The sequence below is a fragment of the Macaca thibetana genome, chromosome 5 (genome assembly GCF_024542745.1).
Source record: "Macaca thibetana thibetana isolate TM-01 chromosome 5, ASM2454274v1, whole genome shotgun sequence".
In the NCBI taxonomy this organism is placed as follows: Eukaryota; Metazoa; Chordata; class Mammalia; order Primates; family Cercopithecidae; genus Macaca; species Macaca thibetana.
In genome coordinates this window covers 90,718,682-91,872,114 of record NC_065582.1, presented here as the reverse complement: position 1 = coordinate 91,872,114, position 1,153,433 = coordinate 90,718,682, and the positions used below count along the sequence as shown (strand labels likewise).

The following is a 1,153,433-nucleotide window of genomic DNA, read 5'->3' as shown; positions in this document are numbered from 1 at the left end:
GCTTCATTGTGTTTATATTCGATTGGTAAGAATGATGTTACTCAAGGGGAGGGTCTTACATAAAGCCATGAATACTAGTAAGTGGAAAATATTTGGGGCCATCTTAGAGTCTGCCTAACTCAATCAAATTGACAACACCTGACAGCTCGCAAACTATGTCAGCATTATGCGGTCTTCTGCTTTTTAGGACAACCACAACTGCCCCCCATACCCACCCCCTGCTGAATAGCCAGTATTGTATGCACTGTGCAATTGTGATATAAAGACAGTATGAAGAGCTAATCACTAAGTAAAAGAAGTCTCAAATCTACAAGACGCAGCTATATGATTGGGAAAGGAGGTAATTCTACAGAGTGATGAAAAATGCTGGTGTTTAAACAGGCTCATATCTTCCTTTCATCTACAGTAAAATGAGGATAGAAGAATTTAGCTAAGCCAAAAAAGATGTTTTATAAAGAATTAGTATTCTAAAGCATCAAGCTCCACTCCCCTTTTCCCTTCAGTTGCCGGAAGAACATTGGCCAGAGTAGTTTGACCTAGATAGCACAGATACATCTACACAGATAGCACAAACACAATTGTTTCGGTATGCTCTATTTTGCTACATTTATCAAATTCAAACTTTTCTTTTCACCACAACTTATAACACATTTTATATCATAACCCAGAACATGCATATACCTTCCACACCTCCCGCCCCCCCCCACACACACACACAGAGAGAGAGAGAACTAAACATTTTACAAAATGTTACTCACCTGCTGAACTACTCTGCTTCTATCATATTCTAGTCTATTCTTCTATATTATCTTATTATATTCTGTTTCATTTTTTAAAGTATGGTCAAGATTTACTAAATTATTAAATTGATTTCATGTCCCACTAATTTATATGGATTGTTTAGACACTACTCACCTACTCCAAGATGACAGTCAGATGCTGTTCAAGTTCTCACAGGTAATTAAATCCACAAGACTGAATTGGAATCTAGAGAGACACGTGGAAAGAATTGTCCCATTATATGTTCCCACTATGGCCATCTAAGCAAGAAATTTTAAAAGCATAAGCCAGAGAAAAGCTTTTTCTTTTACTCTATCTTCATTTGTTACATATCATGCATGTAACAATATTAATGACTAACTTCCCAGTATATGATGTCAGCACGGATTTCTCATTCTTTTCTTTCTTCTTTTGGCCACTGAAGATACACTGTGCTTTAGTTCATTTAACTTCTGCCTCTTTATGATCTGTATAAATAATAAGTACACCAGGTACAAAATTGAACAGATCTTTCTAATAATACCTTATTCATTTTCCTGTAGAATTTCCTGCAGAATCCAAACTATATCCTGACAGCATTGACTTTTTAAACAAGAAGTCTAACAAATAAGAAAAAAGTATACTTTTGTTTGACCAATGTTGGTGTAAAAGATAACATAATACATAGATAAAGAAGGGATAAAAGTCCATTGGGTCAAATTCATTGATATCTCTGGGTCACATTTTAAAAAATAAACTAAGCTGCTAGTGAATTTAGCATTGTTGACCATCAATCACTAAGTATTTCAGGTGAACAGCAGCATCTGTTAATATGTTTAAGTTTAGAAAAATCATCTGTGTACCTGGAGGTTAGTGATGCTAACTGACCCACTAAGGATATATACCTGAGACCTTGGCCTCATTAGCACCTTGAATGCTAACTAGAGATCTACGGAGACAAAGTGAAGCAGTTCAGCAATTTTGTCTTTGGATGATGTCAAAGGTTAGAATTACTATTATTTTGAGACAGCGTCTCACCCTGTTGCCCAGACTGTAATGCAGTGGCATGATCTTGGCTTACCGCAACCTCCGCCTCCCAGGTGCAAGTGATTCTCCAGCCTCAGCTTCCCAAGTAGCTGGAATTACAGGCTTGTGCCACTACCACCTGGCTAATTTCTGTATTTTTAGTAGAGACGGGGTTTCACCATGTGGGCCAGGCTGGTCTTGAACTCCTGACCTCAAATGATCTGCCCGCCTCGGCCTCCCAAAGTGCTGGGATTACAGGCGTAAGCCACCATGCCCAGCCAGAATTATTTCTTAATTTTAAAGATTTTTATATAACTGCTTAAAAATAAACAAAAATTGCATATTCCTACATTTCTGGAAGGCTGGTGGAAAAGAAAGAACAAAGAAAAGCCTATATTACACTGTTTTAAAACTCTCAGAAATTACAAAAAATAAAATTTAGCTTTTCAGATTTTAAGGTTTGAGTATTCGTGCACAGTGCCTACTTTGAAGGCAGTTCAAAGGTGGCATGTTACAGTATAAATATTATGGCTTTAAAAAACTCTGTGTATCCCAGTTTTTCATTTGTGGCGTCTTAACCACCCCTGTCTGCACTAGCTGGTAGTGAGGGTTGATCTGCGAACTCGGTTTCCAAGAGTATTTTTTAGATGGCCAACTCTGAGTGCAATCAATAAGAGGCACTACTGGGAGATGAGAGAAAAATCAGGAGAGGAACAGATATATTCATCTTTCTCTCTCTTACTCTCATTCGGATTCTCACTCTAGTTCTCCATATTCTGACATTGCTTCTAGAGCACTGGTTACTAAATGTCAGGTCTTTGTGCTCTGAGATTCTTCTCCTTAACACTTCTTCTCTTGTGTTCTCCCAGCCCTTCAGGTAGGAACTGCTTCTGAGAGTTTGTAATTCCTGAGTTAACACACGACTTTTCTGTCTCCATTTTCAAAAATTCATGCAACACACCAATTCCTTGTGTCGAATATTTCCTATTTGAAATACTTGTGAGTTTTTTTTTTTTCCTGATTATAAGCTTTCTGATAGAAACCTAGGTTTAAATATTTCCTTTGGCCACTAACTAAATGGATAATCCTGAGTTTATTATTTAAATATTTGGGGCTTTATATTTGTCTCTGATAATAAGACAGAAAAAATATGGTAAGATAGTATATTACTATGCATATACTAATGCACAAAGTTCATAATAAGCTTTCAAAAGTTATTAGGAATAATCCTTATAATATGTATTTCCATACCATTTTAAAATATCTACTAAGTTGATATTGCATATAACACAGTAAAGTTAACTGAGTATGTTGTGTGTTACTTTGTGTGAAGCAACAAAGAAGTAGCTCAATTGATTAAATACTGGTTTGGAAATTATCGCCCTCATTTTAAAAATTTACTTGATGACTGAATTTCATGCTGACATCTTATATTTATAAAGATCATGTTGAATAGAAGCTAAAAATATCCTGTAACAGGTCTCCAAAGATCTATTTGATGGGATGGATCAGCATGAAATCTGCATGTGAATTGCATTGTGTATGCCTGAACAGGTCTTTATGTATAGCATACTGGATATATTTACTTTTCAAGGAAAAAACTATATAGCAAGTTTATGTAACACATTTGTCTTTTTAAGACTTTTTTTGGCAATAACTAAAGACTTATAGAAAGTTGCAAAAATAGAGGCCGGGCGCGGTGGCTCAAGCCTGTAATCCCAGCACTTTGGGAGGCCGAGATGGGCGGATCATGAGGTCAGGAGATCGAGACCATCCTGGCTAACACGGTGAAACCCTGTCTCTACTAAAAAATACAAAAAAAAACTAGCCGGGCGCGGTGGCGGGCGCCTGTAATCCCAGCTACTCGGGAGGCTGAGGCAGGAGAATGGCGTGAACCCGGGAGGCGGAGCTTGCAGTGAGCTGAGATCCGGCCACTGCACTCCAGCCTGGGCGGCAGAGCGAGACTCCGTCTCAAAAAAAAAAAAAAAAAAAGAAAGAAAGTTGCAAAAATAGTACAAAGAGATCTAGCATACTTTCACCAATTCTCCCAATGGTTACATTTTACATAATTATGACGTAATACCAAGATGTTGATTAATACATACACATACACAGTTTGATTGCGGAAATTAGACCTCGTGTTTGATAGACCATTAGGATGATTATAGTTTACAAAAATCTATTCTATATTTCAAAATAGCTAGAAGAAATAATTCTAACATTTCTGACAAAAACACAAATGTTTAAGATGATGGATGCCCTGATTACACTGACTTGATGTTAACAAATTAATGAATCTATTGTATTATCATATGTGTTCAAAATATGGATATGTCTGTTCTGTACCGATTTTTTAAACTGAGGAAATTAACATTGGTATAACCTATATGCATAGCTTCATCCATTTTATCACATTTTAGCTGTTTGTTTAATTACAATATTATCTGTTTCCTTACCATGAAACACCTTACCTTCCTTTAAGTCCCTTTGTCCTTTGCAGTTTATGATAGAATTGTCATAAATTTGTCCTTTACATATATTTAGAATGACATCAAACAAATTTTATAATTTTGCTTCAATCCTCAAATGCAATCTAGAAATTCATGAGAAGGAAAGTTGATAGTATTCGTCTACGTTTTTCAGGCATCTTTTATTTTTCATCTTCCAAGATTCTTTTTATCATGTTCATTTTGTCTCAAAAACTTTTTTAGCCATGACATTAACAAAAATTATGAGTACATCACAGCTATATGTATTTGTGATACACATGAGATATTCTGATACAGGCATACAATGAGTAATAATCACAACAGGATAAATGAAGTATATGTCACCTCAAGCATTTATCATTTCTTTGTGTAACAAACATTTCCATTTTACTCTTCTAGTTATTTTTAAATGTACGATAAATTATTGTTGACTGTAGTTATCCTGTTATGCTATCAAATGCTAGATCTCATTCCTTCTATCTAATATAGCCATGTTTAAGAGGAAATATACTGGTGACAAATTATCATAATTTCCTTTCACTTGAGAATATCTTACTTTCCCTTTCATTCTTAAAGGATATTTTACTGGATATAGAAGTCTGGGTTATTCAAATTGTTTTACTCTTATATATAAGGTGTTATTTGTCTTTGGCTTACTTCAAGTTTTATTATTTTTTATTTTTTTATTTTTATTTTTTTGGGAACTGAGTCTTGCTGTATCACCTAGGCTGGAGTGCAGTGGCATGATTTCAGCTCACCGCAACTTCGTCTCCTGGGTTCAGGTGATTGTTGTGCTTCAGCCTCCCGAGTAGAAGGATTACAGGCACCTGCCACCACGCCTGGCTACTTTTTTGTGTTTTTAGTATAGACAAGGTTTCACCATGTTGCCCAGGCTGGTCTCGAACTCCAGGCTGGTCTCAAACTCCTGACCTCTAGTGATCCACCTGCCTCAGCCTCCCACAGTGCTAAGATTATATGTGTGAGCCACCACACCCAGCCTGTTGTCTTTATTTTTCAGAAATTTAATTATGATTTATTTTGACTTGACTCTCTTTGTTTTATGCTATTTAGAGTTCTTATTGAATCTGTAGGTGTATGTCTTTTGCCAAATTTGGGGAACTTCCAATCATTATTTCTTTGAATAACTTTTCAGTCACACTCTTTTTATACTCTCCTTCTGGAAATCCAATGGTACAAATGTCAGATATTTTCTTACAGTTCTACAGATTCCTGAGGTTCTTTTCATTCTGTTTTTCTATTTCTTTTTTTGTTCATATTGGGTAATTTCTATTGTTACATCTTCGTGTTGACGGATTTTGCTGAATCCTTCGTTTATCTTTTACATTGTGTTTTTAGATCACTCATTAAGGGTTTTTTTCATTATTTTAAATTTTATCTACATTTTCATTCATTTATTCTTTATATTATTTCTTTGTTGAGATTTGCTGTTCTTCAATGTGTTTAAATCAAGTTCATAATTGCTCTTTGAAACTTTTATGATGGCTGCTTTAAAATCTTTGTTAGATAATCCAAGCGTCTACGTCATCTTACTGCTAGCATATTTTCTCATTTAAGTTGACATTTTCTTGGCTTTTGATATGACAAGTGAGTCTTGATTGTATCCTGGACATTTTGGGTATTACATTATTAGACTCTGGATTTTATTTAAATCTTCTGTTTTGGTAAGTCTCCTCTGACACTATACTAGCAGAAAAAGGGGGCTACCACTTATCAGGAGCATGATAGTCTAAGATTTCTGTGTGGCCTATGCTCACACCATGAGTACCACAGGCTCTTCACCACCAGTCAAGGAAGGAAGTTCCAACTTTCCACTCAGTCTTCTCTGATACTATTCTGGCTGGAGGCAGGGTGGAAGGCATTGCTCATGACAGACTGGAGTGGTGCAAGTCTAGACTCCCCATTCAGCTTTTTCTGTCAGGAGCGGGTTGGAATATGGTCTTTTTCCACAGTGTTTGGCTCAGATAGGAGAGTTATTCAAGTTTTCTTACTCTCAGTTTGATCATTTTCCTGTCGTTTGGCTTAATTGAACAGACGTGTGTGTTTGTGTGTGTGTGTGTGTGTGTGTCTTTCGTTGGTTTGCATTTTGGTATGTTACTGTATTAGTCTGTTCTCACACTGCTATAAATAACTACCCAAGACTGGGTAAATTATAAAGAAAATAGGTTTGATTGATTCACAGTTGTACAGACTGTACAGGACATGGCTGGGGAGGCCTCAGGAAACTTACAATCATGGCAGAAGGGCAACGTGGAAGCAAACACATCTTCACATGGCAGCAGGAGAGAGAGAAAAAAATGGAGGGAAGTTCTACATGCTTTTAAATCATCAGAGCTCATGAGAATCCACTCACCATCACAAGAACAGCAATGGGGATATCTGTCCCCATGATCTAATCACCTCTCACTAGGTCTCTTCTTCAACATTGGGAATTACAATTCAAAATGAGATTTGGATGGAAACCCAAACCATATCAGTTCCTTTTTGTGTTTCCACGTTGCTGACTTCCTTAGTTCCCAGTCCTGGATATATGAGGCAAAACGAAAAACATACAAACTTTTACTGTGTTATTTCTTGGGCCCTAAGGTCCACAGTTCATCTGCCATCTTTTCTACCTTTCAGAATTTCCTTATGTTTGTTTTATATATAACCTCCAGAGACTTCAGCTGTACTTATCAAGAGCAATAAGAAGAAGTAAGTGTATTCCATCTATGTCTGGAATCACAGGTCTAGCCTGATTGGTTTTTAAAGAACCATGCATTTCTAATAAATATTGTTTTTTTAAAAATATGGCCAAATGGTTCATCTTTTTCTAAATTTTATATACAGGGGTTATGTGTGCAGATTTTTTACATGAATCTGTAATAAAGAGTTTGTGCCAAAAAATGTTTAGAATGTTGCTTTAACAAAAACAGTAATTAGTGGTTAGAATTTCAATAATAAAAGTTGTTTGATCATGATACTAATAAAGAATAAAATGTAGGCATCCATGGGCAAATTTAGCATTCAAACATTCTAGCTCCTGTTCAAGAGTAATGACTTTATTTGTCCTATCACCATCAGCAATATCAAAACCCAGGGCTTCTAACACTTTTTTCTCATCTTTATCACTATTATCAGCCATTGGTATAATGAAATAGAATCCAAGAGCCTTTTTCTCATCTCAAGTCTCTGTGGTGAAGAACTAGTTCTATATTGCCTGTACCTTATAACTAAGAGTGAAAGCATAATGTGAGTGTTGTTCAGTCAAATGATTTATTTAAAAATGTATATTATGAAAACTCGCTGTGTAGGAGATATGCCTATAAACATTAATACATTAATACTCACAATGCCCGTTTCCTTACACGCATACACACAAACTTGCAATCGTAGCTTTCAAGCATTTTGCTCTGATTAATGTATCTTTGCTCCACGGATCTTATTGTTCCTTATATTTCCATGATTCAAAGGCAATGAGCAGTTCTTAGTCAAGAAAATATGTTATAACATAAAATATACAGACATTAAAGTTTTCTCTGTCACTTACATCCATTTATTCAATAAATATTATGCAGTTACTACAGTCATGTGTTGCTTAATGATGAGGATATGTTGTGAGAAATGCATTGTTAGGTGATTTTATTGTTGTATGAATGCTGTATACTTCTACAGATCTAGATGTTTCAGCCAGCTCTACACTTAAGCTATATGTTACAGTCTATTGCCCTCAGGATGCAAATCTGTACAGTATCATGCTGTATGGATGTTACTCCTTTGAATGCCATAGGCAATTGTAGCACATTGAGAAGTATTCATGCATCTAAGTATTTCTAAACATAGAAAAGTTAATATAAAAATATGGTATTATAATCTTATATGATTATACAGACAGTGTATGTTGTATATGTGGTCTGTCATTGACCAAAAAGTAATTATGTGGTTCATGACTGTATATGCAAGACACTGGAGCTATAATGTTAATACAAGACTTTATCTGCCCTCCTAACTTTAGGAGTTTGAACTTCATTTGAAGAGACAAAGTGCCGAGACCAGTTCGGTTGGGGAGACCCTAACCCAGCAGCATTAGAGGAATTAAAGACACACCCACAGAAATATAGACTGTGGAGTGGGAAATCAGGGGTCTCACAACATTCAGAGCTGAGAGCCTTGAACAGAGATTTACCCACATATTTATTGATAGCAAGCCAGTCATAAGATTTACTAAAAGTATTCCTTATGGGAAATAAAGGGATGGGCCAAAATAAAGGGATGGGCTCTGGCTAGTTATCTGCAGCATGAACACGTCCTTAAGGCACAGATTGCTCATGCTATTGTTTGTGGTTTAAGAATGCCTTAAGCAGTTTTCTGTCCTGAGTGGGCCAGGTGTTCCTTGCCCTCATTCCAGTAAACCAACAACCTTCCAGCATGGGTGTCAAGACCACCATGAGCATGTCACAGTGCTGCAGAGATTTTTGTTTATGACCAGTTTTGGGGCCAGTTTATGGCCAGATTTGGGGGCCTGCTCCCAACATGTCACCCTTCTTTGTTTTGCAAAATCATAAAAGCAAAGGCAGCTTTGTCACAGTGAGTTACTTCTTGCAGAAGTCAGGAAACACATCTGCAGACTACACAAAGGCAAACAACACAGATTAAAAGCACAATCATCGGCTGGGTGTGGTGGCTCAAGCCTGTAATCCCAGAACTTTGGGAGGCTGAGACGGGCGGATCATGAGGTCAGGAGATCGAGACCATCCTGGCTAACACAGTGAAAACCCATCTCTACTAAAAAATACAAAAAAACTAGCCGGGCGAGGTGGCGGGCACCTGTAGTCCCAGCTACTTGGGAGGCTGAGCCAGGAGAATGGCATGAACCCAGGAGGCAGAGCTTGCAATGAGCTGAGATCTGGCCACTGCACTCCAGCCTGGGTGACAGAGCGAGACTCCGTCTCAAAAAAAAAAAAAGAAAGCACAATCATCATTGAAATCACAGAGCTTCCAAGTGTTTTTATCCATTTTAATGGATTAATAGCTGCTAATCTGTCTGCAGCTCCTTCAAGCACTCCAGTTCCTGGCATTAAGGTCAGGTGTGCCTGGGATGTTTTAAATATTTGTCCTTTTAATTTTTCAATATCCAAAGATAAATTTTTAGAGTGTTCTTCTAGATGCTTTTTTATTTTTTTCCCAAATTTTGATCCTATTAAGAGCCATTAATAGTTTCCACAAATCCTTATGTTTAGCTCCTTCAGTGGGCCATATCATTTGAGGTTGAGGTGCCATTATACCATCAAGTTTCCAGATAATAGGAACTCTTGCCATATTTCTTACCATTTCTACTATTTGACCATTTTGTTCAGACCAGCTGAACATAGTGTGTCTGTGGCACACAGACTGAGAGGTGCAATTTAAGCTAAACATCCCCTTAGGGGACCAATCAATAATGATTCCATAGGAATCGTTGCACAGTACCTGTTCCTGTTCTGCAGTGCAATCTTCCCAAACAAGTACATTCATTTTTTCTGGCCAGGTTCAATTTTGTTTACAAATAGGTTTTTGAGCATGATATGCCTTAATTATAGGAGCATTTTCATTATGGTAAATACGGAGATCAGAAAGCATGTGTAACTGTTTCATAGAGTGACTACATCCAGGCATTACTGCCAGCCAAGATTGATAAATATGCCCAATAAGTATAATTGTTCTCTGTGTCAGTCCTTGTTGAAGGAATACTCATGGCAATGGTGATCACCACTGTCATATTATCATTAAATTACTCATTGTGACTGGTTGTCCCGCTTTCCTCAGGTTTTCTTCTGCCATCTGTGACAGCCTCTTGATCTATCCCCAAGTAGGTGGCTGTGTTCAACAGGTGTTGCTCGTGACAGTTGGGGTCCTCCTCAGTGTCAGTCTCAACATGGCTGCAACTGGGGTGTCCTCAGGATTCTCCTGAAATCTCTTCCTCAGCATCTGGCTCATGATAAGGTTTCAGGTGTCTTGACGGTATCCAAATTTTTTGTTGATTCAGTCCTGGAGAAACACAAGCATAACCTCTACCCCAAGTTATTATTTTACTTGTTTCCCAACTTTTTGTTATCGGATCTCTCTTTCTACCAAACCAGTTGTTCTGCTTCTGTCTTTGCAGCTGGTCTTTGTAGATGCTGTTCAGCTGCTGATAGCATCTGGCCTTTAGGCAGATTCAAAAAATTTTAAGTTAATAATGCTAGATTCAGTTGCATCTGTGGTGTTCCACAGTCCCTGTTTTCCCCACTCTGCTTTTGCAACTGCTGTTCCAGAGAGAGAGTCATTCTTTCCACTATGGCTTGTCCTTGATAATTATATGGGATACTAGTAATGTGTTTAATATTCCATATAGAGAAAAATGTAGCTAGAGCTTGGCTAGTATAGCCTGGGACACTATCTGTTTTAATAGAAGCTGGAATGCCATCACTGCAAAACACTGCAAAAGGTGACGTTTAACACAGGCAAAAGACTCTCTTGATTGGCATGTATCCCAGACAAAGTGAGAAAAGGTCTCCACACATACATATACATAAGCTAGTCTCCCAAATGAGGGAACATGTGTGACATCCATTTGCCAAAGAGAATTAGGTTCCAATCCTTGAGGATTAACTCCTCTTGTAAAAGATAAGGAATGAACCATTTGGCAAGTTGGGCATCGCTGGATAATAGCTTTAGCTTCTTTCCAGGTAATGCTATATCTGAGTTTGAGACCAGAGGCATTAACACGGGTTAAATTGTGAAAGTGTCTAGCATTAGATATTGCAGTAGCAACTAGGCGATCAGCCATTCAATTCCCTTCAGTCAAAGGTCCTGGAAGAGTGTATGAGCCCTACTGTGAGTGATGTAAAAAGGGTGCATTCTACTCCTGACTGCTGTTTGCAATTGGGTAAATAAAGTCATCAATTGTTCATCTGTATGAAATCGTAACTGAGCATTTTCAGTTAATTGTGTGGAATGAATGATGTATGAAGAATCAGAAATCACATTAATAGGTATATTAAAAGCAGTCAATACCTCAATTACAGTTACAAGCTCCACTTTTTGAGCTGAAGTATACGATGTCTGAAAAACGTTACCTTTTGATCCAGAGTAAGAAGCTTTACTATTACTAGACCCACCTGTAAAAATATTTTCAGCACCTTCAATTGGTTTAAATTTAGTTATTTTAGGGAGAACCCAATTAGTTAATTTCAAAAATTGAAAGAGTTTCATTTTAGGAAAATGATTATCTAGAATACCCACAAAGTCAGCTAAATGGTTTTGGCAAGTAAGACTATTTATAAAAGCTTGCTGTATTTGTGCCTTTGTGAGAGGACAATAACTTTTCCAGGATCATATCCATGTAGTTTAACAATCTGAGTTCTCCCATTTCCTATCATAGTAGTGATTTGATCCAAATAAGGAGTTAGACTCCGTGAATTAGTATGTGGAAGAAAAAGCCATTCTACTAAGTCCTGCCCTTGGACAATAACACCAGTAGGTGAATGCTGAGTTGGAAAAATTAGCAGATCTTGAGTTTTCTCTGGTTCTATTCTATTTATTTGAGCTTTATGGACTTGCTTTTCCGTTAGCTGCAGCTCTGCCTCAGCTTCTTTTGTTAATTGCTGAGGGCTAGTGAGACTAGGATCTCCTCTTAGGATAGAAAATAGATTACTCATGGCATAGGTAGGAATGCCTAGGGTAGGTCATATCCAATTAATGTACCCTAGTAATTTTTGAAAGTCACTTAATGTTTTCAATTGATCCCTATGTATGGTTACTGTCTGTGGCGCAATGGTAATGTCATTTACTAACGTCCCTATAGGTTATAGAACTCAACTAATGGCTCTTAAATCAGTTAACATTCTCCATTTACCAGATTTTTTCTTAATTACTAAAACTGGAGAATTCCAAGGGGAAAATGTTGGAGCTATGTGTCTGTTTTTTAATTGTTCATTAATGATGTCCTCTAAAACCTCCAGTTTCTCTTTACTTAGCGGCCATTGTTCTATCCAAATTGGTTTATCTGTTAACCATTTTAAATGTATAGGTTCTGGAGGCTTAACAATGGCTGCCATCAAAAATGATATCCTAAACCTTGGCGGGAACTGTGTCTTTCCGCTTGAAGCGGTTCCTTCAAACCTTGCAAATGTTTTCCTAGTCCCATACCAAGGACATACCCATTTCATGCATCATATGTTGACTTGAAGGCTATATAATAGTTCTGGAATTAGAACTTGTGCTCCCCATTGCTGTAATGAATCTCTTCCCCATAAATTTATAGGTACAGAAGTTATAATTGGTTGAATAGTCCCAGGTTGGCCAACAGGCCCTTCACACTGCAAAATATAACTACTTTTATATACTTCAGGGGTTTTACCAACTCTAACTATGTTAAATTCGTGGGTTGAATTCGCCACATGGATGGCTAGTGCTGTATAGAAATGATTGAAATGTCCACTCCTGTATCTACCAAACCTTTAAATTTCTTTCCCTGAATAGGAAAAGATAAATTTATCAGTATTTTGTCAGTATCAGTAATTTGATTTATCAGTAATTTATCAGTAATTTGATTTACTCAATAAGTTGCTTTGCCTTGTTTATTTGTGCTTCCAAATCCTCCTGTTCATTTAATTTCACTTTTCCCCATTTCCACATACAGTACCATCAGGAGCTGTGCTATATACTCTCCTGGCTCTGGTTTCCAGGGAAGAGAAGTAGATATAACAATTTGAATTTCCCCATTGCAATCTGAATCAATGACTCCTATCTGTACTTGTACCCCTTTTAAATTTAAACTAGACCTTCCTAGAAGTAATCCTATCATCCCCACTGGCAAGGGTCCACAGACCCCTGTTGGGACCTTTTGTGGGGGTTACCCAGGCAGAAGTTTCACCGCTTTTGTGCAGCATATATCTACTGCAGCACTACCAGCTGTGAAGGGGGCAGACATTGTACAGGGTTGAGGGAATGGCCTGAGCCAGAAATGCTATGGTTTGGAAGGGGGCCCAGAATGGGCCCCTCATGGTGTTTCCTGAATTTAAAAGGAAAAGGCTCAAATATAGCTATAATATTTCCCTGTTGATCTAGGGGTTGTATTCTAACGGAGAACTGCCAAGCCTCCAAATCACCTTTCGTCTAGCTTGCTGAATTCCTGCCTGAATAGAACTGAGAGCAGACACTCGAGACGCTGCTCTAACAGTCACTAGGGCAACTACTTTTTGCCCAGTGTCCTCTGGAAAAGAAAGATCTAGAGGGTTATGCCACTGTTTTTCTTCAAAATAATGAGGGAGTGCAGAAGGGTATGGATGAACCTCTTCCTCATTTGCTGCTTTAGCTTTAGCTGGCAAACAAACCTGCTCTTTTACTTATTCTGTTACTTTGTTATACTCTCCTTCCCCCTTATTATTAGTGTTAAGAGGTTCCAAAGTGGAATGAACCAGAGCCCACACTTGTCCCATTGTTACCCTGATGCTTCCGAGCTCCCCTTCTCACTCACCACGGGGATTGCTTTAAGAGTACTAGAGTGTCCTCCAGCTTAGTTCCACATTCTCCAACCATCGCTCTGGTGACCCTTCAACCTGGATTTCAGCCCCACGTATGGGTGCTGCTTGCCAAGACCAGCTTGGTTGGGGAGACCCTAACCCAGCAGCACTAGAGGAATTAAAGACACACATACAGAAATATAGACTGTGGAGTGGGAAATCAGGGGTCGCACAACATTCAGAACTGAGAGCCTTGAACAGAGATTTACCCACATATTTATTGATAGCAAGCCAGTCACAAGGTTTACTAAAAGTATTCCTTAAGGGAAATAAAGGGATGGGCCAAAATAAAGGGATGGGCTCTGGCTAGTTATCTGCAGCATGAACACGTCCTTAAGGCACAGATTGCTCATGCTATTGTTTGTGGTTTAAGAATGCCTTAAGCGGTTTTCTGTCCTGAGTGGGCCAGGTGTTCCTTGCCCTCATTCCAGTAAACCAACAACCTTCCAGCATGGGCGTCAACACCATCAGGAGCATGTCATAGTGCTGCAGAGATTTTGTTTATGGCCAGTTTTGGGGCCAATTTATGGCCACATTTGGGGGCCTGTTACCAACAACAAATAAAATATTAATGAAAGTATGTCAAAGAGTGTATCCAGGAAAATAAGTTACAAGAATAGCAGTCTCAACAATCTATAATCTTAGTTTGACATTTCTTCAAGCATTTTCCTAGAATCATTTAGTTATTACCCATAGCTCATTATTTTTTTCAGACTCCTATTCACATGCCAAGTGTTAAGAATAAGGATATGTTTTTTGAAAAACTGAACTCTTAGAGAAGGAGTTGATTAAAAACTTTTGCCCACACAACCCTCATTGCTAAGTTTAATATTTCAAAACATCCAGTCAAAGTTATTTTTGAACAAAACTTACATTTTTCATTAAATAGTTCATTTTTCAAACTAATTGAAGATGTCAGACTTAGTTTGTAATCTATTAGCAAACTAAATGGTGTAATGCCTTAATAATATTTATGCCATATTAGATATGAAATAATAGTAGATATGGCACTGGCCTAATAACACAGTCTTGGGCTCTTATGTAGAAGTATATATTTACTGGGCATTCATGCTGCCACCACTATGATTCAGTAGGGAAAGACAGATTAGGAATCAGAAACTGGTCTCATCATACTTGTGTGACTTTGAGCAAAGTACTGAAGTTCCCTAAGCCTTTCCTGTCATCTCTCCAAATAGAGTTGTGGTGAATATTAAGTACAATCAAATGTATAAAATTTCATTTTCTTTGTGCTACTGTTGCTACCCTGGTCTCTGTCATACTCCAGGTGAAAGCAGCAGAGAACAGAGGACATTCTCAGGAAAGACTAGGGAAAAGAGCTGGAGGACAAACAGGAGGCTCTCTCACCTCAAATTGCAAGTCATGGTAAAAATAGTAAAGAGGAAGATAGCATTTTAGTGACTGTTGGAGGCACATGATCCAGCACATGTGAATAGCAGTGGCTACCATGGAGTTAGAGCTTAGGCAATGAACCAGCCTCCTGGAAAGGTCATGAATGTGGAGTCCAGTGAGGGAATTAAGAGTATGGCCTTAAAAGAAAGACACTTAGGTATACCTAGACCACAATTGGACTCTGGAATATTGTTATATTAGGTTTACTCTAAACCTATTTAAACCATAGTCTCTGACTCTATCTACTTTCATTGGGCAAACAGGCTGTGGAACACATTCATTATTTGCCATTCTTTTTCTTCCCACTGCAAAACAAAGTTTGTGAAACCAAGAAAACTCTAAACATTTATGAAGCCTTTTATTTTACAATAACAATTAGTACTTAAAAATAAACATTGGTATTTTAAATACAAATTTAATTTATCCTAATTTATTTCAATTAGATAAATCTCCCTAAGTGCCAATGACTAGATTATTTTTAGTACTATATTCTTATAAATATTTATGTTGGTGCTAGAATTTATTTCACAGGATATCCTAGACACAATTGAGATAAAATTTTGTTAAAATCTTTCAATATGTTGAACAAATCTATAATATACAGTAATATACAGGAATAGAAAAGAAGTATTTATTTTACCAGTTATTTCTTACAATATCTCAATTTCTGGCAGTTAGGACAAGAGTGGGTCAAAATAGCTTTTTAAATACCTAAGATATGAATTAGCTGGGTGTGATGGCACATGCCTGTAATCCCAGCTGCTCAGGAAGCTGAGGCAGGAGAATCGCTTGAATCCAGGCAAAGGCTGTAGTGAGCTGAGACAGTGCTACTGCACTGCAGCCTGGGTGACAGAGTAAGACTCTGTAAAAAATAACAATACTACAAAAAGGCCGGGCACGGTGGCTCAAGCCTGTAATTCCAGCACTTTGGGAGGCCGAGACAGGTGGATCACGAGGTCAGGAGATCGAGACCATCCTGGTTAACACGGTGAAACCCCGTCTCTACTAAAAATTACAAAAAACTAGCTGGGCAAGGTGGCAGGCGCCTGTAGTCCCAGCTACTCGGGAGGCTGAGGCAGGAGAATGGTGTGAACCTGGGAGGCGGAGCTTGCAGTGAGCTGAGATCCAGCCACTGCACTCCAGCCTGGGCGACAGAGCGAGACTCCGTCTCAAAAAAATAATAATAATAATAATAATAATACAAAACAACATACAAAAAACATATGGCATAGTTTTCTAATTCCTGACAGAGATCTCTTTAGGTGTGGACATGTCATTTATGTAGCAGTATTCAGAAATCTAAAACAAACACCAAGTTTAGAGATGTTACAAATCTCAGCATCTTTAAATGGTAAGACATGAGCTGATGACGTAAAGAGTTTAGACATGATGATGCTAGAGTCAAATGTCTCGAGGTCGATTTAAATAACCAATTACATTGTGTTCAAATGAGTTAGAGAGATTTAAGTGGTATTAATGAAACAAATTCGGCAGTACTTTTAAAATCACTCCTATGCATAGCACCTAACCACTTTAAATCTATCCATTCTTACTTAGCTGCTATGGCATATACTTTAGACCATAAAGCTCTTTTCACTTTCCCAAGGTTCACATTTCATCAGATGCTTTTCACTGCATTGCTTAAGAAGGCTAAATTTGTCATATTAAACTTAATCCACATTTAAATACTTACACAAATAAAGTTATAAAAATGATTTATTTCACGATCTTGACATTCTTGACCAAACTCAGGAAGCTAAGGATAGACAGTATTGCAGTGTTGGAGAGCAATTAGCAATTAGGAATATTTTAACTGAAAGAAAATCACACAGTATCCTATTTCTTTAAAACGATTTCCCCATTAAAGGGAGGAGAAAAAATCCTGACATTGGCTAGTAAAAGTCATTAAAAGAAACATAATACAACTGCAAATAGAAAAAAGTACTGCTGCCAGAAAGAAAATGGTGTGACTAAGATGCCTGCAACTGTAGTTAGCAGTGAAGAACTATAGCACTTTGAACAGTAAATCACATTTACTGCAATATTGGAATGTAGAGTTATTTTCTCAAAAATATTCTGCCTCTTTTCATATGCATAAGTAATCCTGCCCATAACTGATCATTATGAATAACCAAGCCAACATTTGGGGCATTGATGGAAAATTGATGGCATTCATTTTTATGATTTCTTATTCTATAAACATCAAGTAATACCACGTAGTTTAGAAACTGGGTACTTTCTGAAAATTAACGAAGCTCTTTAATTCTTCCAAACACAACAGTTACTATCTAACACAATAGTAAAAGTTCCATTTCCAAGCCTCTAACTGAGCTCATGTAGTGGAGAGTATATTTTATGAATTGATTCAAAGCAACTCCTTTAGGCTCTCACTAAGTAGGTACAGTACAAAGTGAGGCTGGCCCTATGAGTCAGTCAGTCTTACTCTAGTTAAATACATACAAAGAGAAAGAAAACCATGCAGCATCCTAGAATCCGGGCTTGAAATCAATTTGTGTTGAGAACAAAAATGTCTCCTTTATAAATATTTATAAAATAGGATTTCAGATTATATGTTCAGCATTGAATGATGTGTATTATTCTTATTAATGTTTTGTAAACATTTTTACAAAAAACAATATGCTTTACTTTGCTTCTAAGTATTAAGTAGAATTATTGCAGCATCTGCTACCAATGGTTGAGTGCACAAGCTATTCATGCCTTGTCGTAAATTCCATGATGCATTAAGATGTCATTAAATGTACCTTCTGTGGTTGTCTCCTAATTTACATACCTTGTAAATCATCAGGTAAAAATCAAGAGAGCTGGGGAATAATCTCCTATGCCCTTCCCTTCTGCCACAAACTCAGTGCCATTCATAATCTTCATCCTAAGCTGTATCCTACTCAAATGCATCTTCGAGACTATGCCTCAGAACACTTGATAATGTATTCAATAAACACAATTGTTAATGGTTTCTAAATGGTGTTTATGAGCATAGAAACAAACTTAGGGAGTAGGCTAGCAGAGTATAGATAAAGTTAAAAATGCCAGTGAAGTGTGGAGTAAAAAAGGTCACCTTTTCAAAGAGCCAGCAAGAAGAAATTGTAAGAAAAGTGAGATTAACAGTGTCTCTTTTCTCTCAGTCTTGTTTTTAATGCCCTCACCATATGGTTCTTAGAGCACAGAATCTCTGTATTAAACAAAGCTTAGAGCTCACCTGGTACAACTTCCACCTATTGCAGGATTCCCATAGATTAGTGTCCATCTGTTGTCTGAGCACATCCAGAAATGAAAAGCCCACAATTTTGTAAGAAACTCCATCCAATTTGTCATTTAGACTAACATGCTTTTCAGTTATGGAAGGAAAAGCCATATTTAACTGATGATGCCTTGTTTTCTCCTGTTTCACAATAATGAACAGTGGTTATTTTCCTTCAGTTTTCAGTGACCAGACTGTAGATTTCTCATGTTAAGCATCACTCCTTTGTTAAAGGACAATGTCACTGCAATATCATTCCTCTGATTTCTGTTACCTAAGGCATTTAGCCCAGAAGCTGCTAATAAAACTAACATCATTTCCACTTGCCTGACTAAGTCACAATTGTAAGGATGCTGGGCAATTTTGACTGGGAAGAGTACATTTGCATTTTTAGTAAACTAAACTTAGAACATTAATAATGTTTTTTCTATTGTAGAGAAAGATAGGAATTTTAATGTTGACTGTTGCATTTTGATGAAGTTTTGATGAGATTAATATCCAAAAGAAATCTAACATAAAAGATTTTTAGGACAATGTCATTGTGAATGGAAAAATATGTACGAATTTTGTATCCAATACCTTAAAAAGAGGAGAATAATGGGGAATAAGATAGGAAGCATAAAGTCATTACTGAGCAATATATGAATCTGAAATGAACCATAATTTTGCCAGATTAAATCAATTTGTTTCATTTTGAATTTATTTCTTCCAGAAGTTTTTAAATAAATAGAATAACCTTTTATTTCTAGATCAGATTTTTTTCATATGTTATGTGACATGTGACTTACAGATTGTAAAAATTCCAACCACTAAAACCAGAGGTCACTTGTCATAGGTTTTTAGATGAACCTCTAAAGCTTTGCCTTAGAGAGAAAGACATGGTTACCATGATGGACAGTTTTTAAAACATTGTGACATATAGAAGAGACCTCAGCTCCTTGTGTTTCCTTGTTTTTGTTTGTTTGTTTGTTTTGTTTTTTCTCAAAATACATATATCGGTCTTTGCAACAGTGACTTCTTGAACTGCTGTTGAAAGGGCCATGGTGAGAAATGGGAATTTCTTGCAGTATCTAATCTGTATTAAAAGCACCAAGTTTCCTTTTGTTTCTGTCCCTCAGAAAAACACTACAGTGTCCCGAGGAATCAAGGGAAGGGAAAACGATGCATATGGGGTAGAGAGGTCAGCCATAGGAGAGCAGAGAAAGTTGTTTCATTTTTAAAATGTATTAAAATATTGTGCACTGCTTTAATAGAGCATTTTGCAACATATTTTTCTTTTGAGGTGCACTACAGGCAATTTCAAGCAGCAGGTATCAGGAGAAAAATACAGGCAGCAGAAACAAATCGAAGTGTACCAGCTTCTCTGACATTTTTCTCCTCTTCCATCTGTGAGGTTTCTTTGGGCACACCAGGGTCTAGAAAACCAATTTTAAATGTCACTCTCATCAGAACACAATCATATTTTCTATCAAATGGAAAATCTGATTCATTCTCAATAATAACACGTATACAATATTAAACCTGTGTTAACTCAACTTCTCAGAAGGAATTAAGATCCTGTTAATGTCAGAGAAAACAAGCACGTACTTCCCACGTTATGATTTAGAAACCAAATTTTCCTTGTATCCTAATCAGTGACAATTATTTAGAAGTCTCGGAAATGAGTTTATGTAGACAGTACAAGGCTGGAAAGCTAATATAAAAAAGTTCACATAGACAAAAAAAAATTTTTTTTTTAGATTTCAAAGTCATATAAGTTTATGCATGGTGGATTTCACAGAACAAATCTTAAAGATACTTGCAGATTACACCAGGACTTTGAGTCAATCTCAGATTTACATAAATTGAAAAATAGAAAATTTCTTTAAAATCACCCATCTTCTCCCTAGTCATCAGAGAAGAAAATCGAGGCTTCCTTACCTTGCTCTTATCCAAGGGAAACTGGACACTTGGTAGTAGAAAAATGACCAAAGCTCTTGGCTCCCATTTTTCACTCAGTGTTTTTTCTTTTACAAAGCATACTGAAACGTCCAACAGTTTTGCATTTCCTTTTTGTAACTTTAACTGTGTGAATCCTGAGTACCAGAACATAATATTTCAACATAATAATGATATATATCATGTTTTGCTTTCTATATATATACTTTACTAGGCAATTTGGCTTCATTTATTCTAACTTATTTGAGTTAAGTTTGATTGAAAACAATTTAAACATTTTACACAAGCTTAGAAAATGACTCATGAGTCTAAAGTTACAGAGACTAATTTCAGGAAATTTAGTAATTAGAAAATTCTAAGCTCCTTGTTCCATTTCTCCATTCCTCGTTTCTGTTTTTCTTTTATATTAAAACTGTTTTACCGCATGCTATCTCTCTCTCGAGAAGTTCTTAGCCTCATCTTTCTAGAAATTTGACCAGACAGGAGACTTCAGGTAGTCATAGACCCATCAATCCACTGATACCTCCAAAGACTAAAACCAAATTCCTGAAGAACCTCTTCCTCTTCCTCCTCGTCTTTCTTCTTCCTCTTTCTATTTATCCTCCTCTTCTCTCTCTCTCATTTTTAATTGATAAGTAAGATAATCTGATTGTCTTCCTTTCATTAATTACAATAAACTTTTTTGAAATTCTATACAATTCAACTGATACCTATCTTCTAAACACACACACGGAGAGAGAGAGAGAGAAAGAGAGAGAGAGAGAGAAACATACATTGTTTGCCTAACAAAACAGTGAATTCCTTAAGGTAGGGTGCCATGTTTTATGCTTCTTTTATATCCTCCAGAACACTGAACACACAGTTGATAATAAATAAATAATATACTGATTGATTGAACTGTCCATGCTTGCCATGAATTTTGATGTAGTCTAAGACAGTTTCCCTGAATTACTGCCTCAAAGATTAGCCATGATTGTCTTCAGTTTCGGACATGATTCAGAAGTATGTGACACATTCCACTCTTTTCTCTACTTAATGTATTCAGATGGGAAAGGATTTGAAACTCAGTTTCCAATGATGGCAAGAGTCATTCCCTTTGTATCCAGAGAGTATTGTATAATGGAAAAATATATTAGAGTCCCATAGTCTAATTTCACTTCTTTCTCTAATAATGTAACCATGGGGAAATTGCTGAAATGCTCTGGTTTCAATTTCTTCGTGAAGTGCCCAGATTATAAAATGGTAGAAGAATATGGAAGAAGGCAAAATAGACAAGAAGCTTCCAAACTGTGTTCAGTCCATTCTGAGGTTCCTGTGGTACTTGGACCTTTCTGAGAGAACTTAATTAGTTGCTTAGGGAGAAGTGGCCAAGTGGGGAAAATTCAGTAAGGTGCAGCTTTGTTACTCCCTTCAAACTTCAACGAAGGGCCTCTGTTTTTATTGGCTGTTGTCAGTTTCAGACATTGGAATTCTGTGATATTCTTTTCTTAGAAAAGTTTTGCTGACAGTTTTTCTTAACTATAGAACTATAGAACTCAATGATATTTCAACTTTTAAGTTGTGTGTCATTGAGATTTTTTTTTTTTTTTTTTTTTTTGAGATGGAGTTTCGCTCCATCACCCAGGCTGGAGTGCAGAGGTGCCATCTCAGCTCACTGCAAGCTCCACCTCCTGGGCCCATGCCATTCTCCTGCCTCAACCTCCCGAGTAGCTGGGACTGCAGGTGCCCACCATCGTGCCCTGCAAACATTTTTGTATTTTTAGTACAGACGGGGTCTCATGATGTTAGCCAGGTTGTCTCGATCTCCTGACCTCATGATCCACCCGATACTCTCTGAGGAGTTAGAATGTCGTGCCTCTTTTACGTTTCTCATTCTCCAGCTTCTGCAGAGTCCTGTGGCCCACACTGTGGCCGGGAGTAAGCCTGTTCATAAGAGCCATAGAGCCTTTGCAGGCAACACACTAGAGGCCTAGTGTGGCCCCCAGTGAAGATGAAACGTCCAGATCAGAAGAACCTGGTGGATTATCACTGGCAGTCTTCTGATCTCTCTGTCATCAAATGAAACTGGCATCAGATACAACCTTTCCAAGCTTTCTTTCTTTTATGAGGAAAACACCTGGAGCCTGGAGAAAGAATAAATAGAAAAATTCCAAATGTATATGAAAGCATCCAAATTACAAGTTTGAGAATTACCACTTATAGGGGGCAAACACAAGTTGGTGGGTTTTTAAAAGTAGGTCTTATTTATGGTAAGTTTTATTTCTCTTGTCTGGAGGAAAAGTGGGGATATGGGACACTGAATACAGTAGTGAAAATTGCTGAATGATTAACATTTTATCTTTAATTGACCTTTCATAAGGTATTTTGCTGTGCCAAATATTGAATTAGACACAGTTGCTCTCCAATGACGTCATTTTTTGTTAGAGTTTTTTATTACTATCCAACTCTAATCCATTCTTATGCCAAAAAACCAGAGAATCAATTAGGGACAGTAGTGTCTGTGGGACCTGTCTTGAGGAGCATAATGTGTGTTTTTTCAGAGTTAAGTCTATGTTTCTATGGAGTAATCCATGATCATCTCTGCTATGTAGGTAGTCCTTCCTTGCCATATTTTTCTTGGCAGAAATATTTAAGAACCTGTTCATGGATGAGTACTCCAGAAACCTATCCCTAACATACATTTTATATATATACACACACATATATACACACACACACACACACACACATATATATATCTCTCTCACAGGTATATGATGAGTGACCTATTGTACCATACAACAATAACAATGACTATATGTACACTTACTCCTCTGCCAAAGATTTTCTGCATTATGGTTTCATGTGCAGTATAAACCATTTCACCACTGCTTCAGACATGAAAGTTGTACCTTATCACATGTTATCTTACTGAGTGCCAGTATCAGTTAGGAATTGTGTTTTGTTACTCATAACACATATCAGACTCTAGCAGCTGAAATAAATTAGTGTTCATCATCTCACAAAAGAACAAGTCCAGCAGTAGGCATTACAGAGTTGGCAAGGTGACTTCATAATGTCATCAATCACTCTGGCTCCTTCCATTTTTCTGTTCCACATCCTGCTACGTCTATTCAAAGAGAGAAGATGGCATTAGAACTCCAAATACCATTTGTGTATTGCAGCACAAAGAAGGGCAAGGAGAATGAAAGGGCAACGGGCAAAAAGGCTCCTCCTCCCAGCCAGCTTAGCTCCATCTGAAGCCATTTCAGGAGTCTCACCAACTCCATGTGTCTATATCTCATCAGCTAGAACTTGCTCACAGCGTCACAACTAGTAAAGAAGGGATGTGTATGTAGTATATTAGCTGTATCATGGGACTAGATTTCTTCCTAAGAAAGGAGAGAAAGGATGTTAAGTAGTAACTAGCAATTTTTGGCACAGTGGCCCAAAATTTACCAAGTATTTTATTTAATTATTTTTAATGGCTTCATGTTTTGATTATATGTATCCTTGAATTATATTGCTTTCAAATTATGCATTCTCATGGGTAGCACAGTTCATAAAATGTCAAATAGGACCAATGATGAGTGGGAAAGTATTACGGCATGTGTATTTAAAAAAACTGAGGCAAGTTTATTAATTTGCTAAAAATTACATTAAAATAATTTAAAGAGGAATGCCATAATATCTGAAGACTCCTTTTTACCAAGTGATATAACACAAAGTTAAAACCTTTTTGAGGAAATAGTAGTGATTCAGATTCTAAAGAGATTGATAGCATAACATTAAATATCTGAAAATAATAAGAATCAAGAAAAAAATAATTAGGTTTCTGTTCTCAGTGATGAGTAAATTGTTAAAGTATTTTAAGGTATTTTATCCTTATATGATCTGTTAAAGTATTTTATCCTTATATGATTCCTCATTAAATAAAGAAAAGTGACTTTATATTTGACTGTACTTCAATTCAATACATAGAACAGATATAGTATAAACGTTGACTTCGTAAATGAAAATCACGAAGAAGTAACTTCTCTAGTGAAATCTAAGGTCATTAAAAAACTACTCAGTTGATTGCATTGTTATCAGCTTTAAAAATTGTTTTCTTGATTTATAATTTATAATCATTTTGACACCGATCATGCTTCCAAAGAATTTTATACCTAAAACAGCTGGTATATCCTAAAACAAATTTTAAATATTTTCATCTTGGTACAATTTCCACAACACATCTAAAAATTACATGCAATACCAAAACCATAGGCTCACTCATTTAATAAAACAGATTAGACTTTTAAATTTAGAAGAAAGAGCAGACAAAACACAAAACATTTCCAACCTTTACTAATCCCATGAGAGAAAAATGTATTTTCATCTAGTACTAATGGGAGACATTTATTTCCTTCCCAGTATTTTATAACCTTAATATCAAGAAGGAAAGTCACTCTAACATTCATTCTAAGATTTACTGCATTGTCATTTTGCTATTTTATCATGGTGTCTGAAATTATGAGTTTCAGAGTCATAGTATTAACAGACTAGTATAATATCACTTGGGATTTAAGTCTTACCTATCTTTGAGATAAATAAGACATAGCATCATGGAAGCTTAGAACATGAAAGAGGTCATTTAGCCCAATTTACTGCTCAATGAAGAAGTTACCTCTGTGTCACTTTCAACATATCATCATCTAGTTTTGTGCAAATCTCAGAACCTAACAAAAAATTTTCAGTGTCTTATTAAAGTGTGCCCTGTAACAAACATAAGAATCAATATTTGTCCTAATTTCCTTACACAGAGAATTTTCACCTCCCTTACTTGAGATGTTGCACTTCTACTGATGTAGCCTAAAATGCTTTCTCTGTCTTTGTACCATAGCTTACTGCTGTCTTAGTATGAACTTAGAGCCAATTAAAATCGCTAGGTTATTGTTATCTGAAATTCAGTTAAGTCAGTTCTCTGAAAAATGTAATGAGGAATATTTTCAGCAGCTTTGTTGAAATCCAAATGTCTGTGGCCCTCACTATCCAAGTTAAATAATTCCGTCAAAACAGGACAAAAGTCAAGAGAAATAAACATTATTTTTATTCTCAATAAACAGTCAGGCTTTATCCATACTTTCTTAAGTCCTAACATAATTTTGTTTAATTTCATTGAGATTGTTGCTGAGCCCAATTGTATAAGTTTGTAGAGAGCAAACTTTTATAAGAAAGAAAAAAAAAAGTACAGACAACTTTCTCCTAGTCCTTCAAATTATCATCTGTGAGTCTTCAGTTATCTCCAATAATGGGTCTGTAATAAATGTTTCAACTTATTTCTTGTTCATTGAATGTGACTTATCTGGGCAAGAAATGTGAACTTGTGTAATTATAGAATATTATAATAACTATAATGACTAATATAAAATATAATAATTATAATTATCAGTTGATATCTAATAGCTCCCTTATGAAGTTCAGGATTTTTTTTAAATTAGATTTTGTTTATCCTTCTACCTTGAAGATTATTTGTTTAAAAGATTAGAAATTAAGTGATTCTCTTTGCCTCTCACTAGTTCCCACTATATCTGTTAGTCAGAGTACTGCATATTTTCCCTAGTTCAAAGTCTAGCATGTATAAACATCACCTAGTAAACTCTCTCGTCTCAGAAAGACTTGAGTGTGGCTCAAGAAGTCACATTTTTTGAAATATTACATGTGATTTTGATGCATAAATTACGTGGACCATAATTTGAGAAATATTGCCCTATTTCTTTTACTTTGCAATTATTTTAAAATTGTGTTGTAAGAACTTGCTTTTATATCACCTCACATTCTTCCTAGACCATGTCTTTTGAGAGTATTCAGCTTTGTGACCATGTCTATACTCTCTTGAAGTTTTTGTGGCCAGTTGTCTTAACATCAAAATTATATATCTGAGTATAAATTTACTTGTATGGATATCATAAATTCCAAGATGATATGATCACTTTATTTACTTACCTAGTATTATAGTTACTTTATTCATTATTGTTCAATTAGTTGTTTATAAGCCTATTCCCTTTTGTAAAAGTTGAGCACTATAAAAATACCTCAGTGAAACACAAAATTAAGAGATAATGTTTATAGAAGTGTTTTATAAACTGCAAAGCAGATATTTCTGTTTAATTTGGGTCATAGTCTATACAGGAAACAAATATTTTGTGACAACTTAAAGGTTAAATCCTATTTATCCTTACAAGTAATTTAGTTATAATAAAAATATGACTTATCACTATAGTTTTCCTATACACTGTTATTGAAGTAGCGGAAATTTTTTCCTCACCCACTACAAGGTTCATGCAGACACCCTTATATCAAAAGAAGATTAACAATAGAAAAACATTCAAATGTATGTAAAATAAGCCTTCAAAAAATAAAGATGAAAAGATCTAGAGAAAGCTGTTTGCTTTTACAAACAGACATGCAGAAGTATAATTAAGAGACAAAAGAGAGGATCTATTGGTAATAAACTGAGGAAACTTACTGAGGCCTGTTTGTTTAGATGCTTTTTTGTGTTCTTGTGTGACATTTCTTCCTTTTGGGTATAGGGCAGGACACCTGACACGAGGGTCTTCTGGGCAGAAAGGAGAAAGTTCAGCAAATGGCCTTCCTAGACTTTATGGCCTGCTTCAGGGAGAAGGCGGCAAGTGAACATCACAGAGACCTTCCTGCTTCTGCAGTTTTTCTCAATGTCTTTCAGTATAAAATGCTCAGTAGGCCAAGGTGCCATATTTGGAGGGATCATGTTCTTTTTTTTTTTTTTTTTTTTTGAGATGGAGTCTCGCTTTGTCGCCCAGGCTGGAGAATCTCAGCTCACTGCAAGCTCCGCCTCCCGGGTTTACTCCATTCTCCTGCCTCAGCCTCCCGAGTAGCTGGGACTACAGGCGCCCACCACCTCGCCCGGCTAGTTTTTTGTATTTTTAGTAGAGACGGGGTTTCACCATATTAGCCAGGATGGTCTCGATCTCCTGACCTCGTGATCCGCCCGTCTCGGCCTCCCAAAGTGCTGGGATTACAGGCTTGAGCCACCGCGCCCGGCCGGGATCATGTTCTTGAACACTAGCAATAATCAAGATAACTATGGGCAGAGCCTCTTTAATCTGAAAATCTGAAATCTAAAATGCTCCAAAATACAAACCTTTTTGAGTGCCAAAATGACACTCAAAGGAAATGCTAAATGGAGCATTTCAGATTTCAAATTTTTGGATTAGGGATGCTCAACCTGTAAGTACAACGCAAATATTCCAAAATCTTACAAAAATCAAAATCTGAAAGAATTTTGGACCCCAGCAGTTTGGATGAGGAATATACAATATGCTCTACAAAGTAATTGCTGTCATGTCTGGACATTTTTCTGAAGACTTTCTGTGTGTGTACTCTTAACAGGAAAAACAAACTTTATAAAATATTTGAAGAGGCTTTTTCTGAGTCAAAATCAGTGACGATGGACTGAGAAACAGTCTCAAGAGTTCTTAAGAAAGTGTGCCTAAGACAGTCAGGTTACAGTTTGGCTTTATACATTTTTGGGAGACAAAAATTATAGGTAAATCATAAATCAACACATGGAAGGTATACATTGGTTCAGTCTAATGAGGCAGGATATCTTGAAGTGGTGACAGTGGGGCTTACAGGTTTTAGGTAGATTCAAAGATTTTCTAATTGGCAATTGGTTGAAAGAGCTAAGCCTTGTTTAAAAACTTAAACAGTAGCAATAAATGCTTGAGTTAAGATAAGGGGAGTTGTAGAGGCCAAGGTTCTTGTTATGCAGATGAAGCCTTCAGAGAGAATAGATGGTAATATCTCTTTTCAGACCTTAAAGGTGTCAGAATCTCAGGCTGTCATTTAATCTCTCCTAGATCCAGGAAAAGCCTAGAAAGGGAAGACCTGGTTGCATTAAGGGATATCCTGCATAGATGCAAATTTCAAACTGCAGTCCTACTAATTGGAAACTATCATTACACCTCTTTTAGAAATGGAGAAACTAAGATTCAGTGATGCTGATGAGCTAGTGCATTGAGTCATAGAGCTAGTAATGAGAAGATGCTAGATTTAAATACAGCCAGAAAAGCCACAGCCTTAGTGCTTCTAACATTTGCACTATATTGCTTGGTAGTGGTAACATACAAGGTTGTACAGGCAAATGTAGGCTCCATAATGACTTGGGATTTTTAAATTATTTAGTTTATCAAATCCAGCTGGTACCACACTGATTTTTATTTACCTAATAATTATTTAGGAATAGTCTAAATATTTATCTCTTACAGTAATCAAAGATGAAATATGTTTCTTTTTCTTGTTTTTATTTTTACTTTTCATCTCCATAGGTTTTAGGGAACAGGTGGTTTTGGTTACATAAGTAAGTTCTTTAGTGGTGATTTCTGAGATTTTTGTGCACCCATCACCCAAGCAGTGTACACAGTGCCCAATTTGTAGTCTTTTATTCCTCACCCTCTTCCCACCCTTTCCTCCCAAGTCCCCAAACTTCATGATATCATTCTAGTGCCTTTGCATCCTCATATCTTAGTTCTCACTTAGGAGTGATCATACAATGTTTGGGTTTTCATTCCTGAGTTACTTCACTCAGAATAATGGTCTCCAATTCCATCCAGGTTGCTGCAAATGACATTATTTTGTTCCTTTTCATGACTGAGTAGTACTGCATGGTATAGATATACCACTATTTCTTTATTCACTCATTGACTGAGGGGCATTTGAGTTGATTCCATATTTTTGCAATTGTCTGATTTTGCTGCTATAAATATATGTGTGCAAGTATCTTTTTTGCATAATGACTTCTTTTCTTCTGGGTAGATATCCAGTAGTGAAATTTCTGGATAGAATGGTAGTTCTATTTTTAGTTCTTTAAGGAATCTCCACGTTTTCCGGAGTGGTTGAACTAGTTTACATTCTCACTAGCAGTGTAAAGGTGTTCCCTTTTCACAACATCCCCACCAGGATCAATTTTGTTGTTGTTGTTTTGATTATGGCCATTCTTGCAGGAGGAAGGTGATATCGCATTGTGGTTTTGATTTGTGTTTCCCTGATCATTAGTGATGTTGAGCATTTTTTCATATGTTTGTTGGCCATATGTATATCTTTTTTTTTTTTTTTTTGAGAATTGTCTATTCATGTCCTTAGCCCACTTTTTGATAGGATTATTTGTTTTTTATTTGCTGATTTGTTTGAGTTCCTTGTAGATTATGGATATTAGTCCTTTGTCAGATGTGTAGATTCTGAAGATTTTCTTTCACTCTGTGGGTTGTCTGTTTACTCTGCAAATTGTTTTCTTTTATTGTGCAGAAGCTTTTTGGTTTAATTAAGTTCCATCTATTTATCTTCGTTTTTGTTACATTTGCTTTTGGGTTCTTGGTCATGAGGTCTTTGCCTAAGCCAACGTCTAGAAGGGTTTTTCTGATGTTATCTTCTAGAATTTTTATGGTTTTAGTTATTATATTTAAGTCCTTGATCCATCTTGAGTTAATGTTTGTATAAGGTGAGAGATGAGGATACAGTTTCATTCTTCGATATGTGGCCTGTCAATTATCCCAGCATCATTTGTTCAACAGGGTGCCCTTTCCACACTTCATGTTTTTGTTTGCTTTCAAGAAGGTCAGTTGCCCATAAGTATTTGGCTTTATTTCTGTGTCTTCTATTCTGTTCCATTGGTCTATGTGCCTATTGTTATGCCAGTACCATGCTGGGATACAGCAAAGGTGGTGGTAAGAGGAAAGTTCATAGCCTTAAATGCCAACATCAAAAAGTCTGAAAATGCACAGATAGACAACCAAGGTCACACCTCAAGGAAGTAGAGAAACAAGAACAAACTAAACCCAAACCCAGCAGAAAAGAAACAACACAGATCACAGCAGAACTAAATGAAATTGAAACAGAAAAAAAATACAAAAGATAAGTGAAACAAAAAGCTGGTTCATTGAAAACATAAATAAAATTGATAGACCATTAGTGAGATTAACCAGGAAACGAAGAGAGAAGATCCATATAAGCTCAACTAGAAATGAAACAGGAGATATCCCAACCAACAGAAAAGCAAAAACATCATTCAAGGCTACTATGAACACCTTTATGCATGCAAGTTCGAAAACCTAGAAAAGACGAATAAATTCCTGGAAATATACGACCCTCCTAGATTTAACCAAAAAGAAATAGAAACTCTAAACAAGCCAATAACAAGCCGCAATATTGAAATAGTAATTTTAAAAATTGCCCACAAAACTAAGTCCAGTACCAGATGGATTCACAGCTGCATTCTATCAGACATTCAAAGAAGAATTGAAAACAATCCTATTGACACTATTCCATGAGACAGAGAAAGAGGGAATCCTTACTAAATCATTCTATGAAGCCAGTGTCACCATAATACCAAAACTAGGAAAGGACATAACAAAAAAGAAAATTACAAACCAATATCCCTGATGAACATAGATACAAAAATCCTTAACAGAGTACTAGCTAACCAAATCCAACAGCATATCATAAAGATAATCTAGCATGATCAAGTAGGTTTCATACCAGGGATGCAGCATTGGTTTAACCTAGACAAGCCAATAAATGTGATGCAGCACCTAAGCATAGTTAAAGACAAAATCACATGATCATCTCAATAGACTCAGAAAAAGCATTTGACAAAATCCAGTATCCTTTTATGATTAAAGCCTTCAGCAAAATCAGCACAAAAGGAAAATACCTTAATGTGATAAAAGACATCTATGACAAACCCACAGTCAACATAATGCTGAATGGGGAAAAATTGAAAGCATTCCCTCTGAGAACTGGACCAAGACAAGGATGCCCACTTTCCCCACTTCTATTCAACATAGTACTGGAAGTCCTAGCCAGAGCAATTAGAGAAGAGAAAGAAATAAAATGTATTCAAATCAGTAAAGAGGAAGTCAAACTGTCACTGTTTCCTGAAGATATGATCATATACGTAGAAAACCCTGAAGACTCCACCATAAAACTGCTAGAACAGATAAATAAATTCAGCAAAGTTTCAGGATACAAAATTAATGTACCTAAACTAGTAGCTCTGCCATACACTAACAGCAACCAAGGATAATCAAATAAAAAGACTCAACCCCTTTTATGATGGCTGCAAAAAAATAAAATAAAATACTTAGGAATATACCTAACCAAGAATATGAAAGATCTCTACTACAAAACACTGCAAAAAAATGAGAGACGACACAAACAAGTGGACACACATCCCATGCCCATGGATGGATAGAATGAATATTGTGAAAATGGCCACACTGCCAAAGGCAATCTACAAATTCAGTGCAATTCTCATCAAAGTGTTATCATCATTCTTCACAGAACTAGAAAAAACAATCTTAAAATTCCTATCAAACCAAAGTGGAGCCTATGTAGCCAAAGCAAGACTAAGCAAAAGCACAAATTTGAAGGCATCATATTACCTGACTTCAAACTATAGTATAAGGCTGTAGTCACCAAAGGTTAAGTATGCTTCAATAGAAAAAGGGAGTAAGTGTGTATTTATACATTGATTGTCAACTTCAAGATATTTTTTAATTACAAGAATATTTCACAAGTATTCTTCCATGGCATCTTTTTACATGTTCAGAAGAAAGCATCTGATTGAACTAAGATACAAGAAGATGTTAATGACAACCATTCAGCACTTGTCTACTTCTTCACATCTGTTTGCATTTTTAAAGAGAAACTTGTTAGCCAAAGAAACAGTTGGTTTTCTCACACTTGCCTTTGCATTTATAAAGTGGGTCTTAAAGCCCTACAATACTTGTTTTTGACCTAGAGAAAGTATTTTTACTTCCTTTAAATTGCCTTAACACTGAAATTTAATATGGATTAAGCCTCAAATATAAATCTGAATCACTGTTAATTTTATAAAGATAGCTACCATGGAGAAAAGTAGTTATTATTACAGGTGTTCATCTTCAGAACCAAATTCAAATTACAGCTCTAATTTCTTTGGAGAATTGCTTTTCACATACCTGAATCACTTCATTATGAAACATTATTTTGCTATAAACATCTTATTGTTCTCTCTTGCAACCAGATGTGCTGAAGACAAGTCTTTCACTTAAGGTAAATTATGTGAGAATAGAAATAAAGAAAATCATTTTATCTTTTATTTAGTTGGAAAGTAAGCTACATGTTGGCTCGTATAAAAATAGCTAAGAGTGAGTTGAGAATCTTTAAGATTTTCATTTTCCTGGAATACTACTGTTTGTTGTTTTAAGAGAGAGGGAGCAAGTAAGAGAGAAGAAGGGAGAAATGAAAGTTTTGAGAATGTAATGGGATTCAGACACTACACATGACTAATTGCATGTATACTAGACAGAGTTCTACCACTGGCCTGAAGGAAGTATTTTGTTTACTTTATGAAGGTTCATTAAACCCATGTTTACAATGTAGTTCACAAACATTTGAGAAAATAATATAATAGCTTAATACGACAGTGGAGGAGAATAGGATAACCAAATAACTCGCAACTGTTTTAATGAAACATTTTTTAAAACCAGAGTTTCTTTTGTTTGTTTTTGCCTTTGTCCATTTTCTGTTGCTTATAACAGAATACCCAAAACTGAGTAATTTATGAAAAATGAAATTTATTTCTTACAGTTCTGGAGACTGGGAAGTCCAGTGTTACAGAGACACATTTCTTCTTACTGGTGTAAACTCTGCACAGTCCTGAGGCAGCACAGGGCATCACACAGTGAGGTGGCTGAGTGTCTAGCTTAGATCTTTTCTTATATAGCCACCAGTCTTACTCCCATGATAACTCATTACTCCTTTAACCCATTAACCCATTAACCCATGAATGGATTCATCTATTCAAGACAGCAGAGCCCTCTGACAAAGTCACCTCTTAAAGGTCTCATCTCTCAGTATTTTTACACTGGGTATTAAATTTCAACATGATGTTTGGAGGGGAACAACACTCAAACCATAGCCCTTAAAAAATACTCACATACACACACACCCATGCACACACACGTGTGTGTATATATGTATATGTGTGCGTATATGTATATGTGTGTATATGTGTTCATATGTGTTTGTGCATATATATATACACACACACTCAAATAAAACCTGTTATTAGTAGTATACACATTTGTTTTTATTAAATAGTTGTAATTATAGGTATATTAGGAGCTGGGATTTAAGTCTCATGCCTAGAATTTACTGGGAAGAAGAGGCTTATCAAAGGATATGGTTATACACCCAGAGACAAGTAAACAGGCAAGATCCTGGTCTCAGGGCATTGTTCACGTGGATGAATCAATTCTCCAACTTGAAGAGCTAAGCTATGGTTACAAAAATAATCAAGAAAGAATTTAGGGGTAAGACACATTAAGAAAAAGGTAGAGTAGTAAGAGACCAGACTACGCTACCCTAAAATATACCTCTTTGGCATAACGATTACTTTGAGCTAAAGGCAATTAGGAAGAAGAAGATACAGGAAAAGCTCTTTGCCCTCCCCTATTTGCCTAAAAGAAAGACGTAAATTTATAAAGGTGTTCGTCCTCCCTTCTCTACTGGGGAGGATAAAGGTTAATCTCTGAGAACTACTTAAGGCGCTTGTCAGTCTAGAGATGGCACTGGAGACATCTACATGACAAACTCTCATTTATTTGCCTCATCACAATTTGCCATCCCTAGAGACCCAAAGTCCTTTTTCTTTGTGTTTTCACTTCTCTAAAAATGTACAAGTTTTATTGAGGATGTTCTATTAGCCATATTTCTAAGCCCCTCTTCGAGAATTCACTGCACATTTCCTACGTATATATGAAATATGCATGCTAATAAACTTCTGTTTTTATTTTGTTAATCTGTCTTTAATTACAAGGGTCTGTCCCAGCTAAGAACTATAAAGAGTAGAGAGAAAATTTTTTTTCTCCCCTACAGTAGTAACTGAGGTAGAAACAAAATATAGATTCTGAACTAAACCAAGGTTAATTTATAGTGGTTCTTCTCCAAAAAAGGTTTGCAACAAATTACAGTCTTTTTATTTGGGGCAGCTGATTGCACCACAGTCTGATGAGGGAATCCCTAAAGACACTATTAAGAAGATATTGTCCTATCATTACTGACTTAATTGACTCCTTTGTGATTTAGGAGACTCTAAGACCTCTAAGCCTTGGGATCCTCTGTATCCAAATCTTCTTCTTCCAGGGTCCTGCCGCTCTCCAGATCCAGGGCAAAAGTCCTAAAAGATGACAAGTCAGACAGAAGTTCTCCCCAAATTTAAGATACAATATACAATAATAATAATGAATATAAGAGCTACTTTTCATGCCCAATTTCTCAAGGTTTGAAGCTCCTTCCTAGTAAGCTGTATTTTTCAAATATTTAAATGTTTCCAAACAGTTCACCTAAATAGTGTAGAGTAATGCACAATGTTGATGAGCATTGAGTGAATTTTGGATTTATATTTATATGGACTAGATGACTAGTATGTGGTAATCATTATGAAGACTGTGTCTATAGTGGGCAAATTTAACAAATCACAATTAAAATCATAATTTGATTCTATTTCACATATTTGTATCATTTGTATGAAAAGGGAAACATTCAGAAAGACAGGAAAATATTTTCCTTCTTAATATTTAAAAGTAAAAGTTGTACTTTTATTTAAATACAATTGTTTGCCAATGTCCATTTAAAATGATACTTATTAAAAATGCATCATATACTAATAAGAATTAAAGACGTTACTGTATACCGAAAATAGATTTTAATTAATATCTGCTTCATTTGCAAAATATGGATTTAATACACAATTAAAATATGTCATATAACCTGAAATACATAGGAAGGTATAACATTAATATATTTATATTCATTCGGTTTAAAAAATTACTGTATTATATAAGAATTATATATTTTATTCATTATAAAATATGAAGCCAAATGAAACAAGTAAAATGATAACCACCTATAATTCTACAACCAAGAAATTACAATAGTTTAAAATTATATCTGGCATAAAAATGTATAAACAGTTGTTCATATGCTCTGTAAATGTCAGCCTAGATCTACAAACTTAGTTTCATTTGTTCTACTAAAATATATTTCCACATTCTGAAAATGGAATTTGTCTTAATGAAAGAAAAGTATAGGAAGAATAATGAAAATTATATATAAATACAGGGTTAAGATTCAGAACATTATTATTATTATCAACATTTTGAGACAGGAGTCATGTTATGTTGCCCATGTTTGTAGCAAATTCCTGGGCTCAAGTGAGTCTCCTGCCCCAGGCTCCTGAGTAGCTGGGATGTAAAAGCATAATTAATGAGGACCTTCTCATTATTTTCAGTTCTGTATGGTCAATTAGGCCAGAGCCAAGAAAAAAGCAGCTAGTGTTTAGCCGTAATATCCAGGAATTTTGTTTATCAGACAATTTTCTCTAATGCATTTAAAAGCATTTACTTCGAAATTTGGACTAATTACATTGAAATGGTCATTTGTTTTGTTTGAATTTTCAAGTCTTTTTTAAAACTATGTATTTTTTTCACATAGCATTGTCCTTCTGTCTGCCAGCCTCTCCTGGGGCCCTAGCGTGGCCACAGCTGCTTGCATTGTAGCCTCGGATGCCAAACCAGAGTGATTCTCAGGTGCCGACATCACAGCTCCTTCACTGGCAGACTATACCTAACCATCAGAGAACTCTAGCAGGCCGGCGCATGCCAGTGCACAACCACACACTTGCAGTCTCCCCTTATAGCATCCTTGGCAGCTTTACAAGCGCATAAACACACACAGCCCCCCATCACTTTGTTGGCACATGCGCACGGGCAGACCTTGGCTTTCCCAACTCCTCCTGTAGTGCATGCATGGGCATGCAGCCTGCTGTCCCTCCACCACTGGGGCCCTATCCCTGATGACATATAGGCACCTTGCTGCACTGTTGTGCATGCACTTGCATTATTGTAGCTAGGGTACCAGGAGCACCTTGGTTTCTCCAGTACAGTAGGTTCCTAATCTCAAAGGGTGAGAGAAGAAAGCCAGGGGCCCAGAACCAGCCCCCAAGAGTTAGAACATGAAGCCAAGGAGTGCTGAACTGAGCCTGGGCATCCTGAAATGTTCCATAAATGACGACAGTTGACTGAACCCACCTTATACCACAATCAAACCCTCAAGGACAACAAAAAAGATAAAAGCAACAAATCCCATTGAAAGGACAGCAACTTTAAAGACTAAAGGAACATCAGCCTACACAGATGAGAAATAACAATTGCAAGAACTCTGGAAACTCAAAAAGCCAGAGTGTGTCTTCTTACCTTCATATGACCAACTAGATTCCCAGCAATGGCTTTTAACCAGGCTAAAATGACTGAAAATATAGACATAGAATTCACAATGTGGATAGGAATGAAGATCATTAAGATTCAGGAGAAAGTCAAGACTCGGCCCAAGGAATCTAAGGAATACAATAAAATGATACAGGACCTGAAAGACAAAATAGTCATTTTAAGGAAGCACCAAGCTGATTTTATGGAGCTGAAAAATTCACTACAAGAATTTCATAACAAATTGCAAGTATTAACATCAAACAGACCAAACCGAGGAATGAATCTCAGAGCTTGAAGCTTGGTTCTACCAATCAACCTATCAGACAAAAATAAAGAAAAAGAATGAACAAAACCTCTGAGAAATATGGGATGATGTAAAGAGACTAAATCGACTACTCATTGGTATCCTTGAAAGAGAGGAAGAGAAAGCAAGCAACTTGTAAAATATATTTGAATATGTCATCCACAAAAAATTTTCCAACCTCACTGGAGAAACCAACATTCAAATTCAGAAAATACAGAGAACCCCTATGAGACACTGTACAAGACAACCTTCCCCGCAACACATAATCCTCAGATTCTTCAAAGTCAGAATGAAAGAAAAAATCTTAAAGGTAGCTAGAGAGAAGGGACAGATGATCTACAAAGGGAACCTTATCAGGCTAACAGTAGACCTTTCAGCAGAAATACTATAAGCCAGAAGAGATTGGTGGCCTATATTCAGTATTCTTAAGGAAAAGAAATTCCAACCAATAATTTCATATCCAGTCAAACTAAGCTTCATAAGAAAGGGGAAATAAGATCCTTTTCAGACAAGAAAATGCAAAGGGAATTTGTTACTAACAGATGTGCCTTAACAATTGGTTCTAAAGGGAATGTTCAATAGGGAAATGAAAGACTGTTACTGGCCATACAAAAACACACTTAAGTATGTAGACCATTGACACCATAAAGCAATTACACAATCAAGTCTGTATAATAACCAGCTAACACTATGATGACAGGATCGAATCCACACATGTCAATATTAGCCTTAAATGTAAACATGCTAAATGCACCCAATTAAAAGGCATGGAATAGCAAGTTGAATAAAGAAACAAGACCAATTGTATGCTGTCTTCAAGAGACTCATCTTACATGCAATTATGCGCATAGACTCGAAGTAAAGAAATGGAGAAAATCTACCAAGCAAACAGAAAATGAAAAAAGCAGGAGTTGCTATTCTAATTTCAGACAAAACAGATTTTAAATAAACAATGATCAAAAAAGAAAAAGGACTTTATGTAATAGCAAAGATTCCATTCAACAAGACTTAACTATCCTAAATATATATATGCAGTCAGCACAGGGGTGACCAGATTCATAAAACAGACTCCTAGAGACCTGTGAAGGGACTTAGATAACCACAAAATAACACTAGGAGACTGATATAGTGTGAATGTCTCCCCTAGGTCTCATGTAGAGATGTAATAGCATTGTTGGAGGTGGGGACTGGTGGGAGCTGTATTGGTTATGGGTGGTGGGAATCCCTCATGGCTTGGTGCTGTCCTTGAAACAGGGAGTGAGTTCCAATAACATCTGGTCATTTAAAAGTGTGTAGCACCTCCTTCCACCTTGTTCCCACTCTGCAATGTGAGATGCTTGCTCCCACTTCACCTTCTGCCATGAGTAAGTTCTTTCAGGCTTCCCCAGAAGCCTAGCACATGTTAGTGCCATGCTTCTGTACAGCCTTCAGAACGTTTAGCCAATTAAACCTCTTTTTATAAATTATCCAGTCTCCATTATTTCTACATAGCAATGAAAGAACAAACACCTTACTGACAATATGAGAAAAATCTTCAAGGCTGAAAACTACCAGAGATATTCAAGACATGAACTCAAAACTTGAGCAAGTGGACCAAACAGACATGTACAGAACACTCCATGAAAAAACAGAAGAATATGAATTATTCTCATTTGCACATGACACGTACTTGAAAATCAACCTAAAAATTGGCCATCAAACAATTACCAGCAAATTCAAAAAAATGGAAATGATACCAACCACACTCTTAGACCACAGCTGAATAAAAATGGAAATCTAGACTTGTAAGATCACTCAAAACTATACAATTATATGAAAGTTATACCATCTGCTCCCGAGTTACTTTTGAATAAACAATGAAGTTAAGGCAGAAATCAAGAATTTCTTTGAAACTAATAGAAGCAAAGATGCAAACCAGAATATTTGAGACCCAGCTAAAGCAGTGTTAACAGGAAAGTATATAACACTGAATGTCTACATCAAATGTTAGAAAGATCTCAAATTAATAAGCTAACAGAAAAACAAGAGCAAACCAACCCCAAAGCTAGCAGGAGAAGAGAAATGACTAACAGAGCTAAACTTAATGAAATTGTGACATAAAAAACATTCAAAAGATCAAGAAAATTAGGCTTGTTTTGTGAAAGAATAGATAAGACTGATAGACCACTAGTTAGACTAATTAAAATAAAAAAACAGAAGATCCAAATAAACACAATCAGAAATGACAAAAGGAAAATCAATGCCACAGAAATACGAAAATACCCTCAAGACTATTAAAAACACCTCTATACACACAAACTAGAAAACCTAGAAAAAATAGATACAATTCTGGAAATATACAAGCTCCCATGATTGAAATGGGAAGAAACTGAAACCCTGAAAAAGTTAAAACAAGTTCTGAAATTGAATCAGTAATTAAAAACCTACCAACCAGAGAAAAACCCTGGACCAGATTCACAGTCAAATTCTACCAGATGTGTAGAGAAAAGCTGGGACCATCCCTACTGAAACTATCCCCCAAAAAAATTGAAGTGAAGGGACTTTTCCCTAACTAATTTTATGAGGCCACTATTTTTCTGATACTAAAATCTGGCAGAGACATGACAACAAAAGAAAACCTCAGGCCAATATCTTTGATGAACCTAGATGCAAAATTCCCCAGCAAAATACTAGCAAACAGAATTCAGCAGCACATGAAAAATCTAATCCACTACAATTGGGTAACCTTTATTTATGGGATGCAAGGTTGGTTCAACATATATAACTCAATGAATGTGATTCAAAGGTAAAAATGAAAAGGCATGATCATTTCAATAAATGCAGAGAAGACTTTCAATAATTCAACATCCCTTCATATTAAAAAATCCTCAACAAACTAGACATTAAAGGAACATACCTCAAAATAATAAAAACCATCTATGACAAACCCATAGCCAACATCATACTGAATAACCAAAAGCTGAAAGCATTCCGTTGAGAACTGGAACAAGGCAAGGATGCCTATTCTCACTAATCCTATTCAACATAGTACTGGAATTCCTACCCAGAGCAATCAGGCAAGACAAAGAAATAAAAAACATCCAAATAGGAAAAGAGGAAGTTAAACTATCTCTCTAGATGCTGTGATTTTATACCTAGATAACCCCACGGTCTTTGAGCAAGAGCTCCTAGATATGATAAACAACTTTAGCTAAGTTTCAGGTAATGAAATTAATGTACAAAAATTACTAGCATTTATATACACCACCAATAGCTAAGCTGAAAACCGAATCAAGAATGCAATCCCTGGTTCTAGATCCTTGAAGAATCACAACACTACCTTCCACAATGGTTGAACTAACTTACATTCCCACCAAAAATGAAAAAGAGTTCCTATTTCTCCACTGCCTTGCCAGCATCTGTTGTTTCTTGACATTAATAATCACTATTCTGACTGGCATTGAGATGGTATCCTATTGTGGTTTTGATTTGCATTTCTCTAACATTGACCCAGCAATCCCATTACTGGGTATATATTTAAAGCAATATAAACCATTCTTCTATAAAGACACATGCACATGTATGTTTATTGCAGCACTATTCACAATAATGAAGACATGGAACCAACTCAAATGCTCATCAATGATGGACTGGATAAAGAAAATGTGGCACATATACACCATGGAATACTATGCAGCTATAAAAAGGGATGAGATCATGTCCTTTGCAGGGACATAGATGAAGCTGGAAGCCATCATTCTCAGCAAACTAACACAGGAACAGAAAACCAAACATCACATGTTCTTACTTTTAAGTGTGAGCTGGACAATGAGAACACATAGACACAGGAAAGGGAACAACACACACCTGGGGCTGTTGGGGAAGGGGGAGCGAGGGGAGGAAGAGCATCAGGACAAACAGCTAATGTACGTGGGGCTTAAAACCTAGGTGACGGGTTGATAGGTACAGTAAACCACCAGGGCTCACGTATAACTATGTAACAAACCTACACATTCTTCACGTGTATCCTAGAACTTAAAGTAAAAAAAAAAAAGAAAAAAAAATGCAATCCCATTCACAATGGTCACAAAAAAAAAAATAAAATAAAATAAAATAAAATAAAATAAAATAAAATACCTAGGAATACAGCTAACCAGGGAAGTGAGAGATCTACAAAACGAAGTACAAAATACTACTGAAAGAAATCAGAGATGACACAAACAAATGGAAAAACATCAGATGCTCATGGATAGGAAGAATAAATACTGCCTAAAGCAATTTACAGATTCAATGCTATTCCAACTAAACTACCAACGATATTTTTTACAGAATTAAGACAAAACTATTTTAAAAAGACAAAATTAATTTAAAATTCACATGGAATCTAGAAAGAGCCTAAATATCCAAAGGAATCCCAAATTAAAAGAATAAAGCTGAAGCATCACATTATAATGACTTCAAATTATACTACAAGGGTACGGTAACCCAAACAGCACAATACGAGTACAAAAACAGACATATAGATGGATGAGACAGAATAGCCAGCCCAGAAATAAAGTCACACACCTATAACCATTTGATCTTTGACAAAATTGACAGAAACAAACTATGGGTAATGGACTTCCTATTCAACAAATGATGCTATGATATTGGCTAGCCATATGCAGAAGATTGGAACTGAACCCCTTCCTTACGAGGTCAGGAGATCGAGACCATCCTGGCTAACACGGTGAAACCCCGTCTCTACTAAAAAAAAATACAAAAAAGGTAGCCGGGCGCGGTCAAGTAGTCCAAGATGGATGAGGCAGGAGAAAAGCCTAAAGATCCGGCCACTGCACTCCAGCCTAGGATCCTGGGAACCCATAAAAAAAAAAAAAAAAAAAAAAAAATCAAGCCAAGATGGATTAAAGCCTAAAATGTAAAACCTAAAATAATAACTCAGAAAAACACCCAGGAAATACCAATTCTGGATGTTTGCCCTGACAAAGATTTCATGATCAAGCCATCAAAAACAATTGCAACAAAATAAAAATTGACCAATGGGACCTAATTAAACTAAATCATTTCTGCACAGAAAAAGAAACTATCAACAGAGTCAACAACCTAAAGAATGGCAGAAAATGTTTGCAAATTGTGCATCCAACAAAGGTCTAATATCTAGAATCTGTAAGGAACTCAATTTAACAGGCAAAAAACCAACCCCATTAAAATGTAGGCAAAGGACATGAACTGACACTTGTCAAAGGAAGACATACACATGGTCAACAGGCATATGAAAAAGTGCTCAGAATCACGAATAATTAGAAAAATGCAAATCAAAGTCAAAATGAGATACCATCTCACACCAGTCAAAATGGCTATTATTAAAAAGTCAGAAAATAACAGATGAAGATATGGAGAACAGAGAACACTTATACACTGTGGATAGGAACGTATATTAGTTTAGTCACTGGGAAAGCAGCTTGGCAATTTCTCAAAGAACTTAAAACAGAACTATGATTCGACCCAGGACTCCAATTACTGAGTATATACCAAAAGAAAATAAATCATTCTACCATAAAAACACATGCATGCGTATGCTCATTGCAGCACTATTCACAATAGCAAACACATAGAACCTAAATGCCCATCAACAGTAGATTTGATAAAGAAAATGTGATACATATACACCATGGAATGTTACACAGTCATTAAAAAGAAGAAAATCATGTCCTTTGTAGCAATATTGACAGAGCTGGAAGACATTAGCCTAAGCAAAGTAACACAGAAACAGAAAACCAAATATCACGTTGTTCTGTGTTCTCACTTATAATTAAGAGCTAAACATTGAGTACACACACATGGACACAAAGAAGGGAACAATAGACTCCAAGGCCTACTTGAGAGTGGAGGGTAGAAGGAGGGTGAGGATGTAAAAACTACCTATTGTGTACTATGCTGATTATCTGGGTAACAAAACAATCACGAATGTATACCAAATCTCCATGACATGAAAATTATCCATACAACAAACTTTCACATATAGGCCCTGTACCTAAAATAACAATTGAAGGAAAAGAATGATAGCTAACATTTATAAAAAGCTGATTTAGGCCGGGCGCGGTGGCTCAAGCCTGTAATCCCAGCACTTTGGGAGGCCGAGACGGGTGGATCACGAGGTCAGGAGATCGAGACCATCCTGGATAACACGGTGAAACCCCGTCTCTACTAAGAAATACAAAAAAAAAAAAACTAGCCGGGCGAGGTGGCGGGCGCCTGTAGTCCCAGCTACTCGGGAGGCTGAGGTCGGAGAATGGCGTGAACCCGGGAGGCGGAGCTTGCAGTGAGCTGAGATCCGGCCACTGCACTCCAGCCTGGGCTACAGAGCGAGACTCCGTCTCAAAAAAAAAAAAAAAAAAAAAAAAAGCTGATTTAATGATAGGCTTTTTCTAATTTATTTTCTCATGCATCAAGTCTTTGAGTCCTTAAATTAAACTTTAAGTTTGGTACTCTTATTATTCTAATTTTAGGGTAAGGAAGCAAAGCTACAGAAAAATCACTTGCTCAAAGGTGGAAAGTGGCAGATACAGGAGTCACAGTTAGGACTCTGTTCAGTGTCCCTTCTCCAAACATTTGTGTGACACTTCCCTGAGACAACACATAAAATGCTCCAGGGGGCTGGTGGGTGCATCTGCAAGGTGGAACTGTAAACCCCTGAAAAAACATGATGGGAGAAAAGCAAGCCAATCTCACTCCAAACCAGAGCCAGAGCTTTTCTTTATGCATTGTAATGATCATTCATTCTCATTAGGATGAGACCATTCCATCCTTATACATTACCACACTAACACTTGATTAATAGTTACCATTAGGCAGCTACCTCTCTGTGATGGTTAATATTGTCAACTAGATGGGATTAAAGGAGGCAAAGTATTGTTCCTGGGTGTGTCTGTGAGGATGTTGCCAAAGGAGACTAACATTTGAGTCAGTGGACTGGTGGAGAAAGACCCACCTTGAAGCAACTCATCTAATCAGCTGACAGCACAGCTAGGATAAAAGCAGGTAGAGGGATGTGGAAGGACTAGACTGGCTGAGTTTTCCAGGCTTCATCTTTCTCCCATGCCGGATGCTTCCTGCCCTTAAACATCGGATTCCAAGTTCTTCAGCTTTTGGACTCTTGGGTTTACACCAGTGGTTTCCCAGAGGCTCTGGGGCCTTCAGCTGCAGACTGAAGGCTGCACTGTTGGTTCCCTACTTTTGAGGTTTGGGGACTCAGACGGGCTTCCTTGTGCTCAGCTTGCAGACAGCCTATTGTGGGACTTCACCTTGTGACTGCGTGAGTCAATATTCCTTAATAAACTCCCTTTCATATATACATCTATCTTATTAGCCCTGACCCTCTGGAGAACTCTGGCTAATATACTATCAAAAGAAACAAAACAGATTAACAATTACATTTGTTTCCTGGTGATTCTAATTCTAGATGGCCTTATTTCTACAGTAAACTGCAACCCCAAAATATTGCATTATTATCCAATAATTGCCATGTTTATGCATTACTATAATTTATATAATGTTCATTTTATCTTCTGGGTTCAAAAAACTCAATTTCCCTCTTTCACTTTAAATTATGGTAGTTGTTTTATCTATTTCCCCAAACATCTTGTTTCTGATCCAAAATACCATAATATCTATAGTATCTATGTCATTAAAGCATCAAGGATACAACTAAAAAATTGAATTCCTGTTTTTTCTTCTGTATAAAATCAAGTATAACATCTAGATCATTTGTTTTCTAATGCAAGTAATCTGTGGCATGAGGAAATAGCCTTAGTGTATACATGACTCCATAATTTCACAGTACTTAGTAGCATTATAATAGTATTTGCTAGTATTTTACAGGTATTTGACATCATTTTTTATTGCCTCTCTTTAGCACTCAATGGTAGCACTGAATATACTATCTCTTCTTTGAAATTTCAAAATATGTTTGATGCAGATTCTGTAAACATTTTTTGTACAATATGTAGTTAAAACAGTGACAGAAAGCCTCAACTGCAGCACCCACACATTCTATATTCCAACACATGCTGAAGATTTTAAGAATTCTGAAGCAATGCTACCACTTTTCAAAAATGCCTGTGAGTCATCCCTGGGAGGCTTTCCCTTTCTCTTCCTAAAACTATAATAAAATGCTAGTGAACTGACTTAAATGATGATCTGTATCCGTTATAATAATAATAATTAAAAAAAACTTTCAGAAATAAATTGAATTATATTTTGACCTGCCACACTAATGGAGAAAAGCATACGCCTTCTTTATCATACATCTTCCTTGAAGTATATCTTAAGGTCTCTTTGTCACTGGCATCAACAGCTGAAACATTAAGCTCTCTTGGCTCCTTTAGTAGGAAGATCCAGTTTGACCTAAGTCATTAGAGGTAAAAAGTGCCTATGATTTAGGGGCTCTAATGCAATAGTTAATAGCTCTGCTACAGTAGCACATTTTATGTCCCCAGTAGATGCTTCCTGTTTCATTTTTTTTAATTATCCAACATTTTAGATACAATTCTTTTCACCCAACTTCCTTGTTTTCTTAGAGTTAATTGCTGTTCATAATCATAGTACTGGATCATTGAGGAAGAAGAAAGTAACATTCTTTGAAGTCATGTATTCTTCCTGCTGATAGCAGAATTATTCCCTAAAGGATATTTCTAGCACTTTGTCCTTTTCAGTTACAATTGTCTTCAGAGACATGATTTCTATCACTTTCCCTGAAACATCACTTGACCCATTATTAATTTAATGGATTTTATAATTTTTTCCTTTTATATGAAAAACATACATTCTATTTTCTTAATTTCATCTCACTTTTACTAGATATGAAACATAATGGCTTAAGTAATTTCTCTTCAATTTCTAACAACTACATTCTCTACATAAAGTAGTGACATAAAATGATCATAGTGTAATTTTTATCTGTATCACATAATATTAAATTGGCTTTTCACCTATTTTATTATGAAAATTGATCTATACCTTAAGATATTTACATTTCAAAAGCACCAAATAGTTAATTAATAGCTGAGAGAAAAATAAGCAAAGTATTTTCTTGGATAATCATAGTCTTCTAAAATTTTATTTTTAAAATAATACATTCACTTGGTGTAAAACACAGCAGGATCCAAAAGTTATATAATTAAAATAAGTCTCTCCTATACTTTGTTCCCAAGAACTCATTACCCCAACCAATCTATCCATCAGTCTTTCAAAGATATTTTCTTATGTATTATCTATGCAAGCAAAAAAACACACACGTATAAATATAATAAATTACTATACACAAAAGAAACAACGAAACAAAAATGGTAGCACAAGATAAAAATTATTTTGCAACTTATTACACTTAATATATCATATTGGTCTTTCTATATTATTGCTAATAGAGCTGCCTCATTCTCTTTGATAACTAGTTCCAAACTTTTAGCACTACAAGTGGAAAAATGTAGCCAGATTCTGAATTGATTTGAAGGTAGAACTGGCAGGATCTTCTGGGTGTCAAGAATTATTCCAAGTTTCTTAAAACTGAAAGGATGCAGTCACCTTAACCTAAGTTAGATGATTATAAGTAGAGAAAGAGCTTGGGAGATGATCAAGAGCTTAGGTTTGAACATGTTAACTTTGCAATACATATTAGCCTTCATAAATATATATAATTACATATTTAAGAAATTTTACATCTACTTCCATTTTATTAGGAATTTTCATCAACAATGAATGTCAAGTTACATCAAACATTGATCCTAAATTTATGGAGAGGCAGATAGGAATTATTGATTATTTTAAACAGTCTGATTATAAGTTCCATATAATCAACATCATGATTATCTAATAACTTAATGAGATTTTTAAATAGTAGCTCTTTTCTGGAGTTTCCATATTGGAGATTGATATGTATATAGCAAAAAACTACATATCCATAATTATTCAGGAAGGCTACTGTGTTGTGTCATTACAGAAACGATCTCATTCTATTCTCTATGTGGTGCCTGGAGTGGAACACAGAGGGCCTGATTTTAAATTTGTTTGTTTTTCTATATTACCACATGAGAATATAAAAGCAGATCAGATGTAAATACTGATCAACAATGACTTTATAATCTGAAAGTAACCTATTGATTAGTGTGTGCCTGCCCAAACTATCTTTTACATGTTAGGCATAAAATTCTAAGCAGTGACATCCTTGTTGATGACTATTCATAGCATTGCTAGGGGCACTGTTCTTGCCCAGAGTTAAAACAAATTAGCACCTCATACAAACCAAACATTTTCAGATGGATTTCTTCATTCTTTCTTGTCCTAGGACTTCTGGTTGCTGCTGCTGTTTCAAACACTGTCAAGGACTTCCATTATAATCAGCCACCTCCTGCTGAGGACTTGCTCCCCTCAAACCAGCACTCAATTCATCCAGACAAGGCTTTCAGTTGGGACATCTGTGGTCCACAATAGAATGAAACCATAATCAACAATCTGGTTAATCTGAACCACCTGTCTCATTTATATACAGTTATTTTGGTGCACATTTGAACTTTCTTTGATTTGCAAAGTGAAAATGCCAACTTTTCAATTGTTAATATATTTCAATTATTTTATAATAAGAAGAAATTATGTGTGTACTATTTATGGGCTAATAAAAATCTTAACTGAGGTGAAAAGATGAGCAACTGGACAGATTAAACCGAAACTTTCTTTTTAAAAAATTTAATTGCATATATTTAAGATGTACAACATGATATACATCCAGATAATAAGATAGGTACTATAGTCAAGCAAATTAACACATTCCTCATCTCACATAGTTACCCATTTTTATGTGGCCAGAGCACCTATAGTCTACTGTTTAAGCATTAAACATCCCAAGTGCAATACCATATGTATTATTAACTATAGTCCTCATTTTGTACATTAGATCTCTGTACTTGTTCACCCTACATATCTGGCACTTTGTATCCTTTGACCCACATTTCCCATTATTTTTCCCCATGCACTCCTATTCCTGATTACCACTGTTTTATTCTCTATCTCTGTGTATTCAACTTTTTTTTTTAAGTTTCTACATGTGAGATGATGCAGTAGTTTTCTTTCTGTGTCTGTCTTATTTCACTTCGCATATTGTCTTCCATTTCCATCCATATTGTGGCAAATTGCTCCTACACTGTAGGTGGGAATGGAGATTGGTGCAGTCATTGTGGAAAACATTATGGTGGTTCCTAAAGAAATTACAGATAGAACTACCATATGACTCAGCACCCCTTTTCTGGCTATATACCTAGAGGAAATAAAATCACCAACTTGCAAATGTATTTGTATTCCCATGTTCAGAAGGTACCAGAAGTTATATAATCAAAATAAAAGTCCCTCCCACACTTCGTCCCCAAGATCTTATTACCCCAACCAATCTCTCCATCAGTCTTTCAAAGATATTTTCATACCTATTATCTCTGCAAGCAAAACAAACACATGTATAAATATAATGAATTACTATACACAAAAGAAATAATGAAACAAAAATGGTAGCACAAGACAAAAATTATTTTGAAACTTACTACACCTAATTTATCGTATTGGTGTATATCAAATATACGTCATTTCTTTATCCATTTGTTCACAACACATTTATATACGTATAGAATGGAATGGTATTAATCCCTTAAACAAAGAATTTTAAATCAAAACTTTCTTGAGGCCCTCTCAGCATATATCCAATCAGTAGATACTCAGTTTAAAGTTAAGAGGAGGAAGAGGAAATAACAGGAGAAAGGAAGAATAAGGAGGAAGAGAAAAGACAGAGGAAGAGGGAGAAGTGGAAAGGGAGTAGGAGGAAGGTAAAGGTGAAAGGGAAATAAAAATGGTACACAGTGATATAAAGTACATTCTGCTCCATTTATAGAATCTACATTTTCTGCATCTACCAGCATGAGAAAGGAAAGTTGGACGTTAACATGGAAATTTCTTTTCCTCATAAATCCAGTAGCCAATTTGTATTGACTATAGACATTAAGTTAGGACATTTATTAATGCTTTATTTTCAATTCTCTTTTGTTCTTGCATCTGCTTTTGTATGAATAAAGCCTGCACTGTTATCAGTTCTGTCCTCAGTTTTCTTAGTGGACTCAGAAGCAGTAATTCTGGAATACTAAAATAACACATATTTTTTAAAATCACTAAGTGCCTTCTAAACTGTTCCTTTCAGTGTTTTCTCAGGCACATAACAACAACAGAAAAATACATTTGATTTACTACCTTTTTGTTTTTATTTTGTTGATATTTGTCAAATTTTAAACATGATGCCAAAAAATAATGATACCTCTATAGTTATAAACTCCACTTAGAGAAAAATTTCTGATGGTAAAAGTATAAATCAGAAAATTTGCCTACTAAGATTTCTTTCTTGAGACAGAGTCTCACTCTGTCATCCAGTCTGGAGTGCCGTGGCATGAACTGTGCTCACTACAACCTATACATCCCAGGTTCTAAAGATTCTCCTGCCTTAGCCTCCCAAGCAACTAGGATTACAGGTGTCCGAAATTATGTCCAGCTAATTTTTTGTATTTTTAGCAGAGATGGGCTTTCACCTTGTTGGCCAGGCTGGTCTCAAACTCCTGACCTCAAGTGATTACCCAGACTCAACCTTCCAAAGTGCTGGGATTACAGCTGTGAGCCACTGCATCTGGCTAAGATTTCTTTTCGAAACAGGAATTTTCACGTGCATCCATATGAAGAGACCACCAAACAGGCTTTGTGTGAGCAATAAAACTTTTTAATCATGTGGGTACAGGCGGACTGAGTTCAAAAAGAGAGTCAGCGAAGGGAGATGGGGTGGGGCCATTTTATAGGATTTGAGTGGGTAGTGGAAAATTACAGTCAAAGGGGATTTGTCTCTTTCAGGCAGGGGCGGGCGTCATGAAGTGTTCAGTGGGTGAGGTTCTGAGCCAGGAGAAGGAATTTCACAAGGTTCATCACTCAGTTAAGGTGGGGCAGGAACAAATCACAATAGTGGAGTGTCATTAGTTAAGGCAGGAACTAGCTATCTTTACTTCTTTTGTGATTCTTCACTTGCTTCAGGCCATCTGGATGTACACACGCAGGCTTGGGCTCAGAGGCCTGACATTCCTATCTTCTTATATTGATAAGAAAAAACAAAATAGTGGTGAAGTGTTGGGTGGTGAAAACTTTGGGGAGGTGGTATGAAGACATAATGAGCAATGTTTCTCAGGGTTGCTTCAAGCAGGATTAGGAGCTAATTAGGGGCTAATCTAGGTGGGAACCTAGAGTGGGAGACATTAAGCTGCAGGAAGATTTTGTGGTAAGGAGTGATATTGTAGGGTTGTTAGAAGGAGCATTTGTCATATAGAATGTTTGGTGATGGCCTGGATATGGTTTTGGATGAGTTGAGAAACTAAACAGAAGACACAAGGTCCAAATAAGAGAAGGAGAAAAATAGGTATTAAAGGACTAAGAATTGGAAGGACCCAGGACATCCAATTAGAGAGTGCCCAAGGGGGTTCAGCGTAATTACTTGCTTGGTTGGCAAGTTTTTGGGAAAAGATCATTAGTCTGTTCTACCTTTCCTGAAGATTGAGGACGGTAAGGGATATGAAGTTTTTACTGAATACCAAGAGTCTGAGAAACTGCTTGAGTGATTTGACTAATAAAGGCCGGTCTGTTATCGGACTGTATAGAGGTGGGAAGGCCAAACCGAGGAATTATGTCTAACAGAAGGGAAGAAATGACCATGGTGGCCTCCTCAGACCCTGTGGGAAAGGCCTCTACCCATCCAGTGAAAGTATCTACCCAGGCAAAGAGGTATTTTAGTTTCCTGATTCAGGGCATGTGAGTAAAGTCAATTTGCCAGTCCTGGACAGGGGCAAATCCCCGAGCTTGATGTGTAGGGAAGGGAAGGGGCCTGAGAAATTCCTGAGGAGTAGTAGAATAGCAGATGGAACACTGAGAAGTGATTTTTTTGAGGAAAGATTTCCACAATGGAAAGGAAATGAGAGGTTCTAAGAGACGGGCTAGCAGCTTGTAACCTACGTGAAAGAGGTTATGAAATGACATCAGAATAGAATGGGTCTGTGAGGCTGGAAGGAGCTATTTTCCTTGGTCTAAGAACTATTTGCCTTCTGTGGGAAGAGATTGATAGGTGGAAGTTTCAGTAGGGAAGCAGATGGGAGTGACCAAAGAGGAGAAAAACTGGCCATGAGGGACAGAAGTTGGAATGCTAACTCCTTTTTTAGCTACTTTATCAGCATAAACGTTGCCTTGAGCAATGGGATCTGACGCCTTTTGATGGCCCTTGCAGTGAATGACTCCAGTTTCCTTTGGAAGTAAAACGGCCTTGAGAAGAGTTTTTATTAAAGAGGTATTAATGATGGAGGACCCTTGCGTAGTGAGGAAATTTCTTTCAGTCCATATAATAGTATGGTGGTGCAGGATATGAAAGGCATATTTAGAGTCAGTATAAATATTGACACATAATCCCTTTCCAAGAGTGAGGTCCCAAGTTAAGGCAATGAGTTCAGCTTGCTGAGAGGTAGTGGAGGAGGGCAGAGTGGTAGCTTTAAGGACAGATGTGGAAGATAGTATAGCATAGCCTGCCTTTGCTGGTGAGTGGTGATTAAGCCTGGTGGAACTGCCATCAATAAACCAAGTGTGATCAGAGTGAGGAACAGGAAAGAATGAAATATGAGGAAACAGAGTGAATGCCAGATGGATCAGAGAGATACAGTAACGGAGGTCAGGTGTGGTATCAGGAATAATGTGGGAACTAGCCTAAAACAGTAAGGTCAAATTGTTTGGACAGAAAGGCTACAGGGGGTGGTCCTGGCTCTTATGTAAGAATTTTGACCACATAGCCCTATACTTTGGCTGTGTGTAATGAAAAGGGTTGGGAGGGAGAGCTAGTGTGGGAGCAGCTTCTAGCACTGTTTTTAAGGAATGGAAAGAAGAGTGGCGAAAGGATTTAGGATCTATGGGGTCAGCTAGGTTTGTTTTTGTGAGTTTATATAATGGTTTAGTCAGGATGGTAAAACCAGATATCCAAAGTCAGAAGTACCTAACCATGCCTAGGAAGGAAAGGAGTTGTTGTTTTGTAGAAGGGGGAAGGGGTTGGGGATTGGGAGATCAGCCAGACACAATCAGCAGGGAGAGCACATGTGTTTTCATCAAGAATTATGCCAAGACAGGTAATGGATGAGGAAGAAATTGGGGCTTGACTGAAATAATGGGGTCTATCCGTGAAGCCTTGTGGCCATACAGCCCAGGTAATGTGCTGAGCCTGATGGGTGTCAGGGTCAGTCCAAGTGAAAGCAAAGAGAGGCTTGGATGAAGAATGCAAAAGAATAGTAAAGAAAGCATGTTTGGGATCCAGAACAGAATAATGGATTATAGAGCGGTTGTGGAGGGATGTATTGAGGATAGGAGAGTATATGGGTTTGGCACCATGGGGTGGATAGGCAAAACAATTTGGTTGATAGGATGTAGATCCTAAACTAACCTGTATGACTTGTCCAGCTTTTTGGACAGGTAGAATGGGGGAATTGTAAGGAGAGTTTATAGGCTTTAAAAGGCCATGCTGTAACAGGCGAGTGATAACAGGCTTTAATCCTTTTCAATTGTCATTGAAATTAGGGTGATTAGGTTTTAATGGGATGTTAAGGGGTGTATGATTGGTCACCAAGAAGGGAGTAGAGGTATCCTGTACTTATAGCTTAAGGTGGGGAGATACAAGGAGAGGATGTGAAAGAGGCTTTGCACTGGGGAAAAGGGCAGCAATGAGGTGTGGCTGTAGCCTAGGAATAGTCAGGGAAGCAGATAATTTAGTTAAAATGTCTGGACCTAATAAGGGAGCTAGGCAGGTGGGGATAACTAAAAAGGTGTGCATAAAAGAATGTTGTCCAAGTTGGCACCAGAGTTGGGGAGTTTTAAGAGGTTTAGAAGCCTTGCTGTCAATACCCACAACACTTATGTAGGCAAGGGAAACAGGCCCTTGAAAAGAAGGTAATGTGCAGTGGGTAGCCTCCGTATTGATTAAGAAGGGGATGGACTTACCCTTGATTGTAAGAGTCACCCAAGTGTCTGTGATGGTCCAGGAGGCTTTCGAGGTGATCGGGCAGCATCGGTCTTCAGCTGCTAAGCTGAGCAGGTCTGAGAAGGAGTCAGTCAGACAGCCTTGGGCCAGAGTTCCAGAGACTCTGGGAGTGGCTGCCAGGCAATTTGGGCAGTCTGATTTTCAGTGGGATCCTGCACAGATGGGACACGGCTTAGGAGGAATCCCGGGCTGCAGGCATTCCTTGGCCCAGTGGCCAGATTTCTGGAACTTGAAGTAAGATCCTGATGGAGGAGGTCCTGTAGGAATTCTTGACTGCTGCAGCTTAGGCATTTTGAAGTTCTTGTGTTCTGGAGATGTGGCTGGGTTTTCTCTCACAGTGTACGCAAGGAATTGCAACTCAGAGATATGTTGCTACTTGGCTGTCTCTACTCTATTATTGTACACCTTGAAGGCAAGGTTAATTGAGTCCTGTTGTGGGGTTTGAGGGCCAGAATCTAACTTTTGGAGCTTTTTTAATGTTAAGAGTAGGTTGAGTAATAAAATGCATATTGAGAATAAGACAGCCTTCTGACCTTTTGGGGTCTAGCACTGTAAAGCATCTCAGGGTTGCTGCCAAATGAGCCATGAACTGGATTGAGTTTTTATATTGATGAAAAAGAGCCTAAATGCTATCTGATTTGGGAGAGGTCAGATAAAGAAATAGAAACATTAACCTTGGCTATGCCTTTAGCTGCAGCCCCCTCTTTAAGAGGAAATTGTCGGGCAGGTGGAGGAGGGCTAGTCACGGAACAAAACTATAAGCCAGACTGAGTGTGTGGAGGGGAGATGATAGAAGGATTATAGGGTGAGAAGTGGAGGCTGAGGAAGAATTGGGATCTGGCTTGGCCTGGTGAGGAGCAGCCTGGGGCGGAGAGGAGAGGTCAGATGGGTCCGTAGAAAAGGAAGATTGAAAAGACTCAGAAATGCTTGGGGTTGGGACTGAGGGGACAGGCAGGAGGGAAAGAAGGAAGATTTGGGATGAGTTGCATTGGGAACAGAGACTAGGGAGGGACCGACATGTGAAAGAATGCCTGGACATCAGGCACCTCAGATCATTTGCCCAGTTTTTGACAAAAATTATCTAGGTCCTGTAGGATGGAGAAATCAAAAGTGCCATTTTCTGGCCATTTAGAGTCATTATCAAGTATGTATTTGGGCGAAGCGGTGTTGCAGAAGAAAATAAGGCATTTAGGTTTTAGATCAGGTGTGAGTTGAAGAGGTTTTAAATTTTTGAGAACACAGGCTAAGGGAGAAGAGGGAGGAATGGAGGATGGAAGGTTGCCCATAATGAAGGAGGCAAGCCCAGAGAAAAGAGACAGCAGAGACGTGGAGAGAAGGGGTGGGGGGTGCTTGACTCCCAGGAAAGTGGTGCTGGCCACTAAGGGTGAAGGATCAAGGCAGGCATCCCCACGGAGATCAGACACCTCTGAACATGGGTGAATAATCAAGCAGGCAGCCCCACAGTGACTAAACACCAAGGGAAGGCTGTCTTTCCTAGTCCGTGACCAGTGCCAGAGTTCTGGGTTCACAGATAAAACGCGTCTCCTCTGTCTCTACCAGAAAAGGAAAGGAACTGAAATTAAGAGAAGGGAGAGATTAAAGTGTGGTTACAAGATTGAAAGGAGAAAGTTGAGGGATAGTAAGAGAGGTTGGAGAAGAAAGTAAAAAGAGTCCACTTACCCAATTTAAAATTGGTGAGATGTTCCTTGGGCTGGTTGGTCTGAGGACCAGAGGTCGTAGGTGGATCTTTCTCATGGAGCAAAGAGCAGGAAGACAGGGGATTGATCTCCCAAGGGAGGTCCCCCAATGTGAGTCACATTTCAGCACCAAATTTCACGCATGTCCATGTGAAGAGACCACCAAGCAGGCTTTGTGTGAGCAATAAAGCTTTTTAATCACCTGGGTGCAAGTGGGCTGAGTCCAAAAAGAGAGTCAGTGAAGGGAGATGGGGTGGGGCCATTTTATAGGATTTGGGTGGTTGGTAGAAAATTACAGTCAAAGGGGTTGTTCTCTTACGGGCAGGGGCGGGGGTTACAAGGTGCTCGGTGGGGGAGCGTCTGAGCCAGGAGAAGGAATTTCACAAGGTTAATCACTCAGTTAAGGTGGGGCTGGGACAAATCACAATGGTGGAATGTCATCCGTTAAGGCAGGAACCGGCCATTTTTACTTCTTTTGTGATTCTTCACTTGCTTCAGGCTATCTGGATGTATACTCGCAGGCTTGGGCTCAGAGGCCTGACAGGAATCTCCCTATTTTACAGTTTTCTAGCCTTTGGCTAAGGAAAGTCCCAGGGTTAACTGTTTCATGGTTCAGTCAGCTAGCAAGATATTGAGGAAAAGTGAAAAGTCAATGTAAAGAACAAAGCAAATACAGAAAAATAGAGTAGTTTTGCTATGCCTTTGAATACATTATACGTATAATATATAACATGTATTATATACATAAAATATGCTTTTTATATATAGTATATATCACATAGATAATTGGTTCTGTTTCTCTGAAAAGATTCTATGGAGAGAATATGAGAGAGAAGAAACAAGAGAGACAGAGAGAAACAGAAACAAATTTATGGATACATATCCTACTGGTTCTGTTTCTCTGGAGAGAATAGATATATGTTCTCTAGAGAGAGAGAAGGATTTACGATGGGAATTGGCTTACATTATTATGAAGGCCGAGAAGTCCCATAATCTGCCATCTGTTTTCCAGCTAGAGAACCAGAAAAGCCATGGTTTAAAACAGTCTGAGTCCAACAAGTCTGAAAGTCGAAGAAACAGGAGCACTGATGTCAAAGGACAGGAAAAGATAAATGTTCTTGCTCTAGCCCAATCTCCCTTTTTCTTCTTTTTTGTTCTATTCAGGCCCTGGATGGATTGGATGAGGGCCACCCACGTTGGTGAGGGCAACTCTTTACTCAGATTCAAATGCTAATCTTTTCCAGAAACCCCCTCACAGACACACCCAGAAATAATGTTTTACCAGCTTTCTAGGCATCTCTCAGCCCAGTCAAGTTGCCACATAAAATTAATCATGACAGAGCATGTATATCAATAAGCAGGTGACTCTGGAATTCTCTGCCTCAAGTTTCATGTTAGTGAGGCTCTGAATGCTCAAAGATATGCTGACTACACAGAGTAGAGAAGATCCTGGAGCAGCTAATTCAGCTGAATATTTGATTAAATGTGGTCACCTATGAAGAAAATAATTACGCTTTTTATTAGGTTGTGCTTTAAATTCTCTAAATTTGCCATTTTCTTTAATAATTAACTCAAGTATTATCCTGTCTCAAGAAACTTAAAAAAGTAAAACAGGCAATTTTTGTTTATTGAAAGAGAACTGTGGAAACAAAGACTTTTCATTAAAAATCACTTTCTTAGAAAAATTATTATGTGACAATACTCATTGCATAACATAACAGTGAGGAATAGATTGAAATACTAGAGAAACAAACCGTCATGTGCGTCCATGTGAAGAGACCACCAAACAGGTTTTGTGTGAACAGCAAGGTTATTTATTTCATATGGGTGCAGGCGGGCTGAGTCGGAAAAGAGAGTCAGTGAAGGCAGATAGGGGTGGGGCCGTTTTATAGGATTTGGGTAGGTAGGGCAAAATTACAGTCAAAATGGGTTGTTCTCTGGACGACAGGGGCGGGGGGGTCACAAGGTGCTCAGTGGGGGAGCTTCTGAGCCAAAAGAAGGAATTTCACAAGGGAATGTCATCAGTTAAGGCAGGAACCAGCCATTTTCACTTCTTTTGTGATTCTTCACTTGCTTCAGGCCATCCAGATGTATAGCGCAGGCTTGGGCTCAGAGGCCTGACACAAACCTATAATTATATTCGTTAATCTTATTTTCAACATTTGAAAATGAATTGTGAAAAATTTTATTAGGTGTCCAAACTTTATAAATGCTTTATATATTTAAAGATTATTTAAATTTTGGACAATGTAACCATTTTTCCTCCTTTACAAAGTTTCTAATACTTTATATGTTTCCATTCTTCTTTGGCGTCATGGAGAAAATAATTCCCATTGAAGAACAGAGATTGGTCTGTATAATTATTATTTGACACCATGTATATTTACCAGATGCTTTCTGCATTTATGGCATTGAGGCCCCAAACATAGATGGCACAGGAAAAAGACCAGCACACAGCCCTTTCCAAAGAGTTCAAGGAGAATTGACTGCTATTTTCTTCTTTAACAAAGTGTCTGCATTACGACTGTTTCAACTTTCGAAGCTTCTGAACACAGAACAGTTTAATAAGCTCAGTGATCTCTAAGAAACATTTGCCAGAAAGAAAACCTGCAGATCATGATTTCAAAGTGACTCAAACAGAGCTTTTTGCTACAAAGTGCCTTTTCAATTAGAATGCTGGAAATCAGACAGTGCAAAGATGTAAGGTAACCAGGGCAGGCAAGTTAGGGCCGCCTATGGCTAGATAGGACTATTCCTTTCTCGTTTAGTTCAGTTCCTTGAAGAAACCTGGGGTGCAAGAGCAGCACATACCAATTTCTTGCATTTTCTCCCTTGTTTTGGCCTTGAGTGCCTTAATATGGTGTGTTATTCCTTCAAGTCTACTGTGAAGCTGCTATTAGTTTTTAAAAGCTTTTGTTTCCAAGAAGTAGGCTGCTACCTCTCCCACAACAAGAAAATAAAATTACTAAGTACTACAAGCTTGGGCCTGTTTCTAATCATTGGGAGATTAAATGAGGGGATCGTTTGACAGTCACTGTACGCTGGAAAGATCAACTAATGACCTTTATTACTAATGACCTGGGCCCTCAGGCAATGAACCTAGACAACACTGATTAAGAGAGAAGCTTGCTGGTTTTTACAGCCATATAAAATTGAAGGAATCTTTTTGTTTAATAGAGAAGGAGTAGGGCAGAGAAAGAAATGTAAAAATGAATGAGCTATTAAAAAAAAAAAGTTTTTTTTTTCTTCCATTGTGCTACATATTAGAGAACTAGTTAGTAAATAGTAAGGCTCAGAAATATTTTTGAACTAATGTGTGGGACTGAGTCTTTGGAATAGACAAATCTTTAACAAATAACAATTATCCGCTGAATCCTGCAATCCTGTTAACTCTGTCTGCATGTCCCTAGAAAATGTATCATGTCTAAACACAGGTACATCAATCACCACAGACGTAGCGGAGTCTTCACAACTTCCCACCTGACCTTTGTAGTGAGTTTAGCCATTAATATAATAATAGTCCTCAGGGGTCTCCTCTGTTAAGTGCTCTCTCTGGTCTCCTGAAGCGGCACCAGAGGACTGTTCCACTGCGCCTCTTGGCAGGGTGTTTTTACACAGGAACCACCCACTGCTTAAAACACTTCCTTGAGATTCCTGTCCAAACTTTATTTAACCATTGTTAGTCCATTTGTCCATGTCCTAGGGGTGTAATTAATGTAGCTGCTTCATATCCGCTCTCACTTGAAAAGGACGTGAATACTTAAATCCACTCTGGTCTCAAATATTTCAACCATTATGTTCACACATAGTGATACTTTTTGTAGTTGCATTAGAAAATTATCTTATAAACATTATTTGAAGAAGAAATATTGTGAAAAACCACAGAAGCAGATCATATAAAATTAGAATCACACACAAGCCAAACACCTCACGAAAGTCATCAGTTTTACCAGTTGGTTATATTTCCAAAGAATCTATCTTTCTTTAAAAAGTGAGTTCACAAAATGTATAGAATTCTTACATTCCTCTTTTTATTGTACAGCGTATTGTGAACATTTTCCTATGATGTTGGGAATTGAACTTTATTGGCAGTCCATGCTGAACATGTGGAATGTGCTACCCCAACAGATATTCCAGAGGAAAATAAACAGATCAAGCAACACGCTATTTCAAAGCCAATCAGCACATAATTAATAGCTAACTTTTAAATTCAGCCTCTTGGTTAATATATGAACTGGTTGTGAGAACTGACAAATTGTTTCTAAGCTCCCGAATAATATTATTAATTTAACTAGCTTATCACTTATTAAAATTCTTTCCCTAAGAAGAATAAGATACAACATTAGATCATTGTTAGAGGAAAAAACAATTAACTCTATTTTAATGGGTCCAGAGTATTAATTATGTAGGCGATGGTTACACTGAAAGCCTATACTTCACAACAACACACTGGGTCCATATAACAAAGCTGCACTTGTTCCCTTCAAATTTGTATAAATTTTTTAAAAGTGTTTTTTCTCCTCTTTGTAGACATATGTTGAGTTTGACAATCATACCTTTGGATCTGTTTCATTCCTTCATGCATGCATTAATTCAACAAACATTTATTACTAGAGATTATGTTAGGTGGTGTCAATACTGCAGAAAACAATAGAAAAGAGCTTGACACTCATGTATCTTACATTCTAATAACGGGAGCATATACAATCTAGGGAAGAAAGAGCAATGTGCTAGACAGCTTTCTGGAAGGAATAAATCTCTCAACAGAGTTCTCCCTGAGGAGGTAGCATTGAAATTGAGACCAACGGATGACAATGAGAAGAGGTGTGGGGAATGTATTTCAGTCAGAAAAACATCTGCAAGGCCCCTGAGGCAAGAAAGATCTCGGTTTCTTTGGGAAAGAGAAAGGAAATCAGTTACTGGTGAGAGCAAGGTAAGGTAAGAGAGGTATTGAAGTGAGGATGGAGAGGAGCTGGGGCCAGATTTGTGCAGCGCCTTCAAGGCATGGCAAGTGTTGGGGCCGAACTGAAGGCAACACATTATTCCTGTTCTTGGAGGTCCCACAGAAAGGTGAGAATTTCCACTTCTCAGAAGGGAAACACAGTATGAGAATCCTAATCCATTTACCTGAGAAGAATAGAGGAGTATGTTGGTTTTAGTCTCTTCTGCACCCTTGTTTTGGCCTAAGAGCTCCGAAAATGGGGACAATTCCCAGCAAACCCTGTTCTCCATGAGGAAAGCCAGGGTCCAGGCCTGCCTTCTAGAGGCAGGTCTGTAAGTCGGCCTCTCTCTGTGAAGTCATGATTCTGCATGTCTGTCTTCTCTGCAGACTCAAACATGCCCTTGAGCATGCCTCTTGCAAGGGCTGGATAAATGATGAGTACATCGTGTTTGCCATATTATCTAAAATGTATAATAAAGACTTAACGTGGCTGCCGTGCCACTTAAAGATATGAACTGATTTATTCCTCAAAACAACCTTGAGGTGAGTATGATTATTTTTCCTATTTTACAGATAGAGAAATTGAGGCACAAATAAATTAAATAACAACCCAATGTACAGTGGAGAGCTAGTTAGTAGCAGACCTGGAATTTGAACTAGGTTGGCACTAAAGTTTATGCTTTCAGCCATATCATTAATGTCTCTTCAACTCTGCTGTGTATCTGCAATACTTTAATGAAACATTTAAATATTAGTGTGGAAGACAGACAATAAAATGACTACAAATTATCTTTACTTCTTTGCATTCATGGCCTTGTGTAGCCCTTTCACCTTGAGTGCAGAAGGGGCCTGTTACTCGCTTTTAACCAATAAAATATGGCAAAGGGCTGGAGTGTTGCTTTCATTATTACATTACGTAAGATTGCAGTTTTCATCAGGCTAAGAGTCTACTGGCTCCCTCCCTTGCTGGTTCGGATGAAGTAAGCTTGCCATTGGAAAGGCCCACACAACAAGAAACTGAGAATGGCCTTTGACCAACATTCATCAAGGGTCTGAGACTCCCAATCTGATAGCCAACAAGAAACTGAATCCTGCCAAAAGTGAATCCTTCCCTTGTTGATTGTCAGATGTTTGCCCTGCCCTACTAATTCCTTGATTGTACCCTTGTGAAAGGTCCTAAGGCAGAGGACCTAACTAACCATGTCTGGATTCCTGACACAACAGAAACTATGCGATAAAAAACATATGTACTACTTTTAGTCACCAAATTTATTGTAATTTGATATGCAGAAATAGATGACAAATTCAACTGGTAGTAAGGCATATATATTGGCTAGAGTGGCAGCATATTAGTGACATATTGGCATCAATACACTGTTTTCTCCTTATCTTCTATCTCTTGTTCAAGTTGTAATACTACTATAGCCTGAGTATTCTTTCTGGAACTGGATATATCATATGCTTTCTAGACCATGACTAGTTCTTCTCAAAAGGGAAAGTCAACTAGTCTGGGCTGCTTTCCTGGGATCATCAGATCCACAGTTGGTAGCCTTACTCATGATTACCTGCAGTCCCCTTGCACGGCTGTATCATATCGTTTTCTTCACTGGACCATCCTCTCAAGACCGTCCATTGGAAGCACTTACTTTCTCATTGACTCACACCATGCACGACACATCCATGAGAAGTAGAAATACATTACCACCAGTCTAATTTCATTGTTTTGGTTAGAATAACAACAAAAAAAGAAAAAAAAATCCAAGCCAATAGTCAAGTGGCAATAGCCAGTACAAGGTTGTTACTTTTGTTCTCTTATCAGAGTCCTTATAATTTATAACCAAATTATATTTGTTTTCTCCCCTTTACTCACTGACTCAGTGAATGCTTATTGAATGGAAGGAATAAATAAAAGCATCAGTTGATTTCACTTATGGCAAAGATCGCTGGACAGTGAGAAGCACCAGAAAGGAAAAACATAAGAAAGAATGATAAGATGAAGAGACAGAGAAAGAAAAAAAAAGGAGTACAAAAAACAGTACACTTTGTCTTTACCTGAAAATAAAATTTGCCCTGACATTTAAAGTGACAGTTAAGCAAACCGACACTAAATCCTACATGTAACTATTCCCTACTCCATCCTTTAACAGGTCTAGAGTCAGAACAACTTTCATAAATGCTGTGGCTAACTTTTCGTCTGTGAGATTTTAAAAACTATTCCATTTACTAAAAAGATTTCACTATTCAATAGTACCTGTTTAGTTTGTGGGTTATTATTAATTTCCATTAATTTAAAAAATCACAAAGGGAAGCAACTATTTTATGCATAAACATAATTGCATCCCCCAAAGATTTTACTGCCTTATCTTGCAAGGTCTTGTTGGTGGTGTTGGTGGTGTTGTTGTTGGTGGTGGTGGTGGTGCCTTTGGTTTAATATTAATGGGGCATTATATGAAGGATACAATTTAGAACATGACACAGGCTAATTCCCAGCTGAAATAAGGTGTTTTTACAAAGTTAACACATTTTTAAAAGAAGAGAAAGTATAGTAGATTCAAAATCGTGCACTTCAATTTACACAAAATATTCACAGTGTATTATGTCACAGGTTAAGAGAATAATGACTCTAGATATTGAGGTTGGACCAGACCTATAATCTCCAATGATCAGCTAGAATTTTAATGCAAAATACTTAAATTATCCACAACAGATCACTGAGAAAAGTATGTATGGTCAGCTTGGGATTTTGTGCTCTACATTTATCATTTCAAAACCTTCATTTATAATAAAGACATGAAAAAGTCAACATCTTCAGCATTAAAAAGGTCAAGTTTCATTATTAACCTATACTTCATTTATGCACTGGTTTATTTTCTCACCAAATAAATTTTCTTCCTTTTTAATTATCTGTCTTTGTCAAGTATGCCACTGTACACCAGAGACTCAAGCCAAAAATATAGTCATTCTAGGGTTTGATTTCTCATTTAGCCACTACTCTATGCATTGGTCTCAAGGACCTGTTGGTTCAGTCTCCTTACTACACTGTGAATCCACTGCTACCCCGTCACTATTTCAGATTCCTTTTAAATATGGCTTGCCTCTGTTTCTGAAATAGTCTCCAAATTTGTCTCCCTGCTTTTGTGCTTCCCTCACATCTTTCCTCCCAGTTCATGTCAGTGTGATATCCCTACAATCAAGCTCACTCTTATCAATCCACCACCTCTAAAACCATCTATAGTTTCTCAATACCTTTTGACTAAAGTTTCAATTCTTCAAAATGACATACAGAGTCCTGAGGAATGACACAGCAACTTTCAGAATTCTCTGCCTTCAGCCATTTTTCTCCTAACATAGCCCACCCTGTGCCGTTCTTTTTCAAACTGCTTAGATGTCTTGTGTTTGTGAGGCTCCCTCACACCAGTCAACATCCAACCTGGTTATGCCACGTCACGGTGTCTTTTCTATTTCTGGTTGCTCTCCCTAGAAGATCTTCACTGCTCTGACCAGGTAAAGGATATTTGGCCATCTTTCAACAAGACTTCCTAACCCTTCCCCATCCAAACAGAATTGAGCACTTCTAGACTTTAGCCATTGTTAACTTTCTACATATTTTCATAATCTATAATACTTTTATACATATATTTATGTGTTCTTATTCCAAAGTAGATCATAAATACCTAAAATAAGTTTGTTTTTTGCATCCTGAACACCTAGAAAGAATGCCACAAATGTTCATTTATGGATTTATTTTGAAATAATACATATTCTGATATAAACTATTCAATTTATATAGCTTCATTTATTGTACATTTGATTTTTATTTGAACAAAAAATCATAAGGTCATAATAATATACAAAAATGTAGAAATACAAATGTTTGACATATTATCCATTGTGAATTTTTCTTGAATATTCTCTCTTTTACTTTGCTTTATTCCCCATTTCGAGAAGTTAGACTTTTTCTTACTCAATACAGTATCTCGTGGGAGTGATGGAAAAGGTAGAAAAGAGACTTGTTCTGCCTGTAGTCTTCCAAGAGTCTAGTTCCCTTAGTAAATGAAAAAATACGATGTATACAATAAGTATTTAAGAGGGGTACACTAGGCCAGGCGCAGTGGTTCATGCCTGTAATCCAGCACTTTGGGAGGCAGAGGCCAGTGGATCACTTGAGGCCAGGAGTTCAAGACCAGCCTGGCTAATGTGGTGAAACCCCGTCTCTATTAAAAACACAAAAACTATCTGGGCATGGTGGTGCATGCCTGTGGTCCTAGCTACTTCGGAGGTTGAGGCACGAGAATGGCTTGAACCCAGGAGGAGGAGGTTGCAGCGAGCTGAGGTCGCGCCACTACACTCCAACCTGGATGACAGAGAGAGATCCTGTCTCCAAAAATAGGTGGTGTGGGGTAGACTAACGAGGGCAATCTCTGCTCTTATCCCAAATGGAAAGATGTCTATTGGAAAAGACACAAGGGAGATACAGGACATGATGAGGACAAGATATTAAAATGGGCGATTCCCTCCCAGAAAAATAGAGTCTGAGCCTTTCTTCACAAACAGCACCAAAGAAGTGAAGAGCAGGCCCTCAGCCTTCCGGGGATTTCTGTGCTCTTCTTTGCATGGAAAGAGCAGCATGATGGTTGTGCCTATGAATATGACCTGAGCGTAGAGGAAACAGAACCACCTGATGAGTCAAGGAGGAATAAGAGATGGCTAAGTGGCAACTTAGTGGTATATATGGATTGGTAAACAGTCCAGACAAAACTGTGGATTCCACCAAAGAATGTCAAAGAAGACATTGAGGCCCCAGTGAATCCTTCCAATGACTTTTATAACATTTCCTGAAACTTAATATAATCTTAGGATAAAGAAAGAGATTGGTTATATCTTGAATAAAATGGTTTCTGCCATACTGGCAAAAATTTATTTGAGTTATAGAAAATAAACTTCTTGAGGAAACTGATTCCTACCTGCTACGTAAGTTTGAGACAGAGCATTCCAAGACAGAAACTTTGTTTATAGCCAATATTTGTTCCAGTTACCTTAATAACAATACTCTTCATTGAATACTGCAGCAGTCACTCAGGTGATTGAGTCAGCCATTTATATCGTCATGATTGACAGGTTTTCAATCACTGAACTTTTGCTAATTAAATACAAGCATATATGCCTCACTACCCAGGACTATTATGTTTACTGGTTTCAATGTCAACTAATTCTTGGCTTGATTTCAAATATATCACATTTTAAGTAATTCAAGGTATGACTTTACAAGAAAAGTCTTCAGAAAGCTTCACCATCCCCTCTAGCACAACTAAGAATGAATAATTTACACCTTTCCCAAGTAGCTTACTGCTTTATCTCTTGTATCATAGATATTTATATGACTTTCTTATTATCTGTCCTAACCTATAAGCTCCTAGATGATCTATTTATTTTTGTGTATTAAACATTTTTATATCTCCCGTAGGGTCTTGTAAACTTATTTAAAGGTAGAGGTGCTCAGTAAATATTTATTGAACCAATGAATAAAAGAGTAAGCCAAATTTTCTATGTCCTCATTCTGTGAAGCCAAAATCACAAATCCACATTAGAACCAAAGCACATTAGGATAGAAAAGACTTATGCCTACAGCCAAGGAAGATGTTAATATAAAAACTGATTATTTCTTAACTATTTCAAATCTAGCCATTGCTAATAATGAAATGTCCTGGTAAGACACAAGTTATCTTAAAAGTGACCTTTGCACCTTGTATAATATTTAAAGATATTTGTGGGGATTTTTGGAAGTTCCATATCACTTTGGAAACATCTTCAACTCGATTATTCATGCCGTGAGCGAGACAACTCTCCCTGGGGGATGTTTCCCCTCTGTGTAGTTGGGAGTCTGAGTAATGTTCTCTTGAAGACTGTCTTATTCCATGAGGTGAGATACTGCATTTGGTACCAGCTGCAATCTCCACATGGTTTTCTGCTTTCGTTTCAGAAAAACACATTGAAATAGACACATCTGAACATGATAAATGTAGGGATCACTGTTGCAGAGTCCTGTGCACTGTAGGAAAGGATGCAGACAGTCAGTCAGATGGAGAGTTTAAAAGGGCATCCTGGCTGCCTAAGCAATCTGAAAACCATCAAAAGTGATAAATCTAGTGATATACGTAGGTCATGTTCCAACTTCACAGTTTGAATATAACCAAAGTTCAATTTGTGATCCAATTTCTCTCCTACACACTATCAAAATATGCTTTCCTTTCTGAAAATATCACTTTTTGTTAACTGGGGTTCCACTCATCCACTTACACCAAACATTGAACTCCACTAGTTCTTTTATTATTCATTGTCCATAATGAAACTGTGTTTATGTTGTATATAATCTAAACATCCAATATTGTCTTATCGTGATTCTGTCTGATACTTATCATTTAAATGTGTGCATGCTCCCGCCACTTATGTATGTTAACAATGCCTGCCCCAGACTATATCCACCAAATGTCCCAACTAAATTGATGAAATGTGACAAAATGAAAAATAAGTTTTGCTTTGTATCATTAATACCTATTGATAGATCTCCTAACAATTTAATTTATTGACACTTTTCATATTTTGTAAGAAGCTACTGTCTCCTGGGCACTGTGTTTGGCGTTGGAAATACATCTGACTGACATACTGAAAAGCCCTAAATGGAAAAGTGCCCACTAATGACTCAGAATGAGAACATTCATAGTGACGATGCTGACAGCCAACCGAATTAAATGACAGAAAGTTAGGGATGTCTGATTCACCTCTCTTCACACGCACATTGAAACACAACACAAAAGAAAAGGTGATATGGAAAAATTTAACAGCACTGGAAGTTAAAACTGTTTTATTTTAAGTCTGACAAATACCAATAAAACGTTCACTGACCGAAGTTCTGATGAAGCCCTGAGGCAAGGTAGCAGGTACACACAAAGAAAAACCATGATATGTTTCTGTTCACTCACCAGTACTGTACTCACTCACCCCAAGTCTCCAACAAACCCAGACATTTTTGTGGCCAGAAGGAAATAAGCTACTCCCTTATAATACCGAACCCGGTTTATAAAGCATTCAAAGCTGTTTTAAACTTTCTCACTATCTCTCTTTACACAATAATTCTTTCCCACATCAATTTCTAGAGATGTGTTGCATTTCACAGAGGAAAAAAAGAAGTGCTTTAGAGCTTTATGTCTGGCCATAGCTGTAAGGGACTGAGCCTTGCCAAGGCATAGGAGCAATGCAATCTGGCCATTGTAACCTACCATTTATTATCCTGGAAACACAGGATCTATAAAGGGTTTCAGTTTATTCAGAAATAGGTAATTTCTGATTCAAAATTAGCAGTACCCATTCCTTCTTCCTTTTAAAAATTGTGAACACTGAAGTAAAATAACAAAGTCTTGAGAACTGTAGGTCAAAATATTAATAGCTTTTGTCTCTTTTTCACCTTGGTGTTTTCAAATTTTCTAAAATAAACTTGCATTATCCTTGCAGTCTTGAAAAACTAAATGCTCTCCAAAATAATGCTGAGAACCAGTTTAAACTAGGTCAGTCTTATGCTTTTAACAGATACCAGGACAGCTGGGATCTTGCTCTATTGGATTTGATTCAAAGATGATGTAGAATTTTGTGTTCTACACAAGAACTGCCATATGAGTCAACAGAGTTTATGACCTTGCTCAGACTTTAACTAAATAGGCTGGTATACCAAGCCCTTGAAATTATCTGCCTTGGAGGAAACACAGTGAAGTGAAATTAAACCAAACAATTTACTAGAGCACAAAAAACTTCTTCTGGTACCCAGAACGATCGACAATAAAATATGTTTTGGTGATGATATCATGGATATGTTATGACAGGTTTAATTTCAAGTTTTAAGGCAAGGTTTATGCAAAATAGAAAAAAACAAACTCAGGTATTCAGGTAGCTCGGTGCAAGGGTTAAATGGATTTATGTTCAAGTCTTATAAGCAGTAATCACACAGGAAAAGAAATAATGAGAAGGATGACAGTAATAATAAGTGAGAAAACTAATATAAATGGTTAGATGATTAGTAAGAAAATGACTCTATTTTATTTAAAGTTCAAAACTGCCCCAGAATATTGGTTTTGGTAATACCATAAATTGTCTAAGGGTGTTATCTTTCCTACTTCTTTCTCATTAATTGACTTGGCATGGTAGTTTACATGTAATTGGCAAGCTACCCTGCCAGCTTATCACCTGTCTCAGATGTACCCTTTTCCTTCATGCCTTTCACTATGAATCTGGAGGTACTCAGTTCTCAAAAATTAAAAACCAGTCCATATTCTGTAAGTGTGGTGTCATACACAAAAAAGAAAAGAGAAAAAAAAAAGATGGGTCTATGAATGAATTGCATTTATTTTCCTGGAACAACAACCACAAAAAAAAAAAAAAAAAAAAAAAAAAAAAAAAAAAAGAAAACAACAAAGCAAAATACTATATTAATTTACTGCTAGAGACCAAATGAACAAAATCACTGGACTTTGTAAAACCCTATTGTTTTGCAAAACTTACTGACACCTGGTGGCTAAATCTCAACAGACTTTGCAATAAACAAAGAAGAGCTCTTTCTGCCAGGCAATATCTAGGATTTGCAACACACTTGACATTGAGGGAACACTAAACACCCACCTCTAGTCTAAGCAGAGTAAGAAAGTCTATGTCAAAGCAGAACTCTGCAATCTATTCTTGTTCAATGACACTCATGAGTATTCATTTTCAAGTTTTCAGGTGTGAAAACTTGAAATTGAATTGTCAATAACTCAATTCATCTGCTCCAAGTTACCTTGTGGAGAACACCTGAGAGGTTGGGGGCTGAAAGAAAATCACCAAGAGGTCTTTTACTTATCTTGAATAGATTTTGGTCCTTCTTCCTTTACATACAGATGAACTACTAAAAATATCAGTATTTCTTTTTAAACCTCTGCATTATGTGATAGATGTTCATTTTATGGTCTAGTTATTTTTTTCTCCAGATAATAAGCAACATAAAAATTATATAATTTCACAGCTCAGAGAAACTGTATACATTGAATTAGTGGTAGCTTCATGCCTTCCCATGGTTATAATTTTGTCCAGTGCTTCTCAAACTCTAGTGTGTGAAGAATCACTGTTTTCTTATTTTAAAATGCACCTTGACAGGGCACATGTCTAGGGCATCTGATTCAAGTAGATCTTGTGTGGATATCTGGACTATGTACTTTTAACTTATCCTTGGATTAGTTCTTAGAAATCCCACTGGAATCGGTCTCTCGTCCTTCAATTTTGTCTGACCCTTCTCAGATTCTCAGGATACTGATTGTCTCTATAATCCTCAACTTTCTGATCAATTTCCCAGCTAGATTCTGTTTCTACATCTTCTAATAACATCATTCTGATTTTCTTTTAGGGAGCTCCTCTACAATTTCAGTCACGTTGAGCCAATGCAATTCAGAAAAGCCTAACCCCATGCCTACTGGAAGTTTGGGCATGTGAACCAGGCCTGGACAAGCAGGTTATTTCATTTCCTAGCCTATAGTAATTAGTCTGGGGTGGGTAGATGACCTGGAATTAAAGGAGGCTTTTATTATGATAGTTGTTGAGAAAGAAACACTATCCCTCATTGGGGTCACTTAGCTGGTAGAATATGACCTTAGAGTTGCTATTGGCCATCTATGTCATTCTGTACAAAAAATAAAATCACACACATAAAAACAGAGCTAAAAGATGTTGAAACACAGCTTCCGCAGTCACTGTTTGTCTTTGAGGTTTTTATTTTTTTTTTTTGCTTTTTTGTAAATGATTCAATCTCATCATAAATAACCATAAAGGAGCTCAAAATAAATCTAAGAATGAAAAGGTTAGGAATACATAATGGATTATTAAAGGAAGATAGAGGTTTAAATAACAACTTTGGGAAATGTAAATTTATCAGCTATGCTAATCTAAGTTTAGGCATATTATATAGCACAACACTGAAAACATGTGAAAGTAGCCATGAATGTATTATTTCTGACTGCAATAAGAAAGCTCTTCATATATCACCAGAAGATAGGATTTTGCAATAGTTTTCTGCTAAGGGCTCAGTATCCCTTTCTTTATCTACAAAAAGATTTTTTTTTCAGTAATGTGTATTATAATTCATAACATAATGTTGGATATGTATCACTTTAATAATATTTCATTTCCTCTTTAACCTGTTAATGCAGTAAATTACAATATTAGATTTCCTAACATCAACTAATCTTTGAAGTCGTAAGACTACTTCATGAGTTGTTTTCTTTTAATACAGTGTTAAGCTATATTTGCAAAGTATTACTGATTTGCATTAATTTTGTTGTTTTGGTTTTGCTTACCTCACAGAACTAGTGGAAAGATCTAGAAACTTTAAAATAAAATAAGAGTTATAACTTCCTTGAAGGGTTGGCAAAATTTAGTTTCTATGTTGCATTTTAGTTTTTTTTTTTTTTTTAACTTGTGATTCCCTGACAAAAATCCTTTGCTTGACCATCAGGTTCCTCTGAGCCCAACTAGACCCTGTCCTGGGGTATTTCAAGAACCCAATTTTAGCAAGAATTCTGCTAAGTTAGTTTAGCCAGGATCTTCCACCCTTAATATTAGATCATCTTCAATATCTGATCGGGTTCCTCTTCCTCCACCATTCCCCAGGGAATGTCTGATCACAGTGGTCCGCCTTCAGCAAGAATCTGGTTAAGCTGGTTTTAGCTATAATTCCTCTTTACCCCTGAGTTTTCCCTTAGTAATTTTGCATCCACAATCCCCTACTTGGCTCCCTGGGTATAAATTCCCACTTTTCCTTGTTGTATTTGGAGTTGAGCGCAATCTCCCCTACCACAAAATCCCACAGCAGTAGTCCCTATAGCTATCATGATGGTTTCCATGAATAAAGTCTGCCTACTATTGTCAGGAATCAACCTCAATTGTAAATGTTTTCAGATTAGGGACTAGTCCTGCCCCTCTGCACAGCTAATACTTAGCACAGACTTTGCCATGTAACAGATCTTAGATGAATATATCTTCTATCAATTAAGGTAATACAGTTGGATAATTTTTTGGATCTGGCCAAGCAAAAACGAAAAAAAAACTTTCTTTGAACTGTCAAAATATAAATCAAATCAAATTAGCAAAGGAAATGTTAATGTTTATTCTCACACAAGTGCAGATCGTGATCCAACAGACTCTAAACTCAAAGTAATGGGTTAAAAGCTCGGAGAAGGGCTGTTACAGGCTGGCTCACTTAGTGAAAATCAGGGAGTTTTTTTGACCTGTACAGTCATGGGTATTATGGTGGGATTCCAGATAGGAGGGGATCAATTAATAGGAATTATTTTTACCATTTTTGGAAGGTGACTTAGTTTTATTTTTGATTATCAGAGGCATTTACAAGAAATAGCCTGTTTAGTTTTACTTACCTTCACAAATAAAGAAAGATTAACTTTTGCTTGTGGGGCCTAGCTGGCTTGTTCTGCTTGGGGAATTCTCAGTACTGAGATCCATTTTAGTTTAGTTTAGTTTAGTTTAGTTTATAATTCAAACTCTGTGTAAATCCTTCCCAAGCAATAATTCCCAAGATCAATCCTTTGATCTCTCTGCTCTAAGATAAGAGAACATAAAGTTGTTTAATGACAATATTGTTAATTTGATACCATTTCTTACATTTCTATGGAATGTTTTTGTTTCTGTTTTAGCTAGTTTGTTATGCTATTATTCCTACATGCAAAATGATTATTTCATGTAATTCAGATGGAAGAGAAGCCTTGTCTAAATTCAAACAGCAAGTTAGCCCACTGTACCATATAGGCAGTCAATCTATGTCAGCTCAAGTTCAATCATCACAGCAAGGCAACAAAATCACTAATCTGATGAAAATAATGAGGACTAGTAGAATATAATCGTATGTAATGACAAAGATTTAACAAAAAGAGGTTATCGTGTACTGTATAAGCAATAGTGTTTCAGTTCAAAGTTCATATTCTGCAGCTTACTGAACGTCTCTTCAAACTGACATTCATTCAGTTTCCGCAGCTCTTGAATATCATAGCATACAGCCATACATTAAACATTAAAATGTTCATTTTGTCTTTTAAGAAATGACAGCCTTCTAGAGAAGATATTAAGATAGAAAAGACAACCAAATTCTGCACATTAAAGGTGTGAAATGTTTTCAATAACCTGAAAATCTCTACCTATGTTCTGCTTTTTCCAAAACAAAGGAACTGAAATACAATGAGACGATAATAAATGCACATATATTTGTTACTCATGTTATGGAGATGAACCCTTAAGTTTTTGTTTCCATTATTAGCAATTGAAATATTTAGCATATTCTTGAAAATAAAAAACATAGGAAAAGTACTTAATATTCAAAACAACTCTTCCATATTCTACTAAGTATTTTTTTCTATTAAATGTACTCAGCTCATTTCTCCTTCTAGACTGCTTAAGCTCTTTCATGGGATAGATGATGTCTTACTTATCTTTATATCTTTTAATATGCTTAGCATAATGTCATTCACAAAGTAAAACATTCTGTAAATATATTTAAATTTTCCTTTTAAAAAATATTCAAAATATACCACTGTGAAATGATAACATTGAGAGACCAAATTAAATGGAAAGTTTAAAAGATACACTAGAACCAAACAAGCCATATAGCAAACATGATTGAGTGTACAACCTTTAAGTAATATGTTACTCTCTCTATAATATAAATATTCCTCTTTGGCTTGGTCATGCAAGGCTAAATATCGCATTTATTATTATATGACATGTTTCTTCCAAGCACTTAAATATTTCTATAAGGTTTTGTATTTCATTCTGTTTTGTTTCTGGATTAGAAGTTCTTGCAATTGGAATTACTAATTAGGAAAATTCAAGGAGTTCCAAGTTTAAGTTTGCATGGTTTTCCTAAATGTAGGAATTTTTAATGATATCCTAAGCTTAAAAAAAATCCTAAAAAGGAAATTATAAATTATATTGGCATGAGAGACAGATTTTAGGCAAATGGACACAGATGGGAAGTTTCAGAACTTTATAAAATTCTTAAATAAATATTTTTCTTCCAATCTTTTTCTTTGGTGATTAGATTCATTTTGTAGAGATTGAAATCAAGTGAATTATTCACACATGCACTTAGTACTTTTGAAACAGTGGTTGACAAGTTTTCTCAGTATATTTTTCTACATTATAAAGTGCCCCAAGCACTGTAGTAATTTCTCCCAAGGAATATATAAATTGTCTTATATAAACTCTGACTATTGTTGCTGAGTTGGGCTTTAGGATTTTCTCTTCGGGGCATTATAAGAAGTTAAGCACCTGTATTTGCCTTAAAATTCATTGTCCAACCACATAAGCCTCCAATATGACAACTCTGATTATTTTAGGGCTCTTTTGTCTAACCCTAAACATTTTTTACAAAATCGTTTTAGATTTTATTTTTTATATATGAGTATAGGGAGGAAGAAGTAGTATCTTTTTCTTACCCATCACAAAGTTTATGTCTGAGGCCCTATAACAAAAGACAGATTAACAAGAGAAAAGCATACAGATCAATTTAAGTTTTGCATGGCATGGGAGCCTTCAGAAATTAAAACCTGAAGAAACAGGGAAAACTGTACTTTTATGGGCTGTTGTGAAGAAGTACAATTAGAAGACAAAATGATATGATAAAATGATAATAAAATTGGGGAAACTTAGCAAATCCTCTTTGATCAGAATCTTCTTGGTGTCTCTTTCTTCTTTCATTTCCTCCAGGTACAGGGAGGAATCCTCTAGAATGAGGGTCTTATGATCTTTAGAGCAAGGTCATAGAATTCTTCTATGGCCTGAGTCAGAGGAGAACAGTGGGAGAAGGTCAGATAAACCTTCCTACTTCTGCCATTTTAAAAAAATGTCAAGGTGCTGTATTTGGAGGTAGCATGCCCTGCACCCTGTAAAGGACAATAATTATTTCAAGAAAACATAGCCCTTGAAGGCCAAAGTGCGTGCCAAATGGAATGGACCACACTTCTCTAATAAAGTAGTTATTTTTTTGAATGACTATTATGTGTCAGGCTAGGAATTGATGAGAAACAAAGTGGTGAATTAACTAGGTGTTGAAAGAAATAAAAGAAAAAACGTTTTGTTGAGGAAGCTAGAGATAGGAGTATAGTTGCAGAGGCCTAGGACATATATTACATCATTCATTGATCTTTCCACACCATCTAACATTTCTATATGATGAAACTTTGCCTGCAGAGGCCCAGGACATATATTACTATTCAGTTACTCATTACTCTTCTCTCCAAGCAGGACTATGCTGAGAGAGACTGAAAACCAAGCGTAGCAAAGTGTTCTTTATTTACAATTATATTGGTTGTCCACAAGGATGTATACCACAGGGAAGGAAGGATTAAGTTAGTTTCCCTGTAATTTATTCAAAGGTAAAGAGTAGCGAAAATTTTCAAAGTAGAAAGGAGTAAGAATAGCATTAAGAATTGAAAAGCCTGGTTCAAGTATTTAAATTTTTATTCCTCTGTAGATTTGGAAAATGAAATTCTGTAGAAAATGCCCTAATTTACCAAAGCCAGACACTTAGAAATGGATATATAAATATATGTTTGTTTTCTGAGTTCCTGGTTAAGTTTCATGAAGGAGAAAGAAACCACATTTGCTGTGTTTATTTCCTACTCAAAGCCACAATGCCCAGATTCAGTAGAGGTTCAATAAATACTTATTGAATCAATTAATAGATGCATTAATTCTCAGTCTATAAGCTGTATCATCATTTTCCTGTTTTGAGTAAGAAAAAAGAGAAGTAAAATGCTTTAAAATGCTAATATATATCAACAACTAATATTTTAAAAACTGCTTCTTAGCTACCAAGCTAAATTTCCAGTCAGGTCAAAGCTAAGGAGTATCATCAACTTGTGAAAATAAGTTTAGTAATGCAAGTGTAGGCAGCACAATTGTGTAAAGAGCATCATTATGATTCTTTCCCTTTTTTCTTACTCACATTTAGGAAACCATCAAATTGTGTTCTGGCATGCACAGCATAATGGGAGAATAGGGTGGCCAAAGAACATGGCATTCATTACTGAATTTGAACAGTATGATAAAACCTCATACCCCTTAATAAGTCTCAGAACAGCACATGTTCTAATATTGAAAATGAAACATTATTTGTAAAGAATTAGCATGCCAGAAAGTCTTGTCAAGTTGAGGTTTTAAGAATCTTTAAATAGCTGATATTTAAATAAATAACAACCTCATGATTGGAAGATGCTTAATTCAGTTAAGTATGTACTCTCCAAGCTAATGAATTGCTTTTTGAGAGAGAATCACAGTACATTTGGATGATAAAGTAAAATTAATTAACTCAGTGTCACAGTACACAGAAATTTTGAAACACAAAAAGCACATAACCTGAGCCTGAGCCAGAAACTGGATTTTCCAGACGTAGACCTGGATGATAGCTGTAATTCATGTCATTTTATGACATTTCATGGAACATTTGGTCATTATGACATTTATGATGCAATGAAATAGGCCATAAAATGGTGTAAATTGTTGGGAACAAAAGACATTCATATATGTGATGGGCATTTTAGTTTTAATCAAGGTATTAGTAGGTTAAATCAAAATTCAACTTAGAGTTGGATGTTAAAGTTTTAATTTAGCTTTCTTTCTTTTTTCATTCTCCCTCCCACTCTCCATCTCTCTCTTTTTCTGACTACTTTGTTTTCTTTTCTATGAAATCAGATGTACAGGACTACAAATTTTAAAGAAGAATTTTTTTCATATTTTCTGTTTCCGTGTTTCTAGAGAGTGAAACAAATTTATGAACCCATGAATGAGAGAAGCAAATTCATAAATTGAAAATTACATGGTTTCCAGTTCATTTGGATATCTCATGCCTTTCTGAAATGTGGAAAATGAAAAATTTCTGGTAGTAAGTGATGACTATGGTTTTCCTATATCTGGTAATATTATTTCCCAAAAACTTTTTTAGCACCTGCTGTCAGATTTTTTTAAATGTTAAAATTGCCCCCATCAAATTATGCACAGAAATTAATTATAAAGTGTTTTCCCGGGAAATAGATTTTAAAGGCATATATACTGATCTGAGCAAGAGAAAGACAAATAAGAGCACTTTACTAAAAAGGCTTGGCTATTCTTTTAGATCTCATTAGTACTTTGTGTAGTTTAGTATTTATAAAGTTACCAGAGTATCATTTGAATATTAAATGACACTGTATACATTAGCAACAAGCTGTTCTGAAAATACAATCATCCACTATGCTAAAATAAGTGTAATGGTAAAAGGCCCAGTTACAATAATACATGAAGACAAATAAGAGTATTACTATTATTGCCAAGGATACAACATCCTAACTCACACTATTATGGTTGTTCCACAAATAAAAATATGTTTATATGCATCACCAAATGCATATAAACAACACTATTATCTAATTATTATCTGTTGGCAAGCTCACCTTTTACTACCAAGGTTAAAGATAAAGGCAGTTGTTCAAAATACTTCAAGTATTAAAAATAAAAAATATATAGAAGTATTGTCTAAAAATTTTTCCAACATTATTTTTTATGTTTTAGGAAAGCATATTTTTACATAAATAAACTCTGGAACATGAAAATACAATTAATGAAAAAATAATTATCATAATATGATTACTTTTATTTTTCAATATATTTGAAGTATGTTGTTGAATTTACCATCTCTCATTTAATCTACAAAGCAAATTTTTAATGTAGATATTGTTATGTCTATTTTACAAATAAACTTAAAGTAAATTAATGTTAATTTCCTTAGGGTGGCACAGCTGATAAGGGTTTGAATCTACACCTGATGAATGCCAATTTTCCTGGGTTTTTGTTGCTGTTGTTATATTGTTGTTTGTTATTGCTATTTTTGTTGTCATGAAAATTGGAACTGTTTCTTGTGGTATTTGCGGTCAAAGATCAGGATAATTTTTTGTTGTTTGTCTGTCTGTCTGTTTTTTCTTGAGGTTGAGTCTCACTCTGTTGCCCAGGCTGGAGTGCAATGGCAAGATCTTGGCTCACTGCAATGACCGCCTCCCAGATTCAAGCAATTCTCCTGCCTCAGCCTCCTGAGTAGCTGTGACTAGAGGCACGCACCACCATGCCTGGCTAATTTTTTGTAATTTTAGTAGAGATGAGGTTTCACCATGTTGGCCATACTGGTTTCGAACTCCTGATCTAAGGTGATCCCCTTGCCTTGGCCTCCCAAAGTGCTAGGATTACAGGCATGAGAGATCCGGGTAATCAGTAGGGATTTTTATCTCCCACAAAGTTCATATTTTGAAGCCCTAACCCCCAATGTGATAGTATTTGGAGGTGAAGCATTTGGCAAATAATTAGGTTTAGAAGAGATACTGAGTGTGCTGTACTCAAAATAGGATTAGTGCCTTTATAAGAAGAGGAAAAGACACAAGAACATTATCTCTCTCTCTCTCTCTCTCACTCCATGTGCACACACTGAGGAAAGACTGTGAGTACACAGAGAGATGGTGGCTGTCTACAAGCTAGAAAGAGAGCTCTCCCCAAGAACCAAAACTGACAGCACCTTGATCTTAGACTTCCCAGCCTCTAGAATCGTGAGAAATCAATGTTGTTTAAACCATCCTGCCCATGGTATTTTGATACAGTGTCCAGAGCTGACTAATATAGAGGGAAAAGTCAAAAGGTTTTATTGGGAGGGGTCTTTTTTTATTTAAAAAAGTGTTGTTATGAGGAAATAAAGATTAATCTAACTTTACAAGGAGAGTCTCTCCCTGATAAGCTTCATCATCCTGAATAAGACTATATCGCCCATAAACACTCTCAGATTCGGATACACCAAACATGGATTGACAAGCTTCATATGCTAGGCTCTATCCTAGATCCTTCAAGTAAAAATAGATAATTTTAGTCCTCAAGAAATCTCTAATAACTATCCGATTATTCCCTTTTACAGGTGGTAAAGCAGGCTTGAGGATCTCTCTCAAGGTCACATGATGATTAAGTTTCAGGACAAGGCTCTAATCTTATGTCTTCATACTCCCAGTAAAGCACTCCATTTTCTATATCCTCTTGTGTAATTATTTCATTGATCCATCCTGGAAACATGAGTGCATATTCCCTACAATCCGCTTTGTTGCTGAAATTATTATTGATTGCAATATATTAATAGTATCAGTGAATTCATTTTATAGAAACATTAGATTTTTTAGTACCAGAAAAATTGAAACCACAGAGTTTTGTGTCCTTATGTTTTTAATTGTTCGATATTAATTTTCAATTTATATACAGTAAAATTCACTCTTTATGACATAAAGTTCTATGAATTTTGGCAAATGCATAGAGTTGTGTATTCACCACCACAGTCATAATATAGAACAGTTCCATTCTCCTAAATTTTTCTTCTGTGGTCCACTCCCTTCCACTTTTCCAAATCCCTGGAAAACACTAATATGTTCTTATAAATACAGTTTTGTATTTTCAAAAATATTATAGAAATGGAATCATTTAATATGTATCTATGGGGGTTTAAGTTCTTTCACTTAGAAAAGTTAATTTGAGATATGTTTATATTGTTTCATAAATCTGTATTTTCTTCTTTGTATTCCTGGGTAAAATCCTTTGTATTGATATATTACAATTTGTTTAATCATTCAAAAATTGAAATACAAATGATTTTGTTCCAGATGTGTGATGGTTAAGAATAAAGCTGATATCTATTCAGAAACAAACTTATGTTTAATTATAAATTTGTATTTCTCTAGGGAAAATACCTGGAAGGATTGTTGGTTCATATGGCAAGTATATGCCTAACTTTACAAGAAATTGCTAAATGATGTTCCAAAGTAATTGTACCATTTTACATTCTGTATTAGTCAGGGTTCTCTAGAGGGACAGAACTAACAGGATAGATGTATATATAAAGGGGAATTTATTAAGGAGCATTGACTCACATGATCACAAGGTCAGGTCCCACAATAGGTCGTCTGCAGGCTGAGGAGCAAGGAAGCCAGTCCAAGTCCTAAAGCTGAAGAACTTTGAGTCCCATGTTCAAAAGCATGAAGCATCCAGCATGGGAGAAAGATGTAGGCTGGGAGACTAAGCCAGTCTAGTCTTTTCACATTCTGCTGCATGCTTTTATTCTGGCCACACTGGCAGCTGATTAAATTGTGCCTACCCAGATTGAGGGTGGGTCTGGCTTTCCTAGTTCACTGACTCAAATGTTAATCTCCTTTGGCACACCCCCAGGATCAATACTTTGCATCCTTCAATCCAATCAAGTTGACACTCAATATTAACCATCACATGCTCTTACCACCAAATGGTTCCAGTTGCTCCACATCCTCACCAGCACTTGGTATTGTTAGTTTTTGTTTCTGATTTTGTTTTAGCTATGCTAGTAAATAAGTACCAGTATTTCATGTGATTTGAAGTTCCATTTCCCTAATGATTAATTTTGTTGAGCATCTTTTCATATGATCATGTGTTATTAAAACACCTTCTTTGCTGCAGCATCCAGATATTTTGCTCATTTTATAGGTTTTTCTGTTTTATTTTTATAATTTTAGAATTTGAAACTCAATTTCTTTGTCAGTGTGATTTGTAAGTATTTTCTGCAGCTCTGTGGTTGATGCTCTTTTTCTCGTGATAGTTTCTTTCACAGATCAAAAGATTTTAATTTTAATAAACTCTAATTTATCAATTTTTCTCTTTTACATTATGCTTCTGATGTCTTATGCAAAAACTCACAAACCAAAGATTATAAAGATATTAATTTGTGATTTCTTCCAGAAGTTTTAGAAGTTTACATTTTACATTTAGGCTTGAAATCCATTTTGGTCTACCCTTTATAAAATATGTGAGGTATGTGTTGTGGTCCATGGTTTTGCATATGGATGTCCAATTGTTTTAACACCATTTATTGAAAAGATTATTTTTCTTCACTAAACAGCATTGGTGCCTTCATCAAATACCAGTTTATTATTTGTTTGGGTCTATTTCCGGACTATTTATTCTGTTCCATTGATTTATGTTTTTATGTTTTAACCAACAACACATTGTTTTTATTACTTTAACGTTGTAGTAAGTCTAGAAATCAGGTAATATGAATATTCCAAATTTGTTCTGAAAGGGAAAGAACAAAGAGGATTGCATTCAATGTTTTATATGGGCTAAATATGGAGATACTTCACGTCATTATCAAAATGTAATCATATAGCCACACATAAATGCAAGTGATGCTTGTAAATGCAGTTAATATCTATCTAAGGGAAGAAAAGGACTCAAGTTTGATAAACAGTTGGCCAGTTTCTGCAACAAACATCGATACGTATTTTATTTCATTTTTAGTGACAACGCAGCCAGAATAGACTAATTTTACTTCAACTCTATCTTTCCAATCTCATCTTTCATTATTATTTAATTAAACTTTACTCAATAGTGATACATCCCTATGTTCTATGATTATGTTTTCTCCTATTTCTTCTGCTTTACCTTTATTTCTCAAAATTTCTACCTGTCACTTCCAGATTGTTTCAGGTATCACCTGCCAAATGAGATATTTCTGGATTCCTTACAATAGGTATTATCTTCCCTTCTTCTCAACCTTCATAATACTTTAGCAATGTTTTAATTATAATTTTCCTTTCTACATAATTATTTATATACTCTTATGACTTTTAATAGGTTTATAGTTCTTGAAGCGAATGGCCATAGTTTATAAATATGTAAAATTCATTCCTGCATCCATAACAGAACTTAGTAAACGTGTTTTACTGTTGATGGTTCAGCCAAATGGCCCTAACATTCTTAGTGAATTAAATTGAAGTCAGCATCAAGTCAAAGCTCAAATAATAGAATATCAGCATTCATATGGCATTTTGTCATGACCACATATAGGGACCAAAGTATTGCTGTCTAAATTATAACTACTAAATCTGTCAAGATTAAAAAAGGTGACTGACAGGCAGAAGGGTGGGCTCCTGTTTCCCAACACCTAGAAATTATGGTCATCCTCATGGCCATGAGTTTTTTAAAATCACATAAGTTATTGCCAAGAGAAGAAAATAAATTTATACCTGTATTACTTCCTATTCTTCTTGTCCATCTTAGGCTAGTTGAGATTTCCAAAGGGACTTTGAGGTATAAACTTGAGAAGGAGGAAAAGAAACAAATAATGAAATAAGGGTGGTGACCCTGAGCCTAAGGTAATTTGAAATATTCTTTGAGCATGTATAAGTCAACTCAGTGAGTAATAAAATAAAAAGCATTATCTGGCTCAAACCTCATTAATTAAATTAAAAGGTCCAATTCCATTAATTAATTTAGTCTACAATATTCTAATAGAACTGCTGTGCATTCTCAGCATTTTTGTACCTAATTTCTGTTGTTGACAGTCCCATTCTACTTTAATTTTCTCCACGTTCCATTGTGCAGCATGATTTGTATTTTTAATCTAGGCGAATGTTGTATTTAAACAGTTATGTACAAATAGCCCACACAAGTATATCTTTTTTCTTAAACATTACATTTGCTCTTTTATTTCTAGGAAAATTGATATATTTGTTAATATGCACACACTTATGTTGATGATTTTTTTGTCTTCTTATCCAAAAAGTATCATATCTCTCAAAATGTTATCATCCAGTTTCTAAAACCAGAAATCTAAAATCATCCTCCATTCTATACCATCTGAGTTTTAATTTAGTCAAGTTCAATTGATTATACCTCCCAGAGATAAGTCTCTTTTCCTACCCAATCATCATTGCCCTACTCAGATATATTTATCTAATTGCCTGAATTACTAAAATAGCTTAATAATCTGCCTCTTTCCCCCTAATCCATTAGTAACACTGCATTCATTGTTAGTAAATACTCTCAATTATTCTCCTTTTTAACGTTTCTTCAGAGACTGAGCATTACCTCGTAGAATAAAATTCCAATTTCCTAGGAATAACGCCCTTCAAAAATTTTCTCAGCCCTAATTAACTTTAAGGGTTTTGTTTGTTTTTTAACTTGGGTCTTAGAAAAGTAAAAAACAAAACTAACAAACAAACAAAACCTGTTGTATTTATATGGTATTTTCCTTTGAGAACAGTATTGTTTTTTCCTCAACTATTCAAATGGATTCTTAGCCTTCCCAAAATTTAAGATCTATTGTCTACAATTTTATCCATGACTTGTCTCCATAGCTTCATGGCGCAGCATGCTTCTCTATATTCTTGCAGCTTCCAGAAATGCCTTTCTCCTCTTATGTTTTAACTCCCCATCCATACAAAAATCCCATAACACAATGTAATTTAACTACTGTACAAGCTCCATCCCACAATTCAAATACCTCTTGCTTCTTTTCAGTTCTTACTCCAACTTTATTAAAATCTGTTAGATTATTTACTCCTACTTTGTTAAAATTTATTAGATTTAAAGACTTCTCTGAGAAACTAGTTTATTTTGTATACTGCTTGTGGTAGCCTCTTCTAAAATAGTTTCAAATGATGCCTGATGCCTAGTATTCATGCCCTTGTGTAATCTCCTCCATTTCAATGTCAATCGAACTTAATTATTTGCTTCTAATGGATAGAATACAACCAAAGTGATGGAATGTCATATCCAACATCAGCTTAAAAGAAAGATTCTAGCTTCCATCTTGCTAACCCATTCTTACTCTCTCATTTGCTTGCTTTGATGAAGAAAGTTATCATGTTGTGAAATGCTGTATGGGGAGAGGCGTATGAGACAAAGTACTAAGATAGGTGTCTGGTCAACAGCTCATGAGGATCTGATTCCCTCAGTCCAGCTGCCAGAGAAAAACTGAATCCTGCCAACAACCACATGAGCAAGCCTAAAGATGACCTTTCTTCCTGTAGAGCCTTGAGATGACTGCAGCACCAGCTGACACTTGACTGCAGTCTGTGAAGGACCAGAGTGAGAAGACACAATAAAGGCATTCCCAGACTCCATCCACACAGAAACCTGAGATAATAAATGTTGCATTAAGCCACTGTTTTGAGGTAATTTATTACTCAATAATCTATCATAAAGATAGATTCTATCTTTAGAATAGAAGAAATAGAATCTATCATAAAGAAGAATATACAATAGAGAAAAGAATGTGAGTTTTGGAACTAAACCAAATTGAGTTAAATTCTACTTCTGCTGTATTGTTAACAGAGTGTAGATTAGTTACAATAACAGTTTCACTACTGACCAAATTTGATATCTATGTTATATGGTTGTTGTGAGAACTGTACCTTACAAATAACAGATGCTCAATATTATTGTTATTCTATTGCTTGTTTATAGGAGTGACCCTTCTGCTGATATGTCAGACTCTTAAAGGCAGGAACAATGTCTTTATTCACTTTTGTATCACAACAGTTGACATATGGTATTCAATAGTAAATGTTGAACTTTAAGTAATGAAAAATGTGTATTACAATAATTCTTTCTCTTGAAAGCATTCAGACACATATGGTGATTTGAATTCTTAGTGATTTAGTGCTTAGCCATTGAAAAAGCAAAACCTGGACCTTATTCCTTTATACAAAAGCTGAAAGTTTATTTTGCACACGGCTTTTTTCCCCCTTCATCTTCAAGCAACCATGGTTTTCATGTAGGCTTTAATGTCAAAATATGTTCATTATTAATTACTTCGTGTAACTCCAATCAGTAGTGAAAGCAAAACCTTCAAAGAATGCTCATCAAAGTAAAAGAGAGCCAAAGTTTCATTCATCATTGTTGAAACCGTTGTTCTCTCTACTTCCTCCCTCACTTAGAGTTCGCAACTTAATGAAATAAATAAATAATATTGTGAGGCACACTACTCTGTAATTCCTCAAGGATAAATTTTATTGTTTATATATTAAAGACAGGTTTCCCCATAAAAGCTCTGATTTTCAAAAAACCACCTCCCATCTATCTCTCATCTCTTAACATTTTTAATGAGAGAACCTCAAACCCTCACCTCCAGACTAAGGTTATTCTTAAGTAACAAGTCTTCTCCACTCAGATATGGCTTGTCACAATCTCCTTAAAAAATGCTGCTGTGTCTCCCTTCTAACAAAGGCATCTCTCAATTGCACTGCATTACCCCCACAACTATTATTTTATTTATTTCTTGTCTTTATAGTAATATACTTCCAAAGAGTTTCCTATATTAAAAATGTCCTCCAAACTCTTTTCTCTAATTCTGTCTTGTAAACATTTGAGTTAGTCTCTCACTCTACAGCTCCACAGAAATTACTGTTACCCAAATAGCAATAATCTTGATGCAGCTAATCCAATTATCAATCCTCAACCCTAATTTTGAGGCATCACAGTTCATTAAAAAATTTGCTGTGGTAGGTCACTCCTTCCTCCTTGAGATATTTTCTTCATTTAACTTTCTGGGTGCAACCATCTCCTGGTATCTTTCTCACATCATTCGCTGTCCCATCTCAATCTAGTTTTTGGTTTCCCCTCACCTTCCAAATATCTTAATCTAAGAGCTCCCAGAGCTCAATCATTGGACCTCTTTCTCTCTATAGTTTCACTGCTCAATCAAAATATAAGCTACAAGTATGAGTCAAATATGTAATACTAAATTTTCTTCCAGCTACATTATCAAGAAAAAAGAAACAGAAAAAATAATTTTAATTATATATAATCCAATGTATTGAGATATCATTTCAACAACTAGTAATATAGATAAGTTAGTAAAATGTTTGCCATTCTTTTTTGCATACTAAGTCTTCAAAATCTGATATACATTTCACACTTAACAGTATGTCTCAATTGAGAGTAGTATTTCAAGTGGTCAGTGTCTATATGTGGTTGTGGTTACCACATTAGACAGAGAATATCTATATCCTCACTCCCTTAATATTTGCTTTCTTGTTTCATGGTGTTAAATACCTTCTGTATTAGTCAGGGTTCTCTAGAGGAACAGAACTAATAGGATAGATGTATATGTGAAGGGGAGTTTATTAAAACGTATTGACTCACACGATCACAAGGTAAAGTTTCACAATAGGCCATCTGCAAGTTGAAAGCAAAGAAGCCAGTCCGAGTCTCAAAACCTGAAAAGTAGGGAAGCCAACAGTGCAGCCTTAAGTCTGTGGCTGAAGGCCTGAGAGCCTCTGGCAAACCACTGAGGTAACTCCAAGAGTCCAAAAGCTGAAGAACTTGCAGGCTGATGTTTGAGGGCAGGAAGCATCCAGCACAGGAGAAAGATGAAGGCTGAAAGACTCAGCCAGGCTCCTCATTCCACTTTCTCCTGCCTGCCTTTTTCTAGACATGCTGGCAGCTGATTAGATGGTGCCCACTCAGACTGAGGGTTGGTCTGCCTCTCAGTCTGCTGACTCAAATGCTAATCTCCTTGGGCAACACTCTCACAGACACACCCAGGCACAATACTTTGCATCCTTCAATCTAATCAAGTTGACAATGTTAACCATCACAACTTCTTTATGATGATGACTCCCAAATTTGTACTACAAAGCCGGATGTCTTCTTTGAAGTTTATACTTTTATATACAACTAACTATTAATACTTGATGTTTATATTTGAATACACAACACTCATCTCAGAGTTAACATATCCAAAAACAAACTCCTGATCTTTCCCCTTGATGTCCCCCAACACACATGAATGGAAGCATTCTTCCCCATTTGATTTTATAGCAAATGTCAGGATTCCAGTTATTCAGTCCAAAATCTTGAGTCATTCATGATTTGGTTTTGCTCTCACAATCTACAATCTTGTTGACTTTACTTTCAATGTATTTCCAGAATCTGATCATTTCCCACCAACTCAAGTTCACACACTATAATCTCTTGCCTGTGTCAATGTTCTAGTGACCCAACTAATCTCTTCTCTTCCTTATATATTTCCCAACACAGTAACTAGGGTGGTCCAGTTAAAATATATCAGGTGATGTCACTTTTCTTTTCAAAACCCTCAACAACATACCATCTCACTCACAAAAAAGTAAACATCTTAGACCCAGATATTCATCTTCTTTTCATCTCCTGTTGCTCTTTCTGCACGGGCACACCAGCACTCTTGAACAAGGATTACACTTGCTCTTTGCTTTGCCTGAAACATTTTTTGTTCATATATTCATGTTGCTGACTCTCTTTTTTCAGTCTTTACCCTTGTGTCTTCTTTGACCATTTAAAAAAAAGTTGCCACCCCTTCCACTAGCATTCTTCATTCACTCTCTTTGCTTTATTTTCCCCCATAGACATTATCTCTATCTGAAAACTATATATTTTACTTAATTATTTTGTTTATTACCTGTCTTCCCCACCAGAATGTAAGCTCCAATCAGGGTAAGTATTTGTGTCTGTCTGGTGAACCACTGGACACTTATCACTGAAAGAATGCCTAAACATAGAAGGTGGTCAGTAAATGTCTGTTAAATAAACATATAAATAAATTAACTTATCATAGTATTATGATGACTTTAAAAAATAAGCTGTTTAAGAAATAAATACATCTAGACAAAGACACAGCACATATTTTCTTATCAATCATTCTTGTAAATTGTGGCATTATTTTGTTTGCCATTACGTAAAGCATCACATCATGAAGTGTAAGGCCTATCTAATCATGTGAAATTGGCTCATTTCTCACAGAGAAGAATAAGGAAAGGGAAGCAGAAAATAGGCCTCTCTCACCCCATAAGTATTTTCAAAATAACTAAATAATTTTAATAATGACTACTACTGGTTACTGCCTCTTATTGCCAAACTTATCGTTATTATATAATATTTGCACATCCTTCATATAATTAATTGTTAACAGGTAATACTTACATTCCGAAGGAAAAAAAAATCACTCAACCACTCCTACCCATTTTATATAGTCTGAAAAAGTAGCTCTGAAATAGACCTTGGTAAAATAGAGCAAATAATAATCACTTCATCCAAAGTTATCAATACGTCTCCATCAAGTAGTTTCTCAGATGAAAGTTAGAGACACACAGCTCCACCTGCTGCATTTATTGATGCCTGGAGTGTAAGGTAATTTGGATGTGGTCCAAATATCATTTATCTTTTGCTGTTTTCTATTACTTAATTTACACATTTATTTTTGTACTAGATCCTGAACAATTTTTTTTTCTTTTGGTACTCAGGCTATAGTCAGAAACTGTGGACATGTTTAAAGCACAGGTTATTCTAGAGGGAAAATAACAAATATCATTTTTGGGAAAGCATGCACTGATGTTATCTAATAGTCTGTGGGATTTCAGTGCTCTCTTTCAAATGCAACTTAGTTAAAAAAAGTTTTCTGGTTATTTCATATTATATGAGATTTAGAGATAATGTGAATAGAGGATAAGAGCACAGACTCCAAACGTAGCATGCCTGGATTCCAATTCTCACTCTGGCCCTTACTGGATGTGTGGTCTTTGAAAAGTTACTTAGCCTTTCAATGTCTCATTTTTCTTGTGTACAAAATGCGATACTAATAATCTCTCCTGTATAACATTGTTATCAGACAAATTAATACATGCAAAGCATTTGGAAAAGTATCTAGAATCTATATAATACTTGATCAATAGATGAATTATTACTATTATTATATATTATAATTCCATATTATATTATATCTATTACTAACAAAATACAAACCTTTTTCATGATCATATAGCAATAACAAAGAAGTATTATTTACCTCCAATCTGGTAAAGAATGTAGAAAATTCTCTGGGAAATTTTTCAATGAGTTGACGTAATACAGTCTATAAAAAGAAAAAAAGTCAAAAAAGATATTATCAAACTTATCCTATTAAGGTATTTCTCTGGTGTAACCCTGGAAGTATTATGCTTTGGGGCATGCAAATTAAGTGCAAATTCCCTATTATGACATTTAAAATGTCATTTATCTATTTATTCAAAAATGCAATTTTTTTTTTCATCAATTGTTGATTGATGGCTTACAATGCCAGGTTCTAGAGACACAATGAACAGAATATGACTCCTACATTCAAAGTGTTTATGATCTGAGAAAACATAGACAAATAATCACAAAAAATTAAGAACTATTACAATCAAAGAAAATATAGGCTACTAGATGAATACAAATGGATAAGGGCACATATCCAGTATTTATAGTAAAGAGCTTTAACAGAAGGCTTCCTGGAGTCATGAAGTCTAGGCCAACTCTTGAAGGCTAAATAAGGATTAGTCCGTAAAACGAAGATAAGATGTGGGAGCATGATCTCATTAGATAAGATAGTATTAGAAAATTTGAAGATCAAGAAATAACATAGAACATTAACAAAACTGAAAATAGTTCAATTTGATTATTGTTTCAAGTGACATCCAAATAGAACCAGACAAGAAATGAGTTTTGGAAGATTCAAAAAATCAGATAATCACAGGATATTTTCTGACAGTAAGATGAAGGATTTGGGCTTTATGCTGAGTAACAGAGGCATAAACTAATCAGACTTTTTATTTAGAAAATGGGGTAAAGAATCTGGCAGGGAGTAATGGGAAATCTGGGAGACTGGTGAGAAAGCTGCTGTAGATCTAAGTGAGATAAGAAAGTAGCTGACTTTGAGGACTTAAGAGGTCAGTCCAGTGTGTGCCCTGTTATGTAAAACAGAATGGCCAGATTCTTTCTGACACCTTCTTCTCCTATCTTCCCACCCCATATTCATTCATATTCATATTCTTATCCCATAATCATGCCACATTCATGCTTAAAATACTTCAAAAACTCTCCATTTCCTAGAATGAACATAAAATTCACTTAACAAGACCTATGAGGCTCTTCTCAGTCTGACTCATGTATATTCGGCCAAGCACAACATCTCACACCACTGGCAACTAGGCCCTGCCCTGAGGATACTTCCCCTTGCCACAGGACCTTTGCTAATGTTTATCCTCTTCTCTCATTTTTGACTGATAAATCCTCACTCTTACTTCTTGCCTCATCCCATCTTTCCTTTTTTTTTTTTCTTTTTTATTTGAGACAGAGTCTCACTCTCTTGCCCAGTCTACAGTATAATATTGTGATCTCGGCTCACTGCAACCTTCCCTCCTGGGTTGAAGAGATTCTTATGCCTCAACCTCCCGAGTAGCTGGGACTAGAGGTGTGCGCCACCATACCTGGCTAATTTTTTGTATTTTTAGTAGAGATGGGGTTTCACCATGTTGGCCAGGCTGGTTTCAAACTCCTGAACTCGGGTGATCCATCCACCTCGGCCTCCCAAAGTGCTGAGATTACAGGTATGAGTCCATCTTTACTTTCTCAGGATACCTTTCCTTGGTATCCCAAAGTTAAATTATGTTATTTTAGTGCTTTGTCTCTCTCATTCACATATTCATCACACTTAAAACATTTTATATATTGGCATGGTTATAGAATTAATGTTTATCATTTGTTTCCAACACTAGAATGTGAACTCCATTAGGAATGGATTCATGCCTATTCTTGCTCCTCATAGTTGACCTGGTGTCTAACACAGTGTCCAATATACTGTGGTGTTCAGTAAGTATTTTTTAAATGACTGAATAACAAAGTGGTCTTTGAAGGAGGAGAGGGGGGAAAACACAATGCTAAGCTTTCTGATTTGGACAGAAGAATAGATATTAGTATGCCTATCTCTGGCAGGAAATACATAGGCTTATTGATAGAGACATGGAGATAATCTCACAACATGTTGTAGTTAATATACCTTTAAGACATCCAGGTAGAAGTACATGTAGGTCGATATGTAGCGCTGATGCTTAGAAGGTGGATATATCTGGAAGTACCAAATTGAAATTCTTTAAAATATAAATTATAATTGAAACTATGGAAATAGATGATGTTGTCTTGGCAGTATGTCTACTGAGTAAGAACAGGTCTAAATAACTTTGAAAAGAATCTTGAGTTTCACCAACATACCAGCATTCAAGAGGGAGTAAAGGTGAGATAGTCCTGCAAAGGAGACTGAGAAAGTGGCCAGGGGAGAATCCTGGAAGCCAAAAGAAAGGGCATTTCCAAAATAAGCCTACAGTCAAAGTGTCATCTATGTACAGAAAAAGTCAAAAATATATTATTGAAACTTGTAGTTGAGAAAAATGAGAAAGTGACTAGAAAAGATAAGACACCAAACTTAATTACTCAGGAATGTTGAAAGTTCAATTTATATTTTTATACCACATTTATGATGATAACAATAAAATTGATTATATAAATTATTTTGCATAAGGGGTGAGGATTCTGGATATAAATAAAAAACAAAAGTAGATGGTTGAATTAATTCAGGGTTTTTTGATGTTGTTGTTTGTTTGTTTGTTGTTTAGATGGAGTTTTCACTTTTGTTGCCCAGCTGAAGTGCAGTGGCATGATCTGGCCTCACTGCAACCTCTGCTTCCTGGGTTCAAGTGATTCTTCTTCTTCAGTCTCCCTAGTAGCTGGGATTACAGGCATGCACCACAATGCCAAACTAAATTTTTTTTTTTTTTTTGTATTTTTAGAGAGATGGGGTTTCACCATGGTCTCAGGCAGGTTGGTCTCAAACTCCTGACCTAATGATCTATCCCTCTCAGCCTCCCAAAGTGCTAGGATTACAAGCATAAGCCACCATCCCTGGCCTAGAGTTTGGAGTTTTAATGCAAGTGTGTGACAAAAGACCAGAAGTAAGGCAGTGTGATAGTGATGACTGCTTGCAAGGGATGGACTACAGAATCCAAGATGGATAGGACTGTGAGGAAAGGCAATGTCTTAGTCAATTTAGTGTTGCTATAAAAGAATACAGGCTAGATAATTTACAAAGAAGCAAAAACTGTGAGGAAAAACTGTGAGGACTATGAGGAAAGGCAATGTCTTAGTCAATTTAGTGTTGCTATAAAAGAATACAGGCTAGATAATTTACAAAGAAGCAAAAAGTTCATTTGGTTCATGATTCTGATGGTTGGAAAGTAGATTGGGCATCTGCATCTGGTAAGGGCCTCAGGCTGCTTTCACTCATGGAAGAAGGTGAAGGGAAGTTGTCCTGTGTAGAGATCACGTGATGAGAGAAGCAGCAAGAGGGAGAGAGGCAGGAGGTGGCTGGCTTTTTATAACAACCAGCTCTCCTGAAAACTACTAGAGTGAGCAGAGCACTCACACCTCCTTGCCCGGGAGTGCATTTAATGTTTTCATGAGGGACCCACCTCCATGACCCAAACACCCTCCCTGAAGACCCACCTCCAACATTGGGGATCAAATTTCAACATGAGATTTGGTGAGGAAAAACAAACCATATTCAAACTATAATAGGCAAGAAGATGAAGATGCATCAGGAGAATTAGAGGAATCAATGGACTGGAAGCTCCAAAGAGTTTGAGATATAGCAGAAACAGTGGAAAGCAAATTAGAAGATAAAAGAGGTTTTGGTCAGAGACTGCAGAGTTTGAGTTTAATATTTCAGAAATGAAGTGGCTGTAGGTTGTGACAAGTACCAAGATAAGTACCAGGGTATGATTGAAAGAGAATGTGACTAAGGACTAGTGTAATCTTGTTGAAAATGGGAAAGTCAAAGAACACAGAACCAATCAGGGTTTTTGGATGAATCATTTTTACTGGGTTGAAAAATTTTTCCCCAAATTCATGTGCACTTGAAACTGTAAATATGACTTTATTTGAAAGTAAGATCTTTGCAGATATAATCAAGTTAAGATGAGACCATAGTGAATTAGGGTGGGGCCTCATTCAAGTGTGACAGGTGTCCTTATAAAAAGAAAAAAATTGGAGCATGGATATATAGATAAATAGGTTAGAAGGTCATATCAAGATGGAAGCAGAAATTGGGGTCATACATTCAGAGACAAGGGAATGCCAAAGACTGCTAGCAACCATCAGAAGCTAGAAGCTAGAAGCAGCCATCAGAAGCTAGAAGCAAGGAAGGATTTTGCAAAAAGCTTTCAAATACAGTATGGTCCTGCCAACAGCTTGATTTTGGACTTCTACCTTCAAGAATTGTGAGAGAATATATTTCTGTTGTCTTAAGCCACCCACTTTGTGGTAATTTACTATGGTACCTCAAGGAAAGTAATATACCATCCATATTGATATTAAACTCCCTTAGTATAATTGCAGGATTGAGATGAGGAAGATTATGTTTAAGTCAAAGCTAAGGACTGCAGATTGATGGGTATAAATAGAGACTAATGCATAGACTGGTTTACCGAATAAACTAAGATTGGGTAAGTTGGACAGGGTTTTGAAAGCAAGTAACTCCATCAAAACTATGGAAGGAATTTATTATGGCTTGAATTTATCATTCTAAAAAAATTTCTAGTCCAGCAGAACACGACAGTGATGGCATTAATTTCCCTTTCAATATCTCTATCCATTTAAAGAGAAGCAGGCTCTGATTAATTGGAAGACCTCTTCCACCCTTCTGAGAAAATCAGACTCAAAAAAGTTGATTTGGGAAAGGCACATCTATGTTATTAGTTAGATTTAATGGGCAAATAAAATCTATTATGTCTGGTAAGAACAATTTTGCTTTAAAAAATAATTTTTAAAAACTTCTGGTTGTAAAAGTAGCATATGATAATCGTAAAGTGATTCAGACAGTGCTTAAAAGAATAAAGAGAACAGTAATAATTCATAATTTTACTACCTAGGGGGAATTTTACTACCATTAATACTATAGTATATATAGAATCAAATAAGTATTACACACTTATTTTAACAGTATTAAAATTTCAATAGATGCCAAACATTTAATTATATGAAGAATCATAATTAATTTAGGGCCCTAAAGACGTTATTTTTCAAAGTATTATTATTATAAGCATAATTCAGTTAGCATCTTGTATAAATATTTTTGCACACATACCAATCATAGAACCTTGGGAAGAAAACCAATGAAATACACTTATCAACTCAGATGATAGGTGAATCAGAATGTACTAGTTGCTGTAACACTTCACAACAAAATTTAGTGGCTTAATGCAGTAAAGTTTATTTCTTGGTCATGCCACAGTCTATTATGAGGAAAGAAGATTTTTTTCAAGTGGTGTTTTACGGACTCAGGTTCATCCTATATCAACACTCTGCCATTGTCTAGGGACTGGAGTCCTTCGGTGGGTTCGCTACAGAGAAAGTGCGGAAGATCACTTTACAGGTTTTTTAGGAGTTGGACCTAGAGGTATCACACATCACTTTGATCCACACTCCGTAATTAAGTCATATGATCATATTTATCAAAAACATTGTCTAGCTATGTGCCCAAGTGGAAAAGGAATATGTCTTTTGATCAGCCCATCACAGTCTCTATTTCTCTGGTCCCCAAATATTAGTTGCACATTTTTTTCTATTTATTCGTTTCTCAGAGATATATTCTGAAATAGCAGGCATTGGTGAGCAGACATTTAGAAATTCCACTAGGGAGGCCTTATAACCACCCCTATAAGTGGAAGATATTACTAGACACTCTTTTTCGGCCTTCCCTGGTTTTACAGCCTATTCCTCTTCATGCAGTATGAGAACTAAAACATTATTTTATCTTTTGGTTAGTGGCTTTCAAGTTCAGGCTCACGTATCCTTTGGTAATATTATTATATTCTCTCACAAATGTGTTCTCTCTTATATTTGCTTCCAGTGAGTTCCATGTGGCACTAACTAGAGCCAAAGCTATTTTTCAGGCAAAAAAATTCTCAAGACCTTTTCTTGCTTTCTCAAACCCATGGGGCAATTTCAAGGTAACAGCAGTTACTTTGGCCAACTTAAACAATAAGTGGAATGTCCTATGTTTAATCTAATCTTTACCGCAGAAATGACTCATTGTTTTCAATTTAGAAGCTTTGCAATATCTTTGGTGCTTAAAGCTTTTTTTCAGTCTTGTGTTTAACTGTTTAAATCTAGGGAGTGTAAGGTTTTATAAACTTTTATTGCTCTAAATCTCTGTGCTCTCTAAATTCCTTTTCACATCCAGTTACTCACCAGCCAAGACATTCTTGAGCTCATCATTTTCGTCTAACTTGACAAAGGTAGCCAATAATGCATACCAACACACACACTTTGGTTCTTTCCAACCACGTTCTCTAGAAGTATAAGATCAGTAAAATACGTAGTCTACTTTCCAAGTTATCACAGGCAAGAGCTTCACCAAATATTCCACTGCCATATTACTACTAGACTGCCATCTTCCTAGCCTCTGATAACAGTTTCCTCACTGCCAGGCATCTGTCTACTTAACTCAGTGCCTCATATATTAGGTTTTGCTATGCCAGCATTGCACTTTAGTGTATAAATCAGTGTTTATTAAAAACAACACCCAAATTTTGGTGAATTAACACAAATGTTTATTTTCTCATCATGCAATTATGCAACACATGGGTTCTTTGTTAGCCAGCTGTCCTGAATGGGTCTTTTCCACACAGTGAATCATGCTTTCAGACAGTTTCCAACCCATAGTTCCTCCATCCTTTAGGGTTTTAAATCCTATGCTGAATTATCATAATTCAATTGTTAGATATGAAATAGGATATAATAAATCATGTATGAAATTTTTTAGTGCTCAGGATTTAAGGTGGTATCTAACACTTCCAACAGTTTCCATTGGACAAATCTTAGTCACATGATCACCTAGCAGAAGGTCTACCATCTAATAAGAAATCTTATTCAGCTATATGCCCATGAAGAAACAGGAAAGTGGGCTTACTGAGCACTTGTCTCGATAAACTTATTTATATTTTGATATATGTTACCACATTGTCCATCAGAAATACACCAGATTATCTTTCTTCCAGCATTGTGTAAGAATCCTCACCTTCCTTACAATCTCACCAACTTTGGTATTGTATTATTAAGGTCTTTAATAACTCTCATTCTAGAATATAAAACATACAATTTCATAAATTTTTTTTAAGATGTAGTCTTGCTCTGTTGCCCAGGCTGGAGTGCAGTGGCACAATCTCGGCTCACTGCAACCTCCGCCTCGAGGGTTCAAGCGATTCTCCTGCCTCAGCCCCCTGAGTAGCTGGGATTACCGGTACCCACCACTAAGCCCGGCTAATTTTTGTATTTTTAGTAGAGACGGGGTTTCACCATGTTTGTCCTGATCTGGTGATCTGCCCACCTCAGCCTCCCAAAGTGCAATTTTATAATTTTTTATGCTTGCGTTTAATTAATATGAATTTAAAATCTTCATTATTTTTTGGTCATCTTTATTTGCTATTTTATCTGTTCCTGTTATTTGTACCTTTGGTATCGGGCCATTCAGCTTCTTCTTAATCAGTGTAACTAACAAAATAACTCAGTTAATTGCTTGTGTGTATGTGTGTATTATATATACATACACATAATAATATCTAATATATATTAGATATAAACATATCTAATATATACACACAATTATATAATTTATATTTAATATAATTATATATTATAAATAATTTATATATAAGGTAATTATATATAACACATATATAAGGATCATATATGGATATATATAAGTCTTCAATTTCTTTTCTTTTTTTGGCATATAGGGTAAAAATTTTTCATATGTTCACCATTTCTTTGAATTCTCTTTCTGCATATTAATTGAACTCCTTACTATTTAAAAAATTATTTGAAGGTATTTTTTTCTTACTTTAAAGTTTATAATCTCTTATTTGTTAAAAAATTAATCCTTTAATTTCCATGTAAGTTAAAGCAATTATCTATCTTTTTGTATAAATCTTTTTTGAGATTATGCTATTCCTTGGCATTACCTTGCCTTATGAATTATGACTCTTTTGTTATAGTTGTGTATGTTTACTCACATTAGAATTGGACATCATGCTTTTAACCTGCCTTTGATCTCCCAAAGTGTATGTTGATTCTATTTTAATATTTGTCCCTGTTTTACCCTGAGTTCATTTTAAAACCTCTCCTAAAATTTAGATATTCTGCAAATGTATTCAATCTATTTTGTCTTTCAGCTGCATGAGAAAGATCAGACAAAGTATAATAACTTATGAGATCATTTAATTTTCTACATTTTGGAAAGTACCATTAAATTCAGTTGGGGTAACATCACATTGAGAGGTGAAGCCAGCTGGACTTCCTGGGTCGAGTGGGGACTTGGAGAACTTTTCTGTCTAGCTAGAGGATTGTAAATGCACCAATCAGTGCTCTGTGTCTAGCTAAAGGATTATAAATGCACCGATCAGCACTTGGTAAAAACTCACCAATCAGTGCCCTTTATCTAGCTAAAGGATTGTAAATGCACCAATCAGCACTCTGTAAAAACACACCAATCAGCACTCTGTGTCTAGTTAAAGGATTGTAAATGCCCCAATCAACACTGTAAAATGGACCAATCAGCATTCTGTGAAATAGACCAATGAGCACTCTGTAAAACGGACCAATTAGCTGGACATTTGTGGGGTCAAATAAGGGAATAAAAGCTGGCCACCTGAGCCAGCAGTGGCAACCTACTCAGGTCCCCTTCCACTCTGTGGAAGCTTTCTTCTTTTGTTCTTCACAATAAATCTTGCTATTGCTCACTCTTTGGGTCCACACTACCTTTATGAGCTGTTAATACTCACCACAAGGGTCTGCAGCTTCATTCCTGAAGTCAGCGAGACCACGAACCCACGAAGAGGAACAAACAACTCCAGACACGCCACTTTAAGAGCTGTAACACTCACTGCGAAGGTCTACGGCTTCACTCCTAAAGTCAGCGAGACCAAGAACCCACCAGAAGGAATAAACTCCAGACACACCATTAGGCAGTGATCATGTATGTTCTATCATTTCATGAATAAAGCTATTTTGGTAAGAAAAAACAAGGCTATTTCAAAAGTGACCTGCATCCTTTCTTTATATGTTGTTGTTAATCCACAGTTGCAAAGAATGGCTCTTAGAAGACACTTTCTTGAAAATGGACAATTCTAAAGTCTGTACTTCTCAAATTGAGCTAAAACAAAACACCGTGGCACTTACAGATTTACATAACACTGAGCTCAGCTTGAAGCTTAAAGTAAAACTGTTATCCAAGTAGGTAATTGAAATTTGTTAGATATTTGTGTCAATAGAAACAAACTTTCAACATTGACATATTTGACTATTTTCAAATATTGATGTATTTGAATATTTATATATAACTTAATAGGAAAATACATATGAAAATCCTTTTCCTCTTAGTAAAAGTGATAAAGCAAAATTATTTGAGTCACAACTAGGAAAATGAACAATGATTACTCTTAACTTATACAAAGTTAATAACCAAGATATTGGATATCATTACTTAAGGAAATTATCTGTATCAGTTATCTTAAAACAGAGACTTAAAACTTAGTGGATTAAAATAACAGCAATCCTTTAATTTGATCACAAAATGCAATTAGGACAATTTTCAGAAAGGTTTCTCATCATTGCTCTCTGCAACACTCACAGGGTGGATTCTACAAGCTGGAGAGTCCACTTCCAAGATGGTCTATACACATGGTTGGCAAGTTAGTAGTAGCTGTCAGCAGGGAGTCAACCTGATCTGGGGATCAGGAGGTTTGATCACTTCTCTATTTAGGCCTCTCCATTATCTAGCTCCTCATAGTGGCTGGGTTCCAAGAGCAAGCATGCCAAAAAATCAGTCAGAAGTTGTATTACTGTTTATGACACAGACTTAGAAGTCACAAGGCATCATTTCTAATATAGATATAATTACATCCAGATTTGAGGAGAGGGAATATAGACCTTATCTCTGGCTGTAAGGAATATTAAAATAATATTTTAAGAGGAGAATGTGAAATGGGAGATATCGTGGGTATTTTTGGAAATGTTATTAAAGCAATGTCGTTAATACCTAGGTCTCAGATCTACAAGACAATAGAAACTGTACTTTGAAAATGCATCCATTGATGTTTGTTTTTCCAATATTTTCTCCTTTTCTTAAAACAAATTTCTTAAACAAAACAATCTTCTTTATGAAATGCAACAAAAACTGTATATGTGAAAGAGGAAGTCAACTAAATTTCCTTAGAGTCACTCATTTGAGTAAGTCATTATGAGAAAACATAAAATCTTGGTGCAAACAGAATCAAAACATTTTTCTGCTACATTTGATATCTTTTTAAACTTTTTATTGTATACATTTTATATCTCTGTACTGTGATTTCTGTGTGCTTTCTTGTAATATTTGAAATAATCCATGTCAGTTAAGCCATAATTATTTTTCTATTGTTGAGCAGATATAACCAAAATAACAATTTAAAAAGATAAAATATAAATCAAATTTATGTCAAATAAAGATCATTTTCTCATTGTCAGGAGGAGAAAAGCAAATATTTATTGCCTTAAAACAAACACAAAAGAGGCCAGGAGATGAGATAATCATATCTTAAGAGAGAGAAGTTAAGCTTTTCAATTATTGTTTGTATATAATTCAATGTAAGTATCTTTTATATGAAATATCAGATTATAAGTAAAAGTTCCAGATTATAATTAATCCCCCAAATAAGATCTCATTCTTCACAATGAATTTTCTTAGGATTCCTTTCCGTGGGAATTATATTTTTCAGAATTCCTAAAATGTATTAAAAACAGAACTCAGTAAAAAGGTATAATTTAAAATTTTTTAATAAACTGTAAAAATTAAATTAGAATATCGAACTGGTACCATGTCCGAAGCATGTTTAGTAAAATATACATGAAACCATTCTGACTAAATTAAAATGTATGCTAAGAAAAGTACTAAAGAAAACCCCCAACAATCTGGGAAAATTTATAGTCTATCTGATAAATAATTGATATATTTTATTTTTTCAGTGATTTCCTTATGACATACATGGGCAGGAAAACTTAGGTTATCAATTTGACATATGGGATTTTTATCTTAACACAGGAACATAAAGAATATAGAGTTTTGCAACCCTGTGGTGACAGTTCACTGTTCAAAAAACCTCAATTATTCAGAAAACAGCCAAAAGCTTAGATGTAGGCAGCCAAAACAGTCAAATGTAAACACATTGAAGAGCTTCTCAGATATCCAATCACAGCCAATTTACCATTATTTCATATAACACCTTATCAAGCTAGATTAGCACTCTCCAACAACACAACAACAACAAAGGCATGCTTTCAACAGCATGGGAGAATGTAGAAAGGAGAAAAGTTCCATTGACTGTATGTATGTGATTCAGGAATTTTGTTGCGTATTTTTTAAGTGTTGTTCACTTGATTCACACAACAGGCACTTCCTATTATCCTCATTTTTCAGGTGAAGATAGTGAGCTTCGTTTAGTTTGAGTAGCTAGCTAGCCCACAATGGGAGATCCAGGGTATAGCTGAGGTTTTTCTAACTCCAAGGTTCCTTCAGTTTTCACTGTAAGTATACTATCCTGTTTCCTCTGGGAAGACAAGAAGTGACTGCTGTGGCAGGTGTACTGACCACAGGATGATTTCTGACAGTTTGACATCAAGACAGAACCAAACACTGCAGAATGAAACATTGAGAACAAAATGACAGTCTGGGGCAATTTATGTTTAAGGAAAACTTTCCAAGTCAGCTCAAATGACACACTCTATTACAACCCAGATGAGTAACTAATACTGAAAATAAATTTCTCCACAAAAGTATGTAATAGAATTCAGAAATATTTTCATATCTATAATCCATCCATCCATCCATCCATCCATCCATCGATTCATCCACCCATCCATCCATATTTTCTCTACTTAGAATATTTGATTACACTTTGATTACAGGGAAAATAATTAGGTTAGGGGTCAGGTGACCTGGGCCCCAGGTCACTCAGTCAAATCCATACTGAAAGCCTTTCAATTTATCACCCTTTTACTCAGCCCAATCCTCATCCCTCACTCCACCACTTACTCTGTTTCTCATTCTCTGCCCTAGTTGTTATTTTAAAAGTGCTGAGGACATTCACTGTGAGTTTTAGGAGTTAACTCAAAATGGCCATTTAATGTGTTAAAATCACTTATATGTTTTTGTTTTTTTATTATACTTTAAGTTGTGGGATACATGTGCAGAACATGCAGGTTTGTTACATAGTTATACACATGCCATGGTGGTTTGCTGCACCCATCAACCCATCGTCCACATTAGGTATTTCTCCTAATTCTACCCCTTCCCTAGTCCCCCACATCCCCCTTTTAAAATTCTATTTTTCGACAGGGGTGTCATTAATTAAATATCCATAGCAAAAAAAAAAAAAAAAAAAAAAAAAAAAAAAAAGCAAATTAGAGATTCCACTTTGGGAAAGTTCTACAGACATAGTTAGAAAAATATTTGCCCCATTGTGTATGTTACTCTACAGACAAGCTTGTTTGTATTTTCAGAAGTAAAAGCATTATTAACAAACTAATATTAGTTATATTTCTATTATCATTGTGTATATTAGTTACATAAATTAGGCCGTTTTTGGACTTTTTCCAGTTATCAAACTTCATAAATCTTTCCAAAATGACCCATTTTAGTCAACGTATTCACATAGAGACATTTTAAAAGGCATGGAATTTTACAGGAATGTACAAATTATTATCATTACGTGTCACAAGTAGGAACCCAAAACATGCATTTTCCATTCAAACTATTCCTTATTTAAAGATGAATTCAGATTAGGCATATGTAGCACATGATTAGGCATGCAACACTTGTTGTTTTTCATTAATAGTTCCTAAATGTTAACGTCCTCAAGGAAAAGGATATTTATCTAATTTGTGTTAGGCAAAGTTCATTTGAATCTGGTCTTCTCCATCATGTAAATCCCAGGAGTGTGCAAAACACTTTGCACTTGAAGTTAATGGAAACTAGTTTGCCTGTCTTCCCTTATTCTGATTAATTTTGATTGGATTTTGGATGAGGTCGGATTTTTAACTTTTTGTTGAGACTAATGAGATAGTGGGAGGAAAATGACATTGTGGATGTGTGTTCTGTGACAGGTACTAGGCTTTGATTTTTTTGTCTCTGTCCCAGATATCAGCTCATTAATTCTTCACAATAATTCCGGTAGATAGAGTGTGTTAGGTCAAGTTAGAATATGAGGAAACTGAATCTTAGGAAGCTTAGAAAACTTAAGATATTTTCCCAAGCTACATAGAAAAAAGCAGTGCCAAGAATTTGAATTCATGACCAGCTATAAATTAGATGTCAGACAATACAAATCAATTATATAAAACATGTGATCTAAAATTTTCTAGCTAGATTCAATGTAAAACTATATTTCATTAAATTGCCATTTGTAATAAATAATATGTGTTTTATTTTATGGCTTTTATACTTATGAAAATACCAGGTTTTTTCTGATTTTAATTTGCCCTGAATAATTGTAGCATAGTTTTTATAAAGTTTCAATTATTAAAGCTTCAAAAACCTTTAAATATATTTGTAACCCTTAATTATTGAAATTCTATAGAAGTTTAACTATTTTACACTTATGAAAATTCCTTGAAAGCAGTACAAATGTTTGTTTTTAAAGGTGTTCAACTAAGACGCAGGAAAAAATGGTTGCTTTCTTGGATGAGTTTGTCAAATTCTCTTCTGCACCATAATGAAGCCATTATCCTTATTTCTTTCCTCTCAATTTGTCACTCATTAATCATTCACTATTTTGTTGCTTCATATTGTCACATCATTCACTGTGCTGCTTTTCTCATTAGGCTCATCCAAATGATAAATTACTTCCTGAAAGGTTGAGATTTCAGCCTTCCTTTTTTACCAGTGCTTCCATTGATCTTTTTTTTTTTTTTTTTTTTTTAATTACACTTTAAATTCTAGGGTACATGTGCACAACGTGCAGGTTTGTTACATATGTATACATGTGCCATGTTGGTGTGCTGCACCCATTAACTAGTCATTTACATTAGATATATCTCCTAATGTTATCCCTCCCCCCTCCCCCTTCCCCACAATAGGACCTGGTGTGCAATGCTCCCCTTCCTGACTCCAAGTGATCTCATTCTTCAATTCCCACCTATGAGTGAGAACATGGGATATTTGGTTTTCTGTTCTTGCTACAGTTTGCTGAGAATGGTGGTTTCCAGCTGCATCCATGTCCCTACAAAGGACACGAACTTGTCCTTTTTTAGGGCTGCATAGTATTCCATGGTGTATATGTGCCACATTTTCTTAATCCAGTCTGTCACTGACGGACATTTGGGTCAATTCTAAGTCTTTGCTATTGTGAATAGTGCCACAATAAACATATGTGTGCATGTGTCTTTATAGCAGCATGACTTATAATCCTTTGGGTATATACCCAGTAATGGGATGGCTGGGTCAAATGGTACTTCTAGTTCTAGATCCTTGAGGAATCGCTACACTGTTTTCCACAATGGTTGAACTAGTTTACAGTCCCCCCAACAGTGTAAAAGTGTTCCTATTTCTCTACATCCTCTCCAGCACCTGTTGTTTCCTGAGTTTTTAATGATTGCCATTCTAACTGGTGTGAGATGGTATCTCATTGTGGTTTTGATTTGCATTTCTCTGATGGCTACTGATGATGAGCATTTTTTCATGTGTCTGTTGGCTGCATAAATGTCTTCTTTTGAGAAGTGTCTGTTAATATCCTTTGCCCACTTTTTGATGTGGTTGTTTGTTTTTTTCTTGTAAATTTGTTTGAGTTATTTATAGGTTCTGGATATTAGCCCTTTGTCAGATGAGTAGATTGCAAAAATTTTCTCCCATTCTGTAGGTTGCCTGTTCACTCTGATGGTAGTTTCTTTTGCTGTGCAGAAGCTCTTTAGTTTAATTAGATCCCATTTGTCAATTTTGGTTTTTGTTGCCATTGCTTTTGGTGTTTTAGACATGAAGTCCTTGCCCGTGCCCATGTCCTGAATGGTATTACCTAGGTTTTCTTCTAGGGTTTTTATGGTTTTAGGTCTAACATTTAAGTCTCTAATCCATCTTGAATTAATTTTTGTATAAGGAGTAAGGAAAGGATCCAGTTTCAGCTTTCTACTTATTGATCTTTTATGCTATTCTGGTCATTCCTGAGGAAGTGGTCTTATCACCTCCATGCCCCATGTGTATGTGCTCAGTTCATGTGGGCTTTGTTCTGTATTATTCATTTAAGCAAAAGCAAACAAAACAGGAGATTCATTACTTTTAATTAAAATGAACCATGGCCTAATAAGAACAGCATATGCAGTGAGCAGAACTGTTTCTCATCTTAGGACTGCACTGGCAGAAGATCAAGGAACTGCTCAGCAGTCTCTTTTGCTTGGCCTGTACAGTCATTGACAGTCCAGCATCCAGATCTGAAGTGAAACATTAGAAGGAATTTGCTGCAGAAAATATGAGATGAGAGAGAGATCTACATCTCTGCTGATCTTCAAGGGCTCTTGCCAGCATCATTTACAGGTATTTTTGCTCATATTAGGTCCAGAGTTTCTTCAGAACTAAAAGTCTACCTCTCAATATTGTCTCTGACCACCTACTCATGGGCAATTCAATCATTTGAAAATATTACCAACCACTGGCCAGGTGCGGTGGCTCACACCTGTAATCCTAGCACTTGGGGAGGCCAAGGCAGGAGGATCATGAGGTCCGGATATGGAGACCATCCTGGCTAACATGATGAAACCCCATCTCTACTAAAAATATAAAAAATTTACTGGGCGTGATGTCGGGTGCTGTAGTCCCAGCTACTTGGGAGGCTGAGGCAGGAGAAAGGCATGAACCTGGGAGGGAGAGGTTGTGATGAGCCAAGATTGTGCCACTATACTCCAGCCTGGGCAACAGAGCGAGACTCTGTCTCAAAAGAAATAAATAAATAATAAATAAATAAGAAAGAAAATGTTACTTATCACTTAGTTACAATCAACGTGGGACTGGTGGAGTCAGTTAGTGGGTAGATTTCTTGTAATAGGGCAACAAGTAATCTGGAATTAGCACCCAAAGGCATCAAAGAGAGAAGGAAGGTTGCCAAAGGACAAAGGCTTCAAGGGAGATATGTTTATTGCTTTAAAATTTGCTGCTTTGGATGCCTTTCTCTCACTCCTTCCACCTACCAGCATTCTGTCCATTCTTCAAGGGAGAGCTCAAGTTACACTTCTGAAGGAAACCTTGAGTCCTTCTCTACTGGCGTGATGATTGTCCCCTTTCCTTGCATTGTCTTGTCACATATTTCTCATTTCTGTCAGAAGAATCCCTCACCAGCATTGTTTTAGTTATTTATGTGTCTGATTACTCACTGGATCATAGAGGAACTATATAAAAATTGATTTTTCTGTTTAATCTCCCTTTGTACCTACTGCTGTGCCTGCATGGAAGAGAAACTCAATAAATGTTTGTTGAACAGACCTAAAATATCAAAACTGTTGTTTGAATGTGGCCAAACTGAAAGCTCACAGTGTAATTTGATTCTGTTCCATAACATCAAAGGTGCTTCCATCTAAACCCTGAACTCTGCCTTCTGATAAAGATTTCTGCAATTACTATAGAAGAGTGTGTACGTGAGTGTGCCCATATGTGCATGCACGTGTGTGTGTACTTCTATTTAAAAATTATTCTAATGTAATTTTAATGATTAAATAGATTGCCTATGAAATAACAAGTGAGGATTTTTTTAGTAAATTTTATAGGATACATAACCAAAGGGAGTGTTCTACTTCAAAGAGTTCCCTTGGGGGAACACAATTTATTCCATTCCACTGTCTTTGCTGAGAGCAGTTTTGGAATGAAATTCCTCTTAAGAATTTGCCTTCTAAAAAGAAAAAGAATTTGCCCTTAGAATTTGCTGTAGAAAAAAGTCATCAACCTCATTACTTTGTAGTCATAAGACATGCTCTCTTATCCTGAACCTTTATTTTCTCTTCTTTTCCCTTCCTCTATCCTAATTTTTTGATGTTAAGTTCTACAATTTCCTCTTTATACTCTATTGGTACAAGAAAAAAAGCCACTTAGAGAAGAGGTAAAGGTAGCAGGCTTAGGAAGGCCTTTGTAAAGCATGCAACACATAGTAATTAGAAATGTTACCATTTTTAGGCCATTTATGATTCATTAAGCACCTTGATAAGTACTTTATACGAATTATTTGTTCCTTCCCAAAACCATCATTATGTTCTATAAATGAGAAAAGTGAAGTTACTTGTCTTGCAGCTAGTTAAGTGGTGAAACAAAGACTCAAACCCTATCAGGTTGACCTCAGTTCCTGGGCTCTGAGTAACTACCCTAACTAGTTTAGATGAGTTTTGGCGTAATTGTAATTCTGTCCCTTGTCATTGTGCACTCAGCACTATAAAAGTACTCCAGTTTGAGGTTCCTTATCCACTGTCTTTAGACTGTGCTATTCATGGGGGAGTTTTCTATACTTTTCACTTTTCTCTCACTTTGTATATTATGATATTATGCAAAATTGTTGTTATGCTTGCTCTTTGACTATTGAGCAATGAATACTATTGGGGACTAGAATATGCCACCCAAAAATATGCTGCTTAGGTATTTTGATTATTTTGAGGCAAAGACACCTGAAAAACAGCAAATGCTGGGAAAGGCTCTCCAAACTCCCCTTATTTGCCTAAAGACAGAACCTCCAAGAGGAACTCAGTTATCTCCTCCTTAGGGATTTCATCAACCAGGGAAGATTGACTCATCACAGGTGAGGAGCCCCGAATAAGCCCCCCAATTTTAATTGTCCAACAGGTTATTTCTCCCCACTGCACAGACAAAACCAATTCACTGAGACCATGGTATTGCAGTAAATGAAGAGTTTAATTAATGTTAGGCGAGCCATGCAGAAAACAGTTATTGTTCAAATCAGTCTTGCTAAAGGCTCAGAAGTTAGGGGTTTTCAAGGATAATTTGTTGGGCAGGGGACTAGGAACCAGCGCTGATGACTGGTTGGGGGTGCAATCATAGGGATGTGGAAAATGGTCCTTGTGCACTGAGTTCACCTCTGGGTGGGGGACCACAGGAATAGTTGAGTGATGAGTCTGGGTGGGGTCAATCAGTTGCTTGAAGGCAAAAGTCTAAAAAACATCTCAAAATACCAATCTTAAGTTCTACAATACTGATGTTATCTATAGGAGCAATTGGGGAAGTCACAAATTTTGTGACCTCTGGCCACATGACTCCTGCTCAGATATCAGATAGACATTATACCTACATTTTACGAGAATCCAGACTCCTCTCAGAATCCTAAACTTGTGGCCTTTCATTTGTCTTACAAAGGTGGTTTCAGCTCCCAAACAAGGAAGGGATTAATTCTAGGGAGGGACTATTATCCTCCTTGCTTCAAAGTTAAACTACAAACCAAGAGAAGTGAAAACATTCTCAGAGACTATCATATCTCCTCTCTTGTCTTCTGAGTGCCCATTTGTTTTTCCTCAAAATCATTTGTTCTTCCACAAGCAGCCTGCATCCCCTCCCCATTCTCTTATTGAGATGCTAGATAAACTCTCAGATCTCATCACATTTTTTTGGGAATTCACATTTTTTCCTATGATGCTCCCATGCATATAATATTAAAAAGTAATACATTTGTATACTTTTTCTCCTGTTAATATTCCTGTTGTCAGTTTGTTTTATAGACCCAAATATTTTATAAACCTAGCTATTGAACCTAGGATGCTAGAGAGAATATCCTTCCTTCCGCTACAATACCAAAATCCCTATTAGGTCCTGCATTTTCTGATGCATATGATCACATGCTGAAGGTGATACAGCATCCATAGCAACAACAAAAAAAACCAAAAAGTATCTTCTCAGGAAAAAAGGTAACAGTGCTAGTAGTAAGCTGATTTTTACTTTGTCTCCTAATAACACTTATTTAACATTCCTCAAAAAGTAATGCAGTGATTATATGAAGAATTAGGAAAGAATAAAAAAATGGGATTGGATCATAAATTTTTTTTCAGGAATTATTAGACTTCTTGTAACCTATATAAGCCTTGGTACATCATTGAGAGGTCTAAAATGTATTACCAGTACCCTGAGCAAGTCATTGGCTTGTGAGGAAAATAAAATATGTTCAATTAGATTACTTGTGTTGTTTTTCAGGGTAACTTGATGCCACATTGGATTATGATAACCAATGAGGAGGGAGCTCCTGTGTATAAAGGGGTTCTTACAAAGTAAGCAGCTCAATTATCTATCCTAAACCTAAATCCTTTATGTAGTAACCCTCCCTGTGGTCATCCAAATTTTACTTGAAAAGACTCCCTGCAAAAACCATTTGACCTTGACCTTTTCACAGTTCTGACTTTTAGATATATTTTTCTCTCTTAAGTCAAAATGTATATCCCAATCTTAAGGCCACACATGCACACAGATAGGCCAGTTCTTTTTCCATTTGAAATCTCATTAGATTATTTTAATGACAGCTATTGATTTGTATTCTCTGAGTTGGGATTTGGGCAGACTAGCCATGAGCAGCCTCCTTAAGTATTTCTTGTAAACCATAGTTTTAAGTTTATTCACTCATTCATCAAACATTTGTTGAGCATCTATTATATACAAGATACTGTCAAAGGAAATTAAATAGCAAGATAAGACAAATAAGCTGTTCTCTTGAAAGTTGTATTCTATTTAGAAGTAATAGAAAATAATCATATATACATACATATATACACACACACACAAGATAATTTTAGACAGTATAGAAATACTGTCTTTACAAAATATAAAACACAATGTTGACATAGAGATCACTGGTAAAGTAAGTTAGGTATGTGTATTTGAGGAGGCTACAATTTTGAATAAGGATACAATATCATTACGCCCTACGTGTACTCACTCTAGATTTATTTTGAATTATCAAATATACAAATCTCCTGTAGGGTATAAGGATATTGTACAAACTGAGTGAAAGATAAACAAGGTCACACCAGGAAGTAGTTTATCATGAATTTTAGGGACTTTGATGTATGTGCAGTAGGAGCCACTGGAGATTCTCAGGCAGAAGAAATATATCATTTGACCCACTCTTTTTTATAAAAGAATCAACCTACCATGAAGACAATAAACAGTGCAGCACACAAGTGAAAGTAAGGAAGACCACTTGGGGACAATTGCAGTGGGTTAGGAAAGAGATAATAGAAGCCTGGATGAAGGTGGTAACAGTGGAGATAACAGATACATAGTATCTGTAGTAGTGGGAAATAGATCATTCAAGATAGTTTTGCAAGCAGAGTCAACAGGTCTTGCTGATGAGTTGCAGTTCCAAGTGACAGAAGAAACAAGGAAAGGAATAATAATGATTTCTGGAATTTGGACTTGATTAAAGGGGGACAGAGCAGTGTGGCATTTACTGAGATGCAGAAGACTGGTGAAAGGGAACATTTAGAAATGAGGTGTAGGATGAGGAGGAATGAATAGTTATCTTTGAAACATACTATATTTGCAAAACTTATTAGAAATCTAAGTGGAGATGCCTCGTAGGCAGGTAGATAATGAGAGCTGCCATGGGTTTTAAATGTAAAATTGGGAGTCAGAAGCATGCCAGGTGCTTCTGAGTCATGAGACTGCCTTAGATCATCAAGATGTCAATGTATAGACAGAAAAAGACATGAGACTGTGGTCAAACACTTGGAGACTTTAAGATTTAGAAGACATCCACAAGAAGAGAAACAAGCCAAGAAGACTGAGACTGCGCAGCAGGTGAGACAGGAGGAACTATGACTGTAGTCTGACAGCCAAGCAGGATGTCAACTTTGCTGAATATTTCCAAGAGATCAAATAAAATGAGAACAAGGTTTTGAATATAGGATTTGGCAAAATAAAGGTCACTGATGTTCTTAAAAAGAGTGTTTTCTATGAAGTAATGAGAGGAATGCCAGTTACAAGTCACTAGCAGAGAGAACAGAAGGTGATGTATTGGTGGCACTGCATATCTCTTTTGGCAACTATCACTTTTATCAACTTTTACTGTGAAGGAGAGCTGAAAAATGGAAAGTCATGTGAGTGGAACTTGGAATCAAGGAACCTTGTTTTATGTTTTTAATTAAAAAAATTTCAAACATAAAATAATCAACATAAAGCGAAAAATATAATAATGTAGGAAAAAGGGAAACATAATTGCTGGAATAAAGTTCTTGAAAAGACAAATACTAATATTTTGGAGGGTTCAGGCCAGGAGGGTTGGCTCACACATGTAATCCTAACATTTTGGGAGGCCAAGGCAGGAGGATCACTTGAGACTAGGAGTTCAAAATTAGCCAGGGAAACATAGTAAAACCCTGTCTCTACAAAAAGTTAAAAATTAGTCAGGCATGGTTGCATGTGCCTGCAATCCTAGCTACTTGGGAGGCTGAGGCAGGAACATCTCTTGAGCCCACAAGTTTCAGGCTGAAGTGAGCTATGATTGTGCCATGGCACTCTAGGCTGGGTGACAGAGCAAGATCTTGTCTGTAAAAATAATAATAATGATAATAATAATGATGATAATAATAACAATGAAGAGTTCAGGAACCAATGGAAGATTTGACCTCGGGAGCAGGGATGAATTTATCACTGTATCACAAATTTTCTCAATATATTACCAATGTTTGAAGTATTATTAATATCAAAAAGAATGTATTATGTAAATATATATAATGAAATGTTATAGTAATAAATATTGTTATATTTATACATAATATATCATTACATATTATATCTACATATTATATAAGGAAATGTTAAATATAAAAATAAATTTGTAAATTACAGTCTCATTTTAAGCTGTTCTCATATAAAAGAGCTAATTAAAAGTTTTATGAAAGTACTTTGAGTTTTAAAGGCTGTGAGTATAAAATTACTTCTTTTAAACTAATTTTAATGGAAAATAGGACTCAACATAAGAATCTCAGAGAAACATAATTTACAGTTATTATTGTTATTTCTGTTGTCTTTCCAAGATGAAGGCAATTCAAAGAAACGTTCTGTAGATAGTTTTCTCTTGGTAGAATACGTGAAAAAGTAACAATTGATGAACGCAATTTATTGATTGATATTTGATGGTCAGTCAATGAGCTTCCTTTTTGTTTAAGGCAAGTTTATTTACTGTGTTTATTATTATCTAGCCACGGGGATAATTTTTTGCTGTTCAATTGTTTCTAATAATTGACAATGTTCAAAGGTAACTGCTAGAATTTACATTTATCAATACACACTGGGTCATCTCATTGCCTAGCATAGAGCATGTGACTAAACACAAACGTACATGAATGAATGGAGCATAAAGTAAACATACCCACGGACACAAACTCTGGCCATGCTCTAGCACCAAAGGCAAATCATGCTTTTGATCTTACTGTATATTTATTACAGGGATGTGTCTTAGGAAGAATGAAACACAATGCAGAACATTTTTCTTTGACAGACAGTTGCCTTAGAAGATCTCTTTCCACAAGTTGTTCTTCTCTTACATAAATCTTTGAGATCAACAAGTAGGCCCTTCCAATTAACAACTATAGCCCCATAAGATGACATGGAGAAATTATGATTTTGCACACCAATACAGTGAGGGGGTGGAGAACAACAAGAAAAAGCCACAATTAATTCTATGAACTTATAATAGACAATCCCAAAATTTCATTAAGAGAAAATCAGTTAAAAGCAGAGTGAGGAAAAGACAGAGCCTGCTGCCAATGATTCACAGCAGTGAATGGTGCTGGAAAACATAAAATGCAGACCAATGCATAGCAAATCAAAGTCAAAAGAGATCCATTTCCAGGATCCCTGAGAACTTGCCCTCACCAGCCAACTGAAGGGCCAGTACTAGTTCCTAGACAAGGGGTTTGGTAGTTGATTAACCAGATAAACGGAAAGTTGAAGTGGGTTGAAGGCTCTTAAAGTTAACTGTGCATATTGTTGACTTTTATATGCACTACTTGGGAATGTGGAGATTGGTGCAATTGTTGCCTAAAGAACAGTTCTCTCTCTCATCTACAAAATGTTTGAGGACCTGAAGTTTGGGGCTGATCTGAAGGTTGCATCTTCATCAGGGCCCAAGTTACAAATGTAGAGGACTTAATAGGTAAATATAAGTGCACTTGCAGAATGTTCCTTTATTCAACCCATTTATATATTTCCTTGTTTATATGAGACCTTTTGTATTAAGATGTAGATATTCTCAAGTTATTAGTACACAGACATCTCTTAGAATTAGCCAGCTACTACAGAAACTATAATTGATTAATCTTTCTTTTGCTCTACCAATCTCAGTAGAGAATGTAGCTTTCATCATGCAGTTTCTACCCGATATGAGGCAACTACTTGCGCTCCAGTCATTGCGTTCACATGCAAGCAAATAGGATATAATATGACAACAAAAAGTGCACTGTCTCCTTTTAAGCACACTGACTGGAAGTCAATGCGACAAACTGACAAATATTTCAATGGCCCAGATGTAGTTCTATGGTCACAACTTCTGAGTTTTAGCAGTTGGAAAACTTATTTTTTATTTTTTATTTTTTATTTTTTTGAGACGGAGTCTCGCTCTGTCGCCCAGGCTGGAGTGCAGTGGCACAATCTCCGCTCACTGCAAGCTCCGCCTCCCGGGTTCATGCCATTCTCCTGCCTCAGCCTCCCGAGTAGCTGGGACTACAGGTGCCCGCCACTGCGCCCTGGCTAATTTTTTCTATTTTTAGTAGACACGGGGTTTCACCATGGTCTCGATCTCCTGACCTTGTGATCCGCCCGCCTCGGCCTCCCAAAGTGCTGGGATTACAGGCGTGAGCCACCGCGCCCGGCCTGGAAAACTTATTTTTTATTCTAGAGTTTTATGTATTCAAGTGAAGCTCTAAAGAAAGGAGGGTGTGGATATTCAGAGGCTACCAGCAATTTCTGCTACAAAACCACTTAAATGCTTATATATATATATATATATAAATATTTGTAGATAAATACAAAGTTATCCAGATATCTATTGCTAATGAATACAGATAACATGGGGCTGGGCATCGTGGCTCACACCTGTAATCCTAGCACTTTGGGAGGCCAAGGCAGGTAGATCACCTGAGGTCAGAAATTCAAGACCAGCCTGGCCAATATGGTGAAACCCCGTCTCTACTAAAAAAATACAAAAATTAGCCAGATGTGGTGGTGGGTGCCTGTAATCCCAGCTACTCAGGAGGTTAAGGCAGGAAGAATTGCTTGAACCCAGAGACAGAGGTTGCAGTGAGCCAAGATTGTGCCACTGCACTCCAGCCTGGGTCACAGAGTGAGACTCTATCTCAAAAAAAACAAAAACAAAAACAAAAACAAAAAAAACCATGGATATGGGCAGACAACTAATAATTGATGCTACAATACTGTGTGATGTATGTGTGTGTGTGTGTGTGTGTGTGTGTGTATTTCTGCATATATATGTCTTTCTCTGTGTGTATAATTGTTGATCCTTTACTAATGTTTCTGGTATTGTTTTAAATTTTATTTACTCCTAAAACTCATTCATGTTTGAGATGAGAAAACTGAGGCTTTGAAAAATTAAGAACTCACTGAAAATCTTGAAACTTGGCTTTCACTGGCTTTAAGATTTGTACTCTTTATTAGGATGGATGGATAAATGAATGGATTAATGGAATTCAAATAGACTGACAGATGATGACACAGGGTAGATAGATAGATAGATAGATAGATAGATAGATAGATAGATAGATAGATAGATAGATAGATAGATGATAGATGTTGTAGTACTTACTACACTTAAACATTGTTTTCATTTTCTGGGGATACTGTATCAAAGTACTACAAACCGGGAGACTCAAAATAACAGAAATTTATCTCTGAGAGTTCTAGAAGTTAGATGTCAGAAATTAAGGAATGGGCAAGATGGATTTCTCATGGAGGACTCTGAGATTGTCTTGCATGCCTCTCTCCTGGCTTCTGGTGTTTTCTGGCAATCCTTGGCATCCCTTGGCTTGTACATGCATCACTCTAATCTCTGCCTCTATTGTCACATGGTGTTCTTCCCTGTATGTCTGTCTACAGTCTAATTTGTGTCCACATTTCTCTCAGACACCAGTGGCTGAACTAGGGCCCACCCAAATCCAATTTAATCTCATCTTAACTTGATTGTATCTGTAAAGACTCTATTTCCAAATTACATCACATTCCTAAGTATGGGAGTTAGGCCTTCAGTGTATCTTTTTGGTTGTCACAATTTAATCCATAACAGAAATTTATTTGATATGTTTAGGTTAATTTTCAACAAAAATTAATCCTGATTATTCAGTTCTATTTTTATCTTAATTCACTTTTTCTTAAAGTTACAAAGGAAGAGTATTCGTGAAGATGTGCTTAACTATAAAAATCTGAACTCAAATGGATTCAGTTATACATCCAGACTTACTCTATTTCAGAGCTTAGGTAGTAGGTACTTAACCGTGTCTTATAATGTAAAATCACCTATAAAAAAAGAGAAGATAATTTAACATTTGGCTAATTGGGGAAAAGATTCCTTCCTATCAAGATTTATTTGCAACCACATCATAATCTCCAATTTGGTTTCTTTCAATATATACTGAAATATACCTATGTCTTGGAATTTATTGGATCATAAATAGATTAATAATAGATATTGATGTTAAATCAAAAGCTAGATTATAGTTGTGGGAACAACCGATGCAGCCACTGTGTCCATCAAGAAAAGATCAACTTGAAAATTTTCTAGTATTTTCTAGTAATGGCATTACAGTCTCTGTCTTTAAAGCTCAATTCAAACACCAAATATAAACAAAGCATAGTAGATATCAAAACCTAGATATGTAGAGGCTGATATAACTTAACTAAAGTTATATTTGAGAAAGCATATGATATATGCTTATTTGAATGGAGAGAAACATTACAAGATGTACTCTTGAAATTCAATGTGAAGAGTGAGTAGATAATGACACAATTAAAAAAATGATTTAAGGAAGTTTTGTCTGTCAGTTGCATGTAGAATGGATCAGATGAAGAAGACTGGAGTTAGAGAGAACACATAGGAAGCTCTTTGATTCATCTCTGTATCAGGTGATAAAATTGTGGATTAGGATGTTCACAATAAAAATAAAGTGAAAAATCTTAAATAAGACATTATAAAAATTGAAAGAAAAATTCACAATTTTTGGTGACTAAATATGAAACAGAAGGATTGAGATGAATCATGTAATTCAAAATTTGGAGACTGGATGACTAGCTTGAATCAAGGCTAAGAGGCAAGAGTTTTTCATTAAATACAATTAACAAAAATGTCACTAACTGTAAAAAAAAATTACAATGTGTTCCCTTCTCTCTATTAGAACTTGGAAATAAATAGGAGAATGTCAGGGCAAACTGTTTTTTGTCTATCTTTGAGTGTCTAATCAAAGCCTACAGCCTCCTGATATGCTCCCTCTATTATTCTGTTCCATTTTTATCTGGTCTATTTCATCCTTCTTAATGGAATTTTGGGACAAATGCGTAGCACCCACTGCCTCTAAGAGACATTTTTGGTCACAGATCCCATTGAACTTTCAAATCACATTTTCTCAAGCTTAATATTTTAAACTATCTAAAAGATCAAAGAAGAAAATACATGCTAAAAATTACACAATGGGCAGAATATGGTATATTCAAGAAAATATACACAAATCTGCTTTATCCCCTGAAGCTAAATAAACAATAGAGACTTTAGAAACTTTATTATTATTTTATGCTTTTATATTTTTTATTTACATAAATTGACTTTAAAGGGTTCCAATTATGATGCTTTAACGATTATGCAAAGGACATCATTTAAAAATTCCTAGATCTTATTTCAAGAGCTTTTACATTTGTTCTCTTTTTACCACAAAATGTTGAAGACCCAAGTGTTAGCAATGATAGAGAAGTTTGGTTAATAAATTCCCATGTTTAGCACAGAATTGTAATTGAGATATTATAAATTAAAGTCAATACTTGTTTTAGGAGTATCTTAACAAGAAATAAAAATATAATTTGCATAAACTATATACTTTTTGGATTTTTTCATAATTCAGTGTCTATGGTTTCAAGGAGCTTATGCAGTTCTCTGAAATTATTTTTAAAACTGAAGACGTCTTGTTATACACTAGTAAATGGTATAATAAGAAAACATTAAAATAAGCAATGGTAGCTTTTAAAAAGTTATTAAATCTCTTAAGAAAATAAATATATTATTGTGATTAAAACTTAATTTCAGAGAATTTGGAGGTGGATTTAAGATTAGTAAGTATTAAGTATTCTTTGAGATATATTAAAGACATTAAATGATTGTATTTCCCTGAAACTTGTACCCGCCTGTGAAAGTTGCCAGAGTTCATTGTAAGAGACAAAATATTTAATTAAAATGCCTTGATACCACACACAATAGATCGATTCTTATATGAATTTATGACAGTTCAGCTTAGTTCATATTTTAAAGTAAAAATTATAGGGAGTTTATTTTCAATTATAGTGTAAAGCAGGAAAATGCTGTTTTATAGGGCTTCTTAAACATTTAGTGTTGTCTTGTTTTTATTTGAAAAAACATGCAGTACAATAGCTATTTTACATACTGCTATCTTTTATTGTAGATATCCTAACAAAATGGACTGTGAGAAATTTAGTACTGATTATTCTTTACTTTGACAACCTATCACATACAAGAACACTAAGCCAATGAACAGTTACTCAAAGCAAAAATCAAGGAACGTTAACACCTAACTGATAACCTGGTCTAGATCTATAAGTGCTTTAGCAAATAACTTATTCACTTTTATCAGTATCATAAATATGGTACATCAAACAATTATAAGATGCTATTTTATGGAGAATGATAAAGTTGATAGAAAATCATTTTCTTTCTCATCAAGCCTATCAGTATATACAAATGAGGTTTGTCCACAAACAGTTATTTCCAGATGCCTATGTATTGTTAGTATTCAAATTCTATGTGAGAAATGCAGAGTATAAAAAATTGTATATAGATATAGATGTTGATATAGATAGATAAAGATATGTCTGTTTCTCTGTATCTATGCAGAAAGCTGCCCTGAAAGTTTACGACGTTACTTGAAGAATGGCTTTGGGTACATTGCGAATTGCTAATGATAAAGAACAGATGGGATTGATTGCTAGCTCAGTGTGAATCGGGAAGAAAGCGCCTGCAGATATTCAAGCCTGGTGTGGAGCAGCCATTCCAGACCCAATAGCCCAGGATTATCAGGGTGAAAGAACCAGGCTGGTGAGCACAATACAAAGTTTGTATAAAAGAAGTGAAACTAGCCTAGTAATTACTTGATTATGGAAAGGAAAATATCAGTTATGGAGGGAGATGTTTTAAATGAACTAAAAAAGAGGGACATACTGGTCTTAGTAGGCTTCAATTAAAAAGTTGCAAGACTTGTTTTACTGGCACTAGGGGATGCCCAGTAGTGATTTGTGTTCTGGGAGGCCTTTTTTTTTTTTAACTCAAAGTCAGCTCCTCTTTTATTTTTAGGCCCACTAAGTCTCCTCAGAAAGAAATATGCTAGTCAACTGGCAAATCAGAATCAAATATCCATACAATCCACAGTGAGACAAATTATTTAAATACCCACAAATGTAGTAAGCATGTTCCTTGGATCTCTTATTCTGGTATACTTAATATCTGAGGAAGATCAATAAATTATTATTGTGAAATAATGAAGGACAGAAACAGCTTAATTGTCATCTGAGGATGGTTACGAGATGGACTATTGACTTATTTTAGTGTACAATTTTACAACCCTTCAGGTACATAAAAATGCATGGTGTGTATAAGCCATTATTCAGTTAATGAGATGCTAAACTACAATTTGTGTTGAAATTGTCCAGTGCTGCTTTTCATTAAAGAGATAATGACTCAGAAGATATTTTAGGTGTTGCTACAAGCTGCTGTTTTCATTATATTTTTATTTGGCAAATTGGGTCACATTGTATTACAAGAAGATAATCTATCCTACAATATGCCTATGTTACTTGATTTTGCAACACAGAAATGATGGAAAGTGATAGCCCCTTTGCACCTGGCATGCAATCTCAGCATAATGCCATGTTTAAGCAAGTCAGCAGACCTTTATGCAATAACCTAAATTTTGCTTTAAGGCACCTTTGTGTATATTAAAGTGGGCTCTTGGAAGGCAAAACATCTGCAACAGTTCAACATACTAAAGTAGATAATGTAACAAACTCTGATGGCTTAGAGCTCTTACATTGCATTTCTCTTGGATTTGTTGGCTTTACAAATAAGCTGAGTGTGTGATCACCACAAAACTCATTAGTTAGAGGTAGGAAGCACCTGGCCATTGTTGACGTGTTAATGGTGACTCCAAAAGTAACAGACGTTTTTTGGGAAGAATAATAAACGTAACAAAACTTCAGGGCAATTTTCTAAGCCCTGAAAGTTCCCTTGGTTGGGTCCCTTGGTACAGATCTCCCTACCTAGAATCTAGATCTCTCAATCTCACCCTTAGTACAAAATTGTGAGACCATGATGGAGAAAAGGCAATTCCTACATGTTTTACTATGACCATAATTCCCGTCACTGATGAAAGAATAGTCAAATTGGTCAACACTTACTTTTTGTTGGTAATGAAAACTGTCTCACAGAAATAACTCAAGTAATATGTCTCCAGACAGGGCTTTTGTCTGTGAAGGGCCTGATAGTAAATATTTTAAGCTTTATAGGCTGAACTATTCAACTCTGCCCTTTGAAAGCAATGAAAGGGTTTCTTTGTTTTACAATAAAACTTTATTTATAAAAACGGACAATGCCCCATAGGCTATACTTTGTTGACCCCTTCTCTAAAGCCATGTGAAAATTAATGCCATGATCCACTAATCCTATTGCTTGGTATGTACCTAAAGCAAAATATTTACAAGATTAATTTTTAAAAACTATTCACACCCTAGTATTTATAACAGTGTTATCTATAATGGGGGAAATTGCAATTGTTTTTATTCAATAACAAAGATATAGTCAATCATAATAACTAGAGGTAACATTATGCATCTGCCTAAACATAATTGTAAAAAATGTTTTAAAATATTGAAATATCTTTGTGACATAAGATTAAGTGAAAAATTCAGGCTACATAAGTTTGTATACGTTACAGTAGAAATTATATAGGAACATATATAACAAAATATTTTTAAAGTTTAGAATATAAATAAAAGCTAAATTATTCAAAATGTATACATTTAAGACAGAGGGAAATCACTAGGACATATCCATATATTAAATCAGCAGTGTATCACTGTGTTGGCCACTGGGATCAAAGAAATAAGTGATAGCCCTATCCTGAAAGAACTTTACAAATAATGGAATATGAGGAAGAAGATGAAATGATGGCACACCTTCCAGTGGATAATGAGGAGGAGATTCTAAGGGAGCAGTGACAGCGTAAAAGTCAGGTGAAGAATCTGCCATAAAGGAACTTTATAGTTTAGTAAGGCTTGAGTTGTTTGGTTGGAATAGGGAGAGATGAGGACAAATCGGCTAGATCACAAGAAGTTTTATATGACATGCCAAGGAGTTTAGACTTTATCCAGAAAGCAGCATAGATGATAGACATAGGCTGCATTAAGAGGTTTAAATTTCTAGCCAAATAATCACTAAACAATAGTTTTGTAACAATAAAAGAACTACTAAATAAAGGAAGGAAAATAGAGAAGAAATAATTATGAGAAATTTTGAAAAAAAAAAAAAAGGGGGGCATTAGCAATCAGAGTTTTGAATCCCGGGTCCTCCTCTCACTAACTAGGTGACTTTCAGCAAGTTTGTTAGCCTTTCTGAGTTTCCTGTCCCTTATTTGTAAAATAGGCATTGTCATACCTTCCTTGACTGAGCATCACAAAAATTATTCTTAAAAGTGTTTATAAAATCACTAGCACAATGCGTGTTTGAAGAATAAATACATAATTAGAAGCTGGCATTACTTGTAATGATACTGACTAGAAGTTTTAGAGGCTTAAATGAACAGAGAAAAAGGAAGTTTAGAAAGTATAGAAAGATTAAGGAAGCCCCCAGATAGGTGAAGGAAAAAGAGGAATCAAAAATAACCTTTTGGAGGATAATACCATTAGTCCAGTGAAATTAGAGGAAAAGAAGCCAGTTTGGGAGCTAGATACATAAAATTTTAACTTACATTGGAAAATTGCTGAAGTAATTGAAGTGCAAAAATATTGGAGTCTGACCCAGAACTGAAGTAAAAATGTAAAAATGTGATTTCATTGGAGTTTGCTGATACAGAATATGTAAGATACAATGCTATGATAAGCAGGACTTGTAGGTGTGGGAAAACAGGAAGTAAAGAAGACAGACAGAGGAGAAAATATTATCTAAGTATATAACTTAAGGAGAGCGGTCAAGATGTGACCCGCCATTGTTTATACATGTCATTTGGAGATAATTTTCTAATTATTCATTAGTGTGAAATCTATTTTGGTTTGAAAGATGTAGCTATCATTGATATAAAACTTCATATTTCCCAAGGAATTCAAAGGTAGTGGAAAATCAAGAATATCAAGTTCCAGCAACAGATCCAATTTATTCATAATTTGTTTGGCAATATTATTGATTGGCAATGCTAGTTTCCCCCCAGAAATCAATTTTGTTCCCGTTAGTACATGTCTGAGCAGAGACGGTGTGGGAGCATATATAGAGCCCCTCCTTCTATTTAGCTCTTCATCCTGTCTAATCTGGAATGCGTCTCAATGTTCTTCATTATTGCGCACTATTTTCTCACTCAATATATAACTTCTGTAAGTCTGGGAGCGGTGGCTCACGCCTGTCATCCCAGCACTTTGGGAGGCCGAGGCAGGCAGATCACTAGAGGTCAGGAGTTCAAGACCAGCCAGGACAACATGGAGAAACCCCATCTCTACTAAGAATACAAACATTAGCTGGGTGTGGTGGCGTGCGACTGTAGTTCCAGCTACTCGGAAGGCTGAGACCGGAGAATTGCTGGAACCCGGGAGGCAGATGTTGCACTGAGCTGAGATTGTGCCACTACACTCCAGCCCGGGAGACAAAGTGAGATTCCGTCTCAAAAAATTTAAAAAATAGATGTAGATATAGATATAGATATAGATATAGATGTAGATGTAGATATAGATGTAGATGTAGATAAAGATATAGATATAGATGTAGATATAGATATAGATATATAGATATAACTTCTCTAAAAATAACTTGCTGACTGTGTTCTTGTCTATGACGTGGTAAAGCTAAAGAGGCTTTGAAATCTGTAAACAAATTAAGCTCATTGCTTTACCTTTGTCAGAAACTCATTGATTCTGTTGCCTGGTGAAGGTTAATTAGTTTGTCAAGCCTGATACTCATCTTTCGTCTTCTTTCCTTTTTCTTTTTTCTGTTTTTTTTTTTTTTTTTTTTTTTTTTTTTTTTTTGAGACAGAGTCTCACTGTGTTGCCCAGGCTGGAGTACAGTGGCACGATCTCGGCTCACTGCAAGCTCCGCCTCCCAGGTTCACGCCATTCTCCTGCCTCAGCCTCCCAAGTAGCTGGGACTACAGGTGCCCGCCACCATGCCCAGCTAATTTTTTCGTTTTGTTTTGTTTTTTTTTAGTAGAGATGGGATTTCACCCTGTTGGCCAGTATGGTCTAGATCTCCTGACCTCATGATCCACCCGCCTCGGCCTCCCAAAGTGCTGGGATTACAGGCCTGAGCCACCGCACCCAGCCCCATCTTTCTTCTATTAATCCATGCTAAAAGATGGTATGTTTTCCATACCATCTTTTACTTGCTTAAATGTTCTCACTTTTTACAATCGTTTAATCTAATACGTTTCTTCTTAATAGGGCTATAGTTTTCCTTTTATGGGGTTCATACTTATTGAGCTTCTGGCTATAAGAAGAATATATCAACTGAATTTTGCTCGATTTGATATTTATATTGTATTTTAGCAAATGAATTTGCTCTATTGAAAAATGTGATTTCTACAGTTATCTCTATCAAATTATCTAATTACAAATAAATAAAGCTCATGTGAAATTGAAAAATACAATTAGATACTTACACATCTTTTTGCAGTGGAAGAAAAGACAAGAAGATTCTGGAAAAGCCAATTTCATCTTATATCTGGCCGTAATTCATGTAATATCATATTAAATCAGGCTCTTTGACAGAAACTTCACTTTAACAACAGCTTCACTTAGAATGTTTCTATAGTGATCAATTAAGGGAAAATGTGACTCCTAGATATGTATTATCTTGGTTATTTTAAATACTACTACCATACTTTCTAGATACCATAATTTTTATTAGACTCATTTTAGCTTAGTGAAATAAGATACAATATACCATTAATCCAAAAACATGACAATATAAAGTGATCAAATGATAAGAAACTGTATTAATCTTTCTATCTATTGCAAATTATATCTGTAAAATGATATTGTGGTCATTTAGAACTGGCAAGCAGACCTAAATAGCATGGAGCAAGTAATAAATTATGGCTGAAATGGAGAATTCTGAACAACGGGGTAAAGTGAAGCAGTAAAATATATATTTAATGATTGACAAGAAATCAATGAAGAATAGACTTGGCCACTTGGCAGCATGTTGAAGAAGCATAAATTTAGTAGAAATAGTACAATGTTAACTTTACTGATTTTACAAATTATGTGTAATTTATTTAATTATATTAACTTAGCATCTGTTTCACAGAAAATGCTATGTTAACTATTGGTTGGGAAAAGAAACATTTTTTCTACCTTTAAGTAGAGACAGGATTGTTCACAAATAAAATACAGGTGTTGACAAAGAGCAGAAGGAAGAGAGAGTGCTGAATATGGTTTAAGAATATATCCTAAAAATGAATTGGGTAGTTTTATAGTTTCAAAATAGAACAAAGACATTGTGGTTTGAAGGGGGTGATTTTAAAGCTTAATCCATCAAGAAGATTGCAGATAGAGGACGTGCCCAAATGTGTGGTCTGAAATCTATTGGATTCTCTAGCTTTTTACTAACTAATGGATTCTAACTTATTGGCCAGACTCCAAAATTCTCTCACAGGTAGCTTCAATGTTTTAACACAAAAATTAATAAAACAAACACTATCTATAAAAATTAATGAAGACAAAATATCTCAATGACATTTTTCAGAAACAGAGTAGAGGAAAAAATATACACACATATAGCCTTTGGTAAAATTCCCTGATTTAAAAAAAATCAATCATGCACACAGAAGGAAAAAATGACAACCATCATGCATAACCCATTTTTGTGTTCTGTTATGTCTTATCATAAATTATAATGAGGAGAAACAAAGAGAATAAATCAGTGTTTATACCTTTGATGTCAGGCATTATCAATTTTTCAATAAATCTTAGAAGAATTTGATTATAATAGTATATTATTCTTTCACAGATATTAATCTGAGGAAGAGTATTATCCATATATTTCTCATTTATTCACAGTACAGATATTTCTTTAGTGTATATTAGATGCTGGAAACGTTGCTGTTCAGTGGGGAGACCTTAGTCTGCAGTGTTACTGTTTTAATGGAGGAATTACAGAAGATGACAAACATAAATAACAAATCTCAGGAACTTTTGAATGGCGACTGGAATGGAACAGACAATGAGTTAGCTACATAGAAGAAATATTTAAAGGAAATCTGTTGAATAGAGAAAAGTTTCAATAAGCAGTTGATTACATCACTTCGAGGTGTACAGGGTGGGTCTGGGGTGTCAGAGAAAGTGAAAATCATTTAAATAAAGGGAAGTAATAATTTCAGTCTGAATACAGACAAATGGAGGGTTGTGTTCATTCTGGGTCATACTCTTAAAGGTACATATATTGGTAAACTCCGAAGTAGTCAATACAAGACAAATAGTCTGGTGAAGATCTCGAATCCTTTCTATCTAAAGGTGAGCTCCCACAGTTATGGAAATATTTAGGCTAAATAGAGGCCCCCTGGGAGTGGTAAAGGCTCTCCAGGAACTTAAACATGTCCCAAACTGAGGACATTATGGTTGTTCTGTTTCCAACAAGTAGATCTTATGAGCTCCAGTCAGAGGAAGCATCAGCTCATTTGTTAATTTAGCTCCCAAGTTCATTCACAAATTCTAAAAACATAACAGCATTATTCCAGTAAGTCTTCTAGTAATGTCTTTCAGATCCATCAGGAGGCAGTCTTATGGAAGTTGCTTGACTTGAGAAACTACTGAATTACCTGGATAGGTAAACATTTAAGGGATGTTACTACACTTAGTAAGGATGTATTGATCAAGGAAAACACAGGACTTCCGCTTTGATGCACAATAAGGGTTTGTAAAAACATTACTTAACATCTACAACCATCTACAACTTTAGCCTACCTGGTTGAAGTCGATCTATGCTATTGGCCAATTCCCTTTCAGTGCATCAATCCTGCACTTAATTAAAAGTGAAAGACAAAGAAAAATATAATGTATATGTACCAGTGAAAACAGACTGTTTTAGCGAAAACAACAAAAACCTATTCAGATACAAACAGAATTGGATAAAGTATTCTACCTAAATTAAAATAACCTAATCTGAATGACAAGTCTGGAGCTCAACAGGGTGAAAATGCATCTAAAAGTAAGATCACCCAGTTTTGAAGTCCTGAGCTAGAAACCACAAACTTATGGTCAACAATTCTTGGCCAATGTTCATTCCCAGGAGGGTAGTTACTGAGAATAAAACATAAGTCACCCATCTCATTCACCAAAGTAATCCAGTAGGTTGATCTTACTGTATGTGCAACTTGCCTGTGAATTAAACTTTCCCCCATCGCTCCCCCAATCCTCAGCCAACAAATATATCCAAAGGGAAGAATTAGCCATGCAGAGTTGAAAAAAGGCCTCCAGTTCCTGTACACCCTCAGCCTCCATCTCATCCTCTTAGGACCAGTACGCACACACACACTATGGCAGACTTTCATGTCTTCCAGTTCTACTACTGCTTCCTGAGTGATAGGGAGGTCACATGGTGCAAGTAAGTATCAGGAAAGGCTGCTTAGAACACCCTAATTTTCCAAACAAGGGAAAAGATACGGGTCATGTTGGGGCTTCCTTCAAGCTGCAATAAAGGATTACTAGAACAGATGGGACAATGTGAATATACAGTTACTTGATTTATTAACCAGCATGTTCTGATCAGAATCAGCAAGGAGAGCAACTCCTCTGCAGCATTTAAGAAATTTTCAAATAAGAATGTTTGAATTTACATATTAATGCAAAATCAAAAAGCAATGTTTTCTTTAGCCTTTTTAAATTCTATCTTGAACTTCTCCCAAGGTTATCTGTGCCACATCTCAAGGTGGTATCTCTATTCTCTCTCTCTCTGTGTCTCTCTCGCAATATGGTCTGTAAGAACAATCCCTTAGTCTCAAAGGGCTATCTAACATTACGCAAATTATGCTTGCAATATATCACCTTATACTTCCATGTCCTTATATGCAATAGTTTGCTGCCATAGACTGCCTTTTCTGTTGCCTACACACTTTATCTTTGATAACTCTAGTATTGTTTGCTTTTCTTCCAAGTTTGTGCAAAATACATTATCTTCTGTGATCAAAATCATGCACATTCACATGTGTGCATGCAAACACACGCACACACAGCTGACTGTGTTCCAGTATATTTTATACTCATCAATGATATTAAACTAACCTCTGTGTCTTCACTCTTATTGTATTGGTTTTTGTTCTGGTTTTAGTTTCAAAGTTTTCCTCAGATTACTAAGTGTATATTTTCTAATATGTTAATATATTTGTCTATTTTTTAATAGTTTAATTCACCTAAATAGGGGCTAAATCTGAGTATGCTTTTTTCTAGTCCCTTAAAAAGGGAAAAGAATAATTCTTAAAATTTCCTCAGATGGTCAGGAATAATATTAAACTATTCTGATTTTGGAAGGGAGTTGGAAATCATCAAGGATTTCTCATGCTCCTAATTATTGGTAGTTGCTGTGATGCTGTACTAATATGGCCTCATAAAATACTTACCAATACATGTAAAATCCAATTATTTTCATAATCCTTTAAAAAATTACATTGGAAAACTTTTCAAATAGTTGTACTGATGTCACATACAAACTCTAAATAATAATGGTGAAATAAAGTTTTAAATAAAACTTGTAATCAATTCCTTTTAACCAACGTCTTTTTTTATAAATATTTTGTTTCATAATAGTTTTAGATTTACATAAAAATTTCTGCAATAGTACAGAAAACTCCCGTATACCTCACACCCTCAAACTCACTGTTATTAACATCTTATAGGAATTTGATATACTTGTTATAATCAATGAACCACTATTGAAACATTATTATTAACTAATGTCTATACCTTGGAATTTCTTTTGTTTTTATCTTGACTTTTTGTTGTTGTTCCAGAATCCTATCCAGGATTTATTACATTTAGTTCCTATGTTTCCTTAGGCTCCTCTTAGATATGATGAAATAGTTTTATTTTTTTTTATTAACATCCAATTCCTTCAAGAAATGTGCCCTCAAAGATGTTCTTAGTATAAATACTGCAAATTATTATTCCAAAGAGTAATTTCCATAGGTTATCCAGAAACTAAGGTATTACTGTACATAATAGAGATATATCGTAGACACCATAACAGAAAACAAACCCTTTTTCTTCTTCCTTTTTACTTTCTCACTCTTTTCTTCCCTTCCCTCCCACCCTTCCTTCCTTCCTTCTCTCCTTCCTTCCTTCCTTCCTTCTTTCCTTCCTTCCTTCCTTCTCTCCTTCCTTCCTTCCTTCTTGCCTTCCTTCCTTCCTTCCTTCCTTCCTTCCTTCCTTCTTTCCTTCCTTCCTTCCTTCTCTCCTTCCTTCCTTCCTTCTTTCCTTCCTTCCTTTCTTCCTTCCTTCCTTGCTTCTTTCCTTCTTTCCTTCATTCCTCAAAATATTAATTGACTTCGAACTGTGTGCTAGGCACTGTTCCATGCTGTAGGAATTCATCCAACAGCAAAGCAGTAGAAAACCTGCTTGGTGGGGCATACATTTTAGAGGGGAGAGAAACGTGTCAAACAAATAAACATAATAATGGAATTACGTCATACTTTAGAAAGTGATAAAAGCTATGAGGGAGACAAAATAGTGCAGCATAAGGAGGAGTGGGAGGGACGATGTGATCAAGGTCAGCCTCACTGACATAAGAGGAAGGAACTCCTTCAGCTCCTTCCTCTTAAAGCTGAAAAAGCTTTTTGTGCAGAGGTAAGAGTGTGTGCAAAGGCTTTGAATCAGGAGCTGCCTCAGGTGTAAAGAACAGGTAGAAATTTCAGCATAGGTAGTTGGAGCAAAGGAAGGAAGAGAGGGTAATAGACAATGTATGCAGCAAGATAACAGAGGGCCAAATCTGGTAGATTCTTGAAGGGCTTTGTAAGGATTACAACTTTAACTCTGAGAAATATTGAGAAGATTTGAAGAGTTTGAGCAGAACTATTCCATAATCCATAGTGAAACTAAATCACTCTTGCTGCTCTACTGGGAATAGAATATAGGAAGCAAGAGTGGGAGCTGGAAGAATGTAGGGAAGCTACAGTGGCAATCTAGGCAAGGGATGGTGGTGCTGTGAAACTAGATATGGAAGCAGTATGGATATTTAGGTGTGGACTAGTTCTGGAAGTATTTGGAAGCAAAGCCAAATCAATTTTCTAATAAATTAGGTATGAAGTATAGAAAAATGGAAGAGTAAATAGGACTCTAAAGACTTTGGTCTAACCCACTGAAGAACAGGCTTGCCATTAGTAGATGACAAAGACTGAAATGGAGCAAGTTTGTGCGGGGCAGAGTTAGCAGTTCAGTTTTGGACTTGTTGAATGTGAGATGGCTATTAGCCCTCAGAAGATATTGAGTAGGCAGTTGATTGTATAAGTCTAGGGTTCAGAGTAAAGTTACAAAATGCAGATATATAAACTTAGTACCGTTAGACACAGATAGCATTTAAAACCATAAGACTGCAGGTGATCCCCAAAAGAATAAATGTTTAATACAACTAGGTCAAAGTACTAAGGCCTGGCCCCTCCAAGAACAAGAAGTTTGGAAGACAGAATGAGTTGCCAGTGAGGCAAGAGGCAAACACAAGAGAAATGGGAAACTGGAAGCCAAGTGAAGAGACAAAGGGTCTCTAAGAAGAGGGAATGATTACAGGAACCATCATCACATTTGCAATTTTGAATTGAAGCATTAAGGACTTGTGAGACAATTTTATATTCACTATAAAAGTTAATTAATATGGAGGAAAACACATAGATTTTGGATTCAGACCTATTTAAATACAAATCTCTATGTCACTCATGGTGTGATCTTGGATAAGCTGCAAACTCTGCTTATACCTCAGATTTCTGAGGAAAGCACTTCCTCCAGCCTTCCCCTGAAATTGTTTATCAGTTTCCTATATAATAACAAGCTACAGTGGATGAAAGTATTGTCTAATACCTATGTAGATATTTTAATGTTTAATTTTATTTCTCACTAAATCAACTCAGATATTTTCCTTCAATAAGAATAGAACAGTATCAATGAATTGGCATCATCTTAAGAAAGCCACACATTTTTAATCTTTTTTCTCTCTGCCTCATTTAAGTCCATGCTATTTAACTGTATCTTGGCTGCAAGTTATTTACAGGAGTCATATGAAAAAGTAAGTGTTCTATTAGTGCTAAGATAGTCATCTTTGCCCTAGTAACTATAACAGGTGGTTTTAAAATTCAGTACTTCTACCTATCTAAATGAAATGGGAGAAGAAAGGAAAGGCATAGTTGAAAGGCTGCCAATGAGGGGCTATATTCACAAGATGACCTAATTTGCAACTGGAAAATGGCAAAAATGGCTTTGGAATGAACAGTTGAGTCCCAAGATAATGACTTGCGATTCTCTGGCCATAGAGATAACCAAGGGCATAGCCAACAAGAGGAGAGGTTTCTTGGGAGGCAAGAACTCACCCACAATTATAGGATGATAGTTGCTTGAAGTCAATTATTCATACTGGTGAATTGTCAGTTAGGATGTTCAGTTTTATGTCCATGTAAAAGCCTTGCAACTCATATTTTTCTCAAATTCAGCAAAAAGGAGACTCTGTCCTGACTGAAAGAGCAAATTCTAACCATTCAAGAGCTTAATAAGTAATGATTTTTCTCAGAAGGAAAGGACTGTCTATGACCTTAATGCAAACATAGATTTGGGGTCAGAGGAATAAATGTCTTACATGGAGTAGAAAGATGACATCCATCAAGTCAAAATCGAAGTTGACTAACAAGCAGGTTAGTGTGGCATTGGTAGCAAACTAGAGAGAGAGCATATCTTAGCCCGAGTCAATGGTCATCATTTATTCAGCAGAGAGCCACTAGAATGGTACTAAGGTCACCAAAGCTCTGCGAGAGGAAATCATTAATAGAACTCAAGGATGTTAGCCAGCATTGTTGGGCTACATTTAAAAGACAGACCTAGAGATGTGGGAGCCCCAGTGATTCCATTGATGGGTACCCATCTTTATTTACCTTTCCTGTGCTTCTAGAGAAGAGTGATGGGAAAACCCATTTTATGTCCATGTGAACATTTGCATCAGTATCTCACTTTCTCTGCTTTGTCTCTGACAGAATTGCAAAACTCATAAAGCCAATAATCTGTTTCTCTATCTCTAAACAAGACCAGCTAAATCATTTCAAACAAAATACAAATACATGCAAAAAAGACCCCCAAATAAACCATATCATCCTGAGCAACTACAACCTCATATTATACTTGATGAATATTGAATGATGAACTGAACACATTCATATCCAACAAACTTCAACGTCAGAAAATGTTTTGTTGTTTCTACTTTAGGTGCTTTCTATTTTATTTCCTCTTATTATGAACTCAGTAAATGTAGAGAATACCTAGCCATCAATCTTTGTACTATATCTGTTCCATACATGAAGACTATTATTAAATTTCCTTCATGATCCTCAAACCCACTTAGCCTTCTCTTCTACAGGCTAAATAATTCATCTCCCTTTTTTATTTCAATCTTGTCTGAGTTTCTTGCATTAGCCGGGAGGAGAAATGCTGAAGTCACAGGAGATTTTTAACTCAATACTCTTTTAGGATGTTAAGAGTAATAAGAGTGGTGACAGCAATGGTGTGTGGAGATGTCATTACCAATACATGATAACTAATGGAATTTTTTGAAGACATTACTAATATCTAAATAATCTCACACTTTGAGTTTTGCGTAAGCCAGGAAAGATGATTTTCAATGAGGGAGAATAAAAGGTTTTTTGCTTAGTCATCTTTAAATATATATGCCCTTGTTCTACAGTTCATCAGAAATTTAAATTTTCCTGTTTAATACGCACTAACTAGGTTCACTCCATAAAATGACAATTGCCTTGGAGTCTTCTCTCGGAGAAGAAGTGGATTCTTCTCTGAAGAGTAGAGAAAAGAAAAATGGTTCATAAATTCATAATGGCCCCTGAGGGGAAAAAAATCTCTAATTCCATTCAGAGAAGTTGAGTATAAGCAATGCAAGCTATTTATCAGCCTGACACTCACATTCAAAGAAGTGAGACATACAAAGTTTTCAATTGTGAAAAAGTTTTGCTACAGAATTCTGCCCAACATTCGGTTCCTGTGTAGTATAACAGAAGGTCATCCTGAGCTGGTTTATGTCAAGAAGTAGTGGATTCCAGAGAAGTTGAACATCTTTTCCTCCAGGAGACAGAATAAATAGCTGATGTTACCAAACTGATTCCAAAGTTGATATAAGAAGATTAGACAGCTACAACTTAATCTTCCCTGTTTTTGTGAAAAGTGGCACCATCATATCAGAGCTTTACCAGAAAATCCTTCAAATACTAAGGTGTTAACCTATACACGTCTCCAGAGACTATTCATTTCTAAATATTTTATTTAAAACAAATGTAATAGCCATAGCAACATTCTATCCCTTCCAGATATATGAAGCTCTCTTGCCTTAAAACTTAGAAAGATCACTAAGGAGACCTGTTGTCATCACTATGAAGTACACATAATAGAACTCTGTCATTCCTCAACCAAAGTTCTTACTAGTACTCTATTCACCCAAGCAGTATGTGTGCATCTCAATTTTAATTGTATGTCTTAATTCACAGCCTCATTTTAGAGTCAGACTCCACTAAGGTTTTGAGGAAAGAAGGTGGGGAGTGGTGAATCTCAAATTTTCAATATCGTTATTAGTGAGAAACTGAATGGATAACTGGTTTTCTGCAAAGCATGTTTTCTCGAGGGAATGCACTCACTCTGGTTAATCAACTGGCAAACAAGACACCTACGGTTATCTCTTTACCACCCTATTGCCCCATCAATAATGTACAGACTGTCATTAAGAAGTCATTTCTCCCTTCTGGGCTGAATTTTTAGATGTGCATCATGTGGGAAAAAAATAGGAGTTACGGAGTGGAGACTATAGGTCACTCTGTAATCTCAGAAACATGCTGTGTTATTCTGCCAACAGTCCATCAAGATATGTTCCAAGGCATGCACCACTGCATATAAAAATATATAGGCTGGGACCCCCAAACTCATTTCATTAGGACCTTTCAAGGTTAACATTATAATCATGCTTCAGGGCATAAACTTATCGCCAGCTGAGTGCAGGAAGACATTTCACTTCTGTGGAAAGACTGTTCCCAGTGGGTCAGTTGCATTGTAGGTATGTATTACCTTTTTTAGCCATGCCAAAGTGTGTTCCTTGTCTTTTTCTTCATCTTACAGATTTAAGCTTAAATAATCAAACAATACTAATTTTATAGTTGTAAATAATTCTAATCTGAGATTTTGTTTTCTCCTTTTTGTTTTGTGGTTTTCTAGATTTTCAATTAGTAATTTACCAACAAATTTACATGGGCACTATATATATAGCAGATCTTCAAATAATGTCATTTTGTTCGATGTCCTTTTATTGTAATGTTGATGAGAAAAAATAAATCAATTCCCAGCCAGGGCCATTAACCCTGTGGAGTCCGCACATTCTCCCCATGTCTGCATAGGTTTTCTCTGGGTTGGATGAATGGACATGTCTACATGGTCCCATCCAAGTGAGTGTGTGTGTGTGTGTGTGTGTGTGTGTGTGCACCCTGCAAGGGGATGGTGTCCTGTCAAGGATCAGTTTCCACCTGGTGTCCTGAGATGCTCGGATACACACTGTCCATCTACCACCTTGAACTTAAATAATCATCTTACTTGTTTTTATTAATCTTTCTTAAATGTATATACAGGTCACATGTATTTCTATGTTTAATGTTAGTAGTGTTTTTGCCTTTATTTAGTTTGGTGATGTTTTTGTAACCATAAATATGCCATAAGAACTTGACTGTTGTTTATACCAATTAGCCTGTGGCAAAATTGGTTTCCTTATCAGATGTCTCACTTAAAGTCACAGTTTCCAAGAACCTATGGATAATGCTAAGTGAAGACTTACTGTATTAGGATTTGCCATTATCATCTAATAAAAGATGATTTACTTGAATAAGGACACTAGAGGTACTGTCAGCAATAATATTGGGACTAAACCGTTTCTATTGTTCAGAACTGTACCTGATGTTTAGCAGCAAATGCTGGATATTGTATCAATGTGGTTTGTTTGTTTGTTTATTTATTTATCTATTTATTGAGACAGGGTCTTGCTCTGTCACCCAGGCTGGGGTGCAGGGGCAGAATCAGTTTACTGCAGTCTAGAACTCCTGAGGTCAAGTGTTTCTCCTGCCTTAGTCTCCCAAGTAGCTGGGACTACAGGTGCATGCCACCATGCCTGACTCGTTTTTGCATTTCTTGTAGAGACAAGATCTCCTTATGTTACTGGGGTGGTCCCAAACTCCTGGGCTCAAGTGATCCTCCTGCCTCTGCCTCCCAAAGTGCTGGGAATACAGACATGGATCACTATGCCCAGCCATTGTAGTAGATTTCTGATTATTCTGGACGCTCACCTGTTCAACAGCATAAAAGACACAGAAATGATCCTTGTCACAAGCTCCTGCTGATGAAACCTTGCTCAAAGTGCCAGCAAAGAAGTCCTCCCCAGAGTCACATCCTGCAAATATTCAACTCCCATATATTACAGAAGTATTAAGGTAGAGAGGTGAAGAAACAGTTTCGAACTCCATAAACAGGAGACAGAAGGAATATGAACCTTATTAGCATGTCATACTATCACACCTTTAATAAGATTTTTCTGGAATTTCTTGCTTGTCACTTCCCTCTTTTGATAGGTTGTCTCTTTCATCTCAATTTAGGACCTGGAAAATATTAGATAAATTCAGAGAAGGTGTGGACCATTCTCCAGCAATTATTTCAGATTTTTCCAGCAATACCATCACTGAGAAGGAGCAACTCTTACATTTTCTTTCTAATCATACAGGAGTATCATTTACATCCCCAACAGCTGCCCTTGTGTTTTGACCAGCTTGAAAAATCACCTCAAGCAGCATGGTTAATGACTTAGCAGCAGAGCTTATCTGCTGAGGCAGTAAAGCACTGACCCAAACTGCCTGGGTTCAAATCCCAGCTCTACCACTTAATTAGGCAATTACTTAACATGTCTTTGCTTCAATTCCCAGCTCTACCTGCTGCCATATTTGGGGATGATTGGGGTCAGGGTGAGAATTACCTGAGTTAATTCAGAAAAGTGCCTGGTAGAGAGTAGATATCCAATAAGTATTTATTGAACAAACAAATGTAAAATATATAGGTGTATTCTTGGCCCATAGTTACTACTCAATTATTTTGTTATTGTTAAAAGTATTACATTACATCAAAAAATATTGACCTCATTTATAGATAGAACCAAGCAAAAGCTGCCACTCTTGTTAACAAACCCTGTCTTAGGCAGTGACTTTGTTGTGCATGTCAGGAATCATAGAATTGCAGAATGAGAAGGCACCTTTAAGTGGAGAATGTCAAATTGCCTAAATTAATGTACTCAGAATCAATTGCCATAACGATCAATTTGCCTAATGACACATTCATCTAAAATGTTCACTTATCAAATATACAACTTTTCATCTGTGCTCAAGTAGAGTTAGCTTAGAGGCATTTTTATCATTTTTCACAGGGACCATTTTGTCTACTTTTGAGGGTTTCCAAGGTATTTCACCCAATTAAGATTAAATGCTTAAAGTGTTACAAAAATACATTTAAGAAAAACACAAAACACCATATCTCAAAAATGCTTAGAGTGACATCTTATTATGTATAAAATGCTACTTGTATGACAGATTTTTATTAGGAATCTGATTAAGGTTAATGTGTGTTTCAGGGGACAGGACATTAGAAGAATTGATTTTAGGTGAACTGACCTTAAATCTTCCTAAGGGTTGGGATGTGAAAGCAGCAGCATCAGTTTGTACTGGTGTCATTCTGCTGACTTTTCTCTGTGACTAAGTTCAGCTCTGTCACTATGTGCTGCCAGAGCTATTGTGACTGCTTTCAACTTTAGATCCATGACGAATTTCCAGATTTGAAACTTGCTTGCCCTCCTTGGTTGACTTTAGGACAAAGTAGCAAGAAGTCTGTGTTTTGCACAGACTCGATGAGGCCACAGAAACTCATTTGTCCTATAAACAATGGTGCACACGATTTAATATAACAGCTTCTTTCCATTTGACCTAACTTTCCATAATGCATATTTTAAACCTCTCATCTCCTCTGATAAAAGGTATTTTTATCATCAGTTGTCCTTCAGAAAATAGAAAAGATAATGAAGAGACAGAAGGGCAGGGAGTTTGCCTATGGAAGAAAACTATGGGAGAATAGTCAAAAGGTATAGGAACCCCTACAATTTCTAGGCAAAGGAATCCTAAGATATATAAATGTGGACTCACAGTAGCTCTTTTAAAACAGTGGCCAACACACAAAACTTTTTTTTTTTTTTTTTTTTTTGGATCAGTTTTATTATCATTGATTCTAGCTCTTATGTGGAAGAGTCAATTCTCTGCTATTACTACTTTGCAAGATACTTCTCTAATTGTACAAGTACTGAAACAGTAAGGAATTTTTGTTTAAATAAGAATGTTTAAATTTTCCTGAAGGTACAGAACTTGCTAGTCCTCAGGATTTGTTTAAAGTTCTGTCTCTGTAATGATGTGACTGTGTCCATCACATCATGTTGTAACTAGTAGTGTGGAAACTGACATCTGCCTACCAGTAATGCTGGTCATACCTCACTGCTACTCCAACTGCTCACAGTCCAGTTCAGCCTGCCACCCTGAGCTCCAGCCAGCTGTCAGGACTGTCACAGCTGCCATCTTATTTACTGCCATAAGCTTTCTTGGCATTGTGGGCCCAGACACTGCTGAGATGGCGCCTGTCATTGGCTGTAAAAGGCACAGGGACGAAAGACTCTGAGAAACCCTGGGAAGGTGCAACATGTTCAAACCACCTGACAGTGGAACCAGTCAGTGCTGAAGTCTCTGAGGTTGTTCTTTACTGACTGATAAGATTGGACAAGGCACAGTAGGCCCACCAGAACTCCTATTCAGAGTTGTTTTAATTGAATGTGTCACTGACAAGGGACAATCACTTGGGCTGTGGCATCTATTCCAAATGAAACAATTGTTTTAAAGTAATTGGTCTGACAAGAAGGCTGGCAAACATTGAGGATAAGATGTGGGCATTTCTATGAGGAGAGACAGGCATTTCTATGAGGAGAGACAGAAAACATGTTCCCTGTAATTGCTACGGCTAAGCTTTCAAACTTTCCCCTTTTCTTCTCATGAAACAAGTCTTTTAAACGTCTCTGATTGACTAAACATTGAGCAGTTCTAGAGACACTGCTTTGCTTTTTCTGTCTTTTACATACGTAAGAGGCTCTTTTTCAACTTGTTTAAATTACCTAGCCACAACAATTTGCAATACATTTAATAGGAAAAAAGCGAAAAGGGTTAGTCTCTGAACTTCTTTGCCATCTCACTGTTAGCATCTCCTCATACAAGGACTGCAATTATGCATTGTAAGACAGAAGGTCAATTACATCAGCTAGTTAGCACATATTGAGCGAGATTTCCCCACTATGTAAGTGGCACGTTGGGAGAGTGACTGAGTCTGCAAGAGCCAAAAGCATCTACGCAAGTGGTACTTAGCCATATAACAAACATACACAACAATAGGATATACAACACATTAGAAAAAGAGAATACATGATACATTCTAACCCGTGATCATTTTATATACTCTAGACAATATGATCCCCCCATTATAATGATAAAATCATCATTTTAATAATATTTATAAACTACTTTACATACATTACTCATTTGATCCTCACAATATATAAGGTAGGAATTATCCTTACACATTTTATATATAGGAGGAATGAAGTCCACCTGCATGAGTACGTGATACAGATGAACAGGAAAGCAATGTTTTGACTTTAAGTTATCATTTTTTCCATATATCACAATGACTAATTTCATCTTTAACCCTCTTCTATTTTTGCCATATTGAATGTGCTCTTCCTATGAAATCATATCTAATTGCAAAGTTTTAACTAAAATATGTAAAAAGGAGGAGAGGAATGTATTATCCTTCCTCTAATACTTTCCTTTGTGAACCAGAGTTTCTGCTATTAGTTACTAGGTACATACAGTGAAGCAACTGCAGTGGTTAAACATACATGTTCTACAGGGACGTCACACAGGTTTGAAACTCAGCTCTTGATATCCTGTAGCTGTATGAAATTAGAAAAGTTACTTCTCTGTGTTTTTGTTTCTTCAGCTATAAAAAGAGGATTCATTAATGTATTCATTCATACATACCTTCATTCAGCAAGCATTACATACCCATAAAACTCAGGACACTGCTGCCCTCAGCTCTGCATATATAACCAGAAACAACCCAAAAATAATACTGAGTTACATTACCAGGGAAGACCATCAGTTAATGAATAAATAATAAATACACTGGGTAGCAATACTTGTAATGAAGGAGGAAGTTGACTGGAGGTTAGTGGTGGGAGAGTAGTGAGAATAGTGCTATTTTAGATCGAATGGTTTTAAAAAAAAAGGTATATTTTCAGAGATGACATTTGAACATTTGAAACTGTGGGAGGAAATCGTGTGAAGATAATTCCAGGCAGAAGGAAAAACAAACACAAGATCCCTGAAGCAGGAACATGCCTGTGCATGCTCAAGGAGCAGCAAAGACGTGTACTGAGAGAAGGATAAGAGAAATCGAGGAAACTGTAGGCAATAAATTAGCAAAGTAACCAGTTGTCAGTTCAGGTAGGGCATTGGTGGTCTTCATAAAAATGTCCAATTCTGGTCTAAGTGTGATGGAATCAATGGGCATCTTTGACGTATAGCAAACGTCACTCTAACTACTGTAGGAAGAATAAGTTGTAAGAAAACAAAGCAAGAATGGGGAAACCAGTCAGAAGGCAGTTACCAGTAATCCTAAAGAGAGAGATGGTAGAGGCTGGGATAAGGGCTGCTGTCAAAAAGGTAGTAAGGAGTAATCATGTCCTTTGCTGATGAATTGGATGTAGAATGGGAGAGAAAGATTAAAGGTGATGGCATTTGACCCAAGCTATTGGGTAAAAGGTGGACCCAATTACTAAGCTAGGAGATATTAGAGATGAACAAGTTTTAGGAGAATTAAAAGTACCTACCTAGTAGGTTTAGTGTGAAAATGAAAGCTTTCAGTACAGAGCCTGATCTATAGTAATTCTTCAATAAACCTTAAGTATTGTTATAATTATCATCATAGTCATTATTATAATTAAGTCCTGTAAATTTTATTTCCTAAATAGGTATCAGACGCATTATTTCCTCCCCATGATCATTGTTGTGCTTTGGTTCAAGTCCTCAATATCTTTTAATTGAATTCTTGCAATGGCCACCTGATTTTCCTGCATCTAGACTAGACTATATTTAATTGATTTTCTTTGCTATGGGCAGAATTATCTTTCTAATGTGTAAACCTGATCAGGTTTCTTCCTAGCTTAAACACTTCAGTGGCTCTCCACAGCCTATAGAATAAAGCTGTGACTACTTAATGATCTGGTCCCTGACCATCAGCACGACCCTCCTGTTTTCTTCAAGTTTCAATAATATCAAAACGCCTGTGGTTCCTCTAACATTGTAAATATTGCATGCCTCCTTGCCTTTACGTACGTTATTTACCTTTCTTGGAATACCCTTTTCATCTCAATGACCTTGTAAAATTTAATTCTTCAGTTTAAATCCTAATTAAGAATCACCTTTTCCATTGAAGCATTTTATTAACTCTCTCAGAGAGAGTGGCATCGCCACATTGTTCCACGTCTTGTACTTAATCCTTGCACTGTAAATAGTACATTCATTTCTTTACATAGAGAGAAGTTAACATGCATGCTTTTCTCTTCAACACAATTATAAAATCCTTGAAGGCAAGGCTGTGTCTTCTTCATCTTTGAATGACTGTCTGTGCACAGTTAGTGGCACATATATTTCCATCATGAGTTTTGTGACTTAACCTGAATGGTTTGTCAGTCTTCTCTGACATCTAGAGTAGTGAAGAAGAACTACTCTAAATCTCTAATTCTTCTTCACTACTCTAGATGTCAGAGAAGACTCAGACGTTAGTGCACCTTCTGTATCATATCATATCACATCACATGGTTTTCATTATATCATTGCTGCTTAAGATGGTTTTAGTGTATATTAGTCCATTTTCACATGCTGCAAAGAATTACCTGAGACTGGGAAATTTACAAATAAAAGAGGTTTAATTGGCTCAGTGCTTTCATGCTTAACAGGAAGCATGACTGAGAGACCTCAGGAAATTTACAATCATAGTGTAAGGCAGAGGGGAGCACACGTGTCTTCACATGGCGACAGGAGAGAGAGAGAGTGTGTGAAGGAGGAAGTGCTACACACTTTCAGACAACCGGATCTGGTGATAACTTACTTAGTATCACAAGAATGGCAAGGGAGAAGTCTGTCCCCATTATTCAATCACCACCCATCAGGTGCCTCACCCAAAACAGGAGAGTTTTGATTAGAGATGAGATTTGGGTGGGGACACAGAGCCAAACCATATCACAGTGCTTTGACCAAACTTCCTTAGTTTATTATGAATTTTCCAATGATGTAATGACTGTTGACACAAGTGAGTTATGCCAAATTTGAAAATATAGGCTGGGCACAGTGTCTCATGCCTGTAGTCCTTGTACTTTGGGAGGCCAAAGCAGGAAGATTGCTTGAGTTCAGGAGTTTGAGACCAACCTGAGCAATGTGATGAAACCCTATCTCTACAAAAAACAAAATAAAATAAAGATTAGCCAGGCATGGTGGTGTGCATCTGTAGTCCTAGCTACTTGGAAGTCTGAGGCAGGAGGATCACTTGACTCCATGAAGCTGAGGCTACAGCGAGCTGACATCATTCCACTGCATTCCAGCCCGGACAACAGAGTAAGACCCTGTCTCAAAAGATCTTCAAAAATTAAATAAAAGTGACTGTGGAAATAAGACTTTCCTTTGCCTGGAATAACTACTGAATTCCATCAAATCTTTTGATACCATGTGTATTTGTTATCAAAACACCAGGGGTTTGGTCTAGGTCCTGTGGCTTGCCACACAGAAAGCCAATCACTGAGACAATGAATATTTCCAGGAAATAAGGCTTTATTCAGGTGTTCAGCTGAGGAGATGGGAAATCTGTCTCAAAGCCATCTCCTCAACCAATTAAAATTAGAAGTTTATATAGCAGGGAAAAAATGTAACTATGTGTGGGAAAACACAGATTAGAGAGTGGTAAGGAAGAGGACTTGGTCAACAGGAAACAAGTGGTTGGTTAGGCAACCATGACAGGTAAAGTGTCTGGTGTCTCATTGTCCAGATGTGGTGATCTGGTAAGTCTCATTTCTTTGATTGTTGGCTTCTGAGAAAGGAATTCAGATAAGACAAATGTAACTTTCTCATGTTTTAAGACTGGGAAGGTCAATTTCTATGTTTATTCAAAATAAAGCATAAACATCAGTTCTACAGGACAATTGTGCCAGTTTCATAATTTATCCTTTTCTCATATTACTACCCCAAACTATTAATACCAAACTAGCCTCCTTCTGTATATTTTTATAGAATTTATGCCAGGGAGCTTTCATATTTTGACTATTTTGAATATTCTTTCCTGTTTTCTGAAACTGTGGGACTAACATAGGCAATGTATAAATGATCCCTTTCATGAAATCTTTACCACTTACTCTGGTTTGCATAGGCAATGTATAAATGATCCCTTTCATGAAATCTTTACCACTTACTCTGGTTTGAATTAATATCTCCCTTATCTGAGGTTATAACATTATCTATAAAATTTGTTTTGGTTTCTAAATATACAAGATCTCATATTATATTAGTACTATTTCATTTGTGCACTTGCTATTTTGCTAAAAGTTTTTAATATCCTCATTTGAAAATACTGTCACATATCTCTTCTGCTCCTCTCAAAGCCATGACACAGTTTGACCTTAGTACAGGTGTTCAATGATAACATACTGAAGTGAAAAGAAGAAGGTATAACATGATGATCAAACCCATAATTATAATCACTTCAAGCTTACATTGATGGACTCTTGCCTGATCCCAGGTAGAATATCTTTTTGAGGACCTCAAGGCAAAGGGTAATAAACAGCTACTTTTCTTTCATCTATAATCATATCAGGAAAATGAACTAAATTAACTCAACATTTGATAATTCTTTTTAGAGTTAGAAAAAAGAGTTTATAGTTGCAAAATAAAAGCAAATTTCATTTTACCTTTAATATTTTAAGGATAACCTAGAAGTGATGTCTTAATAGTTTAAGGATAAACCAGAGGTAATGCAGGAATGAGGAACCAATATTCTCAAATCTTTCAATTTCCTTTTCCGAGGAACATAGACCCTTTGTGAAAATAGTTGGCTAATTTTTTTTAAGTCCTACAAGAACCAACATCTTGAGGGCCAAAAAAAATGGACCTGAAACCTAGAGAACCACTCTGTTCTCCAGAAACTATCAGAGAAATAAATAATTAAGTTCACCAGGGTTTAGGGCTTTCTGGGCCCCCGTAATAATGATGTTATCAAGGTAGATTCAGTGTTTTACTTAACTGTATTCCATTCTTGATTTTCAGTCCTGAAACAAGATGTTTTGAGTGAGCTATTTTAAAGTATTTTCTCCAGTTAACACATAATAAAAAGTGAAATAAGAAAACAAACCATTACAGTACACAGACTAGGGACTGTTTCCATTACTCATATGAAATCTAGTGTACAGATTCCTCATTAGACAATTTCATACTGGCCAGACAGACCCTCTATCTATTACTTCTTTGTCAAAGTAACTTTACAGATGAAAGTCCAGAACAAAGGGCATTTGAAATGAATTAAAAACTGTGACAGCTTTTCTAAAATGTATAGCAAATTTTATACCCCTTCATGTTATTTTTTTCCCAGGATAACCATTGGCAAGTGGTCAGCCTGTCAGAACAGAGTCCAATTAAAATTATATATCATTGCAAGTTTTCTCTTCTCTGATGTCAATAATAGAGATCTTTCAGATAGTTCTCTAATATCCACTCCTGGGAATTTTAATTTCCTGACAAATCTATCATCTATAATTTACCATCAGGAATAGTCAGTCTCTGAGCATTGATAAAATAGCACAAATCCTGCTACTTCCCTTAGCACTGTGACAAAGAGACAGTCTTTACAGATCTCACTGTGGTGCTGTATTCTTGTAATCTTAATATTTGTGTATCTGAATACTGTAGGATTAAAATTCATTCATAGGTTCAATAAACTTGTAAAGGAATATATAAATATATGATATCTTAGAAAAATATTTCCAAGTCTTCAGGATCTCCAGGGCCTCTCAAATTCTCATTATGTTGTTATAAATCTTTTATACATGTTTTGACTATATAAACAAAAGATTTTTATTCACTCATACAGAAAACTCATACTCACATTTTCCTTGAGAGTATACCAAGAATGAGTAGAGATATTTTGAAGAGGAAAAATTTCTAACAGAAGTCAAAGCTACACATTTTAACCATTAGGAATTTGCTGATTTTGAAATGAGTATGTATTCATTTATGTATAATACAGCATGTTTCCTTGGAATGTACAGAAAAACATGGGATTTGAGGGAGGCAAGAGTTTTGTACATTTGAGTTATTAACAGCTTGTTATTTGACTACTCAAAATGGAGGCTAGCAAACTAATCTAATTTATTTACATAGACTAAACTGCATTAATAATAAAAATACTGTCAAAGTATTGTGGGCAGCTATTTAGCTTGTTTTCAATAGTTACAAGCTTCTTTATAAGAGATTGCTAAGTGGGATCACTTAAATGTAAGAACGCTAAGACCTCAGCAACGCAGAGCAATGTGCATACTGGGTGTTCTAAGCTGAATTCTTCCACCGTAAAAATGCCTATGTTGATGCTCTAATACCCAGTACCTTAGAATGTGACTGTATTTGGAGACAGGGATTTTAAAGAGTTAAGTTAAAATGAAGCCATTAGGATAGCCCTAATCCTAACTGATGAGTGTCCTTTTAAGAAAAGGAGACGAGGACACAAGAAGAGACACCAGGGAAACACACACAGAAGAAAGACCATGTGAGGACACGGTATAAAAATAAAAGGCAGCCATCTGCAAGTCAAGGGAGGCAATGGCATCCCAAATGGAACTGAGGAAGTAATATTTCTTGAAGAAGGGTCCCTCACCCCATACAAATAATCGGGAAGAAAGAGCACAAGAGAACAAGTTTGTATTTAAAGCCCCGTGCGAAGAAGCATAAGCATAGACAGTGTTACAGACCAAGTATTCCAGTCTGCATTCTGAGACATAGCAATAAAGGAAGGCTATGCAGTAAATCAATTCTGAAATAAGGCGGAGTAGTGTTCTGTGTCAGGCAATTTGTCCGTACAGCGAAGGACCTGACATAAGCCAGAGGTAAGCCAAAAATGAGTTAGGCATAGGGTAGGTAGTAAAGCAGCAGGCCTCTTAGTACTGGTTGAGATTTAGAGCAGGGCCACCATCCTTGATTACCAGGTAGAGTAGAATGGGAAGCAGGTGCACTCTCGGTGTCATGTGAGGATGGAAATGCTAAAACCAGAAGCAGAATGAACCTCGTCTGCCAACTATTTTTCATTCTGATAGCCAGTACACCAGATCTTCTATCTAGATTGCCACAGATGAGACGTGAGGATATCGGAGAATTGGTGCAGGGGTGAGGTGGGTTCAAGTGGGTGTATACATGTATGCAAGAATCCATTAATCATGGTTTAGTCAGTGGATTCTAGGTCTGGGTGCTTATTCTAGGTGCTTAACTTAATATAGTTAATCATTTATTCATTCAGACACTAATTAAAATGTGAAAATGTATGGAGAAATCACAATAGCTGAAGCTTTTTTCTGCCACAATTGATTCATTAATTGATGCTAGAAATGGGATGGCAGAGAGGGAGGTTAAACCTCAAAGTAATACTCAAACATAGCTACAGGAGAAGAGGCAGAGAAGTAAAGGTGTGTGTGATATTCGTTTAGATAATCAACAAATCAATAAAATGTATTGTTGGCCGGGCGCGGTGGCTCAAGCCTGTAATCCCAGCACTTTGGGAGGCCGAGACGGGCGGATCACGAGGTCAGGAGATCGAGACCATCCTGGCTAACACGGTGAAACCCCGTCTCTACTAAAAAATACAAAAAAACTAGCCGGGCGAAGTGGCGGGCGCCTGTAGTCCCAGCTACTTGGGAGGCTGAGGCAGGAGAATGGCGTGAACCCGGGAGGCGGAGCTTGCAGAGAGCTGAGATCCGGCCACTGCACTCCAGCCTGGGCGACAGAGCATGACTCCATCTCAAAAAAAAAAAAAAAAAAAAAAAAAAAATGTATTGTCCTTTTATGACTTACCTAGTTTTTCAAATGATTCATTAAATAATTCAAGAAAAGTACAAAACATAATCTCAAATTTTAGGGGATAATTCTCTTATTTAGAAGAAAAACACATTTACATAAAAACATAAAGTATTTTCATGTAAAGTGGAAAGGAGGGTTACAAATAACCTTGTAGATAGATGATCCAAGCATGGAAATTTCAGTGTGAATTGAGACTTTGTGCCTTGTAAGTGGAATATAGCTTGGATTGGCACAATAGAAAAAGAAGGCCTTATAAAATGAGTTAGGGAGGATTCCCTCTTTTTCTATTGATTGGAATAGTTTCAGAAGGAATGGTACCAACTCCTCTTTGTACCTCTGGTAGAATTCAGCTGTGAATCCATCTGGTCCTGGACTTTTTTTGGTTGGTAGGCTATTAATTGTTGCCTCAATTTCAGAGCCTGCTATTGGTCTATTCAGGGATTCAACTTCTTCCTGGTTTAGTCTTGGAAGAGTGTAAGTGTCCAGGAAATTATCCATTTCTTCTAGATTTTCCAGTTTATTTGTGTAGAGGTGTTTATAGTATTCTCTGATGGTAGTTTGTATTTCTGTGGGGTCGGTGGTGATATCCCCTTGATCATTTTTAATTGCGTCGATTTGATTCTTCTCTCTTTTCTTCTTTATTAGTCTGGCTAGTGGTCTGTCAATTTTGTTGATCTTTTCATAAAAACCAACTCCTGGATTCATTGATTTTTTGGAGGGTTTTTTGTGTCTCTATCTCCTTCAGTTCTGCTCTGATCTTAGTTATTTCTTGCCTTCTGCTAGCTTTCGAATGTGTTTGCTCTTGCTTCTCTAGTTCTTTTAATTGAGATGTTAGAGTGTCAATTTTACATCTTTCCTGCTTTCTCTTGTGGGCATTTAGTGCTATAAATTTCCCTCTACACACTGCTTTAAATGTGTCCCAGAGATTCTGGTATGTTGTATCTTTGTTCTCATTGGTTTCAAAGAACATCTTTATTTCTGCCTTCATTTCATTAGGTACCCAGTAGTCATTCAGGAGCAGGTTGTTCAGTTTCCATGTAGTTGAGCGGTTTTGATTGAGTTTCTTAGTCCTGAGTTCTAGTTTGATTGCACTGTGGTCTGAGAGACAGTTTGTTATAATTTCTGTTCTTGTACATTTGCTGAGGAGTGCTTTACTTCCAATTACGTGGTCAATTTTGGAGTACAGCCAACAGACACATGAAAAAATGCTCATCATCACTGGCCATCAGAGAAATGCAAATCAAAACCACAATGAGATACCATCTCACACCAGTTAGAATGGCGATCATTAAAAAGTCAGGAAACAACAGGTGCTGGAGAGGATGTGGAGAAATAGGAACACTTTTACACTGTTGGTGGGATTGTAAACTAGTTCAACCATTATGGAAAACAGTATGGCGATTCCTCAAGGATCTAGAACTAGATGTACCATATGACCCAGCCATCCCATTACTGGGTATATACCCAAAGGATTATAAATTATGCTGCTATAAAGACACATGCACACGTATGTTTATTGCAGCACTATTCACAATAGCAAAGACTTGGAATCAACCCAAATGTCCATCAGTGACAGATTGGATTAAGAAAATGTGGCACATATACACCATGGAATACTATGCAGCCATAAAAAAGGATGAGTTTGAGTCCTTTGTAGGGACTTGGATGCAGCTGGAATCCATCATTCTTAGCAAACTATCACAAGAACAGAAAACCAAACACCGCATGTTCTCACTCATAGGTGGGAACTGAACAATGAGATCACTCGGATTCAGGAAGGGGAACATCACACACCGGGGCCTATCATGGGGAGGGGGGAGGGGGGAGGGATTGCATTGGGAGTTATACCTGATGTAAATGACGAGTTGATGGGTGCAGCAGAGCAACATGGCACAAGTATACATATGTAACAAACCTGCACGTTATGCACATGTACCCTACAACTTAAAGTATAATAATAATAAATAAATTAAAAAAAAAAAAAAAAAAAAAAAAAAAGAAGGCCTTGAAACCGGCCATCCTGAGCAAAGGTTGTGAATTAAGAGAATACTGTGGTTTATTTTTAATGAAAGAAACAAATTAATTCTATCTGAGAGAGATTAGTTGAGAAGGAGAGAGAACTTGAGAGTGTTGAATTCCCCAGGAAGGAGACTCTGAGACAGAGATGGAGATTAGTACACAGAAAGTGCATTGGCATTCAGGAATGCTCTCAGGATCAGCATCTGTGGCAGGAAAGAGAAAGAAGCAGGATGGAGCAAAGGGAGATGTGTTGGGTTCCAAGCCTGTTTCAACAAAAGGCCTCAACTAACTGTAGAGGAAACTGAGGCTAGATGACCCTTCAGAGTTACAGAAAGGGAACTGCGTCTTGTAGTCTTATACTTACCTGTCCATTGAATGTAGACTTCCCCAGGAAGGGTGTGTTTTCTTGGATAAACCAGTTCTCTCTAGCTGAGCACAGTTTCCTGGAGGCCTGACAGCTGGAGGTAATCAGCGGGCAACTGGAAGACTAAGTCTTTGAGCCCTAAGGAGATATAGATGGTGCAGCATCCACTACGATTCATTCTTCTACCTCTCAGGTTCAATTCATGGTATCAGATCTTGGAGCAGATTCTCCAGGATTCTGGTGTGCTCGTTTCCTTAGGAAATCTTAGAAGAGGAAGACTAGTGAGAAAAACTATAGTCCCACTGCTACAGCTGATTGTGGGATCACAACTGATACTCATGGTCTTCCTCCTATCCTACATTTTAGATTTTTCTATCCTCAGCTAGCACTTCAGCTGGTCTAGGTGGCTTACCAGGTGATGTGACCATGATACTGATTCCTATGGAAAGTGAACCTGCCTTCTTAGACCGTTTTATGCACTAGCCCACTTACTGTCAATGGCGAGCAAGGGACTAGCAACAGGTACCAAAGTGAATCACCTGGTGCCAAACATTTTCCTTCCTGTTTTTCTTGTATAATCATGCTGGTTATCAGAGTAAGTTGCCCTTGCCAGGGTGGTCCCTTGGCATAGGGAGCCCGATATCAGGCAACAATCATAATTTATAGTTCAGTGAGATGTTTGGTAAGTGCTGAGATGGAGGCATTCTGTCTTTGCAAGTTAGAACCTTTAACCTCATGAAGCCCAGAGTTGATGGAATGGGAAACGTTAATTTCTGAAGGGAGTTACTGGAAGTAATGGGAGTTAGAGTCACTTTCATCTCTACTCTTTGGTTCTTGGATTCATATCATTTACCTGTCGGAGATGCAGCACCTTCTGTCTACACCGAATCCTGAAGGATAGCATCCTATGCTCTCAAAGTGCTGTCTATAAGCTGGCACTTTAGCGGTGCCTTCGACAGATTAGTTCATTACTATATCAGGCTGAAAGCTTCTAGATGATGTGGTATGTGGCGTGACCAGGCAATGGATTCCTGTTCTGAACACTGGGTAAGACATCATGAAATTTTATTGGGACAATTGCCCTCAACCTTCTGATCATCATCCTTGATTGCTTTAGGTTATTTATATTGAGCCATACCCTTATTGGCTACCATACCCTTATTGGCTACCACCTGTCTTTCTCCTAAAGGAGCCATGCTCCATTAACCATCTCCATAACTCTCCATGTGTCAAGCCACCCTTTCCCTTCCCCCACAACTACCTTGCCACTAATTACAATAATTACATCCACCTGGATTCTGTTGGTTCTGCCTCCCCACCTGCCTTGTATTATTTGGGAATTCTATCATTCCCACTGCTCTCAGGGAACACTGTTCTGTAATGGCATATCCTACCATCATCTTGACCTGACAGAGACAGGCATGACTGAGCTTCTTTGTGATATGGTTCTCTTATTGCCAATACATTTTTTATTGCTTCAGTAAATAACGAATACTGGGTGCTCCTAAGGAGCAGAATCTGTGGTGGTCTTTGAGACCTTACATAGTATAATTATTCTGACATGCCCTCTTGGTTGAGGCTTTAAATCCCTCCTTTTCTGCCTGCTATGAGTATTTGGGTATCTTTATCTCATTTTGTGCTGCCCCTTGATTTTTTTTTTTTTTTTTCACTTTCTAAGGCACATTCTAGAAGTGTGTTCCTGAGATCTGTGTTAGGATGTCAAGTCCTATGTCTTATAGCAGTGAGCTCATTTTAATAACTTCTCCAACTTTATGTTCTTCTGTTCCATTGAGATAGCACCCTCGAAACCTAATTCTGTCAGTATCCTCCCAGTTCCTACTGGTATATGTTGCATAGCTTCCACACTTCTTTGGAAGTGTAGTTATTTTTCTCCACTAAAAGGCACAGCACTTTCCTGGCCAGATTATATTAGGGCTTAGCCCTAATTATTGCCTTAGTGTCCAGGAATGGAGGTAGGGAAGTTTCAGAGGTGGGGGTAAGGGTGTGTCTGTCACATTTACTTGTAGGTAGAAGCTACTGCGTCTGCCTCAAACCAAGGGAAACACTAACCCTTAATAAGAAGGAGTGAGTCACTTTGCCAGGCTCAGAGGCATTAGGCACATTTGATAATTATTTGAGTGCCTCAACATGGATGTACCATTGCATGACTCTGGGCCCTGATATTTGTATAGTGTCCTTGACTAGGCATTTTGTGGAGCTCTGCTATAGTTATGATTAAGACCTAGACTTGGTCTGCAGATTTCTGTTCTCAAGGTTGAGGAAATGAGATCCTCTTTATATTCTAGCAGGAGGGCCCTTAGCTTTCATACTTAGTTTTAATTCCCAGTTAATCCTCCCAGTCTTTTGTTATCTTTTCCCAAGGCATCAACTGTACCTAGCAATAGACATACAATTCCATTATTTTTACAATTAATATTTCTTTTTTTTTCTTAAATACCTGAAACACTGGCCCCATTAATACAATCCCTTCCACAGTCATATCATTCTAGATCACCACTAGTGATCATTTTAAGGATTGCATTTGCCACCTTCTTCCAGCAGTTATGTGTGCTCCACTGATCACCAGTGGCTGGAAGTCCTTCATGCTAGAGAGCCAGAGATTGATCAGCTCCAGAATCTCATCTCAGCCTCTGTTTTCTCACTACACTCTTACAACTACTCATAGAACCAAATGTTGCAAGTTAGATTCTTCTGGAAGAAGATTCTGAGATGGAGAGCAACATGCAGAATATGTAGTGGGGAGTGGTCTTGGAATCAACACCAGGTGCAAGAAAAGGAAGGAGGGAGAATTGAACGAGGGAGATACTATGTTGTTATGCAGTCTACACAGATTTAGCTAATCTCTTGGGGAGCTCAGAAACTGCTATAATCCTTTGTATTTGACCAGCTTGTGGCAAGGAGGCCAGACCTTTATACCCATTTATCAATCAGTCATTGAGTGTAGTCTGCCCATGAGAAAGGAACATGGCCTAGGTTGAGAGAGTTCTCTTTTCCTGAGGGCAATTTCTGGAGAGGTCTTATGGATAAGTGCTGTAAGTCAGCACTACTCCCAGTAGCTGGGAAAATATATCTTTCAGTCCTTAAGAGGTATCTGGAAAATGCATCACAGCAGTCACTAGTGAGGAGATGTTTTAAAAAAAGGAAGGTTTTATATACTCATTTTGGATAAAAGTCTCTTCCTCTCCCTACCACTGTTCACTTTGTATAATCACAAAGTTTATTCAACATAACAATTTGAGCTATCATATAAAAAACATAGAATTTATTGAAATTGTGAGAACACAACTGCATCAATACTGATTCCTTAGCAATGTATTACAGTTATATAAGATTGAGATTTTCATATGACAAAACTATTTTAAGTGTATCAGAAACTTGTAAGTTTAAAATTTTAAAATGTATATTAACTTATAGATTGACATGACGATAAGCAGAAATCACAAAGAGGTAGAAATGTCTAAAATAAAAGATGATTGGAACGCAAAGATACAGAACATTTTTAGAAGATTATACAGGACGAGAACAAAGAAAATATATAGGAGAACTGTTTATAGCTAAGTTGTTCACCACACAGAAGTTTTAGAGAGAATCAAGCTTAAGGCTATTGAAAATATAGGTTTTTATTTTGTAGTAGATACCACTCTTATCATAAGAATCATATGGGATGCTTGTTACGAACCTTGTTCTACTCTAAACCTATTGAGTCAGACTCTCTGAAGTCAGGTTTCCCCACAAAAACCTTCTGAGAAAATTATTTGAGTGCAAGTAGTATATTTGCAACATGATCCTAGGAAGGTCTGGGATGCTCAGGGAGTGACACATTTGCAAGGTGAGCCTAGGAATGGCCAGGGAGCAGAGAAATGAAACAGGGAAGGAGAGGCAATAAGGCAATAAGTTGTGTATCACTGAGCAGGTCACCCCTGTGGGTAGCTGAGCCTGAATACTGTTGGGTAATTCTGGAACCATGTAAAATCTATCTCATATTTATCCCATCCAAGGGATGAGGAGATTCCAATACTGATTAGTCACTGGTTGAGGGTTGTTCTCAAGAGCAGTAATGCCCCCAGCACTTCTGGTCTCACATGCATGGCCAAAATAGAGCCCCCAGGTATAGAGTTGTACTTGTTTATAGTGGGAAGCAGTAAGACATAGGCTAGAAAGTGAGTGCAGGGTGGTATGGATTGTGGACTGACAGTGTCTTCTAGAAAGCATTTCCAGAAAAGGAACCTGGAATTAGTATTTTTAATGTATTCTTTAAGTAATTTATATGATTAGATAAGTTCAGACAACACTGATCTAATACATGATAATGGAAAACTACATAAATGTTAGAAAATGGCCAAGATAATATTATTACTTTCATTGGGAAGGTAATATTATTGAAGATTGGAAGGGCCAAGTGATATAAGAAGAATGAACACACAAAAACAATCAAAGGAATTCAGTAACTGTTCAGTTAGATAACACTTCAATGATGCATTTCAATAATCTGCCTACTTAGGGGTGCTGTCATTGTTATTTACTTATTTCATGAGTTTAAAAGGATGCATTAAAATGTTAAGTCTATTATCTATTAAGTGTTTAAGTTCCTGGCAATTTCTTTCAGCATGCTTTGAGTAGAAAAATACTTTGAGCTAAAAATAATTAAATTGAATACTGTCTGAAAGAATGAAGCATATCTTCCAGATGTGGTCTGTATTCTCCTTTGATATTTATAATGAATTTAGTAGCCACATTTGGGGAATCATAGAGCTACCTCTTTAAGCCTCAATAAGTGGGCTCATCAACAATGGGAACATATTGGCTGTCTCAGATATTTCATAATTGTGTTCAATTGATGATGTAAATTATTACAGTGCTACTCTTAATGATGCATATTAAAGCAAAGTTGAAACAAAAATAAATTTAGGGAGGGATCAAATTATGGATTGCATATCAGGGTGAAAAACATTAAAAAGTCATTAGTATTCATTTTCCTAGCTGTGTTTTCTTAGGCTATCTCTTAGGATATCCAGTTTTCATTTTGAGACTGAGAATCGTAGCTGGAAGAGCTAAGTAAGGAGCAAATCATGTAGGGCCTTATAAGTTAGAGTAAAATATTTGATTTTACTCTAAATGCATTTTATTCTAAGCTTAAGTGATTTTTGCAAAAGTAGTTTACATCTTTAAAAAATTAGTCTACCATACTACAGGTGTAAGGTAAAAAAAAAATTTCCTCTATCCATCTGAGTTTTCAGCTGGGGCCCCTGTAACAAAAGACAAGTTAATGGGAGGAAAGCAAACATGTTTATTGACATGTGTATTGCACACATAACATAAGGGAGTACCCAGAAATGAGTAACTCAAAGAGATGACTTAGAACTCCAGCTTACATAGGATCTTCAAAAAGAACAATAGCTATGTAGAAAAATGACGGGACAGAGAAAGCAGTTTTAGGTCTCCAAGGGTAACAAACTGTGGGAAGGTAAATATACAAGAGAAAACTAATAAAGGTTTGTTTGCAGATTCTTCTGGTGCCATCTCTGGATTGATAAAAGCCTAGAGTCATATCCGGTAAAGAAGTACATATATCCTGCCTATAGGCAGAAAAGGGGAAGAGTAGACAGCACTTTTCCTGGGTTTTCTGTTTCTTAAGTGCTTTTTAGCTCAAAATAATTCTATGCCAAAAATGCATATCTTGGGATGGCATATTCTGGTCCCCTATTGTGATATCTTGAGGTGGCACATTTTGATCTCCAAGAGAGGCAAGCAAAGGCAAACACTTAAGAGAGTACTGCAGTAATTCAGATAATAACAAGAAGGAACTTCATTAGGGAGTATAATTTGATGAAGCAGAATGGATTTATTTGAGACAAATGTTTCAGATAGATCAATAAATTTAACTGGTGAATTGGATATTGGTTATTTAGTGAGTATGAACAATAAGTGAGTGTTTAGTTATTTCATGAGTATTAACAATTTCTTCTATAACCATTACTCAAGAATAAAGGCAAAATAAAGATATTTTCCAATTAACAAACCATATGATTTACTGCAAACAAAACTGCTAAAGCATGTTCTAAAAGCCCCATCTTAGGAAAATAGAAATTTAACCTCAAAAGCTAGACTGTGACATGAAAAAGAATAAAAAACAAGCAAACAAACAAAAACTTTGGCCAGCATGTGGTAAATACTTGCTGCATAAAACAATGACAAAATATGACTAGTCTATAAAATTAGGAAAACAAAATGGAATTAAAACAGAAAAATGATGAAAGACATAAGGGGATGAGCAAGGTTAAAGTTTTCTGTTTCTAGTATTGCTCAATAAGAAAGTTGAGACATAGATTCATTTCAGACCTTGTTATATATGTAACTAAAAATGTGAGTATACACTAAAAAATAGAGTTTCCAAATTGAAAAACATAATAATAATAAATGGATAAAGAATAATAGCAAGGGAAAAGGAAGCTGAGAAGAATGGAGATATATGGATAAAAATAAAGTAGAAAATAAATGGTATAATAAATACAAATATGTTGGTAATCACAATAAGTATAAATGAATTAAATTAACTAGTTGAAAATAAATACTTCACATTTTTAAACAATACAGCTATAGTTTTTTTTATAAGAAACATGCTTAAATCATAAAGACAAAGAAAATTTGAAAATGAAACCCAGAATGGTTAAATATACTAGACATATATTACCCAGAATGCAACTGATTTGGCTATATAAAAATGAAATAAATGATGCTCTAAGATTAAAAAAAAAAACCTCTCAGGAATAGTAAATATTGATTGATTCAGCAGAAATATATAATTCTAAACATTCATGTGCCTAATTACATAACTCTAAAATGTAGAAAACAAAAGTTAACGGAATTATGAGAAATCACCATATCAGTTAATATTGTAATGTATGAAAAACAGTGAAGAGTGTGTAGTTTTGGTTCATTGATATTAACAACAAATGACCTCAAATTTAATGGCTTAAAGCAGCATTTATTTTGTTCTTGAATATGTAATTTGAACAGGGCTCATCAAGGATAGTTTGTCTCTTCTCTATTCATTATCATGTAAAGTAGCTCAAAGGCTGAAAGCTCTAATCATCTGAAAGTTTTTGATAACTCACATGTCTGGAATCTATTGTTATTACAGCAATTGAGCTGGAGATATTGGTCAGAATATCTACATATATCCTGAAATTCTTCATGACATGGTGGCTAGGTAACAATGATGAGTATTCAAAGGAAGACGGAAAGAAAGAGAGAGAGAGAAGTTACATCATCTACAAAGATCTGCCCAATTTTTAGTGGAGAATAAACACACTCTACCTCTTGATTAAGGAAGTGGCGAGGTTCTGGAAGAGCATATGAGACTGGAAATATGGACGTGTCCTCTTTTTGGAAAAATGTAATATGCTATAACTTTATACCAGATATGTATGACAAAAAAGACATATAATCAATTTAACAAACAATTACTTAAACTTAACTACTTTAACTACTGATCTTACTTTAACTTAGGTACCTTGGATAACCAGAAACCATACTACACAAAGTGGTCTATATATTTAATGCAATCTCTACCAAATTTCAGTGTCATTTTTCACAAAATAATAGAAAAAAAAAAAACCCTAAAACTCCTATGGCACAACAAAAAATCCAAGTAGCCAAGGCAATCTTGAGCAAAAAGAAAAAAGCTGCAAGTATCACACTGCCTGATGTCAAACTATACTAGAAAGCTATAGAATTAAAACAGCATGATACTGGCACAAAAATAGACAAATCAACCAGTAGAACAGAATATAGAGAGTCCATTAATGAACACACACATTAACGGTCAATTGATTTTCAACAAAAGCGTCAAGAACACACAATAGAAAAAAGACAGTCTCTTCAATAAAGTGTGTTGAGAAAAACTAGATGTCCACATGCAGAAGAATAAAATTGGACCCTTTTTCTCAGACCATGTAAAAAATCAACTCAAAATGATTAAAGACTTATATGCAAGACCTGAGCTATCTGCTAGAAGAAAACACAGAGGGGAAACTACACAAAATTACTTTGGGCAATGATTTTGTGGCTTTGATACCAAAACTCAGGTAACAAAAGTAAAAGTAGACAAATGAGATTACATTAAACTAAAAAGCTTCTGCACAACCAAGGAAACAATTAGCAGAGTAAAGCAATAAGCCTCAGAGTGGGAGAAAATTTTGCACACCATACATCTGATAAGGGATTAATATCCAAAATATGTAAGAAACTCTAACAAGTCAATGGATATTAAACAACCTAATTAAAAAATGGGCAAAGGACCTGAATATACATCTCTCAAAAGAAGACATAAAAATGACAGGTCTCTGAAAAAATATTCAACATCACTAATTATCTGGGAAATGCAAATCAAAATCACAATGAGATATCACTTCACACCTGTCAGAATGGATATTATCAAAAAGACAAAAGATAGCAAGTGTTGGCAAGGATACAGATAAAAGGGAATCCTTGTACCCTGTTGGTGAGAATGTAAGTTGGTGCAGACGCTATGGAAAACTGTATGACGTTTCCTCAAAAAATGAAAAATAGAACTACCATATGATTCAGCAATCCCACAACTGGGCATAAATCTAAAGGAACTAACATCAGTAGGTTGAAGAGACATTTGTACTCCCATGTCCTTTGCAGCATTATTCATACTAACCTAGGTATGGAATTAATCTAAGTGACCATCCATGGATGAATGGATAAGGAAAATTGGTATATATACTCAATGGAGTACTACACAGCCTTAGAAAATAAGAAATCCTGTCATTTGTGCAACATGGGTTAACTTGGAGGACATTATGCTATGTGAAATAAGTCAAGCATGAAAAGACAAATAGCACATGATCTCACTTAGTTTCAGTTTCATAGGAGAAATACATTTTTTGAGATCTATTGAACAGCATGGTGACTATAGTAAATAAAATTGTATATTTTGAAATTACTAAGAAAGTAAATTTCATATGTTCTCATCATAAAAGTGATAAGTATTTGAGGTAACAGATATATTAATTAGCTTGATTTAATCATTCCACATTGTTTTACCTATATATATATATCATAATCTTATGTATTATAACATTACTTTGTATCTCATAAAGGGTTATGATTTGTCAATTTACCCTAAAATAAAAACAAAGAAAAAGCCAAGAGGGTGAATTGGATGCAGGATATGAAAGTAAGAGTTAAAGATGGCTCAGAAATTATTAAATTGTATAAATTAAAAAGGTACAAACATTTTAAAATAAAGCAGTGTAAAGTCTTCATTGGTTTTGGCTCTTTCCCCTCACATTTTGGATTAGTGGTTCTCAAACCTGGGTGTGTGGCAAAATCACCTGGAGCTCTAACAGAGAGTTCAGAGTTGCAGGCTCCTGTGTGCCAGATAGAACTCAAGTCTATAGTTTCACCAATTACCTATGTGGTTTTCATATATGTCTGAGTTTAAGAACCATAGGTTTGGATAAACAACACCTCTTAGGGATATTGACTAATAGCTAAAGTTGTTTTTCAACAGAAGTCACACACACACACAAAAAGGAATTTATTTATTTTCATTCCATGACTAGGGACTGTTTCTTTATGTTGGCATTTACTGCGTAGAAAATGAATCTTACTATGAAATGAATCCTCTTTTTTATTCCATCTTTTCTGTTTAGACTTAACCCCTAGACTGAATAAATTCTCCAGTTTCCCATATAGTGTTTGAGAACAGCATTGTCTTGGTGCCTGTTGAACATACCAGGCAGGTGAGTGTAATTCTCCTACCGTCCTCACAGATGCAGAAAGGAATACTTGCTGCCACAGCGGAGCACCAAGCAAATATTTTCTGCTTTGCTACACTCACCCTCTTGCTCTTTGGGGCTTTAAGTTTCCCATTGTGCCCTCATTCTTCCTCAGAGGAAATTGTACCACCCACAGGGATCATGCTGTGTTTTCAAATCCTGGTGGTAATGCAACAATGGTCATTCCTGGAATTGGTCAAACACACAGAGAGAAAAACAGTTCCTGTATCTGGGTCAGCCCAGCTGCTGCTGGCTTAGGAACAAGCCTGGGAAGCCCCAGACGTGGGAACCTGTGTTTTGTACCCAGTTCATTTTTGCACAGCAGGCTACTTCTGTGTGGCTGAGATAGTGCTTGATGAGATGCAGTGGAGTGATGGGGAATTCAGGGGAGAGAAGTGAACTTGGGGAAAAAATATTGGACAATAATGTAAATGAAGTAAAGGTAATGGCCAGCATTACCAGGCTCCATTGCTTTCAATAACACAAATGCTTTCAAGAAGATGAATTTCTAGGACAAGAGAAAGACAGCACAGATACAATCTAATTAACAGAACTGTTATGGGCAACTGATTCTATTATTTTCAATAGGCTGAATCAGAGAATCTGTTCAAACATAGTCATACCTTATAATAACATTTGGAAGGGTGGCATGTACAGAGGCAAAACCGAATTGAACATTTTCATACTCCTTCACATAAATATCCAAAGATGTGAAGTTTCAGAATGACCTAAAGTAAACACTAATAAAAGGAATCCATGTCATGCTAAAGCATTAGTTAATATAACTGAGACTTAAAGAAGAAATCAAAATCCTCTCACTCTGATAGTTATCTTTCATTAAAGCCAAACCTTTCCAAAAAATTCGTGCATTAGCCACATCTATGGAATTATCTGAGGAAAGCAGATAATTTTAAGAAGCTATTATAATGTATTTCTACAAACTACTATATCATATACTATTTTACTATATCTGAATATACTGGTAGGTATTTGTAACATTTTATTTAACATGTTGGCTAAAAGCTATCAAAGTATTTTTGCTTTAATTTTAAAGCAATTTTCCTAAGGTATTTTTCTTTAGTTTTAAACCAGAAAGAGAAATATGTATTAGGAGGTTTTTTGGTAAAGATATTTCTAAAGTTATAAACATGTATTTGTAAAATTATTTTCAGCTAGGCGTGGTGGCTCACACCTATAATCTTAGCACGTTAGGAAGCACCTCAGGGTGGATCACCTGAGGACAGGAGTTTGAGACCAGCCTGGCCAGCCTGGTGAAACCCCGTCTCTACTAAAAATACAAAAGTTAGCTGGGCATAGTGGCACGCATCTGTAGTCCCAGCAATTTGGGAGGCTGAGTCAGAAGAACTGCTTGAACCCAGGAGGTGGAGGTAGCAGTGAGCCGAGATCATACCACTGCACTCTAGCTTGGGCAACAGAATAAGACTCTGTCTCAAAAAAAAAAAAAGAAAGAAAGAAAAATTTAAAAAATTATTCTAAAAACCCAGGGTAATTTATCCCCACTGATGGTCCAGATAACTATGAGAAAAATGGCTGAACAACATCTACATTTTAGTTTCCTTACTGTTAAGTGAGGAGAATAACAGCTCTGCACTAGTTTCATGAAATTTATTGAAATTCTTAGAGGAAATATGCCTCATAAATTTAAGGTTACTAACATTAAAATAATAACAATTGAGTTTGATATCACAGAGATTGAGAAATACACTATACTTGGAAATCCTTGAAAATAAAACTGGCCTTTCCTGTTTCCAGGGATATTGGTAAATCAATACACTAGTGGGATGGATTTTGGTAGCATTTTAAATGAGAAAGAATTTTTAACTGTAAAGAGCTTAAAGAGAATATAAGTTTTAGTATTCTTATTAAAAATATACATGTGTCTCACAACTGTAGGTTGGAGAATCACAGTCAGTCTCTGGCTTTGGAGAGAAACAATGTAAGAGCATATTTTTACAAGATCACATAAAGCGGCCAGGGGCTGTGGCTCATGCCTGTAATCCCAGCACTTTGGGAGGCCGAAGCGGGCAGATCATGAAGTCAAGAAATCAAGACCATCCTGGCCATCTGTACTAAAAATACAAAAATTATCTGGATGTGGTGGCGCACACCTGCAGTCCCAGCTACTCAGGAGGATGAGACAGGAGAATCATTTGAACCTGGGAGGTGGAGGTTGCAGTGAGCCAAGATCACACCACTGTACTCCAGTCTGGGCAACAGAGCGAGACTCTGTTTCAAAATAAATAAATAAATTAATTAATTAATTAAATAAAATCAGATCAGATAAAACTTACCCAGTTTTCTAAATTCCATGTCTAACTAGGCATAACTTTAAAATAAAAAAAAGTCCTCAAGCTACTGACTCAATAAATAATTCTTTATTAATCAAATGTTTATTAAACTGCCATTCTCAATACTTCTCTCTAAGGGGTTTATGAACTTTTGGGAATCAAAGATTCCTTTAAGAATCAAATAAAAACCAAGAATCTCACTATCCCTCATTTCTAGGCATGTCTACAAAATTGTACTTAGAATTTGAAGAAGTCCTCAAACCATTTGAAAACTAGGTAAAGAATGCATCATATCCAGAAGGGCTAAGATAATCCATCCAACAATCAGTATTGAGCACTTGCTTTATATTGAGAAATGCTGCAGATCCTGAAGAGGTACAGTAAAAGAGGCACTGTCCCATTGCTGGTGGCACTACACATATGTTGGATAAAATGTGTATCTTACTTCATCACAGAAATGACCTCATTTGACCTCACAAAAATGAACGGGAAGTAATTATAATGATTACAGTTGAATATTGAATACAGTAAGAGAATTGAAAATATTCAGCTAAATGAAACAATAAGCTTTTTCTCTTCCCCCTTTTTTTTGCTTCCTGCTTTTTACTATCACAAAATGTAAGTAAACAGGACATCTAAATTTTGCTTTTAAAAAGTACATTATGCATTATAGTTGAGCTAATAAGCATTTTTCGGTGACTGTAATATGAAAAGCACTATGCTTGATACGGCAAAAGTACAAATCTAAATATTTCAAAGTCATCTTTTATTTCCATTTGTTTCCATGCTTTCTTTCATAGTCATATGTTCTCTCTCACTGAACACTTGCCCTTAAAAATGGTATTTTAACACTTGACTCTCTCTTCAGCAAAAGTCATCTTACTGAAATAATAAAACCGACTGTATCCTGCTGAGCATGATATTCTGTAAGGAAACAGAGAAAAGGAATAAAGACTTGTTTAACACTGGTGAAGGTAAAGAACAATATACAATATGTCGAGAGATAAAAGATAAATGCTAATGTTCTATGCTGTGAGGTTTTGAACAAAGAATGCAATAGTACTATTGAGATAAGGAAGTTCTAACAGGAAGTCATCCTTCTGTCTGCATTTTATTGTTTCTCATTTGGAAACCAATTCATTGGGTCACTGGAAGGTGGAGGAGTAGACTGAGGTAGACAATATAAACAGAGGCAAAATAATGGAGACAGATCCCCTTAGACGCCCTCTGAGAGCTGTTTATGAGTGGGTGTGCTTCTGTTATAGAGATAGACACCCAATAAGATCCTTGCATTTCTGAAACTATTCTTCACCTGGAAAGGAAAGCAAGAAGCACAAATAATACTAACAATAAAAAAAGCAAAGGACAGCAGAATAACAAATAACCACATAGAGTCACTTCGGACCTATTCTGAAACAACAGAATGCACTTTAAAAAGCACTAAAAACAATAAAAATTCAGTCATCATGAAAAAGGAGAGCCTTAGCTGCAATAAAGGCAGTCAATAAAGAAGCGCTCTCATTTAAACATCAAATGCACATTGTTTTGCAACACCTGTTATTCAGCCATAATAGCTTTCTTAACCTGTCAAAGTGTTTAAGCTGAGGAAAAGAAATGGGCCTCCAGCTGTGCAGTTCTGTGAAGAAAGCCTGTGCAAAGCGATATTAGTTTAATGAAATGTGTACAGATTGTAATTGTGGTAATAAGAGGGCAATTCCCTGAAGTGCCATAGGAAGGCGGTGAGCGCAGCCAGGCAGAAAACAGAAGCTTGCAGGCTGAGGAGAGAAAATATGGCCTGTTCAGTAGAGAGGGCAGGAAGTGAGCTGGAAACATCAGGGAAAAAGAAATTCTGTGAATAGGTTTTCCTTTGACTCACTCAAAGAAAGAAACCAGGTCTACAAGGGGTTAAAACCCTCTCCTTGCAGCACAAGTGACCCAGAGCTAATCTGAATCAGTGTTAACTCTGGTGCCTCAGGTTCTGAGGAACTCAAGGGAAACAGCTCTTCAGTCCTTGACAAGATGACAATGACCCTTCTGAAACTCATATTCAGGGTGAGAGACAATGAATAATAAAAAATAAGTGAGGGTTAAAGGGAGTAATACAAAAGAAGAAATAAAAATAAATTGCAAACCAAATATGCATTGGCTTACTTTTGTGTTTGTCTAGGCATCGTCCCAGAAAAGAACATTCTTTAAGGGTATTCCTAAGAGAAGGAGCCACTTCTATCAATTACTTGATAGAAAATCAATGTGCCATTATTTTAAACTTCCCTAATAATGTAAAAGTCCTAAGAGCAGAAGCCCACAAACAGAAACCTCCAGAGGAATCAGTGCCAATGCAGAAAAATCTAAATTATAGTGGACAAATTACTGAAGGTCCAGTATGGACAAGTCTGAGAGTTCAAAACTCTAGGAGACCCTAGGAGGTTTGATAGGTTAGGTGTGTTAAATGCACTGGCGAGCCTCCATGCTTTTGTGAATTTTATCTCTTGGAGCTCTAAAAGGCTCTCAGAGTAAATATTGGAGAAAACCTCATCTTTCCAGCAGAGGAGAAAGAAGAAAATCTCCTGAAACTAGTAAGTGACTATAGCAAGGTTGCGGGACAAAACATTAATATACTAAAGACAATTGCTTTCTTTTACACCAAAAATTAACATGTGGAATTTGAAATTAAAAACACATTACCATTTACATTAGCACCTGACAAAATAAAATATTTTTGTATGAATCTAAGAAAATATGTATAAGACCTACATGAGGCAAACTGCAAAACTCTGATAAAAGAGATAGCAGAAGAACCACATAAATGGAGAGATATTTCACATTCACAGAAATGTTGCAAAGATGTCAGTTCTTCCCAACTTGATCTGTAGATTCAATGCAATCCTAGACAAAATCCTTGCGAGTTCATATATGGATATTGAAATACTGATTCTAAAATTTATACAGTGAGGCCAAAAACAAGACTATCCAAAATAACATGAGAGGAGAAGAACAAAGCTAGAGGACAGACACTACCTGACTTTCTCCCTGTAAAGCTATGATAATCAAGTAATCAGAGTGTTATTGGTGAGAGAATAAACAAACAAATAACTGAAACATAAAGGAGCCCAGAAATAGCCCTGCAAAAACATAGCCAATAGCCAACTTACCTTTGACAAAGAAGCAAAGGCAGTGCAATGAAGCAAAATCATCTTTTCAATAATGGTGTTGCAATAACTGGACCTCAACCTGCAAAACAATGAATCTGAACAAAAACCCTACACCCATCACAAAACTTAACTCAAAATGGAGCACAGACTTAAATGTAAAACACAAAACTAGAAAGCTCTGAGAAGATAATATAGGAGAACATTTAGACGACCTTGGATTTGGTGATGACTTTTTAAGTATTACACTAAAGGCATGATTCATGACAGAAAGTATTGATAGCTGGACTTCATTAAGATTAAAACTCTGCTCTGCAAAAAAAAAAAAAAAAAAAATTGTCAAGAGAAAAAAAAGAAAAGCCATTGACTGGGAGAAAATATTTTTTAAAAAGCATATCTCACAAAGGACTGTTGTCCAAAAAACACAGAGACCTCTTACAACCCAACAATGAGAAAATAAACAACCCAACTAAAAAGTGGGTTAAAGACCTTGACAGACACTTCACCAAAGAAGAGAAACAGATAGCAAATAAGCATATGAAAAGATGTTCCACATCATATATTATCTGGGAAATACAAATTAAAACAATGAGATATGACTACTCACCTGTTAGAATGGCCAAAATTCAGAAGACTGGCAACATCGAATGTTGTCAATGATGTGAAGCAACATTATTAGAAATGTCTCTGGGAAGACAAAGTAGTACAGCCACCTAGGAAAACAGTTTGGTTGTTTGTTACTAAATAAACGTACTTTTACTACACGATACAGCAATCATGCTCCTTGGCATTCATGCAAAGGAGTTGAAAACTTATTTCCACACAAAAGCAGCAAGCCCCTAAAAAAAATAAAATATTTTGTATAAATATAAGAAAACATATATAAGACCTATATGAGGAAGACTACAAAAATCTGATGAAAGAAATTGCAGAGCTACATAAATGGAGAAACGTTTCTTGTTCATGGACAAGAAGACTCAATATTATCCATCCTGCACATGGATGTTTATAGTAATTTCACTCATAGTTGTCAAAACATGGAAGCAACCAAGATGTTCTTCGGTAGGCAAATGGCTAAATTGTGATAGATCCAGACAAAGGACTCTCATTGAGCACTAAAAGTAAGTGAGCTATCAAGCATTGAAAAGACATGGAGGAAACTTAGTGCATATTACTAAGTGAAAGAAGCCAATCAGAAAATCTGCGTGTTGTCTGAATACAACTATTTCACATTCTTGAAGAGGAAAACATGTGGAGACAGTAAAAAGACTAGTGGTTTCCAGGGTTTAGGAGAAAGGAAGGGATAAATAGGCAGAGCACAGAGAAATTTTAGAGCATGAGTGTATCATGGTGGACGTACCTTTGTCCAAATCCATAGAATATACAACACCAAGAGTGAATCCTAATGTAAATTGTCAACTTTGGGTGATGATATGCCAATGCAGGCTCATCAATTGTAATAAATGTACAGCTCTGGTTGAAGATGTTGATAGCCTCCCAGTATCTACACAGATGCACAATCAGTGGTTTTATGGACAATCTCTGTTCCTTCCTCTCAATTTTGCTGTGAACCTCAATTGCTAAAAATAAATAAATAAATAAAGTTCAGATGATTCCTGACTTAAGATGGTTAAACAAGATTTTTCAACTTTATGATGTTGTAAAAGTGATATGCATTTGGTAGACATCATTGTACTTTGAGTACCCATACAACCATTCTGTTTTTCATTCACTATCAGTACAATATTCAATACATAACATGAGATATTCAACAATTCATTATAAAATAGACTGTGTTAGGTGATTTTGCCTGTCAGCTCATGTAAACATTCTGAGAATGTTTAAGGTAGGCAAGTCTAAGCTATGAGGCCTGGTAGGTTAGGTATATTAAATGCATTTTCAATTTATGATATATTCAACTGACGATGGATTTATCAGGATGTAACTCTTTGTAAGTCGAGGATCATTTGTCATTTATATAAAACTTTTTCAAATATGTATATATATATATAATATATCTATCTTTTAGATCAATAATATATATGCAGGGATCATTTTACAAAGTAAAGTAGCTTAATCCTTAAATAAAATTGATCTTATAGAGCTTGAGCTGTAGAAATGATCTGTTGTTATTTTTTCTTCTTCATACCTCAAACATAGTATAAGGTGGTTTATACTTTAAATTTGAAACTTACATGCATGTCCTGGCTCTACAATTTTCTGTCAGTTAGCCTGTCTGACAACTCAGTTTCCTCACATGAAAAATGAGAATAATAACCTTGCTCTGTCACCCAGGCTACAGTATAGTGGGGCCATCTTGGCTCACTGCAATCTCTGTGATTCTCCTGCCTCAGCCTCCAGAGTACCTGGGATTACAGGCACCTGCCACCATGTCCAGCTAATTTTTGTGTTTTTTTGGTATTTTTAGTAGAGACAGGGTTTCACCACATTAGCCAGACTGGTCTCAAAATCCTGACCTTAGCCCACCTCAACCCCCAAAGTGCTGAGATTACAGACATGAACCACCACACCAGCCCTGTATTTTAACTTTTGCTAGGCTCATTCACAAATGTTTTAAGTAGTTCTGATAAGTCTGCATCTACAGTTGCTTAGGGACAGATACCCTGAGGTGTTGAGCTATGAAAAGACATATCCTAGTAAAGCATAGGGCAAATGAGCCTAGACTCTTGGATGGTTTGAAATTTGATATTATAATAAATTTTAAAATTTTCTTTAAGAGTTAAAAATTACTTAGGACTGAGTATATCCTATTTTCCTCCTCCACGTAATTACTGGGCATTGAAATCATGCAGATATTTAGTTAACTACTCAGAACACAATTGATATTAACTAATGCTTACATATTGCTTTATAGCGTGTACAGCATTTTCACGCTATATATGTCTCACATAATTTATGTGAGACACTTGAGAATATGTCTAAGAAACAGGAAGCCCTTCATAAATACTTTTTTGGTAGTTTAATTATCTTCTACAACTCATCAGATGAGGAGAAATAATACTGTAGTTTATAGTTAGCAAATAGAAAAACTGGCTCAAAAGAGAAATCACTTGCCTCAGTTTACACTACTAGGAACTGACAAATTAGAAACTGAACCTAGATGATACAATACCAAATTGCATATCCTTATCATTACTCTGTGTGACCTAATCCACAATTCATGAAAAATGACTAACCTATAATGGATAGAAGATGATATTAGAAGTTAAAAGACTTCATGTCCTTCTAGTGGCCTGATGTATTACAGATGACACTTACTTTCCCTGATAATTTGTTAAAATTGTCTTGCAAAATTACGTATTGCAGTTCACACCTACAAAAACTATGTTATCCTGTGACATTTTCATCACAGATTTATCTTGTAGATAATTAAGCTACCATTTGAAGAGAACATACTATTCCTGAGGTCCTATAAAGCTAAAAACACTTTCATCATTTTTTAAATTTAATCCTCACCCTACCATAGGTGGTAAGTAATATTATTCTTCATTCGAGGGATAATTGATAAGGAATTTGAGGCTTAGGGATACAAATTGATTTACCAGGTACATCCAGTTAATTAATAGTAAAGTTAGGATTCTAAGCCAAATCTGTTTGCACTGTCACCACCACACTGTAGTACCTTGGGGGAAACAATGAATAAAAAAGTTAAATAAGCTTTTTATTAAATTTTTTAGTAATTCTTAGGTCTTTAATATAAATACAATGAGCCTCTCCAGATGAGGGTATAGAATGCATCATTACTCATATTTCTATGATAGCAGAACTATTTTTTTCAGAACATATTGTGGAAATAGTATTCTAAGACTATCAACTTCAGGAATTAGATGATTTCCAAGAAAACTTCCAATTCTATAGTTTTACTCTTAACTTTCCTAACTGGATCTCTGTTCTCTTTACATCTGGATCTGCTTTTTAACCAACCCAGATCTCAGGTTTCTCTATTGAAATGATATCACATAAACACAGAGTTGTTGTGAAGATCATAGGTGCCATTTGATACAAATAACACAACAAAATAATGCAAAAACAAAAGCATTTGTTTCTAAAAAGTAATAAGTACTATGTAGATTTAAGTAATATTACAATAGATTGTATCATCAGTTGAAAAGCCAAGATAGATTTTTTCTAACTTGAAACATATTTCAAAAGTATTGTTCAAATAAGTGAAAGATTTTGGCAAGTGACACATGAGATGAAACTTCAACTGAGTTAAGAGGAGAATTTTAATCTATCTCCAAACTGACAGATCTCTTGACTCAACTTTGTCATTTTTGCTTACTCCCACATGTTCTAACTTTTTTTGACATAAAATTCTGTACCAAATAAATTTAAGGAGTCCAGCAAGCTGAACGTCTCATCTCCGACTTGTGTTCCTTTTAATGAAAGGTTTGAGGGTTTCTGAGACTTTCCCACCTGAGACCTCATGTTGGAAAGGGACACCTTGCTTTTCATTGTCTATACTCTACTCTGATTTGTGATATCACGTGGAGGATCATGACTGATAGAATCTGACACATCTTGTCATGGAGCCAGATGCACCTGCTGGGAAGCCCACTAAGCAACAAGTTTCAGCAAAGGCAACTTGGAGGATAAAAAAGTGTGTGTGTGTGTGTTGGGGGGGGCGGTGATTCAACTTCCTAAGTTACAGAGAATCTTTCCCAAATCTAAGCCAAGGAAATGATTTACAATAAAATCAATGTACACTTTTGAATATAACAGGATTCTTGGCTAATCCTACATATATAACTTCTTGTGATTGCTTTTAAAATAAAAATTAAAACATACTCAATATTTTACAAAATGAAACTATTCATCTAGTATTTTTTTTTCAAGTTTTATTTTTGACTCAGGGGGTAGATGTGCAGGTTCATTACATGAGTAAATTGTGGGCCACTGAGGTTTGGTGTATGAATGATTCCATCATCCAGGTAATGAGCATAATAACCAAAAGGTAGTTGTTCAAACTTTGATCCCTGCCATGCTCCCCAACCCAGTAGTCCCCAATGTCTATTGCTACCATCTTTATGTCTGTGTGTACTCAGTATTTAGCTCCCACTTATAAATGAGAGTATGTGGTATTTGGTTTTCTGTTTCTGCATTATTTTTCTTAGGAGATGGCCTCCAGCTGCATCCATGCTGCTCCAGAGAACATGATTTCATTGTTTTTATGGCTGTGTAGTATTTTATCATGTATATGTATATGTACCACATTGTCTTTATCCAGTCCACTCTTGACATGTGTCTAGGTTGATTCCATGTCATTGCTATTATGAATAGTATTCTGATGAACATACAAGTGCATTTCTTTTTTTTTCTTTCTTTCTTTCCTTTTTTTTTTTTTTTTTTTTTTTTTTGAGACAGAGTCTCACTCTGTCACCCAGGCTGGAGTGCAGTGGCACGATCTCGGCTCACTGCAAGCTCCACCTCTCAAGTTCACGCCATTCTCCTGCCTCAGCCTCCCAAGTGGCTGGGACTACAGGCGCCCGCCACCACGCCCAGCTAATTTTTTTGTATTTTGTTTGGTAGAGACGGGGTTTCACCGTGTTGGCCAGGATGGTCTTGATCTCCTGACCTCCTGATCCACCTGCCTAGGCCTCCCAAAGTGCTGGTATTACTGGTGTGAGCCACCGCGCCCGTCCACAAGTGCATGTCTGCTGTCCCGTTACTGATTGTATACCCAAAGGAAAACAAATCATTCTACTAAAAAGACATATACTTGTTTTTTTCTGGAGAAAACAGAACACTTATACACTGTTGGTGGGAGTGTAAATTAGTTCAGGCGCTGTGGAAATCAGTTTGGAGATTTCTCAAAGAACTTAAAACAGAATCACCTTTCAATCCTGCTGTCCTGTTACTGATTGTATACCCAAAGGAAACAAAACTTGTAATCAGTAATGGGACAGCAGGATTGAAAGGTAATTCTGTTTTAAGTTCTTTGAGAAATCTCCAAACTGATTTCCACAGTGCCTGAATTAACTTACACTCCCACCAACAGTGTATAAGTGTTCTGTTTTCTCCACAACCTCTCCAACATTTGTTGTTGTCTTTTTAATGGTAGCCATTCTAACTTGTATGAGATGGTATCTCATTGTGGATTTGATTTGCATTTACTAATGCTGTGCATTTTTTTCATATATTTGTTGGCCACATATGTCTTCTTTTGAGAAATTAGACTAGCATTTTTTTTTTTTTTTTTTTGAGACGGAGTCTTGCTGTGTCGCCCAGGCTGGAGTGCGGTGGCACGAGCTCAGCTCACTGCAAGCTCCGCCTCTCCAGTTCAAACCATTCTCCTGCCTCAGCCACCCTAGTAGCTAGGACTACAGGCACCCACCACCATGCCCAGCTAATTTTTTTGTATTTTTAGTAGAGACGGGGTTTCACAGTGTTAGCCAGTATGGTCTCGATCTCCTGACCTCGTGATCCATCTGCCTTGGCCTCCCAAAGTGCTGGGATTACAGGCGTGAGCCACCATGCCCAGCCAAAAATAATTTTGGGATTACATAGTAGATGTATATATTTATAGGGTATGTGAGATGTTTTGTTACAGGCCTGGAATGTGAAATAAGCACATCATAGAGAATGGAGTATTCATCCTCTTAAGCATTTATCCTTGGAGCTACAAACAATCCAATTACTTTATTTAAGTTATTTAAACAATACATTTAAGTTATTATTGACTATAGTCATCCTATCATGCTATCAAATCATAGGTCTTATTCATTCTTTCTATTTTTTGTGCCCATTAGCCATCCTCATCCCCATCCCCACCCTCTACTACCCTTCCCAGTCTCTGGGTAACCATCTTTCTACTCTCTATGTCCATGAGTTCAATTGTTTTGACTTTTAGATCCCACAAATAAGTGAGAACATGCAATGTTTGTCTTTCTTTTCCTGGCTTATTTCACTTAACATAATGATCACCAGTTCCATCCATGTTGTTGCAAATGACCGAATCTCATTCTTTTTATGGTTGAATAATACATAAAGCACCCTCTCTCCACAGAGGATGCTATCTCAATCTAACAAACCATCATAATATATATGTACCACATTTGCTTTATGCATTCATCTGCTGATGGATGTCTTCCAAATCTTAGCTATTGTAATTTGGTTCCTTTCAAATCTTAGCTATTGTAGCAAACATTAGAGTGCAGATATTTCTTTGATATACTGATTTCCTTTCTCATGGATGTATACCTAGCAGTGGGATTGCTGGATCATATGGTAGCTCACTCTTTAGTTTTCTGAGGAATCTCCAAATTGTTCTCCATAATGGTTGTAGACTAGTATATTTTCAATAAAGTTCAAACTGCTTTGGGGTCATCTGATACTAGCAAGTTTTTAAAAACAGGAAAGAAATATTGTTTTTCATTGAATTCTAATAGAATATTGCAGGAAAATGGTCACTTTTCTCAGTGACCTATGGAGTAACTTGTGTTTTGTGTATGAGGGTGGGAGTATGTGTTTTCACACAACTGTCAGCCTTAGCTTCCTTCTTTTAGTGAAGCTGTTGATGTTGCCATGGGAAAATGTCTGCCTAGGTATTCAGCTGAGCTGACTTTATTTCTGCAGTCTTAACATTTAAAAAAATATATTTGCATTCTAAGAAGAAGGCCTGACATCTATGAGCATCAGGCAAAATGGGTTTGAACTTTGGCCTTTCATCAACTCATCCATTCCAGTGACACTGAATTCTGCACATGCTTTTTAATTTAATTTTATTTATTTTTTATTTTTATTTTATTGAAGCAGATCTCACTCTGTCGCTCAGGCTGGAGTGCAGTGGCGTGATCTTGGTTCGCTGCAACCTCCGCCCATTGCAACCTCAGCCTCCCAGGTTCAAGCGATTCTCTTGCTTCAGCCTCCCAAGTAGCTGGGACTACAGGCACACACCACCACACCTGGCTAATTTTGTCTTTTTAATAGAGATGGGGTTTCGCCATCTTGGCCAGGCTGGTTTTGAACTTCTGATCTCAAGTGATCCACCCGCCTTGGCCTCCCAAAGTGCTGGGATTACAGGAGTGAGCCATCATGCCCGGCCTGCACATGCTTTTTTAAGCATCAGAGAAGTACATGTTGCTCCCATATTAAGGAGCTGATCTTTTCCTCCACATGCTTTTCCCTAATGCTTATCATCTTTCTTTTTTTTTTTTTTTTTTTTTTAGTAGAGACGGGGTTTCACCGTGTTAGCCAGGGTGGTCTCGATCTCCTGACCCCGTGATCCGCCCGTCTCGGCCTCCCAAAGTGCTGGGATTACAGGCTTGATGCTTATCATCTTTCATTCAACAACTGAACCCCAAGAAGGTATCTCTTGTCTTACCCTATTTTCCTCAATCAGCAAAGTAAATGAAATCAACTTTAGGTTAATATGAATGAATTATGCTTCCATAGATAGTTATGCCATTTCTCTAATTCTGAAAACAAAAATTCCTGGTACCTCATTAAAAAGAACATAAAACTTGATCCAGTAGGGTAAAGGTGGGAAATTGTATGGCCCAGAGAAGCAGAGCCCTCTGAAACACTTCTACCAAAGGACAACTCTGACCAGGATTATAAGAAATAAGAACATAGTCCTTGCTGTATGTATTAATTCAACAGAGCCTCTGCCTATACAAATATTTCCCAGTTAAGAGTAAAAGGCTCAGTTTCTGATTGTTTGCAGAATAAACTGTATTCATAATATCACTTTTGCTGTCAGTAAATGTCACCAAGGTGAGAATTGTCTATTTTTATTCTACTTTAGCCTTCAGCTTCAGCAAAAAACTTCAGAGAAAATGTATGAGTTACCTGTCTTGAAAGGCCTTGTTCATTGAGTCTTCTGTATGTGCTCCCTAGGCATCTAGAAGTTTTGCAGTGTTTCATTCAAGCTGTTCAAGGTTGAGCATCTATTCACAGCACTTTGCAATTGAAGCAGTCATAGCTTTTCCAAACCAGCCTGCCTATTAGGTCTAGGCCTTTCTATGCCCTGTCTCAGGGAAAATAATCAGAATAGCTTCCTTTTCTCTTTTCTGTACTTTATTATATGTTTCAAGGTTGACAAAAAAAGGCAGGATCAATGATTTTCCTTTAAAATATGACATAGCTATTTCTTGCCCACAGAATAGCTACCATAGATTTTTTTCTCAGAGCACTGGTTGTGATACTAGATGAGGTTGGTTTTAATGAGCCAGTTTGGGGCTGCTTGACTCCCCTACTCTTCATAGGAGTAATTCACATATAGTCTTTACGTATATCCCTGCTGACACTTTAAAACAATGTGCTTGTTTTCTTTTAAGCACAGTACACAAAATGAAGCTCAGTCGCCGCTTCATCCACACAGAGGCCAAGACCGTATTTGAAAAGCTAAAAATAGAAGAATCTTTTTAAAAATATATTATAAAACACAAAGCATTCATTCTGACTGCGTCTAGAATACTCATTAAACATCAGGAACAGTATTAGCTGCATCACCAGAGATTTCTACACCTTGATTTTAATTTACTTTGGTGATATGACTATTAGCAATATTCTTTTTAGGTGTGGCAATTCCCAGGTTTGTGTTGAACAAATCCTAGTCATGTTTCTTGATATTGGGAAGATAATATCTCTGCTCTAGATGAACACATAACCAAGGGAAATAACATTTTCTAACAAAAACTGTAGCTGTCAGTTTTATTAACACATTGACTAGGACAGCAGAATTTCTAATAAACACAGTTGATGTAAGGTGGCTTTTTAGCAGCTTTACTCCAAACTGAGGCCAAGACAATTCACAGGTACCCTGAACTCATGAGGAAGCCAATTGTTTTCTCTTCCTTGAAATAAAATTGAGAAGCTTGAAATACATAGTTTAAGAGCACATACTGAAGTCAGCTATACTCTGCCAGTTATTAACTATTATTTAACCCCATGTGATCTTCAATTTTCCTGCCTCTACTGTAGGGATAAGAACAGGCAGGTGGAGATGATTCCCATGGGATAGCACGTAGCCTGGCACATGATAAACGTATAATAGAGGTAAACTTTGTTGATGCTAAACTATGTTTTCTTAACTTTTGCCAAGAGCATGAAGAGTTCCCCCAATTTCACCAAAACGGAACAATATTTCTAGACTCTTAGCCTAAATTCAATAACATAGTAACCAGCGGATGTTCAGAACATTCACCCCACCTTACACTCTGTGGGTGCAAAACGGAATCATCAGCATTTGAAGCTCCTGTTTACTCATTTTCTAGACTGAAATTCACTTCAGGTGGATTTCCTCAACAGCAACCAAATTGAGACCGTTCTGCCCACATAATTTTACTGCCTATTTTAGTTCTTATAAGCTATGATATGTAAATTAATTAATTAATGATATGTAAATAATTTACATATCATAGCTTGTGAGAACTAGACTATACATAAATATATACATGCACACACATACACATTGGTGATAGTAGGACTGAGGTTCTGTGACTTCATGGTGAAAGTGTTTGTATTAAATTACCTGCCTTTAGGCCAGGTGCGGTGGCTCAAGCCTGTAATCCCAGCACTTTGGGAGGCCGAGACGGGCAGATCACAAGGTCAGGAGATCGAGACCATCCTGGCTAACATGGTGAAACCCCGTCTCTACTAAAAAATACAAAAAACTAGCCGGGCGAGGTGGCGAGCGCCTGTAGTCCCAGCTACTTGGGAGGCTGAGGCAGGAGAATGGCGTAAACCCGGGAGGTGGAGCTTGCAGTGAACTGAGATCCGGCCACTGCATTCCAGCCTGGGGGACAGAGCGAGACTCTGTCTCAAAAAAAAAAAAAGTTACCTGTCTTTTAAACTAATATGTCTCCTAAATAGGCAATTCCTATCATCAAATTTTATTTTCTTTCTTTATGATTGTATTTCACCCATTGCTAATTCCCTATTTTTCCTGGTTCTCATGAACTTCTTCCTTTATATCTTTTTGATTATCAGTTGTATGAGGACTGTGCCCCACAAAATGTTTTAACGAGTAACAAGTTTATATTTATTTACTCACTGAGCAAACATTAAGAAGGCGTGTACTATGTGCAAAAAAATGAGCTAAGGATGGGCAAATATACAAGGATAAACAAGATAAAGTTATTGTCCTTAGGGACCTCACACTTAGTAGAGAAAATAGCAAAATACTCCCATTAAAGAATACTGTAAGACAAATTCTGGTAAGCTCCAAACATTGTCATCTCATTGGCTTATGGTACGAGATTTCAGTTTCCGCCCTTGCCTTTTTTAATGTCCACCTTGTGATGGAGTCATAATGATCTAAAAAATGCAAATTAGATCATTGCTTACCTTAAAACCCATCAATGGCTTCCATTGCTTTCAAGACAAACTTCAAACACCACAGAATGATGTTCAATGCTTTTCATGATCTGATCTCAGTTTAGCTCTCCAGTCTCCCATTTCTTTCCTCATTGATCTCAACCCTCATCCCACTTTCTGCTTACTTGTGTCCACCACAGAAACAATATCCTGTTTATTGCTCTATCCTTAGCACCTAGCTGTGCCTGGCTCACTGAAGCCAATTGATAACTATTTTTATTAAGGAGGGAAATCATGAATCTTTATTGAAAATATTGAATTCAAAGTTTTGGCATAATATTTAGACTAATATATTCAACAGTTAACTGCACATGTTGAGTTGATGCTTCAGCTAGAAAATGTGGCTCATTATGTATATATACTTATATATTATATATATAAGTTATTACAAACACATGCTCCTTTAAAGCATAGCAACAAACCAGAAACCAATAAGAGAGTTTAAAATAGTGCTAGATGTTGAGTTACATATATTTACACATGTTTCTTTATGCTAGGACTTGGGAAAGACTCTACCATGCTATGGTGAATCCTCAAGAAGAGGTTATAATTTGCATATAATTTGCATATATTTTTAAAATATATTTGACCAAATAACATTTTTCCCACTGAATACCACTGATTTATATATGTTTAGAGAGGAAACAAAAAGAGAGGATAAAGGAAACATAGTAATAAAGGTACCAAGGAAAACTGGTAAGTGAAGCATCATGAAAATAAAAGAATCAAGAATAAAATGGTGTTCAATAAATTAAGTAATGTTGGAAGATCAAAGAGGATTTGACTAGTGTAAATATTTCTAAAAAAACAAAATATAACCAGTTTAGAAAATGGGTTGGAATGGAACAGAACGGGAAAAGAGTAGTGAGTAAGAGATGCAGGCACACAATAAAACAGTGTCATAGAGGATAATCCTTTGTGGAACTTTAAAACAGCTATCCAGAATTGTCCTAATGCTATGAAAAGGTGAAACCACCACTTTGACCTTCCAACTACATGAAGCACACCAAAGTAAGTCAAGAATTCTACAGTCTTAATTCAATTCATTTAGTATGTGTAGGCAAAACCCAAAATAGAACCTGGCTAATGTTCGTGTGTGGTGGAATTTTGTAATTTATGGGCCATAGTCTCTAAATTGAACTTATTTATTTATTTTTGACAGTCTAATTCATTAGAGCAAACACATCGACTGTTTAACATTCCAGAATCATTTGCTGAGGGACACATAACAAATATGACCCCAGAGAGACTACTGACTGCCAATATAAGTGTACTTACTTTACATTCGCTGTCCATTCACCCCACTTTCATTCCATTTTACAGATCATTTCTCTGTTTTACTTCACTTTTTCCCTTTGGAATCAGGTTTTCGATGAGTCTCATTTTCTGCTTATTTTCCGCCCTCCTTTTTCTTCCCTTCTCCCCGACGAACAAATGCTATAGAACAGACAGACTCATTCATCTCTGGAACCTTATCTGGGGGAGCATATGTTTCTTTTCTTTGAGGTCAGATTAACTATTCCTTATATGCAACAAAAAGACAAAATATGTGTTGGCAACAAATTCTCCTATGGTTAACCATCATTTCTGTCCACTATGTTAAGCCAATTTCACATGCTTAAAAATGCCTTTTGTCATCAATAACAAAAGCAAAAGGCAGCTGAACTCTGGTTAATAAATCATTTTCTGAGGCAGAAAGACTGCTTGCGAAATATGATGCCAGACATTCTAGACTATTCTCTACAGAGTATTAGTCATGGGTTCACCCAATTTTCTCATGATTAAAACTGTTTTAACAAAAGACATTTTAAAGAGCACAAAGAGTAATTAAATTTAAAAACAAACTCACTAAGTAGTTGAGGCCGACTTTATATTTGCAGAGTGGTTTATTGGATAAATCATATTTCCACAGAGAGGAATAAGTAATAGGAAGATGTTATAGAGGTATTTCATATTTCAAGAAGATAAAACTATTAAGAAATGTTAGAATTTCTATGTTAGCTTGTATATTTTTAAGTCATTTGACCTATTTGAGCTTCCATTTTTATTAATTTGAATTAAATGCATTCATTTACTATTAACAGGGTATCTGAAAGTACATCGTAAAGAATTTACCATAAAAGACAGAATACCTAAGCATAATAAAAGAATAAGCTTGAAATCTTGACATGCTGACAAAAAACTGAAAGAAAATGAAGAAAAGAAAAGAGAGAGAGAGAGAAACCTCTGGAAGCAACAATATATTCAGCTGAAATGGACATATATTTAACCACACACACACACTCACACAGACACAAAGATACGATGACTGTTATGGCAAAACCTTCTTAAAGGTCAAGTTCTAGTGAGACTAGCTATAATTATCACTCAAATATTTGAAATTACAGCATAAACAGGACTAATTATTCATATTCTTGCATTTAATTTTACTATACCATAAAAAATGTGCTGCATTGTACACTCATTCATGTTAGGTAGTACATGCATTCAATTCAGGTAGAACATTTTCGGGTCAGGTGATATGTTTAGAAATTCATCTTCGGGTGGTCAGGGATGAATTTTTCTGGCCTATTATCTTCTCCTCCCACCCAGCTGCTATATGACTTTTAGAGCTTGAACATGCTTCCAAACTCTGAGCAAAGGGGAGTAAACGCTTTTGAATACAGAGGTGCCACTGCAAGCAGAATTCCCCATTGCCATGCTTACTGATGAATGTAGGGGAGCAACTAACAGTCCTGGCCAGATGACATAGTCATCTCCAGTGACATCTAAAAATGATATTGTTTCCCAATCAGATGAGCAACATTACAAAATAACATTGTCCATATGGGCACATTAGAGGAAAACTAGGCTGAATGGCTTTTAAGGAGATACAGCAAGCTGTGCTTTGACAGGAATTGTCCATAGCCAGTAGAGACAAGTAGCAAATCTCTGGCTATTATATAGCTTGCTGTAGTCTCTCTAGCAACATGCTCTATTTATATAAGTGCTTTGGCCTTAAAATAGTTGGGTTCTTATTTAGCTGAATGTACTTATAATAACCATATAACCCTTAGATGCCAGTTACTGTGCAAAATATTAAACATTCATTATGTCTGTTTTACGTGAGAACATTGAGCTGATAGACCAAATTCTTCAGCATATCCCTTGTTATTATATTTTTATTAGCATTTTTAAATAGAAAAAACACTACTGTGAGACAACTTCTGTCTAAATTTGAGGCTAGTTCTATTCCATACGTCTAATACTACCTCTGCCATCTTTATAAGGTAATATTTATCAAACACGTACTATTCTACAGGCATTATTTTAAATTCCTCATTCATTTAATGTTCAAAAAAAAATCTTGAAATGTTACCATCTTCAACTTACAGATGAGGAAACTGAGGAGCAAAGGGATTATTTACCAGAAATTTTTCATGTGGTACGAGGCACAGATGGAATTTGTAACCTGGCATTCTGTATATTTTTACTCACTTTAATATACTGCCTCTTCTAGCTAACTATAAAAAGTATTTCTTGTTTTTAAAATGTTGCACATCTTTAATAAAATAATGTTGGTAAAAGGAGCTTTGTATTTTGAAAAGTATTCTGCAAATGGCAGTCATTTATTCACCTATCCATTCATGCATTTATTTATTTTATTGCTTTATTCTACTAAAGAATGAAGTCATCTAAATCAGTAGAACACTAATTACCAAACCTCTGTACTGTTTCACATGCTATACTGACTTTTCACCTCTCATCTAGAAACAAAGGATGAATAATATTTATGATAACCTATTCATTTTAAAATTATACCCTGCTAATTCAAATATGGTTTTACATGTGCAAGTTTTGTTCTGGTCACTTTTTAAGGTATGTTTCAGACAGAAATAATTAGATTGAAACTTACAAATATTTATCAATAAGATGGTCAGTTTATATAGCGCTTTAACTTGGCAGCACCTGCTTCAATTTCTCCTAAATTCCTGGAAAAGCTTGGAAAAGAAATACATCATTCATATTTCTGTTCAAGTAACATTCCTTAAAAAGCCTTCCTGACCTTCCTGTGAGAAATGATGGTCTTTCCTCTTTCTCCCCACGTTAAGGTACTTCCCAATTTTGCCTTATTTTCTTTAAAATTTGTATATCAATGGGAAATCATCATTTTTGTGTATGTATTATTTACCTTCTATTCCAATAGAACAGAGTCTGACACATGGCTGATGTCCAATAAATATTAGCAGAATGAAGGGTGAATAGAAACTCTTATGTGCCAGGATGAATATAAGGACATGTCCTTCACTTTGTCAAGAACAACTGAGGCCTATCAACAACTGGCATCTTACTTAAAGTAAAAGTGTATATGCATATAAAATACGGTATAGAGCACCTAATTATAACTTTGGAAAGGAAAATATCAAAATAATTATTTATAGAAGTCTTGAAGAGATGACACCTATGTGTTAGCAGTGGAATCTTTAAGAAATAATTATAGATTTGCTCTTTTGTTTGTCTCTTTTTAGTCACTCGTTTATATTCTATATTGTCTAGAATAAATTTCTGTTAGTTTTCCATATCCATGTGGGGGTACAGAATATCTACTGACAATAAAAACATTGGATTAGTGTTATAGACTGAAACTTTGTGGCCCCTTAAAACTGTTGAAGCACTAAAACTCAGTGTGGCCATATTTGGAGATGGGGTCTTTAAGCAAGTAATTAAGTCAAATGAAGTCATAGGTTTGGGCCCTGATCCAATGAATTAGTATTCTTATATTTTTAAAAAGACACCAGAAATCTCTCTCTCTCTCTCTGGGCATATACCAAAGAAAGACCACGTGAGCACCCAGTGAGACTGTAGCTGCCTACAAGCCAAGAGAAGAAGCCTCAGAGTGAAACAGGCCTTAGTGGCACCTTGATCTTGGACTCCCCAGAGCTGTAAGAAAGTGAAGTTCTGTTGCTTAAGCCTCCCAGCCTGGAATTTTGTTATAGCAGTCTAAGCTAATTTAGACAGTTGGTAAAATAGCAAATCAATCATGATAAAGTTGTTTGCTCTCAAGCTACATACTGAAATAAGGACAAAAGCCATACAAATCTTTGACTTTCCATAATGTTAAAATCAGAAAATCCAAGTAAGTTTTGAATTAAATGTGCTTAGTATTACGTGCATGTCTTTGTATACTACCAGATCACTTGTGGGTATGAAATAAAAATCTCTATTTTTAGATGTGCAAATGAACATCTTATACAGGGCGCAAAATCTCTTCCGAACCTAGTAATTCAAAAAAAAAAAAAAAACACTCAAGAGAGGTAATAAAATATTGCTGTTTAAAGATGTTCAATGCAACATCATTTATAATAGCAATGTCTAAATAAAGTGATAATTCAAGGTATATTACTACAATAGAGGGATACAAGTAATAAACATCACACTTTAAAGAATAATGCTTTGGAAAATCACTGATAACATATAATTAAGTGAAAACAAATAAGAAAGAATATATTGCAGGATTATAATTTTCTTAAAAAATTGTCTATAGTATAGAGATGCATTTGGGAAAAGCAGCATAATAGTAATCTTTGAGACAAGAAGTTGTTAATATTTATATTTTATTTTTATACTCTTCATAATTTCAAAATCTTCCACAATTAGCATCATCAGACAAAACAATTATAGATTATTTTTTGAAGTACAGCATTTCCTCTTACTATAATCTTGAGAAATTCAGAGACACAGTCAATATCAAGGAATATTAAAAAATAACATGCAACAAGAACATATAGGGAAATATATAAGTTATGATTAAGAAGCACAAAAGTGATATTAAAAGATAGAAGGGAAAAAAGTTGATATATTCAGCTATCCAGTAAAATGTTCCATTATTTCTTTCCATGAGACGAAACATAAGAATTAACAGTAATCCCTTTCCACCAATTTAGCACCAATTTTAATCCACAATTGTGTATCAAATTAAATTTATTTTCTTCTTTAGTTTTGCTCCTATCTATACTTTCTTTTGTTCAATACAGTTCTACACTGAAGCCAGTATAATTATTTTTCAAAAAATAATCTTATCCCAGCCCCTACCTCTAATCTCAAACTTTTAGTTATTCTCCACTGATTGTGTAATAAAGGCAAGCTTTCTTCTAAGCCTAGCATGATCAAACCCTGTCTGCTTCCTGTATGGCACTCTTTGTGATCCGATTTTCATGATCTTATTTTAGTTGATCTAAGGTACCACGGGCCCTTCACACACACAGATTTGAAGATACTCTTGCCTGCCCACTGTGTGAATCAGTCTTCTAATTTTCTTCACAGGTTACTTTGCCAAAACTTGCCATGACGGATTAATAAGTAGTGTTCCCTTATTAGAAGCACTTTTAACATCATGTGTCTTTTCTTCACAACAATTAGCTTGTAACAATGCATTTATCTGAATGATTATTTTATAAATATGGCTCTTCTTTGAATTCTAAGTTTAAGAAGCTCCATGAACTCAGGACATTATCTACTTTCACTTATTGTTGTACCCTCAGACTCAACAAAATGTCTAGCAGGTGATTAATTAACAAAATATCTAGTAGGTGATTAATAAACATTTATTGAATCCATATCTTCAGATTATTTTAAAAACCTGTCAATCAGAAAGAGAAACATTGAAGCACCCATTAGAAAAATGAACAAAAGACATAGATAAAAACAAGAAAATTGATTGATAAATATATAAAAATATAGTCTTTCAAATCACATATACAATAAATATGATGTGCATATGCAAAAACTAAGAAACTTCTAGTCATACCTCAGTGTTAACAGTGGCATTTCCAGGTGTTGCTGCTACAAATCTTTTTATTTTCTTTCATTTACTTTTCCATATTTTCTCATGTGATTATGACAAACTTCTATTAATGTTATTATTATTTAAAAAAAACAATTACTTTTGACTTCTAGGTTAAAAAAAGATTCAAACTAACTTAAACAATAAGGGTATTTATCATCTCATGTAACAAGACGCTCAGAAATAAGGAAGTTTTCTAGGCTGATAGATTCATTAACTCAGTGTTATCATCAAGAACCGAGGTTTTTAAAATTCCTCTGCGTCATCTTTCATCTGTTGGCTTTTCCTTACCTTGGGCCCTCAGGGTCCAGGGTTGACAGCATCAAGTGAATCATTGTCCTTCTTTTTCACATCTTTTGAAAGAGTTGGAGAAACGTCTCCCCCAATCATGGACTATAATTGGGCAAACTTAGCTCATATGCCCTCTTCTGCACAAGTAATGTCACCAGGGCAATGCCATGCATTTATTGGCTTAGATAAATCAGGCTCTGGTGGCTCAGTCAGTTTCCTCTCAGTTACACTGGGGACACATGCTTACATGAACAAAATTGGAGTTCCGTAACAGAAGAAAAAAGGTGAGAAATAGATACTAGATAGGCAACTAATAAGATCTGCATTACGCTTCGTTGACACACATAAAAATGTTTAAAAATAAAACAGAGAAGTAGGCAAAACATGATCAAATAACTCTAAGCACAGGAAAAAAATGTCTTATGCACATTTTGACTTTTCGCAATTTATATATTAAGGGAATACATGTAAATTTTCTCTGAGTCCCAGTGATAAATGTCAACTTTATGTCTTCCCAGATTAACACACTCATTCTGGGTAAAGAAAAAAAAATACATTTTAAAGTATACTGTTCTGCTCTGTATGCTACACATTTGATTCAGCCCAGATATCTATGCAGATCTACAAAAAAATAATAAAGTGGAATGCTGAAAGGAGCATCCAGTTGGTTCAACAGCATGGTGCAAATAACTTAGTTAAATGCACCCAACCTACTTTCACAGCTGCACGTGATAAAATTGAGGCTTCCACAAAGATTGTAAACTTGTGTCCACTTGTTTCTAGTACACAAAGGACAGATTTTCTGACTTAATAAAATTAATACAATGGACAAGTGGCAGTATCTCTAGCATATTTATATTGCAGCTACCCATTAAAACCTCAGGAATTAGGCTTTTAGAGGGCAACAGAAATCCAAGAAGTGTACTTTGGAATTCTAGTGTACTTTAAAATTATGGATTTCCTTCATATTTAATGACAGAGTTCCTAAAACATAGATCAGGTTGAAATATATACATACAAATAGTTCTTTTTTATAAAATTTGCATAGTTGCTTGTGTGGGTAGTTTAATTATTTGCACAATATAATAGTTTTGAATACCTTGTCATTGAAAATTTTGATAACTTATATGAACAATTTCCTTTCACATTTATATATTGTGATTAAATGAAGGAATAGTGTTCTCAAGTATAACTGAGATTCTAGTTGGATCAATGTACCTTGGATTTTCTTATAACTGCTGTAGGAAGAAAGAAATACTACTTTTGACCCTCTTCTCAGGAGTTTCTCCATGTAAACTTTGATTCTCAACAGATTTCTCAAGGAAACTGTAAATTACAACAAACCTCTAGATTTGGATATGCTCTCAGGGCATCTAACCCCGTCAAGGTCCTTGAAGTTGCAGATAGACACATTCAGACACTGTTTCTACTTCATGCTTCAGCAGTAAGCAGGAGGAAAGATATGTTCATTTGTGAGGACATATAGTTCAACAGGGATTTTACTTCTTGGGTATCAGTTGAGCACCAGTATTTACTTGCTCAAGCCAATCCGATCAGCAGAGTAGGGAGCCAGCGTCCATGTGCTTCTTGTTAGGTTGCCCTGAATGGATTCTCTCCACATGAGAGTTATTGCACGAGGAATGAAAAGAAAAATAAAAACTTTGTTTGATCTTTGTTTTGGAGTGAACTGACTTTCTATTCATATTACAAAAGCGTAAGTAAACATGGAAAACTACAAATATATACATCCGTAATCTCCACATAATTTTAATAAATCCAGGCAAAGAATAAATAGATCCTGTCAAGTTGTAGGAATTTGTCTTTGTATATTACGTATGATACATTAATGAACATTTTTATAAATATTCTGATGAAGGAGTTAATATAGTATATGACTTATTTTAGGCATAAGGTTATTGTCAGTAAAGTGACTATTTGTCATTCTCTAATATGATTTCAGTCCTCTTCAAATAGTTGCTGTTGTCCTTATAAAGTCATAAGTCAAAGAACCTTACTCAAGTACAATTAAGAACAGAAACGTTAAGTCATAAAATGAATTGATCCAAAAAACATTAATAGATGGTATAATAGTGCCTAATTTAAAATAAGCAGTGTTTCTTACAAAGCAGGATGCTGTGGAGAATCAAAGGGAGCTTACAATATGAGTCTCCTTTCAAAGAATTGAATGTGTCACTGTTAGTAGACAAGGCGCTCATAAATGAATTATAGTAAATAGTGATGTTTGTCAGTATTTTGCTACATGCAAAATAACTGATTCCAAGTGTAGATACAGAAATCTACAATGCAGGAAAAATTGGAAAATTTTTTTTCTGAAAGAGACAGAATTATAGAGGACTAACAGCTATGATAACAGATTATTAGGAACATACTACAACCTCTAATATACAACATATAGCCACCTAGAATAAAAGATTACATTTCCCAGCCTACCTTCCTGCGACATGTGGTCATATGATTAAGTTTTGTCCAATCAAATGTAAGATGAACTTGAAAATTATAGCACTTCTATGAAAATTATAGCACTTGCTTCATAAAACGTAATTTTTCTGGAAGAGAAACCCTTTTTCCTTTTGTTTTCTCCTTCTGTGGGCCTGAAATTTAAATATTATGACACTAAGACGGCCATCATTCTAGGAACAGAAACAGAATCAATGATGGCTTCTTTTGTATAAGATAGTAATGAACTTCTATCTTGTTTACATTACCACCATTAAAAAATATAGCTAAACCTATAATAGAGACAGGTGACAATAGGGAAAGTAAGGGCTCTTGCCTGGGACTAAAACAAGTTGTTTTCTTTGAAGTGGTTGCTTTGGGAAGAATATGACAGAGATTACATCTGCTATCAGAGAGAGCAGATTCTTCTTCTAGAGAAGAAAAAGATGCTGGGCAAGAATATTGTTTCTTTTCTTGATATCTTTTCTTAAGATAATCTTGAAGGTTCAATAAATTTGATTGAGTTGCGTTCTTTTGCAATGATAAGACAGAGGCTACATTCATATATGTCAGTTTTGCTATGAAACAGAGGTCAGCTGGGCTTAAAGAATTTTCGTTGTTATATATTTTGTCCCAAATATATTCCAAAAGTCAAGAAATAGCTTTGAATTGAATTTTACTTAATAAAGTATGAATATATAAAGGCATAGAGGTGAAAAACAATATATTCAAAGTATTTGACCAATAAAAATGACAAGGCAAGTTTCTTTAAGAGCTTAATAAAGAAAAGGCATGTTAGAAAACAATTTGTATCATCTTTCAACCGTTTATACAATATAATTTCTCTTAGGCAGGGAATCTTAAGCAAACAACAAAATAGAAGAATTTGGAGATTTTTTTAAATTTGCTTTTTGGAATAAATGTTCCTTAAATGTTTAAGAACCACAGTTACTAAATTATGTTTTCAATGTTCAAAAGAGTTCACATTATCTTCAAAGTAGTGACTAAATTAAAATAAAATTACTATGTGTAAAACTTCAGAAATTATTATGTTTTCTTGCTTTGTTTTGTCTTCATTATGTATCTATATTATATATGTAAATATTGTAAATACATATATGCAAAATTTTCTGTAATAGAAGGAAATAAAAACAACTATGTACTTATAAATATATAAACAAACATGGAAGATTTTACACTCCTCGGATGGAGAGAAACGCAAATTTCAAAGGTACTGGTAAAACCAGAAAAGAATTAGATAAATTACAGACACAGTTTGCCTCCCTCACCTTTTATAATTTTCTATCTGCATGTTGGAAAGATAAAATGCAGAAGCATTTTCAAGGATTATCTTAAAATCCTTTCCAAATGCCACTTGCCTTCTTGCCTAGATTAAAGCTACATTTCTAAATTAACACAGCCCCTTGCTTAGATTTAATTTGTGCACTTTCACTTTTTAAGGAGCTCTTCTAGACACTGGCTTAGGAGCCAGACATTTTAGACAAACAGTTGAGTCCTATTGGGAAAACAGTTGGCAGGGGAGATCCCTCCCCCTAGTTTTTTGAGTATGAGGGTCTGTCAGTGTCAAATCTAATTGTTCTCAGGGTTTCCCACGATTGATGGAGTTGAAGCCAACAAGTCCATAACATATCTCATCGTTATTGCTCTCTCACCGTGGGGTTGATTGGTGCACCTGCCCATGTCTGACCTGCTCTACTTGCAGAGTAGAGCTGCCTCTAGCCCCAAACATAGGTTCTCTTGTCATTTAGATGAAACAGAGATTGGTTAGAAAATTCATGAAGAAACCAATACAACCAATTTAAATATGATACAGGCAAAAGAAAAACTGATCTCTCTATGTGAAGGATAATATGGGTGTGTACTTAAACATTAAATAGATGGGCATAAGTATATACTAGCCACAAACTACAGGAAGAAAGACTTAGATGTAATGGCACATCATGGAGAGGTAAAGAACACACACTGAGAAAAACTGCAGCTCTGATGGCTGCAGAGTCCAAGAGTCAACAAGTTATAGCCTAAGAATTTCATGGAGATCATTTATGTAGTATGAAATAAGAATGATAATCACACATCTCATTCTGTGTTCCTGGTGCTATGCTGCTTCTGACACAGTGATCCCTTTGAAAGGGAACTGTATGGAGAAGAGTACGCTTATGTGAGTTAATGAGTATAGCTACAGAGGTCATTTTCTTTTAGCAGAGAAATAATTGCCTATGAGGAATATATCTTAAAATGTTCAGATAAGTCATAGTATAGCAAGTGCAAGCACAAATATGTCTGCGTGCATGTGTGCATGTGTATATGTGTAGTGTGTGTAAAACTACAAAATCAGTAATTTATCTCAAGACCTGGAAGCATGTAATTATTGGTGGCAAATATGTATAGACATAAATGTTTTACTATAAATATGAGTTCTAAAATTATAACACATTTTCAGACTAAAAATCCAGAATGAACAAGATTCTTATAATTGTTTTCTTTTTCTGGCTTGGAATCTTGATTTTAACATCAACAATTAATCAACATAACTTAACATGGTCAATTGGCTTTCCATCCCAAAGGCCATCATATAGGACGGCAGTATGTTTCCTCTTAGAGACCGTGCCAGTTTCACTGCGGAGCAGATGGCAAGTCAACTGGGTTTAGGTGGGTAGTCTAGATTATGTCATACTAAGTGACATCTTCCAGCAGGATGTCAATTTCACCGGACGCTGGTGCCACCTTGACACACCACTAAACTATCTGCTGCTTTCCATCAGACCTGTTGCCACATGAAAATAGAGAATCTCCAGCAGTCATTGGAATATTCTAACAGTGTAATCCTAGAGGTTTATTACAAAAACACTCCAGGCTCCAGGTGAATTTCTGCCCTTTAACTGTTCAGGGGAGTGCGTATAATTTCATCCCACATTCTAGAAGAACTATTGGGTTAGCAAACTAGTATGTATCTTCTCTATATATCAGACATTTAACCCACAACTTTTTGTCTGGTTGAAAAAACAGATAGTGATACTGTATTTTCTTTCTCCCATGAAGTATAGTTGCCTAGGATAATCAAAAATCAGCATGTTCACAGTTCAAAAGATTTTTAAAAGTATAAAATTCCTCCTCACTATTAAAGAAAACATATCTGATGCCCTATTTAGTTTAAACTCAGGCTAGGTTTGACCTGAATTTCTATAGTCTTAGAATTAGCTTGGAGCAGAAATAATTTCCTCCATACTTTCCTAGAGCTCTGACTTTTATTTGACTTTAGCTGAGCACTGCCATTTCTACACCAGAACATGAACCCTCACTGGTATTCAGTTCCCCTGAATTGAAAAAGTGTTTCAGCCAACAATTCCAGTAGGTATCATGTAACTGGCATAGCCATGGCAGAAACAACACTGCGTTCTGCCAACATTCCATTTCATCTTTCCTGGGCAGCTTTATTATTGTGCATATGTTTATGGGCATGAATCTTCTTGTCTAAAGATTACAATACAAAAAAGAGGTCTCTGCCTCTGAAATGAGGACTAAAGCTTTAGAATGTAGTGTCTTTGATAGCAAAAGTTGTTGCTAGGCAATTTACATCCTAGAGCATAAAGGTAGCATACATTCCTATCTTTCTGCCAGATTGTAATCAGTTTTAAAATGGTCTCTATTTCACTGAAAGAAATATGCAGATTACCTTTCATCAGTATCTTTTAAAATTATTTGAATGCTTAGCTATTTCTTTATTTCTTGAATAAAATAGGAGTTTTCCTGGTGCATTTGCTCAATTTTTTATGGTATCCTTGAGGAATGATTGTGACCTTTCAACCTCAGTCTAGCATGCCTGAGTTCATATAATGAATTATCAACATTTTTAGTATGAGAAGAACCAAGCATTTTCCACTGACATCTTTGGCTTTGGGTTTAGCTTTAAAATTCATGTCATAGACACCTGTCACGAGGAGCCGCCAACATATTTCGTTCAAAGTTGACTTGTAGAGCCTTGGCTTGTGGCTAGGGCAGATGACAAGAAGTGATAAGAAAAATTTCAGTGGATCTGTATCTCACCCAGAATTGCCATGTGAACTCAGATAACATGTTCCATGTGTCTGTGGTATGGGAACATTTCACTCAACTTGATCTGTCTTTATGTACAGTGCACAGTAAAGCACCCATGCTGAAACAAAGATGGTCACTTTGGTTTACGTGTTTTCTGACATACCTTCTTTTTACCCTCTACTCCCAACCCAAGGCTCAAAGTCAATTTGTTTCTCTGTTTCTTTATTTGGTTAAGGGAAATTTAAGGAACCTACTCAAGGCAGACATGCAGGCACTGTATCAGTACTCGATCTATATGTTCTTATTTCATTCTTGCACCATTTAAAATAGGCATTATTAGCTTAGTTTTATAGAAAAGAGAAGCCAAGAGAGTTTAGGTAACTCTTCAAGACACAAGTTAGAGCTAAGGGCCAAGATTTGAACCCAGGTCCAAATGACTTCGGAACTCATGCTTTTTTCTACCACCAATGATGGCGAAAAAAAAAAAAATTCAACTTTTGATGGGCAGTCGCTTCCAGGAACTTTGTCTTAAAAAAGATTCTGAAGTCAAGTTAAGGCCTAAGAGGGGAAAGTACTAGGATCTGTTAGTGACACCTGAGCAAGTTGGAAAAGGAACTTTTATGATGGGTGTTGTGTCGCTTACATGAAACCATTTGATCTACCAGTACAAAGCCTGCTTTTTAATCTACAGATTGGAAAACAGGATTTTATGTTTCTTCATGTTGTCACTCACAGATTAAGTGACATTATAGTAGGTTCTGCTATAATGCTTGCTTTGAAAACACAAGTTTGTTACAATAAGATTGCTATGTTAAGAAACAATGTGAGCATAACATAAATTTCATATTTGCTCATCCACAATTTCATCAGTGAAGAAAAGCTAGGTGATGTCAGAAAGCTGCACTTTCCTGAAGCAAACCACATAAGCATATATAAAATGCACACAGGGCTAGGTACTGTGTCTCACACTTATAATCCTAGCACTTTGGGAAGCCAAGGTAGGAGGTTCACTTGGGCCCAGGAGTACAAGACCAGTCCAGGCTACATAGCGAGGCCCCATATCTACAGAAATTACAAAATTTACCCAGGTGTGGCGGTGTGTACTTTTATTCTCAGGTACTCAAGAGGTTAAGATGAGAGGGTTACTTAAGCCTGGGCGGTCAAGGTCACAGTGAGCTAAGGTTGCACCACTGCACTTCAGCCTGGGTGAAAAAGTGAGACCCTGTCTCAAAAAGTAAAAAACTAAAAAATAAAATGCACAAGCATGCACACCTCAAACATTGACCTATTGTCTCAATTCACTGAGTGTGTTAGGAGCCACACCTTTCCATATCTGGCATTACAAATTTCCAACTGATTTCAAACACCCTCCTTCACCATGTCACAATAATTCTCAAGCCACAATGCTTCTGAGGTCCATTTCCAAGTGAACTTCAGATCTATCAACGCGAAGTGCCATATTTAACTATTTATCTATTTGTTTACCATTTAAAATCTGTAAACTATGGCACCATTTTATTAGATTCTTATATATTTTTGTATGTATCACTGAAGAGAATTTTCAGTGTTTTGCCTCTAACCTCATTTTTCCTATAAGTACTGAGATCTTGATTATGTGAATTTTTAGTGATTTTTAGGAATGTGTATGTCTCAGTATATAGTGGCACTTACTGCTACGTGCTAAGATAAGACTTTGATAAACAAGTATTTAAAAAACACACCTGGAAAGAATGCAACTGATCCAACAGCAAACCAAGGGTAGGGCAACAGGAACAATCCCCCTGGCGTACAGGCAATAAAGAGAAGCACTTCAGCCTGCTTTTCATTATCACCACACACAAGTGACTCTAAAGAATGTTGGGGTAAATTACTCCTCCATGAAAAAAACTCTTTTGATAATCTAAATTTTAAACAATTGCTGCAGTTACTGTTGAGTTTTACTAATCTACAAATAAGATTAACATGAGCACATTTTTATTGCCTATCCTTTAATAAATACTATTTCCTACATTAAAGTGATTTCAGGCAAATTCCATTTATACAGTTGCCACTGATATGTGTGAACTCAACTATACATATTCATATCAGGTGTAAATTCACAGCAGCTCAGGATTGTTCAAGCTCACTCTTGGTGCTGTTCATTTCTCTATTGCCTGTGAAAACCCTGTGTTTATTTAGACTGGAATTCTTATATTCAGTTTGTTAGATTAGAAATAAACAAAACACAGTGATTTCACAAAGAAATAGAACTTATTTTTTTTTCAATTCTGTTCATTTGTGATTTCAGTGTAAAGCAGTGAGACAAAGAACAAATTATAAAACATAATAATTGGCCGGGTGCCGTGGCTCATGCTTGTAATCCCAACACTTTGGGAGGCCGAGGCAGACAGATCACAAGGTCAGGAGTTCAAGACCAGGCTGGCCAATATGGTGAAACCCTGTCTCTACTAAAAATACAAAAATTAGCTGTGCATGGTGGCAGGTGCCTGTAATCCCAGCCACTCAGGAGGGTGAGGGAGGAGGTTGAACCCGGGAGGCGGAGTTTGCATTGAGCTGAGATCTCACCACTGCACTCCAGCCTCAGCGACAGAACGAGACTCCATCTCAAAATAAAATAAAAACCCATAATATTTGTAATTGGTATGATAGGCAGAATAATGACCTCCCACAAAATGTCCGTGCCCCAATCCCTGTAATGTATGAAAATGTCACTTTACAGGAAAAAAAAAAAAAATAGACTTTGAAGATGTACTTAAATTAAAGGTCTTGTGATGGAAAGGTTGTCTGGATTATCCAGATGTGCCCAATGTAAGCACAAGGGTCTCTGTAAGTGAAGAAAAAAAAAATAAACAGAAGTCAGGAGAGTGAGAGGAGCTGTGATAAGGAAAGCAGAGGTTGGAGTGGTGTAATTGCTGGGTTTGAAGAAGGAAGGAGCACAGACTCTAGAAGCAGGAAAACATAAGGAAGGCAATTCTCCTCTGGAGGCTCCAGAAAGAACACAGCCCTGCCCAACAGCTTGGTTTTAGCTTCATGAAACCCATTTTTCATTTCTGGTCTCCAGAAGTGTAAGATAGTAAATTTGTGTTGTTTTAGGTTGCTAAGGGTGTGGTAACTTGTTACAGCATCAACAGGAAACTAATACAATTGGTTAAGTGCAGTTTTTGTTCACACACAAAATATTTTAATAAATTTAAATAGCTTTACAATTGCAAGTAATTCTCTTTCTAAATTTGTTTATTAAGAAGAAGTCAACAGAATGATTATTACTAAATATAACATGTTGTCCCTTAAAATAATTATTGTCACCAATAAGAGAAGAGTGTTGAAAGGAAGATGTCAGGTATGCTTGTATGCTTGGTACCTCACAGCATGGTGCTAACGTTCAAGAATTCTGTTGGCATTAAATAAAGGCATACCTGAGCTCTTCCCTATTCCACCACACTTACATGCCATCTTCTCTGATTCATGAATTTCCCACCTTTGCTGCCTCCATTATCTTCTCCATTTAGAACTCTAATTGAGTTAAAGACAATTTTTAAAAATTTGTTTCAATATATTTATACTGCAGGATGAAAAATGAACAAAGATAAATTCCTTCCCTGACTTGAACAGTCACTATCATATCTTTGAGGGCAGAGACCAGGCTTTACCCAGGCTTCCTACCGGCATCTCAAACAGTGTCTGGCATCAGATAGAACAATCAATAAAGCTTGATTAATAAATGAACAACACAAAGAGAAGTTCTACATTTTGAATGTCCCTGCTCCCCAGATATCACCTATACAACTCTGAGGTGTCTTTTAATATTCTGCTTCAAAGATAGATGTTTACCAAAGTATTCCTAGGTACCCTCTGCCCAGATCCTAACTCCTTCCTTTGCCAAATTCTCATGGCCTATTTGTACTACCATAAAGCTCTTAACATGGCCTGTCACATAGTAAAATAGTTATAAATAATTTTATTTCTTCTCCTAAATTAACAGCTCTTAATGGCTAAGGGCATGCAGTTTCTTCAAATCTGTGGTCACTATAGAAGCTATAGGATAATTTGAATATGTTACATAATCAGTAAATCATTGTTCAAGTTGAAATTGCCATCTCATCAAAACCAACTTCATTTCTATTCAGTCATGTTTGTAAAGGTATAAACATCTTTACAGATACTTTCAAACCTATACATGTAAGATCATACCTTCCCTCATTACTGGTACTTTTTTTAAATAACATAGTGTATCAAAGGAAAAAACTTCCCCCAGGGAATTCATTCTTTGAGATTTCAAAATATGTTATATATATTTGTCCATGGCCCAGGATATAAATTAGTTATTTTTCCTTTTCTTATCAAAATTGAACACTTTTAAGCTGTGTCTTTTTTATGTACATTTATTTTCAACACATTTTCAAAACATTTTAATCTCTGTAAATCCTCAATGGGCCCCTCCTCATGTTGCATTACTGCGTGTCATATTCTTGGCTCTTCTAAGTGGCCTATCAAGATTTATGGAGACTAAATGTAAATACCTTAACAAAAGATTTAACGTAAAACTGCCATTGTAATTTAAAAGAGTACATTTCCCATAGTCTTTCTGGAAAACGAAAATAATCGGGGTGTCAACCTTATTTCTCCATGTACAAAAGAGGCAGACAGCTGGAAATTCAGGCTATCAAACTGTCTACATTTTCTCTTGCTTTCCAGACATGCCAAGCTCAAAGCCAGTGCACTACTACCTGTTTGTGGCACTAACCTACTTACATCAAAGGGCCCCAGAGAACTGGCAGTTTTCTGAAGCCTGATGAAAAAACATTCACAGAACAATCGTTACGAAGAATAGGATCTGGCTCTGGCTCTCTAACATTTCTGTCATCAATAACCCATACAGTGGAATCTTAGATAAACCAAGTCCAACTGTCTTGCAACAAGTAAGTGCTGAGTTTTTATGAAACAATGGGGTTTTTTAGGCTAACACAGAAAGAACATTTGAGAGAAATGCATTTGGCTGGAGGATACTGAGGAGAAGATTAAGTCTTCGCTCAGATGAGGCTACTCTGCGAAGTATGAAAACTCAGTAAAATACAGAAAACATGTCATTAACAAATACAAAACCCATACAAATATCTTGTCACAAAATTCAAAATTTATTTTAAATGCAAATGGTGGTTAAGGCTATGTTTTCATAGATAGTAAGATTTTAAATATCTCAGAAGACATTTGCAAAATTTTTTCCTGAAAAAATATATGAAACATATGACATTTTGACACTTGAATTATCTGTAAAAACACAGCTCCTCACTGCTTTCTAGTAATCCAAATGAGAAGAGATGTAGTAACTCCAAGAGATGATGGAGAGAGTGTTCTTTTAAAATATAGGTGGTAGCATGTGAAAAGGTGTGCAAGAGCACTTATCATCAGGGACATGCAAATCAAAACTACAATGAGATATCACCTCACCCCAGTTAAAATGGCTTATATCCTAAAGACAGGCAATAACAAGTGCTGGCAAGGATGTGGAGAAAAGGGAACTCTCAGATACCATTGGTGGGAAGGTAAATTAGTACACCCACTATGGAGAACAGTTTTGAAGTTCCTCACAAAAACTAAAAATAGAGCTATCATATGATCCAGCAATCCCACTGCTGGGTATATACCCAAAAGAAAGGAAATCAGTATCTCAAAAAGATATCTGCAGTCCTGTGCTTGTTACAGCACTGTTTACAATAGCTAAGATTTGGAAGCAACCTAAGTGTCCATCAACAGATGAGTGGATAAAACAAATCTGCTACATATACACAATTGAGTACTATTCAGCCTTGAAAAAGAATAAGATCCAGTCATTTGCAACAGCATGGATGGAAATGGAGATCATATGTTAAGTAAGATAAGCCAGACACGGAAAGACAATATTGTATGTTTGCACTTATTTGTGGGATCTAATAATCAAAAGAGTTGAACCTGTGGACATAAAGAGTAAAAGAATGGTTACCAAAAGCTGGGAAGGGTAGTGGGGGTCCAATGCTGGGGAGGTGGAGATGGTTAATTGGCACAAAAAATAGTTTAAAGAAATAAATAAGGCTTACTATTTGATAGCACAGCAAGATCACTATAGTCAAGAATAATCGAACATTTAAAAATAACTAAAAAAGTATAATTAGATTGCTTGTAACTCAAAGGATAAATGCTTGAGGTGACAGAAACCTCATTCTCCATGATGTGCCTATTTCACATTGCAGGCATGTATCAAAACATCTCATGCGCCCCATAAATATATAAACTTACTATGTACCCACAAAAATTAAAAATTAAATTAAATTTTAAAAAAATTTTAAAAAACATAGTGGTATACTGAGTTGTAAGTATTAAGGAAATGTTGTCAATATTAAGGAATTCTAATAAACCATTGGTAGTTTGATATTGACCACAGTGGAGATATTAACACCTTAGAAATCAGCAAGCTCATCATGTTAAAAACTCCCAATAAACCAATAAACTAGGTATTGATGGGATGTATCTCAAAAAAATAAGAGCTATTTATGACAAACCCACAGCCAATATCATACTGAATGGGCAAAAACTGGAAACATTTCCTTTGAAAAATGGTACAAGACAGGGATGCCCTCTCTCACCACTCCTATTTAAGATAGTGTTGGAAGTTCTGGCCAGAGCAATCAGGCAGGAGAAGGAAACAAAGGGCATTCAATTAGGAAAAGAAGAAGTCAAATTGTCCCTATTTGCAGATGACATGATTATATATTTAGAAAACCTCATCATCTCAGCCCAAAATCTCCTTAAGCTGATAAGCAATTTCAGCAAAGTCTCAGGGTACAAAATCAATGTGCAAAAATCACAAGCATTCTTATAAACCAATAGCACACAGAGAGCCAAATCATGAGTGAACTCCCATTCATAATTGCTTCAAAGAGAATAAAATACCTAGGAATCCAACTTACAAGGGATGTGAAGGACCTCTTCAAGGAGAACTACAAACCACTGCTCAACGAAATAAAAGAGGACACAAACAAATGGAAGAACATTCCATGCTCATGGATAGGAAGAATCAATATTGTGAAAATGGCCATACTGCACAACTTAATTGATAGATTTAATGCCACCCCATCAAGCTACCAATGACTTTCTTCACAAAATTGGAAAAAACTGCTTTAAAGTTCATATGGAACCAAAAAAGAGCCTGCATCTCCAAGACAAAAGAACAAAGAACAAAGCTGGAGGCATCACGCTACATGACTTCAAACTATGCTACAGGGCTACAGGAACCAAAACAGCATGGTACTGGTACCAAAACAGAGAGATAGACCAATGGAACAGAACAGAGTCCTCAGAAATAATACCACACATCTACAACCATCTGATCTTTGACAAACCTGACAAAAACAAGCAATGGGGAAAGGATTTCCTATTTAATAAATGATGCTGAGAAAACTGGCTAGCCATATGTAGAAAGCTGAAAATGGATCCCTTCCTTACACCCTATACAAAATTTAATTCAAGATGGATTAAAGACTTAAATGTTAGACCTAAAACCATAAAAACCCTAGAAGAAAACCTAGGAAATACATTTCAGGACATAGGCATGGGCAAGGACTCTATGATTAAAACACCAAAAGTAATGGTAACAAAAGCCAAAATTGACAAATTTTGGAATCTAATTAAACTAAAGAGCTTCTGCACAGCGAAAGAAACTACCATCAGAGCGAACAGGCAACCTACAGAATGGGAGAACATTTTTACAATCTAACCATTTGAAAAAGGGCTAATATCTAGAATCTACAAGGAACTTAAACAAATTTACAAGAAAAAATCAAACAACCCCATCAAAAAGTGGGTGAAGGATATTAACACACACTTCTCAAAAGAAGACATTTATGCAGCCAACAGACACATGAAAAAATGCTCATCATCACTGGTCATCAGAGAAATGCAAATCAAAAGCACAATGAGATACCATCTCACACCAGTTAGAATGGCGATCATTAAAAATTCAGGAAACAACAGGTGCTGGAGAGGATGTGGAGAAATAGGAACACTTTTACACTGTTGGTGGGACTGTAAACTAGTTCAACCATTGTGGAAGACAGTGTGGCGATCCCTCAAGGATCTAGAACTAGAAACACCATTTGACCCAGCGATCCCGTTACTGGGTATGTACCCAAAGGATTATAAATCATGCTACTATAAAGACACATGCACACGTATGTTTATTGTGGCACTATCCACAGTAGCAGTGACTTGGAACCCAAATGTCCACCAATGACAGACTGGATTAAGAAAATGGGGCACATATATACCATGGAATACTATGCAGCCATAAAAAAGGATGAGTTCATGTCCTTTGTAGGGATATGGATGAAGCTGGAAACCATCATTCTCAGCAAACTATTGCAAGGACAGAAAACCAAACACCATGTGTTCTCACTCACAGGTGGGAATTGAACAATAAGAACACTTGGAAACAGGGTGGGGAACATCACACACCAGAGCCTGTCGTGGGGTGAGGGAGGGGGGAGGGATAGCATTAGGAGGAATACCTAATGTTAATGATGAGTTAACAGGTGCAGCACACCAACATGGCACATGTATACATATGTAACAAACCTGCACGTTGTGCACATGTATCCTAGAACTTAAAATATAATTAAAAAAAGAAAATACATGTATAAAAAATAAATCTACTAAAGCATTAATTAAAAAAAAAAAAAAAAGAAATCAACAAGCTCTAAATTAGGATGTCTGTTTCCACCTCCCCCTGACTGGTTTGTAAGCACAACACTAAAACTAGGAAAAACCTTTTCAATAACTCGTTTTGCTTGTTCATTAAATCTAAGTGAAATGATAAAATATTTTCTCATTTTTCTTCTTTCATTGAGATTATTACGTAATTATATATAAAAGCAACTGGTAGTGTTATTCTAAATAAATTCAGCGATTCTACTTTGTACAGATTTAATTTGTACAAAGGGCTGCCTTTAATTGGATTTTACCATAACATGATGAATTATCATTAAATAGAAAGTTTGGGGACTGATGTTTATTTTTCCTTAGAAATTATTACTATAGGAATAGAAATCATGTGAACAAGGAATGTGAAAGTATTTGAGGACAGGTTTTTTAGGAGCCAGCACTTAAATGGCATCATTCATATCAAAAACTAGGGTTTGAGTATCTAACTAGAGCAATAGGCATGGTTTTGGAATTTGGAAAAAATATCCTTACATAGCTTAATATTTTAAAATTAAATCATGCTTATTTATGCATAATTATTTAGCATACTTTATGGAACATTGTTTAGCTTCGTGTGAGTTGCTTCATATTCTTGGAAGAAAAATGTATATATTTTAATAATTTAGATTGGCTTCTACTTAGCTCTCTTTGCAGGGATTTTACTGCACAGGATCATTGTTATTTTGTAATTGCTATCATGTTGTTAGGTGTGCCTGTGTTTTATCTCCTTAGCTAGTTTCTAAGGACCTCGTCGTCAAGAAGTATATTTTCTAGTTTCTGTCTAAAAGACCTGCAAGGTTACAAGGTTACAATGAATGCTTAATTGATGTTGGATAATTGGATAGATATTTCAAAGAAAGTTACTAGTATTCTCAAGTGGAAAAAAAATTTTGTTTTATGAATCTTTACTTGAGTTGGAAACTTAGTTTTAAAAGGAATATTGTTAAGAAAAATGTGTTTTATTATTATATTACATGTAAACATAAAAACTTACTCTCCTTGATAAATATCTTTCTCATTTTACTTGGCAGTTCCCTTAAAGCAAGGCTGATATTTTGTCTTTTTGACAACTTTGTATGCCGATCACCTAGAATGGTGCTTTGCAATATTTGATTATCAACAAATATTCATTAAATGACATATTAGTGCTCTCCTAATAGCTACAGTAGGAACAACAGCTCAGATGTCTAAGTTCCTAAGTGTCAGTTTCTTGTGTTCTCAATTGCAGTTTCTAGTTGCTTAGTAGTAGATTGGAAAAATGCTAATAATATTTGTAAGACTATTTCATATTGAACTAACTCTTTTTTAGCTTTAATTAGTTGTTGATTCTGTTGGGCTACGCAGATAATCATATAATCTGAAGATAAGATAGCCAGGCTCTTCAAACCTGTATTATCCTGTTTCTGTGATGGATATTCTTATCTTGTTCTTAATCTTAAAAAATGCATTTAGCACGGTGTTTGCTTAAAATACTTTGGTAAATACTCTGTACCAAGTGAAATTCCCCTTTTGCTCATGATTTTCTGATAATTTTTAGTATAATATTGATTTTGAACTTTAGCTCATACTGAGGTAATTGCAATTTTAATAAGTTAGACCATGTATATGTTGAATTACATTAATATCTTTTTTATAATGAACCATCAAGGCATTTCAGAAATAAATTCTACTTGGTCATGATATATTAACTTGTAATATAAATATTACAGTCATTTTTCTAATAATTCATTTAGGAATTGTCTATGTTTTTAATTTGAGCAGTCCTGTAATTTTGTTTTCTTTAGAAACTGGTCAGACTTCATTAGCTCCCTATTCAATACCAAACCCTCATGTCTTCTTTGCTAATAAAATTCTAATGTATTCAGTACAATGATCTTGTAGTTCATGAATCTTGATCAATCTAAGCCAGCAGTTCTCAAACCTCTTTTTTCAGGTCCCTTTTATATTTTCAAACAGTATAGAGAATCCCAACGCGTTTTTATTTATGTGGGCTAAGTCTACTGATAGTTGCTGTACTAGAAATTAAAACAGTGGCGGGGCGCGGTGGCTCACGCCTGTAATCCCAGCACTTTGGAAGGCCGAGACGGGCGGATCACGAGGTCAGGAGATCGAGACCATCCTGGCTAACACGGTGAAACCCCGTCTCTACTAAAAAAAAAAAAAAAAAAAAAAAATCTAGCCGGGCGAGGTGGCAGGCGCCTGTAGTCCCAGCTACTTGGGAGGCTGAGGCAGGAGAATGGCATAAACCCGGGAGGTGGAGGTTGCAGTGAGCCAAGATCCGGCCACTGCACCCCATCTTGGGCGACAGAGCGAGACTCCGTCTCAAAAAAAAAAAAAAAAAATTAAAACAGATAAATGTTTAAAACACAAAAATGAGTGAGTATACATCCCATAACCATCAGAGCATTGACATGATCATACATGAGGTGATCTCAGGAAACGGAAAAAAAAAAAAAAAAAAAAAAAAAAAAAAACTGAGTGAAAATGGCAAATAACATCTTGGTATTATTATGAAAATTGTTTTGACCTTACAGATTTCCTGAAAAGAGGGGAGATCCCAGATCAGCCTTGGAGAACCTCTGATGTAAGTAAATCAAAATAGTCACGCCCCTAGTTTTCCAAATCTCCTTACAGCAACGTGTTACCCAGTGATCTGATTTTGGCCAATGGGATTTGGGCAGAAGTAAATAGAGGAGATTTATGGGAGAGCTCTTATTTTAGTGATAAAAAGGAAAAAGTGGGAATGTGACTGGCTCACCCTTTCTCCTCTGTCATTGTCTTAAAAGTGGTTATAAGCTGTGGAGCTGCAACAGGCCGCTTGCAACCATAAGACTGCAAAAAATGAGGTTGGAAGTCAACCCGTAAGGTGACAAGAGTAGAAAGTTAAAAATGAGCCCGAGTATCTTATTTCATCATTAAGTAGCTGAATGAATAAAAGAAAATCATACCTCCCAGTGTCTGATGAGGGAAAATAAATCCCTGTTTGTTTAAACCATTGTAAATTATTTTTTCTGTTACTAGAAGCTGAACACACTCCTTATCATTATCTTTAATCAGCTTTGAAATCAAAGTTTTATTAGCATTATAAAATAAGTTCAGGGCATTCCCATTTCTATTTTCTGGCACAACTTACAGAAGACAGAGAATATTTTGCTGAAAAGTTTGGTTGGTACTATGTATTCATAAAAATTGTCTGAATCTGGAGTATTTGTTGTTTAGTATATATTTTACAAGATTTGGCCCTTAATTTATATTCTTGCCTTTTTAGCTTTTTAGTAGTTTCAATAATATCAAGTGTTCATTTTTTGTCCTACCAATTTTGGCATATTTTTTTAAATAAATGTTTTTATACTTTTCAGTTTTCAAATGTATTGCTGTTCTCAATATTTTTAGCATGTTTTAACCTTGTTATGTCTGACTAGTTCTCTTTTAACATTCTCTGCATATTTTCTTGATCTGTCTTGCTGTAGGGTTGCCTCACTTGTGATTCTTTACAAAAAACTGATTTTCAATTTTCTGTATCTGTTCCACATTTTTCTCTATTTCATTGTATGAGTTTATTTTGTTGCTATTTTCTTATTTTTGGGGTTACATATTTGGCTCCTTGGCGTTCAATCATTTTAAATACAAACTACAAATTTCTCTCTACAAGCTGATTTTAAAATATTTTATTTTCATTTTATGCACATATATCAATAAGTTTTTATAAAATACAGTTATTATTGGTGTCCAAATACTACAAATGGTTTCTTTTTTAGTTAATTGTATAGCATGGCTATTTTTCTGTGTCATGACTCTACAGCACTGTTGTAATAGCTGTTACTGTTCCATCATAGGGCTATGTTTTAGTTGATTTAACCAAACTTCTGCTGCTGAATATTTCGGTTGTTTCTAGTGAATTTTTTGTTTATTCAGTTTTTTAAATTTAGTTTTAATTGTTGTATTTACATAATAGTTTTACATATGGAGTACATGTGATATTTTGATAAAAGTATACAATGTGTAATGGTCAAGTTGGGGTAACTGAAGTATCTACCACCTCAAGCATTTATCATTTCTTTTTGTTAGGAAACTTTGATTCCTTTAGTTATTTTGAAATATGCTATAAATTATTGCTCACTGTAGTCACCCTATTGTGTTGCAGAACACTGGATCTTATTCCTACTATCTAACTGTATTTTTGTCCACATTAACAATCCCCTCTTTATTCTACCTCCCTAAAACCCTTCCCAGACTCTGAAAACCATCATTCTACTCTCTGTCTCCAAGTTCATTTTTTTATATTTTAGTTCCCACATGTGAATGAGAACATGCGACATTTTCATTCTGTACCTGGCTTATTTCACTTAACATAATGTCCTCCATTTCCATCCAGATTGTCACATACTGTTTTCTCTGTGCCGCATAAGCCCCAAAATTATTAGTGCTTTTTTAGTTCCCATATGTATAATATTTTTTAGTTATCATCTTTTAGCTTCAAATTTTATTGCAACTAAATTATGAGTTTTTAAAGTTATATCATTTTGCTAGTTATTTTTTGAAATTTTATTTGCAAACTTAATCACAGTAACATTTTTGAGTAGACCATGTGTGCTTGAAATGAATATATATTTACTGGCTATAAAGATTTGTTAGTTTGGTTTTATAATTGCCACCCCAGCTTTTCTATTGAATTATATTTGCTTGGAGTGTATTTTTCTATATATTTACTTAGAGAAACATACTGATTACATAATTTTATCAAATAGAGAACAGCTGAATGTAAAAACTAGTATTCGACCAACACTGAGGCAAAGGTCAAATATCACCACCAAATAACAAACGTGATAATGTGATAGTTCATCCCAAAATGATAATTTTATTACAATTTTGTTTAGCGGTCAAATTTGAGAAGTTCGACACTTTAATGTAGAAATAATTTCTTAGCACTGTTAGCTGCTAGACTGCTCCTGCAGGCATGATACTGCACACTTAGGATATTAAATAGATATCCACTTTCCACTGAAGCTAGTAGAAAAGTGAGAGTGTCTGATGCCAGGTATTTTCAGCTGTTAATGGTCATATCACCAAGTTATTTTACCAAATTAAAAACATATCACTCATTGAAATCCAGATTTAGACAATGTGATAGCACAATATAATTTGTGCAATTACTCAGAGGCTTTGCGTACCCTTTGAATATGTTTCTGAATAATTAAAAATACATATTTAAGATCATTGCATACAAAATATATATAGAGAGATGATCAATAGATAGGTTATAAAACTGACTCTGAATCTTTCTGACAAGAGAGAACCTTTGCAGGTGGACTTATTAAAAAAAAATCTGAACGATAAAGGCAGAGAAATTTCAGCAGATACCTACAACTAGCCCATTTTTTTATGCAAGCCACACTTCCTTCTTAATAAGTTCTGTTAAGTTGCTATTAAAGAGTGCATTTGCCTCAAGCAGTCTTTTAGATATGTAAAACCTGATGTTTCATCTTGTTTGAAAACATCGTATGAATATAAATCAAGAAAGGGTGGAAGAATAATATTGAAGCGAACAGTCAGCTATGTGTCCTTCCAAAGTGTGAGACAAAACCCAATATCAAATAACAGATTTTGAAAAAAAATGTGGCAGCTAAAGCCGAACTTAAGATCATCCTTCATTTCCAACCCTTCTTCATCCTATATTGTCAATCTGTCTCTCTCGATAAATATACCACTGGACTTATTTTTGGTTTAACATCCAACATGAGAGTTGCTGTTTATTGATCATTGAGTTAATCTATATTGTATATTGTAATTATTGTTTTATTGGGATTTATTTCTGACATCTTATGTTTTCTATTTCCCTTTAGTTTTGGTTTCTATTTTTCTCTTTGCTTTTATCTCTTTAAAGATATATTTTTTAACTGACAGATTAAATTATACATTTGATTTTAATTTGTGTGATGTTGACAACTTTTTAATACTCATATTTGTGTTATTTGTCTCTCTTAGTTTGTTAAGCTATTTTTTCAACAAAACAGATGTCTTTGCATACAATAATCTTCTTATTCTTCCCTTCCCCTCATGCCTAGATATGCCTTAAATTTTACCCCCTTCTTCTGGGACTCCTATACATGAACATTGACCGTTTCAAGTCTATCCTTTATACATTTTGTAATTACCATCTTTAATCCACTCTAATGCTCCTATTCCTTCTGTGAAATTCCTCCACTGAATCTCTCAAGTCACTAACTTCTTTTTTGGTTTTATCTATTTGTCTTAGTACTTTCTTAAAAAAATTAATGAGTAATAATGCACATAACATAAAATTTATCCTTTGAAGGTATACAACTTAATGGTTTTTTAGTATGTTCACAGTAGTGCAATCATTACCACAATAATTTTAAAATTTTTTCATTATCCCCCCCAACACACCCTGTACCCATTAGCAGTCACTCCCTGTTTCCTTCCAGTTTTGTCAGATCTGGGCAACCCTGATGTATTTTCTGCTTCTATAGATTTACATATACTGGCATTTTATGTAAGTAGAATCATGCAAAATGTGGTCTTTTGTACCTGGTTTCTTTCATTTGGAATAATGTTTTCAAGGTCCATCCATGTTGTAATGTACATCAGGACTTCATTTTTTGTTGCTCAATAATATCCCTTTGTATGGGTATTCCACATTTTAATCCATTCATAAGTTGATCAACATCTGTGTTGTTTCTAATAGTACTGCTATTAATATTCATATACAAACTTTTGTTTGGGCTTGTGTTTTCATTTGTCTTGTAGACAAGAATATACCTAGGTATAGAACTGCTGAGTTATATGCAAACTCCATGTTTAACCACGTTTGAAAGGTCTGTCAAACTGTTTTCCAAAGTAACTGTACTATTTTTCATTCCAACCAGCTAAATATGAAGGTTTCAATTCCTTCACATCCTTACCAACGATTATTGTCTTTTCTTTTTCTTCTTTTATTTCATTTTCTGTGGACATATAGTAGATGTATAGATTTATGGAGTACATGAGATATTTTGGTATAGATATGCAATGTATAATAATCACATCATGGAAAATGGAGTATCCATCTTCTCAAGCATTTCTCTTTTGTGTTACTAACAATCCAATTATACTCTTTTACTTGTTTGAAAATGAGAAATTAAATTATTATTGACTATAGTCCTCTTGTTGTGCTATCAAATACTAGGTTTTATTCATTCTATTTTTTTTGTACCCAATGACATTCCTCACCTCCCCCCAAATCCTCCTCACTACTCTTGCCAGCCTCTGGTAACCATCCTTATATTCCCTATATTTATAAGTTCAATTGTTCTGATTTTTAGCCCCCACGAATAAATGAGAACATGTGATGCTTATATTCCTGTGCTATTTTATTTAACATAATGACCCCCAGTTGCATACACATTATTGTAAATGACAGAATTTCATTTTTACTATGGCTGAAAAGTACTCCATTGTGTACATGTACATTTTTTTATCCTTTCATCTGATGATGGACACTAAGGTTCCCTCCAAATCTTAGCTATTGTGAAGAGTGCTGCAACAAACCTGGGAGTGCAGATATCTCTTTGACATACTGATTTCCTTTCTTTTGGGTATATATCCAGCGCTAGGGTTGCTGGATCATATGGTAGCTCAATTTTTAGTTTTTGAGGAACTTTTAAACTGTTTTCCATAGTGGTTGTACTAATTTACATTCTCACCCACAGTGTCTGAGGGCTCCCTTTTCTCCATATCCTCACCAACATTTGTTATTGCCTGTCTTTTGTACATAAGTTATTTTAACTGTGCTAAGATGATACTTCTTTGTAGATTTAATTTGCAATTCTCTGATAATCAATGATATTGAGCATGTTTTCATATGCCTCTTTGCCATTTGTGTGTCTCCTTTTGAGAAATGTCTATTCAGATATTTTGTCCATTTAAAAATTGTGATTACTAGATTATTTTTTCCTATAGAGTTGTTTGAGCTCTTTATATATTCTGGTTATTAATCTCATATCAGATGGGTAGTTTGCAAATATTTTCTCCCATTCTGTGCATTATCTCATTACTTTGCTGATTGTTTCCTTTGCTATAAGGATTTCTAACTTTTGATCTCATTTGTCCTTTTTTACTTTGCTTGCCTATGCTTTTGGGGTATTACTCAAGAAATGTTTGCCCAGATCAATGTCCTGGAGAGTTTCCCCAATGTTTTCTTGTAGCAGTTTCATAGTTTGAGGCTTAAATGTAAGCCTTTAATCCATTTTGATTTGATTTTTGTGTAAGGTGAGAGATAGGGGTCTAGTTTCATTCTTTAGTATATGAAGATCCAGTTTTCCCTTTCCCAGCACTATTTATTGAAGAAACCGTCTTTTCTTAATGTATGTTCTCAGCACCTTTGTCAAAAATGAATTCACTGTAGGTGTGTAGATTTATTTTTGGGCTTTCTATTCTGTTCCATTGGTCTATGTGTCTGTTTTAGTGACTTTTTATTATGACATCTATCTTGTTACATATTGGTCTGTTCAGGTTTTATATTTCTTTATGGTTCAATCTTGGCAGGTTTTATGAATCTAGGAATTCATTCATTTCCTCTAGATTTGCCAATTTATTGGCCTATATTTGCTCACAATAGCCACTAGTAATCCTTTGAATTTCTGTGGTATCAGTGTAATGTCTCCTTTTTAATCTATGATTTTGTTTTGTTGGATCTTTTTTTCTCTGTTAGTCTGTCTAAATGTCTGTCAGTTTAATCTTTTCAAAAGACAACTTTTGTTTCATTGATCTTTTGTATTATTTTCTTCATTTCAAATTCATTTATCTCTCTCTGATCTTTATTATTTATTTTCTTTTACTAATTTTTACTTTAATTTGCTCTTTTCTTTTCCAGTTCTTTAAGATGCATCATTGGGTTATTTATTTGAAGTTATTCTTCTTTTTTGATGTAGGCACTTAGAGCTATGAATTTCCCTCTTAGTAATGTTTTTGTTGTATCCCATAGGTTTAGATATTTTGTGTTGCCATTATTTGTTTCTACATTTATCAATTTCCTTCTGAATTTCTTTATTTATCCACTAGTCTTTCAGGAGCATGTTGTTTATTTTCCATGTGTTTGTATAGTTTGCAACATTCCTCCTGTTATTGATTTCTAGTTTTATTCATTGTGGTCAGAGAAGATGCTTGATATTATTTCATTTTTTTAAATGTTTTAAGACTTGTTTTTTGACCCAATATATAGACTATTCTTGAAAACAATTAGGTGCTGAGAAGAAAAATGTGTGTTCTGCAGCCATTGGGTAAAATATTCGGTAAATATCTACTAGATTCATTTGTTCTATGGTGCAGAGTAAGTCTAATGTTTCTTTGTTTATTTTCTGAGAGATCTGTCCAGTGCTGAAACTGGGGTGTTAAAGTCTACAGCTAGTATTGTATTGGGATTTCCCTCTCTCTTTAGCTCTAGTGATATTTGCTTTATATATCTGGGTGCTGCAGTGTTGAGCGCACATATATTTATAATAATTATATACTCTTGCTGAATTGACCCCTTTACCATTATATAATGACCTTCTTTTTCTATTCTCACAGTTTTTGCCTTGAAATTTATTTTACCTGATATAAGTATAGCAAATCTGCTCTTTTTTGGTTTCCATTTAGATGGAATATCTTTTTCCAGCCCTTTATTTTCAGTTTTCTTATGTATTTATAGGTGAAATGTGGCTCTTCTAGGCAACAGATCATTGATTCCTATTTTTTTCATCCATTCAGTCACTCTATGTATTTTGATCTTTTCATTGAAGAGCTTAGTGTATTTACATTCAATGTTATTATTGATAAGTAAGAACTTACTCCTACCATTTTGTTATCTCCTTTCTGGTTGTTTTGCAGTATTCTCTTCTTTCTTTCCATCTTTCTTGTTTTCCTTTTAGTGAAGGTGATTTTCCCTGGTAGTATTCTTTAATTTCCTGCTTTTTAATTTTTTTATATCCATTGTATGTTTTTTGATTTGAAGGTACCATGAAGTTTGCCAATACTGTTTTATAACTCGTTATTTTAAGCTGTTGACACTTAATACTCTTTGCATAAACAAAACAAATAAACAAAAAGAAAGAAAAATAATAAAAACTCCTCACTTTAACTTCATCCCCCTGCTATTTCACTTTTTTTTCTCCTTGTACTTTCTATGTAATAAAAATAATAAGACTATTGTACTTTCTATGTCTTGAAAAGTTGTTATATTTATTATTTTTAATTGGTTAATCACTTAGTCTTTCTTCTTAAGTCAATACAAGTTTATATACTACAATTACAGTGCTATCATATTCTGTGTTTTTCTGTGTGCTTACTATTATCAGTGAGTTTTGTACCTTCAGATTGTATCTTCTTGCTCATGAACACTATTTTCTTTCAGAATGGACAACTCCCTTCAGCATTTCTTGTAGAACAAATCTGGTGTCGATTAAATCCCTCAGGTTTTGTTGGTCTGGGAAGCTCTTTATTTCACCTTCATGTTTGATGGATATTTTCACTGGATATGCTGTTATAGGATAAACAATTTTTCTTGTAGCACTTTAAATATGTCATGCCACTTTCTTCTGGCCTATAAGGTTTCCATTGAAAAGTCCGCGGCCAGATGTATTGGAGCTCATTTGCATGTTATTTGTGTCTTTTTCTTGCTGCTCTTAGGATCTTTTCCCTATTCTTGACTTTTAGGAGGTTGTTTATAAAATACTTTGAGGTAGTCTTCTTTGGGTTAAATCTGCTTTGTGTTCTATGACCCTCATGTACTTGAATGTTGATATCTTTCTCTAAGTTTGGAATTTCTCTGGTATTTTTGTTTTGAATAAACTTTCTATCTCTATCTCTTTCTCTACTTCCTCCTTAAGGCCAATAACTCTTAGGTTTGCCCTTTAATGCTACTTTCTAGATCTTGTAGGTATTCTTCATTTTTTTTTTTAATTCTTTTTTATTTTGTCTCTTTGGACTGTATTTTCAAATAGACCGACTTCAAGCTCACAAATTCTTTCTTCTACTTGATCATTTTTTCTATTAAGAGACTCTGATGCATTCTTCAGTATGTCATTTGCATTTTTCAACACTAGAATTTCTGCTTGATTCTTTGTAATTATTAAAATCTCTTTGTTAAATTTATCTGATAGAATTCTGATTTCCTTCTGTGTGTTATCTTGAATTTCTCTCAGTTTCTTCAACACAGCTATTTTGAATTCTCTGTCTTGTTTCTCCAGAAATGGTCCCTGGTGCCTTATTTAGTTCATTTGGTAAGGTCACGTTTTCCTGGATTGTGTTGATGCTAGTAGGTGTTCTTTATGCTCTCGGCATTGAAGAGTTTGGTATTTATTATAGTCTTCAGAGTCTGGGTTTGTTTGTGCCTGTTCTTGGGAAAGCTCTCCAGGTGTTCAAAGGGACTTGGGCTCCAAGCCCTATAATGCTGTGGTTTTTGTAGACTCATAAAGGTACTTCCTTGGTGATCCTGGATAAGATCCAGGAGAATTCTCTAGATTATCAGACAGAGACTCTTGTTCTTTTCTCTTACTTTATCCCATGCATACAGAATTTCGCTCTCCGTTCTTATGCATCTGGGACTGGAGATGTGGTGATTCAAGTACCTTTGTGGCCACCACCACTGGGACTGCACTGGGTCAGACCTGAAGATAGCATGGCACTGGTCCTTCCCTTCAGGGTGGTAAGTTTCCCTAGACCCTGTACATGTCCAGAAATGCTGTCCAGGAACCTAGGCCTGGACTCGGTTTCTCCAAGAGCCTGCTTGTTGCTCTATCCCACTGTAGCCAAGCCGGTACCTGATTTTTGGTTCTTTTGACGGTGCTTTTCTGTATAAAGATAGTTGTTAAAATTTGGTGTTCCAGTGGGAATGGAGGTGGTGGAAAACAAATAATATAGGCTTCTACTCTGCGCTCTTGCTCTGCCTTCTTATTATCTTTTCTATTATAGCCATCCTAACGTGTGTGGAGTGATATCTCTTTATGGTTTTAATTTATGTTTCCCTTATGTCTACAGATGTTGAGCACTTTTATGTGCTTATTGGCCATGCGTACATACATCATCTTTGAAAATATGTCTGTTCAGATCCTTTGCCCATTTTAATTGTTTTCATTATTGTCTTTGTCTTTCATTATTGAGTTTTAAGTTCTTTATATATTCTATCACATATGTGATTTAATAATGAGACATATGTTTTGCAAAAATTGCCTCCATCCTCTGAGTTGTCTTTTCAGTGTTTTGATGGATGCTGTACCTTTAACATGATAAAAATAAATAAACATGTATTGGATAAATGCACTAAATCATGAATTCTTCTAATTATTTCTGTCAGTCAGTTCAATTTCTATTTATAAACAAATTTTCTTGGAAACTTACATTCCTCTGAGTGCTTCAGCTTCATTGATTTGTTATTAGTTACTTAGGGGAACAGTTGTACACAGCACAGAGATTTTGCCCCTAGGACAATTTAGCGGAAATATGTGGGACACAACTCGAGGAAGAGAGTCTTTGTTATTATCAGCTACTCACCCACCTCTGGTGCACTCTCTTCCCATACTCCACCCTCACAAAGTTACTCTGTCTCAAACAAAAATTCCCATAACTTGACTCATATGATGTTTTCGTTAGATTATATTTTGTTTTGTTTTAAAATCAACATCAATACTTACCCTTGAATTGATATTTTCTCAGTATATCTTTTTTGATCCCTGGCTCTGTTCTTTGCCCTGAGCTGCTTCTCTCAGTTAGAATTACTTAGATAAAGAATGGGGAGAAGAAAATTCTCAGGGGCTAGCCCACTTATTTGCTCTAAATATAATCAGCTCAGCTGGACTTCCACATTGTAGTGATGTCACCCTGTCACCTCTGGCTGGTTCTGCTTTGGTACTACCAGTTTTATGTGCACAATAGTGCATATACAAGCAACTGCCCCTTCAGGGTTAAGTAGGGGAGAGAAAAAGGCACAACCATAAAGCTGTCACCCAGTATGTGACATCTAATTCTCTTCTGACCTCAACTCCCAATGTCTCCATTGCAGATAGAGTCCCAAATATTTTCTCTCTCCCTAGGAGTTTATTAGCATTTGTCTTAGGTCACAGAACACATCAGTGTCATTCTCTTTTCTTTGTCTGGTTTTAGGTTTGAGGAGTAAACCAGCAGCCATGGCAGTTCATCTTGTTAGGACTCAGAAGAATTTTTTTTTCTTGTTAACTATTTGTTACTGGAAATTTCATCATATTTAAAAAATTCTTACCCTGTGTCACTGAGTATCCTTGTCACTTTCCCTAAAGGTTACTAACATTTAACTAGCATCTAGAAATAACCTTTAAAATACTATTTACAATAACGTCTCCCAGGATTCACAAAAAAACATACAACATAAAATGCTTTTATTAATAACGTAAGAAAGAGTAAGTGTGGGAAAGAAGAGTTTGGGGGAAAAGTATATAGAGAAAGAAATCTTTTATCATAAATACATTGTAAATAGAATATTTTTTAAATACTGATTTTGGCAAATGCCTATGGTTTTTCTCTTCTCTTGTTTTATTTTATTTTTTTCTTTAGAGATAAGATATCACTTTATTACCCAAGCTGGAGTGCATTGGCATCACAGCTCACTGTAACCTTGAACTCATGGGCTCGTGAGATCCTCTTGCCTCAGACTCCTGATTAGCTGGAACTACAGACACACACCACCATGTCCAGCTAATGTTTTAAATTTTTGTGGAGACAGGGTCTCACTATGTTGCCCAGGTTTGTGTTGAACTCCTGGCCTCAAGTGATGCTCCTGCCCTGGCATCCTAAAGCTCTGGGGTTACAGACATAAACCACCATGACTGGCCATGGATAAAACCTTAACTAAAGGTAATATTTCAAGTACAAAGAAAAAAATTTGGGGGAGCAAGGAAAATAACAGCTTAAGAGAATTTTAGACAGGATACCCTTCCAATGTCCCTCGAATGTTGAAAATTGCTTGCGTATTTATCTAGAACTGTAGCTGTGTTATCAGAATTAGAGCAAGTTAGATAATTATCACATATGAGATAAAGTTGATCTCCAGTTTTTCTCCTACAGCTGTTTTAAGAATGCTTCAGTCTATAAAAAAGTTTCAATTGAAGAGTAGTGATTTTCTTATCCAACTTACAAGTAGTATATGTACGAATTTAATGATTTTTGTTTTTCATTCTAAAAAAGTCTCCAGAAAAATCAATCCATTTCAGAATGTTTCTTTTCTTTCAGTGGCAAACAACGTGCTTTTCAAGAAATGTTGATGCAATTAATATTGATATAATAAAGAAATTTGAATCATATTCAAGACAACAGAAGAGTTGTCTTGAATGCCAGTTAAAATTTCAGTCTGTCTTCTATTAACAGTAGATGATAAATCAGTTTCAGTGTTGTGATTGCATATTGGTAAAACAAACCTAGAGAGGGAGTGACTTCACTAAGATGGTAGAATAGAAGGTAACCTGCACATATCCCCCAACGACGAGAATTCTGCACCCATCCATAGTCAACAGTCTCTCTACAGGAGTTTCAGGATTCAAATAGAAGTTTGTAAAACCCCAGCGGAGCCCAAAACCTTGGAGGATCATTTTGAAAGTGCAGACTCATATCCAAGTGGCTGATCTGCCAAGCTTGCTTCTGGGTTCAAACGTTGAAATGTCTCAGTCTCCCAAAGGGCTTGGTTATAGCCCTGACTGGCCTAGAGCATGCAACCAAAGCCATCTGCCAAGGGGTCCAGAAGGAACTGCACACACTAGTGCCTTGGCAAAAAGGCTTGTCTGCCTTCAGCTATGAACCTGAAAGTTGTCCTGTGTCTCAGCTGCAGTCACTCTCAGCTGCTCCCTGAGCTCAGAGCTACTCACACAAGAACTCACAGGGAGACTCACCCATATCTTGTAGCCCAGGAGTCTGAGCCTCCCTGATGGGCTCACAAACCTCCATCCCACAGCAGATCTCAAGAGGACTCAGTCTCAGCTCCAGGTCCTCCCATTGTAGTGAGGGAATTATCCCTCTTTGCAGAGGTTTTCTGGGAGACACAATTTCCTCTGAGGCAACAAGACTGTACTCTTCAGCCTCTGCCCCACAGCAAATCTCAAGGGTGGGGGCAGTTTCAGTTCGAGTCCATCCTGATGTAGTCAAGAAACTATCTCATCTATGCTGTGAGAACTTCTGGGAGATGCAATACTGCCTGAGCCCATAAGAAGGAAGCTCTAGCTTCTATCCAACAACAGATTCTGAAGGGGTTCACATGCAGCTCCAGCCCCTTCTACTATAGTTGTGGAACTCTCTTATCTGTGTAGGGTCCTCTTAGGAAACACATGCCTTTCAAGCCAATGAGACCAGGCTCCATCCCACAGTAGATCCTGGAGGGACCCAGTCTCAGTTCCAGCCACTTCTACCACAATGAGGGAACTATCCTATCTGTGAAAGTTTGTTGGGCAGCGTGCACCCTTATGAACTAAAACTAGGATCTCCAAACTCTTTCTACAGCAGATGCCAAGAGTGCTGAGTCTCAGTTCTGTTCCCTCCTACTATAGTTAAGGAACTATCCTATCTGTGCAGAAACCTTCAGGGAGATGCACATCCATCTGTGCCAATATGGTGCACATGGCAGCCTGCATCACACAGCAGATCTCAAGGGGACCCAGTCTCAGCTTTGGCTCTTTCCATTGCAGATGGAGAACTATAATATCTGGGCAGGAACTTGCTTAATGATGCACACACCTCAGAGTCATGACCAGGCTCTCTAGCGTCTGTCCTAAGCATACCCCAAGGGAGTGTCGCCTCAGCTTTAGGCCCTCCTGCTGAAATTAGAAACCTATCCTGCCTTCCTAGGACTTGCTAAGAGACACATGGTCCTCTGAGCCAACAAGACCAGGCACTCTAGCTTTTGTCACACAGCAGATTCTGAGGGGGCTCAGACTCAACTCCAGACTTTCTGCTACAGCTGGGAAACTATTCCATCTGTGCAATGATCTTCTGGGAGATGAACACCCATCTTGTTCAACAAGACAGTCTCACCAGCCTCCTTCTCACAGTAGATCCCAAAGGGTCACAGTATCAACTTTATCTCTTCTTGCTACGGTTGGGAACCCATTCCACTTGTGCAGTGACATGCTGGAAAATATGCCCATCCAAGCCACTGGGACAGTCTTCTGGACTTAGTTCTCTGGCCAGCATGTCCACACAGTCCCAGTAACCTACTTGGGTCTTCCCCAGATCTATCTGGGCTGGAAAGCCACATCAACCTCACAGTCTTGCAAGACATCCAGCAAGCCTGGACTTAGAGCATCCTTTAGTGCTGATGCAGGTGCAGTGGTCACAGGTTCAGGGAAGATTATGGTCAATCTGCTTAGAATCCCTGGAAGACCTTCTAAGAATAATCATAAAGTCAGAATTCAGAGGCTAAAATTATTACCTAATCCCTGATGCACATACATTGTCACATATCCACAGTCATAAAGAACATTAGGAAAATATAAACTTATCAAATGGACAAAATAAGGTAACAGAGACTGACCCTAAAGTAATGGAGATAAATAACCATTTTAAGGAAGCTCAACAAATTTAAATAAAACACAGAGAAACAATTCAATATTTTATTAGAGAAATTTAACAGCGAGACTTAAATAATTTTTTAAAAATCAAACAGAAATCCTGGAGGTGAAAAATACAATGAATGGAATGAAAAATGCAATGAAGCACATCAAAAACATAATTTATCAAACAGCAGAAAGAATCAGTGAGCTCAAAGACAGGCTATTTAAGAATATAGAGTTAGAGGAGATAAAGGAAGAATGAAAGTGAATGAAGTAATCTTGTAGATTCTATAGGACAACATCAAAAAGGCAAGTATGAAGGTCATTAGTGTTAAAGAGGGAACTGAGAAAGTCAGAGAAATAGATTATTCAAAGAGATAATAACAAGAAACTTTCCAAAACCAGAAGCAGATGTAAATGTCCAGGTACAGGACAAGCAGATTCAACCGAAATATGAATACCCTAAGACATATTATATTCAAAGGTTCAAAAGTCAGAGACAAAAAGAAGATCCTGAAAGCAGCAAGGGAAAAGATGCAAATAACATATAAGGGAGATCCAAAATGCCTAGCAGCATACTTCTCAGTAGAAACCTTATGAGCTAGAAGGGAGTAGGATGACATACTCAGAATGCTGAAGAAAATAGAAAGCAAAAAAACTGTCAACAAATAATACTGTACTCAGTAAAGCTGTCCTTCAGAAATGAAGGAAAGATAAATATTTCCCCAGACAAACAAAATCTGAGGGAATTGATAACTACCAGACCTGTCCTACAAGAAATGCTAAAAGAAGTTCTTTAAAATGAAAAAAAAATTTAAACAGAATGCTACCAATATTGTAATTATGGTATGTAAACCTCTTATAGCTTTACTAAGAAAGCTAAAACTATTAAAAATACCAATAACAATTTGTTGAGAGGCAATATATTAGTGTAAATCACAACACCAAAAATTCAAAATGTGGGGGAAGAACAGAATTAATGTGTACAGCATTAGTTTTTTTTCTTGTTGGCTTGGTCCTATTATTTTTGGAAATCAAAGTAAAGTTGGTACCATTTCTTAAAAACTTCTTATAACTATAGGATGTTTTTTGTACACCTCATACTAACCTGTAATAGCACTAAAAGTAAAAATCAATAAATTAAAACATACTACCAGAGAAAATTACTTAACCACAAAGGAAGATGGTAAGAAAAGAAGAAAAACAGACAGGAGTTACAAAACAACTAGAAAACAAGTAACAAAATGGTGGTGGTAAGACCTTCCCTATCAATAACAACATTGAATGTAAATGGACTAAATTCTCTAATTAAAAGACATACAGTAAATGAATGCATTTAAAAATAGGACCCAAATACATGCTGCGACAAGAAACTCGCTTCACCTATAAAAATAAATTGAAGGCCATTTGCACTAACATGTGAAACACAATAAGGATGCCCATTTTCACCACATTTATTCAACATAGTTCTGGAATTATTAATGGGAGTAGAGCAATTAGGCAATAGAAAGAATAAAAGGTATCTCAATTAGATAGAAAGATATCAAATTATCCTTGTTTGCAGATGGTACATTATTTTTATATAAACTAGTCTCTACCAAAAACTCTTAGAACTCACAAATGAATTCAGTAAAGATGCGGGATATAAAATCAACATATAGCAACCAGTAGTGTTTATATATACTAACAGCAATCAATCTGAAAAAGAAATCAAGACAGCAATACCATTTACAATAGCTACTTAGAAGTCAATTTCAAAAAAGAAGTGAAATATTTCTACAAGAAAAGCTATAAAACACTGATGAAATAAATTGAAGCGACACACAAAAAATGGAAAGATATCTTAGGCTCATGGATTAGAAGAATTAATATTGTTACAATGTCTACACTACCCAAACCAATCTACAGATTCAATGCAATCCCTATAAAAATGCCCATGACATTCTTCACAGAAATAGAAAAAACCATCCTAAAATCTGCGTGCAACCACAAAAGATTCAACATAGCTAAAACAATCCTTGCAAAAATAATAAATCTGCTGGCATCACACTATCTTATTTTATATTATACTACATAGCTATAGTATCCAAGACAGCATGGTACTGGCATAAAAACAGACACCTAGACGAATGGAACTGAATAGAAAGCCCAGAAATAAATCCATACATCTACAGCCAACTCACTTTCAATGAAGGTGTCAATAATATATATTGGGGAAAGGACAGTCTTTTGAAAAAAAGTTGCTGGGAAAACTGGGTAACCACAAGCAGATGTATAAAACTGGACACTTATCTTTCACTTGGTACATAAATCAACTTAAAATTAATTAAATATGTCCATGTAAAACCTGACACTATGAAAAAACTAAAAGGAAATATTGGACAATGCTATAGTACATTAGTCTGGGCAAAGATTTGTAGGCTCAAAAGCACAGGCAACCAAAGCAAGAATAGACAAATTGAGTCACATCAGACTAAAACACTTTTGCACAACAAAGAAAACAATCAATAAAGAGACAACCTACAGAATGGGAGAGAATATTTGCAAACTATCCATCCAAGAAGTAATTAATAACCAAAATATCTAACAAACTCAAACAACTCAATAGCAATAAGTAATCTGATTAAAAAATGAGCAAAAGACCATAATAGACATTTCTCAAAAGAATGCATATAAATGGTCCACATGTATATGAAAAAAAATGCTCAACATTCCTAATCATCAGAGAAATGGGAATCAAAACCACATTGATATATCATCTCACCCTGGTTAGAATGGTTATCAACAATACAACAAAAAAAATCACAAATGCTGACGAAGATGCAAAGAAAGAGGAATGTTCGTACACTGATGGTGGGAATGTAAAGTAGTATAGCCATTATGGAAAAGTATGGAGATGCCTAAAAAAAAAAAAATAGAACTACTATGTAATCCAAGAATGCCACTGCTGAGTGTATATCCAAAAGAAAGGAAATCAGTATGTTGAAGAGAAATCTGTACTCCCATGTTTATTGCAGTGTCATTCACAACAGCCAAGATATGGGATCAACCTGTTTCCATGAACAGATGCAGAAAGAAAATGCAATATATATACACAATGGAATATTATTCAGCCATACAAAATAATTAAATCCTGTCATTTGCAGCAACATGTGTAGAACTGGAGGCCATTATGTTAAGTGAAATAAGCCAGGCACCGAGACAAATATTGCATGTTCTCACTTATATATGAGAGCTAAAGCAGTGGGTGTCATGGATTTAGAAAGTAGAATGGTGGTTACCAGAAGTTGAGACGGGAAGGGATGAAGGAGGATAAAAAGAAGTAGGTTAAGGTATACAAAAACACAGTTAGATATAAGAAATAAATTCAAGCATTTGATATTAGAGTGTGGAAATTATAGTGGACAATAATTTATTGTATGTTTCAAAATAGCTAGAAAAGAAGAACTGCAATTTTCCCACCACAAAGAAAAGATAAATGTTGGAGGTAATAAATAAACCAATTACCCTGTTTTGATCATTATACACTGTATACAGGCATCAAAATATCACATGTATCCCCAAAAATATACAACTATTATATATCCATAAAAAATAAACTTAGAAACATCCGGGCATTTCCAAACACAAAGTTAAATCTCATCCATGGTACAGAGTATACTTGGCTATTTTTATACTTCTCTAACAACCTGGTAGGATTTCCATTTATTGTAAACACTTTGATGTGGACGGTATTCATTTTGGGAATTCCTCATATGTTATTTCTGTGATTATAAAGAGGACTAAGAACTAAGGTGAATTATCATCTGATGAGGTTGAGAACAGAAACCATTAGATGTTCCACCCCGAACCCCAAACTATATCTTTTATTCAAATCAACCCAAACTTCTTAAAATCAAGTTAATAGAACCAAGTTTACATTTTTCAAAATTCATAATAACATAGAAACCTCAATTAATCTAAACATTAAATTCAACTTAGTTTTCATTCTTTCTAGTTTCATATCTAAACACCAGTCTCATTTGGTATTGCTACCACTTTGTTAGTTATTTGTTCATGAACTCAACACATTTTCACCAAGCCAGAAATTCTTTCAAGTTCTAAAGATTTTTCTCTGTAGAACAGTTCCCTTGCTTACAGAGCTTACAATTGAATGAAAAAAGACAAAGAATTAACAAGTAAACAAATAAGCCAGATAATTTCAGATCATGATTGTAACTACGTAGAAAAGGAAACTGGATGCTGTATTGGTGTGAGAAGGCAGTGGAGGAGGTGGCATTAGGTAACGTTGTCCCTGAAAGAGCTCTCCAAAAATGAGCAAGCTAAAATTTGAATGATAAGAAGCAGTCATCCATGTGAATATCTGAGGAAAAAAACATTTCAGGCAGTAGAAAAGGCAAGAATAAAAGACGGAAATTCAAGAAATCAAAGAAACAAAAGCTTGAAATGTGGTTGAATTCAATTTAGTCATTAAATACTGTAAGGGCATGACCATAATGTGTTGGTTTGTCTGCAGCAATCTGTGTTTATGCCTATTGCCCAGGCCTAATGACTCATCTAGTCACTCTTAAAGTGGTCTGAATTCATGAGAAAATGATATGGTCACTTGGGTTATAAATATGAGATAACTGTAACTACTCATAAGATAATACTAGAAATTATGAATATAAATTTTACCATATTTATTAAACTTAGAAAACTGGTTTGACACATTACAAATATTTTCTTAGGGAAATTCTCTGACTTTAGAACAACCTATTTTATCATCTTTTTCTATGATTCTTATACTCTGTCCTGTTAATTGTTTACCTGTGAGCTCCAAAGTTGAAAAAACAAAATGAAAACAAAGCTGAATCTTAAAACAGACCACTCGGGGGCAGAGCAAGATGGCCGAATGGGAACAGCTCCAGTCTCCAACTCCCAGCGCGAGAGACACAGAAGACCGGTGATTTCTGCATTTTCAACTGAGGTACTGGGTTCATCTCACTAGGGAGTGCCGGACAATCAGTGCTGGTCTGCTGCTGCAGCCCGACCAGCGAGAGCTGAAGCAGGGCGAGGCATTGCCTCACCTGGGAAGCACAAGAGGAAAGGGAATCCCTTTTCCTAGCCAGGGGAACTGAGACACACAACACCTGGAAAATCGGGTAACTCCCACCCCAATACTAAGCTTTAAGCAAACAGGCACACCAGGAGATTATATCCCACACCTGGCCAGGAGGGTCCCACGCCCACGGAGCCTCCCTCATTGCTAGCACAGCAGTCTGCCATCTAACTGCAAGGCAGCAGCGAGGCTGGGGGAGGGGCGCCCACCATTGCTGAGGCTTAAGTAGGTAAACAAAGCCACCAGGAAGCTCGAACTGGGTGGAGCTCACAGCAGCTCAAGGAAACCTGCCTGTCTCTGTAGACTCCACCTCTGGGGTCAGGGCACAGCTAAACAACAACAACAAAAAGCAGCAGAAACCTCTGCAGACACAAATGACTCTGTCTGACAGCTTTGAAGAGAGCAGTGGATCTCCCAACACTGAGGTTGAGATCTGAGAAGGGACAGACTGCCTACTCAAGTGGGTCCCTGACCCCTGAGTAGCCTAACTGGGAGACATCCCCCACTAGGGGCAGTCTGACACCCCACACCTCACAGGGTGGAGTACATCCCTGAGAGGAAGCCTCCAAAGCAAGAATCAGACAGGTACACTTGCTGTTCAGCAATATTCTATCTTCTGCAGCCTCTGCTGTTGACACCCAGACAAACAGGGTCTGGAGTGGACCTCAAGCAATCTCCAACAGACATACAGCTGAGGGTCCTGACTGTTAGAAGGAAAACTATCAAACAGGAAGGACACCTACACCAAAACCCCATCAGTACGTCACCATCATCATCAAAGACCAGAGGCAGATAAAACCACAAAGATGGGGAAAAAGCAGGGCAGAAAAGCTGGAAATTCAAAAAATAAGAGCACATCTCCCCTGGCAAAGGAGTGCAGCTCATTGCCAGCAACGGATCAAAGCTTGACGGAGAATGACTGATGAGATGAGAGAAGAAGGCTTCAGTCCATCAAACTTCTCAGAGCTAAAGGAGGAATTACGTACCCAGCGCAAAGAAACTAAAAATCTTGAAAAAAAGTGGAAGAATCGATGGCTAGAGTAATTAATGCAGAGAAGGTCATAAACGAAATGAAAGAGATGAAAACCATGACACGAGAAATACGTGACAAATGCACAAGCTTCAGTAACTGACTCAATCAACTGGAAGAAAGAGTATCAGCGATTGAGGATCAAATGAATGAAATGAAGCGAGAAGAGAAACCAAAAGAAAAAAGTAAAAGAAATGAACAAAGCTTACAAGAAGTATGGGATTATGTAAAAAGACCAAATATACGTCTGATTGGGGTGCTTGAAAGTGAGGGGAAAATGGAACCAAGTTGGAAAACACTCTTCAGGATATCATCCAGGAGAACTTCCCCAACCTAGTAGGGCAGGCCAACATTCAATCCAGGAAATACAGAGAATGCCACAAAGATACTCCTCAAGAAGAGCAACTCCAAGACACGTAATTGCCAGATTCACCAAAGTTGAAATGAAGGAAAAAATCTTAAGGGCAGCCAGAGAGAAAGGTTGGGTTACCCACAAAGGGAAGCCCATCAGACTAACAGCAGATCTCTCAGCAGAAACTCTCCAAGCCAGAAGAGAGTGGGGGCCAATATTCAACATTCTTAAAGAAAAGAATTTTAAACCCAGAATTTCATATCCAGACAAACTAAGTTTCATAAGTGAAGGAGAAATAAAATCCTTTACAGATAAGGAAATGCTTAGAGATTTTGTCACCACCAGGCCTGCCTTACAAGAGACCCGGAAGGAAGCACTAAACATGGAAAGGAACAACCGGTACCAGCCATTGCAAAACATGCCAAAATGTAAAGACTATCGAGGCTAAAAAGAAACTGCATCAACTAACGAGCAAAATAACCAGTTAATATCATAATGGCAGGATCAAGTTCACACATAACAATATTAACCTTAAATGTAAATGGACTAAATGCTCCAATTAAAAGACACAGACTGGCAAACTGGATAAAGAGTCAAGACCCATCAGTCTGCTGTATTCAGGAGACCCATCTCACACGCAGAGACATACATAGGCTCAAAATAAAGGGATGGAGGAAGATTTACCAAGCAAATGGAGAACCAAAAAAAGCAGGGGTTGCAATGCTAGTCTCTGATAAAACGGACTTTAAACCATCAAAGATCAAAAGAGACAAAGAAGGCCATTACATAATGGTAAAGGGATCAATTCAACAGGAAGAGATAACTATCCTAAATATATATGCACCCAATACAGGAGCACCCAGATTCATAAAGCAAGTCCTTAGAGACTTACAAAGAGACTTAGACTCCCATACAATAATAATGGGAGACTTCAACACTCCACTGTCAACATTAGACAGATCAATGAGACAGAAAGTTAACAAGGATATCCAGGAATTGAACTCATCTCTGCAGCAAGCAGACCTAATAGACATCTACAGAACTCTCCACCCCAAATCAACACAATATACATTCTTCTCAGCACCACATCACACTTTTTCCAAAATTGACCACATAATTGGAAGTAAAGCACTCCTCAGCAAATGTACAAGAACAGAAATTATAACAAACTGTCTCTCAGACCACAGTGCAATCAAACTAGAACTCAGGACTAAGAAACTCAATCAAAACTGCTCAACTACATGGAAACTGAACAACCTGCTCCTGAATGACTACTGGGTACTTAATGAAATGAAGGAAGAAATAAAGATGTTCTTTGAAACCAATAAGAACAAAGATACAACATACCAGAATCTCTGGGACACATTTAAAGCAGTGTGTAGAGGGAAATTTATAGCACTAAATGCCCACAAGAGAAAGCAGGAAAGATCTAAAATTGACACTCTAACATCACAATTAAAATAACTAGAGAAGCAAGAGCAAACGCATTCAAAAGCTAGCAGAAGGCAAGAAATAACTAAGATCAGAGCAGAACTGAAGGAGATAGAGACACAAAAAACCCTCCAAAAAATCAATGAATCCAGGAGTTGGTTGTTTGAAAAGATCAACAAAATTGACAGACCGCTAGCAAGACTAATAAAGAAGAAAAGAGAGAAGAATCAAATCGACGCAATAAAAAATGATAAAGGGGATATCACCACCGACCCCACAGAAATACAAACTACCATCAGAGAATACTATAAACACCTCTACGCAAATAAACTAGAAAATCTAGAAGAAATGGATAATTTCCTGCACACTTACACTCTTCCAAGACTAAACCAGGAAGAAGTTGAATCCCTGAGTAGACCAATAGCAGGCTCTGAAATTGAGGCAATTATTAATAGCCTACCAATGAAAAAAGTCCAGGACCAGATGGATTCACAGCTGAATTCTACCAGAGGTACAAGGAGGAGGTGGTACCATTCCTTCTGAAACTATTCCAATCAATAGAAAAAGAGGGAATCCGCCCTAACTCATTTTATGAGGCCAACATCATCCTGATACCAAAGCCTGGCAGAGACACAACCAAAAGAGAGAATTTTAGACCAATATCCCTGATGAACATCGATGCAAAAATCCTCAATAAAATACTGGCAAACCGGATTCAGCAGCACATCAAAAAGCTTATCCACCATGATCAAGTGGTCTTCATCCCTGGGATGCAAGGATGGTTCAACATTCGCAAATCAATAAACATAATCCAGCATATAAACAGAACCAAAGACAAGAACCACATGATTATCTCAATAGATGCAGACAAGGCTTTTGACAAAAATCAACAGCCCTTCATGCTAAAAACGCTCAATAAATTCGGTATTGATGGAACGTACCTCAAAATAATAAGGGCTATTTATGACAAACCCACAGCCAATATCATACTGAATGGGCAAAACCTGGAAAAATTCCCTTTGAAAACTGGCACAAGACAGGGATGCCCTCTCTCACCACTCCTATTCAACATAGTGTTGGAAGTTCTGGCTAGGGCAATCAGGCAAGAGAAAGAAATCAAGGGTATTCAGTTAGGAAAAAAAGAAGTCAAATTGTCCCTGTTTGCAGATGACATGATTGTATATTAAGAAAACCCCATTGTCTCAGCCCAAAATCTCCTTAAGCTGATAAGAAACTTCAGCAAAGTCTCAGGATCCAAAATTAATGTGCAAAAAATCACGAGCATTCTTATACACCAGTAACAGACAAACAGAGAGCCAAATCATGAATGAACTTCCATTCACAATTGCTTCAAAGAGAATAAAATATCTAGGAATCCAACTTACAAGGGATGTAAAGGACCTCTTCAAGGAGAACTACAAACCACTGCTCAGTGAAATAAAAGAGGACACAAACAAATGGAAGAACATACCATGCTCATGGATAGGAAGAATCAATATCGTGAAAATGGCCATATACTGTCAAGGTTATTTATAGATTCAATGCCATCCCCATCAAGCTACTAATGAGTTTCTTCACAGAATTGGAAAAAACTGCTTTAAAGTTCATATGGAACCAAAAAAGAGCCTGCATCTCCAAGACAATCCTAAGTCAAAAGAACAAAGCTGGAGGCATCACGCTACCTGACTTCAAACTATACTACAAGGCTACAGTAACCAAAACAGCATGGTACTGGTACCAAAACAGAGATATAGATCAATGGAACAGAACAGAGTCCTCAGAAATAATACCACATCTACAGCCATCTGATCTTTGACATACCTGAGAAAAACAAGAAATGGGGAAAGGATTCCCTATTTAATAAATGGTGCTGGGAAAATTGGCTAGCCATAAGTAGAAAGCTGAAACTGGATCCTTTCCTTACTCCTTATACGAAAATTAATTCAAGATGGATTAGAGACTTAAATGTTAGACCTAATACCATAAAATCCCTAGAGGAAAACCTAGGTAGTACCATTCAGTACATAGGCATGGGCAAGACTTCATGTCTAAAACACCAAAAGCAACGGCAGCAAAAGCCAAAATTGACAAATGGGATCTAATTAAACTCAAGAGCTTCTGCACAGGAAAAGAAACTACTATCAGAGTGAACAGGCAACCTACAGAATGGGAGAAAATTTTTGCAATCTACTCATCTGACAAAGGGCTAATATCCAGAACCTACAAAGAACTCAAACAAATTTACAAGAAAAAAACAAACAACCCCATCAAAAAGTGGGCAAAGGATATGAACAGACATTTCTCAAAAGAAGACATTCATGCAGCCAACACACACATGAAAAAATGCTTATCATCACTGGCCATCAGAGAAATGCAAATCAAAACCACAATGAGATACCATCTCACACCAGTTAGAATGGCAATCATTAAAAAGTCAGGAAACAACAGGTGCTGGAGAGGATGTGGAGAAATAGGAACACTTTTACACTGTTGGTGGGATTGTAAACTAGTTCAACCATTATGGAAAACAGTATGGCGATTCCTCAAAGATCTAAAACTAGATGTACCATATGACCCAGCCATCCCATTACTGGGTATATACCCAAAGGATTATAAATCATGCTGCTATAAAGACACATGCACGCGTATGTTTATTGCGGCACTATTCACAATAGCAAAGACTTGGAATCCACCCAAATGTCCATCAGTGACAGACTGGATTAAGAAAATGTGGCACATATACACCATGGAATACTATGCAGCCATAAAAAAGGATGAGTTTGTGTCCTTTGTAGGGACATGGATGCAGCTGGAAACCATCATTCTTAGCAAACTATCACAAGAACAGAAAACCAAACACCGCATGTTCTCACTCATAGGTGGGAACTGAACAATGAGATCACTTGGACTCGGGAAGGGGAACATCACACACCAGGGCCTATCATGGGGAGGCAGGAGGGGGGAGGGGGGAGGGATTGCATTGGGAGTTATACCTGATGTTAATGACGAGTTGATGGGTGCTGACGAGTTGATGGGTGCAGCATGCCAACATGGCACAAGTATACATATGTAACAAACCTGCAAGTTATGCACATGTACCCTGGAACTTAAAGTATAATAATAATTAAAAACAAAACAAAACAAAACAGACCACTGAAAATATGTCTCGTATTATGAGATTCCTTTAATTATTGTTACTGTCCTCTTAATCTTTATTATGTACTGGGAAGCGGAACTATGGGAATGCAAGTGATTGACTAGATTTTTACCATGCTCCTTAATATGTGCTCAGCCATGAGTTTATTTCCCAGTTCTCTGCAGCCAGAAGGTGTGTATGATTTGAAGCCAGTTTGAAGGCTGACTGCATAGACACCCCAGGACCGGACATGGAGATTAACAGTTAAAATGTGGGATGTGCAGTACAAATATGCCAAAGAAGCATTCTTTCCATTTTCAAGCTCTTTTAAATCATTTATACTAAGTGGAAAGCACTGTGAAATACATATATTTTTACATGGAGAGAGAGAGAAAGGTTAGATAGAGATAGATAGATACATAGATGCATAGATGATAGATTAGATGATAGACGGATGACAGACAGACAGATGATAGACAGATAGATATAGATAGATGAGAGAGAGAAAGAGAGAGAGAGAGAGAGAGAGAGAGAGAATAACATACAGTTTCTATCAGACCCCCAGTAAATAACACTAATTGTTTTTATGTTTAAAACCTCAACAATCCTGAGAAACTAAAAAGCATAAACGTTAGACAACAAAGGTCAATGGGGATGTGTATAAAAGTGTTTCTTGTGGTATTTTTAAGGTTTGATTTATATCACCAGCCAAAACATCACTCGCATTTAATTTTTTTTCTTTTTTAAAAAAGAAAATTCAGAAAATTTAAAGACATTCAAATGTGCACTTGGCTCCAAGAGCCCTGGGGGATAAACATGATAAAGTCACATACTTTTATCTCTTTCTAGCATTCCATTTGTGCATATGTATTTGTCAGTGGGCTAAATATTTAGAAGCCAACTGTGAATAGGGAGGTATAATTAATCTAACAATATAATATGTTTGTTAAAGGAGTAATTGATCTTGGAGTGCATCAATCACTATACACTCACCAAAATAAATATTCCTTTAATTCTACATTCTGTACTTTAAGATTAACGTGAACATATGGGGAAAAATTACTTGGAAGGAGATTTGAAAATATAGTATCCAAAACATTGAAAACATAATATTGTGTACTGGAAAAATAGTATATATCTAAAATTCATCCTTCAAAGAATTCGGCATCTACAATATTCCGGGCATTTTGGCTAGCTATAATATTTAGTGAAAGGAAAAAATGCTATTCTCACAAAGCTTGAATATTAAGAAATTGGAGATGTCTTTCATGGGAAATTAAAACTATTTTAAATTAAATGAAAAACTAGATGTGCAAGCGGGATTATTTCTTATGTATTGTCTTAGAAGGGAGAACAAGAAAGAAGAGACCTGGGCCAAAACTGGAAGGAAGGGCTGAGAGGAGAAGCTACCTTCAATATCAAATAAAATCAAAAATACTACCATTTCTTCATTTCTTCAACTACAAGGGAGAAAAATTAATATATTTTCTTGAGTCATCACAATGTTCATGGCTGAGACCCCTATAACAAAAAGACTAACAAGAGAAAAGCATACACATTTATTTAAGTTTTGTATGCCACAGCAGCCTTCAGAAATTAAGCCCCAAAGACCCAGAGAACACTGTATTTTTGTGAACAGTCACACAGATGTATGATTCGAAGACAAAAGGAATGATCCAATGATACTAAAGTTGGGGAAAGTTAGCAAGGTCTGTTTGTTCAGTTTCTTCTGGGCCTTTTTGTGTAACATTCCTTCCCTCAGCATATAGGGCAGGACACTTGTCACATGAGCGTTTTCAGGGGAGAGGAGAGGAAGAAGGTCAGAGTCACTTTCCTCAGTTTATGGTTTGCTTTGGGGATGAAGAGGTGAGGGGAACTCTCCTCACTTCAGGAGAGAGGGCAGAAGAAGGTCAAAGAGACCTGCCTGCTTCTGCAGTTTTCTCAATTTCCTTCAGCTTAAAATACTCAGTACACCAAGGTGCCACATTTTGGAGTAGCATTTCCTGCGCTCCATCACAATATACATTTGTTAGGCTCATATAAAAGGATCTTTGTAATATACCAGGAAAAGCATTAATATTCTCACATTCGAGTAGTATTTAATTCTTATATTTCTAAAATTAAGTTTTTGGTTCCCACTGATAAACATATGCTACTAGTTATGATTATTAGGCTGTAGGTAGTACAGAAATATTTTTATGAACAGTTTTATATAAGTTTCCTGCTATAAATTTACCTTTTTGAAAGCAAAAGCACTAAAGTAATGCACATCACGTACAGTTATTGTGTCGTCCACATTGAAGTGTCCATATTAGAAGTGTCAATGGTACACCAAAAATGAAACATGTATTCTGGATGTGATAACTTCTAATGGCTATTGTTATTCTGCCAAGATGGTTTGGTAGATTGAAATTTCTGATATGATCCAATGTTTACCTATTTATCCAAATTAACATCTAAATTAGATTCAATGTTTACCTATTTATCCAAATTAACTTCTAAATTACGTAATACGTTGCTAGAAAAATAAAATCAATGCTCTATCCATACTTAAATATAGTATTGGCAAATTCCTAATCATGCCCAGACCTAGTATATTGCTTGACACTAGAAATAATCGATGAGAGTATTTTTCTACTGCCTGAAAGATTCACACACAAAAAATTGTATATGTAGATATGGGACCTCAAGAGATGTTTCTGAAGTCAGAATGCTACTGGGCCACTAAGGAATATAGCTCCAGGCCAAAATCCTGTCATGACCTTTCAGGCATAACCACACACAATCACAAGGCCTTGTCTGGCACATCTCAGACGGGGAAACTGCCCTCCCTATACCACAGCCAGTACATCATAGTTTTCTGGAGCGCGTTACAGTCAAAAACATCCGCCTCCAGCCCCCGACTTCTGCCCTGCCACAGCTGACCATATTCATACTCTCATACACTATCTGCATTCCTAGCCCAGCTTCTTCCACTTGGAGGTCTCCTTGTTGCGGGTCTTGCCTGAGACACTTTTATCCACTTTGACTTGGTACTTTTCTATACCTAAGCCTTCCCCTTCGCTCTCCCCTGCCCCAAACAGGTCCATCAGAAGGAATGAAACTTTTGTTTGGGTCTCCTCGTCAGTGAGATGATTCCCCTCATCTGCGCTGCATCTATCTACTCCACACCCTGTGGCCGTTCCACGGGGGAAATGAAACTGGAGGGAGCAGGGGCCTCTCTTCTTGCCCTTTGTTTGCACTGTAGCAGTAAGCAAAGAAAGACTTGATTGTTACTTTAACTCATTGTCCTAATTGACCACCTGGATATATAATTGCATGACAGTGACTAAAATGGTTTTTGTACTAAATTTACCCTGAAAGTTGTTCATGAAAGGAAGTTGCTAACATTCCTTCTCCAAGAATTAGAAAGGGATTTGCCACCATATGGCATCATGGCACATGTTACTTATCACTATGAATAGAAATTGGCAAATATTAAACATCATACAAGAATTTCAGCATAATCCAGATTTTCTCAGAAGCACTCATTACCCAATTAGCCTAATGAAATGCAAATATTTGTATAATTAATTAAGGAAATCCTTCCTATCTGTTTAAGTCTGGTTCAGGTCATACCATGTATTCTCCACCCCCAATTCCTATGACATTTATAACTGCAGGTGTAGACAATCTATCCTTTCAATGCTATTTTATTATATTTTCCTCACATTTCAACCATATGTTTGCCATTATTTGACATAGAATGTAGTTACTATGCACATCTTTCTTTTTCTCTCCATAGATTGCAAGCTCCTAGAATAAACTTTGAATTCATCATTTCCACTTAACCATTGCAATTATCACTATGTTTTGATTGCAATAAGCATTGAAAAATATTTGTTAAGCCAAAATATTGATGTTAATTTGGAAGTTGTAAGAGCAATTAATCACCGAACAGCTTCAAAAGCAAACCCTGTCCAGGAGTCATTTTCTGGTGGAAATTAAAGCTTAGGCCTTTTAAATTTTTTTATTATGAGATAATTGTAGATTCACATATAGTTATAAGAATTAAAACAGAGATATCCATGGACACTTCATGCAGTTTCCCCCAATGGTATCACCTGCAAAACTGTAGCACAGCATCTCAACCAGCATCTTAACACTGATACACAACAAGTTTCAGCCCCACAGGGATTCTTTCATCCTGCTGCTCTTTTCTAACCACAATCATTACCCTCCGACTACCCCTTTATCCCCTGGCAAATCCCCTGACAGTAGTTTATTATAATTTCTGTAAGTTTTTCATTTCTAAAAAGTTACATAAATGGAGTTTTATAGACCATAACCTTTTAAAATTAATTTCAACTTTTATTTTAAATACATAGGTTTCATGTGCAGGTTGCTATATGGAAATATTGAGTGATGCTGAGGTTAGGGGTATGGATCCCATCACCCGGGTAGTGAGCTGTATTAGTCCATTCTCACACTGCTATAAGAAACTTCCTAAGACTGGGTAATTTATAAAGAAAAGCAGTTTAATTGACTCACAATTCCACATGGCTGGGGAGGCCTCAGGATACTTACAATCATGACAGAATGGGAAGCAGGCATGTCTTACATGGCAGCGGGTGTGACAGCAAGTGTGTGTCTATACAGAAAAAGCTACCATTCATAAAACCATCAGATCTCATGAAAATTCACTCACTATCAAAAGAACAGCATGGAGAAAACGATCCCCATAATCCAATCACTTTCCAGCAGGTCTCTCCCTAAACACCTGAGGATTACAATTCAAGATGAGACTTGGGTGGGGACATAAAGCCTAACCATATCATGAGCATAGTACCCAGTAGGTAGTTTGTCAGCCAACATCCCTCTTTCTTCCCATCTCTCCCTCACACCTCCAGTAGTCCACAGTGTCTATTTTTCCCATGTTTATGTCCATGTGTACTCAATGTTTATCTCCCACTAATAAGTGAGAAAATGAGGTATTTGGTTTGAGATTGGCTTTTTTCACTTAGCATATTTCTCTCAAGATTCATCCAGGTTGTCCTGTTTCGATAATTGGTTCTTTTTTGCTGAATAGTATTCTGTGGCATGAATTTACCACAGTTTCTTTAACCTACTGAAGGCATCTGAGTTATTTCCGGTTTGGGAATATTATCAACTGTTACAAATATTTGTGTACAGGTTTGCAATGTGCACACATCTTTATTTCTCTGGGATAAGTGCCCGTGGGTATAATTGTTGTCTCATATGGTTGCTGTATGTTTAGTTCAAAAAGAAACTGCCAAATTGTTTTACAGAGAGGCTTCACCTTTTCACTTCCCATCAGCAAGTCTGAGTGATCCAGTTTCTCCACATCTTTGTTGATATTTATTGATGTAACATTTTAGAATCATTACTTTAGCCATTCTTATAGGCATTAGTGATATCTCACTGTGGTTTTAGTTTGAATTTCCCTAGTGACTAATAATGTTTCATGTCCTTATTTGTCATTTGCATATCGTCTTAAGTAAAATATCTCTTGTCTTTTGTCAATTTTTTAATTGAGGTGATGATTTATTTTTATTTATTTTTTGCTTTTGAGATTTGAGAGTTTTTATTGTATTCTACATACTATAATCTAGTATCTTTGATCTAGATACTAGAATCTAGTATCTCTAGTGTCTTTTGTCAAATACATGGTTTGAAAATATTCTATCTCAACAGGCAATTTTTCGTTTCATCCTCTGAACAGGTATTTCTCAGAGCAAGTGTTTTAAATTGTGAAGAAGTTCAATTTGTCATTTTTTCTATTAGGGATTGTGCTTTAGCATCGAGTTTAAAAACAACCTAGTGCTAGATTTTCTTCTACTTTTTTTGTTTCATAGTTTTAGGTTTTATATTTAAGTCCATGTCTATTTTTGAGTTAATTTTTTGCATAAAATGTGAGACTTAGGTTAAGGTGTTTGTTTGTTTGCTTGCTGGCTTATTTCTTTTGGCAGAGGTCTATGGATGTTCAATTACTCAGCACCATTTTTTAAAATGCAGTATTTTCTTCAATGAATTGTTTTTGCACCATTGCCAAATGTCAGTTGGGCATTTCAGAAAGAAAAAAAAATGAACCCTTTTTTTCTTCTATTCTCACACACCACTCAACACATTTCTGATACAAGGTGTTGGAGGGGGTTGTGGTGGATTCTCCCCACAACAAGCAGTTCTCCATCAGATACTAGATGAATGTACTGTAATTCAATTCAGTTCTGACTATCTGGAGATAGCATCAGATCCCACAGGCTGAGGGCTCAGTCCCACAAGAATGTCTCCCACTTCAATGCCAATCTCAAGTCCCTGGTTGTGATCTGTGCTCTGTCCAACTGGCTATAGATCAGGATTCCTACAACTGCCTCTTTGAGTTGCATTAATTTGTTAAACTGGCTCACATAATTTAGGAAAACACTTTACTTAGTTTGCAAATTTATTATAAAGGATATCATGAAGGATATAGAGGAGCAGTCAGATGGAAACGGTGCATAGGGCAAGGTAAGAGGGAAAAGGTGTGGAGCTTCCATGCCCTCTCTGGGAACACTACCTCATGTGGCCAACAATCTAGATGCTCTCCAAATCTTGTTCTTTTAGGGGCTTATGGAGGCTTTATTACACAGTCATGGTTGATTTGATTATATCATAGGTCAAGATGGTCAACTCTCAGGACTTTACTCCTTCTCCTGTCCCCAAAGGTTGGGGTGTGGGGCTAAAAGTTCCAATTCTCCAATCGCATGGTTTGTTCCCTTGACCACAAGTCCCCATCCTAAGACTATACAGAATTCCACCAAGAGTTCCCTCATGAAAATAAAAGATATTCCTATCATCCAGGAAATTCCGAGAAATTAGAAGCTGTGTGCCAGGAAGCAGGGACTATTAGCACAATCCCTAATAGAAAAAATGACAAATTGAACTTCTTCACAATTTAAAACACTTGCTCTGAGAAATACCTGTTCAGAGGATGAAACGAAAAATTGCCTGTTGAGATAGAATATTTTCAAACCATGTATTTGACAAAAGACACTAGAGATACTAGAATCTAGTATCTAGATCAAAGATACTAGATTCTAGTATGTAGAATACAATAAAAACTCTCAAATCTCAAAAGCAAATTATATATTTGGACAAATTATATATTTGGACACAGAGACCAAATATATAATTCTTGTTATATTACAATATCACAGATATATTTGTGTGAGGACATTTATGAATTCTCTTTCTTTTCCATTAATCTATGTACTAACCTTCTGACAATACCATGCAGTCTTTACTCCTGTAGCTATATACCAAGTTGAAATTAGGTAGATCAATTTCACTCACTTTATTTTCTTTCAAAATTGTTTTATTCTAGTTCCTTTGCCTTTACATAAAAATTTTAGAAAAATCTTGCCAAAACAACCTTAATGGGATTTTGATAGGAATAGTGTTAAACCTACATATCAATTTGGGGAGAACTGACATATTTGCTACAGTGAGTCTTCCAGTCTATGAACGTTAACATGTCTCTCCACATATTTATTTGGATTTACTTTTACTTCTTTTACCAACCTTGTGCAGTTTCAGCATATAAATCCTATGCAAGTTATGTTAGAGTTATACCTAAACATTTAATTGAGTGATCATTAGTGGTATTATGTTATTGATTTTGGTGTCCATGTGCTCATTGCTAGTATATGAAAGCACAATTAATCTGTTTCTCCTGTATCTTGTGACCTTGCTGAACTCATTTATTAGTCCTGCAAGTTTTTTGTAGATTCCTAAGAGTTTTCTATGTAGACGTGTCATCTGAAAATCAGGACAGTTATGTATATGTATTTTTCCAATCTGTATTGCTTTGCTTTGCTTTATTATACTGACTAGAACTTCCAACACTGTGTTAAATAAGAGTGATGAGAGCAAACATCCTTACCTTGCCCCTGATCTTAAAAGAAAAGTATTCAGTGTTTCACCATTAAGTATAAGGTTAGCTCTAGTGAGTTTTTTTGTTTGTTTCACAGGTGGTCATTATCAAGTTGAGAAAGTTTTTCTATTTAGTTTTTGAGATTTTTTATCATGAATGAATGTTGAATTTTGTCTAATTATATATCTATATCAAAGCCTGATCATTTGGTAGACAACATTTTTGCATATTGAACACTTATTGGATCACTAAAGCAAATATCACTTGATAATGATATATAATTCTTTCTATATATTGCTAGATTTTACTTGTAAATACTTGTAAAGACTGGATCAATTTTCATGAGGAATACTGGTCTATAGTTTACTTTCTTTTTCTTTTTTTTTTTTTTTTTTTTTTTCCTTTTCTTTTCTAATGCTGCCATTATCTGGTTTTGGTATCAGGGCAATACCAGCTTCATAAAATGAATTGGGAAGTATTTTCACCTTTTCTATTTTCTGGAAGAAATTGTGTAGAAGTAGTGCTAATTCTTCTTTAAACTTTGATCAAATTCTTCAGTTAAACATCTAAGCATGGAGATTTCTTTGGGGGGAATTTTAAAATGTTGAATTATATTTCCTTATTGGTTATAGGTCTCTGAGAGGAGAGAGATCTCAAACAGTTTTTCTTCTGCTCTCCTATCACAACAACAATCAACACAGAAGACTTCTGGGACCATATGTGTATGTGTGTGTTGTGGGTGGGTAGGGTTCTCCACATACCAAGCAAACAATTAATTCTGTAGCACACACCAACTGGTTGTCCTCTAATTCCATTCCGACAACATCTACCTGAGGATAGCATCAGCTCTCACAGGTTGAGGGCTCAGTCCCCAAGACTGCCCCTCCCACACTTCCAATGCCAATTGCAAGCCCTAGGTTGTTTTACCTGTGCTCCTCATTTACCAGCTCTAAATTAAGGATCCGACGACCTTCTCCTTGGATCTCATTAGTTTGCCAGAGTGGCTCACAGAACTCAGGGAAACTTACATTTACCACTTTATTATGGATACTACAAAGGATACAGATAGAGATGCATAGGGTGAGGTATGGGAAGAAGTGTGGCGCTTCCATGCCTTCCTCAGGCACAGCACCCTCCAGGAACTCTATGTGTTCAGCTATCCAGAAGCTCTCTGAATTCTGTCCTCTTGGGCCTGTTATGGATACTTCATTGGATAGGCATGAGTGACCACTATGTAGAAATGTGACTGGACAAAAAGGTTGTACTAATAGACCAAATGGGGTAGCCTAGCAAGGCCTGTCTGTTCAGATTCTTCTTGGCCTCTCTGTGCAGCATGCCTTCCTCCAGGGTATGGGATAGAACCTCTTCTCAAATGAGGATCTTATGACCCACAATCCGCTGAGAGTCTTGCCTTGGGCTGCTGAAAGGAGGGCAGGAGAAGATCAGAGAGAAAGATTCTGCTTCCGAAAGCTTGCTTCTAAGGCCTAACATGCCCCAACATTATAACAAAGAGTAATAAGGGCAATGGAAGTGTGAGCCAGGAATCGTGGACAAAAAACCTGTGTGCGTGTGTGTGTGTGTGGTGTGTGTGTGTGTATAAACACATACATATATACACATATATATATACACATATATACACATATACACATATATACATATATAATATACATACATATACATATATACATATGTATATAATCATAGGGCTATACTGCTTTAGTTGTGTCACACAAATTTTAATAAGTTGCTTTAAATTTTTATTCAGTTCCATGTATTATCTTGCCTAGACTTCTTTGACCCATTGATTATTGAGGGGCATGTTTAGTTTCCACATGTTTGGAATTTTTTCATTTGATTTTTTGTTATTCATTTCTGGTTTGATTCCATCGGGGTCCGAGAACATACTCTGTATGATATCAATTCTCTTGAATTTGTTAAGGTCTTTTATGGGCCACATATTTCTCGGTTGCCAGCATCTTCTGCTCCAAGTCTTGGATATAAGAGGCAAAAAGGAAACCAAGGGTACTCACCACTGTGTTGTTTCTCAGTCCTGAGGTCCCTAGCTTGTCTGTTTTTTCCTACTCTAGCATCTCAGAAGTGAAAGTGAGGCTTTGTTTTATCCACCACTGTTGCTGATTTTCACTATTTTTTATATATCACTGTCATATTATGAGTACTGACATCGATTAAGGAATGAGAAACATTTGTGAAATCATCAAATCAGTCTTTTAAGGCCTGTGTTACACTCTGCAAAAGGTGAAGAAAATGACATTAGATTGATCTATTGCTTTTCTCCCAACTTTCCTGAATCCTCTCTTGCCTCTCATCATCTCCTTGAAATTCCCACTAATTTCCCAATTCTCCTTCAAACATTTTTATCAATGGCATTTAGTGAGCTACCTGGTGGTAGAGAGTGGTGGTGGTTGCGGTAGGGAGGAGGTAAAATGTGTGTGTGTAGGTGTGTTAGCTTAATATACTCCTATAGAAATTTCATATGTATTAATAATAAAGAATGAATTGGACAAAAAAATCACACCATAAGAAAATGTGAGCTGACAGTAAATTACAGGAAAGGTTAAGGACTAGAAGTACAAGTGATTGAAAAAATCATAAAGAGAAATACAGATAAATGTTACTAGTGTTAAAAATATCTGACTGCTACAAAAAGAGCACACAGAATTAAAAGCAAATGCACACCTATGTATATGTGTATATATAGGACATATAATTAATTATGAGATCAGTAAGATTCGAAGAAACAATTCACAAAAATAGGAAGTATGCATACCTAATCATTAAATGACCAAACTATTAAAATGCTAAAAGTAGAATTAATGATTATTCAGACATAAACCACTTGAATATTTATTGTGTCACATACACACTATATATCAGATCAAAATTTGAATTAGGCTCATTTGATAGAATTTCTTTTACAACAATAATACAAGAAATTCCTTTAGGACAAGAAATATCTATGTAGGTTCTCATAGCTGAGGACCACATACTAGCTGTAGGTCCAGGGAAAATACTGTCTTCAAGGCTCAGTTTCTTTATAAAATAAATAGATTAATATCTATTTCATATGGTTATGAAAACTAAATGGAAAATACATAAAAGGAGTTAGCACATTCCCTGGCATGTAGTAACCACTAAATAACTATTGGCTAAATTATTGTGTGTAGTTTATTATTTATTAATAAACAGAAATTTTATTGAGCAGTCAATGAAGAAATGTGAATTTGGGTTCTACTAATATCCCTACAATAGATTTAATATCTGCACCTTAGAACATCCCATTTTAATAATGATAATTACACTTAAAAATATGCTTTATAACCAAAAATATGTCCTTATTATTTTGTTCATAATTCTCCAGTAATTCAGAAGAAATCGGCAGAAGTAGCAATTTGAAAGATGCAGAAGATTCTAAATTGGTACTATCATAATATGATATGAATCTAGTGTCCTTTAGTCTGGGCCTCCTAGTTTTATGTAGGGTAACTAGTGACTGAATGTGAATTAAACTAATTAAATTAGAATATAATGAAGTAAATTGCCATGAAGTGCAGGAGAAGCTGATGACATCATAGTCTCAAAACATCCCCAAAAGTCAAAAATGCTTTATTCATTTTTTTCTGTCACCAAGGAGCATTGACAACCTTAATGACATCTAGGTTTATTTCCAGCCAGTGGATTTTGGACAGGGTTGAAAGTTTTTTGTTTGAATGGTTCACAGCCCCAGTTAGAAACAAAATTAGCCACTATCACGGGATGGATGATTATTTTCACAGAAGACTTCTTCTGAGTATATTTGAATTGCAAATATCAAAACCCCTAAAGAAAACGAAGGCACAAAAAGAAATGGTGCAAGTTTCCTTAAAAGTAAGTCATTATCAAGCAATTAGTGTTGTAATAAGCTCCCATTTCTTAGTTTGGAATATTTTGTTCAATATTGGAAATATAATTATGATAAAGGTTGAAGACACAGTACAGTACTTACATGTTAACCATTTATAAACATTTTATCTCTAATGACAGACAGGAGAGCATGTAATTACACTCAGCATTTCCAGAAAGACTGACTATTTGCCAAACAGCACTCCATTTGATTGCCTTTAAAGTGCAACCCTAGGTTGTTAAAGTGAAAATAGGATTTTTGGTTGCAGGTAATTAACTTCCCCCTCGTGCCCCCCACTATTCTTTTCATAGTTCTTAATGAAGGGCTTTTGAAGTCTTCATTAACAATGGGTATTTGTCAATGCCAAAAATATATAAAAAACAGCCCCAAATCCTTCAAATAACCTTTTTCTCTATCATTCTGTGTAAAATCTTTGAAATAACTAATGATGTCCTGAAAGGTGCAAAGGGCAAAGCTCACAGACTGAAATGAGGCAAGTCATCAAGCAGGATGGGAGAAGACAGCCAAAGAAAGGAAAGTAATACCCAACTGAAGGAGGATAGAGAGGAATTATTTGAAATATAGATTCTTTCAGCAAAGGCTCCTTCTTCAAAGCTTTTTGGGAAAAAAAAATATACTGCAAAAAAATGTATGAAGTATAAGGATAAGTAAAAAATTTTAAAAGCATATTTTGAAATCCATACATGATCATAGGAGTTCATTGTGGACTGTGAATGGGTCCATATATTTGGTGGCATCTGCCTTTAACTAGGAATAAGGCCAAAATCAGTCACAGAGTTGGTCTGCTCTATTTGTCTCGGAGATCACTAGATATATTTCTAGCACTTCTTTTTCTCCTAAGAGTCTAGCATTTATAGTATCTATTCAAAAAGAACTCACAAGTACAGCATTTCATGAGCTATTGATAAGCTGTCTGAATCATGCGCCATTGTGCCACAGATTTCCTCAAGCCCTTTTCTTTATTAAGGTTCATGAACAGACTGTGAATTCCTGATTTGCCTTTGTTGTGTCTCCTCTGTCCAGTTTCTACAGGGTCCTATTTGAGACTAGTCTGCTTAGAGCTCATAATGAGCTCTCTAATGTTGATAGATTTTGGGGTCTCATATTCTTATATCTTTTTCTGAACATTCAGAATAAAGAGAGCTAGTATTAATGGAAAACATACTATGTGTAGTAACATCGTTTTCTCACTTTAACCTTCCAGTACTTGTGAGGATAGAGAGATACTTTTAATTAGTTCATCATTTCCTGGCTTCAATTCCTACTAGTCTAGACTTGGTATTCGATCACTTAAACTACTATCCCAACCATCACTTTGACGCCGTGTGCAAATATTCTTTGACAAAAAATATCTAGATGAAATCCAAACTTCGGAATAATCTAATCATCTGCTTTATCTGTTATCTCACTCTATAGCTTATCCCATGTTATGACTTGAATACTTGTCCCCTACAAAACTCATGCTGAAATGTAATCCCCATGGTGGCAGTGTTGAGACAAAAGGACCTTTAAGAAGTGATTGGGTCATGAGGGCTCTGCCCTCATAAATAGCTTAATCTTTTTATAGATTAATAGAAAAAGGATTAAAAGATTAATGGGTTGCCATGAAGGTAGAACTGGTGGCTTTCTAAGAAGAGGACAAGAAACGTGAACTAGCAAGCTCAGCCCCCTCACCATGCGAGGCCCTGTGCTGCCTTGGAACCCTACAAAGAGTCTCACCAGCAAGAAAGCCCTCACCAAATGTGGGCTTTGACCTTGGATTTCTCAACCTCCATAACTGTAAGAAATGAATTCCTTTTCTTTATAAATTACCCAGTTACAGTTACTCTTTTAAACACAACAGAAAACAGACTAATAAATCCCACCTATAGTCTGTTCAAATGATGCCTCTTCAAATTTGCCAAAGATGTGCTTCTCTTTTCAACATACATTCTAGACTGGGCGTGGTGGCTCACACTATAATCCCAGCACTTTGGGAGGCCGAGGAAGTCAGATCACCTGAGGTCGGGAGTTCAAGATCAGCCTGATCAACATGGAGAAATCCTGTCTCTACTGAAAATACAAAATTAGCCAGGCGTGGTTGTGCATGCCTGTAATCCCAGCTACTCAGGAGGCTGAGGCAGGAGAATCACTTGAACCCGGGAGGCGGAGGTTGCAGTGAGCCAAATTCATGCCATTGCACTCCAGCCTGGGGAACGTGAGCGAAACACCATCTCATAATAATAATAATAATAAAGAAATAAATATAAAATAAAAAATAAATATTCTACAATCTCTGCCATTTTTAATGAATCTTCTTTGATCTCCTCTAGCCATCATCCAGTCTCTTCTTTCCTTAAAAGCCTATAGTTCAGAAAGAGTGCTATATACACACTGTCTCCAGAGTCATTTAATTAGCCCACTGAAATCTGATTTCTGTACTTCACATTCAAAGTTACTATAGCTAACATCATCTATTATTTCCCAGTAGCTAAATCCAAAGGAGAGTTTTTATTCCTTCCCTCAATTGGCCTCCCTATAGCTGTATAAATATCTTTTCTCCTTTGGGTTCCAAGATTCACTCTCTCCTTGCTTTCCCATCTATCTTAGTTTCCTCTTCTAGGATGTTCTTTCTGCACTCATAGCTTGAATTCTGATGTTTCCTAAAATCAGTCCTTGACTTTTTTCTCTCCTTATGCTAACCACTTCTTCAGATCTCTTATTTCACCTAATGGCATCCGTATCTATGATTGAAGTGTGGTCTCTTTTTTGAGCTCCAGACACAGGTTTTAAACTTGAATTACAGGCCCACGAAATCTCTTTGTAAATAACACATAGTCCCCTCTTACTCTCCCCCCTACACATGAATATGTTCATCCTTTATTATTCACACACACACACACACACACACACACACACACACACTATTATCCATAGATGAGCTAGGCCAGATTATAAAGTCTAGTAATAGATGAAAGATTAGAGATGGTAATGGTTTGACCTCGCACAAGTGTACTTTTCTCTGGTCTATTCGTGAAGAGACAATAGGAAGTACAAAGGATAAAACTGGTGAACATGACTGTCTATTTCTTCCCTTCTCTCATGAGAAGGAGCGCTGAAAATTTGGTGTTCTTGACCACCCATAGAGAGGAACAAGTATGCCAAGTGAGAGAATAACAGGACTATGGGCCCAAACTCCTGGTTTCAAGTGATCCTCTTGCCTCAGCCTCCTGAATAATTGGGATTATAGGAAGAACACACTATGCCTGGCTCAAACTATGGAATCACTAGCTCTTTATCTACTGCAACCTTAGCACTCTGAAACATAAGACCAAATAGGGCTACTGTGTTACTTGGGCCTCGAGGCCTTGACTTTCTTGCTGTGCCAGCACTTGAGCAATCCTTCTTGATCTATACTTCTGCTACCAGGCCCTATGAGTTTCCTATTTATGTCCTTTTAGGAGCTATTTGTGGGCAATCCTAATCGTGGCCCACCACAATTACAGCAGTTACCCAAGTCAGAAAATTTGAAATAGTCCTTGCTTTTATACTCTCCTCCACCATCTATACCCAACGAACGATTACCTTCCACCACTTCTTCCCATTAAATATATTTTACGTACCCACTCCTGTCTGTTTCCAATGTTATTTCCACTATCATCTCTCTGATGAAATATTGCAAAAGTCTTCAATGTGGACTCTAACCTCAAACTTTGTGCTCTCTCCAGTTCATTCTGCATTCTACTGTCAGCAGGAACATCCTAAAGCATAAATATGATGCTGCCTCATTTCCTTTCAAAAACTATTTAATGACTCCCCACCACCTTCAAGATAAACTCCAAGTTTATCCAACATAAGCTGGGGCCTACTGAGTTCTGAAATCTCATTTGTCATTTCTTCTCCTTCTTCAGAGGATTTCTAATTCCTCAGGCATGCATTATGTCCTTAAGCCCCTTGTAAAATGTGTAGAATGCTGTCTTCCTATCTTCTCCATGATGTTTATGATGTTTACTAGTCTGCCAAAACTCTGCTCAGGTCTACCCACATACGCTCTGCAAAACTTATAACTGCCATTTTCAGAGCACATTCAGACTCCAATCATTTCTTTATCACCTCTTCTCCTATCACCTGAGTTCAAGTCACCATGACTTTTGAAATAGATTATTACAATATTCATCAAATTAGTCTGTTGACTTAGTGTTTTTCCTCCCATAGTAGCCAGAAAGATTCTTGAAATCCTATGTCAGATCATATTACTTCCCTGTTTATAACCCATGGATGGACTCACTCAGAGACAAAGTTAAATTCTTATAATGATCTACACAGCACACATTATCTGGTCCCCAATTACCTCTGTGGTCTCATGTCACATGTTTCACCTGCTCTCTCACACTACTTAAGCAACACTGGCACTGTTATTCCAGCAACACACTTCCATCTTAGGATGTATTCCCTGTGTCCATAACTCCACCTTCAGATTACATACACACATATGTATATATCTGATACATACATATGTATATATACATTTCTAGCATACTGTCATGGACATAAAAATTCTTCTGTAGCCTATTAGCATCTCTAGCTGGGCCTAAGAATTAAACTAACATATGACAGATTCTCAGGAGAAAAGCATACATATTTTATTTGGTAAGTTTTCTATGTACATGGGAGTCTTCAGAAGGAAAATGAAGACCTAAAGAAGAATTTAGAGCTGAAAGCTTATATACTAGATTGGACAAAGAGCAGTAAATTGTGAAAATATAGCAAGACAAGGGGCTTGGGCTCAGCCAGTTAACTGTGGAAAAATGACTAGGAAGATAAGAGTTAGTTTGAAAAGCTTACTTTGTACAAGTTTCTCTCAGCCTTGCCTCCTCATGTCTGGTGATAAGAATGTCTTCCTTCCTTCCCATGTGAAGAGCAACCTTTACATAGAAGTTTAACCTCCTGCTTTTAGGAAGAAAAAGCAGGTCAGGGTGCCCTTCTTGCATCTACTGTTTTTCAAGTGCCTTTAACTCAAAATAATCAATATGCCAAGATGTCATATTTTGGGGTGGCCTGCTTTCAACCCCTTACAATATATATAACTATACAACCACATGCACACAAACATATAGACACACAGATATACTGATACAGGTAATTTTCTCATTCTATTCAAGTGCCACTATATGAAAGATACCTCACCTGACAACCCCAACTAAAAGAGCAATGTCTCATCAATATTCTCCATCTTCTTATCCTACTTTGGATTTTTCTCAGAGCATCACACAATCTGTTCTTTATTTTAGTGTTTCTGTTTGATTACAATAGAATGTAATCTCCATAAAAGTAGATCTTGACTGTTGTATTCATTGGTGTATCCCTGAAAGAGGATAATGAATAAATGAATGAACAGATAAATGAATAAATGGAGAGATTAATCAATTATCTTCCATTTTGTTTTCCTCTCCACTATAGAATCCAAATAAAAATGCACTAAAATATTTTCATTAATTTTGTAATTCTAAAGACAGTTTGTTCCCCATTTTGAGACATTTGGAAACAAAGGTCATTACATTTTATAATATATATGTTATAAATAACATAACATTATATATATGTTGCAAATAACATAGCATTATATGTGTGTATATATATACTTCTTATATGTGTGTGTGTGTGTGTGTGTATATATATATATATATCTCCCTTCATTTGTTCACCTCAAGGAGCTCTAACATTCCAGTCAAATGCCGTGTTGGGAGATGCTTAGCACCAGGGAGCTACACAACAGAGGCAATTCTTAAATGTTACATTTACTTTTATTCTCGCTTAAATTAATTCCATTTGAGAGCTAACCCAGAGCAATTAAAAATAAGATGGTTTAAATATTCCACATGTATTAGTTTTATAGCAGCATCATAACAAAGCACCACAAATTGTGTGGCTTTAGACAACAAAAATATGTCCTGCCACAGTCTGGAGGCTAGAAGTCCAAAATTCAGGTATTGGAAGAGCCAGGCTCCTTCAAAGCCCCTAGAGTCCTATTTCTTGTCTCTTCCAGTTTCTGGTAGCCTCAGGTATCCTGTGGTTTGTAGCAGGACGATTCCAGTCCCTGCCTCTGCCTTCATTTCTCTGTATCTGTCTCTCCTTTCTTTATAAGAACACCAGTCATATAGGATTAAGGGCCTACCCTACTCCAGTATAAACTCATTTTAATTAAGTATACCTGCAACAACCGTATTTTGAAATAAGGTCATATTCTGAGGTACTAGGAGTCAGGATATCAACATATTATTTTGAAGGACACAATTCAACCTATACACTAGGAAAATAAAACCTCTATGTTCTGCAATGGAGGTTATACTTTGATTCCTTGCATAATCATTTATTCAGCAACTCTTTTGTGATATGCACAATATCAGATTCTGAACAATAAAAATGAATTAAATCTAGTTCTTATCTGTAGAGATATATGGAAACAAATATTTAATACTTAAAATACTACATTTAAATGTGATACAAGTGGTATCATCAGAGTACCCTGGGAGCATAGATTACGTCTGATTAATTCAGCCTATGAGACCAGGAAAGGTATTAGAAAGATAATTTTAAACTTAATATTAATGGAAGTCTAAGATCTAAGCAGGTGCAAAGATCAGAGGGGATCTTCCAGATACAAGTCCATTAAATACACATATATTGGGTATCTGCTGTATGCCAAACATAAGAGTTAGGTGCTGGCATACAGATAAAATTTGTGTTAGTTTCTGGGAATACAGGCATTAAGTGCACTTGTCTTAATGGGATATTAATTTAGTGCGAAAAACAGTAAACAGAAAATGATAGAACTATGATGAAGCTGTAACAGAGTGAAGGAAAGAAATAATTAGGCTTGAATGCCACATTAACTGACATGACAATATTATGAAGACTATTCTATAAGAAAGTGAAATTATACATTCTGCTAAAATTTTTTTAAAAGACACCTATAGCGCATGCTATTGCAGAATAAGGAATACTTCAGATAGTACAATATCAATCATTTTTTCATTTTAAGTTCAGATTTTCATGCATTCATATCAGCATGCCCTTTGCTAGGTGTTACTTAGATATTATATGTTTTTTTTCTTTATTTCTTCTAAGAAAATAAAATACAATGGGATACATGTGCAGAATGTGCAGGCTTGTTACATAGGTATACATGCACCATGGTGGTTTGCTGCACCTATTGACCTGTCCTCTAAGTTCCCTCCCCTCACCCTTATCCCACAACAGGTCCTGGTATGTGCTGTTCCCCTCTCTGTGTACATGTGTTCTCAGTGTTCAACTACCACTTATGAGTGACAACATGTGGTGTTTGGTTTTCTGTTCCTGTGTTAGTTTGCTGAGGATGATGGCTTCCAGTTTCATGCATGTCCCTGCTGATACACACAATATCAGATTGTGCATATGAACATGATTTCATTCATTTCGTAGCTGCATAATATTCCATCATATATATATACAACATTCTTTTTATCCAGTCTGTCACTGATGGGCATTTGGGTTGGTTCCACATATTTGCTATTGTAAATAGTGCTGCAATAAACATACATGTGCATGTGTCCTTATAGTAGAATGATTTATACTCCTTTGGGTATATACCCAGTAAGGGGATTGCTGGGCCAAATGGCATTTCTGGTTCCAGATACTTGAGGAATCACCACACTGTCTTCTTCTACAATGGCTGAACTAATTTACATTCCCACCAACAGTGTAAAAGTGTTCCTATTTCTCCACAGTCTCTCCAGCATCTATTGTTTCCTGACTTTTTAATAGTCACCATTCTGACTGGCGTGAGATGATATCTCATTGTGGTTTTGATTTGCATTTCTCTGATCATTAGTGATGTTGAGGTTTTTTTCACATTTGTTGACTGCATAAATGTCTTCTTTGAGAAATGTCTGCTCACATCCTTTGCCCAAACCTTTTTGATAGTGTTATTGGTCTTTTTCTTGTAAATATGCTTAATTTCCTTGTAAATTCTGAACTTTAGATCCTTGTAAAATAGGTAGATTACAAAAATTTTCTCCCATTCTGTAGATTGCCTGTTCACTCTGATGATAATTTCTTTTGCCATACAGAGGCTCTTCAGTTTAATTAGATTCCATTTGTCATGAAGTCTTTGTCTTTTTGTCATGAAGACTTTACCCATGCCTGTGTTCTAAATAGTATTACCTACGTTATCTTCTAGAGTTTTTATGGTTTTGGGTTTTACATATAAGTCATTAATTCATCTAAGTTAATTTCTGTATAAGGTGAAAGGAAGGAGTCCAGTTTTAGCTTTCTGCATATGGCTAGCCAGTTTTCCCAGCACCATTTACTGAATAGGAGATCCTTTCCCCATTGCTTGTTTTTGTGAGATTTGTCGAAGATCAGATGGTTGTAGATGTGCGTTGTTATTTCTGAGGTATCTTTTCTGCTCCATTGTTCTATATGTCTGTTTTGGTACAAATACCATGCTGTTTTGATTACTGTAGCCCTGCAGTATAGTTTGAAGTCAGGTTGCGTGATGCCTCCAGCTTTGTTCTTTTTGCTTAGGATTGTCTTGGCTATGTAGGCTCTTTTTTGGTTCCATGTGAATTTTAGTTTTTTCTAATTCTGTGAAGAATGTCAACGGTAGATTGATGGATATAGCATTGAATCTACACATTACTTTGAGTAGTATAGCAATTTTCACGAAAATGATTATTCCTAACAATGAGGATGGAATGTTTTTCCACTTGTTTGTATTTTCTCTTATTTCCTTGAGCAGTGGCTTGTAGTTCTCCTTGAATAGGTCCTTCACCTCTCTTGTTAGCTGTATTTCTAGGTATTTTATTCTCTTTGTAGTAATTGTAAGTGGGAGTTCATTCATGATTTGGCTCTCTGCTTGCGTATTGTTGGTGTAAAGGAATGCTTGTGATTTTTGCACATTGGTTTTTTAATCCTGATACTTTGCTAAAGTTGCTTATCAGTTCAAGAAGTTTTTGGGCTGAGATGATCAGGTTTTCTAAGTATAAAATCATGTCTTCTGCAAAAAGAGACAATTTGAATTTCTTTCTTCCTCTTTGAATACTCTGTTTCTTTCTCTTACCTGGTTGCCGTGGCCAGAATTTCCAATACTATGTTAAATAGGAGTGATGAGAGCGGGCATCCTTGCCTTGTGCTGGTTTTCAAAGGGAATGCTTCCAGCTTTTGCCCATTCAATATGATATTGGCTGTGGACTTGTCATAAATAGTTACTATTTTGTGATATATCCCATCAATACCTAGTTTATTGAGAGTTTTTAACATGAAGCACTGTTGAATTTTGTTGAAGGCCTTTTCTGCGTCTATTGAGATAACCATGTGGTTTTTGTCATTGGTTCTATTCATGTGATGGGTTATATATATATTGATTTGCATATGTTGAATCAGCCTTGTATCCCAGGGATGAAGCTCATTGATCATGGCAGATACGATTTTTGATGTGCTGCAGGATTCAGTGTACCAGTATTTTATTGAGGGTTTTCAGATTGATTTTCATCAGGGATGTTGGCCTGAAGTTTTCTTTTTTTGTTGTGTCTCTTCCCAATTTTGCCATCAGGATAATGCTGATTCTTTTTATCCTAATACTCTTTATCTTCAACTATAAACTAGCTACCCAGGTTCTAAAGCAACAGATGATAAGTAACAAGTAAATAAGACAGGTCGAGTTTCTATCTTTCCCTTCTGTATCAAACTAATGAAAAATACAAAGGGAAGGAAAGCAACAAATCAAAAATGTTTTGATAATATGAACATGAATTTAAAGTATTTCTGTGCATTTGTAATAATATAATCTTCTTTTGAATCACTGAGTTCTGTAGTTTGATAAAATTTGGAGAAAATCTTCCTTCTTACCAGAGACCTCTGTTTTTAACAAACACATTTTTTTCATGATTATCCTTTTGTTTCAAGGGTGCCTTAGAAATAGTTGTATATGAATGAATACACATAAAATAAAATAGTTTTATATGAACAAATACATATAAAAATTTTAAGAACTAAATATGTGCATACATATGCCTGTACATGCCATGACTTTATCTCTCTCTCTCTCTATATATATATATATATCTGTATATATATATATATACACACACACACACACACACACATAAAATTATATAATACATTGACCACTGGAAGCCAATTAAAAAATTGACAGAATAATTTGCTAAAATTGTTAAACATAAAATTCTATCAGGGAGAAAATCTTTTCCTCTGCCCAAATAGGTTCTTTAATTGAGAGTCTGTGAATTAAATGCATAAAAGACAGATTAGCAAGATAAAAGACAGATTTTAATTGCCTATGTACCTAAGGCAGTTCACAAAGAAATATGACTCAAAAAGACTGGTTAGAATTTGGGGCTTATAAACTTAATAGGTGAAGGGGACAGGGAGAAGATCACTTATGAGGGAAAAATGACTTCATAGAAGTGAGGAAGGGAAAGAAAGGGCACACTTAGGGAAAACAAATGACTTTGGAAAGATAAATGGGCCCTTAGGAGAACGGAGAGGAGATACAACAGTTCTGTGGTAATTTCTGTTTAGGTGTGGTGCCAACTTCTTTTTGTCTTTGATGGTAAGAGTCTATCTTCCCTGGTTGCTCTTTGGGAGGGGATTTAAGATAATTGAATCTTTTGAGTTCTTTGCGGAGTTTCTGCTTTTAAACAGAGAAGGGATTTTGAGGACCTCTAATGCCTTCAATTCAAAATAATTTTTATGCCATGGTAAAATATTCTGGATTCCTTTAATCCAGAGAACAGAAAGATGGGTATAAAGTTTAACAGAAAAATAGAGACAACAGGACCCTCATTGGTGCTGAGCACTCTGCATCTAAGGGAATAATCTATTTGTTTTGTGATCTCACTTTGTAACTGGGTGGCTACCATCTCTGATGGAGCATTTAAGGATAAATAAGTTTCACTTCCAAGTTGTAACTTTGGGGCCAATGGGCTATCTGTGCTGTCCCTCACCTCCCTTATTTCTCTTTAGCTTTCAGAGGAAGAATAAAAACAGGTTAAGTTAGTAAAAATCCTCTTTGTGTGACTTATTTTCTTTTCTTTTTTTTATTATTATTATACTTTAATTTCTAGGGTACATGTGCATAACGTGCAGGTTTGTTACATATGTATACTTGTGCCATGTTGGCATGCTGCACCCATCAACTCGTCAGCACCCATCAACTCGTCATTTACATCAGGTATAACTCCCAATGCTATCCTTTCCCCCTCCCCCCTCCCCATGATAGGCCCCAGTGTATGATGTTCCCCTTCCCGAGTCCAAGTGATCTCATTGTTCAGTTCCCACCTATGAGTGAGAACATGCGGTGTTTGGTTTTCTGTTCTTGCAATAGTTTGCTGAGAATGATGGTTTCCAGCTGCATCCATGTCCCTACAAAGGACACAAACTCATCCTTTTTTATGGCTGCATAGTATTCCATGGTGTATATGTGCCACATTTTCTTAATCCAGTCTGTCACTGATGGACATTTGGGTTGATTCCAAGTCTTTGCTATTGTGAATAGTGCTGCAATAAACATACGTGTGCATGTGTCTTTATAGCAGCATGATTTATAATCCTGCAGGTATACACCCAGTAATGGGATGGCTGGGTTAAATGGTATTTCTAGTTCTAGATCCTTGAGGAATCGCCACACTGTTTTCCACAATGGTTGAACTAGTTTACAATCCCACCAACAGTGTAAAAGTGTTCCTATTTCTCCACATCCTCTCCAGCACCTGTTGTTTCCTGACTTTTTAATGATTGCCATTCTCACTGGTGTGAGATGGTATCTCATTGTGGTTTTGATTTGCATTTCTCTGATGGCCAGTGATGATGAGCATTTTTTCATGTGTCTGTTGGCTGTATGAATGTCTTCTTTTGAGAAATGTCTGTTCATATCCTTTGCCCACTTTTTGATGGGGTTGTTTGTTTTTTTTCTTGTAAATTTGTTTGAGTTCTTTGTAGGTTCTGGATATTAGCCCTTTGTCAGATGAGTAGATTGCAAAACTTTTCTCCCATTCTGTAGGTTGCCTGTTCACTCTGATGGTAGTTTCTTTTGCTGTGCAGAAGCTCTTTAGTTTAATTAGATCCCATTTGCAATTTTGGCTTTTGTTGCCATTGCTTTTGGTGTTTTAGATATGAAGTCCTTGCCCATGCCTATGTCCTGAATGGTATTCCCTAGGTTTTCTTCTAGGGTTTTTATGGTATTAGGTCTAACATTTAAGTCTCTAATCCATCTTGAATTAATTTTTATATAAGGAGTAAGGAAAGGATCCAGTTTCAGCTTTCTACTTATGGCTAGCCAATTTTCCCAGCATGATTTATTAAATAGGGAATCCTTTCCCCATTTCTTGTTTTTGTCAGGTTTGTCAAAGATCAGATGGCTGTAGATGTGGTATTATTTCTGAGGACTCTGTTCTGTTCCATTGATCTATATCTCTGTTTTGGTACCAGTACCAAGCTGTTTTGGTTACTGTAGCCTTGTAGTATAGTTAGAAGTCAGGTAGCATGATGCCTCCAGCTTTGTTCTTTTGACTTAGGATTGTCTTGGAGATGCAGGCTCTTTTTTGGTTCCATTTGAACTTTAAAGCAGTTTTTTCCAATTCTGTGAAGAAACTCATTAGTAGCTTGATGGGGATGGCATTGAATCTATAAATAACCTTGACAGTATATGGCCATTTTCACGACATTGATTCTTCCTATCCATGAGCATGGTTTGTTCTTCCATTTGTTTGTGTCCTCTTTGATTTCACTGAGCAATGGTTTGTAGTTCTCCTTGAAGAGGTCCTTTACATCCCTTGTAAGTTGGATTCCTAGGTATTTCATTCTCTTTGAAGCAATTGTGAATGGAAGTTCATTCATGATTTGGCTCTCTGTTTGTCTGTTACTGGTGTATAAGAATGCTTGTGATTTTTGCACATTAATTTTGTATCCTGAGATTTTGCTGAAGTTGCTTATCAGCTTAAGGAGATTTTGGGCTGAGACAATAGGGTTTTCTAAATATACAATCATGTCATCTGCAAACAGGGACAGTTTGACTTCTTCTTTTCCTAACTGAATACCCTTTATTTCTTTCTCTTGCCTGATTGCCCTAGCCAGAACTTCCAACACTATGTTGAATAGGAGTGGTGAGAGAAGGCAACCCTGTCTTGTGCCAGTTTTCAAAGGGAATTTTTCCAGTTTTTGCCCATTCAGTATGATATTGGCTGTGGGTTTGTCATAAATAGCTCTTATTATTTTGAGATACGTTCCATCGATACCGAATGTATTGAGCGTTTTTAGCATGAAGGGCTGTTGAATTTTGTCAAAGGCCTTTTCTGCATCTAAGGATACAACATACAAGAATCTCTGGGACACATTTAAAGCAGTGTGTAGAGGGAAATTTATAGCACTAAATGCCCACAAGAGAAAGCTGGAAAGATCTAAAATTGACACTCTAACATCACCATGAAAAGAACTAGAGAAGCAAGAGCAAACACATTCAAAACCTAGCAGAAGGCAAGAAATAACTAAGATCAGAGCAGAACTGAAGGAGATAGAGACACAAAAAACCCTCCAAAAAATCAATGAATCCAGGAGTTGGTTTTTTGAAAAGATCAACAAAATTGATAGACCACTAGCAAGACTAATAAAGAAGAAAAGAGAGAAGAATCAAATAGACTCAATAAAAAATGATAACGGGGATATCACCACCGACCCCACAGAAATACAAACTACCACCAGAGAATACTATAAATACCTCTACGCAAATAAACTAGAAAATCTGGAAGAAACTAGAAAATCTGGAAGAAATGGATAATTTCCTGGACAATTACACTCTCCCAAGACTAAACCAGGAAGAAGCGGAATTCCTGAATAGACCAATAGCAGGCTCTGAAATTGAGGCAATAATTAATAGCCTACCAACCAAAAAAAGTCCAGGACCAGATGGATTCACAGCTGAATTCTACCAGAGGTACAAGGAGGAGCTGGTACCATTCCTTCTGAAACTATTCCAATCAATAGAAAAAGAGGGAATCTTCTCTAACTCATTTTATGAGGCCAACATCATCCTGATACCAAAACCTGGCAGAGATACAACAAAAAAAGAGAATTTTAGACCAATATCCCTGATGAACATCGATGCAAAAATCCTCAATAAAATACTGGCAAACCGGATTCAGCAGCACATCAAAAAGCTTATCCACCATGATCAAGTGGGCTTCATCCCTGGGATGCAAGGCTGGTTCAACATACGCAAATCAATAAACGTAATCCAGCATATAAACAGAACCAAAGACAAGAACCACATGATTATCTCAATAGATGTGTGACTTATTTTCTAACGAGCTTTGTGGCTTAGAAAGAAAATCTGCAACTGATTTAAAAAAAAAAAAGTTAAGGATCTTTAATTAGGACTTTGAAATCTAAACACAACAATATATCCCTGTGTGTGATTACAGACACAGGAAGCATCCAGGGTGTCAGCAGTGAGCCCAGGAATATTAGGTCAGGAAGAATGACTGAATACCAGGTGCTCACCTGAAGAGAGCTGCCTGTCCTTCTGGGCACTGCAGATGAAGGAACCTTCAGACATAGTGCCTGGCAGTCCTGCTGTGGGGAAGTGAAAAGAATGAGAAAGGAAATGGTGTCTGCACAATCAGATCATTACCTTCCCTTCCTCACAGGCTAATTTTGATAACACTACCATCAAACATGCTTTGAAATTATCTGTACTAAACATACATGATGCGAATTGTAATCTGAGGTTTTTTTCTATAAAAATATTAAAAACACATTTATCTTTCTTTCATGGACCATTGTTTTCTTGTTCTCTATATTTCTACTACAAATTCTGTGGTTGTAGCTCTATTCTTTTCTATTTTTTACTCACTTTGATATACAGATGAGAGGTTTTAAAAGCCTTCTCTTTTGCTGAATATAAAAACTGAAGTGTCTCTGAAATCCTTAGCAGAGCAAACTAGTCTATCACACACCATTACTTTCTACATTGTTTGTGATTACTGGGCTGACTTTAACAAAAGGCTTCATTAAAAACCAAGGGTAAGATCCCACCTTTGTGAAAGAATCTATTAAACAAAATCAAACCCATGATATTTGGGGAGGAAAGAAAGAAAAAAACAAAGAAATAGCTGACCTATTTTTAGCATGCTGAATAAGCATCAGTACCTTCTATCAGGAGATTCTGAACAGTGGCGTTAGTAGACACTTAATCCAAATATGAAGGCAATTTGAGTTAAGCTGTCTGTATGCATCACAGTCTTTCATTAATTATTATTAATGACAATATCAGTAAATGCACAGTAAAATACATGTGTTTTATATACACATATGTACATGTATATAAGTGTATGTGTGCGTGGTTAGGACAAATACAAGCACGCATACACACACACACACACACACTAAAACCACATTAAGTTGAGTCTAAAAAATGTGTATGCTTTTTCAGGTGCTAAATGTGGGGTGTCAGGTACTCAGTGTCAACAAAATAAATATGATCTATTATGAGATTTACAGTCGTCCAGGATTTATAAGCCTATTTTAAGTATTATCTCTATTTTGAATAAAGAAATAACCTCACAGAACCTATAACTACTCAAAATTATGCCACAATGTAGTATCCAACATATCCAACAAGTTTCTATGCATTACCAATGAAACAGAACAGCAGTGACTAAAAGTTAACAGAATTAATCAAGGGTAGGGCATATCCCGGCTGTTACAAGTTATACAATTCTGATGACTGCTGTCTTCATCTGAGTTCTTTGCAGAAAACAAGCTTTGCAAATGAGGGTATATAACACATAAATACAATTATTTGACTTCTGATCTATATTAGAAATAAGCATGATTTTTTTTGTATAAGTAAAACTTTTGGGTATTTTTGCACATTTATTTCTTTTTCATCAATCTCGTCTAAATGTCCAATTTACATGTATCCATCAAATAAACATAGTATAAGTGACTTTATAAGAAATAATCTTTGACCTAGTCACTTATGCCATCTAGCCCATGTCAGTGATTTGAATGCATGATTTTAGGTGACAAGAGATAAGTGAAAACTCTGACACCCCAAGACAAAGCATCCTATTCACTCCATGTATGACCGTCCTCTTGTCATAATTGCCTTGCCAACATTTGGGGAAGAGGTACAAAATAGGACTACAATCCAATATTAGTACAAATATTCTTAGCTGCTACAGCATCTGTTGTAGAGACTGGTTAGAATCAGCAATCAGCACGATTGGTTTTGAGGAAACATCAAAACACAGTCTTTGTTGTCTTTCTTTGGTTCCATATTAAAAGTGAAGTATTTTACTCAGCAATTTTTCTTCTAGTCCTGACATAATGGGACTCATGATGGGTGATGGACAGGTGGATGATTGAGTTGTTTTTGAGATAAGCACTGCTTAGTGGAAGAGTTATGGAGCACAGCAGCCAATAAAACCATCTACAACGACTAATGGATAGTGATGACAGAGCTATAAGCACAGCAGGGAACATTTTTAGCTCCCTTTCCTGTCATGGGGTGTAGTTTCCTCTGCATTAGCAAGGAGTGGGTCAACACCTGCAATATAATGCATTTTAAATTTCAAATGCGAGATCACCCTACACAAGAGAAAAATGCTGATTCCACCTTCAGCTTTTTGGAGCCTTTGTTACTGTGTAACCATCTAACAAAACACATGGGGCTAGACGTCACAGGAAGAAAATAACCCGAATTATGACAAATTCTTAACATCTGATAATCCCAACTTGTTTACATATTGGGAGAAGGTTTGGCAGAATGATCTAATCAAAACAACAGACAGAACATCAGTTCTTCCTCAGTCCCATCCACAGAAAAAACTGTTGAATGAAAACGTTTCATTTCTAACTGCTTATTTCAGTTTCATTTCTACTATTATCTTTCCAAGTTATTTCTGAAGAGAAGTGGAGAAAAATAATGGGGGTAGAAAGAAGTCCTGGCTTGAATGTAAGCTGGTTGTACTCTTGGTCAAAACTGGGAAACTTAAAGAGCAGAAAAACCTAGTTTTATGAGAAACTAAAAATTTCCTTAGAAAGAATTCAGACTTAGAGACACTAACCAACCCTTATTATTTGGAGGGCCACAGCAAAGAGAGCCACTTATTAAAATTGTCCCACTGGATATGTAGCTAAGTGGAATGTCTCATAAATAAAAACCAAATAGTCTGCTTTACTAAGATCTTGACAAGACACAGGGAGACCAGAGTGGGACATAAGAGTTCTCTGGATTGGTTTTATTTGTTGCCTCTTCAAATAGATTTAAAATATTTTTCCATTCAGTGCCTATTTCACGGGAACAAGGAGAAGTAGATTTTCTTCTGTATGTTGTTTAATAAACAGGTTCACATGTTATTTCTTTTCATTGCCTGAGTCAGACCTGGTCTTTTGAAAATAGTTTGCAAACCATCTCCTTTTTTGATAGTTCTTGTTCTTCAGTACCATTGTGATTTTCCAAAACTTCTTGAGAGCCATGTTAATAGCCACTTACAATTGACATAACAAAAAATGAAAATTATTTTTAGTATACAGCGCCATACCACGCATTATTGTTTTCAGGTTTTCAGTTGACTGTGACCACTAGCTTTCATCTAAGGTGTGTGACCTTGCAAAATTAACAGAAATAAATCTGCGTTTACAAGGAGCTGTCGTTGCTCTTGCTGTATCTTGGTTCTGTTTGGTTTCATTTTAGCCTAGGGTCCAGTCCGTTTCGCAGGGAGTAAACATCATCATTGATACCCGTAATGTTTTGTTTCTACTACATACGGCTGGCAGAGCTAGGCCCTAGCTGACACACTCTTTTCTCAAATGCTTCACCAGGACAAAAGTAGCACTGATCGGTACCTTCAATTTTAGACCAACCTTTTAAGGGGAGACATTAAATAGTCCTCAAATTTGCCTCAGAACACTACAGAGTATTAGGAAATATACTATTCCATGTTTATATGCGTGTCTTCCTCCAGCCTGTCTGTTCTTCCTTTAGTTCCTCCTTTCCACAGAAAAGGGACTGATTGATTGGATGGGTGAGCTGAGGAGGATCTGTCACCCAGTTGTCCACGTTGCTCAATTGATTTGTGAGGCACATGCCCTGGGACCTCATTCTTTGCCCCTACTATCAGGGATCTGTGGGTATGAGGCTGATTTTCCCTTGCAGCCTGTCTGTGTAAACAACCTGCATATTCTATTCCTAAAAGGACTTTCCCAAAATCAGAACTTAGGCAACGGCTACTAGAAAACTCCATGTACGGTCACAAACCCAAGCTGTGTTTGCTAATCCACTTCCACTGACAATCAAAATGATGTTTTAGTGTATATTTATTGAGCTTCTGTGTCAGTTTTTAATGAGCTCTAAGCTTGAGGGAAAAGGAAGATTGTGTACTATCTTGGTTCCATTTCAACTCTCAACTCACAGGTCCACCACCTTTAAAGCTCCAGGGCATTGTTCCCAGAGAAGATACTGGAAGGGGTAGGTTCCCAGGTACCCACAGAGGGAGGCCAAAGCAGAAGAAAAAGTCAGAAATAGTGGATGGCATTTGGCAGTTGACTGAGAATACTTATGAGAATATGAGAGATAGTCTCTGGAAACTCACAGAACAACTCAGAGGGGGTATTTCAGGAAAAACTCAGAGGTGAACTTGCAAGCTGTGGATCAAAACACTTCAAGTTATTCTATATGAGGTTTCAGCCTAGTGAAACCTGCGAAGTTTAGGTTACCTGTGCATATATATTACAGTTATAAACAACGTATATGTGCAAAGCATTTGGGAGGGGTTTATAACATTTAATTATAAGACCATATCTGTGAAGTAAGGATAACCATAATTTTTCTATTTTACATGTAGCAAACTGAAGCATAGAAGGCTAGAATTACCTCCATGCTATATAGCTGGCAAATACTGGGGAAGGATTAAAAAGATATACGTTCCCTAATTTCCAGACTGTTTAAGTCTAGAATCATTTAGAGTTCCTTAAGCCTACAAATACTCCTTTAGAGAAATATTTATACAGAATTTTGCAAGAATATGGCATTATGTAGACATAACTAGATTCAAAAACATAGATATACTTTAGGGTTTAATAATTGTGATGGGTAGACTCCTAAGATGGCTTCCAATGTTCCCTGCCATCTGTTATTCATACTCTTTTGTAAGCCCCTTCCTTTGAGTTTAGGCAGGATCTGTGACCTCCTTTTAGCTAGGAAAATTCAACAAAAGTGATGGATGTTACTTCCATTATTACATTATATGAAATTGAGGTTTCCATGTTACAGTAGACTTGGATTATTGGCTCTCCCTCTTGCTGGCTTTGATGAGACAAACTGCCATATAAAAGGGCACATGTTACGAAACTAAAGGAAACCCCCAGCTAACAGCCAGCAAAGAACTGAATTCTGCCAACTACCATGTAAACCTAGAAGAGGATCCTGCCTCAGTTAAACTTTGGATGTAGCCCCATCCCCTTTAACGTAGATACTTTAGGGTAGCCTATGCCCTGATTCCTGACCACGGAAATGGTCAGGTAATAAATGTGTGGGTTTTTAAGCCACTAAGTTTGTGATAATTTATTGTGCAGCATTAGATAACTAAAACAGTAATTGATCTATTTTCCTTTCAATAAAACAACAGGAATTCTCTTATAGGTAAAAGCTACCAGCAGGCCTAACAGTTATATTCACTCTTGTCATCCTATTTCACATGCTGCCTTAACTTGTACTGGGCCATATAATAAGCACTTGTGATTTGTGTAGCAGATACTGTCTTTTTACAGTGTTCTCCCTTATCTCCCTTGCAGAATTCAATGCTCGGTTGTCTACAGGCTAGCACTGCAAGGCCAGAATCATTTATTGTAGAGCATTTAAGAATATTTCTGTATTAACAAGTCCTTGTGACATAAACACTAATGGAAAGCATAATTCAGTCTCAAGGTACCTTATAGAACATTTATCCTGAATTGCCTTGCCAAGGCTTGGAAACAGGTGATCAACATTCTCCTCTGATGATGTATGCAGCCCGGGACTATTGTGTCAGAAAAGAAAGAAAGAAAAAAGAAATACATATATATATATATACACCTCCCTACATTGTTCCCTGACAGTTTTTCATTTAGAAGGTCTATTTTATAAATATGTGTTTTTATTCGTCTTTTTCCTCATGCAAGTATTGAAAATGAGAAAGAAATTGGTTTAATCATTTTCTGAGAAATCAGCTAAATTCTAATGTTGTTTGATCATATCCAGTAGCAAAAATGTCAAGTGCATTTCCATTTAGAGTGCTTGCTTAAATAGCCGTGCAAATAGGGAACACCGGAAAATCAGCATATATCATGAGAGCGTTTTGAATTTTTTTCCAGCACACCCTTGCATTAATCCACTCTCTTACTCTTGAAAATAATGCATTTTTCCAGCACATCATTCCTTAAATGATGGTGATACATCACCACTGGAGATTCACCAGTGAGGCACATTAATAAAGGCAGACAGCTTCAGTTGTGTCTTTTGGGGAGAAGGTTTGGTTCTCATGAGTACAATGTTTGGTTGCTTATGCCAAAAATCAAACCCAGATGTTTCAACAACTTCTATTTTCCTTGCTAGAACATTTTCCCAGATAATAATCTATGGGAACTCTCATTTCATTCTTCACTAAGAGTGCTCATTTCAAAATATTTTATTTGATATAGAGGATTAGGATTTTCTCCTTTCTTCTGAAAACTAAGGAATTAAAAAACGCTATCACAAGTAGACATCATATTCTTTGATTAGTTCAGAACTATAAAATGGTGAAAACACACACACATAAACACACACACACACACACACATTTTCAAACACCTATTTGAATAGTAATCAGTGAGGCTGAAAAATCCAAAATTTAGAACAATTTCTAATTTTTATTAAATTACTTTTAAATCTTAAGTATTTTTGGATTATTTGCTTCCTGAAAATGGGTAATAATGGGACCAATGGGAAAACTGAACACTGAATTTTGATCTTTAATTAGATTAAGAATTAGCTAAGTGATATTTTATTGAATAAAGTTATACGGCATTTTTTCTTATTCAAACCCAATTGTGTAAGTGCATCACATATGTAGGTGATGCACAGTGTAATCTCTAAATTCTCTTAATTCTAATATTTTATAATCTGGGCTATCCATATAGTGGGGTGAACTCTGCAGCATAACCACATTTTAACTTGGATGAAAAGAAGCCTTCATTTTCTTACCTTCATTTGAACAATTCCATACTTAAACTATGTATGATGATTAAAATGAGTATCTATGTTTGTAGTGTTGAATCAGATATTTAATCACCTCAATAATATTGAAAATAAAAAATATCAAATCTGTAAATCAAATAGTGTTCAATCTCATAATGTAGTTATAAAATTTAGAAAAATATAAAAATAAGATATGTAGAAACTCCCTAGAGTAGATTACATTTTTATGTTATTCTTGATTAATGGATTTGATGGAATTCAATTAAAGGCATCTGAGAAAATATATGTTGATTAATCATAGTAACATACTTATATGAGGGATCCACAGGGAAGAGAGATCCATGTTGTTATTTGAAACATATCTTATTAAACATTCTTAGTAGAAACCACAGTGAGTATCTAATAGCATGGAATTACCAAGAAAAGGGCTTAAAACAGAAGAGAATTACTGTAAGACCCAGATTTGAGATCAGGAAAAGTCACGTCTTTATATAAAGAAAAGCTAGGTGAAAGAAAGAAACTGTAAATTCAAATTAATTGAGGAAGTCAGCACAAAGAAAAATATTAAAGAAACAAACTGGAATGTTTAAAGGCAAACACTGAGTATGGAAAAGAAACATGGTATGAAACAAACAAAGAGACTGGGAATAGATAAATTTGCATGCTTGATATTTTCCTTACAATTTCCTGAGTTTGACTGTGAATTTCAGTATTCCAGAGCACCAGAGTTCAAATTAGTAATACTAATTTTTAAAGGTTGTCCACAGAAGTTCACTAACTAGAGTTAAGACAGAGAGACTTACAAGTAAGTGTCATTTCAGAGAAACAATTAAAACAACCTGGACAAGCTACAAAACTACAGCCTAAAAGAAATAGAGAATGGAGGCATGGTCAAGATGGTCAACTAGAAGCAGTGGCAATTAGAGGGTCCCATTGAAAAGATCCAAAATAGCATGCAAATCCTGCCCCAGCAAGTGAGGCATCCAGGTTCTTAGGACTGACTAGGCAGCTGACATGACCCACGGAGAGGAAGGAAGAACAGTGTGGTGCGGTGGACCACCTGAGAGCCACACAGGGCAGGGAAGCTCCCACCCCCAGCCAAGGGAGGCAGTGAGTGAGTGTGCTACCCAGTCTGGGAAACCATGATTTTTCCATAGAACTGTGCAACCCATGGATTGAAAGATCCCACTTGGAAGCCAACACCACTGAAGCCTTGGGTCCCAACCATGGAGCCATGCAGATTCTCCACACCTAGTTGGCTAGAATCAGCCTAACCCTGCTAAGTTCCTTGGGGGAGGTGTGGCCATCACCAATGCTATGGCTGCCTGTAGTCTAAGCCATCTGAACTTCATGGAGGAGGGAAAGGAGCCATCACTGTGGCTGCAGGGCCTCCCTGCAGGAGCTCCAACTCCAGCCAGGGGCTAAGGGACAGAACTCTGATCTCCCTAGGCCTGAACCTCTAGGGGTAGGGGTGTCTTTAGTCTCCACAAACCAGTAGACTTAGTCTTTCCTCTTGCTTGCTCTGAGGAATCCGGGCACCCAGATGAGTGGGTTTTCCCCCAGCACAGCACACCACCTCCACCAAGGGACAGCCAAACTGCCTCGTTAAATGGATCTTGCTTCCTGTACCACCCAACTGGGTGAGACCCTCCCCAACAGGGGTTGTCAGACATCTTACACAGGAGCATTCTTACTGGCATCAGATTGGTGCCCTTTGAGGCCAGAGATCCAAGAGGAAGGAGTGGGCACCCATGTTTGTGGCTCTCCAGCCTCCTTGAGTGACATCTCCAGGCACAGGAGCAAACTAGATGAATAGGGTCTGAAGGGAACCCCCAGCAAACCGCAGCAACCCTACTGAAAAGGGACCTGACTATTGAAAGAAAAACAAACAGAAAGTAACAACAGCATCAACAAAAGTCCCCACAAAACCTCATCTAAGAGTCAGCAGCCTCAGAGAAGAAAACTAGACAAACTCATGAAGACTAATAAGAATCAATGAAACAATGCTGAAAACCCATAAAGCCAGAATGTCTCTTCTCCAAATGATCACAACACCTCTCCAGCAAGGGCACAGAACTGGACAGAGGATGAGATGGATGAATGGACAGAAGTAGGTTTCAGAAGGTGAGTAATGACAAACTTCAGTGAGGTAAAGGAGTGTGTTCTAACCCAATGCAAAGAAGCTAAGAACCTTGATAAAAGGTCAGAGGAACTGCTAAAGAGAATAATTAGTTAAGAGAGGAACATAAATGACCTGACAGAGCTGAAACACAGCACGAGAACTTTGTGAAGCATACACAAGTATCAACAGCCAAATTGATCAAGCAGAAGAAAGTATCAGAGATGGAACACTATCTTGCTGAAATTAGGAAGGGAGACAAGATTAGAGAAAAAGGAATGAAAAGGAACAAACAAAACCTCTGAGAAATATGGGACTATGTAAAAAGACAGAACTTACAACTGGTTGGAGTACCTGAAAGAGGCAGGGACAATGGAACCAAGCTGGAAAACACACTTCAGGATATTATCCAGGAGAACTTCCCCAACCTAGCAAGACAGGCCAACATTCAAATTCAGGAAATACAGAGAGCCCTACTCAGATACTCCATGAGAAGATCAACTCCAAGACACATAATTATCAGATTATCCAAGGTTGAAATGAAGGAAAAAATGTTAAGGGCAGGAGAGAGAAAGGCCAGGTCACCTACAAAGAAAGGCCGGGTACCTACAAAGACTAGCAGCAGGTCTCCCAGGAGAAACCCTATGAATCAGAAGAGAGTGGGAGTCAATACTCAACATTCTCAAAGAAAATAATTTTCAATGCAGAATTTCATACCCAGACAAACTAAGCTTCATAAATGAAGGAAAAATAAAATCCTCTCCAGACAAGCAAATGCTGAGGGAATTCATCATCACCAGGCCTGCCTTGCAAGAGCTTCTGAAGGAACCACTAAATATGGAAAGGAAAAGCTATACCAGCTACTGCAAAACAAATGAAAATATAAATACCAATGATGTTATGAAGAAGAGGTATCAACTACTGTGCAAAAAAAAAAAAAAAAAAAAAAGATAGCATCATAACAAAAGGATAAAATTTACATATAACAAAATTAACCTTAAATGTAAATGGGCTAAATGCCCCAATTAAAAGACATGGACTGGCAAATTGAATAAAGAGTCAAGACCCATTGGTGTGCTGTATTCAAGAGACCCATCTCATGTGCAAAGGTACACATAGGCTTAAAATAAAGAAATGGAGGAAAATTTACCAAGCAAATGGAAAACAGAAAGAAGCAGGGGAGGCAATCCTAGTCTCTGACAAAACAGACTTTAAACCAACAAAAACCAAAAGAGACAAAGAAGGGCCTTACATAATGGTAAAGGGGTCAATTCAACAAGAAAAGCTAATTACCCTAAATATATATGCACCAAATACAGGAGCACCCAGATTTACAAAACAAGTTATTAGAGACTTACAAAGAGACTTAGTCTCCCACACAATAATAGTGGGAGACTTTAACACCCCACTGTCAATATTAGACATATTCATGAGACAGAAAATTAACAAGGATATTCAGGACTTTAACTCAGCTGTGGATCAAGTGGACATAATAAATATCTATAGAACTCTCCACCCCAAAACAATGGAATATACATTGTTCTCAGTGCCACGTGTCACTCACTCTAAAATTGGTCCCATAATTGGAAGTAAAACACTCCTTAGCAAATGAAAAAGAATTGAAATCAAAATAAACACTCTTTCAGACCACAGTGCCATCAAATTAGAACTCAGGATTAAGAAACTCACTCAAAACAACACAACTACATGGAAATTGAACAACCTGCACCTGAATGACTCCTGGGTGAATAATGAATTAAGGCAGAAATCAAGAAGTTCTTTGAAACCAATGAGAACAAAGAGACAACATACCAGAATCTCTGAGACACAGCTAAAGCAGTATTAAGAAGGAAATGTATAGCACTAAATGCTCACATCAGAAAGTTAGAAAGATTTCAAATTGACACCCTAATATCACAATGAAAAGAACAGAAGAAGCACAAGAAAACAAATCAAAAAGCTAGCAGAAGATAAGAAATAACTAAGATCAGGGCAGAACTGAAGGAGATATAGACCAAAAAACCCTTCAAAAATCAATAAATCCAGGAACTGATTTTTTGAAAACAAAATAACAAAATAGGTAGACCACTAGATAGACTAATAAAGACAAAAAGAGAGAAGAATCAAATAGACACAATAAAAAAATTATAAAGTGGATATCTCCACTGACCCCGCAGAAATACAAACTACCATCAGAGAATACTATAAACACCTCTATGCATATAAACCAGAAAATCTGGAAGAAATGGATAAGTTCCTGGACAGATACACCTACTGAAGACTAAACAAGGAAGAGGTCGACTCCCTGAATAGACCAATAACAAGTTCTAAAATTGAGGCGGTAATAAATCACCTAACAAACAAAAAGCCCAGGACCAGACAGATTCACAGCCAAATTATACCAGACGTACAAACAGAGGCTGATAGCATTCCTTCTGAAACTATTCCAAACAATTGAAAATGCGGACTCCTCCCTAACTCATTTTATGAGGCCAGCATCATCCTGATAGGAAAACCTGGCAGAGATACAACAAAAAAGAAAATTTCAGGCCAATATCCCTGATGAACATCAATGCAAAAAACCTCAACAAAATACCAGCAAACTGAATTCAGCAGCACATCAAAAAACATACCTACCATGATCAAGTCAGCTTCTTGGGACGCAAAGCTGGTTCAACATATGGAAATCAGTAAATGTAATCCATCACAGAACCAATGACAAAAACCACATGATTATCTCAATAGATGCAGAAAAGGCCTTTGATAAAATTCAACATCCTTCATGTTAAAAACTCTCAATAAACTAGGTATTTATGGAACATATCTCAAAATAGTAAGAGCTATTTATCACAAACGCACAGCCAATATCATATTAACAGGCAAAAACTTAAAGCATTCTTTTGAAAACTGGCACAAGACAAGGATGCCCTCTCTCACCACTTCTATTCAACATAGTATTGGAAGTCCTGGCCAAGGCAATCAGGTAAGAGAAAGAAATAAAAGGTATACCAATAGGAAGAGAGGAAATCAAGTTGTCTCTGTTTGCAGATGACATGATCCTATATTTAGAAAACCCCATCATCTCACCCCAAAAACTCCTTAAGCTGATAAGCAACTTCAGCAAAGTCTCAGGATACAAAATCAATGTGAAAAAAATCACAAACATTCCTTTACACCAACAATAGGCAAGCAGAGAGCCAAATCATGAATGAACTCCCATTCACAATTGCTACAAAGATAATAAAATACCTAAAAATACAGCAACAAGGGACATGAAGGACCTCTTCAAGAAGAACTACAAACGACTGCTCAAGGAAATAAAAGGTGACAAAACAAATGGAAAAACATTCCGTCCTTGTGGATAAGAAGAATCAATATTGTGAAAATGGCCATACTGCCCAAAGTAATGTATAGATTCAATGCTATTCCCATCAATCTACCACTGATATTTTTCAGAGAATTAGGAAAAAAAAAGCTACTTTAAAATTCATATGGAACCAAAAAAGAGCCTACAGAGCCAAGACAATCCTAAGCAAAAAGAACAAGTCTGGAGGTATCATGCTACCTGACTGTAAACTATACAAAAAGGCTACAGTAACCAAAACAGTATGGCACTGGTACCAGAACAGACAGACTGGTACCAAAGTAGATGAATGGAACAGGATAGAGACCTCAGAAATAAGACCAAATATCTACAACCATCTGATCATCAACAAACCTGACAAAAACAAGCAATATGGAAATAATTCCCTATTTAATAAATGGTACTGGGAAAGCTGGCTAGCCATATGCAGAAAACTGAAACTGGACCCCTTCCTTACACCATATACAAAAATTAACTCAGGATAGATTAAATACTTTAAAAGTAAAACCCAAAACCATAAAAACTCTAGAAGAAAACCTAGGCAACACCATTCAGGACATAGGCATGGGCAAATATTTTATGATGAATTCACCAAAAGAAATTGCAACAAAAGCTAAAATTGACAAATGGAATCTAACTAAAGAGCTTCTGCACAGCAAAACAAACTATCATTAGAGTGAACAGGCAACCTACAGAATGGGAGAAAATTTTTGCAATCTACCCATCTGACAAAGGTCTAATGGGTATTAGAATACCGATTCCAATGTAAGCAGAACTTACAAGGAACTTAAACAAATTCACAAGAAAAAAACCAACCCCATCTAAAAGTGGGCAAAGAATATGAACACACTTCTCAAAAGAAGACACTTAAGCAGCCAACAAACGTATGAAAAAAAGCTCAACATCACTGAACATTAGAGAAATGCAAATCAAACCACAGTGAGCTACCATCTCATGCCAGTCAAAATGGCAATTATTAAAAAGTCAAGAAACAAGAGATACTGGTAAGGCTGTGAAGAAACTGGAACCCTTTTACATTGTTTGTGGGAATGTAAATTAGTCCAACCATTGCAGAAGGCAGTGTGGCGATTCCTCAAGGATCTGGAATCAGAAATACCATTTGACCCAGCAATTCCATTACTGGGTACATAGCCACAGGAATATAAACCATTCTAGTATAAAGATACCTGCACATGTATGTTTATTGCAGTACTATTCACAATAGCAAACACATGGAACCAACCCAAATGCTCAGCAATAATAGACCAGATAAAGAAAATCTGGTACATATATACCATGGAATACTATGCAGCCATAAAAATGAATGAGATCATGTTCTTTGTAAGGACATGGATGAAGCTGGAAGCCATTGTCCTTAGCACACTAACACTGGAACAGAAAACCAAACAGAAAACCAAGCATGTTCTCTCTCATAAGTGGGAGTGGAACAATGAGAACACATAGACACAGGGAGGGCAACAACACACACTGGGGCCTGTTGGTTACAGGGTTAGGGTGGGGAGGGAGAGCATCAAGGCAAATAGCTAATTCATGCAGGGCTCGAAACCTAGGTGATAGGTTGATAGGTGCAGCAAACCACCATGGCATACATATACCTATGTAGCAAACCTGCACAATCTGCACATGTATCCTGGAACTTAAAGTAAAAAAATTAAAACATTTAAAAAATTTTTTAACTTGAAAATGGAGTAACAAATAAACCAAAATGAACCAAGGATCCAGAAAGTTATGTGTGCTTGAATAGCCACTTTCACCCTTGACAGAGAAATGAGAGGAGGAATTTTCCAGAGATAAGATCAAGGCATATAGAACATTTACTAATCTTTAATGAATGTTCTCAGCAGTATGTAGACTGTTATAATTGATGAGAATCACTAGAAGCTTTAGCTACAGTCAGTTCATAGCCACTTGCCAAGTCTTTCTCTACTTATTCCCCATGATGGGGTATACTTAAGCCTGAGGCCAGGAAAAGATAGCTGAGAGACATTCTCTCTGAAGTGCCTGGGACCTTTTCCAAGGACAAAGCAGCAATGCCCTGAAAGGTGGGTCTGGGGACAGAGCAATGAGATAAATTCATAAAGATGATACTTGACTTTTGTCAGCTGCACTGTAGAATACTAAAGGCTGGGAACCAGGCTGGAGAATAGAGAGAAATCCCACTGAGAAATTCTGACCCTTCACCAAGTACATAGCACCAGGCCTCTGAAGTCTAAGGGCACGTGGCAAGACAGAAAGAGATCTTCCAAAGAGTAGAACTGGAACTCCCTAATGACCCAGAAAGCTGGAAGCTGTATATAAATATAAATATAAAGGACATCAGCAGACTCTTACCAGTGATTGGATGCCAAGCCTTGGTAAAAGGAGGCATATTAAGTCAGTTCTTCAAAATGTTTTAAGTCAGTGATTAACTGAATTTAATTAAAACAGCACAAATGTCTAGATGGAAGCAGAATAAGGATTAGGCTGATTTAACGTACATCACTGACAAAAGAAGGATAACTTTTTTGGAGATAAATATTATTTACATTAATCTATTACATACAGTGTCATGGAAAAACAAATAAAGGCAAAAAGGAACAAAGAAGCAGTGTTACCTTTGGTGAAGAGAGGAAATAGTCAATGGAAACAGAACTAGAATTTGCTCTGATGCTGGAACTATCAGACTGGAGCTTCAAAATAACTAGGAAGAGTATGCCCAGAAGAATTGGTAAACAACTTACATGTGCAAATGAGGAATCTTAACAAAGAGGTGGACATTATAAAAATGGAAAATCTAGAAATGGAAAATACAATGTCAGGATTTTTTCTATGAAATTAACAGCAGACAGATGCAACAGAAGAACAAGTAAAATTGAAGATCATTGTCAATAGAAATTATCCAAAGTGTAAACCAAAGAGACGAGAAGAAGAAAAAAAATGGAACACCTGAAATCTGTTGAACAATATCAAATGGTATAATACATGTATAATTGCTGTCCCAGAAGGAGAGAAAATAGAAAATGGACCTGAAGAATTATTTTGACAAGATTATGACAGAGGTTTTTCTCCAAACTGATAAACCATATCAACTCATAGTCTGAGAAGAATCAAGAAACTCCAAGCAGCATAAATGCAAGGTAAAGTATAACTAGTTTCATAATAATCAAGCTGCTGAAAATCAAATATAAAAGAAAACAATCTTAGAAGGAACTAAAAAAAAATTCTATGATTACATAGAATTAATATTGTAGCTGACTTCTCACCAGAAACAATGAGTACCAAGTATGATTGGTTGACATCTTTAAAGTGCTGAAAGAAAGGAAACAAGAACTATCAAACTGAAGTTCTGTATCAAGTGAAAATATTTTTCAAAATTCAAGGCAAAAGAAAGATATTTTCAGACTATTAGATGCTGAGCAAATTCATCCTTAGCAGGCCTGCATTATATGTAATGCTATGAAATATTCTTCAGAATTTTATTCATTATATGTAATGCTAAGAAATATGAGTAAAAATATATTTTATATTTATATGTATTTTTACCCTATCTAGTCCCTTTATTGGTTTCTGCCAAATGTTACCAATTCCTGATTGTTTTTTCTTTTGCAAATAGATGTACAAATTTATCTTTAAATGTTTTAAAAAGAATGTTGACTTAATAAAGCAATATACATCTAGCATATAGAAGTAAAATATATGACAATAAGAACACAGAATTATATTATTGTACTTTTTATCATGTTAATGAAGTAATACGATATTTGAAGGTATGCTGCAGTAAATTAAAGATGCATATTGCAACATATGGAGTTATGGCTATAATACCAGTGAATGTGATAAAATGGCATACTAAAAAACACTTGGTTTACCCAAAAGAAGACAGAGAAAAAGAAGGATACAAAAAACAAATAGGACAAATAAAGAATACAAATAAAGATGATAGACAAACTCAAACATATTGATAAATATACTTACTTAAAATGCATATTTTTAGTAGAAACAGGATTTCACCACGATGGCCAGGATGGTCTCACTCTCTTGATCTTGTGATCTGCCTGCCTCAGCCTCCCAAAGCGCTGGAATTACAGGCGTGAGCAAAAATACAAAAATTACCTAGGCATGGTGGCGTGCACCTGTAGTCCCAGCTACTCGGGAGGTTGAGGCAGGAGAATTGCTTGAACCTAGGAGGCAGAGGTTGCAGTGAGCCAAGATCACGCCGCTGCACTCCAGCCTGGAGACAGAGCAAGACTCTGTCGGGGGGCAGGGGGAAACATAATCACTCCACATAAAAGGCAGAGATTGTTAAACTGGGTAAAAAAGAAAAAATCAATTATATGTTGTTTACAATAAACAGTTTAAATAAACAAAAATGGTAAAAATAAAAGCATGGAAAAATATATTATGCAGACACTGAGCACAGGGAAGATGTGCCTTTGTTAATATCAGAATGTATGTCTAGATAATGATTATCATTAGAACTAAAGACATTTTCAAAATAACAAACATGAATTCATTAAAAAGACTTAATGTATGAAAACAAAGCTTTGGGACCGGGCGTGGTGGCTCATGCCTGTAATCCCAGCACTTTGGGAGGCCGAGGCGTGCAGATCATCAGGTCAGGAGATTGAGACCATCCTGGCTAACACGGTGAAACCCCGTTTCTACTAAAAATACATTAAAAAAAAAAATTAGCCTAGCGTGGTGGCGGGCACCTGCAGTCCGGCTACTCAGGAGGCTGAGGCAAGAGAATGGCGTGAACCCGGGAGGCGGAGCTTGAAGTGAGCGGAGATCGCGCCACTGCACTCCGCCCACTGCACTCTGTCGTATGTCCAGGCATACGACAGAGCCAGACTCCATCTCAAAACACAAAACAAAAAACACAAAGCTTTCAAGTACGTGAAGCAAAATTTGAATACTAAAGAAAGAAACACACAAAATCTACATGTGGTAGATATTTTAAGAACCTTTTCTTTAAAATGAAAAGTTGATAAAATTATCAGTTTCATTATAGAAGACTTAAACGACACTATCAACTAAGTTAGCCTGATTGATATTTGTAGAACATTTTACCCAACAGCTATCGATACACACCTTTTTTTACAAGTCTACATAGAATATTCACCAAGAAGGACAATATGCTGAGGGAATGTCTCAGTAAATTCCAAAGGACCAAAATAATACAAAATAGGGTTTCTGACCACAATAATATTAATTAAAAGTTACAAACAATAAGATATCAAGAACATCACAAAATATGTGAAAATATAAACACCTTTTTAAATAGCCCATGGTCAAAATGCAGAACTGGATCAATCTGGCAAATTTTCAGATGCTGTTAGGAAACCAGGTTGTCAGTCTATAGCTATATATTTGATGACCTTTCATTTAAGAGCACAAGGAAATGATTGGTCTTTCTAATGTGATGTAAAAGTGTTCTTTTATGTTTCATGATCACTGATAGTTCATTGACTACTTCTTGGAGCATAGTTCTTTGAATACTTATTGGAGCCTTGATCAACTCTGCTACTCATTTCTGTGCTATATCTGGAGAATCCTTTTATAATTTCTCTGCAATTCCACATCTTATTCTTTATCCGTAGTAAAACAGTGTACTATACTAGTGCAGGAGTCAGAGGGGGCAAATATATTTAGTTTCCCCAGGAATCAAGAATGCAAATGTTATCATTCTAATTACAGAAAAGGTACAGGGAATGTTAGACTCTGGATGTGGTCAAATCGTTCTCACAGTCATAATTTAGGTAATGGAGTGTTGGCATAGCTAAAAAAATAAATAAATAAGTTCTCTAGTATTAACCGAACATCTTATAATCAAGTAAGACAAACAAATGCAAAGATTGGGATGTTATGCAAATAATAGAACATAAAAGCCATGACGCACTGTTCAAGAAATAAGTGCAGCTGCATGAAACTCAGGTGCATAAAACTATTTTATTTGACTTCCTTAAGAATATTTGATGGAAACTGGTAAAGTACACAAAAATCAAAAGATTTAACATCTGATTGTAACACTTTATATCTACAGAATAATATTGGATCACAATATTTTCCTTTAATTTCTAGTAAGTATTGGGCTTATTTTCGCATACGTGATTTGAGTTTCTCCCTTATTTAGAAGATATCTTTGTTCTTCAGATTGTTTCTATAATCAAAATAACCTTGTTGTTCTATTTTTAAAAAATAATTCATGGAGATTACTCAAAATATCACATATAGAGATGTCCAAACTGAAGAAATATATGGAGGAGAAAATGAAGTTGCTCCTTAAGTCACCCTAGAGACCATCACTGTTTAACAGTCAGTATCCCCTCAGATTTGTTTATATACACAGACAAAATTGGAGATATATGTACTTGTGGATGTTTGTGTATAAAACATTTATTATGTGTGCATATAAGTACAAATGACTATATATAGAGAAATATACATATTGTGTATCATCTGATTTTTTCACATCATTAATACAGTGAAGTTCTATTTTATAATATATTATAGATAACAAACTCCGGTGCTTATAATAGCTGTATGCTGGCCATCTTTTTCAACATTTGACATTAATTAACTCATTTTATCTTTACAATAACTAGTGTGTTAGATACAATTATTATTCTCATACATATGTGAGAAAAAATCAAGTGTAAAGAGGTAAATTGTCCAAGGTGTAGAGGTAGAAGGGGATGACCCCTTTTCTCCCTATCATAAGGGTCATAGATGATAGCCCTAGCTAACAAAAGACAGGTTAACAAGATAAAAGCGAATTTATTTGATCATACTATTATGAGATATGGCAGGCTTCAGAATGAAGACCTAAAGATACAGGGTGAATGATCCATTTTTATACTTAGGTTTGATAAAACACGGACAGCCATGTAGAAATATAAGTGGAGAAAAAGGGTATGATCTAATGCTAATAGACTGAATGTGGAAACTCAGCAAGGCCTGTTCACATTCCTCCATCCTGGTTATAGGATAGGATCCCTCCAGAATGAGAGTCTTAAATTCTTCATAGCCAGTTACACAGAAAGGTGGGAGAAGGTTAGGGTAATATATTCAGGCTTTATGGCTGGCTTTGGGGAAAAGAGGTTCCAGTTTCTATGATGCACCTTGGGAAAGAGGGATTCTCATTTCTATGGCTATCCTCAGAGGAGACTGAGGGGTGAGAGACAGCCAAGGACAAGAGAAGGTCATAGAGAAACTTTGCTTCTGAGGCTGCTTCTGAGGCCTTTACTTTGGTGTATTGTTTTCTGACCCCTCAGGGAAGGTTAACTCACTAAGAAGCAGAATAACAAAGGACCTCCTCCTCTTTATTAGGCACTTTGTAGCCCTAGTATAGATGTGCATTGACTGATTTTATGAATCCCATATGGATGAACATTTAAACTACTTCTGTTACAATCAATGTTGCAATAAACATTCCTTGATTCTCTGGCATTTGGGAGCCTTGTAGACCTGGGAAAGACTGCTCCTCTCAGGGCTAGCTAATTTTCAAACTTATTGGCAAGCATGTCTTTTATAGGCAAACCAACCGATGGGGAGTCTACAGCCTCAACCATCTCCTTATCTAACTCTCACACACCAAGCCCATATTTTCCCTGCCCTATATCATTTTAGCACCAGGTATCAGGCAACTAGATTGCAGGAATATCACTCAAAGCCTGACAGAATCATTCAAACTAGCTAATCTTATTCAAACCTGCCTTATCTTTCCACAGAAATCCTAATAAAGGCTCTGGCCTATGACTTCTCCTAACTCATCCTCTGCCTCCTCCCCATCCTGATGTCCACCAGATGGCCCTATGTAACATGCCTGGTGTCGCCCCTTTTTTCAGTAAATATGAGTAATAAATTCTTTTTTAAAAATAATGATATTAGCCTCTCTTTTTGCTGTCACTCAGTCACCTCCCTAAATTAAAATTCTGCCATACAAATGGAGACAATTTCTCTCCACATACCCTTACCAACAATCTTTGCAGAGAAAACAAACACACACACACAAACTGTTTCTTCTATTTGTAGCGTTATTATGCATTTTTTTCATACAGTTTATTCGTTATTTGTATTTACTTTTCTTTTTTTTTTTGAGACGGAGTCTCGCACTGTCGACCAGGCTGGAGTCCAGTGGCGCGATCTCGGCTCATTGCAAGCTCCGCCTCCCGGGTTCCCACCATTCTCCTGCCTCAGCCTCCCAAGTGGCTGGGACTACAGGCACCCGCCATCACGCCCGGCTAAATTTTTTTGCATTTTTAGTAGTGACGGGGTTTCATCGTATTAGCCAGGATGGTCTCGATTTCCTGACCTCGTGATCCACCCGCTTCGGCCTCCCAAAGTGCTGGGCCACTGCGCTCGGCCTACTTTTACTTTTCACAGGAGTATTTATTCTGATTTTCTCTCTGCTCCAGGGAGCTATCATTCCATATTGTGGTTAAAGTTGGGTAACTATGCTTCTAGGCTACTCAGTACTCTCTAAAGGAGAGCACATGTTCCCTATAATTCATCTACAGTTAAAATAAAAGTGCTTGGGAGTTGGCCTTTGTGAGAGGAACACCTGCCTGGAGTGAGAGGAAAATAGGCTCATAAGCCCCACGAGTGATGCGTCTGCCTGTTTTGTAATGCAAAGTTTGTTAATAAGAGCCAGCTGTCTCTTACAAAGCCCGGGTGTTCCTGCTCAGAACATGTTCACTAAAGGCCCCCTCAAAATGACAACCAACTGGGCAAGTATCCTCAAGCTGTTTTTAAATTAGAGAAAATAAGGAGAAATGGGGTTAAAAATACATTTTATAAAGCTCCTACTGAAAAACTTCACGAAGCTTTCCAATAAATTTAAGGTGGCACTCAATAAAGGAAAAACTTAATTCATTGTAAAAGTTGCTTTCAAGAGCTCATGCAAAGGCTAAGCAGTTTTTATGACCCTTACTGTCACTCATTTTCCCTTCATTTGGGCCATTTCATCAATGCAACTTCTAATCTGGTAATGATGCAGATCTTTTTTACTAGCTTAAAATATATATCAATAATCCATGTTTTTAGTCTCGTGGAAAAGAATTTCGAGATGATGATTATTCCTTGATCTAAAAATGAATGCCTTGAAATGACTTTTTCAAAATGAAGTGTTAACTCTTAACCAGTGCTTTTTTTAAAGCACTTTAGAAAAAGGATACTGTGCATTTTATCTGGAAAAATTTAAGAGGCCACTAAGAACTTTTTAACTATTCACAGAAGAAAAATTGTGAAAGACAAATTAATAGAGTTGTTTAATGTATGGGTTGTAATTTGGAATGTCCTGAAAACCAGGACCTAGTTGAAAGAGATCCTTAAAAGGATTTCATGCATTAAACCATGTCAACTCAAGCAGCATTTTACTCATTTGGAAGTCACAAATTTTGAACGATCTAAAGCAGTAATTCCCAACCTATGGGAATCTGGGAGAATTATGTAGATATACTGAGTTTTTGCATAAAGTTGAATAACATCGAAATGCAAAGCAAAGTGTAGTATGACAGAGTCATTTTCTTACATTTAAAGAATTCTTGCAAATCAGAAAGAAAAAAACGATAATCAAAGGAAAAAATAGTGGGCAAAAACTAAAAATGGGGATGAGGTTTCGTAAAATACCTACAGGCAGGACATAAAAGTTTTAAATGTTTATTTTCTGTGGGAGAGGTCAAATGGCATAGGGTTGAGAGCACCAGGTCAGGAGGGGAAAAGACCTACAGCAAGGTACTTAAGGTATTCTAAATCTCAATGTCTTTTTTTATAAAAGAAAAACAATAACAGTTCTTACATTACAGTGTTCTGTGAAAAGTACAAAATGAATGCATTGGTGGCTGGCATACGGCAGTAATTCAAAAAATGCTAGCTAGTATAGAAATGAACATTAAAATAACAATGAGATAGCTTTATTTGTTTATTATTTAAAGATTTAAATAATATGATTTACTGTTTGCATGATTTTGAGAAATAAACATACCTCATGATATGTAGAAGTCCAACTTGAATCATATTGCCAAACTGGAAGGAAACTTGGTGTGTTAGGTTCTCCAGAGAAAAAGAAACAATATGATACATATAGAGATAGATATATATAGGGAGATTTATTATGAGAATTGATTTATGCAGTTATGGAAGCCAGGAAGTCCCACAATATGCCATCGGCCAGCTAGAGAAACAGGAAAGCCAATGGAGTAATTCACTACAAGTCTGGAGACCTGAGAACCAAGGAAGTCAATGGCGTAACTCCCAGTCCAAGTCCAAAGGCTTGAGAACCAAGAGCTCCGATGTCAGAAGGGAGGAGAAAACAGATTTTCCAGCTTTAGAAGAGAAAGTAAATTTCCCCTTTCTCCATCTTTTTGTTGTATTTGAGCCCTCAACAGATTGAATGATGCCTACCTATGTTATTAATGGTAATGCTCATTTTGTCTACTTATTTAAAACCTAACTTCTTCTGAAAACACTCTCACAGACCCATCCAGAAATCATGTTTTACCAGTTATCTGGGCATTCCTTAACCTAGTCAAGTTGGCACATAAAATCAATTCTCACACTTGGAAATATGAATCAACAATGAAAGTAATTACACATGTAGTCTCCATAATAAACACAGTTTAAAAAATGAAAAGTATATACACAAGGTTATTAGCTAATTTGTTTCTATTATTAGCTAAAAATTTTCTATTATTAGCAAAATATTAAAATTTTCTAATATTAGCAAAAAGTAATTCTAAGCATATAAAATTCAGTGCTCTAATTCATTGTACATGTATATAATGGACTATAACACACTCATTGCCAATAATATGGTAGATTGATTTAATTACATGAAAAGACTTCATACTAAGTTGTTAAATTTTTAAAAAGATTTAAAGTGATCTTTACACAATGACATCATTTTATAAGAAGTTTTAAAACATAGCATTATTTAAAGTATAGAAAAATATATGTAAAGAATTTTATCAATTGCTGTTTCTATATAGTGAAATTTTAGTTGTTTTATTATTTTATTACTTCCTTTAATTGTTCAATAATAAAGGTGTTTTATTTACTTTTTGAACACTATATAAGTACTTCAAATTGAAGGCAAGTATATATTTCTTAATTATGATAATAACACACTTTACCATTTAAAGGGGTACATGTTAATGCCTGTCAACCTGGATCATACACTCCCTTGACAATAACAGGTAAATTAACAGGTAAATTAAATCTTACCTAATTACTTATTTCTTTATCTTATATTTTATTATCCTTATTGTTGGTAAGGTGACCTACTGTAAAGACGGAGAAAAATGTTTTGAAATCTGAGGTCCTGTCCTAGGTCTACCTTCTCCTTTGAGAAAAATTATTCTGAATATTCCTTTTTTTAAAAAAAAGTTACAAAACACATCATGCAGCTCCAAAGAGTAACATTTATTTTGCTTATTTTGCTAAGGTTTCCCATCTCATTTTTTACTGAAGAAGCACAGCAATCGATGCTAGGTCACTGTTTCATTTATTGATCCAAGAAACATTTATGTAATATCAACTGTGTGCTAAGCATACACCTGGAATTGAAGCCTAAATGTAAATACGTCTAAATATGTCAACTGCTATCTAAAACTAAGTGCTATTAATGATTGAAAGAATCTGATAATGAAAGAAATGCTAATTGCATTACTTTTCTCCTCAATCACTACAGGATAATAACATGCAATAAACAACTGAAAAATAATAATAATAAAATTCTAATCAAAGGACTGTATAGCTCTGAACTCATGTAAGGAAATTTTTTTCTTTTATTTTCTCCTTTATTTTCAACTGATGAAATTTCAGCTACTAGATTTTATTTGAATATTATTTTAAAAGGTTACAATGATAGCATTCCCGTTACTCATCTATAGTAGAGAGAAATAGGGAAGGTAAGATGGAACTATCCTAATACAGACATGTGCCTCGTAAAGATGTTTTGGTCAATGACAAACCGTATATATGAGGATGGGCCCATAAAATTATAGTGGACCTAAAAAATTCTTATCACATGGAGGCATCATAGCTGTCATAATATTGTAGCTCAGTTACTTATTTTTAAATAAACCTAGTGTGTCCTAAATGTACAGTGTTTATAAAGTCTACAGTAGTGTACAGTAATGTCCTAGCCTTTCACTTTCACTAACCACTCACTCACTGACTCACCCTGAACAACTTTCAGTTCTGCAAGATCCATTCATGGTAAGTACCCAAGAAAAGTGTACCATTTTTGACCTTTTATACCATATTCTTACTGTGCCTTTTTTTTATGTTTAAATATGTTTAGGAACACAAATACTTGCTGTAGGCAATTGTGATTGCAATTGCCTACAATATTCAGTACAGTAACATGCTATCCAGGTTTGTAGCCTAGGAGCAATAGGCTATACCACATAGTTGAGGAGTATTGCAGGGTATGTCATCTAGGTTTGTGTTAGTACACTCATACAAACATGAAATCACCCAACAACACATTTCTCAGAACTCATTCCAGTCATTAAGCAATACATGACTGTACTTACTTGTTGTATCCTAGATAAAATATTTTACATATATCAGAATTTATATCAAAAGATGTTATGGGTAACTTTAATATAGGTTGAGTATCCCTAATCCAAAGATGTGAAATCTGAAAAGCCCCTAAATCCAAAATTTTATGAGTTCTTACAAGATGCTCAAAGAAAATGCTCATTGGAGCATTTCAGATTTGGGGTTTTCAGAACAGAGATGCTCGACTGGTAATGCAAATATTCCAAAATCTGAAAAAATCCAAAATCTGAAACACTGTGGTCCCAAGCATTTCAGATAAGGTACGCTCAACATGTAATACAAGAGAATACCACCTTATTTAATCATGACTGTCTGAGCTACAATGTGTGAATTCAGAAACACTGTGAATTTTCGTGGCTAATTTGTTGCTTTCTTTATAAAATGAAGATTATGAAGAGAAATGAACAACCCACAAGAGGCTCACTTCAAGTTAATTGAATCAATTTGCTTAATTTCAACAAACGTTTATTGAACACCCATTGAGTGTCAAATCTTGGGCAATGGAGTAATTGATTCATGAAGGCCTGGATGGTTATCAATTAACAGTACTTGCAATGTTTTCATTGTTGTATGTGTGATTAGGTAGGGTTCTGAGATACTTGACGTATTAAACACTATTAATTCTTAGAGGAATGATACAGAAAGTTAAATATTACTTCTCTGTACTCATGACTATCACTTCTTCTGTAATAACCTTTGTTAGAAAATTGTGTATTAAAAACAAATGAAAAATTCATAGCTGATAACAAATGTAAATAGAAATCAAGTTTGCAAATTATTTTGAGACTTTACAAAAATCCTGACAAATCCACATCTGTTCTCAGAAAGTTACTCAGACATGCTAAAAAATAAAGAAAAATGAATTTATAAAATCATAAGGCTAAATGAGATTTCAGGATAAGTGTCTCCCTTTTTTTTTTTTTTTCGTCTTCTCAGGAAAAAGAGTACCAAATTCTTCATCAAAAAAAAATTTTTTTTTTTTCCCAAATAGAGACAAGGTCTCACTATGTTGCCCAGGCTCATCTTGAACTCCTCTGCTCAAGTGATCCTCCTGTCTCTGCCTCCCAAAGTGCAGGGATGAGCCACCATGCCTGACCAAAAATGGCTATTTTATTCATGTAATCTCCAAAAGAAATTTTTAAAATTGGGATAGGAGAGTAATATGTTCACAAAAGTAATATTTATTGAATTCCATGGAAATCCACTTAATATCACTTAATATGGACAAAACCTATTGAGCTTACCATTTAGCTGAAGATTTCCATTTTTTTAATACTGAATTTTCTTTTGACTTCTCAGATTTTTCTAAAATATTCCACACCCCCGGCCTCTTTTTAGTATTCTCTTAAATCTACTGTAAAAATTATCACATAGTTATTTTAATATGTACAATATCTAAACATCTATAATTTAACCAGAGTATAATCTTAGTGGATAAACTTTTATGGTAGATAAAGCACAAAAATTCAAGATTTTTATTTTATATCCAGTTTTCCTTGCCACCAATGGTTTATCTGAACTCTAGTCATTGGTGAAGAAAACTACTTACACAGGATGCTCGATGGTTCAGACTTGGGACAAGAAATTGTACTTCTGTTAAGTGAGGTACCCATGGGTGGTAAAAAACTAGAAAAGGAGACTGGGCTCGGTGGCTCACGCCTATAATCCCAGCACTTTGGGAGGCCAAGGTGGGCAGATCACAAGGTCAAGAGATGGAGACCATCCTGGCAAACATGGTGAAACCCCATCCCTACTAAAAATACAAAAATTAGCTGGGTGTGGTGGCACGCACCTGTAGTCCCAGCTACTCGGAAGGCTGAGGCAGGAGAATTGCTTGAACCATAGAGTCGGAGGTTGCAGTGAGCCAAGATTGCGCCTCTGTACTCCAGCCTGGCGACAGAGTGAGACACCATAAAAAAAAAAATAATAACACAAAAAAATTTTTAAAAAGCTAGAAATGGAACCTCAAAAGGGAGTTTTCAGAGTCAGCCCTGAATGGTTCTGCTTGGTCATTTGCTTTCTGTATGGCAATGTGGCTTAGAAAACAGGTCTACTCTCAGGAACGGGCATGTGGCAGATGCAAATCCACACCACCAAAAGTTGTGTGTGTCTGTGTGTTTGGCCATGAGGAATTTCTGATGATACATTGCCCTCCAGTACTCTAGTACACAAACTCTGATAAGTCAAAGTCCCTCTTCCTTCCCACTGGACACTCACTTTCAAAGTCCCAGAGAAAGGAATTTGACTGCCGAGCTTGGCTGCACTTCCAGAAGTGACCACATGAAATGACATTTACTCCAGAGAAAAGGGTGTGTGCATTTTAGGGGCACAATTCACAATTAAATACTGGGCCTCTGTATTAATCCATTTTCGCATTGCTGATAAAGACATACCCGAGACTAGGAAGAAAAAAGGGTTTAATTGGACTTACATTTCCACATGGCTGGGGATGCCTCAGAATCATGGCAGGAGGTGAAAGGCACTTCTTATGTGGTGGCAGCAAGAGAAAATGAGGAAGATGCAAAAGCAGAAACCCCTGATAAAACCATCACATCTCGTGAGACTTATTCACTACCATGAGAACAGTATCGGGGAAACCACCCCCATGATTCAAATTATCTCCCACTGGGTGCCTCCCACAACACGTGGGAATTATGGGAGTATAATTCAAGATGAGATTTGGGTGGGGACACAGCCAAACCATATCATCCCACCCCTGGCCCCTCTGAATCTCGTGTCCTCATATTTCAAAATCAATCATGCCTTCACAACAGTCCCCCAAAGCCTTAACTAATTTCAGCATTAACTCAAAAGTCCACAGTCCAAAGTCTCATCTGAGACAAAGTAAGTCCCTTCCACCTATAAGCCTGTAAAATCGAAAGCAAGTTCGTTACTTCCTAGATACAGTGGGTACAGGCATTGGGTAAATACAGCCATTCCAAATGGGGGAAGTTGGTCAAAACAAAGGGGCTACTGGCCCCATGCAAGTCTAAGATCCAGCAGGGCAGTGAAATCTTAAAGCTCCAAATATGTTCTTTTTTGATGTCAGGTATGACATCTGGGTTATGCCAATGCAAGAGGTAGGTTCCAACGGTCCTGGACAGCTCCACTCCTGTGGCTTTGCAGGGTATAGCCTCCCTCCTAGCTGCTTTCATAGGCTGGCATTGAGTGTCTGTGGCTTTTCCAGACACACAGTGCAAGCTGTCGGTGGATCTACCATTCTGGGGTCTGGAGGAGAGAGGATGGTGGCCCTCTTCTCACTTGCTCCACTAGGTGGTTACCCAGTAGGGACTCTGTGTGGGGGCTCCAACCCCACATTTCCCTTCCAAACTGCCCTAGCAGAGGTTCTCCATGAGAGCCCTGCCCCTGCAGTAAACTTCTGCCTGGGTATTCAGACATTTCCACAGATCTTCTGAAATCTAAGTGGAGGTTCAAAAACCTCAGTTCTTGACTTCTGCGTACTCGTAGGCTCAACACCACATGGAAGCTGCCAAGGCTTGGGGCTTGCACCCTCTGAAGACACAACATGAGCTCTATGTTATCCTCTTTCAGCCACAGCTGGAGCAGCTGGAACACAGGGCACCAAGTCCCTAGACTGCACACAGCACAGGGACCCTGGGCCCTGCCCATGAAACCATTTTCTCTTGGGCCTCTCGGCCTGTGATGGGAGGGGCTGTCGTGGAGCCCTCTGACATGCCCTGGAGACATTTTCCCCAATGTCTTGGGGATTAACACCCTGCTCCTTGTTACTTATGCAAATTTCTGCAGCTATTGTTACTTTTGCAAATTTCTGCAGCTGTCTTGAATTTCACCTCAGAAAATGGGCTTTTATTTTCTATCACATTGTCAGGCTGCAAATTTTCCAAGCTTTAATGCCCTGTTTCCCTTTTACAACTGAATGCTTTTAACAGCACCCAAGTCACCTCTTGAATGCTTTGCTTCTTAGAAATTTATTCTGCCAGATACCCTAAATCATCTCTCTCAAGTTCAAAATTCCACAAATCTCTAGGGTAGGGGCAAAATACCACCAGTCTCTTTGCTAAAGCATAACAAGAGTCACCTGTGCTCCATTTCCCAACAAGCTTCTCATTTCCATCCGAAACCACCACAGCCTAGACCTTATTGTTCATATCACTATCAGCATTTTTGTCAAAGCCATTCAACAAGTCTCTAGAAAGTTCCAAACCTTCTCACATTTTCATGTCTTCTTTTGAGCCCTTCAAATTGTTTCAACCTCTGTCTGTTACCCAGTTCCAAAGTTGCTTCCACATTTTCAGGTATCTTTTCAGCAACACCCTACTCTACTGGTACCAGTTTACTGTATTAGTCTGTTTTCACACTGCTGATAAACACATACCTGAGACTCAGCAGGGAAAAAGAGGTTTAATTGGACTTACAGTTCCATATGGCTGGGGAGGCCTCAGAACCATGGTGGGAGGCAAAAGGCACATCTTACATGGTGGCAGCAAGAGAAAATAAGGAAGAAGCAAAAGCAGAAACACCTGAGAAACCCATCAGACCTTGTGAGACTTATTCACTACCATGAGAGCAGTATAGGGGAAAAAACCCCCATGATTCAAATTATCTCCTACCACATCCCTCCATAACATGTGGGAATTATGGGAGTATAATTCAAGATGAAATTTGGGTGGGAACACAGAGCCAACCCATATCAGCCTCTCTGCATACATTTTCAAATAATGATTAGGGAAATATGTGATAGGGACTAGATTTATTATCACATAAATGTTTCTGCCTTCTTGGTTACCTTCCCCTCCTCCTTTCCCCCAGGGAAAGATATAAGGTCTTGAATATACATGACAATATGTGTTATGAGTTATGATAGTAATATGTATTATGGGAATTTTTACTTGGTTATTAAAATGTGTACTGTCTTTTTCTATATATTAGAGAGTAAAGAGAAAAGGATATGTGTGTGTGTATACACACACTCCCATATATATCTATATAAAACTCCCAATTAAATATCAATATAATATATGTTACAATTAGGTTCCAAAGATATTTTAGCACTGTCAGCCTAAAAATAAGTAATAAAAAGCATGCTCATATTACCATTCCCTCCCATGCCCAAAATAATCAAACAAAATGATGCAAAAAAAATAAAGAAACAAAAGACAGCACACCAAAGTCAAACAGGGAGTATAATCCATCTATGAACTTCTTGTCACTATACAATTACTCTTGAGGTAGTCTAATACAGTTCAGTGGATTAAATACCATCTTTAAGTTCATGTCTTCCAGCCTTCTATATCTAGTCTAGATCATTCCCTTGAATTCCAGACATAAACCAGCTCTTTATTCTCTTCACTCAGATATCTAGTAAACATCTCAAACCTTTCATGTCCAAAACTGGGCTCCAGAGACAGTTTCTCCTAGATCTGTTCCTCTCACAGTTCATTAGTTCTATTTTTCCCAGGGGCTCAGCCAAAATCCTGGGAGTCACCTTTTTTTTTTTTTCTTTTTGTTTCTTTCATATTCATATCTCATCTGTTACTAAATCCTGTTGGCTTTACTCTCAAAATATGTCCAGAATCTGACCTCTTGCCTCTCCCTCCATTGTTATCACCCACCTCTTACCTGAAACCTGGTCTCCCAGTTTCTGTTCTTACTCTCTCCTTATTCTCTTCCCCCAAAAGACACTTGAGTGATCTTGTTCAAACCTAAATCAAGTATCTCATCACTGTTCAAAACTCTGCACTGATTTCCCACCTCACTCAGATTAAAAGCCAAAGCCCTCACAAGGCCCCCAAGGCTCTTTGTGATTTGCCCTCTCCCATCCCTCTAGGGCTTCATCTCCTATTCACCTCATTCTACCTCACTCTGCTCTAATGCATCACTCTCATTGCCATTACTGAAGCAACATGCTCTAGCTTGAGAGCATTTATACTGTGCCTGGGGTTCTTTCTCCTCACGGCCACCTGGCACCCCCTATTCCTACTTTTGATCCCCCCTCAAATGTCCCTTTCTCATTGAGACCTCCCTGGCCACGCTAGCCAAAACTGCAACCCTCACTCCACACTGAAATTTCCTAATCCCCCTCTCTGCTTTAATTTCCTCCCTGGTACTTATTTAGTTATTTTAGTATCCAGCACCTCACTGCCACCCATATATGCTTCATGAGGGCGGGTATTTTTGTCTGTTTTGTTCTAATAGAGATGACCTGCACATAGTGCCTAGCTAATACACGTGGGCAGCACATAGTTGATACACAACAAATATTTCTTAAATTAATGAATGCATTACCCATGGAATGATGGTAGTAATCTGGGAAGATATCTGAGTCAAAAAGGAAATAAAGAAAGGAAAAAAAATACTTATTTAAGAACATCTGGGGAGGATAGCTACAATTTGCCCATCAAATGGATTAATGGATGGTGAAAATAAACCACTATTGGCCAATTTTTGTTGTTTCACTTTCTCTACCTACCAGTCTCACTGTAAAAATATCTTCAGAGACCTCATTGTTTTGGTGAGTTTCTAGCAATCTTGTCACAACCAAACTGCTTTCACAGTCCCCTTCTCCCAGCTTATACATGAATTAGAAAGGGAATACTTTAACAGTATCTGGACACGCAGGCTACATTTGTCAATGTCCAGATGTATATAATAGAGATTTAAATTGCTGAAGAGAATAAATACAATCATTGGAGCCATTTACATTTGCATTGCTTTAACTGAACTGGGAAATACGTTTGGAAAAGCAATTGTATATTTAGTGTTGATGTGTCTACCTGTTTCAGTAATTGACTAAGGGCGGGGACAAATAATTAAAAAATGAGACAACACGTGTTACACTTCGTTTTTATTTCAACAAGATCACTGGATAGAAATTTTTGACCATGTTTTATAAAAATCATCTGTTCGATGCAGTAAGCTCAAGCAAACATAAATGTAACCTTCCATTTCTCTCTGAGGACCAAGTGACAATGATTCAGAAGTGCCATATTCAGAATATAATTCATAGATAATTATGTTCCATATTTGTAAGGAATCTAGTACATAAATCCTTAAATGGAGCAGTTTAACCAACTTTAAAAGAATGAACAGCTGAATTGAATTGTAATGATATAATGTAGAATCATAAAAATTGAAAGAGTATAGTCACCTTGTAAATTTTCTCCATTTCATATTTATGTTCTCTCCTCTATTTATTGTGTCATATATCAAATGATTCTGCTTCCTCAGAAACCCGTTTTTATAAAACTAGCACTGTGTTACAGCTATGGTAAATGCGGAGTAGGAAGTTAAGGATACATGACCTCATATATGTTCAAGATGGCCTTGTATGATTTCTTCAATCTTTCTGAAATGCAAAGAAGCCCTATGGAGATCATTGAATGGTGACATTTAAATACTCACTAACCTAAGATTTTGTTGGGTGAAGAAGTATGGACAAATATGTACATTTGGAAAGCAATGGAGTCTTAGCTATTTCATAGGGCTGCTGGTAGGAGTCATGGCTAATCCGATGAGTTACCAAATAAAATAAATTATGTTGTACCTTGAACAAATCCCTCATTCTGAGTGTCAAATTAAAGTGGCTAATATATCCATGGGTCTTAGAAATATCCATGATTACTGTTGATAAAACTAGATTATTTAAATTGCCACTGAATTGCGCCCGACAATTACTTCGTCATGATCAGAGAAAAAGCTGGCTGTATTTCACAAGGTGATGTCTAAGCTATTACACAATGTGATAAATGAAGCATTTGCCAGTACCTTTCTAAGAAGAAATTTATTTCATAAGCTTCTGATTTATAATTTCTAAGATATCCCTCTGTTTGTTGCTAATAACTACTTTGTCTACTTGGACTACCATGACAGAATATTCCTATTTATCTCTCTATCACATATATTTAGGTTTCCTGAATCTCATCCATGTATATTATTTTATTAAAAAAATAAAAATTGTCATTAGCATATTTCACAGAAACATTCAATGCTATCCTTCTTTGTTATCTATGATAAGAACACAGATATGTAATATATTTACAATTTATAAAGTAGTTATATTTACAAAGCAGTTATATGACAGAAAGTTCTTCAAGTCAAACCAAATCTTTTCAGGACATCAATTTTACTCAAAAGTGAATATAAAACAATTTTTTTTTATTATATTTTAACTTCCAGGGTATATGTGCAGAACGTGCAGGGTTGTTACATAGATATACAGGTGCCATGGTGGATTGCTGCACCCATCAACCCATCATCTACATTAGGTATTTCTCCTAATGCTATCCCTTGCCTACTCCCCTCCCTCGACAGGCCCTGGTGTGTGATGTTCCCCTCCCTGTGTTCATGTGTTTTCATTGTTCAACTCCCACTTATGAGTTAGAACATGCAGTCTTTGGTTTTCTGTTCTTGTGTTAGTTTGCTGAGAATGATGGTTTCCAGCTTCATCCATGTTCCCACAAAGGAAATGAACTCATCCTTTTTTATGGCTGCATAGTGTTCTATGGTGTATATGTGCCACATTTTCTTTATCCAGTTTATCATTGATGGGCATTTGGTTGATTCCAAGTCTTTGCTATTGTGAACAGTGCCGCAATAAAAATACATGTGCATGTATCTTTATAGTAGAATGATTTATAATCCTTTGGGTATATACCCAGTAATGGGATGGCTGGGTCAAATGGTATTTCTAGTTCTAGATCTTTGAGGAATCATCACACTGTCTTCCACAATGGTGAACTAATTTACACTCCCACCAACAGTGTAAAAGCATTCATATTTCTCCACATCCTTTCCAGAATCTGTTGTCTCCTTGACTTTTTAATGATCACCATTCTAACTGGTGTAAGTGATATCTCATTGTGGTTTCAATATGCATTTCTCTAAAGACCAGTGATGATGAGTTTTTTTTCATATGTTTGCTGGCTGCATGAATGTCTTCTGAGAAGTGTCTGTTCATATCCTTCACATACTTTTTGATGAGGTTTTTTTTTTTAATTTTCTTGTAAATTTAAGTTTTTGTAGATTCTAGATATTAGCCCTTTGTCAGATGGATAGATTGCAAAAATTTTCTCTCATTCTGTAGGATGCCTGGTCACTCTGATTGTGGGTGTTCAATCAGACTGATGGGAAAAATATTAAATATAGTTATAGTAATAGCCACAAACCTTCTTGGAAGGCCAAGAACTTTGCATAGCTGTAGTAAGGGTTATGGCTAAAGGCAACCTGATCCTTAACTTAAGTGAATAGCTTAAAGTGAGTACAAAGGAAGGCAGAATAGTTTACCTAACTAGCTTGTTTACTCATGTGGTCCAAAGACTAATCTTTGATCTAGTGTGGGTGCTTAATTGCTTTCTACTTAGGAGGTCCACAATGTCAATTACACTCTAGTGATGTTTGCTCACTACTTTTGTCAATTAATCTTTACTAAACAAATGCAAGTCTCACTGACTGATCAAGCCTATGGCTGCTACTAAGTGACCCAGATGCTCAGCTGGACTGGCAAAGCAGAATATCTATGTGTCAATATACATTATTCATCCATCATTGGACCAGGGTCTGCAGGATGAACCCCTGCATCTGAGGAAAGATTCTTTGGCTGTGCAGAAGCACTTTAGTTTATTTCTCATTTGTCTATTTTGGCGTTTGTTGCCATTGCTTTTGGTGTTTTAGTCATGAAGTCTTGCCCATGCCTACATCCTGAATGGTATTGCCTAGATTGTCTTTTAGGTTTCTATGGTTTTCTATGTTTCTATGGTTTTACCTCTTACATTTAAATCTTTAATCCATCTTGAGTTTATTTTTGTATAAGGTGTGAGGAAGGGATCCAGTTTCAGCTTTCTGCATATGACTAGCCAGTGTTCCCAACACCATTTATTAAATAGGGAATCCTTTCCCCATTGCTTGTTTTTGTCAGGTTTGTCAAATATCAGATGGTTGTAGATGTGTGACGTTATTTCTGAGGGCTCTGCTCTGTTCCATTGTTCTCTCTCTCTCTCTACACACACACACACACACACACACACACACACACACACATATATATATATATGTTTTGGTATCTGTACCATGCTGTTTTGGTTACTATAGCCTTGTAGTATTGTTTGAAGTCAGGTAGCGTGATGCCTCCAGCTTTGTTCTTTTTGTTTAGAATTGTCTTGGCTATAAGGGCTTTTTTTGGGGTCCATATGAACTTTAAAGTATTTTTTTCCAGTTCTGTGAAGAAAGTCAATGGTAGTTTGATGGAGATAGCATTGAATCTATAGATTACTTTGGGCAGCATGGCCATTTTCACAATATTGATTCTTCCTATCCATGAGCATGGAATGTTTTTCCATTTGTTTGTGTCCGCTCTTATTTCCCTGAGCAGTGGTTTGTATTTCTCCTTGAAGAGGTCCTACACATCCCTTGTAAGTTTTATTGCTAGCTATTTTATTTTCTTAGTAGCAATTGTGAATGGGAGTTCACTAATGATTTGGCTCTCTGTTTGTTTTTGGTGTATAGGAATGCTTGTGATTTTTGCACATTGATTTTGTATCCTGAAACTTTGCTTAAGTTTCTTATCAGCTTCAGGAGATTTTGGGTTGAGACGATAGGGTTTTCTAAATATATAATCATGTCATCTGTAAACAGAGACAATTGGACTTCCTTTCTATTTGAATACAGTTTCTTTCTTTCTCTTGCCTGATTGCTCTGGCCAGAACTTTCAATACTATGTTGAATAGGAGTGGTGAGAGAGGGCATCCTTATCTTGTGCTGGTTTTCAAAGGGAATGTTTCCAGCTTTTGCCCATTCAGTATGATATTGGCTGTTGGTTTGTCATAAATAGCTACTATAATTTTGAGATATGTTCCATCAATGCCTATTTACTGAAAGTTTTTAGCATGAAGGGCTGTTGAATTTTATCAAAGGCCTTTTCTACATTTATTGAGATAATCATGTGGCTTTTGTCTTGGTTCTGTTTATGTGATGGATTATGTTTATTGATTTGCATATGTTAAACCAGCCTTGCATCCGAGGGATGAAACCAACTTGATCATGGTTCATAAGCTTTTTGATGTACTGCTGGCTTGGGTTTGCCAATATTTTATTGAGAATTTTCACATCGACGCTCTCCAGGGATATTGGCCAGAAATTTTCTTTTTTTGTTGTGTCTCTGCCAGGTTTTGGTATCAGGATAAAACAAAATTTTATTAAAGATAGTGCAATGGATTAAGGAGTAGAATTTTTAAAGTTATATGCATTTTTCATAGAAAAATTAATAAACTAAGTAAATTTTGTGTTTGTGTGGCTAACTCAAATTTAGCCGCAGATTCTCAATATTATATATTTATGCCCATAGGACCTCAAGACATACTTAGGTAGAAATTGAGACACATTGAGTTCCTTATGTTGTTTTATTATTCTAAACAATCTAACAACTGTGTATGGTAGTCAGGGCAGAAATTAACAATCTCATTTTTACAGGGGATGAAGCTGAAGTTAAAAAGAATTAAATTATTACCATAAAATAATAAAATATTAAGTGCTAGACCTGATCCCACATCTTTTAAAAAGTCTAAATCTCCTTTCTGAATTTTATTTGTTTTAATAATAGTTGTGATGGACAAAGAATCAGAAAGGAAAAAGTAGTTAAGGCATAGACAAGAATGGATTTAAATAATCAAATCAGGAATCAATGTTCTTCCCCAATTCTAATATATACTTTTTCTGATTTATATACATTCATTTTGATAAATTTTATCACTAGGAAACTTTTGATACAGCTCAATTGCCAAAAGTATCTGCCATGAATCACTCACAGGTACTATCTATTATCTACCTATCTATCTATGTATCTTTCTATCTATCTATCTATCTATCTATCTATCTATCTATCTATCTATCTATCTATCTATCATCTACCTACCTATCTACCTATCTAGCCATTTATATGGCTACCATGAGTGAAGTGCAAGAATCAAAAGCTAAAGGAAATATTCCATGATCACAATAATGACTACGATAAAATTATTTTCTGCAAGACAGCAGTGGCCTGGTGTGATCTGTATTGGGTGCTGCAATATGAAAGTAATGTGGCATATTAGCCAAAGGATCTCAGCAGCATATGCAGCTGTTAATTGACAAAAATAAATTCAGCTGGTACATGAACTCATACCATGAACCATGTTTTATATTTCAACAATTTATGTGAAACTGAGTGCAGCCCATATGGCATAACAAAACACTCTCCATTGCCACTTTTTTTGTATCCTAAGTACTTGGATAGTTTTATGCTTCTTGAAGACAAACTCATTACTTAAAGGTGGTCGATAAATAAACCCCTCAAAATTGTTGAGATATTCCATTATTTTGTATATCTACTAAACACTCAATCCAGTTCAACTCAAATTGAGAGAATTATTTTAAATTTGAGTTTAAATTTCGTATTTCTTAAAATAAAAATTTGTAAAATTCAAATGTTCAAAAACTAGTGTTAATGGAATAATAATGACTTAAAATGAAATATATAGTCAGAAAAATCTCTTCATAGAGCATATATTTCATCTGTTAAGCAGACTGGGTTATGCTACAGACACTGTTTAAAACAGATACTGTTTTTTCCCAGTATACACATTTTGACTCTTGCCTGAGAATCAGAAGGAAGTTTTTTATAAAAACAACAAAAAAAGTATAAATAGCATTTTTTTCTCAATTTTTGTCTCACTTTACTAAATATGTTAACATGTATTCTATCATTTACTTCTCACAGAAAAACTAGTAAATAGACATTTTTTGTCTGCATTTTTCCATAAGAGTAAGTCCAGGTTTACAGGGGTTGAATAGCCCAAAATCACACATTAGAATTGGTGTTTGATCCCATAATGTTTACTGTATTTGTCTCTCAATGAGTATAGGGAACTTTTAAAAAGCAAAAAAGGTCTTTTTTTTTTTTTTATTTTCTAAGCATAGACAATCATGAAATTTGACTAGCAGACAGACTCTAAGGTGACTCTGACCTCATAGTAAAATACCCACCTGCTGATATTCACACTCCTGCATAATCCCTCCCCTTGAGTGTAGGTGGCACCTGTGTGACTTGTGCCTAATAGTATATGAAAAAGTGATAAGATGCCACTCCTATGATTACATTACATTATATAAATCTTGCTAGTCGACTGCTTTAGAGCTTCTCCTTGCTGGTTCAATGAAGTAAGCAACTATGTTGAGAAAGTTCACATGGCAAAGAACTCCTGGTGGCCTGTAAGACCTGAGGGCAGCCTCCAGCTGAAAACTGACGGGTAGAAAAAAGTCAGGGCCTTCAGTCTCACAGCTACAATGAAATGAATTCTGCAACAACCTGATTGAGCTTGAAATCAGATGCTTTCTCAGCTAAGCCTCCCGATGAAAATGCAGCTCAGTTGAAACCCTGACTGCAGCCCTGCGAAAACGACCAGAGAACCCAGCCAAGTTGTGACTGGAGATTCCTGACTTAGGACAATAAGAGGTAAGAAATTTGTGTTGTTTTATCCACTAAGTTTATAGAAACTTGTTATTGAGTAGAATAAAACTAATATTCTGGATGTGAAACCAGATTGGCAGCAATATTTCAGAAAGTAAAAAAGACATCTTCATTTCATTTCACTTGCATCTGAATCATATCTGTGTGAATTATCCTATCTTGAAATGTATACTCTAGACCTCTGAGATTACCTTAACTGTCTTGACCTTGAGACTTGGAGCAAATCCCAAAATGAATAGTGTTCACAGTGTCATCTTGTAAAGTATACAGATAGAAGTTTTCCTTTTTTCAAGTTAAAGTATTTTTATTCTGCAAGTGAGAAATCATCTCTTGAGTCATTATTATTCAACATCAAATATGCAATATTTGAATTGAGATTTTGCTAACTTGCCAGGTAAAAACATAACATTATTCTTTTATTTTTCTTGTTGTCCCTTGATTTTCTTGAGTGCCCTTTATAAAAAGTCAAGATATACTCAGGGAAAAGGTACTGAATTTCGGAGACTTTGGGGTCATGTTGCTTAATTTCAGAAACTATTAAATGTCAGAGAGACACCTGAAAGGAAGGTGAATATGTTTGGTAATGGGGTATTCTTTTGGTTGCTATTACACTTTGAATAATGTTTGGGAGAAATTTAGCCAGATGCATTGACAAGCACTGTGGTGTTTCCAGATATTATCTGTATAGTTTTTATCACTGCCATAACAAATATCACAAACTTAGTACCTTATAACAACACAAAATTATTCCCCAGTTCCATAGGTTAAAAATCAGTACATTTGGCTGGTTTCTTTGCTCTGGGTCCCACAAGGCCAAAATCAATGTGTCATCAGGGCTTTATTTGTTCTGGAGGTTTTTGGGGAGAATCCATTTCCCTGCTCACTTAGAATCCAGTGTTTTGACAGAGTTCAGTTCCATGGAGTTGTGCTACCGAGGCTCCCTCCTGTTATTTGCTGGATGTTGGATTAAGGTCATTCTGTTTCTAGAAGCTGACTATATTCCTTGGCTCATTGCCGCCTTCCTCCATCTTCAAAGCAAGCAACAATGGCTCAAGCCCTTCTCACATTTCATGTTGCTCTGCCTCATATATCCCCTCCCTTTCTCTTCTGCTGGATCTCTGACTGTTGGCAGAGAAATTTCTCGTTTTTAAGGGTTCATGTGGTTAGATTGAGCAAACTTGGATAATCTAGGATAATCTCCCCATCTCAAGCACTATAACCTTAATTATATCTGCAAAATCCCTTTGCCATATAACCATAATACATTCACAGGTTCTGGGAATCAGGAAGTAGGCATTTTAGGGAGTCAGCATTCTGTCTACCATATTACTCTTTAGATAAAGTCATAATTTAGTACAGTTGTATAGAGCCACAAACATTTTTAAGTTGGGGGCAATTAATTGGATCAGTCTGGAATAGGGCACACAATCTTGATTGCACATAATGTAAAATGTACAAAGCAGAAAAGCATATAATTTCTTATAGCACTTTCTCTCTTTCCTGTACAAAGACCCATCTGAAAGTTTCCCTGCAGTTACAAAAATTTGTAAAGTTTGACTTTATTCTTTTAATAGCTAGTTGTCTAACAATGACACATTCTTCTATTTTTCTCTCTTTACCCTGAATATTTAGTTCACTGACATTTAAAAAATCATAATAACACAAAACTTACATTTTTAACCATTTTAAAGTGTACCATTCAGAAGTATAAAATACATGCACAATGTTGTGTGACCATCACCACTATCTATTTCTATAACAATTTTTGTTATTGGAAATAGAAACTATACCCATTGAGCAAAAACTCCCATTTCCCCTCCCCCACCCCACCCTTGGTAACTTCTATTCTACTTTCTGTCCCTAAAGATTTTCCTGTTCTAGATACCTCATGTAAGTTGAAATATATAATAGTTTTCCTTTTATGTCTGGATTATTTCAGTTAGCATAATGTTTCAAAGTCCATCCATGCTTTAGAATGTACCCGAATCTCGTTCCTTTTGATTGTTGAATAACATTCCATTACGTGTATATCACATTTTGTTTATTCATTCATCTGTAGATGGACACTGGGATTGCCCCCACTTTTGGCTATTATAAATAATGCTGTATAAACATGACCACACAAATAACTCTTTGAGATCCTGCTTTCAAGTCTTTCAGGTATATATTCAAATTGCTGGGTCATGTGACAAATTATATTTTTAATATTTTGAGGAACTATCTTTCGTCATGGTCACATTATTCAGTGTTCTTACCAACAATACACAAGGCTTCCAATTTTTCCACATTCTTCCCAATACTTAAATACTTATTTTCTGCTGAGTTTTTTTCTTTTAGTTTTGTTTTTGTTTTTGTTTTTGTTTTTTTTGATAGTAGGTATCCTACTGCGTGTGAAATGGTAGCTCATCATAATTTTGATTTGCATTTACCTAATGATTGGAATGATTAGTTCTGTGGTCTCAATGTCTGTGTCCTCCCAGCCCCCAAATTCATATGTTGAAACTTAATCACCAATGTAGCATTATGGAGAGGTGGGCCTTTGGAAGGTGATTAGGTCATGAGGGATCTACTCTCATGAATGGGATTAGTGTTCTTATAACAGAGGCCTGAGGAAGCTTTTTCGCCCCTTCTGTCATATGATGACACATAGAAAAGATCATCTATGAAGCTGAGAGCCATCATTAGATGCTGAATATAGTAGTGTGTTGATCTTTGACTTTGTAGCCTCTAGAACAGTGAGCCATAAATTTCTATTGTTTATAAACTACCCAGTCTAAGGTATTTTGTTATAGCAGCCTGAATGGACTGAGACAATGAATGATTTTGAATCCCTTTTTAATTTTTTGTTGGTCATTTGCATGTCTTCTTTAAAGAAATGTCTATTCATATCCTTTCCCCATTTTTAATTGGGTTGATTTGTTTTTGTTTTGAAATGGTATGAGTCATTTATTCTCAATATTAAACCAATATTAGATATATGATTTGTGAAATGTTTCTATCATTCTATGGGTTGTCTTTTTACTCTCTTGATAATAATCTTTGAGCACAAAAGTTTTTAAATAAGTTCAATTAATCTATTTTTGTTGCTGTTGACTGTGCTTTTGGTATTATATCTGAAAACCCATTACCAAATCCAGGGTCATGAAGATTATCCTTCTAAGCTTTTGTCTGAGAAGTTTATGGTTTTAGCTACTAAATTCAAGTCTTTGATCAGTTTTGAGTTCTCACTGATTCTTACGCTTATAGTTTATGCTTCCATTTTTTAAGCTTTTGATTCAGACAAAAATATATTGTTCACATTGTTGTTATTATTTTAATGGTTTGGCAGCAGAAAGGAATTCCTCCTTATTTAAAAAAATGGAAACCTAAGAAATGAATAGTATGGTATTGGGTTTTATCTATTTTAATAAAGGTAGTGGAGAATGAAGGTTGTAGATATTTTATAAACTATGGCCATCCAACTTTTTCTCATTTCATTTCAAAATGCACACACAGAAATCCAAAGAGCTAAATGTTTTTCTGCTCTGTAAGAAAGTTGTTAAATTTTTGTATTTACCATTGTGTAATGAAGAATTAGTCTGGCATCCCCATTTCCTGGGAGGTAACCTTCTAACTCTTGGAATTTCTTCCCTCCCTCCCTCCCTCCCTCCCTCCTTTCTTTCTTTCTTTCTTTCTTTCTTTCTTTCTTTCTTTCTTTCTTTTCTTTCTTTTCTTTCTTTCTTTCTTTCTTTCTTTCTTTCTTTCTTTCTCTCTCTCTCTCTCTCTCTTCTCTCTTTCTTTCTTTCTTTCTTTCTTTCTTTTCTTTCTTTCTTGAGACAGAGTTTCGCTCTCTCCCCCAGGCTGCAGTGCAGTGATGCAATCTCCGCTCACTACTGCAAGCTCTGCCTCCCAGGTTCACACCATTCTCCTGCCTCAGCCTCCCAAGCAGCTGGGACTACAGGCGCCTGCCACCACGCCCAGCTAATTTTTTGTATGTTTAGTAGAGATGTGGTTTCACTGTGTGAGCCAGGATGGTCTTGATCTCCTGACTTTGTGATCCACCTGCCTCAGCCTCCCAAAGTATTAGGATTACAGGCATGAGCCACAGCACCTGACCAACTCTTGGAATTTCTTGAGTGATAGGGGTATCTTTGTTATCCATGATAGACCCCTGATCACATCTGATGTGTATGTTAATGAGGTGACTCATGGCAGGACCCCAGATCGCTTATGCTAATGAGATTACTCAGATGGAGACTAGTTATGTCAGAAAAACCAACCATGTAATTAGAGGATTTTGGGCTTTGAGCCAAGTGATACCAACCCTTCCTCTGCGGAAGGCTTTGAGATTGAGTTTATCCACATGACCAATGTTTCAACAATCATGTGTACCCAATGAAATGTCAACAAAACTTCTGGACACTGAAGCTTGTGTGAACTACCTTGGTTGTCAGTATTCTTTGAGCATTGTTGTACTTTGATACTGAGAGAGTAAGACATCCCTCTGGACAATGGAGGCTTTATAAATAGAACTCTTGCAAACTTGGTTCTATGCATCTCTTCTTTTTTCTGGTTCTCGTTTGCATCCTGTTGCTATAATAAAATTGTACCTCGGTTGTCAGTATTCTTTGAGCATTGCTGTACTTTGATACTGAGAGAGTAAGACATCCCTCTGGACAATGGAGGCTTTGTAAATGGAACTCTTGCAAACTCTGTTCTATGCATCTCTTCTTTTTTCTGGTTCTCATTTGTATCCTGTTGCTATAATAAAATTGCAATGATATGAGTAGCATTTTCAGTAAGTTCTGTAAGTCTTTTCCATAAATTGTTGGACTTAAGAGTGGTCATGGGAAACCCTGAGGTATCTAGTCAGAACCTTGGGTGGCTCTAGAAACCCCAAACTTGGAGCTGATAATTGAAGCGAGAGCAGTCTTGTAGAGAACTGTGCCTGATATGGTTTGGCTGTGTCCCCACCCAAATCTCATTTTGAAATGTAATTCCCACAACGCCCACGTGTCATTGGAGGAACCTGGTGGCAGGTAATTGAATCATGGAGGCAGGTTTTTCCCATGCTGTTCTGGTGATAGTGAATAAGTCTCATGATATCTGATGGTTTTAAAAATGGGAGATTCCCTGCACAAGCTCTTTCTCTCTTTACCTGCTACCACCCCTGTAAGATGTGACTTTCTCCTCCTTGCCTTCCAGCATGATTGTGAGGCCTCCCCAGCCATTTGGAACTATAAGTCCCTTAAACCACTTTCTTTTGTAAAGTGCCCAGTCTCAGGTATGTCTTCATCAGCAGTGTGAAGGCAGACTAATAGAGAGCTTCTGCCCTCCAGTTTTGACAAATTCCAGTGCCTATTCAAATACTGTGTGACAAAGGAGATAAGCGGTTATGTGTATGCTAGAAGTGCCCTAGTACTCCACTCTCCCACCACAAGCAACTTAAATTTTACCATTAGAATAATACAATGAAAAGCCACGTATCTCCAGAGAAGTCTTTTAAAATTCAAATGCACCTGTGATTGGTAATGTATCAAATTATTTTAATCACCCATACCTAAGGCTATTTATTCTGTTAGATTAGTAAAAGCAACCTACAATCACATTGTGAAGGAGTAGGAGTTTCAAGAAAGGATAGTAACCTGAGACAATTTTCCAAGTTAGGGTTTCATGAGGAGCCCGGGTGGGCATTACGTACTCTGGAGATGTAGGTGGAAGAATGAGATTGTAAAGAGAGGGGGAAAAATGCTGTAAGAGTAGAGTGGGAGTGTCCCCAAGGCAAATCACCAGTTTTATCATTTTTCCTCAGGCTAGCTATACATTTTGAAAGAAAAATTTCTAGTCTCAAAAGTCCCGTAAGATAAATGGGTATTTGTTTGTTTGTTTTTGTAAAAGAAAGTCCTCTTATGTTTATTGTCCTTAACACAGATAACATGAAAATAGCAGGGCAGTCTCAAGTCATAAACCAACAGTAAAACACAATGAATCTTTATTTGTTGATGTAGGTACTTGCTGAATTATAGACAAATAAACTGAATAACTGTGAAGGAGACTCATGTGATCCACTAAAGGGAGTTCTGAGTTGTGAAACTCATGAATTAAGTATTCATTGAGCAGTACCCATATTTCATCCATGTACTAAATTTTATAGGGTATTCAAAGGAAAAATCAGGATCACACTATTTTCAGGAATCTTATAATTATGTTAGAATTGTATATAATTATATTTGTAATGTATAATTAATTCTAATAAAGATGGTGGAAAAAGATGAACAAGTACAGAAACATCTTAAAACCACTAGTTATTTCTGGAGAGGTGTTTCAGGAAAGCTTTTTACATAAGGTTATTTCTGAGAAAGAAACATGTAGCAATATTATGGGAATATCACAACAGGATACATATTTTGGAGAGACAAAATAAAGTATAGTATATTTGAAGAACAGAAGTAGTAGCGGCACAGATTAAAAGAGAAAGTAGGACAACTCTAGAAAATAGCAGGGCAGTGTATTAGTCTTTTCTCTTGCTGCTAATAAAGACGTACCTGAGACTGGGTAATTTATAAATAAAAGATGTTTAATGGACTCACAGTTCCACATGGTAGGGGAGGCCTCACAGTCATGGTGAAAGATGAAGGAAGAGCAAAGGGACATCTTACGTTGTGACAGGGAAACTCTCATTTATAAAACCATCAGATCTCATAAGATTTATTCACTACCATGAGAACAGGATGGGGGAAACTGCCCCCATGATTCAATTACCTCCACCTGGCCCTGCTCTTGACACATGGAGATTATTACAATTCAAGGTGAGATTTGAGTGAGGACATAGTCAAACCATATCAGGCAGTATCTGGCCATAAGTCAAGAGTTAAACCCATTGACCTTTATAAAGCTATAGAAAAGTTCAATAAAGGAAGCCAAGTAAAGGGTTAACAGGAACAGTAATAACTGTTAAAAATAGAAAAAGACTGACTTCAGTGTGGAAGACAATTAGATGGGAGTGCAATAGAGGCAAGGAAACAAGTTAGAAGTTTATTGCAATAATCTTGCTAAATCATGATGAGTCCATAATTGATTTATTGAAGCAGGTCAATGGCAGTGAAGAAAAGGGTAGAAATTGAAAATAATACAAGGATTTTATTTCTCAGTGATTGGGTGATAGTATCAACCATGAAACATATACACCCACACACACATCAAAAGGTGACTAAGTTATTGTTGTTGGAGGTGGTGGCTACAGATTGAAAGTTTTTCTTCCCTAAAAATGTATGTGTTGAAATCCTAGCTCCCAAGGTGATAGTATTAGGTGGTGGGACTTTTGGAAGGTGATTGGGTCATAAGAGTGGAGTCCTCATGAATGGCATTAGTGCCATTATAAAAAGTGCCTGAGAAAGCTCCCTTCCTTCTGCAAGGACACAGTAAGAAGTCTCCATCTGTGAACCAGGAAATGGGCCCTCACCAGACACTAGATTTGACAGTGCCTTGTTCTTGGACATCCCAGCCTCCAGAAGTGTGAGAAATAAAAGTCTGTTGTTTAAAAGCATCATAGCTTATATTTTGCTACAGCAGTCCAAATGGACATGATCATAGGTAAAAGTGGTCTTATAATTAGTTCACTTTTATCATGTAGTATTTTAGGTATCTGGAAAATTCAAGTGTACATCTTCATAAAACAAATAGAGAGATAAGCATAAAACTCAGAAACAAGAAAAACTACATTGTGACATATTTATTAATAGTTGAGAGTTAATATTAGGTTGATTCCAGTTGAAGCCTAGGAGTAGATTAAATCACCCTGAGAAAATAGATTAGATAAATGGAAGACGAAGAAGAAAATCAAATCCGTAATCCTGAAAAACACTAACTCCAAATGAGAAGGAATAGACAGATAATCCTGCAAAGAAGATTGATATAAAGAACAAGCTAAAAAGTAGAAGGAAAATAAGGAGAAAGTGGGGTGGCAGGCAAAGGAAAATCTTTCCCAAAGTGGCAGCTGACAATGTCAATTACCACATGAAAGTCACATAAAAAACACTGAAAATTGTAAGTTGCATTTAAGAATTAAAGGTTACGGGTAACTTTGTGTCATACAGTCACAACCCGGGGGTTAAAGCTTGACCCCTATGACTTGAAGAAGAAGTAAATGGAGACAACACAGTCTAGCTTGACTGAAAAGACCAGAAGTTGCTGAAAAGCATGCAGTGAGAGGCTTGAACCTGTGTGTGTAGCAGGACAAGCTGCAGACAAAACCTTTCAGACACTGAGTTGTAGAAGGAAAGGCTTTATTCATCTGGGAGCATCGGCAAGCTACCATCTTAAAATCTGAGCTCCTTGAGTGTACAAATTCTGTCTTTTTTAAGGGCTCACAACCCTAAAGATTTTACATGAAAGGGTCTTGTTTGATTGAGCAATCTAAGGGATATGTGACAGGGGTTTCATGCACTGGTGCTCAGAGTGAAACAGAACAGAACAGGGAGTTTCATAATGTTCTTCTATATAATGTAGTTGATTTTTAACTACTAGGTGCCTAACACTTCCTTGTTTTTTTTCTTAAAACATGTGCGGAGTATAAAACAATATGAAACAATAAGAGAGAGGGTCTCTCTCTTCCCTCATGTGCACATTACAGAAAAAGACACCCTTGTGTATCTGAAGGACACAGTAATGGATACAGAAAACCACTAATGGAAAAGAGTTGAGATGGATTCAAGAGTTCAGGGGGAGGGTGAAGCCTCACAGTTAATGTGAACATGTGCTGAATATGCGAAAGAAAGATTATTCTGGGCTGCAGGAATCTGAGAGAAATTCGTGGAGGTCTCAAGGCTTGTGCAGGAGCTTAAATGCAGACCAAAGTTAATGGGAAAGAAGATGCGAGAGCATTCCAGGCAAGCAATGCAAAGATGGTCACACAAATTACTCATCAATTTCAGAGAAGCTTCATGGTGTGAGGATCTAAAAGTAAAAACTGAAATTTGAGAAATTTTTTTTTCCATAATGTATCCCATAAATTAAACTACAAGAGTTTTGTAGCTAATGGAATGGCCTGAAAGATATTGCCAGGTTTTCCTTAATTTACTATTGTATCCTTATTTTATTATTGTATAAATAAAGGTAGATTATATGCCACAAAATATAGTACTTAAATTCATCACATGGAACTAGGATACTTACATTCATTTCCTTTCCTTTTATTTTTAAATCGTAGGGCAATTATGTTTATTTTTAATTATCATAAAAGTGTACTTGTATAATATAAACATTATTTTTTTTTCTCTACGTTTAAAACTTTTTTAGAGATAGAGTTTGGCTTTGCCTAGTTCTGTTCTAGAACTCCTGGGCTCAAGTGATATGCCTGCCTCAGCCTCCTGAGTAGCTGGGCCTACAGGCTTGTGCCATCACTCCTGGCAATATAACAGTTATTTTTAATAAAGATAATGTATAGAAAAAAATCACTAATACTATTTCCATCCAAAGATAGTAACTACTATAGATAATAACCATATTTTTTTCTGGTAAAAATCCCTCTAATCTGCACTTCTTACATAATTGATATGCTACAGATAGAGACATATATAGAGAGAATTCTACTTTAATTACATACATTTATAACCAGTTTTTCACGTGTTTTAAAAAGTCCCATAAAATCTTTTGAAGGACTGCAAAACATACTCTGCTATATTTAGACATTTGCCTATTATTAACAATTCAGTTGTGTTCATTTCCATAATTCCAAGTAATGTTTATGTGCATAAATTATTGTCTACATTGAATATCGTTACCTTACAATAAATTTACAGGTATTATATTATAGAATCAATGAATGGAACTGACATATCTTGACCATCAACTTCTTTATCAAAATTGTAAAATATTTGTTTTATATTTTTTAATGAATGACCAAGGAATCATAATTCCTATATATGCTTCAAACTTCTTTCTGAAGGCTATTTTTTTCCTATTGGTGCTCTTTGATATTGTAATGTTATGAAATTTGTGGGAAATTATTTTGTGAAAGCACTTGGTTTGTTCAGTTGAACTGAGGAACAGAAGTAAAATAGTTACAGTAAATACCTGCAACAGTGGTACACATCCACTGTGATGCATGGCAACTAAAATAAAATATGATTTATAATGGCATTTAGAACACAAGCACATTCTATTAAAGAGTGTATGTGGAAGAATGCTTGCTTGGAACCTGAGTCTGCCTGTGCCTCCCAAACTCAAAGTCAAAATTAATAGGGAACTTCCATTTATTAAACAGCTTAACATAAATTTCATGACAAACCATAGCATTCACTCCTAGAAATAGGAAGAAAGCAAGCAAGCAAGCAAGAAAGAAAGAAAGAAAAAAAGAAGAAGAAGAATAAGAAAAAGAAAAGAAAGAAAGGAAGGAAGGAAGGAAGGAAGGAAGGAAGGAAGGAAGAAAGAAAGAAAGAAAGAAAGAAAGAAAGAAAGAAAGAAAGAAAGAAAGAAAGAAAGAAAGAAAGAAAGAAAGAGAAAGAAAGAAAGAGAAAGAAAGAAAGAGGAGGAAAGGAGGGAGGGAGGGGGAGAGAGAGAAAAAAGGAAAGAAGAAAGAAAAAGAAAGAAAGAAAAGAAAAGAAAAAAGAAAAGAAAAGAAAAGAAAGAAAGAAAGAAAAGAAAGAAAGAAAGAAAGAAAGAAAAAGAAAGAAAGAAAGGAAAAGAAAAAAGAAAAGAAAAAGAAAGAAAGAAAAAGAAAGAGAAAAGAAAGGAGAGAAAGAAAGCATGATAATTTTATGCATCAAATTGAGTAGGATAATGTGCCCAATTGTTTGGTCAAATATCAGTCTAGATGTTACTGTGAGGGTATTTTTTAGATGTGATTAACATTTAAATCAATAGACTGAGTAAAGCACATATAATGTTGTTGGCCTTTATTCAATAGTTGAAGGACTTATCTGAGTCCCTTTGAATTGCTATAACAAAACACCTAAGACTAGGTCACTTATAAACAACAAAAATGTATTTCTTATAGTTCTGGAGTCTAGAAAGTTCAAAATCAAGATATTGTCAGGTTCTGTGTCTTATGAGGGCCCTCTTTTCCATAGATGGTGCCTTCTAGCTATGTCCTCACATAAGGAAAAGACGAGCTAGCTCTCTAGGGCTTCTTTTACAAGGGGACTAATAAGACAGAGCCCTCGTGACCTACTCCCTCCCCAAAGGCTTCACCTTCTAACACTATCAAACTGGGAGTTAGATTTCAATGTGTAAATTTGGAGGGGCACAAGCATTCAGACCACTGCAGGCCTTAAGAGAAAAGACTGCGAGGTTCTCTAACAAAAAGGGCATTTTTGTCTCCAGACTGCTTTTGGACTTAAGATTGCAGCATCAATTCTTACTGAAATTTCCAACTGCCATACTGCCTTATAAATTTCAGACTTTTTAGCTTCCACAATTGTGTGAGCCAATTCTTAAAAATAAATAAATCTCCAAGAGAGAGTGATCAAGATCCTACTGGATCTTTTTCTCTGGAGAATCCTGACTAATACAGGTAAATGGGTAAGTAGATAGATGGATGGATGGTAAATGTGTGGATGGATGTGAATGAAGAGATGGATACATAGATAAAGAAATGCCGCTTCCAAGTGGTTTGAAATTTTATGCTGAAAGCACACTGGAAGAGTAGTGAAAAGATTAGGGTCTAAGTCCTGGTTCTTTCATTTACTAGCTGTGTGGTCCCCGAAAAATTTTTAATGTTTCTGAGTTAGTTTCCTCATCTATAAAATAGATCAATAGTATATTCTCTACCTATCTTGTCAGGATGTTATAAAGATTAGTAATAAAAATAATACACATAAGGACTGCTAATAGTTATTAGGTGCTAACTATAAGCCACGGAGTAATCACTTTGCATACATGATGTCATTTACTCCTCACCAAAAATCTTCATATAGAAAAAATTAATTAAAATTACCTGAATTTATGACACAAAATCTTATGTCAAATATTGTTTCCTCAGAGAATCTTTCAGGTAGATAAAATTATTATCCTGATTTTATGGCACAAAATCTTTTGTCAAATATTGTTTCCTCAGAGAGCTCATTCTTGATCATCTTACCTAAAGTAGTACTCCCTCTGTGGAACTCTAATTCCCTCCCTTTTTAATATCTTGAGACTAATTACAGTCAAAGATTATCTTACTTAAATGACTTGTTTACAATTTCACTATTAACATGGCAGACAGTAGGTGCTCGTATAATACTTGACAAGTGAATGAATGAATACCTGCATGAATGAATGCATGACTAATTGAATAAATGAGACTTGTTTTAGGGAGGTGTGAGTATATGATAATTCAACATATGCAACCATTCAAAATTTAGAATCAAAAGCTCTAGAGATGAACATAACTAAAGTTTACACCAGTACAAATGTGAAAGAACCTCAAAGACTCATCTCTACTCTTGCCGAAGGTGCCTAAGGCTCAAAGCCACTTCTCTGGCTCCCACTTCCACTCCTCTATAGAGCCAGAGGGCTGGGAAGCCAGGATAAAGCAGGAAGATGCACTCATGAATGGTTCTTTCTCCCTGAGCAGTACTTACCTTAAAAATATATATTATTCAATGTATAATGTTGAATCTTGTCCTCCTATATAATAATTATCCTTTTAATGCACCCCAGTCCTTCAATAAAAGAGTTCCTTTGACCTGTACATTTTGGCATTGGTTTTATTTGAAGGATCTAGATGGCAAAGAAGAGGATGGATTTCTTCTGCCTCCATTTCTCCAGTAGCTCTCTGGACAACACACTGCACCCTATAGAAAGAAGGAGTTCTAGAAGGTAATCAGTGTTGTCAGAAGTGGAAGCCCAGTGATGTTGGGCACATGTGCAAATTAGAGGCTAAAAAGAACTAGCACCTGAATTTTCTGATCACAGTCTAGGGTAAGCCAACCTCAAAGGAATAAACAGGAGATTGGGGAGGAATGTGAGAGGAGGGTATTTAAAGAAAAATTTTATTCATGGGGGAACTATTACTGGACAGATCATGAATTGCCCAGGTTTACACTTTAATGGCAGAGAAAGGTCTAGAACTCTACTAATTCTTTCTACCATATGGTGTTTCACCGTTTTTCTTAACTAAAAAGAATTACACAGCTCTTTCTCAATAAATACATTAGAATAATAAGAAGAAAATGATATTTCAGAATATGATGAATGAATACTTGCATTTGGCAAGGCATTCTCTTCCCAGAGGCCTAATTTGGTTATAATTTCAAAAGATGATTCTCTGATGGTACCTTTACTATATTTTCACATGTCATATCTTATGCCCCCACCTAAAATGATGTTACAAATGGTCCAGCAGCTGTTGTAACCAGGCATCAACTTTTACCATTATTTAGGATTTCACTGAAATTCTGATTTAGTCGATCTTATCTTTAAATGCAAAGTCAAGTAAAAATACTACTTTCCATTTCCAGGATTAATGTTTTTAGACCCGAACTACAAAGGACCCTCTCCATTTGGCATCTTATGGGTTGAATTTTGAGATCCCATCAAGCAAAATTAAGCATGACCTGGTAGACTGGTGAGTCTCCTGCTGGAGAAGCTGCACTTGAAAGTTCTGAGGATGATTGTTGAAATGATTCAGGCCCTCAAACTCAGTGAGACAAGCCAAACTCTGATTTGATATCACACAATATGCCAAACCTCATGCTTACCCTTCAGCCTTGGTGGACAGTTTGTGAGCTGTTGATCTCAAAGGACTTATTTATCTTTTTTTATATAACTCAAGGTATTATTAGCCTTTCTTTCCTAAACACACTCTTACCCAGAATCACGGGTTCCTTCCTTTTTCTGGGATATGCTTTTGTGCTCCTTTTGCATTCTTTCTACTGTCATTTTTTTATTTCCTGGACCCTTGTTCTTACTCATTCTTTTCTCAGTTCTTGGACAAAGAGTCCACAAAAGGAAAACTATATTTTAATGCATAGTGGCATTGGCACTCTGTCGTTTTACAAGAACGTAACAAATGCAGACTCTCCTACCAAGTATGCATGTTTTTCCATAGGCCTTAATTATATATTTATGTTAATTGAAGAAAGTGATATGCTGCAATAAACTTTGTCACAGTGTTACTGTAAGAACAATACCTGTGATGGTTAATACTGAGTGTCAACTTGATTGGATTGAAAGATAAATCCTGGGTGTGTCTGTGAGGGTGTTGCCAAAGGAGATTAACATTTCAGTCAGTGGACTGGGAAAGGCAGACCCACCCTTAATCTGGGCAGGCAAAATCTAATCAGCTGCTAGTGTAGTTATAATATAAGCAGGCAGAAATATGTAAAAAGAGAGACTGGCCTAACCTCCCAGCCTACATCTTTCTCCTGTGCTGGATGCTTCCTGTCCTCAAACATCAGACTCCAAGTTCTTCAGTTTTGGAACTCAGACTGGCTCTCCTTGCTCCTCAGCCTGCAGACAGCCTATTGTGGGACCTTACAATTGGTGTGAGTTAATACTTAATAAACTTCCATATATATATACACACACACATATGTATATTCCATTAGTTCTGTCCCTCTATAGAACTCTGACATACAGATATCGGTACCAGGAGTGGTTCTAGAGGAAGAGAATATTAAGGATTGAGTTCTTTCGTTGGTTTGGGGGTTTCTGGAGTTGGCTGCTTTATATGATTACACCCAAAAATGCTAAGGACCCTGCTTCTAATAGTATGGGGAACACTGATAGTCCTTGGCATGAACTGTTTAGAGAGTTATGCAAAATAAGTGCACTGACAATCCTGATTCATCGCTTGTGAGAGGCAAGTTTAGTGACTCCATACATAATACCTTTGACCATATGTGGAGAACCAAGGAACATAATGAAGTTGGTTGGTTGCACCTATGTGGACAAAGTGATGATAGAAAATGATGAACTCAGGGGACCAGCTTCAGAAGCAGACACTGAGCCTCAAATCTGCTAAGACAGACCTGAGTGAGAGTCTTATCTCCTGTAGAGAAAGAGCTGAAATTGTGGAAAAACAGACACAAGCTTCTATCATGTGAGTGGCTGTCCTGCAACAAAAGGTGCATGCACAGTCTAGCCAGGTGTCTACTGTTAAACTGAGGGCATTGATTGGAAAAGAATGGGACCCTGTCACTTGGAATGGGGATGTGTGGAAGGACCCTGATGAAGCTGGGGGCACTGAGTTTGTAAACTCTGATGAACCTTTTTTGCCAGAAGAAACAGCTTCCCCATACCCAGTAGTGGCAATATCCCCTCCACGACGCTTGCTGCCATCAGCTTTCCACATTTGTCTGAGGAGATAAACCCTGCACTGCCTGAGATAACAGTGATGGCCTCCCTTGAGGCAGTTGCCAGGCAAGATAATGTTGATTCTCCTCAGGAGCCACCTCCAACACTCCTATTTGCTTCTAGACCTATAACTAGACTAAGTCCCAGCCGGTCCATAGAGATGAGGTTGAGAGTGTGACCCATGAAGAGGTGTGCTACACTAAAAAAGAATTTCTTGAGTTTCCTAATTTATATAAACAGAATCTGGAGAACAGGCATGGGAATGGATATTAAGGGTATGGGATAATGATGGAAGGAACATAAAGTGGGATCAGGCTGAATTTATTGATTTGAGCCCACTAAGTAGGGACTCTGCATTTAATGTGGCAGATCAGGGAATTTAGAAAGGTTCTGATAGTTTGTTTGCTTGGTTAGCTGAAATATGGATTAAAAGATGGCCCACTGTAAGTGAGCTGGAAATTCCTGATCTCCCTTGGCTTAATGTAGAAGAAGGGATCCAAAGGCTTAGGGAGATTAGGATGGTGGAGTGGATTAGTCACTTTAGTCCTACTCATCCCAGCTGGGAGGGTCCAGAAGATATACCCTTGACCAGTGTCTTGTGAAATAGATTTGTAAGGGAAGCACCTGCATCTCTGAAGAGTTCTGTGATTGCTGTTCTCTGTATGTCAGATCTAACAGTGGGAACCACAGTCACTCAACTACGAAATTTAAACATAATGGGAATAATTAGATCCCAAGGTGGCAGGGGCCAAGTGGTGCCACTCAACTGTCAAAGGCAAGGTGGGTGTAGCTACCATAATGGACAGCAAAGGCAAAGTGGCAATCAGAATAGTCTGACTCGTGTAGAGCTCTGGCATTGGCTAACTAATTACAGTGTTCTGAGAGGTGAAATTGATAGGAAGCCTACTGCATTCCTACTTAATTTATACAAGCAGAACACTTCTAGGTCGTTGGACAAAAGACTACTTTGAATTATAAAAACAGAATCACAGCCTCAGTCAATTTCCAGACTTGATCCAGTTTACAGACCAAGAAACACTTGAATAAAGGGGAGGCCAGACCCCATTATATTACCAACAATTTAGGCAGTTAATCATTCTCCCATTCTTCCCCAAGGAGACTGATGTTGTTTTACCAGGGTAACTGTGGACTGGGGAAAGGGAAATGATCAGACATTTTGGGGACTACTGGACACTGGCTCTGAGCTGATGCTAATTCTAGGGGACCCAAAACGTCATTGTGGACCTCCAGTTAAAGTAGAGGCTTATGGAAGTTGTGTAATTCATGGAGTTTTAGCTCAGGTTTGACTTACAGTGGGTCCAGTGGGTCCTCGGACTCATCCTGCAGTGATTTCCCAGTACCAGAATGCATAATTGCCATAGACATACTTAGTAGCTGGCAGAACCCTCACATTGGCTCCCTGACTGGTAGGGTGAGGGCTATTATGGTGGAAAAGGCCAAATGAAAGCCATTAGAGCTGCCTCTACCTAGAAAAATAGTAAATCAAAAGCAATGTCACATTCCTGGAGGGATTGCGGGGATTAGTGCCACCATCAAGGACCTGAAAGACTCAGGGGTGGTGATTCCCATCACATCCCCATTCAAGTCTCCCATTTGGCCTGTGCAGAAGACAGACGGATCTTGGAGAATGACAGTGGATTATAGTAAGCTTAACCAAGTGGTGACTCCAATTGCAGCTGCTTTACCATATGTGGTTTCATTGCTTGAGCAAATTAACACATCTCCTGGTACCTGGTATGCAGTCAATGACTTGGCATTTGCTCCATTCCTGTCCATAAGTTCCATAAGAAACAATTGGACTTCAGCTACCAAGGCCAGCAACATACCTTTACAGTCCTACCTCAGGGATATATCAACACTCTGGCTTTGTGTCATGATCTTATTCAAAGAGATCTTGATCACTTTTCACTTCCACGAGATATCACACTGGTCCATTATATTGATGACATTATGCTGATTGGATCCAGGGAGCAAGAAGTAACAAACACACTGGACTTATTGGTGAGACATTTGTGTGCCAGTGGATGGGCAATAAATCCAGCTAAAATTCAGGGACCTCTACTGCAGTAAAATTTCTAGGGATCCAGTGCTGTGGGGCCCATTGAGATATTCCTTCTAATATGAAGGATAAGTTGCTGCATTTGGCCCCTCCTACAATCAAGAAAAAGGCACAACATTTACTGGGCCTACTTGGATTTTGGAGGCACCACATTCCTCATTTCGGTGTGTTAATTCATCACGTCCCATTTATCAAGTGGCTTAAAAGGCTGCCAGTTTTGAGAAGGATCCAGAATAGGAAAAGGTTCTGCAACAGGTCCAGGCTGCTGTGCAAGCTGCTCTGCCACTTGGGTTATATGACCCAGCAGATCCAATGGTGCTTGAGGTGTCAGTGATAGATGGGGATGATGCTTAGAACCTTTGACAGGCCCTCATAGGTGAAACACAATGGAGGCTTCTAGGGTTTTTGGACAAGGCCCTGCCATCTTCTGCAGATAAATACTGTCCTTTTCAGAGACAGCTCTTGATCTGTTACTGGGCTTTGGTGGAAACCAAACATTTGACCATGGGCCATCACGTCACCATGTGACCTGAACTGCCTATCATGAACTGGGTGCTTTCTGACCCATCTAGCCATTAAGTGGGTCATGCACAGCAGCATTTCATCATCAAATGGAAGTGGTATATACGTGATCGGGCTCAAGCAGGTCCTGAAGGCACAAGCAAGTTATATGAAGTGGTTCAAACACCCATGGTCTCCACTCCTGCCACCCTGCCTTCTTTCCTCCAGCCTGCACTGAGGGCTTCATGGGGAGTTCTCTATGATCAGTTGACAGAGGAAGAGAAGACTAGGGCCTGGTTCACAGATGGCTCCACATGATAAGCAGGCACCATCCAAAAGTGGACAGCTGCAGCACTACAGTCCTTTTCTAGGACATCCATGAAGGACAGTGGTGAAGGGAAATCTTCCCAGTGGGAAGAAATAGGAGCAATGCACCTGGTTGTGCACTTTGCATGAAAGGAGAAATGGCCAGATGTGCAATTATATACTCATTCATGGACTGTAGTCAATGGTTTCACTGGATGGTCAGGGACTTGGAAGAAGCATGATTGGAAAATTGGTAGTAAAGAAATTTGGGGAAGAGGTATGTGGTTGGACCTCTCTGAATGGTCAAAATCTGTAAAGATATTTGTATCCCATGTGAGTGCTCACCAACAGACCTCAGCAGAGGAGAATTTTAATAATCAAATGTATAGGATGACCCGTTCTGTGGACACTACTCAGCCTCTTTCCCCAGCCACCCTTGTCATTGGCCAATGGGCCCATGAACAAAGTAGTCATGGTGGCAGAGATGGAGGTTACGCATGGGCTCAGTAACATGGACTTCCACTCACCAAGGCTGACGTGGTTCTGGCCACTGCTGAGTGCCCAATTTGCCAGCAGCACAGACCAACACTGAGCCCTCGACATGACACCATTCCTCAGGGTGATCAGCTAGCTACCTGCTGGCAGGTTGATTATATTGGATCTCTTCCATCATGGAAAGGGCAGAGGTTTGTCCTCACTGGAATAGACACTTACTCTGGATATGGGTTTGCCTATCCTGCATGCAATGCTTCTGCCAAGACTACCATCCATGGACTCACGGAATGCCTTATCCACTGTCATGGCATTCCACACAGCATTGCCTCTGACTGAGGCACTCACTATATGGCTCAAGAAGTGCAGCAGTGGGCTCATGCTCATGGAATTCTTTGGTCTTACCATGTTCCTCATCATCTTGAAGGAGCTAGATTGATAGAATGGTGGAAAGGCCTTTTGAAGTCAAAATTACAATGCCAACTAGGTGACAATACTTTGCAGGGCTTGGGCAAAGTTCTCCAGAAGGCCATGTATGCTTTGAATCAGGATCCAATATATGGTACTGTTTCTCCCATAGTCAGGATTCACAGGTCCAGGAATCAAGGGGTGGAAGTGGAAGTGGCATCACTCACCATCACCCTTAGTGATCCACTAGCAAAATTTTTGCTTCCTGTTCCCATGACATTACATTCTTCTGGCCTAGAGGTCTCAGTTCCGAGGGAGGAACATCGCCACCAGGAAACACAACAATTTCATTAAGCTAGAAGTTAAGATTGCCACGTGGACACTTTGGGCTCCCTCTACCTTTAAGTCAACAGGCTAAAAAGGGAGTTCCAGTGTTGTCTGGGGTGATTGACCCAGATTATCAAAATGAAATCAATCTACTAGTCCACAACAGAGGTAAGGAAGAGTACACACGGAATACAAGAGATCCCTTAGGGTGTCTCTTACTATTACCATGCCCTGTGATTAAGGTCAATGGGAAACTACAACAGTCCAATACAAGCAGGACTACAAATTGCCCAGACCTTTCAGAAATGAAGTTTTGGGTCACCCCACCGGGAAAAAAGCCACGACCTGCTGAGGTGCTTGCTGAAGGCAAAGGGAATACAGAACGGGTAACAGAAGAAGGTAGTCATCAATACCAGCTATGACCACATGACCAACTGCAGAAATGAGGACTGTAATTGTCATGAGTATTTTCTCCTTCCTTTGTTAAAAACATGTTTGGGCATGTATACAATTGTACTAAGAAAATATCTTCATTTTATTTCATTTCTCCTTTATCATGGGACATAACATTTATTGACTTCACATCAGCATTTGAGTATTATTAACTTTACGTAATAGTATTTGGGTTGGGGATTGGTGTGTTTCCGGTTGTATGAAGGATAGTTGCATTATGTTAGGTGTAATTATGAACTTATTATTGTCTTTATTTGAAGATTATATATGATCTCAGGAGATGTGTATGGGTTCAAGTTGACAAAGGGTGGACTTGTGATTGTTAATACTGAGTGTCAATTTAATTGGATTGAAGGATACAAAGTATTGATCCTGGGTATGTCTGTGAGGGTGTTGCCAAAGGAGATTAACATTTGAGTCAGTGGGCTGGGAAAGGCAGACCCAACCCTTAATCTGGGTGGGGCATCTAATCAGCTGCCAGTGAGGCTAGACTATAAGCAGGCAGAAAAATGTGAAAAGAGAGGCTGGCCTAACCTCCCGGCCTACATCTTTCTCCTGTGCTGGACTCTTCTTGCTCTCAAACATCGGACTCAATGTTCTTTAGTTTTGGAACTCGGACTGGCTCTCTTTACTCCTCAGCCTGCAGACAGTCTACTGTGGGACCTCGTGATCATGTGAGTTAATAATACTAACTAAACTTCCATATACATATGATTATATTGGATTATATGTATTGGATTATATATATGTGATTATATATTTTTTATATAATTATATATAATTATAAATATATAAAATTTATATATATTTCATTAGTTCTGTCCCTCTAGAGAACCCTAATACAGTACTCATCCAACTAAACCTCTCACTTAAATGAGAGAGACCAGGTAAAAACATCTAGATGGGCTCCAGGTAGTATCCAGTCTGCTGTGGGTTTTTCTTTCTTTCTTTGTTTTACTTTTCGTTTATCTTACTTTAACTAAAGAGGGAAGAAGGAGTACTTACTTGTGGAAGTTTAACGAAAACTATAAAAGTGGCCACTAGTGACCAGTGAAATCTTGTCCATAGGATGAAACTGAATGTACAAGAAACAGCAAGGCCTGAACAATGTTCCTTTTAAAGGTGTTAATAATAGACTAACAGAAGCCAGAAACCTGTGTACCTACTCCGTCTGTGCTAGGAGGAAATGCTTATAAATAAGAATCATTGTTGAGAGAATGTGCATATACAAATGGACTACACTCGCCGGGCGCGGTTGCTCAAGCCTGTAATCCCAGCACTTTGGGAGGCCGAGACGGGCGGATCACAAGGTCAGGAGATCGAGACCATCCTGGCTAACCCGGTGAAACCCTGTCTCTACTAAAAAATACAAAAAAAAAACTAGCCAGGCGAGGTGGCGGGCGCCTGTAGTCCCAGCTACTCCGGAGGCTGAGGCAGGAGAATGGCGTAAACCCGGGAGGCGGAGCTTGCAGTGAGCTGAGATCCGGCCACTGCACTCCAGCCTGGGCGACAGAGCGAGACTCTGTCTCAAAAAAAAAAAAAAAAAAAACAACAACAACAACAACAAAACAAATGGACTACACTCACTCACATCAATGTTTCCAGGAAACCCTGTTAAGCCTACATTTAAATATACCCTGATTATGATCAGTGCTCACCACCTTGGTTCAAACCCACAAATTCACACCTAGGTTACATCAATGACCTAATTTCCTTTCCTTTCATTCTTGACCCTCACACTGTTCTATAAAATCAGCACTTATATCCTTTTAAAATATAAATCTAACTAAAGCAAACTTCAACTCAAATTTGGCAATCTCTCACTCAGTGTGAAAGCCTTGTAATGACCTAAACATCCTTGCTGGATGTAGACATTTCTGTTTTGATCATTTATTTATGGCTATGTAACAAATCACCCCCAATAGTTAATGAATGAAAGCAACAGTGATAATTTTATTATTATACCTTATGTTTCTAGGGTTAATTTGGCTCAGCTTGGCAGTCCTCTCTCAGGTCCTCTCACGCATTCAGAGTCTGATGGTGGCTAGATGGGGCTGGAATCATCTGACAGGCCTTCTCAATTACAAGCCTGACAATTGATGCTTGCTGTCAGTGGACTGTCGGCCATACCCCTACAGGTAGCCTCTCCATATGGATTGCCCTTCTCACATCTTGCTAGCTGTGCTCCAAGAGTAAGCATCCCAAGGAACAGGAAGTAGAATATGCCATTTTCTTAAAGTCTGGCCTGGAAACTGGCATAGCCTCAAGTCAACCATACAATACTGGTCAAGCAGTCACTAGGCAGATTCAAGGGATGGGGTCTAAGCCTTCTTCCTCAATGGGAGGAGTGCCAAAGAACTTCAGAGTTATGTTTTAAAACCACTGTAGCTGATCACTTCTCAGATCTCATTTCCCACTTCTTGCTCACTCATTTCCAGCCATACTTACCTCCTTGTTATTCTTTCAAAAGACCAGACATGTTTCTTCTTTTTTTTTTTTTTTTTTTTTTTTTGAGACGGAGTCTCGCTCAGCCCAGGCTGGAGTGCAGTGGCTATCTTCCCTTCACGCCATTCTCCTGCTCAGCCTCCCGAGTAGCTGGGATGAAAACCGCGCCCGGCTAATTTTTTGTATTTTTAGTAGAGACGGGGTTTCACTGGTCTCGATCTCCTGACCTTGTGATCCGCCCGCCTCGGCCTCCCAAAGTGCTGGGATTACAGGCGTGAGCCACCGCGCCCGGCCGCTTCTTCTTTCAGAACACTACTATTCCCTCTAGGCTCATACATGAAAATACTCCCTCTCTGAATATGCGCATTGTTTGCATTCAGTAGTGTTCCTGAAAGTTAAATCTAAAATTCTCCCCCTGAAAGTATGCTATTTACTATACTGGGTTATTGGTTTTATAAAGAAACTTGATCTTATTCTTTCCTTGTTTTGCTTAATGGATCAAGTCATCACTGAATATAAAGTGAGTTCACGAGTGATGACACATTGATATTTATAATGAATTAAGGGTATGAAAACATCTTTAACTCATGGAAGGAATTAAATTATGTTTGGTATGGTATAGTTAGTGAGGTATGAGATGAAAAGTTTATTTCTAACACGATTTTCAGTAACATATATCGATATAGGGCCGGGCGCGGTGGCTCAAGCCTGTAATCCCAGCACTTTGGGAGGCCGAGATGGGCGGATCACAAGGTGAGGAGATCGAGACCATCCTGGCTAACCTGGTGAAACCCCGTCTCTACTAAAAGATACAAAAAACTAGCCGGGCGAGGTGGCGGGCGCCTGTAGTCCCACCTACTCGGGAGGCTGAGGCAGGAGAATGGCGTGAACCCGAAAGGCGGAGCTTGCAGTGAGCTGAGACCCGGCCACTGCACTCCAGTTTGGGTGACAAAGGGAGACTCCATCTCAAAAAAAAAAAAAACAAAAAAACAAAACAAAACAAAAAAATATATATTGATATAAAGAGATAATCTTGGTTAATTTAGGGTTAACCAGAAAATAATTTGAAATACTTCTTTGATTTCTTTTAGTTCAAGTTTCCACTGAAATAAACATGTAAGCTATTTTATGATAGATGGAAATTGCACCTTGTATTTATCTTATGTATACTCGAATATAATGTTCAAAGTTTTGTGCTGTAACGTGATATAATAGTTTGTTCAAAGATACATTTTTTTTTGCTATCGTAGGAACTGACAAAAAATTATAAATGGATGAACATTTTCAGGCTTTTAACAAGGTAATTGAGAAATGCCTGCTTTCATGAAAAAGTATAAAATACAGGCGGGTAATATATAATGTTACAAAAATGCCCTTTGATGAATGATGAAGGAGGAAGGGCTAAAACATAATTATCCTATGTCACTCCTCAAGTCCAATTAACCACTAAGTGCTATTTATTCATTCTCTTGAATCTGTCCTTTTCTCTCCACCTTAGCACCAGCACCTTGAATTATGCCGTCATCATTTCCCAGTCCACTATGGTAACAATTTCCTAAATGGTTTCCAAGACTCCTGTCTTGCCCCCTTAAGTTCACTTTTCACATTGTCACTGGAGTAATATTTCTTAAAATAAAAGTGAATCATACAGTGACACATTTCCCTTCTTAAACTCCGTCAGTATTTCTCCATTGGCTTGAGGGAAATGTAAGTGTGGTGCAGTGTCTGCTCATTAGTTAGTTTCTCAACATGCATTCGTTGGGAATAGTGGATACAGAAAATTATGAATAAGTCAGATAGTTCCAGAAAAAGTAGCTGCAGTACCAAGACCAGGAAGGACTGATCAGCTGAATGGTCACACAAACAGCCAGATCAAAAGGAAGGGCCAACAGTTTTACTGCACCACTGAGCCTTGCCTTTACTGTACTATTGGGCTAAGGGTGAAGACACACTTCCTTTCTCTCAAGTTGGGATAGATGAATGTACTTCCTGTTATGCTGTCTCTGCCTTATTGATAGTAAAGAAGGCCAAAGACACGTGGGGTCTCTGGGAAATTTCTCTGGTTGCACTGGATTTAGTGTTTGTGGTTTGGGACCTAATAGCAAGAAACAATGGCCAGTAGTCAAATCTGAGGATTAATATCCTGGACTCCCGGAAGACTTTCCTTACTTCCTCTTCTTTCCCAGACGAGGTGATGTGTTTTTCTTTGTGCCAGTGGGAGTCTGTGATTATTTCTGTAACAGCATGTGTCAACCTCTATTCTAAATTCTTGCTTATTTTGTTCCTCCTCCACGTGTCTGTATGCTACTTAAGAACAACTGTAAGGACTTCACCTAGCACAGTTCCTGACACATAGTGGACTCTGTATTAATAAAATGAATTAATTATTGAGATGTTGAATAACATCAAGGATTGAGACTATCACTACAGTATAGTGTTATCCTCAAATCCCAGGGCTGCAGGGGCAAGTAGAGGACAAGACACTGCTGGATAAGAATGTCTCAGCTTACTTAGTAAGAATCTTGGTCTTAATATATATGTAAAACAGCTGTAAGTTAAAACATAGTGATCAGAGTTGACACCCTTGCATTATTTCCAATCTCAAAGGAGAGTGATGAATGTTTCATCATGTATGATGTTGGCTGTAGGTTTTTCATAGATGTCCTAAATTAGACTGAGAAAGTTTCCTTCTATTTCTCATTTTCTGAAAGTTCTCATTAAAATGAGTGTTGAATATTACCAGATGCATGTTCTGGTTCTATTGAGGTTATTTTATATTTTCTTCTTAATATGGTGAATTAAATCAGTCAAAATTTTAGTGCTCAACAAAGAGCATTTCTGAGATAAACTCTGATCACTATGCATTATTCTTTTCCTTTGTCATGTGATTTGATTTGCTAATGTTTTGTTAAGAATTTTGTGAGTATGTTTATAGGTTTCAGATTGTATAAGTTCTCTTGACATCATTTCAGGTTCACTGACTCTTTCCTTGTCTGTGCCCAGATTGCATTAACTGATCAAATAAATTCTTCAGGTTTTTTATCATATATTTTTATTTCTAATAAACCCATTTGTTTCATTTCTATAGTTTTCATCTCTCTCCTGTTGGACCCTAATGTTGCTAACCTCTTCTCTAAAGCATTTAACTTATTTCTCATAGTTATTTTAAAGCTTTTGTCTGAAAATTCCAACATCTAAGCCATCTCTGCATCTGACTTTATGACTGTTTCCCTTCTGAAGATGTACTAATTTTTTTGATGTTTTATTTGTCTTAGAAGTTTGGATCACATGATAGTGATTGTGTGTTAAAAAATACAAAATAGTATAATGCTAAATAAATGTTATTTAGCACCCAGAAAAGTTTACATCTTGTGTTATTCTGTCCTCACACTGCTATAGAGAACTACCGGAGATTAGGTAAATTATGAAGAAAAGAAGTTTAATTGATTCACAGTTCCACAGGCTGTACAGGAAACATGTCTGGGAGGCCTCAGAAAACTCATAATCATGGTGGAAGGAAAAGAGGAGGCAAGCACCTTCTTCACATGGTGGCAGGAAAGAGAGAGCAAAGGGGAAGAGCTATACACTTTCAAAAAACCAGATCTCATGAGAATCCTATCATGAGAAGAGGAAAGGGGAAGTCCGACCCCATGATTCAAGCACCTCCCATTAGGCCCCTCCTTCTACACATGGGGATTACAATTCAACCTGAGATTTGGGTGGGGACACAGCCAAACCATATCACATCCCTGTTCTGTCAGACTGCCAGTATGGGGGCCTAAGTTAATGTAATCTACATTTCATTTTGTCTGAGCTTAGTTATACTTGTAATTAGATTTAGTTCACTACTGGCTTCAATTTCAGGGCAACATGACAGCCTTTCTCTCAGAAGAGGCTGGAAATGAATGACACTGTTTTTGAAAACAGCAATTTGATTTGGGGATGGTCTTTGGAAGATGCAATACACTTTTAATATCCTTACTGTAGAACATATTTTTACTCTTTAAATATACTTTTGGTGTTTTAAAAATAAGTAAAAACCTTTCAGTCAACTGTGTTAAATAGAATTAGTATGACTAAAGGATAAAATGTTATGATTGCAGAAAGGTGGTGTGGCCGCAGTGGGAAGATATTGATTTCTTAGAGTGTTTTCTGCTTTGGCCCAAAGCAAAGTTCATAGCAGATTTCAAGCAATGGCAATCTCTTTGAACTAGGTTACTACCCAAGGCAATTACTTTGAAAAGGGCAACATGTCTGAATTAGTAATTTGTTCTCATCTAGTGCTTCTCGAAAGTTAATGTGCATACAAATTACCCGGGAATTTTATTAAACTATGGTTTCTAATTCAGTATGTCTGAAGTGAGGCCTGAAATTTAGCATTTCTACTAAGCTCCCAAGTGATGTCAACCCTGGGATTACACCTTGAGGTGCGATGGTTTAGTCTCCTGGCCCTAATATCATAATTCGTGACTCCCTACTACGGTAGTTAGCTTCCAAGATGGCCCCTTTGATTCATACCTGATGGCATTGTACACAGACCAATACTGTATCTGGATTTGTTCATGTGATCAATTAAATATCAGAAGTGATGGTATGTCAACTCCAAGATTAAGTTACCTAAGACATTTTGGCTTCTGTCTTGGTTGATCTCTCTTTTTCAGTCTGTCACTCACTCTGGTGGCACTAACTGCCACATTGGGAACATTCCTATGGAAAGTCTTACATGACAAGGAACTAAGGCCCAAAGCCAACAGACGGTGAGAAACTAGATTAGATCAGAAGTGGATCTTCCAGCCCTTTTCAAACCATCAGCTGAATGTATCCCCACATGACAATTTGCTACAACCTCATGAAAGATTCAGAGCTAGAATTCTAGATTGTAAGCTACTAAAATTCTAGATTCCTGATCCTCAGAAACTCATAATAATAATAATAACCAATAATAAAGCTTTATTGTTTTAATTTGGTGTGATAGTTTCTTATGAAGAAATAGGTAACAACTAGTGCAAGTAGCTCAACTTTTCTATTTTAAACTCAATAATCTCAGTAGGTTTCAGAACACTTTAGATCACTACTTTTCACTTGGATGCTACAGAGGGTTGAATTGTGTTACTCCCCTCCCCCAACCCCCCAATGGTGGGTCCTGAATTCAATAACTGTTGTCCTTATAAGGAGACACAGAGACACAGACACACAGGAAAGAAGCCCATGTGACAACAAAGGCTAAGAATAAAGTGTTGTAGCTGAAAGCCAAAGAATGCAAAGGATGGCCAGCAATCACCAGAAGGTAGAAAGAGGAAAAGAAAGAAAGAGCCTCGAGAGGAAGCATGGCTCTGTCAATGTCTTGATTTTGGACTTCTAATCTCCAAAACTGTGAGAGAATATATTTCTGTTATATTAACCCATTCAGTTTGTGGTAATTTGTCATGGTGGCACTAGGAAATGAACATAGGTGCCCATCAGAATGACCTGTAAAACATATAAAAATATACATGCCAAGTTTATCTTGGAGACACTATGAATAACAGTCTCAGATGTGGGGCTCAGGTATGTGCATTTTTAACTCTAAAGCTTATGATACATAGTCAAGCTTGAGAACCTCTGAACTAGATGACTATGTAGTCCTAAATCTAAAAGTCAATGGCTTCAAGTCCTAGTGAAATTTTTTTAAGTGTGTTAATTTATAAGCCTACCTTGATTATTCATGCAAGTGCATGAAAGACATTTGTAATTATTTGCATGGATACATACATAAACCTAATGAACTGCTTTGCACATTGACATTCTAGGTGTTGAGCTGTTGGCATTAAGTTGTTTGTTTGGAGTTAATATCAGTTTTAAAGACAACTACATTTAGATGTTTAAAGATTTATAATTATCCCAAACAAGAACAACATATGGTTTTGCTCCTATAAGTGCTTCACAAAGAATAACTGCTTGCATTCTGCTGCATTTTTGGATTGTGTAATAAAGTGGAAAATTATGAGGATCTGGCTCGCCAGTTTTGACTAAAATAATTACTGAAGAAATTGAACAGATGCTGGGTATAAATAAATTTTATAAACTTAGATATTTTGGGGTTTTCTGTGGATTCTGGGCACACTTGTGGTGATATATTTATGATGGCTCAGTGAAACAATTAGTTTGTACTTTTCCAGGTCACTGCAGTGAGGTGAATCTCTCACCTCGAAAACACCATAGCAACATAGAGTCTGCATGTCATCATTTTTATCTGGCTGTAGGAGGGAAAAACAAACTCTTATTCCTATACAAGCAGAGGCTCCAGTCAGAAATTACTTCTAAAATAATACTGTGATTCTTTTCTGTTCTCTATTGGCAGTACCCAAAGCACAGGAAGCAAAATTTCCCTACTGAAAATAGAGATTCTAAAATTTGTTTCTATGAGTTTTGAGACAAGAGTTGCTACCAATAGTATATGACCTCATAAATCTCAATACACACAGTTTGGTGAGAAAGGCTGCCACTTCCACATCATCACATTTATCAAAGTGGACTAAGCCACTCATTCCCTAGCCATTACTAGGAAATTAAATTTACAACTGCTATCAATGCCACACTCAGAGTTATTAAGGTAAAATAAGATGACGGCCACCAAAATGGAGAGAAGTATAAGATTATGTTTTTAAACATCAGACACTTACCAGAGGGCAATTCTGGATGTATGATGATAACTGCATATTTAGGCAAAAGGAGTGGGCATGTAGCAGAAGCTGTGATTCACATGTGGGCTTTAGTGAAGGCCATCAAAGAGCATCAAGGGAAAAAGATACAGGAGGATGAAGATAATTAGAACTTATTCTTAACATTCCTTAATTGTCAAACCTTTATCAGTAGCAGATGGTAGGTGAGCAGGAATTTTGGGAAATAACTACCTTTTTGACATTATCTCCAATTAAGAAGTCTTTCTCAGCTATCAAGACAAACTTTGAAATTACTGTATGTTCCCAGGTCAAAATTAAGTTGGAAAGTTTAATGAAATCTGTTTTCCTTCTGTCTATCATTTACTCTTACTGTTTCCATCTGTTCTAAGGTGAAAAGATGAACTTTTCAATGATTCTATTCCAGGCTGCATACTCAGAGGCCCTCAGTGACTCATAAGTGTTACTTCTCATTGGATAACTTTTAGGGGAGAACTATCCTAATTGCACGATTAAAACAGACCTGCGAGAATGAAAATAGGTTCCACTATGTCAGATGGCCATTATGTCATAGCAAGGGAATTTGATATAAAACAACAATGGCACAAAACATTGCTACTTAGCGTTCAGTGTGAGTGCAGTACTCTTTGGAGAAGGAAACCATTCGACGCAAATGCAAGAGCAGTGTAGAACAGTTGAAGGTTTTGTATATCTCTTCACAACTCACATACTCAGCAGGATCTATGTAAGACAATTGCTCTGCCAAAAGCGATTAAATATGTCTGATATGTGCATCTGATAAATGTGTCCGGAAAAAAATGACTTCACAGAACTTGATCACTTTTGACAACTTCTGTTTATATAGAACATTTGTCACTTAGTCTATGGCAGTGATTCTCAACATGTGGTCCCCAAACAAGCAGCGTCAGCATCACCTGGGAAGTTATTAGAAATTCAGATTCTCCAGCCCCACCACAGATTCAATGAATCAGAAATGTTGGGGGTGGGTCTCAGAAATCCATGTGTTAACAAGCCCTCCAGTCTTTCTTTTTGTTTTGTTTTGTTTTTGAGACCGAGTCTCTCTCTGTCGCCTAGGCTGGAGTGCAGTGGCTCTATCTCGACTCACTGCAACCTCCGCCTCCTGGATTCAAGTGATTCTCCTGCCTCAGCCTCCTGAGTAGCTGGGATTATAGGCTCTTGCCATCACACCTGGCTAATTTTGTATTTTCAGTAGAAACGAGGTTTCACCATGTTTGCCAGGATGGTGTCGAACTCTTGACCTCAAGTGATCTGCCCACGTTGGCCTCCCAAAGAGCTGGAATTTCAGGTGTGAGCCACCATACCTGGCCTAAGCTGTCCAGTATATCTGATGCAGATTGATGATTTCAGCTATGATATTAAGAATAGACTCCAGTTACTGGATAATGCCAAGTACTATACTAAGTGCTTTATAAGCATTATGTCAGGTAAACATCATGATAACCATGCAAAATATATTCTTTCATTACCCCCATTGCAGAGGTAAAGAATCAGAGGCTTATCAATGAAATGTAACTTAGCTACAGTCTGAAAGCTAACACATGGAAACTAGGTTTCTAACTACATTCTGATTAGTCTAATGCTCATACTCTTAGCTTCAGAAGAATACCCAAGCAGAAAAGGACAAGAAAAGAACTTCCCTAATTTTGTGCAAAGATATACTGTAGGGCCTATAGAAAAGTCAACTGAAGGCCCAACACAAAGAAGGCTACATACAATTTTTCTAGGAGTCAGCAATTGACCCAATGCTTAGAAAAATGACCACTCTTAAAGAAATAAAAGTTTCTATACTATGAAAAAAGAATAGCCGTACCATTTAAAAATATAATGTAATAAGTGTTTTCCAAAATCTCAGTTAAGAAGCAACTAATCTAAAACACATTTTATCAGTTAACATCTTGGAAATTGTGGCCACTAGCTTGGGCATTCTGTCTTCATTCCATCTAATGACCATATGAAGGTTATATGTAGTCTAGCTTCCCTTAGAACCATCTTTAACACATTTTATTTCCATGCTAAACATTCAGTTAAAAATAAAAGAGTGAATGATGGCCATACCATGTAAAAACCACTTTGGCATTTGTTTTATGGATTTGAGTCAAGAAAATGTTGAAAAGATTATTCAATGTTCCTCTAAGGACCCACATTAAACAAGACTTTAGTATTACTTTTCCATAACGGTGATCCGTGATGAGTCATTAGATCTGCAAGATTTTAGTGAATCTTCCAGAAAACATTGTTTTTCTGTCCAGTAGGTCTGCAAATACTACACTGCACCTAGTTACACTTATGTCTCCATTGAATATCCTCTCAGAGCCTTTAGCATGCTACTGTGTTTGTGAATTTCCAAGGGAGTCATAACATGGATAAAGTTTCCTAAATTTTTTGAACTATGGAATCTCTTTTTGGAGGATCACTATGAAAGACCAGGGTTCACGGAATATGTGCTAGAATGTATTTTTATGACTAAATATCAGGATTTCCTGAGCTATTATTATGCTCCATTTTTGTCCTATACCCTAGAACTCAGAAACAAGTCAAACGTTCTGTTGTGCAAACAGCATAGTTTAGAGAAAAAATAATTACTTCCAAAACATGTCTACCTGGACTCAAATCCCAGTTCTGCCATTTGTTAATTGTGTGACTATAGCAAGACACTCAAACTCTCTGTGCCTCAGTTCTCTCATCTGGGAAATAAGATTTTTAAATAAGCAGATTTTTGGGATTGTGTGGATGATTAAAACCTGCAAAGTGTTTAGAAGAGTATTTGGCCCACAGTAAATTCTACATACATATTTGTTAACTAGCAATTAAACTAACTATCATGGCTAATATTGTTGCTCTCTCCTGCATGGCAGCATCTATTTCTGTTTTTTCAATTTAATGTATGTGAGTCATTTATGGATGGCATACTTTTTTAGAACTATATAAATGATAGCATGAGGACAATATAAATGATAGCATGAGGACATGATTTCAAAATGAAGCAGGTGGGATAACAAGCAGTGTTCAAAATAAACCTCATCAGTCAGTATTCCTGAAAACAGTTCAGGAAAATAAGTGATCTGTCAGTTTAATGTGAACATAGTTGATGGAGTCCTTTCAGTGGATCTGGCTGGTCACTGGTAGGTGCCAGCTTTGTGACATCCCACCACACTTAGTATTATCTAACTTCATTTGCTCTGACCTTAACAAATGTATGGCATCAAACTGATTTCCCAAGAACACTTTCCTATAGAGATAATGACCTATTGTGAATATATGTTTTCCTCTTAACAGTTTATTGGTGTATGTACTTTTCTGATGGGGGGTAGCATAAATTAATTTACCAGATTAATTGATAGAAGCATGCATGTCTTTATACAGGCAAAAGTGGATGCAGAAAAGGATGCAGAGGAAGCTGAAATAGCAACTACAATGTCCACAACTGGTGACGTGGTATTGATCATACTAGTGAGTCGGCTCTGCTTTCATTCCTAGGACTGGCACAGACTCTTAACGGCAGGGGGTTGTGCTTTACAAGTAGATCTGGTGATGAAGGCATTATTTGAAGAAATGGAGAAAACCTGATGAGAGTACAGTTGTGAGACAATAATTAAATCAAGATGGAGACCAGGTTCAGAACCTGCCAGTGTTAATGAAGATTTATTCACTAGTGACATTTGATCAGATCTACTGGGTGGATTCTTAGAATTCATTAGTTAAAGACATAAAGTGGTCTCTCTGATTAAAGAGGGGAAAAACAGTAGGGAGCACCCATAAATTACTATAGCTCAATTAGGTGCAGACAGTTTAGTGAGTGTTTATTACTAGTACAAAGGAAGATTTTCCAATTAGATTAAAAGGTTTTGAAAACAACAGTTATAGGCACAGTGATTTAGGCCAATTGCTAGAATAATGCATTGTGAGAAACTTTATTGATTAAAAAGTAAACCAGTAAGTTATTTGTACTGTTCTCATTGTTTGTCAGTAGAATCCCTGCTGTGAGGTACAATTTTCTTCACAAGATCAATGGGAGAACTGGGCTAATTTCTCCTTGCCCTGAAAATTGATAAGCATATAAAGGGCAGCTATATCACTGCTGAAAAGACCAGCATGATTTATTCAGGTTAATCATCAAGAAAGTGACACTGCATAAATCACTGGGGATGTACCCTGCCAGGCTGGGCCCTTCAAGCTGGCTTCACTGTCATAAGTTGGGCCAAAGAGAAACAAAAAGAAGCCTAGGATTTAATCAGACAAAGCCTTTAGCTTGCTAAGCTGCCATGAACTATTGCAAAACATGGAAATGGCAAGAAATCAAAGGGGAGTTGCATAGATGCCTTCTCTGGTAGTGACCACTAGAAGTTACAATAATAGTTTGGTGGAATGCAGCCTAAGATGCTGTCTGGTAGCTCATGTGTCTCTTTGTTTTAAAGCGTCCGTATGGATTCTAGGAGTGCTGAACATGCCGGAAATTGCTCTGCTTGGCCACAGGTTTTGGAGTACACATTTCATTGGCCTCAATTTACTGCTTTCTGTGTTTAAATATGAAATAAAGAAAGAAAAGCAAAGAACTGATAGTTGAGTACCTGAATTCTTCAAATGCAGGAGCTGTTAATGTATGCTACATTATATTGCAACACATATTACAAAATTCTGCATAAAGAATGGGATAAACACATTTTTTACCCTTAAAAACTCTTGTTCTTTTCTTATTATTATACTGTAAATTCTCGGGTACATGTGCAAAACTTGCAGGTTTGTTACATAGGTATATACGTGCCATGGTGGTTTGCTACACCTATCAACCCATCATCTACATTAGGTATTTCTCCTAATGCTATCCCTCCCATAGCCTCCCAACCTCTGAAAGACCCTGGTATGTGATGTTCTCCTCCCTGTGTCCATGTGTTCTCATTGTTCAACTCCCAGTTATGAGTGAGAACATGCAGTATCTGGTTTTCTGTTCTTGTGTTAGTTTGCTGAGAATAATGGCTTCCAGCTATATCCATGTCCCTGCAAAGGACAGCAACTCATCATTTTTTACAGCTGCATAGTATTCCATGGTGTATATCTAGTCTATCATTGATGGGCATTTGGGTTGGTTCCAAGTCTTTGCTATTGTGAACAGTGCTGTGATAAACATACATGTGCATGTGCCCTTATTGTAAAATGATTTATAATCCTTCAGGTATATACCCAGTAACGGGATTGTTGGATCAAATGGTATTTCTAGTTCTAAATCTTTGAGGAATCACCACACTGTCTTCCACAATAGTTGAACTAATTTACATTCTCCAACAGTGTAAAAGTATTCCAATTTCTTCACATCCTCTCCAGCATGTGTTATTTCCTGACTTTTTAATGATTGCCATTCTAACTGGTGTGAGATGGTATCTGATTGTGGTTTTCATTTGCATTTCTCTAATGACCAGTGATGATGAACTTTTATTCATATATTTGTTGGACGCATAAATGTCTTCTTTTGAGAACTGTCTGTTCATACCCTTTGTTCACTTTTTGAGGGGGTTGCTTTTTCTTATAAATTTGTTTAAGATTTTTGTAGATTCTGGATATTAGCCCTTTGTCAGATGGATAGATTGCAAACTTTTTCTCCCATTCTGTAGGTTGCCTGTTCACTCTATCAATTTTGGCTTTTGTTGCCATTGCTTTTTGTGTTTTAGTCATGAAGTCTTTGCCCATGCCTATGTCCCAAATGGTACTGCCTAGGTCTTTTTTTAGGGTTTTTATGGTTTTAGGATTTACATTTAAGTCTTTAATCCATCTTGGGTTAATTTTTCCATAAGGTGTAAGGAAAGGATCCAGTTTCAGCTTTCTGCATATGGCTAGCCAGTGTTCCCAACACCATTTATTAAATAGGGAATCCTTTCCCCATTATTTGTTTTTGTCAGGTTTGTCAAAGTTCAGATGGTTGCAGATGTGTGGCATTATTTCTGGTCTATACATCTGTTTTGGTACGAGTACAGCTGTTTTTATTACCATAGCTTTGTAATATAGTTTGAAGTCAGGTAGCGTGATGCCTCCAGCTTTATTCCTTTTGCTTAGGATTGTCTTGGCTATGTGGGCTCTTTTTTAGTTCCACACGAAATTTAAAGTAGTTTTTTTTTTTTTTTTTTTTTCCAGTTCTGCAAAGAACATCAAGGGTAGCTTGATGGGGATAGCATGGAATCTATATATTACTTTGGGCAGTATGGCCATTTTCATGATATTGATTCTTCCTATCTATGCGCATAGAATGTCTTCCATTTGTTTGTGGCCTCTCTTATTTCCTTGAGCAGTGGTTTGTAGTTCTCCTTGAAGAGGTCCTACACATCCCTTGTAAGTTGTATTGCTAGCTCTTTTATTCTCTTTGTAGCAATTGTGAATGGGAGTTCACTCATGATTTGGCTCTCTGTTTTCTGTTATTGGTGTATAGGAATGCTGGTGATTTTCACACATTTTGTATACTGAGGCTTTGTTGAAGTTGCTCATCAGCTTAAGGAGATTTTGGGCTCTGATGATGGGGTTTTCTAAGTATACAAACACATCATCTGCAAACGGAGACAATTTGACTTCCTTTTTTCCTAATTGAATATCCTTTCTTTCTTCCTCTTGCTTGATTGCCCTAGCCAGAACTTCCAACACTGTGTTGAATAGGAGTGGTGAGAGAGGGCATCCTTGTCTTGCGCTGGTTTTCAAGGGAAAAGCTTCCAGTTTTTGCCCATTCAGTATGATATTGGCTGTGGGTTTGTCATAAATAGTTCTTATTACTTTGAGATACATTCCATCATTACCTAGTTTATTGAGAGTTTTTAGCATGAAGTGCTGTTGAATTTTGCTGAAGGCCTTTTCTGCATCTATTGAGATAATCATGTGGTTTTTGTCATTGGTTCTGTTTATGTGATGGATACGTTTATTGATTTGAGTATGTTGAAACAACCTTATATCCCAGGGATGAAGTTGACTTGATCCTGGTGGACAAGCTTTATGATGTGCTGCTGGATTTGGTTTGTCAGTATTTTATTCAGGATTTTCTCATGGATGTTTAGCAGGGATAGTGGCCTGAAATTTTCTTTTTTGGTTGTGTCTCTGCCAGGTTTTGGTATCAGGATGATGCTGGCCTCATAAAATGAGTTAGGGATGATTCCCTGTTTGTCTATTTTTTGGAGTAGTTTCAGAAGAAATGGTACCAGTTTCTTTTTGTACCGCTAGTAGAATTCAGCTGCGAATCCATCTGGTCCTGGACTTTTTTTTATTGGTAGGCTATTAATTGCTGCCTCAATTTCAGAACTTGTTATTGGTTTATTCAGGGATTTGTTTTCTTCCTGGTTTAGTCTTGGGAGGGTGTATGTGTCCAGGAATTCATCCATTTCTTCCAGATTTTCTAGTTTATTTGTGTAGAGGTGTTTATAGTATTCTCTAATGGTAGTTTGTATTTCTGTGGGATTGGTGATGATATCACCTTTATCATTTTTTATTGCATCTATTTGATTCTTCTCTCTTTTCTTCTTTATTAGTCTGGCTAGTGGTCTATCTATTTTGTTGATCTTTCAAAAAACCGGTTCTGTGATTCATTGATTTTTTGAAGGGTTTTTTGTGCCTCTATCACCTTCAGTTTTGCTCTGATCTTAGTTATTTATTGTCTTCAGACAGCCTTTGAATTTGTTTGCTCTTGCTTCTCTAGTTCTTTTAATTGTGATGGTAGGGTGTCTATTTTAGATCTTTCCTGTTTATCTTGTGGGCATTTAGTGCTATAAATTTCCCTCTACACACTGCTTTAAATGTGTCCCAGAGATTCTGGTATGCTGTGTCTTTGTTTCCATTGGTTTCAAAGGACATATTTATTTCTGCCTTCTTTTCATTATTTACTCAGTAGTCATTCAGGAGCAAGTTGTTCAGTTTCCGTGTAGTTGTGTGGTTTTGAGTGAGTTTCTTAATCCTGAGTTCTAATTTGATTGCACTGTGGTCTGACAGACTGTTATGATTTCCATTTTTTACACTTGCTAAGGAGTGTTTTACTTCCAATTATGTGGTCAATTTTAGAATAAGTGTGATGTGGTGCTGAGAAGAACATATATTCTGTTCATTTGTGGTGGAGAGTTCTGTAGATGTCTATTAGTACCACTTGGTCCAAAGCTGAGTTGAAGTCCTGGATGTCTTGTTAATTTTCTGTCCCGTTGATCTAATATTGACAGTGGGGTGTTAAATTTTCCCACTATTATTGTGTGGGAGTCTAAGTCTCTTTGTAGGTCACTAAGAACTTGCATTATGAATCTGGTTGCTCCTGTATTGGATGCATATATATTTAGGATAGTTAGCTCTTCTTGTTGCATTGATCCCTTTACTATTATGTAATGTCCTTGTCTCTTTTGATCTTTGTTGGTTTAAAGTCTGTTTTATCAGAGACTAGGATTACAACCACAGCTTTTTTTTCTTTTCTTTTTTGCTTTCTATTTGCTTGGTAACTATTCCTCCATCCCTTTATTTTGAGCATATGTGTGTCTTTGCACATGAGATGGGTCTCCTGAATACAGTGTACTGAGGGGTCTTGACTCTTTATCCAATTTGCCAGTCTGTGTCTTTTAATTGGGATATTTAGCTCATTTACATTTAAGGTTAATATTGTTATGTGTGAATGTGATCCTGCCATTATGATGTCAGCTGGTTATTTTGCTCATTAGTTGATGCAGTTTCTTCCTAGCATTGATGGTCTTTACAATTTGGCATTTTTGCAGTGGCTGGTACCAGTTGTTCCTTTCCATGTTTAGTGCTTCCTTCAGGAGCTCTTGTAAGGCAGGTCTGGTGGTGACAAAATCTCTCAGCATTTGCTTGTCTGTAAAGGATTTTATTTCTCCCTCATGTATGAAGCCTAGTTTGGCTGGATACGAAATTCTGGGTTGAAAATTCTTTTCTTTAAGAATGTTGAATATTGGTCCCCACTCTCTTCTGGCTTGTAGGGTTTCTGCTGAAAGATCTGCTGTTAGTCTCATGGGCTTCCCTTTGTGAGTAACCCGACCTTTCTCTGTGGCTGCCCTTAACATTTTTTTCCTTCATTTCAACCTTGGTGAATCTGAGGATTATGGGTCTTGGGGTTGCTCATCTCGAGGAGTATCTTGTGGTGTTCTCTGTATTTCCTGAATTTGAATGTTGGCCTGCCTTGCTAGGTTGGGGAAGTTCTCCTAGATAATATCCCAAAGAGAGTTTTCCAACTTGGTTCCATTCTTCCCGTCACTTTCAGGTACACCAATCAAACATTGATTTGGTCTTTTCACATAGTCCCATATTTCTTGGAGGCTTTGTTCATTTCTTTTCATTCTTTTTTCTATAATCTTGTCTTCTCACTTTATTTCATTGAGTTGATCTTCAATCTCTGATATCCTTTCTTCTGCTTGATCAATTCAGCTATTGATAATTGTGTATGCTTCACGAAGTTCTTGTGCTGTGTTTTTCAGCTCCAGCAGGTCATTTACGTTCTTCTCTAAACTGGTTATTCTAGTTAGCAAGTCCTCTAACCTTTTTTCAAGGTTCTTAACTTTCTTGCATTGGGTTACAACATGCTTCTTTAGCTCAGAGTAGTTTGCTGTTACCCACCTTCTGAAGCCTACTTCTGTCAATTCGTCAAACTCATTCTCCATTTGGTTTTGTTCGCTTGCTGGTGAGGAGTTGTGATTCTTTGAAGGAGAAGAGACATTCTGGTTTTTGCAACTTTTAGCCTTTTTGTGCTGGTTTCTCCTCATCTTCATAGATTTATCTACCTTTGGTCTTTGAAGTCACTGAACTTCAGAGGGGGTCTCTGAATGGACGTCCTTTTTGTCGATGTTGAGACTATTCCTTTCTGTTTTTTAGTTTTCCTTCTAACAGTCAGGCCCCTCTGCTGTAGGTCTGCTGGATTTTCCTGGAGGTCCACTCCAGACCCTGTTTGCCTGGGTATCACTGGCAGAGTCTGAAGAACAGCAAAGATTGCTGCCTGTTCCTTCCTCTGGAAGCTTTGTCCCAGAGGGTCACCCACCATATGCCACCCAGAGCTCTCCTGTATGAGGTGTCTATCGGCCCCTACTGGGAGGTGTCTCTCATTCAGGATACAAGGGCGTCAGGGACCCACTTGAGGAGACAGTCTGTCCATTATCAGAGATTGAACACTGTGCTGGGAGATCTACTGCTGTCTTCAGGGCTGCCAGACAGGGATGTTTAAGTCTGCTGAGGCTGTGCCCATAACTGCCCCTTTCCCCAGGTGCTCTGTCCCAGGGAGGTGCAGGTTTTATCTCTAAGTCCCTGACTGGGGCTGCTGCCTGTTTTTCAGAGACACCCTGCCCAGACAGGAGATAATCTACCTGGAGAGTCAGTCTGGCCACAGTGGCCTTGCTGAGCTGTGGTGGGCTCTGCCCAGTTCGAACTTCCTGGCAGCTTTGTTTACACTGTGAGGGTAAAACCGCCTGCCCAAGCCTCAGCAATGGCAGACGCCCCTCCACCCACCAAGCTCGAGCATCCCAGGTTGAGCTCAGACTGCTGTACTGGCAGCGACAATTTCAAGCCAGTGGATCTTAGCTTGCTGGGCTCTGTGGGAGTAGGACGCACTGAACCAGACCACTTGGCTCCCAGGCTTTAGCCCCGTTTCCAGGGGAGTAAACGGTTCTGTCTCTCTGGCGTTCCTGGTGCCACTGAGGTATGAATAAATAAATAATAATAATAATAATAATAACTCCTGCAGCTAGCTGGTGTCTGTCCAAATGGCTGCCCAGTTTTGTGCTGGAAACCCAGGGCCCCGGTGGCGTAGGCACCAGAGGGAATCTCCTGGTCTGTGGGTTGAGAAGACCGTGGGAAAAGTGTAGAATCTGGTCTGGAGTTCATGGTACAGTCCCTAATGGCTTCCCTTGGCTAATAGAGGGAATTCCCCAACCCCTTGCACTTCCCAGGTGAGGCAACGCCCCACCCTGCTTGGGCTCGCCCTCCTTGGGCTGCACCCACTGTCTACCCAGTCCCAGTGAGATGAACTGGGTATCTCAGTTGGAAACGCAGAAATCACCCACCTTCTGCATTGATCTCACTTGGAGCTGCAGACCAGAGCTGTTCGTATTTGGCCATCTTGCCAGAAATGACCAAAAACTCTTGTTCTTTAAAAAGTATTTTAGAAAGGCTGGGCGCGGTGGCTCATGCCTGTAATCCCAGCACTTTGGGAGGCCAAGGAGGGCAGATCACGTGAGGTCAGGAGTTCGAGACCAGCCAAGCCAACAATGGTGAAACCCCATTTCTACTAAAAATACAAAAATTAGCTGGGCATGGTGGCACACATCTGTAATCCCAGCTTCTCAGGTGTCTGAGGTAGGAGAATTGCTTGAACTCGGGAAGTGGAGGTTGCAGTGAGCTGAGATTGCACCATTGCACTCCAGCCTGGCTAACAGAGTGAGACTCTGTCTCAAAAAAAAAAAAAAAGGTTTAGAGAAAAGCAAGATTCCTTTTTCATTCCCTTATCGAAGAGTCTCCTAAATGTGTTCTGATAGACTTACCCTTTATTGGTTCTATTCTTTCGCTTTCACTTTTTGTAACTTTGACTTTCCTAACCAACACTTTGAAGCAGGAAACAGCAGTTTGAAACATCCAAAGGGCAGAATAAGACAACAAATTAGCACTCCATCTGTTGTGACATTTAATATTTGCTTTTCCTAGGAAACTGCTTATTGAATCAATTTAATATTAGCATTAAGAAATTAAGATCTTAGTTCACATTACACACACACACACACACACACACACACACAATTTCCCCTGAAACTGGAATCAGGCTGCCTGATTTGAGTACCTGAACTGCTAGCTTCCTAGCTAGCAGTTCCTAGCTGCATGTGTGAAACACTGGACTAGTTTCTTAATCTCTGATCCTCAGTTGGCTTGTCTATAAAATGAAGATAATAGTCTCTCACATACATGATTGTTAAAAGGAATAACTGGAAGAATATATGCAAAGTGGTCCACATGATACCTGGTATATAGGAAGTGTTCAATATGTGTTAATTTTCTTATTTGTATTATATTTTATGTTTTTCTATAACTATATTAAATAATAACATTGACACAATATAAACATTTTCTTATCTTTCACATAACATCTAACATTTTCATCATTAACTAATTCTGACTGTATTTTTTCGATGTAGAAGAGGAAAACATGTATAGAAATGGGAAATTCACTTCTCATTGTTTCTTTTTCTTAAATTTATTTATTATTATTATACTTTAAGTTGTAGGGTACATGTGCATAACGTGCAGGTTTGTTACATATGTATGCTTGTGCCATGTTGGTGTGCTGCACCCATCAACTCGTCATTTACATCAGGTATAACTCCCAGTGCAATCCCTCCCCCCTCCCCCCTCCCCATGATAGGCCCCGGTGTGTGATGTTCCCCCTTCCTGAGTCCAAGTGATCTCATTGTTCAGTTCCCACCTATGAGTGAGAACATGCGGTGTTTGGTTTTCTGTTCTTGTGATAGTTTGCTAAGAATGATGGTTTCCAGCTGCATCCATGTCCCTACAAAGGACACAAACTCATCCTTTTTGATGGCTGCATAGTATTCCATGGTGTATATGTGCCACATTTTCTTAATCCAATCTGTCACTGATGGACATTTGGGTTGATTCCAAGTCTTTGCCATTGTGAATAGTGCCGCAATAAACATACGTGTGCATGTGTCTTTATAGCAGCATGATTTATAATCCTTTGGGTATATACCCAGTAATGGGATGGCTGGGTCATATGGTACATCTAGTTCTAGATCCTTGAGGAATCGCCATACTGTTTTCCATAATGGTTGAACTAGTTTACAATCCTACCAACAGTGTAAAAGTGTTCCTATTTCTCCACATCCTCTCCAGCACCTGTTGTTTCCTGACTTTTGAATGATCGCCATTCTAACTGGTGTGAGATGGTATCTCATTGTGGTTTTGATTTGCATTTCTCTGATGGCCAGTGATGATGAGCATTTTTTCATGTGTCTGTTGGCTGTATGAATGTCTTCTTTTGAGAAATGTCTGTTCATATCCTTTGCCCACTTTTTGATGGGGTTGTTTGTTTTTTTCTTGTAAATGTGTTTGAGTTCTTTGTAGGTTCTGGATATTAGCCCTTTGTCAGATGAGTAGATTGCAAAATTTTTTTCCCATTCTGTAGGTTGCCTGTTCACTCTGATGGCAAACCGGATTCAGCAACACATCAAAAAGCTTATCCACCATGATCAAGTGGGCTTCATCCCTGGGATGCAAGGCTGGTTCAACATTCGCAAATCAATAAACATAATCCAGCATATAAACAGAACCAAAGACAAGAACCACATGATTATCTCAATAGATGCAGAAAAGGCTTTTGACAAAATTCAACAGCCCTTCATGCTAAAAACGCTCAATAAATTCGGTATTGATGGAACGTACCTCAAAATAATAACAGCTATTTATGACAAAACCACAGCCAATATCATACTGAATGGGCAAAAACTGGAAAAATTCCCTTTGAAAACTGGCACAAGACAGGGATGCCCTCTCTCACCACTCCTATTCAACATAGTGTTGGAAGTTCTGGCTAGGGCAATTAGGCAAGAGAAAGAAATCAAGGGTATTCAGTTAGGAAAAGAAGAAGTCAAATTGTCCCTGTTTGCAGATGACATGATTGTATATTTGGAAAACCCCATTGTCTCAGCCCAAAATCTCCTCAAGCTGATAAGCAACTTCAGCAAAGTCTCAGGATACAAAATTAATGTGCAAAAATCACAAGCATTCTTATACACCAGTAACAGACAAACAGAGAGCCAAATCAGGAATGAACTTCCATTCACAATTGCTTCAAAGAGAATAAAATACCTAGGAATCCAACTTACAAGGGATGTAAAGGACCTCTTCAAGGAGAACTACAAACCACTGCTCAGTGAAACCAAAGAGGACACAAACAAATGGAAGAACATACCATGCTCATGGATAGGAAGAATCAATATCGTGAAAATGGCCATACTGCCCAAGGTAATTTATAGATTCAATGCCATCCCCATCAAGCTACCAATGAGTTTCTTCACAGAATTGGAAAAAACTGCTTTAAAGTTCATATGGAACCAAAAAAGAGCCCGCATCTCCAAGACAATCCTAAGTCACTTCTCATTGTTTCTAAAGTGAACGCTCTTAAGCGAGAAGATGTAATGCTCCTCTAACCCGGCCCACATACTTGGGGGTTCAGAAGTTAGAACCATCTCAAAAAATCGTCTTGAAGACATGCCTGAGGAATCAGCATTCTTCAGAGGATGAGTCAGGGTAACCAGATGCACTAAGTGTACTTAGCACTAACTAAACAATCCTTGAGGCAGACAGAAATCAGTGATCAGTAAAAGCCATTACTTAAGCTAACTAGCCTGCACTGTTTGTATGTGAATGAAGGAAAGGAAAAAAGAAAAAGCTCTAAATAGAAGTCAGCAGAAGATTGAGAGCCAAAGACTCTGACTAGGCATCAGAGAAAACGACTGTTATTCATGTACTAAGTACATGAACAAGGTGCTAAGTGAATGATTGTTTCGGAAGATTTTATGACATGGTTAAGTTGGATATCCTACTGAGCATTTGGATTTAACACATTTTTTGGTCTTGCTAGTAGTCATGTTTCAGGGAAATAAATCCCTTGCAGAAAGTAGGTCTAAAGTACTTCTACTAATAACTTCTTCTACCTTAAAATGGAGATATTTTGAGTTTATACAATTTTAAAAATGTATTAATTTCATTTCTTATTACAGGTAAGCACTATTTAAGTATTCAAACAAACCATCTAGGACCCATTTAGGTTACAAAAGACCCATCTAGGGCATATTTATTGAGATTTACTGTTTCAGAGAGAATGCCAAATTGATACGAACTCTTCAGATGTCTGTCCTAACAATTTTCAGTTCTGAGAACACAAAATGGCTATGGACAATCAATTGTGGCACTTGAAACTGATTTGGTTCCCTTTCCAGCATCCATCCTGAAATAAAACAAGTAGCCTCATACTGAAAATCATTAGCAATCTGAACAATCAGCTTTGCAACTACCAGTTAACATTCTGTCATGGAGTCCGGTCCATGATGCCCTTGAAATATCATGAGTATCTCTTCATTTGTTCATATGTACAACCTTCATTTTCATTCTGTGTCATTATTTCTTCTACTCTAAACTGCAGAAATTGTCTTCTAAATGGTTCCATTGCTTTTTTTTCTTTTTATTCAAAACTGTGATCCTAAAATCTTTTATAAGCTACCACTTCCTGAGCATCTACTATATGCTGCATATTCTGTGTCATCCCGAAAGCTTGATACAGAGAATTGAATCTAGTCCTCACAGTAATTCTGGGAATTAGAAGATGATAATGTAGACTGGTTCCTTCAAAGTTTATTCTAATTTTTTCCCAACGTGCCTTCCTGGGCTGAGGTAGGCAAGCTAAATGCCACATTACCCAGACTATTCCAGTCCAGGTTGCGGATGTCACTTTGTGCATTGTTCCCATGTGTTCATGCAAAACTTGAATTAGAACTGAATGAAGTCAAGAGACATACAGAACTCGAAGTCCCCATTTACCTGTTGTAGGGTATGGCAGAGATTTTGTGATGCTGGACCTGAGAGATGTAGTGGTGACTTGTCAATATGGCAGTAGCTTCCTAATCATGGCAGGAGCAAACATTTCTTTCCATGGTGGTCTAGTTCTGCAATGTGGCTTTGGGCAGCATTTTAAAACATTTATTATAAAGACCATTCTCTTCTTCCAGTGCTTCCAAAAGTCACTTAACATTCTGCGTAACTCTCTTCATGCTTAACTATCCAGAATGGATTATGATAACTGCAACTGAGCAACAACCTGTATATGCAAATATATTCCCACTGTACATCTGACACAGAATGGTTACATTTCTGTTAAATTTAACAGGTAGTTAATAGTAATTTAGGGTTCAAATTGAGGCAGAACTATCTGAACCATGCTTTTCACCATGATGTTCTAATGTGTGTGTACTTTCACTAGTCCATTCTCCCACTATACATTCCTTACTGCTAAAAACATCATTTGAATTTTTCTTGTTATCAAAAGCCATTTTTAGTTTATCCCAAGCTCCTTTCTTGTGTTTTTTCTTATTTTTTTGGTCAGATAGTTAATTAGGTTCTTCTTAAGACATTTAGAACACCCATTTGTGAGGCTAAGTTCCATTTGTCAGGGCAAACACAGATTGCAGGTAGCCCTGGAGCTGAGGAATAGCTTTGATTTTTTGTAAAAATCTGTGCATCTCGAGCTTTAGGATTAATTTTGTGCTGCTGTGTAATCTCATATTTCTCTTTTTCCGTGTTGAAGACCTCACCTTCTTGGTGTCTGGGCTTCCACAGTTTCTTCTTCTGGAAGTAAGCATCAGTAAGGTGTTTAGGGGTTTTTACATTGCTGATATCAATTTTGGTTGAGGTGGCAATGACAAATTTCTGGTGTGTTCTTAGTAGAGCAACCTGATTGAGTACCAGAGGTCCAGTCACAAGTAACAAGCTACTAGCCAGCTGCTTCAGGAAAACCACCCTCTTGCACCTGTGGTGTCCAGTGAGGACGATCAGAATGGTCCCGGGGGTGTTGCTGGCTCACAGTTTTCTCACATGCTGACTGAAGGGTTTTTGCTGTGGATCAATAGCTTTCAAGGCACATCTTCAGTAGGACAATATCTAGGCGTTTTGTGAAGTTTAACCACCCAGGTACCACTGTTCTTGTCACCACCAAATGGTTTTGCAACAGTTGCAAGAACCTTCTCCTTCTTTTTCTTTTCACCCTTGGATTTAGCGGCTGAGTACTTCCTCTTGTACATGGCCTTTCTGGAATACATGGCAGATCGACAATACCTGCCAATTCCTCTGACAAGGACAGGATTGCGGCTGCAATGGGGCTTCCCCTTCTTGGGCTTTTTAGCCTTGAGGATACCCTTTTTTACGTTGGCACCAGCATCAGCCTTCTTGGCTTTGGGTTTCTTCTCTTTAGTATCTGGCTTCTCAACTTTTTCACCGGCCATGCAGATGGGAAAGAGTTCGTGTGTGTGTGTGTGTGTGTGTGTGTGTGTGTGTGTGTTTGTTTTGGTTTTGTTTTTTTTCTCCTGCAAAGCACTCTACATTCCAGTGATGCTGAACTTATTCCTAGCCTTGCCCATCTATGTTGTTTTCACCGTAATTCTTTCAACTGGAATCCTTTGCATTCACTTAACCCCCCCAAAAGTCTGTCTATAGCTTGAGGAATTTATTCTCAGATTATATGTTCCTCTGAGAAAATTGTAGTGTGCAATTATCTTTTCTTCTAAATTTCATATCTCATAGTATTCATTTCTTTGATAATTATACATATTATGCCTTATCGTATTTCATTTACCATTATCTTATGCATTGAATTTTTAAGATCTGTGTCCATTTTATCTTTGTGGCTAGAAAGAAGGTTATTGGCACATGGACTTCTTATAGTTCACTAAATGCTACTTACCAACATAGATCATAGCAAATCCAGGTGATTGGCTTCTTTTATTCATATAGAAAGTTTAAGATTATGGTTTTCAGTTGTAACTCTCACAAGTGTTCCATGGAAAGCTCCTTAAAACATAGATTCCTGAGCACCACTCTAAAAGTCTTACTCAGTAGGACAGGATCTGAGAATCTGTATTTTGAATGAGCTCCTGGGTAAAGTAAATGCTCCTAATCCTAGGACTACACTTTGGTCCAGTGGTAAGAATAGTGGTAATTTTTATAAAACTTTATATTATTTGTCACAAAAACTATTTCATTTGCTCACTACAATAGCTGTTAAATTTCTAGTATTATCCCCAATAAAAAAATTAAGACTTTATCTATGAAGTATAAATCATTCCCTCTGGTCACACTGCTAATAAGTACACGAACCAGATTTCTAACTCACGTTCATTAATTCTATGAGAGGAAAATAAAATCGTGGGACCCCATACTCACTAAGCCAAAGGAAAAATTCAATCTGGGAGCTGCATCATGCAAAACTGCCCCGCATTTTCTTCCTAAATAGATAGCTACAAAGATAAAAGGCTACATACCTGTCTCACAATTTGCTCACAATTCCTTGTGGGCCTCAAGGTCTTTTCCCTAAAACAGTTCTGTTGAATTTCACACTGACAATGTAAGTTAACAGCTTATTTTCACAAGTACTGGACAAAGGACAGGACTTACAAGTCAACCCTCCCCTGTGCACAACTCACCTGAGGCAAATGCACATATGATAGTTTCTTCTGCTCTGTGCTGACTTCTGGAAAAATTAACTGAGTACCAGAGAAATGCATAACTATTTTCCCACTTCCTCCTCGTACATGTAAAATGTGGATTCAGTAAATGATCAAAGACTAAAAGAAATGAAACTGTTTGTGCCTTTTTTCTACCTTATCTACCCTTCCTTTTTCTTTTCCTTCTTCTTTCCCCTACTGCTTGTCCTTTCCCTTTTAATATATATATCCCAAAACCCTCTTTGGAAAAAGCACGAATCAGAGATGTTTCTTGTGGTTTTGTGTTCCTTTTTCCTGGGCATATCCTCAATCTTGATGAAATAAACCTCTAAAATGATGGAGACTCACCTCAGTCATTTTCTTTCATTTACAATTCCAAATTCTATTCTTTTCCTTGATTCCATACTGCCACTTCACTCTCTTAGAGCTTGAATATAATATATAGCAAATACTTTTTCGTTAAAATTAGTTTATTTCTTTCCATCATGAAGATCAGAAATAAAATTTTCTTATCATAGATTTATTTAATAATTTTTGGTTATACTAAATTTATATAAAAGGAGTGAAGAATAAAAGACAGTTGTATACAACTTTGATCAAATAAAAAATCTTACAGAAGAAAAGGGAGGGTGGAACGAAACAGGAAGCATATATTCACATCTCCCTGATAATCTGGAAAAAAGCTAGAAAATTGAATACATGAGTCAAGACCATTTTGGTTGCATATGACAGAAATCTAATCAGTTTAAGCAAAAAATAGAAGTTAAGAAGGTTGAGCTTCATTTAAGGTTGTATCTAGGTACTTAAACAATCCTGTTAATCTTCCACTGTCAGTAATTCTTTTCTCTGATATGAAGTATTCTCATATAAGCTATATTCTCATGGTGGCCAGAGGGTCACCAGTAGCTCCAGGGATGAATCTTAGTAGTTAATAAACCCCCTGAGAGAGACAGTCTTTCCTCATAGTTCCTGTAAAAGTTGTCAGGCTCACATCTGTTTGCTCTGATTAGCTCAATTTGAGTCATATATCTGCCTAAGAACCAATTATTGTGACTCTTTAGAGTGCAGAATACCCAAATGAGACACAAAGACTGAAAATGCTGTTGATACTAAGAGTCTAACTTTGTAAAATATTTGAAGAGATTTATTCTGAGCCAAATATGAGTGACCAGGACCCGTGACACAGCCCTCAGGAGATCCTGAGTACATTTGTCCAGTCTAGAAGGCGGGACAATTTGAAGTGGGAGAATGGGGGTGAGGGAGGGTTCCAGGTCATACTTAGATGCAGATTCAAAATTTTCCTCATTGGCAATTGGTTGAAAGAGTTATTGTCAATAGAAAGGAATGGCAAGGAATGTCTGGGTTATGATAAAAGGCTGTGGAGACCAAAGTTTTATCATGCAGATGAAGCCTCCAGGTAGCACACTTCAGAGAAAATAGATTGTAAATTTTTTTTAAAAATCAGATTTAAGGTCTGTGTTGATGTTAATGCTGGAGGGTAAATGAGGCATGTCTAACCCCCCATTTCCCATCATGGCCTGAACCAGCTTTCAGGTTAAATTTTAGAGTGCCCTGGCCCAGGAGAAAGTCCATTCAGATGGTTGGAGGATCCTAAGAATTTTATTTTTGGTTTACTTTTGTTAACAGGTAATTTTTTAAATGGGGCACTATTACCAAAAGTCAGGAAGTTTTCCAAAGTAGGCAAAAGCAAAAGATGTCTAACAGACCACTAATTATTCGGATATAAATTACAGGAAAGTCAATATGAATCTCTATATAAGGAAACACTATGTTGGTTTAGGAGTTTGAAGAAAGTAATCATGCATGTGGATGAAAGTATGCTGATTAGATGTTTTTTGAAGAGGCTTCCATGAGGTCAAAGAATTGTAGTCATTTCAACACTACAATTATTGTTTTTCTAAGAGATTACAAACAACAAAAAAAAGCCTAAGTAGAAATAAAAGGGCACACCTATGAAGAGAAAATTACTAATATTGATGTTTTTCGGGTATCAGAATTGTGACTGGTTTTTATGGTAGGCTGTGTTATGTTCCAAATTATTTTCTGCCTCCTCCCTTGTTGGAAGATTACACATTTCTACATTTCATCATGTGAATTTCAGTGTCTTTCTATGGAAGGCATATACTTCCCTATCTCTTACGCCATAATTGTTCAAATGATTTGCTCTAACCAAAGGAATGTGAGTAGAAGAAATAGTATGTCAGTTGTGTGCAGAAGCTGCAAGGTACACTGTTGGTTTTGGATTGGTCTCCTTTCCTCTGTCACAAAGATAGGACGTTCTCAATAAGGTCTTTAGGCTCCATTTTCAGCCTGGATCCTGGAATAAGGAAAAAATGTGTGACAGGAGCAGAAATACAGCTAATTGTATTTGTTAATACAATTATTGTATTGTATTAATTGTATTATTAGCTGAAATACAGCTAATACAAAAGGAAAAGAAAAAAGGATAAAGCAAAAAAAAAAAGTATTTGTTCTTTAAAGCTATTTGAAATTTTGAGAAGGGAGCATTTGGTATAGCGACCTAAAAAAGAAAAAAAAAAACTGACACAATCTTATGTAAATTTTGTTAAATGACCTGGAAAAAGGGTTGCATAGTTTTCCATACAATTTGCAGATAACACTTGGCCATCTTGAATAATGAAATAAAAACAAGAAAATTACCTGAGCCAAGTCTCAGCATTATGCTAAGAGTGTTTCCTACTTTATTTTCAGTATCTTATTTGATCCTCTCTAAAACTCCATTAAAACATTATTAATTTATTTACATATACAGAAACTCACTGGTCCAGAATTATATATCTACTGCCAGACAGATTAAAACCTTGGCTTCAAGTGCCTGGCTTTCAAGAATGTACAAATTTTGGAGTGAATAGATAATACATAACACATGTACTAAGTGCTAACCCCCAAAATGGTAATGGAACTATGGACCCTAAAAATGCAGAAATTACTCTAAAAGGCATAGAGAAGAGCATCTTTCCTAAGACACCTGAGTGAAATCAATGAGAACACTATAGACATGAGGAGGGAAATCTGAAAGGAGATACGATTAAAATCTAAAAAGTCATGTGGACTGTCAAAAAATAAACACGGTCTCAAATATAAATTTAACTGTAATCAGTTATGGTCTTTTGTTACATCAATACATTTAATTTAGAGTTAATAAAGTTATGCTATGATTAGAATTATGTCTCCCCTCTCCAAATTCATACTTGAAGTCTTAATTTCTACTACCTCAGAATGTGACCTTATTTGGAAATAGGGTTGTTGCAGATGTAATTAGTTAATGTAAGATGAGGTCATACTGGAGTAAGGTGGGTCCCTAATCCATTATGTTGGGTGTTTTTACATATAGGAGAAATCTGGACACAGGCATGCACACAGGGAGAACACCATGTGAAGATGAAGACAGAGATCAGGGTGATGGAGAAGAAACTCGGGAACTTCAAAGATTGCAGACAAACCACTAGCAGCTAGGAAAGAGACCCGGACGGACCCTCCTTCACAGGCCTCCGAAGGAACCAACTCTGTCAGCAACTTGATCTGGGTTTTCTAGTCTCTAGATCATGAGACAACACTCTCTGTTGTGTAAGACACTTAGTTTGTGGTATTTTGTCACAGCAGCCTTAGCTAACAAAGATAAATGGATTATTAACTTAGAAAATACATTGTAAATGTAAAGAACACATGTCACTTTGTAGTGATAATAATTTAATAGAATAAAAAGTTTGTATAAATTCATAAATCATAAAGCTATAATGAGCTGCAAAGGAAAACTGTAATATTATTGTTCATGCTTTCAGTCTTTGATGATTTCAGGGAGGAAAACCTGAAAGAAGGAAAAGATTTCATTTTGTTTTATTTTAAAGGAATAAACATTGGTGATTGCTTCGATAATTACATATTAAGCTATAATAATTTTCTAAACTTAATTTTTAGACTTTGCCAAGACTGTCTAATATCTTCTAGTAAATTTTTAGTTATAAAATGTTAGCATAGTGGGAAGGGCAGAAGTATTTTGGCCTCATGTAGGAATAATATACATTTTTATACCCTCCAGCCTTCAGCTAAAAATGGTGCCCTGATGGCGGGAGAGAGTTAATTCACATCCCAGATGCTTAACTTACTCCCTGAGAGTAGATTACTCATTGGCAGGACACGGTAATTCTTCATTTTAACCATTACTATAGCATTTTGTATTGTCAAGTGCTATGTGGTTTTGCAATCCTTAAAATCCCTTGGTGAAGTAAAGGGGATGACAAACAAAATTATGTCTGATTTACAGACTGGGGACCTGGGACTCAGTCAAGAGACAAAGCCGTCATTGGTAAGGGCCATCCCAGAAGGCAGGAGCTCTGGCTCAGGTCTCTGTTTATCATTTGGAGTGCAGGAAAAAAACCTGAGGGATATCAGCTATGCATGCAACTTCTTATATTTCTTGGAACTTTAGCTCCCCACCCAAGCTGATTCTTGGCAACAGCCATCTGTCAAAAAAAAATTAAAGTGACAAAGAAAGTTAAGTACAAATTGTGTACAGTGTGCTAGAATTTTAGCTATTCAGGGTTAGAGATGTCTACAAAAGTAAAACAAAATACATTGTAACTTAACATTGACTCTCCTAAACTATATCACAAAGACTAAGGGCAAATATTCTTTACAATCTGCCACTACTTTCACAAGTTAATCCTGTTAAAAGCATCAGTGGAAGGGCATTAAGGGGCCAGGAGTTGCTTAGAAAAAATTCAAAGAACAAATTTTCTGTTACTTAGTATAATCTCATCTAAATCCGTATGAATTTGAAAAAAATTAATATCTCTACCTTGTCACTTAATGATGAGATCAAACTGCCACTTAGCATTTATTCCACCAAGCATATTTTACCTACTATCACAGCTATAAATTCAGCATTTGTCAAGTTGTTGCTTATAAAACAACGCTGGGCTTTTTGCTGTGAGTGTTTTGAGGGAATACGCTCATATTTCAGCCTGCAACCCAGGATTCCAGTTTTTGAAAACTGAAAAAATTTCAAAATGAAATATCTAAAAAAGAGTTCTTTAGAAGAAATCAACATTTGGCTCTCAACTGGAATCAGACATTAGACTATAAGGTCAGGGATGGCTGGCTAGTTCTCAAATTCCTGAAGTTGAATGTTGGCATTTCATGTCTGCTTTCAGTTGACTTTAAGATACAAGCAGCCAAAACAGATATGATTTTATGTAATTTAATGTTTACTTGCTTTGATTTTATAAAGTTTAAAATGTTCTAACCCATTTTCCGGCTGCCAAGCAGAGATCTAGTGTGACCCTGGTGTCCCATTGATTCTAAAATCAATGATTGTGCTACTAGTGCTTAGAGAGCATGATTGCACTTTCTTTTTTTTTTTTTAATTTATTTATTATTATTATACTTTAAGTTGTAGGGTACATGTGCATAACGTGCAGGTTTGTTACATATGTATACTTGTGCCATGTTGCTGTGCTGCACCCATCAACTCGTCATTTACATCAGGTATAACTCCCAATGCAATTCCTCCCCCCCCCCCCCCTCCCCATGATAGGCCCCGGTGTGTGATGTTCCCCCTTCCTGAGTCCAAGTGATCTCATTGTTCAGTTCCCACCTATGAGTGAGAACATGCGGTGTTTGGTTTTCTGTTCTTGTGATAGTTTGCTAAGAATGATGGTTTCCAGCTGCATCCATGTCCCTACAAAGGACACAAACTCATCCTTTTTGATGGCTGCATAGTATTCCATGGTGTATATGTGCCACATTTTCTTAATCCAATCTGTCACTGATGGACATTTGGGTTGATTCCAAGTCTTTGCTATTGTGAATAGTGCTGCAATAAACATACGTGTGCATGTGTCTTTATAGCAGCATGATTTATAATCCTTTGGGTATATACCCAGTAATGGGATGGCTGGGTCATATGGTACATCTAGTTCTAGATCCTTGAGGAATCGCCATACTGTTTTCCATAATGGTTGAACTAGTTTACAATCCCACCAACAGTGTAAAAGTGTTCCTATTTCTCCACATCCTCTCCAGCACCTGTTGTTTCCTGACTTTTTAATGATCGCCATTCTAACTGGTGTGAGATGGTATCTCATTGTGGTTTTGATTTGCATTTCTCTGATGGCCAGTGATGATGAGCATTTTTTCATGTGTCTGTTGGCTGTATGAATGTCTTCTTTTGAGAAATGTCTGTTCATATCCTTTGCCCACTTTTTTGATGGGGTTGTTTGTTTTTTTCTTGTAAATGTGTTTGAGTTCTTTGTAGGTTCTGGATAATAGCCCTTTGTTAGATGAGTAGATTGCAAAAATTTTCTCCCATTCTGTAGGTTGCCTGTTCACTCTGATGGTAGTTTTTTTTGCTGTGCAGAAGCTCTTTAGTTTAATGAGATCCCATTTGTCAATTTTGGCTTTTGCTGCTGTTGCTTTTGGTGTTTTAGACATGAAGTCTTTGCCCATGCCTATGTCCTGAATGGTACTACCTAGGTTTTCCTCTAGGATTTTTATGGTATTAGGTCTAACATTTAAGTCTCTAATCCATCTTGAATTAATTTTTGTATAAGGAGTAAGGAAAGGATCCAGTTTCAGCTTTCTACTTATGGCTAGCCAATTTTCCCAGCACCATTTATTAAATAGGGAATCCTTTCCCCATTTCTTGTTTCTCTCAGGTTTGTCAAAGATCAGATGGCTGTAGATGTGTGGTATTATTTCTGAGGACTCTGTTCTGTTCCATTGGTCTATATCTCTGTTTTGGTACCAGTACCATGCTGTTTTGGTTACTGTAGCCTTGTAGTATAGTTTGAAGTCAGGTAGCGTGATGCCTCCAGCTTTGTTCTTTTGACTTAGGATTGTCTTGGAGATGCGGGCTCTTTTTGGTTCCATAGAACTTTAAAGCAGTTTTTTCCAATTCTGTGAAGAAACTCATTGGTAGCTTGATGGGGATGGCATTGAATCTATAAATTACCTTGGGCAGTATGACCATTTTCACGATATTGGTTCTTCCTATCCATGAGCATGGTATGTTCTTCCATTTGTTTGTGTCCTCTTTGATTTCACTGAGCAGTGGTTTGTAGTTCTCCTTGAAGAGGTCCTTTACATCCCTTGTAAGTTGGATTCCTAGGTATTTTATTCTCTTTGAAGCAATTGTGAATGGAAGTTCATTCCTGATTTGGCTCTCTGTTTGTCTGTTACTGGTGTATAAGAATGCTTGTGATTTTTGCACATTAATTTTGTATCCTGAGACTTTGCTGAAGTTGCTTATCAGCTTAAGGAGATTTTGGGCTGAGACAATGGGCAAGCTGCTGGGTAGATGTGGCCTTTTTGAGTTGGACCAGTTTTTACTACAATGAGGCAGAAGAGTTTAGAATCAGTGTAATAACCTATTTAAATTGATGTCATTCAGGTCTAGAATTCTACTGGCAAAAAGACTTACAGATGAAATTTATTGTTTGAGGAGTAACAATTTTGGACACAGCTACCACAAATCTATGACAGAGAATATGCCAATGTTATTTTAGTAAGTTTGCAATTTAATAAAATAAATACAATAATTAGACCTAATTGTATGATCCAAATCACTGCTTTTAAATCAATTATAGAATTTTTTTATTTGGTGGCACCTCTTAGTATCTACTGAGCTAAATAACTTTCTGAAAGAATAAGCAAATTGATTATCATCATATGCTATTATATGTAATAAAAGGGGAAGAGTCCTCAAACGTTCTTTTACTTGGATTTTTAAGATAAAATCACACCCATTGCAAATGTTTGGCAAGAAGCTTCTACTTTAAGGAGAAACTAAACTTTAAAAGAATATAAATTATCAATTTTGAACAGCATTTTTTTTTTTGAAATTTTTTTCTTTCTTTCTTTTTTCTTGGCCAGCCACCTTGACCTTACAGTCTAAGGCCCAAAATTTCAGTTGAGACTCAAAGGTTGACTAATAACATTGAATTCACCATTTTAACTTTTTTAAAGTGTACAACTCAGTGGCGTTTTTTATATTCACCATGTTGAACAATCATTTTCAGGGTTTGGGGGTAAGGAGGAAAGAGAAGTGACTACATGATGGCTACAGGATTTCTTTTGGGGTGACGAAAGTGTTCTGGAACTAGATAGTGAAAATGATTCCTTACTAGTGTCCCATCAAAAAAAAGAGGTAGAAGGAGCAAAAGGAACTATACCTAAAAGAACCTCAGTCTCTGTGTTCCAGGGGTGTACTCCACCTCAGCTTACAGTTTAGGGTTGGGGCCAAGGTTGCCTTCACGTGTGAGCAGTAGGAGGCAACTGGAGGCCCCATGTGGCATCCAAAATCTATTGGAGTCCAAAAACAAGAAGAGAAGCTTAGCTTTAGTGGACACAGGTGCATAATGAACATTAACTTGTGCTGTGGTAGATTTAGCTAGTGTCTTTTTTTACCATCCTTTATACACTGATTCACAGGACCAATTTGCTTCTCCTTGGAGTGGCCACCAATGGCCATTCCAAGTGTTGCCCCAGGGTTATCTACATACCCCACTATTTGTCATGGAATAATTGCTAGAGATTTAACTTGCAGCCCAATGCCACATTCTGTTAAACAGTTCCATTACCTTGCTGATATTATGCTAACCTCTAAACACTTGTCATTGCTACAGCAACACCTTGATGCCTTGTGCACTCATCTCTAATCCAGAGGAGGAGCCATTGAACCACAAAAGATATATGACCCAGGATCAGCTGTGAATTTCCTAGGGGTCACTTAGTCAGGTAAGATGTGCCTTATCTCAAGCATAGTAATTGAAAAAATACAATAATTTTTCACACCTAAAACAGTTAAACAGTAACAAAGTTTCCTAGGTCTTTTGGGATACTGGTGGGCTTTCATTCTATATTTAGCTCTATACCAACTAGTAGAACAGGGATCTAGTGGGTGCTGGAATAAAAAACATGAGGAAGCATTTGAGAAGGTTAATTTACTAATGACTCAGGGAAAAAGTCTTATGTTCCTCTCTTCCCAGAATATCAATGTCTACAAATGGGATCATTATTCCTGAGTGAACCAGTTGGTCCCTCTGACAAGTCCATCAAGGGAAAGCAGTTCCCCTAGGATTTTGATCACAACTATGGAAGGATGCTAAAATCCACCATTCCCCAACTAAGCAACAGATCCTAGGAGTATACAAGTCTTGCAGCAAGTTAAACCCGTAACTACTGCTTTACTGGTAACAGTAAAAACAGGCCTGCCTATCACAGGGTGAATAGAAGGGTTGTTTGCCAGGCCTGCCTCACCTATTGACCAGGCCTCCACTTTACAAAAGTGTCATGCATACCTGCAACAATGTAGCTCCCTCTCCAACAATCCCCTGGGAGATAAACCACATGCTATTTTAGGGCCAGTACACTATCAGACCAGTACTGGTCCTACTCTGGAGCCCCCATAGTACTTCACCCAATTTTTAGTAGGATTGTTTGTCTTTCAGTTGTTGAGTTGTAAGGGTTCTTTATGTATTTTGGATATTAGACCCTATATAATATATGAGTTGCAAATATTTTTTCATATTACGTAGGTTGCCTTTTCACTTTCTTGATACTGTCCTTTAATGTACAAATGTTTCAATTTTTGAATAAGTTCAATTTACCTATTTTTTTTCTTTGGTTGCTTGTATTTGTGGTGTCATATCTAAGACTATCAAATCCAAGGTCATGAATGTTTATTTCTGTTTTCTCCTAAGAGTTTATAGGTTTAGCTCCTACACTTAGGTCTTTGTTCCATTTTTTGCTTAACTTTTGTATATTGTACGAGAAAATGCTTCAATTTCATTCTTTTGCTTGAGAGTATCCAATTGTCTCAGCACCAAATAGCCTATTGTTAAAGAGACTACTTTTTCCCATTGAATGATATTGGCACCCTGGTCAAAAATCAATTCACCATGTATTGGTTTGTTTAAAGATTCTCAATTCTATTCCATTGATCTATATGTATATCCTTATGTCAATACCATACTCTTTTGATTACTGTAGCTCTGTAGTAAGTTTTGAAATTAACAAATGAAGTTCTGTAAGAGTATTCTTCCTTCTTAAGATTGTTTTGGCTATTTGAAGTCCCTTGCAATTCCATATGAATTTTAGAATAAGCTCTTCTATTTCTGCAAAAAAAAGGTCATTGCAAGTCTGATAGGGATTATGTAAATCTGAATGTTATTTTAGAAAATATTACTATTGGCCGGGCGTGGTGGCTCACGCCTGTAATCCCAGCACTATGGGAGGTCAAGGCAGGCAGATCACAAGGTCAGGAGATCAAGACCATGGTGAAACCCTGTCTCTATTAAAAAAATACAAAAAATTAGCCGGGCGTGGTGGCGGGCATCTGTAGTCCCAGTTACTCAGGAGGCTGAGGCAGGAGAATAGCATGAATCTGGGAGGTGGAGCTTGCAGTGAGGTGAGATTGCACCACTGTACTCCAGCCTGGACAGCAGAGCGAGACTCGGTCTCAAAAAAATAAAAAAATAAAAAAATATTACTATTTTAACTATATTAAGTCTGCAAATCAATGAACACAGTATATTTTTCTATTTATTTAGTCCTCTTTAATATCTTTAAGCAGTGTTTTCTGGTTGCCAATGCAAAAGTCTTATAACTTTGTGGTTAAATATATTCCTTCTATTTCACTCTTTTGGGCTAGTATAAATGGAATTGTTTTCTTAATTTCCTTTTTGGATAGTTAATTGCTAGTATATAGAATTACAACTGATTTTTTTGTATGTCGAACTAATGTTTTGCAACTTTGCTGAATTAATTTCATGAATCAATTTACATTATAGTAACTAATCAAGAACAGTAGAGAATGGCTTAATAATTTGGGTTCAGTAGGCTAGTAGAAAAAAAAACTACTGTATTTAAAAAGAAGAGAAATATTTTCTTATATTTTTATTTAAATTAATATTATATCTGTCATCATATATCTCTTTCACACAATAAAAGTGTATTTAAGAAAAACTCTCTGGCTGTGACCAAAATAATCATAATGTACACTGGCTTTCAGAATGACTATTTTTTATGTCAACAAAACATTGTTTGTCTGGTGGATAAATAATAAACCCGCCAGACCAAACCTACGAATCATTGGATAAATTTTTTTTAAAAACCTAGGAGTTAAGAAAAACATATTTGAATTAACAGGAATAGTTTTAAAAATATTCAAAGGCCTATTTTAACACTCTAAAACTTGCAGATATTTCTTGTGCAAAAAAATTTCAGTGCGTGTGAGGCTATATGCCTTCTCTGCTGATCTATTAGTCAAAACTTTATAGTATTTACGCACAAGCTAAAACCAGAGCACCAGAAAATCTACCACCACAAAGAAAACAAATACATGAAATTTAGGTCCTAAAGTGTTAAGAAAATTTGATCAATAAGCAAAGATTATTTATAAAACATTTAAAATCTTAGAGATAAGAGAGAAATGACCAAATGCCATGGAAAGAATCTAGCTCAGAGCTAATTTTATGATTTAGAAAGGGTAGAAATGAGAATTTAATTCTCTAGCAATAAAGAAAAAAAATGAAGGCAGAAATAGATTGCTTCAGGGATAAGACTGATCACAAAGAAAAACTTTAGGAGCTAGATGGTTAATGGCCAAATACAGGAGACAAAAACCTGGGTAGAATCAGATTTCAAATTAAGAGCTTCATAAACACAGTAAGTGATGTATAGGGAGCTTAAACCACATAATTGTGAACCTATAACATATCTAATTATGATACTGGTAGTACCTGATGTCCCTACACAGTAGTGTGAAGTAACTATGTAAAACACTTTCGTAGATAAATGAAAGTAAAAAAGATGAAGGTTTATGGCAAAAATGGCATGTTGTTTAAAATAACTTTTTGTTAAGGCTAAGTTCCCTTTAATAGTAATAGTAAAGTGACCCGTTAGTTTTTTTTAATGTTGTTGTTTGTTTGTTTTTGGTGTTGCTATAAGCTGTTTTATCATGCCGATCTGCTAGTGTTTGAAACTACCATAAAATGATGCTATAAACACCTTTACGCAAATAAACTAGAAAATCTAGAAGAAATGCATAAATTCCTGGACACTTACACCCTCCCAAGACTAAACCAGGAAGAAGTCAAATCCCTGCATAGACCAATAGCAAGTTCTGAAATTGAGGCAATAATTAATAGCCTACCAACCAAAAAAAGCCCAAGAGCAGATGAATTCACAGCCGAAATCTACCAGAGGTACAAAGAGGAGCTGCTACCATTCCTTTTGAAACTATTCCAAACAATAGAAAAAGAGGGACTCCTCCCTAACTCATTTTATGAGGCCAACATCATTCTGATACCAAAACCTGGCAGAGACACAACAACAATAACAACAACAAAAACAAAATTTCAGGCCTATATCCCTGATGAACAGCGAAATCCTCAATAAAATACTGGCAAACTGAATCCAGCAGCACATCAAAAAGCTTATCCACCAGGATCAAGTCAACTTCATCCCTGGGAGCAAGCCTACTTCAACATATGCAAATCAATAGGAGTAATCCATCACACAAATAGAACCAATGACAAAAACCACATGATTATCTCAATAGATGCAGCAAAGGCCTTTGATAAAATTCAACAACCCTTCATGCTAAAAACTCCCAATAAACTAGTCATTGATGGAACCTATCTCAAAATAATAAGAGCTATTTATGACAAACCCACAGCCAATATCATACTGAAGGGGCAAAAGCTGGAAACATTCCCTTTGAAAACCGGCACAAGAAAAGGATGCCCTCCCTCACCATTCCTATTCAACATAGTATTGGAAGTTCTGGCCAGGGTAATCAGGAAAGAGAGAGAAATAAAGGGTATTCAAATTGGAGGAGAGGAAGTCAGATTGTCTCTGTTTGCATATGACATGATTGTATATTTAGAAAACTCCATTGTCTCAGCCCCAAATCTCCTTAAGCTGATATCCAATTTCAGCAGTGTCTCAGGATACAAAATTAATGTGCAAAAATCACAAGCATTCCTATACACCAATAATAGATAAACAGAGAACCAAATCATGAGTGAACGCCCATTCACAATTGCTACAAAGAGAATAAAATACCTAGGAATACAACTTACAAGGGATGTGTAGGACCTCTTCAAGGAGATCTATAAACCACTGCTCAAGGAAATAAGACAGGATACAAACAAATGGAAAAACATTCCATGCCCATGGATAGGAAGAATCAGTATCGTGAAAATGGCCATACTGCCCAAAGTAATTTACAGATTCAATGCTATCCCCATCAAGTTACCCTTGACATTCTTCACAGAATTGGAAAAAACTACTTTAAATTTCGTATGCAACTGAAAAAGAGCCTACGTAGCCAAGACAATCCCAAGCAAAAAGAATAAAGCTGAAGGCATCATGCTACCTGACTTCAAACTATACTACAAAGCTACAGTAACCACAACAGCATGGTACTGGTTCTAAAACATATATACAGACCAATGGAACAGAACAGAGGCCTGAGAAATAATGCTACACATCTACAACCATCTGATCTTTGACAAACTTGACAAAAACAAGCAATGGAGAAAGGATTCCCTATTTAATAAATGGTGTTGGGAAAACTGGCTAGCCATTTGCAGAAAATTGAAACTGGTCCCCTTTTTTACACCTTATACAAAAATTAACTCAAGATGATTAAAGATTTAAATGTATGACCTAAAACCATAAAAACCCTAGAAGAAAACCTAGGCTAAATACCATTCAGGACATAGTCATTGGCAAGGACTTCATGACTAAAACATCAAAAGCAATGGCAACAAAAGCCAGAATTGACAAATGGGATCTAATTAAACTAAAGAGCTTCTGTACAGCAAAAGAAACTGTCATCAAAGTGAACAGGCAACCTACAGAATGGGAAAAAATGTTTGCAATCTATCCATCTGACAAAGGGCTAATATCCAGAATCTATAAGGAACTTGTTAAACAATTTTACAAGAAAATAACAAACAACACCATCAAAAAGTGGAGGATGAAGGATATGAACAGTCACTTCTCAAAAGAAGACATTTATGCGGCCAACAAACATATGAAAAAATGCTCATCATCAATGGTCATGAGAGAAATGCAAATCAAAACTACAATGAGATACCATCTCACGCCAGTTAGAATGGTGATCATTAAAAAGTCAGGAAACAACAGATGCTGGAGAGGACGTGGAGAAATAGGAAAGCTTTTACCCTGTTGGTGGGAATGTAAATTAGTTCAACCATTGTGGAAGACAGTGTGATGATTCCTCAAGGATCTAGAACCAGAAATACCATTTGACCCAGGAATCTCATTACTGGGTATATACCCAAAGGATTATAAATCATTCTACAATAAAGACATATGCACATGTATGTTTACAGCAGCACTATTCACAATAGCAAAGACTTGGAACCAATCCAAATGCCCATCAATGATATAATGGATAAAGAATATGTCACCATAAAAAAGGATAACTTCATGTCCTTTGCAGGGACATGGCTGAAGCTGGAAACCACCATTCTCAGCAAAGTATTGTAGGAACAGAAAACCAAACACTGCATGTTCTCACTCATAAGTGGGAGTTGAACAATGAGAACACATGGACACAGGGAGGGGAACATCACATACTAGGGCCTGTTGGGAGGTGGGGGCCTAGGGGAGGGATAGCATTAGGAGAAATACCTAATGTAGATGATGGGTTGATGGGTGCAGCAAACCACCATGCCACGTGTATACCTATGTAACAAACCTGCACGTTCTGCACATATATCCCAGAACTTAAAGTATATAAAAAAGGAAAGTTCAGGTCAACATCCACCAATGTAGAAAATCATTTAGCACTCAAAATTTCAGAGGGCATTTATACCTAAAGGTGAACTCTGCCTCCAGCAAAGTCAACATGGGAATAGATTGGGTATCTTAAAACTAAAAATGTAAATTAGTGGATGATTATTTCTTTCAGGAAATGGTTTTTCATTTACAAAATTTTTACACATGACATCCTTCTTCTAGCAATTGAAATGATCCCAATGTTAAAAAAATTTTCATAGATTATTAGAACACCTTTTATACTAAGGTGAGATAAACTCAGGAGGATATTCATTCTTCTATCCAGTGGACATTGTAATGCAATCCTGAGGTTCCTTTCAATGAAGGACTTACAGCCTCAGCTGGTGGAGAGTGATGTTGACTGACAGCTTTGAACAGTCAGTGCTTTCAAAAGATTGACTCAGCTGCAGAGAGCCACCTTGCACTATGTCACACTCATTCCTGGATGGCCCACATCCAGTGACTGATCTAGGCAAAGGTATAAAGGCCACCTATCTTAGCCCAATTTAGAACAACTCTGAAGGTCCAGTCTGTCTCCAGAGTGCCCCCTAGGATTGACTGAGCCTGCTGTTGAGTTTGTATTACTGCTCAACTTCTGCTCAATCCTTCTTCCTCCCTCTCCGTTTTTAGTGTTGATCTCAAAGATTCTTAAAAACATTCTTCATGTTAAACTGTGTACCAGAGGCTATTTTCCATAGATCCCAACATAACATTATAGAAAATGCATCAGAGATAGTAGAATATTGAAGAAAAATGAAAAAAAAAATGAAGGACTTAGATATTAGGGAGTATAGAATTAAGATTCAAGCTAATTAAATACAGTAGTTTAAAAAATGTTTATGTATAATCTAAACGATATGACTTTCAATTTTTAACATAATTTTTAAATTATGTTACTGGAAGTAAAAAAAAGGTATTCCCTTTACCTCCTCCCATCTATAAGAAAATATAATTTATATGCACTTTATTATTGATGAATAAAATAAGAAATACTAATAAAACTGAAAAAAGTGGAAAAATGAAACAGGGAAAGGGCAAAATTCTATGATCATTTTACTGTACCAGTTCATCTATAGTTCTTTTCCATTTTCACTTCTAATCCTGTTCTATACACAGACGCTTTTTTTCGTCTACTTTTACCAAATCAGACATTTCCTAGAGATTGTTGTTGACTCTGAATCACAAACATGTATTCTTGCCACAGAAAGCACATTGTAAAGTTTAAACATGGAATCCATTCTTATACAGCCTAAGTAGCTATATCCAAGTTTTAAGTTGTTTATGATTCATAGCATAGTAGTTTTCCAGGGCTGCCATAACAAAGTACCACAACTGGGTGGTGTCTTAAATGACAGAAATTTACTGTTTAGTAGTTCTGGTGATTAGGAGTTGATCAAGATATGGGAAAGGTCAGTTCCTTTTGAGGGCTGTTAAGGAGAATCTGTACCATTCTCTCTCCTAGCTTCTGGCATTTTCTGGCAATCTTCAGTGTTTCTTTTCTTCAGGAACACTAAGACACCCTGATCTCTGCCTTCGTCCTCACTTGGTGTTGCCCATGTGTGTATGTTTCTGTATCCAAATTTCCCCTTTTATAAGGATGCAGTCATATTGGATTAGGACCCACTCTAATGACCACATACTAACTTAATCATCTGCAAACACATATGAAAAGATTTTTTCATCTGTACAAGTTGCAAGAAGTTCTACTAACATGTACATTGAGAGTAGCCTAATACTTCCAATAACATTGCTATAATATTTGTGTATATATAGTATATATACATATTTTTTCTGATGGGCTTCATCCAAATTGCTATAATATTTAGCCTGAGCAATAAGAAAACATCTTATTTTGTTGTGCAGCATTTCTTATGTTACCAACAACTTGTCATGAGCAAAATTTAACTCAACAAATCAACATATATTGACTGATTGACTGTAACATGCAAAATATTCTTCTGTGTATTTTGGGTAACATGAAGACATATAAAAGGAAGACTTTCCTTTTGAAGACTTTATAATATTGTGTTTATATAAACACCAAGGATAAATAAAACAGACACACAGACCAATGGAACAGAATAGAAAGCCCAGATATAATGCCACACCTACAACTATCTGATCTTCAACAAAGTTGAAAAAAACAAGTGATGGGGAAAGAACTCCCTGTTCAGTAAATTGTGCTGGGACAACTGGCTAGCCATATGCAGAATATTGAAACTGGATTCCTTTCTTACACCATATATAAAAATCAACTCAAGATGGATTAAAGACTTAAGTGTAAAACTCAAAACTACAAATTCTGGAAGATAACCGTGGCAATATTCTGGACATAGGAATGGGCAAACATTTAATGATGAAGACACCAAAAAGCAATCACAACAAAAGCAAAAATTGACAAATGGGATCTAATGAAACTTAGGAGCTTCTGCACAGCAAAAGAAACTATCAAAAAAGTAAACAGATAACCCATAGAATGAAAGAAAATATTTGCAAACTATCATCTGACAAAAGTCTAATATGCAGCATCAATAAGGAACTTCAAATAATTTACAAGAAAAAAACAGGACTTCATTAAAAAATAGCCAAAGAACACAAACAGACACTTTTCAAAAGAAGACATACGTACGACCAACAAGCATATGAAGAAAAACTCAACATCACTGATCATTAGAGAAATGTAAACCAAACCACAATGAGATACCATCTCATACCAGTCAGAATGGCTATTATTAAAAGTCAAAAAATAACAAATGCTGGCAAGGCTGCAGAGAAAAAGGAATGCTTATATACTGTTGGTGGGACTGTCAATTAGTTTGACTCTTGTGGAAAGTGGTGTGGTGATTCCTCAAAGAGCAAAAACAGAACTACCATTCGACCCAGCAATCCCATTACTGAGTGTATAACCAAAGGAATATAAATCATTCCACCATAAAGACACATGCAAGTGAATCTTCATTGCAGCATTATTCACAACAGCAAAGACATGGAATCAACCTAAATGCCCATCAATGACGGATTGAATAAAGAAAATGTAGTACATATACACCATGGGATACTATGCAGCCATTAAGGAAGAATTAAATCATGTCCTTCGCAGGAACATAGATGGAGCTGGAGGCCATTATCCTTAGCAAACCAATGCAGAAAAGGAAAACCAAATACCACATGTTCTCACTTATAAATGGGAGCTAAGTAATAAGAAGTCATGAACACAAAAAGGGGAACAACAGATACTAGGGCCTACTTGAGGATGGAGGAGGGGAAGAGAGACAGGATCAGAAAACATAACTAGTGGGTACTCAGCTTAGTACCTGAGTGATGAAATAATCTGTACAACAGTCTTCCATAACACGAGGTTACCTACATAACAAACCCGCACATGTACCCCCGAACCTAAAGAAAAGTATTTTTTAAAAAACAAAACACACCAAAGATACAAAAGACATTTATGTTCACTGTCTGCAGTTTCAGAAAAACGTTACATAGTTCTTCAGTTTGGCCCACATCTCATCATTGCAAAATTTGTTTGTACTCTGACAGCTTAAAGTTGTAAAAATTCCTTGAATCTTGAAATTCTATGAATTTATACAATTAATTACATTGAGAATGACTGTAATAGAACAAGTACTTATCAACTGTTAAATTTAAAAACTGATTTATTGTGGTTTAAATAAAATAAAATAATAATCTATTTTCACCAAGTTTTAAATTGGTAAACTACTGTGTTGCTCTAAGATCAACAGTTACATTTATTTGACACTCAAGAAAAATTATCCCGAGGTATCAACTTCATGTTTTTAGTTGACAGTGAAGTTTTAGTCGTAGAATCTGGGTAACTTCCTGCTAAATAAAAACTTTTTTATTGTGGTTTAAATAAAATAAATAATGATCTATTTGCACAAAGTTTTAAATTGTTAAATTCATTGTTGCTCTAAGATCAGCAGTTACATTTATTTGACACTCAAGAAAAATTATTCCCAGTTATCAACTTCATGGCTTTAGTTGAGAGTGAAGTTTTAGGCATAGAATCTGGATGAGTAATTTTCTGCTAAAAATTTGCTCTGTGACCCCTTACCAAAAAACATGCAATACATTATTATTTTTACATAAAACACAGCATGATTAATGCTATGCTCAATTTGTTGTCTCACAATTGCTTAAAAAACAATAATAATTTAGGCAAGTAAGAACTACTCTCTAAGAAGATAGGCTTGTGTCATGTTCCACATAATCCTATAGATTACACAGATCCTATTGACTTCTAAAGCAATCTACAAGATTAATTTTAAAATAAGATAACTTTTATTTTTGGAATAATGTCTTTTTTATAAATCACTTTGCTATCAGATTAAAGACATATTTAAACTCTGAGAAGATAAATTTCAGCATTGAACTTTTTTTTTAGGCTTACTAAGTGTCTCTGCTTATATTTATTTATTCACTTATTTATTATACTTTAAGTTCTAGGGTACATGTGGACAACGTGCAGGTTTGTTACATATGTATACATGTGCCATGTTGGTGTGCTGCACCCATTAACTCGTCATTTACATTAGGTGTATCTCCTAATGCTATCCCTCCCACCTCCCCCACCCCATGACAGGCCCCAATGTGTGATGTTCCCCACCGTGTGTCCAAGTGTTCTCATTGTTCAATTCCCACCTATGAGTGAGAACATGCGGTGTTTGGTTTTCTGTCCTTGCAACAGTTTGCTCAGAATGATGGTTTCCAGCTTCATCCATGTCCCTACAAAGGACAGGAACTCATCCTTTTTTATGGCTGCATAGTATTCCATGGTGTATATGTGTGACATTTTCTTAATCCAGTCTATCATTGATGGACATTTGGGTTGGTTCCAAGTCAGATGAGTAGATTGCAAAAATTTTCTCCCATTCTGTAGGTTGCTAGTTCACTCTGATGGTAGTTTCTTTTGCTGTGCAGAAGCTCTTTAGTTTAATTAGATCCCATTTGTCAATTTTGGCTTTTGTTGCCACTGCTTTTGGTGTTTTAGACATGAAGTCCTTGCCCATGCCTATGTCCTGAATGGTATTGCCCAGGTTTTCTTCTAGGATTTTATGGTTTTAGGTCTAACATTTAAGTCTTTAATCCATCTTGAATTAATTTTTGTATAAGGAAGGGATCCAGTTTCAGCATTCTACATATGGCTAGCCAGTTTTCTCAGCACCATTTATTAAATAGGGAATCCTTTCCCCATTGATTATTTTTGTCAGGTTTGTCAAAGATCAGATGGTTGTAGATGTGTGGTATTATTTCTGAGGGCTCTGCTCTGTTCCATTGGTCTATCTCTCTGTTTTGGTACCAGTACCGTGCCATTTTGGTTACTGCAGCCTTGTTGTATTGTTTGAAGCCATGTAGTGTGATGTCTCCAGCTTTGATTTTTGGCTTAGGATTGTCTTGGCAATGGGGGCTCATTTTTGGTTCCATATGAACTTTAAAGGTGTTGGGTTTTGAGGGTGGATGTCTTGTGGATAGCTTGATGCCTTCCCCTTAGTAAAGAGTTCACAGGAGATCTGGTTATTTAAAGAGTATGGCACCTCCTCCCTCTCTCTCTTGCTCCCTCTCTTGTTGGCTCCCCCTTTGCCTTCTGCCATGATTGTAAGCTTCCTGAGGACTCACCAGAAGGTGGTGGTAGCACAACACTTCTTAAACAGCCTGCAGAACCATGAGTCAAATAAACCTCTTTTCTTTATAAATTATCCAGTCCAGATAGTCTTTTATAACTATGCAAAACAGACTAACATCCTGGGAATAAAATATATTAATGGATCAGTATAATACTATTTTAGTTGTGTTGAATTTTGAGCTGAAGAAGGCAGCTGTTCAGTATTTTTACAAACATTTTTGTCAAAGTTATGGAAATTAGCCATCCCTTTCAACCTTTCTAATTTGAAGCAATCACTGTGTTCTGCAGAATACATTCTCAGAGAATGGGTAAATCATTATCTCCCTTGGGATCTCTGGTTCCAAGCCTTTGAAAAAGGGGAAATCTTCCAGTTTTACAAAAGTTAATTGCCAGTGACTAGTCTACACGGACATGATTAGGAATGCAAAATGGGGCATATCTGGGATCTCCTAACCATCCCAACTTAATCATTATTTTTATTACTTGTTTCCCTGTGAATTCTGTGTTATTAAAGCTGAACTGCTACATCATCGATTGTATTTTATAAATTGTTAAATTTCCCTGTTATCAATAATGTCACTTTTAGTTCAATTAGCTGAGTTTTCTTTGCGTCAACATGTTCCAACTTCAGAATTGTTTGCTCTTTTTTCACAGAGGAAATGTCTTTTGAAAGCTTTACTGACTCCAGGCAGATTTCTTTCAACAATTTCTTGCTTCTTGTGGTAAGTTTGTTCCAGAGAAAGATTAATAGTCTAAGACCCTCTATCTTATTCATATTTTAAATAATATATAATGTTTTCATAGTCTTTCATGTTGTTTGATTTTATTTATATTTTTACTCATCTTTCCAAAGAGATAAATATGTGTGTGTATATATATATATACATAAATATAATGCCTTTTCTATTTTACTATTGCATTTTTTCTGCTTATCTCTTCTGTAGTTCTCTTAAAATTATTAATTTAATATTACAGAAAGGCTATCATTTTAAAAACAAGATTATTTACTCTCCCAAAAATTTCAAAATAATTATGCTTCCCATGCAATGTTCACATATTGAATTCTCAACTTTGTTTTTAGGTGACAAGAAGTTTATATTATTTTGTTATAACAGTAGTATGAAAATTTATGTATTTTTGCTAGTTCTGGTTTAGAAAATGTTAATATGTAAGAAGATTATAGACATAAGAATTATTCTACTGAATAATTAAAACATTGTCTTAAAAGTTGACTGGCAATTCTCTCCCACGTTCTGAATTTTCATTTTTCTTTTCTTTTTTCATGAACAGGTTTTGCATATTATGTAATATATTATAGACGAAAAGAATTAAAAATAAGAAAGTAAAAATCATCCCATAAGGTTTTTTTGTTTGTTTGTTTGTTTGTTTTTAAAGAATACATGCAAGGGTGTTGCAACACATGTAATGCACGTCAAATACTCTTGTTTGTCTGAGTTTTCTGCAACAAGAACTATATTTTGCATGGTTTATATGACACATAAAAAGGTAATTTCCAAAATAAATACTATAGGGATGATAGAAACCTTGGAGATCATGTACCTAGAGCTTAACTACATCACATAAAAATCTATAGAAAAATACAGGCTTCAGGACCTACTTCAGAGTACAGGCAATACTAGGTGGAGAGTTGTTAGATGTTGGAAAACTGTGTTATTCTACCACCTCACTTGGTAATTGTGAAACATCCTCTATGTTTGACATCTACTGGTCTAATATACCAACTGCTTCATTTTGGAGCTATAGAACAAAGAACTAGGTGATTAACTAGTTAGTTTAGGGTTATGTAACTAGGAGATGAGCTCAAAGTCTCCTCTCCATCAACCACCAGTTCTGTGCTGTTTTCCCAATTCAATTCAATTCAATTCATCCAATTCAATGGAAGAACAAGTATTTATTGGCCATTTGGGGGGGAGGGGTTTATTGTTCCAATCTTGAATGATTGATTTTAGGCACATTAATGGAGATATTTTAGATACAGTTTTCTTAAATCAGAATACATTGAAAATTTCAGGAGCACTTGAATCTTTTAGAATTATGTTAATTTTAGATTGCTTGCATAAATCCACTTTCATCAATGAGGTTTCCATAGCATTTGTTAAAATTTCAAAGAGGATATGCTCCTCTAGAAACATTAAATACTATTGATAAATCCTTATCTCCAACTAATTTGTTTTACTAGACCATGTTAGTAAATGACATGTTAGTAAATGGCATTTACTAACATTTACTAACATTGCTATTAATGTAATAGCATTAATGCCAAAAGTTTTGGGATGTGATATTTAAATTTACCCATCTTCCCCAACTATGTAGGCTATTGAAGATAATTCAGTATATTGCCACAGTTTAATCATTTTTTTCTTTGCTTTCCTATTTGCACATAAAAGTTATACAAAGTAAAACATACTGAATATTCCTTTTATGATTTTTATATTCTACTTTTAGCATTTCAGAGAAATGAAGAGTAAGAAAATAAGTCAAGGGAATACCACATATGCATAACAACATCGTTCACTTTGTTTCAGCATGCCTGGTATTTGGAAAGTAATTGCATTCTCTGGTTAGAGAATGAGACTCTAAAGTAAAAAAGAAAGGCTTTTCATCAGATGTCTTTATTCAGCATTATATTTTATATGGATGCATCAGTAGTATATGCTTAGAAAGAATGCAATGAATATATATACTGCTTTTGTAATAGGAAAATTTTTCTGAAAAAAAAAACAAATATCATGTAAGAACAGATTTTTCTATCTCTAGATGTTAGAAGAGCAATTATGTTCCTGTGAGCAGCTGATGGAGGACATCATCAACATGGAAGTACTCCTTTGTGAGAGAAGTATCAGCTTACCTTTATATTAATAGATATTACCTTTGGATATATCTGTGGGAAAAGAAAAGCTATTTCAGTAAGTGGTATCTCTATTGTACTTCTCCACCTAAGTCATAATATTCTTTCAGATGGCTTCTCTAGTTAAGGTACTTCCAATAAAAAAGATATAAAATTTCACAAAATACTCTTTTTTTTAACCAAATTAATGTCAGAATTATGACATAATTCTGGCTTCTGTATTTATTGTCCTTTTGACTCTGCTGAAGATTTGAGTAGTTAAAGGCATATATAGAAGTATATATTCTTCAATTGTTTAGACATTACATCATGATAATAGTGAGTCTAATAAGATAAAATGTTACTGACAGAGCAAAAAAGAAATAGAAATCAAATAAGCTGTTAAAACTTTCACAATATAATTTATTACACTATTTTCTCCACTGACAAGCATTTTGAGAATAAAAATCTTTTACAACAAATTTAGTTATAAAATAAACTTGTAACACATTAGAGGCTCTACTAGATATTACCTTAGCAGAAATACCATTTTTTCACTAAGCTTCACGTATGTGAGACTACCTATATGAAAATATTTTATGTTGATGTCCATTATGGCTAGGAACAGTTGAAGAAAATGAGGCTTAACCCAAGGGCAAACCTGTGAATTGCAGAGAATTTTTTCTGGCTGTATCACTTTTACTACATTTTTTTTTATTCATATGGTTACTCTTTCCCCATTTTCAATCATCCAACACTCTTCTGTTATCTAGCTTGTTCTTCCTTCATGCAAACATAATTAGAGCTGATAACAGCTATTTGAACATGTTAACTCACTCATTTTCTTTAGAGTTAGTGTAGTAGCTCAGCCAAGCATTAAACTTCTCTCTCATTGTAGAATAAAATTGTTTTTAATTAAAGTTAATTAAAGTAGGGAGACTCCAAATGACATCATATTTACTGAAATGCAGAATAATTCTGAATGCAACTCTGGTAGCTTTTTGAGGGTCTTCAGTGGTAATAATATGAGAGTGTAGAAACAGAAAGGATAGAATAGGGACTTTGTGCCCATCTGTAATGGCAAAGTTAGACAGGGGGCTAGTCTGGCTTTGCCTGCTGAAGGCTTATTTAACAGAGGGCTTGGAATGTGAGTGAGCATGCCTGGAATACTAAAACATTTCTAAGGGCTTATTTTTGTGTGACACCATGAAAAAATAGTTAAATAATGAAACATACAACCTTAACATATTCTTAGTTTCTAATGTGACAATGGTAATTCTCAAAAGATAAATCTGCAAGTAAGTTTAATAAATAAATATATTTCCTTAAAAATGGTGTGTGCTTTTTATAGAATTATGAGCAAATAGTTACATGGCAGGATACCTCATATCTAGGATATATTCTTTTTTAATTGTAACTATTCATTGAAGATATAGGATTTCATAAATTGAGAGATGAAAGGAAAGGAGCTTGACAAACTGGTAAAGAAATTCAGACATGGCAAAGAATAACTTGTTGCAGGCCATGCAATACATAAAATCTATAGAATTTATTTCTGTTTAAACCTATTTAACTGAATGGAAAACTATACAGACAATCAGGTTTTGAGGGGCCAGAAATTTGGTGAGAATAGTGAGGCAGGCGTAATACTGAGGTGAGCCTTACATTTCTCTTGAGGAATCTTTTAGTTTCTAAATAGCACAAGGCCAAAAGACCAAGAAGACAGCCACAAGGCAGATAAAAACCTAAGCTAAGACTTTGGCCTTATTGGGATGTCTCAAGATAAAACTTGTAGTTTAAGAAAGCAGGATGTCAAGAAACTAAATTACAAAGAAAAAGGGAGAAGAATAAGGGAATTTTAGCATCGTGTCATGTTCCTCCTTAAGACGTTTGCTAAATTTTATCTGGTATAGGGCTAACAGGATATCAAATGGAGTCAAGAGTAGCAGCTAAAGGTATGGGCAGCAAAACAGGGTATTTGGCAGTTTCCCAGGATTGAAGAAGAAAAAATTGGAGAAGGGACTCTAGTTAATATCCCTGACTTCTTATTATAAATAGAATAAAAGAAGGTTATACTCCAAAAACATAGGTAACAAGAATTATATCAACTCTTAACAAAAATGTGAAACTCAGCTCCGGACAAGCACAACCCCACAATGGAAAAGCAGGTCTGCCCCATATTTAAGGTACCTGAGAAAAATCTAAAGGAAATCCTCCCTGAAGGAAGAAAATATGAGACAAAACATCAAATTATATCTATAATTTTTCATTAGCAATATTCTACATGTGATCAAACTTACTAGGCATGTCAGAAGTCAGAATCAAAAAACAGAAAACTAAAACATAATATAAGCAGATACAAAGGTGAATTAGAGTTGGAGATATCCATCATAGATTTTAAAATAACAAAGAATAAAATGCTGAACAAAATTGTTAGCAAGATCAAGAATCTCACTATGCAACTGGAATTTATAAATAATAACCTAATGGAAATTACAGAACTGAAAATGTTAACATTTAAATTAAGAATGCAATAGATGTGCTTAAACAGTTAAAGAGAGGATTTTTGAACTAAGGAGAGATCATTATAAAATATACAGACTGAAGTTCAAAAACTAAAGAGAATCTATAATATACAAAAGAGCATACAAGACACATGAGACAATTTAATATCTGTAATTGTATTTGTATAACAAGAGAAGAGAGAAATGTTAAAGAAGCAATATTTGAAAAGATAATAGGTGAGAAACTTTCAGAGCCAATAGAAAGACATCAACCCACACAATCCAGAGCATTAACAAACACCAAGGAGAACTGGAGCATGAGGTAGGAAAATCTAAAAGCATTAGAGTAAAACTGACCTTTTTTTAAATGCATAAAAATGTTGTAAAAGCAGTCAGATAAATAAAAGACATTATCTTCAAAGGAAAGACACTTCATTAGAAACTATGGAGGGCAGAAAACAATAGAATGACATTTTGTAAATGCTCAAAGAAAATATGCCAAACTGTACTTGTTTATTCAGCAAAAATATCCTTCAAAAAGGGAAATTAAATAAAGATGTTTTCAGCCAAACAACTGAGAAAACTCATCAACAGCAAACCTGTGCAAACATACATATTTAAAGGAGTTCATTAGACAGAAGACTAATGATCTAAAGAGAAGCACAGAAATGAGAGAAGGAAAGAACAATGAAAGAGTTAAATATGTGGGTAAATCAAAATAAAAATAACCTAAGTAGACCGGGTGCAGTGGCTCACGCCTGTAATCCCAGCACTTTGGGAGGCTGAGGCAGGCAGATCACAAGGTCAGGAAATTGAGACCATCCTGGCTAACACGGTGAAACCCCGTCTCTATTAAGCATACCAACTTTTAATTCAAAACTGCTTCATAATGCAATTTGACCAAAAAAGTCTACATGCTAAAATAAGATATAATCCTACAACAACTGACTAAAGCATAACATTACAAAAATTTATTTGTATTAAAAAGATAGGTTAATTAAAAAGCAACTCACCTGATTAAGGCAACTATTTTATGTTGTTATTAAAGGCAAATGAAAAACAGACTTTATAAAAATGTAAAGATCATGTACTGGCTATTCCTGACCAGATTAGCACTTATCTCTAGAATAATGCAGATTGTCTTCTATTATAATCTGTTAATTACACCTTGGGGCCATAAACACAACCAGTTTCTAGAACAGGGATACAAATATATTGCTTTGAGGACAGAAAAATATATCCTGACCAAGAGATTGTTTATGGCAGTTAATTTATGGATTGTAAAAATGTAGTAACCATATAACTCGGGGAGGACAGGTGTACTCACTGACATGGTTTGACTCTGTATTCCCACCCAAATCTCATCTCAAATTGAAATCCCCATGTATCAACGGAGAGACCTGGTGGGAGTTGATTGGATGATGGGTGCAGTTTCTCCCATGCTGTTCTCATGATAGTGACTGAGTTCTCATGAGATCTGATGGTTTGATAAGTGTTGGCAGTTCCTCTTCCCTCTGTCTTTTCTGCCACATTGTGAAGAAGGTACTTGCTTCTCCTTTGCCTTTCACCATGATTGTAAGTTTCCTGAGGCCTTCCCAGCCATGCTGAACTGTGAATCAGTTAAAACTCTTTCCTTTATAAATTACCCAGTCTCGGGTACTTCTTTATAGCAGTATGAGACTGGACAGTAAATTGGTACAAGAAGTGGGGTACTGCTATAAAGATAACCTGAAAATGTGGAAGCAACTTTGGAACTGGGTAACAGGCAGAGGTTGGAACAGTTTGGAGGGTTCAGAAGAAGACAGTAAGATGAGAAAAAGTTTGGAACTTCCTAGAAACTTGTTAAATGGTTTTCACCAAAATGCTGATAGTGATGTGGACAATGAAGTTCAGGCTGAGGTGGTCTCAGAAGGAGATGAGGAACTTATTGGGAACTGGAGTAAAGATCACTCTTGCTGTGCTTTAGCAAAGTGACTGGCAGAATTTTCCTCATGCCGTGGAAATCTGTGGAACATTGAACTTGAGAGAGATGATCTAAAATTGTAACTTATATTTAAAAGGGAAGTGGAGCATAAAAGTTTGAAAAATTTGCAGCCTTACCATGTGGTAGAAAAGAAAAATCTATTTTCTGGGGAGAAATTAAAGCCAGCTGCAGAGATATGCATAAGTAATAAGGAGCCAAATGTTAATTGCCAACAAAATTGGGAAAATGTCTCCAGGGCACATCAAGAGACCTTGGTGGCAGCCCCTGCCATCACAGGCCTGGAGGCCTAGGAGGGAAAAAATGGTTCTGTGGGCTGGGACCAGGGTTTCCACTGCTGTGTCCAGCCTCAGGATATGGTGTCCTGTGTCCCACTGCTTCAGCTCCAGCCGTGGCTAAAAGGGGCAAGGTATGGTCCAAACTGTTGCTTCAGAGGGTGCAAGCTCCAAGATTTGGTGGTTTACATGTAGTGTTTGGCCTGAGGGTGCACACAAGTCAAGAATTGCAGTTTGGGAACCTCTGCCTAGATTTCAGAGGATGTATGGAAATGCCTGGATGTCCAGGCAGAATTCTTTCACAGGGTCAGAGCCCTTTTAGAGAATCTCTGCTAGAGCAGTGTGGAAGGGAAATGTGGGATTGGAGGCCCCTCAAAGAGTCCCCACTGGTGCATTTCCTAGTGGAGCTGTGAGAAGAAAGCCACCTTCTCCGGACCCCAGAATAGTAGGTCTACTGACAGCTTGCACTCTGCAGCTAGAAAAGCTGCAGGCACTCAACACCAGTCAGTAAAGGAGCTGCCCAAGGCTGTGGGAGTCCCCTCCCCATTGCATCAGCATGCCCTGGATGTGAGACATGGAGTCAAAGGAGATTATTTTGGAGCTTTAGGATTTAATCACTGCCCTGTTGGCTTTCAGACTTGCATGGGGCCTATAGCCCCTTGGTTTTGGCCAATTTCTCCCATTTGAAATGGGAGCATTTATCCAGTGCCTGTCCCCATACTGTATCTTAGTAACTAACTTGCTTTTGATTTTACAAGCTCGTAGGTGGTAGGGACTTGCCTTGTCTCAGATAGACATTGGACTATGGGCTTTTGAGCTAATGCTGAAGTAAGAGTTTGGGAAGGCAAGATTTGTTTTGCAATGTAAAAAGACATAAGATTTGGGAGGGTCCCAGGGGCAGAATAATATGGTTTGGCTCTGTGTCCCCACCCAAACTCATCTCAAACTATAATCCCCACATGTCAAAGGAGGGATCTGATGGGAGGTAATTGGATCATGGGGGTGGTTTCCCCCATGCTGTTCTTTTGATAGTGACTTAGTTCTCATGAGATCTGATGGTTTTATAAGTGTTTGGCAGTTCCTCTTCCTTCTCTTTTCTGCCACCTTGTGAAGAAGGTACTTGCTTCTCATTTGCCTTCCACCATGATTGTAAGTTTCCTGAGACCTCCCTAGTCATGTGAAAATGAGTCAATTAAACCTCTTTCCTTTATAAATTATCCAGTCTTGTGCATTTCTTTATATCAGTGAGAGAACGAACTGATACACTCACCATTTAGAAGATTCTATTTTGCCTCCTTGGTGTTTTTGTTTGGCTTTTTGTTCTAAAGTAGAAGTGTTTTCTCTATCGATGAAGAAAGAATTTGGCAGAGTTACATTAAATGTTCTCTTCAGAACAGTATGCCTTAAAAACGGACTGAGCTGTGGACATTAAAAAAAAGAATAGCATATTTTAATTGTATCATTCATAAACTTTGAAGTATTATTTTACATTAATCAATAATGAACTCATTAACATATAATAACTTACCAACACCATTTATTGATATCTTACATGTTTGGATTCCTAGGGCTAACATACATAAGTATAATTTAAAATATCCAAAAGTAAAAAATAAAATAAAATATATAAAAGTTATAAGTCATGAACTTAATGCATGTTTAATATTCTTCTAAAAGTCATATATATTTGGTAGAGGCAAAAACCTTTGATGAAATCTAAAATTTCTTTTAAAAAAAGCAATATGTACATTTTTACATGTATTAATATCAAATAATTTTTATTCCCAAAATAAATCTTGCTTCCAATGAAAGCAGATATTGACTTTCCAGATGTGTCTTCTCTCAGCATTTATTCTTTCAACAAATGTTTGTTAAATGCATATTATCTGCCTATTTTCCAACTATTAACATGCAGTAACAAGATAAAGTCAATTTACATTCACCATTCAACATACCAATGAAAACATTAAGAAAGACAAAAATTCAAAGGAACTTTTAAAACTAAAACAAACTCTTATTTCCATTGCTCTGAGGACTGTCCACCAAATTTCTTGCAAAAAGGAGCTGATTGAAGAATGAAATTAATGGAATAGTCATTTATTTGAGTGCCTCTTATGTGATATGTATTAGTCCTAACATAGCTATTATCAATGATCCTCTTTTTTAAATCTTCTCCTCCACAAGAATGTCATATAATAGGATATATTAAAAAGTTAGAAATTGAGATGCATATTTAGTAGGTACAAGTTGAGAATATTGCATTCTTAGATTTACAGTTTTTCATTGCCTGTCTTCATGTAATAGAATGAGGGTTACAGGTTTAAAGTCAGCTTCATGTGGAAAGATAATTCATAGAAATTTTTGACTCAGACATTTTCAATGTCTGTGGACTTCAAAATGTTACCTCCCCTTTCTGAACTTAGGTTTCATCACTTTTCAAATGGAGTCAAAGCGATCTATTTTATGTAGGTTTAGGGGTTATAATAATTGAGTTAAAGTATGGAAAGTAGTCCTTTATCTTAAAAAGGCAATATAGCTTAGTGGTCAAAAGCATGAGCCTTTCATTGGTTGAAACCCTACTCCTGCTATCTGCTTTCTATGTGTTCTTAAGCAACTTACTATCTCTGTGCTTTGGTTTTGTAGCTGTTGTTGTTTTTCTTGAGACAGGGTCTCACTCTGTTGCCCAAGCTGGAGTGCAGTGGCTCAATCTCAGCTCACTGCAGCCTCAGTCTCTTAGGCTCAAGCCCGGGATTCTCCCACCTCTGCCACTCAAGCAGCTGGGACTACAGGTATGCAACACCGTACCCTGCTAGGTGCTTTGGTCTTTACACTTGGAAAGAGAAGATGCTAAAATAATAAGATATTTTTATGAGGATTACATGAGTTAATAATGTATAAAGCATATCAAGCATGGCCTATCAAAACCATATGTGTCTATTACTATTATCCTCCTCCTCATCATCATCTTGTGTAATGTCTCCCAATGAGTAAATATTTACATCAAATTAATTAAAAATAAACTTTTATTCTTATAATTAGGGCAGTGGTAAATAGGGCAGTTAGAATTTGCCCTCAGTCCAACAGTCTGTAAAGACATTAAAAGTTCATTGGGGTAGATTATTTTAGCATATCATTAGGATAAAATTAAAAGGAATAGTATTTCCATGATCAGGGTGAGAGCACAGAGCCAGGGCAATCCACATGTCCTACTGTTGGGAAGTTTTGGTTTTGCACAGACGCCTTCTTTTAAAAGCATAAACAAACAGAAACACAATTCCAATGCAAACAACATATCCTAAAGGAAAGTAGCATTAATTTGAAGCTATATTGTAAAAAGTCACCAATACTTATTTATAATATGAACAAAATTAAGTTTCAGAAAAAATATAAAATTGGAACTGAAGAAAGTTTGTGAGGTAGTCCCTCAATCATTAAAAAATCTAAAAAGAGCCTATCGAATAACTATGGAACTAAAGAGAAATATACATATAAGTCAAATCGCTTAGAAAAATAATACAAAAGAAAAAATGAACATTCATAAAATTACCCCCAAGCTTTAGTCATAATCCAAAATATTTCATGATTTATAGAAGGAAAATTGGGAAACTTCCACTTATTCCCTCCTCCTTTTATTTATTTCATGAGTGAACATCAAGTGCCTATATCAGGCACTGTACAGAAATCCAATAATAAAATTGTCAGCCAAAAATACATAATCCCAGGTTTCATAAAATCTATTACCAATAATGAGATAATCATAAAATGCATATAAAATCAAACATTGATAAGAACTCCCAAGAAGAGGTACATGGAGACAAAATAAGAAGAATGGACCAAGTAAAGGAGATCAGAGGGTTCAATAAGGACATGACAATTGAATTGAAATCTGAAGTAAAGACAGGACTTAATCAGGCAATGGTGGGGAATAGGGTTGGGGAGGCACTCCAGACTCAGAGATCAACACAGGCAAAGATCCTGTAGCATGTTGTAGTAACTGAAAGAACGCTAATAAGCCTAGAGTGGCACGGAGCAAGGTAGGCCTCATGAGGGATGATGCCATAGACCTGTGTAGGGCATGTTAAGGATTCTGGTGATGACAAAAGTAATGAGAGGCCATTAAAGTTTATTACAAAGTTGGTAAGAGATTATTGCTTTTGTAAAATCACTTATTATTGTATTTTACATTAATGTTTTTATTGTATAAATATTAAATATCCTACATGAACTTATTTACTAAAATAATTGTGTACTACTAATTTCAAAAGGAATTATTAATATTTATTTATATACATATTTTTAAGTAAGAGTTACTCATCAAGATGTTTTTCAGGTTAGAATTACCTTCTGGAGGCAGGAAAGACACTATAGACCAATGTTCAGAGGGGGAAGTATGGGTAAAAAATGAAAATGTGTGGGTTATCTACAAATAGACTACTGAGAGATTATAGAATGAGAAAAAGATCCAGGTTCAAGACTTTATGAACTCTCAAATTCATAGCCAGATATGGGGTAGGAGCCTATAAAAGAGATCAGAACATCAGAGAGTGGTATGTTAGGAGAGCCAAGAGAAGTGAATGTATATGTCTGGTTTTAAGATTTCAGTACTACTGAAAAGTGAAGTGGACAGAAATATGCCCATTATATTAAGAGAAATGGATATTAATTAGTTTAGTTGAGGTAAATTAAAATGCATATAATCCATACTGGAGAATATTGAGAAGTGAAGGGAAAAGGAGAGGAGAGGAGAGGAGAGGAGAAGGGAGGGGAGGGGAGGGGAGGGAAGAGGAGGGGAGGAGAGGGAAGAGGAGGGGAGGGGAGGGAAGGCGAGGTGAGGGGAGGGGAAGGGAGGAGGTAGAATAGCAACAAACTTCATTTTAAGGCATTTAGTTTCAAAAATAGGAAATAGAGATCTTTCTTACAATTTTATTTTTCTTTTGTTAACAGAAAATATTAGAAACTAAAAGACAACAGGGATTGCCTCGTACTTGAGAGAGAAATAACTGATAGTGAAATGTGCCAGAAAATACAGAAGGAAATAAGATCTAGAGTATATATGGAGGTATCAGAATAAGTGAAAAGGAGTGATTTATTCCAAGAGTTGCGAAGGATTATAAGACAAATCCAGATATATATAAATTATGAATAAAATGTAGTGGAATTAAGAGACTCTCCATCTGATATTGTTTTTCTCTCTTACTGCCATCAAGAATTCTTCCTACTCAAATTCCCATGGAAACTACTAATAAAACATACAATTAGAGAAAATCATGTGTTAAAGTTGAAGAACAGAGATAGTGATGGCAGCAGCTGCTGCAGACAGCCTGAGACTGCCATCAGACAGGCTGCAGCAGGGAGGTGCGGCCAGGGCTGCACACTCCATGGAGCCTGTAGGAGCTGGGGACAAGTGGGAGCCCTACCCCCACTAAGTTGAGGCAGAAGCTCCCTGGGTGCCACTGCAGCTACCCAAACTGCAGCTGCAGAGCCAGGTCTCCCACTCCATAGAGCAGGCAAGAGCCCCACCACCTCTAGGCACAGCTGCAGCTGTAGCTGCCCAAACCCTGGCTGCAGACTTACACATCCCTACACACTTGGGGACCCAGGAAGACCCTCATGCCCTCACAGGCTCAGAAGGCCTGCTCCTGCTGCCTGGCTTCTCCCTGCTCTCTGCACCTTCTCCAATTTTGGAGCAAAGTCAGGTGGAGCCTGGGCACCATGAAGGACAGCTGGAGGCAGACAGATTCCTGGGTGGAATGGGGCAGGTCTCCACAGAGGCCTCACCTTTTTTAGGCCAGGAATAGCCTGAAGGCTGGGTCAGGCTGCCAGTCCCACAAACCAGAGTGGGAACTTGTGGTGCCTTTTCTGGGCCTGCCCATGGCTGCCCATAGACAAATTGGCATGTAATGCCTTCCCTCTGAGGCCCATAAAAGCCCCAGACTCAGCCAGACATGAGCAGATAACTGGACAACCAACTGCAGAGAAGAGCAACCCTTACTGTTGATAGAAGGAGATGTCAAGATGACCAACAGTGGAGAGGAGCTACCCACTCTAGGGCCTCCTATCTGCTGAGAGCTTCAGAGACCTGCAGAGTCACTGGGACTACCAGCTGTAGAGAGAAGAAACCCACTCCAGGGTCTCCTCTCCGCTGAGAGCTGGGAAGACAATGGGATGACCTGCCTGCAGAGAGGAGCTTCCCAATCCAGGGTCTTCTCTCTGCTATTGGAGCTGAACACTCATCAGAACCCTCTGCTGTGGAAAGGAGCTACCCCCTGTGGGTCTCCCGCAAACTGTTCTATTGCTCAATAAAACTTCCCTTCATCTTGTTCATCCTCTACTTGTCTGTGTACCTCATTCTTCCTGGTCACAGAGCAAGAACTCAGGACCCACTAAATGGTGGAGTTAAGAGAGCTAGAACACAAACAGGGCTGAAACGTGCACTTGCTCACCACCTTGTGGACAAAGAGGAGAGAAGAGCTGCGACCCTTCAGGGGTCCCAGACTTGGGAGATCCCTGAGTCAGAGCTGTAACTCCCTCGTTGGAGTCCTGCAGTACCTGGCATCTCCAAGCTTCCAGGTGCCACTGCATGTCCTGGAGCCAGCAGGGAAAGCTGCTTGTGTACACCTGATCCAGCTGCAGCCTCACAGAGAGCTGACAGCCATGTTGGCACTGGAGCTGCCCACCCCGCTACAGCAGCCAGCATGTCTGACTGCACAGAATCTGGAGCCCACACTTGCTCACACATCCTTCACTGCTCCATGCCTGACTCTTCCTTGGCAGGCATGGGATCCAGGCCAGTAGAGTGAGCTGAGCACAGCCTGCCAGGCTGAGTGGGCAGAACCAGCCCAGCAAGCCTGAGAAAAGCTCAGGCAAAGGCACCACCAGCCAGAGGTCTCAGGTCAGAAAAGCAAGACTTCAAAGATCCTGTGACAATAGGATACTAATCTCCTGAAATTTTCAAAGAATTACTGCTTGACATAACAGGGACAGCAATGGACTGAAGGGAGGGTAAGAGAGTGAATTCAGGCCTTCTGTTTCCCATCCCCAAATAACTTCCAAGAAAAAATATTGACTTCAGGAAGTTGAAAGTTTGCCATTCTCTAAAAATGAGGAATTAGTGTGGTATCATTGAGAATAGTATACTGGAGTCCGAGCAGTATTGAGAGGTCCCAGGTTTCAGTCCCGGCACCATGCTCAGCACCAACTTAGAAGTAAGCATAGTCAACTTTGTTTCAGACATAGGAATCAGACCAAAAGGAGACACTAGGATGTCTGAATTTGGGCACTACAGAAGTAGAAGAGAGGTAGAGGGATCAGGCTTTATGTAGAGCACAGGAAAGAAATGAAACTCTTCCTAAGTTATTCCCTGCAGCCATTCTCCCTATACTCTTCCCCAAAGGCTCCTAGATCTGAAGGAGACTAAATTGAAGATCGTTCTTAGAAAGATTTAGAAAACTGAGATAGTACCATACATTATAAAACAATATAAATATATAGTATTTAAAACAACATGGCTTAAGCTTAAAAACAGGTGGTAACTTTAATGAAAAAGAAGCTTGCCAGGCTTAAAATAGACATTTAGTGTATAAGCTGGCATTTTAATCAACAGAAAAGGGATTCAAAATTTGCCAGTACTGGAATAATCAGTTTTGCATTTGTAAAAATAAATATATAGTATATCTTCATGTTATGTGCCCATGCAAAGTTACATGTTTAAATGTCTAAAAATCTGGAATATTAGAGTAACTAAAAGAAAATACAAAGGAATATCATGCTTAGAATTTTGTCTTAGGAATATATCCTGACTATATACAAAGAAGTATCTGAGATGATATTTATATTGCTGTTTTATATAATAAGAAAGTCAGTGAAGTCTTTCAAAATGTCTAGAAAGAATTCCTGATGATGTTGTAGAAATTATGCCTAATATAGAAAAAATAGAATGCTGTGACAAACATATAAAGCTGGTATATTTGGTTCTAAAACACGCCTACTGTTTACTATAGAAAAAATGCCTACTACAGCACTTCAAGTCTTACTATAAAGCTGCAGTTATCAAGACAGTATTTTATTGGTGGAAAAAAGAAACAAACAGATCGATAGAAAAAAAAATATTTGGACACAGATCTTACAACCTTCACAAAAATTAGCTCAAAAGAGATCACAGACCTCAGTGTAAAATGCAAAAACAGAACACTCCTAGGAGATAACACAAAAGAAAATCTAGATGACCTTGTACTTGGCAACGACATTGATATAGGAGTGGGGCAGGGAAGGGCTGGGAAGAGAAGGGCAGGGCCCATGGGTAGGGCTCCACCCACAGACCTAGGTAAGGACAGGCATTTGTTTTTGTGCCCAAATGTTGCATTTCCCAAGACCACCCTGGCCCACCATGCCTCCATCCTGTGCCTATAAAAACCCCGAGACCCTAGTGGGCGGAGACACAAGCAGCTGGATGTCAAGAGGAACACACCAGTGGAAGAACACACCAGCAGACATCAGCAGATGTTGGCAGGCCATCCACCAATGGAACAACATGGAGTTTGCCGGGGCAGTCAGAGGAGAGCCCGGCTGCTGAGCAGCCTGACTCTGGGGGAAAACCACCTTCACGCTACACCCTCTTCTGGCTCTCCCATCTGCTGAGAACTACTTCCACACAATAAAACCTTACATTCATTCTCCAAGCTCACATGTGATATAATTCTTCCAGTACATCAAGGCAAGAAGCCCAGGATACAGAAAGCCCTCTGTCCTTGCAATGAGGCAGAGGGTCTAATTGAGCTTAATGACACAAGCCACGTATGGATGGCTAAACAGAAAGGGCACACTGTAACACACGCCCACTGAGGCTTCAGGAGCTTTAAGCATTCCCCCCTAGACACTGCCATGCAGATGGAGCCCCACAAACTGCCCATCTACATTCTCCTCCCAGAGGTTTGAGCAGTGGGGCACTGAAGAAGTGAGCCACTCCCCCTGTTGCACACCCTGCAAGGGGAACAAGGAAATGTTTCCCATGTCAACATTTTACATACAACAATACCAAAGGCATGGTCCATGAAAAAGCAAACTGTATTTCACTAAAATTAAAAACTTTTGTTCTGCAAAAGACACTGTCAAGAAAATGAGAAGACTAGCTACAGACACTAAGAAAATATTTGTAAAAGACATATTTAATTATATTAGTCTGTTCTCACATTGCTATAAAGAACTACCCGAGACTGGGTAATTTATACAGAAAAGAGGTTTAACTGGCACAGAGTTCCACAGGCTGTACAGGAAGCATGGCTGGGAGGCCTCAGGAAACTTGCAATCGTGGTGGAAAGTAAAAGGGAAGCAAGCACATTTTCACATGGCCAGCAGGTAGGGAAGAGAGAGAGAGAGCAAAGAGGGAAAGTGCCACACACTTTTGAAAAACCAGATGAGAATTCACTCACTATCATGAGGACAGCAAGGGGGAAACCTTTCCCTGTGATTCAATTACCTCCCACCAAGCACCAAGCACCAAGCCCCTCCTCCAATACAGAAGATCATAATTCATCAGGAGATTTGGGTAGGAACACAGAGCCAAACCATATTACTGACAAAGGAATGTTATACAAAATATATGAAGAAGTCTTAAAACTAAACAATAACAAAATAAAAGACAGGGCCAGGCACGGTGGTTCACACCTGTAATCCTAGCACTTTGGGAGGCCGAGGCGGGTGGATCACAAGGTCAGGAGATCGGGACCATCCTGGCTAACATGGTGAAACTCTGTCTCTACTAAAAAATACAAAAAATTAGCCAGGTGTGGTGGCGGGCGACTGTGGTCCCAGCTACTGGGGAGGCTGAGGCAGGAGAATGGCATGACCCCAGGAGTTGGAGCTTGCAGTGAGCCGAGATCACACCACTGCACTCCAGCCTGGGTGACAGAGCAAGACTCCATCAAAAAAAAAAAAAAAAAAAAATGAGTAAAATACCTGAATAGATACCTTGCCAAAGAAGATTATATAATGGCAAATAAGCATATGAAAAGATGTTCCACATCATATGTCATTAGGGAATTACAAATGAAAACAACAATGGGATACCACTACCTACCTATTAGAATGATCAAAGAGCAAAACACTGACAATACCAAATAGTGGTGAGGACGAAAAGCAAAAGTACTCTTGTTCCTTGCTGGTGGGAATACAAAATGGCACAGCCACTATGGAAAGTATTTTGTCAGTATTTTAACAAAACTAAACATATTCTTTCCATGTGATCCAGTGATCACATTCTTTGTTATTTAACCAGATGAAATGAACACTTATGTCTACTCAAAATCCTGCACATGAATGCTTACAGGTATCTTGTTCATAATTGCCAAAACTTAAAAATAATTAGGAGGCCATTATGCTGAGGCAACTCCAGTGCCTATGTAATCAAACCAAACCCAACTCAGTGTAAACAGTGAAACAAGACTGAAGCTTAACTAGGCATAGGCCACCAACTGACATTTAACTAGGAACATTCCCCTTTAGCCAAGCAAATATTTTCATTGTCTTGCTTCCATGAACACCTTATATAAATTTTCACCTCACACTCCCTAGGTGGAGTTCTGAACTACTTCTGGTCTGGTGCTGTCCAAGTCCCGAATCACTGTTTGCTCAAAACAAACAAACAACAAACAACAAAAAAACCTCTAACATTTTAATGTGCCTAAGTTTGTCTTTTAACAGTTTGCAACAAAAAATAAAGGGTTAAAATCACCATTGCTGCAAATAATACGTGGAAGTAGAATGGTAAGTATATGAAGAGACAGCTTGGGTTTGGAAAAGACTAAAAATCTGGAACTTAAGCATGAAATTTTAAACTGCAGAGCATTTGAGGAATGGGGTGATGTTAAAAGAAACCTAGAGAAAAAATTAATGGCTTAAATAACCATGACGAAGAGGTGCCAATGATGAAAGAACTAAACTTTAACACTCCTTACACTGTTAGGTGAAAAAAATAAAGTGAAATGGATGACAGCACATAATCAGAGGTTCATAACTGTGCAAAAACATTTTCCAATTAACAACTTACTTTCTCTTAAATCATGTGCAAGTGGGAGAAGAAAAAAGACTAGCATTCTTACTAGAGAGATGAAAACAGTTATTTTGTATTCAAAGCATTTTTCACCTGAAAATAGGAATGAATACAAGATGGGTCCTAAGTGTATTTGATCTGCATTGAAACCGTGTTCAAATTGTAGCTTTCAGAATACAAAAGTATCTGAAAGTACTTGTCTGTAGCAAAGAGTGCCTAATGTCCACTTAGAATTTTTATATTCTGTGTTCTATGGATGCAAAATTGGTTTAAAATTAATATGAACTAAAGAACAATTCATTTGTCATTTCATTGAAATTATGATGAATGAGTTTGAAATATGAATTATAACTGAGGTAAAATCAATACCATGTTTAAAAAGCTGTATGTTTTCTTTCTCAAACTCATAATGAAATGAAAGGCAAAATGAATATATTCTAATTTTCCGTGGTTTATAATTCTCACTGAAATTATAAATATATAGTATATATTAATTATGTGAAGAAAAACACATTGTTTAAAATGTTTCAGTCACAAGAGGTTATTAAAGTGTTTTAATTCATATGTTTGATAGAATAGCAACTAAATATATTTTTCCACTGGAGTGATTAATGCCTTTTCAAAGCACAATGGGAAATTTTTAAAAAAATCATTACATTGTTCCCTGTCAAAGAAGGATGAGAGGATAACGACCGGTTAACTTTTGTAGTTCTGATTAGACACACACGTTAGGACAGAGAATCAACGAATACTGAAACTAATCCTACCAAATAGGTTCAAAAAGGTTGATGTCCCTGAAAGACAAAGAAAGACTGAGCAATTGTTCTAGATTAAAGGATATTAAAGGAACATGATAACTAAATTCAATGGATGATTCTGGGTGTAGAATATCATCAGGACAATTTAAAATAAAGACTATATTCTAGATAATAATATTGTAACAATAAAACATTTCCTGAATTTGATCATTTTTTGTGGTTATATAGGAAGATTATCTTCATTGTTAGGAGATACATGGTAAAGTATTTGAGTGTAAAAGATATCTGCTAGATTCAAACGGTTACACGATATATCTCCTAAGAATATATTCTCCAACAATAATAATAATTTATAAATATGTGTGTATCAGTGTGTGAGACTGAGAGAGAGAGAGACACCCACATAAAGAGGCAGAGAGGAAGAGTGCAAATGATACAACATATTAACAATTAGTGTTTCAATATTTGAATTTTTCAAAATAAATTTTGAAACAAAATTTAAACTCTAAACACGAAGTCACTTTTCTAGACATTCAAGTGTTCATCTTCTCTTTAGCTAATATTCTGGTTACAATTCATCTTCCCTAGAAACCAAAGTCCTCTACTCAATCCAGTATCATGCAGTTCAAAGGATGCTTCTTTTGAACAATGTCAGTTTCTACTTTATATGGCTTCAGATTTATTTTTCACTTTGAGTTTTATAAAATCTATATTACTGTGTTGCTTGGGTCCTTCTAATCACTGAGTTTATTTGCATAAACTCTATCCACACATACTAGAGAGAAGCATTTTCTGTTTCCTGTCTGACAGTCTTGTTATGTTTCTTTGATATTTCACTCTTTCAGATAATTAGAGAATGATAGTGGAAGCAACATTATGCTTCACTTATGAAAGCTGTACAGAGTCTTTATATAACACCAGGGCATTCACCTCACAATCAGGTAATTAGTAATTGAATTATGGTTTAACTATAGAGAATTAGCCACAATGCCTGTAGAAGGAAGTTTCACTTTCTCTTCTTCCATCAAGCCCCGCCACTACATCAACCCACTTTCCTGTATCTGCACCCCTATATTATGTCCCTTTATACTCAGTAGGGTTTTCCCTGGAAGCCCCATTTAATATTTCAACATTGTTCCTCAGACCTAACATGTGATAGCTTCCTTCTCTGCTTTAATTTTTTCTATTTATTACAATATGCATATTATATATTTTATTGTGTATTTTGCTTTGCTTCTTATCTAGCTTCCCGGAAGCTGTTTTTGTCTATTGGTTATATAATACTTAGATCTATTCTTGACACAGACACTTGAATTATTTTCCTTTTTTTTTTTTTTTTTTTGTAATTCTGGAGACTTTAGGTCTTCGCTTATTTCTGGACAATCTCAGCTAAGATTATTTTGTGCATCTCTTCTCCATTTTCTTCTGTTTTTACTTGGTACTGCTATTAGGCATGTTTAACCTTCTTAAACTATTCTTCATGTATTTCTTCAAGTAAACATTTATTAAAAGCATAACATACATATAGAAAATTGCACAAGTAACTATAATTTAATGAATTTTCAAAAAATGAACACTGCTATGTAACCAACACCCAATCAAAAACAAAGTGTCACCAGTCCTCCAAAACACTCTTACTTCCCACACCCAGTCACAACTCCCCATATGCACTCCTGAGCCTGCAAGAGCCACAAGAAACTTGACTTCTAATACTATTATTAGATCACCATTGCCTAATATTGAACTTTAGATAAATGGAATCACATAGAGAATTTCTTCTTGAGTCTGGTTTCGTTCATCCAACATTATGCTTGTAATATGGATCCGTGTGGTTGCATATAACATTCATGCTCAGTTCTCCTCTTCATTCCATTTTATAAATACACCACGATGTATTTTATCCACTCTACTTCTGATGACCATTTCTAGGTTGTTTCCAATTCTAGCTATTAAAAATAGTGCTTCTATCCATCATTGCACATGTCTTTTGGTGCACATATCTACACATTCCATTTTGTTATATACCCAAAAGAGAGTAACTGTTGGGTCATAAATTATTCATATATTTAGTTTTACAGAATCTACCAAGTAAAGCATGTGAGAGTTTCCTTTTTCCCCACATCTTTTCCAACATTTGGCTCGTTCTCTCTCTCTCTCTCTCTCTCTCTCTCTCCATTTTAGCCATGCTAATGGGAATAAAGTAGTATAACACTGCTATGGGCAGAATGTTTGTTCTTCACCCAAAATTCGTATGTTGAAATCCTACCTCTTGCAATCTGATGTTACTAGGAGGTGGTAACTTTGGGAGGTAATTAGATCATGAAGGTCGAGCCCTCAGGAATGGGATAAGTGCCCTTATAAGAAGAGGCCAGAGGGCTAGCTAGCTTTCTTTTCAACATGTGAGAAAACAAGAAGTCAGCAGTCTGCAACCCAGAAGAGGGCCCTTACCAGAACTCAACCATGCTGGCATAGTGATCTCAGATTTCCAGCCTCCAAAACTGTGAGAGAAAAAGAATTCTGTTGTTTATAATCCACCCAGTCTTTGGTATTCTGTTACAGCAGCCCAAACTGACTAACAAAGACACTGTAGTTTTAATTTATCACTTATAATGAAGTTGAGAACGTTTTCATATGTTGACTTGTCATTTGCATATCCTCTTTTCTTTTTAATGTGCCTGTTCAAGTCTTTGTCCATTTTTATTGACTATCTGCCTCTTTTAAATCTATTTTTAGAAGTTCATTTCTAAATTCATTTCTAGATATCTGTAATTAGATATCTTCACTCTTCTCTGTGTCATGCTCTTCCATTCATTTTAATGGTATCTTTTAATCAATAGATGCTCTTTAATGTCATTCAATATATCATCTTTGTATTATTAGTTAGCATTTTTTATGTCCTCTTGAAGTATCTGACTAACAACCTCATGAAGATAGTCTCCTACTTCTTCTTTTCTAGAATCTTGATTTTTTTTTTTTTCATTCTTAGATCAACAATACATCTGGAATCAATTTTGTATGTAGTATAAGATAGCACTCAAGATTCTTTTTATCCCATATGGAAACCCAGCTGAATAAGCACTGGTTATTGATAAGACCAACTTTCCATTGTCCTACATATCTATGGCTCTATTTGTTACTTGTGCTCTTCTCTCTCATTTGTCTCTTTATTTTTATGTCAATGTCATATTACCTAACTTATAGTAGTTTTATATAAATCTTAATATTTGGTATGTAAATCCTCTAGGCTATTTTCTTATTCATAATTGCTTTCATGATCAAATTCTATATAAATTTTCATATAAATTTTTAAACCAGCATGTCAATTTTCACACACACATACAATCCGCTGATATTTTTAATTGGGATTACATTGAATTTATTTAAAGGTTAATTTTTGAAAAACTAGCATCCATAAAATATTGAATGTATAATCATAATACCTTCTTCTATTTATTGATGTAATTCCTAGTTTTGGTCAATAATTTTTTGTAGTTGTCAGTTTAGAGGTCTTGTGCATCTTTTGTTAGATTTTTTGGTATTCTTTTTTATATCATTGGCATGAAATTTTTAATTTTTATTTTCCAATAATTTGTTGCTGATAGCTATAAATTTTAATTTATTTTTGTTCACCGACTGTGCTAAACTCATTTATTTTCATATAACTTACCTGCAGATTATTTTGGACTCTTAAATTTCAAAATGTGTTATCAACAGATGTTTGCAATTTTATTTCTTCCTTATTGTATGGACGAAGACCTCCAGTATAGAATTGAATAGCAGTGGTTATAACTAGCATTCTTGTTGACTTCCCAGTCACAGGCAGAAAAAGCTTTAAATAATTCACCATTATAATTTTTAAAAATTTCTTTATCTGATTATATATTTCCTTATATTTCTTTGTTAATTGTTGTTTACAATGAGCATAAATTTTATTCTTTTATTTCTGAATCTATTAAGATGATCACATAATTTTTCACCATTACTCTATATGCAAATGTGGTAAATTATAATTTTTTCATGTTTTATTTTTGTTAACCTTGTTCTTCTGAAATATTTTCCAGCTTTCAAGCAGTCTTTTACATTTTTCATCTCTTTATCTTTTTGAATTGTACTGTAACTGATACCTCACATTTACCTTTACTTCTTTGCTCAGTTGTGCCCAGTCACTACATTTTTTTTTATTTAACTGAATTTATACACATTTATATATAAATTCCAGATGTTTTATTAGCTTTTAATAAACATTTTATTTAGGTATAGCTTTAGGTTTATAGAAAAGTAGTAGCAAGGATATTAGAGAGTTTCTGTATGTACCATACCACTTTCTCGTATTGTGTTTTTGTTGTTTGCTTTTTGTTTTTTGTTTTTTTTTTTTTTGTTTTGTTTTTGAGACGTAATTTCACTCATGCCACTTAGGGTGGAGTGCAATGGTGTGATCTCGACTCACTGCAACGTCTTCCTCTCAGGTCCAAGTGATTCTCCTGCGTCAGCCTCCCAAATAGCTGGGATTAGAGGTGTGTGCCACCATGCCTGGCTAATTTTTGTATTTTCAGTAAAGATGGCATTTCACCATGTTGGCCAAGCTGGTCTTGAACTCCTGACCTCAGGTGATTTGCCTGCCTTGGCCTCCCAAAGTGGCAGGATTATAGGCATGAGCCACTACATTTGGCCTCTCCTATTGTTATTATCTTACATTAGTATATTTGTTATCACTAATGAATCAATATTGATACATTACTGTTTAGTAACACCATATGTTTTTTCAGATTTCCTTAGTATTCATCTAATGTTCTTTTTCTATTCTGAGATCCCATCTTGATACCATATTACATTTAGTAGATCAGGTCTTTCTGTGACTTTATACCGCACTCCTTTCTATTGCTGTGTAGTATTCCATTACACAGATGTACTAAAATTTGATTTTCCATTCACCTACTGAACAACATGTTGGTTTCTTCAAGTCTATGGCAATTTTGCATAAAGTTTTGTAAATATTTGCATGAAGGTTTTTATATGGACATGAGTTTTCTAGTCAGTTGGATAAACACCTAAGAACACAGTCATTGGATTGTACAGTAAAGATACATTTAGCTCTGTAAGAAATTTTATACAAAGTTTGTGAAATATGTGGGGGAAAAACATAAAAATGCAATAAACAGTAAAAAATGACACAAATAAAAGTATGCAGTATAACAACTACTTATATAGCATTTACATTGCATTAGGTATTATAAGTAATCTAGAGATGACTTAATACTTTGGAAGATGCCAAACTATCTTCCAAACTAGTAGTGGTGCCACTGTTCATGCTGGAATTAATTCTGTTATAGTCAGTGTTGTTCCTCAACCTCACCAGCAATTCACCCAGTTCTGTCACCTGGAGTGACAGGCTGGAGTGCAGTGGTGTGATCTTGGCTCACTAAAACCTCTTCCTCCTGGGCTTAAGCGATTCTCTTACCTCAGCCTCCCAAGTAGCTGGAATTACAGGTGCGCACCACCATACCCGGCTAATTTTTGTATTTTTAGTAGACACAGGTTTCCCAGGCTGGTCTCCAACTCCTGACCTCAGGTGATCTGCCTGCCTTGGCCTCCCAAATGTTCCTTATATTTTTACATGCTTATTTACCCTATCACTGGTACTTGCCTGGTACATGTCACCATATAATAGTGGGGATAAATAGTGGGTGAATTGAATTATTATTTATCAGAATATTTGCAAGAAATCTAAATGTATTCTTGCATAGGTATATATCAACAGTCATAAAAGATCGTATTTATGTCCACTCAATTATAGTACTCAACACATGCACCCTTAAAAAAAGTCATTATTTTTTTCTGTGCCTCTGTTTTCTTCAGTTGGAATAGTTTCAGAATTGTATTAGGTTAAGTTCTTTCCCCCAGAGAGTAGAATTTTATTTTGGAAAAGGTTACAGTCTTACTTCATAATGCTTACTCCTCTCTCCTTTGAAGGAACGTTTCCAGGATTCACGCTACAAGAACTTGTGGGTGAGCTACTAGAGAGGAAGCATGTGAATATGTGGGTTAGAAAGTCTGGAGCTTTCTAATTCCCAAGCTAGTTCTGGATCAGCCTCCAGCAATTTGTCAAAATTACCATTGTATTCCTCCCAGTTGATGGATCCAGTGGTTTCAACTCCTGATCTCATTTGCTGTATCAATCTCCATTTGTCTCTGTTCAGATTTCAAAATCATGGCTGTTACTGCAACTTGTTTTTAGATGGATCCAAGTGAAGTCATTATTTTTCATTTTGTCCAGATTTTTCTTATCGTAAAGAGTGATGACTTTCAAGCTCTTTATATATTACAGCTGAACCCAGAAGTCTATTTGGATATTTGAAAAATATATCTGTTCTTTGTGTATATATGCTTTCCCGATTATTCATTCTGTGTTCTATTATATCATTTGTTTAATCATATTAATCATGTATTTCATAATCTCTTATCAGATTCTTTTATCATGTACAGTCTTCTCTTGTATCCATAGGGGATTGGTTGCAGGAACCCCAGTGGATACCAAAATCCTCAGATGCTCAGGTTCTTGATATAAAATGGCATCATATGAGCATATAACCTATGCACATCCTCTCATATACTTTAAATCATCTCTAGATTACTTATAATACCTAATACAATGTGAATGTTATATAAATGGTTATTATACTGTATATTTTATTTGTATCATTTTTTCTGTTGAATTGTACTTTTTGGTGTTTTTCTCCAATATTTTTGATCCGTGGTTGGTTAAATCTGTGGATAAGGAACCCACAGAAACAGGAGGTCCACTGTAATGTTCTCGAGTATATTAAATCTCCTGTTGTTTACATGTGTTTATTCTTCCTCACAGTGGTTTGTAACTTTTTGGTGGTTGTTGTTGTTGTTAACTCATTTTCAGAGTTTAGGAAAGAAAAATTTGTTCAAAACCAAAAATAGCCCTACAGAGAAGTTTTGTGTTTGTTTCTATAAGATTCCAGGGTTTTAAATAAATCCTTTCTATCTATGTATTATAATACCAAAAGGTAATAAAGAGTATATCCATGCCTATGATTTACTCAAGCCCATCATTTGAATTTTTCCTGTTCCAAATATCCAGCCACATCCAACTCATAGCACCAAGGCCACAGAGTCTATTTGTCTGAGATAGAAATGTTTGTGTTTATACAGCCTTAATGAGTGTGTAATTAATAGAAGTTAGGATACATCTGCATCAGTTTTGTTTCTGAATATCTAGATATGCCCTAATCACTTAACTTTTAGTGATAATGGTTAAGATGAGTATGTTTTCTTGAACTATACTGTCTACATTTAGAGTCAAGCATTGCCTCTTAATAGTTTTGTGAATGGGGCTAGGTACTCAGCTTCCTTTTCCATTAATGGGAATGAGCAGTTCTTAGAAGAGGGCTTGGGACATAGCAACTGATCAACACTTGTTAGTTATCTGTGGCATTTACTAATATCCTATTTCTACTTCTTTCTGTGGATGTTGTGTTTATTTTTCATATAAAAGTTTTAACTTTTTAGATGACTAAGTCTATTACATTTTTCTTTTGTAAGTTTCTTCCATCATTTATGGTTATATTATTCACACCTTCACAAAGTTTATCAAAATCATCCAAAACGTAAGTAAACATAGCAGAAATGTAAGAACAAAAAAATGAGTCATTTGAATAAGTTGGTAAATTAATGAATATTAGAAAAAGAAACTAGTGATCTTTCTCCATGTCATTTCAGAAGACTGGATCATAGATTATTGGAAGCCATATATCATGCATTCAAGTGTGAAATAGGATTACCTATAAGTTGAGAAATAGTTATAGAGTTTGTTAAAGATATTTGCAATAGACTTTCTAGTACCCAAGCTACTATAGTCAAAACCGAGAAATGTGTGAAGAAAAAAAATAGTTAACATTTTAGTGACATTTTTAAAAAGTTCACAACATTCAAAAGAAATACTATAGCTGAGAAATGGAAAATGACTAAGTTATCTCCAGTATCTGAAAAAGGTCACAAGAATTGCATAGCCACTGAATTTAACCCTATCTTCTGGGGAAGCCTTAACCAGACATTACTTTGACATTATTACAATCAAAATCTGATTATATTTAAAACCTTACTAAATGAACATTTTTCATTTTCATGGCAATTATAAAAGAGGTTTATCATTTCATAAATTAAAATGTTAAAAGTATATGATTTTAGTTTGATGATTTTAATATTTAAATTAGGTAAAAAGCATATAAATTCTTAATCATATATTACCATAATCAAATACTCTTCTTCCTTTATTCATATAGAAAAAAAAATCCCAAGCATCATCATTCAATACTAATGGCAAGAGTAAAACAGAATAACCAGATGATGATTCACCAAACGAAGTTTTCAACTTTAAAATAAATTACATATATAATGAGTTCAAGAATTCATTTTACATTCATACAGTATTCATGTTATATGAACCACAAGGCATATTAATAATAAAGTGATTTTTAAAACCTATTAAAAAGAAACCAGTCTGTTAACTGACTATACTCAAAATGGAAATGGAGAGAAAACCATTATGAGAAAGTAGGCAAATAGGCTAAAAAGTTTAGATTGTTTTGTTGATTGGATCAGGAGATAAATGCAAATGCAGAGTAGGCTAATGAAAAATAATTAGATAGAGAGCAAAGAACACTGCCAGGAACTCTATAAGTCATCTCATAGTTTGAGTAAGAATATGGCTGATAGAGTTTTTAAAGCTGCTTTTCCTTTTTTTTTTTTTTAAAAAAAAGATGGCATAGGACTCTACCTACTGCATTAAGAATGGATTTGCTCCTAGGTAAGGTACTTATGTGGCATACTACATAGACTGTAGAGAATAAACGTATTATCTCTAACAGAGTAAGTTGATAGGAAAAAGAGAGGCATTAGCATGTTTAAAGATTTTGATACATATCCTTATAAAGATTAATCCAGTGATTAAATTATACTTTAACATTCCATCATTAATTTCTTGTAAGAAAAGCTTCTATATCTAGATTAAAGTTGATAAGACTCTAAGAGATTAGTTAGTACACAAAATATTTGTCAAACTTTTTTTCCAGTGTAATGGTTTCTTCAAAAATCTGTGACAGTGACAAACTTGTATATTACATTTTACTAGTCTTTGAAAGCAATGACGGAAAGTTATTTCTTTGGGTTTTAAAAATCCGTATCTATGCCCAACCAAGTTTGTTTCTTTTTTAATTAATCAAAAATAAGCACATTCTTTTCTTTTCTGATTGACCATCAAGAAGAAAGGAAAACTCTAGTGCCTTCTGTGCTATCTGAGCTTTATTGCACAGATTGCTGTAACTGACGTCACCTAAATGGGAGCTCCCTACAAGCATCAGTCATCTCCTTTTGTGCTTTATTCCATTTTCTTTCTCACATTCCTAAATGTATTGCATGCACTACCATATAAAGCTCTGTATCTGGCACCTTTGATTTTCAGAAGAAAAGGTACTTAAAAGTGGTAATAACCAGTCCGAGCAGCTTTTCTGGAGGTGGTCATGGTAAATAGAATCCCTGGACTATTAAATTTTTCCTATGCTCTATAAACACTATAGAACAGCAAATCAACTCCCTTCCAGTTCAGATGAATCCTATTTCCTTCCCCTAGTCAGAGAAAATTCTTCCATGTGTCAAATAGCCTCATAGTGATTTGGCCTACGCAGTGGAATGGGAAAATGAAGAAAAAGATATCTGAGAAAAGCAGTTTTATTTAGTCAGGCTACTTTAAGGTTTCTCACAGATAACTAAGAAACACGAGCTCTCCCACCTTGACCATCTGGCTTCTCTTTCCACACAGATATAAAAACTACAACAGAACCAAAATAAAAACCACATACAACCAAAGTTTACTGCCTTCAAAATATTATAGTATGCTGGTCTATACAATTGAATTAGCTGTCACTTTTCTATGAAATATGGATGAGAAAAACAAAGGTTGGTAATACTCTCACATATCTGGAAGCATTTTGTTTTAAACTCAGGCAAACATGTGCCATCATGATGTTCAGGTAGTGCTATTAAAATCCACCTGTTTATTGGCTAAAGGGAATGCTCAGTTTTCTAAAATAACAACCCAATGACACCTATAACTTTTTAAAAAATGCATGTTAATATATTAAAGAACTGAGTTCATGCTAAATAATTTGGATTTGAAATAACCATAGTCATTCTCTACTTTTTTGGAATAAAATGAACCAAAACCAGAAATGAAGGAATATTGATCAAGCTAATCTGTAACAGCTGGAAGAAAATGTTGAGGATCGGCTTGACAGAAACATTGGGTTGCCCCATTATTAATGGTAGTAATGTAGAAGAAGGAACCAAATACAACTTGTAGGATGTTGCCAAGAGAGAAAGTACAGTGAGAGCGCAGAATCAGAGAGGAAGATATTAGATTCGGTTCTGGACATTCTGAGTATAATATGTCTGAGGGATGCTAGGATAAGCAAGAGAGCAGCAGTTGTACATTTGAATCTAAGATTCATGAGATATAAAATTAGTTGTTTCTGACCCAAGACCTCAAGGAAGACAAAAACCAGAGACCCAAGCAAAACCAAGTAGAAAGACCAAGCTCATAGAGCCAAAAAGGGAATCTGAAGAAATGCCACAGTAAGACACAGACACAGAAACTAAAACACAGAGGCAGAAATCTCCATGTCAAGAAGTCAAAAAGGCAAGAGGGAGCATGTGTGCCAAAAAAAGGTTTTGTTTTATGTGCAGGTTAGGACATAGTGAGAGAATGATTGGAGAGTATAAAGGACCAGTAACCAAATGAACAGATGATTAAAGAGATTTTAATTTGAGCATGTCTTATTTCTAGGAGATATATATATATAAAGAAATAGAAATTTACATGACTAAAAAATATCCTTCTGTAACAATGAATCCTAGTGAAACCACTGTATATGATGAGCTATGATTGTAGATGGTTTATGCTTATTTCCATCTTATAAAATAAAATGAAAGTCAGATTCAGGACAATTATTTTCTGATTTTTAATATCAGCCTTCTCCCTCAGGAGAGAGAGAATTAACAATAAAATAAAGTAAGGAGGCATTGAGATTAGAGAAATATGATAGACGAATCCTCTTAATGAGACTCGGGTGATTTTAAAACACAGTTGACAGACTGAGACTGGAGGCACATTTGCCTTTCTGGTTTGTACTACATTTTCAAATATTTTCACTAAACATTTTCTGTGTTTTATAGTGTGGGGGGAAAAATTATTTTGCAAGGAAGAATTTGGTACAGTATATGTTTTTCCTAAAATACATTATATTATCTTTCAACATATATTATATAACATGCAATCTTTAATATATAATAGTCCCCCTTCATCTGCAGGGAATATGTTTCAAGACCCCTAGTGGATGTCTGAAATCTTGGATGACACCAAACACTGTATATACTATGTTGTTGTTGTTTTTACACACATTCTTATGATAAAGTTTAACTCATAAATTAGGCACAATAAGAAATTAACAACAATAATAAAACAATTATAACAAAATACTATAATAAAAATTATATGAATGTGGTCTTTCTCTTTCCCTCAATATATCTTTTTGTACTGTACTCACAATTCTTGTTATAATGTGAGATGATAAAATGCAATGAGATGAGATGAAATGAGGTGAATGACTGACACAGGCATTGTGATGAGATGAAGTGAGGTGAATGACATAAGCATTGTGATGGGTGAAGTGAGGTGAATGACATAGGCATTGCACCGTAGCAGTAGGCTACTATTGACTTTCTGATGATATGTCAGATTGAGGGTCATCTGCTTTGGGTAATCCTGGATCATCAAGCCATGACAATATCGATGGTTGGGTATTACGAGCAGTGTCGATGTCAATGTCAGTGACTAATAAGTAGGTAGTGTATACAGCTAGATACACTGGACAAAGGGATGATTGACATCCTGGGCAGAATGGAGCAGGGCAGCCTGAGATTTCATCACACTACTCAGAACGGCAATTTAAAACTTACTAATTATTTATTTTTGGAATTTAGCACTTAGTATATTTGGATCACAGTTTACTGTGGGTAAGTAACTAAAACTGCAGAAACTGAAACCACAGACAAGGGGTGGGCAGCTACTGTACTTGATTTATGGTGAAACATGCATCTTTATAAATTTGTTGCATATTATTATGTCATGTACAATATATTGATTATCACAGAGTTTAAACCGTGTCAGTTATCTGAGTAAATGTCTCCTGACCACAATCTCTAGTTGAAACAATAAAAATAGTCATATTCATATTATTAGAATAATATGCTATTGCTAATATTTCAGTGTTTTGCAAATAATCTTAGAATACTTTAACTGAAGTGATTCTTGTATATGGTACACATTTTATCTGCAGCAAAATACCAAAATACTTCTCTGGAGATCCATAGATATTCTGAAAAGGTGACTCAGGGACCATCTTAGGGGAGGAACTAAATAGAAGTGGCAAAAAAGATCAGCACTCAACTTTCTCCCAGAAAAGCTGCAATTGTGTGTTCATCCCATTGGCTTCTTATTCCAAAATTCATTTTAACACAATGTTTTAATGTTGGGAAAAATAAAACTTAATATTCCAAGAAAAGGTTTATATCAGTTAAGGATTAATATTATAAACACAATATGAATGGAATTTGAAAAAAACATTTTTTGAGTGTTTATAGATTTATCTGAGTAATGCTATCCCTTCAGTTTCACATGACTCAAAAACAAATTTTTACACAGCAGGTACATCTCAATGGTAAATAAATCTTTTTCTTTCTTTCAAATTAACAAATTAATTTTAAATATACATCACACAAAATCACATGAAGGCTGATTTACTTGAGAACATTTATGTGTATATTGAGTGTAAATAGTATTTTGTAAGAAGCTTATAAGTCACTCCTCCATCCTAACAACAACAAGAAAAATAAGAAATCAACAAGTTTTTTTAGTTTCATCAGAGAATTGAAGTCACAGGACAAACCACTGCCCAGAAAACTGAAGGGATAAATAGAAACAGAGAAATGCAACTTAGTGGGGCAGAAATTCATTCTGAAATTTCCGTAGGAACCAGTGCTACGGTAGGACAATCTGTAATTGATGAATTGCTGGAGGCTCAGTGTGGACAAGTCTAAGAGATAAAAACTCCAGGGAGATGCAGTCCGTGGGCATCCCCCAACTTGGGTGAGTTTCACCTCCAGGAGCTTGCCTTGGTTCTCATAGTGAATATTGGAGAAACATCTAGTGCTTTCAGCAGGGAAAGGGGAAAAGGAACCATTTTAAAACATGTGAGAGTATTCTGTTCTTAGCAGGGCCTGCTCTCAGGAAGAAAATATGTCCATACAAAACCTGCACACAGATGTTTATAGCAGCTGTGTTCATAATTGCCAAAACTTGAAAGCAACCAAGATGTCTTTCAGTAGATAAACTAATTATTAATTATTTTATTACCTAATTATTAACTGTGGTACATACAGATAATAGAATACTATTCAACAAGAAAATGAAATGGGCTATCAAGCCATGAAAAGACATGGAGGAGCCCTAAATGCATGTTACTAAGTGAAAGAAGTCAAACGTTGAGGCTACATGTGATTCAACCTATATGGCATTCTGGAAAAGATAAAACTATGGAGACAATAAAAGGATCATTGGTCCCAGAGGTTAGGGAGGAAGGAGGTGGAGAACAGAGGGTTTTTTTGATCACTGAAACTATTTTATACAATGGTGGATACATGTCATTATACATTTGTCAAAACCCATGGAATGTACACCAAGAGTGAACCCTAATGTAAACTTTGGACTTTAGATGATAATGTTGTTGTCTCAGTGCAGGTTTATTGATTATAACAAATGAACTACTATGGTCTAGGATGTTGATTGAACGGTTGTCTTTTTGTGGGAACTGGAGTTTATGGGAACTCTCCATACATTTTGTTCAATTTTTCTGTGAACATAAAATTGCTCTAGAAAACAAAATATGTTAACAACAACAACAAAAAAGACCAGAAGAGAGTAAAAATGTTGGCTTTCTTGCATTTTCCATTCCATTTTTTAAAGCAACGATCATGGCTGAAATGAAAACACAAAAAAGTGGTAACTGTGGAGGTTGGGGAGCGGATAGTAAGCATTCCTGTGGGATGGTCGTTTTATCCCTAATATTGCTTAGAATTGCCAGCTCATGGTGGTAATACTCCAACTGACTTTTAGTGGCTTTGAACATGATTTTAAGTTTTTCTACAATATACTCACTTATTGCTTGCATGAACAGCAAATTTTCCATACTATCCCTTGGTATATATCAGGGACAAGGAAGATGGTTACAGAGAAGGAGAAGGTTTAGCCAGAATCCTTTATGACTTTTAGAGAGAAAAGCCTATATTAATGTCAGTACTTTCTTTTTAATTTCTTTTATTGAATAATCCCAGCCCTTTGGGAGGCCGAGGCGGGTGGATCACGAGGTCAGGAGATCGAGACTATCCTGGCTAACATGGTGAAACCCCGTCTCTACTAAAAATACAAAAAACTAGCCGGGCGTGGTGGCGGGCACCTGTAGTCTCAGCTACTTGGGAGGCTGAGGTGGGAGAATGGCGTGAACCCGGGAGGCGGAGCTTGCAGTGAGCCGAGATCACGCCACTGCACTCCAGCCTGGGAGACACAGTGAGACTCCGTCTCAAAAAAAAAAAAAAAAAAAAAAAAAAAAAAAAAAAGAATGCTCACTGGAACCAGTAGAAAAAAACCCCACAGAGCTGTATTTTTAAAAGTTAATAAACCACCAACTCTCCTCAAATACAAAATTCTTACCTAGCAGGTAGCAAATAACTTTCTGTGTAGGTTCACCCATACTTTTCTCTTACTAAAACAAATATACACATAAAGATTTAACTTACATAAATATATGGCATTATGTAGTATGTATAATTCTTTAACATGCTTGTTTACTTAGTGATATATATGGTTCTCTACAAGTTAATTCATATAGGATTAATTCATTCTCTTAATTAATTTATTCATTCAATTAGCATTTTTTTGTTAAAAATATACTACTGTAATTTATTCAAATCTTGCCAATGGATAAGAGGGTGTTGTTTATAAAATATTGAATAAACATCTTTGAAAACAGATCCTCATATATAATTTAATTATTAGGGATAGTTTCTAAAACACAGATTTTGCTGGAGGCAAATAAATAGTTTTTCCAAAAATACTTTAGCACTTAATGTTTTCATTCTTTAATTTGCCTAACTTTTGTTGAAAACAGTATATAATTGTTTTGATTACTATTTCTCTACTAAATAATTTAAATTTCTTATGTTTATAGTCCATTTACCCTTTCTCCATAATGAACTGTATATTTGTATATTAGGTATTTCTTAGAAATCTTCACTCTTTAACTACAATGTGTATTGTATACAATGTTTATAAAAAATTTTCACTTATTCTAACATATATGCATATTTGTGTTCTATATAACATATATGCATATATGTTATATATATATGCATATATATAGAACACATATATGCATATATGTTATATAGAACACATATATGCATATATGTTATATAGAACACATATATGCATATATGTTATATAGAACACATATATGCATATATGTTATATAGAACACATATATGCATATATGTTATATAGAACACATATATGCATATATGTTATATAGAACACATATATGCATATATGTTATATAGAACACATATATGCATATATGTTATATAGAACACATATATGCATATATGTTATATAGAACACATATATGCATATATGTTTATAGAACACATATATGCATATATGTTTATAGAACACATATATGCATATATGTTTATAGAACACATATATGCATATATGTTATATAGAACACATATATGCATATGCATATATGTAAAATATGTATGTATTATATATGTACCATATAGTATATATGTTATATTCCATATAATATTGTATACTGCATATTACATATGTATGGTTGATATGTGTGTACAGGTCCTACATGGGTTTTCTTTTCATTATTCCATAAAATTCATCTCCTGTCATACTATCCCCCTTGTTCACACTGCTTCACGGTTATTGCTCTGCTCTCCCCTAACATACCATGAATACTTTGACCTCAGAGCTTTGCACCTGTTGATCTTGTTGAACAGAGGCTTTTTCTTCAGACTGCTGCCTGGAATGACCCTTGACTGCTTAGATGCCTCTCCTGAAAGGTAGTCTTTACAGAGACTTTCCCTGGCCGCTTACCTAAAAGGCCAGCCAACCACCACCATCAGGCTCATTCCTGCGTGATTTTGGTTTCTTTTTCTTTACAACACTTACTACTACCTTAAAAAAAAAGTTAACTTGTTTATATGTTTATTTTTTCTCTGTACCATTAGAATGTAAGCTCTGGGAGGAAGAAATCTTGTCCATCTCTCTCATGCCTGTATACCTAGTGCCAAAGACATGTGGGCACTTAGGAAATTTGTTAAATCAATGAATGTATGAATTAATATATTGTATTTAATTTATAATGTGGTAAATATTTGAATAATATTCAGTTTTCCTGTACAGCATTGTGGCATGTTTTCCATATATGTGCAGGTTTTATTTGGTATCCTGAAACAAACTTCTATAGTTTTCTTCATATGTATCCAGTAACTTAGTAAATTTACTTCTTAATATATCTAGTTTTATTTGGGACATTATAATGCCTAGTTATTTTTTCATAATCAAAAATTCCTAATTTGTTATTTTAACTTAAAAAATTTTTCTATATATAGCTTGTTCCACTGACTTTGCAATATTCTCCTAATAATGCTAATGGTTTTAATACCGTTTCTTTTTTTCTTTTTGCCATATACATGTTATTCATATCTCACATTTTAACATTTTTTCTCCTTATTTGATTATTTTTCCATATTGCATTGTTTAGAATCTCTAAAACAAAACTGAATGACAGTGATTCAAGAGGATATCACTGTCTCCATCCAGATTTTAATGGAAATAAGATTAGTGTTTTAACATTTAATATTATGCTTGCTATGAACATTTTCCATATAGTCTTTAAATTGTTTTAATGTGCTATCAAATCATATTTTAGTTTAGCTTATTATTAGGACAGGTCCCTGAATTTTGGAAGCAGATTTGCAGCATCCTTTAAAATAATTACATTGTTGTTATCATTTAAGTTACTATTGCAATTAGTTACATTGGAATATTTTCCTTCATCCCAACAATAAATGCTACTTGGTTGCAAATATCATTCTTTTAATTTCTTGATTCAGTAAATATTTACTGATCATGAGTAGACACCTGACACTTTTCCAAATGACATCTTCAAATGGATATATCAAACAGACAGTTGGATAATTAATTTCAGAGTTTGGGGAGAAAACTACAGCCAGATTGGAGATATTATTAAGGAATCACCAACATGGAGTAGACCAACCTATAACAATTTCAAGGTGCTGTCACTGGGTTGTGAACAGTTACTCTATGAGAGTCCTCTGAGTGTGTGTGTATATGTTTGTGCACATGCATGTCCATATTGGTATGTAACTCCTCAGTAAATGTTAACTATTATTGGGTATTTTTTCTGGTGTTACTGTTTTATTTTACAATAGCTTTTATAGTAACTGTCATTATTTCTATTAATTTATACCAGTCACATTTGTTCTCTGACACAAGGTTCATTTATAATGGCAATTTATCATTTTGTATAACAGTTTCCAATTTTCAGTTCTGAACTCGTAATCACCTGAGTGGATGCCATTAATTCTAGGGGTTTATTTATCCTTATCCTCCTAGAAAAATATGTAAAGAAAAATTTTATATCATTTTAATCTATCTTCAATCATCAGGTGTTCTTTATGATAGCTTGTCTTCGCTTTTAAATGATTAAAACCTCCTCCTTTCCTTGTTTTTATTGTTATTTACTATTTCTTCTCTATATCCTTTGACAAATCTTATCCCTAGTTTATATTAATTCAACACATACTTGTAAATCACCTACGGTATGATAAAAACCAGCATGTTAACAAAATAAAAAAGCACCATACACAAGTAAGGCTTGTGAAGAACAGGAAGTCTAATTAAAGTGATTAAGCTATCACATAAGTAATAATACAAGGTAGAAACTAATACATTTATGATATAAAGGATGAAAACGTTAAACAGAGACTCGAAGGAGATTGCTGATATTTCTGCATGGAGTGACAGGCAAGCTAACATTTAAACTGGGTTTTGAAGCATGGATTGATTTTGGAAATGATAAGTAAGTGATACACAAAGTAGAGTAAACAGAATATGCAAAGTAAATAAAGCAGAAATACTGAGCCAACTAGTATGTGGAATCACAAGTACTTTTATTAAGCTAAAATTATAAATATAAAATGAACTAATAGTTATGTTTAAAAAGCACACTAGAATCAGAAAAATGGAGGGTTTAGGAATAAATTGAGACTTCTTACTTTTTACAGTGACCTGATTGTTTTACTTCTGATAGACTAAAAGGGCAGCAACTTGAAACATGAACTGGAAAAATTAATAAGAGAGGATCACTGTAATTTTCTTATGATAACCTTGATGACCGCCAATTAGTAGGGCAGTATTTGTTTTTATGTTTATACCATTTTGTCCTGAATCTTAAATTATTTCAACATAGTCTCTAAATTATGTAGATTGTTTTTTTAAATGCTACTTTTAAATTATTTTTGTACTCATTTAGTTATAGTTTAGTTTTAATGAAATTAAATAACTGATAAATTTGTTAGGTTTTCTCTTTTGTTAAAATTTTAATTTCATTATGCTATCACGATTGCCTAATAATTCAAATAACTAAAAAAATGAGGAAGGGCTTGTCAACCATATCTCTAGACTTACTATACATTACTAATTTGTTAAATTGATTTACAAGTATCCCAATGATAAACACAAAATGAACCCTAGAAACCAAGCCAAATATATATGAGTGTGTGTGTGTCTGCATGTGTGTGGACTTCATATGTGAAAGACCAGGCATAAGTAATTGGATGATGGATGCAAAGACAATTGTTCATCCACATTAATAATACTTGGATCCCTACAACAACAGTATACAAACAGACTCAAATATTAGATTGATTAAATAATTAAATATAAAAACAAAAAATTTGAAACTATTAGAAGGATATATAGAAAGCAGAATATGTTTGTGTTTATGCATGTGTATACACACACACACACACACAGGCATAAATAATGATTACTCAAACAGAAATTAAAATACTTCAAATAAATAAGGAGATTGCTAATTTGCCAAATCACTGATCTCATATATATATATATATATATATATATATATATATATGTATATATATAAACACACACATAGTTGATTTTTATCAACTCTAAGGTTAAGGGAGAAAGATTATTCTGAATATCCTTCAGATTACACTTAGCATGACAACCTTATTTTCACCAAAACTCACCAGACTATAAATGGTATAAAGTACAAACTCTTCTGTATAAAAGAAAAGATACAAAGCTTTCAAAATCTATCCAAAATCCCCAATTAAAATAGTCTTCAAAGAATACTACATAAAGATAAATAATTTAGTGTACTATAAATATCCTTTCAAATCTGACATTCTATATTAAATATTAGATTGCATAATAGAAATAGCTGTAGAATTGATTAGCATCTAGATTTCTCAAATGGAATCCTTAAGATGTTCCACAGATTCTACACTAACCAGATTTTAGAGTCTTTAGGAAGATTTTAGAATTGGATATCTATGACTTATGTAAATAGATTAAGGTTTCCATTATAGATCAAGGCAGAATAACAAAGACAAAATTTACCTTCTTTTATTCAACTACTAGAAAACTAGGTAAAATACATGAAACAACAGTCTTCAGCTATTGAACAGAAGGCACAGGACTATGATACTCAAGAAAAGGGAAACAAAGTGATTCCTACAATTGAATCAGCTTATTCTTTTGAAGCAGTAATGGATAATATGTTTCCATATTTGCTGAAACTATAATTCTGTAGATCCAGGAAGCTGCACAAATAAGCATAGAGCTGAAAAACTATTTTGCACACTTGTAATAAAATATACTTATCAAATTAAATGAAACTGGTTATTTGAAAAGATCAGTATAATTGACAAACTTCAAACTGATCAAAAATATAGGAAAGACAAAAAATAATATAAAGCAAGAGAACCTCAATATGGATCTATAGATATTAGACAAATAAGGGAAAATTATGCAAAGCTAATACATTTGACAATGTATAAAAGATAGACAAATTCCATGAAAGATACAAACCACTAATGTTCACTCAATATGACTGAGTTAACATGAATAGCCCCGTTTACTAAAGAAATTGAATATCCTTTAAAAGTCTCTCCCATTAAAAAAAAAAAAAAAAAAAAAAAAAAGAAACGGGAGGCACAGATTGCTTCAGCAATAAATTTTATCAGACATTTAAGAGAAAATAAGGCCAATTCCACTGAAACTCTTTAGAAAAGTGAAGGAGACAGACTTCCTTACCTCATTTTAAGAGGCCTGCAATACCTCAATACCAAAATCAGATAAAAACATCATAATTGAAGAAAACTAGAGACCAATATATTTCATTAATGTAGATCCAAAACTTTCTTTTCCAAAAACTGTTTAAATCAAATTGAATAACATACAAAAAGAATAATACACTATGACTAAATGGGGTTTGTCCAAGAATGTAAGAATTGTTTAACATTTGAAAAATCACTCAGTGTAATTTACCACAGTCATAGATTAAAAAAGAAAAAAAAAAGATTATCTTAAAAGATACCAAAACAAATCTGACAAATTTCAGTACATTTATGATAAAAATTAGCAGCCAACTATAAATAGAAAGACTTATTTTCAAGCTGATAAATGACATATATGAAACGATTACAACTAATATATTTATTGATGAAAGACTGAGTGTTCTTGCCCTAAAATGAGAAGTAAGACAAGGATGCCTTTGTTTACATTTCCTATTCAACATAGCACTGGAGTTTCTAGCCAGTTTAATAAGACAAGAAAAATATAAGCATACTGATTGTAAAAGAAGTTGTAAAACTTTTTTCACAGACAAAAATAAAAATCTATGTGGAAAAATAAAACAAGCTTACAAAAAAGACACGAGAATTAATAAGTGAATTTTTCAATGTCACAGGTGTAAGGTCAATGTTCAAAAATTTATTGTGTTTCTAAATACTCGCCAAGAAATGTTGAAATTTGAGGTTGAAATTGTGCCACTGATAATAGCATCAAAATGTATAAAAACTTAACGATACATTTAACAAAGCAAAGTACAAAACATTGGTGAGAAAATCTTTAACATTCCTAATAAATCTTTATTAATAGATTAGAAGATGCAATGTGAATTCTCTCCAAATTGATCTACCGATGAAACACGATAGAAATACCAGCAAGCTTCTTTTTCAGAAATTTCCAAGCTGATTCTAAAATTTGTAAGGAAATACATTACTCAAAATAGCCAAAATGATGGTGAATAAAATTCCAAAGATTTAGGACTTAATTTCAAGATTATACACTATAATTACACATACCAAAATAGTTTGGATGTTGATTAAGATAGATATGTAGATAAGGGAAACAGAATTCAGAGTTCAAAAATTGACTATTGTAGATGGTCTGTTAATTTTTTACATAGATGCTAAAGTTATTCAATAGAAAATGGGAAATATTTTCAACAAATATTGCTGTAATAACTTTATATATTGGTATGCCAAAAATGTCTTATTTCTCTATGTCATGCCATGTAAAACAATTAAACTTGAAATAGCTCTTAGATATAAATGTAAGTACTAAAACTATAAAACTTATTGAAAATAAAATTCTGGTAGGAAATCTTTGTGTCCTTAGGCAAAGCCAAAATTATGAACCACACAATAAAAAATTGATAACTTTGACCACATTGAATTTTTAAAAATTCTCTTCAAAAGAAATCTTAGAGAAAATAATACAACAAACCTTATCCTGGGAAAAAATGTTTTAACAACATATAGCTTATTCAGGATTGTAACCAGAGTACATTAAAAATACCTGTAGCTCAATAATAAGAAGGTAAAAACCAATTAAAGTAAGCAAAATATTTGAATAGGCATTTCACAGAAGGCTATAAACAACAAATAGGCATATGGAAAGGTATTTAACATTATTAGTCACAGGGAAATGCAAAATTAAAACCACATTACACACCTACTACAACAGCTAAAATTAAAAAGAAAATATCCAGTGTTAATGATTAAATGTAGCAACTGATACTCTCATACATTTCTAGTGGGAATTTACAATGTTTCAAACACCATGGAAAATTCTTTCCCAGTCTTTTATGAAGTTAAATATACACTCACTAAGCCCACTCTTACTTATTTACTCCAAAAAAATGGAGATATATGCTCAAATAAGGACTTGTACTTAAATGTTCATAACTGCTTCAATCACAATGGTCTAAAACTGAAAGCAATCTAATGCCTCATCAATTATTGAATTAACTAACATAATATCGTATAGCTATATAATGTAATCCTACTGGGCAATTAAAAACACCAATCTATTAATGAAACAACATAGATAAATTTGAAAACCATTACAGTAAACGAAAAAAAAAAAAGCAAAGCAAGATCATCATGGTGGACGGGAGGCAGGACTAGATTGCAGCTTCAATTCAGACGGACAGAGCTGTGTGCAGAGGCTCATATCATGAATTTTAGCTCCAGAATGACTGCAAGAACAAACCAAGAATCCCGAGAGGACCCACAGCAGGACCCGGGAGACACCCCAAATACTGTGCTAGTATCCACAGCTGAGAGACCCACAGATAGTTCACCAGCCTGGAGCTAGCTAGACTTGCTGGGTGGCTAGGCCCAGAAAAGAGATAACAATCACTGCAATTTGGCTCACAGGAAGCTACATCCATAGGAAATTGGGGAGAGTACTACATCCCACTACCACACCCCATGGGACAAAAGAATCTGAAAAATAGCCTTCAGTCCTAGACCTTCCCTCTAACAGAGCCTACCCAAATAAGAAGGAATCAGAAAACCAACTCTGGTAATATGACAAAACAAGGCTCTTCAACACTCCCCAAAAATTACACTAGCTCACCAGCAATGGATCCAAACAATGAAGAAGTTTCTGATTTACCTGAAAAAGAATTCAGGATGTTAGCTATTAAGCTAATCAGGGAGGCACCAGAGAATGGTGAAGCCCAAATGGAAGGAAATGCAAAAAACGATACAAAAAGTGAAGGGAGAAATATTCAAAGGAATAGATGGTATAAACAGAAAACAATAAAAGCTTCAGGAAACACTGGACACACTTAGAAATGCAAAATACTCTGGGATGTCTAAGCAATAGAATTGAATGAGTAGAAGAAAGAAATTCAGAGCTCAAAGACAAAGTCTTCTATTTAACCCAATCCAACACAGACAAAGAAAAAAGAATAAGAAAATATGAACAAAGCCTCCAAGAAGTCTGGGATATGTTAAACAACCAAATCTAAGAATAATTGGTTTTCCAGAAGAAGAACAGAAATCTAAAAGTTTGGCAAACATATTTGGGGGAATAATCAAAGAAAACTCTCCTGGCCTTGCTAGAGACCTAGATAACAAAATACAAGAAGTACAAAGAACATCTGGGGAATTCATTGCAAAAATATCATTACCTAGGTACACTGTCATGAGGTTATCTAAAGTTAAAATAAAGGAAAGTATCTTAAGAGCTGTGAGACAGAAACACCAGGTAACCTATGAAAGAAAACCTAAATTAACAGCAGATTTATCAACAGAAACCCTACAAGCTAGAAGGGATTGGGGTCCTATCTTCAGCCTCCCCAAACAAAACAATTATTAGCCAATAATTTTGTATCCAGCAAAACTGAGCATCGTATATGAAGAAAAGATACAGTCTTTTTCAGACAAATAAATGCTGAGAAATTTACCACCACAAAGCCACCACTGCAAGAATTGCTAAAAGGTGCTCTAAATCTTGAAACAAATTCTGGAAACACATAAAAACAGGACCTCTTTAAAGCATAAGTCAGGCAGGACCTATAAAACAAAAATACAATTTGAAAAGCAAAAACAGAAAGCAAAAAACCAAGGTACACAGACAACAAATACCATGATGAATGCAATGGTACCTCCCATCTCAATACTAACATTGAATACACATGGCATACATGCTCCACTTAAAAGATACAGAACTGCAGAACGGATAAGAACTCACCAACCAATTGTCTGCTGCCTTCAGGAAACTCAGCTAACACATAAGAACTCACATAAATTTATAGGGGTAGAAAAGGACATTTCATGCAAATGGACACTAAAAGTAAGCAGGGGTAGCTATTCTTACGGAAGACAAAACAAACTTTAAAGCAACAGTAGTTAAAAAAGACAAAGAGGGACATTATATAATGGTAAAAAGGCCTTGTCTAACAGGAAAATATCATAATCCTAAACATGTATGCACATAACACTGGAGCTCCCAAATTTACAAAACAATTACAGCACTAGACAGGTCATCAAGACATACAGTCAACAAAGAAACAATGGATTCTTTGTTGAATCCATGAAACAAATACCACAAAACAAATGGGCTTAACAGATATATACAGAACTTTCCATCCAACAACCGTAGAATATACATTCTATTCAAGAGCACAGGGAACTTTCTCCAAGATAGATCATATGATAGGCCACAAAATGAGCCTCATTAAATTTAAGAAATTTGAAATTATATCAAGCACTCTCTCAGACCATAGTGGAATAAAACTGGAAATCAGCTCCAAAAGGAACCTTCAAAACCATGCAAATACATGGAAATTAAATAACCTGCTCCTGAATGAGCATTGGGTCAAAAACTAAATCAAGTTGGAAATTAAAACATTCTTCAAACTAAATGACAATAATGACAGAACCTATCAAAACCTCTGGGATACAGCAAACGTGGTGCTAAGAGGACAGTTCATAGCCCTAAATGCCTTCATTAAAAAGACTGAAAGAGCACAAACAGACTTTCTAAGGTTATACATCAAAGAACTAGAGGAACAAGAGCAAGTCAAATCCAAACTCAGCAGCAAAAAGGAAATATGAAAATCAGAGCAGAAATAAATGACATTGAAACAACAACAACAACAACAACAGAAAACAAAATATAAATGAAACAAAAAGCCTGTTCTTTGAAAAGACAAATAAAATTGAAAGACCATTACCAAGAGTAATGAAAAAGAGAGAAAATCCAAATAACCTCATTAAGAAATGAAACAGGAGATATTACAACTGACACCACTGAAATACAGAAGATCATTCAAGGCTACTATGTAAACTTTTATGCACATCAAATAGAAAACCTAGAAAAGATAAATGAATTACTGGAAAAACACAATTCTCCTAGCTTAAATCAGGAAGAATTAGATACCCTGAACACACCAATAACAAGTAGTGGGATTGAAATGGTAATTTAAAAATTACCAACAAAAAAAGTCCAGGTCCAGACGAATTCACAGCAGAATTCTACTAAACATCCAAAGAAGATTGGTGCCAATCCTTTTGACACTATTCCACAAGACAGAGAAAGAGGGAACTCTCCCTAATTCATCCTATGAGGTCAGCATCAACTTAATGCCAAAATCAGGAAAGGATATAACAAAAAAAGAAAATTACAGACCAATATCCCTGATGAACAGAGAGACTAAAATTCTTTTTTTTTTTTGTTAGTATTATACTTTAAGTCCTAGGGTACATGTGCACAATGTGCAGGTTTGCTACATATATATACTTGTGCCATGTTGGTGTGCTGCACCCATCAACACTTCAGGACCCATCAACTCGTCATTAACTTCAGGTATAACATCCAATGCCATCCCTCCTCTCTCCCCTCCCCAAAATAGGCCCTGGTGCGTGATGTTCCTCTTCCCAAGTCCAAGTGATCTCATTGTTCAATTCCCACCTATCAATGAGAACATGCGGTGTTTGGTTTTCTGTGTTTGCGATAGTTGGCTGAGAATGATGGTTTCCAGCTGCATCCATGTCCCTACAAAGGACACAAACTCATCCTTTTTTATAGCTGCATAGTATTCCATGGTGTATATGTGCCACATTTTCTTAATCCAGTCTGTCATTGATGGACATTTGGGTTGATTCCAAGTCTTTGCTATTGTGAATAGTGCTGCAATAAACATACGTGTGCATGTGTATGCATAGCAGCATGATTTATAATCCTTTGGGTATATACCCAGTAATGGGATGGCTGGGTCAAATGGTATTTCTAGTTTTAGATCCTTGAGGAATCGCCATACTGTTTTCCACAATGGTTGAACTAGTTTACAATCCCACCAACAGTGTAAAAGTGTTCCTATTTCTCCACATCCTCTCCAGCACCTGTTGTTTCCTGATTTTTAATGATCGCCATTCTAACTGGTGTGAGATGGTATCTCATTGTGGTTTTGATTTGCATTTCTCTGATGGCCAGTGATGATGAGCATTTTTCATGTGTCTGTTGGCTGCATAAATGTCTTCTTTTGAGAAGTGTCTGTTCATATCCTTTGCCCACTTTTTGATGGGGTTGCTGTTTTCTTGTAAATTTGTTTGAGTTCTTTGTAGGTTCTGGATATTAGCCCTTTGTCAGATGAGTGGATTGCAAAAATTTTCTCCCATTCTGTAGGTTGCCTGTTCACTCTGATGGTAGTTTTATTGCTGTGCAGAAGCTCTTTAGTTTAATTAGGTCCCATTTGTCAATTTTGGCTTTTGTTGCCGTTGCTTTTGGTGTTTTAGACATGAAGTCCTTGCCCACGCCTATGTGCTGAATGGTATTACCTAGGTTTTCTTCTAGGGTTTTTATGGTATTAGGTCTAACATTTAAATCTCTAATCCATCTTGAATCAATTTTCATATAAGGAGAAAGGAAAGGATCCAGTTTCAGCTTTCTACTTATGGCTAGCCAATTTTCCCAGCACCATTTATTAAATAGGGAATCCTTTCCCCATTTCTTGTTTTTCTCAGGTTTGTCAAAGATCACATGGTTGTAGATGTGTGGTAGTATTTCTGAGGACACAGTTCTGTTCCACTGGTCTATATCTCTGTTTTGGTACCAGAACCATGCTGTTTTGGTTACTGTAGCCTTGTCGTATAGTTTGAAGTCTGGTAGCATGATGCCTCCAGGTTTGTTCTTTTGACTTAGGATTGTCTTGGCAATGTGGGCTCTTTTTTGGTTCCATATGAACTTTAAAGCATTTTTTCCAATTCTGTGAAGAGAGTCGTTGGTAGCTTGATGGGGATGGCATTGAATCTATAAATTACCTTGGGCAGTATGGCCATTTTCACGATATTGATTCTTCCTATCCACGAGCATGGTATGTTCTTCCATTTGTTTGTGTCCTCTTTTATTTCGCTGAGCAGTGGTTTGTAGTTCTCCTTGAAGACGTCCTTCACATCCCTTGTAAGTTGGATTCCTAGGTATTTTATTCTCTTTGAAGCTATTGTAAATGGGAGCTCATTCGTGATTTGGCTCTCTGTTTGTCTGTTACTGGTGTATAAGAATGCTTGTGATTTTTGCACATTAATTTTGGATCCTGAGACTTTGCCGAAGTTGCTTATCAGCTTCAGGAGATTTTGGGCTGAGACAATGGGGTGTCTCCATATACAATCATGTCATTTGCAAACAGGGACAATTTGACTTCTTCTTTTCCTAACTGAATACCATTTATTTCTTTCTCTTGCCTGATTGCCCTAGCCAGAACTTCCAACACTATGTTGAATAGGAGTGGTGAGAGAGGGCATCCCTGTCTTGTGCCAGTTTTCAAAGGGAATACTTCCAGTTTTTGCCCATTCAGTATGATAGTGGCTGTGGGTTTGTCATAAATAGCTCTTATTATTTTGAGGTGCGTTCCATCAATACCGAATTTATTGAGCGTTTTTAGCATGAAGGGCTGTTGAATTTTGTCAAAAGCCTTTTCTGCATCTATTGAGATAATCATGTGGTTCTTGTCTTTGGTTCTGTTTATATGCTGGATTACGTTTATTGATTTGCGTATGTTGAACCAGCCTTGCATCCCAGGGATGAAGCCCACTTGATCATGGTGAATAAGCTTTTTGATGCACTGTTGGATTCGGTTTGCCAGTGTTTTATTGAGGATTTTTGCATCCATGTTCATCAGGGATATTGGTCTAAAATTCTCTTTTTTTGTTGTATCTCTGCCAGGCTTCGGTATCAAGATGATGTTGGCCTCATAAAATGAGTTAGGGAGGATTCACTCTTTTTCTATTGATTGGAATAGTTTCAAAAGTAATGGTACCAGCTCCTTCTTGCACCTCTGGTAGAATTCAGCTGTGAATCCATCTGGTCCTCGACTTTTTTTGGTTGGTAGGCTATTAATTACTGCCTCAATTTCAGAGCTTGCTATTGGTCTATTCAGGGATTCAACTTCTCCCTGGTTTAGTCTTGGGAGAGTTTAAGTGTCCAGGAAATTATCCATGTCTTCTAGATTTTCTAGTTTATTTGCATAGAGGTGTTTATAGTATTCTCTGATGGTAGTTTGTATTTCTGTGGGGTCAGTGGTGATAGTGGTGATATCCCCTTTATCATTTTTTATCGCATCTATTTGATTCTTCTCTCTTTTCTTCTTTATTAGTCTTGCTAGTGGTCTATCAATTTTGCTGTTCTTTTCAAAAAACCAGCTCCTGGATTCACTGATTTTTTGGAGGGTTTTTTGTGTCTCTATCTCCTTCAGTTCTGCTCTGATATTAGTTATTTCTTGCCTTCTGCTAGCTTTTGAATGTGTTTGCTCTTGCTTCTCTAGTTCTCTTAATTGTGATGTTAGAGTGTCAATTTTAGATCTTTCCAGCTTTCTCTTGTGGGCATTTAGTGCTATAAATTTCCCTCTACACACTACTTTAAATGTGTCCCAGAGATTCTGGTATGTTGTATCTTTGTTCTCATTGGTTTCCAAGAACATCTTTATTTCTGCCTTCATTTCGTTATGGACTCAGTAGTCATTCAGGAGCAGGTTGTTCAGTTTCCATATAGTTGAGCAGTTTTGATTGAGTTTCTTAGTCCTGAGTTCTAGTTTGATTGCACTGTGGTCTGAGAGACAGTTTGTTATAATTTCTGTTCTTGTACATTTGCTGAGGAGTGCTTTACTTCCAATTATGTGGTCAATTTTGGAATAAGTGCGATGTGCTGAGAAGAATGTACATTCTGTTGATTTGGATAGTTCTGTAGATGTCTATTAGGTCTGCTTGGTGCAGAGATGAGTTCAATTCCTGGATATCCTTGTTAACTTTCTGTCTCGTTGATCTGTCTAATGTTGACAGTGGGGTGTTGAAGTCTCCCATTATTATTGTATGGGAGTCTAAGTCTCTTTGTAAGTCTCTAAGGACTTGGTTTATGAATCTTGGTGCTTCAGTATTGGGTGCATATGTATTTAGGATAGTTAGCTCTTCCTATTGAATTGATACCTCTACCATTATGTAACGGCCTTTTTTGTCTCCTTTGATCTTTGATGGTTCAAAGTCTGTTTTATCAGAGACTAGGATTGCAACCCCTGCTTTTTGTTGTTCTCCATTTGCTTGGTAGATCTTCTTCCATCCCTTTATTTTGAGACTATGTGTGTCTCTGCATGTGATATGGGTCTCCTGAATACAGCAAACTGATGTGTCTTGACTCTTGATCCACTTTGCCAGTCTGTGTCTTTTAATTGGACCATTTAGTCCATTTACATTTAAAGTTAATATTGTTATGTGTGAACTTGGTCTTGTCATTGTGATATTAGCTGGTTATTTTGCTCGTTAGTTGATGTATTTTGGCATGTTTTTGCAATGGCTGGTACCGGTTGTTTCTTTCCATGTTTAGTGCTTCCTTCAGGGTCTCTTGTAGGGCAGGCCTGGTGGTGACAAAATCTCTAAGCATTTGCTTGTCTGTAAAGGATTTTATTTCTCCTTCACTTATGAAACTTAGTTTGGCTGCATATGAAACTCTGGGTTTAAAATTCTTTTCTTTAAGAATGTTGAATATTGCCCCCCACTCTCTTCTGGCTTGTAGAGTTCCTGCCGAGAGATCTGCTGTTAGTCTGATGGGCTTCCCTTTGTGGGTAACCCGACCTTTCTCTCTGCCTGCCCTTAACAGTTTTTCCTTCATTTCAACTTTGGTGAATCTGACAATTACGTGTCTTGGAGTTGCTCTTCTCGACCAGTATTTTTGTGGCGTTCTCTGTATTTCCTGAATTTGAATGTTGGCCTGTCTTACTAGGTTGGGGAAGTTCTCCTGGATGATATCCTGAAGAGTGTTTTCCAACTTGGTTCCATTTTCCCCCTCACTTTCAGGCACCCCAATCAGACATAGATTTGGTCTTTTCACATAATCCCATACTTCTTGAAGGCTTTGTTCATTTCTCTTTCCTCTTTTTTCTTTAGATTTCTCTTCTCGATTCATTTCATTCATTTGATCCTCAATCGCTGATACTCTTTCTTCCAGTTGATCGAGTCAGTTACTGAAGCTTGTGCATTTGTCACGTATTTCTCATGTCATGTTTTTTATCTCTGTCAGTTCCTTTATGGCCTTCTCTGCATTTATTATTCTAGTTATCCATTCTTCCATTCTTTTTTCAAGATTTTTAGTTTCTTTGCGCTGGGTACGTAACTCCTCCTTTAGCTCTGAGAAGTTTGATGGACTGAAGCCTTCTTCTCTCAACTCACCAAAGTCATTCTCTGTCCAACTTTGATCCATTGCTGGCGATGAGCTGCATTCCTTTCGAGGCGGAGATGCACTCTTATTTTTTGAATTTCCAGCTTTTCTCCCCTGCTTTTTCCCCATCTTTGTGGTTTTATCTGCCTCTGGTCTTTGCTGATGGTGATGGACTAATGGGGTTTTGGTGTGGGTGTCCTTTCTGTTAGTTTTCCTTCTAACAGGACCCTCAGCTGTAGGTCTGTTGGAGATTGCTTGAGGTCCACTCTAGACCCTGTTTGCCTGGGTATCAGCAGCGGAGGTTGCAGAAGATAAAATATTGCTGAACAGCGAGTGTTCCTGTCTGATTCTTGTTCTGGAAGCTTCATCTCAGGGGTGTACACCACCGTGTGAGGTGTGGGATGTTGGTCTGCACCTAGTGTGGGCTCTCTCCCAGTTAGTCTACTCAGGGGTCAGGGACCCACTTGAGCAGGCAGTCTGTCCGTTCTCAGATCTCAACCTCTGTGTTGGGAGATCCACCGCTCTCTTCAAAGCTGTCAGACAGGGTCATTTGCATCTGAAGAGGTTTCAGCTGCTTTTTGTTTAGCTATGCCCTGTCCCCAGAGGTGGAATCTACAGAGACAGGCAGGCCTCCTTGAGCTGCTGTGGGCTCCACCCAGTTTGAGCTTCCTGGTGGCTTTGTTTACCTACTTAAGCCTCAGCAATGGTGGGCACCCCTCCCCCAGCCTGGCTGCTGCCTTGCAGTTAGATGGCAGACTGCTGTGCTAGCAATGAGGGAGGCTCCGTGCACGTGGGACCCTCCAGGCCAGGTGTGGAATATAATCTCCTGGTTTGCTAAGACCCTTGGTAAAGTGCAGTATTAGGGTGGGAGTTACCCAATTTTCCAGGTGTTGTATGTCTCAGTTCCCCTGGCTAGGAAGAAGGATTCCCTTCCCCCTTGTGCTTCCCAGGTGAGGCGATGTCTCGCCCTGCTTCAGCTCTTGCTGGTTGGGCTGCACCAGCTGACCAGCACTGATTGTCTGGCACTCCCCAGTGAGATGAACCCAGTACCTCAGTTGAAAATGCAGAAATCACCTGCAGTCTTCTGTGTCACTCACGCTGGGAGCTAGAGACTGGAGCTTTTCCTATTCAGCTATCTTGCTCTGGGTCCTAAAATTCTTAACAAAATACTAGCTAACAAAATCCAGCAACACATCAAAAAGATAATCCACCATGATCAAGTGGGTTTCACACCAGGGATGCAGGAATGGTTTGATATACTCAAGTCAATAAATGTGATATACCACATAAACAGAATTAAACACAAAAATCACATGATCATTTCACTAGATGCAGAAAAAGCATTTGATAAAATCCAGCATCCCTTGATTAAAACTCTCAGCAAAATCAGCATACAAGGGACATACCTCAATTTAATGAAAACCATCTCTTACAAAGCCACAGCCAACATAATATTGAAAGGGGAGAAGCTGAAAGCCTTCCCTCTGAGAACTGGAACAAGAGAAGGATGCCCACTCTCACCACTCCTCTTCAACATAGTACTGGAAGGCTTAGTCACAGCAATCAGACAAGAGAAAGAAATAAAGGGCATCCAAATCAGCGAAGGGGAAGTCAAACTGTCACTGTTTGCTGACCATATGATCATTTAACTCGAAAACCGTAAAGACTCCTCCAGAAAGCTCCTAGAACTCATAAAAGAATTCAGCAACAGGATTAATGTACAAAAATCAATAGCTCTTCTATACAATAACAGTGGCCAAGTGGAGAATCAAATGAAGAACTCAACCCCTTTTACAATAGCTGCAAAAAAATAAATAAATAAAAATAGAATAAACTTAGAAATATACATAACCAAGGAGGCAAAAGACCTCTCAAGGAAAACTGCAGAACACTGCTGAAAGAAATCAAAGACATCATGAACAAATGGAAACATATCCCATGCTCATGGATGGATAGAATCAATGTTGTAAAAATAACCATACTGACAAAAGCAATCTACAAATTCAATGCAATCCCCATCAAAATACCACCATCATTCTTCACAAAATTATAAAGAAAAAAAATTTTTTGGAGCCTGCCTAGCCAAAGCAAGACTAAGCAAAAGGAACAAACCTGGAGGCATCACACTACCTGATTTCAAACTATACTTTAAGGCCATAGTCACCAAAATAGCATGATACTGGTATAAAAATGGGCACACAGACCAATGGAACAGAATAGAGAACCCAGAAGTAAACCCAAATACTTACAGCCATCTTATCTTCAACAAAGCAAACAAAAACATAAAGCAGTGAAAAGACACCATTTTCAACAAATAGTGCTGGGATAATTGCCTAGCCATATGTAGGAGAATGAAAATGGATCCTCATCTCAAACTTTACACAAAAATCAACTCAAGATTGATTAAGGACTTAAATTTAAGACCTGAAACTAAAAATTCTAGAAGATTATAGACATTGGCTTAGGCAAGGATTTTATGACCAAGAACCCAAAAGCAAATGCAATAAAAAAGAGTAAATAACTGGGACTTAATTAAACTAAGGAGCTTTTGCATGGCAAAAGGAACAGTCACCAGAGTAAACAGACAACCCATAGAGTGGGAGAAAATTTTCACAATCTATACATCCGACAAAGGACTAATATGCAGAGTCTACAATTAACTCAAACAAATCAGCAAGAAAAAAATAATCCCATCAAAAAGTGGGCTAAAAACATGAATAGATAATTCCCAAAAGAAGATGTACAATGACCGACACACATGAAAAAATGTTCAACATTGCTAATGATCAGGGAAATGCATATCAAAACCACAGTGTGATACCACCTACTCCTGCAAGAATGACCATAATAAAAAAATCAAAAAACAGTAGATGTTGGCGTGGATGCAGTGAACAGGGAACATTTCTACACTGCTGGTGGGAATGTAAATTGGTACAGCCACAATGGAAAACAGTGTGGAGACTCCTTAAAGAACTATAAGTAGAACTAGCATTTGATCCAGCAATCCCACTACTGAGTATCTGCCCTGAAGAAAAGAAGTCATTATATGAAAAAGATACTTGCACACACATGTTTATAGCAGCACAATTCACAATTGCAAAATCATGGAACCAACCCAAATGCCCATCAATCAATGAGTGGATAAAGAAACTGTGGGGTGTGTGTGTATATATATATATATACACACACACACACAATGGAATACTACTCAGTCATAAAAAAGAATGAATTAACAGTATTTTCTGTGACCTGGATGAGACTGGAGACTATTATTCTAAGTGAAGCAATTCAGGAATGGAAAACCAAACACTGTATGTTCTCACTGATATGTGGGAGCTAAGCTACGAGGATGCAAAGGCATAAGAATGATACAATGGACTTTGGGGACTTGGGAGGAAGGGTGGGAGTGGGGAGAGGGATAAAAGACTACAAATAGGGTGCAGTGTATACTGATATAACCAAATACCACCTGTCTATATGCCAATAATCTATGGAAAAAAAAACCCAGACCAAGAAGACTACATATGGTATCATTTCATTTAAATGAACTTCTAGAAAAGGAAAAATTTAACTACAAAACCCGAATAGTGGTTGTTACAGGTAAAGGGTCACAGAAAGGAAACTTAGAGTAAAGAGGTGACAAAAATGATCTACTACACAATATAACTATCAAAATTCTTCAAATTGAACCTTTAAATTTAGTTTAAAAAATTTTATATAAAACATACTTCAGTAAAGCTGACTAAAAAACAAACTAAATTAAATCCTTGATATTTATGTCTATTGAAGAAATGAAAACTGCTATTAGAAAAAATATATTTTATTATTTCCAACACACCATTTTTTTTTTACATTTTAACATCTCTAAAATTAGAATGCATCTTATACTTCATGATTTCTTAAAATCAGAATATTTTTCTTTCTTAATGCTATGTAAAATTTTACACTTGATGGTGTATTAGATTCAATAAAATATAGCAATACTAATAGTTGGATTAAGTTTACTATGTCATATTTATACCATCCATGTTTAAGAATTGAATACTTTGGGCTATTTTCAAAACTGCACTATTCCATTAATGGTACAGAAAAACACAAAACTTATAAATGACTTAGAAAAAAGCTATAAATGAGTAAAATGCACGAATTTATATGAAAATTTATTGTTTACTAGAAAAAGGTCATACAAAGTAATTTGCAATTTATTTTAATTATATAGTATTTCAAAATTGGAGAAAATACAGGTATAATATAAAAGAAACCTATGTATTTACCACCCATAATTATCAAAATTCCATCACAATTGCATCCCCTCCCCTCTTTCTTTCTTCCACAGAAATAACTACAATTCTGAAGTTGTTACATGTTCTTCACACTTGTGTTCTTATAGTTTGTATTCAAGAAATAACTAAGTCTGGGCCTTAATAAAATGGAATATAATCTAATCATCAAGATAAATGAACTAAATCTACATTTATCTACAGGGATTATTCTTGAAAACTTATCTTAAGAGAAAAATCAAGTAATGAATGTATAATAATAATAATAACAAAGTATTTCAGGCTATTTTCTATGTGCTAGACATTGTTCTAAGCACTTTAAATATATTAATTTAATCTCAAGAAAAGCCCTAAGAGTTACCCCAGTTTACAGATGAGCAAATGAGGAACAGAAAGATTAAGTATTTTGCTGAAGATCGAACAGTTAGTAATTTATTTACATGCAATCTGTCCCTAAAATAAGCTCTTACCCACTCTATCATGTGTAAATACAGTATTGTTCTTAACTGCTCTAGCAAATAGACAAAATAGAAATTTATGTCTCACTCAAACAGCAGTGAAGAATCAATGTTTCTGGCCTGCAAGGCAAAGGAGGTGAGAGGAGTGGGTAAGTAGGCAGTCTTTCAGAAACCCAGACTCATAGCAAATCAGCCATTTTCAAAGAGTGGTTTCCAAGATCGCTGGCAATCCCAGTTGAACAGAAAGAGAAAATACAGAGAGGACAAAACAAATAATGTTTAAGAATCAGGCCTGGAAGTGACAGACATCATTTCCACTCACATTGCAATAACTAGAATTCAGTTATTCATCTATGGTAACTATATGATAGTCAAGATAACATGGTCTAGCTGATGGTAAGTCAGAAACTGTGATGGGTCTGAGATGTTACCCTACTTTCACATTTATATATTGATAAATAGATAGATAGATGGTGATATTGTTTGCCTGTGTCCCCACCCAAATCTCATCTTGAATTGTAACTTCCACAATTCCCACAGTTCATGGCAAGAACCCAGTGGGAGGTAATTGAATCATGGGGGTGAGTCTTTCCCATGCTGTTCTCATGATTGTGAATAAGTCTCAGTAGATCTGATGGCTTGAAAAACAAGAATTTCCCTGCACGAGCTCTCTCTCTTTGCCTGCTGCCATCCATGTAAAATGTGACTTCTACCTCCTTGCCTTCTAGCATGATTGTGAGGCCTCCACACCCATTTGGAACTGTAAGTCAATTAGACCTCTTTCTTTTATAAATTGCCCAGTCTCAGGTATGTGTTTATTGGCATTGTGGAAACAGACTAATACAGATGGACAGATAGAGAGACAGATAAATAGATAATAGTAGATATATCAGACATCTGGAACAGAAATCGGAGCTTTATTTTCTTACAATAACAGCAGCCAGAGTAACATTGTAGCAGTGGTCCCCCAAGGCTAGTACCACCTAGGTGACCAGATGAGAGGCCACATATAGTCAAATAGGTAGTTCCACACATATGCAAAGATGGTACCATGGGAGAGAGACTCTGAAAATACGGATCTAGGGGCTTATATAGTAGAGGGACAGTTGTCCCTCCTTCCCTCTTAAATTAAGGGAGGAAAACCTTTTATTCCTAATGTAAGCATATTCACCTTGGGAAGAAAAGGGAAAGAATTTTGAGTTCTTACACTTTGAGTGTAAATATGCTTCTAGAGGGAAAATAACACTAGCATCTCTGAGTTTACTACTCAGGGTTTTCTCTTCATTTGAAATGTAAACATACATTTTTTTTCCTTCAAAGGTCTTATTTCCTTCAAAGGTCTCTTTCTGAAGAGGGTGAAGGTCCCTACCCCAGAATGTAAGTGTTTGGCTCTGGGTAAATTAGGAGAACTCTTAATCTCTAGATGGGATCAACTGACTACAATTAAGGAGACAAAAGACGCAGATCTAGTATCCATACTATATGAAGAGAACATTTTTTTCTGGGGCAAATAAAGCAAACATTATCTCATAGTGTATCAATTTCTGTAGTTTAGATGGTCAGGACCTCATAGGAACACCAAGAAATTGAGGGAAGATTCATTTTCCTACAGCTGTGTTGGCTCAAGAAGGATAGATTTCAATGCCAGCTAGTACAGTATTATCTAGATATATAATTTGTAAATTTTTTACAGATACAATCCAATATTACACGTTGGTTATGGATACATAAATGTGATAGTGATGTTATTGATATTCCCACTCCTCCCCTCATTTATTCTAATTTATGACAGGCTGATTTCCACATTTTCTACCCTCATCATTCTACATAAACTGTTCTTGCTAAGACCACCAATAGTTCCCTACTTGGCAAACCCAATGAGTTCTTTCAGTCTTCATTCTACTTAACGTCTCTTCAGCCATTGGCAATATTAATTATTCCCTCTCTCTCTTCTTAATTTCCACGCCATTACTTATATTCTGCTATTCTGTTTGCCACTTTATTAGATTCTCTTCCTCCGTCCCTCCCAAAAATGGTAGCCATTCTCAGCCTCTATCTGTACATTTCCACTAAGTAATTGGTTACATTATAGAGACACTAGGATAACTTTTTAAAAACTCAGTGAAGGAGTACTTGCTTCCATGTATCTCCTGGTTTCACTGTTATAATCCAAGTAATAACACAAAACAGCTCACAAAGTACTGTCTGCATGTATAGGTTAGTACCAAATAGGCAACATATGCAGCATGAAATCTGAAAACTAACATGCCAATTTCCACTGCCCTTTTTCTGTGTTCCTAACCTTTAATATCTCTAAACATCTCTCCTTCAAAGAGCTTAGATTTAGGACTTCCCATATCCTTTCTCTTTTCTGATGTTGAAGTTCCCATTTCTGAAACACCAGTCATTGGCAAAAAGCACATAATTAAACCTATTAAAAGGCAAGCAAATACATAGCTAAACCCATTTACAGCATAAGGAATTTAGTTAATATGACCTCAGTTTACTTGGCAAATGCATTCTTCTATTCTCCTTCTGATTCACTAACTTGCAATTTTTTGGATTATTTTTTCCTAATTTTTATACTTAAGATTATTGTATTTCTTAACATATTCTAACTTTGGTGAGGTGTTAACCTCATCTTGGCTGAGACCTAAGTCCACCATTTCAAATTCTGGCAGAAAATTTTCTTTTAAAGTTACTCCAAACCCATACTCACTTTAAAAGAAAGTTACTCCACAGAAAGCCCACATATTGGCAATCTTGGGCTTTTTTACCCAAGGAGAAAAGAGCTTATCAGCTTCTTAATTTTCCTCTTTAAAAAACAAAAGATGTTAAATACATTTCCAGCTTCTTCCTACCTCAACCCCCCAACAGAATTAGATTACCTACCTCAAAGAACTTATTCCTTTTTAAAGTTATCAAACATTTATTTGGTAAAATTTGGGCACCAAATGCTTTGTACTTGGTGCCAGAGTTACAGAAATGCAGAAGACATAGGAGAGAGTCTCAAAAAGAGTCATTGGACAGAAGCTATACGTAGAAAGAAATGGCCTCTCAGAGGAGATAAAGCATCAGCTGAATCTTTGAATAACAAAGAGGCATTATATTAGTTTATATGAAGAAGGGATAGAAGAATGCTTAGCATGAAAGCAACAGTACATGCAAAGGCACAGAGACTTAAGAAGGCATGATGCCCTTAACTAAAGATTTTAACTTATAGCTAAAGAGTGGTGCAAGTGTAAGGAAGCAAGTCAGACAGGTAGGCAAAAGGAAGCATACAATACTCTCTGTATAATGTGAAAACAAGTGTGAAATTTATTCTGAAAGCACAGAAAACCTAATGGACAATTTGAGAAGAAAAGTAACATGATCAGGTTTGCAAAGAACTCTTGAGTGGCAGTGATGAAGATGAACTCAATGGGGCAATGATAATGAAAGCAAGCAATTAAAAGGCAAGAGGACAGTGAAGAGAATAAATGATGCCCCAGGATAAATGGGTAAAAGTCGTACCAACTTTATCATTGCATGTAAAGAATACTTTCATAACTAGTTGCCAATAAAGTACAATTTACAATGCTATAGCGATTTCCTCTTTAAAGCACTCAGTGCACACCTAGATGGTCATCTGGTAAAAATGGTGCTGAATATAGGGTAGATACAAATCTAAAAAATATTTACACTAAAAATTTTCCCTGGTGCCAAATGGAAAGAGAACTCCTTTCCCAACCATCGAAGAACTACTTGTCTTCTATTAGAACACCTGAAATTGTAAAAGTTTTTCTCTGTCTCTCTGAGATATATGCAAATCTTTTTAAAATTCAATGAGCCTCTTGCCAGTTTTGATCCCAGGAATGTCTTACATGGGGACCTCTGAAAACATCTTTTTTTGAAATATAAACATCAAGGAGGGGGCACTCTTTCTCCCTGACTCCTCAGAAGTTTAAGCCTTGATATTTGACTCCAAGATGTAACTTCCTATTTGTTGAAAACATGTAAGTTTAATTTTTCCTTTGAATGGGAACATTTAAACATACAATCCAACATGTATGTAATGGATTGCATCAGCTTGCCTATAGAAGAGTTAGATTCTTTTGTTCTTTGCCATCTCTTTAGGGATCACCTAGAATGTGAATTGTAGTCAGTTTAATGCTCATTCAATGATAAAAACTGTTTTTTTCTTTCTTTCTATATTTGTGAGGAGAAATTTGGGGGTTGGCAGATTTTATATTTTATTATATTTCCACAAGAAGAAGAGATTCTTGCAATGCATAGGATACTAAATTGAATAACTTATGAGACTATATCATTATAACACCCAATGAGGTTAGAAGTTCAAATATCTATACTAATGTATTGTATTATATATTGGAAGATTGTATTTCTAAGATGGCTACACCAAAATCTCCCATTCCTAATCTTCTCCTGAAATGTGACCTTAGCACTCTCCAGTCAAGAGGTAGAGTCTGCTTTTCCCTTTGAATCTAGAATGCCCTCAGGGACTGTTTTGACAAAGAACATGGCAAAAGTAATGTCCTGAGATTTCTGATCCCAGGCCTTAAGAAGGCCTGAAGACATCAATTTTTCAGTTTTCAGTAGTACTGAGTCATCCTATAATATGTCTAGCTACTTTGCAGGATAGGCCACGTAGAGACCAAGAGACATTTAGTCTGTATAGAAAGAGTAAAACATCAGTTATTACAGCCTCCAAACTGAACAGTGAAACACAGCCACAAGAATAACACTGGTAAGACCCTGAGGAAAAAGCAAAACAAAACAGAACGTAGCCCAGTCCTTATTGAGAAAGTATATACAAATAAACTGATTATTGTTACTGTTTGAAGTTACCAACTTTTGATGTGGTTTGTAGTGCAGCAATGGATAACTAAAACATAATTCATATCTGGAAGTGGGATGCTGCTGTAATGCAAACCTAAAACATGTAGCATTGACTTTAGGAATTGTTAGTGGGAATAGGTCTAAAGTTACCCAAGGAGAATATTAGTGGAGTTTTAAGGGAAGTGAGAAAACTACTATTGCATGCAACAGAGAAAATTATAGAAAAAAAGGGATATACAAGTTATTATTTGCTGCTAGTACAGCAAAATTATCAAAAGTGTGGCCAGGAATAACATGGAATATGAAAAGTGTACCCAAAGTACTTAGTTCTGGCTAAGATTTTTCATACAAAATGCTGTAAGTGCCAACTGTCTTATTTTAGATTCCCATGACAAAATATATAAGAAATGAGATGTACTAAAGGAGATACTGTTCCATTTTCAAGCAGAATTTGGTGAAAATATTAAAAAGCCAGTATTTGCTGAGATCAAAGATGAAATTGTTTTTCTTCCTTGGTTATCTCCTAACAAACAACTACCTTATTGAAAAAGGACTCTTTGCAAAGATGGAATCCATAATGTTTCAGGAGTAAATATCAAATCAAAGGCCTACTGTGAAATCCTTTGGTAAGTTGTTAAACAGATTTAACAAGGTGCCCTATAGAACAGTTTAGCTGGACAAATGGGCTTCTATCAGTCCTAAGGAATTTCTCAATGACTCACCTTTGATTCAACACAAACAACTTTTAAGAAAATTGTCCCACAGAACCCTGAAGTATAGCAGAGACAAGGTTATCTCAAAGAGATTTGGGGGTATGAATGACGTCAAATGGAGTAAATTTATAATTTGGTATCTAGAAAACCCACGAGGTTTTGAAATCACTTATATGTCCATGAGCTGGAGAGATACAGACATTCTAACATTAAAAAGTTGCCTTTTTGCCTCTAAATTCCTTCAGGCAGGTAGCGTGCTGAGAAGCTTTTCAGTTGCACATAAATGCCTTCCTCACAGAAAATGAACATTTACTTAGTGGGCAGAGTGAAGAACAACAAAGAATCAATCCAGGGGAGCAGAATTGCCCCAATCAAAGAACTCACAAATTCATTTGCCTGGCTAAAGTTTAGAATTGCTGTGGATCTGTGATGTTTATGTGCCTACAGCTCTGCTCTCTTTTACTTATATGTGTCTAAAAGTCATCTGGTCTTTGCCTCCACATTATATGTTTGATAAATGGAGGGCAAATAAATTAACTTCCTGGTTTGCCTTTAGACTAAGAGAAGCTATGTCCAAGTAGCTAATCCTGAGATACCAGCCCTGGGAAGCATCACTCAGAAATTGATACGACTTAAATGATGAGATTATAGACCTCAAGCAAATGCTGTAATGGGATTCTAGTTTTGAGGAAGGAGTAAGGATTTTCTTTGTGGGAGATACTTGAATATTTATGACCAGGAAGCAAACAGTGGTCAAAGATAGCTACAACAATATCTTTTATTCCACAAGCTTTTACACAATGTGACATTAGCATTTTGCCATCATAATAATTAAATGTATGGAATGATGCAACATTAAGAAAATATATATGCCACATACTTACATTGTCTTCCTAAATCCTAAATTAAACCATACCCATTGCTGATAAAATAAAAAAGAAAAAATGATAATGTAAAATAATTAACAAATGTTTCTGATGTTACTAACAAATGACAGTGTTTCCATTCTTCAGAATTCATATTTTAGTGTTTCAGAGAAGAATTGAATATCTATATTGAATATAGATATATAATAAACAATTTAAAAGGCAAATAAATTGTGACAGACCATATAGCTCTTCTGGTTGAGTGCTTTTCATTTTGTACATAGAATAATTCTTATTCTGCTTTTATTTTTCCTTTCCTTTATCCTATTATTCCTAGTAGTTTCTTCCTATTTTCTTTTTTAAGTCACCAAATTTTATTTATGCAATTCTATTTCTCCCTAAGCTAAAGTATAGCATAAAACCTGATATACAAAAACACAAGACATCAGTTTGTAATGCTCAAATATCAAATTAAATATTAGAAATGAAATATTAGCCTTAAAACCACTACAAACTTTTTGTACAGTATTCGTTTTTATGTGACAAGCTACTCTTTCTGAATTTTCTTTCCAGTGTTGCATTTAGTATTCAGATTCTATAAGGCAATACAAGGGAGTAATATATTATGCAGTTCAGTTTGAAAAAATAGATCTCAAAAACTAAATAAATGCAGGTAAACTCCATATTAATGATCTGTATTTACAGTGTTCAAAGGAAACTCAGTTTCTTGGCAGTAAAATAACTTATTTTGCCAAATATTATAATTTTAAATGTTTGGGAAAGGGAAATATTATAATTTTAAATGTTTGGAAAAAAAAAAAAAAAAACCAGAACTACAAAGTAAGCCAAATTCTAAAATTTTAACTTTCCATTGAATTCTACATAAGAAGTTTGGTAAAAAAATAAATACATAAAAAATAAAATAAAATAAGTAAATAAATGGCTGAATTAATTTATTGAGCTTATTAACATCTGTATATATCAGTAAGTAGCTATTATCCACATGAATCTAAATATTTGCTGGTTTTTTCTTAAATTTTACTATTGTAAGAAGAAAGAGAGAACTGTTTTTTGTGCTTCCAAGTTTCATAAGTACATTAAACAAATACTCCAAAATGATTTACACACACAAACATGCATACATATGTTGAAAATCAATGACAACAAATGTGTCTTATAAATGGGATGAGTAACACTTTAATAAAGGCAAAATATTTAGTAATATCATTTTCAGCAATTTTATTGTATTGCCTTAAACCTAAAAACATCTTAAAATAATCTATTTATATGCCCCCCAAAAGTATTTTCAATAAGAATATATTGTAAAGAGAATAGCAAATTAATTGACAATTTTTCATTTGCTTTTTACCAATTATAAGTACTTGCCTAGGTCAATATGGAGTTTTAACAGTTGAACAGAATGTCCTTTGTATCCCTAGGCAGACAAAATAGAGCTGCCTCAGGGAAAAAAAATTTATTAAATACACTCCCCAAGACACATGCTGAACTCAAAATTACACAGCATGCATCTAGTCTCAAAAGATTGTGATTTGCTTTTCAGTCAAATGTTTCCCGCTGCTAGAAAAAATGTAAGCTTTGTTTCATGAAAAGCTTTAACCTGAGAATTACTGCACTGCCATGGTTACCCAGCAAAATAGATTGCATAATCTAGAAGGTAGCAAGAAAACATTAGGTTTCGAAAATAAAATGATCTTTCTGTTGGAAAATCATACGCGTGCCCCCTATGTTTGTGTAGGCATCTGTACAGTTTAGCCCATTCTCTCTGAAGCATCCTAACTCTGAAGAAAGTTCCCACAGAGCAATATCTGTATCCTGGCAGTGTGTGAATCATTTCTCTTATCTAATAATCTCCTACAAATGTACCTTTGGTTATGCTTTGACTTCGCTGAAAGGTGAGACTCAGCATGGGGCATTCATTTTGTCTGCCAAGTATTTCTTCAGGAGTTGTTTGTTTTTCTGCTGTTATACTTAAGATAGAAGTTCATGACTCCATTAGAAAAGAAAAAATAATATCCATATTAAAATGCTATGAAAAATAACCAAATTTTCATGATTCCATCTTTTCCCTTTTATTTTTTTTAAAGCAGAAGTTCCTGTGAGCATGTTACACAGGACAAAAGAAGCATTATTCAAGATGAGTTGTATAAAAAAAAAATAAGCATTCTTTAAAATACAAATGAGGAAATAGTTTTGAAATTTACTTATTCCCTTTACTTCTCAAGCATTAAAGAAAATCAGAACAGAAAATAACACAAGCAGGCAGCATATACACTTAGAACTACTTGCCATCTCAATCTGAGAAAAGCTAGAAAATAATTAGCAAAACTCTTGATTAAACACATCCTTTACTACATACCCAATTATAATCATTTCACTATACTGTGTATGGGAATTAGTAACTTAATAAATGTCAATTATTTAACATTATTGATTATGTTACATAAACAAAATATGTGACCTCAATACAAATGCTTCAGTTAAGTTCTAGTATGACAGAAAAAGGCAATATTTTTCTCCCCATCAGTTTTCTATCATCTACCAACAGAAATCTCCCAATTAGTAGAGAAAGTTATACATTCTGTTATTTAAAATCTTTAGTTAAAATAAGCATACATTTCTGCCAATATCTTTTTGTTAGCTAAAATTAATTTGAATTATCCTACACTCAGTATAAGATAATTACTTGGAAACTATAATTTAAAAATTTTTATGCTGAGTTAGAATTTTGAGAATGGGCGGTAATACCATAAGTGTCCATTCCATTATTCACCTTCTGTTTGCAACGCTTTTAGAGAGTCTGTTGGAGAAATGCATATGATTTCAAAATATTAATAAAGAAAACATAAATTAGCAAGTTATCACTAACATTTTTCATCCTTTCATATTTATACACACATTCTTCTGATGCCTACATTTTTCATTATTCCTAGGTTTTCTATTATTTATTCCATTCTTATGTTATTGCCTCAATGTAAGTTATTGAGGCTGAGGTTCAACAAATTTTAAAGGTGACAGCCTGAGAACCAGTTCCCCTGACTGTGAGCAGGAAGTGGAACAGGAACAAACAGCTATAGACAGCCCTTACTAAGTGAGCTCTAGTGAAACGTGAACATTCAATAAGAACTTTTCTTTTTCCTGAAAACAAGGGTGTATGATTAGACCATTTGTTTAGTAAATTGAAGAATTTCAGGAAAGAAAAACGTAGTCTAGTCCCCATGAGTCCACTGTGGGTCAGGTAGGCTCTCATATAATGACTCAGTTTTTATTTCTGATGCAAACCATGCTGACCACCTTTAAATAGCAGAGAACTTATTAATGAGGCATCTTGTTGCTAGAGTGGCTGAAATTAAAATTTAAAGGTATGTGTCATTTTCATGTAAGATGTTAAAAGAATTTTAATAAAAAGTCCATGTTCCTCAAATTTCATATTAAGTTTAAGATTTAGAAAAATCTCCTCATAAAGATCTGCTTTAGCATAGGAGAAAACTTACTTTTTTCTTGATCATATGTAATACTATTGAATTTTACTATTAATTATAAAAGCTTTTACATATCACAAAACAAGGATGTTCATGTTGAAACCAAAGAAAAGTACATAATTATACAGTTTAGGCAAATATTGCTTAGAAATTTCCACAGTAAAATCTATAGCTGGAAAGGTAAAAAGCAACCTGAAAAAAAACCCAAAAAACCAAAAAACCATAATGATCTTGAAATCTGCAACAAATGACTGCACATTTTAACTAAAATAATAATTAAAAAAACAAGAAACAAAAATATACCAATAACACAGATTGTTGATTTATTTTTGACTATTGCTTCATTAAAAAATAATATCTGGATTTCTTGTAAAGATAGGATAAAAGCAGAACTGAAAAATCTCCCTCCCACAATATTTAACAAAATTAAAAAAAAAACATTAAAAATAACAACAACTAAAGTCACAAGCACAACCCAAATTATGAAAGGAGTACAACAGAATAGCAGCCAGAAAAAGTAGAAAGCCAAAGCAAGAAAACAGATGATCTCAGCATCATCATGTCTTGCCCCATCTCTCAAGAAGCCAGTACGTAAGGAATGATGAGTCACAAAAACCCTGTACATTCTCATCAATACTCTGTAGTTTTGAGTGAACCTAACTGAGGGAGTGACTCATGAGCCCTAGGAAAATCAGGGTGAGTCTAACTACAAACAACTTACATAATACAGGGAAATATCAGTGAGAAAATATCATCAGGAGTTTCTATCTCCAGGCACACTGTACTGAGTTAAAGAAAAGAGCAAAAAACCAAGGGATTGTCAGAGTTTTAGATGGGATGAGTGTGCCCTGACATGGAAATTTGTGAAACAATATGAAAAAGCCCAAGTCTCATAGCATGAATTACACTCAGCTTCAGCTAAGGCCTCACCTGTCTGCAATTCATTTTTTCATTGATTTATTTGTTTATTTGACCATTCTTTATTGGAAAACTATTATGTATCGGGCACTGTTCTAAGCACTGAGGAAATATGAGTGAACAAATCAGACAAAAATCTCTGGTTTTATGGAACTTACACTATCATAGAGACAGGTATTAAAAACAAACCAAGTAAATTTTCTTTAATTTTCTTCACAGCATTTATTATGTTCTAATATAAATTTTATATTCAATATTCTTATAGGATATCATATTCTTACTAGAATATTTTAAATGGTATGAAGAAAAATAAAGGAGAAAAAAGAGATTGAAAAGAACTGAGGGGAAAGGGGTTCTAATTTTTAATAGGATGGTCAGGGAAGGCCTCTGGGAGAAGGTGGTAAATGAACAAAGGCTGGAAGGAAGTGAGAGAATGAACCATGTAGCTAGTTGGAGGTGGAGATTCCAGGCAGCAGAAACAGCTGGTGCAAGGGCAAGGATGAGAAACAGTCAGCTAGACAGGGTCACTTAGATGGGATGAGCTAGGTAGAGGTCAGTATCAAATAGAAGATGGGATAAAACAGTAATTGGGCTGGGCCTGGAGGCAGGTCTATTGCATAGGCCTCATATCATTCTTGAGTATTTTAAGTTTTACATGGAGTGAGAAGTGAAGCAATGGAGAGTTTCAAATACAGGACACTCTTGATCTAACACATTTTAATTGGGCCATTCTGACTATGGTCTCAAAAATAGACAATAGGAGGAGCAAGAATAGAAGCAAAGGGACCAATTAGGAAGATATATCAACAATTCAGAGAAACAGTGGTAGCAAAAGAGGTTATAAAAAGAGGCTGAAATGTGGATGTATTTGGAAAGTAGAGCTAGTAGGATTTTCTGACTGATTAGATGAGGGTGTAAAAGAAATGAGTCAAGTATGTCTGCAAAATTATACCGTGAAAATAAAAATGTAGCTATTAGAGATGGGAAAGAATATTAAAGAAGCAGGAACTGTGAAAAAGATCAGGAGTCTGGCTCTAGATATGTCAATTTTGAAATGCCCATTAGACATCCAAATGGAGATTTGATGTGTGGAGTTTAGCGAAGAGAGTCTGACTGGAGACAAAACATAAGGTCTTCTCAACATATGGATAGCATTTAAAGCTCTCACCAAGGTTGTGAGAAATAGAAAAGAAGAAGTTAAAAGGCAGGGCCTAAGAGCATTACAGCTTTAATAAGTTAAGAAGATCAGAAGGCACCAGAAAAGGAAACTGAAAATGGCTAGTCAGTGAGACAGGATGGTGTCCTGGATGTCAAGAGCAGATGACACTAAGAATGAGTGTCAAGTGCTACGTTAAATATTGCTAATTAATAATCAGATAAGAAGAGGACTGAGAATTGACTACTGAATTTAGCCACCTGGTGATTATTGTTGGCTATGACAAGAGTGGTTTCTATGTAATGTAAAGACTGAAGGCCTACTGAGTTGCAGGGAGAATAAGAGGGAAAGAGTTGGGGAAAGTAAGTATAGAAAATATTTTAAGGAAGTTTGCAGTAAATGGAGATGGGGTATGCAGCAATGACTGGAGAGAAAGAGGAGTCAATCAAGCACTTTTAAAACTATGGCATGTAAGAACCTGTTTTTCTACTGCTGGGATCATCTAGAAGAGATAGAAAATGTTGATGATGGAGGGAGAGTGGGAAATGCTGAAGAGTGTCTTTGGGACCTGATCCAGTTCACAACTAGAGAGGCCTTGGATATGTACAGGAAAGGTTCATGAATACTACCAAATATGCAAGCTAGAGAAAATATGTAGATCAAAATATTTAGCCTTTAAATATAGCAGTGTAGAGAAAATAGTCTTAAAAGGTGGAAAATGTTGTCTAGGATAATTCAGTCACATAAAGTCAGTGCAAATACAAGATCTGAGCCAAGTTGCTCATTTTAAAAATTCAAAGAAATAGCGTAAATGAACTAGGTAAATATATCGCAATAGGAAGAAAAAAAAGGAAAAGAAGGATAAGGTTAGAGGTGGAAGAGAAGAAAAAGAAATAAAACATTATATATGGCAGGGCACAGTAGCACATGCCTGTAATCCTAGCACTTTGGGAGGTCCAGGTGGGCAGATTGCCTGAGCTTAACATGGTGAAACCACATCTTTATGAAAAAAATACACAAAAGAAATTAGCTGGGCATGGTGGCACATGCCTGTAGTCCTAGCTACATTGAGATTGAGGCAGGATGATTGCTTGAGTCCAGGAGGTCAAGGCTTCAGTGAGTTCGAGATCATACCACTCCATTCCAACCTGGGTGATAAAGTGAAACCCTGTCTCAAAAAAAAAAAAAAAAAAGGAAAGAGTAAACAAGAACATTATATACAAAATAAGGACAAAGAACTACCTGCATGAAACATAATCCAAAGACTAAAAGCATACTCTAGAGATCATTTTGAAATACAGAATAATTTGATAAGAGTAAGTAGGAGTCAATAAAATGCATCTCAGAGATGAGATGAAAGAGAACAAAAATGAGTTGAAATACAAGATTTCACAACTAAGAAAATTAATTGAAAACCAAAACAGTCAAATTGATTGGATAGATTAGAAATAGCAAGAAACAAGATAAACAAAATAAAAAGTCAAATAAGTGACACAAAGAAAAGATTTGAAGCAAATATAGGAAATTCAGAGACAAGGGAAACAGATTCTCATTGAAAGATGATATATAGACACACAAAGATAATTGAATATATGAAAAACTACTTATTAGAAACACGAGTGAAATAAAAAAATTAAGGGATATAATACAGTAATATTTCTAAGACATGAGGATCTGAATCTGAAGAGGTTATATTATATATCAGGAAAAACCTTTAACAGAATATTCAGAAATTACACAAATCATAATTAAATTATTGTGTGTCCCTGATAAAAAAAAATACCTTAAGCAAACAGGCAGAAAAAGCAAGTCAACTTCAAGAAGAAATTATTCAAGATGCCCTTAAATTTCATCACAGCAACATTCAATTCCAGAATACAGTGAAACACTGTCTTCAATTTTCTGATGGGGAAAACAATGTGTGAGTGAAAATTGTTATCCAGAAAGTTGACTTTCGAGTATAAAGGCAAATGGCAATTGTTCACAGGAGACAACTTGAAAGAGTATGCATGGGTTCTTGGATGGCTGAAAAGCAAACTACTATTGAAATCCAGACATACAAAAGATAATTCAAAAATCAAGAATTCAAAAATTTTAAAAAATGAAATAGCCACGCTTAATAAAGAAATGGTGGTAAATATTGAATTCATATAGGGAACTAGAGCAATCCACCAAGAAAAAACAAAATAGAGTAAAGGCAGTCTTTAATATAAACTCTGACAAAAAGTAATAGGAACAGACTAGAAAGTGGGAGGAATAGTAAAATATACAACTTATAGATCAGGGAATAATTGCATGCAGATTAAATTGAAACACATAGTTTAAAACATTTATTTAATCACTGTTTTCTTGGCCCTTATGCTGTGAATAGCAATCTCTCTCTCTCTCATTCACTCTCTTACTTCCTCCCACGGAAGCTCAAAGCCTAGATCCATTAATACATTGAGGATATAAATTTGTGATATTTAATTTTATTATCTTGTTTTAATTTATAGCTAAAGTAATTATTTATAAAGAGATATTTCCTATATACTATTTGGCTACTCAAGGGATAGTTCAATTATAATAGGATTATAACTATTTGATTCTTTCCTTTTATTTTCCTAGTTTTCAGAATGATTAGTGGGATCCCTGAAATGGTGTGTTAGAATGGCTCATACCAGCTCACAGACCAAATTATTAAATTTTCAGAATCTCTATCAGCTAGCTATTCAAACATTGGTAGTTTAAAATCAGCCATTGTGGAAGTATTTACACCATGGAAATAGTCAAACGCTAAGAACAGAATTTATGGATAATACATTTAATAATAAGTTAAATTTGTTTCCAAGACCACGTATTTTAAAATAATGCTCACTTTTAAAAAAGTACTCATTTGAAAACAAAATATCAGAAAAAGAAAATATATTTAATATTTCAAAATGTACCATCTAATTCTTATTGCAGCCAATATTCTAGTGTATTTCCTTATATGTGTTTAGTATTTTTTTTTTTTTTGACACGGAGTCTCACACTGTCACCCAGGCTGGAGTGCAGTGGCACCATCTTGGCTCGCTGCAACCTCTGCCTCCCTTCCTGGGTTCAAGCGATTTTCCTGCTTAAGACTCCCAAGTAGCTGGGATTATAGGTATGCACCACCAGGCCTGGCTAATTTTTTTGTAATTTTAGTTGAGACGGGGTTTTACCATGTTGGCCAGGCTGGTCTCAAACTCCTGACCTCAAGTGATCTGCCCAGCTCAGCCTTCCAAAGTGCTGGGATTACAGGCATGATCCACCATGCCCAGCTAGTATGTATGTTTTTAAAAGTTAAAATGGAACTTGTAATTCTGATTTTTATACTATAAATTATAATGCAAATATCTCTTTATATTTAAATATACATTGAGTAGCATTTTAATAAGCTTATCCACTACATGGAAATAACAATGTGTGCAAATTGTCTGGAGTTTATGGAATATTTAAATATTTTCAAAATATGTTTTCATATTGATATAAATATATTTTAAAATATATTTAAACATTTTCAACACTTATTACCTGTTACCCCCTCTTTTCTGGTTATTTCCTTAAAATGTATCCTAGAATTTGGATTACATGGGAAAGGAATGGTAATTCTTTTAAGCTGTTTGTATATATAACTAAAACTCATCTATAGTTTACAGTCTACTCAACTGATTCTAATTTTGACATCAAAATTACATTTCTGCATTAAAATAAACTTGGCAGAACTGGTGGTAGGGAGAGAATGTAGGGGAAAAGAATAGCATTAGAAAATGAGAAAAATTTAATTAGTACCTATGGGAAATAATGTGAGAAAAATAACATCTCTAGTAGTTTTTAAATTCTAAGCTATGTTCCATATAATCAACTATTACACTCAGTTGAAAAATATATTTTCTTGTAAAACTTTCTACTCTTTAAAATCCTGAAGTCTGAATGTTCGATTTTCTCCATCTATAACATGTGAAACATAGGAAAACAACAACCCAAATCACACACAATGCAGCAGATAAGTAATGAAAGTGCTTATAAGGAATTTCCTATGGGATTGTTAAAATGCACACAAAGCAAAAGGAAATTGGCTTGACATTTTACTTAGAAATCCTTTCGTTTTACCAGAATTTCAAAAGAAAAACCTACGATGTCTCAGGGACTATTCAATGGCAATTGTGATGTAAATGTTTGTTTTTTACAATTCTGCAAAAAAGTTATTGTTGTCACCATGGTACAGACAAGGCAAGCTCAATATTTGTAGGAATTAGGCTTGCCCAAATGGTAAGAACGAAAAAGTAGAAATCTGAAGACCAGGCACAAAAGGACAGTCACAAATGGTTGCCTGATACAGTAGTATTTTTTTTTTTTTCATTTAGATAATCTGAGTAGGATCTTTAGCCTAGAAATAGCTAATAAAATAAGACTGAACTCATATACCAATCCAACTTGAGGTCAACGCATTTACTGAAGATGACCTCTAAGATATGTGAAGGAACTAATGCTTTCATTTTTTTGTCTTTTCCTAGTTTGGAAAAACCTTGTATTTAAAATGACTCAAATCACCCCAAATGGCATTTCTACCACTTTTAGCATGATTACCCCTCGGTTGCTGTTTGTTTACCATTGTCCCAACAATGAACAACTTCAGCAAATATGTACTTTTTAAGAAACTTAGTTTATCTAACCTGGAATATGAAAATAGAGGTTAATAGTCCTTGGCTGAAGATTTCTGGGGATATTGATTACTAAAAAATTAATAGAGAGAAAAGAGAAAAGCAAAGAGGGACTCAAATACAAAGAGGAGTATAGGATGAGAAAGGCAGATTTAATTGGATGCATGCTGGAGAATGCAAAGGTCCTAAGTTCTCAATGGCATTGCTTTGACTGCTATGCATTGAAATTGTGCACTGATATTGTCCTTATAATGACTTATCTATTTTGAATATGCAATTTTGACACATAGTGTATAACAATTGCATGTATTTTGAATGAACTACTTTCTATTTTTTATTCCTTTTCTCCAAATGTAAAATTAACCTAACTACAGGTCAGTACTACTATATTGTGCAACTCCAGGAGGCATGCTGTATCTTAAGTGGTGGTCCTGACATTGTGCCATGTATATTAATTTATTAGTGGATGTATTAGTGGCTTTTCAACGAATTAATTATTATTTATTATGGATATTTAGTTGTACAATGGCTATGTATTTTCATTTTGAAGAGGTTTTTAAATAAAATTGACTAGCTACTATTTTTACATAGTTTCAGCAGTCTCATGGTCTGAGGACCAGCAAGAATTCTGGACCAGAAAAGAGGAGACCAAAAAAAAAAAAAAAAAAAAAAAGGCTTCCGGCTCTGTGTTAGATCTGTGAATATGTAGGAGTGAGTGTGAACCAAACATCGCCTTAGGTTTACAAAAACTGCAAACTCACTTTAAGACAGCTACCACATTGGATTGAGGTAATCTGTCCTACTTTAGCTGCCTACAATAGAATAGTGTAAATTTTCTCTGGAGAAAGAAAATTGTTATATAGAGACTATAATCTTTTGTGTGCAATCTCTGGATTCACAAAAAGTTAATAGGCTGATCAAGAAATAGGACCAACAGTAAAAAGATATATTAGAGACAAGGCTTACAGCTGAGACATGGAGGTTTAGATTGGAGGCTCCAACCTAAACTTCTACACACACAAAGAAAATAGCCTTCAAAAACGAAGGCAGAATAAAGGCAATTCCAGACAAATAAAAACTGAAAACCTTGATGTCAATAAACTAAGTGAAAAACTAAAAGGCAGAAATAAAAACACAACCATCCAAGTTGAAAACACAAATGGAAAGTGTTATATACAGTTAAATCTAAATAAATAATGACTATAATAAATAATAATATAAGTGGAGAATTAAGATGCATGACAAAAGTAATACCAATCATAAAAGGGACCATAGTATTCTAAACTCTTAGAATTGCCTAGAAAATGGCAAAGGGACTAAGTTATATTAGACTCCAATAAGTTAAGATGCATGTTATGATCTGTAAATCACTAACAAAGTAGTATGAAATGTATACTTAATAAGCTAATAGAGAGAATGAATTTTAAAAAACTTGATCATTTCAAAGGCAGCAAGAAAAAAGGAAAGGAAAGATAAAACAGATGGAGCAATCGATTAAAAATAATACAAAGGACAATGTAAACACAAATATACCAGTAAATATATTGTCATAATATAATATATAATCCAAACTTGAAAATCACAAGACTTGAATTTTTTTACAATCCAACTATATCCTGCTAATAAGAGACAAATTTTAAAGATAAGGACATCGGACTGGGTGTGGTTGCATGTGCCTGTCATCCCAGCTCTTGGGAGGCTGAGGCAGGAGGATGCCTTGAGCCCAAGAGTTTGATGTAGTCTGGGAAACATAGTGAGATCCCTTCTCTAAAAAAACAAAAACAGAACAAAACAAACAGTACATCAAAAATGGAAAGAAAAAAGTTACAACAAGGTAAACCATGAGAACACAAACCAAAATATTAAAGTAATTTTAACACCAGATTCATTACTAGAGACAACTAGGAATATTTCATAATTATAAAAGAATCACTCCCCCCAGGAAGATATAATAATTCTAAATTGGTATATATCTAACACACCTTCAAAATGTACACAGAACAAATTGACAAAGGAAAATAATGAATCCAAAACTGATTGCAGCTCTTAATACATCTTTCTCAGTAACTACTCCACTTCAGTTGTGTTACAATCTAATTTCAACTGCAATACAATTCCAGCACTAAAAGTTGGTGCAAATCCCACAGGCTTAATTAAGGGCAAAATCCTCCATAGGACTGCCTTCGTTTCAGATGCCAGCTGCAAGTCCCAGTGTGTCCCCATGCCACTTGCACTCTTACCAACTGGCTATGAATTCAGGGGTTTCCATGATTCACTCAGGGTTGTTAAGGGGCTAGAAAGACTCATAGTACTCAGAAAACTGCTATACATATGACAGTTTTATTAATATTATGAAAGATACACATAGGGTAAGGTCTAGGAAAGTCCTGAATGCAGAACTTCCATGTCTTCCCCACAAAGAATCAGGGCATGTTACCCTTCCCACACATCAATGTGTTTGCCAGTCAGGAAGCTCCACTGGGCTTCAACATCCAAAGATTTTTATTGGGGTTGTATTACATCGGCATGATTGATTAAATCACCAGTCATATGATTAAGCTCAATCTTTAGCCACCTCCTACTCCCCAGCCCCAGAGGTCCTGTGGCTGAAAGTCCCTACCTTCTAACCACGTGGTTAGTCTGTGTCATGACCTGTCCCCATCTTGAAGCTATATAGGGGCCCACTATGAGTCACCTTATTTCTGTCACTCGGGAAATTCCAGAGGTTTGTGAAGGAACCTGGAACAAAGACCAGGCAAACTCTTTATTATGCCACAGTAACCAATACAGCAAATACATTCATAAGGGTATAAGAAATCCAAACGAAATAATTTATGAAATAGGCATAATTGAAATATTGAGAATACTGAATCAGTCTATTTAAAAAAAGATACACACTATTTTCAAGTGCATAGAACATTCACCAGAGTTTACCATATATTGAGTTCATGACAGATAATGGACACATGACACATCTATGGCACATTTCATACTACACAAATTATTCAAAATATGGTAATTCACTATCTTAGAATGAATATAGAAATCAATCCATAAAAATAATTAGAATCTTTTCCTCAAATGCTTGGAAATTAAGCAATACATTTCAATATATGTACAGATTTAAAAAAATCAGAATGCAAATTAGATAGCATTTTGGATTGAATGAAAATAAAAATGCAACATACTATATAAACAAATAATTATTAATTCAGTATTGTGTTATTCAAAACAGTTTATTGTTCACCATTTCATTAACTTAATAAAAAAAGTATGTTTAGAATTATAATGACATACTGATGTTATCAAAATAAGCAGAATTTGTTTGTTGAACAAAAAATAATTTTTATTATTACATCATGAAAATACAAAACATAAATTCACTATTATGAACTAAAATTTACCTACTAAAAATAATCAGCACAGAAAATATATTTGAATAGTGCTTTATACTAGAGGGCCAAAGTATTTTGATTATCTGTAGAGAAGCAAATACTCTACCTACCCATCTCTTGCATCATAAAAATTCTTCCCATTGCTACACTGTTTTCATTGTCTTTTTAAAGACTGCATAATGTTCTTCTGAGTCAATTAACATAATTAATTAACCACTTTCTATTTTTCTATTGTCGTGTATTTGAATTCTTTAATGTGTTACCAATGAAATTAGAGCTAAATTCCTGCTCTACAGCATTGTCTTCACTGTTAGGCCCAATCTGGCCCCTACATATTTCTGTGGGCTTATATCTCTCCCGGGTTTTAATTTTGAACCTGGTGTGTTTCTGTCTTTGCACTCCTGACACTCTGTAGCTCCTTCCCAAAGGTGGAAAAGAATTTGACTTTTTTTTTTCTCCCAGAATTCTTAAGAGGTCAGTGTGGAAACTTCAGATGGAAATTTATATAATACAGCAAGTTTGCATTTAAGGTTTCAAGATAAAACTTTATTCATTGGTATGAGCTTTAGACACCCAATCTATAAAAATGACAACTGATGTTCTAAATTTCAATAAGGTTCACAAAAATCTTACAAGAAACTGTAATAATGTCTTGCCTTAACATAAACCATAAAGAACAGTGAAGTTTCATTAGCACATTGTTCAGAGAATCATAGAGAAGTTACAAATGAGAAAGAAAAGTGTGATAAAGAATAGCTTAATGAGGATTTGTGGTACACATATATAAAAATCTAAAAACAAAGTCTTTTTTTTTGGGTGTTAACACTAGAAAGTTACTCACAGAATTTGATTTTAAATAAAGACAAATATGCACTTTTGACATTATGGAATATAAAGGAAAACAAAATAAAAAATACTGACAATGGGTTTCCCCATTTTTGCCACACTTTAAAGAGATGGAAGGAGGCAGCTATTTTGAAGGGGAAAAATAGTGGTTTGTGCTTCAGAATCACAGATAACATCTCATAATAAGGTAATCCAGGTATCAAATGTTATTCAATTGATTATTAGAATTAATTTCAAAGATTTAAGAACACTGAAACCTTAGCAATGACTTTACATATACCATTAAGTGCCTAGTAAGAACAGAACACTCTACTAAGCACTCCTACCAACCCTCCCACCCCCAATCCGTGGAAAAATTGTCTTCCACGAAACTGTCCCCTGGTGCCAAAAGGGTGGGGACCACTGCTTTAGACTATAGAATTTCTAGAGCCGGTATCCCCAGGATTATGTCTGTGATGTGTAGAAGGTAAAGTGTACATGTGAATGAATCAATGATTTGAAATTATCTACATACTAGCACACAGATTATTAGAGAATTTAGAATCTGTGTTCTACACTTTTACTCCTTTTATATGATATGAAGAAGGGTTAACATTACCAGGTAAGCTGATACATTCTTGTCAGGCTCAAAATTGCATCTTTGGCCCTAAATTATACATTGATATGGAGAAAGTGTTCAGAGCACATCATTACAACAAACCATTTAAAATTTTTCTAGCAACAACTAATAAGGGTTTGCATTAGGACAACAGAAGGAAAAGGAAGTAAAAGTGTGGAACATAAGATTCTAAATTATCTAATAATCTGTGTGGTAGTGTGTAGATAACTGCAAATCATTGATTCATTCACATATACACTTTATCTTCTATACATCACAGACACAATTTTGGGGTTAGTGAACTTAGAAACTCCACAGTCTTGAGCAGCAGTCCCCAGTCTTTTTGGCACCAGGGACCAGTTTTGTGCAAGACAATTTTTCCATGGACTGGGGGTGGGAGAGATGGTTTCAGGATGAAACTGCTCCACCTCAGATTATCAGGCATTAGTTAGATTCTCACAAGCAGCACACAACCTAGATCCCTCGCATGTGCAGTTCACAATAGAGTTTGTGTATGTTGAAATCTTAAGTATAAACGCTAAAAAGGAAAACAGGGAAGAAATGATAATATATAGCAATATATAAATTAAAGCTGCTGGGCACAGTGGCTCACATCGGTAATCCCAGTTACTCAGGAGGCTGGGGCGGGAGGATAGCTTGAGCCCAGGAATTTGAGGCTGTACATCGCTGTGATAATGCCACTGCACTCCAGCTTGGGCAACAGAGCAAAATTCCATCTCTAATAATAACAATAGCTAACAAAGGAGAAAAACTGGAATAAAAATATTCAATTAATCCAAAAGAAAGAGAAAAAAGAGGAGTAAAAACGCCAAAGTACATGGAAAAAATAGAAAATGTATAGTAAGATTTAAACACAACTATTTTAGTAATTATGTAAATTCAGAAAGTATGAAAAACTATAATCAAAACAGAGAGACTATCAGAATAGGTTTAAAAAGGAAGACCAAAGGATGTGCTATTTATAGGAACCATGCTTAAATTATGAGGACCCAGAGAAGTGAAAGTAAAAGAATAGAAAAAGCTGTACTACAAAATACTAATTAAAATAAAGAGGTACGGTTATACTAATATCTGATTAAGAAAACTTTATGGTGAAAAAAATACTAAAGATAAAAAGCAAGATAATTCATAATGATACAATAATAATTTCAATAAGAAAATAAAACAATCCTGAGTTTCTTTGTAACTTATAACAAGCTCCAAAATATATAAAGAAAATTTTAACAGAAGGGTAAGAGGAAATCCAGATATTTGCAATCATAGTAAGAGATTTTAGTATACCTCTCTCAGTAACTGGTAGAATAAACAGAAATAAACAACAACAAAAAAACAGTAACACTGTTGAATATTTAAACATGATTAACCAACTTGATTAATTGGCATATATAAAACATCATTATGCATAATATCTGCAGAATAAAAATTATTTTCAAGCATGTCAAACATTTATCAAAATGTATTACTTGAGGATCGCTTACCATACATAGATAATAACAAACAATATAAAAATATATAGAAAACGGAGCAATTATGTAATTAACGTAATTAATTTCCCACATTAAAAAAATGTGAGTTGGTATGATTTTGCAAGGAAAAAAAAGGAAGCAAAAACCATTCCTAGTGTAGAGAGACACGTGTGAAAAGCATGCCATATTTGGAGAGCTGCAAGTTGCTTAAAGAGCAGCTGTTACATGTGGAAGGTGGCGAGAGATGAGGCTGGAAGGATAGGTAGTGACTCTACTAGGAAAGGACCTGTATGCCTTGCTGGTTTTTTCAACATTTTTTTTTCTTCTTATAATCTTGAAATTGTATAGGGAAAATGTAAGAAGTTAACAAGTCATATAAGAAACTTGGACTTGCACTTTGAAAGTTTCAAAATGGCAACAGTTTGAATATTGGATTAGAAGTGTGTAAAACCATAGGCAGTGAGCCCATATAGTAGGCCATTATAAAAATCTAGGTGAAAAATAAGGAGATTATGAACTAGAAGGTATAAGAATGGCCATATAAAAGATGACACATAGTAAAATTAAAGGACTACTAGGACTACATGATTGGCCTCAATAACTAAGACAGGAAAGGTAGGTGATGAGCAAATGTGAGGGTAATTGTGAGAAGCATTCACTTCAGTTTGGAGCATGCTGTCTTTAAAGTGCCTATGAAATCCCTAGCTGGAAATGTTTAGCATGGAATGCATATGCAGCTTGGAAGCACTTGGGAAAGATGTGGTCTGGATCAACAGATTTGGGATATCATAGTAGCTAAAGCCAGGACTGTGTTCGAAGTATGTGAGTGTTAATGAAAAGAAACTGAGAAGAGGAGAGAACAGAGGAGAGAAGAGGAGAGGGAGGGAAAAGAGGAAAATGAATAGAAGAAAAGGGAAAGTGATAAAAAAGGAAAGATAGGGGTGGGAGGAAGAAGAAGGAAGGAGGACGAAAGAGTATCTTCATGGTTTAAAAATATTAGTAATAGCTATCACTTATTGAGGGCTCAGCATGCACCAGACATTAAAATAATCCTGCGATATAGGAAAATCCAAAATCTTTTTTTCATACTATACTCTTACAATGAAGAATAATTCTGTGACTATACATGTGTGGAGCTTCCCCGTAACACACACACATCACACAATTCTGCAGATGATTCTGCAGCACACACCAGTTGGATGTCTTCTAGTTCAATTCAGTTCTGACACTACCTACCTGGAGAGCATGTCAGATTCCAGAGGTTGAGGGCTTAGTCCCACAAGACTGCCCCTACTTCAGATGTCAGTTGCAAAAACAGATTGTGGCCTGTGCTTCTTATTGACTAGCTATCAATCAGGCTTTCCATGACTCCTTTCTTGGATTTGATTAATTTCCAGGAACAGCTCATAGAACTACGGGAAACAATTTATTTACATTTATCCATGTATTATAAAGAATATTACAAAGCATAAATCATCAGAGGGAAGAGCTGCACAGGGCAAGGTAAAGAAGGGCAGAAGGGGCAGAGAGCTGTCATGCCTTCTCTAGGCATGCCACCCTCCAGGAACTGCCACTTGTTCAGTTATCCAGAATCTCCTCCAAATCCTGTCTTTTTGGGTTTTTATGGAGACTTCATTACATAGCCATGATTGATTGATTTCACTGGTCATTGGCGATCAACCCAACCTTCATCCTCCCTCTGCTTCCCAAAAGTTGGGAAATGAGACTGAAAGTCCCAACCCTCTAATCATGCCTTGGTCTTTCAAGTGAACAGCCCCCATCCTGAAGCTATCTAGGGTCCCCAGCCACCAGTCATCTCACTCACATACAGAAGACTCCTATCACTCCAGAGATTCCAAGGGTTCTACTGTGTGCCAGGGAACTAGATGAAGGTCAAATACATATATATGCACATATACATATATACCTTATTAGAGATCACCTCTCAAAGCCTTTTAATATTTCAAAAATTTAATTCTAACAACCCTATGAAGTGGGTATAATTATCATCTTCACTTCAAAGAAAAGGAAACTGAGTTTAGAGAGATTAAATTAATGTGACCAAAGTAATCTAGACCATAAGCAGCAAAACAAGGGCACTAAATCCAGATATTTCTGACAGGTTTCATGGTAACAAACTCTATGCAGCAGTGCCTACCTAGCCAACTTCACAAATCTAGGCCAAAATAGGGTCCCCAAAAAAGAATTGAGGAAATTATTAACAGTACCCAGTGCTGTCAAAACAAAATAAAACAAACAAAATATATAAAGTCAGAAAAAATGCTTCAAAAACATGGTCTTCAGATTCTGCATTTAGGAATCATTGCTGGCTTTGACAAAATCAGTTGCCACTGAGTGGCAGAAGACAGATCACAACAGGTTTAAGCAAGCTTGGAAGGTAAACAGATAACGACAGTAAATTTAGCCTATTCTCTAAGGCCTGGCCATGAGGAAAGAGAGGCTGAGAGTTCCTAACATGTTAGGAAAGGAGGTTTTGTTTTTGTTCTAAATGTCCCAGAGTCATGAATATATTGCATTACTGAAGAGAGAGAGTAAACAGCTGGAGAGATTACAGAAATAGGAGAAAGGAGATGAATGAGAAAGAAGTCTGAAGAAACAGAATTTAGAGGAGATTGATAAAGTGTGAGAACCTGGAGGGGGATCATGTCTAGAGGACTGAGTTGAGTATTGTCCTCAAACCCAAGGAGTGAATTTCTTCTCGCTAAGGAAGTAGATGCCCAAAGAATATTTATAAAAGGAGGAATTGAAGTTCTTCCTGAGACTTCTAATTTCTCATGAAGAAGAAAAGTAAATTGCATTTTATTAGTCATATTAGTATTTTTCATAAAGCATATGATTTAGTATGACTTAAATGAAGAGTATACACAACTGAATCATTTATATATATCCTTATATTTTATTAGCTTCAAGGGTATGGGCTTTTACATACTTGAAAATACTAGTTGTAGATGTTTAAATAAAGGTTAAAATCACAGTTCTTTGTGCCAGCTGGCTCAAATTTTTTTTTTCAGTCTTCAATTACTTTGTGCTTTTATCTTTTTTTTTTTTTTTTTTTTTTTTTTTTTTTTTACCACCAGAACTCATATACATAGTCAAGTCTGAATTTCTTTACTTGCAGCTGGCTTCTCCTGAACTTAACATTACCTGGCAAAGTCCTGGGGGCACCAACTGGTATAGCTTATCTAAAAGTTCATAAAATATGATGAATACAAACATTTAAATACAACATTGAGGATGAATTGTTTGAAATATGCATGGGTCTTTAAGCCCAAGATGTTAGTGAAATCAAGCTAAATGCAAAATAATCAGAACTTTTGACAAAATCAAAAATGTATCTGGAATATGATCTCCCTAAGGTGAACACAAGACGTGACTAATAAGTGCTATAAAGATATACAGTTATAATTAAGTGAACTACAAATCTATTTTGTTGTGGTGTAAAACACTTTCAGAGATGAAAACCTTACTTATAACAATTTGCACGCTTGTAAATCACGACCTCAGTAAATCTATAAGGTTGCATTATAATAAGTAGTTACGGATATTACAAGTAAGTCATTTTTCCTTCTGGCTTTTCAGATTTAGGGTCTTGTATTCAGAAATGTACACCCGTTTGGGACACAATATTCTGGAATTTTTAAAAAGATATAAAATTTCATTTTCACAGAAAGACAGCCTCATTGTAAAAACCACATATCAAGTAAATGAGAAAAGATATGTACATGTGTTTCTGGGTGCTTAGAGGGGTAAAGCAGAAAAGGGAATTGAAATAAGAAACAACTAGAAAATAATCACCCCATAAAAAGTCAACCAGTGTCTCCAGAGTAATAAATTATAAGTTGAGGGAGCAATTTAAAACCGGAAGTTAGGATATAATGCAACTTGTAAAGTTAAAATATTGTAAAGTTAGAATAAGAAATTTAAAGTAATCTTAAGGTGTGAAAAAATTTAGAACTATGCCTTTTTTTTTAACTTTTAAAAAATGTACTTGTGCTACTAAGTATAAAGTTCCTTATGAATTCAATCATCTAGAACATATTAGAAAATATGTTTCCTTTATGTTATATATACACACACATATATATAGAGAGGGGTATGTATATATGTACACACACACAAACACAAACACACACATAGCACACACAGAGGCAATTTGTTGTTGACGCCTAAATGTTGTGTTGAATATTTCCTACATTTTGTTTTTACATTGTAATACTACCTTTTCAGCCTGATTAAAGAAATTGTTTCAAAAAGTCACCATATTTTTAACACTTAATGAAAACAGAAGATGCAGGTAGTAGTGAAGGAAAGAAATAAGATTAAATGAAGCAACCCATAACTTTTTTGTCCGGCATTGTCCCTAAGCGCACACAGGGAAATTTCAAAGTTCCTCAGGGTCTCCCTTATATTTTCCCTCGCTTGTCATTCACAGTGGAATAAAATCCTTGAGCTATGGAGCTACCTGATTCTGAGGTCAGGTCATTTTTCACTGAAAGAACTATTTACAGGTTCATTCAAAATATCAATTTTTGTAGTAATTTTCATTTTATATATTTGCAGTAACTTTGGCTATGAACTAAATCAGAGTCACAAATTTTAAGGTTGAAAGTAACCTAGGAAATAGTCTAGTCTAACCCATTCATTTTAAGTGCAAATTTGAATGTCAATTGTAATGCACAGTGTACTATACTACATTGCCGCTTGTTCTTTCAACAGCTGTCCACTTGGAGCAAGCTTTAGGAAATAAGAGACACAAAACATATGTTCTTACTTGCATTATCCTTTGTGCCATTTTTGGGACACTTATAAAAAATTATTTTTATTAAAATTATAGGCTATGCACGGTGGCTCACGCGTGTAATCCCGGCACTTTGGGAGGCCGAGGCAGGCGGATCCCCTGAGGTCAGGAGTTTGAGACCAGTCTGGCCAACAGGGGGAATACCCCGTCTCTACTAAAAATAAAAATAAAAAAATTTAGCTGGGCCTGGTGGCACACACCTGTAATCTCAGCTATTCCAGAGGCTGAGGTGGGAGAATCACTTGAACATGGGAGGTGGAGGCTGCAGTGAGCCGAGATTGAGCCACTGGTGTCACTGCACTCCAGCCTGGGAGACAGAGCAGGACTCCATCTCAAAAAAAGAAAGAAAAAAAAAATTATATGATCTGGCCCTTGAAAGAGCATACATTCATACAATCACTTAATTATGATTTTTTTTTAAGACTGAGTCTTACTCTGTTGCCAAGGCTGGAATGCAGTGGGGCGATCTCTGCTCACTGCAACCTCCACCTCCTGGGCTCAAGTGATTCTCCTGCCTCAGCCTCCTGCGTAGCTGGGATTATAGGCGTGTGCCACCACGCCTGGATAATTTTTGTATTTTTAGTAGAGACAAGGGTTCACCATGTTGGCCAGGATGGTCTTGAATTCCTGACCTCAAGTGATCCACCCATCTTGGCCTCCCAAAGTGCTGGGATGACAGGCGTGAGCCACTGCACCCAGCCCATTTAAAAATATTTATTGGGCTGTTTTTATTGCAGTGTCTTGTGCTTATCTCAGCTACTAGAGAGTCTGAAGCACGAAAATCGCTTGAGCCAGGAGTGCAAAATCAGCCTGGGCAACAAAGCAAGATCCCGTATCAAAAAAATTATTGGGCTTCTAATTTGTTCCGGACATTGATGTTAATCCAGGAAGCTACAATGACAAACATGAAGGAAATGGCTCCTGATCTAACAGAGCTGCCTGAGAGTAAGACAACTTGGCTCAGTTAATAACAATAAAGTGCCATAAGAATCTCTGACTGCTATGTGGAGATTAATACCAGTACATTTTTATCTATAATCCCACATAAAAAAAACAGGTCATTTAGCTTTTGAATTTTGAATGTTTTTAGTTTCATTTTTTTTCACTTTTTAAAACCAATAAATTTTACTTATTTATTACATTATTTATCATAAATTTCTATTTATAAAGTTTCTTTTACTTTTCAAATATTTTTTTCTTCAAATATTCTAGGTGCTGAAAAGCTATTGATTTGACAAACCACATTACTAAATCCATTCCCATTAACCACAAAACAATAACTTAAAAGATTCAACCCATGATTAAATTGCAGTTTAAATGTTAACAACTGAAATTAATTTTAATACGCTGCTACCTTGTTCATTTTCCTATTTGAAATTTTCTATTACTACTTTAACAAAGAGAATATCAACCATGTTGTCTTTATGGATTGCTCACTTATTCAAATAGCTATTACTCATCTACTAAAAATAAGGTGAATAATAAAACAAGGCTTTCTGAAACTATATATCAAGGAGAAAGTTTTATAGCTTTAGTATTGCTTACAAATCAATTCCTTAGAGTTGGCCTGCCATTAGTAGCTTTTAAGACTGCCTAGAGCTGTGTCATTCACTGCTATTTTGACACGTTAATGCACTCATGGTATGTGCAGGCTGACATAACTTCTCTCTAGTTCTATTACAATAATTATCAAGACCCTTCTATGAGACACGCAAAGTTAAGCAAGGTGACAAAGAGTATGTAAATACTCAAGTATTCCTGGAGCATTCATTTAAAAAATGACAGTGAATAATTAAGAAACTATAAAAACACCAAGATAAAAGCTATCTGGTGAGAACCTCATCAGAGAAAACAAACCATGAATAAAAGAGACAGTCACTTAGAAATGAGGGCAGGTACATTCAAGTATTCATTTTCTTTTTATAAAACAATGTTAAAAGTTATGACATGATAACACGAATCACACATTAAAACCCTATGACTTACTGGCAGTTTTAAATGCAATGAGTATACATTTAAGAAGTATATAATATGGGAAAAATGAAATTGCCTTCAAAAATAATATCACCTTTGGTGGGAAAATAGACATTATTCTTTTTGTGAAAAGTGAAAGTACTGTATTAATGTAAATTGGTAAATATGATCCATTCAGGGGGACAAAAATTGGCTATTGACAATAAAGTACTTAGTTTGCTTTGTCTATTCTCCCTTCTACATTTCATACGAGGCTAAATGAACAAACATGCTCCAAATGAACTGCCTGTTATGTTACTTCTGTCAAAAATAATAAATGCCTTCCTACTATCCATTTTGTCACATTAAAACAACATTTTCACCATCCTGGCTCTCTGCCAGCTCAGGTTCAACACCATCCTTTTTTACTTCCAATCTGATGCTAATGCCAGGGAACATTAACAAGTTTTGATGTTCCCTCATCAAAACTTTTCTTAGAAGTGCTTTTCACTTTCACTTTCTTCTTATTATATGAATGACCCAACTATTTGTAGAACTTTAGATTCTAAGGGACAGTAGAATAAAAAAATGAGATATTTTCTCAACTTTAAAAAATGTAAAGCCAATAATAAAAACAGTGGTTTAGATTTAAGACAGAATAATTAAAAATTATAATAATTACAGAGCTGCCAATACAGATGGGGGAAGTAATTAAAAAGTCGAGCATAGAAGAGATAGAAAAGTGAAACAGAAATCAGTAAAGATCCTGTACCCTGCTTTTCACTATCCACCACAGGGAAACCTTCAAAGATGGTGGGAAGGATGCTTATCATCGCTGATAAGTGTGAGGATCCAGAGTGGAGGAAATCAGTGCTCTCTTCCCATCTGCTTGCCCTGGAAGGTATCAAAGTCTAGAAAGTTCCCCAGAATTTCATGTCACAGGAAAACAGAATCGAGATAGCTATGTGGAGAGATCAGTATAGGCAAACCCACTGAGACACCCAGAACTCCAGCGAGGTATGGAAGGACTGCCAAATTTCCCCTATTGTGAGAAATTTTTTTTTGAATGAAACATAGATCCAACAGATATTGAAGCACCCTTATTATCGTAATGAAGGACACTAGAGAAAAATGGGATCAAACACAGATGCAGAAACCTCTGCAAACTCTAGCATAGAGGGATGATCCTGGTCAAGAATGTACTAACTCAGTAAATGATAGCTCTGAATAGAGGATGACATTTAAGCAAATATCATGTTGCATCACTAGCCAGGACATGACACTGGTGGGAACTAGATTATTCCAGAAAAGAAAATGAGGGAAGATCAAAAGGGGACAAGAGGAGAGAAGGAAGAGGGAACAAGAGGTGGAGAGATGAAGAAAAAGGAGAAAGGACAAGGGATAGGTAATTCCTGAAATAAACTAGTTGAAGGTTCAGGCTCTTGAGTCAAAATGTCCATTTCAATTCCCAGTTTTATCTTATTTGTTGTGTAAACTTGAGTAAGTTACCTAGTCTTTCTGTACCTCAGTGTCCTTATCTGTAAAATAGGTATAAAAATAGCACCTACTCCAACGGGATGCTAGAAAATTAAATGAATCAATACATATGAATAGGGGGATAAACCATAAGAAGAGTAAAGCTTTTGTGTAAGTGGAGAGGACATTCTGGCCAAGGACAATGGAATGGTTATGGTATTTCCAGTCACAAGTAAAAGACAGTTGGTGGAAGTGAAACAATTGTATAGAGGAGAAAATGAGCTAAGTATGGAGTATTTAGAGTCTGAGTTTAAAGGGTCAGGACAAGGACTTGGCATTACATCGCCAGTGGTCTACATACAGAAAGTCTAGTACAAGTAGGTATGCGTTCAGTGCACCCCCCCCCCCCCCCCCCCCCCCCCCCCCCCCCCCCCCCCCCCCCCCCCCCCCCCCCCCCCCCCCCCCCCCCCCCCCCCCCCCCCCCCCCCCCCCCCCCCCCCCCCCCCCCCCCCCCCCCCCCCCCCCCCCCCCCCTGAACAAACAGATGTCAATGATGGCTGTTATTGTACACTATAAAACTAAACTTGGGACAATCCCCAAGTCAACAGTATAATAAGCTTGCTACCATCTCTACTTGTGAACTCATGTGATTTGTCTGTTATCTTCCATCAGTACCAACCGTAAATCTTAACTCTCCACCTCTACACACTTCTATATCACTGACTTAGTCCGGGCACTGCTGCATCCTACGGGTTACTTAAAAGCTGGATATCCCCCCCCCCCGATACAAGCCCCTAACCCACCCCGTTATTATATATATAGTCAGTAAGCTGCTCATCCCTTACCCCCCTACCATCCCCGGGCGCAGAGCTAATAATTGATGGTCTCCCCCCCCCCCCCCCCCTGAACAAACAGATGTCAATGATGGCTGTTAATTGTACACTATAAACTAGACTTGACCAATCCCCAAGTCAACAGTATAATAGCTTGTACCAGTCTCTACTTGTGAACTCTGTATGATTAAATGAACAAGTCAGAAAAACTCAAATAATAACCACCTTTGGATCCTCTTACAAGAATAAAAAAAAAAGGTTCAGATTTTACCATAACATTTAGTCACAAGTAATTAAGTCAGGCTCTTGTAAATTTCTTCTCTGTATATACTGGTTATAGAATCTTTTTAAGCTCCAGGTCTAGAATATTAAAGAATGCTACCCAACCTGCCAAGACAGTTTTAGTTTTGTGCTCTAGAGAAGATGATATTTCAGAAAAAGTGATTACAATATTTCCACTTCACAGATCTGTTATAAAATTTAATTAATCTTCATAGGCACTCACAAGAAACACAAATATTGTTTCTCTTTTAAAAATTATCTTACATGGAGAATACAAAGCTAATGATAATTCAGCTGTACTTAAATGTAAAGGGTAAACTGTATTTTCAAATAACAGAGTTTGGGGTTTTTTTTGGTTATAGAGTACGTGAAAATATAAAAGAAAAATATTAAAACTACTCTTGGTTTGATTAGTGTGGGGTCAATTTTTTCTTTAAAACAAAGGAGTCTGAAAATTAAGTTCAGACTTTTGATATTTATGTTATTAAATTTTTAAAAATATTCCCTTGTGATTTTATAATACATATATTCTGATAAAAAACACTCCACTGTTTGCTACTATTGTACATTATTAAAGAGTATATTGCAAAGAATAAAATGAAATATATCATTTCCTCATATATTCCATAATCAGTATGTCATGTGAAATAGTCTTTTTTACCTTGAGCTGATTAATGTTTGACTAAACAAATAATGAATGACTTAATACAGGGCCAACAAATCAACAGCAGAAGATCAAAGAATTTTAAGAATGAAGGAAACTTAAGAAATGTGCCAGGCCAATCTACTAATTTAATTGATTGGAAACCACTCATATTCTGTTGAGTCAGTTGTCCAGTTTGATATAGTTAGAGACAGACCTAGGATAAGAAGCAAGTATTAGAAGGTTCCCAGTGCCCAGAGCAGTGCACCTCTGTAGAGCATTCAGGATCATTACTCAGAACTGACAAATACATAAACTGATACTCAGAAATGTACTTTAGACAGGATGACGTGAATATGACAGTGAAACTGGTACCAACAACAATGATAATGAAGGCCTATTACTTATTTTACATTATTTTGCTCTCTTTGGAATAACTTTTGAAAAATGATTAAGAATCTCATCTTCAACAGAAATATACTATGATGTAATTTGTTCATATACAGCTTAAAATATGTAAAATAGAACAGAATCCTGAAGTCAAAAACAGGAGGAATTGAAATTCACTTTAAAGAAAAATATCTTCCATGTCCCAACTTAATTATCATTAAAAATAGGTAGGTTAAAAACAAGATACCCAAGCTGTTCTCTGTGATGCATGCCTGTAGTATCAGCTACTGGGAAGGCTGAGGCAGGAGAATCACCCAGGCCCAGGAGTTCATATCCAGTGTGGGCAACATAGCAAGATACTATCTCTTAAAAACAAATCCAAGTGTATCTTATTAAAAATATTAGTGGTAATGAGATAGCTACCAGTACTACAAAAACACCAAAGTAAATATGCTTTAAAAATAAAGCCTGGGCCGGGCGCGGTGGCTCATGCCTGTAATCCCAGCACTTTGGGAGGCCAAGGCAGGTGGATCACGAGGTCAGGAGATCGACACCATCCTGGCCAACACAGTGAAACCCCGTCTCTACTAAAAAAAATACAAAAAAATAGCAGTGCGTGGTGGCGGGTGCCTATAGTCACAGCTACTCAGGAGGCTGAGGCAGGAGAATGGTGTGAACCCGGGAGGCAGAGTTTGCAGGGAGCTGAAATTGCACCACTGCACTCCAGCCTGGGTGATAGAGCGAGACTCTGTCTCAAAGATAAATAAATAGATAAAAATAAAAATAAAATAAAACCTGAATTTTGCTGTTTCCTATAATCCAAAAATACAATTTTTTCTTAAACCTGACTCTACCTACATTCATGGGAGTGGGGAAAAGATACAGCAAAACTTGGTAATTACAAATATTAAATTAATTGAATAATATTTATACAAATGATTAGTTCAATACATTAAAGTCTTATTCAATAATTTGATGCTACTACTAAAATAGGAAAAGAATGTCAGCATTAAAACACATCTTATCATTGCTGGCATTATCATTATAGTTCCCATGTGTTTTTCTTCCATTGAGGGGTAAGAAGAAAATGTTGCTATTTTGTTATAATCATTACTACTTTTCTTGTAGTATAGAGTTTAGAAGGTTTATTTTGTAGGTTTTTAAACTCATAATTTCAACAAGTTAGACACTTTTCCCAGTGTTTTACAATGGAATCTGGTAGAAATGAAATAATTTTAGTAAACTTAATTATTTTTTTTCACTATGCAAGTAATTAATTTTTTCACTATGCAAGTAATACTCACTTAGCTATTTGAACTCAACATGTCAATATATACTTACTTTTAGGATCATTAGTGGGACTTGAGTCATTTATAATAACACAGATTTTACTAGGTTAATCTGACAAACCAACCTGGAGAGTATGTGCATCTTTGTCTAATCTTAAGTAATAGTCTTGCTGATTGAAGCAGACACACAGAGATGTTAGGAAGTTGTCTTACATACGGACAAGGAAAAGGTTTCAGTTATACTGGTAAATGTTGTGGTTGGGCAGATGAAGAATAAATGAAATACTAGCATGTCCTGCAGGGGTTTTAAACTTAAGCACAATGGTTCACCATCTATATTGAATAACTTAAACAAATTCATATTTCAAGGCAGAGGCTTGGAGAGATAATCATTCATAAGTCTTCTCAGCTATGATATTACAATTTTAATTTTTTGAAATGTCATGTACTTCTGTATCACCTAAGATGTTTGTCACACGTGAATGGGAGAGTTTCTTCCACTATACTGAAGTAGCTCCTGAAAGGAGCCAGCTAGTCAAACAATTTAAAATGTCATGATTTTTAAAGTTACACCTTTAATGTATTGCAAACTATTTTCATCCACTGTATAAATAGCACATGGTATTTGACATTTTTCTACTATTTTATGGCTTAGACACATAATCTGAACAAAAATTTAGTTCACTGTGCTATAAGAGTGGACAGAGCATTTAGGAGCTTTGATATCAGATAGATTTGGACTGTAATAGAGTCTCTTCTACCTACCAGCTGGATAAATATTTTAAATACTTAGTCGCATTTTTATCATCTATAAAAATAGAGATCATATCTGCACATCCTAGGGTAGTTATAATGATTAAGCAAAATAATTATTATATAAAGTCCTAGCAAGCACATAATAGATCCTCAATAAATATGAGTTCTCTTACTTTACTATTTTTTCAAAACTCTTTCAAGGCAAGGCTATGTAAAATGTAATTTGTGATTATCAGCAAATTAGTAGCAGTGAAGAGTGATTAAACAGTTAAAAATTGTTTATTAGACTTGACAGTCTCCAAGGAGTAAGTGTTTATTAGAAAAAAATGTTTATAAGGTAACAATATGGTTTTCTGTGCAACTATTTGATTTTCTACCAGATTCCACTGTAAAACAGGAAGGTTAGAAAAATATTGCTTAGCATCAGAAGGAAAAAACATTGGGGAGTGAATGTGTCCTCTGTAAGCTGAAATAACTATCTTATTTCATCCAACAACAAATTATGGTAATTCATCCTTTATTTAGAACCTATTATGTGGCAGACACTGCAGCACTTAATGCTGGCAAAACAATGCCAAACAAATATCTATCATTACAGATCCTGAGGGCATACGACTTTCAGTAAAGTGAGAGACACAAACATGATTAAAATAATCACAGTGATAAGTACAGAATTAAAACGTCAGATAAGATACCGGAATCTCTGAAGGAGGAATCAGACCTGGGTTCAAGGGACATGGAAGATTTCTGAATGAAGAGAATTTTTCTGATCAGACATCCAACAAAGTTATAAAATTTGGTGACAGGAGTAAGCAATGGAAACCCCAGATACACATCCCAAAATACTGGAAAGTTGAACTATAGCAAAATATGTAAGAGGTCTATCTATCTTACAACATAAAAGCCAGCAAAATAGGGAGCAAAGGAAATTAAGATAGACTTGGCTATCTACTGTTTAATGTGTCCAATTTATAATTTTTACTGATATGATCTCCCTATAGTAAAATTATTTCAATGAATTCCTAAACTTATCACTACAGTTATGCCAGACTTGTTTCTTTTTAGTTGGTGGTCTGAACTTTGTAATGCAGAGTAAATAAACAAAAAAGGTACAAATATTTATAGTGCTAATTTTCTTGAAAGAAAATTTAAAATATCTTTGAGGAGCAGCATTCATTTGCTGTTATATTATTGTGATTCTTTTTCTCAACAGACAGCTGCTTGTTTCATCTCCTTAATTTACTTTTGTCTTCTATTTACATTAATGATACCTTGCTTCTTGTAGTTTCGTTGAAATCCAAAGGATCATCAAGGCTCTTATCCCAGCCCTCTTATTTTCATGGCATATGAACAAGCCAGTTCATTCTTTTTTTAATGGAAAGACTAACATATTTTCATCCTACAGTAATCCTCTTTGTTGGAGAATAATTTTTCTGAATTTCTTCCTAGTGACGGTCATCTTGTCTCCAATGCTGAGTTTCTCTTTGGAAAAGTTTGTACAACCAGTAACTGGTCTTCTAAGCAGAAGCAAGCTAACATTCTGAGAACAATTCCTCACACTGAGAAGTTTTCTTCTTAAATAGTGGCCTCTGTTTATGTATTTTCTCTTCAAGAATTCAACTTCAGTGCCTCAAACTGATTGAAACATCAAGTCGACTTTCAAAGTATAAAATTGTTTTAATATAGAACCTGCACATTATTTAAAAATTCAACATACTATATTCAAAACATACTATATTTCATAGAGACCTTCTTATATTCTACATTATTGAAATGATCCATTTTTCTCTAATTTCCAGAGCGATTACTTGAAGATATTATTTATAAAAGAATGAACATTTGGACCACTCCAGCATTTTGCTCTAATTGTACTATGATATGCTTTCAAAAGCACAACCATAAATATTAAATTTTATATAAATATTTTTAATTTAATATAATTTACTTTCACTTGAAAATATCCAGTTTTTACTGCTATTTTAAAAATTACAATTGCAAAGAACCATCACAAAAGAAAATATATGGGGCAGCCATAACCTGAATAGTACCCAGAGTTTACACAGGACTAAGAGAAGTTTACATTTAGACAAGTCAGAGCATATAGACTTCGCTGAACAGCTAGGACATTTGGTAGAATGCAGACGGGTTGTGACTCAGCAGCAAGAACAATAACTGTCAAACAAAGGCTACTGTAATCTAAAAAGGGCTTCAAAACTCCTCAAAAAAAAAAAAAAAAACCCAAAAGAAGCTGACTTACAAGTAAATTAGCTGCTTGTCAGAATAAACATCTATACTGCTCAAAAAAAAAAATAACAGTATCAAGGTATTAAACAACATAATAGTCATACTGCTCAGGAACCAAACAAAAACTATCGTACGTGTGAATAAGCAGGAAATTGTGATCCATAACTCAGGAAAATCAGTTCATAGAAATGAACCCAGAGTGTCTAAGCTGATAAATTTGGCCCACAAGGACATTTAAGGAGCAACTATAAGTATATTCAAAAAAAGAAAGAAAAAAGTAACTAGATCTCATTGTGGTTTTGATTTGCATTTCTCTAATGATCAGTGATGATAAGCTTTTTTTCATGTTTGCTGGCCGCATAAATGTCTTCTTTTTTTTTTTTTTTTGAACACGGCAATTTATTTTATGCATTATTTAAATCTGTTGATTAAAAATGTTCAAAAGGCAATTTAAGAAACACTTAAAAATACATTTTTTCTAACTTAATGATAATCACTTAAAATAAGCAAGTCACCAGACATTCTTAAACCATTCATAACACCATTACCTTAAATAATTTTAAAATTCCAAAACACAAATATTCACTATGTAGTACAACACACTGCTTAGCAGTAAGATTAGTTTCCCTCTAATAATATACTTCATGTAGATTATTAATTTGCAGGACCCTTCAAAGTTATTAAAACTTAACTAATATAAACTGAAAACTAGAGAGGCAAGGGAGTTGAAACGGAGCACAATTCAACTCTAAAACTTTATAGTTGGTTTCTCTAAAGAGAATTTGTAAAATTCCTTATTCCAGTCCGTGTTAAAGTTTGTCTTTCAACTATTATATAAAACACATTTTTTAAAAAATCAACAGAGGTAACGTTAACATTTAGCATAAAATATACCACAGGTTGTCTCCCAGATTGCTTCAGTATGTTTCTGTCAGGCCTACTATAAAGTAGAAAAATAAAGCAAATGAGTTTTGTTTCTTTTTGGTTTTTGGTTTTTTTTTTTTTGAGAAGTATCTATTTATATCCTATGTACACTTTTTGATTGGGCTTTTTTTCTTGTAAATTTGTTTAAGTTTCTCGAGATTCTGGATATTAGACTTTGTCAGATGAGTAGATTGCAAAAGTTTTCTCCCATTCTATCGGTTGCCTATTCACTCTGATACTAGTTTCTTTTGCTGTGCAGAAGCTCTTTAGTTTAATTAGATCCCATTTGTCAATTTTGGCTTTTGTTGCCATTGCTTTTGGTGTTTTAGTCATGAAGTCTTTGCCCATGCCTATGTCCTGAATGGTACTGCCTAGGTTTTCTTCCAGGATTTTTAAAGTTTTAGGTCTTAATTTAAGTCTTTAATCCATCTTGAGTTAATTTTTATATAAGGTGTAAGGAAGGGGTGGAGTTTCAGTTTTCTGCATATGCCTAGCCAGGTTTCCCAGTACCATTTATTAACTAGGGAATCCATTCCCCATTGCTTGTCAGAATGCTGATTATTAAAAAGTTAGGAAATAGATGCTCGCAAGGCTTTTTTTTATATATATACTTTAAGTTCTGGGATACATGTGCAGAACGTGCAGCTTTGTTACATAGGTATACACGTGCCATGGTGGTTTGCTCCACCCATCAACCCGTCATCTACATTAGGTATTTCTCCTAATGCTATCCCTCCCTTAGCCCCCCACCAACTGACAGACCCTGGTGTGTGATGTTCCCTTCCCTGTGTCCATGTGTTCTCATTGTTCAACTCCCATTTATGAGTGAGAACATGTGGTGTTTGGGTTCTGTTCCTGGGTTAGTTTGCTGAGGATGACAGCGTCCAGCTTCACCCATGTCCCTGAAAAGGACATGAACTCATCCTTTTCTTACACCTGCATAGTATTCCATGGTGTATATGTGCCATATTTTCTTTATCCAGTCTATCATTGATGGGCATTTGGGTTCGTTCCAAGTCTTCGCTATTGTAAACATTGCTGAAGTAAGCATACATGTGCATGTGTCTTCATAGTAGAATGATTTACTATTCTTTGGGTATATACCCAGTAATGGGATTGGTGGGTCAAATGGTATTTCTGGTTCTAGATCCTTGAGGAATCTGCTACACTGCCTTCCACAATAGTTGAACTAATTTACACCCCCACCAACAGGGTAAAATGTTCCTATTCATCCACATCCTTTCCAGCATCTATTGTTTCCTGACTTTTTAAGGTTTACCATTCTGACTGGTATGAGATGGTATTTCAATGTAGTTTTGATTTGCATTTCTCTAATGACCAGTGATGATGAGCTTTTCTTCATATGTTTGTTGGCTGCATAAATGTCTTCTTTTGAGAAGTGTCTGTTCATATCCTTTGCCCACTTTTTGATGGGGTTGTTTGTTTTCTTCTTGTAAATTTGTTTACATTTCTTGTAGATTCTGGATATTAGCCCTTTGTCAGATGGATAGATTTCAAAATTTTTCTCCCGTTCTTCAGGTTGCCTATGCACTCTGATGCTACTTTTATTTTGTTGTGCAGAAGCTCTTTAGTTTAATTAGTCCCATTTGTCAATTTCGGCTTTTGTTGCCATTGCTTTTGGCATTTTAGTCATGAAGTCTTTGCACATATCTATATCCTGAATTGTATTCCCTACGTTTTCTTCTTGGGATTTTATGCTTTTTGGTCTTACATTTCAATCTTTAATCCATTTTGAGTTAATTTTTGTATAAGGTGTAAGAAACAGATCCAGTTTCAGTTTTCTGCCTATGGTTAGCCAGCTTTCCCAACACCATTTATTAAATAGGGAATCCTTTCCCCATTGCTTGTTTTTGTCAGGTTTGTCAAAGATCAGATGGTTGTAGATGTGTGGCGCTATTTCTGAAGCCTCTGTTCTGTTCCATTGGTCTATATATTTGATTTGGTACCAGTTTCATGATGTTTTGGTTATTGTAGCTTTGGAGCATAGCTTGAAGTCCGGTAGCATGAGGCCTCCAACTTTGTTCTTTTTGCTTAGGATTGTCTTGGCTATAAGGGCTCTTTTTGGTTCCATATGAAATTTAAAGTAATTTTTTCCAATCCTGTTAAGAAAGTCAATGGTACCTTGATGGGGATAGCATTGAATCTATAAATTACTTTGGGCAGTATGGCCATTTTCATGATATTGATTCTTCCTATCCATGAGCATGGAATGTTTTGCCATTTGTTTGTGTGCTCTCTTATTTCCTTGAGCAGTGGTTTGTAGTTCTCCTTAAAGAGGTCCTTCATATACCTTGTAAATTGTATTCCTAGGTATTTAATTCTCTTAGTAGCAGTGGTGAATAATAGTTCACTCATGATTTTTGGCTCTCTATTATTGTTGTATAGGAATACTTGTGATTTTTGCACATTGATTGCTGAAGTTGCTCATCAGCTTAAGGAGATTTGGGGCCGAGACAATGGGGTTTTCTAAATATACAATCATGTTATCTGCAAAGAGAGATAATCTGACTTCCTCTCATCCTATTTGAATACCCTTTATTTCTTTCTCTTGCCTGACTGCCCTGGCCAGAACTTCCAATACTATGTTGAATAAAAGTGGTGAGAGAGGACATCCTTGTTTTGTGCCAGTTTTCAAAGGGAATGTTTCCAGCTTTTGCCCATTCAGTATGATATTGGCTATGGGTTTGTCATAAACAGCTCTTATTATTTTGAGATACATTCCATCAATACCTAGCTTATTGAGAATTTTTAATATGAAGGCTGTTGAATTTTATCAAATGCCTTTTCTGCATCTATGGAGATAATCATGTGATTTTTGTCATTGGTTCTGTTTATGTGTTGGATTACATTTATTGCTTTGCGTATGTTGAACCAGCCTTGCATCCCAGGGATGAAGCTGATTTAATCATGGTGGATAAACTTTTTTATATTCTGCTGGATTCATTTTGCCAGTATTTTATTGAGGAGTTTTGCATTGACGTTCATCAGGAATATTGGCCTGAAATTTTCTTTTTTTGTTGTGTCTCTGCCAGGTTTTGGTATCAGGATGATGCTGGCATCATAAAGTGAGTTAGGGAGGAGTCCCTCTTTTTCTATCGTTTGGAATAGTTTCCGCAGGAATGGTAACATCTCCTCTTTGCATGTCTGGTAGAATTCGGCTGTGAATCCATCTGCTCCTGGGCTTTTTTGGTTGGTAGGCTACTAATTACTGCCTCAATTTCCGAAATTGTTATTGTTCTATTCAGGGATTCAACTTCTTCCTGGGTTAGTCTTGGGAGCATGTATGTATCTAAGAATTTATCCATTTCTTCTAGATTTTCTAGTTTGTTTGAGTAGAGGTGTCTTTGTTCTGGCAATAGCTGCTCCCTCATAGGTTCATCCCATGATCTTTCCAGGCTGGTTCCTTAAAGTGTCAGTGTCTCAACTGTCAATTCCTCAAAGAGACTTTTCATTTAACTCAATCCGAAGGAGCTTCTACTATGTCATTCTGTAATATTTTATTTATACTAATTTTTTATTAGTTTACTTCTATTATTTATTTTTCTTTTTTCTTCTCCCTTCACTAGTACTTAAGATTTGTGAGAGCAAGTTTATTAGTTAACTCCTGTGAAATAAATCCCCAAATTATACAAATAGTATAATGTTTTGTACAAAATAAAAATTTAATCTTTGATTTTACAATATTCCAATGTGATATTTCTGGCCAGTAGGAGGGTCTTCCATGTGTTGACTTAGGGACTAGACTCTGTGCAACTTGTGGCTCTGCCACTCCCTAGGAACTTGGAATCCTCTGTTGAATTCTCCTAGTGATAATACAGAGTAGTTTCAGAAAGAAATGATTACCTTGTGACATTGTTATTGTTGGTCACATTCTGTTACTTTTTTATCTGTGATAGTCTGAGAAAGCAAAGGTTATGCTGTACTGTGTAAATAACTGCAAAGGAATGAATATGTTTTATATCACTGAGTCTATAAACTGACATGAAATAAGTCAATCCTTAGGTAAATGTCTTAAACATTCTAAACATTTTAAATCTTTTAGGGAAATTTTGTTTGAAAACCAAAATGTGTGTGTGTGTGTGTGTGTGTGTGTGTGTGTGTGTGTGTATTTCAAATTGATGGAATAAAAAAGTGAGTATCATTCACTGATTGGTACTTTTTAAAAATCAAAGGCAAGGCAAAGTAAGATGGTGGAGTAGAAGTTCACACCATTTACACCCCTCACAAGAACACCAAATTTTCACAACTACCTGCACTGAAAAGAAAAGCACTGTTATAAGAACCAAAAATCAGGTGAGCAATCACAATACCTGGTTTTAACTTCGTGTTGATGAAACGTATTGAGAAGGGTCAGAGGGACAGTGCTGAATTGTCAATGGTACCCCTCCCCCATTTCCCAGCGGCGGTGAGCTGTGCAGAGTTTGTGCACTTTGCGGAGGGAGAGCAGAGTGACTGGGGATTTCACAGTGAACTCACAGCAAAGCTGTACTGGACTTAGCCAGTGCTCATACATGGAGGATGCATCTGGGTTAGAAGTAGCCAGAGGTGAACCACCATTCCATTGGCTGGATTAATAACCAGAATATTTAAGGAGCTCAAACAAATCTAGGAAAATTTTATAATCTGATTAAAAAATGGACATAAGATCTGAACAGACATTTCTCAAAAGAAGACATGCAAATGGCAAGCAGGTATACGAAAAGATGTTCAACAGCACTGAAATTATCAGAAAAATGCAAGTTAAAACTACAATGATATATCATCTCATCCCAGTTAAAACGGCTTTTATCCAAAAGATAGGCAAAAATAAATGTTGGTGAGGATGTGGAGAAAAGGGAACCCTCAGACATTGTTGGTGGGAGTGTAAATTAGCACAACCACTATGGAGAACAGTTTGGAGGTTCCTTAAAAAACTAAAAATAAAGCTACTGTGCAATCCAATAATCTCATTGCTGTGTATATCCCCAAAAGAAAGGAAATTAGTATACTGAGGAGACATATCTGCTCTCCTGTACTTGTTGCAGCACTGTTCACAACAGCCAAGATTTGGATGCAACCTCAGTGTCCATCAGCAGATGAAATGATAAGTATCACATAGTTACTTAGACACAATGGAGCACAATTCAGTCATAAAAATGAATGGGATCCTGTCATTTGCAACAACACTGATGGAAATGGAGGTCATTATGTTATGTGAGATAAGCCAGGCAAAGAAAAACAAACATCATATGTTCTCACTTATTTGTGGGAGCTAAAAATTAAATCAATTGAACACATGGAGAAAGAGAGTAGAGATATAGTTACCAGACACTGGGAAAGGTAATGGGGAGATTGGTGCATATGTGGGAATGGTTAATGGGTACAAAAATAGAAAGGAGTAATATGTGCTATTTGATAGCACAACAGCATGACTGTAGTCAGAATAATTTAATTGTACATTAAAGCTATACATTGTATTACTAAAAGAGTACAATTGGATTATTTGTAACAGAAGGATAGATGCTTGAAGTGATGGATATCCCATTTTCCATGATGTGGTTATTATGCATTAAATGCCTGTATCAAAATATCTAATGTACTCCATAAATATAAGCACCTACTACGTATGCACAAAAAAATACAATTTAAAAGTTAAAAAAGAAGAAAGCCCAACAATAATTTATACAATTTGAATTCATTAGGAAAGATTTATCTAGGTGTTTTCTAATGATTTTGTATATAATGTTTGACATGAGAAAATTCTAGCCCTGTGGTTAAATAGACTTTTATGTTATTTTAATCCAGTAGTAATAATGCATCATATAGAAAGATATTTAGTGATTTTAGTGATGTGAAATGTCATAGTTCAATATATATTTTATACACTTCAGATTTCTTAAATTTTACTATATTTACAGTTAAAATGTTCATACAACCTATAAAAGAATTTGAAATATGTTATTTCATTTGATTTATTTTGCTACCAACAAAATCAGCATTGTATTCCTTTTAGTTTTAAATAAATTCTTTTCTTAGATTTTTTGACTGTATATTTTCCAAAAAAAAAATCAGAAAGGTTTTCTTCTACTTGATGATATAAAGCGACATACACAAGAAAATGAAATGAATTGCAATGTCATCAGACACATAACCCAAATAAGAATTTGCTTTTCTCAAATTAAGAAAACCAAGTGGAAAGAGAGTTTCTTGAAAGACATACTGAGTTATAATATAAATTAATTGTATTCATGGCAGTTCAGGAGGAAAATGGAACGTGCCTTAATGGGGTGACAGAAATGATTTGTTTCACTAAAATGTGCTTATACTGGTTAGATATGATTGATATAGATATGCATGGATGTGCTTATGCTACTAAAACAATGGATAAAAAAGCAAATTCAATTTTTAAAGAGAAGATACACATTTAAACACTCATGATAACATTAAAAATGTATGCTTGACACAGTTCAACAACTGTTTAGTAATGCCCATTTTACTTAGCATATTTTCTTTTCTTTTCTTTTCTTTCTTTCTTTCTTTTTTTTTTTTTTTTTTTTTTTTTTTTTTTTTTTTTTTTTTGAGATGTAGTCTCACTCTGTCACCCAGGCTGGAGTGCAGTGGCGCAATCTCGGCTCACTGCAAGCTCTGCCTCCCAAGTTCACGCCATTCTCCTGCCTCAGTCTCCCAAGTAGCTGGAGTCACAGGTGCTCACCACCACGCCTGGCTAATTTTTTTGTATTTTTAGTAGAGACGGGGTTTTACTGGGTTAGCCAGGATGATCTCAATCTCCTGACCTTGTGATCCCCCCTCCTCCGCCTCCAAAAGTGCTGGGATTACAGGCGTGAGCCACCGCGCCTGGCCTACTTAGCATATTTTCTTATAGAATTTAGAAATATAATTACATAAAGAGTCAGAAAAGTACATGCTAGGGACTCAAAAAACTATTCATTGAAAAAATAAAAATAATATAATGAAAGAATAAACTTATATGACTTAGTATTTGTATTATCCTGAAATATCAAATTCCTTATGGAATGACATTTTTTTAAATTTACCAAATTACGTTTTTTCTGCGTGTTGTTATTGTTTCTGAATTCATTTTATTAAAGTGTAGTTTATATATAACATATTTAAAATATACAGTTTGATAAGTTTTGACAAATACAAGTATCCCTATAACCATCATTTGAATCATATATAACATCACCTTCACGCCAAAATATTCTCTCACATGCCTTTGCAGTCTATTCCTCTTGCTGCCTCCAGCTATAGGAAACTTCTGATATCATGATTATTATCATTATAGATTAGGGTCATGAAATCACAAAATCTATACTACTGTGTCAATTTTTTGAGATTTTTTCCATATTATAGCATGTATCAATAAGTTCTTTTTATTGCTGAGTAACCCTCCACTGTGTGAACTGACTATAATTTTATTAAGATATCTATTTTTTGTTGACATATATTTGGGTTACTTTGAATTTGGTGATATCTTAACAAAATGGTGTGAAAATCTGTATACAAGTCTTTTTGTAAATAAGAATAAATGAGTAAATATTTTGAATACATACTTTCCTGTCTTTTGATAAATGACTTGAAATGCAATTGGTAGGTTATACAGTAATTTTTATTATATAGAAGCTGCAAAAATCATTTTCCAAAGAGGTTGAACTATTTTACATTCCTACAAGCAACATATGAGAGTTTCAATTCTTCCACATTGTAACCAACACTTGATTTGTTACTTTTTAAAATTTTAGTCATATAAGTGGGTGTATAATGGTATATTATTGTGGTTTTTATTTGCTTGTTTCTGCTAATCAAACATATTGAGCATCATTTCATATTTCATATTGTCTATGGTCATACTTTTTGTATTGTTTATTGGTCATACATGGACATGAGGTATCTGTTCAAATATTATATGTAATTTTTATTAAATTCTGTGTTATTGAATTACAGGAATTCTCTATATATTTCTATTATATGTAGTTTTTCACGCCTGGAGAAATCTTACCCTATATAGACTTACAAATCTTCTCCTACGTCTTCTAGAAGTTATACACTGTTAACTTTTACATTTAAGTTTATAATCCACTTCAAGTTAAATTTAGTATATAGTGTGAATTAAGGATCTGGGTTCATATCCTTCCATATGGATATATATTCAGGATCTCCAGCAACATGTTTTGAAAAGACCATCTTTTTCACATGGAATTTCCTTTGTACTATTTGCACAAGTCAACTAGAGGACTATTACTGTATCCTGCTCTCTTTTTAAAATTTTAATTTTATTGAGGTATAATTTACATACATTAAACTTTACCCTTTATACATAATTCTATGAATTTTGACAAATCTATGCAGTCATGTAACCACTACCAGAGTGAAGATATTGAGTGGTTTTTTTGGCCAAAAATCCTATGTGTCCTTTTACAAACAAGCCTTCTGTACACACGCAGCCCTGACAACCACTACTCTGCTTCCTGTGCTCATATTTTGCCTTTGCCAGATGTTTTATAAATAGAATCATAATGTATGTAGCCCTTTTAAGTTGGCTTATTTCATTTACCACAGTACATTGGAAATTCATCCATGGTGTTGCATGTTTCAAACATTGATCCATTTTTGTTATTAAATACTTTTCTATTTGATGAATGTAATGCAATGTGTATATCCATTTACTGGTTGAAGAAAATTTGAGTTGTTTACAAGTTTGAGAAATTATGAACAACATTTATGTAAGGCTCATAAACATTTATGTAAAGGTTTTCTTGTGAACATAGCTTTTCATTTCATTTGGGTAAATACCTAGGAGTGGATTGCTAGTTTGTACGGTAAGTAGATATTTAATTTTATAAAATACTGCCAACAGTTTTTGTTAAGTGGCTGTATTATAGTAAATTCCCACTAAAAATTTATGAATATTCCAGTTGCTCTGCAGCTCTCACCAGTACCACCACCAGGTTTGTTGTTTGTGTATTAAAGCAAGTCCATGTGATATGTAGCACTGTCCTCCTTCCTTTGTGTAAATCCAAATTTCCATCCACAATCATTATAAAGAACTTCAGTTTAAAGAACTTCATTTAGCATATCTTTTAGAGAGTCTGCTGGCAGTGAATTCTCTGAACTTTTGTTTGTCTGCAATGTCGTGTATTTCATTTCCATTTTTGAAGAGTATTATCCCCCTATACAGAATATTGGAGTGACTTTTCCTTTTAGCATGGTAAAAACACAGTTCCATTTTCTCTGTTTTGTATTGTTTCTGTTCAGAAGTTGATAGTTACCTCTTTCTTGTTCTGATGTACAAAGTGTGACCCTTTTTCTCTGACTGATTTCAGATATTCTCTTTTACATTGATTACAATTATTATCATGCACTTTGGTGGTGTTTTATGCCTATGTTGCTTCAGATTTGTTGACCTTCTTGGGTCTATACACTTATATTTCATGAAAATTAGAAATTTTCAGTTTATTTATTCTAATAATTTTACATACCCCACTGCTTTTCCATCTGAGGCTATAGTTCCATATGTTAGACTGCTGGATATTGCTCTGCAGGTCACTGGAACTCTGTGATTTTTCACCATCTGTGTTTTTCTCTCTAGGTTTAAGTTGAATAATTTATTTTGAATTTTGAATTTTTCAGTTTTAGAGACAGGGTCTGGCTATGTTTCTCAGTCCAGAGTGCAGTGGTTTTCATCAGTGTAATTATAGCACCCTGCAGCTTTGAACTCCTAACTTCTAATGATCTTCCTGCCTCAGACTGCCCAGCATCTGAGATTATAGGTGTATGCCACCATGCCTGCAAAATTAAATAATTTTTATTGCTTCATCTTCAAGGTCACTGATCTTTCTTTCTGCAGTGTAATTGTACTTAACACGATTTCTTGAGTTCATTGATCTATGGGTGATATGGTTTGGTTCTAGGTTGCTACCCAGATTTCATCAGAATTTGTAATCCCACGTCAAGGGAGGGACCTGGTGGGAAATGACTGGACCATTGGGGCAGTTTTCCCTATGCTGTTCTCATTAGAGTGAGGGAGTTCTCACAAGATCTGATGGATTAAAAGTGACAAATTCCCCTGAGCTCTGTCTCTCTCCTGATGCCTTGTGAAGAAGGTACTTGCTTCTCCTTTGTCTTCTGCCATGATTGTAAGTTTCCTAAGACCTCCCCAGTCATGCAGAACTGAGTCAATTAAACCTCTTTCCTTTATGAATTATAGAACAAAGACATTCAAACATCACTGGCTAGTGCACAGTGAGCAAGGAAGAGAAAGTTTCCAAACTTGGTAGGTGTCAGATGACGTGAAGGCTTGAGAGACGTATTTAAAAGGTTGCATTTTATTCTGATCTGTAGCTTCCTCGTAGGAAGAACACGGGCTGGAAGAGGCCTGTGGTGAATCAAAGGACCTAGGCTCGGCCCTTCACAGCCAGTCTCTCTGCTGATAATCTAAAGGGTGCTCCATCATGGCACTCACACATCTTAAATATCTCACAACTGAGAATGAATTATCTGCCTACCCGTAACACTGCTGTAAAGAATGAAGGGTGTCCTTATTCAACTTCTCTTCTGAGGGCATTAGTTCCAGTGTTTCATACATAACCATTGGTTTCTAGCCTCTGTTTTCCTAGAAGTCACATTAAGAGCTTGTGTAAATATATTTACTAGAAGTTCACTATGGAAAACTGTTTTCAGGTTTAGACTTCTCTATTAATAAAGACCAATAAATCCTACATCAATGGTCTGGGGCTTTATTATACCCACTTGAGACATAGTTGCCTGGGAAAGAAATTTCATTTATAAAGAAAAAGCTCCCTATGGCAGAAGCATGGGGAAAAATAGATTTTTCTGACTTATTATTAAAGAGAATAACTGATTATTTGTAGTTTAGAAATACACTTATGAAAAGAGAAAGGCACATAAGTCTATGGAGTCAATTTTCCTACCTAAGTAGCTTCTGCTTTTGCTCTGAGAATATAGTTTTAATGTAATAATAACATGCTAATTTTTTCCTTATGGGGAAAAAATAAAATGCTAAGCTTAAATAAACTTTAAAAATCATATAATCCTAAATATTAATAAATGAAGAAACATGCCAATTATATAGGCTTCTATTTTGCCAGATATTTTGATATTTTTTATTTAGGTCACTATACTGGATAGCAAAATTCTGATGAGAAAATATGTCCTGCCTAGATTTATGTGATAATCAAAATGATGTATGATTTACTAAAACCACCATTCTTTTCATGCTTTCAGATACATTAAGATTTATATAATTTTATTCTACAGCACAATAAATTGATTATACGACCCTTAATTTTGATACAGTCTTTTTCAGAACATAAGTAAAGGCTTTTAAGGTCATCAAATTTTGGTAAGAATCACCTGGGGAACTTATTAAACTCATAGATGGTTAGCTTCAGTAGATCCTGGTAGAGCTCAAATATTTGCATGATTAGCAGACACTTGACACATGTAATCTACTTACCACACATTAATATAATTCAATGAGAAACACCTCCAAAAGATACAAATACTGAAAAACCTTAATCATAATAGAATGTGGTTCACCAAAAAGAAAACTGTACAAAGAGGTCATGGGAAGTTTAATTTAAAATTAAACATATTTGTAAAATAGGCTCCTATTTTACAAGGAACCTATTTTTTATTTAAGCAAATACACTTCATTAGGAAGTAAATTAAGAAAGAAAACTGTATGCATACAAAATTATAAAGATACAATTCCAGTTAATTACAAGTCAGTATCTCAGAATGCATGATCTCAAAGTTAATGCAATCCAGGGAGATATCCATAAAAGTACACAGACCAGATTCAGATAGTGGTGCCACTGAGTATGTGGGCTTTGCAGATTATATTTATGTTGTATATGCTATAGTGTTTATTGTGGGAGTTACGTGTTAAAAGAAAGTTAGGATAAATGGATGAAGTGATTTAAAAATAGACCATAGGAATAGTATAGTTGTCTTCAAACACTCAAAAAACATTCATGAGGGTAACACAGAAACCATATAAAATGTTCCAGAGGACTAGGAAAATTAAAAAAAGTTATAAGGAACGGAATTGTGTACTATAAATAGCCTTCAGCAATTATAGAAATCCAATAAAGCAAAATCATATAGAAATATTTATGAAAAATGAAGACAAGGTGATTTTTAAGTAGCCAGAATATTATGAAAGCAGGAAATTAACATGGCTTAAAAAATTTCCCAACATATTAAAGGCTGTAAAATACATATGAAACACCAGGCTAAAGGTGACATAGTGCCTAATCTCTACTTAAGCCTTTTACAAATTATATCAGAAAGTTAAACATGCTGTTCTAGATATTACGTTCTTTCAGGCAAGAATTATTTGCGTCCAATATATAGCTTATTACCCAGCAGAAAGCAGACACATCATAGATATTTCAAGGTCTAGATCTAGGTAAACTGGCAAATGCTAAGGGAGAGAAAGGAGTTGAGGAAGAATTAAAATCTGGCACTATAAATGACATAAGTGATTGTTTTCTTACACTGTAGTTTACCAACGTGTGGTCTAGAGAGTGCTTCTCCAGTTTAATGGGCAAGTAATCAATAAGATTATTGTCAAAAATTCAGATTCTGATTCAAAGGCTTGAAAGTCTGCATATCTAACAAACACCTAAGTGATGCTGATTCTTCTGATCCTTGGACTACGCTCTGATAAGTAAAGCTTGGACAACTAGGATCCAGCTAGGCTTTTTTCTTAAAAAGGCAAAGTGAGTCAACCAAATCATGATAGATTCTGATTTAGTGCATCCAAGGAGGGGCATAAAAACATACATTTTAAACACAAAGTGATTTTCTATGAAATCTAAAACTAGAGAAGCATTGGCTAATGAAAAAGGGCTGGGAGGAGGCTTTAGAAATGGGTTTGCAAACTATAAACAACAAGCTTCTTCACACATAGTCCCAGGAGCTTTACACTTTAAGAAATACCCTTAATGTTAATTTTCAAAGGATTTCCTATGAATAAAAATGTTAAGCAATGAGATTGCAAAATGATTTGCTCAGGTCCCTCAACCCCTCTGGTGATGACCCTAAGCCATTAAAAATAAGTTAAGTGGTAGAAATGGAGTGGAAATAAGTTTCAAATCCTCAGAAAGCAAAGAGGTTAATTACCAGGGTTAGTCTAGGACCCAGAACTGTGTATCTTCTATTCAATACTTTTGTTAATGATCTGGAAAGAAGGTGAAGTTTCAAAATTTACAAAAAAAATAATTATTTTAATTTTCTTGAGATTAGGGAAATTGGTTGAATTCCAAAAAAATCTAACAATATGAGGTAATTAAGAAACACAAAGGTTGATGAAATCCATTTAAAATATGCCATTTAAAATATGTAAAGGCAAAGCACATTTGAAAAATAAATTTAAATTACTCATACACATTGATGAGCTCTGCACTAAATGTAATTTTCTCAGGAATAAGATTTATGTATCTCTTTGTGCAATTCAATGAAGACATTTGTTCACTACCTAGAGGCAATAAAAATGGAATGAGGTATTAAGCCATATTAAAAGAGGCCAGAAGTAGAACACACATAGTTTAATACTTCAATTTTGAATCAATAATGTCTTCTTATCTTAAATATAATACTAAGGTGGTCAACTTAGTCATCTCATCTTTAGGAGGCTATCTAGAAAAAAATAGAGAACCAGAAAAGCAATGAGAACTATTACACTCATAAGGAAAACGAGGCATACTTTAGGATAAAATGATTGAAGGGCACATTTAGTTGAAAAAGGGAAAATTAAAAAGAAAATGTAATGATATATAAAATAATGAATACTAATGACAAAACCAATTGAACACTCTAATTTACCTATATTTCTAAAGGCCATTTTCTGGTAACAGAAAAAAATACAATCCAATTACATTAGAAAGTAGACAAATATTACAGATAAAGAGTATATTGGCTCTTAACAATGCTTTTCTATGAAAACTCTATTGTAAAGGGTATTATACTATCAAGGTAAATAAAATGACAGAATAAGATTAGCAGACATTGTTTTAAAATAATAACTATAGAGATAGCTGAAGATGCTATACAGTATATTCAGTAATCTGATAAGTTAGAAGTAGGAAGAAATATTTTTCTTTGTTACTATACTTTACAGAATAGAGTAGAAAAAGAAAATGGAGAAAGAAAAACGTTGCTGTATTCAACCTGACAAGCAGAATGGATCTAATTATTTGCATCTCATATTGCTAAAAAACACTTTTAAAAATACATGAACCAAATCTTATAAAGGAAATGATTTAAAATTAAATAGATACAACGGAAAAGCTGATATCAAGATATGATAATCACTAATTAAGTAATACATACTGTATGTCAATAACTGTGCTAGATACTGAAACTAAACTGATGAACAGAAAAGACATTGTTCTTGACTTCATCAAGCCAACTTCACTGGCAGTCATACTACAATGTGAGACGTGAAATAACAGAGGAAGCATATAAGTATATGATGCAATAAATGTAGAAAAGACATATAATCCAAATTTAGGGCATTGTGTAAAGCTTTCTGAAATACCTGATTCCTAATATGGGTTTTTTAAAAAAATATTTTTCAAGTGAAGAGCAAGAGTTAGAAGAGCTAGAAGCAGTTGCATGGTAAATTCTTACAAATGAAAGAAGTTCAGTATGTCCGAACTGAAAATGAAAAGGGTAAAGGGGCTAGGGAGATAAACCAAGGCCCAGTCATCATGCCATAATAAGGAGTTGGACATTATCATGAGAAAGATGAGAAACTTTTAAATGGCTTTAAATCAGTAGATGCATATTTTTAAACTTTAATTTTAGCAACTACTCTGCCTGCAATGTGAAACATAGACTGAAGGTGGGTGATGCGGAGAAAGACTGAAGGCTGGGAGTTTATAAAGATCAGGTAGATGATTATGGGTAAGGTATTGACATTGAGGATAGATAGAAGCAGACAAACTAGAGAAATGTTTACTAGGTGGATTAACGATTGAATAGGAGAGTTGGTAGTGAGGATAAAGCATTCCAAGTGATGTGTCAAGGCAGTTAAATTTGTAGTACTCTAAATTGAGGAAGCAAGCTCTATTCAACACAAAGATTTAGCTACATAAAAAGAAACATGAGTTGGGCACGGTGGCTCATGCCTGTAATCCCAGCACTTTGGGAGGCTGAGGTGGGTGGATCACCTGAGGTCGAGAGTTTGTGACCAGTCTGACCAACGTGGAGAAACCCCATCTCACTAAAAATGTAAAATAAGCCGGGCGTGGTGAGGCATGCCTGTAATCCCAGCTACTCAGGAGGCTGAGGCAGGAGAATCACTTGAACCCTGGAGGCAGAGGTTGTGGTGAGCCAAGATCACACCATTGCATTCCAGCCTGGGCAACAAGAGTGAAACTCCGTCTCAAAACAAAACAAAACAAAACAAAGCAAAACAAAAATGAGTAGTCTGCACAGACTCCTCGTAAAAATGAAGAGTATGGCGCCTAGAAAAGAGCTCTCTGGGAGATATCAACTTTTTTAGTAAGAAGTGGAAAAGAAGACTAACAAAAAACAGGCAGATAGAAGAAAAATCAGCAGAGTGTGCTATTGATGTCACGAAAGCTGAAACAAGAAACAAAACAAAACAAAAAATGGAGCATCAGCATTGCCAATTATAGAGTCAGGTAGTGAAGTAAGTCAATGTCTCTCCACCAGAATGCCAGCTCCATCGGTCAGTTACTTAGTCTGCTTTGTTCACAACTACAGTCCCAGTGCTTGGGACCAAGCCAAAGAGAGTAAGCATATACTTATTACGAAGTAATAAACTTATCATCATTAATTATTCATTTATTTGGAGTCCATACTCTATTTTACACCATTGATTTAGTTCTTGAATACTTACTATAATAGTAGTACAATTTTTGCAAAGGAAACTGACTTATGTAGTTGTTTTTTTTAAATTAATTAATTAATTTTTATTTAAGTTCTAGGGTACATGTGCACAACGTGCAGGTTTGTTACATATGTATACATGTGCCATGTTGGTGTGCTGCACCCATTAACTCGTCATTTACATTAGGTACATCTCCTAATGCTATCCCTCTCCCCTCCCTCCACCCCACAACAGGCCCTAATGTGCGATGTTGCACCCTGTGTCCAAGTGTTCTCATTGTTCAATTCCCACCTATGAGTGAGAACATGCGGTGTTTGGTTTTTGCCCTTGCGATAGTTTGCTCAGAATGATGGTTTCCAGCTTCATCCATGTCCCTACAAAGGACATGAATGCATCCTTTTTTATGGCTGCATAGTATTCCATAGTGTATATGTGCCACATTTTCTTAATCTAGTCTATCATTGATGGACATTTGGATTGGTTCCAAGTCTTTGCTATTGTGAATAGTGCTGCAAAAACCATACGTGTGCACATGTCTTCATAGCAGCATGATTTATAATACTTTGGGTATATACCCAGTAATGGGATGACTGGGTCAAATGGTATTTCTAGTTCTAGACCCTTGAGGAATCGCCACACTGTCTTCCACAATGGTTGAACTAGTTTACAGTTCACCAACAGAGTAAATGTGTTCCTATTTCTCCACATCCTCTCCAGCACCTGTTGTTTCCTGAGTTTTTAATGATTGCCATTCTATCTGGTGTGAGATGGTATCTCATTGTGATTTTGATTTGCATTTCTCTGATGACCAGTGATGATGAGCATTTTTTCTGCATAAATGTTGCATAAAGCCTGCATAAATGTCTTCTTTTGAAAAGTGTCTGTTCATATCCTTTACCTACTTTTTGATGGGGTTATTTGATTTTTTCTTGTAAATTTGTTTAAGCTCTTTGTAGATTCTGGATATTAGCCCTTTGTCATATGGGTAGATTGCAAAAATTTTCTCCCATTCTGTAGGTTGCCTGTTCACTCTGATGGTAGTTTCTTTTGCTGTGCAGAAGCTCTTTAGTTTAATCAGATCCCATTTGTCAATTTTGGCTTTTGTTGCCATTACTTTTGGTGTTTTAGTCATGAAGTCCTTGCCCATGCCCAGGTCCTAAATGGTATTGCCTAGGTTTTCTTCTACGGTTTTTATGGTTTTAGGTCTAACATTTAAGTCTTTAATCCATCTTGAATTAATGTTTGTATAAGGTGTAAGGAAGAGATCCAGTTTAGCTTTCTACATATGGCTAGCCAGTTTTCCCAGCACCATTTGTTAAATAGGGAATCCTTTCCCCATTGCTTGTTTTTGTCAGGTTTGTCAAAGATCAGATGGTTGTAGATGTGTGGTATTATTTCTGAGGGCTCTGTTCTGTTCCATTGGTCTATCTCTCTGTTTTGGTACCAGTACCATGCTGTTCTGGTTCCTGTAGCCTTGTAGTATAGTTTGAAGTCAGGTAGCGTGATGCCTCTAGCTTTGTTCTTTTGGCTTAGGATTATCTTGGCAATGTGGGCTCTTTTTTGGTTCCAAATGAACTTTAAAGTGGTTTTTTTCCCCCAATTCTATGAAGAAAGTCATTGGTAGCTTGATGGGGATGGCATTGAATCTATAATGATCAGTCAGCAACATTTGCCATTGTGCAATATTTGCTGTTCTGCAGCCTCCGCTGGTGAGACCCAGGCAAACCAGGTCTGGAGTGGACCGCTAGCAAAGTCCAACAGACCTGCAGCTAAGGGTCCTGACTATTAGAAGGAAAACTAACAAAGAGAAAGGACACCCACACCAAATTCCCATCTGTATGTCACCATCACCAAAGACCAAAGGTAAATAAAACCACAAAGATGGGGAGAAACCAGAGCAGAAAAGCTGAAGATGCTAAAAATCAGAGCACCTCTTCTCCTCCAAAGGAACACAGCTCCTTGCCAACAGTGGAACAAAGCTGGACACAGAATGACTTTGACGAGTTGAGAGAAGGTGGCTTCAGATGATCGGTAATAACAAACTTCTCCAAGCTAAAGGAGGATGTTCAAACTCATCGCAAAGAAACTAAAGACCTTGAAAAAAGATTAGACAAATGGCTAATTAGAGTAAACAGTGTAGAGAGGAGCTTAAATGACCTAACAGAGCTGAAAACCTTGGCACGAGAACTATGTGACACATGCACAAGCTTCAGTAGCTGATTTGATCAGGTGGAAGAAAGGTTATCACTGACTGAAGATCAAATGAATGAAATGAAGCGAGAAGAGAAGTGTAGAGAAATAAGAATAAAAAGAAACGAATAAAGCCTCCAAGAAATATGGGACAATGTGAAAAGACCAAATCTACATCTGATTGGTGTACCTGAAAGTGATGGGGAGAATGGAACCAAGTTGGAAAACACTCTCCAGGATATTATCCAGGAGAAGTTTCCCAACCTAGCAAGGCAGGCCAACATTCAAATTCAGGAAATACAGAGAATGCCACAAAGATACTCCTCAAGAAGAGCAACTGCAAGACACATAATTGCCAGATTCACCAAAGTTGAAATGAAGGAAAAACTGTTAAGGGCAGCCAGAGAGAAAGGTCGGGTTACCCACAAAGGGAAGCCCATCAGACTAACAGCACATCTCTTGGCAGAAACTCTACAAGCCAGAAGAGAGTGGGGGCCAATATTCAACATTCTTGAAGAAAAGAATTTTCCAACCAGAATTTCATATCCAGCCAAACTAAGCTTCGTAAGTGAAGGAGAAATAAAATCCTTTACAGACAAACAAAAGCTAAGAGATTTTGTCACCACCAGGCCTGCCTTACAAGAGCTCCTGAAGGAAGCACTAAACATGGAAAGGAACAACTGGTACTAGCCACTGCAAAAACATGCCAAATGGTAAAGATCATTGATGCTAGGAAGAAACTACATCAACTAACAAGCAAAATAACCAGCTAACATCATAATGGCAGGATCGAATTCACACAAACAATATTAACCTTAAATGTATATGGGCTAAATGCCCTAATTAAAAGACACAGACTGGCAAATCAAAACCCATCAGGGTGCTGTATACAGGAGACGCATCTCACGTGCAGAGACACACATATGCTCAAAATAAAGGGATGGAGGAAGATTTACCAAGCAAATGGAAAACAAAAAAAAAGCAGGGATTGCAATCCTAGTCTATGTAGTTGTTACGAATTTGAAAATGCTTTTTGTTTCTAACAGAAAAAAAAGACACTTTGCAAATTCTGGTGATACTACTAAAAGATACACAAGATATGTTAGAGAAAATTTCATATTTTTACTTATAATTTCTGACATTGAGCTATACTTAACTATTGACATTTTTATTTTAAAATATCCACGTATTAAAATTGCCCTTCTATACCAGATTATAAAAAGTATTTCAGTTTAATACCTGAAAACTCATTTTTATTGTGATATTTTATTATAGTTTAACTATGTCCACCACAGTAATGTTGAATGACATACTAGTATGGTACACAACTTCTATTATCAGATTCTGAGAAACCTCTGTCTCTATTAAAAACAAAATTCAATAAAGAGAGTCAGGTAGATGAATAAGCATGTGAAATAAGTCTGTGGCAAGAGGTACATGATGTGTTCAAAGGAACTGAAAGAGAGTTTAGAGTACAGAAAACAGGAGGCTAGATGAAGGGAGGGTGAGCTAGGAACCACTAGAAGATACTATGTTTGTCTACAGTCAATTGCCTCTGTGGACAAATTGACTTTGAGAACTTCTGAGACATCTAACATATCATTGGACTCAAGATACAAAATGGAATAAAATGAGTTCAGGCATGGTATGAATGACTTCTGTGGTGAACAGATCAGAGTACCAGTTTCATCAGTGCTATTTACCAACTTGTGGCCTTCAAATGTTATTTAGCCCAGCTGAATCTCAATGTCTCTACCTGCAGTTAGGATAAGGTATACATTACATCATTGTTGTGAAAATTAAATAAAATATTTCTTATATATATTGTTTCTCTAGCCTATTGCATAGACCTAGTTAAAACTAAATGAGTGTGAGAAAGACAATGTAAATTTTCTCTGATTTGCCCAAAATTAGTTTCACTATATCTAAGTCTTTCACTTTCATAGTCACTCTAAAATCCTATGTTTTCCCTTGCCATAATTAGCTTTTGGGGCCTGTAAATAGATTTGGAATGCAAATGCCTAGATTCAAGTCCTAAGATGTCTCTTATTAGTATATGTAGGGGTGATGACTTGAACTATGGCTTCCCAAAAGATATGTTCCCCCAGAACCTGTGAAATTGGCCTTATTTGGAAAAAGGGTCTTGGCAGGTACAATTAAGGTGAACATTTCAAGAAGAAATGATACTTGATTAGGATGCACCCTGAAGGTAACAATAAGTTCCTTATTAAGAGAAGAAGGAGAAGAAGGTCACAGAAAGATGGAAGCAGAGACTGGAGTTTTGTTTCTGTAATTCAAGGAATTCTGGAAGCCACCAGAAATTGGAAAAAGACAGACAGAGTTCCTCTAGAGCACTGAGAGAGAGTGTGACCCTGCTGACACCTTGATCTTGTACTTTTGGCCTCCAGAACTGTTAAAGAAAATATTTGTTGTTTTAACCTATCAAGTTTCAGGTATAATTTATTAAATAATTCCTGGGGAACTAATACAGTATATTTATGACTTTGAACAAGCCATCTAAGCTATATGAGTTTCAATTTTATCCTGAATAAAATGATAAAATTATATCCTGTCACATTTAATATTGATTAAATAAAAAGATGTATAAAGTATTTTTAATTATAAAGTAGCACTTCACAGTTCAAAAGTTGAAAGATGTATATAAAAATACTTTTATCTTGGTTTATCTCCCTTTTAAATGATAGTTTTAAATTAAAAGATGTGTATAAAAGTATTTTTAACTATGAAGTGCTCCTCAGTACTAAAGGTTTATTATGTTGTCTGATCTGCTGTATGGGGTCTTAAAAGTATTTTGCATAGAATGATATGTATAAATGAAGATAAATAGTGTCTTAATGTTTGTAATCTAGTAGGGCAAAGATATAATGTGCCTAAGAAATAAGTGAAGAAAAGAATAAAGAAACACAAAAAAATATTTACAGTAATACAGTATAATCTTATAAGTAATTTCAGTGGTATGTGTGGAGTGAAAAAGGATACGGGGAAGAGTGGTTTGGACTTACAACATGGAATAGCCTAGTTTAGAAAAATCTTATGCTAGTTCTGCATATATTTACCACCTTATATGGAATATTATAACAGTGTTAGTTTTAATTACTTATGTTGTTAAGATTATTTACTGTAATGACTACAGAGAAAAATATTGTTATCTCATGATTTCTAAAAGAGAAGTCAGTATAATGAAAATTAATAAGCCTCCAAGAAAAAAAGAAAATTAATAAGCATCCAAATACTTCTGTAATTGTCAAATAAAAGTAGTAACTAAAGATATTTTGAAACTGAGTAATGTGTATTTAGCTCTATCTATATGAAATAGGGCTTTCAGTTTACTCAGATCATTCACACAACTAAATACAACTTTATGCCATTTCTGATAGTTTTTTACTTAAAATTTTCTTCTGAGAATGTGGCTTCATAATTATTTCTCATCAACATCATCTTCTGTTGATCAGATTGAATTAGAACAAAAGAAATTTTCATCTCTGTTGAATATCAAGGGAGACGTAAATTCTAGTCTCTGCTTTCTAATTGATAACTATATGATTGTAGTTAATGTTTTGCAAATTATAATATCAAGATGAGGAACTCTCACTCGTGTACACAGAAAAAAATAACACTCTTATTATTGCTACAAAAAATATTTTTCTAGATGTCTTTGACAATTGTTAAGTATACAGACAGAGATTCAGGGAAGCACTCAAGCTGGTACCTAGGACTGGGGGGCATCTCACATCCTAGTTAGGTGCTTATGGGTCCTTAGATAATGAGATTATACACATAATGCGAAATCCAATGAGGATAAATGTAAAGATACATGCTTAAAATAAATAAATAAATAAATAAATAAAACCTAACACATATCAAAATTAGTTCAGTTCACTTCAGAAAGGGTTGAGGATTGGGTTGTCTACAAGTCCTATTAGGGCCAAGAAAATACTGGAATTGACCAAAAAGATAATGTAATCTTACCTACATACATAGAAAAAAATGTATTGTATAGCCAATATTCAAATTAAGACGGAATATTTCATTCTATTCGGTATATCTCTGACCACACCAGGGAGAATATGGGCAAATTATTTTACCTCTCTTTGTCTCAGTTTTTTATTTGTAAAATATATACAATAAAGGAACTTACAACATAAAGTTGTGAGAAGTGAGTAAATATATGAAAAACAATAGTTCTTATATAGGATAAGCACCAAAAAAGTGTTTATAAAATAAAAAATTATATTGGCAATTAGAATCATGATGGGTCTAGAAATTTATTGGACAGTAAGTAATTTTTCTAGCTAATTGGTGCTCACTTCTGTCCCTTCCTTGCCACGTTTTCATCGGGTTTAATTCTATTTTCTAAGTAATACTTTTTGGGACTGGATATCATATCATATTTGATAATTTTCAATTATCAAAATATGATTCTTCTGCTGCTGAATTCTTTTCAGAAAAGGTAAACCTAAAAAATGAATTTTATATATATGCTAGAGGACACACAAAACATATATGTTGAAATTTGGAATATTTTTAGAATTTTAATTTTTAAAATCCAAGAAAACTATACACTGAAGTGTAATACTTTTGAAGGCAAACTCTAATGTAAAGAAAAAAATGAAAGATATTGAGTTTCCAGATACAAATACTACTTGTGTAGCAAATATAAGAATACTTTTTTCAAGTTCTCAAAGCATATGAGCAGTTGTTTTCCATGATACTAGTAGTTCAGTTCATTTTATTTGATATTACTAATACTAGGCCCTGAGTCCTGAGAAAGAACAAGCCATGTTATTTGTTTTAAAGCAAATCAAACCAGACTGGTAGTCTTAACACTTAATCACTTTCTATTAGAGTAATAACTTGCAATCACAAGACTCTTTTCCATGGATCCTTTTTTCTGAATAATTTACATCCATTATAGAAGTAGATGGCAATGTTCCTCTTTATAGTTCTCAAGTACATCTCTAATTTTCTCTATTATGGAAGCAGTTAATGGCTTACATTCTATTTCTTTATGACATGAATGTTAATAGCAAGGATCTGGGAGATAAGTGGCTAAACTGCAATGAGTGGTTTTGTTGAACATATTCCTATTATGGCAGAAAATGAAATTGTTTTTCTTTTTTTTCTACTTGCTTTCACATTGGTATATCATGGCCATTTTATTTTTGTTACATAATAATATGTTGCTGCAAAATTCAGGAAAACAGTCACCAGACTGTTGTAGATGCTGTAAGTGCAGGTCATCCCTTTTTCATCACTATTAAATATTACATTTCTTCCTGTGAAACTGAGATAAAAGTTAGGCAAGCAGTTTTATGAATGTAGGCTCTAAATTGTGACAATTGTCAGTGCCTCCTAGGACTACTTTCACTTAAACACATCATTTATGAGTCTCCTTTTCTATTTCAGATCCTCAGTATTTGCTTATGTTTTAGAAAAAAAGGATTCTAGACATATTGAAAAGAACAGAGGACTCGGTGTCAGCTAACTGGGGTCAAATTTACTCTGCTTCTCAAGATCTGCAATATCTTAGGAAAATCCTTCTACCTTTCTTGACACATTCTCAACTTGGTAAGACTATTTTGTCTTAGCCCAAGTCTGTCTAACAACAGCAGGCACCTCTGATTAACTAGGGGTATAGCCCTCTCTTTGGTTTGGACTATTCTATCTTTGGGTTAGTCTATTCAACAGTATTTGCAAACCAAACCTCATGAGAGTGACAATGACAAGCCATTTTTCTCAGTATTGGCTCAATCTCATTATCTCAATTTTAAGGCTTGATTTATTGAGTCCTGCTGTACAGACAGACACCTTAACATATTCAAGTTCAAACTTCAACTCCTTATTTTCTAACAATTCTAAGGTCTGTATTTAATTTCTTACCATTATCTTTAACTCTTCTAAAGTGTCATTATAAACAACCTCTGACCTATGTTTCCATTTCCAAACCCATGTTTCCAATTGCTTCAGTTTCATTTTTCTATCCTTTGAGCAGCCCCAGAGAAGTTGGAGTGTTGGATAACAGAGCAACTTCTTCCTCCTCAAAGGAAAGGTGAGAGCTGGGGTTTCTCATCCACTCATACTATGCTGAGCAGTGAGTATGACTTATGGCATCTACCAGTACAAATTATCATCACTGCTCTCCCCTTAACAGCGAGACTATGCCAATCATGAGAGAGGCCCAAGGCTGACAAGAAAGAATCCAGTCTTCAGGGGAGTCCCAAACCAAATTCTTCCCTTCTCTGAGACAGGCTGGAAAGTAGGATATCTTTTTCTGATTGTACAATGTTGTGCCAGGGTAGGCATTCTGGCAGAAGTGTGTCCTGAAGCTTCTTTCTGGCTTTGGCGAGTCTGGTTTGCTATCGCTGCAGTTGCAGGAGCCTTTCCATTAGGTTCTGGATTTCTCACAGAGGGAATTTATCTGTGAATTGTTACTGAGGCAGTGTGGGGGCAGGGGAGCAGGGTTTCTTAGTTCACCATCTTATTGATGTTACTGTCTCATGTCTCTACTATTAAATCTCAGCGTCCTCTCTGTCTTATTTTCTAATTCTCTTTCGATGAAGTGATACAAGTATATAATTTTTTTGAGCTATAAACAACATTCATATCTAAGCCTATGTGTTCTAGAACTTCAGGAATGGAAAAGGAAGAGTATAAAACTCCAATGATAATACTATTAATACTGTAAATAGTTATGCTACCCAACATCTGTTTTTAATGATTTTGTCACTTTTGCTTTGAATGGTGTGGTTGCAAACTATCTTGAACTTCATTTCATCTCAACAGGAGACACTGGCTAGTGATGGGGCTCAGAATATGCCACCCCAAAGTATGACTGTAAGAGGCCAGAATATGTCACTCGAAATAGGCCTTTGCAGCATAAGAATTATTTGAGCTGGTTATTTTGAGAAACTGCAGACACAGAAGAAGCTCTGAAAAGTTACCCTTTTACAAGTAAAATTTACCTCTATAAAGTAAATATCCCTTTGTAATGGTGTCTTTCTAAACAATAAATCACCATAGCCTCTTAATCAAAGGAGAAAGCATCAACTTAAATTTTTAAAACATACTTCTCCCTTGTTCTATGGTGCTTTTCTGGCATGCTTGTCTTAAGCAGATCTTTCCCCATACCTTTCTTTCTTTGTTTCAGAGAACTATGATAGTTAAGCCTGAAGTATAAGTAAACTCTTTGAAACGTACGCTACAGATTTACTCATTTCTTTGGGTTATTTCCCATGTATACAGGAAGTATACATGTCATTAAACCATTTGTTTTTGCTTTGTTAGTCTGTCTTATGTTACAGGGATTCCCAGTGAAGAACTGGGAGGAGAAAATTATTTTTCCTCTCCTATACTAGGTAATGTGATCCTACTGAAGATACCAGTAGGATCTCCTTAAACCTCAATCTGCCTAAGGGTATGAAATTTATATAAGATTAATTACTATGTTAAGTTTTCTCCCTGTAAAATAAGATTACTGTCGAAAGAATGATGGTGAGACATCACATTATCTGTCATTAATAACTTGATGCTAATTTTTTAACCTAAAAGGTAACTCAGAACAATTATTTACGGTTGTGCTACCATAAGAGCAAGGGGGCATAATAATTCCATAGATTAATTTGCAAAATCAACATATATTGAATGTTCACTATATGCTAAGCACTCAACATATGCCAAGTCCCACCTAAACAGAAACCCAAAATAGGTAGTACAGAACAGATTGGGAGTAGCATGAAGAAAATAATCTACTAGAAACAGGTAAATACAATAGAAACCTCATCCTTATAAACAGAAGACACAAAGATAAGCTCTTGCTCTGCATAAGTCATTCTTATCTGCCTGTATCATTCCATCAGCTACATATATTTATCATTCCACAAAGGTCTTTATCACTCCATAAATGTTTTACCATAACACATATCACTTACCTGAGCATTAGAAGGCATAAAAGAATCTTATCTTGCTTTAGATTTGAGTACAATTTTTAAAACCCCTGAAATGAACAGAGTCATTATTAGGTGTCTGAAAATAGCTACTTTGAGTGATAAAAACATTTTTATGAAAGATACAGGTAACATCTCCTACATACATTTGCAGGAATAAAGAGCCTTTGTTGCATAAATATTAGACAAAGCACTCTTCGTCTACTAATACGTAAGCAAGAAAGTGGTCATTAGAGTAAATGGTGAAGTTACTTAGGTTTACATCAGTAATGCATGGAATTAACCATATTTAATGTTATTGGAGAGGAATGAGCCATCTTCCTAATCATAATCATCTTGATCCAATTCCATCCTTCAGAAATTTTAATTTATCTAACTTATAAGAAAATGTATTAAAACAAAGGCACTTCACAATATTAGTGCAATGTGCATCAAATGCACTAGAGAAAATTACCTAATACAATTTTCTAAGCCATTTAGTATCATGAACCAGGCACTAAAAGGAGAAAATTGCATTTTATGATTTGTAGGCTGTTGAAAACATCACACACCTGAATTCACACAATCTGCATATTTTTATTCTGTTCTCTCAACAAAAAAACCCAAGTATTTAATAAGCCAGAACACTAACTTGAAGATTTTACTGCATTAAACTAAAATAGAATGATAAAACATCTAGCTCTATTTGAGAAACAAACAATAACTATAAAAAACTATAATCATTTCTCTTCTACATTTGGAATAAAATTAAAAGTCTCTCCTTGTCTTTATAGCTATTTTTTTATGAGATTGAAAGAATAAAAGGATTAAAGTTACTAAATAAGAGGACCAAAGAGAAAAGACGTGTATACCAATAGAGTACATTAATTTTTCTTAAAAAAAAAATCCTGGCCGGGTGCGGTGGCTCATGCCTGTAATCCCAGCACTTTGGGAGCCAAGGCAGGCAGATTAAGAGTTCAAGAGCTCAAGACCATCCTGGTCAACATGGTGAAACCCCATCTCTACTACAAATACAAAAATTAGCAGGGCGTGGTGGCACATGCCTGTAGTTTCAGCTACTCAGGAGGCTGAGGCAGGAGAATCACTTGAACCCAGGAGGCAGAGGTTGCAGTGAGCTGAGATTATGCCATTTAACTCCAGCCTGGCAATATAGCGAGACTTCGTCCAAAAAAACAAAATAAAATAAATCCTGTCATACCTTCTTAGGAAGTTTGTGCCAGCATAAAACTAAATTGAATAAACTGGATACAGTTCCTCATTTAGAAAATTAAAGTTATAAAGGGGGGCTCTTGATTTGTAATTCTCTAGTTAGCTATCAGAGAGAGAGAGAGAAAGGGGGTCAAAATAGTCCTTGATATTGCCATGATGATAAAGAACAAAAGTTTTTCAGATTTTTTTCAAATAAGATGCACAGTATCTATCATTTCTATCTTATCATCACGTAGCATACAAAATCATGAAAATGAAACACTGTGAAGAAAATTATTCCTGAATTTTTGTTGATACAATGGTACTGCAAACATGGCAGGGTCACATTTCAACTCAGCCACCCAAAACTGACTCATCTGGCCAAAATGAATAGAATGTAAAACATACCCTTAACCTTAGCATCACAAAGAGGAATAAGGTGACAGAAAAGACATAAGTGCAGGCATAGATTTCTCAGGCAAGAGAAGGAGCTACAGGGCCAAGCAAATAGACAAAAGTTATTCTTGAGGTTAACAACTAATGCAGGCAGAAAGGATTTTGCAGGGCATACCGGAGCAAAGGCAGCAAAGACTCTGCAGAAATCAATTTATAAAGACTATACTTAAAATGACCTTTGAGCAATTGCATTAGCAGATACTAGGAGTTTCTTGCAAATAGAATAAGAATCCTGAAATAAGAGATATCAACACCAAGGAAGAAAGGAATAGTAACAAGAGCAAAGTGACATACACAAATGAGAAATCCAGATTAAAGCAGAACACAGACTACTTCCTAAGCCAAACGAGCCTTTCCTGCATTTTCTTAACAAGGAATAGTTGTCACTTTACATAAGAACCCTCTGGTATATCTTTCAGAGTGGCTGCATATATCTGTGCCGAATACATCCATATACTCTTATACGTACCCTTATGATAAAATACATACAGTAGCATATACAGTGACATTGTATGGATTCAGGTTTTCTCAACAAATATTTATAGCATATTAATTAATAAAGTTGAGAATGAATGTGCCAGTCTGGGAAATGTTACTTACTGATTTATGGGCTATGTAAATCCTACTTGATAATTAGTAAAAATCTCAGAGTGGGGAGGAAACAGTAAAACATAGAAAATATGTTGCTCTTTAACACTGGATTGAGGGAGATGAGTGTCCACTGTTAGAGTCTTAGAAGGCAGTCTTCTAAGACAGTTTCCTCCCATCTGTATTTACAACAACCTTGTGTATTCCCCTCCTTGAGTGTGGGCTGGACCTGGTAACTCGCTCTCAAGAGAAAAGGTGAATAAGATCTCACTTCCGAGAATACATTAAAAGAAAGCCTGACTTCACTTATCAAATTCTTTCTGGCTCTTCTCGCTCACTTCCATGAGGGAAGCCAGCTGCCTTATTGTATGCTACTCTATAGAGAGATCCACATGTCAAGGAACTGAGGACAACCTCCAGCCAACAGCCAAGGAGAAACTAAAGCTTCAGTCTGACAGCACTGGAAGTGGCATTCTTCCCCCACCAAACCTCCATGTGACTGAGCCTAGGAGACACCTAGATTGCAGCCTTGCAAAAGACTGAGCCAGATGACACAGCTAAGCTGCACCTAAATTCCCGGAGCAAAGAAACTATGAGATAATAAATGTTACTTTAACATTTAATAAATGTTAATATTAATATAACATTAATATAAGATAATAAATGTTGGGGTAAACTGTTAAACAATGACAGATAAATAATCCAATATGACTTTTTAAAGAATTTTGTCTTAACATGGTTTATTTCTCCGTGGTTGTGTCGTATAGTCACTAAAGCCTGAGCAAACGCCTGAACAATTGAAAATTATGCTTTTATTACTCCTAGATTTGGAATAAATTTTGTTAAAACGACTAAGAAATAAACTGACTTCCATGAAGTTGCTTTTTAAGTTTTTGCTATATATTTATGCCACATTATATCAGCAGCCATTTCACCAATGAGATTTCCTTTCTTTTTCTCGTGGGATATCTATTTAATAACAATGAGAAAACAAAGAGGAAAACATCTACTTACAAAAATAAAAATAATATTCATTATTTAAACATTACCAAAGAATAACAATTCTTACAAAATTAGAAGTTAAATATATAAAACAATATAATCTACTTACATTGATAGAGCTCGTTGTATTACTTCATTAAAAATTAAATGTATTGTGAATATAATCAATATTAATTTTACATCTAAGTCTAGTACTTTTATTTTTTACTTCAAGTAGGATTGTTGTGCACTTACTTCCTTGTAATAGTCTGTTGCCTAGGCCCACATATGTAGCAAACAGCATCAAGTGTGCGAAGGTCAGGTATTCCTACCCTAATAGGATATGGCATACTTTGTGTTTCTATTTATAGATGAAACTATTTCAAGTCAAACCTTTCTACAATCCCTTTTGTTCTTTATTTGTCCTCTGAAATTTGCAAAAGCTGTTCAGCTTCAATTAATTTCCTGGTTTTTTTGATTCAAGTATGACCTCATTGACCTTTGTCCTAACTTTCTGATTTCCAGAACATTAGTTATTTTGCACTGATTACTACAGTATATTTAACCTTCGATTCTCTTTTCTACACTGGAGTTTTGACCCGTTCAGTTTTAGCTCCTGCCTAAGTTATCTTACCTGTAAGTATTTTATGCTATTTCCAATTCCTAATGTCCTTCTGACAAAAAGATCAAAATATTTTAACCAACACTTCATTACTCAATAATAAATATTTAATAAATATACAGTAAGAGCCTACTGTATGCAAAGCATTTTCAATTCTTTAATTTCCTTGCCTTTTCCTTCTCCAACCTTCCTCAACTGATCCAAGTCATTTGTCCTCTGCAAGTCTCAATCTTTTCTACTTAGTAGACAAATCTGAATGGTAGGGTGATCATATTTAAACAGTGTCTGCTCTCATTGATCAGGCCTTAATATCTGACATCCTCCCAGACTACAGATTATCATGCTGACCCTAAGGATAATTTATACTCCAAAGCAGTGTAGTACAGTGGAAATCGGTCTTGGAGGCAGATGAGTCTAAGTCAAAATTCTTATTCCAACATTTTGGAGTTATGACATCATCAGAAAATTACTTTGATTTGTAACTATGATATAGTACCCTTCTCTGCTGAAATATAACTAGGAATATTGGCTAAATAGAAAATCTAATGTGCTCTCTCATCAAACATATTGTAAAACTTTGTGTACAGCCACAAGACTCTCTCCTTTCCTTCTTGGAGTACTAGAAGTTTCTAGACAAGGGCAAATAAATCTCATGTGAAGAACATGACTGTTGAATGAGACTCCATGCCCTTTGAGAGAGGGAAAGAACTAGGTCCTCTTTGTAAATGCAAGGGAATATTTTAAAAGAGAGGACTTATCAGGCACTAGAGCAATGAAAATATGTTCCTCTTTAACACTGGATTGAGGGAGATGAGTGTCCACTGTTAGAGTCATAGATCTAAATTCTCCTTTTGTCCATTTACAAGAGAAAAGAGAAGTAGCCATAGGCAAAAATCAAAGTAAAACAAAACAAAACAATGAGAAAGCATGAATCCAGAGATTCAACATCTGGTAGCATGGAACATTCGTTTCAAAAGAGCCAGTACAACATAGTAAAGAAGATCAGAGACTTCTACTCAAAACTTATTCACAGAAGGTGACAACACGAATGAGTAAAATTGAGGGGAGGGAACTACTCAGAAAAGCAAATCTATAGGGAAATGTGTTTGACTCTTTCTTGTCATTAGAAAGAAATGACCCCTAAAATTTCATAAAATTAAGCCAATCCTTACATAATTTATCAGTCTGGATTTCACACTATTTTTATTGCCCCATATCCCAAGTCAATAGCTTACTTAAAGGTAGTCATAGCTATAACACATACACACCCTTTAAATTATATATCTGTTAAATTAAAACTGTACTGAGAAACTATTTCTCAACTACCAGACTGGGAAATTTTAAAACCTGAACAGTACATACTGTTGGTGAGGCTGTGTGGAAATAGGCACTCCCATATATTTCTGGTGAGAATGCAAACTGGTACAATCCCAAAATAGAGGAATATATATATATATATGGAATATATAAGGGAATATATATATATTCCCTTTCTCCTCTGTCCCCATAATCTGACTTTCAGGAGTTTATCCCAAACATATTAGGCCTACAATAAGTAAAGAGATTTGCACAAGGTTATTAATTTCAGCAATATTTACAATTGCAAAATACTGGGATGTCCAAATATAGGAAATTGGTTAAATAAGCTATGCTGAATTTACACACTGAAGTTCCATGTAGCTATAACAAGAGTAAGGAAGATTTCTATGAATTGATATGGAGGGTTCTTCATTAACACGTGTAAAAAAATCAAAGGACAAAAGATACATTGTGTGTTACATGTAGATAAAATAAAGAAAAAAAGATATACTGCATGTTGTATATGTGTATAGCATATGTATATTATGTGACCTTTGTGTAAGGAAATAGGAGCAAAAGAATATATAGATGTACATGTGCATTTAACAAAAGAAACTGAAGAATGATAAACCAGAAATCAAGAAATTATTTACCTACAAAGAGTAGGAGTCCTATTGAACCAGGTAGGAAAAGGTTGGAGTGAATAAGATTTCTCTAAGTAGATACTGTTGCATAGTTTTGACTTCTAGAAGCATATCAGTGTTTTTCATATTACGAAGACAGTGGATGCAAACAGTGACAAATGAACCAACTTTCATTTCAAATGAATAACACAGCCACACTGAGAGGGAAAAACAAAAACATAAACAAAACTAATCCCCAGTGTTTGAACATACTTAAAAAAAATTAGTCCAAAGAAAAAGGAAACATAAAGAAATTATGAACTCTTCTTAGTAGGTTGTTTTTTATTTTTCTTTTTCACAAACGTATTGGGTATTAAAATTCTGAAACTTGTTTTGCACACGGTACTGTTGATAAAGTGAATAAATGTGTTGATTTCAGGAGATGGTTAAGCAAATGAGCAAATGTGTTGATGTTAAATCTCACATTGGAAAAATCAAGTTATGAGTATGTAATCAGGGAAAAATCAACTTATGAGTATGTAATAGTGGAATGGAGAAAGACAAGAGCCCTGTAGTGGGTATTCATGTGATTGGAGACAAGTACTGACATATATATGTGTGTGTGTGTGTGTGTCTCCCTCTCTCTCACACACACACACTCTGCTGAGAGGGCTGGAAACAACCATACATACTGCAGTAGCAATGAGCACATTTAGCACCCAGATCTGAATTTCTAAATACCATTACCCACTAAAAAACAAAGGAACAAAGAGCAACAATAAATAAAAATAATTTTAAAAAAGGCTCCCCAAACGAATTACTGAGTCCAGAACTTGAGCAAGGAAGATACAAAATGATCCCAAACATTCTCTTGTACCAGAAATTACATGCCCCAAAAGTGCTAAAAACAAACAAACAACAACAACAAATGATGGGTAGAGGCAGGTCAAAAGATCCTAGGAGTTATTTGAAGGGGTTAGCATAGCCAAATTTGAATGAACATCAATTTCTTTTCTTTGCTTTCTTTCTTTCTTTTTCTTTTTTTGCAGTTGTTACTGGAAAGGGGTAGCAATCCAGACCCCAAGAAAGGGTTCTTGGACATCGTGCAAGAAACAAGTTGAGGCGAGTCCATGAAGTGAAAGCAAGTTTATTAAGAAAGTAAGGAATAAAAGAATGGCTGCTCCATAGGCTGAGCAGAGGCATGGGCTGCTCAGTTGAATATACTTGTGGTTATTTCTTGATTATATGCTAAACAAGCAGTGGATTACTCATGAGTTTTCTGGGAAAGGAGTGGGCAATTCCTGGAACTGAGGGTTTCTCCCCTTTTAAGACCATATAGGTAACTTCTGGACATTGCCATGGCATGTATAAACTGTCATGGTGCTCCTGGGAGTGTCTTTTAGCATACTAATGCATTATAATTAGTGTATTATGAGCAGTGAGGACAATAGGACGTCACTTTTGTCACCATCTTGGTTTTGGCCAGCTTCTTTGCTGCAATCAATTTGATCAGCAATGTCGTTATGACCTGTACCTTGTGCCGACCTCCTATCTTATCCTGTGACTAAGAATGCCTAACCTCCTGAGAATGCAGCTCAGGTCTCAGCCTTAACCCAGCCCCTATTCAAGATGGAATCGCTCTGATTCAAAGGCCTCTGACATAGTGATGGATTAGAATCAACTGACTATAACAGAAATCCATTAGTTCATCCTGATAATAAACTGATAGTAGATTAACAAATAAAGTGTAAGGCAGGGCTCTTCTTTATAGTAAATAGGTAATAATACAATTGAAATTAGTGGCAGAGTTGGAAAAGATTTTATTTGACAGCCATTATATTAAGGATTGGAGTGGACAAAAATCATCAACTGATGCTAAATATAGGTAAGGAAAGGTTAATGAGGAACAGAATATTTATACAGTCTCAAAGTATCTCCCTATGAATTATTAATTATAAAAGGAAATGATATCTATACAGTGGAGAAAATGAGCAAAATTTTAACCAAATGATCAAAATTAATCTCATCAATAAGAGACAAATAGTCATTATGTGCCTCTATATGTAATATATCCTGAAAAGTACATATATTACTTATATATTATTCCAACAAAAAGTACATAATCTGATGCTAATTATGAGGAAGTAACAGGAAAATCCAAATTGAGAAACATTTCTCAATTTTTTAAGTATTCTCACTTAAAAGACAAAGCCTCTTTCAGATTAAAGAAAACTAAAGATACATGAAAACTAAATGCAGTATAAGATCCTGGATTGAATATTGTATTTCCCAAAAATGCTTCAGAGAACATTATTTTGATAACAGACAAAATTAAAGTGTGAATTATTAATTACCTAAATCTATTCTATCAGTGTTACATTTTCTAAATTTGATAGCTAAACTTGGTTTTATAATACATATAGCGCCATTCTTTGGAAATGCACACTAAAATTTTAAGGCATTGGGGTGGCATGATGCATACAACTATGGGAAGTCAGGATTTACTCCCCCAAAATATAAATGATTGTTGAGCTGAAGACAACTAAGAAGAAGACACAGGAAATCTCTTTGCCCTTCCTCAATTTGCCTAAAAGCAGGCCAAAGATAAAAGATATCACTCTCTACTCTAGCTATCCCGCCTCACTCTAGGTATTCTAGATTTGCAAAAACACAATTTTTTTTTCCTGCCCTGAATCCCACTGCTACCAGGGGGAACAAAGGTTAACCACTGAAGACAAGTTTAGAGTCTTATGGAAATGGAGATGGTACAGAGGAATCTACATTAACAAGGTTTACTAACTAACCTTTATCTGCCATTTATTAGCCTTCCCACAAGTTGCTGCCTCTACAGAGTCAGTTCTTTTCCTTTGATTTCTCACTTCTCTAAAAATTTGCTATTTTTTTGTTGAAGATGCTACGTAAACTGGAATCAAAACCATCTGAGAACTACTCATTCCTTGGGTGTCTTCTGCATATCCGTTAAATACACAAAGTTTTAAACTTCTGTTTGTCTTTTTTGTGTTAATCTGTCTTTTGTTACAGGGGTTCATTTCAATCCTATGGGGTTTATTTTTCTCCTACACAACTTAATCTCAACTGGTTCCAAAACCTTTCTACTTTTGTTGCCATTTTTCTGTAAAATATTTCAACATAAATGGTTAAAACATTCAATATAACACTAAAGTTGAACTTCTTGGATGGTAGAATATAGTATTTAAATGTAATTAAAATAATTTTAATTATTTTTAAATTTTTATTGCCCCAAATATAAGTATTAATCATTAAAAGTTTGACAGTATAGCACAGGTTAATAAAATTAGTTTTGTTACTATACACATGTGAAATTCAATCGATGATAGCTTTCGATTGAAGCTGGTGGAAGGACTAGTATCCACAAACCAAAAATAAAGTTCTAAGGCTCCCCAACCATCTGAATGCAGCCCCTGATAGCCAGGGCTCTTAAAATGTAACTGTTGTGGGGTGAGGAGAAGGGGGAGGAATAGAATTAGGAGATATACCTAATGTAAATGACAAGTTAATGGGTGTGGCACATCAACATGGCACATGTATACATATGTAACAAATCTGCACGTTGTGCACATGTACCCTAGAACATAAAGCATTAAAAAAAAAATTAACCCAAGATACTGTTTCAGGCCATGAAGGGAAGTGGAGGTGGAACATACCTCATTACACCTCTACTGCGCTAACATCAATACAGACTTTAAGTCTGATAAGAAACATTTTACAACCTATTCTCTCTGAAGCCTGCCAGCTAAAAGTTACATCTACCTGGTAAAATTTTGGTTTCTACCACCTCTTATAGCAACCCAGACATTCCTTTCTATTGATCCTAGGTCTTCGGATACACTCAACCAATTTTCAAACAGAAAATATTTAAATTTACCTGTAGCCTGGAAGTTCTTGTCTTGAGCTGTCCCACCTTTCTGGACCAAACCAATGCATTTCTTAAAAGTATTTGATAGATGTATCATGCCTCCCTAAAATGTGTCAAACCAAGCTGCACCCCAACCACCTTGGGCACATGTTCTCAGGACCTCCTGAGGGTTGTGTCATGGGCCATGGTCATTCATATTTGGCTCACAATAAATCTCTTCAAATATTTTACAGTTTGACTCTTTTCGTAGACACATCTTTTGGCTTTTTTCTGCAAGTATATGTATGATGTTGTCACCAAGCCTATTACTTGAATAGTAAATATCCAAGGTATATATCTATGTTCTTTTTAAGTCCTGGACTTTACCATTTGCTCCACAATGGTGTGGAAAATTAAGTGAAATAATCCCTCAAAATGAAATTTTGTACACTGCTTGAATAAAATGCTTTCTGAACATTTTCAAGGTTCTCATCAGACTATTGGTCTCAACTATATATTTTATTTCTAATGCTTTTGCATGCACTTGCTTGTTTACATAATCACTTGTCTGCATTTCAGTTTTCATTTGATTCATTTTTTCAGTATGACCATGGAGTAAAATGGCAGGAGGATCTGTGGACTGTGTATCATGTAAGAAATATCTGTACTCTCAAGGTACAGCCATTTGGTTACTTCAGCAGTTTCCAGCAAACTATTTTCTGTTAGCAACTACTGCTTATTACTCATTCGGGTCATCATAGATTTGTTAAGATTTTCTCTTTCTTTCAAGTAACCTTTTTACATGCAGCAGCTATTATTATTTCTTAGTTGAAGATCTTGTATAAGTTGAACATCTCATATAAGAACAGTTTCTGAAATCTCTAAAGTCATGACAAAATTTCAAAACACAAAGCACATTCTAAATGACATCTTGTATGTTTATTTATATTTGAAAATGTATCTTTGCTTATTAACATAAGGGAAATATCACGCCTTATTTATGCAAATGATTGATAGTGTGCTTTTGTATACCCACATGATACCATGACTACTACTCACAGGTAAATTCAAGGATGTCAGAAATAACTTGGAGTCAGCATTTGCCCATTCTGTCCTCCAAACTGTAAAACCTGAAGTTGAAGGTGAATAGTACCTTTAGCACTGAACACTAAAACAGAATCCCAATTCCCATTCATTTCTGGTTTATATGGATGTCAAGGTTTTGTGAAACACACTTTAAATAGGAGAAATAAGTAAACATGGTTGGTATTAAAGATGATAATTTTTTTATAAATTTTACCTACTATAAATCAAATTCATATGTAAATGAATGCAAAATGAATTCAATAGGCTTTTAACAAGTTTTATCCCATTTAGAGTTAGGTATTTGATCTTTAACACTAGAAAAATCCTCAGGGTAATTTGTAGTTGTTGAGACGGAAGCCTAGTTTGTTATCATCCCTCTGCAGTGGCTTAATAAAAATGCCTCAGACATTTTCTAAGCCTAAATACAATGTGCATTTTCATTCTTCTATGTGGGTAATTTTTAATTTTTTTCTTTACTTCAAGTTTCTGAATTTACTATTTTTCTATAATTCTTCCTAATTTCTATAGCAAACTGTTTTTATAATTGGAAAAGAACTATATACATTATATAAAATTTACTTTCATAAAATGAAAATTGTTATATGTATTGTGAAATAAAAACTATAGCTAATATAAGGCTTTAAATAAGCTCTACAACTCAATAGCAGATTTATTCACCCAAACTGCACAAGTAACAGAGCAGTTCTGTCAATTCTGTCAGATGCCTAAAGTCAAATAAAACAAGAGATAGCTTTAAATCACCATGTATGAAATCTGAAGAGAAAAGGAGGAAAAATTCAGTGTTAGCTATAAAGGCTGCATGGCAGAAACAAGGCTTTATTATATATTTATTATTAACATAGTAATCATTTTAAATTATAAAGAAAAAATGGAAATATAAACAAATTTTAAAGTTTTGAACTTTAAAATTGAAATTGTCTGCACTCTTCTATGAGGAGAAAAAGACAATTAAAACAACGGTATTTGAAATATAAATGAATAGATTTTAAAATGTCCTCAATATCTATGTATCCACACATATTATCATTTTCTTCATCTACAGAAAGCATGGCTTAGTGGAAATTATATAGCATTATGAACTAATGTGGTAGGCCAGGTCTCACTAACAGCTCAACAGGCAGGCCTCTATGACAAATGTTTTGGCACTGACTGAGTGGTTAAGTTAAATATTAAAAGCTGATAGAGCCAGTGCCCTTATGCAAAGGCTGGAATGTAACAAAAGCCCACCAAGAGTTTTGTCTAGGCTTTCCCTGGGCCTTGACACATGACAGGATAATGAAGGAATTGTTAACAGGACCCCTCTAGGATTAAACAAGCTTTATTATGGATCTGAACAATCTTCCATTTGCCATGGAAGGTAACACATTTACTAATTCCAGGGATTAGGACGTGGATAGTTTTGAGGGGCCTTTATTCTACTTATCACAGGGTATTTCATGTGACTGCAGTTGAGGAATATAATTGTTAATCTCTAAGAAATAATAATTATGTGTTTAAATAAACTCATGAAACTCTCTGTCAAAAAATGTCACTTCTAGAGAGCCAAAGTATACAACTATTGTAGAAGGGAAAATATTTCTTTCTTCACCCATTGCAAGGTTCATGGCCGACCTATCTGAAATAAAAGACAGATTGACAAGAGGAGAACATACAAATTTATGCAATATAAGTTTTATGTGACATAGGAACCTTCAGAAATAAAGATAGAAAAGACCCAGAGAAAATAATGTATCTTTATAGACAGTTGTAAAAAAAAAAAAGTATGATTGGCAGACAAAAGAGTATGACTTAATGATAATAAACTGAGGGGAACTCAGCAAGGCCTTATTGTTCAGATTCTTTTTGGCATCTCTGTGTCAAACTCCATCTCTCTGGGTATAGGACAGAAACTTGTCATATGAAGGCCTTTAGGAGAAGAGAGGGATTACATCAGAGAGTAACCTTCTCAGGTTTTATGGTTTGCTTCAGGGTGAAAGGGGCTGGGAGAATTCTAGTTTTCATGATCCTTTTCAGGAAAAAAGTGGTGGGAGGAGGTCAGAAAGACCTTTCTGTTTCTGTGGATTTTTAACTTTCTTTCGGGTTAAATGATTAAGTATGCTAAGATGCTGTATTTTGGGATGGTGTTTCTTGCGTCCCACTTCATCACTATTTTAAGAACTCTAAGAAGTTTCCAATGTATATGTAAAAAATTTTATTTAATAGTTAATCTTCAAAGAGAAAAGAGAGAAGGTTCAAATAAGGACAATCAGAAATGACCAAGGTGAAATTACAAATAAATCACATGGAAATATAAAAGATCCTCAGAGACTATTATGAATGTTTCTATGAATTACAAACTAGACAATTTAGAAAAAAATAAATTAATTTTTGGAAACACACAAGCTCGCCAGATTGAATCAGGCAGAAATCAAAATCCTGAACAGACCGCTAATGAGTTCCAAAATTGCATCAGTGATTAAAAAAAAAAAAAAACCTATCAATGAATAAAAGCCCTGGACCAGATAGACTCAGAGCCCAATTTTCCCAGACATACAAAGAAGAGCTGGAACCAATCCTTCTGAAACTATTCCAAAAATATCAAGGAGGAGTGATTTCTCCCCAACTCATTCTACAAAGTCAGCATCATTCTAATCCCAAAACCTGGCAAAGACACAATGAAAAAAGCAAACAACAGGCCAATATCTAAATCCTCAACAAAATACTAGCAAACCAAATCCAGCAGCACATCAAAAAGTTAATGTACCAAAATCAAGAAGGTTTCATTCCTGGGATTTAAGGTTGGTTCAACATATATGAGTCAATAAATATGATTCACCACACAAGCAAAATTAAAAACAAAAACCACATGATCATCTCAACAGATGCAGAAAAAGCTTTTGATAAAATCTAACATCCTTTCATGAGAAAAACCCACAACAAATGGGGCATCAAAGAAACATACCTCAAAATAATAAGAGCCATCTATGACAAACCCACAGCCAACAACATAGTAAACATGCAAAAGCTGAAAGCATCGCCCTTAAGAACTAAAACAAGACAAGGATGCCCACTCTCAACACTTTCATTTGGCGTAGTACTAGAAGTCCTAGCCAGAGCAATCAGGCAAGACAAAAAAATAAAAGGCATTTAAATCAGAAAAGAAGATGTCAAATTATCTCTCTTCACTGACAGTATGATTCTATACCTCAAAACCCCTAATGGCTCTGCCAAAGAGCTCCTAGAACTGATGAATAACTTCAGTAAAGTACTAGCACACAAAATCAATATATAAAAATCTAGCATTTTCATATAGCAATAAAGTTTAAGCTGAGAGTGAAATAGAGAATGCAATTCCATTTACCATAGCCACACACACATACACACAAATCTAGAAATATATCTAACCAACGAGGTGAAAGATCTCTATAAGAAGAGTTACAAAATACTGCTGAAAGTAATCATAGATGACATAAACAAATGGAAAAACATTCCATCCTCATAAATAGGAAGAGTCAATATTGGTAAAATGGCCATGCTGCCAAAGGCAAGTTACACATTCAGTGATATTCCTATCGAACTACCAAAGTCATTTTTCATGGAATTAGAAAAAAACTATACTAATATGTATGGAATGAAAAAAAAAAAAAAAAAAAAAAAAGCTCAAATAGCCAGAGCAATCCTAACAACACAGAACAAAGTTGGAGGCATCACATTACCTGACTACAAACTATACTACAAGGCTACCAAAACAGTATGCAACTGGCACAAAAACAGGCATATAGACTAATGGAACAGAATAGAGAACCCAGAAATAAAGCCACACACTTAGACAAAGTTGACAAAAATAAGCAATGGGGAAAGGACTTCCTTTCCAATACATGGTGCTGGGATAACTTTCTAGCCACATGCAGAAGAATGAAATTGACTCCTCATCATCTAAATAAATTAATGCAAGATGGATTAAAGACTTAAATTAAAGACCTAAAACTATAAAAAACTTAGAAGAAAACCTAGAAAAAACCCTCCTGGACATTGTCTTGACAATGAATTTATCACTAAGTCCTCCAAAGCAACTGCAACAAAAATAATGATTGGCAAGTGGTACCTCATTAAATTAAAGAGATTCTGCACAGTAAAAGAGACTATCAACATAGAAAATATACAACCTACAGAACAAGAGAAAACACCCACAAATGAGGCATCTCACAGAGGTCTAGAGTCCAAAATCTATAAAAAACTTAAACAACTGAACAAGTAAAAAGCAAATAGCCTCATTAAAAACTGGGCAAAGGGCATGAACAGATACTTCTCAAAAGAAGATCTACCAATAAACATATGAAAAATGCTCATTATCACTAATCATCAGAGAAATGCAGATCAAAACCACAATGACATACCATCTTACACCAGTCAAAATGGCTATTACTAAAAAGTAAAAAAATAACAGATGTTGGTAATGCTGAGGAGAAAAGGGAACACTCATGCACTGTTGATGGTAATGCAAATTTGTTCAGCCACTGTGGAAAGTGGTTTGGTGATTTCTCAAAGAACTAATATTAGAACTGCCATTCAACCCAGCAATCCCATTACTGGGTATATAGCCAAAGGAAAAAAAAATAATTTTACGAAAAAGAAACACGCTCTTTTATGTTCATTGCAACACTATTCAAAATAGCAATGTCATGGAATTAACCTAGGTATCCATAAGTGGAGGACTGGACACACAAAATGTGTTACATATACACTATGGAACACTAACAGCTATAAAAAATATCACACTTTTTGCAGCAACATGGATGCAGCTGGAGGCCATTATCCTAAATGAATTAACCTAGAAACAGAAAACCAAATACCGCATGTTCTCAGTTGTGGTAGTGAAACATTGGGTACACACAGACTTAAACATGGGAACAACAGACACTGGGACAATTAGGGGAATGAGGGAGGAGGTAAGGACTGAAAAACTACCTATTGGGTATTATGCTCAGTATGTGGGTGACAGGATCGATCATACCCCAAACCTCAGCATCACACCATATATCATATAACAAACCCGCCCATGTATTCCTGAATCTAAAACAAACATATAAAAATAAAGAGTTCATCTTTTTCTTTCTTTTCACACCTATTAACCAGGACAGATTTCTCTTAACACTACGTAAAAAGTACTTAACTAGACTATTTTAATTGTTAATTGTTAATTTCAACAACAACTGTCAGTAACATATACAATACAGTTAATAATGATCATGGATGTTCAAAAATTATAATCCAAAATATACTAAAGATCCTCAAAAATAAAGTTATTATCTTTGCAGACATATATCCATTTTCAGAAATTTATAGAATTACAAACTGGCAAGAAGACACTACGAATATAACAAGCCTCCTGTAAGATTTAATTAACCTCTCAATTTAGTTTACCAAAGGAAAATAATTTATCCTTTCTCTTTTTTCTTTTCTTTTTTTTTAGATGGAGTCTCTTATGCTATCACCCAGACTGGAGTGCTGTGCTGTGATCGAGGCTCACTGCAACATCCACCTCCCAGGCTCAAGTGATTGTCCCACCTCAACTTCCTGAGTAGCTGGGACCACAGATGTGTGTCATCACTCCCAGCTAAATTTTTGTATTTTTGGTAAATATGGGGTTTCTAGTAAGTGGGCTGTTTTACTGTTTTCTATGACCAAATTATGTGGCCTGAAGAGGAAGTCATAGGAAGTTTTGATATGTAGCCAACTGAGACAGAAGTAGTGGGTATCCTGAGGACCCAACACTCCAATTGCATCTGAAGTAGGGAGCAGTCTTACAGAACTGAGCCCTTAATCCATGGAATCTAAAGCTAACTCCAGGTAGATAATGCCAGAATTGAACTGAGTTGTAGGACACACAGTTGATGTCTGCACAGAATTGGAGACTTACTTGGTGTGAAAGACAAACACACACATTGTTTTGTGTTTTTTATTTGTTTGTGTGTTTGTTTCTTTGCCAGAATTATTGGCATGAGCATAGTAGAGAGAAAAACAAAGAGTATTGGTTTGTTGTTTTTTTCCCCCTTTATCCACATAATAGCCAATTTCCCTGCAATTTTCAACAAAGATTTAAACCAAAAAGAAAGGGTTCCAGTAAATATTAACTAAACCAGAAGTTCTAATTATGAGAGTAGCTCTTCTTCTTACAGTGATCTAAAAATTAATCTTACCTACATTAAACACCTCGTTACTTAGGTATTGGGTTCAAAGCTATGGCACAGTCAGGCCTCCACTGGCTAGGAACTGAAACTTTAAAAATGTCTGGGAGCAGAATTAATTAAGATTTAAGAATTTTGAAGTTTCCTACTCATTTAGCATCAAATGAACAATATCAGTGCCATCTAAAAAATAAAAAAAAAAGTCTGTTTTCAGCTAAGAACTCAATATTAAGTGAGAAAAAAAGAAAATATCTACAATAATCAATCTATTTTTTTCTTTAATATATTTATTTATTTTATTTATTTAATTATTATTATACTTTAAGTTCCAGGGTACATGTGCATAACTTGCAGGTTTGTTACATATGTATACTTGTGCCATGTTGGCATGCTGCACCCATCAACTCATCAGCACCCATCAACTCGTCATTTACATCAGGTATAACTCCCAATGCAATCCCTCCCCTCTCCCTCCTCCCCATGAGAGGCCCTGGTGTGTGATGTTCCCCTTCCCGAGTCCAAGTGATCTCATTGTTCAGTTCCAGCCTATGAGTGAGAACATGCGGTGTTTGGTTTCCTGTTCTTGTAAAAGTTTGCTGAGAATGATGGTTTCCAGCTGCATCCATGTCACTACAAAGGACACAAACTCATCCTTTTTTATGGCTGCATAGTATTCCATGGTGTATATGTGCCACATTTTCTTAATCCAGTCTGTCACTGATGGACATTTGGGTTGATTCCAAGTCTTTGCTATCGTGAATAGTGCCGCAATAAACATACATGTGCATGTGTCTTCATACCAGCATGATTTATAATCCTTTGGTTATATACCCAGTAATGGGATGGCTGGGTCATATGGTACTTCTAGTTCTAGATCCTTGAGGAATCGCCATACTGTTTTCCATAATGGTTGAACTAGTTTACAGTCCTACCAACAGTGTAAAAGTGTTCCTATTTCTCCACATCCTCTCCAGCACCTGTTGTTTCCTGATTTTTAATGATTGCCATTCTAACTGGTGTGAGATGGTATCTCATTGTGGTCTTGATTTGCATTTCTCTGATGGCCAGTGATGATGAGCATTTTTTCATGTGTCTGTTGGCTGTATGAATGTCTTCTTTTGAGAAGTGTCTGTTCATATCCTTTGCCCACTTTTTGATGGGGTTGTTTGTTTTTTTCTTGTAAATTTGTTTGAGTTCTTTGGAGGTTCTGGATATTAGCCCTTTGTCAGATGAGTAGATTGCAAAAATTTTCTCCCATTCTGTAGATTGCCTGTTCACTCTGACGGTAGTTTCTTTTGCTGTACAGAAGCTCTTTAGTTTAATTAGATCCCATTTGTCAATTGTGGCTTTTGTTGCCATTGCTTTTGGTGTTTTAGACAGGAAGTTCATGCTCATGCCTATGTCCTGAATGGTATTACCTAGGTTTTCTTCTAGGGTTTTTATGGTATTAGGTCTAACATTTAAGTCTCTAATGCATCTTGAATTAATTTTCGTATAAGGAGTAAGGAAAGGATCCAGTTTCAGCTGTCTACTTATGGCTAGCCAATTTTCCCAGCACCATTTATTAAATACGGAATCCTTTCCCCATTTCTTGTTTTTCTCAGTTTTGTCAAAGTTTAGATGGCTGTAGATGTGTGGTATTATTTCTGAGGACTCCGTTCTGTTCCATTGGTCTATATCTCTGTTTTGGTACCAGTACCATGCTGTTTTGGTTACTGTAGCCTTGTAGTATAGTTTGAAGTCAGGTAGCATGATGCCTCCAGCTTTGTTCTTTTGACTTAGGATTGTCTTGGCAATGCGGGCTCTTTTTTGGTTCCATATGAACTTTAAAGCAGTTTTTTCCAATTCTGTGAAGAAACTCATTGGTAGCTTGATGGGGATAGCATTGAATCTATAAATTACCTTGGGCAGTATGGCCATTTTCACGATATTGATTCTTCCTATCCATGAGCATGGTATGTTCTTCCATTTGTTTGTGTCCTCTTTGATTTCACTGAACAGTGGTTTGTAGTTCTCCTTGAAGAGGTCCTTTACATCCCTTGTAAGTTGGATTCCTAGGTATTTCATTCTCTTTGAAGCAATTGTGAATGGAAGTTCATTCATGATTTGGCTCTCTGTTTGTCTGTTACTGGTGTATAAGAATGCTTGTGATTTTTGCACATTAATTTTGTATCCTGAGACTTTGATGAAGTTGCTTATCAGCTTAAGGAGATTTTGGGCTGAGACAATGGGGTTTTCTAAATATACAATCATGTCACCTGCGAAGAGGGACAATTTGACTTCTTCTTTTGCTAACTGAATACCCTTGATTTCTTTCTCTTGCCTGATTGCCCTAGCCAGAACTTCCAACACTATGTTGAATAGGAGTGGTGAGAGAGGGCATCCCTGTCTTGTGCCAGTTTTCAAAGGGAATTTTTCCAGTTTTTGCCCATTCAGTATGATATTGGCTGTGGTTTTGTCATAAATAGCTCTTATTATTTTGAGATACGTTCCATCAATACCGAATTTATTGAGCGTTTTTAGCATGAAGGGCTGTTGAATTTTGTCAAAGGCCTTTTCTGCATCTATTGAGATAATCATGTGGTTTTTGTCTTTGGTTCTGTTTATATGCGGGATTACGTTTATTGATTTGCATATGTTGAACTAGCCTTGCATCCTAGGGATGAAGCCCACTTGATCATGGTGGATAAGCTTTTTGATGTGCTGCTGTATCCGGTTTGCCAGTATTTTATTGAGGATATTTGCATTGATGTTCATCAGGGATATTGGTCTAAAATTCTCTTTTTTTGTTGTGTCTCTGGCAGGCTTTGGTATCAGGATGATGTTGGCCTCATAAAATGAGTTAGGGAGGATTCCCTCTTTTTCTATTGATTGGAATAGTTTCAGAAGGAATGGTACCAGCTCCTCCTTGTACTTCTGGTAGAATTCAGCTGTGAATGCATCTGGTCCTGGACTTTTATTCGTTGGTAGGCTATTAGTTATTGCCTCAATTTCAGAGCCTGCTATTGGTCTATTCAGGGATTCAACTTCTTCCTGGTTTAGTCTTGGGAGAGTGTAAGTGTCCAGGAAATTATCCATTTCTTCTAGATTTTCTAGGTTGTTTGTGTAGAAGTGTTTATAGTATTCTCTGAGGGTAGTTTGTATTTCTGTGGGGTCGGTTTTGATATCCCCTTTATCATTTTTTATTGTGTCTATTTGATTCTTCTCTCTTTTCTTCTTTATTAGTCTTGTGAGCAGTCTATCAATTTTGTTGATCTTTTCAAAAAACCAACTCCTGGATTCATTGATTTTTTTGGAGGGTTTTTTGTGTCTCTCTCTCCTTCAGTTCTGCTCTGATCTTAGTTATTTCTTGCCTTCTGCTAGCTTTCGAATGTGTTTGCTCTTGCTTCTCTAGTTCTTTTCATGGTGATGTTAGAGTGTCAATTTTAGATCTTTCCAGCTTTCTCTTGTGGGCATTTAGTGCTATAAATTTCCCTTTACACACTGCTTTAAATGTGTCCCAGAGATTCTGATATGTTTATCTTTGTTCTCATTGGTTTCAGAGAACATCTTTATATCTGCCTTCATTTTGTTATGTACCCAGCAGTCATTCAGGAGCAGGCTATTCAGTTTCCATGTAGTTGAGCAGTTTTGATTGAGTTTCTTAGTCCTGAGTTCTTGTTTGATTGCACTGTGGTCTGAGAGACAGTTTGTTATAATTTCTGTTCTTGTACATTTGCTGAGGAGTGCTTTACTTCCAATTATGTGGTCAATTTTGGAATAAGTGTGATGTGGTGCTGAGAAGAATGTATATTCTGTTGATTTGGGGTGGAGAGTTCTGTAGATGTCTATTAGGTCTGCTTGCTGCAGAGATGAGTTCAATTCTTGGATATCCTTGTTAACTTTCTGTCACGTTGATCTGTCTAATGTTGGCAGTGGGGTGTTGAAGTCTCCCATGATTATTGTATGGGAGTCTAAGTCTCTTTGTAAGTCTCTTAGGACTTGCTTTATGTTCTGGGTGCTCCTGTATTGGGTGCATATATATTTAGGATAGTTAGCTCTTCCTGTTGAATTGATCCCTTTACCATTATGTAATGGCCTTCTTTGTCTCTTTTGATCTTTGATGGTTTAAGGTTTGTTTTATCAGAGACTAGGATGGCAACCCCTGCTTTTTGTTTTTCTCCATTTGCTTGGTAGATCTTCCTCCATCCCTTTATTTTGAGCCTATGTATGTCTCTGCGTGTGAGATGGGTCTCCTGAATACAGCAAACTAATGGGTCTTGACTCTTTATCCAGTTTGCCAGTCTGTGTCTTTAATTGGAGCATTTAGTCCATTTACATTTAAGGTTAATATTGTTACATGTGAACTTGATCCTGCCATTATGATATTAACTGCTTATTTTGCTCGTTAGTTGATGCAGTTTCTTCCTAGCCTCGATGGTCTTTACATTTTGGCATGTTTTTGCAATGGCTGGTACCGGTTGTTCCTTTCCATGTTTAGTGCTTCCTTCAGGGTCTCTTATGAGGCAGGCCTGGTGGTGACAAAATCTCTAAGCATTTGCTTATCTGTAAAGGATTTTATTTCTCCTTCACTTATGAAACTTAGTTTGGCTGGATATGAAATTCTGGGTTTAAAATTCTTTTCTTTAAGAATGTTGAATATTGGCCCCCCTCTCTTCTGGCTTGTAGAGTTTCTGCCGAGAGATGTGCTGTTAGTCTGATGGGCTTCCCTTTGTGGGTAACCCAACCTTTCTCTCTGGTTGCCCTTAAGATTTTTTCCTTCATTTCAACTTTGGTGAATCTGGCAATTATGTGTCTTGCAGTTGCTCTTCTCGAGGAGTATCTTTGTGGCGTTCTCTGTACTTCCTGAATTTGAATGTTGGCCTGACCTAGTAGATTGGGGAAGTTCTCCTGGATGATATCCTGAAGAGTGTTTTCCAACTTGGTTCCCTTTTCCCCCTCACTTTCAGGCACCCCAATCAGATGTAGATTTGGTCTTTTTACATAATCCCATACTTCTTGCAGGCTTTGTTCATTTCTTTTTCTTCTTTTTTCTTTAGACTTGTCTTCTCGCTTCATTTCATTCATTTGATCCTCAATCGCTGATACTCTTTCTTCCAGTTGATCGAGTCGGTTACTGAAGCTTGTGCATTTGTCAAGTATTTCTCGTGTCATGGTTTTCATCTCTGTCAGTTCGTTTATGGCCTCCTCTGCATTTATTATTCTAGTTATCCGTTCTACCACTCTTTTTTCAAGATTTTTAGTTTCTTTGCACTGGGTACGTAATTCCTCCTTTAGCTCTGAGAAGTTTCATGGACTGTAGCCTTCTTCTCTCATTGTCAAAGTCATTCTCCATCCAGCTTTGATCTGTTGCTGGCAATGAGCTGCGTTCCTTTGGAGGGGGAGATGCGCTCTTATTTTTTGAATTTCCAGCTTTTCTGCCCTGCTTTTTTCCCATCTTTGTGGTTTTATCTGCCTCTGGTCTTTGATGATGGTGACGTACTGATGGGGTTTTGGTGTGGGTGTCCTTCCTGTTTGTTAGTTTTCCTTCTAATAGTCAGGACCCTCAGTTGTAGGTCTGTTGGTGATTGCTTGAGGTCCACTCCAGACCCTGTTTGCCTGGGTATCAGCAGCAGAGGCTGCAGAAGATAGAATAGTGCTGAACAGCAAGTGTACCTGTCTGAGTCTTGCTTCGGTCTGAGTCTTGCTTTGGAAGCTTCCTCTCAGGGGTGTACTCCACCATGTGAGGTGTGGGGTGTCAGTCTGCCCCTAGTGGGGGATGTCTCCCAGTTAGGCTACTCAGGGGTCAGGGACCCACTTGAGCAGTCAGTCTGTCCGTTCTCAGATCTCAACCTCCGTGTTGGGAGATCCACTGCTCTCTTCAAAGCTGTCAGACAGAGTCGTTTGCATCTGCAGAGGTTTCTGCTGCTTTTTGTTGTTGTTGTTGTTGTTGTTGTTGTTGTTCAGCTGTGCCCCGTCCCCAGAGGTGGAGTCTACAGAGACTGGCAGGCCTCCTTGAGCTGCTGTGAGCTCCACTCAGGTCCAGCTTCCCAGTGGCTCACCTACTTGTTTACACACTTAAGCCTCAGCAATGGCGGGCCCCCCTCCCCCAGCCTTGCTGCTGCCTTGCCATTAGATCGCAGACTGCTGTGCTAGCAATGAGGGAGGCTCCTTGGGCGTGGGACCCTCCCGGCCAGGTGTGGGATATAATCCCCTGGTGTGCCCGTTTGCTAAGACCCTTGGTAAAGCGCAGTATTGGGGTGGGAGTCACCTGATTTTCCAGGTGTTGTGTGTCTCAGTTCCCCTGGCTAGGAAAAGGGATTCCCTTCCCCCTTGTGCTTCCCAGGCGAGGCGATGCCTCGCCCTGCTTCAGATCTCGCTGGTCTGGCTCCAGTTGACCAGCACCGATTGTCCGGCACTCCCTAGTGAGATGAACCCAGTACCTCAGTTGAAAATGCAGAAATCACCTGTCTTCTGTGTCGTTCGCTCTGGGAGCTGGAGACTGGAGCTGTTCCTATTCGGCCATCTTGCTCCGCCCCCCTCAATCTTCATATTGCAATTGACCTCTAGACAAAACATCTACTTCTGCAAAGAACTTGCATGAATTTTTAATAAGTTGATAGTAATAATCATTAGTTATGGATATTAAATGATATATAAGTGTGTTCAATGTTGCTTTCCCATTATTAGAAAAGTACATATTGAGATACACAGGAGCTTTATAGTATATACGTGAATACACATAAATACACACCCTGAAAATACAAAACATTGTCCATGTGAGTTAAAATGTTAACTATTTTGACTAATTATCCTATTCAGGAAAGTGTCTTAAAAATTTTTTCTAAACATCTTACAAAAAATTTAATCTCAAAATTTGAAATACATCCAAATAGGAGTTTTGGAATTAATAAAATACATATCTTGTTTGAAAAATTTTCTGCTGCTAAATTTGTTACTTAATTTTACAAGGTCCACTTATATTTAAACTCCATTTAAAAATAATCACAAAGTTAAGAATGGATTAAAATTAAATATTGGTGGTGAAACTTCAAAATTCTGGCCCTTCATCTTCTAAATTGGAAGTTGAGACTTAACTTCTGCCACCTTTACAAAAGAAACAAACTTTTAATTTACTTTTAATTCATGTATTTACTTGCATAGATCACTCTTTGGCTGTGTTTTAAAGTGTACCACACTAAGGTGATCTATATTCATTAAGTTCATGCTCTGGTCTCCAATAATGGAGCTTGATTTTCTCTCATGTAATCAGATTTATAAAATTTTGCAGACTAATTGAGGTAAACTGAGCAATTAAAAAACCAATTATATTTTACAATTGACCACATCTTTTATTGAAACCACTAATCCCCATAAGTTGTAGACTTATACATATAGCCATCAAAATTAAGTGTTATTATATATCAGCACTTTATTTATCTATCATGAATTATAAATGCCCAATCTAACTGATAGAACATAGAAATAATGAAAAAAGCTTGAATTGACAGCTTACTCATGATCTTCATCACTCTGGTAAGTATATTAACTTTTTCAATGGGTACTTAATGCACTGGTGTGTAATAAACCATACTAATTAACTGAAGTCAAAATAATACCATTCCACATAGCCAATTATTACACTATAAGAATTAGGTAACTCTTCAGCAGCAGTCAAAATGAAGACACTCATTGTATTTATTGTGCAATAAAGTCATAAGACAGCATTAACTCACTCATTTTAGAAGATACCTTACCAGAATCACCAGGTGACATACACATGTAATTTATATAATACAAATTATCATGATTATATAATATTATTATCACTGCTATAGAACAAGACATAAAGATTATCTGATAGACTATTACTTAGAATAAATTTTGTACATGTATCTCTAAAGGAAATTTAAAGATTCTTCTACTTATTTACTTGACTGTTTAAGAAGAATCAATCATGAATGGTTTCCTACATAGATTATTAGAATCCATGGTAAACATTTCGCCCTCTCTGTCTCTCTGTCTCTGTCTCTGTCTTTCTCTCTCTCTCACATACACACAGAGTAATTTAAATTCGTCAAAGAAATACTATTTTAATTACTAATCAAGAAAACTTCCAGCCTCCAAATAACTACAAACTGCTTTAAACAAAAAGGAAAGTTTACGACTATAATCCTACCCTATCCTAGCTAAATATTTAAGTGCAAGACAACCACCATTTGATGTGGGTTGGGTCAGTTAACAAAATACTTTATTCTCACTAATTCTTCAGGTATGTTGATGAGGAGTCTGATTCATTATGTGAAATATAATTAAGCTTTCACAGAGATACAGTTATTTCAAATAAACATCAAGGTTCATTTTAAAGTCTACTTTGTAAAAAATATGCGTTCCTTCGGATTTTCCTATGAGTAAACTCAGGTTTTTTTTTAAATCAGAAAACATAAAATTATACATTTTGATTGAAAGTTAAAGTTTTTCATTTATTTATTTATATTTATTTGGATGTGATTGTAATGATGGTTAATTTTTCACTTTTACACTCTAGAGCTGTGGTGTCCAATAGAGTAGCCACTAGCCATCTGTGGCTATTTCCATTTAAATGAATTAATATTAAAATAAATTACAAATTCATTTCCTTGGTCACACTAAACACACTTTAGTCGCTCAATGACAGGTAATAAGAAATATTTCCATTCTCTCAGACAGTTTTTTTGAGCAATGTCACTCCAGAAGCACCACAAAGAGTAAAAAGATTATAAGCTTGGGCGGTTAGCACTTTGAAGTAACATAACCAAGATTCAAACCCAGGCATATCTCTGGTGTCTCTGCTTTTCCCATTAGCCAACTAGTTTTAGGAAAATTTATAACACTTACTAAAAATTATATTCGGCCCAACTCTGTAGCTATGGAGAACAATGCAGAAATCATTTAAAAGTAGATTAGGCAGTAAGTTTAGATTAATTTATATTTAACTAATAATGATGATAGTTACATGTAAGTCTGGACTCAGCCTACTTTCAAAAATAATTTGGACCTATTAATTACACTATAAAGTCTAAACATCTAGCATCTTATTGGAACATTTATCATTTAACTCATCAATTGTTTTCAAATTTCACCTTGCTGTTCACCAGGAGAAAAATGATTTTTGTAATATTATGGTCAAACACAAATGAGACAGGAGAACTGTATGCTCTGAAACCAGATCCTTGAATTTCTTTTCAAAATAGCTATAATGTGCTTAGAAAATATTCAGAAAATCAGATTATTTTATAAAACATCTGTCAAAGGATCTAAAGTTCCAAAGAATTGTAATTGTATTGTGGCTGATCTGATCTGAAATCTTCACATTATCTTTCCAGCCTGGCCATAAATTCCTGTTTCCTACATCTAGTAGGTCTAGGAATCTTTCCAGTGTCCACAATGGGACAAAATTATTCCACTCATTCTGTTCACAGTTTGTAATTATTTTTTATTTGGTCTTATTATTTTACAACTATTTTAAACAGAACTTTAACCTTAAAATAATTTTCTTTTTGCCTAGCATCTGCAGCTACATTCAACACTGGCTCCTGGAACCACCCCCTCTGCCCTAACCCCATCTCCTCCTTCTGCTCTATAGGTCCCCCTCATTATGCAAGAAGTCAGACATTGACTTTAGAATCAATGCTTTCTTCAAATGTCTTCTAAACCACAAACTGCCAATACCTATATAACATGCATATACCTAATCAGTGTATTTGTTGAATACACATTGTTGGTTGAATCAGTTAGTGGATTAGAAAATCAATTCAGTGATAAGTTTGAAAAAATAGTAAACATCATGATGCAATATAGACAAAACTCTTTTGGTAAAAATGTCATGGCAAGCAATAGTGAATGAAGACAAAACTGAGTCAATTCAGTAATAAGTAGAGGATATTATTTTTATTTTAATAAAAATTCATTTGCCTATATTCTAACATTTCTCTTTCATCTGCTAATGATACTCATAATTTTACTTTTCTGATTATGTTTTTGTCAACCATCAGTAATCTATTTCTCTGATAAATATGAAATATGATTTCTCAGAAAGAGTATTTTTGAGATATGGGAAAGGAAAAGCCTAAATCAGAGCATAGTCCACATAACTGAGCAAAAGATATAGGCTAGAATGATAAGTAAATTTGTGGCACAATTATAAGTTCAACTGCTGTATTTACTCAATGCACCCAAATGCCAGTAGTAATCCTAAAGCTATCAAAATATAAATTTTAGGTTAACCGACTCACTAGCAAGCTCTATATTATTTACACTGCAGCATGGAGATAAATGAGGTCAGTGCTATGTGAAATGCTATCATAAGCCTGGAGAAAGAAAGGTCTGCAAACTGCCAAATACTATCAAGAATGTGACAATTTCCTGATCTTTTTGAACACTGTAGTATGCTTATCGGTAAAACATCCTGGGAAATGTATTTTTTTGCAGAAACATACAATTCTTGACATTACTGATGAAAATCCCGTGATTCTACTTGTTAAGCCTTATCATTTGTCAACTTGTAAGCAAATATAGATTTGATGATTTCAGCTGTCATGATTTCTTGCCAAGACTGCAAAACTGCAAACAGACTTACAGGAAATTTCTAACCACTAGAAGAAGAGATAAATGTACAGAGCACCAGTTTTCACAATAGCCAGCTACCAGCTCCACCCCATTATCAACTATAAAAACTTCTAAAGTAGCAATGGAAGAGGTGTTTTTAGGATCCCTCAGAACAAGTTAAAAGAATAGCAACTGTACACTATCAGTTAACTAGCAGGGCCTTTACAATGCTACACTAAAGTAGAGAACTAGTCTCATCATGATGCAGCCATTAACAGAAATTGAGTTAACAGAACCTTTAAAAATTAGCAACATTGAGACTTCACTTTACAAATTTGGAAAATGTATTTGCTTAACCAAGAGTTCCTGCTATTTTCACATGAACTGACAGAAAAACATCCTAGTGTAATCACTGGTTCTCATACTCAGCTTAGAGTGTAGGAAAAATTATTCCCAGTGCAATGGGCCATTTAGGACTATTTGGTTGGAGAAAAAGACAGGAAACACTGATGTATTCCAGGGACTCAACTAATGCATAAAAACCCACATAAACTTAAGGTAAAGAGATGTAAAAAGATATTCCATGCAAATGGAAACCAAAAGTGAGCAGGTGTAGCTATTTTTATATCAGATTAAACAAACATTAAAGCAACAATGTTAAAAAAGACAAAGAGACACATCACACAACGATAAAAGAATCAGTCCAACAGGAAAATATCATAATCCTAAATATATATGCACCTAACATGGGAGCTCCCAAATTTATAAAACAAGTATTACTAGACATAAGAAATGAGATACACAGCAAGACAATAATAGTGGGGGACTTCAGTACTCCACTGACAGCACTAGATAGGTTATCAAGACAGTGTCAACAAAGAAACAATGGACTTAAACTATACCCTGGAACAAATGGACTCAACGGATATTTACAGAACATTCTACCCAACAACTGCAGAATGTTCATTATTTTCATCAGCACATGGAACATTCTCCAAGATATACCACATGACAGGCCACAAAACAAGTCTCAATAAATTTAAGAAAACCAAAATCATATTGAGTACCCTCTTAGAACACAGTGGAATAAAACTGGTAATTAACTCCAAAAGGAACCCTCAAAATTATACAAATACATGGAAATTAAATAATCTGCTCCTGAAGGATCTTTGGGTCAACAATGAAATCAAGATGGAAATTTAAAAATTCTTAGAACTAAATGATAATAGTGACAAAACTTATCAAAACCTCTGAGATACAGCAAAATTGGTGCAAAGAGGAAAGTTCATAGCTTTAAATACCTACATCAAAAAGTCTGAGAGAGCACAAAGAGACAATCTAAGGTCACACCTCAAGGAAATAGAGAAACAAGAACATACCAAATCCAAATCCAGCAAAAGAAAAGAAATAGCAAAGATCAGAACAGACCTAAATGAAATTGAAACAAAAAAATACAAAAGACAAATGAAACAAAAAGCTGATTCTTTGAAAAGATAAACAAAAATGATAGATCATTAGCAGGATTACTCAAGAAAAGAACAGAGAAGATCCAAATAAGCTCAGTTAGAAATGAAACAGGAGATATTACACCAATACAGCAGAAATACAAAAGATCATTCAAGGCTACTATGAAGACTTCTACAAACAAGTAAATCTAGAGGAGATGGAAAAAATCCTCCAAATACACAACCCTCCTGATTAAATCAGGAAAAAAATAGAAACTCTGAACAGACCAATAACAGGTAGCAAGATTAAAATAGTAATGACAAAAATTGCCAACAAAAAAGTCCAGAACCATATGGATTCACAGCTGAATTCTTCCAGGCACTCAGAGAATAATTGGTACCAATCTTCCTGAAACTATTCCAAAATATAAAGAAAGGGGGAATCCTCTGAAAATTATTCCATGAAGCCAGTATCCCCCTAATACTAAAACGAGGAAAGGACATAAAATATTCTCAAAAAAATACAACTTAACATCCAACAGCATATCAAAAAGATAATCCACCATGATCCAGTGAATTTCTACCAGGGATGCAGGGATGGTTTAACATATGCAAGTCAATAAACATGATACATCACATGAACAGAATTAAAAACAAAAATCATAGGTGCAGGATATCCAGTGAACACCATCAATGGGATCAATCAAGAACCTTATCAACATTAAGCAACCAAGAAAATGTTCTCCTTCACTGCCAGATCTGAAACTTCCCTCATCCAATGAGAAACACCAAGGTGGCTGAGGTAGCATTAGCAAGAAAAATCTAACCACAACAAGAAGCCCAACACAGAAGCCTCTTTGATCCTGTGGGTCTAACACTCCCCTCCTTTGCTCATCTAAAAAAACTAATGTGGCCCAAGTGTATTGGTAGAGAGAATCTTGTACAGCAAGAACCCAGACTGGAAAGTGTTCTAGATCTTTCAGGCAGCTAACTGTGCCACAGCAAGGGAGCATCCTGTTTTCATATGTTTAAGGTTCCCCTCTCACTCTAGGAGAATGACCATGGCCCAGTCCAGGAATCAGCTCCTATCTTCTCATGTAGAAGGCACAAGTAGAATATCCAGTGATACCAGATAAACCAAAAAGCTCAATATAACACTGCAAAGCCTCTAAAAATTAAACTGTTATTAGAGCCTTAACCCTCAAAAACGTATCAGGTACTGTGAGCTGAACCTAAACGGAGTGACTGTCTGCTAAAATAAAAAAATAAAAAAATATAACCCAGACAAAATAGAAAAAAAAATAGATGAAATGTCTAAGATATAATTAACAATTGCCTATCATACCAAAAACCAAGATGTTCAAAACCATAAAGAGAAAAGACTGATGCCAAACTGAGAAGAATTAGATGTCATAATTAACTGTAAGGATTTTAACAGACCCATCATAAAATGATTCAACAATCAATTGCAAATCCTCTTACAAAAAATAAAAAATATAACATTTCAGCAAATAAGTTATTTAAAAGAATCAAACGGAAATTATAGAACCCAAAAATTCCGTAACAGAAAACTCCCTGGATGGACACAATAATAGAGTGAGATGACAGACGATATAATCAGTGAAACTGAGGACAGAGCGGTATAATTCATCTAACACTAAACACTAAGAAAAATATACTGAAAAAAGAACAAAGCCTAAGGGACCCAAGAGACTATATAATAATAACCAATATTTATATCATCTAAGTTCTGGATGGAAAAGAGAAAGACAATAAGGTTAAAAGTATATTCAAATAATTAATGGCTTAAAACTTACAAAATTTGATGGAAGACACATAATTACATATTCAAAGAGCTTAGTAAATTCCAAACAGGATAAACTCAAAGAAATTACTGCAAGGCAAATCTTAATCAAACTTTTGAAAATGAAAGACAAAATAAAAATCTTTAAAGCACCTATAGAGAAAGGCATCTTATTTATGGGGAAACACAAATTGGAAGGCCAGATTTGTCTTATAAAACAATGGATGCCAGAAAGAAATGGAATAATGTTTTTCAAGTGCTGAAAGGAAAACACTGTCAACATGAATTCTATATTGGAAAAACCATCCTTCAGGAATGAAAGGGAACTAAGGATATTCTCAGGTGAAGGCAAACTAAAAGAATTCGTTGCCAATCAACTTACCATTAAACATCAGGTAAAAGAAGTTCTGTAAAGAGAAAGGAAATAATAAAAGAATCTCGGAGCATCAGCAAGGAAGAAGAAACCACAGAGCAGAAATATGGATACACTCAATAGACTTTCCTTTTCCTCATGAGTTTTATAAATCACATTGATGATTAAAACAAAAATTATAACAAATATCATTCAAATTTTATGCCACTCTTATGTATGGCAATTATCAAAGTGGTTATATAAGTAATGTTTATTTTGTCTTTGTTAGTAAAACACAAGAAGTATCTAGAGAATTAACTTCATAATTCACCCATCTTAATATGTCCACTGTATTTTTCAGAATGATTAACACATATTAGTGTTTAATAAGTATTTAGTAAATGGATGAATGAAATGGGTAAATTTTTATTTACCATCATTTTCCCTCTTCCTCTAAATAACTAGGTAAATACTTCAAATTTTTATGCATTTTTAAACTGTAATTTCTGAGAAATTATGTATGGCAATTATCATTACTTTGGACCAACATGTTTCTTCGTTTATATAAAAGATAATGTTTATTTTGTCTTTGTTAGTAAAACACAGTATTTTAGAAGTATCTAAATTAACTTCAGAATCCCATTCATCTTCAGGTAGTTTACATCATGGCTGTGATAGCAGGAAGAGATGACCCTGAGATTTGCTTTCTCAAATTAGGCTGAAATTTGCTTTCTCAACTTAGGTAATCAAATGTATGGTATTACCAATAGTAATATGACACAGAAAGAATGTGTGTAAGAAGTGAATCAGAACCAGTCATGGTGACTCACACCCAAAATTCCAGAACTTTGAGAGGCCAAGGCGGGCAGATCACTTGAGGTCAGGAGTTCAAGATCGGCCTGACCAACATGACGAACCCCATCTCTAGAGAAATAATCAGAACCAGCTTCCCCAAAAGATTGATAAATTTGATGATAAATTTTTTAAAATAAATATCTGAAAAGACAGTCCACCTTTACTACAAAAAGGAAATTAAAAAGGAATCATTTTCGCCAATCCAATTGGCAAATTTAAAACGTCTGATGATATCCACTGCAGGCAAGAGTGCAACAAAAAGAAGCTCATACCATCAGGGAGAATGTAAGTTGGAACACCATTTCTGAAAAATAACTTGGCAATATTTTTTAAAAATTGACAGAGATATCCCTTTTGACTCAGAAAACCCACAACTTCGATTTGTTTTACGGATAGGATTATCAAAGTTTTCCAAGATATATTTTAAAAGATATCTTTTGCAAAACAAAAATAACAGAAATACTGGGAACAACTGAAGTGTCCCAAAATACTATTAAAAAAAAAAAAAAAAAAACAGCAGCTAGCACTTAGCATTTTCTGCTACCTACTCTTCTTAGCATTTAATTTGTATAGTTTTACATAACCCACACAAAATTTTGGAATTTTACCTGTACTTTGCAGATGAAAAATGCAAACATGGAAAGCTCTTGCCCAGTGTTTACAACTCTGAATTGGTAGAAATGGGATGTAAACCCCTGCAGTCTGATTCCAGAGTGCCTACTCTTAAGTAAATACGATGCAGTTAAAAACAGGTAGAAGATATATATCTATGTGTTAATATGGAAAAACCTCCAAGAGGAAAAATAAGGGATAAAATGTAGTGAAAGGTATGTTCTCTTGTATGTTTTTGTATGTGCATATAATTATACATGAAGTTTATTTTCTGAAAAAAATCACCAAAAAAACCCAATTACCTAGATTTTGCATTATATATGTGTGTTGTTTTTATTTAGCAACATCAATAGCCATTATATGGGGAAACCATTATATAGTAGGGAATAGCCTACTTTTATTAACATCTTTGTAGTTTTGTGAATTAAAAAATATATAAATGTTATATTTTAAAGTAATAAAAGTAATGTTAATAATCCATGATCAGTAATTTTTAACCAAACAATTGTTAAATTCATTGATTCATATATTAATTTAATAATTCATTCCCTTAACAAATACTTATTAAATACTTAACCATAAAACAATTTTCTAGGTCAGGAGTTGGCAAGCTTTTTCTGTAAAAGGCCAAATAGCAAATATTTTAGGCTCTGCAAATCCTATGTCTTGGTCACAACTATCTAACTCTGCCTTTGTAGTGCAAATGCACCGTAGGCAATATACAGTAATGTGCCATGTCATGAATGTTCCTGTCAATTACGGATCGCAAATGTGACTGTGATCCTTCAAGCTTCATTTATAATAAGTGCACATACAAGTGTATCATTTTAAAATCTTTTTTACTGTAGTTCTACTTTTCCCTATGTTTAATTCTATTTAGACACACAAACACTTACCATTGTATTACAATTGTCTATAGTATTCAGTATAGTAACGTTTTATACAGGTTTGTAGCTTAGGAGCAATAGGCTATACCATCTAAGTTTATTAAACCCTCTATGATGCTTGTACACTGGTGAAATTGACTAAAGAGGGATGCATTTCTTAGAATGTTTGCTCATCATTAAGTGATAAAACTTTATTTACAAAATTTAGCATCAGATCATATTTAGCCCACGGGTCATAGTTGGCTAACTCCTGTTATAGGTGCTTAAATTTAGTCTGTCTAGGTGTCTTTAGCCTAAAAATACAATAAATACATATACTTCTATAGAAAACATTCTCATATAATTTATATACGCACAGAGAACACTGTTCCATGGTGGGCAGGTCTATGCAACTTACCCGCAAGAGTCCAAGGAAGCTGAAAGGCTGAAGAAAGAAGCTGACAAATTCAGTTTCTTGGAAACATTTAATAAAGACTTAGGAACAGAAGCAATCGTCTGAGTCTCAGTCAGCAGCAAGACAAGATGGGGGATGCCTGTATCATTTTTCCTTGGATCCAGGGCTTATATATACTATAGGGAAAGGGTAAGTGAGAAGGTATGTGTAGGACAACTGAAGCATGATAACATCGAGGTTATTTGCCCTAAGGGCAGGATTTACAGTAAGTGCCTACTCTTACACAAGGAATGATAGACAAACTGGAAATCTTAGAGGTCTTTCTTGAACTAGGGTTATTCAGTAGTCAATATGGTGAATTAGTATCCAAGATGGAGCTGCTTGGCCTACATGCAAACAGACACACACACACACACACACACACACACACACACACACACACAGAGAAACATTAAAGGACCAACAAAGAAGTATACCTGACTCAAGTATTAACATAAATGCAGGTGTAAAAATTAGAATGATATAGAAAACAATAATAGTAATGCCTATATATTGTACAAATAAGTTATTACAACACAAGAAATTAGAGAAGAAATCATGATACAGCTTTATTCTCAGATTTTGCATAAAGAGGGGATGGAAATGTCAAGCAAATTAATTGCTTTCTGGATTTACATTAAAATGCATCAGAAAAATAGGCCATTGTTATTTTCAGATAAGTATAAGACATCTGATATCAAAACCAAAAAGTGAATTCTTCACTAAACAATTATATTGAAGTTGTTTCTGGAATATTTATTTTAGTTGCATATCTCAATATCAAAAACATACAGAATAACCCTGCAAGTTCTTGAGAGACCAACAGTAAAAACAGTTCAAAGACAGAAGACACTAATATTATTTGATGAAATGATAAGCATGTAACTAATGAATAACTGTATGATGATAAAGAAATTTAAAACTAAAGAGAGAAAAGATCCACTTATCAGAATACTTAAAATGAATTTAAATAAAAATTTAACATTTTTATTTTATAAATCAATTTCCATTAGTAAACCCTGGATGTGAAATTAGACCAGAAAAAAATAGTTGAATATATAACATAATGGTTTACTCTGGTAGCAATGGATGAATATTTGTAGCTCAATTTTCTTTAACATTAATCAGTTTACATAATAATGAAGGCCAAGTTATATAATATTATTTCCATGTAAGTCATTACATAAGCAGACTTGCTTGATTTTTGAAGGGAAAGGAAAGGAAGTTTTAGCAGTTTGGAGAATTTTTGTACTTACAAATAAATGGTACCCTTTTTGGATAACCCGATTCTTCCACAGATCACCACACTTGAAGATGAAAAATGATGTGAAATAAGAGATAGAGGGATACAATTCTGACCAGTGTACTTTTTTATTTCTTTCAAGCAATGTTGTATCCCAGTCTGCCATGGTTCACTGAAACCAAATTGGTTTTCTCTTCTTGTATCAATATCCAAATCATGATTTTCTCAGAAGGCATACACTAACCTTCTCATTAATCCTGTGAATGTCATCAGTCAGGATGTTGGTAGCTAACCCAAAATGCCTTCTCAGAGGATGTCCATTAAGATTTCCAGAGTAGAATTTGTTGCAATTCATAAGAAATGCTAAAAAATATGCTCTTAACTAGAATATATATATATATATATATATATATGCTCTTTTTACAAATTTCCTGTGCATAGTATATCTTTGAAAAATTTAGAAAAATATCCCCATACCTGAAAATCATTTTTGTGATTAAATGAGACGCCTAAAACTAAAAACATGTGAATTGTATAAAAAGGAAATATATTAACATGTAGTCTTCTAATAAGTAAGCTGCATTTAACAAAAGTTGAGAAGAAACAGTAATTCGAAAAGGCAATAGAAAAATCACCATCCTAATAAATATAATTAACACTTAAATAATAACTAAAAATTGGTAAAATTTTTAAATTACCATACTGGGACTGGAGAACCCAAATTAATATTCATTTTTTATTTATTATATAAAAGAATACAGTAATCCACTCTTAAAATCTAATAAATGAAAGCAAAAAAAAAATTAGAATGCTCACTTAAAAGGTTTGCTTCATTACAGTTGTTTATATATTACGATACTGAAATGATCATATACATTTTTTTATACCTAGGCCCATGCCAATATGTTTTTGAGATCTCAATACATCAAGCTCAAGTAATTAATTCACACATATAAAGCCTACTTTTATTATGAAAATTTTAATCAAATCTCTTTTTTTATATTAAAAGTATATTCTACAAAGTTAAGAATTTAACTCAGATAGGCAGATTCAAGACAGCCGACTAGCTGTAGCCAGGAAGAACATCTCCCACTAAGAGACCTGAACATCAGGAAGACTGGTATACTCCAAGCAGATATTTGGAAGAAAGGCATTAATAGTCAACAGAGGGAAGACATAGGTGCTGGGCTGAAGGGCAAGGAAGCTAGGAACCCACCATGGGGTTACTGTGCACCAGAACTCATTTTTGGCCACCAGTGACTCCTGGGAAATGGGTGAGTTAAATAGGCAGGATGATCCCCTCTCACCATAGACCACTGGAATCCTGGCAGCTGGAGACTCCACAACCCCCATGGGCACTTGAGGTGGCAGAGAGAGCTGCTTAGAGAGGTGGTAGGGACAGGACTCCAGCCTCTGCAGAGCCCAGAGTGTTTGTGGTGGGAACATCTGCAGGGGAGCATTACCAGGGATGCCCAAGGCTCATCATGCTCCTTTAAGAGACCTTAGCCACAAGGAACTACCTGGACATAGCAGGACAGTATTGCCTTTGAAACAAGGCCAGTTTGATCTGAGAACTCCCTTGTTTGCTGGCCTTCCCCAGGGACCCAGCCTGGCTACACCTACTTTCAGTGCAGCCTCAGATGCCCAACTAGGGTGCTTCCCAGGAGTTCTCATCATAGCTCCTTCACTGGGAGATTATGTCTGACCATCAGGGAATTCCAGCAGAGCAGCCCTTGCCGACAGGCACCAGCCCACCTCCACTCTTCTCCCACAGTAGCCTCCTCATGCTACTTTGCCAGCAAGCACTTGTCCACAGCCAGCTCCTCCACTGCTTTGCCAGTGTACATGGGCAGACGTCACCTCCCCTCTGACAATGGTGTGCGCACGTGTGCACATCCTGCACGACACTGATGCTAGTGTCAGCGCATCCTGTGTCCCGCAGCCCTGACCCCAATTCTTGCCTAGCTATGCCACCATTGCATGTGAGAACTCGTACATGGATGCCAACAACCCCACTCTCCCACGACGACAGCACCATCACTGCATAGGTGAGTGTGGAGTTCAGCAGTCCAATGCCTGTCAGCACCCTGCTGCCACAGTGGGCATGAGCACATGCAGAAATGCTGCAGCCCCAGACCCACTGCAACAACACCCCAGCCGATGCCCCTGTACCCCATCACACTACCACTGATGCTGGAATGCATGAAGGAGCATGGATCCCACTGACACTGCTCTAAAGAAGCACTTTAGCGAGCACTACACATCAGAGTGCTGTGGCCAGTGATACAAGAACATCTCAGCCCCTCCAATGCAGAAGGTTTACAACCTTCAGGAGCCAGAGAACAAAATCAGGGGCTAAGTAAGAGCCCCCCAGATTTGGAGCATGTAGCCCAGAAATGCTGAGCCGAGCCATGGTGCCTTAGGTTCTTTCAGAAATGAAACCAGTCAACTGAACCCACATTCAAAACTCCCAAGGACAGCAAAGAAGATAAAAGCATAAAACCCCATCCAAAGGATAGCAGTTTCAAAGACTGAAGGAATGTCAGCTCATCCAGATGAGAAAGAAGCAGCAAAATAACTCTGGAAATTCAAAAAACCAGTGTCTTCTAACCTCCAAAACTGTACTCGTTCCTCAGCAATGGTTTTTAACGAGGATGAAATGGCTGAAATGACAGAAATATAATTCAGAATAAGGATAGGAATGAACATCATCGAGATTCAGAAGAAAGTGAAAACCCAATTCAAGGATTCTAAGAAATACAATAAAATGATGCCAGAGATGAAACACAAAATAACCATTTTAAGAAAGAACCAAACTGATCTGATAGAGCTGAAAAACTCATGTCAAGAATTTCAGAATATAATTGTAAGTATTAACAGCTGAATCAGACAAACTGAGGAAAGAATTTCAGAGTTCACAGACTGGTTCTCCAAAATAGCCAAACAAAAATAAAGAAAAAAGATTAAAGAAGAAAGAATGAAACCTCTGGCAAATATAGGACTAGGTAAAGAGACCAAATCTACATCTCACTGGCATCCCTGGAAGAGGGGGAGAGAAATCAAGCAAGTTGTAAAACATTTTTCAGAATATTGTTCATGAAAATTTCTCCAACCTCACCAGCAAAGCCAACATTCACATTCAGAAAATCCAGATAAGACTTCTGAGATACTACACAAAATGACCATCCCCAAGGCACAGATTCTCCAAGAATGAAATTTAAGAAAAATCAGTAAAGGCAGCTAAAGAGAAGGGGCAGGTCACCATCAAAGGGAACCCCATCAGGTTAACAGAGGACCTTTCGGCAGAAATTCTACAAGCCAGAAAAGACTGGGGGCATATATTCAGCATTCTTAAAGAAAAGAAATTCCAACCAAGAATGTAATAACCAGTCAAAGTAAACTTCATAAGCAAATGACAAATAAGATCCTTTCAAGTAAGCAAATGCTAAGGGAATTTGTTAACACCAGACCTATCTTACAAGTGGTCCTGAAGGAGGTGTTCAATATAAAAATGAAAGACAATTACTTGCCACCACAAAAACACACTTAAGTACATAGACTATTGACAGTATAAAGCAACTACACAATGAAGTCTGCATAATAACTAGCTAACATGATTACCGAATCAAATTCACATATATCAATATTAACCTTGAATGTAAGTGGGCTAAATGCCATAATTAAAAGGCACATACTGGCAAGTTCTACAAAGAAGCAAAAACCAACAGTATGCTTTCTTCAAGAGATCCACCTCACATGCAATAACACACAAATGCTCAAAGTAAATAAATGAAGAAAAATCTACCAAGCAAACAGAAAACAGAAAAAATCAGGGGTTGCTATTCTAATTTCAGATGAAACAGACTTCAAACCAATAAAGATCAAAAAAGAAGGGCATTACATAATGGTAAAGGCTTCAATTTAACAAGAAGACCTAACTATCCTAAATATATTTGCATCCAAATCAGGAGCACCAGATTAAAATGTAAGTTCTTTGAGATGTAAGAGACTTAGATTACACAATAATAATAGTACTACACTGACAGCATTAGACAGATCACTGACACATAGAAAAATAAATTGAAAATATGCAAAGATATTTGGAACCTAAACTTGACACTTGACCAAAGCCACCTAATAGACATCTGCTGAACTCTCTACCCAAACCAGCAGAATATACTTTCTTCTCATTTGCACATAGCACATATTCTAAAATGGACCACATAACTGGCCATAAAACAATCCTCAGTAGATTCAAAAAAGCCAAAATCATACCACCCACACTCTCAGATCATAATACAATAAAAACTGAAATAGATAGTAAGAAAATTGCTCTATACTATGCAGTTGCAGGCAAATGAAACAACCGGCTCCAGAATGACTTTTGAATAAACAATGAAATTAAGGCAGTAATCAAAATATTATTTGAAGCTAATAAGGAAAAGAGATAAAACATACCAGAACCTCTGGGACATAGCTAAAGCAGAGTTAAGAGAGAAGTTTAATAGCACTAAATGCCCTCACCAAAAAGTTAGAAAAATCTCAAATTAACAACCTAACATTACATTTAAAGGAGCTAGAGAAACAAGAGCAAACAAATCCCAAAGCTAGCAGAAAACCAGAAATAACCAAAATCAGAGCTGAACTGAAAAAAAAAAATGAGACACGAAAAACCACACAAAGATCAACAAATCCAAGAGTTTGTTTTTATGAAAGAAGAAATAAAATGGACAGATGCCCAGCTAGACGAAGAGAAAAACAGAGAAGTTCCAAATAAACACAAGAAAAAATGACAAAGGAGACATTACCACCATCTGAACAGAAATACAAGAATTCTGAGATTACTACGAACACCTCTATGCACAAAAACTAGAAAACCTAGAATAACAGATAAATTCCTGTACACATGCAACCTCCCAAGAGTGAACTAGGAAGAAACTGAATTCCTGAACAGACCAATAATGAGTTGTAAAATTCAATCAGTTATAAAATGCCTACCAATGAAAAAAAGTCCACGACCAGATAGAGTCACAGCCAAATCCTACCAGATGTATAAAAAAGAGCTGATACCATTCCTATTGAAACTATTCCAAAAAATTGAAGAGAATGGATTCCTCACTAACTCATTCTATGAAGCCAGCATCATCCTGATACCAAAACCTGACAGAGATTCAACTGAGAAAGAAAACTTTTACCCAGTATCCTTGATAAACATAGATGCAAAAACCCTCAACCAAACTCTAGCAAAGAAAATCCAGCAGTGATCAAAAAGCTAATCCACCACGATTAAGTAGGCTTTTTCCCTGGGATGCAAGGTTGTTTCAATAAATATAAATCAATAAATGTGATTTATTACATAAACAGAAATAAAATTAAAAAACCACATGATCATCTCACTATATGCAGAAAAGGCTTTTGTTAAAATTCAACATCCTTTCAAGTTAAAAACTGTCAACAAATAAGACATTGAAACAACATACCTCAGAAGTATAAGAGCCATCTATGACAATCCCACAACCCACATCATACTGAATAGGCAAAAGGTGGTAGCATTTCCCTTGAGAATCAGAAGAAGACAATGATGCCCACTCTCACCACTCCTGTCCAAAATAGTATTGGAACCCTAGCCAAAGAAATCAGGTAAGAGAAAGAAATAAAAGACATTCAAATAGGAAGAGAGGAAATCAAACTATCTCTGGTTGCAGATGATAAGATTCTATACCTAGAAAATCAATCATATCTATCTGAAAGCCCCTTGATCTGATTAAAACAAACAAAAAAAAAACTTCAGCAGAATTTCAAGATACAAAAATAATGTACAAAATCAGCAGCATTCTCATACACCAAGAACATCCAAGCTGAGAGCCAAATCAATAATGCAATCCCATTCACAATAGCCACAAAAAGAAACAAATACATAGGAATACAGCTAACAGGGCAGGTGAAATATCTCTACAGTTAAAATTACAAAATACTGCTAAAAGAAAGCAGAGATGAAACAAACAAATGGAAAAACAGTCCATACTTATTGATAGGAAGAATCAGTATTGTTAAAACGACAGTACTGCCCAAAGCAGTTTATAGATTCAACACTGTTCCAAACTACCAATGACATTCTTCACAGAATTAGAAAAAAAAAAAAAAAAAAAAAATTAATTCATATGGAACCAAAAAAGAGCCTGAATAGCCAAAGCAATTCTAAGTAAAAACAAGAAAACACACAACAACTGCAACAGCAAAAACCAAAGCTGCAGGCTTCACACTACCCAACTTCAAACTACACTACAAGACTACAGTAGCCCAAACAGCATGGTACTGGTAAAAAAAAAAAAAAAAAAAAAAAAAAAAATCTTGAACAATGGAACAGAATAGAGAGCCCAATATCAAGCTGCACACCTACAACCCTCTGAACTTTGAAGAAGCTGACAAAAACAAGCAATGGGGAAATAATTCCCTATTCAATAAATGGTGCTGGGATAACTGACTACCCATATACAGAAGATTGAAATTGGGGCCCTTCCTTACACCATATAGAAAAATCAACTCAAGATGGATTAAAGCCTTAAATATAAATTCTAAATCTATTAAAAACCCTGAGAGATAACCTAACAAATGCCATTCTGGACATGGAACCTGGCAAAGATTCCATGAAAAAGACACCAAAAGCAATTGCAGCAGCAACAACAACAACAAAAAATTGACAAATTGGACCTGATTAAACTAAAGAGCTTCTGCCAGGAAAAGATTCTAGAGTAAACAGACAACCTATAGAATGGGAGAAAATATTTGCAAGCTATGCATTCCACAAAGGTTTAATATCCAGGGTCTATAAGTAACTTAAACAATTCTACAAGCAAAAACCCTACTTTCAATGTATCAAAAGAAGACATATTTGCGGCCAGCAAGTTTATGAAAAAAACACTCAATAGCACTGATCATTAGAGAAATGTAAGTCTAAACCACCATCTCACACCAGTCAGAATGACTATTATTAAAAAGTCAAAAAAATAAGAGATGCTGGCAAGGTTGCAGAGAAAAAGCAATGCTTATACACCTCTGGTGGGAATGTAAATTATTTAAGCCCTTGTGGAAAGCAGTGTTTTGTGATTCCTCAAAGAACTTAAAACAGAACTACCATTTGACTCAGCAATCCCATTGTTGGGTATGCTCCCAAATGAATATAAGTCATTCTACCATAAAGACATAGGCATATGTATGTTCATCACAGCACTATTCACAATAGCAAGAATGGAATCAACCTAAATGCCTATCAATGGTAGATTGGATAAAGAAAATGTGGTACATATAGGCCGGGCAGGGTGGCTCACACCTGTAATCCCAGCACTTTGGGAGGCCGTGGTGGGCAGATCATGAGGTCAGGAGATAGAGACAATCCTGGCTAACACGGTGAAAACCCATCTTTACTAAAGAATACAAAAAATTAGCCAGGTGTGGTGGTGGGTGCCTGTGGTCCCAGCTACTCAGGAGGCTGAGGCAGGAGAATGGTGTGAACCCAGGACGTGGAGCTTGCAGTGAGTGGAAATTGTGCCACTGCACTCCAGCCTGGGTGACAGAGGGAGACTCTATCTCAAAAAAAAAAAAAAAAAAAAAGAAAGAAAGAAAGAAAGAAAGAAAGAAAGAAAGAAAGAAAGAAAGAAAGAAAGAAAGAAAGAAAGAAAGAAAGAAAGAAAGAAAGAAAGAAAGAAAATGTGGTGCATATACACCATGAAATACTGCACAGTCATAAGAAGAATGAGGTCACATTCTTTGCTGCGACATGGATTGGAGCTGGAGGCCATTATCCTAAGTAAACTAACACAGACACAGAAAACCAAATAGTGCATGTCCTCACTTATAAATGGAAGCTAAACATTGAGTATATATGGACACAAAAGCAAAAACAACAAATACTAGGACCTACTTGAGGGTGGAGGGTGGGTGGAATGTGAGGATCAAAAAGCTATCTATCAGATAATATGCTTTATTACCAGGGAGATGAAAGAATCTGTACATCAAACCCCCATGACATGCAATTTATCTGTGCAAAAACCTGTACATGTGCCCTTAACCCTAAAATAAAAATTAAAACATAATAATGGCACACAAAAAAAGAATTTAATTCAATGCAACAAGTATTTATCAAATCAATTTTTCCCTAGTACCAGAACATGCTAGGTGCTGGAATATAAACATGCCTAAAATAAAGTCCTTTCTTCAAAGGGCTTAAAATAAAATACTACACATAAAATAAGCATACATATAGTTATAAAGCAAAAACCAAAAAAAAAAAAGAAAGAAATGTTTTGAAAATGTTCAACTAAATATTGATCTCCAGTGACTTTAATACCTATTTTACATTGGCGAGGGCTCATAATGGATTTCATAAAAGAAACAGCATTTAAATTGGGCTTTGAAGCTTGGGTGGGATTTTTACAGAAGATCTATGCAGATAATACTTCTCTGTGGATGACACTGTGTCAGCAACTTAATGAGGCAGCGTCTAGAAGATACAGTCACACACACACACACATACACACACAAAATAACTATAGCACAGGCTATGCATACGCATAGTGGGGGAAAGTTCAAAAATAGGGGAACATTTTTATACAGACCATTAAAGTCTAAAATGAGAAATTTAGACGTAGTTTAAAGAGTAATAGAAAGTCAGTCAGTACTTTGGGGCACAGCTAATCTGAATTTCTAGGACTGACAAATCCTAGGATTTGTCTACACATAGGATTCATAAATTGGAATGCAGAGAAATTTTAGCCAAAGGGGTTATTTTGGAGGTTATTGAAATAACCTAGCAAACTGAGGATAACTGTCACATATCAGAAGAATAAATAGAAGGGAAAAGATGATGTGAAAAAATGTGATGAAAATGATTGGGATAGGAGTGGGATGGATTAGATGAAGACAAAATTGACGTTAAGATTTTTCATGGTTTCATTATTCCAGTTGTTGCAGGAACTTCAAAATAATGTGCCTTCGTATTTATTTGTGCTTTTGTTTTTGCTTGCTTTTCCATTAAGTGTACCAGGACATTGGTAGGCTCTTTCACTCCAGAGATGAATGCCTTTAAATCTAGGGAGAATTTTTCATATTGCCTCTTTGTTAAATTCCTTATTTTATTTGCTTGTTCTAAAGCTTATATTAGATACTTGGTATCCCAGATTTCTTCTAACATGTTAAGCATAAAAAAGAATCTTATATAAGGATAGGTTCTACATATTCTTTTGAAAGTTTTTACATTGTGCTTTTCAAGTTATTTAATCTAACCAGAATTGATTTATGCATATGGCATGTTGCAAAAATCTAATTTCTTTTTTTCCTGTATGGATGATTGAATTTATTCTAGTGTAACTCTCAAAGTCCATATTTTTCCCACTGCTCTGTAAGTGGAAAAAACATTTAAGTCTTTGATCCATCTTGAGCTGATTTTTCTATACGGTGTAAGGAAGGGCTCCATATCCCTGTTTCATATCAAGAATCCATATACACATAAATCTGTTTTGAGGAATTCTATTCCGTAGGTCTGATATCTCACTGATTTAATTACTATTGCACTATAAAATCTTGTTATGTAGTACGGGAATTTCTCCAGAATGTTCTTCCTTAGGAGTGTGTTATATATTCTTTATAATTTCAAATAAATTTTAAACAAACTTGTCAAGTTCCTTGAGAAATCCTTAGTTACTAAATTTATAGATCAAGGTGGGAGAACTGAAAGAGAATCTTCCTACTCATGAACATGACACATTTCTCCATTTATTTTGGTAGTTTAAATATATGTTTATACTTCTTTTGTTAGATTTGTTTCTATGTACCCCATATTTTTTTGCTATTTACATAGTAGGTTTTAAATAATTTACATATTCTAATTACTACCAGGATATAGATATGCAATTGCTTTTAATATAATGATCTTATGACTAAACATTGCCAAAATCTCTTATAAATTGTATTATTTGCCCATAGATTATTTTACTTTTTTCTATGTTGTCAACATCATCTTCAAATAATGTCAGTTGTTGAACTTACTTTTTCATTTTATTAATTTACTAGGTGCCTATCACTAATGTTTCCCACATTTTACCAAATCTAATGGCTATCAATTTTATTTTTCAAAACCTAAAATGCATCTGATGACCCGGTAAGTCAAAGGAGAATTTTTGTTCTTTACAATTCTATCCATCCTCCTGCTCCAGTCTGTACAGACCTATTCCACACCAATCTCCACACACACTTATTTTCCCCTTTTCTTACTGCTTAAGATAGTGCCACTATTACTTTGTTAGGTAGAAGTAAAAATATCAGGCATCTTTTTCTCTTTCCTGAATTTAAATAAAATGCTTGTAACATTATAACATTGAATACAATGTTTACTCTATGTTTTTGGATAGGTACTCTTAATTACATTAACAAAAATTCCTTCCAACACTGATTTCCTAGGAATTTTTATTAAAAATGTATGTTAAGTTTTATGGGACACTTTTTGTCATTTTTTTTTTTTTGGTATCTACTGAGATTACTGCATGATTTTCTCTTATTTCTTCTAAGATATTAATGCACTAATGTATTTTCTAATCCTCCATTATCTTAGTCTGTACATGGATTCGTTCTTTTATGCCTTTATTGTATAGTAAAATCTTGGAATTGAGAGAAGTTAAAGTGTACATAATCAATTGGCCATTTTCAACCAGAAGTCCAGAGATAATTTTTATAAAATGATAAAGACTCAGAGAAGGGAATAAGAAAAGACTAAGATCTTAATACCCAAATTTATAATTTACAGGTACAGATCATTTATAGGAGACTAATAAATATCTGGGAAAACGTTTAACATCACGGCTATTTTTAACATGAACATAAATATGAATAATAAAATTAGAAAAAAATACATATATATATATTTTTTTGAGACAGAGTCTCACTCTGTCGCCCAGGCTGGAGTGCAGTGGCGTGGTCTTGGCTCACTGCAAGCTCCGCCTCCCGGGTTCTTGACATTCTCCTGCCTCAGCCTCCCAAGTAGCTGGATCTACAGGCGCCCGCCACCACGCCCGGCTTATTTTTGCATTTTTAGTAGAGACGGGGTTTCACCGTGTTAGCCAGGATGGTCTCCATCTCCTGACCTCGTGATCCGCACACCTCAGCCTCCCAAAGTCCTGGGATTACAGGCATGGGCCACCGCGCCTGGCTGAAAATATTCTTTTTTAAGCATTAGAAGACATATTGACACTGTATTGCCTTACATACTATGAGTGAGAATATAAATTAAAATAATCTTCTTGAAAGTCAACTTGTCATTGTATGTCTAGGCCAGCCATTACAATTCTAAAAATCAAAGGAATCAATCTTAATGACAGAAAAAGCTTTGTGCCCAAAAATATTCAATGCAGTGTTATTACTAATCCAAATATTGGTACCAAATTTAATGTTCAACATTAATACAATGTAAAACATTGTCAGCAAATCAAAGACTTCAAAAAAACATTGACCAATGTGGCTTATTTAATAATATTGGGACATAATTACCTATTCTACTGAAAGAAAATAGATGTTTCCTCATATCATGAAGTCTTAAAAATACAAAAAAAAAAAAGATTTGTGTTATAATTTTTAATAAGTCAGCTAAATTTTTTAAAAAAGAATATGCTTTTCACTTCATAAAATAGTTTGGGGAAAAAGAAGAGAAGAATATACACTGAAATATAAGTAAATATTCCTTGCCTCTGAGTGATGAGATAATGGAGGATTTGTCCTTTTTTCCTATATTATTCTTTTATCAAAAAATACCTGTATGAAATACATATTACTTTTCTAATCACAAAATAAGTTTTAAGAAAATATGTCTTTTAGAGCAGTAAGCAAACTCATTTGTTGCTTCGGGGTGGAAGAGCATACATATTTTAAGTGTTTGTGTGAAGCAACATAAGTTGATATATAGATATTATTACTGTATGTGTCAGATCACCATATCAAAGACTTTTGTCTTGGTCAGGTACTTTTTTAGAAATGTCTGAAGAGAGCCCAGCACGATGGCTCACATCTGTAATCCCAGCACTTTGGGAGGCTGAAGCAAGAGGATCACTTGAGGTCAGGAGTTCGAGACCAGCTGGGCCAGCATGGTGAAACACTATCTTCACTAAGAATACAAAAATTAGCTGGGCATGGTGGTGGGCATCTGTAATCCCACCTACTCAGGAGGCTGAGGCATGAGAATCACTTGAACACAGGAGGCAGAAGTTGCAGTGAGCCGAGATTGAGCTACTGCACTCCAGCCTGAGCAACTCAGTGAGACTCTGTCTCAAAAAAAAAAAAAAAAAGTCTGAAGAGGTAGCCAATGAAAAGGGCATATGAGATGTTCCTATCTCTAGAATTTTTACATAAGAATAGTGTGATTCATTCCACTTTAACTATTAATTATGACTAATGTGTTATTATATCATCAGGTGAGATGAGATCAAGGTGTTACAGTATACTATCATATCCATAACCAGTCAAACTTATGTTTGAAATGAGTGAACTCAACTATGCAATGACATTTGGCTCCCAGAAATGCTTAACAGAAACTTCAACTATCTTAGTAATGACTCTGAAACAGCATAAATTCTCTGAACACCACAAGGTCTTAAGAGTAAAATAATGCAAAATGAACTTTTTTGTGCATTTCGATTTAGACTTCGGTCTCTAGAGTCAAAGCATAAAGGTAAAAAAAAAAGAACAAAATTTACAGATCTTTTTATTAAGAGTATTATTTTCCCTCAAAAGACCTGAAAATAAGGAGAAAGGCAATTGTAGCACCGATATGAAACTTGAGAGAAAAGCTTATGTTTTTGGATAACGAAATAATTAAATCAATTCTTATGAAATTCTTAGGAAAGGAGCTTTGGAAATTCTTAGGAAAGGAGTTTTACTAGGTAACATTCATCAATGCAGAACCAAAGTTTGATTATAACTTGGATACATATAAATCTAGCTATGTAGTTTGCTCTCATCTTTAAACAGGTCTAAAGACAAGGGATACTATCTGACTATTAAAGACCAGACAAGTAAGAATTCTAACCTAAGAAAATTTGAATGACTTGAATATCAAAACTTGAATACCAAAAGAAATCGTCTAACCTCTCTCCATAAAATATATATCGGTAGTCACATTATTAAAGTGTGTCCATAATATTCACAAATCTCTTTATGGGAATTCTAGTTATAGGTACTATGTAAAAAGTTCTTGTGCAACAAAGAAATTGAATACCAAGACTGAGTACTTCTGCTTTGTACACATGAAGGACAAAGGAACAAAACTGGATGTAAATGGACAAGCAAAGATTAAATGGGGGCAGAAAAAAGCAATAGGGTTTCAAAATAGTCATTTTATAGTTTTGTTGTTTGTTTTTTTCCTTGAATTTCCAAAACAATGCATGTCTCGTGTTCACTGAAGTATATCAAAGGTTGAATGACATGTCTCCATTTCTCTTGTTAGTGAATATGTTAGAAAATCTGAAAAACCAAGGAAAAATGTAAGGAAGATAAGCTGAATTACCCTGCCCTCTCTTTCTCCCTCTCTCATTTTCACATTTAGAATAATGGAGGGCATATTCCTACTCAAAGAAACTTATTTGAGTGAGAAGAGGAGTAGATTTGAGTATACTTTGACATAGAAATATAAATAATTCAGTGGCACAGAGTAGATTCCAGAAACAGATTAAACTAAATACAATAATCAAAATGGGGGAAAATGGCTACTTAAAAATGATCTTGATATAACTGCCTACATATCTCAAAAATATTTTTTACCACAAACCACACCTAAGAATTAACTTCCTATAAAGATATAACAAATCTATTAATTTTTTAATTAGAAAAAAATATATATATATTTACTTTTAGAATGAGAGGTTTTCTTAAAGAAGTACAAACCAGGAACTATGAAGTAATAGATATCCACAATTAAACATATAAAGTTTTTAAAATATCGAATGTCAAAAGACACCAAAATAAAGAAAATAATTAGTCAATGTTGAGTCAAAATAATATATCTTTACTATATGATGGGTTCCTTATCATTTATGTAAGTTGAAAACAAAGAAATAAAAATGGCAAAAGATATTCATGTAACTTTATAGAAGAGAAAATGCGAACAGGTAGCATATAAAAAAGATATAAAACTTTAGAAAAATTGTAAGTTAAAGCAAGGAGTTTCCACTTTTTACTTGACTGAACCATATTTTTAAATTAATAATATCTAATACAGGTATTATTCTAGGGAAACAGGCACTTTCACACATTCCCAGAAGTTGTATATAAACATAGAACTTGTTTGGAAGGTAATGTAGCTATTTCTATTAAAATTCATACATGCACTTTGAATCAATAGTCCCACTTTTAAAAGACTAGCCCATTAAAATAAAACTTCAGCCTGTAAGTTGTACACACAAGAAACATTGCTAATGTTAACAGAAATACAGAGGCATTTTTAATCACCAAAAATGCAAATTAAAATAAAATCACTGTGAGATATCACCTCATACCCATTTGGATGGCTGTAATCAAAAACACAAGAGATAAAAAAAATGTTGGTGTTGGATGTAGTTAAAAGGAAATCCTAATACATGGTTGGTGGGAATATAGATTGGTGCAACCATTTTATAAAACAATATGAAGATTCCTAAGGAAATTAAAAATAGAACCACCATATTGCCCAGCAATTCCTCTTCTGGTATGTACCCTAAGGAGTTGAAATCACCCCTTCATAAATATATCTCATTATAAGATATCTTTTAATCTTATAATAACTCATACTTATTGCAGCATTATTCACAATAACCAAGATATAAAAACAATTTAAGTATCCATCAAAGAATGAATGAATACAAAAATATGATTTTTAAGGCTGAATAATAAAATATTAATATAGAATATTATTCAGCCTTAAAAAAGGTGATCCTGCCATGTGCTGTAATATGGACGAACCTGAAATTTTTTATGCTAATTGAATTAAGCCAAGTACAGAAATAAAAATATTGCATCATCTCATTTATATGTGGAACTAAAATTAAGAAGCATGAAATATAGAAAAATAGGGAATACAACATTGGTTGCCATAAGTAGAGTGGGAGAGAAAATAGGAAATATTTTTATATCTTAGGTCAAAAACTACAAAAAAGAGGACGTGTAAAATCAACACGTCTCAAAATCTAATGTACAACATGAGGATTATAGTTAGCAAAATTATATTTTACTAATAATTTTTGTTAAGTAGATTTTAGCTGCTCTTATAAAAAGGTATAATGAGAGATAATAGATATGTCAATCTGATTCACTATAGAAACTATTTTACTATCTAGATGTATTTTACAACATTATGTTGTAAATTTCAAATATACACAGTAAAGTTTATTTTAAAAAATAAGAAATGATTAAATGAACTTAGAATACCTATTCTATTAATACATATATGTGATTAGTATGCAGTTATTAAAAATAAGTATATAATGTTATAAAAATGTTCATAATAGAAAATGTGCAAGTTTTTTATGTTTTAGAAAATGTAAATCATAGGGACAGAAAAAGCAAAATAGAAATACATAACATCATCTAGACATAACCCATGTAGTTTTGTTACATTTCTGGTTGGTTTATCAATTTCAACAGTTTATATTAAATTAGTTTTAAAGCATGCTTCATCAAAGAACACAATCAACGGAAAAGACGGCCTATGACGTGGAAACAAATATTTGCAAATAATATATCTGATAAGGAGTTAGTGTCCATACTATATAAAAACTTTTAAAACTCAACAACAAAACACAAACAAATCAATTTTAAAAATAGGCAAAAAACTTAAATACATATTTCTCCAAAGAAGATATACAAATATCCAGCAGACACACAAAAAGATGCTCAAGATTACATATCAGGGAAATACTCATCAAAACCAAAATAAGATACCACCTCACATTCAACAGGATGGCTACTATCAAAAAAATAGAAAACAACAAATTTTGGCAAGAATGTGTAGAAATTGGAACAGTTGTACACGGCTGTTGGGAATGTAGAATAGTATAGCTACTATGGTAAACGATATGACTGTTACTTAAAAAATTAAAAATAGAATTACCATAAGAGCAAGCAATTATATATCTGGGTATATATCCAAAAGAATTGAAAGCAGGACCTCAAAAAGATAGCTGTACCTCCAGAGTAGCAGTATTCACGATAGCTAAAATGTGGAAGCAACCCAAGTGCTCATCAACATACGAATGGGTAAACACAATGTGATAGATATAATTATATATATAATGCAATATTATTCAGGAAGGAAATTCTGATACATGCTAAATCATGGAAGAACCTTGAGGGGCTCATGGTAAGTAAAATAAGTCAGTCACAAAAAGGCAAATACTGTATGATTTCACCTATGTGAAGTACTTAGAATAGTAAAATTAACAGAGACAGAAAGTAGAATGGTGATTGCCATAGGCTGGCTGACGGGAGAAATGGTGAGTTGCTTAATGGATATAAAGTTTCAGTTTTGCAAGATGAAAAGAGTTCTGTAGATTGGTTGCACAAAAAATGTGAATGTACTTAACATTACTAAACCACTATAAATGGTTAAAAGGGTAAATTTTAAGTTATATATATTGCACCACAATTGAAAATGAAAGTGAAAACTAATCTTAAAGATACTCTCCATTTCTGAAAACTTTACATGGGAAAATCTTTTCCATAGTGGGAAAATCTTTTCCATAGTAGAAAAGACTGAGTCATGAAACTGGGAATCTGGGTATGCTTTTATATTAATTTTTGGACTCAGTTTTACTCTAGGGTAGCTCTGTATTTGAAATAGTAATCTAGTAACCCATATTATAGAAGACTAGCCTCATATCTTTCAAGTCATCTGAGTTTTTGGAAGAAATTCGGAAAAAGGAAGATGACATTTCAAAAATATTTTACAGTATATCCGCATTGAATTGAACTGGAAACTCTTTAACAATTGGCATTTTAAAAAGAAATATATATCTAAACAGACATTTGAAGAGATCTCCTTGAAACAAAAAGGAGAAAGGAGATGTAGTGGCACCAACAATGTAGGTTTCTAGTTTCCAACACCTAGTTCCAAGGCACAATCTGAGCATTCTCTCTCAAAACAGATGTGATGTTCAATGACAGGATGCCCCTCTTGAGCAATTATTTGACTGAGGGTCAAAATATTATCTGGATGAGCTTAATCCTCTTGGAGTTCTCCTCTACCCTTCTGCTATCCATAAGAAAAGAACCCAATCTCTACTGGTTCTCTCCAGTGTAAAAGCTCATATTTCTTTGACTCATTTTTTTTCTAAGACCCATTCAAAGAAATAAGACTTTAGAATGTAAAAAGAGATAAATTTGTTAATACTTGAGAAATGAAACATTTTTAATGGCCAGGCCTGGCCGCCAAAAAGGCTGCTTTTGATTTATCTTACATTCTAAACCAAACATACTAAATATCTGAGCATAATCATATTTAATATACCTTTCCCTTCTCCATTTCAAAGGCAAGATAATCTGTCTAATATTCTTTAAGAAATACTACAGAGAGCAAATATCCTCTCCTTTTCCCTCATCCTCTTAAGAAAAATAAATAAAATAGAACTTTAGTATATATCCCTGTACTCTCTAAAAAATAAACCAAAGCTGCTCCTATTGGCCTAAGACCCTGTATTAACCTTTAAACTGCCTTCAGTAACGGAAAATAACCCATTAAAGAATCATGTTCAATTCTATGATGTATACATTTACTTAGTTTGACAATTATACCCATTTGCTTCTTTTCTTTCTTGATAAACAGAAACAATATTCAGCTTTACACTGTACTTCATTACTTTTTTAGCTTTTACAAGCATAGGCATGGGAACTTCTATATCAAATAACTTTCCTAAAGTAAAGAATTTCCAAAAGCATAGGAAACTTTCCAACCTAGTGAAAAATTTACATAAGGTACTTCAATATACAATATACTTAGTAGTGCTGAAAGCGTTTAGAGTTTAAAATATGCTTTCATGCATTTGACACACACACGATCTCTATGAAACATTTAAGAAGGAAATACCAGAAGCCTAAAAAGTTTGTGCTAGTTGTCTAAAATTGCAAAAACACTAATATATAGATTTGTGACTAAGATTCAGTTCATGGTTTTAAGACCCGCACTTTGAATATTGAATAAAATATGTTGCCACTTATTATTAATATCATTCTAACAATTAAATTAATAATTGGGAAATGACGTGATTTGGAAGTTTTGCATAGAGGTATTGTTTTTTAACAGTAAATTATTGATGCTAATATGAAAATTAATCACAATATGTGTAAATATACTAGAATCATCATGATTCCTATACTGTAATCAGGTTGTATTTATAAACTTAGAGAATTTCAATACCTATCAGACAATTTAGACATTTTTCAAAGCCAAATCAGGGATTTCAATAATATTTGCATTAATACAAAAAAAAGAAAAAATCTGTGTTTAGAAACAAAGAACAAACACACTACAAGTTCCTCAGTCTCATCTCAAAACGTTCCACACAAAAAAAATATATATAAAAAACTAGTTCAAAGCCATGAAATTTAATTGCTGTGAGTTTTATAGGTGTCATAAAGCCTCCTGCTATGGAATTTTTAGATCTAATTTTTATTCCTAGATAAGAACTGAAAGATAAGCTACTTCAAAGCAGCAGCTCAGCCCTGTTCACCTGCTTTAGAATGATTTGAAATGATTTAGGACCTTTCAAAATACAGGATGCTGATGATGTCTATTTTTAAATGTTTGCTTTTCCCATCACATGGGGCATTTTGTGATTTTATTGCATGACCTTCGACTGCATCATTGTATGTGTTCTTAAGCATAGCAAAGCTTTTTAAAATGAACAATATTTTCGAAATCAAGACTGTTAAGTATTCCTATTTTTAAGTAAGTTTTGTCTTATTTTAGACTTTAACTGGTTTCCTTACAGAATATGAATATAACCATGAGCCTTTAAGAGGCCTGCTCTCCTGTGAATACACATTTTCTGCAAATCCTATAAGTGGTACTCTCTATCAGTGAGCTGCATTGTACCAAAAATACAGAAAGTATAAAAATATTTTATTAGAAAAAAACAAATATATACAGAGAGAGAGAGATAGATCAAGTTCAGAGATACATATAAATTCTGTGTATATTTTCTCTGAGATGTGCTTCAACAAGAAAACTAATTAAAGATAATACAAGTTTGAGTCATTCCCTGGCTGTTTTTATTTCTAGCACAGCAATTTTTGTGAAAGATATTCTTTAAATCACAATGTACTTTTTTTATATATTGTAATTATTTATATTGAGTCCAAATAAATTATTAGATAATGATGGTAACTATTTAGCTTTAAGACTCTTTATGCCATTTTGTCTTTTACCTCTAAACATATGTGTTTTTAAGTACTTCCACTTTACCATCTTTCTTGTTATGTAAAAAATGCCTATAATTCTATAAATACAATTTACAAAGATAGTGCTAAGAGAAATGAAAAACTGTTGGGCATATTTTAAATTAAATTTCAAATGTACTGGCACTTACAGACTAAAATTCATATCAGATGTACTGACATGGAACTACAGTTATCTCCATTCTACATGATAAAATAATAAGAATAAAACTAAGATATAATTATAACTTAAAAGTTTTGGAAATACTTCTGGTTTTCCTTCCAACAGAAAGAAACCTTCACTAAATAACTTCACTGAGATTTTCCTTTTAAAAAGGTATTAATTTTGCCCACAATTTGATCTACGTTATTTTAAAATTTTGTATTACTGCACTAATAGCAGTAGCAGTTGCAACAAAAATGGTAAAATCAGCTGCTGCTGCTGTTGCTACAGAATCCAATGCCTCAAAATATTTTATCTCAGCTATGTTTCCTCTCTCTCTTCCTCTCTTTTTCTCTGCAACTTTTTCTCTCTCTCTATCTCATTAGGATCCCAGATTTATATAAGGAGCAGATTTTCCTGGGACCATCTTGTAGATGTGAGGAATTTGCAAGAACACTGTTGAAGAACGTGTTCCATAACTCTTGGATCCACCACCCAAATCAAAGATAGTAAAAGACATCACAGAGGGCGGAAGAAAATACTGGTGAAAAGAACTATCACTGTTCTGTAAATCCCTCACTCCATTCATTTAGAGAAATGTTAGGGGTGCATCCTTCTAATAAGTCTAGAAAGGAGTCTTAGGAAAATGACTTAGAGGTTTTGGAAATACATTGCCCGAACTAACTAGACCCCTAGGTAGGGTATTGGGATTGGCATGTACTGCCAGACCTTGAAGACTAGAAATGCACAAGGTTTTCTCATAAATCAAATATGTGTCAGAAGAGATGGAAAACCATAATAGAATTGTGTTGACTGTTATCTAATAGAGCCATCTAGAGTGGCAAGTGGACATCGGCAGAAAGAGGCTATATGTTACCCAGTTGCTGCAGAGGAGAATAAATAGGTATGTGCCTGGGTCATGAAAATAGAGTTTTAGGAAAGAACCCCTAGGCCCCACACGAGTGCACATGAGGTTCTGTTTTATACATCTGTCAGCCCAGAGGGCTTAAAGCCAACTGATTACTCAATACACGTGGGAACTGTTCTCTTTTCCCTGTCCATACTTCCCATCCCTATAAAGTCCAAACCACAGCTAGAAGGTGCGGGGAAAGGAGGCAAGAAAAAGCTCAAGTCAAAGGAAAGAGATGACAACTACACAATATCCTCTTCACACTGCTGGAGAAAGGAAGGAAAAACAAGTGCAGCCAAGTCAGTTTCACAGTTTTGGGACTGTAAATGGGACTGGAACATTTTAATTTCTCTATGGAGGCTTGTTTCAGGATAAACCGACTACATTGTAATATGGTCTGTTTTCTAAAGCTGGGCAAAAAATTCATGGGCTAGTATTTACCATTGTATTACCAGTAATGTAGCATAAAATTGAAGGTGCCTTACTGATTAAAAAAAAATTGGCCATCACGTTGTAATGCTCAGAGGAATGAACGGTGGCACAGGTATAAGTGGGCGGAGCCCATGTGAGGAGAAGGGAGGAATCACTATATCCTTGCTGTACCTTTGCTGCTGGGCACGTTTCTTTCTTGCCTACCTTTGGTTTTCTTCAGCTGTGTTCAAGTATTTTCTGGAATCAATAGTGTCCTGTAGTTTAAAGCGTCTAAAATGTTGCAATGTAAACAGAGTAAAGCAACTTTCCCTGGGCTTTGCAAAAGTTGTAATTGAGAACACTTACCAGCGTGGGCTGGGACTTTAAGGAGTCTCTTTTTCAGAAAATTAAGCAGGAGAGATATATGTGATGTTTCACTCTCAGTTTTGTATTTGAAATCTTCATTTAAAATGCTAAGATGCAATATCATTCATTTTGAACCAGGAAAAATACAAAATTGTATCACCCTTTTATCTAGGCAATTCCTGTAGAAATGTATTTTTTAAATATGTGTTTTAAAGGGTTTTTGATGCTGCATTACTGCTTTGGCCATGTCACTCTCATGACTTTCAGTGTACCAGATTCTCAGCTCCCTGAAATGTGGAGAGAACAAACTCTAGAATTACAGCAAGAATATTCCATGAGCACAGTACTGCATCATTAACATTTTTAATGGTATGAATTTTATACCATCTGTTTATGTTTGCAAATATGAAATGATTACATGTCTTAAAATGAACACTTTTTATCCTTAATTCTATATGTTTACAAATATATTTTAATTAAATTTCAAAACAAAGTTTTAATATCTAAAAAACTTACAGACCATTTTGAGTTTTTAATATAGAGGCATGGGAATATTGTTGCTGATTAAAGTTTAAAGGGACAGTAAAAGACAAAATCCACACATTGTGCTTTCTTAGCATCTTCTTAGTTTACCTACTCTGGTAGAGGAAGTAGATAGTATTCCCACTATCTTAAATAGAAAGTTCCAAGTGTGGTGTCTCACAGAACCTTCCCAAGTCATTTGGTCATCCCTACATTAATCATTCTGGACAAGGGATTGTAGTACTCTGACCAAGCATAGATCATTTCCCATTTATTCCGAAGAGACTCTGCTGTCATAAGAAAGGAGGAAGAGGTAAAAGACAGAAACAGCAAATGTCCACTAAGATAAGTATCATTATAATATCCTGAGCATATCAGTGAGTAACTAGAGGCTCAAAAATACCACAGTTCACAGATGAAAGGAAGAACTTTATTGTACACAGCTTTATGGTCTCTCTTGTCCATGGACTCTGTCTAGGGAGATGTTTGTAATGCCCTATAAAAAGTGCCTCTGATAAAATTACTAATAATTTCCATATATTTCTAAATTAAAATTAAATTTTTCTCTTCAAGGGATCTCTGAAAATTCAGAGGATCACAAATATAATTCAGATTAAATCATGTAAGAATTTATATTTGAATTGATGTTAAGTACATGTTGAATTCATTTCAAATTCAATTGCCTGTCCCTAAGTGAGTTAATATTAAATATCATATATACATTTTTATCTTGATTTATCATCAGTAAAAACTGAACAAAAATGTGTATGTATATACGTATGTATTTTTTGATATTATATGTGTATACATATATAATATCATATAATAGGACCACTTACAGTTCACTAAGCAAATCTTCCATTGAAAAAAAGATAATTTTCCTGAGGAGGTTCAGGCTTAAATGTTGGCTAGCTAGGAAGTCCTAATTTTGCTTCCTCAATTTTCCCAAAGAAAGATCTTAAAAATTAAGAAAGAAAACAAAACCAACAAAGCAGTGAAAATTAGGATGAGTGGCCAGGCATCTGTCTCATTTCAAAGGGAATGTCTGATAATTAAAGGTTACATGTAGCCACTGAGTGGAATCCTTTAGAAAGAAGAAAGAAATTACGTCAATCAAATCTTAATGCATATTCTTACCTCAGAGACATGAAACTATCACTAAGTAAAGTAAACAATTCATTGTTTTAATGAGTAAGAACAGTGTTCTGTGCAACTCAAAGTCATTCTCTGTTGCCCACCATTACTACAACTGAGGCTACAAATCCAGTAATTAACAGGGCTCAAAACAGAATTGTACTGGACATAACAAATTACCAGAAAGAAGCCAGTAGGAGAGGGAAATGAAGGCAAGAGTAGCCATGGGAAGACTGCACACTTTCTAGGCTATAGTTTTCATGATTACTTCAAATTATCCAAAATTAATTCCAATCTACAAAGTCACATAGCTGATCAGGAAGTGAAAGCAGGAGATCCGGCACCAGTCCAGCACATCTCACTAAAGTAAAGTTTTAGATCAGGCAGGAAGATTGTAATGACAACCGGATATTCATGAGGCAGAGCAAGTAAGATCAATATACTTGATGATTGGCAAATACGACTATTTCCATTAAATGCTAGGAACAAAAACAATAACATGCCAGTTATAATATAAATGAAGGAAAATAGTGCAACTGGGTTGTGAGAATAAAAATATTCTTATTGAGTAATTGGAACTACAGTAAAATAAAAGTAAATTTTAGAAAACACATAGATGAAATTTTTTCCATTCATAATATACTACTATTTATAAGTATACACTAAGATATCTTAAAATTTGAATTCAAATGTTTTCTGGGAAAAAATCAATTGTCAGATAAAATTTAAACATTTATGAAGATTTTTTTTTAATGTTACAGAATTTCTCCCTTCACAAGGCTTTTATCGCACAAGAATTTCAACTATGTGTGTTTTTAATCTTTCAAATAACAGATAAAGTACAAACTTAACAAATTCATTCATTCTGTGTTACCTACTAGGTGCTGATAGGCTGCTGAGCACCAATAATAAAGTGGTGGTCAAGAAAACTATGATCCCTATCCTCATGGAAATTGCAAATCTAGTATGTAGAGAGATTCAGAGCACAGAAAAAAAAAAAAAGGAAACCAGATGATGGTCACACACACACACACAAAAACAGATAAAACTCACCTATGAACAGAGATGATAATTTAGGAATTAAAAATGCCAGTAAACAATATCTAGGCTTTTATAATAAAAGACTATACCAAAAGCAAGTTTGGTTTATTCCAATATTAAAGTTGTGGTATAATACTAAAAAATATGATACATATTAGGCCAAGCCATGTGTTTAGCTAAGTAGTAAAATAGATTTAGGAAAGCTAAATATGCAAAAGTAATGACTAGAATTTGCAGAAAATAAGGTGTCAAAAAGTAATAACGTAAGAACTAAGCATTTAAAAATATACAATAAATAGATCTAACATAGGATACAATAAAGGTAACATGAATCAGTGGGGAAAATATGAGTCAATAATTAGTTATGAGACTATTAATTATTTATTACCAAAAAGAAAATTAAGTAATTACTTCACAATATAAAATAAAATAAATTTCATATGGATTATAGTTAAATGCAAAAAAGTATATTAAAAAGAGGAGAAAATGTAAATGAATAGGTATTGAATTTCAGGTTATGAAAGGTCTTTGTAAGAACAAAAGTAGAAGAAGCACTCACAGAGAGAAAGAGTGAAACTCTGAAATTATGTAAATCATATATTACAAATCAATATAAAATTCAAGTTAGTTATGACAAAATATTTGCAAAACATAAGACTAAAAATGGTTTAACCTGCTTAATATATCTGAAGATCTTTAAAAATCAAGAAAAGAATATAATAGTTGAAAAATGGTGCTAATACAGGACTAGACATTTCACATACAAAAAAAAAATTTGCTAGTAAATATTTAAGAATATCATCATTATTTATCCCATAATACCACAGACTTACAACAAGATACATTTTCTTGTTGTAAAATGTGTAAAATGACAAAAAAATCCACATACAACATGCACACAAAGGAAAACAAAATTACAACATTGTGGATTTTGTGAAACAGAAAGATTCATTTGCTGCTGGCCAGAAAGAATCAGTATAACCATTCTAGAAAATAATTCAGCAAAAAAAAAGGAAACAAATTGGCAATATATGTAAATTACACTGTAAATACTCAGACGATTGGCCTTATAATCCTCCTGCAAATGGGTGTACTAAAGTAAACAGTTTTAAATCTTTGGTGTCCTCTCTCTTCAGTCTGTAGACAGGGACAGAACGATGAACATACAGGGGAAGTTCATCAATGGTCTTGGTGTATACTGGCATTTTATTACCTCTGACCATACTGCGGCCAGAAGGCAGTCATGTAGTCTCACTTACAAAGGAGGCTGGGGAATATGGCCCAGGCGTATGCCCAGAAAAAGGATCAAACAGATTTTAGTTGACACAAAGGAAAATCTGCCATGCCAAGGATCTCAATTATAAGTAGTCAAGAGTAGATATTGTAAATGCAAATACACTTGACTACACTACAGTATAAATAAAAAAAATAATGAGGAGGGAGCAGTACTCCAAAGTAATAATAATAAATGATGTTGTGACCCTTAGGACAATGAGTTATATCAGCTATTTATATAATGATGATTAAAAGCATATTTTATAATAGTAATTCATACTGAGAAATGTTCACCAAGCCAATTTTTAATAAACATTTATTTTTAATAACTTTAAATTCACATAAGCATTGCAAAAATAGTAGAGTTCCTATGTATGATCTATTATTTATCCTAATGTTAATGCCTTACATACCATCTGCCAAAACTAAAAGGTTAACGTTGGTACATAACTATGGATTAAACTCCAGAACTTTCTTTTTCAACTGTTTTTCCACTAATGTCTTTTCCATTTTTAGGATCTAATCCAGAATATAACAGTGCAGTTAGTCATTTTTCTTTAGTTTCATCTGGTCTGTCATAGTTCTTCAGTCTTTCCTTACCATGACCTTGGCAGTATTGAAGAGTACTGGTCAGGTATTTTGCAGAATGTCCTTCAGTGTGTGATTGTGTAATGTTCTCATAATTACACTGGGATTATGTGTTTTGAGGAAGAAAAATAAAAAGATGAAATGCCCTTATCATCACACTGTATAAGAAAGTACATGATAACTTTATTCTTTGTAAGTGAGTCACTAAGTCTAGTCATCACCCGTGTGTGTGTGTGTGTGTGTGTGTGTGTGTGTGTGTGTGTGTGTGTGTGTGTGTGTTAGGGGATGGGGGGCATGGTTTACATTCTATCTGCTGGAGGTATAAGTATGGTTTACATTCTACCTCCTGGAGGTATAAGTATCTATATAGAATATTTACATTTTTCTCTATGGACAATATATCTCTTCTGCTTCATTTGTTAAATCATTAATTTATGTCAGTCTGGACTGATGTATATTTATTTCATATTATGGATTATACTCCAGTATAACACAAAAATATAATCTATATTATTATTTATTGCTCAAGTTTCTCTAGTTTTGACCATTTAGATGCCTCTATCCTTTTGAGGTTTCTTTTACCACTTTCTTATTTTCTGGCACTATGTAAGATGCTCTAGATTTATGTTGTATTGCTTGAGTTCTAGAATCAATAATTTTCCCAATGAGCTCTGGCTTCTTTTATTAAAAAATGGTATTTAGAAACCAAGATCTGGGTCAAGCCTAGCTTCATCTACAGCTACAAGTAATAATGGCTTATTGCTTATTATGGTGAAATAAAATGCAACACCAATGATAATTAGTTCAAATGAATGTGTATTACATGTATATATTTGTATACCAGGGGATTTCAAAAAGTTTATGGAAAAAGAGAATCAAAAGATAAAAATAAAAAATATAAAATTCATTTATTGATATGAGTTCCATAAAGTTCAACCCACACTTTTAAGTGATAATACCAGCCATTTAGTCCATCCCTAAAGAACTGAGGGTACTGTGGATTTAACCACATCAATGCAGTGTTCTCTACATTATTAGCTGAAGAAAAATATATGCCCTCTAAAGAGATGTTTTTAGAAGATTAGGAAACAAAAAGAATTCAAAGGAGCCAAATCAGGACTATAAGGTGAATGGCTAAGGATTTTCCATAGAAATTCTTGCAGAAGGAATGAGTAGGAGCATTGTCATGGTAGAGAAGACTCTCTGGTGAAGCTTTCCCAGTCATTTTTCTGCTAGAGCTTTGGCTAAGTTTCTCAAAAGACTCTCATACTATGCAGATGTTATCATTCTTTGGCCCTGTAGAAAGTCAACAAGTAAAATGCCTTGAGCATCCCAAAAAACTGTTGCCATGATCTTCACTCTTGACCAGTCATCCACTTTTGCTTTGACTGGACCACTTCCACCTCTCCATAGTCATCACTTCGTGCTTCATCTTCAAGATCATACTGGTAAAGTCATGTTTCATCTCGTGTTACAATTCTTCAAAGAAATGCTTCAGAATCCTACTGGTTGAAAATTTTCACTGAAAGCTCTGCTTTTGTCTGCAGCTGATTAGGGTTCAATGGTTTTGATACCCACAGCACAGAAAGTTTTTGTTCAACTTTAATTTTTCAGTCAGACTTGTATAAGCTAAACCAATTGAAATGTCTACGGTGTTGGCTGTTGTTCCTGCTGTTGTCAGTCCTTTTCCATTAGGGCACAAACAAGGTGAACTTTCTTCCTTGCAAATTGATGTGAATAATCTGCCACTATAGGCTTCATCTTCAACATAATCTTGTTCCTTCTTAAAATGAGTTTTCCCTTTGTAAACTGCAGATTTCTTTGGGGCATTGTCCCCATTAACCTTTCATAAAGCATTAATGATTTCACCATTCTTCCACTCAAGCATTGCCATAAATGTTATGTTTGTTCTTGCTTCAATTTTAGCAGAATGCATGTTGCTTTGAAAGGGTCTCTTTTTAAATTGATGTCTTATCTTTTTAACGCCTCAAACTAGATCTTGTTCAGACATATTAGAACAAGTTAGCATGAATTTATTTGAGTGTATTTTTTTTTAAATCTATGCATAGTTTTTTCAAAATACACATTTTTCATGAACTTTTTGAAAACCCCTCATATGTAGAGAATCTTTGATTTGACAATATATTGGCATTTTTTGATATAATAAAATATTTCATTTACTAATCTTTCCCATTCACTGTTTTAATATAGTATTTAAAAAAAAATTTTAGAGACAAAATCTTGTTATATTGCTCAGGTTGACCTTGAACTCCTAGCCTCATGAGATCCTCCCATGTTGGCCTCCTAAGTAGCTGGGATGACTACTGCATCGGGCTTAATCATAGTATTTTTAAAATCCCAAAACTTGCCATGGTACACGATAAAGTAGATACAATATATAATGTATATTTTTACTGATATGTCAATTGTTTGTGTCCAGATATTGAAGAAATGTCAGAATAGTTCGTGAATTTCATTATACAATGAAATGCTTTGTACCATTGAGCAGACCAAAAATAAAAGATAGTGGCTCACTTCTCTAATCCCAACACTTTGGGAGGCTGAGACAGGTGGATCACCTAAGGTCAGGAGTTGAAGACCAGGCTGTCCAATATGGCAAAATCCCATCTCTACTGAAAATACAAAGACTCAGCCAGGCATGGTGACACACATCTGTAATACCACTTACTCAGAAGGCTGAGGCAGAAGAATCGCTTGAACCTGGGAGGCAAAGGTTACAGGGAGGCAAAGGTTACAGTGAGACAAGATCATGCCACTGTACTCCAGCCTGGGTGACAGAGCAAGACTCTATCTCAAAAAAAAAAAAAATATGTATATATATATACACACACACACACACACACACACACACTTATATATATATATAAAACATCATGTATACATGTATATGTATATATATTAACATCCTCAATAGTAAGACAAAATAAAGCCAAGCTAAGTGTAGTTTTAATGGAAGATAATATAAAGATGAGATCATTTGGAAAATCATAGAGAAATATGAAGGTTCCTAAAGAAGTCATGATGATTAAAATATCCAATGTTTTGTTTTTGGAAATATTCCATATTATTTCCTATATGCTTTTGGTGAAATCAAGAAGAAAAAAACATTAAGCAACGTAACTTTAATTAGCAAGGAAAGAACGGGATCAATACTTCCTGTCTAACTTTTCATTTCTTTCCTACCAAGGTTTCAACTTTTATACTTCAATTTTCATAGGCAAAGTAGCACTAGAACAGTAACTATTCATAACATATTTTGAAAAATAACATGATTTTTTATCTATCTAGAAACAGAAGGCTTTAGAGTTTCATTTTAATTGTAACATTCTCTTGGAGACTAGGAAATCATTTTTATTTTATTATTGCTTTTATCTTTTTCTATTTGGCATTATTGGTTTGTTTTAGTCTGTGGCCAAGTTTAAGGTTCAGAATTAGAATCAATTACATTTCCCTAATATATAAAAGGAACTAAAATTGCCAGGAAGTACACAGGAACTTTCCCACTTTTCTGGAAGATCTGCTTGCATTGCAAACACTTTTTCTCTTTTAAGATTTTATGCTTTGGTGGCATTAGTAGGTTTGACAGAGATTCAAGGGTTAAGCAGAGAGAACTCCCCAAACCAAAATATTTTTTGCACTCACTCTCTTTTTTTCTCACTAAGTGAAGAACCAGACAGAATAAGAATATGCTAATAAGATTCACAGACTGTTCCTTTCCCTTTTCTGGGCAATGGAACTTTCTTTAAGTAAAAAAGAAAGTGATACACTAGCAAGTTAGTCCAGGAAAGAAATGTGAGTTAGATACCAGCAGTGGATATAGTCCGGATAGTGCTAAGAAAGAGTGCCAGAATAATAGAGGGAGATGCATATGCTAGAAATTGGGAAACCCTACACTACATTATGATATACATCATAGTCTTTAAGAATAGTGGTTAGATAGGTCTCTATTATTATTCAGTTTTGTTGAATCAGCATTGATAGCAGTTAGTGTTTACTGTAAAAGTCTGGACTTATCAACCAAAGTGAGTAACCCTAAGGAACTGCAGCAGAATATATTTTCCAAAGAGCATCCAACATGCTCTTATACAATGTTACCTTGTCAATCCTACATTGAGTTGGAGTTTAACTCCCCTGCCATTGAATCTAGGGTGGCCTTCTTGGCCTGTCTTACAGATAGAATGTTGCAGACAAGATATTTTGGGACTTCCAGAGCTAAGCTATAAAAAATCTACAGCTTCTGCCTGGGTATCTTAGAATGTTTCTTTTTGGGAAGCTTCCTCTGGGGACCCTCTGTTGTGAGTAGCCAGCATCAACTTCCAGTCAGGAAGGTGATCCTTCTTGACTCTGTCAAGTCTTTAGATTATATCAGCTACAGCTCACATCTTTTTTTTTTTATTATTATTTTTTTAATTTATTTATTATTATTATACTTTAAGTTGTAGGGTACATGTGCATAACGTGCAGGTTTGTTACATTTGTATACTTGTGCCATGTTGCTGTGCTGCACCCATCAACTCGTCATTTACATCAGGTATAACTCCCAATGCAATCCCTCCCCCCTGCCCCCTCCCCATGATAGGCCCCGGTGTGTGATGTTCCCCTTCCTGAGTCCAAGTGATCTCATTGTTCAGTTCCCACCTATGAGTGAGAACATGCGGTGTTTGGTTTTCTGTTCTTGCGATAGTTTGCTAAAAATGATGGTTTCCAGCTGCATCCATGTCCCTACAAAGGACACAAACTCATCCTTTTTGATGGCTGCATAGTATTCCATGGTGTATATGTGCCACATTTTCTTAATCCAATCTGTCACTGATGGACATTTGGGTTGATTCCAAGTCTTTGCTATTGTGAATAGTGCTGCAATAAACATACGTGTGCATGTGTCTTTATAGCAGCATAATTTATAATCCTTTGGGTATATACCCAGTAATGGGATGGCTGGGTCATATGGTACATCTAGTTCTAGATCCTTGAGGAATCGCCATACTGTTTTCCATAATGGTTGAACTAGTTTACAATCCCACCAACAGTGTAAAAGCGTTCCTATTTCTCCACATCCTCTCCAGCACCTGTTGTTTCCTGACTTTTTAATGATCGCCATTCTAACTGGTGTGAGATGGTATCTCATTGTGGTTTTGATTTGCATTTCTCTGATGGCCAGTGATGATGAGCATTTTTTCATGTGTCTGTTGGCTGTATGAATGTCTTCTTTTGAGAAATGTCTGTTCATATCCTTTGCCCACTTTTTGATGGGGTTGTTTGTTTTTTTCTTGTAAATTTGTTTGAGTTCTTTGTAGGTTCTGGATATTAGCCCTTTGTCAGATGAGTAGATTGCAAAAATTTTCTCCCATTCTGTAGGTTGCCTGTTCACTCTGATGGTAGTTTCTTTTGCTGTGCAGAAGCTCTTTAGTTTAATGAGATCCCATTTGTCAATTTTGGCTTTTGCTGCTGTTGCTTATTCCCTTTGAAAACTGGCACAAGACAGGGATGCCCTCTCTCACCACTCCTATTCAACATAGTGTTGGAAGTTCTGGCTAGGGCAATCAGGCAAGAGAAAGAAATAAATGGTATTCAGTTAGGAAAAGAAGAAGTCAAATTGTCTCTCTTTGCAGATGACATGATTGTATATTTAGAAAACCCCATTGTCTCAGCCCAAAATCTCCTGAAGCTGATAAGCAACTTCAGCAAAGTCTCAGGATACAAAATTAATGTGCAAAAATCACAAGCATTCTTATACACCAGTAACAGACAAACAGAGAGCCAAATCAGGAATGAACTTCCATTCACAATTGCTTCAAAGAGAATAAAATACCTAGGAATCCAACTTACAAGGGATGTAAAGGACCTCTTCAAGGAGAACTACAAACCACTGCTCAGTGAAATCAAAGAGGACACAAACAAATGGAAGAACATACCATGCTCATGGATAGGAAGAATCCATATCGTGAAAATGGCCATACTGCCCAAGGTAATTTATAGATTCAATGCCATCCCCATCAAGCTACCAATGAGTTTCTTCACAGAATTGGAAAAAAAAACTGCTTTAAAGTTCATATGGAACCAAAAAAGAGCCCGCATCTCCAAGACAATCCTAAGTCAAAAGAACAAAGCTGGAGGCATCACGCTACCTGACTTCAAACTATACTACAAGGCTACAGTAACCAAAACAGCATGGTACTGGTAACAAAACAGAGATATAGACCAATGGAACAGAACAGAGTCCTCAGAAATAATACCACACATCTACAGCCATCTGATCTTTGACAAACCTGACAAAAACAAGAAATGGGGAAAGGATTCCCTATTTAATAAATGGTGCTGGGAAAATTGGCTAGCCATAAGTAGAAAGCTGAAACTGGATCCTTTCCTTACTCCTTATACGAAAATTAATTCAAGATGGATTAGAGACTTAAATGTTAGACCTAATACCATAAAAATCCTAGAGGAAAACCTAGGTAGTACCATTCAGGACATAGGCATGGGCAGCTCACATCTTATTGCAACACAGTATGAAATTCCAACTTCCCATCTGAACCCAGTCAATTCCCAGAATCATGGGAAATTTTAAAAAAATGTTTTAAGCCCCAAAACATTTGAGTGGATAAATACATAGCAGTAGGTAATAGATAGGGAAACATAGTGCTTTTAACACATCATGAATATAAAATAGATCAGGAAATGACAAACCTTGAATAAATGAGTTCTTTTATGGTTCTAGCTCGTTCAGAAAATAGCTCATCCATAATATTTTAATATCATCTGAAGAGTGACCTGTGTATAAATACATAATGCACTGTGTTTCTCAATATAATGCTGTTTTCTTGTTAATCAAGAGTTCTCATTCACTACAAGGGGTTTACTTGCTAGGATCAATTTGAGGACTCACGCTGTGGTGTCTGTTTTGCTGTGTGTTTTATATTCTCATTTATTGTTAGGTAAGTAGAATAGCAGCAATAGCACCCAATACTAGTAAGCTTTTTATTGTTATGAGTTGTTACTTGACATTCATCAACAGAGTGGTGTTAGATATAAGTGGGCAGTAAATTTCCACCTTCATACATATGAAAGATACATAACATAGTTCAATGATTTATTACTAAGTAACTTACAAATATCAGTTCAAAAGTGACATATAATTGGCACAGGACTTAACTAGGGAGTCATTTGTTCTTGTTTTCTGATTTCCTAGGCTGATTACAGACGCTCCTTCTCATCTCCCCTAAAACTACATATACCCCTTCTATAAAGGACAAAAGAGTAAGTGCTGAAGACTATCTGAAAAGCTATTTTTGTATAAATGTCGAAGTATCTCTATTCAAATAGTGGTCAATTGTTGGAATAAAAGAAAAAATTGAAAGGTTATGTGTGTGTGTGTGTGCGTGTGTATGTGTATTTATATGTGTATTTAATGCCTATTATCTGATTATCTCAAAATTCAAATGAAAACCTCATTTTGTCCAAGAGAAAATATGAAAAAAGCAGTACCTGGACACTACTTTCATGTTCTATCTGGAAGCTTTATCATTATGGTAACCTGCCCAACTTCATAAGCTTATGCAATCCTAAATATGGGTTTTAAATTTTTGAAGCATTAACTAGAGAACTAATACATATTTTGATTTGAGGGCTGACAGGAAGATAAATATTTTGACATGATTCCAGTGTTTTTTTCCTCACCTCTGGGCACCTCTAGGGCCTTCCCATATGCTGTTTCTCTGATAAAAATAATGGTACCCTGTTCTCTTTTTCCTAATACACAAAATGCACCCCATGCCCTACACTCACACATATAATTTCCAGACTAAATATTTCTCCTTCAGAAGCTGTCTGTTAGTCATTCCAAGAAGCTTCCAATATCCCTTCAAGTTCTTCTCTCTTGCCCTTCCTAAGTACTACTAAAGTACCTTGCGCTTTTCACATCAGAGTCTTCCCACATCATTATAATTTCTTATCCACATACTATTTCACCCACTAGGCTTTAAGCTTCATAAAGGTAGGTTCCAAAATAATATTATCAATGCTTAGGATAATAACTGTCATATAACAAAGTCTTAATATACATTTTTTAAAGAGTTATAAAACTTGTAGGAGAACTCCCTTCTTTGTGATATTTTGGTTGGTTTTCCAAAGAAATTATTTTTGAGCACTAATCTATAATTATGTAGTGCTTTAAAAACTTAATGAGTGAGAAAAGACAAGACCTCAATACTTTGATTTCACATTATATTTCCACAAAGATTCTCCCTATTTAGTTGGTTCAGTTTGAGACTTGAAGAATTTTTTTTTTTTTTTCCAAATCAAGCGTTGCTGGTCTAATTTCAGATAAAGGGGACTTTAAACAAACAAAGATCACAAGTGAAAGAAGGGCAACCCATATTGGTAAAGAGTTCAATTCAACAAGAGGACTTAAGTATCCTAAATACATATGCACCCAACATAGGAGTACCCAGATTCATAAAGCAAGGTCTTAGGCACCTATGAAGAGACTTAGATTTTCAAACAGTAGCAGTGGGAGACTTCAACACCCCCCTCACAATATTAGACAGATCATCAAGGCAGGAAATTACCAAGGATATTCAGGACTGAACTCAGCAATAGACATAATTAACACACAGAACTCTTCACCCAACAACAACAGAATATAGATTGTCTCTCGTCACCACATGGTACATAATCAAAAATTGGCCACACAATCGGATATAAAACAATCCTCAACAAATTAAAAAAAAAAACTGAAATCATACAGGGCATACTCATAGACCACAGTGTAATAAAAATGAAAATCAATACTAAGAAAATTGCTCAAAACTATATAATTACATGGACTTTACACAACCTGCTCCTGAATGACCCAGGGTGGGGAGAGTAATAAAATCAACAGAGAAATCAAGAAACTCTTTGAAACGAATGAGAACAAAGATACAACATACCAGAATCTCTGGGACACACTAAGGCAATGTTAATAGGACAGTTTATTATAGCACTGAATTCCCACATCAAAAAGATACAAAGATCTAAAATTAACCATCTAACATCACAACTAGAGGAACTAGAGACACAAGAGCAAATGAACCCCAAAACTAACAGAAGACAAGAAATAACTAAAATCAGACTGAACTGAAAGAAATTGAGATGTAATAAACTATAAAAAGATTAATGAATCCAGAGTTGGTACTTTGAAACATTACTAAGACTGACAGACCACTAGCTAGACTAATAAAGAGAAGATCCAAATAAATGCAATCAGAAATGACAAAAGATATGTTATTACTGACCCCACAGACATACAAGAACCCTCAGACATTACTATGAATACTTCTATGTACACAAGTTAGAAAACTAGAGGAAACGGATAAATTCCTGGACACACAAACCTCCCAAGACTAAACAAAAAAGAAATTGAATCCTTGAACAGACCAGACCAATAACGAGTTCCAAATTTGAATCAGCAATAAAAAGACTACCAGTGAAAAAAAGCTCAGGGCCAAACAGATTCAAAGTCAAATTCTACCAGATGTATAAAGAAAAGCTGATACCATTCCTGCTAAAACAATTCCAAAAAATTGAGAGGGAGGGACTCCTCTCTAACTCATTCTATGAGGACAGCATTATCCTTATACCCAGGCCTGGTAGCCACACAAAACAAAAAAAGAAAGCTTCAGGCCAATACATTTGATGAACATACATGCAAAGACCTTCAACAAAATACTAGCAAACCAAATCCACAAGTGTATCAAAAAACCAATCAATCATATCAAGTAGGTTTTATCCTTGGGATGCAAATTTGGTTCAACACATGCAAATCAAGAAATGTAATTCATTACATAACTAGAACTTTAAAAGATCACACGATTATTTATCTCGATAGAGGCAGAAAACACTTTCAATAGAATTAAATATCCCTTCATATCGAACATCTCAACAAATTAGGCACTGAAGGAACATACTTCAAAATAATAAGAGCCATCTATGACAAACTCACACCCAACATCATACTAAGTGGGCAAAAGCTAGAAGCATTCCCCTTGAGTACTGGAACAAGACAAGGATGTTCTTTCTCACCATTCCTATTCAACATAGTACTCTAAGTCCTAGCAGGAGCAATCAGGCAAGAGAAAGAAATAAAAGGCATCCAAATAGTAAGAGAGGAAGTCAAACCACCCTTGTTTACAGGTGACATGACTCTATAACTAGAAAACCCCACAGTCTCTGCCCAAAAGTTTCTTGATTGGATAAACAAATTCAGCAGTTTCAGGATACAAAATCAGTGTACAAAAAAACAGCATTCTTATACACAACATATAAGCTGACAGCCAAATCAAGAATGCAATCTCATTCACAATAGTCACAAAAGAATAAAATATCTAGGAATACAGCTTACAAGGGAGGTGAAAGATCACTACAACAAGAATGACAAAACGCTGCACAAAGAAATCAGAGATGGCACAAACATGTGGAAAAACATTCCGTGCTCAGATAGGAAGCATCAATAATGTTCAAATGGCCATACTACCCAAAGGAATTTACAGACTCAATGCTATTCCTACCAAACTACCAATAACATCCTTTACAGAAATAAAAAAAAAAAAAAACTATTTTAAAATTTGTATGGGACCAAAAAAGAGCCCCAAAAGCCAAAGTAACCCTAAGCCAAAAGAATAAACCTGGTGGCATCACATTACCTGACTTCAAACTATAATACAAGCCTGTAGTAATCAAAACAGCACAATACTGGCACAAAACTAGACACATAGACCAATGGAACAGATTAGAGAGCCGAGAAAAAAAGCCACACACCTACAACCATCTAATCTTCAACAAAGTTAACAAAAATGAGCAATAGAGAAAGGACTCCGTATTCAACAAATGGTGCTGGAATAATTGGCTAGCCATACAAAGAAGATTAAAACTGGACTCTTTCATACACCATATACAAAACTCAACTCAAGATAAATTAAAGACTTAAAGGTAAAGTCTAAAACTATAACAACTCTGGAAAATAACCTAGGAAATATGCTTTTGTACATAGGACCTGGCAAAGATTTCATGATGAAGACACCAAAAGCAATTGTGACAAAAATAAAAACAGATAAATGGGACCTAATTAAACTAAAGAGCTTCTGCACAGCAAAATAATCAATGGACAACTTGAATAAAACAACCTACAGAATGGAAGAAAATATCTGCAAACTATGCATCTGACAAAGTTCTAATATTCAAACTTTATAAGAAACATAAATTTACAACAGAAAAAAAATTAAAAAGTGGGAAGGTCATGAACATACACTTTTCAAAGGAAGACATACATGTGGTCAACAAGCATATGAAAAAAATGCTTAATATCACTAATCATTAAAGAAATGCAAATCATAAACACATCTCACATGAGTCAGAGTGGCTATTATTAAAAAGTCAAAAAAAAAAAACAGTGCTGGAGAGTCAGTAGAGCAAAAGGTACTCATTTTTTTTTAAATTTCATTTTATTTTAAGTTGCAGGATACACGTGCAGTATGTGCAGGTTTGTTACATAGGTAAAGATGCACCATGGTGGTTTGCTGTGTTTATCAACCCATCGCCTAGGAATTAAGCCCAGCATGCATTAGCTATTTTTCCTGATGCTCTTCCTTCCACAACACCCCCACTGACAGTCCCCAGTGTGTGTTTTTCCCTTCCCTATATTCATTTGTCCTCATTGTCTGGTTCCCCCTTATAAGTAAGAACTTGAAGTGTTTGGTTTTCTGTTTCTGCATTAGTTTGCTGAGGATAATGGCTTCCAACTCCATCCATGTCCCTGCAAAGGACATAATCTCATTCTTTTTTATGACTGCATAGTATTCTGTGGTATATATGTACCACATTTTCTTTATCCAGTCTATCATTGATGGGCATTTGGGTTGATTCCATGTCTTTGATATTGTGAATAGTGGTGCAATGAACATACACATGGAAGAATCTTTGTAATAGAATGATTTATATTCCTTTGGGTATATACCCAGTAATAGGATTGCTTGACCAAATGGTATTTCTGGTTCCAGGTCTTTGAGGAGTCACCACACTGTCTTCTACAATGGTTGAACTAATTTACATTCACACCAACAGTGTAAAAGCATTCCTATTTCTCCATAGCCTCGCCAGTATCTGTTGTTTCCTGACTTTTTAATAATTGCCATTGTGACTGACGTGATATGGTATCTCATTGTGGTTTTTATTTGCATTTCTCTAATGATCACTGTTGTTGAGATTTTTTTCATATGCGTGTTGGCCGCATAAATGTCTTCTTTTGAGAAGTATCTGTTCATGTCTTTTGCCCACTTTTTAATGGGGTTGTTTGTTTTATTCTTGTAAACTTGTTTAAGTTCCTTGTAAATTCTGGATATTAGACATCTGTCAGGTGGATAGATTGCAAAATATTTCTCCCATTCGGTATGTTGTCTGTTCACTCTCATGATAGTTTCTTTTGCTGTGCAGAAGCTCTTTAGTTTAATTAGATTCCATTTGTCAATTTTTGTTTTTGTCGCAATTGCTTTTGACATATTTGTCATGAAATCTTTGCCCGTGCCTATGTCCTGAATGGTATTGCTGAAATTTTCTTCTAGGGCTTTTATAGTTTTGGATGTTCCTTTTAAGTCTTTAATCCATCTTGAGTTAATTTTTGTATAAAGTGTAAGGAAAGGGTCCAGTTTCAATTCTGTATATGGCTAGCCAGTTCTCCCAGCACCATTTATTAAATAGGGAATCCTTTCTCCATTGTGTTTTTTTGGTCAGATTTGTCAAAGATCGGATAATTAAGGTTGAATGAGGTCATGATCCTAATCCAACAGGACATGTACCTTTATAAGAAAAGGAAATAAAATAAAAGGCCACATTTGAATGTAGTAGAAGGTGGCCATATGCAAACCAGAAATAGAGCCTTCATCAGAATCTGAATTGGAAAGAACCAGCATCTTGGGCTTCCAGCCTTCAGTACTGTGAGAAGACAAATTTCTATTGTTTAAACCATGTAGTCTGAGATATTTTGTAATGGTAGCCCAAACAGACTAATGTAATAGACATCTTAGAAAATTCAGCTTTATGTCTTTCAATATGGAAAAACATTTATAATGCTGGCAGATATACTTGAATAAATTTGGCTGCAATAAACAGGGCTTTGTAATAATTAAAATACATGCATTTGGGAGGTATATAGATGCAAACTGGCCTCTTTGAATCTCTCTCTGTCACCCAGGCTGGAGTGCAGTGGCACGATCTCGGCTTACTGCAACCTCCGCCTCCCAGGTTAAAGCAATTCTTCTGCCTCAGTCTCCCAAGTAGCTGGGACTACAGGCATGTGATGCCATACCCACCTAATTTTTGTTTTTTTTTGTTTTTTTTTTTTTTTTTAGTAGAGACAGGGTTTCACTATATTGGCCAGGCTTGTCTCGAACTCCTTACCTTGGGATCCACCTGCCTTGGCCTCTTGAAGCGTTGGGATTACAGGCATGAGCCACCATGCTTGGCCACCTCTTCCTTTCTTATTGGGCACAAGGCTGTGACTGTATTTCTCAGTCTATCTGATAAATAAATATGGTCCATGTGTCTATGCTCTCTCCAGGGAAATATTAATGACACAGATGGGTGCAAGAAAGAATCTCTAACTAAGGATTTCTTCTCTTCTTTCCTCTAGCTGAAGTGGAGACGACTGGAGTGATAACCACTGTGATTGCATGAGCCAAGCCTTCCACCAGCCTGAAACATTAGCTTTTAAGCCATTTGTGGGCACCCATTAGATACTGTTATTCAAATTCTGGCCCACAGATATGACTGATCCCGGGTCAAATGATGATTTTATAATACTTGGAAAATGACTTATCACCTAAAGTTGAGCTTCTTAAAGTTGGATGGCAAATTATCCATAATTGCTGTGAAAAGTTAAAGTTTACTTACGGGGTCTGAAGTTATATGGGCAAAGTAGTCATTTTCAAGTACACAATTTACATGAAATCCCATAAATGTTATTCACTCGATCATATATTTATATGTGTCTTAATATAAAATAATATTTTTATTTATTGTCAAAAAAATTATCGTAAATTCTGTTTTTCCAGAAATCCTTAAGTAAATTCACCCAGATATACCATAATGACCCTGGCCATATGCAGTTGTAATATTGATTTACTTGCAGTCCCCAATATACATAATGCTCTTTCAGACTTTACACTTTCTTTTCTTATCTGAAATACATTCTTCTTCTCTATCGGTAAACACCTACTTATTCCTCAAGGCTCAGATTATCATCTCCTTTATGGAGTCTTCCTTAACTAACTCCTGTTTCCACCTAAATATAATTAGTGTCTTCAACCTCTTGGTACACTGCACCCCTTTCTACACATCTCTGCTATGTCATAAGTTGATAATTAGGATTCTTTTTAAGTATACTTCTCCCCAGGGCAAAGTCTGTCTCACTCATTTTGGAATTTGAAATATTCCAAAATATTCTAATATTTATTGGGAGTCTCAATATTTTCAAATATATGTAGATATTTTAATCAAATATATTAGATTTTTCCTCCTCCTTCTCTTCCTCCTTTTCTTCTTTTTCTTATCCTCTTCTTCCATTTCATTTTATTTAGATAATTTTAATCTCTTTCCAAAGATTACTTCCAAAGATTACTTATAATTCTTTTGTTAGATTTATTTCTATGTACCTCATATTTTTTGCTATTTACATAGTAGATTTTAAGTAATTTTACATTTCCTAATCACTACTGGGATATAGAAATGCAGTTGCTTTTTATATAAAGATGTTATGACTACAGGTTGGCAAAATTTCTTACACATTTTATTGTCTACAGATTGCTTTTTTCTATGTTGTCAACATCATCTTCAAATAATACCAGTTGTTGATTTATTCTTTCATTTTATTAAATTTCTATGTTCTATCACTAATGTTTCTCACATGCTCTACTAAATCAAACGTCTACCAATATTGTTTTTCAACTTCTAAAATGCATCTGATAACCTTGTTAGTCCAGTTTTTGTTCTCTAAAATTCCATCTGTCCTTCTGTTCCAATCTTTACAAAGTTATGAAGTTTTAAAACACAGATATCTGGTAAATTGAAGAGTTCATATTTGGAGAATTTAAGAACATTTAAAGGCATTCCCTACTCAGTCAAAACATTAAAGATCACTAATCTTCTAAGAGTTAATATTTGTATCACTTTGAGATTCATTGCATAGTCCTGCTCAATATGGAATTCTAAAAATAGAAAAAAATATTTAGTTTAGTAAAGCATCGGGTGTTCCAAAACTGTTTTTACAAAACAAAATCACAAAGTAATTTTTCTATGCTAATGTATTAATTTAAACTAGGATACTTAACATACTTAAGCTATACGTGAAAGAAAAATATTGATCTGAGGAGAGTTTTGCATTTCTGAAGCTCTCATGTAAGACAGTACAAAATGTAATATAGAGTATCTTGAATAGTTTTCTTATACATACATATTGAGGGACAGCCTGTGATTAGCCAAACATTTCCAAAAATGGGTTTCCTTTCTCTTTTCATTTTCTATAGTAAAATGTTTAAAGGATAGAATTATCTACAGATATGTAGAGAATTTTGGTATTAGTCTGAGTTCTACAGAGAAACAAAACAAATAGAAAATGATTTGTTATAAGGAATTGGCTCACGTAACACTGGCGGCTAAGAAGTACCATGATCTAATATCTGCAAGATGGAGACCCAGGAAACTGGTTGATGTAATTCTGAGAAACAGGGGGCTGATGGTATAAGTTTTAGTTGAGAGTATGAGAAAACTGATGTCTGAGCTCAAGCATTCAGGCAGACAGTGAATTCCCTCTTCCTTTGTCTTTTTGTCCTATTCAGACCTTCAAAGGATTGAATGAGGCCCGCCCACACTGGGGAGGGCAATCTGCTTTACTCAGACCACAGGTTCGGATGCTAATCTCAGCCAGAAACACTATTATAGACACACCAGAAATAATGTTTATCTAGGCACCCCATGTCCCAGTTGAGTTGACACATAAAATTAGCCATCATAATTTTGCATTCTACTCAGTGCGTAGTATAGTCAGGCAAACAGTATTCTTGGAGAACTGTGTGTAAAGAGGTATTGCTCCTGATGTTAGCAGGATTATCAATAAGAATCCTGGGAGACTGAGTAAGACATTGTAACATCTCCTTTTAAAGGTGGATGATAAATTGATTGTATGAGTCTATTTTTCACCAACAATGTTACCTTGCTCAGAAATAAACCTGTGCCAGAGTGAATAACTTAAACTACATAGTTCTGATTGACAAGTCTAGATTTTTGCAAACATTCTCAATAAATATTACCAAAACTAAACTGCAAGTTTGAAAGTCTGAATAAATGGAAACTAAATACACTCCCAATTTGTGATTTGCATTTTAAAATCATAATACTGTAATATTTATTAAATGTTTATTTTATAACTATGCTTAGCAATTAATGTGTTACTATATTTCATCAATTGCAAGAAGCCTATGTTTATATTTTAATGCTTCTAAATATGTATTTACCTTACAATTACAGATAGCAGAATTCAGTTATTACGGCCTGTGTGCAAACAAACATGGCTGTTATTTCTAATGGCATGACTGTATAAATAAAATCCTTCAGTCAACAAACAGTCTAAGTACCAGAGTTAAACTGGTAGCATATTTTTTTTCTTGCTGATACATAAAATAATATTGAATTTTACAATTTTCTCACTCATGGTCAATTTGACTCTAGATTAACTCTGTGCTGATAAGTAGAATCTGTACACAACCTGAAGGGTAGCAGTCCCAATTGCTCATCATTTTTTAAAGGAAATGTCTTATTTAAGCTTTCCAAAGCAAAGGCTTTGAGTGTATTTTGTCTCCGTCTTGATATTTAAATCTTTAAATATCACACTGCTGACTTTGATTTCCCATATTTATTTGTATATGCATAAACTTTAATTCGGTAGGTTAACTACCTTAAATAAGTCTTGTGTAGCATAGGTTGCAAAGAGATAAAAAAATAAATTGAAGACAGAATTTTCCAATAACAATAATAAGAGTAATAGTAATAGACCTCGAAAAGCCATCAATATCATATGTTGTTGAAAGAGCCAAATAATTATTTTAACATGCAAATTTTATATAAGAAAGCCAACTACTTTATGAAGGTAGTATTAGTAAAAAAAAAAAAAAAAAAAAAAAAAGCTGATAAAAAAAGCATTTACAATCAATGACTTTTATTAATAATGCAGAAAAAAAGTATTTATCACTTTTGCTACTTAAGATAAAAAACTGGACTAAACAGATACACACATGCATGCGTACACTATAGGACTTTGGATAGACAAGTGTGGATTCCTTTAGAAACAAAACAAGATGAAGATAATAGGAAGGGATGGCTTTGTTCCCATATTTACTCAGTTGTGAATCTTGAACATGTATCTTAAGAATGACAGGGCTCATATTAAAAAACAAAAAAATTATAAAAATGATTTGAGCCAATACAGTGAATTCATGAACACATTAACTTTCACCAAGTAGCTATTCAATGAATGTCTGAAATAGTAGAAATTATAACACTAACCTTGAAAAGAAGGAAAATATTTGACAACAATCTAATTTCATGTGTAAAATCTGGGAGCAGCAGCAGCATTTTGAAATATGTCAGGGTATTAGAAAGAAGGAAAGTAGGATTAGAAATTAGGATTGCAAAATAGACAAGGTGGGAATAATCACTAACATGACCAAGATAATAGAAATTTTGTAAGTGAAATAGAATTTGCAAAGGCACAGAAACCTTGGAAAGCTCTATGTGAAACTGACATGCCCATTATTCCATAGACAATATCAAACTGTTAATCAGACAAGAAATCAATCTTTCCTGACACTGAATTGTTATGAAATAAATTAACAACTATCCATGTATTAAGCACCAGCTGTTAGGTTTATAATCCATATAAATATGTAAACAGTTTACAGACAAAACTAATTCAGTTTATCAATGCAAAATAATAATGGGACTCATTGCCTAATTTTAAAAACACAAAATGATGATGCAGTAGGATATGCAAATTTTGCTGTGGAATTACAAAATAATGCTTAGATTCACCAAAAAGATGAAAGTCCAAGGGGTCTATTTGCTTTGTTTTATTAATTTCCTAGAGTTATTATTAATTTTGAAACAAAAACAATTGTGGTTATTTTTAATATACTTTGTATTTTAAAAGTATACTTGAAGCAATTTTAGCTACTGTCTTCTAACTTCTATTATATTAAAAAGCACTATTAGATACAATTTAGTAAAGACGAAATCAGATCAATTTTTTTAAACAACATAAATTACTATAAAGTATTTTGAAAATTGACTCCACTTCTTAGTTTAATATTATATTCTTCTGATTTTTATTGTTAATTGTAGAAAATGACTTTAGCATCTGTTATTTATGTATACATTTAAAACACATTGCATCTCACACATCTTATCAGAAGATTAATCTGAAATTCAGATTTTAAAAAACACATTTTTTCTTTAGCAAAAATAAATATTAGCTTTATCCATAAAACAAATGGATTGAAAGCAGAAATACCAAAACAATTAGATTAAGTGTATTGTAAAAATATTACAGATATGACAGTGTGCTCTACTAAAGGAGGTAGTCAAACTGAAGGTGGCTTGTCATGTTTGTTTTTTTAACCTAAAAATTGTGTAAGATACAACAAATAATGATATTATGTAATAACTGATTCAAAAATGCAATTTCTCCAGAGTTAATTGACTACATGATTCATATAAAAAATAAAACATGAAAACATTTTTAAAATGGATTATGTAAAAGTAATGAATGAAGAAAGTGATAAAATGTTTGTCATTCTGTGATCAGATAGGAAGCAAAGACTTTTTCAACTATACTCTTAAAGTATTTTAAAAACTATTCTGAAAATGATAACAAGACACACACACATTTAAGTACATATTGTTTCTGAAACCAGACATTGCTTGCCTTTTTAAAAAATTGATTTTCTATTACATTGGGGAAAAGATTCTATCAAGTCTAAGCAATTACAAATACAGAAGGAAAGTATTACAGAACCACTCTTTTAATGCTATTATTTCCTTGACAAAGAAAGCAAAATATTCTCCAATATTAAATTCAGAAGAAAGAAATTAGTTTAGAAATATTCAAGTGTCATAACTTGTTTAAATTTCCATCAACACAGTGCAAAAATATTCATCAAACACTTAGACTCATTTACTGAATGACTTGGACAATGTTTACAAGACTTCATAACAATTCTGAAGATAAAAATAGCTTTTTCAACATTAAAAAATATTAGGTTCACACAATCAAAAAGTTTGAGAATTAAGAATATATTCTGTAATTTTTATAGCTCTCAAGTGATACAAATTTTCAAGATCGCTGTAGTTTTAGATAATCATCAGTTTAGTTGAAAGTAAGAGAACTCTGTGAATTTGTATTTGATGAGTAATTTGAAATTCTAAAAGCCCTTGCCCTTAATGGAAAATATTGAAGAAACCTAAAGCAAAAAGTTTCTGTACAAAGTTATTACACACTAAATGCTCTCACAGCCACCATATTAAAGGAACAAAGGCTAAGAATGTCACCTAGTCTAGGAAGAATGTTTTTGTTAGATTGTGCTAGGTTGGTTGAGTTGTCAGAATAAGATAAATGGAGCTGAGCAGTACCATTAACCTGTGACATTTTTGACAATGCAAGGGTAAGTGCTGTGCAAAAAGTAGACTACTTTTTTCTTTTCTCTCTCTCAATTTATAATAGATATAAGAAAACATAGATTTAATGTTTTAATGAAAGAAATGATCAGAAAAAGCTTATCTTGAATAATAGATGCTTTTCCACTACAGGCAAAAACACATTCCCAAATCAGAATACATTAATAAAGTATATCACATAGATTTAGTCTATATTCAAAAGAGATAAACATTAAAATACTCTTTAGGCATTTATGAAAAATAAAATCTGTTTCTCCTTATTGATAACTTCAAAAAAGGTTAATTAAAGTTAAAAGTAAGTTATCCTTTTTATGACAATAAACTCCATTTCATCCTTAAAATCACTATCAGGCTTAAAATATACAAGCAATAATAGCATTTTTTCGTTTTTAGGTTTACTGAAATTTCACACAAATTTTAACATGCTTATTTTTTTTTTTCTGAGCTTCCCACTGGCATGGGAAAAGCAAAATAGTTAGATCACAGCTATGTTTTAAAAGGAAAAACTATCAAGCTGCAATAAAAACTAAATATCAATTAATGTTCATAATAATAAAAAAATCTAATAAAGTCATCAATTAGTATCAATATTTACTCATAATGTGAGAAGAAATTCTAATACCTAATAATGACTTTATGCCTTTCATGTTTCAATAAAATACCTTTTTTTATAATCCTGAGTTCTTGCTCTGAAATGTAATGTACATATAGACAAAATTTAGTTTTCAAAAAGAATATAACACATTTATTGACTCACAGATATCAATGTTTCATACATTCATAATTAATATGAACCAACAAAAAATACTGTACCAGTCACCATGCCAAAGAATGACAATATAAGACTGCAGTGAGATACAGAATGTGTTTTCAATGTGACAGAGACTAGGAAGGGAAGTGGAAATAGGACTAATTTCTGCATCAATAATATGGTGCTAAAATGTTGAAGTGATCAGAATAAGGTAAGGAAGTTTATATCCTATAATTAGAAAGTTATTAAACATGACCTCAGAAATTATCAATTATTCATTCAACAACAATTCAATTGGATGTTTATTATATTCCATACACTGTTCTAATTATATTTAGAAGGGGGATAGAAAGATGGTAGATAGATGACAGATAGGTAGTAGGTGGATCAACAGATAGACAGAGATAGACATTTCTCCCAAATATTTAAGAAAATATTATCAACCATGTTACAATATACATGTATGTGTATATGTACATGTGTATATATGTATACACACATCAGTTTTTTTAGTTTCTCTGCCATTTGCATTCTTATAATAATATAATAATTGAATTAATCTAAAACTTATAGAAGGACATACCATTGAATGACAGTCTTTGATGCTTCTAAGTGTTAAATACAAAACTTTAATGTTTTATTAATTTTTTTATTTTTATTGACTTAATTAAATATACAAATTAAAAAGTTGGAATATTGTTTGCTACAAACAAGCTCCCAAAAGAAAATTATATGTCCCTATATTAATGTGGCAATTCAAGTGAAAAATGAAAAAAATACTCAATAAAGTAATGAAATTTAATTCAAATTTCATTTGTTTATAAATGAAATCTATAAATATGTTTTAAATAAAACTGATTCACATAAGAACTTCAAAAGTCTTAAGACAAAATTGTAGAATTATTTGCTATTTAATGAATTAAAATGGTTGAAATAAAGCATAGCTACATATTACAGTTGAAAGGAATACAAACATTTATAAGTATATAATATTTAACATTGCAAATTATTCCAAAGTTTTCCAGAATTTTTAAGGGTTTCTTTTGTGATAGCAAATTTGGGAAAGCATGTGTTTAGTGATTACACATCTAATCTATATTCTTTAAATCCCTATCAATTATTGGTTCCCAAAAGGAACCATTTGGGAATATGGTGATGATAATAAAAAAAGTAAAACCAACAATAACAATACATAATAGTAATGATAACAATAATTATGGAACTTAATAAGTACTTAGCCTTTATTCTATGCCAGGAGCTCTAATTCACATATAGTAACTCATTTAACATTTTGTAGCAACTATATGAGATAGGTTCATTTTTTAACATGCTAATTATATAGTATAAGAAATAATGTAAAAATAAAAAATTGTTACTTAAGACTTAACTATGGACTTGGTAGGAAATCTAAAGATGAGCTTGCCATTGATTTGTGACACCAGTAGAAAGGCATATTTATATACAATGTGCTCAGAAAATTTCTTGGCCAAATAACTTTGCTGAGTAAATGAACACTATTCGAAGAGAAGAACTAGAGTATTCTGTGAAACTGTGGTTTCAAAGGAACAATGATCAGCTTTAAATTACTTAAAGTGAAATCACAGATATGTCTGTAATTGCAAAACTGAATGCCAAAGTCAAAATACATTATTGAAAGAAGTAATGCTATATAATTATATATATATTTTAAGTTTGAAAATAATCTAATTTTAAAGGATTAATTAATTTACAAGCCAAAAATTGGCACAGAAAAGTGAACATTCTCTATAATAAGGAATTGCTTAATAAGTATTTAAAATGAGTCAATAATTTTTAATGTTTAATAAGGGAGATAAATCATATGATTTCATTATTGATATTGATAAGTTGACAAATATGGATTCAAATGTTTTTATGTTCAAATAGTTAATATTAAGACTAGTAGATTGAAAAACAGAATATATGGCATTCAAAACTCTAACTTAGAAGACAAAAGAGCCAAACAAACACAAAAATATTTCAAAAGGCAAAAGAGCACGAATAAGTAAATATAAACAAAAAATTTATAACATATTAAATAGAACACATACAAAATTGTTAAACATTCATGCTGAAAATTGAAGATTTAGATACGTTTCAAAAGACATTTGTAATTCAAAAAAACAGAGAGAATAAATAGTAAAATTTAGATACAGATATAGTCAAAGGAGGGGTGGGGAAAAAAAGGCACAGTCAAGAAAACAGCTTAAAAACAAGGTTAGGCATAAACATAGACTACATACCCTGCAAGACAAAGAATTATGAGGTACAAAAGAGTTCAGTTTTATAAAAGAAGTAATCTTATAATGAATATATAATGTCTATGTGAAACCTACTTTTAATGAATAAAGTAAAATATTAGCATCTTTCTCTCTAAAATTGGGGGAAAGACAAAGCTCTCACCCTTTCTATTTGATACTGTACTAGACATGATAGCCAGCACAATAAAGAAAGATAAAAGAAATAAAAGGCACACAATGTTTAAAGCAAGAGGCAAAATTTCTCGTTAAGCACATATTATTATCAATGCACAAAAACCTAAGGAATATACAAGGCAACTGCTAGAAATAATAAGTTAATTTAGTTAGATTGTAAAATTTAAAATCAACATACACAAATAGGCCATATTTATATTATCAGAAAATAATTAAAAATAAAATAATTCTACTTAGAATATGCATTAATCATATGAATCAATCCTTCAGCATTAATGATACATCATAGCACTTACGTATACATATATGCATATATAAATATACACATAGAGACATATATGAACATTGATATCTATCAGTTCTATTTTAGTATTTCTATTGTGTCTGAAGCAGAACATGTTGTAACCAATATCAAAGAAAGATATAGAACATAATTTTAGCTGATTTTTGAATTCATTATAACTTTTGCTGTTTATTTCACCTTATCAAAGACCATGACAGCAGAGCAGATACACAGATTTTTTTAAAAACCTAAAACTCACCTCTTTCAACCTTTTTATATCCAAATGGAAAAAAAGGAAAAAAAAATTGAACACACATACAAATATACAGTGCTATAATAAAAAGGGAAATTCATTGATGTCTTTTAAACAATATTTTATATTGCTTTATTTCTTATTTTTCTCCTAAGTAAGAAATGTTTGCTAAAAGATGAAATAATGCCTACTAAACATTTCTTCCTTTATCTGTTTATTTGATAGTTCATTGTCATCAATATCTGGAGCAAATATGACATAAGAAAGTTGTAGGCGGAATAGGAGCAGCTCCGTCTCCAACTCCCAGCGCGAGCGACACAGAAGACCGGTGATTTCTGCATTTTCAACTGAGGTACTGGGTTCATCTCACTGGAGAGTGCCGGACGATCAGTGCTGGTCAGCTGCTGCAGCCCGACCAGCGAGAGCTGAAGCAGGGCAAGGCATTGCCTCACCTGGGAAGCACAAGGGGGAAGGGAGTCCCTTTTCCTAGCCAGGGGAACTGAGACACACAACACCTGGAAAATCGGGTAACTCCCACCCCAATACTGCGCTTTAAGCAAACAGGCACACCAGGAGATCATATCCCACACCTGGCCGGGAGGGTCCCACACCCATGGAGCCTCCCTCATTGCTAGTGCAGCAGTCTGCGATCTACCGGCAAGGCAGCAGCGAGGCTGGGGGAGGGGCGCCCGCCATTGCTGAGGCTTAAGTAGGTAAACAAAGCTGCTGGGAAGCTCGAACTGGGTGGAGCTCACAGCAGCTCAAGGAAACCTGCCTGTCTCTGTAGACTCCACCTCTGGGGACAGGGCACAGTAAACTAAACAAACGCAGCAGACACCTCTGCAGACGCAAACGACTCTGTCTGACAGCATTGAAGAGAGCAGTGGATCTCCCAACACGGAGGTTGAGATCTGAGAAGGGACAGACTCCCTGCTCAAGTGGGTCCCTGACCCCTGAGTAGCCTAACTGGGAGACATCCCCCACTAGGGGCAGTCTGACACCCCACACCACACAGGGAGGAGTACACCCCTGAGAGAAAGCTTCCAAAGCAAGAATCAGACAGGTACACTCGCTGTTCAGAAATATTCTATCTTCTGCAGCCTCTGCTGCTGATACCCAGGCAAACAGGGTCTGGAGTGGACCTCAAGCAATCTCCAACAGACCTACAGCTGAGGGTCCTGACTGTTAGAAGGAAAACTATCAAACAGGAAGGACACCTACACCAAAACCCCATCAGTACATCACCATCATCAAAGACCAGAGGCAGATAAAACCACAAAGATGGGGAAAAAGCAGGGCAGAAAAGCTGGAAATTCAAAAAATAAGAGCGCATCTCCCCTGGCAAAGGAGCGCAGCTCATCGCCAGCAACGGATCAAAGCTGGACAGAGAATGACTTTCACGAGATGAGAGAAGAAGGCTTCAGTCCATCAAATTTCTCAGAGCTAAAGGAGGAATTACGTACCCAGCGCAAAGAAACTAAAAATCTTGAAAAAAAAGTGGAAGAATTGATGGCTAGAGTAATTAATGCAGAGAAGGTCCTAAACGAAATGAAAGAGATGAAAACCATGACACGAGAAATACGTGACAAATGCACAAGCTTCAGTAACCGACTCGATCAACTGGAAGAAAGAGTATCAGCGATTGAGGATCAAATGAATGAAATGAAGCGAGAAGAGAAACCAAAAGAAAAAAGAAGAAAAAAAAAAGAACAAAGCCTGCAAGAAGTATGGGATTATGTAAAAAGACCAAATCTACGTCTGATTGGGGTGCCTGAAAGTGAGGGGGAAAATGGAACCAAGTTGGAAAACACTCTTCAGGATATCATCCAGGAGAACTTCCCCAACCTAGTAGGGCAGGCCAACATTCAAATCCAGGAAATACAGAGAACGCCACAAAGATACTCCTCGAGAAGAGCAACTCCAAGACACATAATTGCCAGATTCACCAAAGTTGAAATGAAGGAAAAAATCTTAAGGGCAGCCAGAGAGAAAGGTCGGGTTACCCACAAAGGGAAGCCCATCAGACTAACAGCAGATCTCTCAGCAGAAACTCTACAAGCCAGAAGAGAGTGGGGGCCAATATTCAACATTCTTAAAGAAAAGAATTTTAAACCCAGAATTTCATATCCAGCCAAACTAAGTTTCATCAGTGAAGGAGAAATAAAATCCTTTACAGAGAAGCAAATGCTTAGAGATTTTGTCACCACTAGGCCTGCCTTACAAGAGACCCTGAAGGAAGCACTCAACATGGAAAGGAACAACCGGTACCAGCCATTGCAAAAACATGCCAAAATGTAAAGACCATTGAGGCTAGGAAGAAACTGCATCAACTAACAAGCAAAATAACCAGTTAATATCATAATGGCAGGATCAAGTTCACACATAACCATATTAACCTTAAATGTAAATGTACTAAATGCTCCAATTAAAAGACACAGACTGGCAAACTGGATAAAGAGTCAAGACCCATCAGTCTGCTGTATTCAGGAGACCCATCTCACACGCAGAGACATACATAGGCTCAAAATAAAGGGATGGAGGAAGATTTACCAAGCAAATGGAGAACAAAAAAAAGCAGGGGTTGCAATACTAGTCTCTGATAAAACAGACTTTAAACCATCAAAGATCAAAAGAGACAAAGAAGGCCATTACATAATGGTAAAGGGATCGATTCAACAGGAAGAGCTAACTATCCTAAATATATATGCACCCAATACAGGAGCACCCAGATTCATAAAGCAAGTCCTTAGAGACTTACAAAGAGACTTAGACTCCCATACAATAATAATGGGAGACTTCAACACTCCACTGTCAACATTAGACAGATCAACGAGACAGAAAGTTAACAAGGATATCCAGGAATTGAAATCATCTCTGCAGCTAGCAGACCTAATAGACATCTATAGAACTCTCCACCCCAAATCAACAGAATATACATTCTTCTCAGCACCACATCATACTTACTCCAAAATTGACCACGTAGTTGGAAGTAAAGCACTCCTCAGCAAATGTACAAGAACAGAAGTTATAACAAACTGTCTCTCAGACCACAGTGCAATCAAACTAGAACTCAGGACTAAGAAACTCAATCAAAACCGCTCAACTACATGGAAACTGAACAACCTACTCCTGAATGACTACTGGGTACATAACGAAATGAAGGCAGAAATAAAGATGTTCTTTGAAACCAATGAGAACAAAGATACAACATACCAGAATCTCTGGGACACATTTAAAGCAGTGTGTAGAGGGAAATTTATAGCACTAAATGCCCACAAGAGAAAGCAGGAAAGATGTAAAATTGACACTCTAACATCGCAATTAAAAGAACTAGAGAAGCAAGAGCAAACACATTCAAAAGCTAGCAGAAGGCAAGAAATAACTAAGATCAGAGCAGAACTGAAGGAGATAGAGACAAAAAAAACTCTCCAAAAAATCAATGAATCCAGGAGTTGGTTTTTTGAAAAGATCAACAAAATTGACAGACCACTAGCCAGACTAATAAAGAAAAAAGAGAGAAGAATCAAATCGACGCAATTAAAAATGATAAAGGGGATATCACCACCGACCCCACAGAAATACAAACTACCATCAGAGAATACTATAAACACCTCTACGCAAATAAACTGGAAAACCTAGAAGAAATGGATAATTTACTGGACACTTACACTCTTCCAAGACTAAACCAGGAAGAAGTTGAATCCTTGAATAGACCAATAGCAGGCTCTGAAATTGAGGCAACAATTAATAGCCTACCAACCAAAAAAAGTCCAGGACCAGATGGATTCACAGCTGAATTCTACCAGAGGTACAAGGAGGAGTTGGTACCATTCCTTCTGAAACTATTCCACTCAATAGAAAAAGAGGGAATCCTCCCTAACTCATTTGATGAGGCCAATATCATCCTGATACCAAAGCCTGGCAGAGACACAACAAAAAAAGAGAATTTTAGACCAATATCCCTGATGAACATCGATGCAAAAATCCTCAATAAAATACTGGCAAACCGGATTCAGCAACACATCAAAAAGTTTATCCACCATGATCAAGTGGGCTTCATCCCTGGGATGCAAGGCTGGTTCAACATTCGCAAATCAATAAACATAATCCAGCATATAAACAGAACCAAAGACAAGAACCACATGATTATCTCAATTGATGCAGAAAAGGCTTTTGACAAAATTCAACAGCCCTTCATGCTAAAAAACTCTCAATAAATTCGATATTGATGGAACGTACCTCAAAATAATAAGAGCTATTTATGACAAACCCACAGCCAATATCATACTGAATGGGCAAAAACTGGAAAAATTCCCTTTGAAAACTGGCACAAGACAGGGATGCCCTCTCTCACCACTCCTATTCAACATAGTGTTGGAAGTTCTGGCTAGGGCAATCAGGCAAGAGAAAGAAATCAAGGGTATTCAGTTAGGAAAAGAAGAAGTCAAATTGTCCCTGTTTGCAGATGACATGATTGTATATTTAGAAAACCCCATTGTCTCAGCCCAAAATCTCCTTAAGCTGATAAGCAACTTCAGCAAAGTCTCAGGATACAAAATTAATGTGCAAAAATCACAAGCATTCTTATACACCAGTAACAGACAAACAGAGAGCCAAATCAGGAATGAACTTCCATTCACAATTGCTTCAAAGAGAATAAAATACCTAGGAATCCAACTTACAAGGGATGTAAAGGACCTCTTCAAGGAGAACTACAAACCACTGCTCAGTGAAATCAAAGAGGACACAAACAAATGGAAGAACATACCATGCTCATGGATAGGAAGAATCAATATCGTGAAAATGGCCATACTGCCCAAGGTAATTTATAGATTCAATGCCATCCCCATCAAGCTACCAATGAGTTTCTTCACAGAATTGGAAAAAACTGCTTTAAAGTTCATATGGAACCAAAAAAGAGCCTGCATCTCCAAGACAATCCTAAGTCAAAAGAACAAAGCTGGAGGCATCATGCTACCTGACTTCTAACTATACTACAAGGCTACAGTAACCAAAACAGCATGGTACTGGTACCAAAACAGAGATATAGACCAATGGAACAGAACGGAGTCCTCAGAAATAATACCACACATCTACAGCCATTTGATCTTTGACAAACCTGAGAGAAACAAGAAATGGGGAAAGGATTCCCTATTTAATAAATGGTGCTGGGAAAATTGGCTAGCCATAAGTAGACAGCTGAAACTGGATCCTTTCCTTACTCCTTATATGAAAATTAATTCAAGATGGATTAGAGACTTAAATGTTAGACCTAATACCATAAAAATCCTAGAGGAAAACCTAGGTAGTACCATTCAGGACATAGGCATGGGCAAAGATTTCATGTCTAAAACACCAAAAGCAACGGCAGCAAAAGCCAAAATTGACAAATGGGATCTCATTAAACTAAAGAGCTTCTGCACAGCAAAAGACACTACCATCAGAGTGAACAGGCAACCTACAGAATGGGAGAAAATTTTTGCAATCTACTCATCTGACAAAGGGCTAATATCCAGAACCTACAAAGAACTCAAACAAATTTACAAGAAAAAAACAAACAACCCCATCAAAAAGTGGGCAAAGGATATGAACAGACATTTCTCAAAAGAAGACATTCATACAGCCATCAGACACATGAAAAAATGCTCATCATCACTGGCCATCAGAGAAATGCAAATCAAAACCACAATGAGATACCATCTCACACCAGTTAGAATGGCGATCATTAAAAAGTCAGGAAACAACAGGTGCTGGAGAGGATGTGGAGAAATAGGAACGCTTTTACACTGTTGGTGGGATTGTAAACTAGTTCAACCATTATGGAAAACAGTATGGCGATTCCTCAAGGATCTAGAACTAGATGTACCATATGACCCAGCCATCCCATTACTGGGTATATACCCAAAGGATTATAAATTATGCTGCTATAAAGACACATGCACACGTATGTTTATTGCAGCACTATTCACAATAGCAAAGACTTGGAATCAACCCAAATGTCCATCAGTGACAGATTGGATTAAGAAAATGTGGCACATATACACCATGGAATACTATGCAGCCATAAAAAAGGATGAGTTTGAGTCCTTTGTAGGGACTTGGATGCAGCTGGAATCCATCATTCTTAGCAAACTATCACAAGAACAGAAAACCAAACACCGCATGTTCTCACTCATAGGTGGGAACTGAACAATGAGATCACTTGGACTCAGGAAGGGGAACATCACACACCGGGGCCTATCATGGGGAGGGGGGAGGGGGGAGGGATTGCATTGGGAGTTATACCTGATGTAAATGACGAGTTGATGGGTGCAGCACAGCAACATGGCACAAGTATACATATGTAACAAACCTGCACGTTATGCACATGTACCCTACAACTTAAAGTATAATAATAATAAATAAATTAAAAAAAAAAAAAGAAAGTTGTAGGCATAGTTTTTTTTTATCAAAGCATGATTACAAGCATAAAATAATAACACCTATTCTTTATTCTCCATGGTTTATTTGGCATTTAACTTATTATGCTCTAACCAATAAATCATAAAGTTGTTTTCTCTCCAAATTATTTTATTGGCAATAATGACAAATGAAAGTGATTTGCTTGTGACTTTTACTATGCAACATAAACAGATCCAAAGAAAATAAATTAGACCTATTTGTAGAGTGTTTTCTAGGAAGACGGAAACTGCAGATAAATATAAAAATAAAAATAAAATGCTCTCATATAATATATTATTTTTTCTACATTAATGTCAATAAATCTCATAATTCACACATTTTATATATAGTATATACCTTTAAACATGCTTATAAAAATATACTAATATTTTTAGTATCACATATTCTGTGATAAACATTGACATATTTAAGGTTTAGGAAGTACTATTGATAGCATTTATGATAAATAATATTCGGTAAAAATATAAAATGTACTTTGTCATAAATTTTGATCTGTAAATATTATTTACAACAAATTTGATAGAAATATTTACATATTATATCAACTTCTCAGAACCAAAGAAGTGAAAACATTTAATGCCTATTTTATCTAATGTTAAATCATTTTCTAGAAAAATCAAAGCAGCATATTACTCGTTTTCATAAAGATCATGGTAAATAATGCCAGGAGAGGGGGGAGGGATAGCATTAGGAGATACACATAATGTAAATGACGAGTTAACGGGTGCAGCACACCAACATGGCACATGTATACATATGTAACAAATCTGCATGTTGTGCACATGTACCCTAGAACTTAAAGTATAATAATAATAATAATAAAATCATGGTAAAATTTGAAGTTGTTTTACTGAATGTAACAAAATTATTTTACTGATTTTAAGTTATAAACAATTAATGTAGGCACAACGTTAATTCTCCATTTTTGAATTGCTGAACTTATTGAAAATATCACACAACCAATAAAATATAAGAAAATTCATGTTATCTATGAACTTTTCTTACACATTTATATGTTAGGCTGTAATGGAATATATAAACTGAAATTTTAGAAAAAAATAATCAAAACAAAAAAAGAAAATTAGGCTGGGCGCGGTGGCTCAAGCCTGCAATCCAGCACTTTTGGAGGCCGAGACGGGCGGATCACGAGGTCAAGAGATCGAGACCATCCTGGTTAACACAGTGAAACCCCGTCTCTACTAAAAAATACAAAAAACTACCCGGGCGAGGTGGCGGGCGCCTGTAGTCCCAGCTATTCCAGAGGCTGAGGCAGGAGAATAGCGTAAACCCGGGAGGCGGAGCTTGCAGTGAGCTGAGATCCGGCCACTGCACTCCAGCCTGGGCGACAGAGAAAAAAAAAAGAAAATTAAGCCTTAGAGAAACAATTGCCAAATTCAAAACAGCTGAAGAGCTATGGAACTTTTCAGTAGTAAGGCAATATTAGCCACCACTTTGAAAAATATCCAGACCAGAGTGGTAATAAATACTTGATGAATCAATCAATCAATCAAATCATGTGACTATATATTTTTCCTTGGAACGATTATATATTTTGTCATGGAACTGATAAAAATAACTCCTTATTCATTATATAACAGACATTTACTGAATGCATGTTATATGCCAGAAATACTAGAATGTAACCTCATGGAGCTTTTAGTCTAGTAGAAATTTTAACGGAACAATTTTTAAAAAGAGGTTGTTCAATTTCAATGCATAACCTTTTAAAGATATTGCCAAAATTATCTCCATTTTCTAACCGGCTGTTTAAATTATTATGGAGAAATTCTTTGGTGCTGCTCTCACATTTGATGAAACAAACTCTATACATGCATTTAGGCAATAATAACTTTCTCTTTGTACAGCCACATTTTAGTCACATAGCAGTTTCCTGAAGTATATTATCTTAATTGCCACCTAAGTAGTTTAAGTACAGCATTTTTTGAAACAGATTTTAATACTGTTATGGCATCATAGTACAATAGTTTTATTTCATTTATTCTGCATATATAAGAAATCTCCAAAATACAATCATTTAACTCTTTAGTTCTGTAAGTTACTTTAAAAGGCTTATTTGCAACAACATTAAATATACAGTTGCAAGGCTATATATCCAGACATGCTTATTAAGTTAATGTTAAATTAACTTTAAAGTAATTTGCTTGTTTAAAGAACTCTTTCAATTTACTTCTATAAGCATACATATCTAGCAGTGATTGAAGTTGTCTTATTGTGTCTTTTCCAAAAGGGACTTTATAGTACAAGTGTCTGAAATTATAAGAGAATTCGACATAACTTTATTATAAAGAGAATTTTGGTATAATTCACCTTATTTTTGGGCATAGTTATTTTTCCAACAATACCTATAGCCTACAAACTGGGCCTTATAAACTGGGAATGACCGGGAAATAAGATACAGTAAATTCACCTCAAAGAAGGAGATGAATGTCTTTTAAACATGATTTTCAATCTTTCTAATCTCAAATATTTTAAATTCTGAAAGTCTAGACTTGAATTGATATGGCAAAGTTCACCTACCACCTGTCCAGTGACTTAAGAGAATGAGATTTAAAGATAGTGTGATGCTTATTTGATGTAACCTTTGATCTTTTGACAAACCTATGAAATACAAAATAGCTTTAGGAAAACCTTTCCTTTTAAAATGGGCATGTTTATATATTATTTAAGAGAAGTACCTGAGTGACATATTTCTTTTTGATAAAAAATGAAAAAAAAAAAAAAACACGTTTGTAAAGCATCTCAAACACATACAGCATCAGGACACATTAGTTTCTTTCCCTTTGAAGGAAAACAAGACACAAATTGTCACAAGAACTCATGGAGAAAATAAGCCTTCTGTCTCTCCCATGTCACTGCTTTTGACAAATGAATTGCCTTTTGTTAGTCCCCAGCCAAACAAATAAGCACCTTAAAAGGAACAGATGAACACTCAACAAATGGATCTTTTTTTGTGACAAACTGTCTGGACGTTGTGCTGGAGGAATGTTTTATTATTTGATCAATGACTTGATGTGTCCTACCTTTTAATACCAAATGGAGAGAATCAGAAGACAAGCAAACATTGCCTGGCTCTAACCACTCATGGAAACTTCTAGGGAACATTTGACATTCAGGAGTTTGGGAACCCGAAACATAACATGATCTATTTTTCAATTAGGCAGATATCACTTGGGAAAGGTGCAATGATGTTCAATATTCTTTCATTTTAAGAACAACCAAAGTGATTTGCCAGAGCATAATTAACAGACTAGTAACATACCCTTTAGTATTCTAGTTTTCTAAAGCCTCCTTACTTTGAACTTTTGGTCATGATAGGTAAAGTAACCTTGTTCCCCTCTTCTCAAACACAGATTTAAGAGATATTAAGGCTTTTGTCAGTGACAACACCAGATTTTGGATGCTGTTATGTTTTCCTTCACAATGTCATGCTCAAAATTGGATAAAGTGCACAAGCAAATTGCATGGCTCAGCAGTACGGGAAAGCTAAAGGGAGCTGCGATGTGCTTTTTCTCATATTCTAAAGGTACGATTATGAAATTTCTCTGATAACTTTAAAAACTAGCCTTAATCAAATATTATTTAGAATATAACTTGGAGGTTATAAATAAACTGTTGCCTTTTTAAGTAATCCAGAGGGACATAAAAGACAGATGGAGAACTGAGCATGGCCGATTGTTTTTTATAGCTACGGTTTAAAAAAAAAAAAAAAAAAAAATCCCACTCACAAGGCAAAAAGCCTCTGCTATATGGCAGCTGCTGACTAGGGTGAGCAGAAAGTATCTTGCTGTAAAAAAAGAATTCAGCAGTACAGCAATGTGATTAGCTAAGCTCTATGGTGTTCTTAAGATAAAGGACTTGAAGCTGGAATTTTAAAGATAGAGTTCATAAAATAATATCAAGAAGGCTTTTTATTTTGCCATTGATATTCTTAGAGGCTGCGGCTATCAGAGTTGCAAATACTCTAGAATCTTAGACTTCACTAGCTGCCTTTTAACCTTTGCCATGTGGCATATGAATGTGGCTTGTTTAGTGAGTTTTATGACATAATTAATAGACATTGTCAGAGATTCTCATTTATGATCATGGGGGGTTGGCAATCCTTTGTTGCTTTCATTCCAGACTCTGAGGAATTAGCCAGATGGTATGTCCTACCACCAAACTGCAATGTGGAAGACATCCTTTTCAGGATACTTTCAAATCCTTTTTGGCCAACTTCATGGCTTCTGCAGTAGTTAAATTAGTTACAGTTTTACTTAATTAGTTCTAACTACATAGGTTGTTTCTAGATTCCCTCTAAAACTTCACTGAGATAAAAATTAGTACTGTAAATAGTTTAGTTTTCACACCTATATTTAACTTAGTGAAAAGACAACACAGTATACTACAAAAATTTCATTATACATAAATTCCAAGCCAAACCCTGAAACAAACACACTCCTTGAGCCCAGAGATCACTCTCACTCGGTTGCTTCATCTTTATAAATAAATATTGGGCTCAATGATCTGATTCTTTCTAACTAGAGAAGCCCATGGGCTATAAGTCTTCCCATGTGTAATCCATCATGAGCTCTATACTGCTTTAAGTAGACCCTAATTTGGTTTTCAAAAATTAAAATATGTGGTTTTGAAGATTTGTGAGAGTCCTTGAAGTTCTATGATAAAGAGCAATTTTTAGTTTTGCTTAGGAACAAATTTTATGTGCACACAGTGCAAAGCTATATGCAGGAAAGTAGGATTTATTATAAGAAAACATAGCCCTCTATCCACCATTTGCATATCAATGTAGTTTCATGTTATCTTCTTGTTATCAGTCTTATTACAGTTGCAAAGGGGCCACTTAGTTTTTTTCTTTTTTAGTATATCTTCTTTCATTTCATGAAGGAAATCAATAATGTAATATATCCTATTACTTTGAAAAATTAGTCTTTTATATAAAATGTGAATTATACATTGATGTTAACTGAACATAGATCTATAATGGAAACCAAGAACATCAGGACCTTTGGGAAATTCCTATATGCATCAATACATATAATTCATATCAGCATTTGCTAACTCTCCACCCTAAGCACTCACAGATTCCAAAAGCTTTGATACTTTATGTGAACCTATATATATATATACTGTTATTAATAAAGTATATTGATTTATATTCTGTAAATTAACAGAAAATGTTATTCAACTGCCTAGTAAATGATATAAATTATAATGCAAGTTATAATAATTTCAAAATCATTTGTTAATATTTAGTAACATTTGGTGTAATCTTTTGTTTGATGTGACTATCACTAAGTGATGCCTCTGTCTAGTCTATGATTTGACATAGAGAACTGCACCAAACTTTTCTAACATTAAATTTCTACCATTAAATTGACAGCTATTATGTGCCATCTGGATAGTCATTAGGTGTCTCAATAAGTAGAGAATTTCTCTTTAGATCAATAACATTGTTCATAGTGCTGACTCTTAGTTCAGCTTCAACTAAATAAATAGCAATGACATTTAAATATTTTCTAGTCCAAGTCTGAGTTCCTTATATATTCAATTTTTCTATCACCCACTAAAACATAACAATAATAAATCTGAATCGCACATTTAATTGGATTAAATGAATCATTCTGGTCAGATGAGAAGTGGCATAAATGCTTGTTGGGAGCATGGGCATGTTGCCAGGCTGCTTGAGTTAAAGTTCTGGCTCTGCCATTTAAGTTATAAATAAGCACTCAAATGCTTCAGTTTCCTTTCCTGTTGAATGAGCAAGACTCAAATGTCTTAGAATTGTGTCTGATCCTGGATTTATTGTTAATATCAATGCTATTAATGCCTGTGACTTGCTTTCATGTAGTGAATTAAATGGAGATGATATTTAACTCAGAATGCTGAAAGCAAGAATTTGCACTTCTAATACCTCCATGCCTGAAATTACTACTGCAAGCTCCTTCCATCCTCTGCTTCCTCCTCCTTTGCTAGAATCCCCACCCTGCCAGGAAATTCAGCAGTCCCTGGTCTTTGCCTGAGGCTGTCCCATTATCCCCTATCTTTGAGTTTTCTCCATTCTCTACCTGCTTTCTTGGAGTCAAGGTGCCAAAGGGGCTACAGTCTACTCAAGCACAATTTGAGGATGGTCAGGGAAGGGCCAAGCAGTGATGGGTGGCCACAACCTCACGGTGCCAAAATGACATTAAGCATTTGTCCCCCAAGATGCTAGCACTGTCTGTAGGAAATACCACCTTTCCTTTTGGTATTTAGGTCTGTTCTGGGCAGAGGGAAACAGGTGTGAATAAGCCAGTCAAAGAGCTACAATGGGCCATCCGGTAGTCCAGCAGGCTGGCAGCGGCCAGTGTGGCTCTAAATGGTGCTCAATCTGAGGTCCCTGGAACATGGGACGTAGATTGGACACGGAATAGGCAAGACCCTTGGGCATTGCCAGAAGGGAGATCCCATGTTGTTACCTAAGAGCTAATCTGAGAGTTTGGTCAGCAATGGCACTGACTGACCACTTACAATAGCTTAGGTAAAAAGCAGGGTCCTAAAGCCTCCCCACTTAAGATAGGCATTAACCCTTTAGTTGCTGGGGTGGTCTGAAATAGTCCTAGGGGAAGGCTGGGTGGCAAAGGCCCTGGAGTAAAGTGAGCTTGAGACAATGGCACTTTTCAACGGATATAGACATATTTCAACAACAGGTAAAGCCATCCCAATGTGTGGTGGCTAAACATCAGTCCTATCTAGATGAAGCATGTGCTCTCCACTACTCTCCCATCCCTCAGTCACGGGCTAGTAATCTGCTGCAATATGCAAACCTCAAAGAATTGTAATGCTGGGACCTACCCGACTTTAAAATAGCTTGGTAAATAGAAGGTGCTCAACAGATATTTGCTGAATAAGTGAATGAATAAATGTACCTATAGAAAGAAATCTTTTCCTGTCTTAACTTCCTGAAAGGTTTGGATCACTTACTGTCAGTGTTTGTGTTTACTTGAATCGATCTCATGCTTGCTGAAGACTCTCTCAGCAACAATTAAATTTATTACGACTAAAATGAACATAGGCTTTGAAGTCAGATACATCATAAATCAAATTCTAGTTTTATTCTTACCATTTTTAGTGGTCATGGCCACATAATTTATGTTTTCTGACGTTATGAGACAATGAGACTCATTTTCTCATAATTAAGGGTAATAATGTCTTCCTTATAAGGCTGTTGAGAGATCAAGGAAATGTATACAAACTTATTAAACTCATAACTAGAAATAAAAAATGAATAGTCCTTGTTATTGTTGTTGTATTATTATTATTGGTGATGTTATTAATACAATGCATTATACTGTCAGCATCTCCTTGTCTGGAAAAGACAAGTCTTAACACTCAGGTTAGCTCCCATTACTTTAATTAGCTACATTCTGGTTTTCCTTTCTGTCCTACACGTCCAGGTTATAAACTTGCTGCATACATAGAACCAAAACCTAATTGTCTGATGATAATTCAGAACATGGTACTTCACTTCTTTTTTCACTAAAAACTAGATGTAATTAAAGAACTCCTCACTAATTGTCAGAAAATGCTTTGAGGAAAGAACAGGAGCAGGAAAAACATGCTTTCTGATGTATATCCTGCAGATCTGCCAGGCATTCCGACCATTCTTGTTACTACAGAGCAATAACATTTATTATCTTAATTATGTGTAGTATTTTTCTATAAGTCAGATAATTATTTCACCTTGTAGACCTGTGGACCCAGAGTCCAGGTTAAATGCTTCAAGAAAAAGTTATTTTGTTTCCATAATCATATTAACATTTAATGGGAAAAACAGGTATTCTTTAACACTCTGCTTTCTGAAACATTTCTTTCTCTTTAGTTCTTGTTTTGGCTTTAATTTGAAGTGGTCTTAACTGTCACAGGCTGTTTTTAGGGGGAAAAAATAGTTTTAAAGGTTTTTTAACTTATTTTATTGATGGCCTTAGAGGTATGTTATCAAAGTTGGAAGATTAATCTCTAGCCAGTAGAAGCCGAAAACAGCAGAGGGATTCGCTGGGCTTTGCCTGCAGATGGGGATGGGCCACCAGGGGAGTGAAGAAGCTTAAAAGGTGTTTCAGTACATAATTTGGGGCAGACATTCAGATCACTGTCTTGAGATAGGAAGTTAACCAAGGTAACCATTTGAAATTGAAAATGGTTGTAACAGACCAGTTCAATTGTGTGCTACTCCTGGAGCAGCGATCCCCAACTTTCTTAGCACCAGGGACCAGTTTCATGGAAGACAAGTTTTCCACAGACCAGGGGGGATGGGATGGTTTCAGGATGATTCCAGCACATTATATTTATTATCCACTTTATTTCTACTATTATTACACTGTAATATATAATGAAATAATTATACAACTCACCATAATGTAGAATCAGCGGGAGCCCTGAGCTTGTTTTCCTACAACTAGACAGTCTCATGTTGGAGTGATGGGAGACAGTGACAGATCATTAGGTATTAGATTCTCATAAGGAGCACGCAACCCAGATCCCTCACATGCACAGTTCACAATAGGGTTCACACTCCTATAAGAATCTAATGCAACCACTGATCTGACAGGAGGCAGAACTCAGGCAGTAATGCAAGCAGTGGGGAGTGGATGTAAATACAGATGAAGCTTTGCTCGCTTGCCTGCCAACACCTCCTGCTATGCAGCCTGGCTCCTAACAGGGAGACCGGTGCCAGTCTGTGGCCCAGGAGTTGGGGACCTCTATCCTAGAAGACCAAACAGATGTCAACGAAAAGAGTCAAACTCTGTAAAATATTTGAAGAGATTTATTCTGAGCCAAATATGAGTGACCATGGACCTGTGCCCAATGTGGTCAGGGTGCAGCTTGGTTTTATACATTTTAGGGAAGCATGAGACATCAATCAAATACACTTAAGAAATACATTGGTTTGGTTTAGAAAGGTGAGACAACTTGAAGCAGGAGCTTCCAGGGTACAGGTAAATTTAAACATTCTTTAGTTGACAATTGGTTAAGTTTGTCTAAAGACCTGAGATCAATAAAAAGGAAATATTCAGGCTGAGATAAAAGACTGTGGGGACCAAGGTTTTTTGAAGTCTCATAGTGGCTGCCCTTAGAGACAATAGATTACACATGTTGCCTATTCAGACGTTAAAAGATACTAGACTCTCAGTTAATCTCTTCAGGACTGGGAGGGCCTGGAAGAATAAGATCTAGCTATGCTAACAGAGATCCTTTACAGATGCATATTTTCCCCCATAAAAGAAGATTTTGCAGAGCCATTTCAAAATATGGAAAAGAAACATGTTTTTAGGTAAAGTATTTTTATTTTCTTCTTTGTCACATAATGTTATGCCAGAGTCAAATTGGAAAGTAACTCACGACATATAGGGTTAAATAAAACCCATCTGATGAGAATTTATGGTTTGTAGGGCATGGCTCCCCAGGCCCCTTAGATAGGAATTTGGGCAAGATTAAAAAAAAAAAATCAGAGCTTAGTCCTCTGTGAGTAAAGTAAACCATTCTTGCTGAATATATGCAAAAGACTGTACAAAAGGCACAAGACACTCCCATCACTTTTTCCTAAAAATGTAAATAGAGATACAGAGCCCTTAAAATCATTTCAATTTGTTTACCCTGCATATCAATAAGTTTCTTGACTACTTGTGTTAGACCAGTTTTCCTGTTAGACTAGTATAATTTCCCAATACAGACATTATTGTTTATATGTCTTTATTTGAAAAAAAAATTCTAAATCTAAAAATATGAAGAAAACTTACAGTTGAAAAAGATTATGACAAATGCTCAGCCTCAGAGTATCCACAGGTTAAATTGTTATTATAAAAATCAATCTTGAGTGTAAAATAGCTCCAAACTTAAAATCATGAGATTTCAAAGTAAATTATTTTGCTATAACTTATATTGCTAATTAAGCTATCTGGAACATTAAAAATTAATATCATCAGGGTAGTAGAATTTGAATTGATCATAAATACCTAAATGATGCAGATGTTTGAAAATAAAAATTTAAACATCTGAATAAAACACTTTGATCAAATAAACTTACATTTCAGACTTTGTTACAAGTTCTTCATTTTCCAACTAACAAAAGCACAATTTCCCCTCTTTTATCACTTTACAGATAACATGATGAAAGCAAAGAAGATAGGAGATGGTTGACAGGATAGTAAAAGATGAGAAATAGTTAAGAACAAACTGATGAAGGTTGTATGAACTAAAACAGAGAAGTTTGAATATGAAAAGTAAATGAAGGAGAAATGAAAAACAAGTTCGCATTATTTAAAAGAATTTTCCATACTTTTGAAAACATTGGATGTTGCATAATATAAAATACTTTTGAAGTGTCTTTAATGATTCCTAGTAAATTCATAGAAAATTATTCTTGCCATATGAAAAATTCACGTATTGTGATTATAGTTATGCTAAAAATTTCTTGAGTAAAATTTTTGGTAATGCTTATTAATGTAATTGCACTGCCTGACATATAGTAAAAACAGTTGTATAATCTTAAACAGATGCTCTGATAGTAATACTACTATCACAAATTTGCATAAGACCAAATAAGAGTTTTTATCTAAAGGCTTTGAAACATCACTTATGATAAAAGTTTTATGGGGTTTTAAAAAATATTTCTATTTACACATTGTAATGAAGAAAGCAAAGCAAGAAAAAACAGTTAAAAGTGCTAGCATGTCCTCTAACATGTCCTACAAATATACTTTATTTTAGAGCTATTTTACAACTTTAAGGGAAAAATGAAAATCTGATGAAACTATGCACAATGCCAAGCACCTTGTTTTCCTTATATTAATAGATTTCACTTTTAAAATCGGTCCTTTTTGTCTCTGACCACTAAGTGCTCTCCTCAGGATTTAAAAAATAAAGAGAAACTTGCTAGTATATGTTCTCACAAAAAAATGTACTACAACTTGACACCCATAAATTAATTAGATTATGATGTATTATATTTTGTAAAATAAAACCTGATTTCAAATCTTCTAAATTTAATCTTTTATCTAAAAACTATAATTTTCCTACCTCATTCTTAGCACTGTACACTGGGGAGATAATCAGAAATAAAATGAAATTATGCCCTAAAGGATACTGGTAGGTCATGGGAGAGGCAACACACATATACATAAAAAAGTAGCAGAAATTCTTCTGTCAACACCTTAATGAATGGTATAGACAATAACTGAAGTTTCATAAGAACATGAAAAGTTTTAAAGACAAGAAAATTTTCAAACATGAGATTAGTCATAGCTAAGTAGATTATGCAACAACTCAGTTTACTAATATTACTAAGGTTGCCCTTAAACTTAGATAGACTAAAATGATCATTGTTTGGTATGAGTTACTGGGTGCTAAGTGGGGAGTTTTTGTCCAAATGTAATGCAGTGATTCCTCATATACCTTTAGTAGGAGATAGAAATTTTTTCAACAGTAGGAGTTAAATTTAAATATGTAAACAAAAGTAGAGATCTTGGTAATAAGGTAACCTAAATTAACAAAGTGATTAGACAGATAGATGATTGATAGCTAGATAGATGATTGATAGATGATAGATAGATAGACAGACAGACAGACAGATAGATACTATCAGATTCACTTCTATAGGAAGGTATTAGGTATTAGGGACTCAGGTGTTGCAAGTATTAAAGGCATTGCAGACTCAGGTATTAGGGAACCATGTAGCAGCACAGAATGAGAAAAGAAAGATAAACTAGTTTTCCTTATTTGTCTAATTTTTGTTATTTAACAACATATCCAAAGACTAGTTTTGACTTTATATAATATAACATCTCAATGAACAGTAGTGGAACAGATAGCTACCAATATGGAAGAAAAAAAAAAAAAAAACTTGAATCTCTACTTCTCTCTTCTTCTACCAAAACTCCACATGGAAAGTAAAATAAAATAAAACAAAACAATAAAGTACTAAAAGGTATCAAAAGAATTTATTTTTTATGTTTTAAAGGGGGGGTTTCAATAAATGACTCTAAAGCCAGAAAACATAAAGAAAACAATTACATACATTGGACCTAACAAAAATGCAAAAATTCCCTCCAAGAAAACACTACTTTTAAAAAAGGACAAACTAGAAAAATATATTTAAGTTATGAAACTGACAAAATTACATTATTGATAATGCAAAAAGTTTGTAGCAGTTAAGGACAAGTAGAATGACTCTTGTCTGAGAATGGTGTTTAGTGTCCAGAGGATGACCCTAAGAAAAGAATTCACATGTGAGTAATTTATGTGGGAGGTGCTGTAAGCAATGGCAGGGGAGGGAAAGTGAGATAGCGAAGGGAAGAAAGACTACTAAATCCCTCTAATAAAGGGAGTTTTATCATATCGGCTACCACTGCAGGTGGTAACAGTTTGATCCACAGGGAAACTTGGGGAAATGGTGTAGAACCCTGGCCTTAGAGATGCAAATGCAAGGGTGAAGGAAGACGGGTTTTTATCACCAACTCCTGCTAGCCATTGCTGCAATGCAGCCCCTATGGAATGTTCATTCCAGGGTGCTTGTGTTTTACTATGTGAAAAGGCAGAGTAGCTTTGGAGAATATCTTTAAGGAAAGAGATGCTGGAAGTTGGCTGGCACTCATTAAAATGGTACGCCTCCAGACAAAGGGAAGGTATCTACAGCATCTGCTACATGGAGCAGATGACATGAACTGGTAATATACATTAAAAATGCACAAATGTTCAATACTCATGAAAAAATAAAGAACATCATCAATCACCGAGCAATACACATTTTAAAATATTTGGACTTTGCATATTAAAATTATATTTTCAAATTTTTTTTATAATTTGAGAAAAATACACTCTCACACATTATTAGTGGATATCTAATTGGTAAAAGACTTCTGAGAAATAATAAGCCAAGGTGTTTCACAAGGTTTGATATGCATCAATCCAACCATTCCACTTTCACTCTTTACAATTTACAATTGCAACTCTACCCTTTGACACTACTGTTACCCTTCCATGCGTCCTTTTCTCCACAGTACACATCACTATGTACTAATCACATATTTGTTTACTCATTTATTTTGTTTATTGTTAGTTATCTTAACTAGAACATATGCCGCATAAGATCAATGGCTTCTGTCTGCTTTATTCGCTGCCACCTAGAACTGAGAAGAGTGGCCAGAACATAATAGAAAGTCACTAAAATCTCTTGAATGTATTTCCATGATTATATCATTAGACAACAACAGAAAAACTGATCAAATAAAGTTCATCTTAATGTTGTTTATAATAGTAAAAAAATCATAAATAGCATAACAATCAAACGATGTGGTATATATAATATACATAAATACAGATTAAAATGATATAATCTATATATTGGACATGAAAAACTGTACATGAAAAACTATACATCATTGTCACCAGAGCAGTTTAATGAACAGCATATTCAGTATGACTCAATGTTGGCTAAAATACATAGTTTTAGTATAAATCTAAACCTGGAATAATATACAGAGAAACATTAACCCTGGTTATCTCTGGCTGATAGAATTACAAATGATTTTCACTTTCTACTATGTATTTTATATAGTATGTATTTTATAATGAATTATGAAGCTATTTTCACTGATAAAACATGGTTAGTCTAATATAGAAAATCTATGGTGGTTAAAGGGTTGAATCTTAAACTTTTAGAACATAGTGAATTGGCCAAAAAGCAAACATCTGAAAATGATCAAACATTTTTATATATTATCTGATAATACTACCTCGTGAACTCTTAGGAGACCTAGACTTTCTATATTAGAGGTGCAGAAATGGTGGGAAGGGAACTAAAGCAGTTTTACTAAATAAAGCTCTCTAGTGGGATCTACTTTTGTATATTTTATAGATAACACTAAAATTAAGTTGTTGTATTTTATCTTTTCAGGATATGATACTATTAAACAAAAGTAGAACTTTTCACTTTGGTTAGTGTCTTGATTCATATTAATGTCAATTTTTTTCATTACTATTTTGGATGAAGAGATGAAATAAAATCCCAAGAAAACATTTCCACTGTTTATCGAGATCAAAAATATATAAAACCCAGTATAACTATATTTTAATAATGCCTACAGCACCAAACAAGAGATTTGAAGTATTCACTTGAAAGAGCTGGCAGAATTATTTATTTCCTGTTTCAGTTTTAATAGCATATCCATGACTGATCTTGCTGCACTATTACAAGCTAGTTTTTCTTAAATTCGGGAATTATACAATTCTTCAAATTAATGTAGCTTCCTAATGCCTTGTCATATTTTAACAAAATAAGTAAATATATACAAATATAGACACTTTTAAGACCAAGTTGTGATACAAAGCTAGAACATAATTTAGGACACACCTTTTGTTCTAAATTATTAAGTAATACTGTTATTTCATATTTTTAAGATGCCACATTTGATAGTAATCAGAAGAGCTACATAAATGTATATCTTAAAACATATTATGAGATCAGGGATCTGTAAGTAGTGGTCACAGCAACCACGCAATATTAACACAAATCTTTAGGACTACCTATAGAAACACAAACAAGAAGGGTCTCTGCCTGAAGCCCTATGCTTAGAGGCCTTGAATTTCTAAAGTCTACAAAGACAAACGTGTTAAAGAATACATGGGTATCTCAGTAACTTGGGATGCAGTGCTCAGTATTGCCACATCCTAACTCATGATATTACACAAATCAACTCATGACTAACACTATTTGCCCAAGGGAAAACATTCACATTTCTTTCCTTGTGTCTTCAAAATAAAAGGTGATTCCATTCAAATGCCAAGGTTTGTGGCATGTACTGCTAACAACATGGAACAGAGATGTGCTTCAGAGTGTGGGAAGGATTTGAGTAGTGTAATTACTTAAGTAAAAGAAAAGGCATATTAATTACCTCTCGAATCTTTTCTCTCCTTTAGGACAAATGCAATAGAGTCTTATATAGCAAGGCATTGTTGCTCAGTATCACTGAGCATTCCCCTTCTGTCTTCTCTTTGGGTACCACAAATTAGCATGGTCTTCACAAAAGTTGCACATCACACGGTGGCTCAGGAACATTTTAGAGTATTAACAGCTCATATTACTCTTAAATATAAATATATAAGACATAACATGCACATGGCATGAAATTATTTCTTTGGATTGGCAACTAGATGGACATTGAATACTAGCATTGTGCATAGTTTTATTTTTATGGAAATATTTAATGAGATTTAATTAAACTTTAAAATTACTAAATGAAAATTCAGCTCCATAGATTACATTAAATTTATAAATATTAATTAGCTACAAGTTGTATTTGCCCTGCAATTTTAATAAATAATTTAAATGAGTTTATAAGGAAATTTTTGAAAATATACATGAAAAATAATTTTAATGAGTTATTACACATAATTTAAAATTTTGAAAACAGCCATATTTGGTACATTTTTAATGCAACTGCAGTTTATTTTTTAATCATAGTTTAAATTGTTACTGTCAAAAGAACAAAATTATGTGAAAGATATTGATTATAACAACATAATTAGTGATTTGCCAAAATGATAAGTAGAAAAATAAATTTAATGGAATAAATTTAATGGAATAATGGAATAAAATAAATGGAATAAATTTAATAGAATAAAAAAATAAATAAAATAACTTCCTTTTTGTCATATAATAAATAGTAAGTGGCCAAGAAAAAGTTGAGCCGCTAATTCTAGTAACTTTGAATTATAAATATCTTTATTTTATTACTCAGGCAAATACTACTGCCCAATCACCACTCAGATAGGCAGAGTAATTAAATTCCATCATTTTTGCTATATGCCAACTCTAACATATAAAACTTTACACATATTTCTTCTTTATTTTGGTGAGTATAAAGGAATATCTATTAAGGCAGGATGACATAAAATATTTTATGTAGAAGTTTACTAGCTTGATGTATAACTTTAAAATATTTAGAAAGAAGGAATATTGGCCTCTACTTGTAATCCCCACAGAGGGGTGGGCCTGAAGATCCTAGTCTCAGGTTGTGAACTCCCTTAGGATACTTTGCCTCATTCTGCCTTGCTCAAGAATTGACCGATATCTACTCCTCAACTAATAGGTCACTACAGTGGTTTACCTACAGATTTTAGGTTTACAACATTGCTCAACGGGAACTCAAAGTATTACTCCAGCCAATCCAGTTCAAGTCATTTTTTTTATGGTATTCCATGAGTCTGATTTAAATCTAAAACTTGTCAACTAGATCACTTGTAAACAGAATGTAATGCAAAGACATGATTTCCAAATGAACTTGCTAAAATAATGAAAATCTCATCCATGAACACATCTATGAACATCTACTAGTTTTCATTTTGTAGAGGTACCATGTAAACTACTGAAGACTGTGTGAAAAACGTGGTCAAAACTGCTTCTTCTTCAGAAAATGTGACTTGCACAAAATGATGAGATTTTACAAGAAGAACATATGTGATTTGTTTAATTTTTTTCCATTCCAATATGGTGAATTCTATGATGACGGATTTTTTTTTAATATCCAGATTTTACCGCTTCCTTTTTCCCATTTCACAGGTATGTTTTCTAACAATTAGAGTGTCAATATTTCAAGCAATAAAGAAATTGAAGAGATCTACTATAATGTGCTTTGTTTCTTGTGTCAGGATTAAATATGATACATGCCTGCCATCTTTAAATTTGAGATTGTGTTCTTAAAGAAAAATGTACAATAAATTTCAGTCATTGTTCTCCAGTAGATGAATCACTAGTAACTTTACAACACTAGCTCCAAATATATTAAGTTCAATTGAAAACATTTAAAAGATAAAGCAGGATAATTTATGGTTTGACAATATGCAGAAAATAGGTCATACTTTGGTAAAGAGACAGGCGTGGCCTAGTAGGCTGCAGGAAAGTGTGACATAGGTGGAAGGATCAATACCTGGAAATAGATCCTTCAACTCTCAGGGCAGGGTAAGTTGTAGAGTGACTATCCCAGCTGTTATGTTGAAAGAGTCTAGACTCTTCAAAAAGCTGGAAGTAGCCAAGGATATCTCAGCAATAGTCACATTTCCTGCACAAGGAGGGATGCCAGCAGAGACTGGGTACCAGGCCAGACTAAGAGGATATGGACATGAGCGGGACACTTTGTGCTGCAAGGAGTACTTGATCTGCGTAGAAAACTGCTTTTTCTAAGAAATTAAATTTTCTCTAAAAAATTACATACACTTATATATGGGGCACACGTACTAAATTTAAAATCTAACATAGCAGGGCCTATTGTAGCCAGTGAGAGTATTAAAGAAATATATGCAAACACTGAAAAATAAATGCATATGCTGTAGAAATAGCATTTAAGAATATAAATCCTAGAGTTCTCTGTCTCTATTATCCTCTTCTACCCCAGGTGCCTCTCCCCTACTTATTTGGTTAGGCATCTCATGTTCCTTTGGGGAGAAAACAATTAATTAATACTAAAAAAAATTCTCTGTTTTGATTCCCACAGTAAATATTAATAGGTATAATCCATATAAAGAAAAGCTCTTTGAAGTCCTCAGTAGCTTTTAAGAGAATAAAGTGATCATGAAAACAATATTTTTTTGTTGGAATCACTTCTCCAGGAACCAAGATGACTCCATATCTTTATTTGGGTGAAACTAAAGAGGATTTGTAGAGACTGTACCTCAGAAATATAAACCCATTACCATTTATATATGTAAAAAAATAAAATAACTTTAGTGCATGTGTAACATTTTAATCGTTATTTGGCTTGGATTGAGCATATTCAGGCTCTAGACTAACTTCTACAAAGCACTGGAGATAGAATTACAGCTTAATTCAGGAGTTGTATCATTTCATTTACAAAAATAGACTTTCGATCCCTACAGAACTGGAGCGGGATCTACTTCATTAAAAAAAGCAAAGTAGTCTTTTATAAGATGACTCTCAGATGGTAGTGTGTTCTTACACTTTCACACTTTATGTCAGCTCATGAACCTTGCTGGAAAGCTTGGGATCAAATGACCTTTTTATTTTTGAAGTAGTTATTTCAGATAAAGCTTTGTCTGTGCAATAAGGAGAGAAAAAGCAAAGTGCTTTGGCACACTATATAATCCTTGTAGGTTTCAGTACCAGTTCAGTGATATAATAATGACTATTTTGGGCTTCTGAACAGTTTGCCTGTGAGATTGGACATAACTCCCTTTTTGTTACATAATAAATAGCAAGTGGCCAAAAAAAAGTTGAGTTGCTAAAGCTTAGTTGACCTGGGGGACACATATTTTAAAATAACTGGAAAAATAAGCTACAGCCCACTAGTGTGTGTTCTGTGAACTTGGGACAGAATACATCTATCACTTCAGCAACAATTCATCACAATATGGTTCCTTCCAGCCTTTGGTCAGTAGTTTGGACATGATCCTCCTAAAAGAGAGACATTTGTAGTTGAATCTTTATATTATATTGACGGGTCTATTAAATTAGGTTTTGCCTTGTAGCTATTGAGCAACTGAACTACTAAGATACCCCTCTTGCCTTGACAAGAATTATTGTATGCTTCATCACATACAATGACTAGAACCAGAATACTGCAACAATCTTATCAAAATTAAAGAGGAAATGTGACACATTGTATTAGAAACTTCTTAAACACTTTCTAGAATGAATGGGAAAGGATGAGTTCTTTCTTGATAACTCTTTACTGAAATATGTCTACTAAAACATGACAATATTTCCAGATCTAGGATTTTTGCTATAATCATTCAATTCACATACAAGGCAAGTAAAATCTGGTTATAAGATTTATTAAGCACTTAGTCTGGGTCAGGGATGGTACAAAGTGGTTTATATGTATTATCTCATGTGATTCCCAAAGAACTTTAGAAATAGGTTACTGTCATTATCCCAGTTTTATAGAGGAGGAAATGCAGGCTCCAAAAGGTTAAATAAATTGCCTTGAGTCACAAAATTGGTAAATTAAAGAGCTTAGATAGATGATGTTTTCAATTACAATAATTTCATAGATTAATCAGTATATATATTATTTTATTAGGTATATTCTAGCTAGTAAGGTTTGTTCAGATTCGGGGTTCCCAATCCTAGTATGAATGAGCACACTTGGCTAAGTCAATAATAATAAACAAAAACATGCTTTAGGATAGAAAGATTATTCTCTAAAACTGATGTACAAAAAAAAAAATGTTTCCATCAAGACACAAATGACTTAAATGCCAAACTAATATTAAGTGATAAAAGAAATCCCAGATAAAATGCACTTATAGCCAGGACAAATACAGTAGTGATTCCCTGGGTAATACAGAATCATCCTTGATAGTTTAGGAAAACAATTTATAACAAGAGAAAAAGTTAAATATAGTAAAAAAGCAAAAGAAACACAAAAATCGGCTTTGAACTATAGATAACTGGCTTTGCCATTTTTGAGATGAATACACTTGGGCAAGATAATTAACCTTTCCGAGCCCATTACATTATCAATAAAATGAGGATCCCAGTATTTGAACTGCATGATTGTTTTAGGATTAATAGTTGTGTCCTAAGGCCTTTGTGACAGGCCAATCCTCCACAATCCATACCCATCATATCCTTTCCTAAAATAAATTGTATCAATGCTATATTGTCTCGGTCTGAGAGTTTGAAGAACGACCTAGGATTTCAAAAAATTTACGAACGCTGAATTAGAAGACACAGGATATTGGCCATCAATGGGATCTCTACAAATGGAGATAAAAAAGGGTATAGCTGAAATTCTCTGTACTTCTTATAATCTTAATTCCTAAAAGGGGAATACGCTCCATAATAAGTATTTTAAGTGAAAATAAGTCATATTAATAGGGGAGAAAAGGCCATGGATACAGAAAAGAAAAAAAAAAGAACTTCTCCACTTAGACTTACGTTCCATACTTTACTTTTCCCAACCCAATGTTAATTTTCCTAGGCCTGATCTATCAAGAACGAGTATTAGTTGTCTCCACAGAACTTTGGCAAGCATTGCCAAGAATGGTGGATTATAAGGCCTTGAATTAAAACTGAATAAGGAGGGCTCACTCAGCTTGAACATTATTGGGGTACAGAAGTTCTACTGATTTTCGTATATTGATTTTGTATCCTGAAACTTTACTGAAGTCATTTATCAGTTCTACGAACCTTGACACGTAGCACTTAATTAAACTAAAAAGTTTTTTCATGGCAAAATAATCAATAGAGTAAACAAACAACTTACAGAATGCAATATTTTCAAACTATGCATCTGTCAAAGGTCTAATATCCAGACTCTATAAGAAACTTAAATCAATAAACAAAGAGCAAATAACACCAACTAAAAAGTGGGCAAAGGACATGAATAAATACTTCTCAAAAGAAGACACACAAGTGCCAACAAACATGAAAACAATGCTCCACATCACTAACCGTCAGATAAATGCAAATCAAAACCATAATGAGATACCATCTCACACAAGTCAAATGGCTATTACTAAAGAATCAAACATAACAAATGCTGGCGAGGTTGCAAAAAGGAATGCTTATACACCGTGGGTTAGTTCAGCCACTCTGGAAAGCAGTTTGGAGATTTCTCAAAGAAATTAAAAGAGAATTAACCATTCAACCCAGCAATCTGATGATTGGTATATACCTAAAGGAAAATAAATCATTCTACCAAAAAGACACAGGTACCTGTATATTCACTGCAATGCTATTCACAATAGCAAAGACATGGAATCAACCTAGGTCCCCATTAAGAATGGACTGGATTTTTTAAATGTGGTAATATACATCATGGAATACTACAAATTAATGCAGGAACAGGAAACTAAATATCGCATGTTGTCATTTATCAGTGGGAGCTAAACATTGACTACATACAGACATAAAGATGGGAACAAGAGACACTGTGAACTACTAGAGTGGGGAGGAAGTGGGGACTGCGGATTGAAAAACAACCTATTGGGGCCAGGCGTGGTTGCTCACGCCTTTAATCCCAGCACTTTGGGAGGCCAAGGTGGGTGGATCACGAGGTCAGGATATCGAGACCATCCTGGCTAACATGGTGAAACCCTGTCTCTACTAAAAAAAAAAAAAAAAAAAAAAAAAAATCAGCCAGGTGTGGTGGCACATGCCTATAGTCCCAGCTACTCGGGAGGGCGAGACAGAAGAATCGCTTGAACCAGGGAGGCGGAGGTTGCAGTGAGCCGAGATGGTGCCACTGCACTCCAGCTTGGGTGACAGAGCGAGACTCGGTCTCAAAAAAAAAAAAAAGAAGAAGAAGAAAAACTACCTATTGGGTATTATGTTTACTACCTGGGTGACAGGATCTGTACCCCAAACCTGAACATCACACACTATATCCATGTAACAAACCTGCACATGTACCCCCTGAATATAAAAGTTGAAATTATTTTAAAAATAAATAAAACAATAGAACTAATATGCAAATCTTCAAGAAAAATTTATCTTTTATGATTTAGCACCTACTAACATTTCATGTTGTCATTTTAAATAATGTAATCATATAAATGTTCTGTCACTGTAAATCATACCAAATGGGATCATAATTGTATTCTCATAGTATTATTGAGATGATAAACCGAAAAAGTTGGTGAAGTCGTAGCTTAATGCCCAAGCATATTTAATACTCACTATATGTAGGTCACTATTATCATAATTGTTATTGTTAATATGAGCTTGTGTTGGAAATATAAACCCATGTTTTAAAATCTGAGTTGGTACAACAGAGAAAGAAAAAGGAATTTTTCAAAAGTAAAATAAAATTTAAAAAATAAATAATTACAGATATCAAAAACTAATTCAAAATATTGCAATCATTAGTTCAATTCAACAAATATCCTAAAATTTGTTTACAAGAGAAAATAGCCAACAATTGTTACAATTTTAAATATTGCATTTTTATAACAAAAAAGTAAATTTTTCTTGCTTATAAGGGCTTCTGAAATTTATTTCTCCTCTAACCATTATCAAACCAATCTTTTATAGTTGAATTAAAAACTTCTAAAAATAATATATATTGAAAAGCTTAAGACATATTTAACTCTAATATTGAAAATAATAATCATGAAAAACAGATACAAATCATTGCCAATGCCAAAGGCATTTCTGGGTCATTGGATCTTTTCTGGAAGCTTTTCACTATATCCGAGAGCTGTTTCATATGTAGTTAGTCTTTTATCTGTAGGCCTGCTGTGCTATTTCAAATGGCCAGCAAAGGCGATGAAACTAAAACAGTAAGAAATTCCTTGCCAAATGATGAATTTGTAATCTTAAAATTTGACACAAATTCTATAGTTAATAATTAAAAGCATTATGTTAATATTTAAATTACTGATATAATGCACCCTACATGCAAAATTTTCTGAATTGTTATTAAAATAGTATACCATGAAATAAAGTTATTTATATGCATGGGTATGCATGATGTGACAGTAGGTATATATACATATGGCATACATATTCATATGGTAAAATAGAAAATAATAGTAATTTTTACGGTTCTTAGATATGTATAACTTACTAAGCACTACTATATAGCAGTCCTTTTCTTCCAAGTGTTTTCTATCCTTTATCTCATTTAATCTTCACAAAAGCCCAAAATGTAGATGCAATTATTACTTGCCTTTCACAAATAAGAAACCTATATATAGAGAGCTTAAGTATTGCTTAAAGTCACTGACGTCAGCAGTGGCAGCAATACAATTTAAGCTTGTTTCTGTCTGATTCCAAAGCTCATGCTTTTAGCCACTAAGCATATTGCCTTTCACAAGGAGAATAAAATTAATGACAGTCTAATATGAGACAGGCACTTCACACACTCTCTCATTTTCAAAGATGAGGAAATTCACAGAGGTTAAGTTACTTGTAAGTGCTAAAGCTCCAGAGTACGTTTATTAAAGTATAGCCAATGGACTATGCATCTCAGAGTCACCAGACACCACTTAAAGGGTCAGATTTTCAGCTTTAGTTCCAGATTATAGGTTTGATACATCTCAGGGAAGGCATTTTTAAGAAGTTTCCTTGTGAGGTACTCCACAGTTCTCAATTGTGTGTGTTTCTGATAAGAAGCTTTCTATTTTTCACCTCAGTATCTCCTATGATAAAGTAGGATAGTTATGTCATGGGATCCTTGGGGTGATGCTTCACCAGCCAGAAACCTCTGTGGCCAGTGGTGCCTTTGCCCAAGTTTTGCTCAGGCCTGCTGGGCCCACTTGGCCTGGCAGGCTGCACTTGGTTTGTGCTACTGGCCTGGATCCCATGCCTGCCAAGGACAAGCAGAGTGGTGAGGGGTGTGTGAGTGAGCAAGCGTGGGGTCCAGCCACTGCACACAGGCAGGGAAGCTGGCTGTTGCAGGGTGCATAGCACCAGGTGCCTGCATGGATGCTGGCTCCCTGCGAGGCTGTGGCTGGACCAGGTGTACTGTAAGCAGTTTCCACAGCTGGCATCAGGGAACGCGGTGGTGCCCAGAAGCTTGGAGATGCCGGGAACTGCAGAGCCCCAAAGAGGGTGTCACAGCACTGGCTTGGGGAGCTCCCAGGTCTGGGCTCCCCAAAGGTCTGCAGCTCTTCTCTCTTTGTTGCCTGGAACATGGCAAGCAAGAGGAGTATTTCAGCTCTGTTTGTGTTACAGCTCTTTCAGCCTCACCATTCAGCGGTTCCCGAGTTCTTGTCCCACATCCAGGAAGAATGAGGTACAGGGACAAATGGAGGGTAGGCAAGGTGAAGAGAAGCTTTATTGAGCAGCTCAGAGGAGACCAACAGTGGGTAGCGCCTTTCTGCAGCAAGGATGTCCCAACAAGGGTTCAGCTCTCAGCAGACAGGAGACCCTGGGGTGGGTAGCTCCCCTCTGCAGCTGGTTGTCCTGTTGTCTTTTTGAGTCTGGCTGAGTCTGAGGTTTTTATGGGCATCAGAGGAGAGGAATTACATGCTATTGGTCCATGGGCAGCCATGGGTGGGCCTAGAAAAAGTACTATAAGTTCTTACTCCAGTCTACAGGGCTGGCATCCTGGCCCCTAGGCTTCAGGCTAGACCACCAGGGACCCACCTTTTTCCAGCCAGGGCCTATTTGCCTCCTGGTACTGTTCATGGTGCCCAGGCTGTTCATGTTGAGGGGTACCTGTAGGCCAGCACTGAGCTGCCCTCAGCACTCCGTCAGCTTCCCTCCCATGCTCATTGGTGCCCAAAGTCTGGAGGGGGCTGAGGTGGCAGGGGGGTGGCAATGTTATCACTGCCCCAAGCATGCACACATCCAGCTAGATTGAGACAGCGCCCAGGCTCAGCCTCAACTTTGCTCCAATATTGATGTAGGTACATACCAGGAGCAGGGAGAGGCCAAGCAGCAGAAGCAGGCCCTTCCAAGCCTGTAGGGGTAGGGGAGGCCCTCCTGGGCCCCAGGAGTGCAGAGATGCCTGTGTCTGCAGCAACTGCATGGGTGGCTGCAGTTGTACCCAGAGGGCAGGGCCTCTGCCTGCTCCCAGTCCCTGAGAGCACAGAAATGCCCATATCCACAGCCACAGCTTAGGTGGCTGCAGCGGCACCCAGGGAGCATAAGATTCCAACCCTGCAAACTCAGAAGGGGTCAGAGCTTCTACCTCCTGCCTCCCACTGGCTTTATGAAGCATGCATCCCCTGCCATTCCTCCTGCACTACAGCCAGCATCATGGCAGTGGCCTCTCCAGATGGCACACCCACCACTGCCATCAGTTATAGAGTGGCAGGAAAAGATGAAATTCAGTTCCCAGAACATGCAATGTTACCATGTAACTCTCTCATTGATTCACATTCAGGACAAAAAACAGACACCTAATAAATAATACTTCCTTAAGAAATGCCTTTTAGATTTTCTGATGTTAAAGGATCAATAAGTAATATATACAGAAATTAGATAAGAAGATGCCCAAATATTTCTTGGCTTTTGTTTATGAGTTTCAGAGACTTTGTGTTTCAAACATATTTATATTCTTCCATAGATAATCCATCCTCAAACTGTTGTTTACAAAATCAGGGAAAAGAACAAAGCCACTTTAGAACAATTGACATTTATTGTGTACTTACTAGAGGGCAGGTATTGTGGTAAGCCTTGTGAACTTGGTAAATTATTATATCTTTTACATAAGCAAGAAGCCTAAAGTTTAAAGAGGTTAACTAATCTGATCATAAAGATATTATTGGAGCTGGGATTCTAACTCAAGACTATTTGATTCCAGAGACCTCAACTATGCCAGCTCATTTCATCCACCACCAGAAACACCACCTCCTAAATCACCATTAGTCCAACCACCTTTATAGTTACCACTACCACCACCATTATCACCATCACTGACATCATCGTAACTACCTCCACTATCACCACCACCATCATCACCACCACCATCCCATTTCTTGCCCCCAACCTATGTTTCTAAAGCAGTCAGTTTCCAGTGCACACTTTGGTGGTGGTAGTTGTGGTAAATAAAGGAAGTTAAAAATTAAAAATAAATATCCCCAAACTACTGAATCAGTATCATCCACAGTGGAAACTAGAAATATAAACTTTTTTCCTCAGGCAATTCTCATACAAAGTAAAACGAAAGGACCATGACAATATGCAATAGTGCTTCAGTTTAATTCAGTGTATTTCAATAACTAAAATACTTCAACAAACATTTTTAAGGCCACAAAAACATAAAGAATAATAAACTTATAGATGCAATTGCTCACTTTTTTGTATTTTGTGGCAGTTGGAACAGTAGGACCTAGTGTAGTTTTCAAGCAAGTGTCTAGCAAGACTTGAGATTAAAACAATTTGATTTGTAAGGAAGGAATGATTCCCAAAGTACTAATTTATCTCCATAATTTAGAACAAAGAAAGCTGTGGATTTTCTGTCCAAATTTTGTATTTTTACCTGCAGGTAAGGCATGTTAATGAGAGTTGGGTAAGATGGTATCTCACACTTTAATATGGCACCAAAAAACTTATATTAAGAGATTTTTTTTTTCAAACCCATCCTTCCTTACATTTATTTGCATCATATAACTACATGCCAAACCAAGCATAACCTGGGTATTTTGACATTATTATACTTCACACAAGGACATTTTAAGTAAGAAAATTTGGAAAATGATGGCAGGTGTCTACATTTTGCCATTCTCTCATTACTCTCCACAGGTTCCCAGGTTAGTCATTTGAAACTAATTCATTAATTACTTAATGAATTGTGCACATATGCTCAAAGATACAATGGCAAGATTGCTCATTGCAGCATTTTCTACACAAAAGAAAAATGTTAAAATAATCTATTTGTCCCTCAGTAGAACAGAAAACAGTGATTTATTTATATAATAGGATATTATTATCAATAATGTAAATTACTAAAATCTACATGTTTTGACATGACTGTATCTCAAAAATATTGCCTCAAAAGAGGCAATTGCAAAAGTTTATTTATAGTATGAGTCAATTCACATAACTAATTAATTAAAAAACAATATATAATGAGTATTTGAGGACTGCACTGAAGAATGAGAAGAGTGTCAGGTGAAGGTATTCAAGGCAACAGTCAAAGCCAAAATAAAGGAAGATAGACACAGAGACAGATACCATATTCTAGAATTAGCCAGCAGTCCTTCATAGGAAATTGTTAGGAAATGAGACTGGAAAGATAGACAAGTGGCCAGACTGTGAAATATCCTGATGGCTATGCTAAGGAATTTGGGATTAACCATATTGGAACTAATACAAATGTCATTTAATGAAGAGCGAAATGACCAAATCTATGGCTTAGGAAGATAACTGTGACTGCCAGATGGAGAAATCTGTAACAGAATGAAAAGTCTGTGCAGTAACCCAGGTAAAAGATTAAAAATGGCTCTGAGAATAGAAAGAATAGCATGAAATCAAGAATAGCTGTAAAGACTGAATTCACAGGGCTTAGTGGTCAAGAGAAATGAGAACATGGTCAAAGAATAAAAGAAGAAATGAAGGAAGGAAGGAAGGAAGGAAGGAAGGAAGGAAGGAAGGAAGGAAGGAAGGAAGGAAGGAAGGAAGGAAGGAAGGAAGGAAAGAAGGGAGGGAGGGAGGGAGGGAGGGAAAAAGAAAAGAAAAGAAATTGAAGTTGATATCAAGATTTCTAATTTGAACTAATGTGTGGGAAGATAGAGTAGATTTAATGGAGGAAGCAGAGTTGACATTATCAGCAGGTCATTCTGAAGCTGATCTTAGTAGACCAGAAACATCCAATCCTCATAAGAAGAATGAAATTATATAAAAATGTGTTTGTTTGTTTGTTTGTTTGGATTACGTGGTATAAAACTGATAATAAAGGTATAACACTTGAGAAGAAAATAGGACAGGGCAGAATTCTGAGGAACAGTCATAGGCTGGCATTAAGCAGCAGGTAAAGAAGAAAGACATATTACAGAGGACATAAACAACGATCCAGAGGCTAAAAAAAAAAAAAAAAAAAATCAGGAATATGTCACATTTCAGAAACAAAGGGAAGAAAATGTATACTTGGCAAATAGAGAAGAGACTAGCCAAATGTATTTTAAGGATGTTTTCAAACATTCTGATGGCTGAGTTTATTTTCATTAAGGTAATACTTCACAAACTCTGACCTAATTAGTCTGCAAAAATATATATTCTCATGTATATTTTTGGGACTCCTAAAGGTTACCTGGATGTCACATGAATGTTATATGTTATAGTCTCATACCCAACATATTAAAAGTTAGGCATATGTATGAAGGAAGTGACTAATAGTGCTTCTACTGAAGACATAATCTTGTAGACTCAAACATGGGGGTATAGTTTAGAGAATAATAAGGAAACCAGTAATGTACTGACAAAATGTAGCTTAGAATTGCATCACCACTGATGTCCTGTTCTATTTTTATTTTTATTTTAAATTTTTCTTTGAAAGTTTATTGCATCAAGTTTCAGCATGAAGTCATTATAATGCTAATGAGGTTATACATATTAAAAGAGTTACAGTAAAGCAACTCTACATGTGCAGCAGCCAAATCTAATATATAACAAATTGGATTTATTCCCAATGTGAAGGGCTTCTCATTATAGATAATTGCTCTGAAAAGCACATTTTTTTATTATTGCTATATTCCTAACAAAGGTAAAAAGGTATCCTTTTTTAAAAAAATTATAAGTATAATTTTTAAAAAACCTATCCAAGAAAAAGAAACTTCATTAAATTGTTGATAACATTTTTTGATGAGCAATAAAGTTTCAATCTTAAGGATTCAAATTATAAATTATTAACATGTATTGCCTGTAATGGTACATATGCTGCACCTCTGTGGTTTCTCAGAGTGATCTTCCCCATACATTCTCAGTGGGACAATATTGATTAACTAATAAGTGATTATAAAATAAGCCTAAATATATAATTAAAACCAAATATATTTCCTAGCAGTTCCCAAAAGATTCCATAATTTTCAAATAATTATTAAAATGGAATCAATAGTGGTTGGTCACGATTTGGACATTCAGTTATTTTTCTCAAGTAGTTAATTTAAATGATCCATTCAAATGATCTATATCATGCAGTACTTCTTGAAACAGAACTTTGAAACTCTTAATCTCAATAGTGCAACTGGAGAAAGCATATAAGTAAAATGATGAGCTTTAGACTACAAAGCATTCTTTTGCAGCAGATTGAGAGCTCAAATTATGCTATTTTCTCTTACTCAGATAAATTTATTCTTGACCTTGCCTATTATTACATAAGAAACCACTGCTAAGAATTGCAGTTAACACAGCTATGAAACTTTAATATCATCTTCCCTTTTTACAAGTGGTGTGATTTTCTGTCATTACCAAGATAGCTTAGATTGGGATATGAAGGCAGATGTACTGACACATTAGATAACCATATACTGTTTAAAGGACACAGGAGTAGCTTCAAAGAAGGGGAATGAAGCTTCACAACAGGTCCCATGTCATGTCATCAATAACAGACCTGTCATACTAACGACTAAGGAAATGCAGGGAGCTGTGACAATGGGAACATTCATCTTGCTCTTCTCTGGAAAAGGTGCACCTGTATCCCACTGCACTCTGTCTTCTGCTACCTCCCACCTCCCTGACTTTTGTTCTCCGTGACAGTGAAAGCGATCGTGAGAATGTGGTCTATCTATCATCCTCTCATCCTGAAAGGCACCTTGACTACAGTTAATGACTGTAATAAGGCCAAACAATAGATACAATACCCCAACCTCTCATTTTCGGCTTTTCTAAAAATGGACTCAATTGAGATTTTAAAAAAAGATCAAAGGATTCCACTAGAAAAGCAAATAATATTTTTGTAACATCTCACATATTTTGCTCTCCTAGTTCATGTCACACATATCTACCAATATTTAGATAGGAAATGTGACTGAAAAGCAATGAGACTGATATTCTTGGGTGGATTATACAAGCAACAGCAATATATGGCTACATACTTATAAACTTGCATATGTAGGCCTCATATTTACCAATAACATTTTTTAAATTTTGCATTGTGCGATAACAGTGCTTCCCAGCAATAAAGCAATAATGCCTTTTGGCAACAAACTATGCATCTTGTTTTTGTGTTGCACTAGTTATTCTCCACAAAACAACTAAATGTATAGTATAAGACTGTAAATATAGAAAGAAATTAAAAGAGTAAAGTCAAATACATAATTTGAAAACATGCAGAGATCAATCATTCAATGAATGCTTATTGAGTACTCATTTAGTGTCGGATGGCCTCTGGAGGAGTTGGACTAAAGGAGGCTGAAACCTTACTTTGTTACTTTGTCACCTACATGGACTTGAAAAAATTACTAAAATTCTCTGTGCTTCAAGTTCAACATATGTAAGTGAGCATGGTAACAGCACCTATCTCTTAGGATTGTTATGAGGAGAACTTAGACCAGCGGCCTCACACAAAGAAACGCCTGAACAAATTTTTCATTATTGCTATATTCCTAAAAACTAAAGTGTGAAAATATATTCTTTAAAACATTAAAAAATAAAAACTCTATCCAGTAGCAATTGCTTTTGCTGCTGCTGGTACTACTACTATTATTGTCATTACTATTATTTCTGTTGCTGCTGTTTTTCCTGCTATACTACATGCCAGGCACTATAAGGTATTTTCAATTATTTTGATTATCACAAAAAAACTAAACAATAGGTTTTCATTTCCATTTTACATTGTAAAACACTGTCTCAAGAAAGTTAAATTTTTCACACAAAGTAGTAATTCTTTTTTTTTTTTTTTTTTTTTTTTTAGACAGAGTTTCACTCTTGTTGCCCCAGCTGGAGTACAATGGCACAATCTTGGCTCACTGCAACCTCTGCCTCCTGGGTTCAAGTGATTCTCCTGCCTCAGCCTCCCAAGTAGCTAGGATTACAGGCATGATGCACCACTACACCCAGCTAATTTTTGTAACTGTTTAAGTAGAGACGGGGTTTCTCCATGTTGGTCAGGCTGGTCTCAAACTCCCGACCTCAGGTGATCTGCCCGCCTCAGTCTCCCAAAGTACTGGGATGACAGGCGTGAGCCACGGTATCTGGCCACAAACTAGTAATTCTAAAGTATTTCTTTACATCAGTATTAAGAACTCCAGGGGATGTAAAAATTAATGCAAACTATCTGCTAACAATTAAAAACCTTCCAATATAGCAAGCAGAGTTATGTGGATATATATCCACAAATAGCTATGACATAAGATAGTAATACAGTGAAACTTTCAAGAAGTATTAAGACATATAGAGTCAAAGGAAAGGAATTTTAGGGGTGCATCTCAGGAGAACATGACTGAGTTTATCCCGAGGAGATCAGTATGCATTTAACTGCCAAGGGGAAGAAGAGCGTTATCTTCTCTTGTCACAGGAAGGCTCATGATAATATTGACTGTAAGACGACAATAGAATGTAAAATTCACATTAAAATCCAAAAGAAAAGGCAGTTGGAGGCTTCTTGTTACTTCCTTCTATGTGCTGTTTTTAAAATCAGGAAGTCACTGGCTTTTTGAACTTCCCCAGTTCCCTTCATGTTAGCAGCAGATTCCTGCCCTGAACCTGAGTGATGACCTACATTGTGTACAACACATCCTAATGTCTGAGAAAAAGGTACACTTGTGCTGCTTTCCAGAAGTGAATGCATTAGAAGCATTAGATCTTTATAAATAAGCCTGTAGGGAGAAAACCCTGATGCAAACTGCTAACAAGCAAACTCAAATCACATATATACTAAGAAAATTATGGGAAACAATGTCAGTGATTTTACAGTTGATGTTACAAGTGTGGTGGGTAAAATTTGCATCCAATGAACAACAGCACTTACAATTTTAAACAAAAAGTAGGTATCCCACAACAAACATTTCAGCATGTGGTTATCTATAGAGAATATTTATGGGTTCATGGAAACAAGTCAACAGCCATTAGAACTTTAAAAAATAAACGTTTCAATTATTACTGAAAAGATCTTTTGCCTTCACAGCAAATGGATTTATAGAAAAATTCAAATTCATGATAATTAGATAAAAAATAAACACATATTTAACAAACATTTTAGTAACTAATGTATAAGTATTTGTTGACCTTTTCTTTGTCTAAACTGATGTAATTATTCACTCAGGGCTTGTCTTCCCAAAGCACCCAGAATCTCCCCTTCTTTCAAAAGTCTTCATTAAATTGTCAGCTGAGGCTTGTAGCCTCTGGCTTCAGTTATATTTTTTACCAGGATTAAATTAAAGAATATGGGGCTTTATATTGTTTTTTTCTGCATTGGCAATGTCCCATAATTAAATATGAAAAGAATAAAAATTCAGAAACATATGTGATTTTTCTATCACATCTTATATCTTTACTCTGGTGTATAAAATATTTCTGGCATTTTGCTATATATATATGTATGTATTCTAAGTGTATCTTTTTGTAAGTGGTTTATATCATTGCAATGAAATTTCTCATTTTATGTTTTAAATTTAATTTTTCTTTAAAAGATGATTTATATTACCATAAATTAAAAATGTCAAGCAGTTTATCACAGATTTACCTAAAATGGCCATTGGGATCTATCATTGACCTAAAGGGTTTAACACAAATTATGCATATTATAATGTATCCTTCAAGTCTAGACCGAAATATTCTCTGAAATTTGTTACCAGCCTTAAGCACTCACTAGTGATCTCTCCCTTCTCGGATCTTCTCTACTACTTACCATTCGAGCCTTCTTTTTTCCTCTTAACTACTCCATGCAAGTGTATACACAGTCCCTCTAATCAGATCAAAAGCTCTTTTGAGGGCAAGAGTGAGAGTAATAGTTATTTCACATAACAGAGGTTCAACATTTTTTGAGTCATTGATGATAGTGAAAAAAGAGAAGAAAAAGAGAAGAAACAAAAGCAAAAAATTGGGAAATGTATTATTTCCAGGATATTGTAAATTTTAAATGTGATTCATAATATTCAGAATATGAGGAAGTAGAACTCTAGGTGGTATTTGGAAACCTGATACGAAACAGCAGTAAATTGGTCAAAATAATCCAAAGCGCTAAAGCAATGATTATGTGGGTATGTTTATTCCATGTAAAATTTTCTGGAGCCCAAACTGAATTTTTCCTCACTGTTAAACAGAATAGCATGTTAAAAAAAAAAAAAAAAAAAAAAAAAAAAAAAAAGATGGTGCTGAATCCTCTGCAATCAAACCCTGAAACATTTTCAGAGTTCTAGAATGCATGAACACTCAAATTTCCCTAGATTCAAACACCAGTTGCCTAAAACCACAAAGCATTGCATTGCTATTGATGACATTATTGCCAGTTTTAAAGAGATTAACCAAAGCAAGTATTCATTATTCATATTCAAAATATGTATTTTCCCAATAATTTTGATCTAAGTCCTGAAATTAAAATGTTACATAAAATTCTTACCATATTAATAATTATAATACATGTAGGGGAAACAGGGCACAATAAAAAAGCATTTGAGGGACGAAATCTTTAGTTTGACCCTCTATAATGCCTCTTACTAACCATTATTACCTAAGGTAAAGCCATGTAATCTCTTTTGACCTCAACTGTACCAAGTATATGTTGATAATATTGAAGTATCCATTCTTTTGTTTTTTTTTATTTTTATTTTTATTTTGAGATGAAGTTTTGCTCTTGTTGCCCAGGCTGGAGTGCAATGGCGCGATCTTGGCTCACCACAATCTCCGCCTCCCAGGTTCAAGCAATTCTCCTGCCTCAGCCTCCTAAGCAGCTGGGACAACAGGTGCAGGCCACCACACCTGGCTAATTTTTGTATCTTTAGTCGTATGTATAGTATATACTATATATATACAGGCTATTACTGTATATATATACACACAGGCCATTATTTTGTGTGTATGTGTATATATACACTATATATATATAGTGTGTATATATAGTATATATAGTATGTGTACATATAGTATATATATAGTGTATATAGTACATATATATGTACTATATATATACTAGTATATATATAGTGTATATAGTACATATATATGTACTATATATATACTATATGTACATATACTATATATACTATATATATATACAGTGTGTATATATAGTATATACATTTTTCTTTGGTTAGCTCTGCTGGCACACATAGTTGATACATGTAGTTTTCTGCTGTACAATTCGAGACTATTCAGTAGCTTTATGCATGTCAAACAACAGTTATGAAGTTAGTGATAGTAGCTTACCTACCAGCTATTTCAGATTCCAGTCACTAGTTTTAAAAATGTGAAAATGTGTGGCAGCAGCCTCAGCTCCTCTGCTGGACTATATCATGGTGTTTTGCAAGTTATTTCTGAAAACCCATCCTGGAGTTCCCCACATCAATTTTTCCAACAAGATAATAAGCACCTTATTCCCTGTATTAAATTAATTTTTGCCCAAACAAATTTATTTTCTTTTTCCACATCTGAAACCTGTGTGATACACAACTATTTTTATGCTAATACTACTAAAATTCAGAAAACAGAGTTGGAAGGAAGGAGGGAAGGAAGGAAGGAAGGAAGGAAGGAAGGAAGGAAGGGAGGGAGGGAGGGAGGGAGGGAGGGAGGGAGGGAGGGAGGAGGGAGGAAGGAGGAAGGAAGGAAGGAAGGAAGGAAGGAAGGAAGGAAGGAAGGAAGGAAGGAAGGAAGGAAGGAAGGAAGGAAGGAAAGAAGGAAGGGTGGGTGGGTGGAGGGAGTATGGGCAAGATGCATTAGATTAAAAGGCAGTAAAACCCTTGTCCTGGTTTCAGTACTGCCACTAACTCATTAATATGACCTTACCAAGTCACTTAAAGTTTCCACACCTCAGTGCCTCAACTATAAAATGACAACATTGGAGGATGTATTCTCAAACGTTTCCATGAATTCTAAAATTATATGCCTTGATAAATTAATTAAATTTAAATCATTAGCTGCACTGCCACAAGGTTCCTAAATCCCAACACAAATGACTTGTTTCACTTATAACCAGAAGAGACAAAAACCTGCATTTTTAAACTCTCTGATGACTTCTACTTTTATCAGAGAGTAAGAACAGGCAGATGGTTACTCATATGAACAACTTTCTGAATTAGATAGCTATGTCAATTTAAAGCCTTAACAAATTTATATTCATAGTTGTTATTTTTTGTTTTTTCAAAATTAAAAGTATGAGGTAAAAAAATTACTTTAAAGTCAATTACTGAAGCATTTTACTCAATATAGATATTGTCCTAAAGCAGTACTCCTAATAGACAGTCAGGCACTATCTGCTGATAAAACATAAAATGTTCTTTGAAACTGAAGATTGTTACCTGTTCAGTAAAAACACTTTAAAAGAACTCTAAAATGGTTTGATGTATTGAACAGTTGAGTAGTACGACATGGCACTTACTGTTTTTTAATAGCTCTACCATTTTCTTAGCAGATGATGCAGAACCAATTATAGCTATTATAACAATTTAATCATGAAAAATAAATGACTGGGTTGTTAACAGCCTGACCAATTTCTAATAGTTTATAAACCCAGATTTAATAGATGTCTGCAACACTTTTGAATGTGTACCTGTATTCTCCAAAACCTATATGGCAGAGACTGGTAATTTTAATATTCCAGCTTTTAACTGGGCCCTTTACAGCTGACGGTGGCTATGGATCTCTGAGTACTGGCCATTAGCAAGTAAAGAAAATCACTATCCAATTACAAAAATATTTTTTATGGCAAATTTGGGATTATTTCCTTCAAAAGGACAAGAGCTACCCTTTCCTTTCTCTCCCTCCTGACATACAGAACTTAGATGTTATGTCTAGAATAGCCATCTTGAACCAGAAGGGTGAAGACACATGAGCAGGCTTCCTAAATGGTGAGCTGGCTGAAGCCCATGATGCTGGTGACTTCATGGAGCCTCTATATGAGCCTTAAGCTCCCTACTTCTTGTTACAAGAGAAGAAGACATTTCTATAGTTACTTTTATTTTGATTTTATATGCAACTGAGCCTACTCTTAGCATAGGTATTTTTACGATTAGGAGATTGTTGTAGTTCTCATTCAAATTGCATGTATAAATTTTTTTTAATTATGAAAAACCTATATATACATCATTAAATACTGTTCTTTGGGGAAAAAAAGCTATATAATTGTTTCTTTAAATGTTTTGTAGATGTTAGTAATTATATGTGTGAATATAACAGCAGGAAAAAAAAACAAACAAAACTGCTACAAGGAAATATACGCTTCAACAAAAATATCCAAGTTAATTTTAATCATATGTATTTTAACACATGATTTAGAATTTACACTTAGAGGATTTTTTCAGTTTTCTAATTGGGATCACTATGAAATCAGGCCAGTAATGAGCATATACAGCTAATTAATAGATGTACATTAAATTACAGATTTCTTTACTAACATTGAAAAGAAACTAAAGGATCCACTTAGTAAGAATAAAATGAGCACACAAACAAAACATTTAAAAACTATATGTAAGTACAATCAAATTCAAATTATTCATTAATACTTTAGGGTAGACATATTCAAATGTCTCCTTTCTTCAAATGGTGCCTACTGATTATAAAAAAAAAAAAAGTATTAATGTAATCAGCACTTACCATGCACCATGCAACCTAGATACTTTTGTCATAACCCATAGTGTCACAGGAATAGATACTATTATCACGCCCATTTTAAAGGTGAGGAATCTGGAGCTCAGTTCTCAAATTCTGTGGATATGAGTAGGGTCAGAAGAAATGGAAGAGCCAGGTGGACCTCATTTGTCTGTCTTATCAGAAAAGGTAAATTCTTAACCATTACGCTATGTTACCCATGAAGACCTGAGTAATAACAATATATAAAATATGTTGCATTTATTTATGCCTTCTTCACCTCCAAGAACATATCCTACTCAGTTAATAATAGAAAGGAAGAAACAACTAAAATAGGAATTTGGCTTTAATGAATTAACCATATAAAGTTCTAATTATTTTGAAAATTTATAAAAATATATGATTTTTGATTTATGTTATTTGTGATTTTATTCAAGCATATATTTGCATTACTCATTTTAAGCTGTTGGAATCTGCATTTCAATTCCAGCTGCATATGTGGTAACACAGTAATTATTAAAACTGAATTTCCTGGTGAAATACAGATGTAAAAAGAAACCCATTAGTGATGAAGAAAATTTTTTTAAAAGTGAAAAGTCTAAGAAAATAATTTTTCTTAACTATAAAATATAAATTTTGAATAATGTTGAGTGTTGAAATGAGTAGTAACTCTGACCTCAGAGGTGAAGAGGTTCATTTCATGTTTGATATAGAACAAGAAAAAAATTTATTAAAATATTTCAGGATGTGTTCTAGTTAGTACAAAAAAACCAGCATTTATGGGAAAAATTCTGTGCTATAGTAGGTATCAGTGAAGCCTGATTTTATAGCCATTTTCAGTGCCCAAAATATAGAAAAATTTTTTAAATTAAGCTGTGACTGATGTCACTAGATTATCTATATATTGGTTAATTGGCACTGTACATTCAGAATTTAATTTTTTAATTCTCCATTTTTATAGTAAATGATAGCACAACAGGATAAACTGTTTCTTTTCAATTGGAACTAATTGTATAAGCAATTCAGCATTTTACAAAAGGCATGACTTTTGTTTTTAATCAAATTGGCAGTTATCATATTCATTTTAGAAACCCAATTTATGTGTTAAAATAGCATGACGTGAAGATTATTTAAAATAGATTTTCTAGGTGTGGCAGGGATGCTTTAACATTATTCATTATTGTTTATTTAATGTATTTTTATGTCCTGTTGATGTCTGTCTTTTTCTTCTGTGATGTAACAATACAAATCACATAATGATCTGCACACAACACTGTTACCAGTTTAGCATTTGCAGTGTTAGTTCTGCTAATATAATCAACTATCCAATCTGAGTCAAGCAGTCGTGAGTAAGAAACATTTATATCAATTACTATCATTCTAAATGATTACTAGTAATAAGCAATATTATTGAAAATGTTTAGGACCATTTCTGCAGTATCTCTGTAATACAGACATGTGTCTGGTTGATATTTGTCTACTCTATGTATTTTTTCCTACAGGTTAATGTTAAAAGCAGAAAGTTTATGTTACCAGATCTAATGAATTATATAGGTCACAATAAACTCTCTACTAGGCATATAAAAGATCTATTAACCTCAAAAAGTATGTCATTTAAAAAAGAACATAGTCAAGAGAGTCAAGATAACATACTGTGAAAGCTTAGAATATTCTATAAGGTGGTCCTTTCTCATTGCTGAGATTACATCTAAGTTTCCATTACTTTCTCTCAGAATTAAGGTTTCTATTGTCAACTTCCATAAAACCGAAAAATAATTACAAAAATTACATCACAAAGACAACCAGGTAATGTTACGTTTCTAGCTTCCTATAACCATCTGGAATATTACTAAACTAATTCTCCAATACAGATACACTTTGCATAAGCACACAGAACTATGCCATGAATAATATCCTATTTGTAGTTTTTGACCCAAATATTTCTCTTTTACTTTCTCATTTTTAATAGGGACATAATTTATAATAGTAACAGTTAACATTTACTGTAATATATGTCCAGCACTATCCTTAGTACTTATGCATATGGACTTGGTAAATTTTAACAGTAATTATAAAGAAAGCATTATTATTATATCCATCACCATTATTAGATGGGGAAACAGAGCCATATAAACCTTAAGTAACTTATCTAAAGTCATACAGGTTTATGTAGTGACATTCAGATTTGAACACGGGCATCATAGTTTAAGTTTGGTGCTAACCATTACTCTATCATGCCTCTTAATATTGCAATAAGAAAATAAAAACTCAATTAGAAAAAAAAAGTAATTGACAGTGGTTCATAGCAGTAGGACCATGGGAAACTGGAGACTATATGATTCACTGAAAGAAGCAGATGCTATGCAGTTCCAGCCAACTGTTGTCATGCAGAAATGTATTGGGTCAGCATTTCATTTTACCCTATCTGTAAGCTAGTAAGTTAGCTGGTAACTATTTCATGATACTGGCAAAAAGAAAAAGAGATTCCTGGGTCAGATACAAATTAACTTTGTTACTCAAAGCACAGCAAGCAATATGGTCAAAAGCATATTTGCATCAGTTCTCTTTTCTTGTCACATTACAATGAGCCCTTGCCCAGATTTAAAGTAAGTGGTTTCTAAATGATGCATACATAGAATTACATACACAAAAGGAAGCTATTCAGTCATTAAAGCTTTGCATTTTATACTCCTCTAATTGCATCAATTAAGTGACATTTCCAGAGAGTCATGCTTCATAAATCAATAATTTCAGATTTATTTACAATTAGCAACACTGACAGAGAGGTACATTCTGCTATAAAAGCATTACTTAGATAAGGACTCTGTCTCTGGTAAATACCACTAGTGTGATTGCAATGATGTCTATCATTAACATATTTATAAAGAGCTTTGATCAGGAAAAAAATCATATGATCATTTCAATATATGCAGAAAAACATTTGACAAAACCCATACCCATTTATAACAAAAGCTTTCTGCAAACTAGGAATAAATGGGAAGTTCCTCAACTTGAAAAATAACATCTACAAAAAACCTATAGATAACCTCATATTTGATGTTGAGACACGAGATGCTTTTCTCATAAGATCAGGAACAAGAAATGTATGTCTCTTCTCACCACTACTATTCTATATAATAGTATAAGTCCTAGTTAATACAATAAAAAAGAAAACTAAATAAAGGTATACAAATTGGGAAGGAAGAAGTACAATTTTCTTTGTGGAAAATTACATGTTATCTATATAGAAAATTTCAAAGAAACAAAATCCTTCTGGAACTAATAAGCATCCATAGTAGTGTTGCAGGATACAAAATATACACAAAAGTCAGTTGTTTTCCTATATAACAGTAATAAACAATTGAATTTATAAATTAAAACACAATGCCATTTATATTAGCTTGCAAAAATAGAAATATTTACATTTCAACTTGACAAAATAGGTACAAGAGATATATGAGGGAAACTATGAAACATTTATGAAATAAATCAAAGCTATAAACAAAGAAATATTTCAAGTTCATGAATAAAAACACTTTTTTAAGATGCCAATTCTTCCCAATTTGATCTATAGATACAATGCATTCCCAGTCAAAATCTCAGAAAGTTATCTGGTGGATATCAATAAACATTCTAAAGTTTATATAGAAAGGAAAAAGATCCAGAATAGTCAACCTAATACTAAAGAAGTAGTCAGAGGACTAACACTACCCTACTTGAAGACTAACTATAAAGTATAAAACTACAGTGATCAAGGCGGTGTGGTATCAGCTAAATCGATTAATGGAACAGAATAGGGAGCCCAGAAATAGACCAACACAAATACAGTCAACTGATCTTTGGCAAGGGAGCAAATATTTCAGTGGAGACAGGATAATCTTTTCAACAAAGAAAATGGTTCCAGAAAAAGTGGACATTCACACGAAAAAATACTAAGTATGAACCTAGACAGAGACTTTACATCTTTTACAAAAAGTAACTCAAAATGGATCATAGACCTTAATATAAGATACAAAACCATACAACGTTTAGATAATAATATAGAAGAAAGTCTAGGAGCAAATTTTTGCATTTGCAATGAATATTAGATACAACACTAAAAACAACACAAATGAGCAAATTGGTAAGTTGCTCTTCATTAAAACTAAAAACTTCTGCTCTGAGAAAAACACTATTAGGAGAATGAAAAGACAAGCCAAAAACTGAAAGAATAAATTTTCAAAACATATATATTTTAAATAAAGGACTTTTATCCAAAATATAAGATTTTTTAAAAAATATAAAATGGGAAAAAGATATGAACAGACACCTCACTAAAGAAGATATACAGACGGCAAATAAGCATATGAGAAGATGCCCAAAATCATATGCCATCAGGGAACTGCAATTTTAAAAGAATTAAAAAATGCCAGTACATATCTATCAGAATGGCTAAAATCCAAAACACTGATAATAAAGAACCTTGATGAGGATGTGAATCAACAGGGATTCTTTCATTGCTGATGGAAATGCAAAAGGTACAGCCACTTTAGAAGACAATCTGGCAGTGTCTTATGAAGCTAATATAATCTTATCATACGATGCAACAATTACACTTGTATTTACCCAAATAAGCTGAAAATTTATATAGACAAAAAACCTGCACATGAATGTTTATAAGAACTTTATTCATAATTTTCAAAATTAGAAACAACCAAGATGCCCTTTAATAGGTGAATGGATAAACTATGGAACATCCATCCAGTGGAGTGTTATTCAGTGATAAAATAAATGCGTTATCAAGCTATGGGAAGACATGGGGGAACATACATATTAAGGACAAAAAGCCAGTCTGAAAAAGCTATATACTGTATGACTGTATGATATTCTTGAAAAAGCAAAACTACAGAGATAGTAAAAAGATCATGATTGCCAAGGGGTCAGAGGAAGGGATGGAGGCATGAATAGGTAGAGCATAGAGCTTTTTTAAGGCAGTAAAATTACTAGGTATGATAGTGTATGGGAGATACAGGACATTATGTATTTGTAGAAACCCATAGAACTCTACAACACAGAATAAACACTAATGTAAATTATGGAGTTCATTTAATAATAATGTTTCAATATTGTTTCATCAGTTGTAATAAAACTATCACACTACTGCAAGAATTTAGTAACAGCAGAACCTGGGGGATGTAATATGAAGACTGCGCTTTCAGCAAAAGTTTTATGTAAATTGAAAACTGCTCTAAAAATAATGTCCGTTTTTGTAAAAAGGCAAAGATAACAGTCTGACCAATACAGTGTGTAACACAAAGAACAGAGAACCGTATTAGGTCAGACTATATTAAATTGTCAATATTTAACATTGTTGACCCTCAAAATTCATAATGTCATATGATTTGTATAATTGAATTGTAGATGAGGTCAGAGAATGTGGATTGTTTAGGGGCAAGAATGGAAGAAAAAGCATATTAGTTAGTTCAGGTAACAGCACTCAGTCTTCACATGCACTACTTATAAAATAGAAATCCACTAAATGTTCTCATGTCATGAACACAGTGTCCTGTCTGAAAATTATTAACGTTGGATTAAAGTTTTCTTCTCCTTTCATGATGTATATCTTCCAAGATGCTCCTTTCCTTTTTCTTTTTCTTTTCCTCTCTCTCTCTCTGATTTTACACTTTAAGCATATTAAAATCAATAAAGCAGTTACTGAAGCAGTATCACTTTATCTAGACCAGCACTTTTTAAATACAGCTTCCAATAATTAAAGATACAAAAGTAGCACTTTACTTTTACAAGGTGAAAACTATCATCACCTTTTTTCTCAGTAAATTAGAGTAATTGATTTTTTTTACATTTTACTGACAACAGCTACTCAAAATGACTTATATATTTCAGACTCATGATAATTAAGTTCAGGCTATCATATCAGAGTCAATTATCAAGAAATTAATGTTTTCCAGGAAACAAAATGGACGATCTTACAAAACTGTAGGCCACTGATAACAGGAGGTAGCCAGAAGGAAGCCACTTTTAGTCCTCAGGGCAAAACCAGAAATCTATATGGGCAAGTCAGTACTAATATAGTACAACCAAGAGTAGGCAATAGGTCCTATGTATATAAACCAAGGATCATTCCTGATGTATAATGATTACACAAACTGACAGGGACAATCTGCTCCAAGGTCCAACACTCTTAACCAGTATTGAGAAAAGCAATCACCTAACATCTCTCTCCATAACATATCTGGCAACCAGCTCACTCTGGAGAAAGAGAGAGTTTAGGTGCTCAAGCTTGTTTAAGCAACCCTGGTTGAATATAGATGGTATTTGTTTAGATTTGTGGCTGTTAATTTACATGATTCCATTAATATTTCTTCTTTCAACTTCCCCTAAAGCTAAGAAAGAAAGCTGCATTAAGAAAAGAAAGAAAGATAAAGGGAAATAGCAAAACTTGGGACTCTGAAAAACTGTGAGTAGAAGAACACATTATTTTGTTGCCACACCCACTGTTCTTCAAGAGTAGAATTGTTAACCAGGCACTTAAACAGGTTGAATCAATCCTCTCAGAAACGACTAGGTCAATATCAGTGACAGAATCCATGAAGATGAAACATTATTGCACCCAAGTATCAATATCCTGTAAGAACGTAATTAGTGTGACTTTTGAAATGGTAGTTAGGAGGCAGGACTAACTTGCAGCTCCCACTTGGATGGACAGAGCAGCATGTGGAAACCTACATTATGAACTTTTTCTCTAAGAACTACCAAAGGAAGGTATCAGGAAAGCCGAGATAATCCACAGACCCTTTGAAGAAGATGGATTACCACTGTAGGTTCCATGGGACAGCTGAGGAACTGTCCCATGGGAGAGTAAGTCAGTTTGCTTTCTTAGCTGGGAGTCTTACAGCCTGGGGCAAGTTCTAAGCCCTGTTCACCAGCTGCCTGGAAATAAACTGTGCTGTTGTGGGGGCATGCTGAAAGTAATACCAGCCTTTTGGGGTACAGGCTGTGTGGGAGCTCGGTGAGGCCAGTGGCTCTCGGCTTTCCCCAACTTCCTTGGTGATCTGTGTGATGTAGCAGAAGCAGCCATAATCCCCCTGGGAACATAACTCTATTGGACTGGGAACCACAACTCCACTTCTCACAGCAGAACCAGCAAGCCCCCCCACCCCCGCCCAAGGAGAGTCTAAGCTCAGACACACCTAACCCTGCCCCCACCTGATGATCTTTCTCTGCCTGCCCTGGTAGCCCAAGAAAAAGGACTTAATCCCTTGAAAGTTCTATGTCCCCACCCACCACCTAACCCTAGGGCAAGCTTGAATCTTCTTATACAACCAAAGCTGATTTGCTCTTGAAAGCACCAACTCCTGGCTGGAGGCAAAATGATACAAAACCAGTGCACATAACAAGGTTTAAGGACCCTCCCAGAGGCCACTTCACTTCCTGGCTACCTTCACCAGGAGTAGGCGTTGCTATCCATGGCTGACAGACATGAAGATGAGTCATATCACAAGATTCTTTGCAGACATCCCCAGTACCAGGCCAGAGCCTGGTAGGTTGACTGTGTGGCTAGACCCAGAAGAGAAATAACATGCTCTCAGAAAGCCCCATCCCTGGGGAAAGGAAAGAACACTGCATAAAGGGAGCACCCCATGGGACAAAAAGAAAATCTGAACAGCAGCCCTCAAGTGCCAGGTTTTCCCTCTGATATAGTCTACCAAAATGAGAAGGAACCAGAAAAACAATTCCAGTAATATGGCAAAACAAGGTTCTTCAACACCCCCAAAAGATTACACTAGCTCACCAGCAGTGGATCAAAACCAAGATGAAATTTCTGAATTGCCAGAAAAAGAATTAAGAAGGTTGACCATTAAGCTAGTCAAGAAGGCATCAGAGAAAGGTGAAGCTCAGCTTAAAGAAATCAAAAACATGATACAGGATATGAAAAAAAAAAAAACCAAAACCAAAAACAAAAACCCTCAAGTGAAATAGATAGCACAAATAAAAACCAATCACAACTTCTGGAAATGAAGGACACACATAGAGAATTGCAAAATGCACTGGAAAGTATCAGCAATAGAATTGAACAAGGAAAAGAAAAAAATTCAGAAATTCAAAGACAAGGCTTTCAAATTAACCCAATCTGAAAAAGACAAAGAAAAAGAATTTAAAAAAATGTACAAAGTCTCCAAGAAGTTTGGGATTATGTTCAACAACCAAACATAACAATAATTGGTATTCCTGAGGAAGAAGAGAAATCTAAAAGTTTAGAAAAGATAATTGAGGGAATAATCAAGGAATTCTTCCCCAGCCTTGATAGAGATCTAAACACTCAACTACAAGAATTAAAAGAATATCTAGGAAATTTATTGAAAAAGATCATTGCCTAGGCACATAGTTCATCAGGTTATCTAAAGTCAGGGCAAAATAAAAAATTGTAAGAGCTGTGAGGCAAAAGCATCAGGTAACCTAAAAAGGAAAACCTATCATATTAACAGGAAATTTCTAAGCAGAAACCCTACAAGCAAGGAGGGATTGGTGTCCTATCTTTAGCCTCCTTAAAAAAAACCAACTATCAGCCAAGAATTTTGTATCCAGTGAAACTAAGCTTCATAAATGAAGGAAAGGTACAATCTTTTTCCGACACACAGATACTGAGAGAATTTGCCACTACTAAGCCAGCACTACAGGAACTGATACAAGGAGCTCTAAACCTTGAAACAACTCCTTAAAATACACCAAAATAGAATTTCCTTAAAGCATAAATCTCACAGGAGCAATAAAACAATAACATAATGAAAAAAAAAAAAGGTATTCAGGCAACAAATAGCATGATGAATAGAATAGTACCTCACATGTCAATGCTAACATTGAATGTAAATGGCCTAAATGCTCCACTTAAAAGATACAGAATGGCAGAATGAATAGGAATTCACCAACCAAGTATCTGCTTTCTTCAGGAGACTCACCTGACACATAAGGACTCATATAAACTTAAGGTAAAGGGGTAGAAAAAGGTATTCCATGCAAATGGACACCAAAACAAGCAGGAGCAGCTATTCTTATATCAGACAAAACAAACCTTAAAGAAACACAGTTAAAAAAGATATACAGGGAAATTGTATAGTGATAAAAGGACTACTCTAAAAGGAAAATATCACAATCCTAAATATATATGCACTAACACTGGAGCTCCCAAATTTATAAAACAAATACTACTAGATCAAGAAATGAGATAGACGGCAACACAATAATATTGGGGGACTTCTGTACTCCACTGACAGCACTAGACAGGTCATCAAGACAGATGGACTTAAACTATACCACGCATCAAATGAACTTAACAGATATTTATACAACATTCCACCCAACAATTACAGAATATACATTCTATTCATCAGCACATGGAACATTCTCCAAGACAGACCATATGATAGAACACAAAACAAGTATCAAAAAATCCAAGAAAATCAAATTATAGCAAGTACTCTCTCAGACAACAGTGGGATAAAATTGGAAATATATTCGAAAAGGAACCCTCAAAACCATGCAAATACATGGAAATTAAATAATCTGCTCCTGAATGATCATTGAGTCAATAATGAAATCAAGATGGAAATTAAAAGACTCTGAACTGAATGATAATAGTGACAAAACCTATCAAAACATCTGGGATACAGCAAAAGTGGTGCTAAAAAGAAAGTTCATAGCATCAAACACCTATATCAAAAAGTCTAAAAGAGCACAAATAGACAATCTAAGGTCACACCTCAAGGCACTAGAGAAGTAAGAACAAACAAAACCCAAAGCTAGCAGAAGAAACAAAAGAACAAAATTAGGGCAGAACTAAATGAAACTGAAACAAACAAACAAACAAACAGAAAAGATAAATCAAACAAAAAGCCAGCTCTTTGAAAAGATAAATATAATTGATAGACCATTAGTCAGATTAATCAAGAAGACAGAGGATCCAAATAAGCTCAATTAGAAATGAAATGGGAGATATTACAGTCAATACTACAGAAATACAAAAAAATCATTCAAGGCTGCTATGAACAACGTTACACACATAAAGAGGAGATGGATAAATTCCTGGAAATATAAGACCCTCCTAGATTAAAACAGAAAAAAATAGAAATGTTGAGCAGACCAGTAACAAGCGGCGAGATTAAAATGGTGCTTAAAAAGTTACCAACAAAAAAAGTCCAGAGGCAGACAGATTCACAGCTGAATTCTACGAGACATTCAAAGCAGAATTAGTGCCAATCTTATTGACACTATTCCAAAAGACAGAGAAAGAGGGAATCCTGCCTAAATCATTCCATGAAACCAATGTTGACCTAATAGCAAAACCATGAAAGGACATAACAAAAAAAGAAAACCACAGACCAATGTCCCTGATGAACATAAATGCAAAAATCCTTAAAAAAAAAAAAAAAAAAAAAAACTAGCTAGCCAAACCCCAAAGCATATAAAAAAGATAATCCACCATGATCAAGTGGGTTTCATATCAGGGTTGTAGGAATGGTTTAATATCTGCAAGTCAGTATGTGTGATACACCACATAAACAGAATTAAAAACAAAAATCAGATGATCATCTTAATAGATACAGAAAATCATTTGACAAAATCCAGCATTGCTTTGTGATTAAAACCCTCAGCAAAATTGGCATAGAAGGAACATACCTTAAGGTAATAAAAGCCATTTATGACAAACCCACAGCCAACATTATACTGAATGAGGAAAAGTTGAAAGCATTCTTCCTGAGAACTGGAACAAGACAAGGATGCCCACTTTCCCCACTTCTATTCAACACAGTGCTGGAAGTCCTAGTCAGAGCAATTAGACAAGAGAAGGAAATTTATTTCTTCATTCAAATTGGTAAAGAGGAAGTCAAATTGTTGCCGTTCACTGATGAGATGACAGCATACCTAGAAAACCCAAAAAGCTCCTAGAACTGAAAAATCAATTCAGCAAAGTTTCAGGGTACTACATTAATGTAAACAAATCAGTAGTCTGCTATACACCAACACTGATCAAGCTGAGAATCAAATCAAGAACACAACCTCTTTTAAAATATATGCAAAAAAAAAAAAACTACTTAGGAATATACCTAACCAAGGAAGTGAAAGATTTCTGCAAGGAAAACTATGAAACACTGCTGAAAGTAATCAAAGACATCACAAATGGAAATACATTCCATGCTCATAGATACATAGAACCAACATTGTGAAAATGATCACACTGCCAAAGCAATCTACAAATTCAATACAGTTCCCATCAAACTGCATTGTGTGTGGAGACTCCATCATTCTTTATAGAACTAGAAAAAAAAAATCCTAAATTTCATATGAAACCAAAAAAACAGCCCACATAGCCAAAGCAAGATTAAGCAAAAAGAATAAATCTGGAGGCATTACATTACCCGACTTCAAACTATACTATAAGGCCACAGTCACCAAAACAGCAGGTTAATGGCATAAAAATAGGCACACAGACAAATGAAACATAAATGAGAACCCAGAAATAAAGCCAAATACTTACAGTCAATTGATCTCTGACAAAGCAAACAAAAACATGAAGTGTGGAGAGGTCACCCTATTCAACAAATGGTCCTGTAATAAATTGGCAAGCCACACACAGAAGAAAACTGAATCTTCATCTCTTACCTTATAGAAAAATCAACTCGAGATGGATCAAAGTCTTGAATCTAAGTCATGAAACCATACAAATTCCAGAAGATAGCATTGGAAAAACCCTTTTAGACACTGGCTTAGGCCAAGACTTCATGACTAAGAACAGAAAAGCAAACACAACAAAAATAGAGATAAATAGGTGGGACTTAACTAAACTAAAAAGTTTCTACACAGCAAAAGAAATAATCAGCGGAGTAAACAAACAACCCACAGAGTGGGAGAAAATATTCCCAATCTATACATCTGACAATGGACTAGTATTCAGAATCTACAAGGAACTTAAAACAAGTAAGCAAGACAAAAGAAAACAATCCCATCAAAAAGTGGGCAAAGGATGAGAGTAGACAGTTCTCAAGAGAAGATATACAAACACGAATAGCCAACAAACATTAAAAAGTGCTCAATAGGCATTGTAATTTTGACTTCAAAAGGCCATTTCACTATTCTATCAGTCCAGCTGCTTCAGGATGATGGGGAACATGGTAAGACTAGTGAACTCCATGAGCATGAGCCCACTGCCACACTTCTTTAGCCATAAAGTGAGTGCCTTGGTCAGAGGCAATGCTGTGTGGAATACCATGACAGTGGATAAGGCATTCTGTAAGTCCACTGATGATAGTCTTGGCAGAAGCATTGCGTGCAGGATAGATAAACACATATCCTGAGTAAGTGTCTATTCCAGCGAGGACAAACCTCTGCCCTTTCAGAAGAGTTCCAATACAACCTGCCACCAGGTAGTTGGCTGATCACCCTGAAGAAAGGGGCTATATTGAGGGCTCAGTGTTAGACTCTGCTGCTGGCAAATTGGGCACTCAGCAGTGGCCAGAGCCAGGTCAGCCTTGGTGAGTGGAAGTCCATGTTCTTGAGCCCATGCATAACCTCCATCACTGCCACCATGGCCACTTTTTTCATGGGCCCATTGGGCAATAACTGAGGTGGCTGGGAAAAGAGACTGAGTGGTGTCCACAGAATGGGTCATACTATCTAATTGATTACTAAACTGCTCCTCTGTTGAGGTGACCCATTGGTGAGCACTCACATGGGATACAAATATCTTCACCTTTTTTGACCATTCAGAGAGGTCCATCCACATACCTCTTCCCCAGATTTCTTTATCACCAATTTTCTTATGCTTCTTCCAAGTCCCTGACCATCCAGCCAAACCATTGGTTGCAGTCCATGAATGAGTATATAATCGCACATCTGGCCATTTCTCCTTCCAGGCAAAGTGCATAACCAGGTGCACTGCTCAAAGTTCTGCCACTGAGAAGAGTTCTCTTCACTGCTGTCCTTCAAGGATGTCCTAGAAAGAGGCTGTAGTGCCACAGTTGTCCACTTTCGGGCGGTGCCTGCTTAAGATGCATCAGTGCAGGTTGGGGAGAGGAGGCAGTGTGGCATCAGTGGAGACCATGGGCATTTGAGCACTTCTTCATGTAACTTACTTGTGCTTTCAGGACCTGCTCGAGCCTGATCACTTATATGCTACTTTCATTTGATGATGGAATGCTGTTGTGCATGACCCACTTTATGGATAGATGGGTCAGAAAGCACCCAGTTAATGATAGGCAGTTCAGGTCGTGTGGTGACTTGATGACCCATAGTCAAACGTTCAGTTTCCACCAAAGCCCAGTAACAGGCCAAGAGCTGTCTCTCAAAAGGAAAGTAGGTATCTGCAGATGGCAGGGGCTTGCTCCAAAATCCTAGAGACCTCCTCTGTGATTCACCTATGGGGGACTGCCAAAGGCTCCAGTAACCATCCCTATCTGCCACTGATACCACAACCAATTGGATCTGGTGAGTCACAGGGCCCCAGAGGCAGAGCAGCTTGTACAGTAGCCTGGACATGTCACAGAGCCTTCTCCTCTACTGGACTCCACTCCAAGATGGCAGCTTTTTGTGTCATTCGACAAATGGGCCAGAGCAACACACCCAAATGAGGAATGTGTTGTCTCCAAAATGCCAATAGGCCCGGTAGGCATTGTGCCACTTTCTTGGTTGTAGAAGGGGTGAAATGCAGCAACTTATCCTTCACTTTAGAAGGAATATCTCAACAGATCCCACACCACTGCATCCCTAGAAATTTTACTGAGGGAGAAGGCCCCTGAATTTTAGTCAGATTTATTTCCCATTCTCTGGCATGCAAATGTCTCACCAATAAGTCCAGTGTGTTTCCTACTTCTTGCTCACTGGATCCAATCAGCATAATGACATCAGTGTAATAGACCAGTGTGATATCTTACAGAAGTGAAAAGTGATCAGGGTCTCTCCGAATAACATTATGACACAAAGTCAGAAGTTGATATACCCCTGAGGTAGGACTGTAAAAGTATAATGCTGGCCTTGCCAGCTGAAGGCAAATTGCTTCTGGTGGGCCTTATGGACAGGAATGGAGAAAAAGGCATCTCCTGAGTCAATGGCTGTATAGCAAGTACCAGGAGATGTGTTAATTTGCTCAAATCAATGAAACCACATTGGGTACGGCAGCTGAAATTGGAGTCACCACTTGGTTAAGCTTACAACCAGTCCGTTTATTCCCCAAAGACCACCAGAGACTGCAGTCAAAGCCAAGCGGCAAGGATCTTTATTGCAGGTTCGAACCTGGACCCCCGGCCGAGTGTCGGGCGAGAGCCCAGAGGAGGGTCCGGAACTGTCTTTTATAGTCAGCAGTAAACAAGTACAGAGTCATAGGGGTCTTTTTGAACGACGCAGGCTTGGGATTGGTTGATATTTGAACAGTGTGAGTTGGCTGTTCTTGATTGGTTCCTGCCATCTCCCGCCATCCGAGCTATTTCAGTTACTCTTGTGACATGTTTATGACCTCTGGCAGGGATTTTCCTAACCGGTTTGTCCCGGCTTCAGTTCCGGGAGCCAACTGTATTGTTCCTCCCACAACAACAATCCACTGTCATTCTCCAAGATCCATACGTCTTCTGCACAGGCCAAATGGGACAGGTGAATGGGGATGTGACGGAACTCACCACCCCTGCATCTTTCATATCCTTGATAGTGGTACTAATCTCTGCAATCGCTCCAGGGATGTAATATTGTTTTTGATTTACTATTTTTCTAGGTAGAGGCAGCTCTTAATGCCTTCCATTTGACCTTTCCCACCATAGTAGCCCTCACCCTACCATTCAGGGAGCCAATGTGGGGGTCCTGCCAGCTGCTAAGTATGTCTATTCCAGTTATGCATTCTGGCACTGGGAAAATCTCCACAAGATGAGTCCAAGAACCCACTGGACCCACTGTAAGTCGGACCTGAGCTAAAACCCCTTTAATCATCTGACCTCCATAAGCCTCTACTTTAACTGGAGGACCACAATGACATTTTGGGTCCCCCGGAATCAATGTCAGCTCAGAGCCAGTGTCTAGTAGTCTCCAAAATGTCTGATAATTTCCCTTTCCCCAATGCACAGTTAACCAGAAGTCTCCATGGGGAAGGACAGAAAAAAGATTAACAGCATAAATTGTCGGTAGTGTAGTGGGGTCCTCCCTCCAGGGGACCCGGCCTCCCCATCATTCAAGGGGTTCTGGGTCTGTAAACCTGCTCGAGTCTGGAAATTGATTGAGGGGCCATGATTCTGTTTTTATAATTCAAATTAGTCTTTTGTCCATTCGACCTAGAAGGTTTCTGCTTATATAAATTAAGTAGGAATGCAGTAGGCTTCCTGTCAATTTCACTTCTAGGAAAACCATGATTAGTTAGCCAATCCCATAGCTCTACATAAGTCAGACTATTGATGACTGCTGCTTTGTCTCTGCTGTCCGTTACAGTAGTTACGTCCACTTTGCCTTTGACAGTTGAGTGCCACCACTTGGCCCTTGCCACCTTGGGATCCAATTACTCCCATTATATTTAAATTTTGTAGTTGAGTGACGGTGGTTCCCATTGTTAGCTATGACGTATAGAGAAGAGCAATTACAGAGCTCTTCAAAGATGCAGGTACTACCCTCACAAATCTGTTTCACAACGCATTGTTCAAGGGATATCTTCTGGGCCCTCCCAGCTGGGATGAGAAGGTCTAAAGTGACTAATCTAGTCCACCTTTCCAATCTCTCTAAGCCTTTGGATCCCTTCCTCTACATCAAACCAAGGGAATCAGACATTTCCTGCTCGCTTACAGTGGGCCATCTTTTAATCCATATTTCAGCTAACCAAGCAAATAAGCTATTAGAACCTTTTTTAACTCCCTGAGCTGCAACATTAAATGCAGAGTCCCCACTTAGTGGGCCCAAATAAATAAATTCAGCCTGATCCAACTCTATGTTCCTTCCAACATTATCCCACATCCTTAATATCCATTCCCATGCCTGTTCTCCAGATTTCTGTTAAGTTAAAAACCCAAGCAGGTTTTTCAAGTGTAACACACCGCCTCATGGGTCACACTCTCAACCGCACCTCTAGTGACCCGCCGGGACTTTAATCTAGTTATAGGTCTAGAAGCAAATGGAGGCATTAGGGGTGGCTCCTAAAGAGAATCAACATTATCTTGCCTGGCAACAGCCTCACTGGAGGCCCCCACTGTTGCCTCAGGCAGTGCAGGGTTTATCTCCTGAGACAAAGGTGGAATGGCTGATGGCAGCATGGATCAAAGAGGAGATATTGCCACTACTGGAGATGGTGAAGCTGTTTGTTCTGGCAAAAAAAGCTTCATCAGAATTTACAAGCTCAGTGTCCCCAGCTTCATCAGGGTCCTCCCACACATCCCGGTTCAAAGTTGTAGGGTTCCATTATTTTCCAATCAATGCCCTCACTTTAACAGTAGACACCCGGTGAGGCTGTGCATGCACCTTTCATTGCACGTCAGCCACTTGCATGATAAGAGCTGTGTCTGTTTTTCCACAATTTCAGGTCTTTCTCTGTAGGAGGTAAGACTCTCACTCAGGGCAATCTTAGCATATTTGAGACTGAGTATCTGCTTCTGAAGCTGGGAGTTAGAATCCCTAGATTCATCGTTTTCTTTCATCACTCTGTCCACTGAAGTTTGGAGCAACCAACCAGCTTCATTATGTCCCTTGATTCTCCACATATGGTCAAAAGTATTATGCATAGAGTCATAGACTCCTTGCTTCTCACAAGCAGTGAATCAGGAGTGTCAAATGCATTTATTTTGCATAACTCTCTAAACAGTTCATGCCAAGGACTATCAGTGTTCTCCATATTATTAGAAGTATAGTCTTACCATTTTGGGATCTAATCATATTAAGTAACCAACTCCAGAAACCCCAAAACCAGCAAAAGAACTCTATCCTTAATACTCTACTCTTCTAGAACCACTTGTGTTACCAAAATCTGTATTAGTCAGGGTTCTCTAGAGGGACAGAACTAATAGGATATATATACTATATATAATACATACTATATATATACTATATATACACACTATATACTATTATATATATTTAGGATATATATAGTATATATATTGTAAATATAGTATATATACACTATATATACTATACTATATATACTATACTATATATACTATTATATATTTAGTACATATATTTTTATATATTTAGTATAAAGTATATATATAGTATATGTAGTATATGTAGTATATACACACTATATTGGCTATATAGAGTATATATAGTGTATATATACTATTATGTATACTTAGTATATATAGTTAGCATATATATATTATATATACACTATATATAGTGTAGTATACATAGTATATATACACTAATATAGTATATATATATATATATATACACTATATATAGTATATATATACTAAATACAGTGGAGGCTCACTGCAACCTCCACCTCCCAAGTTCAAGCAATTCTCATGCCTCTGCCTCCTAAGCAGCTGGGACAACAGGTGTATGCCACCACACCTGGCTAATTTTTGTATCTTTAGTCAAGACAGGGTTTTGTCATGTTGACCAGGCTGGTCTAGAACTCCAGACCTCAGGTGATCTGCCCACCTCGGCCTCCCAAAGTTCTGGGATTACAGGCGTGAGCCACTGCGCCAAGCCCAGAAATTCTTAAAGTTCTGGGATTACAGGCATTAGCCACTGCACCCAGCCCAGAAACTCTTTATATAGTGTATATATAAATAATAGTATATATATAGTATATTAGTATAATATATTTTTGTGTGTGTGTATATATATATACATATAAATAGAGGAATTTATTAAGTATTAACTCACATGATCACAAGGTCCCACAATAGGCTGTCTGCAAACTGAGGAGCAAGGAGAGCCAGTCTGAGTCTCAAAACTGAAGAACTTAGGGTCTGAAGTTTGAGGGTAGAAAGCAACCAGCATGAGAGAAAGATATAGGCTGTGAGGCTAGGCTGGTCTTATCCTTTCACATTTTTCTGCCTGCTTTATATTCTAGCTGTGCTGGCAGCTGATTAGATTATGCCCACCCAGATTAAGGGTGGGTCTGCCTTTCCAAGCCCACTGACTCAAATGTTAATCTCCTTTGGCAGCACCCCCACAGACACACCCAGGATCAATACTTTGAATAGTCTGTATCCTTCAATCCAGTTAAGTTGACACTCAGTATTAACCATCACACCATGAAAGAGTTTATGAACTCCATGTAAAGGATCCATAACATATAATCATCCAAATGATCTTTCTGGATGGAAAGTTATCCTTAAGATACAAAGAGCTTTCTCTATTCTGATACAAGAACTATTTACATAATATGTCTGGATTCCTCTCAACACAACCCAGAGAAGATCATACCTCTGACAGATATCCCAAGGCCTAATACCATAGGCTGAAAATAGATTTTCCCAGACAGAACATAATATGTCTCCTAAAATTTAATGACTTAGGAAGTTCAAAGGAATATCAAGAGTTCTGTCAGAAGAAATGAAGGAAGAGAATTAAAGCAAGGTTGTAGTCCATGGAGAGTCAAAGACCTTTTTAGAATGACAAATGACAGGTAGCTTTTAAACATTCACTTTGGGGTATTAAGTAATGTGCCATGACCTTTACAATTGAAGTGCAAAACCAATTTCTAAAACTGAAAGTTTAAATCACATTTTCAAATAATATAAAATACTGTCTCACAAACATTGAAACTATAGTATAAAACTGAGTTTGTGAAAGGAGAAGTTTAGGCTACATTCTAAAATACATTTCATAGCTACAATTGAAAATTTTCTACAAAGATAATATGAACAGTAGTAATAAACTTAGAAACTGTCATTCAATATTAAAAAGCATATATAATTTAAATCATGCTTTATCATTCCTTATAAGCAATCTATCAAGAAAAAATATGGAAAAAATATCTTAAAATATTTTAAAAAACACTGGGTATTGCTTGATTTGTATTAATATATAACATTATAATTCTGCTCAGAAATCTTTGGTGTCTATAGTTCAGAGGAGAAAAATTAAAACTGTGTATTTTTGATATGCTTTGTGATCTAATACTATCTACATATCTAATATCATTCTATTCATTTTATATTTTAGTAATACTAACAGTAAGCTTGACAAGGATATTCTATTCTCCAGTGCCTCTTTGACTTTGCATATACTGTTTCCTTTGCCTAGAATAAGCCCCATTGGCTTGCCTAAGTAAAAATATTCCCATTACTCTTTTATATTTCATATAAAATACTTTCTGAAGTCTTACTCCCTTTGTCTAACCTAGAAATTCTTTTTTTTTTTTTTTTTTTCTGAGCTGGAGTCTCACTCTGTCACCCAGGCTGGAGTGCAGTGGTGCTATCTCGGCTCACTGCAACCTCCACCTCCCAAGTTCAAGCGATTCTCGTGCCTCTGCCTCCTAAGCAACTGGGACAACAGGTGCACGCCACCACACCTGGCTAATTTTTCTATCTTTAATCGAGACAGGGTTTTGTCATGTTGACCAGGCTGGTCTAGAACTCCAGACCTCAGGTGGTCTGCCAACCTTGGCCTCCCAAAGTGCTGGGATTGCAGGCGTGAGCCACTGCACCAAACGCAGAAATTCGTTATCATATTGGTACCTTTCACCTGTTAACAAACAATAATTATTTTATTATAATTAAAATGCTTATAGTTTCTCCTTAAAAGATTGCTATATATTTGAGAATGGAGATTTTTCATTTTTGGACTCAGAACCTATACCAGACTAGGATCATATTTATAAACTAGAAATAAATGAATATAGCCATGAAACAAAGGTAACAGTAACAATAACATATGGCCCGACTGTATATCAAGTACTGTAATAAATGCTTTCTTCAATATATGTTTGCACTACATTTATAGTAGTTTTTATCCTTGTATCTGAGCTATCAAGTGATCAAAGTGCAATTTATACTATTTTCTCTTGATCCAATGAATCTACCTTTTCCTTGTAACTGTAGCTTTGAATTTTTATTTTTATTCGTAAATAGGGGAACTCTTTTTCTAACATAATTTTATGCAAGTATATAATATATGAAGCATAGGAACTGCGGCCCTTCTGATAAAAGCAGATAACGGCAGACTAGACACATATATACCCAGCACCCCCTTATCTCCTGCAAGTAGCTTGTAGGAACCAATATAGAGACTAATGCCCTAAAAAATTTGTTCCCATCTCTACTTACTGTCAATCTGTATGTTGAAATCCTAACCCCTAGCGTGATAGTATTAGAAAGCTGGTATTTGTAGATGATTAGGTCCTGAGGTAGAGCCTTCATGAATGGAATTAGGCCCTTATAAAAGAGAGCTCCTTTGCCCTTCTGCCATGTGAGAACACAGCAAGAAGACAGCTGTCTGTGAATCAGGAAGAAGGTCCTCACAAAACACTAAATTTTATCTAGGAGTTTCCAGTGTTCAGAGCTATGAGAAATAAAATTTTGTTGTTTATAAACCACTCAGTCTCTGGTAGTTTGTTAAAGCAGCCAAAACCAACTCAGACACAGAGAGAATGGTAGTCTGAAAACCCAACTCGGGGAAGGGTGAACATTTCCAAGAAGAATTATCCATTATATTAAATGCTGCTGCTAGGTTAAGTAAAATAAGGAGATTCAACACAGGATCTACTGCAGGATTGCACAAAAGATTTATGAAAGTCATTAACGAGCCATTTCTGTGGAGTAGTTGGGGAGAAAGCCTTATAAGTATCAAATTGAAAGAGAATAAGAAAAAAGCAAATGGAAACAATGAATGCATGCTAGTACTTTGAGTAGCTTTTTAAAGAAAAAAAATATAGAAACAAGGTTTTAATTGAAGGAAAAAATGAGGCTGAGAGATATTTTTAGATTGGACGAAATGCAAAATGGTTGTATGTTTCATGAATGATTTGGCAGAGAGGAAAAAATGAAGTAAAGGGAGAAATTGCTGGTACAACATCATTGAGCAGATGAAGCAAATGAGATCTAGCAGGTAATTAAAGGTATTAGGCTTAAGTAGGAACAATGATCAGGTATAAAACCATCCTTATAGGGCTATTTATAATAATAGAAAAATTGAAAACTTTTTAAAGATCTTTCTGCCATTTTACATTATTTTTCTGAGAATAAGCAATACAGAAAATACTTTTTTCTATTTTTAGTGAAAATATAATTAAATTGCATACATGCTAATGCATTTTCTCATTTCTGTAGTATAAAATTATTGTATTCTGTAATTTAAAAACAAAAAAACAATATCTACTAAAATTTAAAATTTAAATTTCTTTAAAATTACCCAGAATGAGGGTTTTAGACAAGTGGGTAATCTGCTAACAAAAGGATTTTTTAAATAAATTCCTTTATAATTTTTCATTTAATTTGAGTAAAATTTTCTTTTCATAAAAATATACCTTTGTTAATTTCTGTACTACTTGAATAGATGTGTAAATGAAATTAATTGCACTAAAGTTTGTTCTTTTGTGCCCTTTCTAAGTTTTCATATTCATGGGATATTTATCAGTCTAAAACGTGATGTGAAGTCTGAATTCAAACTTCTAAGTGCACAATTTTCGTCAAAAGAATTTCAAAGCAATAGAAAGTAAATGACTCAATTGAATTAATTAGTACTATCACACATATGCATCAATTTCTAGTTTATAAAATAACAGTCAAATAAATGTTTTGTTAAAATATAGTTGACTTTAATAAAAAGGTGTTAATCTATTGTAATAAACAATAAGAATCTCAATTTTTAAATTAGAACTGAAAATAAGTAATAAACTAAACCTAGAGTGTGATTCCAATTCCGACATGTTCTGGATTTATACATGGTAATATTTTATCTCACTTATATTGTCTTACCCAATTCTGCTATTAAAAATTCACTCTGAAACTAATCTCTAATTGAGATTTTTCAAGCAATTATGTAACCTGCAAAAATTAAAAATTATACTCATAAAATGAATTGTGTTATTGAACTTCAATTAATTTCAGCAGAATTTTTGCTTTTTTAAGAGATATATTTAAATCTTTTCTAATATTTAAAGGATTTTATAACGTGAAATTCATTGAAGTTTCTTCTGTTTAGCTTTTTAAAATATTCTCACATAGTGACTATCTAATTTAAATTTCTGAAAATCAATATATTTGAAGCAAATAAAAAGTCAATATATTTGACTTGATCATTGTATTTGAAGCCTTATCTAAATCTTAAAATATTTTTTGGTCAGGAGACTGATTCAACAAAAGAATGTGAATGAATCAATAAAATTTACTGTTATTTTAAAAGAATATATACATATTCTTTTCACTGATAACAAGTCAATGAGGAAAATTTTATGTCTAGATAAAAATTAGTGATTTATGAAAAGAAAATCCAGCTTTTCCATTTTGCTAATTTATTCAATAAACATTTACTAATATATTATTAGGTGCCAGATTCTGTGGGTGAAACCTGAATAATATACAATTAAATAAATCATTGCCTTCTTGAAACTCATAATGTAATACTGAGAGTTCTCAGTTGAAATTATAAGTGAACTTTTATAGATTAATAAACCTTCTAAAATTGTATGCACATTTTTTGTTATGAGCATACACACATTTTCTCCCTAGCTTTTATTAGATCTTCAAAAAGATCAATGATGGTAATCCAATAAATACCAACAACTAGAAGGAGCAAAAGAGACAAACAGCTTAGCTAATAATTGAAATAAAATGGGCAAAATAAGATATATGCCAAAAGCAACTCTGACCTTCCTCCACCCATCAAAAATGGGGAGAGAACTAATTCTATCTGGGAAACTCAAGAGAGAATTTACAAAAAAAAAGAAAATAGCAAGCAGACATTACAAATGTGGGTGTACAATTTAAGAAGCCTCCAGATTTTTGCAAATATAATTGTATGGGCCACCCGTACTGGATAGTTGGGGATCTTTGTGGACCTAAGACATTAAAAATGTATAACTATCTCAATGGCAGATCATACATTTAAGTAATTTTCAAGTATAACTGAATTGCAATTCTAAATCAATATCATGCATTTCTAGAATTATCTTTTTCTGTTAAAAAAAAAGTAAAATGTTTATGGTAAATATGTTCTCAAGAGTCACCAACTTAAACTTACTAAAGTCATGAGAGAGTGCCATATTAAAATGAAAGAACAAGTTAATAATAAAGAGACCTAGTAATTTATTAACCTATCAACTTAAAAGTAATTTCTTTAAAGAAGGAAAATTATCAAAAAAGTATTTATTGAAAAAGGTTTTTAATTATCCAAGGAAATAATTTGGTGTTGAAAAGCCAAAAAAAATTACAGACTCAGTTCTCAACAGAAATGTTATCTTGAGGTTCAGTAAATACAGGATATAATAGTCTGAAATTTCAAGAATACCTTAATAAACAACACTATAAAACCCATAAATGTGTTCTCTGACATGGGAAATAATTTTGCATAATAAATGCCTATCATAAAGTATAAATATATGACATTAAACTCATAAAATATTAAGAAAGTAAAAGCAAGAATATCTTAAATACTAGAAAGATTAGTGGGAACATCCTTTACATAGAATGCATCACAAAATGAAAAAGGATACCATTAGATTGGCTGAAATTTATTATTTGTGGGTAACACTAAAATGAGTTTTTTTAAGGAGAGAAATTGCTCAACTAAAGATGTAATATGATTTAATAATATCAAACTATGAACAACTAAAATACCCAACTTATCAAGACCAATACCTTATTAATCAATACTTAATGACCTTCCCTTACTGTGCTCATCAATCTAAAGTAAACAAATGTCATAAATTTTGTCCAGTCCTCATCAGTTCCCCATTTACAAGACTTGCCTTAAGTCACCTAGCATAGATCTTAAAATCATATAAATACCCTCCCTTGACTTCCACCTTCGAAAATAGTACTAATACTCTCGAGAGATTCTCCCTTTCTGAAGTAAGTCTAATAAAATTAGCTTTGCTTAACCAGCAGGGATTAGTCATTGTCTTTTGGAGGAATCAACAGCCAACAGGATAACAATTCTTCAGTTACTCATTTTCATTTCTTTTATTTTCTCCTTGGATGGAATGCTGAAAAGTATTTAGATTGTGACATTTTATTTTTATTTACCTTTTTTTTCTTTTTCTTTCTCTCTCTTTTTTTTTTTTTTTTTTTTTTTTTTTTTTTGAGAAGGAGTCTCACTCTGTCATCCAGGCTGGAGTGTAGTAGTGAGATTTTGGCTAACTGCAACCTCTGCCTCCCAGATCCAAGCAATTCTCCTGCTCCAGCCTCCCGAGTAGCTGGGACTGCAGGTGCATGCCACCATGCCTGGCTAATTTTTATATTTTTAGTAGAGACAGGGTTTCATCATGTTGGCCAGGCTGGTTGCAAACTCCTCACCTCAAGTATCTGCCCGCCCAGCTTCCCAAAGTGCTGGGATTACAGGCATGAGACACTGTGCCTGGCCTTAGATTGTGACATTTTAAGTAAGAAGAAAAACAAATATTCAATATAAATAAACTTGTCATTAGCCCCAAAAAGGAACACTCATTTTGGTTTGCACTCAGAATTAATTCTTAAATTAATTGTTACATATCACTATAAAATATTTTACTTTCAATAGTTAGTAGGGTAGGAATGGGGAACCTATTTCATTCTAACTCTCAAAAGGGCAATAAAGGACTATTGTGAACACAGTTTCTAAAATCCTTCAGGTTATGATCAGAAGGTCCATAACTTAAAAGACACTTTTATTTATTATGAACTTAGGTACAGAATCCATGTTCATTAAAAGAAAATAAAAGATCAACACACAATTTTATTCGATCCACAGGGCTTTCTTGTAAGCTATCTGATAAACAATTATTTCAATAAATACTAAGAGATTTCAACGTATGGATACAAACAAGTATGTAAACAAGTGAACTTTAATATTTGTAGGAATATAAATAAATTATATATATGAATACTGTAAAGCATATTTAGAGATAGAAAAGTTGTTTAAATAATTCTTAAATTCTTAAATAATTATTTTTAAATGTCAGACTACATCTTCAAAAATCTCCTTAGTCAAAATATTTTCATTAATCAGCAATGTGAATAAAATATATGGAAATGACTTTAATATATCCATTCGTAGTGCTTTCTAGAAATTAATTCTATTCTTGTGTCATTGATAAGAAGGAAATATTGACAAACCTCATATGTTGCCGGGCCTGGAGTAATCTCTTTGGACTCTTCAAAGCGCTTTGATGCTTTCACAAATAAGGGTATGGGGCAAGATTTCCTTAAAACAGGATTGTATGCTGCAGGACCTGAGAGATAACAAATGTAAAAATTATGATAAAGTATGTTTTAAAATTATTGATTTTGGTCATATGAATATTAGGTTTGTGCTCTGAATGTATAAAATTAGCTTTCATTTGAACCCATTATTTTTGAATGCTTAAAATCATTTGGTTTATGTCTTTGAAATATGATAAGCATAAGGTGGTGGCATCTGTTTACCTAATAATTAAATATATTACAGCAATAATTTCCAGAAAAGAGAAAACAGCAGTACTCTCTCAATACACTTTTACATCATGAATGAAGATGCTTCACTCCTATATCCTAAATATTCATTCACATGTTCAGTGAGGAGTTAGGGCTTGAACTGTATTTGGAAATACAGCAGAAAGGTGCTTTAATAGCATTCTGGGCACTAAACATTACAGAAATCAAAACACAAAGAAGGAATGTATATGGAGCAATCAAACGTAGTAAACAGATGGTTTGCATGGAACAGGGCCTAAACCTAAATAAGGATTTCGGTACTTAAGCCAATGGGTTCCAATTTGTATTCTTTAATGCCCCCAAGTTCTTACAGAAGTGACCAGAGGATAATTTGTAGGTAAAGTCCAAGTAGAAAATATTTGAATTATTTTCATTCACAACATCTCTAAAAACTTTTGAGAACCACTTTCATAGACAATGGGTAGCTCTTAAAAGTTTTAGATTAAATAGTCATGAAAAGTAGTAGTTTAGAAAGTAAATTCTGGCAGATTCTTGATTCTCATGAAGAGTGTACAACCAAGATCCCTCGCATGTGCAGTTCAGGATAGGGTTCGAGCTCCCATGAGAATCTAATGTCAGGCTGATCTGACAGGAGATAGAGCTCAGGCAGTAATACTCACTTGCCTTCTGCTCACCTCCTGCTGGGCAGCCTGATTCCTAACAGGCCATTGACAGGTATAGGTCCTTGGCCCAGGGATACAGGACCCTGTGGTCTAGTGAATGGAACCTAGCTAGTATGACTTCACAGAGAGAAGACAGGGAGAGGTAATTTTTTTCCTCATTCATATTTTAAACAATACTGTTGAGTGTTTATCACATGCCAAACCTTGTGTTTCAAGAGAATGTTAGAGGTATACTATATCATATGTTTCAAAAGGAGAGAAGACTTAGGAAGGACACTGTAGAATATGTGGAATATAATTTTAGAAGAATGGTAGTGAAAGAAATTGAATTAGGGGGCATCAGACAGGCAACGTATGGGGAGAGAAAATAAAACCTTTGGTCATAGAATATTGACAATAAATATAAACAGTGAAATAGAAGACTGGATATAATGATATTAATAAAATACAAAAAATTTCTCTATATTTCCCTAATAAGCATGCAATTCAATCTACCTGCTTTGGCAAATACATTCTTGTTGATGCTTTAAAATCTAAAATATTTTAAAATTAATAGGTTCGTATGAAACATTTTAAATGTTTTTAGCTTCATTAATATAGGACATTTCAAAATTTAAGATAAAGGAGGACATCGAGGCTCTAGCCCAATCATTCTAATATCAGCTCAATGAAGATATAGGTATCTAAAATTCTTTGTGAGAAGCTAATGTATTTTGATATATCAAGTGAAAAGTTGGTATTTAAAATAAAGGAGGACATCCAGGCTCTAGCCCAGTCATTTTAAATTAGTTCAATTAAGATATAGCTATCTGAAGTTCCTTGTGGGAAGCTAATGTGTTTTGATATGCCAAGTGATAAGGAAAGTGTTTTTGCCAATGTCATCTTACTATAAAACAATAGCGTGCACAACTTTGGAATAATATAATTTATATTTACAGTGCAGAAGAATAATGCACATATACATACATAACATCTTTACTGACAGACATTCATACACAAACTATGCAAGGGAAAATATATCATCAACCACAGTACTCAGAATTAAAAAAAACACAAACTATCATCCGAAGCTGGGTATATCATTATTCCGCAGTCAGTTAATTGAAAACTGTAGTTTTAACCATAAAGATTTATAAAGGTTAATGCAACAGGTAAGGTTATTATCCAAACACTATTGTAACTGTATCTTTCATTTTCAATTGTGAAGAAATATAGTCTATTCTCTGCCCTTACCATCAGGCTACAGCAACTGATAATTATTTACATTCATAGTTATAACTCATTAAAAGAAAATAAATTATTCAAATGCAATTGTAGATTTCTTTTTATTGGAATTCCTTTGAGGAACATTACGTGAAACAAAACTTCTCAATATGCATCTTGCTGCATTTTAGCACTTAGCCTGCTTTAAGCTACAGAATATTTTTTAAATTAAAAAAAGGCTTATCATACTCAGTCTTAAAATATATTTTCAATTACATACGCTATTGCTTATATGATACAGGTCAAAGACTTACATTGCTTCATCAGCTCTGATTCACAGCTAGATTATGCAGAAACTATCTTCTTTTTAGATACCAAAATGTCACATTTTAATCACAGGTCATAAGGAAGAAAACTTCTCATTCCAAATCAAACACCTATGAAAAGTCTGCCTGAATCATGGCTAGTATATAATGGGAAATTCAAGAGTAGGTGATTCTTATAATTGCATATTTTCCAGCCCTGTGCCAACTCAGTCTCTATGAAATGTCAACCAATGCTACAGGGCAAAAATGGAACGTAACAGGAACAGTGAGTAATTTAAAACAAAAACCTATGTTTCTGTCCCTTCAATATGAACATCTTGGTACATTAGAGTGGCCTCAGAAAAAAACAACTTCTATAAATAAAGCTACAAAATCTCAGATTTCATAAGTTGTTTGCTTTATAATGAGCTAAAATTATAAATAATGTAATAATCCTTGCTATGAATACTTTTTTTCATGTGAAGGTGACACAAATCTACTAACAATTAAATATCCCATATATGAGCATACTAAAACCCTGGAAGAAAACCTAGGCAATATAATTCAGAACATAGGCATGGGCAAAGACTTCATGACTAAAACACCAAAAGCAATGGCAACAAAATCCATAACTGACAAATGGGATCTAATTAAACTAAAGAGCTTCTGCACAGCAAAAGTAACTATCATCAGAGTGAACAAGCAACCTACAGAATGGGAGAAAAGTTTTGCAATCTACCCATCTGATGAAGGGCTAATACCCTGAATCTACAAAGAATTCAAACAAATTTACAAGAAAAAAACAACCCCATCAAAAGGTGAGCAAAGGATATGAACAGACACTTCTCAAAAGAAGACATTTATGTGGCCAACAAATGTAAGAAAAAAAGCTCATCATCACGGGTCATTACTGAAAATCAAATTAAAACCACAATGAGATACCATCTCCATCTCATGCCAGTTAGAATGGTGATCATTAAAAAAATCAGGAAACAACAGATGCTGGAGAGGTTGTGGAGAAATAAGAACACTTTTACATTGTTGGTGGGAGTGTAAATTAGTTCAACCACTGTGGAAGACAGTGTGGCAATTCCTCAAGGATCTAGAACCAGAAATACCATTTGACCCAGCAATCCCATTACTGGGTATATAATCAAAGGACTATTAATCATTCTGCTATAAAGACACATGCACACGTATGTTTATTGCAGCACTGTTCACAATAGCGAAGACTTGGAACCAACCCAAATGCCCATCAGTGATAGACTGGATAAAGAAAATGTGGCACATACACACCATGGAATACTATGCAGGTATAAAAAAAGGATGAATTCATGTCCTTTGCAGGGGCATGGATGAAGCTGGAAACCATTATTCTCAGCAAACTAACACAGGAACAGAAAACCAAACACCACATGTTTTCACTCAGAAGTGGGAGATGAACAATGAGAACACGTGGACACAGGGAGGGGAACATCACACACTGGGGCCTGTGGGGGTTGGTGGAAGCTAGGGGAGGGATAACATTAGGAGAAATACCTAACGTAGGTGACGGATTGATGGGTGCAGCAAACCATCATGGCACGTGTATATCTATGAAACAAACCTGCACGTTCTGCACATGTATCCCAGACCTTAAAGTACAATTTTAAAACAGGGGTTAAAAATCATTTAGGAAATTGTCCATTGAAATTTCATGATTTTAAAATGTCATTTAGAAAGTTTATACATTTATGGAACACATTTTCTCATACTGATCATACTGATTTTATTCTTCAGCTTTACAAATGAAGTAATAGCAAAGAGAAAAGACTAGTACACAAAGAAGTATCATCATCAATGCCAGAGACACATTTAGGTTTAATGTTCTTCCACTACCTCTAAGACTAGATTTGATTAAATGGCACTTCAGATTATGACCACAGAACTGCACAGTCTATTAAATTGAACTATAGGTAACAAGAGAAAAAAGAGTCCCAATACTACACAAATTTTAAACAAAATACCCATGTTTATTTTCGCCATCCCCTTTAACTATCTGTTCAAAAACAAAATTACATATTTTACATATTTTATTTTAATTATGGAATTAAAATATTACATATTTTAAGAAATAAGATTTTACATATTCAAGGATATCTTAAAGTTATTATAGAGTATCTGGAAGTTATCGTGTACAAAGCCCCTAAGAAATTGACTATTTTCATGCACTCCAAACTAAGTAAACTGAGAAATTCATCTCCTGGCATCTACCTAAACCATGCACCTGTTAAAACATGTGTTCCTAGAACCGATTAAGCTATAAGGCTGTCACTGTTACGACATATAAATATAAAATCGTATGGATTTGGCTGGACTGAAATATCTCTTCAGACAGCAATGTCTGTTTATCTGTGTACCTCTAATACATACTTATCAAAATGTGCATCCATAAGCTCTGTCAAGTGAAGTCTTTCAACTGCTGCTATAAAAAAGATCCTTCCACTCTGCGATAACGTAAGTACATTGTAGGTAAATTTGAATAACTTTCACCAGTCATAAATGTGAGTGTAATACAGTTTCTGTGTGAATTATAGGAACCAGCTGGAAGGAAGGATAATCACCCTTCCCCTAAAACCATTTTGAGTAGGCAGTACCTAAATATGCAACATATGAATTATTTTTAAGAATGAACAGAATTACCAAATAATAAAATATGAAGTTGTCTTCAAGGTAAACAGAATGTTTCACAATTGTCCTGAAATATTAGTAGCAAATTCTCATAATTAAATTTCGGTTTTATACTTCACAGTTCTTATGTAAAGACTTACAGCCATATTGCCAAGAAAATTATCAAGGCAAAAAAATAGAATAAGTCTCAACATATATTTGAAGTTCCCTTAGATCACCATTATCAGGGCTAAATTAGCACCACTCTATCAAGGCTAAATTAGCAAGGCATTCCCACTGTCAAGACTGATACTTATCTCTGGGAATATTACATGTACAAATCAGGATAATGCTAAAACATGTCACATCACAGATGAAGTTACATAAAGTCCTTTCAATAAAATATCAACTTCATTTTAAAAATAATTAAAACATTTGATTTAATTAAACTAAATTCTTCACAAACATTAAAGAAAATCACTAATTTATACCATTTAAATTGTGACTACTTGCCATTTTTCTCAACTTCTTAAAAATTGTAAGGCTTCCAAATATGTTTGGATTTGAATCTGCTGCTAACATCTTTACCTGTATAGGTCTGCTAGGAAAAAGCTAGACTCACAGAGTTTAGAGTTTCCAGAAAGAGGAGCCTACATTATTTATTTAGTGAGGAGTCAATTAAGCAAAGATTAATATTTCATTTACAACTTAAATGAGCAACTTCTCTATCCTAAAGCAAATGTATTTTATAGATGAAATGAATGATACAATACTTTTCATGCTTTGATGTCATCAAACATTTTTTACATTCATTGGAGATTAAACAAAAACTGTTAGATTAATCATTGACTATTTCAGTAACCTTTGTCCTCCTTTTTAGTAAACCAAAATCTATATATAGATTGAAATCTAAATAATAATGTTTTTCTTCACCCTTATAGTTTTCTTTGGTCACTATGATCCTGTAATCATGTAATGTAAATATTCTCTAACCTTGTTCCTATGTCCTACTAGAATAAGAGACAGCAGACTACTGTGAGAATTCAGCAGGATTCTTCCCTTTCAAAGCTTCTCATCAACTAAGGTTGAATATTCCTAACCCAAAAATCTGAAATCCAAAGTACTCCAAAATCAATCTGAAACTTTTCAAGCATCAACATGATGCTCAAAGAAAATACTCATTGATGCATTTCAGATTTTGGATTTTCAGATTAGGGATGCTGAACTGTTGAGTATAAATAATGTAAATATTCTAAGATCTAAAAACTTTGAAATCTGAAACACTTCTGGTCCCAGTCATTTTGGATAAGACATACTCATACTACTGGTTAATTTTAATCAAGACTAATAACAGTGGAATTTTTTACATTAATAATGTCTACTTCCAAACAATTAAGGGATTCCTCATCTGGCTTTAGTATCTACAGCTCACAGGGTTTATTGGCTCTCCTTCTATAGCTTTAGAAATGTTACTCCGCTGGCCTCTGGCTGAACTTGTTGTAGGGCATGACATATCAGACTAAAAAACAAAAACAATCGTATGCAGCATCATATATTTTATGTTGTTCATGGACCACAGACATCAGAATCATCCCAATTAGTGTAAAAATGAAGATTCCTTGGATTCATCCCAAAATAATAAATCATATTCTCTGAAAGTGGGAAAAAGAAAATAATTTCAACAAAACCCATTGCTTTTGACCTCTAAACTACAATTTAGTGTGTTGCTGTTCTTGAAAAATATTTATACTTTAAATCAGTTTTCTCTCAAATAATCTTGGTAACCAGTGATCCAGACAAAGAATAAACCTTCTGAAATTCTGGATGAGACCATAATTTTCTCTGAAATATATCTGAATCTTATGTGCCTGCCTACGGTAGTAGAGCCTCAATAAATGCTTATTGAGCTGAACTGAACTGAATCAAGAAAGGAAGAATCAATTTATGAGCTACTTGGAATCTACTTCTGTGACTTTAAGCATTTTAACCATTTTCTTGTCATTTTACTTTCTTTTTAGTATGTCCATGAAAAGAAATAGATGGATTGAAATCACATTTCTGTTTATAATATGCAATAGCATTTAGATTATATATCACATAAATATTTGTAATTTGTCATTATTTGTAAATATGTTAGAGCAATTGTCACCTAGGAGGAAAGAGATTAATATGAGACTGGCAGTATTAAGATAGGAAAAATACTTTCTTTTCAGTGTACATCCTTCACTACAGTATGAATTCTGTTATGTGGATGTCATACTATTTTAATCTTGGACCAAATTTGCAAACTTATTTCATGATCATTGAAGAGGCAATGCTTGCAAGTATAAGTATATTTTCAACTCTATGTTATTTTAGCCTATTATTTCTAGAATAAATCTTAACCTAAATTGAAATTCAAGCTTCCTATAACCATGTGACCTTGATTAATTCTCTAAATCATGCTCAGCTTTAGTCTTCTCCTTTGTAATAGAAATAAAAAAAAAAACAGTTCAGAGAAGTTAAACAACTTTCATAAGTTATAAAATGAATAAGGACCAAAGTACCTGCTTTTCATCCTTGAATATCTCTGAGAGGGTAGAAGGGGGAAAACTGTTATTTAAACTTCACAGGGAACAGAGTTAAATAGCAGAGCTGTGGCTTCACTTTATGGTTTTAACAGCTCTTTTTACTACTTCATGCTGCCTTCTTAATCTCCATTAGATGTATCAGCACCTCCAAAACTATCAAATTTGCCAAACAAATATCATATTAATCAAATGACAATGTTATGCTTTTACCTCAGCATGACAATTCCCTAAAAGGTTAATTGGGTCTAGGAGATGGATTAAATAAGCATAGTTGATAAATTGAGGGAATCTTTTTCTTGAATTAATTACTAATTCACTAGCATACCAAAAATAAAGGTAATTTTTGTTTTACCCATGTATTTTAAAAGTACTAAGTATAAACACATTTAAGGAAAGCACAAATATCACAATTCTAAAAATCAAGTTGTCTTCAAATCTCCATATTACCACACTGCCAGCTATCAAGGCTGCCACACACTGCTACTTTCAAAGCCTGTTATAAACAACAATAAAACAAATTCTAGAGTTAAATGCTATTTTTCTAGAATCCAATAGCACTACATCCCATCTTTGGGTGAAGGCTGCCTCTCTGTGGTAGAATGCAATGTGATGTGTTCCCTGAGAGACAATCTTCTCCCTCATATTTTTAACTAGAAATCATCTGTATAATATTAAAAAAACATACAGATTTAAATACAGTGCCTTAACAATTTCTTTCAGGATTATACGTTTGCCTTCATGTTTAAAAAGATCTTTAAACCACAAGGAACAGCCTCATTCATTTAGGCAAGCATGTATAGCAAGAGATGAAAACAGTGTTTTTTGCTAGTAACAGAAATCAAGTAAAAACGAAGTGCTCAAATAGAACAGTCATGTTTGCTGTCTCTTTTGAAAGCTGAAGTCATTATTCACTTTACACTGAGTGACCTCTGCTGGTCAGAAAGACACATATTAATGGACATCATATCTACCAGAAAGCAGCTGTTATCTTAATTTCCCCAAGTAATTACTCAGATATATTGTGTGTCATAAGAGGAAGTTGACTATTCACTTACACTGCAACAACACAGGAACATATCCTATTTCAAATACTGAAAGTCAAGAAGCAAATGTCAAATGGCTACCTCTTACAAACACTGAGTTAATTGTTATTTCCTCACTAATGTCCATTGCTAGTTGAAATAAAAGTAGACTCAAAAGGTCTTCTTATTATAAGAATTATTTTGAAAGGAAGTATGCTCTATAAAAAAAAATTTAAGATTTTGGTATCTTTAACTACATGATGACCGAAAGCTTAGCATTTGTACACTATTAACTGAAATAAACAAAACATATTTCTACGATAAACATATGACTTGTTATAGCTCAGAATTTATTTAGCTAAGCAATATAGTTACAAAAATGACATTTACATTCTCTAAAACAGAACATGATACACATCAGAAACTGTAAAACCTAATTAGGAGAAGGTATCCAGAGGGTCAGAGTAAACGTTTAAACAACCAGTATCAAAATGTTCTTTTTAAACCATATACCACTGCAAAAACTGTGCAGATTGTTTTTCTTTATAATTTTAATAGAGGTCACAATGTTTGACATGAAATTTTTATATCAATAAAAACACCAAAGAATGTTGTATGCAAAAATTTTTTATCAAGAAAATTATTATATAAACTGATTGCTAATTATTACAATGTCCCCCTCCCCTCTTTTTTTTTTTTCTTTATAACAATGTCCAGGAGGGGGGGAAAAAAAAAAAAGCATATTTGGTTTTTGCTTCAGCAAATACTGAAATCTATTTATATGCAAATAAGGTATCCATGATTAGTATGAGAAAAGACTTGTGTATAAAGGAGACATAAATTATCACTAGAAGCCATTAATGAAATCTATTTCAAAACATAACATTTTCCAAGAGCCCTCACTCATGTAATATTTGTTTAAGCCTCGAGGGGAAGTGGTGAGTTCTACACTTAGATGAAATCTGATACTACGTTATTTCCTATACTAATTTGTTTTAGAAAATGAATGTATCCTTTCCTTAAAAATGACTTGATAATTCTAACTCCAGTGAGTCTTTTTAGAGAACTTCATCATTAAAATCAGAGCCCTATGTGTTTGTCACATAATTGCCACACTTTTTGAGGGGTTTTATTTTGTGTTTGTTAGAATAATTGTCATTCTTTAGGGTTTAAAATATTAACATTCATTTTTATATTCTACATATATTCATTTTTGTATTCTGCATATAAAAATGAACAAATAAATGAGTCTTAAGAAGGAACATGAGTTTTTCTGGAATAAGTTGAATTTCTATTGAAAATAATAAAATAAGCAATAATTAATAGACCTATAAAATACTTTTGTATACTTTTTTCATTTTCTTTTGGGGTATCTTGTTCTCCTTTTCATCATAAATTTCTTGTTTAGTTCATATTTGAGTCTCTGCCAATTTTTTTCTTTTTTTTTTTTTTGGGGGGGGGGACGGAGTCTTGCTCTGTCACCCAGGCTGGAGTACAGTGGCGCAATCTCGGCTCTCTGAAAAATTCCGCCTCCCTGGTTCACGCCATTCTCCTGCCTCAGCCTCCCAAGTAACTGGGACTACAGATGCCCACCACTACATATATATATATATATATATATATATAGTATATATATATAGTATTTTTAGTGGAGATGAGGTTTCATCATGTTAGCCAGGATAGTCTCGATCTCCTGACCTCGTGATCCAACAGCCTAGGCTTCCCAAAGTGCTGGGATTACAGGCGTGAGCCTCCGTGCCCAGCCAAGTCTCTGCCAGTTTTAAATATTGCAGATATTTCTTCTTTCTGTCATCTACTGAGCTTTTCCTAGGATGCCCAATGTTGAAGAGAAATCATTCGTTTTAAAATAGCTAAGCTCAGATTTTTTATATAAATATATATATATAGTTGTTCCTTTTGGAGTTTTTAGTAAGAAGTATTTCCCCACTTTCAAGATTGTAACAGTATTCTTTTAGACACTGAGGACTCCAAAAGGCGGGAGGGAGGGAGGTGTTAAGGGTTGAAAATACCTATTGCATGCTGTATTCACTATCGGGATGATGGATTCAATGGAAATCCAAACCCGGCCATTATGCAATATATTCATGCAGCAAACATGCATGTGTTCCCACTGAATCTGATTTTTTTTTAAATTAAAAAATCAGTATTCACTGATATTTTCTTCAAATAACTTTGTAGTTTTACCTTTCCATTTAGGTCTTTAATCCATATAGATTCCATTTTTGCACATGGTATTTTGTAAGGATCTAATCCTATTTTCTCTGGTAAGTGTATTGGTCCGTTTTCACTCTGCTATAAAGAACTGCCTGAGACTGAGTAATTTATAAGCAGAAAAGGTTTAATTGACTCACATTTCCACGTGGCTAGGGAGGCCTCAGGAAATGTACAAGCGTGGTGGAAGGTGAAAGGGAAGCAGTCACTTCTTCACAAGGCAGTAGGAGAGAGAGCATGAAGGGGGAAGTGCCACTTTTAAACCGTCAGATCTAGTGATAACACTATCATGAGAACGGCATGAGGGAAACTGCTCCCATGATCCAATCACCTCCAACCAAGTCCCTCCCTCAACACGTGGTGATTACAATTTAAGATGAGATTTGGGTAGGGACACAGAGTCAAACCATATTAATAAGTTTGTCAGTTTTCCCAGTATGTCAACTAAATAATTTTTGCTTACCTATTGAGTTGCAGTGACATCTTTACAATAAATTGTCTTCACATATACATTAATCTGTCTCTGAATTTTCTGTTTCGTTATCCATTTGTCTTGCTTTTGTGCCAAAACCACAAAGTTTTTATTAATATAGATTTGCAGTGTGTCTTAATAAATGCTATTGGGATTTCTCCCCCTCTCTATTCCTTTTTTTAGGCTCTTCATACACCTTTATTTTTACACACATTTATATGTGATCATTAATTTCTTCAAAAAGTCCAACTGGAATCTTAAGTGGGGTTACATTTATAGATTAAGAAAAGTAAAACTGATATCTTGATTATATAAAGTCATCACATTCAAGTGCCTAGAATAGCTTTTCATTTATTCAGACCATTATCTATGTCTATTATTAGTTTAAAAATTCTCTATGAAATTTTTTTTCTTATTTAATCCTAGGAACGTTATTTTTATTGTGAGTTGTATGTTATTTCATTACTCTTTTGAAAATGATCACTGCTGGTATTGTAAGCCATTATCTATCAAGCAAGTATGGCAAATTTTCTTATCAGTCCTAGCAGTCTCTGGATATTTTTTAAATTTGCTATTGATGCTATAATTTGCAGTTTAAAGTAGGTTTATATCTTTTATTCCAACACTTCCTTCTTTTTGTGTTATTAGGTATTCTATCCTTAGGTATTGATGTGAACCACCTACTTCATTAAGAAGGTATGGTAATAGTAGGTATCCTTGTCTTCCTTTCTTCAAGAATAATGCCTTATGGTTTTAGCCTTTATCAAGTTAAGAAAGTTACTTATATTCATAGCTTTCTGAGATTTTTAAATCACAATAGGTTTATAATTTAAAAATTGCTTAAAAAAGAGTACAGTAAAGAAATATGAGAATATCCTAGAAAATACTGCTCCCAGAACTCTTCTTGACTCAAATCCTGTTGATTTATCTTTTCTTTTAGGTGACTAGGCAGTTTAGAATGCAATTTTGTTTGCCTATCTCCCCCTACTATGCTTAATACTTGCTATTAAGAGAAAGGAGCATGTGCAAATGAGGATGAGGTATGATAGTGAGAAGGCAGTCGGGTGTTCTATTTATTCATCTTAACGTCCACTAATAAATTCATCCTAAAGTCCAATAATACATACGTCCCTTCCTCTGCTAACCTACACAGAGTTGCAAGTCAGAACTGTTGTTGAAAGGGAGACCAAGAAGTGAACAGTACCACTTTTTCTTTAGTGCACCCAAAGAGCACTCAAACTAGATAAATATTTAGTTTTTGTTTCCTTAAGAATGAACACACCAAAATTTACTTGGTAAATGATGAGAAATAGCCACATGAAAGACAAAGACCAAAATAAATAGAAAAACTGACCCTGAAGAAAAAAAAGATAGTTTAGGAAAATACAGAAAATATATAACTTTCAAAATTGAATAATATGATAAAATATATTCACAATAATATTGCATCTATAAAACAAAGAGCATTCTGAGAACAATGTACTCCAGGAGCATTGGTATCAGGAACTGTTGGTATCAAAAATTTAATTAGATAAGAAAAATAGCTTACAAAAACCCTTACAGAATTTAGAGCAAAAAGGTAGAGAGAGAAAAAAAATATGAAAGATAAAAAGATATTTAAAAAATAAATTCTATTGGAGCCAAAATCCATGTTTCCAGAAAGACAAAATTAAAATGCTGAAAATAAATTACAAAATACAGATTGCTTAAAAAGGATTGAATTCTTCAAATGTAAAAGGACATAAAAAACATAAATGACCTAAGTCCGGGCACTGAAAGATATTCAGCCATAGATATACTACTGTGAAATTGTAGAACACCAAGAATTTTTTAAAATTCTAAATGTTTCCCAAAAAAGGAAGGTAAGTCCCCCACAAAGGAAAAAAAAAAGCAAAATGCCTTCTGATTGTATTGGCATCAGAAAAACCAGATTCTAGAAGACAATGAAGCAAAATAAAAAAAAGTAAGAGCAAAATGAAGATATCTTAAAATATAAAGTCCTGCCATCACCTCTATAAAATGAAAGCATAGGTTTACTACAAATCAGGCCTAGAGAAAAATCAAATCAAACAAAACCAGATAGAGAAAATGTGGTACAAATATACCATGGCATACTACACAGCCATAAAAAGAATGAAATCATGTCCTTTGCAGCAACATGGATGCAGCCAGAGGCCACTGTCCTAACCTAAGTAATGCAGAAAGAGAAAACCAACTTCCTCGTGTTCTCACTTCTATGTGGGATCTAAACATTGGGTACACGTGGACATAAAGATGGGTCAATAAACACTGGGGAATACAAGACGGGGCAGTGAGGGAGGAGGGGCAAGAGTTAAAAAACTGCCTAGTGCTTACTATGCACTCTACCTGAGTGATGGGTTCAGTCATACTCCAAACCACAACATCACACAACATATCCATGTAACATTTGCACATGTACCCCTGAATCTAAAATAAAAGTTGAAAAAAAACCTCTAACGACTTCACCAAGTGACTCTGAGAACTAATAAATGAATCCAGTACAGTTGCAAGATACAAAATATACACACAAAAATCAGTAGTGTTTCTAGGCAATAACAACAAACTATCTGAAAAAGAAATTAAAAAAAAATCCCATTTACAACAGCAGGAACAAAAGGCACTTTAAAATGAATTGGCTTTATGAAGTCTATGCTTCTAAACACTTATGACAAATTGTATTGCTCTTGTCTGGATCCTTTAGTATGTTTCCTATAGTCTTTTACCTTAATTCTTTCTTCGTTATTCTTGTTAGGAGGGTTTATGATGTTGGATGCAGGCTGGCTTTGAATCTTTTATCTGTGGGCTAGTTCCAGTCCCTTTTACTTACCCTGTACAGTTTCAAACTCCTGATTGTATAGCAAGGGAAAGAACTCCTCCCTCAAAATTCAGAATCTGCAGAGACAGCATTATCAAAGAGATATACCAAATCCAGTTTCTAATAGATTTCTTATTTTGATAACTGTTGACAAAATTAATCTGATTCCAAAGTTCTGACTAAATCACTCATATAGGTAGCTTCGCCAAAATAAAAGAAACTGTGACACAAGTTATTAGGTTGATGCAAAAGTAATCGTGGTTTTTGCTGTTACTTTTATTCAAGAGAATTAAAGAATAGCAAAAACCGTGAATACTTTTCCACCAACCAAATGCATTCTATTCTCCAAATCTGAAAGATAGCAAAAGTCATGTATTCTTCCCTAAAGTCTACCAGTGTCCCTCAAAGCTCCTCCAAAAGTTGGTAATAGATGCCATATATATATAAAAAATATATATATATGCTTTATATATATAGTATATATACATATATATGCTTTATATATATATACACACACGCGCGCGCGCGCGCACATATACAGAAATTAGCTGAGGGCACGAGTCTCAGAAATTGGATGAGGATTTTAAGATCTAGAGTTATGACTCTTTTCTCTTTCCTCAGTGAGCCCTGAGAGAGAGAGAGAAAGAAAGAGAAACAAGAGAGAGAGAAATTCTTGGGACTTTGTCATCAGTGGAATGAAGTCTTGTTTTTTCTTTCTTTTTCTCTTTCTCTGTCTCTTTCTTTCTCCCACTCTGCTTTCTCTCTCTCTCTTTCTTTGTCTCTCTGTATCTTTCTCTCTGTCTGTCTCTCTCACACACACACACGTACGCACACGCACACACACACAGATTTCTTTGATAAAAAGATTTCTGGAGATATTTGTAGGGATAAGTTAGTTTTTCTTTGCTTGTTTGTAATTTAGATAATATTTTCTGTAGCCTGATGTGGATGTAGTATTTCCATAGGATCTGCTGAGTGGTTTGATCAGGTTAGGTAGGTTGTATGACTCCAGTTGAGCATTCTCCTTATGAAACTTTTTTTGTGGGAGAGGCACTTCCTGGCTATGTCTAGTTGATCATCTCCTAGAGTTTTCTATGAACAAAATCATGCCATCTGAAAGCAGATATTTTCCCTTCCTCCCTTCTGATTTGGGTGCATTTTATTTATTTTTCTTGCCTAATTGATCTGGGCAAAATTTCCAGCACTATATTGATTAAAAGTGCCAAAAGTGGGCATCCTTGTCTTGTTCCTGATCTTAAATGAAAAGCTTTCAGCTTTTCACCATTGAGTAAAATGTTACTGTGTACTTGAGTTATATGGCCTTTACTGTATTAAGGTATATTCCTCCTATACCTAATTTGTTGAAAATTTTTAATTATAAAAGGATATTGAATTTTCTCATAGGCTTTTTATTTTTTATCACTTAGCTAATTTTTTTAACTTTTATTTCAAATTCAGGGATACAGTTGCATGTTTGTTACATAGGCAGACTTGTGTTATGAGTGTTTGTTACACAGATTATTTTGTCACTCAGGTATTAAGCCTAGTACCCATTAGTAATTTTCCTGATTCTCTCCCTCCTCCCAACCTCCACTCTCCAATGGGACCCAGAGTGTGTTGTTCCCCTCTATATGTCCATGTGTTCTCATCTTTTAGCTACCACTTATTAAGTGAGAACATACATTTTCTATTGAGATGACCATATGATTCTATTGAGATGATCATATGTTTCTTATCCTTTATTCTGTTAATGTGGTATATCACATTGATTAATTTGTGTTTATTGAAGCATCCGTGCATCCCAAGGATAAATCTCAAAGGATCAAATGTCATACAGGAAAAAAAAAAGTTAAGAAAATTGCCTTGGCAATGATTTTTTTGGATAGGATACCAAAAGAAGAGGTGACAAAAGCAAACATAAACAAGTAGGACGACATCAAACTAAAAAGTTTCTGCACAACAAATGAAACAATCAACAAAAAGAAAAGGTAGAATATGGATTGGGTGAAAATATTTGTGAACTATATATTTATATATAGTTCTATACATCTATATACATATACATATATGCAGGGTTATATAGACAGACATACAGATGTGTATATATACAGATACATATAGGTGTGTATGTATATATACAGATACATATAGGTATGTATGTATATATACACATACACAAAGTGAAATAACACGGAAGTGGAAAACCAAAAACCATATGTTCTCACTTATAAGTGGGAGCTAAGCTATGAGTATGCAAAGTCAAATAGAGTGATATAATGTACTTTAGTGACTCAGAAGGGAGAGGTTGGGAGGGGAATAGGGCTCAAAAACTACACATTAGGTACAATATGCACTATTCAGGTGACAGATGTAGTAAAATCTCAGAGTTCACCACTATACAATTTATCCCTGTAACAAAAAGGCAGAATATACATCAGGTGAAAATATTCATATATATGTATGTATACACATCTATAGATGTGTATATTCTTACAATATATAAGGATAAGTGTATATCCTTATATATATGTGCATGTGTATGTATATTAACTTTATATATAGACACAGGATTAATGTCCTAAATATATAAGGAACACATACAACTCAATTGCAAAAACACAAATAACTCCATTTAAAAATGGGCAAAGGACCTGAGTAGATATTTCTCAAAAGAAGACACGCAAATGGCCAATGGATATATAAGAAATGCTCAACATCACAAATCATCAGGGAAATGTAAATCAAAACCACAATGAAATATCACCTCACACTTGTTAGGATGGCAAATACCAAAAATATAAAAGGTATGTGTTAGTGAGGGTGTGGAGAAAGGAGAACCCTTATACACTGTTGGTGGAAATGTAGATTGGTACAGCTGTTATGAAAAGTAACATGTCAATTCCTCAGAAAATTAAAAATAGAACTATCATATGACCCAGAAATTCCTATTCTGAATATACACCCCAAAAAATAAAATCAGTACCTCATGGAGATAGATGCACTGGCATGTTCATTTTGGCATTGTTCCCAATAGCCAAGATATGGGAACAACCTAATTGTCCATCAATGGATGAATGAATAAACTGTGGTGTGTGTGTGTGTGTGTGTGTGTGTGTGTGTGTGTGTGTGTAGACTACTATCAGGTCTTTAAAAACATCTTACCTTTTACGACAACACGGTTGAAATTGAAGGACATTATTCCAAATAATATTAGCTGGTCACAGAAAAGCAAATACTGCATAATTTTGCTTATGTGTGGAATATTAAAAAAAAAAACAGAGTAAAACAGTTGATTACTTGAGGTATGGGTACAGATGGAGAGATGTAGGTAAAAAGGTACAAAGTTTCAGTGATATAGGATGAGTAATTCTAGAGATCTCAAGTACAGCATGAAGATGATAGTTAATAATATTGCATTGTATACTGGAAATTTGCTGAGGGTAGATTTTAGTGGTTCTTATAACACACAAAAATAATATGTAAAATGAGGGATATGTTAATTGGCTTCACTGCAATAATCATTTCACTATGTATATGCATATAAAACATCATTGTGTATACCTTAAATATATATAATAGAAATATATTAAAAGTAAAAAAGCTATTATGTCATAAAAACATAAAGTGCCTTTTGTTTCAGGTATACAGTGAGATAGTAAGAAAAGCAATTCTATTTTTCTTTTATTTTGTTTCCTCTTAAGGTATGCATCACAGAGTGTCAAGAGCCAAGATCTGAAAGATTTTGGTTGCACAGTGAACAAGTCATTTTTGAGAGTGATGTTGCCCAATAGGTTAGTTTATTATTCTCCACATCTAGCACTGTGCCTTTGTTCAGAGGAGCTGCTTTTTAATATTATCAGAGTGAGCAAAGGGATGATATATTACATTAAATACACTTCAGCTCCAGGATTTAGGGAAATGTTTACATTTTGACCATTCTTTCATTTACATAGATTTCCTCTTATTTCCACAACCAAAGAAATCTGAATTTTAAGTCATTATTCTTCTGGAACACTATGATAAACCAAAGATGTAATCATTTTGGTCCAAATTGAATCACCTGTCAATAGTTGATCTTTCATTTTATATTCCGGAGGACTAATCTGAGAAAACAAGTTAAAGAAGTTGCCATATATTATATCATTTGTTCAATACAGCATAATTTATTTAGCATATTTGTGTTAGAAGGGATACAAAGAAGAAAAATATTCAAGTTCTACCTCAAAGAAATGTCAATGGAATGGAAAGTAGAAATGAGACGAATGCACATAGATGCCTGTAATGCAAGATAGAAGGTTAGTACCATTAATTCCATGGGGCTCTAAATAGTGAGAAAGTTCATCCGCTTGGAAGAATGGATGGGAAAAGTCTTCCCAAAAGAGGACATTTTAGATAGGAGTACAAAAGTTAGCAGGATTTTGCTAAATAGGTGCAAGTATTCATACGTGAAAGAGCATAAGTGAAGTTCTTACGTAGCAAAGCATAAGGCATGTAGAGGATACAGTAGAGGATCAGAATACAGAGCGAACGAAGAATAAAAAATAATAGAACTGAAAAGGAAAGTTAGATGCCATAATACATAGGTCGAAGACTTTGCATTTATATAATAGTCAATAGTGAGCCTTGAAATGTTGGTGAGCTAGGGAATGGCATGATCAGAGCTGTGTTTTAGAAGACTCTTAAATCACTCATCTTTCCACATATCTATGAGAATAATGCAAAAATGGTTTATCAGATGACAATATTCTTTTCTTCTTCTGTAACATTATTTCCTATAAACAACAATTTCATTTATGTTACTCATAGTATATAATATGTACTATTTTGAGTAATGTAGAAGAAGCTGTGATGAAAGCCCTTAGGTAATTATTGTGTGGTCTTATTTTGATGTCAAATGGCTTTTCAATTGTTGGGAGGAAGTAGGGAGGAGCTGAGGAATGGAAGTGTCCCATTATTCATCTGTATTCATCAATTCCAATAAATATTTAAATAAAGATGTTTAATTCTATTAAACATTCAGCAATATAATTTTTAATTTTAATAATAGTTTTAATTGGTGTGTTTATTATTATTAGATTCTTAATACTATACATTAGTCCCCCCATTACCTTCAGGGGATAGTTCTTAAGATCCCCAGTGGATGCCTGAAACTGTGGATGCTACAGAACCCTGTACATACCATGATTTTTCCTTTAAATACATAGCTACAATAATGTTTAATTTATAAATTGGCACATCAGGAAATTAACAACAATAACTAATAATAAAATACAACAATGATAACACCATGCTGTATAAAAGCTATGTGAATGTTGTCTGTCTCTCTCTATAAATATACTGTAATATTTTCAGATCACTGTTGGCCACAGGTAACTGAAACCCACAGAAAGTGAAATAGTGGTTAAGGAAGGACTACTGTATTCAGAAAATTAAATTAAATTACCAGGCTCAAATGGAAGGCTCCAGTAAATTCCTTTCTCTTTATCATCTGCTCTTCACAATACTGCAATGCTTTTAAAAGTGTTACTCCAATTACTAATGAGATGTTCACTTTTCTTGGTTATGCTGAGTGGTACTTCCGAAAAGAGTTTCTTGTAAAATTGCCCATTTGGTCAATCTAAAAATAGGCCACCAATGTTGTAAGAAGAGATCGAAAAATTTGCCTATAATATGGTATAAATTATGAACTTGTATTGATACTTCAAAACATGACTCTAAGCCAGAACTACTTTCAGTCAAATTTAAGTCATTATTATCTTCCTTTCAGAAACCATGGCACAAAACTAAACAAACAAACAAACAAAAAAAGAAATTGCAGAAAAGTGTCCTCAATTGGTCCAATAAATCAAATTCAAATCAGTAAAAAGCAATTATGACATATTTAATTTTATTCCATTTTAAATCAATCTATAAAATTCTGTGTTAATCTCTGCATAGAAGATAGCCTTAAAAACTGAAGATTATTTTTCCTCTTCATTTTCCCCTTAATCTATTGATTTTAGAAAATCATTTTATATATTCTTTCATATGGACTTAAATTATGCTATAATTATAAATATCACAGCTTTATATATTCCATTAAGATAAACATTTTTATCATGAAAGACCTTTAGTAAAATGAATACTGTCATATATAAAATGTCTAAAAAACTGTTCTCTTAATTTATAAGAAAACATTCTGTGTTCTATTAGAGTTTAGTAAAACATTGGGTGAATAAAACAGTGCTATGCTGATTTACATAGGACTATATTTTTCAATGAATCTAGATTAAAATTCAGTTGAGAAAACTTGAGGAAAGCTCATACCATATGTGCATATGACTTTATCTTCATGAAACATTTCTCTGAGTCAATTAAAAAGCAGCTAGAAGACTAACAAAATAAAAGTTATCAAATGTCATTGCATTTCAATACTTGTAGAAAAATAAAGAGTTAATCTTAACATCTGGATTTCTAATTTTCTACATGAGATGTAGTAATGGAAGATGAGAGTTGTTTGAGCTAATTTATCTTTTGGGCTTAAGTATCTCATCTTTTTCTCTAAAAGTTTTTAGATGTTTCAATAGCTGGTTTCTATGTAACGTTATAACCTTTACATCAGGCTTATTTTTTCTCTCCACAGATGGTCATTCGATAATGATAGATGAAGCATGTCTGAATAAAAAGTTAAGAAACACACAGATTCATAAGAATTACAGACAGTATAATTACTGCTAAGCCTTCTACATGTTCTATTACCTTGTATACATATAAAACATATGCCTTTAACTCACTAAATTAAAATACACCACTAAAAAATTAAAAACACAGCTATATATAACTTTGCTGGAATGATATTCATATTTAAGTCCATGAATTGTAAAGCTAAAAATACTAAAAATACTGAAAAATTATTTGTTCCCCTCTTTCATCGACTGAGACTGTCTCTGCCACATACTCACAATGTGATTATCTGACTTAACAGTTGAACGTCTCCAATAATTTATCTGATTGCCAGAAACAGAAGGGACAAAACTTTCTCATTAAAGAATAATACAGAGAAGTAGCTTTAATTCAGCCATGGAGTACATACAATAGACAAAGTCCTGGGTCACAATTGTGTCAGGATTTAGTAGAGAGTGCATATAATCATGAGATAAGAGCATATCCAAAATCTAGTCAGCTAAATCACAAAGGTATTAAGGACTAGCAGTGGGATAAAAGAAAGGAGGTGTTTAAGAGGCTTAAATTAATTATACTGACAGCACTGTTGCCATCTTATTTAACTTTTCTTTACCTAAATATGGCAAAGGAAACAGCAGATTCAGCTCTCTGTGCACCTCTAAAGTATCCCAGAAATAATCACAGCAATGAGAAACTCACAAGCTAAAATACCCCTCTGCATCTTCTGGTTACAGTGTCTATTTCTATATACCTGTGTTCCAGGTACCTAAAACAGTGCCTTTCTAACAGTAGGCATTCAGTAAATATATGCTAAATGCATAAATGAATCAATTTTGAAGTCAGGAAAAGTGTGGGAAGGATAGCATGTGCAATCTGTTTTTACACCAAAAAAAAAAAAAAAAAAAAAAAAAGAAATCTTTTACAGTAATATCCCCTAAAGTCTTCTCCTTAGGTTTCATAGCCAAAATAGAGTTACAGAACCAACCTTAGCTGTAAGAAAGGATGGAAAAGATAGTATTTGGTTTATCTAATCTCAATAGTGGAGAGAGCAAGGGATAAGAGACATTGGAAATAAGTATCATGTCAACCAACCAACACAAACTTCCATGCACTGCAATCTATTATTTCAGCTAACTTTCAAAACTTCATATTAGTTATTTTTATTACACCCATTTATTGAATGAGTAATTCAAAAATTAAGATTATTAAGCAACTTCTCTCAGGTCCCACAATTATGAATAGTGGCAATATTGGAGCTTAATCCATGTTGTCAAACTCATACCTACCCTCAACGACTACACTCAGTTTTTAAGAGAATCAAAGAGGTCAGCACAAGTCATACAATTTAATTTCTGTCCCAATTTTTTTGGTTGTGTGCCTACCTTTACATCCTTTTACTTGAACTTTTTACAAATTTAAGGACCTTTCTTTGCCAATTCTCTGGCCATACAAGTATGTTAACATTCCTTTTCCTTGTCTTTTTTATTGGGATTAATTTCATATTTGTACATTCTTGACAGTATCTTTTTACTCATGAGATTTTACCTCTTTTAGGATTTCATAAAACTCATATTTTATTAATGTACATGCTTTACTTCAAGACAAAGAGTGCATTTTTACATGGAAATTTACTGAAATAGGAATATAAATTTAGAAGTTAGGGCAGATACTCTTGATTGCTTGTTCAACAGTCATTGCTATTTCCTCATCTTTGCTTAGATATTCTTGGTTTTATTCAGATGTTTGAATATCCAAGTGGATAACCTTTGATGTGTTCTGTTTAATATTTCCCAGTGGATCATTTAGATATAGTCATTTTAAAAACCATGGCTAATAAGAAATAAGGGGAAATCTTCTAGGATGATTTGAACAAGTCTTATCCTTCATAAAAGAGTTACACGAATTAAGTCCTTCCCATTTCTACATTTGTTCATTTTCATGTGAGAACATGGGGTTTAGAGCTGCTTCTGTTCCTTGCTACCACGAAGTAAAAGGCCTCAGGACATAATTCAATCCTCTGGGGTTGACAGATCAGAAAGAGGGAAAGCACCTGCCTCCTTGATTCTTACTGCAGAATCATGTGAAACTGGAAGCACAAACTTAGAGTATTACTGTTATGAGGAAGATAAACTCTTCATAAATACAAATGTTAAGATGTGTCTCATAGTTTTCATGTGAATGTTACTATTTTGTCATTATTTAAACAATTTAGTGAAAAGAAAATCTTATTAAAATGTACTTCAGATGCCAGATATTAGAACCGTAAGTTAGAAAGAACAGAAAGGTTAGTGCACTGAAAGAAAACTGAATTGCTCAGTGACTTATAATACTAACCCAAAGCTTTCTCACAAGACTAACTTCACTTCAGATTTGTGAAAATTTCTGATTATAACAGTCATAGAACAAAAAGAGAAAGGTAACATATCATTTTCCAGACTAAATATATCAGGGACCAACAAGCTTTTGCTACAAAGAGTCAGATAGTAAGTATTTTAGGTTTTGCAGACTATAGGGTCTCTGTTGCAACTATTCAACTCTGATATTGTATCACAAAAGTAACCATAGACAATTATAAATGAATGAGCATGACTGTATTCCAATAGAACTTTTATTTATGGACACTAAGATTTGAATTTCATATAATTTGACACAAAATAGTATTCTTATTTTGATTTGTTCTTCTTCAAACATCTAAAACTTCAAAACCATGTTAAGTTCCTGAGTTGTACAAAAATAGGTGGATTTGTTTTGCAGTCTTTAGAGACTGCCAACTCCTGGAGTAAGAGAAATAATTCTTGTAGTCCAATTTGTTTTCCCCTACTTCTCCACTACCATGAAAATAAATCTAATTTCATATACACCCTGGGCTTTGGAGAAATCTGTTTTGGGTGTCTGATCTCTAGGGAAAGCTCTTATATAAAGCAGATGTTCCCAATCAGTTGCTAGAGGATTCATTACAAGGGACTTCACATTAGTGTTTGCATAAAACAATGTCTATGGACAAAATAAGTAAAATGATTCATGGTTACATGGAAAAAAACTCAAGAATCCTCCATTCTTCTTACCACTACTAATTGTATCTTGCTTTACTTAAACCTAAAAATTTGGAAACTTTTAGCCAAAATAAAGCAAAAGAAGCAAGCACCCTCACCCTTTATATCTTTATTTATCATACTAATTACAGAATATAAGTTGCCACTACTTTTTATTATTTGATATCACCATATGAATGGTTTCACTTACCCATTATTCACTGTTTTATTGTGTATATTTGGCTAACTAGTCATCTTAAGAAAAATATGTATTGCAAAGAAGTAACAGCAAGATAGTAAGAACTTACCAACTTAAGAAACACCTCAATCTGAATTAATGGAAATTATAAATGAAAAAGAATAATTTAAGTGAATATACTTTATTATTTTATCAATGTATAAGTAGGCTAAAGTAAAAAAATATTTGAGTGGTTTATTTTAGAGTAACCACAGATCTCAGCTGGCCCGGAACAATGCCAAATTAGAACACTTGTCCTGTGTACAGTTATTAATAAGTGCCCCATTTCATTCTGAAAAGCACATCCATATGGAGAACAAATTGTACGGTGGTTGTAATTTTAGGAAACATAAGAGACTATTTTGTAGTGTCTGTCTGATCATTCTATTTTCTAAAGCTCTTAGAAGAGCCTAATTCTGATGTTTGTTCTTTTTACAGAAATGCTATTTACTTGTTAAATTTTGAATTATGGAGTGTAAACTCATGTCCAGCAGGATTTATTTCTGAGAATCTTGTGAGGCCTTGGTTGAGGGCAGTTCCCTTCCAGACAGGTTTTGCTTCTGCCAAGCATCCTAGGGATGGTACTATCACAAAACTACTTTATATGTTATTTTCTCAGGTTAAAATCTTCCAAAACCATGAATATAATACAAATGCTATTTGAATAAGTGCAGATTTATTATTATGAGTTATCAGAAAATAATTGTAATTTAAATCCAGGCCAAAATAGAATTCTTTCTTGCAGTTTTTCTTTGCTGGTGCGTGGGATTTTTTCCACCAACATATTATTTCACTGATAGAGCCCTTAGAAAATCTTCACTTTATATATAGGCATCAGTTCTACTCACCAGCATCTAGCTGACATGGTTATCAAAACCCAAACAGTCTACATTCCACAAGACAGTCAAAGCGTTAACAACTACTTAGCCCTCAAGACAGGACACCTCTAGAAAGTTCTTGCTGTCTTGAAAACTCATCTCTTCATTTCAAAGGATGCTTGCCATACATTATCTAGCATTTTTATAGTGTGAAGAGTTTCAAATGATCTAATATTCTGTATTTCCAGGAATCAAATGGAACAAAAATGGGAAAGAAAAGCATAAAACTAGCAAAGGACAAGTTGGAGAGGTAAGAAGAAAGCCTAAATAGTGAATGTAATTGATGTTAAGGGAGGAGAGATTTTCAAGAAGGACGTGATCAACCACCTGTTGCAGCAGTAACAAGATAAGAAAGATAAAAAGTCAGAAAAAGAACATTAGCTTCACATAAATGACTTCTAGGAACTTAGGAAAGTAATTTCAGAATAATATTTTGGGTAGTGATCCCTGAAAAATATACAATGTATTAATTTGAAGAAATTAGCAGAAAAGAAGAAGAAAAGAAAAGAAGAGAGACATACGATAATCTCTCGAAGCAGGCAACACTTCATCAATGGAATAATTATAAAAATTAAATAAAATAATTCATGCAAACTCTAAGCAAGGTGCTTTGTGGACACTTCATAATCACAGTTACTTTCACCATGCCTTTCCTTCCTCCATGAGAAAATAATAAAAATACTTTAAGATGCTACAAGGTGAGAACTTTAGAAAATTGAATTCTCACATAAAGTATCATGCAGGAAAGTGTTCACACAGCAGGCCTGAGTTGCTCAAACCCTGCATATTCCCAAGAAAGATCTGTCTAATGTGACTGACCCCAAATAAAAACTCTGAATATCAAGGTTCAAGTAAGCTTCCTTGTTTAACAACACTTCTTCCTTGTTACACATGATTACTGGGAAATTAGTACATCTAGGAAACTCCACTAGGCGCGAGCAGCTGGAACCTTGTGCCTAGTTCCTCCTGGACTTTGACTCATTTACCTTTTCCCTTTCGCTGATTTTAGTTCATATCCTGTTGTAACAAATGAATAATTTTGTAACTGAGTGTAACAGTTTTTCTGAGTCATAGGAGTCCTTCTAGTGAATCACCAGTATTGAAATTGCTCTCGGGAACCCCCAATACAACTACAAAATGGTTTTGTATGTTTCCTAAAGTTATGGTGACATGCAACTGATTTTCCAAACTGTATGTACTCTTCAGAGTGAAATGAGGCACTATTAATAGTTACATGCGATACAAGGGGGAGATTAAGCTTCAAATTAACATATTGCACTAGGAAATTTTTATCATAAGTGAAAATAAAGACAAAAGAATTTAGTAGATAATTAGGTATCTTAAGGAGAGAGCCAAAACTTTGGAATAGACAGTGTGAAGAGTATTCACTGTGTCAAATAGACAAACATAACTGAATTGCCAAATAGTGGTCAGAGTCCAATTGTATTTATGAGAATCAATTTGGAATGAGTCAGACATGCTCAGGAAATGGAAATTTCTCCATAGGTCCTCTTCAGTAAAGGAACTGAAGGAAAAGAAAGCAGATTGTGAGAAGACTTTTAATTCTCACTTAATTACTAATTAGGACTTCTAATTACTGCCCATTGCCCTCAGATGTTTCTTCAGGTCTCTTTCTATGCATACGTATAACCATCTTCCCACATTGGGTCTCTACCATACCTTGACAATAATACGATAAAGTTCTGGAATCCCAAGTTCTAATCTACAATAAAAAGAGTATTTTTTCTAATTAAAAAATAGTGCATACTCATTATATTTAGAAAAAATAAAAACATTAAATATAATGAAGAAACCACTTCTTATACAAAACCCTTATGATTTTGCTGCATTTCCTTACATCCCTTTTAAAGTGAAAATATTAATAATTACACATACAAGCAGTTTTAATTTTTAATGGGACTCCTCTACAGAAATTTTAGTGTACAGTTTCCTTCAATTAATATTTACTATAAGCATAATACCAGTAAATTGTAAATATGCTTTAAAGGTATAACCTTTAAATGACTTTATAATATTCTGTCATAATGAAGCATTCAATCCCTTAATTTTACAGATGAGAAATCTGAAGCTTAAAGAGGTTAAGTGACTTCTCCAAAGTCACAGAGCTAGTTTTGTTAGATTTAGGAAGAGAAATCATTTCTCTGAAGTTCTTGTTTAATATTTTATTACTTCACTTTAATCTACACTGTATAGTGCCACTCATATAACTGTCCTAAAATATTGAACGTATCACATCACCCCTCTGCTTTAGAGCACAGGGACCCAACTGCATGGGAGAAAATGTCCAAACTCTTCACCCTAGTATTCAAGGTCTTTTTAAAAATCAGCTTTACACCACTTTCCATGTCCTAATCTGATACTTTATATTAGTTATTTGCTTATACTTAGCCCATACCATTACCCTGGGATATGGTATGCTAATTACAGAACCCAAGACTTATGTATCTTGTTTCCCTCACCAAGATTTAATTTCCTCCTCTCTCATATGTCCAAATACTAAAACTCTTCAGGGCTCTATTCAGATCCTACATCCTTCATAAAGCCTTTTCAACCACCATAACTCACTCTAAACTCTTAGTTCTCTAAATTCACAAAGCCTTTTTCCATATGAATAGTAGAGTATCTTCCCATCAGATGTAAACTATCTCAATTATTCATTGCCATGTCAATCTCCTCTGCAAATGTGATGCAAAGAAAATATTCAACTCTACTGACTAGACTCACTTCAAATTCATAAATAAAAACCTCAGATGGGTTCTTATTTTTCATTGTGGTAAAATATACATAGCATAATATTAATAATTTTAACCATTTGTAAATGCACAATTCAAGGGCATTAAATTCATTCAAAATGTGGTGTTATCACCACCACCACCACCACCACCACTTCCCAAAACTTTTTCATTATGCCCAATAAAAATTATATACCCATTAAATAATAACCTCCCTTTTCTCCCCTCCACAGCTCCTGGTAACCTGCATTCTGCTTTCTGACTCTATGAATTTGCCTATTCTAGGTACCTCATGCAAGTGGAACTGTACAATATTTGTCATTCTGTGTCTGGCTTATTTCATGAAGCATCATATTTTCAAGCTCTATCCATGTTGCAGCATATATCAAAACTTCACTCCCTTTTACAGCTGCATTGCATTTCACTGAATGTATATAACTTATTTTGCTTATCCACTCATCTATTGATGGACACTTGAATTGTTTCTATCTTTTGGCTATGAAAATTGGTATACAAATATCTACTTGAGTTCCTGCTTTCAATTTTATTGGATATAAGCCTAGGAATGGAATTGCTGAGACATATGGTAGCTCTATGTTTAACCATTTTATATTCCCACCAGCAATGCACGAGGGTTTCAATTTCTTTACCTCCTAGCCAGCACTTATTTTCCATTTTTTGTATTATAGCCATCCTAGTAGGTGTGAAGTGGTTATCTCATTGTGTGTTTCCCTAATGACTAATGATGGTCAGGATTTTTTCATGTATTTGTTAAACATTTGTATATCTACTTCAAAGAAATATCTATTTATGTCTCCTGCCCATTTTCTTAAATTGGGTTGGGTTTTTGTCGTCGTCGTTGTTGTTGTTGTTGTTGTTGTTGTTGTTGTTGTTTTGAGTTTAAAGAGTTCTTTATATCTTTTGGATATTAATTATTTATCAGATAAATGATTTGCAAATATTTTCCCCCATTCAGCAGATTGTCTTTTAATGAAGGTCATTTATCAATTTTTTCCTTGTTGTTTGTGCTTTTGGTGTCACATTCATGGAATCACTGCCAATGCAATCAAGATTTCCCATAGTGTTTTCTTCTAATAATTTTATATTTTTAGCTAAGTTTAGGTCTTGAATAAACTTTATAGGAGGCTGTTGGTTTGGACTGAGCTCTTGCACTAGGTTCAACAAACCACACCAAATTGGAGTTACTCAGGCAGAAGTTCCACACCACTAAGCTAAAACTGAGTTATTCATCTGACCTTCCAAGAAATTGAGAGAAAGGGATAACAGCCAAATCCTCAAACAGTCCCTGTTTTAGCTGGAATGCTAAGAAATTCCACTCTGCTATAATATTTCCAAGGAAAACTCTGTAATGACCAATCTGCTTTTGTTTTTTGTTGCTGCTTTCCTCAGCCTTTGTCTGTCTATAAAGCCAAGCTCCTATGCTCACTTCATCAGAACACTCATTCTATTTTATAGAATGAGATGTTGCTGGATTCTAGAATTGCAAATAAAAGCCTATTAAGGTATTTGAACTAAATTTGTTATAATTATGTGTTTTAGCAGTCTTTAATTTGAGTTAAATTTTGCATCAGAGTCTGAATCCCCATATTCAGATCGCTAACTCCCACTTCTATGAACTCCAAATGTTGTTAGTCAATTATATAATATCTGTCTATGTACATGCCCACTCTCCTAAACGACTAATTCACAATTTTTCTCTTCTCACCCCATAAATCACCACTCTCAGCCAATTACAGTACTCCCTATTTTGTCAAAAAAATTAAGGCAATCTGAGGAGGTTTCTACAGACCTCCACTGCCATCTGTCCAACTACCAGCATCTGCACATACCCCATATTCACAGTTAAGAATAAGGGATTATACAAGGCCTTAAATATCAGGAGGTGAAAATCATTGAGGCCATCCTAGAAACCTACAAACCACAACCATGACACAGAAATAAACTCTGGCTCATTTTGCTGACTACAGTTTTCAAAACATCACTCTGATGAATGGATGACTAAGGTTAGTGAGGTCAAATAAAGCAAAAAACAAAACCAGAAAATAAACTTAAATAAAATTTTCTGCTTATCTTCAAACTTTAAAAAATCCTCTGTGGTAAGTTTGGAGGAGGAAAGAGCATACTTTCTCATATTTGTCAACTTCATTTCTCTAATAAATAACTAATAAACAGGCATCTTTAATTATGTTTTCTCAGATACAAAATATTTCAAAATCTAGCAGAGAATGGTTAGCCATGTCTATCAGAAATTCAAGCATGCCCACTAACAATATACTTGTAACTGCAAGCAGAGTCTAACATATAAAACTTTGAAAAACATTCAGCCTGAGTTACTCATTCATAGATAGCAACCCTAGTTCAAAGAGGGAAAACTGTGCTCTTTTGCAAGCTCTAGTATTATTTTCTGTTGTAAGAATTCATCCATGTTCCGCAACTGAGTTATCTTTAATTACACTGACATATGCCTATTTTCCACAGACATCCTTCATTTTCTTATCTCTAGGACTATAAATTGCCAATTTTTTTAAGAAAAAAGCAAAGATGTACTTCATACTGCCTTCATTTCTCTTCAATTTTATTTGATATGTTTACAAACTATCTGGCTCTCAAGAATAGACTGTCAATTGTGTGCATACCTAAATTTGACCAATACTTTCTTAAAGAAATCAGCTAAACCTTTATATTAAGTTGTATTCACTGGGTTCCCTGAATAGGTTGCAGACTGATCAAAAGCTCCAAGTTTATTATCATAGAAAATGACCCTCTATGAAAGATGTGCAAAATTCGTGTTATTATTTTATGGGTTCCTGTATCTATTCCATGCTTTTCGGTTTTGAATTTTAAAAAGTCCTTGGATAGAAGTCTTAGGAAAGAGAGCCTGATGAAAAATGCTCTAAAGAGTTAGAATAAATATTCATGGCACTAGCATAGGTCACATGAGTGACAAAAAGCTGGCACCATGACATAGAAAAGCCCTTCAAATTCAGGTTTTATGGTTCCTATTGTACCAATCAAAATTGCCTATCTTTCTGATTGTTTCTAACTGGAATTCTTTTTTCTGTCTCTCTCTTCTCCCTTTTCTCTGTCTCTCTTTCTCTCTCTCTCTCTCTCTCTCTCTCTCTCTGTTTTTGTTTTCCTCTCTTTCTCTTGTTCCTCCCCACAACTAGAATTATTGCAAATTTTTCTACTTGTTGAAGGACATGAATGAGTCACTCAATGACATGTTCTACCTTGGTGCATTATGATGTTTTGTTGTTGAGAAATCATTAGATAAACAAAATTATTAAAAGAGAAAAAAGGAGATTGTGTTTCTTAATAAATTATCCCAATTTCCTGTAGTTTTGTTTTGTTTTTGTTTTATTTTGTTTTGTTTTGTTTTGTTCTTTGAGATGGAGTCTTGCTCTTGTCACCCAGGCTGCAGTGCAATGGCACGGTATCAGCTCACTGCAACCTCCACCTCCCGGGTTCAAGTGATTCTCTTGCCTAACCTCCAGAGTAGCTGGGATTACAGGTGCCCGCCACCATGCCCTGGCTAATTTTTTTTTGTATTTTTTTAGTAGAGATGGGGTTGCACCATGTTGGCCAGGCTGGTCTCAAACTCCTGACCTCAGGTGATCCACCTGTCTCCGCCTCCCGAAGTACTGTGATTACAGGCATGAGCCACCACTCCCAGCCTCCCTGTAGTTTCAACAAATGATTTTGCCTGCTACTTCAAGGGGAAATTAGTGTCTTTTAGCAAGAACTCCCTCAATTACTTGTCCCCTCCTATCATTCCAAGAAGCATAGGAGCATTTCTACTATTTCTATTTTCTTCCTTTTTATTTCAATGGGGGAAAAAAAAACCTGATTGCAGGTCATCAGAAATAAAGGTAAAGCATATTTAAGAATGTTTCACATATGTCTGATTCAATTTCTATGTGTTCATCACTTTGACTCCCTCTTTTGTTATCTTATTCTCTTTTGGTAGATGCACCCCTCTTTGCTATCAGCAAGTTGCAGAAAAATAATCAAGGCAGCAAGCTACAACTGTAGATTGTACCCTATACCAATCATGTGTAAGAGCCACTGTAAGAAGGCACCCTACCATGTAAAGCCCCCTGGACTTCCCTCCAAGCAGTAAAAACACCAGGTGAAAGATATGAGAAAACATGAATTCATAGATATTTTCTATATTTACACTGATGACAGCCGTATTACATGTATTGTCCATGAAGTCAAAAACTTGGTACAGTCCCTCTTATTTACAATTCAAGTCCTTCTCCTCATTATCTCATCCTTTTCATCTTTTCTTGGTAACCAAAACCCTTTGCAAATGCCTCCCAGACCTTCCCCCCATATAAAGTTAATTAGATCCCGAGCAGCTCTTCTAATTAAGCTTACTTCAACCACAAATGCATTTTCTCATTTTATTATCACTAACACTAAGATGAGGTACTGTGATTAACAATTAGGTGAACGCTCTGTTCCATGAGATTGAGTCTCAAGTGCAATATGGTCTTAACTCAGGTTTGTGGTCACAAGAAAGTATCAACACTTTGCAAAGTCCTTGAAATCTTCTTTAGGTCACTCAGTGCATTCCAGAATTCAATGAATTAACACTTTCTATTTTTACTCTTAATCTGAACATATATCCCTAACACAAAACCATAGATCTTCTTCTGATTAATATTAACAACATCTGATATACAAATACACTAAAACCTCCACTAGCTCAAAAATATCAAGTTTCCAAACAAATGTATTCATGCATTATTAACAGTCAGTAAGTTCATCCTGTTTCTGTATGGTGTATGCTTTCTTTGTTATTTTCTTGTACATATTTAATAGAGTTGTAGATAGAAGACAATAGCTTGGAAAAGTTGTGAGGTTAAAATGTGTGACTATATCATGAGTCCTATACTAGCCCCAATGTACCACACAAAATTAGAGAAAGACACTTAAACTTGCTGACACTTAGTCACCTACAATGAATAAAATTTCTGCTTTACAAAGTTGTTGGTAAATGTTGCTAAATGAGATAAATTGCAGAATACTAAACAATTTTAATTAAAATTATTATGGTTATTATTTTCATACATAATTTGAAGGTGTTTAGTCGAGGCTCTAGGGGTTCTGAATTACTGGCCTACAGTCTTTTAATTGGAATAAAAATGGTACATTAAGAGGTAGGACAGGTATTTCAGGAAAAAATAATTTTTGTTGATTAAAGTACCTTAAGGGACCATTTCTGTAAGAATAGAAAGGCCCTAGAGGGTGTTCTGCAAGGAATGTGTAAAAGAAAAGGGAAAGGGAAAGTGGGAGGAGCAAAAGGACTTATAAAATAACAGACATTTATGAAAATCAGTCTACTATAAAGACACATGTACACGCATGTTTATTGCAGCACTATTCACAATAGCAAAGACTTGGAACCAACCCAAATACCCATCAATGATAGGCTGAATAAAGAAAATGTGGCACATATACACCATGGAATACTATGCAGTCATAAAAAATAATCAGTTCATGTTCTTTGCAGGGACATGGGTAAAGCTGGAAACCATTATCCTCAGCAAACTACTCAGGAACAGAAAACCAAGCACCGCATGTTCTCACTCATAACTGGGAGCTGAAAAATGAAAACCAATGGACACAGGGAGAGGAATATCACATACCAGGGCCTGTCAGAGGGGAGAGGGGAGGGAGAGCATTAAGACAAATACCTAATCCATATCGGGCTTAAAACCTAGATGATGGGTTGACAGGTGCAGCAAACCACCATGGCACATGTAAACCTATGTAACAAACCAGCACATTCTGCACATGTATTCCAGGACTTAAAGTAAAATTTTTTTTAAATGACAGATATTTGGTTTTATTTTGCTCTGGCATTTCAGATATGAAAAGAGTAAAGAACGCAATAATTAAAGAGACAAGGAAATTTTAGATGGAAAAACAGAAAAAAGAAGAATTTAGCAAGATGGCAGGAAGCTGGGGATAATAAAGATGCCAGGGAAGCCCTGTAAAAGACAGAAAAAATGAATATATAATATTTACATTAAATTCTTGCTGATGAGAAAGACAAAATGCACTGAACAAATAATGAGATGTTTTATTGAAGCTATTACAGAGATGATGTCATTAGTGAGAAAAGTCTCAAAGAAAAGGAAGGGTGCTAGAAGTTTTATAGAGGCAGGCAAACAAAGTCTTCCACAAGTCTCATGGGAGTCATGAGAAAGAATGGAGACTGGTGTTAGAGTATGCGAGGGCAGTGTGGTGGTACTTTGCCATTAGCCTTTATTCTGAACACAAAAACTGGGGGGACATCTTAACTTTCACTGCTTTCCCACTACACAGGGCTCAGAAAAAACAATTAACATTGTCACTTGTCTCTGAAATAATCCCCCTTCTTTTTACCATCTACCTTTAGTAAATTCTGCTGTGTAAGGTACTTTGAGAGAACCAAAGGAAAAGAGAGTTAAATTCTATGTTTTAGACCGATGTAACAGAGGGAAAAAAATAATCCAGGTGGTGAGATAATAAGAATTGAATAGAAAGAGGAAATTAAAACAAGAGGTGGTCAGAAAGAATGTATACCATCAAGAACCTTTAGCAATATTGCAAGGTCAGGAAGTAAGGGGTTGGATGTTTCAATGTATGCAGAAAAGAAAGTTGGAGGATTTAGCAATTCCCAGGTGGTAATATTTGGGGAATTCACATAAAACTAAAAAAATACGTACTCATAAGGAAATATAAAAATATTTAAGGGGCCAGCAAAATACTTGTTTGCTGGAGTTTCAGGTGCAGTATAAAAGTGCACCCTAAGGAAGGAGGTTGCATTCCTTTATCTACCCATAATAAGCCAGAGAGTTTTAGAGATGCCAGTTTTGGAGACTCTAGGAATTATAGGCAACTGAACTATTGCAAGACCTTTCTAACTGTCAATCTGCTTCCACTGTTCCTCTTTCCAATCTATTCTCAACATTAACAGAAGTTTCCTCAAGTATGAATCTGATTGTGTCACTTCCTTATTTACAGCCTCTGATGGCACACCAAGATCATTCATTATTTAAGCCAATATAGTTATAGTATAATCTGCCACTCTCATCACCACTTACCATGTTATATTATGGGCTATCGCTCAAACAGGGCAATTCTTTCATGTCAATCTATTGATTTTCACATCTAAATAGAATGCATTACTCCTAAAGCTTTTTTCACAATTTATTTTATCAGCAAATTTATCACAATAGCTCCAGTTGCTGAAGTTCAGATTTCCCCACTGGACTAAAACATCAAGGATAAGAACTGTGGTTTAGATTTTACATATCCACCCTACCTTCTATACCCTTCCCAGAATCTAGCTCTAGGTATATGTTCAGTAAATGTTTTTAAATAAATGAACCACAGTGCTATAAGTACCTTTATTCTGATAAGTAAATAAGGCAAGGCAAGATCATATCTGGATATATATAATTCTCATGAAAACGTAAATTTCAGTTTATACAATATACATGTTGAAACGTGATAATCTCTCAAGGATTATATAGAGAGGCCATGAGCTTAAAACAGTAGGTTGAAATACATAGTCTAAAATTCCATCCAACACTACAAGTCAATAATTCTATGGTTAATAAGTTAGAAATGGAAACAGATGAGAATCAGAAAGGAAATATAATACTAAGCATCTAAAGAAGGTCACCTTGTAAGGGAAGATACTCTAACTCAAATCCTTACTGTCTATGTACATACCTCTTAGCAAGGGTCAGCATGCTTGTTTCCCATTGCTGCTGTAACAAACTACCACAAATATAGTGGCATAAAACAAGACAAATTTATTATCTTATAGCTTTGGAGGTCAGAAGTGGAAATGGGTCTTAATGGGCTAAAATCTGGGTGGCTGCAAAGCTGCATTTCTTTCAGGAGGCTCTAGGACAGCATCCATGCCATGCCTTTTCCAGCTTCTAGAAATCACACGCATTCCTGGGCTACTTCAAAGCCAGTAGTGGCAGGTTGAGTGTTTCTCACAATGCATCACTCTGGCCCTGACTCTGTTTCTTTCCTCTTTCACTTACAAAAACCCATGAGACTACATCAAACCCACTCCAATAGTTGAAGATAATCTTCCCATCTCATAGTCAACCAATTAGCAACCTGCAACTTTACTTCTCCCTTGCCTTATATTACAGGTTGAATTGTGCCCCCCTAAAAGATATCTTGAAATTCCAACTCACAGTGTTTCAGAATGTGACCTTATTTGGAAATAGATTTATTGCAGATGTTATTAGTTAAGATGAGCTTACAGTGGGGTAAGACAGGCCCTTAATCCAATATGACTGGTGTTTTTACAATAAAAGAAGACACAGAGAAATGAAGACACAAACATACAGAGGGAAGATGGCCATGTGATGATGGAGGCAGAGATGAGATTGATGCACCTAGAAACACCAAGGATAACCAACAAACAACAGGAGCTAGAAGAAGTAAGGAAGGATTCTCTCCTACAGGTTTCAGAGTGACCAAAGCTTTCCCAGTACCTTGACTGAGGACTTCTGGCCTCCTGAATTGTGAGACAATAAATTTCTGTTGATTTAAGCCACCCAGTGGTACTGGGTGCTACTTAGTTATGGCAGCCCTGGCAAACCAATACACCATATAATATGACATATTCACAGGTTCTGAGGATTAGGACCACAGATATCTTTGGGAACTATTATTCGGTCTGCTATAGTCCGTGGGGGAAGTGCTAAAAATAGAGGACTTTTGCCCTCTAATTAAGAAAGAACAAGATAAATCTCTTTCTGAAGAAATGGAGATGATGATCTTTTTTCCTTTTAATTTACATACTGTCCTGAGGCTTTTATCTTCCTGGAACTTCTATTAAGTATTCCAGATCACTTAGCAACAATTTTCAACCACTGCATTTTTTTGCTGATTTACTATTATGTTAAGTGCTTACCTCATATGTGTGGATATTTTAAGTTCAGTTTGGGCAAACATGGGATTTAAATGGAAAATGCATAGCTGAAGTATAGACTAGTCACTATGCCAGAGCCTAAGTGGACTGGGGAAAAAATCTATGCCAGCTCAGTGTCCTTGAGTTTTCAGAAAGGAAAAGAAGAAAGGTTCTGCTTTCCATTTTTGGAGGTTTTAAAGTCATCTCTAAATTTGTATTCAGTGAAGCTAATGTCTAACAATACTTTTAAAAGTGGCAAGAGTTCTTTCCTTTACCTTATTTTGAAAGAAATATATTTTTCCAAAGATCTTTTAACCTCACAGAAGCAAAATGACTCATTTTCCATTTTTTTTTCTGTCAGATTTATCTTTTCCTTTCTTAATAGAGCAGGATTAACACATTTGTCTTTTGAGATAAGGCACACTCTGTGCTGTTCCCTAGTGACCAATCTTTACGGGAACATTAGACTCAGATCTGTTCTGCCCACACAACTAGTAGCTGATAACAGAAGGGACAGGAGAATGTGCATGGGGACAGTTAAAAGAATGAGAGCTTTTGGCCTAACAAGAAGCTTTCTCCATATGAAAAGAATCCCATTTGCCTTAGAGATGTGCACACCATTAACAAATATGCACACTTACTTCAATTATGGGACACATGTAGCTAAAAATGCCTCAGGGGAAAACATATAGAGAGAAAAATCTTATTTTACAACAGCAATGGAAAAGAAAATCAAAGCTATTGCCTCTCTGCTATTTGGAAAGTATTCCACAGTAACTTCAAATATTCTCAATTAGAAGCAAAAAAAAAAAAAAAAGCTTCAAAACAATAAAATAAGTCATCCAAGAATGCTTTGATTTATTGTGATATATTTTCATTTCCTGAGTTATTACTATCAGATTATGAAAAGATATTATTCCTAAAACTATATGCTAAAAAAGAGGAATAATGAGTTCTAGTGTTTGCATAAATATCACTATATCCCCTTTCTCTGATATTTAAAGCTTCCTGATTAAATCTTCTCTAATGTTCTTTCGATTTGACATTCAGAATATAAAATAATCTATGTTATATTTTGGATGTAAATCTTAACATACCACCATCTACCCCAAGTATGAAATAAAGCCCAGCATACAGTTATCTATATAGTGTCAGTTACCTGCGTAGCATAAAGGTGGTACATAGTCAATTTAAGCATGCTGCCCTAACCTTGCACCTTGGATTCTAAAAAACAAGAGACTAATCATTTTATATAGAAAAATAAGCTAGAAGTCTACAAAACAAGAAACAATTTAAATCCAGCAGGAAGGATTTTAAAGTTTGTGAGCATATTTAAATATCAATTCATCCAACATGTTTTTAGTATTTAGTTTACTGGATTTCAGCACATATTTCTGTGACAGATGACATGTAACGAAGGCAAATAGAGAACCTACAAGTAGGGACCAAATATTCCAGTTTGGCCAGGATAGTCATATATTATGCCTATTGTCTGGGCATCATTAATAGAACACAGCTTCACAATTTATTTTGGGGTCTTGTTCCCCTAATACAGATATTTCTGGCATTCTAGAGAGAGGCATTCCCTCCTGAGACTCCAGCCCCATGGAGGAAAACTATGACCAGCCCTAACAGCAAAGGGAATTCATTCCACGTGATATTATGCAAATGTTGCTGATTACTTATCAATAGCAATCAGTATGGATATTTCTACTGATTTTTCTTGACATTGCTGGGTTCAACATTTCTTAACTCTAAGATGATAATATCAGCCACATTTTTTATTACATAATGATGATTATCAAACATCCATAATATGGTCTTCAAGGCCTACAAAATTCGGCCCAAGTTCATTTCTCTATCCTCATCTTGTACCACCTTCCTATCCCCTCCCTATTTCAGCCATACGTGCCTTTTTTTAGTTATGTGAATTTCATGCTTAGAATCATAGAACATGGTAGAGCTTCTGCTTGGATCACTCTTCAAATCCAACCTCCACAACACCACACACACACACACAGGCACAGACAGACACATACATGCACACGCACACACAGAGTGAACTTACTTTTAGAGTCCTCAACTCAAATGGAACTTGCCTGGGGTGGACCACCTTAATTTTAACCTCAAGACTAGAACAGATTCCATCTTATACACTCTCACAGCACACCTTGTTTTTTATTTATAGCACTTACTTCAGTTTACAATTAGAAAATATTTGTATAATACCTGATGTTTTGCCCTTTAAGCTATAAGATACATTAGATTGGGGCTATATGCATTTTGTGCACTATTGTATTTGACACACGCAGCATAGTGTCTATTACAAAGGAAATGCAGCACAAAAATAGTTTTTCTGAAGGTTAAAGGACACAAGGCTGGAAAGATGAGAATATGTCAGATGAGAGAATTTATACCCAAAATAATCATCACAGATTAGAGAGGTAACCTATCACAAATGAAATACAGCAGAGATAAATTCTAGATACCTCAGTTTAAACCAAAGAAACAATTATACAAGAAGAGGGTGAAGAAATTAAAAGTATACATATGTTTAAAAGTTGATGAGAGGATTTTTTTTACCAAAATAGTAAGAAATATTTCTGTTCTTTTCTTTCTACCCTTTCCCTTATTTCTCCCCACAAGAGAAAAAGTATGTTATTTAATTCATATGATGGACAGAATCTAAATTCCATGGAGTCTCAGTCAGCGACCAAGGACACGGCATTGGAAAAGTATTACTTTCTTTTTCTTTGCATCCTAGACATAGCTGAATCCAGAATAAGGGGTGCTAGAACCTCCTCCACACAGAATGACTATGCAGGGCCCTGTCATAGTTTTGAAGTTAGTTTTAATATCAATATTCTAAGTGCTGACACTCTAATATAATTCTCAGTGGGTACTGTTTGCGTTCAATTTACTTAGCATGGAGGATGTAGCTAACATACCATTACCTGGTGCATAACACAGAAATATTTTTTAGAATGGTCATGAGGATTAGCCATGATCAGTAACAGATATATTCAGTACAATTGCTGAAGAGATGTTAAAATCCTGGATTGAATAATGCAGAATGTAGAACAAAAACAATAATAAGCACATTCTACTCAGAACTGCTCAGAACATTCTTGGCGTACTGTTCAATCCAGGAAACTCCACTTTAAGTAATACACTGAGAAAGATAGAGCATAGTTTGATGCTGTTCAAAATTGCATTATTATTCCTAATTATATGCTGTCCTCCCTAAAAGAGGCTTGTAGATGTCTTAACTTGCTATGTGACAATACATCCCAGTGGGAGGTTTATATTTTCCCACCCCATCTATGATAGATTTGGACACGTGATTTACTTTAGCTTAAAAAACAAGTAAAAGTGATTTATGCCCTTCCTGAAGAAATTTTGCACTATTCCTTCTATTAGATTGGCATAACTTAGGGGGTACTCCTTCAAACTAAGTCCTAAAATGAAGCTATATGGAGAAGAACTTCAACAAACCAATAGCTGATGTGTTATGTGAAGGCTAATAAATATTGTTGTAACCACTAAGATTATGGGGTTTTTACTACTACAGCAATGATTAGAGAAAACTGACTAATGCATACAAACAAACTACTTCAGAGTCAGACAACCTGAACAATTAAAGACTTTGAATCTACTTCATATTAGGAATAGTTGAAGGAACTGGGATGTTCTATTTGTCAAATAACAGATGTGGAGACACTGTAGTACTCTTCAAATATTTAATGAATGGGCAAATATAAGAGTAGTAGAACTGTTCTGAGTATTCTTATCAGGTCAAATTAGACCCAATTACTGGAAGTTTTAGGGAAACCCATGTCGGCTCAATATTAGAGGGAACGTTCTAACTTTCAGAGGTGGTCAAAGATGAAATTGGCAGTTTTAGGATGCTTAAAGGGTTTACTGATATTGAGAGGTACTGACAGCTCAACATATTTAGTCAAGGATGTTTTCGTTGGGTCAATAAACTAATATGGTCTCTATTTAAAACAAAACAAAAAATTTATAACAAAGTACCAAAGACTTTCCCCATGTCCTAAAGACCAACTGTCCATTATGTCTTGGTTTTCTTCTTTCATTCTTTTTTTGTTCAACCATTGTGTATAGTAATTGGCAAAGAGAAGAAAGGATTACTTTTTAAGTCATAGGCTTCAAAAATTAAGTCTCAGACTGGATGCAGCAATCAAATATTGAGAAATATATTATTCCCAAAGACTTAAACATTTAAAATAAAACAAGGAATAACAAATATAAAATTGCTTTTATCTCAAACACTATTCAAAAATAAAAATACTAACGAGTACACAAAGATTTATGAAATGATCATCTATTGCATGTGAGCAGAACATAATTTCTACTTATCTATCTAGAGTCTATATGTATTTGTAGGCCTTATCATAACAACTAAAGGAACATTTTAGAAATGTTGATTTTTCCATCCAATATAGAGTTTGTAAAGTTAAAAAGTTTTAATAGCAAGATAAGCCAACTTTGAATTAAAAATCAATGAATCACATCTTCAGAAGAATTTTCATGCTTGTTTTTATGAGAAAAATAACTCTTTAGTAAGTTTTATTTTGCTTTTGTTTTTGTCAAACAAATAAATTCAATGTCATCTTAAAAATTAACATATGAACTGTGGCTGCCAGCATCTGTTTCTTCTATCTCTTCTAATTAATTTTATTATATTTAATTTTTAGTTATTATAACATATGCTTAATTTTATCACCCACCATAATGTATTTTTTTCAAGCAGGTAGTGTACAATCACTAAATAAGTAAACATTTATTAAATCCCAATAACTAATTTAAAATAACTAGAAGAATCAGTATTTTTAAAAAGTGAACAAGATGTTCTATATGTCTGAAATTCCAAAATATTCAACATAAGCAACTGTAATACATTTTTGGTGAGTCGTAAGAAAACTTTTTGGCATCAAATTTAGAAGTCACAGTTATTTTATGACTTAAAAGGCAAATGAAACTCAGTTGTTGATAATTTGAGAAAGAAGCTTTATAGTGTTTATCCCATTACCAATTATGTTTATTTTTCTCTTCTACCAAAATGTTGATTAAATACCAAATACAATGTGTTTGTTTAATCAGCTCTTTCATTTCATACTTATAACAACTCGATGAAGAAGTGCCGTAACTGAAACAGGGAAGATTTGATTTCATTTTGCCTCATCCTTGCTAATTTTTTAAAGATTTTTACAATTTATCCTCAACAAAATAGATTTCACTTGATAGGAAACAATCATATAGAGAGCCTGAATATCTCTGACAATTAAACATGGTGGCATGTTTTAATAATAAACTGGATTCTATTAGAGTTTAAATTTACAATATAAATACAATTTGCTGTACTTAATTACAAAGAGAAGGAAGGAAATAAATATTATATAATTTATGTTTCTCTGCAGTTTGTTATTCATACTTGGCATTTATAAAATTGCAATTTTGGAAGCAGTTTTTAATAAAAATGATTTGCTTTGTCTTCTAAATTGGTAGATTGCATTACATAATGAGCATTTGAATAATGTGTTATTTTAATCAGTTTATCCATATATATATATATATATATATATAACAAGCCTACAAAAAAATAGTGTTTGATTTGGCTTTTTCCTAACAATCTGGCATTTTTGAGATAACCAAAATTGATTGAAACTCAATAGAGGTTAAGAGTCAAGAGATGAGAAGAGAAAATCAGAAATAATAAAGATAAAACATAGAGTTTGCCAGGCACGGTGGCTCATGCCTGTAATCCCAGCACTTTGGGAGGCTGAGGCAGGCAGATCACGAGGTCAGGAGATCGAGACCATCCTGGCTAACACCATGAAATCCCATCTCTACTAAAAACACAAAAAAATCAGCTGGGCATGGTGGCGGGCACCTGTAGTCCCAGCTACTCGGGAGGCCGAGGCAGCAGAATAGTGTGAACCCAGGAGGCAGAGCTTGCAGTGAGCCAAGATCGCACCACTGCACTCCAGCCTGGGAGACAGACAGACTGTGACTCTAACTCAAAAAAAAAAAAGAAAAAAAAGAAAACATAGAGTTAACCTGTTGATTCTAGGTTCATGCAAATGACTTGCCAGGCCAATGAGAATTTAAAGACACAACGCAAAGACTTAAAATGGGTGGATAATGTTAACTTGAATAAAATCCAATTTATAAATTTAGAAAAAAGAGAAATGGAGACTTTATTTCTTATAGTGTTACAGCCTGCAAGATGGCCATTCTGACAGGCTGGGAAGCATAGCCTCTGGCCAGAAGCCAGAAACAAATATTTTATTGGGGGACGGTGGTGGGCAAAGGGAACAGGAATTTATGCTGAGTGGAGTGGCCACATATACTTATTTAATAAGCTATAGGAGGAGTCATTAATATTTATGAAAGGAGAAATGTGCATATGTGCAATTGTGCTTCATGCTTCTCTGTGTTCAAGACTGGCAGTAATAGGAAGGTGTAGTTTTTGGCCCTCCGATGTCAAAAGGTAAAGGACATGAAACCTTTACCACACATTCTCATAGACTGGCCAGAAGCACTCCATAGTTTGGTGGTCTCTCTTTTTGTTTGTTTGTTTTTGTTTTTCTTCCAAGACAGAGTCTTACTCTGTCACCCAGGCTGGAATGTAGTGGCATAATCTCGGCTCACTACAACCTCCACCTCCCGGGCTCAAGCAATTCCCCTGCCTCAGCCTCCCGAGTAGCTGGGACTACAGGCATGCACCACCATGCCAAGCTAATTTTTGTATTTTTAAGTAGAGATGGGATTTCACCATGTTGGCCAGGCTGGTCTCGATGGCAGTCTCTTATCAGGCAAAAGAGGAGGGACAGTGTCAGGCAGTTGTTTGATATTAGTGGTGGCATTTTTTGAAAGGGCTAGTTTCTGTTTAGCCTTTAGAAAAGAAAGCCTAACAGCAGTTAGCAAAGCTGCAGAGGGGGAAAAAGGTGTGTCTAACCTCCTATCCTGACATGGGTGAGAATTCAGTTTCCAAGGTTATTCTGGAGTTTCTACGGCCAAGAGATGGTCTGTTCAGTCAGTTGGTGGACTTAGAGTTTGATATTTAGTTTACAGTATGCACAATGTAGCTTGTACTCTTCCACTTTTGCCAATGACAGAACACACTCAGGTTAACCTAGTACAGAATGAGAGCCACATGGAGTACATATAAGTTGTTCCAGTTGCTGCAGCAATGGGCAGCTTCAATTCCGAGACATGTGAACAAGCCCAGTCAAGATCAGTTGAACTTCCTGATCAACCCCCAGCTTTTCCCAGACAAAAGAGCAATAAATGCATGCCCCCAAATTCTAGGGTAGTTTGTTATGTACTAAAAGTAAAAAAAATAATAATAACAGATAATTTGTGATTATCAGACATAATTTTTGGATATTCTGAAGTACAACTGGTACCTTAACTACAATAAAATAGACCTAATACTTAAGCACTAAAGGAGCCTACCCTCACAAAAAAAGTTACTAAAAAAATCATCTTAGTTTCAATTATTATATATATAGAAAATACAAGTTTCTAATGCATATATGAACATGTAAAATTTATGAAAACATATATATGTATGTATATATTTATATTGTGTACATATATACGTGAATACATAGACATGTCAAAATTATGAATATGTATATATTTATATCTATAGACAGCATCTACCACATCCCATGCACCATTTTAGTATATGGAAATGAACTAACCAGACAACATCTTGCCATTACAGAGTTGAAATTCTGGGGGTGGCATACTAATGATAAATAAATTAACATAAAATATGAAATAAGAGTCCAGGCATGGTGACTCAGGCCTGTAATCCCAGCACTTTGGGAGGCCAAGGCAGGCAGATCACTTGAGGTCAGGAGTTTGAGCCCAGCCTGGTCAACATGGCAAAACCCCACCTCTACTAAAAATACAAAAATTATGCAGGCATAGTTGTTGATGCCTGTAATCCCAGCTACTCAGGAGGCTGAGGCAGAAAAGTCGCTCGAACCTGGGAGGCAGAGGTTGCAGCGAGCTGAGATCTCGCCACTGGACTCCAGCCTAGGCAACAGAGTGATACTCTGTCTCAAAAACAAAATAAAATGAAATAAAAGACATGAAAAAAGTATCACAGATAAAATAAAGTAGGGTAAAGCGGACTGTGAGTTCTAAGTGTGGAGTTATCAGGAAAGGCTTCATTGTAAGCTGAGATCTGAACAGAGACCCGAAGGAAATCAAGAACTGACTCAGGTGGATGTTTGGAGGAAGAACATTACAGGGTGAAGCTCACTTGGCAAGCACAAGGAACTGCCATGTGCCTAGAGCGTAAGGAGCAGCGAGGAGAAAAGAAGGAAATGAGTTCAGAGAGGCAGCTGCAGGCTAGGATAAGGATTTTGGTTTTTTAATCGAAACAAGATTGCATACTATTAGAGGTTTTGAGAAAAAATTAACATGAGAATGAACCGTAGAAGCAAGGGAAGAAGCAAGTATACTTGCAGAAAGTTAGCTTGCAGAAATCCATCTAAGATCTTCAGACCAAATGTTAACATTAGAAGTGCTGAAAAGTTCTCGGAATTTGGATGTATTTTGAAGATAGATTCCACAGCACTTGCTGATAAACTGGGATTTGTGATTGAGAGTACCAGAGGAATTAAAACTGAATGTTCTAAGAAACATGAAGAATGGAATTGCCACTATTGAGACAGGGAAGACAGGGATCAGGATGTAAGAGGCAGGGATGGGATGAGTCAGGCACTTGGTTTTTAACAAGCTCTTTTTTCTTTTTGTCTGTGTTTTGATTTGTGTTTTTGAGAGGCCTATTAACCACCCAAACAAATATGTTTCATAGGCACTTAGATATACAAGTCTGGAGCTCGGGAAAGAAATACATGCTGTATATATAAATTTGGAAGTGGAAATCTAATAGTAGTAGTGCCCTAAAGTTCAGCTTAAGCTTTGGTTTTGAGGAAAATTCTATTATTCAACTTTGGAAAAGTGAATATACTGAATGTTGCCATTATTTCTTGTACTTGTGAACAAGGAAGTTGCCATCAAATCCTATTGGCATAACAACAAGGTAATGAAACAAGGCACACCGTGTCAATGTCAGGTCAATCCAGAGGGATAGGAAGCACATGGGGGTTTAAACAGAAAAAGTTTAATATGAAGAATTATTAACTATGATAAAAGAGTAACTCTAGGATATAAGAAAACTCTGTACCATGCCCTAGGACTAAGATAGAGTACCTAACGAAGGACAGACTTGGAAGGGGGACTCTCCTTCCTAAGGTTAGGATTCAGACCTTTTTGGAGAAAGTTAAGTTCAGTCTACTGGATGACAGAGAAATTTATCAGTTTGCCCAGACCGGAGCTGGTCTGTAGGTGGGAAGCAGGAAGCATCCTTTTGGAGCGCAGGAAGGGCACAGAGGAGACACAGGTGGGACATAGGTGAGCATAGCTAGGCATGTGAGCATGTAGAAGGAATGGGGTTTCCGATGAAGGAGGGAGCTTGGAGCCCACATTGCCCATGAGGTGAGCCACTACCCACAGCAAGGTATGCAGACATGGAGAGGGAATGGGGAGCTGGGGCACAGACTAATGACAGCTAGTGGGGATAGACAAATGGGCATGCAGAGGGAAAGAAGCCCTGGCATGGCAGAAGGCCCTGGAGCACAGAGTGTCCATGTCAGGAGTACCATGGGAAACAGACCTGGGGTATGGATGTGCAAAGGGAGAAATAGGAGTGTCAGTGTGGAAAAGTAGATCTATATTAAAAGGGCAGCAGGAAACTGATCACTAGGACTGTAAAGGGCAGTGAGATTGCTGAGGGCCTGTACATTCTGAATGGATGGCTGCAGATGCACACTACCCACACCACTGACCCACCACGCAGTTGCCAGAAACTGGAGAGCCCCTTCCTCCTGAAATGTCCCTTCAGCACCCTCTGCTGAGAAAACACAACATCATGTTCATTGTCAAGGAGAAATTCTTAAAGGAATTTGGTCCATTTGAAGAGCGTGTATTAAAAGGTAAATTTTGGAACTGAGAGGCAATAAATTGAGAGCTGGAATATATGGCATTAAGATTTATAATTAATATCTGAATGGCTACTCCCAGGTAAGCATTCTAGAAATAACTTTTAGTAAAATTCACTAACATTCACTATGTGTAACATATGTTGAAATCGTATCATTCAATCAAAATGTAATTGTATGTTTATTGTTGCAAGAGTAAGAAATGGTTGTGCAATTTGTAATGTTTTATACAAAACAATTATTAATAACTGTCAGTTTTTAAGGTAAATAGTGAATATACTGACAGTCAATACCCCTTTTACCAGAGAGTTTGTTAGGTAGATAACTTTAGGAAGAATAAATCCTTTTTTAACAATAAAGGCTTATCAAAATTTAAACAATAAATCAAGAAACAATATTTGTGTATTAGCTTACACTGTAATTTTTGTAAAATGTTTGCTGCCTTAGCTTCAAAACATTAATGAAATAACCTCTCAGTATATATTTATTTTGTCATCATTTAATTTTATTTAGACCATGAGTACTAAAAGAAAAAGTTCTATCTGAAAATTCTTCTCAAAATTATAACAATAAAATAAAAAAAGAGGTATCCAACTTTGTTACCTCAAAATTTAACCAAAAAGAAAACATCCAAAAGCAAATGAATCTATTTTGAATTGTCTTCTACTAAACATAACACAGGATATAAACATAAAGAAAATGTTAGATAGGTGAAAATTCAGAGATAACTTGTCATTTTTTTTTAATTTATTATTATTATACTTTAAGTTGTAGGGTACATGTGCATAACGTGCAGGTTTGTTACATATGTATACTTGTGCCATGTTGGTGTGCCGCACCCATCAACTCGTCATTTACATCAGGTATAACTCCCAGTGCAATCCCTCCCCCCTCCCCCCTCCCCATGATAGGCCCCGGTGTGTGATGTTCCCCTTCCTGAGTCCAAATGATCTCATTGTTCAGTTCCCACCTATGAGTGAGAACATGCGGTGTTTGGTTTTCTGTTCTTGTGATAGTTTGCTAAGAATGATGGTTTCCAGCTGCATCCACGTCCCTACAAAGGACACAAACTCATCCTTTTTTATGGCTGCATAGTATTCCATGGTGTATATGTGCCACATTTTCTTAATCTAATCTGTCACTGATGGACATTTGGGTTGATTCCAAGTCTTTGCTATTGTGAATAGTGCTGCAATAAACATACGTGTGCATGTGTCTTTATAGCAGCATAATTTATAATCCTTTGGGTATATACCCAGTAATGGGATGGCTGGGTCATATGGTACATCTAGTTCTAGATCCTTGAGGAATCGCCATACTGTTTTCCATAATGGTTGAACTAGTTTACAATCCCACCAACAGTGTAAAAGTGTTCCTATTTCTCCACATCCTCTCCAGCACCTGTTGTTTCCTGACATTTGAATGATCGCCATTCTAACTGGTGTGAGATGGTATCTCATTGTGGTTTTGATTTGCATTTCTCTGATGGCCAGTGATGATGAGCATTTTTTCATGTGTCTGTTGGCTGTATGAATGTCTTCTTTTGAGAAATGTCTGTTCATATCCTTTGCCCACTTTTTCAATAAAATACTGGCAAACCGGATTCAGCAACACATCAAAAAGCTTATCCACCATGATCAAGTAGGCTTCATCCCTGGGATGCAAGGCTGGTTCAACATTCGCAAATCAATAAACATAATCCAGCATATAAACAGAACCAAAGACAAGAACCACATGATTATCTCAATAGATGCAGAAAAGGCTTTTGACAAAACTCAACAGCCATTCATGCTAAAAACGCTCAATAAATTCGGTATTGATGGAACGTACCTCAAAATAATAAGAGCTATTTATGACAAACCCACAGCCAATATCATACTGAATGGGCAAAAACTGGAAAAATTCCCTTGGAAAACTGGCACAAGACAGGGATGCCCTCTCTCACCACTCCTATTCAACATAGTGTTGGAAGTTCTGGCTAGGGCAATCAGGCAAGAGAAAGAAATCAAGGGTATTCAGTTAGGAAAAGAAGAAGTCAAATTGTCCCTCTTTGCAGATGACATGATTGTATATTTAGAAAACCCCATTGTCTCTGCCCAAAATCTCCTGAAGCTGATAAGCAACTTCAGCAAAGTCTCAGGATACAAAATTAATGTGCAAAAATCACAAGCATTCTTATACACCAGTAACAGACAAACAGAGAGCCAAATCAGGAATGAACTTCCATTCACAATTGCTTCAAAGAGAATCAAATACCTAGGAATCCAACTTACAAGGGATGTAAAGGACCTCTTCAAGGAGAACTACAAACCACTGCTCAGTGAAATCAAAGATGACACAAACAAATGGAAAAACATACCATGCTCATGGATAGGAAGAATCAATATCGTGAAAATGGCCATACTGCCCAAGGTAATTTATAGATTCAATGCCATCCCCATCAAGCTACCAATGAGTTTCTTCACAGAATTGGAAAAAACTGCTTTAAAGTTCATATGGAACCAAAAAAGAGCCCGCATTGCCAAGACAATCCTAAGTCAAAAGAACAAAGCTGGAGGCATCACGCTACCTGACTTCAAACTATACTACAAGGCTACAGTAACCAAAACAGCATGGTACTGGTACCAAAACAGAGATATAGACCACGCTACCTGACTTCAAACTATACTACAAGGCTACAGTAACCAAAACAGCATGGTACTGGTACCAAAACAGAGATATAGACCAATGGAACAGAACAGAGTCCTCAGAAATAATACCACACATCTACAGCCATCTGATCTTTGACAAACCTGAGAGAAACAAGAAATGGGGAAAGGATTCCCTATTTAATAAATGGTGCTGGGAAAATTGGCTGGCCATAAGTAGAAAGCTGAAACTGGATCCTTTCCTTACTCCTTATACGAAAATTAATTCAAGATGGATTAGAGACTTAAATGTTAGACCTAATACCATAAAAATCCTAGAGGAAAACCTAGGTAGTACCATTCAGGACATAGGCATGGGCAAAGACTTCATGTCTAAAACACCAAAAGCAACAGCAGCAAAAGCCAAAATTGACAAATGGGATCTAATTAAACTCAAGAGCTTCTGCACAGCAAAAGAAACTACCATCAGAGTGAACAGGCAACCTACAGAATGGGAGAAAATTTTTGCAATCTACTCATCTGACAAAGGGCTAATATCCAGAACCTACAAAGAACTCAAACAAATTTACAAGAAAAAAACAAACTTGTCTTTTTGGAATCCTGTACTATTGCTGTATTTTTAGATCCAAGGGCGGAAATGTTAAAGATAATTTATTCTCAACTGATCATGTGAAATAGCAGGTGTAGGCATCAATTTTACATTAAAATTTAAATTTAAATATTAAATTTTAATTTTAAATTGTTGCCTACACAACAATATTCAAAAAGAGCCATGTACTGTACATTAATGAAATTGCATCATCACTCCTTTTATACTATGTCAACAAAAATTTCTTTCATATGCTTTTTCTATTTTATGCTTTCTTAGTTTTAAGCTCACTTCTAATTTCCTTTCAGAAATAATTCTTTCCTATTTTCTTTTTTATAAAACATAGTAGTGAACTCCATGATAGAGAGAAATGGACTGTATCTTTAATCATGAATTTATTTGATTCAAAACCAAATTACATTATTGGTGCTATTTCTAATGTGGACATTGAAATTAATGTATAATTAATTTATTATTATTATTATTATTATTATTTTTACAGACAGGGTCTTCTTCTGTTGCCCACACTGGAGTGCAGTGGTGGAATCATAGCCCACTGCAGACCCTAACTCCTAAGCTCAAGCAATTCTTCCACCTCTTAAGTAGCTGCATGCCACCATGCCTGGCTAAATGCTTTTTCTATCTAAGAGATGGAATCTCACTATGTTGTCTAGAAAGATCACAAACTCCTGAGCTCAAGTAATCTCTCTGCCTCAGCCTCCCAAAGTGCTGAGATTACAGGCATGAGCCACCACATCCAGCCTACTTTTAAATAAATAGAAAATATGTCAGCAAAAATAGTCACATTTTATCCTAAAATTACTATACTGTATTTATATTTTGAAAAGTTCAATTAAAGAGCCAAAACATCAATTATATAAACATTTATATAATATTAAGCATTGCAAGGTGATGTAGGAAATGCAAGGAAGAACAATGCCCCACCCCTAAATTTCTCACAACCTATTGAGGAAAGATAGGCACAAATAAACTATTAAAAATATCAGAAAGCTTGGCATGACGATACATGCCTGTAGTCCCAGCTACTTGTGAGGCTGAGGAGGGAGGATTTACAGAGCCTAGGGGTTCAAGTCCAGCCTGGGCAACATGGTGAGACTCTGCCTCTAAAATATAGGGTGGGTGGGTGGGTGTGTGTGTGTGTGTGTGTGTGTGTGTGTGTCAGAAAGACTGCAATAAATGCCACAGTAGACCTTCAATAATTATATTCCTCCTATTTTAAGCAAACTGGTCTTTTATTTACAAAAATTTCTTTAAAGATAAGCTTTTGCTTATGAAGCACTTTTCGGCAGTCCTCAAGATTCGTATTCTATTACATATGATATAGTAACTGTAACTTACTCTTGGAGTAACTTCAGTTCTCTTCATATTACTTTGTGGATTACATACCCTTTTGAGTTTTAAGCAAATTTGGCATAAAACCATATTTTACAACCTCTGGGGTACAGGACCTTCCTACCATCTCTGGAAATTTTAGGACTTAATTCCTTATAATTTTGTTTTTATGGCCAGTGAACCATTTTATTTTCTTCACCCTCACCTCCTCAAGTCAAAACCAACAAATAAACAGTTTGACAACAACTCGGTTCTACCATTTTGTGACTTGCCTAAGAAATTCACTTACTTACACCAAGCATATCATGGTTATATTCTTGCTATAAAGGTAATGTTTACAGTAAGGACTAGGATGCAAATCAGGGTGTTTGCTGTTGCCCACAACCTCATTGCTACCTTTTGCTTTCTCTTGGTGTTACTTTGTTCACTCTAATAGTTAGGATTAGGTTTGGATGAATATATCTGAAAACCCAGAAGAAAAGTAAATTTTAGCTCATTCTAACACACTCACAAAATCAGCAGTATAGGATCATAGTGTTGGCTCCACACTAGTGAAGAACCCATCTCCTTTCCATCCTCCTTTCCCACCATACACAGAACTTATCTTCTAACCTCAAAACCACATAAGACTGTAAAAATGGCTACTGAGGTTCCAGGGAGAAAAAAAATAACAATAAATAAAAAAGAGGTGGAAGGTGCAAAGTGCATCCTCTGCCAGCTGTCTATCTCCACTTTTAGGAGTCTTCCCATAAGACTGGTGCAGTGATGTCTGAACACAGGCAATGGTTACACCTGGCTATGATTGACCACTAGGTTTGTAGTCTTCTGGCTGGATACATAGCGTTCTGAATAATTAAATTCTGATTAAGGGAAGCTGAAATGTAGTCAGACTATCCTATTTACCATCCTGTTATGATAAAAAGGGCTCATAAATAGAAAGGAATGTAAAGCATATGATAGAGAAAGAGTAGACTACTGGGAATAATAAAAAGAGATGAAGAAAAGTAAATATGGCCCTTGGAGAGTAGCACTGCAATGTAAAGAGAAATTAACTGAGGGATCAAGGTGAAGAGAATATGATAAAAACAGAGGCAATTATTTATTCACCTACTATTTACCAAACACACACTTGGTTGCTGAGTGTACAATGGCAAACAAGAGAGATACAATCTCTGCCTCTATGAAATTCATATTCTAGTACTTTGAGAGCAATAAAAGCACAATGTCTCTAAATTGTTAGTTGGAGGACCAGCCGCAGAATACATTGGCCTCAATATTTTATAATATCCACAACAAAGTAAAACAAATCCTCAAACTCTCACTAAAACTTTAGCAGAGGAAGAGTCTTTAAAATTGCTAGTGGGAGCAATATGGTAAAGAAATTAGTATTTATTATTATTACTATTTTTAAGATGGAGTCTCACTCTGTCTCTAAGGCTAGAGTTCAGTGGCACAATCTTGGTTCATTGCAACCTCCACCTCCTGGGTTCCAGTGATCCCCCTGCCTCAACCTCCTAGGTACCTGGGATTACAGGTGTGCACCACCACAGCTGGCTAATTTTTGTATTTTTAGTAGAGGTGGGGTTTCACCATATTGGCAAGACTGGTCTCGAACTCCTGACCTCACGTGATCTCCCCACTTCGGCCTCCCAAAGTGCTGGGAATTACAGGCATGAGCTACTGCATCCAGCCGATTATTACTGTTTTAAAATATGCAAAATATCATTGATGTTTTTAAATTTTGAAAACTGTATTTTAGTAAAAATTTTAAAAAGGAATTATGTTCATTTTGCTATTTGTATATATACATAATATGTACTTTTACACATGTATATTTAAATGTGCTAGGAACATTATCATAAGTTAACCCTGTAAGGTAGGCACTAATAGTATCATGAAATTTTACAGATGAGAATATTGAATAACAATGTATTGGGTAATAACTTGTTCATGGTCATATAACCAATAAGTAACAAAGCTGACATTCAATTCTGGAAGTCTGGTTCCAAAGTCTGTACTTGTAACCAACTAATTATGCTTCCCCTCCATTGCCTATTCATTGTCTCCTTTAACTTATTTTCCACTCCCAATACTTTAATTTTATTACTATTAAATATTCTTTAACCTTAGGAACTATAAAGAGGCTATTCTCTAAACAAAATATTACAGCAAGATGAATGGATTAGGGAGAAGAGTGAAGAGAAAAAAGTTCCATTTGGTGAGATCTGTCTAATGTTCGGAAGAAGCGGCATTTAATATGTTATTGGAATGATAGGTGAAATTTTAATAGGAAATGTGGACAGAAGGACATTGCCTATAGGAAAGAAAAATAGTCTGAAAAAGCACTAAAGCCATTAATATATACTATGTACTTTAATAAAATTAAATAGATAAATCATAGAAAGATAATATCTGAAAAATCTCCAAAACTAGAAAATGTTCTTTATTACTATTGCTGTCTGTTTTTCAGTATAGTGGGATTTGAAGAAGCAACACTGTGAAACTAAAAGAGCACTGCAGTGCATGCCAAAAGTCTACAATTTTGTGCTGGTTTCCTTCCACTTACTAATTTTAGGAGTAATAAGAGAATAATAATGTCAATCTATGCTGCCTACCTCACAAGCTTCTTTTAAGAATTAAAAGAGATTTTTAAGTACTTTGAAAACTATTAAGTACTATACAAATATAACATTAGGTTGTGATGATTAATCATTATTATACATGAGCTCAGTAAATAATAGAGGATGGTTAAAATGCACTATCACACTGAAAAATCTATCCAAGAAAAACTTCACAAAAATGCAGTAACAGATGTTCCTATTTAGTTAAAGGAGACAATACTATTGGGCCTTCAGCTTATAGCTTATAGTTAAATTGTAATAACAACAGCTTGTTTAGGTTTGTCAGTTTTTTCTCTGTCAATTTTTAGCCAACATTATACCATAAAATAGTCTCTTTCTTTAAATCAGACAGAAAGGTCCTATTCTGATCCGACTTTAAAAACTGATCCAAGGGGAAATTTAATCATGCCTCCCAGGCAGCATAAAATTGAGCCAACAATTCCAATTCCTATCAGGAATCTCCCATACAGACCCTATGCTATAAGTAAAGCAATGCAGTTTTCTGGTCCAGCACAAGATTTTCCCAGTCATGTTGTTATACCTGGTTCTATTAGCTCTAGGGAATGGGCAAAAGGATTGCAAAATCAATGGAAAACTCTCAGTTTCTTACCTTCTTCTTTCATATAAAAGCTATTCCTTGGTTGGTTTTACAGTCAAATATATGAAGTATTATAAACCCCTATCATTTTGTTGAATAAAAAGATATATTCAGTTAACTTCTTTATTCTAGATTTCATTATTTTAGATTAGATACTTTGGGCCCTAATACTTGCTTTAACTAGGATAAAAATCATTGCTCTTCAGTTGTTTCATTCATAGTGGATTAACCATTCTTCTTTATTTCTCATATTATATCTCTGATAGAGTATCAACCTGCAATATCAAATTACTGTCTATCAATGTTCTGCTTTTAGAATCTATCAATCAGCCGAAGATGAAGATGATATGCTATATCTGTGGCCTATTCCTTATTTGTAAAATTAAAATTTAATTGCATTAAATTAGGTCTAAAATAATAGAATAGCTCCATAATTTGGAATATTCTCTACATGTAAAAAATTCTGTTTTTTACTAAAAGACTGTTACTTTTTAAAAACCAAACTTTCTTGATTCACTTTTAAATTGCCTCTGCCAATTATTTATAACATTTCACTATTAGAGATCTGAATATGGTGTTTATCTTGCTATAGTAATGCTGTGATATTGAATATGGGAAAAAATCACTAAGGGAATTAAGACACCAAGATACAGTGCCAAAAAAACTTTCCTTCATCGTTTCTGAATATTTTTGTCCCAAATGAGAAAAGTATAAATGGTAGCAGTAAAAAAGAAAACAAAAGTAGAAAAGTATAGTTCTACATTGAATCAATAGGAATACAGCAGAAACTTGACTCTGGAATATTTTGCCCTATTAGTCAATGATACATGTTGCTTAATATTACTATAGTATGACAAACAAAAAACACTAAAAATTAACATAGAAAATAATATTTATATGTTTGGTCTTATAATCAATTGGAAATGATTAAAGAGAACAATCTAATGAGTTAATCTATGCATGAATTCTTGTTAGCTGTCTGTTCTCATGCTGCTAATAAAGACATGCCTGAGACTGAGAAGTCTTATGTGAATCACATCTATAATTTCTGACAAAATTTAATCTTTCTGTATCTCTTCAAAGAACCACCAACTAAAAAAGTATTTTTAAAGAATTCTGCCTGAGATGCTTTTGAGATTTCTAATTAAAGACAAAATGTTTTACATGTGAGAAGACAGAGGTGCTACAATGTTCTTATACTTTTCTGTATCTTGCCTAGCTAACAAAAATATGTATCTTTTAAAATACAAGCAGCCTAATTTTACTAGTCTTTCAAGTACGTTATAATTATACTGTCATATATTTTTCCAGTAAGAAATTTTTAACAATAGAAATTAAATGAAAAACAAATTTGGCATATATTTAAAAACTGTTCACCTAGAAGCATATAGTACCCTAAACAGTAGGCATTGTGAAATGCAATAATAATTCCAAGTCACTTTATTATTATATTATAAAGATGTACTAAATCAAAACATCAGAAAGTAATTACAGTCTATTTTTATTAGAGGGTTTCCCTTTACAGTGTTCTACCACTTACTTTTACCACCATTAAAAGAATAATTTCATGTCATTGATATAAGTTTCCCCAAGCATCTTCTATTTCAAATTATACAATAATTTGTACTAAAACATAATTGTATATAGGTTTGTGTTCATACAAGTGAAGAAGTTGATGACTAGGAGAATGGATCTCTTTAAAAGCTTTGTTCAAATGTTATAGTGGTTATGACAGAAAGATATATGTGAAGAAGAAAATGGAAGAAGATAAAAGTAAAACATGTATCAGGATATAAAAAACTAAAATACAAGAACAAAACAAAAACAACAACAAAAATATCTTCTTTCCCACCTGGTGCCAGACCTTCTCCTATAACTGCTTTAGGTTACAGAAATACTTTGGTTAGCTACTTAGCGTTGGAAAGAGAAAACTCAATAGACATAATCTTTATGAAGACCATAAAAAGAAGACATAGCAAAAGAAAAAAAAGAAAAACTATATGAGTTTAAGAGGGATGTATGGAGTATGAGAATCAGCAGGAAGAGTAAGGACTGAAGGTCCAGGAAAGGGGCTACTCCACTTAGTGGTGGTGAGAGTTGCTACCATAGCTGTGGCTAAAGAATCAAATAACGTTTAAGAACACAAGTGTCTAATATTCAATGTTTAAAAATCAACTCTGAGCTGTGATTTACACACAATAAAACATTTACCACTTTAATAAGTTTTGACAAGCTTATCTATAACAATCAAGATATGGAATATTTCTACCACCCCAAAAAAGTTTTCTTATGTCACTTTATAGCCAGTCACCCTTTCCCTGCCATAGACATGAGTTTGTCAATTAAAAAAAAAAAAAAAAAAAAAAAAAACTCTTACCAGGATTTGGATTCAAATTGCTTTGAATTTAGAAAAGAATTTTCATTTTAATAATATTATGCTTTCCAATGCATAAACATGGTATATCTCTCAATTAATTTACTTCCTTATTTTTTTCAGTGATATTCTTTAGTTCTTATTGTTCAGATTTTATATATTTTTTGTAAAGTTTTCCTCTAAATAGTTGATATTTTTGATGTTATCATAAGCCACATTTTAAATTCAGTTTTCAGTCTTTGCATTGCTAGCAAGTTCAAATGCAGTAACCCTCCCTTAGTGCAGTTTCACTTTCTGTGGTGGCAGTTACTTGCAGTCAAGTGTAGTCTGAAAATATTAAATGAAAATTTTCAGAAATAAGCAATGCATCCATTCTAAATTCTACACTGTTCTGAGTAGGGTGAAAGAGTTTAAAGAACTCTGTGTGAAATCTCATACTATCCTACTCCATTCCACAGGGTAGGTGAATCAACTCTTTGTCCAATGCATTCATGCTAGACCGGCTAATATGCCACTCACCTGTTGGTCACTTAGTAATCATCTCAGTTATCAAATCGACTATGGCAGCATTGTTCTACTTTATTATTAACTATTGTTGTTAATCTCTTACAGTGCAAATTTATAAATTAAACTATATATAGGTATGTATCTATAGGAAAAAACACAGTATAGTATAGGTACATTCTAGTACTGTCCATGGTTTCAGGCATCCACTGGGGTTTTGGAACGTATCTTCCTGGATTAGAGGAGACTACTGTATGCCAATATTTTATTTGACCTTTCATCCTGTGAACTTATGGAATTTATTAATTAGTTCTAGCAGCTTCTTTTTAGATCTCTTGAGATTTACTACATACAAAACCATATCATGTGCAAATAAAGACAGTTTAATCATCCTGTGAACATTTCATGCATTTTTTTTCCTTCGGTGCCTGGGTTAGACCCTCACATAAAATGATGGATAAAAATGGTGAGAGTGAATTGAGGAAGACTACTTCTATTCCTAATTTGCTGAGAATTTTTAACATTAATTGGAGTTGAATTCTGTTAAATGCCTTTTTCGCCCCTCTGCTCATGGGTTTTTATTTTCTTTTACTCCATTAGTATATTAAATTGCATTGATTTATTTTCAAATGTTAAACAACCGTACATTTCAGAGATCCATGACTTGATGTGAACGTGTTTAACCTTTTTATATTTAGCTAAATTCAACTTGATATTTTGTTAAAGATTTTGTGTCTGTTCGTGAGAGATACTAATTTGTAGTTTTCTTATATTGTAATCTATCTCTATGGCTTTATTATTCAGGAAATGTTGGCCTCATAAAAAGGTTAAGTAATATTTTATTCTTTTCCATTTATAAAAATTAGTAGAATCACTATTTTTTGCTTCTTAAATGTTTATGCTTGATATCTTCTTGTCAGATAACTTTTAATGAAGAATTCAATTTATTTGATAAATACAGAACTGAGCTACTCAGATTTTCTAATGTTTTTGATGTAGTTCAGTAACTTATGTATCTTCAGGAATTTAACTATTTTATCTAAGCTATCAAATTCTTTGGCAACTGGATATTGACATATAGCTATTCATAATATTCATTCTTATCTTTTTAATTATATTTTTAATTTTTCTGGGTACATAGTAGGTGTATAGATTTATGGGGTACATAACACAGTTTGATGCAAACACACAATGTGTAATAATCACATCAGAGTAAGTGGAGTATCCATCACCTCAAGCATTTATCGTTTATTTTTGTTATAAAGAATCCAAATAGAATCTTAGTTTTTTTTTATTATTATTATACTTTAGGTTCTAGGGTACATGTGCATAACGTGCAGGTGTGTTACATATGTATACTTGTGCCATGTTGCTGTGCTGCACCCATCAACTCGTCAGCACACATCAACTCCTCATTTACTTCAGGTATAACTCCCAATGGAATCCTTCCCCCCTCCCCCCTCCCCATAATAGGCCCGGGTGTGTGATGTTCCCCTTCCCGAGTCCAAGTGATCTCATTGTTCAGTTCCCACCTATGAGTGAGAACATGCGGTGTTTGGTTTTCTGTTCTTGCAATAGTTTGCTGGGAATTATGGTTTCCAGCTGCATCCATGTCCCTACAAAGGACACAAACTCATCCTTTTTGATGGCTGCATAGCATTCCATGGTGTATATGTGCCACATTTTCTTAATCCAGTCTGTCACTGATGGACATTTGGGTTTATTCCAAGTCTTTGCTATTGTGAATAGTGCCACAAAGAACATACATGTGCATGTGTCTTTATAGCAGCATGATTTATAATCCTTTGGGTATATACCCAGTAATGGGATGGCTGGGTCTAGAACTTCTAGTTCTAGATCCTTAAGGAATCGTCATACTGTTTTCCACAATGGCTGAACTAGTTTACAATCCCACCAACAGTGTAAAAGTGTTCCTATTTCTCCACATCCTCTCCAGCACCTGTTGTTTCCTGACTTTTTAATGATTGCCATTCTAACTGGTGTGAGATGGTATCTCATTGTGGTTTTGATTTGCATTTCTCTGATGGCCAGTGATGACGAGCATTTTTTCATGTGTCTGTTGGCTGTATGCATGTCTTCTTTTGAGAAATGTCTGTTCATATCCTTTGCCCATTTTTTGATGGGGTTGTTTGTTTTTTTCTTGTAAACTTGTTTGAGTTCTTTGGAGGTTCTGGATATTAGCCCTTTGTCAGATGAGTAGATTGCAAAAATGTTCTCCCATTCTGTAGGTTGCCTGCTCACTCTGATGGTAGTTTCTTTTGCTGTGCAGAAGCTCTTGAGTTTAATTAGATCCCATTTGTCAGTTTTGGCTTTTGTTGCCATTGCTTTTGGTGTTTTAGACATAAAGTCCTTGCCCATGCCTATGTCCTGAATGGTATTACCTAGGTTTTCTTCTAGGGTTTTTATGGTATTAGGTCTAACATTTAAGTCTCTAATCCATCTTGAATTAATTTTCGTATAAGGAGTAAGGAAAGGATCCAGTTTCAGCTTTCTACTTATGGTTAGCCAATTTTCCCAGCACCATTTATTAAATAGGGAATCCTTTCCCTATTTCTTGTTTTTCTCAGGTTTGTCAAAGTTCAGATGGCTGTAGATGTGTGGTATTATTTCTGAGGACTCTGTTCTGTTCCATTGGTGTATATCTCTGATTTGGTACCAGTACCATGCTGTTTTGGTTACTGTAGCCTTGTAGTATAGTTTGAAGTCAGGTAGCGTGATTCTTCCAGCTTTGTTCTTTTGACTTAGGATTGTCTTGGCAATGCAGGCTCTTTCTTGGTTCCATATGATCTTTAAAGCAGTTTTTTCCAATTCTGTGAAGAAACTCATTGGTAGCTTGATGGGGATGGCATTGAATCTATAAATTACCTTGGGCAGTATGGCCATTTTCACGATATTGATTCTTCCTATCCATGAGCATGGTATGTTCTTCCATTTGTTTGTGTCCTCTTTGATTTCACTGAGCAGTGGTTTGTAGTTCTCCTTGAAGAGGTCCTTTACATCCCTTGTAAGTTGGATTCCTAGGTATTTTATTCTCTTTGAAGCAATTGTGAATGGAAGTTCATTCATGATTTGGTTCTCTGTTTGTCTGTTACTGGTGTATAAGAATGCTTGTGATTTTTGCACATTAATTTTGTATCCTGAGACTTTGCTGAAATTGCTTATCAGCTTAAGGAGATTTTGGGCTGAGATGATGGGGTTTTCTAAATACACAATCATGTCATCTGCAAAGAGGGACAATTTGACTTCTTCTTTTCCTAACTGAATACTCTTGATTTCTTTCTCTTGCCTGATTGCCCTAGCCAGAACTTCCAACACTATGTTGAATAGGAGTGGTGAGAGAGGGCATCCCTGTCTTATGCCAGTTTTCAAAGGGAATGCTTCCAGTTTTTGCCCATTCAGTATGATATTGGCTATGGGTTTGTCATTAATAGCTCTTATGATTTTGAGATACATTCCATCAATACCGAATTTATTGAGAGTTTTTAGCATGAAGGGCTGTTGAATTTTGTCAAAGGCCTTTTCTGCATCTATTGAGATAATCATGTGGTTTTTGTCTTTGGTTCTGTTTATACGCTGGATTACATTTATTGATTTGCATATGTTGAATCAGCCTTGCATCCAAGGGAAGAAGCCCACTTGATCATGGTGGATAAGCTTTTTGATGTGCTGGATTCAGTTTGCCAGTATTTTATTGAGGATTTTTGCATCGATGTTCATCAGGGATATTGGTCTAAAACTCTCTTTGTCTCTGCCAGGCTTTGGTATCAGGATGATGTTGGCCTCATAAAATGAGTTAGGGAGGATTCCCTCTTTTCCTATTGATTGGAATAGTTTCAGAAGGAATGGTACCAGCTCCTCCTTGTACCTCTGGTAGAATTCAGCTGTGAATCCATCTGGTCCTGGACTTTTTTTGGTTGGTAGGCTATTAATTATTGCCTCAATTTCAGAGCCTGTTATTGGTCTATTCAGGGATTCAACTTCTTCCTGGTTTAGTCTTGGGAGAGTGTAAGTGTCCAGGAAATTATCCATTTCTTCTAGATTTTCTAGTTTATTTGTGTAGAGTTGTTTACAGTATTCTCTGATGGTAGTTTGTATTTCTGTGGGGTCGGTGGTGATATCCCCTTTATCATTTTTTATTGCGTCTATTTGATTCTTCTCTCTTTTTTTCTTTATTGGTCTTGCTAGCAGTCTATCAATTTTGTTGATCTTTTAAAAAAACCAACTCCTGGATTCACTGATTGTTTGGAGGGTTTTTTGTGTCTCTATCTCCTTCAGTTCTGCTCTGATCTTAGTTATTTCTTGCCTTTGCTAGCTTTTCAATGTGTTTGCGCTTGCTTCTCTAGTTCTTTTCATGGTGATATTAGAGTGTCAATTTTAGATCTTTCCAGCTTTCTCTTGTGGGCATTTAGTGCTATAAATTTCCCTTTACACATTGCTTTAAAGGTGTCCCAGAGATTCTGGTATGTTGTATCTTTGTTCTCATTGGTTTCAAATAATATCTTTATTTCTGTCTTTGTTATGTACCTAGCAGTCATTCAGGAGCAGGTTGTTCAGTTTCCATGTAGTTGAGCAGTTTTGATTGAGTTTCTTAGACCTGAGTTCTAGTTTGATTGCACTGTGGTCTGAGAGACAGTTTGTTATAATTTCTGTTCTTGTACATTTGCTGAGGAGTGCTTTACTTCCAATTATGTGGTCAATTTTGGAATAAGTGTGATGTGGTACTGAGAAGAATGTATATTCTGTTGATTTGGGGTGGAGAGTTCTGTAGATGTGTATTAGGTCTGCTTGCTGCAAAGATGAGTTCAATTCCTGGATATCCTTGTTAACTTTCTGTCTCATCAATCTGCCTAATGTTGACAATGGGGTGTTGAAGTCTCCCATTATTATTGTATGGGAGTCTATGTCTCTTTGTAAGTCTCTAAGGACTTGCTTTATGAATCTGGGTGCTCCTGTATTGGGTGCATATATATTTAGGATAGTTAGCTCTTTCTGTTGAATTGATCCCTTTACCATTATATAATGGCCTTCTTTGTCTCTTTTGATCTTTGATGGTTTAAAGTCTGTTTTATCAGAGACTAGGATTGCAACCCCTGCTTTTTTTTGTTCTCCATTTGCTTGGTAGATCTTCCTCCATCCCTTTATGTGTGTCTCTGCATGTGAGATGGGTCTCCTGAATACAGCAGACTGATGGGTCTTGACACTTTATCTAGTTTGTCAGTCTGTGTTTTTTAATTGGAGCATTTAGTCCATTTACATTTAAGGTTAATATTGTTATGTGTGAACTTGATCCTGTCATTATGATATTAACTGGTTATTTTGCTCATTAGTTGATGCAGTTTCTTCCTAGCCTCAATGGTCTTTACATTTTGGCATGCTTTTGCAATGGCTGGTACTGGCTGTTCCTTTCCATGTTTAGTGCTTCCTTCAGGGTCTCTTGTAAGGCAGGCCTGGTATTGACAAAATCTCTAAGCATTTGCTTATCTGTAAAGGATTTTATTTCTCCTTCACTTATGAAACTTAGTTTGGCTGGAAATGAAATTCTGGGTTTAAAATTCTTTTCTTTAAGGATGTTGAATATTGGCCCCCACTCTCTTCTGGCTCGTAGAGTTTCTGCCAAGAGATCTGCTGTTAGTCTGATGGGCTTCCCTTTGTGGGTAACCCAATCTTTCTCTCTGGCTGCCTTTAACAGTTTTTCCTTCATTTCAACTTTGGTGAATCTGGCAATTATGTGTCTTGGAGTTGCTCTTCTCGAGGAGTATCTTTGTGGTGTTCTCTGTATTTCCTGAATTTGAATGTTGGCCTGCCTTACTAGGTTGGGGAAGTTCTCCTGGATGATATCCTGAAGAGTGTTTTCCAACTTGGTTCCATTTTCCCCCTCACTTTCAGGCACCCCAATCAGACATAGATTTGGTCTTTTCACATAATCCCATACTTCTTGAACGCTTTGTTCATTGCTTTTTCCTCTTTTTTCTTTAGACTTCTCTTCTCGCTTCATTTCATTCATTTGATCCTCAATCGCTGATACTCTTTCTTCCAGTTGATCAAGTCAGTTACTGAAGCTCGTTCATTTGTTACATATTTCTCGTGTCATGGCTTTTATCTCTGTCAGTTTGTTTATGGCCTTCTCTGCATTGATTATTCTAGTTATCAATTCTTCCATTCTGTTTTCAAGATTTTTAGTTTCTTTGCGCTGGGTATTTAATTCCTCCTTTATCTCTGAGAAGTATGATGGACTGAAGCCTTCTTCTCTCAACTCGTCAAAGTCATTCTCCATCCAGCTTTGATCCGTTGCTGGCAATGAGCTGCGTTCCTTTGGAGGGGGAGATGTGCTCTTATATTTTGAATTTCCAGCTTTTCTGCCCTGCTTTTTCCCCATCTTTGTGGTTTCACCTGCCTTTGGTCTTTGATGATGGTGACGTACTGATGGGGTTTTGGTGTGGGTGTCCTTCCTGTTTGTTAGTTTTCCTTCTAACAGTCAGGACCCTCAGCTGTAGGTCTCTTGGAGATTGCTTGATGTCCACTCTAGACCCTGTTTGCCTGGGTATCAGCAGCAGAGGCTGCAGAAGATAGAATATTGCTGAACAGCGAGTGTACCTGTCTGATTCTTGTTTTGGAAGCTTCGTCTCAGGGGTGTACCCGGCCATGTGAGGTGTGGGGTGTTGGTCTGCCCCTAGTGGGGGATGTCTGCCAGTTAAGCTACTCAGGGGTCAGGGACGCACTTGAGCAGGCAGTCTGTCCATTCTCAGATCTCAACCTCCGTCTTGGGAGATCCACTGCTCTCTTCAAAGCTGTCAGACAGGGTCGTTTGCATCTGCAGAGGTTTCTGCTGCTTTTTTTATTTGTTTAGTTGTGCCCTGTCCCCACAGGTGGAGTCTACAGAGCCAGGAAGGCCTCCTTGCACTGCTGTGGGCTCCACCCAGTTCGAGCTTCCCAGCGGCTTTGTTTACCTACTTAAGCCTCAGCAATGATGGGCACCCCTCCCCCAGCCTCACTGCTGCCTTGCCATTAGATCGCAGACTGCTGTGCTAGCAATGAGGGAGGCTCCGCGGGCATGGGACCCTCCCGGCCAGGTGTGGGATATAATCTCCTAATGTGCCGATTGCTAAGACCCTTGGTAAAGCGCAGTATTGGAGTGGGACTCACCTGATTTTCCAGGTGTTGTGTGTCTCAGTTCCCCTGGCTAGGAAAAGGGATTCCCTTCCCCCTTGCACTTCCCAGGAGAGGCAATGCCTCGCCCTGCTTCAGCTCTTACTGGTCGGGCTGCAGCAGCTGATCAGCACTGATTGTTCGGCACTCCCTAGTGAGATGAACCCGGTACCTCAGTTGAAAATGCAGAAATCACCCATCTTCTGTGTCACTCGTGCTGGGAGCTGGACACTGGAGCTGTTCCTATTCGGCCATCTTGCTCTGCCCATCAACTTTTAGTTATTTTAAAATGTACAATACATTACTGTTGACTGTGATCACCTCGTTATGCTATCAAAAACTAGATCTTATTCTATTTGACTATATTTCTGTACCCATTAACCATCTCCACTTCCCCTATGACCCACTACCCTTCCCAGCCTCCGGTAACCATCATTCTACCATCATTCACTACCCTTCCCAGCCTCCGGTAACCATCATTCTACTACTTCCATGAATTCAATTGTTTTAATGTTTAGCTCCCACAAATAAGTGAGAACATGCAGTCTTTCTTTCTTTGCCTGGCTGGTTTCACTTAACATAATGATCTCTAGTTCCATTCATGTTGCTGCAAAAGACACGATCTCATTCTTTTTTATGGCTGAGTAGTACTCCACTGGGTACATGTACCACATTTTCTTTATCCATTCATCTGTTGATAGACACATAGGTTCCTTCCAAACCTTGGCTATTGTGAATAGTGCTGCCATAAACATGGGAGTACAGATATTTCTTTGATATAATGATTTCCTTTCTTTTGGGTATATATCCAGCAGTGGTACTGCTGGATCATATAGTAGTTCTATTTTTAGTTTTTTGAGGAACCTCCAAACTGATCTCCATAGTAACTACACTAATTTATATTCCCACCAACAGTATACAAGAGTTCCCTTTTCTCTATATCCTTGCCAGCATTCTTGTTTTTTTAATATGTGCAGAATATATGATGCCCACTTTTTAATTCCTGATAGTATATGATTTTTGTTATTTCATTTTTAAAATATTTATTGTTATACAGAAATATGATGTGTTTTGTTGTATATATCCTTTGTATCTTTTTAGTGTGTGTCTTCTTTTTATCTTGATGAATCTAACTAAAGGTTTACCAATTTTACTAACTCTTAAAAATAACTAGTTTGTCATCTTATTTTTCAGTATTACTTTTTGTTCCATTAGGTTTCAAACTTTTTTTTTCTTTTCCAATACAAATGTTAAAAACTGCTGATATGCAGAATGGTGCATGGAAAAATCACTGATTTTGAAGTTAAGATAGGCCTGAGTTCCAAGCTTGATATTGCTAGTTTATAGCTACGTTACTATTTTTTGCTTTCTGCATCATAAAATGGAGAAAATGTTACCTTTCTCATAGGATAGTTGGAGAAATTAAGAGAAATAAAAGAGGTACACCTAGCTTCTTAGTTATTTTGATTATGGTATTCGAATAAAATATGCCACATCAAAAACTAAAATACTCATATACCAATTTTCTTAATTTTTATACTAATTAAAATATAATGAAAGAGAAATCACAACTCATATAGCATTTGCAATATACAAGTGTTTCATCACCTAGAACATAACATTTTCTAAAGCCAAACATAAAAAGTTAAGGGTAATTTCAGTCTACTTGAAGACTTCTCTCCTTTTACCTCTTGGTTTCCATTAACTAGGGAAAATCATTTTACAATTGTTATAGTCTTTTCTTCAATCTACATTTTACATCATCACATCTATCAGTGATAAACTGTAAGTATTATATACTTACTGTATTCAAATTTTATTAATTCTCAAATTCTGAAAATACAGATGATTATATAAGAACTATTTATACAAAAACTAAAATTAAGTCTCACAGTTTTAAGACTGAATGAATGAAAACTTTTACAAACATTTTATAAGGCTTGTTAGATGTCATAATTCTCTAATGTGTTTCTCTTCTAAACTACTAATAAAGACCATAGTGAAAAACGGGACAAAACGGGCTAGGCCTGTACCCATTACACTAAGATTCTGAACTTTGCAAAGACCGCAGGCAATCTTTTCTGATCTCCTTGCAATTTTTCTTTCTTTTTAGTCTTCTCTCCTTTTGCCTCTAAAAATGTAAACATTTCAGGTGATTAAAGAAATAACTGATATTCTACTTAAATGGTGGCACCTCAATCCATGAAAGGAGGTGATACATGAAAAGTTTAAACAAAAAAAAAAAAAATTAAATCATTATCAGCCTTTACAGTAACTTGTGACTTTGCATTTATTTCTCTATTTGCTTAGTGTCTGTAACTCCCACCATTTGTAAACCCATGTAGGCAGGGATCTTTTCTGCTTTTGCTCACAATTACATCTGGAACAACAGGGCACATCTGGAACAAAGTGCTCAGTGCATTATTTCCCTACCATTTCTATTTATTTTTAATGATGAGATTTTTGCCTTTTCCAGAGATCCCTTACCTTTGAAAAATAAAATATTGCCAATTGGATGAGTTTTCTACTGATGCTCTAAGAAATTTCCACAAATTTGCTGGCTTAAAATAATACAAATTTATTATCTCAAAGTTGTTTAAGTCAGAATCTGCTGATCTCAGCTTGTTTCTCTGCCTGTGTCTCACAAGGCCAAAATGAAAGTGTCTGAAGGTCTGTGTTCCTTTCTGGATTCTAGAAGAGAATGTGTTTCAAGTGACATTCAAATTTTTGCCAGGATTGAGTTCCATGAAGACATAGGAGCCCTAATTTCCCTGGTAGCTGTTGACCAGCAGTCATTCTCAGCTTCTAGAGGCTGCCCTCACTGCTTTGATCTTGACTCCCCTCCTCCCTCCTCGAGGCCATCAAGGAAAGGTCAAGCTTCTCTCGTGTTTTCAATCTTTCCTCTACTTCCCTCTTCTGTTGCATCTCTCTCACTACTCTTCTACCTTCCTCTTCTAATTTACAGTGTCTATGTGATTAGATTGGGCCCACCTGAAGAGTCCAGGTTAATCGCTCTATTTTAAGCACAGCTGGTGAGCAACTTTTAATTACATCTGTAAAACCCTTTGCCACATAACATTAACATATTCACAGGTTCCAGGGATTAAGGTATGAACATGGAGGCTGAGGGGGACCATTCTTTCTACAAAACCAAAAGCTTACAGCATTCAGTTTTTCAGCATTCCTAATATTCTATCAGTTACTCAAATTCTACCAAACTTTTGCATACTCTCTAAGTAATCCTGGGAGTACAGTTTATGTCCCTACTCTGAAAAAGCAAAGCAGACTTCTGAAGGTGTGTTTTCATTATTTCTTACTGACATAGGTTCATTCCAATTTGTATTTAATAAAACCCTACGGGTGAGGTATGAGAGCTTTTTGGAAAAGGTGCAATGAGACGGAAAACTGTCTTTCTGAACTTTTTCCCACACTAAAAAAAGTATTGTATAGTTCAAACACATAGGAATTGTTACAATCTCTGAAGGCATGTACCCTGCAATGAATTTAATTTAATCTCTACAAAGTAACTTGACTGGAAAACACAGTTCAGGAGGCCATGCTGAACAATGAATTTCATTTAGAGTGAAATAAAATTGCCACGAGTATGACTATAATCTCTACTTCATATACGACACTGATGTTATGATTTTTTGTAACATCATTTTTCTGCCTAGCACTAAATGAAATTTTAAAGTTGTCAAAGTCAAAAGTACTTTAGAATACAAATAATCCCTGTGAAATACAGTTTATATATTAAAGTCATATTGAAGTCTCAAGCTGATAGTTTTCCTTACAAATTTTTTACAAATATAGTAGTCTTATTTTTTTCTCATTGTATTCAATTTTGATTAACAAAGATTAGGCAAATTTCAATATCTCTACTATTATCAGGATTATGATTACATATATAGAACTGTTTTGAAGTTAATGACACAGTAATCATATAAAAAACTATTTTAAGATGATCTCAATATACAGGAGCTTATTTTTTCTGCAAATATACATATGCTACATCTAGATCCAAGCATAACGAGTAAACAAAAAAGCACACTGATGAAACCACCATATCTATTCAAGTTAATGAAAACTGAGGACAAAGAAAATTTCCTGAATGATTACAGCAACAGGAAAAAAAATTACCTTGGTAGAAGAATGCTCAATACCACCCCAAGCTGCAAGATGACAAATAAATAATATGAAAGACAAAGAGATATTGAAAATAAGTAAAGACAAATCACCTATAAAGAGATGACAATTAAAGTGTAACAATGGAAGTGACAATGGAAGTCTGAAATCAGTGGAATGACTCTTTAAAGTGCTAAGAAAACTTAAATAGAGTGAAAAAGCCGGTGAAACCATATTGCAAGTATAAGGATGAAATTAAGATAGTTTTATGTTTAAAAAGCTATAGTATACACTGTAATAGTTCTAGCTATCTCAAATTTAAATTGTCCAAAAATAAGCTCCTGATAATCCCTCAAAAATCAGCACCTCTTAACGTTTTTCTCTACCTCAGATAATGGCAAATCTCCCCTGCTAGGGAGGGACTAAAACCTTAACTAATCCTTGACTTCTCCCTTTTCTCACAGTCTAATCAGAACCATTGGCATATAGTCTGTGCTTTGCCTTTCAAAAAATACCTAGACTATAACACTTCTCACCACCCTCACTGCCAGCACTCTACTTGAAGACACCATCATCCCTCACTGTTATGACAATAGCCTATATTAATTGCTTCAATTCTTGATCATCTCAGTCTATAATCTACAGCAACCAGAGTGACTTGGCCAAAACATAAATCAGATCTTATCAGTGGTCTACTCAAAACCCTCTAAAAGCCTTCCATCCCACTGTGAAGCAAGGCCTACCAAGTCATACATTATCTAGATATACATTGCATGTCTAGGTACATCTACTAATCTCCAAATCTCCTTTCTGTTGTAACTTTACTAGCTTCCTTGCTATATTATCTTGAACTTGCCAGATCTTCTTGCAACACCTGTTCTCTTTGTCTGCAGTGCTTTTTCATTAGATACCGGCATATTCCCTCAATTCTTTTGGCCTTCATTCAAAAGTCACTTTCCTGGCTGGGCACAGTGGCTCACGCCTGTAATCCCAGCACTTTGGGAGGCCCACGCAGGCAGATTGCATGAGGTCAGGAGTTGGAGACTAGCCTGGCTAACATAGTGAGACCCGATCTCTAATAAAAATACAAAAATTAGCCAGGTATGGTGGCGAGGGGCACCTGTACTCCCAGCTACTCGGGAGGCTGAGGCAGGAGAATCACTTGAACCTGGGAGACGGAGATGGCAGTAAGCCAAGATCAGGCCACTGCACTCCAGCCTGGGTGACGCCGTCTCAAAAAAAAAAAAAAGTTACTTTCGCAGTAAGACTTTCCTTGCCTACCTTATCTAAAATCTTCATTTTATCTGTTTTTTCCACATTTTTCTGCTTTTATTTTTCTATTAACAACTATGTAACATACTATATATTTTACATTTTATTGTGTTTATTGCCTATCTCTCAGAATTTTAGCTCCATGAAAGCAGGGATTTATATATATATAATTAAAGTTTATATATATATAAATATATATATATAAAGTTTATATATATATAAATATATATATAAAGTTTATATATATAAAATATATATATAAAGTTTATATATATAAATATATATATACACACACACATAGAAAGGGAAATAGCATACATATAAATTATTAAAGTTACATATTTATATATCTATGTGTGTATATATATGCACTTATATATATATAAAACTTTATGCCCAGTACACAATATGTACTGCTTTGAATGAGTGAATAAGAGTGCTTATTGCTAAAATCTTTTACTAAAGGGGTTTCTAAAAGATATACATCAAGAATGAAAATGACCCTAGAAAGGTCTGAATGCAAAAAGGAACAATAAATGAAGAAAATAATAAATACAAATGAATCTAAACAGCAATATATTATATAAAATAATTTATAAGGTCAAGTAAAAGTAAAGCTAAAGAACTGTTCAGTCAAAGAACATGGATATTGATGAAATACAAACTATTATGTGTGCATGTAGCAACACCAATAGTATTCACTAAAAAAGCAAAAGTAGAGTATATATGTCCCAAATCAGTAAAGCAAACAGGTGAAATAGGGGTGGAGATGTAGAATGGCGGCAAAGACCTGAATCATTTCAATAAAAAGAAAGAAAGAAGACAAACAGAAAAGTAGAAAACAGAGATTTTGTAACTTGTTTATCAAGACAAATATCTACCTAGTTCCTGAATATGTTAGTAACAAAATAGACCCACTCAAAACATATGGTCAGAAACTACTTGAAAGTAAAAAGATGAAGAAAGATATACCAGACAAACTCTAGCTTAAAAAAAATAATATGGCAAAAAAGCACAAGTAGAGATAAAAGAGAGTCATTATAATATAAATAAAACATTCAGTTTACCAGGAAGCTACAACATGTAGGCAGCTAAAAATATTGATTCAAAAATTATTAAGCAAAAATAAAACAGAACCATAAGGGGTAACTGTGAAATATGTCATGTGACATAGTTTGGATGTTTGTTCCCTCTCACATCTCCTGTTGAATTGTAAGGGGCCTGGTGGGAAGTGTCTGGATATAGGGGCAGATCCCTCGTGAATGGCTTGAACCATCCCCTTGGTGATGAGCAACTTCTCGCTCTGAGTTCACAGATCTGGTTATTTAAAATTGTGTGGCTCATTCTCTCTTTCTCTCTCTCTCTCTCTCTCTCTCTCTCACACACACACACACACACACACTCCTGATTTTGACATGTGACGTGACTGCTCCCTCTTTGCTTTCCACCATGATTGTAAGCTTCCCTGAGGCCTCCCGAGAAGCAGATGCTAGTCCTGTGCTTCTTGTACAGCTGCAGAACTTTGAGCCAATTAACCTCTTTTCTTATAAATTACTCAGTCTCAGGTATTTCTTTACAGTAATGCAAGAATGGCCTAATATATCATGAGAGTGGGAGTTTTTAACAGATTACTTGAAGTAATTAATATGTTAAGTAGGATACAGAAGATAAGAAAATTTCAGTTAATAAGCTTGATGTAGGTGACATCTATAAAATACTGTATCCAACTACTGGAAAATACACTTTTTTTTCCAATGCAAATGGAACATAGATAAAATACTAAGTATTAGGCTATAAATCAACAGATTTTTAAAAATGGCAGTGGATAGATCATCTTTCTTGAATACAAAGCATTTAATTAATAATCAGTTATGAAAAGATAGTACGTTTTTTAATAATACTGCAAATAGTTGGAAATTTTAAGCGTGATTTTAGGTAATTTAAAGACCAAAAGAAATAAGATAATGTAAATTAGGATATAGTTGGAGCTGAATGACACTAAAAACATTACAAGCAAAACAGAGATATAGCAAAACTAGCCAAATAAATAATGTCATTGTTTTAAGCCACTGAGGATTTAAAATTGTTTACAAACAGAGTTGATTAAAAACTTCCCACTTTATTTTTTTTGAAACCAGAAAGGAATGAACAAAACCTGATAACAAAGACTGACAAAAAAAAATCAAGAAGAGAATATTCCAGACTAACCTCATTTACAAATAAAATGTGACATTCCCTGAGATAATGTTGTAGATCTAATTGTAAAAGCAAAATACGAAAGCTTCTATTAAAAAAAACTGTAATAACTTTAGAAAGAGTCCTTAAACAAGATGCTAAAAGCTATAACTATAGGGAAATGATGAAAAAATTGGATCATATTAAAATTAATGAATTATGTTCACCAACAGCAATCATTAAGAAATAAAGGACAAATCACAAAAAGACAATATTTCACATGTATAACTGTCAAATATAATCACAATATATAAATAACTATTATAAATCATGAATAAAAATAACCCAACTAATAGGCAAAAGACATGAAGAGGTACTTTACAAAAGGGTAACCAAGTGTCCCAGACACAAATTTAAAAAAATTAAACTTTATTAGTTATCAGGAAAATGCATATTAAAGCCTCAGTGACATACTCCTAAAGCAGAATGGTCAAAATGAAAGAGACTGACAATATCATATGTTGGTGAGATTATGGAGCAATTGGAAGCCTCATACACCAATGGTTGAAATATAAATTACCACATTCCCTTGGAAAAAGAGTTGGGTAAGATCTGTTACAGTGGAACATCCACAAACCCTAGGACACAAAAACTATATTCCAAGGAATAAAATCAAGTGAAATGTATATTCATGTGTACCAAGAAATACATGCAAGAATATTCACTGTAACCATATTCATAAAAGCACCAAAGTGGAAACAACCCAAATTTCAATCCATAGTCAATAGGATAAAGAAATTGTGAGACATTATTATATCAAAAGTAAACTAATTATTGATTCCTGCAGCAATATGGATTATAGACCACAAATTATAAGGCTGAATGAGAGAAGCCAGACACAAATTAATACACACCATGTTATTTAATTTACATATACATTGAAAAACAGCCAAAATAAACCAGCGGCGACAGAAGTCACAATGGTGATTACTTTGGGGCACCGGTAGTGACTAGGAGGGAATAACAGGAGGGGCTAGGGTCGGGTCGGAGGTGCTTCTGACATTCTATTTCTTGATCTTGATAATGATTACAAGGGTGGTTCACTTAAAGAAATACATTGAGATATACACTAATAATTCATATACTTTTCTATATATATTTTAATGCAATATTTTTTATTTTAAAAAATGCATGGCTTGGAGGTTGTTGATTGTAATTAATAGGTAAAGCCACAAAGCTTTATAGCAATATAAAATTTGAGATCTTCTCTGTTATTGCTTTGTAGTATATTTATCATTAAAAGTTACATATAAAATAATATTCCCCAAATGCTATACTTTAATGGATGGATATATTGAATCTATGTTAATATAATTTGTCTTTATGTGTTAAAAAAAAAGACTTTTAAAATATATTTTCAATATCTTTGCATTTCTTAGAATTTCACATTTTATTACATTTCCTCTAAATGCAAATTCCTCTCTTAGTGAAGAACAAACTGCCTACATAATGTCAAGTTCAGACAATGAAACCTTCTAACAACATAGAATGATGTTTTAAGTTATAGAGAACTATAATGTATTCAGGTAACCAATGCTGACTCTACAAAGTACGCTACTAAAATCAATTTTTATCACTTGAAATCTATTGCAATTAGAGTGCAATGCCAAGTCACTGACACACTAATGGGTTTTAAAATATTTCAAAAAGAATAAGAAAATTGCAAAGTGTTTTAATTGAAATGCAGCTCCAATAAGTATAACAAATTGGATAATATGAACCTTCTCTAAAGCTACCATATAAAACTACCATACCATACAGTGTTGAGTTTTCATAAATGTACAGCATTGTCTAGCTACACTTTATATAACAATTATCCTATATTTAACTATTTTAAAACCTTTATTGTAGCTTCTAATATAAAAGGGGTTATTTCTGTGTTCCAAGTGTTTGATTTTTAATTTCACTTTAGAACAATAGTGCAGTATTTCCAAAGACTGGCTCTACAAAATTAGACATGGCTTGCTTGAAAAGAATATTATATCTAACTGGAACATATTTTTGTTTAATTTAACTACAACAGTGCACTATATGGAAATGATTAAACCTAAATTAGAAACCAGGTTTTGTAATTCCTTAGTTAAATTAATGGTTGCAAAACTGATAATTTCTGGCCACAAAGGTTGTAATAATTACACAGAAAAAAAATAGAGCCACTATAATAATAATATGACAGTCTTTTTGTATCTCCCCCTATTTCTTTAACCATGACTTTTTGTCATTTAGTTAATGACATTTCATTCCTTGATTCTCTTATCTCTTAATTTCTATGATTGTATTTCCTAGGTTTGAAAAGAGCACTTCCTTGCTCCCAAACACACATATTTCTACATTTTTTTATCATTCACCCAGCTCAAGAAAATCTATCTCCTTCCCTTCCTACTTTCCCTTTCTTCCTTTCTACATCCTTTCATCAACCCTAATACTAATATCACATCATTCTCAAACACAAAAACCTTTCTGTTTGAAGTTGTATTTAAAGAACTTGCACAATGATTTCTTTTGCCAACAATACAGAAGCTATGGTGAGTATGTGAACCAGACACAAATCTAGGGCAGTATTTTGGCCAGTGACATGGCTGGGTGCTGTTCAGAAATAAAATTACAACAGAAAGTATTTCATATTAAAACCCTTTAAAAAATGTTTCTGTTTTTCTTTCTCCTTCCCCATAATATACACTGGGGAAGGCAGTATAAGGATTGTCTCACATTCCCTTTTTTTTTTTTACTTTCTTCACAGCATAGCAGCCCGCAACCCACTCTCAGTTTTGCACTAGTCCTTTTTCACTTGCTTCACCTTTCCTATCCTATCCCTTTATTCTCTGCAATGCCATCAATTAGAACTGAACAGATGTTTCAAACTTTAATAAAGGATTGGCATAACAGGAATTACAATGTAAAAATGAAACATGTTAACTTTGTATCAAATAAGACTAAGCTTTAGTTCAGCGGTTCTCAAACTTTAGTATGCATTAGAATCACCAGGAGGACTTGTTACAACAGACTTTGGTTGGACTTCAACTTTAGAGTGTCTGAATCTTTAGGTCAGGTAAGCATCTAAGAATTTGAATCTGTAATAAAGTTCCAGGTGATGTTGATGCTGTTACTCCAGGAACGACACTTCAAGAAACACTGTTTTAGTCTAATTGTGTGCCCTATCCTCAGGCCCACAGCTCTCCATAAAAGCACATTCTTCTTCAAAACCACTATCCTTTAGGAGACATTTTGAATGATGTGGTTTCACCGCAGATTCATCTCTGCATATCTAAATTACTTTCAAAACATATTCTAGAGAACATTTGGCAACTGTATATGGCATTTTCCCATCAGTCTCAAAGCACACACTAAGGATGTCAGAAGTATTCCATTCTGGTCTCCTTTAGTGTTTTCTCCACACTGACAAGGAGTTATAAACATTCCTCATTTTCCTTCTAGTTTTCTATCAAGTAAATATATATATATACACACACACACACACACACACACACATATGAAGTTAAATATATATATATATATTTTTGGTGGAGTTTCACTCTTGTTGCCTGGGTTGGAGTACAATGGCAGGATCTGGGCTCACTGCAACCTCCGCCTCCCAGGTTCAAGCAATTCTCCTGCCTAAGCCTCCCGAAGAGCTGGGATTACAGGCACCCACCACCACACCTGGCTAGTTTTTGTATTTTTAGCAGAAATGGGATTTCACCATGTTTGCCAAGCTGGTCTTGAACTCCTGACCTCAGCTTATCCACGCACCTCAGCCTCCCAAAGTGCTAGGATTACAAGCATGAGCCACCGCACCCAGCCCTATCAAGTAAATATTAAACCACATACACATATTAACACACACAAGCACACGACCACATATACACTTTCACCACCAATTTAACTCTAGGTGACAGTAATATATTTGAAATAGAAAAAGATCAACTCAAATATTATGAACTTCCTTTATAATTTGCAAAGCCACCTCTATTACAATGAACTTAGTTATATATAACAGTGTCAGTTCCTTTCAACTAACAATCTGACTCACCTGCCCTCACCACCCCATAAAACACAATGCTCTTGTTTTTGTTTTCAGATTGTGCCAGGAATAAGAAACAAGCCTATTATCGAAAAATATACCTTCAGTTTGGCTTCCAGGGCTACTCAATACTTATACCCAATATTTGAAATCCATTATTATTTAAAGCTCTATTAATTTAACCATAACCACCATCCTCCAAAATACATGTGGAGGGGGAGGAGGGGTTCTTTCAGTCACTTGATAAGAAATTTGTTTCAAATTCTCTTTAAAATATGTTCACCAAAGATATTCCACTGATACAAGTTACTCCATGTATTTCAAAATGATAAATATAAGTTAAATATTTTTAGAAACAACATGATTGTATCTGTAAAGGAAAATACTAGGTTCTTGACCAAAAAAATTTAAAAATCGCAATAAAATATTAACTGTTTACTCACAGGATTCAGGTCAGTGAGGGTGGAGGTGGAGGTGGGGGAGGATCTATTCCAAGCAGGTATTTAGGACTCAGGCTGTCAATGGCTCTGCCATCTTCTGCAGGAGACTTTCCAAGTTCTCCTGGGGATGGATGTCCAGTTGACAGAGAGAGAGAGAGAATGGAGCAGGAATACTGACTTTTCTTTTTTTTTTTTTTTTTTGAGATGGAGTCTCACTCTGTCACCCAGATTAGAGTGTAACAGTGCAATCTCAGGCCACTGCAACATCTGCTTCCCAGGTTCAAGCGATTCTCCTGCCTCAGCCTCCCAAGTAGCTGGGACTACAGGTGTGTGCCACCACATCCAGCTAATTTTTGTATTTTTAGTAGAGACAGGGTTTCACCATATTGTCCAGGCTGGTCTCGAACTCCTGACCTCGTGATCCGCCTGCCTTGGCCTCCCAAAGTGCTGGGATTACAGGCGTGAGCCACCACGCCTGGCCGGAACACTGACTTCTTGGGAATATTGACTTCTTAATCAATTCATCTCCAATGTCACATTATTTCAATTCTGTGGGCAAAAGCGAATCACAGTACCCCACCTAAACAAGACATTTAAAAAGGTAGTCACTGGTTGGGAGGCTGCTTTCCAGAGACAACTATGTGCCACAGAAGGAGAGGCTCCTATCTGTATCAGTTATCTCTGACACAATAAGAATAATGATACTGTTAAACATGAAAATGCAAACGTTTTTATTTTTGCCTTTATTTTCCAGTCTTTGTCATATGAATAAAACATAGTTTCCAGTTAATGCTCATCATAACATAATGTTATACCTTCTTTTAATCTAACATAATCTACATGCTTTTAATAATTTTATTAAGTTAGGTGTTTCTGCTAGAGTAACATACACAATCGTGAGATGCAAAACAATGTCTTGATCAATGATGAACCACGTATGAAACAGTGGCCCCATAAAATGATAATGGAGCTGAAAAATTCCTGTTGCCTGGTGACATATTGATGATCCTGACCCTGTGTAGGCCCTGGCTAACATGTGTGCTTGTGTCTTAGTTTTTAACAACAACAACAACAACAAAAGTTGAAACTTGTTTTTTCTAAGTTTAAAAATAGAAAAAGAGCTTACAGAATAAGGATATAAAGAAAGTATTTTTGTACACTGTACAATGTGTTTTAAACTAAGTGTTATTACAAAATAATCAAAAACATTTTTAAAAAATTGAAAATTTATGAAGTAGAAAAGTTAAAGTAGGCTAAGGTTAATTTATTATTGAAGAAAATAATTTTAATACAGTGTGCCTAAGGGTACAGAATTCATTCAACATTCACTCACTCATCCAAAGCTACTTCCAGTCCTAAAAGCTCCATTCATAATAAGTGCCCCATACAGGTGTACCATTTTTTATCTTTTATACTGTAATTTTACAGTATCTTTTCTGTGTTTAGATACACTACGGGGGTAATACTTGCCGTTGTGTTACAGTTGCCTATCGTATTCAGTGCAGTGATATGCTGTGCACGTTTGTAATGTAGGAGCTACAGGCTATACCATATGGCTTAGCTGTGTAGTAAGCTATACACCATCTAGGTTTGTGTAATTACACTCTATGATGTTCATACAAGGACAATATTGCCTAATGACACATTTCTCAGAGCATAATCCCATCACCATGCAACACATGACAATGTGTTCCTGAAAAATCTCTGTATTTTAAAAATTCTTCTAGTAAATATAACAGTGTTTGTATTGGGTTGAAACAGAACTCCTCAAAACCAAAAGAACTTCAAAACCAGTAGACTAACAAATACTCTTCTAATTTATTTATTTACCTTTTTTGAGACGGAATCTCACTCTGTCGCCCAGGCTGGAGTGCAGTGGCGCGACCTCCCCTCACTGCAACCTCTGCCAGGTTGAAGCAATTCTCGTGCCTCAGCCTCTGAGTGGCTGGGATTACAGGTGCACGCCACCATGCCCTGCTAATTTTTCTATTTCTTTTAGTAGAGACAGGATTTCACCATGTTGGCCAGGCTGGTCTCAAACTTCTGACTCCAAGTGATCTGCCCACCTCAGCCTCCCAAAGTGCTGGGATTACAGGTGTGAGCCACTGCGCCCAGCCTGTTCTAATCTATTTAAAAGACGCCTCATATGTTTGTTGGCCAATTGTATGTCTTCTTTAGAGAAGTGTCTGTTCATGTCCTTTCCCCACTTAAGAATGGGGTTATTCCTTTCTTGTTGGTTGATTTGTTAAGTTCCTTATACATTCTGGATATTAGGTCTTTGTTGAATGAATAGTTTGTGGAACTTTTCTCCCATTCTGTAGGCTGTTTACTCTGTTAATTTTTTTTTCACTTCACAGCAGCTTACTAATCATCAGAGAAAAGGAAATTGAAACCATAATGAGATACAATCACACACCAGTTAGAATTCCTATTACTAAAAAGTAAAAAAAAAAAAAAAAAAAAAAAAAAAAAAAAAGATGCTGGAGAAGCTGCAGAGCTGCAGAGAAAATGGAATACTCATACATTGTTGGTAGGAATGTAAATTATTTCAGCCACTGTGGAAAGCAGTTTGGAGATTTCTCAAAGAACTAAAATTAGCACTACCATTTGACACAGCAATACCATTACTGGGTATGTACCCAAAGGAAAATAAATTGTCCTACCAAAAAGGTACATGCACTAGTATGTTCACCGCAGTGCTATTCACAATAACAAAGACATGAAATTAACCTAGATGCCCATAAACAGTGGATTGGATAAAGAAAATGTGGTACATAAACATGATGGAATACTACGCAGCCATAAAAAAGAATGAAATTGTGTCCTTTGTAGCAACCTGAATGCAGCTGGAGGCCATTATCCTAAGTGAATTAATTTAGAAGCAGAAAACCAAATACCACATATTCTTGACTATAAATGGAAGCTAAACATTGGGTATACATGGACATAGAGATGGGAACAATATACACTGGGGACTACTAGAAGGAGGGAAGGAAGGGCACAAGGACTGAAAAACAATCTCTTGGGTACTATGCTCACTACCTGGGTGACAGGATCATTCATACCCCAAACCTCAGCATCACACAATATACCTATGAAACAAATCTGCACATATACCCCCCGAATCTAAAATAAAAGTTGAAAATAAATAAAAGAGCTCTCTTAAAAAGTCAGACTCCACTGACATCACAATCATGCCATCCTCTGCTGGGAAATTATGCCTCCTTTCACAGGAACTAGTCCTGAGTGCATTCACCCCTAATATAAACTAGGTTCATCAATGATAAAAATATCATTTGAAGTAGATTTTATCAATCAATGGGTAGTTGTGGAGGAGGGGCATTGTTTTGCTTTGTTTTGTTTTGTTTAATACAAAGAGAAATATCTTTGCACCTCTTTATGCTTTTCTTAAGACTGTAATATATTGCTAAGCCTTTATCTTTAATCATAAGAAACCTCATTTATCACAAAGATTGCTGCCTCAAAACATAACTGCATATGAACCAAGACAATTTCTGAGCCTTACTGTCTTCTTTCTCCTATTCTCAAATAACAGGTGAGCTAATTCACATTAAAGCAGCAAGCATGGCAGTAGAATAAACTGTTCAATTTTTATCATCAAATAATATTCCAGTTGCTTGATTTTCTGTGTTATGTTACATATTCCATTATTAATAATTTGTTTCTGATGCTTTTCTATAATATAAATGATACTGTACTTAGCTTTATTTTCTTCCACTGATGTAATATTGAAATAATATTGTCAATATTAATTATATATTAACATAATTCAGATTTTCACCAATATTACTTTCATTCTCAAAATGCCTTAATTCCCTTAATACATTTATTTACTCATTTAAAAATATGTAAATTTGTTTATACATTTTAATATTTCCTTCTGCCTATTTTCTATTTTTGCCTTTAAGCTCCTGGAGAAGAAAGAATATGCTTATTTTACTTCCTTTACATACTACAACTCCATTTTAAAAAATCCTTAAATCCTTGTGGATATACTAGGCATTATGAATAGGCAACAGACCCTCAGTTGGACAGACTGCCCCAAAATGTTGATCATTTTGTGATATACTGCCTATCATGGAAATAAAAATAAAATAATTAAAATGAAGAACTTAATGAATTGTTCACACAGCAGATTATACACAGAATAGAGAACTGCTGAACTGGAAGAGTAGTTCAATAAAATACTTAAATGAAAAATGGGGGAACAAAAGGATAGAAAATGAAAAAGTTGTAAGAGGATAAAAAAGGAAATGTTTATTTGGAATTTAAAAGTGGGCAGAAGTATGAGGCAAAAGAAGAGATATACTGACTAAGAACTTTCTAAAACGGGAAAAATAAAGAATACATCAAGACACAGACTCAAGAAGCAGTATGTAAATCAAGCAGGATAAGGATACAAAAAAATAATGTAGCTAGGTACATCATAGTAAAATTTTCAAAAACCAAAGACAATGAGAAAATGTTAGAAGCATCATGAAAATAAATATATACTATCATCAAATAAGCAATATTTAAACAGACAGTATTTAGATGTTTTTGAATTCTCCACAGAAACAATGGAAGCCAAATATAATTGAATATTTTAAAGTGCTGAATAATGGCTGCCAACATATAATTCTAAATCCAAAAATGTATTTTTAAGTATTTTAGACACAATAAAAAGAACAAAGATAATTCTTCACCAGCAGACCCATACTAAAAGACTAAAGAGTGTACCTCAGACGAGAGGGTAAATGAATATAGGTAGCATCTTAGATGAAAAGAAAACAGAGCAAATGAAGTAACAAATGTATAAATGGGCAAATCTATATAATTGACTGTCTGTACAAACCAATACTAGTATTCTTGGTTTTAAAGTATTAACAAATCAAAATACATGAAAATAATAGCAGAAAGTGAGGAAAAGGACAAATGAAATTAAAATGTTACAGTGTTCTGGCATTATTGAAGAATAAGATAAAACTAATCAATTAATACCTGACTTTGATAAGTGAAAGAGGTAATCGCTAACTATCCACTAAGACAAAAATAAAACAGTATAATTTCCAAGCTAATATAAAAAAAATTTTAATATTTTTATTTACCAAATCCTATAAATACTCAAATCATAAAGGTAATAAAAATGCAGAAAAAAGATAAGCAGGCAACATGAAATGGAAAACACTTCATTAGTGGAAGATTTAAACCCAACTATAATGCTTAAATTATTAAATATAAATTTACTCAAAAGTTCTAATTAAAAGATAAAAATTTTTAAATTCGATATAAAAAGACAAAAACCAAAAAAAAAAAAAAAACCACAGAAACAACAAAAGCATAAGGATACAGAAAGGTTGAAAGTATAAGGAAGAAAAAAATGTCAAAAAAAACCACTAAAACAAAGAAAGTTTACTTAGCTTCATTGATACCAGAATACATACGTAAACATACATGCATACACAGACTCTCAAGCAAAAAAACTAAAACTAAAAAGTGACACTTCAAATTTCTTTTGCCAGGAAGTTAAAATAATTAATAACAGTCTCAAAATATATAAAGAAAAATGGACTGAATTACTAGGAAATAGGCAAGTGGGCAAAAAAAGTAGCAGTTTTCAAAATACTTCTCTCAGTAACAGAAAAGACAAGATGATGAAAGTTTTTTGTAGATTAGATAACATGATTGGAAAATAAGAAACATCTATAACTCATAATTTAAATTTAAAACTTGTTGAGTGACATATGGAAGAAGGAAATAAACACAATACTTAAACAATGAAAATGTTCTAAATAGCACTAAGATAGAAATATCTCAAATCCTATAAACATAGAAACTAGATATTGAAAAGACATTATAAAACGGAAGGACTATAGGAATGGATAATGGTAACAGAGAGAGCAGTATGTTTTAACTAAAACTGAGTAAACTAGTTGTGACAGGCAGAATTCTAAAGAAATACCCCCAAGATTCCCATCACTGATTTTTTCATCACCACTTATCTACCTACTACTTTGAAATGATTTTTGTAGACATAATTAAACTATCAGTCCATTGACTTTAAAATATGTAGATTAGCTGGATGAGCCGAACCCAATTAGGTGAACCCTTTAAAAGCACAGAATTTTCCTTTGACAAAGAAGTCAGAATTTGAAGCATGAGAAGGATTTGATGTGCCTTGGCCAGCTTGAGGATGGAGGCAACCATGTCTCAAGGAATGTAAACAGCATTTATGAGCTCAGAGAGGCCCACTGGCTGACAATCAGAAAGAAAACATGGACTTCTGTCCTAAAGAACTTAATTCAGCCAACAATCTAGTTCAACTTGGAAGCAGACTTTTCCCTAGAACCTCCAGATAAGAACCCAGTTTGATCAACATCTCGATTTCAACCTTTTGAGAGACAAAGAAGGGAACCTTACAGAGCTGCCCAGACCTCTGATCTATAGAACTGTGAGCTGATAAATGGGTGTTGGTTTAAACCACTGTATAGAACTGTGAGCTGATAAATGGGTGTTGGTTTAAGCCACTGTATTTGTGGCCATTTGTTACACAGCAATAAAAAAAAAAAGCACTAGTATTAAAAAAAAGTACAATAATACAGTAATAATATACAATGCTATGATATTCTGACCCACAGATGTCATGAATAATAATATATCTTAAGATAACTATACATATAGCATAATTAAAGATCAAACAAAACTAATTTTCAAAACTCAAAAACAGAAATAACACATGAATTAAATATCATGGTGAAGTAACAAAAAATGTTCTTCTTCCTGCCCATATGTAAGGACTAAATCCTAATACCTAAAGAATGAAAGCAGGCTGGGTAGGGTGGCTCACGCCTGTAATCCCAGCACTCTGGAAGGCCAAGGCAGGCGGATCAAGAGGTCAAGAGATCAAGACCATCCTGGCCAACATGGTGAAACCCCATCTCTACTAAAAATACAAAAATTATCTGAGAGTGATGGTGTGTGCCTGTAGTTCCAGCTACTCGGGAGGTTGAGGCAGGAGAATCGCTGGAACCCGGGGGGGCAGAGGGTGCAGTGAGCCAAGACTGCACCAATTGCACTCCAGCCTGGTGACAGAGTAAGACTGTCTCAAAAAAAAAAAAAAAAAAAAAAAAGAAGAAGAAGAAGAAGAATGAAAGCAATGTACTTATCACTCATCTAATATTTCCTAAAGCCTTCCCATGACTCAAGCTCTGGGACGCAAAGATGAACAGACATACAGATCCTGCCTTCAAGGAGCTCACCATGCCTGGCAGAGCACAGGTTACTCAATAAGCCTATGTTAAATTAATGAATTCTAAATGAAGTGTAATAGGAAAGCAAACATGTATCTCATAATGACAATACACTGTGATAAAGACCATAATTTGAATATTATGCTATCTCCACATTTATATAAAATGTTACAGAAAGCTATTCTTTACAAAAATTATCACAGGATAAGCAAGCAATTTTATTGATTTAAGAAACTAGGTACTTAAAACCATTATAAAACATTACAAATCACCAACAAATTTTACAAACATTAGTAAATGGTGGCATAAAACACATATTTTTCCTAAGAATTTTTCATCAAGAATTATGATGGTAAGGATCAGGTTATATATTCTTTTGTTCTCTTCTTAAAAGTACAGGCCTTTTTAGAGACTGACTAATATAAACATAAGTTAGTAAACTAGAAAATTAATCAAAGATTGAAGAAATACAATACCAACAAATGTCACAGTGCTAAATAGTTAAATGCAATGTGAAAAGATAAAAATAAATACTAATTTATCTTTCAAACCATAACACAGTGACAATTAAGAATGCAAATTTGAATCAAGTTATCTTTTCTGTACTTTTTTACTTTCTTATACATTACTAGATCTTACAATGGCCTAAGAGTCAAAAAACTATGGATGATCTGTTAGATTCTGAGTCATAATTTTCAAGTCTTTTATTTCTACTTGAAGATTTTATACTAGTGTTCAGACAGATTTAGGACTCTAAGCATTTCCTTCAAACTTACAGAAATGTTTTCGAAAAGTAAGTCACATTTATAACCTGCTCCACATGTATTTCTAAAACTGGATATCATGAAGTAATTTGTATTCAGTATATCTAAGAGGTTTTTCATACTTATTTTGTATGATGAATTGAAATAAATAATTTGAACATGTTAAATGCTTTCTAGCTCACTAAAACATTAATTGATTTGATTTTGAAAGTTAAAAAAGAGCTTTAAAAGAAAAACTATAGAACAAAATATATGTCTAGTCTATATTAGTTCCTCCTTCCTATCTGAACATTTGAAAGTTGTAATGCCCCAGTAGCTGAGTTCTAGGCCCGCTTTTCCACCTAATCAATATTCTCCCCACAGAAGATCACCTACAATCTCATGGATATAAGGCATCTGTATTTAATGATTCCCTACTTCTTTTTTCGGGCCAGACATTCTCCCTGAGCTTTGTATTTATATATCCAAATAACTACTTACAATTCAAATAGAATTTCACATGTAACAGGTCCAAAACAGAATATCTTTCCCTTTTTACCTCTGATCTTAAAACATCCTCCCCACCAGTTGTCGCTATCTTAAATGGCAATACCAGTTGCTGAAGTCAAAAATCTTGGAGTCATCTTTCTCTCATTTCCATACACATACAATCTGCTATCAAGTTCTGTTACCTCTACTTTCAAAAATATCCCAATCTTAACTCTTTCACCACTACTGCTTTTTTCAAATTACCATCCTATTTTTTCTGCACTAGTCTCTCATCTGTCTCCCTGCTTCCACTTAAGCCTCCTATGTCTTATTATAAGAATCTTTCCTTGAATAACATGAGGTATAACGTGCAGAGTCAAAGTAAAAACATTTTTAAAACATTTTTTTTAAAAATGGGGCCAGGCACGGTGGATCACACCTGTAATCCCAGCACTCTAGGAGGCCGAGGCGGGCGGATCATGAGGTCAGGAGATCGACCTTGAATTGGAGACCCAATTCAAGCAGGACTACTAACATCTGGCACCTTTCAGAAACAAAGGTGTGGGTCATCTCACCAGGTAAAGAACCAGGACCAGCTGAAGTCAGCTTTGCTAAAGAAAATAATTACAAATACCAGCTATGACTATGTGACCAGTGACAGAAACGTTTACTGATGTGTGTGTGTGTGTGTGTGTTTGTGTACGCGTGTGTGCATGTTTGTATATATAGGTTGAGTATCCCCTATTCAAAAGGCTTGGGATTGAAAATGTTTTGGATTTCAGAATTTTTCCTATTTGGGAATATTTGCATTATACTTAGTGGTTTAGGATGCCTAATTAGAAAATTCAAAATCTGAAATTCTCTAATGAGCATTTCCTTTGAGCGTCATTCAGTGCTCAAAAAGTTTCAGCTTTCCAAAAATTTTTTATTTTGTATTTTGTATTTTTAGATTACGGATACTCAACCTATACATATAAAATATTTTGTTTTCTTTCCTCGCTTACTCTTGTCATGTAACATAAGACGTAATTACTTTATATTATGGTATTTAAGCATTGCTAATTTTATGTAAGAACATTTAAGTAACAGGATGTTGGGAAGAAGGGTAAATATCACTCAGGGACTTTACCTTCTCTTCTGGGAAAAGGATAGTGCATTTTTGGTTGTACACAGGATAGTTGTACTATGTTAAGCAGAAGTATGACCTTGTTATTATCTTCGTTTGGAGATTAAGTATGGTTTAAGTAGATTCATATAAGTGCCAAGTTGACAAAAGGTAGACTTGTGATAGCTAATTTCATGTGTCAACTTGACTGAATCACAGGATTCCCAATACCTGCTTTTTAATTTACTTTAAGTTCTGGGATACATGTGCAGAATGTCCAGGTTTGTTACACAGGTATACATGTGCCATGGTGGTTTGCTGCACCCATTAACCAATCATCTACATTAGGTATTTCTCCTAATACTATCCCTCCCCTACCCCCCACCCCCCCGACAGGCCCCAGTGTGTGATGTCCCCCTCCCTGCGTCCATGTGTTCTCATTTTTCAACTCTCACTTATGAGTGAGAACATGCAGTGTTTGGTTTTCGGTTCATGCGTTAGTTTGCTGAGAATGATGGTTTCCAGCTTTATCCATGTCCCTGCAAAGGACATGAACTCATCCTTTTTTATGGCTGCATAGTCCTCCATGGTATATATGTGTCACATTTTCTTTATCCAATCTATCATTGATGGACATTTGGGTTGGTTCCAAGTCTTTGCTATTGTGAACAGTGCTGCAATAAACAGTGTGTATGTGTCTTTATAGTAGAATGATTTATGATCCTTTGGGTATATACCCAGAATGGGATTGCTGGGTCAAATGGTATTTCTGGATCTATATCCTTGAGGAATTGCCACACTGTTTTCCACAATGGTTGAATGAATTTACACTCCCACCAACAGTGTAAAAGCGTTCCTATTTCAGAGACCTGTTTAAAGATCATTTCTGGATGTGTCTGTGAGAGTGTTTCTGAAGAGATTAGTATTTGAATTGGTAGACTGAGTAAAGCAGATTGCCCTCCTCACCATGGATGGGCATCATGCAATCCTTTCGGGGCCTAAATAGAACAAAAAGGCAGAGAAAGGGATAACCTTCCTTTCTTCCTCCTTCCTTCCTTCCTTCCCTCCTTCCTTCCTTCCCTCCTTCCCTCCTTCCTTCCCTCCCTCCTTCCTTCCTTCCCTCCTTCCCTCCTTCCTTCCCTCCCTCCCTCCCTCCTTCCTTCCTTCTTTCCTCCCTCCTTCCCTTCCTGTATTCCTTCCTGCCTCCCTTTTCTCTCTTTCTTTCTCTTTCTTTCTTTTTTCTTTCTTTCTCTTTCTCTCTCTTTCTCTCCTTCTCTCCCTCTCTCTCCTCTCTGTCCCTCCCTTCCTTCCTTTCTTTCTTTTCCTTTTTCATTCTTTCTTATTTCTCTCATATATACACACACACACACAAATATAAATATACATTTATACACGTGTGTGTAGAAAATCTATATATTATATATAACTATATATAATTATATATAATTATACATAAAGTACATATAATATATATAATTATATATAAAGTACATATTATATATATATTTCCTATTGGATCTGTTTTTCTGGAGAATTCTGACAAATACAGGGTGTACTCAACAAATAATAAAAGTTAAAAGAACAGGCCCACATGCCAAACTGCCTATACTTGAATCCCAGCTACATTCCACCTTGGACATGTGTGACTTTATCAAGTTATGTAACTTCCCTATGATTCGGTTATCTTTTACATAAAGCATGGTAATTATACAGTTGTGATGAAGATTAAATTTGTGCGTATATATGTGTTTATATATAATATATACATATAATAAATATAAATTTATTTTAAAGTTCCTGCTGGCAATATGAAGTATCTGATAAATTATTGTTTTTACTAATAATGATTACTCTTCAAAATCTATTACCATAAACTACATTAGTAATAAAAATAGTATTGAATTATTTTAAATAAGTCATGATAAAATTGTAAGAATTAGCAGAAAGATTTCTTACTTTAGAATACTTGCTTAGACATGGTGCCATTTCCCCTTGAATTGCTCTCTATAAATCCAAATTTCCCTTATAAATAGAATAAATTATTTCATTATAGTCTATTACAATTTTTACTGTTGCATTTTACACTGGCTGCTTCCCCATTATCTAGAGAATTATTAGACTTTAGGAATGGTGAAATGGACTTAAAATTTCTGAAGTTCAGCTTCCCACTCTCTGTAGAAAATCTATCCCAGAGCATTCCTGAAAATTAAATTAGATAGCTTATACTTGGATAATTTTAGTGATAAGAAGCCTTTTAACAATAGAGGCAACTCTTCCATTAAAAGGCAAGCCTATTTAAAATTTTTTCTATTTTCTTAAAATTTTATTTTCCAAATTTTCACACAGTTTTCTTAGGACTTAATGTGACTAGCTTCATTACATTTGAAGGTCAGTACAAAAGCTGTCTTTTCAATGCATCAGATCTACTCAGAATTATATATATACACACACATATATAATTATATAGGCATATATATAATTACATATATACATATATAGTATACATATAATGCCAGTATATATGATATATATGTAAAACAGTTATTTTGTCTTTGAAGTTATCATAGATAATACCATGTTACCATAATAGCCAAAATATAGTTTTTAAAATATACAGTTATTATTTTTAATGGTACCTACTAAATCTCAAAATTTTATATTACATACAAATAAAATAATTAGAAATTAATATGATTTATTATAATTACATTTGGATTTCATGAAGTCGTCATTGTATACCTTCCTGCCTTGCCAGTATATTATAAACCATACATGTTGAATGCTTTGTAAACTTATCTTTTATATTGAAGAAGTTTGTATTAACATTTGGACCTCCATTTGCAATTAAATGTATGTAGAATTTTTTTAAGCAATTGTGATATAGGGGAAACTACTAATTAAAGTTAGTTCTAATTATGAATATTTTTCTCTCTTGCTAGATATAAGAGATTCGAGGAGAAGGATTGAGTCTTATTTATTCACGTATTCAAAACACATTGCATGGCACATAGTATGTGCTCAAAAAGCAAAACAATGAATACGTGAAAAAACAAACTATCTGGGTTTTATTCCTGTTTATGCTATTTTCTATCTGTGCAAGAACAAGTTTTTCTATTTTTAATTGCCTTAGCTTCAGTTTTCTCCCTTATCAATAAGGACAGTAATAGTTTACTGAAAAACTAGTTTTAAGAATCCAGTAATGTATGTGAAATGCTTTGAAAAGTTAAAATTCATATTTGAATGTAAAATATTTCTATTTAATCAATAACATATTTAAATTAAGCTCTTTTTCTCTTTGTGGCTATTATCTACCCAACTTTAACGTACTGCCCCATTTTCTTGGATAATTTTAGGACATGGATCATTTTATTATACCACTCCATCAAACATCATTCTTGGATAGTTCAGTATTATTGTTAATAGCGCTCCTAAACCTGGGCTTGACTTTAACCTTCCTACTTCAACTGTAGGCATGGCTATGCCTTCACTTATTCATTACATACTATATCAACTTCTTATTCTTTGACCACATTACCATTACCTATATTTCAGCCTTGTTTTGCCCACCAGTCAGTCATTCCATATTTTTACTTTGAACAAACGTCACGTGCCTTCCCTTGTCTCCTTGCTCTTCTGAGAACTGGTTCTGGTTATCTACTGCTGCATAAACAACCACCTCAAGAAAACTAATGTCTTGAAACAAGTGTAATCATTTATTTTGTTCAAAAATCTGCACTTAAGCATGACTCAGTGGGAAAGGCTCATCTCAGACACATGGGGCATCATTTGGGGCAGCTTGACTGGAAGCTGGAGGATCCACTTCTCACATGGCTGGCAAGCCCATACTGACTGTTGTCTGGGAGCTAAGCCAAGATTGTGGAGTGGGGACCTCAGTTCCTCTCTGCATGGGCCTCTCTATGGCTGCTGGGCTTCTGTACAGCATGTTGGCTAGGTTCAAGAGTGTACATTCCGAGCAAATTATACAGAAGTACAAGAAATTCTATGGTCTAGTCTTAGAAGTCACATAGCAACTCTTTTTCCATGCACTATTAGTTGAAGCAGTACTACAGGTCCACCGAGCAGGCTGGAAACAGACACCACCACTTGATGAAAGCAGTGTCAATACAGCATTGTGTGAAGAACACACAGGGTCTTTAGAAAATACAATATGCCACCACTTCCTGGCAATATTTCACATTTCTCCCACATACAAAATACAAGCAACCCCATTCTGAAGACTCCCGAGTTTCAACCCATTAAAGTATTAATTCAAAGTCTAGGACTCTGATATCTAATCCTGATTCAGATGAGGATGAAACTCCCTTTTTGTGATTCTTCTGGTATAGCTCTTCGCATGTGATTCTCTCCATCTAAAGACCTTGAACTAAAGAGGCAAATTATCTGTACACACATATGCAAAAAACTAATGGTAGATAGGAATAGTACAAATGCTTTAAACACTACTGTTCAAAAGGAGAAAAACAGGAGAGACAGCATTCACAGGTTTGTAGCAATTCAAATTCAGATGAGCAAATGTTGCCAGTTCATAGACAAGGGTTCAGTCCCGCTTTCTTGGAGTTGTTCAGTAGGTTTCACGGCTCTACCCTGTGGGTTCTTGGTTCTGTCCTGGGAGTCATCTTTCCTTTTCCATAAAACATAGCCCATGTTTACAGCTAAAGAGTTTTTTGGCCATTTCTTTCCTGTAGAAATCTGAGAGTCCAAAGGCCTCTTTGCATTTTATATACTGTTTGTACCTCTTAGACCAAGCTGATACAATTATTTTTAAAACTATGTGAGCTTTTATTGATTTATAAATCACTCTATTATGCAAAGCCATACCACAAGATGTTTGAGATAAGCTCTTTTCTATATATTATCTATATAGAGAGATATAAAATATATTTATAGTAGTCTCCTAATATAAAATCTATTTATAGTAGTCTCTTCTTATCCACAGGGATACGTTCCAAGCACTCCAGTGTATGCCAGAAATCAATTATTGTATCAAACCCTATAAATACTATGTTTTTTCCTATATATGCACATCCATAATAAAGTTTAATTTCTAAATTAGGCACAGTAAGATTGACAATAGTAACTAATCATAAAATAGAATAATTACAACAACATATTGTTATAAAAGTTGTGTGAATATGGTCTCTCTCTCTCCCTCTCTCTCTCCCAAAATATCTTATTTTACTGTACTTGCCTATTTTCAGACTGCACTTGATGAAGGTAACTGAGACCATGGAAAGTGAAAACATTAAAAAAAAAAAAAAAAAAAGGAGACTGTTGTATTTTCAATTATTCTTGGCACTTAACTTCCCATCTCAATAAATAAACAAAGTTCACTTTATGCTTTGAGGCTTACCACTCTATTTTAGACTTTAATTCTATTATCCTAATTTATGTTCTAAAATACCACTTCATCAGTTTTCTTCTCCCCACTCCACCTTGCATATTCAATCTCTCCTTCTCAAATGAAGCTTTTCCCTGTCTTCAGTTCTTTAATAGTACTCAGAAAGTGAATTACTTTATTCTAAATCAGAAAACTAATAATCTGTATACTATACATGGAATAATTTTATCTATAATATATGCTTCTTACCAAATATAATCATTCTCAAATTATGTATAGAGAATTTACTCTCTCTATATATAATTTATGTATCTCTTATATATATACATACATACATATATTATATATATATAAAGTGCCCAAAGAAACAAAAATAATTTGAGGTTAAAAATTAATAAAGTTAGTTTATTTTTAATAATAAAATTTCTATCACTTTGGATAAAGATATAGAATCCACAAATCCCCAAAACTGATCTCACCAGCTTTTGCCCACACTCAGAATTATCCTGCATTCTATCACCTCAGAAGCATTTCCGGCAGCTATAGAAAAATGACCAAAAAAGTTACACATTTTTGCAACAGATTAACAGCACTCAGCAAGAGTGATGGACTGCGTTTTGAAAAACTTTCTAGTACTTCTGAAGCTAGAATATTATAAGTCACTGAGAAAACAGAATAAATAATTAATTTTTACACAACAGTGATTTTTACATTAAAGGTATTATTTATGTTTATTGAAAAAGTGAACAAAACTATCTTCATGAGATATGTTCAATTAACTTCTAAGATAAATTATACCTGTTTCCTAAAATAATTTCCTGTGGGAATGTGATACAGAAATCACAATGTTATTTTCATGAGTAATGATCTACTCATTACTGAGTAAAGTAAGTCTCAGTACCTGATAGGTTAGGTCTACAAATGTTGTCTTACATGATAGGCATTGCTGAGTCTATCATTCATTTAAATATTTGGTTTCTAATAAAAATTATGCTGTCAACATCAACCGTTTTTCTTCATTTATTTAAAATCTGAAAATAATTTAATATTTTTACATTTAAATACTTTGCTGTAAAATTTAAACTATTTAAATTATTTAATTTTATTGTTAAAATGTTTAAATTTTTAAATATATTTCTGACTTAATATAAAGCAGTATATGTTCACATAGGGAACACAATGAAAAAACTGAAAAACCAAAACATGACTCTTTAGTAAGCCTAAGGCTACTCAAATACAGGCATACCTCATTTTATTGTGCCTTGCTTTATTGTGCTTTACAGATACTGTTGAGTTTTGTTTTTTGTTTTTTGTTTTTATAAATTGAAGGTTTGTGGCAACCCTGCATTAGCAAGTCTATCAGCTCTCAGTGCCATTTTTCTAACAGCATGTGCTCCCTTCATGTCTCGACGTCACATTTTGGTAATTTTCTCAATATTTCAAACTTTTCCATTATTATTATATCTGTTACGATGAACTGGGATCAGCAATCTTTGATGTTACTATTGTAATTCTTTAAGAGCAACACAAACCATGCACATATAAAATGGCAGACTTAATCTATAAATGTCATGTGTGTTCCTGTGGCTCCACTGACCAGACATTCTCGCATCTCTCTCCCTCTCCTCAGGCCTCTCTATTCCATAAGACATAACAGTGTTGAAATTAGTCTAATTAATAACCCAACAATGATCTGTAGGTGTTCAAGTGAAAGGAAGAGTCATGGGTCTCTCACTTTAAATTAGAAGCTATAAGTGACTAAGTTCAGTGAGGAAAGCATGTTGAAAGCAAAAACAAGTCAGTAACTAGACCTCTTGCACCAAACGGTTACCCAAGTGTAAATGCAGAAGAAAAGTTCTTGAAGAAAATTAAAAATGCTACTGCAGTAAATGCACAAATCAAAAGAAAGTTGTTAAGCCATTCTTCCATTGCTGTGAAAATATACCTGAGACTGGGTAATTTATAAAGAAAAGAAGCTTAATTGGTTAACAGTTCTGCAAACTGCACAAGCATGGCACTGACATCTGCTTCACTTTGGGGAGGTCTTGGGGAGTTTTACTCATGGCAGAAGGTAAGCGGGAGCAGGCATGTCACATGGTGGGAGCAGCACAAGGTAGCACAGAGAGGTTATCACACACTTTTAAACAACCAGATCTCATGAGAACTCATTCTCTATTGTAAGGACAGCCCCAAGCCAGAGTGGATCCTCCTTCATGACCCAAACAATTCCCACCAGGCCCCACCTCCAAAATAAGATTTGGAGGGTACATCCAAACTACATAATTTCGCCTTCTGTCCCCCAAATCTCATGTTCTTCTCACACTGCAAAATACACTCATGCCTTCCAATAGGTTCCCAAACTCTTAACTCATTTTAGCATCACTCAAAAGTCCCAAGCCCCAAGTCCAAAGTCTCATCTGGAGATGCATTCCTTCCACCTATGGGCCTGTAAAATCAAAAACAGGTAGTTACTTTAAAGATACAATGGAGGTTCAGGAATTGAGAAAACATTCCTGTTCCAAAAGGGAGAAACTGGCCAGAAGAAAAGGGCTCCAGCCTCTACACAAGTCTGACACCCAGCAGGACAGTCAGAAAATCTTAAGGCTCCAAAATAATCGCTTATTACCCTATGTCCTAAATCCAGGGCAAACTGCAGTAAGGAGTGGGCTCTCTAGACCTTGGGCAACTCTGCCGCTGTGTCTCTGCAGGATACAGCCCCTGCAACTACTCTCACAGGTTGGAGTTCAGTGCCTGTAGCTTTTCCAGATGCAGGGTACAAGCTGCAAGTGGATCTATCATTCTGGCATCTGGAGAACAATGGCCCCCTTCCCACATTTCCAGTAGGCAGTGCCCCAGCGGGGAATCTGTGTGGGGCCTCCAACCCCACATTTCCCCTCCACATGGCACTAGTAGAGTTTCTCTGTGAGTGTTCCACCCTTACAGCAGGCTTCTGCCTGGGCACCCAGGTTTTCTCATATATCCTCTGAAATCTAGGCACAGGCTGCCAAGCCTCCCTCACTCTTGCACTCTGTGTGCCTACAGACTTAACACCATGTGGAAGCTTCCAGACTTACAGCTTGCACCCTCTGGAACTACAGCCTGAGCTATATCTGTGGCCCTATGAGCCGAGGCTTGGCCTGAGTGGCCCAAATGCTAGAGTAGTGTCCCAAGGCTGCACAAGGCAGCCAAGCCCCCGGCCTGGTGCCCCAAATCATTCTAAGAGGAGTTGCCAAAAAGATCTCTGAAATGCCTTGGAGGCCTTTTTCCCATTGTCTTGGCTATTAGCACTTGACTCTTCTTAGCCATGCTACTATCTCCAGCAAGTGGTTGCTCCACAGCCCCTCTGAATTCATCTCCTAATAACGCTTTTTCTTTCTCTGCTACATGGCCAGGCTGCAAATTTTCCAAACTTTTATGCTCTGCTTCCCCTTTAAATATAAATTCAAATTAATTTTTAAGTCATTTTTTTGCTCCTGCATTTGAGCATAGGCTGTTAGAAGCAAACAGGCCATTTCTTAAATGCTTTGCTGCTTAGAATTTTTTTCTGCCAGATACCCTAAAATACAGACAAGTTACTTGCGAAGGCATAACAAGGGTTACATTTGCTCCAGTTCTTACTAAGTTTCTCATTTTCATCTGAGACCTCATCTGCCCAGAATTTACTTCCATATCACTATCAGCATTTGGTTACAACCATTTAAGCAGTCTCTAAGAAGTTCCAAACTTTTCTTCATTTTTCTTTCTTCTTCTGAGCCCTCCAAACTCTCCCAGCCTCTGTCTGTTACTCAGTTCCAAAGTTGCTTCCTCATTTAAAGGTATCTTTCTAGCAATGCTCAACTTCTTAGTATCAATTTTCTGTGTTAGGCTATTCTTGCTATAAAGAAATACCTAAGACTGGGTAATACATAAAAAGGCTTAATTGGCTTAGTGTTCTGAAGGCTGTACAAGCATAGTGCTGGTATCTTCTTGGCTTCTGGGGAGGTCTCAAGGAGCTTTTACTTATGGCAGAAGACAAAGCAGGAGCAAGTACATTATGTGGCGAGCACAGAAGCAAGTAGGGGGTAAGGGTGCCACACACGTTTAAATGACCAGATCTCATAAATCACTCACTATCACAAGGATGGCACCAAGCCATGACCCAAACTCTTCCCACCAGGCACCACCTCCAAAACTGGGTATTACATCTCTGGAGAAAGTTTGAGTGGTCTAAATAAATAACAAACCAGCCACAACATTTCCTTAAACCAAAGCATAACCCAGAGAAAGACTCTAATTCTCTTTAATTCTTTGAAGGCCAAGAGACTTGGGGAAGCTGCAGAAGTAAAGCTGAATGCTAGCAGAGGTTGGTTCACAAAGATTAAGGAAAGAAGCTGTATTCATAACATAAAGGTGAAGCAAGTGCTGATCAGAAACTGGAACAAGTTATTCAGAAGATCTAGTTAACATCATTTATGCAAGTGGCTACACTATACAACAGATTTTCAATGTAGACAAAATAGTCTTATAATAGAAAAAGATGTTATCTAGGACATTCAGAGCTAGAAAGAAGTCAATGCCTGGCTTCAAAGCTTCAAAGGATAGGCTGACTCTAGAGCTCATGCAGCAGCTGGTGACTTTAGGTTGAAGCCAATGCTCATTTACCATTCTGAAAATCCCAGGATCCTTAAAAATTATGGTAAATCTATTGTGCTTATGCTGTAGAAATGGAAAAACAAACCCTGGGTGAATGCACATCTGATTACAGCATGGTTTACTAAATATTGTAAGCCTGCTGTTGAGACCTAGTACTTAGAAAAAGATTCCTTTTCAAAGTATTACTACTCATTGACAGCTGTTCTGCCTTCGGAGTAGCCATTCTTTATTCCTTTAGTTTCTTAATAAACTTGCTTTTATTTTACTCTGTGGATTTGCCTTGAATTCTTTTGTGTGTGAGATCGAAGAACCCTCTCTTGCAGTCTGGATTTGGACCCCTTTCTGGTAATATCTTTCTGGCGAATCACAGAAGGGATGATGCTAAAGAGACACCCAACCCAAAGGAAAATCATCTGTGTGAAACACCAGTTGGCTAACTTTGGGTAAGTGGGATGCATTTACCCAGGTAAAAGATGGGACTGAATCCGACGCCCAACTTAGGAAAGTTAGAGTCTCTCCTAAAACAGAGAGAGTTAAGGCCCCTCTTACTAAAAGGCAAGGATATTTGACTAAACCTGGGTTTGAGACCCAACTTAGGGAGGTGAGAGTCCTTCCTAAGATTTAGCGGGTGAAGGCCCCATTCGGTAAAGTCCCTCTTGGCTAACAACAGGTTGGCACTATGGGATATGAATTGCTATTCTCTTTGGATTCATCTGTCTTTCACTCTTTGCTGATGGCTATGGGTGACAGGATTAGGCATGTACAGGATCATGGGACATGGGGAGTTTTTCGCCCTAAAAGGAGAGATTTGAGAGCTGACGAGGCTGCTGGGAAAAATCCCTGTGTGACTGACAAGCAGCTGCCTAAACTTTTCAGTGTGGCTGCAGTGAATGGGTCTTTCTCTGGCCTCCCTGAGCTCCTAGACTTCCCCATCCCACTGCAGGCAATGCTTTTCTCCCTTTCCCCTCCTTTCTCTCTCTCTCATAAACAGTGATTTTTACCATTCTTTCAAAGTTGAATGAATGAACTTTGAAAATCATTCAAAATTGAATGAATGGTAAAAATCACTGTTTATCTCCTCTGTAAAGTTCTGATTAATAGGAAAAAGGATTTGTGAGGCTAGTCTTAAACTGCAGCAAATCTGTTGTACTTTGTGCTATGAATTTGTCTTTCTGTATCTTTCTGTCAGAAAGAGGGGTACCTTAGGATAGAACGGGGGCTTAGGGCCCCATAAGCCCTCTGTTCAAGACAGCCCAGCAAACTGGTCAGTTATGTCCTCGGAAGGTTGACCTTACAACCACGTGGCAGTACTTTCTCTTGGTCTCCGCCATCGGGAGGACATAAATTTGGGGGTTCATGTCATAGTTAGCCTTAAAAATTATCTTGAGTAGCTGAAAGACTTCACAAGCTCAAAATTGGCTGCTTTAGACTCCCTCTGGGAAGAGCATAGGAAGCTGCCCAATGCTGTAGCTCAGCAGCTAAAGTTTTGCCATTTTACGGTGGCAGCCTGGGTTCAATTTCTGGCTTAGGGAATGAGTCCGTTCTGAGTTGATACCTGCATGACATTTACCATTTGTTAATTTTCTTCCCCTCCAAAAACCATGTTGAATTGTCCTCTCTCTGAGCATATGGGAGGTTACCTTTAGTAAGGCTCAAAAGCCAGAAAGATTGGCTGTTTGGCCTGGCTAAAATCAGGTAATAAGATATTCAAAAAAAAATTTTTTTAAGGGTGCTATGGTTAAAAGTCAGCTTAATTGAAAGTAGATATTCAAGCTCTAACAGCCTGAGACTCCTTGGTTAAAAAAAACAGAGGAGGCATCACAGATCCCATTTTAGGAAAAACTTCTCTTTTCCTCATGAAATCCAAGAAATTAGAAGTGGATAGAGTCCTCTCAAAATCTAAGGCTCTGTTCTGATTTGTATTGCATTATCTGACAACTTTAACTTTTGGGGTTGTCAGAAATTAGTTCACAAATTACTTCACATTATGAGAGAGCTTTGGTGTGTAATAACTAGGTAGGAAATATACTTTTGGGATATACTAATGGCAGTTATGGGGAAATACTGAGCTCTGCATATGTGGATCAGAGAAGCATGCTCTTGGCCACCTAGAAGTTACGGAAATGTCCCCACCCCATCCCCACTGAGAGATAAGACTCCTGTGGGAGATGGGCTGATTCTCTGTTATGGGAGACCCAAGATCTGGTTTAAAAATGGGACCCTTAAATTCTAGAAACCTGTTTTACCTCCCAGCTGTGCCTGCTTATTAGGCCCTAGAAACTGTATGCTCTCCTGGCCCTGTTCCTCCAAGAGCTCCACTCTAAAGCCAGTAATCCAATTAAGAGACTGGTAAATAAAAATCTTACAACTACTGAATCTTTTGTCTGTCTGTGTATTTATATATGTTGTGTGTGTGAAATATAAAAGAGCTTTGATCCATTGGTTTAAAATTAATAAGAGCTTAAATCCAGTATTTTATCAGAAAAATAAAAAGTATAATGCCTTTTACTTCATGTAACTTATCTTTGGTAAATAAAGTTTTAAAGATTATTGGTAAAATAAAAGTCTTCAAAATTTAGACATTTTGTCTAAATTAGGCAGGTGATATATTAGTTTGCTAAATGCTTTAGGGTCATAAACTGATTCTGTGACTTTTCTAAATTATTCAATTTACTTAGTTTGGAGCATTAGATTCTATAATAGATAAGGCCTGGGGTCATGTGGAGAGCCATGCCCCCTAGCTATGTGTGGAAGAGTCAGCTTTTACCTACATTTCTGTCTGATGTCCTAGGCTCCACACCTGGTACATAATTACAATCACTTACTAACCAGGTTTTTCACCAAAAGAGAAAGTTGCTAAGAGTTAACAGTATAACATGTATTTGAGACTACTAAGGAAACAGTTCTACATGCAAGGCCCATCAGGAAAGTAGAACGTACTCTTGGTAAAAGATTATAAGAAGACATGAGAATGTGAATTTCTTGCCTAAGTTTTGAGGGTTAAAGGATTGTTTTATGTGAGATAGAAAAAATATATAAAGGTTTCAACAAGTTGTGGAAGGTTTATAAAAAATTAATTGTAAAAGAGATTCTGTGTGTAAACATATTGGCTAAAGTTAAAGGGGTATTTTTCAGTTTTTCCATAAATTGAACATAGAATTAAAACCACAACAATCACAGCACTGATCTGCTCTTTAAAAAAATTGTAAAGGTTATAAAAGGTTTATAAGAACCTTACCTTATGGTCAAACTGATTAAGATTGAATATATTTGTCAACAAGGTTTTATTAAGAATTGAATTTGACATCAATAATGCACTAACACAAAAGCGAAATTTGTATTATTTGGTATAAAAATGATACAGGAACTATTGTCAAATATTAAATGGTGTTTGGCTTTCTTTGGGCTATATTTGTATAAATATGTTATTGGTATGTATTCCAAAATAATGAGAAACTCCTATAATTCTGGTAAAACATAGTGTATATTATCAGTAAAAATTGTAATTGTTACATAAAATCATTGTATGCCACAGAAGTAACCAAATTTCTTTGTCAATCATGTTTTTGACTATGGTTGCCCTAAGACATTTTGTCATTCACAGACAATTGTTGTCTTGTTTTCATCTCCTTCAAAAGGAGGTTTTATAATCAGCTATAGGAATTTAACAGGTGCTCCTAAATGCAGGTTTCTGATAACATTGGAGATTGTAACAATAAAATAGAGGAAAAAACTTAGAGGACTCTCATGGAGAGCTGAAATGTTCATGAATATCAAACAGGGGTTAACTGCATGTACTAAATTAAAATAGAAATCTAAAGTAATCTTTTTGACTTTTTGCTTAAAATGTTGCTGATCGTTTGTTTTGTTTTTCAGAGTTAAGGAAACTTTTGAGCTATAGTTTTTAACAATCAAGTAAAGTATACTCCTGTGAACACAATTTGGGGCATATTTGTTTCTCTCCCCCTGATTTCTCCAAAACTGAAAACAAGCTATGAGTATTCTTAACTTATGGCAACATAGTTACTTGCATAAGTGCAATAAGAATATTTTCTCTTTTGTAAGAGGACACAATTGGAGAAACTGGTTATTTTACCAAGGCTTTGACTGGAATGGCACACTTTCCTTTAACGAAGCAAACTTGACTTATAAAGCCAATAAAAGACCCTTAAGAAAAATGGCCTCATACCTTGTCCATACAATCCCTATCCAGGATTGCTAACCTGTGGTAAGTAAAGACTGTCACTTTCTTTTTTTTTTTTTTTTTAATTTATTTATTATTATTATACTTTAAGTTGTAGGGTACATGTGCATAACGTGCAGGTTTGTTACATATGTATACTTGTGCCATGTTGCTGTGCTGCACCCATCAACTCGTCATTTACATCAGGTATAACTCCCAATGCAATCCCTCCCCCCTCCCCCCTCCCCATGATAGGCCCCGGTGTGTGATGTTCCCCTTCCTGAGTCCGAGTGATCTCATTGTTCAGTTCCCACCTATGAGTGAGAACATGCGGTGTTTGGTTTTCTGTTCTTGTGATAGTTTGCTAAGAATGATGGATTCCAGCTGCATCCAAGTCCCTACAAAGGACTCAAACTCATCCTTTTTTATGGCTGCATAGTATTCCATGGTGTATATGTGCCACATTTTCTTAATCCAATCTGTCACTGATGGACATTTGGGTTGATTCCAAGTCTTTGCTATTGTGAATAGTGCTGCAATAAACATACGTGTGCATGTGTCTTTATAGCAGCATAATTTATAATCCTTTGGGTATATACCCAGTAATGGGATGGCTGGGTCATACGGTACATCTAGTTCTAGATCCTTGAGGAATCGCCATACTGTTTTCCATAATGGTTGAACTAGTTTACAATCCCACCAACAGTGTAAAAGTGTTCCTATTTCTCCACATCCTCTCCAGCACCTGTTGTTTCCTGACTTTTTAATGATTGCCATTCTAACTGGTGTGAGATGGTATCTCATTGTGGTTTTGATTTGCATTTCTCTGATGGCCAGTGATGATGAGCATTTTTTCATGTGTCTGTTGGCTGTATGAATGTCTTCTTTTGAGAAATGTCTGTTCATGTCCTTTGCCCACTTTTTGATGGGGTTGTTTGTTTTTTTCTTGTAAATTTGTTTGAGTTCTTTGTAGGTTCTGGATATTAGCCCTTTGTCAGATGAGTAGATTGCAAAAATTTTCTCCCATTCTGTAGGTTGCCTGTTCACTCTGATGGTAGTGTCTTTTGCTGTGCAGAAGCTCTTTAGTTTAATGAGATCCCATTTGTCAATTTTGGCTTTTGCTGCCATTGCTTTTGGTGTTTTAGACATGAAATCTTTGCCCATGCCTATGTCCTGAATGGTACTACCTAGGTTTTCCTCTAGGATTTTTATGGTATTAGGTCTAACATTTAAGTCTCTAATCCATCTTGAATTAATTTTCGTATAAGGAGTAAGGAAAGGATCCAGTTTCAGCTTTCTACTTATGGCTAGCCAATTTTCCCAGCACCATTTATTAAATAGGGAATCCTTTCCCCATTTCTTGTTTCTCTCAGGTTTGTCAAAGATCAAATGGCTGTAGGTGTGTGGTATTATTTCTGAGGACTCTGTTCTGTTCCATTGGTCTATATCTCTGTTTTGGTACCAGTACCATGCTGTTTTGGTTACTGTAGCCTTGTAGTATAGTTTGAAGTCAGGTAGCGTGATGCCTCCAGCTTTGTTCTTTTGACTTAGGATTGTCTTGGAGATGCGGGCTCTTTTTTGGTTCCATATGAACTTTAAAGCAGTTTTTTCCAATTCTGTGAAGAAACTCATTGGTAGCTTGATGGGGATGGCATTGAATCTATAAATTACCTTGGGCAGTATGGCCATTTTCACAATATTGATTCTTCCTATCCATGAGCATGGTATGTTCTTCCATTTGTTTGTGTCCTCTTTGATTTCACTGAGCAGTGGTTTGTAGTTCTCCTTGAAGAGGTCCTTTACATCCCTTATAAGTTGGATTCCTAGGTATTTGATTCTCTTTGAAGCAATTGTGAATGGAAGTTCATTCCTGATTTGGCTCTCTGTTTGTCTGTTACTGGTGTATAAGAATGCTTGTGATTTTTGCACATTAATTTTGTATCCTGAGACTTTGCTGAAGTTGCTTATCAGCTTCAGGAGATTTTGGGCTGAGACAATGGGGTTTTCTAAATATACAATCATGTCATCTGCAAACAGGGACAATTTGACTTCTTCTTTTCCTAACTGAATACCCTTGATTTCTTTCTCTTGCCTGATTGCCCTAGCCAGAACTTCCAACACTATGTTGAATAGGAGTGGTGAGAGAGGGCATCCCTGTCTTGTGCCAGTTTTCAAAGGGAATTTTTCCTGTTTTTGCCCATTCAGTATGATATTGGCTGTGGGTTTGTCATAAATAGCTCTTATTATTTTGAGGTACGTTCCATCAATACCGAATTTATTGAGAGTTTTTAGCATGAAGGGCTGTTGAATTTTGTCAAAAGCCTTTTCTGCATCAATTGAGATAATCATGTGGTTCTTGTCTTTGGTTCTGTTTATATGCTGGATTATGTTTATTGATTTGCGAATGTTGAACCAGCCTTGCATCCCAGGGATGAAGCCCACTTGATCATGGTGGATAAGCTTTTTGATGTGTTGCTGAATCCGGTTTGCCAGTATTTTATTGAGGATTTTTGCATCGATGTTCATCAGGGATATTGGTCTAAAATTCTCTTTTTTTGTTGTGTCTCTGCCAGGCTTTGGTATCAGGATGATGTTGGCCTCATAAAATGAGTTAGGGAGGATTCCCTCTTTTTCTATTGATTGGAATAGTTTCAGAAGGAATGGTACCAACTCCTCTTTGTACCTCTGGTAGAATTCAGCTGTGAATCCATCTGGTCCTGGACTTTTTTTGGTTGGTAGGCTATTAATTGTTGCCTCAATTTCAGAGCCTGCTATTGGTCTATTCAGGGATTCAACTTCTTCCTGGTTTAGTCTTGGAAGAGTGTAAGTGTCCAGGAAATTATCCATTTCTTCTAGATTTTCCAGTTTATTTGCGTAGAGATGTTTATAGTATTCTCTGATGGTAGTTTGTATTTCTGTGGGGTCGGTGGTGATATCCCCTTGATCATTTTTAATTGCGTCGATTTGATTCTTCTCTCTTTTCTTCTTTATTAGTCTGGCTAGTGGTCTGTCAATTTTGTTGATCTTTTCAAAAAACCAACTCCTGGATTCATTGATTTTTTGGAGGGTTTTTTGTGTTTCTATCTCCTTCAGTTCTGCTCTGATCTTAGTTATTTCTTGCCTTCTGCTAGCTTTCGAATGTGTTTGCTCTTGCTTCTCTAGTTCTTTTAATTGCGATGTTAGAGTGTCAATTTTACATCTTTCCTGCTTTCTCTTGTGGGCATTTAGTGCTATAAATTTCCCTCTACACACTGCTTTAAATGTGTCCCAGAGATTCTGGTATGTTGTATCTTTGTTCTCATTGGTTTCAAAGAACATCTTTATTTCTGCCTTCATTTCGTTATGTACCCAGTAGTCATTCAGGAGCAGGTTGTTCAGTTTCCATGTAGTTGAGCGGTTTTGAGTGAGTTTCTTAGTCCTGAGTTCTAGTTTGATTGCACTGTGGTCTGAGAGACAGTTTGTTATAATTTCTGTTCTTGTACATTTGCTGAGGAGTGCCTTACTTCCAATTACGTGGTCAATTTTGGAGTAAGTATGATGTGGTGCTGAGAAGAATGTATATTCTGTTGATTTGGGGTGGAGAGTTCTATAGATGTCTATTAGGTCTGCTTGTTGCAGAGATGAATTCAATTCCTGGATATCCTTGTTAACTTTCTGTCTCGTTGATCTGTCTAATGTTGACAGTGGAGTGTTGAAGTCTCCCATTATTATTGTATGGGAGTCTAAGTCTCTTTGTAAGTCTCCAAGGACTTGCTTTATGAATCTGGGTGCTCCTGTATTGGGTGCATATATATTTAGGATAGTTAGCTCTTCCTGTTGAATTGATCCCTTTACCATTATGTAATGGCCTTCTTTGTCTCTTTTGATCTTTGATGGTTTAAAGTCTGTTTTATCAGAGACTAGTATTGCAACCCCTGCTTTTTTTTGTTCTCCATTTGCTTGGTAAATCTTCCTCCATCCCTTTATTTTGAGCCTATGTATGTCTCTGCGTGTGAGATGGGTCTCCTGAATACAGCAGACTGATGGGTCTTGACTCTTTATCCAGTTTGCCAGTCTGTGTCTTTTAATTGGAGCATTTAGTCCATTTACATTTAAGGTTAATATTGTTATGTGTGAACTTGATCCTGCCATTATGATATTAACTGGTTATTTTGCTCATTAGTTGATGCAGTTTCTTCCTAGCCTCAATGGTCTTTACATTTTGGCATGTTTTTGCAATGGCTGGTACCGGTTGTTCCTTTCCATGTTTAGTGCTTCCTTCAGGATCTCTTGTAAGGCAGGCCTAGTGGTGACAAAATCTCTAAGCATTTGCTTATCTGTAAAGGATTTTATTTCTCCTTCACTTATGAAACTTAGTTTGGCTGGATATGAAATTCTGGGTTTAAAATTCTTTTCTTTAAGAATGTTGAATATTGGCCCCCACTCTCTTCTGGCTTGGAGAGTTTCTGCGGAGAGATCTGCTGTTAGTCTGATGGGCTTCCCTTTGTGGGTAACCCGACCTTTCTCTCTGGCTGCCCTTAAGATTTTTTCCTTCATTTCAACTTTGGTGAATCTGGCAATTATGTGTCTTGGAGTTGCTCTTCTCGAGGAGTATCTTTGTGGCGTTCTCTGTATTTCCTGGATTTGAATGTTGGCCTGCCCTACTAGGTTGGGGAAGTTCTCCTGGATGATATCCTGAAGAGTGTTTTCCAATTTGTTTCCATTTTCCCCCTCACTTTCAGGCACCCCAATCAGACGTAGATTTGGTCGTTTTACATAATCCCATACTTCTTGCAGGCTTTGTTCGTTTCTTTTTCTTCTTTTTTCTTTTGGTTTCTCTTCTCGCTTCATTTCATTCATTTGATCCTCAATCGCTGATACTCTTTCTTCCAGTTGATCGAGTCGGTTACTGAAGCTTGTGCATTTGTCACGTATTTCTCATGTCATGGTTTTCATCTCTTTCATTTCGTTTAGGACCTTCTCTGCATTAATTACTCTAGCCATCAATTCTTCCACTTTTTTTTCAAGATTTTTAGTTTCTTTGCGCTGGGTACGTAATTCCTCCTTTAGCTCTGAGAAATTTGATGGACTGAAGCCTTCTTCTCTCATCTCGTCAAAGTCATTCTCCGTCCAGCTTTGATCCGTTGCTGGCGACGAGCTGCGCTCCTTTGCCGGGGGAGATGCGCTCTTATTTTTTGAATTTCCAGCTTTTCTGCCCTGCTTTTTCCCCATCTTTGTGGTTTTATCTGCCTCTGGTCTTTGATGATGGTGATGTACTGATGGGGTTTTGGTGTAGGTGTCCTTCCTGTTTGATAGTTTTCCTTCTAACAGTCAGGACCCTCAGCTGTAGGTCTGTTGGAGATTGCTTGAGGTCCACTCCAGACCCTGTTTGCCTGGGTATCAGCAGCAGAGGCTGCAGAAGATAGAATATTTCTGAACAGCGAGTGTACCTGTCTGATTCTTGCTTTGGAAGCTTCCTCTCAGGGGTATACTCCTCCCTGTGAGGTGTGGGGTGTCAGACTGCCCCTAGTGGGGGATGTCTCCCAGTTAGGCTACTCAGGGGTCAGGGACCCGCTTGAGCAGGGAGTCTGTCCCTTCTCAGATCTCAGCCTCCGTGTTGGGAGATCCACTGCTCTCTTCAAAGCTGTCAGACAGAGTCGTTTGCGTCTGTGCAGAGGTGTCTGTGTGACTTAGTTTACTGTGCCCTGTCCCCAGAGGTGGAGTCTACAGAGACAGGCAGGTTTCCTTGAGCTGCTGTGAGCTCCACCCAGTTCGAGCTTCCCAGCACCTTTGTTTACCTACTTAAGCTTCAGCAATGGCGGGCGCCCCTCCCCCAGCCTCGCTGCTGCCTTGCCGGTAGATCACAGACTGCTGCGCTAGCAACGAGGGAGGCTCCGTGGGTGTGTGACCCTCCCGGCCAGGTGTGGGATATGATCTCCTGGTGTGCCTGTTTCCTAAAGCGCAGTATTGGGGTGGGAGTTACCCGATTTTCCAGGTGTTGTGTGTCTCAGTTCCCCTGGCTAGGAAAAGGGACTCCCTTCCCCCTTGCGCTTCCCAGGTGAGGCAATGCCTCGCCCTGCTTCAGCTCTCGCTGGTCGGGCTGCAGCAGCTGACCAGCTCTGATCGTCCGGCACTCCCCAGTGAGATGAACCCAGTACCTCAGTTGAAAATGCAGAAATCACCGGTCTTCTGTGTCGCTCGCGCTGGGAGTTGGAGACTGGAGCTGCTCCTATTCGGCCATCTTGCTCCGCCCCCGACTGTCACTTTCTTATAGGCCCAGGAGCCCCAAGTTATCCTGGGACCTCAAGAGGAGAGGAACTTTCCCAACTTATAGGTATTTGAGGGTAGAAACCCATGACCAGACTTGGCTTTAAAAAAAAAAATTTTTATCTGAGATTCCTTTTATGGAACAAAGTTCCATCAAAGCCAATTTAAAAAGCTTCTATAAAATAATTATTCTTGGATTTGATGGCAAGATGGCCAAATAGGAACAGCTCCGGTCTGTAGCTCCCAGGGAGACCGATGCAGAAGGTGGGTGATTTCTGCCTTTCCAACAGAGGTACCCAGTTCATCTCACTGGGACTGGTTGGACAGTGGGTGCAGCCCATGGAGTGCGAGCCAAAGCAGGCTGGGGGTGTCACCTCACCCGGGAAGTGCAAGGGGTTAAGGAATTCTCTCCCGAACTCAAGGGAAGCCATGAGGGACTGTGCTAGGAGGAACGGTGCACTCTGGCCCAGATACTGCACTTTTCCTAAGACCTTTGCAACCCACAGACCAGGAGATTCCCTCCAGTGCCTATGCCACCAGGACTCAGGGTTTCAAGCACAAAACTGGGCAGGTGATTGAGCAGACACCAAGCTAGCTGCAGGAGATTTTTCTTTTTCCATACCCCAGTGGCACCTGGAATTCCGGGAAGACAAAACCATTCACTCCCCTGGAAAGGGGGCTGAGGCCAGGGAGCCAAGTGGTCTGGCTCAGTGGGTCTCACCCCTATGGAGTCCAGCAAGCCAAGATCCACTAGCTTGAAATTCTTGCTGCCCGCACAGCAGTCTGAGGTTGACCTGGGATGCTCAAGCTTGGTGGGGGGAGGGGCATCTGCCACTGCTGAGGCTTGAGTAGGCAGGTTTATCCTCACAGTGTAAACAAAACCACCAGCAAGTTCGAACTGGGCGGAGCCCACCACAGCTCAGCAAGGCCACTGTGGACAGACTGCCTCTCTAGATTCCTCCTCTCTGGACAAAAAAAAGGCAGCCAGTCAGGGTATTCTAGATAAAATCCTCATCTCCATGGGACAGAGCACCTGGGGAAGGGGTGGCTGTGGGCACAGCTTCACCAGACTTAAACATCCCTGCCTGATGGCTCTGAGAGCAGCAGATCTCCAAGCACAGCATTCGAGTGTCTGCTAAGGGTCAGACTGCCTTCTCAACTGGGTCCCTGACCCCCGTGTATCCTGACTGGGAGACGCCTCTGAGTAGGGGCTGACAGACACTTCAAACAGGAGAGCTCTGGCTGGCATCCAGTGGGTGCCCCTCTGGGACGAAGCTTCCAGAGGAAGGAACAGGCACCAATCTTTGCTGTTCTGCCACCTTCGCTGGTGATACCAGGCAAACAGGGTCTGGAGTGGACCTCCAGAAAACTCCAGAAGACCAGCAGCAGAGTGACCTGTTACAAAGAAAACTAACAAACAGAAAGGGACAGCATCAACATCAGCAAAAAGGATGTCTACTCAGAGACACCATCCGAAGGTCACCAACATCAAAGAGCAAAGGTAGATAAATTCACAAAGATGGAGAGAAACCAGCGTAAAAAGGCTGAAAATTCCAAAAACCAGAACATCTCTTCTACTCCAAAGGATCGCAACTCCTTACCAGAAAGGTAACAAAACTGGATGGAGAATCAGTTTGATGAATTGACGGAAGTAGACTTCAGAAGGTGAGTAATAACAAACTCCTCTGAGCTAAAGGAACATGTTCTAACCCAATGCAAGGAAGCTAAAAACCTTGAAAGAAGGTGAGACAGATTGCTAACTAGAATAACTAGTTTAGAGAAAAACATAAATGACCTGATGGAGCTGAAAAACACAGCACAAGAATTTTGTGAAGCATATACAAGTATCAATAGCCAAATTGTTCAAGTGGAAGAAAGGATATCAGAGATTGAAGATCAACTTAATGAAATTAAGTGAGAAGAGAACATTAGACAGAAAAGGATGAAAATGAATGAACAAAGCCTCCAAGAAATATGGAACTATGTGAAAAGAACAAATCTACTTTTGTTGGGTGTACCTGAAAGTGATGGGGAGAATAGAACCAAGTTGGAAAACATTCTTCAGGATATTATCCAGGACAACTTCCCCAACCTAGCAAGACAGGCGAACATTCAAATTCAGGAAATACAGAGAACACCACAAAGATACTCCTTGAGAAGAGCAACCCCAAGACACATAATCCTCAGATTACCAAGGTTGAAATGAAGGAAAAAATGTTAAGGGCAGCCAGAGGGAAAAATCGGGTTATCCACAAAGGGAAGCCCATCAGACTAATAGCAGATCTCACTTCAGAAACCCTACAAGCCAGAAGAGAGTGAGGGTCAATATTCAATATTATTAAAGAAAAGTATTTTCAACCCAGAATTTCATATCCAGTCAAACTAAGTTTCATAAGCAAAAGAGAAATGAAATCCATTAAAGACAATCAAATGCTGAGAGATTTTGTTAACACCAAGCTCGCCTTATAAGAGCTCCTGAAGGAAGCACAAAACATGGAAAGGAACAAATGGTACCAGCCACTGCCAAAACATAACAAATTGTAAAGTCCATCAACACTATGAAGAAACTGCATCAACTAATGGGCAAAATAACCACCTAGCATCATAATGGCAGGATCAAATTCATACATAACGATATTAACCTAAAATTTAAACAAGCTAAATGCCCCAATTAAAAGACACAGACTGCCAAAATGGATAGTCAAGACCCATTGGTGTGCTGTATTTGGAGACCCATCTCAGATGCAAAGATACACATAGGCTCAAAATAAAGTGATGGAGGAAGATTTACCAAGCAAATTAAAAGCAAAAAAAGCAGAGGTTGCAATCCTAGTCTCTGATAAAACAGACTTTAAACAACAAAGATCAAAAAAGACAAAGAGGGCATTGCATAATGGTAAAGGGATCAATGCAATAAGAAGAGCTAATGATCCTAAATATATATGCAGCCAATACAGGAACACCCAGATTCATAAAGCAAATTCTTAGAGACCTACAAAGAGACTTAGACTCCCACACAATAACAGTGGGAGACTTTAACACCCCACTGTCAATATTACACAGATCAATGACACAGAAAATTAGCAAGGATATTCAGGACTTGAATTCAGCTCTGGACCAAGAGAACCTAAAAGACATCTACAGAACTGTCCACCCCAAATCAACAGAATATACATTCTTCTCAGCAACTCATCAGATTTACTCTAAAATTGACCACATAATTGGAAGTAAAACACTCCTCAGCAAATGCAAAAGAATGGAAATCATAACAAACAGTCTCTCAGACCACAGTGCAAACAAATTAGAACTCAGACTTAAGAAACTAACAAAAAACCTCACAACTACATGGAAACTGAACAATCTGCTCCTGAATGAATACTGCATAAATAATGAAATTAAGGCAGAAATAAAGACATTTTTTGAAACCAATGAGAACAAGGACACAATGTAGCAGAATCTCTGGGACACATTTAAAGCAGTATGTAGAAAAAAGTTTATAGTACTAAATGGCCACAAGAGAAGGTAGGAAAGATCTAAAATTGTCACCTTAACATCAAAATTAAGAGAACTAGAGAAGCAACAGCAAACAAATTCAAGAGCTAGCAGAAGACAAGAAATAACTAAGATCAGAGCAGAAATGAAGGAGATAGAGACACAAAAAACCTTTCAAAAAATCCATGAATCCAGGAGCTGGTTTTTTGCAAAGATCAACAAAATAGATAGACCACTAACCAGACTAATACAGAAGAAAAGAGAGAAGGATCAAATAGACGCAATAAAAATGATAAAGGGGATATCACCACCACTGATTCCACAGACATACAAACTACCATCAGAGAATACTATAAACACCTCTACACAAATAAACTAGAAAATTTAGAAGATATGGATGAATTACTGGCCAAATACACCTTCCCAAGTCTAAACCAGGAAGAAGTTGATTCCCTGAATAGACCAATGACAAGTTCTGAAATTGAGGCAGCAATTAATAGCCTACCAACCAAAAAACATCCAGGACCAGACAGATTCACAGCCAAATTCTACCAGAGGTACAAAGAGGAGCTGGTACCATTCCTTCTGAAACTACTCCAAACAATAGAAAAGAGAGAATCCTTCCTAACTCATTTAATGAGGCCAGAATCATCCTGATACCAAAACATGGCAGAGACACAACAAAAAAAGAAAATTTCAGGCCAATATCCCTGATAAACATTGATGCAAAAATCCTCAATAAAATACTGGTAAACGGAATCCAGCAGCACATCAAAAACCTTATCCACCATGATCAAGTTGGCTTCATCCCTGGGATGCAAGGCTGGTTCAACATACGCAAATCAATAAAAGTAATCCATCACATAAACAGAGCCAATCACACACAAAAAAAACATAATTAGCTCAAAGGATGCAGAAAAAGCCTCTGACAAAATTCAATACCCTTCATGCTAAACACTCCCAATAAACTAGGTATTGATGGAACGCATCTCAAAATTATAAGAGCTCTTTATGACCAAACCACAGCCAATATCATGCTGAATGGGCAACAACTGGAAGCATTCCCTTTGAAAACCAGCACAAGGCAAGGATGTCCTCTCTCACCACTCTTATTCAACATAGTACTGGAAGTTCTGGCCAGGGCAATCAGGCAAGAGAAAGACATAAAGGGCATTCAAATAGGAAAAGAGAAAGTCAAATTGTCTCTGTTTGCAGATGACGTGATTATTTAGAAAACCCCATCGTCTCAGCCCAAAATCTCCTTAAACTGATAAGCAACTTCAGCAAAGTTTCAGGATACAAAATCAATGTGCAAAAATCACAATCATTCCTCTACACCAATAACAGACAAGCAGAGCCAAATAATGAGTAAACTCCATTCATAATTGCCACAAAGAGAATAAAATACCTAGGAATACAACTTACAAGAGATATGAAGGACCTCTTCAAGGAGAATTGCAAACCACTACTCAAGAAAATAAGAGAGGACACAAACAAATGGAAGAACATTCCATGCTCGTGGATAGGAAGAATCAATATCGTGAAAATGGCCATACTGCCCAAAGTAATTTATAGATTCAATGCCATCCCGATCAAGCTACCAATGACTTTCTTCACAGTATTGGAAGAAACTACTTTAAATTTCATATGGAACCAAACAGGAGCCCACATTGCCAAGACAGTCCTAAGCAAAAAGAACAAAGCTAGAGGCATCAGGCTACCTGACTTCAAACCATACTACAAGGTTACAGTAACAAAAACAGCATGGTACTGGTACCAAAACAGATGTATAGACCAATGGAACAGAACAGAGGCCTCAGAAATAACACCACACATGTACAACCATCAGATCTTTGACAAACCTGACAAAAGCAATGGGGCAAGTTTCCCTATTTAATAAATGGTATTGGGAAAACTGGCTAGCCATATGCAGAAAACTGAAACTGGACACCTTCCTTATACCTTATACAAAAAATTAACTCAAGATGAATTAAACACTTAAACATAAGACCTAAAACCATAAAAACCCCAGAAGAAAACCTAGGCTATATCACTCAGGACATAGGCATGGGGAGATACTTTATGATTAAAACACCAAAAGCAATGGCAACAAAAGCCAGAATTAACAAATGGGATCTAATTAAACTAAAGAGCTTCTGCACAGCAAAAGAAACTATCATCAGAGTGAACAGGCAACCTACAGAATGGGAGAATAATTTTGCAATCTATCCATCTGAAAAAGGGCTAATATCCAGAATCTACAAAGAACTTAAACAAATTTACAAGAAAAAAACAAATAACCCCATCAAAAAGTGGGTAAAGGATATGAACAGACACTTCTCAAAAGAAGACATTTTTGCTGCCAACAAACATGTGAAAAAAAAAAAGCTCATCACTGGTCATTAGAGAAATGCAAATCAAAACCACAATGAGATACCATCTCATGCCAGTTAGAATGGTGATGATTAAAAAGTCAGGAAACAACAGATGATGGAGAAGTTGTGGAGAAATAGGAACATTTTTACACTGTTGGGAGTGTAAATTAGTTCAACTGTTGTGGAAGACAGTGTGGTGATTACTCAAGTATCTAGAACCAGAAATACCATTTGACCCAGCAATCCCATTACTGGGTATATACCCGAAGGATTATAAATCATTCTACTATAAAGACACATGCACACATATGTGTATTGTGGCACTCTTCACAATAGCAAAGACTTGGAACCAACCCAAATGCCCATCAATGATAGATTGGATAAAGAAAATGTGGCACATATACACCATGGAATACTATGCAGCCATAAAAAAAGAATGAGTTAATGCCCTTTGCAGGGACATGGACGAAGCTGGAAACCATCATTCTCAGCAAACTAACACATGAACTGAAAATCAAATGCCGCATGTTCTCACTCATAAGTGGGAGGTGAACAAGGAGAACACATGGACACAGGCAGGAGAACATCACACACCAGGGCCTGTCAGGGGGTGGGGTGCTAGGGGAGGGATAGCACTAGGAGAAATACCTAATGTAGATGAAGGAGTGATGAATGCTGCAAACCAACATGGCACATGTATGCCTATGTAAAAAACCCACATTCTGCACATGTACCCCAGAACTTAAAGTATAATTTAAAAAGTTATTATTCTTGCTGTACTTTATACAGATAATCAGGCCAAATATAATAAAGCAAATTGGTCATACTATGATTTGTCTTTATTAAAAATAGCAGACTGGAGAGAGAAAAAAATATGTTTCAAGAAAAATGGTACACATGTTATTAGATTCTAGTCTCATCAGTTGTTTTTGAGTTTTTTCTACAATTTAGACTAACCCTGCTTATTCCTGTGTACAACCAGCCATCTCTGGCCGCTGCTCAGAAGAAACAAGAGGGATGGATCTCACCTTTTGTTGGTACTGAAGAGTTATGTATTGCCCTGACCATACATACCTACACTTTCTGACTGAGCTCCTCTCTACTCTGAATGCAAGAGACCCAATAGTTAGGCAGCAATATTATTGCCCCTGTTCAGCCTGAAGTTACAGAAGATGGATCTTCATCCCTCTCAAACCCTTAGGATTAAGGGTTCTCTTACAAAAGGGAGGGGGAAAATGTCAGAGGCGTTTGAATCAGAGTGCCTCCATCTTAAGTAATGGTTGGGTAAAATAAGACTGAGACATTCTGGGTTGCACTCCCAGTAAGTTGCTCATTCTAATTCACAGGATTAGACAGGAGGTTTGCACAAGATACAGGTCACAAAGACCTTGCTGATAAAACAGCATGCAGTAAAGAAGCCAGCTAAATCCCACCAAAAACCAAGATGGTGACAAGAGTGACCTCCGGTCATCCTCACTGATACACTCTTACCTGTGCCACGACAGCTTACAAATGCCATGGCAATGCCATAAAGTTATCCTATATGGTCTAAAAATGGAAGGAATACTCAGTTCTAAGAAATGTCAGAAAACTCATGAATAATCCACCCCTTGTTTAGTACATAATCAAGAAATAACTGTAAAAATGGGCAACCAACAGCCCCTGGGGCTGCTCTGTCTATGGAGTAGCCATTCCTTATTCCTTTATTTTCTTAATAAACTTTCTTTCACTTACAAAATAAAAGTGTTACTACTTGTTGATAATTCACCTTGTCACCCAAGAGCTCTGATGGAGATGCACAAGGAAATTAGTGTTATTTTCATGCCTGCTAATACAACATCCATTCTGAACCCATGGATCAAAGACTAATTTCAACTTTCAAGTCTTACTTTAAAAATACATTTTGTAAGGCCATGGCCACCATACAGAATGACTCCTCTGGGATCTGGGCAAAGTAAATTGAAAACCTTCTGTAAAGGCTATATCATTATAGGTATCATTAAGAACATTCATGATTCATGGGAAGAGGTCAAAAGATCAACATAAACAGAAGTTTGAAAAAGGTTGATTCCATTCCTCATGAATTGAGGGGTTCAAGATTTCAGTAGAGGAAGTAACTGCACATATGGTAGAAATAGCAAGATAACTAGAATTAGAAGTGGACCCCAAAGATGACTGAATTGCTAAAATTTCATGATTAAACTTGAAAGGATGGGGAGTTGATTCTTGTGGATGAGCAAAGAAAGTGGTTTATTGAGATGGGATTTACTCCTGGTGAAGATGCTGTGAACACTGTTGAAATAACAACAAGGGATTTCGAATATTGGATAAACTTAGTTGATAAAACAGTGGTAGGGTTAGGGAGGATTAACTGCACTTTTAAAGAAGTTCTATTGTGAGTCAAGTGCTATCAAGTCACATTATATGCCACAGAGAAATCTCATGAAAGGAAGGGTCAATTAGTGTGGCCAATTTCATCATTGTCTTATTTAAGAAATATCCAGAGTCACCCCAATCTTTAGTAAACAAAATTCTGACCATTCAGCAGCCACCAACATCGAAGCAAGACCCTCCAGGAGAAAAAGAAGACTCGCCGAAAGCTCAAATAATTGTTAGCATTTTTTTAAGCAATTCAGTGTTTTTAATTAAGTCATTTACTTTGTTTTATTTAGACATAATGCTATCGCACACTTAATAGACTATAGTATAGTATAAACATATTTTATATGTACTGGGAAATCAAAAAACTCATGTGACTCGCTTTATTGCAATCTTAGTTTTATTGCAGCAGTATGTAACCAAACTAAGCCATATTGCCAAGGTATGTCTTTATTAATTTCTCAGTGAAGCCTTCCCCATTAACATTATTTGGAACTGATTCACCATCCACTCTAAACTCTCAATCCTTTTACCTCTTGTTTGTCCCCCCATGGAATTTAAAAGTGCTTGATTTTCCTTCTTCCTCTTTCTGTTTATCAATCTACCTCTTCATTTATTAAATGTCTCTTATATCTGAAATTAAGCTCTATGAAACAAGAATATTTACTGTATCACAGCATATATTATTCATTATTAATTTATAATATTAACAATATTTAATTACTAACTGATAATAATAAATTAATATTTAGTTGATAAAATATATTATTAATTAAAATTAAAAATAAGCTCTATGAAACAAGAATATTTACTGTATCACAAGTCCCTGGAAGAGTGCTTAATATATAAGATAGTCTCAATACATATTTGTTAATTGATTGAATAGATTAATCCTATCTTGTTACCAAGATCTTCCCATGTTTAAAAAATCATATAACATTTGTAATATTTTCATAGGACTCTAGTCAGTTATGTATCAAAATTAACTAAACTCCACTTTTCTTTCCATTTAGGACATTTTGAACTTTTTATTACTCTTTTCATTAAGTCCTTGATGTTTAAGTTTTGGTATTAATAATTGCCTTAGGATGATCTTAGAAGCAGAATTCTAGGGTCAAATGGCATTAATATTTGAAACAGTTTGCCAACCTGCCCTTAAGAAACACTGATACAAATTTACACTTTCAACACAGTGTATGAGGGTCCTCAATTTTCCACACTCTCAATGATGTTTATATCCATTTTCTTTTTAAATTTGTCAAGCATACCCCTGCCCCCAACCCATGACTAAAAACATGTCAATATGAGAGATAAAGTGATGCTTAAATACTTTCCCACTTAACAATTTCACTTTACCTGAGTTGGATCAATCACAAAATCATTTACATATCCATTAATTAAAACTTGGTGTAATAAGAAAAGACTGCTTTATAATGTGATATGCCTAATTTAATTATTTCTTCATTAAACAATTATACTGTGTTTTATTAGTAACACAACACTAAAGGATATACAATTACTGATTGTGGATGTACTATTTCCTTCTTTAATTTAGACTAATGAAAATGACTTTTGTCCCTCTTAAGTATATTCCAAAAAACTTTACTTATAAATAAAACCATTTTCATATTTCTAAATAAAGATCTAAAATAATTTGAAATAAATACATGGCTATAACATGAGTTATTGAATGTCTTATAAGTTCCATAAATCCCATGAGATTATAATTATTCACATATGCATCAACCTCAGTTCTTAACACTTTTACCTAAAAATGTAAGATATCCAGTAATCAATTTTAATTTTCCAATAATTCTCTATATATAGAGAGAGATAACAATGTACATTTTTAAGTTCTATGAGGCACAGCATTCTTTCTAGTAATGTAATGACCCAAGTAACAAATATGCATATCATGCTCTCCAAATTAAGTCAGACAATCTTATAGTTTCATTTATGTGTACACATATGTATACATATAACAATACTAAATAATTTTATCTGATGTATAAGAAATTTTGCATCCAACTAAAAAAGGTCTTTCCATTGCTGTTAAAGCAAAACAAAATTACCAATGTTTAATAGAGAAATAATAGGGTAAAGAAACTTCTTTTCTTATTTTGTTACTAAGAACATTATGATATGAAAGGCCATCATTCATAAGATAAACATTGACCCACAGCATATAACAAGTAGAATTATTATCACTGGATCTTTTGATTATATAATGATTTTTTAAAAATAAAATGATGTCATGTATTAGCTGTCTCTAGCAAAAGTTAGAGTCAAAATTACAAACAAAAATGGATTATTTTCATTTTAAAGCAAAAACAATTAGTATGTATATATTAATATTAAAAAGAATAGACAATTCTTTGTTATATTGATCAAAAAAAAAGTAAAACTCTATTTAAAAATTAGGAACCTATTTAGAGACTTGATAATATCGCACTTGAATCTTGTCCTTGATTAGATCAATGTAACAGAGTCTAGACAAAGGAAAGTTAATCTTCAATTACCAGAATACAGCATGATATTAATTGAACTGGCCCTGGGCACCTACTAAATCTATGTTAGAGCAGTATTTTGGATGGTATACCTTAAGGTAGCAGATTAAATTTAAAAGAATAATTCCATAATTACTACAATATCTACATGTCAGAGGATATAAAATTTCATATATCATGATATCAGATAATAGCCTCAGAGGTCCATATGGCTTTTTTTAATGTGTTGATTATAGAGGCATGTGGGGTTTCTGTTATTATCCCTTTGAAGTATGGGCCACTTTAAGATGCAGGATAGCAAACTTCATGAATTACTGGTATTAACCAATGTGATAAGCTCTTTTCATTTCACAAGCTGTCTACTCTGCAGTTGTACAGTGACTTTGACAGTCACTATGTCTTTGACTTCCAAATAATAACTGTCTTCCAAATGAAGATATTTCCCTTACCTCTCAAATTCTGTTAGAAGCTAGTGTCGGCTTAACGTTAAGAAGAAACATGTTTCATATTATGATAAGATCTTATACTTCAAAGGAGCTTCAAAGGTTCTGAAAATGACTTTGAAATATAGTTCTCATTAATCTTTTGTATTCTCATGAGGCAAGTAGGTGGCAAATATCTCAATTGTGAAAAATAGAAACTAATGAAAGAATTAGCTAATTTGCTTGCTCTATGCTAAATACTGAAGCAATGAAAAGTCTTTCAATCCTGGCACTTAACTGAAACTCTTACTTTGCATTCCATGTGTAAGAATTTTTATGCAAAGGAGAGTAAAGGAAGACAGACAAAAAATATCAGGAAACATGATACTCAACATAATCTACTTCATGAGACCCTGAGATTAATATTATTTCTTATTTAATTGATTGTGCTTGATGATGGCGATGGTGCTGAAATTTCAAAGAACTTATTTCCCTGGGTAACCACATTTGAGTGTAATCAGGGACACACTACAGGAGTTTGAATCCTACTTCACAGCAAAGCTAAAACCTCACAAAATCAACCATGGTGTAATAACTCAAGAAGAAAAAGAAAATAAAAAGTAAAATTTCAACTTAAAATGGATCTATAGGCTGGCAATATGCCTGATTCTTAAAAGGCAGTGAGAAACAAAGCTCAGTTTCTCAGGCTGTCCAAGTATTATTTGCTGGATAAGTTATATTCTCCTGTTTTAGTTTTTCATTAAAAACTTTGGAAAAAAGAGTTTCTTCATTCTGTTTCATTTTTTTTCTCCATAGTCTCACAAAAATTCATTACAACAGTTTGGTTACATAGTGGGAATACACTTGTAAATTACTGTTGAAAATGATTGTTCTTGTTCTCTATCTAGTCTTCCTGTGTAAAATAGCATAATAACTGACTTACTTTCATTTCCAGCAAAAGTTACTGCATTCATTTTTACAACAAGAATGGTTACTGATAGCTAAGACTATCCAAATTTTAAAAATTAAAATTATTTTTGGAATTGTAAATGCTCAAATAAATGTTTATCTTTTTATATAGTTGCTTTCTTTATATTTGGAAAAAGAATAAAAATAATTCTGTACAACTGGCTTGATGTATATCTTCTATATGACTTATTTTCCAAATGAGGGTAAAGTGCCTTTCTCCTCTTACAACTTTAGCATGTTATGAGTTCTGGTTTTTTTTCCCTAATAGAATGCTGGATGACTTTATTAGTTTTAGTAAAAGTGGTAAACTTGTCTTTGGTAAAATTAAGAGACATAACCCACCCTCCCCCAAAATCTTCTTACATTTGAAAAAATAACTTAAATCTTCTACTGAATAAGTATTTTCTCTTTTTGGTTTTTGTCCTACACACTTAAGAGAGGCACAGTAAATGCAAATGTGTGTTTACAATTACAGTAAGTCCTCACATAACATCATGGATGGGTTCTCGGAAACTGCGACTTTAAGTAAAACGATGCACAACACAGCAGGTCCTCAAATAATGTTGATTAATTCAATGTTATTTTGTTAAAGCACTGATGAGAAAAATGGTTTGTTATAAATTATTTTGCTTAACTTTTCAGTCTCCACGAACCTATCAATAATTCTAGCTATTTTAATATGGAAACCTTAGAATTTTTTTTCCTCGTAGCTTTATAAGGACTATCTAGACTTACCTGGCCCATCAGTTATTTTTTCTAGGCACCGAGGAGTTGCACTAAGAAAAGAGGCATGTTTTCTTTTAGCCACTAAACTACGAGGTGGCATATATTTATGCTTAACTTGGGACATCTCATATGATTTGTGTACATCATAGCTGCCTGGCGCTGGAATAACCTGAAAAAAATTTTAATAGATGAGCATAAATATATCTTATATAGAAAATATCCAAGAAGATATCAGATGGATGGTTACAGTAAGTAATGAGTAGAAAAATCCTAAAACTTTTATTAATTAAACATTAAAACTAGAAACTTAAAAAAGAATTCTTAAATCTATGCCTAATAAAAATGTAAATTTACTTGCCAAAATTAAAGTAAAATAAACACAAGTATGAACTTTAGGATCATTTTCTTTAAAAAACAGCTTTCATGATATAAATCAAATACATTCAATTTAATCATGAAAATCAAATTGCTTACAAGAATGAGAACAATGATTACCTGTTTTCCTAAGCAGCAGAACTATTCCTGCTTTACTGTTCTAAGTGAACATACTTTACTTATTCTACAAAATGAGGTTGACTGCTTATTTCATTTTTAATAATTACAATTAAGTTAGAAGGCTTCCTCTTTCATTATTTGTGGTTCTTTATATGAACTGCAGTCATAGTAACATTTTTAATCAACATGAACCCACATGGATATTAATAAATATAATAATAATACTAAACTAAATGAAATATAAGTGCCATGTATTTGTTGGACAAGTAATGCCTTAAACAATTAGCTAATTATCTCAGTGAAAACTTTTTAAAACTAATTTTCCTCAGATTATAACATATTCCTTTGAAATCTGTTCACCTAGATTATGTATAAAGACTAAAACTTTTTAAGTGTTAATGATTTCCCAGTAGGCAGGAAAGTGTTATGGCGAAGCACGTGGACTCTGGCACTAGATTTCCTAGGTTCCAAATATCTGCTGCTGACTAGCTATGTGACCTCAAGCAAGCCACTTACCCTCTGTGATCCTGAGTTTTTGCATATGTAAAGTGAGAAAAATGATCGTACTTATTTCATAATATTATTCTGAGGATTAAATGAGTTAAAATGAGTAAAGTACTTAGTTTGGTACCTGTTTCTATAAAAGGGTTAAGTGAATCTTACTATTCTAGAAAACTTAATTTCAATGCAACAACAACAAAAAAAGGCTGAACAGTCAGGGTTTGAACTAACAGGGAAGTATTTTAAAGTTTCAAATAAGTCAAACAAAATTGGATACTGAGAAAGCATACTTTTGAAGTCCCTCTAGGAGCCATATTTTAGAAAACATATTTTTTCTTGTTCCTTACATCCATATTATCACCCTCGAGCATATGCTAACATTACCTCCCACTTCCAAAGAATCATAAAATATGGTAAGATCATGACTAGGGTAGGGGATTCTTATATGAAACCCCCACTTCTGGTTTGAGTCCCATGTTAAACATGAAATGTCATGATAGGTAAGTCATCTAAGAAATGCTGGAAACCATTTTCTTTTTGCCTGCATCAAGAGTATATAGAGTAAGGGTAGGTGGAAAATAAGCAATAGAGGCAATATTTCCATAGATGATTTGTGTATCTTTTGGGGCTGCCTCTATAGTATGTGAAAAGAAACTGGAAGAGATTATAAAAACACAAAGAGATCCTGTGCATACAATATGCCCAGTGTAAACAGGAAAGCTTTGCGAAGACCTTGATTGTGCCTACTATGACTTTAGTTTTCTTATCAGAAGCCATTATTGTTCCCACTTCCCATAACACCCTACTTGGTGTCACCATCTGTTTCTTCTTCCAGTGCCTAGACTGGATATAATTCATAAGTTTGGCTACTGCCATACAGAAACTATTTTTTTAATAACTTGAAGCAAAGACAAGAAACTGCATCAGTGATCAGTATTCTTCAACAATAGTTTGTTCACACCTGGAAAAGTTTGTCAAACTAGTTCCTTAAATTCAGTAGATTCACTGCCTCTCCTACTAATCCAATATATATTACCCTTGTTCATAACAACCTCTACCTATGCATATTTATTCTTCTCTGAAATTTATTCCCTGCTTGTCTACTTTACTGATGTTCCTTCCTCTTTCTACTCATCTTAAATTCTCATTTTATTTGACCAAGAGATTAACATTTCAAGTAAATATCCTAAGCTGATGATTAATAGGACAAATCTGAAATTCTGTCTAGTAACAATAATTTAAACAATATCTATGTACTGTATAGTACCTTAAATCAGTTGAATATCATGTCGGGGAAATAGTATTTGTAGATGAGATCATCAAATTTGTTGGTGATTCTTTATACATCACAGAAAATAAAGAAGGGACATGAAAAATGGATATAATAGACATTTCTCATGTTTTTTTTTTTTTCTTTTTGGCTTATTGCATGACTTTTTTCTCATGCCAATATTTAAATCCTGTTCTTGCATTTGGGAAACTCCACATTATACAGCAGAAAATCTGGGTCCCAACACAAAAGCTAAAAATGTCTGGCTCTCATCTTCCTGGCCTCATTTTTTAGCTAGAACATGAATCCTTGTCCTAGGCTTAGTGTCCTGACTTCCTCATCCAGAAAACAAAAGCCCTACCCTAAAATAACATAAGGAAGCATAAAATTCGTATAATTAATGTGCATAAAATTCTTAAAATGTTTTCTGATACATAAGGAGTACCAGTGTTGGCTTTCATTGCTATCATCATTGCCATTGGCATTATTATCTTTATTAGGTATAGGACTACGTGAACCCCTCAGTAATATCTCCCTTGCCTGAAGAGAGATGCTAATGGGATATTAAAAGGGAAGTCTCTAGTATTTTAAGCTACAAACAAATCAAAAGTAGTTAAGTTGTTGAGAATCACATAAAGACAATGTTCCAGGAAGTGTAAAAAAATTTCACTGGTTTCAACTACTTCAAAGGAAGGTGGGTCAGCCTGTTTGTATTTTGGCAAAACCAAATCACACACCTTCTGAATTTATTCATTTCTGTCAAGTCAAAGTCCCTGTAAAATTCTACATGCTCAATACCATGCAACAACTCACTTAAAACTCAAGCCTGACTGACCTGTAACCCCATAGACCAAGAGATTAACATTTCTTTGTCTGATTTTATACAAATTCAGAATTAGTATGAAAAAGATTCTGCATTTCCAACTGAATGAAATTGGAAAAATTCAGTTTTTCCAGAATCAAGAGGTTTCAGGAGGTATGAAACCTCCCAATTTCATACACATTCAGAATTTTTCCAATTTCATTGAATGTTCCCTGCTATTTTGACATATGAAATTACATATACTCTCTGATCTCAGACATGTGAAACTGCATGTAGGCTCTGATCTTCAAAAACCTTGGTTACAAAACATCAACAAGTAAACCCCTCAGCCACAGAAAGGAATGGAGCATTCAATTCCTAAATTGTCTGCCATGTTGTAGCACATTGCAAATAAAGATTGACCTCAAGTTTTAGTCTCAGAATAAAATGTTCCTTTACCATGCTATGGTAAAAGATCTGGAAATATTTTTGTTTCATATTCATTTTGAATAGTAGTTTTACTAAATATAGAATTTTTGCTTGAAATTTTTTACTCTCAGCCTTTTGCATGTCACTTCACTAATTTCTGACTTCCACTGATTCTGATGAGAAGTCTACAATTAGTGATATTGTTTCCACTACATAAGTTTCCTTTTTCTTGTTGCTTTCAAGATGTTACCTTTGTTCTCTTTCACTAGTTTGACTATAATGTGTGTAAGTGTGAGTTCTCCTTAAATATATTGTACTTGGAGTTCACTGAACTTCCTGGATTCATAGATTAGTGTTTTTTTATTACATTTGGAGAGATTTCAGCAATTATGTCTTCAAATATTTTTCTGCTCCTTTCTTTCTCACTTCTCCTTCTGGGACTTTTATTATCCATATGCTGAAATACTTGACCTTGACCCACAGGTCTCAAACTACTCATACTATTCAATCTTGTTCTCTGTTTCTCATATTCAATGATTTCTATTGATCTATCTTTCAGTTCATTAATTATGTCTTCTGTCCTCTCAAATCTCCTGAGCCCAGTTAGTAAATTTTTATTTATGTTTTTGTACTTTACAACTTTAGAATTATTTTTGTTCTTTTATTTGTTTCTTTGCTTGCTTCTATTATCTATTGAAATTCTCTATTGGCTCACTGCTAGCGTGTTTTTCTTTAATTATTTAATTATAAGTTCTATTAATTTTTTGAAAAAAATTTTAATAGCTTATATTTACATATCTAATAAGTTTTGGTTGAAACATGGACACTGTAAGATGAGATAGCAACTCTGCATTATTTTTTTCTTTAATGAGATTTGTTGTCCATTTCACCTAAGTTTTCAAATTTCAAATTTGTTAATAATGAAAACTGTTTGCTTTTTGCTTTCAGGATCTGTAGAGATGTCCTTTTCATTTCTGAAATTTGTCATTTAAGCCATTTCTCATTTTTTCTTACTAAGTAACATTATAAAGTGGTTTATTCTATTCGATCTCTTTAGAATAGATGTATCTAAATATATATGTTTATCTTTACGCTTGAATTTGTTTCTTTCTCCTTAAAGTTATTTATGTCAGTATTTGCTTTGCATATATGTGGAACTGTGCATACAAATTTAAATTATCATATTATTCTGGTTAATTAAACATTTTAAAAACATTGACCGATCATGACCATTTACTTCTAAATTGCTTTTTGTTTTAACATATTTTATCTGGAATCAAAATAGCTACTCCTGGATTTCCACCAATGAGTAAGTTTTGATAAACCATTACTGATAAACAGTTAAGGTTTGATAAACCTTGGCATTAAATTTCAGAAATAGTAAAATTTTTAAATTATTGTTTGAAAGATATCAGAGATTGGTAATAATAGGAGGATTTTTGTGCTCAATTCCAAAAAGTAGAAGAGACCTTCCTATGTAAATTGAGATTACAAGCTGTGTTCCATTCCTGTGGGCATTTACTAAGTCTGGGCAAGGGCTAAAGACTGGTATTGTCACAGATTATTCAAAGAGAAAAAGGAATTTGTGGGGCGTTTGAAAGTCACATAGTATAGCATGACTATGAGAGAATAAAGGCTGAGAGAAGGGAGCCTGAACTTCTGAACCTGAACCTCAGCCTAAACTCAGAGGAGCCTGAACTCATCATCACTGATTCTTTACTATGAAATATTTACTGAATATTGAAGCAGGCAAAAGGATAGAGGTCTGGACTGGAAAGACAGAGTAAAATCTCCTGTAATCTAGTGATGCCTATGAGACAACGTCACACTAGAGCCATGACTGACAACAAATACAAGTTTCTTCCTCAAGATAGTTGCCATATTTTGAATCTAAATGGGATACAAAGCTAAAGTTGAGAACACTGAAGGGTTGAATATGCAGGAAAGAAGGGAAAGGGAACTTCAGACTCTCAATCAAAAAACCAGGAAGGCGACCGGGCGCCGTGGCTCACACCTGTAATCCCAGCACTTTGGGAGGCTGAGGTGGGTGGATCACGAGGTCAGGAGTTCGAGACCATCCTAACCAACATGGTGAAACCCCATCTCTATCAAAAATACAAAAATTAGCCAGGCATGGTGGCACGTGCCTGTAGTCCCAGCTACTCAGGCGGCTGAGGCAGGAGAATCACTTGAACCCAGGAGGCGGAGGTTGCAGTGAGCCGAGATCATGCCACTGCACTCCAGCTTGGCAGCAGTGTGAAACTTTGTCTCAAAAAAAAAAAAAAAAAGGCAACATAGAGGGCACAGGACCACAAAGGCAGAGTGAAATATCAGTCTTTGCTTAGGAGACAAGCAAACTTACTGGCAACTTACTGGAAAGAAAAGCCTGCAACAACATGCAGTAGGTCTAATAGCAAGAGGTATATGAAAGAAATTCATACAATACACTAGACTTAAAATTCTGAGCAATTAAACCAGAACTACTTCCTCTTTCAAGTTACAAAATAAATGTTCTTCCATTTCTGTGCATGTATATCTTATAACTTGTTCTAGCTGTTATTTCGTAGTTAAGTATATTCTAGTCTAAAATTTTATTTCAAATTCCTAAATACATAATTTTAAGTCATATATAACTTCTTTTACAATGAAGTTTGTCATTATCATTGAAGTGACTTAAGAAGACTTCAAACTTTCAATCAAAACTTTCAAGCAAAATCTTTAATCAAATATATATGGTAAAAAACTTTATGGGCTATAAATATAGTTACGTTTGCCTAAATATTCAGAAAACTTTCTTTAAGCAATTTGCCAATCTGCTTATCCAAATTGCTTAAATTTGGTTCTATAAAGAAGAAAGGCATTTCAGATGATAATCAAATTATCTTTGTTTTACATGTTGCAAATTATAATTACTAATGTCATCCTTGCCATTTTAAGCATCTCTAATATTCATCATTGTAAACATATGCCTCGTAAAATACATGACTTAGAAAGGAATGTGTTATTTTGATAGGAAAAAAATATTTTAAAATATATACAAAATTATAGTATTAATAGTAAGCAATACGTAAAAACTGAAAATATTGACTTTATTTCCATCCTCTCCTGGCATACTGGAAAAGACCATTTAGGCCAATGTTGTTTTATGAAAGGAATTAGAATTGCCTGGAAAAATGATACTTCAAAGCTCAGTAAAAAATAACAAAAAGTACTGATAGTCAAAATCACATAGGCAATAACACAACGGACTTAACCTAGTTCCTGCAACATAACATTATGCTAGTCATATTTGAATCACAAAGTTTCAGTTGTGTTCTGGACATTTGCACTTCATTATCCTCAGATAGCCTTAAAATAAAACTTATTATCTTCCCTTACCTCCAACTACCAAATGATGTTTCTTTCCTCACTGACTTACAGAAAATTTCTATGTTCAGCCAAGCCTAAAAATACAAAGCTGGCTTTTACTTTTGTTCACCTTTCTCTCGCATAGCTAAAAATGACAAAGGTTATATCTATTGTAACCTCTCTCACCTTAGACTTTTCTGTCCTTCACTACCACAAAGATCCTGGCATGGGCTCCAAAATACTTATTACTTGGCAGTTGGACTACCTGCCTATTTTAGCTTTAGGTCTTTTAGTCCACAACTATTTGCATGCTAGTAGCCAATAAATTATTGCACTAAAAATGACATAAACCTGCTAAAAACCCCCACTGGCTCCCCAGTGCCTATGGGAAAAAAATTCAGGAAACTCTCCTTGGCATCCAAAGCCTCTTTTCAATTTGAAGGCAAATTTACAACTGTAAAAGCCAGTTCAAGTAGAATCTCTTTCATTAAGCATTCTCGAGAACCCTCGCTAGAAGTGATATCTTACTCTTCTGAATTCTTTTATTATTCATTATTTGCATAAATATATAAACCTAAATAACACACTGAACAAATACACTATATATATTTGAACATTTACTACTTTGTTTATATAAGGGCAAGAAGTAGATAAAACTGTCTGATGAGAAGGAAGACAAAATTTCCTCGGATAAGATTCAATGTACCCTTCAAATTTATGGAGTAATTTTTCTATTATTCTCTCAAATTAGTGAAAAATGACAGTAGGAATCTAGGGATATACAAGCTCCATAATATCATCCAGTATTTAGGTCCTTTCATGTTTTTTGCTGCATCGTATTTAGGTTGTGACCCTCATCCTTATATTCTCTCAAGATATTGACTGTAGGTCCTGTCATAATGTTTTTATTTCAAAAATAAAGCAGAGAAAGGGTAAAAAGCAAAAATTGTTTAACAACTATAAAAGTCTTTTCTGAAGTCTTTTCTGAAAGCCTAAGCTAGTAACTTCTGCTTTCTTTGCATTGGTTAAAAGTGTGCCAAATAACCACCCTCAAGCTGCAAGGGAGCCCTGAAAAAGTAGTTGCTTTACCTGGGCACATTGTTATTCTAAATAAAATTGGGTTCTGTTAGCAAGAAAGAAAGAATAAATGAATACTGAGTAAGAAACTAATAATCTCAGTCATAGTAGTTCTCTGTTTTTAAGGTCATTAGAACTGTAAAAAGTTAAATCACTTCAGAAACTATGTGTAATATTGAAATATCTTTGTCAAAAGCTTTCAGACCATGGTTTATTCATTCACTTTAGTCTCTAATTCTTGTTGATCCTTTGGGTCTCAAATCTTCCCTGAATTCATTAGCTCTTTCAGCTCTGATATGTTCTCACAATACAGAACTTTTAACTTTGCAGCAGTTACTACATTTGCAATTAAACAAGTCTCTAATTACTTGTTTACTATCACCCATCACCATAGGAATGAGAGAGCTCCTTGAGTGTTCAGAAAGCCTCTATTTTGCACATCATTGTATCTCCCAGAATGGCAAATGTCTTTGCAAACAGTAAGTGATTGACACATATTTTTTAATCAATGAATGAATATGTGAGTTATGAGTGCGTGAATGAGTCTAACAGTATCTGTCTACCTTGAAGCTGTTTTAACCTTGTTGTTGAGTTCTTCCATAACAGTAGGGCTGACACTATGCCTTTAAAATATTTTCAACCCATACAATGCTTAAATTTACCTCAAATGTAATCAGTTCTATATTCTTTATTTAGCAAAGCCTAAAAATACAAAGCTAGCTTTTTCTTTTGTTCACCTTTCTGTGTTGTATAAATATTTTTCTTTTTTTTTTTTTTTTTTTTTTTTTTTTTTTTTTTTTTGAGACGGAGTCTCACGCTGTTGCCCAGGCTGGAGTGCAGTGGCGCGATCTCGGCTCACTGCAAGCTCCGCCTCCCAGGTTCCCGCCATTCTCCTGCCTCAGCCTCCTGAGTAGCTGGGACTACAGGCGCCCGCCACCGCGCCCGGCTAATTTTTTGTATTTTTATTAGAGACGGGGTTTCACTGTGGTCTCGATCTCCTGACCTTGTGATCCGCCCGCCTCGGCTCCCAAAGTGCTGGGATTACAGGCTTGAGCCACCGCGCCCGGCCTGTATAAATATTTTTCAAACACTGCTTTCGCTAAGGATGTTCCTGTTTCTAATAAAGGTAGATATAATTTATAATCTCAGAAATGATATAGAAGTAAGAATATGTCCATTAAAACTTTGATCAAGGACTAACTTTCACAAAATCATTACAGAGTGTCTCCAGGTAACTAAATTTGATTAATATTTAATGTGAGATGCATTTTCTTCTCTTTGCTATCAAAAAGTAGACTTTGACTTTTAATGCTTAAGTTTTCATGACCACCTTTGACATTAGGTTTTATAGAAAAAAAAATGTGTATCTCAGCATATTAAAGTAAAATACAAGAACAGAAATGGCCTATATAACCTTTCTCTTCCTGCAAATGCTAATGCTACTGAGGCAGAGAATAAGCAGATTATCGCCAATTATAATATATCTAATTGACATAATATCCATTCTTCAGAGTTCTACTTTTAGTCTAAAAGTTAATTCTTTTGTAATGTTGAATGTAAAGACAGAGAAATCCTTTAAAAAGGATATAATTGCTCCTAGTACCAGTTGAACAGATTTGGATATGGCATTAAAAATCACCTTGATAAACTTGAAGTAAATTTTGAACATAAGTTGTGAGAGATGTGTGAATTTAAACAGCAGAGTTAGGAAAATTATTCATTAACCCTAGAGAAATGTCTACAAGTAAGATTCCAATCAATTTATGTTCATACTTTTTAAAATCAAATGAATCTTAACATCATCTACTTTGGTTCAGTATGGCAAGAAACATCCCTTGTACATAAATAGGAATCATTTTAAGGTAGTGCTACTAAAATACCACAGAACTTGAAGTCAGAATTGCTGGGTTATATTTACAGCCTTATTATTAACTTTTAAAAGGCCTCAAGAACCTTACTTGCTCATTTACACCCCCCACCATGAAGTATGTGGAAGGTCACTGTGCACAAGGCATTTCTCTGTATTCTTTATCCTGTGAGATTGTCAGTGAGATGAATTGTAGAACCACTCATATTCGGAACCTGCCTCCACCATAGTAAGGGTAATGGTGGGCAGGATGATCCAGCCTTTCTTTTCTAAGCTACAAATATCTCAACATCCCATTATCCACTTCAAAAACAATTATGTAGTTATATTTAGACAGAGAATAGTAATGGTGGTAACAGGGAGAAATACACTATGCATAAGGTAAAGAGAAAGGAGAAAAATCAAGATGAGTACGACAAGGTATGGAACAACAAGAACAGAACATTGTCTAGACAGAGACATATAGATTCCTGATAATATTCACCATACTCCCAAGGTAACTATGTTTTCCATGTTATGACACATAGATTGTAGATTTCAATAGAAAAAGGCAAATTGCACATTTGAATTGCAGGAAATCTAATTATTCTACCCTAATGTTCCTATAAATAAATATATTTTCTAATGAATGAAATATATTTTCAATACTCCCATCTGCTGCCAGATATATAGTGCTTATGTGACATCAAAAAATTGTGAAAGTTCATGTATACTTTTGAAACAAACCTGCATGTTCTGCACATGTACCCCAGAACTTAAAGTAAAATAAAAAATTTTAAAAGAATATCGAAATAAAAATTGTGCAAGTTAGCTTACATTTCATGTCAAATTTAATAACACATTTTTTAGTGACATTAAATGTTTCTTGATTAAATAAAAAAAAAAAAGAAGAAGAAAACATTCAATAAAAAGACTCCAAGGGCGCTATTACTATTTTCCACCATCACATTTAAAAGCTACAGTTATTTAAAACAACCAAAATACTTTTAACTTCGTATGAATCAAAAACAGATCATTTAAAAAAAAATGTGTGAATATCCTTACTTCTTCCTTCCCTTCTCTTGAAGAATTTGGTAGGCTGTTTCCCCTGCTGTATAAACAAAATGCTATGGAAGTGATACTGTTTTTATTTTTTTATTTAGAAACTGGGTCTCATTCTCTCACCCAGGCTGGAGTGTAGTGACATGATCATAGTTCACTGCATCTTCAAGCTCCTGGGCTTGAGAGCTCCTCCCCCCTCAGCCTCCTGAGTAGCTGGAACTACAAGCACATGCCACCATGCCTAACTAATTTGGGGCTTTTTGTGGGGAATTTTGTGTGTTTTTTGTTGTTGTTTATTTGTTTTTTAAATATAACATTTTGTCATCTTTCCCAGGCTGGTCTTGAACTCCTGGGCTCTAGTGATCCTCCTGCCTTGGTTTGCCAAAGTGCTAGGATTATAGGTGTGAGCCACTATTCTTAAATGCTACTCTATTTTAGTATCTGTCTATCAGCCTAACAACAAACATTTATAGTCTTTCCTATGCACTGGAGTTAATGTCTACCAGTAGTAAAGGTTATGGCCTCTGAAGCTGTGTTTCTGGGATCAAGCCCTGAGTCAACATTTTTGCTGGCCATATAACCATATAACCATATAACCATGGTCAAATTATATGTCTCAATTTTCTCATCTGTAAAATGGGTCTAATAATAATAATAGCTTCTATTTCTTGGGTTGTAAAGATTAAATGAGTTAATATATGTAGCACACAAGGCACATAAATAAGCACTACTTAAACTTTAGTTATTATTAAATAATAATGTAATATAATGTATCATATATTATATATAATTTATATAATATGTATAATTATTATACCTCATTTATTTCGTTCTTTATTTACACTAGTAAATATTCATTCAATTAAAAGTATTTTTAAAAACATGGGGATCAGGGAAAAAAACAGACATGAGAAACACAGTAAAGTACAAAATGGCAGGTATCAAGGTATCAATTCTACCATATCAATAATGATATTACATGTGAATGTATTACACAATCCAAACAAAAGGCAGGTACCGGTTTTATTAGATTTTTTTTTTCTTTTCATCAACTTTTAAGTTAAGTGGTACATGTGCAGGATGTGCTGGTTTGTAATGTAGGTAAACAAGTGCAATTTTGGTTTGCTGAACAGATCATCCCATCACCTAGGTATCAAGCCCAGTATCCATTAGATACTCTTCCTGATGCTCTCCCTCCCCCAACCTCCTGCCTCCAATAAGGCCCCAGTGTGTGTTGTTCTTCACCATGTGTCCATGGGTTCTCATCATTCAGCTCCCACTTATAAGTGAGAACATGTGGTATTTAGTTTTCTGTTCCAGGGTTAGATAGCTGAATATAATGGCTTCCAACTCCATTAATGATCCTGCAAAGGACGTAATCTCATTCCTTTTTATGGCTGCATTGTACTCCATGGTGTATATGTACCACATTTTCTTTATCCAGTCTATCATTGAGGGGCATTTGAGCTGATTCCACATCTTTGCTATTATAAATAGTGCTGCAACAAATATACGCATGAATGTATTTCCCTGCTTAATAACAGAATGATTTATATTCATTTAGGTATATTCCCAGTAATAAGGTTGCTGAGTCAAATGCTATTTCTACCTCTAAGTCTTTGAGGAATCGCCACAGTATTTCACAGTAGTTGAACTAATTTATACTGCCACCAATAGATGGTATCTCATTGTGGTTTTGATTCCCAGTTCCCTGATGATCAGTGAGGTTGAGCTTTTTTTCCTGTGTTTGTCTTCTGCATTTATGTCTTCTTTTGAGAAATGTCTGTTCATGTCCTTCGCCTACTTTTTAATAAGGTTTTTTTTTCCTTGTAAACTTAAGTTCCTCTAGACTCTGATTATTAGACCTTTGTCAGATAGATTAATTGCAAAAATTTTCTCCAATTCTGTAGGTTGCCTGTTCACTCTGATGATAGTTTCTTTTGCTGTGCAGAAGCTCTTTAGTTCAATTAGATCCCATTTGTCAATTTTGGCTTTTGTTGCAATTGCTTTCAGCGTTTTCATCATGAAATCTTTGTCTATGCCTATGTCCTAAATGGTATTGCCTAGATTTTCTTCTAGGGTTTTTATAGTTTTGGGTTTTACATTTAAGTCTTTAATTCATCTTGCATTAATTTTTGAATATAGTATAAGAAAAAGGTCCAGTTTCAATTTGCTGCATATGGCTAGCCAGTTCTTGCAGCACCATTTGTTAAATAGGAAATTTTTTCTCCATTGCTTGTTTTTGTCAGGTTTGTCAAATATCAGATGGCTGTAGGTATGTGGTCTTAATTCTGAGTTATCTATTCTGTTCTATTCCTCTATGTGTCTGTTTTTGCACCAGTACCATGTTTTGTTTACGGTAGCCCTGGACTATAGTTTGAAGTCAGGTAGCCTGATGCCTCCAGCTATGTTCTTTTTGTTTAGGATTTTCTTGGCTATTTGACCACTTTTTTAGTTGCATATGAATTCTGAAATAGTTTTTTCTAACTCTGTGGAGAATGTCAATGGTGGTTTAATGGAAATAGCATTGAATCTATAAATTACTTTGGGCAGAATGGCTATTTTCATGATACTGATTCTTATCCATGAGCATGGAATGTTTTTCCATTTGTTTGTGTACTCTCTGATTTATTTGAGCAGTGATTTGTAGTTCTCCTTAAAGAGATCCTTCACTTCCCATGTTAGCTGTATTCCTGGGTATTTTATTCCTTTTTAACAATTGTGAATAGGAGCTTACACATGATTTGGCTCTCAGCTTACCTGTTGTTGGTATATAGGAATGCTGGCAATTTTCGCTCATGGATTTTGTATCCTGAGAGTTTGCTGAAGTTGTTTATGAGCTTAAGAAGCTTTTGGACTGAGACAATGATATTTTCTAGATATAGGATCATGTCATCTGCAAACAAAGATAATTTTACTTCCTCTCTTCCTATCTGAATATGCTTTATTTCTTTTTCTTGCTTGATTTCCCTGGCCAGAATTTCCAATACTATGTTGAAGAGAAGTGGTGAGAGAGGGCATCCTTGTCTTGATTTTCGAGGGGAATGCTTCCAGGTTTTGTTCATTTGGTACGATATTGGCTGTGGGTTTGTAACATATGGCTCTCATTATTTTGAAGTATGTTATTTCAATACCTACTTCATGGAGTGTTTTTAACATGAAGAGATGTTGAGTTTTATCAAAGGCCTTTTCTGCATCTATTAAGATAATCATGTGGTTTTTGTCTTTATTCTGTTTATGGGATGAATCACATTTATTGATTTGTATATGTTGAAAAAGCCTGGCATTCCAGAAATGAAGCCAACTTGATTGTGGTGAATGAGCTTTTTGATGTGCTGCTGGATTCAGTTTGCCAGTATTTTATTAAGGATTTTTGCATTGATGTTCACCAAAGATATTGACTTGAAGTTTTCTTTTTCTCTTGTATCCCTGCTATCTTTTCGTATCAGAATGGTTCTGGCATCAAAGAATGAGTTAGAGAGGAGTCCCTTCTTTTCAACTTTTTGTCATGGTTTCCATAGAAATGATACAAGCTCTTCTTTGTAGCTCTGGAAGAATTTAGCTGTGAATCCATCTGGTGTTGGCTTTTTTTTGGTTGGTAGGCTATTCATCACTATCTCAATTTCGGAACTCACCATTGGTCTATTCAGGGATTCCATTTCTTCCTGTTTCAGTTTTGGGAGGGTGTATGTTTCAAGAATCTAACCATTTCTTCTAGATTTTCTAGTTTATGGTCATAAATGTGCTTATAGTATTCTCTAATGATTGTTTATATTTCTGTGGGGTCAGTGGTGATATCCCCTTATCATTTCTGATTGTGTGTATGTGATTCTTCTCTATTTTTTTCTTTATTAGTCTAACTAGCAGCCTATCTATTTTATTAATTTTTTCAAAAAATAGCTCCTGGATTCATTCATTTTTTTCAAGGTTTACTCATGTCTCTATCTCCTTCAGTTATACTCTGATAAAAGAAAATCACCAAATAAACAAAACAAGGCACAAGACAGCAATCCTGGAAAAACAGAGATATGTGACCTTTCAGATAGAAAATTCAAAATAGCTGAGTTGAGGAAACTCAAACAAATTCAAGATAACACAGGAAAGGAAATCAGATTTCTATCAGATAAATTTAACAAATAAATTAAAATAATTTTAAAAATCAAGTAGACTTTCTAGAGTTGAAACATGCAATTGAAATGCTGAGGAATGCATCACACTCTCCTAATATCAGAATTTATCAAGCAGAAGGAAGAATTAGTGAGCTTGAAGAAAAGCTATGTGAAAATATGCAGTTGGACGATACAAAAAAATTAATAAAAAACAATAAAGCATACCTCCAAGATCTACAAAATAGTCTCAAACTGGCAAATCTGAGTTATTGGCCATATAGAGGAGGTAGAGTGAGACACAAGGGTAGACAGTTTAATAAAAGTGATAATATCAGAGAACTTTCCAAACCTAGAGGAGATAACAACATTCAATTATAAGAAGGATACAGAAAGCTAAGCAGATTTACCACAAACAAGATTACCTCAAGTCATTTAATAAACAAATTCCCAAAGGTCAAGGATCAAGAAAGAACCCTAAAAGCAGCAAGAGAAAAGAAACAAATAACATAGAATGGAGCTCCAACATGTCTGACAGCAGAATTTTTCATACAAACCTTACAGGCCAGGAAAGAGTAGCATGGCATATTATTCATTTTTTAATTTATTTTATTTCAATAGTTTTGGAGAAACAGGTGGTTTTCAGTCACACAAAGAAGTTATTTAGTAGTGATTTCTGAGATTTTGGTGTACCCATCATCTGAGCAGTGTACATTGTACCCAATGTTTAGTCTTTTATCCCTCTCTCCCATCCTCCCATCTCTGAGTCCCCAGAGTCCATTATATGATTCTTATCCCTTTGTGTCCTCATAGCTTAGCTTCCACTTATAAGTGAGAACATAGACATTTGGTTGTCCATTCCTCAGTTACTTCACCTAAAATAATGGTCGCCAACTCCATCCAGGTTGCTGTGAATGCCATTATTTCATTCCTTTTCATGGCTGAGTAGTATTCCATGGTGTACATAAACCACATTTTGATTATCCACTCATTGGTCGATGGACATTTAAGCTGATTCCATATTTTTGGAATTGTGAATTGTGCTGCTATAACATGTGTGTGCAAGTGTCTTTTTCATATAATGACTTCTTTCCTCTGGGTAGATACCCAGTAGTGGGATTATTGGATCAAATGGTAGCTCTACTTTTAGTTCTTTAAGGAATATCCATACTACTTTCCATAGTATTTGTACTAGTTTACATTCCCAACAGCAGTGTAAAAGTGTTTCCTTTTCACTACATCCATGCTAATATCTACTTTTTAAAATTTTTAAATTATGACCGTTCTTGCAGGAGTAAGGTGGGATCTCATTGTAATTTTAATCTACATTTCCCTGACAATTAGCAATATTGACCTCTTTTTTCAAACATTTTTGTTTCACACATTGTTTTTTTCATACGTTTGTTAGCTATTTGTAGATCTTTTCTGAGAATTGTCTATTCATGTCCTTTGGTCACTTTTTGATGGGATTAAATGTAGTTCTTTTCTTACTGATTTATTTGAGTTACCTGTAGATTCTCGATATTGGTCCTTTGTTGAATGCACAGTTTTCGAGTATTTTCTCTTTTCTCCCACTCTGTGGGGCGTATATTTACTCTGCTGATTATTTCTTTTGCTGTGTATAAGTTTTTAATTTAATTGGATCCATCTATTTATTTTGTTTTGTTGCATTTACTTTTTCTTTCTTTTCTTTTTTTTTTTTTTTTTTTTTTTTTTTTTTTTTTTGAGACGGAGTCTCACTTTGGGGTTTCACCATGTTGGCCAGGCAGGTCTCAAAATCCTGACCTCGTGATCCACCCAACTCGGCCTCCCAAAGTGCTGGGATTATATGCGTGATTATATGCCCAGCCTGCATTTGCTTTTGAGTCCTTGGTCATCAACTCTTGGCCTAAGCCAATGGTGAGAAGTGTTTTTCTGATGTTACCTTCTAGAACTTTTACGGTTTCAGGTCTTAGATTTAAGTATTTGATCCATCTTGACTTTATTTTTGCATAAGATAAGAGATGAAGATCCAGTTTCATTCTTCTACATGTGGCCTGCCAATTATTCTGGCACCATTTGTTGAGCAGGGTTCCTTTCTCCATCCTATGTTCTTGTTTGCATTGTCAAAGATCAGTTGCCTGTAAGAATCTGACTTTATTTCTGAGTTCTACATTCTATTCCATTGGTCTATGTGCCAATTCGTATACCAGTAGCACGCTGCCTTGTTAACTATAGCCTTGTAGTATAGTTTAAAGTTGGGTAATGTGATTCCTCCAAATGAGTTCCTTTTTCTTAGCCTTGTTTTGGCTATGCAGGCTCTTTTTTTGTTCCATATGAATTTTAGGATTGTATTTTCTAGTTCTGTGAAGAATCATGATGGTCCTTTTATGGGAACTGCATTAAATCTGTAGATTGCTTTGGGCAGTATGGTCATTTTCAGAATACTGATTCTGCTCATCCATGAGCATGGAATATGTTTCCACTTCTTTGTGTCGTCTATAATTTTGTTCAGCAGTGTTTTATAGTTTTCCTTGTAGAGGTCTTTCACCTCCTTGGTCGGGTATATTCCTAAGTTTATTTTATTTTATTTTATTTTAACTGTTGTAAAACAGATTGAGTTCTCGATTTGCTTCTCAGCTTGGTCATTGTTGGTGTAGAGCCATGCTACTGATTTGTGTACATTGATTTTGTATACTGAAATTATACTGAATTCATTTATCAGATCTAGATGCTTTTAGGATGAGTCTTTGCGGTTTTCTAGATATATGACCATATCATCAGCATAAAGATAGTTTGATCTCCTCTTTATCAATTTAGATGCATTTTATTTCCTTCTCTTGTCTGATTTCTCTGGCTAAAGTTTCAAGTACTATGTTGAATAGAAGTGGTAAAACTGTACATCCTTGTCTTGTTCCAGTTCTCAGGGTTTAAAATGGTTTCAGCTTTTCCGCATTCAATATGATGTTTCATTGGGAAAACTCTCCAGGAATTGGAATAGGCAGAGATTTCTTGAGTAATACCCTACAAGCACAGACAACTAAAGCAAAAATGGACAAATAGGATCACATCAAGTTAAAAAAGCTTCTGCACAGCAAAGGATACAATCAACAAAGTGAAGAGACAACCCACAGAATGGCAGAAAATATTTACAAACTATCCATCTGTTAGGGGATTAATAACCAGATATAGGACCTCAAACAACTCTATAGGAAAAATATAATAATCTGATTTGAAAATGGGCAAAGATTTGAATAGGACGTTTCTCAAAAGAAGACATACAAATGACAAATAGGCATATGAAAAAAATGCTCAACATCACTGATCATCAAAGAAATGCAAATAAAAACTATAATGAGATATCATCTCAACCAAGTTAAAATGACTTTTATCCTAAAGATAGCCAATAACAAATGCTGGCAATGATGTAGAGAAAAGGGATCCTTTGGCCACTGCTGGTGGGAATGTAAATTAGTACAACCACTATGGAGAACAGTTTGGAGGTTCCTAAAAAAACTAAAACTAGAGCTACCACATGATCCAGCAATCCCACTGCTATGTTTACACCCAAGTACACCACAGAAAAGAAATCAGTATATCAAAGAGATATCCGCACTCCTATGTTTATGGCAGCACTATTCACAATGGCCATAATTTGGAAGCAACCTAAGTGTCCATCAGGAGACAAATGGATAAAGAAAATGTGGTACACGTACACAATGGAATACTATGTAACCATAAAAAAGTGAGATTCTGTTATTTGAAACAACGTGGATGGAACTGGAGGTCATTATGTTAAATGATAGAAGTCAGGCACAGAAAGACAAATATTGCATATTCTCCCTTATATGTGGGAGCTAAAAATTAAAACAATTGAACTCATGGAGATATCGAGTAAAATAATGGTTTTACCAGAGGCCAGGAAGGGTAGTTCTGAGTAGAGGGAATGGGGAATTGTTAGTGGGTAAAAATATGGTTAGAGAGAATGAATAAGATCTATAACAGTATTTGATAGTACAACAGGGTAACTACAGTCAACAATAATTTATTGTACATTTTAATATAACTAAAAGAGTATAATTGAATTGTCCATAACAAAAAAGGATAAGTGCTTGACGTGAAAAATACCTCACTTACCAGAATTTGATTATTATGCACTGTATGCCTGTATCAAAGTATCTCATGTACCCCATAAATACATACATATACTACGTACCCACAAAAACGAAAAACGTTTTCTCTACTAAAAATACAAAAAAAAAAAAAATTAGCCGGGCGCAGCAGCGGGTGCCTGTAGTCCTAGCTACTCAGGAGGCTGAGGCAGGAGAATTGCGTGAACCTGGGAGGCGGAGCTTGCAGTGAGCCAAGATGGCGCCACTGTACCCCAGCCTGGGTGACAGAGCGAGACTCCGTCTCAAAAAAAAAAAAAAAGAAAATCATTTATTCTTACATATTTCTCTTCCTCTGTAGGTTTGATATCCTTCTTAATGAAGTATATTATTTAGTAGTTCTTTCAGAACGGGTCTGTTAGGGTAAATTCTTAAAAAAAAAAAAAAATCTGTTTCCTTGGCACTCTGAATTGTCTTCTGGCTGATTTTTGGTACTGAAAATCATATTGAGCTAATTATCCTTTTTTGATATGTGTGATGTAGAATATAGATGGGATCATAAACTTTTTTTCAACTTCCTTCTACTCTGTCCTGCTGTATTTTGGAGACTATAAAGCTGAAAACTGTATTTCCTGGAAATTTTCACAGCTAGTGATCTAAGTAAGATTTTTTGCTAGTCAAATGCATTTGTGTAAGCTTGAATTTGGAACTCAGTTATGTGAAAGAGGAGGCAGGGCATCAGAATTTCGTTGCTAGGGAGAATAAATTAAAGGCAGCGTGCCTCAAACTGACAGTTGCAGCAAGGTCAAAATAACTTGGGCATTTGGCTTTCTGATCAAGCAGCAGTAGCTAGGTCTGGGGTCCAGCAGCTATACTGGCAACCTCTCATTCAGACAAGTAAATAATTAATTGTGCAGGAGCAGCAAGCAGGTCCCATGCTGGCCCAGGTCTGAGGAGTAGCTTTGGGTGCATTCCTGAAAGTGCAGCCTAGAATCTGTTTATTGATCCATTTAGTACCGACACAAGCCCGTGATATACTGCAATAAACTTTCTGTTTAAGCCTTCTAGAGTGTATTATTTTCTCCTCAACTATTGATAATCTTTTATCTTTGGCTGCTTTATTTTTAGATAATCTCCTTTCCCTTTGGCATTTTGCTATCTCATTATGCTGCATCTAGATGTGTACTTTTTACTTATCTTTGTTGGAACTAGATTCAGCACCACTGAATCTGAGAAGTCACATTTTCATTTACATTAGAAAAATGTCAGCTATGACCTCTTCAGATATAATCTCTCGCAAATTTTCAATTAACTCCTTGTGAGATTCTTACCAGATGCATTCTGTAAATTCTCATTCTTTTCTCCTAATGTCTCCAATACATTTTCCAACTGATTATCTCTGGTATATTTTGGGAACTTACTTCAAATCTGTCTTTCAGTATATTAACTTTCTCCTTGTCTTTTGTTTTACCCATTTTAGATGTTATAAAGCTACACATAACAGAAGCCTATTACAGTATTGACCAAATAGGAATTTTTTTTTTTTTTTTTTTTTTTGAGACGGAGTCTTGCTCTGTCGCCCAGGCTGGAGTGCAGTGGCCGCATCTCAGCCCACCGCAAGCTCCGCCTCCCAGGTTTATGCCATTCTCCTGCCTCAGCCTCCTGAGTAGCTGGGACTACAGGCACCCGCCACCTCGCCTGGCTAGTTTTTTGTATTTTTTAGTAGAGACGGGGTTTCACCGTGTTAGCCAGGATGGTCTCGATCTCCTGCCCTCGTGATCCACCCGTCTCGGCCTCCCAAAGTGCTGGGATTACAGGCTTGAGCCACCGTGCCCGGCCAGGAATTTATTTTTATCACACAACATGACAACTGAAAGTTGACAGTCCAGGACTGATGCAGCAGTCCCATAGTAATACCAGTTCCCAAGCTCTTCTGTTTTCTACTCTACTTAACATGTGGTTGATACTCATGATTGCCTTATGATAGCAAATTGGATACTTCATTTTATTCCTTCTGTTGCCTTTCAGGAAATAAGAATAAAGTAACAAAGAGGAAGGAATCATCAATAGCAATTTGACCAAAATATTATCACATGGATACACTGCTGTAAGGATGCCAAGCAATGCAGTCTCTGTTTGTTTAATAATTATATTGCCAATCCAAACAAAATCAGGGGTTTTATTTTTTAAAAGAAACAGAAAATGGGTATTGTAAAAGCAACTTGAAGTATCTGTCACACATATTCATTGATCTTTTTAAAAAACATTATTACTATAATTTCCATATATTTTAATTCTTAAGGTCTACTTGATTTATCTTCAATTTGCCTGTTCATTTTTCATAGTGTCTTGCTTGCCTTATATTTCAGTTTTTTCATTTATGCCTTTAGCCATTTAAAAATATTTTTATAGTTTTTATCTGATTCTTTTGTCTACCTCTGCTTCTTACTGTAGCATCTGAATCAGATTTATGGTGGATTATTTCCTCATTGATACTGTAATTTTGATGGTGAGTTCATCTTTGGCAGAGGTTCATCTGTGGATATGTTAGGCATCCAGGCCTGAGGTCATGTCTTTTCAGGATACTTTCATATTTTTATCATAGGAACTTCCTTTCAGGGACAATTTTTATATTAATTTCTTAGCATATGGATTCCCAGACATTAGAGGTAGCATAAGTTAAGATCATAAGCCTGTGTGAGGCATAGGCCCACGGTTAAAATTCTCAGGGAAGTTATTTTTTAATTATTGGAGCTCAGATTCCAACAAAATGCTCTCCTGTTAAATTTTTGTTTTGGCTAGTACATTTTGCTGGTCTGCTTTTTCACATAGAGTGTACTCCTTTACAGTATCTGGATTCGTGTTGTCTCATTTACAACTCCCCATCTCAGACAGCTCCAAGTCTACATCTTTTTTTCCTGCACAGCTGTTAGAATGTATATCTGAGATCTGTAACTCTCCTACTCCCTCCAAAAACAAAGATAAACACAGTATCAAACCATGTGTTTACCAAACCAATTTTCAATTGCCTTTTTTTGTTGCCTGATAAATATCTCCACTTTCTTTTAAAAGGTCATCCTTACAATTTTTGTTATAATTTATCAAGCATTTCAAAGCTTTTGTAGTAAGAGAAATTTCGAGTTATCTTATCTCACATTATGCAGAACCAGAAGTCTTTTGATACAGTTTTCAGTATTAATTATTTTTGTATCTCGAGCATGTGACTTTTCTGAAAAATATGCCTATGGTCAACAAATCGTAGGACCAGAAACAAAGAAAATTTGAAGAGCTCGTAAGTTATTTTGCTAAATTGTTTGTTGATGAGTTTAACTGTCAAAAGTGTTACTAAGTCCCCAATACTCAGTTTATATACAAAACACCTTAATATTATTTTCAAAAATTTAATAAGTAGTAAATTAGAATAGAATAATCTATATTCAATTAGTTTAGAATTTTAAAACTAAAATTAGCTCTAAAATGTAATCTTTGTTTATTAATGAAAAAATTAAAAGTTAAAGGCTCTGTTACTTGCTCTAGGTCAGAACTAGACTGAGAGTTGTACAGAGCCCAGGTAGACTAATTGTTTAGCAACACAAGAAGGTAAATATTTTGGTGCATTTTTAAACAGATAAGCTTTTGACATTTTCAGCATTTAGGTATATTGATGCATTTAGATTTTTAAAAAATATTTATTTAGATTATGAGTTGAATGCAGTATAGGAGATAACTGGAAAAGACAACCCTTGATTAGCAGGGTTCAGCCTTTCTTTTTCATCTAGAATGATGCATCTGTAACCTTAAACTTGTATGTCTGCTCAGCAGCCAAGCTCCTGTAGTAAACCAGACCCTGCCACTTTAGAAAGCAGTTCTGTCATTATCTACTATTACTCAAACATAACCTTTAGAAGTATTGTCCTGCCCTCCAATAAGAAGCTAATCAAGTAGTATTCAGGAATTTCCTGAGAGTATTTCAGATAATATAATTTTTAATTTCTTTTCACATCTAGTAATAGTTTGAGCCTCAAATATTTGTCTAGAAGTTGTAGGTCATCTTCCCACCAATAATATGACTTGCTTACATCACTGGTTGACAGAATCAGGACAAGAACCCAAGTCTTCCATTTGTGATTTGATGCTCTGTAAATTACATCTCCTTCATTTAAAATTCTGCTCAGGTATTTCTTTCAACCAGTACACAATTATTTCTCCTTATATGCTAATTTATATTTAATATCATCATAATAATCTGATGTGTCTTATTCAAATATGACAACTTCTGCCCTGTCCTCTCTAAAAATCATGTCATATCCTAAGGGATTAATATTATTTCTCCCAGAAAACACAGTATGTATGTTCTTGATAATACATTCATAGCTAGAGGGATATCTAAGCCAAAAGGTATGGACAGGAAAAAGAAAACTCCTTCCTACACATTTTCATGAAAATGTAATATAACAAAATATGATGACAGAATAGAAACTACATATATTACTTACAGAAATAAGTGTGAATAAACTTAACTCACTTGTTAAAATAATTTTCATATAGGTAACAAAATAATAACATACATACGATTCTATGAACAAAACTACATATATGAAACAAAGGGATTTCAAAAGTCTGGGAAAAATAAAAGGGTAAGCAAAGACGAAGGTATACCAGGCAAATGTAATCAACATTATAATAAAAAGTCTGTGATCATAAATTATAAAAATTAGAATTCAATCCAAAAAGTATTAATTATAATAAAGAACATTTTCTGAGCTAAAAGGCAATCTACTATGAAGACATAAAAGTATCACTTCATGTATCAAATAATGTATCTCTGACAATTATAAAACAAAAATTGCAGGAGACTTGAGAATAATAGGTAGAAGCACACTAATAGGAGTCATTAAACTCAAATATTCAGTTCAAGACAGTTCGAATGGTCCCAAAATAAAGAGAGATGTAGAAATAAACAATACACCAATAATATAAATCTTAGGGATATATGTTGAACTTTACAGCCTGATAATATAAAACACAACTTCTCAAACACACATAAAAAATTCACCCGCCAAAAATCATACATTTTACATTACAAAGAATGTGCCTACAGTAAGGTACATAAAATAGAAATATTAATGACACTTCCTGATCATAATGAAATAAAACAAGAAATTTTAAAATAGAAAAAATAGCCATAAAGACCTTTCCATCCAAAATTTAAAGAACTTAATACTAAATAGTGCCAGTAAAAATGAAAATACAAACTCAAATTATAGAATTTCTAAAAACAATAGTAACACTACTTTATCATAATGTATGGAATATAAAAAGTGGTGATTAAAGTCTTAAAAACTCAATTAAAGGAAATAATAAAAATAAATTATCATGTAAAAGATGTAGGAAAATGACAACCAAATAAAGCAAAAGAAAGCAAAGAAAGGAAATAAAAAGGGCAAGAATTTTGAAAGTAGAGAATTTTTTTAAATAATAAATCTAATTTTAAAAGATGAAAATCCTGGTTCTTTGAAAGAATTAACAAAATAAACACACCAGTAGCTAATCTAATTTTTTTTTAAAAAGGGGGAATCATAATTTTTTTAAAATAAGGATTGACAGTTGACAACAGGGAAATAATTATTGAATCAGAAGAAATGAAAAAAGTCACACTAGCCTACTTTTCAGACCTCGATTTAAATAAATTTGAAAACTTAGATAAAATGCATAATTTCTTTAGAAAGTACAGTTTACTAAAATCTGTTTTGTTAGAAATACAAAGCTAAAAAATGTCAAATTTTGTATAAAAAGAAAAAACAGTTATCAAGAAAGCATCAGACCCAGATTTCACTGGGGAATTCTAACTATAAAGTTGTTATTACTGTTAAACCTAGTCTAAAGCTACATAAATTATTCTAAGGCATAGAAAATGAAGAACAAACTTCCAAATTCTTTTCATAAAGGAAATATAATGTTGATTCTTAAATCTTATAAATGTGATATGAAAAAGAAAATTATAGGCCAAATACACTTATGAAAATGATGCAAAAATCCTAAATAAAATAATTGTGAACAGAATTCAAAAAAACATTAAGAAAATAATAAACCATGAACAAATGGGGCTTATTCTAGGAATGTAATGCTTATTTAAGATTATAAAATTGATCATAACACACCATATTAATATCTCTAAAAAGAACAGTCATATGATCATCTCGTAAATGTTAGAAAGACGTTTAACAAAGCTTAATAAATACCTACTCACAATTTTAACAAAAGCATCCAATAAAATAAGAATAAAAAATATTTTCTAGATAACAATATATATGCTTAGTTATAAAGTTATCAATTTCACTCAATCAGTAAATACTGGGCGTATTTCACTAAAATCAGGAAGTGAAAAGGTAAGTGTTACCTCCAATAATATTTAATTGTACTGAAAGTACTGTACTGAAAGTATTAGCCTATGCAGGAAAACAAGAGACATCACTAGAGGCTTAAACATTTTTAAAGAAGTAACACTGTATCTATTTGCAAATTATATAATAGCACATCTGGAAAATCCTAAAGACTCAATGATAATACAATAATGTAGTAAGGTAGAAAGATACAAAATTAACACACAGAAACAAATATCCTTCACATACACAAACAATTATTAATTAGAAGACACACTAAGTAGAAAAACCCTATTTATAATAACAACAAAGAAGATGAAAAAGCACATAAGAATAAGTATTCAAAAAAATCTGGAAAACACACACAAAAATTAAAATATTTCTGAAGTATGCAAAATTATATTTCAAAATATGGAAACACATCTTTAATCTATATAAAATGAATGGGCATCATAAACATAACAGATCTTAGGTTAATAAATTTAATAAAACAATCATTTTTATGAATCTATACATGTTGACTCACAGATTCCTGTTTTTTTCCTATGTTATAATTCATTACAATTATTACTTAATTTTGATGCTTAAATTACTCCAGATATAGTCAGTGGGGGCACCTTCAAGCTAATTCTTGTGTTCTTTTGTCATATTCCAATTATTTTCTAATGTGCGCTAATTTTTAACACAGCAAGATATTCCTGTCCCTGCACTGAAAGCAGTAATTTCTCTAAGGATCTCTGGAAACTTTTAAGTTATGAATAATTTCAGAACTCAAAGTCTAAGAACTAGGGATGTTCATTGCTATTGGGACCCTTTCAGCACACAGAGCTTGTTAAAAATAATACACATATACATATGTACACACCTATTTATTACCTATATCTATATCCCCACGTACCCACACATACACCCAAATTATATCTCCAATTCCTATTTAATTATAGTTTTCTTTCTTTCTCTTTCCCTCCCTTCCTCTCTTCCTTCCTTTTTTCCTTCCTCTTTTCTTTCCTTTCTTTCTCCTTTCCATATTTGTAACTCCTTTCTCTAATAAGAAACAGTTTCCATTATTTTCAAAATATTTACTCTTTCATTTATTCCTGGATCACAGAGAAAGTAGCTTAAAATTGCTAACCTAAACCACTGTGAAAACCAGACCTCCTAAAAACAGTTCAACATTTGTTTATAGTTCTTCTTTATTTTTGTCTGAAAACACAGTGTTCAAAATTTTTATATTACTACTAATATTTTAACTGCAGAAAAATTACACTACAATAACAAAAAGCACTATTGAACATGAAAGCTTTCTCTCATATGTGTCTTCTCTTTTAAGTAATGTTGTACAATCCTAAAAAATGTCATATCATATAGAAGAAACAATATGTCAATGTGTCATGCCTTTTCACTCAGTTCAAACTACTCAAAAGTATCCCAGTAATAAGATCCTCATATCCTTACATCCAATTGATTTTCCCAGAGACACAAACAGAAACAAAAACAAAATCATTCCACTCCAGCACCCTTGCCATGTTTGAATTGAAGATATTTTCATCTTTTGTAAAATTAAAATTCCAGTTAGTAACTTAACACATTAATTATATTACATACATGGAGCTTTTCAGTTAATAAACAGCCTTGGGCTCCAATAGGTTCACAGTGCCATTTTTTTTTTTTTTTTTGAAAGTTTCTATTACTGAAGCTGACCAAGAAAATTGTATTTTTGAAAAAAATGTCAAAGTATTTTCTTTATATTATTTTTCTCTAATTATGTAATCAAAATAAAACAATGGATAAGTATAATGGAGATAATGAAAGAAAAGCTTAAAACATTAAAATAGCCTCTTTTGCAGTGAAGAATTCTCCATCAGAAACAAAATAGTAAAGGCAGATATCAAAAGTAAATTCTATCCATCAAAATAAAGGGATAATTTTAAAGGTCTGATCATCTGAAATGAAAATTAGTTATTTAAAACTCCACTGGAAACACTTTAGGGAATCCATTATTTCCTGGGGTTGACTATTCATGTTCATTATCATTTTTAATAACTTATTTTTGCTGGTCATTGCTGTGGTTTTCTCCATGTTTTTATAACATACATCAATTTCTCTTACCTCCCAAGTAATTTTTTTGCAACTTTGCTCATGTGTAATTGACATACAGTAAACTTCACATATTTACAGTATACAACTAAGTTTTGACATATGTCATGTGCATGAAACAATCGCAACAAACAAAATAAAAAATTCTTCACCCCTTTTAATAAAAAATTCCTTATGTTCCTTTGTAATCCATCCCACCTTCCATAACCATCCACATGGAAACAGTGATCTGCTTTCTAGGGCTGTATGTAAGTTTGCATTTTCTAGAGTTTTATAAAAATAGAATCAAATATTTCATAGTATTTTGTTTCTGATTTCCTTCACTCGGCATAATGATGCTGAAATCCACTCATGTTCTTCTGTATACCTATATCGAATGGACTGAACGTGCCCCCCCAAATTCGTACATTAAAGCCCTAATCCCAAATGTCACAGTATTTGGAAATGGGGCCTTTAGAAGGTGATTATGCCATGAGGGTGGAGCCCTTATGTTGTGACTAGTGATCATTTAAAAAAAAAGAGACATGAGAAAAGTTATGACTCTCTCTACCATGTGAGGATACAGCAAGAAAACTCCTTGACCTTGAACTTCCCAGCCTCCAGCAATGTGAGAAACAAATGCCTGTCATTTAAGCCATCCCATTGAAGGTAATTTGTTATAGCAGCCTAACATAAGACATTGTATTCCATTCATTTTAATTGCTGATTAGTATTCCATCATATGGACATGCTAGTCTGTTGATCATTCACTAGTTAATGAACATTTAGATTGTTTCCAGTTTCTGGTTAATGATAATGGCTTTGGTTAATAAGACTGCCATAAACGTTCACCTAGATGTTTTGTGGATATTTGGTTTTATTTCCCTTGAATAAACATTTAGGAGTAGAATATATGGGTCTTTGATAGATGAAATTTTAACTATTGGACTTTTGAATAAAACTGCCTGCTTTTCCAAAGAGGCTGTACATAACTGACTCTTTATATACTTAACATATATTGCAACTACATACATAATTTTATATATTTTTTTAAAGGCTGAAGACCTCTGAAATGCTGGGCTAAGAAAAAAAAAAGATCAGAGCCTAATGACTTGTAAGGAAAAAAGACACACTGGGAATTCATCATGACATTAAATTATAGGTAGAATATACATATAAATGAAAAGCAAAATTATTTCAGATAATAACTTAAAAAACAAGTTATTTTTCACAGAATTTTTTAAGGCATTAATTCCACTTTTGGATGAAATTCTTCCAGAAAAATAATTATAGTTATCCTTGTATCCCCAATGCTAACACAGTGATTACAGCATAGCAAGGTCATAACAGGGTTTTTTAGAATTATAAATTTTTTTTTTAATTAATTTATTATTATTATACTTTAAGTTGCAGGGTACATGTGCATAACGTGCAGGTTTGTTACATATGTATACTTGTGCCATGTTGCTGTGCTGCACACATCAACTCGTCATTTACATCAGGTATAACTCCCAATGCAATCCCTCCCCCCTCCCCCCTCCCCATGATAGGCCCCGGTGTGTGATGTTCCCCTTCCTGAGTCCAAGTGATCTCATTGTTCAGTTCCCACCTATGAGTGAGAACATGCGGTGTTTGGTTTTCTGTTCTTGCGATAGTTTGCTAAGAATGATGGTTTCCAGCTGCATCCATGTCCCTACAAAGGACACAAACTCATCCTTTTTGATGGCTGCATAGTATTCCATGGTGTATATGTGCCACATTTTCTTAATCCAATCTGTCACTGATGGACATTTGGGTTGATTCCAAGTCTTTGCTATTGTGAATAGTGCTGCAATAAACATACGTGTGCATGTGTCTTTATAGCAGCATAATTCATAATCCTTTGGGTATATACCCAGTAATGGGATGGCTGGGTCATATGGTACATCTAGTTCTAGATGAATTATAAATTTAGATGAGCTAGTATAAGACACAATTGGACAAAAATTATAATTAGTATGTAAAATATTAATAACTTATAAAACAAAATGTAGTATGCCGCAATTGGGCTCTAATATATAATTTTTCATATTGTTATTTTCCAGCATTGTCTTCAGATCAAGACTGATTTGTCTTTTTTTCATTTCACAGTCATAAATATACAACAAAATGTTATTAAAGTGTTTGTGATGGGACATATTAGAAAGAGAATTACAACTGGAAAAAATATAAAACCTACAATGGGCACTTTGAGAAACAACCTTATATGCAAAATAAAGAGAAAAATTTCAGGAAAATGAAAGTAAAAAGTTGACTTCATTAAAAATTCAGCCAGTACACAGTTCTTCTACTGTATGCACTGTGGCAAGCCATCAAAATAATTATGATTCCATGAATGCAATCTAATCTCAAGCGAATGCTAAAAAGTCTGTCTTCCAATTAGGACATTAGTGGAACTTGCCTAATTAAATCAATTGAATATCAGTAGAAGAAAATCCCCTTAAGTATGCACTATGAGACTCAAATGAAGAAACAGATGTAATCATGTATTTACAATGCACATTAGAAAATTGTTGGCAAATGTTTAATATACAGTTTTTTATATAGCAAATCAAAGGTCTAGAAAAGGTCTTAAACCCTAGTGGAAATGCTCAAATGTGCAAATTCAGATTTTAAAAGTCTACTTTGTTAATGCTTCTTTTATAATTAAGCAATGATGTCTTAAAAGCATATTTCTAGAATTGGATGTGGGACCATAAAAAGGAGTAAATTAATTTTCTAAATATAAATGCCATATTAGAAGGTAATTATAAAGTCCTCAGAGATATTTATCATTAAATTACATGCTGCTTCCTTTGTTTTCCAGTGTTTAGGGAGCTGCTTTATTTTCTTTGAACATCTTTTCCATACTAATCATCACATACATAAAAAGCTAAGGATATTCTACTCTCCATAAGTTTTAAAACATTTTTTTAAAAGTTTTAAAAAATTATTTAAAAGAAGATGAAATACTAGAATGCATAAATCTCATTTTTTCTTAGTATTACTATATAAACAATATTTCATTAAAGGTTGCATTTTATATAGATGAGAATTTTGAATATATTTATTTTCTGCAAAGAGACTCTTTATGTTTTCTTAGCCTGGAAAAAAGCAAGAGAGAATAGAAAAAAATTGGGCGCGGTCATAGCAGAATTTTAAAATATAAGTAAGATCTTCCATAAAAGATATTATGCATTTTCAATTTATTTTTATTTATTTTAGTTGACAAATAATAATTGTGTATATTTATGGGGTATAATGTGATGTTTTGATCTATGTATACATTGTAGAAACATTGATAAAACTAATTAACAAATCCATCACCTTAACAATTTATCATGTTTTTGTAGTAATAATATTTAAAATCTATTATTTTAGCAATTTTGAAATACACATTTACAACTATGGTCACCATGCAGTTCCTCCAGTCTAACTGAAACTTTGTACCCTTTAATCAACATCTTCCCTTTTCTCATCCCTCTCCCTTTTCTCCTAGCTTCTGGTAACCACCTATCTACTCATTTCTATGAAATTCATTACAAGGAACTCAAACAACTCAAAAGCAAGAAAACAAATCACCTGGTAAAAAATGGGCAAAGGACATGAACAGACATTTCTCAAAAGAAGACACATAATGTATTAGTTCGTTTTCACACTGCTGATAAAGACATACCTGAGACTGGGTAATTTATAAAGAAAAAGAAGTTTAATGGACTCACAGTTCCACATGACTGGGGATGCCTCACCATCATGGTGAAAGGCAAAGGCATGCCTTACATGGTGGCAGACAAGAGAAAATGAGAATGAAGTGAAAGGGTCTTCCCATTATAAAACCATCAGATCTCATGAGACTTATTCACTACCATGAGAACAGTGTGGGGAAACTATCCTCATGATTCAACTGTCTTCCATTGGAACCCTCCCACAACATGTGGGAATTATGGAAGCTACAATTCAAGATGGGATTTGGGTGGGGACACAGCCAACCTATATCATTCCACCCCTGGTCCCTCCCAATCTCATGTCTTCACATTTCAAAACCAATCATGCCTTCCCAACGATCCCCAAAAGTCTTAACTCATTTTAGCATTAACTCAAAAGTCCACAGTCCAAGGTCTCATCTGAGACAAGGCAATCCCTTCTACTTATGAGCCTGTAAAATCAACAGCAAGTTAGTTACTTCCTAGATAAAATATAGGTACAGGCATTGGGTAAATACAGCCATTCCAAATGGGAAAAATTGGTCAAAACAAAGGGGTGCAGGCCCCATGGAAGTCTGAAATCCAGCAGGGCAGTTAAATATTAAAGCTCCAAAATGATCTCCTTTGACTCCATGTTTCACATCCAGGTCACACTGATGCAAGAGGTGGGTCCACAGGGTCTTGGGCAGCTCCAACTCCATGGCTTTGCAGGGTATAGCCTCCCTCCCAGGTGCTTTCACTGCTGGCATTGTCTTCAGCTTTTCCAGGTGCACAGTGCAAGCTGTAGGAGGATCTACCATTCTGAGGTCTGGAGTACAGTGGATCTCTTTTCACAGCTCCACTAGACAGTATTCCAATAGGGATACTGTTGTGCAGGGGCTCACACCCCACATTTCCCTTATGCACTGCCCTAGCAGAGGTTCTCCATGAGGGCCCCACTCCTACAGCAAACTCTTGCCTGGACATTCAGGAATTTCTATACATCCTCTTAAATCTAGGCAGAGGTTCTTAAACCTCAATTCTTGACTTCTGTGCACCCATAGGCTCAACATCACATGGAAGCTGCCAAGGCTTGGGGCTTGCACCCTGTGAAGCCACAGCCCAAGCTGTACTTTGCTCCCTTTTAGCCATGGCTAGAGAAACTGCGACACAGGGCACCAAGTCCCTAGGTGCACAGAGCAGGGGGTCCCTGGGTCAGGTCCATGAAACTATTATTTCCTCCTGGCCTCTGGGTCTGTGATGGGAGGGGGTACTCTGAAGACCTCTGACATGCCCTGAAGACATTTTCCCCATTACCCTGCACTGTCTTGGGGATTAACATTTGGGTCCTCATTACTTATGCAAATTTCTACAGCCAACTCGAATTTCTCCTCAGAAAATGGGTTTTTCTTTTCTATTGCATCCTAAGGCTGCAAATTTTCCAAGCTTTTATGCTCTGTTTCCCTTTTGAAACTGAATCCTTTTAAAAGCACCAAAATCACCTCTTGAATGCTTTGCTGCTTAGAAATTTCTTCTGCCAAATACCCTAAATCATCTCTCTGAAGTTCAAGGTTCCATAAATCTCTAGGCATGGGCAAAATGCTGCCAGTCTCCTTGCTAAAACATAGCAAGAGTCACCTTTATTCCAGTTCCCAACAAGTTCCTCATCTCCATCTGAGACCACTTCAGCCTGCATTTTATTGTCCATATCATTATCAGAATTTTGGCCAAAGCCATTCTACAAGTCTCTAGGAAGTTCCAAACTTTCCCAAACTTTCCTGTCTACTTCTGAGGCTTTCAAACTGTTCCAACCTCTGCCTCTTACCCAGTTCCAAAGTTGCTTCCACATTTTCAGGTATCTTTATAGCAGCGTCCCACTCAACTGGTACCAATTTACTGTATTAGACCATTTTTGCTGCTGATAAAGACATACCTGAGACTGAGTAATTTATAAAGAAAAAGAGCTTTAATGGACTCACAGTTCCACATGGCCAGGGGAGGCCTCACAATCATGCTGGAAGGCAAAAGGCATGTCTTACACTGCAGCAGACAAGAGAGAATGAGAATGAAGCAAAAGTGGTTTCCCCTTATAAAACCATCAGATCTCATGAGACTTATTCTCATACCATGAGAACAGTATGGGGGAAACTGCCCCCATGATTCAATTGTCTCTTACTGGGTCCCCCCTGCAACACATGGGAATTATAGGAGCTATGATTCAAGATAATATTTGGGTGGGGAAACAGCCAAACATATCAGAGTGCCAATAGATATATATAAAAATTCTCAACATCTCTAATCACCAGGAAAATGCGTATTAAAACACAATAGGGTATCATCTCACACCTGTTAGAATGGTCATCAAATGAAAGACAAATGATATCAAGATGAGGAAAAGGGAACCCCTGTATACTGTTGGTAGGAATATAAATCAGTATAGCCATTATGAAAAAATAACGTTGAGGTTGTCCAAAAAACCAAAAATAGAGTTACCATATTATCCGTCAATTCCACTTCTGAGTATATATCGAAAGGAACTGAAATGGTTATGTTAAAGAAATATCTGCATGTCCATGTTTTTTGCAGCATTATTCACAACAGCTAAATTATGGACCCAACCTATGTGTCCATCAATGAACAAATGGATAAGGAAAATGGGGTACATATGGAGAATACCATACCATACAGCCTTCTAAAAGAAGGAAATTCTATCATTCATTATAACACGGATGGAACTGGAAGACATTATGCTGAGATAAGCCAGAAACAGAAAGACAAATAATGTATGATCTCACTTATATGTGAAATCTAAAAAAGATCCTTTACATTTTGTTTCAATGGCATCAGGTTCATTTGGAGCTTCTCATTTTGCATGCATAGACTTTTTAAATAATGAAAAAAAGCAGACCAAGCAAAATAGCAACTGGCAAAGAGAGAGGAAGCATGCCCAAATAGGAAGTAGTACAGAATGAAAGAAGATTGTCTTCACACATCATGAAAAATGGCAAGATCTAATTCATTTAGAAGCAGCAGAGTATAGAAAATAAACCCTTGAGAAGGGTATCAGAATTCCTGATTTCTAGTATTTCTAGTTCAGGGCCCATTACAATATAACTAGAACACTAGGGAAGTCCCCAAATTAGATAATCCTACATTAAAAATGATCTTGGTGGTTAAGAAAATATGTCTTAAGAATTGATCATATATGAGATAGATAAAGACTTGACATCACTAGAAGTCATTTCTAGGAAATATTACCCACTTCAGCTAAAGAACATTTTTTTTTTCCTGAGAATTTTTGCATTTTTGCATGCTGGTAAGGGGAGCCTTCAAGGAGAAAGGGAATATACTGAAATTGAAGAACAGGATTGAATATATCACATACTTAGGAGTAACTGAGGTATACATCCACCAAGACTTCCAGTAACAGTTCAGAAGGATGCTGGCATTATTGTTAATGTAATTTTAATATTTGAGAGCTTAAAATATTCTTTGTTATTGCTGCTATTCTAAAACTGTTCTCCTATAAAGATTATTCTTAATGAGGAAAGGATTTATTTACCAATTTTGAAGAAAAAAATAGAAGAGCAAAACTGAGAAGATAACAGGTGATCTCAGTCACAAAGAAGGCCCAGGAAATAAAGGAAATGGGTATACATGTAAAGAAAAAAAAAAAGTGGGATCTAGTCCCCTGGATCTGGTAAAAAAAACTAGTAAAAAGCACCAAGTGAATGAAATAAAGCCTAAGAAGAGGCCATTAAGTCTTACAAATTAAAAGACAAAACAAAAAGCTTCTTCTCTAACAGAGGTCATCTAAGCCAACCCTCTCATTTTTTTTTAATTTATTTTTTATTATTATTATACTTTAAGTTCTAGGGTACATGTGCATAACGTGCAGGTTTGTTACATATGTATACTTGTGCCATGTTGCTGTGCTGCACCCATCAACTCGTCATTTACATCAGGTATAACTCCCAATGCAATCCCTCCCCCCCTCCCCCCTCCCCATGATAGGCCCCGGTGTGTGATGTTCCCCTTCCTGAGTCCAAGTGATCTCATTGTTCAGTTCCCACCTATGAGTGAGAACATGCGGTGTTTGGTTTTCTGTTCTTGCAATAGTTTGCTAAGAATGATGGTTTCCAGCTGCATCCATGTCCCTACAAAGGACACAAACTCATCCTTTTTTATGGCTGCATAGTATTCCATGGTGTATATGTGCCACATTTTCTTAATCCAGTCTGTCACTGATGGACATTTGCAACCCTCTCATTTTTTACAAGAAATCCTTTTCCAATATTTTCCATAAGTCACTTCACCTTTTTGCCCCTTAATTTTTTTCATCTATAGAAGGTAAAAATGTTACTTTAAAAGTTCCCTAAGGTCTATTCCATCTCTAAAATGCTGTTATTTTAGTAATTACTCTTCCCTTAAATACTCATTAATATGACCTTGCAAAAGCATTTTCTATACTTTTGGCTAATGCTCTTTAAGGAAGTAACCAAACTCATAAATGGGCAAGTAAAGAAATATCTCAGGGTTTAAAACATCCCTAGAGTCATAAATAAAATGACTTAGATGATTCTTTGGGAAATGACATAAACACTATTCTGCCTCATTTACCATGGGAAAATAACATTCAGAAACAAACTGTATGGTTTAAAAGACTGGCTTTATCAGAGAAGATTTAGACTAAAATATTTCCTACTTAAGTGCACTTTAAAATGCTACATCATAAAAACTCCTCAGACTTTCATACTTTTCTCATTTCTCTGGTTTCAGCCATCATTGTCCAACATAAAGATTACTGAAATAATATCCTAATAGTACTCCATCATAATCTCCAAATCTATTCACCCTTGGTTAGTCAGACTTAATGTTTTTAATGTCAAAACTGATTTTCAGCATCTATTTAGGGTATCAAAAGCTGGAACGAGTGTCACTACCATCCTAACAGAATTTACTTGACTTTAATTTTTCTCAAACCTATAGAAGAGTTCATTTCACAGAGCAATAAATTAGTCTGAAATTTAATGAAAGGCAGGTGCCCCCTCCCGCCACACACACAAAAAATACCATGTCACAAGTACCTGTTTATCTGGAGTGCAGTACAGAAAGATGATGAGAAACACCACATAAGCTGGTATGAGAAATTCTCAGTGGGTTCCTTAAGACTAAGTGCGGGCTAGCTAGTGTAAGAATATGGAATGCCGGGGACCTGAAGATACAAGGAGAATTAGCACTACACTATGGACTGTATGCTCACAAGCAATATTAAGGGACAGGGTAGAAAACTAGAGAAAGCATTTCTCATGGTGTAGATCTTGGGGAGGGAAGTAGCTGCCACTGTGAAACAAGCAAAAACTCCACCCAGGTCATTCTCCCACTTGACACAAAAGACTCAACTTACAGGAAGAAGGGCAGTAAACCATGTTGCCTCCAGGGCACAGGCACAGATCCCTTATGGGTGGGGGAAGGTAAATTTGGAGAAAAGAAAACTTTCCTCTGAGGGAGGACTGGGAAATGATAGCATTTTTGCAGAAGTTCAAAACAACAGTGATAGATCCAGCCAGATACCCAGGGTCATGGATTTGACTAAAACTATGGCTAAGCTAGGACAATGTAGACTACCTACCCTTGCCCCTCACACCACTAGCAAGACCTAAGTAAGAAGTAATATGAGGCATAGACTAAAACTGAGGGTGGAAAAGAAATATTGAAGAAAAATCTTCTGGCAAAGAACAGCCACCCAAAACATAAGGTAATGATGAAGAAACATGAAATTAGCAATGCACTGAGATAAATTCCAGCAACAACAAGCCAAGCCTCCAAACCAACTCAAATCCTAAACAAGACTGACACAACCCTCCACGTTAAGCCCTATCAGAAGAAACGATAAGGCAAAGGTATGCAAATCGAACCATAATTATTGTGTACTTTATTCTTTACTCTGCTACACACCATGTCTAGTTTTCAACCAAAATTTATAAAACATAAATAAATTTTGTAAAGAAGCCACATATACATACCACATACATACACACACACACACACACACACACAAGTACGCACAAAATTATCAAGAGAGAAAGCAGGCCAGTCATGGTGGCTTACACCTGTAATCCCCACACTTTGGGAGGTTAAGGTAGGAGGATCGCTTGAGCCCAGGAGTTTGAGACCAGCACAGGCAACAAAGGTAGACTTTGTCTCTACAAGAAAAAAAAATAAAAAATACATATATATACACACACACACACACACACGCATATATATACACATACACACACTATATATATATATACACACACACACACATATATATATATTTTTTTAATTAACTGGCCATGGTGGTGTGCTCCTGTAGTCCCAGCTACTCAAGAAGCTGAAGCAGGAGGATTGCTTGAGCCTGAGAGGTGTAGGCTGCAATGAGCAGTGATTGTACCAATACACTGCAGCCTAAGTGACAGAGCAAGACTCTGTCTAAAATTTTTAAGAAAAAAAAATAGAGAGAGAGAGAGAAAGCATTCAGATACAGTTATGACAAGATGTTGAAACTTTCAGACAGGGAATTTAAAATAACTACGACCAATGATAAAGGCTTTAGTGGAAAAGGTGAGTAACACGAATGGACAGATGAAGAATTTTAGCAGCAACATGAAATTATAAACAAAACAAGTGCTAGAAATGAAAAAAACCTGAATGTACCCTATTAATTCATCATTAGACTCGACAAAGCCAAGGAAAGAATCACTGCATTAAAGATGGATCAATAAAAATTATTCCAAGTGAATTACAAGAAGAAGAAAAAAAGTTTTAGACAGAATCCAAGAGCTGGACAATAGTCAATGTTCTAATACTCATGTCATTGAAATCCTCTTAGAAACGGGAAGAGAGAGAAAGAAGGCTCTCCTCATATTTCAGAAGAAATAGTTAAGAGAGAATAACCAAGAATTTTCAAAAAGTAATGATCAAAGAACCTCAGAGAACACCATGCAGGATAAATAGGAAAAGGAAGGACAAAAGGAAGGCAGATAGGAACGGAGGATGTGGTGGCTGAGAGGCAAAGATGGGGAAGAAGATTTTGTGGGGGCGGGGAGAAGTGCTCTGCACATTCATGGGCAACTGCAAGGAGTCCACAATAAGTTCTAGAGACTGAATCAGTCCAGGCCCAATAAACTCATTCAAAACAAACCAAACTATTATGGGAAGAGAGGAGAGGAGGGAAAAGGGAAGGAGAATTACTTTGCACATTCATGGGTAATTGCAAGGAGTACACAATAAGTTATAAGAGACTGAATCAGTCTGGGTCCAATAAACTCTTCAAAACAAACCAAACTATTATGAGCTGAAATGTGTCTTCCCAATATTTTTATGACGAACTTAACCCTAACCCCCAATACCTCAAAATGTGACTATATTTGCAGATCAGGCATTTAAAACGGTAATTAATTTAAAAAGGTGTTGTAAAGAGAGGCCCTAATCCAATAGGACAGGTTCAGAATGAGGTTATTTTTATAAAAAGAGAAAAAGGACACAGACAACAATTTATAGAAGAACGATGTGAAGACACCAGACAAAGATGACCACTGGAAGCCAAAAAGAGAGGTCTTAGAAGAAACCAATCATGACTACACTTTGCTCTTGCACTTCTAGCCTCCAGAATTGTGAGAAAATAAATGTATTTTGTTTATGCCATCTGCTCTGTGGTATTTGTTCAAGCAGCACTAGCAAACTAATACACAAACAAAGCTTCATTTGGGGACACAGCCTATATTGAGTAAAGACAAAAAGAAGCAAAGAAAAAGTAAAGGCCAAAAAAAGAGGAGTCTAGAAAAAGAAGGGTTATAGAGCTAAGACATTACAGAAAAGACAAGGGAATAGTTTTAAACCCTTCTAAAAAACAACCAGAGGAGGAACCTTAGTGTTATAAATTAAAAAGCTCTTCTGACCCACCTCTTCCTTCTCAAAGTTCAAATTTGTTATCATAATGACCAAAAAAAAAAAAAAAAAAAAAAACAGACTCTTATAGAAACCTACACAAAGATATTATGAAACAAAAGAAAACAAGATGCAGAAAGGCATCCCTACAGATGAAGATAGCCTCTAGGAAAGACATAATTATAAAAACAATTTAAAACTGTACCCTAGCATATGTCTGGGTTTGATTTAAAAAAAAAAAAAAAAAGAGCTACTAAAGGTACTACAGAAATGTAAGTCTTAACATAGAAATTAGAGCTTACATCAATATGGGAAAGTCTAGACAGTATACATCTAGAAGACTTCCATCAGTGAACTGGAGAAATAGTAACTAACAACTTCAGCCTGAAACCCTGGAGTTAGTGAAGGTATCAGAACTCACAACAGTGAGAACACAGACAGAATTTAAAAGTGAGAGACAGCTGGGTCCAGCTGCCGCAACTATAAAATAATATGTGAAAAGATCTCTATGCCACTGCAACTGGGCATCATGACATCCCCAGAATAACAAATTCTATTTTACTTCCACTTTCTAAATATCATGTGATACTATAGTCAAACTCTTACCTAAAGACAAAGTGAAACTATAATTGTGAAAAATGTATTTTCCAGCCTAGTAGAAAATATTGGTGATATTCAGTTGACGACATTAAATCCAGGATACCTAGTATTTCAAAGCAAGCTAAAGATGAAAACCGCATAATATATAAAAGAACGATATTATCATTGCCCACTGAATAACATGGGTTTGAACTGCACAGGTGCACATATACACAGATTTTTTTCAACCAAACACAAATTGATAATACATTCATGAATGTGAATTCCACAAATACAAAGGGCCAGCATTTGTAAACATAGTTTCTGGAAGATCAGTTGCGGGAACTGCATATCCATGGACGCTGGTATTCGCAGGAGGCCCCGGAACCAATCTCCCATGCATATTGTAGGACAACTGTAAATCAAAATTAGCAAAACTCACAAATAACTTGAGAAAACTCAAGAAAAATATGAAGATAAGACTATTTAAGAAGAGAATAAACTTAAAGAAACACTAAGATAAACATGTCATAAAATGTTCAAAGATTAAAACGAAGTCAATTTTTCACAATTAAAAAGAAATGAACAAAGTGTTCAAGGTGAAATGACAAAATATGCAATAGGCAAATATCAATGTGCATATATAAAATAAATAATCAAAGCAGTGGAATAGAATACCTACTAAATACTTACAATTCAAGAAAATCTTCTTGAGGAAAAAACTTTATAACTACATATGTAAAGAGCATAGTACTTATCTGAGAAAATCTTACTAGAGTGGCAAAATCAAAGTATATTCTAGTAGAATTACTGAACTATAGAAAAAATAATTTAGGCATTGAGGCAAAAAAGATTAAATCAATTAAAAGAAAAAAAATAAGACATTTATTTGACTTTTCAACAGTAATGCTTTATGCCAGTAGAAAGGACTAACATATTTAAGATAGTCAAGAAAAGAAAACAGGAACCAAAGATTTTAAATGCAATCAATATTATTTTAAAGTAAAAAGGCAATAAAATGTGTTGTCAACACACAAAAACTAAAGGAATAAAATCCCTGTGAGCACTTTCAAAGAAATCTCCTGAAGAACAGGCTTCAAAAAGCCAAAATGAATGGAGATATATCCACAAATGAACAAATGGAAAGTGTGGAAAGCATGAAAGAGTATGAAGGGCTCAGAAGGAGACAGGAAGATGAGGGAAATTTTAGAAATTACTAGAGACTGGTTCAATGGTTATGACCAAAATGCTGGTAGTGAAATGAACAGTGAAGGCCAGGTTGACAAGATCTCAGATGCAGATGAGGAACTTATTGGGAACGGGAGTAACAGTCCCTTTTGTTATGCCTTAGAAAAGAACCTGGTTTCATTGTGCCTCTTCCCTAGGGATCTATGGAAGTTTGAACACAGCAGTGATGATTGACGGTATCTAACAGAAGAAATTTCTAAGCAACAAAGTATTCAAGATGTGGCCTGTCTGTTTCTAAAAACCTATACTCACATATATGAGCAAATACATGACCTAAAGTTGGAACTTACATTTAAAGGAAAATCAGAGCTTAAAAGTTTGAAAAATGTGTAGTCTGACGATGTGATAAGAAAAGAAAAGTCTATTTTCTGGGGAAAAAATTAAGCAGGCTGCAGAATTTGCATAAGCAAAAAGGATCCAAGTACTAATAGTGAAGACAATGAAAATAAGACCTCTAAGGAATTTCAGAGACATTTGGGGCAGACCATCCCATCACAGGACCAGAAGCCTAGGAGAACAGAATGGTTTGGTGAGCCAGGCCCAAGGGCCCACTGCCCTGTGCAGCCTTGGGAAACTGCTCCCTGCATCACAGCCACTCCAGTCTCAGTTATGGCTCAAAAGGGTTCAGGTACAGCTCAGGCCACTGCTTCAGAGGATTTAAGTCATAAGCCTTAGCAGCTTCCACATGGTGTTAAGCCTGTGGGTACATGGAATGCAAGAGTTGAGTCTTGGGCGCCTCCACCTAGATTTCAGAGAATATATGGAAAAGCCCTGGTGTCCAGTTAGAAGCCTGCTGCAGGAGCAGAGCCTCAAAGGGAACCCCTACTAGGGCAGTGCAGAGGGAAAAAGTGAGGTTGGAGACCCCAAACACAGGCTCCACTGGGGAACTGCTTAGGGGAGCTGTGATAAGAGGGCCACCATCCTCCAGACCCCATAATGGTAAATCCACTGACAGCTTACACCCTCAGTCTGGAAAAGCTACAGGCACTCAATGCTAGCCCTTGAGAGCAGCCATGGGGGCTAAGTCCTTCAGGCCAAAGGGGTGGAGCTGCCCAAGACCTTGGGAGCAGACCCCTTGCACCAGTGTGCTCTGGAGGTGAGACATGGAGTCAAGTCAGATTATATTGGAGCTTTAAGATTCAATGACTGTCTTGCTGGGTTTCAGATTTGTACAGGGCCTGTAGCACCTTTCTTTTGGCTGATTTCTCCCTTTTAAAACAAAAGGAGATTTAGAACAAAATTGTATCTTGGAAGTAACTAGTTTTTGATTTTACAGGCTCATAGGTAGAAGACACTCGCCTTGTCTCATATAAGACTTTGGACTGTGTACTTTTGAGTCAATGCTGAAATGAGTTAAGACTTTGGGAAACTGTTAAGAAGAGATTATTGTATTTTGTAATGTGAGAAGAACATGAGATAGGGAGGGGCCAGAGGTGGAATAAAATGCTTTGGATTTTTGTCCCTGCCCAAATATCATGTCAAATTGCAATCCCCAATGTTGAAGGTGGGGCCTGGTAGGAGGTGACTGGATCATTGGGGCGCACTTCCCATTTTGGTATTATTCTGATGATAAAGTTCTCACAAGTTACAGTTATTTAAAAGTGTATGGCACCTCCCTCCACCCCTTCCTCCTTCTTCAGCCATGTAAGATGAGCCTGCTTCCCCTTCACCTTCAGCCACTGTAAGTTTCCTGAGGCCTTCCCAGAAGTTAGCATCATGCTTCCTGTACAGCCTGCAGAACTGTGATCCCATTAATACTGTTTTCTTTATAAATGACCCAGTGTAAGGTATTTATTTATAGCAATGCCAGAACAAACTAATACACACCTATTATCAAAAAGACAAAAGATAATAAGTGTTTGCAAGCATATATAGAAAAGGGAAACCTAGCACACTGTTGGTGGCAATGTAAATTAGTATAGCAATTATGGAAAACAGTATAGAGGTTCCGCAAAAAATTAAACCTACCATATGACTCATCAGTCCTAGTACTGTGTATATACCCAAAGGAAAGTAAATCAGTATGTTGATGAAATAACTATATTCCCATATTTATTGCCACACTATTCACAATAGTCAACATATGGAATCAACCTAAGTATCTATCAGCAGATGAACAGATAAAGAAAGTGTGGTATATATACATAATGGAATACCATCCAGAAATAAACAGTAAATCCTTCTATTCGCAGAAACATGGATGAATCTCAAAGACATTATGTTACACAAAATAAGCCAGGCACAGAAATACAAATACTGCATGATCTCACTAATATGTGGAATTGAAAAACTTGATCTTATAGAAAGAGAGAGTAGAACTGTGATTACCAATGGCTGGTAGTGAGGGAAAAAGTTTGGAGGAAAGAGAGTTTTGGGGAGGTGCTGGTCAAATGCTGCAAAATTTCATTTACACAGTAGGAAAAATTCAAAGGATCTATCATATAACATGGTGACTATAGTTAATGTGTAAGTCTTGAAAAATCCTAAGAGAGTGACATATAACATTTCTCAGTACAAAAATGATAATGATGTGAGGTATTAACCGTTAGTTAGCTACATGATAGGAGATTTGGTGTTTTATTATTAAAAGTAGTTCAAGCAAGGCTTGCCCTCCCTCAAAAAGAGTTGGAAGATAAAATTTTCAGAAATCTAATTAATTTGAAATACATTAGAAGATAAAGGGAAAATTAAAGAAATAAGGAGCTATTAAAAGCAATCCATTTTTCCAGATTGGTGGCATAATTCTCAAAAGAGCAATCTGTTTCTAGTTAACTTTTTTTCTAAGCTTCTCAAACCAAGAACTAGTCACAGAGATCCTGTGAGTTACCATGATAATCCTGAATGTTTCCCACAAAATGAAGAAATGTGGCAAAAATCAGGTCTACCATGATTACCATGAAAAGACCACTAGGAGAGAGATTGATGGGTGAAGGTATCTTAAAAGGGCCTTTAAAAATGTTATCATGTCTAAAAACTAGAAAACAAAATAGAGCATTACCACTCACAAGACTTGCCAATACCAAATTTTTAAAAATTAATTGTTTAAAATTATTTTGTAAAAGAGTGAAAAGCATGCTAGCAAAAGAACAAGTCCTTACAATTCTTTTGGAGGCCAGAACTTCTAAATGTTACATAAATTTTAAAAAATTATTTAATTATTATTTTAAAATCCAAATAGGAATGATAAAATCAGCTTAAAAGACAACCCACATTTAATACAAAGTTAAGAAAACTGAAGAGAAGTTGGTAAAAGGGTACAAAAATGTAGCTAGATAGAAAGAATAAAGTCTAATATTCAATAATACAGTAAGGAATTATAGTTAATAATTTATTATATATTTCAAAATAGCTAAAAGAAGACTTGTAATGTTCCACAAAGAAAGGTAAATGCCTGAAGTGATAGATATCCCAATTACCCTAACTTTATCATTATACATTATATACAGGTATCAAAATAAATAGCATGTATGCCCCCAAAATATGTACAACTACTACATATCAATTTTTGAGAGTGAAAAAACTTATGACAAGATACGAAACATACACCAGCACATGTACAAACTATATAAACAGATTAATATATAAAAACAAAACAATCAAGTCACATTTTTCATAGAAATATGTCCAGTACACAATACTGACTCTTGAAAAAAATTAGGAATTAATATTATAGGCATATAATTTAGAAATATATTGGTAGGAAAACAGAAACCAAAAACTGCTAGAAATTATTGTCTCTAAAAATTGAAAGCTGAGAGAGAACAGAACAGGGGTTGGCTGATTTTATAAAAAGACTTGTACAACTATTAGACATACTAAATTATGTAAATGCATTACTTTGCTAGAGTAACTTTTAATAAGCAAAACCTACTTAAATGTCAAAAAAATAGTTTATTACTTAATCTCACTTTGTGATCATTAAAAGTTTATCTGTATAAGAACATAAGTTCTTAAAAATAAGTAAATAAATAAATTGACTTTTATAAAATAAAAATGTGAGAAACTCAATCAGCTGGAAGCTAAAAACACATGCCAAATTCTCACTGCTATAAAGGTTATAAGAGAACTTTGCATTACAGACATTTTGAGAACAGGAATATCTCTAATTTTTCATATATTCTCCTGAGTGCATGCTTAAGAAGTAAAGCTTTATTTATCAAAGCAGGTAACTAAAATAAAAATGACATATCTAAATAGCAAGAACAATTGATAAGTAAATAGTATGTTGTTATTTTATGAAAATTATAAATTTATTGCTTGTTGGGGTCTTTTTATATTTGCTTAGGTATTTCTTTCAGTCCTATCTGAAAGCCAAAAATATATCTTGCTCTTATTCATTTTCTTACTGTAAGTAGAAAAAAATCTTAAAGAAAATATAGAAAAATAATGTAAAAATTTGCATGCACTCCATTTCTAGTCTTGCGTTTTGAAGAATTTTCTAGATTGGAATTACCTAAATCTCTAAAGGAAGAAAAAATTTAACTATAATACAACAATATTTCATTTGAATGGAAAGAACAATAAATGTAATTACAAAACCAGAAAAATGTTTAAACTCCATGAAGTCAGAAACCATTACGGCTGTGTTTTTCAGTAAATCAGCCAATCCTCCACTGCTGGCTATCTGGTATGTAGTAGAGGTTTCCTCATCCTGAACTACCTTCGTATTCCCATGGTATCCCACTCCAGTGCGCCTCACTGCCAGAAGTCATCTACATAACTCCCACTCAGGTATCTACTTTTCTCTAAAATTTTCTCTACCATCGTACTTATCAAACCCTATTATAATCTTTGTGCAATAAAATATACAGGTATAATCATGGGTTTTAGAATCAAATAAATCCAAGTTCAAGCTCCAACTTGGTCATTTACTCAGTGTAAAAATTGGGCAAGGTACCCTTAGAACAGTAAGTCCATTTTTGAGAAGATGAAAAAATGAGGCCAAATAAGTAAGGTCAGGAGTCCATACTGATTTGTCCCCTTGTGTGAAGCCCTGTGAGCTCCTTTCACATCACTTGCACTCTCATGCATCAGCACTAATTCTTTTGCAAGATAAGCAGTCCTACAGAATAACAGTCTATTGCCAGATGGTTACAAGTTCCTAACACCCTATACAGCCCAAGAAAGAGAACAAAATGTCTTATTTATGTTATCGCTTCCCTAATCTCCAATCAGCACAAAAGACTGAATAAGCCGTCAGCTACAAATTCCTGTTTTGGGAGAGATAGGGACTTCTCCTAGGTCCCACATGCGCAGTTAAGCTTAAGGTTTACCTTATAATGACCTTTTCCTCATTTAATAGTTAAAATAAAAAAAAAAAACCCAAGGTGAAAATCGCATATGCTAATGATACCTGTGATGTGTGTTAGGGTATGTAGATGTTGAGCACGCACACCAACCACAGGGCTGCCTTTGCGTATTTGGTCTCACCAGTATTTTATGAATATGTATGTACAGCTCCCATAAAGGGAATCCCCCTAAGACAGTAGGGGCTGTCACCTGCTTTGAGCAGCCCACTCTGCCTCTCAGAGTGTACTTTCACTCTTCAATAAACTTCTTTGCCTACTTCTACTTTGGACTAGCTCTCAAATTCTATTGTATGCCAAAATCGAGAACCAGAACCAATCCACCAACAACAGAAAGAGATGAGTATTCACAAGAGAATTAAATTAAAAAGATAACTGATGGAAAGATCAAATTATTCATGTCTGAAAGTCCTCAGCCTTACCCTTCTCCTTTTACCATAACATTCAGATACCACCTGCTTAGCTTCTTCCAGTTAAGGAAGGAAACTAACTACATTCCTCATTAGGTTCCATGTAGCAGGGGTACTGCATAGCCTGTATCCTAAGTGCTATACGGAGGGTGTTGGTGAAAGAGAGAATTATTCTGGGAGTAGGAGGATGAGTGAGCTTATATAAAGAATTATAATGGACTATTCATTTGGAACCACAAAAAAAGACCCAAAAAAAGGATCAAAATGATATTTTTGAACTGAAGCACTTTGACTAAAATATGACTCACATTGAAACATTTGGTAATCAAAATATAGATTTCATTAAATATAGAAATACAAAATGCAGTGGCTTAAATAAAATAGAAGTTTATTCCTCTTTCATTTAAAATAATTCCAGAGGTAGGCAATTCGGGGCTGACATAACACTCCTAGAAGTTATAAGGGATCTAAGCTCTTCCAACTCAGTGCTTTGCAAGGGTCTAGGTGAGGCCTTTGTCCTCATTGTCTAAATAATGGAAAAGAAAACTCACCTCCTCAATTTTCAAGAAATTTCTCAGAGTAAAAAAACTCACTGCTGTCAGCAAGATGTAAGGAAGGAGACTATTTTCCTAAAGAGAAAACCAGGTTCAGAGTTACTAAGTAAATTAAAATTACCTTTCATTGGCCAAAACTTAGTCTGCAACTGTATGTAGTTACAAATGGTACATTATTACATCAGAAGATTCAGAGGTTCTGCCAATAAGAAGAAGGGAAAGAATGGATGTTGAGGGAAACAGGTGGCAATCTCTAGCACACCTGTGTTACATTTGTCTGAGTCCCCTAAAATCTATTATTTATAAACTTGGAAAGCAAAGATAACGGAGTCTGGTATCAGGAACAGAAAGGATAAAAGTCAATGGGGTATGAAACAGAATGCAACAGAGGAAAATTAAAATATGTTTTCTTCCTGTGCCAATAACAACAAAGTAGCTATTCAATTATACAGAGTATAAAGGTCTATGTGTTTAGAAACAAAGTATAAGGTACTTTGCAGAAGTCTAGATTTGTAAGTTTGGCCTATGTAACTATGAAAAATGAACCATATTCTAGATTTGTGGTAGGAATGAATCCATTTCTAAATGTGAATTCATTTTTGAAATTCACTTTTCACATGCCTTTTTTGTAACATATATGACTCACAAATAACTTTGTTTAATATTTATTTATACATCACCTTATATCAAATGAAATTTAAGGTGTTAAATTCTTATATTAAAATATTACAATTTTCCTCACAACATTCATCTATGAAAAAATGCAACGTAGTATAATTGCCCATTGTAACTACTCTGAATATAGGTTATTCAAACAAAAGCAACTGCTTCTGCCTCCTAGTTTCAAAAATAGAAGAAAATGTCCTTTCTAAGGTAAGAAATTCCTTCTGTCTACTTTGGCTGTAACTTTGCCTTTCAGCAACTCCCATTTCTTATGATCATTTCTGATGGGTTCAACTTTTCCCTTCTCAGTTCATTTATCTCAGGATTCCCAATTAACTGCTCTACTCAGTCTTAACCATGCTTTTCAGCTGTCAGCTTATTTTAATGTTAAGCATATTTAAATGCTCAATATGATCTTCAGTTGTCACTGTCCCTACTAGTTTACATGTCTAAACTGAAATCTTGCTTGATCCAAATTTATGTCAATTTAGGAAACTTGCACAAATTTCCAAATACTGGTAGCCTGATTCAGAGACTGGGGTCTCAACAATAACTCTCAGCCTGAGGCTAGTGAGCAAAAGCAGCTCAGAGAAAGAGTAAGAAATGGATTTCTAAATTTGTTTTAAAAATTATTGAAGTGACAGTGCCAAGAAAAAATATTCAAAAAGTAGCAAGAATATTTGATCTATCACTTGCAGTCTCAATTTTATGATTTTCAACCATTCTCTAAAGTTTTAAAATAAATATGACAAAATGTTAAATAAAATCACACAGCTCAAACAGAACATAAGAATACAGTGTTTCGCTCAAGGTATAACCCAGAAAGAAAATTCAGTCTAGATATAGGGTCAGGCAGTTGCAATAAAGTATGATAGTGATGACACAGTAGTAATAATAATAAAAGAATCTACCATTGCACCAGTAAAATGTAAAAACAGGGCTTGTTGCTAAGATATTACCTTTAAACTGCCTAATCTACACCTAAAACAACATGACAAAGGAAACAAAAAGGCAATCTATAATGTAAAGAGTAAAAGATTATAAATCAACACTGATGTTACATAAACTTTCAAGAGATAAAGTCAAATTTATGACAACGTATCGCCTGTGCTACCGAAAAGAGCGTGGAGCATGTAGGTCGATTCTGTATAAACTCCATTCATTAGCCAATATGAAATGAGTCCTTTTATAAAGTCATAATTATTCCTTCTGCAATATGGCTTGACATGTACTTATCTCATAGCAATGGTTTGCATGATTCCCTTTTTTCCCCAATTTTGAAATTGGACTTAATAATTGAACTTAATTGAACTTAATAGCTACTAGAATTTTTAATAAATCCTAGACCTAGATTTTACATGCTGGTATAAGAATTCTGTAGTGATGCTTTCTTTCCTAAGTTCTTCTAATAAAATCCCCTTTCCTTGTCTATCAGTGAGATTTCTTTTGGTTGCATAAAACAGACAAAGAAACAAATGGACTTAAATAATACAGTAAGTTATGAGCTCATATATGGAAAACCCTAGAGCAATGGTTCTCAGTCCTGCCTGCTGGAATCACCTGGAGAGGTTTATAAATAATATCCTTGCCAGTATCCCAATATATCCTCCCCATAAATTATTTAAGTGGTCTTGGGTACTTTAAAATATAATTTCACATGTTCCTAGATAACATCAAATGTAAACACAAGACTAAACATCCCTGCTTTAGAAGAAAGGAAAGAGGCTTCAGATGTGACTTTAAAAGTTTTTAAATCCCTTTTTTCTCTGAGTCTCTAAGCCCAATTTCCTTCCAAGTGTCATCTCCTGTAGGCAGGCTTTCCTCATAATAGTATAATGGATGCAGCCTTATATCCATATGTTACACAATTCAGAAAAAAATCAAGCTTTTTCTCCAAACATAGAACGCAATCTTGGGTTATTCTCTGGGCCAACATAGCTCCTATTCCACCTGAACCAATCACTGTGGCAAGAGAGACAGAATTATGGTAATCATCATAACTAACCCAAATGAAGAAACATAGAATTAATATAAAATTTTGTGTCTAGAAGGAATGAAACCTACTACATACAAACAGAAGCAAACATGTCAACTACCCCTTAAGGATGCCTATATAATTTAGAACACAAATGGAAAACAAGAGAAAAATCCCAAGTAAACTGTCAAAAGTAAACAAGGGCAGTTGCTGCAAAATGCATTACATAAGTAGGTAAGGATGATAGAAAACTTAAAAAATTAAACCTGTGGGAGATATGGCTCAAAAATCTATGTTACTAATCTATTCTTAAGTTATAATGGATGGTTGTTGAATTTAAATATACCCATCACTATATATTTATTCCTACATAAATGTAACGATTAATCTAATTGAGCATTGAATTATGGGAAATCTTTATGAATGCAAATCTCACATCAAATAATTTCTGTATTTTGTAAAAGTTAAATAATGTTAATGAAAATGGTTTATAGCATAAAATGTTTATAGTATAGTCTTAACTGAAGAAAAACTACAAAAAAAGATATTTTCACATTATTACAATGAAAGAAAAATTCAGGGATCCACGCCAAGATGGCTGAATAGGAACAGCTCCAGCCTCCAGCTCCCAGCTGAGTGACACAGAAGACGAGTGATTTCTGCATTTCAAACTGAGGTACCAGGTTCATCTCTCTGGAATGTGTCAGACAGTGGATGCAGGACAGTGGGTACAGCCTAATGAGTGAGAGCCGAAGCAGGGCGAGGCATCGCCTCAACTGGGAAGTGCAAGGGGGAAGGTAATTCCCTTTCCTAGCCAAGGGAAACCATTACACACAACACCTGGAAATTCAGGTCACTCCCACCCTAATACTGCGCTTTACCAAGGGTCTCAGCAAACAGCACACCAGGAGATTATATACCACGCCTAGCTCAGAGGGTCCCACGCCCACAGAGCCTCCCTCATTGCTAGCACAGCAGTCTGAGATCTAACTGCAAGGTGGCAGCGAGGCTGGGGGATGCGTGCCTGCCATTGCTGAGGCTTAAGTAGGTAAACAAAGTGGCCAAGAAGCTCAACCTGGATGAAGCCCACTGAAGCACAAGGAGGCCTGCCTGCCTCTGTAGACTCCACCTCTGGGGAGAAGGCATAGTCAAACAAAAAGCAGCAGAAACCTCTGCAGATGTAAATGTCCCTGTCTGACAGCTTTGAAGAGAGTAGTGGTTTTCCCAGCACAGAGTTTCAGATCTGAGAACAGACAGATTGTCTGCTCAAGTGGGTCCCTGACGCCCGAGTAGCCTAACTGGGAGATATCCCCCACTAGGGGCAGACTGACACCTCGCATGGGCAGGTACACCTCTGAGATGAAGTTTCCAGAGGAACAATCAGACAGCAACATTTGCGGTTCAGCAATATTATATCTTCTGCAGCCTCCGCTGCTGATACCCAGGCAAACAGGGTATGGAGTGGACCTCAAGCAAACTCCAACAGACCTGCAGCTGAGGGTCCTGACTGTTAGAAGGAAAAATAACAAACAGAAAGAATATCCACACCAAAACCGCATCTGTACATCACCATCATCAAAGACCAAAGGTAGATAAAACCACAAAGATGGGGAAAAAGCAGTACAGAAAAGCTGGAAATTCTAAAAATCAGAGTGCCTCTCCCCCTCCAAAGGAACGCAGTTCATCGCCAGCAAAGGAACAAAGCTGGACAGAGAATGACTTTGATGAGTTGAGAGAAGAAGACTTCAGACAATCAAACTTCTCTGAGCTAAAGGAGGAATTACGAACCCAGCGCAAAGAAACAAAAAACCTTGAAAAAAGATTTGATGAATGGCTAACTAGAATAACCAATGCAAAGAAGTTCATAAACTAACTGATAGAGATGAAAACCATGACATGAGAAGTACATGACAAATGCACAAGCTTCAGTAACCAACTCAATCAGCTAGAAGAAAGGGTATCAGTGATTGAAGATCAAATGAATGAAATGAAGCAAGAAGAGAAGTTTAGAGAAAAAAGTAAAAAGAAATGAACAAAGACTCCAAGAAATACGGGACTACATGAAAAGACCAAATCCATGTCTGATTGGTGTACCTGAAAGTGACAGGGAGAATGGAACCAAGTTGGAAAACACTCTTCAGGATATCATCCAGGAGAGTTTTCCCAACCTAGCAATGCAGGCCAACATTCAAATTCAGGAAATATAGAGAATGCCACAAAGATACTCCTCAAGAAGAACAACTACAAGATACATAATTGTCAGATTCACCAAAGTTGAAATGAAGGAAAAAATCTTAAGGGCAGCCAGAGAGGAAGGTCGGGTTACCCACAAAGGGAAGACATCAGACTAACAGCAGATCTCTCCACAGAAACTCTACAATCCAGAAGAGAGTGGGGGCCAATATTCAACATTCTTAAAGAAAAGAATTTTCAACCCAGAATTCCATATCCAGCCAAACTAAGTTTCATAAGTGAAGGAGAAATAAAATCCTTTACAGATAAGCAAATGCTTAGAGATTTTGTCACCACCAGGCCTGTCCTACAAGAGCTCCTGAAGGAAGCACTAAACATGGAAAGGAACAACTGGTACCAGCCACTGCAAAAACATGCCAAAATGTAAAGACCATCGATGCTAGGAAGAAAGTGCAGCAACTAATGAGCAAAATAACCAGCTAACATCATAATGACAGGATCAACTTCACACATAACAATATTAACCTTAAATGTAAATGGGCTAAATGCTCCAATTAAAAGACACAGAATGGCAAATCGGATAAGAAGTCAAGACCCATGAATTTGCAGTATCCAGGAGACACATCTCACGTGCAGAGACACACATAGACTCAAAATAAAGGGATGGAGGAAGATCTATCAAGCAAATGGAAAACAAAAAAAGGCAGGGGTTGCAATCCTAGACTCTGATAAAACAGACTTTAAACCAACAAAGATCAAAAGAGACAAAGAAGGCCATTACATAATGGTAAAGGGATCAATTCAACAAGAAGAGCTAACTATCCTAAATATATAGACAACCAATAAAAGAGTACCTAGATTCATAAAGCAAGTCCTTAAAGACTTAAAAATAGACTTAGACTCCCACACAATAATAATGGGAGATTTTAATACCTCATTGTCAACATTAGACAGATCAAAGAGACAGAAAGTTAACAAGGATATACAGGAATTGAACTCAATTCTGCATCAAGCAGACCTAATAGACATCTACAGAACTCTCCACACCAAATCAACACAATATACATTCTTCTCAGTACTACATCACACTTATTCCAAAATTGACCACATAGTTGGAAGTAAAGCACTCCTCAGCAAAGGTAAAGGAACAGAAATTATAACAAACTGTCTCTCAAATCACAGTGCAATCAAACTAGAACTCAGGATTAAGAAACTCAATCAAAATCACTCAACTACAGGAAAACTGAACAACCTGCTCCTGAATGACTACTGGGTACATAACGAAATGAAGGAAGAAATAAAGATGTTCTTTGAAACCAATGAGAACAAAGATACAACATACCAGAATCTCTGGGACACATTTAAAGCAGTGTATAGAGGGAAATTTTTAACACTAAATGTCCACAGGAAAAAGCAGGAAAGATCTAAAATTGACACCCTAACATCAGAATTGAAAGAACTAGAGAAGCAACAGCAAACACATTCAAAACCTAGCAGAAGGCAAGAAATAACTAAGATCAGAGCAGAACTGAAGGAGTTAGAGACACAAAAAAACCCTTCTAAAAATCAATGAATCCAGGAGCTGGTTTTTTGAAAAGATCCACAAAATTGATGGAATGCTAGCAAGACTAATAAAGAAGAAAAGAGAGAAGAATCAAACAGATGCAATAAAAAATGATAAAGGGGATATCACCCACAGAAATACAAACTACCATAAGAGAATACTATAAACAATACACAAATAAACTAGAAAACTAGAAGAAATGGATAAATTTCTGGACACACATACACTCTCCCAAGACTAAATCAGGAAGAAGTTGAATCCCTGAATAGACCAATAACAAGCTCTGAAATTGAGGCAATAATTAATAGCCTACCAATCAAAAAAAGTCCAGAACCAGATGGATTCACAGTCGAATTCTACCAGAGGTACAAGGAGGAGCTGGTACCATTCCTTCTTAAATTATTCCAATCAATAGAAAAAGAGGGAATCCTCCCTAACTCATTTTATGAGGCCAACATCATCCTGATACCAAAGCCTGGTAAAGACATACACACACAAAAGAGAATTTTAGACCAATATCCCTGATGAACATTGATGCAAAAATCCTCAATAAAATACTGGCAAACCAAATCCAGCAGCACATAAAAAGCTTATCCACCATGATCAAGTGGACTTCATCCCTGGGATGCAAGGCTGGTTCAACATATGCAAATCAATAAATGTAATCCAGCATATAAACAGAACCAAAGACAAGAACTACATTATTATCTCAATAGATGCAGGAAAGGCTTTTGACAAAATTCAACAGCCCTTCATGATAAAAACTCTAAATAAATTTGGTATGGATGGAACATATCTCAAAATAATAAGAGCTATTTATGACAAAACCACAGCCAATATCATACTGAATGGGCAAAAACTGGAAGCATTCCCCTGAAAACTAGCACAAGACAGGGATGCCCTCTCTCACCACTCCTATTCAACATAGTGTTGGAAGTTCTGGCCAGGGCAATCAGGCAGGAGAAAGAAATAAAGGGTATCCAACTAGGAAAAGAGGAAGTCAAATTGTCCCTGTTTGCAGATGACATGATCGTATATTTAGAAACCCCCATCGTCTTAGCCCAAAATCTCCTTAAGCTGATAAGCAACTTTGGTAAAGTCTCAAGATACAAAATCAATGTGCAAAAGTCACTAGCATTCTTATACACCAATAACAGACAAGCAGAGAGCCAAATCATGAGTGAACTCCCATTCACAATTGCTTCAGTGAAAATAAAATACCTAGGAATCCAACTTACAAGGGATGTGAAGGACCTCTTCAAGGAGAACTACAAACCACTGCTCAGTGAAATAAAAGAGGACACAAACAAATGGAAGAACATTCCATGCTCATGGATAGGAAGAATCAATATCGTGAAAATGGCCATATATCATGATGTTATAAAGACACATACACACATATGTTTATTGTGGCACTATTCACAATAGCAAAGACTTGGAACCAACCCAAATGTCCATCAATGATGGACTGGATCAAGAAAACGTGGCACATATATACCACAGAATACTATGCAGCCATAAAAAAGGATGTGTTCATGTCCTTTATAGGGACATGGATGCAGCTGGAAACCACCATTCTCAGCATCTGACTTTGACAAACTGAACAAAACAAAAACCAAACACTGCATGTTGTCACTCGTAGGTGGGGAACTGAACAATGAGATCACTTGGACACAGGAAGGTTAACATCACACACCGGGGACTGTTTTGGGGTGGGGGGAGGGGGGAGGGATAGCATTAAGGAGATATACCTAATGTAAATGACGAGTTAATGGGTGCAGCACACCAGCATGGCACATGTATACATATGTAACAAACCTGCACGTTGTGCACATGTACTCTAGAATTTAAAGTACAATAAAAAAGAAAAAAAAAGTGAAAAAAAAGAGAGAAAAATTCACTAAAACATTAACAGTTGCTACTGTTAGATGGTAGGACTATGTAAACTTATCATTTTCCTTCTGCTTTTCTTTATTTAATTTTTATTTTAAGTTCTGGGTACATGTGCAGGATTGTTATATAGATAAAGCTGTGTCATGGGGGTTTGTTGCACAAATTACTTCATCACCCAGGTATTAAGCCTAGCATCCATTAGTTACTATTCCTGATCCTCTCCCTCCTCCCACCCTTCATCTTTCAATAAGTCCCAGTGTGTATTGTTCACCTCTATGTGTCTATGTGTTCTCATCATTTAGCTACCACTTATGAGTGAAAATATGCAGTATTTGGTTTTCTGTTCCTGCAATAGTTGGCTAAGAATAATGGCCTCCAGCTCCATCCATGTTCCTACAAAGGACATGATCTCATTCTTTTTTATAATTGCATAGTATTCCATGGTATATACGTACCCCATTTTTTATCCAGTCTATCACTGATGAACATTTAGGATGATTCCATGTCTTTGCTATTGTGAATAGTGCTGCAGTGAACATATGCATACATGTGTCTTTATAATAGAATGATTTATATTCCTCTGGATATACACTGAGTAACAGGATTGCTGAGTTGAATGGTATTTCTGTTTTTAGGTCTTTGAAAAATCACCACCTTGTCTTCCACAATAGTTGAACTAATTTACACTCTCACTAACAGTGTATTAGCGTTCTTTTTTCTCTGCAACCTTGTCAGCATCTGTTATTTTTTGACTTTTTTTTTTTTTTTTTTTTTTTTTTTTTTTTATGAGACGGAGTCTCGCTCTGTAGCCCAGGCTGGAGTGCAGTGGCCGGATCTCAGCTCACTGCAAGCTCCGCCTCCCGGGTTCACGCCATTCTCCGGCCTCAGCCTCCCAAGAAGCTGGGACTACAGGCGCTGCCACCTTTAGCCCGGTATTTTTTTGTATTTCTTAGTAGAGAGGGGGTTTCACCGTGTTAGCCAGGATGGTCTCGATCTCCTGACCTCGTGATCCGCCCATCTCGGCCTCCCAAAGTGCTGGGATTACAGGCTTGAGCCACCGCGCCCGGCCTATTTTTTGACTTTTTAATAACAGCCATTCTGACTGGTGTGATATGTTATCTCACCATGGTTTCAATTTACATTTCTCTAATGATCACTGATGTTGAGCTCTGTTTCATGTGATTGTCAGCTGTATGTATGTCTTCTTTTGAAAAAGCGTCTGTTCGCTTTCTTTGTCTACTTTTAAATGAGGTTTTGTTTTTCTCTTGTAAATTTGTTTAAGTTCCTTATAGATGCTGGATATTAGACCTTTGTCCGATGCATAGTTTACAAAAATTTCCTCCCATTCTGTAGGTTGTCTGTTCACTCTGTTGATAGTTTCCTTTGCCATGCAGAAGCTCTTAAGTATAATTAGATCCCTCTTATCAATTTTTGCTTTTGTTGTAATTGCTTTCAGTATCTTTGTCATGAAATCTTTGCCCACTCCTATGTCCAGAATAGTATTCTCTAGGTTGTCTTCAAGGGTTTTTACAGTCTTGAGTTTTACATTTAAGTCTTTTATATATCCTGAGTTATATTTTATATATGGTGTAAGGAAGAAGTCCAGCTTCAATCTTCTACATATGGCTAGCCAGTTATCTCAGCAGCATTTATTGAATACTAAGTCCTGTCTCCATTGCTTGATTTTGTCAAAAATCAGACAGTTGTAGCTATCCAGACTTCTTTCTGGGCTCTCTATTTGTTCCTTTGGAATATGTGTCTGCTTTTGTATCCTTCACGTTTTTCTATCTTCAAAAATTTCTTCAATGATCATGTGTTACTTTTATAAATTTAAAAGAATCTTAATTACCAATAAGTTGTCCAATTATAGAATTCTTGGAAATGAGGAAAATAAGAAACTCTTAAAAATCCTTCACTTCATTTTAATACTTGAACTTCTAGAATTTTCTTTTCCAGTAATGGAATAATTAATTAAAATCTGTGTGAATGTTCTTTGTATAAATGTCAAAGGTATGTTATTTCTATGCTTAAAACAAATGAAAATATCAATATCTAGAATGCTTCTACACAAGAAAATGCTTCACAGTACCCTTAGAAACCATCATTTAGCCCTTGTTTAATATAATCTGCATGAGGAGGCATTTAGTTTTACATGACACTGCCTACCGTACAATTTAAAATCCTTAATTATTAGATTACAAACAACTTAAGTGGAATGATAGAATCATATACTTAGAATCGAAATGCTAATAAATTAAAATTTTAAAGTTCTGAAAAGATATGGGGAAGATAACAACAATAAGCAAAATTTGTATCTTTTATAATTGAATTACATTTTACACATACAAAAATTCCATTATTATTTGTATTATGAAAATGAAAGGAAGTGGAAGAATGATTTTGAAAAGAATAACTTTAAGAGGTGAACTCCTATTCAACATAGTATTGAAAGTCCTAGTCAGATCAGGCAAGAGAAAAAATAAAGGGTATCCAAAAGGAACAGAGAGGAAGTCAAACTATCTCTGTTTGCAAATTACATGATTCTGGATCTAGAAAACCCCATAGTGTCAGCCCAAAAGCTCCTTCAGCTAATAAACAAATACACCAAACTTTCAGGATATGAAATCAATATACAAAAATCACTATACACCAACAACAGGCAAATCGAGAGCCAAATCAAAAAGATAATCTTATTCACAATTGCCACTAAAAGAATAAAATACCGAGCAATACAGCTAACCAGGGAGGTGAAATATCTCTACAATGAGAATTACAAAACACTGCTCACAGAAATCAGAGAAGACACAAACAAATGAAAATGCATCCTATGCTCATGGATAGGAAGAATCAATATCGTTAAAATGGCCATACTGCCCAAAGCAATCTACAGATTTAATGCTTTTCCTATCAAACTACCAATGACTTTCTTCACTAAACTAGAAAAAAAATATTTTAAAATTCACATGAAACCAAAAAAGAATTCAAATAGCCAAGACAATTCTAAGCAAAACCAACAAAGCTGGAGGTATTACACTACCCAAATTCAAACTATACTACAGGGCTACAGTAACCAAAACAGTGTGATACTAGTAAAAAAACAGGCACATAAACCAACAGAACAGAATAGAGCACCCAGAAATAAGGCTGCACATCTACAACCATCTGATCTTTAACCAACCTGACAAAAACATGCAATAGGGAATGAATCCCTTCCCCACTGAATTGAATCCTTATTCAATAAATGGTGCTGGGAAAACTGGCTAGCTATATGCAGAAGATTGAAGCTGGACCCATTCCTTATACCACATACAAAAATGAACTCAAGATGGAATAAAGACTTCTGTGTAAAATCCAAATTATAAAAGCCCTTGAAGACCACCTAGGCAATATCATTCTGGACATAAGAATGGGCAAAGATTTCATGACAAAGATCCAGAAAGCAATTGCAACAAAAGCAAAGGAAACTATCAACAGAGTGAATAGACAACCTACAGAATGGAAGGAAATTTTTGCAAACTATGCATCTGACAAAGGTCTAATATCCAGTATCTATAAGGAACTTAAACAAATTTACAAGAAAAAAACAAACAACCCCATTAAAAAGCCATCAAAGGATATGAACAGATACTTTCTTCAAAAGAAGACATACATTCAGCCAACAAGCATTTGAGAAAAAAATTGCTGAATATCACTAATAATTATAGAAATGCAAATCAAAACCACAATGAGATAGTGTTTCACACCAGTCAGAATGGCTATTGTTAAAAAGTCAAAACATAACAGATGCTGACAAGGTTGCAGAAAAAGAAATGCTAATATACCATCAGTGGGAGTATAAATTAGTTCAACCATTGTGGAAAGCAGTATGGCAATTCCTCAGTGAGCTAAAAGCAGAATTACCATTCAACCCAGCAATCCCATTACCGAGTATATTCCCAAAGGAACAGAATCATTCTACCACAAAGACAGATACGCATGAATGAATCACTGCAGCCCTATTCACAATACCAAAGACATAGAATCAACCTCAGTGACCATTAATGATAGATTGGATAAAGAAAATGTGGTGTATATACACCATGAAATACCATGCTGCCACAAGAAAGAAAGAGATCATGTCTTTTGCAGAAACACGTATAGATCTGGAAATCATTATTCTTGGCAAACTAATGCAGAAACAGAAAATCAAATACCACATGTTCTCACTTTTAGGTGGAAGGTAAATGATGAGAACTTATGAACACAAAGAAGATAAAGCAGACACTGCAGTCTACTTGTGGGTGGATGGTGGAAGGAAGGAGAGGAGTAGAAAAGATAACTGTTGGGTACTGGGCTTAATGCCTGGGTAATGAAATAATCTTTACAACAGACCTCTGTGACACAAGTTTACCTATGTAACAAACCTTCATATGTATCGTCAAACTGAAAATAAAAGGTTTTTTTAAAAATAAGAGGTGAAAATAACCTTCTTCAAACTTTCTTATTTTGTTTTGATTTTGCAGATCAGGCAATATTCAAAGAAACAAACAAATCCACATTGCAAGTTCCAGATTTTAATGCAGTTGTCCTTGTAACATATTGAATAAACAAACAAAACCCATGTAAGTATATGGAAAGCTTGAATAACAGAATGAACAAATTTAGGATGAATGACATATTTACATCATTGTATCCCATAACTACAGAATGTACCTCCAAATTAAAAAAAAAAAAAAAAAAAAAAAAAAAAAAAAAAAAAAAGCCATGTATGAAAAGCCCAAGACTAACATTATTCTCAATGGGGAAAAGCTCAAAGCTTTTCCTTTAAGATCAGGAACAAGACAAAGATGCCCACTTTGCCACTTCAATCTAGTACTAGAAGTTCTAGCCAGAGCAACTGGGCAAGAAAACAAATAACAAAAGGCATCCAACTCAGAAAAGAAGAAGCAAAATTGTTTCTGTTTAAGGATGACATGTTCTCATATATAGAAAGCTCTAAAGACTGCTGCCCCCCCAAAAAAAGTTAGAACTAATAATTCAGTAATGTTGCAGAATACAAAACAAACATACAAAAATCATGTGCATGCACTAACAACAAACTATTTGTTAAAGACATTAAGAAAACAATCTCATTTCTTATAGTATCAAAATTTTATTTAGGAATAAATTTAACCAAGAAGGTGAAAGATCTGTATAGTGAAAACTATAAAATACTGATAAAAGAAACAGCAGATACAAATAAATGAAAAGATATCCTATAGTCATGAATCTAAAGAATTAATACTGTCAAAACATTACTGAAAGTAATATACAGATTCAATACAATCCTTATCAAAATTTCAATGACATTTTTCACAGAAATAAAAAAAAAAATCCTAAAATTCATATGGAGCCACAAAAGACTCCAAATAGCTAAAGCATGCCTGAGTAAGAAGGACAAAGTTGCAGGCATACAGTTTCTTCTTTCAAATATATTATAAAGCTATAATAATCAAAGAGTATGGTACTGATATAGCAGATACATAGACAAATGGAACAAAATAGAAAGCCTAGAAATAAACCCACACATATACTATCAACAAATGTTTGGCAAAATCACCAAAAATGAATGATATAAAAATGATACTCTCTTCAATAAATGGTCTTGGGAAACCTGAGTATCCATAAGCAAAAGAATAAAATTAGATCCTTAACACCATACAAAAAGATCAACTCAAAATCAAGTAAAGACTTAAACGTAAGACCTGAAACCATAGGATTTCTAGAAGAAAACAAAGGGGGAAAGCTCTATGACACTGGTCTTGGAAATAACTTCATGGATCTGAGACCATAAGCACAGGCAACAAAAGCAAAATTAAACAATTTTGGGACTATATAAAACTTAAAAGCTTCTGTGCTGCAAAAGACACAATCAACAAAACAAAAAGGCAACCTACAGAATAAAAGAAAATATTTGCAAACTACATACCCAATAAGAGTTAATCTTCAAAACATACAAAGAACTCATAAACTCAATAAAAAGAAACACATAACTAACAGATGGCAAAGTACTTGAATAAGACATTTATCTAAAGAAGACATTTGTATGGCCAATAGGTATATGAACTAATGCTCAACATCACTAATCATCAGGGAAATGAAAATCAAAACCATAAGGAGATATCACTTTTAAGGAGATATCTCCACAAAGAGATAATCATCTTTAAGAAGGATTATTATCAAAAAACTCAAAAGTAACCTGTGTGGCCGAGGATGTATAGAAAAGAAAGCTCTTACATGTTTTGGTGGGTATGTAAATTGGTACAGCCATTAAGGAAAACAGTGTAGAGGCTCCTCAAAACATTAAAAATAGAACTACTGTATGATCCTGCAATTTCACTTTTGGCTATACATCCAAAGGAAATAAAATCAGTATGTTGAAGAGATTATCAGTACTTCCATTTTCATTGCAGCATTATTCACAACACCCAAGATATGAAATCAACCTAAGTGGCCACCAATGGATGAACAGGTAAAGAAAATGATATATATATATGAATGAATATTATTCAGCCTTTAAAAAGAAAAAGTTTGCATGATCTCACTTATATATAGTCTAAAAAAGTCAAACTCATAGAAACAGAGTAGAAGGGTGGTTATCATGAGTCAGGATATCAGAAAAATGAGATGTTGGTCAAAGGGTACAAACTCAAAGTTATAAAATGAATATATTCTGGACACCTAATGCACAGCAAAGTGACTGTAATAACAACAGTGTATTGTATACTTGAAATTTGCCAAGAGAATAGATCTCAATTTTTCTAATTACATACACACAAAAAGGAAAGTATATGAGATAATGGATATGCTAATTTGATTAATTGTGGCATTATTCTACAATGTATGTGTATATATATGTGTATCTCAAAACATCACATTGTACACTTTGAATATATACAATTTTTTTGTCAATTATACTTCAATGTAGCTGGAAAAAATTAACATTAAAAAATGGCCAAAAATCAAGTATCTAAGCATATAATTAAGAATCTAAAAAACAACAGCAAATTAAATAAAGTAGATAAAGGAAAAAATAATAGACAGTGAGTACAATAAATACAGAATCAAAAATAAAGCCACAATATGGTTATTTTTAAAAGACCAATAAAAATGATGTAGTAAGACTGATTAACAAAAAAAGAACAGTGAAAAGGCATAAGCTACCATTATCAGGAATTTTAAGAAGCAATTGTTAATTATACATCCCAGAAACATTAAAAATAATAAAAGCATATTATGAACAACTTTATGCAAATACATTTGAAAATTTAAATAAAATGAAAACAAATTGGCAGAAGAAAAAATTGAAAAATAATTTCTAAATCTACCAAATCTACCAAATTTAATCGTTATTAAAAACTATCTTACATAAAGAATCTAGCCTCAGATGGTTACACCAGTAAATTCAACAACAATCTCACACAAATTCTTTCAGAAAATGGAAAAACAGGCAACACTTACAAACTTTATGTCTTGACCATAACCATGACATCAAACCCTAACAATGAAATACTAAAAAGAAAATTACAGACCAATGTATCCCATAAACATAGAAACAAAAGTCCTAAATAAAATATCAGTAAATAGTGCTGTGACATATTAAAAGGATAATACATTAAAAAAGCTAAGTTTTATTTAATACATGCAAAAATAAATTTGCATTTAAAAAGTAATCAATATTATTTACTAGATAAGAGAATTAGAAAATCATAAGTAACCCAATAGATGTGAAAAATGCTTAATAAGATTTAGAATATATTACTAATATAACCCTTGATAAACTAGAAATAGAAGCAGACTTCTTTAAATCATAAATAATATTTTTAAATTACTAAGCATATTATACAATATAGTGAATTGTTAAAACTTTCCCCCAGAAACAAGCTAAGGATACTCACTTGCACCAGTTTTATCCAACATCCTACTGATGCCAATGCCACTACACTAAAACATAATAATAATAATAATCATAGTATTTGTAAAGTCACTTTCCATAGATTATATGACTTTGTATGTAAATATTCTGAAGTAAGTTCCTGCAGAAAAACTTGTGACTATACTCTTTCTCCTCCACAGAAATACCACAAAAGGAACTTCACCCAGCCCCTTCCCCACCAAGTTTTGTAGAGATTGTGGTGCAGAGTCCTGCTGACTCTCTATGCACTGTACTAACAAGGTGACATTCCTCCCACTCACCACCGGGTGCTGCAGAAACTCTTGGGCACAGTCATGTCATCTAACTCATCCTGTACTAAGTAAATAATAGCAAAAGGCAGCACCTCACCTCTTCCCAGCTAGATAATAGCTGAGAAGGGGTAGATTATGGAATGGTGGGGGAGAAGAAAGGAAATGTTCAAATCTGTGTATGAAATCTTGCATATACTCCCAAAAGACTCATAGGTGAAACTAAAATCAATAAAGCAAAAGCTCTGAAAATTAAATTATCATGTGGAATACTGTCCAGGTTTCGAAAATGCCTCTGGGTACCACATAAACAGAAGAGAAAAGTACTGTGGCACTTTTAAGCACCAAATTGACATCTGAACCACAGCCCACAAAAGTGGTCCAGGATATATGCTTTAAACCCAAATAATCTGACTTTCTACTAAAACAGAAGATGTAAATAGAAACTGTAATTTCATAACACAATACTGAAAATGTACAGAACTCATTTCAAAATTACTCATCATAACAAGAAAAAGAAAAAATTTCAACTAAAATGAGAAAAGACAGTCCATAGATGACAACACCAATATGGAGCAAATGCTAGAATTATCTGATAAGACATTTAAAGCAGGTATCATACAAAAGTTTCAACAAGCAATTACAAATTCTTGGAAAAAATAAAAATTAGGGGGCAGGCCAAGATGAAGAATTAGAAGGAGCTGCGAACTGCGGCTCTCACAGAGAAGAACAAAAATAGAAAGTGAATTCTACACCTTCGACTGAAGTATCCAGGTTCTTGCTTGGTACTGACTACGCAATAGGTGTGACCCATGGAGAGCCAGGAAAAGCAGAGTGGGGCAATAGCTCACCTGGAAGCACAAGCTGCATGGAGCAAGGGGAGCTCCCCGCTCCAGCCAAGAAAGGTGGTGAGTGATTGTGCGCTCCTGCCTGGGAAACCAGGCTTTTACCACAGATCTTTGCAACACACGAATAAGATCTCCTCAAGCCCAGGCCACCAAGGCCTTGGGTGAAAAGCACAGAGCTGTGCAGACTGTCAGCGGTTGATCTGGCACACACGGAGACACAGGAGTTTTTGCAGACTCCGGTCCTGGGAATTCCAGTGAGGCAGGAGATCCGTCCATTCCGGTAGAAAGGAGGCTGAAGCCAGGGAACCAAGCAGGGTCGTTCAGCAGGCCCCACTCCCAGAGCTCCTCACAAGTTAAGACCCATTGGCTTGGAACTCCAGACGCCAAGTGGCAAGAGGTTGGAGGCTGCCTGAGACTACCAAGTTCCCAGGGCGCACGGACAGCTGCCATCTCTGCAGCCGGAGTCAGCCATCCTGGCCTGCAGCTCCTGGAAGTCTGGGTGGTCCAGATTGGGAGGAATTCCCCACAGCACAGCACAGCTGCTCTGGCAAATCGTGACCAGACTGCTTTTTTCAGTGGGACCCTAATCCATCCCTCCTCACCAGGCAAGGCCTTCCTGGGGGAATTTCAGCAACTCTAGCAAGGGTTTTACCCAACAGAACTCTGATCTCCCTGGGAAGGAGCCCCTGGTGGGGAGAAGCAGCAAAGGTCTTCACGGTTCAGCAGACATAGCTTTTCCTGCCTGCCGGCTCTGGAGAGTCTGGGTGGTCTGCAGGAAAAGGGTTCTCCAGTACAGCACAGTCACCCCGCCAAGAGGCAGCCAGACTGCTTCTTTAAGCAGGTCCCTAATCCCATTCTTCCCGACTGGGTGACCTCCAACAAGAGTCTCCAGACACCTCCTACAGGAATGTTTGAGCTGGCAACAGGTTGGTACCCTTCTGGGACAAAGCTCCCTGAGGAAGGAGCAGGCTGCCATCTTTACTGTGTTGTAACCTCCATTGGTGATACCTTCAGGTGTGGGAGAGACCTGGGCGTTTAGGGTCTGGAGTGGACCCCCCAAAACCCACAGCAGCCCTACAGAAGAGGGGCCTGTTGGAAGAAAAACAAACAGAAAGAAAAGAAAAAAAAAAAAAAACACCCCACAAAAAAACCATTCAAAGATCAGCAGCCTCAAAAATCGAAAATAGATAAGCCCACAAAGATGAGAAAAAAATCAACACAAAAACACTGAAAACTCAAAAAGCTATAGTGCTTATTCTTCAAATGATCACACTGCCTCTCCAGCAAGAGCACAAAACTGGGCTGAGGCTGAGACCCCTGAATTGAAAGAAGTAGGCTTTAGAAGGTAGGTAATAATTAACTTGGCTGAGCTAAAGGAGCATGTTTCAATCCAACGCAAAGAAGCTAAGAATCAAGGTAAAACAATACAGGAGCTGATAGCCACAATAGCCAGTTTAGACAGAAACATAACCAACCTGATCGACCTGAAATGCAACACAAAAACTTCATAATGTACTCACAAGTATCAATACCAGAATATATCAAGTGGAGGAGCTTGAAGACTACCTTTCTGAAATGAGACAGGTAAACAAGAATAGAGAGAAAATAATGAAAAGGAATGAACAAAAAAGAATGAAAAGGAATGAACAAAACCTCCAAGAAATTTGGGATAATGTAAAAAGACCAAACCTATGAATGATTGGGGTGCCTGAAAGAGATAGAAAGAACGGAATCAAGTTGGAAAGCACACTGCAGGATATCATCTAGGAGATGCCATGCATTGGCATTTTGTAAAGCGCTCTAGATGATTCTAAGAAGCTTTTTAAAAGTTGAGAAACACTGGCCTAAAGAAGTGACAAATAATTTTGACCTACCATCAAATGGAAAATCTAGTTGTACTAATGACCCAATAATACAATTCTAAAGAAGAAAGGGATACCTTTATGATAAAGCTTAGAAGGAGCTTATTTTAAAAAGTTCTTTTAGCAGAACAAATATACACTGATGTCTATCTTCCAAGAATGCTAAAAACATAATAGGTATTTTTATAATTGTGCTAAAATTCAGCTTTATCCTGAAAATAGTTTGTATAATATAAGCTTCAAGGAAAATTCAGAGAGTTGTGACAGAGACAGAAACAGGCAATGAAGGAGAATAAATAAGCTGTCCTGGGAAGTTAACTAATGATTCTATTTTTCTTCATCTCTATCAATCACTTCATTAACTTTAAGAACAAGCTCAAAGTTTACTTCCCTCAAAACCTTTATCTGCCTAATCCATCACTTGAGCTATACTTTTCAATACTTACATGCTGTTTGTCTGGAATTAGAGTAAATAAAGAAGTTACAAGAACTGATTGGTTTTGGATGCATTAAAATTAGAAATACCAATAGAAATCCAAACTGAGACATCAGAGAGACAAGTTTGCATATGTCTGAAGTCAAGGAAGAGGATAGGCTACAGACATAAATAACTTATTGGGTTCCTGACCTATAGAACAGCTGTTACTCCTTGCACATATAATAATGATAGTATAGCTTTAAATTATCAATTAAGATTACAGTACACAGTGATAGGTAATTCCAAGTTTGGCAATATTCCCAAGGGTGATTAGTAGTGGAACACATACCTCCTTATTATGGAATAAAGAGTAAAAATCCTCATTCCTTATAGGAGATTCATCATGTTGCTAAATATAACAAATATCAGAATCAACAGGTTTCAAATTTTAAAATTTTCTAGTGCATACATAAACCCCAAAATGTTCTACATAATCTGATGCTAAATTTGAAATTTAAGTGTGAATATATTAAATGTAGTAAGCAAATTTAAATGAGCAAGTTGAAGAAAAATTTTAACATTTACAATAATATAATTTTTAGATACTTTCCGATTTTGAGTGTTTATTTCAATCAGAAATAACATAAAATTATAATTGCAAATCCTGAGAATATTCAAGCTCAAATCAAAGCTGTACATTCAGAATAAAGTACTAAAAGTAAAATTTCTAAGATATGTAACAGCTATGAAATATAGACCTACACGTGCAATACAATCAATCCTTTGAAATGATTTATCTGAACCGGATACACATAATGCTTGACACCAACAAGCAAGAAAATCTCCCTCTGTAGAGTTGTTTTCAGAGTAATCTTTGTCTGAAAGTAAATTATTATCTCAAGTTAAATTGATTGTTCATCATATATTCCTAGAAATTTCTTTTAAGGTAAACATAACTAATCTGAGGATTCTCTGAAGCCCAATTAGAAACACTGTAATAGTGACCCACCATCACAGTAAAAAAGAATCAGCACACTGAACTAAACTCAAGAAAACAGGAATAAATAGCTCACCAGGAAAATAAAATACCAGGCCAAGAAAAGATTTTTTTTAACGTTTTTTATTGTTGTAAGACATACATAAAATTTATCATTTTTATCATTTTTAAGTGTACAGTTAAGCAGTACTAAGTACCTTACCATTGTTGTACAATCATAACCACCACACACCTCCAAAACTTTCCATCTTCCCAAACAGAAACATTGTACCATTAAACAATAACTCTCCATTCTCTCCTCCCTACTTGGAACCACCATTCTCCAAGTTGCACATTGAGTATCCTTTATCCAAAATTCTTGAGACCAGAAGTGTTTTGGACTTCATATTTTTTTTGGAGTTTGGAATACTCGCATTATGCCAGTTGAGAATTCCAAATCCAAAAATGCAAAATCTGAAATGATCCAATGAGCATTTTCCTTGAGCATCACATTGGCATTCAAAAAGTTTCAGATTTTGGAGCGTTTCCCATTTCAGATTTGGGATGTCAACGTATACTTTGTTTCCACGAATTTCACTACTCTAGGTACTTCATGTAAGTGGAATCATATAGTATTTGTCCTTTTCTGTCTGGCTTATTTCACATATAATGTCTTCAAGGTTCATCATATTGTAGCACGTCAGAATTTCATTCCTTTTTAAGGCTGAATAATATTCCATTATGTGTATACCACAATTTGTTTATCCATTCATCCAGCGATAGACATTTGAGTGTTTCCAGAACAACATATTCTTAATTTAATCCCACACCTTAAGACTTACAGGTAATTTAAATTCAATTCAACTTACTGAGCAGTTACTAAGGGTAACTCACTATGGGAAGTACTGTGGGAAGTACAAGAGTAAATCAGACATGGTGCCTGCTCCCAACGAATTTACGATACACTGGGAAAAGAGAAGAGAAGGGAGTAGAAATAACCAGCATTTGCTAATTGCTTGCCATGTGCCGAGTGCTTTACCCAATCACTGCATGTATAGCTCGCAATGACTCTGTGAGGTAGATATTGTAATATCCATTTTATATAGGGAGAGAAATGAAGGCACTGAGACCTTAAGTAACCACCTCCAAAACTGGGATTTAAACTCACATCTTGGATTCAGAAGCGTGTGTTTATTCCACTACACATGTTGTTCCCTATGATTCAAGGCAGAATGTGACAAATCCTGGGGAAGCTACAGGAAGGTAGAAGAGGAAAAGAAGAGATTGCCCCTCGCCTGAGGGTAAAGGCACATGACAAAGGTAGGTCTTAGAGGTCAAGAAGGCTTATGTTTGATAGAGATAGAGGGTGGAAAAAAATTGCACAAGCAGAACAAAATGAGGGAAGCAGGAAAGTTCGCTACATACTTAGGGACCAGTAGAATTGTGGACCATAAGGCTGGAAAGTTATGTGGGGAAAAATCATGGTCATAATGAAATGCTAGCTCAAGGAGTATACTCCCTGGGTCCATTCTAAGAAATAATTCCTTTAAGTAATTAGGTCTTTAAAGGATTTTTGTTGTGGGGTTGTTTCTGTTTTTGTCTTTGTTTGGTTTGGTTTAGTTTTGTTACATGTACCATTACAAGTTTAATATAAGGCCTAATATTGATTTGTGAATTTTTAACATCTGTTAACTCTGCATTATGAAATGATAAATGTGGCACATACACTATCTCCCAATCTCTTTATTATTTTATTATTAAGGTTTCTAAAATTTATATTCTGTCTTATAATTAAGTCCTCTTTTATTTAGTTGATTTAAAATAAACCAATTTTATTTTTTTAACTGTTACTTTAGGTTTGGGGGTCTATGTGAAGGTTTGTTACGTAGGTAAACTTGTACCACAGGGATTTGCTGTACAGATTTTTTCACCACCCAGGTATTAAGCCCAGTACCCATTGGTTATCTTTTCTACTCCTATCCCTTCTCCCACCCTCCAGCCTCAAGTGGACCCAGCGTCTACTGTTTCCTCCTTAGTGTTTATAAGTAATTATCATTTAGCTCCCACTTGCAAGTGAGAACATGCAGTAGTTGGTTTTCTATTCCTGCATTAGTTTACTAAGGATAATAGCATCCAGCTCCATCCATGTTCCCACAAAGACATGATCTCATTCTTTTTATGGTTGCATAGTATTCCATGGGGTAGATGTACTACATTTTCTTTATCTAATCTGTCATTGATGAGCATTTGGGTTGATTCCATGTCTTTGCTATTGTCCATAGTACTGCAATAAACATTTGCATGCATGTGTCTTTATGGCAGAATAATTTATATTCCTTTGGGAATATACTTAGTAATAAGATTGCTGGGTTGAATGGAATTTCTGTTTTCAGATCTTTGAGGAATTGCCACACTGTCTTCCACAATGGTTGAACTAGTTTACATGCCCACCAACACTGTATAAGCATTCTTTTTTCTCTGCAACCTCGCTAGACTCTGTTATTTTTTGACTTCTTAATAATAGCCTTTCTCACTGGTGTGAGATGGTATCTCAGTATAGTTTTGATTTGAATTTCTCTAATTATCAGTGATGTTGAGTTTTTTCTCAGATGATTGTTGGCCACATGTATGTCTTCCTTTGATAAGTGTCTGTCCATGTCCTTTGCCCACTTTTTAATGGGGTTTTGTTTTACTCTTGTAAATTTTGTTTAAGTTCCTTATAGATGCTGAACATTAGACCTTTGTCATATGGGTAGATTGCAAAAATTCCCTCCCATTCTGTAGGCCGTCTGCTCACTCTGTTGATAGTTTCCTTTACTGTGGAGCTCTGAAGTTTAATCAAATCCCATTTTTCAATTTTTACTTCTTTTTTTTTTTTCTCTGAGACGGAGTCTTGCCCTGTCACCAGGTTGGAGTGCAGGGGCATAATCTCAGGTCACTGCAACCTCTGCCTCCCAGGTTCAAGCGATTCTCCTGCCTCAGCCTCCCAAGTACCTGGGACTACAGGCACGCACCACCACGCCCAGCTAATTTTTGTATTTTTAGTAGAGACAGGGTTTCACCATGTTGGCCAGGATGGTCTTAATCTCTTGACCTCGTAATCTACCCACCTCAGCCTCCTAAAGTGCTGGGATTACAGGCATGAGCCACCACACCCAGCCCAATTTTTACTTTTGTTGCAATTAATTTTGGTGTCTTTGTCATGAAGTCTTTACCCATTATTATGCCAAGATACTATTGGCTAGGTTGTTCTCAAGGATTTTTAGAAGTTTGGGTTGCACATGTAAGTCTTTAATCATCTTGAGTTGTTTTTTTGTATGTGGTATAAAAAGGGGGTCCAGCTTCATTTTTCTGCATATGGTTAACCAGTTATCCCCGTGCCATTTATTTTTTTTTTTTTTTTTTTTTTGAGACGGAGTCTCGCTCTGTCGCCCAGGCTGGAGTGCAGTGGCCGGATCTCAGCTCACTGCAAGCTCCGCCTCCCGGGTTCACGCCATTCTCCTGCCTCAGCCTCCCGAGTAGCTGGGACTACAGGCGCCCGCCACCTCGCCCGGCTAGTTTTTTGTATTTTTTAGTAGAGACGGGGTTTCACCAGGTTAGCCAGAATGGTCTCGATCTCCTGACCTCGTGATCCGCCCGTTTCGGCCTCCCAAAGTGCTGGGATTACAGGCTTGAGCCACCGCGCCCAGCCTCCCATGCCATTTATTGAATTGGGAATCTTTTCCCCATTGCTTGTTTTTATCAGATTTGTTGAAGATCAGATGGTTGTAGATGTATGGCCTCATGTCTGGTCTCTCTTTTTTGTTCCATTGGTCTATGTGTCTGTTTTTGTACCAGTACCATGCTGTTTTGGTTACTGCAACCTGGTAGTATAGTTTGAAATCAGGTAACATGATGCCTCCACCTTTGTTCTTTTTGCTTAGGATTGCCTTGGCTATTCAGGCTCTTTTTTGGTTCCATATGAATTTTTAAAGATTTTTTTCTAGTTCAGGGAAGAATGTCATTGGTAGTTTCATAGAAATAGCATTGAATCCACAAATTGCTTTGAGCAGTATGGCCATTTTAACAATATTGATTCTTCCTAGCCATGAGCATGGTATATATTTCCATTTGTTTGTGTCTTCTCTCTTCTCTCATTTCTGTGAGCAGTGTTTTGTAATTCTCATTTTAGAGACCTTTAACCTCCCTGGTTAGCTGTATTTCTAGGAATTTTATTCTTTTTGTGGCCTTTGTGAATGAGTTCATTCGTGATTTGGCTTTCAGCTTGACTACTGTTGGTGTGTGGGAATATTAATGACATTTGTAGATTGATTTTGTATCCTTAAATTTATCTGAAGTTTTTTATCAGCTGAAGGAGCTTTTGGGCCAATACTAACAGATTTTCTAAATATAGGGTCTAAATATAGGGTGTCTATTTGAGATCTTTCTAGCTTTCTGATGTGGGCACTTAGTGCTGGAAGTTTCCCTCATAACATTGCTTTAGCTGCTTTTCAGAGATTCTGGTACATTGTCTCTTTGTTCTCATTGGTTTCAAAGAACTTCTTGATTTCTGCCTTAGTTTTATTATTTACCCAGGAATCATTGAGGAGCAGGATTTTCAATTTCCATGTAGTTGTGTGGTTTTGAGTGAGTTTCTTACTCCTGAGTTCTAATATGATTGTTCTGTGGTCTGAGAGACTGTTTTTTATGATTTCCATTCTTTTGCATTTGCTGAGGAGTGTTTTACTTCCAATTATGTGATCAATTTTAGAATAAGTTCTGTGCGGCACTGAGAAGAATGTATATTCTGTTGTTTTGGGGTGCAGAGTTCTGTAGATATCTATCAGTTACACTTGATCCAGAGCTGAGTACAAGTCCTGGCTATCTTGTTAATTTTCTCTCTTGATAATCTATCTAATGTTTACAGTGATGTGTTAAAGTCTCCCATTATTATTGTATGGGACTCTAAGTCTCTTCGTAGGTCTCTAAGAACTTGTTTTATGAATCTGGGTGCTCCTGTATTGGGTGCATATATATTTAGGATAGTTAATTCTTATTATTAAATTCATTCCTTTACGGTTATGTAATGCCCCCTTTGTCTTTTTTTTTTTTTTTTTTTTTTTAAATCTTTGTTGGTTTTAAAGTCTGTTTTGTCAGAGACTAAGATTGCAACCCCCGATTTTTTCTGTTTTCCATTTGCTTGGTAAATTTTCCTCCATCCCTTTATTTTTAGCCCAAGTGTGTCTTTTTGCATGAGATGTGTCTCTTGAATACAGCACACTGATGGTTCTCGACATTATCCAATTCACCAGTCTGTGCTTTTTAATTGGGGCATTTAGCCTATTTACATTTAAGGTTAATATTGTTATGTTATTAAATTCAATCCTGTCATCATGATGCTAGTTGGTTATTTTGCCCACCAATTAATGCAGTTTCTTCACAGTTTCATTGGTCTTTGTACTTCAACATGTTTTTTACAGTGGCTGGTACCAGTTTTACCTTTCCTTCTTTAGTGCTTCCTTCAGGAGCTCTTGCAAAGCAGGCCTGGTGGGATGAATTCCCTCAGCATTTGCTTGTCTGAAAATGATTTTATTTCTCATTCACTTATGAAGCTTAGTTTGGCCGGATATGAAATTCTGGGTTGAAAATTCTTTTCTTTAAGAATGTTGAATATTGGCCCCCACTCTCTTCTGGCTTGCAGTGTTTCTGCTGAGAGCTTCCACTGTTAGTCTAATAGGCTTCCCTTTGTAGGTGACTTGGCCTTTATCTCTGGCTGCCCTTAACGTTTTGTTTTTCATTTCAAACTTAGAGAATCTGACGATTATGTGTCTTGGGGTTGATCTTCTCATGGAGTATCTTATTGGGGTTCTCTGGATTCCTGAATTTGAATGTTGGCCTGTCTTGCTAAGTTGGGGAATTTCTCCTGGATGATATCCTGAAGTGTGTTTTTCAACTTGGTTCATTCTCCCTGTCTCTTTCAGGTACTCTAATCAGTCATAGGTTCAGTCTTTTTTCATAGTCCTAAGGTTCTTGGGGGTTCTGTTTGTTCCTTTTAATTCTTTTTTCTCTAAACTTGTCTGCTTGCCTTATTTCAGCAAGACAGTCTTCAAGCTCTGATATTCTTTCTTCCACTTGATCGATTCAGCTATTGACATTTGTGTTTGCATTATAAAGTTCTTGTGGTGTGTTTTTCAGCTCCATCAGGCTATTTATGTTCCTCTCTAAACTGGTTATTCTAGCTAGCAGCTCCTGTTACCTTTTATCATGGTTCTTAGCTTCTTTGCATTGGGTTAGAACATGCTCCTTTACCACAGCAAGGTTTGTTATTATCCACCTTCTAAAGGCTACTTCTGTAATTCATCTGTCTCATCCTCTGTCCAGTTCTGTGCCCTTCCTGAAGAGGTATTGTGATCATTTAGAGGAGAAGAGGCACCCTGTCCTTTTGAATGTTCAGCGGTTTTTTGTTGACTCTTTCTCATCTTCGTGAGTTTGTCTAGTGTCAATATTTCAGGCTGCTGACCTTTGGATGAGGTTTTCGTAGGAATTTTTTGGTGATGCTATTCTTGTTGCTTTCTGCTTGTTTGTTTTCCTTTGAATAGTCATATCCCTCTTCTGTAGGGCTGCTGTGGTTTGCTGAGGGTTCACTTAAGGCTCTATTCATCTGGATCCCTCCTGCACATGAAGATGCCACCCGAGGGGGCTGGAGAACAGCAAAGATGGGTGCCTGCTCTTTCCTCTGGGATCTCTGTCCTCAAGGGGCACCAACCTAATGTCAGTAGAAACACTCCTGTATAGGGTGTCTGCTGACCCCTGTTGGGGGCTCTCATCCAACTGCAGTGGGCGCAGGAACCAAGACCCATTTAACAAAGACACTTGGCTGCTGCTTGGTTGAGGGGGTGTGCTGCACTCCGGGCAAACCCACTCATTTGGGCTGCCAGATTCCTCAGAGCTAGCAGGAAGGAAGACATAGTCTGCAGGTCCACAGAGACCATGGCCACCCCTTCCCCTAGGGGCTCAGACCCAGGAAAATCAGAGTTCTGTCCCTAAGCCTCTGGCTGGAGTTGCTGGAGCTCCTGCAGGGAGGCACTACCCAGTGAGCAGTGATGGGTCAGGATCTGGCCTACAAAGGCAGTCTGGCCATGATCTGCCACAGCTGGTGTGCTGTGCTGTGGGGAATATCCCCTGGAACCAAGTAGTCCAGTCTCCCTGGCACCAGCAGGAAAAAAACAGCTGCCTGGAGCTATAGTGATGGCCACTGCTCATTGCCCCCGAGAGTCCAGTGTCTTAAGTAACTAGCAGCCACAGTGATGGCTGCCATCCCTCCCCTGGGAAGCTGAGTTGTCTTAGGCAGCCGGCAGCTGCAGTGATAACAGCTACCCCTCCCTCAGGGAGCTCAGTTATCTTAGGCAGCCAGCAGCTGCAGTGATGGCTACTGTCTTTCCCCCAGGGAGCTCAGATGGCTTAGACAGCAGGCAGCCACAGTGATGATAGCCACCTTCCCCGCCAGGAACTCTGTAGTCTTAGCCAAATTCCAGTCAATTGACTGCTGAGAATCTGCACAGCTCTGTGGTTGGGACCTAAGGCCCTGGTGGCCTGGTCTCACAAGTGGGATCTTCTGATCCATGGTTTGCACAGATCTGTGGAAAAAGCAGAGCTTCCCAGGCTAGATGGTACGCTCACTCACTGCCTCCCTTGGCTGGTGCTGGAGGTGCCCCTTGCCCCGAGTGGCTCTCAGGTGGGCTGACAAAACACCCTGCTTTTCATTGCTCTCCACTAGTCATGTGAACCACTTGGTCAGTCCTGATGAGAGAAGCTGGATACCTTAGTTGCCAGTACAAGATATGCATGCTGTTTTGGTTCTTTTCAGTGGGAGCCTCTGACCACCACTGCTTCTAGTAGGCCATCTTGGGTCTGCCCCTCCTTTTCAACTTTTTGATGTGGAAATTCAGTACTATGAATTTTCCTCTTAACACTACCTTAGCTGTATTTCAGAATACTGGTATGTGTTATCTTCTCATTATTTTCAAAGAACTTCTTGATTTCTGCCTTAATTTCATTATTTACCCAAAAGTCATTCAGAAGCACGTTGTTTAATTTCCATATAATTGCATGATTTTGAGTGTTTTTTTTATAGTCTTGGCATCTATTTTTAACACACTGTGGTCCAAGGATGTGTTTAGTATAATTTCAGTTCTCTTACATTTGTTGAAGATTGTTTTATGTCCAATGATGTGGTCAATTTCAGAGTGTGTGCATGTGGCAATGAGAAGAATATATATTCTGTTGTTTAGGGGTGGGGAGTTCTGAAGAGGCCTATCAGATCCATTTGGTCCAATGTTGCATATAACTCTTGAATATCTTTGTTAATTTTCTGACTCAATAATCTGCCCAATACTGTCAGTGGGGTGCTGAAGTCTTATTGTAAGGGGGTCTATGTCTCTTTGTAGGTCTCTAAGAATGTGCTTTACAAATTTGGGTTCTCTTACCAAGTTGGAAAACACTCTTCAGGATATTATTCAGGAGAACTTCCCCAACCAAGCAAGGCAGGTCAACATTAAAATTAAGGAAATACAGAGAATGCAACAAATATACTCCTCAAGAAAAGTAACTCCAAGAAACATGATTGTCAGATTCACCAAAGTTGAAATGAAGGAAAAAATGTTAAGGCCAGCCAGAGACAAATGTCAGTTTACCGACAAAGGTAAGCCCATCAGACTAACAGTGGATCTTTCAGCAGAAACGTTACAAGTCAAAAGAGAGTGGATGTCAATATTCAACATTACTAAAAACAATTTTCAACCCAGAATTTCATATCCAGCCAAACTAAGCTTCACAAGTGAAGGAGAAATAAAATCCTTTACAGACAAGCAAATGCTGAGATATTTTGTCACCACCAGACCTACCTTACAAGACCTCCCAGAGGAAGCACTAAACATGGAAAGGAACACCCAGTACCAGTCACTGCAACATGCCAAATTGTAAAGACCATCAACGCTATGAAGAAACTGCATCAACTAATGAGCAAAATAGTTAGCTAACATCATAATGACAGGATCAAATTCACACATAACAATATTAACCTTAAATGTAAATGGGCTAAATGCTCCAATTAAAAGACACAGAATGGCAAATTGGATAAAGAGTCAAGACCCATCAGGGTGCTGTATTCAGGAGACCCATCTCATGTGCAGAGACACACATAGGCTCAAAATAAAGGGATGGAGGAAGATCTACCAAGCAAATGAAAAACAAAAAAAAAGCAGGAGTTGCAATCCTAGTTTCTGATAAAACAGACTTTAAACCAACAAAGATCAACAGAAACAAAGAAGGCCATTACGTAATGGTAAAGGGATCAATTCAACAAGAAGAGCTAACTATCCTTAATATATATACACCCAATACAGGAGCATCCAGATTGATAAAGCAAGTCCTTAGAGACTTACAAAGAGACTTAGACTCCCACACAATAATAATGGGAGACTTTAACACCCCATTGTCAACATTAGACAGATCCACGAGACAGAAAGTTAACAAGGATATCCAGGAATTGAATTCAGCACTGCACCAAGCAGACCTAATAGACATCTATAGAACTCTCCACCCCAAATCAACACAATATACATTCTTCTCAGCACCACATCACACTTATTCCAAAATTGACCACATAGTTGGAAGTAAAGCACTCCTCAGCAAAGGTAAAGGAACAGAAATTATAACAAATTGTCTCTCAGACCACAGTGCAATCAAACTAGAACTCAGGATTAAGAAACTCACTCAAAACCACTCAACTACATGGAAACTGAACAACTTGCTCCTGAATAACTACTGGGTACATAAAGAAATGAAGGCAGAAATAAAGATGCTCTTTGAAACCAATGAGAACAAAGACACAACACTCCAGAATCTCTGGGACACATTTAAAATAGAGTGTACGGGGAAATTTATAGCACTAAATGCCCACAAGAGAAAGCAAGAAAGATCTAAAATTGACACCCTAAACATCACAATTAAAAGAACTAGACAAGCAAGAGAAAACACATTCAAAAGCTAGCAGAAGGCAAGAAATAACTAAGATCAGAGCAGAACTGAAGGAGATAGAGACATAAAAAATCCTTCAAAAAATCAATGAATCCAGGAGCTGGTTTTTTGTAAAGATCAACAAAATTGATAGACCGCTAGCGAGACTAACAAAGAAGAAAAGAGAGAAGACTCAAATAGACACAATAAAAAATGATGAAGGGGATATCACCACCAATCCCACAGAGATACAAACTACCATCAGAGAATACTATAAACACCTCTATGCAAATAAACTAGAAAACCTAGAAGAAATGGATAAATTCCTGGATGCATACACCCTCCCAAGACTAAATCAGGAAGAAGTTGAATCCCTGAATAGACCAATAACAGGCTCTGAAATTGAGGCAATAATTAATAGCCTACCAACCAAAAAAAAGTCCAGGACCAGATGCATTCACAGTCAAATTCTACCAGAGGTACAAGGAGGAGCTGGTACCATTCCTTCTAAAACGATTCCAATCAACAGAAAAAGAGGGAATCCTCCCTAACTCATTTTATGAGGCTAGCATCATCCTGATACCAAAACATGGCAGAGACACAACAAAAAAAGAGAATTTTAGACCAATATCCCTGATGAACATCGATGCAAAAACCTCAGTAAAATACTGGCAAATAGAATCCAGCAGCACATCAAAAAGCTTATCCATCAAGATCAAGCTGGCTTCATCCCTGAGATGCAAGGCTGGTTCAACATATGCAGATCAATAAACGTAATCCAGCATATAAACAGAACCAAAGACAAGAACCACATGATTATCTCAATAGATGCAGACAAGGCCTTTGACAAAATTCAACACCCCTTCATGCTAAAAACTGTCAATAAATTAGGTATTGATGGGACATATCTCAAAATAATAAGAGCTATTTATGACAAACCCACAGTCAGTATCATACTGAATGGGCAAAAACAGGACCCAAATGTCCATCATGATAGACTGGATGGTAGCTGGCTGAATAGTAACAGTTCTCCAACTCACCAGAAGGACAGCATCATACTGGGCGCAAAACCTAATGGGGAGCAAAAACAGCATTCCCTTTGAAAACTGGCATAAGACAGGGATGCCCTCTCTCACTACTCCTATTCAACATAGTCTTGGAAGTTCTGACCAGAGCAACCAGGCAGGAGAAAGAAACAAAGGGTACTGAAGTAGGACAAGAGGTAGTCAAATTGTCCTTGTTTGCAGATGACATGATTGTATATTTAGAAAACCCCATCATCTCATCCCAAAATCTCTTTAAGCTGATAAGCAACTTTAGCAAAGTCTCAAGATACAAAATCAATGTGCAAAAATCACAAGCATTCCTATACACCAATAACAGACAGAGAGCAAAATCATGCATGAACTCTCATTCACAATTGCTTCAATGAAAATAAAATACCTACGAATCCAACTTACAAGGGATGTGAAGGACCTCTTCAAGGAGAACTACAAACCACTGTTCAATGAAATAAAAGAGGACACAAAAAATGGAAGAACATTCCACGCTCACAGATATGAAGAATCAATATTGTGAAAATGGCCATACTGCCCAAGGTAATTTATAGATTCAATGCCATCCCCATCAAGCTACCAATGACTTTCTTCAAAGAATTGGAAAAAACTACTTTAAAGTTCATATGGAACCAAAAAAGAGCCTGCATTGCCAAAATAATCCTAAGCCAAAAGAACAAAGCTGGAGACATCATGCTACCTGACTTCAAACTATACTACAAGGCTACAGTAACCAGAACAGCATGGTACTGGTACCAAAACAGAGAGATAGACCAATGGAACACAACAGAGCCCTCAGAAATAATACCACACATCTACAACCATCTGATCTTTGACAAACCTGACAAAAACAAGCAATGGGGAAAGGATTCCCTATTTAACAAATGATGCTGTGAAAACTGGCTAGCCATATGTAGAAAGCTAAACTGGATCTCTTCCTTACACCTTAACTCATCTCTACGCAAATAATAGACATCTACAGAACAGAAATCTAAAGAAATGTACAAACATTAATTCAAGATGGATTAAAGACTTAAATGCCAGACCTAAAACCATAAAAACCCTAGAAGAAAACCTAGGCAATACCATTCAGGACATAGGCATGGGCAAGGACTTCATGACTAAAACACCAAAAGCAATGGCAACAAAAGCCAAAATTGACAAATGGGATCTAATTAAACTAAAGAGCTTCTGCACAGCAAAAGAAACTACCATCAGAGTGAACAGGCAACCTACAGAATAGGAAAATTTTTTTTTGCAATCTACCCATCTGACAAAGGGCTAATATCCAGAATCTACAAAGAAGTTAAACAAATATATGAGAAAAAATCAAACAACCCCATCAAACAGTGGGTGAAGGATATGAATAGACACTTCTCAAAAGAAATCATTTATGCAGCCAACAGACACATGAAAAATCGTTCATCACCACTCACCATCAGAGAAGTGCAAATCAAAACCACAATGATATACTATCTCACACCAGTTAGAATGGTGATCATTAAAAATCAGGAAACCACAGGTGCTGGAGAGGATGTGGAGAAATAGGAACACTTTTACACTGTTGATGGGCCTGTAAACTAGTTCAACCATTGTGGAAGACAGTGTGGCGATTCCTCAAGGATCTAAAACTAGAAATACCATTTGACCCAGTCATCCCATGACTGGGTATATACTCAAAGGATTATAAATCATGCTGCTATAAAGACACATGCACATGTATGTTTATTGCGGCACTATTCACAATAGCAAAGACTTGGAACCAACCCAAATGTCCATCAATGATAGACTGGATTAAGAAAATGTGGCACATATACACCATGGAATACTATGCAGCCATAAAAAAAGGATGAGTTTGTGTCCTTTGTAGGGACATGGATGCAGCTGGAAACCATCATTCTTAGCAAACTAGCGAAAGGACAGAAAACCAAACACCACATGTTCTCACTCATAGGTAGGAATTTAACAATGAGAACACTTGGACACAGGGCATGGAACACCACACACTGGGGCCTGTCATGGGGTTGGGGGAGGAGGGAGGGATAGCATTAGAAGATACACCTAATGTAAATAACAAGTTAATGGGTGCAGCACAACAACATGACACAAGTATACATATGTAACAAACCTGCACTTTGTGCACATGTACCCTAGAACTTAAAGTATAATTTTAAAAAAGAAAAAATAAATAAGTAAATCTGGGTTCTCTTTGTTGGATGCATATATATTTAGAATAGTTAGGTCTTCTTGTTGAATTGAAACCTTTACCATTATGTAATGCTCTTCTTTATCATTTCTGATCTTTGTTGGTTTGAAATCTGTTTTGTCTGAAATTAAGATTGCAACCCCTGCTTCTTTTCTGTTTAACGTTTGTGTGGTAGATTTTCCTCCATCCCTTTATTCTGAGCCTATGAGAGTCATTACATGTGAGATGGGTCACTTGAAAACAGTATACAATTGGGTTTTGCTTTTTTATCCAGCTTGCCTTTCTGTGCCTTTTAACTGGGACATTTAGCCCATTTACATTCAAAGTTAGTATTGATATGTACAGATTTGATCCTGGCATTGTGCTGTTACCTGGTTATTATGTTGGCTTGTTCATGTGGTTATTTTACAGTCACATTGGTCCTGTGTGTTTAAATGTGTTTTGTACTAGTTGGTAGTGGTGTTTCCTTTCTATACATAGTGCTTCTTTCAAGATATCTTGTAAGGCAGGTCTGGCAATAATGAACTCCCTCAACATCTGCCTATCTGAAAAGGACCTTATTTCTCCTTCACTTAGGAATCTTAACTTAGCTGGATAAAAAATTCTTGGTTGAAGATTTTTTTCTTTAAGAAAGTTGAATATAGGCCCCCAGTCTCTTGGTTTATAGGGTTTCAGCTGAGAGGTCAGCTGTTAGCCTCATAGAGATCCCTTTGTAGGTAACCTGCTCTTTCTCTCTAGCTGCCTTTAACATTCTTTCTTTCATTTCAACCTTGGAAAATCCAAGAATTCTCTATCTTGGGGATGATCTTCTTGTGTGGAATCTCGCAGAAGTTATCTGTATTTCCTGAATTTGTCCATTGGCCTCTCTAGCAAAATTGGGAAAGTAGTCATGGATGATATCCTTAAATATATTTTCCAAGTTGCTTGCTTTTTTCCCTTCCCTTTCAGGGATGCCAGTGATTCATAAATGTCGCCTCTTTACATAATCCCATACATCTTGGACATTTTGTTCATTCCTTTTTATTCTTTTTCTCTGATTTTGTCTGACTGTCTTATTTCAGAAAACCAGTCTTCATATTCTAAGATTCTTTCCACAGCTTGGTTTATTCTGCTATTAATACTTGCAATTGCATTGTGAAATTCTTGTATTGTATTATTTAGCTCTATTAGACCTGTTAGGTACTTTTTTATACCAGCTATTTCATCCTTCAGCTCATATATCACTTTATTGTGATTTTTAAATAAACCAATTTTAAAGCAGGATTTATATTATCATTATTATTCCCTACAGAACCAAGTAATGTGGCCATACACAAGTAATAAATTTTATGTCATCAAACTCCTGCCTCTTGAAGAATATGTCATACATGAGCTAAAATGACTTCTTCATTAATGAGTTTTCACTTTACTTTGTCTAGGAAATTCATATTCATATAAGAATTCATATTCTTCTTTGTCTTTATGTCACCCTTCTTTTATTTCCTTTTTTTATTTTGCTGAAGCAACTCCACATATGAAGACACAGAGTTACTAAACTTTCTGAACTATTGCATGTTGGAAAATTATTTTCTTGATTCATTTAATTGAAACTTTAGGCAGAGGGAGAACTCTATATCCAAAATCATTTCCCCTGAGAAATTTAAGAAAATACTACTTCATCATCTCCTAGCCTTGAAATGTGGCTAATGCTGCTAAGCAAGTACCTGACGTAAGTTATATTTCTCATCCCTTTGTGGGTTACCCAATGACTTTACTCTGTGGAAGCCTCAAGGATATTTTATTTAGTTAGGATCTTCTGAAAATGCAAAAAAAAAAAAAAAAAAGTGAGAAGGACAGAGGTATTTTTATATTTATCCTCCTTGGCATTCTGTTGAGCTCCTCAAATCAATAACATTTCCCTGGGATGTTGTACAAGAAATAAGTCTTTCGTATGAAATCAGAAGTCTGGAAGGGAGCTATATTTTGTATGTAAAGATACAATTTGGAAAATTAAGCTATCAAATCATCCTTTAAGACTGTGGTATATCCATAAGTAAAATACCTGGGAGGTAAATTTTATTTTTATTTAAAATAAATAATAAAATTAATTCAATTACTTCATAAATTTGAGATATTATTTCAATTTTATTTTGAGATCAATGATTTGGATTTTTCATTACATGCACATTATATACCCACCTGTTTGAAATGTATTGTCATTTGCAAAAGAGATTTAAAAACCAAGCTTTCTATGTGACTAAACTGTTCTGCTTCTTGGGTAACCAGAGTCCCACTGAATAATTTTAATTGCAAATGTTTCATGCCAGAAAAGAAAACACTAAAAAGAAGTTTTCAGATCTAAAGAGGGACAAAGTTAAAAGAAAAATATGTAAATTAAGTCAAAAATATTGGTGAAGCAACTTGTCTTCCTTTAGAGCAGATGTGCACCATCTTTTTTCACTACAAACAGAAAGTTTAACATATATACATATATATGCTGCCTTCCTATGGATGCTTTCAGAAATTTCCCTTGTTTTTTCCTACTACCTGTGATATTATGATAGAAATAACTTTGAATCCATTCAATGATTTCTAAGCCTAAAAGCATTATATTAGTAATAAATTAGTCATGGCATACCTCCCAATGGATCCTGAGGTGTGTACAACAATGATTCACTTGAAAAATACAGTTGAACTCTAAAATTCCTCAAGATGAAGAAATAATCCATTAAAACAGCACAACTAGTTAAAAATTACTCAGAATCTACTACATGTAAAGAATATTGCTAGATGATTTTAGACTGTCTTTTGAATTTATAATTACAAAAAAACTCATAGAATAGAACCTGATGCTAATTTTGACTATATCTCAGATTCCAATAATGCCTCAGAAAAAAATAGTAAGTCCATTCCTGAATAGCTTTCACCAAATTAATCTAATTCCTATGATTTCCAAGACATTCACAGTTATATTAACTAGCATTGCATTTGTCATTCCCTTAAATTAGTTCATCCTGATCTTGTACCAGTTATTTCACAATCAAAAGTATTACAAATCAACTGTTGGCATTATCTCACGTAGCAGAATTTTATTTCAGCAAGCTATACTCTGTTTTTATTGATTAGCTACATTTTAAACCTTGTTTAATAATCCTGTTTTGAAATGTGCTATTAACAATATCTTCTCAAGATAGTCCAATTTCTACAAAAATGTATTTTAATAACACCTTGTTCACAAAAGGCTACACTGTAACATTTGCCTTTGTCTGTTTGGAGTGCTATAACAAAATACCATAAACTGGGTAGGTTATAAATGAAATTTATTTCTCACAGATCTGCAGGCTGGAAAGTCCAACATCAAGGCACAAGCAGACTCAGTATCTGGAGAGGCCCTGCTTCCTCAAAGACAGTGCCTTCTCTGAGTCCTCATGGTAAACGGGGAAAACGAGCCCCCTTGGACCTATTTTATAAGAGTACTAATCCCATTTATGAGGTCTCCACCCTCATGACATGATCACCTCCCAGAAAGTGCCACCTCCTAATACCATCATCTTAGGAGTTAGGATTTCAATATATGAATTTTAAGGGGATACAAACATTTAGACTCCAGCAACATTACCATTGGGTCCAGCTTTTTAACTCCAAATTTTACTTTGATATATTTGTAAATTCAATCTGAATTAATCAATTACCCATTTTTAAATTTAATCTGCTTTACTATTTTCAATTTACTCACTATTAGGTATTTATTAAAAAAAGGAAATTCAGAAAAATTTATAGCCATACCATTTAACATGCAGGTCAATAGGAATAAAAATAAATCACTGAGGAGTCTTAGATTTCAAGATGAATTCACATTGAAAAGAGAAAACATTTGCACTATGAGTAAAATGAGTTAAACCTAGTAAATATTTTGCTCCATACACAACACAACAAGTTCAGCTTTTCTATATGTCCTAAGAATGAATGTTCTCTGACCCTACAAGGGATATTCCATGTAATAATCTCTCATATAGCAATTCTAGAGTTTGGCATAGCTTGAAGAATTTTGTTGAACTTTAAAAATATAAAAGTATCAGTCTAGCCAAGGAGGCTACAGCAGGCTATCAGTTACCTCACTCAGGTCCTAATATAAAGTTTATGTTATGCAGCCTCCTCCATGATTTCTAGATAATGAAAATATTTGATTGTAGGAGTCTTCTTACCATATCTGATACTTTCATAGTTCTTTCGGCTCTTGACAAGAAAGCCGCATATTTGTTAGTCAGGTTAGGTAATTCATCAGAAATTCCACCACCCTGTGAATGCCAACATGCCTGTTGAAAGAAGGGGTTAAAAAGAGTACATCATTTATTTTTATCAATACAAGAAGCACTATAAATAATAAGTTTGTGATGAAGGTCGTCAATATTATCTGGCATTAAAGACACATATTCATAAAAAAATAAAATTTTCAAATGTGATACAGAAATAAAAAGCTGTAAGTCAATGAGATATTAAAATAGAAAAAGAATTATATGAACCTCTAGGTAAGCATAATGGATCTGCACACATCACTTAAACATATTAGCTATGTTCTATTTCATAACCAGCAAGTTCTATCTCAATAATATATTAAGATTTTTAGCCAATTATATAGTATTGTTTTACAATTTATTATTAATAAAAATATATTCACAATTAACCATTTAATTATGTGGCAATTCTGGGTTAATATATTTTCTAAGTGAAATGATCCACTCACTTTTATATATCATAATTCTTTATATGCATTGAAGATTTAAATTAATAGGTTAGAGGAATCTAGTAATGTAATATTTTAATGAGCAATTAATCCTTGTGATACTCTTTCTAATTTGTCATACAATTTATTTGTATTCATTTAATTAAATAGAATAAACAGCAGCAACATCCTTTGTATATGCAAAAGGGTAAGAATCTATTTTCCCATATTTTACACATTTTATTGTTTTTGTTTCAGAATTTGATATTCACAGTTAATATTTCAGAATTTGACACATAGTAGAGAATAGACATCTTTCTTTCTTTGTCCATTTTTTGGTAACATTAATTTACTAAAATATCCACTCCAGATAATATAGGTACCTCCTATCACTTTCAAAAATAGAACAATCACAGTCACGTCTTTTAAAAAATGTGAAAGCCTTTGAATATAGAACATCTAAGCCAGCATTATTATTTTTGCGTAGTTTTTAAATTGTTTGAAGCTGAAAAATAACTTATTTTTGTAATAATTTTTATTTCAATAGCTTTGCTTTTGGGGTACAAGTGGTTTTTCCTTACATGAATGAATAGTATAGTGGTGAATTCTAAGATTTCAGTGCACCCATCACCCAAGTAGTGTACATTGTACCCAATAAGTAGTTTTTTATCCCTATTCTCCTCCCACCCTCCCCTTTCTGAGTCTTCAAAGTCCACTATATCACTCTGTGTGCCTTTGTGTACCCATGGCTTAGGTCTCACTTATCAGTGAAAACATACAGTATTTGGTTTTTCATTCCTGACTTACTTCACTTAGAATAATGGCCTCCAGCTCCATACAAGTTGCTGCAAAAGATATTATGTTATTTTTTTTATGGCTGAGTAGTATTCCATGGTGTATATATACCACATTTTCTTTATCCACTCATTGGTCAGTGGGTACTAAGATTGATTCCATATCTTTGCAAATGTGAATTTGGCTACAATAAACATACACATGCAGGTGTCTTTTTAATGTATTGACTTCTTTTCCATTGGTTAAATACCCAGTAGTGGGACTGCTGGATCAAATCATAGATCTATTTTTAGTCATCTAAGAAATCTCCATACTGTTTTCCACAGAGATTGTACTAATTTACACTCCTACCATGAACATATAAGCATTCCCTTTTCATGACCCCAACATCTATTGTTTCTTTGGTTTTTTGTTTGTTTGTTTGTTTTTACTTTTTAACATTGGCCATTATTGGATGGGTGAAGTGGCTCACACCTGTAATCCCACCATTTTGGGAGGCCAAGTTAGGAAGATCACTTGAGCCCATGAGTTCACGATCAGCCTGAGCAACATCGTGAAATCCTATCTCTATAAAAAATACAAAAACTAGCTGAGTGTGGTGGCACATGCCTATTGTCCCTGCTGTTGGAGAGGCTGAGGTAGGAGGATCACTTGAGCCTGGGAGATCAAGGCTTTAGTGAACCATAATCACACTACTGCACTCCAGCCTGGGTGAGGGAGTGAGACCCTGTCTCAAAAAAATAATAATAGTAATAATGGTCATTCTTGCAGGAGTAAGGTGGTATCTCATTGTGGTTTTAATTTGCATTTCCCTGATGACTCGTGATGTTGAATATTTTTTCATATGTTTGTTGACCATTTGTATATCTTCTTTTTATAAACGTCTATTCACGTGAGTTGCCCACTTTTTCATGAAATTATTTGTTTTTTTCTTGCTGGTTTGTTTGAGATCCTTGTAGATTCTGCATATTAGTCCTTTGCCCAATGCATAGTTTGCAATATTTTCTCTCATTCTGTGGGTTGTCTGTTTATTCTGGTGATTATTTCTTTTGCCATACAGAAGCTCTGTAGTTTAATTAGGTCTCATTTATTTATTTTTGTTTTAGTTCCATTTGCTTTGGGGACTTAGTCATTAATTCTTTGCCTAAGCCAAAGTCCAGAAGACTTTTTCTGAGGTTATCTTCAAGAACTTTTATGGTTTTAGGTATTAGATTTGTCTTTAATCCATCTTGAGTTGCTTTTTATATAAAATGAGATATAGGGATCCAGTTTCTTTCTTCTGAATTTAGCTATCCATTTTCCCAGCACCGTTTATTGAATAGGGTGTCAATTTCCCAATTTATGTTGTTCTGTGCTTTGTCAAAGATCAGTTAGTTGTAAATATTTGGCTTTATTTCTGCATTCTCTATTCTGATCCATTGATCTATATGTCTACTTTTATACAAGTACTACGTATTTTGATAACTACAGCCTTGTAGTATAATTTTAAGTACAGTAATGTGCTGCCTCCAGATTTGTTCTTTTAGCGTTGCATTGCTTTGGCTAAGCAGGCTCTTTTTTGATTCCGTATGAATTGTAGGATTGTTTCCTTTAATTCTGTGAAAAATGATATTGGTGTTTTGATAGGAATTGCACTGAATCTGTAGATTGCTTTGGGCAGTATGGTCATTTTCACAATATTGATTCTCCCAATCCATGAGCATGGGATGTGTTTCTGTTTGTTTGTGTCATCTATGATTTCTTTCAGCAGTGTTTTGTAGTTCTCCTTACAGAGATCTTTCACCTCCTTGGTTAAGTATATTCCAGGATATTTTATCCTTTTTGGAGCTATTGTAAAGGTGATTGAGTTTATTTCATTCTCAGTTAGGTCATTGTTGGCATATATCAGTGTTACTGATTTGTATACATTGATTTTGTAACCTGAGACATTACTGAATTTGATTATCAAATCTAATCTTATCTCTAGGCTTATACAGCCAACACTTTTGAGAAGTCTCTAGGGTTTTATATGATATATAATCATATCATTGGTGAACAGCAATAGTTTGACTTTCTTTTTTGCAATCTGAAGGCACTGTATTTCTTCTCTTGCCTGATTGCTCTGGCTAGGACTTCTGGTATTATGCTGAATGGAAAGTGGTGAAAGTGGGGATCCTTGTCTTGTTCCAGTTCTCAGTGGGAATGATTTCAACTTTTCCTCATTCAATATAATGTTGGCTGTGGGTTTGTCATAGATGGTGTTTATTAATTTGAATTAAGTCCCTTTTATATCTAGTTTGTTGAGGGTTTTTAATCATAAAAAAGATACTAGATTTTATCAAATGCTTTTTTGCAGCTATTGAGATAATCATATGGTTTTTGTTTTTAATTCTTTTTATGTGATGAATTATATTTACTGACGTGCTTATGTTAAACCATCCCTGCACACCTTGAATGAAGTCCACTTGATCATGATATATTATCTTTCTGATATGCTGATAGATTCAGTTATCTAGTAGTTTGTTGAGAATTTTTGCATCTATATTCATCAGGGATGTTGGTCTGTAGTTTTCTATTCTTGTTATGTTCTTTCCTGGTTCTGATATCAGGGTAAAACTGGCTTGATAGAATGAGTTAGGCAGGATTCCCTCTTTCTCAATCTTTTGTAATAGTTTCATCAGTAGAATTGGCACCAATTCTTTGAATGCCTGGTAGAATTCAGCTGTGAACCCATCTGCACCTGGGCTTTTTTTCTTTGTTGTCAATTTTTAATGACCGATTTAATATTGCTGCTTGTTATTGGTCTGGTCTGGGTTGCTATTTATTCCTGATTTAATCCAAAAAAGTTGTATGTTTCCAGGAATTTATCCATTTCCTCTAGATTTCCTAGTTTGTGTGCATAGTTTGTGTTTCTAGTTTGTGTTCATGGCACTCTCAAATGATCTTTCGTTTTTCTATGGTGTAGGTTGTAATGTCTCCAGTTTTATTTCTAATTGACCTTATTTGAATCTCCTCTCTTCTTTTCTTGGTTATTCTAGCTAAAGTTCTATCAATTTTTTTTGCCTTTGCAAAGAACCAACTTTTTGTTTCATTGATCTTTTGTATTGATTTTTTGTTTCAAATTCATGTAGTTCTACTCCAATCTTTGTTACTTCTTTTCTTCTAGTTTTGGGCTTAGTTTGTTCTTGTTTCTCTAGTTCTTTGAGGTGTTACATCAGGTTGTCAGTTTGTGGTCTTCCAGGCTCTGATGTAGGCATTTAGTGCTACAAATATTCCTCTTAGCACTGCATTTGCTGTACCCCAGAAGTTTTGATGACTCATGTCACTATTATTCATTTCAAAGAACTGTTAAATTTCCAACTTGATTTCATTTTTAACACAAAAATCATTCAGGAACAGACTGCTTAATTTCTACATACATGTATAGTTTTGAGGGTTTCTTTTGGAGTTGATTTCTAGTTTTATTCTGATGTGATCTAAGAAGATACTTGCTATAATTTTTATTTTTTTAAATTTATTGAGACTTTTTTGTGGCCTATCATATGGTCTATCATGGAAAATGTTCCATGTGCTGATGAGAAGAATGCATATTCTGAAATTCTTAGGTAGAATGTTCTGTAAATATCTGTTAAGTCCATTTATTCTACAGTGTTTAAGACCATTGTTTCTTTGCAGATTTTCTGTTTCAATCGTCTGTCTAGTGCTGTCAATAGGGTGTTGAAGTCCCCCACTATTCTTGTGTTGCTTTGTATCTCCTCTCTTAAGTCCGGTAGTAATTGTTTTACAAATCTGAGAGCTCTAGTGATAAGTGCATATAAATTTAAAATTATAATATCTTCTTGTTGAATCGATCCTTTTATCATCATATAACAATCTTCTTTGTCATTTTTTACTGCTGTTGCTTTAAAGTTTGTTGTTTTATCTAATATAAGAATAGCTACTCCTGGTCACTTTTGGTTTCCATTTGCATGGATTAATTTTTGCCATTCTTTTACCTTGAGTTTATACAAATCCTTCAATGTTAGGTGAGTCTCTTGAAGACTGAAGATATCTAGTTTGTGACTTTTTATCTACTCTGCCAATCTGTATATTTTAAGTGGACCATTATGCCATTTACATTCAACATTAATATCGAGATACTGTTCCAGTCATCATGTGAATTGTTACCTACTTTTTTTTCTTCATTGTGTTATTGTTTTATAGGCCGTGTGAGTTTTATGTTTGCAAGACATTCTATTCTGGTGCATAATGGTCTTTTGTTTCAAGATTTAGAACTTTCAGCATTTCATGTAGGGCTGGTCTGGTAGTAACATGTTCTGTCAGCACTTATTTGTCTGAAAATGACTTAGTTTTGCTGGATACAAAATTTTTGGCCAATGGTTATCCTGTTTAAGGAGGCTACAGATAGGACCCCAGTCCCTTCTGGTCTGTAAGGGTTCTGCTGAGAAGTCTGCTGTTAGTCTGAAAGGTTTTCCCTTACAGGTTACCTGATGCTTTTGCCTCACAGCTCTTAAAATTATTTCATTCACATTGACTTTAGATAGCTAGATGCCTATATGCCTTCGTGTTTTGTTTTTTGTTTTTGTGTTTTTTGTTTTTGTTTTTGTTTTTGCAATGAATCTCCCAGTTATTTGGGTTTCTTGTATTTGCATATCTAAATCACTAGCAAGGCCAGGGAAGTTTTCCTCAATTTCCTCAAAAAATTATTCTACTTATTTTAGTCTATTGTTAAAACCTCCACTGCATTTTGTAGTTCCCTAAATGTGTCTTTCATTTCCAGAAGTTCTGATTTGTTTCTTTTTAAAATGTCTATCTCTTTAGAAATATTTCCATTCATATCCTGAATTTTTTTTAATTTCTTTATGTTAATTTTCACCTTTCTCTAGTATGTGAAATAAATTTTCCAAACATTTTACTTTTTATTATCCCTCAAAACACCAATTATTATTAGGTTTGGCCGTTTTACATAATCCCTTATTTCCTGGAGACTTTGTTCATTTCTGTTCTTTATTCTTTATTTTTCTCTGACTGGGTTAATTTAAAAGCCTTGTCTTCAAGCACTGAAACTCTTTTTTCTACTTGTTCTAGCCTATTGTTGAAACCTCTACCATTTTGTAATTCCCTAAATGTGTCTTTCATTTCCAGAAGTTCTGATATTTTTTCTCTTTAAAATAGGTTCTTCATTAATACGCTGATCTTTTCAGAATTTCTTTATGTTGGTTTTCACCTTTTTCTGGTATCTCCTTGAGTACCTTAATAATTAATCTTTTGAATTTGTTTTCTGGTATTTCAAAGATTTCATCTTGGTTTGGATATATTGCTAGAGAGCTAGTGAAACTTCCATTGCAAAATTATAACTGAGAAAATTATTACAGTGAAAGAGATCCGACCTAACCAACTTCACCTTTCTTCTAACCTCCACACTGTCCATGTTCATTCCTGGGCATAAGCTGAACTAACTTCGGGAAAACTTAGTTTATAGTTTAACTTTGAAACAAAGACAATAACAGCCCTTTTCCAAAACAAATTCCCTTCCTGTTTGGAGAACAGATCGCCTTTGTAGGACTAACAAATTAGCCACAAGATTAGAAATCATGGTTTAGGAGTCATGCAGCTGGACTCCTCTCATGCTACGTCTACACAATTCTGACCCTCCCTAAATTGCTCCTGGGGATAACATCACTATTATAAAACCTAAGATCAGTGTTTGAGATATTTTGCAGACCCTGCACTTGATGAATCAGCTGGCACCATCCAGATCAACAAACTGGTTCATCTGGTCTTGTGGCCCCCACCCAGGGATTGACTCAGCACAAGAAGACAGCTTTGACTCCCTATGATTTCATCTCCGACCCAACCAATCAGCACTCCTGACTCACTGTCCCCTACCCACCAAATTGTCCTTAAAACCCTCAATTTCCAAGTTTAGGGGGAGACTCATTTGAGTAATAATAAAATTCTGGTCTCATACAGCCAGCTCTGCATTAATAACATTTTCTCTACTGCAGTTCCCCTGTCTTGATAAACTGGCTCTCTGCAGGCAGCAGGCAAGGAGAACCCACTGGGTGATTTCACTAGTGTGAACTTTTGGGTGTATTGCAGAACCTTGTTTTGTCATATTATCATAATTATTTTTCCGGTTCCTTCTCATTTGGGTATACTATTTCTTCTAATTATTCTTGAATTTATGTTATAAGACTGTGGTTTTTTCTTTATTTCTTTTTCCCCCTTAAGACTGTGGCTTTAAAGCTTATAGTTTAATGTAGCCTAAATCAGTTATTGGTGCATTCAGGAATGAAGACCCTGTATGAGAGCTTTAGTTATAGAGTCTTTGCATGATAGCCTTCTCAGACGCTTGTTGTAGTAGCAATGTGCTCAGTGTGTCAGCAAGTTCACTGTCTCCTATGGAGGTGGAATAGCAGAGGTCTCTTGAAGCCTACTTTGTTCCCCCAAGATGTGTGCTTTTAATTAATTTATTTATTCCCCAGCATTTTATTTACTGGGTTGAACAACTCAGGCTTCATGCCAGTAGGATAGGTGTCTCAGGTTAGAAACTGGTTGTGATTAAAGCAGATGGGTAAATGCAATATGTAATGGCAGGCAGAGAGGTCACAGCCTTGACAGAGCTGGCTGGAGGTTGGGAGAAGCTCTCAGAGAAGTACACTGAGGTGTTATCAGGGGTGAAGAGTGGGAGCTACTTCAGCACCTATGTCAGGGCAGCAGGAAAGCAATCCACATTCGAGACACACTAATGACCCAGTGTTCCAGTATTCCTGCTATTCAATCAGACAGGCACCTATTTTTATCTTCAGGAATGTTGATGTTCCAAGTATAGAGGAGTTGTGACTCTACCTCTCATCTACACCTGAACCTGGAAGGTGCTCCTCCTGTGGGGATGCAGTCACCCTGAAATCTTTGAAAAAGGTTATCTTTAGGAGCACCCATGCTGAGCACCTATAAGAGAAGACCCGGTTGTGTCTGCAGTGGTGGATGGGAGGAAAAAGAATTCCCCTTCTCCAAGACCCTTGATGAGCACTAGAGCTGCCTGACTGTTGGAGTACAGCTGCAGACTTTCCCTTCGAACCCAGTACTGCAACTGTGCCTCCGCAGGAAGAAAGAAACTTCACAAGAGCAGAAAGATCTGGGACTCAAGACCTGTCATCTGGATTCTTTTGTCCCATGGAGTGTCCGCTTAATGTGGTGTACTTTCCTTTCCCCTAGGACTAGGAGTCCCCGAGAGCCAGGCTACTATGAATGCTGCTGTTTCTCTGGGTCTAATAACCCAGTGGAGTTGCCACACTCCAGGTTGGTGCTGGGCAAAGTCTGCAAGAGATCCACTGATGTGACAATTCCTCAAGTCTCCCAGCATGAGGTACAAGCACCATCTCTGATGGGGATGGCAGGGGAGGGTCACAGACTCTGTGAGGTTCCTTGGTATAAATAGCCTTAGTATATTGGCTTTCTCAAATGCTGGTGGTAGTAGTAATGAATTGGTCACATGGAGAGACTCAGGATCTCTGGTTAGCCAGGATGGTAGCCAGGATGATACAGACAATAGTGATAGCAGAGGTCATGCACGAGTTTTCTCCTTCCTGAACACAGTGTTGTTCTACTTGGAGTTACTGCAATGCATTGTGTCAGTCGGCCTCCAGCCAGGAGGTGGTGCTTGCAAAAGAGTGCCAGTTGTGGTAGTAGTGGTGAGATTTGTACTTGCCTTATGTTACCCAGGGGAGATATTGTGGTTTCTTAGGTGACAGGTGGAGCTATAGAGCTCCCAAACATTTCTGTCTTTTGTGTTAAGTTATCAGGGCAAGTGGAGGGGCAAAGCCATGTGGGGGCTCCGCAAGGCAGCTCCACGCTCTGCCTCTACCCATGCAGGGCAGCAGTGGCCCCAGTGAGGATCAGAAGAATTCGTTGGCCACTAGAGTAATGTTCTATGGAGAAGCATATCTGCCTCTGATGTACAAATGAGTTTATACAGGGAGTCGGAAGTAGCAGGTGGCAGTAAACCCCATCCAGCACCCATGCACTTGGCAAAGCAAATCTCACCGGCTAGCAGCAGCTATCTATCTTCTAGGCACTTAATGCTCAGAACTCAAAATGCCCCAGGTCATAAGCCTTCCCCACAGAGACTGCAACCACAGCTTTCAGGCCATGCTTCTCCCAATCTGCCTGGAAAGCTAGAATGTGCAGCCTCTGCACTTGTAGCCACAGCACACTTCCCACCTTCTCAATGCCTGAGTTAGCTAGCAGATTTTTGCAAGATTCCCCCATGACACAGAGTCAGAAATGGCTTCCCTTGGTTCACACTGGAGATCGAAAATGCCTGCAAGGCTCTTCCCACACTGCTCCTACTTTCATATTCCCCATTGCTCCTTAAATCAGTTCTAGCACTGGGTAGATTTAAGGCCTTCCCCCACGGGCAGATTGCCAGGTTGCCCAGTGGGGGTGTATATCCTGGAGGCATTCTCTCCGCTTTTCACACTCTGAAGGCTTACTTTTTCACATGGCTCACAGTGCGGGCTACAGCTGCCACATCTTTCAAAGGATCTGTGATTTATTTCAGTTTTCCTGTTAAGTTCCTGCATTGCTTCTCAGAAAAAAAAAGTTCACAGTGAGAATCGCTATACACTATTTTGTCTTTTCAAATAGAATAGGCATTGTAACACTTGCCTCCAATCTGTTATCTTGGAAAAAAAAAAAAACTACAATAATTTTATTACTGTCACATATATGGTACTAGGAATTATTACATTAAAAAGTTCCAAAACGTTGTGCAGTTTTTAGTGCTTAGGGGGTAAAAGCTACCAACTTTGAATGAAATTACAAAGAAATTAATTACTCATTGGATGGTTTTGGCTCTAGAGGAAATGAGTAGTTTACAAAAGACCACATTTCTACATGAATAATTAAAAATAAATCCAGACGGTTTTTTCCAATTCTGTGAAGAAAGTCATTGGTAGCTTGATGGGGATGGCATTGAATCTATAAATTACCTCAGGCAGTGTGGCCATTTTCACAATATTGATTCGTCCTATCCATGAGCATGGAATGTTCTTCCATTTGCTTGTGTCCTCTTTTATTTCACTGAGCAGTGGTTTGCAGTTCTCCTTGAAGAGGTCCTTCATATCCCCCGTAAGTTGGATTCCTAGGTAGTTCATTCTCTTTGTAGCAATGGTAAATTGCAGTTGACTCATGATTTGGCTCTCTGTTTGTCTGATTTTTGCACATTGATTTTGTATCCTGAGACTTTGCTGAAGTTGCTTATCAGCTTAAGGAGATTTTGGGCTGAGATGATGGGGTTTTCTAAATATACAATCATGTCATCTGCAAACAGGGACAATTTGACTTTCTCTTTTCCTAACTGAATACCCTTTATTTCTTTCTCCTGCCTGGTTGCCCTGGCCAGAACTTCCAACACTATGTTGAATAGGAGTGGTGAGAGAGGACATCCCGGTCTTGTGTCAGTTTTCCAAGGGAATGCTTCCAGTTTTTGCCCATTCAGTATGATATTGGCTGTGGGTTTGTCATAAATAGCTCTTATTATTTTGAGGTATGTTCCATCAACACGAATTTATTGAGAGTTTTTAGCATGAAGGCCTGCTGAATTTTGTTGAAGGCCTTTTCTGCATCTATTGAGATAATCATGTGGTTTTTGTCAGTGGTTCTGTTTATATGATGGATTACGTTTATTGATTTGCATATGTTGAACCAGCATTGCATTCTAGGGATGAAGCCCATTTGATCATGGTGGATAAGGTTTTTGATGTGCTGCTGGATTTGGTTGCCCAGTATTTTACTGAGGATTTTTGCATCAATGCACATCAGGGATATTGGTCTAAAATTCTCTTTTTTGTTGTTGTGTCTCTACCAGGCTTTGGTATCAGGATGATGTTGGCCTCATAAAATGAGTTTGGGAGGATTCCCTCTTTTTCTATTGATTGGAATAATTTAAGAAGGAATGGTACCAGCTCCTCCTTGTACCTCTGGTAGAATTTGACTGTGAATGCATCTGGTCCTAGACTTTTTTTGGTTGGTAGGCTATTAATTATTGCCTCAATTTCAGAGCCTGTTATTGGTCTATTCAGGGATTCAACTTCTTCCTGATTTAGTCTTGGGAGAGTGTATGTGTGTCCAGGAATTTATCCATTTCTTCTAGATTTTCTAGTTTATTTGCATAGAGGTGTTTATAGTATTCTCTGATGGTAGTTTGTATCTCTGTGGGATTGGTGGTGATATCTCCTTCATCATTTTTTATTGTGTCTATTTGAGTCTTCTCTCTTTTCTTCTTTGTTAGTCTCGCTAGCGGTCTATCAATTTTGTTGATCTTTACAAAAAACCAGCTCCTGGATTCATTGATTTTTTGAAGGTTTTTTGATGTCTCTATCTCCTTCAGTTCTGCTCTGATCTTAGTTATTTCTTGCCTTCTGCTAGCTTTTGAATGTGTTTGCTCTTGCTTCTCTAGTTCTTTTCATTGTGATGTTAGGGTGTCAATTTTAGATCTTTCCTGCTTTCTCTTGTGGGCATTTAGTGCTATAAATTTCCCTCTACACACTGCTTTAAATGTGTCCCAGAGATTCTGGTATGTTGTGTCTTTGTTCTCATTGGTTTCAAAGAACATCTTTATTTCTGCCTTCATTTCCTTATGTACGCAGTAGTCATTCCGGAGCAGGTTGCTCAGTTTCCATGTAGTTGAGTGGTTTTGAGTGAGCTTCTTAATCCTGGGTTCCAGTTTGATTGCACTGTGGTCTGAGAGACAGTTTGTTATAATTTCTGTTCCTTTACATTTGCTGAGGAGTGCTTTACTTCCAACTATGTGGTCAATTTTGGAATAAGTGTGATGTGGTGCTGAGAAGAATGTATATTGTGTTGATTTGGGGTGGAGAGTTCTGCAGATGTCTATTAGGTCTGCTTGCTGCAAAGATGAGTTCAATTACTGGATATCCTTGTTAACTTTCTGTCTCGTGGATCTGTCTAATGTTGACAGTGGGGTGTTAAAGTCTCCCATTATTATTGTGTGGGAGTCTAAGTCTCTTCGTAAGTCTCTAAGTCTTTATGAATCTGGGTGCTCCTGTATTGGGTGTATATATATTTAGGATAGTTAGCTCTTCTTGTTGAATTGATCCCTTTACCATTATGTAATGGCCTTCTTTGTCTCTTTTGATCTTTGTTGGTTTAAAGTCTGTTTTATCAGAGACTAGGATTGCAACCCCTGCCTTTTTTTGTTTTCCATTTGCTTGATAGATCTTCCTCCATCCCTTTATTTTGAGTCTATGTGTGTCTCTGCACGTGAGATGGGTCTCCTGAATACAGCACACTCATGGGTCTTGACTCTTTATCCAATTTGCCAGTCTCTGTTTTTTAATTGGGGCATTTAGCCTGTTTCAATTTAAGGTTAATTATTTAAAACTGAAAAAAGACATAAACCCACAGATTCAAAGGTTCTGCAAACCTCAGGCAAATGTATTAAAAAGAAAACTATACTTCAGACACATCAAAGGTTAAAAATCAAAGATAATTTCTCTGGAAGGAGAAACAATAAGCTGGACAGCTTACTTCTCAATGGAAAAGATGGAAAGTCTAAAACAACAAAATATTATTAAAGTACTGAAAATAACTACCAACCTAAAAATCTATACTCAAAACTAAATCATTGAAAAATAACAAAATACATTTCAGACAAACAAAAACTGTAATAATTCACAGCAGACCTGGACCAGAAGAAATGCTAAAGGAAGTTTTTCAGACAGAGGAAAAATGATTCTCTTTTTCATAAAAATGCAAATGCAAAAAGGAAAGAAGCACAATAGAAAAATAAATAAATAAATGTAATCCACACAACAAAATAATAATATTCAAAAAACTTAAAATATGTGGCTTTAAAATGTGTGACAATAATTAAACAAAATACAAGATAACAAAATGGAGTTAAAATGTTCTAAGTCAGTCTTACTGAGAAAGTGGTAAAGGTCATCCTTTTTATTGGATTGCAGTAGGTGAATGCTTATTATAATTTTGATGGCAAAAACTAAAAGAATAATAAAAAATACTAAAAAATATAATAGATATTGATGAAATGGAATAAAATAAAATATTTGATTAATATTTTGATTATAATATTTGAATAATCCACAAAATAAAGAAACAAGAAAAAGTGGATAATGGGAATCATGGCAGATGGGAGGCAGAACTAGATGGCATCCCACTTGGAAGGACAGAGTAGTGTGTGGAATCTCAGATCATCAACTTTTGCTACAGACCTACTGCAGAAATAAATCAGGAAAGCTGAGAAAACACACAGACCCACTGAAAAAAGCAGATTGCTCCTGCAGGAGACAGGAGACACCCCAAATATTGTGCTGGTATCCATGGCTGAGAGGTCCACAGATGGTTCACATCACAGAACTCTGTGTAGACAACCCCCAGTACCAGCCCAGAGCCTAACAGACCTGCTGGGTGGCCGGATCCAGAAGAGACATAACAATCACTACAGCTCGCAGGAAACCACATCCCTAGGAAAAGAGGGAGAATAATATGTCAAGGGAACACCCCGTGGGACAAATGAGTCTTGTTTCCCTTGAAAACAGCCTTGAATCCTACACCTTTCCTCTGACAGAGCCTACCCAAATGAGAATGAACCAAAATCTCAACTCTGTAATAAGACCAAACAAGGTTCATTAACATCCTCAAAAAATCACATTAGCTCACCAGCAATAGATCCAAACCAAGAAGAAATCCCTGATTTGCCTGAAAAAGAATTCAGAGTAAAGTTATTAAGCTAATGAAAATGGCATGAGAGAAAGTCAAAGCCCAATTTAAGGAAATTATATATATGTATGTTAAATGAGGGGAGAAATATTCAATGAAATAAATAGTATACATAAAAAAAAATCAAAACTTCAGGAAACAATGAACACACTAATAGAAATGCAAAATGCTCTGGAAAGTCTAGCAATAGAATGCAACAAGCAGAAGAAGGAACTTCAGAGCTTGAAGACAAGGTTTTGTAATTAACCCAATCAAAGAAAGACAAGGAAAAAAAATAAGAAAATATGAACAAAGCCTCCAAGAAGTCTGGGATTATGTTAAACGACCAAAGCTAAGAATAACTGACATTCCTGAGAAAGATAAGAAATCTAGAAGTTTGGAAAACATAGTTGAGGAAATAATTGAGGAAAATGTTCCCAGCCTTGCTAGAGACCTAGACATCCAAATACAAGAAGCTCAGAAAACACCTAGGAAATTCATCGCAAAAGATCATTGCCTAGGGACTTTGTTATCAGGTTATCTAAAGTTAAAACGGAAAAAACAATCTTAAGAGATGTGAGGCAGAAGCACCAGGTAACCTGTAAAGGAAAACCTATCAGATTAACAGCAGATGTCTCAGCAGAAACCCTACAAGCTAGAAGAGATTGGGGCCCTATCTTCAGCCTCCTTAAACGAAACAATTATCAGCCAAGACTTTTATATCCAGTGAAACTGAGCTTCAGAAATGAAGGAAACATACAACCTTTTTCAGACAAACAAATGCTGAGAGAATTTGCTACTACCAGGCCAGTACTACAAGAACTGCTAAAAGGAACCCTACATTTTAAAACAAATCCCAGAAGCACATCAAAACAGAACCTCTTCAAACCATAAGTCTCACAGGACCTACAAAACAAAAATACAATTAAAAACAAAAAACAATGGCCCAGTGCAGTAGCTCACACCGGTAATCCCAGCAATGTGGGAGGCAGAGGGGGAGAGATCACTTGAGGTCAGGAGTTTGAGCCCAGCCTGGCCAACATGGCAAAACCCTGTCTCTACTGAAAATACAAAAATTAGCTGGGTGTGATGGTGAGTGTCTGTAATTCCAGCTACTTGAAAGGGTTAGGCACAAGAATTGCTTGAACCTGGGAGGTGGACATTGCAGTGAGCCAAGATTGTGCCACTGCACTCCAGCCTGAGTGAGAGAGTGAGGCTGTGTCTCCAAAAAAAAAAAAAAAAGAAAAAGAATAAAACCAAGGTATACAGGCAACAAATAGCATGATAAATGGAATAGTACCTCACATCTCAATACTAATGTTGAACGTGCATTGCCAAAATGCTCCACTTAAAAATATAGAATTGCAGAAGGAATAAGACTTTACCAACCATCTGCTGCCTTCAAGAGACTCACCTGACACATAAGAACTCATATAAACTTAAGGTAAAGGGATGGAAAAAGACACCCGATACAAATGAACACCCAAAGCCAGGAGAAGTAGCTCTTCTTATATCAGACAAAACAAACCTTAAAGCAACAGCAGTTTAAAAAGACAAAGAAGGCCTTGTCCAATATCACAATCCTAAACATACATGCAACTAATACTGGCGCTCCCAAATTTATAAAACAATTACTACTAGACGTAAGAAATGAGATAGACAGCAACACAATAATAATGGGGGGCTTCGATACTTCACAGACAACACTAGACAGGTCATTAAGACAGAAAGTCAACAAAGAAGCAATGGATTTAAGCTATGCCCTAGAACAAATGTACTTAACAGATATTTACAGAACATTTTACCCAACAATTGCTGACTATACATTCTATTCATCAGCACATGGAACATTCTCCAAGAGAGACCATATGATGGGCCATGAAACAAGTATCAATAAATTTAAGAAAACCAAAATTATTACAAGCACTCTTTCAGACCACAGTGGAATAAAACAGGAAATCAATTCTAAAAGGAATCTTCAAAATCATGCAAATAGATGGAAATTAAATAATCTGCTCCTGAATGATTATTGGGTCAACAATGAAATCAAGATAGAAATTAAAATATTATTCAAACTGAACAACAATAGTGACACAACCTATCAAAACCTTTGGGATACAGCAAAGGTGGTGCTAAGAGGAAAGTTCACACCTACACCAAAAAGTCTCAAAGAGCACAAATAGACAATCTAAGGTCACACCTCAAAGAACTAGAGAAACAAGAACAAACCAAACCTAACCCCAGTAAAAGAAAGGAAATAACCAAGATCAGAGTACAGTAAATGAAATTGAAACAATACGAAAGATAAATGAAACAAAAAGCAAAAAGAAATATAAAACTGATAGACCATTAGGAAGATCAACCAAGAAAAGAAGAGAGAAAATCCAAATAAGCTCAACTAGAGACAAAACAGGAGATATTACAACTGACACCACAGAAATACAAAAGATCATTCAAAGCTACTATGAATATCCTTACACATAAAAACTAGAAAACCTAGAGGAGATGGATAAATTCCTGGAAAGACACAACCAACCTGGCTTAAATCAGGAAGAAGCAGATACCCTGAACAAACCAATAACAAGCAGTGATATTGAAATGGTAATAACAACTTACCAACAAAAAAAAAGTCCAGGACTGGAAGGATTCACAACTGAATTCTACCAGACATTCAAAGAAGAATTGGTACCAAACCTTTTGACACTATTCCGAACGATAGAGAAAGAGGGAAACGTCTCTAAATCAGTCTATAAAGCCAATGTCACCCTAATACCAAAACATGGAGAGGACATAACAAAAAAAGAAAACTACAGAAGGATATCCCTGATGAACACAGATGTAAAAATCCTTAACAAAATACCAGCTCACTGAATCCAACAACACATCAGAAAGATAATCTACCATGATCAAGCGGGTTTCACACCAGGGATGCAGGGATGGTTTAACATACACAAGTCAATAAATGTGATACATGACATAAACAGAATTAAAAAGAAAAATCACATGATCATCTAAATATATGCAGAAAAAGCATTTGACAAAATCTAGCATCACTTTATGATTAACATTCTCAGCAAAATCAGCATACAAGGGACATACCTCAATGAATAAAAGCCATCTATGACAAACCACAACTGAATGGGGAAAACTTGAAAGCATTCCCCCTCTGAGAACTGGAACAAGACAAAGATGCCTATTACCACCACTTCTATTGAACATAGTACTGGAAGTACTAGCCAGAGCAATCAGACAAGAGAAAGAAATAAAGGGTATACAAATTGGTAAAGAGAAAGTAAAACTGTCACTGTTTGCTGATGATATGATTGTATACCTAGAAAACCCTAAACACTCCTCCAAAAAGCTCCTAGAACTGATAAAAGAATTCAGAAAGCTTCCAGATACAAAATTAATGTACACAAATCAGTAGCTCTTCTATATACCAACAGTGACAAGCTGAGAATCAAATCAAGAACTCAAACTTTTTACAATAGCTGCAAGAAAAATAAAATACTTAGGATTATACCTAACCAAGGAGGTGAAAGACCTCTACAAGGAAAACTACAAAACACTGCTGAAAGAAATCATAGACAACAAAAACAAATAGAAACACATCCCATACTCATGGATGGGTTGACTCAATATTGTGAAAATGACCATACTGCCAAGCACAATCTACAAATTCAATGCAATTCCCATCAAAATACTATCATCACTCTCACAGAACTAGAAAAAAGGAATCCTAAAATTGATATAGAATCAAAGAAAAGCCCACATAGCCAAGGCAAGACTAAGCAAAAAGAACAAATCTGGAGGCATCACATTACCTGAATTCAAAATACACTATAAGGCCATAGTTACCAAAACAGCATGGTACTGGTATAAACATAGGCACATAGAACAGAATAGAGAACTTGTAAATAAACCTAAATACTTACAGTCAGTTGATCTTCGACAAGGCAAACAAAAACATACAATGGAAAAAAAAAAAAAAACCCATTCAACAAACAGTGCTGGGACAATTGGCAAGCCACATGTAGGAGAATGAAACTGAATCCTCATCTCTCACCTTCTACAGAAATCAACTCAAGGTGGGTCAAGAACTTAAATCTAAGATCTGAAACTATGAAAATTCTAGAAGATAACATCGGAAAAACCCTTCTAGACTGGCTTAGTCAACGATTTCATGACCAAGAACCCAAAAACAAATGCAAATGCAATAAAAGCAAAGATAAATAGCTGGGATTTAATTAAACTAAAGAGCTTTTGTATGGAAAAAGGAACAGTCAGCAGAGTTAACAGACAACCCACAGAGTGGGAGAAAATCTTCATAATCTATATATCTGACAAAGGACTAATATCCAGAATCTACAAGAAACTCAAACAAATTAGCAAGAAAACAAAGAATCCCATCCAAAAGTGGGCTAAGGACATGAATAGACAACTCTCTAAAGATATACAAATAGCCAACAAACACACAAAAAAAATGATCAGCACTACAAAGTGATCAGGTAAATGCAAATCAAAACCACAATGTGATACCACCTTACTCCTGCAAGAATGGCCATAATCAAAAAATCAAAAAAAATAGACTTTGGTGTGGATGTAGTGAACAGGGAACACTTTTATACTGATGGTTGGAATGTAAACTAGTACAACCACTATGGAAAACAGTATTGAGATTTCATTTAAAACTTAAAGTAGAACTACCATTTGATTCAGCGATCCCACTACTGGTTATCTACCCACAGGAAAAGAAGTCATTATATGAAAAAGATACTTGCACATGCATGTTTATAGCAGCACAATTCACAATTGTAAAAATGTGGAACCAACCCAAATGCCCATCAATCCATGAGTGGATAAAGAAACTGTGGTATATATCTACAGTGGAATACTACTCAGCAATAAAAAGGAATGAATGAATGGCATTCACAGACACCTCGATGAGACTAGAGACTATTATTCTTAGCGAAGTAACTCAGGAATGGAAAACAAAACATCTTATGTTCTCACTCATATGTGGGACCTAAGCTACGAGGAAACAAAGGCATAAGAATGACACAAAGAATGTTGAACACTCGGGGGAATGGGTGGAAGGAGATGAGGGATAAAAGACTACAAATTGGGTGCAGTGTATACTGCTGGGACCATGGGTGCACCAAATCTCACAAATCACTGCTAAAGAATTTACTCACGTGACCAAACACTTCCTGATCCCCAATAACCTATGGAAATTAATAAAAAAAAAAAAAAAAAAAAAAAAAAATCTACGTGGCAAAACAAATGGGCCAATACAATACATAAAATAGTGTAATATGTATACACACAAACACAATCAAAATTAAACATAAATCAATTGATACTACAATTAAATACAAGGTTTACTAGACTTAATTTTTAAAAACCAGACATGTTTAGGGTCTATATTTCACTCTTGATTTTAGACTTTGTCAAAGACTCTATAAACTGAGTCTTAGTTATACCTATAGGTAGTTTTAAATTATCAACAAGAATAGCAAGTTTACTGAGTCCTTACTGTGTGCCAGAAGATATTCAAAGTGTTTTTTGGTTCACTTAGTATTTGCAACAACACTTTTAGGTATGTACTATTATGGTATTCATTTTGCTAAGCACAAAGAGTTTAAATAACTTGCCGAGGATCAGTGGCAGAGCAAAAACGTATATTCAAACACTCTGAGTCTGGAGATTATGCTAATAATCACCATGCTAGGCTTCTCAATATCTACAGTGAAGAATAAATACTATAATTCTGGCTGGGTGTAGTGGCTCACGCCTGTAATCCCAGCATTTTGGCAAGCTGAGGCAGGTGGATCACAAGGTCAGGAGTTTGAGATCAGCCTGACCAACATGGTGAAACCCCATCTCTACTAAAAATACAAAAATTAGCCAGGCATGGTGGTGCGTGCCTCTAATCCCAACTACTCAGGAGGCTGAGGAAGGAGAATCGCTTGAACCCAGGAGGCAGAGGTTGCAGTAAGCCGAGATCGCACCATTGCGCTCCAGCCTGGGCAACAGAGCAACACTCCATCTCAAAAAAGAAAAAAAACCTATAATTATTTTTATCTAAATGTCAGGTTACTAAGAATAATGAGCTGTTAGTACATTTTAAACAAAATATAGCAGAAATGTTCTAAAAACTATTAACATTCATAATAGATTTAAAATATACTTAGCACTTAAAATAGTTAAGATGATAAATTCAACATTACGTGTTTTTTACTACAATTAAAAATATATACCGGGTGTGGTGGCTCACCCCTGTAACCCCAATGCTTTTGGAAGCAGAGGCCATGGGATCAATTGTATCCAGGAGTTCAAGATCATCCTGGGCAATAAAGTGAGACCTCGTCTCTATGAAAAATGTTTTAAAAATAGCCAAGTGTAATGGCCCATGCCTGTGGTCCCAGCTACACAGAAGGCTGAAGCAGGGGAATCACTTGAACCCAGGAGGACAAGGGTGCAGTAAGCCATAACTGCACCATTGCACTCCAGCCTGGGCAACATAGTGAGACCCTATTTCAAATACATACATACATACACACACACACACACACACACATACACGAAATATATACACACATATATTTATGTATACCTATATCAGACTAAATGAACAACAGAAATAGAACAATAGACTAAAGAGAACAACAGAAATTAAAGACAAATATCAAAGGTTGATGACAGAAACTCAAACTGAAAGTCTAGAAATCTCACAACTTAAAAAATTAATTTAGAATACATGTAGGCATGTTAAACTTGTTCATTATTAAATGAACTGGTAAGTTTAATGAAAAATAAATTAAATTGACAGAAACTAGAGAGCTGTTTTGAGGAGGCCATCAGATGCACTACTAGGAGCTGTGGGAGCAAAATACAGTAAAAGAAAAATGTCTATAAGTTAATTATATGTGAATAGGAAGTACTGTGATGGGTCTGAAATTTTGCCCTACTTCATGTTACTGAGGTGACCTGCCACAGTTTTACAGAAAAATGCAAAACTCCTGAGTCAGAGACAAAGGACTTTATTCCTCATGGCATAAAAAACAGCATGAGAACAGCACACTTGCATCAGTCCTCCTTGCCCTAAAGTCCTACTGGGGACAAGGCAGATGGGGCAAAATAAATACCAGCACACAAAATGGGAGAAAAACTATGAGCTCTGGGAACCTCAATCTTTTATAATGAGCAGTAAGCACACCCTTTGCTGAGGAGGGAGACACTGTATCTCTGAAGGCTGTTTGCTGTACAATCATCCTTAAAAAGGAGGTGCAAGCAAAGGTGTGTAGAAACACAAAACACATGGAGAATTGTCTCTTAATGATTAAAAAAAGAATAAAAATAGATGTTTACACAGAAAATAAACTTATTTGAGCACAGTTACATAGAAAACCCTCAGAAAAATAAGTTTTAATAAACATTAAAAACCTGAAAAAATTAATATCTAAATTATAAGAATTAATCCCACAAATATAAATTGTATGTATAATAAAATAACAATTCATGTATCAGCAATTAAGGGCAACAGATTTCAAAGTAGTTATATAACAATTCTTACCTTTAAATGGTTACACATATTTTTTCTGGTTTTTGTTTTTCATTGTTCTCTTAAAATCACACTATACATCTTAAAACTGCACTACATAAAATTCAGTTATAACTTTCACTGAATTGAAATATGAATGTCTACAGTTTTCACCTATTGGTCTTGACAGAATTCCATATGTAGTGCCATTCCAAGATGGTTGAATAGGAACATCTCTGGTCTGCAGCTCCCAGCGTGACTGACGCAAAAGGTGGGTGATTTCTGCATTTCCAACTGAGGTACCTGGTTCATCTCATCGGGACTTGTTGGACAGTGGGTGCAGCCCATGGAGGGCAAGCTGAAGCAGGGCGGGGCATCGCCTCAACCAGCAAGTGCAATAGGTTGAGGGATTTCCCTTTCCTAGCCAAGGGAAGCCATGACAGATTGTACCTGGAAAATCGGTTCACTCCAGCCCAAATACTGCACTTTTCCCACAGTCTTAGCAGCAGGCAGGCCAGAAGATTTTCTCCCATGCCTGGCTCAGTGGGTCCCATGCCCACAGAGGTTTGCTCACTGCTAGCGCAGAAATCTGAGATCAACCTGCCAGGCTGCAGCCAGGCAGGGGGAGGGATGTCCACCATTACTGAGGCTTGAGTAGGTAAACAAAGCAGCCGGGAAGCTCAAACTGGGCAGAGCCCACTGAAGCTCAGCCAGGCCTACTGCCTCTATAGACTCCACCTCGGTGGGCAGAGAATAGTGGAACAAAAGGCGGCAGACAGGTTCTACAGACTTAAACGTCCCTGTCTAACAACTCTGAAGAGGGCAGTGGTTCTCCCAGCACAGCATTTTAGCTCTGAGAATGGACAGACTGCCTCCACAAGTGGGACTCTGACCGCTGCATAGCCTAACTGGGAGACACTTCCCAGTAGGGGCTGACAGACACATCATACAGGCAGGTGCCCCTCTGGGACGAAGCTTCCATAAAAAAGATCAGGCAGCAATATTTACTGTTCTACAATATTTGCTTTTCTGCAGCCTTCGCTGGTGATACCCAGGAAAACAGTGTCTGGAGTGGACCTCCAGCAAACGCCAACAGACCTGCAGCTGAGGGACCTGACTATTAAAAGGAAAACTAACAAAAAGGAATAGCATCAACATCAACAAAAAGGGCATCCACACCAAAACCCCATCTGCAGGTCACCATCCAAGACCAAAGGTAGATAAAACCACAAAGATGGGGAGAAACCAGAGCAAAAAGCTGAAAATTCTAAAAAGCAGAGTGCCTCTTCTCCAAAGCATTGCAGCTCCCTGCCAGCAACAAAACAAAGCTGAGTGACTGACTTTCACGAGTTAACAAAAGTAGGCTTCAGAAGCTTGGTAATAAGAAACTTCTCCAAGTTAAAGGAGCACATTAGAACCCATTGCAAGGAAGCTAGCTAAAAACCTTCAAAAAAGGTTAGACGAATGGCTAACTAGAATAACCAGGGTAGAAAAGACCTTAAATGACCTGACAGAGCTGAAAACCATGGCATGAGAATTTCATGATGCATGCACAAGCTTCAATAGCTGACTCAATCAAGTGGAAGAAAGGGAATCAGTGATTGAAGACCAAATTAATGAAATAAAGTGAAAAGACAATTTTAGAGAAAAAAGAAACAAACAAAACCTCTAAGAAATATGAGACTATGTGAAAAGAACAATTCTACATTTGATTGGTGTACCAGAAAGTGATGAGGAGAATGGAACAAGTTGGAAAACACTCTTCAGGATATTATCCAGGAGAACTTCCTGAACCTAGCAAGGGAAGCAAACATTCAAATTCCCACAAAGGGAAGCCCATTAGACTAACAGCGGATCTCTCCACTGGCAGAAATCCACTGGCCAGAAGAGAGTGGGGGTCAATATTCAACATTCTTAAAAACAATTTTCAACCCAGAATTTCATATCCAGCCAAACTAAGCTTCATAAGTGAAGGAGAAATAAAATCCTTTACAGACAAGCAAATGCTGAGAGATTTTGTTACCACCAAGCCTGCCTTACAAGAGCTCCTAGACAAAGCACTAAACATGGAAATGAACAACTGGTACCAGCCACTGCAATAACATGCCAAATTGTAAAGACCATCAATGCTATGAAGAAACTGCATCAACTAATGGGCCAAATAACTAGCTAACATCATAATGACAGGATCAAATTCACACATAACAACATTGATCTTAAATGTAAATGGGCTAAATGCCCCAATTAAAAGACACAGATCAGCAAATTGGATAAAGAGTAAGATGTACCAGTGTGCTGTATTCAGGAGACCTGTCTCACATGCAGAGACACACATAGGCTCAAAATAAAGGGATGGAGGAAGAACTACCAAGCAAATGGAAAGTAAAAAAGGAGCAGGGGTTGTGATCCTAGTCTCTGATAAAACAGACTTTAAACCAACAAAGATCAAAAGAGACAAAGAAGGCCATTACATAATGGTAAAGGGATCAATTCAACAGGAAGAGCTAACTATCCTAAATATATATGCACCCAATACAGGAGCATCCCAATTCATAAAGCAAGTCTTTAGATACCTACATTAGACTCCCACACAATAATAATGGGAGACTTTAACACCCCATTGTCAACATTAGACAGATCAACGAGACAGAAAGTTAACAAGGATATCTAGGACTTGAACTCAGCTCTGCAGCAAGCAGACCTAATAGACATCTACAGAACTCTCCACCCCAAATCAACACAATATACATTCTTCTCAGCACCACATAGCACTTATTCCAAAATTGACCACATAGATGGAAGTAAAACACTCCTCAGCAAATGCAAAAATAACAGAAACTCTAACAAACTGTCTCTCAGACCACAGTGCAATCAAATTAGAACTCAGGATTAAGAAACTCACTCAAAACCGCACAACTACACAGAAACTGAACAACCTGCTCCGGAATGACTACTGCGTAAATAACAAAATGAAGGCAGAAATAAAGATGTTCCTTGAAACCAATGAGAACAAAGATACAACATACCAGAATCTCTGGGACACATTTAAAGCAGTGTGTAGAGGGAAATGTATAGCACTAAATGCCCACAAGAGAAAGCAGGAAAGATCTAAAATTGACACCCTAACATCACAATTAAAAGAACTAGAGAAGCAAGAGTAAATACATTCAAAAGCTAGCAGAAGGCAAGAAATAACTAAGATCAGAGCAGAACTGAAGGAGATAGAGACATAAAAAAACTTCAAAAAATCAATGAATCCAGGAGCTGGTTTTTTGAAACGATCAACAAAATTGATAGACCACTAGCAAGACTAATAAAGAAGAAAAGAGAGAAGACTCAAATAGATGCAATAAAAAATAATAAAGGGGATATCACCACTGATCCCACAGAAAATACAAACTACCATCAGAGAATACTATAAACACCTCTATGCAAATAAACTAGAAAACCTAGAAGAAATGGACAAATTCCTGGACACATACACCCTCCCAAGACTAAACCAGGAAGAAGTTGAATCCCTGAATAGACCAATAACAGGCTCTGAAATTGAGGCAATAATTAATTAATTATTGAGCCTACCAATCAAAGAAAGTCCAGGACCAGACAGATCCACAGTTGAATTCTACCAGAGGTACAAAGAGGAGTTGGTACCATTCCTTCTGAAACTATTCCAATCAATAGAAAAAGAGTAAATCCTCCCTAACTCATTTTATGAGACCAGCATCATCCTGATACCAAAGCCCGGCAGAGACACAACAGGAAAAGAGAATTTTAGACCAATATCCCTGATGAACATTGATGCAAATATCCTCAATAAAATACTGGTAAACTGAATCCAGCAGCAAATCAAAAAGCTTGTCCACCAAGATCAAGTTGACTTCATCCCTGAGATGGAAGGCTGGTTCAACATATGCAAATCAATAAACATAATCCATCATATAAACAGAACCAAAGACAAGAACCACATGATTATCTCAATAGATGCAGAAAAGGCCTTCAACAAAATTCAGCAGGCCTTCATGCTAAAAACTCTCAATAAACTAGGTATTGATGGAATGTACCTCAAAATAATAAAAGCTATTTATGACAAACCCACAGTCAGTATCATACTGAATGGGCAAAAACGGGAAGTATTCCCTTTGAAAACTTGCACAAGACAGGGATGCCCACTCTCACCACTCCTGTTCAACGTAGTGTTGGAAATTCTGGCCAGGGCAACCAGGCAGGAGAAAGAAATAAAGGGTATTCAATTAGGAAAAGAGGAAGTCAAATTGTCTCTGTTTGCAGATAACATGATTGTATATTTGGAAAACCCCATTATCTCAGCCGAAAATCTCCTTAAGCTGATAAGAAACTTCAGCAAAGTCTCAGGATACAGAATCAACATGCAAAAATCACAAGCATCTTATACACCAATAACAGACAAACAGACAGCCAAATCATGAGTGAACTCCATTCACAATTGCTACAAGGAGAATAAAATACCTAGGAATCCAACTTACAAGGGATGTGAAGGACCTCTTCAAGGAGAACTACAAACCATTGCTTAACAAAATAAAAGAGGACACAAACAAATGGAAGAACATTCTATGCTCATGGATAGGAAGGATCGATATTATGAAAATGGCCATACTGCCCAAGGTAATATATAGATTCAATGCCATCCCCATCAAGCTACCAATGACTTTCTTCACAGAATTGGAAAAAACTACTTTAACATTCATATGGAACCAAAAAAGTGCCTGCATTGCCAAGACTAAGCAAAAAGAACAAAGCTGGAGACATCATGCTACCTGACTTCAAACTATACTAGAAGGCTACGGTAACCAAAACAGCAAATATAGTACTGGTACCAAAACAGAGATATAGACCAATGGAATAGAACAGAGGCCTCAGAAATAACACCATACATCTACAGTAATCTGATCTTTGACAAACCTGACAAAAACAAGCAATGGGGAAAGGATTCCCTATTTAATAAATGGTGCTGGTACAACTGGCTAGCCATATGCAGAACAATGACATTTCATCCCTTCCTTACAGCTTATACGAAAATTAATTCAAGATGGATTAATGACTTAAAAGTTAGAACTAAAACCATAAAATCCCTAGAAGAAAACCTATAGGCAATATGATTCAGGACACAGGCATGGGCAAGGACTTCATGACTAAAACACCAACAGCAATGGCAACAAAAGCCCAAATAGACAAATGGGATCTAATTAAACTAAACAGCTTCTGCACAGGAAAAGAAACTATTATTAGAGTGAACAGGCAACCTACACAATGGGAGAAAATTTTTGCAATCTACCCATCTGACAAAGGGCTAATATCCAGAATCTACAAAGAACTTAAACAAATTTACAAGAAAAAAACAACACTATCAAAAAGTAGACAAAGGATATCCTCAAAAGAAGACATTTATGCAGCCAACAGGCACAAAAAATTGGTCATCATCACTGATCATTAGAGAAATACAAATCACAACCACAATGAGAAACTATCTCATGCCAGTTAGAATGGTGATCATTAAAAAGTCAGAAAACAACAGATGCTGGAGAGGATGTGGAGAAATAGGAAAGCTTTTACACTGTTGGTGGGAGTGTAAATTAGTTAATCATTGTGGAAGACAGTGTGGTGATTCCTCAAGGAACTAGAACTAGAAATACCATTTGACCTAGCCATCCCATTACCGGGTACATACCCAAGGGATTATAAGTCATGGTACTATACAGACACACATGCACACATATGTTTATTGTAGCACTATTCACAATAGCAAAGACTTGGAACCAATTCAAATGTTCATCAATGATAGACTGGATTAAGAAAATGTGGCACATATACACCATGGAATACTATGCAATCATAAAAAAGGATGAGTTCATGTCCTTTGCAGGGACATGAAGCTGGAAACCATCATTCTCAGCAAACTAACACAAGAACAGAAAACCAAACACCACGTGTTCTCACTCATAGGTAGGAATTGAACAATGAGAACACTTGGACACAGGGTGGGGAACATCACACACTGAGGACTGTCGTGGGGTGGTTGGCGGGGGGAGTGATAGCATTAGGAGAAATACCTAATGTAAATGACGAGTTGATGGGTGTAGCAAACTAACATGGCACATGTATACCTATGTAACAAACCTGCACATTATGTGCATGTACCCTAGAACTTAAAGTATAATGAAAGATAAATAAAATAAAATAAAATCATAATAAAAAAAGAATTCCATGTGTCACACAGAACTTTCTCCAAATTAGAAAGCTTTCCATTTTAAAATCAATTGTCTAGTTTATTCTCCCTAAGTCTTCACTTCCCTGTATTAAGCATCTTCATTTTTTTCAAATGTTCTTTGGGTTACATGGTTTAAACTTACGTGACTTCACCATTCTGATCACCTTCCCATGAGCACATCCCAAGAGCATATGTTTTCAAACACTATATTTTTCATCTCTAGAAATTCAATTTGTGTTTTTTATTTCTGCCATTTCTCTATTACTTAATATGTTCAATATTTCTTCTACTTTCCTTAACATATGGAATATGATTATAATAACTATTTTACATCCTTTTCTATTAATTATAACATGCAATTTCAAGAGAACCCTAAGAGCTTGATAGTCAACATAAAGAATATTATTTTGGTATGAATGTATTACCTGATAATCAGCAGGCCCAGGGGTATCAGAAGCTTCTTTCTGAACCAAGAAGAAAGTCCGAGGAGCAGAAGAACCAAATGCACTTTTCTTCTGTTTCTTTGAGCAGATATTTCTAACACTGGCAATTATAGTATTGTTCAAGATATTATAAAATCCAGGACCTAAAATTATTAAAAGTATCATATATAAGAATAAGCATGCTTTTATATGCATCTTTTGAACTGAGTAATTTTTAATTAAGAGTTTTTTATTTAGAAAAAACCCGCACGTATTTCTGGCATAAATGCAAAATGGCATAGTCACATTTTAAAATTTAGTCAAATTTTTATACAGTTAACATATACTTGCAGATATGGTTTGGCTGTGTCCCCACCCAAATCCCAGCTTGAATTGTTTGTAGTTCCCACAATTCCCATGTGTCATGGGAGGAACCTAGTGGGAGGTAATTGAATCAAGGGGGTGGATCTTTTCCATGCTGTTCTTGTGACAGTGAATAAATATCATGAGATCTGATGGTTTTAAAAATAGGAGTTTCCCTGTACGACCTCTCTTCTCTTGTCTGCTGTCATGTGAGACATGCCTTTCACCTTCTGCCATGATTGTGAGGCCTTCCCAACCATGTGGAACCATAAGTCCATTAAACCTCTTTCTTTTGTAAATTGCCCAGTTTGGGGTATGTCTTTATTAGCAGAATGAAAACAGACTAATACAATAAATTGGTACCAGTAGAGTTGGACACTGCTGTAGATACCCGAAAATGTTGAAGCAACTTTGGAACTGGGTAACAGGCAGGGGTTGGAATGGTTTAGAGGGCTCAGAAGACAGAAAAATGTGGGAAAGTTTGGAACTTCTTAGAGACTTCTTGAATGGCTTTGACCAAAATGCTGATAGCAATATGCACAATGAAGTCGAGGCTGAGGTGGCCTCAGATGGACAGATGGAGATGAGGCACTTGTTGGGAACTGGAGCAAAGGTGACTTTTGTTATGTTTTGACAAACAGACTGGTAGCATTTTGCCCCTGTCTTAGAGATTTGTGGAACTTTGAACTTGAGAGACATGATTTAGGCTATCTGGCAGAAGAAATTTCTAAGGAGCAAAGCATTCAAGATGTGACTTGGGTGCTGTTAAAGGCATTCAGTTTTATAAGGAAAGCAGAGCACAAAAGTTCACAAAATTTGCAGCCTGATAGAAAAATGTGATAGAAAAAGAAAAACCCATTTTCTTAGGAGAAATTCAAGCTGGCTGCAGAAATTTGCATATTTAATGAGAAGCTGAAAGTTAATCCCCAAGACAATGGGGAAAATGTCTCCAGGGCATGTCAGAGGTCTTCATGGCAGCCCCTCCCATCACAGGCCCAGAGGCCTAGGAGAAAAAAGTGATTTTGTAGACTGGGCCCAGGGTCCTGGTGCTATAGGCATCCTAAGGACTTGGTGCCCTGCATCCCAGCCACTCCAGCCATTGCTAAAATGAGCCAACATAGAACTCAGGTTGTGGCTTCAGAGGGTGCAAGCCCCAAGCCTTGGCAGCTATGTATGGAAATTCCTGTATGTCCAAGCAGAAGTTTGCTGCAGGGGTGGGGGCCCTTATGGAGAACCTCTGCTAGGGCAGTGCAGAAGGAAAATGTGGGGTCAGAGTCACCATACAGAGTCCCTCTTGAGGCACCACCTAATGGAGCTGTGAGAAGAGGGCCACTGTATTCCAGACCCCAGAATTGTAGATTTACCGACAGCTTGCACCATGTGCCTGGAAAAGCTACAGACAAAACACCAGCCCATGAAAACAGCCAGGAGGGAGGCTGTATCCTACAAAGCCTCAGGGCTGGAGATGCCCAAGACTGTAGGAACCTACCTCTTGCATCAGCATGACCTGGATGTGAGACATGGAGTCAAAGGAGATTATTTTGGAGCTTTAGGATTTGACTGCCCCGCTGGATTTCAGACTTGCATGGGGCCTGTAGCTCCTTTGTTTCTGTCAATTTCTCCCACTTGGAATGGGTGTGTTTACCCAAGGCCTGTACCCCCATTGTATCTAGGAAGTAACTAACTTGCTTTTGATTTTACTGGCTCATAGTTGGAAGGGACGTGCCTTGTCTCAGATGATACTTTGGACTGTGGACTTCTGAATTAATGCTGAATGAGTTAAGACTTTTTGGGACGGTTGGGAAGGCATGGTTTGTTTAGAAATATGAGGACATGAGATTTGGGAGGGGCCTAGGGTGGAATGATATGGTTTGGCTCTGTCCCCACCCAAATTTCATCTTGAATTGTAGCTCCCACAATTCTTATGTGTCTTGAGAGGAACCGGGTGGGAGGTAATTGAATCATAGGGGTGGGTCTTTCCCGTGTTGTTCTCATGATAGTGAATAAGCCTCACAAGATCTGATGGTTTTAAAAACAGGAGTTTCCCTGCACAAGCTCCCTTCTCTTGTCTGCTGCCATGTGAGACATGCCTTTCACCTTCCACCATGATTGTGAGACATCCCCAGCTACATGGAACTGTAAGTCCATTAAAACTCTTTCTTTCGTAAATTGCCCGGTCTTGGGTATGTCTTTATCAGCAGCATGACCACAGGCTAATATACTTGCCATATGACCAGAAATTCTATTTCTAGGTATTTTCCCAAAAGAAATGAAAGGAACCCAAGTGTCCATCAGCTGATGAATAAGTAAACAAAATGTGCTACACCCAAACCGTGGAATACTACTCAGCGATAAAGAAGAAAGATAAACACAACAATATAAATGAATCTCTAAAATATCATAAGTAAAAAAAGGCAGACTCAAAAGCTTGAATAATACATAATTCCATTTTTATGTAAATTTAGAAAAGATAAAATCATAGCAGTAGAAACAGTTCCTAGGGCCAGAGTGGGAATAGAGATTAACTGCAAAGGAACATGAAGAAACGTTTTAGGAATGATTAAAGTGCTCCAAAACATTACTGTAATTGTGATTGCCTGACTACATACATCTACCAAAACTCATCAAATTGTACATTTAAATGAATAATTTTTATTATGGATTTGGTATACCTCAATAGAGCAGATATAAATAAATAAATCTCAACACTAAGTTTTCAAAGAATAATACAGCAGCATTAAAATAAATTTCACAAAAAAATTAATATATCCTATCACTTGACCTCCCTATCACAAAAGTTATTTTAATTTTTGCCTTTTACTTTTCTGTGCATATTCATAACCTGGAATATTTTCCACAGTGGTAGTCTGAGTGAATTTAGGTTCATATATTTTTCATTCAAAATAATACAACTTTCTATGCTGTTGAAAAGTTTTTATCAAGACAGTCAAATACTTAAAACAAATACTTGAGTATGTTGTTTAAAAAATCAATTCTAGTGAGCAGCAATATCTATCAGATGCAATATAATATGCTTAAAGAACACTTAACTTGGTTGTACTCATGTTATCTGCATTCTGCTAAATTAGTCCTGCCACTAAATAGATATGAAACTTCACTTAGATCTCATTTGTTTTTCTGGGCTTCAAGTTCCTCATCTAAAAATAATAGGAATTGATTAGATCAGTATCTGTCCAAGAACAATCTACAAGATAAGGGGTTTACAACTAAATGTAAATTGACTATTTCACTAAGCATTTTGTAACTAGTCTTTCTGAATGAAGAGAGTGCTGTGTTGATTTATGTTCTGGTAGGACCTCTTCTCATCACAGGCAGGAAACAGTTGACAAAAGAGTGTCATTGGTTAGTACTGGGTTAGATGTCACTTCGGTTCATTACAGATCTAAAAGTGATTAAATCTTTCTGCATAGAAATATCCTTCATACTTCTGAGACATATAAGATTTCTCTCTAACTGTAAACAAACTCTTTCCAATTTTTCAAATATTCCAGTTCTATTCTATTCCCTAAAAATATCTATGAAAATTCTGTTGTGCCAACTCTCAAAAAACCTAAGCACTAATACATGTTATTCCTGCCGCCTTTCAACATTCTTCCAGTGGTAATGTTTAGGAAAATGATAAACAGAAAGTATAATGAAAACTATTTGAGCCACCACTTAAGATATACAAATAACAAGTAACTATGTCAAATCTATCTCCCTTCTGGCTCAAGAGCATAACATAGCACTTTGCAGGAGAGCTTAAGTACTTAATATAGCATCCTCAGGGCTAGGGACCTCAGACATACCCATCTCAGGTACTACCTCATTAAGCTTCTGACTTGGAAAGCCATTCTGATCATATGGTTCACTCACATTAGAACTTTCTTATATTTATCTTAGAGTTATTAAGTGTAGAAATGCCCAGGAACCCCAGATGACATCTGCTATGGGAGAGTTAAAAGGGTTAGGGGTGCCTTATAACAGCAAACATTCTGGAGCTCCACATTAGGTGGTCAAATCTGCTCTATGACTGCTTTACAAGTCAAATTCATTACTGTACTCTAATAATTACATGAAAAGAAATCATATTTCCATGACGACCATTCTTACTAATCCTTAAAACATATAAGATTCTAGATTACATTTTAGAGTTCATTCTTAATTTAACTTGCCCTTTATAAATAAACTAACTTTGAAGAATGTATAATATTTTATTTGTAATATACTAGACCATCAAACTGACAGTAAGACCCAATCTTAGAGTAACTGGGCGACGCAATAAGTTAATATTTAGAAATAATTTGGATTTCAGATTCATGATATATAAATAAGTAACTCAAAATCAAAGCTGTTGGAACTTTAAACTATTTTGAGCCTTAAAGGATTGTGTTTATGCAACCTGAATCACATGACAGACAGCTGTAACTTTTGTTCCTCTGATTATAGATTCACCTTTTCTTTATCCACATTTTTTTCTAAAATACTGTAAAATACTAAAAAGTGCCAGAGAAGACCCCTTGCCTCTCCACTATTGATCTTCATTATAGCTTAACTTTCCTTTTACTTCTCTGACACAAAGATCTCATGACTATCGCATTGTCTAAGATGGAATATTAAATCCACTCTTTTAAATTGGAAAAGAAAAACAGCTATAGCTAAACTGCTATAACTAATCAAATTGCTATAACTCATAAACCAGCTTTTTAAAAAATGTTATAATCCTATTAAATTTCTTTATTATCTGACTATAAGAATATAAGAGCAAGACCTTTTCACCTTTGGAGCACTGACCCCATTCCTTTGGAGTCTGTGTTACTTGAATAGCTATTCTAACCTTTGCACTTGAATAAACTCTCTTAAACTGGATTCTGACCCTTTTGATTATTTCAACTTTACAATGATAAACACTACTGAGCTAACCTCAAATGGCACTCTTAAAGTAGTTGTACTTCAACATAGAGGCTCAGGGTTCCAAGACCAACTGTTTCAAGAGGCCCAGGTCAATCTGTAAAGCAAATGGTTTTATCTGAGAAGTGCTAGAGTATCACTTCCACTCCATGCATTGGTCAAGAAAGCACCAGGGCTAGTCAAAACTGAAGGGGATAAGAGAGACTCAATCTCTCCATGGAATGAGTAGCAAACAATTATACCAAGTGTATTATTATAACCGAACTCTAAAATTTGTGGCAGTGACTTTGGAATCAGGCAATCGATCAGAAAGTAGAGCAACCTGATGAGTTAGAATAAAGGCCTTGAGGAGACTGTTGGTGATGACTTGAAAGACAGTGAGGAAAATGTTATTAGAGGATGGAGAAATGCTAACTGGTATTATGCAATGGCAGAAATTTTAGTAACACTAATGCTTGAGGTAATGAAGAAAATACCTAATGAACTGCTGGATTCTAACTAAGGAAATGTCCAGGCTGAATGTCAAAGTGCCAATAGTTCCTTTTATCCATGTGTGAGAAGGTATAGATAGAAGGGAAAGAGTTTACAGTGTTCAGTTTTCTAGAACTACCATTTGATCCAGCAATTCCATTACTAGGTATATACCCAAAGGAATACAAACTGTTCTGTTACAAAGACACATGCACGTGTATGTTCATTGAGACACTATTCACAACAGCAAAGACATGGAATCAACCTAAATGCATGTCAATGGTAGACTGGATAAAGAAAATGTGGTACATATACACCATGAAATACTATGCAGCAATAAAAAAGAATGAGATCATGTCCTTTGCAGAAACATGGATGGAGCTACAGGCCATTATCCTTAGCAAACTAACACAGAAACATAAAACCAAATACCACATGTTTGCACTTATAAGTGGGAGCAAAATAATGAGAACACATGGACACATAGAGAGGAACCACAGACAATGGGGCCTAGCAATGGTGGAAGGTGGGAGGAGGGAGACAATCAGGAAAAATAACTAATGGGTACTAGGATTAATATCTGGTGATGAAATAGTCTGTACAAGAAACCCCCATGACACAAATTTACCTATATGACAATCCCACACATGTGCCCCTGAACCTAAAATAAAAGTTAAAAATAAATAAATAAAAAGTAATAAACTGTTAACTTTTCAAGGAGAATGTATAAGAAATAGAAAGGAACTAGAATTTCCTAGATTTGAAAATAAACTCTTTTTCATCCCCAGTCTATCCAGACAACAAAAATCTCTCAAAGAAAGAAGTGGCTTAAAGGCAAAGACATAAAGCAGGATTTGGCTGTAAGATCTTTTAATTTTTAGAAATAGTTATGGTAATCCCTCATAGAACCTCTCAAAAAGGGGCCTTAAGAATCTTAAGGTCTTGTATCCTAGACGCTTTTCACTTAGACAATGATGCCCTAACAACCTAAGGGTGTTAAAAACAATAGTCTCAAAGGTGATACAAAAGAGACAAAATAGACAAAGGTGATACAAAACATGTAACAGTCTCACAGGTGATTTTAAAAAGTTTTCTAAGAAAATGTAAGTGTGGCTTTTACCTAGTGGATTTGATTATAAATTAATACAATCAGAAATTCAAAGGTTTTATAAAAATAAAAGAGACAATAAGAGTAAAAATGAAAAGAAGCTGATAGAAGCAGGCTCAGAAAGCTACAGCTGCAAACACAGCCTATTTCATAGAGAAAAATGATGACTCAGAGAAGAACCAAGAGCCTAAAAGGCAGAATAAAGAACCACAGAAAATCATTCCCCCCAGAGAGTCTTACTGGATCCTCATCAAGGAAATGCTAATATGTACCCAGCTGAATTTCAGAATTGCTATGGTACTGTGACTGTTGTGGGCCTCCAGTTTTCCCTTTTCCTGAATAGGAGTGTCTGATTGGATCATCCTATATCTCTCCCACCACCTTATGGTGAATGAAACAACCCTCTCTTTGGTTCACAGTTCTGCTTATAGAGAAGGAGCTGTACCTTAAGAACCACACACAAGGATCCTCATCTGTACCTACACCTAACTTAGATGACAAGATCCGGGGCTGGGAGTTGTGGCTTATGCTTGTAATGCCAATACTTTGAGAGCTGAGGTGGAAAGATCATTTGAGGTTAGGAGTTAAAGAACAGCCTGGGCAACAAAAGGAGGCCTCATTTCCACACTTTTTTTTCTTTTTTTTTTTTTTTTTTTTTTTTTTTTTTTTGAGACGGAGTCTTGCTCTGTCGCCAGGCTGTAGGGCAGTGGCACGATCTCGGCTCACTGCAAGCTCCGCCTCCCGGGTTCAAGCGATTCCCCTGCCTCAGCCTCCCCAAGAGCTGGGACTACAGATGTGCGCCACCACGCCCAGCTAATATTTGTATTTTAGTATAGATAGGGTTTCACCATGTTGGCCAGAATGGTCGCTATCTCCTGACCTCGTGATCCACCTGCCTAAGCCTCCCCAAATTATGGGATTAAAGGTGTGAGCCACCGTGCCCGGCCAAATTTTTTTTTAAATAGCCAAGCATTGTAGCAGGAGCCTGTAGTTCCATCTACTCAGAGGGCTGAAGCAGGAGGATCCTTTGAGCCAGGAGCTGGAGGCTGCAGTGAATTATGATCTCACCACTGCACTCCAGCCTGGATGACAGAGAGAGAGAGAGAGATCATGTCTCAAAACATTTTTTAAAAAATTATCCTGGACTGTGAAATTATGACATAATTACATGAAACTTTTGGGTCCTTGAGAAGGAGTAGGTGCATGTAGGAACAATGTAAATATTTTTGTGGCCAAGGAATTGGTCATATAGATTAAAACTGGCCATCAATTCTTTGCTACTCTTCTCACTGAAAGATAAAGTTTCATGTCCTTCCAATCAATATGTGCTACTCTGAGTGACTTAACTAACTAACAGAATGCAGAAGACATGATATCCTGAGAGTTCTGCGGCTGAGTCATAAAATATCTCGCAGCATCTGGTCAGGTCTCATGGAACCCTAGGCCACCACGTTAAATGTCAGGCTGCCCTGAGGCAGCCATGCTGGAGCTAAGTACGTACTTTGAATAATGGACCCATCTGAGCCTTGCCTTCTAGCCATCCCACAAAATAATGAGATATAAGAGAAAAACCTGTTGTTTTAAGCCACTAAGATTGTTGTACAGCAATAGATACCCAGAACTGTATGTCAGCAATTTTATAATTTATTTTGATTCTATATTCTTAGCTCTGAACACTAGAATATCCACTGAGAATACCAGAACATGTGATTGTAAACCTCTGAAATAAAAAGTTTAACAAAACTGAACATCATAAATTATATTACTAATAGTGACCACATAGTTGATATATTACATTGTTCATCTGCCAAGAAAAAGTCACAAAAATAAAGAAAAACAATAGAAAATTATAATTAAGATGTGCAGAATGTTAAATTGAAATCTTACTAAAACTGTGTATTATTTTTATTTATCTGTGTTTAATGTATAGTGAATGCTTTAAAAAATGTTGACTTAAAATGACACCAACCATAGGACAAAAAAGAAAACATACTCTCTGGTGTATCCATCTTGTTAAGAACATTAAGTTACTTTATAAAGCCAAAGAGTAGACATACAGAGATAAATTGCTAACCTGGCATTTCCTCTGTCCTGATGTCCTGTGTGAATCGAACAGCACTTTGACCAAATGGAATATTTTTCAGTCCTGATGTTTTCTTCAAGGACTTGAGAGCAGTTCGAGGCTCATTATATGTGCCTGGAGCCGGGGTGATTGATTTCACAGGTAAAAATCTCTAGTGAAGAACAGGAAAATGTGCCAATAAGAAACTATAGTACATTTTGATACTTCATGAGTTAAAAGCTGCCTTTTGAGTAATATAACATCTCTACTTAATTTATTTCTTAATGGAGTGAAGAAAATGTAGATGAATTAAGATCTTGTACCCATCAAAACATAAAATATATAGCTTTTAGTAAAATCACCTAAATACTAATATAGTAATGTATTACGTGCCTTACTAAGGCAGACAGACTTTTAGAAGGAAATAATCTCAACATGAGATTCTAGATGATAGTGTAGGGATAATTATCATACTCAAAATATTGTGCCAGTTAATATAAATAAAAAACTATATGATCTAACCCTTTATTTTATGTGATCAAATTATATTTATTGAAAAAGTTCCTCAACATGTATATTCAATTAACTCAACAATATCATTAGATATCTCAAAAAAAAAATCTTAGATTCAGTGGTTTATCAATTCAGTTGAACTTATAAACTTATTAACATATATATAAAAAATGTTATATATATAACTATGAACTCATGAGATACAGCGTTGTATAATCTTTTTTTTTTTTTCTTTTTTGAGATGGAGTCTCATTCTGTCACTCAGTCTGGAGTGCAGTGGCGCGATCTCGGGTCACTGCAAGCTCCACCTCCCAGGTTCACGCCATTCTCCTGCCTCAGCCTCCCATGTAGCTGGGACTACAGGTGCCCGCCACCATGCCCGGCTATTTTTTTGTGTCTTTGGTAGAGCGGGGGTTTCACTGTGTTAGCCAGGATGGTCTCAATCTCCTGACCTCGTGATCCGCCTATCTCAGCCTCCCAAAGTGCTGGAATTACAGGTGTGAGCTAGCATTGTATAATCTTTTTAACTTTTTATTTGAAAATAATTTCAAATTTACAGAAAAGATGAATGAATAAAAGTAATACAGAAAATATGTGTATAACCTTTACCCAGATTCATCCATTATCATGTTACCTCATTTGCCTTTTTTTCTTTGCCAGCTCTATCTCTGTTTTGTCTGTTTGTCCTTCTCTTCCAGTCTCTGTCTCTCTTACTCTACACACACACACACACACACACACACATATTTTGAAAGTTACATATGTCATGGTTCTTCACCCATAAATACTTCAGTATATATTTAGAAAAAAAATGTGGATATTTCTTACATATCCACAGTACAGTTATCAACTCCAGTAAATGTATCAATGATCTAATGCTTTCATGTAATCTAGGATTCATATTCCAAATTCGTCAGCTGATCTAATAAGGCCTCTATTGCATTCTTCCCCTTCAATACATAATGTAGATTAGAGTCATATTGCTTTAGTCATCATGTCTCTTTTATCTCCTTTAATGTAGGAACATTTCTACAGCCCTCCTTTGTGTTTCGTGATTTTAACATTTTGGGAGAATCACCCTTTTGTATAATAGAATCTTACTTACTTGAGGTTTACCTGATATTGCCTCATAATTATATCCAGGTTATACATTTCTGAACAGACTACTTGGTAGGTGATGCATGGCTTTCCCAGGATATCATATCTGGAGATATGATGTCTGCTGGCCTTCACTGGTAATTTTAATTTTGATCAAATTCAACACTGTCTCTATATTTATAGTAAGTACTTAACATTCTACTGAAAGCAAGTGCTCTCCCTTCTCCTTCAATTATTTACTTCATTATCTAGCTATCTACTTACTTATCTATAGTCGACCCTTGAACAACATGGGTTTGAACAATGTGGTTCCACTTATATACAAATTTTCTTCACTTTCTGCCACCCCTAAGATAGCAAGACCAACCATTCCTCTTCTCCTTCCTCCTAGTCTATTGAATGTAATGACAAGAGCTTTATAGTAATTTACTTCCATTTTATAAATAGTAAATACATTTTCTCTTCCTTGTGATTTTTAATAACATTTTCTTTTTTCTAGCTTACTTTATTGTAAGTATACAGTACATAACACATATAACATACAAAATATATGTGACTTGACTATGTTATTGGTAAGGCTTCTGGTCAACAATGGCCTATTTGTAGCTAAGTTTGAGAGGAGTCAAAAATCATATGCAGATTTTCAAATGCATGGAGGGTTGGCATCCCTAATCTGTGCATTGTTCAGAGGACAACTGTACTTAGTTGTCTATTTATTATCCATATTGACTCATGAATGCCAACCTTAATGATTTATAATTTATTATTGAACCAATGGGGGGCACTTCATGTTGTTTCCTATGTCACTGTGATATGCTCTCATCATTATTTTGTTTAGAACTTACTTTCTGACATAAAGTGTTACACTTTCCTCTTCCACCTACCCTGGAATCAGTTATTTCTCTGAGGAATCCTTTTTCTTTCAGTAGGAACAGAATTAGAGACCAAGATCTGGGCACAAGATGTGTCCCTTGCTACTGGGGTATCTTTGCTTCTTGGTTCATTTAGCAGACAGAGCTAGAACATACACACATTCACAGAGAATGAGAGAGAGAAACACACACATACATATATACACTCATACATAGACACATGAACATACATACATTTACATGTGACATATATATGCATATATTCATACATATAAATGTATATTAAAAATCATGAGTTCACATAAAAACCTTCAAATCCATCCCACAAGGTCCTCTTTCACCTCCTCCAATCCATTATTGTATGCACCTTCCTTAACAATGAAAACCATACCTCAGAATATCAACTTTTTTGCTCAAACTTGTGATATATCTAAGATAGTTTTATGATTGCTTTATCCATACCATCTCAATAAATCAACCTACTAAAAATAATTAAGAATTTGTTTCCAATTCTTTTTTTTCTTTTTTCTGAGACAGAGTCTCATTCCTTCACACAGGCGGGATCTCTAGACTCACTGGAACCTCTGCTTCCTGGGTTCAGAAGATTCTCATGCCTCATCCTCCTGAGTAACTGGAATTACAAGTGCATGCCACAATGCCTGGCTAATTTTTGTATTTTTAGTAGAGACTGGATTTTGCCACGTTGGCCAGGCTTGTCTCAAACTGCTGACCTCAAGTAACCCACCCGCCTCATTTGTTTCCATTTGCTTTCAGTTTAGTTATTAACTTTTCCCATTCTTACTGATTTATTTTTATTTTTGAATATATAAAACATTGAAATCTTTCCAAAAGATAAAATACGTATTTTTTTAAAGTATAGTCAAAGAAGTGTTACGCCCCCTGTTGGGGATGCTGCACCACTTGGGACAGAAAAGTCTCAATTTGCAACATTTGCTGATTTCCATGGTGTAAATACACCCACAGCAGTGGCTAATTTCACACTACCAACGTAATGTCAACCAGCTTGCAAAACTCCTGGAAACTTAACAGTTGGCTCTTGCAAGCCAGTACAAATAAACAGCAGCATACCAGTGCTTGCACTTTACCTCCTCACCATCCCTTGTAGATAACTAACATCATTATTTTCTGGTTTATCTTCATCGTGTTTATATAGCCAAGTAGTTATGTGTATGTTTTCCTATTTTCCTATATTTCTTAGACAAAAATATAGTACAACATATATGTTCTTTTGAGTTGTGTAAAGTAGGTAAATATTAACACTACTAAAATAACAATTTATTACTGGAAGTACAAAAAAGGAGTCTCAAATTTATTTTCCTAAATACTATCTTATTATTTTAGATGCTAAGTGAAATTTTAAAATGATAATTTTCAACCGTGACTGCATATTAGAATTACTTGAGGAATTAAAACATATATATTGCTGTTTAGGCCCTATTCTGAACCACATGAATCAATCTCTGGAAGGAAGAACAAAGGGCATGTTGGCACTTGGGTATCAGAATGTATTTAAATTCCTCAGATGTTTTTAATGTGCATCCCGAGTTAAGAGCCATTGCCATAAAGGAAATACTATGTATTTAAAATTAATAATTGAAGACATAAGGCAATTCGGTGCATTTAGATAAAATGCCTGACAACTCCTAAATCAATAACTAAAATAAGCATCTCAGAAATGTATCTGTCTTTATTTCTACAAACCAGAAATTCTGTGCTCTAAGTCTACTTTGTTAATTGTGTTATTTCTTTTTCTATCATAATCATATACATATATATATATATATTCACATTCAAATAAACATTAACACTACCCCTAGTAGGTTATCCTGTTTAGTTTTAATTCTTCCATATCTTTTACTGCAGAACCATTATTCTTTTTCCCATTATCCCCTTAAACCAAATTGATATAATATTCTTTTCTATTTCTAAAAATATACTTTAAAATATGATTGTGTCAAGTGATATAAGGTTAGGGCTATATATCAGATTAACAGAAACAGTATAAAACCTGAGATTTTATTTGTAAAAAGAGCACTTTTAAAAAATCAAGGGCACACATACATGCACAGGCACATGCGCAAGCGCGCGCACACACACACACACACACACACAGAAAATATCCTGTCTTCCCCACATCCATCTCTTGTAGTACCTTAAGTATCATTAAGTTGCTTGATGCAGAAATCTAGTATTCATTCTTGATTCCTCCCAGTCCCTCATAACAACATCTAGCCCATTAAAAAGTCATGTTAATTTTAGCTCCAAATATACCTGCAATCTATCTACTTGTCTCCAAGGAGGTGTCTCTTAAGTACAATAAAATCAAAGTAGTCATCTATAGTCATCTGAAGGATAATAATCTTCCCAAGTTAAATAAGATAATTACAGCTGTACATACCATAGGTGGATAAATTTCACAATTACTTTGGTCTGGAGGATGCCACATAATAAAGGTTTGCTAGTATTATAATTGTCTTGCCTTGCAAATATGTCAGATACCTTCAAGTGCTCTTAGTATATTCCTAGGAGTATGTGAAATGGTTACTGCAAAATATATTCTATGACTGTTGTATCACTAGTGAAGGTCCCAGTGGCAATTGTAGAAATGACCTATTGCCAGGCTCCACAGAATGCCCTCAGAACCTTTTCAGAAAGAGATGCAAGCCTATATAGCTTACATGTTAACACTCCACACATTCATTAACAAAGCATATTTTTAAAAAGACTAAAGAAGACATTCCTTATAAACTGAATTGAACATTCATATATGCAAATTAGCTTAATAGAAAATGTTTAATAGATGGTTCTATTCAAATATTCATCTGTGTATTTCTAATTTTATTTCAGTTCATTTTACCAATATGTTTTGGTAATATATTTTTCTCAGACCATGTCTATTTCCAATTTGCTTAAATATCACTTTTCTTCTTATAACCTTTAAACGTCACTGAATGTGTTGCTGGCCTCACATTATGCCTATGAGACTCAATATATGAAAATGACTGTAGACCATTACCTGGGATTGAGAAAGAAAAGCAGGGGATGCATCATTTGCATTTGGTGTCATACTTTCTGTCTTCTGAAATTGACTTTTAATGTCATATTTTCCAGGCCCTGGTACTCCCTAAATCACAAAAAGAAATACATGTTCTCATTAAGAAAGGATCTATAGCACCTAAGGGAAGAGTTGGCTAAATATCTGAACCACAGTCACAGAGTTTTTAAGTGAATTCCTATATAATATTACCAAAGCACTACATTAAAAGGCAAGCTGGAACAAACTTAAGAGCAGCAAAAAAAAAAAAAAAAAAAAAATTTCCTTAGCGAAGCAGCCCTTGAACCCAAAAACACACTACCTGAAACTTTGCTGCCCTCTACTGATAAAGCTCAGAAAAAAATTATCCAGTTCTTCACATGATTAAATACTAAAATGAAAGAAAAATGACTTCTCTAGTTCTTCCATTTAAAAGTATACAGCTAGCTCATCTCTAAAAAATTTTGTACTGTCTTTTTTAAATGTATGTAAATCAATGTGTTTTTTCCAACAAATAGGCTTTAGGAAATAGTTTCACTACATATGGTAACTGTAAGAAATTAAGCTTTTAACTAGATACTTTATAACAGATAAGAATTAATTCAGTAAGTTCTGAGGTTGAGTTTTTTATTTTCTTAGTCATATAAATAAATATTAAGAAGTACTATTTATTCATCATCAAATATTTTAAGTACATTGATAAAGCACCTTTTATACTAAAAAAACAAAGTTAGATTCAAATCTTCTGCTTCATACATACCTAAATTATTTTTCTTTGTCTGAAAGAATTACTCCTTGATTTACTAATTGAATAATTGGCTTATAAATTAGACGTATAATGAAGTTCTATCATTATATCCTGTCATTTCTATCTTTATAATATTTCCAAATCCAACCACTTCTCCACCTCCACAACTACCACTCTGATCAAAGCCACCACCATCTCTTACCTGAATTACGGTAAAAGTCCCCTAACTGTTCCCTGCTCCAATCCTTGTCCATCTTCAATCTACTGACATAGCAGCTAGTGAAGGAGCTGTTGCACAATCCGAGTCAGATTGTATCACTCTGCTTCTCAAACCCACCCAGTGGTTGCCAATCTCAGAACACAAGCCAAATCCTTAATACGGTCTGAATTACACACACATACACACACACACACACACACACACACACACACACACACATTACCTCTCTAGCCTCATCTCCTACCTCTCTCTCCCCTCATTCACTTTGCTACATCTCTTCCTCAAACAGTTCAGGCATATATTCGCTTCAGGACCTTGGCGTTTGGCAGTCTGTCTGCTTCAAATGTTCTCTGCAGATTACTCCTTCATTATAACCAGGTCACTACACAATGTCACATTCTCAATGAGTCATTTCCAGGCCACCCAATCTAAAATTTCATTACCACCTCCAAACAATTTATGTTCCCTTCTCTGCTGTTTTTAAGCGTATCATTTATTACTATCCAAAATAAGATTTTCTGCTATACTCTAAGCTCCAGAAAGGCCAGGTCATTTTCTTTTTCTGTTTTGCTCACTGCTATATCTCTAGAGTATAGAAGAGTACCTGAAACACAGTAGGGTTCAGTTAATATTTGCAAGAAGACCGAGATCATGCCACTGCACTTCAGCCTGGGGCACAGAGCAAGACTCCGTCTCAAAAAAAAAAATAAAAAATAATAAAATAAAAAATAAAATAAAATATTTGCAAGAAGAATCGATGTGTACATGAATTGAATCCTACATTTCCACTGACTACATTATGAATTTGATGATGAGTTCCTATTGAAAATAATCTGGCTCCAAATAAGTGCATTAGCCATTTCTAATTCTTATTTTTTGTTGTTTTTGTTTTTCATTTTTTGAAATGGGGTCTCACTCTGTTACCCAGGCTGGAGTGCAGTGGCCCAGTCTCACCTCACTGCAACCTCTGCCTCACGTGCTCAAGAAGTCCTCCACCCCAGCCTCCTGAGTAGCTGGAACCACAGGCATGCGCCACCAGGCCCGACTAATTTTTGTATTTCTGGTAGAGATGGGTTTTTGCCATGTTGGTCTTAGGTTCCCCAGGCTGGTCTTGAACTGAGCTCAAGCAATCTGCCCGCCTTGGCCTCCCAAAGTTCTGGGATTACAGGCGTGAGCCACTGTGCCTGGCCAGCCACTTCTAATTATGATAAAATATGTAAATCCTATCTATTTTTTTAACCTGATAATTTGGGGGAAAAAAAAAAGGAGAAACTAAAAATTTATGAAAAACTAATACAGAAGTATCTTTTATTTTAAATAGGTTAGATTCTAAAAAGTTATCCAAAAGTTCATGACACCTTGGCTCAAATGAGCAGATTCACGCCATTATTTGCTGGCTGGTAGAAAAGATGCACTTCAGCAATGATACATAAGATTTTTTTTATCTACCAACTTGTAGTAAGTTAAGTTCAGAAGAAAAGAAACTTCTACAAAATTCTGTGGCTATATAAACCTGCAAAATATGCAATAAATATAGAAATATGGGGTGTATAAATTCAAATACATAGCGTTAGCCTGTTTTCTGAAGCTATACAGATATGCAATATCCTTCTTCTCCCTATACAGTAGTCCTTCCTTATCCAGAAGGGATAGGTTTCAAGTCTCCCAGCGAATGCCTGAAACTGAGGATTGTATGAAACCCTATATACACTAAGTTTTTTTTCCTGTACATACATATCTATGATAAAGTTTAACTTATATTTTAGGCACAGAAAGATTAATAACAATAATTAATAATAAAATAGAACAATTATAATAAATACTGTTCACAATTTCACAGATAGAAGATTCATACTTACTGCAGATCTTAGCAACCTCAACATGTAATTTGTTTCTTTCCTTATTGTCAATAACTTTCACCTTTCCAAAGAAAGCACTTTACAACTTCTCTTTGTCATATCCCACTTGATAGCATCACTATTCTTGCACTTTGGAGCCATTATTAGTTAAAATAAGAGTTCTTTCAACACAAGCACTGGAATACCCCAACAGTCAATCTGATAACCAAAATAGCTACTAAGTGACTAACGGGCTTCACCTACCAGGTGGGACAAAGCAAGAAGTTGAGATATTTCATCACACTACACAGAATGGTGTGCAATTTTAAACCAAATTGTTTACTTCTGGAATTTTCCATTTAATATTTTCAGACTATGGTTGACCACAAGTAACTAAAACCACAGGAGGTAAAGGTGCAGATAAAGGGAGAGTGCTATACAGGCCAACGTGATCAAAATGATCAGCTACTAACAAACCAGAATTACTTTTCTACTATTTTCAACAACTGTATAAGTGGTCACTACTAGGGATCATAGGGAAAAGATTACATGTGAATTATAAATGAATATACTTCAACTTAAGAAGACTTTCTTGCATAAAAGGACAAATGAAATCTTGAATCCTTCAAGAATACTTCCTTTTTCTTTTCTTCTGTTTTTTTGTAAAGATCCTAATGTTATGGAACTTTCCTTCACTAAAATAACATAGAACAATCAAATGAGGTCCTTGCTTCTAAAAAGCTAGGTTTTGGATTTAATAAGCCACTTAGAAATAAGCTCCAAAATAAGTCTGTGAGAACTGACCACTAAAGGACAGGTTTCCACTTATGACATTATAAAGAAAGTAAAAACACTTTGAAGAAACCAACCCTAGGCAAAGGTTGAAAATCCTGTTTTCCAAATTGTGAGCAACAGACAACCTGCATTAATATCAACCTATTAAATACATAGCCCCCCAGTTCCCATCTTAGACCCAGTAAATCAGAATCTTGTTGAGTATGGGAATCTACTTTTTAATAAGCCCCACAGATGATTCTCAAGCACAGTAAAGAACCACAGACCAGAACAAAATGAATCACTACCATAGCATCTTTTACTAATCACATCTATTCTAAGGAAGAAGACCCACATCTTAAAAGTATTCTGCTGTGGAAACAAAGCTTAAAAATTATTGAAACAGGTTATTTATGGCATCTTTTCATCTGTAACCTAACAAAAAATGGTTTTCTTTCTTTAAAAGCTGAAGTATAATCTTCCATTTGATCACATTATGTGCAGGGATTGGAAAACTGGGAAAAACATACAGCTTAAACTTTATTCCTACACCATCATCAGTAATGATTATTACTATCATTTTTTTTCTTAGGTTTTGGGGAAGCAGATGTTATTTGGTTACATGCATAAATTCTTTGGTGGTGATTTCTGAGATTTTGGAGCACCCATCACCCAAGCAGTGTGTGCATTGTACCCAATGTGTATTCTTTTATCCCTCACCTCCATTCCACCCTTTCCCTCAAGTCCCCAAAGTCCATTGTATCATTCTTATGCCTTTGAGTCCTCATAGCTTAGCTCCCACTTATGAGTGAGATTGGGTTTCCATTTCTGGGTTACTTCACTTAGAATAATGGTCTCCAATTCCATCCAGATTGCTATGAATGCCATTATTTTCATTCCTTTTTATGGCTGAGTAGTATTCCATGGTGTGTGTGTGTGTGTGTGTGTGTGTGTGTGTGTGTGTATAAAATATCACATTTTCTTTATCCACTCATTGATTGATGGGCATTTGGGCTCCATCCATATTTTTGCAATTGCAAATTGTACTGCTATAAACATGTGTGTGCAAGTATCTTTTTTGTACAGTGACTTATTTTCCTCTGGGTAGATACCCAGCAGTGGGATTGCTGGATCAAATGGTAGATCTACTTTTAGTTTTTTAAGAAATCTCCACACTGTTTTCCATAGTGGTTGTATTAGTTTACATTCCCACCAAACAGTGGGAAACTGTTCCCTTTCCACCATATCCATGCCAACATCTAATTTTTTTTTTTATTTTTTTTATTATGGCCATTCTTGCAGGAGCAAGGTGGTAACACATTGTGATTTTGATTTGCATTTCTCTGACAATTATTGATGTTCAGTATTTTTTCATATGTTTGTTGGCCATCTGTATATCTTCTTTTGAGAATTGTCTATTCATGTCCTTTGCCCACTTTTTGATGAAATTGTTTGTTTTTCTTCTTGCTGATTAGAGTTCCTTATAAATTCTGAATATTAGTCCTTTCTCAGATGTATAGATTGTGAAGATTTTCTCCCACTCTATGGGTTGTCTGTTTACCCTGCTGATTATTACTTTTGCCGTGCAGAAGCTTTTTAGTTTAATTAAGTCTCATCCATTTATCTTTGTTTATGTTGTATTTGCTATTGGGTTCTTGGTCATGAAGTCTTTGCCTAGGCTAATGTCTAGAAGGGTTTTTCCAATGTTATCTTCTAGAATTTTTATGGTTTCAAGCATTAGATTTAAGTCTTTGATACATCTTGAGTTGGTTTTTGTATACAGTGAGAAATGAGGATCCAGTTTCATTCATTCACATGTGGCCTGCTAATTATCCCAGCACCATTTGTTGAATAGGGTGTCCTTTCCCCACTTTACGTTTTTGTTTGCTTTGTCAAAGATCAGTCAACTGTCAAGTTTTCTGGGTTTATTTCTAGGTTCTCAATTCTGTTCCATTGGTCTGTGTGCCTGTTTCTGTATCAGTACCATGCTGTTTTGGTGGAGATAGCCTTGTTGTATAGTTTGAAGCTGAGTAATGTAATGCCTTCAGATTTCCCCAGATTTGTTCTTTTTGCTTAGTCTTGCTTTGGCTATGTGGGCTCTTTTTTGGTTCCATATGAATTTTTGGATTGTTTTTCCTAGTTCTGTGAAGAATGATGGTGGTATTTTAATGAGAATTTCATTGAATCTGTAGATTGCTTTGGCAATATGGTCATTTTTATAATATTGATTCTACCCATCCATGAGCATGGGATGTGTTCCATTTATTTGTGCCATCTATGATTTCTTTCAGCAGTGCAGTTTTCCTTGGAGAGGTCTTTCATCTCCTTGCTTAAGTATATAACTTAAATTTTTTTAAGCTATTGTAAAAGGGTTGAGTCTTGATTTGATTCTCAGCTTAATCACTGTTGGTATAAGCAGAGTTACTAATTTGTGTACATTAATTTTGTATCCTGAAACTTTGCTGAATTCATTTACCAATTCTAGGAGCTTTTTGAATGAATCTTTCAGGTTTTCTAGGTATATGAAAATGTCATTGGCAAATAGCAATAATTTGACTTCCTCTTTACCAATTTGGATACCCTTTCTTTCTCTTGTCTGATTGCTCGGGCTACGACTTCCAGTATTTTGTTGAGTAGAAGTGATGAAAGTGGGAATACTGGTCTTGTTCCAGTTCTCAGGGAGAATGCTTTCAACTTTTTCCTGTTTAGTATAATGTTGCCTGTGGGTTTATCATAGATGACTGTTATTACCTTAAGGTGTGTCCCTTCTATGCCAATTTTGCTGAGGGTTTAATACTAAAGGAATGCTGGATTTTGCCAAATGCTTATTCTGCATCTGTTCTGATGATCAAGGGATTTTTAATTCTATTTATGTAATATATCACACTTATTGTCTTGCAGATGTCAAACCATCCCTGCATCCCTGGTATGAAACCCACTTGATCATAGTGGATTATCTTTTGTATATGCTGTTAGATTCTGTTAGCTGGTATTTTGTTGAGCATTTTTGCAGCTGTGTTCATCAGGGATATTGGTCTTTAGTTTTTTCTTTTCTTTTCTTTTTTTTTGTTATGTCCTTTCCTAGTTTTAGCATTAGGGTGATACTGGCTTCATAGAATGATTGACAGATGATCCCCTCTCTCTCTATCTTGTGGGATAGTATCAGTAGGATTGGTACCAATTCTTCTTTGAATGTCTGATAGAACTCATCTGTGAATCCATCTGGTCTTGGACTTTTTATTGTTGGTAGCTTTTTAATTATCATTTCAATCTTGCTGCTTATTATTGGTCTGTTCAGAGTTTCTCTTTCTTCCTGGTTTAATCTAAAAGGGTTGTCTATTTCCAGGAATTTATCCATCTCCTCTAGATCTTCTAGTTTATATGCATAAAGGTGTTCAAAATAGCTTCGAATGATCTTTTGTATTTCTGTGGTATCAGTTGTAATCATTCCTGTTTCATTTCTAATTGAGCTTATTTGGATCTTCTCTCTTCATTTCTTCATTAATCTCACTAATGATCTATTAATTTTATTTATCTTTTCAAATAACCAGTTTTTTGTTTCATTTATCTTTTGTATTGTTTTGTTGTTTTTGTTGTTGTTTCAATTCATTTAGTTCTGCCCTGATTTTTGTTACTTCTTTTCTTCTACTTCTATATTACAGAGGTATTGAGAGGTTGTATCATTCTTACCGTTCAGTTCAAATAATTTTTTAATTTCCAACTTTATTTCATTGTTAACCCAATGATCATTCAGGAGCAGGTTATTTAATTTCCATGTATTTCCATGGTTTTGAGGGATCCCTTTGGAATTGATTTCCAGTTTTATTCTACTGTGGTCTGACAGAATACTTGCAATATTTTCATTTTTTTTTAATTTGTTGAGACTTGTTTTGTGACCTATCATATGGCCTACCTTGGAGAATGCTTCATGCGCTGATGAATAGAATGTATATTCTGCAGTTGTTGGGTAGAATTCTCTTTAAATATCTGTTAAGTCCATTCATTGTAGGGTATAGTTTAAGTCTATTGCCTCCCCTATCCTCTAGGGATGTGACTTCCTGAGACCTGAGCTGCAGTGATTATTGTTTCTCTTCCAGGTTGAGCCACCCAGCAGAGTTACTGAGCTCCAGGCTGGTACAGAGGAGTGTCTGCAAAGAGATGTGACCCATCTTCAGGTCTCTCAGCCATGAATACCAGCACCTACTCTGGTGGAGGTAGCAGGGGAGTGAAGTGGACTCTGTGAGGGTCCTAGATTGTATTTTTGTTAAGTGTACTGGTTTTGTGTTGGTTGGCCCCAAGGTAGGAGCTGGCGCTTTCAAGACCACATCAGCTGCAGTTGTATAGGGAGGATCAGGCAGTGGGTGTAGCCATAGAGCTCCCAAGAGATTATGTCCTTTGTCTTTGGCTACCAGGGCAGGTAGAGAAAGATCATCAGGTTGGGGCAGAGCTAGGCATGTCTGAGCTCGGCCTCTCCTTGGGTGGGACTTGCTGTGGCTGCTGTGAGATATAGGGATGTGGTTCCCAGGCCAATGGAGTTATGTTCCCAGAAAGATTATGGTTGTCTTTGCTGCATCACACAGGTCACCAGGAAAGTGGCAGAAAGCCGGCACCCACAGCACTCCCATGCTGCCTGCACTCTGAAAAGCCAGTCTCACTCCCACCATTACCCCTACACCCCCCAACCCCTGCCATAGAACTGAATTTATTTCCAGGAAGCCAGTGAACAGGGCTGAGAACTTGCCCGAGGCTACAAGCCTTCCAGCTGAGAAAGCAAGCTGACTCACAGTTCCTTGGCTGTCCCACAAAGCCTGCAGTGGCAATCACCTCCTTCAATGTGTCTGTGAATTCTCATGACTTTCCTGGTATGTTTCTGTGGTAGTTCCTGGAGGAAAAGTACACAATGTGGGTCTCCCCACACTGCTCTGTCTCTCCAAGTGGAAGCTGCAAGTTAGTCCTGCCTCCTATCCACCATTTTCCTTCTGGGTTGTTGTTTTTAAGTCAGATTACATTTTAAGAAGATAAACTGATAGGAAACTAAGATGGCTGACTAGACACAGCCAGGAGGAACATCTGCCACTGAGAAACCAAGACATCGGGAAGCCTAGCACACCCTGAGTAGATGTTCAAAGGGAAAGCACTAAAAATGGACAGACAGAGAATACAGATGTTGAGCTAAAGTGGGAGGAAGCTGGGAACCCTGCATGGGGTTACCACACACCAGGACTCATTTCTGGTCCCCAGTGACTCCTAGAAAACAGAAATGAGGCCAGTCCACTGAACCCACCTGATATGGTTTGGCTGTGTCCCAACCCAAATCTCATGTTGAACTGTAAACCCCATGTGTTGAAGGAAGGCATGGTGGGAGGTAACTGGATCATGCAGGCAGATTTCTTTCTCTACAATGAGAACTACAAAACCCTGCTGAAACAAATCAGAAATTACACAAACAAATGAAAAAATATTCCATGCTCTGAGATAGTAAGAATCAATATTGTGAAAATGGCCATACTGCCCAAAGCAACTTATAGATTCAGTACTATTCCTATTAAATTACCAATGACATTCTTCACAGAATTAGAAAAAAAGCTATTTTAAAATTTATATTGAACCAAAAAAAGAGCCTGAAATGTAGAGTAATTCTAAGCAAAAGAACAAAGCTGGAGACATCACACTACCTGACTTCAAGCTATACTACAAGGCTACAGTAACCAAAACAGCATGGTACTGGTACAGAAGCAGACACATAGACCAATAGAGCGAAATAGAGAGCCCAGAAAGAATGCTACACACCTACTACCATCTGAACCATCTGATCTTCAACAAAGTCAACAAAAACAAGCAATGGTGAAATAACTCCCTATTTAATAGATAGTTCTAGGATAACTAGCCACATGCAGAGGATTGAAACTGGATCCCTTCCTTAAACTGAATCCCTTTCTTATACCAAATGAACTCAAGATGGATTAAAGACTTAACTGTGAAATCTAAAACTATAAAAATCCTGAAAGATAACTCAGGAAATACCCTTTTGGACATAGGACTTGGCAAAGATTTCATGACAAAGATACCAAAAGCAATTGCAACAAAAACAAAGATTAACAAATGGGACCTAATTAAACTAAAGAGCTCTGTGCAGCAAAAGAAACTATTAACAGAGTAAACAGACAACCTATAGAATGAGAGAAAAATTTGGAAACTATGTATATGATCAAGGTCTAATATCCAGAATCTATAAGGAACCTACCTAAATAAACTAACAAGCAAAAGAAAAAACAACCCCATTAAAAAGTAGGCAAAATGTATGAACAGACATTTTTCAAAAGAAGACATACAACACAGCCAACAAGCATATGAAAAAAATGCTCAACATCACTAATCATTAGAGAACTGCAAATCAAAACGACAGTCAGGTACCATTTCACACCAGTCACGATGGCTATTACTAAAAAGTCAAAAAATAACAGATGCAGGCAAGGTGGCAGAGAAAACGGAATGCTTATACACTGCTAGTGGGAATGTAAATTAGTTCAGCCATTGCTGGAAAGCAGTTTGGCAATTTCTCAAAGAACTTAAAACAGAATTATCATTCGACCCAGCAATCCCATTATTGGGTGTCTATTCAAAGGAATATAAATCATTCTGCCATGAAGACACATGCATGCATATGTTCACTGCAGCACTATACAGAATAGCAAAGGCATGAAATCAATCTAAATGTCCATCAATAGTAGACTGGATGTATTAGTCCATTCTCACATTGCTACAACGAAATACTTGAGACTGGGTAATTTATAAGAAAAGAGATTTAATTGACTCACAGTTCTGCAGGCTATTCAGGAAGCATAGCACTGGCATCTACTTTTAAGGAGGACTCTGGAAGCCTACAATTATGGCAGAAGGCAAAGGGGGAGAAGGCACTTTATATGGCAAAAGTAGGAGCAAGAGAGCAACAGGGAAGGTGTTACACACTTTTAAATGGCCAGATCTCATGAGAACTCACTCACTATCATGAGGACAGTACCAAGGGGACGGTGCTAAACTATTCACGAGAAATCCTTCCTTATGATCCAAACACCTCCCACCAAGTCCCACTTTCCAACATTGGAAATTTGGGTGAGAATGCATATCGAAACTATATCACTGGACAAAGAAAATGTGGTACATATACACCCTGGAATACTATGCAGCCATACAATACAAGAATGAGATCATGTCCTCTGTAGCAACATAGATGGAGCTAGAGGTCATTATCCTAAGTGAACTAACACAGGAACAGAAAACCAAATACTACATGTTCTCACTTATAAGTGAGAGGTAAACATTGAATATACATGTACTCAAAAAAGGGAACAAAAGACACTGGGATCTACTTGCATCAAATACCTGTGAAACGCAATTTACCTATATAACAAACCTGCCCATGTACCCCGAACCTAAAACGAAAATTTAAAAAAAAGATAAATCTGACTGCCTATGAAGATATTAAAGAATGGAGTATGAATAGAAGTAGAGATACCAATAAAAAGGCTATTTCAAAAATGCAGTCAAGAGACAACATCTTCTTTGACTAGAAAATAGTTGGGTGATGATAATAAAATAATTAGAACAATAATGAGTCATGATAGATTGTCTACAAAGGTGGTCACCAAAAATGCCTCTCATCCCTGTAATTCCATGCTTTCATTAGAAGATGGAATCCATTTCCCTCACCTTGAATCTGACTGGCATTATAACTTGGCTTGATAAAAAGAACACACTGAAAATTATAACTTGGCTTGATAAAAAGAACACAGTGAAAAGTACCACTTCTGAGCCTAGGCCTTCACATGCATATGTTCCACATTTGCACTCTCAGAGCCTGGAGCCTCCTTACAAGTAGTCTAACTACCTAGACAAAAAATGAGGCCCAGCCAGCTCCCAGTTATTACAGCCAACCCTTCTGACATGTCATATGTATAAATATCTTGGATGTTCCAGCCCCAGTACCAAATGAATGCAGCCAAATGAGTCACCCCAGCTGATAATGACATGAACCAGAAATACTACATGCATCAGAAAAACTACCTAAGCCCAATGAACCCACAGAAGCATTCTGAGAAGGTTAATTCCAGTAAGTTTGGAATCAGCATGAGCCACTTTGCTAAAGTACCTAAAAGGCACTGATCCCTGATCAAAATATGAAACTACTAATTAACATTATGGTTTTGTAATTATGGGTCCTATAAGTTTTGGAGTGGTTTGCATCAGCTTGTGAGCACGGCTCATCAATTATAGTGAAAGTGATCATTTGTACCTGGTCTCAGTGAGACCCATGGAGGACTCTACTGTTGGTGCTAGTTATGAATAATATGCCAACATGTCCAGCAGAGTGTAAAAAATCCTGGCAAGACTCCATTTTGTGCTCCCTGATTCTGTGGTGTTCCATGTACATGTCAGTGGTTCCTGATCCAAGACAGAAATCATGTCCTGTTATGGCCTTAGAGAGGGGAGAAAAAGTTCACTCTGGCCTCTCTGAAACCCTACAGCCTTTGACTATAAAGAATATTCTTAACTTTAATGCTGTTTCTATTTGTATTTTTTCTGTAATAAACTACAGAGCTAAGCACTGTCATTTTGCTTTAGTAATCGAACCCTGTCTGACACTATTGGGGCAATCACGGAAAATAACAATTTGTTTTAAGGCACTACATTTTGGGGTGACTGGCTATGCAGAAACAAATAACTGAAACAATATTTACCAAGAACATACTATTTGCCAGGCACTATTTCAATTCACAGATTTTTTAAAACTGTGCCACAAAGAAATTATTTCAAAAACAACATAGCTTGCAAGTGGTCGGGAGAGATATTATCGGTTTCTAGCACAATCCTAGTTACCAACTTCCCGTCCTAGCCATCTTTCACACAGAGGTGACTATGACACAGTCCTGGCTAATGAATGTCAGCAATTATCAGATAGAGAAAATAGAAACCGGGGCAAGGCCAGGCACAGTGGCTCATGCCTGTAATCCCAGCAGTTTGGGAGGCCGAGGTGGGCAGATCTTTTGAGGTCAGGAATTTGAAACCAGCCTGGCCATCTCTACTGAAAATACAAAAATTAGCTGTGGTGGCATGTGCCTGTAATTCCAGTTACTCGGGAGGCTAAGGCATGAGAATCGCTTGAACCCAGGAGGCACAGGTGGCAGTGAGCTGAGATCGTGCCACCACTCACCAGTCTAAGTGACGGAGTGAGACTCTGTCTCAAAAAACAGAAAGGGAGAAAAACTAGTTTAATTTTGAAATGTTAGTTTTGTAGTTCCTGTAAACCAAGGGGCAGGTGACATATAGACAATAACTCATGGAGGTCTGGAGCTCAGTGGAGAGGTCAGGGTTATAAATACACATTGGAAATGATCTATATATTTGGAAGTGATTGTTGTATATACATGGCATCTGAGGCCATGAAATTAAATGTGGTGTCCAGAGAATTTGTGTGGAGAAAAAAGTGAAAATGGCTAATAATATTATGTAATATTTATGTGGTTCTCAGTATTATATTCATTTTAATACTATATTGTTAATATCACTAATCTCTCTTTTTTTATTCATTTATTTTTTTTATTATTATATTTTAAGTTCTAGGGTACATGTGCATAACGTGCAGGTTTGTTACATATGTATACTTGTGCCATGTTGGTGTGCTGCACCCATCAACTCGTCAGCACCCATCAACTCGTCATTTACATCAGGTATAACTCCCAATGCAATCCCTCCCCCCTCCCCCCTCCCCATGATAGGCCCCGGTGTCTTTTTAATGGCCCATATGAACCAGTGGATCATTATAATCTTTAGACTCTAATATAATTTTGAGATCATTTACTATATTTTTCAGCTAACATCTAGATTGAATATTTTCATCGGACTGATAACTATTCAATTTTCCAGAGCTAATGAAAACATATCAATTTTAATTCCTAAAAACAAGATAATATTCACCATCCTCTTTCTGTTATGTCATCTTATAATAAGGAAAAACAAACTTATAAGCAACTTAAAATGAAAGTTTGCAACTTATAATATTTTCAGGCTACTTCTATCAACCTAATTTTTGCTATATGATTATACTTGACACTATCTTCTTAACAAAAGAAAATAGTTCTTTTATTTTAAATGGATTATATTTTAAAAGTATGTCTTAGATACAGTTAACTCTTTAAGTGATCTAATCCTCATGATGGATAGAATACAGAAATATATAAATTTGACGTGAAACTGTAGAAAAGAACGTATATCTATTACGATTATTTGCATAATTGCAACATAAATTTTGGTTAATTTAGAAAGTATGATGCATTCTTTGTTTCTGTTCTCAGTAAACAAACATGCTCTATGTGGTTTCTTTTAAACTAATTAAATTTAAACAACAAAATCAAATAAACATGGTAAGGGAAACTCTAAGTAAAAAGAAATAATTTGAAAATTAACTTTGTATTAACCAATAATACCATTGCAAGTGTCACTGGGTCTCAGATGCAGCACTTACGTTATATGCCATTCAAATGAGAAAAATTTAATTAGTGACAAGACATGTTTTGCAGGATAAATCATATACTAGTTAGCCGACCATATGTTCAGTAACAGAAATGGAAACCAAAAGTAGCTTTTCCACATAAATTTAGGCAAGTAAATCAAGAGAGGCAGAATTTAAACATAAGCTGCTAGGTTTGACTACATATTAGTATTGCATTGGAGTTAATGGTTAACTTATGCAGTTTTAACCAAACACGAAATTGAGTAAAACTAATGAAAAGCCACCTAGAGTCCATATTACATCTGCTGAGTAACAATTCGTGTCAACACTGATATTAGTAATTCAGCTGAATCAAAAATTCAGTATCATTTAAGTCTGAAGCTACACTCCCAAGTTCTGAAGTAAAGTAACTATGAGTAAATGTGGCCATCCTGAAAATCTCACCACAATGATCAAGAATTATATAAGGCTTTTGTACTCAAAATTTTTTCACCAAGAGGAAATCTATACAAATAGTTTATATAGTTTTCCTGTAATTACTATATCCTATGTGGTGCATTATCTAGTAGCAGTCAAGATTTATAATGTCTATTTTGGTAAATTGGTGCTATGTAAATGTTCAGAGTTCATTAACATTTATTACTATGCAATGCAACGTGAACTTCCACAGAGTTACTTAATGTCAGTATAGTCTTCCTGCTCTTTATAAGTCCAAATTCCTCTTTTTAAAAGGAAAAGAAACATTATCACTTAATGAATAATACACAGACAATTAAACACATCCAAATGAAATAATGTTAAGGGTTATAAATCTCAAATGAAGCTAAAGTACCCATATAAGATTAATTATTATTACACTTGCAAAGATAGAGAATTCAAATGCCTGCTAGGGCAAGGCAGGCAAATAAGTGCTAAATGGAAAATGGTGTAGAGGAAATCACTCATCCTTATCCTCAGGAGCAGCATTTAATCAGCCCCAACTGGCTATTATTAGATTGTTTTGTTCACTTTTAAGTCAAACTGAAAGTCTGGATTTGTATATGAAATTTCACGAGTTACAAACGTTGGCAACTAACTCAATTTTTAACAACTATGAAATAACTATAAAAATACACCTGTGGATTAAATTCAGCCTGTAAGCCACTAGATTCCCCACTTAGCTCTTTAATATCTTAGAGTATAAATATATTTTAAAATAGTCTTCTACCTGGATGACGTAAGGGCTGACAAAAAATATACATTACTCCACATATAAATTCCTGCACATAACTCCAGATCTAGTGAAATCAAAGTCTAAAAGAGGTTTTGTCGTGAGTTGGGGTTTTCTAAGCCTAGTTATAGTATTATCATGATGAAATTATAATGTTCATAAGTAGTAGCAGGGTTTCATGATCTTTACACACACTGATAGCTCTGAAACTAGGATTGCATTGGTCTGAAGGTATCTCTGAAGTGCTGTATAGGAAAAGGGCCCAATTACTCATATTCATTTAAGTAAATTATTATGTGGTAATAAGACTACTGAGTGACATCAAATAATACCTGATAGTATAAAAAGACTGATTTTGTCTTTCCAATTCTCATTGTTATAAAACATAATATGTAACTTCCTATTACAGTCACAAGTTAGTGAACATAATAAATTAGAATTTCCCATATCTTCCGCTCTAAGAAGTATATGGAGGATGGGCAATGACAATCAGAAAAAGAAGAAGGAAAGTAGCTCAGCTGGCCAGATGTATAGACCCCTCAAGCAGATGAATAAGGTGGTAGAGGAGATTAGCAAGTAGTAAAAGTACCAGAATAAGAACTTTCTCTGACTCTGTGTGGTGGAATGCCAATATGAATTTCATATGGATATAGGGTCAAGAAGATGATAGAGAAATTCTCATTCCCTAAATTGAGATTACTTGTAATTACCTAAGAACATTAAGACAAACAACAAGGCAATTAACACTCAAAATGTCTTTAATAACAGTGTGTTCTAAAGTTTTTTAAACTACACACTCATTAATGGGTAATTAGTGCACATGAAGATCATCAATTTAGGTAAGTTTTTTAAATGTTTCTTAATTTTGGTAATAAAAATCAGCCATGCATTTTTAAATTAGCATAAAAATAAGTTTTATTTCAATCAGAAGGATAATATTGTTTGCAGCCTTTCACCGAGGCAGCTATATGCAACTCAATGGTGGACAGCTTAATTTATAATTTAGGTTATATTTGCAGTTCATTTCTCTTGCTAGCTTCTACTTAATTAGAAAATTTTGAATTCACAATCGTTGATCATTATAAATAGTGCCAACAGTTTAATGGCTGTCTGAAAAGTCTGGATATTCATATTAAACATAAATGGCCCAGAAATTATGGAGTGCTGGCTCGAAGACTACTGTCAGCACTCTAACAGATGAAAAGTTGTAACTTTTACAGGCAGAAGCTGGAAGGTTGGGTGTTTCAGCTCGGAAGACAACAATGAGTACATTACTAATCCACTCTTAAGTGGTTTTCAGTCCTGAAAATTAGTTCTTCATGCTCTGTTGGAACATTTGGAATTGGTTTGCAAATTAGCTAAATAATACATCACCAGTTTTTTTTTTTTTCTCCAAAGACAAAAAAAAGACATTGAGCGGGGAAAGTCCAAATTTCAGACTCAAGCTATTTGTATTACAGTTTGATTTTTTTAAAAAATCCTGAGAAAATATTCTCAACATTAAAAAGCACAATATTTTGGCTTGGAGGTAGTGAGTTCAGGCCACTCATGATAATAATATATGCCACTTAAAAAGATTACATGAAATCATAATCTTCTTCACTGGCATTAGATTTATATTTCATTTCAAAATCTCATATGATCGTGTGTTTTCTGGACAAGATTCTTACTTCAATGTGGTCAAATGGTTGTATCAATTACTCATTTCTTCATTATCCTTTAAACTTTACCCATATACTTTAAAATCCCAACATACTGAATGCAATTTGAATGTATTCATACTTTTCACTTTTTGTTTCAAATTCAATTTTTAAAATCAGAAGGCATATAGGTTTGGAGTTTTTATTATTTTTTCTATCTTTATTGAAGTATAATAGACAAATTTAAAATTCTATACATTTAAGATATACAATGTGATGTTCTGATGTATGAACACATTGTGAAATTATTATAATAATCAAGCTAATTAACACATACATCACCTCACATAACTACGTGTGTGTGTGTGTGTGGTGAGAACAACTAAGAGCTACTCTTTCAGCAACTTTCAAGTGTAAACTGTATTAATAGAGTTACTATGCTTTAATATTAGATCTTTAGAACTTATTAATCCTGCATAACTGTAATGTTGTACCCTTTGACCCATATTCCCCACCTCCCAGCCCGTAGAAACCACTATTCTACTATCTGCTTCTTGAACTTTTTAATATTTCATGTAAGTGAGATCATGCATCTTTCTGTGTCTGTCTTATTTCACTTAGCATAATGTCCTCCATGTTCATCGTGTTATCATGAATGATAGGATTTTCTTCTTTTTTAAGTCTGAATAATATTCCTCTGTGTGTATATGTGTGTTACACTTTCTTTATCCAGTCACTCATTTATGAACATTAGGTTGATTCCATATCTTGACTACTGTGAATCATATTGCAATGAACACGGGAGTACAGATATTTCTTCAACATATTGATTTCATCTCCTTTGGCTATATACTCAGAAGTGGGATTTCCAGATCATACGGTAGTTCAATTTTTATATTTTAAAAAACATCCATACTGTTTCTCATAATGGTTGTAACAATTTACATTCCTACCAACAGCATACAAGCATTCTATTTTGTTGACATCTTTCCCAACACCTGCTGTCATTTGACTTTTTGATAATAGCTATTCTAAGAGGTGGGAACTGCTATCTCATTTTGTTTTTGATTTCCACGTCACTGATGATTAGTGATGTTAAGCATTTTTTCATATAACTGTTGGCCATTTGTATTTCTTCTTTTGAGAAAAAAATCTATTCAGGTTATTTGCCCATTTTTAAAATCAGGTTATTTGTTTTGTTGCCATCAATTTGAGTTCTTTCTATATTTTGGCTATTAAGCCCTTATTGGATGTATGGTTTTAAAATATTTTTTCCTATTCTGTAGGTTGTCTTTTTGCTGTGTTGACTATTTTCTTTGCTGTAAAACAAAAAAAAAAAAAGTTTTTTTGTTTACTGCAATCCCATTTGTTTATTGTTGGTTTTGTTTGCTTGTGTTTAGGGGACAATAGCCAAAAAAAAAAAAAATTATTGTCCATACCAAGGTCAAGAAGCTTTTATCTTATGTTTTCTTCCAGTAGTTTTTTTGTTTTGGGTCTTAGATTTAAGTCTTTAATCTATTTTGAGTTGATTTTTTATGTGGTGTGAGATAAAGATCCAATTTCAGTCATTTGCATGTGGATATCCACATTTCCTAACACTATTTATTGAATAGACTATTATTTATCCCATTATGTGCTCTTGGCAACTGGGCTGAAAATCAATTGATGATAAATGTGTAAATTTGTTTCTGGGCTCTCTATTTTTGTTCCATTGGTATTTATGACTGTTCTACACCAACAGTATGTTTAAAGTCATACTGTTTTAATTACTGTAGCTTTGTAGTACATTTTGAAATCAGGTAGCATGATGTCTCCAGATTTGTTCATTGTGTTCAAGTTTTTAGTATTCAGGATCTTTTTTGACTCCATAAGAACTTTAGGATTTTTTTCTAATTCTCTGAAAAATACTATTGTAATATTGATAGCAATAAAATTGAGTATGTAGATCAATTTTGGCACTATGGACATTTTAACAATATTAATTCTTTCAGTCAATGAACATAGAATATCTTTCCATTTATTTGTTTCTTCTTCAGTTTCTTTCATCAATGTTTTATGGTTTCCAGTGCATAAATCTTTCACTTCCTTGGTTAAGTTTACTCCTAAATTTTTTCTTGTGTATTTCTTATCCTATTGTAATTAAAATGATTTGGGGGAAGAGTTCATTATTAGTGTATAAAGACACAACTGAGATTTGTATGTTGATTTTGTATCTTGCAGCTCTCCTGAATTTACTTATTATTTTTAACAATTTTTTGGTGGAGTCCTTTAGGCTTTTCTATTTATAAGATCATTTGGTCTGCAAATACAAATATTACATCTTCCTTCTCATTTGGATGACATTTATTTATTTACTGCCTAAAAACTAAACAATTTCAACAAATTAAATACAGAAAGATGTAAAAAGTCTTCTGTATTAGTCAGGGTTCTCTAGAGGGACAGGATTAATAGGATAGATGTATATATTTGAAAGTGAGTTTATTAAGGAGTATTGATTCACACAATCACAAGGTGAAGTCCCACAATAGGCCATCTGCAAGCTGAGGAACAAGAAAGCCAGTCTGAGTCCCACAAGCTCAAAAGTAGGGAAGCCGACAGTGCAGCCTTCAGTCTGTGGCCAAAAGTCCAAGAGCCCCTGGCAAACCACTGGTATAAGTCCAAGAGTCCAAAACCTAAAGAACTTTCAGTCTGACATTCAAGGGCAGGAAGCATCCAGCACAAGAGAAAGAAGGAAGCTGGAAGACTCAGCAAGTCAAATCCTTCCAACTTCTTCTGCCTTCTTTATTCTAGCCACACTGGCAGATGATTAGATGATGCCCACCCAGATTGGGAGTGGGTCTGCCTCTCCCAGTCCTCCGACTCAAATGTTAATCTCCTTTGGCAACACCCTCACAGACACACCCAGGAACAATACTTTGCATCCTTCAATCCAATCAAGTTGACACTCAGTATTAATTACCACATGCTCTAAAGAACAAACAGCTCTGAATAGGACTTCCAATACTACATTAAATAGAAGTCATGATAAAGAATATCCTTGTCTAGTTCTGGATCTTGAAAAAAATGTTTTCAGCTTTTCACTATTGACCATAATGTTAGCTGTGAGTTTGTCATATATAGCCTTTCTTATGTTGAAGTACATTCCTTCTACACTTAATTTGCTGAGACTATTTCATCATAAAAGAATGCTGAATTTTGTCAAATGCTTTTTATGCATCTATTGAGATACTGTGGCTTTTTTCCTTTATTCTTGTAATGTGATATATCTCATTTATTAATTTGAATATGTAGAACCATCCTTGCATTCAAAATAAATCCCACTTGATCATTGTGTATAATCCATTTGGTGTGTTATTTCATCTGACTTGATAGTATATTGTTGAGAAATTTTATATCTCTCTTCATCAGAAATGTTAACCTGTAATATTCTTTTTCTGTAGTGTCCTTGTCTGGCTTTGCTATCAGGATAATTCTGGGCTCACAAAATGAGTTGAAAATGGTTCCCTCCTTTTCCATTCATTTTTTGAAAGAGTTTAAGAAGGGTTGGTGTTAACTCTTTAAATGTTTACTAGCATTCACCAATTAAACCATCAAGTCCTGTGCTTTTCTTTGTTGAGAGGTTTTTAATTAATTATTCAATTTCCTTACTCCATATTGTTTTTCTTCCAATATGGCAGATTAGAAGGTTCTCCAGCATGCTTTGCTCACCTGGTAGTGTAGTGATTCACACTGTGAAACTTTATTCATAAAGAATCATAGGAATTCAACCAAAAAGTAAAGGATACTTCACATCCCAGAGAAAAGAAGTTTGTCAGACAGCCTGCATGACAGCATATGGCTGAGAACTGTGAGTAAAGTTCCAAAGAGAAGAGAGGAAAAGAGTGTCCCTCTGTGATTTACCCTTCTACTGGGGAACAGTGCAACCCAGGCCACAGGAAAGCACCTTGTCTCTCCCAATCCCTAAAGCTAACATGGGGAGAGGCTGTGAGAAGTAAAGGCTGTGAGAGACTGTGAGAAGTAAAGGCACTAGGAGGTTCCCTATGCATTCTCCTAGATCTGGAAACCGACAGGAAGAAATCATTCTCAATCCAGCCTCATATCAAGCTTGGCAGAACTCAGCAACCTAGCAGCAGCAACTATCATCAGCATTAGAGTCTCATGCTGGAGATTGGAGTGCTGAGTCTGGAGCAGGGGAGAGGACTCCACACTCAGAACTGAGAGATGAGTATGGAATATATTCCAGCTGTGACACTATAATTGAATTCCAGCACTTCACAGGACCAGAACAGGAAGAGATTTGCTGACAAGCTCTGGTTTCACCTAGGTAGCAAGATTTGAGGTCAAAGGTAGCTTTGTGATCTAAAGCCAGACTGTGTATGACTCTACTGAGCTTCCCAACTCACTCCCTTGGTCAGGACAGGGGAATGAGCCCAGCTAGTTCTGAAGTGTGAGAAAGAGGTGGGTCCCACCCCTGTTCACACGGACTATGCATTTGGACCATCCTTCCATTCCTGTGCAAAGAAATTGGTGCAGCAGCAGTTTCTCCAGTCCTCACCTAGGCTTATCTCCAGGCATCTGGCAACTGCCCCCCAGATCCCTGTCAGAGCCAATTCCCTCAGCTGCCATTGGGGAATCTGAGTATGGATTTGCCTGGTCCATTTCTGTCCAGCTTCACCCCCTGCTCCAAGGCTGAATGTAAAACCCAAACACTGAGTGTTCCACAGCAAGCCTATGCCTGGGACACCAGACACTTTTTCTGATAAACAAAGATCAAACATAAAACCTATTGTACCACTGCAGCCAGATCTTACCTGCAAGTGCGACCTACTGTCCTGGAGGTCAATCTACACAACCCAGTGACCTCTGCCACTCCAGTTTCTCAGGAAGCTGTGAGCCTGCTCACCTGCCTGGTACACCACCACTACAACGAACATTTGAGAAAGCCATCACACTAAATCTACCAATAATCAAAAAATTTGTAATTCTTCACCACCAAACATACCCAGAAGCAAAGCAAACACCCCTACTCAGCATACATTATAATCACATCCTAAAGGAAACAAAGTCCTGTCACAATGAAAGTGAATTCAAAAATAAGAAGTGATTGTTTCTCTTGGGAGGGCGCCCAAGATGGCTGAATAGGAACAGTACCAGTCTCCAGCTCCCAGTGTGAGCGACACAGAAGATGGGTAATTTCTGCATTTTCAACTGAGGTACCGGGTTCATCTCACTGGGCCTGTCGGACAGTGGGTGCTGGTCAGCTGGTGCAGCCCGACCAGCAAGAGCTGAAGGAGGGTGAGGCATTGCCTCACCTGGGAAGCACAAGGGGGAAGGGAATTCCTTTTCTTAGGCAAAGGAAACTGAGACACACAACACCTGCAAAACCGGGTAACTCCCACCCTAATACTGCGCTTTACCAGGGGTCTTAGCAAATGGCACACCAGGAGATTATATCCCACACCTGGCCTGGAGGGTCCCACGTCCAAGGAGCCTCCCTCATTGCTAGCACAGCAGTCTGAGACCTAACTGCAAGGCAGCAGCAAGGCTGGGGGAGGGGCGCCCGCCATTGCTGAGGCTTAAGTACATAACCAAAGCCACTGGGAAGCTCGAATTGGGTGGAGCCCACCACAGTTCAAGGAGGCCTGCCGGCCTCTGTAGACTCCACCTCTGGGGACAGGGCATAGCTAAACAAAAAGCAGCAGAAACCTCTGCAGATGTAAAAGTCCCTGTCTGACAGCTTTGAAGAGAGCAGTGGTTCTCCCAGCACGGAGATTGAGATCTGAGAATGGACAGACTGCCTGCTCAAGTGAGTCCCTGACCCCTGAGTAGCCTAACTAGGAGACATCCCCCACTAGGTGCAGACCGACACCTCACACCTCACACGGTGGGGTACAGCCCTGAGACGAAGCTTCCAGAGCAAGAATCAGACAGCAAGAATCAGTGTTGCTGTCTGTTCAGCAATATTCTATCATCTGCAGCCTCCGTTGCTGATGAGCAGGCAAACAGGGTCTGCAGTGGACCTCAAGCAAACTCCAACAGACCTGCAGCTGAGGATATTGACTGTTAGAAGGAAAACTAACAAACAGAAAGGACACCCACACCAAAACCCCATCAGTATGTCTCCATCATCAAAGCCAAAGGCAGATAAAACCACAAAGATGGGGAAAAGCAGAGCAGAAAAGCTGGAAATGCAAAAAATCCGAGCGCATCTCCCCCTTCAAAGGAATGCAGCTGATTGCCAGCAATGGAACAAAGCTGGACGGAGAATGATTTTGACAAGTTGAGAGGAGAAAGCTTCAGTCGATCAAACTTCTCAGAGCTAAAGGAGGAACTACATACCCAGTGCAAAGAAACTAAAAACCCTGGAAAAAGAATGGATGAAAGGATAACTAGAATAATCAATGCAGAGAAGGCCATAAAAGAAGTGACAGGGATGAAAACCATGACACGAGAACTATATGACAAATGCACAAGCTTCAGTCACTGACTACATCAACTGGAAGAAACAGTATCAGTGATTGTAGATCAAATGAATGACATGAAGTGAGAAGAGAAGTGTAGAGAAAAAAGAGCAAAAAGAAATGAACAAAGCCTCCAAGAAATATGGGATTATGTGAAAAGACCAAATCTATGTCTGGTGTGCCTGAGAGTGACGGAGAAAATGGAACCAAGTTGGAAAACACTCTCCAGGATATCATCCAGGAGAACTTCCCCAACCTAGTAAGTCAGGCTAACATTCAAATTCAGGAAATACAGAGAACGCCACAAAGATACTCCTCAAGAAGAGCAACTCCAAGACACATAATTGTCAGATTCACCAAAGTTGAAATGAAGGAAAAAATGTTAAGGGCAGCTTGAGAGGAAGGTCGGGTTACCCACAAAGGGAAGCCCATCAGAATAACAGCAGATCTCTCGGCAGAAACTCTACAGAAGAGAGTGGGGGCAAATATTCAACATTCTTAAAGAAAAGAATTTGCAACCCAGAATTTCATATCCAGCCAAACTAAGTTTCATAAGTGAAAGAGAAATAAAATCCTTTACAGACAAGCAAATGCTTAGAGATTTTGTCACCACCAGGCCTGCCCTACAAGAGATCCTGATGGAAGCACTAAACATGGAAAGAAACAACTGGTACCAGTCATTGCAAAACCATGCCAAAATGTAAAGACCATCGATGCTAGGAAGAAACTGCATCAACTAACGAGCGAAATAACCAGCTAATATCATAATGGGAGGATCAAGTTCACACATAACAATATACACCTTAAATGTAAATGGACTAAATGGTCAAATTAAAAGACACAGACTGGTAAATTGGATAAAGAGTAAAGACCCATCAGTCTGTTGTATTCAGGACACCCATCTCACATGCAGAGACACACATAGGCTTAAAATAAATGGACGGAGGAAGATCTACCAAGCAAGTGGAGAACAAAAAAAAAAGCAGGGGTTGCAATCCTAGTCTCTGATAAAACAGACTTTAAACCATCAAAGATCAAAAGAGACAAAGAAGGCCATTACATAATAATAAAGGGATCAATTCATCAGGAAGAGCTAACTATCCTAAATATATATGCACCCAATACAGTAGCATCCCAATTCATAAAGCAAGTCCTTAGAGACTTACAAAGAGACTTAGACTCCCACACAATAATAATGGGAGTCTTTAACACCCCACTGTCAACATTAGACAGGTCAACGAGACAGAAAGTTAATAAGGATATCCAGGAATTGAACTCAACTCTGCACCAAGCAGACCTAATGGATATCTACAGAACTCTCCACACCAAATAAACAGAATATACATTCTTCTCAGCACCACATCACACTTATTCCAAAATTGACCACATAGTTGGAAGTAAAGCACTCATCAGCAAATGTAAAAGAACAGAAACTCTAACAAACTGTCTCTCAGACCATAGCGCAATCAAACTAGAACTCAGGACTAAGAAACTCAATCAAAACTGCTCAACTACATGGAAACTGAACAACCTGCTCCTGAATGACTACTGGGTACATAATGAAATGAAGGCAGAAATAAAGATGTTCTTTGAAACCAATGAGAACAAAGATACAACATACCAGAATCTCTGGGACACATTTAAAGCAGTGTGTAGAGGGAAATGTATAGCACTAAATGCCCACAAAAGAAAGCAGGAAAGATCTAAAATTGACACCCTAACATCACAATGAAAAGAACTAGAGAAGCAAGAGCAAACACATTCAAAAGCTAGCAGAAGGCAAGAAATAACTAAGATCAGAGCAGAACTGAAGGAGATAGAGACACAAAAAACCCACCAAACAATCAACGAATCCAGGAGCTGGTTTTTTGAAAAGATCAACAAAATTGATAGACTGCTAGCAAGAATAATAAAGAAGAAAAGAGAGAAGAATCAAATATACACAATAAAAAATGATAAAGGGGGTATCACCACCGACCCCACAGAAACACAAACTACCATCAGAGAATACTATAAACACCTCTATGCAAATAAACTAGAAAACCTAGAAGAAATGGATAATTTCCTGGATGCTTACACTCTCCCAAGACTAAACCAGGAAGAAGTTGAATCCCTGAATAGACCAATAGCAGGCTCTGCAATTGAGGCAATAATTAATAGCTTTCCAACCAAAAAAAGTCCAGAAACAGATGGATTCACAGCTGAATTCTACCAGAGGTACAAGGAGTTGGTACCATTACTTCTGAAACTATTCCAATCAATAGGAAAAGAGGTAATCCTCCCTAACTCATTTGATGAGGCCAACATCATCCTGATACCAAAGCCTGGCAGAGACACAACAAAAAAAGAGAATTTTAGACCAATATCCCTGATGAACATCGATGCAAAAATCCTCAATAAAATACTGGCAAACTGAATCCGGCAGCACATCAAAAAGCTTATCCACCATGATCAAGTCAGCTTCATCCCTAGGATGCAAGGCTGGTTCGACATATGCAAATCAATAAACGTAATCCAGCATATAAACAGAACCAAAGACAGAAACCACATGATTATCTCAATAGATGCAGAAAAGGCCTTTGACAAAATTCAACAGCCCTTCATGATAAAAACTCCCAATAAATTCGGTATTGATAGAACATATCTAAAAATAATAAGAGCTATTTATGACAAACTCACAGCCAATATCATACTGAATGGGCAAAAACTGGAAGCATTCCCTTTGAAAACTGGCACAAGACAGGGATGCCCTCTCTCACCACTCCTATTCAACATAGTGTTGGAAGTTCTGGCTAGAGTAATCAGGCAAGAGAGAGAAATCAAGAGTATTCAGTTAGGAAAAGAAGAAGTCAAATTGTCCCTCTTTGCAGATGACATGATTGTATATTTAGAAAACCCCATTGTCTCAGCCCAAAATCTCTGAAGCTGATAAGCAACTTCAGCAAAGTCTCAGGATACAAAATCAATGTGCAAAAATCACAAGCATTCTCATACACCAGTAACAGACAAACAGAGAGCCAAATCATGAATGAACTCCCATTCACAATAGCTTCAAAGAGAATAAAATACCTAGGAATCCAACTTATAAGGGATGTAAAGGACCTCTTCAAGGAGAACTACAAACCACTGCTCAGTGAAATCAAAGAGGACACAAACAAATGGAAGAACATACCATGCTCGTGGATAGGAAGAACCAATATTGTGAAAATGGCCATACTGCCCAAGGTAATTTATAGATTCAATGCCATCCCCATTAAGCTACCAATGACTTTCTTCACAGAATTGGAAAAAAATGCTTTAAAGATCATATGGAACCAAACAAGAGCCCGCATTGCAAAGACAATCCTAAGCCAAAAGAACAAAGATGGAGGCATCACGCTACCTGACTTCAAACTATACTACAAGGCTACAGTAACCAAAACAGCATGGTACTGGTACCAAAACAGAGATATAGACCAATGGAACAGAACAGAGTCCTCAGAAATACTACCACATATCTACAGCCATCTGATCTTTGACAAACCTGAGAAAAACAAGAAATGGGGAAAGGATTCCCTATTTAATAAATGGTGCTGGGAAAATTGGCTAGCCATAAGTAGAAAGCTGAAACTGGATCCTTTCCTTTCTCCTTATATGAAAATTAATTCAAGATGGATTAGAGACCTAAACGTTAGACCTAAAACCATAAAACCCTAGAAGAAAACCTAGGGAATACCATTCAGGACATAGGCATGGGCAAGGACTTCATGTCTAAAACACCAAAAGCAACAGCAACAAAAGATAAAATTGACAAATGGGATCTAATTAAACTCAAGAGTTTCCACACAGCAAAAGAAACTACCATCAGAGTGAACAGGCAACCTACAGAATGGGAGAAAATTTTGTCATCTGACAAGGGCTGATATCCAGAACCTACAAAGAACTCAATCAAATTTACAAAAAATAAACAAACAACCCCATCAAAAAGTGGGCAAAGCATATGAACAGACACTTCTCAAAAGAAGACATTCATACAGCCAACAGACACATGCAAAAATGCTCATCATCACTCGCCTACAGAGAAATGCAAATCAAAACCACAATGAGATACCATCTCACACCAGAGAATGGCAATCATTAAAAAGTCAGGAAACAACAGGTGCTGGAGAGGATATGGAGACATAGGAACACTTTTATACTGTTGGTGGGACTGTAAACTAGTTCAACCATTGTGGAAAACAGTGTGGCAATTCCTCAAGGATCTAGAACTAGAAATGCCATTTGACCCAGCCATCCCATTACTGGGTATATACCCAAAGGATTATAAGTCATGCTGCTATAAAGACACATGTACATGTATGTTTATTGCAGCACTATTCACAATAGCAAAGACTTAGAATCAACCCAAATGTCCATCAGTGACAGACTGGATTAAGAAAATGTGTCACATATATATCACGGAATACTATGCAGCCATAAAAAAGGATGTGTTCATGTCCTTTGTAGGGACATGGATGCAGCTGGAAACCATCATTCTCAGCAAACTATCGCAAGAACAGAAAACCAAATACTGCATGTTCTCACTCATGGGTGGGAACTGAACAATGAGATCACTTGGACACAGGAAGGGGAACATCACACACCAGGGCCTATTGTGGGGAGGGGGGAGGGGGGAGGCATAGCATTAGGTGATATACCTAATGTAAATGACGAGTTAATCGGTGCAGCACACCAACATGGCACATGTATATATATGTAACAAACCTGAATGTTGTACACATGTACCCTAGAACTTAAAGTATAATTTAAAAAAAAAAAAAAAGAAATTTGAATATTTAAATTTTGGAAAAGTAAACATTGCTTTACAAAGAAAAAGAAAAAAGAAAGTGTGGCACATATACACCATGGAATACTATGCAGCCATAAAAAAAGGATGAGTTTGTGTCCTTTGCAGGGACATGGATGAAGCTGGAAACCATTATGCTCAGCAAACTAACACAAGAACAGAAAACCAAATACCACATGTTTTCACTCAGAAGTGGGAGAAGAACAATAAGAACACATGGACACAGGGAGGGGAATGTCACACACTGGGCCTGTGCAGGGGTGGAAGGCTAGAGGAGAGATAGCATTAGGAGAAATACCTAATGTAGATGATGGGTTGATGGGTGCAGCAAACCACCATGGCTCGTGTATACCTATGTAACAAACCTGCACATTCTGCACATATATCCCAGAACTTAAAGTATAATTTAAAAAAGAATTTGATTACAATGTATTTTGGTGACTATCCATTTGTGTTTAATCTATTTGAGGTTATTTGAGCTTCATGGATCTCAATGTTTGTGTTCCTTTCCAAATTCAAGAATTCTTCTGTGTAGTTATGTTCTTAAACAGTTTTCTGTCCCATTCTTTTTCTATGCTCCTCTGGAACTTCATTACTCATATATTGTTCTATTTGACTGTATCCCACAGGCTTTCTTTACTCTTTTTCATTTTTTCTTTTGGTTTCTCTAACTGGGTGATTTCAAATAACCTCTCTTTGCGTTCACTGATTTTTTTCTCCTGTTAGATCAAGTCTGCCATTAGAGTTCTCTGTGGAATTTTTTAGTTCAGTCATTGTGTCCTTTGGCTCCACAATTTCTGTTTGGTTTTCTTTTATACATTCTATCTTTTTGTTGAACTTCTCATTTTCTTCATGTATTGTTTTCCTGATTTTGTTTAGTTGCCCACCTGTGTTCTTTTGTAGGTCACTAAGCTTCTTTAAGACAATGATTCTTTGTCAGGCTATTCATATATCTCCATTTCATTAGGGTTAGTTCCTGATGTTTTATTTTGTTCTTTTAGTGGTATGACTTTTTCCTGATTTTTCATAATTGCTGTCTTTCACTGGTGTCTGTGCATTTGAAGGAACAGCCTCCTATTTTAGTCTTTACATACAAGCTTCAGCAGGGAACATCCATCATTAGTCAGCCCATCACGATATTCAGTTGGTAGGCCCATTGGTGAAGTCCACAGGTCAGGTAGGCTTACTGCTGAATCCTTGGTCCGTTTGGCCTGGTTCCTGAGTAAGTGGGCCTGTTGCCTGTGTCCACAGATGCTGACCTGGTTCCTGAGTCTGCAGGGGCTGGCCTAGCACTTTGGTGGGCCTGGAGCCTGAATCTGCAAGGGCCAGACTGGTACCTCAGTCTACTGAGGATGGCTTGGTGTTGGGGCAGGCCTGGAGCCTGGATCTGCAAGTACCAGCTTTTTTCCTGGGTCTTCAGTGGCCATACTAGAGTCTGTAGCCATCACTGCTACAGACAGTGCTACAGACAAGTACTGGAGCCTATACCCACTGGGGTTGGCCTGAAGCCTGGATCTGCCGGGGTGACCTGATGCCATGACAAGATTGAAGTGTAGGTTTGTGGGGGACATCCTGGCACTGGGGTTCACTGGGTTGGACCTGGTGACATAAGTCTGAGGCAAAGTGAGGTCCTTACTTCATCTTCCTTTCCCAACACATCTGCCTGCACTGTGCTGCTCAGGTTGGGGTGAGGGGTGATGGCAGTAATGTGAAACTGTCCTTCCTACCCTCTTTAATGCATCTTTTCTTATTTATGTGCCCCACCTAGATACTGTAATCTCTCATCTGGAATCCTTAGCTCTTGTGAACATATTTTTATGCATAGATGATTGTTTACACTGATGTTTCTGTGAAGGTGATATGGTTTGGCTCTGTCCCTACCCAAATCTCATCTCAAATTCTAATTCTCACATGTTGAGGGAGGGACCTGGTGAGAGGAGATTGGATCATGGGGGTGCTTTCCCCCATGCTATTCTCATGATAGTGAGGGAGTTCTTGTGAGATCTGATGGTTTTAAAAGTGGCAGTTTAGCCTGCATTTGCATTCTCTCTCTCTCTCTGTCTCTCTCTCTCTGTCTTTCTCTCTGTCTCTCTCTCTCTCTCTCTCTGTCTCTCTCTCTCTCTCTCCTGCTACCTTGTGAAGAAAGTACTTGCTTCTCTTCCACCTTCTACCATGATTGTAAGTTTCCAGGGAACTGTGAGTCGATTAAACCTCTTTCCTTTATAAATTGCCCAGTCTCATGTAGTATCTTTATAGCACAGTGAAAACAGACTAATACAGAGGGGTATGCATTGGAAACTCCTATTCTCCCATCATGCTATCATCATTCCTCTTGTCTAGTAGTTTCACTGCTGATTATCAAATGTTTTCCATGAACAAAGCAGAGTATGGATAGGTACTCAGCTGGAATATCTATTATTTACATAACACCCTTCCATAACATTAACATGTCATTGCTGATCTCAATGAAAGTTTTCAAATCCATATGTCCTATAAAATTAAATCAATGAAACACCACTTCTCCCATTGCTTGTGTTTTCAATGATAAATATAACCAAATGTTGCCAAAGTCGTCTCCACATATATATGTAGCACACATAAGCAAGGGTTAATTTATACTCTGAAATTAGTAGTTTAATACAAGAACAAATGAAAGTATCTACACGTTTGTTCAGATATTTGACATATTTGTAAATGTTATTGTAAACATATGCCACTGATATTATATAACATTTGATAGTATCATTTCATGACAAAATTTTACTTTCACTGTGCTTTCTCTCAATATAATTACTTTCACTGGCTTTTCAATTTGTTTTATAAGAATATCTAGAAGAAATGCATTTGGCCGCAAATATCAACAAACCCAATATTGCTTTTAAAAATAAAGTTTTATTTGTATTATAAAGCAAGAAGTCCAGAATAGCCTATGTAATTAATTCAAGAATCAACAATGTCTAAACTCAGGTCTTTAGGATTCTCTTGAACATCTTTTCTTTTTCATATATCAAAGTCATAAAATGACTACTGCAAATTTAATTACCCCCATCTGTATTCCAAAAGGTATAAGAACAAAAATGGGGAGGATAGCAAAGAGGCTCTCCTTTATTATCAGGGATTACTTTAGTTTACTCTTTTTAAGAGTATTCACTTGCAGTTCAAGTGAATTTAAGGATTAATTAATATAGCTGGCAAGTCATTTATACAACAACTACTGGAGATGTATATCTCCTCATGAAGAAAGTGTCAAAACTTTTTAATTGTATAAAGAATAGCTTTGCTTTGTTAGGTGGAAACAGAGTTGTTTTGTTGTTGTGTAAAAGGAAACAGAAGCTGACTGATAAAAGGAGTGTACTGGCTGTGGCCCTTTCCACCCCCTAGTGCTACTGGGCCTGCAGGTCTCTGTCGAGCTGCAGATGCAGGTCTCTGTTCCACAGGATGAGTTTTGTTAATGTTGTTAAGAATAAGGCCTACTTTAAGAGATACCAAGTGAAATTTAGAAGACGAGGAGAGGGTAAAACTGATTACTATGCTTGGAAACACTTAGTGATAAAGGATAAAAATAAATACAACACACCCAAATACAGAATGATAGTTAGTGTAACAAACAGAGAATCACTTGTCAGATTGCTTATGCCCATACAAAGGGGGATATAATAGTCTGCGCGGCATATGCACACGAACTGCCAAAATATAGTGTGAAGGTTGGCCTGACAAATTATGCTGCAGCATATTATACTGGCCTGCTGCTGGCCTGCAGTCTTCTCAGTAGGTTTGGCATGGACAAGATCTATGAAGGCCAAGTGGAGGTGACTGGTGATGAATACAATGTGGAAAGCACTGATGGTCAGCCAGGTGCCTTTACCTGCTATTTGGATGCAGGCCTTGCCAGAATTACCACTGGCAATAAAATCATTGGCGCCCTGAAGGGAGCTGTGGATGGAGGCTTGTCTATCCCTCACAATACCAAATGATTCCCTGGTTATGATTCTGAAAGCAAGGAATTTAATGTAGAAGTACACTGGAAGCACACTGTGGGCCAGAATGTTGCAGATTACATGCACTACTTAATGGAAGAAGAGGAAGATGATTACAAGAAACCGTTCTCTCAATACATAAAGAACAGAGTAACCAGACATGATGGAGATGTATAGGAAAGCTCATGCTGCTATACGAGAGAATCCAGTCTATGAAAAGAAACCCAAGAAAGAAGTTAAAAAGAAGAGGTGGAACCATCCCAAAATGTCCCTTGCTCAGAAGAAAGATTGGGTAGCTCAAAAGAAGGCAAGCTTCCTCAGAGCTCAGGAATGGGCTGCTGAGAGCTAAACCAAACAATTTTCTATGAAGATTTTCAGATAAAGACAATAAACATATGGACAGAAAAAAAAAAAACCAGGAGTGTATGGTGTTAGTTACTGATTTATTCCTCTGCCTCTGCATTCATCCTCCTTGACCTAGGTTTTACTGGATCTGGACCCCGTACAAATTTCTTTTGCCAGTTTGTCTAATCTTAGTTGGCAAGAGAGGGTACCAGATGGACATTGTATGTCATGGTAGAGGAAGGGGTTTCACTTCCTAATTCTAGCGTATTTTCTTCCGTCTGTGGTGTGCCTGCTAGTGACATGCTGCAGCCCCATTGAGTTTCTCAGGAACCCTCAAGGACAGCTTCCTGTAGACAAGCCCCAATCTGCCATTACTCCAGTAGATAACGACATACAGATAAACTCCGGTCCACTGACTCCAGTGAACTTCTTTGCCACCCAGTGAACCATAGCTATGCCCTCTCCAGTGAGGTCTCAGTCTTGGGAGTAGGAGTAGGAGGTGATTCTTCTGAGTTCTTAGTGTACTTCTTGCCCTTCTCTTTCTCTGTTTCTCTTTCTCTTTCCCCAATCCCACTAAAGGCAGTACATTTGTAGATGCTTCCTACATAAGCTGTTTTAGTGTAGAGTCTAGTTTTCCATTATAAGTAGTTGACCATTTTTAACTAATTTTTTTAATATTAAATTATCAACATCTACATTATTGGCGTGCTTTCTATCTCTTGACTGAATCTTAACAGATAAACAAGGAACATTCACCAGGTTGTGCCCTCTGGACCACATGAGTCTGTCAAACTTACCAGGCAGCTGCTCAGACTGGTAAGATGCAGAAGCCTCTTCCTTTGAAAATGGCCAATGTTCCCAGGGGACAGGCAATTCCAAAGACAAGGTATATTTGTTTCTGTTGCTCTTCTAATGAATACCAAAAATTTAGTAGCTTAAAATAACATACACTTATTAACTTAATCCCATTGGGAAGTCTCTTTTACCATGTCAAATAACATATGCACAAGTTCCAGGGATTAGGACATGAACATTGTTAGAGGGATATAATTCTACCACAGTAAGCAGTCTAGCCCACAAAGATTCATTCATCCCACATTCAATGCATTCATCCCATCCTAATATTCCCAAGAATCTTAACTCATTACAACAGCAGCTCAAAGTCTGAAATCTAATCTAAATCTCATCAGCTCAAAGGACCCAAATTCACATCAACTGAACCACAAAAATCAGATATGGATGAAATTTTGGATATGATCCATCTAGGGCAAAATTCATCTCCATCTGTAGACCTGTAAAACTAGAAAACAAGTTAACAGCTCTCAAAATAGAAGATGGAATAAGTGTAGAACAACAAACATTTCCATTCCAAAAAAAAAAATGGGAGGAAAAAAGAAATCAGCCATCTCAAGCAATCTCAAAACCCTGTTAGGAAAACTCCATTGAGTTTCAAGGCCTAGGAATAACCTGTGTGGCTCCCAGCTTCACCCTCAGAGAATAGGATGACTCTGCCTTTGGAGTAAATCTTCCTTTTTCATGAAGAGTAGCATTGCTTTCAGCTAAGTAGTTTTATCAGCCTGCTTCCTGCCTTTAGAATTCTAGAGTGTCAATAGCCTTCTTTCATTTACCCTTCTTTCTGTCCCTTTCAGTCCAAGCTGGCAGTGCTGCTATTGATATAAAATCTCATGAATATTTTGAGTCTCCTACATCTGTCATGGGAATTCACTCCACACAACAGCTCCTCCACAGGTCTTTTCTAGATAATGCCAGGTCTATTTTTGGCCGCTTCAGAGATGACTGAGTCATATACCTGATTTCTTCAAAGAGCTTCTGTGTGACTGAACACAGTCTCTAGATCCTTCCAAGGCACTAGTGAAAGATAATTCAACCACAACCTCAGTAGTCTCCCCAGAACTGACTTTCCTGGAAGTGAATCTAATTTAAGTGTCTTTTTCTAATTGGATAGGTTGGAAATTTCCCACATCATCAAGTCCTGGTTTCTTTTGGCTTAACAGTTCTTCCTTCAATTTGTGCTTTTCATCTCACATTTTACTATAAGCAGAAAGAAGAAACCTCAGCACACCTTCAACACTCAGCAGTCTCCTTGCGCAAATCCAAGGACATTCCTTACAAAATCTAGTTTCTACATAATCATGTAGGACACATTTTAGCTACACTTTCTACCACTCTATAACAAGAATCCCCTTTCCCATAGTTTCCAACAATGTGTTCCTCATTTTCTTCTGATCCTTCACTAGCAGTAAGTATCTTTAACGTCCATATTTCTACCAACAGTCTGCTTAGGATAATTTACTTTTCAGAGATATGAACAAATTAGTCTTATTTTCTTATAGTAGATGTTTTGAACCTCATTTAATAGTTTCTTGTTTCCTTGTGGAGAACAGAGCCAGAGAATTTTATTTCACCTGCTTCACTCCAGTTATCTCTCTTCCTCTTTGGAGTTTAGTTTGTCCTTTTTATTTTCTATTTCCTAAACGTGAAAACTGAGTACACTGATTTTACATGTTTCTTCTTTTCTAATATAAGCATTAATTCTATATATTACCCACTAAATATAATATTTTATCCTACAAATGTTGATATGTTGTGTTTTCATTTTCACATAGCTTGAAATATTTTCTGATTTTCCTCATAATTTCCTCTTTCACCTATGGTTTATTTGGAAGTATGTTGCTCAATTTCCAAATTATAAGAATTTTCCAGATATTTTTCTGTGATTTATTTTTTGCAAACACTGTTGTGATCAGAGAGTATATTTTCTGTTATTTCAATACTTTAAATATATTAAAACTTGTTTTATTAACAAAAATATGTTCTATTTTGGTAAACATTCTATGTGCATGTAGAAATATGTGTATTATGCATAAACATATTGGGTGGCATGTTCTATAAGTGCTTATTATGTCACACTAGGCTAACAGTCCTGTTCAATCTTCTATAACCTCACTGAGGTCTTGCTCTATCAATTATTGAGACCAGAGTAGTGAAATAGCTAGCTATAATTGTAAATTATTTATTTCTCCATTCTGTTTTGTCAGTTGTTCCCTCAAGCATTCTGAATCTCTATACATGCATATACCTTTAGGATTACTGTGTCTTCTTGATGATCTCTTTCTTTTTCATTATGAAATATCCCTCTTTATCTCTAGTAATACTCTTTATTTTTATATGTACTTTATCTGATACTAATATAGCCACTACAGCATTTTTATTGATGCTTACATGATATATCACTTTCCATGCTTTTACTTTTAGCCCATGGGTATCTACATATTCAAAGTATATTAATTAGAAATAGCATAGTTATATCATCCTTTTATATTTTATATTAGTTATCTGTAGAAGAGGACATAGAAGTATTACAAAATCCTAGGGTTGCGTGCTCTTATTCTCATATCGGTACTTTCCAGAGGCTTTCTAAAGCACCCCAGTTTGCAACAAAACAATTCAAGTATTATTTAATCTGCTAAATCATAAAGTTGGAATGAAAAAGTAGCTTGCAATGCAGCCTGGACCCACTGTAGAGCTTTGTCTTGCTCTATGTCCACTCAAAATTGGCACACTTATCAGTATCTCAGTAGATAAGCCAAAGTGACACACTCAAATGCAATATATATTATCTCCAAAACCCAGAAAGACCTACCAAGAGTTATAACTCTTTTTCATGGTAGATGGTGGAAGGAATAGCAACTTGTCTTTCACCTTGGAGGGGATATTTTGACATTATCCAGACCACTGGACCCCAGGAACTTCACTGCAGTAGGAGGCCCCTGAAATTTCACGGGGTTTATCTTCCATTATCTGGTTTGCAAGATTCTTCCTACTTCCAGCTATTCAACTCTAATCAGCATAATGCCATCAATATACCAGACGACGATGTTTTGCTCCAGTAAAAATACTATAACTGAGACAGCAGCTGCAAACTCTATCAACACCATCTGATTAAGTCTATAATGATCCACAGTCACCCCCCAAAATTAATCTGACTTCTGCACAGGTCACATCAGCAAGTTACATAGAGATGTGATAACTATCTCTACTCCTGAGTCTTCCAAGTCTCTGGTGGTGGCAATAATCTATGCAATTCCCCAGAAATTCAGTATTGCATCTGGCTTTATACATTATCAAGGAAGAAATTTCCATGATATTGTTAAAATGGCCATACTACCCAAAGAAATCTAGAGACTCAATGCTATTTCTATTAAAGTACCATTGATATTCTTCAGAGAAGAAAACTAAAATTCCTATGGAACCAGAAAAGAGCCTGAAAAGCCAAGGCAATCTTAAGCAAAAAGAAAAAAGCTAGAGACATCATGCTACCCAACTTCAAATTATAGTCCAGGCCTATAGTAACCAAAAAAGCATGATACTGGAACAAAAAACAGTCACATAGACCAACAAATCAGAATAGAATACCCAGAAACAAGACCACACACCTACAACTATCTGATCTTCAACCATCTTGACAAAAACAAGCAATGGGGAAAGGATTTTCTATTCAATAAATGGTGCTGGGATAACTGGCTAGTCATATGCAGAAGACTTAAACTGGGCCCATTCTTTACACTATGTACAAAAATTAACTCAAGATGAATTAAAGACTTAAATTTTAAAATTCATATGGAACCAAAAAAGAGCCTGCATAGCCAAAGCAAGACTAAGCAAAAAGAAAAAACCTGGAGGCATCACACTACCTTATTTCAAACTGTACTTTAAGGCCAGAGTCACCAAAACAGCATGGTACTGGTATAAAAAATAGGCACATAGACCCATGGAACAGAATAGAGAACCCAGAAATAAACCCCAATACTTAAAGCCAACTGATATTCAACAAAGCAAACAAAAGCATAAAGTGGTAAAAGGGCACCCTTTCAACAAATGGTGCTGGGATAATAGTCTAGCCATATGTAGAGAATGAAACTGGATCCTATCTCTAACTTTATACAAAAATCAACTCAAGATTGATTAAGAACTTAAATTTAAGACCTGAAACTAAAAATTCTAGAATATAACATTGGAAGAACTCTTTTGGATATTGGCTTAGGCAAGGATTTTATAACCAAGAACCCAAAAGCAAATGCAATTTTTAAAAAAGTAAATAGGCCAGGTGCAGTGGCTCACACCTGTAATCCCAGCATTTTGGGAGGCCGAGGCAGGCAGATCACAAGGTCAAGAGATTGAGACCATCCTGACGAACATGGTGAAACTCCGCCTCTACTAAAAATACAAAAGATTAGCTGGGCGTGGTGGCGTGTGCCTGTAGTCCCAGCTACTTGGGAGGCTGAGGTAGGAGAATCACTTGAAACTGGAAGGCAGAAGTTTCAGTGAGCCGAGATCGCACCACTGCACTCCAGCCTGGGCAACAAAAGTGAAACTGCATCTAAAAAAAAAAAAAAAAAGTAAATAACTGGGACTTAATTAAACTAAAGAGCTTTTGCATGGCAAAAGGAATAGTCAGGAGAGTAAACAGACAACCCACAGAGTGGGAGAAAATCTTTACACTCTACACAATTGACAAATGACTAATATCCAGAATCTACAACGAACACAAATCATTAAGCAAAAAGCAAACAATCCCATCGAAAAGTAGGCTAAGGACATGAATAGACAATTCTCAAAAGAAGATATACAAATGGCCAACAAACAGATGAAAAAATGCTCAACATCACTAATGATCAGAGAAATGCAAATCAAAACCACAGTGTGATACCACCTTACTCCTGCAAGAATGGCCATAATCAAAAAATCAAAAAATCAAAAAATAGTAGATATTAGCGTGGATGTGGTGAACAGGGAATACTTCTACACTGCTGGTGGGAATGTAAACTGGTACAACCACTATGAAACACAGTGTGGAGATTCCTTAAAGAACTAAAAGTAGATCTACCATTTGATCCAGCAATCCCATTACTGGTATCTACCCAGAGGAAAAGAAGTCATTATACAAAAAAGTTATTTGTACACGCATGTTTATAGCAGCACAACTCACACCTGAAAAACCATGGAACCAACCCAAATGCCTATTAATCAACAAGTGGATAAAGAAAATCTAGTATATACAAATTTACTCATGTAACCAACCACCACCTGAACCCCAATAACTTACGAAAAAAATTAAAAAATTAAAAAACCACACGATACCAACACAAGTCAGAATGGAAGAGACTGACACTCCCACACAATAATAGTGGGAGACTTTAACACCCCACTGTCGATACTAGACAGATCAATGAGACAGAAAATTAACAAGGATATCCAGGACTTAAACTCAGCTCCAGACCAAGGACCTAACAGACACCTACAGAACTCTCCACCCCAAATCAACAGAATATACATTCTTCTCAGCACCACATCGCATTTATTCTAAAATTGACCACATAATTAAAAGCAAAACACTCCTCAGCAAATGCAAAAGAATGGAAATCATAAAAAACTATCTCTCAGACCACAGTGCAATCAAATTAGACCCCAGGATTAAGAAACTCACTCAAACCCACACAACAACATGGAAATTGAATAACCTGCTCCTGAATGACTACTGGGTAAATGAAGGCAGAAATAAAGAAGTTCTTCGAAACCAATGATAACAAAGATACCATGTCCCAGATCTCTGGGACACATTTAAAGCAGTGTGTAGAGGGAAATTTATAGCACTTACTGCCCACAGGAGAAAGCAGGAAAAAACTAAAATCAACACCCTAACATCACAATGAAAAGAACTAGAGAAAAAAGAGCAAACAAATTCAAAAGCTAGCAGAAGACAAGATATAACTAAGATCAGAGCAGAACTGAAGAAGATAGAAATACACATGCGCACACACACACAAAAACCCTTCAAAAAAATCAATGAATACAGGAACTGGTATTTTGAAAAGATCAACAAAATAGATAGACCACTAGCCAGACTAATAAAAAAAAAAAAAAGAGAGAAGAATCAAATAGACACAATAAAAAATAATAACGGGGATATCACCACCAATCCCACAGAAATACAAACTACCATCAGAGAATACTATAAACAACTCTATGCAAATAAACTAGAAAATCTAGAAAAAATACATAAATTTCTGGACACATACATCCTCCAAGACTAAACCAGGAAGAAGCTGAATCCCTAAATAGACCAATAACAAGTTCTAAAATTGAGGCAGTAATTAATAGCCTACCAACCAAAAAAAGTCCAGGACCAGATGAATTCACAGCCAAATTCTACCAGAGGTACAAAGATGAGCTGGTACCATTCCTTCTGAAACTACTCCAAATGATAGAAAAAGAGGGAATCCTTCCTAACTCATTTTATGAGGCCAGCATAATCCTAATACCAAAACCTGGCAGAGACACAACAAAAAAAGAAAATTTTAGGCCAATATCCCTGATTAACATCGATGCAAAAAAATCCTCAAAAAATACCAGCAAGCCAAATCCAGCAGCACATCAAAAAGCTTATCCACCATGATCAAGTCAGCTTCATCCCTGGGATGCAAAGCTGATTCAACAGAGGCAAATCAATAAGTGTAATCTATCACGTAAACAGAACCAACAACAAAACCATATGATTATCTCAATAGATGAAGAAAAAGCCTTCAACAAAATTCAACGCCCCTTAATGCTAAAAACTCTCAATAAACTAAGTATCGATGAAACACATCACAAAATAATAAGAGCTATTTATGACAAACCCACAGCCAATATCATACTGAATGGGCAAAAGCTGGAAGCATTTCCTTTGAAAACCAGCACAAGACAAAAATGCCCTCTTACACCACTCCTATTCAACATAGTATTGGAAGTTCTGGCCAGGGCAATCTGGCAAGAGAAAGAAATAAACGTTATTCAATTGAGAAAAGAGGAAGTCAAATTGTCCCTGTTTGCAGACGACATGATTGTATATTTAGAAAACCCCATCGTCTCAGCCCAAAATCTCCTTAAGCTGATAGGCAACTTCAGCAAAGTTTCAGGATACAAAAATCAATATGCAAAAATCACAAGCATTCCTATACACCAATAGAGAGCCAAATCAGGAGTGAACTCCCATTCACAATTGCTACAAAGAGAATAAAATACCTAGGAATACAACCTACAAGAGATGTGAAGGACCTCTTCAAGGAGAACTACAAAGCATCACTCAAGGAAGTAAGAGAGGACACAAACAAATGGAAGAACATTCCATGCTCATGGATAGGAAGAATCAATACTGTGAAAACAGCCATACTGCCCAAAGTAATTTATAGATTCAATGCTATCCCCATCAAGCTGCCACTGACATTCTTTACAGAATTGGAAAAAACTACTTTAAAGTTCATATGGAATCAAAAAAGAACCCACAAAGACAAGACAATCCTAAGCAAAAAGAACAAAGCTGGAGGCATCACACTATCTGACTTTAAACTATACTACAAGGCTACAGTAACCAAAACAGCATATTACTGGTATATAGCAGCATATATACCAAAACAGATATATAGACCAATGGAACAGAACAGATGCCTCAGAAATAACACCACACATCTACAACCATCTGACCTTTGACAAACCTGACAAAAACAAGCAATGGGGAAAGGATTCCTTATTTAATAAATGATGTTGGGAAAACTGGCTAGCCATATACAGAAAGCTGAAACTGGATCCCTTCCTCACATCTTATACAAAAACTAACTTAAGATGGATTAAAGACTTAAATGTAAGACCTAAAACCATAAAAACCCTAGAAGAAAACCTAGGCAATACCATTCAGGACATGGGCAAAGACCTCATGATTAAAACACCGAAAGCAATGGCAACAAAAGCCAAAATAGACAAATGGGAACTAATTAAACTAAAGAGCTTCTGCACAGCAAAAGAAACTACCATCAGAGTGAACAGGCAACCTACAGAATGGGAGAATAATTTTGCAATCTATCCATCTGACAAAGGGCTAATATCCAGAATCTACAAAGAACTTAAACAAATTTACAAGAAAAAAACAAACAACCCCATCAAAAAGTGGGCAAAGGATGTGAACAGACACTTCTCAAAAGAAGACATTTATGCAGCCAACAAATGTGAAAAAATGCTCATCGTCACTGGTCATTAGAGAAATGCAAATCAAACCTACAATGAGATACTATCTCACGCCAGTTGGAATGGCGATCATTAAAAGTAAGGAAACACAGATGCTGGAGAGGATGTGGAGAAATTAGAAAGCTTTTCCACTGTTGGTGGGAATGTAAATTAGTTCAACCATTGTGGAAGACAGTATGGTGATTCCTCAAGGATCTAGAACTAGAAATACCATTTGACTCAGCAATCCCGTTACTAGGCATATACCCAAAGGATTATAAATCATTCTATTATAAAGACACACACGCACATATGTTTATTGCAGCATTGTTCACAGTAGCAAAGACTTGGAACAAACCCAAATGCCCATCAATGATAGACTGGATAAAGAAACTGTGGCACATATACACCATGGAATACTATGCAGCCATAAAAACGAATGAGAACATGTCCTTTGCAGGGACAAATGGGATCTAATTAAACTGAAGAGCTTCTACAGCATTGTCCACAATAGCAAAGACTTGGAACCAACCCATATGCCCATCAATGATAGACTGGATAAAGAAAATGTGGCACATATATACCATGGAATACTATGCAGCCATAAAAAAGGATGAGTTCATGTCCTTTGCAGGGACATGGATGAAGCTGGAAACCATCATTCTCAGCAAACTAACCACAAGAACAGAAAACCAAACACTGCATGTTCTCACTCATAAGTAGGAGTTGAACAATGAGAACACATGGACACAGGGAGGGGAACATCACACATCAGGGCCTGTTGAGGTGGGGACTAGGGGAGGGATAGCTGGAAACCATTATTCTCAGCAAACTAACACAAGGACAGAAAACCAAACACCGCATGTTTTCACTCAGAAGTGGGAGAGGAACAATGAGAACACATGGACACAGGGAGGGGAACGTCACACACTGGGGCCTGTGTGGGAGTGGAAGGCTAGAGGAGGGATAGCATTAGGAGAAATACCTAATGTAGATGATGGGTTGATGAGTGCAGCAAACCACCATGGCTCATGTATACCTATGTAACAAACCTGCACGTTCTGCACATGTAACCCAGAACTCAAAGTATAATTTAAAAAAGAAAGAATTGGATTACAATGTGTTTTGGTGACTATCCATTTGTGTTTAATCACATATATACCATGGAATACTATGCGGCCATAAAAAAGGATGAGTTCACATCATTTGCAGGGACATGGATGAAGCTGGAAACCATCATTCTCAGCAAACTAACCACAAGAACAGAAAACTAAACACTGCATATTCTCACTCATAAGTAGGAGTTGAACAATGAGAATACATGAACACAGGGAGGGGAACATCACACATCAGAGCCTGTTGAGGTGGGGACTAGGGGAGGGATAGCATTAGGAAAAATACCTAATGTAGATGACAGGTTGATGGGTGCAGCAAACCACCATGGCATATGTATATCTCTGTAACAAACCTGCATGTTCTGCACATGTGTCCCAGAACTTAAAGTATAATAAAAATAAATTTTAAAAAACACAATACTCAAAAAAAGAGAAAGAAAAGTCAAAAAAATAACTGATGCTAGTGAGGTTTTCAAGATAAAGAAATGCTTATACACTGTTGATGCTACTGTAAATTAGTTCAGCCATTGTGGAAGAAAGTGTGCTGATTCCTCAAAGACTTCAAGACAGAATACCATTCAACCCAGCAATCCCATTACTGGGTATATACCCAAAGGAATATAAATTATTCTATTATAAAGATGCATGCATGCATATGTTCACTGCAACACTGTTCACAATAGCAAGAACATGGAATCAACCAAAATGACCAACAAAGATAGACTAGATAAAGAAAATGTGGTATATATATACCATGAAATACTATGCAGCCATAAAAAAGAACAAGATCATGTCCTTTGCAGGGACAAGGATGGAGCAGGAGGTCATTATCCTCAGCAAACTAACATAAGAACAGAAAACCAAATACCACCTGTTTTGTCTTATAAGTGAGAGCTAAATGATGAAAACACATGGACACAGAGGGGAACAACAACACATACTGAGGCCTTTCAGAGGATGGAGGGTGGGAAGAGGGAGAGGATCAGAAAAAAATAACTAATGGATACCAGTCTTAATACCTAGGTGATAAAATAATCTGCACAACAAACCCCCTTGACACAAGTTTATCTATGTAACAAACCTGCGCTTGTATTACTGAACTTAAAAGTTAAAAAAGAAAAGACACAAAGATTAAAGATATAAAAAATTATCTTAAGAATAAAATTTCGACACAACTAAAATTATGGTTTTCTTAGTCATAAAAATTGCATGCATTAAGCCAAGAAATTTTTGAAGTTAGTGAAAATCGACCACTTTATGCAAACTAGAATTAGCAAAATTAACTAAAAAAAAAAAAAATAGAAAAGCTGAATAAATCAATGTCGATTAAATAATCTGAAGTAATAGACAAATATCTCTCCTAAGAAGAAACACCCAGGCCCAGGTAGTTTTATAAATAATTTCTAATAATTCTCCAAGGAAGAAAATTTCCCTATTTATGCTAACTTTTCCAATGAGTGAAAAAAAGAGGGAACACTTACAAAATCTTCATACTAAAACCAAAAATGGAGAACACAAGAAAAGTCTAACAATTCCACTTATGAACACAGATGCCAATGTACCAGTAAATTTAAAAATTAGTAATATATAACAAATGCAAGATGCTTTAATATCAAGAAAAATGTATTCACATAATTTATGACCCGAACAAATTAAGGGAGAAAAATCTTATAATCATCTTAACATATATAAAAAAATTAATAAATTTCAACACACATTAATGAGTATTTTTAAGCCAACAAAATAAGGCTAGAAGATAATAAAAGATATGTCCCAAAAACCTACAGCATCATGCCTATAGTAAAATTTAATAAGCATTTCTATTTATCAGAAATACAAAGATGTCTATCACTGATACACAACATAGTATGTCTTAGTGGATGTTATGAAAGGAAAAAAAGAAAGGGAAAGAGGAAAGGAGTAAGGGAGTGAGAGAAAGCATAGAGGAAGACAATTCAAGGAAAACACAAAAGAAGTAGAAAAGAATATTCAAAGTTATTATTTTAAGGAACTTTTCCTATAGAAAAACCATAAGCAAGTTAAACAGCTGCTGGATAAAAGAACAAAATATATAAATCAACATTGTTCCTACATACCAACAATAATTCATAAGAAAATACAGATTTAAAAAGATATAATGTACAACAGCAAATAAAAGCCTACATGGTGTCTAGAAATAAATTTAACAAAGATGTACAAGACCTTTGTGGAAAAATTAGTAAATATCATGAAAGAAGATAAAAATAGATCCAAACAGAGAGATATAGCATGCTTTAGATGTGACGATTATATAATAAATATGATCCCAATGACACTTTTTTTTTGCTTTTACTTTTTATTTTTTTAATTTTTCTTTTAAGATAGGGTCTTACTATGTTACCCAGGCTGGCCTTGAACTCCTGGGCTAAAGCTATCCTCCCACCTCAGCCTGCCAATACCTAGGACTATAGGCACATGTTACTGCACCTGGCTTGTTTTTGGTTTTTAGACTGACACAAACAGATTCTAAAATTAATAATGGAAGACCAAATGTCTGTGAAAAGCCAAGAAATATCTCATATGGAAGAATTAAAGGTGAGGGCAGTATAGGGGATCTTAGTCCAACTGATACAAGATTTGTTAAACTGTAAAGTTAAAAAATAGTGTGGTATTGGTTTGAGATTAGAAACGGATCAGTAGAACCAAACAGAAATCTCAGAAGTAGACACAAGTATTTTTTTTTAATTTTATTTCATTTACTATTACAATGTATATGATAGAGGCACCATTATAAACCAGTGGAGAAAAGAGTATGTAACTTAGGCATATTTTGGTAACTGCCTTTAAACACAAATAAGAGAATCCCACACCCCATACACACAAAAACGTGTTCCACATACATGTAAAATCTCAGCAAGGAGATCAAAAGAAAATATAAAATACCCTTATTTCAACAAGGTAGGAAAAATATTTCTCAAAAAAGATACCAAAAAACAAAACCTGTGAATGAAAATATTAATAAATTTGACCATATTAAAAAATTCTGTAGAGAAAGTCCATGAACAAAGTAAAATGAATAGCCAAAGATTCAAAAATATTAAACACATCTGACATTAGGACTGGTATCCAGAATACATAAAAACTGCCTAAAAATCAATGGGCAGAGAATTCACAGAAGAGGAAACAGAAACAGCAAATAAACATAGGAAACAATGTCAACTTACAGAGTAAAAAGAGAAATAGAACCTAAGAGATACATATACTCATCACCCTGAAGTCAGAAAATACTAAGTGTTGATGAGGATTGCTGAGACAAGAAGTCTGCCCAATGTCAAAATAATATATAAGTATAACCACATTAGGAAAAAAATTAGTAATATCTAATAAAGTTGAAAATGCATATACCTTATAAACCAGCAACCACTGACTGGTTATATACCCTTGTACATCAGAGACACAGGCAAAGATGGTTAGTGCAACAATATTTGTAATAGCAAAAAATTAGAATCAAACGAAATGTATATTAGTATGTATATATATAAATGAACTGTACTAGTCATACAACAGAATTCTACACGGAGGAAAACCAATGAAAACAATCCTACTTGTATGAATGTGAATAAATCCCCCGTGGGATAAAAAAGGTTTTAAAAATATTTAAAATATGACCATTTATTTAACTTTCTAAATAGATCATTTGTGAATAAATATCTATCCAGTAAAAATGTACAAGGTGTACTGGAAGATATATCCTAAATTCTTTTATTTGTATAATTTTAAGGGGTATAAGTGCAGTTTTGTTACATGGATATATCGTACAGTGGTGAAGACTGGGTTTTTAGTGTAACCATCACCCAAATGTACACTGTACCCATTAGTAATATTTCATTCCTCAGCCCTCTCCCAACCTCCCACTTTGTGGAGTGTCCAATGTCTGTGTACATATACATATTTCTTGTGTGTATATATGCATACAAGAAATACATATATATATATCATATTTCTTTTGTGTATATATGTATACACAAAAGTGAGCAGGTGGAAGAGGGGTGAGGGATGGGTATAATGCACATTATTTGGGTGACAGTTACACTAAAAGCCCAATCTTTACCATTGTGCAGTATATTCATGTAACAAAACTGCCATTGTACCCCTTTAGATAGATAGATAGATAGATAGATAGATAGATAGATAGATAGATAGATAGATGGATCACATTTTCTTCATCCAATCATCCATTAATGGACACTGAGGTTGATTCCATGACTTCACTATTATGAAGAGTGCTGTGATAAATATATAAGTGCAGGAATCTTTTTATATAATGATTTATTTTCCTTTGGGTAGATATCCAGTAGTGGGATTGCTGGATGGAATGGTAATTCTAATTTTATTTCTTTAAGAAGATTCCCTATTGTTTTCCAGAAAGGCTGTACTAATTTACATTTCTACCAATAGTGTATAACTGTTCCCTTGTCTCTGCATCCTTGCCAACATCTGTTATTTTTTGACTGCTTAATAACAGCCATTCTGACTGGTGTAAGATAATATCTCATTGTGGTTTTGATTTGCATTTCTCTGATGATTAGGGATATTGAGCATTTTTTCATATCTTTGTTGGCCACTTCTATATCTTCTTTTGAAAAATGTATGTTTTTGTTCTTTGCTCCCTCTTCATTGGGGCTTTTAGAGTTTGTCGTTCTTGTTTGAGTTACTTGTAGATTATGGATATTAGTCCCTTGTCAGATGTATAATGCGAAAATATTTTCCCTCATTCTGCAAGTTGTCTGTTCACTCTGTTGATTCTTTTGCTATGCAGAAGCTTTTTAATTTAATTAAGTCCCATTTGCTTTTTTTTTTTTTTTTTTTTTTTTTTTTTTTTTTTGCTGCTTGTGTTTTTAAGGTCTTAGTCATAAATTCTTTGCCTGGGCCAATGTCCAAAAAAGTTTTTCCTAGGTTTTCTTCTAGGATTTTTATAGCTTCAGGTCTTACATTTAAGTCTTTAATTCATCTTGGGTTGATTTTTTTATACAGTGAGAGATATGGGTCCAATTTCACTCTTCTAGTATGGCTAGCCAATTTTCCCAAAACCATTTATTGACTAAGGTATCCTTTTCCCTATATATGTTTTTGTTTACTTTATTAAAGATAAGTTGGTTGTAGGTATGTGGGTTTATTTCTGGGTTCTCTATTCTGTTCCACTGATCTATGTGTCTATTTTTATACCAGTACCATGCTATTTTGGTTACTTAGCCTTGTATTAAGACTATAATTTGAAGTCAGGTAATGTGATGTCTCCTCCTTTGTTCCTTTTGCTTAGGATTGCTTTGGATATTCGAGCTCTTTTTTGGTTACATGTGAGTTTTAGAATTATTTTTTCTACTTCTGTGAAAAAAGACATTGGTATTTTGATAGGAATTGCATTAAATCTGTAGACTGCTTTAAGAATCAATATTGAATCAAAAGAATCAATATTTCAACAATATTGATTCTTCTGATTTCATGAGCATGGGATGCTTACTCATTTGTTTGTGTCATCTACAATTTCTTTCATCAGTGTTTCACCATTTTCCTTATTTTTCACTTCCTTGGTTAAATATATTCCTAGATATTTTATTATTTTTGTAGCTATTCTAAATGGGATTGATTTCTTGATTTGGTTCTCAGCTTATTATTGGTATATAGAAATGCTACTGATTTTTGTACACTGATTTCATGTCTTGAAACTTCACTGAATTCATTTATCAAATGTTAAGAGTCTTTTGGAGAAGGCTCTAGGGTTTTCTATGTACAGTTTCATATCAGCAACCAGAGATAATTTGAAATCCTCTTTTCCAATTCTGATGTATTCTTTCTGTCTCTTGCTTGATTGCTCTGACTAGAACTTTCCATCCTATGTTGAATAGAAGTGGCAAAATTGAACATCCTGTCTTGTTCCACTTCTTGGCGGTGGTGGGGGGGTGGCGATATTTTAACTTTTCTCCATTCTGTATGATGTCGGCTGTGGGTCTGTTGCATATGACTTTTATTATTTTGAGGTATGTGTTCCTTCTATGCGTAGTTTTTGAGTGTTCTTATCATGAAGGGATGCTGAGTTTTATCAATTGCTTCTGCATCTATTGAGATAATCATATAGTATTTTTTTAATTTTGTTTATGCAATGAATCACATTTATTGATTTGTATATGTTGAACCCTCCTTGCATTTCTGGAATAAAACCCACTTGATTGTGGTGTATTACATTTTTTAGGTGCTCATGGATTCGGTTTGCTAGTATTTTGTAGGAGATTTTTACATCTCTGTTCATCAGAGATATTGTTCTGTAGTTTTCTTTTTGTGTTATATCCTCGTCTGGCTTTGTTATCAGGGTGACACTGACTGTAAAATGAGTTAGGGAGGATTTCCTCCTCTTCAACATTTGGGAATGATTTCAGGAAAATTGGTACCAGTTCTTCTTTGCATGTTTGGTAGAATTTGGCTATGAATCCATCTGGTCCCAGGCTTTTTTTTCTTAGGAGAATTTTTATTACTGATTCAATCTCACTACTTGTTATTGGTCTGTTTAAGATTTCTGTTTCTTTGTGGTTCAATCTCGACATAATATGTTTCCAGGAATTATCCATTTCCTCTAGGTTTTCTAAGTGTGTGGGCATATGGTCATTCATAGTAGTCTCTGATAATCTTTTTTATCTTTATGACATCAGTCATAAGTGTGTCTTTTTTCATTTCTGATTGTTTACTTGGATTTTCTCTATTTTTCTTGGTAAGTCTAGTGAGTGGTTTATCAATTTTGTTTGTCCTTTCAAACAAACAACTTTTCATTTCATTGATTCTTTGTACTTTTTTTACTTCAATTTTATACAGTTCTACACTGATCTTCGTTCTTTCTTTCCTTTTGCTAGCTTTGGGTTTGGTTTGCTCTTGTTTCTCCAAACTTATAAGGTGTAACAATAGGTTGCTAATTTGTGGTGTTTCTTTTTATGTTTGCATTTAACACTATAAACTTCCCTCTTAACACTGTTTTTGCTGTGTCCCAGAGGTTCTTGTATGTTATGTCCCCATTTTTATTCATTTGAAAAAATATTTAATTTTTATCTTAATTTTGCAATTGATTCTTCAGGAGCCTGTTGTTTAATCTCCATGTATTTGTAAAGTTTCAAGAGCGCCTATTGTTATTGACTTCTCTTTTAATCCAATATGTGTTAAGAAGATATATGTTATAATTTTGATTTTCAAAAGTTTATTGAAACTTCTTCTCTGACCTGACATAAAATCTATCTTGGAGAATGTTCCATATGCTGATGAGAAAAAATATATATATTCTGCAGTTATTGAGTAGAATATTCTATTAGGTCTAAAGTCCAATTTAAGTCCAGTGTTTATTGTTGATTTTCTGTGTCAATGATCTGTCTGGTGTTGTCAGTGGGGTGTTGAAGTCCCACACTATTATCGAATTGTAAGAAGGGTATTGAGTCCTACTATTATTGTATTGCTATCAATTTATCATTTCAGATCTGTCAATATTTGCTATATATATTTAAGGACTCAAATGTTGGGTGCGTATATTACAATGGTTATATCTTCCTACTGAATTGACCCTTTCATCATTGTGAAGTAACCTTTTTGTCTCTAAAGATAGTTGTTTTACTAAAGCCTACTTTTCTAATATAACTACAATCATTATTCTTTTATTTCATTTACAATTTGCATGGAATATCCTTTTCCATCTTTTCACTTTTAGCGTTTGTTGAATCTAAAGTTAGTTTCTTATAACAGCATGCAGTTGGATGTTGTTTTTAATCTAATCAGCACTCCGTTATCTTTTTAATTGTAGAGGTTATTTTATATACATCTTTAATAATTATTAATAAAGAAGGATTTCCTATTGCTATTTTGTTAGCTATTCATTAATTATTTGTCTTGTACTTCTTTTATCCCTCTTTTTCTCTTGCTGTCTTTTGTGTTTTTTTGTATTGACAGTTTTGATTACTTTCTCTTTATCTGTTGCGTAACTTTCATAGGTATTTTCCTTCTGGTTACCAAGGGGCTTACATAAAATACCTTATAATAGTCTATTTTAGACTGATAACAACTTAAATTCCCTTGCATTCAAGTACTCTCCAATTTACCTCTCCTGCCCCATATTATATGCTATTGATGTAAAATTTACATGTATTTATATTATATATGCATTAACATATTTTAGTTATCATTGTCTTTAATACTTTCATCTTTTTTCTTTAACAAAAATTACTTAAAACAATTAAGATTATTTTTCTAAATTCTTTTATAAATTTACTTTTATTTTTATGTTTTACTTTTAGGTTTGGGAGTACATGTGCAGGTGTGTGATACAGGTAAACTCATTCATGGGAGTATGCTGTACAGATTATTTTTTGTCACCCAGTACTAAGTCTAATACCCAGTGGTTATTTTTTCTGCTTCTCTTCCTCCTCCCTACCTCCACCCTCAAGTAGGCCCCAGTGTCTGTTGTTCCCTTCTTTGTGTTCATGAGTTCTCATCATTTAGTTCCCACTTATATGTGAGAACATATGGAATTTGGTTTTCTGTTCCTGCATTAGTTTGCTAAGGATAATGGCCTCCAGCTACAATTTACCTCGCTTCCCCTCACATTATATGCTATTGATGTCAAATTTTACACATATTTCTGTTACATATGCATTAGCATAATTTAGTTACCATTGTCTTCAATACTTTTTAATTTTTATAGTAGAATTAAAAGTGATTTACTCATCACTATTATAGGAATATATTACTCCCTTTTGACCTATATATTTACTTTTACCAACAAGTTTCAAACTTTCCTATGCTCTTGTGTTTCTGTTTAGCATCCTTTCATCTCAACTTTGGAAATTCTCTTTAGCAATTTGGTCACCACAGTGAGAAATTGCTGGATAAGCAAAGTGCCACTGGGTTCTTTGCCCTCCCTTCACACCATGGGATAAATCTGTATCAAGACGGTTCTTTTCCAGATTTCCTCTACCTTTCTGCACTTACCTTTCTGCTCTGAGAAGCACAGCTACCTGCCTTCACTGAAATATACTTCAGGCTGAGAGATTTGGGGTGGGATAGCAGGTCAGTTCATCTTCTGCAGGACGGCGCAGCTTTTCCATATCAGCTCAACCACGCCGCCAATCCATTCTTAAGGAACTGCTGACCAGGACTGATGATGCATTTTAGCTTTGAGTTTTTGGAGGTTATTCTACTAACAAACAGTCCATTGGGAAGAAAACAGTCCCAGGAATTAACAGATCAGAATGTTTACACTGGTTAATCTTTTTCTAACAATCGGCATGAAGGTAGCAGAAGCTGGTATGTTTCCAGATGGTTCTTCTAATCAAACTAATTTCTCACTGTTGACAAGTGAGGCAAGGGTGGCACTGGACTGAAGGCTGAGGCTTGGCCATCTAGCATTCCATGCAAAATGGTTTCCCATAAGCATTCCTTTTATTCTCTATTCTATCCTGGGTCTGCCTCAACCATGAGATAGGAGAGCCTCCGGTACTAGCTGCTGTAGCAGTGCCCTTCATCCAGGGCAGTTAAAGGAGTCTTGGACCCTTTCATTCTCTGGGATACCTGCCCAGCACCTTCCTACAGAGATGACTTTATTTTTTTTTAATTTATTTATTATTATTATACTTTAAGTTGTAGGGTACATGTGCATAACGTGCAGGTTTGTTACATATGTATACTTGTGCCATGTTGGTGTGCTGCACCCATCAACTCGTCATTTACATCAGGTATAACTCCCAATGCAATCCCTTTCCCCTACCCCCTCCCCATGATAGGCCCCGGTGTGTGATGTTCCCCTTCCTGAGTCCAAGTGATCTCATTGTTCAGTTCCACCTATGAGTGAGAACATGCGGTGTTTGGTTTTCTGTTCTTGTGATAGTTTGCTAAGAATGATGGTTTCCAGCTGCATCCACGTCCCTACAAAGGACACAAACTCATCCTTTTTTATGGCTGCATAGTATTCCATGGTGTATATGTGCCACATTTTCTTAATCCAATCTGTCACTGATGGACATTTGGGTTGATTCCAAGTCTTTGCTATTGTGAATAGTGCTGCAATAAACATATGTGTGCATGTGTCTTTATAGCAGCATAATTTATAATCCTTTGGGTATATACCCAGTAATGGGATGGCTGGGTCATATGGTACATCTAGTTCTAGATCCTTGAGGAATCGCCATACTGTTTTCCATAATGGTTGAACTAGTTTACAATCCCACCAACAGTGTAAAAGTGTTCCTATTTCTCCACATCCTCTCCAGCACCTGTTGTTTCCTGACTTTTGAATGATCGCCATTCTAACTGGTGTGAGATGGTATCTCATTGTGGTTTTGATTTGCATTTCTCTGATGGCCAGTGATGATGAGCATTTTTTCATGTGTCTGTTGGCTGTATGAATGTACAAACCACTGCTCAGTGAAATCAAAGAGGACACAAACAAATGGAAGAACATACCATGCTCATGGATAGGAAGAATCAATATCGTGAAAATGGCCATACTGCCCAAGGTAATTTATAGATTCAATGCCATCCCCATCAAGCTACCAATGACTCTCTTCACAGAATTGGAAAAAACTGCTTTAAAGTTCATATGGAACCAAAAAAGAGCCCGCATCTCCAAGACAATCCTAAGTCAAAAGAACAAAGCTGGAGGCATCACGCTACCTGACTTCAAACTATACTACAAGGCTACAGTAACCAAAACAGCATGGTACTGGTACCAAAACAGAGAGATAGACCAATGGAACAGAACAGAGGCCTCAGAAATAATACCACACATCTACAGCCATCTGATCTTTGACAAACCTGAGAGAAACAAGAAATGGGGAAAGGATTCCCTATTTAATAAATGGTGCTGGGAAAATTGGCTAGCCATAAGTAGAAAGCTGAAACTGGATCCTTTCCTTACTCCTTATACGAAAATTAATTCAAGATGGATTAGAGACTTAAATGTTAGACCTAATACCATAAAAATCCTAGAGGAAAACCTAGGTAGTACCATTCAGGACATAGGCATGGGCAAAGACTTCATGTCTAAAACACCAAAAGCAACGGCAGCAAAAGCCAAAATTGACAAATGGGATCTCATTAAACTAAAGAGCTTCTGCACAGCAAAAGAAACTACCATCAGAGTGAACAGGCAACCTACAGAATGGGAGAAAATTTTTGCAATCTACTCATCTGACAAAGGGCTAATATCCAGAACCTACAAAGAACTCAAACAAATTTACAAGAAAAAAACAAACAACCCCATCAAAAAGTGGGCAAAGGATATGAACAGACATTTCTCAGAGATGACTTTAAAAAGAAAAAAAAAAAAAGGAAAAACAACACACCATTCCAAGGAGTCTGGCATTCCTGAATCCTCCTTCCCTGCTAGGTGCCTGTCACCTGTCTTTACTGCCTCCTTTTCCCTGTCATGCTCATCAGCTTATGGCTTCTGTCCAAGCACCTGAACAGAGGACTAAAACATCCACTGCAGGCTGGCTTTAGGTCTTGATTTATGTCAGAATCTTGCACAGCACTGCTAATGTAATTTTCAGTTTTTTCCCTCTAGGACAAACACCAAAATATCCAACTTTTTTCAGTGGGAAGAGAGATTGTCCTGTGATTTCTACCCATTTCCTGAGGCCTGTGGAAATAAACATTATGTACTTAAAGTTATACAGAAAATAGAATAAACTTAATACCACACTTGAAAAAACGATTCCCTTTAGCATTTCTTGTAAAACAAGTCTGGTGGTGATAAACTCCCTTGGCTTTTATTTGCCTGAAAAAGTCCTTATCTCCCCTTCATTTTGGTAGGATAGGTTTCCTCATACAGTATTTGGAGGTGACCATTTGTTTCTTTTAGCACTTTGAGTATATTACCCTACTCCCTTCAGACCTGCAAGATTTTTGCTAAAAAAATTTATTTATTTATTTATTTATTTATTTAATAAATCTGCTGATTGCCTTATGGAGCTCCCATGTACACAAGTTGCTTTTCTCTAGTTGCTTTCAAAATTTTCTGTCTTTAACATTTGACCATTTGTATATGTTGTGCTTCTTTGCATTCATTTTATTTGGTATCCTTTGGGTTTCCTGGAGCTGGATTACTATTTTCTTCCCTAGGTTTGGAAATTTTTCAGCCATTATTTCTTTGAATAAGCTTTCCATCCCTTTCTCTGTCTCTTTTCTCCTTCCTTAATTCAAATAATGTACACATTGTTCTGCTGAGTGGTATCCATAAGTCCCTTAAGTGATTTTCATAGTTTTTTCATTCTTTTTTTTTTTTTTTGGCTCCTTTGATTTAAAAATTTCCAATGACCTGTCTTCAAATTCACTGATTGTTTCTTCTGCTCTCTCTAGTCTGCTTTTGAACATCTCCACTGAATTTTTTCAAATCAGTTGCTGGATTCTTCAGCTCTAGACTTCTGACTTTTTTCTATCTCTGTTGAAATTCTCACATTGTTCATACAAAGCTCTCCTGACCTCAGTAAGCATCATTATGGCCATTATTTTGTATTCTTTGTTAGATAAATTACTTATCTAAATGTCATGAGGGCCAGTTTCTGGAGCTTTGTTATTTCATTTGGAATATATTTCCCTATTTCTTCATCTTCCTTGAATCTCTTTATTGCTGTTGGCATGTTAGATGAGACTGTAACTCTCCCAGTCTCATCTGACTGGCCATGTGTAGGAGATGAACCTAACCAATCAGCCTGGCCAGAGATTCTGGGTGCCTCTGAAACCACCGAGCTTGTCCAAAATCTCATCTTTGCTCTTACTGTCCCCCAGGAGATTAGGGTATGCCAAGCCCATTCAGTGTCCCTAGAAAGTCAGTATGGAATTAAGTTCTTCAAGATGCCGCTGAAAAAGTGGAGGAGTTAGACATGTGTTCCAGTTCCTCTTCTCCTCGGGAGAAACTGGTAGCTAATTTTATCTCACTCACTCTGCACTAAGATGGAGACAGGATCAGTGGCAAATATCTCCACTCTCATTCAGACCACACACTCTTTCAACCCATTGCTTTGCTTTTTGTCACCCCTGGCTTCCATCTGCTCTCAGAGACAGGTGGAGTAGCTGGAGTTTTGGTTCTATCTCTTGAGTGAACCATGAGGAGGAGCTACAGGAATTTCTCACACACCCATTTAGTCTCCCAGAGACATACGAATAGCCTGCTTCATCAGCTGCCAGATGCAAGCTAATTAAAGGCCTGACCTCAGCCACAGACGGCAGCTGGGAATGTTAGGACATTAGGTATGTAGTCAAACCCCTTCAGGGAGAAATTGGGAGCAAGGTGTTGTGGCCTTCTTGCTCTGCACTGAGCAAGAAGGAGTAGCCACTTAGAAATGTTCACACATCCATTTAAACCCACCTCTTCGTTCTATGTGGTCTCAGGGAACTCCCAAATGCCAAGAACCATTCAGCCCCAGAGCTAGGTGATTCAAGTAGCCAGTCCCTCAAGTAGGAGCTTTAAAAGCTGCATACTTATGTGTAGATAAACTAACAAGGAGAAGCTGGAGACCTGATTTTATCACTGAAGCAGGACAGGGATAAAAGGCATGAGGAGTACCCACATACTCATTTAAACTTCCCTAGAGGTCTACTAACTACCTGTCTCATCAGCTCCCAGATGCAGGCAAGTTAGAAGCCTGACCCACAGGCAGCAGCTTGGAAAGTGTGCAGGCAAATCCCTTCCAGGGAGAAACTGGGATCTAGGAGTTTCTGCCTATTCACTCTGCATTAAATTCATGGGATAGCTGCTGGAAGTGCTCATGCACCTGTTTAAATCCACATCTTTATTCTCTGTGGTCCTAGAAGACTCACAAGTGTAAAGGCCTATCAGTTCCCACAGCTAGATGGTTTAGAAGCCAATCCTTCATGTAGGAGCTATAAAAGTTGGCCACTCAATATGTGAACAAACTCCTTTGAAAGAGAAGCTGAAGACCTGGTTTTATTGCTAGAGCCAGCTGCAAGGAGAAGGTAGGTCTTGTATTTTTAGAAATAACCAAAAGAAACTTCTGTATTTAAATATAACACTTTTTATATTATTATTCTTATTTCTCTGCATTGCAAACTTTTCAAGAATTTATTCTGAGATTTTAATGTTAATAAAAATGTTAATAAAGTATAGATTAAACATGAGCTCAAAAACAAATGGATATGTGATACATAAATGTAGATGACAACATTTTTCCTGATAAAAAGAAAACTCTCACAGAGATTACACAGCCAGGAAACAGTATTTCTCAACTAAACATAGTATTAAGGTCACCAGAAGAACTCTAAAACTATACAAGTGACTACCAACCCTGCTGACTCAGATGCTAGGGACAAAAGTATGGTTTCTTTAAGTGTAATACTAATGCACATAAATATCCTGGGGACTGTACAGACCAAGGGGGCAGAAGGCATAACTCTCCAGGTTGGAAAGGATGAAGCAATATATTACCATCCGCCCCAGATTCTCTTGGCTTTCTCTTTTAATCTACAAGATAAAATAAGATAAAATAGGCACAAGAATTTACAGAGGAACTCCAGATTTTCAAGAATAATAAGACACTATCTCGGATTATAGTTCATATAATTAGAGAAAGTAGCAAAGCAACTAATCCTAATCGAAGAACAAAGTTTATCTTAAATTAAAAAGAGCAGTTAACATTATATGTAGGCTTTTTGATGTAGAAAACAAAAGAAAGGGCCGGGCGCGGTGGCTCACGCCTGTAATCCCAGCACTTTGGGAGGCCGAGGCGGGCGGATCACAAGGTCAGGAGATCGAGACCACGGTGAAACCCCGTCTCTACTAAAAATACAAAAAATTAGCCGGGCGCGGTGGCGGGCGCCTGTAGTCCCAGCTACTCAGGAGGCTGAGGCAGGAGAATGGCGTAAACCCAGGAGGCGGAGCTTGCAGTGAGCCGAGATGGCGCCACTGCACTCCAGCCTGGGCGACAGAGCGAGACTCCGTCTCAAGAAAAAAAAAAAGAAAAGAAAAGAAAACAAAAGAAAGTAGACATAAAAATTTCTGAGAGATCTTGGTGGGTTCCCTGCAGCGGTGCCCATCCTGCGCTCTCTTGTTCCCTGGGCTGTCTCCTCCACTTGCTTTCTGCCTTTACCATGCCCTGCTCTGAAGACACACCTGACATTTCCCTCAAGAAGCCGGCCAGCCTGTGGAGGAGAGTGGCATGCAGCCCCCCTTTGCCTGGCTCCCCGAGCACACTGCAGACTCAACTCAGGGATCCACAGGTGCCATAGGCTATGATCTGTACAGTGCCTATTATTATACAATACTACCTATGGACAAAGTTCTTGTGAAAACAGACATTCAGATATGTCTTGCAACTGGATGTTATAGAAGAGTTGCTCTACGGTCTGGCTTGGCTGCAAAACACTTTATAGATGTAGGAGCTGGTGTCATATAAAGACTATAGAGGAAATTTTGGTGGTATACTGTTTAATTTTGGAAACGAAAAGTTTGAAGTCAAAACAATGATTCAATTGCACAGCTCATTTATGAATGAATTTTTTATACATAAAGAGATATTCAAGCCTTGGATGACACTGAAGGGGGTTCAGAAGATTTTGGTTTCACTGGAAAAAATCAAAAATTTATGGCAAGAATAGTAAATGAAAAAATTGTACCTTTTTCTTAAAAGTAAAGAGTTTTTGCTTAAAATGAAAAACAAAAAAAAAAAATTTCCTTTTTCCTTTAAAGCAGAATTTGTCAAAACTATAATTAGTTAATTAATGCTAAATAAGAATTAAATTTGTAGGGCAGAAGGGTCTCCAATGAACACTTGACTTGAAGTTTTAGAATAAAATATAGCTGGGTCAGAATATCAAGCCCATTGTTTACTACCTGTAAAACTTTGGTTGAATTACTTAACCTGTACCAGCTTGAGCTTCCTCAGCTTTAGCATAAAAGTAAACACTAAGGATAACACTAAACATTTTATTCTACCAGAAAGCAAGGAAGGAATCAAAGATTGCTTGGTTTATGTAAAAAGAACCCAGGAGCTAAATCAAATGGCTCCCAACTGTCAAAAATAGAACAAATTGAGCAGCAGTAAGAATACTGATTGAAACACATATATTTAATTCTATGAATCCATAATGATAGTTTTTAAAAAATAAATGATCACCATTGGAGGATGCTAAGTAACAATTTACCTTTTGAAAAGCAATAAATTTTCTGTTCTTGTGATAGTTTGCTAAGAATGATGGTCTCCAGCTGCATCCATGTCCCTACAAAGGACACAAACTCATCCCTTTTTATGGCTGCATAGTATTCCATGGTGTATATGTGCCACATTTTCTTAATCCAGTCTGTCACTGATGGACATTTGGGTTGATTCCAAGTCTTTGCTATTGTGAATAGTGCCGCAATAAACATACGTGTGCATGTGTCTTTATAGCAGCATGATTTATAATCCTTTGGGTATATACCTAGTAATGGGATGGCTGGGTCATATGGTACATCTAGTTCTAGATCCTTGAGGAATCGCCATACTGTTTTCCATAATGGTTGAACTAGTTTACAATCCCACCAACAGTGTAAAAGTGTTCCTATTTCTCCACATCCTCTCCAGCACCTGTTGTTTCCTGACTTTTTAATGAACACCGCATGTTCTCACTCATAGGTGGGAACTGAACAATGAGATCACTTGGACTCGCGAAGGGGAACATTACACACCGGGGCCTATCATGGGGAGGGGGGAGGGGGGAGGGGGGAGGGATTGTATTGGGAGTTATACATGATGTAAATGACGAGTTGATGGGTGCTGACGAGTTGATGGGTGCAGCACAGCAACGTGGCACAAGTATACATATGTGACAAACCTGCACGTTATGCACATGTACCCTAGAACTTAAAGTATAATAATAATAAAAAATAAAAAATAATAATAAAATAAAAAAATTAAATTAAATTAAATTTAAAAAAAAGAAAAGCAATAAATTTTAAAAATCAAGCATTGATCTTGCCTTTTCTATATGAACTGTACCACAGTTCCAACAGTAAACAGTTTTATTTCAACTAAGACTAAAATTTATAGGCTATGATGATTCTGCAACTCCTAATAAATAATTAGGTCTAGATTTCGGTCATCAATGGCCACCAATATTACAAAGAGGGAGAAAACAAACATTTACATGCCTCCTGATTTTTTTAGTACACAATACCATTTATGAAGCAGTCTTGCTGAAAGGATTGAGCATCAATCTGATTATGCCTCTAGTCTATGAATTTATAGAAAATACAAAAGACAAAGAAACATTCTAAAAGATACCACTGGGAAATACTCAGAAAAGCCAGACTAGGAAATTCAAGAGAATAATAAACTTATTTTGATAAATATAATGAAGAGATAAAGAGGAAGCATATATATTTTTACAAATTAAGAACTATATCAACCAATTACAATGTATGGATCTTATTTAGATTCTGATTAAGACAAAATTTATTAAAAATATGAGGCAATTAGGAAAATTTGAACACAAAGAAGCTAGTTGAGGATATTAAATTTTTTTCATTTTGTAAGTATGATATTGGCATTGTGATGATGTTTGAGGTATACATATTAAAATGTTTACAGATTAAAATATATATCTGGTATTTACATCAAAATAATTGAAGTAGGAAAGTAGAAATAAAACATTATTGACCATGAATTGAAAATTATTAAAGCTGAGTGATGGGCACATGAGGATTCATTATAATAGTCTCTCCACTTTTGCGTTTGTTTTGCATTATTCACATTAAGTTTTTTATTTTTCTTGAAAAAGGGGTTCTGCCCCTCTCTCTTCCTGGAATCCTTGCTTATACTGGCCAGGCTGCTTTCAAGTGAGAAGGCATCTGTTAGAGAGCTCATTACAGCCACTGACCATACTCAGAGCAGTTGAGGAACATTGAATCCAAAGGAGAGCCTGAGCAAAAGCAAAAGCAAAAGCAAAAGGAGAGCCTGAGCAAGAGCAAAAGCTCATCTCTAAGGTTTCCGCCTTGAGCTAGATCTGATAAAAGACAATCATCAAAAAAGTGAGGCTAATAAAAGAGAAAAATCATACCAATGTTTTTAACAAAAAGGAGAAAAAGTGATGTCAGCAAGATGGCAGAATAGGAATTCTCTGGTCTCACTCTCCCTCAACAGAAATACAAACAATTGCTGAATCCTGTTCACATCTTTGCCTAACTAATGAGAGATCCCACCTTAGGTAGCTGGCTAGAAATGCCAAAGGAAGTTAGTTCCCTAACCTGCCAAAGTTAAAATTAATTCTATCAAAGTTAAAGATGATCCTAACAAAACTGAAGTACCTACCTGAGATGTTTGTGTTATATCATAATATGGTGGAAAGTATCACATGATGAGAGCAGGGCGCATGTCAGCTCAGGTCTGTCTTCCTTCCTGTAAAGCCACTAGTCCTATCATGGGGTTCCCACCTTGATGACTTTAATCCTGATTACCTCCCTAAAGCCCCGTTTCCCAATGCCATCAACATATGAATGTGGGGATTAAATTTTCAGCAGAAAAAATTGGAAGGACATATTCAAACCATAACAACCTTCATTTAGTGGTTGTTTTTCTTCTGTTCTAGAAAAAATTTTTGCAAATATTGATAAGGTAGCATCAATATAGACATCTCATCAGATGCTCGTGCTATGCTCTTCAACTTCCCAGTCTCCAGAATCATGAGCCAAATAAACTTATTTTCTTTATAAGTTACCCAGTTTGTAATAATCAGTTATAGCAATGGGAAACAAAGATTTTGGAGGTTCTGCAGATTGTCAAGGAGAAGAAGAGAGGACACATTGCTTGAGAGCATCATAGAGGAACAGAAGCTCTGGCCAATATATATAAAGAGGAAACAGGCTGGGCGCAGTGGTTCACACCTCACTTTGGGAAGCTGAGACAGGTGGATCCCCTGAGGTCAGAATATCGAGACCAGCCTGACCAACATGGTGAAACTCTGTCTCTACTAAAAATACAAAATTAGACAGGTGTGGTGGTGCATGCCTGTAATCCCAGCTACTCGGGAGGCTGAGGCAGGAGAATGGCTTAAACCCAGAGGCGGAGGTTGCATTGCACCGAGATTGCACCATTGCACTCCAGCCTGGGCACAAGAGCAAAACTCCATCTCAAAAAAAAAAAAAAAAGGAAACAAATTCACATTCAGCTATAAAATCTATTATCTGCCAAAAATTTCTCAAGTGGGGAAAAAAGATACGATAGAGATTGAAACCCTCTATCCCCAGAAGCCCTTCTTTTTTGGCAATCCATGTAATTTATTGCTTAAGGCATTTATTGGAGAGAACTTTCTTATTGCTCTTATTTGTTTATCTCTTGAGATGAGGAATATACTTGAACTTATCAAGTCAAGCTAGTATTCACTGACTTTAGTTTTCTGTATTACAATAAAAATAGCTCATTAGTTTTTTCATTTTAAAAGTATTATCTGTTCATTGAATTCTCACACCTCCCTCCTGCTCCACCCAAAAGGGTAACCAGCCACTGTTAATATTTTGGTAAACATCCTTTCAGATCTCTGTCTAAGGATATACATATGTATGACAGAGTTTTAAATTAAATATGTTTCTATGTTTTGTTGATGACTTTCTAAAGTTCAATAATATGTTCTTCAAATTTAGCACTCCATTTTAATAAATATACATCAGTATAAATGTGAAAATAATAAAGGCTAAAAATATACACCTTAGGCAGTAATTAGGATAATTAATAGAAGCAAACATTTGGTGACTAGAAAGCATTAAATAAAATCACATATTTAAAATCCTTTAACACAGTGGCTATCATTTACTTAGTAGGCATTGAACCAATGACCCATTCTGGAGAAGAACCTGTATATTTTGTCTACATACTCACCTATTAAAAGATAGGTAGTAACAACCACCCAATGCTAAATTTGACTGGCTTTCAAAGAGACAGTAAATTCAGTCATTGAATCCTGTCCTATCCCTCCCTAACCTCACTGAGGAAGGGAAAAGACAGTCTTATAAAGAAAGCACCTCAAGGTATGCCTTACCTCTCAAGTTTTGGGGAATATAAAAGGACTGATGAAACATTAGACAACAGTAGTTCTCAGTGGCTGGCTAGTTGGTTAGTTTTCCCGACAGTTTGTTAGGCCAGACAGAAGGCCTGAGGCCCATTTATACCATACCTTTCCAATTTCTTACAACAAAATGATCAAAAAGAATTTGAAAAAATAATTAAAGTGGTATAGAAATCTAGGTATATTATAATTAATAGAACTTAGTCTCTATTAACCCCCAAAATAACATCAAAATAGTCAACCAAAAATATAATTGATTTTTATGAGAACTTAATGTAAACATGCAATGAGAGATCCACTCTCAACCCTTCATGTAAACACATCTGTTGCTAATCATACTTTTGAGAATCCCTCGCTTAGAGCATAGGCATAGTCATCCCATATCCTTTAATATTCTGGATTCTATAGACACTTCCAACAGAGACAAACTCTATTAGAGGCATTAACTATAGCTATATAAAACCTTTAAGAATCAATCTCTAAATACTTATAAGAGCAAACAATTTTTAAAAATCTAAATTGGAGTAAAAGTAAACACAGTTTCTCTGACTTTAGGCTTTTATTTGGTGCCTGTGTTAAAATGTACTTCCTCCTCCCATTTTTTTCTGTACATCAGTTTAGATGACCAATGATTTTATCTTTGTCCTTCACAAGAATTGCATTAACTGTCTTGAGACATAATCATGGAAACATTAGCTGGTTTCTTTTGGCAACATTTTATGGTAAATACATTGTTCATTCACTGAAAGCTAAAGATATATAAATCCTGTGTATATATCTCATGTCACAAAATAAACAAAGATAGTTATATATTATTTTTTTCAGATGCTTTAATCTGCAAATTCATTTGTTGGATGATATGCTTCTAATAAATAAACTATTAAAGACTTTAAATTAGTCCTGAATTTTGTAGCAGTCCCATTTTTAGCTTTGATCATAATTCAAATCAAATTTATTATCTACTTATCTGGTTTATCCTGAAGCCTCTAACTTCTAGCTAAATATTTCTCTGGTCTCTTTAAGACATATTCCTTATAAATAAAATAAATTTTTATGATACAGGGGAAAATATCATAGTTCTAGAACATAAATTTTTAAAGATAAAAACAGCTTAGGTTATGCCCAATTTTTATGTTTCACCATCCCTTTATGATCACTATGTTTTTATAACTTTCATGCAAAACAGCTGATATTTAGCAATAATCAAATCACAATGCATAACCTCATGCAACAGGGTGCAAAAAGCATAGGTGTTACTCCACATAATGTTTAATTTTGTACTTTACATTTCTTACAATTTACTCCAAAGAATCAAAATACAAATGAGGACAGTTCTTCTTCAAAAGGAACACCCCTAAATGATTATGAATGTGAGGAAAAATAACCTTTGCATTTATCTAATTTGGATTATAATTGTGAGCAAAAATAACTAATATAACAAGCTTGTTTTGTTACAAACTATTAAATGTGACCACTCTAGATACTTAGAGCTCAAAATTCTTTGGCAAATCATCTTTATTTTATCTGCTAATGTTTTAACTCAAAAATTGTTATTAATAATTTTAATCTTAATAAATTCTACATTTACTGTAAAATGAAATTCTTAGGTCCATCTTGCATCCATCCAGAAAGTTTGTTATTGAAAATATTAACAAATCACTAGCTCTGAAAATAATTAAAATAATGAGGCTTGTGTGTATTCTATTCAGTGATTTGATTGCAATTTTCCTTTGGTGGAGTTTCTTTCACAATATTTCAGTAAGTTATAAGTTCAGCCATAAAATTAGGAATTAACAATTACAGTGATTGAAACATGCTTAATATTTAATAAATTTTTTATTATAATTATGAACAAAATGTCTTATAGTCAAAAATTTCTGAAGTCTACAGCTAGGACAAAGCTAATGTCTTACATTAAGTGTATAGCACTTACTCCTTTACTCTCCAGAAAAATGTATAGTTGTTAGCCCTTCACTCTCCAGAAATAGAGTCTATAGCTAGGACACTCCTACTGGAATGTTCCTAAAAGTTACGCTGAGGTAGGGAAAGCTGAGACTAAGCTGAACCACAAAAAGTCTGAGAGAGGACTAGATCATGGAGACCTGAAACAGCTAATGGGAGAATCCTAGACTATAGCAGAGAAGCCAAAAGAGAACTGCCAATATAATTTTGGGGCATAGTGCAACAAGAAAATGTGGAATTCCTTGTTCAAAACTCACTAAGAATTTCAAGACATCAGTGGAAGGGATTTAAATTAAGTGTTTGCATGGGGAGGACAAGGTGGCCGACTAGATACAGACAAGTGGAACAGCTCCCATGGAGGGACTGAGATGACTGGAGTGCTTTTAACAGATCTTCAGAGGGAAGGTGCTGAAAGTGTATGGAGGAAAGACACAGAAGCTGGGATGAAGGAGGAGAAAGCTAGGAACCCCACATGGGCTACTGAGCACTGGACTCATTTTTGAACCGCAACAGCACTGAGGGAATGGGTGAGTTGAACTCGCAAGGAGCAACTCACTCTCACCATGCGCCTTGGAAACCATCGCAGGAGGGGACCCCTCAACCACTATGGACACTTGAGGTGGCAAGAGAGCTGCTTAGAGAAATGGTGGGGCAGCAAGCCAGCTGAAGTAGAGCCCAGAGGGTTTGGTGCCAGAGCATCTGTAGTAGAACACAGCCAGGGACAGCCATCCCTCTAGGCTTGACTTGCTCCCATAAGAGACTTTAGCCCTAGGAAAACTGTCAGACCTGATCTGTTCAGGACAGTCTTGGAAATCAGACGGGCCTGGTCTGACCTGAGCAACCCTTGGTCTGCTGGCCTCTCTCAGAGCCCCAGCCTGGTCATGCCTGTTTACAGGGCAGTTTTGAATGCTCTGGGGGCCCACACCATAGCTTCTGCCCTGGTGGACCATGCGTGACCAGTGGATAGCTCCAGAGAGGCAGCCCTTACAGCCATGCACCAGCCAACACACTCCCTCCCCATATGACAGCTTTCCCCCAGAGCCCATGGCAACTCCCCACATCACTTCGCTGGCATGTGTCTGCAAAGGCAGGTTTTGTTTTACTTGCAACACCAGGGAGTGCAGTCTGCTTCACTCTCCCCCAAATAAACAGCTATTGCAGAGGAAGCCTTGGCAGGCAGAGCCAACAAGCCCCACCACCACTAGCACCACACCCTAGTGCTAACACTGCACAGAGAACTCCCACACCCTGAGTGACCGCTCCTGCTTGCGGGGAACAGCGAAGGCACCCAGAGCTCTCCAGCCAGCACCCATCCTCAAGCCAACACCACCTCCAGTGCAACAGCACACAGTCTCCAGCAGAGGCCTCCTGCTTCCCCATCAGCTGCCAGGCCTCAACCACTGTGGTGAATGCCCACAAGGAAGCAGGAACCCCTGCATCAGCTAGCACTCTGCTGCACCTTGGTGCCCCCAGTGCAGTGAACTCCAAGCCTCAAGAAGCCAAAGAACAAAGTCAGGGACCAATACAAGTTCCCCAGAGTGAGAGCACACTGTCCAGACATTGGGAGCTGTGCGCTGGCCCCCTAAAATCTCCCATAAATGAAGCCATATCTACCTTATACCATCAAACCCTCCTTATATCATCAAACAGGAACAAAAAAAAAAAAAAAAATCTGAAGGTCAGCAACTGATATAGTTTGGCTCCGTGTACCCACCCAAATCTCATGTTGAATTATGATCTTCAGTGTTGGAGGAGGGGCCTGGTGGTTGGATCATGGGGGCAGACTTTCCCCTTGCTGTTCTCACGATAGTGTGTAGGTTCTCATAAGATTTGGTTGTTTAAAAGTGTGTAGCACTTACCTCTTCACTCTATCTCTCTCCCACTCTACCATGTGAAGAAGGTGCTTGTTTCCCCTTCACACTTCTACCATGATTGCAAGTTTCCTGAGGCCTCCCCAACCATGCTTCCTGTACAGCCTCTGGAGCTTTGAGTCAGTTAACCTATTTCTTCATAAATTAACCAGTCCCAGGTAGTTCTTTATAGCAGTGTGAAGAATGGACTAACACAGTAGGCAATCTCAAAGATTGAAGGTAGATAAGCCCACAAAGATAAGAAAGAATCAGCTCAACAATGCTGAAAATTCTAAAAGCCAGAGTGCCTTCTTTTCTCCAGATAACCACATCACCTCTCCAGCAAAGATTCAGAACCAAGCTGAGGCTAAGATGGCTGAAATGACAGAAATACAATTCAGAATATGGATAGGAATGAAGTTTATTGAGCAGCAGGAATACGTTGAAACCAAATGCAAGGAAGCTAAAAATCATAATAAAACAATGCAGGAGCTGACAGACAAAATAGCCAGTATAGAGAAGAACATAGGCAACCTGATAGAGCTGAAAAACACACTACAAAAAAGTCATAATGCAATCACAGGTATTAATAGGAAAATAGACCAAGTGAAGGAAAGAATCTCAGAGCTTGAAGACTTGCTTTCTAAAATAAGTCAGGCAGACAAGAATAGAGAAAAAAGTGAAAAGGAATGAACAAAACCTCTGGGAATTATGGGATATTGTAAAGACATGAATTATATGACAGATTGGTGTCCCCAAAAGAGAAAAGAAGAATGGAACCAACTTGGAAAACATAGGACATCATCCATGAAAACTTCCCCAACCTAGCTAGAGAGGCCAATATTCAAATCTAGGAAATGCAGAGAACCCCAGTAAGATACTTCATAAGAAGATCATCCTCAAGACACATAAACATCAGATTTTTCAAGGTGGAAATAAAAGAAAGAATGTTAAAGGCAGCTAGAGAGAAAAGTCAGGTCACCTACAAAGGGAAGTCCATCAGACTAACAGCAGACCTCTCAGCTGAAACTCTAAAATCCATAAGAGATCAGCGGTCAGTATTCAACATAGTTAAAGAAAAGTAGTTCCAACCCAGATTTTCATATCTAGCCAAATGAAGTTTCAAAGCACAGAAGAAATAATATTCTTTTCAGACAAGCAAATGCTGAGGGAACCAGACCTGCCTTACAACAGTACCCCAAGGAATTCCTCTGGTATTAAATATGGAAAGGAAAGACCATTACCAGCCACTACAAAAACATGCTGAAGTATACAGACTAGTGACATTCTGAAGTAACCACATATACAAGTCTTCAAAATAATCAGTTAACATCATGATGGCAGGATCAAATCTACACACATAAACTAACCTTGAATATAAACAGGCTAAATTGCCCAATTTAAAGGCACAGAGTGGCAAGCTAAATAAAAAAGCAAGATACATTGGTATGCTGTCTTCAAGAGACTCATCTCACATGCAGTGACACACATAGGCTCAAAATACAGGGATGTGGGAAAATCTTCCAAACAAATGGAAAACAGAAAAAAGCAGGGGATGCAATCCTAATTTCAGAGGAAACAGACTTCAAACCAACAAATACCAAAAAAGACAAAGAAGGACGTTACATGATGGTAAAGGATTCAATTTAGCAAAATCTAACTATCCTATATATACAGGTACCCAATGCAAGAGCACCCACATTCATAAAGTAAGTTCTTAGACACCTACAAAGAGACAGAGACATTCTCAAATAAAAATAGTGGGAGACTTCCTACACTCCAGTGACAGTATTAGACAGATCATTGAGACAGAAAATTAACAAAGATATTCAGGACCTGAACTCAACATTGGACCAAATGGATCTAGTAGATGTCTACAGAACTCTCCACCCAAAAACAACAGAATATACATTCTTCTAATCACTCCATGGCACATACTCTAAAATTGGCCATATCATTGGACATAAAACTTATAGTCCTCAGCAAGTTCAGAAAAACCAAAATCATACCAATAGCACTAAACGCCCACATCAGAAAGTTTATTAAGATCTCAAATTAACTACCTAAAGAATCACATCTGAAAGAATTAGAAAAGCAAGATCAACCACAAAGCTAGCAGAAGACAAAAAATAATTCAGAGGTGAACTGCAGGAAATCAAGACACGAAAACCCATTCAAAAGATCAATAAATCCAGGGCTTGTTTTTCTGAAAAACTTAATAAGATAGGCCGCTAGCTAGACTAATACAGAAAAAATAGAGAGGATCCACATAAAAATAATTAAAAATGATGAGGACAATGTTACCACTGATACCACAGAATTAAAAATAAACAGTAGAAACTACTATGAACACCTTTATGCACACAAACTAGAAAACCTAGAAGAGATGGATAAATTTCTGGACATACACATCCTCCTAAGACTGGAGGGAGGGTGAAATTCTCCAAGAAGAAATTGGAGTTTTCTTCTCTAAGAAGAAAATTCCTACAAGAAGAAATTGATTTCCTGAACAGATTGAAAATGAGCTCCAAAATTGAATCAGTAATAAATAGCCTACCAATAAAAAAAAAAAAAAAAAGCCTAGTACCTGATGGATTCACAGCCAAATTCTATCAAATTTACAAAGAAGAATTGGTACCATTCCTATAGAAACTATTCCAAAATATTGAGAAGAGACTCCTCCCCCAAATCATTCTATGAGGCCAATATTATCTTCATGCCAAAACCTGGAAGAGACATAACAATGAAAGAAAATTTCAGGCCAATATCCTTGATGAATATCAATGCAAAAAAAAAAAAATTCTCAACAAAATACTGGCAAACGGGATCCAGAAGCACATCAAAGGGCTAATCTACCATGATCAAGCAGGTTTCATCTCCAGGATGCAAGGTTGATTCAACATACACAAATCAATAAATGTGATTCATCACATAAACAGGATGAAAGACAAAAATCATGTGATTATCTCAATAGATACAGAAAAGACTTTTGATAAAATTTAACACCGCTTTGTGTTAAAAACTCTCAATAAACTAGATATTGAAAAAACATCCCTAAAATAGTAAGAGCCATCTATGACAAACCCACAGCCAATATTATACTGAATGAGCAAATGCTGGAAGCATTCCCCTTGAAAACCAGCACAAGACAAAAATGACCTCTCTCACCACTCCTACTCAACCTATTACTGGAAGTCCTAGCCAGAGCAATCAGGCAAAAGAAAGAAATAGAGGGCATCCTCTCTTCAAATAGGAAGACAGGAAGCCAAACTACCTTTGTTTGCAGATGACATAATTCTGTATCTATAAAACCCCACAGTCTCAGCCCAAAACTGCCGTCAGCTGATAAACAACTTCAGCAAAGTTTAAGGATACAAAATCAATGGCAAAAATCACTAGCATTCCTATACACAACAACAGCCAAACCAACAGCCAAATCAGAAAGCCAATCCGATTCAAAACTGCCACAAAAAGAATAAAATACCTAGCAATACAGCTAACCAGGAAGGTGAAAGATCTCTACAATTAGAGTTACAAACGCTGCTCAAGGAACTCAGAGAAAACACAAACAAACAAATGGAAAAACATCCTATGCTCATGAATATGGAGAATCAATATTGTTAAAATGGCCATACTGCCCAAAGCAATTTACAGATTCAATGCTATTCCTATAAAACTACCAAAGACATTATTCACAGAACTAGAGAAAACTATTTTTAAACGGTATAGAGTCAAACAAGAACCCGAATAGCCAAGGCAATCTTAAGCAAAAAGAACAAAGATGGAGGCATTACACTACCCAAATTCAAACTATACTACGGGGCTACAGTAACCAAAACAGCATGGTACTGGTACAAACACAGACACAGAATATACCAATGGAACAGAATAGAGAGGCCAGAAATAAGACTGCACACCTACAACCACCAGATCTTCTGCAAAGCTGACAAAAACAAGTAACGGGGGAAAGACTCCCATTTTCAATCAATGGTGCTGGGATAACTGTCAAGCCTTATGCAGAAGACTACAATTGGACCCCTTCCTTTTGTCATATACAAAAACCAACTTAAGATGGACTAAAGACTTGAATGTAAAATCCAAAACTATAAAAACCCTGGAAGACAACCTAGACAATACCATCCAGTACATAGGAATGGGCAAAGATTTCATGACAAAGATGCCAAAAGCAATTGCAATAAAAGCAAAAATTGACAGGTGGGATGTAATTAAACTTAAGAACTTCTGCACAACAAAAGAAACTATCAAAAGAGTAAACAGACAACCTACAGAATGAGAGAAAATATTTACAGACTATACATCTGACAAAGGTCTAATATCCAACATCTATAAAGATGGTGTATTAGTCTGTTCTCACACTGCTATGAAGAACTACCTGAGACTGGGTAATTTATGAAGAAAAGAGGTTTAATTGACTCACAGTTTCACAGGCTGTACAGGAAGCATGGCCAGAAGACCTCAGAAAACTTGCAATCATGGTGAAAGACAAAAAGGAAGCATGCACCTTCTTCATATTGCAGAGCAGGATGAAGAGAGTGAAGGGTAACGTGCCACACACTTTTAAAACATCAGATCTCATGAGAACTAACATGAAAACGGCAAGGGGGAAATCTGCCCCCATGATCCAATTACCTCCCACCAGGTCTCTCCCCTAACATTGGGAATTACAGTTTAACATAATATTTGGGTGGGTACTCAGAACCAAACCATATCAGAACTTAAACAAATTTACAAGAAAAAAAAACATTAAAGAGTGAACAAAGTACATGAACAGACACATCTCAGAAGAAGACATACATGCAACCATTTTTTATTTTGTCTATTTGATTCTTCTCTCTTTTCTTCTTTATTAGTCCTGCTAGCAGTCTATCAATTTTGTTGATCTTTTCAAAAAACCAGCTCCTGGATTCATTGATTTTTTGAAGGGTTTTTTTGTGTGTGTCTCTATCTCCTTCAGTTCTGCTCTGATCTTAGTTATTTCTTGCCTTCTGCTAGCTTTTGAATGTGTTTGCTCTTGCTTCTCTAGTTCTTTTCATTGTGATGTTAGGGTGCCAATTTTAGATCTTTCCTGCTTTCTCTTGTGGGCATTTAGTGCTATAAATTTCCCTCTACACACTGCTTTAAATGTGTCCCAGAGATTCTGGTATGTTGTGTCTTTGTTCTCATTGGTTTCAAAGAACATTTTATTTCTGCCTTTTATGTACCCAGTAGTTATTCAGCAGCAGGTTGTTCAGTTTCCATGTAGTTGAGCGATTTTGAGTGAGCTTCTTAATCTTGAGTTCTAGTCTGATTGCGCTGTGGTCTGAGAGACAGTTTGTTATAATTTCTGTTCTTTTACATTTGCTGAGGAGTGCTTTACTTCCAACTATGTGATCAATTTTGGAATAAGTGCAATGCGGTGCTGAGAAGAATGTATATTCTGCTGATTTGGGGTGGAGAGTTCTGTAGATGTCTATTAGGTCTGCTTGGTGCAGAGCTGAATTCAATTCCTCGATATCCTTTTTAACTTTCTGTCTCGTTGATCAGTCTAATGTTGACAGTGGAGTGTTAAAGTCTCCCATTATTATTGTGTGAGAGTCCACGTCTCTCTTACACTGTTAGTGGGACTGTAAAGTAGTTCAACCATTGTGGAAGACAGTGTGGCAATTCCTCAAGGATCTAGAAGTAGAAATACCATTTGACCCACCCATCCCATTACTGGGGATATACCCAAAGGATTATAAATTATGCTGCTGTAAAGACATATGCACATGTATGTTTATTGCGGCACTATTCACAATACCAAAGACTTGGAACCAACCCAAATGTCAATCAGTGACAGACTGGATTAAGAAAATGTGGCACATATACACCATGGAATACTATGCAGCCATAAAAAAGGATGAGTTCATGTCCTTTGTAGGGACATGGATGCAGCTGGAAACCATCATTCTCAGCAAACTATCGCAAGGACAAAAAAACAAACACTGCATGTTCTCACTCATAGGTGGGAACTGAACAATGAGAACACTTGGACACAGGAAGGGGAACATCGCACACAGGGCCTGTCGTGGGGTGGGGGGAGTGGGGAGGGATAGCATTAGGAGATATACTTAACGTAAATGATGAGTTAATGGGTGCAGCACCCAATATGGCACATGTATACATATGTAACAAAACTGCACGTTGTGCACATGTACCCTAGAACTTAAAGTATAATAATAATAATAAAGAAGACATACATGCAACCAACAAGCAAATGAAAAAAGCTCAATACCACTGATCATTAGAGAAATGCAAATCAAAACCACAATGAGATACCAATCTCATACCTGTCAGAATGGCTACTATTAAAAAGTCAAAAAATAACAGATGTTGCCAAGGTTGTGGAAAAAAGGGAACACTTATACATTGTTGGCAGGAGTATTAGTTCAACTATTGTGGAAAGCAGCATATGGTTACTGCTCAAAGAGCTAAAAGCAGAACAGTCATTTGACCCAGCAATCCCATTGCTAATATATACCCAGAGGAATATAAATGATTCAACCATAAAGACACATGTGTGTGAATGTTCGCTGCAGCATCATTCACAATAGCAAAGACATGGAATTAATCTAAATGCCCATCAATGATAGACTGGATAAAGAAAATGTGGTACATATACACCATGGAATACTATGCAGCCATAAAAAAGAACAAGATCGTATCTTTTGTGGGAACATGGATGGAGTTGGAGACTATTATCCTCAGCAAACTAATGCAGGAATAGAAAACCAAATACCATGTGTTCTCACTTATAAGTGGGAGCTAAATGATAAGAATTTATGAACACAAAGAAGGAAACAACAGACACTGGGGTCTAGTTGTAGGTAGAGGGGGGGAGGAGGGAAAGGAGCAGAAAAGACAACTATTGGGTACTTGGCTTAATTCCTAGGTGATGAAATAATCTACACAACAAACCCCCATGACATGTTTACCTATGTAACAAACTTTCACTTATACTCCAGACCCTAAAATAAAAGTTGTATTTAAAAACACAAAAAAAAAAACTTGTATTTGGAATAAAGATATAATAGTCGAGAATCCTTCACAGGGGAAAACGTAACTTCAAAATAGATAACACAAAAACTATTGGAAATACAAAAGAAAATTCACATATCCAAGATTATTTGGAAGATACCCACAACTTTTTCAACCTTTCACAGATACAATTTAGAAATTTTATAATATAAAAAATAAGATTATTAGGTTGGTGCAAAAGCAATTGCAGTTTTTGCTATTACTTTGAATTAAAAGAAGACGATGGTAACTATATAATTAAAAGTAATGGCAAAAACCGCAATTACTTTTGTATTAATCTAATAATGTGCCACTTCAAGCATCCATTGGATATTAGTTAAATGAAATATATTTCAAGCCACAAAGAAGAATTCATTAAACTCCTTAAAGTAGTAATTATATAGTTATCATCTTCTTTTTTTAATTTTATAAAAATTTTTTATAAAGACTAGGTCTCGGCCGGGTGCGGTGGCTCACGCCTGTAATCCCAGCTCTCAGGGAGGCAGAGGTGGGAGGATAGCTTGAGCCCAGGAGTTGGAGACCTGCCTGGGTAATATAGCAAGACCCCATTCTCCACAAAAAGGAAAAAAAAAAAGACAAAAAAAAAGACTAGGTCTCACCATGTTGCCCAGGGTGGTCTCAAACTCCTGAGCTCAAGTGATCCTCCCAATTCAGCCTCCCAAAGTGCTAGGAATACAGGCATCAGCCAGCACACTAGTCCTCATCTTCTGATTATAACACAGTAAAATCAGAAATAACAAAGTTTATTTTTAATAACAAAAAATACAACCTCTTTGAAAATCAAAGTCTTTTATATTCCTATTGTTTAAAAAAAAAAAATCAATCTAGGCCGGGCACAGTGGCTCACACCTATAATCCCAGCACTCTGGGAGGCCAAGGTGGGCAGATCACGAGGTCAAGAGATCGAGACCATCCTGGACAACATGGTGAAACCCCGTCTCTACTAAAAATACAAAAATTAGCTGGGCATGGTGGCAAGTGCCTGTAGTCCCAGCTCCTCAGGAGGCTGAGGCAGGAGAATTGCTGGAACCCAGGAAGTGGAGGCTGTAGTGAGCTGAGATCACGCCACTGCACTCCAGCCTGGTAACAGAGCAAGACACTGTCCAAGGGAAAAAAAAAAAAAAAAAAGTCAATCTAAAGTAGAACATTTAAATAACACTGAAAATAAAATCACAACCTATCAAATTTTATACAATGTAGCCAAAACTATTCCAAGACATTAAATCATAGAATTGTACTTTTATGGAAATAATTAAGAAGCATTCAAGTTACGATGTTTAAAGCAGGAAAAAGAAAATGATAAGAATAAATCTCTAAAATTAAGCAATTAGTAAGTAAATTCACCACTTTGTTCTTTGAGGGAAAAAAATATAGACAAGTCTATATTGAAATAAAATAATAACAAAAATAACAATTAAGAAATGACAAGAAGCCCAGGAACTGTGGTTCACACCTGTAAGCCCAGCACCTTGGGAGGCCAAGGTGGGAAGATCACTTGAGTCCAGGAGTCTGAGACCAGCCTGGGCAACACAGTGAGACTACATTTCTACAAAAAATATATATATTTTTAATTAGCTGGGTGTGGTGGTGTGCACATGGGCAACAGAGTGAGACCCTGTCTCAAAAAAAAAAAGAAAAAGACAAGTAGAAGAAAACAGATACCATGAATAAACACAACTAAGAATGAGAAAGGTGATAAAAAATATGGAAATTTTTAAACATCTAGTCTATATAAAGCTATGGTAATAAAACTGAATATGTTAAGTTGGATATTCTAGGAACAACTTTCTAAAATTGCTTCAAAATTAAGTAGGAAAATCTGCTTAAATAAAAAGCAGATGTAAAGGTTAAATTACAAAAGTCAAAAAATAATTTAAAAATGACTTCGGTAAGAAAATTTTGCCATGAAGCTCTCTGAAATGTTCATGAAGGTATCTAATTTATTTTATGAAATAAACAACTTTGATACCATAGTCTGATATTGTTGTTATTGCTACTACAGACTAATATCACAGGTGCAAAAATCCAAATAAAACACAGGCATCAGCTGCATAACATTATTAATTCTTTCCTAAAAATTAGATGTTCTGTGCTAAAAACAATTATAATCCATTATACGTCAACCTGAAACCTACATTTTTTGTGTAGTAACTAAGACCCTATATATAACAAACTATATTTAAGATGTAAAATGTTAACATAGATTCCTTTTCCTGCACATCATCTTGTTTAAAACTTCCTATTGGGTTTAGAGGATACACATTACATGGCTTTCAAGTATTCATAAACATGAGACATTCTCTATTGGGAAAACAATATCCTGAGAGACCTTCTTCAAGAAAGTTGCATACTTGCAAAACGAATTCAGCAGTATGTTGCCTACCATCATTCAGGAATTCAAGAGTGGCTTAATGTTAGAAAATTCCTCAATGTATCTGTCGTATCAGCAGGTTTAGTGAGATTCATGATTCAACACATGATGACCTTATTAGGTAACAAAAAAGCACAAAACATACATTCCAAATTGAAAAATTTTATAAAATCAGTACTAAAAGTTTATTTATTTATTTTAGATACAGGGTGTCACTCTGGCACCCAGACTGGAGTGCAGTGGTGCAAACATAGTTCACTGCAGCCTGAAACTTCTGGGCTCAAGCCTTCCTTCCACGTCAGCCTCCCAGGTAGCTGGAACTACAAGTGCATGCCACTATGATCAGCTAATTTGAAACGGTATTTTTTAAAGGAAGGATATTCATCTTAAACTAGAAGCAAACCTTATGCTTAATGCGAAAAACTAAAGGCATTCCCATAAAAAAGAGAATAAATACCAGATAACACCATTATTATTTACTATTATCTATGCTATAATTTCTATTCAAGGCAACAAAATAGGAAACCAAACATAATACTGACAAGGGTGAAAGGCAAATTATCATTTTAATGACAGGATTATCTAGAAAAGCTACGATAATAATTTAAATATTTCTTAAAATTAAGAAAAATAGTTTGTGAGGGGTCCAGTAACTGGATAATTATATAAAATAAAATCTTTTTTCTATACCACTTATGGCCACTTAGAAGTTATAATGACAATAGAAAACAGATTTCTTCCACAATAGCCCTGCCCCATATTCGCTGCATGAACAATTCAAATAGCTCAGAAACTAATCCTAATGTATATTAGACCTTAATACTCTAATATATCTGATATTCATGATGAATGAATATCACAAACAAATAGAATATTAACTTATTCAAAATGGACTTTTGTTTGAATTAGCCAGGAGCCAGACTCACTCTTTTCAACTATACTTGAACAATAGAGACTGTGAGTCTATCACTGCAACAACCACCTTGCCACTACAAGGAAAAATCCAATCTATGAATAAAACAAGTACAGAAGAGGTTCCCAGAAGTGACAGAGAGAAACCCAGATCCTGATGCCTTCTTCAGGGCCTGAAACACGGCCTGAGCTAAATTTATCCAAAAATTTACCAATAAATTTCCTTTCTATTTAAGATGGACTAAGCTCATTTTACTCTTACCTGATACACCTATAAAGTATATCTTGATACAACTACCAAGAGAAGTATATTCTAGGAAAAGCTTTCTAAAATTGCTTCAAAATTAAGTAGGAAAATACATATTTTAATAAAGTAAATAAATACATACTTTAATAATTCCATTCATTGGAACATATAAATCAGAATCTCCCTCACCACCAATCTTTCATTTCAACAACACAGAGCCACTTTGCCTAAATAACTGCCCCAATCTCTAGCTTATTCCTTCTATTTAGTCACAATAAGACAACACAGTTTAAACAAGGATGTACTCAGAAGACTATTATTATGACATTGATTTATACAGTTACAGTGCTTAAACTACACGTTTTTGATACCAGCAACTTTCTCAGTATGAGAAAATTTGCTAATGTATGTATCCAAGTTTCCATCTGGATATCTATCTGCAGTTTAGTAAAGTATTATATTTTAGCGTGTTTTGTCATAAAGGAGTAGAAGTTGATACAACTTCATTTAATGTTTTCTACTGGATTACATTATTACTTCAACATAATGCAACAATATGATGCCTTAGCTCTTTAGAATTGAAAAAATATAGATTTGATATACCTATCAAGTAGGTATATCAAATAGGTATATATACCTATCAAGGCTGAGAGAAGTTTGTTTCATATATTCAAAATATATTGTCTATAATATATTTAAATATATAACCTATCTAAGTACATAAAGTACTTTAGTGGCTAAAAATTTTACAAAATTACGTATTTGGCAAATGCCATCCAACCTGACCCTCACAAAAGGAAAATTCAGTATGGGATATAGTATGTATTAATGTAGAAGTTATTTGTCAAAATATAAAGAGAAAAGTCACACTTTAATATTTATTCTATTTGGAAAAGAGCTTGGCCGGACATTGTGGCTCACAAAGTGCTAATAATCCCAGCACTTTGGGAGGCCAAGGCGGGTGGATCACCTGAGGTCAGGAGTTTGTCACCAGCCTGGCCAATATAGTGAAACCTGTAGTACAAATACAAACATTAGCCAGGTATGGTGGTGCATGCCTATAATCCGAGCTACTCGGGAGGCTGAGGCAGGAGAATCACTTGAACCTGGAAGGCAGACATTGCAGTGAGCTAAGATCATGCCACTGCACTCCAGCCTGGGCAACAGAGCATCTTTAAAAAAAAAAAAAAGAGCTTATGTCACATTCCCTTACCATATCTAACAAGAAAATATATCTTCATCTGAAGGAACACTGAAAGACAGCAAAAATGACAGTAAATATATACTTCTTTCTACTAGAGCAACTACTGTTACCATTCGTGAGTCAAAAAGATGTAATATCCATAAATCACTTTCACTATTAAGTGTATTGCATGTATTCAAATTGCCTAATTCATTTTCTCTACCTGTAACTGTTCGAGTGACTGCTTTATTTATTTACAAGCTTATTATTTCTGACAATCAATATCAGTTATGGTTCTTTTTATTAAATGTATAATATGTATTCAGAAACATAGAGAAATCCAATTCTCTTTTTAAGAGGTTGGCATTTATGGATGTCAAAAGATTCAACATTCAAACATGGCCTCATCAATTAAAACAACACATTGAGAAAATGTTTTCAACATTCAAACATGGCCTAATCTTCTCACCCCTCTCTTTTTTGGGAATCTAAACAACTAGTGTAGTTCTCTAAGAGTCAATCATTCTCTTTATATGAAAACACTTACACAATGGAAAATTAAAGTATATGTGGTTATTTGAGAGAGGTAGGCTTTTTACAGAAAGCAAAGGTGGAACTGTACCTTAGAAGAGTGATTGATAAAGCTCTGAAACTCCTCAATGTAAACACTAAAAAAAATCATTTGAGCTTGAAGTAAACTTACGGCAGAAATATGGATATAGCTCCTATATATTCAATTTTAAAGAAAATGCCAATCCAATGAGTCAACCAGGGTTATTTAGCTATTTAAAATACGTATTTAAATGATTTAACCTTTTAAATAGTATTGTTGATTATTATACTGCCAGAAGCCAGAGAGCCTGTGCTTCTGATACTAAAATAAGTTAATGTCTTAACAGTCTTTCAAACAACAATATCAAGATTTATTTGCCTCATAAAGTTTTTGGAGCAGGAAAGGAATACAATATCAATATGAAAAATATGTTTAATGTCTTACTTTATATCTTGAAAGAAACTTCACCCAGATAATGTATTGTTTCTACTAAATTATTAGGCATAAAGTTAAAAGAGATGAAGGATAGGGCTAATATATTTTTTAAAGGTTTCAACAATAAGCACTGAAACAAAAGCAGTTTCCTGATAAACATGTATCTTTAAACTTAGTTTTGGTGGTTGAAGTCTTGCTCATATCATGCTTTATTGGTTATTATAAAAAAGAACCCTCTCGTTCTTAAGTCTATATAGTAAGATATTTTTTCTATCATTATCCCAAATCCCATCTGTCACTTATCATTGAGTTAGAAGAAAACAAAAGCAGGGCTTTGTTTTGTTTTTTACTTCTCTGATAAGTTTTCCTGATTGTGTATCCTAGTAGATGACGCAGGCGTCCAAACCTAATCTTTATTTCACAAAACATTGTTGATTTTTCAAAGTAATTCATAATCTTTTGTATACCTCCTTATTTATATGAACATCAAGTAACATCCAGGCTGTGCACCCTCGGCTATCCTATCCCCCTTGCCACTACAGGGCCTTTGATGTTCCCTCTATCTGGAATATACTTTCCTTACCTCTTCCTCTATTTCAAGTTCTCCTTGAGATCTCAGTTCAATATGACTTCTAAAGAAGAGCCTTCTTTTCCTTTTCTTTGACTATGTCAAATTCCTTCGTTTAAACTCTAAAAACCCTAGAGTATCCCTTCTTAGCATTTGTTTCTGTTATGCTTTTTCGCTAGACTGACGATAAACCTCTAAGGACAGAGACTCCATGTACATTTGTTCACCATTGTATCTCCAGAGGTTAGCAGAGTACCTAGGATTTGTTAGAAGCTTATTAAATATCTGTTGAATAAATTACTGAATGAAGCACAAGTATTTAAAAATGACCACTAATCTTAATGGCTCCTGAGTTTCATGATAATATTAAAATGAACCAAAATCAGGAGAAGAAAATTATTCATTTCTTCCCTTAGACGTGTTTAGGCGCTCTCTGGGTCCAGACTCAAACAATGAGTTCCAGAAGTTGTGTGTAGGAGTGTAAGTACAATCATGAATCACTTAACACTAGGAATACTTACTGAGAAATGTGTCGTTAGGTAATTTCATCACTGTGCAAACACCATAGAGTGCACTTACACAAACCAAGATGGTATGACCTACTACACACTGAGGCTGTACAGTATAGCCTATTTCTCCTAGGCTATAATCCCAAACAGCAGGTTACTGTACTTAATACTGTGGGCAATTGTAACACAATAGTTTTCTGTATCTGAACATATCTAAACATAGAAAAAGTAGAGTAAAAATACAGTATTATAATCTTATGGGACCACCATCATATGTGTAGTCCATTGCTGACCAAAATATCATTATGCAGCACAAGACTGTAGGGTGACAATCACTATATGCCACTTAATTTCAGAATATAAGTAACCAAACATTTTTACATTTTTAAAAATGTATTAAAATGTATAAATAAAGATATGAGTATGTTTGTTCAATTTAGTATAATGGATCATCTATATAAATATATTGGTCAGAAGTTTTAAAACACTTGCACTGTACTATCTAACTTATTATTCATCATAGGAGAATTTGGTGTTCCACATACGTATATTCTACATGTAATTGAAAAGAATCCTTTGAATAATTGTTTTTTATTTAAGTTTTTTTAGACATTGAGTAGTAATTATCTTAGAAATGACTGATATGCAAACTCTTACACGACAATAAATAACTCTAGGAAATTATATTTTAATTTTTGTATATATTATTTATAAAGTTTTGCCTTTTCCCCATCTGTCATCACGATTTGTTGCAATTAGTGTGCCCTTAATCAGCAATTTTAATTGTCTGTGTGCTGGGATATCATAGCACAAAATTTGTTGACAGATGCCTAAAGAGCAGTAAGTCCTAACGGCCCCTCTTAAGCTAAAAAAGCATGAAAAATAGAGGCTAAAACATTTGCTGATTATAGAACAGAGTTTGAGTTCTAACTGTTGAGAGACAATTCTCCATGAATCTCTCACATTTCCATATACATCTAGACATTAACAGTCAATATGCTCCAGGATTTTCTTTTCAAGATTTGTATAAGCAGATGGCCCTAGAAAGATGATGACAGTAACTTATGGCACATATTTATTTATGTTCTCAGATAGTAAATATAGAGCCACCACCTCCCCCAAAAGCATTTAAGGGTAATGAAAGCAGAAATACCTACCTCCACTTCCAAAGGTAGAAGTGCTACATTCCAGGTTAATAAAGATAGTATGTCATTCTCTGGAAGTAAGGATGGGCAGGTTTGCCAGCAGCTCTCATATAAAATGAGAGTCAGAGGTACAAAAAAGAGTTAGTACCATTTCTACTGAAACTATTCCAAAAATTGAAAAGGAGGGACTCTTACCTAACTCATTTTATGAGGCCAGCATCATCCTGACACCAAAACCTCGCAGAGATACAACATAATATTCTTGATGAACATCAATGCAAAAAATCCTCAAAAAAATACTAGCAAACCAAATCCAGCAGCACATCAAAAAGCTTGATCTACCACAATCAAGTTGGATTCATCCCCAGGTTGCAAGGTTAGTGCAACATACACAAATCAATAAATGTGATTTATCACACAAACAGAATTAAAGGCAAAAACCACATGATTATCTCAATAGATGCAGAAAGGGCCTTCAATAAAACTCAACATCCTTCATGTTAAAACCTCTCAATAAACTACATATTGAAGTAACATAGCTCAAAATAATAAGAGAAATATATGACAAACCCACAGCAAATATCATACTGAATGAGCAAAAGCTGGAGGCATTCCCCTTGAAAACCAGCATAAGACAATGATGCCCTCTCTCACCACTCCTATTCAACATAGTATTAGAAGTTCTGGACAGGGTAATCTGGCTAAAGAAAGAAATAAAGGGTATTCAAATAGGGAGAGAGGATGTCAAATTATCTTTGCAGATGACATAATCCTATATCTAGAAAAACACATCATCTCAGCCCAAAACCTTCTTAAGCTGATAAGCAACTTCAGCAAAGTCTCAGGATACAAAGTCAATGTGCAAAATTCACTAGCATTCCTAGACACCAACAACAGGCAAGCAGAGAGCCAAATCATGATTGAACTCTCAATCACAATTGCTACAAAAAGAATAAAATACCTAGGAATACAGCTAAGAAGAGAAGTAAAGGACCTCTTCAAGGAGAATTACAAACCACCGCTCAAGGAAATCAGAGATGACACTAACAAATGGAAAAAATCCCATGCTCATGGATAGAAAGAACCAATATCATGAAAACATCTATACTGCCCAAAGTAATGTACAGATTCAATTCTATTCCAATTAAACTACCACTTACATGTTTAGGGACTCTCTGGGTCCAGACTCAAACAATGAATTCTAGAAGTTCTTCCAATTCTTCCCAGAATTAGAAGAAACTATTTCAAAATTCATATGGAACCAAAAAAAAAGCCCAAATAGCCAAAGAAATCCTAAGTAAAAAGAACAAAGCTGGAGACATCATGCTACCTGACTTCAAACTATACTGCAAGACTACAATAACCAAAACAGCATGGTACTGATACAAAAACAGACTCACAGACAAATGCAACATAACAGAGAAGTCAGAAATAAGACTGCACACCTACAACTATCTGATCTTCAACAAAACTAACAAAAACAAGCAATGGAGAAATGATTCCCTGTTTAATAAATGGTGTTGGGAGAACTGGCTAGCCATATGCAGAAAATTGAAACTGGGCCCCTACCTTACACCTTATACAAAAATTAACCCAAGATGGATTAAAGATTAATATGAAAACCCAAAACTATAAAAATCCTAGAAGAAAATCTAGGCAATACCATTCAGGACATAGACACAGGCAAAGATTTCATGATGAAAATGCCAAAAGCAATTGAGACAAAAGCAAAAATTGACAAATGGGATCTAATTAAACTACAGAGCTTCTGCACAGCAAAGGAAACTATCATCAGAGTGAATAGACAACCTATAGAATGGGAGAAAAAATTTGCAATCTATCCATCTGACAAAGGTCTGATATTAAGGGCCCACAAGAAACTTAAATATACAAGAAAAAAACAACACCATTAAAAAATGGGCAAAGGACCTGAACAGACACTTCTCAAAGGAAGACATTCACATAGTCAACAAACATATGAAAAAAAGCTCAACATCACTAATCACTAGAGAAATGCAAATCAAAACCACAATGAGATACTATCTCATGCCAGTCAGAATGGCAGTTATTGAAAAGTCAAAAAACAACAGATGCTGGCAAGGTTGTGGAGAGAAAAGAATACTTATACACTGCTGGTGGGAGTGTAAACTAGTTCAACCATTGTGGAAGACAGACTGGCAATTCCTCAAAGATCTAGAGGCAGAAATACCATTTGACCCAGCAATCCCATTACTGGGTATATACCCTAAGGAATGTTAATCATTCTGTTACAAAGATACATGCACGTGTATGTTCACTGAAGCACTATTCACAATAGCAAAGACATGGAATCAATCCAAATGCCCATCAATGATAGACTGGATAAAGAAAACGTGGTACATATGTACCACAGAATACTACGCAGCCATAAAATGCAAAGAGATTACGTCCTTTGCGGGACATGAATGGAGCTGGAAGCCATTATTCTCAGCAAACTAACACAGGAACAGAATACCAAACACCGTATGTTCTCACTTTCAAGTGGGAGCTGAACGATGAGAACAAATGGACACATGGCGGGGAACAACACACACTGGGGCCTGTGGGGTGGAGAGAGGGAGAGCATCAGGAATAACAGCTAATGAATGTTGGGCTTAATACTAAGGCGATGGGTTGGTCTGTGCAGCAAACCACTTGTTTACCTATGTAACAAACGTGCACATCCAGCACATGTACCACAGAACTTAAAATAAAAGTTGAAGGGAAAATAAATAAAATGAAATAAAATAAAATAAAACAAAACTAGAGTCTACTAATTTCAGTAATTCTCTCCTGTAATGCATCCCCAATTGTGTGTGCAGACAACATTTGACCCTATTCACACTGCCCCATTAGGCTAGGAGATTAGGACACCAGAGCCAAGATGTTACTATTGCTGTATTAAACTGTCTAAATCCATTTGGGCTTATTATCTCCTTATCAGCCAAATCTATGGAAGAGTAGCAAGCCAACCTAGCAGTTCTAACCACACTACTACTTTGAACCTGCTTCATTGCTTGAATTTAGTTCCACACTTATTAGTCGTGTGAGGTTGAGCAAGCTATTTAATCTCTTTTTCTCGAGTAATCTCGTTTGTAAAATGTATACAACAATACCTCAAAAGACTGCTGTGAAGAATGAATGCTATGTGAGATGCAGGTAGTTAAAATGCCTGCATCTTAACTACCTGAAAATGTGGTGGTTATTACAGGTATTATTATTTATGTATTCATTCATGCTGCTTAAGGAGTTTTTTTATATTTATTTCCAGATGTCTTGCTATGTTTCACATAGTTAATACTGCTAGCTAAAAGAGGTATTAGAATTTTTTCCACTTGTCCTGTCTTGTACATTAATATAAAACACATATTTAAAAATTATTTCTCCTACTCCTTTGTAATCCAGTCATACAGTCTAATATACAGATTCTAACTCAGCTGAGTTAGAATATAGTATATATACATGACAGGCACTATGCTAGAATTTTCATATTGTGTATTATCAATGCATGTCTAATACTCATATCACAGCAGTGTTCATAACATTGATAATTCAATAAATAATTTTGATGACAGAAAAAAATAATAAAATTGTCCAGGTATGGTGGCTCATGCCTATAATCCCAGCACTTTGGGAAGCCAAGGCAGGTGGATCACCTGAGGTCAAGAGTTCAAGACCAGCCTGGCCAACAGGATGAAACCTCGTCTCTACTAAAAATACAAAAAATTAGTTGGGCATGGTGGTGGGCACCTGTAGTCCCAGCTACTCAGGAGGCTGAAACAGGAGAATTGCTGGAACCTGGGAGGTGGAGGTTGCAGTGAGCCAAGATCGCGCCATTGCACTCAGGCCTGGGCAACAAGAGCAAAACTCCATCTCAAAAAATATACATAATAATAATAATAATAAAATTAAGGATAAAATACAACACAAATTTGGCACTGCATATTTTAAAGTACTATTGCCTTGTTACAGGCACATTGCAAGTACATTTTAAGTAAAATTTGGAAGGAGACAATATACATCACTGCTTAAAATAGAAAAAAATCAACTTCTAAAATAGGAGTAAAGCAGAATAATATCAGAATCATTGGCAAATCTCTTTCAAACTATCGAAATCCTCTCCCCTCAGATCTCTGCTCCCCTAGATAATTTTGGTTTTTATTTAGAGGTGCTGAGGATCTGTGTGTATATATTTGATATGTTCTTTTCTTTCAGTTCCCACTGAAAACAACTGACACAAAAATAACTTTCCTACTGAAATTACTTTGCCTGTTATAATTCGTTAGATTATTAAAATGTAATTCATGATAAACAAACATCCTTACTTCACCTTCATTTCTGAATGATGTTATCTCTATTGTCTTCTGGTTTCCCATCATTTCTGTTGAATAGTCATCTAGAGATTATATTTGCTCCTTTGAAGACAGCTGTCTCTTCTCTGATCATTTTTAAGAATTCCTTTTTGTATTTGGTTTTTAGCAATTTTAATATGTTATGTCTTCACGTGGTTTATTATGTATTTATCCTGCTTAAAGTTTGTAGAACCTCGTGAATCTAAAGGTTGATGTCTTTCATCCCTTTTTGGGTATGACCATCCCGAATCTTTTCATATCATGCTTCTGTCCCATTCTCTCCCTTCTCTCCTTCTGAGACTCTAACTACACATATGGTCCAATGTCTCTTGCAGTCATTTCTATACCTTCTATTCTTTTGCTCAGTTTTTCAGTCCAAATATTTTCTACTGAACTTGTCTCCAAGCTTACTAATTCTCTCTTTTGCACCAGGATTAGTAAAAAGACAAAGAGGTCTCCAGTTCTAATCTTCTGTTAAAACCACCAATGGCATTCTTCATTTTATGTATTATAATTACTAAAATCTGTTTGATGTTTTTATAAACTCAGTTATCTGTTAAATTCTTCATCTCATTCCTAATTCTTCAGCAGATTAATCATAATTATATTAAAGTTTGAGAAGTTAAATATCTTGATCAACTAGGGGTTCTGGTGTCTTCCTGGATTATAATTAAGTGCTGTATATTATATATAGAAAAAATATAAACTCTGAATTATGTTATCTTCCTCCAGAGAGGATTTAATGTCTGTCTTGAGGTTAAATAGGGGCAGAACATGTTAGGTCCATCAGGGATTGAGAAATTTTGACACTGAGTTTAAATCTTTGTGATTGCTGATGTATTTCCCATTTGTTCTTATTCCTGAAAATCTGAAGTGTTTACCAGGATCCTTCTTTCTGGGCAGTGCCTCCTTCTGTTCTCTGTCTTCCCAGGAGCACCATGAGACCACCAAATCTAAGTCTACATTTTTAGCTTCCACTTTCTTTCTATTTGAATTTGTAACTTCCTGCCTGCATAGCTTAGAAATTAACAAATGTCCCAAGGGGAAAAGCAGCACAACATGTGAGGATTGCTCTTCTGTACTTCCCTTTACTTAACACTCTTGGTTCCTGAATCATTGACTAAATTTCAATTTTTGTTTTCCTAACCCTGTGAAACTGCTGAAAGATTTTACTAGCCTTTTCTGCTTAGTATCTTAGCCATTTGTCCTATGCCACTTACAAATTAAAAGATGCCTTGATAGAAAAAGTTCCAGAGAATGTCAGGTTAACATCAATGCATGTCCCCTCCTCTCTGGAATCTTTATTCCTTAAGTCTTATCTCCTTTATTTGCTTCTGCTGCATTCAGCTATTTTGCAGTCATATAATTTATCCAGCGTCTACAGTTGTTCCCAATGGGATATTTGGTCTGATACAAGCCACTCCAGCATCACCAGAAACAAAAACCTTCACCACTCGTTTTAAGATACTTAAGTATGTAACTGAATAGTATTAAACGAGAAGGAAAAAAATAGTTACATAATAATAAAATACAGCTTCAATAATGGGAATATACTCTGGAGATTATGAAAAGTAAGTACTCTATCCTGCATAATATCACATAAAGTTATATTTTTGGAGAGTTTTAACTATGAAGTCTGAAACCCTGGAGGGCACTTTTAAAATCTTCAAAAAGAAAAGACCATACAATTTTTAAAAGCATTAAAGAAGCAAATGAACAGTGAAGCATCCAAATAATCCAACATGAAAAACTGAAAGAACTAAAAATCCAGATTAATTTGTAAGAGAAACGTCTTTCAAATTGTTATTAAAATTGATATAACCTTAATCTCATAAATAGCTTGCTATTTTCTGACTCATATTTGTAATCACAATTGAAAATATCAACATGTTTGTTTCCATATAAACATTTGATGGAAATTAAGTAAGAAGATAATCCTTAAAGTGACAATTTTTTTTTTTTTTTTTTTTTTTTTTGAGACGGAGTCTCGCTCTGTCGCCCAGCCCAGGCTGGAGTGCAGTGACGCGATCTCGGCTCACTGCAAGCTCCGCCTCCCGGGTTCACGCCATTCTCCTGCCTCAGCCTCCCGAGTAGCTGGGACTACAGGCGCTCACAACCGCGCCCGGCTAATTTTTTGTATTTTTAGTAGAGACGGGGTTTCACCGTGGTCTCGATCTCCTGACCTTGTGATCCGCCCGCCTCGGCCTCCCAAAGTGCTGGGATTACGGGCGTGAGCCACCGCGCCCGGCCTTAAAGTGACAATTTTTAAAATTTGTAGAGATTTCAGAAGCATTAAAATAAATGTTGAGATTGCTCATGTGTGATTTTTGACATTAAAAGCAGTTATAGATATTTCGAAGTTTATGTCCTTCCCTAAGACTGCCATTTCAAACTAGTCAATCCTCATGTTCCCTGCTGACAGTATAATGTTGGAAGACATTTGATGTAAGAGTCGCAAATGCCAGCAATATCTCTAAAGGTCACTATAATTTTAACAGGTATAGTTAGAAAAGCTATTCTTGTTCCAAATTACAACTTCACTATATGTTTAAAGAAAGGATACAATCTCACATTTTTAACTAAAAAACAGTTCGATTAAAACCTACATATACATTAAAACTACAACCTTATAACAAATACAGTAACAGAATTGTTGCTACTATTACTAATATGCATTAACTACTTTCTGGTCTAGACATTTATTCAACAAACAAAATGATGCTATTTTTAACTTTAAATACCCTACAATCATGGTTCTCAGGTATCTCCAGTGACCCCTCAACATTCCTGATGTCCTTTCAGATAATCCTCAAGATCAAAATTATTATCATATTAATACTAAGATTTTGTTTGCCTAGTTGACTTTTGTTCTCTCATAAACACTTGTGTATTCTTGTATGTTAAATGTCTCTCATTTTCCATTTCTAATACAATAAGAAACACTAGATGTAATCTACATAAACTTCTTTTGAGTTCTCAATAGTGTTGTTGTTGTTGTTGTTGTTGTTGTTGTTGTTGTGACAGAGTTCCCCTCTGTCGCCCAGGCTGGAGGGCAGTGGTGCGATCTCAGCTCACTGCAACCTCTGCCTCCCAGGTTCAAACAATTCTCCTGCCTCAGCCTCCCGAGTAACTGGGACTACAGGCGCGTGCCACCACGCCCAGCTAATTTTTTGTATTTTTAGTAGAGACGGATTTTCACCGTGTTAGCCAGGATGGTCTGGATCTCCTGACCTGGTGATCCGCCTGCCTCAGCCTCCCAAAGTGCTGGGATTACAGGCGTGAGCCACCAAGCCCGGCCCTCAGTATTTTTAAGAATATAAAAAGATCCTGGGCCGGGCGCGGTGGCTCAACGCCTGTAATCCCAGCACTCTGGGAGGCCGAGGCGGGCGAATCACGAGGTCAGGAGACCGAAACCATCCAGGCTAACACAGTGAAACCCCGTCTCTACTAAAAAGAATACAAAAAAATTAGCCGGGCGTAGTGGCAGACGCCTGTAGTCCCAGCTACTCGGGAGGCTGACGCAGGAGAATGGCGTGAACCCGGAGGCAGAGCTTGCAGTGAGCCGAGATCGTGCCACTGCACTCCAGCACTCCAGCCTGGGCGACAGAGCAAGACTACGTCTCAAAAAAAAAAAAGAAAAAAGAAAAAAGATCCTGAAGCCAAAAAGTTTGAGAATTAGTGCCCCACAACCTAAAAGATAAATTTAGACAGAAAAAATGATAAACAAAGAAATATTACTACATATGTAGAACTATTTTTTAATATATCACACAAGAAAAAAATAGTAAAAAATTATTACATGTTGTGTTGATAAATCCTAAGTGTCCAATTATACCAGTCAAATATAATAAAAGTTAAAAAGCAAAGTTCACCAATGCTAAAATTCCTACCCTCACAGCACCAAAGATTTTCATATTATTGATGTGATGTCCTATTACATTTAGCTATTTCAGAGAGAATCACTACGGTAGAAAAAATATACTGTGCAAGTGCCCTCCAACATATTCTTAATTCTTTCATTCTCTTTGTTCCTGGATAAATTGAATGTCAATACAAGGACAGTTTCCCCAAAATAAAACAAATTTTATCTCAGACACAGAATTTGAATGTCATTTCAAATATGATCCTTAAAAAATGTTTGTTTCTCTCCAACTGTAAAGCAAGTTGATTACTACAAAATGAAAGAGAGAAAAAAGAAAGAAAGAAAGAGAGTGCTCATGAAGAAAACTTACATTTTTGAACAAAAAGTAGAGAACTGTGTGTCTACTAAACACTCATTAAACTCCTTAGGCAAGTATCTTCACCTATGGATACTGTTAAAGGAAATCTGGTCCTTTGTTATTATTATAATTTGGGAATTCTCATACTATATTTCTCTTGGAAACTTACATGAAAAAACATAAATTCCACCACTAGTTAGCAGATGACATTTAAGGAAAAAATAAATTCCTTGAATAGCTAAGTATTCCAATTCCCCAGGACCCCAGTCTTCAGATTTCTAAATAAAAAATACTATATTTAAAACAATATTCTACAGTATTATGTAAAGAGTAACTATCTCATAGAATAGTTGTCATGATTTCAGTGTTTTAAGTATATACAAGTGGCTGGCACTTGTGGTGACCCTGAACGTTAATGAACAAAGCCTTGCAATCGATTTAAAAAATAAAAAAAAAGGAAAAGCAGGTGTGCAAAGAGTGCAAAGATAAATGTGCACAGTTGATATCTTCCCATCATTTACACCCAGGATGTTACAACAAATGTAATTAATCTGCTCTTACAAAAGTGCTTGCTACCACAGAAAGAAATAGACAATCTATTTCTTTGACAATCTATATCTTTTTAGCATTGAAAGATATAATTCAATGCTAAAATTGCGTATTTTAAGACTAAGAGAATGATTTCCCTTTCATGTTAACCAATTAGACTGATTATATATACATAGGTCTTTAAGCTTCTAAATATCTTATATTTGGAATTTAATATATGTTAAAAGGTATTGTAAGTCTCTTAGATAATGGAAGGAAATCTTGAAATATACCGTATTTATGATGTAGAAGCACCAGTAATAACCATATTATTACACATTATGCTTCTACTAAAGCCTTTCAATATACTACTAAATTCAGATTATCTGAATGAAAATTTATGATTGGCCTATGCCTAATTTACAATTCAATTATATCCCAGCTTTTTTGCATGCTCACAATAATTATATGTATACATTTAAATAATTTCTCTCTCTGCCAAAATAATACTTTTGCATAAACTGTTTACAAATATTAATATATACATGGGCAGCCTGCTGATTAAAATAAACAACATATCACCATTACTAAAAATATTGTTCTCATACCATAGTAGGCAAATGTGGATACGTATCCTGTATAGGATGACTTTGCATGTCCTCCAGGTAGACCCAAAGGGCATTGTTGGCAGTAATGATCCATCTGTTCACTACTGGCAATAAGAAAACTTCTAATGAAGACAGATGTGGGCCACCCAGTATAAGCTGGCTGCAGGGTGTTAATGAATCCTCCTAATGGTCACTACCTGCCACTTTTGACTGACTGATAACCTAAAAGGTTGAATTTGAAAAGCAAAGATGAGTATTTCAGGTACTCATTAGTCTTACCAAGACATTCTTTTCACTTTCTCTTACATACTCACTCTTTACTTACTTGTCTTTATTAATTCTTAAACATTATTACTATTGTTTATTAGATTCTGTCTTTAAAAATAACCTTGCTAGCATTTTTGAGAAATTAATTCCTCCAAAATTTCTCCACTGACTGACCCACAAGATATCAACTTCATAATGTGATATAGCAATATTCCATATGAGAAACAAAAAAGGTAACATTTTCCTATGTCATAAAACTCTTTAGGTATATTTACATGTAATTTCATAATCAATATCATCTCTAAAATGTTGCTTTTAAAATATTTTTAAATGTCAATATAAAATTATTTTAGTCAAGATTCCAAAAAGAATATTCACTTACAGATACCAATCTATGAAAAATTTATATATCTATTAAAAATTTATAGAGATGGTCATTTTACTTTCTGAAAGATGCGGTGGGTAATACTCAAGAATCATAACTTATGCAGGTTTTTTTGTGAATAAAATATGTATTACATTGTACCAAAGCTCTAAAAGAAAATCTAATGTTAAAATAGGTCCTTAGAAAAATTAGTATGTATAAAAAGTAAATATATAAAATCTGAAAGTAAAAACATAACAGAAAAAGCACATTTCACATATAAAGAAAACTATGTAAAAACTGTTTAATGTAAAATAATTTTCAACTAAGTTTAAAGTTTTTATAGTTTATAAACTATATTGTTATAAATTTTACTTTATTTACCTTTTTTTTTTTAGAGATACGGTCTCGCTACATTGGCCAGGCTGTACTCAAACTCCTGAGGCTCAAGCAATACACCTGCCTCAGTCACCTAAGTAGCTAGGACTACAGGCGTGCCTCACCACATATGGCTAGTTTCACTTTCTGTGTAAAGACTTAAGATAACCTATTGTTGCTTCAGTCACAAATGGACTACTTATTCTTATAGCAAATCAGTTTACTGAAGTAGGTACCCATGACTAAACTTCATTACCTGCCAATAATTAACAGTCACAATTCATGTGAACACATGCACCAAATATACATACGTATACACATATATACTACATGTATGTGTAGCAGGCTATCAACAAGGGAGGCCCATCCCAAATGATAAATGGAGTTGGAAACATTGAAAAAATAAGTTGATATGTTTGTACTTTTCAAAAAAAAAAAATCAAGGTGAAGTGCCAAGTTCAGTGGGGTGATATAAGCCCATCTTCAAAACATGCAGCCAGTGATATAAGCCCATCTTCAAAACATGCAGCCAGCAGTGCACTAAAAGGGACTCAACATGTTTACACAATTCATGATCTCCATTCTGACTCCTTGCCTAAGCCACTTCTTATTATGTTTACCAACCAATTATTGATTTTCCTAAATACTAAACTATTCCCTCACTTTCCTACTAATAATCTAACCTTATTCCTCAGACTCAATAATCAGCTTCTACCTTTGAACTTTCCCCTCTATTCTTATCTAAATTCTAGATGCTGCATTGGGCACTTTTATGTCTTTGTCCTGCCTCTCAAAGCTGCTGCCCTCTACCATGACCTTTCAGCTCTGACAGCAGGAAAAAATTAATGATTGCAAAACTTCCAGATAAGAGAATCAACTGAAAGGAAAGGTATTCTGTGAGGTTCAAGTCGTCTGGAGGCTAACCAAGGGTGTTGACACAGAATTAAGTGTTCTAGATTAAAAGCAAATACTTCAATTTTTTAAAGGAACTACTATACTGATTTATCTGTGAGGTCAGTTTGGAATATCAGTGTGTGCTGAGCCCTCCTCCTGATAGTAATCCCAGGCTGACAACTACTTCTAAGTCAGAAGATATGGTGTATTTTTTCCTAATACAAGGTAGTCATTGTCCATTTTCCATTTCTAGATGCATGAGGCAAGGGAAAATAAGAGATAAAAGCTAATGGGGTTCTCTTGTGAAAAAATTATCAATCTTTCTTCAAAACAAATTTAAAAAAAAAACTGGTGGAAGACCATTATTTGAAGAATCCCAGAATAAGCAATGGAAATAACCATGAGAATTTCCTGGATAGCTTTGATTCAGCTTTACAAGAACTATTATTCTGACATGGCATCAGATTTTATTGAAAGTTAAAGACGTGGCTAAACACTTAATTTTGCTTAGAGGCATGACTTGTGTTCATGGGTCAAGGCTCCCCATATCTTTGCCAGCAGGACCAGATTCTCTGTCTTAAAAGTCAGTATTTTCAATCTTTGAAAACATTTCAGTCTTGAGGATGGCTAGAATCCTGCAAACTCCTCTAATGCATGACACTGAGATAAAGGAGACTGAGTAGGGATTAAAGCTTGAGTTTTATAAACTTAGCAAAGGAAGCAAAAAGAAAGTATTAATTAGTTCAGCCCAAGACTGATAAGCAGGGCCATGACAAATAGTTTAGTTCAACAGAGGCTATGATAAAAGTTTAAGTGCAGTAAATACTAAAAGCCCTTACCAAGAAATACAAGAATTAAATATTAAGAACTGAGAAGCATTGTCTCATAGGAATAAGCAAGTTTATGAGAAAGTTATGAAGACAGTCAGACATCCTTACCAATATATTTCCAACCCACCAATGAGGTCACTTGAACCCAGTGCAAACCCCATGCAACTATGTTCTACTCTAGTGCCTCAGGGAATTTCTCTAGGCCTTTATTTTGAAACTACTTCCTATATTAAGAGACACTCACCTCATGACAGCACTCAAGCCAGGATACATCTCGGTTTAGTCCTACCCCACTTTATAACCCCTACACAGATGGAGCACCTCAAGACCTTGTTTATTTTAAAGGAAGTATGAGAAAACTACTGCCACAGACAGGAGACCCAGAGCTAGAGCATTTCTTACCTGGACTATTAAAGAAATGTGTACCTGGTCGCTTTTCTTCCCATCTTTCCCATATGCAGGTACACCTTTTTTTTTTTTTTGAGATGGAGTCTCACTCTGTCACCCAGGCTGGAGTGCAGTGGCACCATCTCCACTCACTGCAAGCTCCGCCTCCCAGGTTCACGCCATTCTCCTGCCTCAGCCTCCCGAGTAGCTGCAACTACAGGCGCGTGCCACCACACTCGGCTAATTTTTTTTTTTTTTTTTTTTGTATTTTTACTAGAGACGGGGTTTCATTGTGTTAGCCGGAATAGTCTCGATCTCCTGACCTCGCGATCCGCCTGCCTTGGCTTCCCAATGTGCTGGGATTACAGGCTTGAGCCACCGCGCCCAGCCGGTTCACTCTTAATACATCAAACATTTCCTAAATAACAAATCTAATCATGCAACTCTCTTGATAAACTCTTCATTGACTCCCTTTTGCCAGTGCAGTAAAGCACAAAGACCTTACATTGGCACGCAAAGCCCTTCTACTACAATCCAAATGGTATTCTAAATAAATGTACTCCATCTGTATTGCCACTATTGCCATAATCTTCTACTTTAGATCTCTCCTTTCTAGTGTCCTTATAGTATAAATATCATGTTTCTCTTCTATGTAAAACCCCTTATTGTCCTAAGAATAAGATCAAAACTTCTTATCAAGACCTATGAAGCCCTATTTTGGCCTCTGTCTACCTCCCAATATCCTCCCGTACCTTCTCCTTCACTTCTTCTTCTCCTTCACCCCACTTCCACCGGCCTTCTCTCAAGACCTTAATCAGTCCCATCTCAGAAAACTAACACATGTAATAATGGTTCTTAAACACTAAAATTCTGAAAAACAAATAGAGATCTTCTGTGAATTTAAATTCTGATGAAAAGATAACTTTGGAATTCACTACTAAATAAGAAATTAGGTATATCAGAATTAATTTTTTCCAAATAATTGGAATATCACATTGATATAAATTTCCCTTTAGTGTAAATAGGCCAACCAAATCTTTGGTGGAGCTTAACCCTTTCATACATAAAAATTCTTGGAAAATATGAAAACACTATTATAATGGGGAAAATATCCAAGATTGACAAGCAGAAAAAGACTGTATAAAAATAGTGCCAAAAAGAAAGTGTTTATAGGTTATCCAACCCAAATTTCTATCAGATTTATCAATTCATTCTTCAAATATACAATTATATTAATATTGGACTATTCTAAGAAGAGGGGATACCACAGTGAACAAAATATGAAAAATAAAAATCTATGCCTTCTCGTCACTTATATTCTATATATATCATACAATTTACATACAGCACAAATGTAATTTGCAAACAATATGAGTTTTGACAGACTCATAATTTCTATTACCATCACCGTAATGAAGACATAGAATGTGAATATCACCTCAAAAGTTTCGTTATGCCAATTCTCAGACAATTCTTCCACAGGTAATCTTTTTTCTTTTTTGTTTTTAAAACTGTCTTACTCTGTTGCCCAGACTGACATACAGTGGCAGGAGCACAGCTCACTGCAGCCTTGAACTCTTGGGTGGCTCGAGCAATCCTCCTATCTCAGCCTCCCAAGCAGCTGAGACTACAGGTATGAGCCACCCCACCCAGCTCTTTTGTTGTTGTTTGCTTTTTTGTTTGCAGAGGCCGGGTCTTGAACTCCTGGGCTCAAGCAATCCTCCTGCTTCAGTCTCCCAAAGTGCCGAATTACAGGCATGAATTATCATGCCTGCCCTGTTTTCTGCTATTATGAATTTGTCTTTTTTAGAGTTTTATATGAATGAAATCATACAGTATTTTTAATGTCTGATTTATTTTGCTCGAGTATATTTTTGAGATTTGCCATGTGGTTTTATGAATGAGTCATTCCACAGGTAGTTCTTTGTAGTGCTAAATAGTATTACATTGTACGAATATCCCACAATTTGTTTATCCATTCCCCTACTGATTAACATTTGGGTTGTTTTCAGCTTGGGGAAATAGTCATCATAACAAATAAAGCTGCTATGAAAATATTTGTATAAGTATTTGGTGAACATATATTTTCATTTCTGTTACATAAATATTTAGGAGTGAAATTGTGATACAACACAGTATGTATATTTTAATTTTAACTGTCCAAATTTTTCCAGAGCAAGTTTATTATTTTACATTCCCATAAGAAATGTATGAAGAGTTCTAGTTGCTACATATTGCTATGAGTATTTGTTATTTCCAGTCTCTTTTACTTCAGCTGTTTAAATGTGGGTGCCTTGGTATGTCATTGTCATTTTCGTTTGCATGTTCCTAATGACAAACGGTTTACAGCAACTTTTATTGTGCTTATTTGTCATTCTTATGTCTTCTTTTATAAAGTGCCAGTTCAAATATTTGCTCATTTTTAATGAGTTCTTAGTCATCATATTGAGTTATAAGAATCCTTTATTATTCTAGATACAATTATTTTGTCAGATAGATATGTTGCAATATTGTCTCCCAGTCTTGGCTAGACTTTTCATTATCTTAACAATGACTCACTGAGCATTTTGAGTATTCAATTTTGATGAAGTCCATTTTATCAATTTTTTTCCTTTTTTGGTTCATGCTTTTTGTACCCTATTTAAATAACACTTTCTTACCCCAAAATTGTACAGATTATCTCCAATATTTTTCCTTTCAAAAGTTTCATAGATCTATGACCCATTTTTAATTAATTTTTTTGTGTGGGATGAAGTATGTTTTAAGGTTTGGTTTGGTTTGGTTGGGATATCCAGTTGTTCTGGCACTATTTGTTGCAAAGTCTTTCCATCCTCTTTGAATTATTTTGGTACCTTTGTCAAAAATCAATTAACCGGTATGTGTGCATCTATTTCTATACTCTCTAACCTTTACTGTCTATATGTTTATCCTAATACTAATAATACACTGTCTTGATTATCTGATTGATTATAAATCTTGAAATCAAGTAGTATAAATCTGCCACCTTTCCATATTAATATTACAATCAGTTTATTTCTGCAAAAAACCTCTGCTAGGAATTTGATTGGGTTGATACTATTACATTGAATCCGTAGATTAATTTGGAAAGAACTGACAACTTAATAGTATTGCATCTGTCAATCCATAAACATATGGCATATATCTCAACTTTTTTAGATCTTTTCAGAATCCTCTCAGCAATGTTTTATACTTTTCCCGTACAGGTATTGCTCATATTTTGATAAATGTATTCCTAAGTATTTTATGTTTTGAGGTGCTACTTTAAATGGTGTTTTAATTTTATTTTTCCATTACTAGAATATTGAAATGAATTTATTTTTCTATGTTAACCTCATATTGTGTGACCTTCTTATACTCACTTATTAGTTCTGGTAGCTTTTATCTAAGCAATCATATGTTATTTCATTAAATCAAAAAAGGAATCCAAGGAAATGAGTCTATAATATGGGTTTTACAAGAGTATTAAAACTATCACATCCATACATATTGATCAAGCCTAATCAGTAGTTATCACAGTCCTCATGTTCCTTTTATAAATATTTTGTTCTAGTATAAAGATGAAACAGTTTTGTGTTAAGGTAGGCAATGGCTCAGATGAACGCATAAAAAAATTTAAAACTGAAAGAATTTAAACGTATCACCTGGACTCAGTTAAGTTAAATGAATGCATATCAGTGGAGTACAATCCAAAAGAAAGGCATTATATGTACCATTAATTTAAACTTGGTATATTTGCAGAATTATAGAAAATATAAATTATTGAATAAAGTAGTAAGCATTATCACTATAATATATACTAAAGTATGCACATTTGCATTGGTTGAAATTAATTCTCACAAGCTATAAGATAATCTTCATTTCACAGAAGAGCCTTATAATAGTTAAGTAATTTGCCCAAGGGCCCACAGCTAGGTAAAATTAGAGCAGAACTCAAACCAAAATCCGACTTCCATAAAGTCCGTGCCATAGTTTTTCAGTGCTGATGACTTTAAATAAAAAAGAGGAAGAAAAATATTTTTTAAAAATACACAATAGCAAGAAAGCACTTTCTGCTTTATATATATATATATATATATATATATGTACATATAATAACATTTAGAAAATTTTAAACACCTATAACTCCACCAAAAAAAAATTTCATTTTTAAAAGAAAATAATTAAATATAGGTCTCAATCACTATCTAAATACTCGCTACCCGAATCCAAATATTTAAATAATGATTTGCCAAACATCTTATCCAAAATTTAATATACAAATAGAAACCTGCTATAATGAATCTACAGATGCATGCCAGCAAAAAAAAAAAAAAAAAAAATGTGCCCTGCACAAATCTAAGCAGGAAATATAAAGTAGTTTGCAGTCTTATCTCAACCGTTGTCTTGATGATATTGCCACTGGTTTTGTTTAAAGTATAGTGCATTATTGCAATCATCTTATCATATTTCTTCCTCCTCCCATTCCTTCCCTGCTCCCCAGGCTTAGCACCTCATTGTTCTGCCAAATGACTAAGGATACGACCAACCCAAACAATCTAGATACTTTCACTATCTATAACATACTATTTTGTTGTTTACGTACATTATAGAATTTTTTTGCAAATTACAAAATAATATCTAATATAGAACAGTATCATTGTCAACAGCATACAAACATACTAATGAGCTCAATAAACATTTTTGAAAAATTAAATAACATGTCTTAAATAGCTTTCAGAAATCCTTGGGTGATTGTTATACAGACGTAAAAGAGCATTTTATTTAAGAAATCAACCTAGAATCTTGCATGGGCTAGCTATATTATTATCGTCTCATTTAAGATAATAGATTACAGGTTCCTGCTACCCAAAAATATGCTATCCAACATGCTTTCAAGAATGCATTAAATTTGAACAACAAGAGAGTTCTGTAAAATGAACAACTATCAGAATAAATAACCTAAAAACTTCACGTTTTCCTGCTTAAGAATAACTAATATAATTTACATAGAATCTGTACATCTCCAGCTTCTATTAAAAGCCCTCCATTATTTCTTTAATCAGGGTTCTCAGTACTCACCAAGACGGTCTCACTAGCCAACCATATTAGTCTGCCAGCTACACGTTATGTTTTCTACTTCTACTCAAAATGCCCTCATCCAGTATCTCCATCAATCCAATATTTTCTTTAAAATTCAGATCAATATAATTTTATTCCTTAATTAAATAATTCTTTTAATCCATCTTGTGTTTGTGATTTAAAATTAATAAGCCCTAATCCCTGACCCCAAGAATGGAATGATGTGGTGGCAGAAACAGACATGGAAATAGACCATGATAATATAACACCATAAATGCCATGACTGGAATATATGTAGAATACTAGCAGTTGAATCTCAAAGAATGAGCAGGAATCAGCCACCTGACAAGAAAGGGGGCATTTGAGATCAAAGACTGGCTTATGCAGAGGGAGAGGGACAGGATGAGGGAAACAATGCTAAGTTCAGGAAACTGAAGATAGTTCAATATGACTAAAATGTAGGATGCATACAGAAAAACTGTGAAACAAGAAGTTGGGGAGATAATTAAGGGTCAGATTACAATAGCTTAGTATTTCATGATAAGAAGTATTCTCTGACTAAAGCCTATCTCACTCAGTATAGCCCTATATTTCATATATATGTTCTTTTTAACCCTTAGAGATTTAAGTCATTCATTCATTCACCAAATGTTTAAAGGAGACACTATGTATTTTTTCTAATTGTTTCCTGTATGTGATGTATGTCTCCAATTAGATGACAAATAAAAACAAAGTTTCTTTTTAACTTCTAAAACCCTAATACAACTAGTGTAATGCTGAACAAAATACTCACTTCAATAAATGCTTCTTGAATTGAAAAAATAATAATTTAATTATTATCAAGTTATTTAAAATCAAAAACCTAGATTTTATTTTGGCAGTATTCCTAAATTAGCAAAAGGTAAACAATACATGTAGAAAATTATACTGGTAAGGACTATAAAATCTCTCCTTTAGGGGGGAAAAAAAAAAAAAAAAACTCCAGCCATTCAAGAGCTTATTCTCTGCCTTCCATCTCAGGCAAGCTCTCTGAAAGAGTGAGCTGTCTGTATTCATAGGATTCTCTTCTCTACCCTCCATCCATTCTTCAACCTAGTCCAGGGCTTTGCTAAAGTAACCAATGATCTTGAAATTCTGCAAAGTTCATTGGATGCTTCTGGATCCCACGTTTTTTGTTTTGTTTTTTTGTTGTTGTTGTTGTTGTTGTTGTTTTGTTTTGTCTTGTTTTGTTTTTTGAGACGGAGTCTCGCTCCATCACCCAGGCTGGAGTGCAGTGGTGCGATCTTGGCTCACTGAAAGCTCTGCCTCCCAGGTTCATGCCATTCTCCTGCCTCAGCCTCCCAAGCAGTTGGGACCACAGGTGCCCACCACCACGCTTTTATTAACTAACCCAAGATATTAACATATAAAACAGGTAGTAACAACTCTCTTGAAATTCAACCTCCTTTGGTTCCTATAGCCTTGTAATATAATTTGAAGTCTGGTAATGCAATGCTTCCAGATTTGTTATTTTTGCTTAGTATTGCTTTGGCTATGCAGGCTCTTTTTTTGTTCCATATGAATTTCAGAATTGTTTACCCTAGCTCTGTGAAGAATGATGATGGTATTTTGATGGGAATTGCACTGAATCTCTGGATTACTTTGGGCAGCATGGTTATTTTCACGATATTGATTCTTCCCAACCATGAGCATGGGATGTGTTTCCATTTGTTTGTGTCATCTATTAATCCTGTCACTTTTAATCCTTCTTCTTTATTTCTTTCTTATGTCCCCCTTCCTCCACTTACCATTACATATCCCAGATTAAGTCCCTAATCCCTGTAGATTGTGTAATGTAATACAAAGGTTGTTTCCTAAATCTCCAGTTGAGATCCTTCTCAATTTTCTGACTGCCTTCAAGACACTTATGCCTATATAATAGATGCTAAAAATAATCTGATTCTCCAGTGCTACACACACACGCACACGCACGCACACAAAATGTCACATGCTTCTTATATTCTCTCTCTATCCAAATCTCCATATCATTATTCACCTGGTATTCTAAGCAAAAAATCTAACAGTCATCATCAATACTTCTTTCTCATTCATCCTCCCAGATCAAATTAATCACTAGATAAAATCAATGTTAACACCTAAGCATTTGTCACCTTCCCCTCATTTTCAGTCTCATTTAACTATTTTAATACAGGCATTCACTATGTGAACAACTATGCATTACCTCATGATTTCCCTCTCTCTCTCTAATATCGATCCCATCCATTTGCCTCACAATTACCTGTTTTAACTTTCTGAGATTACAAATCTGTTCACGAATCAACTGCTTAAAATGTTTACTGGCCCATAATCTCCTATAGATACAAATACAAGTTGCTTTCTCACACCTTCATGGATTTACAAATCCTCATTGCCTGGAATGTTGTACTCCATCTGACAAACAGCTACTTGTCCTTCAAAATATAACTCAAACACACTTCAGAATCCTTTCCTGATTTCTATCAATCCCCAAGCAAAATCAATGCCTTTCTCCTTTTAAGTCTCATTCACTTTATTTGTATCTTATTGTATAATTGTTTAGGTATTTGTATCTTCCATTAAGGAATGTGAACTCCTTGATTCAAGAAGCTTTGCCCTATTCATCATCTTTCTATCCACAGCATATAAAAGGTATTCAATTAATTGTTCATTAAATGAGTAATAATATATATCATTTACTGAGTATTAACAAATGTCAGACACTGTGTTAAGCATTGTGTGTATATACATATATATTCAGACGTCGTCGGGTTCTCACAGTAACGTTTTTGTAGAGTATTATTATTCATATTTTAGAGACTTAAAAGGAAGAATATTGAGGCTTAGAATAGCAAAATATCACACACCTAGTATGTGATGGAGCAAGAAGTTGAATGCAGTGTGATTCCAAAATCTGAATTCTTTACCACTAAACCATAAATAAACACAAAAGGCTTTATTTATTTTATACAGATCTTAAAATTTTACCATGAATGAGTATGACTTCGGTACATAAAACTCACTCACTGTAGTACAAACTATTTTACAATAAGACTTGAAGACATAAGGTGCTCTCTCAAAAGATACTGAATCATTGTTTAAGCAATAACTAAATACTTTCAATCTCTTCTTCACTCATTCTCTCACATACAATTTTGTCCATTTATCTTTTAATAATTCAACCCTTTCCTTCCATCTTTATTGATACTTTTTTCACCTCTTTAAAACCCATAGTTTAAAAATTGAAAAACTTGCCTTAGAAAATGGGAAAAGTGAGCAATCAGTATTTGAGATACAGTAACTATAACATGAACAACTAATTTAGGTTTGGGGGGGAAAGCATGTTTAATTAGGTGCAAGTCTTCTTAAGTCTCTGTTCACCCTCAAAACCAAGGCCACTACCACATATTACTAACAGTAATAAATTGCCAAGTGCCTGTTATAAAACCAAGTAACCAGATAATTTAATAAATATTAAAGCCTAGCAATGATAAGGAAGAAAGTAAAAATGTTTGCATCAAAAATAATGGAATAATCTACCCATTAAAGAAAAAAACACAAAAAGTTTTAAATTATTTCTGCCTTTCATGTCCTTATTATTAACCTGTTTAGCATAATTTTACTTATTTGAAACTAAAACTTTCTATTTAAGATCTATGATATTAGTAAATTATTTTATGTAAACTTATACTAACCAAGAGAATAACCTAGTTTATAAATAACATATTTTAATATAACTTTTAAAAGTCTAATAATTTTGACAAATTTATATAGATGAATAGAAATAACTTAGTTTGCAACCAGAATTTAAATAATATTTTTAAATAGTTCCAAGGTATTTTCATTTGGCAGAACTGCCAAAAGAACTAAAATTTCCAATTTAGGATTTGCTCAAATGAACTTCAAGGCAAATTTTCATATCTTGCCACAAAATTTTTAAGCATTTGTTTTAACGAATTTGAGAAATCAGTGAATAAATAAGGTGTTATGTCTATAAAGATTCAAAGTATTGGCGCCACCTAGTGAAACTGTACTCAGTGATTTGAACTAATATGAAGCTAATACAGAAAGTTTATATATTCTGTATTACCAAATTAAAGAACTTCAATAGAAACAATTACTAAATGTTTTTGCATAGTAAAGATGTATCTTAAAGACTTTATTAATATTAAGAAAGATACTAAAAAATTTTTCATTACCAAAAGCAAGACATTCCTGAGTGAACTATTCAGGTCGCATAAAAGTTAACATCCGTGTTTTTTAATAGGAATTCTCAGTAAATTATAATGTAATGAATATTCAAAAGATATATTAAAGCAATACTACATGTACAAATTAAGAAAATTCAAGGACAGTTATGATTTTAAAAACTCACATTCATTAAAATATTATATTCATATTATTACATATTTTGTTGCAATATCAGAAAATGCTTAAATCCAAAGATACTATAGGAGGGGGAGAAAGATGATGGAACAGAAGCCTACACCATTCATCCCTCCTGCTGGAACACAAAATTTTAACAACTATCTACATGAAGAAAAGCACCATCACAAACACCAAAACCCAGGTGGCAAACACAGTACCTGGTTATGACTTCATAATGCTAAAAGAGGCATTGACGAAGGCAGGGGATATAGTCTTGAATCATCGATATCACTCCTTCCCCATCCCCCGACTGTGGCCATGCAGCACAGAGAGAGAATCAGTGCATTTTGGAAAGGCAAAGCACAGCAACTGGGGGACTTTACATTGAACTTGGTGCTGCCCTGTCACAGTGGAGAATAAAGCCATGTTGAGCTCAGCCAGCAACCATGCAGTGAAGGAGCATTTGGACTAGCCCTAGCCAGAGGGGAATCACCCATCCCAATGGCTGGAACTAGAGTTTCTCAGGAAGTACATTTATAAAGAAAATTTATAAATTTAAAAAGGTAAACTTGAAAGACAGTCTAGGACAGAAGGACTGCAATTTCTAGGCAACTCACAGTAGTAGACTGGGTTTAGAGCCAGGAAACTAGGATAGCACAGAACCTAGGGAGACACCAGCTGGTGCAGCTAAAGGAGAGCTTGTGCCATGCCTCCTACAATCCCAGGCAGTACAGCTTATAGCAATGAAAGTGACTCCTTCCTTCTGCTTAAGGAGAGTGAAGAGTAAAGAGGATTTTCTCTGGATAGAGTATTGAACAGAGTTGTGAAGTCTCCATTCCAGGCCCCAGCTTCTGAATGATATATCTAGACACATCCTGGGCCAAAAGGGAACCTGCTGTCTTGAAACGAAGGCATGATTCATCACCTGCTGACTAAAGAGCTCTTGGGCCCTGAATGATCAGCAGTGATAACTAGGGAGTTTGCCATGTGCCTTGGGTTCTGAAATATCTGCTGGGCTTCAGCGATAACCTAGCACATTCCCAGCTGTGGTGGCTACAGTGAAAGACTCATTCTGTTTTTACAAAGCAGAGGGAAAAGCAAAGGGGACTTTGTCTCGCACCCTAGGTACCAACTCGACCACAGTGGAGTAGAGCAACAAGCAGGATTTTGGGGTCCCCGAGTCCAGGCCTAGGCTCTTGGACAGCATTTCTGGACATGCCTTGGGCCAGAAGGGAGCCCACTGACCTGAAGGGTAAGTCCCAGGCCAGGCAGCATTCATCACAAACTGCCAGAAGAGCCCTTGGGCTTTAAGTGAACATTGGCAGTGGCCTAGCAGAACTCCTTACCCCCAACCCCCTATGGACCAGTGGTGGTAGTGGGCACAGGGAGAGGCTCCTCTGCCTGTGGAAAGGGGAGTGAAGATCAAGAAGGACTTCATGTTATAGATTAAGTGCTAGCTTAGCCACAGTAGAATAGAACATCAGGTAAATTCCCAAACACTAAATTACAGTGTTATACTTAACTAAGTATATAGTTGTTTATGCTTGTTAAAATAAGCTTATACTTGATTAAGTATAAAGATCAAATGATGAACCAATCAAAAATAACAACTACAAGACATAGGTAGTACAATAGGACATAAGGAAAAACAACAAAAAGTTAAAAAACAGATGAAGTTAAAGTGTAGTGTTTTTATTAGTTTCTTTCTGCATGCTCCTTGCTTATGTAATTAGTATTACATCAGTTTAAACTAATGGGTTATAAGATAGTATTTGGAAGCCTCATTGTAGCCTCAAATCAAAAAACATACAACATATAAGCAAAATACTAAAGCATTCCACCAGAGAAAATCACCTCCACTAAAAGGAAGACAGGAAGGCATGCAAAAAAGGAAGAGAAGACCACAAAAAAAAAGAAAACAAATAACAAAATGGCAGATGTCAGTCCTTACTTATCAATAATAATATTGAATGTAAATGGACTAAACTCTCCAATTAAAAGACATAGAGTGGCTGAACAGATGTTTTTAAAGAAAAAACAGATGTTAAAAAAAAAACGATGCTATCCTGCCTACAAGAAACACACTTCACCTATAAAGATGCACAGAGACTGAAAGCAAAAGAATGGAAAAAGACACACCATGCCAATGGAAACCAAAAAAGAGCAAGGTAGCTATACTTATATCAGTCAACATGGATTCCAAAACAAAAACTGTAAGAAGAGACAAAGAAGGTTATTATATAATGACAAAGGGGTCAATTTAGCAAAAAGATAAAATGATTATAAATAGATATGTACCCAACATGGGAGAACACAGATATATAAAGCAAATATTATAAGAGCTAAAGAAAAGACATACCCCAATACAATAACAGCTGGAGACGTCAACACTCCACTTTCAGCACTGGACCAGATCTCCCAAAGAGAAAAGCCATAAAGAAACATCAAACTTAATCTGCACTATAGAACAAGTGGACCTAGAGATATTTACAGAACATTTCACTCAATGCAGAATACACATTCTTCTCCTCAGCACATAGATCATTCTCAAGAATAGATTATATGTTAGTCCACAAAAAGTCTTTAAAAATTCAAAAAATGAAATCATATCAAGTATCTTCTCTGACCACAATGGAATAAAACTAGAAATAAGTAACAAGAGGAATTTTGGAAACTATGCAAACACATGGAAATTAAGCAATATGCTCCTTAATGATCAGTGGGTCAATGAAGAAATTAAGAAGAAATTTTAAAAATATCTTGAAATGGGCTGGGCAGGGTGGCTCACACCTGTAATCCCAGCACTTTGGGAGGCCAAGGTGGGAGGACTGCTTGAGCCCAGAAGTTTAAGACCAGCCTGGGCAACATGGGGAGACTTCATCTCTACAAAAATATAAAAACAATTAGCCAGGCATGGCAGCACATACCTGTAGTCCCAGCTACTCAGGAAGCTGAGGTGGGAGGATCACCTGAGTCCAAGAAGTCAAGGCTGCAGTGAGCCATGATTATGCCACTACATTCCAGCCTGGGTAACAGGAGTGAAACCCTATCTCAAAAAAAAGAAAAAAAAAAATCTTGAAACAAATGATAACGGAAATACAACATACCAAAACCTATGAGATACAGCAAAAGCATTAAGAAGAGGAAAGTTTATAGCAATAAGCACCTATACCAAAAAGTAGAAAAATTTCAGATAAAGAACCTAATGATGCATCTTCAAGAATTAAAATGGCAAGAGCAAACCAAACCCAAAATTAGTAAAAGAAAAGAAATAATAAAGATCAGAGCAGAAGTAAATAAATTTGAAATGAAAAAAACAATACAAAAGATTAATGAAACGAAAAATGGTTTTTTGAAAAGATAAACAAATTGACAAACCTTTAGCCAGACTATGAAAAAGAGAAGATCCAAATAAATAAAATCAGAGATAAAAAAGAAAATTCAAAGATCATTCAAAGGAATGAATTTGCAGAAAAATCTGGAAGAAATGAATAAATTCCTAGACATATACAACCTACCAAGGCTGACCCATGAAGAAATCCAAAACCTGAATGGAACAATAACAAGATCAAAGCCATAATAAAAAGTATCTCAGTAAAGAAAAGTGTGGGACCTGATGGCTTCACTGCTGAATTCTACCAAACATTAAAAGAAGAAGTAATATCAATCCTACTCAAACTATTCCAAAAAAATAGAAAAGAAGAGATTACTTCCAAACTCATTCTATGAAGCCAGTATTACCCTGATACCAAAATCAGACAAGGACATATCAAAAACACAAAACGATCCCTGATGGTCAATATCCCTGATGAACACAGATGCAAAAATCCTCAATAAATACTATCAAACCATATTGAACAATATATTTAAAAGATCATTCATCATAATCAAGTGGGATTTATCCTAGGGATGCAAGAATGGTTCAACATATGCAAATCAATCCATGTGATACCTCATAGCAACAGAATGAAAGACAAAAACTATACAGTCATTTCAATTGATGCTGAAAAACCATTTGATAAAGTTCAACATACTTCCCTGATAAAAACAAAACTCAACATAGTAAAAGCCGTATATGACAGACCCTCAGTCAATATCATACTGAATAGGAAAAACTGGAAGTCTTTCCTCTAAGACATGGAACATGACAAGGAAGTCCACTTTCACCACTGTTACTCAACATAGTACTAGAATTCTTAGCTACAGAAATCAGACAAGAGAAAGAAATAAAAGGCATCCAAATTGGAAAGAAAGAAGTTAAACTATCCTTGTTTGCAGATGATATGATCTTATATTTTGGAAAACCTAAAGACTCCACAAAAAAATGACTTGAACTGATAAATTCAGTAAAGTTGCAGGATACAAAATCAACATATAAAAATCAGTAGCATTTCTATATGCCAACAGTGAACAATCTGAAAAAGAAATCAAAAAAAGTAATCCCACTTACAATAGGCACAAATAAAACTGAATACCTAAGAATTAACTTAACCAAAGAAGTGAAAGACCTCTGCAATGAAAGCTACAAAACACTGATGAAAGAAATTGACGTGGACACCAAAAGATGGAAAGATATTCCTTGTTCATGGATTGGAAGAATACTGTTAAAATACCCATGATACCCAAAGCAATCTACAGATCCAATGCAATCCCTATCAAGATACCAATAACATTCTTCACAGAAAAAACAAACAAACAAAAAAAAAACTAAAATGTATATGGAATCACAAAAGACCCTAATAACTAAAGTTATCCTAAGCAAAAAAAACAAAACTGGAAGAATCACATTACCTAACTTCAATATTACAGAGTTACAGTAACCAAAACACCATGGTGCTGGCATAAAAACAGACATATAGACTAAGGAAACAGAATAGAGAACCCAGAAAAAAACCCACACACCTACAGTGAACTCATTTTTGACTAAGGTGCTAAGAACATACATTGGGGAAAAAGCAGTCTCTTCAATAAGTAGTGCTGGGAAAACTGGATATGCACATCCAGAAGGATGAAACTAGACCTCTCTCTCTTGCCTTACACAAAAATCAAATCAAAACGGATTAAGACTTAAATCTATGACTCCAAAGTATGAAACTACTAAAAGAAAACACTGGAGAAACTCTCCAGGACATTGGACTGGGCAAAGATTTCCTGAATAATACCCCACAAGCACAGGTAACCAAAGCAAAAATGTACAAATGGTATCACATCAAGTTAAAAAGATTTCTGCACAGCAAAGGAAACAATTATCAAAGTGAAGAGACAGCCCACAGAATGGGAGAAAATGCTTGCAAACTACCCATCTGACAAGGGATCCATAATGAGAATATATAAGGAGCTCAAACAACCCTGCAGGGAAAAAATCTAATAATCCAATTCAAAAATGGGCAAAAGATTTCAATAGATAGTTCCCAAAAGAAGAAATACAAATGGCAGCAACATATGAAAAGGTAATCAACATCATTGATCATCAGAGAAATCCAAATCAAAACTACAGTGAGATATTATCTCATCCTAGTCAAAATGCCTTTTATCTAAAAGTCAGGCAATAACAAATGCTGGTGGCGATGTAGAGAAAAGGAAACCCTTGTACACGTATGGTGGGAATGTAAATTAGTGCACCACTATGAAGAAGAGTTTAGAGGTTCCTCAAAAAAAAAAAAATGAAAATAGAGCTACCATATAAACCAGCAATCCCACTGCTACATATATAGCCAAAATAAATGAAATCAATATACCAGAGAGATACACGCACTCCCATGTTTATGGCAGCACTCTTGACAGTAGCCAAGATTTGGGAGCAGTTTAAATATTCATCAATAGATGAATGGATAAAGAAAATATTCACAATAGAGAACTATTTAGCCATGCAAAAGAATGAGATTCTGTCATTTGCAACAACATGGATGGAAGTGGAGGTCATTATGTTAACTGAAATAAGCCAGGCACAGAAAGACAAACATCACATGTTCTCACTTATTTGTAAGATCTAAAAATCAAAGCAACTGACCTCTTATAGATAGATCGTAGAAGGATGAATACCAGATGCTGGGATGGCCAGGGGATGAGGCTCATGGGGAGGTGGGGATGGTTACTGGGTACAAAAAATAAACCAAAAGAATGAATAAGACCCACTATTTGATAGCACAATAGGGTGATTAGAGTCAATAATAGCTTAATTATACATTTCAAAATAACTTAAAGAATATAATTTGAGGGCCAGGCGCGGTGGCTCATGACTGTAATCCCAGCACTTTGGGAGGCCGAGACAGGCGGATCACGAGGTCAGGAGATTGAGACTATCCTGGTTAACACGGTGAAACCCTGTCTCTACTAAAAATACAAAAAAATTAGACAGGCGTGGTGGCAGGTGCCTGTAGTCCCAGCTACTCGGGAGGCTGAGGCAGGAGAATGGCGTGAACCGGCAGGCAGAGCTTGCAGTGAACCAAGATTGTACCACTGCACTCCATCAAGCCTAGATGACGGAGCGAGACTCCATCTCAAAAAAAATAAAAAGAAAAAGAATATAATTTGATTGTGTAACTCAAAGGATAAGTGCTTAAGGGATGGATAACCCATTCTCTGAGATGTGCTTATTTCACATTGCATGCCTGTATCAAAACATCTCAGGTACCCCATAAAAATATATATATACCTACTATGTACCTGCAAAATTTTAAAATAAAAATAAATTCTAAAAAAAATTTTAAATATTTTTACATACCTAGTATGTAATAGCACAACAAGGGGACTATAGTCAATAACAACTGGCCTGTACATTTTAAAATTACAAAGAGCATAATTGGATTGTCTATAACACAAAGAATAAACACTTAAGGAGATGGATACCCAATTTTCCATGATGTGATTACTACACACCGCATGCCTATACCAAAATAGCTCATGTACCTATAAATATATCTACCAATGTACCCATAAAAATTTCAAATTAAAAACATATACAAAAAATGAAGATACCATAGCACTTTTTAAATTATTTTACTACTTTAAAATTTATACTGCTTAGGCAATGGGATAAGTACAAAGAAAGGAAAAAACAAGAATTATTTCTCTACATTCCAAATTTTATACAAAACTGCCTATTTCTCAGATCTGTAATTAATTCATTCAGAAAGCATTACTAAACATAAGTACCTCACTTCACTATATGTTTTAAAAAGAGAATGTAAGATACTTGTCCTCTAAGAACTATGGTTTAATTGAGGATGTAAGATAAATATATCAAAAACATTCCATATACAAGAAATATTATTATTCAAATTAATCGTAAGTTCAGACAAAAACACCATTAAGCATTATAAGGGTCAATACAACCTGGAAATCTGAAATCTTGAGAAACAAGAGAAAGAGGAATGGGTTCAATATAAGCAAAGAGCATTCCAAGACAATTTCAAGGACTTACTACCTATAACTCATTTTTATGTACCATCTATTGTAAGGGTGCATCTGCTGAACTTAAAGAGCCAAGAAATGGAGTGAAGCTATTAAGCCTATCACACACCAAATTTACCAGCCTTCCCAAGTTATATCTTTTTTTCCTTTTTTTTTTTTTTTTTTTTTTTTTTTGAGACACAGCCTCGCTCTGTTGCCCAGGCTGGAGTGCAATGGAGAAAATCTTGGCTCACTGCAACCTCCACCTCGCAGGTTCAAGTGATTCTCGTACCTCAGCCTCCTGAGTATCTGGGATTACAGGCACATGCCACCAGCTGAGCTAATTTTTGTATTTTTAGTAGCGATGAGGTTTCACCATATTGGCCAGGCTGGTCTCGAACTCGTGACCTCAAGCAATCTGCCCACCTTGGCCTCCCAAAGTGCTGGGATTACAGTCGTGAGCCACTGCACCCCGCCTCCTTCAGCTGCTCTTAATGTGCAGGAGAGGTACTCCAAAGTGTTGTTTCCCTTGGACCTTTAAACCTGGTTCTTTCTTCTTGCCCCTTTTCCCATCCCTGAGACCCCACATTAAGACATTTCTCCAGTTGGCCTACCAGATTTTTTCTTTGTTCATAGCAGCTATTGAAAATTCTGCAGCACTTTACCACTGAAATCCCTTCCCATATCCTCATTTCTATTCAGCTGCATTTGGCAGCTAAGACTATGAAAGAGATACAGAATAACAGACAATTTCCAGAAATCATAAAAAGTTAGGGATCGAGCATCAAAGCAAAAGAAGAAAGCACCATGAGAGAGATATTTTTCCCATGCATTTTCCCTCCTTGCCTAGAGAAAGATCCCGTGAGTAAGGGAGTTGGAAGAAAAGCAAAAGATTCAAACACAGTAATTTGAGAATGGGCCCTAAGTTTTATACTTGCCCATCTCAAGGCTAAGTGCTAAGTTGAGAGGTGTGAAGGAGTGATCTATCCAAAATAGGCTTGTGATTCCGAGAAAAAAACAAAAGAGCTTGAGCCTCATTTTCTAGGTAGCAGCCAGAAAAGTGGCAAGTCATGAGAATCACCCCACCTTAAACACAGCCCAGTACAATGCAAGAGCAGCAGAGTAGCAATTCCTGCAAGAGCTTTCTAAACAGAACTAAAAAAATGTTTTACAGTTCCCTTATCACCTGATTACAAATTTAATCTCCAATTCAGCTACCTATAGACAGAAAACACTCAAGATTTTGTGGCCACTAGGAACAATCTCTTCTCTATGACATTGAACTCTAACATTTACCCTTAGTGACCATAATCTCCTATCCTTTCACCTCTTGTGCTCCCTTCTCTCCTACCTACCTTCTGTTGACTCTCATTTTTATCTCTCAATTCTCAGTTCTTCCCTGTTCTTACAAGCCATGAATCCCCTTATGATTTCTTTATCCCCCCCACTTAGCCTGGATTCCAAGATTAGCCATACTGGCCTCGGAAACCCTGATTCTCTCAAACCCTTGCCGCTTAACCATACTTATAGCTCCAACCTCTGGCGATGCTTAGCCATACAATACTGGTTTCTACACTTGCGCTCTTATTGTCAATAATGAGCTTGTGCTAACCACTATAAAATGGGACCTTTTTCTTCCACCTGCAACTATTTTATTTATCTTAACTATTTGTCACATTCCTTATGATTCATTATGATATACATTCCATTCTTCTCAATTACTGAATACCTACCTCCCTCACCTCTGAAGAGGACTTCATTGAATACATCACCAAAACAACATAGTTCATTGAAATAAAATTACTTGATCTCCTATACGCCTCTATATTTGTCTTTAGGGATCTGCAAACTATGGCCTGTAACTCACATCCAGCTAGTCTGCTTTTGTAAATGAAAGTTTTACTGGATTACTATTTATCCATATATTGTCCATGGCTCCTTTTGTGCTACAACAGCAGTTGACTAGTTGTGAAAGAGATTATATGGCCCATGAATTCTAAATATTTAATACCTGCCCCTTTATAGAAAAAGCTTTCTAATCCCTGATCTATTTCATCATCCATTCTTTCTTCCTTTTCGTAAAAAAGAGGTATTTCTGTTCGTCTTTAATATAAACTAGCTGTTTATACCTTGCGTCCCTTTGATCATCTGCTCCTGAACCTTACTCTATTAATTATCTCATTTATGCATTTCTGTAGCTCCTCTATTCCCACTGGATCCTTCAACTATTCTAACAATATGCTCCCTGCAAAATTAAAATGTCTCTCATTCTGTTATCTTTTCAATCGACCATCTGATTTTTCTTCTTCCCTTTACCATCAAAGTTCTGGTGGTAGAAGGTGGTAGAGGCATTGAATATTATATATAATATTGTAATATAATATATAACACATATATAAATATTAATATGACATATAACAATATAACAATGTATATTAATATGGAATATATCATGTAATATATTAACATGTAATATAATATATAACAAATAATTATATATATTATATATTCAATGTTTCTATTGTCTGGCCCCATTTCCCTCATTCCATGGAACCTAACTTATCTGCTACCAAAACTGTTCTCTCAATACTCACAATAATTAAAATACTTACTCTCTCAATACCTTTTATTAACTAAATACAAAGCCTTGTTCTTGTCCTGCATTCCTCTCCATTATTTCTTCTTTTAAACAGTTATTTCAACTTCATTATCTTTTTAAATAACATGTTCATTATAAAACAATAGAAAATTCAACTAAGCAGAAAAGATAAATAAAAGTCACCCATAACTTCACCAGTTTGAATTAAACAATATAAATATTTTACTATGACTAAATGTATATATATCTATTAATAGTAATCAAAATCATATTATGCATTTGCTTTTTATTTACTAATTTATCATGACCATCTGTCTATTAAAGTATTTCAGGGCCAGGAGCAGTGACTCACACTTATAATCCTAGCACTTTGGGAGGCTGAGGCAGGTGGATCATCTGAGGTCTGGAGTTTGAGACCAGCCTGACCAACATGGAGAAACCCTGACTCTACTTAAAATACAAAATTAGCCAGGCATCGTGGTACACGCATGTAATCCCAGCTACTCAGGAGGCTGAGGCAGCAGAATCACTTGAACCCGGGAGGCAGAGGTTGCAGTGACCCGAGATCGTACCATTACACTCCAGCCTGGGCAACAAAAGCAAAACACCATCTAAAAAAAATAAAATAAATAAAAAAAAAATCTCTATCATTGGTATCTACATTCCCTAACTCACTTCCTACTTCACTAATTATCTCTCCTCTAGCTCTTCTATCATGCCTCACTCCCAAAAATCTGTGTTCCTCCAGGATCTGTTCTTAATTTTCTTTTCATCTCTGTATTCTCTTCTGTAGCAACTTCATCACTTCAATTATCACCTTCATGAGTATAACTGCTAAATCAGTATCTCTACCCATAATTTGTATTACAAATTATATTTTCAAATTTCTACTGTGTGTTGGTAATTTTTCTCCAAATTCAATTGTCTAAAGCTGAACTCATAACTGCTCATCATAATGAGTAGCTTCTGTGATGACCACCTCTGCTAGTGACACAGTCATCCAATTCATCCACTTTTAAGTCGTCCCTGCCTTTTCCTACTTGCTTGCCTATACACACACACACACATGCACAATCAGTGTCAGCATTTAGTTGTATATATAACAAAACAATGAAAATTTAATGGTTCCATGTCAAAATAATCATGGGAAACTACCACTTAGCATTATATAAGCCAAAAAATTTGGAATTTAGGGAATGAATAAGGGTCCATCTTCCCTCATTGCCTGAAAATTTAAATTAAAATTTTTTACACCTTAGGAACAAATATTTGCTATGACAATAAAGCACTGAGAAAATGCTACATACAATAAAGCCCCTATATTTCGACCAGTTCACTCAATTTAATTCCTTATTCTTTATACTATGTATAAGGTAAAGAAATAAAAAGTGATTCTTCTAATTTTCTCTAGTTTTAAGATACTGTGATAGAAAAAGTCATTGAACAAATCTTCAATTTTAAGCAAAGCATTTATTTGATATTATACTAAATATGCAAAAATAACAATACTTTCCCATTTCTGCTTTAATTATAAATTCTCTTTGATACTTCAAAATTCTTATTTTATCAGACTTGTTTTCACAGAGTTGATTTTCAAAAGAAAGAGTCACATTACATTTAATAATAGATAAATAAGCCTCTGGGTAGGCTCACATTTTTTTAATTGTGTAATTCAAAGCATATATGTAATTAGAGATAAATTACCCTTATGTAAGGTCAAATTTAAACTGTATATGAGATCTCACTAGAAAGGAACACAGTAAGAAGCAATCAAATCTTCAGCTCTTTAGAACATTCACATCTTTCCCCACCTATTCCCCTAACACCCCAAGATATCTAGTATTACCACTGTTAAGGCAAATTAAATGTGGCCCAAGAAGGACTCTGTACTTCTGTACTTGAGTCCTTGTGGACAAACTGCAACCTAACTTAATAGGTAGACAAGACTGAAAACCTAACTTAGTAGTTTGCACCTGTAACAATGGCTGAGTCTTGGTCAATCCCAGCAGCCTTACTTCAACCACTCATACACTGTTGAGTGTTCAAATTGTGTTCAAATTGTGTTCAAATAACGCAAATGTCAAGCTATAACCAATCCAGTTGTTTCTGTATCTCACTTTCAATTTCTGTATGTCATTTCCCTTTTTTTGTCTATGAATTTATTCTGACCAAAAGGCATCCTTGGAGTCTCTCTGAATTTACTGTGATTCTGGGGACTGCCCAATTCACAAATCATTCATTGCTCAATCACACTCCTTTAAATTGGGCTAAAGTGTTTCTTTTAACAGATGGCGTCAGAAGCGGGGTCCAAAGTAGAGCTTCTAACGACCCCCAGGAGCACTGAATGAACAAGCAAGGTAGCTACAAGGACCCTGCAAGGACCCACTTGTGCCCTTGATTCCTCAGAGAGGCTGAGGATTGTGGTAAGTTCTCTCTCCAAGTTCAGCGCTCCAAGGATTTGTGTTTTGAGCTCTCCGAGTTTCTTTGAGCAAGTTTATCTTCCAAATTGAGTTTGGAAGTTGTAACAGAAATGGAACTGGGTCCAGGATGGGATTTGATCCTATAATTAACAGGCTTGGATCCAGTTAGAGGTCTCTTACATCTGACTGGGTCAGAAAAAAAAAAAAACACTGGTAGTAAATGTTAATATTGTAGGGATTGTAAAATTTGGCTTTTGAAAATTCACAGGGATTTTTGTGTTCTACCCTTTGTTTCATTTTTCTTGCATTTAAATAATTTAAAAAATCAACTTAGGAGTCATGAGTTCTTTGCAAGAAGGTTTTCAAGCGGAGACAGCAACCACTTGACAGAGATAATAAGTAGTTCCTTCTACAATATTCATTGAGTGACAATTAGCTATCAGGCACATTAGATCAAAGAGCACAGTAACCTTGTGATAATAGGATTCAATGATCTTAAAATTGGGAAAACATATGCAATAGCCACTTTTCAACTTACCTTTTTTTCCTCCTGTAATACTATTATTTCATATAGTCGTGGGACAAATGAGCAATAATTTTGTTGTTGATCTCTCTGGATGTTAACATTTTCATAATATGATGTCTTTTTCCTTTAGAAAATTCAAATAGAAATTAAGAGTTCTCAATTTTAAACCTATAAATATTTATGTAAGCAAAGAAGTTCTTTCTACAGCAACATGTGCTGGAATTAAAGTATGGAATAAGAAGATTATCTAGGTGTATTAGATCAATATATTCAAAATTCTGTAAAATGTATTTGTTTTGTTGGTTAGTTACGATTTTTTCCAATTCAGAACATTATTATAAACCTCTCTGAATAATTATCACAAAAAGAAAATAAGATCTGGTATTTACATCGTGAATTGAAAAAAGAGCTAACACTAAAAAAAGTTTCCTGTGTATTTTATGTACCATTAAAAGTCTAAAATTCAAAATCCCTTGGTATTTCAATATTACCAAAATAAGAGGAAAATAGCCCTATGCTATTTATATCATACAATAATCAGAAAAGATCACTGTAAACAAAAAGGAAGTTTCTTTTCATTGAAATTCAGACAACCTCAAGAAAGAATCACAAACTAAATAAGCAGTAAGTAAGAGCCCCAGCTTTGAAGTTAGACAGCCTGATAAGATTCCAGCATTGCTACCTACTGCTACCTACTGGTTATATAACCTTATGCAAACTAACTTCTCTAAGCTTCAGATTCATCACTTAATGAATCTAGTGATTGGAATCTGGTAACTGGAAATAGTAATAACCAATTCTCAAGGTTGCATTGATTAAAGTAGATAATATATATAAGGTGGTTAATGCCATACATGGCTCATAATAAGCACACAATAACTGTTAGCTATTATTATTACAAGAATCACATTTAAACAGGCTATACAGACCACACTACTATTTTTTCTATTTCTTAAAGAGAATTTCAAAAAAAAATCTGATACCCAATATTTCCAACAAACTATACTAAACATATGCGGATTAAAATATATATAATACAAAGTTATGTAATTGCTATTACTTTCTTCGTTCAGCAGTGCTATGATTTAATATGCATTTACCATCCCTGCTCACTGCTAAAGGCTCACTTCCTCACTGATTGTTATTTGCTAAAATCTCAACAAATAAACTTGCTTTCAAACCTCAAAAAGGTTTATGGATAAGAAATTTATATATGGAATAGCAGAAATATCACATATCATTTAGGTCTGTATCTTTACCAAAAAGAGACCTATACACTTATCTTTCATTTAGAGCAACCAAATAGCTCCACTTTTACACTGAATCAAGCCTCCCAGAATAATTCTGACTCACTAAATAAAACAAAAAGTGCAAGAAAGAAAAAAAAAATAGAAAATGTCAACCGCCAGAAAGAACTAAGACAACTACAAGTAAAAGATACAGTGAAAGCAGCTAACTCAAAGAGCAAACAAATTACAAAAATGGTGAAATAACTGAAGCAGTCAGGAATGCAATCTATATTAACACATATCTTCAGGTAAAAGTTAAAACACAAATGAAAGAAGAGGAATAACAGGAGAAATAACAAAGATCAAATAAAGCAACAGCACAACAAATGGGGGTAGAATGAGAATGAGACAGGGTTAGGGAAGAAAACAGACTGGTAGGAAAAACCACCAAGCAGAATCAGTTAACACTACTTAGAGTCCCAGTTATGCCTGGGGTACTCAGTCAGAAGTATAGTGAAATGGATGGAAAACAATCATCACAGAATGATACACATTTTAAAAGATGAATTTTGACTTATGTTATTTAAACCTCAATAAAACTGAGAAGAGGGGAAAGAGAGAGGGTGAGAGAGAGAGCATGAGCACAAACCAGCCAATCTGGCAGAAGAAAAGATTAGGATTAAAATATTGAAGAGCAAAAGCATATGTCAAGAAGACCATGATATGTGTTAGAGTATTCTAAAGACCTCGTCTTGTTTGGAATAATAATAATAAATAAAGACTTAATTAAGCTAAATATGCATGTTAAGGTTCTAGCGTAACTACTGAAAGAATAAAAATACAAAGGTATATTCCATATTAAGGGAGTGAAAAGTGAACAGGATAATGGATTAGAGTATAAATTCCCAAAAACAAGGGTCATGTTTTATTCTTGTTATTCTCAGTTATTAAGTTCAGAACTGGTACATAGCAATAATTCAAACAACGTTTACTCAGTGAATGAACAGTAGCAGGGGAGTCCAAGCAAGATCCTAAAATATATCCACTGCTAGTATACAGATATGTCTGATCTGTCTAGCAAATTAATTGAGTATGTAATCACTCCGGGGCTTTTTGGGAGAAAAAAAAAAAACCTATGAAAGAGAAAGACTCAAGACAGATAAGCTGGACTCTTAAAAAATTAATTATAAGAAAGGGTAGTAGATTCTGAGGACAACATGGTATTTGATACTCAATTTTGCCTTCCATAAACTCATGTCTAAAACCTCACTGTAGGAGTAGGAGAAAATAGAGTTATTTCGCCAGAAATGTATTTCTTCATAAATATTCTCTGACCTACACTGACTGAGAATGCCGTCTAAATCCATCATATAGTCAGAGGAATGAAGATGAGAGCCAGGGATAAAATGGAGAATTCTGGGTCACCTTCTTTTACATTTTCTCTGATCTTTTATCTACTTTATAATTAAGGACAGTATATTTTAGTACATGGATACATGGACTGTGTAATCAAACAGGCTTCAATTTAACTTTAGCTCTGCCATTTAATAGTTGCATGATCTTGAATATGTTATTTATCCCCTCTAACCCTTGGATTTTTTACTGATAAAATAGATATAACAATATTAACTATGCAAAGCTTTCTGTGAAGATTAAATGAGTTAATACATATAAGTAGATAGCACAAGATTTGGCTTATAAAAAAACAATAACTTGGGGGGATGGGGAACTAGGGGAGGGATAGCATTAGGAGAAATACCTAATGTAGATGATGGGTTGATGGGTGCAGCAAAACACTATGGCACGTGTATACCTATGTAACAAACCTGCATGTTCTGCACATGTATCCCAGAACTTAACGTATAATTTAAAAAAATAATAACTTTCATATATGTTATGCCAAAATATAATACTTCTTGGAGTTTTTCATACTAATTTTCCTTCCTTTACAGCATAGCCTAGTCTGAATTATTAGAATACTTTTCTAGTCAAGAGCTACATTAAAGGTATACTATATTTTTTTACTTACTGGACTATATCATACTCTCCTGGACCAGGACCTGACTTTTTAGGTAACTCTTGTCTTCCTGAAGAGTTGCCAAAATGAATTCCTTTGTATTTCAAAGTTGCATTGGAAACATTCTAAAAAATAAAAAGTGAGGATGAAACATAGTTTAAGTAAGTCATGAAACAATGCTTGGCTTTACCTAAGTCTAAATCTAAAGCAAGGATAGCCTCAGTAAGGGGGTTCCACTGGTAAATGCTAAAGGGCTCTTGGACAGATCCCAGGCTAAGTTGTCACTGTTGGTTCCCATCCCACTCCTGAGTCAGCTAGGGTTCCCAGAGAAGTACCTCTAACATTAGCATATTCTCAACCAATAAGAACAGTTTTGGTCTTGGCAGTACACCCAGTAATCTAAAACCTTAAGAAAAATGAAAATTAGCTCCTCATCATTTATAAAAGACAGAGGGGATAACATTATTTGGGAAATAGAAATACCTATCAAAATGATACCTATTATGACAGAGAAATTATTTGTGACATGAGAAATAATCATCTTTTCTTTATACCCACTACAATAAATGTCAAAATTAAGCATGAACCACAAAAAGTTTAAGCACACTGTTTCACCAGAAACTAAAACAATAAAGCATAACACAACAGTAGCTTTTTTTTTTTATATAGGAATCCTCTTCTCTTGACCTAAAACATTCTAAGTTGAGAAATCATTTAAGAATATTTTAAAACATATTTTTAAACTAATGGTATTTACTACAATTCTCATAACATATAGTTTAACAATGTGTCAGGTTGTTACAGCAGGCAGACAGTCTGACATGAGCAGGGTAGGAGAGGGCCCCCCCAACCAAGAACGTCAGACGACCATCATGTGATGGTCAGGCAGTTGTTAACAGTCTCTCTAAAATAATAAATGATTGCAGCTTGCACCAGGGAAAGGCAGTCTCCTGATAGAAAAATCTTGAAGCTGGTGATCAGTAGCTTCCAGATAACATCTCAGGAGTTGGGCGAATGGGCTCACGTATGTGCACTAAAAGGCAAAACGGCTGTGTTTAACTGGTATATGACCCTTAGGGGCATTCAACTGGAAAGGTAAGAATGCCTCAAGTGAGCATGTGTACAACTCAACTCCAGTAAACACACTGCACACGTGGCCCCTGTCAAGTGCTAGCAGGCCACTGAGCATGTGAACAGCCCACCCCAAGGAAAGAATCAGGGGGCAAGTAATGCAAGACCCTGGAAGCATGCCAACATACAAAACCCCAAATTAAAAGGTCAATCCACGCACTTGATCTCTCAAATCACCTGCTTGGCCCTCTTCCAAGTGTTCTTTACTTCCTCTCATTCCTGGACTAAAGCTTTTTAAAAAACTTTTACTCCCACTCTAAAACTTGCCTTGGTCTCTCACTCTGCCTTATGCCCCTCGATCGAATTCTTTCTCATGAGGAGGCAAGAATTGAGGTGGCTGCAGACCCATACAGATTCGTCACCGCTAAGTTGTTCTAGATGGCTATTACCATTCTACAGCAATGGAATCAACCTCTCTCAGTTACCATTATAAGCAAGAATAATGCAGTAAGTAGCAACATTAGTGATAAAAAGCATAATTTCAGTTCAAAATGGTGAATCAAATCCATACCTGCCCCACCCGACTCCAAAATTTCAGAAGAAGTATATCAAATAGACACGAGTAAGTGCTAGAAACAGTATGATTCACATGCCAGAAACTTTAAGGACTTTCTGGAAGATATAGCACAGCAAAGACTAGAACCCGAAAAGGACCTCATTACATATGAAGAGTCTCAGCTGAACCCTCTTAACATCCCCAGAACCAGAAAAGGACCTCATTACATATGAAAAGAGTCTCAGCTGAACCCTCTTAACATCCCCAAAAAGACAGAAACTGCAGATAAACTCTTGGGTAGTGAGTAGGGGGCAATTGTCAAAACTACTAGCACCTTTGGAGATGTGCGCCAGTGCCATTACATTAAGTGATGAGGAGAATGCTAACCTCCACTTTATTCTTGACAGATGCAGTTGAAACTAAATTGAAAGCACTTTCCCCTGTCCCTAGTGACTTTCTAGCTAGAGAGGCACCACTCCAGAAAGCTTTGAGGTGCCACAACAAAATTCAAAAAGAAGCTGGCACACACTAAAATTCCTTGAACTTACCACTAACACCTAGCTCTCAGACATTATAAAATATAAGCACAATAGAATTAACTTGCCCTTCTACATCTGCCTGGTCTGAAAAAATTAAACGCAGACTGTGATGGTCAATTTTAGATGTCAATTTGACTGAGTTAAGGAATACTCACATAGCTGATAAAGTGTTATTTCTGGGTATGTATGTGAGGCTGTTTCCAGAATAGATAGGCATTTGAATCAGTGAACCATCCTAACCCAATGTAGTGGGCACCATTCAATCAGTTGAGGGCCCGGATAGAACAAAAAGGCAGAAGAAAGGTAAATTTGTTCTCTTTTCTGGATCTGAGACGCCCATCTTCTCCTACCCTCGGACATCAGAACTTCAGGTTTTCTAACCTTCGGATTCTTGGACTTGCTCCAGCAGCCACTCAGGTTCTCAGGTTTTTATCCTTGGACTGAGAGTTATACCATCAGCTCCCATGGTTCTCAGGCCTTCAGATTTGAAATCAGCTACTCCACCAGCTCCCTTACTTCTCCAGCTTGCAGACAACATATCATGGGACTTCTCAGCCTCCGTAATCACGTGAGCCAATTCCCAGAATAAACCCCATCTCGCATATATAGTTATGCATCACATAATGATGTTTCAAGGATGGACTGCATATATGACAATGGACCGCATATACAATGGTGAGCCCATAAGATTATAACACCATGTATTTACTGTTCTTTTTCAATGTTTAGATGTATTTAGATACACAAATACCATTGTGTATCTGTATCTTTGTAATCTATACCAGACAGTATAACAACACGCCATACAGGCTTGAATCACAGAAACAATAGGCTATACCATATAGCTTAGGTGTGTCATAGACTATACCATCTAGGTTTGTATAAATATACTCTATGATGTTCACATAATGACAAAATCACCTAACAATGCATTTCTCAGGACGTATCCTCATCATTAATTGACACATGACTGTGTAAGCAGTGGTTCTGTTTCTCTGCAGAATCCTAATACAAAGACTAACCCAACCTCTGACAGAACTTTAATGTTTGCATGAAGTAAAATGAGACCTTTGTTGATTCTTTTTTCCTAGATGCAAACTTGTAGAGAAAATTATAGTTTTCCTAAAGAGTTATTCTGCTTTGATTTTAGTAAATCACCTTGATTGTTCCTTTCTTTGGTGGTAGAGAATATTGGAGCTGACAAGAGAGAAACAAGATTGTTCCTTTCTTTGGTGGTAGAGAATATTGGAGCTGACAAGAGAGAATTCAGACATGTTTGGAATACCTAGTGAACAGAGCAAAACAACCAAAAGGCAAATGTAAAAATTAAGCCTATGAGAAGCAGCAGCTAATCATGATGGCCAACACCTAGTAAGAAAATCTTTGTGTCAAAAGAGTGGCAATGCTAAATACTGGGGATTTTCTGTCGACTGGGTTTGCCTTTTAACACAGACAATCTTCAATGACTTTAGGCCTCATATCCTTTTGAGTGTGAAGAAACTATGAAAAAAAATAACTAAAACAACTGTTTCATTAAAATATTGGCTTAAAAAAAAAACCTGCACTACTTTTGAAGTCTTCTAATAGAGTATAACATGAAGAAAGACATCATCCTCCTCCCCCTACTCCATCCCAGCTAATCCGGCAGCTTTAGCTGTGAAAGAGAACATTGGCGGAAACGCCCAGCAGAGAGCACCATATGGCAAGAGACCGAAGTGCCTGGTGGAATAGCAGCTGTACTCAATGGAAACAGACTTATTCCAGGGCATAGCTGAGACAGCCCCCGGGGACATCTAGAAATACGTAGGTAGAGGAACTTTGCAAAAGGCTATATGTCCTCTACATTGATAGTTACAGACCAAAAAAAAAAGGTATTAAAGTTATTAACATTATTGCAACTCTCTTTAGTACCTCCAATCCAATGAAGCCTGGGAAAATGTGTTATATAAATAAAAAGGATGAATCCTTATTTCCTCTAGGAATATTTTCAGCACTATACGTGGTCTCAGTGTGCTTGAATTATTGATCTGCAAATCCCTTCTATTTAACACAAAGAGCAGAAAGGTATTTGCCTTTCTTCACTATGGACATTCAGCTTTAACAGTGAGTGATGAGTGATAGTCTTATAAAGCACTATCTCAAAGTAATATATTATTATTCTCAATAGTATTATTGTTACAAGTAAGGATTCTAGTTTGACACACAATTCCAAAGCCCAGCCCCTTGTCACGTCCTTCAAGGAAAAAAGCTATGAATAAAAACTGAAAAAGCTATCCCACAAATCTCTGTAACACATAGGTGTCACGCGCGTCCGTGTGAAGAGACCACCAAACAGGCTTTGTGTGAGCAACATGGCTGTTTATTTCACCTGGGTGCAGGCAGGCTGAGTCCGAAAAGAGAGTCAGTGAAGGGAGATAAGGGTGGGGCCGTTTTATAGGATTTGGGTAGGTAAAGGAAAATTACAGTCAAAGGGGGTTGTTCTCTGGAGGGCAGGAGTGGGGGTCACAAGGTTCTCAGTAGGGAAGCTTTTTGAGCCAGGATGAGTTAGGAAAAGGAATTTCACAAGATAATGTCATCGCTTAAGGCAAGGACCGGCCATTTTCACTTCTTTTATGGTGGAATGTCATCGGTTAAGGCGAGGCAGGGCATTTGCACTTTTGTGATTCTTCAGTTACTTCAGGCCATCTGGGCATATATGTGCAAGTCACAGGGGATGCAACGGCTTGGCTTGGGCTCAGAGGCCTGACAATAGGTTATATATACACTATTTTGGAATTCCTAAGTATAACACAAAAGGAAATAAGGGAGTCAGACCATCCAAAGGCATTGGGTCTAGTGGGTGTAGGGGGGAAGAGACAAATGCTATAAAACCTAGCAGAATGACATACAAAAGTGGCAGAGCCTGGCATGTCCAGCAGAGCAGTACATGCCAGTAAAAGAGCACTGGGAGAAACCCTAGCATCCACTAGAATAGCTGAAAACAGACTCTTCTTACAGGGTCAGTGGCAATTCCAAAGACTGCTGTGCCCAACAGAACTTCAGGAAAAAAGAGAACCTAGCCAACCAACACTTTCTCTTGCTAAAATAAGTGCTCCAGACCACCTTTCCAATGCAATTGCCTAATACAACCATGGACTTTAAAGTACATAGGCAGTTGTGATGGCAGAAAGAATGAAATTTCCCATTTATGTTATAGTTTATTTTTAACTCAGAAATAAAGCAGATTATAATCGTGCATATTTTTTTCTACTATATTATAACCATAACAGGCAGTGAAGTACAAAATGTGAAACTACATTCTAATATAATATAGTCATGCTGGATATTTTAGACATTGTATACATTTCATACAAGAACATATCTAATATACTGATTTACTATAGCCTATACATTTGTCAAAAAATCAGTATTTTAAAATAGAGCATCTTGATGTCATCTTTTACATCACATTTTTATAGCCTAAAATCATGTTAAGGTTTTATATTAACTCTTTTAATACAACGATTCAAGACCTTGAGCAGGATTCCATCCAAGAAGCTTTCTTTAAGTGAATTTACATTATTGAGATTTTATGATTCAATTGTTTCACAATTCTAACGGTAATCCAGTAAGAGGAAAGATTACATAGGTGTACATGCGCGTGTACGCACACACACACACAATTTAAGACACTAGCAATATCCTTTTCGTGTGTCTACAATAAAATCCATTTCATGTAAACCACGTTAATTGACAACTACTAAACTCATTAACCTCTGCGGTACTCAGGTAAATGTTCAATCAGAAATGTAAAAGCCTTTTTAAAATACAGATAGAAAACAAAGGATAAATTGATGCACTTTTATCTCTAAATTACAGTTTCTTTTGTGTCAAGAAGTGTTGGCAATACCAACTTCAAGGTCACTGTCAATTTTGAAAATCATTAGCAAATAAAATATGACTTAATTGAAGCAAACTCAGCATGGAACTGCATTCTTTTAAGTAAATGCTACACTATAATTTGAAGAAGAATTACTAACTGCCACTCTCACTGACAATTAAATAAATGAAGATGGGGCTATGCAAATTTCCCCCGTGTCTTTCCATAATTAAATATGGAAATAGAATTTGTGAAGAATTAAAATGCCCAAAGTGCATCAATTCAAACACTAATAGACTGTTTTCCAGTGTGGCAGCACACAGGTAGTTCCCATCATGTTATCATTAGCAAATATGTCAGTATCTTTCCAATCACAAACTTTGCTTGTGAAATCCACCTCTGAAAAATAGATTTCTAATAGTTACCCGGGCTCTTCTAAAAGAAGAAAGAAGCTAAATTTCATCATTCAAAATGTTATATAAAATAACTTTTTTGTAGGATTTCTCTTTACAAATTAAATTTAGCTAAAGTTTATCATTTGTCACTTAGAGTCTTATACCTCTTAATTCTGTATTTAAGCTTTATTAGACACCTTCAGCAGATGTGATTCACCAGTTAAGAAAGAATCACAATAACTCCCATTTATTGGATTATTTTCTTAATTTTCTATCAATATGCACCTCTGGAAACTAAACCCACATATAGTATTAAATATTATTTCAAAAAGCAAGCAAAGAGTTACACAGAATTATCAGAAATTTGGATAAGATTTGAATTAACATTATTACAGTATCAATTTGGCAGTAGTTTGTGAAGAACCTGTGTTTTTCTATAGGAGAAACAGAAGAAAATAAAGCTTTCAGCTACTGAGCTTTGCCACCCTATCTCTAGTTCTCTCAAATCCAAGAAATCCAAGACGAGAATTTCAAAAAATATCAAAATTCAGTTTGTACTAAACTTTGCTGAATCTTCTTGAATATTATGAACTATGTCTTTAACTGATATAGAAAACTGTTTTTATATAACATTTTTTAAATAGCATCTAGATTTTTATTCCAATAAATACAAGTTACATTGATTCAATAACTATTAAATTAGGCCATCAAATAAATTAGGTCATCAAATAAACATCTTATTATTATTATTATTATTATTATATTTCTATTATTATATTTCTTATTATTATTTCTTATTATTATTATTTCTATAAATAATAATTTAGCCAGGAAGTAATCAAGTTTTATATGTCAAAGTATGCTTATTCATGTGGGAAAAGGATTTTATATATGCAGGGAAGCTCGAAGGCATTATTGTGGCCTTCTAATAGATGATACATTATTCTGAAACCAAAAAATTAGCTTAAAGCAAGAATTACACTTTGAGATTTAAGTTAAGAGTGATTACAGAATTATTAAGCTAAAGTCAAGAATCTACAACTAATTGTGAAGAATAAATACTAATTCCAAAATATTAGACCACAGTTTTTTTTCCCAGGATATTTTAGGTAAGGAAACTGAACACAAAGATTAAGTAACTTGGCCAAGGACAAATAACTATTAAGTGGTAGAGTCAAGACACATAACCAGAAAGTCTGGCTCCATTACACTTCTTTGCATAACTTGTTCTTCACCTTGGGGAGAATATCCTAATATCAAACCATAAGACCATTTCACTGGAATTTTTACAGAATTGAACCTATTGTTCAGATAAGCATATATTACTCAAATATTTAAGATATTTAAATATCTTAATGAAGACTAATTTGTCACATTGTTATCAATAGGATGATGGGACAGTCAAGGCCTGGAAGACCAGGTATGTCATAGAAAGGGAGAATGAAATATTCTTGAGACAAAAACTCCCATGGCCAGAAAGAAATGGGAATTCTCATGGTTAGAACAGGAAACATGTAACTTACATTATCCTTAATTTCCATGTTACCAGAATTAATCTGGTCCTTCATAAGTTTTATAGCATGAAACAATCCATTAGTCTTAAAATATCTGCCTACTACTGTATTTAAACACAAAATTATTATTTCTACTTTGTTCCATAATCAATAGGAATTTTTCCAAAAAGTTACAAATCAAAAATTAAATAATACTGGCTTATATATTTACCTTTACCATTGTTCTTTAATTCTTTGTGTGAATTTCAGTTATTGTCTGATAACCTTTCATTTCAGCCTGAAGACTCCATTTGTTATTTCTTTTAGGAGGTGTGCCTGCAACAAATTCTGTCAGCTTCCATTTATCTGAAAATGTCTAATTTCTCCTTTATTTTCAAGGAATAGCTTTGCTGATTCTAGAATTCTTGATTGGCAGTCTGTTTTTTCAACACTTTGAATATGTCACCCCCTTCCCTCTGACCTCGTGATTTCTATTAACCTTTTGGGGGATTCCCTCTACATGATAATGTCACTTTTTTCTTGCTGCCCTCAAGATTTTCTCTTTGGCTTTCAACAGCTTGACTGTGATGTGTCTAGGTGTGTATCTCTTTGCATTAATCTTACTGACAGTTTGTTAAGCTTCTTTCTGTAATGTTTTTTTCATCAAATTTGGGAGGTTTTCAGCCATGATTTCTTCAGGTATTCTCTTTTCTCCTTTCTCTTTCTCCTCTCCTTCTGGGAGTTCCACTATGTGTATATTGGTATACTTGATGGTGTCCCCTAGATCTCTGAGGCTCTGATTCCTTTTCTTCATCCTATTTTCTTTCTGTTCATCAGACTGCATAATATCAATTGACATGTCTTCAAGTTCACTGATTCTTTCTTCAGCCAATTCAAATCTTCTTTTGGGCTCCTCTAGCAAGTTTTTCATTTCCATTATTGTAATTTTCAATTCCAGAATTTCTACTCTGTTTGTTTTTATAATTTCTATCTCTTTATTGATGCTCTCTATTGGATGAGACACTATTCTTATACTTTCATTTAGTTCTTTAGACATAGTTTGCTTTATTTCTTTGAACATATTTAAAATAGCTAATTTAAAATTTTTATCTAAGAAGTCTAATGCCTTAGCTTCCTTAAGAACAATTTCTTTTTCTGTGTATGGGCCATTTTTTTATTATTTGCATGTCTCATACTTCTTTGCTGAAACCAGATACTTTGTATGACATAATGTGACAACTATGAAGATCCGAATTCCTACCCTGAGGGTTTAGTGATTTTCCTAGACTAATTCTCTAAACTCTGTATTCTTTGTCATGTATGCACACTGAAATCTTAGCCTAATTAGCTGAGTGGTCAGGTAATGTTTGGACAAAAATTTTCTTAAGTGCCTTGAACCAATACATCTCCAACCTTTGCCAAGGCTCTCCATACCTGTGTTGGGGCATAATTTTAATGCTCAAGCAGTCAGTTTACAAATTTGTGTTAGCCATCACTTCCTGCTTGTGTAGAGCTTCAAGGTCACCTGAAGGTAAGAGCTTGTACATTCTCAAGTCTGTTTTTTGCAGTGATAGTTTACTAATTCTAAAACCACTTTCAATGTACTATGGGATTAAGCAAATAAGTACATAACTGAGGATAACGGGAGCTTGGTTTATCACTGTGGAAGCAGCGAGTCAAATATGGAAAGAGAAAGCCTAAAATAAACCTGTGGTGTTAGACTGAAATTGGAGGTATATGTATAAACTAAAAGTTTTTAATAGACAACTAAGTATAGATGTATTACTCTGTCCATTGAGATGACCTAGAAGCCCTAACACCCAGTAGCAATGCGTGTACCTCGTATACTGAACTTACTTTGAAATACATTCTGCTGCTATGGAAGTAGGGCTCCTTAAAGAAGTGGCTGATTGCAAGGCTCAAATAAGCAAATGAATAAAATGAACCTGGAATATCTTTTTATGCCAGAAAGCAAGGAAATTTTCAAAGAATGATATGAACATGTCGAAAGGACACAAGGATAGCCTAAAAGGCTCCCAAGGGTCAAATCTGGAATCACCAATGCCTCAAAATAAACAATAAAGAAATAAATTATAACCCTTTGAGTAAAACAGGAATTCATAAATCTATACTGATATAAATATATAAATGGGGGAAAAAATCTCTTCTTTATAGTAAAATGCCAACAAATAAAGGTTAAAAATTAGAGTTAGAAAATCACCATTTGATAAACATCACGGTAAAACTGGTTCAGGAATCATCAATAGGTGTTAAAACTATTAAGTGAGAGTTTGATGAGAAATAGGTTAAGAGTTTGATGAATGAAATATCTATTTAGTCTTAAAGTAATCCTCAAAAAATATTTACTTTACATGAGTTAAAACTAGAAGTCACCTCAAGTTAACATAATCATTTATGAGATAAATACCTTGTTACTCTTTACATGATGTATTAAGAACCTATCACTGACCAGGCACGGTGGCTCACTCCTGTAATCTGAACACTTTAGGAGGCCAAGGTAGGTGGATTACGAGGTCAGGAGATAGAGACCATCCTAGCTAACACAGTGAAACCCCGATTCTACTAAAAATACAAAAAATTAGCCAGGCGCAGTGGCAAGCACCTGTAGTCCCAGCTACTTGGGAGGCTGAGGCAGGAGAATGGCGTGAACCCAGGAGGCGGAGCTTGCAGTGAGCTGAGATAGTGCCACTGCACTCCAGCATGGGCAAAAGAGCGCAACTCTGTCTCAAAAAAAAAAAAGAAAAAAAAAAGAAAAAAAAAAAAAAACCTATCACTTCTATAGTATTCCTGCCAAAATATTAAACAAACCTTCAGATATTCATAATATACACAAACCCATAACTGAAACATGTTCTACAAAATAAACAACCTGTACTCTTCAAAAAGAAAGTAAAGATCAAAGAAGACAAATACTGAAGAACTGTTCCAAATTAAGGGATTCTAAAGAGACATGCAACTAAATGCAACATCAGATTGAACTCTGGACCAAAAATCTTTTTTCTATAAAAGATATAATTGAGATAATTAGCAATTTTTTCATGATAATGAATGAAATGCCATGATTTTGATAACTGCATTGTGGTTACAAAAAAGAATGTCTTTTTTTTTTTTTTTTTTTTTTTTGTAAGTTCCAGGGTACATCGACAGGATGTACAGGTTTGTTACATAGGTAAACATGTGCCATGGTGGTTTGCTGCATATGAAGCCTCACATGCATTAGCTATTTTTTTCTGATGCTCTCCATCCCCCAAAACTACCCCCAACAGGTCCCAGTGTGTGTTGTTCCCCACCTTGTGCCCATGTGCTCTCATCATTCAGCTCCCACTTATAAGAACATGTGGTGTTTGGACTTCTGTTCCTGTGTTATTTGCTGAGGATAATGGCTTCCAGCTCCATCCATGTCCCTGCAAAGGACATGACATCATTCCTCTTTATAGCAATCCTTTTTATGGCTGTATAGTATTCCATGGTGTATACATGCCACATTTTTTTTATCCAGTCTATCATTGATGGCAGTTGGGTTGATTCCATGGCTTTACTATTGTGAATAGTACTGGAATGAACATACTCATGCATGTTTGTTTTTGTTTTTGTTTTTGTTTTTTGAGATGGAGTCTCACTGTGTCACCCAGGCTGGAGTGTAGTGGCATAATCTTGGCTCACTGCAACCTCTACCTCCTGGGTTCAAGCGATTCTCCTGCCTCAGCCTCCCGAGTAGCTGGGACTACAGGTGCATGGTACCACGCCTGGCTAATTTTTGTATTTTTAGTAGAGACGGGGTTTCACCATATTGGTCAGGTTTCACCATGTTGGTCTTGAACTCCTGACCTCATGATCTGCCCACCTTGGCCTTCCAACATGCTGGGATTACAGGCGTGAGTCACTGCACCTGGCCACATGTATCTTTATAATAGAGTGATTTATATTCCTTCTGGCATATATCCAGTAATAAGATTGCTGGGTCAAGTGGTATTTCTGCTTCTAGATCTCTGAGGAATCACCACACTGTTTTCCACAATGGTTGACCTAATTTACATTTCCACCAACAGTGTAAAGGCATTCCTATTTCTCTGCAACCTTGCCAGCATCTATTGTTTCTTGACTTTTTAATAATTGCCATTCCGACTGGTGCGAGATAGTATCTCATTGTGGTTTTGGTTTGCATTCCTCTAATGATCAGTGATGAGCTTTTTTGCATATGTTTGTTGGCTACATAAATATCTTCTTTTGAGAAGTGTCTGTTCATATGCTTTGCCCACTTTTTACTGGGGTTGTTTTTTATTGTAAATTTGGTTAAGTTCCTTATAGACTTTGGATATTAGACTTTTGTCAAATGGATAGATTGCAAAAATTTTCTCCCATTCTGTAGGTTGTCTATTTGCACTGGTGATAGTTTCTTTTGCTGTGCAGCAGCTCTTTAATTAGATTCCAGTTGTCAGTTTTGCTTCTGTGTCAGTTACTTTTAGCATTTTTGTCATGAAATTTTTGCCCATGCCTATGTCCTCAACGGTATTGCTCAGATTTTCTTCTAGGATTTTTATAGTTTTGGATTTTACATTTAAGTCTTTAATCCATATCTTGAGTTAATATTTGTATAAGGTATAAAGAAGGGGTCCAATTTCAATTCTCTGCATATGGCTAGCCAGTTCTCCCAGCACCATTTATTAAATAGGGAATCCTTTCCCCATTGCTTGTTTTTGTCAAGTTTGTTGAAGATCAGATGTGCAATCTTATTTCTGAGTTCTATATTCTGTTCCATTGGTCTACATTTCTGTTTTTGTACCAGTACCAAGCTGTTTTGGTTAATGTAGCCTTGTAATATAGGTTGAAGTCAGCTAGTGTGATGCCTCTAGTTTTGTTCTTTTTGCTTAGGATTGTCTTGGCTATACAAACTCTTTTTTGGATCCATATGAATTTTAAAATAGCTTTTTCTAATTCTGTGAAGAATGACAATGGTAGTTTAAAGAAAACAGCATTGAATCTATAAATTACTTTAGGCAATATGGCCTTTTTCATGATATGGATTCTTCCTATCCATGAGCATGCAATGTTTTTTCATTTGTTTGTGTCCATTCTGGCTTCTTTGAGCAGTGGTTTGTAGCTCTACTTGAAGAGGTCCTTCACTTCCCTTGTTAGCTGTCTTCCTAGGTATTTTATTATTTTGGTAGCAATTGTGAATGGGAGTTCATTTATGATATAGCTCTCTGCTTGTCTCTTGTTGGTGTATAGGGACGCCTATGATTTTTTTTTTTTTTTTTTTTTTTTTTTTTTTTTTTTGAGACAGAGTCTCTCTCTGTCACCAGGCTGGAGTGCAGTGGCACAATCTCGACTCACTGCAACTTCCACCTCCCAGGTTCAAGCTATTCTCCTGCCTCAGCCTCCTAAGTAGCTGGGACTACAGGCATGTGTCACCATGCCCAGCTAATTTTTGTATTTTTAGTAAAGAAGAGGTTTCACTATGTTGGCCAGGATGGTCTCGATCTCTTGACCTCGTGATCCGCCCACATCAGCCTCCCAAAGTGCTGGGATTACAGGCATGAGCCACTGCACCTGACCAAATGCCTTTGATTTGTGCACATGGACTTTGTATCCTGAGATTTTGCTATAGCTGCTTATCAGCTTAAAAAGCTTTTGGGCTGAGACAATGGGGCTTTCTACATGTAGAATCATGTTACCTGCAAATAAAGATAATTTGACTTCCTCTCTTCTTATTTGAATACGCTTTATGTCTTTCTCTTGCCTGATTTCCCTGGCCAAAACTTCCAATACTATGTTGAATAGGTGTGGTGAGAGAGGGCATCATTGTCTTGTACCAGTTTTCAAAAGGAATGCTTCCAGATTTTGCCTATTTAGTATATTGGCTGTGGGTTTGTCATATATGGCTCTTATTATTTTGAGGTATGCTCCTTCAATATGTAGTTTATTGAGAGCTTTTAACACAAAAGGACATTGAATTTTATCAAAGGCCTTTTCTGCATCTATCAAGATAATCATGTGATTTTTGTCTTTAGTTCTGTTTACGTGATGAATTACATTTATTAATTTGCATGTTAAACCAACCTTGCAACTTGATCATGGTGGATAAGCTTTTTGATGTGCTGCTGGATTTGACTTGCCAGTATTTTTTGAGGATTTTTTGCATTAATGTTCATCAGGGATATTGGCCTACAGTTTTCTTTTTTTGTTGTATCTCTGCCAGGTTTTGGTATCAGGATGATGCTGGCCTCAGAAAATGAGTTAAGGAGGAGTCCCTCCTTTTCATTTTTTTTGGAATAGCTTCAGAAGTAGTACCAGCTCCTCTTTGTACCTCTAGTAGAATTTAGCTGTAAATCTGTCTGGTCCTGGGCTTTTTTTGGTTGGTAGGCTATTCATTATTGCCTCGATTTCAGAACTCATTATTGGTCTATTCAGCGATTCAACTTCTTCCTGGTTCAGTCTTAGAGGGTGTATACATCCAGGAATTTATCCATTTCTTCTAGATTTTTGTAGTTCATTTGCACAGAGGTGTTTATGGTATCCTCTGATGGTTGGTTGTATTTCTGTGGGGTCAGTGGTGATATCTCCTTTACCATTTCTGATTGTGTCTATTTGATTCTTCTCTCTTTTCTTCTTTATTAATCTAGTTATCAGTCTATTTTATTAATTTCAAAAAAAACAGCTTCTGGGTTCATTGATTTTTTGTAGGGTTTCTCATGTCTCTATCTCTTTCAGTACCATTCTGATAATATTTCTTGTCTTCTGCTAGCTTTGGGGTTTGTTTGCTCTTGATTCTCTAGTTCTTTTAGTTGTAATGTTAGAATGTAGACTTGAGATCTTTCTAGTTTTTAATGTGGGCATTTATTTCTATAAATTCCCTCTTAACACTGCTTAAGGCATCTCAGAGATTCTGGTACATTGTCTCTTTGTTCTCTTTAGTTTCAAAGAACTTCTTGATTTCTGCCTTAATTTCATTATTTACCCAGGAGTCATTCCGAAACAGATTTTTCAATTTCCATATAGTTGTGTGGCTTTGAGTGACTTTTTAAATCTTTAGTTCTATTTTGATTACACTGTTGTCTGAGAGACTGTTCATTATTATTTCAGTTCTTTTAATTTGCTGAGGAGTGTTTTTTTTCCAATTACATAATCAATTTTAGATTAAGTGCCACGTAGTGCCAAGAAAAACGTATATTCTGTTGTTTTGGGGTAGACAGTTCTATAGATATCTATCAGGTCCACTTGATTTAGCCCTCACTTCTGGTCCTGAATATCTTTGTTAATGTTCTGTCTTGATGATCTAGTATTGCTAGTGAGGTGTCAAAAGTCTCCCACTATTATTGTGTGGGAATCTAAGTCTCTTTGTAGGTCTCTAAGAACCTGCTTTATGAATCTGGGTTCTCCTATATTGGGTGAATATATGTTTAGAATAGTTAGCTCTTCTTGTTGACTTGAACCCTTTACCATTATATAATGCCCTTGTCTTTTTTTATCTTTGTTGGTTTAAAGTCTGTTTTGTCAGAAACTAGGATTACAACCCCTGCTTTTTTCTGTTTTCCATTTGCTTGGTAAATGTTCCTCCATCACTTTATTTTGAGCCTGTGAGTGTCTTTGCATGAGATGCATCTCTTGAATACAGCACACCGATGGATCTTGACTCTTTATGTGGCCTGCCATTCTGTGTCTTTTATTGGGGCACTTAGTCCATTTACATTTAAGGTTAATATTGTTATGTATGAATTTGATCCTGTCATCATGATACTAGCCAGTTATTTTGCAGACTCCTTTATGTAGTTACTTCATAGTGTCATTGGCCTGTGAACTTCAGTGTGTTTGTATAGTGGCTGGTTTCCATATTTAGTGCTTCCTTCTGGAGCTCTGGTAAGGCAGGCCTGGTAGTGATGAATTCTCTCAGCATTTGATTGTCTGTAAAGGATTTTATTTCTCCTTCACTTATGAAGCTTAGTTTGGCCAAATATGAAATTCTGGGTTGGAAATTCTTTTCTTTCAGAATGTTGGCTATTGGCCCCCAATCTCTTCTAGCTTATAGGGTTTCTGCTGAGAGGTCCGCTTTTTGTCTGATGGGCTTCCCTTTGTAGGTGACTTGGCCTTTCTCTCTGATTGCCCTTAACATGTTTTCTTTCATTTCAACCTTGGATAATCTGATGATTATATGTCTTTGGGTTGATCTCATGGATTATCTTACTGGGGTTCTCTAGATTTCCTGAATTTGAATGTCGGCCTGCCTTTCTAGGTTGGGGAAGTTCTCCAGGATGATATCCTGAGGTATGTTTTCCAACTTGGTTCCTTTCTCCCCATCTCTTTCAGGTATCCCAGTCAGTCACAGTTTTAGTCTTTTTACATAATCCCACATTTTTCAGAGGTTTTGTTCATTCCTTTCCATTTATTTTTTTTCTCTAATCATGTCTGCCTGTCTTATTGCAACAAGATACTTGTCAACTCTAAGATTCTTTCCTCCGCTTGGTTTATTTGGCTATTGACACTTGTGATTGCACTGTGAAGTTTTCATGTTGTGTTTTTCAGCTCCATCAGCTCACTTATGTTTCTCTTTAAACTTGTTATTCTGGCTAGCAGCTCCTGTAATGTTTTATCGTGGTTCTTAGCTTCTTTGCATTGGGTTAGAACATGCTCTTTGAGCTCAGTGAAGTTCATTATTGCCCACCTTCTGAAGCCTACTTCTATCAATTCATCCATCTCAGCCTCAGCCCAGTTCTGTGCCCTTGCTGAAGAGGTGTTGCAATCATTTGGAGGAGAAGAGGCACTGTGGCTTTTTGAGTTTTCAGCATTTTTGCATTGACTTTTTCTCATCTTTGTAGGCTTTTCTTCTTTTGATCTTTGAGGCTGCTGGACCTTTGGATGGGGTTTTTTGTGGGGTCTTTTTTGTTGATGTTGTTGTTGTTGCTGTTTGTTTTTCTCTTAACATCAGGGGCCTCCTCTGTAGGGCTGCTGCAGTTTTCTGGGGGTTCACACCCTATTTGCCTAGGTTCCTCCCCCACCTGGAGGCATCACGAGCGGAGACTGCAAAACAGCAAAGATGGCAGCCTGCTTCTTCCTCTAGAAGCTCTGTCCCAGAGGGGCACCAACCTGATGCCAGCTGGAACACTCCTACATAAGGTGTCTAGTAACCCCTATTGGGAGGACTCACCTAGACAGGAGGAGCAAGATCAGGGACCTGCTTAAAGAAGCAGTCTGGCTGCTCCTCGGCAGAGCAGGTGTGCTGAACTGGGACAAATCCCCCTTCTCTAGACTGTCCAGACTCTCCAGGACCAGCTGGCAGGAAAGACTACATAGAGTGTACTGCAGAGACTGTGGCTGCGCCTTCTACCAGGGGCTCTGTCCCAGGAAGATCAGAGTTCTGTCCATGAACCCTTGGCTGGAGTTGCTGAAATTCCCATGGGGAGGCCCTGCCTGGTGATGAGGGATGGCTCAGGGTCCCACTTAAAGCAGTCTGGCCACAGTCTGCCACACCCACTGTGCCATGGTGTGGGGAATTCCTCCCGGTACAAACCACTCAGTCTCTTTGGCACTGGCAGAAGAAAACAGCCAACTGGAGCTGCAGAGATGGCAGCCACCCCTCCCCTGGGGAATTCAGTCATCTTAGGCAGTCTCCAGCCTGCTGCTGCTGACCAGCAGGGATTCCAAGCCAATGGGTCTTAGCTAGTGAGGTTCCATGGGAGTGGGGCCCACTGAATGATGCTGCTTTGGATCCCTGGCTTCAGTCCCCTTCCTACAGGAGTGGACGATCTCCTGCCTCACCGGAATTCCCGGGGCCAGAGCATGAAAAACAACTCCTGCATCTCAGTGCCTGCCCAAGTGGCCACATGCCTGAGTGGCCGCCAACCTGAGTGACCCCAACAGCCTGCACAGCTCTGTGCTTGGGGATCCAAGGCCCTGGTGGCGTGGGCTCACGAGGGGATCTCCTGGTCCATGAGTTTCAAAGATCCATGGGGAAAGTGTAGTTCCTGGACAGGATAACACGATCACTCACTGCCTCCTTCGGCTAGGGAAGGGAACTCCCCTTGCCCCATGCTGCTCCCAGGTGGGCCATCATCAACCCACTCTGCTTTTCCTCACTCTCTGTGGGTTGTACCAACCGCCTAGTCAGTCCCAATGAGAAACCTGGATACCTTAGTTGAAGGTGAATTCACTTGCCATTTTCATTCTTCTCAGTGAGAGCCACAGACCACAGCTACTTCTAATCGGCCATCTTTGGCTAGTGTTCTGAGAATGTCTTGTTATTAGAACACTTACATTGAACTACTTAGGGGTAAAGAGGCGTCATGTCCAAAATGTACTCTCAGATAATTTAATAAAAATAATAATATAAATACATGGGGAGAAAAAAATGATACAACAAATGTGATAAAATGTTAACACCTGCAGGATGTGAGTGAAGGATAAGATTATTATAGTTTTTCTGTAAGTCTGAAACTATTTCAAAATATTAAATTATTTTTTAAAAAGAAACTTATCTAACTGGGAACAATGAATGAATTAGATCTAATATATTCATATGGTTAAATCTGGAAAATATAACAGTAAGCAAAAAACCAAGCAACATATACACCAGATAATATTTATTTAAATTTTTAAAATCATAAAACAATATATATTATTATTCATATATGAATATGTAATAAAGGTTTAATTATTGTGGCAAAGGGTGAGGAATGAAAACAGGAAAATGGGGCAAACATCTTAATAACATATTTCTTTTAAAATAAAGCTAATTGTAATGTGACGAAATTTTAACATGTGTTTTATCTGTGTGATGGGTGCATAGGTATCCATTATTATTTTCATACTATCTATGTGTTTGATATATGTTACAATTAAAATATTTTAAGAAAAAAGATGTTAATGCTTCAAAGGATCTAAAACCCCCAAAACTTCCCAGTGTACCTACTGCCACAAACCAAATAGTTTTTGAAGGTGCTTACATCTAAGCCCAAAGATGGAGTCATATAACAACAAATAACTATAGAATACTGGGAATAAAGATCAAGATAAATACTGAGAATGCCTTTTCTTTGCCCAAGATGTCTCTTCAGCCTTTCTTTAAATCTATACTTAGTTTTAGAAATTTCCTCACTAGAATTACTTCTTCTATACCTCATTAAAGTATAAAAGTATCATAGGTTCAAAGTACTATGTATTTCTGTCTTATAATTGAGTAAAACCAGACATACCATCTATATTCATTGTCTGTATTCATGGATAACACATACATTTCAACTGTCTCAACAAAATCTTGACAAGTCTGGTCAGGTTTGAAATTTAAACTCTGGATGAAATGAATTAGCTACATTATAACTGATATTTCAGTCAAAGAGAAGCTCCTTATTTTTTAAATAATCACTTCTGGAATAAATGATGTTTACATTCTCAGATTCAAATTCTTTTAAAAATAAAATGTTATTTTTTCTTTTCAAATTCAGAAAAAGAATATCTATGTATTATTTATGATTATTCATTGTGGCAGAGACTCCTAATAATTTACTCCCATTTCTTCTTCTGAGATACACAGACTGTATTTCCCATCCTCCCTGGCAGTTAAGTATGGCCATGTGACCGGCTATAGCTGCAAGCCTGGCCTACAAAAACTTCCAATGCATAATTCCTCATCCTCTTCTGCCAGCGGGATACAGATGACAACAAGTCCCTAGAGGATGACAGAAACACAACTGGAATAATCCTGTGTCCCTGGATCTCAACATGAAGGAAAGTCACTTAATAAGCATGCCCATATGAATGAGGAAAAAAAATTCTACTGTATTAAACCACTAAAATTTGGGGGTCTATTTGTTACCACAATTAGTGCTACATTAACTAAAACGTGTAATCATTTTTTCTTGGAGAAATAAGCCAGAAAAAAAAGAAACCCATATGTAAATCATAAACAATTTTCCAATTGTCAATATGAAATACATTATACTTACAAATTGAGGTTTGTAATACGCTGGACCAAGGGTACTGTCACTAGCAGGTGGAAAACATTTTATAATACTGCCATCATCATTAATATGATAACCATATGACTTTCCATAAGAAGGAATTGAAGGAACATCAACACTTCTGGTAAGTGTAGGTGCTCTTGAAATTTTCTACAAGGAAAACATTTTATATTATTTATTCCAAGGCAAGAGGAAGGGGAATGAAGAACCAAATATTAAAAGTTACTAAAACGCAACTATTAAATATTGATTTAATGAGTTTCATGATATAAAACAAAAATGACTGTTATTATTTTTTTGAGATAGGGTCTCACTCTGTCATGCAGGCTGGAGTGCAGTGGTACAACTTGGCTCACAGCAACCTCTGTCTCCCGGGTTCAAGCGATTCTCCCCACGACCTCACCCGCCCAAGTAGCTGGGACTACAGGCGTGCACCACTATGCTTGGCTAATTTTTGTATTTTTAGTAGAGATGGGGTTTTGCCATGATGGCCAGGCTGGTCTTGAACTCCTGACCTCAAATGATCTGCCAGCCTCGGCCTCCCAAAGTGCTGGGATTACAGTCATGAGCCACTGTGCCTGGCCAAAAATGTTTGTTTTGTAAAAGTAATTTAAAGGAGTGAATTCAAGCCTGTTGCTTCATACTATAAACCAAGAGAATGTATTTCTATTAAATTTAGGGTAGAATATAATATAATAAGTAACTAGTAAAGTCATCATAAGAAGCAAAGATTTTTTCTCATTTGGGTCAGTTACTTATCTTGCTTAGTAAAACCATCATTACTAATTCTAAAAACAGGCAATCCTATTCACATCAACAATCATGCTATTACACTATCTGCTATGCAAAAACAAACTTTGCATTTTTCAGTATTACTTTCTGGCTTCATTCATTCCCAGCTCCTGACTTTTGCTTCCACATTTCCTGAGTCTTGTATAAATATCCTAAGTATGCAAGCTATATAGCAGGAAAATGTCTATGATGTAATGCTAAATGGAAATAGCAAAATATAAAAGTGAATTATGAATATAGCTATGTGAAATCATATATAAATGTATAAAGTCACATACATATATAATTTAACACCAAAAGACGCTATGCAAAAATTAACAGAAAATTAATGTTAGAGTCAGGAGTTTTAGGGTGATTATCCTTTTATCAAAATTTGGTTTAATGTAAAATATTTTATAATTTAAATTAAAAAATGAAGGTATAACATACATTACAAATATTAATATAAGATATATCAACTAAAAGTACTGGCATATAAAGGACTTAGTTATTGGGAAACTGAAATTATTAAGAATATATTGATTCCTGAAGTTTCTGTATGAATAAATTAATGCTATAGTTGCATATTCATGTGCCCATGTACAATTATGTTATAAACATACTCTCAGTAGCAAATTTTCTTTTTCTTTTTATCTGAGACAGAGTTTTTGCTCTTGTTGCCCAGGCTGGAGTACAGTGGCATGATCTCTGCTCAATGCAACCTCCACCTCCCGAGTTCAAGCAATTCTCCTGCCTCAGCCTCCTGAGTAGCTGGGATCACAGGCACATGCCACCACACCTGGCTAATTTTTTTGTATTTTCAGTAGAGATGGGGTTTCACCATGTTGGCCAAGCTGGTCTCGAACTCCTGACCTCAGGTGATCCGCCCACCTCGGCCTCCCAAAGTGCTGGGATCACAGGCATGAGCCACTGTGTCCAGCCGTTTTTCTTTCTTAATATAATTTGGGAGGGGGGTGGGGGAAAAGTCTCACTGTGTTGCCCAGGCTGGAGTACAGTGGCATGATCTTGGCTCACTGCAACCTCTGCCTCCCGGGTTCAAGCGATTCTCATGCCTTAGCCTCCCAAGTAGCTGGGATTACAGGAGTGTGCCACTATGCCTGGCTAATTTTTGTATTTTTTTAGTAGAGAGTGGGTTTCACCATGTTGGCCTGGCCAGTCTCAAACTCCTGGCCTCAAGTGATCTGCCCCCACCTCCCCGGCCTTCCAAAGTGCTGGAATTACAGGTGTAAGCCACCACACCCAGCCAGAATTTTATCTTTTATCAAATTAAAGACAACCTTTAAGTAGTTTCAGTAATACCTATGAGATTAATTACCAAATTAAAATAAGAAACCATTGAATGGCTTTCCCTCCTTTCAGTACATTTAAAAAGTATTTGTGTGATGTCAAGACTTTCCAAAACATAGCCCCTACCTCCATTCTCTATTCCTACAACTCTCCCTTCACTTCTGTACTCCAAACATTCCAAAGAATTTTGTTCTTTCCGGTAATATATCATACTATCAAACACTTCAGTTTCTTTATTCATGTGGATTTTTCTGCACATAAAGTGGGGAAAAATATTTTTTCCCATTCCTTTTAACTACTCGGTGAATCCTTCTTCAAGATCAGGTCCAATTTGTCTCCCCTATTCCCTCCAAAGACTCTCTACTTTGAGCTACTACTGAACACTGTATTATGGCTCTAAAATAGCATTTCATTAACAGTATTATACTGAATTTCATTCATTATTTTCCTGTTAAAATTATACATCTCAGGAAGCAATAATATTTTCTATGTACTACCAACATCTAGCATTATATGTATGGCCATATAGTCACTCAAAAAAATATTTGATAAACCCCCAAAGTAAATGAACATTTACTTTGTCCCCACACACGAAATATCTGATATTTAAATATGCTTACAAAATTTAACCTCAATGTCATTGCACTGATATTATTCAACTAAGTACTTAGCCTTAAAATATATCTTCCTAAACAAAAAACTGATTAAAATGTAATATGAGCTACATGAAAGTTATGACAAGAGAAGGGAACCACTCTAAACAAACAGTGACCAAATCTGCTCGATAATAGTATTTATTTCAAAGAAATTCTTCATTTCAGTTAAAATAACCTTCTCATTATCTTCCATAAAAATCTCACTTCTGTATCTTCACTCATGTAACACTCCAGTTTGGAATCCATATTCCAACTCTGTTCTTCAATGTCATGTCAAAACCTCTATAAATCTTCCATAAATTATGCCTTCACATAATACAGTAATCCACCTTTAAATTCCTATGGCATTTCATTACATGATCATTCATTTAGCAACTGTCACATCTTGTCTTGAATTAACAGCTACCTATTTGTCTATCTCCCATCTAAATTTTAAGCTTTTTTATCTCAGGAATCATATTTTTAACTTATTTTATTTATATTTTTTCCTTCCTTGCCACCAGGAAGGAAATATATTATTAACAGTACTTAACACAGAGTTTCCTCTATACATAGGTAAACCACTCAGGTAGTTTGTAAAATCTCCCTTACTTTTTATTCACCACAGATATTGAAAGTGACTATAGATTTATTAGGAGCAAATATGAAGTTAGACATGAATACAGTTAAAAACTAAAGTTTATTTACTTATAAAATAACTAAAATATAAATACTAACAAATCTAATTTTTATAGGAAGGCTTTTTAAATGTACTTAATATCACATAAAATATTAAACCTTGACTATTTTAACTTAAAAAAATGTCATTACAAGTATAATTTAAAATAGAAACGTACTGACTGAAGATGCTCTCTGGTCTCTAATACTTTTCTGTTCATGATATCTTGTGTTTTAGGATAAGACTGATTATAGCTTGCTGGTCCTGGATTATCTGAAATAAACTTCTTAAAACGTTTCTCCCGGTTTTGTAGACTATGGCCTCCTTTTATGTTACACTAAAATGGAGAAGAAAAAAACCTTATGATATATAAAAGAAGCACTTTACAATTAATTTCTACTTGATAAACATTAATTATTATCAGAAAATAGTTTTTAAATGCAAGCTAAGAAAGTTCACCCTTTGACTGAAGACATAGTTCTAGTAAAAGGGGATAGCAAGAGCAGATAGCAATATAGTTGTCAGTTTTAACTTGAAACTCAAAACTGAAATTTGCTGTACTTGGAGAACTTTGAGAGAGTGCAAGAAAACTCTGTTTTAAAGAAGAAATCAGAGATGGGAATTCCCAAAGCTGTAGAGCAAGAATAAAAGCCTTTAGAAAAAATTTTACCCCTGAAATGAACTGAAAAAAAAAAAAAAATGTTGGCATTCATATTGAAGGGGAAAAGCAAACCCTTCAAGGTTGTTTATTGATAATTATTTTCACAAATAACATTTTGGTCATTTCCAGAAAAAATTATTAAGACTTATTAGCAACAGCTTGGTTTTATGTTCAGATTAACTTTAAACATTGTTTATTAGAGAGCAAACATTTGGGTGGAATCTTCCAGGGCTCTCCATGCTACATATCTGGATTTTCCAGAATCTGAAAATTACCAATTGACGAATATCCAATTAATTTGGGTAAAATTACATCATAAAGATTCCTGTAAACAATTACAGTGCAATCATTTCAAAAAGATGAGTTATGATAACAGTGGCTGGCGTCTGATTGATCAGCTAAGATTTTAAGTCATTGATCTACAAATAGCCCTTTTCACATGTCCAATTGTTCACAGTCACTGTTCACAGAGCCTGTCTCTAGTGGGCACCTTATTCAACTTCACTCAGCTTTTAAGAAACATACAAAGGAGGTCTTCTTTTAAAAATTGAGTCAAATTTTATTTTTAAATAGGCAATTCACTACTTGATTACTATTTTTAAAAGATCAGAATTTCTATGTTTAAAGAGTAGATGTATAAAAATAACTTTAATGATTTATTTTACAAAAACACTAACAAGTTGAACAAAAAGTAAAATCCTGTGAAAAGAGAAGAACTTTTCAAATTTTGATAATTTAAAAGCCATTACCATAGGCTCTATGATCATACAAATCAAACTTCCATCTGCATCTATATCGATCACTTCAACAAGGACTTTATCTGCGCCTCCAACAGGTGAGTTAAAGGTTCTGCTGGGATCAGCTAGCAGCCAATACATATAAAGGCAAAATTTATGTGAAAATGGCAAAAGGTGGTACTCATGACTATGAAGATATCAGAGTTATATCTACTATTTCTAAACATAAATGAACCATTGAAGATAATCTGGTCACAGACTCTTGAGACTGTGCAGAAACAGGAGACAGATGAGACAATGGCAATGGCTATAGCTTTAAAGCATGGCACAAAAACCAATTCTTTCACTCTACTGCAATTCCTCTTCTACACATTTTGACTATCTGCACAACTTCCATGGGCAATAATTCATTCAAGAGTCCTATTCTCTCATTCTCAAGGACCATACAGCATGTAACAATGTTTTGTGTCTTATAGAGTATGTAGAATAATGAAAAACATCCAACCCAATCATGCAACCAACATCGAATACATTTATTTTCTATTATTCAAATTATAAAATATAATTTGAAAGGAAAAGACAATATGAGCAGAAAATAAAATATAACAAATGACATTTGATCTATTCAGGGAAGAAAACATTATTATTATTATTATTTTTTTTTTTTTTTTTTTTTTTTTTGAGACGGAGTCTCGCTCTGTCGCCCAGGCTGGAGTGCAGTGGCCGGATCTCAGCTCACTGCAAGCTCCGCCTCCTGGGCTTATGCCATTCTCCTGCCTCAGCCTCCTGAGTAGCTGGGACTACAGGCGCCCACCACCTCGCCCGGCTAGTTTTTTGTATTTTTTAGTGGAGACGGTGTTTCACCATGTTAGCCCATGTTAGGATGGTCTCAATCTCCTGACCTCGTGATCCACCCGTCTCGGCCTCCCAAAGTGCTGGGATTACAGGCTTGAGCCACCGCGCCCGGCCCAAGAAAATATTATTTTATTAAGTCAATTATAGTAACTATAAAGTTACCTGTGCTTCTGAAACATTATAGTGTCCTGGACCTGGAACAGCTTTCTCAATGCTAGAGGCAATGGTAAAAGTACTTTCTCTGGCAGTCAAAGAAAGAAATGGTGCATAACTACCTATAAAAATAAAATCATATGAACAGCAGATAAGATAGGAGTCCAAGGATTTCAGGAAAAAAACACTCAAAATATATATAATCATGAGTATCCTCAATTGTTAAAACTTTATTTTCAGAACTAACGGCTAGTCAGAGAAGTTATTACATTTTTTAAAATCTGATATAAGATAAGAATTTTTTATTAATATAAGAACCTAAAGACCTGAGACTTATTGAACAACAAAAAAAACTAAAGAAAATAAAACCCTCTTGTCTTCTAATCATTTTTGATGGGGACGAAAATAGCAGTTATATTTAGCTGATAAAACATTTTCATCCTCAGAAGACCATTGTTTTATATTTTGAAATAGCATATATTATTTGTAGAAAACATCTTATATAAACTTGTAAAGACAGCCTAGATAGAAATAATTTAAAGTGGGTTTACAGCAGATCATTCATCATGTCTCCTTGCCTAGGCACATAGTTGGTATCAGCAAATATTTCTTGATTGGCTGACTCTAAACAAAGGTTCACAAATAGAAGACACAAATTTCTTTGGAACAAATAATCATAAGATAATACAAACTTGAATACTGAAAAACTGATTCTAAAAAATTCAAGATCTGTATTGGAAAAATTATTAGAATTTAAGCAATGTGGATATCAAAGAAGAGAAGGGAGAGAATAGAGCAGCAGCTATATTCAAATAGGTAATAAAAGAATGCAAGTGAAGATTCAAAACTTTTACTCTAAATCTTGTATACTAAAGGAAAATGTGTGCTACTGTAAGAATGTATAGTGATAATATAGTAAAAATCTTGCTAATCTGGACTAATAATAAAAGATACTCTATTTAAAATAAAATAATGTGTTTCTTTTGAGGCCCACATGTATTAAAATGCAACCAATGTCAAGAATTATTTATTTGTGTTAGATATTGCAACATAAAAGAGGTGAGCAAAATATAGATCTTACCTCTAAAAAAGTAGTATCTTGAAGCATTAAGAAAAGTATTGTAATGATTTTAAACAAGGAAAAACATCTCTAATGACATAATGGAAGACATATGCAAATTCAAAAAGAAGAGAAGTTCTCATCCACATTGAGATGATCAGGAAAAACTTCATGGATGATGTTAAAATTCTAGGTATTAATTTAGTGACTGATGGTTTTAGCTGGTTATCCCAAATCAGAGAAGAAGGGAAGAGAAGAGGGAAAGGCAAAAGAAAGGGAAAGGGAGGAAAGAAGACAGACTGACCTTAAATTAGTTACAAAGACCAGAAGACCAGAAATCCTTAAAAGTAAGCCAAGGTTCATTTTGAAAAGGCAACAGTTGTCTGGTAGAGCTGAGAAATGCAGGACACCAGTGAAACATTCTACTTACTCAGAGTAAATAGCCAGAGAACAAGAACCAGATTTCATTCCAAATACACATATAAATACACACACATACCCACTCAAACTACATATAAAATGAATCATACAAATTACCAGAGAGTGTACTTTCAAGATGCAGGAAAATATGACCCATAAAGAGGAGAAAAGTCAATGAAAAGAAACAGATTGAGAAATGAAAAGGTGGAATCAGCAGACAGAACACTATCTATTATAAATATTCTTTATATATTCAACAAGGTAGAGAAAAGATGAACATGATGACAAGATAAAGGGAAGGTATAAAAAAGACCCAAATCAAACTTACAGAATGAAAAATACACTGGATGGAATAACAAATGTTTGTGGATTAATAAAATATATTTTTTCTCAATTCTTAATCCCTTTAAAAAATATAGATGCTCGATGACTTGTGATGGAGTTAGTTCCCAATAAAATAATTGTAATTTGAAAATATCATAAATTGAAACTGCATGTAATATACCTAACCTATAATAGCATAGATTAGTTTACCTTAACATGCTCAGAACACATTAGCCTAAAGTTGGGCAAAATTACCTAATATAAAGACTATTTTATAATAAAATGTTGAATATCTTATGTAATTTATTGAATACTGTACTGAAAGTGAAAAATAGAATGGTTTTGTGGGTACTGGAAGTTTGGTTTCTACTGAATGCATATTACTTTCACACCATTGTGCAAAATTTAAACAAATGTTAAGTTGAATCATCATAAGTAAAGGACTGTCTGAGATTGCTTAAAGCAAAAATAGTCTCAATTTATTGAGGCATTATAGCAGATGTAGAAGTAAAATGTATAACCACAATAGTACAAAGGGTGAGCTGGGGGAAATGGAAGCATACTCTGTAAAGTTTATTTACTATATATGAAGTGGTGCAATATTATTTGAAGGTACACTGTAATAAATTAGAAATACATATTGTAAACCCTAGGCAACCACTTAAAAATAAAACAAGAGAGGTATAGCAAATAAGCCAATAGTGGACATAAAAAAAGAATTATGTTTTAAAAACCTTTATTCCTGCAACAAAAGTAAGGAAAAAGGAAAAAGAACAGATGAGATAAATGGAAAGCAAATAGCAAAAGAGTACATTAAAGCCCAAAGATATTGATAGTGAAATTAACTATAAAAGTTCTAAACACCTCAATTAGAAGGCAGAGATTGTCAGATTGTATAAATAAGACCAAACTTTATGCTGTCTCTAAGTAACTCTCTTAAGATATAAAAACAGAAATTAAAAGGATGGACAAAGTTATAACATGCATGCATGAATTCAAAAAGCTGCAGTGCCTATATTAAAATCAGACAAAGCTGGCTTTAGAACAAGAAATAACAGGGATAAAAGATACATTTCATAACGATAAAGGGGTCATTTCATCAACAGGATTTAACAATCTATAAAGAAAAGCAAGGAAGTTATTACCATAATAATCAGGATAGTGTTTAACTGTAGGGGAGAAGGAAAATGTTGAAATAAAAAATACCAAAAAGAACTTTTTGGAATGTTCTATCTCCATTTTTTTTGCTTTTTGTTTTTAGTTTCCTGTACCCACTGATGGCAAATCTATTTTTTAACTGAATATCTTCTTTTTAAGGTCTACATTTATATTTTATGTGGTTTTCTATGTAAGTATTCTATCTCATAATAAAAGGGTTTTAAGTTTAGGTTCATATGAACATTAAGGTAATCTGAGATAAATATGAAAACTAAGAAAGTGAAACCCACGCTACTTCTGAGGTAGTTGGCATCAGAACACAGCAGGGCCCCTAAATGAATCTACCTTAAACAAATGTAAAATTAGTTGGAGAGTACTGAAATTCATATAAAAGTTAAAAAAAAACACACACTAGGCATGTACTCAATGTATTATTAATACTATTAATGGTAGAATATATATATATAGAGAGAGAGAGAGAGATACACACACACACACATACATATATGAAATAATTGGGCAACAAAGAGAATCAAGAAAGCTGGCATAAAATCTTCATTGAAGTTTTCCAAAATTAATTATATAGAATCTTTTGTCAATAAAAGTATACAAGAAATATTGAGCACAAGTAAAACTACAAAAAAATTTAAATGTTTATAATGATACACTCCATGAGAAGGAACTTACTTGTTTATTTATTCATAACTGTGTGCCTAATGTTTACAGTGAGGGTGACCAATTAACAAATGATCTTCTAAGCTAGTCATCCATTCTGTAATAGTGAATGTTCTATTATGTATGGGAGACATGCATGTATGACAGGCAGTGAGGGTACAATAATGAATAAGATAAAACCCTGCCCTCAAATAGTTGGTAAGCCTGACAAATAGACAATTATGCTACAAAAAGCACCGCCAATAATTAAGGTATAAAATATAGAAGAGGGTTCTGGGGAATTAGAGATGGTAGAGTTTGATATGGGACATATGGCTATATTGACATGTGAAGTGCCAACTACAAATTATAAATCAAACTGACAGAAAGAAGAAATTAAGTATATAGAAGAAGAGATTTGAGAAGAAAGAAATGAGTTCAGTTTGGGATATATTGAGTTTGAGGCACCAACAAAGAAAGATAAATCAAACTGGTATGAAGCAATAGTCAGTCTATGCTGAAAGAGAAAGTGGGCAGTATGTGATTAAAGGACAAATACTATAGCCACAACTACAGCCACAAAAGAAAGAAAAGGACATTTTTCACATATAAGCAGTAATTAGATCTTTGAAACATGTACTCATCTTCAGGACAACAACATATACAGCAATCACATACATATTATTATCTAAACTTTAAAAGAGACAGACTGCATTCCCTGATGCAGCTATATTCTGATAGGCTAAAAAGATAAAATTATCATTGTTGACATAAGCACATAGGCACAGGTATGAGGCCATAGCCAACTTATCCTTCTGTGGCCAATAAAGCTAACCACTCCCCAACCAAAAAAGAAATCTGGGAAAGAATATTTTTAGGAGATAATGGCACCCAGCTTAGCTAACTAATAGAGAACCAAGAGATATATACAGCTGATATTTATTATATAAATAAGCCAAAAATCAATGAAATACTCCCTGGCACAATAATGCCAAGAGTAGTCACATTAGTAAAAGGAGTATGTTTTTATCACATGATACTAGGCTGGTTGTCTCTGGGGAATATTTACTTTAATAAGAGATGTTTGCTTCTCAGGTAATCATGAGAAAATCAGGCATAGCTCTCACTAACCTGGAATTTGAGTATCCAATCTCTCCCACCTCATGAAAGCAGAAAGAAAAACAGCTTAGTCCTGTCCCCTCAGGTTGCAATTCCTGGGTAGAAGAGAGTCTCCCTGATCAAATGGCCTACAGCCAATGAAATAGTTTCAATTAAGGTAAAAAGAATTTCCTGAGGAAAATGTAGAGCCAATATCCTGAAGGACTCGCCTGGCCAAGCAGGCTACAGTGAGGGGACAGCGGGAGAGCAGCAGTTAGGGGAGAAAGGTTGGGAATAAAGAGTATCGGTATCTAGGGCTCTAAGGTATTTTCCTCTTGAGAAATTCAAAGTAACAAGTAAGTTATATAAAGCCCCTACATCTGTTCTTCTCACACCATGCTCCACAAAATGAACCTGACCCTTAGCTAAAATAGTTGTACACTTCTGCATAGTCCCATGTGTTACTGGTCCTAAAGGTAGATGAGGTAGTATGTACCTAGGAAAGATGGTAGCTCCTTTTAAATTATCTTCCAGAGAATCCAGCAGAGAAATCACCAAAGAGACACCTGTTCCTTCTACTGATTTTCAGCATATTCTCTCTTAGTATTGCTAAAAAACATACAGGATACAGCTGCTCAAATTTCCCCAGCATGGAATTTCATACTTTATCTCACAGATCAACAAGACACAATCCTATAAAACAGTAAAAGGGTTTTACCACACGCTCCTTACTTCTCTCTAAGCAAAGTTACAAGAGTTTTAAATTACGCTATATGTGGCTCATTATATTTTAATTTTATTTCAAGATTACTGTTTGTTTTTTAACTTACGTGTTATGGTATTCAGCTAAAAACTAGGAATAATGGAGTAAAGATCATGGTTATTGCCCTCAAGCAGCTCACATTTTAGTGGGTCTGCCAGATAAGTTAACATTAATTACAATATAGAATCAAAGTGCTATAAAAGCAATTAAGGAGTCAGAGAAGAAAAACCTGAGAAAAAGTAGAGCCCGTGAACAACTTCACCTTAGCTGAATCTCAAAGAAAAAATAGGAATTAGCCAAGTGAAGAAAGAAAACAGTGTACTGGGCAAAAGTATCAGCAGATACAGAGGCACAGAGGTGAGTGAGCATGAACTTAAGAAAACCGTAAAGTTGAAATTGCTGAAATGTAGGTCAGGTGGAGGTGGAGGTGTGGGAGATGAGGTCAGGGTCCAGAACATGAAGAACATTATAAACCATGTTAAGGAGTTCAGATTTTAACCTTGATGTTACAAAGGATTTTTTTTTCACAAATAACGTAATATATCTTAGAAAGATCACTCTTGCCACAAGATAGAAGATGGATTGAAGACTGAAATAAGGAAAAACAAGTAATATTTTATAGGTTTAATTCAAAATAGAAATAATGAGAGCTTGAACTAAGTCAAGGACAGCTAAATGGAAAAGAGGAACTAATCAAAGAGACACTGAGAAGATAGAATCATTAGGTGTTAATGATCAACAGGAGTAGTCAGGGAGAAAAGAGTCTAGAATAATTCCAAAACTTAAAAGTTTATCATAAACTAATAGGGAATTTTCAAAAAGGGACCGGTATTGCTGGAAAAAATTATGAGCTCAGACACTTAAAACTTTGATGCCAGACTATCTAGGTAGAGATGTTCAAAAAAGTAACTGGTTATGACTCAAGGACATCAACAGCAACAACAACAAAAAAAGAATTAAAAAGAAAAGAAAAACAAACAAAAGTGACTAGCAGTGTTGAAGGCCGAAAGATTAGGAGAAAGCTCATCTTAGAGACATAAATCACCTATATCTCTTAAGATTTCCTTCTGGGAGTCATCAGAATCAGAATATGGATAGTAGTCTATGAACACAAATGAGAAAGTACATATGACAAAAGCAACAAGCAAAGGATGGAAAGTACAGTATATAAACATTTAAAGATGTTTCAAATGAGAACTAAGTTCTGATTTTTTTTTTATCTTGCCCAAATTCCTATCTAAGGGGTGTAGGGAGTCATGCCTTACAAACTATAAATTCTCATCAGATGGGTTTTATTTAACCCTATATATCACGACTTACTTTCCAATCTGACTCTGGAATAACATTATGAGACAAGGAAGAAAGTCAAAATGTTTTACCCAAAAATATATTTCCTTGCCATACCTTGAAATTGCCCTGCAAAGTCTCTCATGGGAAAAATCAACATTCTATAGAGAATTCCCTTTCCCCTTCATTTTCTTTCCTTTCCAGACACAGGAGATAATCAACTAAGAGCCAGCAACCCTTTTGGGTCTGATAAGAAGCATTTTACAACCTGCGCTTTCTCTCTGAAGTCTGCTATCTGAGCGATTCCTCTGCACGACAAAACTTGGTCTCCACAATCCTTTATCTAACCTGAACATTCCTTTTGATGCCAGTCTTCAGATAAACTCAACCAATTGTCAACCAGAAAATGTTTACATTTACCTATAGCCTGGAAGCCCCCACTTTTGAGTTGTCCCACCTTTCTGAACGAAACCAATGTTATTTATTACGTGTATCTGATTCATGCCTCATGCCTCCCTGAAATACATAAAACCAAGCTGTACCCCAACCACCTTGGGCATATGTTCTCAGGACCTCCTGAGGGCTGTGTCACAGGCCATGGTCACTCATATTTGGCTCCGAATAAATCTCTTAAAATATTTTACAGAGTTTGACTCTTTTCATCAACAAGAAACATAAAAACATTTAAAGAAGGCCATGAAGGACTGCTTGGAGAGGGGGAGAAAATGTTGCCCTGATTCAGCATTTAACAAATGTTTATTAGGTCCCAACCACATCCCAGACACTCTTCCAAGACAGTAGTTGGAAAAAAAAAAAAAAAAAAAAAAAAAAAACAGGAGAAAATGATGTTACATTTTGGAAAGAAGTGTTTCCAAGAAGCAAGTGGTCAGTTGTGTCAAAATGAAGGATTGCAAAGTGTCATAGGTGGTCATTGTTAGCCACCTATGACTATTGTTGGGGGAATTAATGCTTATAATGCCCAACTCCATTAAAATAAAGACATAGAATAAGCTGCAAGAATAGCGATATCAGATGCTGTGAAGCAGTACAATTCAACATGTGAAACACTGACAGAAGTCAAATTTGTACTCCACCCCAAGAAACCTAAACCAATCCTTATCTGATCAGTCATGTAACAGAATAATGGATCCTGGCATTTGCTGGAAAACACATAGCGTAGGTATGGGGAAAATACAAGTTAAGAAAAACTATCATTTGGACGGTATTAAGCTCCAGAAAATCATCAGAATAGAAAAAGTAGAAAGCAAAATCGATGTATTTATTTTTGCCCACTTCACTGGTCAAAAATATAGCTTTTCTTTACAGAATATGGAGAAAAGGGGCTCCCCTGAAGTGTGTTAGAAGATGAGGATGGTCAGAAAAATCTGTCTGGAAAAAAAAAAAGGAACTATCTTTAAATAATACTGCAAAATAGAAATATAAGCTGCATCTTAGTAAATAAATGTCTCCGGTCAATGGGAGGAAAGGTGTGAGGCAGGCAGGATTACAAAGCAATGAGACAGTGGGAGGTAAGGGCACAGGATTTGGGGACTCATGTAGTCAACAGAGCCAGGAAATCATCCTAGACCTACACTGCACAATCAAAAGTAGGATGTAAACAACTATTGTCGAATCAAAAGTCCTAGACATATGCTCACCAGCCTTTTGAAATGGGACAAGTGATACCACCAATCTCAACGGTAAAATAAAAGTATAGTGTTTTCCCTGACTACTTCATGTTTTGTTACATTTACAAAATAGTGCTATTCCGCTCTATGTTTAACTCACAAACACGCAGAAGGGGAGCGGGCTGAAGATGGGATGCCTGTCACAGGAGATCTGCCTCTCCCTACATCTTACCTGTCGCCTGCTGCTTCAGGAAAGGTACCTGGTAGGATCCAGGACCCACATGGGCCTCAGTGCTGCCACCTTCAGCCAATTTGAGCAGGCGGGGAGCCCGATCATACATAGTGCTCGGGGTGGTGGGGGCGCTGGGGAAGGGCAGGTGCCGAAAACGATAAAAACAAGGCGGCTACAGGTGTGGAGAAAAAGGAAGCCGACACCAGTCTGGGGAGGCCGGGACAGAACTTCTGTAAATAGAGAAATTAGCATTGGGGTTGTCTCCCCGCCCGCTCATTGGTATCAGATTTCCTCAAATCGATTTCTAGCCCTGTGGTAAAGTAGAGGGGTGAGCGACTAGAGATTAGACGTCTCACACAATCACCAGTTTGCCAGGCACGCTCCACCAAAATTGGGGATTAGGGATTAGATGCTCGCCCTGGTGCTTCCGGCCCTGACTCCGCCCACTTCTCTCCGCCCGGAAGCCTGGGGAAGAGGCGGGCCCAGTCTCTAAGGAGCTAGGTAGAGGCGCCTCCCTGGGCCGAGCCCTCGGAGCATGCGCGGTGAACCGTGAGCCTTCCACAGCTCTCTCCACCCGGAGCCCGGCGCACCTTGAAGAAGGCAGGACTAAACGTCGTAGCTCTTGGGATCCCGGTAACTACTTAGGTCTTGAATTTTTTAAGTGTGCAGAAGAATCTTAAAAAACGCGTTAGGAAGGGTGAGGACTAACTTGACCTTGATCTGCTTCCCGACTCAACAGAACCTAGGAAAGAAAAAAGCAGTAGCATGAAGCAGAGAGCTTGGGGTTCCGCAAGTTCTCCCCGGATGCTACTGCAACTCCACTCGTACTCACAGAGGAAAAGCACCTCTGATCTTAACCCGTAGATAGTCCAAACTAAGACAAACCCAGGGGTTAGGGCGGTGACAAGAAATGGGGAGCCCAGAAAAAAAATCACAAAGAAGATAAGGGTAAAAAAGAAAAAAAAAAAAAAGAAAGAAAGAAATGGGGACCCCAGGAAAGGAGGCGAAAAGCTCACCAACTGAAGCCGGGCAAGTGGCGAAAACTGCCGCTTTTGTCGGATGCCAGGCAACCACAATATTGATTCATCTCTTTATAAAGCAAAGCGAAGGCACTGAAAAAGCTCAGTCCACCCCCACTAAACCATGGGTCTCAACCTTGGGCAAAAGAAACCTAGCTTGTCCTTGGGAGCTTAAGGAATCTATGTCAGAATCCCCCTTTGCTTCTCGCAGGCTGTTTTTCCCGGGAAGAATTCTGTCCAGATTCTAAATATCCTCAAAGGCTTAGACGAATCCTACCTTGATCATACCTCACCTCCAAATGATCTACAGTACTTTAATTTGTTCCTACTACAAGTTTTTATAGTTTTCATATTCTGTAGTACATACACGATTTGCCACTCAATTCTATGCAACATTTACTGTGGCTTCATTGTGCCATATATGTCAGAACCCACTCTTTGCGAGGGTATATGCTTCTCAAGGATGTATCTGTAATACCTTTTTTCCTGTTCAACAGCTAGCTAAATTATGCACTTAAAAAACAAGAATTGGTGTATACTATAGGTTCCATCCCTGCTAAGTTATGAGGATGCAAAAGCATAAGAAAGTCCCTGCCCTCAGGTGTTCTCTCTCTAATGGGGAGAGACGTATAATCCAAAACGAGAGGTGGCAAAGATTTTTTTTAATGGCAGGAAAACGAATATTGTAATATTTTGGAAACATCTCACCAACTTCGATTCTCCCTGCATTCTGTCAGAAACCCTCATAATTCTCTCAACGTTATTTTAACCTTATTTTCCAAACTGCCACCTATACCCATTCAGAAGAGCTAGATATTTACTATGACATATTAGAAAGAGTCACAGAGATGAAAGAGAAAAATTCATGTGCTCTGTATGACAATCCAGTGGTGATTGTAAATTTGCCCGCTATGTCCTTAAGGACATCATTTGCCCTTGATGATCCAAACAAAGCTATCAACCCAAACTGCAAACTCAGGTCTAGGCCATGGTTGCCGTAGGGACTGATGCAGAATTTCATGCCCCGTCTGGCCATTCTGTCTGCAGCAGTCTGCATTATTGTTTGCTGGGATATACATATTTTTGGAGATTGGAAATGGAAATGGTAAAGCCGACTTTATATGCTTTCTGTGTGATTTGATTTTCAGCCATTGAACGTAACCTAACTTAGACAAAGGGAGTTCTTCGTTGCACCCCCCTAGCTCATTTGCAGGCCTCTAAGGGAGAGTTTCTAACTGAGTACCACCTAGGAATACATTTACCTTGCCTGCCTCCTGAGTGAATGCTTTCTCCTCAAGGCTTCACAGAAATGGGTAGTCGATCAGTGGCAGGACTCCAGCGTTTCTGGGTCTTCTGGCCAGATCCTACCTAAATATTACACCACTGACGTACAACCTATATACTCTTCATAATTTGGTAATAATTGGTCTCTCAAAATTCTGCATTCTTAACAAAAAAATCTTTCTTTTAAAAGTTTCTATGAGCCCAGGTGCAGTGGTTCACACCTGTAATCCTGAATCCTAGCACTTTGGGAAGCCCAGGGGGAGGATTGCTCGAGGCCAGAAGTTCAAGGCCAGCCTGAGCAACATAGGGAGATTCCACCTGCACAAAAAGAAAAAAAAAATTAAAAATTAGCCAAGTAGGAGTTTGAGATTACAGTGAGCTATGATGGTTCCACCGTACTCCAGCCTGGAAGACAAAGCAAGACCCTGTCTTAAAAGAAAATTGTTTTAGTATGAAAATTTCTATTTCCTTGATGACTGTGGCTATGCTCTCTATATTTCCCAGCTATTATTTCCTCCTTATGGTTCAGTAATGAGAATGATACACAGTATTTCAAGATTGGAAAATATTTTTTAATGAGAAAAATAAATCTTTCTCATTTTCTCATTGTAAATATTTATTCAATAGTCTGGAATTAGTATACTACTAAAAAAATTAATATGTTAACACAGAATTATAATTACATATAAATATGAAATAATGTGGTTCAGCATTTTTAAATTCCTACAAAAGTTTTGATGCTAATTAACCATACTATATAACCATTTTACTATATTAGTAATTCTATAGATGGAACCTATGTTTGAGCTAAGATTTATTTGAGTTCAAAATTTGAGTTCTTTCCATTTCTCCCTGCTGGCTTATACCAGAATAAACTTCAAAATGAAGCTTGAACAAGAACAAGGCCCAAGAAATTAAACTAATTCAATATTGAATATGTTGGCTGCAATGAAGAACAGAAAAAGCATATTAGGTAAAAACTAAAATCCAAATAAAGTATGGAGTTTAGTTAATAACAATGTATTAATATTGCTTCATTGTTTCTTCCTGCTTGCTAATTCCATCTGCACATACACACACACACACAAATTTTTTTGAAGACAGGGTATTGCTTTGTCTTTCAGGCTGGAATACCATGGCACTATTATAGTTCACTGTAATCTCAAACTCCTGCCTGCTATAGGAGCAAATAGCAGAACCTCTCTGTGGGTTATTGATTGGGTATCTCTCTGTACTTTGTAATTTTTCTAAAAATCTAAAACTTTTCTGAAATAAAATATTAGTTAAAAAACAGCATGAATACCAGATGAAAATTACAACCAAGTCTTGCATAACTTAAAAAAGAAATAATTCCAATGTTATTTAAAATATTCCATATTATAAAGAAAAAATTCCTTCCATTTTATTCATGAATGTATATAACTTTAATACTAAAACATGTTTAAGAATCTACCAAAAAGGAATAATACAATCAATCTCTATCACAAATATGTATCTAACAAATAAAATGAAACAATAGCAAACAGAATCTGGCAATGCTTTTATAGGATAATATGTTAAGACCAAATAAGTAACTTCTCTAATTGCCCGGATAATTCAGTTTTAGAAAACACTACATAATCTTCTACATTAATAAATTATCAAAGAAAATAATATATGTTCATATCAATAGATGAAGAAAAGACAGTTGAGTGATCCTCCTACCTAGGCCTCCCAAAGTGGGGAAAAAAAAAAAAAAAAAGCATTTGATGAAATTAAAGAGCTATTTGTAATGATAATTATACATTTAATGGAAATTGAGGAATACTATTTTAATATAATAAAAAGTACCTTAAAAATTAAAATCAATATGTGTTATCCCAACCAGGAAATACTAAAACTATTTCAATTAAAATAAAAAATAAATAGAAATGCCTCTATTATTATTACTATTATCTAATAATGGTGTGTCATGCTTGCTTCGACAGTACATATACTAAAATAATGGTGTGTCTATTGAATACAACAAAATTAAGTAAAATAACTGATAGTTGGAAAGAAAGATATAAAAATATCTCTTTTTGCCTATGATGTAATTGGACGCCAAAATAGTACAGGAAAATGTAATAAATTACCCTAGGATTACAAGAGAATTAAGTATAGTGACCATATTAAAGTTAAACATATAAAAATCAGTAGTTTTTATCTATCCTAACAATGACCTAAAAAGGAAATTGGAAAAAAATCTCATTTTCAATAAAGACAAAAATAATGACAGAATTACTCAAAGGAAACGCATAGAATATAAACAAAGAAGATAGGAACAAATGGAAAGACATCAAAGTTAAATAGGAAAACAATATTAAAATATCAATTCTCCCAAAATTAATATATGATTTCAATTAGAATTCACCTTTTTTTTGATATAATAATGTGGGGGAATAGAGTATGAGAAAAAGAATGGTGAAGAATAACTCTGATTTCCATGAATCAGAAGATATAGTGGCTGTAAAGCCATTATAATCAAATCAATGTGGCATTGGCATAGTAAAAGACCAGGAGAACTAAAGAAAGAATCCAGAAATGTTTTCTAGTGTGTGTATGTTAATTTGCTCATGTGTGTTTGTGTGGTGTGCGTGTATGTTCCAATAAAACTTTATGGGCACTGAAATTTGAATTTCATGTGAGTTTCACATGTCATAAAATATTATTCTTTAAAAAATTTGTTCAACCATCTAAGAATGTAAAAAACATTTTTGTAATGGTATGAGAATAAGGAAAACAATAACAAATGCAGTACTTTCTTTTTAAAAGTATGAATGGAATGGTAAGGCATTTTACTTTTCCTTCTAAGAACGTCAAATGAATAATAAATAAAAAGTCTTTTTAAAGTATGGTGTGTGCTTTTAGAAACTGAAAATTGATGAATTTGGCACTGCTCATTCTTTTTATTCAGTATGTTAAAAATGGAAACTGTATTGAGGTTCAAATCTCAGTAGCTCAACTTATAAATTGTTGACAACAAAATTTAAGAATATATTTACATGGCATTTGTCAAAAGCTACCCTCTTGCATAATGGTCCCAAAGGAGTTTATTATAGTTTTAGGAGATTCTCAGTTGTTGGGATTCTGTCTCAGCATGGTACAGTGTTTTATTAAACATAGGTAACTATATTTTTCTATTATAGATACAAATCACATTAAATTGATTTGTAGTTCTCATTGATTTAGAGGCTAAAGCTAGCCTGACTTCAGCTAAGTACTTTAAAAATCATTACCTTGAATAATATTCAGCCTTAAAAAGGAAGGAAATCCTGTCACATGCTACACTTATTTTAATCTTCAAACTTTGAGATTCTAGGAACTGAAAAATAAATCTTAAAAAAAAAAACAAGGGTTTTTATTTTTAGTAAAAGGCACTAGATGGCACAATTCCACCAACTTATGCTAATAAAATCACTCATCCTTTTATTTACATATAAAATAATTTAGCTTTATAGTTACACCTAAATAATTTAACAAAAAACCTATATAACAAATATAAAAGTTCTTGAAAATATAATATTTCTAATATACAACATTTTATATCCTTATTCATGAACAGAATAACCAGAATCCCAACCCTGCATGAATAATTTAAGTTACCCAAAGTAAATAAGTGTCTCTCTATAATAAAACGCACCAAAAACTTACAGATATTGAACATTGATTTGTATTAAATATACATTTTATATAATAATATATTAAATAATATTTATTAATAATATAAAACTATCAAACAATAAAGTAGATTTAATAAAGTATATTAAATATAATATAAAACTCTATCAAACAATAAAGTGAACTGGTGATTCCATTGACTACAAATGCTTAAAATAAGGTACCAGAAAGACTATCTAAACGCTCACAAGTCTCATTTATTTTTACTAACTGCTTGCCTTAGACCTTAGTTTCCTCAAGCCTAAAAATGAAAAAGCTTATCTAGAAACAGTAGGAAATGATTAAAGTCTACTTGATTTACCATTCAGTCGACTTGTTATTCCTTTAAAGTACCATATTTACCACAAAAGTCCCAGATCTGTCCAGTGTTTTTACTATCACTTCATTTCCTAGGATTACTTATAGTTCAGAGAGCTTATCAGTTCTTGAACTACGTTTTGACATATGAGACGTAGCACATCAGCCAAACAAACAGAATATACACTGCACTTGTACCATCTTCCAACTGTGGCTTAGGATCTTGGAGCAGTCCTGCCTTGCCATTAGATGGCAAACACTCCTGCTAGGTGGTGCAATCAACAGCAGTTGAAAGAGGTTCTAAGAGAGAAATGCCCCTACTTAGATATTCTTTTCCAATGAAAAAGAATATCTTAGGAGGAAAGTCATCATCTTGGGCAAAGGTAACAGCTTCTAGAAGGTCACATATAAAGAGGGAATAGAGAAGATGACATCTACCTTGCTAGATACACTGTCGCAAGTTAGTCTACGTATTAATGGAGGGACATGGTATACAGCTAGATTTCTTTTTACATTGCAACAAACTAGACAGAGCAGGGTGGTGGATGTGGAGGGGACTGGGAGTGAAAAGAAGTTACAATTCCTACAGAGGAACTCTTAAAGAAGTAAGGGAGACCGTTGTAGGTTGTGTCTATAAATGGTTTCTCAATGGTAATACTAAGTGGGCAGCGATTTCTTACATGAAGTTGTTCCCAGGTATCTAAGGCAGCTTATCTATAACAGGTGGACTAATATTCTCTCTATATCTGCCATAATCCTATTAAATGTTTTACAGAAAGACTTGTAAGAAACCCAAATTATAGCCATAATGCTGCTGTTATCAGCTCAACAAGTTAATCAGCTCTCTCTCTCTCTCTTTTTTTTTTTTTTTTTTTTTTTTTTGAGACAGAGTCTTGCTCTGTCACCCAGGCTGGAGTGCAGTGCCGTGATCTCCGCTCACTGCAACCTCTGCCTCCCAGGCAGCCTCCCGAGTAGCTGGGACTACAGGTGTCCGCCACCATGCCCGGCTAATATTTTGTATTTTTAGTAGAGACAGGGTTTCACCATGTTAGCCAGGATGGTCTCAATCTCCTGACCTCGTGATCCGCCCACCTCGGCCTCCCAAAGTGCTAGGATTACAGGCGTGAACCACTGCGCTCAGCCAGCTTTCTCTTTTTAAGATAATTTACCATGACAGGATGGGGAAAATTTTTTGTTCTTGAATACTAGAACTGTACTTACACAGCCTCTTTTTTGTCTTTCCTAAGATAATTTTTAACCAGTATTCTAGCCAACATGTATTAAGCATCATGAAAAATAATGAGGAAAAGAGTACTATCCAGATGATAGTATTCTTTGTGAAAATAAAATATCAATATATGGTATAGAGAATATATGAACCCATTCAGCACTCTTAAGAGAAGCATTATAATGTGGTTACATAATGGACATTGTGGTTTATTCCCCAACATTTCCATTCCATCCCAGAAGGCTATCTGAGCAAATTATGGTAATTCATTCCCCTTGTCATTGATTAATTCAGAAAAGGACATATGACCCAACTGTGGCTGTGGTAGGCATCACTCTAAAATGACTCCCCAGAGATTTCCCATTTAAATTCCTAAAAACTACAGATAAAATGAGATGTCATTCTCATGATTAAGTTTTGTTATAAGGCACAGCTTACCTAAAAATAGGGAGATTATCCAGATGGGCCACATCTAATTACACAAGCACTCAAAGCAGAGAGGTTTCTTCAGCTGATGGCAGAAGGGAAAGTCAGAGAGAGTTGAAGCATGAGAAGGATTCGAGGGAACCACCGGCTGAGGGATGCAGAGAGCCGCAAGGGGCTGAGAGGAATCCCCAGCTGAGAGCCCATGAGGAAACAAGGACCAAATCCTACAACCACAAAGAACAGGATTTTGTCAATGAACTTAGTGAGCTAAGTTCTACTTAGGAGGTAGATTCTTCCTCAAATCCTCCCAGCCCAGCCTAGCCTCCACTTTGGTATGGGCATTATAAGGCCCTAAGTAGAGAACTCAATTGAGCCCACCAGGACTCTGACCTACAGAACTGTGAGATAATAAGTAAGTGTGGTTTTGTGCTACTAAATGTGTAGTAATTTGTTATGACAGCAGTAGAAAGCTAACACAGTAGCCAAAGAGTTGTAAAATAGAGCCTTCTAGGAGTTCTAGGGAAATTTTACTTATTTCTAAGTAAGTATTTCTAAGTATTTATTTTACTTATTTCTAAGAAAGAGCCATGGGACAAAATGGTGTCTCTTCTTTCTCTAGATATTGCATTGTCTAGGCATAATGACTAGAGCTGACTTGTTGATGTAGAGGATTATGTTGACAGAATTCCTGAAAGCTAGATCACCCTACAATCACATAATAAACCTTATGTGGCAATAATGTATAGGACGTAGGCAGAATAGAAATTGGGCAACTTTAGATCCTCATGCCATTGAAGAGATTAACCCTGGAGCTACTAATATGTGAGATAATAAATTTCTTTATTGTCTACATGAGTTTGAGTCGGGGTTTCTATTACTTACAGACAAAATATTTTAAATGATGGGCTTGTTGACATAAAACGAGTCAAATTATATCCAGAAACACAGTTTCAGGTGAAAGAACACTGGGCATAGAAATGAGACACAAGGCGGCCGGGCGCGGTGGCTCAAGCCTGTAATCCCAGCACTTTGGGAGGCCGAGGCGGGCGGATCACGAGGTCAGGAGATCGAGACCATCCTGGCTAACACGGTGAAACCCCGTTTCTACTAAAAATACAAAAAACTAGCCGGGCGCGGTGGCGGGCGCCTGTAGTCCCAGCTACTCGGGAGGCTGAGGCAGGAGAATGGCGTAAACCCGGGAGGCGGAGCTTGCAGTGAGCTGAGATCCGGCCACTGCACTTCAGCCTGGGTGACAGAGCAAGACTCCGTCTCAAAAAAAAAAAAAAAAAAGAAATGAGACACAAGGCAATACCATAGTCTGTGGTCTGGTCGCTTATTACCTATATAACCGTGGGCAGGTTACCTAGTCTCACTGATCCTGTATTTCCTCCAGTAAAAAGCAGAAGTACTAATACCCAATTCACTGGGTTATTGTGAGAATCACATATGATACAAATATGAAGTTATGTAGCATAGCATCTGAAATACCATAATTATTCAACAAGGGGTCTTTGTCCCAAATAATATATAAAGCAAAAGAGGAAAATTTGTTCAGGAAGAAAAAAGTTAATCAAGAAAAATGGAAAGTTTTTTTAAAAAGATTTTTTTCTTAAAGGTATGGTAAGGGATGAATTTAGAGAATGTTAAATATGAGAGCCAAGTAATCTAATTTTATTGTTTTATTGTCTGGTATGATTCATATTAAAGTATACAAAACTTTCAGAAAGAGATAATTTTAAAATATGTTCGCTATGTTATAAACCAAATTATAATGTTAAAAGAAAGATAAAAGATTTTCTTAAAGTCATAAATACAGTTTGCAACCAAAGGAATTAATGTAACCAATTTACATTGACTATTTTGTTCCATCATGTCATCTGATTGATTTAAATTTTAAAGGATTCACTAGTTGTTCTGAGATTAAAAGAGATATCTCATATTAAAAATAATCAGTTATGAAGCACCTGTATGCTTTAAGAACTGAGTCACCAGATATCTGTATTAGTTTGCTAGTGTTGCTGTGACAAAGTAACCACAATCTGGGCAGCTTAAGCGACAGAATTTATTGTTTCACAGTTCTGGAGGATAGAAGTCCAAAATTAAGAGGTCAGCAGGATTGCTTCCTTCTGAGGGCTATGAGGGAATGATAAGTTCTAGGCTTCTCTCCTCGACTTGCAGATGACCCTCTTTTCCCTATGGTTCTTCACATCATCTTCCCTCTATGCACACCCATGTCTAAATTTCCTCTTCTTATCAGTACCCCAATCATACTGGATTAGGGACCACTTCGAATGCCTTATTTTAACTTCAGTACCTCTGTAAAACCCTTCTCTAAGTAAGGTCACATTGTGAGGTACTGGGAGTTAGGACTTCAACACATAAATTTGGGAAGACACAATTCAACTCATAACGCTATTTGAAACACATTCTTTGCCCTCAAGGAGCATTCAGCCTAATGTGTGAGATACACATTTATTCTTTATCTTCTATTTATTCAACTTTGAATTTAAAGAAAAAACACTAAGTTGCTTTTGTAATGATGATAATATGTAGTACTCACATTGCATGAATTTTAGTTTCAGGTGTGTTTGGTATAATACCAAGTTGGTACTTTCTAAAAATAATTCTCTTAAATACATGTCTCAATATTCACTTGAATTAAATTATTTTTTCCTTTATCTTGAGAAATTGATTTAAATCTAATATATCCAGCTTAGTTATATATTTATTTAATTTCTCACACATGTAAGTATCTAATTTTCTTCCCTTTTAAATCTGCATATCTAATTAAATTGAACAATTCAAAAAATATTATAAGGAAGATATCTCTGTAATGACATGAAAAAATTCTACGTAATGCCAGTTTATATGGTTACAAAATGTAAAGTTTTGTCAACAAAAGTGAATTTTTATTTTCATGGTATGAAATGCCAAAACATTGACAATACTCAGGAATTTGTATCCAGTTAGTTAAATGAGTATAAATACGGGAAAGGTCAGGGTTGCTCTACAGACTTGGAAGTCAGCACACAAGATATATATTAAAACCATGTTAGCAGAAGCTGAGTGCAGTGGCTCATGCCTGTAATCCCAGCACTTTGAGAGGCCAAGACAGGGGGATCATTTGAGCCCAGGAGTATAAGACCAGCCTAGGCAATATAGCAAGAGCCTCTCTCTACAAAAAAATAAAAAACGTTAGCCAGACATGGTGGCACATGGCTGTAGTCACTACTACTCAGGATGCTGAGGTGGGAGGATCACTTGAGTCCAGGACTTTGATACTGCAGTGAGCTGTGATTGCCCTCCTGCACTCCAGCCTGGGCCACAGAACAAGACCCTGTGTCAAAAAAATAGAAATAAAAACCATGTTTGGAGACCGATTTGAGTAATAATAAAACTCCAGTCTCCCACACAACCAGCTCTGTGTGAATTACTCTTTCTTTATTGCAATTCCCCTATCTTGATAAATCGGCTGTCTAGGCAGCAGGCAAGGTGAACCCACTGGGTAGTTGCAAATTTGGGGACTTGTCTAGGATTGCCCTTGTGGCTACCTGACCGTGGTTCAGTAGCCTCCCTGCAGTGATGGATCCAGAGGCCAGCCCAAGTGATTGAGACATGTATTTAAGATAATTATTTCTAGAAAGTACCAACTTGGTATTATACCAGACACACCTGAAACTACAATTAGTACAATGTGAATACTTAATATTATCATTATTACGAAGCAACTTAGTCTTTTCTCTTTAAATTCAAAGTTGAATAAATAGAAGATAGAGAATAAATGTATATATCACACATTAGGCTGAATGCTCCTTGAGGGCAGAGAATGTGTTTCAGATAGTGTTATGTGTTGAATTGTGTCCTCCCAACTCTATATGTTGAAGTCCTAACTCCCAGTACCTCACAATTGTGACCTTACTTAAAGAGGGGTTTTACAGAGGTTCTAGAGTTAAAATAAGGCATTCAGAGTGGTACTTAATCCAATATGACTGGGGTATTTATAAAAAGAGGAAATTTAGACATGGGGGTACACAGAGAGAAGATGATGTGAAGAACTATAGGGAAAAGAGGATCATCTTTAAGTCAAGGAGGGAGGCCTGGAACTTATTCCCTCACAGCCCTCAGAAGGAGCCAACCCTGCTGACACCTTGATTTTAAACGTCTATCCTTCACAACTGTGAAACAATAAATTCTGTTGCTTAAGCTGCCCAGATTGTGTTTACTTGTTACAGCAACCCTAGCAAACTAATACAGATAGCTGGCAACTCAGCCCTTGAAGCATACAGGTGCTTCATAATGGATTATTTTTAAGATGCAATATTTCCTTAATCTCAGAACAACTAGTGAATCCCTTAAGTGGCCTAGTTGTCTTGGACTAAGGCTGACTCTGGTACTGTCTCTACTGGCAGGGTGCTGCTGACCTAATGTGCATGGACTTAATTGATATAGAGAAGTAGTCCTGGAAGACATCCCATAATTGTAGCCATGGTGGGATGTCTGTCTGTAGCCCCACCATGGGGTATGGGTAACTGTAGCCCTATCACAAGGTACCTGTCTATAGCCCTGTCATGGAGTGTCTGGTTTCGTGAGTATTTTAGGTGCTACCAATGCCTCCTCCCTTCTCCAATTGGTTTGGCCCCCTCGGAGGTCTTGGTTTTTCTGAAGCCCCATGGTGAGATGTCTGTCTATGGCCCCATTCTGAGATGTCTATCTCACTTTGGCCCCTTCCGGTGTCTCAGTTTTTCTGTTCCCCCATGGTAAGGTGTCTGTCTCAGTTTGGCTCCTTCAGGAGTCTTGGTTGGCTCTCTCTGATTAGTAGTAAGAGTCTTGGGAGACTTCTCAGTCAGGAAGATTTCAGGGAGATTTCTCAGATGGAGAATAGGAGAAATAGGAGGATAGTTTGGAAGGGATACTCTTGGAATTCTTGGATAAGGATCTTGATTTGGAAGTCCTTCTATTTTATTTTTTTATGTGTTTGTGTATGTAGAGGGAATTTCAGAAGAATTGCTGACAGAACTCCATCAGGCCTAACTCAGAGAACCGTCCTTACTTGTCTAGTCACATCTGGTGAGCCCTGAAGAAAGTTCAATAGGCCTGAATTGGGGCAGCTATCTGTTCTTCATCTTGCCCAGAGGCCAACTATTGAATTACCAGTCAGAGATCATCCCTCTCAACCTGGAGTGGATCAAAGACAACAGGGACCAACGAGAAAGTATGAGCCTTGCCAGGTCCATATTGTGTGCTGAACAAGGTGACTAGTGTCTGTTTTGTTATGTGCATTTTGCTTTGACTGGGATGAAAAATGCTAATTCAGTGCCCCATGCAGCCCGTTGGGCAGCATCTTGCAAAATTGAGAATATTTTGCCTATGGTTTCATAAAACAGAAAAGGGTGATTTTATTTTGTAAGGTGGCTTGAGCACAGCAAGCAGGGCCATCAAAAACTTGATCCATTATTCTGGAAAGGGCAGAGAAAGGAAACCCGGAAACCTGGTATGCCAGCAAAAAGGGTAAGATATTCTTACCAGCCAAGTTTCTAGTTTCTCTCCCTCTCTCTCTCTCTATCTCTGTCTCTCGTGTGCGTGTGTGTGTGTGTGTGTGTGTGTGTGTGTGTGTGTGTGTAATGATAAACATCATTATTTGTCTCCTCTGCAAGGGTTTGGTTAATAGAAATAAAAGGATTTCTGAGACTAGTCTTAGGCTGTAGCAAATCTGGTTTACTTTGTACTAAGAATGTGTCTTTCTGTAATGCAGACAGGGGTATCATAGGATAGAACATGGGCGTAGGACCTCTATAAGCCTGCTTTTCTTTTTTTATTATTATTATACTTTAATTTCTAGAGTACATGTGCACAACTGAAGGTTTGTTACATATGTATACATGTGCCATGTTGGTGTGCTGCACCCATTAACTCATCATTTACATTAGGTATATCTCCTAATGCTATCCCTCCCCGCTCCCTCCACCCCACAACAGGCCCCAGTGTGTGATGTTCCTCACCCTGTGTCCATATGTTCTCATTGTTCAATTCCCACCTATGGGTGAGAACATGTGGTGTTTGGTTTTCTGTCCTTGCGATAGTTTGCTGAGAATGATGGTTTCCAGCTTTATCCATGTCCCTGCAAAGAATATGAACTCATCCTTTTTTATGGCTGCATAGTATTCCATGGTGTATATGTGCCATATTTTCTTAATCCAGTCTATCAGTGATGGACATTTGGGTTGGTTCCAAGTCTCTGCTATTGTGAATAGTGCTGCAATAAACATACTTGTGCATGTGTCTTTATAATAGCATGATTTATAATCCTTTGGGTATATAATGGGATGGCTAGATCAAGTGGTGTTTCTAGTTCTAGATCCTTGAGGAATTGCCACACTGTCTTCCACAATGGTTGAACTAGTTTACAGTCCCACCAACAGTGTAAAAGTGTTCCTATTTCTCCACATCCTCTCCAGCACCTGTTGTTTCCTGACTTTTTAATGATTGCCATTCTAACTGGTGTGAGATGGTATCTCTTCGTGGTTTTGATTTGCATTTCTCTGATGGCCAGTGATGATGAGCATTGTTTTCATGTGTCTGTTGGCTGCATAAATGTCTTTTTTGAGAAGTGTCTGTTAATATCCTTCTCCCACTTTTTGATGGGGTTGTTTGATTTTTTTTCTTGTGAACTTAATAAATTCGTTGCAGATACTTGATATTAACCCTTTGTCAGATAGGTAGATTGCAAAAATTTTCTCCCATTCTGTAGGTTGTCTGTTCACTCTGATGGTAGTTTCTTTTGCTGTGCAGAAGCACTTTAGTTTAATTAGATCCCATTTATCAATTTTGGCTTTTGTTGCCATTGCTTTTGGTGTTTTAGTCATTAAGTCCTTGCCCATGCCTATGGCCTGAATGATATTGCCTAGTTTTTATTCTAGGGTTTTTATGATTTTACATCTAACATTAAAGTCTTTAATACATCTTGGATTAATCTTTGTGTAAGGTGTAAGGAAGGGATCCAGTTTCAGCATTCTACATATGGCTAGCCAGTTTTCCCAGCACCATTTATTAAATAGGAAATCCTTTCCCCATTTCTTGTTTTTGTCAGGTTTGTGAAAGATCAGATGGTTGTAGATGTGTGGTATTATTTCTGAGGGCTCTGTTCTGCTCCATTGGTCTATATCTCTGTTTTGGTACCAGTACCATGCTGTTTTGGTTACTGTAGCCTTTGTAGTATAGTTTGAGGTCAGGTAGCACGATGCCTCCAGCTTTGTTCTTTTGGCTTAGCATTGTCTTGGCAATGCGGGCTCTTTTTTGGTTCCATATGAACTTTAAAGTAGCTTTTTTCCAATTCTGTGAAGAGAGTCATTGGTAGCTTAATGGGGATGGCACTGAATCTATAAATTACCTTGGGCAGTATGGCCATCTTCATGATGCTGATTCTTCCTATCCATGAGCATGGGATGTTATTCCATTTGTTTCCTCTTTTATTTTGTTGAGCAGTGGTTTGTAGTTCTCCTTGCAGAGGTCTTTCACATCCTTGTAAGTTCTATTCCTAGGTATTTTATGCTCTCTGAAGCAATTGTGAATGGGAGTTCACTCATGATTTGGCTGTCTGTTTGTCTGTTATTGGTGTTTAGGAATGCTTGTGATTTTTGCACATTGATTTTATATCCTGAGACTTTGCTGAAGTTGCTTATCAGCTTAAGGTGATTTTGGGCTGAGACAATGGAGTTTTCTAAATATACAATCATGTCATCTGCAAACAGAGACAATTTGACTTCCTCTCTTCCAAATTGAATACCCTTTATTTCTTTCTCCTGCCTGATTGCCCTGGCCAGAACTTCCAACACTATGTTGAATAGGAGTGGTGAGAGAGGGCATCCTGTCTTGTGCCAGTTTTCAAAGGGAATGCTTCCAGTATTTAGCCATTCAGTATGATATTGGCTGTGGGTTTGTCATAAATAACTCTTATTATTTTTGTAATAACAGGATATAATTCTTATATTTTGAGATACGTCCCATCAATACCTAGTTTATTGAGAGTTTTTAGCATGAGGAGCTGTTGAATTTTGTCGAAGGCCTTTTCTACATTGGTTGAGATAATCATGTGGTTTTTGTCTTTGGTTTTGTTGATATGATGGTTTATGTTTATTGACTTGCATATGTTGAACCAACCTTGGATCCCAGGGATGAAGCTGACTTGATCGTGTTGGATAAGCTTTTTGATGTGCTGCTGGATTTGGTTTGCCAGTATTTTATTGAGGATTTTTGCATCAATGTTCATCAGGGATATTGGTCTAAAATTCTCTTTCTGTTGTGTCTCTGCCAGGCTTTGTTATCAGGATGATGCTGGCCTCATAAAATGAGTTAGGGAGGATTCCCTCTTTTTCTATTGATTGGAATAGTTTCAGAAGGAATGGTACCAGCTCCTCTTTGTACCTCTGGTAGAATTTGACTGTGAATCCATCTGGTCCTGGGCTCTTTTTGGTTGGAAGGCTATTAATTATTGCCTCAATTTCAGAGCCTGTTATTGTTCTATTCAGGGATTCAACTTCTTCCTGGTTTAGTCTTGGGAGAGTGTATGTGTCCAGGAATGTATCTATTTCTTCTAGATTTTCTAGTTTATTTGCGTAGAGGTGTTTATAGTATTCCCTGATGGTAGTTTGTATTTCTGTGGGATCGGTGGTGATATCCCCTTTATCTTTTTTTTATTGCATCTATTTGATTCTTCTCTCTTTTCTTCTTTATTAGTCTTGCTAGCAGTCTGTCAATTTTGTTGATCTTTTCAAAAAACCAGCTCCTGGATTCATTGATTTTTTGGAGGGTTTTTTGTGTCTCTGTCTCCTTCAGTTCTGCTCTGATCTTAGTTACTTCTTGCCTTCTGTGAACTTTTGAATGTGTGTGCTCTTGCTCCTCTAGTTCTTTTCATTGTGATGTTAGGTTGTTGATTTTAGATCTTTTCTGCTTTCTCTTGTGAGCATTTAGTGGTATACATTTCCTTCTACACAATACTTTAAATGTGTCCCAGAGATTCTGGTATGTTGTATCTTTGTTCTCATTGGTTTCAAAGAACATCTTTATTTCTGCCTTCTTTTCGTTATATACCCAGTAGTCATTCAGGAGCAGGTGGTTCAGTTTCCATGTACTTGTGCGGTTTTGAGTGAGTTTCCTAATCCCGAGTTCTAATTTTATTGCACTGTCTGACAGACAGTTTGTTATAATTTCTGGTCTTTTACATTTTCTGAGGAGGGCTTTACTTCCAACTACGTGGTCAATTTTGGAATAAGCGGGATGTGGTGCTAAGAAGAATGTATATTCTGTTGATTTGGGGTGGAGAATTCTGTAGATGTCTATTAGGTCCGCTTGGTGCAGCACTGAGTTCAATTCCTGTATATCCTTGTTAACTTTCTGTCTCTTTGATCTGTCTAATGTTGACAATGGGGTGTTAAAGTCTCCCGTTATTATTGTGTGGGAGTCTAAGTCTCTTTGTAGGTCTCTAAGGACTTGCTTTATGAATCTGGGTGCTCCTGTATTGGGTGCATATATATTTAGGATAGTTAGCTCTTCTTGTTGAATTGATCCTGTTACTATTATGTAATGGCCTAAATTGTCTCTTTTGATCTTTGTTGGTTTAAAGTCTTTTTTATCAGAGACTAGGATTGGAAGCCCTGCTTTTTTTGTTTGTTTGTTTGTTTTTCATTTGCTTGGTAGATCTTCCTCCATCCGTTTATTTTGAGCCTATGTGTGTCTCTGCATGTGAGATGGGTCTCCCAAATACAGCACACTGATAGGTCTTGACTCTTTATCCAATTTGCCAGTCTGTGTCTTTTAATTGGGCCATTTAGCCCTTTTACATTTAAGGTTAATATTGTTATATTTGAATTTGATCCTGTCATTATGATGTTAGCTGGTTATTTTGCTCATTCGTTGATGCAGTTTCTTCCTAACATCAATGGTCTTTATAATTTGGCATGTTTTTGCAGTGGCTGGTACCAGTTGTTCATTTCCATGTTTAGTGCTTGCTTCAGGAGCTCTTGTAAGGCGGGCCTGGTGGTGACATAATCTCTCAGCGTTTGCTTGTCTGTAAAGGATTTTATTTCTCCCTCACTTATGAAGCTTAGCTTGGCTGGATATGAAATTCTGGGTTGAAAATTCTTTTCTTTAAGAATGTTGAATATAGGTCTCCACTCTCTTCTGGCTTGTAGAGTTTCCGCCAAGAGATCCGCTGTTAGTCTGATGGGCTTCCCTTTGTGGATAACCCAACTTTTCTCTCTGGCTGCCTTTAACATTTTTCCTTCATTTCAAACTTGGTGCATCTGACAATTATGTGTCTTGGTGTTGCTCTTCTTGAGGAGTATATTTGTGGTGTTCTCTGTATTTCCTGAATTTGAATGTTGGCCTGCCTTACTAGGTTGGGGAAGTTCTCCTAGATAATATCCTGCAGAGTGTTTTCCAACTTGGCTCCATTCTCGCTGTCACTTTCAGGGTACACCAATCAGTTGTAGATTTGTTCTTTTCACATAGTCCCATATTTCTTGGAGGATTTGTTCATTTCTTCTTACTCTTTTTTCTCTAAACTTCTCTTCTCGCTTCATTTCATTCATTTGATCTTCAATCACTGATACCCTTTCTTCCACTTGATCGAATCGGCTACTGAAGCTTGTGCATGCATCACGTAGTTCTCGTGCCATGGTATTCAGCTCCAACAGACCATTTAAGATCTTCTCTATGCTGTTTATTCTAGTTAGCCATTGTTCTAATCTTTTTTCAAGGTTTTTAGCTTCCTTGCAATGGGTTCAAACATCCTCTTTTAGCTTGGAGAAGTTTGTAGTACCGATCTTCTGAAGCCTACTTCTGTCAACTCATCAAAGTCATTCTCCGTCCAGCTTTGTTCCATTGCTGGCGAGCAGCTGCGATCCTTTGGAGAAGAAGAGGCACTCTGGGTTTTAGAATTTTCAGCTTTTCTGCTCTGGTTTCTCCCCATCTTTGTGGTTTTATCTACCTTTAGTCTTTGATGATGGTGACCTACATATGGGGTTTTGGTGTGGATGTCCTTTTCCTTGATGTTGATGGTATTCCTTTCTTTTTGTTAGTTTTCCTTCTAACAGTCAGGACCCTCAGCTGCAGGACTGTTGGAGTTTGCTGGAGGTCCACTCCAGACGCTGTTTGCCTGGGTATCACTAGTGGAGGCTGCAGAACAGCAAATACTGCAGAACAGCAAATGTTGCTGCCTGATCCTTCCTCTGGAAGCTTTGTCTCAGAGGGATACCCGGCTATATGAGGTGTCAGTTGGTCCCTACTGGGAGATTAGGCTACTCGGGGGTCAGGGACCTACTTGAGGAGGCAGTCTGTCTGTTCTCAGATCTCAAACTCCATGCTGGGAGAGCCACTGCTCTCTTCAAAGCTGTCAGACAGGAACATTTAAGTCTGCTGAAGTTTCTGCTGCCTTTTTTTCAGCTATGTCCTGCCCCCAGAGGTGGAGTCTACAGAGTCAGGCTGGCCTCATTGAGCTGCGGTGGGCTTTCTACCCAGTTCGAGCTTCCCGACCACTTTGTTTACCTAGTCAAGCCTCAGCAATGGCAGACACCCCTCCCCCAGCCTTGCTGCCACCTCACAGTTCTATCTCGGACTGCTCTACTAGCAGCAAGCAAGGCTCTGTGGGCATGGGACCTGCTGAACCAGGCATAGAATATAATCTCCTGGTGTGCCATTTGCTAAGACCATTGGAAAAGCACAGTATTAGGGCTGGAGTGTCCTGATTTTCCAGATACCATCTGTCATGGCTTCCCTTGGCTAGGAAAGGGAATTTCCCAACCCCTTGCACTTCCTGGGTGAGGTGATGCCCCGCCCTGCTTTGGCTCACACTCCATGGGCTGCACCCACTGTCCAACCAGTCCCAGTGAGATGAACCCAGTACCTCAGTTGGAAATGCAGAAATCACCAGTCTTTTGCATTGCTCAAACTGGGAACTGTAGACTGGAGCTGTTCCTCTATAAGCCTGCTTTTCATTTAGCCCAGAAAGGTAATCGGTTACAATTTTTGCTCCAGGTCCCTGAAACTAATACCAAATGAAATTTCTCTGTCTTGTTTTGTGTCCTTAAGGGCTTGACACGGTGACCATATGGGGATACTTTCTCTTGGTTTCTGCCATCCACAGGACAAGAATTTGGGGGTTCATATCATAGTTAGCCCTAAAAATTACCTTGAGCAGTTAAGAGTCTTTGCAAGATTAAAATCAGAAACTCTAGACTTCTGGGAAGAGCAATAGAAACTGCTCAATGCTGTGTAGCTCAGTAGCTAAGTCATTGTCTTTTGAGAATGCTGACCTGGGTTCAATTCTTGGCTACTGGAATGAATCCTTTCTGGTTTTTTATTTGTGTAACTTTGCCATTTCTTGAGGGTTTTTCCCCCATGAATAACTTCTGATTTCCTGTCTTGGGTTTTCCTTTCTCTAAACTACCATTGGGGAGATTCTAAATCTTGTAGAAAGAACGAAACTGCTTACCATCTCTTTGAGGCACCTTATACATCCATGGTTAGGTTATAATCTTTGTTAAAACTTAATAATTTCATGTGGGAAGTTACCTGTGGTAGAATTCAAAAGCCAGAAATATTGGCTGTCCTGGTTAGAGTCTGGTAATAAGAGATTTAAAAGAATTCTTTTAAGATAAAAAACTCTTTGGTTAGTATCAGCTGAATTAAAAACAAATATCCAAGCTATATCTATGTAAGAGGATTTTGTCATTTTTTCTTCTTGAATCATGTTTTTCTGAAAAAAAAAGATTTTTCTTTTTAGTAGACTAAATTGTTCTCCTTTTTGTCTTCTTGCCACTCTTGATACCCACATGACGGAACCTAAGATAAATTCTAACAGCCTGGGACTCCTGGGGAAAAGCAGAGGAGGCACCACAGACCCCATTCTGGCAAAAACCTCTGTTTTCCTCACAAAAGCCCAAGAATTGAATGAGAATAGATCCCTCTCAAAATCTAAGACTCTGTTCTGTTTTGCATTGTGTTAACTGATGCTTTTGACTTTTGTGGGTATCAGAAATTACCTCACATTATAAGGGAAACTTGGTGTGTAATAATTAGGTAGGAAATATACCTGTTGGGATGGCTAATGGCATTTATGGGGGATACTCAGCTGTTTGATGTTTCAATTAGAGAAGCATGCTCTTGGCCACCTAAAATATATGGAAACATCCCCAATCCCCACTGAAAGAGACTCCAGTGGAGGACGAGCTGATCACAAAATGGGCTGTTTGGTTTTGGGTTGCCTTGAAATGAAATGCATGGTAGAAGCGCTGCACTATTTTCTCCCATACTATTTCCCTCCTTTTGGGGGATCCAGGATCCAACATAAAATGGCACCCTTAATTTTGGTGATCTGTCTTTGCCTTCCAGCTGTACCTGCTTATTGGACCCTAGGAACTACATACTTTCCTCACCCTGTTCCTCCAAGGGCTCCACCCTGAAGCCAGTAATTCAATTAAGAAACTACTAAATGCACTAGATGCGGTAACTTACACCTGTAATCCCAGCACTTTGGGAGGCCAAGGCAGATGGATCACCTGAGGTCAGGAGCTCGAGACCAGCCTGACCAACATGGAGAAACCCTGTCTCTACTGAAAATACAAAATTAGCCAGGCGTGGTGGCACATGCCTGTAATCCCAGCTACTCAGGAGACTGATGCAGGAGAATCACTTGAACCCGGGAGGCAGAGGTTGTGGTGAGCCAAGATTGCACCTTTGCACTCCAGCCTGGGCAGCAAGAGTGAAACTCAGTCTCAAAAAAAAAAAAAAAGAAAGAAAGAAAGAAACTGGTAAATGAAAAATCTTACAAGTGCTGAATCTCTCTCTTTCTATGTATTTATATGTGTTATGTGTGTGGTATTTATATAAAAAGAGCTCTGATTAATTATCTTAGAAAAATAAGCACTTAAGTCAAATATTCTGTCAGAAAAATAGAAACTTTAATGCCTTTTTGTTCATGTGACTTTAGTAATCTTTTGGAAAAAAAGACAGTTTTAAAGATTATTGACAAAATGAAAATGTCTTCCAAATGTAGACATTTGGTCTAAATTAAGGTCAGATATCAGATTTACTAAGTGCTTTAAGGTCATAAACTGCTTCTTTGACTTTTGAAATTGTTTCATTTACCTACTTTAGAGCATTAGATTCTAGATGAGACCTGAGGACATGTGGAGTTAGCCATGCCCCCTGGCTATGCTGGAAAGGGACAAACCTTATCTTCATTTCTGTCTGACATCCTAGGCTCCACACCTAGAACATAATTTAAATAGCTTACTTATCAGGTTTTCCCCAAAAATAAAAGTTGCCGAAAGTTAACATTGTAATATGTAATTGAGACCACTAGAGAGAGAGTTTTACATACAAGGTGCATAAGGAAAGTAGAATGTGTTTTTGGTAAAAGATTATAAGAAGGCATGGGAATATGGCTTTTGTTAAAATGTAATTTTGTCTAGTACAGAGGGTTTTAAAGATTGTCTTAAACTAAAAGAGTAATGGGACAAAGCTGAAGGTTTAAGCAGGGTGAAAACGGTTTGTGAAGGGTTGGTCTTGGAAAGAAAGTTTGGTGGATATGAGCAATTTGGCTAAGATTTAAAGGGGATTATTTAATTTTTTTCATAGATTGAACATTAAAGTAAAAGCACATTAATGCAAGGCCAGAATCTGGGCCCATGTGTCTGAATAACAGGGTTTTCTTAGAAAATTGCTCTACTGTTTAACAGAAATTTGTAAAGGGTTCTAAAAACTTTATGAAAATCTTACCTTACAGTCAAACCACACTCTGTCACCAGACTGGAGTGCAGTGTCATGATCTCGGCTCACTTCAACCTTTGCCTCCTGGGTTCAAGCAATTTTCCTGCCTCAGCCTCCCAAATAGCTGGAATTACAGCCATGTACCACCATGCCCAGCTAATTTTGTATCTTTAGTATACAAAATTATAGGGTTTCTCCATGTTGGTCAGGATGGTCTGGAACTCCCGACCTCAGATGATCCACCCGCCTTGGCCTCCCAAAGTGCTGGGATTAAAGGTGTGAGCCACTGCGCCCAGTGGTCAAACTAATTAAAACTGCATAGAGTTACAAAATTTTATTTAGAAACTAGTTTTAGCATTAAAAATGCACTAAAGCAAACACAAAATTTGTTTTTTCTTTTGAAAAAGATTTTTATGTAATATTAAAAGGTAATGAAAGGTTTTTGTTTGCCCCTTTGGGTAAATGGCAGAGGAATAAAAGAGGAAGAGAGAGAAGAGACACATTTAGTTGGCCTCATTCTGTCTTCATTGGGTCTTGTTTGGAAAGCTAAGTCTCTTCTATCAGAGTAAAGGTTTTTGCCTTTTAAAAAATTTTTTTTGAGTTACCACTTTGGATAAATGGATAACCTGTTATTCTATTTTGTGATATTCAGTGTTGTAAACCTTCGATAGTTGACAGATTTTCTAAAATCAAATTATAAAGTGTGTTATTTTCTGACCTAATTAATCCTTTAGACATTAGGTCCCCAGAAGTTCAAAAATGATATGTTTGGCTTATTTGGTATAAAAATTGTACAGGAAGCATTGTCAAATATGAAATGGTGTTTGGCTTTATTTGGACTGTATTTGTATAAATGTGTTATTAGAATGTGTTCCAAAATTATGGGAAACTTCTATAATTTTGATATAATTTAGTATATGTTATTAACAGCTATAGTTATGTAAATTTGTTGTATGTCACAGAAGTAACCAAAATTCTTAGTCAATTGTAGCTTTAATAGTGGCTGTCCTAAAACTTTTGTCATCCATAGACATTTTGTCTTGCTTTAGTCCTTTTCAAAAGGTAGTTTATAATCAGATATAGGACCCTAAGTGCAGGTCTCTGATAACTTTAAAAATGGTGCTATTGGAATAGAGAAAATAAATGGAACTTCTAGGACTGTCATGGAGAGCTGATGTTTTAAACATTGCTAATCCTTTTGTTTTCAGAGTCAAGAGAACTTATTTCTTTTGACCTATTTGCAACTTTTAACAAGTGAGTAAAGTGTACTCCTGGGAACAAAATTTGGAGCATATCGCTTTCTCTCTATCGGATTTTTCCAGGATTTAGAAACTATCTATGAGTATTGTCAACTTACGGCAGTATAATTATTTGCATAAGTGCAATAAGAATCTGTCTTCTTTACTTACAGGACACAATTGGAGAAACTGGTTATTTTAGCAAGGCTTTCACTAAAATGTTATTCATTCTTTAAGGAATCAAAGTGGACTTATAGAGCCAACAAAAGCCCCTCAGGAAAACTGGCCTCATGCCTTGTCTACGCAGTCCCTGTATAGGGTTGCTGACCCGTGATAAGTGAAGAATGTCGCTTTCTGATAGGCCCAGAAGGCCCAGGTTATCTTGGGACCTTAAAGTGAGGAGTTCACAGGCATTTTCAGGCATAGATAAGTCTGTAGCTGGGCTTCAAGGCTTTTAAAAAGTACTTTTTTTTTTTTTTTGGTCAGGCACGGTGGCTTTTGCTTGTAATCCCAGCACTTTGGGAGGCCGAGGTGGGTGGATCACCTGAGGTCAGGAGATCGAGACCAGCCTGACCAATATGGTGAAACCCCATCTCTACTAAAACAAAAATACAAAAATTAACCAGGCTTGGTTGTGCACACCTGTAATCTCAGCTACTCAGGAGGCTGAGACAGGAGAATTGCTTGAAACTGGGAGGTGGAGGTTGCGGTGAGCTGAGATCATGCCACTGTACTCCAGCCTGGTTGACAGAGAAAGACTCCATCTTAAAAAAAAAAAAAAAAGTACAACCTGAGATTCCTTATAGAATAAAGTTTCAGCAAAGCCAATATTAATAGAGCCTATGTGAAAAATAATTATTCTTGCTGCACTTTATGCAAATAATCAGGCCAAGTATAAGACTGAAGTTTGGTTTGCAAATGAATCAATCCTATCATGACTTGTTTTTAATAAAAACGAGGACTGGAGAGAGAAAAATTGTGCTTCAAAAAAAAGTTATAATATATATTGTTAGCTATTCTTTTTTTTTTTCTTTTTCTTTTTTTTTTTTTCCTGCAGTTTGGAATAAATCCTAAATTCTTTGTGGGCTAAAAGTCCCCTAACTAATGCTTTCAAATCTTTACTTTAAACCTGGAAATTCCACTCCTTACCCTCATACCCATTATTTATCCTATGGTATGCGCCTGCCTTAAATGTGGTCCTAAAACTATAGGTGACAATACTAACGTTTTTGCCATGCAAGCCTTGGAACCGCAGCCAGGCCTGTGTGAGTGTGCTCAGACAGTTGCAAAGAGGTTCCACTCCTCTTACCTTGGGGTCAGCACCTACCACCACTATGCCCTGATCAGCAGAAAGAAGTTAGGGCAGTCTTTGCCCTTTTTTCATCTTCTTTAGCAAACACCTTGAGGTTAAAGTTTTATAAAACCCACAGGGCGGGATTGAAATGGCCATTGCAAAATTATAACTTAGACACTGAAAGAGACCTAACCTAACCAACTCCATCTTGCTTCTAATCTCTAAGCTGTCCTTGTTCATTTCTGGGCATAGGTGGAACTAACTTTGGGAGGAACTTAGTTTATAGTTTAAAACGAAGATGGTAACAGTGCTTTCCCAAAACAAACCCCCTTCTTGCCTCCGGACTAGACTGCCTTTGTAGGATTATCAAATTTAGCCACAAGATTAGAAGTTATTATTTAGGAGTCATGCAGCTGGAGGATACAAGACTCTGACCCTCCCTAAACTGCTCCTAAGATCAGTGCCTGTGGTTTTTTTTGCAGACCCTGCCATTGATGGATCAGCTGGCACCACCCAGATTGATCGATAAACTGGCTCATGTGATCTTCTGGCCCCCAACCAGGAACTGACTCCGTGCAAGAAGACAGCTTCAACTTCCTGTGATTTCATTTCTAACTTGACCAATCAGCACTCCTGGTTCACTGGCTTCCTGTCACACACCAAGTTGTCCTTAAAAACTACGATCCTCGAATGCTCAGGAAGATGGATTTGAATAATAATAAAACTCAAATCCATAATAATATGGTCTCCCCCCACCCAAAGAAAATAAAATAAAAACCATGTTACTGGTCATCTGACATGAGGAGACAAAGAGAGAAAAGCAGTGCCTGAAGACAGAAACAAATCATGATTAATGATTTGGCAGCAAAAGAGGAGGAGCCTATCAAGGAAAATAATAAAATTGTCCAGGGCTTATCGGCATATGTGGTTAGAATTAGAATAAATAATGGCAGGGAAGCCAGGAGCAGAAAGGATAGAGCTCTGAGAAGTGCTTGTTCAACAATCAGAAATAAAAAGAGATTTGGTAAGATAAAGATTGACAAGACTACAATGAATTTGGCAATTTTAATACACTATTTCAATAAAGATCATTTCAGTCTTGAGGTGGGGAAAAGACAAAAGGCAAATGGCAGTGGGTTGAGCAGTAGGAGGGTCACTTCATTTTCTAAGACAGGAGGAAAGAAAGTAAAGATGAGTGCAGATGTTTATCACAATGGAAATATGCAAATGCAGGCACATGGAAATAATACAACAGCAGGACACCTAAGCTCAAGTGAAATAATTACAATGAAAAGCAATGCTTAAGAGATTTCCCAAACATCATCTTACACAATTGGACTAGCCATTGATGTCTAGGAAATGTCTCGTGTATCAACCTCAAATGCAGCTATAAGTAAAACATTAATTTAGTTTCTACTGTCATTAGTACAGAGTGCTGCAGTGATGGTCTCACAAGAATTTGAATATTGGGTAAACAAGATTGTCCTTGAAGAGGTAAACTATGTGCTTACATACAATCAATTTATAGGCAAAGTCACTCAAAAGACAAGAGTTCCTGCCAAGACAAGTAAGCAAGAGTTGACTATTCCTTATTGACTATATTAACACAGTTGATGAAAGAATGTATCCAGATAAAGGAGAGGGAGATACTGATTGGCCATGGAAGTAGACTAGAAGAGGAATCACCAAGGTAAGCCCAACTAAGCACTGGGCATGTCCATTTGTCTTGCTGGCAAGGCTATTCCTGTTGAGAGAACTATGTAAGTCAGGTTTCTCTAGAAACAAAAGCAATAGGTGTGTGTGTATGTGTGTGTGTGTGTCTGTGTCTGTGTCTGTGTCGAGAGAGAGAAAGATTTATTGTGAGGCATTGGCCTACACAGTTGTGGGGGTTATTACCTCCAAAATCTGCAGGGTAGACAAGCAGGCTAGAGACTCGGGGAAGAGTGGCAAGGAATAATTAGAGTCCAAAGGTAGTCTGCTACCAGAATTCTCTCTTCTTTGACGTACCTCTGTCTTTTTCTCTTAAAGCCTGCAACTGATTGGAGGAGACTACCACCCATGTCCCCTTAAGGCCCAAGGGTTATCTTTGGTTAACCTGTGATGAATGCTACCTGGCCTGGGACTCACCCTTTAGGTCAGTGGGCTTCCCTCTGGCCCAGGGAAGGTCCATAAATGCTGTCCAGGAGCCTAGGCCTAGATGCAGGGACCCCAAAAGCCTGCTTCTTACTCCTTTGTGGTTAAGCTGGTATCTAGGGTACAATACAAAGTCCAGTTTACTTTTCCTTCTGCTTTTCTCAAACAGAATGAGTCTTTCACTGTAGCCACCACAGCTGGGAATGTGCTGGGTCACCACGGAAGCCAGCATGTCTCAGAGCCCAAGGCACATGGCATACTCCCTAGTTATCACTGCTGGTTATTCAGGGTGCAAGGGCTCTTTAGTCAGCAGAAGATGAATCCTGCCAGGACTGGGTCTTTCTTTTCAAGGCCTAAGGTTCCCTTCTGGCCCAGGGTCTCATCTGGCAATGTCATCTAGGAGATAGGGCTTAGAATGAGGGCCTCGCAACTCTGCTCAATGCTCTATTTGGCTAGGACTGAACTGGTGTCCAAAATGCAAGACAAAGTCCTCTTTACTCTTCTTTCTCCTCTCCTCAAGCAGAAGAAAGGACTCACTTTCTTTGCAGAGAACTATGCTACCTGGGGTTGGGGGAGAAGAGATGTAAGCACTCCGTTAGCCACCCTGACTGGTGTCCCAGTAGGTTGTATGCCCTCCAAGTCTGCTAGCTCCAAGTCCAGCTCAGCACTATGACCTGCCTAGGAACTGCAGTCCCAATGACTCAGACTGCCCTTCACGTTTATTTACAGTCCCAGAGCACTTTTGCCAACAGTGGCAGGGCTTGCTGGAACTAGATTCCAACTGCTGGGATAGGCAATTCCCCTCTGGCTAGGGCTGGTCTAAATGTCCCCTCCATAGGTAGGCTTCAGCTGAGTTCAGCCCAGTTTTGCTTTCTACTATGGCAGGACAACACTGAATTCAATGTGCTTTCCCTCCCCTAAGAGCACAGATTCTCTCTCCTTGCCACAAAGCTACTGCCAGGAGACTGGGGAGGGGTGACATCAGTGATTGAAGACTGCTTTTCCTACCCCCTTCAGTAGCTCTTTCAGTTATATGAAGTTAAAACTAGGTATTGATTGCTCACCTGATTTTAGTTTTTTATGAAAGTGTTTTTTGTGTCAATAGTTGTCAAATTTGTTGTTCCTGTTGGGAAAATGATCGGTGGAGGATTATATTCAGCCATTTTGCTGCACCCCTCCCTCTAGATTTATTTGAGCTTTCTTTCTTCATGGTTTCATTAAGGTTGTGTATCTTTGGCTGGAATACTCTATGAATGTCATGTTGTTCTTAGCAGTATTTCTTATCACTTGATGACTATTTGTCACTGTGATATTATAAAATATATGCTTTATTTGGTCTCCAACCCATACAACTACTAAAATCCTTAGAATCCCCAAAGTATTTTTGTATGCTAATGATTGACTGATGGTTGGCAGCTTCTAGGTAGCTTCAGGACGGGCACTGGTCACTACAAAAACCAAGGCAGGATTAGGAGGTTGAGACTTTCAGCCCAGCCTGCCCCCAACCTCTGAGGAGGGTAGAGGAAAGTTAAGTTGATCATTAAAGGCCAATGATTTAACCAATTGTGCCTATATTATGAAGCTCCCATAAAAACCCAAAAGGACTGGGTTCAGAGAGCTTTCAGGTAGCCAAAACCATAAAGACTCCTGGAGGATGGCTCACCTGGGGAGGGCACCCACACCCCCTTCCATGCCTCAGCCTATGCATCTCTTTATCTGTGTCCTTTGTAATATCTTTTATGGTGAACTAGTAAATGTAAATGTTTCCCTGAGTTATGTGAGCTGCTCTAGCAAATTAATCAAACCTGAGGAGGCAGTTGCAAGACCCCAATTTATAGCCAATTGTCAGAAGCACAGGTAAAACAACCTAGGACTTGAGATTGGCATTTGAAGTGGGGAGTGGGAGGCTGTCTTGGAGACTGAGTCCTCAATCATGGGATCTCCAGGGAGATACTGTCAGAAATGAATTGAATTGAATTAGAGGATATTCAGCTGGTGTCTGCTACAGAAATGCTTGGTGTGGCAGGGAGAGGGGGATCCCACACATCTGGTCACAGAAATATTCCGTGTTGTTGTAGTGTGAGAGCAGAGAAAAAACCGTTTGAGTTTTCTCCACCCAGTTCCATTATTGGTGATGTTAACTTTGATCACTCAATTAAGGTGCTGTCTGCCAGGTTTCTCCACTATAGAGTTACTAGTTTTCCTTTTATAATTAATTGGAAATTTGTGATTGGATAAGTTGAGACCATGTAAGTTTCCTGTTGTGTATGGGATAGTTTAGCATCCAACTGATTACCTGAATCAGTTGTCACCTAATAATAGACTTTTTACTTTCCATTGCAGAGAAATAATTAAAAGAGGCAACAGTCAGAGACTCCTTGAACTCATGGTATATCATCTGTCTCTGAAAGACAGCTGAGCTGAGAACTCTAGGAACCATTCCCTGCAGACCAAAAATGAAAATTATGCTAGAGATTTTAAAGGAAGCAAATATTTCAAATTTGGAAGAACCTGCTTCTACTATGGGCTATTTGACCATTTGTGAGAAGAGGTTCACACACTAGTTTAAATCAATTGTTCAAATAGCTGAAATCAACCCGAAAAAAAAAAAAAAAAAAAAAAAAAACACTCACATAAACCTCTGGCTAAGGAACATTCCTAAGACAAATCAAAGGGAACAGAAGATATACTAAGACCAAGTGTTAGCTTAAGATGCTCTGAGCCTTAACATCTATCAAAATAGAAAAACAAGGTGACTACAGGTCTAGGGTTAGTATGATCCTGACCTAGATTGAGAAGAGGCCCATCTGTGTTTTGTGCTCATAAAGGAGGAGACTACCCCTGTCTTATGCCCAATTTCTGCCTCCAAAGAAAGAAGAAGTAAAAAATAAAAGGCAGAAATGAAATCCATAGGCAGACAGCCCGACCCTACACCCTGGGCCTGGTTAAAGATCAACCCCTGACCTAACCGGTTATGTTATCTATAGATTCCAGACATTGTATGGAAAAGCATTGTGAAAATCTCTGTCCTGTTCTGTTCCGTTCTAATTACCAGTGCATGCAGCCCCCAGTCACATACCTCCTGCTTGCTCAATCGATCATGACCCTCTCACACAGACCCCCTTAGAGTTGTAAGCCCTTAAAAGGGACCAGAATTGCTCACTCAGGGAGCTCAGTTTTTGGAGACATGAGTCTTGCTGAAGCTCCCATCCAAATAAAGCCCTTCCTTCTTTAACTCAGTGTCTGAGGGGTTTTGTCTGTGGTTTGTCCTGCTACCTTTCTTGGTTCCCTGACCGGGAAGTGAGGTGATTAACAGACAGTTGAAACAGCCCCTTAGGTAGCTTAGGCCTCCCTGTGGAGCATCCCTGTGGGGGACTCTGGCCAGCTTGAGCAACATGGATCCTGAGAGTGCTCCTGGGTAGGCAATTGCCCCAGTGGAACACCTCACCAGAGCAACGCATGGCAGACCCCCGTGGAGGATCAACGCAATGGCTGAACACCTGGAAGGAAGTGGCATTTGAAGTCCAGACATCTGAAACTTGGTAAGATTAGTCTTTGGAACTTGCCCACTCCGTGTGAGTGGAAGCATGGCCTGATCACCCACGACATGCCTGTACCGGCACTTTGGTTTTTGTTTTTGACTTGACTTGGATTGCTTGATACTTTGGTTTTAGTTTTGACCTGGCTTGGATTTCTTGATACTCTGATTTTGGTTTTGATTCTGGTTAGGTGTAAACTGTAAAAGTGTGTGTGTGCCCTTTGTACCTGTTCTTTGTTTTGTGGTGTGCGTGTGCTGTGAGCATGATGTTTTGTCTTGAGGAAGCATGGGTCAGGCACAAAGTAAGCCCACCCCACTAGGAACTATGTTGAAAAATTTCAACAAAGAATTTAAGTGAGATTATGGTGTTACTGTGACACCAGGAAAACTTAAAACTTTGTGTGAAATACACTGGCCAGCATTAGAGGTGGGTTGGCCATCAGAAGGAAGCCTGGACAGGTACCTCATTTCAAAGGTATGGCACAAGGTAACCTGTAAGCCAGGGCACCCAGACCAGTTCCCGTACATAGACACTTGGTTATAGCTGGTTTTAGACTCCCTGCCCCTGGCCCCACAGTTGTTGAGAGAACAGCAACATAAGTGACTGGCAGAGGCAGGGAAAGACCAGCAGAGAGAGAGAGAGAGAGGAAAGAGACAGAGAGGAAAAGAGGCAAAGAGAGAGAGGAAGAGACAGAGAGACAAAGAGGGAGTCAAGAAGAAAAAGAGAGAGAGAGAGACAGAGACAGAGGCAAAAGGAAAGTCAAAAAGAGAGACAGAAAGTCAAAGAAAGAAAAGAGAGAAATACACAAGTAGTTTAAAAAAAAAAAAAAGTGTAGCCTATTCCTTTAAAAGCCAGGGTAAATTTAAAACCTATATTTGACAATTGAAGGTCTTCTCTATGACCCTACAACACTACAATACAACCTTGTTGTAAGTGTAAACAAGGGCATAGCCCAAAAGCAGTGAGGCCACTGACAACCTGTAGTCTTCCTATCAAAAATGTTTAACCCAGTAACCCACAGATGGCCCAAATGCATTCTATTTGTAGTGGCAACTGCTTTGCTAACAGAAGAAAGTATAAAAATAACTTTTAGAAGAAACCTCATTGTGAGTACACCTCACCAGTTCAGAAGTATCCTAAGGGGAAAAAAAAAAAAAAAAAAAAAAAGATGATTTAACATTAACCACTGAGAATTCCCTTAACCCAGCAGGTTTTCTAACAGGGGATCTAAATCTTAATTACCATACAAAGTTCCAACCAGACCTAAGAGGAACTCCCTTCAGGACAGGATGATAGATGGTTCCTCCCAGGTAACTGAAGGGAAAAAAAAAAAGCCATCTATACCAATTCTAAATTAATTTGGACTAAACAAGGTCTTATTAATAGCAAAGAGCAAAGGATAATTGAAATCCCAAACTTACAAGGTTTTCAATAAAAATAAAGTTTGCTAAAACTTAACAGTGTAACATGTATTATAGTAACTTCTAATCTTGTGGCCTTAGACAGTCTAGTTGACAGACATAAAGGAAGTTCACTTTGGAAAAGAATGTTTATCTTCAAAAATAAAAGGGGGGAAGGGGGGGCAGAATTTATGTAAAAAGAATGTTATAGGGTAAATTCTTGTCCTGAAATAAATTAACTGGTTGTTTAAGAAAGAAATGTTTGTCTGAAAGTTGAGGCAGGTAGAAGAATTGTCTGCGAAAGTCATTAAAGAGAAAAAAAAAATGTTATAAAAAAAATTATCCAAGAAATGTTGTGTAATTTAAAAGTAACTAGGCCTCCTGAATGTAAAACTATTGAAAAAATAGTTTATGTGCAAAGTGTATAAGGAAAGTAAAATATACCTTTGGTAAAAGGATTATAAGGAGGCATAAGAATGTAAATTTTTGCCTACATTAAAAGGATTTTAAAAATGTGTTTTGAAGGTTTAAGTAAGTTTTAAAACATTAATTGTAAAAAAAAAAATCTGTGTGTAAACATGCTAGCTAAAGTTAAAGGGGTATCATCCAGTTTTTCTGTGAACTGAACGTTAAAATAAAAACACAATGGGTTTTTCTTAAAGCACTAACCTGCCCTTTAACAAGATTATAAAAGGTTAAAAAGAGTCTATAAAAATCTTACCTTATGGCCTGACATTAAAATTTGAATAAATATGTCTACAAAGTTTTATTAAAACTAAGTTTAACATTAATAACACACTAATATAAAGGTGAAATTTAGCTTATCTGGTATAAAAATCATACAGGAAGTGTTGTCAAATATGAAACGGTGTTTGACTTTTTTGGTCTGAAAACTAATAAAAATAGGTGCTAAAGGAAATTTCTCAGTAGAAAGGCACCAAGGACTATAAAGTCCACTACTGATGTCCCCACATTTAAAACAGAAGGTCAATTTCTTAAAAATTACGTACTTGGTTTATCTTCCACTTTCCTTTCTCTCAAAACTAAAAGTCTTTTAGCACTTGTACCACCCCTAGAATTTCCGGTAAACCAGCACCAGGCTGAAGATCACATTCTCATCAAAGGGTGAAAAAAAGGAAACTTGAGCCAACCTAGGAAGGACTCGACCTTGTGCTGCTAACCACTGAGACTGCTGTTCATACAGCAAAAAAAAGATGGGCTTATCACACCCAAGTCAAGAAAGCACCACCCTCTCCAGCGTCATGGGCCATAGTCCTGGGAAAACCCTACCAAACTAAAGCTAGGAAGAATTTAACTCTTTCATCTATTCTATTACTCTTTCTCCTTTGCTTGTTCTATTGCTGACCATCTAGTTATTAACATAACCAAGTCAATTTCACCTCAAACCATTGCATTTAATGCTTGCCTTGTTATACCCTGTAGGGACTTGTCAAGTCAAAGACAGCTCTCTACTTCAGAAAAGTACCTCTGTCCCTCCTGACTCTCCTCAGACTGGGCACTAGTAAATTAGGACCATTTAATCCAGGGAAATTTTGATAAAGTCTCCAGTGTCAACCAGGAGTCTTGCCCCCCAATGTAGAGCTTTTATGCTGTAGTTGGTCCAACGTTCTGTGGACCCCTAAAGAGCAAGGATGGACTGCCTCAAGAGGTTTTTGTAATTTCTTAAAATCATACATTCATTTTACTAGAGGATCATAGAAGTTAAAGACTTAAAACAAACTTTGGCAATAAAGACAGGATACCAAGATGTAAACACCTGGTTGAAATGGATCAAATATTCCATCTGCAAGTTAAACAAAAGCAATTGTTTTGCTTGTGCACATGGCAGGCTGGAGGCCCAGATTGTCCCTTTTCCACTGAGGTGGTCCTCCCAGTTGACCAGGCATGGGCTGCATGGTAGCTCTTTTCCAGGATTCTACAGCCTGGAGTAATAAGTCGTGCCAAGCTCTCTCTGCTATATCCCAAAGTCTGCCACCCTGAGGATCAGCCCATGAGGGCCATCAAGTTTCCATCTCCCCACACTAAGTTCACTTCGTGTCTTTCATGACAGGGAGGAAACTTAGAGTTCCTTGGAGACCTGAAGGGATTCAGTAAGCTTAAGAATTTTCAAGAGCACATCCATCAGTCAGTCCCTTGCTCATTCCCGAGCAGATGTGTGGTGGTATTGTGGTGGACCTTTACTGGGCACTCTGCTGAACAACTGGAGTGGCACTTGTATTTTAGTCCAATTGGCTGTCCCTTTCACCCTGGCATTTCATCAACCAGAGAGAGGAAAAATAAGACATTGTAAAGCGAGAGAAGTCCCTTATGGGTCTTTTGACTCTTACATCTATTTAGATGCAATTGGAGTCCCACGGGGAATACCAGATCAATTTAAAGCTTGAAAACAAATGGCTGCAGGATTTGAGTCAATATTTTGGTGGGTGATAGTTAATAAAAATGTAAATTGGATAAACTACATCTATTACAACCAACAGCAACAAGCTTTGCATGAGTTAAAAGAAAAACTCATGTTGGCCGCAGCCCCAGGGCTACTTGACCTGACAAAACCCTTTATATTCTATGTGTCAGAAAGAGAAAAAATGGCAGTTGGAGTTTTAACCCAGACTGTGGGGCCCTGGCCAAGGTCAGTGGCCTATCTCTCAAAACAACGAGATGGGGTTTCCAAAGCCTGGCCCCCATGTCTAAGGGCCCTGGCAGCAATGACCCTGTTAGCATAAGACGCAGATAAATTAACCCTTGGGCAAAACCTGAATATAAAGACCCCCTATGCTGTGGTAACTTTGATGAATACCAACATCGTTGGTTAACAAATGTTAGATTGACCAAGTACCAAAGCTAGCTATGTGAAAATCCCTGCATAACCACTGAAGTTTGCAACACCCTAAACCCCGCCACTGTGCTCCTGGTATCAGAAAGCCCAGTTGAACATAACTGTGTAGAAGTGTTGAATTCAGTTTATTCTAGTGGACCCAACCTCCGAGACCATCATTGAACATCAGTAGACTGTGGGTGGGTATGTGGGTGGGAGCAACTTTGCCAACCCCTGCAAAGTGATTCTGAAGAAGATGACAAGCCCTACTCCAGTCACGCCCAGAAGATGACTGGTCCACACATGGCTGAAGCGTGACAAAACTCATCATGGGACTCATTTTCCTTAAAATTTGGACTTGTGCAGTAAGGACTCAACTGACCTTCCTCAGACTGAGGGCTGTTCCCAGTGTATACATCAAGTCATTGAGGTAGGACAAAAGGTTGCTATGGTCCTATTATTTTATGGTTATTATAAGTGTACCGGGACTCTAAGAAAAACCTGTTTGTCTAATGCTATTCTATACAAGGTATGTAGCTCAGGAAATGACCAACCTGATGTGTGTTATGACTCATCTGAGCCTCCCATGACCACAGTTTTTGAAATAACATTAAGGACTGAGGAATGATGTGGGCTCATAAACGATATGAGTAAAGTGTTAACCAAAACAAAAGAAAAAGGGGTGCCCAAACAAGTCACCTTGAAATATGATGCCTGTGCTGTCATTAACAGTAATAAGTTAGGAATAGGATGTGGTTCTCTTAATTAAGAAAGAGGCTATATGGCAGAAAATAAGTACATTTGTCATGAATTAGGACTGTGTGGAAATGAATGTGGATACTGGTCTTGTGTCATTTAGACTACTTGGATAAAAAATGAAAAAAATCCTGTCTACCTTCAGAAAAGGAAAAGTGGCCCTTCCCGTACCAGTGGTCAGTGTAACCCCTTAGAACTAGTAATAAGCAACCCCCTTGATCCTCGCTGGAAAAAAGGGGAGTGTGTAACCCTAGGAATCAATAGGGCTGGACTGGATCCTTGAGTAAATATTGTGGTTTGAGGAGAAGTTTATAAACGCTCTCCTGAGCCAGTATTTCAAACCTTCTATGACGAACTGGATGTGCCAGTGCAAGAAATTCCAGGACTAACAAGAAATTTGTTTTTGCAATTAGCCAAGCAGGTAGCCCAGTCTCTCAGTGTCACTTCATGTTATGTATCTGGAGGAACTGTAATAGGAGATCAATGACCATGGGGACTCAGAGAATTAGCACCTACAGACCCAGTGCCTGATGAATTCCCAGCTCAAAAAAACCATCCTTATAACTTCTGGGTCCTAAAAGCCTCAATCATTAGACAGTACTGTATAGCAAGAGTGGGGAAGGACTTCACCCTTCCTGTGGGAAAACTCAGCTGCCTTGGGCAAAAACTGTGTAATAGTACTACAAAAACAGCCACCTAGTGGAGTTCAAACCACACTAAGAAAAATCCATTTAGTAAATTCCCAAAGTTGCAAATTGTGTGGACCCACCCAGAGTCCTACCAGGACTGGACAGCCCCCACTGGATTATACTGGATAGGTGGGCATAGACCTTACACCAAATTACCCAACCAGTGGGCAGGTAGTTGTGTTATTGGAACTATTAAACCATCTTTCTTCCTACTGCCCATAAAGACAGGTGAACTCCTGGTCTTCCCTGTCTATGCTTCCCATGAAAAGAGAAGCGTAGCTATAGGAAATTGGAAAGATAGTAAATGGCCCCCTGAGAGAATCATACTATATTATGGGCCTACTACTTGGGCACAAGACGGCTCATGGGGATACCAGACCCCCATTTACATGCTCGACTGAATCATATGGTTACAAACTGTCTTAGAAATAATCACTAATAAGACCAGCAGAGCCTTGACTATTCTGGCCCAGCAAGAAACTCAGACAAGAAATGCTATCAAAATAGATTGGCTGTTGACTACTTATTAGCAGCTGAAGGAGGAGTCTGTAGGAAATTTAACCTTACTGATTGCTGTCTGCACATAGACGATCAAGGGCAAGTAGTTGAAGGCATAGTTAGAAATATGACAAAACTGGCACATGTGCCTGTTCAAGTGTGGCATGGATTTGATCCTGGGGCGATGTTTGGAAAATGGTTCCCAGGGCTAGAAAGATTTAAAACTCTTATAATAGGAGTTACAATACTAACAGAAACCTGCCTGCTGCTCCCTTGTTTGCTACCTGTGCTTCTTGAAATGATAAAGAGCTTCATTGCTATCTTAGTTCACCAAAATGGTTCGGCATAGGTGTACTATATGAATCACTATTGATCTGTCTTGCAAGAAGACATGGGTAGTGAGAATGAAAGTGAGAACTCCTGCTAATGAGTGAGATTCTCAAAGTGGGGAATAAAGAAGGAGACCACACCTCATATTGTCTTCTGCCCAATTTCTGCCTCCAAAGAAAGAAAAAGTAAAAACTAAAAGGCAGAAATGAAATCCACAGGCAGACAGCCCTACACCGTGCCCCAGGCCTGGTTAAAGAACGAATCTGACCTAACTGGTTATGTTACCTATAGATTCCAGACATTGTATGGAAAAGCATTGTGAAAATCCCTGTCCTGTTCTGTTTCATTCTGATTACCAGTGCATGCAGCCCCCAGTCACATACCCCATGCTTGCTCAATCAATCACGTGGACCCCCTTAGAGTTGTAAGCCCTTAAAAGGGACAGGAATTGCTCACTCGGGGAGTTCAGTTTTTGGAGATGTGAGTCTTGCAGAAGCTCCCAACCAGATAAAGCCCTCCTTCTTTAACTCGGTGTCTGAGGGGTTTTGTCTGTTGCTTTTCCTGCTACTCTCAGAGAGAAAAAGGGGATGTCTGCAAGGGACCAGTGATTCTGTTGGTTCACTAGTTCAGCGGTGGGACCCAGAATTCATGTCAGGCTGTGAGAATCTAGTTTTGCAAATAGTATTGGATGTTCTTCGTCCTTTCCCTTAATGAGATGGGCAGCAAAGTGCCTACCTACAGGGCTCTTTCAAGTCATACCCACTGTGTTAGGCAAAGCATAGTGCTAGAAAACAAAAAAGAGATAACACAAATAAGAAAACTGAAAGAAATTTTAGGGATAATTAGTATTTGTCATTTTCAAGAATTTTTGTAATTTCTTAAATTCCCCTTTGCTTATTATAAGGTTTAAATTGTGTTGGTTTTGGTCTGCAGTTAATTAAGCATTCCTATGAGTTGGAGGCAGCACTGAACAAAAAGGTAAAGGTATTTCAAGTATAGATTATAGCCTTTAATAAGAGGGCAGCCTCACATGTGCTCAGGAAAGCTGAAGTAAGAATGGATTTTTTTTTAAACAGGATTTTGTTCTGTGGCCCAGGCTGGAGTGCAGCAGTCTGATCATGGCTCACTGCAGTCTCAACTTCCTGGGCTCAAGTGATCCTCCCACCTGACCACCCAAGTAGCTGGGACTACAGGCATGTGTGCCACCAGGCCCAGCTAATTTTTTATTTTTTGTAGAGATGGGGTCTCACTATGTTGCCCAAGCTGGTCTTGAACTCCTCAAGCAATCCACCTTAGCCTCTCGAAGTGCTGGGATTACAGGCATGAGACACTGCGACTGGCCCAAGCATGGATTTTTTTGCATTGATCATTTGGAGTACACCCATAAAATCAATTCATAAGTCAGTATAAATGATTATCATGTTTAAATACCACCTGTGGAATAAGAGAGAATTACATTCACTGTGTATTTGATCTGTAATTTGGCCCTATCTAATCCTTAGAAGAATCATGTAATTTTTTATTTATGGAAGAGAAAACTAAAGTTCAAAAAAATGCTATGAACATGTGATTTGTAAGTTACAGGGCTACTGTAAAAGCCCAGATCTGATTTCAGAATCCTTTTCACAGTGCTATAGTGCTTACATGTTACTTTCATACTAAGAAGTATTTGAGAGTAACGAAAGAAAAGAAAATGAGAAAAAAAATTATTTGTAAGGTAATTAAAAGATGCTAATTATACATGATTCAAATTTGAGTTTGGGTTATAAAAATCTTTGGTCCATGGAAAAAATTGTAAGTCCTTTGTTGCTATGATCTTTGCTTACTGTACAATAAATAAACACCAGGAAGAAAAATATTACCATGGAGTTTGCTTATGAATTGCTCTTCTAGTCTTATTTTTAAAATTATTTTCCTGAGCTTTTGAACTGATTGAATTCTGGAGGAATTTATTCTATTCCTTAGAATTAAATCTTTAGATTCTTACAATGCAAGTCCTTTGGTCTATGCTGAGTCAGTAAATTCTGTCTCCCAGGCAACTTTGTATAAATCAAAGCTGAAGGTCAGACCAAAGTTAATGCATTACATTAAAGTAAAACAGGATTGCTTTGCATTTCAATTTGTTCTATTTGGTTTTCAATGTTTAAATGCCCCTATTGCCATTGTTGGTTATTCTCAAGAGTTTGAATCTCTCATCATTTAAAATCTAAAGAATTTTATGAAAGAAAAATTAAATTTTAAAAAGTTAAATAGTAGTTAAGCAAAATAATCAATCAAGTAATAAATCTGCATCTTCATGAGTAATGAGTGATTAAAATCTAAATAATGAAAAAACATTGCTCACCTATCAAGTGAGCAGATTTAGAAAATAGTATCCAGGACTGGTCAGGTGCAGAGATATTATTTCCTGTTTTGGCTCCACATTCCTATAGCCCTACACACCCCTAGTTCAGGCCCTCATTATTCCCTGCCTGGACAATCACAGTAACACACTTCTAACTTGTCTGCCTGATTACAGTATTGTATTTTTTAAATCCCATCTTCACGTTGCAGCCTGAGATATACAGTATACCTGAAATAAATTCTAGCCATTTTACTGCTGCTGTTTCTCAGCTTCTCAGTTTCCAGGGTGGAATAGTTAATAATGTATCTGTAAAGAAATAGCTAAATGCATGGTTGCAGTTCAATTTTGCCATGGTTAGTACAGACAATACAAATCTCACTAAGTCCAAGATTTGTTGCTCTGGCAGCCACAGGAAGCCAAATTAGAATTACAATGTTGCTTAATAAGCATGGAATTAGAATACGAACATTCGTTATAGAATTCAAGTGGTTAATGGGATCAGGTTAAAGAAGCTTGGCGCTCTCACCTCATCAGGACACTTTCATCAGCCTGATCATTCTCTGCCCTGACAATGCTTGAGTGGGTATTAGCAACTTTTCATTTTGGGTTTCCATTTTCTCTACTCCAAATAGAATTTACCTTTTTGTTTATACAGTCTCTCCAAATAGGGCATAATACCACTGCTTAGGGTTTTATTATTAAATGTTAATCATATTCTAGACCTGCCTCTTGAGACTGCAGCCAGGTTATTTTGATTGGAGTTTGGAGTATTCTCAAATTCTTTAGTTCTGCAATTATACAAAGTCTCCAGTCGATTCCTACAAGGTCACAAATTTATGCAAATAGTGCTTTGCATAGACTAGGTACTCAACTATTGCTTAGGTCTGGGGATAACCTAACTGGGGATGACGATTGCTTAGGTCTGCGGATGACTTAGACAGACACTGTTCCTGGTTTTTTGTTTTTAAGCCACTAAGAATAGCTTTCTCAGAAGGCAATCTTATTTTTCTTATTGATAATTTCTTGATGTGCCTCTCACTGTTGACACTATTACCAAAAATAGACCATTTGGGAGGCTAGCTAAAAATTTTAAGTAATCATTTTGTATTATAATCACTTCTCAATTTTTTTTTTTTTTTGGCTTTTTAAAAAATGTAGCAGTGAGAATGACCCTAAGTAGATAGTTTCAGTTAACTTGTAGAATAATAACCCTTAATTCAAGTCAAAAGGTTTGAATTAGGGGTGTAGAGTTTGAAAGTTTTCATGAAATTGTATGCTACATTCATACACTCATCGCATTCTTCCACTGCCTGATAGTGTTCTGAGACCTGGGTTCTAAGCAGCAATTGTTAAGAAATCCTTGTACTGGGCCAGGTGCAGTGGCTCACACTTGTAATCCTAGGCCATGGGAGGCCAAGGCAGATGGACCACGAGGTCAGGAGATCGAGACCATCCTAGTCAACATGGTGAAACCCTGTCTCTACTAAAAATGCAAAAATTAGCTGGGTGTGGTGGCGTGCACCTGTAGTTCCAGCTACCAAGGAGGCTGAGGCAGGAGAATCCTCGAACCCAGGAGGCAGAGGTTGCAGTTAGCCAAGATCGCGCCACTGCACTCCAGCCTGGGCGACAGAGCAAAACTCCATCTAAAAAGAAAAAGAAGAAAAAAGAAATCCTTGAACCCTTTTGTGTTTGAGGAAATGGCTAACTACAAAATACAACCCTGGCCTCACATGTTGGAAGGTGTCTCCATCCTTCCTCATAACTCCCATATGGCTCCCTTGTTTATCTGCATCTATAAAACCCCAAACCTCTCCCTGTTCTTTGAGATGCTTTAATGTTTTTCATTAATAAATGTTTTCCCTATTGTAATCACCCAAATAAAATCATCCCCTTAATTGTCCAGCGTTCTTTGTCACAAACCAAATCGTAATGCTCAATGCCACTTTAACATAAAATTAATTGGGTTAAGTGAGTTAATACATGAATGTATAGCACTTCGAATGGTGTCAGACACCTATTATATGTTCAACAATGTATTATCCATAATGCCTAAATTATCTATAGATATATCGGTGTATATTATACATATATTAATTATATATGTATAATTATAATGATTATTATTTTTAATTGTTATTAACTCCTAATCAGGAAAGACAGTTCAGAGAAATCTACTCATCCATATATTTTATTTCCAGTGCTGCAGTCTGAACTAAATTGACCAGAGAAGGAGGAGCAAGAAAAGGTCAAGTGAGTGACTGGGAGAACAAGGGAAGGAAAAGTAAAAATATATGGTTGGTTTTCTCCTATATTCCCAATGCTACTTCCAGACAATAGAGTCAGCACCCTCCCTTCCAGTCTCATCATTTGAAATGTATATCTTCAGCTGGGCACGGTGGCTCAAGCCTGTAATCCCAGCACTTTGGGAGGCCGAGGTGGGCGGATCACAAGGTCAGAAGATTGAGACCATCCTGGCTAACACGGTAAAACCCCGTCTCTACTGAAAATACAAAAAAATTAGCCGGCATGGTGGCGGGTGCCTGTAGTCCCAGCTACTCAGGAGGCTGAGGCAGGAGAATGGCGTGAACCCCAGATCTCACCACTGCACTCCAGCCTGGGTGACAGAGCGAGACTCTGTCTCAAAAATAATAACAATAATAATAAAAGTATATCTTCAGTCAAAATCTCTTCTCCCACTTCAAAGCATTATAATTCTCCTCTAGCAAAAACTTCTTCCTTCTCCTTTGATACCTTCATCCTTCAACAGCATATTCTTTCTGTACACCAATATCTTCTACATTCTGAGGGAATGTCACAGCTCCAGTTCCTTTAGTTCATATTTCTTTCCTTCCTTGACTCTGTAGACCTTCATCCCCATCCCTTAGTCAAGCACCTGCAGAGCCTTTACTTTGTTTTTCTCTTCACAATAACTGACCCCTGGATTCTTTAAATCAGAAATCCTTCTCCTTTAAGATAATTTCTTTTGTACATGCCACATTTCCTGCTTTTACCTCACAAAGATTAACTAGGTAGTTACCTTCATCATGACTTTAAGTTACTGAACCATTCCCTCTTTCTCAGGTTAACATTTACCTCCTTGCCTCCCAACACCCTATTCAAACTCCATTGTGTTTGTGATGCATTCAGCTTCAGATAAGAGAAACCGTAAGTAAAAGAGGCTTAAATCAGGCTAGTCTGATAGTGGGTTATCAGAATTTATTAACACTGGTGTCACTAAAGTTGGTATATAACCCCCCCATTGCTAAATTGGACTGGATTTTAAGAAGAAAAAATAAATAAATGAAAATTTTAACAATAAAGTGGCTCAAATAAAAATTCTCTGAGAATAGGAAATGATTAAAAGTAAGCTGAGATACTGATCATTTAGTCTTGAGTAGTCACTTGAGGCACAGATTGTCTCCAATACTAAGCAGCTTTGTCCAGCTACCCACATGTAGCACATGAGTATGTGTGGTGAGACACGGAAAAGGGTCAGAAGCATTGGCCTACAGTAATAGGAGTTTACTGGCTCATTTTTTTCCCGGACCAAACCGAGGGTCGGGCTGCTTATTCTTATGGCCCCAATAACAAGATGCAGATGAACCTGGAGAGAAGAGAGTTTATTTCTGTAACCGGTTACAGGGAGAAGGCCTGGAAATTGTCACCAGACCAATCAAAATTAAGAAGTTTTCCAGAGCTTATACATATTCATCTAAAGACATAAGTGATTAACTTCTTTTAATCTATAGCTAAGATCTGAATCCTGAAGACCTTCCTCGGTAAATTTACTTCATCTAAATGGGTCTAGATGTTGGGGTGATTACCCTTATTTTGTCTACTGCTAAGTCATGGAGGTTTGAGGAGTTCCTTTAGTCCTCAGTAAACTTGTTTGTGGAAGTCTGGGGAGTTTCTTCAGACCCCCAATAAAAGTTGTTTAATCCTAAATGGGTCCCATTAAGAAATTCCTTCATTAACTTGTCATGCTTTAAGGCCCAGGAAAGGCATAGGCAAAACTCTTGGTGGGCTTTTGCTACATTCCAGCCTTTGTATAAGGGCACTGGCTCTATCAGCTTTTAATATTTAACTTAACCACTCAGTTAGTACTGAAACAGTTGTTACGAAGAGCTGTGTTAGTGAGACCTGGCCTGCTACAATGTGACGCAAGTCCCAGGGCAGACAGTTCTGGGCTGATACTTACAATGCCATTGGGCACCTATGCACTCTCTACCTTTTTGGTCTGCCATCCTTACCATACTGTCATTTTTCTTTTACTCTTTGCCTCATGGTACCAAATGACATCAGTGCCTCTAGGCCTCAAAACCACAAACCAGGCAAAAAGAAGAGAGGGAAAGTAATGGCACCAAATCACATTTGCTTATAATCCATTCACTAGAAGCATATCACATGACCACTGTAGTTTCAAGAAAGGCTGAGCAATTGAGATTTTAGGCTTTACAGACACCATAATAAAGTAAAGAAAAAGGCAGGTATGAAATGTGGAGTGGGCGTTATGGGAGCTGTGATGGTTAATACTGTCAACTTGATTGGATTGTAAGATGCAAAGTATTGATCCTGGGTGTGTCTGGTGCCAAAGGAGATTAACATTTGAGTCAGTGGACTGGGAAAGGCAGACCCACCCTTAATCTGGGTGGGCACCATCTAATCAGCTGCTAGCATGGCCAGAATGAAAGCAGGCAGAAGAATGTGGAAAGCCTAGAATGGCTTAGCCTCCCAGCCTACACCTTTCTCCCATGCTGGATGCTTCCTGCCCTTGAACATCAGACTCCAAGTTCTTCAGCTTTGGGACTCGGACCGGCTTCCTTGCTCCTCAGCTTGCAGATGGCCTCTCGTGGGACCTTGTGATCATGTGAGTTAATACTACTTATTAAATTCCCCTTTATATATACATCTATCCTATTAGGTCTATCCCTCTAGAGAACCCTAACACAGGAGCCAACATATAGAATCTGACACACTGTGACTCCAAAATGGCAATATTTAATACAGCCATCTCTAGCAGAAGTTCTACACCCTAGATTCTCCTAACCATGCAATGTACCTATGGCATCACACCCAACTCTGAATGTACCTGAGTGTGTGCTCCCAGCCTCTTACTAAAGAATGAGATGATAATGAAGAAAGACTGAGGTCAATTCCATTATTAATTCTCACACTCTAATTGAAATCCAGTCTATTTTAAGCTTCCCTTCCAGTGACATCCTAAAATAAACTTAATTGTAGTTATTATGCATCTTTCTTTTAAATGCCCATTGCTTTTCATCATAGGAAATAAAAACCTAATATTAAAGCTGTGTTGTGTCATATGTCATGCCAGAATCTCTTCTATGTGCTTAATGCCAATAGCAAAAGCAGAAAGAGCAGTAGGGCCATTTCAGGAACCCAAGCAAGTGGCAAAAACATAAAGACTGAGGAGAGGGCTATTGTGAGAACTCAAGTTGAAAGGGGCTGATCAAGATTGCAGCTATTATTTGGCAATGATATGAAGAGGTGAGGCAAGGAATTAGGAGGCCTTGAAGTCCAACCAAGTAGAACTAATGAACTGCATTATGTCCTAACCTGGTCTCATTTAAAGGCTTCTGGATCTGTCCCCAAAAGTGTGCCACAATTATTCTTAAAGTCACAGTACTCTGAACCCACCACATGACAGATTAATTCAACTCTTACCTCCACTGGATTTGCTCTTAAATTTCTCTTTCTTACCTTGGCATTTCATGATATTTCAATATTACATTTCTAACTAATCACAGAATAACCCCACTCAAATGTTTATCATCTTCCCGGGAACATTATAGTGATATCTGGAGCAAAATGGAAAAGAAAGTCACCTACACTACCATCCCTATGAGCTCAGTTACCATTTGTAGAGCATAAGCTATGAAGAACTTCTTGCACAAACTCCTAAGGGGAAGAAAGGTGCATGATGGTACCTTGAGCTCGAGCTTGAACTGAATCTTGGCACTTTGCTTTAGAAGAGTAGGAGCTGAAAAAACTGGCATTTCAAAACTGCCAACAGTTTTTTGTTTCACAAAAACATGGAAATAGATCAGAGACAACTGGCTACTTTGACCTGATTAAACTCTTGAATGATTTGTTATGTAAATGTACGGCAAAGGCAGAATTAGAAAAAGATGGGATTTTGTTTAATTATGTAAAAGCTTTTTTACTTGGTAGACAAGAGTTGCATTTCCACAGATTTAGTTCCCTTGAGGGAATGTCTCTCCTGAGATTAAGACTCCTCTAAACCTGAAAATGGTTGCCTTTCTTGGGAGATGTGAATTGAGGACATTGCTGGTAGCAGATAAGGACCTAGGGACCAGAGGTTGAAGGAACTGCTTATGTAAGATACATTCAGTGCCCTGGGCATGAACAGTGCTGCTTTGAGCTCCAGATGGTGAAGTGTGATACTGAGTTGAAGAGACAGCCTCCTCTGTCCAGAATCTTTAATACACTAACAGTAAGGAGTGTCAGGTTTTAGAACCTCAGACCTGGAAACAGTATTCAACGCATTCTCTCTCCTGTTGTCTCTTTTTCTCTCTCTCTCTCCCATTGTCTCTCTCTCTCTCTCACTCTCTTCCATTGTTTCTCTCTCTCTCTCTCTCTCCCCCCCATTGTCTCTCTCTCTCCCTCTTTCTCCCATTATCTCTCTCTTTCTCTCTCCTTTGATCTATGCCCTCTCTGGTGTTTTATTATCTCCTACTGCAAATAGGCATTCTCCACAAGACCAAGAAATAAAACCATTGGCATCTATTTTCATAAAATTTTAACTCCGGTATTCAAAAGTTAGTTCCATTTACAACAATCCTGGTAAAATACTGACTTGGGTCACATGACCTACCTCACCATAGGGAGAGGTATTCTCATTGACCTGGTCTGAGCCATACACCCAAGGAAATAACCTTTGCCACTAGAAGAAGGGATGGCAGTTGACCAGTAACCTGACTAATGTACTTGACAACTAAAAACAATAGCTAGCCCTTGCAGTATGTGAAAAGCTGAGAAAATATTTTATCCCAAGTCTGGGCATATATCCATAGCTTCAGAGCCCCATCTGTGCTCCCCTGTACTCTCAGACAGGCCCTTAAGGAAGGAAAGAGCAGGCATGTTATCCACCAGTACTAAGAAGGACACACACATATTTGTGAATGAAGACATGAATAAAAGGACCGAATGCATTGTTCCCTAACCCTGGACCTTCCCCTTCAGCCACTTTGTTCACTCTGCTCTTTTTCTTCATGTGATGAGGTCACCTAGGGCAGAGGAGACAGGTAAGAGCAGTGTGGTCTTGCCTGTCCTGAGTCGTGGCTCAAAAATAGGTTTGAGAGACATAATTCATCTTCAACAATATAAACTTGAACAAGTTAATCCTTATAAGTCTGTAAAGCAGAAATCCAAGATTTTGGATTTTTAAATGCATTAGTTGGCATGAGTGTGATCAAATTTAAACTGCCTATAGAGTCAGATAAACTTAATATTTATCATTTGCACTCAAAAATATCAGGAAAACTAATTTTTTAAAAGAAAGAAAAATAGTTTGATTTTATAACAATAATATAATTATAGTCATTAAAAAATGTTTTACCACAGATTCCTAATTATCATTCAGGACAATAAAAATTATGCATTATGATTAAGTATGTGTCAAGTTTATGTTTGCAATTTATATGTGCTTGTGATGCTTAGTTCTGAAATCTTGTCAAGATTTAAATCTGCCCACAGTTGTAAAATGAAACAAAACAAAACAAAAACCCAAAACTGGAGAAAGCATAGGTTAGTATCTCGTGAGTACCTCATTGTTGTCTAATGTTACATGTCTTTGTTTTACCTTCCAAACTAGATTGCAAACTTCTTAAGATGTTTTACATTTGGGATGAAATAATTCTAGGTTGAGAATGGATACCAAGACTATTTAGAATTCCTGATACAGATAAGAAAAAACATCCTTCAAACCAGTGCTTCTTAAGCCTATCAGACCTAACACCCTGTGTTTAGAATAAATGCTTTGAAGTAACCATTTTATTATCCTGAAATGTAACTCATTGTTGGCATGACGAAGAAGCATATAATTTCACCACAAGAAGACAATCTAGTACCCTGTCTATAATACAAAAAAAGGAATTTAGTCTAAAATAAAAAAATACATTTTATTGTTGTATATTTATAAGCACAGCTAAACAAGAAGACCTATAAAGTAGGTCGATTCTTTTTTTTTTTTTTTTTTTTTTTTGAGACGGAGTCTCGCTCTGCCACCCAGGCTGGAGTGCAGTGGCCGGATCTCAGCTCACTGCAAGCTCCGCCTCCCGGGTTCACGCCATTCTCCTGCCTCAGCCTCCCAAGTAGCTGGGACTACAGGCGCCCGCCACCTCGCCCGGCTAGTTTTTTGTATTTTTTAGTAGAGACGGGGTTTCACCGTGTCAGCCAGGATGGTCTCGATCTCCTGACCTCGTGATCCGCCCGTCTCGGCCTCCCAAAGTGCTGGGATTACAGGCTTGAGCCATCGCGCCCGGCCTAAAGTAGGTTGATTCTTGCACCTATTACCATGAGTAGCTTGCAATTAAAAGACGTAAGAAAATATTCAGCTGAATATTGTGGATACTTTTCTTTATATTTGTTTGACATTTGAAATCACCATGAAAGCGGCAATAAATGCCAACTGATCAGAGTAAGTTATACCAGCAATTCAAATATCAGGGGTAGAGTTGGATGTCAGTGACAGGATTTTCCAAAATGGTGAACAGCAGTTGGCAAGATTTACAAGAAAAAAGCTACAATTTTCCCTAGATTTGCCCCATAGTTGCATTCCTAAAAAATTTCAAGCATACAAAAATCTTCTGAAAATGCTTTTGTTTGTAGGTAGAATGGTATTGGATTCTAGGCTCAGAAAATTATAAACAGGCTTTCCAAGTCATAAATATGCAGTGAGACATCTAAAAGTGGTACAAGACACAGAGCAGTCTTACATTTAATGAGACTGTTTCTCACAGTACAGGATATTTAAGATGCATAGCTCCCAGTCACTAAATGCCAGTAATGCCACCCAATCATTGTGACCAAAAAAAACATCTCTCACAAATTCTAAATACTTTCTAGGAGAGTGCCCTTTGAGAATTACTTCATTAAAGTTTGCAATAAGTTTCTACCTACTAAAAGATGGAAAGTAAAACCCCTCAGCCTGAGAAATTAGGAGTTCTGTTTGCAATGTAAATGGGGTATATCTTTTGCCAAATCTATGCCAGCGGCAGATTGTTTCCAATGAGATAAACTTGTACACAATATATTACTGCTAGTTCTGTGTGTGTTAGAGAGAGAGCGAGCTTATGTTGCTCAAATGAAAAGAAGTCAGGAAGACAAAGCAAGAGCTGGAAATTTGTGCAGACTCGTTCCCACTTCAACAAGATTGTAAAGCAGTTAGATTGGGTTTGGCCCACACTGATGTAATGTAGTAATGTGGTCTCACACAAGTCATTTTTCAAGACCAAATAACCCACATTTGGAAATTGTACTGTCTGCTCCACCACAGGGCACTCATTTTGGGGAAGCCAAAGAATAAGACCACATATCAGAGGGTAGGGTTTACTGCACCATGTTCCCATTGTTAATTTTCTTGGCAACAGGCCATCATGACAAAGGAAAAGATTTAAAAGGTAGTTCTTAGAAGAGGTGAAAGGAAAAGGTTTTTCTTTTATGGCAGACAGAAGTTAGGGGACTTGGCTTTGGAAAGGGGCAGCAGGTTTCTGTTGAGAAGAAGTAAACTGTTTCTGCAGAATTAGAGCAGGCAGATGCTGGACAGAAAACAAACATCTGCCACAATATATTAAGCCAGGATATCAGAAAAAGGAGCTCAGCAGGATATACTTAGGAAAGGGTTTCAGTCTGCTTATTTTGAGAACTGCCAGTTATCCAGTGTTAAGTTATCTGTGTTGTTATCAAAGTCAAACATTAAAAACTTACAGCCTAGTCTTATGCATTGTTTTGGATAACTGAGAAAAGGTCAGCATGTTGGAGAACTGAAGAGACTCAACAGATCAGATGAGAAGGCTAATACTCTCATCATGGTCAGAGGGTTTAAAAGCTAAGACCAATAATTCAAACTTTCGTGTATTACTTTCCACTTCACAACTGCTGGAGCAACAGAGTTTTGGGAGAACTGCTCCATGATGAAGCACCTTCATTAGCTTCTTTCACTTGGAATTCCTAAAGTGCTACCCAGAAGCACAGAAAATCATTTAAGTTCATCCTAATACCAATAGAAATAGAGATAGAAAATAGTTTTTCCTTTGCTATGGTTTGAATGTTTGTACTGTTCAAAATTCATGTTGAAATTTAATTGCCATTGTAACATTACTAAGAGGTGGGACTTTTGAGATGTGATTAGGCCACGAGGGCTCTGTCTACATGAGCGGGCTTAATGCCATTATAATAAGGCAAATTTGAACCTCTTTTGTTTCTTTGTCCTTTTGCCTCCCTCCATTTGATGATGCAGCAAAGGCCTTGCCATATGCCAGATCCTTGATCTTAGGCTTCCCAGCCTCCAGAGCTGTGAGAAAATAAATGTATGTTCATTATAAATCACCCAGTTTCAGGTACTCTTTTATAGCAGCATAAAACTAACTATGACATCCTTCCTCAACACAAAGTTAAGAATTAGAAGATTCTTAACTTCCCTTTGTCTTGCATCTCTATATTTAGGTCTTGAATAAAATAGAAGTAGATGAAAGGAGGAATAAAAATCACTTTTTTTTTTTTTTTTTGAGAAAAAATCTTGTTCTGTCACCCAGGCTGGAGTGCAGTGGCATGATCTCGACTCACTGCAACCTCCGCCTCCTGGGTTCAAGCTATTCTCCTGCCTCAGCCTCCCTAGTAGCTGGGATTACAGGTATACGCTACCATGCCCTGCTAATTTTTTTGTATTTTTAGTAGAGACTGGGTTTTGCCATGTTGGCGAGGCTGGTCTTGAGCTCCTGACCTCAGGTGATCCGCCCGCCTCGGCCTCCCAAAGTGCAGAGATTGCAGGCATGAGCCATCATGTCTGGCCTAAAAAAGCACTTTTTAAAGAACTTAATGGCTTCTAACTTTCTTCCTGAGCCCTAAATATTCTTGAAGAAAAATATTAAGCTAAATAATAGGATTAAAAACATTAATTGGAATTTTAAATGAAGCTTAAAACAGGAAAAGTATATTTCTTTTTTTTTTTTTTTTTTTTTTTTGAGGCGGAGTCTCGCTCTGTCCCCCTGGCTGGAGTGCAGTGGCGCGATCTCGGCTCACTGCAAGCTCCGCCTCCCAGGTTCCCGCCATTCTCCTGCCTCAGCCTCCCGAGTAGCTGGGACTACAGGCACCCGCCACGGCGCCTGGCTAATTTTTTGTATTTTTAGTAGAGACAGGGTTTCACCGTGGTCTCGATCTCCTGACCTTGTGATCCGCCCGCCTCGGCCTCCCAAAGTGCTGGGATTACAGGCGTGAGCCACCGCGCCCGGCAGGAAAAGTATATTTCTTTGTTAAAGAAAAAATTTAGTTAATAGGTACAAAGAAGAGGTTTCAAGTAGAAATGTAAAATGAAAAATAAAACCACAAAAATATTTTTCACCTATTAGATAGATCCTTTAAAAGATTAATAATGCCAACATTGCTGGTAGGAATAGATTAGCACTGTATATCAGATTTTAAATGAGTGGCAATTTTAGTATTGAAAATGTAGCCTAAGGAAATAATTGGACATTGTGTTGGAGGATCCCCAAGACCACCTTCAGGTTTAGTAATTCACTGAGAGGACTCACAGGGCTCAGCATATGCTCATACTCATAATTTATTACAGTGAAAAAAGACTAAGCACAATCAGCAAAGGGAAAACGTGCACTGGGCAATGTCCAGGGAAAACCAGGCACAAGCTTCCAAAGGTCATCTCCCAGAGGAGTCACACAGGCTATGCTTAATTTCCCCGGGAACCAGTTATCATGACGTATGTGAAATACCAACCACAGAAGCTCTTGAGACACTCAATGCCCACGGTTTTTATTGGGGGTGGATCACATAGGCAACTTTTCCTTGGCATGTACCAAAACTCCAGACACGTAAGGAAAACAAGTATTCAGTAAAAACCATATTGTTTACACAAACAGATTAGGCATAGTGAGCTACTATTATCAGTTAATGGTAGGAACCCTTGCAAAATGTAAGTTACCAGACATCAACCAGAAGCCAAATTTACAAGCAGGCCTTTCTAAGGACAGGAATTCAGTCCTGTTATATTAACTACTTTCAGGAAGGCAAATATAAAAATAAATGTTCAAAAATATTAATCAGAGCACTGTTAATACTAGTTTTTCTAAAAACTGGGGAAAAACTATATTTCCATTAAAAGGTGCTTATTAAATAACACATTAAGTCTCCATAAAATAAAAAAAAGTATAGCTTTCTCAAATGAATGGTACAAATATGTATTCGTGGCCGGGCATGGTGGCTCACGCCTGTAATCCCAGCACTTTGAGAGGCCAAGATGGGTGGATCACCTGAGGTCAGGAGTTCAGGACTAACCTGCCAACATGGAGAAACCTCATCTCTACTTAAAAAATACAAAATTAGCCGGGTATGGTGGCAGGTGCCTGTAATCCCAGCTACTTGGGAGGCTGAGGCAGGAGAATTGCTTGAACCCAGGAGGCAGAGGTTGCAGTGAGCTGAGATCACACCATTGCACACGTGCCTGGCAACAAAAGTAAAACTCCATCTCAAAAAAAAATTTTGTATATATACATATAAAACATATATTCATTAACATATAATATTCAACTTTCTACTTCTCATCTTCATGTATATATTGAATAGACATACATTTATTATATCTAAAACCCATAATTTTTCTCCTTGAAGCGCCAGCATCACCCATACTCTGCTCTATCTCAGTTTTAGTCAGTCGAGTATTTTAGTTGCTCAGGCTAAAAACAGTAGACAGGTTCCTAATTCTTCTATATTTTTCATATATCACATGCAATTTATCAGCAAATCTTAGTGGATATAGCTTCAAAATGTATCCAGGATCTGACCACTTCCCCTTATCTCCTTTCCTACCACTATAGTCCAAGACACCATCATGTACTAGGATGTTATTGCAATGGTGTCCAAGGCTTCCTCTGGTTCTATCTTTATTCCTTGTAGCATAAACTTATAGTCCTCCAACCAATTTGTTTCTTTTTTTTTCTTTTTTTTTTTTTAATTTTTATATTTTTTTGAGGCGGAGTCTCTCTCTGTGGCCCAGGCTGGAGTGCAGTGGTGCGATCCCGCCTCACTGCAACCTCTGCCTCCCGAGTTCAAGTGATTCTCCTGCCTCAGCCTCCCAAGTAGCTGGGACTACAGGCATATGCCACCATGCCCAACTAACTTTTTGTATTTTTAGTAGAGACAGGGTTTCACCGTGTTAGCCAGGATGGTCTCAATCTCCTGACCTCGTGATCCACCTTCCTCAGCCTCCCAAAGTGCTGGGATTACAGGAGTGAGCTATCACGCCCGGACCTTTTTTTTTTCTTAAAAAAAATTTAGGCTATACACATGGTCATCATCTCCTCCCCCATTAGGGACTGTATTTTCAGTCTCACTTGAAGCAAGATGTGGCTATATGATTAAGAAGGATGGGATGTGAGCAGGGGTGAAATGTACAACTTTTGGTTCATCTCTAACATATAAAACAAGCCATTTGCCCTAGAAACTCTCTCTTCCTCTTTTCTGCAAGATGTCATGATCCTGTGAACACAAGCAAGATAAAGACATGATTGAAAGGATAGGGAACAACAAAATAGATGTTGTTAATAGATTAATCTGGTTCCTGATTGACCACATGGAACAGAACCATACTACCAACATCTCAAGAAGTAAACCTTATTCAAGCTTCTGTAATTTGGCAGTTCTCTTTGTTCAGCATAACTACTGCCATGACCCCAATACACTCCCCTGTATTTATTCTCAAAACAGCAGTTATATGATTCTTTAAAATGTTAATTGAATCATGTTATTTCTCTATGCAAAATTCTTGAATGACCATTCAGCTTATTCAGAATAAAAGCCAAGGTCTTAACTAGGTCCTAGGCAATCTTGTCCTCCCAGGTCTGTTTGGCCAGTTTCTGTTCCTACTCACCCATTCCGCTGTAGCCACAGGGGTCTGTTTGGTACTCTTTGAAGGTGCCAGGCACTCTCCCATCCCATCACAGCTCCTTTGTAGTTGTCATTCTCTCTGTGAGAATGACAGAAACTCTCTGTGTCTAGAAATCCACAAAGCTAACTCCCTTACCAACTCTGAGTTTTTACCCAAACATTATTTTCTCAGTGGACCTTCCCTGACCAACACTTGCACACTCCGTAAGTATCTTTCCTGTCTTCCTGCTCTCTGTAGCCCCTATTGCTTTCTAATATATACTATAACTTCCTTATGATATAATTTATTTATTTCATATGACTTTCCCTTCAAAAGTAAGCTGTATGAAGGCAAAACATTTGATTATGTCTGCTGATAAATTCCCAGCACATGAAATAGTGCCTGACACATGGAAGATGAATAATAAATGCTTTTTGAATAAACATCATTAGGAATGCTTTTGTCCATAAATAAAAAAAAAAAATAGCAGGAGCTTAAAGCACATAAATACACTTACTGTTTTTTGTTTTTGTTTTTGTTTGAGACGGAGTTTCACTCTTGTTACCCAGACTGGAGTGCAATGGCTCCATCTCTGCTCATCGCAACCTCCGACACCTGGGTTCAAGTGATTCTCCTGCCTCAGCCTCCCGAGTAGCTGGGATTACAGGCATGGACCACCATGCTGGGCTAATTTTGTATTTTTAGTAGAGACAGGATTTCTCCATGTTGGTCAGGCTAGCCTCTAACTCTCGACCTTAGGTGATCTGCCTACCTCGGCCTCCCAAAGTGCTGGGATTACAGGCGTGAGACACTGTGCCTGCCCCACTTATTGTTTATGTTACAAGAAAACCTGGTTAGTGTCACAGATTGTCTACATTAGGTCATCACTACAATGCCAATAATATTTCCCTTTATTTTCGCAAGAGGGCTGCTATAGCTCCAAACAGTACATCTTCATACAATACAACCTCGAGCAGAAGAAACTGAAGGAGGGAAAAAAAAATGATCCTCTTACATGTCTTTTTTCAGGATGGTAAATCTTTCCCAGGTATCTTCAGTAGACTTCCTCTTAGGTCTCATTGACCAGAGTGGCATTACACTGTCATTTCTAGACAAATTATTGGCAAAAGAGAATGGATAGCTATAATTATTATATATACCAATCAAGATTTATCCCAGAGGCTGAATGAAATGCTATCTAAACAAAACTAGAATTCTGTTAACATAAATGTAGGAGAAATGGTTGTTGGGTTGGCAGCCAACAGACTGCCTGAATGACATATAAATGAATATTGTTTACTGCAAAATTATAATTATATAATAAGGTGACCTTTTATAATAAGCATTTTAAGGTTATAAGGTTATCTTTCAATGTTTAATGTAATTAAATAGGAAAAAGCACCCCAGAATGATAGTGTATCAGTTAACATTGCTTTTAGTTGCATGTAACAGAAATTGGATTAAAATTTAAATGCTTAATCAGAAAGGTTTTTTTCCTTATAACAAGAATTTCCAAATTAGGCAGTTCAGGACTGATCAAAGGGCTTCATGATGCCACAAGGAACTCAGACTTCATTATGCCAGACAAAAAAAGGACAATTTTTGTTCTTTGGGCCAAAGAAATGACTTCACTCCTAGCATGTTTGCATACCATGCAGACTAGAGGTGGTTGCTAGGCAAGTCAGCCGCCTTCCCAATAGCACCTACTCAGTGATTTCTGCTTGCATCTCCTTGGCCAGAACTGGTTCTCAGGGCTTGTCTGGGGAGGTGAGTATTTTAGCTAGATCCAAACAGAAATTTGGATCTGTTGTTAAGAAATAAGAAGAGAATGGATATTTGATAGGCAAGTAGTGTCTGCAATTTATGTTTACCAAATATATTGACTGTGACTACCACTGAGTGGTTAAATTATAAGGGATTCTTGTATTGCCTCAATTGTTTTCAAAATGCATGTTCTTTTAAAAAAAAATATTGGAAACAAGCATAATAGAGCTATTTTCATTTGGCAGGGGAAAGTAGAAAGTTTAAAGACTTGTTCCTATAGACTGTACCAAAATATTCCTGACCTTAAAATATCTGCTCCAAATGATCATGTCGGAATATCCTTACCAAATATATAATTTTGGACGTATACTCTCAGAGCCTCAGTTAACTTGTCCATAAAATAAGGACATTATAACTACTCCCAAAGTTATTGTAAAGTTTAAATGAGATAATGTATATAAAATATTTAGCACAAATCCTCACTATATGGTAGCTTTCATGAATAGTACTTAAGATCGAGTGCAGTGGCTCACACCTGTACTACTCGCACTTTAAGAAGCTGAGGTGGGAGGATCACTTGAGCTCAGGAGTTTGAGACCAGCCAAGACAACATACTGGGATTTCATCCCCACTGAAAATAAAAAAAAAAAAAATTAGCCAGGTGTAGTGACACCTACCTAGCTACTCAGTAGGCTGAGGTGGGAGAATCACTTGAGCCCAGGAGGTCAAGACAGCAGTGACCCGTAATCGCACCACTGCACTCCAGCCTGGACGACAGAGCAAGACCCTGTCTCAAAAAATAAAAGTAAATAAATAAATAAATAAATAAATAAATAAATAAAATAGTACTTAAATACATGGTAGTTGTAAAATAGTTTTTAAATTAACTATATGTTTTATTGACTTTATTTAGCTATATTTGTTATATTACCTCATCTTCGAGTATTTACTATGTAACAGAAACTATGCTAAATATCCTGTTAATATTGTCATTTATACCTCAAAATAATCTATGAAATGGATAAATTATTATCTGTATTACATAGATGGAAAAAACTATGGCTTAGGGAAGTTAAGCAAATTGTTCAAGATTATATAGGGCAAAATGTGGCAAAGCTTGAATTCAGATCTAGGCAGTTTGACACAAATTTTTCATCCTTTAACCGATCTCCTACAACACAAATCTGAAAGTCCTCTATTTTAAAATTACGAAAAATCATTAGCCTGCTTATAAATCAGTTCATCTAAGAAATTACTTTGGGTATTTTAATTTGCAAGTCTAGCAAAAAGAACTGTAGAATCAGCCAAAACATATCCAAAAATTCAAACCTTGTCATTGCAGCTTTTATTAATGATGGCACCGTGGTTAATAGTTCTGCTCTAAACAATTTTTATAAATTCTCAAATAGTATGAATTCATACATCTTATAAAAATACATACAAATGCAAAATTTTCAAGTTAATTTATTTACTAATTACAATTTGGCTAAATCAGTCTAGAAAACTAACAATGTTATGAAAAAGAGTCAAGTAATCCATAACAAAAGAGCAATATAAATAGATACTCTTTTTCAATTATTGTACTGGCATAACTAGTCGTATTAACTGCTCGTATGACTTCATTCATAAGTATAAAATTAATAAAATGAGAGAATAACAGAATAATGAGGTTTTAGTTTTAAAAATACTAATTAAAACCATTAGACAAATAATTTATTAGTTATCTTAACTGAATCTAAAAGAAATATATTTCTCAGCAAAATAACAATGTTTAAAAATTCAGACAATTTTATAGCAACGATCTCTCTAAGGCTACTGCAATTTACCAACACAAGTAAATTGAGTTCTGTAAAAGTTAATGAGTGTCTGATACTCCCTGCTGGCTAGAAGAAAAGGCAGAATATAGGAGCAAATACATTACAAAAAAATGATTTTTAAAAAATGCTTATGAGGTATAGCGGTATACGGAAGAGAGAAAGATTATATGCAGGAGTCAATAAGAAAAACTTTAGATAGGATATAGCAGCATACATCTCTGAAAGATAAATAGGACTTTTTCAGATAATTTCCACGAAGAAAAGCAGTCCAGGCAGAGGGACCAATATAAGCAAAAGCATAGAGAATATATAAAAGAATGTGGCGATTTTGAGGAATTGCACGTTCTTCAACACTCCTAAGCATAAATTTTGAGGAAAAAAATGACATGAGCTGCTAGAGATGAAGCAGGTGATTCACAGAGGATCTTTTTGGCCATATTGTAGTTTAAGCCTTATCCAAGGTCAATGGGAGAGACACTGAAAAATATATATCGGTGAAGTCATATGGTCATATGGCATTTTAAATAATCACTTCTATCATACTGATGGAAGACCCTTGCATCATTATGAACTTTTTCTTTTTTTGCTTCTAGTAGTAGTACATTTTGCCTTAAAATGTTTTTGATATAGTATAGCTTTACCAGTTTTGTTTTGGTTAGAATTTGCATGTTCTGGACTTTTTAACCATTTTACCTTCATCTTCACAGAAAATAGTTAGAGACCTTTTCCTCAATCTAACAATGTATTTTTTTTCCAGATGGAGTCTCACTGTCACACAGGCTGGAGTGCAGTGGGACGATCTCGGCTCACTGCAACTTCTGCCTCCCGGGTTGAAGTGAGTCTCCTGCCCCAGCCTCCCAAGTAGCTGGGATTACAGGTGCACGTCACCATGCCTGGCGAATTTTTTAATTTTTAGTAGAGGCGGGGTTTCACATGTTGGCCAGGCTGGTCTCGAACTCCTGACCTCAAGTGATCCGCCCGTCTTCGCCTCCTAAAGTGCTGAGATTACAGGCGTGAGTCACCGCACCTGGCCTCAATCTAAAAATTTTAGTCTTTAACTGCAATATTTATCCATTAATATTTAATGTAATTTTACCAGTATTATTATAATTTATTTTCTATTTGTCCCACCTGTTCTATATTCATTTTTTCTTTCCATTCTTTTACTCTTTGGAATTAGTGAAGTAATTGTTGCTGTTTATTTCCCCCTTCCCACTATTTGCTTATTGGTTACATACTTTTTATTATTTCATGGGTTATGCTATAGCAGAGTTTATCAACCATGTTACAAGTGACATTTTGGACTGAATAATTATTTATTGGGTTTGGGGAGGGCCATTCTGTGTATATTGTAAGATTTTTAGCAACATTCGTGGATTCTACACATCAGATACCACTAGCACCACTCTCCCTCCCCTAATTATAATAATAAAAAATGTCCTTAGACATGAATGAAAGTCCCCTGAGGGACAAAATATCCTCTCTTGAGAACCACTGCTCTAGATCTGGGATGTTCAATATGTTAGCTAGTAGTCACACGTGAGACCTTGACATGTGGTGAGTACAAATTGAGATATGTTATAAAAGGTAAAATGCTCTAGATTTTGAAAACTTAACATGATTGAAAAAAACAGAACTCTCAGAACACCTCACTTTAACTCCGTTAACTATTCCTTTCTTCTTTTTGTGCTATTGTTGTCAAGGGGTTTTTGGTTTGGTTTTGTTTTCAGAGACAAAGTCTCACCCTGTTACCCATGCTGGAGTGCAGTGGTATGATCATAGCTCACTGCAACCTCAAACTCTGGGCTCAAGGGATCCACTTAAGCCTCCTGAGTAGCTAAAATTACAGACACACTGCCATGTCTGGCAATTTTTTCTTTCTTTCTTTCTTTTTTTTTTTTTTTTTCATAAAGATGTGTGTCTCACTTTGTTGCCCAGGCTGGTCTCCAGCTCCTGGCCTCACTTTGAGAGGCCAAGTTGGGAAGATCCCTTGAGGCCAGGAGTTCGAGACCAGCCTGGGTAACAGACTGGGACCCTGTCTCTACAAAAAAAAATGAAAAAATTTTCTGGGAGTGCTGGTAAATGTCTGTAAACTCAACTACTCTGGAAGCTGAGACAGGAGGATTGCCTGAGCCCAGGAGGTAAAGGTTGCAGTGAGCCATGATCACATTACTGCACTCCAGCCTGTGTGACAGATTAAGGCCTTGTCTCAAAAAAAAAAAAAAAAAAAAAAAGAACCCCATGTGCAAACACAATATGTGGATCTCTATGGAATTGTTTACCTGTTTCTTTTTATATATTTATTTATTTAAGACCACAGGCACATGCCACCATGCCCAGCTAATTTATTTTCTTTAGAGGCGGGGTCTTCCTATGCTGCCCAGGCTGGTCTTGAATTCCTGGCCTCAAGCAGTCCTCCTGATCCTCCTGCCTCTGCCTCCCAAAGTGCCGGGATTTCAGGTGTCAGCCATCATACATGGCCTGTTTCTGTTTTTTTCTTGTGATGTGGTCATTTAGTCTGTGCTCTGGTATGCCTACAATTTTCTACTAAGTATTGGGCATTGTGTATGAAGAGTTGTAGTAATAACTTGAAGCTTTCAATGATGTTTTCTTTCTCTGGAGATTACTTTTTATCTTTTCTGGTAGGTGGGCAAATAGAGTTCGATCACCTGAATATACTCTGGGATTGTACTGATTCGAAGCTGAGTTTCTTTTTTTTTAATTAAACTTAATTTAGTTTAATTTTTTTGTAGAGATATGGGCTCGATATGGTGCCCAGGCTGGTCTCAAGCTCCTGGCCTCAGGCAATCCTCCCACCTTGACATACCAAAATGCGGAGATTACAGGAATGAGCCACCATGCCCAGCCTAACAGCTGAGTTTTGGTCTTTGCAATGGCTCTATATTTTCAGTTTGCACTACTCCTAGGATTATCCTTCCAACAAAAATCTGGAGTGTTTATACAAGTCACTTGCCTCTGATGGACCCTGAACTCCAAATTTTATCTCCCCAGCATCATAAGATTGAAAAAAAAAAAAATCCTGCTTAATCAACTTCTTGGTCAGTGCCTTCTGTTTGATTTCTTTCCTTCCTTCCTTCCTTCCTTCCTTTCTTTCTTTTTTTTTTTTTTTGACAGAATTTTGCTCTTGTTGCCTAGGCTAGAGTCAATGGTGTGATCTCAGATCACTGTAACCTCCACCTCCAGGGTTCAAGCAATTCTCCTGACTCAACCTCCCAAGTAGCTGGGATTACAGGCATGCACCACTACGCCTGGCTAATTTTGTATTTTTAGTAGAGACGGGGTTTCTCCATGTTAGTCAAGCTGGTCCTGAACTCCCGACATCAGGTGATCCACGTGCCTCAGCCTCCCAAAGTGCTAGGATTACATGCTTGAGCCACCATGCCCGACTTTCTGTTTAATTTCTAATCCCCTCATTTTGTATCACCCACAATCAGCAAATTCCTTGAGGGGATAAACAACAAAGACTGTTAGGATCATCTCAATTTCTGTGTCTTCTTTCCAAGATCTTGGTTGATAGGTTCCTAGTTCCCAGTTGCCTAGCTCTCTGATATTTTCAAACCAATTTTCTCAGCAAGGCAATTTTACTTTCTGCAGAAAGGGTGCTTTTTGGAAGCCTGACTGTCACGAGAGCACCCTGAACAAAGAAAAACAGAGATTTTTATTCCTGACGCATTGGGTCCTTACTTCTGTGTCCTGTCTCCATTGGCTGGAGCTGGACCATACAATCTAGACTGATCCCGATTGGCTAAAAGCTTAAAACTTTCCTTAAAAGGCAAATGTGCAATGGAGAACAAGGAGAGGAAGGGGATTGTTTATGGGAAATTAGGAGAATAATAATATTTCCAAATAAGGAAGGGGTGTAGGCTGTAAGCTGGGAAATGCCTGGGCATGTTCAGACATGTTTGAGCAGGTTATAGGCCAGAATAAATAACTTGGTTAAAGTACAAGGACATAGAATGTACTTGTTCCCTTACTATATTTAACAGCTACACAGGGCTTAACAAAAAGTTATTAGCAAAAAGCAAGGAAGCTTGAAGGAAGTTAGTTTTTAAAAGAAACTATTATTTCTAACACTTATTATTTATTCTTTAACAAAAAGGGAAACTTTAAAGAGGAACTTTTTACTTTTCACTCTAGTGACAGAGCCTTTCGGGTACAGTTGTTCCCAATTGTGTGGTTTATACAAATAGAGATGACAAAAAATATTTTATTGATCACTTTAGGACAAATTGCTAGAGACAACAAAACCCATTGCAGAACAACAAAAGTCTCTAAATTCCTTACCTTTAATGTTTTAGCAAAATGGATATGTTTTGTATAGCTAATTGCTACAAATCTAACTAAAACCAAGATGATAGTAGCTCAATGCATGGACTTTTTAGATAAGTCAACTTTGTAAACCTGTTTTTGGGTTTAGTTTTTGACTCCTGTGTTGCTTAAAAGGTTTTAAGTGTTCATGAGTGCCTGTCCACCTCCATTCCCTTCTAGCCTAGAATGTTTAATTTGCTGTAAGTCTTTTAGCTCTAAGTCCGTTGACCTTCCAGGCCACTGAGGGACAGACTGGAACTGGAATAGGTAGATACACCACCCTGGCAACAATATGGGAAAAAATAAAAGTTTAGCTGTAGATGCTGCGTCTAGAAAATATCAGACAAAGGGGGAAAATGAGAAATAAAAATAAAATTCTAGCCCCCCAACAGACTGAACAGACCATCTCTTGGCCAAGAAGACACCAGAGTAACCTTGAAAACTGGGTTCTCAGCCATGATAGTATTGGAAGTCAGACACACTTCCTTATGCCTTATCTCCCTTGCTAACCACCACTAGCCTTTTTTTTCCCTAAGGGGTAAACAAAAACCAGCCCTTTCAAAAGGCTGCACCACTGATCTCAACCAACCTCCTGAGACTGCCCTTCTTTTTTGCCTAAGAGACCACAGACTAAGAAGTGGTTCTTGCCAGTCTTTGAAGGATGTGAGAATGTGTAGTAAGGGATTTTAGTCCTCTGCCTCACTTTCTGACATCACAGGGCGGAAAACTCCACCCTTAAGTTATGCTAACATCGCCATCTTTTAAACATGTTACCCGTGAAGATGAATGAAGCTCAACTGCGCAAGTGCATGTGTTTCTCCTTTTATAAATATTCATGACTCCTATAATCTATTGAATATGTACAGTCAGCCACCTAGTTCAGCATGAATTCCCTTTTCCCCTCCCTCCAAGTGTTGATTTTTGTCCGGAGGCTCTGCACGTTTCCCAGCCTATTAGAATGGCCACCCTGCCAGCTACAATCTTTTATAAGAAATAAAGCTCTCCTTTCAAAATTAAAAACAACAACAAACACAAGATGAGTCTGCCTGGTCAGAAGTAAAATATCCTCTAGACCTATCTCTATGCAGGATGTCTGTGAAGAGGAAAACAGAAAACAAAATCTACTATAGAGATAATGAAAATATGAACTACTAAATTTTCTTCTATTTCAGATTTTTAAAAAATAGGAAAATAAGAGACACATTTGGAAGGTAGAATTATTAGAATGTAGTGATTGGATATGTAAGAAAGATGTGAAAGAGATGAGAGAAATCAAAGATGCTTAGATGATGGATAGTGGCCACACTAGCTGAAAAGGACATGCAGAAAATAAAAAGGGATTAAGAGGGTAACAAGGCCAGGTGTGGTGGCTAACACCCGTAATCCCAGAACTTTGAGAGGCCAAGGTGAGAGGACCACTGGGGCCCAGGAGTTTGAGACCAGCCTGGACAACATGGTGAAATCTCCATCTCTACAAAAAATACAAAAAAATAGTTAGGGGTGGTGGCACATGCCTGTAATCCCAGCTATTTGGGAGGCTGAGGTGGGAGTATCACCTGAGCCTGGGAGGTTGAGGGTACAGTGAGCCGAGACTGGGCGACTGCACTCCAGCCTGGGCAACAGAGTGAGACCCTGTATCAAAAAAAAAAGGGATTCACAATCAAAAAGGATGTGCTCCAGGGGGAAGGGATAATGAATTCTGGTAGGTGTCTATGGATCTGCTAAGCAGAGACAATCATTAAGCAACTGGATTGAGGGGAGATATTTGGGCTATTGAGACAGATTTGTAAGTTATCTGAATATAAGTGGTGGCTAAAATTATGAAGTCAAATGCAATCACGCAGGTAGCATTCTGTAAGTAGAATATGGGAATAAGCCTTGGACACAACCCTGGGAAACTCAAATATTTAAGAAAAAGGAGGTATATAAATATCAGTTTAGAATCAAACTCAATTAATTATATAGAAAAATGGTAAGTAGTCCAATTTTTAAAAATGATTCCATGAAAAATAATTACTTGTGGATATTAGGTCCTTTATGATATTTAACAAATTAGTATATTTGTAGGTCCATAGGACAGTTATTAGTCATGTATTTCCACAAAGATGTATATATCTAGAACATACAGCAGAAACACCAGAAGGATAAAATTGAAACAAAGGTAGTATATATAATTTCAAGCTGGAGTTGGTCTGGTATTATTGGTTTAGGGAGTAGGCTCTGAAGTACAAACTGTAGAATCCTACTGCCCACATTTGCAACCTACCTTTTCCACTTCTTAGTTGTGTGATACTGGGAAAGACTCTTAATCTCTTAAAGCTTTAATTTTATTATTTTTACAATAAAAATAAAAATAGTTGCTATTCCATTGGGTTGCCATGACAATGAAATGAAATAATGTGTAAAGTTCTTGGCATAGTGTCTGGCATATAGAAGCTATCAATAAGTATGAAAAGTTATATAACTTCAGACCAGTTAAGTTACATGAAAGTAAAATTAATATGAACATTTAAATTGCTATTGAATTCAAGTTTAAAACACCCTTTACCTATGTTTAAATGGCAGAGTAAATCTAGTTGTAACACTTTTCATTCTTTTGATTATCAAAACTAATTCAACCTGGAATGTTTTCTTTTTCTACGTGTTGCCCCCCAAAATGAAAATAAATACAAACTTCCCACATAGAAATAAACCATTTTTTGTCAAAGTAAATATGTACCTGTGTTCCTTTGCTTGAATTGCTTTTGCACATATAACTGAAGTAATAAATGCCTTCCAAACTAAATAAAAGTTCTATTATCTAAAGTGACTTATTAATGTAAAACTGTATCCTGTATTTACCATGTGTTGGGCTGCAATCAATCATGCTACCTAAAGATCTAGGTACTGCTCTATTTTAAATTCCACATCAGTCAAATATTTCTGGGAATTGAATTCTCCTAAACCAAGAACAAAATTTGTATTTGGCCAAGATACCAACTTCGTTCTTGAAGTCAGTGATCTTTCATGATTCACAAGGTAAGTGCTTGCTATTTTATCCAAAGACAATAAGCAAGTTCAATTCAGTACTGAAACATTGACTTTGCTTTCTCTTGCCTGTAGAAATCTTTTTAGCATTTTTCATTTCTAATACTGTCTCCATCTGAATGTTCATAGTTTGAATATACTAATGCATTCAGAAAACATTTTTTCAATTAATCCATTTTACTTGTGTGCAAGGGAGAGAAGAAAATTGTATCCTTTATGCTCTCATTTTCCTCATATATATATTTTTTCACCCTGTCTTATGGTGATGATCCTTATGTTTTACAAATTGGAAACTTTGAAAATGAAATAGCTACCTTGTGCTGTCAAGACTCTTTTTGTTCTAGGTAGTGGAAATATAATACAAATTATTTGTCCCTTAAAAGAAATGTATAGGCTAACTAACTGCAATGTGCAGAGATGGTGCTAGCTCAGACACAACTAAATCAAGGGTTTCAAACTACAGTATCATCACCATCATTATTATCATATTAATTGCTCTCTCTGTGCCTCTTTCTCTTATCATTCTGGGAAGAAGATGTATTAGTTTTCTTGTTGCTGCTATAATAAATGACCACAACCTTAGGGACTTAAAACATCAAAAATTTATTCTCTTAAAGTTCCAGAAGTCAGAAGTCCAAAATGAGATTTACAGGGCTAAAACTTGAGATGTGGGCAGGGCTAGTTTCTTCTAGAGGTTCCAGGGGATAATCTATTTCTTGACTTCTCCATGGTCTAGAGGCTGCCAGCATTCCTTGGTTTGTGGCAGCATCATTCCCGTCTCTACTTCCATGGTCATGTTGCTATCAACTAACTCTGATCTCCTACTTCTCTTTTGTAAGGACTCCTATGATTATATCAAACACATCCCAAATGAAATATCCAGATAATTCAAGACAATCTGTTCATGTCAATATTCTCAATTTAATCATATCTTTAAAAATTTGTTTTATGGTATAAGGTCACATATTCATAGGTTCTAGGGATTCAGATATCAACATATTTGGGGAGGTGATTATTCAGCCAACTACAGAGGGTCTCTTAGAATGCTAACTTTAGCAAAAGTACCAGGAAGAATTCCTATTGACCCAGCTTGGGTAATATGCACATCCCTAAGACAATCACTATGGCCAAGGGGATGAGGTCGACAGTCGGACAGCCTAATTTGCACAACCACTCCTGAAGGATGTAATGAAAATGTTGTGACAGTGGTCCCACTGGGTCTATATGTATTTGGAGAGGGATGGCTTTCCAAAGGAAGAGTTACTATTACCAGAAGAATAAAGAAGGGATTATGAGCAGACTCCCCTCTCCCCTCACCAAAAACCCACACAAAAAGCAGAGGCACACTATATATTCCCATTTGAACAACACTGTCAATACTCTTTGGTAATAATAACAACTGTGAACTGTTCTTACTTTAAAATTCCATGTATGAGGATGTATACCTGTCTATATGTTTTTGGTTTGGACCAAAAAAGCAATGAATAAGAGTGCGAGATTTAAAGTCAGACAGACCTGGATTTATAGCCTGACTCTATCCCTTTCTGGCTATGTAACATTTTAGACATGTTATTGAAATTTCCTGATTTTCAGATTCCTCACAGGTAAAATAAAGTTGCTTACTATATTGGACGTGGATATTTGTGATGTTTTCTAACTACCCAGCATATTTTGAAAACAATTTTACCACACCAGAAAATCCTCGGTCTTTAGAGTCCCACTTCCACAAGGTAGAATGCAGAAAACTGAATTCTCAGCCTCTCTTACTGCTGGATCTAGGGATATGACAGTGGCTTTGGCTTCTATGAGTCTCACACATGTAAGAATTTGACAGGTAAGTAATGGAGTTTTTGTGGACTGTTTTAAAATCTTGCATACAAGAAGAAGAAGGCTCCAGTCAGAATCCATTTTTCTGGTACGGTGGACAACAATGCTGCTGTCTTGTGGTGGTAGCAACAACACTGTATGCAGTTTAGTTTCTTGGTGATTTCAAGGTCAAGTTCCAAGCACAGATGTGGCCCAGGCAGGGAGTTGGGAGTTGAGAGTTGGCAACACCTTCCCTAGTGCTCTGTGGGACAGCAAGAGAAGCAGCAGTTTCCTCTCTGTGCCAACTTTGCCGTGTGATTTTCGGAATTGTTCCTAGGAGCTTAACTTCAAGTCTAGCTCTCCAGGCCTCCAAATGCTTCTGTGAGCTAACCAAGTCTTTTTAAAAACTCCCTTTTCTGCTTAATCAGCTAAAGAGAGTTAGCTTTAGTTAAGTAATATTAAGAGTGATGACTATATATTTACCTCAGAGAGTGGTGTTGCAATTAAATAAAATAATATATTGTTATGCAAAAAGGGACCAATGGCCAGTCAGTACACATACCAGATCTGCTAGAGCAAAATTTGTTGGGGGAAATTCATGGAGACAGGAGCAGTAACAAGCATGCAGTCCCCTGTTGCATTGTAAAGTGGAACACAGAGTGCTAGCATGGTCTCATGTCACGTTATGGGATAGGGCCCCTAATCCCTAGTGTGCAGACTTTTAAGATGACTGATTGGAAGCATTGGCTCCTACTGTCAGGTGATCAGGGATCAGGATACTATAACAAGATGACATTGCAAAACCTTGGCTCCAGCCCTAGTCTGTAAAGTGAGTTTTTATATTTGCAGCAAACATGAGCCCTTCCCCTGGCATAATCAGGAACCTAAGTGCAGGTCTTATGGTTGACCAGGATTCACTGCCTTGATGTTTGGCTGTGGCCAGTTTTCATACAGCTTTGTAGAAGGCCAATTGCTTTTTTTTTTTTTTTTTGGAGGCCACCCTGCAAGGAATCATATTTGGGCAAGTTAATTCTTACTTCCTGGACTGGGTTGAATAGTTTTCCCCCAAAATTCATGTCTACTTGGAGTTTCAGAATGGTCCTTATTTGAAAATAAGGTCAGGCAGGGTGCGGTGGCTCATGCCTGTAACCCCAGCACTTTGGGAGGCCGAGGCAGGTGGATCACAAGGTCAGGAGTTTGAGACCAGCCTGGCCAATATGGTGAAACCCCGTCTCTACTATAACTACAAGAAAATTAACTAGGCGTGGTGGCACACACCTGTAGTCCCAGCTGCTTGGGAGGCTGAGGCAGGAGAATTGCTTGAACCCAGGAGGCAGAAGCTGAAGTGAGCTGAGATCATGCCACTGCACTCCAGCCTGGGTGACAGAGTAAGACTCTGTCTCCAAAAAAAAAAAAAAAAAAAAGAAAAAAAAAAAAAATAGGGTCTGTGCAGATGTAATCAACTTATGAATAGGTCACCTGCAGGAGACAATTTCAACATGTGGACAGCTTACCACCTCAAACGTTGTGTGTCTCTTCTCTGCCTTAGGGTTTTTTCTGGGACAGACTGTGGGAACCTGCTCTACCCAAGTCACTCAAAGCAACAACAATCAATACGAGCTTGAAGTAGATTGATAAATGCCCCAGGCTTTCCAGCCTCCCACAAGCTAGTTTTAAAGCACTGGAGAGACTCTCTCTCTCTTTCTCTCTCTCTTTATATATATGTATAGACAATGGCTAGACCATATATGAAGATAGAACTCTGACCTACAGTCTGTAGCAACCACCCTAGGAAATCATACCATATCTACCGAAAGCCAGGCTATTATTTATAAGTCAGATTTGTAGGAAGTCAGACCACTATCTCCAGTAATCAGTCCAGTAAATCAAACAATAATCCCTATAACAATTGGCCCAAAATGGCCAGGACTTGATTGATAACTGACAGCTTCCCTAATTTTTGTCCCTGCTTCCAAATTAGGATGAGTCAGAGAAAGCCAAATATGTACCCCTAATCAATCACACAGAAAGCCCCAAATCTGGTTAGCCCACCTATAGCTTTCTTAAGCCAACAGCTTCAAATCAGGGCATACCTGAAACTTCCTCTTTTTTCCACTATAAAGCTTTCCACTCCTATGTCTGCCTCTACCAAACCCAAGTGATGAGTCTAGTCTATATCAAAACACAAGTGATGATGCCTGACTCTCTTGCTATATCAAGGTCTGAATATATGCTTTGTCTGTTCTCATTTGGTCTTCATTTATTTCCATATATGGGGTACAGTTTCTCTGGGGATCCCAACAAAATTAAGCCCCAGTTGCCCACTGCTGTACTTTGCTCATTGATGCACTTTTTATTGGCTTTCCCTGCTTCTCTATCTCAGTTTGGTTTCCTCAATTTGCCTCCCATGAGGAATTATCTCCCAAATATATCATCTGCATCTAAGCTCTTGTTCCAGGGTCTGTTTTGAAGGAAACCTAATGAAGATAGACCATATTAATGGAAGCACAATTTTAAGACAATTATATATATTAACCTTGAATATTTCCTATAAAAAGAGGCAATTAAAACTAAAATTCCAAAGTGAATGCATCAACCATTGTTTTCTTCTAGTCAAAATGTTAAAATACTGAATATCACTTTTTAAATGTTGGGATTATTCCAATGCCTTTCTATGCCATTAATGTATTTGGCATACGTTTTTCATTTTCTAAAAAATTTGGCCGGGCGCGGTGGCTCAAGCCTGTAATCCCAGCACTCTGGGAGGCCGAGGCGGGCGGCTCACGTGGTCAGGAGATCGAGACCATCCTGGCTAACACGGTGAAACCCCGTCTCTACTAAAAAAATACAAAAAAAAAAACTAGCCGGGCGAGGTGGCGGGCGCCTGTAGTCCCAGCTATTCGGGAGGCTGAGGCAGGAGAATGGCGTAAACCCGGGAGGCGGAGCTTGCAGTGAGCTGAGATCCGGCCACTGCACTCCAGCCCGGGCGACAGAGCGAGACTCCGTCTCAAAAAAAAAAAAAAAAAAAAAAAAAAAGTTGAAAAAATTCCCTAAAGTGAATAGTCATTTAAAAATTTTTAAAAAAATTTTTGTTTATCCCACATGTTAGATATGAGTTCTAAATTTCTTTTCAAAGAATCAATATGTTAGTAAATCAATTCTTTGCCTTCTACTTTTAAACTTAACTTCCACATAAAGCAACCTTTTTCGATTACCTGCTCCACCATGACTCGTTTCAATCACCTGCTCCACCCTGACTCATTCCGATTACCTGCTGCTACCTGCTCCACCCTAACTCATTCTCCACCCTGCATAACCATTTTTCCCGCCAAACCACTCACCCCGTCACTCTCTTTAGCTAATCGTAATTAGTTTAGCCTGTGCGGCCTAACCCTAGCCAATAGGGGAACAACACAGCAGCAGGGGCCACGTGCATCAGGGATAAGAACCCCTTCCCCTCCTTTGTCCAAGTGTGCGCTCACCATTGCTCTATCTGTAAGGGCACACCCTTCTATACAAGTAACTTGCCTTGCTGAGAATTAAAAAGAAAATTTTATATTCAAGTACTATTTCTTTTGCAGCACCGAAACTTTATTTATAACACACAGGTAAAGGTTTACTGTGTGATTGTACTAAAAATAGGACTGAAATTTGAGAATGCATTTAAAGGAGAAAGAGTAATATTCAATAGTATTCTACTGGTTGGAATATAGTTTACAAGAAAAGCTAATTACATTTACAGAGTAGTTGAAAACCTGGGACTTAGAATAATGAATGATATTCATTTGAATAAATTAAGAGAATTGAATCATCTTTCTTGCAAAGTGATCCAGTTACATTTAGTCAGGGAATATTCATGTTTAGGCTCAGTGTTTCTGGAAACCCAAAAAAACTAGAGCACATTTGCCCTGCAGGTTCTAACTTGGAAATTCAATTACGATTTATTGATAAAAAGACTGCACCAGTGAAAATATGTTATCCTAATTTAGGAATCAGTAAGCATTTCTGTGATTTTTATGCCCTACAAATTACATACTTTAATTTATGCCTATCTGATGTCCAAGTATGTTGGTAAATGAGATGCCTAAAACAACATGTGGGGTTAGAATATAATTATGTTAATGCATAAAAAAGGTGGCATTTGTAGTCTAATCGTAACAGAGCTTATGTGAACTGTTTTAAAAACTTGCGCACTAGGCCCATTGCAGTTTCATAGTGTCCCTTCTGTCTGTTATCTTTTACACCTGGCTGATCCACCCACACACCATAAAGACAAAGTGAAAGCACGAAGAGAAGTTTTAGGCAATTACCTCCACACATTTCCATTTCTCTCTCCCAAAACTCTCATCTCCGTCTGGCCTGCTCTAATTTTTGATGGCCTGCATGTATAATAGAGTTCCAAGTGAGGCTGAATTTAGAACACTGAGTGACAAGCTGGCAGCATGTACTGCTTTACGTACCTGTAGCCTGTCCGCTTGGAGATTTTCTCTGTTTTGCTCTTAGTTGTGTAAGATGTTCAGGCACCTGTTCTCTTGCCGGGAAGTCCCATAACCTGATGTTTGTCAAGACTTCTTGGTATGCAGAGCTTGCGTCTAGGGTAGGGTATGGAAAATTTGCATACTAATGAAGGAGCGTTTTAGGGAAAAAATGAGTCAAGATCTGAACGACTAAATTCCCTTTTGAGGTTTAACGTCGTTAGAAAATTTCTGACAGATTGAGGTGGCTTTGCTCAAGATTTTTAATTGGAAAATGGCATCAAAGGTTTTGAAATAGAAGTCTCCCTCAGTGCTTTGGGCTTAAGACCCATCCAACTCATGAGCCTAGCCATCCAGAATAAGCAGTTTCAGTTAAAGCACATGTGAGAAGTGGGAAGTTCCTAAGCTACTTCAATTCCTAAGAACCTAGCACGTGGTCAGTTTTGGAGATTCAAGGCTAAATGTGTGTCTGTATAAACTTGAAACCTAACTATGGTAGAACTGTGCAGTGCTAAAGAGATCTGAACAAAGAAAGGATATCATTGCAGCAGTAATAAATAGGCATTCCTTAGACTGCAGAACAAGTGCTTGGTAGAAAAACCAAGTGCAATAATAGAAAACCTTTGATGTTAAAGGCCTTCATGGAATTTTCAGTTCTCTCTCTTCACTCCTTTTTATGAACAGTTTTTTTGTGGGGAGGCAATAGGAGGCAGACATTGATATTTCTGCAAATACAAGAAGGAGATTGCTAATAGATATAGACCAAACTGATAAATTAAGTTGTGGTTTCCAGCTCTGCTCGGTTTTAGAGTTTTGGCAGACTCCCTGTATTCCTGTGTCTCTGAGTATAAGCTGCATATATTGCAAAACTTAGATAAGAGTTCTGTGGATTCCATGGGAGCATAAAAATTGAGCAGAAAAATAGTTAATTAATTTATTTTTTAAAAATCCACATAACTCGAAGTATTAGAAAACATAATAAATTAAAACATAGAAATCAGTATGTAGATTTACAATGTAGCCCGTTTTGGCCAGGTGCAGTGGCTCACGCCTGTAATCCCAGGATTTTGGGAGGCCAAGGGGGGTGGATCAACTAAGGTCAGGAGTTCAAGACCAGCCTGACCAACACGGAGAAACCCCATCTCTACTAAAAATACAAAATTAGCCGGGCATGGTGGAGCATTCCTGTAATCCCAGCTACTCAGGAGGCTGAGGCAGGAGAATCGCTTAAACTTGGGAGGTGGAAGTTGTGGTGAGCCAAGATCACGTCATTGCACTCCAGCCTGGGCAACGAGAGTGAAACTGCCTCTCAAAACAAACAAACAAACAAACCAAAAACACAACAATGTAGCCTGTTTTACAAATCTCAAAGATTTAGGTGGCCAGTAGGAAGTTGGCTAATTGGGAAAGATGCTGAGATACAAGATTGGCTGAATAATTAGAGAAGGCATTCTTAGTTTTGGAATGGGGAACTGGGAAGTAGGATAAGAGCTAGACCAAAAAAAAAAAAAAAAAAAAGACCAAATATAGCCCAGAAACTCTAACTGATGTCTTAACTCTGTGCTTTTAAATCAGTTTCACACTTCTATTCCTTATGTGCCTGGTACCCAGTCAAAAACAAAAAAAAAACAAAAAACCCTCTGGACAAAAATGTGTTGGAAAATAAAATGAAAGAAAGCATCCCATTTACAAAATCAGATTTCATAACTAAAATACTTAGGAGTAAAAATTGAGAATCTACTTGGAGAAAAAATTAGGGAATTTTTAAAACTTTAAATAAATGGAGATATGTTTTGATCTGGTATAGAAAGACCAATCTTATAAACATGAAAATTCTCCCAAAATTCAGTAAGTTGATTCAATGTAATCCCTAGCAAAATTCCAAAGAGTTGTCTTCTTTTATTTTTTGATTTGCAAAAGCAATACAAGAGCTCACCTATAAAAATAAATATATGAATAGAGCCAGAAAATTTCTTAAAAAGAAAATTAATGTGGGGAAAATATTTCTATCTGGTATTAATATGTATAAAGCTTTAATATTAATGAATGTTATTAATAGCCAAAGAACAGGCAGATCTGTGAAACTAAAGAATTCAGAAGTAAGCTCAAAAACAAATGGGAATTCAGTGCATTAATAAACATATCTCCTTAAATTACTGAGAGAAAAATCAGTTGTTCAAAAAACCAATATTGAAAAACTGGGCTAGCAATTTAGAAAGGTCTCAAAATAAAACCCAGATATATAAATACTTGATTGTAAAAATGAAATCATAAGAGAACTAAAAGAAAAAACAGAGGATTTTTTTTAACAATCTTAGACTAGGAGGCTTTTTATAGGAAGACTGAAAATCCGAAGTCGTTAAGGAATAGATTACATTTGACTGCATGAAAACTAAGATCTCCTGTAAGACTAAGTCCTGTAAGAAAAAGAGTCTTACCACAAAGACAAAATACAACAAACCACCTGAAGAAAGCATTATTTGCAACATATGACAATAAAATTTTAATTTCTTTAATACACAAATAAGACTTGCTAATCAATAAGAAAAAAGGCAATCAAATAGACAAAATAAATGGCACTGTCTATAGACCTGTAGATCAATTTAAAATACTTTACTTCACTACGAAATGACACAGGCACAGAAAAAGTCTCCTTCATGAGTCTTCATTCTAGTAGGAAGGCTGACAGTTAGCTGGTGAACACTTGTATAGCCATACTAGTTGCTTATGACTTGTGCTTACTCTTATTGGTCAATGCCCATGCCCCTTTTAGTTGTTAAATATTTTAGGTATCATCACTGCTGGCAGAGTGTAGGCAGACAATAAACCAACAAGAATGTATAGCAGAGTTTCTCAACCTCTGCAGTACCGACATTTAAGAATGGATAATTCTTTGCGTGAGAGCCTGTCCTGTGCATTGTAGGATGTTTAACAGCATCCCTGGCCTCTACCCACTAGATGCCCACAGTAGCAATCACCCTCCCCATTTGTGAAAACCAAACATATTTTTAGATATTGCCAAATACCTCTCTCCCCTGTTGACAACCACTGATATATGAATAACATTTCAGGTAGAGTGTTATGAAGAAGAATAAAGGTGGGTGAGAAGAGACAGAATGAAGGAGGCATAGGCAACTTTCAGTGGGATGGTAAGGTAAGAGCTCTCTGAAAAGTTGGCACCTGAGCAGTGAGCTGAAGTGAGTGAGCCATGCTGCTACAGAGGAAGAATTCCAGGCAGAGGGAACAGCAAGAGCAAAGAACCTAAGACATGAACATGTCTGACATGCTTGAAGAATAGTGAGAAAACCAATATAGTTGGAGCAGAGGGAGAAAGAGTGGGATTGAAAGATAAGGTCAGAGAGGACGCCAAGAGCTGGTCTTTTAGGGTCTTGTAGAACACAGTAAGAACTATGAATATTACTTTGGATAAAATGGAAAACCATAGGATGGTTTTGAGAGAAGATGGATGCGGTCTATCTTACTCCTCTATTTTAAAAAAGGAATAAAAATAGCTGAGAATCTTATTAAAAAATAATCAACCAGTTGCTATTAATTCGAAAGACTTTTAAAAATTGATATACCACCTTTCTCACTTAGGACATTAGCAAAGAATTGGAAGTTGAAATACCCCGTCATGGGGAAATTTTTGGGAAACAGGCACATTCGTCCGCATTAATGGATGTAAATTGGTACAATTTCTTTGAAGGACAAGTTGTTAATGTCTGTCTATCTATCTATCTATCTATCTATCTATCTATCTATCATCTATCTATCTAATCTATCTAGTTTTTTTGTCGTTATTGACAAGGTCTCACTCTGTCACTGAGGCTGGAGGGCAGTAGCGTGATCATGGCTCACTGCAGCCTCAACCTCTCCGGGTTCAGGTGGTTCTCCTACCTCAGTCTCCCAAGTAGCTGGAACTACAGTCATGTACCACCATGCCTGGCTAATCTTTGTATTTTTTGTAGAGAGCGGGTTTCACTATGTTTCCCAGGCTAGTCTCAAATTCCTGGCCTCAAACCATCCCCCCAATCTCCGCTGCTGAAAGTGCTGGCATTAATGGCATCAGCCACCCCAGGCCCAGGCAATTTTTTTTTTCTTTGAAACAGTGTCTCACTCCAGCTCAGGCGCGAATGCAGTGGTGTGATCATGGCTCACTGCAGCTGCAACCTCCTGGGCTCAAGCAATCCTTCCACCTTAGCCTCCTGAGTAGCTGGGACCATAGGCATGCAACACCATACCTGGCTAATTTTTTATTTTCTGTAGAGACAGGGTCTCACTATGTTGCCTAGGCTGGTCTTGAACTCCTGGGTTCAAGAGATCCTCTCACCTTGGCCTCCCAAGTGTTGGGATTACAGGCATGAGCCACCACACCTGGCCTGTTAGAATTTTAAATTTTAAGTGTTAAAATGGACACAGTAGGCCAGCAGGGCGCAGAGGCTCATGCCTGTAATTCTACCACTTTGGGAGGCCGAGGTGGGAGGATAATTTGAGCCCAGGAGGTGGAGGTTGCAGTGAGCCGAGATCCAGTCACTGCATTCCAGCCCAGGTGACAGAGCAGGACCCTGTCTTAAAAAAAAAAAAAATTGACACAGTAATTGCATTTAAAAGGAACTTATACAGATATACTCACACAAATGTGCAAAAAAAAATGTAAAATTATTTATTGCAACATTGTTTGAAAGCGAAAATTGCAATTAGCTCAGTGTTCACTAATATTGAACTGGTTGTAGAAATTGCAGCAAATCTATATAACAGAAATGGTTCAGTAATCAAGAAGTTTAAGATAAATCTATATAGGCTGATATGGAATTCTCCAAAAACAACATTGTTAAAGAAAATAAAGCTTGGTACAAAAGCAGCTTATAGCATGATTCCATTGTTATTTAAAAGAATTTAAAAGGCACATGCGTGTTTGCTTTAAGGATATTTAATGTCTTTATATCTGGTTTCAATTAACTGGTTTGTTCCCTATAATTTTAATTGAACATAATAAAAAATGATCAGTAATGAATGCTCCATTCTGCTTGGATTTTGATTCTCAGGACTATGCTTATTTTGTAGATTTTCTTTGGGGAACTCTTCATGGGTTTTTTTTTTGTGTGTGTGTGTGTGTGTGTGTGTGTGTGTGTTTGCTTTGTTTGTTGAGGTATTATCTGACTTACATTTACACTTTAATATAACTTCATCATAAATATAATAATTTTTAAAGTAAAAATTCCATATTTCCATGTGGATAGAAAGTTTCTAGGAGGATATATAAGAAACTAGTAACGATGATTTGGAGAGTGGAAGTAGAAATGAAACAGGGGTGGGAGACTTCACATTTCATTTCACAGTTCTATGTACTTGTTTAATTTTTTATCATGTGCCTATTTTCTATAAAATTAATAATTTAAATTAAGCAAGAGAATCTTCTTCAATACCAGTGCCATCTTATAAGTGATCCCTACACTAGTGGCCCTGAACTTTTGTCTCCAGGGCCTGTCTCCCATTCCTGGCCTAGGATTATCTCTTGAAAGGGATAACAAATTTGATTTTCCTGGTTTTTATTTTCAATTCTCTGAGACTCCACTTGCTTTCACTCTGGCTCCTGTTCCTCCTAGTACTTCAGGTAACCATCGCATGATCTAACCTGTAGTCCATCTGTCCGCTTAACTAGCACCCAAACCTGGCCTTCCATAAAAGAGAGTAAGATAAAACTTTCATAAACCTGCCCAATATAGGCAACACTATCATGCAGGAAATGCTACTGTAATATTTTGTGGAAATAGACATCATTAAGATGCTCAATAACTGCATTACATCCAATTTAGAATTGGTGGTAGTTGTCATGTTTTTGTTTTTCTGTTTGTTTTTGTTTTTGAGACAGGGTCTTGTTCTCTCACCCAGTCTGGAGTACAGTGGTACAAACACAGCTAACTAGCCTTGACGTCCTGGGCTCAAGTGATCCTCCTGCCTCAGCCTCCTTTGTAGCTGGGATTATGACAAAATGGCATGACACCATGTCTGGCTAATTTTTTAAATTTTTTATAGAGACAGGGTCTCACTTTGTTGCCCAGGCTGGTCTTGAACTCCTGTGCTCAAGAGATCCTCCCGTCTCAGCCCTAAAGTGCTAGGATTACAGGTGTTAGCCACTGTGCGGGCCATGTTTTTGTTATGGAATGGTAATATTATTATGGATTTTATATGCTTTAGGGCTTTGTAAGCAGATGCATGCTTAGTTCAGATTTCTACCATATAACATGCATTATTGCAAAAGAGTAGCTGAAGTTGGTAATTTTTTTCTTACTGGTTTTCAATGGGCCCATTTTTGGTGCATCCCCAGTCAGAGAATATATGGGAATATTGTTTCACATAGACTTGAGATCATATGTAGTTTGCAAGGGAGAGTTTCTCATCTGTCTCTTACCCATCCCTCATCTCCATGGTTTGTTTTCTCTCACCACTTTTATACACTACTTTCCTGACCATTACTTCCACCTCCCAAGTCTAGGGTGAGTACTTTTTATCTCTGCTACTGTGATAGGTTACCCTGAGTTGTTAACATGTAGCCAATAATAAATGATGACACTCCCGACATTTTCACAAGGAATAAAACAATGTATATAGGTGTACATGTCAATTTTTGATGTCCAATCTCATTTCATGCTTCTTCTAACCTTTATTTTGTGCCATTATTTCTAACATCTATTTCTGGGCAAAGTTTTCTAGATGAAAACTTCCCGATTTGTTGACATTTTCTGGTTGAATAACTGTCAGATTCTCATTTGGCCTTTACACTTCATTCAGCTCCAAGTGGATAAACACTAAAGAGGAAAAAAAAGCAGATATTCAGAAGCAGCCTAAATAACATATGGGTTTTTTTTTTACTACTGACTCTGCCAATGTCAGTAGTAGTATTGCAGCTTCAATTAATAAATGTGGATTGTTGCAGCCAAAACACAATTATTATTTTTCCAGTAACTGTATTAAAAGAGTATTAAAATGATTATTCAGGTACCCGACTCTTTAAGGACAGATGGGATTCTATAAAACTGTCTGAAAAGCTAATTTGGCAAAATGCTATTTGTTATTTTAATTACGGAATTGGGGAGATAGTACCATGCAAAACAAATTCTCCATTTGGCTAAGTCCAAAGCTTTCCAGAAGGAAAAGATTGCTATGGTGATGATCATTGTGCTTTGCTGGCTATCGTCAGATAATAGCATTCCAGATGAGCAAGGCACCTAGTGATGAGCAATTTTTGCCTTAGGTTTTTGAACATTTGGGCAGATCTTAGCAATGCCTTCTCTACTTCATGATCTACTCTTTCATTATTTCCTTCTATTGCAGAATCTGTTTTGCCTGAGTATGTCCAGGTTCTTCATAGAATTCTCCTACCTTTTATACTTTTTAAATGTTAAAAATTAAAAATGTTAAAAAATAATAAATAAAATAAAATATGTTAAAGGACCTGAACAGATAGGTGGCTAATACATGTTGTATTCCTCCAGCAAGTATCTTAACTTCAGATAATGTGTTAGCTCCCTATTTTGTCAATTTTGTAAGTGTGAAGTTTCATTTATTAAGTAATGAATGACATCTATGAGTAACATTTCATGTATAATAAACTTCACTATTAATATAGAAAGTATGGATTATTAGCAACAGAATTTTAATTAATACTCAATTAGCCTGGAGTCTCTCTGAACCTACTCTGGCTCAGGATGCTGCCTGATTTTAAAAAAAAAGAAAGAAAAATAACCTTCCAGTTCGCCTTAGAAGAACTGCTACAAATATTTTTTAATGTAAAGATCTGTTTTCACTTGAGATATAAAAGGAAAAGACTGAATTTTACTTGTTAGTGTAATAATTATTGGAAAATGACAATAATGCTTTCAAAATTATGGTTACATAAGAAATCAGAACGTTTTTAATGTTTTTAATATAAGCGTTTTTTTTTTAGACAGGCTGTCACTCTGTTGCCCAAGCTGAAGTGTAGTGGCATAATCATGGCTCATTGCAACCTCAACTTTCGGGCCTCAGGTGATGGTCCCACCTCAGCCTTCCTAGTAGCTAGGACTACGGTTGTGTGCCATCACACCCGGCTAATTTTTGTGTTTGTTTGTTTGAGACAGAGTCTCGCACCGTCACCTGGGCTGGAGTGCAATGGCGTGATCTCGGCTCACTACAACCTCTGCCTCCCAGGTTCAAGCGGTTCTCCTTGCCTCAGCCTCCCAAGTAGCTGGGATTACAGGCACCCAACACCATGCCCAGCTAATTTTTTTGTATTTTTAGTAGAGACAGGGTTTCACTATGTTGGCCAGGCTGGTCTCGACCTACTGACCTTGTGATCTGCCCATCTCGGCCTCCCAAAGTGCTGGGATTATAGGTGTGAGCCACCACACGCAGCCAATTTTTGTATTTTTTTTTATGGGGTTTTACCATGTGGGCTAGCCTGGTCTTGAACTCCTGGATTGAAGCAATCCTCCCACCTCAGCCTCCCAAAGTGCTAGGAATACAGGTATGAGCCATCACACCCAGCCTAAAAATAAGTTCTTAAAGTTAAGCTACAATATGCAATTTGGATGAGAAGTTTCTTGAAATCTAATTTTAATTAATTGTTTTGTTATCACTATATTTTGTGATCAAATGTAATAACTGATGGGGCCGGGCACAGTTACACACGCCTGTAATCCCAGCTACCGTGAGGCTGAGTGAGCTATGATTGTGCCACTGAACTCCAGCCTGGACAACAGAGCCAGACCTTGTCTCTAAGAAAAATAATAATAATAATTGATTACTACTAATAAATATGTAACTGTCAGTTTTTTGCTTCTTTAATAACTGTATCGTATTATCAGCTCTCACAAAGAAGAATTACTTTCGTTACATTTTTTTTCTTTTCCAATGTCTTTATAAAACAGGTTCTCTAAAGCTATAAATGAATAAATAATTTTGAGCCAGATCTTCTTTCTTACCTCAGGTATCTTCTTTTTAGAACTTCCTTTGAAGGGATGACAGGCCAAAAGATGGAAATGGGAAGCAATAGAGGGAAATCAAAATTTCTCTGCTGCTATTTAACATTATTGTGAAGTCAATTCACCAACTTCAAAGGAGCCGTGATAGGAACTGGCAAAAAAAGAGAGATCAGACAGAATAAGTAAACAGAGGTTTGAATGAAAGACTGAGAAACTTGGATTTAATTCTACAAGTAAAAGTAAGTCAGTGAGAGTTCCTGACCAGAGAATTGACCCAATAAAAAATTACTTTTGCAAAGATTAATCTGCAACTCTGCTAGGAATAAACAGGAGTCAAGAGATGGAAAACAAAATTAATATAGGAGTTTGATTATAGTTATTCTAGCCAGAGGTCCTGAACACCTGGAGTAAAGTGGTTATTATGCAGAAGACAGACAGTATTTAAGGAATGTTATAAAGAAGGAATGGGCAAAGTTTTGGGACTGATTGATATGGGTAACAAATGATGGGGACAGATAAAAAGGATTCCCTGATTCTGCCCTTATTAGGGTAGCAAAGTCAACAAATATTTTCTGTGTAAGGACATCTTTTTAAGAAACTCATAGTCACCTACAAGATCATAGTCGTAATTTAAAAATCCAATCATGGAGAAAAATATTTAACAAATAATTGCTATTAACTCAATAATGCTTTTAGATGAATATATATTTATAAATAACATCCACTATATGTCTGTTCACACTGTGCACTGTTTGACTCTTCTGCATATTGACATTGATATAAATGTCAATTATAGCACAACCTAGAGTTGTGCAGTATACAACCTACCCCACTGTACACAGTAGTCATAGACTGTAGCATTTATGTATCTCTGAAAACAGTTAAGCAAAACTTGAGGAACTCCCACTTATTCAGTCCTCGGATATTATCCAGTTCAAGATGACTTCAGGGATGTTTTCGAAAGACTCTATAATTCACCAGGGACAGTCATCTATATATCGGATAACAATAAGAGGAAGAAAAACAAGAGGACTATATTGCTATGAACAGTGATGGGAAAGTTCATAGAAAGAAGAGTTCTTCTTCCCTACAAAATCCCTTAGCCTCTCTGCTTTCTAAGATAACGTAGGGACTAAGAATTATCTACTCCACTATATTAGTTTCTTAGGGTTGCTGTAACATTACCACAAACTTGGTGGCTTAAAAAACATAAATTTATTTTCTTACAGTTTTGGAAGCTAGAATTCCGAAATCAAGGTGTCAACAGGGCCATGTTTTTCCTGGAGGCTCTAGGGAAGAACCGTTGCTTGCCTCTCCCAGCTTCTGGTGACTTTCAGCAATCCATGGCATTCCTTGGCTTGTAGCTGCATCACTCCAATCTCTGCCTTCCTCTTTACATAGGTTTCCTCTCTGTGTCTTTATGCATCTTCACATTTTCTTATAAAATCACTTATCATTGGATTTAGGATCCATCCTAATCCAGTATGATCTGATCTTGGGATCCTTAACTAATTACATCTGCAAGGACCCTTTCAAATAAGGTTACATTTTGAGGTTCTGGGTGAACACGAATTTGGGGAGAACTTTATCTAATCCACTACATATATCTATGTGAAAAACCTAAATATTTTGCAGGCCATGCTTTCAAGTCTCTTAAATAAAATGCTACCTCTTACAGTTGCTGAATTTTACAAAGGTAAAAACGCAATATGTTCAGATTCAAAAGCTCAAATAAAAAAATAACAGCCTCAAGACCACAATAGGGGTGGGTTACAGCAAAAATGCTTTGGTTGAACAAAGAAGCACAGGGCATCAAAGAAAAGTCAATGTCTCCAGGCTCCTGCTTTAACAAACTCTTGAGAACATAGCCTTCCCTTGAGTAATGACTTTCCCATTCATTGTTTTGACGTACTTTTTCCTACTTGTGTTAAAGTCCTGCTTTTATTTCATTATGAAAGAAGAAAACGAAGGAAAGAAAATAGGATATAATTCTATGGGCATGTTATCTGTTTTCATAAAACAAAACCTTTTATTTTGTTGTTAATTGATGTTTACATTGTACAATTAGTTATTATATTGATTTTTCCTTTCTTAATCTAGTTTCGTATATTCATTCATTGAAGCATAATTGGAATATTTTATCGAAAACATTATGATTGTTTATTAATATAGAATAGAATATTTGAGACTTTTAAAATATTAGTTTATAATTCTTTTTGAAGTTTGTATGGAATGGTGAATTTTTAAAAATTCATCACGATGTTTTTTCCTAACATGAATTATTTATCCTTTGCATAAAAAGAGGTAATTTTTTATTTATAAAACTATCTTTCTTCTTATTCTTTGTTGCTTTCACATTTTTACATAGCAAATTAAAGGAAAAATTATATTATTGCAGGAATTCAGTAATCTTTTCCTAAATAAGGTTACATTTGTTCTGCTATCTATATTAAATAATAACAGAGGAGATAGGTTTCACCAGAATACTAGGGGCTGATGGCAAAAAGATGGGAGAAACTGTACCCCTGCTATTAAAGGACTGAACAAACTAGTGGTAAAGAAATAATTATAGGCTGGGTACAGTGGCTCACATCTATAATCTCAGCACTTTGGGAGGCCAAGGAGGGAAGATTACTTGAGGCCAGGTGTTTGAGACCAGCTTGGGCAACATAGCAACACCTATCTCTACAAAAAAATTTTACGAAAATTAGCCAAGGCCGGGTGCAGTGGCTCATGCCTGTAATCCCAGCACTTTGGGAGGCCAAGGTGGGTGTATCACCTGAGGTCAGGAGTTTGAGACCAGCCTGACCAACATGGAGAAACCCCATCTCTACCAAATATACAACATTAGCCAGGTGTGGTGACACATGCCTGTAATCCCAGCTACTTGGGAGGTTGAGGCAGGCAAATCGCTTGAAATGGGAGGCAGAGGTTGCGGCGAGCCGAGATCTTGCCATTGCACTCCAGCCTGGGCAACAAGAGTGAAACTCGGTCTCAAAACAACAACAACAACAAATTAGCCAGGCGTGGTGGCTCATGCATGTAATCCCAGCACTTTGCCAAGGCAGGCAGATCACCTGAGGTCAGGAGTTCAAGAACAGCCCGGCCAACATGGCAAAACCCCTTCTCTACTACAAATACGAAAATTAGCTGAGTGTGGTGGCCCATGCCTGTAATCTCAGCTACTCTGGAGGTTGAGGCGGGAGACTCTGTTGAGCCTGGAAGGCATAGGTTGTAGTGAGCTGAGATGGTGACACTGCACTCCAGCCTGGGTGACAGAGTGAGATTCTGTTCCACATAAAAAAAAAAAAAAAAAAAAAAAAAAAAAGAAGGGACTAGAGACTGTGGGTTTGCGTTGTTGTCATGGGCAATGGGGTACAGTGACCTTTACTGACATGGAAGGCTTGGTAGAAAATGAGATGCAGAGGAGTCAAGAGTTTTGCCTTGTCTGTGTTAAGTTTGAGATGCTAATGAATCCAGGAGGAGATACCAAGTTAGGAGAAAGATACACAAGTCTAGAGAAGAAGAATTTAGAATTGGAGATTGCAGATCAGTCTACAGGTCATCTGCAGCATAAAAATGGCATTTAAAGCCAAGTGTTACCTATGATGGGTTCAACTACACAGGGAGCGAGGAACTTCTTTCCTCACTACCAAAGGCTGTGTGAAGTGCACAACCTTCTCCTCCCACCTTAGAGACTCTTGGAGAGGAATAGTGGAGAGAGAAGAAACCTGAGAAACTAAGCATGCTACCTTAAGTGACTACACATTAATCCAAAGAGATATTTAAAATTGTTTTACTAGATTATGTCCACAGATTTAGAACAACATTTTTACCCACCACACAGTAAGTGAGGGCTTATGGGAAATATAGGATCAGCCCTAGAGAAAATAAAGAAATTCCATTTTCTTTGCTCATCTTTGCTCACCTGAGTATAATGTGAATAAATCTAAGCTCTTTTATCACATATAGTTTTAAACGCAACAATTCTTACTATTAACAAATATCTGCTCCTATTACTCCCCTGAAATGAAATTCATGTATAACAAAACTAACCTATGCAGAGTTTCAAAAATAATCAATATAATATTTAACATTATATCTTTATAAGAGAAATGAGAAAAAAGTAATTTGTAATAAAATAGTATGTGTTTCAGTATGTCAATGCTCAGGCACAGCTATACTAGAATACCTGAAGCAGTCAGATGCTTGCATCTATTTATAGTTACATGCCATAAATGTGACAGCCACAATGCAGGTACATTTTTGGCAACTCAAATATCCCAAGCAGCATCTACCGACAGTGGCAAGATTCTCCAAAATAGCTAACAAATTTTGTAAAACTCTGAACAAAAGAAAAGTATATGCTTCCCTCAATTTACACAATACTTCCATTTCTAGAAAATTCTTGTTTATATGCTGAAATAGATTTTCACCTATATTAATTGCTAGGGAGACATTTGAAAGTTGTGCAGGATGTGGAACAATATTTTGTTGAGAAAGACTGTTCAAGCACTGCAGGATCTAACCTCCCCGGTCCCTGCCCAATAAAAGCCAGTAGTACTTCTAATCTCTGGGACAACCAAGAATGTCCCTACACATTAGCAAATATCCCTAGGGAACAGTCTCATTCCCACTGAGGACCACTCTTTAAGTGATGTAAAACTATGTTTTAGTTAATACAGAATCAATGAAAATATGATAAGCAGAAATGTGTCCACACACAAATGTTTTGGAAGATACTACCAATGGCATCATATAGACTGAAATGGGTGGAAATTAATGGCTAACAGTTCCATCCAGTGACTGTTGCAGTGCTTCAGATAATAGATTATAAAAGCTAGATTAAGATCATGGTATTATAAAGGGAGAGAAGAATACAAATCTAGAAACTGTGTAAAGCAAAATGAAAAATATTTGAAGGTCAATTAGGCATAGATTGGGGAAGACCTGGAATGTAGTATGGCTCTGAGCTTTCTAACTTAGAAGACCAAAAAATTATAATGCTATTAATTATGTTAATAAATACAGAAAAAAAGATTTGAAGGACATGGGGGTAGAAGATAAGTTAAATTCAACTTCATGCACATATAGCTTGAAGGAACTGCAGGGTGATTTTGCTTCCACCTAATTTATTATCATTAATTCATTCAACAAGTATGCATTATCGACTGTCTGCCTGGTATTGAGTCTGTGGCAGCAAGACAATCATGTTCCCCATCCTCAAGGAACATAGCATTTAATGAGAAAGACTTACCAATAATTATACACATAATTATCTAGTTATAATTGCTGTGAGTGAAGTTGTGATAAGTGCAATAGTTTGACATCCAGAGAAAGGCTGATCTACGTTTGGGCAGTAAAGAGATGATCCTTGAGTGGAAGACACCAGCAAATTTTATGCTATCCAGTTTCTCAACCATATTTCTTTATGTCCCTCTGCATTGGTAGGATATGACATTGATTGAAAAAATTATCGAAATGACCTATTGTCTAATTTCCTCACCCATTGTCTTGTGATCTTTGAGCCAGGCTTGCAAACTTTATGATCCATCATGGCTTTCATGTGAGAATAGAGTTGTTACATCTTCTACAGCAAAAAATGCCCACAATTGAACCCATTGGGAAAAAAATAAAACAAATCTTTTTCCCCGTGTAAATTCAGACTCTTTATTACCAAACACTCCTAACTCTTAGCGGGGCCATAAGAGTAACTGGTCTTTTAAAAGACTCATGTACTGCTGGGCATGGTGGCTCATGCCTATAATGCCAGCACTTTGGGAGGCCAAGGCAGAGGGATCACTTGAGCCCAGGAGTTTGAGACCAGCCTGGGCAACATAGTGAGACCCTGCCTCTACAAAAAAAGGAAAAAATTAGCTGGGTGTGGTGGTGCATGCCTGTGGTCCCAGCTACTCGGGAGGCTAAGGTGGAAGGATCACTTGAGCCCAGAAGGTGGAGGCTGCAGTGTGCTGTGATTGCACCACTGCACTCCAGCCTGGGTGACAGAGCAAGACCTTGTTGCAAAAAAAAAAAAAAAAAAAGAACCCTCTCATGTTGGTTCTTTGGTTCTTTCAAAAATTGTATGAGACCAACAATCTTTATAAGGCCAGGAAAGCAAACACCCAATCTAACAAAATTGCAGATCAGTTCCAGCAAAATTAGCAGGTCCTCAGCCCGAATCCTGAGTGCCCACACCAGTACACAGGAAGGCTGAGATTACCCAGGGCTCCTCATACCCCAGCGGAGACTGTATCCCAAGGGAATCCTTCCCTCTTCAGCCATACCTTGTGAAGAAAAGCTGGTGGAGCAATTTTTGAATAAGATAAAGTCTTAAAAGATATCAGAACAAAAGGGAGGGCGTTACATAAAGTGAACTTTGGTGAGTTATAAAAATCTATGGATAAATTAAGTTTCTTCTTCCTATAACATGGCCAAATGATGTTCACAACATGCATCTTCAAATCACTCAATATTGAACTGGCCAGGAGTCATAGCATCAACTCAGGACAAATGGGAAATATTTTCCATCTTTTGCAATTTTCACTGGAAAACCGTATTTCAAATATAATTTTAATAAATAAATCACTACTCTTCTCTAATTCGCAGTTTGAAAAACCAAAATTTGTGTGAACTTCTGCATTTTACCCCTAGACGCAAGTCCTAGTTAACATACACACTCAAACTCTCTACTTTTATTTAACAGGAAAATCTAAAATATTATAATCCAGCTGGGCATGGTGGCTCACGCCTGTAATCCCAGCACTTTGGGAGGCCGAGGCAGGTGGATCACCTGAGGTCAGGAGTTCGAGACCAGCCTGACCAACATAGTGAAACGCTGTCTCTACTAAAAATGCAAAAATTAGCCGGGTGTGATGGCATGCGCCTGTAATCCCAGCTACTTAGGAGGTTGAGACAGGAGAATCGCTTGAACCCGGTAGGCGGAGTTGCAGTGAGCGAAGATCTCACCAGTGCACTCCAGCCTGGGTGACAGAATGAGACTTCCTCTCAAAAAAAAGAGGCCAGGCGCGGTGACTCACACCTGTAATCCCAACACTTTGGGAGGCTGAGGCAGGCAGATTACCTGAGGTCAGGAGTTCGAGATCAGCCTGGCTAACATGGTGAAACCCTGTCTCTACTAAAAATACAAAAAAAAAAAAAAAAAAAAGAAAAGAAATTAGCTGGGCATGGTGGCATGTGCTTGTAATCCCAGCTACTTGGGAGGCTGAGGCAGGAGAATTGCTTGAACCTGTGAGGCGGGGGTTGCAGCGAGCCGAGATCACGCCACTGCACTCCAGGCTGGGTGACGCAGCAAGACTGTCTCAAAAAAAAAAAAAAAAAAAATTATAATCCAGGCTATAGTGAAAACAAAAATTTAACATCTATCTTCACTTAAAAAATATCTCAGGACCAAAAGACCATGAATTCATAAAGCTTCCAACCATCTTGCAAACACCTGGTAGTTCTGTTAAGAAAATCTAGGTGATTAGAAGTTTTTGGAAACTTAACTAAAGAGGGGTGCTCCTAAAGATGAAGACAGTTTTGCATCTGTGACATGCTGTTTTCCTATCATCCTTGATAGTTTGACAACTACAGACACATGCATTTCTTTGTAGCGTAGACAGGGTCTATGGAACATCTACAGAAGAGTAATTTGTGTAAATGTCTAATTTGGAAGTTGTTCGAAATTATGTACTAAAATATTCTGAGTATTTTTAAGAAGTTGTATGATATATACGTGATTAAATAGTGTAAGTCACCAATTATTCTCTTTTAATGACAGTTCTAATGCAGATAGAATTCGTTGCATTTCTGATGGTAGGTGTGCTTTAAAAAAATTGTTTCTGCTAACTAAAAATGATAATTGTGGAAAATATTCAGCTACCTTGATAATTGGGGCCAGGAAAGAAATGATGATAAATAGATTCAAATCCTAGGGCATAAATTCAAATCAAATGTATTTCGATAATGAGGTCTCACTTAGCTATAATCTCTTTGGGAGCCTCTATTCAAATTCTCAGATATGGGAACTTGGAAAACACAAGCTGATGCAATATTCTGAAAAATCCTCCAGGGAAAAGAACATCTACCTAACAAGCGTATCAAACGAATTTTGTTCAAGAATTTAAACCAAAATGTTAAAGCTAAAAGAGCAATAGTGGATTATGAAAGTAAAATTACTTTGCATTATCATTTTAAATCATTCTCTCTGTTTGGGAACTGTAGTAATTCCTTTCAAGAATATATTCCTTATCTGAAATGAAAGCTACAGTTATTTTGTCTGCTTTGGGTCAAAAACAGTGTCATTTTCATGATAGCATTTAGCTTAATAAGAGTAATAAAACAAAAGACTCCCATAAATGCATAGTAGTATATAAATGGCTCCTACTTTGGCCACACCCACCTAAAAATAAGGAAAGATTAATGTTTATAATAAATCCCACTGGATTTGAGAATATTTTTGAGTTTGAATATGAAAGTTCCTATGAGAAACATTTGCATTTTGCCACTGCAATAAAATAAAGCAAATTGTAAATAAGATAGAATTTAATTAAAAACACTTCACTAAATTGTAATTCTTAAATGCCTACCAAACCATTGTGATAATACTCTCACTGACTAGTTAAGATGGAAAAAGCTTTTCAATTTTAAGTAGTTTTCTAAAAGTGTAAGGAATCCTCACACTAATCTTGGTTTACAGTTTAAAATGTTAATTAGGCTACCTTCTAAATTACTATTAGAAAGTAATCATTGTGATATTTGTGTGTGTGTGTGTGTGTGTGTAGGCCAGAAAAGAAATGATGATAAATTCAAATTTATCAAATACAAACATTATAGAGAGAGAGAGAGAGAGACGGAGTCTCGCTCTGTCACCCAGGCTGGAGTGCAGTGGTGTGATCTTGGCTCACTGGAAGCTCTGCCTCCCGGGTTCACGCCGTTCTCCTGCCTCAGCCTCCCGAGTAGCTGGGACTACAGGCACCCGCCATGACGCCCGGCTAATTTTTTTTTTGTATTTTTAGTAGAGATGGGGTTTCACCATGGTCTCGATCTCCCGACCTCGTGATCCACCCGCCTTGGCCTCCTGAAGTGCTGGGATTACAGGCGTGAGCCACTGCGTTCAGCCTTTGTTTCTATATTTTAATGTATTCAATAAAAATTTAGTTCTATGAATTTAGCAAGATGTAAATACTTGTGATTATGTAGTCAAAATTCTTATACATTATTCAGTAGGTATATACTATCTTCTTACGTTGGTACAAATAGGAATCTCATAGAATACTTATAAAATTTAGAATCTTTGATAGACCAGGAAGGACAATTATAAGTTACCTACTATGAAATCTACGCTAAAAATTTGTTTCTGAATTATAAAATCAAACATGGTCAAAGCAAAAGTTTTAAAAAGTTTGTTTGGTATTCATTTATACTTCTGTGACTGGCTTCATTCACTTCTATTCTTCTATTGGGTTGAGTGCCTTTTTACTATCGATTTTAAGAGCTCTTTGTTTATTATGGATGCTGGTCCTTTGTTTAGCAGATGTTTGGCAATTTTTTTTTCTAGTTTGTGGTTTATTGATTATTTTTTACTATGTTTGAGATTATTTTTCATACAAATCTTTATATAGTAGCTTCAGAATTATTCATTTAGTACCTTCTAATTTTCATGATATTCTTTTAAAAGTCTACCTTATTCAGCCACATTTTCTTCTTATATATTTATAATTTTGTTTAATAAAACTTAAGCTTTTTATCCAGCTATTTGGATTATGTTGTTAAGAATAAGGTAGATAGCCCTTTTTCTAATTTCCCAAGTGCCTAGCCACTTATTTCAATATAATTTATAATCACTTTTTTCTTCTCACTTGAAGTGATAATATTCTTCTGCAGTAGACAGAAGATATATATCACAGATGCCCACATCCTAATCTCCAAAAACCTGTAAATATGTTAGGTCACATGGCAAAGGAAAATTAAGGTTGCTAATCAGATGAAACTGTGATGTGGTGTGTACCCTGGATTATCCAGGTAAGCCCAATGTAATCACAAGAGTGCTTGTAAGTGGAAGAGGGAGGCAAAAGGGTCAGAGTCAGAGAAAGAGTTGAGAATGCTATGACTTTGAATATTGGGGCAAGGGCCATGAGACAAGCAAAGAAGGCAGTCTCTAGAAGCTGGAAAAGGCAAGGAAACAGATTCTCCCCAGAGCCTTTTGACGTCACCTGGATTTCAACCCAGAGAGACCCACTTTGGACTTCTAATTTCCGGAACTGTAAGATAATAAATTTGTATTGTTTTAAGCCAGTAAGTCTGTGGTAGTTTGTTACAGCAATATATGGCAGATGCACCTGTCAACAATAGCTTAACTTAAGCCTACCCTGAGAATGACCTTATAATCTAAGAAGAGGGTGTGTTTCAAGTTTCAAGTTAAGGAATCCAGGAGCGGCCAACCTGAAGATTTATTCCTTATTCTGCGAAGAACATCTGAACCCCTAGTCCATTCCATGGAGCACAGGCCATATTGAAGATCAAGGCCCTTTGTTTTGGGTTAAAGGAAGGTTGCCTGGTGGAGGCTGCTAGGGGGAGGGTGCTAAGTGGAAGTGCAATATAAACGGCATGCTTTTTATACTTGGTTGCAATCCTCCCATCCTGCCCACCACTACTGCACCGCCCTGTATGTAAGTCCTCTCAATAAGCCCTATGTCTCGTTTGCTGGTTCCAGGTCTCCTCTTTGGCCTCTCGAACACGGTGCCATCCATATTGAAGTCAATAGATGTCTGGCAGAAGAGCAGCAATAGAAAACTAAAATGCCTTCTTTTACAAACAAGAAAATAGATAAAGTGACATTAATTTTCTAATTAATAGTAAACTTGGTTAATATAGAGGGCTGCTTACTTTTACCTATGTACTTACAGTTAAAGCACTTATATTTATAATTAATAAAGGAAAAAGGAGAAAGCTAAAACTTAAAAAAAAGGACAAATATTTGAATTGAACTACAAATAAAACTATTAAAAGATAGAAGGCAACTACTACAAATAAAACTATTAAAAGATAGAAGGCAACTACTATGCCATTCAACAGTACTATGGAAAGTTATGGCAGATAACTCTAAGGACTGGACAATCATATTGTTTTTTAACTTTAGAGTATAATTTACTTTATTTCTTGGGACAGAGCCTCATTCACATCCAGGCTGGAGTGCAGTGGTGCGATCATGGCTTATTGCAGCCTTGACATCCAGGACTCGAGTAATTCTACCACCTCAGCCTCTTAAGTAGCTGGAACTACAGGCACACATCATCACACCCAGCTAACTTTCTAATTTTTAGTAGAGACAAGGTCTTGCTATGTTGCCCAGGCTGACATCAAACTTCTGAACTCAAGTGATCCTCCCACTCCGGCCTCTCAAAGTGCTGGGATTATAGGTGTGAGCCGCTGCATCCGGACATAGAGTATAATTTGTATGGATGCACTTGACATTTTTAGAATTTCCAGAGTCCCACAATAAAGGCCACAATGAGGATGCCATAGAATGAACTTTTGCTTATAAGAAATAATGAAACTTTCTAGATTATGGTACCTTACCTTTCCACCCAATGTATGATTTCCTTTCCACACAAAAGTTGGACAGAAGAACTTACACAAGTGAATAGTGTAGTTTACGCAGAGAATCTTTCTAAGTGTGCTGCCTTTCTCATCTCATCCTTCTGGTGCAGAGAAAGCATGAAGTTTTAGGCTTTAAAAGAGTGTTGAGAGATTTACAGTTAAGATGACACTAAATATAGGTGTTCATGCAACATATGGAACCAAAAATATATATGTAATAGATAAAAACATTAAGAAAGAAAACCAAAAAGACTTAGTCAGATCCAAATACAAGATAAATATCCACGGATAAGAAGCAGAAGAGAAATGCCACCACCTCTGCTAGATTCTAAACCAAGACTAGGCACTGGTGGCTGGAATTTGGTTTTTGCAAGCTAAAAGGTCAGAAAATATACCGTGCAAGATAGAAGACTGACACTACATCTATTGCTCAAAGCTAAAACCTGAGATGGAACTCACCTCCTAAAAGGAAATAAAAAATAATTGTTGTATCTGCTGCTTTGTTCATAGTTCATTTGAAACTTTAGGCTCAGGCAGGGAGAACAATAGGCACAGTTCCTTGAATATGAGGCAAAGCAAGCCACCAGCTGGCTTGATAAACAAATTTGCAATATTACCAAGTCAATATTTGCGTACCAAAGACTCCAAACTCATATGATGATGCCTGATTTTGGCCTGGGAGCCAGGGCATCTGAGCAGAGGTAACCATACAACCACCAGACAAGCAGATGTGAACACAGAGGTTGAGAGAGTAAGAGAGAAATGCAAAGTGAAACTTCAAAATACGTATTTGTATGAAAAACTTTTTCAAAGTTTCAAAAATGAAAAATTTTAAACAAAAGGAGAAAAAATAAAGGATACAAAGATAAAAGAAGAAACAGATACATGTGACAATTACAGAACTTACAAAAATTAAAAATAGAGGCCAGGCACAGTGACTCATACCTATGTAAGCCAAGGCAGGTGGATCACTTAAGGCCAGGAGTTCCAGACCAGCCTGGCCAACATGGCGAAACTCTGTCTCTAAAAAAAATACAAAAATTAGCCAGGGATGGTAGTGCATGCCTGTAATACCAGCTACTTGGGAGGCTGAAGCAGAAGAATCACTTGAGCCTGGGAAGCAGCGGTTGCAGTGAGCCAAGATTGCCCCACTGCACTCCAGTCTGGGTGACAGAGTGCGACTCTGCCTCAAAATTAAATAAATAAATAAATATAATAAAATACAACTGCACACTACTAGCATAGCTAACTAGAACCCTCCTACATTATTGATAGCAATGTAAAATTGGACAAACACTTTGGAAAACTTCTTCGCAATTTCTTATACAGTAAAACAAGCATTTCTTGTATGACCCAGCAATCACATTCCAAAATACTGGCTCCAGAGAAATAAAAACATATGTCTACACAAACTCCTATAAGAGGATGTTTATAACAAGTCTATTTCTAATAGCCTCCAAACTGGATAAAACTCAAATGTCCATCAACAGGTGAATAATGAATGGATAAACAAATTGTGGCACATTCATACAATGAAATACAACTCAGCAGTAGGATGTCACAAAGTACCAATACATGTAAGAACATGGATAAACCTCCAAAGCATCATGCTAAGAGACAGAAGTCAAACACTGAGTTCTATATGATTCTATTTACACAACATTCTGGAAAGCGTAAATCCATAGAGATGGTAATCAGATCATTGTCAGAGATTGGAACTAGAGGAGGGATTAAATAACAAGGAGCATAAAATAATTTTTTGGGTTAATGGAAATGTTCTATATTATCACATTATCAAGTTTACACATTAGATAGTAAACTTCATTCTATGTAAACTATACTTCAATAAGCTTAAATTTTAAAAACAAGAATAAAGAGAAAATATTAAAAGCTACCAGAGAGAAAAGGAACACATTTTGACCTCCAGCGGGCCTCTCCTCTGTGATAATAGGTGCCAAAAAGCAATGAAGTAATACCTGTAAGCAATGAAGAAATATAATTATGAACCTAAAATTTAATATCCAGTTAAACTATTATTTGGGTTAAAATACATTTTCAAATATACAAAGACTAAGATTTTTATCCATGGATTCTCACTAAAAGAATAAAGAATGTCCTTCAGCAACAAATAAAACCAGCAGGGATGCAAGATTTATTTTTTAATGATATGCTCAAAAATTAATAAAAATAAAGTTAATTAATATTAGTATTGACAGTAAAAAAAAAAAACCACTACTTTTGAAACCCCATCTCTACCAAAAATACAAAAAATTAGTTGGGCATGGTAGTGGATGCCTATAATCCCAGCTACTCGGGAGGCTGAGGCAGGAGAATCACTTGAACCCGGGAGGCAGAGGTTGCAGTGAGCTAAGATCGCACCATTGCACTCCAGCCTGGGCAACAACAGCAAAACTCACTTTCAAAATAAAATAAAATAACAATCATAACAGCATGGGAGAGTGTAATCAGTAAATAACTCAAGCATGCTAAGAATATTTTCATGTTTGGAGAAGCATAGAAATGGCAAATAAATTAAAACGTATAAAAAATTATAGTTAAATATTATGTGAATAACTAAGGGTTACCACTAACATATATATGTGTATGTAATACATATATATAAAATTAGTATAATTTGTATGTAATACATATATATAAAATCAGTAATACCTGACTCAGCAGAGGAAAAGTATGAAAATAGAAAACTTTTGGTCCAAGAGAAGACAGAAAAAAATGTAAAAGCAACAACAAAGAAGTAGGGAGAAAACATAAAATAAGATAGTAAAAATCAGTACAAATGTACCAGAAATAATAATAAATAAGATTATTAGATTGGATTAAATAACAAAACCTTACTCTATGCTGCTAGTAATACACTAAACTGAAATAAAGACCATAGACACAGTTAACAAGAAAAGATAAAGATATACTATGCAAATACTAACCAGAGGAAGGTTATTTTAGCAATATAATAAATAAAAAATAAATTAAGGGCTATAAAAAAATAGAACATTAATTGAAAAAAATGATATAACAAAATAGTAACAGAAAACAGCCACCTGAATGTTAACAATAATTACGTTACAATAACAAAACAGCCATGAAACACATAAAATAGAATTGCAAAAATTAACGAACTCTATAGTCATTATAGAAGATTGTAATGCCTCCTTATCAGAAACTACTATGACAAACAGGCAAAAAATTTAGAATATAGAAGATTTGAACAACAGAATTAACAACATGATGTATTCAGTCCTGCTCCCTATGGGTTTACATATCCTTTTCTTGCATGCTTAGAACATTTATGAAAATTGAGCATTAGGTGACAAAATAATAACAACGTATATTAAATTATAAATTAATAATGGCAAAAATAGATATACATTTGTAAACTAAAGGATGCACTCCTAAGTTCTTCATAAGTTAAATAGAAATGGAAATGATGAAATATTTATAATTAAATGAAAATAAATGTAATATACTAAAAAAAATCCTGTGACATACAACCAAAACAATAATTGTAGAGTAATTGTACAGTTTTAAATGCATTTATTTAAAAATAAGTGAAATTGATTTTAAAAGTCTTAAGTTGACTCAGGAAGCTAGGGAAAGAACAGTGTCTTAAAGTTTCTAAAAAGCAAAACTAGGCTGGGCGCGGTGGCTCACGCCTGTAATCCCAGCACTTTGGGAGGCCGAGGCAGGCAGATCACCTGAGGTCGGGAGTTCAAGATCAGCCTGACCAACGTGGAGAAACCCCATCTCTACTAAAAATACAAAATTAGCCGATGTGGTGACGTAATGTAATTACATGCCTGTAATCCCAGCTACTTGGGAGGCTGAGGCAGGAGAATCGCTTGAACCCTGGAGGCAGAGGTTGCGGTGAGCCAAGATTGTGCCATTGCATTCCAGCCTGGGCAACAAGAGCGAAACTCAGTCTCAAAAAACTAAATAAAAAGCAAAAGTAATAAAATAATGACGATAGAAATTAATAAAAGAAAAGAAAATAATTTAAAGCAACATATAAAAATCAATAGCATTCCCATATACCTATAAAACACTAGAAAATGTAGTAGTCACAAAAGTCACTAAAGACATATATTAGGCCTAAGAATACATATTAGCCTAAGAACATATAAGAATAAATCTATCAGTATATACAGAGAATAATTTTGGAGGAAATCGCAGAAAACTATTAAAAAACTTTCATTAACGAATTTCACTGTCTTATTGTTCAGGGAACAACAACAACACAAAACAACCAAGAAAGATGACAAAGGCCGGGTGCAGTGGCTCACACCTGTAATCCCAGCATTTTGGGACGCCAAGGTGGGCGGATCACGAAGTCAGGAGATCAAGACCATCCTGGCTAACACGGTGAAACCCCGTCTCTACTAAATATACAAAAAAATTAGCTGGGCGTAGTGGCGGGAGCCTTTAGTCCCAGCTACTCGGGAGGCTCAGGCAGGAGAATGGCGTGAACCCGGGAGCGGAGCTTGCAGTGAGCTGAGATCCGGCCGCTGCACTCCAGCCTGGGCCACAGAACGGGACTCTGTCTCAAAAAAAAAAAAAAAAAAAAAAAAAAAGGTGACAAAGAAGACCTGATTCAATGGAGAAATATGCCATGCACATATCAGAGAATACTCAATGTTGTTAAGATGTCAACCTCACCCAATTAATCTATAAATTCAATGTAATTCTAATGAAAGTATCCAAATGGATTTTTCATGGACCCTGAGAACTGACCTAAAATTTCACACAGAGAGCAAAGGATTATAATTAAGCAAGATAATTTTCAGGAAGGACAAATTGGGAAAACTTACATTCCCAGATAGCAAAAAAAATTTTTTTTTTTTTTTTTGAGACGGAGTCTCGCTCTGTTGCCCAAGCTGGAGTGCAGAGGCCGGATCTCAGCTCACTGCAAGCTCCACCTCCCGGGTTCACTCCATTCTCCTGCCTCAGCCTCCCGAGTAGCAGCGACTACAAGCGCCCGCCACCACGCCCAGCTAATTTTTTGTATTTTTAGTAGAGACGGGGTTTCACCGTGTTAGCCAGGATGGTCTTGATCTCCTGACCTCGTGATCCGCCCACCTCGGCCTCCCAAAGTGCTGGGATTACAGGCCTGAGCCACCATACCCGGCATAACTTCTTATGAGAACATGATTATTAAACAGCATGCCATACACACAGCGATAGATCATGAAATAGCATAAAGATCACAGAAACAGATTCATGCCTAAATGGAAACTTAATTATGACAGAAATGGCATTACAAACTACTGAGGGAGTTATGGGCCCATCAGTGAGTTTGTTGGTACAATTGCTATCCATATGGAAAATTAAAATTATCATGCAACATACAGAAAAATCTGTTCTAAGTTAAAGAAGGAATACTATGAAAAGCAAAACTTGGAATAAAATAGAGAGAGAGGACAGGGAAAGACATTATCAAAAGCCAAATTACAGACCATGAAGGAAATGTTTGATACATTTGACGTTATTAAAATAAAAAAATCTTATTTTACAAATGTATATAAACTGTATAAGAATATACATATGTGTAAAACATATATATGTATGTGTAAATACTCATGTATCTTAATAAACAACTCAGCAGAAAAAAGTTGTAGGTAATTCAAATAAAAGAATCATAGAAGGAATAAGACATAAGAATTAAAACAACACAATAAGAATAAAACCAATAAAATAAGAAAGCTCAAAACCAATAACAGACAGTATATAAGCCAAGGGAAGAATATGACTGGGTGAGCACTGTGTACAACACTGTATTCCCCCACAGTTTGTAAGTGCAGTAGCATCAGTGTAATTTGCATTCAGCTGCTATTACTTGATGACACAAAACATTAAAAGATTGGAGAAAATGTGATTTGATTTTACTGACATCATTTCTTTATATACCAATTTATAAATCTAATTCATGTCACAGAAACTTGAATGGTAGCAGAACAGGCTAAATCTAAAGCTGAAGATGCATAAACCTATCAATTACACTTTTATTTATATGCTCTAGAGAAAATCTCAGATATGTGCACAGGGAGACATGTTCAAGGATGTCCATTGCAGCATTCTTCATAATAGTAAAAAAAAAAGACAGGTACAAGGATGTCCATTGTGGCATTTTTCGTAATAGTAAAAAATGTGAAAAAAGTATCAATATAATTCATCAGAGGAATGTAAAAGTCAAGTGTATATTCAAATAACAGAATACCATGTCAATTAAATTGAATGAACTACAGCCACATTAACATACGTAACTTTTAAAAATCTAATGTTAAATGAAAAGAAGTTGCAGAATGATACTACAGAGACCATTTATATAAAGTTTTAAAATATGCAAAATACATAAAATTGTTTATGGATGCATATATATATAAAATAAAGATGGATATAATTATATAACTATGGATATATAAATTTTACATAGACTAAGTTTCTTTAATTAAATCAAAGGTTATTTGTCTTTTCAGGGCAGATAGAGGCACTTTGCTCCGTGAGGTTACCCAAGGACACTGACTGGCACGGTGGCTCTGCCTTAACATGTGGCTTCCAAGGCTGTTTCAGTTACCACTTTCCAGCCAGTGAGAAAAAGGAAGCATCTTTAAAGAGGTTATCCAAAGTTGCATCATCACTTCCACTTACGTGCAATTGTCCCTAATTTAATCTTGCCTTGCTGCAAGGGAGGCTGGGAAATGCAGTTTATTCGTGTGGCCACATGCCCAAGGAGTAAATAATGTACACAAGGAGTAAATAAGGCGCTGAGCCCACCAGATAGATGTCTCAGTCACAATAGTAAAAATATAAAAGCAGACATGGGAATGAGAGTTGTTGTCTCTAGGAAAGAAGAGAAGGAAAAGAGATGAGGGAGGCTACACAGAAAGCTTTAAACGTGATGTTTAAAAAAATAATGAATATCAAGTTCAACAGAGCTTAAAGGGAAAAAAAAATAAGTTTTTAGAAAATGAATACAAATCTGACAAAATGTTAGAATTTCTTAAATCCGAGTGATGGAGATAAAGGTATTCATTATCCTATTTTTCACAGGTTTGAAATATTTTATAAATAAACAAATAGCCTTTAAGTACCTCTAGTAAGTGAATAATAATATGGAAAAGAACAAATAAGTAGATGGTAGTTGTAGTTGTCATATGATACAGTTTTCATCTACATTAAGTGTTTACCAAACATATTGTAATAATTAAATCAACAAAATCAGCATTACAGGCTTTCTAAATAATGAACGGTGCATACTAAAAACATTTTACATATTTTCACTTTTTTGAGACAGGATTTCACTCTGTCGCCCAGGCTGTGAGTGCAGTGGTGCAATCTTGGTTCACTGCAGCCTCAACCTCCCGGGCTCAGTTCACCTCAGCCTCCCAAGTAGCTTGGATTACAGGCACACGTCACCACACTCAGCTAATTTTTTGTATATTTTGTAGAGACAGAGTTTGGTTTAACCATGTTGCCCAGGCTAGTCTGGAAGCCCTGGGTTCAAGTTATCTGCCTGCCTCTGAAATCCCAGAGTGCTGGGATTACAGGCATGGGCCACCACACTCAGCCCCCCCATTTTAAGTATTTTAAAAATGCTGAAGTTAACCTGAGGTCCTTAAAGCGCAACTACCGCCTAGCCTTCTTAGGGAATCTACCACTCAATCTGTATCTTGGCTGCATCTCTTTTTGGTGAGTGACAGCTGTTTTAAGGGGCTATATGCAAGGCGGGTTGGAGGTAGAAAACTAAGAGGATCTAAGAAAAGAAGCGTATCCAGTCCATATCACTTAATTACAGGGGACAAATCAATTACTCAAATCAAACACATACATAGTTTTCTCTAACGAGGTCTAATTCATAAATTTTAATTAAAAAGGAAGATTTGTACAGTCCTGTCATCAGAACTGAGTTTTCTCATAAGAAATCAAGAAACTGGCAGATACATATGTTTAATTTACTATATTGTAATCAGTGAAAACGTACGCTTTTAAACCAGCTACAAATTTTAATCATGAAAGTACTTATTTAGATTTGGAAGGATTACAAAATGCAGGGGAGGTAAGACTGTTTAATAAACTAACAGAAACTGTGTTAAGCTCTATTACACAAACAATTGCCTCATCTTTTGAATTGTACATAATAAAGCATATTAATTTCTGTGTAAACAAACACATTACTTGATATGGTATGATTGTATGTTTTTAAATAAATGATAAATAAGTAAACTATGTATTTATCACTACATGCTTCCACAGATCTTATGGATTTTACATTTCTTCGTTTTCTTTGGGGCTATATATCTCTATCTCAATGAAAAATTCAACACAAATCATTGATTCTGAGCTAGATACTTTTTTTTCCTAAGGATAGAAGTTCCTAATTTGCCTATAATTCTTACTTTTTGTACCAAGCAATTAATGTGATGGCTTAAATGTAATGGGTAAGTTAACACAAATATTATATATTAAATACTTTATTAACTATGTAGCCCTGGATTGCTTAGAACAATGTTGCTCAGAGTGAGTTTTGTGTACTGATGCTAATCTACAAACTGTTAGTGGTTGTGATGTAGTAAGCTCAGAAACTCAGAATATAGCTTTGGCAACTGTTACAGCAATTTGACAATAATTTTATGTCTATTAAATCTAAAAACATTATTTTTATTGAATTTTTCAAGTAATTCATTTCTAATGTGTTGGTATTGGTCCACAACTAACTGGAAATTCAAAAACTTGGTTGTCCCCACGGATAGTATGAGAAATACCAGCCAAAAAAAAAAAAAAAAAAACCTAGTAGCTTTGACCTAAGAGCCTTAAAGCTCCCAGACAGATTGATTTTATATAGTACTGAGAAAAGTCATTTTAAACAATGTTAATAAGAGCTTATATTTATTTAACATTTAATAGTTCACCAAGCATCTAAGTCCGGTGGGATAGGGATCATTATCTCCACGTTATAGATAAGGAAACTGAAACTGAGGTAAGTGATCTGGCCAAGGTCACCTAGTTACTAGATAAAAGAGCCGTAAATGGAACATGCATCTTACAACGCTAAGCCAATATTCTTTCCGGTACATCATGCACAAGGGTAAAATAATGCTGGTTTGATAGAAAAATTGAAACCATGATTGTATCACTCAACTTTGAAATGAAGTTATTCATGCTTTTAAATTCAATTGTTCTTGGGGATACAGAGAAACAAAAGAACCTATTCAGATCTGAACTTGGTGTTTTAGACTGCAGCCTTTAATGTCGAGGAATCTTAGACTTTTACTTCCATTGTGCACACAAGCTCAGGGGTAATAAAGTGTTAATATTTTGTTGATGTATCAAGTTTGAAATGCGAAGGAGTGAAATAGAAGGCCTACATTTAAAAAACTAACTTTTTTCGCTGCTATGCAATAGATGTACATATTTCCAAATAATAAAGTTATTAGAGGTACACATGATAATTGAATACATTTATATAATTTCCAATGATCAAATCAGTGTGATTAGAATATCTATCACCTTAAATATTAAATATTATGCCAGAAACATTCAAATGATTGTCTTCTAGCTATCCTGATATATACAATAGATTATTATAAATAGATTATTGTATAGTCACCCTACCGATCTATCAAACACAAGGTCTTATTTCTTCTAGCAAAATTAACTTTAGAAGGCATGTTCTAGTCAGTGCTGTCTAATCATGCCACATATGGCTATTTAAATTTAACTTAGTTAAAATTTTAAGTTAAAAATTTGGTTTTTTAATTGCTTGGGCCACAATCCAACTGCTTAATACCCACACATGACTGATGGTTACCATATTGAACATCATAGCTATGGAACATTTCCATCACTATAGAAAATTCTACTGGACAGTGCTGTTACAGTTTTCCAGACAGACACTTACCTTTGATGAATTTAAAGTAGAAAGATACAGAAATTAAAATCAAGAGTCTCCTACAATAAGAAAAATCTAGTTATATATATGCAACAATTATTTCCAAAGCCAAATTGTTTCATACACTATAGGCGGTCAGTTAAGATAGTGAGGGGAATTTTATCCTAAATTTATTAGATACAGATTAACATAAAAAACATAAAACTTGCATTGAAAGAATTCTAATTTTGAGATAGCAATTTATCATGAAAGTAAATAGTCAGTATGCCTCACCTTTATAATTTAAAAAAAGAAAAGAAAAATATGTAAATAAGATGTAATTAAGGCAAAATAAAAGAAACATTTGATGGCTCTCTGAGAATTTATAGCAATGCCACCATAGCAAATCAGAAAATTAGGCTCAATAACACAATTAGGACACATTGGAATTATGGTGGAGTAACCTTATTATTTGGTAATAGAAATTTAAAATGCAGAGTAGAAAATCTAAAGCAATAAGACAAAATGAGTTTTTTGTAGCAAGCAAATCAACCATGATTTAGAGTCCAGGAAATGGAATGTGTTTTTAGATCCATCTCTGAAGAAAGACATATGGCCAGCATCCTGAAGGTTGCTTCCTAGCCAGCTGCCATGCTCAAATCCTAAGGTGCATTTCAGGCAAAGGCACTCTTCATTGTGTATGATCTCGTCTCTCACTCTGATGGAGTATGCTGGACTTACGTGAAAGCCTCAAAAACTCCTTTTACTGCTTTATCTTAAGGCTCACATCAAAGGTAGGCCAACACTGTGTTCCACATTGCCTTTCAAGGTCAGGGAGGTCTGAAAATGCATCCAGTCTCCATTTTATTATTCCAATGACATGACAGGAAGAAAGCAAAGCACTAAGGAAGGACCAAGAGGGATGACAATGCAGAAGAGTGCTGCAGGAACATGTGTCGCAGTCCAAGGGTATTTAGAGTAACTTTACTCCTGGCATGTTACATTGTTGACCCATATGTAGGCTCCTCCTCTTTTAGGGTAGATGGAGAGAGAAAGGGAAATTTTTTTTTAATGTCTCACAAAAACAAAATATATTTACTTCCAAAATATCTCTTCTGAAATCAACTGAGATAACCATAGTTTACCCATTTTTTTTGAAGGCTCTGTGAACAACCTATCTGATTCTTGCTAACAGAAAGGAATTAGTTGGAAATTTAAAAGTAGGTGTCAGTGCTGGAAGAAGTGATCACAGCGCTCACAAAGTGATGACAAGAAGCAAAGAGGTGTTGAAGGAGAACTGGCTCTGAAGGCAGGTGGACCTGTGTTCGAATTGAGCCTGGACCTCTTACTAGCTCCATAGGAGGAGTTGATAACATTCAATCAGCTACATTACCCGCAATTATCTAGGGATAAAGGTATCTATCTTGCAGAAGAAGATAAACAATGTGGCTAAATAAAAGTAATTTTTAGAAAATCTAAAGTTGCCACAGTTGGAATCCAATGGAAAGGCAATAAAAAAGCCAAAGAACATAACATTTTTACATAATCATTAGCAAATTATCCCAAGAATGAGAAGGGTAATTTTAAAAATCAAGTTAGCTACAGACTAATATCTAATGGCAATTGAGTCTAACTGCCACAATGTGGAAAGTGAGATCTGATCACTGCAGATTAGCATTAGCAGGGACCTCTATGCAAAGGCTTTCAAAGATCAAAGTGGAAAACATAAATGCGTGAAGCAGCAGAGAGTGGTACAGCCTGTAAAGAAATGAAGAGGCTACGCCAGTCAAGAGGTATTCAGATTTTAAAATGTTAAAAACCACGTATGCTGCACAAAACAAATCTGAAGGCAGAATTTGACTTAAGGGATGCCAGTTTGGAACTTCATACACAAAGACAAATTCCCATCTATGGATAACTTATACACAACATAAAACAAAACAAAAAAAATCCTGTCAATCCAATATAATTCACTTTGCACCATAAGGGGATGAGGATGTGGGAAAACAAATACTACCTACCTTTCTAAAAAAAATTAGTATTTATTGAATATTGAATTGAATTGAATATTGTGGTCACTATTCATTCCACATCCTATCCTTTCATTAACTGCAGAAAAGGGTGAAGGAAGAAGGCATTAAAATCACTCAGTAGAGGAAGGTATGGAGAGAGGAGTATGGAGTCATAAAATATCCCAAACCAGGAACAATGGTAAAGGTGAGCCTTAGGAGTAGGAAAACATCCTGAAAAGCTGGGGGAGAACACCTTGCCTAGAAGAACAAGGAACAGATATTTTCCTTTCTTCTCCCTTTGTCTCTTTCGTTTAAAAGATTGGATTAAAACTTTTATAGGAGCATTAAAGGAAGCTGAGGGAGTCATGGATTTTTGGTCTGTCGGCTTTTGTGGCTTTAAATCTTTTAGCCTGTGAGCTTTCAGGATTTTGCCTTTTGGGGCTGAGGAACTTCATGGGTCTTTTGGACCTTTGGAATTCTGGGGCTCTGTTGTCTCTCTTGGACTGAGGAATGCTATTGTTTTACAGATACAGGGATGGAAAAAGTACAGAGCGAATTGTTTGAGATTGACTCTCAGCCTCAGGCTGAAGTAAGAGAAGCGAAGGATAACTGTATATGTCTTTCTGAATTCCTTTAGCAGATGCTTGTCATTTCTTTTGACTGCCCAGCATTGGAGTCCTTTTCTGGATTTGGGGAATTCTCTGCCTTATAAATCTTGATGGGAGACAAAGACTCCCTGCCCCATCTAGAAGCTAGATACTCTCTTTCCTACTTTCCTTTGCAGGTAGAAAGAAATGTATCCAGGCTCCACTTTGACTCAGGAGTTAGTGGCACAAGGAAGCAGGCACTCTGCGGAATCCAATCCAGAAGCTGCAGTGGTAGCAGTTCTATAGTAGCCATAGTTAAGTGTTTCTTATATGTTGGCAGCTATTTGAGATGCAGCATCTGGGCAGTGGTGCCTTCATGGGACTAATTTGGCTTCAGACTTCAGAGTTGGTTTCTGTCTGTGTAACCTCCACGCTTGGTTCGACTTCCATTCTAGAGATTCTGAGAGGTAGCCAATATCCTTTATGAAAATCCTTTTCTACTTATTCTTAGCAGAGCTGGTTTCTATTGCTTACAACTAACAATTCTTACTGATACAGCTCTGAGGTCCAATCCACCAGGAAATTAAAGAAGAAGTTCAACAAACAAGCTCTATTGAGAAACAGACTGCTGTCATACTGTGTTGGGAATCTGAGCATAGTAGTATAGGTGAGGGTATGAATAATTTAAGAGTTATGTCCACTTATACTGATACTCTACTAAAACTAACTCTCTCTGAGGTCACCTATGACTTTCTTATTGCTAAATCTAATGGCCTCTGTTAACTTCCCACATTTACATTTTCTGCCATATTTGACACTGTTGACCATTCCTTCCTCCTGGAATCTTTATTATCTATTGACAGGGAACATCTTGAGGGCAAAAATTTATCAGGACTGTCTTTGTACTCCCAGCACATTGCATTTTGCCTGACACATCGCACTCAAGATTTCAATGAATAAATGCATGAATACATATTGTATTTTTAACTATGATGAAAAGAGAAAGGCTAATTGAATAAAGCACACAGAAAATATTGGTGAAGAGTGAAAAAGTGATGGTCACCTATTTTGAGTATTTTAAGCCCATTTTAATGCAGTGATCAGCAATAGATATTATATAAGCAATGTATTGATTAATAATACAAACAGGACAAGTAACTGTCATCGAACTAATATTTATCAATGGAATTGGTCTATTTGTTAAGACACATTGATTTATCAATTAAATTGAAGACTAAAAACATAATGAAGAGTCACAAAAACTGCATGTAGTTGTCAGAATCCCAAGAAACATCAAAGGCCTGTGAATATTTAGTTAATCAAACAGGTTTTTACCTCAACAAAGTCAAAAGTTCTCTTGTCCATGTAACAAGATCATCACACTTTCTGGATCTTCAGAGATCACCAGATTGATGTTTACCATACTTACATGAAAATCTGAAGATAAAAGTGATTTTTAGCTGGGCAAGACTGAACCTCCTCTGTAGAAGACCAATAGTTAAATAGGAAAAATCAAGATCAACATGTCCCAACCTAACCAGATATCAATCTCTCTGCTATTACTGATCAAGAACCGGGATCACAAAACTGTCATCAGTGGGACAAATCCAGCCCATCATCCGTTTTGGCAAATAAAAGTTGATCAGAACACAGCCATACCCACTTGTTTATATATTGTCTATGGCTACATTTGTTCTGCAATGGCATAGTTGAGTAGTTGGGGGACAGAGTATAGCCCAAAAAGAGCCTAAAATATGTACTACCTGCTCCATTATAGAAAAAGTTTGCTGACTTTTAATAAAAAAGATATGGAGAAAGAAGAGAAGTCTAATTTAGATTTCTGGACCTACACAAAAGTGCCCTGAAAATGAGAATTCTTTTGCTCCATCCATCTCACTCTCAGAGCTGAAACGTTTCCTCTATCCTCCCTCTTCTTCACTTCACTACAATCAAGGCTTACAACTGTGAACAGTTTATTTATTTTTTTCCATACTTTGGAACACTTACATCAAAAGTAAACAGTTTATGGTAATTAAAATATGTGATTAAAAATCTAACCACTTCTAAATTATCCCAGTTCTTTTCCTTGAGTTCTCACATTGTTCTCTCTTTTTTCAAAAGTAATAGTTTCCTTTTCATTGACAATCCTTCTCCTGACCACTCCTCCTCAACCTGTCTCTTTGCTCTTATTTTCCCACAGATTTTTCTTTTTTCTTTTCTTTTCTTTTTTTTTTTTTTTTTTTTTTTTAAGACAGAGTCTCCCTCTGTCGGCCAGGCTGGACTGCAGTGGTGCCATCTCAGCTCACTGCAACCTCCTCTGCATCTTGGGTTCAAGTGATTCTCCTGCCTGAGCCTCCCGAGTAGTTGGGACTACAGGCGCATGCCACCATGCCGGCTAATTTTTTGTATTTTTAATAGAGATGGGGTTTCGCCATGTTAGCCAGACTGGTCTCAAACTCCTGACCTTCTGATCCACCCGCCTCGGCCTCCCAAAGTGCTGGGATTACAGGCGTGAGCCATTGCACCCGGTCTTTCCCACAGATTTCTTAAATGCAATATGTGTTCTAAGCACTATATTCTTCCAGCTCCATACTTGCGCATGCATCATTTATCTTTTTTCTAAAGCTTTCACCATCATTCCGTACAGCTAATTCCCGTTCACTTTAACCTTTACTTTAAACCCCACACCTGCATTTCCAAACGCTGTAAATCTTCATGTGGGCGTGTTGTGTTCCTATTCACATTTGTCTGGCTTGACATCTAAATCATTATCTCTGCCCACAAAAACAAATCATAAAATATACACAAAAATAGTACAGCTGCCGGGCGCGGTGGCACACGCCTGTAATCCCAGCACTTTGAGAGGCCAAGGTGGGCAAATCACAAGGTCAGGAGATCGAGACCATCCTGGCTAACACGGTGAAACCCCGTCTCTACTAAAACTACAAACTTAGCCAGGTGTGGTGGCACCACCTATAGTCCCAGCTACTCGGAAGGCTGAGGCAGGAGAATCGGTTGAACCTGGGAGGTGGAGGTTGCAGTGAGCTGAGATCCCACCACTGCACTCCAGCCTGAGCAACAGAAGGAGACTCTGTCACACACACACACACACACACACACACACACACACACACACACAAAAAGCGCTGCTGTTCATTGTCTAACGTTCTCTGGGTTAATTACATCACTCTCCTACCAGTTGCCAAAACTAGAAACAAGAGAACCTCTCACCATCTACATCTAACCAAACATAAAATTCTAAAGATTCTTGAGTTTAAAATGTATCTGGAAATTTTCTCCTCCATGTAATTTCCAATACTCTATTTTATAGTCTCATCATTGAATACCTTCAAAATAGCTGCAACTGTATTCCTGTTTTGCTTGGGCTATTTCTCTAATTCATCTTTCATGTTGCTCCCAGAATTATCTTCCTATAATACAAATCAGATCATGAAACATCTCTGTTCAAAAATCTTCAAGATTCCCCTTGACCTACAAAGTCCAAATGCTTGGAGTGGCATTCAAGGCTGATCATGGTCTAAGCTACCTTTTCAGATCTATTACCAACTTACCTCCATCATAAAGTTTGAACTCTGATAGCACTGGATTATTTTTCATTTTCTGAATATAGCTGTAACATGTTCATATATTTCTATTATATTATGTTCCAAAGAGTTGAGCCATACTCCCCACCCGCACCCCTAGGCTAACCATCCTACAATGCACTTGAGGAAAAATAGGTGGCCATAGTTTGGCTGGCAATTAGATTTTGCTCGCTGAGACATGTATGCAAGGTGGCTAGATTTTCAGAAGGGGGAAAGGGAAAAGGGGACCTCAGTAAGGTGGTTAGAAAGGCTGCTGAGGAGGTTCTGAGCCAGAACCAAAAGAAATAAGGCAATTATATGAGAAAAACTTCACAGAAAGAGCAGTTTAATGCTGTTTGCTGTATCATTCCCTCCTCTGTTTTCCCACTAAACTTGTAGTGAGTCTATATTTCTAAGCAGTATTCTCACAGTTGGGTTTATTTAAGAGCTAAAACCTAGTGGCCTGGCCTGAAGATATGCGTGAAGTGATTCCTTTGAACTATGTTAGCCTCAATTTTTATGTTGAAAATTTCTTTAAAGGCATGAATCATATTTTATAGTAACTGATCTTTGTTTATGCCATTGATTTGAATTCTATCCAGCTCTATCCTGTTTTTCTCTTGTACCTAGTTCCCCCTTATCCACAGTTTCACTTTCTGTGGCTTCACTTACCGGTGGTCAACTGTGGTCCAAAAATATGAAATGGACAATTCCAGAAATAAAAAATTCATTAGGTTTAAATTGCCATCATTTTGAGTAGCAGGATGAACTCTCTCATTTTCCTGCTCCATCCCACCTGGGATGTGAATCATGCCTTTGTGCAGTGTACCCACACTGTAGATGTTACCCACATGCCCCTTAGTCAGCTTGTCTCAGTTATCAGATCAACTGTTTCAGTATCGGTATGGAAATGCTTGTGTTTAAGTAAGCCTTATTTTATTTAATAATGACCCCAAAGTAGAAGAGTAATGCTGCTGGCATTTCAGATATGCCAAAGAGAAGCCAAACATATGCCAAGGAGAAGTTGTTAAGCTCCTACTGTGCCTAATTTATAAATTAAACTTTATCATAGGCATATATTTACAGGAAAAAAACATAGTACAGTATATACAGAGTTCAGTACTATTTGAGGTTTCAGGTATCCACTGGGGTGGGCTTGGAATGTACCCTTTGTGGATAATGGGGGGACTACTGCAATTGTTATTTTAGTACTATTTCTGTGGTCTTTTTCTCCCAACCCCTTATAATATAAGAAGCTGGAAAAATGAGGTGCTCCATTCCACAATGGTATCTCCTATATAATCTTATCAACGTCATCAGCATGGCACATGCTCAGAAGTGCTCCTTGAGCCTATTCATTCTTTCTCTGAAACAGAAGTCTAAAGCTATGAAGACATTTTAGAAAACAGTTATGTCATTAGACATCTCTCCCACTACCAAACAAATGCTGTTGAATATGGTCCATTCTCCCATTAAATAACATTAGATTTGAGATACTTTTTAATGAGGCTTATAATATTATTTAATTCTTTAATAATTCTTTAACCTTTAAAGCTGTCTCTTCCACTGCAGTCAATTAGAGCATACAATTGATGTTTAAAAGAAAATCATGCCAGGCACTGTTCTAACAGTGCCAGTTAACAAGAAAGACAAAATCCTTGTTTTCATTGTTATCCCACTCTAGTACAGAGAAAAAACAAGCAAGCAAATAAAATAACAAAATACCAGAAAAGAATAAGGGTGTAATACAATAAAACAGGATGATGTGATAGAATGACGATTTTAGATTTGTTTGTTTGTATACATTATAAAAATGAGGCAACTGAGTTCTTCCAAGATACTTGATCTGTGATGGGAATGACCAGAAGGAGGCAGTTATAGAAATATCTGAGGAAAGAACATTCCTCACTGAGAGAATATGTAAGGTAGGAATGTGCTTGGCACGTTCGAGAAACAAAGTGTAAGGGGAAAAGATTTAAAATGATGACAAAAATACAAGCATAGCATAGAGCACTTGAGGTCTTACTAGCAGGGTAACAAATTTCAGTTTTCTTTTAAGTGAGTGTATTAGTCTATTCTTGTGTTGCTATAAAGGAATACCTGAGACTGGTAATTTATAAAGAAAAGAGGTTTAATTGGCTCACAATTCTGCAGGCTGTACATGCACAGCTCCAGTATCTGCTCAGTTTCTAGGGAAGCCTCAGCAAGCTTTTACTCATGGCTGAAGGTGAAGTGGGAGTAGGCTCATCACATAGCCAGAGCAGGAACAAGAGAGAGAGAGAGAGTGGGAGGTGTCACACAGTTTTAAACAACCAGATCTAGTGTGAGCTCACTCATCACCAAGAGGATGGTGCAAAGCCATTCATGAGCGAGATTATCCAATGATCCAAATATCTCCCACCTCCAGTGGATTACATTTCAACATGAGATTTGTCAAGGACACAAATCCAAACCACATCAGTGAAGTAGGAGGTTTTTGGAAGATTTTAAGCTTGGGAGTGATGGACCTGATTTTATAATGATGGTTCTGACTGTTCTATGGAGATTAGATTGTAAGTGGGCAAGATAAAAGGAAGGAAGACTAGCTGGGAGGCTCTTCAAAAAGTATAGACATGAGAAGATGGTGGCTTGGACCAAGGTGGTATAACAGTAGAAGTGGATAGATGTGAAATATGTTTTGAAAGAAGGAGGAATTCAATGGATCAAATGTGAGGGCAACAGAGAAAGAAAAAGGACAATCAACAGTGACTTCTAAGGTCAGGTACGGTGGCTCACGCCTGTAATCCCAGCACCTTGGGAGGTCAAGGCAGGCAGATAACTTGAGGTCAGAAATTCAAGACCAGCCTGACCAACATGGTGAACTCCATCTCTACTGAAAGTACAAAAATTAGCTGGGCGTGGTGGCACATGCCTGTAATCCCAGCTACTCAGGAGGCTAAGACAGGAGAATCACTGGAACACAGGAGGCAGAGGTTGCAGTGAGACAAGATGGCGCCACTGCACTCCAGCCTGGGAAGCAAGAGAAAAACTCTGTCTAAAAAAACAAAACAAACAAACAAAAAACACACAAACAAACAAAAATCCCAACAATGGCTTCTAGGTTTTTGGTTTAAATAAAATGACATAGTAAGGAATGGGAAAGGAGCAGATTAAGGAGGAGAGGATAATCAAAATTTGTCTTTTAGCCACATAAAAATTGAATTGTTTATGACATGCAAGAGGAAGTATCATTATAGGTAACTGGATATACACATCTGGAGCTCAGTGTCAAGATCAGAGATGATATATAGTCTTGGGAGTAAATGGAGACATTCAGGGAAAGTGTGTAGAGGAGAGAAGAGAAGAGAAAAAAAGGGGACGGGAGGCCACCAGTATTTAGAGGACAGCAGAGAAGGAGCCTCTGAGTTACAAGAAAAAACAGAGCATGAACTCTTCTCCACTAAGCTGCAGACTCCTACATCCAATGCCCATTTTATAATCACTACCAAACAGCCAACAAGATCTTCTTTTCTTATGTTACTGTATGTAGAAATGCTAGGATTTGCCTATAAGATGCTGGTCCAATGTGCTTATTTGTTTTAACAAGACAAACATTTCCAAGAACTTTCTTATTTTGAGTGATATTTCTAGTGCTGCAAGCCACCCACCAGTCATTTCTGAACTCGGCATACTGTTATCTGACTTCAGCAATTGGATGTCATGCTTTTCCCCCAATGGCACAAGTCCTGTTGCGCATTTTTGTTCTGGGGGGATGTCTCTGTTTTATTTTGAGCATTTTATGCCTGATTAAATTCCATCTCAGCAACTGAAGAACTTCTTAAGAGAAGCATTTTTAGGTAGAAAACCTGGGAGCTTAGCTTATTGTTCACTACTAGTGTAAAATTTGGTGAATCCTTGAAACACATTTGTCTCACTTCTAAAATGTGTACTTTGAATGTCATTCTGTACTATAATAAACAAAACAAATACAAAAAATAAAAAGTATGCCAAAAGTTCTGGAACAAACATTAAGTGAATGAGTGAAAAAATAAATATATGCATGTAATATACACCCAAAGACTAGGAGTTAGACCAGATCTCTTTATCATCCAGAGGTCTTGTCAAATACTAAGAGTTTTCATTCTCCCTGATTTGGTGGTTAAAAATTGTGTGTGAGATAGATAAACCAGTAGTATCAATTTCTTTATTCTTCTCTCTCCTGTCCAGTTCCTTTCCTTCAATGTAAAAGTCATTGGCTGGGCATGGTGGCTCACCCCTATAATCCCAGCACTTTGGGAGGCCAAGGCAGGTGGATCTCGAAGCCAAGAGATCGAGACCATCTTGGCCAACATGATGAAACCCCATCTCTACTAAAAATACAAAAATTAGCTGGGTGTGGTGGTACGTGCCTGTAGTCCCAGCTACTCAGGAGGCTGAGGCAGGAGAATCGCTTGAACCTGAAGGTGGAGGTTGCAGTGAGCCGAGATCATGCCACTGCACTCCAGCCTGGTGACAGAGTGAGACTCCATTTCAAAAAAAAAAAGTCATTGTTTAAACAATTGTCTGTATGTAGTTGGTGCTTAATAATTGTACTGCAGTGAGACTTTTTGGTATGAATTCTCTATCATGCCAGGTGTCTTGAGAACCTGGAACCATTAGTCACCCAAGTCACTGTTTTACTGAGCTGTTTTACAGTTTTAAGCAGACCATGTTGCTAGAGCAAAATATCCACTCTCCTCATCCTTAAAGAATGTAGTTTCTAACATGGGGTGTGCAAAACAAAACAATGGGAAGCAAGAAGAAAATATATACTTTATAAATATAAACTTTATACTTTATTTTGTATAAATTTCATATAAAGTATAGACTTTGTACTTTATTTTGTATCTAGAAAATATGGAAGGATTTACGTTTTTCTAACACATAATGTAATGACTAACACTTGTTCTCACATGTTCCAGAAGTCAAATATAGTACAGTGGGTAGCCCCAGTAGGGCTTGGCAGCAAGACACTCATAAATTCATTCCTCTTCTATGTATTACACTGCACCACAGTTTATGTTTATACTGTACCACAGTTTATGTGCTACACAGAACATTGTCAATGTGATTATTTTTTATAAAGTAAAATCTTTGAAATAATAATAGAGTCATTGTGATACTTTGTAATAAGACAAGGGCTGATCATGAACTTTTTTTTTTTTTACCACATAGTAACCAGCTCACCAGTTATCTTGCAGAAATGACTGTCCAACTAAAAGCTGAGTAGCAACACTTATGCTTTAAAAATTTTAATAAGTGTTCCTAGTATGCTGACCTTTTCTATGAATACAAGTGACTGTCAGATTTTTAAAAACAATATTATTAATCAGTTCTTTCAAGGTAAAGGTGACATTTTTAATAATGAAGGAGAAAATGGCTGCTGTTCAAAAGACATTTGTGCTATGGAGAGAGAATTTTTAAAATAGAAACTTGAAAATGTTCCAACATTATCTAATTTTATTGCTGAAAGCAATTTAAATGTAGAAACTCTTAATATCTGCACATTTAAAAACTTGGAAAAATAGAGTTTTAAAAACTGTTTGTAAAAGATCTTCCAAATGAGTAGTTTCAATATGTTTTGAACCCATTTCTTAAAGACACAAAAATGCAATAACTTCTGATTAGTCTGCAAGAAAAAGTGATGATATTGGGGATGATATATATTTGCTAGCTGAATTTCAATAAAACTCTTTGCATAATTGGGGATGGGATTGAAAAAAAATGAATATCATGATTTAGCAAGCACAACTAATGGTGCACTTCTTCCATCTGGCTGTACTTATTTTTGTGAGATAGCTATTTCAGCTAAAATAGCTATTAAAACCAACATGGGAATACGCTGAACTTAGAACCAGACTTCTGAGCCACAATATCACAAGGTATAAAATCAAGATTTTTTAAAATTGATGACGCATTTTTAGTCGAATTGTTCTCACCAGAAAAGGCAAAAAAGTTATTAAACCATTGATAAACAATATGAAATAATTCAAAAAATATTATTTAATCTTTATCTCACCATTCTTAATCTTTGTTTTTGGTTGTTTTACAAAGTACATATTATAGCAGAATATTTGTTTGCTTGTTTCTTTGAGATAGAGTCTTGCTCTGTCACCCAGGCTGGAGTGCAGTTGTGCTATCACAGCTCACTACAACCTCTGCCTCCTGGGTTCAAGCGATTATCGTGCCTCAGCCTCCCGAGTAGCTGGGATTACAGGCATGTACCACCATACCCTGGCTAACTTTTGTGTTTTTAGTACAGGCGGGTTTCACCATGTTGGCCAGGCTGGCCTTAAACTCCTGGCCTCAAGTGATCCACCCACCTTGGCCTCCCAAAGTGCTGAGGTTACAGACATGAGCCACCAAGCCTGGCGAAAATATTAAATATATATAATTAATAATTATTTAATTATAATATTTGAGGAGTGTTCAAAAATTTTAGTAAGGGGTGCACGATCATAAAGAAATTTGGAAATCACTGCTTCAGTAGAACTAGTCCTGTCATGCCTCAAATTTCTGTTTACTTCTGTTATGTTGGGAGGTACAAGTCCCTCTGTCATCTACTACAATTTGCTTTTTCATTCCCATACTGCTTTGTAATCTTCTAAACTGAACCCCCACTTCTACCTCAGTCTTTCCAATCGACCCTCAAAAAATTCTGGATCTAGGATCAATACACTTCCTGTTGTAGCTAATGTCCACAGATGTTTCCCATTGGATCACATCTCCTGGTATTGATATCATTGTGAGTCCTTTCTCTTGAATCTGGATTGGCCTCATTCTTCAATTTAATCAAGAGAAAAAGGCAGAAGTGATGCTGTGCCAATTCTGGGTCTAAGTCTCAAGGAGGCCTAGCAGCTTCCACCTTTGCACTTTTGCAAGCCCTGAGCTGCCATGTAAAATGTCCAGCTGTACTGCTGGAAGGTTCATGTGAAGAAAGAGAGACTTTGAGATGAGAGAGAGAGAGAGAACTAGCCATCCTGCCTGAGCCCAGCTATCCCACCACCTCCACTAAAGCAGGTACCAGTTATGTGAATGAGCCATTTTGGCTGTTTCAGCCCTGTCAAAGCCTCCAGTGATTTCAGCTCCCTCTAATATCATGTGAATCAGAAGAATCACCCAGCTGGGCCCAGTCAACCAAAAGTATCTTGAGGGATAATAAAATTGTTATTTTAAAACATTGAGTTTTCACACGGTCTATTGGACAGCAATACACAACAAAACCCTCTCTTACATACTCAATCCTCTGGGAACTTTCCCTTCAAATTTTTGACTTGTAAGTAACTTTCCATTTGAGGACAAAATTTTACCCAGTAGTCCTCTCAAGTGACATTTGTGTTTTCCCTCACACCCCACCTACTAAAAGCCCAATACATCACACCCATGTGATGACTCAGCTAGTAACCTTTCTCTCAGTTTCTAGACTTCTTAGTTCTTACCCTACTCCTCCTTAACCACCTGTTCTCATGGTCACACCCTAAAACTTATAAACTGAAATACCTCTGAAATACAAATTTTAAACATTTTATCCTTTCAGTTCACATGTGCTATTACTTGCACTGCAACCACTCCTTGGCCACATCAGGACCTCAAATAAACAATGAAAATTGTTGAGGAAAATAACACAACCAGGCTGACATATTAAACTCTTCGTCAATGATTCCAAACCTTAAATGGCCATTCAACACAGCCCAGCAAATACTATTTTATTTCTGCCTTAGGTTTGCAATCACAGTTTTGGATACAACAGCTTCATGCTCTCTTCTCTCCTCAAATCATCTATCTCCCATGCCCCTTCTCTTACCTTCCATTAATGACCCCTTCTCTTGCTTCATAAATATAATCGAAGTTATTCAGTGGGGACTTTCCATCTTCTTGCCATCAAATCTACCAACCCTCCTGTGTATGATGGTCTTCATTTCTGTTACAAAGGTTCATGTTGGGTGTCCTTCTGTCAGGACCTTCACCCACTCTTGCCTCTCCAAAAGTTTTGTACCTCTAGTTATTCTGTCTATCCTGTGTCACCAACAGATCATTTCCTTCAGTGTAAAACAACAACAAAAATATTTTAAAATATCGTATTTCCCCTCCTATGCCATTTCTCTGCTCACCTCCACAGCAGAACTTCTTTTAAAAAGTGTGTGTATACACAGAATCATTTACTAGTTCTTCAAACTCTAAATCTAGCTTCCCTTCACAGTATTCACAGAAATCATTCTTGCTAACTGACCAACAATTTTCACATTGACAAATCCAGAGTACGATTCTGTTGCCATCTTATTTCTCCCCCAGTTTTCCTTATTTCAGTACATGACATCATCATTCATCCAATCACTTAAACCAGGAATTTAATACTTAACCTGAACTCCTCCTTTACATTCTCTTCTAAATCCAATTCATCAGCAAGCCCCAGCTTTTCTACCTGTAGACAACCAAACCTCTGGTTTTTCTCCTTCTCTCCCACAACTGCCCTGGTACAGCCTCAGCATGTCTCACCCTGATCTCTGCAACAGCCTCCTGGAAGCTCACCTTATTTCCACTTATCTCCATAGCTGCCAGAGTGATCTCTCCAAATTGTTGGTCAGTCTATGTAGTTTCATGGGTAAAACACGTTCAATGCTTTCTTTTAGTATGTAGAATGAAATTCTGATTCCAAATCATGGCCTATAAGACCCATCTGATAGGAGTGTAAGGATAATACTTATCCTCACTCCACACATTTCATAGAGAGGCAAGAACTTTCTATCAACAGGAAGAAGATCATGGAAACATTCCTGGTCCCTCTCATTAACTGCCTCATCTCCTCTCATCCCTTAGTACTCCTTTCTCTCCCTGAGAGGAAAAGATAATCCTCTCATTGGTGAGAGGCGAAGAGAAATTGAGCATGTGTGTGTTACTGGGTTCTTTCCCTTAGAGTGGCTTAATTCTCTGCCAGTTACTTAGTAGCCTACCCTGGAAGGAAAGCCTGCAGTTCCGCTCTGCCTGGGTCAATAGAGAGGTAAATTGATTCAGGGTGATGACAGTGGGAGGAGTATTTGGAAGCCCATTTGGCTGCAATTCTCCAATCAGCAAACTCAGTAATAAGGCTGTCATTTTGATCTTCATCTAGTGACTCTTGAGTCTCATCTCCCACCTTGGTTCCAAATTCTGGAGTAACACAGAGGACTTTTATTTACTGGCACCCACTAAAGTGCCAACTTTCACATTATTTGACTTTTCACTGCCTCTGCAACTTCATTTGTTGCCATTCTCCCCTGTTTACTAGGCTTCAATTACTCTGACATTCTTTAATTTCCTAAAACATAGCCACAATTTTCTTGTTGCGCTTTGCACTTGCAGCTCCCTCTGCCTAAAATGTTTCTCCTCTGGCTTTTTCATGATTGGCTCTTTCTCATCTTTGGGTCTTAAATTAATTATCATGCTCCAAGAGTGGCCTTCAAACACAAAATGTTACATAAAGGTGCTTCTCCACTGCCATTTTTGTCAATCACAGCTCCTTATCTGCTTTCCTCACAGTATTTATCATATCACATCTTCATGTGTAGTTTGTTTGTTTATTTGCTTATTGATTGTCCTCCTCACTCAAATGTACTCAATGAGGGAATAGGTCTTTCTTGTTCACTATTGTATCTTCAGGACTTAAATCACAGTAGGCTAGTAATAAGTAGTTGTTGAATAAATGAATGATTACATGGAACTAGCAATTTAGAATTAATACCTGGTTTTCTGACTTGATAATTACAAAGTATTTATTTCAATTCATTTCCATGTGAATTTTTCATGTTTCAGTAATTGTTTTGTTCCCACGTAAGCAGAAATTGTTTCTCTTTTTGCCATAAAAACCAAGTTCTAAAAATACAAATGCCTTAGAGAGACGTTACTTCAAGAATGCGGGGGTCAAGTTAATGATGTTTATTGAAAATTACATTGTGGAACTTTGACTAAGTTTTAGGAGGGAAAAAAGGACATAAAAAGGAAATTTATGGTACATTTGAAAAGACAAAAATGTATGTCACTGACATGATTAAAGCACACATATAAAATAAAAAGTAAGAAAAGTCTATTTTCCAGCATGATTAGAGAAAGTTAATACATTTATTAAGTAAATTTACATATACATATCACATATGTATCATTTATACATATAGGTTCTTACTAATTTTTAAAAATTGGAACAAAATAAATTTGATATTAACTACTGAGGTAAGCAAAATAATGCCCTGTCCCACTCCCCTAAGATGTTCATATGCATGTCCTAATCCCTAGACCCTGTGAATATGGCACCTTATGTGGCAAAAGGGGTTTTGCAGATGTGATTAAATTAAGAAGCATGGGATTATCCTGGATTATTTGGGCAGACTGGATATAACCACAAGGGTTTTCATAAGTGAAAGAAAGAGGCAGGAGGGTGAAAGATGTGATTACAGCAGCAGAGGTTGAGTGATGCGATTGCTGGCTGGCAGGGGCCACAAACTAAGGAATGCAGGCAGCCTCCAGAAGCTTGAAAGGGCAAGTAAACAGATTGTCCCCTAAAGCCTCCAGAAAGAAGCCCTGCCCTTCCCACACCTTGATTTTAGCTCAGTGAGATCCATTTTGGACTTCTGACCTCCAGAACTGTAAGATAATAAATTTGTGTGGTTTGAAGCCACTAAATCTGGGGTAATTGTTAGAGCAGCCATAAGAAACTAACACAATTACATTAAGCAAACTTTATTCAACCTTTAGTATTTTAGAATCTTGCAGCCCCTCAGGATCATCATATGAGAATCAATTATTAGTGAACTGTAGGTAAGTAGACATGCTGGTTAATGAGGTTTTCCTATTCAGAAGGCTGAATAAGCCAGCTTTTATTACAGAACTTTTGTAAATACTAAGAATTGCTTAATCAGGACTGGCTGAGATTCAATTAGAAAATGTCTCCTGAAGGAAGTGAGTCTTCAGGTGAACTTTCAAGGAGATAAAAGAGGATCCTTGAAAAGGAGATGGCAGAGACTTCAAGAGGATCTAGAAAAACCCTAAGAGATGGGAGGATGGGTAATTACTGGCAACTGGAGCTACATAGAAGTATGTGAAGGAAGTAAGATAATCTCATCAGAAACACCGTTTTGAATTACAGCTGACCCTTGAACAATTTAGGAGTTAGGAGCACTGTCCCCCAAATCCCCATCAAAAGTCTCCATATAACTTTAATTTGACTGCCTTAAAACTTAGTTACTAATAGCTTACTTGTTGACATTACTGATAAGATAAGCAGTCAATTATCTCACAGTTTTGAGTGTTTTATATTATATACTGCATTCTTACCATAAAGTGAGAGGAAAGGTTAAGAAAATAATAAGGAAGAGAAAATATATTTACTATTTATTAAGTGGAAGTGGATGATCATGAAAGTCTTCATCCTCATTGTCTTTGCACTGAGTAGACTGAGGAGGGGGAGGAACACAAGGGGTTGGTTTTACTCTCTCAGGTGTGGCAGAAGCAGAAGAAAATCCAGGTATATGTGGACCCATAACATTCAACCTTGTGTTGCTCAAGGGTCAATTGTACTTTATTTTTGCCTAAAAGACCACTCTTAAAACACATATACCTATTTCACAAGACTTTGGAAGGGATGGTTATAAGCCTATTGGCATAGATTACTTGACTAGCTTCCTATTGCTCTGGAAAGGAAAGCACTTCTAGATAGAAACTGAACCAGACAGGTAACCATGCCAGTGTGGATAAGTAGGTAAGATAGACTTCTCTTTCTCATGGAATGTCACAGTGGAGGTAAGCTTAGGGGTGAGAAACAAATTTACCCAAGGCAGTATGATGAAATGGAAAGACCATGGACTTTGAAATCAAACAGACCATGTTCAAATTCCAATTCTACATTGTATTGGTCATGTGACATTAGACAAATGAATTAAAATATTTTGATTCTCCATGTCCTTATCTGTAACATAACTAACTTATGTGGTTAGCATTATATGAGAGTTTCTGATACAAATAATTCCAAGAGCATCAAGGACAAATTTCAGTTACTTCCCAGTTTTCCCTTAGGCTAGACCGAGGTAGAAAGAATGGAATGCTTTAAGACATGGAGGATGTCTTCAGTGAGTCTGTGAACATGTGTACATGTAGGTAGGTAGGGTGGAGGGTGGAGAGTGGAGATGATTTTAGGTGGTAGAACTAAATCCCTCTACTAGAACCAAACTCCATGAGAAATATATTTCTTACATTTGAAAGACAATTCATGGCTTCTCCCCTTGACATGCAGATATTATAATTCACAATTTTTACCAACAGGAAATATGAGAGCCAGAGACAAAGTCAACTGCTCAGAGAAACAAAATTAACTATCAGAGGTAGTTAGCGGTGGAATGAGACTCGACATTCTCATTTCCTGGACTCTCTTTCCCGCTATGGTAATGTTGTCAGCCATCAGGTTTCTTGGTGTTCTCAAGCCACCTCTTATTTTACTTTGGCACAACTTTACTATGAAATGTGGAAGATACAATGATGTGAGAAAACTCAGTAAGGCTTCTTTAAAATGAGAGCTCATTCTTCTCTGAGCAGATATCACTCCTAAGAACGAGTTAAGAACTGAGGTGGGCAGAATGGCAAAGCCAGTTGAAATTATTATAAAATAGGCTAAATATTATTTCAAGAATAACTGAACCTATGTCTTAATCAAAAGTATCTTTGTTAAACATCCATTCATAAAATGATATGATAGTAATACAGAGATTCTTCTTACATCTGTAAATTTAAGAGAAGTAGGAACAAATATTAATAAATCATATTTTAAAGGCATGAACATCTTTATTGAAATAAAGATATTTTACAACATTGTATTATTTTTTAATGTGTGGAGGTCACACAATATATAGGGCATTTTCCCTCAACACATTTATCTGCATATTATTTTTGCTGTGAGGATCTGAGCCAGAGAGGCTTAGAAATTACTTCTGCTTTATTTACTTATTAGTTATAGATCCTAAGTTAAATTATTTAATCTCTGAGCATTTTTCATTATTTGTAAAGCTGACATAATAATACTTCACACATAGCACTGTTATATTATTTAATAGTAATATATGAGAATTTCTGACACATAAATAATTCCACACAACCTCTAATCAATCATCAAGCCAATACTACTTCCTTAATATTTCTCAAGACTGTCTATTACTCTCTAACCCCACTGCTTTTAATTTACTTCAGCTCACATCTGGAATATTACAAGAGTCTCTTAATAGTCTCTCAGTCTCTGGTCTACACTCCATTCTTAGCCATTTTCTTTTTTTTTTTTTAATTATACTTTAAGTTCTAGGGTACATGTGCACAACGTGCAGGTTTGTTACATATGTATACATGTGCCATGTTGGTGTGCTGCACCCATTAACTCGTCATTTATATTAGGTATATCTTAGCCATTTTTTACTTCGCAATTACTAAAATATAAATTTAACAATGTCGCTTTTAAACTTAAGACCCTCTAATGGCTCCTGATTCCCTTAGGATACTGTCCAATATCTTAGGTCAGATGTCAAGGCCCTACAAGATTTGATCCCTCTAACTTCTCCATTCTTGTCCCATGACCTTCTCTCTTTCCCTACATCTTTGCATGCTTCATGCTAGCCAGAAAGCACTGCTTGCAGGTTTCTTAAAAATTCAAACTCTTGCCTCCAGGTCTGTGTACATTTAGCCCTCTGCCTAGTTGACTCTATTCATTCCTCAGGTCTCTGCTCAGATAGCATCTTCTCCAGGAGGCTTTCTATGATATAGTTAAATGTTATACCCATATTCTTCCACACTACCCCAGTGTGGTAGTTGTAGCACTGTATTTTAACTATTTACTTGTCTGTCTCTATCACTATACTCTTTCGGTCCCAAAAATTCACCGTGTGTACCTAATTCCCAGACAGAATGACACATCTCTCAATATTACTTAAATTACAATAATTACGGCCGGGTGCGGTGGCTCACACCTGTAATCCCGACACTTTGGGAGGCTGAGGCAGGCGGATCACGAGGTCAGTAGTTCGAGACCAGCCTGGCCAATATAGTGAAACCCCATCTCTACTAAAAAATACAAAAATTAGCTGGGTGTGGTGGGGGATGCCTGTAGTCCCAGCTACTCAGGAGGCGGAGGCAGAAGAATTGGTTGAACACAGGAGGTGGAGGTTGCAGTGAGCCAAGATCACACCATTGTACTCTAGCCAGGGCAATGGAGTGAAACTCTGTCTCAAAAAAAAAAAAAAGAAAGAAAAAGAAAAAAAGACAATAAATTACAATAATTACTAAAATTATAATATTATTAAATAACAATAAATATTACTTTCTTTGATGCACTACTTCTCCTCCTTCAATTCTGTTTTTGCCACGGTATTCCATTTCTCAAGAAACTTTCAATGGTTTCTTATTTCCTAACTTACCAAGTTTAAATTCCTCTGGCTGGCTTTTCCAGCCCCTCACAATCTGTTCTTCATAGTAAATTTTTAATCTTATTTCTCAAGATGCCACAATAAGTACCCCTGCATCTTTTTTTTTTTTTTTTTTTTTTTTTTTTTTTTTTTTTTTTTAGACAGCATCTCACTCCCTCACTCAGGCTGGAGTACAGTGGTGCAGTCTTGGCTCACTGCAACGTCCAACTCCTGGGTTAAGGTGATTCTCCTGCTTCAGCCTCCCAAGTAGCTGGGGACCACAGGTACGCGCCACCAGGCCCAGCTAATTTTTGTATTTTTAGTAGAGATGAGGTTTCACTATGTTTTCCAGGCTGGTCTTGAACTCCTGACTTCAAGTGATCGGCCTGCCTTGGCCTCCCAAAGTGCTGGGATTACAGGTGTGAGCAACCACATCCGGCCAATATGTACTCTTTTTAATGGTCTTATGAATATGGCATATAGGTGTCTTACCTCATTCTGTTTCCCCTCTCTTGGAGTAAATTATTTTCTTCCCATCCTTTCTAGAAAATTATATCCATTTTTCAGGTATGTTCTCCTTATACAGCTATCTTTGACTAGTAGGAAGAGATTTTTAAGAGAGATTGGTCTTACTCTCTTGTTTTGCATGATATGTACTTACAGCGATTTTTTTTTTTTTTTTTTTTTTTTTTGAGAGGGAGTCTTGCTCTGTCACCCAGGCTGGAGTGCAGGGGCAGGTTCTCAGCTCACTACAAGCTCCGCCTCCCGGGTTCACACCATTCTCCTGCCTCAGCCTCCTGAGTAGCTGGTACTACAGGCACCCGCCATCACGCCTGGCTTATTTTTCGTATTTTTAGTAGAGATGGGGTTTCACTGTGTTATCCAGGATGGTCTCGATCTCCTGACCTCATGATCTGCCCACCTCGGCCTCCCAAAGTGCTGGGATTACAGGCATGAGCCACTGCGCCTGGCCCTTATAGCTATTTCTTATAGTATCTAGCACAGTACTGAGCTCAGAAGAAATGTTCAATAACTACATGACTGATTTTAAAGTGGTATGTCCCATCTAAAAACTGTATGTAATCTAGGTCTGTAGTTGCTTGAAATATGTAGACATTAGTTTGAGGTGACAGCCTATGAAAACAATTTAGATTTTACAACATTTAGAAAATGGCTACAATATTAAATAAATGGAGAGCGGGGGAGAAAGAGGTTACATTGAGGTTAAGACATTTCAGTTGTTCAACCTGGACTAACTGGATCTCACCAACGAAGTCTTTGAAAAATAAACAGTTTAGGCAGAAGGCTGTTCATTGCCAAATCATTTTCTATCACTGCAAAGTTCAATTAACTACTCCAGTGAAATTCCCTTAAATGATATTCAGAACATCTTGGTGAAGAGGAGGCAATCAGTTCCCTATTATACTTTTACAGAACATTCTCTCCTCTCTTTCTACTTCCTGTTGTGTTGCCCCTCCCAATAGATTTCCTCTAAAGAATTTAAATCACCTTCTAACCTCTTTAAAGCTTACATGCATCAATGAGGTGATAAGTCTTGCCAAAATGTACGGCTTCTGATCTTGTCTAAAAGACATTTTCCTTGATACTCCCCCATAACAGCTATTTAGCTAATCATAAACCAATTTTCAACAGAAATTGTCATTCAAATAAATCTGATACTTTATAAATGACATTTCCTAGATTGAAGTTGAAAACCTTTGCACTGGGCCAGAACTTCCTTTGCTTTGTAGCAGGCCTGATAAAATCCTGACCATTGCCTAACCTGCAGTTTGGGTAACAGTAGATTGATTTTGGAAGAGTCTCTTCACATCCCTGATGTCAAGAGATGTAGATATAAGGTGTTGCTGTCTTGTACTGGCTGCTCTCAAGATCCTGACCTCAAGTGATCCTCTGATCCTCCCTCCTCAGCCTCCCTAAGTGCTGGAATTATAGGCGTGAGCCACCATACCTGGCAAATGTTTATTAAGCACTTGCTATGTGCTAGCACTGTTTAGGCATGGGGGTTATAATGGTAAATAAAGCAGACAAAAATTATTTCCCTAGGAGAACTTACATTTAAATGTGGAAGATAGTCCAAAAGCAAAATATATATTATTTTACTGATAAGTGCTAAGGAAAAAAATAAAATATAGAAGTGGGCATATGAAATGGGAAGGAGTGTTGACATTTTAGATAAGATAACCAGGGAAGATCTCATGCAGGTAACTTTTGAATAAACACATAAAGGAAGAAAGTAAATATATGAGAAAGAAACGTTATATTTTTATAATAGAACAAGAAAGGAGGGGGGAAGGGAGGTGGCATTGTGTGTGCAAGGAGTAGGCAATATACCAGTCTGGAAGTAATTCACTTCTGCATGTAACAATCAGTATTGGTTCTCACTATGGTTACAACACCATTGCATTAGAACTCAGTATATGCACTAAGCCTGAACAACCCTTTGGTTTTAATTGGCAGGAAGGCTAAGGAGATGGCTTGTAGATTGAAGTAGAACAAAAAAGGCACTTAAACTAGTGTCAGATGGGAGGTGAGAAAGCCACTTCAGCTGCTTTTGCTAATTTCAGTGCTTGCATCCAAATAAATGATAGAAGATACTCTATGAAATTATTGTAATATGTAATTAGATAAGGAAGTAGGAAAAATAAAGCAAGTTAACTTGAGAATCTGGAAGAGGTTAATGAAGGTTAAGGAGAGATGAACAAAAAATGATGAGCAGCAATGCAAAGGCCCAGGCTGGTCTTCTGGAGGAGTAACAAAATGAATGTGTGACATGGCAGATGTGGGGGCAGTGAGGGGCCCTGAGGGTGGGGTCTGCGTTGGTGTATTATGCGTTGAATTGTGTATCCCTCCCTGATTCTTTTTTTTTTAATTGAAACAGGGTCTTGCTCTGTGGCCCAGGCTGGAGTGCAGTGGTGCGATCTCAGCTCACTGTTACTTCCGCCTCCCGGGTTCAAGCGATTGTCCTGCCTCAGCCTCCCAAGTAGCTGGGATTATAGGCACGTGCCACTACGCCCAGCTAATTTATTTATTTATTTATTTATTTATTAGTAGAAATGGGTTTTCGCCATGTTGGCCAGGCTGGTCTCCAACTCCTCACCTTAAGTGATCCGCCCGCCTTGGCCTCCCAAAGTGTTAGGATTACAGACGTGAACCATTGTGCCTGACCCCGGCTAATTTTTTGTATTTTTAGTTAGACATAGGGTTTCGTCATGTTGGCCAGGCTGGCCAGATTCGTATGTAGAAGTCCTAACCCCTAGTACCTTAGAATGTGACCTGATTTGGAAATAGGGTCATTGCAGATACAATTAATGTTCATGAGGTCATACTGGAGGATGGTTCACCCCAATACGTTATGACTGCTGTTCTTATTAAAAAGGGAAATTTGAACACACAAGAACACTGGAAAACAGCCATGTTCAGATTGGAATTATGCTGCCACATACCAAGAAACTACCAGAAGCTACGAGAGAGGCCTGGACGAGATGTTTCCCCAGTGCCCTCAGAGGGAGCACAGCCCT

The 1,153,433-nt window shown here is 36.1% G+C and overlaps 1 protein-coding gene and 2 pseudogenes across 1 annotated transcript; 1 reads left to right on the top strand and 2 right to left on the bottom strand.

Moving 5' to 3' along the window:
- Positions 1–331,249: 331,249 nt before the first annotated feature.
- On the bottom strand, positions 331,250–332,116 carry LOC126955118 (60S ribosomal protein L6-like; annotated as a pseudogene).
- Positions 332,117–356,307: 24,191 nt separating this feature from the next.
- On the bottom strand, positions 356,308–1,028,158 carry STPG2 (sperm tail PG-rich repeat containing 2). The gene is made up of 14 exons (XM_050791352.1): positions 1,027,714–1,028,158; positions 1,019,099–1,019,211; positions 1,016,862–1,017,020; positions 1,013,276–1,013,440; positions 993,418–993,530; positions 990,172–990,283; positions 873,304–873,411; positions 867,796–867,955; positions 858,872–859,032; positions 830,621–830,731; positions 745,379–745,538; positions 625,711–625,826; positions 362,716–362,864; positions 356,308–356,739 (listed from the first exon to the last, which is right to left on the bottom strand). Coding segments are annotated over exons 1-14 (1,737 nt in total). The 5' UTR covers positions 1,027,823–1,028,158; the 3' UTR covers positions 356,308–356,738.
- On the top strand, positions 904,940–905,873 carry LOC126955117 (60S ribosomal protein L5-like; annotated as a pseudogene).
- Positions 1,028,159–1,153,433: the final 125,275 nt, after the last annotated feature.

Bases quoted from the DNA above. Each gene is read 5' to 3' on its own strand.
- STPG2 (XM_050791352.1), bottom strand. From the start codon at position 1,027,822: ATGTATGATCGGGCTCCCCGCCTGCTCAAATTGGCTGAAGGTGGCAGC. The intron at 1,019,212-1,027,713 runs GTAAGATGTAGG...TTATTTTTATAG, and splicing joins CCTGAAGCAGCAGGCGACAG to GTAGTTATGCACCATTTCTT. The intron at 873,412-990,171 runs GTAAGTTGAAAA...TTTGTGATTTAG, and splicing joins TATTACAGGAGGAAAAAAAG to GGAGTACCAGGGCCTGGAAA.